Source organism: Sciurus vulgaris, assembly GCF_902686455.1.
Source record: "Sciurus vulgaris genome assembly, chromosome: 1".
Classification (NCBI taxonomy): Eukaryota; Metazoa; Chordata; class Mammalia; order Rodentia; family Sciuridae; genus Sciurus; species Sciurus vulgaris.
In genome coordinates this window covers 162,042,016-163,195,448 of record NC_136461.1, presented here as the reverse complement: position 1 = coordinate 163,195,448, position 1,153,433 = coordinate 162,042,016, and the positions used below count along the sequence as shown (strand labels likewise).

The 1,153,433-nt window shown below is 34.6% G+C and overlaps 3 protein-coding genes and 2 pseudogenes across 5 annotated transcripts; 3 read left to right on the top strand and 2 right to left on the bottom strand.

Annotated features, from left to right (window-relative positions):
- Positions 1–406,115: 406,115 nt before the first annotated feature.
- On the bottom strand, positions 406,116–552,024 carry LOC306665268 (uncharacterized protein; the record flags this gene model as incomplete). Its single annotated transcript, XM_079146638.1, has 6 exons — positions 406,116–406,345; positions 419,278–419,337; positions 456,136–456,203; positions 511,756–511,906; positions 513,940–514,049; positions 551,994–552,024. 6 exons carry the CDS (start codon positions 552,022–552,024, stop codon positions 406,229–406,231), a joined length of 537 nt encoding a protein of 178 aa, XP_079002764.1. The 3' UTR covers positions 406,116–406,228.
- Positions 463,093–465,726, top strand: LOC306654466 (ran-binding protein 6-like; annotated as a pseudogene). The gene is made up of 2 exons: positions 463,093–463,139; positions 463,566–465,726. The product of its transcript is annotated as a ran-binding protein 6-like (transcript).
- Positions 552,025–552,085: 61 nt separating the features above from the next.
- CNBD1 (cyclic nucleotide binding domain containing 1) lies at positions 552,086–893,933 on the bottom strand (the record flags this gene model as incomplete). Its single annotated transcript, XM_079146622.1, has 10 exons — positions 552,086–552,145; positions 554,178–554,287; positions 594,321–594,453; positions 595,649–595,780; positions 638,840–639,027; positions 664,844–664,989; positions 825,306–825,461; positions 859,801–859,914; positions 874,299–874,371; positions 893,846–893,933. The coding sequence occupies 10 exons, from the start codon at positions 893,931–893,933 to the stop codon at positions 552,086–552,088; spliced, it is 1,200 nt and encodes a 399-aa protein (XP_079002748.1).
- LOC306663407 (protein PTHB1-like) lies at positions 627,311–630,383 on the top strand (annotated as a pseudogene). Its single transcript has one exon. The product of its transcript is annotated as a protein PTHB1-like (transcript).
- A 117,836-nt stretch (positions 893,934–1,011,769) lies between the features above and the next one.
- Positions 1,011,770–1,153,074, top strand: CNGB3 (cyclic nucleotide gated channel subunit beta 3). Its single transcript, XM_079146608.1, has 18 exons — positions 1,011,770–1,012,705; positions 1,016,024–1,016,167; positions 1,027,054–1,027,166; positions 1,072,584–1,072,738; positions 1,073,568–1,073,720; positions 1,074,574–1,074,782; positions 1,081,817–1,081,867; positions 1,084,288–1,084,374; positions 1,087,506–1,087,570; positions 1,088,304–1,088,426; positions 1,104,305–1,104,446; positions 1,108,507–1,108,666; positions 1,110,577–1,110,674; positions 1,125,510–1,125,593; positions 1,132,962–1,133,080; positions 1,148,577–1,148,723; positions 1,149,396–1,149,603; positions 1,152,164–1,153,074. The coding sequence occupies exons 1-18, from the start codon at positions 1,012,595–1,012,597 to the stop codon at positions 1,152,407–1,152,409; spliced, it is 2,415 nt and encodes an 804-aa protein (XP_079002734.1). The 5' UTR covers positions 1,011,770–1,012,594; the 3' UTR covers positions 1,152,410–1,153,074.
- Positions 1,153,075–1,153,433: the final 359 nt, after the last annotated feature.

Here is a 1,153,433-nt window from a genome sequence, read left to right as displayed (position 1 = left end):
AACTAAAATGTTTATATTAATGGTGATTGGAAATGAGAATCAAAATTTTTATATGTTAATAAAATTATTTGCTTTAGATTTTTTCCTTGTCTGTTTTTGATATTGTTTTTCTAGTAATTATGCATGTTGTTTTATAATTACAATCATGCTTACTGTTGAAAAATTAAATGCAATTAAATAGTGTTCACCACTTATGGGAACTACTAAATACATGTAAAATATTAATTTAATTGAATATTATGCACCATTTAATAAATTTTAAATATTGGCCATATGCTACATGTTTTATGAATGATTTTAAAATATAATTTTAATACTAATTACCCTGAATCATTACACATTGCATATATATATATATCAAATTATTGTGCTATTCCCCACAAATATGTACAAATGTTATATCAATTAAAAATTTAAAAATAAAAATGCATAATTTTGTTAGAATACTAGTATGAACAATATTTTAACTTTAAATCACATTCATCAATGTCATACAAAAATTATTTAAATTATTATGTTTTAAAAACTTTATGATCTAGCAGGAAAGAACTTAGCATGCATACAAGCCTGAGAGAAGGCAAGAATTTTTGGAACAGTTTTGAGTATGAATACATTAAAATAAAAGGCAAGTCCCAAGCCCAACAAAAATTTCATGTGATCTCATCTTCAACTCATAAAACACACTGTTTTACATGGTGGGTTAGGAGTCTTTTCCTTACTCTTCCAGATGCCCAACACCATGGTTTCCATGTGATCTGTCTTAGGACACTGTGCTCTGTTTACAATATCCCAATTGCATATTCAGTGGTGGTAAGCTAGTCCTGGTGAGTGTAATTAACCCATGAAAGCCCTAGCAGGCAGCCAATTATTTTTCTGTTTTTCTTCCATGCCAGAAAACAAGCGGATAAAATTCATGAGATGCTAGTTGATACATATGACCAATATCTGTCAATTACATCGATTATCAGTTTAAACTGAGAATCAAGCTTTTCAGTGTGTGCATATGTGTGCGCATGTAAAATTTAAGGAAGTCATGGTAATTACCTGCTGATGAGAATCCCCAACACTCTTCTTTAACTAGGGGGAAGAAAATTTTGGATGAGGTTTAGGATGAGATACAATGGAATTAAGAGAATTTGCTAATAAATAAAATATCTATTATTTGGTAAAGAGTATTATTTTCTGAGACTATTAATTTGTAACAGAAACTATACTACTCTATTCATGACAGTCATCAGCATTTACTGAATCAGTTCTGGGTTTGTTTTTTAAATCTCCCCTCAGGAATACAGTAGTGAGAGCACTTTTATAGTAATAATTATTAGAAGAACTATTTATAATTATCGAGCTATTAGACAGACCAGAAAACAAATATTGATCATAATTCTTGGTATTAATGCTTAGTGTTGAAAACATACAGATCTAGGGAAAAAAGGATATATGATTCCTTGCTTTACCATATTAATGCAAACTTTTTGAAAACATTAATATCCCTGAACATATAATAAATGAACAGTAGTTCCAAGGTTTCTTGAAGTTATAATAATAATGGGCTTATCAAAAAGAAAAAACTCCAGTTGAATACTTTCCTCCTGGTAGCAAATGCTGTAGTGTAGATATGCCACAAACAGATGGTGCAGAGGATGTGAGATGGCTCGATGATGGGAGGATAATATCACTGAACCAGAATAAATTCGTGCTTGAGCCTGAGGATGGGACTGTTCAGAAAAATAGATAAGAAGCCAACACTTTGGGGTTGGAATCACAGAGATAACTGCTTAATATCCAAATGATGGCACTGTAAATAACAGGAGATTGAGGATGCAACTGAATCATAAGACATGTCAAAGAAGGGTAGTCACCTTCTTTTTGGAAGTGAATGCAAGGGTGAGCCCAAGGAAATTTGTAGAGTCATACAAACTTGCAAAGTTTAAATAAATGCACATCTACGAATTCCACCAAGCACTCCACAGTCTCTGCAAGCCAGGATTGCTTAACATATGGCATGTGGGCATGCAGACTCTTTTATATGTGTAGATCTATATGCAAAATGAGGAGGAATGTGGAATTGAAATGTGATAATTGTCCTTTTGTACTTGTTCTTTTGGGAATGCCTGTGTGTATCAAGGAGTGATGTGGGTGAGAAAGGCAGTAGAAGATGGCAGCAGGTCCTGTTCAGTGGAGACTTCTATTGTTGACTTCAGTAGTGAAGAATCGATGTATTTATTGATCTCTCCCTTAATGAAGTATAAAGCTAATGAAAATAAAATAATGACTGGTTGTGCACATGCTTACACAGCACAACATCAATAGAGTGTTGGATAAGTTGAGTGTGGGAGGTGTGCATTTTGCATAATTTAGCATATGATTAAATTTTTTTGCACGGAGCATGTATGGAGTGGAGATTTGAGGTTTATTTCAAGATCAATTCAATAACTGAATACAAGTGAAAATGATTTAATTTCTTATTTTGAAAATCATTTGGGCTCTGAGCATTGAGTAATGTAACTTAATTAAAAAGAAAAACACTTAAGATTATTATTATTACTTATTCTTCCACTGACAGCTCTATCTTAAATCATGTTATGATTCTATTCATCAACATGCCTAACTAAAAAAAAAAAATAAAAGAAACCTTGATGGACATCAGTATGTTTTATATAACTCTTCTGTGCATATTTAAAGATAAAAGATGCTGTTGAGTTAGAATTTGAAGAAATTGGAAGAAAAATATCTAAGAGGCAGAGTTTGAGAAAATGAATCATGAAAACAATCTGTTTCTAAATAGAAGGTAATTTAAAAAACTGAAAGAATGGTGAACAGTACCATGCACAAGTGTTAATTGAGTACAGTAAATATTATGTGTAAGTTACAGAACTGTTGATGGTGGAAGAGTCAGAAACCTTTTATATAAATAATATTTTTTAGGTATGGTATACATATAGAAGTGTGTTCAAATCAGTTATGGCTTGATAAGTTTTTCAAATTTTGATATCATGTGTATGATTTGTGACATAATCACCTGACACTGATTGACATATCCTTCACTTCATAGTTACCTTTATTTCATATGTGATGAGAACACTTAAGATACACCCTCTTAAAGTTTCTCAAGTATGCAATAAGGTAGTGTTGATTATAGTCACATGGTTGCACATTAGATCTCCAGAACATATTCAGCTTGCATAACTGAAATTTTGTACCCCTTGATAAACCTTTCCCCATATTCTTCTCCCCTCAGTCTTTGATAACCACCACATTATTCTCAATCTCTGTGCATTTGGCTGTTTTAGAATCCACACATAAGCCAGATCATGCAATATTTTTTTTTCTGCATCTAATTTATTTTTCTTAGCATAATGTCTGTGTTTAGCCAGGGTGTCACAAATACAACCATAGATGGACATGTAGATTGTTTCCATATCTTAACTTTGATGAATAAGGCTAAAAAACATATGTGAATGTTGCTATCTCTTTGACATCCAGATTTCCTTCCTATGGATATATACCCAGGAGTAGAGTAGCTGGATGATAACAGAGATTCAATTTTTTCAGCCTCCATGTTTTCCATAGTGAATGTATCACCTTAGATTTCCACTGATGGTGTACAAGAGTTCACCCTTCTCTTTATCCTTGCCAATACTTACCTTTCATCTCTCTGGTAACGGACATTTTACCAGGTATGGAGTGATATCTCATTGTGATTTTTATTTTAAGTGCCCTGATAATTAGTAATGCATACCCTTTTATATACCTGTAAGCTATTTGTATGTATTCTTTTGACAAATGTCTATTCAATTCAGCCTCTTGGTCCATTTCCTAAAATGGATTCTCCTTCTTTTGCTATCACATTGCATGAATTATGCTATATAATAACTTCTTTCAGATATAAGGTTTGCGAATATATTTTCTCATTACATATGTTGCCTTTCAATAACTTGATAGTTTTTATTGCCATATAAAACCTTTTCAGTTTGAGTAATCTCATTTGTCTATTTTCTTTTGTTGCCTGTTTGTGCTTTGGTATTAAAGCCAAAAAATCGTTGTATAGACCAATGTCAGACATGTTAAATAAACATCAAAAATCTTTGTTCTGAAATTTTCTTTTAATGGTTTTAATGTATGTGGAGTTGCACTTAGGTTTTTAATTCACTTGAAATTGATCTTTGTATGTATTGAGAGGTAAGGATCAAATTTCATTTTTCTGCATATTCATATTCAGTTTTCCAACACAATTTTCCAAGGACTATCATTTCCTGTTTTGGGTTCATTCCTGTTAAAGATTGTTTGATCAGGCTTGAATATATTGCTGGGCTCTCTATCCTTTTCCATTTGTCACTATGTCTGTTTTTATGCCAGCGTCATGTATTTTATTTACTTCAGTTTTATAACATAATTTAAAATCAGAAAGTGTGATGCTTCTTTCTCAAGATTATTTGGATACTTATGGTCTTTCTTTTGTGAATCCATATGATGAATTTTAGGTTTCTCATTATTTTTATTAAGATTGCAATTGGGCTTACAAAGTTATACTAATCAAAACAGCATAGTATTGACACAAAAACAGTCACGTTATGTCAATAGAATGGAACAGGAAGGCTCTAAGTCCATCCATACATATACAGTCAACAGAGTTTTGGCAAAGATGCTAAACACATACAAGGACAGTCTTTTCAATAAACAGTGCTGGGAAAATTGGAGAGCGAGAAGAATGAACCAGTCCCCTGTTTCTTACTAGTTACAAAACCAACTCAGTAAATTAAAGACTTAAATGGAAGACCTGAAACCATGCAGCTACCAGAAAAAAACATAGGTGAAGCACTCAGGATATTGGAAGGGGCAATGGCCTGAATAGGGTCTTTTTGGACAAAACCTCAAAAGCATAGGAAACAAAAGCAAAAATAGATAAAAGGGATTGCATCAAACAAAAAGTTTTAGCATAGCAGAGTGGAAGGGTTGATATTCAGAATATATGAGGAAATGCAAAAACTCAACAGCAAAAAAACAAATAATGTGATTGAAAAATGAGCAATAGACCTAAACCGATGTTGGTCAAAGATACACAAGTGATCAAGAGGTATATGAAAAAATACTCAACAACACTGATCATAAGGGAAATGCAAATCAAAGCCACAATGAATTATCACCTCCCCCTAATTAAAATGACTATTATCAGAAAGACAAATTATAACAAGTGCTAGTGAATAAATACTGAAATAAAAACAATTGCACACTGTTGGAGAGAATATAAATTAGTACAGCCATTATGGAAAACAGTTTGGAGGGTCCTTGAAAAATTAGATATACAACAACCATATGATTCAGCATTCCCACTTCTAGGTATATATCCAAAGAAAACAAAATCAGCATGTCAGAGACATCTGCACTCCCATGTTCATTGGAACACTATTACAATAGCGAAGACATAGAAATGAACTGTATCTATCAACAGATGAGTAGATGAAGAAAATGCGGTACATATTTAAAATGTAATAGTGTTAAGTTATTTTAAAAAATGAAGTATTGTCATCTGAAACAATGTGGATGAAATTATTTTAAGTGAAATAAGTCAGCCACAGAAATATCTAACTCATAAGTGGAAAACAAAAAATTTAATGGTGGTTACTAGAGACTGGAGAATGGAGCAGGATGGATAAATGTTGATTAGTAAGTACTAAGTTACCATTAGAAGAAAGAAGTTCTGATGTGCACAGAAGGGTGACTATAAATAACAGTAATGTACTATACATTTCAAAAAGAAAGATTTGGAAAGTTTTCACTATAAAGAAATCAAAAACATTTAAGGACGTGAATGTTTAAACTCATTTAAACAGTTTTTAGTGTATACATGTATTGAAACATTACATAGTGCCATATCAATGGGAACCACTTTTATGTGTTTATGTATCAGTTAGAAATAAATTTAAAAAGGGGACTGCAACTGGGATTTTGAGAGAAATTGCATTTAATTGGTGGATTTCATGGGTTACTATGGACATTGCAACCATATTAACTCCATTTTATGAACATAAGATGGCTTTTCATTTATGTATGGCTTCCTCAATTTTCTTTACCAATATTTTATATTTTCAATGTGCAAGTTTTTTAAACCTCTATAGGTAAATTTATTCTGAAGTATTTTATTCTGCCTGCATCTGATTGCATTTATGAATGGGATTGTCTTCTTAATTTCCCTTTAGGATTGTTCATTATTTATGAATAGAAGCATGACTGGGTTTTGTGTTTGTTTTACATTCTGAAATGCTACTGATTTCATTTGTTAGTTGTTATAGTCTGTATGCTTGCGTTCCCTCAACCCCCACTCAGTTCATACATTGAAATCCTAAACCCTCAGAACTGAGCATTAGAAAGTGCAGTTTTGGTGAGATTAAGTTATAAGATTAGAGCACTCATAATTGAGATTAATGCCCTTAGGGACTTAGAGAGACAGCTAGTTCATTCTGTCCTGTGAGAAAATAGAAAGGTGCCATGTATAAGCCAGAACATGGGTGCTCACCAACTTTGACTTGGTCTTGGACTTCTCAGCCTCCAGAATTATGAAAAATGAATCTTTGTGGTTTATAAGCTACCTTGTTCATGGCAGATGAATTAGGATATTAATTCTGACATTTTTTGGTGAGTTTTATTATTTTTCTATTATGTATATGATAATTTTGTCTGTAAACAGAAACAAGTTTGACTTCATCCTTTTCATTTTTAATAATTTAATATTCTTGGTTTGTATTGTATTCTTGGTTGACAGGCATTTTAACTTTCAGAACTTTGTATATCATACCATTATTCCCTTACCTGCAAGGTTTCTACTAAGAAATCTGAAATACTTATGGAATTTCACTTTTATGTAACAAATTGCTCTTCCATTACTATTTCAAATATTCTTTGTCCTTGACTTTTGACAATTTTATGATAACATGTCTTTATATAGTGTTCTTTACATTATCCTGCTTAGGAACTCTTGAGCTTAATGAACCTGGAAGTCCTCTTTGTCCCCAAGACATAGGACACTTTCAGTCATTATTTCTTTAAATAAATTTTCTATTCACTTTTTCATGCTTGATGGTATCCCATGAATTCTGTAGACTTCATTCACTTTTTCATTCTTTGACTATTATTCTTTTCTGAGAGGATATTTTCAAATGACCTGTTTTTGTGCTTTGCAGATTCTTCTGCTTGACTGAGTCTACAGTTGACACTCTCTATTTTATTTTTTTATTTCATTCATTGTATGCTTCAGCACCAGAGTATTGCTTATTTTTTTATGATTTCTACTTTTTCATTGAATTTTTTGTTCTGTTCATGTATTTTTTTCCCTGATGTTGAATTCTCTCTCTGGGTTCTCTTTTATCTTAAAATCATTTTCAATTGTTTGTCAGGTAGTTCATAGACATTAATTTCTTTGGGGTCAGTTATAGGAAAATTATTGTGTTCCTTTGGTGGTATCATGATGCCCTGGTTTTTCATGTTTCTTCCAGTCTTGGGTTTATGTTTGCACGTTTGATGGAGCAGTCACCTCTATAGGCCTTATAGACTGGCTTAACTAGGGAAGGACTTACTGATGGGTGGGTGTGAGAGCAGTGGATAGGAAGAAGGCAAGAAGTTCAGTTCTGACTCGACTTGGGGAGCAGTTACTGCAGCATTTTCTCCATAGAGTTTCATCAGCTCAGTTCAGCATCAGCAACAACTACTGTGGTCCTTGATAACAATGCTGTGTATAGATGCTGAGTGTGTTGAGGGCTACTTCAGTGCTAGGTAGCAAAGGCTGCTGAGGTGTTCTAGTTCCCCTTTTCCCTATAGGAGGAAGCCACAGCCAAGAAAATCTCCCATGGTGCTGAATCTGGTATTTTGGTGTCCATGTGATAGCACTGCCTGTCTGGGACACAGGCATACCTACCATGGTGGTAGTGCTGGTAACAAAACAGATAAGTTAGTTTCTGGGGCTTGGAGGTGTATGGACCATAATGTCTGGTGTGGGTGCAGGTGAACTTGCCATGGATGTCACTCTGGTATTTTAGGTGCAGATACATGCTGAGTGGCAGATAATCTAAGGTGCCCATATGGTTGTGAGTGGACCTAATGTCTCTGGCAAAGTGAGTGATGGGGCAAAGATTGCAGTGATGAATCGGGTGAAGCAGGTCAGGGCTCAGCTGCTACAGATTGAGGGAAGGGTCCAGTGATAGTCTGGTGGGGGTCAGTGGTGATCACTTCTCTGGAAGGTGACTGAAGTTGCTCTTTGAGGGAGGCATAGCAGTGTGGTCTCCAGGCAGCTCACTGTGCTTGATTCCATGTGTTCAAATACTGCAAGAGACTTGATGGAGAAAGCTGTGGGGTGAGAAGTGCTACTAGACTTCTTTCCTTTCCCCTCATCAGAAAAATGTCAGGCTAAAGGGATCCATCCATAGTCAGCTATGCCTGACTAGGGGTGGAGATGATGCAGCTAAAATGATTATTATACTACTCTATATGAGATCATCAGTGTTCATGCTCCATGGGGTCTCTTGTTTTATGGGTGGGATGAGCTTTAGGATCTCTTAGTCTGTTATCTTGCTAATGTGACTTCATAATTGTTTTTTTCATTTTGTTCTTTCTTCTCTCTACCATTCTTATCTAAAGATTTCAAAGTGAGTTGAGTATAGTAAGAAATCAGGACATAAATTTGCCTGTCTCACCATCACTTGAAAGAAGAAAACACCAGAACAAGACTTTTGTAAATAGAAAGTCACAAATATAATCCAAGTTGTTTTTTTTTTTTTTCTTTCCATGTTCTCTAACCACTTTTCCCTAAGGAGAGCAATCTGGAAAAGGAACAGGGGAAGGTGTTCAAAGGAAGTTTACTGGTCAAGTGGAAGTGGATATTCTAATGGTTAGACTAGAGTCTCTCTGCCATAGGTGCATTTCTACTAACCCAAACTAACAAGAAGGAGAAATCACTCACACCAAGTGTTTTCTCCTGTTGCCTGGTACCCAAGTTGGAAAGCACACGTACTCAGGAAAATATAGAGATGTTTGCAGAATATAACCAAATAACCAGACAAAGACATAAGCCTAAACATCTTTTACAGTGACTACTTCTATGATTGATGAGATGAACGGTTTCCAGATGAGTTGATTGCAGGGGCATATCCTTGTCAGTCTATTGCAAAGGTACAGACATATGGACATAAGAAAAGACCTCACAGGAGAGTTAGGCTTCTGCAAAATGTGATCTTGCTTGTCTCAGATAATATTTTTAGTATCTATGTATCTCTCCAATGGGGATTATGGAAGTTTTCAACTCCATATTTCCAAGATAATGCTACAAATTTCTCTGTCATAAATCTTTAGTAACCTCATTTTGAAATCTTTAGAGAAGTAAATCTTACTCTATATTATTCTATAATGTAAAGGGGATAGCCTATGGCGAAGGAATTATAAGCAGAACTAAAATAACAAAAATATCAACATTGTGAAGATAAATATATAGAAGAAATCAATGAAATAGAGAAAATAACTACAAGAAATATTAGGCAATGAGGTTCTTTGAAATGCTTACACGATGGATGAATTTTGAGCGGACAGTCAAGAAAAGAATAAAATAAAGCAAAAGGAAAAATTAGAACAAACAGAAACCATAATCAAAGAACAATTAAAATATCATAAATAATTATACACTAGTGTATTTGGAAACCTAGAAAAAATAATTAATTATCTGGGGAAACGTAAAATTTCAAGAGTTGAGTAAGAACAACTGAATAGATCTTGGTACTGGGTTTCATAATTTTAGACCATTCAAAAATTAGTAATAATAGTCAAAATTTATGTAACAATTAGATGTGCCAAACACTGTTGTTAGCATTTTATATCTTATTATATGTCTCCTTCAAAAAATTCTTAGCAATAGAAGCTATCCCCTTTTCCATTTTTCAGATGGGAAACTCTAGGTTGCGCTAAGGAGATTCCTCATTTCTTTTCTCCTCTTCATGTAGATTATAGTGCGGCAGTGGCTCATGTGGTCATCTGAGTTGGTGGAAGCCACATTTTGACTTTGTGGAACCACAGAGAAAGGAGCCAACTTTTTGTCTTATAATTAATATTTAAGTAAATACCAAGGAGTACCAAACTAAATACTCCTGAATTTTGAATGAAGCATTTTTTTTTACCCTGCAGATTGACTATTTTCAAGGCCTTATATTAAACAGGACCTATATGTTATAAAATTTATTATTAAAAACATAAATAAAGAGAAGTCAAGAAATCTAATTTTAAGGGCACGGGATATTTTCTACAAAATATTTGTCACCTTTGGTTACATAGGAAACAGAATGAAATCACAGCCATTGAATTAGTACTTGAATCAAAATACTACATTTACCTTCATATATCTTCTCTAGATTATATTATAAAGACTTTAGTTTAGTACTTGTCAGAGATGTGGGAGGAAGAAATCTCTAAAATTAATTCTTTTTCAATAGTATTAACTTGCTATAAATATTAGAGAAAATGTATTATCCAATTTGGCAGACTTCCATATTGTGGTTTTGTATGTGTGATTGTGTACACATGTGAGAGACAGCCAGAACGAGGAATTAATCAAACATGTTTTAATTTAACTTAATTTTTTTTATTGCTTTAAGGATAAAACTTTTCAGTTTTCCCTTTACCATAGAAATGTTATTTTACAGCATACCTTTATCAAGTGGGAGGTAAAATTTCACATTGGAAAAATCAGAATTGGAGCACTTCTGAGTTTCCACATGGAATATAATAAATTCTTAGGAGAGATGACCTTTCCATTTGGAGTCAGTCATTTGGGTAATATGATAAATCAGAAGATAAATAATTACATCAAAATGCACACAAAGTTTCATAGGCAAAACGACTAACCCATTATGAAATGCTAGTGACTTTAGATTCATTATTATAAAAACAGAATCTTTTTAAATTTGGATCAGAAAGTGTTTGCTTCACAGAAGAAATTGTGACAATTTCATAAAAAGGTTAGTCATGTCTTTAAAAATTATTTTTTAATTATGAATATTTTCTAGTTTTAATTTTAATATATGCTTGATAATGTTATCATTAATCACGATACTTGCAACATACTGGAACTGGTGCTAGGTACTTTGCGTGCATATTTTAATTAATTAATTAATTAATGGTATTGGGGATTGGACCCAGGGGCACTTTACCATTGAGTTATACCCCTAACTTTTTTATTTTTATTTTAACACAGGGTCTCACAAAGTTAGTGTGGCTGGTCTTGAACTCATGTTCTTTCTTCCTCGGCCTCCTAAAATGCTGGATTACATGCATGAACCACCACTCTGTCTTACGTTGGTCTTGTAAACTAATAATTTGGTTTGACATTTAATTCCAGTTTTGAAGAAGAGAAAACTAAGGCACATAGAAATTTACTTGACTAGAGTTACAATAATAGTAAATGATAGAGTTAAAATTCAGCTTCAGGTCTGTCTGATTTTAAATTCAAGCTCTTTCTTCAATATCACAGTGATTCATGTCTTGAGCAAAAGTTAAATACAGAAAATAGGAATAATTTTAATTATACTTGATATAACAAAGGGAATTCTAGACCAAATAAAATACTTGAGTGTTATCTAGCTAACCAGTATACAAAATATGTATGTACAACTATGTTCATTTAATGCTGCTTAAATATTGTCCCATCTAACCTTTCTACAGATTTATATATTTGTGTTGTGTTTTCTGACTAACTTAAGGAAATCACATAGGCAGATAAGATTTTATACTTGATTTTCTAATTAATTATCTTTCATTTTGGACTTTAGGTAATTGTTTTATATATATATATGCATATATATATATATTTAATTTTGGTACTGAGATTGAACACAGTGATGTTTAACCACTGAGCAACATCTCCAGGCTCCCCTTCCTTTTTGATATATTTTATTTTGAGACAGGGTCTTGCTAAGTTATATAGTATATACCTTTTTTTGTATTTACAGAAGCAGTCATAGATATTAATATAATAAAAGATACTATCCATCTTCTACAATGATATAAAATATATTATGAGAGAAAGAAAGTAATAAAATGTCAGTGTGGACTCAGCTTCATTAGAAAAGGACTTTTTTTTCAGAGATAGTTTAATCTATATCTTGGGATAAGGACACACTTGAAAGCTAATGTAACTATATTATAACAGGAAAGCCAGTTTAAAGCAATTTGATGCTCATTGAGTACAAATGACTTTTTAAAATTATGAAGTCTATCTTATCTGCCAAGGACAAATGAATGGTTCAACAACTCAGCCAACTGTGTTGGTTCATATAGGATTAAAATCCTTCCTTATAAATCAATAGTGTATGAAACTGAAGACACTTTTTTGGCAGAAATTAAGTAAGGTTCTGGGTAGTTTCTTTCTGCATCCGCATTGACACCATAATTAAAACCTCTAATAACCAGAACATTAAAAAAAAAAAACAAATATTATAGTTAGGTAAATATCTAGGTTTTAAAATACTTATGCTTCTCTGATTCCAATAGTATGTAGAAAAAATTACCAAAGGAATTTTCACATTCATCAATGATATTTTCATCTATTAATGACTGCAGTCTATAAATCTTTGAAAACAGTGTTATTATTCTGATACAATATTAATATTTAAAATTTGTACTCTATACCAAGTAAAAATTCTTTTTGGTCGTGTTTTTAAAAACAGGCTTTACTTTAAGTATCACTTTAAGATTCACAGCAAAGTTGAGGGTAAACACAGAGGAGCCCCTTGTACCCCATGTTCCCACAGGTGTACAACCTTTGTAACTATCAATATTCTGCATCGCATTTGTTACATTTATGAGTCTATGCTGTTAGATAGTTATTATCCGAAGTCCACAATTTATATTAGGGTTCCCTCTTGCAGTTTCATATCCCATGGATTTGTACAAACACACAGGACTGTGTATCCACCTTTGTAGTATCACACAGACAAGTTCATTGTCCTAAATGTCCTCTGTGTCCTGCCTATTCATGGATCCCTCCCCTGAAGCCTTTCATAGCTACTGATGTTACCACTCTTCCATATTTTACTTTCTCCAGATTATGAAGTAGGTAGAATGATACAGTTTATAGCTTTTTCATATTGGTTTCTTTCACTTGGGAACATGTAATTAAATTTTTTCCATGTGTTCTTATGGCTTGATAGTTCATTTATTTTTAGTGAATAATATTTCACTAATAATACTTCATTGTCTAGTTGCATAACAATTTATGCATTCACCTACTGAAGAATATGATGATTGCTTCCAAGTTCTGGCAATTATGAATCAAGCTACTATAAACTTTTTTGGGTAGGTTTATGTGTGGACATAACTTTAAATGACCTTTGGATAAACACAAAGGAATATGATTGTTGGATCATAAAGTATGAAATATTTATTTTTGAAAGAAACTACCAAATTACCTTCCAAAGTGGTTGTACCATTTTGCATTTCTACCAGCAATGGAGGAGAGTTTCTGTTTCTACATAATTGTTTGTATTTGTTTTATCATTCTAAAAGTTGTGTTAGTGCAGTTTTTCAAAATCTTGATTCCTTCTTCAAATATTTCCACACTCAAAGTCTATATCTTGAATGATAAATTGTATAGTTAACCAAAATCAAAATATTAAGAAAAAGGTTATCAATTGTCATCATGTTTTAAAGAGTCTGGTCAAATGATCTTAAGTAAAGTACAAATAACTCTTTTCCAGTAGAACAGAATGATTGAAAGCATAACCTGCAGGGGCTCACAGCTTATGTTTGAATAGCATATCTAACTTGTGTAGTTACGTTATCTTAGAAAATCAACTCCACTGGGTCTCAGTTATTTTATCTGTAAAATAAAGATAATTATAATTTCTGCAAAATAAAAATAAGTGACTTTATACATTTAGTTAATATTAAATTAGTTAATATGGGTAAAATATTTAAAACATTTAGAGCTATTACATAAAATAAACATTTATTAAATTTTAGTTCATTATTTTTTCTAGTTACTAAGGATAGAACTAATACAAAGCTATTGAGTTTATATTGTTAAATTATTATAATTCTAATTCTAAAATTGCCAAAGACACAAAATAATCTAAGATTATAGAAGAAAATTTCTAACTAGATTACATGTGAAGATAATTGAAACATTTATTACAAAATCTTCCACTACCATACAGTAAATTTTTACTGTAAGAACTTGGGAACAAAAAAACATTAGAAATGTTCAGTAAGTGTTATTTTATCATTCTATTATGTAACTGATGTAGTATAAAATATATGATGAACTCAATAAGAAAACAGAAATTATTCATTCTATAGCATTCATGTAGTATTTGAAAATAATCCTTTAAATTTTTTCCGCAATACATTTGTGAGATTTGAAGCTGAGAAGGAAGAGAGTTTATAGAGCTAAATTCAAAATTCCTGAGGAGAAAAATTACATTTCCCAGATGAGGGAAAAGAGATGTGCCAGGCTTTATTTCATAGCCTGGATAGCTAATTTGTGAAAAATAGGGATGAGAAAAACTCGGTGGACTCAGTAAAACTATAATTAAGTCCCAACCAATTTCATTGTCTAGTTGAAAGAAGACAATCAGCCCTTCACCCTTCCCCCAATCTGCCTAACAGGAAATGAATGACACCATTAGTGAAAGATGTCATCTGGAGGCCATATGACTCTTTTATAGACAATGTCTTGCATATGAGAAAGCAACTGACGTATGAAGAAGCAGATATATTCAGCAAGTAGTGAGGGAAAAGCAAAGGATTAGAAGCAAGACAGGAAATCCATAGATTGGTGATCACAGAAAAAAAGACTTTAATTGTAATTTGTGTGTTAAAGGAAAAAAAAAACATTTTTTAAAATATGTAGAATTTCTACATACAACTGAAATCTGTAATAATGAGGGATGCTGCAGTTCTAGGCTTAAAATATACAAAGTGTTTTAATAATTATTGTATGAGTTCAATATTGTTCTGAACATAGTAGAAGATAAGATTCATGAATTAAAAGACAAATCAATTGAACAATTTCATACCATAGCATACAGAGAGAAAAATCTGGAAAATATAGAGTTCATAAGGAATACAAGGAAAACAAATGATCAAAAACATATGTAACTGAAGTCTCACAAAGGAATGAGAGAGAAAAAATGGGGCAGAGAATTTAAAGAAATATAGACTAAGAATTATTCCAAAGTTTACATTTATAATCATGCATAACACAGAAGCTAATAGAAGAGAATAAATTGAAAAATTTTAAAAAAATGGTTCTTCTAAGACAGAAATGAAGGAATAAACGTCAAAGACCAGATGAGACAAAAAGAAAAGAAACAAGTAACAAAATGGTAGACTTAAACAGTCTGCATTAAAAGTGAATGGATGATTGGAGAAATGGCCAATTCTGGGGCTGAAGCAGGGGATATACAAAATGAGTTCAGACAGATGGACACAGTGATGGGAATATTTTAACAGGACAGATGAGACAAGTGAAAGAGTTCTCAATGGTCAAAGCTGGAGCATTTTGAGCAAATAAAATATAAAATAAATGAGAGTATACTATTTGAGTGAATTAATAAATCAATAAAATATCCCTCAACAAATAATTCCAAATTGTTTGTATAGTTATTCTACCCTCAAACTGGAGCATAAATTCAGACTCCTAAAATGCAGGCTGGGCATAATTATTTCCTTTCAAACAATTCAGTATGGAAATGGAGGGAGGGAGCGTAACTCCACAGTGGAAAAACTCCAGAAGCACTGTCTCAGTCAGATGACCAAAGTCAATTTCAGTAGTGACGTGTCATGTTGATAGTATGTACCCTTCATAGTAAGGAATTTGACCGCTTTGATCTTCCTCCAAAAAACATAACCTGGTGTAATCATCAGACAAATCTAAGTTGACATTCTACAAAATATCTGGTCAAGATCTTAAAAAGTCACAGTTAAGAAGAGCTTAAAGAAACATAATCAACATTGTATTAACCAATGAAACATTGTTTGTATGAACCCACCTTACATAGAAAAACAAAGGGAAGTTCAAAGTAATTGGTAGAACAGCAAACATTATTGACCAGAAAACCTGGTTGGATGTATAACTATTAGGCAAGGGAAGGTTAAGGAGAAGCATATTTTAATATCTGAGAACACAGGTTCAAAAAGTAAAAAGTTATGTTTTATAAAAATAAAAACAGTCATTCAATGGGAATACAAAGCAATTCTAAATTTTTGTGTACCTGGCATAATATTTTAAGATATATAAAGCAAAGGCATTGACACAATTAATAGGAGAAATAAACCCTTGATTTTACCAGGAGATATTAAAACACTTTATTCAGAATCTATTAGAATAGATGAACAAAATATGTATGACTATAAAAGATTTGAAAAATATATTTACCAATTTACTCCCTTTCTCACTCTGCTTATTTTTCTACTTTTATATCTATATCTATGATCAAGTCTCCATATGCCCCAAAACAAGAATACACATTTGTTTCAAATGCACATAGAAATGCAAATTGTTTCTTAACAAATTCCAAAGTTCATGGGTTTTACAACATATGTTTTCTGACCCTTGTGGAATTAGATAAAAATGAAAACAGAGGTAACCACAAAGATTCTAAATCTCTGAAAATTAAGCAACACAATTATAAATTACACAGGAATTTATGTAAACCAACACAATGGATATTGGAAAACATATTGCACTAATTTATGTGAAAATAATACATTTTAAGATTTGTTGGTGAGTTAGAAAGTCTTTAAGTGAATATTTAGAATATATTTAAAAAGAATAAGGTTGAGAATCAGCCATCTTCTACCTGAAGAAGTCAGCTCTGGTTGTAGCTCCATGGCAAGAGCACTTGCCCAGCATGTGTGAGACATTGGGCACCACATAAAAATAAACAAATAAAATAAAGACATTTTGTCCATCTTTAACTGCAAAAAAAAAAAAAAATTAAAACAAAACAATTAAAAGAAAGAAAGCATAAAATATTAAAGTGACAATATATGTCAATAAAACAGAAATCAGGTATCCAATAGAGACATTCACAAGGACAGATGTTATTTTAAAATGTTAATAAATCTGCAGAAATCCTAAAAACATTGTTCAATGAGAAGAGAAATCCTAATTACCTGTTACTGGAATGAAAAATGAGACATGATTACAGAATTCTTGGATATTAAAAGGACAATGAAGATACTATAAACATCAAATATATTTGAAAAACTACAAAAGTGGAGAATGAAATAAAAACAAAATTGATCAAAATTAATGGAAGAAAAAATTAAAAATAATGTTCATTCATATCTTTTCAAAATGTTGAATTTATTATAACCATTTTTCTAACTTCTAAATGATAAATAAAACACAAAATTATAAAGAAAAGAGTTTAGGAAGCACTCTATCCACTTGATTTTGGAGCTGGTGTGACCTTATAATATAACCTAAGAATATTGTAACAAAATAAATTCATAGAACAATATTCTTTATGAACTTAGACACAAAATTCTAAATCAGTATTATAACACATCAAATCCAAAGATAAGTAGAAAAGATAACACAGCAGCTTGGAATTAATTTCAAAACAAACTTGTATTACCATTTGAAAGTTAATCAATAGAGATTATCACACTAATAGAAGTTAATATGATCTTTTCAAAAGATGCAGAAAATGTCAGACGTAAACTTCCACAGTTTTGCAAAGTTATCTATTAAACACACACACATATAAAATCTCATTTATACTGATGGAAGATGGAATATTCTTTCTCTGAATTCTGGAAAATAGCAAATATGTCCATTCTTACCACTTCTATTGAACACTTCACCTAAGGTTTTAGCCAGAGCAGGAAGACAAGGAAATAAAACATCTATTACAGGAAATTAAAGAATAAAGTTAAGATTTTTCACAAATGACATCACATTATATAGGGAGATACCCAAAATAACCAAGTAACTTTGGAATTAAAAAGTAAATTTAGAAACAATGCTGAATATGAGGTCAATATACAAGTATCAATTGTATTTACCTACAAGGGCAATCATCAGAAAGAGTTGAAAAATTAAACACTATCATTTAACATAGTATACAAATACCTCGGTTACCTAGTAATAAAATTGACAAAAATATGTAAGGTTTGTACTTTGAAACTATAGAACATTTCTGAGAGAAAGTAAAGGAGTAGTAGAATGTTCACTTACCATGTTTGAGGCCATAATTTTGATCCCAAGCCCTCCAAAAACACAAAAACAAGAACAAAAGTAAAACAAAACAAAATAAAAAAATAGAAATGATAGCCATGATTTATGAATAGCCTCAAACCAAAATGATCTGAATTTTCATCAATATTAAAATTGATGAGATTTGCTCTATAATGATATGACTGAATACTAAATAATAATAAAAATAAGAAATAATCCTTTTATGCAATGATATGGATGAATCTCAATATGTTGATTGAAATAGACTATGGGGAAAAAGGTACAAATTGTATGAAGTTCCAGAGAAGTGAAACCCATCTACAAGATATTAATACTAAGAGAAACTGTGAGCAGACAAGAGTAGTGGCCTTTGGAAACATTGTATGCTATCTGCTCAATTTCATGCAATCCTGAAACTTCCCTAATTATTGTTTATTAGTTATTATTTTAAAAATGAGATATATATGATAACAGTAACCAGAACAATATAAAGCAGGCAGTTTTTGGTCTGGGCAGCATCTAAGCTGTAAAAATCCGTTAATGAGCATTATCTAAGATGTCCATGTCCATGTCCATGAAGAAGGTGAATCTCTCTGCAAGCATCAGGCAAAACCAAGTTCAGGTCTTCTTGGCTAAAGACAATGTGTAAGTTCTAAAATTAAGGCCCATTATTTGGGCCTTCACGACTGGTTAAATCGGGAGGAACTTTGAATGGCCTAACTAGAAATTCCTCTCCTAACTCTGCTCCATAGATAAGGTTCCTAGCCTAATAACATTCATTATCAAAGGGAGTGGGCACAGTGCCTGTCTACTGACAAGCAGAGTTAGTTCCCTGCTATCCCATGGAATTATTCAAACAAGTCAATCCCATTGTCCCATGAAGATCAGGAGTCACCTCACCCTCTTGGAACTTTAAAGTCTCCCTCCCTGATTATTCACTGTGTTCCCAGATGCATCCTTCCTGTGTTCCTGTGTGGCATATAGTGGTTTCCTCCCTCAAGTTGTTGGTATATATGATAAACTGTTATCTATCTCACCTCTCCAGTGAGGATGTCATGTATTCAGCTATTCCTATAACTAGAGTGGGCATTTCCTCTCTCATCAATGGGATGCCTAGCGGGGGTCTTGTCTCTGAGTAAAGCAGTAGGGGAGAATCAGGCTACTGGAAATACACTCCAGAAATAGGAAAGAAGACAGAAGTCTGCTGATGCACACTATGGGTGCCTGCCAATTGATAGAGTTGAGATGGATTCTGTGACCTATAATATCTGTAGACATATAACTCTAGTGAAGTCCATGGACAGGTGAGTATATATATTTAGATGAATAAAATTCAATCATAAAGACCGTGAGTGAGGCTTTTAGACAGGTGAGGACTTGTGATTTAGCTCCAGAAAGTGTTCAACATTCCTAACGCTCATAGAAATCTATCTAGTGTGCATATGAGGATGAATGACATTCAGTCATAAAGACTACTTGCAGAGTTTCTCTCTGATATGAGACAGGCTGTTTCGTTCTTTGCATTCCTCAGGTCTTTCTCCACTGTGAACTTTCTCATGCCAAATAAGGTTAGGCCTTACAAGAAGGCTGTTCTTCTAATTCATTGCACTTATATGGCATATCTGGATCATGAATTTTCTGCTGTTGAACCAGAGCAGATATTTAGTTGAAGCTTTTCCCACATAAGGCTTTTCTCTGTAGTTAACTATTTGGTGTTAAGTAAGACTATACTTTTGAAAAAATTTTTCCCAATACTTACTTCACTTATAAGACTTTGCCATAGTCTTTGGTGTTGAATGAGTTTAGGGGGTGGCCAAAGAATTCCCTCCATTCACCCCTTCAACTATTTATTTATTGTAAATAAATAAATTTATTTTTTGTAAATATTTTGATGTTTAATAAGGTTGGAGATTCACATACTCACACACATAGTCGCACACATACAATCCTATATTTGCTGCATTCAAAATGGCCTTTTGAATTCTCTTGTGTGAATCCTCTAGTACTCAGGAAGTGTGGAGTTATAGATAAAGAATTTTCCCTTTTTCCTGCAAAATGTTTTTCCCCAGGATCAACTCTTGGGTTGTCTGTTGAATCATTGACTAAAGAATTTCCCAGAATTGTTGTAGGCATAAGATGTTTCTCCAATACAAATAATGGCATGTAAAAAAGATAGATTTGTAGTTAAATATTATCCTATATTCACTAAATTCATAATGTGTCAGTGTGTATTCTCCAGTGCTGCACAAGTATTTATTATGATTGAAGGCCTCCCCATAATCAGTGCATCTGTAGTCTTTTACCGTAAAAAAGTTCCTCTTCCTACTTATTAACTCCTGTGTAACATTCCTTTCCCCAGTGTGACTGACCCGATACTTGAGAAGAACTGAGTTGGTTGGAAAATACTTCCCACATGTGATGGATTTCTGTAACAGGTAGTCTCTTCCTTCCTCAAGGATTTCTCTGAAATGCATAACATCCAATGTTGATCAAGGGTTGCTCTGAAGCAGAAGCCTCTTCCATACCCAGTACATGTAAGGTGTCTGCCTGGGTAAATAGTCAGTGGAGAAATACTTTTCAAGGCAGGACCATACCTTGGTCTGGAGTGGGCCTTCTGGGTAGATATACCTGCCTTGGGAACCTTGATATGAAACATTTCATGTGCCTCCTCAGGCTTCATTTCTTGTCAACAACCTGGTATTGTTTCCTACAAACCCTTCTTACTACAGCTGGAACCATGTCCACTCTATTAGGCACTGTAGTAGTCTCAGAAGACTATCCTAATAAAATACCACAGACTAGGTGGCTTAAACAAGAGAGATTTATTTTCTCAAGCTCTGCAATCTAGAAATCCAAAACAAGTTGTCAGAAGCTTTTATGTCTTCAGAAATACCTCTCATTGGCTTATAGACAACTGCTTTCTTATTGTATATTCACAGGGCTTTTTTTTTCCCCCCATATGTGTCTAACCCTGGTATTTCTTCCCCATTTTATAAGAACCCAATTATATTGGATTAAGACTCCACTCTTAAGACCTCTTTTAGCATTAATTACCTCACCGAAGAACCTGTTTCCAAATATAGTCACATTGGAAATCAGAACTTTAATGTATGATTTGTGGGAAAGCGAGGCATAATTCTTTGCATAAATGGCACCAGGACTTTCCCAATTAATACCACTGAATAATTCCATGGGACCCTTAAGATGCAAAAATGCAGGGTCCCTGTTCCTATAATTAGAGGAACCTAAGAATAGCTGATGATAGTACCACACAGTTTTTTTTTTTTTAAAGTAAAATATCAAATGATGGGAAAGGGAGTAAGTGCCCCATATACAATTATGAATTATAAAATGTAAATTAAATATTTCCTTAGGTTGACTTAGTGAGAAGTAACAAAATTTTAGAATTTTGCATTATTTTTTCAGGTTGAAATAATTCAATTTTTAGGAATATGTTTCAAAAAATTATGGACCTGCTGAGATTTGTTGTTTTTCTACTATTTAACACACCATGCAATTTGATACATAAGCTACATGTAGGAATACATTTTAATAAACCAGTTATATATATCACGTATCTCAATCTGGCATCATTTGCAATTTGTCAATAGGAGAGTTCGTGAAGAAAAAGAGTAGTAGTATGTAAAATGTGGACCTTATGATATGTACAAAGATGCCCTCACATTTTTTTAAAAAATTGCATTTTAGAGAGAAAAGCATATTCTTGTGAGGTGAAACTTCATAGATAAGGATTTTTCTTTAAACAAGTAAATTGGAAATTTTGACCTACTCATTTAATTTAGGAACAATATGTTCAAATGTAGATGCTATGAAGATAGTTGCTGCATGTAACATGAATGGGTTTATCTTTAACCAAATTTCAACCTTGAAGAAGTGGATAATACATTCTCCTAAGTCTATAGAATGTTAAGTTGTTTTTCTCCAAGTGGTTTAAATTTAGGAAGAACAGACAGATTTTTAAAAATATATTGAAAATTATTGAAATTGCCTTGTGTATGCAAATAAAAAAGAAAAGAAAAGATAAGAAAAGAAAGAGAACCCATAAATGTCTAACCACATCCTGTGACTGAGGGTGGGGGTTTCCCCTGAAGGAAATGGCCCTTCCCACTGTCCTTCCTGCTGTGGAGGGAATGGGTGGTTTTATGAAAATAAAGGAAGAAAAAAATCTTTCCACTTTCTGGGGCCAAAAGGTTGATAGTTTTTGTGGTGTCTAGAGGTTTTCTTCAGCAATGTGTGGGAGTATTAATGAGTTTCTGGACACATGGAAGTGATCAGGAGATTTATAGCCACCCAGTCTAGATCAAGGTCCTCTGAGTTCAAAGAGTCAGCACTGCTATTACCAGAGAAATACCTTCTCTTCCTGATTGTTGAGGTTGATACTCCTGCTAGGATGGAGACTCCTTTTCTAGCTTACTGTTAATGCTGTGCTAGGAAATATTCAACAATTGATTCTGGTTTGTGGCATTTGCAATCCCCATTGTGTAATGACTCCCACATTGGTCAATTTCAAACTATTGATGTAATGTTACATGTTGAGAAGGGATGCACACAAGTTAGTAGGAGTCTCTCTGTTTCTTGGCATGAGAAGCCTGAAGTAACCCAGCAGAAGCTACTCAGTTTAATATTGAATGGGAATACTGCTATGCCCCTTTGAAGATTTATTTCCTTTCTGTGAATCATGATCTCTAGACTCACAAAAATAAAATTTCAAGAATTGAAATAACAAATTCACCAGGTGAATCACAAAAAGTGATAATAAACGGACTACTTCTACCTCTTGGTTCCTGGGTCTATTTATCCTGGTGGGGGGTAACAAAGCACATAATATTTGTCAACCTAAGGCATATACTGCTTTCTGGGAGATGGTTCCTTATTCTTGTAGTGACAACTCCAAACCAGTACTTTGGGAGTGTTGTCAAATGTTTGTTAGTGCTTCCCCTGAGCTTAACTAAATTACAGACAGATTCTGATCCCAACTTCCCTTATCTTAGGACATTTACTTTAGAAAGCTTGTAATTATAAATAATTTATTTGCTCCTTTGAGATGTAAATGGCTTAAAATATTCTCTTATAAGATTTACATTCCAGAATATGTTTTATAGGACTTGGGAGCCATATTTTCAAGTGAAATTATCAAGGATGACACTGTCTCTATTTCCTAATCTAGGTGAGAGGTTAGGAACCTAACTTCAATGAGCAAGCACACATGACCTAATCACAGAGAAAAACACTTGCAAATCTCAGAAATAACTCAATGTGTTTGCCATATTCCAATAATCAAACTACTTTCTAACATTCTAAAGCATTTTTATGCATGTGCCCCAGAAATTAGAAATCTTCCTGCCTCTTGTTGCATTCAGATTGAACTCTGTCTTCTCTCTACTATTAAAGTAGTCTTGCAAAACAATATTCCTTGATTTGTTCATACTTCTTCCAATAAAATTTTTTCTTTGATACTGATCTGACACTGTAAGCTTTTGAATACTGCCATTAGCTGAAGTCTTAGAGTCAAGAAAGGTATACTACACATAGAATACATATGTATTTTTCTAGTCAAGATGGATCCCTGTTCCTTTCAGTGTAAAATAAATACAGTATACATCAAATATCCAAAAATAGCCTAATACATGTTGCAAGTGAGGATATTATACCACTGAATTTTAATGTTTGTCTCTATAACAAGAATGTTAGGTGTTCGGCATATGTAGGAAACACTCTTTCCACTTGGTTTTGTGAATGGAGCAGCACAGACTTTAGCCCTATCATAACCTTCATTTCTGCCATAATGGTTGCATAAGCACATGTGGACAGCATTGGAATGGTTGACAGCAAAGAAAAAATGATTTCAGATAGTTGACCCACTTGATCTACTTGATTGCTTAATGTCCCTCACTGATAAATGAACTCTGGTGGGAATTATTTATGTGATATGAAGATCCACATACTTTAGACATCCAAGATGGTGGAATAGAGGAAGTCGAATTCCTGGTCGCTTCATGGCTTGAAGTCAAGAAAGCAGACATGCAGCTTCTTTGCAAGGTGGGTAAACAATAAAAAAGGGGGAGGGAACTTTATTGGAACCTAAAACTGGACAAAAGCAGACTGGGGACACAAGAGGTTGAACATAATAAAATAAGAAAAAAATCCTGAGTGGTAGAGCTGCTGCTGCAGCCAGGCCAAAACACCAGCCAGAGAGGTCCCTTTGTGAGCACAGTAGAGGTATAAGGGAATTAAAGAAACCTACATTTTGGGGAGAACTGAGGCATGTCTTGGTATAGAGCATTTAGGGACCAAGGACATTGCCTGACAAACCTGGAAGACATGCTACATGATATCTATGTGTGGGGAAAGAAGCCATAATATGAAGGAACCATTTTGCAGCTGGGGAATGGGGACTGGCAGCTGAGAAAGACGATTCCTGGCAAACCAGAGTTTGGCCAGAAATACAGTCCCAGTAAACACGTAGTGAATGACTTAGAGTGTGCTTAATTGACAGGAAGAAAATCAAATGTGGAGAGAAGTTTACACAGGGGACCTCTATTTTTAGAAACCCACCTGACTCTTCCTGAACCAGCCAACACTGGGCCCTGGAGGTGTGCTGATTTAAAATCTCCAGATCAACTGGCATTCAGCAAAGAGTTTGGAGCCAGCCTAAGCCTACACCCTGCCCCCAGGATCTTTACCTATAGGATTACCTCTCCCTCTCCAGCAAACCAGAGGGTGGAGCATCATGCTCCAGAGGACCCCACCTAAAACTACTGAGAAGAGAAACTGAAAATATACTGAACTCCAACAAAAAGAACTCTTTAACTTTTTATTCAAGATTTTCTTTTCTTTTTTAAAAATTATTTTTCTCTGTTAATTGTGACCTGGATTGCACATGGACATTTATATACTTTCATTTTTTCCCTCATTTCTAACATTTATGTAGCCAGTTATTTTACATGGATTAGTTTTTAGTGAGCTAGGATAGTTGATTAGTATATTTGAGTTTTGTTTTATATTCTCATATTTTTATTCTTAAGTTTAAAAAATTTTTACATTGCATATATTTTTCTTTGTATATATATTTTCCTTGATTCTCTTTTTTTTTCACTAACAGCCAATCTCTATACTTCCCTCTTTCACTCTTCCTTTAACCTTTTACTTCTGTCTTCTCTCCTCCTCCCTCATAATCATTACATCCTATATCATTTCTGTCTTTTCCCTGTCCACTATTTAAAATTGTTAACACTTTTGAAAACTTGCTGTTTTTCCTATAGATAATAACTGATCATATCATTTTGATTTATTTTAAAAATTAACATTGTAGATATCATAGTAGAAACTATTTAGTTTAATGCTGTACATTGTTTGCATTGGTTGTTGTTATTTTTTGTGTCCTTCTAAATAGTGAGGTTCCAGAAATCTTCAGGGACACTACAAGTTAACAGGGTAGAACTGTCTCAGATCTATACTAGTAGATGTGTAGACACACAAACAACATGAAACATCAAGGGAAGTAATCACTCCAAGCAAACCAAGATACTCCAATAAAAGAATCCATCCACTCCACAGTGGAAGAAAAGTCAGAGAAGGAGTTTAAAATGTACATAGTTAAACTGCTCTGTGAAGTAAAGGATGATATAGGGAATAAAATCAGAAAAAAATAGGAAATAAGATCACTTCAGTAAAGAGGTAGAGATCCTGAAAAAAAAAAAAAAAAAAAAAAGAATTCCTTCAAATGAAGAAAACAATAAACCAAATTAAAAAATTCAATAGAAAGCATGACCAACAGACTAGACCACTTGGAAGACAGAACCTCAGACAATGAAGACAAAACACATAATCTGGAAAATAGAGTTGTTCACAGAGAGAAGATGTTAAGAAACCATGAACAGAACTATAAGAATTATGAGATACCATAAAAAAACAAACATAAGACTTAACAGGATAGATGAAGGTGCAGAGAAACAAACCAAAGGAATACACAATCTTTTCAATGAAAATAAAGTACAAGAGTCTTATAGGACACCAAATGCACAAAATTGCAACAGAACCACATCGAGGAACATTATAATGAAAATGTCTATCATGCATAGTAAGAATAGAATTTTAAAGACTGCAAGAGAAAAATATCAGATTATATACAATAGAAAACCAATTCAGATCTCAGCTGATTTCTCAAACCAAATCCTCAAAGCTTGGAGGTCCCACAATAACATATACCAAGCTCCAAAAGAAAATGGATGCCAACCAAAAAACCTATATGCACCAAAATTAAACTTGAGATAAATATGAGATAAAAACCTTCCATGATAAACAAAAATTAAAAGAATTTGCAACTAGAAAACGACACTATAGAATATTCTCAACAAGATATTCCATGAAGATTAAATAAAAAAAAAAAAAGTGAAGGCCACTGGAGAGAAGAACTACACTAAAGGAATAGTCAATCAAAGGAAAAACTAATTCAATTTAAAAATTAGAAATAAACCAAAATGATCAGGAATACAAATCATATCTCAGTAATAACCTTGAATATTTATGGCCTAAACTCATCCATAAAAGGACACAGGCAGGCAGATTGGATTAAAAGACAAGACCCAACAATAGGCTGTCTCCAAGAGACTTGTCTTCTAGGCAAAGACATTCACAGACTGAAGGTGAAAGGAAGGGGAAAAACAAAACCTAAACAAACAAACAAACAAAAAATCACTCACATGGATCACATAAATAAGCAGGAGTTTCTATCCTCATATCAGATAAAGTGGACATCAAGCTAAAATTAATCAGAAGGGACAAAGAAGGACATTTAATACTGCTTAAGAAAATTTTACATCAACAAGACATAAAATAATAAATATTTATGCCCTCCAAAATGGAGCATCTATGTATATCAAACAAACCCTTCTAAATTTCAAGAATAAAATAGACCACAACACAATAATACTGGGTGAGTTTCACATACCACTCACTATAGATGCTCGAAACAAAAACTAAACAAAGAAACTATAGAACTAAAGAGTACAATCAATAATTTAGATTTAACAGACATATATAGAATATGGTAACCATCAATGAGTGAATATACTATCTTCTCTAAAATAGACCATGTCTTATGCCACACAGCAACTTTCAGAAAATACAAAAAAAGAGAGATAATACCTTGCATTCTATCAGATAAAAATGGAATGAAATTAGAAATAAATGATAAAATATAAAGTAGAAACCACACTAACAGCTGGAGACTAAATAATACACTATTGAATGACAAATGAATAGCAGAAGAAATCAGGGATGAAATTAAAAAATACTCAGAGGTAATTGAGAATAGTGGTACAACATATCAAAATCTCTGGGACACCACGAAGGCAGTGCTAAAAAGAAAGTTCATTGCATTGAGATCATTAATTAAAATAATAGAAAGCCCTAGATAAAGAAGAACAAATCAATACCAAAAGCACTAGATGATAGGAAATAATTAAAATCAGAGTTGAAATCAATGAAATTGAAACAAAAGAAGTAAAAAAATTGAGAAAACAAAAATTTGGTTCTTTGAAAAAATAAATAAAATTAATAAACCCTTAGCTACACTAACAGAGAAAAGGAGAGAAAAAGTTCAAATTACTAAAATTCATGATGAAACAGGAAATATAACAATGGACACTTCTAAAACACAGAAGATACTTAGAAATTATTTTGAAAATTTACACTCCAATAAAATAGAAAATCTCAAAGACATTGACAAGTTTCTAGAGACACACAATCTTCCCAGACTGAATCAGGAGGACGTAAATAATTTAAACAAATTTCAAGCAATGAAATAGAAGATGCCATCAAAAGCTACCAACAAGAAAAGCCCAGGACTAAGTGGTATTTATCCCAGGAATGCAAAGTTGGTTCAACATATGGAAATCAATAAACCTAATTCATCACATCAAAAGACTTAAAGATGAGAATCATATGATTATCTCAATAGATGCAAAAAAAGCATTTGACAAAATACAGCAACCCTTCATTTTGAAAACACTAGAAGAACTAGGAATGATAGGATAGGAATATACCTCAACATTGTAAAAGTTATGTATGCTAAGCCCAAGGCCAACATCATTCTTAATGGAGAAAAATTAAAAGCATCCCCTCTAAAAACTGGAACAAGAAAGGATGCCCTCTTTCACCACTTCTATTCAACATAGTGCTTAAAACTCTAGTCAGAGCAATTAGACGAAAGAAATTAAAGGGATATGAATAGGAAAAGAACTCAAATTATCACTATATGCAAACAACATGATTCTGTATTTAGAAGATCCAAAAAATTTCACCAGAAAACTTTTGGAACTAATAAATGAATTCAGCAAAGTATCATGATATAAAATAAACACCCATAAATCAAATGCATTTCTATACATAAGTGATGAATCCACTGCAAGAGAAATTAGCAAAACTACCCCATTCACAATAGCCTCAAAAAATATAATACTTGGGAATCTAAGAAAAGAGGTGAAAGACCTCTACAATGAAAACTACAGAACACTAAAGAAAGAAATTAAAGAAGACCTTATAAGATGGAAAGATCTCCCATGTTCTCAGGCAGAATTATCATTGTCAAAATGACCATAATACCAAAAGATTATGCAACTCCCATTAAAATCCCAATGACATTCTTCATAGAAGTAGAAAAAGCAATCATGAAATTCATTTGAAAAAATAAGAGACCCAGAATAACCAAAGCAATCCTTAGCAAGAAAAGTGAAGTAGGAGACATTGCAATATCAGACCTTAAATTATACCACAGAGCAACAGTAACAAAAATGGCATGATTTTGGCTCCAAAATAGACATGGAGACCAAATGGTGCAGAGTAGAAAACACAGAGACAAACCCACATAAATACAGTTATCTCATACTAGATAAAGCGCCAAAAACATACATAGGAGGAAAGATAGCCTATTAAACAAGTGGTGCTAGGAAAACTGGCAATCCATATGTAACAAAATGAAGTTAAACCCCTATCTCTCACCCTGCACAAAACTATTCCCAAAGTAGATCAAGGAGAGTCACTAGAACAGAGAGAGACCCTGTGCCTTCTAGAAGTTAAAGTAGACCCAAATCTTCACCAAGTCAGCTTAGGAACTGACTTCCCTAACAAGAATCCTAAAGCACAAGAAGTAAAATCAAGAATCAATACATAGGATGGACTCAAACTAAAACGTTTCTTCACAGCAAAGGAAACAATCAATAATGTGAATAGCCTACAAAAATGGGAGAAAATATTTACCACACACACTTCCGATAGAGCATTAATTCCTAGGATCTGTAAGGAATTCAAAAAACATAACACCAAAAAACAAATTAACTCAATCACTAGATGGGCTAAAAAACTGAACAGATACTTCACAGAAGAACAAATATAATCAATCAACAAATATATGAAAAAAAATGTTCAACATCTCTAGTATTAAGGGAAATGCAAACCAAAACTACACTGAGATTCCATCTCACTCCAGTCAGAATGGTGATCATCAAGAATACAAGCAACAATAAATATTGGCAAGAATGTTGGGAAAGAGGTACACTCATACATTGCTGGTGGGACTGCAAATTGATGTAACCACTCTGGATAACAGTATGGAGATTCCTCAGAAATCTTGTAATGGAAACATTATTTGACCTAGTCAAATCAATGTCTATAGCAGTTCAATTCACAATAGCTAAATTATGGAACCAACCTAGGTGCCCTTCAACAACTGAATGGATAAAGAAACTGTGGTGTATATACACAATGGAATGTTAGTCAGCTTTAAGAATGAAATTGTGTTATTTGGTGGTAAATGGATGGAAATTTTTTTCATATATTTTTTGATTGATTGTATTTCTTCATCTGTGAAGTGTCTGTTCAGTTCTGGAGAATATCATGCTAAGTGAAATAAGCCAGTCCCAAAGAACCAAAGGCCAAATGTTTTCTCTGATATGCAGAAGCTAATTCACAATAAGGGGAGAGTGGAGAACAGAGGTACTTTGGAGTAGACAGAAGGGAGTGAACAGAGGGAAGGGGTTATGGTAGTAGGAATGATAGCAGAATGAATCAAACATTATTACTCTATGTGCATATATGTCTACATGACTCATGTAATTCTACATCATGTACAACCAGAAGAATGAGAAGTTTTACTCCATTTATATATGGTGTGTCAAAATGCATTCTATTGTCATGCACAACTAATTAGAACAAATAAACATATTAAAAAATCCTCATATTTTGGTCTCACCCAGTTAGGTACAATTATAGGTCTTTTTTACAGAAATTTTTACCTAGGCATCTGATCACCAACAAAACCCTTTGGCACTGCTAAAGAATCTGTGAATATTCCTATCTTAGGATACCTCCTTTTTTAAAATTTTAGTTCTTTTTAGATGTACATGACAATACATATATACAGTATACATGCATAGAATATAACTTATTCTAATTAGGATTCCATTCTTGTAGTTATACATGATGTGGAGTTTCATTGGTGGTGTATTCATATATGAACATAGGAAAAAGATATCTGATTCACTGTATTGTCTTTCCTGTTCCTATCCCCCCTTCCCTCATTCCCCTTTGTCTAATCCACTGAGCATGTGTGTATGTCATATAAATATATATTTCACATTTATATATGTGTAAATATATATATACATGTCATATATCACTCACATTTTCTTTATTCATTTATCTGTTGGTAGGCACCTAGGTTGTTTCCATAGCTTAGCTATTGTGATTTGAGCTGCTATAAAAATTGATATGGCTGCATTATATAGTATGCTGATTTTTAAGTACTTTGGGTATATACCAAAAAGTAGAATAACTGGGTTGAATTATGATTCCAAGTTTTCTGAGGAATCTCCATACTGCTTTCCAGAGTGTTTGCACCAATTTGCAGTCCCACCAGCAATATATGAGTCTACCTTTTCCCCATCTCCTTGCCAACATTTATTGTTGCTTGTATTCTTCATTCTTATCATTCTGACTGGAGTGAGATGAAATCTCAGTGTAGTTTTAATTAGCATTTCTCAAGTGGCTAGAGATGTTGAACATTTTTTACATATTGGTTGACTGTTCATATCTCTTCTGTGAAGTGCCTGTTCAGTTCCTTTGCCCATTTATTGCTTGGGTTGTTTGGGGTTTTTTGGTATTAAGTTTTTTGAGTTCTTTATATATCCAGTAGATTAATCCTGTATCTAAGGTGGAGGTGGCAAAGATTTTCTCCCATTCTGTAGGCTCTGTTCAAGTTCTTGTTTCCTTCAATGTGAAGAAGGATTTTAGTTTGATTCCATCCCATTTATTTAGTTTGATTTTACTTCTTGGCTTTAGGTATCTGGTTGAGGAAGTCAGTTCATCAACTGACATGATGGAAAGTTGGGTCTACCTTTTCTTCTAGAAGGTACAGGAAGGATACCTCTCTTTTGACACAAAGTATTAGCCAGGAACATTGACCAAAGCTCTTTCCATTGGGTGGATTTCTTCTCACTCTTTCCCTCAGTATCTCTTTTATTGGCAGGTAGATGGAATGCATTTTTTTTCCTAGACATACACAATGTACTAACCTACCAATAAACGAAACTCAATGTTTTTTCCTCATCCTTTAGCTAGCCATCACTCAAAATATGAACTGAAGGAGATGCTCTGGTGTTTCAATGGTAAATAACTTGGACTTATGAACATTCTGTGTCCACATTCTGTTATGAATCTTACTTGCATTTATAGGTTTTCCTGTCTTCTGGCTGCAAGACATAGAATTCACTTTTTATGCTTCCAAAGAGATCCTCTAGATTTTGTATGCTGCTAAAAGAGTTTTTTGTAAGTGACTAAGAACCTTCACCTTTTATTTTTCCATGAAGCATTTATAGCCTTCAGCAAGTGCTATTTGATTTCAGTTTCATGAGATTACTTATAGTAACAGCTCTGTTCTAGTTTCAAGTGCCTGACATGTGCACCAGAAAGTGTGTTAACTTCCACAGGAATTGACATATGCACCAGCAAGTGTGTTAACTTCCACAGGAATCCAATGACCATTCACCATGGGTGAAAATTTTAACATTTTTACAGCTATACAATGTTTGGAGATGTTGATATTCCTTCTACTTCAAGTACTAGGGGTACTCATTATGAGCATATTGGTTTGGTGATCCATCTCCAAAGTTTCATTTTATCTCCTAAAACCACTCCTGATGCTCCTGCTGTGGGTCATGGTTCCCATTAAAAGACTTGAAAATGGGAAATTAAAAAAAGAAAGAAAGAAAGAAAGAAAATGGGAAATTATATGTCAAATCTTGATTGAGGAGGTATATTAGTTTCCCAAGGCTACCATAACAAGTTATCACAACTGAGTAAATTGAAGCAATTGAAGTTTATTCTTTCACAATTTTGGAGACCAGACATCCAAAATCGCAAGTCAGCAAGACCATACTTAATCCCAAATCTGGGACAGGATCCTTCCCTGTTTTTTTCAGCTTCTAGGAGTCCCTTGCAGTCTTTGCCTTTCAACAATATTACACATTAATTCATCATTGAGGACAGGATACCTGAAGCAAACTTAGGCAGTGCATGATTATATATTTCGGCTTACTGCAATTGTCAGACAGGGATTTAGTTGTGACTCATACATAGCTAACACACATGAAAATATACACACAATATGTATGCATATACACAAATATATATATACATGTATACATGCCTATATACCACATATATACTTTAACTGCCCTTTTGTGCTTGAGCATCAGATGGGTGACTGAGAGACCAAGGAAGACTCCCAGAAGTGGAATATGAGATAGAGAGTATAGAGTTTACTGAGAAATGCTTATAGAGGAGGTCCAGTGGCAAAGGACTGATCAGGTGCTCTTTCAGAAATTTCAGTGGTGATAGGGTGGACAGGTGTAGAAATTCAGCTGTATACAGTGCCTGTGGTACTTTCCAGAAAGTAACCCCTCCTATCCCTCTGTCCTTTGTCCTAGGAATCCACTGGGACAAGCACTTTCCTCTTCATGGTGCTCTGACCAGCACCAGTTAACTATAGGGAAGAGGGTTTTACAGATTAGGTTATAGAAGCAGCATCAGCTTAGTTTGCTTTGCCCCATTGACCAGCACGCCTGGCAGCTTGGCATGCGTGCAAGAAAGCAGCTTTATACAGATAGCACTAACCTGCTCTAATTCCCAGCACACATGAAAGGAAGTCGCTGTCCTTCAAGAGCCTATGTATCTAGACATTCTAGCCTAGAATTGCTCTCATTATTCCCTTGACTTGGTTAGGTGTTTGGGAACAGAATTAGGCATTCAGAGACATGGTATTTCACTATATGTCTTTTCTTTAAGGATGATATAATATCATATTAACATATGTGAATATTTATCATATATATTTTATATGCATATATAGCATTTATGTCATACTACATATATAACATCTTTACACATATTTCATACAGATATTTATTTATTAATATAAAGAATTGACATATTCTTTTAGTTACTGGCAATTCTGAGATTCACAGGACAGCCAAATCTGTAGGAAAGAGTTAAAGTTAAAGTATTAAATCTGAAATCCATAGATCAGGCCAACAGTCTATAAATTTAGGCAGAATTTCTGTTATAGTCTTGAGAAGAATTCTTTCCTTCCTGAGTAACTGGTTTTTGTTCTTAAAACCAACTAATTGGGTAAGGTCCATCCTCATTATGGATGGCAATCTGCCTTATTTTAAGCAAACTAATTACATATATACAAAATACCTAAACAACAGAATCTAACAAACGTTAATGACTATACAACTAGATACAATAGCCTAGTGAACTTGATAAGCAAAAGTAGCTATCACAATATTTATCTCTTGATGGTGGAAGATAGGATTCTATTTATTTGTAAAAATTTTTTCACCTTTTGTTTAGATTTTTCAGATGTTCTAAAATGTGCATTCAATAATTACTAATTTTAAAAGTCAATATGCATTATTTTTATTAAAATATTGATGTAGATGCTACAAGATGTTAAAGTAAATAAAACAGTATGGTAGAGAAGAGTGAAATAACAATACAGCAAGCAAACCAAACATCAATTGATTTCCAAGTTGAAATACTATCTTCATGCAGACCAGAAACCAGGCTTGTTCCCACAGTTTTCAGTAGTAAATCAAATCGGATGTGATGGTCTTTGAGTTGCTCTCTGGCCTTCTGAAGAATACTTCTCCTTTGGTTAAAAGCAGAATAAAATTATCTTATTTCCCCCTTAATAGAAAGCAGTTTAAAATTAGCTAAAGATTCCAAATGATGCAGATTATTATTAGACTGTTTCCATAATCTGTTCCATTTTTTATCCATTCTAAAATGATGTGCTGGCTTTTCCCAAAATTAGTTGTTAAAAATCAGAAACAGACTAAAGCCTGGGAAACTCCTGTTCCCACCAACTCATTTCCCACCAGTTTTATTATGGAGGGAGTTAGTCTATCTAGGGTGTGTACAGTGTTTCATGGAACAACTTTGAAATCCAGTGAAGTCATTTTGTTGCCATTCTCAGAGTCACAAAAATATGGCTTATAAGAGAAAGAAATTATAGGATTCTCTTATCATGGGAAAATGATAGTCTTTAGGTACTTTGTAACCATCAGTGTGGTCACAAGCTCCACCATCATCTTCAGAGGACATATAAGGTTTTACTTACTAGTATGTTTACTAGTATGTTCTTTAAGTAGTTTCATTAACTAAATTCTTCATTCACACTGTCACATTTCCTTCATGTGGAACTTTATTAGGTAAATTGTTTTAACTGATTATTATATTAACATGTTTGTTATTTATACTTCATTGAAATCTCACTTTTAGGAGAACTTTTTTTTAATAAAAATGACTTTTTGATCTTATTTATTTATGTGTTTATGATGTGTGTTTTTCTTATTTGCCTGCATTGGAGCAGACTGATTCAAAGCATGAGCTCTTGGAATAAAGAAACCATGATTGCAGGAATTTTGCCCAAGATCAGAGTAGAGTAGTTCAATTCTTAATAGTGCTAGAAGACTTATGGTTTGGGCATGAGGTGTCTCCTAAAAGTTTCTGGGTTAATGCAGGAATATTCAGAGATGAAATGATTAGATTATGGGATCAATGACCTAATCAGTCCATCCTGGTTTGAAAGGGCTAATCAGATTGTAAATGGAGGCAGGTGGGGTGTGACTCGAGGAAGTGGATCACTGGGGTTGTGACCTGGATGGGTTTATCTTCCCTGCAGGCCCTTCCCCTCTCTCTCAGCTTCCTGGCACATATAAGTTGAGAAGGTTTCCTCTGCCATACTAGTCCACCATGATGTTCTACTTCATCTCAGGTCCAGAGCAAGGTCAGCAGATTATGAAAAGAACTTCTGAAACTCTAAGTCCAAAATAAATTTTTTTCTTCTCTAAATTGTTCTTGTTAAGTATTTAGGTCACAGCAGTGAAAAGGTATCTAACACAAATGCTAAAGATGCTAATGATGAGGATCAAATGCAAATTAGCTATAGCAACATTAAGGCTCCTGAGATGGCAGACATTATTTGAAACAAATAGTTTTGTCTTTAGTGGTTGCAAAGGCAGTCAGGTACTGCAGGAAGCCATAGAAAGTCCAGCTTGCTTTCCTAACTCTCCCTTGCCCTACCTCTCAACATCCTACATATGCTCTGTTAATGACCATGACCACATCTTTGATTGCTTCTTGAAGTGTACACATATGGGTCATTTACTGAATTCAACACATTAAATTACATTGGATTTGATGGGCCATGTAAATAATTTAATAAATCATTTAATCATTTGGTTCTCAATTATAATATGGCATCCTAGTGTGTCATAAACAGTTATACAGTCACAATACATATGTAGTTCTGAAACAATTTACTTTTGTATGTATTAGAGCAGATATAAAGTTATCTTTATAATAGTGACATTATCATTCATTATGCAGTCTTTGAGTAGAAAAGAAAAATGCAATGACAGATAGCTTTTCAAGAATTTTGTTTAACTTCCGTATTCAAGGGGTTATGCAAAGGATGGAAAAATTGTCCATTTATATGTCATGTTGTATGGGAAACTCAGATCTCCTCTCATATACTAGAGTAAAGAAAGGTTTAAAGTGTTAAAAAATTTAAAGAGATTATGGCTAAGGAAAATTAGAACCCATGCCTTCTGATTTCTAGTTAGCGTCATGGAAGCCTAGGCAGATTCTTCTGCTGAAAATAGGAGGATGAAGACAAAGAGATAACATATTTGTTCCTCTACTTAATATGTGAATAACCTATTAATCTTAAAAATTAGCAATGGAAAAGAATTCTATGTAGAAAATAATTTTGACTGGCAATTGTTTGCTATTTGTAAATTTAAAGGTAGAAAGAGGTTGACTTGTGAGAGTTACTTAGATTGTCTTATACATGCATACCTCACACATATTGTGGATTCCAGTAATAAAGAGAATGTCATATTAAAGCAAGTCACTTAGTATTTGTTACCCAGGATATATAAAAAAGTCATGCTCACACTGTATTGTAGTCTGTTAAATGTGCAATGCCATTGTGTCTAGAAATATATATATTTAATTAAAAAATTTTTGTTGCTAAAAATGCTAATAATCATCTGAGTCTTCCATGGGTCATAATCTTTTTGCTGGTGCAGCCTTGTCTCAATGTTGATTGGCTGTGGAAAGTTCAGGGTGGAGGTTTCTGAAGATTGGGCTGCTGTGACAATTTCATAAAATAAGATAACAATGAAGTTTGCTGCAATTGACTTTTCTTCATGAAAATGTTCTCTTTAGCATGCTATGGTGTTTGATAGCATTTTATCCACAGAAATTATTTCAAAATTGAAGTCAATCTTTTCAAACTCTGCTGCTGCTTTATAACCTAGGTTTATGTAATATTCTGTATCTTTTGTTGTTCTTTGAACAATATTGACATCATCTTCTCTAGGAGTAGATTTCATCCATTAAGGGAGTAAGTCTTCATCCATTTTTTTTTTCATGAAATTTCAGCAATTTAAGTCATATCTTCAGCCTCCATTTGTCATTCTATGTTCCTTACAATTTCTACCATGCCTTCAGTAGTTTTCTCAACTGAAGTCACTCAAAGTCACAGAGCCATTCAAAGTCATCCATACGGGGTCGATTAAAGCTTTCACTAATTTTTCTATTTTGACCTCCTCAGATGAATCACAAATATTATTAATTTCATCTACAATGTTGAATCCTTTATGGAAGATTTTCAATTAACTGTTCCTAGATATAGCATAGGAATCACTAATGATGGCAACTATATCCTTACAACTAGATATTTCTTAAATAATAAGAGCTAGAAGTAAAAATTACTCTTTAATTCATGGGCTACAGAATAGATGCTATGTTAGTAGGCATAAAAGCAATATTAATATGGTATCTATTCATCAGAAATATTGGGTGACCAGGTGAACTGTTAACGAGCAGTAATATTTTTAAAGGAATTTCTCCCCTTTTTTTTCCCCCCCTTTGAGCAGTAAGTTGCAATAGTGACTTAAAAATGTTTGGCATATCTCGTTGTAAACAGATGTCATTCAATCTCTGTTATTCCATTTATGGTTCCAGGGTAGAAGAGATTTAGTATAATTCTTGACTTTTGAAATGGTAAATGAGTAATTGACTTTACCTTAAAATCACTGCTTATGTTGTCTCTTAAGAGTCAGCCTGGCTTTTGAAACTTCGGAGCTAGGCTCTAGTTGGGTAAGTCCTAGACAGCAACTTCTTCCAACATAAGGCTGTTTTGTCTGTGTTGAAAATCTGTTGTTTAGCATAGCTATATTTATCCATTATGTTCTGTATCTTCTGGACAACTTCTGCAACTTGTACATCAGAACTTGGTGCTTCACCTGGGGCTTTTATGTTATAGAGATGACTTAATTCCTTTCTCTTAGGCCAACTTCTGTTAGCTTCAAACATTTCTTCTGTAACTTCTTTACTTCTTGCCACCTTCATAGAGTTAAAAAGAGAACTTTTCTCTGGAGTAGACTTTGTTTTAAGGGAATGTTGTGGCTGGTTTAATTGATTCAAACTACTAAAACCTTCTCCATATCAGCAGTAAGACTGTTTCACTTTCTTAGCCTTTGTTATGTTCACTGGAGTAAGCACTTTAAATTTCCTCTGAGAACTTTTCCTTTGTAGCCACAATGTGGTTAAGTATGTGGCACAAGAAACTCAGCTTTCAGCTTGTCCTGGCTTTTGGCATGCCTTCCTTACTGTACTTAATCATTTTTAGCTGTTGAGAGACTTGTAACTCTTCTTTTCACTCAAATACCTAGAGGTCATTGTAGGGTGATTACTTAGCTTATTTTAGGGAACAGAGAGTCTTGAGAAGAGGGAGAGAGTAGGGGAACATCTGGTCAGATGAAAAATCAGAACACACACAGTATTTATTAAGCCCACCATCTTACACGAGTCCAGTCTGCAGCCCCTAAGTAATTATAATAGTAACATCAAAGATCACAGGTGACATTAACATAAAATAATGAAAATGTTCAAAATATTGGGAAATTTAACAAAACATGATAGAGATGCCAAATAAACACGTGCAGTTGAAAAAAATTGGCACTGAAAGACTTGTTCAACTCAGCGTTGTTATACAGCTTTTATTTGTAAAAATGTACCATCTGTGCATTGTAATAAAGGGAAGTGTAATACATTGAGGTGTTGCTCCTGAAGATGGGCTCTTGTCCTGCTACAAGTTCAGTCTGCAAGAACTCTCTTTCCTGAACCATAATATTCAGAGAGCAAAGAATAAAACCTGAGGGTAGACTTTAAGTGACATCAGATTATTTTCATGTGTGGAAAATTCCATTAAAAGATACTCCTTTTTAGTTTTATAAATGCATTTGGAACTGCTTCATACCTGTTAATATTATAAAAAGCGTCTGAATTGTTTCATCAATACCTTGTTATATTGATTCAGGAACATTTTGTTAAGGTGGTTCCAAATATTTTTGGTGGAGGTATGGACAATTGTTGAAATTTCTTCTCTAGAATTTAATGAAGGTTATAAGTATAATGATAAGTCAAGATAAATATTTTCCTCCAACGGATGAAATTTTAGAATGAGATATTTGACAAGTTTCAAAATTATTTTAAACATTACTAAGGATAATAAATATATTTGATGGTGACTTTTGAAGTTAATAAGAAAGCAGGAAAACCAAAATCTCTTCATTTTAATCATATATAATTAAAAACAAGTATGTATCATTTGGTCATATATTATGAATAAGTCCATTATGATAAGTGTGACAGGGCATTCAAATATTCATGGTACAATAAAACTTGACCCCACAAAAACAGTTATTTAGAATACTGAAATGCACATTGAAAAGTTGATGTTACCACAGTACTGTAAAATGATATAAAAAAGACAATTGTGATTGGTTATTCCTGTTTCTATCAGAATTCACATACTCAACAAATACCCCCATTTTGACATTTCTCCACTGAGATATTATTAAAATCTGGTAAGGTAGTCTTCTTACTGATTGTGCTAGTTGATAAACTCCATCTTATTAACAAATTGTTCTACTCATGATTTAGAGGATCCGCATACTGCAAAACTTAATTTTGCAAGAATTTTTAATAAGGTTAAGAAAATGATTAAAATAAACACGTTAAATATTTTTAAATAAAAAAAAACTTAAAGAATGTCATTTGTTTTAAACAGTTAAGGTAATGATGTCCTCCCACCAAGTACAGTTCTTCATATCATTAAGAAATATAAAGAACATATTTCTGTTTTAAGTTGAGAAGCAAGATTTTATCTGTGTGTAGTGGGGCCCTCCTTTTACACATAAATCATTACTTAAATAACATTTCCAGCTTCAGTGTTGGGAAAGGCACATATTTGCAGTAGTCCATGCGTTAGAAATAGGATTAACATTTTAGCTTTTATTTTGTCAGTCAGATCCTGCAAATTCCTGGGTCTGATTAATAAGAAGGACCTTGCCTGTATATCCTGAGGATAGAAATCAATTCCACATGCCTAGGATATAAATGACCAACTTTGGATGCAAACTACATCAAGTGAAGGCTTCAAAGGTGTAATTGAAAGAGCATTTCCAGCTTCCTAATTATTTTATTGAACTCTTTACTTCCTTCTTAAATAAAGATTATTTATTTCCACAAGTGGCTTTTATTAGGAGATGTGTCCTTTTTACCTTCTGTTCTTGGGAAAAGCAGAGTATTCTTCTGAGTATATTGGCAGGATAAGGAACATGGAAAACTATTGTGTTGGTGGGTGAGTCAAGACCTTGACTTTATGAATTTGATTTACATGAATATTTCAGACAATCCAAGAATCTTTAATATTCTGTTTAGGTTATCATTCATTACATAAATTCTACATTAGCTTAGATATGTTTATGATATTTCATAATCACTACATTCCAGTATCTGTTTCTTTCTGGCTTATTGTTAATTTAAGCTCTTCATACATTCTTAATAAAGAATTAAGAGTCACTGTATCATAGGTTATTATGGAAATTTCTTATACACTAAAGATTAAAGAATAATTTAATAACTATGACTGTTAATTTGTGCAAGATTGATGTAACACTAAATCTTTCTTTGGATCAGAAAATTTGTCCAAAAAAAACCTCCTGGAATATAATAGGACCAAGCTGATTCAAAAATATGTTTTGAAATTGTGAGGTGCTTGCAAGAGGAGTATTAACAAAATTTTGAGTTTAAGATCACTTCTGTCCATATTTCTATTCTCATCATTCTTTACCTATTCTTTATTTTTCCCTGTCCTCACACATATGCACAATTGATGCTACCATCCAACTCCTGGTCAGTGTTTAACTGTAAGTTTCTAAGATTCCCAAGCCTTTTTGTGAAACTACATTTTTTCATGGCAGCAACTCTTGGAAAATTTTGCCCTTCTCCCATCTGTATGATTACTCTGCTTGTAAAGGAACACGACCTGTCCAAGTTCACATGGTTGCCTTCCAATTTCATCAACAAATAATATGCTGAGATGCTTAGTGTCCTTAAACTATTTGAATAGTGTCCCTTTCTACATAAAAACTTAAAGATCCTAAAAACACTTCTAGGTTTCTCTGAATTGGTACCTAACTGCATCTCTAAATTTATCTTGTATTTCTCATTTTTTTCATAATTTTATTAAGTTATATCTGATAAACAATTAATACTTATAATGTGATGTTTCTTTTTTGTTGTTGTTATTGTTGTTGTTGTTATTGGGGATTGAACCCAGGGGACTTCTGAGCCACGTCCCAACCTTTTCATTTTTTATTTTGAGACACAATCGCACTAAATTGCTGAGGCTGGCTTTGAACTTGCAATCCTCCTGCCTCAGCCTCCTCAGCTGTTGGGATTACAGGCTTGTGCCACTGTGCCTGGCATAATGTGGTAAGTTTTGACACAAGTTTATATCTGAAAATCGCACTATTATCAAGGTAGAAAACTTTCATATTACTCTCTAAAGGTTCCTAATATCTTGCTGTAATTGTGATCTCCCAATATCATTAGCATAATTGATATGAGCTCCCTCTATGTTTTGTCAATAGTTGATTTCTTATCATTACTGAGTGATATTCCATTGTATAATATGTCATAATTAACTTATCCATGTACTTGTGACAGTTTTGTTGTATATAGTCTTGACTCCTTCAACTAAAATTAGTATGAATACTTGTTTTTATATACAAATACTTCTTGGGAGAATACTTAAAAGTAACATGGCAGGATATATGGTAAGCACATCTTTAGCTTTTGAAGAATCTGCCAAACAATTTGCATAGTGTTCCATTATATTTTTCTACGAGTTGAGAATGAGAGTTCTGTTTCCTTCACACCCTTATTGTAGTTTTAATTTGCTTTTTCCCTAAGCACTAATGATAGTGAGCATATTTTTTCTGTGTTTATTTGAAATTCAATGTATCTATTGATGAAGTATCTGTTCAAATTTGTGGACTATTTTTTAGCAGTGTGTGTGTGTGTGTGTGTGTGTGTTTTGGTTTTGAATATTCTACATAAATTCTGTATGCACATCCTTTATCAGATTTATGGTTTGCAAGCAGTTTTTCCCAGTTTGTGGCTAAACTTTTCATTCTCTTGTCTTTCAAAAAACAAATGTTTGTAACTCTAATAAAGTATATTTTATTATTTTTTTATTTCTTGATTTATCTAACACAAGGTCTCAAAGATTTCCTCTTATGAGGAAACCTGATTTCAGGTTTTGTATTGAGGCATAAGGCCAATTTTGTGTGAGTTAGTGTATTTGGTGTAAGGCATTTGGTGATCAAAATAAATGACAATATCCAATTGTTTCAGGGTCACTTGTTGAAAAAGCTTGTCTTTCTCTTTTTATCTTTAATGATACAAATGGCACACTGCATTTATTTCTATTGGTTTATTATAAGACATGAAATCAGGTAGTATTAGTCATCAGAATTTATTCCTCAAAGTTGCTTTGACTATTCTGGGTCCTGTACATTTGACTATAGATTTTAGAAGCAGCATAAAAGTTACCAAATACATGGCCAGCATTTTTTAATAGCTTAATGAGTTATAATTTACAGCATAAAAGTTACATATTTTATTTGTACAATTGAATGACATAAATTTATAGAGATGTGCAACTATTAAATTTCAATTTTAGAACACGTTATTGCCTCCAAATTATCCCTCTTATTTGTTTGCAGTCAATTTCCTTTCCCAACACCAGCCTCAGGCAACCACTAATCTTTTTTCTGTTTCTCTGGATTTACCTTTCTTGGGTATTTCATAAAAATGGAATCAGGCTCTATGAAGTATATTGCATGTAAGTTCTATTACTTAGTGTATTGCATATAAGTTCTATTACTTAGTATAATGTTTTTGAAGTTGTGTCATGTGGTAGTATGTATCAGTATTTTACTACTTTCTGTTGTTAATAGTGTTCGGTTCTATGGGACCATACATCCAGCTTATCCTTTAGCCTGCTGTACATTTATTTGGGTTATTATCAATTTTTCATTTGTGAATGGTGCCACTATCAACCTTTATGTAGTCATGTATTTTCATTTCTCTTGCGTGTATTCCTAGGTATGGAATTTTGAGGTCATGTGCTAAGTATGTATTTAGGTTCAAAAATATTTATTATTTTTTAGATCAGTTTTAAGTTCACATCAAAATTGAAAGGAAGCCACAATATTCCTATATATCCCCATCCCTACGGGTGGTACACAGCTTCCCCACCTTCAACATTGCACACCACCATTGACAGTCTGGTTATAATTCATGAATCTATATTGACAAATCATTATCACTCAAAGCCTGTAGTTTATGTTAGAATTCACTCTCTGTTGTTTATGAATTGGACCAACATATAATTATACATTTTCCCCATTATAGGGTCATACTGAATAGTTCCACTGCTCTAAAATCTTCTATTCCATCTGTTCATCCCTTTCTCCTGCCCTGTAACCCATGACAATCACTGATATTATACTTTCTATAGTACGTCATTTAGTTAGAATAATACAGCATGTAGCCTTTTCAGATTGGTTTCTGTTACTTAGTACCATGTACTGAAGTCTCCACATCTTCTCATGGCTTCTTGTTTCATTTTAATGCTGAATAATATTCCATTATCTGGATGTATCAGAGTTTATTTATCATTCTTTGTGTGGATACAAATTTACTGCCAAACTATCTTCCTAAGCAACTGGATCATTTTGCATTCTCACTAATAATGAATGAGAATTTTTTTCATTCCACATCTGGCATTATCAGTATTTTGATATTAGCCATTCTAATAGGTAAGTAAATGTACATCATTCTTGTTTCTATTTGAAAGTCCCTAATGGCAAATGACATGGAGTATGTTTTCATATAGTTATGCTATCTATATATCTTGGTGATGTGCCTTTTGCTCATTTTTCATTGGGTTATTTGTTTTCTTATTGTGGGATCTAGAGAGTTCCTTGTATGTCTTGAGTAATAGTTTTTTATTGGTCTTTATTTCTTTTGCAAAAATGTTTTCCAGACTTTATCTTGTCTTCTCATTCTCTGGACATTGTTTTTCACAGAATCGAGTTTTTAATTTTAATGAAGTCCATATTCTTAATTCTTTCTTTCACGAATAGTACTTTTAGAGTTGTATCTAAATTCTTTGACATACCCATGATCATATACACTTTCTCATGTTTTCTTCTAAGATGCTTAAAGTTTTGTGTTTTATATTTAAGTTGGTGACATATTTTGAGTTAGTGTTTGAGAAGCATATAACATCTGTGTCCAAATTTATTTTTTTAGCATGGGGATGTCCAATTGTTCCATCACCATTTGTTGAAAAGACTGTCTTTTCTTCATTGAATTGTTTTTGTTTCTGTGTAAAAATCAGCAGACTATATGCACAAAGATGGATCTTTGGACTTCCTGCTCTATTCTACTGATCTATTTGTATATTATTTGCCAATACCAAAATGTCTTGATTACTGTGGCTTTATATTAGATCTTAAAGTTCAATAGTATCAGTCTTCCAACTTTGTTCTTCTCCTTAAATATTGGTTAAGCTATTATAGTTCCTTCATCTCTACATGTAAATAGAATTAGCTTATTGATATCCACAAAATAACTTTCTGGGATGTTGACTGGGATTTTATTAAATTTATAGATCAGATTAGAAAGACTTGCATCTTAATGACATTGGGTCTTCCTAGCTGTGAACATAGAATGTCTGCATTTATTTAGTTCTTTTATTTCTTTCATTGGGTTTTATAACTTTCCTCACATAGATGGGATGGGGGAAGGGAAGAATAGAAGTTCATTGGATTAGACAAAAAGGAATGAAGGGAGAGGGGAGGATGGGAATGGGAAAGACAGTAGGATAAATCAGACATAACTTTTCTACGTTCATATGTGATGCACAACTAATGAAACTCCACATCATGTACAACCACAAGAATGGGATCTTGATTAAAATAAATCATACTCCATGTATGTATAATATTCAAAATACACTCTACTATCAAAAAAAAAAGTAAAGAAATACCCCATTTGAACTGAAGGAGATGATGGGATAAAATGAAGTGGGGCTGTCTGAATTCTTGGATTCTATAGAACATGACTATAGAGTTACTCTATCGCTATTCATGTCTAGTTTTCAAGACAAGCAAAGATGGCTTTGAAGTTGACTCACAGATCTTAAAGACTGACACGTTCATCATTGGCTGAAGGAGCAGTTTCTTCCTCAAGGACAAACTTACTAGATAGTCACAAGGTCAGTGCCCCCACCAATCTAAATGGCTGAGCCTGCTCTGCAGAGTTTTGGGGGTGACACTGCCACCCCAGTAGTCCTGGAGAGGAGATCAGACCAAAAAATTACTTGTGAGCCTTGAAATCTAAAAGGGTTCCCCCATCCTTTTTTTAAAAAAATTTGTCTGGTACTATCATCCCTTCCTTCTTTTCTATTTCTATCTTTTGAATGGTAATATCTATCATTATGCCTGTCTTCCATTGCACTTTGGTAGCATAGAACTCATCTAATTTCACACGTTCAAAACTGGAGAGTTATTTTTTTCCTCAAGATGCATCAGATCTTGAGTCTCATTCATAATTATTTTAAATTCTATTTAGATAAGACTGGACTTTAGATTGAGAGTCAGTGCTGGAACAAATTAAGACTTTGGGGACCATTGAGATGAAATGAACATATTTTGTGTGTGAGAGGACATAAATCTGGGGGGTTCCCAGTGGACTGCTGTGGACTGAAGTGCCCCTCCCAATTCATATGTTGTAACTCTAGCATCTAATGTGATGGTATTTGGAGATGGGCTTATATTAGTCATGGTTTTCCAGAAATGCAGAACCAATAAAACTTATATATGAGGGTGAGGCTCTCATGATGGAATTTGTACTGTAGTGTTTCCACGTGTACACACAGAAGAAAGGTCATGTGATCATACAGTGAGATGGCAGGAAGAGAGCTCTCATCAGAATCCCACCATGCTATCTGACAAATTTCTAATCTCCAGAAGTTATAAAAATATATTTCTATTGTGAAAGCCACCCAGTATAGGGCATTTTGTCTGATAGCATTGTGTGACTAAGGCAACATCCATTTTGGGAACATTCTTTTTTCATAATCAGAGGGAGAATGTATTGATTAAGTACATAATCACCTATATTGTTGTTGTTGTTTCTCCTATTTGCATTAATCAGGATTCTTTAGGTCTTTACAAACAAACGCAACAGAAGAAAGCTAATGGCAATCAATCAGTTGACTTATGTAACTGGGAAGTCTCATGGATAGCTGAAACCAAGGATTGGAAATATTATTAGAATTCAGTCTCTCAGGTCTGAGTAATTCTAATGAGAGACTCTTGGAAACAGGCTTTGTCTGCCTGAAAAATAGATGGTACAACCCAAGCTCTATGCCAGATTTCCTGTTGCTAAGGCAGTGTCATCCCTGTTAGCTTCTATACTCTCTGCCTCATTGCAAGGGAGATGCCTGGGAACTAAATTTTCCTGAGCTCCTTGTCAACAGAGCTTCCTGTTAAATTATAACAGAGAGTAGCATATTTTCAGGAGGGTTGAAAAGACCAGTAAAGAAGTCATAATTCTTTAGCTGTGAGGAATGTGGGCAAAGCCGGCTCAAGACAGGGACTTCACTTCCAGGCATTCTGTGAGAATGACCCATATTGTTGACACCATCATCTGAACAACCAGTGGCAAGCATTCCTGTAAATCGTGCACTTCGGATTTTACTGAAACAATGTCTGCTCTGACTTTAACTTCCAGCCATTTCAAAGGCTGTATAAGATTCTAATAACATGTTTGAAATCATTTCTGTTTAGAAAGCCTAAAACAGATTCAGTACTCCTGACAGAATATTGATGAATACAACATGTGTAATAGCTATTGCTCTCAAAGGATCAGAAAAGGATTGTCTTTCAGTATCCATGGGAATTTCCCCAAGTAACATAAATTTTCTTAAGTTATTTGTCTAAGTGTGAAAAAAAACAGTCACCATATTGAGACTCAGTCATAGGGAGTTCCCCTGTTTCCAGGATAGACGAAGGACTACTTGATTGTCAGACAATAAACACAAACAGTACAAAAATGGAATCTTCCAAAAGAAAGCATTTGAAGTAATATTAGGAGAATAAGATATCCACAACATGGCTCTTTTGGAAAACACAGAATAATTATGTCACTACATATATTTTTTTGCTTTTAAATTTTACATAAAAGGGAATAAATTACAATGTTCAGTCAAGGTACTTGATGGAGATTGAAGAGGTTTCTAAACTCTGTAAACATTTATGTATATTTTGGGGTGGGGGTTACTGGGAATTAAACTCGGGCACTCAACCATTGAGCCACATCCCCAGCCCTATTTTGTATTTTATTTAGAGACAAGGTATCACTGAAATGCCTAGTGCCTCACCATTGCTGAGTCTGGTTTTGAACTTGAGATTCTCCTGTCTCAGTCTCCTGAGTCACTGGGATTACAGATGTGCACCACTGTGCCTGGCTCATTTATCTATCTTTAACAAAGAACAATTATGTTCAGTTTAACTACCTGAATTTTATCTAACAATTCGCCTAGAGATTATAATAAAGGGAGAGAATACCAGATAACTTAGAAATAGGAACTATAATCTCTCATTTTTCTGGCAGGATTTAAAATTTGTTTTCACCTTCGTAACCAATTAATAAACAATTTAAATGATGTATATACTTTATTTATAGAAATTATATATATTTTTCAAACATATTATTTTCTTATATATTCCTTCAATAAATTTTATATTTTTAAGGTTTAATACATTAATTTGCATAAGAATAAAAAAAAGAATAGCAGATATCATACTATGCTATTCCTCTTTGTATATTATAGAATATTCGAGATATTACAGATGACCATCAACCTACTTTGGGGTTACATCCCAATAAAACCAATGTAAGTTGAAAATATAAATTGCAAATGCACTTTCAATTTACATATAATCTACTGAAATTCACAGCTTAACAAACAATATGCTGCAGAGAATTGGTTACCTTTGTGATCACGTTTTTACTGTGATCATGTGTTTACTGCTACTGCTCAGCACAGAAAGAGAGTATTTTATTACCGAAATTTAACCTGGGAAGAGATCAAAATTCAAAACTCAAAATGTGATTTCTACTCAACATATATAATTTTTGTATCAGTATAAAAATTGAATCTTCATAAATCTGGAACAGTATGTATTGGTGTTACTTAGGAAAAAAGCTAAAGGGTTGCAATGAAGAGTTACAGAAATGAACGATAGAAAACAAGATTGAAGTTTGTTTCTTCCTCTAGTATTACTATTACTATTCCTGCTGCAAAGCAGCTATTCCAAAATGACAGACCAACTTTCCTCCTTGCAGTCATTTGGTAGGTAGGGTGTAATGGAGCAAAACTATCATCTCATGGCCAAGAAGTAGAAGAGAGCAAGGAGGGAGGGTCCTCCAATGACCTAAAAGCCTCCCAGCAGGCATTGATCCTGAAGGCTTCCACATCTCTCAGTAGCACTGCAATTGAACAGCCCTTAATACATGGGCATTTGTGGATACTTAAGGTCCACAAATAAAATCGTAATATCATACAAATAGAGAATAAATGTATATCAAAAATATTATCAAATTTATTAATTAGTGAAAGAAACTAGTACAACGTTACAACTGTTTTGAGGTAGAATTCCAATACCACACATATTGATAAGGATTTACAGTTAGATATAGATCTATTATATCCACCAGATAACCCTCAATTACATTCCATAAGACATTATTCTTATACATTTATCCAGATAATTATTTATAAATTTCCTATGACTTACAGAATTGAAAATTAGCTCAAAGACAACAATGCGTTGAGATGACCTAAAAAAGTGAACTATATCAGACACCCATTAATAATTTTTCTCTGTTTCAAAATGTTTCATGGTAAATCTGTCTAATAACAATGCTTTCTTCGTATAGGGGTTGTAAATAAGGAAGTGAGAATTAAGATAATCAAAATATGTGATCAAGTTGAATAACACAAAAAATTGATTCTAGAAACCTAAAGAATCTAAAATGAAGCTATATCAAAGATATTCAGAAGGGCCTTCTTAAATTATTTTTCAATTAGGTTCTTTTAATTAGGTTCATTCTAAAATAAAAATATTTATTTATTTCTTATTAATTCACTGATAAATAATTTATTTATTTATTATTTATTCACTGATAAATTCCTTTACATGCATGACTAGAGGCTTAATGCAGGAATTGCCTTCTAGAATTAACACTGATTCTTACCAGATCTGAATGCAGTCTGAAAAAAGGAAAAATAATATTCTATTATCTGTATTAGAATCTGAATTAGTAATCTCAGAATTAACAGAGGCATACGTACTTCTTGATCTGGAACTATTTGAGGTAGCAGTTTGCTGTGGTGAAATATGTATGTGTGTGTGTGTGTGTGTGTGTGTGTGTGTATGTTTATTCTCTTTAGGCTGAACTGAATTCTGTTATTGATGCAGTTTTATGTGACCTTTCTGTCACATTTGAACATTCTGAGAACATTTCTGCTGTCACTCAAATTCTGACCTGACTCTATTCAGTTCATCTGGTAGGCTAACTTGGATGTTTCATACTTATTCATTCCTAGCTTAAAAAGAACCATAAATTGCTTCAGTGTTGGTGACCCCTTAAAGTTGTTGATGACTTTTTATTTGATGTGAGGCCCCGTATGATTATTTTGACAACTTTTGGAAGTAACAAAAGTAACATTTAGGAAGAAGCAGATTTTATAGTTGTGCAAAAGGTCACTGTTGATCATTGCTCTTTTCATCTTTAAGCTTGGTTTAGGACTCAATCTTGGAATTTCCCCCGTAGAATGAAGACAGTTATTCTGTTCATTATGTTTTCTTTCTCTTAAACACCTCATTCGCCAGTGTCTGAATTGTCCATCATTGTCATTTTTTGCACTAATGCAATGTACCACCAAATAAAAATTTCTATGCCAATAACAAAAAGAGCAGTTTAGTTGTTAACACCTGGATGAAAATAGCATATTCAGTTAATAAGCCTGATAAAATTGCATGTGAACCAGATAAAATTTGATTGGATTCAAGGAAAAAGAGAAAAGAAGAAGATACTTTAAGAACTGACATAATAAACAATTTCATGCAGTAAGGAAACCAAGGACAATGCTTTTAGGTAAGGGGATTAGTCTTAGTCAATTTGGACTGCTATAACAAATACCAAACAACTGGTGACTTATAAAGGAAGGAAATTTATTTCTCACAGTTCTGGGACTGGGAGTCCAAGATCAAGATTTTGTCAGATATGGTGTCTGGTGAAGGCATGTGTTCTTATGGGATTTAGCTCTCAGACTGTGGAAGGGGAAAACAGCTCTCTGGGGTCTCTTCTATAAGGGCAACTGATACTAATCTTGAGGACTCTGTTATCAAGACTGAATCACCTCCCCAAAATCATCACCTTCCAATACCATTACCTTGGATATTAGCATTTCAACATAGGCATTTTGGAGGGAAATGAACATAGGAGAAATATCAAAATGAAAGCTGCGAAACTTTAAATCCCGTGTTAATCATATTTTGTTGCCATGACCAAAATACCTGGCAAGAACAACTTAGAGGAAGAAAAACTCATTTTGGCTTATGGTTTCAGAGGTCTCAGTTCATGGCCAGCCAACTCCCTTGTTCTTGGTCTGAGGTGAAGCAAAATATTATGGAGGAAGGGCACGACAGAAAAAGTTGTTCATCCCATGGCAGCCAGGAAGCAGAAAGAGAGTACAAGGAGCCAGGGCCAAGACATAGTCCCCAAAGGCATGCCCCCAATAACCTACTTCCTCCAGCCACACCCTGACCCCACATTACCACACAGTAGTCCCTTCATATTATTAATGCATCACATGGATTCATCCACTGAAGAGGTTTTAACTGTCAAATCCAGTATTTTCACCTTTGACCATTGCTGCATTACCCATGAGATTTGGGGGGCACGTTTAAGAACCGAACATAACAATCCTTGACTTAGTCTTATTATATTGATTCCATTTTTTCTTCTATTCTTCGAAATGATCAAAACCTCTTTGGAAACACTGATTCAAACACTATCACATTTTAATCAATGGTGAAAATGGTCATTTATAAGGAATAAATCAAGTGTGTTTCAAATAAATACAAATTGAATATTTGTGTCAGTAATCTGGGGTTAAAATTCATACTTTAATATATGCTCTGCAATAATGTCAAAGAAAATTTGCACAGCACAGGCTGCATAGCTAAAGAAGACTTTATTCAAGAATATTGCAATAAGGGAGAGAGCTTGAATCTAATTCTGTTGAAACAAAAGTTGGGGAGTTTAAGTGCTGAAGTAAGGTAATAGAAAGTCAATGGAAGAAAAGTTAGGGGAAATGTTGCCAATGTGATTAGGCCATAGGTTCTGGCTAATATACAATTACTGAAATTAGGATCCTGTCCTACCCACACTCCATAATTACTGACGATTAAGGACAATTTCTTTATGGATAACTACAATTCAAAGGGATGGCTTCCAGGTTTTGAAAATACATTTCTGGTTTGTAAAATAATCAACAGTTTGTAAGAAGATTTACATCTTAAATGAGCAGAGAAAGAATTCACAATTAAAAACTTTCTAAAGTAAATGCTCTAAAAAAAAGATGGGAGGGAGTCAAGGGCCTATAGTTGGAAATCTCTCTAAAATTAGTCATGCTGAAGGGAATGTTAAATGTGGAGAGCAGTGACAGAAGGGGAGAGTAGCGACTGAGATTGGGGGTCTTTGATGACCTCATGGCTGTGGCATGTCCGGTGCTTGGGAAAATTTCTGTGCAAGGACACAGGATGCTTAGCTGCTATGGTAATACCCTGCCTTAGGAGGCTCTGTGCAAGAGTCTTATCAGCTTCCACTTTGATCTCAGACACATAGCTCCCAGGGATAGAAGAATTCTTATGCTAGACAACCACAATGTTTCACCAGCTCTGCTACTCTTGAACATGCCTGCTTAATAGTAACTTTACACAACAATGAACCTCCTTCAACACTACACAAAGCTCCTACCTGCACACTGAAACTGTGAAAAAGCTGCATAGATGTTTCTAGTTTTGTAACTTTCCTGAGTACAAAGAATAATGCTTGCATAGTCTTTAACCTGATAAAGAGACATACATAAATAAAGATTGCTGGTGTAACTCTATATCTGCTTCTCCATCAGAGAGCAGCACTCCACCTGATCCCAGCTATTTCTTCAAAATCTTCATGTGTGCATCTTTATTTTGTAATATCCCATCACCCCTTGCCAGAACCATGAGTTTGGCCACACTGCTCATGGCAGTTAAAGCCTTTTTTTTTTTTTTTTTTCATAATGGACTAAATTTTTTTAAGTATTTCTCTTTTAAAAGAAAGACAGATGCCACATGTTCTTGCTGGTATGTGGAAGCAAAAAAAAAAAAAAAAAAAAAAAAAAAAAAAAATTGATTGCGTAGAAGTAGCGAGAATAGTGGTCACCAGAGGTTAGGAAGGGTGGGAGGAAGGGAGGAAAGAAGGAGGTTGGATCATGGGTACCAAAATGTAGTGACAAAGAAGGAATAAGTTTTAACAACTTAAATATTTCATAAAAGACAAAAAGAGAAGATGTTGAATTTTCCCAACATGAAGTATAGTTAGTGTTTTAGGTGATGAACAGTACAATTACCCTGATCTGATCATTACACATTGCATTCAAGTACATGAATTATCACATTGTACCCCATAAATATGTATAATAATTATATGTCATTTTAAAAAATACGTGGTTGGCTAAGGTTCTTAGGAGAGGGTGATGGAGAGCCACTGCAGGAAGAAGGTTTCTTTTATGGAGTCTTGATGTGATGCAGTGAGTTTGGTTGTTATGGATGTGAGGATGTTGGATGGAGATGTGTCTAAGCCACATGCCCAGAATACACATCTTCTGTTGGTGTTGCAGCCCCAGAGTGTTATGGGAATCCCTTTCCTCAGCCCTCCCCATACAGAGTGCTGTATTCCAGGTATCCAGCCCTCCCTGGAGCCCCTGCCTCTGCTGCACACTGACACCTCAACCACAAGCTCTTATTTACCCTCCTGCCTGTTTCCTGGAGTGTTGCTTCCTATCTGCTTCTTAACAGCAGACCTGCTCTGGCCCAGCAAACCAGAAACTGTTCTGCCATTCATGGTTTCAGTAAAACCCTCTCTGATGAAATCTATATCCTAGACCCAGAGAGAGCTCCCCTTTCCATGGTTGTCCTTCCTTGCTTGTCAGTCCTAAGATCCTTTAATCTAGTTTCATTATACCTTCCCATTACTCTTTTACCAGTTTATTCTTCCTACTAGCCTTCCCATTTAAATCACTGAGTGATTCTTACGGATTTAACCCAGGATGCTACAATATTCCTTATCATTTTATGTTTTTCCCTAAACTGAGATTCTCAAGGGGTGACGTTGTGTTAGCTTTCAGTCACAGTGACAAAATATCTGAGAGTATTTATAAGAAGAAAAGGTTATTTTGGCTCAGAGTTTCTTTTAGTTCATGGTTGCTTAGTCCTATATTTCTCTAGGCCCACGGTGGCACAATACATAATGACAGAAGTGTGGTGGAAGACTACTCCCCTGTGGCATCTAGGAGAGCAAAGTGAATGACAAGGAGGAGCTGGAGTCCCAATATCCCCTTCAAGTGATCTAACTTCCATCTTCTAGGCCCTGACTCCTAAAGGTTCCACATCCCAACAACACCACAGACTGGACAAAGCCTTCACACGTGGGCTTTTGGGAGATGGTCAAGATCCAAACTATAGCATTTGAGCATATGCAAATTCTTTCAAATGCACGAATGGATAGGCTTAAGAGGAGGTGTTCATAGAGTTCCTGGTTTTCTTGTTGATTTTGGGCTAGAGGACCATAGCATTCAACATGTGCTCAAAGATTTCAGCAACCAAAGAAAAGATTAAGAATAATTTTTCTAGTCTATAAAGTGAGCCTCAAAATGACTTGCATTTTAGAATCATTTGTGCAGTTTTTAAAAAATGCCCCTACCCAGGCCCCACCCCAGACCAGTGAAATCAGTAGTGGGATTCAGGTAGTTTTAAAAGGGTCCCCCAGTGATTCTGATGTGCAGCCAGGGCTAGAGAGATTGTTCCAGGGGCTCACTGCCATTTTAGTTTCCTGTGATCTTCTCTTAATCACTGTTGTATCATTCCTGCTTAAAGTGAAAGACTTTCAGACAGAAAGTTGGTCCCTCTATGGCAACACAAGTTCTCTTAAGGCGATTTAGCTTTTAACTTTTTAAACTTATTTTCTCTGTAATACCTTGAACATAAGATGATCCTATATTAATAATCACTCATGAATGGTAGCACATATGAACTATACTCAAACATTAAATTTGCCCTGCAGCAGGTAAATAATGCCCTCATGAGTAGGAGAGGAAATTTCTCCAGATAAAATGACCTTTCAAGTGGTAGAAAATGACCTTTTGAAGAAAATTTCTTCAACACTGTTTAGAGGGCTCATTTAGAAAATGCCACTGAACCACTGAGTAAAGGCATGTTCTGAACAAAATTATTTTATATTTAGTTTGAACTTTATACAAGCAATTTGGCTGTTCCTGATATAGCATGCAGTGAGAAGGAAAGAGAACTTAACACCATTCTTTCTAAGCATTGAAGTAAAACTGACTAAACATGCCACATCTAAGTGTCAATTTACTTTTTCAGCTAGTATCATAAGTTTCTTTATTTTTACCACAAAGATATTCAAATGTATTTTTATAGGAAGCCTGAGACATGATGCAGCATAATTATGTCTATAAATAAAAAAGAAAATAGAATATATTGTTGTACTTATTTTGTATTTTTTTCTGGTTTTCTACAGACATCCTTATTTTTTTTATTTTTTATGTAATATGTGAATTGTCTGGGCTTCTGGGTTCCTTTATATTTGTATTGGTAATCTTATTAAGTAAAGGTGTCAGGTTCTTAACCTCCAACTGATTCCCTCATCTTGTCTGACAGTCTTGGTCAAACAAATGATTCTTTTATTATGGATCTAAAAGTCAGCAGTATATTCAGCAAAACCAAACCAGGAAATTATTTCAAAGTGTCTAAATGATTGAGGAAGACCCCTTTCACCTGTGCTGTGAACTAAATGCTGATATCTTAAATCTGAGGAGTTAAGTTGATGAAAAATGAATTAGGACCAAGAGTGGAGGTAATGTTTATGTAAACACAGCCTCAGCTCTATGGATTCTTCCGGATTCATCATAATTATTTTCTTTTGTGCACTGTGGAGTCTATATTTTAGAAAATATGAAGAAGACTTGAAGGCATGTAACGGGTGACAAAATTAAGGGAAAAGTTAGAAGAGTTTAGCTTGTGATCAACTTTAATGCCATTGGTTAAAACAGGTTAAGATACATAGCACTCCTAGACTTGGAAATCTGGGTTCTCTAATATTCATGGATGAGAAAAACTGAAAGGAGACAAAATAAATTCTGTAAGAGTATCTGAGAAAAGTCACAATGTACTTTTTCTTAGATAAAATGGTAAATTCACTAAGTTTTAAGGTGCATAAAATTTGTTAGCATGATTTTACTAAAACTTATGTGAGGTGTTCAGGTTGGATATCAGGAGAGATTTTGGCAGGAATATATTGATGTTCTAGGGCTGTCATAACAAAGTAGTGTAAACTAGGTGATTGGATGGTTTAAAACAACAGAAGCTTGTTTAGTGACAGTTCTGGGAGCTAGAAGTCCAAGATCAAAGTGTCAGTGATATTGGTTTCTTTTAAATGTTCTGAGGGACAAAATGTTCCACACTTTTCTCCAAGCTTCTGCTGGATGCCAACAATACTTCCATTTTTTTTTTGTTTGTTTGTTTGTTTGTTTTTGTTTTCTGGGTATTTTTGTTCACAAATGCATCATTCTGATTTCTGCCTCCATCATCACATTGGATTTTTATGTGTTTTTGTACCCAAATGTTTTTTTGTTTGTTTTTGTTTTTTTCATAAGGCTATCCATCATTGGAATAGGGCCCACCCAAATTTGGCTGACTTTGATTTAGGTTGATTACATTTCTTAAGACACTATTCCAAATAATGTCATACATAGGGATCAACTGTTAAGGCTTGAGCATATCTTTTAGGAGGACACAATTCTATCCATTACAGATATTTCAAGAAGACTTGGAATAATTCTGGAATATTCTTTTGTAGAGTTTAGTTATACAAAGACCTTAGGGCAATTTAACTTTTCTAATCCCTCAAATTGCTATTTATCACTGTGTACTGTACCCCTAATGTGTATTTTAAGTTCCATAAGATATTCTTATTTATGTAGCAAGTATTCATTTGGATTCATTCATGCAGGTATAATGATTTTTTTGTTTTGTCTTGACTGCTTCCTGAATCTTCCACATGTATTTGTGTGTGTGTGTGAGAGAGAGAGAGAGAGAGTTTGGCATGTGTGTCTAGAAAATTTACATGTATAATCTTTCCTCTCAAAGAGATTACTTGGTGGACTTGGTACCCTTTAATTGTCTTTTCCACCAGCATGGTTCTATGATAAATTCATTTAATGTCTTCAAATATAAAGGTCACTTTACCCAATGCAATATTTTTCAAGTTTTCCAATAATAAAATGCTGTATCTTTAATTCTGTCCTGATGCATAACATGCATGTTTAGTCACTGTGGAAATGGAAAGAGAATTTGGAGATTAAAAAGTCAGAGAATTTAATCTCCAGTTTCTTTATGTATAAGGAAAATCTAACATTCCTTTTGGAAAGTTGATTAGATGGCCTTTCTCCCTCTCTCTTTCTGTCTTCCTGTCTCTGTCTCTCTCTATGCTGGGATTGAACCAGAGACACTTTCCCCCTAAGCTACATCATCAGCCCTTTTTATTTTTATCTTTATTTTTTTTGAGAGAGGGTCTTGCTAAATTGCTGAAGCTGGCCTCAAACTCACAATCCTCTTGCCTCAGTCTCCTGAGTGTCTGGGATTATAGGGTGTGCTATTTCACTTAGCTCATTAGGCAATCTTGTTGAGGGCCCTTTGACAGTGTGTATCCATAATGTGGAAAAATTCATTTTTATGTATAGTAATTTATTCTAAGGAATTAAGAAATATGTGCAACACACACACACTATTTATTGAAGCATTATTTATAACAATAAAAATCCTAGAATTTATTTAAGGAGCTGCAAGGACAAATTATACCTCAATGGAAAACTATGTACTGGCTATAGCACAACCTCCAGCATTATCTTATTCCAGGGAAGGTTTTTTTCAATTTCATAAATTGTAGATAACTCATAGCAATGCAAATCCTTTTCTACAGGCATGTAAATTTTGTCCTTTGGAGGTTCAGTTGACTCCTTTCCCACATCATGAAAGAAACTAGTTTTGTTCCAATTTGCACATTTATTTCATTATTCTTGCTCTCCAAATCTCTCACGCTTTTGATTCTCTTTTGAAGTGGTTTTAACACCTCACCAGTTTCCTCTTATTGGGTTAAATAAAATCTTTATCACAAGTTTATTTTTAAATCTGAGTCATGTTTTTACCTTATTTTGAAAACTATTGTTTAACATGACTTGTAATGGGAGAATGGTTCAAATATTCATGCTGGGGAACACTGCACTCATTAAAATTATCATGCAGATGCATTTGATAACATAGATATGCCTAGCAAAGATTATCCTTAAGAATGTGGTTAAATCACAGATCCACCACTAATTTGCGATGTGAACTTTTGCTTCGATCATCTCCTGTAAAACAGAGATAATAATAGTACCTACGACAAAGTTGCAGTATGTCAACCATTGTATCTAAGACCCTTGGAAGGGTGCCTGCACACAATATAGAAAGTGCATTGTACAATGTCTTATACGTTTTAAAAAGATTTTAAAAAGCATACTTCATGATTTTATAATTTTACTTTATGTGTATATTAATCTATACTAAAAGAAATAGACCAATATTTTATTTTTAGTACAGAAATCCGTTTGAGTCTTTCTAAAATTTTTACCTTCAATTACTTTTATTATTTTATTAGAATGGACATGTTGATTTTATAAGAAATATGAAAATTAATTTTTAAGATGTCACAGTGATTTTGTGAGCCACCTAAATAAATGTAATAAAGATGAGGTAAAAGAAAATCTCTCCAGGAAGAAAAGGAACACCTAGGTTAGTTGTTTTCAAATAGTTTCCTTTGTTTAACAGCTTCAGGCTATGTCCTGGATTAGCCTGGGTAAGATTGTCACCAGCCATGCATATGAATGAAAAAAAGGAGAAAGAAGATAACAAAGTCACAGCTTCCTTTATGAAAAACAGAAGTCTGCATATGGGCAGAGGGTGCCTTATCCCTAATTTGTAGGGCATGCACCACATCTGGTGGTTCTGCCCATATTATAAAACCTGTGGTTGGGATGAGGGAGAGCTGCCTGTTTCCTTGAGAGGTTGTCATAAAAACAAGATAGTTAGAGCTAAACCAAATGGTGCTGCTTCTCAGTCATTGAGTCTCTGAACTCATTAATGGTTTAAGACCTCCTTTATCAAAGTAACTTATTAATTATGATGCTGTTTATGATGCTGATTTTTTAGGTATTTTCTCAGCAATTACACAGGATGAATTTATCAAGATTGTCCCCAGATGGCTGCCTTTTCTGATAGTTATTCTTATTGGAATACCCACCCATTCTGTTGTGTCTTCAAAAAATAAAAACTTAGAAACGTGCAGATGTATTAACTGGAGGCACATTCCATAGAAAAGAGGGACCTTTAAGTTATGGGGTAGAACAGATCAATTTTGATAACTACACTTATAATACGGACAGAGTCTGACAGTTGGAATCATGGAGATCAGGAGATAATTTCTGGTCCTTGGCACAAATTCAATAAAGAGAGGAAAACACATGAAAGATCAATACCCTGCAGTACCTGAGATAGAGATTCCCACTTAATATTGTGTCTATGCATGTGTTATGGAGGAATAGTTTGGTAACTATTTGTATAAGATAATCCTTTCTGACCTCTCTGCTAGGTGTTTACAAAATATTAGAAAATGAAGCAGATTTTATTCTTTATCCATTAATAATCAATGCTTAGCCTTATGACATATAGGTTTAAAATGGTGTATGTAACTGTGTCTCCATTTCCCAAGGTACCTTCTCAGTACTTACCAAAGCAACAAAGAAATCTTGCATCTTATGCCATCACCTTACATGCTTCTATGAGTCAATATTCACTGGGCCATTTTGGGGAGGATATTATACAAATAATACCTTTTGTTATTATAAATAATAATATAAAATACAAAATTAATGTTATAAAATAACTTCTATAGAAACATTTTTGTTTCAATAAAAACTACCATCTATGGCATATCTTTCAAACTTTATTATTCTAGCCCTGGTTCATTGTCTTTAAGCAATTGCCAACACTTTGGAAGTATTAGTTAAATGCTGCCGTGTCTGGGAGTAAGTTTACTTAGCTGAGTTTCTTTGGTTAAAAACAAAACAAAACAAACTTTTCCCACGTTTGCAATTGACATCAACATCCCTTTCCATATATTTGTGCTGTTTGGTTAGCTTTGGAAGTGGTTATCGTATTTGTCTATTTTCTTATATAAGTAAATTTTTTAACACATGTATGTTTTTATATCAGTATATAAGACATGATTTTACCTTTTTATTAATATTCTTTCAATTGATAAGTTATAATTTTATACATTTATGCAGTATAATGTTATGTTTTATAATATATATACATAAAGAATGATTCAATCAAGCTAACATCCATCACCTTTCTGATTTTTTATGGTGAGACATTTGAAATTTAGTCTTTTAACTCTTTTAACATACTTAAGACATTAGTAGTATATATAGTCACCCTAATGTGCAATAGATCTCAAAAATTTACTTTTTATGAATAATGACTTTTAACAGTTTTGGAGATTTTTGCCAAGAACCTGATTGAGTTCACCCAATAGAGTCAGGTAAAGTCCATTGCTACCCAGGTGCACCTCACAGTCAAACTTGGACAACTCTTAAGTTTTTCTAACTTTCACTTTCTACTAATTTTGTTCTTGTTTTGTTTTTGGTAAGTTATTCCTCATTGGGAATTTCATTTTATGGTTTGACCATCTGATGAGCTCTCTACATGGATTAATATTTTATAGAGATTTATTCTTTGTTGGAAGAGAAACAGAGAATCTTGTTTGTTAGTATTTTTTTTAATTGAGAATTTGATTTTAAGGTCTGATCATTGTTGATCTCTACAGACTAATGGATTGAGGACATCACGTCTCTATTTGGTGAGAGATTAAAAAAAACTGGTTTGTTAGTTTTTTCTGTTCATTTATTTTGAACTTCAGAACATTCACCCATTGGGAAGAGAATAATAATTCTTCAATTATAAGAATTGTGTAATTCCATGTTTATTCTTGATCTAAAGTTTGTATAATTAGCTTATAAATTCTCTCTACCTGCATTTGTGGCTCTGGCTGCCTATACATCTGGAATTCAGAAAAGCTTCATGCCATATTGCTTGAGATCTTAATCATTTCCTACATCACTGGCATTAATAAATTAGATTATGAAATCACTTTTAAGATCTCCAGGTTAATTGGGTAACAGAAACAAATGATTATATAAGTAGAATTTTCTTAAAATTCCCAGAGAATAAGAAAATTGAACTTCTAATACTTCCAGTGTGCTAGATTAAAAAGTTATATTTCCTGAATCTGACTTGAAAATGTTTTAAAATTTCATCTGTGTATGAGTTAGGTGAATAATGGCAAATGAACCTAGTTTAGTAATTTTCTTTCAATAAAAAATAGCAAAGTCTATTCTGATTTATCTATGACAAATATGTGTAGATTTCTATTCTACTGCATATGCACTTCTAAGTTTCTATGGGTTTACTGATTTAAATAAACTAGCATTATTTCTACTTAATGTTTGAGGTTATAAAAAATGCAAGGTTGAGTTTAAGCAAATCGATTCATTTTTCTCAAAATTTATGTCAGTGATAATTATGTTTTATAATATGGCAACTTAAAATTTGTATCTATCCATATATTTCTGGGTGTTGGAGATGAAACCAGGACCTCACACATGCTCAGCAAGTACTCCGCCAATAAGCTACATCTCTAGCCCTTAAAATAGTTTTTAAGATCTTTAGATAATTCAAAACTTTGTACTAATATTAAACTAAATTAATAAATTTATATTCATTAGATAAGTAGGTCATTTCTAAGACCAAATCATTTCTAAGATTTACTTTTGTTTGTTATTTGTATATGCTACAGAGACTTTCTTTGGTGATGTTAATGAATGTTCTGACGTTTGCACTATGAGAAATTTAGTACAAAGAATCCTGTGTTTATGAGCTACGCTGAACCCTAAGGATGTGGGTATGTAGCATTTATTCAGATCCATCCTCTAGTTTTCTCTCATAGAAATAACTTTCATTCGAAATTATAATTGATATGCTGGAATGAGATTACTTACAAGTTATAGTTCTAAAGAAATGCATCTATGTACAGCTATATTTCAAGGAAAAGAGTAGTTTTCTCCTAAAAGAGTATTTATTGGATCTTTGCATTCTTCAGGCTTATTGAGGATTCAAAGAGATTTTGTAAATAATAATTATTAATATTTACAGTGTTGTAAATTGAAACAAAAGTTTTAAAATGCTTACTTAGTGATTCAGTTAAAGACAGCAATGATGAATGTGTTAATTTTAATAACATTCTAGTAATAATGTGAAATTTAGTTTTACCTTGTGGACTCTCTAAGATTGGCCTTAAAGAGTCAGTTTATTCCCAAACTTGAAAGAACATAAGAGGCAAATTTTGTAAATGGATTTCATTTGTCTTGATTTATAATACTGAGTATGAAAAGCTATGAAATATTTTAAGCTCTAACTAAGTAGTGTGTGTTTGGTTTGGTAGATGTGTTTCTTTTTTCCCATAATCTGCAATATGAAGAATTATTCATAATTTTTCTGTGTTAATATGCCTAGATAATAAGAATTTGTGTCTTATCAGAATGACTTTCTATGTTTTTGTTGATTTTCTGATGTCCTTGTTAAAGAAAACTCTTTTCTTAGGAAAGAGTGTATTATACTTTTATGTTTCATATTTGAATTCTTTTATCTCTTTAAAATGAATGACAATATTGTTTCTTAGAAAGCCCAATCCAATTCCTAGCTTAAGTATTAAAGTCTCTTGACAACTTTTGATTTTTCTTCCAAAACCAAATCTTAAATATAAAATAAAATATCTTTTGGTATATCTTTGTGCCTAAAACTATCTTTGTGATTTCCAAGAGGACCTCTGAAAAATCACAAAGCTATGTTCTTTAATCTTGTCAAAAACAAAAAAAGAGGCGCTAAAAATTATGAGATTTATTTGATATGTTACCGTTTTTCAGGTTCTCACTGTCCATGTAATGTTTTTATTTATCAGTTGTGGCACTGCTTTGCTTTGGTGTTAGAGGCCAAGTGTATATTGTATCAGTCATGATTATAGTTGTTTTAAAAATGCTAATAGGTTGCATCATTACTTCCTTAATTTGGATATATCATCATCTAGGTTAGTAGTTGCCAATGGAAATTCAAAATAGTTACCTCTGGAACTTCAAGAGGTAGATGTTCAGACCAGCCACAGATTTATTGAATCTCTATTTGATTTCTTTATGGTATCCTGTGTATGTCTTATTATGTGCTTGGGTATATCATGATATGTGTCAGGATTATTAGTTTTTATATCAAGATTTTCCTATGCAAAGATATGTTCATCCATTTTTAGAACTATTACTTGGGTTCCATGGAAATAAATTATAATCAAATTTCTATGTTAATTGCATTATTGTTAAAGACTCTCATTGGATCTTTCTTTCACCTTTGAAAATCATTGCCAGTAAGTTAGCTACAGCTCTTTTCATTCTTTTGTCCTCTGGAGAGTATTCATATGGTTTTATTTTGTTCCTTTACTCTGGCACTTCCCTTAAAGTTTTGAAGTCAGCTTCAGGGTCAAAAACTTTGTCTTCAACAAAGAATGTCTGACAGTTTCATGAAAAGAACTTTGTCAGTTACTTTTGTGTATCAGCTTCTGATAACATCACTTAAACTAAGTTTAAGATCGTATCAGTGGAACTGAGTCAGGATTTCCAGAATTTTTGTCATGAAGCAGATGAGCTCATGAGACTCCTAACACAAGTTCAACCAGAACAAAAATTATATAGAACTGAATGAGTTAATAAGTGATGATTATAATTTTATTCAGAATATTGTTGATTTTGTTTTGATGTTCCATTTTCTGGATATATAAGGAAGACTTTCTCTTTCCCTTTGTGCTATCTATAACAAACGACAATTTAGTGGAGTCTACTTTTATAAAGCAAAACAAAATATTTGTAGATGATCTTATTCTTCCTACCTGAGCCCTCCAGAATTTGTAAACTCAATGAATATTCTTATTTTTGTAGCATTATAGCCACCAATGTAAGTTTAATAACAACCTGTCCTTCATTATACTCAAATATAATTGGGAATGTTGGTTTTGCAACCAAGACCTTGTCTGGAATGTTATACTCTAGGTTGATGGTCCATTTAATCAAGAATGAACAGACACTTTTAAGGTAAAAAGATTGACTTCCTGTAGCCAATGTGTACAGAGCCCTGTTGAAAGAATTGGAAAGACCTTGCTTACAGGATTTCCAGTATAATGAAGGTCTCTTGTGGGCAGTCTCAGGAAGCTTAGCATATTTGGGGGATTTTGAGAAGAAAGACATTTGCCCAAATAAATAGGTACTGCAGGCAAAACCTGGCGGTGAGTTCTTGCCTTGGTTTCTGAGCCTCAAGAGGCTTTTAAAGGTCCAATATGAGATTCCTTATGAAAATTTTCAGCAAAGTGAGCCTAAGAAGGCCCGTATGGCAAATTAACACTCTTGCTGCACCTATGTAAATAATCAGGTCAAATCTAATGAGACTCATTCTTATTTTGTGATAACAAATAATCTTTTTGTGAGATTATTTTTAAATCAAAAAGGGGAATATTGGAAGAAAATTTCTTCCAACAGAATACTACCCATAATCTGTTGCATGCTCTTCTGGATGTATCATATCCTGATCCTGTTTATTGTCTTCAGCTATTTTGTAACTCCTTGCAACTTGTAATTGGTAATAATGTAGATTCTATTCTATCAAGAATTTCAATTAATTACCTTCCAGTGTGGACAAAAAAGTTCTGTTTCTCTTCTAATTCATTTCATCATTCCCTTATTTCCTATAAATGTGTGCTGTTTTGACTTTTACTTTGGACTGGTGATAATATCTATCTGGTTCCCTCATATCCTAGGAGTAAAATAAATTCTTTAATTGGTATTTATATATATATATATATATATTATATTTATATGAGTGAAGATTTTACCTTTTTTTTCCTAAAAATGATCTTTAACACTGTTCTTTTGCAATGATACTAACAGTGAAAATTATATGACTTAAGAGACTTTGGTGAGCTGGGTGCGGTGGCACACACGTGTGATTCCAACTGTGAGGGAGGCTGAGGCAGGAGAATTGCAAGTTCAAAGTCAGCTTTAGCAACTTATTGAGACCAATTCGAAACAAAATATATAAAATTTTGGGTATGTAACTCAGTGCTTAAGTGCCCCTGAGTTCAATCCCCAGTACCAAAAAAAAAAAAAAAAAAAAACCAAAACAAAACAGCGTATGGTGGTTATAATAGACCACTATGTATATTACAATACTATAAACAATGTAAAAATATATTTTAATGTATTATATTCTTAAAATAGTTGTAAAATATGTACCTGTTAGCTAAGAGAAAAAAGCGAATAAATGTATGTTTTTTCCCCATATTGTAATTTAGAAGTAAAGGATAAAGTCACTTTTCTCACCTTGTTATAGAAGTAAGCAAAGTTGTCTCAATTTCACTCTGGGTCAGTAAAGTTTTAAATTGAAGGTTAAATATAAATAAATAAATAAATAAATAATAAATCTTGAGTCCAAATCAGTTTTTTTTTTTTTTTTTTTTTTTTTTTTTTTTTTTTTTTGCGGTACTGGGGATCGAACTCAGGGCAAGCACTCTACCAGCTGAGCTATCTCCCCAGCCCTCAAATCAGTTTTTATGTGAGTAGTTTGGGAGGTAATTTTTCCATAGTCTAATTAAATTGTATTAGGTTATCATTCCCATTGGAATCTCCACTTGCTTTTCATGCCAAAGACCTGTTACTCTAATAAACCCAATAATGTCTCATCTATTCTGGAATCTCAGCCTTATATGGAATAAAAAAATAAAATGTTAATTTCTGTGGTTGCTCTTTATAAATATAAAAAAATTCTCTTGCTCCCCTTTTTTTAATCACTGTAACTGATAAGACAAAAGATTTAGAATCTCCATGACATGACTCAACCATACATGTTGGAAGGCAAACGTTACTAGTTTAAAAGCAAAAGTAATTATTTATTTTCAAATAACAGTCTTAAAATATGTATATATACTCTGGTTAAACTAATAGATGGATTTTTTACCCCTTCATAGTTTATAACCCAGTAGGAATAGCAGGCATATCTTAGGTGTTCTGACTGAAGTTTGCCCACTGGAATGCCTTTTGGATTTTAAGACTCAAATTTTATAGAACAAAATATGTTTTAACCTTTTTCTTTGTAGCCTAACATGCATTTGTTGTTTATAAATTATTCTTGGTTGAGTATTTTGGGTTGACATCTCTCATTTTTAAATGATAAGATGTGGACTCCTGGCTAACATTGTTGTGGTACATTTCTGGTTTTAGGATGGATCATTAACACCAAGTGGGAGATGGCTGTAATTAAAGCCTGTAGTTTCAACTATGCTCCAGCCTCTATCCCTGAAGAAATCTACTCCTGGAAATATTAGGTGGAATTTTCCAACAATTTTTTTTTATTGTAAGTCAGTAAACTATTGCATTATAAAAACTGAAAACACTGGTTTTTCAGATATTAGGAGAGAAAAACATTTTTAAATTATACTCTTTTGCTATTATTGTTAGTGTTCCCTTGAGATTCAAAGGTTTACCATGAGTTTTCTAGAATTATTAATTCTAATTTGAATATAAAAATCATGTAATTAATATTGGATAAGGCAGTTTCCTGAAATAAAATAGTTAATTTAATTTGGGAGGAAATAGTAGAAATCCCATGAGAATTTTGCATTTAGAACTAGAGAAATAACACCAACACAAAATCCCACGGCAACACTTATTGTGTGTGGCAAAAGAAATACAGACAAACTTATTTATGAATCCACTGGGAACTGATCATAAAATGATGATCACTTAAATAGGAGTAATAAAATAAATCTCTGTTCCCTTTGGCAATGATTTCTACTAATAGCCGTTCACCCACGTGGCAGTTTCCTGATTCAGCATCTGTGTATAAATGAGCCCTAATACTCTTTTAGTAGAAATGATTTTTCTTCTGTCTTCATTTCTTCTCAAGCTATTATTTTAAAATTTCTTTTGCCAGCTTTCAAACTCACCAATTCATGAGAACATTAATATATATTCTCTCCCTCCCCTCCCATCCTCTTTCTTTTTCTCCCCCTCTCCCTCCCTCCCTTCCCTCCTCCCTCCCTTCCTTCCTAGGCCTGCAACACTGCTCCTAGCTAACAAATTTTGTAAGAGAAAATGGCAGCTACTTTCTAATTAACTGAACATGAAACAGGAACATAGCTCTGTTGTTTAGAAAAAAGAAGACATCTATTTATAAAAATTGAAATATATCTCATTTTAATAGCCAAAATGTTGTAGCTCAACTCAAAACAGATGAGATAGCTAGTAGGAAGAATACACTAGTGTTAACCCTTTAAGATGTATGATAATCTTAGAGAAGTTTTAGAAGTGAAGAATTTTACATTTTGAAAAAGAGAAAGGAAAAAGAACAAAATAAAGTTACAACTTTCAGAAAAACAAGAGTCTCGGATCGAGAAAGGTCTGATGGAATTTTTCTCCATGTTTCTTAAAAACAATGACACCTAAGTAACAATGAACCCTCTTTACAGTTTTAGGCAATAAGTTCATGCACACCCAGAGAAAATGACTTAAAACTTAATAACTTTAAAGTTCCCAAGAGTGTGCATTTGAAGGTGATTCTCTCAGATTAATAATGGTCTGTTTATTGTCTTTCATTTGTCAGGAGTCTGTCTTACTGTTTTAGTTCATGCCATTGCTATTTTTTAGACTATGATTATTTCCTTCTATTCATACTCTAAGTAATACATAAATAACACTGATCATAAAATTTATTTCCTGTTAGTATTTTTAGGTGGTCTTCATAATTTTAATTTAATATTTTAGTTACCTGAATCCCTGCAAACAAAAACAAATCTTAAAACAAATACATTGTAAAACAACTCAATGCAGGTAACTAACTGCTGTGATCTGGGTGTGGATGGGTGTCCCCAAGGGTCCATAGTGGTTAAAGGCTTGGTTGCCTGTGTGGTACTGTTGGGAGGAGGTAGGACCTTGCGGAAGATGTTGCCTAGTGGGAAGTCCTTAAATCACTAGGGGCATGAGGTATAGCTTTCATGTGACCTTCTGGTCATTCTCCCAAGAGGGATGTTATTAAAACAGCAAGTTTGACCCCACCCACCCTCTTTATCTCTGTTCCTTTGGTAGTCAGAGGCTCTGTTAGCCTCTACACATGCTCTAGACATAGTGTGCTCTTTGATGCCCTCATCAGAGGCCAAACAACTGGACTGCCCAATTCTGGACTTTAGCCTCCTAAACTGTGAGATCAATAAAGCATATCTCTTCATAAGTTAGCTGTCCTGGTATTTCATTGTAGTAATGCAAAGTTGGTTAGTACACAATAAAATGCCAAATATTTGTTTTTATACTTTAGTAACAGTTAAATTAATGCTCCAGAGTCAAGATTTCAGTTCATAATGGCTGGCCAAATAGCTTGCTTAAGAATTTAGATAACTTGCATGTAGGACTTCATATTTTATGTATATGAAAGTAAACTTTATAGAAGTATGAGCACCATTTATGTGACTTCACTCAGTTACTTATTGAATTAATCAATTAAGCAGAAGACTGACAACAAGGAAACTACAGTCATACCTTTTTTTTCCTTCCTTTTCTTATAGAAAGATATTGAAAAAGTCATGGCCACACTATTTTAACCCCATGGATGCATTCATTTTTTTTTTTTTTTCTCCTTCACTTTCTTCTTAAAATAGTTTGGAACATTCCTCAGCATTATGAAATGTCATCCAACACATCTACGAAGTGTGACAAACATCTGTGATTCCTCATGCCTTTCATACGTGCTGAGATTATATTGGAGAAAGTGACTTTCTGAGGAGCACTGGGATATTATGATCTTACTGTTACATTATTTAAAATGGTTCATTACTCCTTCTTCGTTCACCAGGGAACTGGAAACTTCAGTAATTAGACAAATATACTACTGATATGTTATCCTAGACCTGCATGTAAATGGCTGTCTGTTAATTTCACGAGGTGCTGAGGGGTATTCAGTTACTAGTCGATCATGAAGACATTAAAGTTAGTTGAACTCAGATGCACATAACAGCCTCCCTATGGCCTCATTTGATTCTGATGTGGTACAGTGAAATACATTCATCTAATTCCCTTTAAAATATGTTAGCTAAAGTGGAGGAAAAATAAAGAAAATGGAATGTAGACTTTAAGTGGTCTACTTAACATTCTTTCCCTAGTAAAATATATGTTTAGTGTGAAATGACAGGCAATTAGGACAAAAACTTATTCTTGAACTCGATATGAAAAAGCTGAGTTATAAAATACCTCAGTTCACATCTCCTTTCTGGAGTCTCTCCAAAAGACTGACAAATGGCTGACCCATCATTTTGTAGAGACATGCACATCGCTATTTACTTGGCAACACTAAAATATAAAACAAATAAATATAATACCTAGAAATATGAAATATGGAAAAACTAAAATGTTGGTTATGATAGCCTGTTTGTTAGTGAGAAATCAAAGTACCATACTGGAATAATAGCTACATAAATCTTTGTATAGACTTAGGAAAATTTCTTGCAAAGGTATTGACTGATTTTTAAAAGTATAATCTATATGGCCTCTAGACAAAAAGTGTTGAAGAAATTCCTAAATTATATCAACCATAACTGTCTCCTGCTGCCAAACCTGACAGTCATTGATAGCTTGTCTAATTTCAAGGCTGTCAGACTCATTAAGTCCAACATGGCTGAATGCTTTTCCAATGATCATACCACCATCTGTTTAAATTATGACCTATGATCCTTTGCAAAAATTTAAAACCTGAACATTCAATGTGATGAAAGCAGTTTACCTCTGATGTACATAGTTTCTCTATTTCTAAAACTTATGAATTATATGACAAGGTCATAAATATTAGCCATGGGAAATTCCCTTAACATTGACAGATGAAAATACTCCTTATACTTTTTTTTAACTTATACTTAATTTTTTAAAATTTTAACCATTATTGCATATTTACATATGCACTTGCTCATATATAATTAACATTTTTTGCATATTTTATTGTTATGGTTTAGATACGAGGTGTCTCCCAAAAGATGTGTTAATGCAGGAATATTTGGAGGTGAAATTACTGGACTGTGAGATCTGTACCCTAATCAGCCCATCCTAGTTTGAATGGACTGAGTGGGTGGTGACTGTAGGCAGGTGGGGCATGACTGGAGGAGGTGGACCACGGGAAAGGTCTATCTTCCCTATGGCCCCCTCCCCACTTCTCTGCTTCTCGACCCTGCCATATGCTAAGCAGCTTTCCTCCACTGGGTCCTCCCTTATGATGTGCAGCCTCACCTTGGACCAAGAGAAATGGAGTTGGCCATCTGTGGACCCAGACTCTGAAATAGTAAGCCTCAAATAAACTTTTCTCCTGTTACTTATTCTTCTCAAGTATTTTGACCACAACAATGCAAAAGCTGACTAAACATTTATTATTTTTACTTAACTTTTAAAGCAGATTGTTTCCAAATAGCTCTTGATAACAAAGACATGTGTAGTTGATTTTCTGGAAATTTGGCTACAAATAGCAAACTTGAAGCAAAGATTATTAGCTTCGCTTACGTGGACATTTTTAGATTTACAGACTTTCCAGATTAACTATAATATCTGTACCAACCATTACAATGAATACTTAGACCTCAAATAAAAACAACCAACCATGCTATTATGTGAATTTTTACATGAGAACAGGCACACTTCTTCTGCAAAGTATTTTGATCAATACTGAGTTATTGTAACGAATACATGTGTTCATAGCTGAAATTCTGTTATTAGTAGGTCTTTAAGTCAGAACCATAGAAGGTTTGGTAAACAAACTACTGGATCTAGATGTCCATTTTCTTAAAAAATATTTAACATCAGTGAAATCAGGCTGCATCTTTTATTTGATAGGGTTTCATAACTGCCTTTTAGGTGTGCACATATTTTTGTGTGCTAGTGGCGTACACTGTTTGTCTTAAATTGATGATGTCTTAGATTGTAAGAAATAAAACAATAGATGACCAGGGGTAAATTAAGAAGGAAATACAATGGAAGATATTAAGAGGAAACCTATAAAATTACTTCTGTGTCATTTGTTTGATTGCCTAGAGTTGATAATTCCATATTCAAATGTTTCCAAGACGTATTGATAAGCATTGATCCCTGTCTTAAATTAATAAAATTGCCCTCTGTATCTTGGATTACTAGATAGTAGTTTTCAGTTGAAGTTTAAATTTGGGCTACATTTTTTTTTTGTCCTAGTATATTTTTAAAATATTTAGAAACTAATTAACAGCAAAATGTTTATAGATACGAGCTGTAAAAAGGATTTATTATTGTTGAATGAACACAAAATTTTCAATGATTAAACTACTTTAAAGTATAAGTAGGTGAACACCAAACACAAAATAAAGGGCAAATTTCAATTAATATGGACAAACCTGAAAATATAAAAATATTTTTCATTTAGATTAATAGCAAGAAAAATTGACCCAAAGTAATTTTTGCAGTTTTATAAACTACAAAATTCATTTTCCAAGTCTTTCTCCTGGTGTGATCATTTCTAAAAGGATACGTATCAGCCAATGATGGCATAGATTTCTACATCTTGACAAACAATACCTCCATTTCATTTCATTTCCACCAGAAAACAAGCAAGATAAAGAACCTGGAAGAAGGGGTTTTGTTTGTTTATTTGAATTTGCTTTAAATATTTGGAGAGTAGAGTTCTTTGTGTTCTAAATGCTAGTTGGTGTAGGACAGTCCAGACAGCCAAGTATATGGTTGTGATGCTGAATAGGGTGATGACATTCAGGCACAAAAATGCTAGAGAAAACCAAAACAGATTGAGACAGGAAGCTTGTCTTAGAATAATACCTTGCCATAAATAAGTAAAATAAAAGAAAGAAATTTTTCTAATTATGAAATCACATACTCCATGCAAATTATAATACAGGTAAGCCTTCCATTTCAAGTCCTGTTGAGTTTTTCTTGTTTTGACACATATTTGATCTGTGATTAAAATGTTCGTGTAATTGTATGCCCTTCCATCTGCGAGTGTTTTGTTTACCTGTGAAGTTCCTAGAGGGTAGAGACTATGTTTATCTAAATTAATTTTGCTTCATTCCATGCTGAAATGCACAGTTATCATCACATATTGAGAATATTAATTAGAGTTCTGTACACCAGTAAGGGACCCAAAATGAAAGTCATGATCTGTTTGGCATTTGTATTTTGAGCTTTTCCTAATAGGCATCTTTCATTTTCTCAAAGTCTCATGATAGGCAACTGAATATAGAATGTTATATTCCTTTGCGAAGGAATAACATGGTTGTGAGTTTTCTGCCTCTATCTAATTCTTCACTTGTCTTTTCTAGTGTGTGTGTGTGTGTTTAAACAGACTATTTTAGGATCACTGCAAAACTGAGTAGAAGGTTTACAGATTTTCCATTTATCACCTGCCTCCACTCAAGTATACTTTTCTTATTATCAACATCTCCACCAGAATAGTATTGTGTCACAACTGAAGAATCTACATGGATACATCATCATTACCCAATAGTGACATTAGAGTTTGCTCTTGGTATTATACATTTTAGAGATTTGGACTGATGTGCAATGATGTGTATCCACTGTTATAATATCATACAGAGTACTTTCACTGTCCCCAAATCCTCACATTTCCATCTGTCCAATCTCTTCTCTCCCTACCCCTAGTAGCCATCAATCTTCTTACTAGCTTCATAGTTTTTCCCTTTCCAGAATGTCACATAATTGGAACTATACAGTATGTAACCTTTTTAGTTGGACTTCTTTTGCTTAATAACCTGTTTTAGTTACTCCATGTCTTTTCATAGCTTGATAACTTTTCTTTTGAATGCTCCATCATTGGATGCACCACAGGATTTATTTATCCATTCACCTGCTAAGAGACATCTTGGTTGGTTACAAGTTTTGGCATTATAAATAAAACTGTTGTCAATGCCCAGGTACATGATTTTGTTAGGACATGTTTATTTATTTATTTATTTTTTTTCATTTGCCAGAAAAATTGTACCTAGTTAGGCGATATCATGTGAAGTTTTGATAAGTTTTTATATTGTATAATGTTCAAATCAGGATAAACATATCTCTCCCCTCAAAGATTTATCATTTTGGGAGTGAAATCATTCAAACTCCATTTTTATGGCTTTAAAAAATATATTTACAGTACATTATCATCTTCAGTTACCATTTCTCAAAATATCATGCTAATTCTTTATTTCTTTGACAGAAGCTCTTTTCCTGTTCTCATTTATGTGAGATCAGTGAACCATGAACAATAAATTACCTATATAAACACATTTGGCATATGCATAGAACTGTGTTCTAATTCAGAAATTATCAAATAATCATACCACTACTTAGTTTTCAATGAAACGTAAGTTCAAATTCTTACAGAAACTTAAAACTCCATTTTAAGTAATTATGAAGCAATAATTATATTTGCATAGTATCACCTCAATATAATTTGTCTTAACACCTTCAGACAGTTCTCATGATATCTACTTAAGAGATTCTGAAACTCAGAAAACATATGTTTCTGCTTAGGATCATAGAGAATTAATGAGAAGATATAAGATTGTTCTGAAAATTTGTCATGCTTTATTATATCAACCTTATTTTAGTACTTGAAAATAAAAGTTCTTTTTTCCCCCATATCTCTCTTTTTTTAAAAAAAATTTGTTTCATTGTACACAAATGGGGTATAACTATTATTTCCCTGGTTGTACACAAAGTAGACTCAAACCATTTGTGTAATCATACATGTACATAGGGTAATGATGCTTATCTCATTCTATTACCTTTCCTTCCCCAAGCCTCTCCCCACCCCTCACTTCCCTCTACAAAATCCATCCTTCCTCCTTTCATCCCTTACCTCCTCCGCCCCCTCCCCATTATGTATCATCATCCACTTATCAGAGAGATCATTTGGCCTTTGGTTTCTTGAGGATTGGCTTATTTCACTTAGCATGATATTCTCAAAATCCATCCATTTATCTGCAAATGCCATAATTTTGTTCTTCTTTATGACTGAATAATATTCCATTGTTTATATATACCACAGTTTCTTTATCCATCCATCTATTGAAGGGCATCTAGATTGGTTCCACAATCTACCTATTGTGAATTGAGCTGCTATAAACATTGATGTGGCTGTGTTACTGTAGTAGGCTGATTTTAAGTCCTTTGGGTATAAACGGAGGAGTGGGATAGCTGGGTCAAATGGTGGCACCATTCTGAGTTTTCTAAGGAATCTCCATACTGCTTTTCAGAGTGGCTGCACCAATTTGCAGCCCCACCAGCAATGTATGAGTGTACCTTTTTCCCCACATCCTCACCAACACCTATTGTTGCTTCTATTCTTGATAATAGATATTCTAATTGGTGGTGAGATAAAATCTTAGGGTAGTTTTGATTTGTATTTCTCTTATTACTAGTGATGTTGAACATATTTTCATATATCTGTTGATTGCTTATAGATCTTCTTCTGTAAAGTATCTGCTCATTCCCTTAGCCCATTTATTGATTGGGTTATTTGTGTTCTTGGTGTAAAGTTTTTAGAGTTCTTCATAGATTCTGGAGATTAGTGCTGTATCTGAAGTGCATGTGGCAAAGATTTTCTCCCACTCTACAGGCTCTCTCTTCACATTACTGATAGTTTCCTTTGCTGAGAGAAAGCTTTTTAGTTTGAATCTATCCCAATTATTGATTCCTGCTTTTATTTCTTGTGCTTTGGCAGTTGTGTTAAGAGAGTCTGGATTCCTAAGCCAACATGATAAAGATTTAGACCTACTTTTTTTTCTATTAGGTGCAGGGTCTCTGGTCTAATTCAGAGGTCCTTGATCCATTTTGAGTTGAGTTTTGTGCAGGGTGAGAGATAGTTTCATTTCGTTGCATACAGATTTCCAGTTTCCCTAGCATCATTTGTTGAATAGGCTATCTTTTCTACATTGTATGTTTTTGGCACCTTTGTCTAGTATTAGATAACTATATTTATGTGGGTTTGTCTCTGTGTCCTCTATTCTGTACCATTGGTCTACCTGTCAATTTTGGTGCCAATACATGCTATTTTGGTTACTTTTGCTCTGTAGTATAGTTAAAGATCTGGTATTGTGATAACACCTGCTTCACTCTTCCTGCTAAGGATTGCTTTAGCTATTCTGGGTCTCTTATTCTTCCAAATGAATTTCATGATTGCTTACTCTATTTCTCTGAGGTATGTCATTGGGATTTTAATTGGAATTGCAATGAATTTGTGTAGCACTTTTGGTAGTATGGCCTTTTTGACAATATTAATTCTGCCTATCCAAGAACATGGGAGATCTTTCCATCTTCTAAGGTTTTCTTTCATTTCTTTCTTTAGTGTTCTGTAGTTCTCATTGTAGAGGTCTTTCACCTCTTTTGTTAGATAGATTCCCAATTATTTTATTTCTTTTTGAGGCTGTTGTGAATGGGGTAGTTTTCCTAACTTCTCTTTCAGAGGGTTCATCACTTATAAATAAAAATGTATTAGATTTATGTGTGTTGATTTTATATCCTGAATTCATTTACAAGTTCTAGAAGTTTACTGATGAAATTTTTCATCTCCTCTAAATGTAGAAACACATGATCAGCAAATAGTGATATTTTGAGTTCTTCTTTTCCTATTCATATCGCTTTAATTTCATTGGTCTATCTAACTGCTCTGGCTATAGTTTCAAGGATGATGAATAGAAGTGGTGAAAGAGGGCATTCCTGTCGATCCAGTTTTTAGGGGGAATGTGTTCAGTTTTTCTCCATTTAGAATGATGTTGGCTATGGGCTTAGCATAGATAGCCTTTACAATGTTGAGGAATGTTCCTAATATCATCCCTATTTTTTCTAGTGTTTTGAGCATAAAAGCGTGCTTGTATTTTATCAAACGCTTTTTCTGCATCTATTGAAATAATCATGTGATTCTTAACTTTAAGACTGTTGATGTGTTGAATTACATTTATTGATTTCCAGATGTTGAGCCAACCTTGCATCCTTGGGATGAAACCCACTTGATCATGGTGCACTATCTTTTTAGTATATTTTTGTATGTGATTTGCTAAAATTTTGTTAAGAATTTTTGCATCTATGTTCCTTAGGAATATTGGTCTGAAGCTTTCTTTCCTTGATGTGTCTTTGTCTGGTTTTGGTATCAGGTTGATATTAGCTTCATAGAATGAGTTTGGAAGGGTTCCCTACTCTTCTATTTCATGGAATAATTTGGGGAATATTGAAATGAGTTCTTTGCAGGTCTTGTAGAACTCAGCTGAGAATCCATCTGGTCCTGGACTTCTCTTGGTTGATAGGCTTTTGAAGACTTCTATTTCATTGCTTGAAATTGATCTATTTAAATAGTGTATGTCCTCCAGATTCAGTTTGGGAAGATCATATGTCTCTAGAAACCTGTAGATGTGTTCAAGATTTTCTATTTTGCTGGAGTATAGATGTTCAAAATAGCTTCTAATTATGTTTTGTATTTCAATAGTGTCATAATATTTCCTTTTTCATCACAAATTTTAGTTGAGTTTTCTCTCTCTTTCTCTTCATTAGTGTGGCTGAGTGCTTATCAATTTTGTTTATTTTTTCAAAGAACCAACTTTTTGTTTTGTCAATTTTTTGAATTGTTTCTTTTGTTTCAATTTCATTGATTTCAGCTCTGATTTTAATTATTTCCTCTTTTCTACTACTTTTGGTGTTGATCTGTTCTTCTTTTTCTAGGACATTGAGCTGTAACATCAAGTAGTTTATTTGTTGACTTTTACTTCTTTTATTGAATGTGCTCCATGCAATCAATTTTCCTCTTAGTACTGTTTTCATAGTATCCCAGAGATTTTGATATGTATTATTATTATTCTCGTTTACCTCTAAGAATTTTTTTATCTCCCCCCGATGTCTTCTGTTATCCATGCATCATTCAATCATGTATTATTTGGTCTCCAGGTATTGGAGTAGTTTCTGTTTTTTATTTTATCATTGATTTCTAATTTCATTGCATTATGATCTGATAGAATACAAGGTAGTATCTCTATCTTTTTGTATTTTCTAAGAGTAGCTTTGTACTCTTGGCATAACATATGGTCTATTTTAGAAAAGGATCCATGTGCTGCTGAGAAGAAACTGTATTCACTTGTTGGTGGATGGAATATTCTGTATATGTCTGTTAAGTCTAAATTATCAATTGCTTTATTGAATTCTATGATTTCTTTTTGAATTTTTGTTTGGAAGATATGTTCAATGGTGACAGAATTGTGCTAAAGTCACCTAGCATTTTGTTTTTTGGTCTATTTGGTTCCTGGGATTGAGAAGGATTTGTTTAACATACATGGATGCACTATTGTTTGGGGCATAAATATTTATGATTGTTATATCTTGCTGATTTATGCTTCCCTTAAGAAGTATGAAATGTCCTTCTTTATCCCTTCTAACTTTGGCTTGAAGTCTGCTTTATCTGATATGAGGATGGAAACCCCTGCTTTTTACTGAGTCTGTGTGCGTGGTCATTTTTTTCCTATCCTTTCACCTTTAGTCTGTGGGTATCTTTTACTATGAGATGAGTCTCTTCAAGGTAGTATATTGCTGGGTCTTTCTTTTTAGTCCAATCTGCCTGTCTATGTCTTTTGACTGATGAGTTTATGTCATTAACATTCAGTGTTATTATTGAGATATGACTTGTATTCCCAGTCATTTTAGCTTATTTTTGACTTTTTAATTGACTTGGTTTCTCCTTTTATTCACTATCCCTTTAAGATAGTTCCTCCCTTTCCTGACTTACTTTGTTGTTTTTCATTTCTTCTTCATGGAAAATTTTACTAAGAATGTTCTGTAGTATAGGCTTTCTATTTGTAAATTCTTTTAGCTTTTGTTTATCATGGAAGGATTTTATTTCATCATCAAATCTGAAGGTAAATTTTGCTGGGTATAAGATTCTTGGTTGACACCCATTTTATTTCAGAGGTTGAAATACATTGTTCCAGGCTTCCTGCTTTTAGTGTTTGGGCTATGAAATCTGCTGATATTCATATTGGTTTCCCCCTCATTGTAATCTGATGTTTTTCACTTGTAATCTTTAGAATTCTACTTTATTTTGTATGTTAGGTATTTTCATTATAATGTGACTTGGTGTGGATCTGCTGTAATTTTGTACATTTGGTGTCCTGTAAGCCTGTTGTGTTTGATTTTCCATTTCATTCTTCAGATTTGGGAAATTTTCTGATATAATTTCATTGATTATTAATTCCTTTGGTTTGTAACTCTGTGCCTTCCTCAATCCCAATAATTCTTAAATTTGATCTTTTCATGATATTCCATAATTCTTGGAGGTGCTGTTCATGATTTCTTACCATCTTACCCTCTGTTTGGTCAGCTTTATTTTCAAGATTAAATATTTTGTCTTCGTTGTCTGAGGTTCTGTCTTCCATGTGATCTAGCCTGTTCATTATACTTTCTATTTAGTTTTTAATTTGGTTTATTGTTTCCTTAATTTCAAGGATTTCTGTTTGTTTGTTTGTTTTTTTCAGAATCTCTATCTCTTTATTGAAATGATCTTTTGCTTCCTGCATTTGCTCCTTTAACTTTTTATTGGTGCTGTAATTCACTGCCTGCATTTGCTCTCTTATCTCATTGTTTGCTTCTCAGATCATTTTAATTATGTACATTCTGAACTCCCTTTCCGACATTTCCTCTACCCTATGTCATTGGATTCAATTGATATAGCATCTAGGTTTGTTTGGGACACTTTCTTCCCTTGTTTTCGCATGTCGTTCATATATCTTCCCCTCTAGCAGTGCGAATCTGAGGTATTGCAGTTTCCCCCCATAGACTTATAATGTCCTTGCAGGTTTCCAATACCTCACTTTGAAGTGAGAGATCAATATTAGCAGCACATCATACGCATTATGCATCCTTAACCCAAATAGTCCCTATTAAGATACTAACCATATTGTCTTAATAAACAGAGATTATGGGTTCAATTATTAGCTACAGTAAAACCAATAGGTTCGCAATAGGGACCACAGTTTCTAATGGTGGACACAGAGGATGAGGAGGGGTGTAGGATATAACATTAATGAGATAAGAAGTGAGTCTATACAGGTACTATGTTGCAGGCATAGTGAAAGAGGAATGAAAAGAAATAGGTTGTTAGCATGAGAAAAGGGAGAAAAGACTCTAAGGAAACAGATATATAAGAGGAAAATAGAGAGTGAAAAAAATATTAACAAAAGAAAAAAGTAGGAATAATTGTAGGTATAATAGGAATAATTATAATACTACTATTAATAAAAAAATTCTACAATAAAACTATACTGTACAGTTCAAACCTCCTAGTCTTCAGTAGCCTGATGCCTGAAAAGAACTTGATAATGCAGTGTCCGAAGAAGGGTGCTGTCCCACTATTGATGGTGGCCTCCAGGTCGGGAATAATCAATGCTAGCCTACAGCAGTGACTCTGTGTATTGATCGATGGTCAGCCTCAGTGCAGGCGCTAGACCATGTGCTGGGGTGTGGGCCCTGGAGATGGCAGGTGCTGGGCCTGGTGGCTGGGCCTCTCCTTGGCACAGGCAGGACATGTTTTTAACTCCTTCGTATAAATACCAAGGGGTGCAATTGCTGGATTATATGAGAATATTTTATAAGAAACCACTGGTCTTCCAAAGAGAATGAACTATTTTCATTCCCACCAGCATTAAATGAAATTTCTCTTTATTCCTTATTCTCACTGGCATTTGATACAGTCAATATTCAGGATTTTAGCCATTCAAATGAATGTGTAGTGATATCTCATTGTTGTTTTAATTGACTGTTCTCTGATGACATCTGATTTAGTATATTTTTCCAGGTGCTTATTTGCTTTCTTCATTTGTGTGGGTGACTGCTAAGGTCTTTGGCCTAATTTTTAATCAAGTTGTTTGCTTTATTGTTGTTGAGTTTTAAATGTTTTCTTAAATGTATTTTAGAAAAAAGTCCTGTATCAAAACTGACTTCTGCAAATATTTGCTCCTAGTTTGTGAGTGGTCTTCTTATTCTCTTGACATTGTCTTCAACAGAGCAAGTTTTTAATTTTAATGATGTCCAAATGATTGATTATATCTTTTATGGGCTGTGTCTTTGATGATGTATATAAAAAAGTTATCGCCATGCCCCAAATCATCTGGTTTTACATATATCATCTCTAGTAGTTTTAGTTTTTTTTCTAGTGATGTGTTTTCCACTTAGGTCTAGGAGGCACTTTGAGTTAAATATTGTGAAGGGTGTAGTATCTGTGTCTACAATCCTTCTTTGCACATGAATATCCATTTTGTTCTAGCACCATTTGTTGAGAAGATTACTTTTGCCTTTGAGCCTGGTCAAATATCTGTTGGCTATATTTTTTTAGGTTTCTATTGACTACATATTCTGTTCTGTTGATTTATTTATTTTTCCATCAACATCGTGCCCTCTCAATACTATAGCATTATAGAAACTCCTGAAATCAGGTTGGGTTGGTCCTCTTGACTTTGCCTTTTTCCTCCAATATCAAGTTGACTATTCTTGGTCTTTTGCCTCTCCATATAAACTTCAGAATTTGTTTATATCCAAAATTAACTAGCTGGGGTTTTGATTAAGATCACAACTAATGTTTTCACTATCAGTAAACATCATCTTGTCACAATACATGTTTTCAAACTTAAAAAATCTAGATGTCTTTTAAAGGAAAAATAACCTCCTCAGTGCTCAGAATTAACTTATTGTTTTATCATGAAATTATTTAAAAGTTTACACAAATATAAAGCTGGATTTCGTCCCTTATTTTTATAGCCATTATGAAACTATAAAACCAAAAGAGGTTTGCAATTTAAATATAAATACAATTTTAAAACCAATAAAATAAAAATAAACTATTATGAGTAGTGGTTGTGCTAATTTGCAGTTAGAGTTGAAAGATACAGCATGAAATTTTGTTTTAATTTCACTCTGTATCTTTTTTTTTAACTTTGGTATCACTAACAGAGTGCCTATTCACATAAAATATGAAATTAATTACACTGGAACTTGTTTGCTGGTTAGATTAAATGAACCTTACAGTTAAGGATGTATCTTTCAATACCTCTGTCTTCTTTTGTAATTTTGAAGAAAAGTTTATCATTGTATATTACTGAAATCTATGCTAAAATCTAATCAAACATAATTGAATTTGGAAGGTAGAACACAACTTTTTTTTTTTTTTTGCCTGTAATTATTGCACAATAATTGGTGTAAAATTTACTTACTAAAAAACACTTACTATTGGTGTAAAATTTCAAATGACACACTCAAAGCTGGGCTGTAGGACCAGCTTAAGGAGTGGTTAAGGAGTGGTTCTCTCAGGTTGGTCCAACCATAGCCAGCATGAACAACATGTCATATGTTAATTCTTCCTGCAGTTTTCTTTAAAGGAATCACTTGGAAACATTTATCTATACAGATTGAAGTGACATTATTTTGACTTTGTGTGATATGAGTTTTTGTAAGCATGTACCTTATATAAGCTCTGAGCCACATGGCAGTACTGTTTATCAGTGACTGTTCAGGAATTCCTGCTTATGTTGATAATAATTTTTGTGAGTTATTAAGTTAGAAGTTCAAAGAGAATAAAATTTATATCTATGTATCTATATCTGGAGATATGTGAGACTGTGTTTGAGAACACAGTTTGGGAAATAATAGAAAAAGAATAGAAAAATTCCCATCCAGTCTTGCCTCTCTTACATCTGCAGTTCACAAAACTTTATTCAGCTTGAGTTTCCTCATCTATTATGTGAAGATTTGGATCTGAAGCTCTCATTCAGGACTAAAATGTTATAATTCTTTACACATCTCTCAAGAGTCAATAGCCACTTAGTGTTTTAGACATGAAGGTGGAGAAAATGAATAATTAATTTGAAAATAAACATTAATTTAGCTTGTTTTCAAAATGCAGGTACAATTCAATTTATTTTCATGCCTCATTTTAATGAATACTTTGAAGTATAAATTCATGTTTACATGAATTCATGTTTTAATGTACCATCAAAATATCACTTTATACATGTTTCATTATTAGAGAAGATTTTCTCTACATTTAAGTTTTAAGTAGTAGAATCTCTTGTTTAAAGTGTCAAAATCATATTTATAAGGAATACATGACAATGCTCTATAGATACCTTGAGATCCTACATTCAAATTTTATGAACATGAACATTACTTTTTCTAAATTTCATGATGTTCTATAACAGGATTAATGTCTCTTCTATGTACCTTATAGGAGTATGAAGCACATGTATTTCAAATTGAAAATCTTTATGTAAATGGAAAAAGTATAACTTTTGATCATCATTGGATAATTTCTTATAATTTGATCTAATTCTATCACATTCCATCCATTAGAGGGCAGTAGCAGCACATCCTCATAGAGTTACCTATAGAGAGGCAGCTTAGGGCAGTTAGATGTGCAATTTTTCTGAAATTTCACCAGTTAATTGATTATTTAATGCTTGTAAGATATTTAATTTAGAAACATCATTTTGCTTGGTGATAAAGTGCATAGGTAAGATTGCAAAAAGATTAATTAGCCTACAATACAGCTCAAGTGTTCTTAGTGCTCCAGTTTCTTCATGGACAATCTAGGTTTCTACATTGTGTAAGGGGAAAGAGACCCCACTCCCTGTCCTGCAGTGAGTTTTAGGACTATTCTTTCTTTTAGAGAAGGAGAGAAAGATGTGCAAAGTCTTCATGAACTCTGACTTTTCTTCCCTAGTTCTCTCTTTTAATTGCAACCAGTGTTTGCTTTCATTCATAGGTGTTTTGTTTAGTTGTTGTTGTTACACTGCTTTTTCACTGTTTACTTATTCTGCAGATAATTCCAAAAAGTTTAATTAACTATAATAAGAAGAACAACAGGAAAATCTTGACACTTGCTCATGTTATTAAGTTATCTCACATTTTTCTAATTTTTTTATTAGGTAAAATAGATGCAACATAATATTTACAATCTTAACGTTTTTAAGATGTATACAGTACCTAAGTAATATTACTCACTAGGCTATACCAAAAAAATCAGTAGTATTAAATACATTCATATTGTTGTAAAACTAATTACCACCATCTACCTCCTAAACTCCTATTATTTTGTAAAATGAAACTCTGTGGCAATTAAATAATGATTTCCTATTCCCTCACTGCCCCCAGCTTCTGGAAACCACCATTCTATCTGTCTCTGTGATTCTGACTACACTACATGCCTCACATAAGTGGATTCTTATGGTATTTTTCTCACTGACTAGCTTATTTAATGTTGTATTATATTTTTAAAGTTCATTCATGTGTGTCATATGTCAGAATTTCTTTTCAGAGCTATGTAATATTCCATTATATGTACTTATCACACTTAAATTGTCCATTTATCAGCAGTGGCCAAATTGGTTGCTTCCATTTTATAATTAATGAGACTAATACTGCTATGAACTTGGATGCACAAATTATCTCCTTGAGATCCTGATTTCAATCCACTGGGGTATATATCCAGTATAATTTCTGGATCATATGGCAATTCTATTTTGAACTGTTAAAAAGTCATCATACGGTTTTAGACAGAGATTGTATCATTTTTACATTTCTGTCATCATTGTACATACAGGAGTTTCAATGACTCCACATACTTTTAATTATTATCTGCTGTGTTTTATTTTTTTTTTAAGAGTAGCCATCTTAAAGGTTGTGAGGTAGTATGTCATTGTAGTTCTGATTTGCATTTACCTGAGGATTAGTGATGTTGAGCATTTTTCATATGCTTGTTAGCTGTTAATGAATCTTCTTAAGAGAAGTCTGTTTAAGTCTCCCATTTTTGAAATATTTTGAGCTTTAAATGCATTGGCTTTAAGAGTTCCCTATATTCTGGATATCAGTCCCTTATCATATATATAATTAATAAATACTTTCTACCATTCTGTAGGTTACTCTGCCATAGTATCTTTTTATGCACACACTTTAAAATTTTGGGGAAGTCTAATTTTTCTCTTTCAATTATCTTTGGTTGCCCAAGCCTTTGCTACTGTGCACAAGACATTCATGCCAAATAATTGCTATGAAGATTTTGTTCTCCATTTTTTTCCTAAAAGATTTATAGTTTTATGTCTTAACATTTGGGCCATTAATTCATTTTGATCTACTTTTTGATAAATGTTCAACTTAATTCTTTTCCATGTAGATATCTAGTTTTTCCAGCACAGTTTGTTTGTCTTATTCCCATTAAATATTCTTGGCACTCTTATGGAAAAGTTCTTGATCATATATAAGAGGATTTATTTCTAAACTCCACTCCATTCTACCTATCTATATGTCTGCCTTCATTCCAGTATTATAGTATTCGTATTACTGTATCCCTATAGTAAGCTTTGAAATCAGGAAGTGTGAGTCATTTGACTTTTTTCTTTTTATTCTTTTAGAATTATTTTGGTTATTTTAGGTTTCAAGAGACTCTATATAAATTTTAGAGTGAGTTTTTTTCTTTTTTTCTTTCTTTGTGTTGCTAGGAACTAAACCTAGGACTTCATGTATACTTACCATATGCACTAACACTAAGCTACATACCTCCAGGTTCAAGGACAACTTTTTCTATTTCAACAAAAAATATTATTTGTGTTTGGATAGGGATAATATTAAGTCTGTATATTGCTTTGGGTGTTCTGACACCTTAACAATATTAAGTCTTCTCAAGTTTATGAACATCTTTTATCTTTCCATTTGTTTGTGTCTTAAATTTCTTTTATTGATAATTTGCAATTTCATTGTATAAGTCTTTGTCTTTAGTGAAGTTTCTAAAAATATTTTATTATTTTGATGCAATTGTAAATGGAAGTATTTGATTAAATGGAAGTATTTGATTAATTTCCTTTTTAGATTATTCCTTGTTAGTGTATAGAAATGCAACAAATTTTTGTGTGTTGACTTTCAGCCTGCTACTTTGCTAAATTTGCTGAATTTATTAGTTTCATAGATGTGTGTGTGTGTGTGTGTGTGTGTGTGTGTGTGTATGTGTGTATGTGTGTGATATCTTTAGGATTTTCTACATATAAGATCATATCATCTGTGAATACAAATAATTTAGCTTTTTCCTTTCTAATTTGAATACCTTTTATTTATTTTCCTTGAGTATTTATTCTGGCAAGGACTTCTAGTACTAGGTACAATAGAAATGATAAAAGTAGGAACCCTCACCTTGTTCTTGATCTTAGAAGAAAACCTTCCAGTCTTTGCCATAATGAGGGGTTTGCTGTGGGTTTTGTAAAATGTCAAGGCTGCTTCCTTCTATCCCTGGTTTATTGGATATATTTATCATGCAAACGTGTTGAATTTGCCAAAAGTTTTTTCTGTATACATTGAGATGTTTATGCATGTATTTAATTACTTTCATTCTTTTGATGTACTATGTTACATTGATGGATTTTCTATCAATGAACCATCTTTACATTCCAATAATAAATCTCACTTTGTTTTGGGGTATGTAATCTTTTTCATATACTGCTGAATTTCATTTGATAATATTTCGATGAGGATTTTTGCCCCAATGTTTAAAAGAATTTCATTCTACATTTTTCTTTTTTTCACAGGATCTCTACCCAGTTTTGGTATCTGGATCATGTTGGCCTCCCAGAATGAGTTAGGGAGTGTACCCTCCTCCTTGTTTTTTGGAAAAAAGTTTATAAGGATTGTTGTTAATTGTTTTAAAATATTTGGTAGAAATCATTGGTGAATATCCTTACTAGTTATACTGCTCTTCGGATTCTCTGTTTCTTCATAGTTTAATCTTGGTATGCTTTTCAAGGAATTTGTCCATTTCACCTAGGTTATCTAATTTGTTGGCAGACAATTTTCATAGTACTGTTTTATAAACCATCCATTTTTATGGAATATGTTTTATGTCCTCACTTCCATTTTTGATTTTAGCAATTTAAATCTCCCCTTTATTTTCTCAGTCTAACTAAAGGTTTGTCCATTTTATTGATCTTTGTGAAGTAACGGCATTTGTTTTTCTTGTTTTTTTTTTTTTTTTTCCAATTTTACTCTCTCTTTTGTTTATCTCTGTTCTAATCTTTACTAGTTCCTTCCTTCTGCTAGCTTTGGATTCCATGTCTTCTTTTTGCACTTCCTTAAGTTGGAAGAAGCATCATATGTCCTATAAGTTTTAGTATGTTCACTTTTACTTTCACTTCTGTTTTCTAATTTTTCCTTGTGATTCCTTTTTGATTGATCAGTTTAGTGTGTGCTATTTGATTTTGAAAAATTTGTGAAATTTCTAGTTTTCCTTCTGTTGATGATTTCTAATTTGATACCACTTTGAACAAGGTACTTTGTATGGTATTTCCTTTTTTATCTACTGAGAACTAATTTGTGGCCTACCATGCTCAGTCACTGAAAATATCATATTTCAATGTGATATCATCTTCTTTGGGAAGATGTATATTACATTGTTGGGTAGAGTATCTTATCTGTTAGACCTAGTTGGTCTGTGGTATTGTTCAACTCCTCCATTTTTCCTTAGTTACAGTCTATCTGGCTGTTCCATCTATTTTTTTGAGAGTGAGATATTGTCAGTTCCAAATATTCTTGTAGAATTGTCAATTTTTGTTTATTGTATTCACTGATTTGTTACTAGGTACAGAAATGTTTATAGTTGTTATATTGTCTTGCTGTATCATACCTTTTATTAATATCTTTTCTACCTCATAAAATTTTCAATTTGAAGTCTATTTTGTATATTAGTATAGCCATTCTGTTCCCTTTTAGTTATTATTTGTGAGAAATATTCTTTTCCATTTTTGTCACTTTTAACCCATTTTCTCTTTATACCTAGAATGAGTCTCTTAAAGACAGCATATAATTAGACTTTTAAAAAATATCTATGCTTCCAATCTCTATCTTTTGATTGGACTTTAATCAGCAGTTTAATCCATGAACTTCTGAACTATTTATCCATCTGGGGGACTTTGTCATTTTGCTATTTGTTTTCTACATGCTTTATATTTTCCCCACTCATTTCTTACACTATTGACTTCTTTTAAGTTTAGTTTATTTTTGTAGTCTAATTTTTTATTGCCTTTATGTGTATTATTTAGCCACTCTTTGGTGGTTTACATTTGCTATTTTAATATTACAACTTTAATTTGAATTTTTGCCAGCTTACCTTCAACAATATAAACACAATCTTTGTTTCTTTAACAGATTCACTCCTACTTTTATTGGTTGTTGACATTACAGAATAACATCTTTATATATTTTGTGTATAAAAACAAAATCTTTTTAAACACATTATTCTCATATTATGTAGAAAACAAAATCTGGGTAAAAAAAACAAAGTGTCAATTATACTAGATTTTAGAGTAATCACTTTAAATGTCTTTATATCATATACGAAACAAAAAATAAATCATGCACCATTCCAACAATAATTCTACCTATTTATAATCACCCATATATTTACTAAGATCTTTATTTTTTCATATGGCATCAAATTACTGTCTAGCGTCCTTCCATTTCAACCTGCTGGACTTTTTTTTAAAGTTTTTTGTAGGGCAGGTCTAATGGTAATGTACTTCCTCAGCTTTTGTTTATCAAGGAGTATCTTAGTTTTCTATTCACTTTTAAACAGAGATAAGGATTCTTGGTTGGCAGATTTTTTTTAATGTTATTACTTTATAATATATAAGTCCATTGACTTTTGACTTTCCATAACAAAATAACATAAACTGGGGGGCTTTCAAAACAGATTTTAAATCTCACAGGAGACTGGGAAGTCTGATATCAGGGTGGCACAGAGTATGCCCTGATGCTCTGGTTATGGCCCTTCTCCTGTCTTGCTGACGTCTGCCTTATTGATGCATCTCCACATGGGCAGGAAGATAGTCACATGTCTCTCCTTATAAGAGCACTAATCCCCCATTCATCTGGGTTTCACTTATAAGACATAATTATCACCCCACTACCCCACCATCAAACACCCTCATCTTGGGTATTAGGGCTTCAGCATATGAATTTGGGGAAGACAAAAACAGTCAGACTATAGAATGGTCTTCAAAGTCAGTGATAAGAAATCCTCTAATAATCTTATTGAGGATAACTTGTGTGTGATGAGTTGCTTCCCTCCCTCTCTCTCTCTCCCTCTCTCTCCTACTGAGGATTGAACTCAGGGGCGCTTAACCAATAAGCCACATCCCAAGTCCATTTGGTATTTTATCTAGAGACAGAGTCTCCCTGAGTTGCTTAGGGCCTGGCTACATTGCTGAGGCTGGGTTTAGACTCTGGAGCCTCCTGCTTCAGACTCCCACGTTGCTAGACGTACAGGTGTGTGCCACCACTCCTAGCAGTCACTCCTCTTTTGCTGCTCTCAAATTTCTTTGCTTTTCAAAATCAACAATTTGATTGCAATATAATGCAGTGTGAGCCTCTTTGACGTCATCCTACTTGGAATTTGTTGAGTTTCTTAAATATTCATATCCATGCTTTCGATGAAGTTCAGGAAGGTTTTTATTTATTTATTTATTTTAACCATTATTTTTTGGAATAGTTTCTTTTCTCTTCCTCTCTCTCTCTTCCTTTGGGACACCTTCAGGATATATATTGGTCTGTTTGATGGTGTCTCACAATTTCCTTAGGATCTGTTTACTTTAATTTCATCTTTGTTTTCCTCAGACTTGATAATTTCTATTATCCCATTTTCAAATTGGCTTTCCTGTAATTTTCAGCTTTTGAATTTCCATTTGCTCTCTTTTTATTGATATTTCCATTTGTTTATATACGTCTTTTTCCCCATGTATTACTCCAGTTTTTTTGAGCATCTTTAACACCATTGTTTAAAAATCTTTGTATGTTTGTCCTTTGGTCTTTTTCAAGGGACAGTTTTTGGTTTTAAATGTTCTTTTTTTCTTCCTTTGAGTGGGCCATAATTCCTTTTTTCTTTGCATGCCTAATGATTTTTTTATTGTTGAAAAGTAGACATTTGAATATAATAATGTGGTAATTCTAGAAGTCAGATTTTCTTCCTTTCCAGGGATCATAGTTTTTGGGGGTTTGATTTTTTAGCTCATGTTTAATTTTTATATTATTGTTATAGGTTTCCTCTGATGATTAGCCTGAGGTAGAAACATAAGGTTTTCTCAGGTCTTTTCTGAACCTGCAGCATTCCCTGGTTATGTACAATAACTTTCTAATTTTCTTCATATATGTAGTTGCTTTTGAATATCCTAGTCTCTAATGTCTAGCTCCCCAAAGGGTAAAAGAGAAATATGAAGGGAGTAAAGAGAAAATGTACCAGCCTTTTAAAGTTCCTGGAAATCATATTCGCTAGAAGGTGGGGACTTCCAAAAGTGGGGGAGGTGCAGTGACATTAGCCATGGCTTCTTCATCAGCACCTCTGTGATCAGATACATTCAGTAGTGACCAAACTCCTTCAGATCCAGTCCCTTCTCTTAACTTCCTTAGTTAAGTGAAATAAGCTAATTAAGTGAAGTGAAATAAGCTAGTTCAAAAAGTCAAAGGTTGAATATTTTCTCTGATATGTGGAAGATAATACAAAATAAGGGGGAAAAGTTAAAAAAAATAGAATAGAAGAAAGATCAGTGGAGTAGACAAAGGAATGAAACAAAGGGAGTAGGGATGAGATAGGGAAAGACAGTGAAATGAATCTGACCTAACTTTCCTATGTACATATATAATATGCCACAGTGACTCTCAGCATCATATACATCCATAAGACACTAATTAAAAAGAAACTATAAGTAAATAGCATAAAGATCAGTAGAGTAAGGGGAAGAATAGAGGCAGGGAGGAGGGAAGAAAAGGGGGAGTACAAGGGACAAAATTAGAGCAAATTATATTCCACGCTTTTACAATTATGTTAAAATAAATCCTATTGATATGTATAACTAAAAAGAGCCAATTAAAAAGAAAAGATTTAGGAAAACCCATAGATTATTGTCTTCCATGTCTCTTTCTCATTGCTAGTATCTGCCTTCTCATGACTAATTCCTACTTGTATGAAGCAATAGGAAATTTGCATTGTAGAATAGCCACACTTCACTTGGTATGGCTTCCTAGAAGCCACAAGGAAGCCACTCACAAAGAAGGAGTGTTCTAAATTGAAGTTCCACATAAAAGATACACGACAGGGATTGAGTTGACATTTTTCTTTAGTTCTCAGAGCTCTGTTGCTTTCAGACTCCATAGCTAGCTTAGGATATGGAAGGTTTAGAGACGGTTCAATGTTTGAGGTAGAAGGAGAGATATAAGAAGTAAACAAAATCAACTGATGAGTGATGATCAGCAATACTTCTCAAATTTTTACTTCAAAGTTTTAGAGGAGTTCATTCAAATAATGCTCAATTTATTGTCTAACAATGTATCCCACTCTGTTTCTTTAATGGTTTAGTTGTATTTATCTAAGAAAATGGGAACAAAATACTAGGCACTGAAATTTCTATTACTGGATGTAAAATGTTGGGAAAAAAAAATCTTGCTATTTCCTTCTCTTTACTTTTATTCTTTGTAGAGTTTCTTTTTTTCTCTAGTCCTTAAAAGAAAATTTATTATGTTCTGTGTTCTGGATTACAAGTCTGTGGAATACAGTCTCAAACAACAAATAAATCAACAAATACATGAATATTAAGTTATAAGGGCCAGTATCCAAGTGTCTACATTTGTTGCTTTGGCTAATATTAACAAATTATATTTTCTAGATGAAAAATAAGTCAATTGAGATTACTTTTTTGTTATTTCCAAAGAAATATTCTCACTAGAGACTTTTAATGAAAATTTCAGTATGTTCTAAAAGATAAATTCATATGTGTGGTACCCTTTACACTTTTGCAACCTGTTGGTTTCACAGATGGAAATAATTTTCACTTCACATGTTGAGATTTATTTTTATTCAGATAATTGAAAAACCCATGGTTTGGTATTGGTTCCTAGAAATTAGCAAAGAATTGTTTATTTTTTTTTAAAAAAGCCATGCACAAATTAGCTACTGTGGTCACTGTTTTTTCTGAGCCCAAACCCTACAAAGGTAGACAAATAAGCCAATAATTAGAAGATGATATAAAAAATTCTAGAGCTCATATGCGTAGCACCGAAGGTATCAATTGAATTCAGGAAATTGTCACTTCCCCTGTCCCTGGATCATTCAAAAGAGGGGATACAGAAGCTGAGCCTGAAATAATACAAGTTTTCCAGAAGTGCACTTGAGTGGAGATGTGTACTAGTCTGTAAATTTATTTTCAGAGCAAAGGTGTCATTTGGATTTTCTCATGTCATTTTAGTAGTGCAGACAGCATAATTGGCTCCCTAAGCATTAAACTTAAACTTTGGTACGGAAACTAAAGGAAGAGGAGATATGTGGTGTGTGCAATGGGGACTTTTACTGAACAGATTTTTTTGAATGCATTAATTATAGTTTCAGGTTTCTCTACATTAGAATATAGATGAAGAATTTTTCATGACTTCAATTCTATTTTAAACATAGAATCTGGACCAGTTATTTACATTACACTGTTTCTGTCATACACCTTCTCCTGTTTCTATGTTGAGGTATGTACTTAGTAAATGTAGAAAGAATTTATTGGAATTGAAACTCTATGGGTCTGCAAGATGAGATTTATTAAGCAAATAATTCTGTGGTGTGCAAATGCAGTCCACACAGTATCAGGCAACAAGTGTTTAAACAATTAAACACCAGTCATTAATTGGGTGGACAAAATTGGAATAAGAAGTAAAAGGAAAAATGTTAATGGATCGTGAAAAAATGATGCTGTCTCCACCATATAACTCCCAATATTGGACTTCAATATCATCCTTCCTAGCCTATCCTTCCTTCCCCCCCCCCCTTTTCTTTCTCCTCCTCCTTTTTCTTCTTCTACTTTTGTTTCAGCATATAGAAAATGATGATTCCCTAGGAAAACTGCAGCTTCCAGGGACCGGAGACACAAAAATCAGGTCAGAAGGAAAAAAAGAGAGAAATTTTGCCAGCCAGAACTACTTTTTTTTTTTTTGTATATAGTAATGGAAAACAACAACAACAACAACAACAAACAACAACAGCAATAATGTAAACGCTGACTATGGTTTAAATCAATTCTTAAAGACAATTCACTCTAAGCAAAAACTATAACAAAATTATGTAAGCTGAAGCAAAAGGCGAAGAATCTACAGTTAAGGACATTTCCTTGATTTTTCTTTGCCAAAATACATAGGTTTCCCAAATTTGTATATGGGTACACTACAGTGCTCCATAAGTCTATGATTACTTTTTAAATATCTTCTGAGCATTTTCTAAAGATTGGTGGAGCCATAAATGTATTTCTATTTTCTTCAAAGTCTTTGTCAAATTTTTATCAAAAGTTAGTATTTGAAATCATAACAGATACTGAAATATTTGCTATGTACATATATACAAATCTTAAAGAATTCAAATAATTTTCAAAACCTACATCCAGATAAAAACCCATAACATTAAGAGCACTTCCAAAACCTCTCTCCAATGCTTTTCAAATTGTTACCTTACTTCTCAAGATCACGTTATAATGACTTTTAACTTCATAGACTAGTTTTCATATATATGAATTTGATGTGAGTATATTCATATAATACATACACTTTTGGATATGACTTCTTTTGGTCAAAACTGTCTTCATAAGATTTATCCATGTATTGGTGCATATAAATTTCATTGTCTAACTTCATTAACTTCTTGATAGTTACGTCTAACTCCCTTTTAGAACTTGACTTTAATACAAATAAGATCATCTCTTAAAGTGCATTGTATAAAGTTATGAGTCTAAAAATTAGAAGCAAATAAAAATTTAAGTATTAGATTATCTCAAAATATTGCTGCTACTAACAATTGATAGTTAATATTTACAAAGGACTCAGTTTTCCTTGTATTGCTGCACTTTGAATAAATTAAGGTTATTTTTTGTACACATCTATTTCCTCTAAGTTTTGTAGAAATTTATATGTGTGATACAGTCATCACTTAACCTAATCCTCTACCAATGATTTTATCTTTGTAATAACTAACATTAACTTTTATGCTCTAAAAGAACAAAATATGAGGTAATTCTCTTGTTTGGTATAGTTTTGAGAATAACTCTTTATATACCTGAGTTTTGGTATTCCTACTCTAGTTGAATAATTTTTACTGCAACTGAGCAAGATAGTATCACATTGATGAAAAGCAGCTCACCCAGTACTCAGGAAAGCAACAAAAATTCCCAGTGCTAATAGTTTTAAAGGTCATCAAAGTACTTAAATGCTCAGAAACCCACTAGAATTTGAAAGCTCATATAAAGAAAATTGGTTGAAGAATATTCTTTGTCACTCTAGACTCTATTGGGCCATAGAATAAAAATGATGGAATTCCTATGTTTAAAAGTAATAAGATAATGCCTGGAGACAAGTCCCAGGTCTAATAACTGGTATGTAGAAGTGATTATCAATGATATTGGAAGTAGTGCTGGCATTTAAATTGGTCAATTGCAATTGATTTTCACATCACAAAAATGTGATATTGTTTTTTGTAAAGGATAAATCACAAAAAAACTAAACTGATTTCACTGTGGAAAGTATTTCGATTGCCAGATCACAAAAATACAGAGTATCATTCTCCTTTCATAATATTAAAAGAAGAAACGTCTGCACTTATAATAAAATTATATGTTCTAAATGGTGGTGTGAAGCACTAGTGTCATACACTAGTTATTACTACATTATATTTGTAATGTTTATGGGATGTGCAAACTTTATTGGTAGTGTTTCAAATTAAAGATGTGGAGGAAAATTTAGTTTCTTTAGGTTACTTGCACCAATTTTGAGCACAGTCACATTTTTAAATAGAACCTAGTTAGTAGAATGCCTGTTAGTTTCAAATAAATTTTCATGAACTTGGAAGAATGCTGTTGGAGTGGAACAGAATTATGATGGGTTAATATTTATGATGATAGCATTTTACTGATCTAAAAATATCACATCAAGAGATGTGATACTGTTTCTAAACAACCTTGCTCAATGACCATGACTTAAACTATCCAGAACCTTATAAAAGAATGTAATGATATCTAAAATAGTTCTTTTCAGAATTTTAAATATGCAAGGTAGCTCATTAACACCTAAAGATAAAAAACAAAACAAACAAGCAAACAAAAAACACCTAAAGATAAGTAGAGATGTGACATCGGGTGTTTAAATAAAAAAATTGATGAGAACATCAGGAGTATGACTGCTGCATCTCATGTAAGAGTTTATTTCCTTTTTTTAAGAAACTACCAATCTATCTCCCAATGTGGCTGTATCATTTTAAAACCCCACCAGTAGTGAATGAGAATTACTATTGCTCAACATCTTTACCAGCATTTGGTATTGTTGGTATTTCAGATTTTGGCTATTCTAATAGGTATGTAGTGGTATCTCATTGTATGAATTTGCATTTCCTGGATGACATTTTCTCATGTGTTTAATTGAAATTTGGATATCTTCTTTGGTTAGAAGTCTTAAGGTATTTGGCTAGGTTTTTATTCAGTATGCTTTCTTTTGGTCTTTAAAGAGTTCTTTATGTACTTTGGATAACAGCCCTTTATCAGAAATGTCTTTCGCAAATAATTTCTCCAAGTCTCAACCTTGTCTTCTCACACTCTTGATATTGTCTTGGTAAAGCAAAGAGGTTTTTTTTTTTTTGTTTTTTTTTTTTTTAAGTTAATATAGTCTAGATTATTAATTATTTATTTTGTGATTAATTTCTTTGGTGTTTTATGAAAGAGTCATTTTTATATAAAAAGTCATTCCCATGCCTGAGGTCATTTGGAATTTTTTCATTTTACCTTTTAGGAGTTTTATAGTTTGCATTTTCCATTTGAGTCAAGGATCCATTTTGTGTTAATTCTTGTGAAATATAAGACTTTTTTCCAACTTCATTTTTTTTTTAGCATATTGCTGTCCAATACTTCTACCAATATTTGTTGAAAAGACTACATTTTGTTCCTGTACAGTGTCTTTATTCTTTTTCAAGACAAGATGTATAAATAAATCAAATAAAGGTATACATACACACACACACACACACACACACACACACACACACATCAAATACCCAATATATATTACATATATATATATATGTATATATATATATATATATTTGGAATATATATTTGGTATAGTATTCAGTATATATATGTACTTGGAAGGCAATCGATTCTGATCCATAAGTTCATTCATTTTTTTAATCAATTCCACACTGTCTTAATTACTGAAGTACTACAATGATTCTTTAAGTCAACTAGTGAGTGTTAATCCTCCAGTCTTATTCTCCTTCAGTATTAAGTGGGTTATTCTAGATCTTTTACCTCTCCATAAAATGTTAAATCAGCTTGTTGGCATCCAAAAATTACTATGCTGAGATTTTGATTGGAATTTCATTTAATACATAAAGCTGAAAAGATCTGATATCTTGACAATGTTGAATCTCCTTATCCATGGAATACTTCTTCATGTTTTTAGTTCTATATGTTGATTTATTTGATTTTGACCTGAATTTTTAAAATTTTCCTCAGGTAGGCCATCCACATATTTTGTTAGACTTATACCTAAGTATTTCACTTTTGGGGTCATTAAAATGAATGGTAATTTTTAAACTTCAAATTCCACTTGCTCATTTCTGATACATAGGAAAATGATTGCCTTTTGCATTATTAACTTTAACATTATCGTATATCACTATGATTGGTTATTAACTCTAGGAGTTTTGTTAAATCTTTTGGAATTTTGACATGGATATTCATATCATCTGGGAACAAAGAGTCTCTCTTTTTAATTTCCACTATGTATGCCTTTTCTTCCTTCCTTCCTTCCTTCCTTCCTTCCTTCCTTCCTTCCTTCCTTCCTTCCTTCCTTCCTTCCTTCCTTCCTTCCTTCCTTCCTTCCTTTCCTTCTTTCCTTCCTTCCTTTTCTTTCTCTCTCTCTTTCTTTCTTTTTCTTTAATTGTTGGAGGGGGCGGAGCTTATTTTTATCAGCTAGGCCTTCCAGAACAAGGCTGAAAAGTAATGCTGAGAGGGAAAATGTTCATCTTGTTCTTCATCTTAGAGGAAAAGATTTGAGTTCTTCATCAATGAATATAATATTAGTTGTAGGTTTTTGTAGATGTGTTTTAATCAGTTTAATAAATTCTCTATTCTTAGTTTGCTGAGAATTTTTTATTGTGATTGGTTGTTGGATATTTAGAATTTTTTTATGTACTTAATGACATAACATATGACATCTACTGATGTTGAGTGTGCATTTTTTTTTTCTTTTGTAGCCTGTAATTTTAATTGGCTTACTTAATGGATTTTCAGGTATCAAATAAGCTTATCATACCTGGAATAAATCCCATTTGGTTATGATACATAATTTAAAAAATAAATTTATGAACTTGATTTTATAATACAGAGTTGAGGTTTTGCATCTAGTCTGTAGTTTTCTCATAATGTCTGTTTGGTTTTGGTATTATAATGCAGGCCTGAGAGAAGGAATTAGACAATATTCCCTCTCCTGTTCAATTCTACTGAATAAAACTCCATTGGATATATAAACCACATTTTTTATACATTCACCCATTGGCAGATACCTAGACTAGTTCCATAAGATGGTTATTGTGAATTGTGCTGCTATAAACATGGGTATGCATGTATTACTATGGTATGCTGACTTTAATTCTTAATAACAGATACTATGTTAATCAGTTTTTCATTGTTGTAAACAAAGCACCTGACATGAATACTTTAAAGGAGTAAAAGTTTATTTTGGGCTTACAGTTTTAGAGATTCAGTCCATGATCAGCTAACTGCATCATTTCTAGTCCCAAGTTAAGGAAGAACCTCTAAGCAGAAGGTCATGGTGAAGGGAAGCATGTCACTTCATGGCTGCCTGGAAGCAGAAAGGACCCACTCTGGGACAAAATACATAATCCCCAAAGCAGTCTCAAGTGACCCACTTCCTCCAGCCATGCTCCATCTTCCATAGTTACCACCCAGTAATCCATTCAAATTATTAATACATCAAATTAATTAACCCACGGATTAGTCTATTGGTCTCATGTGTCAATTAAAATGTTGTCTTTAATACTTAGGATAGACACCAAGGAGTGGTATAGCTGGATCATATGGTAGTTCCATTCCTGATCTTTTGAGGAATTGCCAAACTTATTTCCCATAGTGGTTGTACTGATTTATGATACCACCAACAGTGTAAAAGTTTTTCTTTATCCCTACATCTTCTCCAGCATTTATTATTATTTGCATTCTTGATGGCTACCATTCCAACTGAAATGAGATGAAATCTTAATGCAGTTGGATTTGCATTTTCTTAATTGCTAAAGTTGTTGAACATTTTTTCATGTATTTGTAGGACATTTGTATTTCCAGAAGTGTCTGTTTAGTTGGTTAGCCCAGATATCGACTGGGTTTTTTGTTGTCATTATTGTTTATGGCATTAAGTTTTTTGAGTACATTATATATTCTGGATACCAACCCTCCATCAGAAGAGTAACTAGCAAAGATGTTCTTCCATTCTATAGATTCTCCTTTCACCTTTTGTTTTCCTTTGCTGTGCAGAGCTTTTTAATTTGATGCTATTCCATTTGTTAATTCTGTGCATTATTTCCCTGAGCTTTAGGAGCTAAATGAGGAAGTCCTTGCTGATGCATATAGGTAGGAGTGTTGATCATACATTTTCTTCTAGTAGTCTCATAGTTTTTGGTCTAATTCCTATGTCTTTGAGCCAATTTGACTTGAATTTGAGCAGGAGGAGGAATAAGGATTTAGTCTCATTCTTTTATCCATGGATAACCTTTTTTTTTTTTTTTTCTTTAGCACCATTTATTAAGCAGACTGTCTCCAGTGTATTTTTGGTACCTTGGTCAAGGATCAGATAACTGCATTTGTGTGGGTGTGTCTCTGTTTTCTGTTCTATTGGTCTTTGTGTGTTTTTATGCCACTACCATGCAGTTTTTGTTATTATAGCTCTATAGGATAATTAAAATTAGATATTGTGATGATTTCAGTAGTTTTTATTTATTTATTTTTTCTTGCTTAAAATTGTTTTGACTATTATGTGTCTCCCATTCTTCCAAATAAATATTAGGACTGTTTTTTTTCCTAGTTATATCATTGGTATTTTGATGGGGATTGCACTGAATTTATATATTGCTTTTGGTAATATATCTACTTTAAGCACATTAATTCTGTGTATCCTTGGATATGGAAATCATTTCCATCTTCTAATGTCTTTTTCATTTCTTGCTTTAGTGTTCTACGGTTCTCATCGTAGATATCTTTTCACCTCCTTGCATAGATTTATTTCTACGTTCTGTTTTTAAACTATTGTAATGGTATTTTTTCTGTTTTATTTTCAGCAGATTCTTTATTAGTGTATAGGAAAGCTTTTGATTTTTGTATGCTGATTTTCTTATTTGATATCTTGCTGAATTTTTTATTAGCTCTAGCCATCTTTCAGTGAAGTTTTTTGAATCTTCAGGATCACATCCCCTCAAAACAGTGATTATTTGACTTCCTCCTTTTTCTTTTTTTATCCCTTTTATTTCTTTTCTTGTCTAATCAATCAGGCTAAAATTGCTAGTACTATAGTGAATAGACCATTCTCAGAGTGTATATGCTTGCCTTTTTTCAAATTTTAGAGAAAATTCTTCTGGTTTTTCCTTTTTCATTGTGATATTGACTTTGGGTTTGTCATACAGTTTCCCCTATCTGTAGTTTCTTCAGTGGTTTTCTTTTTATCATGAATTGATGCTGAAATTTGCCAGAAGTTCTCTCTGTATCTATTGAGATGATTATTTGATTTTTGTACTTAATTTAAATTTATGCTATGAATTGCATTTAGTGATTTGCATATGTTAAACCATCCTTGAATCCCTAGGATAAAACCAACTTTGTTGTGATATACACCATATTCTTAATGTGTTGTTGAATATGACTTACTAATAATCTGTTAAGTATTTTTTAATCTTTGTTCATCACAGTTGTTGGTCTGTAGTTTTCTTTCCTGTATTTGCCCTTATTTGGTTTGGGTATGAGGGTGATATAAGTTTCATGGAAGGAATTTGGAAGTGTTTGGTACCACTCTAGTTCATGGAATAATTTGAGGATCATTGGCATTAGTTCTCCTTTAAAGATCTGACACAATTCAACTGATAAACCTGGGCATTTCTTTGTTGGAAGATTTTTTATTACTGCTTTAATCTCACTGCTTATTATCGATCTATAGGTTTTCTATAGTCTTTTGGTTCAATTTTGGCAGTTCATATGTGTCTAAAAATGTATCCATTTCATCTAGATTTTCCAATTTATTGGAGTATAAATTTTTTAAATAGTCTATGATGATCTCTGGATTTCCATGATGTCTGTAATAATATCTCCTTTTTTACCTATAAATATACTAATTTGGGCCATCTCTCATTTTCTCTTGGTTATTTTGGCTAAAAGTTTATCAGTCTTGTTTCTCTTTTCAACTCTTTATTTTCTATTGTTTTTATTGTTTTTATTCTCTATTTCATTCATTTTGGCTTTTATGTTAATTATTTTCTTCCTTCTGCAGTTTTGAAATTGGTTCATTCTTTTTTTTCCAGGGTCTTAAGGTGCATCATTAAGTTGGTTGTTTGGGATCTTTCTGATTTTCTTATGTAGGCACTCATAGCTATAAATATTCCTGTTAGAACTGCCTTCATGGTTTCCCAGAGAATCTGGAATGTTGTATCACTATTCTCATTTGTCTCTAAGGGTTTTTTAATTTCTCCTCTGATTTCTTCTATCATTCATGCATCATTCAAAACTGTTTTGTTCAATCTCCATGTATTTATATAGTTTGTGCAGTATTTTTTACTGTTGATATCAATTTTCATCCCATTGTGATTTGTATTTGCTATGAGTTCCTATGTGGCCTAAAAGTATGGTTTATTTTGGAAAAGGTTCTATGAGAAGTTGAGAAGAAAGTGAATTAGCAATTGTTGGATGAAATAGTCTATAGATGTTTGTTAAGTTCTCTTGATTTAGAATATTTTAAGAACTGAAGTGTCTTTACTGACTTTATGCCTGGATGTCTTATCTACTAGTGAGAGAGATGTATTGAAATCACCCTGTATTATTGCACTGGGGTCTGTCAGAGTCTTTGATTCAGGTAGTTTCTGTTATATGTAACTAAATGCACCAATGCCTGGGGAATGCATATTTATTGTTGCTATATTTTCTTATTGGATTGTTTCCTTTACTAGTATGAAGTGACTTTCTTTGTCTCCTCTGATTAATTTTGACTTGAAATCTGCTTTGTCAGATATGAACTACTCTTGCTTGTTTCCAGGGTCCATCTACAAAGTACGTCAATTTCTATATTTTCAGACAGAGGATGTCTTTGCCTGTGAGACTTGTCTAAACAACATATAGTTGAGTCTTATTTTTTAATCCATTATGCCAGCTTATGTCTTTTAATTGGAGAACTGAAACCATTTACATTCAGTGTTGTTGTAGACAGATGTTTATTAACTCTTGCCATTTGATTTATTTCTAATACTTAATTTGGTCCTATTTCTCATTTACAAAACTAATCTTCAAAAGAAATTTGTTCATTTGCGAGCTCTGGAATTTGTTTCTGATTTCTTCCCTATGTGATGTTTATTAGTGTTTTCTGTAACACCAACTTCATAGTTATGAATTCTTTGTTTTTGCTTATATTGGGAAGTTAATTCTCCTTTAATTCTGTAAGATAGTTTGATAGATATTGCAATCTTGATTGACAGTTATTTTCTTTCAGGGCTTGGAACACATTACTGCCAGCCTTCCTACATTTTAGGATTTGTAGTGAGACATTAGAAGTAATTCTGATTGACTTGCCTCTGAATGTGAATTAACATTCTTTCTTGATGCTTTAAAGTTTCTGTCCTTGTTTGTATGTTAGCCATTTTAATTATAATGTATCATGAAGAGACTCGTTTTTTATATTGCCTATTCTTGGTACTGAATGCCTCATGTATCTAGATGTCCATTTAATTCCCAAGGCTTGGAGATTTTTTCTGTTATTATTTCCTTCAAGAGATCATCTAAGCCATTAACGTGTGTCTCACAACCCTCGATAATTCCTAAATTTTGATCACTTAGCATTGTCCCAGAATTCTTGCATATTCTAATCTTGGTTATTTATTTTCTTACTGACAGTCTGATGTTCAAGGATGGTCACATTGTCTTCTAGTTCTGAGATTGTGTCTTCTGCCTGATCTACCCTATTAGAGAGACTTTCAACTGAACTTTTTACTTGATTTATTGTGCCTTTCATTTCCAAAATTGTTGCTTGGTTCATTTTAAATATCACTGTCTCCTATTGTTCTCTTGGAATTCATTGATCATTTTCATAATCATTTCTTTGAATTATTTATCTGATATTTTATCTACTTCAATATCTTTGGAGTCAGTCACTGGTGAATTATGAAATTTAGGAAGTGTCATGTTACCTCAGTTTTTCATATTTCTTGTATTGTGTTGAATTTTTTGTGTCTGTTGGGATGAGTCTCTTTCACACTTATTTGTGGCCCCCTTTAGGCCACAGCCTTCTCTTGGCAACATATTCTGGGTTATCAGATTGTTGCAAAGTTTTCAATATATTTCCAAGTAAGTTTTTTAGTATAATTTCCCTGCTGGTTCTTTGGCTACAATTAGTGTATTTAAATTTAGTGTGTCTTATGTCGAATCTTGAAGATTCCATTTTCCCTGAATGTCTCACAGACATCAGGTCTGTCTTGTAGATCTTGCAACTCTGCCATATACAGAAAGATATGTGGGGTGTGGGATACACATATCTTGTAGACCTTCTTCATTTAACAACTCTGTGTATTCTGAAGGGGTATGGGAGTGATCTGGATTGAGATCCTTTGTAGGTTTGGTATTTACAATCCTTGGTTAATTTTGTCTTTGCTGAAGGAATGGATTTCAGGATGGAACCTGAACCCCCTACCACCACCATTTACATCTGCCTGGGGCTTTGTCATTGATTTGGGGATTTTCCTCTCCCCCATTTTTGTAGTAGAATGTCATTGAAGTTTGTGTGTGGTTAATTTGTGTATGGAGCAATATGCATTTGTCTTGGCTAGGTTTGGGGTACAGCTCAGCAGCAGAGTATCTATCCAGTAAACTCCTAATTTCCAAGTAGATTCCTAGTCCCATTTTGGAGAAAAAGCAAACAATAGCTGCAAAAATATATGGCTGCTTTAGTCAGTGTTATACTGCTATGATCAATATATCTAAAAACAACTTAATAAATAGCTGTGAAGTAGATTTGGCCTACAAGTAAGTGGCAGGTGTCAACTATGCTATCTGTAGTACTAACACTTAAAACAACATCAATGATAGTGACAGGAATTATATAAACCAACTATTTCTAAAAGATGGTAAAGACACAGCTCATTCAGTGCAAAGAAAATATGGTAAAAAGTTAAAAGAATGTTTAGAATGTTCAAAATATGAACATAGAGAAAGCAGAAGAGATGTATTCATTATGTGATCACTATAGAGGAGAAGAAAAGGAATAGAAGAAACAAGATTAAGACAGAGAAAGAGAGAACAAGAAAATTTGGCTATTAGAGGGAGAAGGACAGAATGGAAAGAATAAAAAAAAAAACTCAAAATGACAGACTAAAGTAATAAACAAAAGTGAGAAAAATGAGAAAAAATATAAAAATATTTTATATATATATATATATGTTTATATTTATACATATAAATACACACATATACTCATGAACCAGTCAGCACAACAGGAACACAGAAGGGGAAAAAATGGAAAAAATGTTAATGAAAACTTTTTAAAAATCATCTCCAATGGAGTGGTCAAAATTGACAATAAGGATGTGTGTCTGCTGTCTATGCTGGACTGCTCTTCTTTCCATTTCTCTTGGGGTTATGTACCCTAGAGAGAACAAGGGCTGGGGTTGTTGACCCCTTCCTCCTCTGTTGTTGCTCCCCAGCCTGCCATCTGGAGTGGCCTATAACTGAAATTGATGGAAATAACTTTCAGCTTCCCTTCTCATCAGGATAAAATAGAATAAAATAATTGGAGTATTTTTCTGGACAGACCAGATCAATGCACCACAAGGGTGGGGTTGCTAAAGAATTTTAAAGGGGAAGTTCCAGCAGCTGGGGTTTAGCTTTAATCAGGCCTTCGGGATTTTGTTGTATGGTGTCTGCTCTGGAGAGATTATATCAACCTTCATTAGCGCTGGGCAGAAGCCCATGTCTGCTGGGCATCTGGATCTCAAGGGTTTTCTGAGATTTTTGCTCATAGGACAGGGCTGACTACTATCCACACGCCCCTCACACTCTGCAGCCTATGAATATTGCTTCTGCAGACTCAGTTCCCAAATGCAATCGTGCCTTCCTGTTCAGTTTCCTGACCCTCTTTAGTTGGTCATGTGAGCTTCTTCCATATGTTTAACTTGAACCCCCCTGGGTACAATCTTCCTGTGCCTGCTCCAATCACCTTCTGCTGAGTACACTTCAGGCCACACGGTAGGAGCTTGCTGGGCTAGTATGGTAATATTTGCTATGATCTCCTGGGCTCCTGCAGCAACAAATTGCAGTGTAGCCTCCTCAGGAAGGCTGCCCCCCTCAACTTTCCAATTGCCAGTTGAGAAACAGAGCACTTTTAAAGTGCTAGCTTGCTATGTAGACTGGGGCGCAGCTAAGTTCAGATTGTTTTCTTATGTTTTTTTGTGTTTCAGGTTTTTCTGTGCCAAATTTACCCACTGTATTTTTCTCTCCATTTGTGTTACCCTTTCCCTTTGTGTTAAACCAGCACTGCTGCCCACTGCTATCACCAACTTGGTTTCAGAGTACTCTTTCTTGTCATTTGTGCCATGCACCCAAATATCTGGACCTCTAACAGTCTCTGACTATTATTCAGTGAATTTCTTTATTTATTTAGGGTACGGGGATTGAACTCAGAGGTACTCAAACACTGAGCCACACCCCCAGCCCTATTTTGTATTTTATTTAGAGACAGAGTCTCACTGAGATGCTTAGTGCCTTGCTGTAGCTGATGTTGGGTTTGAACTCACGATCCTCCTGCTTCAGCCTCCCAAGCCGCTGTGATTACTGGCATGGGCCCAGCTGAATTCCCTTTTTTTAAACCCAGTGCTAATAGGCAGCACTTCCACTGCTTGAATCAAGGCATAGAACAACTGAAAACATAGCTTTTCTCTAATTCTCCATCTTGAATCTCCAATTTTTCTTGCATGTGTGCTGTCTAAGGAAATGTCAGATGTGATTTCGTCATACTGTTAGAGCTCTGAAATACACATCTATTATATATTATGTTTATACATATATGTGTTGAATATCTATTGTATGTGAAAGGTATTGTGTGTATCTGTGTCAGGGCAAGGCTTAGGCAAGAAGGACCAAGGTTCAAGGATCCTGGAAGGTGAAAGAAGATGCAAGATGCAGTTAGGATAGTAGACATGCTTATTCAGAGGTGGCCACAGCCTCAGCCTCCAGCTTCAGCTTCAACCCACAGCCAGTTCCATTGTTCTGTTTTAGCCCTCAATTTGCCCCCATTTTGTCCCCATCAGCCCCCATTAGTCCCCAAGCCTTTTCCATAGGGACTTTTTATATGTAGGCCAAAGGAAGAAGGCACACTGCCAACAGGTTACATAAGGAGCACATTGATGATCCTGACCTTGACTATGTGCCTGCTGGAAGCTCCCTCGAGGGAATCTAACCACAGTCATTTTGGGCCTGCCCCAACAATCTGTTAATATATACATATAAACACATAGAAAGAGAAGGAGAGAGAGGATGAATTGGATCTCTTAAAAGTGGCAAAAAATTTTGGAATGAAGATATAGTTCTGATAAATGAGAAACAGTGTCTAGACAGGGTGCTACGGAGCTAGCTGATGACAATACATACTATAGTATATCAAAAATAGTCATATAACATTGGATGATTATCCTGATACTCATATATTTTATTTCTGGCTAATAGTAAATATGTTCATCCTTCTTTCCTTTCGCTACTTTTCTTTCATCTTTATTAAAAAAAAAAAAAATGAGTTAATGTGAGCTGACCCCAAGATTGGAAGTCTCATCTGTGACTGGCCTGTTTACTTTATGCTATTGTCTTTTAATTCAAGAAGTCACAATTTAATGTAATTATTTGGAGAAAATCTACAACTTAAAAGGAATTGTCTTACATAAAGTTCCTGAGTTTTTAGTAAAAATTTAAAAAGTAAAATGTATTTTGTGTTGAAGCTAATTTGTCATCTTAAGGCAGAAAATTAAAAAAAATGGGAGAGGATTATTAAATTATACTTGAATAGTTTCAGGTGAGTACTTATTTGTTTTTATGTGAAAAGGTTTGTTTCTCAACTTTCTGACTTTAGAAAAAGTACTGTCACATAATTAATTTATCTTGCCTAGAGAGTGTGAGAATTTGTGTACAATACTCAAAATTCTTTTGAGACAAGTAAGCTAAACCAGGGAAACAGAATCAAGTGTAGAAAACACATGAATAAATGTTAACTTACTGTAGCACAAGTCATAAATCTTGAGGGGGAAAAAGACTTAGACATGAGGTGTACATTTTTAGCAATCATTGATCTAACAGGAACCTTTAAGAAAGTGGCATTTATTTATGGAATTTATGCCATCTCTTCTCCACGTTACCATGAATTTTGTATTTGTTGGAGCTTAAGAGTGGAGAAGTCAAAGCTCCTTTTCATTCTTTGCTATTTCCCAAGCATTCTCGACTCCCAAGGAAGAGTAGAGTAACTATAGATTGGTAAAATTTAAGGACTGTCTTTGGCCACTGTTGCAACAGTTGCAAGACAGTGAGCTAATTTCAACCTCAAAATGATCCTATGGAGTTCCTAGGCAAATTCTGTTGAAGGAGAACTGTCAATTCCTCGCTTCCCACCTTAATAACCTTTCAGAAAATCTGTTTCCAGCATCCCAGAGGAATTCTTTTCTAGGCATTGGGGAAATATTTGACCTATAGTTAGTAATCTCACTTCATTGCTTTGATTTTTTTTTCCCCCTCCGTGACTGGGCTTAGATCTCCCTAAAGATCTAAGACTTCTATTTCACATTTTGAGTTTTGGTGTGAGAACAGAGAGTTATTTGTATTGCTCAGTATCTTGATTTTTCAGGCCTACCTAGTTGAGGGAAAGGTCCTACATTGGCTCTGGCTTGGCTGACATAGGGTCCGTCACAGCATGGAGACTAGGCCTTTATGAATATTAGCTTTCTGTTTTATTACTCCTTAGCATATTTTCCTCCATCACACTTAAAGGAGAAATAACTGAGATAAGAGATGTGGGTATTTCTTTTTTTTAGGTATAATCTGATCTTAAATAATGATCAACCTTTAATAAGGTCCCCCATATTCAAAAGTATTTACCAGAAGTAATTTTTTTCCCATGATCTGCAGAAATTCATGGTCTAGTTGTATCAATGACAAAGAAAGAAACAGAGGCAGGTGCCCAGCAACTTAAAAACAAATGTCAAATACTAAATTAAATGTGGGCATATGTGGATGTAATGAGTCATGACTAAAACTTGTTACACAGTTTTTAGTTCATTCTTAATAAAAGAATGAATCTATAATCAATGTGCTTTTAGGTATTTTATTAGAATACTTAGGTTGAAAATGAAGACCACAAAGGGTAAAATAATAAATCAAAAATACTTGCCGTTACCATCCCCAAAATCAATGAACAAAGGAAAGCAAAAGGAGACAGTGTATTAATTGATCTCTAATAAACTGTTCACTATGTTTTGAAAATGTTTTATCAAACTTACGTGTTTATATGAGACAAAAAAATGTTACACTTTTCAATTTTTCTTGTGGAGTGTTTGGTATTTAAATATTAAATATTTCCCCTATTTGTGTTACTTGATAATTATAAAGGGCATTTTTAATTGCTTCATTTCACAGGTAGGATTAATCAAGCAAACAATAGAAAATATCTTCTTTATTTTGTTTAGGAAATATTTTCAATAAGATAATGTTATACATGAATAGTAAAATGGCTTTTCAATAATTTTTATAATAAATATGATGTTTTAAGATGTCTAATTTAACAGTGAGGTGTAAATAAGCTTTTTCTGTAGTTTTTTGTTATAACAGAAGCAGTGTAATACAATGTTAATTTTGATGCATTAGTTATTTCATATTTTTCCTACTTAGGAGAAATGATTAAATAAACAATTTTTAATTTCTACTGTACACATTTGATTTTGTGCATAGCAATTGAAACCTAACTAAATGTTTGCAAATTTTATTACTTTTAACACAACATTAAAGAAAATTAACAAATATTTAACACTTACTAAACCCCAGAAACCATGTTAGACTCTAGAAATTTAGACAGAAAAACTATCCTGTGTTCTTCAGAAACATTCACACAGCTAAGTTAAAGCAGTTTTCTAGGTTAAAAAAAAAAAAAAAAATCTTACACAAGAATTATGTTTGCTTGGTTTTACAGACACTGAAGGCAAAAGCCTTGTTTTAAAAACACATTTAAGGGGATAAATAGAGTTTATCGACTTCATAGATGTTTGATTTGCTCTTTAATTTATTCTGTAAGATAAATTAAAATAATAATAAATAATGCTTTTATGTATCCCAAAGCACTCCATGTTTTGAAATCCTCATGTGCCTTATAACAGCCCTTTATACAAATTAAACAAAACAACTAAGAAAACACAAAAAGGAGTCTACATCAACTGTATTGTCCAGCATTGTACAAATAGAGGGCTTACTATGATTAGATATATAGATACAACGTAGGCCATATTGTGTATAATTTCAAACATTAAGTAGCTGTAATTAAATTATTTTACCATGAAATTGAGAAATAGAAATATAAGAAAACCCTATTGGGGAGGTACTCTTTTTTTCTATACAGTTTCATATAGCAGATTTTAGATTCTTATTTAAATAACATTTCCTTTCTGACCAATTTGCTCTAATGGCTGTGTGACAATTCCCAGCAAAAGCAAAACGTATGATGAAGTGTGCGGGCTTCCTGCTGCATTCCTTGGCACACAACCTCATGTCGGTCCTCAGAGGTGGATGTGAGCTACTTCTTGATCATTCCCTCTTGGCCCTTTCCTCAATTCCTCTGAAACTGAGTGTGTGAAAGGTGACATGACCAGGACAGCTCCACACAGGCTCACTTGTTCATTAATTAGTAAGGACAAATGACCATTTTCTTAAATGTGGGTCACACCACTTCTGGGAGAATTTATGACTATGTGATCACTGCCATTATTTGTGGTTCCTGGGTGACCTTTTCAAATTGTAACTTCATTGTACTTGATTTCCCTATTGGTGATCTGTAAGAAATAATGTACTGCCCTTAGGTTTTTTTCTCCCTATTTTTAAGAATAAAAAGAGGCAATGATTTCTTCTTTACAGAGAAAAAACAATAAAATACATTTATATTTTCTGCATCGCAGAATCTTATGTTGTATATGTTGACTGTTGAGGCCATGTTATAGCTGGTTGTAAAGACCTACCTTTAGAAACTGTTTTACTTTGAGTATGATGGATCAATGGACTATTATTCAAATTAAATTCAATAAAGAAGAGAAGGATACTAGCATTACTTGACTATCTACGAAACCAAGAGCTTCAGTTCATTAATCCAATTCTCAAAACAACTTTATGAAGTCGAAACAATTATCCTCATTTTATTGATAATGAAACTAAAAATTAGGTCACTTACAGGTGATGCCATAATTAACCCTGACTTGGTGGTAAGAGTTCAAATACAGAAAACTATCATACTTTCTTTCTCATTCTGAGTTAAATATCAACAGGCTATATGGATTTTAGGCTGGTTTACTAGAATAATTTTTTCACAGAAAGGCAATTTCAAAACACATTTTTAAATGACTTCATCTCATTCTCTATTTGTTATTACAGAGAATGGGCTATTGGTATTTCTGCCTTTAAGTAGGCCTAGTATTTATATGTCAAAATTCTGTCAGTTGAAGAAAACTAGATTTTGAAATCCTAGGGATTTTCAAGCAAAATCATGGAGTTACGAGAAAGGGCAGTTAAGACTCCATATTGTCTGTTATACTCTGAATTGTGAACCCTTCCCCAAAATTCTTATGTTGATATTCTACTCCTTAGCACTTCAAAAAATACTGCATTTGGACATAAGTTTTTCAAAGAGGTAATTAAGTTAAAATAAGGTCATGAGGACAGACCTTAATCTAGTATGTCTGGTATCCTTATAAAAGGTGAAATTAGGATGCAGAGGGAGGGAGGGTCATGTGAATACATGTAAGAAGGTAGCAACTGCAAGCCAGGAGAGCAACCTCTGAAGAAACCAGCCCTGCAGACAGCTACCGCTGTAATACCCAGCCTCCAGAGTCAGAACAAAGTGAACCTCTGTTTTTTAAACCACTCAGTCTGTGGTACCTTGTCTTTGCTACAGGAGCCCTGTCAAACTAATATACCACCTTCTTTGATCCTCTAGAAATTGAATTTTTCTGGCTTGAATCTTCAGGTAGTCCCACATGGGAATCAATTACAAGATTGAGAAATTGTCCATAATAAGATGTGGAGAAAGAAATATAACTAGTCACTCAGCGTATTAAATGATTATAAACAGTGATATTTGTAATGGGATAGTATAAACACTCCAGATGTGATATGAGTGTTTAGAGTCTCTCTGTAATTAGGTTAGATAAACTATACCAGAACTGTGGGCTATGTTAAGAACATGATATAACAATCATAAGCTTGACATTATCACTTGGTGGTCAAAGGTCTATATGATTGCATTTAAAGATAGTGAAACAATTCTTTCACTCTAATATATCTCACAAGGGATCTACCAAATGCGTAACATCACTGGGATCACTATTTCTTCTCCATAATATAATGAATTTTGTTACTATGCAAATAGCTCATCCATGATGAAAAACAAATGAGCTTTAAATTACTCATTAATATTATAACATAAATTAGTTGAATTGATTGTGTAGCCAATTATTTAGCCACACCCTTGTAGCAAAGGGACAAATATATTTCTATAATTTTGCTTATTAACAAATAACAATTATGTATACATATATGTATTTATATGTATTTGGAGTACAATGTATGCTTTAAGACTTGTGTACCTTTGACAAATAAAACTAAAATGGTTGACCAATGTGATCTTACATGTACAATCAGAAAAATGAGAAATTGTACTCCATTTATGTATGATGTATCAAAATGCATAAACGCATTCTACTATTATGTATAGCTAAGTAGAACAAATAAAACAATTTTAAAATAACTAAAATATACATCACTTCTCATATTTATAATCTCTTCATGATGAGAACATTTGAAATCCACTCAGCAATTCTGAAACACACAATACATTATTATTAACTATGGTCACCTTGCTATACAATAGATCACCAAAACTTATCCTCCTAAAATTTGTAGACTTTGACCACTTTCTTCTTCCATCCCAAACTCCTCAAATTCTGGTAGTGAACCATTCTACTCTGCAATGAATCAGCATTTTACATTTCATGTATAAGTGATCTCACTTATAAAGGTGGTATAAATCTTTCTGTGTTTTATTTCACTTAGTACAATGTTTTCTAGATTCATCTGTGTTGTCCCAAATGAAAGAATTTCATTCTTTTTTAAGGCAGAATAATATCATTGGGTACTGTAACCACCACATTTTAAAAATCGCTTTATCTGTTGATGGGCACTTAGGTTTTTTCCAAATCTTGACTACTATGAATAATGTTGCAATCACTATGGGAGCATAAGTATTCTTTTATTATGCTGATTTTTTTTTTTTTTTTTTTTTTTTTTTTTGCAGTGCTGGGGATTAAACCCAGGGCCTTGTGCTTGCAAGGCAAGCACTCTACCAACTGAGTTATATCCCCAGCCCTCGTTGTGCTGATTTCTAAGAAGACATACAAAGGCCTGTAGGTAAATGAAAAAATGTTCCTCATCACTAATCTGGGAAATTCAAACAACTTAAAACAACAATATTTTCCCACAATTGTTAGAATAGTTATTATAAAAAGAAAGATAGCAAGTGTTGGTGGAGAATGAGGAATAAAGGAACACTTACACACTTTTTATAGGAGCGTAAATTGTATAGCCATTTTAGTAAACAACATGGAGTGTCCTCAGGAAAAATAGTTGAAAGTGGAATTACCAAATGATTCAGCAGTTCCACTCCTGGACATGTATATTTTCATGGAGAATAACCGAACTGAGCCAGGTGCAAAACTGTGGGAGGCTATGTGAGAAAAAAGGGAGATATTAAAAGAAGAAATAGGTATGAAAGAGAGATACAGGCTACAAGCAAAGTTTATATGCTTTAATCTAGAACTAGTACCACAAAAATGGGACAAGAAATGAAGAAACTTTAACACTTGTAAGTTCACAGCAAAGGTAGAAAGGTGCCAATTGGTAATGCACATCTCTCAGGCACATGGTGGGTGATTAGTTTACAATACCAGCCTCACATGATTGCACATCTTAAAGAAATATACTGCTCTTTATGAAATAAAGCATTTTGGGGGTAATACAAGGTATGCACACAGCCCAGTTTGCCCAGAGTATTTGTTATTGTCTTCTTTTGTCTTCTAGCTAGGAGAGGTTAAACCATATGAAATTGTCAATGTTTGATCATCTTGACCCAGAAATACAGCAATTTTCATGTGGCCTAACCTGTTATTCAGAGTATCTCCTTTTATTCTCAGGAGGGCTTGAGTGTGATGAAAACTTAAGTATCTTGTAACCCTAAGTAAACAGCCATGATATTATCTTCCCAGGAATAACTGGTAATGACTTGTTCTATTTCTTTTTAGTTGGAACTATAATTTGGTACATTTACAAATATTTTTCCTTTTGATAAATACACACACAAACACAATTGTATGGAGAGTATCAAGAATAACAGACAAATCCTTCCCCTCAAAATGTGAGCTTTTAGACCAGTAACAAGAAATTATCTTTAATGTATTTAAAAGTTTACACATACTTTAAATTATTATCTCTTTAGTAGGAGAAAATGGAAATATTCTAAATGAAAAGAATAATTCACTGTCTCTGGTGGAAATTGATCACATTTCTTACAAAAGGGACCATAAAAGTTTCATTCTCCCTCTAACTATATGACAGAGTTGCTTCAAACTAAATTCCGTAGATACAGAAACCTCTCCTAGGACCACAACACAGAGAAGGAATAATTAACTTTGTCAGATGTTTAGCAACCGAAACCAATTATGTAGCCATGCAGACATGCACCATCTCTCATAAACAGAATGGAAACTTGCCTAATAAAATAAGTAAAATCATTTTTACAATCACAATAAATAACCATTATTGTTTCATTGTGTTTTTCCTTAGTTGTTCACTATTTGTGATATAAAATAATCTAAACTTCAGTGACTGAAATTGAATTATCAAGTTTCAATAACACCAAATCTTATGTTTCTAGTACTGGGATTTCTGTCATTATGTGATTATTATTTTTTTTTTTTTACATTTTTCTTTTCTTTCTGTACGTTTATCAAATATGTTGACCAAGCCAGAGCATTGCTTTCGAGTTAAGGTTAATGCCAATATTTTTCTGTTTAACGAGTTGAGTATTAATTGGTTTTGCAAGGGCAGTTTTCCCTCTTTTCTTCCACTAATCATTGTGTTGTAGAAAGGCAAAGGATAGTGGCAGGGTTTATTACCAATTCTGTACTGCAAGGAAAACTCATATCCTTGCAAAGCACAAAAATACAGGCATCTGCACAGAAACCAACTACAGAAATTCACTGTTTTGTGCTTGTCTGTGTATGTGAAGGGGAACTTTAATTGCATATTTTTGAAGTCCTAAACATGCCTACCTTTTATTAGCAGTTAAGTTGAAAATCTGTTCTAACCAATCTATTCTTTTCAAATTTGTGAGTCACCATACTGATTAAATTCATTTACTTAAACTTTGTTTTTTATTGATTTCATATATTAAATTATCCTTTGTAAACACACCTGCAATTTTTAAATGCATAAATTAATGCCCTCATCATTACTTAGCTGCCCCTCCCCAAATTGATTTGCCTCCCCCGACTCTTTCTTTCTCTTACAGAAAATTGAAATTTAAAGCCAAATGGACTGTATGTTCAGGATTAAACCTTGAGTGAAATAATTGGGTAATAAAATGTTATTTGTGTTTCCACAGGCAGATGACATTATTTCCTTCTAAAACAAAGCTACAATTAGGAAACCCCTTTAAGTTATAAAATCATAGTTCATATAAACTCCACAGGGAACTCAACCCTAATTCCCTGAACAATTATTATTAAGCACAGGATATAACATAGAGGCAAAACTCTTAATGCAACTTAAAAACATATAATTTATAGTTTTATACAAAGAAAAGGGAAAAACCAATGAAGTACAAGAAACTTTTACCATTAAATAAAAAGAAAAACAAGTTATAGTTGAAAAGTGGGCACTGATTGCTGTCTGATTTTCCCATAGTATTCTCACACCATTTAGTGCCTCTCCATCTTCAAAATCAGATGATTCATTTTGCACTCAGATTGTTCTCTGCCTTCAAAGACCACCTTAGATACTCTTGATGTCTTCTTGTTGTTTTTAATTGATTGATCCATTCATTCAATATATACTCTTTACTGACTATCCCTTGTATTCCAGGCAGGTACTAAGTGAGGGAGAGAAGAAAAAGACATAGCTCTTCCGAGTTAGGAACTCCTAGTCTCATAGTGAATGCCACCATCTAGCCCAATAATTGAAAACACATAACACATGGACACATAGATAGTTCAAGGCCAGGGCCCACTTGCTTGGAAATTGGTGCGTGCTGATAAACATACAGACTCTTTAGGCAGATGTGAGAGCAGACTCCCTGACTTTCTCGCTGTTGTATTTTGGCCAGTCCAAACCCTGTCTGCTTCATTTCCTATTTGTAAAATGGAGTAATAATGCCTGTTTTGCTCTGTTATTCTAAGGATTACAGTAAATGCATGCAAAGCACCTGGAAAATTAACAGGTATGAAGAAACCAATGCTAACTGGTTCATATCAGGGCGATGGCCTGATCTGCTGTGTCAGCAAACAGTTTTGAATTTCCCTTGTATTTGTTAGAGATTCTTCAAATATTTTTAAGCAGGAGAATGACAGGGTCTGAATGACACTTCGGAAAGATTATTCTAACAACAGTGAACAAGAGAATTGGGTGGGGGAAGGACCTGGAGATCAGAGACAAGTTAAGAGACTATTGAAGTAGTTCAGGCATGAAATTAAAAGGACCTGAAAATAGAGGAGAAAAGACATCCCAGGTGACTAGATTGATAAAATGGCAAAGATTCTGCAAGGGAGATGAATGGCACTTCTTCAGGAGGGTGGGCACCACTATTCTTCAGGGAGTGGGGAAATAGCATTATCATGCACCAGAGAGCAAGCTCCCAATAAATTAGATACTTTGTGTCCCTTATGTTTTTTAACAATATGCACTGTTTCCTCATTTTTTTTTTTAAGCAGAAAAGACAAAACATTAGGAAGTCCGATTAACTTTCTAAAAAAGGTGTAGGTAGACAGTACTTGAATAAGATTCAAGTCCTAGATGTTGGCTGCTAGAATATATGACCCACTTATTATTACACTAACTGCCTTAAGGAGCAATAGTGACTTTGGTGTTGAAAAGTGAATGGCAGTGAAGATAGAAATAAAGCAGAAGGAAAGCTGTTGAGGATGTAGAAGGCATCAGTCTACGCCTCTGTCATCAATTCACTCTAGTACTCTCAAGTAGAAACACACGGCTCACAGTGGGAGGCCCCATTCCCTGCTTCCTCCCACCGGGCTTCCTCCAACCCTCATGCACCCACAGGGCCTACATACTCCCTTAATCCTAGGCTTTATGAGAAGTATGTTCAAGAGTCACATTAAACATGTTGCTTAGAGTTGAAAATTGAACACAATTCCTTTTGATTTCGATTCATTTTTAAGTTCTTAGATATATATTTATATTGCTAATTGTCTCAGGCATTAATCAGCATCAATCATAGTGTCTTTTTTGTACAATAAAATAGTTTGTGCATATATTTTGCTTTTTTACTGCATAGGTATTAAGTGGTATTTGGGTTAAAAATGTGAATATCTTGAAACTCTGACAAGCTATAGAATCGAAACAGAAGCTGCACTAACTCCAAGATTTGTTCTTGTAAGACACAAGCATACATCATCTGGATCGCCTACTTGAATCACTTGATCACTCACCCTGTTCTCTAAAAATTTCAGTGAAAATGGAGCTCTTTGGTGCCAGGCATTTGAGGAAAGTCCATGTTTATAAATAACAGATAGGAGAACTAGCAGACCATAATGAGAAGACGGGAAAGGAAAGGTTACATATTAAGTTGAAAAACATCTAACATTTAAGGCGACAACAGTAAAACCTACTTCTCCACTGAATATTAATCATAGACACAATCTTACTTGCATTTGCTTGACATTTGTTTAATTCTTTCAACTGCTATAAAAAAATGACTTAAATAGAGAACTGAGTCATTATATCAAGTCATGGGGAGAACAGAATAAAGTACTGTTTTTATTTGCATATAATGCTTCACCAGTTAGGAATCTTGACAAAATTCTGCGATTCTAGTTGTTTCATTTATTTTGGAGAGAAACCTTAATTAATAGTTACTAAATTTTTTTTAATGCTATGTTAACTGCTTGGAGTGATAAATCTTTTATTTGGCTCTTTTGTATGTTTTTTAGGTAGGACTACATCTATATGATCCCTAATATGTGGAAATGTATCCTAGATGTATTGACTTTTATAAAAAATTATCTTTCATAGACATCTTTTGTGAACAGAATCTCCAAAGAGGTGAGCCAGCCTAAATCTTTCCAGTAACTTGGGACCATGTTTTTTTTTTTTCTCCTAGTCAACATTTTTATGTAATACTTTTTACATAAGGACTAGGGGCATTCACCTTGCTATGGATTATCTTTTGATATACTAAAAAGCATATGAGGAAATGGCAGTGTTGATAGACTTAATAAGGGAACAAAGATATTGCTTGAACTATTTTAAAATTATTTCCTATTTCTTTGCTGCTTCTCTTAAAATAATAAGATTGTGTTGTGTTTGTAGGTACTATGCCATATTTCTTAACATTGGGGCATTTTCTTCTTGTTCCTTAGCTTCCTTGAGCACGTAAGACAAGCTTTTTGTCCCTCAATGTAGTTCTTCCTTAATGTAGTTCCATTTCTAGCGCAAAAAGAAGTTTAAAAAGAGGGTTTCTGCAACAAAATAACACTTTCTTATTTATTCCTGAGTTATCACTGAGTACTTCTGTGGGAATACGGATGAATAAAAAGAATAGGTAGTTGTCTTTGTCATATTCATCACTATTATACAGAACTTAAGATAATCAACTTACAAAGAGAAAAGGTTTTTTTAACTCACAGTTCTGGAGGTTCCAGTCCATGACTGAATGGCTGCTTTGTTTTGGGCCTGTGGTGAGGCAGGTCATCATGCCTGGGGCACAAGGCAGAGCAGCACTGGTTACATCACACACCAGGGAGCAAAGAGAATGAAGAAGAGACTGGGGTCCCACAATCCCCTTAAAAGTTTCACACATAAGTGATCTAAAGACTTCCCAGAAGGCCCTGCCTCCTAACGATTCCCTCATCTCTTAATAATGACAACCTAGGGACCTACTATTTAAGACCTGTGTCTCTGAGGGACATTTAGGATCCTGATTAAAAGTGTGTTCAATGCTATAATGTTGGGAATCAATTCTCAGAAAGATTCTTCAGTTGAATCAGATGTATTCTTTTAAAGGAATAAAGCTTAAAGACTGAATACAAATCTCCAAAAGTTAAAAAAAGAATGAAAAATCATGATCCAGATAAACACAAGGATATGATGGATATGTCATAATGGACCTATATTCCACATTACTTGGTATTCTTTGACATTTCCATTTTCTTAACATTCATATTATGTAGTGATATGTGGGTTTCTTGTTTTCTCAAATTAGCTCTGGTCTTGTTTCATACAGTATATGTACACTCATCATTGCTAGTTCTCATCCATTAGAGACATTGATGTAATCAAAATAACAACACTTCAAAGAAGAGATGCTTAGCACTATGTCTTATCAAATTATATTAGTTCACTATAAGGTATTATGATGTTGTTAAGCAATGCTTTTGAAGACCATATGCCAAAACATGTTTAGTACATGCTGTTGCGGGAAAGTAAAAACAAAAGGATGTAATTACCTGTAACTACTTTTTAGTATTTGAAAATAATGGTCAGCCAGACACAGTGGGAGGTCACAATTACAGCAGGATTTTAGGAACCTTTAGAGAGTGATGTGAAAGTTTATTATCTTGATAATCGAGAAATTTTCAGAGATAAACTCGTATCAAAATTTATCATATTGTTCCAGGTCTGGTGGCACACACCTGTAATCCCAGTGGGTCAGAAGGCTAAGGCAGGAGGATTTCAAGTTCAAAGCCAGTCTCAGCAACTTAGTGAAGCCCACATGACAATGAAGATCATTTCAGGATGGTAGGACAATTAAAGACTATTTTTTCTCTTCTTTTCCACATGTGCTATCATTTGATCATGTTACTTCTATAATTTTATAACTCACAATATTTTAATAAGAATTATTTCTCAATCACATACTTAAATGTGGAGGAAAGAGACGAGGAGGCAATTAATTCTGCTAGAAAAGGTGAGATTTAAAATGAGCCTTTGAGACAGTTCTTCAAATGCAGAATGACATAAAAAAAGGAAAAGAGCAAAGAGGAAACACAGAGGCCTTGAAGTACACACATCCAGGATGAGGTCTGCTGTGACTCATGGGACAGAGTGACCAGAAGAGTCAGGAATCAGCTGGGCTGGGAGAGAGAGTTGGGCTGCCAGATGTCGAAGTTGTCACATAAAGCCACAAGCCCAAAAGAAATGTAATGGTAATTCTCTTCAGGCCTTACTAAGACGATATGGATCACAGCCTGCTAAAAATACTCTTATTGGAATGGATTCACCTTTTACTGGTGCACCATCCATTATTTCATATTTGGCGATTGTTTCTGTTTCTGTCGTGGTACTGGGTCCAATTCCTGTGATCTCTTTTTTAATCAGCTGTAACTCCATATGTTGTATTTTTTTTCTTACCAATAAGAAGTAAATTTTTCCAACAATCATATCCTTTAAATGATACTTTAACTTATTGTATTCAATTCTATATGCAGACACTCTTCAATGCCCACTTCCATCTTAATAGGGTTGCTAACATCAGGACAGGTGGCAAGCTGGTGAACAATGAGACCGTACTCTTTCACCAAGTCTGTCAGTCTTCTCACTTACTGTCACCTTAAGAAAATACCTTAAGCGGACATTGGCACCAATGTAAGATTCATGTGGCTTTTCAATTTGCATAAAAACACTAACTGTGGAGTATGAGAACCAAAACAAAGCCTGCTTGTTACCTGAAAACTATTTTCATTGGTTTTTGTACCAATATTTAAAACTACTTCAGTGCAAGTTTTGTCAGTTAACCTTACTTTATGAGTAAGCTAAATAACCCAAATTACATTTCTTTAGACCTGTTTTCCTACTATGGCACTTTGATAAAATGGTCAGTAACCAACTTATTTACCGACCAAAGGTTCCATGTACCATGTGCTGGAGCATCTATTTTAAATGTGGATATCTATGAATGGTAATAATTTCCTTCATGTAAGTGCCTATTCAGAGTTTCAAAATTTGAAAATGCCAGGTGTTTTCATGGTCACTTGCATGTAGTAATCTAGAAAATATGCAAAGAGATTTTGAAAACTAGTTGTATTTAACCAACCTCAAATTGTGCAACCATGAGGTATAATAAAGAATTTGAAACAGAAAAAAAATAAAATAAAAAGATGATTTAGGCAGGAGTTGAAACTGGACATGGAGTCAGAATTTCCAATTCACTTTGCTTCCTGGAATGGCACTCCATGGAGGGACAGATACGGGGGCCCTCTTACTCTTGAGGTAGATCCAAGGAAAAGGCTCTGGCATTTATTTGGACCCTAGAGAATTGAGTCAGTGTGGGGAGAAGTGTCTCCTTCTTATCTAATCCACAAGGAGGCTTTGGTAGAAGCTCCTGAAATCTTCTGCCCAAAACTATAGAGCCCTAGATAGAGACAGGAATAAAAACATGTGGGCTAGAAATGCAAATATTCAAGGTGCATGCTGGGCCTGAGGGACTTGAGTCATTGACTGCCAGGGCCTTCAGAGAGACCTTGACAGCAGTGCCCGGCTGTGCACCAGGCTCATGCAGGGAGGTCAGCTCTCCCTATGGAAATTGCCACGTTTTGACTATCATGTATGTTCAGGCCAGAAGATCATACCTGTGCCAGAAACTGAACTCCCCAGGTTGGTCCCAACCCTTCAAACTGTAAATGTCATATCCAGAATCTGAAGTCTCTGAGATTTTAATCAGGAGAATGACACAAAATGAGATACTTTTATATAGATAACCAGTGTATATTGTAGAAAGTGGTCAGAAGGTTAAGGGCACACACAGGAACACTGCCTCAGTATTCTGATGTGGGTATCCCAAACTCATTCCAAAAATATAAAGCAATTTGTTTGTAAAGAAACTAAGATAAAATGAATGACTTGCTGAGAATTAAAATCAGCTTCTTTCATTTGCTTCCCTGAACTAATTTAAAATCATTTTAAAGTTTTGCTTATAGTCACTGAAATGCCATCAGTCTAGTCAAATAATTTCAGCTGCCTTAAAAGAATTTTACTCATTAAGGAAAATACAGATGAAATTTCATTTATACTATTTTAATGGTGAATCATGTTATCCATTTTCAAAACTAGGTCTCATGGACTAATTCTATGAAAATTGGGTGAAAAAAAATTGCTTTAAGGCTTTCTTGACTAAGTTTGCACTTCCCAAGATATTTCTCAAGAGCAAGCTAAATAATTTAAAAACCATCTGTTCCCTAAACTAAAATAATACAGTCAAAGCAAGGAATTAAAACAAAACAAAACAAAACAAAAAACCAAAACCTGGTACTCTCCTTATGGGAAAGAGAAAAATGAAAGAGTATAATGCCATTCCACTGGAAATGTTGACAATCATTATGTTGACAAAGAATCTAATTGAAGAAGCACTTAAAACACATATGTCTACAACTACATACATTAATCAATGTATCATTTCCAGGTAATGTTTAATATAAGAAGCAATTGGTACTCTCTTTGACCTAATATGTTTATTTTACCAATGCCAAAAAATTCTGGGTTTAAAGTACTTAAATAAAGAAAACTTTGATCATGTGGATCACATAATTGAAAAAAAAAAAACGTGTAAAGTTAGCCAACAACTTTATTTGCAAACTTTATAGTTTAATGATTTTCCTATTGTCAATAAGGAAATATCTTTTCATATGAAAGAAGTCTGAAGAAATGAAAGAGTATTAAAAAACAATAATCATGTTATTAAAAGAATGGGTGAGTTTTTAAGATCGAAGACCAAAGGATTATCAGAGGAGTAAAGATGTCCTAGAAGATTCAAACATCTCTCATCACTCTAAGTTTGTTTGCAGTGAGCCATTCATCAGTACTAAAGTTGAGAAAATCTAGTTTTTCAAGAGAATGCTTCTCAGGGCATGAGTGAAAGAACTTCTAAGTGCAATGGTGAAGCCAACAATAACATTTCATGTGCAATAAATGTCATCACAGACACATTGAAGGTTTTGCTGTTTGTCATGGTTTGGATGCAAGGTGTCCCACCAAAGTTCCCGTGTTTCTGCAGGACTATTCAGAGGTAAAACGATTGGACTGTGAGAGCCATAATCCAATCAGTCCACCCAAATGTGAATGAACTGGGTGGTAACTGTGAGCAGCTGGGTGTGGTTGGAGAAGGTAGGTCACCGAGGGTGTGCCCTGGAAGGGTGCACCTTCCCTGCACTCCCTCAAGCCTTCGCTTTTTTGCTGCTGTGGAGGGAGCAGTTTACCTCTGCAGTGCCACTCCTCCATGATGGATCACATCTAGAGCAATGGAGTTAGTAATCCATGGACTGAGACCTCTGAAATCATGAGCACCAGGTAAACTTTTCCTCCTCTGAATTGTTTTGGTTGTGTGCGTTCGTCACAGTTACAAAAATATAACTAAAATAGTCTTTGGATAATAAATTGCCTAAAATAACACATTCCTTTTCCAATGGACTTGGAAAATCCATTTGTAAATTTAATGAATTGTTGATTGTGTGTCTCTTAAGGACCAGTATTGCTCTAGGCTTCACAAATACAGTGATGAGCTAGACAAACCTGCTTGTAGCCTATACTGCTGTCTAGGAGTAGAGAATAATCATGGATAAATAAGCACATCTATGTAACAAATTCTGAATTAATAAGTGCAAGGAAGAAGTTAGTTGGAAGCTGGGTGTCACTGGATGGAAAGATGAGAGGTGTGACTCTGGAGGGTGGCCAGGAAAGATCTTGGAGGAAAAGACAGTTTCAAACATATTTAAAACGTAGAATCAAAAAGTAAATAAAATAAAATGAACTCTTGGCAACTAGATGTTAGGTGGGAAGATGATTACAGTGACATTAGGTGGAGGGTTGTGTTATACATTAGAAAATGTACAAAGCAAGGTGTAAGAAAACCCACGAAAACCACGCCAGACATGGGAAGTCACATAAGGGAGTTTATTAAGCAAACAAAGTATCTCCCTGCAGGGTAAGAGAGAAAATGAGAGGAAAAGAGAAAGGGTGTGTGCTAGAGAGAGTGGAAAAGTGAGGAGGAGCGAGAAAGCAAGCGAGTAGGAGCAAGAAAGCAAGAGAGAAGATGGCGGAGTACCTACCCTTAAGCAGTTTAATTCCGCAGGTCTAAGAGGGGACCAATAATGGAGAAGGATACTTGAAAGGTGACTGATGAACCAATAGCTAGTTAGGATGTTCACAGACTGACAAGTAGTTGGGAGGCGGGGAAATGGCTGCAGCAGAAAGGGCAGGGAGAACAGCTTTCAGACTGACAAGCTAGGTTGTAATGCAAAGGAAAGGGTGGGGGGGAGAAGCTTTGTATTACACAAGGTAGATTTAGAAGACATTAAATTGGGTTGTGAGCACTTAGAATCTGGAAAGGTCTACACCTAATATCTATAGTGCCTGTAGCAAGAATACAATTGTAAGCCCACAGGTCACATTTCTGAATATCTTAAAGTTATAAGTCAAGCTACTGATTTTTTTAAGTCCTATAATCTTGTCTTAGAAAAATGTTTCTCATTCAGAGAACATTTCTATGTTTTGTCTCTTTATCTTTTTGCCTTTCTTGGGTTATACTTTTGTACTTTGTTGTTACTATCGTGATGTTAGATTGTAAATGAAGTAAATGATGGAAAATAAAATATACATCTCTTCAAAGTGTACGATTTGAATATATCTCTATCAAAAGTATAAATTAACTAATGTAAAAAATAAAAATTTATTTTCAAGAAGTTTTCTAAAATAGTCAAAACTTCTAAAACAAGAAATATACTAAATGAATATCAAATTTTAAAATAGTATACTAAAAAGAAATGTAAATTTTTAGAAATTTAACATTTTTAAACATTATTGTAAAAATCCTTTTGAATTTTGTAGTCTGCTGTATTCATCTAGTTGTTAATAAAAATTGGTATTTTATTTCATGCAAATTGTCTAGACCTACATATAGGCAATTTCCCAGACCCCATATACAACTATTATAAATATTGTATTAATTCCTTAGAACCTCCAGTAAGAGAGGGAAAAAAAAGTTTAAAAAAAGTACTTTACTTGGCAATACTGAAAAATTCTCTTCTTAGATATTCTGAGGTAGGATTTTGCACTGTAATTAAGTTGTCTTCTCTCTTCACTGCTTCTGCACCTCAAATCTTCTTTGTCTAAAGGAGTGTCTGTCTCCAATTATAGCAGAAGCACACTCCAAAACAGCTATTTGTTTTGAAGATCCAGGACAGGTATGTGGAGATAGGGTTCCCTGGAGCCCTAGGTGTTAAGAGTGCAGAAGGTCAGAGTTACAGTTTACCAGCCCTGAGCAACCAATTCTGATCCTGAGTGACAGTCTTTCTTGTCTTCTTTGGTACAGTGCTGTGTGTGTGTGTGTGAGTGTGAGTGTGTGTGTGTGTGTGTGTGTGTGTGTGTGTGTGTATAGGGCAAGGGGTTGGGATGATAAAAAGCAGAAAGTGAGATGTGAGATATTTTAAAGTGCAAGGTCCAGTACAATGATTTCTCTGGCCTGAATATAAAGATTGTACTAAATTTGAGATAGCTATAGAATAACTGGATAGAAGGTTCTAGTTAGTCCTTACAGGTTCATAGTAAAGACATATTTAGGAGCAACTGAGGAGCTGAGTAAAAATAAAATATCTAAGAGGATTTGTAGAATGAAAACAAAATTGTATAGAAGAACATTAGGAAACACCAAAAAATTAAAAGGGCTAGAGGAGTAAGAAATGACAGAATAATAATAAAAGATTTAATAGAGAGGCACCAGTAAAATCTTAAGAGAAGGTGATGAAAGTGAGACTTTGAAGAAGGAAAGGATAGGAAGGCATCTCCTCCTTAGACCTCCTTAGACTTCATAGCTACGAATTTCTACCCAGATTATTTTATCTTATCTACTTTTGGAAACTAGGATACAAATCAAACCAGATTTTAAATAACTTAAGGCCTGAAGAAATTTGTCTATGAGTCATACAAGAGAGTGTACATTATTAATAAAAAAGATTTCTGGTAATTGTGTCAAGATGAGTGGAAGAGAATATAAGCAATTTGATTTTTTTCCTTTTTTTTATCATCAAAAGTCTAGCAGCATAAAGAAATAACTAGAGCTTAAGCAAATAAAGAATAGATAATCTCACTATAGCAATCTAGCACTTCCCAAGAGCAGAAGTACTAATTGCTAAGTGAAAGCAAGATGGCAGGATTAACTCTTGAATTATCATGTCCTCTATTACCTATTCTTAATAAACATGCCATTACACCTATTGACTACATCATTGGAAAAATAATTACCTTGTAACCAAGGGATAAAATATGTTGTTGGTTTCATGACTCTAATTATATTAATTTACATTCTCTGTGTTCAGATCAGGTTTCATACTGGTTAAATATAAGGGTATAACTAATAAGAGAGAAGTATTTTGTGTTTCTTGAATGGGATGGAAGTTATTGAGATTAAATGGATTTTTAAAACTCATAAGTTCAAACTTTCAGATCTTTTCAATACAACACATACCTTGTTATCAATGATATCTAGATCTTATTCCTAATATTATTCAAAAGAGGTGTCAATATAATTTTTTGTTTTCTAATGTTGGATTCCTAAGCTTAGGTAAAATTTATCCATTTAAATTTTTGGAAAATTAGACAATTTTTTTTTCTAAAAAAAATTCATGAATAGTTGCTGTTGCTCTGACTCAGCTTTCTACTTTATAAAAATGAAAGCATGCATTTAAAAATCTTGGTTGAGATAGAGTTACATTGGGAATGAAATTTAGATCCATCATAAGTACAATTTTAAAAATCGAAGATTAATCTTAACACTTTCCGATGATTGGTACATAGAATAATCATGGTTACAGTTGAACTTCATTCTTACAACCTTTGATAATTTGTACAAGTAAAAAAATGGCAGCCCCTCCAAAACCCTCACAGCTACTCTCTTGCACAGAAGTACTTACTCCTTGAGGCAGGAGACTTTCCCAGAAAATGATATTCTCTGTGTTTGATTGATGTAACTAAAAACAGAAGAGGGAGGGCAATCTTGGTGGTTTTGCAAAAGATTTTATTTCTTAAACTATGACAGAAATCAAACAAGAATAAGAAAGAACAAGAGGAAAATAACAAAGCCTATTTTTATATCATGCCTCATTTGAAGCTTTCAACATTTCTTTCTCTTAACCATCATTTCCACTTTTATTTTTCAAATGTTCCTATAACTTTTTAATGTTAATTTTACTTCTGATGGCATTGCTCATTGCTCACCTTGCCAATTTTCCAGGGTCAATATTATGGGTAAAATGTATAATGTCCTACTTTAAATGAATTAGTCCTTCAATAAATGAGTTTTATGATAAATAAGTGGCACCAATTTGTTAGAAATCCCTCTCCTTTTACCATAGCATCAATGATGTTAAGCATTTTTTATGTATTCAGAATACATTAGTTAAACAGAGCATATGTTTAATGCAAATTGAATAAAATGAAGTCATGAGTATAAAAAAGACTGAGGGTAACTTTGTTATATCAGAGCCATTATACAGAAATGGCTAAAATGGTAAAATTTCTAAATATTTAATCCACATTTGCTTATGCAATATTTCATTTGACAAAAAATCTTTATCTCATATCATATCAAACAAGCATTTTCAGTTCACATCACATAAATTTATCATATTCAAAGTCAAATTTTTTGAAGGAAAAGGTATGCTACCCAAATCATCCTGTTCTAAATGGATAGCTCAAACATACTTAGTTAAGTGGGCGACCCAGAATCAGATGCATACAACTTTCATTTTTTTAAATAAAAGTGCAGAAATCAAGATAGAAATTCAGTCTTGTCCATGTCAAAAAATAATGTGCTTTTTTATCAGTGAAACATTAACATATTAAACATTTAGTTTCTCAATAATCAAGCTTATAATAATAAAGGAATTAAATGTCTTTTTATTTAAGACAAAATAAAGTTACAGAAAATGATTTATTCTAATTTAATTAAACTTTCATGTTAACATTGGCCTAAATACTTATTTTTCTAGGACAATTGATGAATTTTTCATTTCAATTTTTAAAATTTTACTAAAAGAGTAGTGTCAAGAGCACTTGAGATTGTTTTGATTGAAATGTATCTTCTTTGACTGTAGACAAAATATTTCTGATAGAAAACTGAGAATTTATTTCCTATCACACATTAAGTAAAAGAGTAATGGAAACATGACACTGAATAAAATGAAGTGAAGGCAGGGAGAATTTGAACATACAAAAGTGGAGGTACAGATATTAATACATATCATAATCTCAACAAATTAATGGGGTATGCCTAGGGACAGCAGTTGACAGGTGTCCTTAAATATTGTAAACCAAAAAACTAATCAGTAATCCCTCCACTTAGTATATCCCCAAAATCAATAAGATCAATATGTCAAAATACCTCACTCTCATCCTCATTTCAGTATTATGCACAATAGCCAAGATATGAAATCAAATTGAGTGTCTGTGATGATTAATTTTAGGTGTCGATTTGATTGGATTAAGGGACGCCTCATTAGCTGTTAAAGCTGTATTTCTGTGTGTGTGTGTGTGTGTGTGTGTGTGTGTGTGTGTGTATTTCTGGAGGAGGTTGGGCTTAGCAGGGAAGATTGACCTTTACTGTGAGCAGGCAATCTAATTTGTACCAGATAGCACAAAGAAAGAGTAAAGGTGAATTTGCTCTCTTTTTGAGCTGATATACTCATCTTCTGTCCTCTGATCAACTCCAGATTCTCCAGTCATTGAGCTCTAGAACTTGTTCTAGAACCCACTTTCCCCATCCCTCCAGTTCTGTCTCTGAAGAACTCTGACAAATACAATTTCCAGTGGATAAATGGCTAAACAAAAGGGGATCATAAACCCAATGGAAAAGTAGTCAGCCCTAAAAAGAAGAAAATCCTGTCATCTGTGACAACATGGATGAACCTGGAGGACACTGAGTGAAATAAGCCAGTCACAGAAAGAAAAATACTGCATGATCCCATTTATAGGTGGGATCTAAACAAATGAAACTCCTAAAAGTTACAGTGGAATGGTCGTTACCAGGCACTTGAAGAATGGTCAAAGGATGCTGTCATGGGAAAAAGACACAAAATTTCTTGTAGACAGGAAGAATAATTTAAAGAGATCTGGTGTGCAGAGCAGTGACTGTTATTAATAATATATTATATTCTTCAAAATTGCTGAGAGTAGATTTTTTTTAAAGATAAAAACGTTAGACAATGCACATACTGATTACTTATGTAGCCATTCCAAAGCACAGGGTGTGTTATGTGGGTATGTGGGTGTGTGTGTGTGCATGTAAATATGTTTATATATTTATATATGTTTATATATAAATTATATATATACACAAATATATGCAATTGTTATTTATTAATTAAAATTTAATTTATTAACTTCTTTAAAAACTAATGGGTAACTGGCATCTGAAATAGCCTAAGGAAAGAAGAGATGAAAGTTCAGTGAGGAATGCTAAGAGACTTGTAAATTGAGCCCTGTAGATTAACTATGAACTTCAGAGCTGGGAATGAAGATTGGAGTTTGGAAATGAATCAGTGATGGCACATATGAAACTAAATAAGCAAACAGAGTATGTGAGACAACTTCAAGAAACTTTAAAAAGTATAAAAGATGAAATTATATTCATTTTTTTTTGTTTTATTATCTGATAAAACCTATGTGGAAGTTCACTAGTGATTCGGTTCAATATTATAACTGAGTTCACTTGAGAGATTGGGAGGCAGTATGTTTGCCTTTGTGCTTAGTGAGAAAGAATGTTTTAACCTTCTCTTCCATAGCAAGAAAGTTTAAAATAATATTTAAAAATGAAAAATCAATAAATAACTGTTGAAATGACTTGTTTTAAAATACAAGAATAGAATTCTAGCAGGAATGTGACTGAGTAAATAAACAATAGTCCCTTCTCCACCTCCTGGAAGTTATTAAACAACTAAAACGATTACAAATCTACATTTAACGAAATGAGGAGACGGTATGATTCCTAGGTTTTATTAGAGGCTATGGCTGCCAACAAGCTGAAATTAGGCAGAAGCTGTGAAGGAGGAAATGGAGCACAGAAGCCAAGCACTGAGAAGGACCAACAGCAGGGCACCCCAGAAAGTGCTGGCACAAAAAAGCATCTTAAAGATGAAGGAACAAATTAATACTTTGCATTTATCAAGATGAAAACCAGGATAAGCTGAGCTGACACAATACATGTCTCAGGACATACTACGATTTTGAGAACCTGCGAAAGGTTCTCAGACATACTTTATTCCAGACATACTTTATTCTTTTCAAGATATAATCATTGTTTTAGGAGAAGAGAGAAAAAGAACATGTTTTGTGACCAATTAATCTGAAAAGGCTTCATTGGTTTTAGCTCTGGGTTCCTGCATCCAAAACTCTTGCATAAAGGTGGTTCAGGAAAACTCTAGTCATTCATGAATAAATAAATAAAAATGATCCAAAACAACTAAGATATAAAAATAGTATGTCATTTACTGGTAAATGGATGGAATTGGAGACTATGATGCTGAGTGAAATAAGTCAGACCCAGAGAGTCAAAGGTTGAATGTTTTCTCTGATGTGTGGAGCTAGTCTAACGTGAGAGAGGGAGAGAGAGAGAGAAAGAGAGCGAGAGAGAGAGAAATGGGGAGATTCCAACAAAATAGAAGAAAGATCAGTGTAGTAGAAGGGGACAGAGTTGGAGAGAGGAGGAGGGACAGGAAAAGGGAGAAACAGTGAAATGAATCTGACCTAACTTTCCCTTGAACATACATGAATATGCTACAGTGAATTTCATCATTATGTATATCCATATGACACTAATTACAAAACAAAACAAAACAAACATACGTACAAAAAATTCTAAGTAAATAGCCAGAGGTTTAGTGGAGTAGAGGAAAGGAAACAGGAGGACAGAGGAGGGGAAGGTAAGGGGAAGTATTGGGGACTAAATTAGAGCAAATTATATTCCATGAATTTATAAGTATATCAAAATGAATTCTAATGTTATATATAACTGACATGAACCAATAAAAAGTGGATAAACAAAACAAAAAAGAAATAATCACATTATTATTGACATAGCATTCAATAGGAAGAAATATTACCTAAGAGCAAATAAAAAATATGATCAGGTATAGTTCCATAATGAAAAAGAAGGAAAGAAAACTTTAATTATAAAAATCACATCTTTAAAAATATCTATGAAACAGAAATACAAGAAATAGTAAAGATATGATATTACAATAATAAAAATGATATTAAACTGGCAAAATTTTTTAAAACTCAAATAATTGAAGAACCTACAAATATTTAGATGAACAGACATTGCACAAACATCAGTAAGGAGTATGAACCTGAAATATATGGCAATTGGAAAAAATAAAACAACATATAGGAAGTATTAAATTTTGTGAAGAAAAAATAATAGCTGAAAAGAAATCCACCAGATTCACAATTATAACCTCCAAAAAGAAAAATAACAAAATTAATGTAATAAACTATTATTATTGAACATATTTCTGGAAGAAATCTTGTAGTAAAGAATGACTAAATTTGAAGCAGATATTTAGATGGCACACTCCATATCAGTGGGAAACTGAACTTCAAATGATTGGCACAAATATATCATAATAACATTAAGAGTCATCAAATATGTAGACTACTTTAGGCAACTAGGCTAAAAGACCAAATCACTCTTTTTTTTTTTTTTTTTTTTAATGCCTGAGTTTAAGTTAAACACCCACATGAATTTATTAAATCTAGACTGTATCCAGGTCACTTTTAAGGGAGAAAAATACCAGGTTACCTCATGTTTCTAAGTACCTTATATTTTGGTGATGTGAGAATAATGTTAAAAGAAAACAATATTGTTGTCTAAAATCCTGTGGTGGAGAAAAATAGGGAGAAGGTGGGACAGAAGAGGAGGCCTGCCATTTATTTTTGCTTTTAGTAAGAAAATGCATTTCACTCTCAGTAGTAAAAGACTAAAAGAAATTTGCAAAGATTAAATTGTAATTCCAAAAGTAACCCTAAAATAAAAAATGCAAACTACCCTAAATATCAGAAACATATCATAATAATAAATTTCTAATTAAAGAAAAATTATGAAGGAGATTAATAAAATAGCTATCACATCAATAAGTACCAGTGGTCTAAATTAAGAATAACAATAATAATAATAATAATAAATACTATTAAAATAATATTTACATTAAATTAAGGACTTTTAGACTGTGTCATGAAACAAAAACCCATCTCTATCATACACAATAGACAAATGTTTTTTAAAAAGTTAGTTTTAAAATTGAAAGTAAAAAGTCCTAGGGAAAAAAATTCAACAGCAAAGCCAGAGGAGATAGAGGAGGAGAAGATGGAGAAAGAGATGAAGAAGGAAGAAATGTGGGTAATGGTATCAGTCAAGATGAAATGTAGGCCATAAAGTCATTTTAGAATGCAGAAGGTGTGTTTAATTAAAGAAATATCAACAGATATGAAAGACCATGCCCAGGTCTTAGAGACTTTGATAATTCAATTTATTGCTGCCTGACATAAGAATCTAGTATAGTGGAAACAGTCCAATGCTTTAACCTCAGGTTTCTTTCATCTGTGGATCTCCTGTCTTTAACAAAGTGACCCCTGTCCCCCACATTGGTTGTTTGTTACTTAGTTTCTCTTATTCTGTTTACTGTTTTTATTTTGTGACATTACCATAACTTTACTGTTTCCCTATAGCTTTATATTTTATAGTGACTCCTTTTTCCTGGGAAGTTCTCCCAAAGCTCCCTTTCTTTTAAAACTTGCCCTTTGCTGCACAGCATGGAAGTTGGTATTTCCATCCATGTCCTTTTGGTCCCCATTTACTCTTTACTAAATCATGTATTTCTTTTTTGTTTAGTTTTATTATCTTATTTTGTTGAAGTAAATCCCCAAATAACTTGAGGAAAATTTGCATGGTAGGAAAGATTTTGAGCTCAATAATTTTTTGTTTTGTTTTATTTTTGGCACCAGGGATTTAACTCAGGGGCACTTAACCATTCAGTCACATCCCCAGCCCTATTTTGTATTTTTTTGAGACAAGGTCTCACTGAGTTGCTTAGCACCTTGCTAAATTGCTGAAGCTGACTTTGAACTTGCAATCTTCCTGACTCAGCCTCCTGAGTCACTAGGATTACAGGTGTGCACCACCACACCCGACTTCAATCATGTTTTTATTCCACCTTTGCATCTATTTAATACTTAGTATTCCAGGGTTAAATCATTGTCTTGCAGAATATTAAACAAACATTATCTCACTGATGGAAGATGGAAGTTGAGAGGTAGTTTGTTTCTTATTCTTCTCTTAGTCAATTGCTGTTTTTTGCTTTTTTATTTTTTACATTTTTTCCCCTTTCTGAAAGTTTGAGAGATCTTGGATTTATGTTTCTTGCTATAATGGTTTCCACTGTTTTAATTTAATGACTTTCAATTATGTTGAGCATTTAGTGGGTGTTTTTATTTCTACATTTAGAAGTATTTTCACCACTTTTTAGGACCTGGACCTCCACCCCCAAACTAAGTCATTTTACTGTTAGGAGTCTATTATATTGGTGTGAGAATTGGTACTGAAAGATAAGGAGTCTTTCAAGATCTGGTAAAACAATTTCAACTTAATGATAATTAGAGGAAAGGAATTATGGACAGTTCGAATAAAGTATTTCAAGAAATTTAATTCCCAAGGGAGCAAAATGAAGGGTTGCATATGGAAGAAACATGGATAATCATGTTATTATATCTCCATAGCATCTTATATGTCTTATTCTTTTCACAAATAATTGTTTGATTTCAGTTCCCCACCCCCTCCTTAGCTGGTATAGTCATGAGGATCATATACTCATGCCTACTAATATTTTATCTAGAAACTACCTCAGCGTTTGATACACAGTGGTATAAATCAATATTCAGTTATTTGTTTGCTTTTGAATGGGTAGATTGGTAAAAATGTTTTGTTTATTCATTTTAAGAGATTTGAAGAATTTAAAATGCTGACAGGAAAAATCAGATGGAGGTTGGGAGAACCGATGGAGAAAAGGGAAAGTATAGGAGATGGTAATAAAAACCTTGGGTATGAAACATAGCAGGGCATTTGGTTTTCTCCAAAACTGATAATTTTTTTTTAAAGCGTCTATATTTAATACAAATGTACTAGAGTAAATACTTAATTATGGTGATCTGCATGCAATTATTATAGACCACTGCCAATTCTATCCAAAATGATAGACAAAATTTAAATAAAATTCCAGTGGAAGTACTTAATTTCCACTGGAAATATATATAAAACCTTAAGTACACCCATTGGTAAATGCTGCTTCACTCACAGGACCAAACAAGTTAGTCATCATAAATTGGATTAAACTCTTTATAACATCTGATTGTTCCTCCACTTAAGAAACATCACTCATAAATACCGAAGCAAAGTAATTAGATTTCAGACTAAATCATTAGGGATATGTATCTTTTATATGACAACTTACCTGACATTTGTTAGGTCCCATCTAAAAAACTGAATATTGATTGACTTGAGGTCTTGTAATGGAATGATTGGGTCACAGGATGAGCGACATCTTCATTATCAGGTGGAATTGGGTATATGCTAGCCTCCCAATTTGGGCTGAATCTGTGGGCTTGGTTGGCACAGTCAAGGAAAGGAGAACATTAGAAATGGATCACAGGGACTGGGGCTCTGGCAGCTGCCCAGGGGAGGAGCAGCGAGGAGAGCTGTTTGGACTCAGAGCGACCACTTCTGAGCACTCCTGCCCTGAGGAGGAGGAGGAGGAGGAGTGTGGCCGCTTGGATTCGGAGTGACTACACCAGAGCTAGAGGTGGTTGCCAGAGGAGAAGCAGTGTGGCGAGCTGTTTGGACTCAGACCACTTCTGAACACCGGGGCCTGCCTGGAGGAGTAGGAGGAGGAGGAGGAGGAGTGCAGCGGGTCATTTGGACTCACAGTGACTGCAATAGAGCTCCAGGCGGCTGCTTAGAGGAGGAGGCAATTGGTGAGTTGTTTGGACTTAAAGAGACCGCTCCTGAACACAGGGGGGCTGCCTGGAGGAGAAGCACGGTGGGTCGCTTGGTCTCGAGTGGCCACACCAGAGGTCCGGGCGGCTACCCAGAGGACGCGTGCAGCAGCGGGTCACGTGGATTCAGAGCCACGCAGAGCAACCGCTCCTGAACACCTGGGGGGTTACCTGGAGGAGGAGGAGGAACGGGGAGGGTCACTTCTACTCAGAGTGATTGCCCAGGGCTATGAGCGGTTGGTGGGAGGAGGAGGCACGCAGTGAGTTTCTTGGACTCCTAGTGACCGCACCGGAATACTAGGCAGCTCTCTGGAGGAAGAGGCGTGCGGCGGGTCTCTGGGATACAGAGCGATTGTACAGGGCCCCAGGTGGCTGCTCAGAGGAGGGGCCGCATAGCCAGGCGATTAGGTGCAGAGCAGGGTCCCAGGATCTAGGAGGTTTCTGGGTGGAAGAGCCGCACAGAGACACGCTTAGGGGCGGAGCAAAGGTTCCAGGACTGCGAGCAGATTCTCTGAGGAGGGGCAGCCTAAGGAGATTCATCTGCAAAGGGTGAGGCTCCCAGGCCCAGGAGGTAGGGCTGGGCCCCTGGGAACTTTACAGAGGAAGGCAGCCCAGCCCAGGCGGTAGCTGTAAATTGAGGGGAACCTCTAGGAGGGGAACTGACCAGCGAGACCTCCCCACCGGGTGAGTCTTCCCTGGCGGGTGAGGATTCCCCACAAGGACGGTAAAACCAGAGACATAGGCCCAAACAGGCCTTGCCTCAGCCCATAGCCTAGTTCCCCTTTGGATGACCATTGGTCAACAAGTGGAGGCACCTCTGCCCACTAGCAGGGAATATACCCCACCTGAAGGCCACGATTCCTAGAGAGGCAGCTTCCTTGTGGCACACCACATTATCAACTTCCTCCAAGAATTCAGCCTACTGAAGGCTAAGAGGGGATATATATAGAAATCTTTAAGGACATTGTAAGTCAATAGAGGAAATCTGCAATATCTCAGTGGTCCACTGATACCGGAACAATATGAGAAAACAAGGAAAGAAAATGCCGCAAACAAATCTAGATGTTACATCAATAAAATCCAATGACAGCATGGCAGAAGAAATGACAGAAAAGGAGTTCAGAATGTACATAATTAAAATGATCAGGGAAGCAAACAATGAGATGAAAGAGCAAATGCACGCACTGAATGATGAGATGAAAGAGCAAATGCAGGCATTGAAAGATCGCACCAATCGACAGTTAAAAGAGCAAATACAGGAAGCAAAGGATCATTTTAATAAAGAGTTAGAGATATTGAAAAAAAAAACAACCAGAAATCCTTGAAATGAGGAAACAATAAATCAAATTAAGAACTCCATAGAAAGCATATTCAGTAGGATAGAACACCTGGAAGACAGAACCTCACACATTGAAGACAAAATATTTAACGTTGAAAACAAAGTTGAACAAACAGAGAAGATGGTAAGAAATCATGAACAGAATCTACAAGAACTATGGGATATCATGAAAAGGCCAAATTTAAGAATTATTGGGATTGAGTAAGGCCTAGAGAAACAAACCAAAGGAATGAACAATCTATTCAATGAAATACTATCAGAAAATTTCCCAAATCTGAAGAATGAAATGGAAGATCAAGTACAAGAGGCTTATAGGACTCCAAATACACAAAATTACAACAGACCCACACCAAGGCACATTATAATGAAAATACCGAACATACAAAATAAAGACAGAATTTTAAAGGCTGTGAGAGAAAGAACCAAATTACATTCAGGGGGAAACCAATACGGATATCAGCAGATTTTTCAATCCAGACCCTAAAAGCTAGAAGGGCCTGGAACAACATTTTTCAAGCCCTGAAAGAAAATGGATGCCAACCAAGAATCTTATACCCAGCAAAACTTACCTTCAAATTTGATGATGAAATAAAATCCTTCCATGATAAACAAAAGCTAAAAGAATTTACAAAAAGAAAGCCAGTATTACAGAACATTCTCAGCAAAATATTCCATGAGGAAGAGATGAAAAACAAAGAAGCAAATCAGCAATGGGAGGAATTATCCTAAAGGAATTGTCAAATAAAGGAGGAAACAAGTTGTGTCAAATAAATAAATAAATAAAATTTAAAAAATGAACCAAATGACCGGGAAACCAAATCATATCTCAATAATAACCCTGAATGTTAATGGCCTGAATTCATCAATCAAAAGACATAGACTGGCAGATTGGATTAAAAAGAAGGATCCAACAATATGTTGCCTACAAGAGACTCACCTCATAGAAAAAGATACCCATAGACTAAAGGTGAAAGGATGGGGAAAAACATACCATGCACATGGACTCAGCAAAAAAGCTGGAGTATCCATCCTCATTTCAGATAATGTGGACTTCAAGCCAAGTTAGTCAGAAGGGATAAAGAAGGTCATTTCATACTTCTTAAGGGAAGCATAAATCAGCAAGATATAACAATCATAAACATCTATGCCCCAAGCAATGGCTCATCCATGTATGTCAAACAAATCCTTCTCAATTTCAGAAACCAAATAGACCATAACACAATAATACTAAGTGATTTTAACACGCCTCTCTCACCCACTGGACAGATCTTCCAGACAAAAATTGAATAAGAAACCATAGACCTCAATAACACAATCAACAATTTAGACTTAACGGACATTTATAGAATATACCATCCAACCAAGAGCGAATACACTTTCTTCTCAGCAGCACATGGATCCTTCTCTAAAATAGACCATATATTATGCCACAAAGTTAATGTTAGCAAATACAAGAAGATAGAGACACTACCTTGTATTCTATCAGATCAATATGGATTGAAGTTAGAAATAAATGAAAGAGTAAAACACAGAAACTATTCCAACATCTGGAGATTAAACAATATGCTATTATATGATGAATGGATAACAGAAGATATTAGGAAGGAAATTAAAAAATTCTTAGAGGTAAATGAGAACAAAGAAACATCATATCAAAATCTCTGGGATACTATGAAAGCAGTACTTAGAGGGAAACTTATTTCGTGGAGCGCACTTAATAAAAGAAGTAAAACTCAACAAATAAACGACCTAACACTACAGCTCAAAGCCCTAGAAAAAGAAGAACAGACCAGTACCAAAAGTAGTAGAAGACAGGAAATAGTTAAACTCAGAGCTGAAATAAATGAAATTGAAACAAAGAAACAATACAAAAAATTGACAAAATAAATAGTTGGTTCTTCGAAAAAATAAACAAAAATTGATAAACCTTTAGCCACACTAACAAAGAGAAGACGAGTGAAACCCAAATCACTAAATTTGTAATGAACAAGGAAATATCACAACAGACAGGATTGAAATACAAAACATAATTAGAAGCTATTTTGAAAATCTATACTCCAACAAAAGAAAATTTCGAAGACATCAACAGGTTTCTAGAGACATATGAATTGCCTAAACTGAATGAGGAGGACATACACAATTTAAATAGACCAATTTCAAGTACTGAAATAGAAGAGGTCATCAAAAGCCTACCAACAAAGAAAAGTCCAGGACCAGATGGGTTCTCAGCCGAGTTCTACAATACCTTTAAAGAAGAGCTCGAGGATTCAAGATGGCGGACTAGAGGGTGGCTGCGTTTCGTGTTGCTCCAGGACTCAGGACTCAAGAAGAGGAGATATAGAGAGCCTTGGGACCAACTCAAAGCAGCCGGGCGAGAGTCTCCCACTGGGAGGCGTCCCGGACGGGGCAGGAGTCCTGGACGGGGCGGTAGCCCCGAAAGCAGGGATCTTTGCAAAGTAGAACTGCCGGTGAGGCGCCCCTCCCCCCGCCGGAGCAGTGATCGCAGACAGCTGGGAGCATTGGAGAGGTGGCTGTTCACCACAGCGCTTGGACTCGGCGCAACCCACCCGCGCTCTGGGAGGCTGCCCAAAGGAGAAGGTGCTTGGTGAGCTGTTTGGACTGAAAGTGACCACCCCTGAACACAGGGGGCTGCCCAGAGGAGAAGGAGAAATACGGGCTCAGCACGTCGCTTGGAATTGGAGCAGCTGCGCCAGGGCTCCGGGCGTCTATCCGGAGGAGCAGCGTGGACTCAGGACTCAAGAAAAGGAGATATTGAGAGACTTGGGACCAACTCAAAGCAGCCGGGTGAGTGTTTCCCACTGGGCAGGCGTCCCAGACGGGGAAGGAGTCCAGGACGGGGCGGTAGCCCCGAAAGCAGGGAACTTTGCAAAGTAGAACTGCCGGCGAGGCGCCCCTCCCCCCGCCGGAGCAGTGATCGCAGACAGCTGGGAGCATTGGAGAGGTGGCTGTTCACCACAGCACTTGGACTCAGCGCAACCCACCCGCGCTCTGGGAGGCTGCCCAAAGGAGAAGGTGCTTGGTGAGCTGTTTGGACTGAAAGTGACCACCCCTGAACACAGGGGGCTGCCCAGAGGAGAAGGAGAAATACGGGCTCGGCACGTCGCTTGGAATTGGAGCAGCTGCGCCAGGGCTCTGGGCGGCTATCCGGTGGAACAGCGTGGTGAGTGGTTTGGTCCCAGAGCATCCGCTCCTGAACACAGGGGGATTGTCTGGAGAAGGAGGAGGAGAGCGGCGGGGTGCTTGGGCTCGAAGTGACTGCACCAGGGCTACGGGAGGCAGTCGGGACAAGAAGGTGCACAGCGAGTTCTTGGGTCTCGTGACACACCAGATCTCTGGGTGACTGCCTGGTGGAGAAAGTGGTGCGTGGTGGGTCACTTGGTCTTAGAGCGACTGCACGGAACAACAGGTGGCTGCCGGAGGAAAAGGCGTGTGGCGGGTCACTGGGACTCGGAGCGATTGTAAGGGGCTCCAGGTGGCTGCTCAGAGGAGGGGCCGCATAGCCAGGCAAAAAGTGCAGAGCAGGGTCCTAGACGGCTTCTTGGTGGAAGGGCCCCACAGACAAACTGAGGGGCGGAGCGAAGGCTCCAGAACTGCAGGCAGCTTCTCTGAGGAGAGGCAGCCTAAGGAGATTTGTTTGCGAAGGGTGAGGCTTCCAGGCCCAGGAGGTAGGTCCGGGTCCCTGGGAACATTGCAGAAGAAGGCTGCCCAGCCCAGGCGGTAGTTGTGAATTGAACGGAACCTCTGGGAGGAAAACCGACCAGCGAGACCTCCCCACCGGGTGACTCCTCCCTGTTGGGTGAGGTTCTCCCAAAAGGACCGTAAAATCAGAGACACAGGCCCAAACTGGTCTTGCATCAGCCCACAACCTACTTCCCTTCTGGATGACCATTCATCAGCAAGTGAAGGTACCTCTGCCCACTAGCAGGGAATATACCCCAACAGAAGGCCACCACCCCAAGGGAGTCACCTCCCTTGTGGAGCACTGCATTATCAACTTCCTCCAAGATTTCAGGCTACTGAAGACTAAGAGGGGATATAATAGAAATCTTCAGGGATATTATAAGACAATAGAGGAAATCTGCAATATCACAGCGGTCAACTGATACCTGAACAATATGAGAAAACAAGGAAAGAAAATGCTGCAAACAAATCTAGATGTTACATCAATGAAACCCAACGACAGCATGGCAGAAGAAATGACAGAAAGGGAGTTCAGAATGTACATAATTAAAATGCTCAGGGAAGCAAATGACGAGATGCAAGAGCAAATGCAGGCACTGAATGATCACACCAATCGACAGTTAAAAGAGCAAATACAGGAAGCAAAAGATCACTTCAATAAAGAGTTAGAGATATTGAAAAAAAACCAAACAGAAATCCTTGACATGAAGGAAACAGTAAACCAAATTAAGAACTCCATAGAAAGCATAACCAATAGAATAGAACACCTGGAAGACAGAACATCAGACATTAAAGATAAAATATTTAACCTTGAAAACAGAGTTGAACAAACAGAGAAGATGGTAAGAAATCATGAACAGAATCTACAAGAACTATGGGATATCATGAAGAGGCCAAATTTAAGAATTATTGGAATTGAGGAAGGTTTAGAGAAACAGACCAAAGGAATGAACAATCTATTCAATGAAATACTATCAGAAAATTTCCCAAATCTGAAGAATGAAATGGAAGATCAAGTACAAGAGGCTTATAGGACTCCAAATATACAAAATTACAACAGACCCACACCAAGGCACATTATAATGAAAATGCCCAACATACAAAATAAAGACAGAATTTTAAAGGCCGCAAGAGAGAGGAATCAAATTTCATTCAGGGGGAAACCAATACGGATATCATCAGATTTTTCAATCCAGACCCTAAAAGCTAGAAGGGCCTGGAACAACATTTTTCAAGCCCTGAAAGAAAATGGATGCCAACCAAGAATCTTATACCCAGCAAAACTTACCTTCAAATTTGATGATGAAATAAAATCCTTCCATGATAAACAAAAGCTAAAAGAATTTACAAAAAGAAAGCCAGCATTACAGAACATTCTCAGCAAAATGTTCCACGAGGAAGAGATGAAAAACAAAGAAACAAATCAGCAATGGGAGGAACCATCCTAAAGGAATTGTCAAATAAAGGAAGAACCAAGTCGTCTCAAAATAAATAAATAAATAAGTAAATAAATAAATAAATAAATAAATAAAATGAACCAAATGACCGGGAATACTAATCATATCTCAATAATAACCCTGAATATTAATGGCCTGAACTCATCAATCAAAAGACATAGACTGGCAGATTGGATCAAAAAGAAGGATCCAACAATATGTTGCCTGCAAGAGACTCACCTCGTAGAAAGAGATACACATAGACTAAAGGTGAAAGGATGGGGGAAAACATATCATGCACATGGACTCAGCAAAAAAGCTGGGGTATCCATCCTCATTTCAGATAAGGTGGACTTCAAAACAAAACTAGTCAAAAGGGATAAAGAAGGACATTACATACTGCTTAAGGGAACCATAAATCAGCAAGACATAACAATCATAAACATCTATGCCCCAAACAATGGCTCATCCATGTATGTCAAACAAATCCTTCTCAATTTCAGAAACCAAATAGACCATAACACAATAATACTAGGTGATTTTAACACGCCTCTCTCACCACTGGACAGATCTTCCAAACAAAAATTGAACAAAGAAACCATAGATCTCAATAACACAATCAATAATTTAGACTTAACGGACATTTATAGAGTATACCATCCAACCAAGAATGAATACACTTTCTTCTCAGCAGCACATGGATCCTTCTCTAACATAGACCATATATTATGCCACAAAGCTAATGTAAGCAAATACAAGAAGATAGAGACACTACCTTGTATTCTATCAGATCATAATGGTTTGAAGTTAGAAATAAATGAAAGAGTAAAAAACAGAAGCTACTCCAACACCTGGAGATTAAACAATATGCTATTACATGATGAATGGATAACAGAAGATATTAGGAAGGAAATTAAAAAATTCCTAGAGGTAAATGAGAACAAAGAAACATCATATCAAAATCTCTGGGATACTATGAAAGCAGTACTTAGAGGAAAATTTATTTCATGGAGCGCATTCAATAAAAGAAGTAAAAATCAACAAATAAACAACTTAACACTTCAGCTCAAAGCCCTAGAAAAAGAAGAACAGACCAACACCAAAAGTAGTAGAAGACAGGAAATAGTTAAACTCAGAGCTGAAATCAACGAAATTGAAACAAAAGAAACTATACAAAAAATTGACAAAATAAATAGTTGGTTCTTTGAAAAAATAAACAAAATTGATAAACCCTTAGCCACTCTAACAAAGAGAAGACGAGAGAAAACCCAAATCACCAAAATTCGGAATGAACAAGGAAATATCACAACAGACACGATTGAAATACAAAACATAATTAGAAGCTATTTTGAAAATCTATATTCTAACCAAATAGAAAATTTCGAAGACATCAACAGGTTTCTAGAGACATATGAATTGCCTAAATTGAACGAGGAGGACATACACAATTTAAATAGAACAATTCAAGTAATGAAGTAGGAAGAGGTCATCAAAAGCCTACCAACAAAGAAAAGTCCAGGACCAGATGGGTTCTCAGCCGAGTTCTACAAAATCTTTAAAGAAGAGCTCATTCCAATACTTCTCAAAGTATTCCATGAAATAGAAGAGGAGGGTACCCTCCCAAACTCATTCTATGAAACCAATATTACCCTGATACGCAAGCCAGACAGAGATAAATCGAGGAAAGAAAATTTCAGATCGATATCATTAATGAAAATTGACGCAAATATTCTCAATAAAATTTTAGCAAATCGCATACAAAATTATATTAAAAAGATAGTGCACCACGATCAAGTGGGTTTTATCCCAGGGATGCAAGGTTGGTTCAACATCCGGAAATCAATAAATGTAATACACCATATCAATAGACTTAAAGTCAAGAACCACATGATTATTTCAATAGATGCAGAAAAAGCATTTGATAAAATACAGCACCCCTTCATGCTCAAAACACTAGAAAAAATAGGGATAGTGGGAACATTCCTTAACATTGTAAAGGCCATCTCTGCTAAGCCCATGGCTAATATCATTCTAAATGGTGAAAAACTGAAAGCATTCCGCCTAAAAACTGGAACAAGACAGGGATGCCCTCTTTCACCACTCCTATTCAATATCGTTCTTGAGACTCTAGCCAGAGCAATTAGACAGACCAGGGAAATCAAAGGAATACGAATAGGAAAAGAAGAACTCAAACTATCCCTATTTGCGGATGATATGATTATATACTTAGAGGAACCAGGAAATTCCACCAGAAAACTGTTAGAACTCATAAGTGAATTCAGTAAAGTGGCAGGTTACAAGATCAATGCTCATAAATCCAATGCATTTTTATACATAAGTGAGGAATCCTCAGAAAGAGAAATTATGAAAACTACCCCATTCACCATAGCATCGAAAAAAATAAAATACTTGGGAATCAATCTCACAAAAGAGGTAAAAGACCTCTACAATGAGAACTACAGAACACTAAGAAAGAAATCGAAGAAAACCTTAGAAGATGGAAAGATCTCCCATGTTCTTGGATAGGCCGAATTAATATTGTCAAAATGGCCATACTACCAAAAGTGCTATACAGATTCAATGCAATCCCAATTAAAATCCCAATGACGTAGCTTACAGAAACAGAGAAAGCAATCATGAAATTCATGTGGAAGAATAAGAAACCCAGAATAGCTAAAGCAATCCTTCGCAGGAAAAATGAAGCAGGGGGTATCGCAATACCCGAACTTCAACTTTATTACAAAGCAATAGTAACAAAGATGGCATGGTACTGGTACCAAAATAGACAGGTAGATCAATGGTACAGAATAGAGGACACGGACACAAACCCAAATAAATACAACTTTCTAATACTAGACAAAGGCGCCAAAAATATGCAATGGAGAAAAGATAGCCTCTTCAACAAATGGTGCTGGGAGAATTGGAAATCCATATGCAACAGAATGAAACTAAACCCATATCTCTCACCCTGCACAAAACTCAACTCAAAATGGATTAAGGACCTTGGAATCAGACCAGAGACTCTGCAGATTATAGAAGAAAAAGTAGGTCCCGATCTTCAACATGTCAGCCTAGGACCAGACTTCCTCAACAGGACTCCCATAGCACAAGAAATAAAAGCAAGAATCAATAACTGGGATAGATTCAAACTAAAAAAGCTTTCTCTCAGCAAAGGAAACTATCAGCAATGCGAAGAAGAGCCTACAGAGTGGGAGAATATCTTTGCCAATCATACTTCAGATAGAGCACTAATCTCCAGAATCTATAAAGAACTCAAAAAACTCTACACCAAGAATACAAATAATCCAATCGACAAACGGGCTAAGGAAATGAACAGACACTTCACAGAAGAAGATGTACAAGCAATCAATAAACATATGAAAAAATGTTCAACATCTCTAGTAATAAGAGAAATGCAAATGAAAACCACCCTAAGATTCCATCTCACCCCAATTAGAATGGCGATTATCAAGAATACGAGCAACAACAGGTGTTGGTGAGGATGTGGGGAGAAAGGTACACTCATACACTGCTGGTGGGGCTGCAAATTAGTGCAGCCCCTCTGGAAAGCAGTGTGGAGATTCCTTAGAAAACTTGGAATGGACCCTCCATTTGACCCAGCTATCCCACTCCTTGGACTATACCCAAAGGATCTAAAATCAGCATACTACAGAGATACAGCCACATCAATGTTCATAGCTGCTCAATTCACAATAGCCAGACTATGGAACCAACCTAGATGCCCTTCAATTGACGAGTGGATAAACAAACTGTGGTATATATACACAATGGAATATTACTCAGCCATAAAGAATGACAAAATTATGGCATTTGCAGGCAAATGGATGAAATTGGAGAATATCATGCTAAGTGAGATAAGCCAATCTCAAAAAGACAAGGGACGAATGATATCGCTAATAAGTGGAGGGATGACACATAATGGGGGGGAGGGAAGGGTTAGTGTTAGGGTTAGAGTTAGGGTTAGGGAGGGGGGCAAGTATGGAGGAAGAAAGTACTGTATAGAGGGTAAAGAGGGGTGGGAAGGATGGGGGGAAGGGGAAAAATAACAGAATGAATCAAACAACATTACTGTATGTGGATTTATGATTACACAAATGGTATGCCTTTGCGCCATGTACAAACAGAGAGGCAACATGTATCCCATTTGTTTACAATAAAATTAAAAAAAAAAAAAAAAAAAAGAAGAGCTCATTCCAATACTTCTCAAAGTATTCCATAAAGTAGAAGAGGAGGGAACCCTCCCAAACTCATTCTATGAAGCCAATATCACACTGATACCTAAACCAGACAGAGACTCATCAAGGAAAGAAAATTTTAGACCAATATCCTTAATGAACATCGACGCAAAAATTCTCAACAAAATTTTAGCAAATCGCATACAAAAACATATTAAAAAGACAGTGCACCATGATCAAGTGGGTTTTATTCCAGGGATGCAAGGTTGGTTCAACATACGGAAATCAATAAATGTAATTCACCATATCAATAGACATAAAGTCAAGAATCACATGATTATTTCAATAGATGCAGAAAAAGCATTTGATAAAATACAGCACCCTTTCATGCTCAAAACACTAGAAAAAATAGGGATAGTGGGAACATTCCTTAACATTGTAAAGGCCATCTATGCTAAGCCCATGGCCAATATCATTCTAAATGGTGAAAAACTGAAAGCATTCCCCCTAAATCTGGAACAAGGCAGGGATGCCCTCTTTCACCACTTCTATTCAACATCATTCTTGAGACTCTAGCCAGAGCAATTAGACAAACCAAAGAAATTAAAGGGATATGAATTGGAAAATAAGAACTCAAACTATCCCTGTTCGCTGATGACATGATTATATATTTAAAGGAACCTGGAAATTCCACCAGAAAACTCTTAGAACTCATAAGTGAATTCAGTAAAGTAGCAGGTTACAAGATCAATGCTCATAAATCCAACGCATTTTTATACATAAGTGATGAATCTTCAGAAAGAGAAATTAGGAAAACTATCGCATTCACAATAGCCTCGAAAAAAATAAAATACTTGGGAATCAATCTCACAAAAGAGGTGAAAGACCTCTACAATGAGAACTACAGAATACTAAAGAAAGAAATTAAAGAACACCTTAGAAGATGGAAAGATCTTCCATGTTCTTGGATAGGAAGAATTAATATTGTCAAAATGGCCATACTACCTAAAGTGCTATACAGATTCAATGCAATTCCAATTAAAATCCCAATGATGTACCTTACAGAAATAGAGCAAGCAATTATGAAATTCATCTGGAAGAATAAGAAACGATGAATAGCTAAAGCAATCCTTAGCAGGAAGAGTGAAACAGGGGATATTGCAATACCAGATCTTCAACTCTACTACAAAGCAATAGTAACAAAAACAGCATGGTATTGGTACCAAAATAGAAAGGTAGATCAATGGTACAGAATAGAAGACACGGACACAAACCCAAATAAATACAATTTTCTCATACTAGACAAAGGGGCCAAAAATATGCAATGGAGAAAAGATAGCCTCTTCAACAAATGGTGCTGGGAGAATTGGAAATCCATATGCAACAGAATGAAACTAAACCCATATCTCTCACCATTCACGAAACTAAACTCAAAGTGGATTAAGGACCTCGGAATCAGACCAGAGACCCTGCAGATTATAGAAGAAAAAGTAGGTCCAGATTTTCAACATGTCCGCTTAGGACCAGACTTCCTTAACAGGACTCCCATAGCACAAGAAATAAAAGCAAGAATCAATAACTGGGATAGATTCAAACAAAAAGAGTTCTCTCAGCAAAAGAAACTATCAGCAATGCGAAGAAAGAGCCTACAGAGTGGGAGAATATATTTGCCAATCATACTTCAGATAGAGCGCTAATCTCCAGAATCTATAAAGAACTCAAAAAACTCTACTCTAAGAATACAAATAATACAGTCGACAAATGGGCTAAGGAAATGAATAGACACTTCACAGAAGAAGATCTACAAGCAATCAACAAACATATGGAAAAATGTTCAACATCTCTAGTAATAAGAGAAATGCAAATCAATACTACCCTAAGATTCCATCTCACCCCAATTATAATGGCGGTTATCAAGAATACAAGCAACAACAGGTGTTGGCGAGGATGTGGGGAAAAAGGTACACTCATACATTGTTGGTGGGGCTGCAAATTAGTGCAGCCACTCTGGAAAGCAGTGTGGAGATTCCTTAGAAAACTTGGAATGGAACCACCATTTGACCCAGCTATCCCACTCCTTGGCCTATACCCAAAGGACTTAAAATCAGCATACTACAGAGATACAGCCACATCAATGTTCATAGCTGCTCAATTCACAATAGGCAGACTGTGGAACCAACCTAGATGTCCTTCAATTGATGAATGGATAAAGGAACTGTGGTATATATACACAATGGAATATTACTCAGCCATCAAGAATGATAAAATTATGGCATTTGCAGGCAAATGGATGAAATTGGAGAATATTATGCTAAGTGAGATAAGCCGATCTCAAAAAGCCAAAGGACGAATGATATTGCTAATAAGTGGATGATGACATATAATGGGGGGATGGTAGGGTTAGTGTTAGTGTTAGAGTTAGGGTTAGGGAGGGGGGCAAGTATGGAGGAAGGAAAGACTGTATAGAAGTAGAAGAGGGGTGGGAGGGGTGGGGGAAGGGAAAAAATAACAGAATGAAACAAACAAGATTACTCTATGTAAATTTATGATTACACAAATGATATGCCTTTACGCCATGTACAAACAGAGAAACAACATGTATCCCATTTGTTTACAATAAAAAAAAATACATTATTAAAAAAAAAAAGAAAAAAGAAATGGAGCACAGGGCTAGGATGGTATTAGTTGAAGAGAAGGGTTAAGAGAAATTGCCAGAATATATTGATTCGTGCAGATTAGCCTTTCAACTGTAAAGATATAATTAAATGTACTATAAAGTTAGTCCCTTCTTCCTAAATTGCTGTCTCTCTCCTTCCCTGAAACTTATTCTCTCACCCCATGCCTTGCCTATTTCAGACATAGCCTGTTTCTTTCTCAAATGCATGAAAATGTTTTTCTCTTAGTGCTCTGGCCTCTGAAAGTTGGCGCTAGGTTGACTTTCCAGATATCTCATGGTTTATGTCCATCTGAGCAAACGGTGTGATCTGTGGCTGCTTCTGCTGAAGAGATGCTCTCAAGGGAATCTCGCCTCCTTTTGTGCTGCACACCTTTATATTTTGTTCCTTCTTCTTTAGAATGGATTGGTTCTGGTGGAGATATCACCGTTTTGAACCATCAGTTATTTATATTATTATGTGATCCATGTTCTTTCATCTTCAGGGTGAAGTTTTTGAGGGTGGGGAATGCTTCACATAAATCACTCTAATGGCATGATGTGAAATTAAGGCATATGTAAGTGTGTATGGGTGTGTGTGTACATTTTGTGTGTGTGTGTGTGTGTGTGTGTGTGTGTGCAGATATCTTAGTGAAGCCTCACTGAGATCATAGAACTCTAGATAAATCAGGATTCTGATGAGGTGTTTTTTGTTTGTTTGTTTTATGTACCTTTTTTGTGTCAGGGGGAACAGGTACAGGGGATTGAACTCAGGGGCACTTGACCATTGAGTCACATTCCTGGCCCTATTTTGTATTTTATTTAGAGACAGGGTTTCATTGAGTTGCTTAGTGCCTCGCTTTTGCTCAGGCTGGCTTTGAACTCGGATCCTCTGGCCTCAGCCTCCCAAACCGCTGGGACTACAGGCATGCGCCACAGTGCCTGGATCTTTTACGTACTTTAAAGATGTTGTTCTACTGTTTTCTGGCCTCCCTGATGAAAAGTTATGGATTTCAAATTTTTATTCTCTGTAATATGTTATATTTTGCAATCTGTCTCACATTTTAAGTAATTTGAATATAATGTATGTGGACATGGGATTCTTCATTATTTCCTTTTTTGGGTTTACTGAGCTTGTTTACTAAATTTCAAATTTATGTCTTTCACCAAGCTTGGTAAATTTGATAAGTTTTTCTACCTCATTTTTGCCCTATTTTATCTTTTGGGAGATCAATTACATATGTTATAAAACTTAAATAGGCTATTTTTTTCTTCAGTCTTTTCCCTCTTTTATTCCCTTTGTTTTAAGATCTACCTTCACGTTCATTAGATCTTTTGTTAATTTTATTTCTACTGTTGAGTTGGTCTGATAAATTTTTTAAAAATTTTTATGTGTTCTTTTTAGTTATACATTTGTCTGATAAATTTTTGTCCCATAAAATTCTAGGATTTCTGTTAGGTACTTACTTATTTAATTGAGACCTCTCTGGCTGGCCTGGAACACCCAGGACCATTATCCTGCCTCAGCCTTCTGAATAACTGAACTACAGGTACATGCCACCAGTTTTTTAAAGTTCCTGTTTTTCTGTTCTGATTTCCTATATTTTCATTTGCTCATGCTGGATTTACTTTATGTCTCTCAGTATATTTATAATAGTTTCTTTTTATCTTTGTATGCTCATTCCAATTTCTAAACTATGATGAAGTTAGTCCCCATTTATTGTCTTTCTCATAAGAGTACAACATATTTTTCTGGTTCTTCAGAACCCAAGTGATTGTGCATAGTCATGGTGTGGAGACTGCTGACTCTGTTCCATTCTTCTAAAAAATGTGGTCGTGTTCACAGTTGTGGGGGCTTTTTATTGTTTTCTAACAATTAATTGAACATTCCAATGCAAATTTGTTTATAGTAGATTGTATTGTAGTATGATCTCTATTTCTTCAACATGTAGTTATAATATTTTCCATGCTAACCAACAATTTAACACCGAAGGTAATATGAGAAAATTAACTTTCTTGATGAGTTTACTTATAAGAAGAGGTATATTTTGACTACATTTTGCTTATACAAAATTGACATATGTATTTGAGGAAATAGGTTCAAAGAGTCACTTAAAACACAAGATTGGATTTAGAATTATTCAACCTTCAAAATTATTCTGTTTCCGTCAAACATCTTCATTGCCATTTTCAAAGATATTTTCTCATCTGTGTTAGATGAATATAAATGTACTCAGTTCAATACATGAGAAGGTCTTTTCTTGTTCTCCAGTCTAGTTGCTAATAAAATCAATCCAGATGCTTCATTTGTAATTTTATGCATAGTATAGGAGTTCTTTTAATTTTTGAATTAGCTAATGATTTTAATTGAACCAAAGAAATTAATGAAAACTTTTTACAATAGATATTTCTTTAGACATAAATTTCTTAGAAAAAAAATCTTGACTGCGTTAGGAATATGTATGTATAGGTAGGTGAAAGAGCCTCTCTTCAACCCTCTACAAAAATCACACCAAAATACCTAGCATGCTAGAAACCAGAAGGAATTGAAAATATGGCCAAAGAAACAAAGTTTGATACTAACTTGAGAAAATTCTCATTCTGAAGGGGATCCATATAGAATAGTATTGAAACAAATATAATAATGCTATTTTTGAAATCAATATTATTTCTACAACCAGACTTAACGACTGATAATATACTTCGGTTTTCCTTAGGTTTTAGTATGCCATCATGAACATAGGCTTGAAGTAAGCAGAGTTCAAAGTTTGCCTGAACAGTAACACACAGGACACTGGGAAAGAAACACGAGAGTCTTTCTACTCCCATTCTTTGCTTTTTGTCATCACTGAGATTTCTTCTTTTCTTAAGATACTTCTGTGGCTTTTAAGTTTTAAAATCAACATAATTAAATGTTATTGGCAAACAATTAAATGTCACTTGCTGAGTTAGGCAAAATGGATTCCAATGGTAGGAGACCAAAGTCAGAGAGAAGAATTAAAAGGTAATTTCAAGATTTTGGCAGGAGTGAAGGGAAAACAATCCTCAGTCAGTGAGGTGACCCGCAAATGCAATGTGGGTGAGTAACAGCTGGCTTTTCTGCCTTCAGAATTCTGACAGTATACAGGCAGTTACGTTTTTATATGCACACAAACATCATCTATACACAATTTATTTTTTTATATCTGCTCAAATAGTTTTTTTTTGTGAAGAATTAAAAAGGTGAAATTATAATTTTGAACTGTAATTAAGTTTTGCCTGTTTGTGTCTTTGATATTTTCCCCTGTCCTTTGTTTACTGTTTCATTCTTATTTAATATCAGAAGAAGTTGCTGTTTAATGTGGGAAAATTCAGAACACATGTCATAACAAAAGTAAGAAATCATAAATAACCAAAATTAAACAGAATGATAAAGACACTGAAAACAAAGGATGAAAGTAAAATAAAACAATTGAGAAGTCTATTGAGAATAATTTAGTCTGATTCTAATACCATGCAGAAGTAAAGGCAAGAGCCAAAACAAGTCTTTAAACAAGTAAAATTTATATATTAACTCTAAGTAATAGGAATAATGTAAAGCAATAACATAATAAACTACTGAAAGATATCCATAAACCCACAAGATCAATGTAAAAGAATGAAAGTAAATGTAATTTAAAAGAGTCAACTGATTTCTAAAATTTAGAATAAGACAGAATTGAATAAGCAGAAGCTAAAACAACTTGAGAAAGATCAGCATCAATGTGCAGATTCCATGAATTTGTAGTTTAGTGGGACCTTCAAGAAGCTGAACTGAAAAGGGGGCCGAATTCTCAGTCTGTGGACACAGACAATGTTCATAGATGAAGGCACACAAATTATGTCAGAGAAAACCATCAAGTATTTCAAGTTCAACCCATGTCAATGGAAGGCAAAAGAAATCAATTTTAATTGGTTTAAGTCCTTTCAAAGTCAAATCCATTATTTCTCTTTCAACGAATTCACTATTAGATAATAATAGGATTTCTGGAAACAGCCATGTTCATTTAGTTTAATAGATCATCATTTTTTTCCTTCATGATCTCCAATTCATTAGGCTATAATGAATTAATTTCCTTAATATTACATCCACAACATAGAATAGTCTTCAAAGAATCATGGGAGAAATGTTCAGCAGTTCATAAATGAGCCCTATTTTAGGCATTAAGATCTCATACTCTAGTTACATTACAGACTGTTTTTTCTAGTGTATTTGGGATTGCCTACCTTTTACAAATTCAGCTGGTTGACTGACTTGTTGTGACTATGAATCAAATTGTCCAAACTCCCCTTAGAAACATTCAAAACGTGATTATATTTTTCTCTAGAGGTGTTAAATTGCAGTTCCAAGTTAATGACAGTTATAAAATTCTGCTCTTAGTGCTGGTTCTTCTGTAACAGATGATGGTCAACACCATATTTCAGGAGTAGAAGCAACCAAGCTCCTTGTCTTACTACAGTAATCTTAACTCCAAGCCTAGCTCCTGGGATGTAGTAAGTACTCAAACCTCTGAGGAATTAATAAATAAACAACTATTTAAAAAGCCACAATTTAAAATCTTATCATCCGGAATTGATGAGAATTGAGAGTCTACAAATATATTCCCTCATTTTTTCAAGAGTAATACTAAATACTTTTTAAATACAATAGTAATTTCTATTAAAATATTAGGTGGTATTATTCCTATACACCATTGTTGCACTGAAGTTACTACTTCTTAACACTTCAATCCTGTGTTATATGTTATTACCTTTATTGTTATTGTTATTCTCATCTAGTGCTCTTCAGTTAATAGCAGAGCAAGGCAAGGAGGGAGATGCTGCCCCAGGATTGGAGATTAAGACTCCTATTGTGATATAAGATGCTGATTTGGGGAAGATGAGTTCAATGTCTTTACATTTTTTAGAAATGAGAATAAATAGCAAGCTTGGGGTTGGTTGACCAACCTGGGAAGATAAGGCATGTGGAATGTAGAGTGGTATTTTGACCTGTCAAATAGGACCTATGAGTAGATTCATGATCTGCTACTTGACTGTGTTTTTTACAGTTAAACAAGCTCGTTTGGTTACATGGTTCTCCTATGCCAGCATGTAGGTTGTAGAATGTCACACTTGTCATACTGCTAAGGTCTTAAGAAGAATAAATCTAAGAAATGTTAGCACTGACAATAAGGACAAAGTCAAGACCCAGGCTCGGTAGGGCAGGTTACATACTCAAAATATCCAAACTTATTGGTAGGAAAGAAGTGAGGATCTTGAAAACTAGGTGTGAGGGGGAAAAAAAAAAACAACAAAAAACCAGCTAATGAATTGTTAAACAAGTTTCATACATTATTTATAAAGATCTGTTCTAATTTTTTTTAATGTGCATCATTAGGCTATATTTTTCCTTCTCTTTATCTTTCTCACTTTCTGCATCTGACAATGTCTTGTCAAAAGTTTTCAGAAGAATGTCGTTGGTTCCCTTTCTCTCTGCTTCATTTTCCTCACATGTTGTTTAAATATTTCATGGTGAAAGTCCTTCTGGTGTTCTCATAGCTGTGAAGCTTAATAAAATAGTGTTTGCTATGGTATTATTCTCAACCAACTTACTTTTTATCCTCTTTTCACCTACTAATGCTTTAATCCTTGACAAACACATGTGACAAACACTCGTGTGTCTGCACATTATTTTGCAATATTTGGAAATATTTTTTACCTTCGCTGAATAAACAAGTTTCATTACACACTTTAAAAAGGGGGTTGGAAGAGAAGATGGAGGAGTAGAGGAAGGGCACCCTTCCCAGCAGTTCCTTAGTTTCAAACTTAAAAGATGAAGAGAGCTCCTCAGTGATGTGAGTAACTAAGGGAACTCATTGAAATTCAAAACTGGACAGCAGAATAAACCATAGAGACACAGAAAGTTGTTAACTTTGAACATATTATAGGAAATAATACATTAGAGACACACCAGCTTGGAAGATGCTGGTGGCAACTTTTGCTGCTGGGTAGCTGGGGAGCACAGGCTGAAAAAGAGCAAAGCACAGGGGAAAAAGAAAGACTTTAAGAAACCAGTGGAATAGAGAGGGAGACTGATTTTAATGGATGCAGAGTCAGTAGGGGCAGTTGCTGAGCAAAATCAACCAAAACCACTCAGCCAATGGGTAAATTGTTTGATAGGAAGGGCTGCTGGAGTAGAAAATATTAATAAGCATCACCCAGCAATGAGCAGAGGCAGGAGATTGGAAATTCAAGGAATGTTGCCAGCTGACTCAGCAGTCACCTAGTGTAAGACTCAGAGTGTGCCCGGACAAGTGTGACTGAAATAGGTGAAGACAGAATAGTGCCTATGGCATCCAGCCTCTAGATACTAAGGAGACAGAACTCCCTTTCTTGATGGCATCTCATAAGAACTCTTAGGAAGATGTCAGTAATGGTCAGACAATGCTTTTGCCACCAGAATGGTCAGATGCTTTCTGCACACCAGGGATGATACTGAGTAATTCACATTTGTAGCAGGGAACGTGAAACCTGTGGAGGTTTAGACCCCATACTTTATAAGTGGAATTTATAGAAAGTGCCTGAGACCCAGATGTCCAAAGAAATTGGTATTTCCCTAGCAACAGGGTATATGGAGCAAATCTCAAATACCCACTTACAGAATTCCAAAGGACAGTCAAGACCAACTTGGAATGGAACCACCATTTGACCCAGCTATCCCACTCCTTGGCCTATACCCAAAGGTTTAAAATCAGCATATTACAGAGATACAGCCACATCAATATTCATAGCTGCTCAATTTACCATAGCCAGATTGTGGAACCAACCTAGATGCCCTTCAGTTGATGAATGGATAAAGAAACTATGGCATATATATACCATGGAATATTACTCTGCCATGAAGAATGATAAAATTATGGCATTTGAAGGCAAATGGATGAAATTGGAGAATATCATGCTAAGTGAGATAAGCCAATCTCAAAAAACCCAAGGACGAATGATATTGCTAATAAGTGGATGATGACAAATAATGGGGGGAGGGAGGGGTTAGTGTTAGGGTTAAAGTTAGGGTTAGGGAGGGGGGCAAGAATGGAGGAAGGAAGGACTGTATAGAGGGAAAAGAGGGGTGGGAGGGGTGGGGGGAAGGGAAAAAATAACAGAATGAATCAAACAACATTACCCTATGTAAATTTATGATTACACAAATGGTATGCCTTTACCCATGTACAAGTAGAGAAACAGCATGTATCCCATTTGTTTACAATTAAAAAAAAAAAAGGAAAAAAAAAAACTATCTTTTCTTCTCTCTCTCTCTCTTTCTTTCTTTCTTTGTACCAAGGATTGAACCCAGGGGTACTTAACCACTGAGCCACATCCCCAGCCTTTTTATTTTTTATTTTGAGACAGGGGTCTCACAAAGTTGCTTAGGGCCTTGCTAGTTAATGAGGCTGGTTTTGAACTTGTGATCCTCCTGTTTCAGCCTCCCAAGCTGCTGGAAGTCAAGCGTGCACCAAATTGCCCTGCAAAAATAAATTTCTCTTTGAGTTAAAAAAAAAAAAAAAAAAAAAAGAGAGCTGAATTTACTGTCTTCTCAGCAGCTCATGAAACCTCTTCCCAAATATATCATATTCTGGGTCACAAAGTAAATCTTAGTAAATACAAAATAATTGATATAATTCTGCATATCCTGTCAGAGCATAATGGAATAAAACTAGATATCAACTGCAAGAAAATAGAACTAGATAAGCAAATAGAGATTAAACAATACTATTTTAAATGAAGACTGGATTATAAAAGAAATGGGGGAGAAATCAAGAAATTTTTAGAAACATATGAGAACAGAGATACAATATATCAAAATCTCTTGGACAATGAGAAAACAGTTCTTAGAGAACAATTTATAACATTGAATGCCTACATTAAAGAAAAGAAAAAAGAGAGAGATAAGAAATAAACTTATGCTCTATCTCATGGCCTTAGAAAAGGAAGAAATGAGTTCTTTTCCTATTCATATCCCTTTAATTACAAGCTATCACTATTTGCCAATGACATGATTCTATATTTAGAGGATCCAAAAAACTCCATTAGAAAGCTTCTAGAACTAATAAATGAATTCAGCAAAGTAGCAGGATATAAAATCAATACACATAAATTTAATGCATTTCTATACATAAGTGATGAATCCTCTGAAAGAGAAATTAGGAAAACCACTCCATTCACAATAGCCTAAAAAAAAAAAAAATACTTGGGTATCAAAATAACAAAAGAGGTGAAAGATGTCTACAGTGAAAACTACAGAACTCTAAAGAAAGAAATTGAAGAAAATCTAAGAAGATGGGGAGATCTCCCATGTTCTTAGAGAGGCAGAATTAACATTTTCAAATGGCCATTCTACATACAGATTCAAAACAATTCCAATCAAAATTCCAATCCTAATGACATTCCTCATAGAAATAGAGAAAGCAATCATGAACTTCATCTGGATGAGTAAGAGACCTCAAATAACCAAAGCAATCTTGAGCAAAAAGAGTGAAACAGGAGGTATCACAATACTAGAACTTAAACTATACTACAGAGCAATAGTAACAAAAATGGCATGGTACTGGCACCAAAATAGGCAGACCAATGATACAGAATAGAAGACACAGAGATGAACCCACATAAATACAGTCACCTCGTACTAGACAAAGGAGCTAAAAACATACAATGGAGAAAAGATAGCCTGTTCAACAAATGGTGCTGGCAAAACTAAATCCATATGCAGTAAAATAAAATTAAACCCTATCTCTCACCCTGCACAAAAATCAAATCAAAATGGATCAAGGACTTAGGAATTAGACTAGAGACCATGCACCAAATAGAAGACAAAGTAGTCCTGAATCTTCATCATGTTGGCTTAGGATCAGTCTTCCTTAACAAGACTCCTAAAGCACAAGAAATCAAAATAAGAATCAATAAATAGAATGGATTCCAACTAAAAAACTTTTTCTCAGCAAAGAATACAATCAATAATGTGAAAAAAGAGCCTACAGAGTGGGAGAAAATATTTTCCACATGACTTCAGATAGAACTCTAATCTCCAAAATTTATAAAGAACTTACAAAACTTTACACCAAAAATACAAAGAACCAAATTAGTAAATGGGACAAGGAACTGGACAGACACTTTACAGAAGAAGCCATACACACAATTAATAAATACATGAAAATGTATTCAACATGTCTAGTAATTAGAGAAATGCAAATTAAAACAACTCTAAGATTTCATCTTACTCCAATTAGAAAGGCTATTATCAAGAACACAAACAATAATAGATGTTGGTGTGGATGTGGGGGAAAAGGCACACTTGTACATTGCTGGTGGAGTTGCAAATTGGTGCACCCACTCTGGAAAGAAGTGTGGAGATTCCTCATAAAACTTGGAATAGACCCACCTTTTGACTCAGTTATCATACTCCTTGGTTTATACCCAAAGAACTTAAAATTACAGTAATGCAGTCACATCAATGTTTATAGCAGTTCAATTCACAATAGCTAGATTGAGAAACCAACCTAGATGCCCTTCGACAGATGAAAGGATAAAGAAACTGAGGTATATATACACAATGAAATATTATTCAGCCATAAAGAAGAATAATATTACGACATTTGCAAATAAACGGATGGAATTGGATAATATTATGCTAAGTAAAATAAGCCAAACCCAAAAAACCAAAGGTCAAATGTTTTCTCTAAGTGGATGATGATACATAATGGGAGTGGGGAGTGGGGGGTGAGTAAAGAATCGAGGAACTTTAGATTACCTAGAGGGAAATGAGAGGGAGGAAGGGGTGGGGATATGAAAAACGGTGGAATGAGACAGACATCATCACCCTATGTACAGGTATGATTACATAAATGGTATGAATCTACAATGTGCACAACCATAGAAATGAAAAGTTGTTCCCCATTCGTGTACAATGAATCAAAATATAGTCTGTAAAAAATGAATAATAAATAATTCTTAAAAAAAAACTACACTTAGATTTCTTCTTACTCCCATCAGAATAGCAATTATCAAGAATAGTAATAATGATAAATTCTGGCAAAGACATGGGGAAAAGTTTGCACTCCTATATTTTTGGTGGGAATGCAAATTAGTACAACCACTCTATAAAGCAGTATGGATATTCTTCAAGAAGCTTTGAATGGTACTGCTATATAACACCTCTATTCCAGTCCTCTGTATTTATCCAAAAGAAGCAAAATCAGTACACTATAGTGATACGGCCAGATCAATGTTTATAGAAGCACAATTTACAATAGCCTAATTATGGAACCAGCTTAGATGCCCATCGATAGTTGAATGGATTAAGAAAATGTGGTGTATGTATGCAATGGAGTTTTACAGAGTCATAATGAAGAATAAAACTATGGCATTTGTTGATAAATGGATGGAAATGGAAAACATCATGCTAAATGAAATAAACAAGACTCAGAAAATCAAGGGTTAAATGTTTTCTGTCATGTGTGGAAGCTAGAGCAAAATAAGGGAAAAGGGTGTGGGGAGTTATTGGATATCATTAAGATATAGGTACCATAAGGGAGAAAAGAGAGGCAGGAAAGGGGAGGAAATTTAACACAATCCCATTATGTGCATCTATGAATATACCATAGGGACTCTACCTTTATGTATATATAGAAAGCACCAATCAAAATAAATCAATAAATGAGTGAAAGAAAGTAATCAGAACAAAATTTTGTGCATGTATGATTTTGTCAAAATGAATTCAACCATGATGTGCACCTGTAACACTCTAATTTTTAAAAATAGAAGGGTTGTAGTCTCTCCATAATTTCCAAAATAGATTTAAATGTTGCTTGAGAAAAGAACACAGGATACAATATAGATGTGTGATCGATGTTAGAGACTTTGGCATGTTGAACAAGCCTTTGAGCTTCGGTTCCCTACATAACAGACTGAGGCAGTGCTTACTTGTTAGTGTTTTATTATGGGTTACAATCTAAGGAGGTAAGAGAGGGTTAAAGAAAAGTGAAGTGGAGTAGAGGAGAAAGCCTAATATGATCATGTGTTAATAACCTAGGAACATCTTCACAAGAACACCTAGGTGGTTAATTAGTCATATGATTCAAGTTCAGAATCAGTGAATGGAGCCACTGCTCTCAGTCTGGAGAAGAATGAGTGAATAGTGATCTGCAGAGTCCTTTCTCTTATTTTCTCACTAGTCAAAATTTCCCTATAGAGTATCATCTCTCACCATATTGTGTACCTCGATCCTCTTGAGCAATCCATGTTGGGGAGGATGGGGCTACTATCATGAGTCTTTTCTGATGGGCCAGGATACTGAGGCTATCCTTGCTTCCACAGAGGTGGTTGTGAAGTAGGCACAGTTGAAGGTTAGTCTATGTCTCTGGGAAAGGTAAGGTGATTCATGTGAAAAGATGAATGGAAGGTTGGGGTACAGCTCAGAGTGAGTGCTTAGCATCCACAAGGCTCCCTATGCTTATAGACAGTGCTCAACCTCTTCAGAGTTTTGTCCCTGAGTTGACATTATACTTCAAGTCTGTATCTTCAACAGACTTTTGCACTATTCAATCAGTGGAGTATACAAGCTGTTTCTAGCTTATAGGAAACACTAATACTGTGAATTCCATATTTTTGATCCTATTAGCTCATCTCTTGTCACAAAAGAGCAAGATTTGTGTGCTGCACCAGTGGGAAGACCAGCATGTGTGGGTGTGTATAAAGCAGAAAAAGAGAGAGTTATATTTTGAAAATGTTACTTCTGAATGCAGTCTATAGATGGAGATAAATTCGGAAAATATTTAGGGATTAAATTCACCAACATTCTGAGAAATTTATTTCTCAGTAGAAGAATATGTGCCTGCAATATGAATGATCTGGTGCATACTAAGTAAATGATTATTCAGTAACTGATTATTCTTTCTTTTTAAAATAAAAGATTACTGAACAATGTTTTGTTGCAATTATTTTACATTTAAATCATCTGATTAAATCTTTTACTCCTTTTGGACCTGAATTCCCTATTGGCAGTTACAGATCATGGGCCATCTGTAATGCCAAAGTAGAATTTAAATTTTCCAAACTAGTCTGTGATATGATTTCTCATCTAGACATTCTGGGAAAAGGGGTAGTTGGGAAATACTAAAAACATATCGAATATATGCTGTGTTCCAGGCATAGAGGCGCAGACTCCCCATGTTTAGCTTTAATAATTCAACAGTAAAGTAGAAATCTAAAATGTTAACCAGATGTTAATCAATACAAATTGATTGTTGGTCCGTGCTATCATACAGTTCAAGTATAATGAGAAAGGCAGACATTAGGCAAGTGATGATGAATAAACAAAAAACTGCAACTATAGAGAATATAAAATAGGAGCAATGGGGATGCATCATAGAATCCATCTAGTTTTAAGGATCACAGATATGAATTATAATAGAATATTTGATAATCTATGTTAGAGGAAAGCAGAAGATTCTGGCAGGTGAAAAAAAAAGTTCGCCTAATCCAGATTGGAAGAAGATAGTTGTTTGAGAAGACACTTCAAGAAGATGATTTTGAGGATCATTTACTATAAATCCAAATAAAAATAAATTGTTAAGATTTGTCTGGGGCTGGGGAGATAGCTCAGTTAGTAGAGTGCTTGCCTCTCAAGCACAAAGCCCTGGGTTCAATCCCCAGCACCGTGAGGAAAAAAAAAAGCATGAATCTGGGTTGGGATTGTGGCTCAGTGGCAGAGTGCTTGTCTAGCATGTGTGAGGCACTAGGCTCAATTCTCAGCACCACATACAAATAAATAAAGGTTCATCAACAACTAATAAAAATATTTAAAAAAAGAATTTGTCTAAAGTGCAGGAAAACATCAATCAAAAATAACAAGAAGAAAAGAATAAAAAAATAAAGAACAAAATGAAAAGAAAAATTAAAGCAAATATTTTATGAGGTAGATTAAAAGAGCTTGCTTATATTTTGATATACATCCCTTTTTATGTGCAAGATGAATCTTTTATACATAGAAATCTATGAATTGTTGAAACCAAATTAAATGTGGAAAAGAAAACATCAAATGGCATAGTGATTCAAAATCTGTAAAAATGAACAGCCATGATGCTATATTTAGCATTACTTAACACAATGAAGGGGTCAAACTGATCAGTTCCTGATTTCTGATGTATATACTTCAGGAACCTACGTAGTGCTGCCACTCGAAAGTGAGTTGCTATTGTTTAACATGGGAGTCATTTGTGTCCTCAGTGAAGAAGGGATTAAGTCTCTATGAGTAAAGGAGTAGGTCTTTATTGTTCAGACAAACTGCTCTCAGTACTTTAATGCACCTTCATTGAATTAGTATTGCTTGGCTCTGATTCCAAGAAAGCATTTAGAGATCAAATCATTTGTTAGCTCTAAGCTACAAAGTGTGATTTATGCTTTTAATTTCAAATTCTTTAAAGTTGCAAAAAAAGAAAAAATAAATATCTGATAAAATTTCTAACCCCAGGGTCTAAATCTAAGATATTGATCTTGCTGGAGTCATGAAGCATGACATTATTTACATGCTGGGAAGAGTGTCCACAGCTTGATTCTTGAGTTCAATGTTCTTTTCAGTGAAGTCAGAAGGCACTGTGAACTTCAGTTAATGCTTACTATGTCCCTTGTAGAAAAACTAAAGTTAATGTGTTTTTAGAGGCAGAAAGCATCTCTAACAAAGATCAGACTTTGTAGTTAGAAATGATCACCTTATGAAAAGGTGTATGATGTAAAACAATGTGTACGATGATTAAATATTGGAATTATATGTTTGATATTATATTATCTAATTTTAAATACCTTCTCTCATAAAAGGCTACCTTAGGAGATTCCAGCACAGAATATTATGTAATGTTCACATGGAGAATTAACATCTTTCTTTTCTGATGTTGCTATAAGTGAAAAAATATCATTCAAAGTTTAAAAGGCAAATGGCAATATTCTGTTGAGTGATTTTTTACCTGTGGGTAAATGATTTCAAGAGTAATTTGTTTCTTATTTTATAATCTCTTTTGTTACACATATTATATAAAGGTTTTAGGAAGGAGAAGTCTTCCTAAATGGAAAAAACTTATTTAGGTTTCTTAACTTATAGAATACTAACACAATGTCTTGATGTGATGAGCATGGTTAACCTTCTGTTTCATTGCTGAAAAAATGCATATATATATATGTCAATTTCAGCACTAATAGGACTCAACAGAAATTCCTGACTATATTTTTTTGTAATCTAGCAACATTTTCTTATGAGTAGTTTATTATTAATTAAACTATTCTTTATAAAAAGACTGAATTGGCAAATATACAGAAAATTTTTTTATTATCTCTCTTTTGCCTACCTTAATTTCAGAATCGAGTATAGTTATATAGTAAAATTTGTTATTTTTTGCTAGAACAGTCACTATCCACATAATTAAAATGAAAAAAAATAGTGTTTTCTTTTTGCAATTACCTGAATACTGCTTACAACCATATTTTCATCTTAAAGTGGTCTTCCTTGCTAAAACAAAATATCAGAGGCTAGGGAAAGTATAAAGAAAAAGGGGTTATTTAACTCACAGTTTTGGATGAAGAAGACCCCAGACCAAACAGTCCTATGTGTTCAGCCTCCAGTGAAGGACTTTTTGGATCCATCACATTATGAGAGATGGCATCAGAGCAAGAGCATGTACAAAGACAAAGAGGTCACATGGAAAAACAGGAAGACAGAGACTGGAGAAAGGCCAACTTTACCCTTTCGCAACAACATATAACCCTTGTGAGACTTAACCAGGATTGAAGAGAACCATGTCAGCTCCTGGCAAGGGCAGCATACTCACTGATTAATTACTCCTCACTAGGGTGAGGATCTTTTTTTCTTTTGGTGCTGGGGATTGAACTCAGGGACACTAAACCACTGAGCCACATCCCCAGCTGAATTTGTATTTTATTTAGAATCAGTATCTCACTAAATTGCTTAGCACCTTGCTGTTGCTGAGGCTGGATTTGAACTCATGACCTTCCTGCCTCAGCACCACCACACTGAAGACTAAGCTCCTAACACATTAACCCTTGAGGGAAACACTCTTAACAATACCCAAACCATACCACATGTCATGAGAAGAACTAAATGCAGTCAATCAGAAAACAAAGTGGACACTCAAAGGTGGAAGATTTGCAAAGTTGTCTTTTTTTTAAATATAATATATATATTTTTTTCATTTATCTTTTAATTTTTTAGACTGCACAGGAGAGAAGAATGGGGAAACTTTAGATTATATAGAAGGAAATGAGAGGGAAGGGGGTATAAAAAATGGTGGAATGAGACAGACATCATTACCTATGTACTTGCAAAGCTGTTTTAGTGAAGAAATTTATATTAGAAATTATAAAATACAACTGAGATATATTAAGGTTTTACTATGTTCATTGTTGTAACCATGTATCTCTACATGAGTGATCTGATTTAAACATTAAAATAGCTTAATAAATCAGGTATTATTTCTAGAATTTCCCTTTTAAAAATCAAGAAATTAAGATGGGGTTTTAGTATAATTGTGATAGAATTATGTCTTTACCTCTCCTGCAGATAACAATAGTGAAATCTGGATGTAATATAAAAAGGAGCTATAGGAGAGTTCCAAACTAATTCCTAACTAGGCCAAAATGATAGGAAATTTGACACTTGAGGAAAGGAACTTGAAACTTCCTCGGTAAGTTTCTTGATCATCAAGATTTTTACATAAGGGCACCCCACATACAGTGTGGGGTGGCTTGAACTCCAGTGGAGAGAGGTATTCTCATTATTTTGAGGTGTCACAGGATAGAGTTCAGGCTGACTGAACAGAGGCAGTGGGAGAAGGAATAGTATAAAATGGAGCAATAGGAAGAAAACTCTATGATCTGCTTATAAACTTTCTTTAGAATCTTACTCGACTACTGAAATCCTTGAACAGTCTTCTGGTTCTTAGCAGAATGCCAATAGCATGGTGGATAAAAGAACTATGGGGTTTTCAGTTTGCTGACCCCAAGAAGAAGAGACATTGCTTGGAGTTGGAAGACTTGTCAAGTTAGAAGGGTTTGGTAACCTTACAGTTCATCACACACTATTAAAAACAACAAGAAGAAACCAAGAACTCATGAAACATAAATTTAAGATGATCTGTGATCAGAACAGAAATCAATGTAGAAACCAGAATCTTTATCATCTATTATCAACAACATCTAGTTTACACACAAAATGACTGGATATGTGCTTGTTAGATTTCCATTTAGATTATACAATTTCATGAGAATAGTACTATATACTAACAGAAAATCCAGATAATTCACAAAGTCATGATTTTTTTTTGACATATTGTAGACATTAATTCTCAAATGAACTGAATTCCAAAGGGTAACAAGCACCTCCAAGGGACATCCATAAAAGCAGATAAGTAAAAAAAAAAAAAAAAAAAAAAAAAAAAAAAAAAAAAAAAAAAAAAACAAGAAATTTTAATAAATTCTTAAAAATGAAGTGTGGAAGTTCAGAATCTCTGTGAACCAAAATAGCTTCCGGCTTCAAGGGGTGCTCATGAGGAAGGCAGTGCAATTTGCAAGAATATAATAAGTATGACCTCTTCATTTGGATAAACTGCAAATAAATTCCCTGACTGTAAAACAAACACCTTGTAATTTAGGGGTGGTTTAGACATTTTCCTCCAAACAATGAGAGCAGGTAAAAGATGATTAGTAATGTTTTGATTTATTTTAGATTTACCTGAAAGGCTCTAAAACTATAGACTTGATGGTTCCTGCGAGTATTTCAGAATATGGATATGTTGGAAAGAGCCTATAAAAATAATCTGGGTTCTATTATATGAGAAAGCATATTCATACTCAATAGACATTGGCTTTATAGAATTTCTGGGGGAATAGGATTAATGCATTTTAGTCTTATGTCTGAAGACATCCTTGGAGTTATTCTCAGTAAAATGACTCTACTCATGCTTGACTAGTTATCCAGTTCATAGGCTTCATTGCATCTTGTATTCTTATCCCACATATTTAGCATCCATCTTATTAATGTGGTTTTAATTCACGAATTCACTTTAGGTAAATTGACACAAGAAATAAAACACATAAATCATTCTATAAGCATTAAAAGATTTAAGACCACAATTAAAAATCTTTCCTCAAAGAAAATTCCAGACTTTTCATGGCTTTACCAGTGAAATCTGCCAGCTAGTAAAGGGAGAAATAATTCCACACTTATACTAATCTTTTAGAGGGAAGGAAAAGAGAGTCCATTCTCTCAGATGACTGACATAAATTGATTCTCAAAACCTGAGAAGATCAGAGAAACTGCAATAGAAATTTCGATTATAGACATAGGTGCAAAAATTCTAAATAAGAATTTAGAATCCAAGTCCATATCATATAAAATGGATAAAGTACAACGATCGATGTGGATTTATCCCAGAGTTAATTTCTATTATAAAATTCATTAATAAAATATACCACATTCAAAGTATCATGGATGAAATACATTGAACATATATGTAAATAATCTGAAAAGCTTGACACAACACAGATTGCTTGCCTCCAACCTAGACTTTCTGATTGAGTAAGTGTAGGAAGATGATCAGTAATTCACGTTTCTAACGAGTTCTCATATGATTCTGAAACTTCTGGTCTTGGGAAAATATTTTGAGAAGTATGAAAAGTACCTTACTAGAAACATAAAAGGTGATCATCCCAACAGTGTTGAATATAAACTTGCTATCCATTTATTATAATAACCATTGAACAAAGCATTCTTTTTTACCAAAGGAGGAATAAAATAATACTTTTCCCAATTAAAGAATATATACATATATATATGTACCTATATACATAATTACACTTAACGTTGCACTACTGTGAAAATATTCATTTGAAACTAGAAATAAGATTGTTATCACCACTTCTATTCACATGGGCACTTTCATAAGAATCCAGCCATTGTTACACCACATTAAAAAAAAAAAAAAACCTAATGGCCAGGTGCAGTAGTGTGCCTGCCCACAATCTCAGCTGCTCTTGAGGCTGAGGCATTATCTCATTTGCATAATGATCTTATTTTTATGATTGCAAACTCAAAGCCAGCCTCAACAATTGAGCAATGCCCTAAGCAACTTAGCAAGATCCTGTCTTAAAATTTAAAAAGGGGGAAGGGGTCTGGGGATGTGGCTCAGTGGTAGAGTGCACCTGAGTTCAATACCCAGTGCCAGAAATAAGGGAATAAGTAATGTAAAGAATAAAGGGAAAAGTAAACTGCAGACGGTTTGACTGCATAGTAGGAAATAATGATAACAATAGTGATTAGAATTAACAAGACAGTCTATAAAGATATTGAGTAAAAACTCAATATGAAGAAACCAATTATCGGTCTACAAACTTGGGACAAACAGAAAATTTGGCAACAACCATATGTTGAATACTACTTTCTTGTCCTTTATTTCCTCCTCATGCCCCCTCTTAACTTCTACTGAGTTAAATTTTCAAAGTTAGCTTTATATTCTATTAAATTTTGATTTTAGGATTGTTTTGGATTTATAGAAAAATTTTAACAATAGTACAGAAAGTTCTCAAGTACTTCTCACTAATTTTCTGCTATTATTCACATTTTGGTATGGTACAATTGTCACAATTAATAAAAAATATTGATGTCTTTTTGTTAAACCATATTTTATTCATATTTCCCTGGTTTTTACTTACTTCTTTTTCTGTTCTACAATCCCACTTGGGACACAAATAAGGTTAGGTTTTATATCTTCTTAGGCTCTTCTTGGGTATGACAGTTTTTCACACTTTCCTTATCTTAATGACCTCAACATTTTTGAGAACTACTGGTCAGTTATTCTGTAGGATATGTCACAATTTAGATTTTATGATGTTTCTCTTCTGATTAAATTGGAGTTACAGGTTTTCAGCAGCAAGACCTTGGGACAAAATGTCATTACTATCATATGATGGCAAGATGAATGCTATTCACGTGATTTATTCTTGCTGACATCACTCTAAATCACCTGGCTTAGGAGTGTTCATCAGTTTTCTCCATTATAAAGTACTATTCCTTCCGTCTCCATTTTGTGCACTTTGAAAGAAATTCACTATGTACAGGAGTTATGGTTAACTTTCTTGAGGGTGCAGATCTAATTTTGTACTGAGAATTTATTATTTAGCCAATCATTTATTTATCTCAATCTGACAAGTGTATTTTTATAAATGCTTTGGCTTATAGTCCAGTACTTTTGTTGTTGTCATTCTCAAATAATTTCAGCAGGAGCACTGGAAACTTTTTCAGTTGTTTTCTGTGTTGTTTTCACCTACACCATCATTACATGTGTGTGCATTGTGTGTGTTTTCTAACATTTTCCTACCTTTTTGGCATTAGGAGATAAACTAGGCTCATCTTATATGTTCTTGCCCTGATCCTAGAGTTAGCATTTCTCCAAAACTCCTAGTTTCATTGAAACAAAGTATCAGAAAACAAGAGATAAACCTGAGTTATCCTTGCTGCTACTGGAGGGTCTTTGCTTATAGTTCCTCTTAGTAGAAACAGCAGAGAAAATATGCATGCATATGAATGCATGTATATGCATGCTTATAAATACATATATATGTATACATAAATGTTTACATGTATCCACCTGTATTTACTCATATTTCAAATGATCTTATTTTTATGACATGCTTTAAGTTTTAGTGAAACACACAATAGGTAGCTGTTTATTCATTTCTGTTATTTATCAGATTTTCATCTTGCTATATTTCTCATGAGTTTTCTTTTTTTAAATCATTTATTTATTTTTTAATTTTTTACAGACTGCATTTTGATTCATTGTACACAAATGGGGTACAAATTTTTGTTTCTGTGGTTGTGCACATTGCAGATTCATACCATTTGTGTAATCATACATGTACATAGGGTAATGATATCTCTCTCATTCCACCATCTTTCATATCCCCACCCCCTCCGCCCTCTCATTTCCCTCTATGCAAACTAAAGTTCCTCAATTCTTCTCTCACCCACCCCCACTCCCATTATATAACGCCATCCACTTATCAAGGAAAACATTCAGCCTTCGGTATTTTGGGATTGGCTTATTTCACTTAGCATAATATTCTCCAGTTTCATGCTTTTATCTGCAAGTGCCATAGTATTATTCATCTTTATGGCTGACTTTCATTGTGTATATATACCAGAGTTTCTTTATCCTTTCATCTGTTGAAGGGCATCTAGGTTGGTTCCACAATCTAGCTATTGTGAATTGAACTGCTATAAACATTGATGTGGTTGCGTTACTGTAGTATACTAATTTTAAGTTCTTTGGGTATAAACCAAGGAGTGTGATAACTGAGTCAAAAGGTGGGTCCATTCCAAGTTTTCTGAGGAATCTCTACACTTCTTTCCAGAGTGGGTGCACCAATTTGCAACTCCACCAGCAATGTACAAGTGTGCCTTTTCCCCCACATCCACACCAACATCTATTATTGTTTGTGTTCTTGATAATAGCCTTTCTAATTGGAGTAAGATGAAATCTTAGAGTTGTTTTTATTTGCATTTCTGTAATTACTAGAGATGTTGAACACTTTTTCATATATTTATTAATTGTGTGTATGTCTTCTTCTGTAAAGTGTCTGTCCAGTTCCTTGGCCCATTTATTGATTGGGCTCTTTGTATTTTTGGTGTAAGTTTTGTAAGTTCTTTGTAAATTTTGGAGATAAGTGCTCTATCTGATGCATGTGGAAAAGACTTTTTCCCACTCTGTTGACTCTCTTTTCACATTATTGATTGTATTATTTGCTGAGAAAAAGCTTTTTAGTTTGAGTCCGTCCCATTTGTTGATTCTTGCTTTGATTTCTTGTGCTTTAGGAGTCTTGTTAAGGAAGTCTGATCCTAAGACAATATGATGAAGATTAAGGCCTACTTTGTCTTTTATTAGGTGCAGGGTCTCCGGTCTAATTCCTAAGTCCTTGATCCATTTTGATTGATTTTTGTGCAGGGTGAGAGATAGGGGTTTAATTTTATTTTACTGCATATGGATTTCCAGTTTTGCCAGTACCATTTGTTGAACAGGCTATCTTTTCTCCATTGCATGTTTTTATCTCCTTTGTCTAGTACGAGGTGATTGTATTTATGTGGGTTCGTCTCTGTGTCTTCTATTCTGTACCATTGGTCTACCTGTCTATTTTGGTGCCAATATCATGCTGTTTTTGTTACTATTGCTCTGTAGTATAGTTTAAGTTCTGGTATTGTGATATCTTCTGCTTCACTTTTTCTGCACAGAATTGTTTTGGCTATTCGAGGTCTCCTGTTCTTCCAAATGAAGTTCATGATTGCTTTCTCTATTTCTATGAGGAATGCCATTGGGGTTTTAATTGGAATTGCATTGAATCTGTATAGCACCTTTGGTAGAATGGCCATTTTGACAATGTTAATTCTGCCTCTCCAAGAACATGGGAGATCTTTCCATCTTCTAAGGTTTTCTTCAATTTCTTTCTTTAGTGTTCTATAGTTTTCATTGTAGAGGCTTCCACCTCTTTTGTTAGATTGATTCCCAAGTATTTTTTTTTTTTTGAGGCTATTGTGAATGGAGTGGTTTTCCTAATTTCTCACTCAGAGTATTCACCATTTATGAATAGAACTGCATTAGATTTACACATATTGATTTTATATCCTGCTACTTTGCTGAATTCATTTATTAGTTCTAGAAGTTTTCTAATTGAGTTTTTTGGATCCTCTAAATACAGAATCATGTCATCGACAAATAGTGACATCTCAAAGTCCTAAAAAAAGAAGAACAGATCAATACCAAAAAGAGTAAAGATAGGAAATAATTAAAATCAGAACTGAAATCAATGAAACTTAAAAGAGAAACAATTCAAAAAATTGAAAAAACAAAAAGTTGGTTCTTTGAAAAAGTAAACGAAATTCATAAACACTTAGGCACAATAATGAAGAGAAGAAGAGAGAAAACTCATATTACCAGAATTCATGATAAAAAGGGAAAGATCACAACAGATGCCATGGAAATACATAACATAATTAGAAGCTACTTTGAAAATCTATACTCCAACAAAATAGAAAATATCGAACACATTGACAAATTTTTAGACACATATGATCCTCCCAAACTGAATCAGGAAGACATACACTATTTAGACAGATCAATTTCAAGCACCCAAATAGAAGAAGCCATCAAAAGTCTACCAACCAAGAAAAGCCCAGGACCAGATGGATTCTCAGCTGAATCTACAATACCTTTAAAGAAGAACTAATACCAATACTCCTCAAAATATTTCAGGAAATAGAAAAGGAGGGAACCCTTCCAAATTCATTCTATGAGGTTAGTATCACTCCGATACCAAAACCAGATGAAGACTCATCAAGGCAAGAAAACTTTAGACTAATATTCCTGATGAACATAGATGCAAAAATCCTTAACAAAATACTGGCAAATCACATACAAAAATATGTTAAAAAGATAGTGCACCATGATCAAGTGGGGTTTATCCCAGGGATGCAAGTTTGGTTCAACATCCAGAAATCAATAAATGTAATTCATCACATCAATAGACTTAAAGAATCATATGATTATTTCAAAAGATGCTGAGAAAGTGTTTGATAAAATACAACATCCCTTCATGCTTAAAACATTAGAAAAAAACAGGAATAGTAGAAACATACCTCAACATGGTAAAGGCTATCTATGCTAAGCCCACAGCCAACATCATTCTTAATGAGAAAAACTGAAACCATTCCCTCTAAAAACTGGAACTAGACAAGGATGCCCTCTTTCACCACTTCTATTCAACATCATCCTTGAAACACTAGCCAGAGCAATTAGAGAGACCAAAGAAATTAAAGGGCTACAAATAGGAAAAGGAGAGGTTTCTTTTTAAAGTAGTTTATTTGCTTTACTTTCTAGGACAGAGGATAAGTTAGAATTAAATTAAGTTTCTGTCTTTTAGTATCTGACATTTCTTTCTTTCTGGTTTTGTGTGTGCTGGAAATGAAGCCCAGGGTCTCAGGTATGCTAATCACAGGCTCTATCAATGAGGAGCTATATGGCCCCCACCCCAGCCCCAGTGTCTGACATTTCTTTTGTTTATTAATTCAATAAGCATTTCTTAAGTACCTCATATATTTCAGGCAATATAATTGGCCCATGCACTTAAGCAACCATACTCTAGGTCAGAAATTGTGTAAATAAATGACTATGAGAATAAAATAATGCTTATTAAAGAAGAATGGATGACATTCTGCAAATAGTAAGAGCTCCTAACCCAGACTGTCAGAGAAGCTTTCCTGTGGCTGCTTTAAGACATGACTTAAATATGTTAAGTATATGTTATACTTATTTTTGTATATAGCACAAGACTTTGGCAAAATAAATATTTGCTGAATGAACAGATGAATGAAGTTATAAGTGCATGACCTCTTTTAATTGTTGTCATCTATGGGCTTCAGTCATACAGGGCTTATTCACTTTCCTACTCATTAGTAACTTCAGCACCATTTTCACTGTTTCTTTTATCCCCATTTTAGTATCTATACAATTGATCCATTCAGTACTATCCTTTCCATTTCTTGATTCAAGATCATCTGTAATCTGCCTACTTACTTATACACACATAATCTAAGACTAGCTGTAAACATCAGAGCATGTTCTCAATATTCTCTATAACTGCTTCAGCATTTCGCTCTCTTATCATCACCATCTATAATTCCAATTCTTTCCTCCTCAATTATAAAATCCTGTGCTCTCTATCTAATTAAATACCATTAACTCTTCCATACTTTTCTGGCTCATTAGCCCCTCATGGTGTAACTAGTATCTTTTCTGAGCTTAATTTTCATGATTTATCATTAGAATTATCCTCCTGAATACCACTTTAATTCCCTTCCCCTATTTCTCTCCACCGACTACTAGACCAAAGAACAGCATTGGTTAAATTACTTCCATTTGACACAGCCCTGCCCTGGCACAGTGAGTCTGACTGAATACACAAAACACACGCCCTTACCATTCCCAAACAGGCCCTTCAGCTTCTTGGGAATTCTACCATAATTCTTTATTGCATTCATTATCCCACTCTTGAAGACTTTTATTTTGTCTTTTCATCTCAAATAAAACTTCAACAAACACTTCCATTTTCTACACGTCAGCTAAAAATTTTTATCTCATTTCATTAAGGAAATGGAAGAAATATGAAGAAATTTCACCTTATTGCTAACTACAACCTATTATCTATCACAATGTAGTCTGCCTACCCTTCTACAAAAATGGATGAGTTGTCTGCACTCTATTCTTATGAAAAACATTTTTTTCCATGAATCTTACTCTGTATTCCCAATAGAAGCGTTTCTCTTGAAACATCAGTTTCCTCTCTTTGCACAATCATTTCTATCATCCCATGCAATCATACCACAGTGTTTGAGGGGGATTGATTTCATGATCTGTCATGGATGCCCAAATCTTCAAATATTCAAATACAAAAAAGGTGTAGTGTTTTCTTGTAACCTACATATATCCTCTTGTGTATTTTTAATCATGTCTTGATTATAATACTTATCTTCATGGAAATGCTATGTAAATAGTTGCCTACTGAATTATTTGAGAAACAGTGACAAAAAAAATCTGTACATGGTTAGTACAGAAGAAAGATTTTTTTTTTCCAAATATTTTCAATCCATGGTTCATTGAATCAGCCCAAGTGAAAATCTCAGATATGGAGCTCTGACTGTAATATAATATCTTCATCTTAAAAACATCTTTTTTCTTCTCTTCCTCTCCAAACATAGTTATGCGAGATGGTATCTGAAAATTATGGATTCTCAAGGTGGGTTTTTAAAAAAAATACATAAAATAAATTTCAGTTTAATTTAGATATATTGCCTATGTAAAGTTAACTATACACAAATTTGTCAGAATTTCCCACTTTTTAGCTGGATGTTTGATTCATGTTTGATTTCATATTGGTAGAAGCAGATAATGAAAACAAAGTATAGGCCAGTATTTATGAAGAACCTAGTAATCGGATTGAAAAGCTTCCTATTAGAGTTGGATAGAAATTAACTGCATTGTTCTTTCTCCTTTTATCACATAAATCTCTCTTCTCCACAAAATGAAATTCACAAAACATGCAGTTCAACTCTGAAACTCACTTTATCCTTTCCGAATGAAAAATAATGTTGATCAACTTTTTTTCTTTACAGAACATTCTAAAGAATTGATTATTTTGTTTCTGAACTTAAAGCTGTTGCACCTTATCTGGAAACCCATCAGAAACTTTTTATTGAATTCGTAAGTAGTTAGAGAATTACTATTACTTAATCTTTTAAAACACCCCTGGCTATTTTTCTTTTCAGCGTATGCCATGCTAATAAATAGCCAGCAATTTACCTGAAAATAAGTCTCTGATTACTAGTATAGACTTATGCCAGAACAATAATTCACTCCTACATCTTTGATATAGCATACAGATGTCTATGAAGCAAAGCCATTTCATTAGCACATTATATATTACTGAAGATTCCCAAAGCCCTCAATAATGCTGACTGAATATACTGAATGTGAGCATAAAAGATGTTCAAGAAATGTGTCAGGTTCACATTAAAGCAATTCAGGTTACTGGAGGCAAAGTCTTTAAACCATGGCACTAATTTTGGTACCTAAAAATAAAATAAAATAAGATAAAATAAAACCCACACAGAACAAAGAAAATAACCCCAGTATACTGTCCTACCAAAATCTAGACAGTGTGCATGTATGACTTCTGCAAAATAAACACAAATGTTAAAGAGGAGAATCAAGACTAATTTGAGACCATAACCCAAAGCAAAATCAAAGAAACTTGGCTTCCAAAGCTAAATAGTACAGGAGAGTATGTTTTTATACAGAGCAGGCTGTTACAAAGACACAGTCTTTCATTTAGTCAGGACAGACTTTGGATCCATGACTCCATTGCAGACTGACTGAATAATCAAAGGCAGGTCAGTTAATAATTTGAAGCCTCTACTCCTCATAGAGAAAAGAAATGAGAAACTGATTAGGATGCATCAATAGACTACTGTAGAAAATGTGAAATAACTTTTTAATATCATTGAAAAAGATTTGTTCTTGAAATGCCTTAAAATGTCCCATTTTTCTCCATAGGTAATATCATGTGAATTATACCATAGAATTAAAGCCTAGGCATTTTGAAGAGAAAACATAGTATTCTATTCAGTCCTTATAGCTACAGATATATTCAGGAGATGATAGAATCAAATTCATAAATGCTGCAGGATATGTTATATCCAAATGTTCAATATTCATTTCAGCCATATGTTGAGTTTCAGAGATTAATCATCTCTAGAATCATCCCAAGAAAGCACGAATTGTGTTTCCCTTTATTACACAGATGGAAATCAGTAGCTAAATCTTCACCTGAGTCACACTCAGTGAAAGTGTTCCTCAAAGTCTGGCATGTGGGTGTTGGATAATGAACGTATCATTCTAAATACAGATTCTTCTGTGCTATTTTAAACCTATCCAAGTAGAATCCCTGGGGATGGGTCAGATAGCTTGAATTAAGAGGTTCTGTTATTATTTTGTGGATATAAAGGTAGACAATTCATGAGAAGAGTAGAAAGCACTACAAGCTTCATGCAGGTCAATGAAACCAATTAAGGTTGGAGATGAAAGAGTGTTCATTGGAGCCATGTGTTTTAGATCTATTAGACCCCTAATTACAGTCACCATGTTAGATGAGTTCAGTATCTGTACCAGATATACTAGATAATCAACCCATAATCCTTTTCTGTTTACCTCAAAATAAGCAACAATATATTTTTGCAACCTTCTCCAAACATTATACCTTGGGTCTTGATATTCTCCAAGCTGGAATATCTGTAAAATCTTAAACTCTAAGACTGAATACCCACATATCCCCAATTATGCTATTTCCATATTCATATCACATCTGCTTCTCAAGTTCTCTCAGTCCTTGGCCCAGTGGCCTCTTTCTTCTATGTCTTAAACTCTATGTGGCTTTATCTTTTTCTCTAGTCACAGAAGCCTGCAGTGAATCACTTTAACTTTCTTTTTCACACCCACAATTCCGTTGTTCCCTTGGATTCATTTCCTACTGATGGATAGTGTGAGATGTATTAATTTCCTCTTAATCAATATGTATATTAATATATATTGAAAATTATCAAGTGTCAGACACTGTAATGATATTTTTCTAATCTGTACTATTATTCTGTAAGATAGATTTTATTTATGTAATTATACTGGTGAGAAAATTAAATCTATAAGAGTCCAAATAATTTGTTTTACCACATAGTGGCTAATGAATCAGAACTTCAGAAATCCAAACCCAGAATTGTTTCATTCCTAAAACTTATTTGCTCCTTCCACTACGTAAAAATGTCTTCTCTTAGAACCTCATTTCTTTTGAGAGCTGACCAAAAAAAAAAAAAAAAAATCCTAATTCAATATTGGAGCCTTAATTAGTGATTCAGTGCTGTCATTTTAAAATAATCATTTATATCTCAATGGTATAATTCTTCTTAAATTCTCTATGCAATTATGCCAAACCTCCACCCTGCTCATGTCTCTCACTAGATGTTGGATTTTTTTTTTTTTTTAACTTACCTGTCCAGAAGACTTCTGATTAAACAGGGTCATTACCTCTTGCTTCCTCCAGGAACATTTCTAAAATTTGAATAAAAGTATAAACATACTAAAAAATCACAAGGATATAAAGAACAGAGACTGCGACATTGGATTATTTATGTCACAAAGTTTTAAGGTAGAAAGTAGAGGTGAGAACTGTAATTGATTTAGCAAACTGGAAAAGCTAAGGGAGAAACAAGGGGAGTGAAAATTAAATACAGAAGCAAATCCATTCACACAGGAGAAACACAGTGGCTCCTGCAGCAAAACCACCTAGGAGGGATGTGAGTGTGACTGAACATAGGAAGGGTAGATGCCTGCCTAAGAACCAGTTAAGCCCTTACTTTCACTTGGTCCACATAAGCAGGTGATACCCCCATTCCGTTCAGGGAGAAAGGGGAAGTGTATATCCTGCAGAGTCAAAGTCAGAAATAGACTGAACCTGGGGTTATCAAGCTGTTGGGCAGTCCCTGCCATAATGAAGTCAGAAGAATTTTCTCCTCATACAACACTGACACTTCTTTCTCCCTACCTTTAGCCTTCTCTACCAGTTAGTTCCCAAACTGTGGACAACCATATGCTGATTGTGGAGCGAGGGTAGGGATTGGGGAAACCCACCAACCCAGAGAACATTTGCAAATACTGTTATTCAGGAATCTCCCAACTAAAGGGCCAAATCTGTGCCTGGTCACCCTGCTGCTAAAGCCCACTATCCCACCAGTCATAATCCCAAATAATGGCTTTATCAAGCTACATGAATATAAATGAACATCAGATATTTGGAAGAAAACACCAAACATATACTATGGGAAATATAGAAGAGTTAAAAAAAATCAATAAACAGACAAAAACTTTAGACATATAAAGGTAATAATCAAAATAAACATCTAAAAGATTTGACAATTGATTCCACTGGAAAGAGAACTGGAGAAATACAGGGTATATCCTGACCTTCTCTTTCTTATCAAAAAGGACATAGGACTTTTACTAATAGTTCATATGCTTCCTACTTTGATAAAAATATGCACTCCCTCATTTATCTCTTCCTTCCCCTACTCATCGATTTTTGCAACTGGGACCATCTTTATGTTCTTCTCATAGGGAATATGTTTCTCTTCCTCTATTTGTAGATTAGAACAGTGGTGCTCAAACTTTGCTATGTGCTATAGTCACCTTGTCAGAGAAATACAGATCCCATGCAGTATCACCCAAGTAAATTAAAGTAGAATTTCTATGGGCAGAACGAAGGCATTTTTACAGATTCTTGGGTCATTTCAATGTCCAGCTTGAAAATCTGTCATCTGGAGATTTGCTAATCTGTGGTTTGCAGAATAGCAGCATTAGCATCACTTGGGAATTTCTGAGAAACACAGGCTCTTAGAATGCTCCCCAGATCTATGGGATACTTTGTATTTATTTATTTTAATTAATTTATTTATCTTTATATTGATCCTTTTTAGTTCCACATGACAGTAGAATCCATTTTGACATAGTTATAAAAGCATGGAATAGATCTTGTTCTAATTCAGTCCCCAGTACCTCTCTTTCCCCTCCCCTGCCCGCCCTGCTCGCTTCTCTCTACTGATCATTTTTACATTTTAATAAGACACCAGATGACTCCAACCTGTGTTAAGGTGCAAAGGTCTTTGATCCAGTTGTCACTCCCTTTTCTCTGGATCATTTATTTATTCTCTGGCCCTTTTCTCTGGATCATTTATCACCTGTCCCTCATCACCTTTTTTTTTTTTTTTTTGCGGTGCCGGAGATCAAACCCAGGGCCCAGGGCCTCCTGTTTGCAAGGCAAGCACTCTACCGACTGAGCTATCTCCCCAGCCCCTCGTCACTCTTCAGTTTCCTTCTCTCCACTGATTCCTTCTCCAGTTCATCTCTATATCTATCCCTTTGCATAATAAAAATGAAAAACAGAACCAGAAAACAAATAAAAAACAAGTAGCACTCCTTCCATCCAGTTTTTCTTACTACTTTTTATCTTACTACTTTTTCCATGCAGTTTCTTAAATCAAGCTGTGAGGCATACTTTCTCTCCTTTGTCGTTTTGGCTCCAGCTGTTTTCTCACTGTAGTCTGGAATCTTCTGCTATGACAGGGAAATTGCTCTTCAAAAATGTCCAGTGAATTTTAATAGACTAAAATACCCTTATTAATTTTTACTACTTGTAGCATTTGACATTGACATCTTGACATATACAACCCCTTGATGCAGTCATTTCTATAATTTTGTGATATAGCTGGAAACATGTATAAACAGGGCTTCACTTATCTGAATTGCCTTTTTGTTTCTGCCAATTTTTAAAAAAAAAATATTTTTTAAAACTGCATTTCAAGTGTATTTTTTTAAAATATTTCAGTTGAAATAAGTAATGAAAATCGCCCATACAATTGCCTCAGAAAAACTATCAAAATTGAATTATACTTTTTTCCAGTTTTTCTCTGTATTTGTATGTGTTAATATATATCCGTAAACACCAATATGTATCCACATTGCCAATCAGAAGACTAACACTCATTATTATGTAATGTAGTATTTTAATGATTAAAGTATATACTGTTAAATGAACTAAAATTTTTTTTCACCAATACTTTTCTTAGACTCAGTTGTTGGCACTGTTACACTGTTATACACAATATCACCTAAAACATCCTGATATATAATTTCATAGTCTGGGAAATTAATTTTGACTTAAATACCACAAGCAATATGTAAGTGTACCTTTCCATATCCTTATAAAAATTTTTCAAGAATGTGTGTATTTGAAAGGCAAAAATTATAAAATTATGATTAATTATAACTAATATTTGTTGAACTTTTTTATACCAAGTAGTTTGCATACTCATATACCATTCACAATGGATATGAAAATTATTTACTACTTTTAACCCTAATTTCACAGATTGATAAATCAAGACTTGGAAAGTTAATGTATGTTGTCCAATGCAACACAGCTGATATGAACATATACTAAAATTAGAAATATTTGTCATTATTAAAATATTTTATTCATGGGATTTTACATTTTTAAATGTGTAAACTATTCTTTCATTTCTTCTATATTTTCACTGTAATATTTACGTTTATATTATTGATTTAAAATAGGCCTCTTTATGTAAAAATATTAATACTGTATTTTTTCATATAATTTTATTTTTCCCTAATTTGTTTATTCTGTTTCTTATGATAGCATGACAATGTGAAGGAATACTCGTCCTAGTCAAAATCCTTTAATCTTTTTGTTTTGATTCAGATATTGGAACAATGGTTAAAAACTATTTCCTTGTGCACAAATTATATTAGAGTTTATAGTGTTAACTTATAAATGGAAAGGTTTATTTCAGCTCACAGTTTGGGTGGTTCTAGTTCATGATGGTGGCTTCATTGCTTTGACCACCTCATGGTGAAAGTGGCACAACAGAGCAAACCTATTCACTTCATGGCCAAGAAGCCAAAAAGAGAAAGAGTAAAGAGGGGTCTCACCATCCCCTTCAAGGGCATGACTTTAATGGTCTAAGAGCCTCCCACTAGTCGCCACCTCTTAAAACTTCTATGCATTCCCAATAGTACCACCCTGGGGACCAAACCTTCAATACATAGACCTTTGAGAAACAAACCGTAGCATCCATGATTTAAAAATTACAATTCCTTACATGCTTTGTTTTTTTATAGCCTTCCAATCCCACTGTATTTCACCTTCATAAAACAATATCCCATGATACATAGAGTAGAAATGCAGGGCTCCTGAGAAAGACAAGGGGAATAAAAAGAAAGGAAGGAAAAGTTTAGAGAAGTGAGCATGCTGGAATGTCTATGGAAAATGTCTGTATTCCTACCACAGTTTCAAAGTTTTAAGCCTTTATGTGATATTAAAATGATCTTATAGCTTTCGTAATATTTATGCCTTCTTTTCCTTATTAGAAAAATAAAAGAGATAAATTTGATACAGGAAATTCCTAAAACCATGTGAGCCTTGGGAAATATGGAACACTCTGGAGTCAGGTATCTTTGCCACCTATTAGATAGGAATCTCGACACATTGTTAAAACTTTCTGAATATGTTTCATATCTTCAGAATGGGGAATATTGGGATGTATGAAATTAACTAAAAGAGATTAACCATTTTTCACTGTGAGGGGCACATAAAATGTGTTCCATAAATATAGTTATTGCTTCTTTTTTTCTGCCTTCCTTTTTGCCAATTTGAGGCAAATTACAATGATTAATAAACAGGTAAATAAGTACATGTCTCTTAACTATGTAAGTGCTTTCCTATGGAATTTGAAGTTTTATCATTCCATATCTCATAAGATGTACATTAATATAATCACCCCAAAAAAGTAACTGGAAAGGAAGTAAGAAAACCACTTTTGGAGGCGATGAATTGAAACTACAGAGAGTCAAACTGATGAAGTAGGGGAACATCTTGAGAACTTCTATAGAATGTCAAAAGAAAAAACAATACCATTATTCAGAGAGACAGAACAAATCTGAGGACCAGCACTTACATCCACTTGGTTCTATGTTTCAAGTTCAGGTACTTCTAAATTTGATATGCTCAGCTTTGCTAAAATTCTGCCTGTTTTGGCCCCTCAATGCTTCGCCATTGTCCCACTGATAAGAAATAAGAAGATTCACAAATCATTAATCTTGCTCTATAATTTGCTTGTCCCCATATTTGAGCATCAAAATATATTTATTCACTTGACAAATATTTACCAAAGAACTACAATGTACGAGGCACTGTTCTATCCAGGCATTTAAGAAGGTAGCACAGGACAAAACAAGACAAAAACGTCTGATATTTGGGGGCTTCCATGTGGGTGGTGGGTGTTTTGGAATGTGGAAAGTGAGCCATAAATAAGCATAGTAAGTAAATATATTTATAGGTAATTGTGATATGGGGAGTATTAAAACAAGGGAGGGAGATTAAGAGTTCCAAGAATAACAGGTGGCCGTTTTAGAAGGATGCGAGAAGGATGTAGCAGACATTACAAAAAGGAGTTCCTGAAATGGGAGCACCAGTACTGCAGTGTGGTCTTCTTTTATTAGTGTTTTCTCTACTGTTTGCATAAAAATCTTATAGGGCAACTCTTAGTCATATCTACTCCACACCTGGCTATAGCCACCACAGTGTAAATCAGGTGGTAGAGGAGGTTGAACTGTGCCACTGAGTCAGTGTCGACATCAGTGCGAAGATATATGTGCCCTCACTTCAAACTGAAATGGAGGCTATGTAAGATGAATAGTACAGATAATATATGCTCAAACTAGCAACTATAGACATTTCCCAGCTTAGAAACTGGAACATGGTACAGAAGTAATATCAATGTTATGATTTAAGATAGCTAAAACTAAAACACAATTGAAACTTCCTGAGCTGGAAATGAAATCATGAACAATCATTTTAAAATAATAGTACTCTTAGCTTAACATTTAGAAATAAATCAACATTCTAGGGAAAATATCACCCATGATCGCACTGTTCAACCATAGCAAGAATGAATAATTTGAATTATTTTCTATTGGATGTATTATGCATTTATTATGATTATTCATACTAAGAAAAAATTTAGCAGGTAATAAAGGGTCAGTTAGACATAATAACCTTGTATATATCTATGCTTCTCCTCAGTTTGATAATCTCTGGGAAGTTCTGGGATAACTATGGGTTCACATAAATAATTCTACCTTTCTTCCCTACAAATTCGGGAACGTAACCCTATTAAGGTAATGATCAATCCTTTCAGTCCAATAATTTTTAAAATTTCTTTAAAAATTGGCTTATATATTTCAGATCCTTCAGATGAAGCAAATTTTCTATCATTAATTATTGAGTATCATTCTTAGCATATGGTATTGTGATAAAGATTTCCCTTTCATAAGGGTTGAGGAGGAGAGGAAAGAAAATGGGTGTGCATAGTAAAACTTATTTTCAGTGCCTATTATTAGAAATTGTTGTGAAATAAACAATTAATCATATATAAAAATGGAATTTGACAAAATTAGTTGGAAAACATCTTTCACAATACTTAGTAGGCTTCCTCATCAATTCTTCCTTTCACAGAGAAATGATTCAATAAAAACCCAGTTTTTCTAGATACATCTAAAATGAACCTTATATTATCCAATTTATTCATTATATATGGTATTATCCGAAATACATGATGATTATTCCAGACACAGATGAAGCAAGTCAAGCCATACACCCAGAACCAAGTGATAATAATTTAGGCATGAGAAGAAAGAGCTAGTTTGAGGTAGTTGGTCAGAATGGCACATTTGCAAGCTCCATCACAGACAGAGCATACAATGTTCTTACCAGGCTCTTCTGAACTCAAATCCATCTGCTAATGAAAGTGCTATCAGTCATTTCCTTTTCTGTTCCCTTCCCCCTATTCCTAGGGGTCCAAATTTTATTTCAAGTTGCCCTATGTTATTAATTCCAAAACCTCAAAATCCACTTATATACCAACTCCCTTAATATATTCTCAAGTTAGATACTTCTTCTGATTTAAACCCACATAACATTTCCCATGGATGTTCCTAAGAGCCTCAGATTCAGCTGAGTGTAGAAATTGGTTCTTACCTATCATTGAATCTCCAATATCTATCACATTATGTAAGACATAATAGGTCCATAGCAAAACCTTCATAAATAAGAAAATTAATACAATCTTTGCAAATTTGATTTCTGAAATGCAACCATAAAGCAAATCATTGAGTGAAACAGAAAGAATATCTGACTAAACTACACTACCTAGGGTGTTAGTTTGAAGGAGATTGAGTGATCACTAACACAATAAAGGAATTAATAATAATGTTTTAATACTAGGTTGTTCATCTTAAATTACAGAATGCTAAAACAATATCACTGTTGTGGGGACAGGATAGAGGTTAGATGCTTGCTAGAGTGCTTCCATAGCACATGTGGGTCCTGGGTTCAGGCCCCAGTAATGAAGAAAAAGAAATGTGACTGATCTTATTATATGAATGACTGCATTATTTCTCCCCAAACCATTTGCACTCAATATTTTTAAGTGAAGCATTTATTAATGAAAATTTAAATAAGTAGAAAAAAAGTAAGGCAATCCATGAGCGAAAAAGCCACATGTCCATTAATCAATTCAACAACAATAAACTAAACTCAAGACAAGTCATTTATATTTCTTCCCACTTCTTTAGTTCCAATGTTATTTTTAAGGAAATTCCAAAAGGAGATCATTGCCTCTATGACATAAATATAGGATATCAATGATGAGGTATACATCAATAATATGATATAGTGTAATTAATATGTGTCTCTAAATGAAGATTCCTCTTTAAAAATAATCCAGGTATATCTAAAATCAACAGTAAAATGATCACATCTTTAAAAATTAATAAAATTTTCTTAATATCTTCAAATATCAAGCCAGAATTGAAATTTCCAAAAGTTTTATAATTTTATTTAATTTCCCATTTTATACCTGGTTTTAATCCAAAACCAAATGAAATCTCTATATTGTGATTTGTAGTTATGATTTTTTGTGTCTTTTAACATATACGCATATTTCCTCTCTCTCCTTCTGTCTTTCCCCTTTTCTTTCCATCTCTACCTCTGTCATTCTCTCTCTCTCTCAATATATTTGTGAAAGGAACTATATTATTTTCATTAGAATATGCCCATAGTCTGAAATTGCTGATTTTATGTCTATAAATTATCTTTTCATTTTTCTGTTTCTTCAGTATTTGATACAGATTTTGTTAAATTTAGGTTTGATATTTGGATAAGATTGCATTATAGACCATTTATTCTTCCAATAGGAACCCCATAATTTGGGGGCTTTTCTGTTGAGTGAATTATATGGATCTATTAATTCACTAGGATAACAAAATGACTATATATGATCATCCATTCTTCAATATTAAGTATTATTAATATTATTAATATTTCTGTGAAACTTTCTCTTTTCCTCCTTGGTAGCACAATTTAGATATGAAAACAAGACAATCTCTTGGTTCTTTCCCTTAATTTACCAATTTTTAAACCAAATGTTATTTGACTAGCATCTAAAGATTTCATTCTATCTAGATCCTTGGACTGAATTTTGTATGAGTGTGAGACTTCTTTTACTATTCTATTTTAAACCCATCAAGATTGTACAATGAATAAACAAAAACAAAAGATGATTACCATATTTTTTAAAATTTATTTTTATTGTAAACAAATGGGATACATTTTGTTTCTCTGTACATGAAGTAGAGGCATACCATTTGTGTAATCATACATTTACATAGGGTAATAGTTTTTGATTCATTCTGTCATTTTTTTCCTTTCCCTCACCCCTACCACCCCTCTTTTCCCTCTATACAGTCCCTCCTTCCTCCATTCTTGCTCCCCCCCCAAGCCCCATTGTGTGTCATCATCTGCTTATCACTGAGATCATTCATCCTATGGTTTTTTGAGATTGGCTTATCTCACTTAAAATTATATTCTCCAATTTCATCCGTTTGTTGGCAAACGCCATAATTTTATTATTTTTATGGCTGAGTAATATTCCATTGTATATATGTATACCACAGTTTCTTTATCCATTCATCAATTGAAGGACATCTAGGTTGGTTCCACAATCTGGCTATTGTGAATTGAGCAGCTATGAACACTGATGTGGCTGTATTTCTGTAGTATGCTGATTTTGGGTATAAGCCAAGGAGTGGGATAGCTAGGTCAAATGGTGGTTCCATTCCAAGTTTTCTAAGGAATCTCCACAATGCTTTCCAGAGTGGCTGCACTAATTTGCAGCCCCACCAGCAATGTATGAGTGTACCTTTTTCCCCCATCCTCGCCAACACCTATTGTTGCTTGTATTCTTCATAATCATCATTCTAATTGGGGTAAGTTGGAATCTTAGGGTAGTTTTAATTTGCATTTCTGTTATTACTAGAGATGTTGAACATTTTTTCATATATCTGTTGATTGCTTGTAGATCTTCTTCTGCAAGGTATGTGTTCATTTCCTTAGCCCATTTGTTGATTGGGTTATATGTGTTCTTCGTGTAGAGGTTTTTGAGTTCTTTATATATTCTGGAAATTAGCGCTCTATCAGAAGTATGAGTGGCAAAGATTTTCTCCCACTCTGTAGGCTCTCTCTTCACATTGCTGATAGTTTCCTTTGCTGAGAGAAAGCTTTTTAGTTTGAATCTATCCCAGTTGTTGATTCTTGCTTTTATTTCTTGTGCTATGGGAGTCCTATTAAGGAAGTCTGATCCTAAGCGGACATGTTGAAGATTTGGACCTACTTTTTCTTCTATAAGATGCAGGGTGTCAGGTCTGATTCCAAGGTCCTTGATCCATTTTGAGTTGAGTTTTGTGTAGGGTGAGAGATAGGAGTTTATTTTCACTCTGTTGCATATGGATTTCCAGTTTTCCGAGCACCATTTGTTGAAGAGGCTATCTTTTCTCCATTGCATATTTTTGGCCCCATTGTCTAGTATGAGAAAAATTGTATTTATTTGGGTTTGTGTCCATGTCCTCTATTCTGTACCATTGATCTACCTGTCTATTTTGGTGCCAATACCATGCCAATTTTGTTACTTTTGCTTTGTAGTAGAGTTGAAGTTCTGGTATTATGATAACCCCTGCTTCACTCTTCCTGCTAAGGATTGCTTTAGCTATTCTGAGTTTCTTTTTCTTCCAGATGAATTTCATGTTTGCTTGCTCTATTTTTGCAAGGTACGTCATTGGGATTTTAATTGGAATTGCTTTGAAAAGCATTTTTGGGAGTATGGCCATTTTGACAACATTAATTCTGCCTATCCAAGAACATGGGAGATCTTTCCATCTTCTAAGGTTTTCTTTAATTTTTTTCTTTAGTGTTCTGTAGTTCTCATTGTAGAGGTCTTTCACCTCTTTTGTTAGGCTGATTCCCAAGTATTGTATTTTCTTCAAAGCTATTGTGGTGAATGGAGTAGTTTTCCTAACTTCTTTTTGAAGATTCATCACTTATGTATAAAAATGCATTAGATTTAAGAGCATTGATCTAATATCCTGCTACTTTACTGAATTCACTATGAGTTCTAAATTTTTCTGGTGGAATTTCCTGGTTCCTCGAAATATATAATCATGTCATCAGCAAATGGGGATAGTTTGAATTCTTCTTTTCCTATTTATATCCCTTTAATTTCCTTGGTCTGTTTAATTGTTCTGGCTAGCGTTTTGAAAACAATGTTGAATAGCAGTGGTGAAAGAGGGCACCCCTGCCTTGTTCCAGTTTTTAGGGGGAATGTGTTCAGTTTTTCACCATTTAGAATGATATTGGTCATGGGCTTAGCATAGATGGCCTTTACAATGTTAAGGAATGTTCCCACTATTCCTATTTTTTCTAGTGTTTTGATCATGGAGTGATGCTGTATTTTATCAAATGCTTTTTCTGCATCTATGGCAATAACCATGTGATTCTTGACTTTAAGTCTGTTGATATGGTAAATTACGTTTATTGATTTCCGAATGTTGAATGCATCCCTGGAATAAAACCCACTTGATCGTGGTACACTATCTTTTTAATATATTTTTGTATGTGATTTGCTAAGATTTTGTTGAGAATTTTTGCATCAATGTTCATTACGGATATTGGTCTGAAACTTTCTTTCCTTGGCGTGTCTCTGTCTGGTTTAGTTTTCAGGGTCAAAGTGGCTTCATAGAATGAGTTTGGAACATTTCCCTCCTGTTCTATTTCATGAAAGACTTTGAGAAGTATTGGAATGAGCTCTTCTTTAAAGGTTTTGCAGCACTCTGCTGAGAACCCATCTGGTCCAGGACTTTTCTTTGTTGGTAGGCTTTTGATGACTTCTTCTATTTCATTACTTGAAATCGATCTATTTAAATTGTGTATGTTCTCGTGGTTCAGTTTAGGTAATTCGTATGTCTCTAGAAACCTGTTGATGTCCTCGAGATTTTCTATTTTGTTGGAGTTTATATTTTCAAAATAGCTTCTAATTATATTTTGTATTTCACTCGTGTCTGTTGTGGTATTTCCTTGCTCATTCCGAATTTTAGTAATTTGAGTTTTCTCTCTCCTTCTCTTTTTAGTGTGGCTAAGGGTTTATCAATTTTGTTTATTTTTTCAAAGAACCAACTATTTATTTTGTCAATTTTTTCTATTGTTTCTTTTGTTCCAATTTCATTGATTTTAGCTCTGATTTCAACTATTTCCTGTCTTCTACTACTTTTGGTGTTGCTCTGTTCTTCTTTTTTTAGGTCTCTGAGCTGTAGTGTTAGGTCGTTTATTTGTTGATTTTTTTCTTTTATTGAATACACTCCATGAAATAAATTTTCCTCTAAGCATCCCAGAGATTTTGATATGATGTGTCTTTGTTCTTGTTTACCTCTAAGTATTTTTTCTAAGTATGTCTTCTGTTATTCATTCATCATAAAATAGTGTATTATTTAATCTCCAGGTGTTGGAGTAGTTTCTGTTTTTTACTCTGTCATTTATTTCTAATTTCAATCCATAATGATCTGATAGAATACAAGGTAGTATGTCTATCTTCTTGTATTTGCTAACATTAGCTTTGTGGCATAAAATATGGTCTATTTTAGAGAAGGATCCATGTGCTGCTGTGAAGAAAGTGTATTTACTCTTTGTTGGATGGTATATTCTATATATGTCCGTTAAGTCTAAATTATTAATTGTGTTATTGAGATCTGTGGTTTCTTTGTTCAAGTTTTGTTTGGAGGATCTGTTCAGTGGGGAGAGAGGTGTGTTAAGATCACCTAGTATTATTGTGTTGTGGTCTATTTGATTTCTGGAATTGAGAAGGATTTGTTTGATGTATATGAATGAGTCATCGTTTGGGGCATAGATATTTATGATTGTTATGTGTTGCTGATTTATGCTTCCCTTAAGAAGTATGAAATGTCCTTCTTTATCCCTTCTGACTAATTGTGGCTTGAAGTCCACATTATCTGATTTGAGGATGGATACTCTGGCTTTTTGCTGTGTCCATGTGCTTGGTATGTTTTTTCTCATCCTTTCAACTTTAGTCTGTGGCTTCTCTTTCTATGAGATGAATCTCTTGCAGGCAGCATATTGTTGGATCTTTCTTTTTAATCCAATCTGCCAGTCTATGTCTTTTGATTGATGAGTTCAGGCCATTAGCATTCAGGGTGATTAGTGAGATATGATTTGTATTCCTGGTCATTGGGCTCAATTTTTTTTTTTTTTTTTTTTTTTTTTTTTTTTTTTTTTTTTGATGCCACTTGGTTTCTCCTTTATCTGACTGTTCCTTTAGGGTAGTTCCTCCCTTTGCTGATTTACATCATTTTTTTTTCATCTCTTCCTCATGGAATATTTTGCTGAGAATGTTCTGTACTGCTGGCTTTCTTTTTGTAAATTCTTTTATCTTTTATTTATCATGGAAGGATTTTATTTTGTCGTCAAATTTGAAAGGTAAATTTTGCTGGGTATAAGATTCTTGGTTGTTATCCATTTTATTTCAGAGCTTGAAAAATGTTGTTCCAGGCCCTTCTAGCTTTTAGGGTCTGGATTGAAAAATCTGCTGATATTTGTATTGGTTTTCCCCTGAATGTAATTCAATTTTTTTCTCTTGCAGCCTTTAAAATTTTGTCTTTATTTTGTATGTTAGGTATTTTCATTATAATGTGCCTTGGTGTGGGTCTGTTGTAATTTTGTATGTTTGGAGTCCTATAAGCCTCTGTAGTTGATTTTCCATTTCATTCTTCAGATGTGGGAAATTTTGTGATATTATTTCCTTGAATAGGTTGTTCATTCCTTTGTTTTTTTTTCCTCTGTGCCTTTCTCTATCCCAATAATTCTTAAATCTGAACTTTTCATGATATTTCATAGTTCTTATAGATTCTCTTCATGATTTCTTACCATCTTCTGTGCTTGGTCAACTTTGTTTTCAAGGTTAAATATTTTTTCTTCAGTGTCTGAGGTTCTGTCTTCCAGGGTTTCTATCCTATTGGTATGCTTTCTAGGCGTTCTTAATTTGGTTTATTGTTTCCTTTTATGGATTTCTTGTTTTTTTTTTTTTCAATATTTCTAACTCTTTTCTGAAATTATCTTTTGCTTCCTGCATATGCTCTTTTAACTGTTGAGTGGTGTGATCATTCAAATCCTGCATTTGCTCTTTCATCTCCTCGTTTGCTTCCCTGATCATTTTAATTATGTACATTCTGAACTCCATTTCTGACATTTCTTTTACCATGCTGTCATTGCATTTTTTTGCTGTTGCATCTAGGTTTGTTTGGGACATTTTCTTCCCTTGTTTTCTCATATTGCTCATGTATCTACCCCCTCTAGTAGTGAAACTCTGAGATAGTACAGATTTTCTCTATTGACCAATATTGTCTCTGTTGATTTCCAATAACTCACCTTTTAGCCTTCAGTAGCCTGAAATCTTGGAGGAACTTGCTAATGTAGTCCTCCACAAGGAAGCTGCCCCTCTAGGGGTGGTGGCCTTGAGGTCGGGTATGTTCCCTGTCAGTAGGCAGAGGCGCCTCCACTTGTTGACTGATGGTCAGCCAAAGGGGGACTAGACTGCAGACTGGGGCATGTCTGGTCTGGTCCTGTATCTCTGATTCTACTGCCCTGGTGGGAAGCCTTGCCCAGTGGGAAAGACTCATCTGATGGGGAAGTTTCACTGGGCAGCTCTCCTCTGAGAAGTTCCCTTTGGTGCAGAACTACCACCTAGACTGGGAAGTCCTCCTCTACGATGTTCCCATGGGTCCTGACCTACCACCTGGGCTGGGGAGCCTGGCCTTGTGAGGGTCTGCCTCGCTGAGCAGCCCTCCTCTGCTACGTTCCCTGGGGACCGGAGCTACTGCCTGGGCCTCAGATCCTCACTCAGTGCCGAAGCCTCTTGCTGTGCAGCCCAGCTCTACAATGCTCCCGGTTGACTGGGTTCACGGTTCCAGCAGGGGAATCTCACTGGGCCACTCTACTCCATGAAGTTCCTTGTGTTTTGACTACTGCCCCATCTGGTTTGCCCACTCAGTGGGAGAGAGTCACTTGGAGGTTCTGAGTTGTTCCTGAGTCAATACCTCCTCTTCTTGACTCCTGGGTCTTGTCAAAGGTCCTCTAGGTCTTCTGTAGGTGTCTCAGGAAGGGAACTGCCCTTCCAACGATGGCCCCACCCTCAGGAATAATTCAAAATGCCTCCACCAGCCTATAAAAGAGCTGGGGAGCCTCAGCTAGGGTGCTCTGAGTCAGCACAGAGGCAATTGCAGTGTCCCTCAGCAGTAGGGGGTACAAGCAGGCAGTTCAGCAATAGTGCCCAATCTCAGTGTGGGGGTCAGGCGGGGTGGCCCCCCACTTTGGCTAGCTTTGCAATGTAGGTGCACTGGCTTGTCTGCCGGCTTGCTCCACAATGGCGACCGACCTCGGTGTGGTGGTCGGGCGGGGTCGCTCAGTGATGGCATCCAACTTCGGCCTGGTGGTTGGGTGGGTTGGGTGCCTGCTGGCTAGCTCCATGATGCAGGCAACCTTATTCACCCACCAGCTCGCTCTGTGAATGTGGCCGACCAGTGATGGCGCCCGACCTTGGTGCCATGATCACCATCTTACAAGAGCTGAGTATTGGGAAATTTTATGCATTGAGAAATAAGCCAAGATCAGGATTTGTTTCCCTGTAAATGTTACCTGTTGCTTTTCTCTGGCGGTCTTTAAAATTTAGCCTTATTCTGTATGTTTGGCATTTTTATAATAATGTGTCTTGATGTGGGTCTGTTGTAACTTTGTATATTTGGGGTCTTGTAATCCTCCTGTATTTGATTCTCCATTTTATTCTTTAGGTTTTGGGAAATTTTCTGATATTATTTAATTAAAAAGATTGTGCATTCCTTCTGTTTTTATCTCCTAGCCTTCATCTATCCCAATAAATCTTAAATTTGATCTTTTCAGGTTATCACATATTTCTTGGAATTTCTGTTCATGGTCTCTTAACATCTTTTCTCCATGGTCAACTTTGTTTTCAAGATTATATATTTTGTCTTCATTGCTTGAAACTCTGTCTTCCAAGTGATCTAGGCTGTTGGTGATGCTTTCAATTGAATTTTTAACTTGATTTATTGATTCCTTCATCTTTAGGACTTCTGCTTTTTTTTTTCTCCAGAATCTTTATCTCTTTATTGAAGTGAGCTTTCAGTTCCTGTATTTTCTGATTCCATTTTTTTATACTGTCCTTTATTTTGTGGATCAGTTTATGTGCATTCTATACTCTTTCTCTGACATTTCTTCTACTGTGGTGTCAATGAATTCTGATATTTGAGCATCTTGTTTTATTTGGGATGATTTGTTCCCTTGCTTTTTCATGTTGTTTTTGTGCCTACCTATTTAACAGTACAGATCTGAGACAGTAGAGTTTCTACCCTGAATTTGTAGTGTCCCTGAAGGTTTATAGTACCTCAGTGTTTAGAGGGACACAAATAATAACAATAATCAAGGCTAACAATATACAGCATTAAACCAAATAATTCCTACTATGACATCTACAATGTTAATTATTACAATTAACAGAAATGATATGATCAGTTATTGCCTACAATAAAAACAGTAAGTTTGCAAAAGTATTTACAATTACAAATAATGGACAGGGAAATAATAGAAGTGATATAGGATGTGATGATTATGAGGGTGAAGGAGAGAAGATACAAGTAAGAAATTAAAAGAAGAGTGAAAGAGATAACAATAGAGATTGGTTGATAGTGGAAGAAAAGAGAGAAAGAGAATCAAGGGAAACAGATAAGAGAAAAAATATACATATAAAATAAAAATTAAAGTTAAATAAAAGAATAAAAAAACAAGAGTTAAATATATTAACCAAATATCCTAGTCATTAAATAACTGACCCCTGGGGGGGAAAAACTGATTTAAAAAATGTTAGAAATGAGAAAACAAACAAAACAAATATTAGTATCTATAAATGTCCAGATACCATTAAAGTCACAATTAAAAATAGAAAAGAAGAAAAAAAAAATCAGGAAAAGAGAAAAAAAAAATCTCCATGAAAAGTTATAGAATTTTTTCCATTGTTATTCAAAAGATTCTCAGTTTCTCTCCTCAACAGTTTTAGGTGGGGTAGTCTGGAGTGTCATGTTCTTCCCTCCAGATTGCTGTAGTGAGAGAGGTAATCTTATAGGTGGTGTTCCTGGAGGCAGGGTTTAGGTTAGGTGGACTCTAGGCTCTTTGCTGAATGTCAATTGGTTTGAAGATTTTAAATCAGTGCACCTCCAGGGCCCAGTAATGGCTGGTCCATGCTGTAAGACTATCCTCTAGGGATCTCCCCTGGATTTCACTCTTGTGGTGGAGGAGCCAATTCTTAGTCCCCTACATCATCTGTGGATCCCTTATTTTGTGGTTTCGGGTTCAGTGTCCAAACTCAATCTCTCCCACCCTTGCCCTTCTGAGTTCCCAGCCAGATTCATCTCTCCTGCAAGCAGCCAGATTGGAGGGGAAGTGGTAGAGCCAGGTGTGTTTCCACAACCAGTTGTCCCCTATGTAAACCTCTCTCCATGTTTGATTTTCTCCTGGTCACTAAGCACACTCTATGATAAGCAGTATTTGTTTACTGGGCATGTATTTCAATTCAAACTTGGGTTTGCCAGGAACTGGTCCCCCTCAGTTGTCAGCCCCCATGCAGTGGCTGCAAAATGGCTCCTTTCTTTTTCCTCAGCCCACCATCTGGAGAAATTGGGGCTTCTTTCCTGGATAAGGATATTGTGCAGCATGCCTTTCAGTTTAGTTGGACGGTGTCTTTGATCTCTAAACTCTCTGTAACCAGATACACCTCAGCTCTCCTAAAAATGCAAGTTCCTTTAAGTCTGCTATCCCTCCACTATGTTCATGGAAGGACTGCTCTTTCTGGTGCTTCCAGCCCAGCTGTAGCAGTGGTTATGGTGCTGGGGATTTCTTATATTTTATTTTATTATATTCAACCTCCAGAGTCTCTGATCTACTTTGAAGTCCAGTATTAAATTCCAGTAAAGTCTCCTCCTTTTTTTGTTCATCCATCTTGCTGAGAAACTCCTTATCTCCTATCTTGGTTTGACACCTAGGAGTAGCCAGGAAAGCAACAGTGTCCACCATCTTGAAAAATCTCCTGTGTTTTTTACAACTAAAAGCAAAATGAATTATTATGAAAAAAATTTTGGTAAGTTTGGTAGGTTGGAATATTTCTAATTTCATATCTGTTTAAATTTTAAGTAATTTTAAGAGTAATATCAAGATATATCATACAAGAAAATTTAATACATCTAGACTGAAGTTCCAATGAAACTACTTCTAACTCAAATATTAGGCTAATAGATGTAGACTTTACCCTGTATTTGGGGAAAAATGTGTTTCTAAAAATTGTTCCATACAAAAACAACATATTTAAAGTTACAAAAATTGTTTCTGTGGTTTCAAAGTTTAAAAATCGCTTGTTGTAATGTATCAGCTCAGGATTGGAAGTACATAAATAACCACTTGTAAATCCCCATTATTTGCTCACCCTAGTAAATCAAAATGCACGCAATAGATTTATCTAGTAGATAACAATGACTTCACAATAATTGCCTTTTTGTTGTTGTTGTTGTTGAGAAAGCACTGGGTACCCTTTGGGCAACCCTCGGTGTCTTGAAAATCGATTTCCGTTTTTAGAGTTTGTGTATTTCTTAACATACTATAGATTTGAATCACAAGGGAATTGGTGCAACAGTTCCTCAAAATAAAAGTTGTATTTTTACCTCTGTTTAAAAAACAAAACAAAACTTAGCTAACAAACAAAGAAACAAAAACCTCATGCTTCTTAATATATAGTTTTCCTGAAGGTTTTTTTGAGCATTCATTTTCATTTAATAATAGCATTTTAAAATAGAATATCAATGCAAAGGGGAATTCCACTTGGAAGAGAGATTATGAACTAATATTTGTTAAATTCTGTTTGCCTCTGGTAAGTGATTGATGCAGAACATAGTTCTTGGTTTTTTATTGGCATCCTTGGCCAAATTCATTTTAGCATGATTCTCCTCTCTTAGGCTCCTGGCTGACTGACTCTGGAAAATGGCTGCTGTAGGAGGGACTTCTGTTATATTTTTCAAAATCCCTTATCCATCAGAGTTCCAAGTTCCTGGTGAATATTATTATTAAATAGCCAGTGGAGTATCTCTAACACACATGAGAAGCACTATTTCATTGATTTTTTAAGCTGGTCTTCATTTTATTTTAATTTTAAGCAAAAGCTGCATTTTCATTTTGAATGATTAAGTTAACAATCAGAATCAGTTATACTTTTCCCTATTAGCTCTCAGTTGTATGTAGCACTAAGGGTTAACTTATTCTTGTTAGTTTTGCAGAAAAGCACCATAGTGTTCATCAGAATGTAAATTTAGGCAATACTGTGTAATTGCTAAAATCTCACAAAGGCCAACAGGCAAGAATTTGCTCAGCATTTTTCCCCTTATGAGTTGACATATAAGTATTTGGGGATAGACCCTTTTGGTGTTTTGTGAAGTATTTTTAATAACAGTAGCCACTGTTAAAGGAATACACAGCATATTCATTTGAAGTTCCCAGTATATTGATGGACCATTAACATAACAAAATTTATTGGCTTATAAGTATTCCTGAAGTTCTGAGGCAGTTTGATTAACTTTCTACTATAGTCCTAGGGTCATTACAGTTGTGAGAAATCTTAAAAGTCTTTTAGTAACATCTATTATTTAGAAGATACTAATTTTATGAATTTTCTCAAAGTCATAACTAGTAAAGTCTATAATGGCTACTGAATTCAGGCCTTTTGTTTTAGGTATCTGTTTCCAGTTGTACTTTAAAATCACTGGAGCAGCTTTTAGTAGGTATTTATGCCTACATCCTTGGCTCAACCAGTTGAAATGTAATCATAGGAGTGTGCTTAGGGATTTATTTTCTGAAAATCTTCCCAATTGACTCAAATTCACAGTAGTGATTGAGGCCTACTTATTTTTTGACTTTTCATGCCAATGTTTCTGCTTTATAAGACCAAAGTCTTCCCCAAATGGTGAGTCTGCGTGATCTATTAGAATCTCTAAATTGATCATTCTCTAGGTTGACCAATGCCATCAACCAAAATCTTAAATAAAACTGAAACTTAAGAGGTAAGGAGCTGATGATGGCATTTGTTTGCATCCCTAAGATGGTCAAAAGTGCAACATACATCTTTGCAGAGTACTCCGTTTGATTTGCTTCAGTACAGTAAAGACTCTTCAACAAATAAATCTTTTGGGAAACAAGGGGATTGACTTCAAACTTGTCGATAGGCTGCAAAACATCATTTTAATGTTAGGGTCTGTTTGATTCCAGAGTATACAATCTGTCAGTTGCTTAGTCATTTGCTTTGAGAATGGTTTTGAGAAGGTTTCTTTTGTTCCCTCAACAATGTCACTTTTCCATCACTGGAAGATGTTGCAGATGACTAAAACTCTCTAATGCAGTACTTTCACTGTTTCAGGATCTATGGTTTGTTACTACCATCATAAATCACTGGAGCATGACATTACAAGAACAAAGAGAAGGAGCAAACAAGAACACAAAGGGAAAACCAACCCAAATATTGTCTCCCACTGCATAACAGCATCTCATGGCATACAGGATAAATTTTTTCTATGCAGAAATTTTTCCACACTTTTATATTTCTAGTGGATATTTTTTTATTTCTCAAGAATGATTTAAGAATTCTACTCTGAGAATTTAGCCTCTGTAAAAATGGCATGTATGAAATCTTATGTCATGATCTTTTAGGTAGCAGGAGGACTGTAGAAAATTGTTGCATGTATTTGTAATTGAAATTTGAAATTATTGATTTCATGAATAATAATCAATAATATAAATGAATGAAAGTTTTATCATTTAAAGGATTTTAAAATTTTTCTAAAGTATATTTTGCACATTGAAATTACTCAGTGAGAAAGTTTTTTATGTAGAGATCATTCCAAGCATTAGAAAATAATTTCTGGATTCTAAAATTAGTTAAATTTCCCTTCTAGTAATTTTAAAATAAATAATTGGCTCTAATATCTTTAGGTAAATTTAGATAATATTTATTCAACATCTGCTAGGAATAGAAAATTATGGTAATGATAATGAAAGGTGCCTTTGACAACTCTCCATATAGCAGTGATAAGGGAAACATGCAGAAGGACTTGCAACATACAAACTGTAAGTACTATAATGAGGTAGTCATAAAATAATATGGAGTGTGAATATCCTTTGATGACAATATATCAGATCCTGGTATATGCCATACTAGAGGTTGAAAAATTGTGAAATTAAGATCAATCAACATTTGATCAAAAATATTTGCAAGTTTAATTTTATTCATAAGTTTAATTTATTTAACAAACATTTGAGTTCTAAGCCTTGTGTTAGAGACATATAAATATATAAGCTGTACAGTCTATTTTGAAATAGCTCAGTTTATGGAGCGAGATAGATGCTGAAATCGTATCTATTTTGTGCTATGTTAATGGATGTCACGATCTCAGGCACAAACAGAAAAAGAACATTTAATAGTTGCAAACATATGATCAATGCAACCTTCTTGATTACTGTGCAACGAAACTTCATGTTCTTATTGTTTAGAACTATATTAACATAAGAAACTATGTAAATATGTCATGGATCACCTATGTTTCTTGAAAAATGGTTGAGGATGAAATCACATTTTAAGTTCTGTTTCTCAATCTTCACAATCTTAGTTTTGTAAACAGAGAGTGACCTGGGTAAAATAGCCAGGGCTAATGCTACTACCGTGTGTTTTATCCCCAGTTCTCTGTAATATTTTCCTTTCTCATTCCCAGCCCTCTTCCCCACCCACCCTTGTCTCCTTATCTCTCTCTCAAACACAAACACAACACAAAACAAACACCACCAACCATACACATATGCTCACACACACATAAACTTGAAGACTGATCAGAAAGTCATAGAAACCTTGGAGTTTCAACTCATTAATCTGAAAACAAGACCCAGCGAGCAGGGAGTATTGCCAAGATAGCAGGTGCTTTTATTCCCTGGCGTTTTGGTTTGGGGCTCTACCATATTCCAGCTTATGAATCTGATGCATCACAGGTATTGTTATACTGCAATATATACCTTCCTAAAAACCTGTTTCCTTAAAAAAAAAAAAATCAGGACTTATGTGAAATTACAGTTAAGCACAGACCAGCCACAACCTGTGTAATATTGTGAACAGAATCCCAACTATTTTGGTTAGCTTTTGCTTTGATGTGACCAAAACACCTGACAAAAACAACTTGGAGCAGACCAGAAGGTCTATTTTTGCACTACTCCTATTGCCTGGACATTTAGGTTGTAGTGACCCTTTTCATTCTGCTTCTTTACAAACCTTGAGAGATTTTGAGTATTTCCTAGCTATCTGCCATGTTCATCCTTCTTATCCACATCATTCTTCAATATAATTTTGCTTTTTCTTTGCTTTGAAAAAGATACTTTATTTTATAACTCTCTTCACTTTTTAGTCAGTTAAAACTTGGTTATGTATTTATTTACTTTTGTTTTTGCATGTTAGTAATGGAGAATGTGAATTTCTTGTGGTATGTTCATATGGATAAATTTTCTTTAGTTGCACTTGTGTAAGTGAGATTGTAGTCTGAATTTCATCTGAGGAGCTTTTGAGAAACAAGTTTGTAAGTCTTTTCTAATGTTGATCATTCTATTTCACTTTCAGGCAAGCAAGGGGAGATTAATTTTTCTTTTATTTTCCTGTAATGAAAATCAAAATTTTAAAATTTTTTTAGCATAAGAACATTAGAGCATTAACAAGCTTTCTGAGTTATCAATAGTATACAATCTTCTGACTTCAACTTTCAACTTGAGAGGAAAGCTTCCTGATTTTGGAATCTGTTGCCATTCAGGAAATAAAATTTGTTTTTTGTTTTGATAAACTGACTTCCTAGTACCTAATTTTTGTGTCCAGAACTTTTATGGTCAAAGGAGTGGGGTGGTGGTGGTGGTTTGTAGATAAATAACTTTTTTAAGAATGTTAAGCAACATGCAATATTATCAGTCAAATAATTCCAGGAGATAAATAAAGTACAGTTTAACTCAATGACCTGATATTTTGGGAGATATTTTAGGCATGTTTGAGGATCTTGAATTACGGATAGATGTCCCTTCATAGTTGTTTTTAATTTGCAAGCATTTAAGAAGAGACAGTAGGTAAACTGTATTTTTAGTCTCACAGGTGGGGTCTGTAGTAAACAGAAGTGCCATCATGATCAAAATGCTGAATATACCTAAGGGGGACTAATTTATATTATTATCATAAATTGCTGCAGCTCCAAAATGCTTCAGTCCCTTGAATAATTCTGACTTTACTTTCCTCTTCCTTAGTCTTGGATAACCATAGACAAATGGTTTTATGCATCCAGAATACTATGAAAGTTACGCAGGCTGACTTGTTTCTACCCTGGTTATTATAAAATAGACTTTATTCATTTAATATTTTAATTATACCCTAAAGGAAAGAAAGCAATTTGGGGTTTGAAAAAAAAAAAAAAATCCTGATTCCCTTCCACCCTCTACTCAGCTACAGTATTTTGTCAGAAAAAAAAAGCCTATATTGTGCCTAAGGGTCTCTCCACTTCCACAGCTACTGTTTAAAGGCTGTAAACTGTACAGTTGGAATGTTGAAATCTTTTTCATTGTGTTCACAGTTAAGCTTTTTCACTGCAGTCTTCAGTTACCCATTCCACATGCTAATCATCTATCATCTATGGGCACTTTTCCTGACTTCCCAAGGCTTGGTCTTTCCATGGTGAACACTAAGAGTTTTAGATCTCAGTTTTGTGACATTCATTTTCTGGGAGTTTTGGATACTTTCATCTGCTACATTCCTTTTAAGGCAATACAACCTTTCTGAAATGGTTGCAATGTTTTATTAGCTCAGAGGCTGTTTATTAATTTATTTTTAAAGAAATACTCAAGAAATATTTGGAGTGACAAGTTCACTAGTAAGTTCTGTCATATCTCTTCAGGTGGAAATGTTACAAGATATCACATAGAATTAAGACTTAGCCAGGATGTAATGAAGACAATAGTTGCACACCACTGAAGTTCACCAAGAGCTATCTCAAAGTTTTAATATCAAGTTTTTCTTTGCTAATATCTAAATTAATTTCAATTTCAGAAGTCTACAGAAGCAGAAAAGAGTAACCCATTTGTTCCCTTGTCTCAACAATGTCCATGCACCAGATCATTCTCATCACCAGAGAGTTATGGCTTAGCATTATCTGCCTTTACAATTTAAAAACATCAAAACTTTTCTTCACCTTACATTTCTCTTCTTACATTTCATTGCCATTACTGTTCCATTTCTCTGTTCCACTCTAAAGAAACTTTTTTGCAAGAATTGCCTTTGCACACTTCTTCATGTCCCATTTTCTCCTCAATTTATTTAAATCAGGTCATCCTTCCCTGTACCTCCACTGAAAATTTACTGGGAAAAAAAAAAAAATTATTGTGCAAGCATGGCTGGGAGAGTGGAGAAGAAGAAGAAACACCACTCTGGTGACTCTTATAGGGGCACTAATCCCATTATGAGGGTCCCATCCCTATGACCTCTTCTAATCCTAATTACCTCCAACAGCCTCATCTCCAAAAATCAAAACATTCAAGGTTTGGAAAGTCTTTATGGAACATTTACCCCTCCCATATACTACGCTCGTGTTACCCAACCATAAACCCTTGACTATTGGGAAAAATCACATTCTATAACACTCCTGTGGAGGTTTGAACCTAGTACAATATTGACCTTTGCTACAGCATGTGGAAGTTTGAACATTTGTCACTACTACTACCTATAAATTACTTTCAGACAAAGAAAATATCTATTCATATTTTTACCTCCTCTTACCCCATACCTGAATATATTAGTTGAATATTAGTCAAATTAAATTGAATTGGCCCTATGTAGGTAGGAATCAGTCAAGCTGGTCTGGATTGCTGTTGACCCCGTTTGTTGCCATGTTTTCTATTACTTTCTATTATCTCTTTAAATTATTTTTCAGTTTTTAGTCATTGTAGTTATACCTAATAGTGGGGTTCATTTTTGATATATTCATAAATGCACATAAAATGGTCTTCTTTATTTCAATCATCAGTACTTCCTCTTTCCCTCTTCCTATCCCCCTTTTATTGGGATTCAAATTGAACTATATTCATAGGGGACAAAAGACATGGAAAACTCAAGTCAAGGTCACAATTCTAAGTATTCAAGTGAATATGGTTAGAAACATTTCAATATTTCAAGAGGAATATCATATGATGATTATTCTTTGTCTATAGTAATAGTATACATGAAAATGGTCTTGATTTCAGCACTTGTCACTAAAATTACTATAATCAGAAATAATCTCTGGAGTACTACATTCTCAGTGAATTAAATTATAATTAATAGATTTCAACTTGAAGTCCTTCACCTTTTGGAAACATGATTTAAATTATCAATCATTCTATACACTGAATTCCAATTCTAAACTCTAGATATTTACAATATGATTATATCTTTCTAAATTAAGAGCATATGTATTCATACATATTGGCATATTCTCACACACACACACATACACGCTAGCATTAAACCAGTTCATATAACATATCCATTAATAAATTGATGCCAGATTAGACAGTAAGTAAGTCTTGAACATCAGAATTCACCTTTTATACTTCTTGACAGGTGTTTTGATGTTAAAATGAGCACAAACATTGCTGACGCTGATAGCAAAGACAGTATCTTGCTTTACATTTTTAAAATTAATTTTTTATCTACTCTTTATAATATACAAACTGGCTACTGGACCAAGAAGAACGTAGCATTTCTGAGTGTGTAATATCCACTCTCTCCCACGTGATGAGCAGTACTCAGGGTCAGGAATTGCTAATCTTCCACCAGCTATCTATCTATTCCCACCTGGGTCCCCAGGATGATACTCGAGCAAACCTCTAGGCAAATTCTACACTGTTTGTTATAAAGAGGGATTTGGCAGCAAGTTCCTGCCAGGACTTCTGCCTGATGAGATAGACTGGACCATGTGTGGGCAGAAAGGACATCTTGTGTTGCTTTTGCACAAGGCTTAAATCAGAAGGAGAGTTAAGCTTAATGCTTCTTGTCCCCTAATCCAGTATTGCCTTCTGGGTTTTATTTCTATAATTGTAGAAGGCAAAAATAGTTGCCTCTGGTGTGAAACTTGATTTATATGTTCAGTCATGGAAAAAACATGAATGTATTTTATTAAATTGATTTTTAAAAATTTTTTCATCCCCATTTTCCTAGATGTTGGAAAACCAATCTTTCCATTCATTTTGTCTTGCTCAGGTAGAATCTGAAGTTACAGGGGACTAACACAGTTCCAAATCGTGAGGGGATCTGATCCTTCAGAGTACATCTTCATCAGCTGGGCTCTGTCAGTCAGGCATGTCTAACAACCTAGAAATGTTAAATCTGTGGATTCATGCTGAGTGCCACTTCAGTGTACGTGGGGTACATCCTCCTTGGCCTAGTGAAACACTCGCTCACAGGAAAGTAGGTGCAATGCCGAAAGGCCTCTCATGTTCTCATGGCTGTCACTCCACTGCTCCTGCCATCTGGTTAGGGAAGATCATGGGACGCAGTTGCATTTATGTTTTTATCCATGTAGACACAGCTATGAGGTTATTTTCCCCCCCGTAGGGTCCTTTATCTTAGGCCTTAATCAAGTAAGATCCACGCATACGTTTTCTTTGCTTTTCCAGAAATTATTATGGTTTTGTTCCTGTTCCTTTTACCCCCCCAGATGTCATCCCTTAAAGAAGAAAGAGCACAGGATTTATTGCCAAATATTCTTCAGCAGAAACGTGAGGTTTTCTGCTCTTCATCCCCAAATTTCGCCTGCTCTTGTGAAGAAACTCAACATGGTATTTATTGTTTCATTTTTATCTGTTTCATAAGTTCCTTGAAGCATTAATCACTGGGTACCCTAATCATCTTGCAGAAGGGCAAAAGTGGTAATAAAAAATGTTTAAGGCTTGAAAATATAAGCAAAGAAAATGAAGTAGAATAACATAAAGATACCAGAATAAGAGACCATAAAGAATATAGCTAAAATCCCTCACTCTGTTTCTCCTCTTCCACAGAGCGCAACTAGTTCCGCTGCTAGTATAACTTGACCTAACTACACCTGACACAATGAATGGAGGGACATAAATTACAAAGAAAGGTTCATGAAGCACAAAGAAAGTACATGACTATAAAGGAGAAAATCACCAGAACTATTCCCTTTATTTATTTCCACTAAAATTCCTTTCCAATTATTATAGTCCCACAGTTTGGAACAGTTGCACACAAAACTCTAGTGAGCCAGTGTGTACTGAATGGATACGATCCAAGTTAAAGAATAAACCCTTTGGGATCGAATGTTTGTAAAAGTAGAAAGGGCTGCTAAGGTGAAAAAGTTGGAGAACCATTGATCTATCATTTTTCTCAAAGGATTCACTGGTCGAATAAGTGGAAGAAAATTTTACTCGCGTACATCAGCCAACCATTTTCATTAGTTTGTCTTTTCCTTTAAACTGTGACCTTTCCCCAACAATCACAAATTTAATGAGGTCTCACTTATAAAGAAAGAATATGCTTCTTAAACTGTGGTTCAAAGGTACTTGTACTCTCAAATGCATCCCATATACCAAATGTAAGAGTGGAAGTGTCTGTCTCCCTCACTAAGCTGTAATCTGGGACTTCAGTTTTTATTTGTATCTACTTTGCTTTATCTGCAAAATAAATGAATAAATGAATAATAAGCATGAATTAATACTTTATGACTTTTGGAGCATTTGCATTTTAAAAGAGAAACCAAGATGAAGATAACTTATTCCACATAGGAAGTAATAGAACTATTATTTACAGGGAACTTAATTTCATAAAGTTGAACTGTGTAAGACATTAGTGAACCCTACAGGATTTTTCCAAGTTGATCAAGTTTAGAAATTGAGTCATACTACTCTATACTTTTTTTATAATATTAAGAGAAAGCTTATGTTTTGTTAGAAATAAATTAAATATTATATTCAAATAATGCAAAAGAATTCACACCATTCCTAATAATATCTTCAGAGAAATGTACACCACAGTAGTAACAGACTGCACGTATAGATACCTTCTTTAAAGTTGTTAGATAATTTGATTCTCTTTTTCGTTTTTGGTTTTTCTTCACAATGACTCATGATTACTTACTACTATAAGAGACCATAACTAAAATAGACCAAACAAGTGAAGAGTGAAGAAAAAAAGAAGTAGATCTGAATAATAATACACTCAGTCCTCTTTATTCTGAACTAGGATGGAAATGTCAGTATTTTGTGTAAATTATTTTTAATTATCATTTAAATTATAACAAAATAGTCAGGTGACATGCCTTGCTCAGAATGTGAGTAACTCATTTTTAATTCTCTGATTTAAATAAGATTTCATTTTCTTTATATTTAGGCATCTTCTTCTCTCTCTTTGACTCTATGTTACTATTTATTAAAAGGATTTATCCTTCCAACTATCACACAAAATTCATCCCTAATGGAACTTCCTTCTCTGGAAAATGGTTCTCATTGAGAAGAGTTTACAGGAAGGTAATTAAGGAATAACTTTCTGAGTCAATGCACAAAGATGCACGTGAAATGCAACTGTGGAACAACCAGCCAGAGTACATAAAATCATGCTTTTCTAGCATTTTCTGTAATTTGTTTTGAGGTATAATGGATTTCAGAAATTGTACATAAATGTTAGTCAAATGTCATAATATCTGTCACCTAATGTATTCAGGGATGTATTGATTAAATCGAATTTAATGAATTGCTACAGAATTTCTCAGAACAATGGCCATAGTCCTTTACCATATAAATCTTCAAGAGAAACTATGTAGCATATAGATTTTTCTAATCTTGTTTCTGTAAACTACTTTTTTCACAGACTGTCCTGCAGGAGCACATTTCATTATATATATGTTCCCATAGAGTCCATGAAAGCATTATCACAATTAAACGTTATTTTGAAATAGTAATTGGTTAACCAGAAATTTTTATTGAGGCCTATAAAATCATTATATTAAAATTATATATGAGAATTATATATTACATATATATTATATATGAGAATGAGTAATAAAAATAAAAAGATTGCACATTGATGGGTATTATAGCCACAAAACTATCCTATTACTGAATACTTGAACTCTAATAAAGTAACTTGAGTAGGAAAATTGTTCTTCATATATATGCATATTAATCAATCAATTCCTTCTTTGTATTTTTCTCTAATTTCAATTTTAGTTGAATCTGTTTTAATACATTTTTGTTATTCTGAAATTTTCATAAGATGAACAAAATTTCTTTCCTAACTACATTTTGTCATCAATATATTTAAAATTATCAAGTTTTTAATTGATCCTTCTCTGTACAATATGACATTTTATCTGAGAAAATCATCTCTTTATAGGTAACTTGTACTCAGAATAAATTCTGCCAAATATATATCACAAGTATAATTTTATAATATGTTGGATATGTAAATATGTTAGATAAAGTGTTTTTCCAAGTTCTCTTTTTGTAACCATTTTTAATAATTGTTCTCAACGTTAAAAAATTCTTAGTAAATTTTCTTTGTGAGTCTTGAATGTTTTATTAAATGTATATGCTGAAAAATCACAGGCTTTCTTAATTTAATCCATATTCAGGATAGGTGATCAACTTATACATTTTAAAAAAGGTGCTTCATAAATTTTCTTCCTAAAAATTAGGATATTATAATTTTTAATTCTGGAATTTTAAGATTAAACATATATAACATTTCAGAACTCAATTTGTTAAATTATCTGTTTTCTTCTAACTTAATTGGATTTTTTGTATATTATTCAAGTGGGTTTTTTATAAACCTGCTTTCAAATAAATTTGCAAAAATTTCAAAAACTGAAGATTTGTTTTATTTTGCTCAACCTCTTTGTAGATACTTTGTAAATTTTCAAATCATTTTGAACAAATGCAATTAAGATTTTAAGACATTAGTAATTAAATGTCATAAGATTTTTTTTCCTTACAGTATTACTTCTCAGAGTCTCAATATGTCTGTTCTAATGGATAAAAAGCAGCAAAAAGAAAATTACAGCACAATTCTCTTTCTGAAGTTTTTGGTTTTATATGAAGAATCAGTTCCATTTTGTAGTTTTATTCTGTTTAGTTACTGTTATCTATAAAAATATGTAATTTTTAACACAGTGGTTTCTATTTTATTTGGTAGAATAATATAGATTTTTGGCATGTAAATAGGAATTCCATGTACAATTCATTTTAAAAAATATCTTTGATGCCATGAAACTGAATTTACCAAACTTTTTGTCTTCATAGTATGTTCCCAAAACACTTTTTTAGTGATGAACTTTGTAACAATTATAGAAACATATTTATAACAACATTAGACATTTACCTTAAATAAAAAGAAATTCTAAGAGATTTACTTGATTTGGTGAATTAGATAAGGAACTAAAAAGTTTGAAAATTAGATTTTTCTATTGAAAATATCTAATGACACTGATGCAAATTTTTCATCCAAATATTGACATTCCTTTTCTATTAATTAAGATAGCACATTTCAGAAGAAATTATCTTCTTAAAGTATTTACTAATTGTTTTATTTTATTTTATTTTTATTTTTTATTTTTTGGTACAGGGAATTGAACTCAGGGGCATTCAAGCATTGAGCCACATCCCCAGCCCTATTTTGTATTTTATTTAGAGACAGGGTCTCACTGAGTTGCTTAGTGCCCTGCTTTTTCTGAGGCTGGATTTGAACTTGTAATTCCAAGCCATTGGGATTATAGGTTTGCACCACCGTGCCCAGCTATTGTTTAATATTTGTGAAAGTGAGCTATAATTTTATTTTAAACATGTTTTTGTTCTTTTTAGTTACACCTGACAATAGAAACCATTTTGATATATTTATACAATCTTGGAATGTATCTTATTCTAATTAGGATCCCATTCTTGTGGATTTACAAGATGATGAGATTCATGTGATGTATTCACACATATATACAGGAAAGTTATGTCAGATTCATTCCACTGTCTTTCCCATTCCTATCCTCCCTCCACTACCTTCGTTTCCTTTTGTTTAATCCACTGAACTTTTATTCTTCACCTCCTGCCCTATCTTGTTGTGGGTTAGCATCCACATATCAGAGAGAACATTTGGCCTTTGATTTTTGGAGATTGACTTATTTCATTTAGCATGATTGTCTCCAGATCCATCTGTTTTCCAGCAGATGTCATAAAGTCATTCTTTTTTATGTATGATTAATATACCTTTGTGTATTTTTATCACAACTTCTTCATCCATCCACCTGTTGATGATGGGCATCTAGGTTGGTTCCATGGCTGACCTATTGTGAATTATGTCACACATTGTGACATAATTCAACATATTGTGAATTATGTGAGCATATTGTGAATTATGCTGCTATAAACACTGAATGCTAATACTTCTTTAGTGAATTTTGTCTTCTTGTGATCTATAATACCACTATGACCTATCATTCCTTATTTTTTCTTACTGTGTGCTAAATGTGTTAAATTGTAATAGTGTGGGTAAATTACATTTTGTTACCAGCTTTCCTTAGAAATGAAAAATCTGTATTTATTAAAAATTAGCCATGACCTTTTTAGGCTCATTACAGCATAAACTATTTATTGAAAAACAAGTGTGAACAAAGAATCAAATAAATTTTAAATTTTAACCATATAATACATGACAAAACATTTGTACTCTGTAGTGTATACAGTCTAAGGCAGGGCTACTCAGCATTTGTTTCTCACAAGCATGACACATTCCCCTTCTTCTCCCCAACAAGAAGTCTAGCAGTTTTGTGCATCTTACAAGGTTGGTCTGGCATATAGTACAATGACTGGTACACAGTAGCCAGGGGGTATAGCAACATTAAACACCATTTCAACCACCATTGAATATCAGAAGGTTGCAGCTCCTCCTAGTTTTTTAGGTCAAAGACAACTTTATTGGTTATTCTTAATTTATTATTATTGTTATTATTATTTTCTTTTTGGACCACACAGATTGAACCTAGGGACACTTTACCACCAAACTACATCCCCAGCTCTTTTTATTTTTTTATTTTGGTACAGGTTCTGCCTAAGTTTCTTTGGGCCTTGTTAAGGTGTTGAGGGTGGCCTTAAACTTGCGGTCCTCCTACCTCTGCCTCCTGAGTTGCTGAAACTACACGTGTGTTCCACCATGCCTGGTTCAGCCATTCTTCACAGAGAGGTATTAATTTTGCTAAGTATAGGGAAAAAATCCAGAAAGAGAGCTCAGTTTATCTTTGTAGGCTTGCTTATCTTTCAACAGACAAAGGGGCAAAAATGAGAATGAAATCTTTAAATAGGTAAATTGGGAAAGAAAAAAAGTAAAATTATCTATTTAAAGTTTTTTCTCTTAACCAAAAGCTTCAACCTGCATCGTTGTTCATTCTATAATGTTGTTATTATTTCCACTCAACAAAACAAGTTATTGAAAAACTGAGCAGCAATTATAACTAATGTATTACAGCAATAATGCATAAAATTCAAAGAAATGTTTATTATTTTCAGTATTGCCCTTTAACTCTGTGTTAAGCTGAGGACTCTGTTATTGAATATACATCTCACATGCTATCTGACAAAACATAGGCAGAAGCTGAATATACAAAATGGAGGCCTATTAAGAACACCTGGGAAGCAAGTGGTTAACATTTTGTTCTGCAGTTTATATATTTTTTTTAAATGGGAGAAACCATATCCACAAGAGAAAGACATTGACCTGTCAAAAAAAATTTTTTTTTAAACATGACAATATATTCCTACTGGCAAACAAAATACTGGTTTTCGTTGAAGAGTCCTTATCTTTGGAATGCTTTTAGCAGAACGTATCCCGTCTATCTAGAATTGCTTATGGTAAACAAACCTGGAAACTGGATTTATGAGGCAGGCCACCCTGAGAAATGTTACAGAAGATATGTAATTATATGAGTGGGTGGAGATGTTTCCTGACCAAAATGGTTCCTTTTATGTAAGTGATGTGACATGCATCAATTAGAGACTGAATGTTTGATCCCAGAGTGCATTACACTCTAGAAAGAAAGGACCCGAAGAAATGCATTGGAAGCTGGGGCCCTTCCTGATGTACCAATGACTTACTATTGCTTATATCCTTAAAATTATTAGTACATATTTATACCAGGTAAAATCTCAGATTTACATGAGTCTTACTGGGACCTTTATATTGCAGATATTAATAATGTTTTATATTATTTTAATATTTATATTAAAACATTTATAACTATTTTCATGAATATTTAAAATATTTTTATTTAATAATTTTATAACATATCTGTTCATTTAAACGATTTAAAATTAAAGAACATGGTACAGAAGTTAAACCAAATAGGACAGAGGGACAACAGGTATATACCAGGTTGTTTCCTATGTATAGCTGGGAAAGTGCAGAACTCTAGGGAAGCCTGCTCTCTAGGACAGAAATCCATTTCCAGTAATGTTATAAAGAAACATTCTGGTAGTTTCTTCCTTGGTACTGTTGAAAATGAGACTTTTCTCTTTTAAGAACACTACCTATCTATCTACAAGGGAAAAACTAATTGGCTACTGCTTAGAAGTATTGGTTGAGTTATAATCTGGTATTGGTCTCACTATTCATTGACTTTAAAAGTGCTTATTGGGACCCACAAGTGGGTCATGAATCCCCTTTAGTGAGTATCAGTAAACGTTTTATTTCAAACAAAATAAAATGGGAAGAAGTAGAATAGAATAGAATAAAACAGAAAGGAAAATAAATATCTGAGCACACTTGCCTGTAATAGGTTTAAGTATTGCTTCATTACAAATTGTTTTGGCTATTTGTATGTGTGTGTGTGTGTGTGTGTGTGTGTGTGTGTGTGTGTGTGTGTGTGTGTGACATAATACAAATGTATTTAAAACTGACCATGGTAATACCATGGTTGTGGAATACTACAGCTTCCATGAGATGATATGCTAGCAAGTTAAATGGACTTATTTGAGAGTACATTTTTTTTTTGATAAAGTGACCACCATTATCTTGCTTTGTATGGGTTCTGATATTGTACAGTAGTGTCTGTGTTTTAAGAAGGAAGATTAAGAGAGTGTATAAGGCTAACATCAAACATCAAGACTTCACATTCATATCTGAAACTGAGTCTTGAGGGTTCAGATTAATTTTTGGCTAGCAAAAATGCAACTTCTTATTGAAAAAAGTCTCCATAAAATCAAAGAATGCTTTTAAGTATCAAAGCTTTGCCAAATGACAATTTAGTGGAGTATAATGATTCGTTCATATGCAAGATAAGTTTCCTATATCATATAGTTGGGCATTTAATTAAAAGAAAAATATTTTATAAAATATTATTGTGAATTTTATAAAACCTCAAATATTTGAGATAAAAAAACAATTTTACATGCTTGGATTATGCAAAACATAAAAGACTTGCTTATCTTTCAACATGCACAGTGGCAAAATGAAAATGAAACCTTTAAATGGGTAAATTAGAAAAGAATAAAGTAACACTATTCATTTTAAAGTTTTGACTCTGACCACAAACTTCAACCTGTATAGTCAGATCCTTCTATAATAGCATTATTATTTCCACTCAACAAAACAATTTATTGAAATATTGAGCAACAATTATAGCTGTGTATTAAATCAATAATAAATAAAATTTAAGAGATAGGAACTCCATCAGTCCCTGATGGCAAGCCTTTCCCTTATCTATTTTGTTATGAAATCCAGAAGCAATGTGCATATCCAAGCCACATTATTATGCTGATAGTGAGTGCCAATACTTCCTGAACACTTATTCTATAGGTGGAATTCTTCTAAGTACTTTATGTTAACTCTGTCATTTAATAACTGCTACCACCCTCTGAGGCAGTTACTATTATTATCCCCCTCAGAGGGTCAGGAACCTAGGAGAAACATTGTTCATCTCTGAAAGTTGAAAATATCAGAATCAACTCAGACTAGTCCCTGTATTGTTTCCTTCACAATCCTCCTCCCTCTCTCTCTCTTTCATCCTCTCTCATTTGCCTGGACTTTTAGACTCAATGTCTTTAATTTCCCCTTAACATGTTCCCCACACAGAAATTAGTTCCTAATAATGCTCTTCTACCTGTGTTGTATATTAATACCTGTGATATTATCCATCCTAATGCCTGGAGATGGCATTCAAATATTGCTGACTTTCACAATTGCTTGAAATAACCTTAAGAATAGTAACTACCCATTTAATGCTTAAGTATTTGTTAGCCAAATACTCAGTTACTACTTCTAGCAGCAGGCAACTTTGAGTGTGACTATTAAAGAATTATCAGGTTTTTTAAAAAGTTTTAATTATTTATATATTTTATTAACATACTCTGAGTTATTCTTAATGCCTTCCTATTACTGTCCATCTTCCCAAGAGCCTTGAACTCAGAACTTTTTCACTGTTTTGAGAAAAATCTTCTCCAAGTCTCAGAGGTTTCCACACAATTTATCTGTATGTACATATACAACTAAGGATGGACAATGAACAGTGAGGAGCTACATACTCTGGCCAAGTTTGCACTATCATTTTTCCACACCAAGTAATCTTGACATTTAATGAAGGCAGCCTGTTTCTTTCAGGAAAATAAGATCCTTAAAATCCATTGTGTCAGGGACACTTTTCTGTCATTTTTTTTCCAAAATCATTGCTTATCTTAGGCTTGAGTGCTTCAAAAAGGCCAAATGCATATGTCAAACTAGCATGTGCATTGTATCTGCAGGAAAAGTTACCTTGTAATGACAACTACAAGTTTGGTTATGGTCAGAAAATAAAAAAAACAAGTTTGACCAAACATTTTAAAAAGTCTGTGATTACAGGCTATTAAAAATATGTAAAAAAAGGGATTGTGAAGATTTAATTTTTTCATCTCATTGTTTTTGGAATTAGCAATTCTCCTGTGACTAAATTATGTAAATAACAGTCCTCTGCTCTTGCTGGACCCTCAATGGGTATGGACTGCACAGAGGCAAACTTCATTAACAGTACTGTCAACTCTCTTTCACTAATCTAAATAGGAATATTCACCTTCAGGAAAATGTAGATCAATGATGCTACACCTTATTGTAACAGCTTGCCATTTCATAGTAGCTGAAAACAACACACATTTATTTTCCACCAACATCTTGAATGAATAATTATGAAAAAAATAATAACCATTGTTTGCAAATAAGGAAACTATCAGCAATGAATTTTAAAAAGAGAGAAGGAGAAAACTGATCATAAAACTTATTCATTCCTGTTCCTTCCACTATCATGATTTTTTTTCTCTTTGGTGAGTGACTTGGATAAGATATTCTAAAAATATGTTTCTGTGTCTTTTACTGATGAGCCTTTAGTCATTCCCAAAATTTTTTGCGATGTATCAGACAAACATGTTCAATTATGGTTTATTTTTAAAAATTAAAATTCAGTTATAGCAATTGTAATTTATCTTTCTGACAACAAATTACAAGAAACCACAATTGCTTCACTTAATACACAGTCAACCCATAGTAATAAAGCTATTTTCTGTACCTGGTTAGAACTTAGCACTAATTAAATCTGGGGACAAATATTTCAATCTGTTCTGTATATAGCAATTGAACAATTAGCCTGCTTAGATATATGCCTCTCATAGTAGTAGGAACTGGACAGGGTGGACAGTTAAAGAAACTTTCACTGCTACTTTTTGCAAAATAAATCTGCATAGAAATGTGACAAAAAATAACCATCTCATTTCAGTTTCCAATTGCTTCATAGGAAATTATCACAAATTTACTAGCTTCAAACAACAGACATTAATTTTCTTGCAATTTCCATATGTCAGAAGTCTGGGTACAACTTCTCCGGATCCTCTCTTTAGGGTCTCAGAGGCTATAACCATAGTATTAGCCGGTCTTCATTCTCTCCTATAGACTCCACTAAGCAAGAATCCTTTTCCAAGCTCATTTGGCTTGTTTGCACATTTTTGCATTAATCTTCCACAGCTGCTGTAGCAAGTTATCACAAAGTGATTGGCTTAAAGCAATAGCAAGATTTTCTCTAGTTCTGGAGGCTAGAAGGCTGAAATCAAGGTGTCCACAGGTTTATACTCCCTCTGAAGGATCTAAAGGCTCTTGCCACTTTCAGTTTCTGAAAGCTGTTGGCTTTTCTTCTCTTCCTTGGCTCATGGTCACATGATAGTCTCTGCCATCCTTTTCACATCCATCCCTCCTTTCTCTTCTGAAGATACTGAACTTTTGTTGGATTTCTGCTAGAGGCTGCTCTCAGTTCCTAGAGGCCACTGCAAGGAAAAATGCAGTTCAGCTTGGACCCGCGGTAGCTCAGAGAGAACTGGCGCTCTGTACGCTCAGTCTCAGTTGCTCTCAACGATGGCTCCCAGAAATCCACGACAGACATGGGAAATCACATAAGGGAATTTATTAAGCAAACAGAGTGTCTCCCTGCAGGGTAAGAGAGAAAATGAGAGGAAAAGAGAAAGGGCACGCACTAGAGAGAGTGGAAAGCAAGGAGGAGGAAAAGCAAGTGTGTAGGAGAGAGAAGAAAGAAAGGAAAGATGGCGGTTGAATTCTGCTGGGCTAACAGGGGACCAATAATGGAGAAGGATACTTGCAAGCTGACTGATGAACCAATCGCTAGCTAGGATGTTCACAGATTGACAAGTGGTTGGGAGGCGAGGAAAATGACTGCAAGGGAATGGAAGGGGGGAGCAGCTTTATACATTAAAGCTACTGCAGTTTCTTTCCATTTGGTTTTCTCAATGTAAATGCATATTTCATCAAGTCAGCTAACACACACAGTTACTAACATAACCAAATGTCCAATTCCTCTTTTGAGGGCGTTCACTTGGTTAAGTTAGGCCCACCCAAGATTAATGAAATCTCAAGTAAAATGGGATATCAGTTACATCTGAAAAATCCCTTTACCTTTGCCATATTCTTTTTGTAGGAAGTAAGTAACAGTTTCTATCCAAACTAAAGTGGAAGGGGTTATATAGGACATGGAATCCATGAAGTAGGCAACTTAGTGGCTACTCAAGGGTCTTTCTGTCACTGTATCCTTAAGAAGACTCCATGTTTCCTACAGTCAATTTTCCTCACTAGAGCCAAAGAACCAAAATTTTACTTTGTTGTTTGCATATTTGCCCACATCTTCTTCATCTTCAACTATCATAGAATGTCAGTTCATCCTATGTTGGGAAAGTGAAATCTCCTTCATTAAATTCTCTGAAGGCAAGAGAAAATCATGATTACCGTGCTTAATACTACCTCTCCTCTAATGTCTAGTTCAGGAATTCTTCTCTATCTGTTAGGGACTCAAGAATTTTAGTTTCTGTTTGCATGCATCCAATGACCAAATGGTCACAATTCAAGAAGTAAACTATTAACATTGTAGATAGAGAGAGTTGCTCAAAAAAATCATTAAATGAGCAGAATCATTTCTTTCTTTACAGGAAAAACAAGCAAATTAAACTGTAGTGGGTTGAATATCATTTCCCCCAAATTCATATCTACCTGGAATCTCAGAATGTGACTTTATTGGAAATAGGGTCTTTGCAGGTGTAAGTGGTCAAAATGAGGTTATTCTGGATTAAAATGGGTTGTACATTTAGTGATTGTGTCCTTATAAGCAGATCATGTGGAAATAGAAGGGCAGTGTCATATGACAGTAGAGGCAGAGACCTGAGCTCCAACTGCAAACCAACAAATGACAAGAATTGTTGGCAACTACTAAAAGCAGAAAGAGTCAAAAATCATTATTCCCTAGCATCATCAGAAGGTGGAGGGTCCTTCTGAGACCTTGCTTTTAGACTTTTAGGGTCTAGAACTGAAAGAAAATTAAATTCTGTTGTTTCAAACCACTCTGTGATAATTCGTTCTGGGAGCCGCAGGACACTGTCACACAGGTATACAAATACCTGCCCCATCTTTTGCTCTGAAACTTCACATTGTAAACCTATTCTCTGTGACTTTTGACAGCATATTAAATGCCAATACTAATCCTTTAGTTTGGCCTTCTCCAAGCTAAAATCAACAGTTCCTTCAAACATATTTAGTATAGCACAATTACATCCTAGTTTTTGAAGCTCAAAGATTTGTAGTTTGTCAACCCCTTATTAAAATATCACAGTGAAGAATGAACATATTCTAAAAGCAGGATTTCAAAGACAAAGTAAAATATGTCTGAATTTAATCTCAGAACAGAACAACTCTATTATTTCCATGTAACATTATGTGAGGTTTTTAAATATCATCATTACAATGTTGGAACCTATTGTTTGTAGTCTACTAAAGTTTCCAGATCTTTTTCACATGAAATTTATCAATTTCTGATCATGTTCTACATATACTATGTGAGGAATTTATTTAACCAATATATAGATTAATATACATTCTATTCAGTTGATCTGAGTTTGAGTCTATACTTTTAACTATAATGATCTTTTCTAATTTGCATTTTTGAATGCCAATGCCCAAGATCTGTCTCCTAGTTTTTCATTGTGTAAGAATTTTATAAGCCTGCTTTATATATTTTCATCTAAGTTGCTGATAGAAATGCCATGCAGGTTACGATAAAGTTCATAGAAATAAAAGCAACGATAGAGTTCAGTGGCTTGTCAATATGGTATTTCCTCTAAGCAAATATCAACAAATTAATCAATATTCCTCAAGAAACTATTTGATCAGAGAGGAATCAATAAAGTAACATTAACGTCAACCAATATCGTTTCATATAATTCACCAGATTATAAATTGCCTAATGTAGCTTGTGTTCAGCACCAATTCAGCAATGTTGTTGGTATTATATGAATTGTCCATAAAATAGCAATTAAGAAAATAAAATCAAGTTATTTCAACATGATTAATTTGTGGAGAAATTTTGTTCTAAATGTTTGCCAAATCTTTACAAACCAGTAGTTTTGAAGCCAGAATTGGGGACAGTGTAGAAATAGGGGATTGGGTCAGATCGAGGAAATGGAGGCCATGAAAGCCATCTGCCTCTGGAAGTTGGAGACTGCCCTGGGAGAATGGAATGTCAAGCACCTGCAGAGCCCATTGATAACCAAATTCACCTGCCCTTTTCAGAAACTACAGGCAGGGAGATGCTGATTAATGCCCCCTGGGCCCTTACCTGGCTGAATCACTTTGGCCCTCCACCTGCCCCATCCGTTTTTCACTTTTTACATTTTACCTGCAAAACCGGGCCTAATCCTGTAGGCAGGAAGGAAAGAGATAAAAGGAAAAGAATGCGAGAATAAAACCCATAAAAAGGACAGGATTTGCTCATCCCATGGATTCCACCTTTGGGTCCCCTTCTTCCACCTGGGAGAAGTCTGCTTTCACTTTTCTTTAATAAAGCTTAATTTCCACTCTACATTTGCCTTGGTGTGCTTCTCCTACGTTATACTTCAACACCTGAGGAAGTAGGACTCGTTACCGGTAAAGAGTGGTATCAGTTTGATGTAATAATAGTCCAGATTTTTCTCTCTCAGGACTTCATATTTGCTTACATGTCTGGTTTCTTAAGTGAAACTCTTGTTTCTTCTTTAAAGATCTTGACTTTTCTGAAATTTTACTTTTTATAAAAATAATGAGTGGCGTTTGTGCATCCTCACCTATGCAAGCCAATTTTCTGTTTATGGTATGGTTATATTTTCTGGTTAGAGGACCAGTGTCCTTGAAGGAAAAGACTAAAGCATAATAGGCATTTATTAGATTTTCCTGATGTGTTAATATTACTGATTCTCTCGAGCAAGAATCTCTATGCATCCTTGTTCCTTTTATTATAAACATAGCAGATTGTAGCCTTCTTCAAATTACTTCAAGGAAGACTGTGACTTTGAGGATGACTTTCAACAGTCATGTTAGTCATCTTGCTATTATTGTAATACAATGCTTGAGATAATCAACCTACAAGGAGAAAACATTTATTTTGGCTCATGGTTTTAGGAGTTTCAGTCCATGGTTCTTTGGTCCCGTTGCTTTTGGGCCTGAGGGAAGGCAGCATGTCATGATGGTGAGCAAGTGGCAGAACAAAGCTGCTCACCCCTTGGTGGCTGAGAAGTGCCAGAGAGAGAGGAACAGGAGAGGCTAGAATCCCAGCCTCCTCCAAGGGCACTTAGCCATTCCTGAAGGTTTACAATTTCTGAATAGTGCCACATGTTAGGGGCCAAGTCTTCAACACATTGGTCTTTGGGGGACACTCCAGATCCAAATGATAGCAACACATGTCTTCATGCCACTTACATCCATGGCATTGGTTTCGATCTCTGTGTTAAGACATTCTGTTTTCAGAATTCACCTGAGAAAGATAAATTTTATATTTTCTTGCAGACTGTATCCTATAAGATCATTCATGAAACTATGTTGTGTGGGTCAATAGTGTTCTGAAAGATATTGAATTTAATGTATGATTAAAATTTCTGTCTATAAATATATTTGAGCAATATCTACTCTATAGTTTTCCTCTTGATGTCTCACTGTAGAGGAGCTAAGATCTTAATATTAATGGAGATGTAAATGTCACAACAAAGCAACCTCTTTAAATTTGTCTGATAGTTTTATTATACAATTATAATACTTGATCACAAAGTGCTCCCCCCCCCCCCCCCCCCGCCGCCCCCAGGACACCTCTTAATGCTCATTCCTGAGACTATATTTGGGAAAGCATTTTATTTAAGTCAGAAACACTTAAGACTTTGGTATGAATTACTTGATCATATGAGTCAGAATGACGCAGAACGGCTGTCTAGATCCCTCTTCAAAGAAGAATTTCTGCTCAGCTAAGGGAAATACAGTCAGCACCCTGTCTCCAGCTGTGGGTTCCAGGAGCAGCTGTGCCAGAGTTCAGGGCTCCTAGGGGACTTCTTGTGGTGACTGAGCAAGGCGGCGGTTTAAGGGGTTTAAGGCTGTAGTCTTTTAGGCCCAAGGCAGAACAACTGTGGGCAGTATTTGTTCCAGATCTTCCTGCTTGAGTTAGCCTAGGCTTTTTTAGCCTCCATAGCAATTCAGCAATTCAGACTTTTTCTGCCTTATTCTACTTTCACCTCCTTTTATTCTAAAGTGTTAATCCCCATCTTGCACCCCAACTCCACCTTAGCATTTACTTTTTAAGAACTTCTGTTAGAAGGCAGAATTTTTTGGTAAAAAAAGGATCTGAGGCAATTTTCCTTGGAAAAGTATCTTTCATAGAGAAGTGGAAGGAGGGGAAGTATCCTTTATAGAGAAGGTCTGGGGCACAGGCAGGGATTTGACACATGGACAAACCGACCATAAAACTATGGATGTGTCAAAGCCGGAACAGTAAGAGAAAGAAGGAAAATAAATGTGCAAGATAAATATAATTGTGATTTAGCTATTTTATTTTGGTTGGCCTAATGATAGGTCTAAACATGCAGTGTTTCTGTGGTCTCAGAGCCAAGGACAAAGTCAACCTTAATTTTAAGCAAGACTATAAATTAGGGTCTAGGCCAGACTGTCAGCCCATTTCATTTTCTTGCCTAATTTCAAACCTCTGCTGAAATTAGCCTCATGGCTAACTGCAGGAAGTGGTGATGCTGAATCAGCAGAAATATTTTTGGATTGAGATTTACATAGAGACAAACTCATCAATTCAAAGGAAAATAAAAATTTCTTAAAGCAATTGCCAGGCTAAACCGAATCTTTCATTGAACTATTTAAGCAAGAGTATTCTTCCAAACTCTGGCCAAGCTTAACAAGTATTCTATAAAAATATTATTCAAATAAATATACACAAAATTACATCTAAAATATGAAGGGTTAATTTGGCTTTTATATGTTGACTGAATCACTAAATTCAGTCCTTATGTACTCATGATTCTGATGGACTAGTTTTTTTTTTTATTGTGTCGTTTTGGCTCACTGAGAGTTTCTCTTTGATACCTTTGGAGAAGTCTTTCTCATAGAGGAATAGGTCATTTTGAGGTATTTGCTTTTTTCAATCAAGATCTGATCTGGAGAAAAGGGAGAGTAGGGTATGTTTTATTACTTTGGTGCAGGCGTTAGGCATTGAGTATAATTTATAGTTCCAGAAACTAAACAGACATAACTTTATTTAAGAAAAGTAGTATTATGAATTAAGAATTAGTAGTCTAGATCATAAATTATTTGAGTGAACTTTACTTAACGACACCTAATAAACATGAGCCAAAGTAGAAATGTCAGAGATCTACAGAGTTTAGTTATTTGTTCACAAATTTGAAATTTGAATACACTTTCAGGAGAAATAAACCTAGTGAAAGTTAATAAAATTGTCTCTCAGAAAGCTAACACATTTTCCATTTTGAATTTATTTTCTCTCTCATATTCTAGTCTCCAAGGACATCTGTGGATATCAAGTATGAGAAATGATTTGTGATAATCCATAAAACCATAAGATATCATAATGTATTGAGATTACTTGTTCTTAGAGTCAAACCTAAGTCTAGCTTCAGGAAAAATCTGTCATTTCCTTTTATAGTAGAGTCTATAAGTATCTGTGTTGAGCATTTTGATGATTGTTATAGGAAATATTTTGTGGTCCTTAACTCTTGGGTAGAAGTTAAATCCTAAGAACATACATCGATTGTGATTAATTAGGTGGTAACCAATTCGTTTAGGTAAGAAAAGGGTTGCAAAAACCTTCCCCAAATATTTTGTTTCAAATTTGTAAATATTGGACTTGAGCTTTAAGTTGTGGAGTCCATGTTATTTCTACTTCATTAAGATCCCTCCATCAATGATGTGAACTCTGCAGTACCAAAACTGGGCATGGTTGTTCCATTCAATGGATTGAACTCAACTGTTCTCATTGACCCAGACAATGCTCTTCTTCATTAAATTTACTGCATTTTAAATCTTTGACCGCTTTCCAATAGCTTAGGTGTTTGGCCTGCTGGTTAGAAAATGAAAGCTCAATATTAAATGTGCTGTTTTGGGGTCTGCAAACTGTGGGGACAAATAGTGACAAGGAACAAACCATTTGTGTCATTCCTATAGATGCCACAGTATGGCCCATCCTCTATCAACCCAACTAAAATCAAGACGAACAATGAGCCTGCATCTCCAAGATTATCATTATTGTTTCCTGGATCTATTATCATCCCAGATTGGATCACACATTCATCTTCATAGATGCAAGATATGGTGAAGGACTGTGTTTTTGAGTACAAGAATGCCACTGAAATCCAAGCTGTGTCTATTGGCAAAAGTTGACATTTTTGCCATGATGGAAGCCACATTTCATGAGACATGGTCTTTGGTACAAGTGGCCTTTTGAACATATTAAAGATCTGTATTCTCAAGTGCTACTGACAGGATCTCAGCACTGTTAACACTTTCTAGGTTTTAGTTTATTGTCCCAGACGTATCAGCAAACTTCTACTCCACATAGTGAGTCTTTGTTTATAATAATTTATTTATTTTGATTGATTATACACAAATGGGGTAAAACTTACTTCTCTGGTTGTACATGAAGTAGAGTCATACCATTTGTGTAATCATACATGTACACAGGGAAATGATGTTGTCAAGATTTGGCTTTCAGAGTCATTTTTGTTGTGACAATAGTATGCTATTGGTTACAAAATCCACTGAACAATAAGCTGAGTATCAAATTATTTGAATAATCATCTGGATCTACCATCCAGAGCTATCAGGTGTTGTCTGTTCAAAAAGTCTATTCAAAAATGAAATGAAAATATTCTAAAATCTACTTTCTTTACCTCTTCCTGATCCACATACCCTAGTAAGACTTTTTTTTTTTAAATACAACTGTCCAGTGAAATGGATCATCTTTTCAAGATCACTTTCAGAGTACTTCTTATAAAGAGGACAAAAAAAAAAAAAATCATGTAGACCTGTTTTTTAAATTTGAGATTCTAGGGGCTGGAGGTATAATACAGTGGAGGAACCTGTGTTTAATACATGTGAGGCCCTTGGTTCAGTCCCCAGCATGGAAAAAAAATGTTTTCTAGGATTCTTCATGACCATTTTTTCTTTTCCCCACTGGCAACCTCTGGTCAGTGTGGTTAGCATAGTAGATACAGTCAAAGGGTATATCAAGCTGATTCTCTGGCTCAGTCATCTAGATTCTCTTTCTGAACTGATATGGTCTTAGATTTTGATAACAGTTACGTTACAGAGTTGACTGTACACCAAGTGTCCCAATTGATGAGCCAAAGTGGTAGATATAATGTGTTTTTGTAATGTTGACATAAATTTTGTCTTTTCTTTTTACCCTGAACCTTTTCAACAAAGTTTTGGGTTTGAGTAAGAGTTGGCTGAAGAAAAGATAAGTAATAACTGCTATAATGGGATAATAATTTTGGTGGGGTGAAGAGAAAAATATTTTGGTGGTATCTAAGGAAGAAAATCTTCAGTCCCTAGGTAGTATGATGATGGGAGGGACATCGATGACTTTTTTCTTTTAAAAGCACCCTGAAAACTTTCTCTTTAAGGAAAACACTCTAATGTGGCTTCTACAAACCATTGCATGAAGCATTTTAATTCAGTTGACTGTTATCATCTCCTACCAGATAGCTTTGACCATGATTTGACTACCATTCTCCTTAATCTGATTTATAAGGCTATCAGATACTATGTAACATGGCCTTGGTTCTTGTGCCTTCCATATAAAAACAACTCTCAATACCATCCAATATCTTTCTAACCTCTAATTGTTGTAACTATTGTTTCCCTATCTGGACAAATGCCTCCTGTTTGGTAACATAGACAAACAGAAGAAGTGACTGATTTACCTCAGGAAGTCCCATCCAAAACAAGATCTAGTCTTAACATATTTGAACTGAAATGGGAACTATAAGGTCTATCTGTTGGTTGGAGGCCACAGTGAAGGGACTGGGTGCCCTTTTGATGTAGGTCTCACTTAAGGTCTCAATAATTGTAAAATGTCACATACATATATCATGATACTGTACTTCTTGTGTTGAAACCAGGTATTAATTTTATTTCCTCACAAAATAATGGTGATTTATACCTTAGTGGAGATTATAAAAGACTTTCATACATTAAAGAAATACCAGTAGATTATGTAACCTTTGGTTGACTGCAGAGATCGCTCCAAAATAACATTACCTTTGATTGCTCATGAGAGCTTCCCAAGGAAAAACTAACTTGATATCTATATAGGACATCATACCTGTGATTTGAGTCATCCAAGCAGAAATGATGGTGTGAAATTTGTCTCTAACTTTAGCTGACGCGATACCACTTCGTCCCTGAAAATCATTGAAGTCAGTATCAACTGACTGTCCTAGAATGTTTTATGAATGATAAAATTGCCCTAGGCATTCTTGCATGTGAATGCAGACTCGGTGTAATTACTAATACAAATTGCTGTATTTGGATTAATGTCTCAAGGAAAGTTAAAAGGTCAGCATGGGAACTTAAAGAGAAAGCCACCTGGCTTTTTAATGTAGACCACTAGATTATGGGATATTGTATATATGGATAGCTGGTTGAGTATGAGACTCTAGAGTCATGTTTTGAAGTCAGTATTGCAGTTTGACCTCATTCTGTTTCTTAAATTCTATTGATAGTGGGTGTCCTTAATAAAATGTCATACGATAACAAATTGTATAAATTTGTTCATAGACTCTATCAGTCATATTAATCAGAGTGCCTGACAGAGCAAGAAAATTTACCAGAAGTCAAGATGGCATATAGAAGAATATGGTGTAAAATTAGACCTGGATAGTGTTGAGAAACATGGATCTTTCACACAGGGCTTTCACATTTCTCCTAATGTTGTAAGCAGAGGCATTCATGTTATTACCATCTTTCCAAGAATGTACTTACAGTGAAAATTTTTGAAAGATAAAGAGAGTGTTTCCAAGTTAGTAATCTTAAGATTACTGGATTCGCAGTAGGAATAAGGGAGGGATTTCTGCCATTTCAGCCACTTAATATTTGCCCAATTTCAAAGGGCTGTTTTGCTTAAAGAAATATTCTCATTCTGGACCAAAGAATGTGTTTATTGCCTGTCACAAAATGTTGGGGTTCCTTAAGGTCAGTGTACCTTTCCTATAATATGAGTCATCTTGCCTACTTTATGTGATCCTGTAGGAATTGTGGCTTGAAGATTTGGCATAGAAAAATGCTAATGTGCTTGCTACTTCCATACTATACGAATAAAGTATATGTCTCTAGCCTGTCTTATGTCTTCTGTAAGCACCCATTAACCAGTTGCAGGGTAACTCATTAGCTTTCATATAAAGTAAAATTATAAGCATTTTATGGTTCTTGACATATATTCCCAAAATATATATATAAAATTAAAAGACTTCTCTGTAGTCCCTGTAAAAATTGGTGTTAAGTGAAAATTATTAATTCCCCTCGTACATAACTCCTAGAAGGCTAAGTTATATTGTAGCACAATTTTATTTAGACTCCAATTGAGGAGATATACCTCACCAACCTCTTTTTATGGTTACCAAGTAAGGAAAAGAATGCAGTTAAGAAAGGTGGTAGAAGAAAAGTCTGCGCTAAGTGATAGAAAAATGATGTACATGCCTAATAAAAAATCAACATCAAATGAACCAATAAAGCAGATTGTCAGAAATTTGATGAGTGAATTTTAAGGAAGAAAACTTCCAGTTAGGTAATTTAGAAAATGAACTTTTAATATTTGAGGTTTTAATCTACAAATATAAATCACTACCCTGTGAGACACGATAAGGATTACTGGTCTAGAATAATCTAGGAAAACAGGAGTCCTAACTGAAATTTTGAGAAGATAATTCTGTTAATAATATTTGTTGAAGGTCATCCTGACTACTGAAAGACAAGGAAATGGAAACTAGAACTACTGAAAAATATATTGAGCTCTAGATAGTTTTACTTAAGTTAATGTGCCACCAAATTCATGTAGATTCTTTTATTTTCTATAAATCAGTTTGTTATCTTCATAAAGAGAACAAAAGCATCATTTCAATAATAGTCAAGCCTTGGTATTTCACGACCAAAATGAGGCAACAAGAAAAGCAAATGGTGTCTTACATGGACTTATTATTTACTTATTGATCAATGAAGACATTGCTTGAAATCATGGAACTCCAATATACAATATGAAGAATAAGGAAATGCCTGTCACCAAAAGCAGGTCTCTGCTGCTATGACTGCACTGATGAGGAAAGGTTGTTATGAAGAAGCAGCATCTGGGCTGAGACTTGAGGTGGCCATGCAATGAAAAGACACTTTCTGAACAGCAAGAAGATCCAGTCCACTGACCCAGAGCCTGGTTTTCTAAATGTGCTGCACTTTTTTTTTCTCTTGTTTGATAGTGATAATGGGAAACTTGGACTGATGAAATTATCCATTAATAAATATGAGATTTATGATTGGCATACCACTTTCCTAAAATAACATTTTTATGTATTTTGCTAGTGTTATCAGGCTAAATACACTAAGGTACACATTTAACTTCATTTTGGAGTTAGATGCTTACATTAAAAACACATTCACATATTTCAGTCGATTTTGCTTTATTTGCTTAAAGATAATTTTAAAGGCACTTTCCCACATTTTCCCCATGAAAATGCTATGCATATCTTTCTCATCCCTTTAGACAGATAGATGGGTGGGGAAATATATTGACAGATGGATAGATAGATGGAAAGATTATTGAATTCACATTAGGAATAAAAGAGGGATTTCTACCATTTCAGGCACTAAATAGTTGCCAATTTCAAATTCCTACTTCACCTCTTTGAGGTAATATTAACCTCTTTTATTCATCTTGCAGGGTTACTGTAAAGATAAAACTACTGTACATAAAAGTGTTCTATTTCCAAATGGTCGTATAAATGAGTGAGAGGATTATGACCAATAAAAGAGGTAGCATAACCTCTTTTTGCCTCAGAATTAATTTTGGTGGATTTTTCACCATTTCCTCACCTTTCCTTGACTTAGGGATACTATTTAAGATGGATTTTATAAGGATTACTTTCACTTGATGTTTTCTGCCTTATTGCATTGGTTATGACAGTGTTACCGCTAGTTTTTCCCATCAAATAAGGTTTTTTCAGATTATTAGAAAAAACGTCACTTAAAGCTTATATGAATGATAATATTTACCCACTTCCAAACTGTAAAATAAAAACGAAGAATACCTAATTTGTTTATTACCTTCACAAGACACTGCCATCTATTCTAATAGTCACAAGTTTGACATTCATTTAGTATATGAATATTTTGCCATCATGCCCAGAGAAGCATTTTAATGCACTTACAACTGAACATGGAACAAATTATTCATCGAACGTGTAAAAGAACCATTTTAGTTTCCATTTTACACATTTAAAATAAAATACAACTATAGAAACTCTACACACATTTTTCTGCTTACTCCAAAGGAAGCTTCAGTGAACAAAGCTTTGTGTTTTTGCAAACATGCAGTATAAATGAATGCAAGTTAAATATATTGATTGGAATGAACTCAATAGGTTTTCTTCAGGCTACTCAGTATTGATTACTTGTTTTTCTTGGATAGTCAGAAAAATGATGTGATTGCAACCATGGCATAATTCAGAGAAAATGTCTTTGGTGGCAAAAAAAAAAAAGTAATGGAAATCTCCATCTATAATAATAATAATGTTGAACGATATCACTTATTAAGAAATACATTTAAATAGAAAATATATTTGAGAACAGCAATTTGTTTTAAAAAGTGGTGACATGTTATTATTTTTCATAACAGAAAAATTATGGACATTCTTATTTTATATTCTATAAATAATAATGTAGTTTTGCCCAGCTCTGACATGATGATCAACATCATTATAATAATATCATCATCATCTATATCCCACAACAGAAACAGCTAATATTATACATGAATAATTGGTCTATCATAGCTTCAGTGGTAAATTGTTTTGCCATTTTGTTACATAACTTTGAAAGATAAATATTATCCTCATTTTACAGAAATAAACCATATGACATGGTATATTCAAGTAAACCAGATAGAACTTGATAGATTTCTGTATAGAAATCAAATATTCAACTTAGTTTGGCCTTGCTTCATACTATACCATTCCTTTTAATACACTGTGCAGTGTAATATGTTCAAAGTAGTTTTTCTTTCCATCCTTAGATATTTGCTGAAAAATAAATTCTTGCTAATATTGCAGGGGTGAAGGCCAACTACAGAGTATGTAATTAGTATTCTCAATCAAGGTCATTAGCACTGGAAAGGAGTCCATTTGCTGTGTTCTGGGTATAAAGAGTATATCATAGTTTCCCAAAATTGCAAATTGTGTAGACAGATTATGAGTTCCATGGAACTAGATTTTTCTATGTATGTTTTTATAAATTTTATTTTATTTTTCATTCATAGGTAACACGCATGTTTAGGGGGTGTAGTGTGATGTTTTGATACATGTGTACATGGTGCAGTGATCAGATCAGTGAGATTAACAGATCCATTATCTCTAATATTCATCACATTTTTATGACAAAAACATTGAAAATTCCCTCTTCGTTATTTTGAAATATACGATCCACATTATTAATTACAGTCTTCTTGCTGCAAATAAACACCAGAACATGTTCCTCCTGGCAAGTTGCTACTTTGTATTCATTGACCAAACTCTCTTATATGAACTATTTGTGATGACCATTGATCAGTCACTCACTAATTCACGATAGGAATGGCATTTAAACCACATTTATCCATTAACTTACTAACTAATTTATTCATTAGTCATGCAATATTTCTGGTGCTGAAAATTAATAATAAACTATGGTTCCCATGGGGGATATAAAGTAATAAAACTATTTAGGTACATCTACAAATATTTGAATGAGGTCTGAAAGAACAATGGATGATCTTGCATAAGTGGTGGTGGCAAAGGAAAATCTTCCCAGGAAAAGAACACGTTATATGCAAAGATTCTATATCAGACACTGCTTCCTTCAGTTCAATAACTGAAGGAAGGCCTTTGTGGTAGACCCTGTAGAATACATGGCAGGATATGTGTGAGATGTGAAATACATTAGGTTTCAGCCAAGAGTAATTATAAGTTATTCAAATATTCTGAATGTGGGAAGAGTGGAAGGATCAGGTATTTATTTCAAAAGGATTATTCTAATTGGAAATGTGAAGAATAGCAGAGGTAGACATTGAGAAATCAAACTTCCTACGATATTTGGAGTTGGAACATTTTGGGGGAGGAAGTCTGCTTTCCTTTTCCTTTTTTTTTCAATTCCTATTTTAATTGATATGTGAAAATTATATATATTTATGAGGAATCATGTGATTATATACTGTGTAATGAAGGTAAGAGTGTCTACCTCCTTAAATTGCATCACTTTGTCATTTTGTGGCAAAATCATTTAAAATCCTTTATTCTAGCTATTTAAAAAATACTGCACATTATTATCATTATCTATAGTCATCCTCCTGTGCAATTGAACCCCAGAATTTATTTCTCTTATCAAATTTAACTTAGAATCCACTGGTCAATCTTTCTCCATCCTACCTTTCTAATTATATTCAGCTTAGCATAATATTTGACAGCCTTTGTAGCCTCAAATTATATGCATAGAGTATGAATTTATTAAGATATTTTCTCTTTTTGGTACTGGGTTTTGAAGACAGGTACAGTTTACTGCTGAGCTACACACAAGATCCTTTTAACTTTTTATTTTTAGACAGGGCCTCACTAAGTTGCAAGGGTCTCTCTGTTTTGTCCCAGCTGGTCTTGAACTTGTGATCCTTCTACTTTGGCCTCCTGAATTACAGATGTGCACCACTGCAGCTGGCCTAGAGTATTATTCTACTTTTAATTTACTTATCTTTACTGTTAAAACAGCCTCCCCCTGGGAATAATCAATAGTTACAGTGTTACGAATGCCATGTTAGGTATTTTTGAGGAAGTACGACAGTATTTGAAGTGGAAAGTATTTTAACCCAATAATTGACAAGTGATCTGGTAAAGGAAGCAGTATTTTAAGGAAAGCATTGTGCATAATGTAAGTCAGCGTTAGCAGGAAAAATAATCTGTTAAACATATGGAGCACCATATTTAGGCTTTGGAGAATTGATGCTAAAGAATAAGTTTGGTTGATTAAAGAGTTTGAAGTAAAGTGGGCAAACTTTGAATGAAGAAGAGGAAAAACCTTGGGTTGTGCCGCCACAAATACAATAAATTCAGAAGAAACAAAATGTATTCATGTATCTTTTCTACATGAATTGTAACAAGTAACAATTTCATTGAATTGATTTTCCATGCCTTATAGATATAGACTCTTGAAAATCTTGAAAAGTAAGCATAAAATGTGAAATGAGCCAATCAGAATGAGTTAGAAATGTAGAAGGCACGGAGTGCAATGAAAAATAGTGTAAATACTCAACTTTAAATGAAATCTACTTACATGATAGGACATAGCTAAATGAAAAGTAGTGTAAGTTAGATAATAATGAGAATGGAGAACAAAAGAAAAGGGAACTGTGTTGGTTAACTCATTCATTCATTAAGAGATACTGATTGACAGATGGATTAAGAAATTGTTTCTCTCTAACACACACACACACACACACACACACACACACACACACACACACACTGAAGTTCTACTCAACCATTTAAAAGAATGAGACTATAGCATTTGCCAGTAAATGGACAGAAATGGAGACTCTCATGCCAAGTGAAATTAGCTAAACTCAGAAACTTAAAGGTAGAATGTTTTATCTCATATGTAGAAACTAGAGTAATATAAAAGGGGAGGGAAGGATAAGATAACATAAAAAATCAATTATATACAGATTAATTGATGAGTGAAAGGAAGTCTAGTAGAGTAGAGGAAGGAGAATGGGAGAGGGGAGGAAGAACAGGAGAGAAGCAGGGGAAGAGGAGATCATGAACTGTAATGGATTTCAATGCATGTATGAGTATATTGGGATGACCCCAACTGCTATGTATAACCATAAAGCTCTAATAAAAAAGACGAGATTGATCGAATAATAATCCTAATATTGGCAATGAAATGGTGAGCAGAAATAGAGATGGTTCACACTGTCATGAAGTATGGAAGCAAGCAGCAGACAAAGACATTAACTATATAGTCATGCAAATATTACACTAGGATTAATGCTAGAAAGACACAGTATGTAAAAATGGATAGTGTAAGGAATCTGGCTTCCCTCACCACCTGTCAATCTGTGTTTGCCCGCCTCTCACCTTACAGGAATTTCCCGCTTACACTGCCGTAATCTTCCTGCCTCCCACCTTACATTCTAATATGTTATTGGTCCATCAGTCAGTCTGTAAGAATTCTCCTCTGCGATTGGTTCCTCTCAGCCCGCGAAATTCCTATGTCTGAGAGAAACCTTGCACCATGTTCTTCCTTTCTTTTCTTCCCTTTTCCCCGTAGAGACAGGAATTGTCTGCATAAAATAAAAGTTCCTTGTGTGAGACCTGTATCTGTGGAGCGTTTCTGGGAGCTAGCGACGAAACATAACTGCGCCTTAACGCCTAACAGATAGCAAGTACTCCTGACACCACTGAAGATTCATCTAGGATTTCTCTAATAAAATAAACCATTGAATTGATCTTACAAAGATGAACAAATATTTACCAGTTGTGCATATGTGTCAAAGGAAGATTTTAAGAACTGAGAATAGCATGTTCAAAGGCCCTGTGGAAGCAGATGATATGACATGGCTAAACAACTGGAAGAAGGCTTTAAAACACAGACAATAAGTAGATTTCATTTAAAGTTGAGTGAGTATAACAGAGTGAGATAAGGGTCAAATTAGGTCAAACTTCATAACAGTTTTGTTAATTTCAAAATGATATAGCATCTGAAGCCGAGAGGCAAAATTGAGTTTTTGTTTGTACATATTTATCCCTTATTAATTGTTATCTGGCATTTCTATCTATTCTCATATAGAAACGATGTCATCTGATATGCTGCACCAACACCAAGGAACATATAAATAATACAGTATGATGTGAGACAGGATATGAATTCCCTGTTGCATGGTAGCAAAACCAAAATACCCACTATGCTGACTGGAGAGTCTTCCTGGTATACAATTGCCAACATGAAAGAATGAAGTTTTAGCAATAACATTGAGTGCTATCATTAGCCTGTTAGTTCTGCTGTACCACTTTTTTAGGTTCTTGTTTTCTTTGAGTTTATTTTCTTTTTGAAAAATAGCGATCTGCTTAAGTGTTTAATGAGATCTATACATAACAAAGGCTTCTGAGGAGACACATGAATGAGAATGGAAAGGAGAGAGATACAACATAAATTTAGAATTAATAACCAGTTGCTGAAACATTTCCCATAGAAAAATGGGATTTATAATTTAAAGATGCATTCACGAAAGTATGTGAGCATCCTCTCCTTTAGTACAGAAATTGGGCGTGGAAAATTGCTGAACTTTCATAAAGGCACAAATTAAATTTTAAAATGTGTTATAAGAAGATGAGATATTATATAAAAGTTAAAAAAATAGGAGATGTATAGATTTCTAATGCCAAAGAAAAAAGTGTGAATCAGAAAGAAAAATACTTTAAGGAATAACTGGAATGTTAAAAGATTATTTAGTGCATGAGATTCACTTTCTTATTCATTTTTAACTGTAATTTTAGAAAATTTCCCAATTATGAAAGATATTTATAAAAAATTTGAATGGCCAAATAAAACAATTTTAGGAGTTCCATTAGTGATAATTCTTCAATATAATTTATTTAGTTCTGCTTTATAATTAGACTTTTTATCAAATGTAAACACAAGATGAAGTCAAATATCACAAAAAGGGAAACAAACTCTCCCAATTCCTTGAGTACAGAATTGCCTGTAGATAGGACACGAAATGTATTTTAAGGAGCTGTGTGATCCTATCAGATAACGGTCTGTGGAATGCCTTATTCAGTCTTCACTGACTTTCACGTATCAAGTAAATTATCCTTGAAAACAGCTGGAAATCGTTGTGATCAAGTTATGTTTCTTCTTGTACTTGTGAATCGAATAAAAAAGTACCATGTTGGCCAAAAATAAGTCGCCGCAAGTTCCTTGGTATAGTTTTAACCTCACACATGGATCCCTATCAGCTATTCTTGGAAGAAAAACACTAGAAAACATTTAACACCATCAAGTTTGGTCTGCTCATTTCAGTACTCTAAACTAATCTGCCTGCATTCAACCTTGATCTATTTAATCTATTTTTGATACCAACAAGAAGAAATCATTACAGTGGCCTCAGCGACTACGTAAGTTAGTCCCCCCATTGCCTCTCTATTCTCACACTTTCTCTCATGGCTTCCTGTCTTTTCTCAGTCTCAGTGCTCAGTGTTGCATTTGCTTTGCCTTCAAGCTGGAGTGTTCTTTTCCTGGAAGGATTAACTTCTGCACTCTCAGTTTTTGAACTCTCTACTCAGGTGTAATCCTACTTGACTTTCCCCTGACTACCTCACTCACATATACAATCCACCTCTATCTCACGTGTATGTCCTCTACCTGAACACCCAACTTTAATTTTTTCCTTAGTTTGTAGCATAACAAAATTTTCTGTGTCATTTACTCCTTGATCTTATTTGTATTTTTCCCTCATGAAAATATAAGCTACATGAGAAAAGGGAAAGGCTTCCAAGGTGTAGGGTACACGTGGAGAGAATGGTCTAATGACACCTATCAGAGATTAGCAGAATAACTCTGTAAAAGTTAAACCCAACTATATGGTATCACAAGAAACTTGCTCATGTGGAAATACAGAGTCAAAATAAAAGTTGGAAAAGAGTACCATGTGAACAATGATAATAATAAAGCTGAAGTGGTTAGATAAATATCAGATTAATGAAACTTCAGGAGAATTATTACCATGACAGGCAGGAATAAACTGAATTTATTAAGAAGATATAATAATTCTAAGTGAAAAGACAACCAAAAATGGAACTCAAAATACATTAAATTAACAGACTGAGAAATGAATCAGACCACAATTAATATTGGAGATTTGATCTTCATCTCACAGCTGTTGATGAACAAGTAAGCAGAACATCAGAATAGCAACTTAACCCACAAAATATTTCCTTTTCAAATAAACTGGAACTCTTGTTAGTACAATATAAGTATATGCTATCAATATCTAAATAAAAATCATGTACACTATTTTCTTTGATTGCACTAGATTAATACATAGCAAAATAAGTGAAAAAATTACAAATTGTTTAGAAATTAAACAGTAAAATTCAAAACCACCCATGGAGAGAATAAAGAAAAATAATAAAATGTTCCAAAACACTTTAAAATTATGAAAAAAGTTAATTTTAAAGATCATATTAAAAATTAAATTAATTACTAAAGCTTGCACTACATGAAGATAGTTAAAGAAAATTAAGCTAAGCCCAAAACAAGCAAAAGGAAGAACATTACTACATCCTGGTAAGATAATTCATTCAAGTAGAAACAGAAGTAAACTCTCATTCTTTAACCTTCATGTAAGAACAGATTGTAACTCAGCTAATACTTAGTTTTTTGAACTGTTTGAAGTTAATTGTGAACCTTATGCTTCATCACTGCTGAATTACTTAGTGTCTACTTACAAATGAGAAAATTCTCATTCATAATCACAATTCAAGCTTCAAAATCAGATAATTAATACTGACACATTATGTTAGTGTTTAGATATTGGGTGTACCCCAAAAGTTTATGAGTGAGACAATGCAAGAAAGTTTAGAGGTGAAATGATTGGGTTATGAGAGACCCAATCTAGTCAGTGAATTAATCCCTTGATAGGGATTAACTGGGTGAGAACTATAGGCAGGTAGGTTGTGACTGGAGGAGGTGGATCATTGGGAACATGACTTGTGGGTGTATATTTTGTCTCTGGAAAGAGGGCTATCTCTCTCTGCTTTCTGGTGCCTTGTCTTGAACTGCTTTCCTCCACTACACTCTTCTGCCATGATGTTCTGACTTAATTGGCAATAGAGGCAGCTGTCTGTTGACTGAGATGACTAAACCATTAACACCAAATAAAATCTTCCTCCTCTAAAATTGCTCTTGTCAAGTCTTTTGGTTGCAATTGTGATGAAGTTGACTGAAACACATTTCCATCTAACTGAATCTACTGAGGTGTACTAAGTTCCCTAGTAGTGTTCATTATAGCAAAAAAGATCTAGTTTGGAATCATGTATTGCCTTAGTTAATAATTCTCTAAATCTTTATTCTCATCCATTATGAAAGTTACTCAGTTCTTCTTTGATTTTTATGACCTGGTCATTTTTGAAGATTATTTGGTGACATGTCTCACATTCGCCTTGTCTCATGTTTTCCAGTGGAAAGACAGGTTGAACATCTTCAGTGGAGTTGAAGTGATACTGTATTCTCACTCTATTAGGTGGGGAACACTTTCAGTTTGTCTCACTACTTACTAGGGTCACTAAGATCACTAAGTGGTGGTGTCTCCAGCTAAAATGTGAAGATTCTTTTTCTTGTTCTGCATTGTATTTTTGAAGTGAGGCATTTGGAAACCATATAAAAATCGCATAATTGCATTCATCTTCAAATTGCCTAATGATTTATTTGTGTTTCTACATACTCAGTTTCCTATTTTTTTGATAAGTTAAAATCAATTACTTTATTTATTTTCAGGTTTAATTTGTTCCGGCTTTGGCCAGTGAGGGCCCTTCACACTGGCTCCTGGGTGCTCTTGTCATCTCTCTCTCAGCCATTAGTACCCTCTTCACTTACTGGCATAAGATATTGTAGGCTTATTTTATACTTCCCCACTGGCTGACCTTGACATAGTCATTTCTTCAAAGAGCTCTAATTACCTTTAATGAAAACTAACACTTGAAAGTTAAAATTTTGTGTCTAGTAGTGCTCAATATATATATTTATGGTGTATCTTTTCATATACATAATGAAAACTATGAACTCAAATTTCCATTGTCAACCCAGATAATTTAATGGACCTAGTTTTCTTTCTTCTTATATTCATCTTACTCTTCATTGCAGTGAGAAAAATAGACCATTAGCATTTTTGTAGTTAAATATTTTACCAAATACCCCTAATGCATTACTAGTTCTCCTTTGCTGCTGCCATCCCTTCCCCTATGGGCATACACTCCACATCATCTTTGGCCCCTACACCACTTGCTGGTTCACTTCCCTAGAAGGATGGTCACCTCAACCTATTCAGATTCTGCCAGCTGAACCCACATCATAAAATTTCGAGGAGGATTTTATAGTTGTTGCTATGAGAACTTTTATTGGAATTAGTGTTCTTTCTTAGAAGGAAATCTCATATGTCTTCTTATTTCTGTGTGGAGATACCTGGACTTGCTGCAATCCTGCCCTATCTTGTGTTCCTCCCCTCCAGAAGAATTCTAGGGGCATCTTTGAGAGCAGAAACTTGCATACACAGATTGGATTACTTTTGCCTTCCCTAACTTGAGAAACTGCTACCCAGATGAGCAGTTGGCTCTGACCTGTTCAGTTGCATTACTTAATGATGTAAGTTGTACACAGGCACCTGACTGTGAGGAAACCTGACTTTTCCTCTATAACTTGGACTTTGTTCATTATTTTCAAAATTTAGAAACAGAAGACATATTTTGGCTATATTCTTGAGCTACAACCTTGATCAGACTTTCAAATTTTATTTTATTAAAAGATTTTAATTTTCAAAATTGTTCCCTTTACAAAAAGAATTGAACAGATAATACAGAAAATTCCCAACCCCCATATACCTATTATAACTTACATTTTATGACACATTTATTATAATTAGTAAACCAATATTAAAACATTATTATTATCTAAGGTCCACAATTTATATTTATCTAAAATTTCTTTTCTGTTCCAAAATCCCACCCAGGACATCATTTTGTATTAGTTACCATGTCTCCTTAGCTTTCTCTTGGCTTTAACAATTTCTCAGATTTTCTTGTTTTAAATGACCTTTGACAACTTTGAAGAGTATAGTTTCTCATGATTACAAAAGGTATGGGTTTGGGGAAAGAAAATCACATAGGTTAAGTGCCATTTTATATACATCGTATCAAAATTACATGCTACCAACATGATTTATGTGTTGATTCTGACTTTCGTCACTTGGTCAAGATGAGGATTTTCATGTTTCTCCACTGAATAATTTTCTTTTATTATTATTATTAATTTTATTTAGCTTTTAAGTTTTTTACAGACTACATTTTGATTCATTGTACACAAATGGGGTACATAATTTTGTTTCTATGGTTGTACACTTCATACCATTTGTGTAATTACACATGTTCATAGGGTAATGATGCCTGTCTCATTCCACCATTTTTCATACCTCCTTCCCTCTCATTTCCTTCTACATATTCTAAAGTTCCCCCATTATCCTCTCATTCCCCACCCCCCACCCGCATTATATATCATTCTCCACTTATTAGGGAAAACATCCGGTCTTTGGTTTTATGGGCTTGGCTTATTTCACTTAGCATGATATTCTCCAATTCCATCCATTTATTTGCAAATGTCATAATATTATTCTTCTTTATGGCTGAATAGTGTTCCTTTGTGTATATATACCAGAGTTTCTTTATCCATTCATCTGTTGAAGGGCATCTAGGTTGGTTCCACAATCTAGTTATTATGAACTGAGCTGTTATATATATTGATGTGGCTGTGTTACTGTAGTTTGCTGATTTTAGGTCCTTTGGGTATAAACCTAGGAGTGGGATAACAGGGTCAAAAGGTGGGTCCATTCCAAGTTTTCTTAGGATTCTCCATACTGCTTTCCAGAGTGTGTGTACCAATTTGCAACTCTACCATCAAAGTAAAAGTGTGCCTTTTTCCCCACATCCACACCAACATCTATTATTGTTTGTGTTCTTGATAAAAGTCATTCTAATTGGAGTAAGATGAAATCTTAGAGTTGTTTTAATTTGCGTTTCTCTAATTACTAGAGATGTTGAACACTTTTTCATATATTTATTAATTGCCTGTGTGTCTTCTCCTAAAAAGTTTCTGTCTAGTTCCTTGGCCCATTTATTGATTGGGTTCTTTATATTTTTGATGTAAAGTTTTGTAAGTTCTATATAAATTTTGGAAATAAGTGTTCTATCTGAAGTGCATGTGGAAAAGATTTTCTCCTACTGTGTAGGCTCTCCCTTCACATTCTTGATTGTATCCTTTGCTGAGAAAAAGCTTTTTAGTTTGAGTCCATCCAATTTATTGATTCCTGCTTTGATTTCTTGTGCTTTGGGAGTCTTATTGAGGAAGTCTGATCCTAAGCCAACATGATAAAGATTTGGGCCTACTTTGTCTTCTATTAGGTGCAGGGTCTCTGGTCTAATTCCTATGTCTTTGATCCATTTTGAGTTGAATTTTGTGCAGGGTGAGAGATAGAGGTTTAATTTCACTTTACTGCATATGGATTTCCTGATGAACCTTTAAAGAGAGAACTTTATGTATTCATATAACATTTTCTTTTTAATGACTCAATCCTTCATAGATTTCTAGATTTGACAGAAACAAGCAGTGATGAGATAAAGAGAGGATAACAAGTTTACAAGTTTGGGAAGAAAATGAAGAGATCACTGGGCAGTGACACAAATGGGCAGGATTACCTTGGCTTGAGATGAAGCACAGATTCCTCTGGGACCATAGGGAAAGATGCTGGGAATCATGACCCTATAGTTATGGGTCTCAAGTGTTCATTTTTTAAAATTAGATAGTTTATGTTGTTTGCTTGGTTTGGTTTGTTTGTCTGAACGAAAGGAAGTGGTTGAGACTAGTCAAATAAGAGAAAAAATTAAACCAGAAATTAGGGGAAGAAACCATCAAATAACATTTGAGGGTCTAATTGAGGTTAGAAAGTATCAGTTTTTCCAGATTTTGTAATTTTATCCACACAATGCGAATAGACCATTGGTTTGAACCACAGCTGAGAATTGGCAAGACCGTGTGTAGTAGCAGGTCATGGGAGTGCGAAGGTCTAGTGAAAGTGGAGCTGAGCTATGCTATACACTAAAATAAACTAAAATGCAAACAGAATAACCAGAAGACCCTAAAATTTAAAAAGAAATAGAGAATGGATGGATTTCCTGTGTTTGAAATTTGAGTTCAGTGACATGATTGGAATAGTTTTGTTATGGTTTGGATATGAGATACTCCAAAAGCGCCTGTGTCAATGAAGGATGTTCAGAGGTAAAAATCACTGGATTATGAGAGGTATAACCTAACCAGTCTCCCCTAGTTTATGAGGACTAACTAAATAGTGACTGTAGGTAGATGGGGCACGGCTGGAGGAGGTGGGTCACTGGGGGTAAGCCCAAGAAAGTTTCATCTTCCCAGTAACCCCTTTCCCAGCCACCATAAGGTGAAAAGGACTCCTCTGTCCTACCCTTCTGCCTCTTTTTGGGGCCCAGAACAGTGGAGCCAACCCACCATTCACTAAACCTCTGAAACCATGGGCCAAAATAAACTTTTCTCCTCTAAGTTTTCTTCTCAGGTATTTTGGTCACAGCAACAAAATGTCGACCCCAGAAATTGAGAAGTGGGATTGATTGTGGGTACTGAATGCTGTGATTAATCTGATCACGTAGTTCAGAAGCCTTTGGTTATGATTAGAAAAGTTTTGGAGATTCAGACTGGAGAAGACTTAAAATGTAGGCAGAGCTTAATGGGTGATTCTGATGGGAGTTCAGAAAACCAGAATGCCAACAGGGATGCAGACAGTAAAATCCATGCTTATGAAGTTTCAGAGGGAACTGGACTAGAGCCATTTATGTTACATTCCTGAGAATTTATGTGAGGCTGAGTTTAAAAGTGATGGACTAATAAATCTGAAGGAGGACATTTCAAGGCAGCACAGCATTCAGGCTATGGTGTGGATTTTGCAGGCAGTTTTTAGATAGTTCACTATGACAAAGTAAAGCAGATACCAGAGCTCAAGGATTTTAAAAACTTGCAGTTTGGCAAGAATTATGACTATAAAATTGGGGCCAAGGAAGGTGTGGTTATTGAAGGTGTTGCCACCACTAAGGAGAAGTTAAGTACTTTGTGCAGAGACAATAAAAACAATGGCTTGAGGATATTCCAGGAATTTCAAAGACCACACCTGTTTCAGGCTGAAGGGCTTGGAAATGAAATTTTGCTCAACTCAAGAGACCTCAGGGGCAAGGAGGTCTGAAAAGCTATTTGTCAAAGATTCATTTCACTGTGCTCAGTCACCCAGGCACTCAAAGGCAACAGCAGTTATTATCCCAGGAGGGCTAGCTACTGCTAAAGCTATTGGCAGACCTTGGCATCATACACCTGCTGCTATTTCTTCAGCAGATTTCTGGAGTTAGAGTGTCATGGAGGCTTCCACTGAGATTTCAAAGGAAATGCCAAGCAAAGTGTAGCAAGGTCAGAATCCCTGCAAGGTGCCCCTGAGAGAGAGATGCACAAAACTGTAAAAGTGAAATAAAAGCTGGAATGGAGACCAAGGGATTAAGAGATGCCAGCAATATGACTGTCTACAGAGAAAGGTTGCTGGCTGCCAGAAGAGCTATGCCAAAAGACAGGTCAGGTAAGCTGCAACTTGCAAGGTCAAAGGTGAAGGACTGCCCAAGCCCTCTGGAGAGAACATCTTGCTACCATGTGCCCTAGATGCTGGATGCAGAGCTATAGGGCCTATTTTCCCACTTGGGTTTTGGTTTAGTGTTGATACCCACCCTTCTTTCTATGTCCCTATTCCTTCCCTTTGGAATGGGAAGATTTACTCTGATCCATTTTATGTTGAGACATTTCATGTGTTGATTTTCATAAAACCTCACAGCCAAGAGTTCAACTTGGGTTTCAGGTGAGACATTGGACTTCCACATTGGGGCAGTGCAGGAACTGTTAAGACTTTAGGACTCTTGGGGATGGACTAAATGCATTTTTATTGTGAGATGGACATGAGTTTTGGGAGCCAGAAGTAGAATGTTATGTTATGGTTTGAATATGAGGTGTCCCCCCAAACTCCTGTGTTAATGCAGAAATTAATTCAGAGGCAAAACAATCAGATTATGAAAAGTGTAATCTAATCAGTCCATCTTGGTTTGAATGTATTGACTGAGTGGTAACTGTCAGCAAGTGGAGCATGGTTAGGCAAGTAGGTCACTGGGGACATGTCCAAGAAGTAGGTCATTTTTTCTGAGGTCTCTTTCCAGACTCTATCTCTGCTTCCTCACTGCCATGAAGTGAGCAGTACTCCCCCAGCATACCCTACCACATGGTGTGTGGCCTCACCTTGGGCCCAAAGCAATGGAGCTGACCAACCATGGTCTAAATCTGTGAAACCATGAGTCAATAGAAGTTTTTCTCCTCTAAGCTGTTCTTGTTGGATATTTTGTTCATAAGGATGAAAAGTTTTGACTAATAAAAGGAATAAAAGAAGAGTGCTATTAAAAGAATTTCAAATTTCAGTGTGTGGGGGAAAATTCACCTGGTTGGTGGCAACATGAAAATTTTGCTGAATTATAAAATAAATTTAAAAAAAAATTAAACTACAGGATCTTAATTGTGAGACTATCTGTATTTATAGTTATGCATATGTTATTTTTTTGTTTTGTTTTGTTGTATATGTTATTTATATTATATATTATATCTTTTTATATGTACATGACAGTAGGATATATTTTGACATATTATACATCCATGAAAAATAACTTACTCTAATTTGGATCCCATTCTTGTGGCTGTACATGATGTAGAATTTCACTGTTGGTGTATTCCTATATGAACACAGGAAAGTTATGTCCAATTCATTCTACTGCCTTTCATATTCCTATCCTCTCTCCCTTCCCTTTGATCCCCTTTGTTCTAATGATGGTGGCTTGTGGGAGTGAGAAGAAAGTCAGGTACAATAACTTTTAAATATATCAAGTTGTGATTCTAAATCTGATTGATAATTGTGACAAGGGTAAGAAAGGAGGAATATTTTTGGAATTTCATAAGACTGTTAGTGGTCAATATAAAACCATAGGAATGTGAAGACTTCCAAACTTTCTTTATGATAATGGAAAAAATGAGAAAATGAGTGACAGTCTTTAAAAAGAAAAGTAAGACCAGTGAAAAAGATAGGTTTTAGCTAATGAGAGAATGTCATAAATTAGAGAAAGATGTACTTTTTGACAGAAATCAAGGTCATAAAAATTGATGGACAATGTTGCAATTTTTATATTTTAGTTTTATTATCAGTTTAAATTTAATATTCCTCCTCTTAGCTATTGAGTAATAAAAATTATACAAAATTTTAGTGAAAGTTTTGATGGGATTGAGATGATATGTTTCAAAGAAGTGGGTGGGAGAAAAGACATAATGGCAAAAGAAAATAATGGCAAAGGAAAGCAAAATTAGCAGTATGGTCTGTGACCCTAATTTCAATTCAGTTAAGTTTATAAATGAGCTACATATAAGAATGATTATAGAATTGTACTTCCTAGTGTGAATTCTTCTTCTAGAATACAGATCCTGAGTGCAATAAACATTTTAATTGCTTGAGTTTCCTGATACTAAATACAGTAAATCAGTATCTTGGAACATAAAGGTATTTTTTGGTACTTGTTCATCTTTCAGAGGAGGTTTTGTACACTAATTCATTTTCATTTTTAAAATTTTATATTGGTGACATTTTATTTGGAAAACATCTGTGTTAAAAATTTCTCTCTATAAGTTAAAACAAGAGTACTTTGTTCTCAATATATGAGAGAAATTCTGTAGAATTACTATACAAGGACTTATGACATTTTTTGTTTAATATTTCAATGACTTTTTTATTCCAAATCTCTTGAAGTTTTAGGATTTTATTTAACTAAAACATACATTACCCATGATAAGACATTTTACTTGTGGACATAGCCAAATAAATGTAATTTCATATGTACCCAAATTTATTAACAAGATTTAGCATAGCTGCATTATCCATACAGTATTGCCATTAGACCCAACTCAAAAACCCATCATTAGGACTATGAATGAAAAGTCTATCATTGGGAATATTACACAGCAATCAAGTGTACAAATTTTGTTACACCCAACAGAATGAGAGATTCTCACACAAATCAATTTGACTAAGAAGAGCTGTATGAAAAGGAATATAAACTGTATGCATCCATTTATATAAAGTCCAAAAATGTTAAAGTAGGCAACATAAATAAATAAATACTTTATGATGTCAGATATAAGAGTAATTGCTACCTTTGGGTTCAAGACATAAAGGAGGCTACTAGTATGCAATCGTACAAGCTACTTTTCTAATTTCAGTAATGTACATTTATGATGTACCATGCATTAATAAGAAAGTTTATTTAAAAATCAAACACACAAACACACACACACACACAGGGGGAGAGAGAGAGAGAGAGAGAGAGAGAGAGAGAGAGAGAGAGAGAGAAATATAAGCTCAGAAGCTAAGTGCTGGATAAAATGGTAGATTTGATGCAAACACTGACTTCCACTTTGTCCAGAAATACTTATATAATTATTTGTATGAGAAAAATAAACTAACAAAGTGAAGAACAGATCAAATAGTAATGATGAAGAAGTAACTCAGATTTTAAAAAGTTATATACCAAAAAATTGTACAGTAGAAGAGAACGAGAAAGATTAGCTCCACAATTATGGCAAATGGCAATGTGGAACTCAATCTACACGAAGTCTGGGCTTTTACAAATCAGAGCAGGCCCAGATATATATATTTTATAGAAATATATATATATGTGTGTGTGTGTATTTTTTTTTTCTTCAAGAGAATGAATCTGGAAAATCTTCCTATTATGTTTGGGGACATAGCAAGAAGAGATTTACAAAGCAGAGTGCTCAGTTAGGGTTATTAGTCTGTGAAAAACATGAACTAAATGAGAAAATTAGATCAGCTTTAATTCCCTGAGAAACAATAACTTAATACTCATGTATTTGTTCAGGGAGGGTGGGGAAATGGAAAGTGAGAGTTAAATACTTGTAGAGTTAAATGGGTACATAAAGCTTATCTAGCTGTTTCTCTTAAATAATAGGTGAATAGTTAGTTCTCAGAGTTTGGTCCACAGAAGCCTGGTATCCCTGAGATGCTCTTAGGGGGTCTGTGGCTTAAAGACTATTTTTGTAATACTATTTTATTTTTTGCCTTTTCTATTTTGTGCTGATATTGACACAGTAGTGCTAAAACCACTGAGGTACAAGAACAAATCAAGTCTGTGATACCAAAAGGTGCTAGTCACTGCATGTGTCATGAGCAGTACCCATAGACTTTTAGAAAGTAAGTATTATTTAAAAATTTTCTTGGTGAAGTAAAAAGTATTAGTTTTATTAAATTGTGGTCCTTATAGACACATTTTTAATATTCTGTGTCATAAAATGGTACTTACACATGAAATGCTTGACTAATACTTGTTATAATGGTTGTTTTGAAAAAAAGTACTAATGCAATTGCTTAGTTACCCAAACGTTTTATAGGTAGTACCATTTTTACTAAGAATGAAAACCACTAGACAAATACATTTATTCATATTTGAGTATTTGACAGAATTTTTCTGAAAAACAAAGGGAGCCTGTCACTTCAAGGAAAAACAACTGTCAATATTTATGGTCAATTATAAAATTTGAAGTTTGAAATGAAGATGAGAACTTTACATATTTTTTGTGGCCTGACAGCTTCCCATTACTTAAAAACTTTTTGGTGAGATTACTCATGGTATTAATGGACACAAATTTTTTATATCCTGTAAGAAAAATGCATCAACACTGTATGATTTCCATAAGCTAATGAGCCAATATTTTCCAAATGACACTGCACATGTTACAAAGTCACCTATACTTAGATAAACGAGTCCCAAGGTACAAGATAGACTAGTATATTTTAAAGTAATAGGTCATTGATATGGTTTTAGTTTTACATTGCAACTGTTAAAAAATGTTTACTTTTGATTTATTATAAAAGAAAAACTATTCACAATTATTTGATAAAATCCCTGGACTTTCCTTATATACTGCCAACAAAACAGTGTTTTCAGATACTGACTATAGAAGTTGGGTGGAGAATCCATTAATGTTTGTTAATATTTTCTTAATAGTCATTAAAGTCTCCTTACAAAAGAAATGCAAATATAAAGTGATTCCACTATTTTAACTAAAAATTTTTATTTTGGAATTTGTAGTCTTCTTTCATAGGAATATTTTATTTGTGCTAATGTCTAATACATTATCATTATATTGAAATTGAATAATTTTTAATATCTAAATTTTAATTTATAATATGGTAAATACTAGTAGGTATTGCAGAATGCCTGTAATCCCAGTTACTCAGGTGGCTGAGGCAGGGATTCCAAATTCAAGGACAGCCTTGGCAATTAGCAAGATTCTGTCTCAAAATAAAAATAAGAATTGGAGATGACACTCAGTGGTAGAGTACATTGGCTTCAATGTCTAGTATTACCACAAACAAACAAAAATATGGTATTACCCATACAAAGAAAAGCTCCACAATTTTAAAAATTATAAAAGGAGTCCTGAGATGAAATGCTTGATGACATTGGAGTATATAATGCTTAAAACTGAAAAGTGGAGAGATGTTTACCCTAAAATACTTGTTTAAGATTCTCCATTTTCTAAAACTGAGAGTGTGCCTGTTTTGGTAATCTTGATATAATATATTATATTAAAAAATTATGTAATTGACTAATTGCCCCAAATATTCTCTTGCCCAGGACTTCTAGTTCTAAAATCACAGATCATTTAAAATTAAATAAATATTTTGAGTGCTTATTAAATACAGATGCTTTCCTGTATGTTGTTTCATCACTTTATTTTCATAATAGTAAATATGGAAATTCTTAGGTTAAGAAATTAAGGACTGGAGGGAGATCCAAGGTGGCAAACTAGAGGGAGGCTGCACTCCCTGTTGCTCTGTGACTGGGGATTCAAGCAGAGGAAATAGTCTTTCTCTTTGAGGCAGCCGTCACTGCCCACTGATCCCCCACTGATTACCCCCCACTCGTCTGCTGCCATCTCCCACCATCTGCCCACCTTTTGACACAGATTGCTTGCTGATCACTGCCTGTCATCTACCATTTACCATTTTGCCCACCTCTTGCCTACCCATCACCCCCGACCCAAAGTCTACCTGCTGACAGTCTGTCGTAGCCTGCAGATCACCAGTAGATGACCCACTGCCTGCTGCCTGCTGCTGCCTGGAAGTCCATTGTCACAGTACCCTCAGGTTTGGTTACACGTGGCCACCTCCATCTTGAAACACTGGCCAAGGTCTGAAGGTTTGCCACTACTAACACTACCATCTCGGGGGTGTGGCTGCCTCAGTCTGGGGACACTGGTCAGGGCCTGGAGGTATATTGTTGGGGTATCCGCAGGTCTGGTTTCACCTGAGGTGTTTCTGCTGGGTGTGTTAGTGGCCGCCATCTGGCTGCCTATTGCAGAGCTCTCCTTTGTGTGAGTACATCCCTGGCAGTCTCACTGCAAGCTGAAAGGGCATTGAGATCTTGGGACTGCAGCAAGACAGGGCTGGGGCAGCTGAAGCTCAGGCCCATCAGATTGCAGCTGGGTTTATGTGGACCAATCTGGGTCTGGCAAGCCTATTGAAAGCCAGAGACTAGGGCCCCAAGGGAAGCACTGGTTGGAGAAAATGGAGTAAACCAAGCTCTTTCCAATTCAGTAAGTCCTGAAGTGTGTGGAGACAGAATGGGCCAATGGGTGGGAAGACTGGAAGAGGGTGTGAGGGCATCTTGCTGTGGACTTGCCCACCCAGCCAGTCCAGTACCCATGGTACTGGAGATAACATCAAACTTCAGACAAGCCCAACTATCAGTGGAACAGGGAAACTGAGAAAATTTTTGCAAGACAACAGAAGCAATCATCCTATTTTCCATTGATATTTTCCTTTTTTTTTTTTTTTTTTTTTTTTTGCCTTCTTTCTCACATCTCTTCTGTCTTTGAATCCAAATACTTCTCATGCATCAATTTATTGAGGAATGGGATGTCTGAATAGTATTTTATGATTTTGTTGTGCATTCTTATATTTTTATTTTTTTTTTTAAAAATGTCTATAATATTTTTCTCAACTATCTGTCTCCCTGGATTCTCTTTCTCATTTCTCTCATATTAACAGAAAACCTCTATTAATTTCTCCCTTGCTCTTACTATAAATTTATATCTCTATCTTCTCTCCTTTTCCCTCACAAACATCACATCTTATACTATTTCTGTTCCCTCATTGTCCATCATTTGAAATGGTAAACACTTTTAGCAAACTTACTGTTTATATTGTAAAAAATAATTGAACACATCATTACTGTTTATTGTGACACAACTGTAGACACACTACCAGGAGTTATTTGATTTAAGGTTGTATATTGCTTGCATTGGGTTTGGTTCATATTGGTCTCCCCCTTAAAGGTGAGGAAATAGAAGCCTTCGGGGACATTGTAAAACTACAGGGTAGAAACTGTACTACCTCAGATGCATACTGCTAGATGGGAAGACATACAAACAACATGAAAAATTAAGGGAACAAAGTATCTCAAACAAACCAAGATACTCCAACCATACAATCTATAGACAACACAGTAGAAGAAATGTCAGAGAAGGAGTTTAGAATTATACAGTTAGACTAATCTTTGAAATAAAGAATAGTATCAGAGAGAAAATAGAGGAAGTGAAAGATCACTTCAATAAAGAGGCTTAGATTATAAAAAGGAATCAAGCAGAAATCCTCAAACAAAATTAAAAATTCAATGGAAACTATCATCCACAGACTAGACTGTTTAGAAGACAGAACCTCAGACAGTGAAGGCAATATATATATATATACTTTTTTTTTTTTTTTTTTGTGGTGCTGGGGATTGAACCCAGGGTTTTGTGCATTTGAGGCAAGCACTCTACCATCTGAGCTATCTTCCCAGCCCCAAAAAATATATAATGTTGAAAATAAAGTTGACTGCACAAGAGAAGATGGTAAGAAACCATGAACAGAACTTCCAAGAAATATGGGATAACAGGAAAAGACCAAATTTAAGATTTATTGGGATAGACAAAGATATGGAGATACAAACCAAAGGAATACATAATCCTTTCAATGACATAATATCAGAAAATTTCCCAAATTGAAAGAAAGTAGTGGAGAATGAACTACAAGGACCCCCAAGTGTACAAAATTACAGCAGACCCACACCAAGGCAGATTATAGTAAGAATGACTAACATATAGAAAAAGGATACAATTTTAAAGGCTGTGAGAGAAAAAAATCAAATAAAATATAGGGGGAAACCAATTAAGATTTCGGCTGATTTCTCAACCCAGGCCCTAAATGTCATGAGGTCCTGGAATAAGATATATCAAGCTGTGAAAGAAAATGGATGCCAACTGAGAATTTTATATCCAGCAACATTAAGCTTCAGATTTGAAGATGAAATAAAAGCCTTCTATGATAAACAAAAGTTAAAAGAATTTACAACTAGAAAGATTGCATTATAAAACATTCTCAGCAAAATATTCCACGAGGAATAAATGAAAAAGAAAATAAAAACCAGTAAAAGGAGGACCTACACTAAAGGAAAGGTCCAAGCAGAAATTAAATCAAGTTAAAAACCAAAAATAAACCAAAATGACTGGGAACACAAATCATATCTCACTGATAACCCTAAATGCTAATGGACTAAATTCATCAATCAAAAACCGTAGACTGGGAGATTGGATTTAAAAACGAAAACAACAATATGCCGTCTTCAAGAGACTTACCTCCTAGGAAAAGACATCCACAGACTGAAGGTGAAAGGTTGGGAAAAAACATCACTTATATGGACGACGTAAAGAAGCAGGGGTTTTAATCCCCATATCAGACAAAGTGGACTTCAAACCAAAGCTCGAAGGGATAAAGAAGGACATTTCATACTGCTTAAGGGAATCATACATCAACAAGTCATAACAATCATAAATATATGTCCCAAACAACAAAGCATCTACATACATCAAACAAACCCTTCTCAATTTGAAGAATCAAATAGACCACAACACAATAATACTGGGTGACTTTAACACACCTCTCTCACTAGTGGATAGATCTTCCAAACAAAAACTAAACAAAGAAACTAAATAATACAATCAATAATTTAGACTTAAAAGACTTATATAGAGTATTTTATCCATCACTGAACAAATATACTTTCTTCTCAGCAGCACATGGATCCTTCTCTAAAATATACCATATGTTAAGCCACAAATCAATTCTCAGCAAATACACACACACGCACAAATAATAGAAATACTTCCCTGAATTCTATCAGATCTAATAGAATGAAACTAGAAATCAACCCTAAAATTTAAAAATAGAAGCTACTCTAACACCTGGAGACTCAATACCATACTATTATATGATGAATGGATAGCAGAAGACATCAGGGAGGAAATTAAAAAATACTTAGAGACAAATGAGAACACTGATACAATTTATTAAAATCTCTGGGACCCTATGAAGGCAGCGCTAAGAGAAAAGTTCCTTGCACTGAGCGCACTTATTAAAAGAATACACAGTCAACAAATAAGTGACCTAATATTACATTTCAATGCCTTAGACAAAGAAGAAAAAAATCTATACCAAAAGCAGTAGAAGACAGGAAATGATTAAAATCAGAGCTGAAATCAATGAAATTGGAACCACAAAAACAATTCAAAAAATTGACAAAACAAAAGGTTTGTTCTTTGAAAGAATAAATAAAATTGATAAACTCCTTCAAGCATAGAAATGAAAAGTTGTACGCCATTTGTGTACAATGAATCAAAATGCAGTCTGTAAAAAAAAAAAAAGTATACTACAAAAAATTGATAAACCCTTAGCTATACTAACAAAGAGAAAGAGAAAATCAAATTAATATAGTCATGATGAAAATATCATGCCAGACTATTGAAATACAGAAGATAATTTAAAAACTGTTTTGAATATTTATACTCAAATAAAATAGAAAATCTCAAAGACATCAACAAATTTCTAGAAACATATGATCTACCTAAAATGAAACAGGAGGACAGACACAATTTAAACAGATCAATTTCAAGCAATGACATACAAGACACCGTTAAAAGACGACTAAGAAAAACCCAAGACCACATTGATTCTCAGCTAAGTTATACAAGACCTTCAAATAAGAATTAACACCAATGCTTCTCAAATTATTCCATTAAAAAAAAAAAGGAGGGAACTCTTCTGAAATTATTCTATGAGGCTAGAGTAATCCTGATATCAAAACCAGACAAATACACATCAAGGAAAAAAAAAACTTCAGACAGATATCCCTGATGAACATACACAAAAATTCTCCACAAAATTCTGGCAAATTGCATACAGAAACATATTAAAAGACAGTGTGCCAGGATCAAGTGTGGTTTATCCCAGGGACACAAATTTGGTTCAACATAAGGAACCATAAGGAAATCATTGTGATGTATGTGTAATACATCACATCAATAGACTTAAAGACAAGAATCATATGATTATCTCAATAGATGCAGAAAAAGCATTTGACAAAATACAGCACACCTTCATGTTCCAAACACTAGAAAACCAGGGGTAGTAGGAACATACCTCAACCTTGTAAAAGGTATTTATGCTAAGCCCAAGGCCGACATCATTGTAAACAAAGAAAAGTTGAAAGCATTCCCCCTAAAAATTGGAACAAGACAGGAATGCCCTCTTCCACAACTTCTATTCACCATAGTCCTTGAAACTCTAGCCAAAGCAATCAAACAGATGAAAGAAATTAAAGAGGTTACAAATAGGAAAAGAAGAACTTCAACTATCACTATTTGCTGACGACATGATTCTCTATTTTGAAGATCCAAAAAAATTCCACCAGAAAACTTCTAGAACTCATAAATGAATTCAGCAAAGTAGCAGGATATAAAATCAATCTGTATAAATCAAATGCATTTCTTTACATAATTGATGAATTCACTGCAAGAGATATTAGGAAAGCTACCCCATTCACATAGCCTCAAGAAAAATAAAATACTTGGGAATCAATCTCACAAAAGAGGTGAAAGACCTCTACAATGAAAACTACAGAACACTAAAGAAAAAATTATATAAGACCTTAGAAGATGAAATGATCTCTCATGTTCTTGGATAGGCAGAATTAATATTGTCAAAATGGCCATACTACTAAAAATGTTACACAAATTTAATGCAATCACTATTAAAATCCCAATGACATTTTTCATAGAACTAGAAAAAGCAGTCATGAAATTCATTTGGAAAAATAAGAGACCTAGAATAGTCAAAGTAATACTTAGCAAAAAGAGTGAAGCACAAGGCATCCCAATACCAGACCTTAAACTATACTATAGAACAACAGTATCAAAAAACATAGTATTGGCACCAAAATAGACATGTAGACCTATGGCACAAAATAGAAGACACAGACACAAACCCACGTGAATACAGTTATCTCATACTAGACAAAGGCACCAAAAACATACATTGAAGAAAAGATAGCCTCTTCAACAAATTGTGCTGAGAAAACTGGAAATCAATATATAACAAAATGAAATTTTAAACTTTATCTCTCACTCTGCACAAAAATCAACTCAAAGTGGATCAAAAATTTAGGCACAGGAACCAAGACCCTGCACCTACTAGAAGAAAAAAAGTATCTTCATCATGTCTTAGGAACTGACTTCCTTAAGAAGATTCCTAAAGTGCAAAAAGTAAAATTAAGAATCCATAAATTGGATGAATTCAAACTAAAAAGCTGCTTCTCAGCAAACAACATCAGTATCAGCAAAGAATAAGGTGAAGAGAGAGCTTACAGAATAGGGGAAAATCTTTACCACGCACACCTCAGATAGAGGACTAATCTCCAGGATATATAAAGAACTCAAAAAACTTAACACCAGAAAACAAATAACCCAATCAATGAATAGGCTAAGGAACTGAACAGACACCTCACAGAAGAAGAAATACAATTGATCAACAAACATATGAAAAAAGTTAATCATCTCTAGCAATTAGAGAAATGCAAACTAAAACTCCTCTAAGATTTCATGTCACTCTAGTTAGAATGGAAATTATCAAGAATACAAGTAACAATAGGCTTTGGTGAGGATGTGAGGATAAAGTCATACATTGCTGGTGGGACTGCAAATTGGTGCAACCACTATGGAAAGCAGTACAGAGATTTCTCAGAAAACTTGGAATGGAACCACCATTTGACCTAGCTATCCCACACGTTGGTTTATACCCAAAAGATTTAAAATCAGCATACTACAGTGATACAGTCACATCAATGTTCATATCAGTTCAATTTACAATAGCTAAACTATGGAACCAACCTAGAAACCCTTCAACAGATGAATGGATAACAAAATGTAGTACATGTACACAATGGAATATTATTTAGCTTTAAAGAAGAATAAAATCATGACATTTTCAGGTAAGTTGATGCAACTAGAGAATATCATACTCGGTGAAATAAGCCAATTCCAAAAAACCAAAGATTGAATGTGTTCTCTGATAAGCAAATGCTGATCCATAGTAGAGGCAGGGGGGTAGGGAAGAATGAAGGAACTTTCAGTTGTGCCCAGGGAACTGAGGGGAGAGAAGAGGGTTAGTGTGGATGAGAAAGATGGTAGAATGAGACAGACATTATTACCTTATGTATATGTTGATTATACTACTGATGTGACTCAGCACCATGTACAGCCAAAGGAATGAGAAGTTATGCTCCAATTATGTACAATGTGTCAAAATGTGTTCTACTGTCATGTATAAGTAATTAGAACTAACAAAAAAAATGAAAAATGAGAAATTGAGGACTGATAAACTGAAGTAATTTTAAAATTTTGTCCAATAAGAAGGAAAGGTAAAATCTTAAGTCACATCTTCTTCACTCCATGTTCCCTCCCTATGTGGGACATTTATACCTCATCAACATTCCCGGAGAAAGATTGTGAGGAATATGGAGAGTTATCATTGAAGCAATTCATACTAGGAGTTTAATTTTGAGTTAATTGTTAAATATTTGCTTTTAGCAGCAAGAATGGGAGAAGCTGGCATCTTGAAGTACTGAGTCTCTGGAGCATGGCTATAATAAAAGCAGAGCTTAAGAAAAAAGTCAATGAAAGACTTCAGGGACAGATTTTTTTTTTTTTTTTTCAACTTTACCAAATGTCTTAGAGCTGTTCCTTTTACAGATGGTCAAGTAGACGTTGAAAGAGTTCCAAACTCAAAATGTGAAATACAATTTACCCCTAGAGTCTCAAGGCTAAATTCTGTATGCCAGAGACAATTTTATTCGTTAACTTATGTGTAGATGAAAGAAAGAGAACTCCCGATGATGTCCCACATTCACATTGCTATTTCATGGGACAGGGATACACCAAGGACCCGTTCCAAGTTCGGCGGGCAGATGAATAGATTTCAGTGTGCCTTCAAACAATGCAACAAACTTGAACATTTCTCTTTTTATTCAGACAATATTATTATTAAAAATAACACGGGGAGTACTTTATTGGTACAACAAATGGGATGTCTAGTTCTGTAAGTTGTTAAGGCCTCTCTGTTCAAGACAATGATACAAACGGCTGTTCTTTTACTCTCATGCTAAATCAACAAAAGCCATTGTCAAAAGAGTCCACACATATGGTATTTATAAGATAAGTTCAGTTTACTTCATATGATATTATTTTACTCTGGACTTCCTGCAACTCAGCTATTCTTCCTTTTCAATTACTGAAGATAATTTAATAATGCTGTTTTTCTTAGACAAAGAACTATTCATTGTTTAAAACTGAAGAACGACTTTAGAAGCTTCAGGGATGAGTAAATTTCTATTTAAATTTTTTTAGAAGTACATCTGTCACATTTTATGATATGAGGCCTTGGCTAATAGAGCAGTTCCTTTCCTTAGTTGAGATTACCAATGAACCAGCATCATTTAAAAAAAAAATTAAATATTCCCTTCTATTAAAAATCTCCAGTGATAAAATATTGAACATTCGTTTAATATTTAAGAAAATTCTCTGAGGCCCTTTCCTAAAATTTCAGGGATGTATCAGTTGGTAATATGAGCTACTTGGAACATCCAGGATGTGAAGTCAAGCAGAGCTTTATGAGAAAGAGCTGCAATAGTTGTGAATTCTGGGAGTGATATTTAATACACCACTTATAGACAAGAGATATAACTTATTCCAAATTACCTTTGCAGATGTCCACTGCTGTAAACTCTAAGGACTAGGAAATGGTAGCAGAAGGAAGTGCCTGTGCAGACCAGGAACACCCTGACAAAAACATTATAGAACAAAATTACAGACAGTGGTGTCTCCTGGCAGTATACAGTAGGGTTGTGACATGGCTCAAAGGGACAATTCACAGTTGTTAGTTGACAAACATTGAACATACATAGGTCATTCTTATTTAAAGGATGAATCAAAAGAGAAAGAAAACATTTAGACAACCACCACAACAGAATAAAAATATTGACTTTAGAAATTATAAATATGCAAAGCCTTTCCTAAAAATTCAGAACGTTTTTCAATGAACATGCTATCTTAAACAGAATGAAATAATAAAAGCCTTATTATATAAGAAAAAATATGAGATTCAAATGGAGCTCATTTGTTGAATTACAGAATAAAAGAAGAGTTAAACAGAGATAGAGTATGATTAACTAAAACCACAATACTGAATCAAAATGTACTTTAAAGGTATAAAGCAGAATTATACCTCTGATGTTGAGAATAGGGAAATTTTTTGAGAGTAAAAGAAATAAAACAAAGAGAATAAACTAAAAAAAAATATGGTAGAGGAAAGAGATGATTCAGTTTATATATTATTAGAATACTGAGAAAGAACCAGAATAAAACTAACAAAGAAATAAACAAATAGATAATATAAACTAAATATCTAAATATTTAGAGCAAAACCATGTATTTAGATTATTTATATCATACAGATTATATAAATTCTGGTAAATTTTTAGTTATAAGAATAAAGAAAATATTCTTCAATAAAACATGGTTGAAAATAAATGACAGTCAAAGTATGTGAGATGTATTCAATTAAAAGTAACAAATAACTTTAAAAAGTGTGTTTCCAGTTGGATAGCATGTGGTTTACAAGTTGTTTATTTCCAGGAATATAAGGGTAGCTTAATTTCCACACATCCACTGCAGTAATTTGCAGCATCTTTGGACTGCACTATGGAGCACGGGTCTACTTTCATTTCTTACCTTGCCCATTGCAAAGGAGAGTATATGGCACAGAAAAATAGAGTATCTTCTGCACAGAATAGGACAAGGAGAAACCCTTCTGAAATCTGGGGAACAGCAGTTGTCATAGTGTAAATTGACAATAAGAATAAATAACAAATTTTGATTGGTTATTTACTTAACGCTTACTTAGAATGAAATGCTTTTCACCAATCTGTGTTGGATTTTGTTTTTCTAAATTAGAAATACAAGTCAACCCTACAAGTCAGTAGAGCTTCAAATCCTTTCTTGTCTCATCATCACATTTTTACTGAGCAGTCTCCTTACAATTATTCAATACACAAAAGCAGTTTAATTACATTTCCCAATACAGCTACATTGTCATTTTTTATAGCTATCATTTTGATCCTAAAATAACCATGGTCTGTTTCCTATGAATGTTAATATATAATTGACAATAACTCCCATAAAGTGACCTTTTCTTAACCCAAAGCTGAAAAGAAATGGCAGGATATAGTTTCATGCTCAAAAAGGCCAGTTTGAAAATTAGCAAACTGTTGAGAAGAAAGGCTTTTGTTACTAGACGTTTTTACAAGTCTCACAGTATATTCTCCAAAATTTTTTTATAAATTCACCGCTACAGACAAGCAACTTACATCCATAAGATATAATAAAATATGGCACCTTCCCATCTTTTTACTTAGAATGTCATCGATTAAGAATGGGAATAATTAGCTATCATTAGAAAACCTGAGGGTTTATGAACTTCAGCTCCAGCCTATGTTTCCTTTGGTGATTATTTCCCTGAATAACTGAACAAAATTATACCCACATAGTGTCTCAAACTGTGTATCCTTATGTCACTAGGCAAATTTGTTTATTTTGTATGAATGACTCACTAGGATTTGCCTGTTATTTTACTTCCATTTTAATAAACATAGTTAGAAAGGAAAATCTACTGCAAATAATCCCTGTCAAAAAAAGGCATATTTATCTGATTTCTAAGGTATTAAAAAGGTTTTTCTCTCTCTTGCTACTTTGCAATTAAACAACAAAAAATGAAAATATTGAGGTATAGAAATATTTCTTTATAGCTTTTAATAAGGTGGGACAACAAGTCGATATAGATATTGAACACAGAATTACAGTGCATAAGAAGAGAATTTCTTTATTTGCTTCAGATACCTGAATAAAACTTTGGGACAAATAAGTTTTTTAAATTGTGTTTTTCAGTTTTGTTCTAATGTGTTCTTCCTTATATTATTTCCACTAACCTAAAAATCCAATGTTTTAGTATACAACAAAGTTGTTTACTCTCTTTTCCCCAGTATTTTATTATTTTATGTATTTTTGCTTCAGTTTCATATCCAAATTTGAATTAATCTTATAATTCAGTTTACATCTTAATTATTGTAGATACATAAGCCACTAATTCCCTCTTTCTCATTTTTTCTCCTCAGTTTCCATTCCATGTTTCCATTGCTTCCTCTACACAGGCAATACTCTTCTGTGTTTGCTATGTCTTTAAATAAATATTCATGTATCTTTGTATAAAATGTAATTTTGATTATGTTTCTATTCTTTGTTTCCATCAATATTAATAGATACATTGAAGTCTCTTTTTTCCACATAATATTATGTTTTTAATGATGTGTTGATAAATCACATATATTTATTTTTGCTTTTAACTACTACATAATTTTCTAGGTCAGTGACCACTACATTTTTGTTAGTCAGTTCTTTCATTGCTGTAACAAAATGCTTAATATAAACAACTTAAAGGAATAAAGAGTCATTTCACCTCATCGTTTCAGAGGTTGTAGTCCATGATTTGCAGACTCCATTATTTCTGTGCCCATGGTGAGGCAGTATGTCATGGTAGAAAGGCCTGGTGGAAGAAAGCTGTTCCCCTCATGGCAGTTGGAGAGAAGGGACACAAGATACACCCTTCCAGGACATACCCTCATTGATCTATTTCCTCCAACTAGGCCCTACTTCCTATAGTTTCCACCATTTCCTAAAAGAGTCATCAGCTTATGAAGCCAACAGTCAATTAACCCACTGATAAAGTCAGAGCACTCATGATCCAATCTTTCCAAATGCCCCACCTCTAAACATTGCTTCATTGGGAACCAAGTATTCAATACACAAGTCTTTGGGGAACATTCTAGATACAAACCATAATAATCTTAATTAGTTGTTCTACTCAGATTGGATATCTTTCAGATTATGGTTCAGATATGTTGGCCCCCAAAAGTTCATGTGTGAGACAATGCAAGAATGTTCAGAGGTAGAATGATCGGATTATGAGGGGCATAATCCAATCAGTGAATTAATCCACTGATGGGGATTAATTGGGTGGTAACTGTAGGCAAGTAGGGTATGACTCCAGGGTGTGAGCCTTTGGGTTTCATATTTCATCCCTGGTGAACACAGCTCTCACTCCGCTTCCTGGTTGCTGTTCTGAGTTGCTTTCCTCTGTCATGCCCTTCTGCCATGATGTTCTACTTCATCTTCCGCCCAGAGGTATGAAATCAGCTGACCATGGATCAGATCTCTGAAATAGCCAAAATTAACTTTTTCTCCTCTAATTGTTCTCATTAAGTCTTTTTGTCACAGTGACACAAAAACTGACTAAAACATTTTAACACAAACAAATGAAAAAAAACAATTTCATTTCCCAATTCCTTTCTTCAGTTTTAACTTTTGCCAACACCAAACATAATTCCTGACAAACAAGTGATATAATTTCTTCTTGCCCTTGTGATTTAACACTATAAATATAGATGCATTTTTAAAACCTTGGAGCATATTTTCAAGACAAGCTTGGATCTTTGTTTTTCTGTACTATACTCTTAATTAGCCCCCAATAAATGCACCTTTCTCTATTGTCCACTAGGTTGATTTTATTCTCAGTCAACAAAAGCTATACACATAGTTAATTTAACTGAGTTCTACAACAGTGCTTTTAGAGTGGCTATAACAATTTAAACTCTTAAGAGAAATATATCAGGTCTTCAATATTTCCTTACCCTCATTAACTTGATATAACTTATTGTTTTATTTTTGGCATTTTATTTTGAAATTTACATTAACATACTTTCTAGTAGATTAGCACATCAAATACATTTTTTTCCTGTTGCAGACTTCACATTATTTTCTAGATTTTGGTTATAGAAGGTGTCCTTTCTTGAAGAGTATAATAGCACAAAAGAGGCTCTGCCATTGTTACAATTGACTCCAAAATCTATGTGCCTTAATACATAAAATGTCATATAAAACGTGGTTCAGTTCTGACTGGTCTATAGAAGAACTGCTTCAGGTTGGGGACTTGGGGATAGAAAAGATTTTGATCTGTTGTTCCATGTATTGCCTTTACTGCTGAGAGGGAGGGAAAACAGATAGTATGGTATAATTTCATAGTTTTACATAAAGCATGTAAAACTAAGTATGTATTTCTTTAACAAGAAAATATGTATATATTTTTGTTTACAGCCCATTGGACATAAAAATGGACATAGTTTCTCGATTTAGCTATGTGAGAGACTAAAACATTTTTGATGGAGATTTAGGATAGCAATTAGTACCTCTGCTCCCTCCCAAAAAAATCAATCAAATTTTCACCTCATGATTTATATTTTAGAAATTCTGATTACGAAGTATCTCTGTACCATGAAGCTATTCTCCCATATTTTCCTCCATTAGCTCCACTTCTCATGTTTGTCTGTAATCTATTAGGAGTCCATGTTTGAGTATAATATGAGAATCTTAGTGCTGTCATGCTCTTAACTATGTAGACTTTCCAAGTCTATTGCACTTAGCAAGATCTTCTTTCTCCATTGCTTTGAGCTACATGTTGCCGTGTATCCAGTTATTACAACAAATGCCTAAGTGTACATGCCAGAAAAGATGATGGGGAGAAACAGTGAGCTAGGAGCCAATATTAAGAAAAAATTAGTGAAAATGGATTAAATAAAAAGCACAAAGATAAGTAAATACAAAAATTAATGTTGCAGGAAATAGACACTGGAAAGATTAATAAGAAAAATGTTTATCTTTTGAAAAGATCTTTAAAATAGGCAGACCTCTAGTTATACTTATCAAGAGAAAAGAGAGAAGGTAAAACAGGTATGAGATGAAAAGCAGGATTACATTCATCCACAAATAATACTAAAATATGACAGAAATTTCATGAAAATATTTGGTAGTACATTTTTAGAAATTAATAGAACTGTTAAACTCCTATTAAAATGTGTCTTAAAAAAAGGTTAATATATCAGACATTATATCATTCTATGGCCATGAAATAATTTCCATAGGTAGATGAAAATTTCCCCACAATAAAAAGTGACAGATCCAGTTTTATAAATGAGTTCTACCAAAGTTTCACAAAAAAACTTTTTCTCATCTTCTACTAAGATTTTTCCCCACAGTGAATGGAAAAACAATGACTGCTCCTCAATTCATCCATAAAGATGAATAGTAGAGTTGTACCCAAGTTAATACCAAAATAAATATAGGAAAGAAAAAAATGAGTCAAACAAAATCTATTCAGATTAAAAAATAGACATCATATCCAACTTGGGTTTATCTCAGGAGTTTAATATTAGAGAACACACAAGTGTAATGCATCATGGAAACACATTAAAAGAGGGAAATCTTTTCACTCTGCTTTGAAGTTGCAGATTTTTATATAATATGCTGTGACCATTTATAATATAATTTCTAGCAAACTAGAAAATGAAGTAAATATCTTAATAAAGGGTATCTACTAAACATTCTTTTTGATTTACATACATTCATTTAATATCAGGAAATAACAAATGGTTCCTGTCACTGACTCTTTCATTGTACATTGAACTGAAACACCAAGTCACCATGTCAATGTAATAAAAAAAAGTCAAAATTAAATTTAAAACAAGAATTTGAAAGAAAGAAAATACATACTTAAAGTATTAGGAATATATAGTCTTAAAATGGGAGAAATTTCTTCTACATATAAAAATAATTTCTATACATAGAAAATAAAAGAATTTTCAAACTAATCAATAGAATCAATAGAATCAATATGAATATACAACAGTACAGCTAGATATCAAGTTCTATATAAAATTGTTCATATAGCTCTGCTCTTGCATTTACAAAATGTAATTGGAATTTAGGCTTTTGTAGCATATAACTGTGGAGTTTAATTTATTATAAAAACATATCAACAGAGTGAATAGAACCAAGGAAGTGAACTGTTTTCACTTATATGCAAAGTTTCCACTGAGTTAAAATTTGAGATTAATCTAATATATGAAAAAGACTTGAAGTCTACAAATTTCTACTTTGTATATCATGGCCAAACTAACTTATCTGGGAAAGGGATAAATCAACTCACATAGGTAAAAAATAATAATAAAGAATCAAACTAATGTTTCTATTTGTGCAATACTGTCTGCATTGATTATACCTTCCATGGTAAATATTTGTTGTTCAAGATCTGTGATTTTCAGGGTAGTTAGGTGGAAGGAGTAGTATCCTCAAACACTAGAAGCAGAATTTTCATTGACAAGAGTCCTTCGTGGGTAGATTGTTATCACCTGGTTGTCATGAGAATATTGTCACTTAGGGACTTTTGACACAGAGATATTTTCTGCAGCTGTTCTTCATATATTATTTGCAACAACAGCATCTCAGGTTGCTCCATTTTGACAATGTAGAAGGAGAAAAATCAACAGATAATCAGTTGCTCATTTGGGCTGAAAAAATTATGGAATCTACTTTAAACTGACCAGATATTACATGATGCCTTATCATCTGACATATTTTTCTTTCAGGTTTATCTGATGCATATTGCATCCTTTAAATTTGCTTCAATGATTTCTGAATGTTACTCATTTTCTTTTCTACACTATCTTTACAAAGAATGTTTTACTTTAATGTTAGTTGTGCAGGACACGATCAGATTTCAGACAAATTTAACTTGCAAATAATATTGTGTCATTTTTTTATAATCCAATTATAGTTTGATTAAAAATTTCACTAAAACTTTCTAATCATAATTGAAACTAATAGTGGACAAATACAGGATATAATTAGTATAAGTATGGAGGCATATTTAGAAGAACAGAGGCTTCCTAGGATCTTCTTCATCCCACTTTAGCTGCTTAAGTTATTAAATGAATATCAGGTTAAACGTCCTTCAGTTTTTTTGTAATGTTTGTATGAAAGTATTATGCATTTAGTTTGACATTCAATTTAGTGTTTATAATAAATGTAAATCATTTTTTAAATTTTAGAGCTACCAAGAAACTAAGAATCTAACTTAAATATGAATAAACTACTTTGACACTAAATACTGAATTAGTCACTAGGTGTATAAATTTTAGAGTAAAGTATTGTTCTTTAAAAATGAAGCCAACAAGACCTGATCATTTTTTGGAAGTTTTGCCAGCATATTGATGAGTAAGGGTCCACCCTCATTATTCAGAATGGCCTTTGCAATAGGTAGAGTTCTAAGACAGTCCCCGTCATAACTCCAGCTGTTGTGACAAATTACCATGGACTGGGTGGCTTAAACAACAAAAATTTAATCCTCAGTTCTGGAGGCTGGGAAGTTAGAGATCAGGGTGCCAGCATGATTGGGTCCTGGTGAGGGTGCTCTTTCTAGTTTGTCGATACTCTTGAAGTGTCTTCCTGTGCCAAAGAGCAGAGAGGAAATGCAAGCTCTCTCCTGCCTCTGGCCTATTCCTCACAAACCTTTCATTAGTCACTTGGGCTTTTGCTCCACATAGACACAGCTCTCATCCTCTCCCTCTCTCAACGCTGCATCCTTTTTTTTTTTTTAACATCAAAGAGTGTTTTTGAGGATAGCATCTATTTTCATCTATTATCTCACTCCTCCCTTTATTTCCTTCGTCACTGGTATAGTTAGCCCTATTTGTCTTTTATTTTTAGGTATTCTCCATTTTACCTACATCATAGAGTTCAGCTTGCAGTCCCCTAAGGTAGAGAGATCTGGCATTTTCAGTACACAAAAAAGGTTTTCAATTATCTCTTCTAAAGTCTGTATCCTAATAAATTATATATGAGCTCAGTATACACTTTCCTCCAAAGTGCAGAATCAACTATCTTTTCACTCAAACTCTCCATTGACTCCCCATCACATACCAGATGCACCTTGTGTTAAAAATGAGTCTGTGCCTTATTTAATTTACTTCTTGGGTGCACTCGATTTCCTTAGTACTTACTTTATCATAAATGCCATTTCTGCCTACTAAGACCTTACATAGCAAGGGCCCTTTCAAGTGCAACCTCCTCCAGGAATCCTTTCTTAATATTGTTCTAACAAGAGCTGATTGCTCCCTACCTAGAAATTTGCTTGTTGGTTTAATAGTAGCTAGAATGTTCTCTTTGATGTTTAAAGTCAATATTCCTAAAGCTGCTCATGCATAATTTCTGCCTTACCAAATGTACTTGCTACGTCTATCCCAGTTTTCCCCCTTATACTCTATTTTTGAACTTTGTATAAAAAGCTACTCTGCCAAGCTATCAATTTCTTGAAATATGAGGAATTTTTAAAACTCTTGGTGCCTACAACAGTGCTTTAGATATGGCTAATACTGAGTTGGGCTGTAAATCTAAAAAGTTTGCCTTAATATTCTCTGTACCTAAGATCACTTTAGAGTATAAAAGTATTTAACAGTGGCAATGTGTTAACTCGTCTTTATCAATTTTCTGAGGGAAATTGTCATAATTTTATTGGGATAATTAAAAATAAAGCCCTCATAAGGAGCCTACTACATAATTGGATTAGATGCTATTATTATATTTACAATTGTCATTGATTGGTAGACTACAAAAATCTCTACTTTGAGGGTTTTTAACATTCTTTTTATAGACTTAATTAATCTTTGGTCTTCTGGTTTTCCTTAAGAGTTCAAATACAAACAAGACGACTGGATAAATTCTCAAAGAAAGAAAAATTGAGCACCAAGACGCAAGCCGGCAGGGAGTTGTTCTTCCTTTGCTTGAGAAATGAAGCAGCAAAGCAGTAGGTGAAACGAAACTTAACAAATCACGCGCAGCGCTTCGAGTGCACCGTGCCCCCGTGGCGTTTAAGAAACAGTCACTGTAAATCTCCAAAACCTCTTTCCACTTCCCCGACAGTTTAAAAAGTTTTCTGACCCCATAAAAAAGAGAAGTAAGCACCCACACTAGGTAAGTAAGTGGCCGAAAACTCCAGTGGACAGAACCCTGTCCACTCCGTTTTATATTTTATCCTGATTAAAAGCAAGAATGAAATGGCAGATTATATTTTCCCTGCCAGGAGCTTTTATTGGTAATCGTTCTTAAAATTCCTAGTGTGACAATAATGTTAAATAAGTACTTTAAAATAAGTGAAGCCCCAAATTTACTGCCATAAATACTAGATTGTGGAAAAGCGTGCAAACTTTAAAAACATACCCAAACCTATAATAAGTAAACAACCTTCATTTTAAGCAATGGTACTTATTACTCTGCCTACTGAAGTCATGGGGTTTTGTTTGTTTGTTTGAGTTTCCTACTAAGTAATATAAATTAGAAACAAAGAAAATTTTTCCTAGATTAAAGATGAAAACATATACAAGAATATCATTTAAGACCTGTCTACGAATGTTACCCTTGTCTCTCAGAGCACCAGTTTTTCCTTCAATGACCTTTTCAATCTGTGCATGAAGCAATCTTTTAAAAACAGTTATAAAAATTTGAACGAAAATCTGTCCACTCTTATTTTCTCCTTGGTAGGAGTAAAATACAATACTTGGAATATCTTTATGGCTAATTTTTATTTTCATTTGAAGGTTGACTAGCAGTTTTTGAATTAATAACATGACTTATTTGACTTTTTCAATTTATGAACTAATTCTGTATGAACTGAAATCTATCTAATGTAGTCAGTGAAAAGCTGAGTGAAGCATAAATCACAACCAAGAGTGAAAAAGATGATAAACATCAAGAAAACAATAACAACAGTTTTCTTTGCTTACTGACTACTGTACTAAGCCACATCTAAAACAAATAAACAATGAACCTAGCTTTCTTTTCCTTCCTAGTGTCCTTGATTGGTCTTGCCCAAAGCAGTCCTTGTTATGTTTTAGTGTTAACCTGTACCTATTCTACTAATTTTCATAATAGAGTGCAATGACCACAAAATACAAATGGAAAAATCAGGTGACATCATAGGTTTGCCAAACAGATATTTTAGTTTGTATGAACATAGTTCAACTGATTGTTTTAAACATTAACTGTTCAATTTTGTCCAATAGCCAAATTGAGACTAAAGGCTGGGACTTTACAAAGGAAGAGAAATAAGAGTCTATAGGAAGAATTCAGACTATCATTGTCCCTAACAAAGGTATCTTCACTTTTATTACTATACCAGCAGATTTTCCTGCCTCTTCCTATAAGGGTCTTATCATCCTGAACTCTTTTTGGTGATTATCTCTATCCTGGAAATTAGAAAAACAGAAAATAAGAGCAGGAAAAAAATAAGGAAGTTATTTCAAGTTATTGCTTGTTTTGAGTAGACTTTCATCTTCAGGAATGGCTTTCTGGGACTTTCACAGGGAGTAAATTTACTTATGAAAAACAAAAAGAGTCCACTAATGGCAATATTCAACTATGTGGTAAAAGATAAATACAAGGTACTTTCAATATGATGTAAACTTTTAAATTGTTCCAGGCTAGTTCAAAAGGCTTTCATAAATTTCACTTAAGTCAGTGCAAGTTATTTTTCCAAATGGTTCACACATCTGTAGTTCCCATTTAAATGCTTTTTATTCCTTGTTGGATGCATTTTCATTTTGCTGCCAAAGAAAACAGAAACCTTCTTTCAGCTCTATCCATTTGGAAGGGGAGTGACATCTAATGTCCAGTTAAGTTGAGGGTATTTATTCTTTAAGGGTCATAGTTTCAGCTGTCCCTTAGAGAAAACTACATTTGAAAGTGATACTACACTTCTGTGTACTTTAAAGTGGATTTTTGAAAAACACATTTTGAAAAATCAGCAGGGACTCTGAATTTCATTTCAGGGTAAAGTTTGAATGTTTGGATCGAATATAGCAAATTTAAATGATTATGCAATAAAATGTGATAATTATCTCCTCAACACAACTGTTCTTACCTCTTTTCTGAATAGTGATACAGAGGATCATAAAAGTCAAGACTGAATTTTCTTTGCTGCATTTGAGAAACTGGATTCATTTTCAATGAAATGAAAGATGATGTCGAGATGAAACATCCTAACATTTTCAGTGTTGATAGAAAGTTCTTGAAAAGAAAGGAAGGATTCAAGGAAGTTTTCTTGGGTAAATTCACTTATAAGTGAAGAGGTTAAACCAAAATTCAGAAATAAAATAAAAATGTGCTACCACTTGTGGCATTTGAGCCATAATTTTCTACCTTACAAAGTGAACCTGGGCATTTTAGATATTTCAGTGTTTTCATGTTTATCCATTTATATAATGCCTATTAGTAGGTCTACTCCCTTCTCCTTCCTATGTATAATGAGGTCAAATCTGTGTTGTGCTCTGTTGAGATTTTAGAGTTTATGAAGGTGCCTGTCACTTGGTATATTGTGGTATTTGTATAATTAATATAAAGATAATATATATATACTTTATATAATATGAATGAGAACAATAATGGATTACAATATAATACAATTGTAAAAGTGTGTACTAATACATTTGGGGAAGAACTTCTAAGATTCCTTTTCTAATTATTACTCTGAAATTTTATTTGTGAAAAAAATATTATTTTTATGAAATTTGTATTAGACATGATTGTTGCATTTCCAAAAAAAATATTGGAGAGTATGTGATACTACTGTAAATTTTAGTAAGGTCAAACTAGCTTGATATTTTTCCACAATATCAAAAATAGCCATGCTGATAGCCATTTAATTAATTTGTTGCCAGCATACAATTTGATGAAATTAGTAGTCTTTCAATGAACAAAATTCTTCAATATCCATTATATACATGCCAGAGTTATCAAGCTATAATTCCTAAGTTGTTGTTTTTATTAAGGAACAGAAAAATTATTAAGAAAGTTATCATTCATAGCTTGATTTACTGTTCCTTTTTCAATGGGAAAAATGAGGTATGTCTACATACAAATATGAACACTTTCCATAGGGATAATGGAAATCTATGACTACTTTTGGCTATGCTGCAATCTTAAAGAATGAAGAGACACAGTAGGATTTTAAGGGACGAAGGCGATCCTTCTTCATTGAAGATGATGAGAATTCTAAAGTCTAGTTAAATTTCCTGTAGAGATATCAATGGCAAGTGACATGGAATTTTTTTTTTTACATGATATTGATTAGAATATTTAACATTGATTGTTTTCTTGCTGGCATTGGTGATACACAACTTGCCAAAGTTAACGGCATTGACTTGAGGACAAAGGTAATTAATTCTTCCTAGTTCAACATAATCTCGAAGAATCCTGATATTCCAGGAAAGAAATAGGCCAAGTGAACTTGTATTCCCCAGTTTATTTTGCATTTATTGAGCAACAGAATCAGAATTTAATTTTTAAATATATATAATTAAATATAAATATATAAATTATAAATAAATAATATTATATTATAATATATTAAATTAAATTAAATTACTATATTAATAAATTATATTATATATTATATTAATTAATATGTTATATTAATTAATTATATTATATTAATTAAATTCCTTGGGAACCCCAGAGGAAAGAGTACTTTCTCAATAATCAGAAAAAGTATAGGAATTGTCTCTTCAGATAATATAGATCACGTGTCCAGTTTTTAATCATTCTTGCAGAAACAAGGATGTTTAAGAAACAAGGATGATTAAAGTTGATAGGCCAGCTTAGTGTCTAAATGTGCAATTCTGGAACAGACAAGGGATCCCTTAAAGGAAAATCAAGATACCAAAGGTTGAAATGGACAGCTTGCAGAATTATAATAGTACTTGTTCCCTATTCCCAAGGATCTTTAAATTCACTTATAACTACTATTCCCCAAACTAGAATAACTCCAGAAATATTACATTTTTTAAATGTTTGAAAAATGTCTAAAAATTATGTCTTCATAAGCTTTAAGAATATTTTATGCCAACAGACTATTAAAAGGCATAAAAACTTTACATTTATTTTTGTATGCATATTTGCAGAAAATAGTCTTCAAATGTAGCAATTGTTTGAAGATTAGATTTTATTTCATAAATTCTGGGTTTAGATTTAAATTCTAGTAGTAGTAACTTACCTCTTTCTGAAAAAATTTACTATTTCCTTATTCCTTAACGGATTCAGGGTGAAGTCATATATTAAAGTGTCATTGAATACAGGACCAGCTGGTGTTTTCATACTTATTTTATTGCTCACATGTTGAAAATATGTCTTAACACTCGTACATATGATAGCTTTTATTTTTCTTTTTAGAATTTTGGAAGCTAGTAGTGTGACTAACTTCTTGATGAAAAACCCCATATTTTTCCAGAAATACGTATCGGCTCTTATTGATTTAACAACTCAATAAGAATGCCTGTAAATCTTTACTTACACGTGATGTAACTCTATAAAGGATAATATATATGTATATGCATATATATATTTGTGTGTATATATGTAGGTATTTTATCTCAGTTATTAATTGAAATTGTGTTTAGTTCAAGTTGTTTATTTAAAATGAATTTTTTTATATTCTTAGTCTTCTTCAAAAATTAATCTATTCTGTACAATTGTGCTTATTTGTAATAGATGTCATTTCAGCATGGTTGACTTTATAGTTAGCAAATAAAGTTGAAACCAGGACATTTTGTTAAAATCCCCTGCTTCTAATAATGAATAAAGAAAAAAGTAATTTTTCCTCCCAAAGTATGACATTCTAAATGCAGTTCTGAGAGCAATCAATACCATTTAGTGAAAATCAAGAGCAGTAAAATGCAAAGCACCCTCACTAAAGAACAGAGCAGGTAAGGATTTTTGGTACCTTTTAAATGATTACCTAAGTTTAGCCTGTCTTTGATTTTGTATTTTCTTCCCTAATCACACAGTTCTCTGACAGACATCTGAGTTTTTTCCCCCCAAGTGCAACCCAAATTTCAATTGTGTTCAAACAATGCAAACTTTGATGTACTATTTATGCCTGTTTGATGGGCAAGAAGTATAATTAATTACTGTTTTACTTGTTGGCCTGAATTTTTTTTCTACTAAATTTTCAGTAGGTTTTTCTTTTATGAATCTTAATGTGTTGGCTGCTGTGCTGGATTTAACCAGAGCAGAAATTTAGTGAAGTTCAATAGAGATCAGGACATTTTAAAACCAGCTTCAACAGTAAGCTGAAGAAGTGTAAATTCCCTTTGTTTGCAATTTAGGCAGTAGGCTCTGAAGTGGAATCCAATCAAGGAAAGCCCTTGGGGCCTCCTCTACAGAAGAGATCAATTGTACAATGGTAGATTATTTAAAGGTCATTTTGTCAGAAGGATTTTTTAACTAGATTCAACTCTACCCACCTCCGCTAAATGTTACAGAAATTACCCTGTGCTTTTTGGTTTTCACGATTATTATTTTCTAAAATCACTTATTCCTTTAATTGATTTATCTTGATGATTGGATTAGGATTCCCAACAAAGTGCAAGCATACCTTTCAAGAAGAATTGACTTTCATTCAAAATTAGTACAGTACATGACTGATTTAAAACAGAACATTGAAAAGAAACCATTTCCATTTCCAAAAAGGGATTGTTTGTCAGGAAATGACATTTTAGACATCTTAGTTTTGCTGTGTGTGTGTAGTGTAATTGTCATAACTTTAGACCAGTCTAAATAAAGACATTGATCACCTATGTGCAATACCAAGGATTTGCATATTAAAGTAATTTAGATGGGGTAGAAAGGAGATAAAGTGAGAAAATAATTAGGCCTAGATTAATTTTTACAAATCACCCACTTATGTTTTGAGTACATAGATCAGTGACCATGTGTTACAGTCATATCATTTTTATTACTTTATAGAAATTAACCATTCAATAAAGCAGATTTCTTGCCTCATATTTCCTTGCCACTTGCTTTTTAAAAAAATTCCTGTTGCTATTAAAAAAAAAAAAAAAAAAAAAAAAAACCTGTTTTAGTCAGCTTTGCATTGCTGTGACCACAATACCTGACAAGAACAACTTAGAGGAGGGAAAGTTTATATGGGGGCTCACCATTTCAGATTATAGATGAGTCCATTGCTCTGGGACCAAGATGAGGAAGCACACCATGGCAGGAGGATGTGATGTAAGAGTGCTGTCCATTCATGGCAGCAAAGAAAGGGGAAAAGGGGCAGGGAAAATGTACCCTTCCAGGACACACTCCCAGTCATTCTTCTTCTCCAGCCACACAATACCTGCCTACTTACCACCCAGTTAGTCCATTAAAACTAGGGCAGACAAAGTAGATCACAGCTCCCATAATGTAAGCATTTACCTCTGAACATTCCTTCATTTACAGGAGCTTTTGGGGGACTGCTCATCAACACGCCCAGAAGTCTCTTAATCCAATCATGCGGACAATCCAGATTAACTACCATAAGTCAACCCCTTGTTAACTCAACACCCTAACAAATCCCTGTAATCACACTTAATCTCCAAATAAACACAATAGCAAGGTCATAATTATTCCCAACACGATATAACTATACTTTGTACAATCAAAAACACACTGATTTCTTTTTCAGAATAGGAAGCAAAGTTTTCTGAGTTTGCTTACTCTTTGATATCCCACAACTTAAATACTAATATGTAGATTAAACATCACTGTAAGTATTGATGTTAAGTCGATCAATATTATGCTACATGATAAGGAAATAAGTGAGGAGGACCTAATGGAAACAACTTAAAGGAGGAAAGGTTTATTTTAATTCACATTTTTAGATATTTCAGTCAATGGTCACTTGGGCCTATTGCCTTTGGGCCTGTGATGAAGCAGCACCTCATGGTGGGAAGTTCTTGATGAGAACGCCGACATCTTATGGTGGTAGGGAAGCAAAGAAGAAGAGAAGGGGTTGGGTACTGGTATCTCCAACAGTGGGAATGCCCCCAGTGACCTAACTTCCTTCCACCAGGCCTCTCTTTAAGGTTCCAACAATTCCCAGTAACGCCATGGGTTTCAACACATATGCATTTGTGCAATATTCAGGATCCAAACTATAACATATTAAACTGACTTATGTTACCATTTTTGTCCTACAAAAATAAAATTTAAAATAAACCTGTTCTAAGGTGTGTGCAATGTTACAGAATTGATGAGTACTAAAGGTAAATTATTGGAGTAAAATTAGTGCGATTATTTCCCTTTCTTGAGTTATGTGTGTATATGGTATGTGTAATGTCATTCTGAGGGGTTCACTTAGATTTACTTTTTACACTATCATGTAGAATAATTTCCTTAGACATGTATGCTTATAATTTTAATCACAAGTGCATATTTATTAGATTACATTAAATAAATCTTTAAACCCTGCATGAATATAGATACTTTAGCTCACTACAAAATTAAAATTCAACAATTAAATAGCATTGTTGTGTGTGTGTGTGTGTGTGTAATCATATAGATTATTATATATGAATTTATAGACTTGTTTGATGATTTATAATAGACTACATTACATACTGAATATCAGAAATACAGTAAGTCATTTTTTTAACATTAAGAAATATAGATTGCCAGGTGGGGTAGTACATGTATGTAATACCACCTATTTAGAAGACTGAGGAAGGAAGATCACAGGTTTGAGACCAGCCTGGGAAACTTAGACCCTGTCTCAAAATAAAAAATAAAACAAAGGGCTAGGAATATAGCTCAATGGTAGAATTCCCCTGGGTTCAATCCCAAAGGAAAAATAAAAAGAGAGAAAATAGAAACTGTTTTAAAGTTTCTAAGTTATAATCTAGGAAACATTCAATAATCATGCTTATTCTCAAAAAATACATTGTGCATGAGACACTTTTAAAATTTGTCTTCTAAATCTAAGTAAAAACATAATTACCTACAACATAACTCATTCAGGTTTATTCTTTTGCTTGCAAATGAGGGTTTTCCAAAGTTGAATTCCATAATACCATTGTCACACTCATATACTGTCTCCTACCTGATTGCCCTCAACCAACTCCAAACAAAAAATAAGGCTTTGATTGGATTCTTCTGAGAAATGGCACATGCTTTGTCACCTTCCTGGAGACTTGCAAAATGTCTACAGACTCTAAAAAGTCTTGCATTTAAGTAGATTTATGGGTAGCCCAACATTTCCCTAAATTATTTAGCCAAAGAAATCAAGGACAAGAAAAGCAACAATAAGAATTTATTTCTATCCTAAGAAAAATTTGGGAAATACTGTACAGTATCAGTGAATGATGAAGAAATTGCTGCTAAGAAAGGAAATAGAACTGCTTTATTGATAGATTTTCCCTCAGAATTCTATTACATACTTCATTGTTACCAGAGAGCTCTGCTCTGTTCCAGTTAAATAATTTAAAACTTTTATAGAGTATTTTTTGAAATGAAAAAAAGTTTAAATGCAATAAAAATCTATGTCGTAGCTTTTTTTTTTTGGTGGGGGAGGGGGTAATACTAGGGATTTAACCCAGGGGCACATAACCACTGAACCACATTCTTCTCAACTCTTTTTTAGCTTAGAGATAGTGTCTCACTAAGTTGCTTAGGGACCCACTAAATTGCTGAGGCTGTCTTTCAACTCACCTTCCTCCTGCCTCATCCTCCCAAGCCACTAGCATTACAGGTGTGCATCATTAATGATCACATGATTTTCATAGCCGCATAGAGGAAGAAACTTCCTTTTCTGTGTTCCATTCTGTCTTCCTGTCTGCCCAGAGATGAGTAAGGAATATCAATTTCACTAACTTGGGATGGAAATGAAATAGTAAAAGACCAAGGCCAAAGACTACAGTCTTAGCATTCTTATAATGGTTACACAGAGAAACTCACAAATCGAATCTATGATAAAAAAAAAAAAAACAAATCTGAGAATTCCTTCATTCAATGATGCATCCTCCATATACTCAATCCCCTAACAGGGTTTGTAGTATTGTTCTTATTTTTGGTTTGTTTTACTCAATAGCACGTTTGGGTCTTGTTATTTTAAGGATGAATGCCCACTAGGATCAGCAACCTGTTCATGCTGGAGTCTTTGTGCTCCCCAAGACTCACCCCACCAGTCAAGGGGCTGACCATGGAATCACAGTATTGTATACTTACTACTTATAAAACTGAATTTTGCTATCAATGCAGGGAATATTTCATTAGCTTGCAAAATCTTTCACTTGATAAAAATTTCATGTTTTACATGCTACAATTCCCAATTTCTCCTCCTTTCCCCCCTCCTCCCCTCCTCCTCCTCCTCCCCTCCTTCTCCTTCTTCTTTTTAGAACTCAAAGAGAGTTCATAAAATTTCACTCATGCTGTCATCTTTTTGGGGGCCACACAAATTACTACTTCACTCTAGGTACATAGGATCATGCCTACCTTCATTGAATCATTATTAACTCATCATGAATCCTACTTGTAAGGACTTGGTTCAGCTTGACATAATGAGTGACTGCTGTGTGCTAAACATAGCCATTGAAAAGTCTGAAGCATTTCTATTTATAATGATGTACTCCTATCAATGTTTAATGAGATTTTAACAACAGAGGCTGCAACATCATTGTCAGGGCACCATTGTACAGAAAGTTTGGGGAAGCACTCAAAAGCCTGCTTTTCACTGATAATGTTATGAGCTACACACAAAGCCACTGTCTGCATCATTATTAATAATTGATACAAAAGACATAGGTGAAGTTAGTATTAATTCATCATAATTTTAAAAGCAGTATCACCTGACTTTTGTCTATCATAAAATGAAATTTCCTTGTGCAAGAGCATTAGCTTAACAGTATCCACTTCAAACTGATTCAAGAACATTTTCAATCATATGATGAACCCATTTCAAGCTTCTCTTTACAATCTTTTTAAATTGCCTTCAAATAAGAAAAAAAAAAAATGTGCCAAAATGCTGTCAGTGATTATCTGTGCAAGGTTTCTACAACAGATATGAACTGCATTTCTAATTAGAAAATGATCAATAAGTCTTATGTTCAAAATGTGTTCTTTTTAAAGTATTTTAGAAGTAGTTTTTAAATCAATATGTCTCTATTTCTTTTGGCTCTTACTTTTGCTGTGACTGTGTGTGCACGTCTTTCTGTGTGTACGTGTTGTACAGAGAAGGGTACAGGAAACAATTGAAGAATTGAGAAAGAGATAGGGAATCAAACATAATACAATGACACAAATTACACATTTAGCTGTTCCAATCTTGTATTATATAACATTTGTGAACTATTTTTTCCTTCCTTCCTTTATTCATGTAGTCATCATTTACCCAACAAATGTTGAAGGTCAATTGTGTGTCCGTGCCTGTTACAGATAGTATGAAGGCAAACGTCCATATGAAGGTCTGTATAATGGGGCCAGCAGGCACATAAGCAAAGAGGTATACAATAAAGCAATATCTACAGTAAGACAGATACACTGAGTTGTAATCTTATAAATAATATATACATCTGAACAATCAGTACTCAGGAAATGTGAAAAAATAATGCTAATGTTCCATTTGGGACGTGGAACTTCAAAACCTTAGAAGAAGAGTTGCATTGTTTATTCTTAAAGGTCTAATCTCAGAAAGTTATGCTTTGTAAATATGACTAAAATATAATTAGGTATATAATTGTTTAGTGAGGATGGTAAATTATTGACTCCCAAATCTTTATACAGATTCATAAAATTATTAACCTTATGTATGTTACTCTGCATTCAAATAACATACTTTATAATATTGATTTTGTGTTTAATACAGATATTCATTCTGGTGAATGCATTTTCTGCAGAAAGCTTCACTATGAGTTTATTAACTAGATCAGTACTTCACAGTCAACTGACATGATTCAAATTCATAGTTTGTTTTTTCTGAGTTTAATTAGAGAATAGAATTCTCTCAGATATTTTCTAAAAAAGGAGAGATTATCCACCATTGTCAGCACTGGAGTTAAGAAATTAGTTCATGTTCTTGACAACAATTGTGTTTTTATTATACATGTTTTATAGCATCCAGTACAGTGCCTTGCACATTGAGACATCATATTTGTTAAATGGAAGATCATTCAGGATTATCATTTATATGTTCTATTTTATTTTAATTCTTGACAGTATCAAGGACTAAAATATTCATAACTAGTCTTAGAATTGAGACTATATGACACCTGATGTAATTTCAGTGGTGGCAGGTAATTTTTTTAGCACTGAATATCAAATAATCCTTTCTTGGAACCTAAAGTTAGAGGACAATGATTTTATTCCTAAGCATTTCTCAGAGTGTGACCATTGACAAATCATTTTACTGCTCTTAAACTGAATTTTATGATTTGAAAAATGACGTTAATAATGTTTTCTTCAATCACTTCTGTTGAGACGTTTTTAAAAAGGTAAAGTATGTGAATGCATATTTTAAATTGCAAAGCAGTATATATTTATTTTGGATAAAAGTCATACCAACATTTGGAATGATAATCCATTAAGACCCACAATGTGGAAATGGAATCACTAGATAACTGGTATGGAAAAATGTGGACAAGGGGAGAGAGAAATAGAGAAGATAAAACAAACAAGCAAAAAACACTTCTTTTACTTCTTCATTGTACCATGTCTGCATTTGACCAAATTCACTCTCAAAACAAGATTTTTAAAACTTTCTTCTACCTCTGAGAAATAATATTGCTTATGTTAATATTAAACAAAAGACTGGGTTATTTTACATGTATATTATAAATATAAATTTGAACAAATTACTAAAATCCAGTTTGAAATACTCAGATTGACTTAGGCCAATGTATTGTATAACTTACATTGTGCTTAACCTACTGTTTTTAAAACTGAATTCATAATAAGAATATACAAAGCATAGGAGAAGAAATCCAATGTGAGAAAAATGCAGCAGAAGAAAAAGAAAAACTAATAGAATTATTATCCAGTTTGTATAAAATGATCAGGTTTAAAACATATACTTTCCATGTGAAGGAGAAACAATAAGAAGACTTTTTTTTAAAGAAATAGAATTTAATGACTTAAAACTATAATTATTGAAGCTAAGAATTTCAATAAACCAGAAAACCCTTCCACTCCTTCCATAATGGAGCAACCAGCAGTTGACTGAAATATAGCAAAAGAGATGATGAATTAGCAGAAGAGTATTCAGTTTTTAGAAATAATATGAAAAACTGAAACATAAACAAAATAACTATTGAAAAGACATTATGAAAAAAATCTATAGAAACTTTTAGTGACAAATTTGCCAGAGGGTCCCTCTGTCCCCTCTGAGCACGGGCACTCTGGCAGGGCCTCAAAGATCCAGGCTGGAGTGGGAGCCAAGGACAGAGTGGTTGAGTTGAGATTGGGTGAGCACCAAGGTAGTTGGGGGCTGTCCTGGCCACCAGGCATGGGCAGGAGTTTGTGGGAGCCCCCTCATATTTCCTGTTGCCCCGGATGGGGAAGGCGGACAGTGAGGCTCCTGTGCAATCAGCCATGGGCTAAGCAGCCAGCTACAAAACCCAACAAAGATACAGAAACAAGGGGCTATGTTGCTGATCAGCTTCTGCAGGAAATTTGCTGACCCACCAGCAGTCCCACATGGAGATGGAGATCTAGCAGGTTCTCTTGGTGGAAAACATGGTTAAAGAAAACTCTGGGGAATGTGGATTTTCAGATCTTTATTCCTGGCAAAGAGAAAGAAAAGACAGAATTTTGATTTCATGATAGACCTCCTTAGGCAAACGATGACCCTCATATTAGACACAGTTTAGATAAGATTTTTAAAGATGTAGTCAATCAACTAATAACACCACATGCTGAAAAAGTTATAAATAAAACACATTTTCTGCAATGGCTAGACTTGTCATGGGGTTACCCACTGAAATGAAAGTATTGTCAGAACTCAATGAAAAGCTCAAATGTTTTGAGCTCTGGAAACTGGTGAAAAAGGAGTGCATCTACTAAAGTAGTCACTGAGAAACAAAAATCAATATATATACATCAGAGAATAATGGTAAAATGGAATAATTGCTATTATATATTTGATGAAAAATATGATACAAGAAATTGATAATTTCTATGAAATGTTTGTTATGGCTTAGTTTACTGGTTTGACATTTTTTTGGTTTCCCACATCAAGGACTGAATTGACTGAAGCAGAACTTGAATATAATATTGAGCATGTTGGTCATTCTATACACTTAAATTTCTCTCTGTTGAAACCTTCTTCTAATTTGGCATCTCTTATACATGATTCATCTCTTTTTAGTTTTTTGTACTGAACCACAAAAACTGGGACAATTCCTGGTTTTGGACTGTTTGCTATGTGCCATTATCAAAGTATGATTTTGCAAGGTGTTTCGAATATAGAAATTTCTATATACTTGCTGCAGATATATCTGCTGTTACTGTTTCAGAAACAAGATTTGAAAGTGTTCAACATTTTCATGTATAGACAGTTTTTAAAGATTTTTTTTTAGTCACATAATTCTGAATAAAGTCTTTCTTCCAGTACCTTCAAATCATGTGACTGTTACAAAAGGAACAGGATTGGTTTATGCAGATCCAGCTCATAATATGGAAGAATTCAGGGTAGCTTTTCAACAGTCTGTCAGTGGATTTACTGGATGAAAATGGAATTTTCACAAATGCTTATAATAACCTAACCATGCTTAAAATTGCAAGGGTTCTGGAGGCTGAGGTAGGAGGATTTCAGGTTCAAAGCCAGGCTCAGCAACTTAGCAGGGTCCTCAGCAACTCAGTGAGACCCCGTCTGTAAATAAAATAAAGGGCTGGAGATGTGGCTTAGTGGTTAAGGGCCCTGGGTTCAATACCTGGTGCCAGAAAACAAAATAAAACAAAACAAAACAAAAAAAAAAAAAATCAAATGTAGCATTATATGACAAGAATCAGGATTATATTGGTTATTATTGTAATTTTCTGGAACTATAATACTGGTTTAACACTCAAAAATTAAACAATGCAATTTACCTCCTAGTGATATGAAGAGAAAAAAATATCTCAGCAGGCACAAAAAAGACATATGATAAAATTCAACTTCTTTCATGATAAAGTCAGCAAATTAGAAATGAAAGTGAATTTCCTCACTTGAACACAGGACATTTGTGGAAATTTTACCACAAACATCATGCCTAGAGTTGAAATGTTTAAAGATTTTTCCTTTTCAGATTGGGAGCAAATTAAGAATGTCCACTATTGGTTTTTTAATTTAGTATTTCACCAAATGTCCTATGTGGTGAAGTACAACAGTAATAAATAAATAAATACATAGATATATAAATAAATATTTTAAAAATGTGAGTACAAGGATTTCTAAGAAATAAAACTTGTACTCACAAATCATGATTATGTACCTAGAAATCTTACATAATTTACAACTTTTTTTTAAATAATAAAAAAAATTCAACAAGATATAGATCTGGGAAAACAATGCACCAAATTAATTATATTATGTCTATTAGCAATGAACTAAAAAGTATATTTAAAAAGTAATCCTTTAATATTTACTCCACAATGAGGAAAAAAGTACTTATAATAAGGTGCAGAAATGTTATGTAGTGAAATCATTAATATAACTTTTTGACTGGCCTGCGTTGTTACATATGGACTGACAACTTTCAACACTTGGTTACAAAATAGAGAAGCAATTGCTTCCTGTGTTTCCTCATCTGCAAACTTTTCACACATTAAAGAGCTGTTGCTTAAAAAAATGTTATTTTTATAATAATATAAAAGAATACATTAATTTTGGGGGAATAAATCTAGCAAAAGACACTGTATTCTCATTAAGTAATACATGATCCCTGACTTCAAGCCAATCCATTCATAGAAAGTGAGGTACAAAGACTTTTTTTGAAAAACCACTGAAGTTTATCATAAAGTCATCTTATCTCAGTGAAAAGCCTGAGGATACATTCATGATAGGAAATAAATGAGTACTATTCTATACTCTGTTTTTAAAAAAATAATTCTGCAGGCAGCATGGAAGACCAATTGCAGTAAGGAGAAAGTCATGTTAGGATATTTGATTCTTAAATTTATTAGTTTTCAAAAAAATTATATACATTGGACACTTTCCTTTTACAGATAACCTTGTAGACTTACTATTAGACAAGTAAAATATTTACTCAAATTATTTCTTGTATTTAGTTCATTATACAAAGAACTTTATAGCATCTAACTAAAGAGAGGAAAACATTTAAAAACTTTCATGGAAAGATGGTAATAATTTCACTGCCCTTTGAAAGTACATTTATTTACATATTGAAGAATAGGTAAAATCAGATGTTAAACATCTAAAAGAAAAATTTAATTTGCCCAATTTTATGACAATAGACTGAAATATAGACAAAATAAAAGAAGCTACCTGTACACAAGCAGGCTCTTCTCTACAAAATAAAGTCAGGTTAAATTCCATGTATGCCCAAATTGTTCATTAGATAGGTAGATGATAGATAGTCAGATAGACAGATAGGCAAAAGACATATGAGAAGGAATTTCAAACAATTAAAAGACTTGAAGATACCCAAGGTTTTGAAATATTTATTATTTATATTATTTATGTAGATTATATGATTACATATATAAATATATGATATTTATGGCAGGTGGGAATACATATATGTGTGTGTGTGCACACTTATATGTCATTGTAAAATATGACTTTAAGGAAGCCATACATAGAATTTGAGTTACACGGAAAGAAAATCTATAACATGTATTGAAACTTTAAATAATCCACATAGTTCCAAAAAATTTTGGAGCCATATAGTCATTTTTCTATTCCAGCATCATGGGTAAATCCTTTTAAAAATATGTCACAATACAAGTTTTTCTTTTAAAAGAGATATCAAACAGTAAGTTACAAGTCCTTCCTCTGCCTACTAGAGAATGAGCAGTTGGGACAGGTTCAGAGGCTCATGGGGTACCCTCCCAAAATGTGCACACAAAATAGAAAGAAAATGGCAATGCTGTGGTGCTTTTTCCTCTCTAAGAAGATTTTGAAATGAAACCAAGTATGTTTAATGCAATGAAGAAAAGAAGCTTACCCACCCTAAAGGAGTGTAATGTACATTAGTGCAGAATTTCACTCTGAGGTGTAATTTTAATTCACGTTTAATGGCTCTGCAATGTATTCCTCTGTCCCTGCTGTGCATAATGGTATTTGAAAAGAACATGTACATTGTACTGCCTGCTTTGGAGATTTTCTAGATAAGGAGAATTATGTGGCTGCCTGATCTGCAGCAAAGTGTTAATTTTAGAGTTAGATGTAATGAATAGGGTAAGTTAGTGTTTATTCTCCATTTCCCCTTTAAGTCTCTAAATATACGACATTTTTCCTCTCAGAACCAGGATTTAACCCACCAAATGGATGGGAATGGTTTTTATTTCTGTAATATAAACAGATAAACAATTTAAGCAGTCAAAACCAAACAAAATTATGAAATGTTTCAAAATGTCACTCATTAAACAAGCATCTTGTGAACTTGAACTTTGTCCAGCACCATACTAACCTCAAAATTATGCCTAGTTATTGCTCACAAAGAATTTGCTGATGTTTGTTCTCAGGGGGCTGGGTAGGGTTGTATTTGTAAAGATTTTCCCTCTCTTTGACATTGGTATCTTGTCAATCAGGAGGTGAGACACTGTTCAACTTTCAAGTCGATCTTTGCTCTTTTTGTTGCAAAGGCAATTTCAGTCCAAGTTGACAAAAAAATTTTGTAACTACATCTAAGTGCTAAGCAAAGCTTTTGGTTCTCAAGTGAAAAAAAAAAAATGCTAGCTTTCTTATCTAATGATTTCTCTTCAATTAGAAGAGGAAAAAGAAAGTTCCAGATCTCGAAATGAAATCCAGGAAATCACTTCAGAGTTTTTATATTCCCTAGGTTCATTACACTTGGGTAAGAGACTAGCTTCTAAAGCACAGTGCTATGAGTTTCAGAGAAGGTGTATGTTTATAACAGGAGTCACATGTTCTGACTAAGACATGTGACTAACATGTCTAACTAAGACAAAATTAATGGCCTGTAAAGGAGTAGAAAGACCCAAGTTCAGGCTGTGGAGCATGCATGATCTGTCTTGAGGAAAGCTGCCACCTGTCTCTGGGAGACTGACTGTGATGGAAAAATATTGGCCCCTGAGAATGTCCACCTCCTAATTTCCAGAACCCTTATGTTATATTATAACATGGCAAAGAAGAATTAAGGTAGGAGATGGAAATAAGAGTAGTGATCATCTAATCTTTAAATAGGGAGGTTATTAAATAGGGGGAATCATTTGAGACATCTAACCCATGAAACTCTAAGCTAATAAATCTGTATAGTTCTGTGGCACTAAGTTTGTGGTTATCCCTTACTGATAGAATAGTCACATGTACTCTGGTGTTGGTATTCTTGGTCTTCGTAGATCTTCTAATTTTTAAAAGCTTGAGATGCAGATTGCTTTTTTAATGAAAGCCTGTAGTTTTTAAACCTTGACAGTTAATTCAAACATTTTCATCAACTTTTAAGCTGCACAGGAGAAGTGTGAGATGAGGTGTGCTGCTAGTTTGAGATCTCTGTTATGTATAATTTTGTATTTCCTGGTCAAAGAAAGAGAGATTTACTTCACTATTTGTATTTGTTTTCTCTCTTTCCAAAATTATCTCATAAATCATGTATATTTATCTCAGCAAACATAATCTGGTACAAAAACAAAAGTAATGAATAGAATTAAAGAGGCATGGATTCTCAATACTCACCAACCAAAATCCACCAGGGACTCACCTATAGTTAAAAAAAAAAAAAAAAGTGGGACTTTTTACTTGCAACTGCAAGTAGGTTGCAAACAGTGGGGAACTATAATGTATCTTGCTATGAAGGTGTTATAGTTCCATCTGTAATGTTCCTCAAAGACTCATTTATTAAAGTCTAGGAAACACTCCTGGGAGATGGTGGAAACTCTAAGACACGGGACCTAAATAAAGGGAGTGGGCCCTTGGGGACATATCTAGGGTATTATATCTTGTTCCTGGCCCCTTCCTATCCTTTCTCCTTCTTCCTGGATGCCATGAGGCAGGTGAGCAGCTTCCTCTATCACATGTTTTAGTTTCCACGATGTGCCTCACTCTTCGACCCCAAGTAATGAGCCTAAAATCAATGAGCCAAAATAAATCTTTCCTCTTTAAGTTGTTTTCCTCAGGCATGTGGTCACAGCAATGAAAAGTTAAGAGGGAATTTGGGGAAGATTGTTCAAGGGCTTGGACTTTGGGTAGATTATCTTGGGGAGAGGTTAAGAAATGGGGCCTCTGTTTTCAATTGTGTGATGACAGAAAGTCAGCCTATGTGATGATAATGACTCTCAAAATAGAATATGGATGAGGCTTAGTACTCAGTCAAATATTCATAAATTAATGCTTAAATATGTTAGAATCTTAGTTTAATATTATCTTACTCTTATCTACAATAAATTTTCAACAATTTATAATGTTTTTACAAAACATTATAAATTATTATTTTTATAAATTGATCTAAGGAAGAGTTAAAACACAAAAGGTCATTCTCCTGTGGAGAGAGTAAAGGGATCAAACATTTTATTTGAATTTATCATAAATAATTTTTAGTTATGTCAAATGCACATGAGCCTTCCAATCTTTCCTACTGAGAATATACTGCATATTGTGTGAGTGGTTATAGGAATGGACTTGGGGTATAGTCAGTTGATGAAAGTGATTGATTCAATTTTCATTATAAATACTATGTTTTTAAATAAACCGTTATGCATTGAATACCTTATTAGATGTCAAGAGCTGTGGTCAAATGGAAAACAAAGAGATTCATGCAAATGGCACATAAGTCTACAAAAATTATGAGCATGAGGCAGAAAGCTGTAAGAAAAAGGTCCCTTGCTTCATTTAGAATCGAGTTAATACTTGTATTCATTAATTTTATAAGTGAACTTGAGTGGACCACAGTGTCCAGACACTTGATAAAAGTTATTCTGCTTGAGAGGAATTTTTGGATGAGATCAACATGAAAGTAGCTGGTGTTTGAATAAAGCTGATTGTCCTCCATCATGTGAGTGGGCTGTGCTAATCAATTGAAGGTCTTAAGAAAGTCTACTCTCTCTGGGGTAAGAAAAAATTCTGCCAGTAGAGGGCCTTCAGATTTGAACTGTAGTATTGACTTCTCCTGTCTCTAGCCTGCCAGCCCAACCTGTACATTTTAGATTTCCAGACTTCATTATTGCATAGGTTAATTCCTTTAAATCTCTCTCTTCCTCTGTTCCTCTACAAAATCCATGACTAATACAGCATTCAACAAAAATATTTGTCTAATTACCTTAAGACAGCATGAAGGCTTGCCCATTGGAAGACTTCTTGCTTGGTAACTTTTATTGGTGCCCTTTAGCACATTCACATGTACTTTCCCACCTGTCCACTAGCACCCTGCCCATCTCTGTCCTGCTGGTAGAACCACTCAAGGGCACCCAATCCTCCTGCAGTGAACGTAATATAGGGTTTGGGGTCTGCCTACACATGCTTGCTACCTACTTTCTACTCATACCAATGATATTCTTGCTATGAAGTTTCTGCTCATTTTGCTTTAAGTTTTCTCTCCTGTTTTAAAATGTTTATTTTAAATGTGTCTGATAATTCCATTCTGCTAGAGTAGTATAATGTGTGGGTCTTGATGATTTCCTCTCTTTGCTTTTTAAAATTTTCCTCTTCAGCTTCTCCTTTATTTTTCCTCAATGTTTTCTGTTCTTTACACTCCTTTTTATGTTTTGTCCTTATCTCTACTCATAAAGTAACAATACTAATTATTGATGTTGATATAGTAATTATCAAAGACTTCTTTTTTGTTTGCTTATTAACTTCAACCCTATGAGGTAGGAAGTTTTGTTGTATTCATTTTAGAATTGAGGAAAATTAGGAGTAAATTGGTTCAGTAAGAAGCCCATGGTGCCCACAGAGTAAAGGATTGAGTTGCAATTTCAATCCAAGCAGTCTCTACCTAAAATTCACAGTTTCAATTAGTAGAACATACTGCATCTCAAATGACTGGTAATACTATCTGCTGGTGTACTCATGAAGAAGGAGTTACTAAAGCTGAGTTTGGGAGTTCTGAATGTGCAGGTGGCTCCTGTCCTTTTGAGCATCACTGTAGGATCGTCAGAGGGAGCCTTTTGACACAGAACCCAAGTGCCAATACCTTCCTGTTTTCCCCTGTGGGCTACAAAACTACACTATGTTCTCTCTGCACCTGGAAGTTCTGACTGTCGGTGTTTGGAAGCTGGGAGAGCACAGAGTTGGAGGAGGGCTCAGCATTCAGCATTCTTTTGGCAAAACCAAGAGTCTCTGAAGGGGAAGTCACCAGGCAAAATTAGAGGCTCTGATGGTGAAATAAAATTAAATGCTCTTGTGCACCATTTCTGGGTTTTCTGGTTTATCGAGATTCTGTCTTAATTTTTTTTTTTTTTAAACACCACTCTGGATTGTGTCCTCAACTCCTAGATGATGGGATTCAGTCTCATAACTCCTTTGCCATTTCTCTTGTCATGGTCACTGGAACAACTATGCAATGTCAATGGCCCTTCTCCTCTCAGCTTTCCCTGCCCTCAGCCACCTTTGACATAACTGACCATTCCTTCTTTCTGATAGCATTTTTTCTTTGCTGTGAAACCAAATTTTACTCATTTTGTTTTAAAGTCACAGGCTATATATTTTGGAGAGCAGTGAAAGAGGATAGGAGAGCAGTGACTGAGATTGGGGGTCTCTGATGATCTCATGGCTGTGGCATGCCTGATCCCTGGGAATACTTAGCTGCTATAGCAATGCCCTGCATGAGAAGGCTCTGTGCAAGTGTCCTATGAGCTCTGACCTTGTTCTCAGGCACAGCTCCTGAAAAGGAAGGAATTCTTATACTAGACAACCAAAATGGTTCAGCAGCTTTGCTGCTCCAGCTCCTGCCTGCTTTACAGTAACTTTAAACAATGGACTCTCTTGAGAGCTACATAAAACTCCTAGCATTGCACTTTGCAACTGTGAATTGCAAGTGTGGAAAAGTTACATAAATGTCCTAGTTTCTGTGACTTTCCTGAACACAAAGAATAATGCTTGCATAGTCCTTAACCTGATAATAAGACATATATAAATACAGATTGCTGGCATAACTCTTTAGATCTGCATCTTCACCAGAGAGCAGAGCTCCACCTGATCCCAGCTTAATCTTTGTCTGTGAATCTTTATTTTCCAATCCCCCTTCACCCCACGAAGGACCAGAGAGTTTGGTCGAACTGATTGCAGCAATATATATTAATAATGTGCTTTCTATCTGTATTTTATGATACTTTGACACCCTGGGGACTGGTTGATCTTGTAGACTGCCACTCCCAGGTTAGCTAATTCCTAGAAAAAGCAAATGATAATTCCCCTCAAGACAGGTGCTCTTCAGCACCTTTCCTATGCAAATCAAAACACTAAAAGACTCACATATAAATAAGTAAAATAAAGGTCCATTGACAACTAAAACAAACAACAAAACAAGCAAAAAAAGAAAGTTCCTACTTTCCAAATCTTCTTTTCTTTTGTGTTTTTGTGCTGGGGATTGAATCCAGAAGTTCTCTACCACTGAACTACATTCCCTGTTGTTTTTTAATTTTTTTTTTTTTTTTTTTTTTTTTTTTAATTTAAGACAGGGTCTTGCTAAATTGCTGGGGCTGGCCTTAAACTTGTGATCCTCCTGCCTCAGCCATCTCAGATTCACTGAGATTGTAGGCCTGAGCCAACTAGCTCAGCTCCAAATGCCGTCTCTGTAGGGCTCTCAAGGGGAACTAACAATCCTGGTCAATATTTCCCTGCATTAATCATTCAAAGGACGACTTCCAGAAAACTAGAGACAACTTCTGTGCCCCAGAATAAATTATTCAAACTAGCCAGTCTTACCCTACCTTGCCCACCTTCCTGTGAAAACACATGAAGGTTTTCACCCACATTTTCCTCTACTTCTGCCTCCTGACCAACCCTGCTTATTCATGTGGCCCTTCATGGTAGTCTATGCCTCCTCTTTCTAGGGATGTGTGGGTCAATAACTGCTTCCTTCTTGTGTCTGTGTGTCTTACCACTTCTAATTAAGATAAATCCCTAGTACATTTTAAAAACACTTTATTTTTATATTTCCTTTTACAGTGTTTTCATAATCTGCCAAAGCAATAAATGTCGGTATGATTGTAAGATTTCTTAAAATGTTATCCTTTTTCCTTCGAAAAGTAAGTTCCATTTCTGCATCTTCATTCTGAACATCTCCAAATCATCATTCTTGAGTTTTTTTCCCTAGAGCTTTGTGTACCCAAATGTTTAAATGTCAGACTGTCTGGTGTTCTGATAGGCTTTTGGAACATAAACTGGCTAAAATAGGGTCTTTATTTTTCCCCAAAATATATTTTCCTCCCCAAATTTTTTTAACTAATTTACCCTCCACTGGTCAAACCAAAAGTTTATATTATTCATTTCTTACATCTCACTTTTCCCTATTTTTATAGTTACCATGCCTGTCAAACCCACGTCCCAATTGGGAATGATCTTAGAATTCAGATCATGGTATTTTCCTGCTCTAACTGCACATCATACATTGAAGACAAATAAGATCATACCAATTTCACTCAAAAGTTCACTTGACCTCCCACTATTTTGTCCTAGCAACTGATTTTTCTCTCTAATACATACTCAATCCTGGTCACAGGCTTCCTTTCTACCATGTACACAATTTAGACATATCTTGTTAAGTTACCCAGGTCTTTGTACTGGGTAATTTTCCTGCTGGTGACAATCACTTACAAAACTTTTCATGACCTTTTGTTTTTGGACATTCAAATCTTCAAAATTATCTCCATTGATTACCTTTTCTTGTGTCACTTATTATTTTCAGAAATCATTTTACCTCTTTACCTGACAATATCAACATAAGGTGTTACCTCTGAATTGAGAAATTATTTTCACACATATCTGCAGCATATAGCAGAGAGAGAGCAGCGATTGGTGCATATCTGGTTTTCTATAAACCTATGAAGATTGAATAAACTACAGATACAGGTATCCAGTTTCAAACGCATTGAACTTCTAGAAATTTGCTTGCTATAGATCATTTAATGACAGCCTTTAAATGTTATGCCTCACTTAATAATTTGACTATTCTGGCATTTTCTGATATTTGGGAATCTCTTTTCAATTCTCTCAAATTCATTCTGTCCCGAAACAGAAAGCCCATGTATCTGGTTTATGATTCTACAATTCCTTCTTATTCACTGAACACTGTTTCTCCCCTATCAAGTTTATCATTTGAATAAGACAGCTTGAGAGTTACACTGGATGTTTGGGAAAATCACATAAGCATTGGTGGAGATTTTGGAAATTTCCATTAATGTTCCAAAGCCAAGTACATAACGAGCAGGTTATGGGAGCAGAAAGTATTACAAGTGTTTTTTTTTTTTTTTTCCAAATTACAGTATTTCTAATCGATGGTTTCTTATAGCTTTAGTGTGGGAAGACTGATGTTAAATTGATATCTTTAGAATACTTGAAGGTAGTTTCTTTTCTGAAAGTATTTTGACAACAGAATGATAATAAAAATTTATACTTCATTTTGCAGTTGATTGAACATGTATTAACAAAAATTAGTGAACTATTGATTGTACAGTGGAAATTCAGTTTTACTTTTTAGGACCTCCAAGTATTTAGATGGATAAGAAGGATGCAAGAGCAAACCTGCAGTTTAACAAAATTGAAGGGAAAATAAATATTTGGAGAATTTAGGTGTTTTATCTAATTTGCATTCCAATTTGAAATCTGAGTGCCACCTGGTGGCCATTCTGGCCCCATAAGGGGTGATGAGACATGTCTGCTCTTCAGACACCCTTAGCTTCATTTTTATGTGTCTTCAAAAATTATACTACCAATGGTTATTATTTTATTATTATCAGTAAATTACAAATTTAGATCTATAACATTTAGAAATTACCATAGAAGTTGTGGTAGTAAATATTTTAATTATAGGACTTTACTGTTTTTTCTACCATCTTAATTGTTTTTCATGTATAATTACCATAGGAAATGCACATGCTTAACATACAGTAAAAACATGTATGTGCAAACTCCTTTCTGTAGTATCTATTAAATTTTGTGCCCTAACTCTATTCTTTCATAATTCTGATTGTCAAATTCTAAAGGAAAAACAACATAAGCCTAAAGTATATATGGCTTACAAGATAATTGGAAATTAATGGTTAGCACTGCACAGCACTTACAATGTGACACCACTTCTTCAAGTACTTTGCAGATGCTGCTATAATTAATTGTCTCAATTGCTTAATAGTGTGGACACATTAATATGCCCATTTCACAGATTGTGGAAATTTATTTTAGTGAAATAAAATAAATTGAAAAAGACATATAGTCAGGATAGTCAGTGCACATCAGAAAGAGGTATATGATCCCAGACAATCTACTGTTAGAGCCCAAGCTCTGATCCACTACACTATGGTAGCCCCAAATTCTTCCTCCTGTCCACCCACGCCTGCTGCTTCCCTCACTTCTTCCCTCCTCTTATTTACTGCTTAGTTACCAAGCTCTAAGAAATAATCTGAAAACGCGAATCTATAAAATTTTCTCACTTATGTAGAGACTCAAATAGACAGATTATAGCAAACCCAGCTATAAACTTTGTTATCTAAGGTGGTATTCTTTGGTAATGGATTGTTGCCTTTTAACCAGGAAATTACTAAGAAAATACTAACTTTCTAGTGTTTTTAATTAGCTGCATTTGGACAGATGATTATGGACATATTTTTGTGAAGAGAATTCTTTTGACTAAGCTCCCACATAAAATTATTTATTAAGCTAACTTCTCTGCCTGTATGTAAACATTATATATATATATATAATATATATATATATATATATAGATCCCTCTGTAAATCTATTGGTTTTCATAATATCTAGTCTCCCACTCACTGACTCATTCATTTGGTACATAGCTTTCTATATCTGTCCTGCACCTTTGTAAACACCTCCAGGGAATGCAGAAGTGGGCAAAACTAGACACTGTGTCCATATTTACATCATATATGTTTTTTTTTTTTTATGAAAGGCTGATTTTCAAAAAACACTCAAATAAGGGCAAATTCCGATGTGATAAGTACTACAGAAGTAGAGAGGGACATTAACTATGAGAAGTTTTAAACGGGAGATTCGAATTTGAAAGGTAAAAACAAGGTACTACTATATAAGCGATCACTGAGCTGATACCTGATAAATAACCATCAAATATTTCTGTATGCTTAGTGCTGTTTTATGAGCCTTAAAGAGAAACAACTAATTGGAAATGGTTATGTCAGTGTACAAATAACTCTTTCTCTTTCTTAAATGGGAATGGTTGTGTTAGTATACTGACCTATATGCATGTACAGTTTTTAAATGTCTGTTTCTTGATTGTGATATTTAAACATGATAATTATTTTGGGAAATTCATCAATAATTTTCCCCCTTGTGATGTACTAATAATATTCCATTTGGAAAATAACTCGCCTGATATATTAGGGTCTAATCTACTGAATTTGAACAGTTGAAATCCCTCCAGACAACAGTCCTTCAAAAGAATATATGTTGAATCTGGTAATAACAGGGCCACTGGTCCTTGCTGACCCTCACGGCCATAAAGATGTGTGATGAAAGAGACGATAACTGTTGAATGCATTTGCCCTTTCATGTTAACACTGTTTGCAGAGGTCGCAGCCATCACTCCTGCGTGAAAATGTCAGATGGGATCATAAAGCCAGCCTGGGGTTGTACCAATTCTCTTGACCAAGTCTTGTAAACCTGTGGTGTGTCTCCCACAATCCAGAGTATTAAATACTATAACATAAAGAAACAAAATGCAGTTTTGTTTGAAGCATTCTGGTTTGAAGACAAAACCTTTATCCATTATTCTATGAATAAGTCTCATAAAATTGAGTGTATATTTTACAGAGGGTGAGCCATTACCATTCAGAGAGTCTATTAGTCTGCCTTCTCACAGATATGACATTTACTTACAAAACAATTCCCCAGTGCCTTTTGGTGGCATTTTAAGTTTAAAGCTCTTCAGAAATGTACTTGAGGATTTTTCCTGCTGTTAGTCACTGGTGAGGATCTATCCACACCAAGACTAACTTTCCTTTCCCTCCTCCTTCTCTCTCTATTTTTTTCTTTCTTTAGATAAATCTTCGTCCCTACACATAAACTTCTTCCCTGTATAAAGTTTCTTCACTGTGTCTTTGATTTTATCTCTAAGAACTAATTATATTTGATGCATAGATAAAGACTGAACATGAAGCTTGGTAAAATTTTGGCCAAAAGTTTAGGAGAGCTTTTTCAAGGAGGTTGCACAAACCCTCATTTCTTTTCCAAAGCATCTGAAATACCAATCTGGCAGTAGCAGTTAAGAAAATGTTTATTCTACTGTTCCAGGTGCAACAGGTTGTTTTCATATCATGATTCAATACAATTGAGAAGGGTATGACCATAAAAAAGTTAAATAACAAATCCAAAAGTACTCTATGGCTCTTCAACTTCAGTCCTCCTATCTGGTCAACTTTGCTTATTCTTGATATCATGGCTTAAACATCACTTTCTCAGTGGTTTTCTCCACACCTCCACCCTGCCCTCTATACAAGATCTCCCGCCTGCCTTCTGCTTTCACAGACTCCATTACACTTCTATTTACTTGATGTCTCTTCTATTTACCTACTGGACGGAAAACTCCAGAAAGGGCTGGGTCTTGGCAATCTGCATTTACTATCCGAGCCTTAGCACAAATATGTTTCTCCTTGACATAGTAAGTGCTCAATGATATTTTTCTGAAGAGTTGAAAAAATGCATCAATGCGAGTTGACGTGAAGCCTGGAAAAATTCTTACATCACTGAGCTTTGTTCCTAAATTTCCCCATAATTTGTGCCAAATGTACACTTCATTTATGCCTGGATAGCTCAGGTTTTCTAAAGTGTTCTTTTTGAAATCCATTTTTTTTTTTTAGAACTGAAAGTTCATTTATACAAAATTGTATCTTAAGGGTGATAATACATAGAGTTGCCCTTATCTTATGAAAAGAATCATTATCTTAAAACAAGAGAATAATAGACTTTTAGGAATGACCTAGCAAAACAGGTTGGCCAGCTATGGTCCACCAGCCAAATTTAATCAGGCACCTGTCTTTATCAATAAAGTTTTATTAGAACATTGTCGTGCCCATTCCTTTATTTACAACTACTGTGACTGCATTGACACTACTAGAGCATAGGTAAAAGGTTTAACAGAAGTTTGCTGAAACCCAGTAAAAGCTAAGGAATTTGCTTTAGCTAATCTTCTAATAATTCCTGTGTTCAAACCATCTAAATGGTTCCCTGCTTGTGTATGGGAGAGGCTGGGTTTGAATGATATACACAATATTAGCGCTTGCTATTCAGTTTTCAGGGAGTTGAATATAGGTCCCATCATCAGGGAGGAATTTTATACAATCTTCCACAGGACTCAAAACTTGTAGGCGTTGGAAATCACATGATGGAACTGAATAGGGATGCTGAAAACAAAATGTAGGATTTTCAGGAAGACCGTAGCAGTTTCATTAAAACGGGGACTCTGGTGTGGACTGGAATAAAATGTATGTTTTCAGTGATTTGCCAAGTAATTTCCACTTATTTCTTTACTCAAACTATGTAGCCTATAATAAAGAACACATAAGATAGCCAATTTGTCCCTATTACTGCATTTTTTAAATTAATACAGTGATTTGCAGATCTGCACAGACTTCCTGAACTTATATGTGTTGGGTGAAATGGGCAGGGTGGTGGGCAGTCCACGTGAGGGGTACATTCCTCTCCTCTGTTTTATCCTTCTTCCAGCTGGCATGGTGGTGCATGCCTGTCATTCTAGCAACCCAGGAAGCTGATGCAGGAGTATCACACAATCAGGTCCAGCCTGGGAAACTTACAGAGATCCTATCTCAAAATAAAATTAAAAGGGCTGGGTATGCTGCTAAGTGGTGGAGCATCCACCTAGCCTATGTGAGGTTCTGAGTTTGATCACCAGTACTAACAATGAAAAGAGAAAAATTGCTCCAAATGATAATTTTTTAAACATATTATACTCAAAATTGTTTAAAGACTAGTCTAATATCTTTTCTTTCTGAAATCAAAACTTGCTGTTGCATCAAGAAAGAAAACCCCATTGTAGTTCTCATTAAAATGGACTGCATAGAACTCGGCTGAGAACACATCTGGTCCTGGACTTTTCTTTGTTGGTAGGCTTTTGATGACCTCTTCTATTTCATTGCTTGAAATTGATTTATTTAAGTTGTGTATGTCCTCCTCTTTCAGTTTAGGTAATTCATATGTCTCTAGAAACTTGTCAGCCGAGTTCTACAAAACCTTTAAAGAAGAGCTCATTCCAATACTTCTCAAAGTATTCCATACAATAGAAGAAGAGGGAACCCTCCCAAACTCATTCTAAGAAGCCAATATCACCCTGATACCTGAACTAGACAGAAACACATCAAGGAAAGAAAATTTCAGACCAATATCCTTAATGAACATCAACGAAAAAATTCTCAACAAAATTTTAGCAAATCTCATACAAAAACATATTAAAAAGATAGTGCACCACAATCAAGTGGGATTTATCCCAGGGATGCAAGGTTGGTTCAACATCCGGAAATCAATAAATGTCATTCACCATATCAACAGACTAAAAGTTAAGAATCACATGATTATTTCAATAGATGCAGAAAAAGCATTCAATAAAATACAGCATCCCTTCATGCTCAAAACACTAGAAAAAATCGGGGTAGTGGGAACATTCCTTAACATTGTAAAGGCCACCTACGCTAAGCCCATGGCCAATATAATTCTAAATGGTGAAAAACTGAAAGCATTCCCCCTAGAAACTGGAACAAGGCAGGGATGCCCTCTTTCTTTCTTTCTTTTTTTTTTTTTTATTGTAAACAAATGGGATACATGTTCTTTCTCTGTACATGGCGTAAAGGCATACCATTTGTGTAATCATAAATTTACATAGAGTAATGTTGTTTGATTCATTCTGTTATTTTTTCCCTTCCCCCCACCCCTCCCACCCCTCTTTTTCCTCTATACAGTGCTTCCTTCCTCCATACTTGCCCCCCTCCCTAACCCTAACTCTAACCCTAACACTAACCCTTCCCTCCCCCCATTATGTGTCATCATCCACTTATTAGCGATATCATTCGTCCTTTGGCTTTTTGAAATTGGCTTATCTCACTTAGCATGATATTCTCCAAGGGATGCCCTCTTTCACCACTTCTTTTCAAGATCGTTCTTGAGACTCTAGCCAGAGCAATTAGACAAACCAAAGAAATTAAAGGGATACCAATTGGAAAAGAGGAACTCAAACTATCCCTGTTCACTGATGACATGATTATATATTTAGAGGAACCTAGAAATTCCACCAGAAAACTCTTAGAACTCATAAGTGAATTCAGTAAAGTAGCAGGTTACAAGATCAATGCTCATAAATCAAATGCATTTTTATAAGTGATGAATCTTCAGAAAGAGAAATTAGGAAAACTACCCCATTCACAATAGCATCAAAAAAAAATAAAATACTTGGGAATCAATCTCACAAAAGAGGTAAAAGACCTCTACAATGAGAACTACAGAACACTAAAGAAAGAAATTAAAGAAAACCTTAGAAGATGGAAAGATCTCCCATGTTCTTGGATAGGCAGAATTAATATTGTCAAAATGGCCATACTACCAAAGTGCTATACAGATTCAATGCAATTCCAATTAAAATCCCAATGATGTACCTTACAGAAATAGAGCAAGCAATTATGAAATTCATCTGGAAGAATAAGAAACCCAGAATAGCTAAAGCAATCCTCAGTAGAAAGAGCGAAGCAGGGGATATCGCAATACCAGATCTTCAACTCTATTACAAAGCAATAATAACAAAAACGGCATGGTATTGGTACCAAAATAGACAGGTAGATCAATGGTACAGAATAGAGGACATAGACACAAACCCAAATAAATACAATTTTCTCATACTAGACAAAGGGGCCAAAAATATGCAATGGAGAAAAGATAGCCTCTTCAACAAATGGTGCTCGGAAAACTGGAAATCCATATGCAACAGAATGAAACTAAATCCCTATCTCTCACCCTGCACAAAACTCAACTCAAAATGGATCAAGGACCTCGGAATCAGAACAGACACCCTGCATCTTATAGAAGAAAAAGTAGGTCCAAACCTTCAACTTGTTGGCTTAGGATCAGACTTCCTTAACAGGACTCCCATAGCACAAGAAATAAAAGCTAGAATCAACAACTGGGATAGATTCAAACTAAAAAGCTTTCTCTCAGCAAAGGAAACTATCAATAATGTGAAGAGAGAGCCTACAGAGTGGAAGAAAATCTTTGCCACTCATACTTCAGATAGAGGGCTAATTTCCAGAATCTATAAAGAACTCAAAAAACTCTACACCAAGAATATAAATAATCCAATCAACAAATGGGCTAAGGAAATGAACAGACACTTCACAGAAGAAGATGTACAAGCAATCAACAGATATATGAAAAAATGTTCAACATCTCTAGTACTAAGAGAAATGCAAATCAAAACTACCCTAAGATTTCATCTCACCCCAATTAGAATGGTGATTATCAAGAACACAAGCAACAATAGGTGTTGGTGAGGATGTGGGGAAAAAGGTACACTCATACATTGCTGGTGGGGTTGCAAATTAGTGCAGCCACTCTGGAAAGCAGTATGGAGATTCTTCAGAAAGCTTTGAATGGAACCACCATTTGACCCAGGTATCTCACTCCTCGGCCTATACCCAAAGGACTTAATATCAGCATACTACAGAGATACAGGCACATCAATGTTCATAGCTGCTCAATTCACCATAGCCAGATTGTGGAACCAACCTAGATGCCTTTCAGTTGATGAATGGATAAAGAAACTGTGGCATATATATACAATGGAATATTACCCCGCCATGAAGAATGATAAAATTATGGCATTTGCAGGCAAATGGATGAAATTGGAGGATATCATGCTAAGTGAGATAAGCCAATCTCAAAACACTAAAGGACGAATGATCTCGCTGATAAGCGGATGAGGATATATAAGGGGGGGAGGAGGGGTTAGCGTTAGAGTTAGGGTTAGGGTTAGGGTTAGGGATAAGGAGGGTGGTAAGAATGGAGGAAAGAAGGACTGTATAGAGGGAAAAGAGGGATGGGAGGTGTGGGGGGAAGGGAAAAAATAACAGAATGAATCAAACAAGATTGCCCTATGTAAATTTATGATTTTTAATTAAAATAAATAAATAAAAAAACATTAAAAAAATAAAATGGACTGCATAACCTGGTAAATTAGTACAGGTGACTTACTTTGTATCTTCAATTGCATTTTTATGATTTTGATAAGTGCAAAATCTTTCATACTTTTGACTTGTTGCATATTAATTACATTGTAGCACAAACAAAGATGTTGTTTGCTGAACGTCTTGGGTATCTTTGACTAGTCGTCTTTGAAAATGAAGAGAAGTCTCTTTGGAGCCATGTGAAATTCGCAATTGTGTTTTAAGCTTAGTAACTTCTTTAAGAAGATATTTTAAAATAAACAGATTGTGATTTGTAGATCAAGAGGCTCTAATTCTTCCTATGATGATTGTCTTATCCTACACAGACTCCTAACTTCAGAATAGACTTAAAGACATGCAAAGTGCCGTCTTCTGTAAGGCATGTGGTTGCTTCTCTGAATGAGCTGGAGGCTTTTGGTTTTGTAGTGTGTATGGTCTTTCTGATGAGACAGAAACCTCTGTACAATAGGTCCATATATATTTGCCTTAAAGAACTAGTAGTTCATTAATCTCTCTTCATTCCATCAGGTGCATATTTTTGACCACTTGAATTCCATTGAATATAACAACAAAATCTCCATCTGTGTATCAGACTCCTGTTGAAGTACTCAGCAGCAGCCTCATCCAGTTTCTTTGTCTGGGATGCAACGATCTCCAAATACTACAGGACTGATGGTAACAAGATCCTAAAAATGCTCACTGAAACCCACTTCAAAAAAAGAAAAAAAATCCTTTAAATGAATACTACAGAGTTTAGTTTACAATCATTAAATGAAATCTTTATAATGTTTAGACAAACAGACTCTATTATTAACCATAACATTCTAAATTTAATTTTTAATAAAGATTGCTAGAATATCTTAAAAGAAGTAATATGCAGAAATAGGGTAATTTTATTTCTCTCTTTGCAATTTTACTTTTTTATTTGTATTCCCTTAGAGCAATGGTGTGGACCCCTATAACAACGTGAATAGAAATGTACTAGCAAGCATCCCAACTCTGTTCCTTATTTTAGAGGAATATATGAATACCATAACTAATGTCACAAATATATATTTGAAATAGAATAATTTTAGATATCATTTATCATATCAACAAAATTCCTGTTATTCCTAGATGTCTACTAGTTGTATTTTTTAATCATCAGTAAGCACTGAAACAAAGCGAACTTTTTGTATCTATTAATATAATATGATTTTTCTCTTTGATTATAGGAATGAGTTTATTTTAGAGCTTTCTATTAATGCCATAACAGTTAACCAGAAATGAGTCAAATTATAATAAACCAGCAACTGAAAACCAGTCATACCCATCTCAATGGGCTACAATCAAGGTGTCAGCAGGCCCACATTCCATTTGGGAGACTGTGGGACAGAATCCATTTTCTTACCTCATCTAGTCTCTAAAGTCCTCCAGCATTCCTTGGCTCATGGCTCCTGTCCTCCTTCTTCAATGGCAGTGACATAACACTTTTCATGGATTCTCTTGTTCACGTTGGGCTGTCTCAGATAACCCAGGATAATCTCCCTATTTTAAGATCAGCTGATCAGCAATTGTAATTTCATCTGCAACATTAACTTCCTTTTGCCATGGGATATAACACAGTCACAGATTCTAGAGATCAATCACAGATGTTTTTAGGGGCCACACTTGTGTCTGCCACAGGCATACTGCATTCTTAAATTTTCAAATATTACCTATTGGCATTCTGAGAATAAAAACAGTTTGGTCATGATACATAATTTTTTTTTATATCTCTGAATTAAATTTGTAATTTATTATTATAGAATCTGTGTTCATGAGAGTGCCCAAAGCTCTTTTCTCCTGTGTATAATCTCCTTTGCACTTTATGGGTTCAAGATTGTGCTGGTCTTCTGAAGTGTATTGAGAAGTGCTCTCTCTCTATCCTTCAGGATATTTTATTTAAACTTTGTGTACTCGCTCTATTAAATATTGAAAAGAAGTCTCCAGCAGATTCCTCTAGGCCTGTATTATTTGAGAAAGCAGTATATTTAGAAATTGGAAAATGACTTGGATTTTTGTGTTCATTTGAGTTAATTTTGATAAATTGTTTTTCTTCTTAGGAATGTGTACATTTTATCTAAATTGTCAAATACAGTGTCTTAAGCTTCTCCATGATTTTCTGTCATTATCATTTTAACGTCAGTAGATTTTTACTGTCTCCATTTTCATTCGGAATAATCATTATTTTTACTTGTTCCCTTTTCTTTATCAGCCTTGGTAGTTTATCAATTTAAGTTATGTAAAGGATCCATTTACAAGTGTGGTATTTTTTTCTTTTTATACTTTTTCTGTATCATTAGTATTCTACTTTATTATAATTTTTCATGTTAATGGCCTTGTATTTAATTTGTTTTGTTTTGAAAACATCTTGATCTGTGTAAATATTTGATTGCTTCATTCTCATTTTCAACATATGTATTTAATATATAAATTTTCCACTAAATTACTTCACTGCATCTCATAAGTTTAACATATGGTAAATGATAAATCAGGTCAGTTTTTATTTGCTTGAAAATATCTTCATTTAGCTTTTATTATGAGCATGTTTTTTTTCTGGGTCTGTTTTGTTGTTGCTGCTGCTATTGTTTGGCAGAGTAAAGATATGCCATTTCCTTCTGGCTGCAATCAGTTTGGTTTAAATGTCAACTGTCAGCATTGTTGCCCCTTTGAGGTAATGTATTCTTTCTTTCCTTTCTCATTCTTTGCTTTTCAATTCCCTTTCAATTTATATTTTTAGGAGCTTTTTAATGATACACTTAGGTGTTATTTTAATTTTATTCATCCTTCTAGGTGGATCATAAAACTTCTTTAATCTGGGGTTTAATGGTTTTCATCAGTCTAGAAAACTTGTGGTCATTAGATTTTCAAATAGTATTTCTGTTCTCATTAATATTAATTATACATAGTAAAACAAAACAAAAATTATCAAGTCCTAATGGGTTCTAGTGTTCCTTTTCTTATTTGCACTCTTTTTACTTTCCTGATTTGGTTGGATTTTTTTCAACTGATCTAAGTTGAATGTTATTAAATAATCTATTGAGTTTTTATTTAAGATTTATCATTTTTGGCGGGCGAAGGTCACAAGGATTGAACTCAGGAACACTTGACCACCAAGCCACCTCCCCAGCCTTGTTTCGTATTTTATTTAGGAGACAGCGTCTCACTGATGTGCTTTGTGCCTCTCTTTTGCTGAGGCTGGCTTTCAACTTAGTTGTTCCTTGCCTCAACCTCTGGAGTTGCTGGGATTACAGGCATGCACAACTGCTTGTGGCCTTGTCACATGTATTTTTAGATATAGCATTTCAATTTGATTCTTCTTTATGGATTTCATTTTTCTAGTTTTTTTAATCTACTTTTAAAATATACTCATCATACATTTTGTTGTATTTTTTCAAAATTGTGGTCATTAGGATATTGATATTACATTAGAACATAGTCTAATATCCTCAGTATCTGAAGTCAGTGAACCTATTTCTATTTTCTGTTTGCATTTTTTTTTTTTTCTTTTCTCATTTTGGTTTTTAGCTATTTGGTCTTATCTCTTAGTATAGCTTGTGTATTTTAAGATAAAATTCCAGGCATTTTATATAAAAATTCTCCCTAGCCTTTCCATTTTCTTTAGAGATAATCTAGATTTTTTTTCAGAAAGCACTCCAACTAGAAGTATGTCACCATCATCCAGACAGAAATTGACTTGATTAAATGCTGAATTTCAGTTTTGTTGCTCTTGTTTTTTTGTTTTTGTAAGTTTTCTTACTCAAAGGGTGTGGTACATTAGAGTACCAATTCAGAGTCTAATTTCAATTTCCAGGGCCTATTTTCTTGGAAGGCACTGATTTTAGTTTCCTCACCCATACGGGACTACAGAAATCCCCGATTAATCTTTAGACTTTATATGTCAATTTCTGCTTATGTTCTTGTGCACAGTTTGGGAATTGGCAGAAAGCCTCCAGGAGACAAATTGCACACAATATCAGACTCACTTCTCTACAAATTACTTTCTTTTGGATCTTGCCTTTTAATATGATGGCTGCTTGGTAACTCTGAATTCCAATTTTTTGTGTACTCAGCCTTATGAGACAGTGAAAAGTACTTTTCTGCAATTTATTGCTTGTTTGAAAATGCCCGTACAGGGAAAGTGTCAGACAATTTGGAATTCATCAAGATGTATTTCCTTTTGTCCTGGGGTCTTGGCCCCTTAGGTCTATCTGCTTTGTTTCTTTTCAATGCTTTCAAAAAGTTTATTTGCTATTTGGTGGTAGAGGTGCTGGTTTTGTGTGTGTGTGTGTGTGTGTGTGTGTGTGTGTGTGTGTGTGTATGTTTTCTGGCTTGTTTTTTGTTGTTTTGCAGGGAACATTGACTTAATATAAGCTCATCTTTTATTGCTAAACCTATTCAAACAAAATTGACACAAGCCTCCATCCTTGTCACAAAGTGCATTTCTCATTATCAGGGGTTCTTTCTCTTATAAGTTTTGGGAATATTGTGAGTTATGAAAATCTAAGTTGTGCCTATCTAAGTTACTCTCTTTTCAAAGTAAGAAGGAAATCCTACAGAGAATTTTGAGGATGATTGTTACTGCTCTCATGCTCACACAAGTTCATTTGGGGTCCTAAGTTCAATGCTATATATTCTTTATTACATACCATGCTACTAGTAATAGTTAAAATATGCCAAGTTTTATCAGTTAAAATACAATATGGAGAATTCTGCTCCTAGTATACCAGATAAATGAATCACAAAACTCTAAAATACAGAATATCAAAAGTCAAAATCTCCTTGCCTCCAATATTGGAGGGATTAGAGGCTTAAAGGTCAGGGAAGAATTAGACTACTACCAGTTTAAGAAAAATACGTATTTCTATTAAAATACTATATCTTAAACTATATTTTTAAAACGTGCTTCCTATTAAAATTTTCTAAAACTTAGTTTATTATCTCTGTCCATTAAGATGTTTGTGGAGCTTCAGTTTATTGTAAAACTTTTAAATAGCCAAGAAATCCCATTTTTTTAAACAAACCTACAAATAAATATACTTTTTTTGTGTGTCAGTGGATGTCTTTGCTGGTTGCTATGTGACATAAGGCAAAGGACTAAAATTCATCTTGCTTTTGCTCTTCTTGTCCTTGATTATAACTCAATCTTCTTTTTTATTGTTTTTTATTATTGTATAATGACATAAAATATACACAGGATTGACCTATTTTGGAAAATTGTGATGATGTTGAAGTGGAAACAAATTCATCTTTTAGTGAAAACTTTGGTCCAAGTGATTAATTGACTTTACTATCATTAGTTCTAAAATCTATAATTCAAAGATGCTAATCATTCCCTTAGGACATTTATGTGTTAGAAAACTAAACTTTCACTTTATTTAATCAGTTTTATTTTGAATATGCTACTCTCAACCAAACCTGCTTGGTAAATAGATAAAAGAATTATTAGGAAGAATAATGACTCCCCAAAGATGTTCACACTTCAATCTTCAGAACCTGTAAGTATGTGACCTTATATGGCAAAGGAAATGAAGATTGTACACGAATTAATCTGTCCAATCTGCTAACCTTGAGATGGGCAGATTTTTTTTTTACCCAGGTGGGTAATCTGATCACATGAGTCTTAAAAGTGGAAGAGGAAGAAGGCAGAAGAGTAGTTTAGAGAGATGTGACATGAGGACTGGACCCACTGTTACTGGCTTTGAAGTCGAAGGAAGAGTCACAAGCAAAGTAATAAAGGCAGCCTCCAGAAACTGGAAAAAGCAAGGAGGCAGTTCTGCCTCAGAACCTCCAGAATGGAACCCAAGCCTACTACAATTCCACCCAACTGGTGAGATCTCTGTTGAACTTCTGACATCCAGTACGATAATGTATTAAATTTGTGCTTTGTTGTTGTGATTATTATTTTGGCCACTAAGTTTACAATAATCTCTTATGGCACCAAACAGAAAATGAATACAGTCTTTTACAAAATCAAGTATCTAACCTGAGAGTGTAATGACAATTAATTCTATAAATTTGTATTCCAGGTATGAAAAAAAAAATGAAATAGGAAAGTGAAATTCTTTGACTATAACCTTTAAAATGCCAATAAAACGTTAATAATATATGACACTAAAATGATCTTGGTGGTTTCTGATATTCGTCTAAGCTACATGATTGAGAACAAAATCAGACCATTAACTGGCACTTTGTATATTGCCTGCATATTGCATGAGCAACTTGAAGTCTATTACTGATACCTGACACATCTAAATATAACCTAAATTACATTACAGAAATCTTAAAACATTAATCAAAACTTTATGGCAGGTTTCTCAATGAGTTGTCTAACTTCAGGATGCAGCTCTCCATTCCTCTCCTCCCTCTTCTTGGTGCACGGCTCCAGGCTACTAACAAGCTGGCCAGCCCTCCTTAGGTACACCCGAGGGAATTTCTGCCTTCTGTTCTTCCTGACTTTTCATTTCTCTCTTCTTACTCATAATGTATGGGCCTGAGAATATTCCCTCATACCTTAAATATGAGACTTTAGTGACCTAAGCTGTTTTCTCAATTTTATAAATTATTTGCTGAGGGAAGAGGGGGAAAAACTGTGCTGTTCATACTATAGGGAATCATGATACAGTTGCTTAAGAAAGATCAGAAATCATTTTGTGCCTCATTCATCACCCAGATTGTCAGATGAGTTCTAATTGCAGAACATTATTACTCCTGATGATCTGAGAAAGAAAACACTATGCTTCCTATAATTCAGTTTTACTTCACTGTCTGACTTTGTGAAACAGCAAGTTTTTATTTGTAAATAGAGAAAAGTCACTGACAGAGAATACTTGATTTTGCTCTCCAGAAAATACATCTTAATCATTTTTATTGATTAAGACAATAGCATATAAACAAGGGATTTTTTTAAAGGTCCATTTAATTTCTACAATGGAGAGGACAATTTTAGTCTGTGCTGCAGAGAAAAGTCATAAATTCTTATAGTACTGCAAATGGCTTGTTAAAATTAATTGATGGTTTTTTAACATCTCAAGGAGTTCTGAATCTAATCGAAAATGGGAAAAAATTAGACTAACAAATGCCATCCCTAGTTCTATAAATCTCTGAAGTCTTTGCTTATTTATCAAAAAGCAATATCCCACAAATAATCAGTTTGACTTTCATTGAGGTGAATGCCCTGTCCTAAATAGAGTTCTGCTTCACAACCTGAAATGAAAGAGGATATAATAAACATATCTCTGGTTTATGGATTTTTATAAAAATTGTTATTATAAATATCAGCACATAAACACCATGCTTCTGGATTCAGTCTCTTCCCAACCATAGCTCAGATCAATATTTCTCCTTAAAATAATGTGTGGACTCTTTTATGAATGCTTTATTTGTTTGAGAAATTATAAACTGAACCAACAGTGATATAGCCCACTGTTTTTGCCCAGTTATTAGAATAATTATTAACTAACTGCCAAATTGATTAAAAGATAGTACTAATCTGCCTAATGTTAATCCAGCTCTTTGAGAGTCAGCCCCTTAAAGATCTCTTAACACAGCTGCCACATCATGAACTAACAAATTTGATATCTAAAAATAAATTACACAAGCATTTAGAATGTACTCATTATTGAAATGGAAAATATAGAAAAGTAGTGGGATAGAAAATGAAATCATGTTTGATGATGAATTTATAAATCTAATTTGAGCAACATGAGATTCTAGAATACACATTTATTTTTGTCATTTTAGGAATCAAGATATATTTTATGGAAAGATTTTAACAAAATATATTTGAATGACCAGTCATGTTTAAACAAGTTTTACCAGTATATCTTTAAAACTTTGTCCTAATACCTAGAAAACTATTTCATGGAAAATGCATTGCAACCTGAATTTCTAACTTGTGTCACTGGTTAAAAGTTATCACATGCTGTGTTATACAAAATAATTCTAACCAGAAAATGTATGACCAATTATATTAGTCCATTTTTGATTGCTAAAACAAAACACTTGAAACCGAGTAGTTTATGAAGAAAAGAGGTTTACTTAGCTCACAGTTCTGGAGATTATCACTCCAGCATCCTGGCAAGGACCTCATTGACTATTTATCAACATGATGGAAAGTGGAAAGAGAACTGACTATGTTCAGAAGGGATCAAAGATGTGGAGTGGCTTCTCCCTATAAAAATAATTTCTTATGAGACCTCCCTTACTCTGCAAGACCAGCATTAATCCATTCTGAGGACAGAGCCTCCATGACATAATGATCTTTCATTAGTCCCTCCTACCTCTTTTTGATTCCACACCAGTCTGGGGACCCGGCTTCCACACATTAACCCTGAGGTCACACTCAAACCATAGCAATCAGGACATAACATAAAGCTTGGAATATAGTAAAACCTAATAAATCATGTTTCCTTTATTTAGATTCTGAATTACAGTTGCAGCAAGATATTAAAATGAATCTTTTCCTGCTGTATCAGAATTTCAGCTGTGCCTGCAGAGGTCAAAAGAAAGGGTGTTAAATACCCACTAATTTGAAACTTAGGTCCCCAGATCAACTTTGCAGAACGTGCTAGGGAGTAACACAAAAGACAGAAGAATAAACTTATGAGATCTTCCCCTAACCAGTATGAAGATAAGGAGATGAACAGGTAAAGACTGTGATGATGGGTTGCTGTGGAAAGGGTAGAATCTTTCTCCTTTCCCCCTCTACTTCAAGGCAGATGGAGGGTTCATTAGAAATTCCCTCACAGAACATGAGGGAATGCTTACACCATGCTTACCACCAGGGGGAGACAGACCTGCAACAAGGGAAGAGGAGAGCACCTCAGAGAACGTGACCTGGAATTGTGGGCACAGGGGCTGATCTTGACTCACACTTGAACTCTGATAACCAGAGGCAGGGCTACCTGAGGCTGATGAGCTGATGAACCAGCAAAGAGGGCTTTAAAGGAAGTGAATTTATTTTCACTCCCAACCAGTCAAGGGCACATGGGTATTTCCAGTGGTCCCCTGGAACTCTAGAAGTTATCAGGCCTTGAATCATTTTGAAAAAGACCCCAAATGAAAGACTTCCTGCTCAAGGAAAGATGACCCTGACTAAAATAAGCCAGGTGTACAGGTCAATGCAGAAGAAAATACCACAGATGGAAAGAGTGAATGTAGCGGGAAATGAGTCAGGACCCTGAGATCTGGAAGCAATACTTTAGTAGTAGTGCCACAGACTGAGGAAGAATTTTCAAGTCTGAACCCTAAGCTCAGCAGGGCTTTTATTTTTATACATAAGCAAGTTTTGGGTTCACTGAAGCAGGAGAGTTGGTGCAATTCCATTGGAGGGTGCATTCTACATTCCTTATATGGGTACAAACTTGTCAACAGCCTAGGGACTCTTAGCTCATACAGCTTTGGAACTTTTACTGCACTAAGACTAAAGGGGGATTGTTCTGTCTCTGCTTCTTTGTTTCCTGCTTCTGCTACTGCAGTTATCCTATTATAGGTACCTGTTAGCCACTGCAAGTCCCTATGGTTAAATGTCAGTATGCAGAGCTGCTGTGTGTCAGTGTACAAAACCACAGCCTGTCAGCTCTTCAACTGCTAAAGTTCCCATTCTGTTCTACCACATGAAGACTGTGAGCTGCTGTCTGGGGCTACACTAAGGCTGTAGGCAAAAGTGCTGGGCACAGTCAACAGCAAGGAAAGGCACAGAACCACCATAACTACAAGAGAACTAACACCGTGGTATTGGCCATACTGTAAACTACCTTGGTCAAACACTCCATTCTGTCTGCCATGCTGTTTCCCTGTCCCGACCTCAAAGAGCTGAGGCAACAGAATTTGTGGAAAAAGGGGAGGGAGAAGAGGAGGAAATGAGTAATGTAGATAAACAAAAAGAAACAAGCCCTGCTCCTTTTTCCCAGTGCAGATCTCTGAGCTTGATCAGCCTCTGTCTGGGGGCAACAAAGACTGTAGAATTTAATAGTGGAATAAGAGACTGTTTATTAAACTTCAAAGTGAATAGAAAAGATACAGGAAGCTCATAAGCTTTCACCTAGAGAGAGGAAAGAATTGGCAGAGTAGATTTAATAGGATAGTGGCGAGGGGAAAATAACCAACCGCTATTTGTACCTGGCAGAGTCCTGCTCCCTTGCTTGAACTCATTGCATGACATTCAAGAAAATTAGAGGTATTTAAAGCAAAGGAGTAACTGCAATTCATTTACATTTCTTCAAACATGAATTACTACCTTAGTTTGGGTATCCCCAGAAGAAGACCCTGTGATAAGTGTTAGAGTGTAAATAATTTATTTTAGAGATGATTTCCAAAATCACCAATAGGAAGGAAGGAGAGTCTGAGCAACATGGAGACAACCAATAAAGCATTCATTTTAAAGTAAGTTTGCACTGTGGGTAACTAGAACTTGGTACTGCTGGGGAACTCTGGATACCAAGGTAGGACACATGCTTCTGAGTTATCTCAGTCAAATGCGAAGGAGCTGGAGTGTTCTTAAATCAACTGCTGTTAGTCTTTGTTAACAATTTTATTTGAAAAGCTATTTATTCTCTGGAACTCCAGACAGCAAAGTAGATAGCAAAAAGATACTAACAGCCAGGTAAAGCCTTAAATATTTGTTTGGGCAACTCTGCACTGCAGGAGGGCAAGAAAAGGTGAACAGTGCTCTGATAAAATCAAGTGTGGTCAATGGATGGTTCCATCTTTTCCACAGGGAATTTTTAAGAATGAATTTACATTATGTTTTAGTCAGCTTTTTTACTACTATGACTAAATGATCCCACAAGAACAATTACAGAGGAGGAAAAGTTGATTTGAAGGCTCAGATTTCAGAAGTCTTAGTCCATAGAAGGTCAGCTCCATTCCTCAGGGCTTGAGGTGAGGCAGAACATCATGGCGGAAAAGCATGGCATAGGAAAGCAGCTCACATCATCAGGAAGCAGAGAGAGAGAGAGAGAGCGACTCCACTCTCCAGATACAAAATATATACCCCAAAGCCATGCTCCCAAGTCCCACCTCCTCCAGCCACACCCTACCACTTCAATTAATCCCATCAGGTTGCTTTAAGAGTCTTTCCTACAACCCAATCATTTCTCCTCTGAATCTTCTTACATTGTCTCTCATGTGAGCTTTTTAGGGACACCTCACATTCAAACCATAACAAATTCTTTCTGGGAATTTTATCTGTAATGTATCTAAAGCATAGGATGTTGAATAAGCCATATAGATTTCTATCAGAGCAATTAAATTGTAATTAAAATATTTTTATTTGTACTGTACATTGGATTTTTAATGTTTAAAATTTTTTTTGTTATAAATATCTTAAAGAAGGAAAAGGTCCCTTTTAAATAAAAATAGAATTTTCTCTGCTACATAAAAAAGAGTGGGAGTTAACTGGAATATTTCTTTGTAATTCTCATATATGTGATAAAAATGAGGTAAGTTAATGCACTATTCATAAAGTATTGTAATAATGTTCAGTAACACAATTTTAAGGCATATTTATATAATTAGTATTTGAAATAATCTATCGGATAATTGCATGGTCAAGAGATGAACACATTTAGAAAGTATGTTAACATTTGGCAATTACTTATTAATTTCTATTAGGTCTTCAATATACTAGGCACAAGCAATACAATGAGGAAGAAGATAGCAGACAGGATTTCTCCTCTAGTGATGGAGATCAATACAAACAATAGCAAATAGATAATCTAATTTCATACAATAAAAATATAATTGCAAATTAAAGTACTGCAAAAGAAAAATGACATGCACTTCTGAAGTTTAAGTTTTATGATAGGTTTTTATTTTCTTAAAACATCCCCTTGTTTGAATGCCCACACACCAGATAAATATTATAGCATAGTGTATAATACTCTTAAGCTCCTAACCCAATCATATAACTCAGATACACAGAAACAAAGAAGGGAATTTTGATTGGAAGGGGCAAGGGCAGGAGGAAATGGAGAGATGCGGACCAAAGAGTACAGACGTGATGTATAGAATGAATTAAGTCTAGTGTACAGCATGAGGACTTAGTTAATAATATTTTATACAAAAACTATTTAAAGAACAGATTTTAGGCGATCCTACTACAAAAAAGGAAATTATTTGAGATGATGACTATGTTAATGTGCTTAATTGCAGTAAACATTTCACTAGATTTATCAGAACATTATATTGTACAATTTAAAAATGTATAATAAAAATTAAAAGCAGCATATGCCAGTTGAATTGAGAAGTAGGGAAATTACATTTTAGAAACTGTATCTGTAGGGCAGTCAAACTGCCTAAACTTCCAAAATGCTGGCAAAGATGTGGAGAAACTGAATCACTCATACATTGCTAGTGGGAATGCAAAATGGTACAAACATTCTGGAAACACAGAAACAGAACATGTAACTACTATGTGACTCAACAATTACACTCTAGGCATTTATACCAGGGAAATAAACATTCATGTTTGCAAAAAAACTTAAATATGTTTATAATAGTTTTATTTCTAACAGCCCAAATTGGAAACAACCTGGATAGCCTTCAACAAGTGAATAGTTAACAAATGTGATACAACCATCCCATGGAATATTACTCAGTAATAAGAAGGAACAAGCTACTGATACCCGCAACAATCTCTAGAGAATTATGTTGAGTGAAGAAAAGCCAGTACTGAAAAGCAACATACTGTATGATTCCATTTATTTGGAAATGGCAGAATTATAAAAATGAAACCCATTTAGTGATTGCCTAGGACTAGGGAGTGGGAGAAAGTAGGAGTGACTATAAAAGAGTGATGTATGGGGCCCTGGTGAGATATAAACACTTTGTATCCATAGCAGGTTGTGGTAGTCTACTGTAGTCTTGCCAAATGTTATCATTGAGGGATACTGGGTAGTGGATACAGGGAATTCTGTACCATTATTACAATGGCAAATGAATTTTAAATTTTATCAAACTTAAAGTTTCAATCTAAAAAAGTAGCATCATTTAAATTTAAATGTACGAGGATGATTGTACGTTCATGTCACATTCGTGACAGCAATCCTCCTAATTTCTTACCAACCCAAAGTCCTTAGTTCTTACTGTCTTGTATATAAATTTAGTCAGCATTCGTGACAGGGCTAGGTTATTTTTAGCAACATGATACCTTCATCCCCTATTCAAACTCTCTGTGCCTCACTAAAGAGGTTCTTCAGATTCGAGTTAATAAATCCACTGGTGATTGCCATTTTTTCCAATCATGAAAAACATTTTGGCAAAATAACAGCCAAATCTCTTCAACTTCACTATTTTTTGTGTAACTATAAGTGAAAACAGTGACAAATACCACTAGACACCTGTTAGAATGGATAAAGCCTAAGAGACTAACAGCACCATGTTGGCCAACTTGTGTAAAAAATGAACTCTGGTATATATAGGTAAAGATGTAAAAGTCCACTGCTTGTCAAAATCTTTGAAAATGCTGCAATTTTACCCCACTTGAAAGTAAACTATTAGTGTGTCACAGTTTCATGGATGATGGGAGGCTGGATACTGTGGATTACAGAGAAAGAACCTTTTTTTTTTTTTCCTCACAGTAATAGCAGTAGCTGAAGTATCAATCTGAAGTATCGGTATTTTCCCACTGGTTATAACAAAGTGATGTAAACAGGACTAGATAACACCTGTAAACACAATGGGTTGCACTATGAGAAGGGATCCCTGAGTTTAGGGAACCTGGATCTTTTATAATTGACAATAAGCCTGCTCTTTGTTCTGGAGGGGGATAATATCTCTATCTTTCAAGGCTGTTTGCTATACAAACAACTTGTAAAGGTATCCTGAATCAAAGAGCAGTTAATGTTTTACTTGCAAGATTTGTGTAGAAATGTAAGAGATCTATGGAGAATTGCCTCTCAACATCACTTTGGAAATATGTATGGCAATTTCTCAAAAAGCTAAATGTAAACTTCCTACACTCTATCAATTCTTATATATTGGGTCATGAGAATGAAAACATATGTTGACAAAAAAAGACATGAGTACAAATGTTCATGACAGTTATCTCAACCCAGATATTCATCAAAGAAAGCAATGTAAAGTTATCCATGATATATTCATAAAATGAAATACTTCTTAGCAAAGAGAGAGAGAGAGAGAGAGAGAGAGAGAGAGGATCTACTGATATAAGCAATGGCATAAGTAAATCTTGAAGATATTACACTGACTAAATTAGTCCCTAAACAAAAGATGCTACACTTCATAATTCAATTTTTATGATATCCTAGAACAGCCAAAATTACTGTATGTTGAAAAAAACATCAAAACAGTCATTTTCTCTGGGTATGACTAAAGAAATTTATTGGAAAGGGGAAGAGGGAATTTTCAGAAGTGAAGTTAATATTCTGTACTTTCAAAAGGTTTAATTAAACAGAATATACTTGTATGCATTTCACTTTTAATTTTACATAAAAATGCTATAAACACATGTAATATATATTTAATGACATAAATGTTTAAATATTTAAGGGAAACTGCTGTTGATTACAAATTACTTTAAAGTGCATTTCATAAAAAGCAAATTAGTAGGTGTATAGAAAAATGAAGAGTTTGGTAGATATAAGATAAAACAAATGTAATAGAATCTGGGTGGTTGCTAGAAGGTATTTGTAAAGCTGTTGTTGTTTTAAATGTTTTTACATGTTGGGAAAACATTCTACCACAACACAATGAGATTAGAAAGCTTCATATACATCTATTAACAGTATACATTCTTCTTCTGCCTTCTCCTTATCCTTTTTCTTGTCGGAACTGGGGACTGAACATAGGGGTGCTACCATTGAGCTACATCCACAGTCCTTTATTATTTATTTATTTAGAGAGAGGGTTTTACTAAATTGCTAAAATTACCAATCCTCCTGATTCCACCTGCTGAGTCACTGAGATTACAGGCTTGTACCACTGAGCCTGGCAGTATATATAGTTTTAAGGTAAATGATCTTTAATTATGAACTTTATAATAGAATTGAAGGCAAGTGATTATACCTCTTTCTCACAATCTCCAAATTCAAGATCATAACCCTGTGAGAACTTTAGCATCCTCATTGTAAAGGAACTTCAGCATCCTCTTTATAAAGGAACTTCTTTTTGCTCAGTACTTTACTCCTATTGATGTGTAATTCATGGCAACTTGGATCCTCGGTGTCTAAGATGACTTTCAATACATGGCATTTTCTTAAAGCTTTATATGCAAATTTGAACTCAAACAGCCACTGCTTTTCACTGATTGCCTACATATTCCCCAACTTCACTTCCTTCGACTTCATGCACTCATGGACTGTGTAGTGTCTTCTCAGAATGAAAATCTTGGTTAGAAAATCTTTACATATGTCAGCATAATGTGTTTTATGATTAGTTTAGTTGATATGTGCTATCATGAATCTCTTCATAAAATAATTAACTTTTGTCTTTCAACCACCAAGGAGTAGTCAATAAGTATTACCTTTATAAAATTGTGTGTAGTGAAACATTTTAAATTTTGAAGATAAATAAAACTTTCTGTGGATAATACTAGACAAAAACAAAAAGAAATCAAAAACTTTGCTCAATGATTTGAGTACACATTCAACTAATAAAACTGAGATCTTAACATTACTCATCTGGGGCATCTTGTCAATACCTTAGATAAGTCTACTTTATAATTATCTAATATGTAACATGGAGATTAATATAACATTCAAAATAGAATTTGATTTCTTGTTATTTAAAACACAGAACTCAACAGAAAAAGTGTGAGTCATTTCTCCACTTGGACAATGGATATGCTAACTCATGTACATTTAGGTTCCTTCTCTTTCAACAATATGCGTTGCTTTTGTTGGTAACATTCTAAGCAAAATGTTAAACTAATTTTGCCAGTTAGTGGTATCCAACATGCTTTCTATGCCTAATAAACCTTAAATTACAACTTACTATGATGTTTTACACAGTATTCTCCTATAATCTTGTGGAATCCATAAGGCATTAAGCAGTTTTATTTTCTATAAAAATAAAACAATGATTATATTTTTGAAACACAAGTTCTACAGAGGTTTCACACAGACTGTGGATTAATTGTTCTTGCTTATTAAAAGCTGAATGTTATCACAACCATCATGTATATTAGGGCTTATATATGGTTCGTCTGATAAATGGTTCCTCTAATATAGACATAGTGTGCCATGCTTAGTATCTCGATCCCTCTCTTTCCTTCTCTCTCTCTCTCTCTCTCTCTCTCTCTCTCTCTCTATCTCTCTCTCTCACACACACACACACAAACACACATACACAGACACATACATGTACACACATGGTTGATTCAACTAATAGAGTTAACTAATAGAAATGCTTAAGACATACATGGCTTAAGTACTTATATATGAGAGTACACATATGTGACTAATAGTTTATTGTGGCATATACTGACTGAAACTTGTTTCAGAAATAGTCCCTCTAGTTTGATTGGACATATCGTACTGAAATCCAGACTAATGACTGCTTTAGACTAGACTATAATAAACAGTGTTCAAGTGAAATGATTCTTTCTTACCAACCCAAAGTTTTTAGGTCCTACTGTCTTTTATATAAATTTAGTCAGCATTCATGACAGTGTTAATTAGGTAAGCCCTTATTTTTAGCAACATGATACCTTCATTCCCTATTTAGATTCCCTCTGTGCCCCACTAAAGAAATTCTTCAGATTTGAGTTAATACCAGTGGTGATTGTCATTGTTTTCAATCATGAAAAAATATTCTTATGTTAAAATTTTATTTAGAATAATAAATTCATAAAATATTAAAAGCTAATCACGGATTCATGTGAAACCTTAAAAAAAAAAAACCAAGGAGACTTGGCCTTTTTTTAATTTATTTTTTTTTTATTTTTTACAGACTGCATTTTGATTCATTGTACACAAAAGGGGTACATCATTTCGTTTCTATGGTTGTACATGATGTAGATTCATACCATTCATGTAATCATGCATGTACATAGGGTAATAATGTCTGTTTCATTCTATGATTTTTCATAAACCCCTGTCATTTCCTTCTAAAGAAGAATAATATTATGGCATTTGCAAATAAATGGATGGAATTGGAGAATATCATATTAAGTGAAATAAGCCAATCCTAAAAAAACAAAGACTGAATGGCCTTCTTGAAAGAAAACTAAAAATCACTCCTGAGCCATAGTTGAAAATTCATAGTACAAGAGCTAGTATTCATGAATTTATGCATGGAGTTGTTGCTAAGTTTACAGTGAATTTCCATTTTTTCAGAGCAGGAGTTATGCTCTTTATTCATAGGGTTTAAAACTTAATTAACTCATTTACTTATTCACTCAGTGAACATTTATTAATTTTTATTTTAACCAATGCTTTGTATTAGCATTTGTTTTCTTTCTTTTCTTTTTCTTTTTGTGGTGCTGGGGACCAAACCCAGGACCTTCTGCTTGCAAGGCAAGCACTGTACCAACCGAGCTCTCTCCCCAGCCCAGCATTTGTTTTTAATATGACTGGTAACAACCTTCTATCCCTTCCTCTGATCTTAGCCAAGAGAAAATAAGAGTTAAAAAAAAAAAAATTCTCTTATTCTTTACTCACAAAACATAACTTCCAGATTTTTTCGAAAGAATGCTATAATGACATTCATTTGATTTATTGTAATTGATGCAAAGCACAGAGTTTTGAAACATTTTTCAAACTTTATAAGACAGTACAAGTTGAATATCAACTTTTGAAATTTTTCCAATTGTTCAAATTCTTAACTCAAAGCATGTTTATTAACATAGGATTTCTGATTCAAGAACCATCATTTATTCTGATTGATCTGAAGATAGATTTCTTAAGAGCACCATGAATCCATTATATGCGTACCCAGTCAGGGGATTTATTTGTATAAGAAAAACTTTTGTTGATTTGATTTTAGTTAGTTCCACATGTATCAATAAACCCCTAATACCAGCATGTTATTATTTTTCCTTACTTGCACCTGTAGGACATGCTTCCCAGGGTCCTCTATAAACAAAATCTGCTTTTATTTCTTTATTTTCTTTCAAAAATTCTGGTAGAGAATTTATGATATAGGTGGAGATGTGTCTGAGGTAGAGAGTCAGTGTCCAGGAATGTCTTAAATTCCTAAAGCTCCAATGAAAACATCTTGAAACTACTTTGTAAGGATAACATATTGCAGTATTTTACCTCCCACTACTTCAAAGAGTAAAGGGGTTCTCTATTTTCCTTGCTCTAGACCTATGTCTTCAAAGTATTAGTACATTGCCCATTCTTCTTCTTATATGCAGTTGGTAAATAATTTCCTCTTTACCAAATCTATACAATTAAGACATTAAGGTCATTTTTGACCTTCCTTTATATTTTTATAATAAATATAATGATAAATATTACAATTTTAGTTTTTCTTTGATATGAGAATTTTCCATTCTGAGATAATTATTACTCTGGAAAATTTCTCATCAATAATTCATTTTTAACATTTTTCCTTCACATAGTCCCATTGTATTTCAAGATCTGATTCAATCCAATCACACCATTCAAGAAGCACTGTAAGTTAATCTCAGTCGAAAAAAATAAAGGAAGATATACACTTGCTTAAACTTGAATAAAAATTCTGGTGTTAACCAGATGTCCCTTTTCTTTCCATTCTGTTTCTAACATTCACTTGCAAATAGTATTGAGATCTGCAGACAGAGGAGTTAGGGTAGTTCTCCAATGGGAAGAAGAACAAGAGTTGTCATCCCAGCTCCATCCTTTCTAACAGTGGTTTCGAGCAGCTTATTAGACCTTTCCAGGCCTGAGTTTCCTCCTTCATTGCTTGCAGAATTGGATTAAATAAACTCAATGCAGTATCTAAGCCTCAGTCAGAGACAGACTTGCCTGCAGCTTTTGAAGCTGAAGCACTAAAGCTCTTCACTCAGAAGCGTCTACCACTCCCCAGGAGTGAGAATTTTCTACTAATTGTTTCTCATGTCAAGTGGTGTTGGAAGGGCTATGGTTCTGTTATTCTTTAATTTGATTGTGCTTTCTTTTTTTTTATTATTGTAAACAAAGGGGATACATGTTGTTTCTCTGTACATGGAGTAAGGCATACCATTTGTGTAATCATAAATTTCCATAGGGTAATGTTGTTTGATTCATTCTGTTATTTTTTCCCTTCCCTCACCCCTCCCACCCCTCTTTTCCCTCTATACAGTCCTTCCTTCCTCCATTCTTGCCCCCCTCCCTAACCCTAACCCTAAACCTAACCCTAACCCTAACACTTGCTTTCTTTAAAATAGCCCCCAGTTTTTTCTAACTTAAAGACTGCACGAAATCTGGATCTATTTAAGATGTAATTATTCAAAAAATATTATTCTTATTAACTATTAGAAAAATCATCTAAAGTAATATATAATTTTTTTCTCCCTTCTCTTTTATCCTTTGTTCTTGTTCATTGCCACCCTCTTCCCTCCATCCAGAACATATCTTAAAGACTTCATTTGAACAGCTGTTACAGGCTAACTTGCTTCACAGGTGATGAAACTCAAACTTCCTCTTGCCTCTCAAAGAATATGGACGTGAGGTGAAAAATAAGCCAACTGTTGGTGGTCAGTAGGGTACTGAGGATGTTCAATTTCAAACTTCGCTGGTTCCAGCATGATTTCAACCATGAAAACAGTGGAACCCACTCATGAATTAATGAATAAACTGGTGTGAGTCCATATTCTGTATCAACCAACTTTATTCTCCAGGAGTTTTCAGTACTGATCCTCTGACCACCCCACTGGAAAGGAACTCGAGTCCTCAAACCTCTATGCTGGCATCACACAGGAATTTAGGCTTTTGTAAAAAGCCAGTTGATGTGAGAAGGAAATATAGTAAAAACTGTGCTTCTGACAAAATAATTTGTGTAGTGCAGAAGGCTTAAAGATGTCCTACCTTTGATGGAATGGGACAATTACTACCTCAGAATTCATTAGAGAGAACAACTTTAAATTCATGACAATTTCAGGGCCTGAGTTGAGAGAGTAGAACTAAGAGAGACGACCTTAGATTTTGAAATTGTAGCAGCACACTGAGAAGAACTAAAAGACCAAAATAAGCAAGGCAAGTAATCATTATGAAGGTAAAAATAATTTGTTTCAAAATGCCTATAACTTTATTAATAATAATTATATGATTATATATTTGATCTTTACCATTGACCTCACATATACTCAGAAGACAAAATTCCCACTTATTCTAGTAAATAGACAACTTTCTCTAATGCAAGTGTTAGAATCGTAATCCTACCATTCACAAACCATGTAATATATAAGCTACTTACATACTTATATCCTCAATATTTTTGTTGGTATTAAATGGGATAAGACATGAAAATACTTAGCTACTTAGCTCAGTACCTGGTATACCACATAGTAAATATATACATATATGTAATTATATACATATGTAATTTTATATTTAATAAATATATGTTGTAACTTTGTTCTCTATTGAATTGCACAACTCACTGAAGAAATGTTCCAGGTGAAAAATATTGCCATAACAAAGTAAGTGCTACACATTATTGAAACGTTAGTAGCATACCTCTAAAAAATTCTGGCATAGTAAATTTAATGACCATGCAAACTCAGGGCTTTAGCTTAAAAATTAACCATCATATTTACATTTATCTGTAGACTCTATGCTCAAGTGACAACATAAACATATTTCACATTTTCATTAGTGATCTTATATATTATTTCCTTTAGTGTTTAGCTCCAGCCATAGGCACAGTGATGTGTATTAGTCTGTATCTGCTTTAATTCCAGAATAACTGAAAAGGTTTCTATTGCTATGCATACATGAAGAGAATCAAAGCTATTTAAAATTATTTTGATGGAAGACTGATTTAGAGCAAATATTTTTACTTTCATAAACTTCTGCTGTATGCTTTCAGTGCTATTGTATATCTCCCGATCCCATCCCTGACTAAGGACATGGTGTCGGCTTCTAAGGAACTAACATCACTGAAATTATTTGCATAATTGACTCTGCATAAACAGGTCACAAGTCAAAGTTAGCTTATTTTTGAACACATTCAGTATTGTAGTTACTAAGATAAGCCAAAGTATAACATAGAAGTTTAGGCCAGTGACTCTATAAAGTTCCCATCATAATATTCCCATAGCAAATTCCTTTGATGGAATGTTTGTGATTATTTTTAAACTCAAGCATTGATTAAATACATCTTTCTCTCCTCTGGAACTAGAGATTGCCTCAGAAAAACTAAATATATAACAGAAATTTGCTTCTAAATAACTCTCAAATATGGGTCAATTTGAATGTGAATCTTTTTTAATTTAACATATTTTAATGGAATTAACAAGCAGTTAAATCATTTTTCAGAAAAGTGTGTTTGACTACATTTATGCATATACTTTATTTATGTGTGTGTGTGCTTGTGTATGTATTTTGGTCTAGAAAATTGTACAAAATTTTCACCCAGCATTTCATATATATCAAGACAAGTCAACACTTTGAAGTTAAATGGAAATGAAGTTTTATAAAAATACAGGAAGGCATCCAGGAGTTGATATAAAGTGCACTAGAATAAATCTCTTTTAGCTGTTTAGCGAGCCCCAAGGTAATGGCTTCCTCCCCAACCTGATCTTAATGTCTCTGTTCAACTGCTGTTTAAGCTGAACCACAAGCCCTTATCTCAGCTTCCCATATGGGCCCTTTAGGTGCTGCTTTGACCCTATAAAGGGTAATTGCTTAACATTTGAACAGGGGTGGCACATGTGGCAACAAGCAGTTAAAAAGAACAATTTGAGATGGAATAATAGGATCTGGATTTTAATAATTCATAAGATTCCTTAACAGGAAAGATTTTAATTACATCTCTATCAGCTGTCCCTTTCAAATTCCAATGCAGCACAACAATAAACAGCTTAACATTTTTAACTCCAACATATTAAGGGCACACTCTTTGAAAATGTATTTCATGTTTTTCTTGCTAAAACTGTGTGAGCCAAAATACATCCCCATAAATTTTTTGGATAATGTGAAAATATGAGCTTTTCTGACAGTAGGCAAAAAATAATTGAGTTAGATTTTATCTTATATTAGATATAACTAAAAAAACCTATGAAACAAAATTAAATGATTTACTATGAAACAGTAATACACTGTATAAAAATTTTCATTCTAAATGTGTTCAGTCTAAGGACTTCCTCCACTTTATTGTTCTATCCATACAGATTGTATATGAAGTAGATGCCTGAGATTCACTCCATTTCCTTTTTCTCTTACCTTAGACTAAGACCCGAAATTTTGCTTGTGTTCACACCCTTAACTATGCTTTAGGCTGTTAGGGTTGGGGTTGTGTTTTAATCACTTTTTAAATTTTAACACTTACAATAACTGAGACGCAGGCTATCAACCCAGTATCTTCCACTGATAACTAGAACTTACCAGTGGAGATTGGTTACCCTAAAACCCACCTCCATAATTATCTTAGATTATTCCTCCTTATACCAAGTGAATGAAATCAATTGATTGTCTTATCTAATAGTACCAAGTCATCGATACTTATGTTGCTATGCCAGCCAAAGTAACTGAATATTTAGCATCACTACATGATTTGAGAAAATATTCTAAAATTAGATCTGTTTTCTTCCACGTTATGTGTTCAAGTGGACATATGTATGGATACTGAATTATTCATAATGTAACCAACCAATCATGAGTGAATGTCTGAATATGTTTTATTTTCTTACTTTTAAAGTACTTAAGCTTTTTTATTTGATTTCACATCACTCACCAGAGTTTGTTGGTAGAGCATGTGAAATTGTCTTTTAGAATATTTGGGCACAGTAGGTGTTATGGTGTGGATGTGAGGTGTACCTCAAAAGCTCATTTATGAGACAACACAAGAACATTCAGAGGTGAAATGACTGGATTATGAGAACATTAATTCAATCAGTGAATTAAGTCCCTGTTGGAGTGGTAATTGAAGGCAGGTGGGGTGTGACTAGAGGAGGTGGGTCATTGGGACTGTGCCTTTGCTATGTATATATTTTGTATCTGGCATGTGGAATTTCTCTCTCCAGGTCATCTGGTGGGTTGTTTCCTTTTGCCATATTCTTCTGCCATGATGGTCTGCCTCACCTTGCACCCTGAGGAATGGAGTTGGCTTTCTATAGACTGAGGCCTCTGAAACCCCAAATAAACTTTTCCTCTTCTAAAATTGTTCTGGTCAGATCTTTTAGTCAAAGCAGTGAAAATGAAGGCTAAAACAGCAGGAAACAGAAAAGTCAATTAAAATAGTTTTGAGTAATGAGTTTATTGTTATCATCATCATTGCCATCATCATTTATGTTATTGAAGAAGGTCCTGGTTTAATCTAAAGTTTGTTGATCTCATCAAGAACCCAGATTTTTTTTTTCCCCTTATTTGTGTCAAATATTTGTTCTTCATAATCTTTCTTTGCAAGTGATGAAATAGCAGCAGCAGTATCAGGTATCATTGTCCAGGACACAAATCTCCCAAAGAAGAAGAGAATATTATTTCTTTTAATTTTTGGAAGAATAAGTAAGTGTGTTTTGAAAGACTCAAGGATTTTCCTCTTATTTCAGTTGCCACAATTGGAGTCCATCACAAATCCTAAGCCAGTCCCAGGTAAGGAAAATAGAACTTCTTTAGTTCTACATTGGTTAGGATATCTTCTTGAATTTGCAATTTGCCAATCTTCTTGAAACCATGATTCTTTGAAGGAAGGATGATATTAGGAAGCAGAAATGAGGCATGTCTGTCAAATGTGATCTTGTAAAAGGATATAAACACTTCTCTAATTTGTTGAATAAAAAGCATGTTTCCAATTCTCTCCTACATTTGGATTTATATTGTCATTACTCTTACACAGACATCCTACAAGAGGTAGGCTTTGAAAAATTTAATTGTAAATAATAACCTCTTTCTGAAACCACTGGTGCATCTGATTTACATTAAAAACCTAGACTGTTGTTAAGAATGGATTTTTTCATTATTGTTCAAGTAATGGTCTAGATTGTTTTTAATAAGTGGAGAACTAGGTGGGGAAATGATGCTTCCTACCCAATCATGTGAGCATATCACACTAACTGCTCTCAGAATTCTGCATGTTCAGTTGATGTAGAGATAAGAGTTCATGAATGCTTCAGTTGTAATAGAAGCAGCCCTGCTCTGGGAATAAAAAAGCAGTCATGCAGGAGATATGGAGGTGATCCAAAATCTCCCCAATTTTCTTCTGCCTCTCTGGGCTGTATGTTAAAAGGATAAAAGGATAGAGCTCTTTGGAGCACAGCCATTTTCAGTATTGTGTGCTGCTCTCACTACTTAGTGTCAGTTGAGGAAAGCTGGTGTTAGCCCCAGAAGCCGGAAGTAAAAGGCATTACTTACTTAAAAAATTGTGTCTTCTTGCTCTCATAGAAAGATAGCCATCCTCCCCACCCCTCCTTCAGTTTGAAGGCTTATAATCCAAAGTCATTTTCTTTTCATTCATTTGTTGATTAATGAATACTTGCAGTGAAGTTTTTGACAATAAAACATATATTCTTATTCTTTGGTATTTCTCCCGTTTGCTGACTAATGCATAGAGATTGCTTCCTGATCAAAGCTCTCTTTTCTTGGAGTTTTGGTTCCTTTTCTGTTCATAAAATCTCCTCTATGGGTGATGTGACTTTCCTTGCTTCTTTGTTCTCTTTTCTCATCCTGGTTAGATATGAGATACCTGAAAAAGAAAACTTGAAAAAAAGTCTCAGAAGAGTAACTAAAAGCTAGTGCAGAAAGTCTTAGGAAAGAAAGAAGGCGGAGGAAAGCCCTTCAAGATCTGAAGTTCCTTACGACAGATAAGTTTACTTTTATACCTTCATTTTTTATTTTAAAGCATTGAAGACAAAAGTTATAAAAAATGACGACAAAAAAGAATTTAAAAACAGTGTGTTGAATGCAAAGGTGATATAGAGAAATTCCAAACAAGGAAGTAGATTTGAGGCAATTGAAGTCCAAAATGCTTTTTGTCAGTTATCTGGATTTTGAATATAAAATTATAATTCTGATTATTCGAGTACTTGCCTTTGTTCTCTAATTTTTCTTCAAGCTATGATGTTAGATGGAAATGATGCATAGATCAAATACTATATTCATTTTAGTGAAAGAGAAATAACTATTCTCATGCATGAAATATCCTCCTATATCAAAATAAGGACTTAATGGTGGGGAGGAGTTAAGTTCAACAATTACTTTCAGCAAGAAAATGGGCATGTTATAGTTTTTCCATTTTTGTTCTTCTACTTTCTGCTTAATTCCACACACTTCCATTGCCCATGCATGGGGTTAAAAAAGAAACTTTGTACAAATATAAGGCAACTTTTCATAATGAAATGGATTTGAAATTACCTCAGGTATTGCACAATGTTTTTCTTGCCTTTCTATTCCAAAACTGAGTATGTGAGTTCTCTGAAAATAGTGAAAATACTGTCGTCCTTCTTTCAACACAACATGTGGTTTGCATCATTTCCTATATATATTGATGGATAGTTATAGGGTAAAAAGAATGATTAGTACCTATTCAATAAACTAGTAAGATCAATATACCAAATTTTCAGCAAGTTAAATTTAGTATTTCTCTATTTTTTAAATATTTTAATATTTGAGAAAGCCCAACGAATGCCTCATCTCTCCTTTCTGCCTGAGTCATGAATCAAATGAGAACAAACAAGAAAGTCATCAGAAGCAAAAGCAAAATATTACCTGTGCTTCTCACTGAGACTTGGTAATGGAACATAGCTTCATGTAGTAGATAGAGCAGGCTTATGTTCTCCTTTTACCCCATATTGACCTTGGAATTACCTACTGAAAGAGAGTTTGAGTTTGCAGGCACACACTGGCTTCCCCTGGTTGACACAGGTAGTAAATGAGGGAAAGATCAATCTCCCAGAGGCTTACCAGACATCATGTAGATTAATTCCAAAAGAGAAAAAAAATGAATCAATGAGGAATCCAAAAGAGAAAAAAAATTGACTAATCCCAATTCATTTTTTGAGGTGAGGATAGTACAGGAGTATTTAGAGACTACCATTCTTCATAAAAGCCAGAAAGGAGAGACGAAACCAACTTCTAGTGGCCTTTGAGATCCTTCATGAAAGAAACAAACTTCAATTTAAGCTGACATGCTTAAAAGCAGAGACAATATTTTAACAAACATGTCTTGTCCAAAGAAACTAGGAAGTGACTGTTGAGGGTTGTGTACCTTAACTGCATAAGATAGATACATTTTTAACCACTTCCTAAAGTTAATGAGTAAGATAGAAAATGGCAGGATCCAGGAAATAAGGAGGATATAGAGAAAATTCTACATGAATCAAGAGAATCAATTCCCACTCCAAAGGGCTGCTATGGCTACAAACTGATAGGAATTGAGGAGAAGGTGGAATAAGAATATATTAGGGTATATTGTACAGAAATTCTTATTAGTTTGAATTTTACATTCCATTAATTTTCATTCTTACTGTGAAAGAAAAGTGAGGACTGGGATTAAGCAAAAGAGTAATCCCCCCACTTAAAGAGCTAGACTCTTGGTTATTGGCAGTCATTCCACAAAATGAAATTAAGAGGCATCTCACATCAACTTTAGAGAAATTGTATTATCAAGAATAGTATTATGGCATTTGCAAATAAATGGATGGAATTGGAAAACATGCTAAGTGAAATAAGCCAAGCTCAAAAAACCAAGGGCTGAATGTTTTTCCTGATAAGTGGAGAATGATAAATAATGGGAGTCGGGGTGGGAAATGAAAGAATAATGGGGGAACTTTAGAATATGTAGAAGGAAATGAGAGGGAGCGGGGTATGATAACATGGTGGAATGAGACAGACATCATTACCCTATGTACATGTATAATTACATGAATGGTATGAATCTACATTGTGCACAACCATAGAAATGAAATGATGTACCCCATTTGTGTACAATGAATCAAAATGCAGTCTGTAAAAATTAAAACCTAAATAAAAATAATAATAAAAAATGTTAAAAAAGAGAAAATCACAGAGAGAGAGAGAGAGAGAGAGAGAGAGAGAGAGAGAGAGAGAGAGAGAGAGAGAGAAACAGAAAAGAGATCAGGAAAGAAAAAAAATATATATCATACCTGCAGAATAGGGCCATCTCATTGTTCAATTGTAATGCCCAAGAATCCATGAAATGGAAAGCAAGTAGCCAAGCTGATAGCACAAACTACTGGGGTATTCTCAATAAATTCCCTTTCAGAAGTAACATGGAATGGACATAGACAGATTCTGAATCACATGAGCTGAATTTCAAGTTGGTCCATAAGCTTACCTCATTGTTAATGCATTAGTTAACAAGTAGTTTTCTATAGTATTGCTGTCATGTGTTCTTTACACAATCAACAGGATATATAAAGGCTTTAGGTTAGAATTAATATCACTCTCATAAGTGAAAGTTTTAATGGATATAAATGGATTTTCTTCCCTTTCATCTGTCTAGTGTTTTTACATTATTTGTAATTGTGGTTTAGCTTACCACTTGCCCTATTTATGTGCAGCAGGATTGAATAGCCAACAACAATACAAAATGAATGTAAGAAAAACAAGCTATCAGATCACTGACCAATGAACATTCATGGTCCAGTTCAGTTTAAGTTGTCTCTTGTTTGGGAAATGATGCACCCTCTCTTATATTGGGCAAAAATATTTTTGGAAAAATTATAGAAGAATTTGTATGAGTGTGTTGGTGCGCATATGTGCTGGGTAATCAAGCAATGAATTGTAATAGATTTCAATTTATTTTCATTTTTTCACTAACCTTCTCTTCTGAATCACCACCGTTCCTATTTAGTGAACTGCATGTGTCCTCAATATCCATGTGGTTCTTGGCCTTTTTGGCCATAGACATTTAGCTTTGAAATAGTTGAATGAGAGTGAATCATTGTGAGTAGTTTTCTATTCCCAATGTGAGGGGATAAATCTTTTAGCCTGTTTTTGTAGTAGTGCCTGAATTTGTAGCTGTTTAAGGTTAAATTTCAATGTAATCTATATTTCAGCTTTGGTACAGTTTTATTGTAAAACTATTTAATAGGCTCAAAATGTTCCCTTCTTTACTAAAAGTATTCTTATGAAAATTTCTGTTTGTCAGAATTTTTCATTTCTATACAGATACCATGTAGAAAAATTATGTGCTAGGAAAAGTCATCTTTATTGACTTGATAAAAACTATCAGACTTTGAATTACATTGGACCTCAATAATTTCTAAGGAAATATAACTTATGAAATTCTCCAAAATGTACTTAGATTGGGGTAAGAATCTCTGGTATGATATTGCATAGTAGGGTGACTTATAATGATAATGTACTAAATATTTCAAAAATCTAGAAGAAAAGAGTTTTAATGGTTTTGCCACAAAGGAATGATAAGTATTTGAGAAGATAGATATATTTACCCCATTTAAATATTATATAATGTATACATGAATAGAAACAACAAATGGGATCCCATAACTATGTAAAATTTTTATGTTTTGATGCAGCAGTTTAAATGAATTTAAATTTAAAAATTAACAAAATGCAAAATATAAATTGATAAAAAAAATTTAAGATATAATGGAACATTTAAGATACTAGTAACATATTTATTTAATTGTATCGAGTGCATAATCTCCAAACTGATGAAAATGTCAGAAAACAGCATTGTAGATAAAATCTGTGTGAATGAGGCTGAATGAGACATTGAATTGAAAGTGATATATAATCTTAAATTACAATAAACATGGAAACATTTTATCTCTCATTAACTCATTAATATGGTATGAAAGCTTCCTCAAAATTACTAACATTGAAATTACCTAAAATATGGTGATAAATTAGATATTTCCAAATTGTGTATTATTTTAAAGACAATTTTAAGATGGTGCTAGAAGCAAAATAACTCCACTATTTCTACACAAAGAAGAATTTTAAAAAGAACAAGTAAATGTACTTTAAAGATAAAGATTTTAGATAATCATAAACAAACAAGCTATAAAAATACATGTTAAACTAAACAATACTATTATTATCAGTATTTCATAGAGAAAAAGGAGAACACAGATTTAGAGAACAATGGTCTTTTGTTTTGAAAAGAGCTTGGATATAATTATCAACATATTGACAATTTGTTTTTAAAAACACTTCAAAATTTGGAAGTATCTTAAAGAGCTGCACAATCTTCATTAAAATAAGGTTATGAATAATTCACCACAAAAATGATAGCTTGTAATGGCTAATGCAGTCTGACAATGATTCAAAGTTCATTAAGTTCAAGCACTGGAAAAAACTTCCCATTTAAAAAATTATATAAATATATATTTTAAATTATAGCATTTAAATAAGCAAAGGGTCTTTTCCTTGAAACAAGCAGAATGAAAATAATTCTTCATCCCTTCACTGTTATGTGTGTTTACATTAGATTTTCTGCCAGTCTGCTCCATTGGATTTTTTTGTTTTCTAAACTACAAGAACATTGGTGTTTACAGACATTATATTATTATTTGCCATTAATATATCAAGTGAAATTAAATTAGATTAAAGTAATTATCTTAAATTTCAATAATTAGAATAGACATTCTAATATAATTATAACCAACACCTACTGAGTTTTACCATATACTACATTTTTAATACTTTACATGTTTTAGTCATTTTAAAGCTACAATGTAGGAATTGTTAACTCTGTTTCGGAGGTGGAGAAACTAAGTTATCTATGGGAAGGAGTTGTTCCCTTGTTAAGGTAATAGAGGAAATGTGGATGCCACACCAGCCACACCAAACCACCCATTCCGCTGAATGAACTCGACCATTTTGAATGAAATTGTTTGCAGAAGGCAATTGTCTGATGGGGGCTTAGAAAAAATAACCTTACTTTGTAAAAATGTTGAACTAGATAATATCTGATCTCTCTTTTTTTAGCTTTTATATTTTATGTTAAAATTCTGATTTTTCAGTTTGACAAGCTATTTTAATATTAAAGAGTAATCTCCCACTGCTCTTTCTTCTAAATTCTAAATTCTTTCTTCTAAATTTATACTAAATTCTCAGCTTCTAATAAAATCATGTCCTGTTTTGTTGCAGGTAGCACACACAGGAAATGGGAAGTGACAAACACAATGTCAACATAGTTAATTTTGGATTATTAAGTACAAATTATTAGAAATTAATAGATGCAGGAAATAAACCTCATTTCAACCAAGGTAAAAAAAATAATTCAAATGTATTAGAAACACATCCACTCTCATCTTGTTTTGAATGAGGCATGATCCTGGAATGTATGTATTTGCCTTGTCATTTTATCTTCACAGCAGCTTCAGACTCAAATGGAGGGGAAAGAAAGAACCAGTTTGAAAAAGAAGATACAAAAATGTCAATGAATGTTTCCATGTGGAAGATAACTTAATTTCCACCAACTTCTGTGGATTTGTTTGGGCTATGATCTAATTCATGAATTCACTGTTTCACCCTGTTCTTACCCAAGTTAGAATCCCTGCTACTAAAGTGTGGAGAACTGAATGGGGCCAATAGCAGGCAGAAGGTCGAACTAGAAAAGTTAGAAAACATGGTTTTGACCATGAAACTCTAATTAACAGTTTTGTACCTTCTTTTTCAAACTGGTTCTGTTTTTTTTCCCCCTCCATTTGAGTCTGAAGCTGCTGTGAAGATAAAATGACAAGGCAAATATATAGATTCCACAATCATGCCTCATTCAAAACAAGCCACAAGACAAGCAGTGACACAAAGCATTATAGTTTAAGGACAGAGAGAGAGGGGGGGTATATAATTCAACTTACCTTCCAAACTGTATTATTTAAAATGTTGCATTCAATTTTGTCATATATCGCAAATTAAGAATAATCAGAAAATGTAAACTCTACTCAGAAATTTGCAACTGTCAGAACTGAAAGGCCTGGAATTTTCATGCAGTATTTTGATTGACTAATACAGTCATCAAACAATATTCCCTCTGTTATTGAAAAATAAATTCAACTTTAAATTAATATCAATTGTTGGTCATTGTGACTTTACTGTTCTCTCAAAATCCAATTAGAGCAGATTAAATTAATAGAACTTTCACTAAGAAATATATAATATGTAGGGTTCAAGTTGAAAGTCATTTTTATTTAAAAATTGGGATCTTAGACATTGCATTTAGATAAAGCTAAAACAAATTCTTGTTATTTGGTTGGTAAATCTTCATTATTAATAACTCCCACTATTAGAATGTGACCCTTATATTTAGGAAAATTAATTAAAACTTCAAAAAATAATTATGGTATTAGAAAATGAGTTCTAGACTTTTTTGCCTGCTATGGGAGTTTGGGCACTTTTTTCCCATTGACCAAGTGTGAATTTTCTTTTAAATCCCATGTTAACCAGCAGCTTCAAAGCTCTCACTAGATCGTTTGCCGTGTCTATAGCTGTTGTTGATTATTTGAATTACCCTTCAATCAGAGGAAGGACAGGCTGGAAGAGAGATCAACACCTCTACAGAACGACTTCCTTCTTATTTGACGAAGAAGAAAGGCAAAGTAGCTGACGATGGTAGGAAAGCCAGAACTCCTATCATGACATTGAATGCTTTCTGGCAATCTGATCATTACTGTCTTGATAGAGTTGTGGTTTTCAAGTTTTGTGCACCTGAGAAAAATTTGGGAAGTTTGTTAAAATTAAATTCCTCGTTACATGCTGAAAAAGAATCCTAAGGTTGGTCCAGATACTTCTTATTTAATAGTAGTCCTGATAATTCTGATAGTACAAAACCCTCTCAAATATCTAGAAAACTAGTTTAACTCCCATCGTTAATGTCTTCAAATAATGACGTTAGTCTTTTACTTAATCACACACTTATCTAAAATGTCAAAGCCTGACTGATGTTGCCAGTGCTACCTAGGGGGAAAAATACTGTTCAAAAGACCAAGACAAGTATCCAAATTTGGGATATGTAAGAAAAAGAATTTTCAGATTGTAAAGAATATTGTTGATGACCTGCTTAAAATACAAGGGAGCAAAGCATTCTCCACAAGTAAATCCAACTGCAAAGTCATTATAGAGCTGCTCTGAATTGAAAAACTGTTTTGGGCACAGTGGTGCATCCCTGTGATACTAGCTACTCCAGGAGGCCGAGGCAGGAGGATGGCAAGTTCAAGGCCATCCCGCAAAACTGAGCAAGAGACCCTGTCTTAAAATCAAAGATAAAAGGGACTGGTGATGATGTAGTTCAGTTATAGAGCACTCCTGGGTTTAATCTCCAACACAGAAAGTAATGAAGGAAGGAGGGAAGGAAGGAAGGAAAATTGTGGTTTAGTTGTATACAAATGAAGATTCCAGGGGAAGAACATGTACTTCCTATCATATATTCAAATTTAAAATGAAGTAGCATCATGAACTAAATGATGCTCTCCATTTACTAATCCACATGCTACTATTAAACAAATAAATATAAATTAGTGGGATCTTCTGTTATAGATTTTACTGTTAGTATATTAAAGGATTTTGTTTACCATAGAAGTTTTAATGAGACTTGGTTGCCAAAGATCAAAGTATCATTTGCTTATTTTCATATAGTTGCTTTTATTGCACCTCGTAATTCAGACAATTTTACAGCTTCCAAAAAATCCACCTGAAGATATACTTTTGTTCTTCTTCTTTTTTTTTTTTTAATTTAGAAAGTTGAATGTTGGACCAAACAAGTATTCTCTGCTTATTCATGTTTTCTTTCCTCTTTTGTTTTGTAGTGTGACTTAATGAAAGGAAGTTTGTGAAAATAATAACTTTAAATAAACCAAGAAAAATACCAGGTGTCACGTACTCATGTTCATGAGAGCTGTAGAGAATCAGAGGTCTCAAAATAAATTGGACTATAGATTAATAATTATCAGGACTGAAATATGACAAACAAAATATTTAATTCTTTCCTTTTTTTTCACAAAAAAAAAAAAAGGAAACTTTCCATCACCCTACACTTAAAAAAGTTCCCAATCTAGCCCAATAAACCAATTTGTGATGTTTTCTTGTTTTACTAATTATCTTTCCTTGACTCTTAAAATCAGCAACTGGGTAAAAATAAATCTTCCTTCATTCACCTCTTATAATTTATGAGGAGAGAAGCAAGAAATACAATTCTGCAACAGAGCTTATAGTCAAAATCAAATAGGTCCAGTGGAAAAACTAAGCTTCATGAAGCAAATTGTTTCAGTATTTCAATAAGACATCTTTCCATATGGCTTAATAATTTTTTTAAATGCCCATGTTGAATTGCTTCAGTCCAGAGCACTGTTAGTATATAGACAGGCCCAAAAGATGGAAACACTCTTGCTTGCCAGATAGGTAGGGATGAGTGAAATGCATCTGGAGCTAAGTGCTCAGTAAATATTTGTAGGAAAAAAAGAAAAAAGAAAAAAACAGTGAGTTTGGCTCAAATCTGGGACAGATATAAAGACAGACAATTAAAAAGAATGGAAATATTTAAATATTTAAATAAAATCTGCAGCTTAATGTTGGAGGTGAAAAAGCACATTTGGTAAGCAGCCAGATTCTCCACCTAGAACCATAAACATCTACAACACACTGGAGGATAAGGAGCTCCCATGGATATTATGTCAGCCTTTCTCTCTCATTGTCTGTTATTAGGAATGGACCTACCACTGTGTTGGGACATCTGGAGCACTCCCAACATATGCTATTGTAGCCATTATGGCATTTAACAGCTGTCAAAGGAGGAGGTGCATTGCAGGCTTCCTGGTTGGAAACTTGGAAGTAGATTTGGCCTCTATGGTGAAGGAATTAGAAGCCCATTGTGGGCTGATTGCCTGCAAACTGTTTTGAGAATTTCTAGAGAACTTTAGTGTAGCATTGTAACAATCTTCTTTTGGGGGGGAAAATAATGTTTTCAACAAATAAATGCAATGAAAAATTTTAGGAGACTAGAACCTTCTCTTTTGGTGCTTTTAACTATGGTGATACAATGCAAAATCAAAGTTTGCTTTGAATCCCTAAGTAGGAGTGGAGGGAGTGTCCATGAATTTCTGAGCCAGAGATAATATTTAGGATTATGATAACAAGATTAAAATGTGGACATGTGGCTGATTTCAAACGCAACAAAAATCGACTTTTCAGGAGGAAAAACAATGCATGTTTTGAAGGAGAGCAAGCAAGCAAGTAAAAAACAAAAGTCAGATGATTTGAGTATTTCATGGTACATTTTTAAATAAATCTACTTCAATGAGAAACACTAACATAGTTAGAAAAATAAACAAATTGCTGATGAACCTGAAGAAATAGGACTGAGTAGCATAGCATAAGGATTTTGCTTATCATCACATTTCCTTGTTTTGCTATCCTATTCCCAGGACAAGTTGTCTGTGTGGTGCAACGATTTCAGGCTGTTTTCATTACAGTGCACATCTTGATAAATATTAGATGAGTTTTACAGCTTCCCATGGTGCATGCTGATCCCTGGGGTCGCACAGCCTCAGTCTCTTCATGAGTGAAAACTCTCTTATTGTCACCACACATCACCCAAATTCCCAGCACTGAGTGAAATGGTACAATCTGCTTTTTCCCTCAGGATTTTCTAATATTATCTGTAAGATACTGTAAATCTTATTAATTTGCTCTGATTTGGGTAACTGTTTCAGATTTTCAGACTCTGAGCTTTACAAAATATTTTCTTGGGTCTCATAAATGTTTCCTGGCTCACAAAAATGGAGAGAGATTTTAAACTAAAAATTATAGATTTTTATTGTTAGGTTTATACACAAGTACTGCAAAAATTAAATTTCAAAACCTATAATCTTTTAGTTTTCTGATTTCTATCCTTTCATTTACCAAAAAGAATATGTAAAATCACAATCACATGAAAAAACAGCCTATATTATGTGTATAATTATAGGTATACTTGTTCTACATACTTATCCTAATGAAAGAGGTAAGCCGAATGAAAGCTCCTCTGTTTTACAGATAATATTGAAAGGAGTTTCTTTATTCTGAGACAAGTAAAACCTAAGAAAGAACAATCAAGAATTTAATGGATTGGTATGTTTAATAAGTACAACTGAAACAATTTTGTGATTTGAATGGACCAGAAAAACTCCGGAGAAGATAAAACAAAAGTGATTGAAATCAATCTATTGATTTAAATCCAATCTGTTCCTCACACTTGAGTAGGTGACTACTTAAAGGCCAATGAGAATTGTACAACCATTTCCAAAACAAATATAAAGTAACCATGGATACCAAACTATTTCCAATGTGCACATGTGAAAATACTTATTAGACATAAAGGAGAAACAAGTAGAAATATATTATTTGAAGCAATGTATTAACTTCTTCCAGGAAAGGGTCCTTGCTTAACAATTAGATGTCAAAAAATACAGTCCTAATCTGAGTATAGTCATGGCAGAATTGTGTTGACCAACCAGATGTTTCCACATCTGTGGTGCATCTGTTTAAACAGAAGTACTGGAGGGTCTGCAAAGAATAAGACTCTAGTAAAATGTAAATTCTTTTGTAGCATATTTGCTCTGTTATCAAAGGAATTTAATATCCCAGTTTATTGAAATCCCTAATTCATAGGTTCTATAAAGAGAAATTTACTTTGAAGGTAATAATGTTCTCTTTAAGCAAAATTGTCATGTTTTACAAACTTGAAAACAAATGAATTACATATATATATTTGATATATAAGTATATATACATATTAATAAATTGAATGAGGCAAAGACTACTGGAATTTTGCAGGTTAATTTTACTTCTAGTTTACTAGTGACAGTCTTTTTTTTCCCCCTCTCTTGTATCACGGATTGAACCCTGGGACACTTAACCACTGAGACACATCCCCAGCTCTTTTTCATTTTTTTGTTTTGAGACGGAGTCTCACTATGTTGCTTAGAGCCTTGCTAAGTTGCTGAGGCTGGCTTCAAACCTGTCATTCTCCTGGCTCGGCCCCCTTGAGCGACTGAGATAACAGGTGGGCATCACCACACCTGACGTGACATATAGTCTTGAGTAATTATGTGCAATGTGATATCAAAAGGTTGGGTGGCAATCATTTTAAGATGTATAATAATGAAGGCTTACACCGTAAATCTGACTATCAATTTCTTTAAAAATTTTCCTCTTCTCCTTTGTAATTTGTTGTAAATATTTCTTCCAGTTAATTGCAAAAAAAGGGGAAAATGATGTAAATAAATATTATCACTTTTTACCAGTCATGAACAATTTATTCCACACAGATAGTATTCTCAATGTACAAACTACAAGCAAATAACTTGACTACTTTAATTGTGTGGTTCTAGATTCTGACACTTCCTACTTTCATCCAGGTATTACTATTCACTTATTAATGGACAGATATTGTGTTAAGACTGTAAAGCATATGCACAAAACTTAAAGAGACATGATCTTACTTTATGCTGACAGATTATTAAATCATACTCCCAATTCGTATCACAACTCTCTTTCGATCAATTATTATTTTCTTTTCCAGATGTCTAATGAAGAATATCACTAACACCTTATTCATGGTTCAAAAAAAGATAGCTAAAGTTTTCACTACTACTGAAGAGATTTAATCCATTTGGGAGGTTTTCTGGGGAAAATTGACTGAAAATAATACAAGGTTCATTCTCCCTTACCTTATTTCCTTAATGCACTTATTTAAGAGATATACTGTGGCTGCGAACATAGTTCAAACTCATATAATTTGATCATAAGATAACCATATTCCTTTGATGTGCATTAACAGTTACTGTGTTAAAATTGCCTGAAATCTATATGCAAACAGCTACAAGCAGGTACCCACTTCTCTCTCCCTGTAACACAAAAATACTACTATTGCATTTTCCCCAAAGTGGAACTTGTAGAGTAGCAATCCAGTAAACTTGACAGTGAGTTCCTGTAATGACCTAAGGACTCTTGCTTCCAGACTCGTGGCTTTGTGCCTGATTTCAAATTACTGTTTTCATAATTGCTCTTGGGAATAACTTCTTTTAAAACAAATAATGGTTACTTAGATGGTTTCAGCCTATCTTTCTTGGTATTACTTTAGTTCTTTGGTTTCCAAACAGTTCAGGGAATGCTGCATTTGGGGGATCCTACTCTTTCTGTGAATTTAAATGTTTATTTTGTTAATTTCTCCCCAATTTATTTACAGCTATTATCTATGTTTATTCATTTAATATTAATTTATGCCACTCAATTTATCTGTTATCTACAGTCTGTAATTGTGCTGTTTTGGCCCATTGTCTCTTCTAGTCATCAATACTTTGACTAGGGTCAAAAAGAGAGTTGAAAAAAGATATAGTATAATATAGAGAGTTCAAAAAGTTGAAATGGTAACTTTTAGTGATTAGAGTATAGGGTACATGTGTAAGAATTCTGAGAGAACAATCTTGAGTCCAGAATATTCTATAAAGTGTAATATGAAAGACTATGAACTCTGCCCTTAAAATTTAAAAGATTTTGGGAAAAGGGGACTAATATTTTTAAAGTGAGCAAATGATATTATAATTTTTTAGAAAAAACTAACTTCAGTTACCATTTGATAAATGGTAAATAGACATGTCTTAGAAATACTCAAGTAAATTGACAAGTCACAACCAGTCAAGAGGGAAAAGATTATCAATATAATCTTGGAAAATTAAATGTTGAAGGATTGTAGTTTTACATTTGTAATAATCCGTTTTGGTATTCTGATTCAACCCAGAGAAATTTGATCTAAGCAGCTCAAGAGTCCCTTTTAGGAAAAATAGGAAAATCTTGTCAAATAAATGAGATATACCATTAAACATGCTCTAAGAAACTGAAGCAGCAAGGGCATCTTATTGAGGAATTAATAATTGAATATTTCAAAGTAATGTGAAGAAAATCTATCTTATGATGAGTTATAGGTTAAGAGAAGGCCAGTATGGAAAATTGATAATAGAAATATTCGTGGACAGTGTAGACAAGGCTCTCATAACTACACTAAAAAAATAAATGATAAATTACAGTCTCACAAAATAGTGACACTATTTATTAGTTTAGTGACACTACCTTATTAATTTACAGACAGGATAAAACCTGCCTCCAACAGTGCACAGCTCTTAACATCACCTGTGTTACTTCAAATAGTGGCACTAAAATAAGAAAAAGTAGTCACAATTTCTTTATGAGTTAGTTATTCAATACTTGTTTTAGGTTTTTTCAATCATACTGAAAAAAAAAATAAGAAAGACTGTTTTCATTCATTTATAGCAGACCCAATAGCTTGACAATAACTTTTCTAAGAAACTGCTAAAAATCCTGAATAAGATCCAGAACACAAATAAAAATTTTAATTGTTTATATTCATTTTCCATCTCTTTGATACCAAGATATGAACAATAGCTCCTAATTTAAAAATAGAAACCAATATTCCTTATGAATATATATTACCTTGTATTTTTCTGAATGTTAAGATAATCTACCATGATAAAAGAAAATTTTTCCCAAAATAAGCCCAATGAAAATATGAATTAGGAAATCTACTTTTGTTAAACATGTAAAAGCATCAGGTTAAATAAGGCAAGCCATATAATAATTATAAGATGGCAAAACTTTTATAAAACTTTGGAAATAGGAGAATGAAAATATACTCCACCAAAAATTGAGTATATATTTCAAATAAATAATAGTTCACCTTTACAGTTGGCTTTCTTAATTTGTACTTAAGCATAATTCTATTGGAATAAAAGGAATTCATGTGAAAATGAGAAATACAATTTCTTTATTGCTATTTTAGGCATATAATGTTAAGTAGGCTGAAAACAAATCAAAATTAAATTTGAGAACAGTTAAAATGTGTTATCAGCTTGGAATATTTTTATACAACAGAAAAGAATTGAAGCAAAAATCTTTATCTCCTTATATTGCCTCTGTGACAAAATATAAATATTGATGCAATTTCCCTCCAGTGCTTGTTCGTGATGGTTCTTTTTTATTTTTTATTTTTTGAGTCTTAAGCCATTTTTATTCAATAATTCTCAGTATACTAGAAACATCTAGTATCTTATATCCAGTAGTCTTTTTTAAAATTTATTTATTTTGATTCATTATAAACAAATGGGGTACAACTTGCTTCTCTGGTTGTACATGAAGTAGTCTACCATTTGTATAATAATACATGTACATAGGGTAATGATGTTTGACTCATTCTGTTATTTTTCCTTCCCCCCACTCCCCCACCCCTCTTTTTCCTCTATATAATCCATCCTTCCTCCATTCTTGCCTCCCTTCCACCCCCCAATATGTAACATCATCCAGTTATCAGTGAGATCATTTGTCCTTTGGTTTTTTGGGATTGGCTTATCTCACTTAGCATGATATTCTCCAATTTCATCCATTTGCCTGCAAATGCCATCATTTTATCATTCTTCATGGCAGAGTAATATTCCATTGTATATATATGCCACAGTTTCTTTATACATTCATCTATTGAAGGACATCTAGGTTGGTTCCACAATCTGGCTATTGTGAATTGAGCAGCTATGAACATTGATGTGGCTGCATCACTGTAGTATGCTGATGTTAAGTTGTTTGGGTATAGGCCAAGGAGTGGGATAGCTGGGTCAAATGGTGGTTCCATTCCAAGTTTTCTAAGGAATCTCCACACTGCTTTCCAGAGTAGCTGCATTAATTTACAGCCCCACCAGCAATGTATGAGTGTACCTTTTTCCCCACATCCTTCCCAACACCTATTGTTGCCTGTATTCTTGATAACTGCCATTCTAATTGGAGTGAGATGGAATCTTAGGGTAGTTTTGATTTGCATTTCTCTTATTACTAGAGATGTTAAACATTTTTTCATTTATCTGTTGATTGCTTGTAGATCTTCTTCTGTGAAGTGTCTGTTCATTTCCTTACCCATTTGTCGATTGGATTATTTGTATTCTTGGTGTAGAGTTGTTTGAGTTCTTTATAGATTCTGGAGATTAGTGCTCTATCTGAAGTATGATTGGCAAAGATTTTCTCCCACTCTGTAGGCTCTCTCTTCACATTGTTGATAGTTTCCTTTGCTGAGAAAAAGCTTTTTACTTTGAATCTATCCCAATTATTGATTCCTGCTTTTATTTCTTGTGTTTTGGGAGTCATGGTAAGGAAGTCTGGTCCTAAACTGACATGAAAAAGATTTGGATCTACTTGTTTTTCTATTAGGTACAGGGTCTCTGGTCTAATGCAGAGGTCCTTCAATCCATTTTGAGTTGAGTTTTGTGCAGGGTGAGAGATAGGGATTTAGTTTCATTTCATTGCATATGGATTTCCAGTTTTCCCAGCACCATTTGTTGAAGAGGCTATCTTTTCTCCATTGTATGTTTTTGGTGTCTTTGACTAGTATTAGATAAATGTATTTATGAGGGTTTGTCTCTGTGTCCTCTATTCTGTACCATTGTTCTACCTGTCTATTTTGGTGCCAATACCATGCCCTTTTTGTTACTATTCCTCTGTAGTATAGTTCAAGTTATGGTATAGCAATACCCCCTGCTTCGCGCTTCCTGTTAAGGATTGCTTTAGCTATTCTGGGTCTCTTATTTTTCCAAATGAATTTCATGATAGCTTGCTCTATTCCTATGAGGTACATTATTGGGATTTTAATTGGAATTATATTGAATCTTTATAGCAGTTTTGGTAGTATGGTCATTTTGACAATATTAATTCTGCCTATCCAAGAACATGGGAGATCTTTCCATCTTCTAAGGTTTTTTTAAATTTCTTTCTTTAGTGTTCTGTAGTTCTCATTGTAGAGGTCTTTCACCTCTTTTGTGAGATTGATTCCCAAGCATTTTTTTTTTTTTTTGGGAGTGGGAGGCTATTGTGAATGGGGTAGTTTCCCTAAATTCTCTTTCTGAGGATTCATTATTTATAAATAAAAATGCATTATTAGCATTGATTTTATATCCTGCTACTTTACTGAATTCATTTATGAGTTCTAGAAGTTTTCTGGTGTAATTTTCTGGCTCCTCTAAATATAGAATCACGTCATCGGCAAATAGGGATAGTTTGAGTTCTTCTTTTTCTATTCATATCCCTTTAACTTCTTTAGTCTGTCTAATTGCTCTGGTTAGAGTTTCAAGTACAGTGTTGAATAAAAGTGGTGAAAGAGGGCGTCAATGCATTGTTCCAGTTTTTAGTGGAAATGTTTTCAGTTTTTCGCCATTTAGAATGATATTAGCCATGGACTCAGCATAGATAACCTTTACATTGTTAAGGAATGTTCCCTCTATCCCTATTTTTTCTAGTGCTTTGAGCATGAAGGAGTGTTGTATTTTATCAAATGCTTTTTCTGCATCTATAGAAATAACCATGTGATTCTTGACTTTAAGTCTGTTAATATGGTGAATTATATTTATTAATTTCTGGATGTTGAACCAACCTTGCATCCCTGGGATAAAACCCACTTGATCATAGTGCACTATCTTTTAAATATGTTTTTGTATGTGATTTGCTAAAATTTTGTTGAGAATTTTTGCATCTATGTTCATTAGGGTTATTGGTCTGAAATTTTCTTTCCTTGATGTGTCTCTGTCTGGTTTAGGTTTCAGGGTGATATTGGCTTCATAGAATGAGTTTGGGAGGGTTCCCTCCTCTTCTATTTCATGGAATACTTTGAGAAGTATTGGAATGAGCTCTTCTTTAAAGGTTTTGTAGAACTCGTCTGAGAACCCATCTGGTCCTGGACTTTTCTTTGTTGGTAGGCTTTTGATGACTTCTTCTATTTCATTGCTTGAAAATGATTTATTTAAGTTGTGTATGTCCTCCTGGTTCAGTTTAGGCAATTCATATGTCTCTAGAAACTTGTTGATGTCTTCGAGGTTTTCTGTTTTGTTGGAGTATAGATTTTCAAAATAGCTTCTAATAATGTTTTGTATTTCACTCTGTCTGTTGTGATATTTCCTTTTTCATCCTGAATTTTAGTAATTTGAATTTTCTCTCTCTCATTGTTAGTGTGGCTAAGGGTTTGTCAATTTTGTTTATTTTTTCTAAGAACCAACTTTTTATTTTGTCAATTTTTTTGATTGTTTCTTTTGTTTTAGTTTCATTGATTTCAGACCTGATTTTAACTATTTCCTGTATTCTACTACATTTGGTATTATCTGTTCTTCTTTTTCTAGGACTTTGAGCTGTAGTGTTTGCGTGTTTATTTGTTGATTTTTTCTTCTTTTATTGAATGCACTCCATGAAATGAATTTTCCTCTAAGTACTATTTTCATAGTGTCCCAGAGATTTTGATATATTGTTGTATCTTTGTTCTCCTTTATCTCTGAGAATTTTTTAAATTTCCCTCTGATGTCTTCTGTTATTCATTCATCATTCAATAGCATATTATTTAATCTTCAGGAGTTGGAGTAATTTCTGTTTTTTATTTAGTCATTTATTTCTAATTTAATTCCATTATGATCTGATTGAATACAAGGTAGTATCTCTATCTTTTTGTATTTGCTAACAGTAGCTTTGTGGCATAATATATGGTCTATTTTAGAGAAGGATCCATGTGCTGCTGAGAAGAAAGTGTATTCGCACATTGTTGGATGGAATATTCTATATATGTCTGTTAAGTCTAATTTATCAATTGTGTTATTGAGATCTATGGTTTCTTTGTTCAATTTTTGTTTGGAAGATCTGTCCAGTGGTGAGAGAGATGTGTTAAAATCACCTAGTATCATTTTGTTGTGGTCTATTTGATTTCTGGACTTGAGAAGGATTTGTTTGATGTAAATGGATGAGCCACTGTTTGGGCATAAATATTTATGATTGTTATATCTTGCTGATTTATGCTTCCCTTAAGCAGCATGAAATGTCCTTCTTTATCCCTTCTTACTAACTTTGGCTTGAAGTCCACTTTATCTGATATGAGGATGAATACCCATGCTTTTTTTTTACTGAGTCCATATGTATGGTATTTTTTTTCCCATCCTTTCACCTTTAGTCTGTGGGTATCTCTTTCTATGAGTCTCCTGAAGGCAGCAATTGTTGGATCTTTCTTTTTAATCCCATCTGCCAGTCTATGTCTTTTTTTGATGAGTTCAGGCCATTAACATTCAGGATTGTTATTGAGATATAATTTGTATTCCTGGTCATTTTGGCTTATTTTTGTTTTTTTTACATGACTTGGTTTCTCTTTTATTTGGCTATTCCTTTAGGATAGTTCCTCCCTTTGCTGATTTACATTGTTGTTTTTCATCTCTTCCTCATGGAATATTTTGCTGAGAATGTTCTGTAGTGCCGGCTTTCTTTTTGTAAATTCTTTTAGCTTTTGTTTATCATGGAAGGATTTTATTTTGTCATCAAATCTGAAGGTAAGTTTTGCTGGGTATGAGATTCTTGGTTGGCATCATTTTCTTTCAGAGCTTGAAAAATGCTGTTCTAGACTCTTCTAGCTTTTAGGGTCTGGATTAAAAAATCTGCTGATATCCATATTGGTTTCTTCCTGAATGTAATTTGATTTTCTTTCTCTCACAGCCTTTAAAATTCTATCTTTATTTTGTATGTTAGGTACTTACATTATAATGTGCCTCGGTGTGGGTCTGTTGTGATTTTGTACATTTGGAGTCCTATATGCCTCTTGTACTTGATTTTCCGTTTCATTCTTCAGATTTGAAGAAATTTCTGACATTATTTCATTGAAAAGATTGTTCATTCCTTTGGTTTGTTTCTCTGTGCCTTCCTCAATCCCAATAATTTTTAAATTTGTTTTTTTCATGATATCCCAGGATTCTTGGAGATTCTGTTCATGATTTCTTACCATCTTCTCTGTTTGGTCAACTTTGTTTTCAAGATTAAATATTTTGTCTTCAACGTCTGAGGTTCTGTCTTCCAGGTGTTCTATTCTGTTGGTTATGCTTTCTATGGAGTTTTAAATTTGGCTTATTGTTTCCTTCATTTCAAGAATTTCTGTTTTTTTTTTTTTTTTTTTCAGAATCTCTATCTCTTTATTGAAATGATCCTTTGCTTCTCACATTTGCTCTTTTAACTGTTGATTGGTGCCATCATTCAATGCCTGCATTTGCTCTCTCATCTCAACGTTTGCTCCTCTGATCATTTTATTTATGTACATTCTGAACTCCCTTTCTGACATTTCTTCTGCCATGCTGTCACTGGATTGTATTGATGTAGCATCTAAGTTTTTTGGGACATTTTCTTCTCTTGTTTTCTCATATTGCTCAGGTATCTTCCCCTCTAGAAGTGAAAATCTGAGATATTGCAGTTTCCCCCCTATTGACTTATAGTGTCTCTGCAGGTTTCCAATAACTCACCTCCTTGCCTTCAGTAGCCTGAAGTCTTGGAGGAACTTGATAATACAGTGATCTACAAAGGATGCTGCCCCTTTAGGGATGGTGGCCTCCAGGTGGGGTATATTCCCTGCTAGTGGGCAGAAGTGCCTCCATGTTTTGACCGATGGTCAAATGAAGGTAGACTGTGGGCTGGGCCCGACTGGTCTGGGCCTGGGTCTCTGGTTCTACCTCTCCAGCGGGGAAGTCTGACTCAGCAGCTTGGCTCTGCGAAGTTCCTGGATGTCCAGTTCTACCACCCTGATAGGAAAGTCTTACCCAGGGGCTCTGAGCTGGTCCCCAGACTCTCAATATTTCATCTTGAATCCTGAGTCCTGGAGGACATGGAATGCAGTCACTTTCTAGTTCGCATCTTGGATCTCTTTGTGATGGTTATTTTCCTTTATATACTTTTAAACTTTCATATATATAACCAAAAAATATGAGTTCATGAGAGAAAAGCATGGGTTTAGTATGTGCAAGTGACTGGGTGTAATCATCAGTCATGCTGAGACCTTCACTTTGTCTTCCCTGAGACATATCTTTACTAGGGTAGAGGAATTACAAAATGACCTTTTAAAAGTTTTTGGACAATATTTCCTGAAATTAATTTTACTTATCAGATGAGGACTTTAGTTATGAAAAGTTATACTTACTGCACAATTTTAAACATAATAGATTTCCTGGCATTGTATAAATCATGTCATAATACACAAAAGGGGTATGAATGGGAGACATACTTTAATGGAATCTTTTAATGATACAAAAAGCATGTATTTTATTATATGTAGAAGTTATTTATAGGAAATCTATAGAAATATCACTGGATTTTAAATATTTTTAAACTTTGACTTAAATTATAACTTGTTACTAGTTGGTTTTCTTTAAAAATAAGTCATTGCTTTTAATTCTAGCCTTTGGGGACTGTGATAATTTTCAGGGACCTATTTCTAGTACTCAGAAAGTACATGTGGGGTTCCACCATGCAAATTGTTTGGCAGTCTTACGATAACTATGACTGGTATATCATTAATCAAGTATTCATCAATGTTTTGCCAAACATACAGTGCTCTTTATGGGGTAGAAACTTAAAATGATAATAATTAATATTTATTATGTGGTACAGTAACTTCATTACTTCACTTACATTACCTCAATTAGTCTTCAAACTATTAGGTTAATACTGTGCTCACTTTATAAAAAGGAAAACTAGAACCTAAGAGTTGTACTGATCACAAAATAACTAGTGGACGAGTTGAAATTCTAAATGGTTCTAGAACCAGGTTGATGCACACTGCCATTATGTTATGCTGTGTGTAAGAATTAAACTTAGACCTTGCTCATAGAACTTTAGTGTATCAGATATTATTCAAGAAAATAATTACATTACTGAATGAAAAGTATTGAAAAAGGATTAGTATGAAATACATAAGACAAAGGATTTGCTCCGTGCATATTAAATCATTCAATGGGGAGCCTACTAATTATAGATGTCTGCAATGAAGCACATGCATACATAATACCTAGGTGAAGAGTGTTATTCTATAAAAATTCTGTATTCCTTATCTCAGGAACTGAGACTGTATATTAAGAGGTATAAACGGAATATTTATATCTATTGTAATGACAAATAACAGTTTAATCAATGATCATGCTAAAAACAAAATTGTGGGTGTTTTTTTTTAATCCTTCCTAATATCTAAACACCAACAAGAATGTTTCAAGAAAGCACCAAGTCCATCAGTGCAGGAATCCACACATGTAAATAAGATGAAAATCCTGACTCCTATAATACATCTGCTGATCTCAAAAACTTGAATTTTTGTTTTTAAAACCTCACTAAGTGAGCAGGTGGGTTCAAGAAATCAAAACTAGGGTCCACAAAGGGTAAGTGGTAAAAAGCTGTTTCCAAAATCCTATATTCTGATGATGAGGATAAATAAGAAATGGACCATTGTAATGTGGCCTGAAACCCCCCATCTTCCATGCTTTTAAGGTTTTCTGGAAAAAGCAAGCACGAATCCTCTTGAAAAAAGTACTGTTACAGTTTGGATATGTGGTGGCCCAAAAGTTCATGTGTGAGACAATGTAACAATGTTCCGATGTAAAATGATTTGATTATGGGAGATGTAACTTAATCAGTGGGTTAACCCACTGATATTGATTAACTGGATGGTAACTGTAGGCAGGTAGGGTGTGGCTGAAGAAAGTAGGTCTCTGGGGAAATGCCTTTGTCATGTATATTTTGTCCCTGGTGAGCCAGCTGTGCTCTCTCTCTCTCTTTCTCTCTCTCTCTCTCTCTCTCTCTCTCTCTCTCTCTCTCTCTCTCTGCTTTTTTGATGTCCTGTTCTTTGCTGCTTTTCTCTGACATGTCCTTCCACCATGATGATCTGCCTCACCTTAGGTCCATAGCTACCAAGTCTGTCTGATGGACTGAACCTCTAAAACCTGGAGCCAAAGTAAATTTTTTCTCCTCCTTAAGTTGTTTGTGTGAGGAATTTTGGTCACGGTGACAAAAGCTGACTAAAACAATATCTTCATGCTAGATATCAAAATAATTCTAAACTTAATCTTGCATATCAGTGACTAGTGAAGATAAGAACACAAAGAAGCAGAATACATCATTAAGCTCCAGGCAACATAAATAGACTTTATAATCTTGGAATCATCAGGCACAGACTATAATTTCATTTAAAATGCTTTTAGAAATAGTGAATAAATTACAAAATATCAATAACAATGAGAACATAAACAGCAGGACAAAAAATTCCAAAAAAATGAGATATAACTTCTAAAATTAAAAATTATAAACCGTATGTGATTATGCCTATCATCCAAGGGAGGGTCAGGCAGGAGGATCTTGAGTTCAAAGCCACTCAGCAAAAGAGAGGCACTAAGCAACTCAGTGAGACCCCTATCTCTAAATAAAATACAAAATATAGATGGGCATGTGGACTCAGTGGTTGAGTGCCGTTGAGTTCAACCCCCAGTACCCAAAAATATCAGTACAGTAAAAAACTCAATGACCAGGATTAAAACAAATAAGAAAGTCAAGTTAATAAATTACTGAATTAAAAATTAATAAAAGTAATTCAGACTTCAGCATGGGGAAAATAAGAAAATATTCAGACAAAATGGGTGGAGTACCAAGATTTAACAAATGCTTAATCGAAGAAGCAAGAGGATTAAGGGGTCAAAGAAAATATGGGAGGAGATAATGATTGAAACATTTCAGAAATAATGAAAGGCCCTCTACAAATTCAAGTCTAACAGATCCCAACCCAGATATATAAGAAGTATCCAAATCTAAATATTTCAAGGAACAACTTCAGAAAGAAAAAAAAAAAATAATTAAATCAGTAGGAGGAGAAAGATACCTTCCCTTCAAATGAGTGCAACATACAGTGAAAGCTGCTTTTCAAATGGTATAAGGTGGAAGGGAGAGAAGGAGGAAACTAAAGTTCAATAGAAAAATATCTACAACGATGCAATAAGATTTACCAACTAAGTTTTATACTCAATAAATTATCTTTTATGAGAGGAAGATAATTTTTTTTAGAAAAAAGCAGAAATTTTTGACAAGAGAACATCATTAAAAGTAATTCTAAAGAACGTATGTAAGAAAATAATTTATGATAGCAATAAAGAAAAATATATAGATAAATTAAAAAAATTGATCATATAAAAGAGCACTGTGAGGGGAAGGATAGAATTAAATTGCTATAGGGGACTAACATTTAAATCAATTATAAATGAAAGGAGCTAAATTGCCAGCATTCTTATCTTAGCTTGGAGGATAAATCATCATATATCAATGGCACTTATCAATCATATATCAATGAAAAGAAAAATTTGTATAACTACCTTAGAGAAAAAGATTTTATGGCAAAGTCTTTCTGGGAACAAGGAGAGATTCTAGAAAATGATGAAAAAATACACATTTTTATTAGTTTTCTATGGGTGCTGTAACAAAGTAAATCACTTAAACAACAGAAATTTATTGTCTCAGAGTTCAGAATGCTAGAAATCCAAGATTGTGGTGTTGGCAGTATGGTTCCTTCTGAGGCCTGTGGAGAAGAATTTTTCCTATCTTCCTGTAGTATACAAGCAACATTGGGGTTCTTTGGCTTCCAAATATATCTAGATCTCTGCCTTTTTCATATGACATTGTGTGTGTGTGTGTGTGTGTGTGTGTGGTGTGTGTGTGTATTCTGTCTGTAAACATCTCCTTTGTATGAGGACTTCAGTCATATGGAATTAGTGCCCACTAGGACCGCATCTTAACTAATGGCATCTACAATGACCCCATTTCCAAACAAGGTAACAGGCTGAGGAATTTGAAGTTAGGGCTTAACTGTGTAAATGATGGGCACTATTTAAACCCAACCCTGAGAAAATGCTGCAGTTTTGCATAAGGGAAAACTAATTGATCAGGAAGCCCCCCTTCAACTGAGGATGATTTTGCATAGAACCTCAGCTGTCTCAGCTGTGAGTTGTTATGGGGAAGATCTAAATATTACAAAGCAATATCTACTATGGAACTCAATCGTGAAAAGATGTTTTACAAAATTCATGGTTGGGAATGAAGAAATATAATTCTGATGCATCAAGGATCAGAGAAGACAATGATGGAAATTAGAAAATACTTGAAATGATCAATAATGAAATATTGTGCATCAAAGTTTAATGGCATACCATTAGCAAATTCCTTTAAGGAAAATGTAGAATTAAATGTATATAGCAGAAAAGAAGAGAGATAAAATAAAAGAGTTCAATATTCATCTCTGTACATTAAAATATCAAAGTATATTTCTTTTGTCTCTGGAAGATTCCCTTCCTACTGATTATGAGCTATAACTTCTCTCTTCTGGGAGAGATCACATTTGCATATTTCCTTTTGTAAATATAATTAGAAATTTTAATATGCAGTTATTCTTCTGACAAGAAGTAAGTGCTTAGTAACTGCATTTATATTACCTAAATTGTTGCCTTCTTGCACAGGAGCATTTGTTTTTGTATTCCAAATATATTCCATTCTTCATTTAATATTCCATATTCTTTTCACAATGTTCCACATCCATTTTAGGCAGAGTTATTCTCTTTCTATTGGTGATGCCAATAACTTATTCTGATATGACATTGTCAGCTTTTAAATTAATTAAATGCCAAAGAATACAAAGATGTTAGAAACAAACTCTCTATTAACTATGAATGAATGTATTATAATTATTTGCTTTTAATCAACTATTTAAAAACAAAACACAGATGAAATGACTTTGTTTAAAATTTTAAAATAACTTGTGTTAAATAACTCAAGGTGTGCTCCATACTGAGAACTCATTACATAGTGTAGCAATGGTGTTTTTTTCCATATGGTACAAAATCAACAACTGATATAAAAAGCATATAATACATATTGGTCAGTCATGATTATTAAAGTGTTTTCAAGGTGTTGGAGATTACTTGTGATTTTTCAACCTTCAAGTAGAACTTAATTCAAAAATGTATGTCACATCCCTGGTCATCAACTTGTTACATTTTTATATACTATAATGACTTTCCACAATTTCAGATAAAATTGTAGACTTATTTAGTATTGTATTATCACTTGGGGGTTCAATTTTGAATACAGAAATTACCCACATTTTTTATACATGATGCAAAGAAGTAGATGAATGTAAAGACTGGAGAAGTCCAAGTTGTGACAGTCACAGGGTGTGCCACTATCGTCAGGTATATTGCAGAAGCATCGGGGATTTGATCATTCGAAGCTTTTCCATGTCATCTTCCTGTCTAAGAAAGGCTCTTTTCAGCCTTCCACAAGCCTGTGGAAATGTTGATTTGCTTCAGCCTCAACTGTTGTGCAACACAGGAGGCAAAGATGCTTAGAAATGCAACAGACTTTCAGAACTCCATAGTGAGGAAATCATAGACAGTTTGAAAAGATTCTAAGTACCAACAGACAATGTCCAGGACATCCTTACATAAAATCTGGAAGGTACAGTCAATTCTGTATAATCTTTGATTTACTAGAGTGTAACTTCTATGAAATTCTATGTATTAATTAAAATGAAGACCAGAGTTGCAGAATCTGCCTAGAGATCGTGGATGATTGTTCATATATTCATTCTCAAATACATTCAAACTTTACTGGAAATAACTGAAAAAATTATTCAAGGCACTTTGAAAGCACTGAATACAATCAAACTGCTAGTGAACACATATATATATGCTTCATAATCATAATTGGAAATGCATGCATAGATGGATTAAAAATAATGGACATCTTATTCTTTTTAAAAAACAAGCTGCCTTTAATAAAAATTATTTCTCATACATGTCAGCAAGATATGTTAATAGTTGTTCCTTTTTTCCACGCTATTTATTTTAAATGATATCATACTTTTATAATGTATGATGTAAAAAGAGCCATATCTTTTGGCTCAACTATAACATTTGTTGGCGATGGAATTGGACATTTTTTGGCTTCTCCATTGTATTCTGTTTTTATATTATTACCTAACCACACAACTGCAAATGCAGGCAAAGCCACCACACACGAGGAGTTTCAGACTTGATAAATATAACCAGCTGCCCTCGTACCACTACATCTTTTTTCTTCTTGGCACTTGGCCTTCCCTGGAAAGGCGTGTTTCTGAGAAGCCATTCCTGCATTTTCTAATATATTCTTAGAGGAAGTGTTCTGTTCTTTTTCTAAATCTGCTACAATTTTGACTCACAAATTAACACAGAACAAAGAAAATTTAAACTGTCTTAAAGAGGATTATGTATGGAGGAAAGTAAATGCATTAGAAATGTGGGATCAGATGGTTGTGTTTTTCCTGGTTCTCACTGTGTTTCTCCTTGAATTCATAATGCTAAAGTTTATTTCCTTTTCTCCTCTTCCCATAACTAGGCTAAATGATTCCTAACAATTTCTTAACATCACTGTCTTCATTGCATCCCTGCTTTTATTTCCATAAACACTGATTCTAGACCAGATTTCCATCAGTATAATTTTTAATAATCAAGCTATTATTTCAGCATCCACCTAGTGTTGTAGATCACACAACACCTCTTGTGTTATTATCCTTAATTCTGATAACCCTTAGGGGATTTCCTAATAAATGCCACCTAAAATGTTCTCAGACCTATTCAGTTATAAACTCCAAGAAAAGGTTAAAGGATATCAAGGCTGCCATTTACTTTGCAGAATGACAATCATAGTAATCACTCAGTAAGTACACAAAATTGAATGAACCTGATCTATCCAGTTGCCATTATCCGTGGGTCTCTTAAGGCAGAAATTTTAAAGCCATTTCCCTGCACTTTAAGCCCACGGCTCAAAGTACATGAAAAAGTTGGTAGAAATATGGAGAAAAACAGATAGCAATGGTTGAAGCTGTCAAGTGATAGTGTCAGTCCTCTAAATTTTGCCTTCCCATGCAGTATTCAGTTAGTTATTCTAGGTCTTTTATTTCTCCATTATATCTTTAGATATCTTTGCTGATATCTACCAAATAAATGACCAAACTTTTAATTGGAACTACGTGAATCAAGTGGAAGATCAAGTAACTCAACAGTATTGGATCTTTCTACACATGAATAATGTTTACTTAGTTCTTGCTAAAAACAAACCCACAGTAATCAACACAGGGTTATATTAATAGGAAAACAGCCACATAGATCAATGAAACAGTACAGATAGTCAAAAATTAAGCCCAAATAAATATAGTTACGTCATCTTTGACATTTGGAGTGAAAGCAATACAATAGAGAAGACTTTTCAACAAATGGTGCCAGAGCAAATGAGCATCATGTGCAAAAAAAAAGGAATGTAAACACAAACTTTATACCCTTAACAAACATTATTTTAAAAAAAAATTATAGACCTACATGTAAAATGCAAAATTATAACTCCTAGGAAATATCTGGATAGGATATAAATGACTTAAATTTGGTGAAAAATTTTTAAATATGACAAAAATCCATGTTCCAGAGAAGAAAGAATTAATAAGTTAAACTTGATTAAAACTAAAAATTTCTGCTTTGTGACAAATATTATCAAGGAAATGACAAGACGATCCACAGACTAGGAGAAAGTATTTTCAAAAGACATATCTGATAAATGATATGCAAAATATGCAAAGGACCCTTAAAACTCAATGGTAAGAAAACAAATAACCTCTTTTTAAAAACAAGTTGAAGACCTTAACAAGAATATATACAGATGTCAAAAAAAAAAAAAAAAAAAAAAAGGTATAGAAAGATGCTCTGCATCATATGTCATCTGGGAAATGCAAATTTAAACAATAATGAGATATCACCACACATTCATTGGAATGATCAAAATCCAGAACACTGACAACACCAAAAGTTGGTGAGGAAGTGGATCAACAGAACCTTCATTCGCTGTTTTGGGGAATGCAAAATGTTATAATCACTTTGGAAGACAATTTGGTGATTTCTTACAAAAGTAAACACATTCTTATCATACAATCAGCAGCAATTGTACTCTTTGGTATATGCCAAAAGGAGTTAAAAACATATGGCCACACAGAAACCAGCACATGAATGTTTTGGCAGTTTTATAAATAATTCCCCCAAATTTTGAAGCAATCAAGATGTCCTTCAGGATGTGAATGAATAAATAAATTGGTACCTCCTGACTCTAGAAAAGCAATCAGGGCTAAAAGGAGCTATCAAGCCATGAAGAAAACTTAATTGCATGTTTTAAGCAAAAAAAAAAAAAAAGAATAAAACAATCTCAAACACTTTATAGTACACAGTTCCAACTGTATGATATTCTGGCAAAGACAAAACTATAGATGCAATAAAGTTCAGTGGTTGCCAAAGGTTAAGGGAAGGCAGAGCACTGAGGATTTTAGGGCTTTAAAATATTTTATATGCTAACATAATGGTGAATATATGCCAATATCCATTTGTACAAATCAGTGGAAGGAATAGCACCAAGAGGGAACTCTAACACAAACTATGGACTCTGAGTGAAGATAATGCGCCTGTTTGGGTTCTTTATTTACAATGTACATACTACTCTGATAGAAAATGTTGATAATGGGTTAGACGATGCTTATGTTAACATGAGAAATCTCAGTATTTCTCAACTTTGTTATAAACACCAAACACTTTAAAAATTATTTTCAAAATTCACACAGCATAGTTGCATCTGTACACTTTTAAAATTTTATAAATAAATTGACTTTATAGAATTACTATGACATTAAATAAGGTACATGAAAATATTATCTGTATTCATAATCTGATCTTATTTCAAAATAAAACACTGTCAGGGTAGAATTTCTTCAAAATTTACCATTGTTAATTTCAGAGAGGGAAAGCACTCCTGAACTCTGTTCCCCATTGACTACAGATGCCAAATTAAAATTTATAATCATGTATTTCCTCAGGTAATGTCTACAGCCTCTTTTAGACTGGGTCATGAGCCATATGTGTTTTACTTTCCCAATATACAAGTTTTTAACAGTTGCTACTCAGTAAATATTTGATGAATGAATCAATGAAAGTAAAAATGGTGTTAGATAACTACATGCAGCTTCAGTCTAGAAAGTCTTTTAAAATTTCTCAAAGTCTAAAAGCAGTGGGAATTTTCTAAACCTCCTGCCACTAAAACCAGGAGTTCTTCATAGACTAAAAGTAAGTGTCATAATAACTGGAAATTGTGAATAAATGGCTTGATTCAAAGCCTAAATTTACATGGTTTGTTCAAATGCCATCAAATTGTCACTTGCCATCAATGCTGGGATTGGGAGTTCAATTTTCATGACAAAGAGGAGTAGCAAGAAAGAAATGTGTCCATTTAAGGAAAGGTCAAGTCGCAATATCTTCCACTCAAACCCAATGGTGAGTCTAATTTCACAGGATGCTTTTGTGGTAATTTTGACAGTTAAGAGGCTTTATGACAAAGTTTGATATAAATATTGTATGAAGGATCCAGAGATGCAAGTGAAAAAAAGTTTAAGATCATAATATTCATGAAACATTTCTTAGCAAAAATAAAAGGTAGGCAATCATTAGTATTATGTCTCACAGTGATAAAATTGGGAGGATAGAAGTGAGAAATGGATGTTTACTGTTGCAGAAATATGTTTCACAGGGCTATGAAAACTATACAGAACTTGCTATTTACGTTTTCTAAAATATCTAAGTTGAACAAAAGACATGGTCTCATTAGAAAGAAAAGTCAACCCAAGCTCATTGCTGAAGTTATTGACTGCGTAGTATTTACCAAGATGAAAGAGTTGATTCAAAATAAGAGCCATATCTTGATCTAAGAGCAATGGTACAGTATGTATTATTTGTCATGTTGTAGCAATACAGAAGGGTGAATAGAATAAGATATGTTAGAAAGAAAAAAAAAGAGAATTCAAGATGAAATTTCAAAACATTCCTAAAGACATATAGATGTAGACAAGCATATGATATTCAAAACACTAAGTGATTTTTGACTGTAGCATCAAGTGTTTGACTTGCAGTAGTGGAAAAGAAGAGGGTGTAACTGGAAAGATTGAAGCTATTTGAAGTTAAGTTGCAAAACTACAAACCAATAAATAAAAACTCCAAACAAAACTCAAGACTGAATTGCAGGAGACCGAAAGTGAAGGTAAGAATCATAACATCAACCACTGGAGAGACCCTGGTGAGAAACTAGCTAGTAAAATAGTAATGGGAATGAACAAAGAATGAATTCTATAAATACTACTGAAGCCTACAGAATTCAGAGGTACAACTTGCAGCATTTAAATTTCTAAATTTGTAAAACAATTTCTTAAAATGTTCAAAGATAAAATAGTAAAAGTCATTGGAAAACATTAATTAACATATAAGTATCTAAGTTTTAAAGCCTATAAAATTATTAAACTAACCAGAATGTTTTGATGGAATGGTTTTTATGAAACAATATTGTTAAATACTGATACTATATATAACACAACACAGATACTGTTCTAACACATTTGTACATGGAAACAAGCCTTCTTAGTAAAAAAAAAAAAAATCAGATATTTCATGGTGAAAACTGTCAAGTTTTTCAAGGTAAAGTTTATACTTTTAAAGTCAGAATTTTGTTTTTTTCTGAAATTATCCTTATTGATTAAATAAATATGTCATTTAAAGATGATACACAAAGTATAAAATAAGAAGCTATAGTTTCCTCCAACTAAAACAATTTTTCTATGAATATTTACTTACTGAGTTTGACATGTCATTTAATTAAAAATATCTCGTTCACATAAACATATAAACCAGTAGGTGAGGTTTATTTGGCAAAAATAAGTAATGTAGCTGCTATTGGATTTCTGCATATTATAAACCAAAATTAGTGGAAGGATTTCTCAAGTTATTCATTTCCTTTATGTACATAAATGACCAGAATATCTTTGAAGGCTTATCGAAGTCTAGTAAAGAGGTAAAATTATATTGTCTTTTTTTTTTATTTTTGAATGACTAATGGCAAACAAGAATAGAAGCCCATATAGTCCCCTAATTTGAAAAAACAAACGTTAAGCAAAAAAAATCTTAATCCAAGTATTCAATTACTAAAACACATCCAAAAAAACAGGTTTTTAAGTCACTGAAAAAAATACTAAAAAGAAAGGAAATGGATATAAAATTTGCAATGTGATTGGTTAAGCAAATTAGCTATAATTTCAAGACAAATTATAGTCAATTCAACATTAGCAAAGAGAAGCATGGTGCCTATTAAGAGGTTAGTTAATTATTTAAAATTACTAGACATGAATAGTAAAACAAATTGAAATTATACGAGAGAGATGCACAATCAAAAATTTGTATCACATAAATTAAAATATTGTATATTAATATACCACAATGTTTTACACAGAGTTCAATGATTGGTTCTGTATTCACTTCAGGAATAAACATTCACATGACTTTGAAAACTGTCCAAGGACTGCAAAATAGGAAAATATCAAATGGTATGTTTTATCTACTTATATGCGGATATCTAGCTTTAATTATTAAGCTTAGTTATTACAAGAAAGGAAAATCGAAGGCCAATTTTCAAAAACCTAAGGCAACATTTGGTGACTTACAAAAATGACAAACCAGTTTGAATTTATTTCAAGAAGGTATTGATGTAATGATTCTAACATGCTACTAGATTTCACAGAAATGGGGCACCTAATTATAGGACATCAAGTGCCAATCGTATACTAGGTTCTGTCAAAGACACAGAGTCATAAGTTCAGACAGCCCAGCAGTAACATATTTAAGGTGGAATCACTCCATATACTACAGACAGGAGCAAGGTCAGGGCACAAGTGTACTATATAGAGAGCTGGCCTGGATTCTTATGTCTTCTACTGCCATGTATCGGTACCTTTCCTTCAGTTCATACATATGAACTCAGGGGATTTGTATGATGATTGCCAACAGGAAAAAAAAAAAAAAAAATTCAGATCTTGGTTCACAAAAGTTCAACTTGGTATCTGATTCAATAACAGACTACAGCCAAAAACAGACTACAGTTCCACTAGAGCCCAAACACAGTGGTTAAGGGAAATTTTCTCAATGGGCAGGGCTTCAAGAAACTCATTTCATCATTTACCTGGTATGAAAAGAAAATTGGCTTGAATATATAATTTCATGAGCAGTGACTAATGGTTTTACTAATTGTTTGAGGCCTGAAAGAAAAATATTGGGAGACTATAGTCAAAGAGTTCCAGAGTAAGACTGTATAGATGAACATATGGATTTGGTTATTAAGTGTTAAAGATTTGTGTTTCACATGTTAGTACCCCACCAAGGAAAATACTTCACAGAGAGGCAATGAATAACCAAGTGGACAGAATGAATTGCTAGTTGACATGAGCCAGCCCCAGAGTGGCAAGTGGTCAGATTAATGGAGTGGCTAAAGTGGCAAGGATGGAGGTTATTTGAGGAATTAATTTCATAAATCCTGCCCCACCCCCACTTTCCCCGCCCCTCAGCCCCACTTGCCAAGGCTTTATTCTCTAGGAAACAATATCACTCTGGTGATCTAAGCAGAGAACTCTGACTTCCCATTCCTGTAACTGTGCTATTTGGGTTTAAAGTTTCTGAGGGAGAATAATTCCACCAGAGAGTATCCTAAGAATTCTACCAAACTTTAAGCTATGCCTTCTCCTGGTCTCTTCAGCTTCCTTATGTCAAAGAAGCCAGCAGGAAAGAAATGGAGTTACCATCCTGATAGGAATAATTCTCCACAATCATCAGGGTCAGTGGCATGATCCTGTTACACACTTGTGGCTCTCTCTGCCCCGTTCTACTTCCTTCGCTCCCACACATTTAATACTTTAACACCTCCAGTAAGCTTCTTGCAAAGAATTTTTTTATCTCAAACTACTTCACGGGAAACTTGTCCTAGACAGTGTTTGGCATTGGTAGAGCAGGCCATTATTTGTTGAACAAATAATGAACATATGAACAAAGTAACAATGATGATAGCTAACATTTATCAGGAGTTTTGTCTAAGTTCTTCATGTTGTTAATCAATTTAATCTTATAGCACTCCTACAAAGCCAGTTATATTATTTTCTCTTACAATAAAGGAAATAAAGGATCACAGAAATTAATTAACTTGCTCTGTATTGTTCACAATTAAAGAAGGCATTTTTCCCTCACCCACCTAATTAACTGTGAGCATTTAGGTACTTCTTTTGTTGGTTTCCATTCTTTTCCTCCTAAAATTTAGATGAAGAAACTTGAACAAAAATTCACTCTCAAATTAATCTATGGTGCTTGGTAATGTTAAAAAAAAAAAAAAAAAAAAAGGGATTATTTCCAGCTTCCTTTTGCTTGTTTTATCCCTTTCCTTGCTTCAGCCTTCTTCCACCACCACACCTCTCCCTTGAACTTTCTGGAGAATAAACCAGACAATGCCTTGCCCTTTACTTAATTACACAGGTCACGTTAATAAGGAAATATTCTAATGCCTCAGACCAAATACTATCAAAGGCAAAACAACAGATCCAAGATCAAATACAAGCAAATATTAACACATAAAAATTGAGGGCTCAATGTGAGGTTTTTATACATGTGTACATTGTGTAATGTTCAAATCAGGGTGAGCTTATCTATATCATCAAACATTTCCTTGTGGTAGAAGCATTCAATATCTTTTTTCTTGCTTTTTCTATGGTCATTATCCATAGTCACCCACCTATGCAGTACAATGAAAGAATTTATTTCTCCTACCTAATCATAATTTTATATCCCTTGACCAACATTTTTCCATTTCTTCCTCCCTGTGATCATCCTCCACTAAGTACCAATCTATTTTCAACTTCTATGAGATCAGTTTTTCTAGGTTCCACATCCAGGTGAGAACCTGTGGTGTTTGCCTGGGATTGTCTCACATTACTTAGCATGATTTTTCAGTTTGACAACTATTTTAATATTAAAGAGTAATCTCCCACTGCTCTTTCTTCTAAATTCCTTTCTTCTAAATTTATACTAAATTCTCAGCTTCTAATAAAATCATGTCCTGTTTTGTTGCAGGTAGCACACACAGGAAATGGGAAGCAAACACAATGTCAACATAGTTAATTTTGGATTATTAAGTACAAATTATTAGAAATTAATAGATGCAGGAAATAAACCTCATTTCAACCAAGGTAAAAAAAATATTCAAATGTATTAGAACACATCCACTCTCATCTTGTTTTGAATGAGGCATGATCCTGGAATGTATGTATTTGCCTTGTCATTTTATCTTCACAGCAGCTTCAGACTCAAATGGAGGGGAAAGAAAGAACCAGTTTGAAAAAGAAGATACAAAATGTCAATGAATGTTTCCATGTGGAAGATAACTTAATTTCCACCAACTTCTGTGGATTTGTTTGGGCTATGATCTAATTCATGAATTCACTGTTTCACCCTGTTCTTACCCAAGTTAGAATCCCTGCTACTAAAGTGTGGAGAACTGAATGGGGCCAATAGCAGGCAGAAGGTCGAACTAGAAAAGTTAGAAAACATGGTTTTGACCATGAAACTCTAATTAACAGTTTTGTACCTTCTTTTTCAAACTGGTTCTTTCTTTCCCCTCCATTTGAGTCTGAAGCTGCTGTGAAGATAAAATGACAAGGCAAATATATAGATTCCACAATCATGCCTCATTCAAAACAAGCCACAAGACAAGCAGTGACACAAAGCATTATAGTTTAAGGACAGAGAGAGAGGGGGGGTATATAATTCAACTTACCTTCCAAACTGTATTATTTAAAATGTTGCATTCAATTTTGTCATATATCGCAAATTAAGAATAATCAGAAAATGTAAACTCTACTCAGAAATTTGCAACTGTCAGAACTGAAAGGCCTGGAATTTTCATGCAGTATTTTGATTGACTAATACAGTCATCAAACAATATTCCCTCTGTTATTGAAAAATAAATTCAACTTTAAATTAATATCAATTGTTGGTCATTGTGACTTTACTGTTCTCTCAAAATCCAATTAGAGCAGATTAAATTAATAGAACTTTCACTAAGAAATTATAATATGTAGGGTTCAAGTTGAAAGTCATTTTTATTTAAAAATTGGGATCTTAGACATTGCATTTAGATAAAGCTAAAACAAATTCTTGTTATTTGGTTGGTAAATCTTCATTATTAATAACTCCCACTATTAGAATGTGACCCTTATATTTAGGAAAATTAATTAAACTTCAAAAAATAATTATGGTATTAGAAAATGAGTTCTAGACTTTTTTGCCTGCTATGGGAGTTTGGGCACTTTTTCCCATTGACCAAGTGTGAATTTTCTTTTAAATCCCATGTTAACCAGCAGCTTCAAAGCTCTCACTAGATCGTTTGCCGTGTCTATAGCTGTTGTTGATTATTTGAATTACCCTTCAATCAGAGGAAGGACAGGCTGGAAGAGAGATCAACACCTCTACAGAACGATTCCTTCTTATTTGACGAAGAAAAGGCAAAGTAGCTGACGATGGTAGGAAAGCCAGAACTCCTATCATGACATTGAATGCTTTCTGGCAATCTGATCATTACTGTCTTGATAGAGTTGTGGTTTTCAAGTTTTGTGCACCTGAGAAAAATTTGGGAAGTTTGTTAAAATTAAATTCCTCGTTACATGCTGAAAAAGAATCCTAAGGTTGGTCCAGATACTTCTTATTTAATAGTAGTCCTGATAATTCTGATAGTACAAAACCCTCTCAAATATCTAGAAAACTAGTTTAACTCCCATCGTTAATGTCTTCAAATAATGACGTTAGTCTTTTACTTAATCACACACTTATCTAAAATGTCAAAGCCTGACTGATGTTGCCAGTGCTACCTAGGGGGAAAAATACTGTTCAAAAGACCAAGACAATATCCAAATTTGGGATATGTAAGAAAAAGAATTTTCAGATTGTAAAGAATATTGTTGATGACCTGCTTAAAATACAAGGGAGCAAAGCATTCTCCACAAGTAAATCCAACTGCAAAGTCATTATAGAGCTGCTCTGAATTGAAAAACTGTTTTGGGCACAGTGGTGCATCCCTGTGATACTAGCTACTCCAGGAGGCCGAGGCAGGAGGATGGCAAGTTCAAGGCCATCCGCAAAACTGAGCAAGAGACCCTGTCTTAAAATCAAAGATAAAAGGGACTGGTGATGATGTAGTTCAGTTATAGAGCACTCCTGGGTTTAATCTCCAACACAGAAAGTAATGAAGGAAGGAGGAAGGAAGGAAGGAAAATTGTGGTTTAGTTGTATACAAATGAAGATTCCAGGGGAAGAACATGTACTTCCTATCATTATTCAAATTTAAAATGAAGTAGCATCATGAACTAAATGATGCTCTCCATTTACTAATCCACATGCTACTATTAAACAAATAAATATAAATTAGTGGGATCTTTGTTATAGATTTTACTGTTAGTATATTAAAGGATTTTGTTTACCATAGAAGTTTTAATGAGACTTGGTTGCCAAAGATCAAAGTATCATTTGCTTATTTTCATATAGTTGCTTTTATTGCACCTCGTAATTCAGACAATTTTACAGCTTCCAAAAAATCCACCTGAAGATATACTTTTGTTCTTCTTCTTTTTTTTTTTTTAATTTAAAGTTGAATGTTGGACCAAACAAGTATTCTCTGCTTATTCATGTTTTCTTTCCTCTTTTGTTTTGTAGTGTGACTTAATGAAAGGAAGTTTGTGAAAATAATACTTTAAATAAACCAAGAAAAATACCAGGTGTCACGTACTCATGTTCATGAGAGCTGTAGAGAATCAGAGGTCTCAAAATAATTGGACTATAGATAATAATTATCAGGACTGAAATATGACAAACAAAATATTTAATTCTTTCCTTTTTTTTCACAAAAAAAAAAAAAAGGAAACTTTCCATCACCCTACACTTAAAAAAGTTCCCAATCTAGCCCAATAAACCAATTTGTGATGTTTTCTTGTTTTACTAATTATCTTTCCTTGACTCTTAAAATCAGCAACTGGGTAAAAAAATCTTCCTTCATTCACCTCTTATAATTTATGAGGAAGAAGCAAGAAATACAATTCTGCAACAGAGCTTATAGTCAAAATCAAATAGGTCCAGTGGAAAAACTAAGCTTCATGAAGCAAATTGTTTCAGTATTTCAATAAGACATCTTTCCATATGGCTTAATAATTTTTTTAAATGCCCATGTTGAATTGCTTCAGTCCAGAGCACTGTTAGTATATAGACAGGCCCAAAAGATGGAAACACTCTTGCTTGCCAGATAGGTAGGGATGAGTGAAATGCATCTGGAGCTAAGTGCTCAGTAAATATTTGTAGGAAAAAAAGAAAAAAGAAAAAACAGTGAGTTTGGCTCAAATCTGGGACAGATATAAAGACAGACAATTAAAAAGAATGGAAATATTTAAATATTTAAATAAAATCTGCAGCTTAATGTTGGAGGTGAAAAAGCACATTTGGTAAGCAGCCAGATTCTCCACCTAGAACCATAAACATCTACAACACACTGGAGGATAAGGAGCTCCCGGATATTATGTCAGCCTTTCTCTCTCATTGTCTGTTATTAGGAATGGACCTACCACTGTGTTGGGACATCTGGAGCACTCCAACATATGCTATTGTAGCCATTATGGCATTTAACAGCTGTCAAAGGAGGAGGCATTGCAGGCTTCCTGGTTGGAAACTTGGAAGTAGATTTGGCCTCTATGGTGAAGGAATTAGAAGCCCATTGTGGGCTGATTGCCTGCAAACTGTTTTGAGAATTTCTGAGAACTTTAGTGTAGCATTGTAACAATCTTCTTTGGGGGGAAAATAATGTTTTCAACAAATAAATGCAATGAAAAATTTTAGGAGACTAGAACCTTCTCTTTTGGTGCTTTTAACTATGGTGATACAATGCAAAATCAAAGTTTGCTTTGAATCCCTAAGTAGGAGTGGAGGGAGTGTCCATGAATTTCTGAGCCAGAGATATATTAGGATTATGATAACAAGATTAAATGTGGACATGTGGCTGATTTCAAACGCAACAAAAATCGACTTTTCAGGAGGAAAAACAATGCATGTTTGAAGGAGAGCAAGCAAGCAAGTAAAAACAAAGTCAGATGATTTGAGTATTTCATGGTACATTTTTAAATAAATCTACTTCAATGAGAAACACTAACATAGTTAGAAAAATAAACAAATTGCTGATGAACCTGAAGAAATAGGACTGAGTAGCATAGCATAAGGATTTTGCTTATCATCACATTTCCTTGTTTTGCTATCCTATTCCCAGGACAAGTTGTCTGTGTGGTGCAACGATTTCAGGCTGTTTTCATTACAGTGCACATCTTGATAATATATTATGAGTTTTACAGCTTCCCATGGTGCATGCTGATCCCTGGGGTCGCACAGCCTCAGTCTCTTCATGAGTGAAAACTCTCTTATTGTCACCACACATCACCCAAATTCCCAGCACTGAGTGAAATGGTACAATCTGCTTTTTCCCTCAGGATTTTCTAGTATTATCTGTAAGATACTGTAAATCTTATTAATTTGCTCTGATTTGGGTAACTGTTTCAGATTTTCAGACTCTGAGCTTTACAAAATATTTTCTTGGGTCTCATAAATGTTTCCTGGCTCACAAAAATGGAGAGAATTTTAAACTAAAAATTATAGATTTTTATTGTTAGGTTTATACACAAGTACTGCAAAAATTAAATTTCAAAACCTATAATCTTTTAGTTTTCTGATTTCTATCCTTTCATTTACCAAAAAGAATATGTAAAATCACAATCACATGAAAAACAGCCTATATTATGTGTATAATTATAGGTATACTTGTTCTACATACTTATCCTAATGAAAGAGGTAAGCCGAATGAAAGCTCCTCTGTTTTACAGATAATATTGAAAGGAGTTTCTTTATTCTGAGACAAGTAAAACCTAAGAAAGACAATCAAGAATTTAATGGATTGGTATGTTTAATAAGTACAACTGAAACAATTTTGTGATTTGAATGGACCAGAAAAACTCCGGAGAAGATAAAACAAAAGTGATTGAAATCAATCTATTGATTTAAATCCAATCTGTTCCTCACACTTGAGTAGGTGACTACTTAAAGGCCAATGAGAATTGTACAACCATTTCCAAAACAATATAAAGTAACCATGGATACCAAACTATTTCCAATGTGCACATGTGAAATACTTATTAGACATAAAGGAGAAACAAGTAGAAATATATTATTTGAAGCAATGTATTAACTTCTTCCAGGAAAGGGTCCTTGCTTAACAATTAGATGTCAAAAAATACAGTCCTAATCTGAGTATAGTCATGGCAGAATTGTGTTGACCAACCAGATGTTTCCACATCTGTGGTGCATCTGTTTAAACAGAAGTACTGGAGGGTCTGCAAAGAATAAGACTCTAGTAAAATATAAATTCTTTTGTAGCATATTTGCTCTGTTATCAAAGGAATTTAATATCCCAGTTTATTGAAATCCCTAATTCATAGGTTCTATAAAGAGAAATTTACTTTGAAGGTAATAATGTTCTCTTTAAGCAAAATTGTCATGTTTTACAAACTTGAAAACAAATGAATTACATATATATATTTGATATATAAGTAATATACATATTAATAAATTGAATGAGGCAAAGACTACTGGAATTTTGCAGGTTAATTTTACTTCTAGTTTACTAGTGACAGTCTTTTTTTTCCCCCCTCTTGTATCACGGATTGAACCCTGGGACACTTAACCACTGAGACACATCCCCAGCTCTTTTTCATTTTTTTTTTTGAGACGGAGTCTCACTATGTTGCTTAGAGCCTTGCTAAGTTGCTGAGGCTGGCTTCAAACCTGTCATTCTCCTGGCTCGGCCCCCTTGAGCGACTGAGATAACAGGTGGGCATCACCACACCTGACGTGACATATAGTCTTGAGTAATTATGTGCAATGTGATATCAAAAGGTTGGGTGGCAATCATTTTAAGATGTATATAATGAAGGCTTACACCGTAAATCTGACTATCAATTTCTTTAAAAATTTTCCTCTTCTCCTTTGTAATTTGTTGTAAATATTTCTTCCAGTTAATTGCAAAAAAAGGGGAAAATGATGTAAATAAATATTATCACTTTTTACCAGTCATGAACAATTTATTCCACACAGATAGTATTCTCAATGTACAAACTACAAGCAAATAACTTGACTACTTTAATTGTGTGGTTCTAGATTCTGACACTTCCTACTTTCATCCAGGTATTACTATTCACTTATTAATGGACAGATATTGTGTTAAGACTGTAAAGCATATGCACAAAACTTAAAGAGACATGATTTTACTTTATGCTGACAGATTATTAAATCATACTCCCAATTCGTATCACAACTCTCTTTCGATCAATTATTATTTTTTTTCCAGATGTCTAATGAAGAATATCACTAACACCTTATTCATGGTTCAAAAAAAGATAGCTAAAGTTTTCACTACTACTGAAGAGATTTAACCCATTGGGAGGTTTTCTGGGGAAAATTGACTGAAAATAATACAAGGTTCATTCTCCCTTACCTTATTTCCTTAATGCACTTATTTAAGAGATATACTGTGGCTGCGAACATAGTTCAAACTCATAAGATAACCATATTCCTTTGATGTGCATTAACAGTTACTGTGTTAAAATTGCCTGAAATCTATATGCAAACAGCTACAAGCAGGTACCCACTTCTCTCTCCCTGTAACACAAAAATACTACTATTGCATTTTCCCCAAAGTGGAACTTGTACAGTAGCAATCCAGTAAACTTGACAGTGAGTTCCTGTAATGACCTAAGGACTCTTGCTTCCAGACTCGTGGCTTTGTGCCTGATTTCAAATTACTGTTTTCATAATTGCTCTTGGGAATAACTTCTTTTAAACAAATAATGGTTACTTAGATGGTTTCAGCCTATCTTTCTTGGTATTACTTTAGTTCTTTGGTTTCCAAACAGTTCAGGGAATGCAGCATTTGGGGGATCCTACTCTTTCTGTGAATTTAAATGTTTATTTTGTTAATTTCTCCCCAATTTATTTACAGCTATTATCTATGTTTATTCATTTAATATTAATTTATGCCACTCAATTATCTTATCTACAGTCTGTAATTGTGCTGTTTTGGCCCATTGTCTCTTCTAGTCATCAATACTTTGACTAGGGTCAAAAAGAGAGTTGAAAAAAGATATAGTATAATATAGAGAGTTCAAAAAGTTGAAATGGTAACTTTTAGTGATTAGAGTATAGGGTACATGTGTAAGAATTCTGAGAGAACAATCTTGAGTCCAGAATATTCTATAAAGTGTAATATGAAAGACTATGAACTCTGCCCTTAAAATTTAAAAGATTTTGGGAAAAGGGGACTAATATTTTTAAAGTGAGCAAATGATATTATAATTTTTTAGAAAAAACTAACTTCAGTTACCATTTGATAAATGGTAAATAGACATGTCTTAGAAATACTCAAGTAAATTGACAAGTCACAACCAGTCAAGAGGGAAAAGATTATCAATTAATCTTGGAAAATTAAATGTTGAAGGATTGTAGTTTTACATTTGTAATAATCCGTTTTGGTATTCTGATTCAACCCAGAGAAATTTGATCTAAGCAGCTCAAGAGTCCCTTTTAGGAAAAATAGGAAAATCTTGTCAAATAAATGAGATATACCATTAAACATGCTCTAAGAAACTGAAGCAGCAAGGGCATCTTATTGAGGAATTAATAATTGAATATTTCAAAGTAATGTGAAGAAAATCTATCTTATGATGAGTTATAGGTTAAGAGAAGGCCAGTATGGAAAATTGATAATAGAAATATTCGTGGACAGTGTAGACAAGGCTCTCATAACTACACTAAAAAAATAAATGATAAATTACAGTCTCACAAAATAGTGACACTATTTATTAGTTTAGTGACACTACCTTATTAATTTACAGACAGGATAAAACCTGCCTCCAACAGTTCACAGCTCTTAACACACCTGTGTTACTTCAAATAGTGGCACTAAAATAGAAAAAGTAGTCACAATTTCTTTATGAGTTAGTTATTCAATACTTGTTTTAGGTTTTTTCAATCATACTGAAAAAAAAATAAGAAAGACTGTTTTCATTCATTTATAGCAGACCCAATAGCTTGACAATAACTTTTCTAAGAAACTGCTAAAAATCCTGAATAAGATCCAGAACACAAATAAAAATTTTAATTGTTTATATTCATTTTCCATCTCTTTGATACCAAGATATGAACAATAGCTCCTAATTTAAAAATAGAAACCAATATTCCTTATGAATATATATTACCTTGTATTTTTCTGAATGTTAAGATAATCTACCATGATAAAAGAAAATTTTTCCCAAAATAAGCCCAATGAAAATATGAATTAGGAAATCTACTTTTGTTAAACATGTAAAAGCATCAGGTTAAATAAGGCAAGCCATATAATAATTATAAGATGGCAAAACTTTTATAAAACTTTGGAAATAGGAGAATGAAAATATACTCCACCAAAAATTGAGTATATATTTCAAATAAATAATAGTTCACCTTTACAGTTGGCTTTCTTAATTTGTACTTAAGCATAATTCTATTGGAATAAAAGGAATTCATGTGAAAATGAGAAATACAATTTCTTTATTGCTATTTTAGGCATATAATGTTAAGTAGGCTGAAAACAAATCAAAATTAAATTTGAGAACAGTTAAAATGTGTTATCAGCTTGGAATATTTTTATACAACAGAAAAGAATTGAAGCAAAAATCTTTATCTCCTTATATTGCCTCTGTGACAAAATATAAATATTGATGCAATTTCCCTCCAGTGCTTGTTCGTGATGGTTCTTTTTATTTTTTATTTTTTGAGTCTTAAGCCATTTTTATTCAATAATTCTCAGTATACTAGAAACATCTAGTATCTTATATCCAGTAGTCTTTTTTAAAATTTATTTATTTGATTCATTATAAACAAATGGGGTACAACTTGCTTCTCTAGTTGTACATGAAGTAGTCTACCATTTGTATAATAATACATGTACATAGGGTAATGATGTTTGACTCATTCTGTTATTTTTCCTTCCCCCCACTCCCCCACCCCTCTTTTTCCTCTATATAATCCATCCTTCCTCCATTCTTGCCTCCCTTCCACCCCCCAATATGTAACATCATCCAGTTATCAGTGAGATCATTTGTCCTTTGGTTTTTTGGGATTGGCTTATCTCACTTAGCATGATATTCTCCAATTTCATCCATTTGCCTGCAAATGCCATCATTTTATCATTCTTCATGGCAGAGTAATATTCCATTGTATATATATGCCACAGTTTCTTTATACATTCATCTATTGAAGGATATCTAGGTTGGTTCCACAATCTGGCTATTGTGAATTGAGCAGCTATGAACATTGATGTGGCTGCATCACTGTAGTATGCTGATGTTAAGTTGTTTGGGTATAGGCCAAGGAGTGGGATAGCTGGGTCAAATGGTGGTTCCATTCCAAGTTTTCTAAGGAATCTCCACACTGCTTTCCAGAGTAGCTGCATTAATTTACAGCCCCCAGCAATGTATGAGTGTTCCTTTTTCCCCACATCCTTCCCAACACCTATTGTTGCCTGTATTCTTGATAACTGCCATTCTAATTGGAGTGAGATGGAATCTTAGGGTAGTTTTGATTTGCATTTCTCTTATTACTAGAGATGTTAAACATTTTTTTCATTTATCTGTTGATTGCTTGTAGATCTTCTTCTGTGAAGTGTCTGTTCATTTCCTTACCCATTTGTCGATTGGATTATTGTATTCTTGGTGTAGAGTTGTTTGAGTTCTTTATAGATTCTGGAGATTAGTGCTCTATCTGAAGTATGATTGGCAAAGATTTTCTCCCACTCTGTAGGCTCTCTCTTCACATTGTTGATAGTTTCCTTTGCTGAGAAAAAGCTTTTTACTTTGAATCTATCCCAATTATTGATTCCTGCTTTTATTTCTTGTGTTTTGGGAGTCATGGTAAGGAAGTCTGGTCCTAAACTGACATGAAAAAGATTTGGATCTACTTGTTTTTCTATATAGGTACAGGGTCTCTGGTCTAATGCAGAGGTCCTTCAATCCATTTTGAGTTGAGTTTTGTGCAGGGTGAGAGATAGGGATTTAGTTTCATTTCATTGCATATGGATTTCCAGTTTTCCCAGCACCATTTTGAAGAGGCTATCTTTTCTCCATTGTATGTTTTTGGTGCTTTGACTAGTATTAGATAAATGTATTTATGAGGGTTTGTCTCTGTGTCCTCTATTCTGTACCATTGTTCTACCTGTCTAGTTTGGTGCCAATACCATGCCCTTTTTGTTACTATTCCTCTGTAGTAGTTCAAGTTATGGTATAGCAATACCCCCTGCTTCGCGCTTCCTGTTAAGGATTGCTTTAGCTATTCTGGGTCTCTTATTTTTCCAAATGAATTTCATGATAGCTTGCTCTATTCCTATGAGGTACATTATTGGGATTTTAATTGGAATTATATTGAATCTTTATAGCAGTTTTGGTAGTATGGTCATTTTGACAATATTAATTCTTCCTATCCAAGAACATGGGAGATCTTTCCATCTTCTAAGGTTTTTTAATTTCTTTCTTTAGTGTTCTGTAGTTCTCATTGTAGAGGTCTTTCACCTCTTTGTGAGATTGATTCCCAAGCATTTTTTTTTTTTTTTGGGAGGGGAGGCTATTGTGAATGGGGTAGTTTCCCTAAATTCTCTTTCTGAGGATTCATTATTTATAAATAAAAATGCACTATTAGCATTGATTTTATATCCTGCTACTTTACTGAATTCATTTATGAGTTCTAGAAGTTTTCTGGTGTTTCTGGCTCCTCTAAATATAGAATCATGTCATCGGCAAATAGGGATAGTTTGAGTTCTTCTTTTTCTATTCATATCCCTTTAACTTCTTTGTCTGTCTAATTGCTCTGGTTAGAGTTTCAAGTACAGTGTTGAATAAAAGTGGTGAAAGAGGGCGTCAATGCATTGTTCCAGTTTTTAGTGGAAATGTTTTCAGTTTTTCGCCATTTAGAATGATATTAGCCATGGACTCAGCATAGATAACCTTTACATTGTTAAGGAATGTTCCCTCTATCCCTATTTTTTCTAGTGCTTTGAGCATGAAGGAGTGTTGTATTTTATCAAATGCTTTTTCTGCATCTATAGAAATAACCATGTGATTCTTGACTTTAAGTGTCTGTTAATATGGTGAATTATATTTATTAATTTCCGGATGTTGAACCAACCTTGCATCCCTGGGATAAAACCCACTTGATCATAGTGCACTATCTTTTAAATATGTTTTTGTATGTGATTTGCTAAAATTTTTGAGAATTTTTGCATCTATGTTCATTAGGGTTATTGGTCTGAAATTTTCTTTCCTTGATGTGTCTCTGTCTGGTTTAGGTTTCAGGGTGATATTGGCTTCATAGAATGAGTTTGGGAGGGTTCCCTCCTCTTCTATTTCATGGAATACTTTGAGAAGTATTGGAATGAGCTCTTCTTTAAAGGTTTTGTAGAACTCGTCTGAGAACCCATCTGGTCCTGGACTTTTCTTTGTTGGTAGGCTTTTGATGACTTCTTCTATTTCATTGCTTGAAAATGATTTATTTAAGTTGTGTATGTCCTCCTGGTTCAGTTTAGGCAATTCATATGTCTAGAAACTTGTTGATGTCTTTGAGGTTTTCTGTTTTGTTGGAGTATAGATTTTCAAAATAGCTTCTAATAATGTTTTGTATTTCACTCTGTCTGTTGTGATATTTCCTTTTTCATCCTGAATTTTAGTAATTTGAGTTTCTCTCTCTCATTGTTAGTGTGGCTAAGGGTTTGTCAATTTTGTTTATTTTTTCTAAGAACCAATTTTTATTTTGTCAATTTTTTTGATTGTTTCTTTTTTTAGTTTCATTGATTTCAGACCTGATTTTAACTATTTCCTGTATTCTACTACATTTGGTATTATCTGTTCTTCTTTTTCTAGGACTTTGAGCTGTAGTGTTTGCGTGTTTATTTGTTGATTTTTTCTTCTTTTATTGAATGCACTCCATGAAATGAATTTTCCTCTAAGTACTATTTTCATAGTGTCCCAGAGATTTTGATATATTGTTGTATCTTTGTTCTCCTTTATCTCTAAGAATTTTTTAAATTTCCCTCTGATGTCTTCTGTTATTCATTCATCATTCAATAGCATATTATTTAATCTTCAGGAGTTGGAGTAATTTCTGTTTTTTAGTCATTTATTTCTAATTTAATTCCATTATGATCTGATTGAATACAAGGTAGTATCTCTATCTTTTTGCATTTGCTAACAGTAGCTTTGTGGCGTAATATATGGTCTATTTTAGAGAAGGATCCATGTGCTGCTGAGAAGAAAGTGTATTCGCACATTGTTGGATGGAATATTCTATATATGTCTGTTAAGTCTAATTTATCAATTGTGTTATTGAGATCTATGGTTTCTTTGTTCAATTTTTGTTTGGAAGATCTGTCCAGTGGTGAGAGAGATGTGTTAAAATCACCTAGTATCATTTTGTTGTGGTCTATTTGATTTCTGGACTTGAGAAGGATTTGTTTGATGTAAATGGATGAGCCACTGTGTTGGGCATAAATAATTTATGATTGTTATATCTTGCTGATTTATGCTTCCCTTAAGCAGCATGAAATGTCCTTCTTTAGCCCTTCTTACTAACTTGGGCTTGAAGTCCCTTTATCTGATATGAGGATGAATACCCATGCTTTTATTTTTACTGAGTCCATATGTATGGTATTTTTTTTTCCCATCCTTTCACCTTTAGTCTGTGGTATCTCTTTCTATGAGTCTCCTGAAGCAGCAATTGTTGGATCTTTCTTTTAATCCCTCTGTCCAGTCTATGTCTTTTTTGATGAGTTCAGGCCATTAACAGTCAGGATTGTTAGTGATATATAATTTGTATTCCTGGTCATTTTGGCTTATTTTTTGTTTTTTTACATGACTTTGGTTTCTCTTTTATTTGGCTATTCCTTTAGGATAGTTCCTCCCTTGGCTGATTTACATTGTTGTTTTCATCTCTTCCTCATGGAATATTTGCTGAGAATGTTCTGTAGTGCCGGCTTTCTTTTTGTAAATTCTTTTAGCTTTGTGTTTATCATGGAAGGATTTTATTTTGTCATCAAATCTGAAGGTAAGTTTTGCTGGGTAATGAGATTCTTGGTTGGCATCATTTTCATTTCAGAGCTTGAAAAAATGCTGTTCAGACTCTTCTAGCTTTTAGGGTCTGGATTAAAAAATCTGCTGATATCCATATTGGTGTCTTCTTTCCTGAATGTAATTTGATTTTCTTTCTCTCACAGCCTTTAAAATTCTATCTTTATTTTGTATGTTAGGTACTTACATTATAATGTGCCTCGTGTGGTCTGGTGTGATTTTGTACATTTGGAGTCCTATATGCCTCTTGTACTTGATTTTCCGTTTCATTCTTCAGATTTGAAGAAATTTCTGACATTATTCATTAGAAAAGATTGTTCATTCCTTGGTTTGTTTCTCTTTGCCTTCCTCAATCCCAATAATTTTTAAATTTGTTTTTTCATGATATCCCAGGATTCTTGGAGATTCGGTTCATGATTTCTTACCATCTTCTCTGTTTGGTCAACTTTGTTTTCAAGATTAATATTTTGTCTTCAACGTCTGAGGTTCTGTCTTCCAGGTGTTCTATTCTGTTGGTTATGCTTTCTATTGAGTTTTTAAATTTGGCTTATTGTTTCCTTCATTCAAGAATTTCTGTTTTTTTTTTTTTTTTTTTTCAGAATCTCTATCTCTTTATTGAAATGAATCCTTTGCTTCTCACATTTGCTCTTTAACTGTTGATTGGTGCCATCATTGCATGCCTGCATTTGCTCTCTCATCTCAACGTTTGCTCCTCTGATCATTTTATTTATGTACATTCTGAACTCCCTTTCTGACATTTCTTCTGCCATGGCTGTCACTGGATTGTATTGATGTAGCATCTAAGTTTTTTGGACATTTTCTTCTCTTGTTTTCTCATATTGCTCAGGTATCTTCCCCTCTAGAAGTGAAAATCTGAGATATTGCAGTTTTCCCCCCTATTGACTTATAGTGTCTCTGCAGGTTTCCAATAACTCACCTCCTTGCCTTCAGTAGCCTGAAGTCTTGGAGGAACTTGATAATACAGTGATCTACAAAGGATGCTGCCCCTTTAGGGATGGTGGCCTCCAGGTGGGGTATATTCCCTGCTAGGGGGCAGAAGTGCCTCCATGTTTTGACCGATGGTCCAAATGAAGGTAGACTGTGGCTGGGCCCGACTGGTCTGGGCCTGGGTCTCTGGTTCTACCTCTTCCAGCGGGGAAGTCTGACTCAGCAGCTTGGCTCTGCGAAGTTCCTGGATGTCCAGATTCTACACCCTGATAGGAAGTCTTACCCAGGGGCTCTGAGCTGGTCCCCAGACTCTCAATATTTCATCTTGAATCCTGAGTCCTGGAGGACATGGAATGCAGTCACTTCTAGTTCGCATCTTGGATCCTCTTTGTGATGGTTATTTTCCTTTATATACTTTTAAACTTTCATATATATAACCAAAAAATATGAGTTCATGAGAGAAAAGCAGGGGTTTAGTATGTGCAAGTGACTGGTGTAATCATCAGTCATGCTGAGACCTTCACTTTGTCTTCCTGAGACATATCTTTACTAGGGTAGAGGAATTACAAAATGACCTTTTAAAAGTTTTTGGACAATATTTCCTGAAATTAATTTTACTTATCAGATGAGGACTTTAGTTATGAAAAAGTTATACTTACTGCACAATTTTAAAACATATAGATTTCCTGGCATTGTATAAATCATGTCATATACACAAAAGGGGTATGAATGGGAGACATACTTTAATGGATCTTTAATGATACAAAAGCATGTATTTTATTATATGTAGAAGTTATTTATAGGAAATCTATAGAAATATCACTGGATTTTAAATATTTTTAAACTTTGACTTAAATTATAACTTGTTACTAGTTGGTTTTCTTTAAAAATAAGTCATTGCTTTAATTCTAGCCTTGGGGACTGTGATAATTTTCAGGGACCTATTTCTAGTACTCAGAAAGTACATGTGGGGTTCCACCATGCAATTGTTTGGCAGTCTTACGATAACTATGACTGGTATATCATTAATCAAGTATTCATCAATGTTTTGCCAACATACAGTGCTCTTTATGGGTAGAAACTTAAAATGATAATATTAATATTTATTATGTGGTACAGTAACTTCATTACTTCACTTACATTACCTCAATTAGTCTTCAAACTATTAGGTTATACTGTGCTCACTTTATAAAAAGGAAAACTAGAACCTAAGAGTTGTACTGATCACAAAATAACTAGTGGACGAGTTGAAATTCTAAATGGTTCTAGAACCAGGTTGATGCACACTGCCATTATGTTATGCTGTGTGTAAGAATTAAACTTAGACCTTGCTCATAGAACTTTAGTGTATCAGATATTATTCAAGAAAATAATTACATTACTGAATGAAAAGTATTGAAAAAGGATTAGTATGAAATACATAAGACAAAGGATTTGCTCCGTGCATATTAAATCATTCATGGGGAGCCTACTAATTATAGATGTCTGCAATGAAGCACATGCATACATAATACCTAGGTGAAGAGTGTTATTCTATAAAAATTCTGTATTCCTTATCTCAGGAACTGAGACTGTATATTAAGAGGTATAAACGGAATATTTATATCTATTGTAATGACAAATAACAGTTTAATCAATGATCATGCTAAAAACAAAATTGTGGGTGTTTTTTTTAATCCTTCCTATATCTAAACACCAACAAGAATGTTTCAAGAAAGCACCAAGTCCATCAGTGCAGGAATCCACACATGTAAATAAGATGAAAATCCTGACTCCTATATACATCTGCTGATCTCAAAAACTTGAATTTTTGTTTTTAAAACCTCACTAAGTGAGCAGGTGGGTTCAAGAAATCAAAACTAGGGTCCACAAAGGGTAAGTGGTAAAAAGCTGTTTCCAAAATCCTATATTCTGATGATGAGGATAAATAAGAAATGGACCATTGTAATGTGGCCTGAAACCCCCCATCTTCCATGCTTTTAAGTGTTTCTGGAAAAAGCAAGCACGAATCCTCTTGAAAAAAGTACTGTTACAGTTTGGATATGTGGTGGCCCAAAAGTTCATGTGTGAGACAATGTAACAATGTTCCGATGTAAAATGATTTGATTATGGGAGATGTAACTTAATCAGTGGGTTAACCCACTGATATTGATTAACTGGATGGTAACTGTAGGCAGGTAGGGTGTGGCTGAAGAAAGTAGGTCTCTGGGGAAATGCCTTTGTCATGTATATTTTGTCCCTGGTGAGCCAGCTGTGCTCTCTCTCTCTCTTTCTCTCTCTCTCTCTCTCTCTCTCTCTCTCTCTCTCTCTGCTTTTTTGATGTCCTGTTCTTTGCTGCTTTTCTCTGACATGTCCTTCCACCATGATGATCTGCCTCACCTTAGGTCCATAGCTACCAAGTCTGTCTGATGGACTGAAACCTCTAAAACCTGGAGCCAAAGTAAATTTTTTCTCCTCCTTAAGTTGTTTGTGTGAGGAATTTTGGTCACGGTGACAAAAGCTGACTAAAACAATATCTTCATGCTAGATATCAAAATAATTCTAAACTTAATCTTGCATATCAGTGACTAGTGAAGATAAGAACACAAAGAAGCAGAATACATCATTAAGCTCCAGGCAACATAAATAGACTTTATAATCTTGGAATCATCAGGCACAGACTATAATTTCATTTAAAATGCTTTTAGAAATAGTGAATAAATTACAAAATATCAATAACAAATGAGAACATAAACAGCAGGACAAAAAATTCCAAAAAAATGAGATATAACTTCTAAAATTAAAAATTATAAACCGTATGTGATTATGCCTATCATCCAAGGGAGGGTCAGGCAGGAGGATCTTGAGTTCAAAGCCACTCAGCAAAAGAGAGGCACTAAGCAACTCAGTGAGACCCTATCTCTAAATAAAATACAAAATATAGATGGGCATGTGACTCAGTGGTTGAGTGCCGTTGAGTTCAACCCCCAGTACCCAAAAATATCAGTACAGTAAAAACTCAATGACCAGGATTAAAAACAAATAAGAAAGTCAAGTTAATAAATTACTGAATTAAAAATTAATAAAAGTAATTCAGACTTCAGCATGGGGAAAATAAGAAAATATTTCAGACAAAATGGGTGGAGTACCAAGATTTAACAAATGCTTAATCGAAGAAGCAAGAGGATTAAGGGGTCAAAGAAAATATGGGAGGAGATAATGATTGAAACATTTTCAGAAATAATGAAAGGCCCTCTACAAATTCAAGTCTAACAGATCCCAACCCAGATATATAAGAAGTCATCCAAATCTAAATATTTCAAGGAACAACTTCAGAAAGAAAAAAAAAAAATAATTAAATCAGTAGGAGGAGAAAGATACCTTCCCTTCAAATGAGTGGCAAATACAGTGAAAGCTGATTTTCAAATGGTATAAGGTGGAAGGGAGAGAAGGAGAGGAAACTAAAGTTCAATAGAAAAATATCTACAACGATGCAATAAGATTTACCAACTAGAGTTTTATACTCAATAAATTATCTTTTATGAAGGAAGATAATTTTTTTTTAGAAAAAAGCAGAAATTTTGACAAGAGAACATCATTAAAAGTAATTCTAAAGAACGTATGTAAGAAAATAATTTATGATAGCAATAAAAGAAAAATATATAGATAAATTAAAAAAAATTGATCATATAAAAGAGCACTGTGAGGGGAAAGGATAGAATTAAATTGCTATAGGGGAATAACATTTAAATCAAATTATAAATGAAAGGAGCTAAATTGCCAGCATTTCTTATCTTAGCTTGGAGGATAAAATCATCATATATCAATGGCACTTATCAATCATATATCAATGAAAAGAAAAATTTGTATAACTACCTTAGAGAAAAAGATTTTATGGCAAAGTCTTTCTGGGAACAAGGAGAGATTCTAGAAAATGATGAAAAAATACACATTTTTATTAGTTTTCTATGGGTGCTGTAACAAAGTAAATCACTTAAACAACAGAAATTTATTGTCTCAGAGTTCAGAATGCTAGAAATCCAAGATTGTGGTGTTGGCAGTATTGGTTCCTTCTGAGGCCTGTGGAGAAGAATTTTTCCTATCTTCCTGTAGTATACAAGCAACATTTGGGGTTCTTTGGCTTCCAAATATATCTAGATCTCTGCCTTTTTCATATGACATTGTGTGTGTGTGTGTGTGTGTGTGTGTGTGTGTGTGTGTGTATTCTGTCTGTAAACATCTCCTTTGTATGAGGACTTCAGTCATATTGAATTAGTGCCCACTAGGACCGCATCTTAACTAATGGCATCTACAATGACCCCATTTCCAAACAAGGTAACAGGCTGAGGAATTTGAAGTTAGGGCTTAACTGTGTAAATGATGGGCACTATTTAAACCCAACCCTGAGAAAATGCTGCAGTTTTGCATAAGGGAAAACTAATTGATCAGGAAGCCCCCTTCAACTGAGGATGATTTTTGCATAGAACCTCAGCTGTCTCAGCTGTGAGTTGTTATGGGGGAAGATCTAAATATTACAAAGCAATATCTACTATGGAACTCAATCGTGAAAAGATGTTTTACAAAATTCATGGTTGGGAATGAAGAAATATAATTCTGATGCATCAAGGATCAGAGAAGACAATGATGGAAATTAGAAAATACTTGAAATGATCAATAATGAAATATTGTGCATCAAAGTTAATGGCATACCATTAGCAAATTCTTTAAGGAAAATGTATAATTAAATGTATATAGCAGAAAAGAAGAGAGATAAAATAAAAGAGTTCAATATTCATCTCTGTACATTAAAATATCAAAGTATATTTCTTTTGTCTCTGGAAGATTCCCTTCCTACTGATTATGAGCTATAACTTCTCTCTTCTGGGAGAGATCACATTTGCATATTTCCTTTTGTAAATATAATTAGAAATTTTAATATGCAGTTATTCTTCTGACAAGAAGTAAGTGCTTAGTAACTGCATTTATATTACCTAAATTGTTGCCTTCTTGCACAGGAGCATTTGTTTTTGTATTCCAAATATATTCCATTCTTCATTTAATATTCCATATTCTTTTCACAATGTTCCACATCCATTTTAGGCAGAGTTATTCTCTTTCTATTGGTGATGCCAATAACTTATTCTGATATGACATTGTCAGCTTTTAAATTAATTAAATGCCAAAGAATACAAAGATGTTAGAAACAAACTCTCTATTAACTATGAATGAATGTATTATAATTATTTGCTTTTAATCAACTATTTAAAAACAAAACACAGATGAAATGACTTTGTTTTAAAATTTTAAAATAACTTGTGTTAAATAACTCAAGGTGTGCTCCATACTGAGAACTCATTACATAGTGTAGCAATGGTGTTTTTTTCCATATGGTACAAAATCAACAACTGATATAAAAAGCATATAATACATATTGGTCAGTCATGATTATTAAAGTGTTTTCAAGGTGTTGGAGATTACTTGTGATTTTTCAACCTTCAAGTAGAACTTAATTCAAAAATGTATGTCACATCCCTGGTCATCAACTTGTTACATTTTTATATACTATAATGACTTTCCACAATTTCAGATAAAATTGTAGACTTATTTAGTATTGTATTATCACTTGGGGGTTCAATTTTGAATACAGAAATTACCCACATTTTTTATACATGATGCAAAGAAGTAGATGAATGTAAAGACTGGAGAAGTCCAAGTTGTGACAGTCACAGGGTGTGCCACTATCGTCAGGTATATTGCAGAAGCATCGGGGATTTGATCATTCGAAGCTTTTCCATGTCATCTTCCTGTCTAAGAAAGGCTCTTTTCAGCCTTCCACAAGCCTGTGGAAATGTTGATTTGCTTCAGCCTCAACTGTTGTGCAACACAGGAGGCAAAGATGCTTAGAAATGCAACAGACTTTCAGAACTCCATAGTGAGGAAATCATAGACAGTTTGAAAAGATTCTAAGTACCAACAGACAATGTCCAGGACATCCTTACATAAAATCTGGAAGGTACAGTCAATTCTGTATAATCTTTGATTTACTAGAGTGTAACTTCTATGAAATTCTATGTATTAATTAAAATGAAGACCAGAGTTGCAGAATCTGCCTAGAGATCGTGGATGATTGTTCATATATTCATTCTCAAATACATTCAAACTTTACTGGAAATAACTGAAAAAATTATTCAAGGCACTTTGAAAGCACTGAATACAATCAAACTGCTAGTGAACACATATATATATGCTTCATAATCATAATTGGAAATGCATGCATAGATGGATTAAAATAATGGACATCTTATTCTTTTTAAAAAACAAGCTGCCTTTAATAAAAATTATTTCTCATACATGTCAGCAAGATATGTTAATAGTTGTTCCTTTTTTCCACGCTATTTATTTTAAATGATATCATACTTTTATAATGTATGATGTAAAAAAGAGCCATATCTTTTGGCTCAACTATAACATTTGTTGGCGATGGAATTGGACATTTTTTGGCTTCTCCATTGTATTCTGTTTTTATATTATTACCTAACCACACAACTGCAAATGCAGGCAAAGCCACCACACACGAGGAGTTTCAGACTTGATAAATATAACCAGCTGCCCTCGTACCACTACATCTTTTTTCTTCTTGGCACTTGGCCTTCCCTGGAAAGGCGTGTTTCTGAGAAGCCATTCCTGCATTTTCTAATATATTCTTAGAGGAAGTGTTCTGTTCTTTTTCTAAATCTGCTACAATTTTGACTCACAAATTAACACAGAACAAAGAAAATTTAAACTGTCTTAAAGAGGATTATGTATGGAGGAAAGTAAATGCATTAGAAATGTGGGATCAGATGGTTGTGTTTTTCCTGGTTCTCACTGTGTTTCTCCTTGAATTCATAATGCTAAAGTTTATTTCCTTTTCTCCTCTTCCCATAACTAGGCTAAATGATTCCTAACAATTTCTTAACATCACTGTCTTCATTGCATCCCTGCTTTTTATTTCCATAAACACTGATTCTAGACCAGATTTCCATCAGTATAATTTTTAATAATCAAGCTATTATTTCAGCATCCACCTAGTGTTGTAGATCACACAACACCTCTTGTGTTATTATCCTTAATTCTGATAACCCTTAGGGGATTTCCTAATAAATGCCACCTAAAATGTTCTCAGACCTATTCAGTTATAAAACTCCAAGAAAAGGTTAAAGGATATCAAGGCTGCCATTTACTTTGCAGAATGACAATCATAGTAATCACTCAGTAAGTACACAAAATTGAATGAACCTGATCTATCCAGTTGCCATTATCCGTGGGTCTCTTAAGGCAGAAATTTTAAAGCCATTTCCCTGCACTTTAAGCCCACGGCTCAAAAGTACATGAAAAAGTTGGTAGAAATATGGAGAAAAACAGATAGCAATGGTTGAAGCTGTCAAGTGATAGTGTCAGTCCTCTAAATTTTGCCTTCCCATGCAGTATTCAGTTAGTTATTCTAGGTCTTTTATTTCTCCATTATATCTTTAGATATCTTTGCTGATATCTACCAAATAAATGACCAAACTTTTAATTGGAACTACGTGAATCAAGTGGAAGATCAAGTAACTCAACAGTATTGGATCTTTCTACACATGAATAATGTTTACTTAGTTCTTGCTAAAAAACAAACCCACAGTAATCAACACAGGGTTATATTAATAGGAAAACAGCCACATAGATCAATGAAACAGTACAGATAGTCAAAAATTAAGCCCAAATAAATATAGTTACGTCATCTTTGACATTTGGAGTGAAAGCAATACAATAGAGAAGACTTTTCAACAAATGGTGCCAGAGCAAATGAGCATCATGTGCAAAAAAAAAGGAATGTAAACACAAACTTTATACCCTTAACAAACATTATTTTAAAAAAAATTATAGACCTACATGTAAAATGCAAAATTATAACTCCTAGGAAATATCTGGATAGGATATAAATGACTTAAATTTGGTGAAAAATTTTTAAATATGACAAAAATCCATGTTCCAGAGAAGAAAGAATTAATAAGTTAAACTTGATTAAAACTAAAAATTTCTGCTTTGTGACAAATATTATCAAGGAAATGACAAGACGATCCACAGACTAGGAGAAAGTATTTTCAAAAGACATATCTGATAAATGATATGCAAAATATGCAAAGGACCCTTAAAACTCAATGGTAAGAAAACAAATAACCTCTTTTTAAAAACAAGTTGAAGACCTTAACAAGAATATATACAGATGTCAAAAAAAAAAAAAAAAAAAAAGGTATAGAAAGATGCTCTGCATCATATGTCATCTGGGAAATGCAAATTTAAACAATAATGAGATATCACCACACATTCATTGGAATGATCAAAATCCAGAACACTGACAACACCAAAAGTTGGTGAGGAAGTGGATCAACAGAACCTTCATTCGCTGTTTTGGGGAATGCAAAATGTTATAATCACTTTGGAAGACAATTTGGTGATTTCTTACAAAAGTAAACACATTCTTATCATACAATCAGCAGCAATTGTACTCTTTGGTATATGCCAAAAGGAGTTAAAAACATATGGCCACACAGAAACCAGCACATGAATGTTTTTGGCAGTTTTATAAATAATTCCCCCAAATTTTGAAGCAATCAAGATGTCCTTCAGGATGTGAATGAATAAATAAATTGGTACCTCCTGACTCTAGAAAAGCAATCAGGGCTAAAAGGAGCTATCAAGCCATGAAGAAAACTTAATTGCATGTTTTAAGCAAAAAAAAAAAAAAAAGAATAAAACAATCTCAAACACTTTATAGTACACAGTTCCAACTGTATGATATTCTGGCAAAGACAAAACTATAGATGCAATAAAAGTTCAGTGGTTGCCAAAGGTTAAGGGAAGGCAGAGCACTGAGGATTTTTAGGGCTTTAAAATATTTTATATGCTAACATAATGGTGAATATATGCCAATATCCATTTGTACAAATCAGTGGAAGGAATAGCACCAAGAGGGAACTCTAACACAAACTATGGACTCTGAGTGAAGATAATGCGCCTGTTTGGGTTCTTTATTTACAATGTACATACTACTCTGATAGAAAATGTTGATAATGGGTTAGACGATGCTTATGTTAACATGAGAAATCTCAGTATTTCTCAACTTTGTTATAAACACCAAACACTTTAAAAATTATTTTCAAAATTCACACAGCATAGTTGCATCTGTACACTTTTTAAAATTTTATAAATAAATTGACTTTATAGAATTACTATGACATTAAATAAGGTACATGAAAATATTATCTGTATTCATAATCTGATCTTATTTCAAAATAAAACACTGTCAGGGTAGAATTTCTTCAAAATTTACCATTGTTAATTTCAGAGAGGGAAAGCACTCCTGAACTCTGTTCCCCATTGACTACAGATGCCAAATTAAAATTTATAATCATGTATTTCCTCAGGTAATGTCTACAGCCTCTTTTAGACTGGGTCATGAGCCATATGTGTTTTACTTTCCCAATATACAAGTTTTTAACAGTTGCTACTCAGTAAATATTTGATGAATGAATCAATGAAAGTAAAAATGGTGTTAGATAACTACATGCAGCTTCAGTCTAGAAAGTCTTTTAAAATTTCTCAAAAGTCTAAAAGCAGTGGGAATTTTCTAAACCTCCTGCCACTAAAACCAGGAGTTCTTCATAGACTAAAAGTAAGTGTCATAATAACTGGAAATTGTGAATAAATTGGCTTGATTCAAAGCCTAAATTTACATGGTTTGTTCAAATGCCATCAAATTGTCACTTGCCATCAATGCTGGGATTGGGAGTTCAATTTTCATGACAAAGAGGAGTAGCAAGAAAGAAATGTGTCCATTTAAGGAAAGGTCAAGTCGCAATATCTTCCACTCAAACCCAATGGTGAGTCTAATTTCACAGGATGCTTTGTGGTAATTTTGACAGTTAAGAGGCTTTATGACAAAGTTTTGATATAAATATTGTATGAAGGATCCAGAGATGCAAGTGAAAAAAAGTTTAAGATCATAATATTCATGAAACATTTTCTTAGCAAAAATAAAAGGTAGGCAATCATTAGTATTATGTCTCACAGTGATAAAATTGGGAGGATAGAAGTGAGAAATGGATGTTTACTGTTGCAGAAATATGTTTCACAGGGCTATGAAAACTATACAGAACTTGCTATTTACGTTTTCTAAAATATCTAAGTTGAACAAAAGACATGGTCTCATTAGAAAGAAAAGTCAACCCAAGCTCATTGCTGAAGTTATTGACTGCGTAGTATTTACCAAGATGAAAGAGTTGATTCAAAAATAAGAGCCATATCTTGATCTAAGAGCAATGGTACAGTATGTATTATTTGTCATGTTGTAGCAATACAGAAGGGTGAATAGAATAAGATATGTTAGAAAGAAAAAAAAAGAGAATTCAAGATGAAATTTCAAAACATTCCTAAAGACATATAGATGTAGACAAGCATATGATATTCAAAACACTAAGTGATTTTTGACTGTAGCATCAAGTGTTTGACTTGCAGTAGTGGAAAAGAAGAGGGTGTAACTGGAAAGATTGAAGCTATTTGAAGTTAAGTTGCAAAAACTACAAACCAATAAATAAAAACTCCAAACAAAACTCAAGACTGAATTGCAGGAGACCGAAAGTGAAGGTAAGAATCATAACATCAACCACTGGAGAGACCCTGGTGAGAAACTAGCTAGTAAAATAGTAATGGGAATGAACAAAGAATGAATTCTATAAATACTACTGAAGCCTACAGAATTCAGAGGTACAACTTGCAGCATTTAAATTTCTAAATTTGTAAAACAATTTCTTAAAATGTTCAAAGATAAAATAGTAAAAGTCATTGGAAAACATTAATTAACATATAAGTATCTAAGTTTTTAAAGCCTATAAAAATTATTAAACTAACCAGAATGTTTTGATGGAATTGGTTTTTATGAAACAATATTGTTAAATACTGATACTATATATAACACAACACAGATACTGTTCTAACACATTTGTACATGGAAAACAAGCCTTCTTAGTAAAAAAAAAAAAAAAATCAGATATTTCATGGTGAAAACTGTCAAGTTTTTCAAGGTAAAGTTATACTTTTAAAGTCAGAATTTTGTTTTTTTCTGAAATTATCCTTATTGATTAAATAAATATGTCATTTAAAGATGATACACAAAGTATAAAATAAGAAGCTATAGTTTCCTCCAACTAAAACAATTTTTCTATGAATATTTACTTACTGAGTTTGACATGTCATTTAATTAAAAATATCTCGTTCACATAAACATATAAACCAGTAGGTGAGGTTTATTTGGCAAAAATAAGTAATGTAGCTGCTATTGGATTTCTGCATATTATAAACCAAAATTAGTGGAAGGATTTCTCAAGTTATTCATTTCCTTTATGTACATAAATGACCAGAATATCTTTGAAAGGCTTATCGAAGTCTAGTAAAGAGGTAAAATTATATTGTCTTTTTTTTTATTTTTGAATGACTAATGGCAAACAAGAATAGAAGCCCATATAGTCCCCTAATTTGAAAAACAAACGTTAAGCAAAAAAAATCTTAATCCAAGTATTCAATTACTAAAACACATCCAAAAAAACAGGTTTTTAAGTCACTGAAAAAAATACTAAAAAAGAAGAAAATGGATATAAAATTTGCAATGTGATTGGTAAGCAAATTAGCTATAATTCAAGACAAATTATAGTCAATTCAACATTAGCAAAGAGAAGCATGGTGCCTATTAAGAGTAGTTAATTATTTAAAATTAATAGACATGAATAGTAAACAAATTGATAATTATACGAGAGAGATGCACATCAAAATTTGTATCACATAAATTAAAAATATTGTATATTAATATACCACAATGTTTTACACAGAGTTCAATGATTGGTTCTGTATCACTTCAGGAATAAACATTCACATGACTTTGAAAACTTGTCCAAGGACTGCAAAAATAGGAAAATATCAAATGGATGTTTTATCTACTTATATGCGGATATCTAGCTTTAATTATTAAGCTTAGTATTACAAGAAAGGAAAATCGAAGGCCAATTTTCAAAAACCTAAGGCAACATTTGGTGACTTACAAAAATGACAAACCAGTTTGAATTTATTTCAAGAAGGTATTGATGTAATTGATTCTAACATGCTACTAGATTTCACAGAAATGGGGCACCTAATTATAGGACATCAAGTGCCAATCGTATACTAGGTTCTGTCAAAGACACAGAGTCATAAGTTCAGACAGCCCAGCAGTAACATATTTAAGGTGGAATCACTCCATATACTACAGACAGGAGCAAGGTCAGGGCACAAGTGTACTATATAGAGAGCTGGCCTGGATTCTTATGTCTTCTACTGCCATTGTATCGGTACCTTTCCTTCAGTTCATACATATGAACTCAGGGGATTTGTATGATGATTGCCAACAGGAAAAAAAAAAAAAAAAATTCAGATCTTGGTTCACAAAAGTTCAACTTGGTATCTGATTCAATAACAGACTACAGCCAAAAACAGACTACAGTTCCACTAGAGCCCAAACACAGTGGTTAAGGGAAATTTTCTCAATGGGCAGGGCTTCAAGAAACTCATTTCATCATTTACCTGGTATGAAAAGAAAATTGGCTTGAATATATAATTTCATGAGCAGTGACTAATGGTTTTACTAATTGTTTGAGGCCTGAAAGAAAAATATTGGGAGACTATAGTCAAAGAGTTCCAGAGTAAGACTGTATAGATGAACATATGGATTTGGTTATTAAGTGTTAAAGATTTGTGTTTCACATGTTAGTACCCACCAAGGAAAATACTTCACAGAGAGGCAATGAATAACCAAGTGGACAGAATGAATTGCTAGTTGACATGAGCCAGCCCCAGAGTGGCAAGTGGTCAGATTAATGGAGTGGCTAAAGTGGCAAGGATGGAGGTTATTTGAGGAATTAATTTCATAAATCCTGCCCCACCCCCACTTTCCCCGCCCCTCAGCCCCACTTGCCAAGGCTTTATTCTCTAGGAAACAATATCACTCTGGTGATCTAAGCAGAGAACTCTGACTTCCCATTCCTGTAACTGTGCTATTTTGGGTTTAAAGTTTCTGAGGGAGAATAATTCCACCAGAGAGTATCCTAAGAATTCTACCAAACTTTAAGCTATGCCTTCTCCTGGTCTCTTCAGCTTCCTTATGTCAAAGAAGCCAGCAGGAAAGAAATGGAGTTACCATCCTGATAGGAATAATTCTCCACAATCATCAGGGTCAGTGGCATGATCCTGTTACACACTTGTGGCTCTCTCTGCCCCGTTCTACTTCCTTCGCTCCCACACATTTAATACTTTAACACCTCCAGTAAGCTTCTTGCAAAGAATTTTTTTATCTCAAACTACTTCACGGGAAACTTGTCCTAGACAGTGTTTGGCATTGGTAGAGCAGGCCATTATTTGTTGAACAAATAATGAACATATGAACAAAGTAACAATGATGATAGCTAACATTTATCAGGAGTTTTGTCTAAGTTCTTCATGTTGTTAATCAATTTAATCTTATAGCACTCCTACAAAGCCAGTTATATTATTTTCTCTTACAATAAAGGAAATAAAGGATCACAGAAATTAATTAACTTGCTCTGTATTGTTCACAATTAAAGAAGGCATTTTTCCCTCACCCACCTAATTAACTGTGAGCATTTAGGTACTTCTTTTGTTGGTTTCCATTCTTTTCCTCCTAAAATTTAGATGAAGAAACTTGAACAAAAATTCACTCTCAAATTAATCTATGGTGCTTGGTAATGTTAAAAAAAAAAAAAAAAAAAAAAAGGGATTATTTCCAGCTTCCTTTTGCTTGTTTTATCCCTTTCCTTGCTTCAGCCTTCTTCCACCACCCACACCTCTCCCTTGAACTTTCTGGAGAATAAACCAGACAATGCCTTGCCCTTTACTTAATTACACAGGTCACGTTAATAAGGAAATATTCTAATGCCTCAGACCAAATACTATCAAAGGCAAAACAACAGATCCAAGATCAAATACAAGCAAATATTAACACATAAAAATTGAGGGCTCAATGTGAGGTTTTTATACATGTGTACATTGTGTAATGTTCAAATCAGGGTGAGCTTATCTATATCATCAAACATTTCCTTGTGGTAGAAGCATTCAATATCTTTTTTCTTGCTTTTTCTATGGTCATTATCCATAGTCACCCACCTATGCAGTACAATGAAAGAATTTATTTCTCCTACCTAATCATAATTTTATATCCCTTGACCAACATTTTTCCATTTCTTCCTCCCTGTGATCATCCTCCACTAAGTACCAATCTATTTTCAACTTCTATGAGATCAGTTTTTCTAGGTTCCACATCCAGGTGAGAACCTGTGGTGTTTGCCTGGGATTGTCTCACATTACTTAGCATAACACAATACAGCTGCATTTGTGTCTTCACAAGTGGCAAGATTTCATCCATTCTTAATAGCCAAATAGGATCTTGTGAAGATGTGCCACTTTTGCTTTATCCATTGAACAGCAACAAATAGTACAGTTGTCTCTTTGATATACTGGTTTATTTCCTTTTTGTTTGTTTGTTTGTTTGTTGGTACTGGGGATTGAACTCAGGAGCACTCAACCACTGTTCCACACCCCCTGCCCTATTTTGTATTTTATTAGAGACAGGGTCTCACTGAGTTGCTTAGCACCTCACCATTGCTGAGGCTGGCTTTGAACTTGCCATTTCCTGCCTCAGCCTCTGGAGTTGCTGAGATTACAGGCATGCGCCACTGAGCCTGGCTTCATTTCCATGAAACAGATTCATCCACTGATGAGGTTGCAACTCTCACAATCTAATCATTTCACCTCTGGTCATTCCTTCTTCACATGAGCCTTTCGGGGGACATATAACTCCAAACCATAATACTTGATGTAATGATATACATTTCTAATTACCCAAATAAGTCTCCTGTTTGACTCTTTGTAACTACTTTATTTATTTTTATTTTTAAGATATTCAAAAGAATGAAATGCATTAACCCAGCGATTTTAAGTACAGAAGACAAAAAAGGCCTTTTGGTTTTTTCAAAGGAAATGGATTTCATCCATTCTTAATAGCCAAATAGGATCTTGTGAAGATGTGCCACTTTTGCTTTATCCATTGAACAGCAACAAATAGTACAGTTACAATGTAAGAAGGTTTGGAGGAGACGTGATTGGGTCATAACCTTAACCTAATTAGTGAATTATTCCCAGATGGGATTAACTGAGTGGTGACTGGAGGCAGATGGAGTTTGGCTGGAGGAAGTGGTTCATTGGGGGTGTGACTATGGGGTATATATTTTGTATCTGGAAAGTGGAATCTCTCTTTGCTTCCTGATGGTCATGTGAGCTGCTTCCCTTTGCCACACTCTTCTGCCGTGTTGTTCTGCCTCACCTTGAGTCCTGAGGAATGGAATCAGCCTTCTATGGACTAAGATCTCTGAAATCATGAGCCCTCAAGTAAACTTTTCCTCCTCTATAATTGTTCTGGTTGGGTCTTTTATCGCAACAGCGAAAAAGCTGACTGAAAAGATGTAGATACTCTTTCAATGACTAATGAGCAAGGTATACTAATTTTACATGTCAGCTTGAGTGGATCAGAGGATTCCAAAATATCTAGTTCAACATTATTTCCAGGTGTTTTTGTGAGGGTGCTTGCAGAAGAGAATTGCATCTGAATTGGTGAAGAACTAAGTAAAGAGGCGTGTCCTTCCCAATGTGGGAGGGCAACAATTAATCCTTTTCAGGTTCTGAATAGAATAGAAAGAGAAAGGGGAGAGTCCCTCTCACTCTGCTTGAGTTTCAATTTCTCTTTTCCTGTCTGTGGTGCTCTCAATTCTCAGGTTTTCAAATATGAACTGAAATCTACATCATCAATTTTCTAATTCTCAGACCTTCAAATTATATTACTGATTTTCCTGAGTTTCCTGCCTTTACATTGTAGATGGTGGCACATTGTCTCACAGGTGAGCTTTTAGAGGACATCTCATACCCAAACCATAACAGTATCACATGCTCAAATGACTTCTAACGTGAATATCAGCCTTCATTTTGCTCATACTAATGGTACTGAAACATGGGTTTAAAAAGAATATTTTCTTCAGTTAACAGAGACAAAATTTCTCATTCTCAATCAACTGCCTACTGTGGTGAGGAGACAAACACTGACTTCCGTGCTTATTCACCAATAAACAAATAAATATTCACAAAGAACTAAAACACATATATTAACTGATTTTAATTAATATATTATATACTTGATGTATTAGTCAGCTTTTCACTACTGTAATCAAAATACCTGATAAGACCAACTGAGAGGAAGAAAAGTTTATTTTGACTCAGGTTTCAGAAGTTTGGTGCATGGTCAGAGGGTGACATGGCTTTGGGCCTGAGGTGAGGCAGAGATCATGGCAGAAGGTCACGTAGAGAAGTGTGGCTTCTCTCATGGTACTCAGGAAGCACAGGTAAAAATGTGAGAATCCCAGGAACAAAATATAATTCTTAAGGACATACCCTCAGTGACCTGTCCTCCATCCATGCCTCACTTGCTTATAGTTACCACCCATGATTCGCTGAAATTATTAGTCCATGAAACAGATTCATCCACTGATGAGGTTGCAACTCTCACAATCTAATCATTTCACCTCTGGTCATTCCTTCTTCACATGAGCCTTTCGGGGGACATATAACTCCAAACCATAATACTTGATGTAATGATATACTTTTCTAATTACCCAAATAAGTCTCCTGTTTGACTCTTTGTAACTACTTTATTTATTTTTATTTTTAAGATATTCAAAAGAATGAAATGCATTAACCCAGCGATTTTAAGTACAGAAGACAAAAAAGGCCTTTTGGTTTTTTCTTTTTTCTACTGAGACAATATTAACAGAATCTCACCACATGTTAAAACATTAATCAAGTGTTTTCAAATCGTCTGCTAGTATAAATTAATATCGATTAGTCATCTACCAGTTATTCACACCTCTATTCTTTTACCATTTTGTATTTCTATTTATCATATTTAGTTCTGTGTTTTCCCCTCCAAGGTTCATTGGTTACTTTCTACAACTCTACATATTTAATATTACTATATATTCTTTGCTTTTCTCAAACATATTATTTATCTCATGGTAGATATATTTTTCTTTACCAGATTGTCTATCAGATTAATTTTATACATTTACCTACTGTCACTCACCAATATTTTTCTATTCTCAGAACCATGGGATCCTATCAAGTATTCTTTAATACATTTACAAGTCATATTCACTGAATACTATGGTCTCAGTCTACTTTAATCTTAGCAGTAAGTGCTATGTCCACTCTAAAATTGAGATTTATGGCTCTTTTTACCTAATAAATCATAAAAAGTAGTATTTGAAAAATGATTTACTGTTGGTGCAAGATAATGCATTATTAAACAAACTTAACATTTCTGATACACTGAAAATTAGTACTTAAAATAAATGCTAGAAAAAATGGTGCTATCCTGTGATGCCAATTTTCAGTATGTAGATTTACATAAATGGTTTCCTACATTTGTTTCTGAAAATTCAATGATATGGCTAGAAGTAAGTTCTGTTCAATATACCAATTTATTTCCTAATAAGATTAAAGATCCATATGGATTACTTCCATTACTACAATGAAAATCTATTTTCTTTTCAATAGCCTATTTCCCCCAAAAGACACAAATGACTTAAGAGCAATAGAGGCATTGGCTATACAGATTATGGTGTACATATGATGTATATATAGAAGGAAAGGAACAAGCTCTTGAAAAATGATGAGGAGGAAATTTAGCTCTCATGTTCATTTTGATATGAAATATATTCCAGGACCAAAACATTTTGTAGTTAATAAATTCCAGGGTGCAAATTTATCAAGATGCCTGAAGCTAGCAATGCATTTTTAACCTCTTTATAGCTTTGAGGAAATTGATGGACTATATGCATGCAAAATGCAATCTGCATTTTGAAATATATAAAAACCACAAGTCAATCATTCATCACCATAGTTGTCTCATTTAAAAATACAATGACCCTCAAACCTCAAAACTTCTCTTTCAGTGAATCAGTTCAAAAGTTGTAAATAGACTATCTGAAATAATAGATATTCCTCCTATCTTCTGGGAATTTCAGTGGTGGTAACAGACTGCTTTTATTACAAAGCCACCTATCTATCAGTTTAGTTGTGTGACACTGTATCCCCTTGGTATATCTTTTATAGTAAGCTTTAAAATAAATCTTTAGAAAACTAGAATTTCTTTAAAAAAATCTATTACAATAGTGTTTCTCAATTTTGAGTGTGCACAATGATCACCTGAAGCACTTTTTAAAATATTTATTTTTGTATTCCAGAATTTCTGATTTCATAGTTCTAGGGTGGGGTCCCAGCATTTGTATTTTACCAAGTCCCAGATAATGTTGATGTTTTAAATTATAGTGCCAGGCTTTGAGAACCACTGTCTTACAAAAACAGCACTTACACACAAGAAAAATCATGAATCAGGTTTTTCATGTTTATTTTTATTATTCCTACCACCTGGATAAGCTGAAGTCTAAATTAGACTTCTTTTTAAGGATTTCTACATTATAATGAATGTCATGATTTTTGATGAACTAAACTATTTTTTCACATATCATTCATTTGAAATGTTGCTTTATTAAGTACCTACAGATTTACTATCAGTGAAATAGGTGTTGAAATATTTGACATCTTTACCACCAGATTTTCTTCACCTCATCCCAACATCCGGCCAGCAGAAATACATGCCTTTGTTATTCATTTTCCTTCTAGGGGAAGGAGTCAATGAAATGCTGTAAAGGGCATTAAATATCTAGAATCAAATGTGAAGTCTTTATTTTTTAGTAGATGAAGTTGTGTAAAACAAATGATTATTAGGATGACTTTGGGTGATACACGTTATGTATGATGTCAATAAAAAAATGACAAGGTTAAGGAAGAGGAGATATTGAAGTGTTTTATAACACACAGTTGTTTTTAAATAATAGAACTTGGCAGAGAACGCAAGGATCCATTTTGTGGGGTAACAAAAACAGTAAATTCCTAGAGAATATAACTTAGTTTTATATAGCTTTACAAATAGTAAATAAATCGTGAACTAAAAACCATACTTAAATTATATAAGCCAGAATAAATTAGAGAGTAGGCAACTATCTAGTAAATTTATCCATTCACTTTTTTTTTTGAATTTTTTTTTTATTGTAAGCAAATGGGATACATGTTGTTTCTCTGTTTGTACATGGCATAAAGGTATACCATTTGTGTAATCATAAATTTACATAGAGTAATGTTGTTTGATTCATTCTGTTATTTTTTCCCTTCCCCCCACCCCTCCCACCCCTCTTTTCCCTCTATACGGTCCTTCCTTCCTCCATTCTTGCCCCCCTCCCTAAATCTAACTCTAAACCTAACACTAACCCTTCCCTCCCCCCATTTCCATTCACTTTCAAATAATTAAAATCCTGACACAGTTCGAAGTCTCTGAGTTATCAATATTGTTTTTGGAAACTACTCAAATTTTTTCAACCATTTCTTTAACTTTGTATTGTCTGCACCTCAACAATTGTATTAATTCTTAAATACTTTTCACACAATAAAAGATGGAAGGAAGGAAAATTCTTGGCTTCATAATTTAACACACTAATGGGTAAGAAATTAAACTTAAAAAGCTAAATTGTGCAAACACACTAATTAGTTGTTTTCTAAAAGTAACCTTTATTTCGTACAAACACTATTTAGAAGAGCTTAAGCTCCTCTCAGATCAATAAGAAAGAGTTACATTTGTTTATTAAACATACCAAACTGACATTTCACCAAACATGGAAGGTCTGAAGAGGAGAAAGTGAATAATGCATATTACTTTGTAAAAATTGGAATGTATGAAGTAGGCACAACTTGACTGAACACTAGTAGATAGGTTAGTTAGACATTAACTGGTGGGTAGAGGACAATCAAGTCCAGACCTATGCATTAAGAAGAGTCTGGAAGTCATACAGCTGACACAGTGGGGAACTTTATCTAAACAAGCAAGCACTTGGGAATAAGATCAGGTATGCCTAACATTCCCCAAACTGCAGAGAATTATAATCCCTTGAGGGAATTATTACTTAAAATCCTGGGAACCTAACTAAAATAGATTAGCATCAGAGAAGTGGGGTTTGATTCATCAAGACTGCGCCCCTCCAGCTACAGTTAAATATAACCCCCAAGAGGTACTGCGATTTCCAGAAAAATATCATCATTATCACTTGCAACCAAGTTACTGGAACCCTCCTTTATTGGTGACACTATGTCACAACCACCCTGCCAACCAGAATAGTGAGACCCTCATAAAGAAAGTTTGTTGAGGACTATCCAAAGGGTAATAAACCACTTACGTGGGCACAGGGAAGTCAAGGCAAGAACAAACGACTGTTTCCTTAAAAACTCCAGCCCTGTGAGTGCCACACCATCCCCTCCTCAAGGCTGTCCATGAAGTCCCTATGCTGTATGTTACCCTTGCTTCTCTATCCAACCTTTGCTTACTACTTTGTTTTGCTTGAATTCTTTCTGGCAGTCAGCACCCAAGGGTTGTGGTGGCTACTTGACTTATCCTGGCAGGCCTCAGCCTGTCACATTTGGTGTTTCCACCTGCTTTCTACTTGCCTGAGCTGAACTTTTTCTATATTATGCCTCAGATTCTTGGTGACTGAAGGAAAAATCTTGAGATGATTCATGGTTTTTGGCTAGAACATTCTCTTGTAAAGATCCGAAGACCTCTTGATTGGAATTCAGGCACCACAGCCCTTGGGGTAAGAGCTGAGACTCTCACCTTCGGTCTTTTGGGGTCACAGAGCTCTCTCACTGCGAAATAAAAGGTTCTTGGCAAGAACAACTCCCTTGTAGAATCTGAAGGCCAGGATTTTGGACCCTGGTGTTCAATAGGGTAAAGAGACTTTTCCTTTTCCTCTTACCCTCTCAGACCAGCAGAACATGGTGGAACTTCACTCAAGGCTCAAGTGGTTAGGAACTCTATTTCAAGTCGAATGTGAAAAGGCACTCCTCATCTCTTAGGGTCCAGATGCTCCACTTAAACTTTGCCATTCATGCTCAACTGGTGGCTTTCTTTGCTTCTTTGTCCTTCTCTAACCTTGAACAGGCGTGTTCTTGCTCTCTCTCTCTATATTCCTTCCTTGGCACCTAAACTGTCCTAGGAGCTATGCTCCAAAGGAGGTCAGAGAGACAGAGAATCTGGGAAGGCCAGCTACATTCTTTTTCTAAGGATGTTTTATACAAGTCTTCATCCTGCCTTGGAAACAATGCAGGCCTTGCCCAAAGCTGCAGGTGTCAGCTCCATGAGACGGGAGCCTGAGGACCTGGGAATGTCAGGGGCTGCCCATTTCCTGCAGTTTTCTCTCCACAGATGGGAAATCAGACATTGATTCCTCTCCTCTTATATGCAGTTGGAATAACTAAGACAAATTTGATCCTAGGCTTCTAAAGCATAGAATGCTAGTCTTCCTATGCAATACTGCCTCACCTAAATATCTACTAAGTGATGGAGAAATTTGGCCACTAAATGACAGCCTAAACCATCATGCTCTTTTTCAATTGGATTCATTCTATATGAGATGGGGGAAAATGAGGAGAATTTGCATATATGCAAGCATTCTTTGTCCTCAGGGACCATCCAGGCCTTCACAATCACTGTCACGTGGAATCTTTCCAGGGTACCCAAACTTTAAAAAATCACTCACCTAAAGAATTAGGGATAGAAGAGGACTCTTCCCCAACTCCCCCACCTAAATCTAAGGAGAATCAAAATGACTGTTCAGCTTCTTTATACCCAATCCTAACCCTAACCCTTAACCCTAGGAAATGGAGAGAAACCCAATACAAATGAAAAATAAATGCCAGTGGATTTATCAACCATGTTGTTGCCTTAGACTCACTTTATTTTAGTTTATCTATTCTTTTGTGTACTGATTACAAGAAAAGAGTGGGGGTGGGTGCCTAGATTAGAGTTAGGTGTGTATGTAAGTGCATGATCACACACACACGCACACACACAATCCTGAGTCAATCTAGGAATAGCAATTATAAAAGAGCTTGTGTCCTTGCTTCATCTTGTGCATAATTAATAAAGATAGGAGGCTTAGAGAGAATAAGCAGGAATTCGAAGTTTTTATGCAAAACAGCATTGAGTCCAGCTTTCAAAATCAGAATAGCCTAAATCTACCTGCAGTCAAAGCCCTTAGAGCTGTCAGAGTTACTTCAAGGCTGGTTCCCTGAGTAAAACCCTGGGATTTTGACTTTGAACAAAAGAGGGCAGTTCTGTTGTAATATGGCTGGGTGCACAACAGAGGATAAATTTGAAATATTACAGAAGGCTTTTGACCAAGAAAAGCATTTCATTCTGTTGGCTTATGTATCTAAGAGAAAGCAGATTTGTTTTGGGAGAGCACTAGAAAGCAAATCATGGCTGGCTTGAGCATATGTTTTAAGTTTAATAAAATAGATTGTTCCAAATTGTTATTTCTATGTCTGGTAACTATTATAAACTAGTTATGTAAGTTTTAAAAACCTATAATTTTCCAATAAATTATTTAGTTTGCCTAGAAAAACTTTTTATTGCTAAGGAGAGAGAAGATCGGTAACCAAAATTCAGGGGCAAAATAGAGATCATTGACCAATTTTCTAACTTACAGGTATTGTCCTAAATTAGATATAATGTAAAAAATTAAAAACAAACATATGAACAAAGGTTTAGTGACTGAATATTAATAATGAGCTAAACTAAGCAAGGTATGTTCCCAGAATATATGTTATCTGATATTCACTAACATAATTGTTACAAATGCTATTAAACACCAGTCCTCAGAGTCCTCAATATCTTTAAGAAAAATGAGGGTTTTTTTTGTTTTTTGTTTTTTTCAACCTTGCTTGAGAATGAAATAGATTTGGGGGGTTTGAAGGGAGACATTTAGGAAAACCTGGGTCAATTAAATTAATGTGATTCCTTTATATTGTAGGAATCTGAGTAAAAAGGATTTATATACCAAATTGTAACATGAGAGAAACAAACAAAAATACAGTGTTTGTTTAACCTAGTAACTTGGAAACTCAGTTAAAGACTAGGATTTTCTGCTTCCTCATATGTCAACTAAAGAGCCATCCCTAATGTTCTTTCTGTCTTTACTATCCTTTGATCACATTTGCTAAGTGATCAATATTAGTAGAAAGCACATTGAGGACCACCGATTCTACTTATTCGTATTCCTATGATGAAGTCTCTTAAGTCCTCCAAGAGTAACTTCTGGTCAAACAAGAAGAATATGAAACATTCATTTTTTTGTTGCTGTTGTAATTTTACTTTCACTAGAAGAGTATCACATAATCATTGCTAAATTCAAAGTTGTATAAAACACTCAAATTGTTTATCTCTCTAGAGTCCATCATTTACCATAAGCCTACATTAACAATTGTTTGTATTTTCATATACATTATCTTTAAATATCTAAATTCTATTGCATACAGAATTGGAATCATATAATGGGTATGGAGCACATGTATTTCACTCTGTCTTCCAATTGTCATTTTATGTATTTTATTTTTATAGTTTCATTTTAATGTGATTATTTATCCAAAGATTGCCTGTTTTTGTATAAATACCCTGTTAAAGATAATATTAAAAACAATCTTTGTACATAAAGATTTATCTACTTATGAGAGTATATTAGTAGAAATCCTGGCTTTCAAGAAATTGCACACTATTTTAATAAGATACTGGAAATATTAACTGAGATTCAGTCTAGAAATTTGATATTTGAAAATGTCAAGAAGTCTAATAGTTGTTACCTATCTAATTATAGTCTATTTTATTATTTGTTAGAGTATTGGTAGTCTTCAGTGTCATAGGCCCACATTCTTGACAAATGCTATATTAACAATCTAATTACTATTGTTTGTCATACTGAAATAATTTCTATTTTTTAATTATGAAGGAAAGTAACAACCTTTTTACTGCTTAATAAGTTTTGAAATTTGTTCATATGAATTACATGCACTCAGTTATCAAATTCCTACGTAGGAATCTATGTAAATAGCTAATCATTTAATGGTTAATTTAATATTATTATTTTACTAAGTAATATATGTGAATTCTATAGAAGGTAAAATATTGCCAAAAGCTAAAAACAAAATTTATTTTTATCCTACTCCTGTGCATTCAAACCTTTCCCCACCTGCTCTCCACAAACATTGATAGATTTCCCTCTTTAGTGCATTAATTCATCTCTAAACTCTTAGTTAGCATGTTTATTCTGTTTATTCTTTGAATCATCAATTTTAGTAAATTTTTGTGGATTTCTATTACTTATATCTACTCAAATAATGACTTATATAAGTAAGATTGCAGCAAACCAGGAGTATATTTCTTTCTTATTTTCTTTTATTTTCCCACTGTTTAATTGAGATGAAATTCATGTAACTTAAAATTAGTCATTTTAAAGAATATAATTCATTGATTTTAATACATTCACAAACACCTTTTCCATCTATTCTATCTTCCAGTTACATATATAATTTATTTAGCAGTGGTAGGAATCAAACCCAGAGCCTCATTTATGCTAGGCAAGTCCTCTACCACTGAACCCATACTCAACCATAGTTTCAGTTACTTCCCCTCAAAAGAAACCACCACATTCATTCAGTGGATCATTTTCACCCCTCCATACCTTAAAGCCCTAGAAACTACCATTCTGCTTTTTGTCCCTGTGACTTTACCTATTTTGAATTTTCATTTAAATTTGTAATTATGCAACTTTGTGGTTTTTTTTATGACTAAGTTCTTTCATTTAGCTGTGTTTTTTCCAAGTTCTTCCATGGTGTGTGCCCTATTATCAGTACTTCATCACGTTTAAGGATTAATAATATTCATTTGTATCTGACACATTTTATTTATTCATCCACCTTCTAATGGAATGGACATTGGACTATTTCTATCTGTTTATTCTTTGAGTCACCAATTTTAGAAAATTTTTGTGAATTTTGCCTATTTTGAGTGCTGTTGCTATGAACATTCATGTATAAGTTTGAGTACCTGGTTTTAGTTCTTATACTTAGCAGAATTTTCAGATCCTATAGTAATTCTATGTTTGAGCTTTTTGAGGAACTGCTAAATAATTTTCACAGAAACTTCCACTGTATATGTTCCCACTGGTAATGTATTTAGGTTTAATGTCTGCATAACCCCGTCAATATTTATTTTCTGATTGCTGGTTGTAACTCTCCTAATGAATATCTACAGTCTTAAAGTCAATGATTTTGTTGTTTTCCTTTACTATTTTTCTTCATAATTTTCCCCCTGATTTTCACCTGTTTTCAGTGAAATGTCCCACAAGAAAGGTAATATCAGACAATATAACAGGTCCATTTTCTTTGCATGGAGTAATCTTTATGGAAAATTCCCCTCTTCTATCTACCTCAATGCTCTAGGCCTGCTGCAAACGTGTTGTTATGAGAGTTCTTTCTTATCATGCTTGAACAATTTCTTTCCCCTAAGTTGAAACCTCTCTCTCTCTCTCTCTCTCTCTCTCTCTCTCTCTCTCTCTCTCTCTCTCAATTTTATGCTCTTTTGCCTTTATCCTTTCTTGTTTTGATGAACACAAATAACAATAACTTCATGATGTTACAAATATGACATCAGTGATAAGGCAAGTGAAGATAGCACTTAGCTTGTCTATATTGTGACAAATTCATCTCAAAAGAACAATTGCCCTCCAGGTTTGTTGCAAAGATATTGTGCTAAACGTTCTAGTAATTTTCCTAGAAATTCTCCTCTCTTTCCAGTATTGGATCTCCTGATTCCTAGAAGTGTATGATCTTTAGTTCTTAGATATTTTTCTGAAAAAATTTGATGTGACATAAAGTCCCTCAATGTGTTCAGTCTCACCCATACCAGTGACTTGCTTTCTTATCCTTTCCTGGAATAAATTTCCAAACATCTTCTAGGATGATGTAGGGAAAACCAGCTAACCAAGTGTGGAGCCAAGGAGTCAAATTCTTTAACAGCTCTCAAACAGTCATCCTCATTTGGGGATCTCCCTGTACCTTCTCTCCAGTTCAGGGATCATGTATAACCGATAGTCCTGAAGTCTACTGATATTTCCTTTTTGAATAACAGATCAACTGTTGACTTCCCTCACATTTAGTGAGGAAAAATTTTAAAGATTAGATTTCATTTCCATTCCCAGCATTAAAAAAAACACTAGGTTTATAAATGATGATGAGAATGGAGAGAGAAGGGAACTCATATAGGATGCTGGTGGGAATGTAAATTGGTACATTCATTAAGGGAAACAGTATGGGGATTCCTCAAAACACTGAAAATAGAATGATCCTGCAATTCCACTATGGGGTATAAACTCAAAGACATTGAAATGTCTGTACCAAAGATATGTCTGCACTCCTATGTTTATTACAGCACTAGTCATAGTAGACAAAATACAGAATCTACCTCGATGCCCTTCAGTGGACAAATGAAGAAAATGCCTTAATTTACATTTTTCATTCAGGCATAAAAAGGATCAAAACATGTCATTTGTATCAATGTAGATGGAACTGAAGATCATTATGTTTTTTGAAACAAGCCAAACATAGACAAATACCATGTTCTTACTCATTTATGGACACCAATAAGTTAGCTTTGTAGAAGTACAAAATGGAATCATGCAGACAGGGAAATGGGGGAAAGGATAGAAAGAAATTAAGAATTGGGTTTTTTTAGGACTGGGAAGGGTTCTGGGAAAGGGCTGAGGTAGGAGGAGGGTGTGTTAAGGGTAAAAGATGGATGGACATATGGAAGTATCGAAGGGAGTCCCATTAATTGGTACAATTATACATGTTAATAATTATAATAAAATATATGCAATGTCTTGTAAAAAAAATCACTAGGAATTATATCTGTCAAGGCTACTAATGGAGTTAAAATTTCCCCATCTGCTGCTTAGCTTCTGACACATTGTTGCTATTTGCCAATTATTCCTGAGCGTTTGATCAACCAATATTCCATCACACTTCATGCCTGATGATGGTCGGTCATCCCCATTTCAGTTATTTTGTATACCTCCAACTTCCTTTTTCTGCCCTTTTTAAACACTTCTTTTTCATTTCTAGAAAACATAGTGCATTGGCTAAAGATTTCTGGGGAATTTTAGGATGATTCTGTAACAAAATATTGCTCATATACAAAATGTGGCTTATAAAATGCTTCTGCTTCTATTAAATTATTTCACTCTGAGTTCTTGATTCTTCTTTTCCATTTACCTTATCTCTGGAATCAGGTGTTCCTCAATTTCTACAGATTAGAGGCTAACAGACAATGAAAACTTCCCTCCCAACATCCATTCCATCTCCACTTCTTTTCCATCAGAACACTGGAGTTCCCTATATGAATACCTTTTTTCATTTGGATTTACATTTCAGGGGTAGCTTATCATATCCTTCATATCCAAGAAATAAAACCTAATAAGTCTGGCAGGAGAATATATCTGCTAAGGAACTTGATCTTTGCTTTTTTTTTCATTAATGTGTATTAATTGTACATATTAATGGGGTTCAGTGTGATATTTTAACATATTATACAATGTGCACTGATCAAATTAGAGTGGTTATCACTTACCTATCATTTCTTTAGGTTTGGAGTCTTTAAGTTCCTCTCTTCCAGATCTTTATAAAATACATAATAGGACCAAGTTGATAGGTTGAGAACAGCAGAAGCGATAGAATGTTTCTGGAGCATTAAGCTTGGACACTTGTGGAGTATTTCTACCTAAGAATTTATTGCTATGTGAGAAAGCAAATATTATTACTGCTGAATACTTTAGTTGGAACTTCTGTTATTTGCAACTCAATGTATACTCATAAATAAAATAATTGGCTGCATTTGCCTTTTTAAATTACTAGACTCCATTGATCGGTCATGATTTCAATAAAGAATGTTTTCACTTGGTCTGGTCATTCTTAAAAGGTAAGCCAAAAAATAATTTGACTTGAAAGTAGAGTTATTCATAGAAATGAGCTTTACAAATTGCTGAGATGCACAGCCTGCTGATTCATAATGAGATGACATGTGTGAACTTACTCTGGAGTGATTTCATCAAACGCGGGTCATCCTCTTGTGTCAACAGATTTTATCCAGTTAATGTTAGCTTCCTATTTATAAAACTGTACTGCTTGTATAAAACATTTGATTCAGGGAGTTGAATATAATTTTGGAGTTTATTGATTTATAAGGGTCCATCCAAAAGCAGCATTCCAAAATATTGCTCTGTAACCATAATTTCTTCTTGTTACTCTTAAAATCTGATATTTAATCATTGTCATTCAGTAAACATTCATTGATTTTGTCACTCTTCCAAGAACTAGATATTTACATATCAATATAATATATAAATAATGCTCAAATTTGATCCCCAGGGTTCTTAATTCTGAATCTTAAATGTGGTTATCACACTCTATGTTCACTCCTCTCCTAACTCTTGAATTTTTTATTCTCACTGTATATAAAGTTGAGACCAGTCTGAGCAACTTAGAAGAACCCTGACTCAAAACAAAATATAAAAAGGGCTGGGAATATAGTTCAGTAGTAAAGCAATCCTGGGTTCAAACCACAGTACCAAAATAAATAAAGAATGAAAAACAAAAACAAAAGTCCTCTTAATTCCCTCATGATTTTGCTAAACGTGCTCTACAAATTCTGCACTCTGATTCAAATTTGCTTTTCTCGACTTCCATTGCAGAACCATTGTTTAAGAGAAAACCAGTGATTTCAGACAGAAACTGTGAATCACTGTTTCTTAAAAGGCGCTTGTCTTTCCTTTTTCCCTTGTCTTCCTTTACCCTGAGAGAGATGTTAAGTCTCCCATATTCACCAAAGCAAAGAAACAAAGGAAAAAGTAGCCTTAAATAGAAGGCTGCCCCTTGTGAACTGATGCCAAATCTGTATGTTTTCTGTCTGCGCCAGCCTTCCTGAAGGTGTAGAAACAATTTGTTTCTTTCACTGCCTCCAGATGCTTTCAACAAAATCATTGCAATTCATAGTGTTCCTGTCACAGGCATTTTTAAAAATGCATTTTAAAGTGCTTTTTGCAGCTACTTTTCCTAATGATGAGAAGGAGACTTTACTTTTATATGACCGATTTTAATTTGGAGAGCACATTGTTGAATTCTTTGTACATGTGAAGATCAAGTCCAGGAGCCTAATCTGAGATGGTGGTGGTGAGATACTAGGTAACCATACAACAAAGGGCATTTCCCTTGGTTGCATCATTGTTACGGTGATAGCTGATTTGCAGTGTTGACTGAGTTAAGAAACTGGGCTTCATATGATAGAGAGGCACTGAACCAAAAGAGAACAGGTTCATAAACATTTCCCAGATGAAAGCAAAGCTTGAGAGATGCTAGGAGACTCTGGTAGACAAGACTTGTGCCACAGATTTCTAGAAGCAGTGACAACTAATTAGTGAGCAATCTAATTATCTCCTATTACATACAATTCTGCGTAGGGTATGGGTGTCAACTTCTTCCAGGTCTTTTCTCTATGCCAGAATGGTTAAAACTGCAGCATTTCAAGTACAGAGTAAGAATTCTGAGAGTAAGATTTTGAGCTGGTATGAAAAACAACATCTGGGAAATGATAAGTATTTTCTGGGGACTTTTAAAAATACTAAACAGTGAGATTGCTAATTCAATCATTACTATGTGGCAGTTCAATTATTTTTATTTGACTATTAAGCAAAAATTTTGATTCAAGAAAATTATGAAACTACTTCTTTAAACATGTAATTCAAAAAAGTAATCAACCTTAGATAGAGTCTTAATTTCTTTTTAGCATTTAACACTGTTGCTTGCTCTTTTAAAATTTTCTCCTTGAATTAAATGAGCTAATGTTGAGTTTTGATTACTGGCAACAACAAATCCTGACAGAGAAACTGTGTTTAGAAATTAGGAAATTTCAAGGGAGAAGCTCAAAATCATGGAAATGATTAAGTCAACATGAGTTGGGAAGGGTGACTATTTTTCTATTCCATAAGAAATGAAATAGAAAAATAACCCTGTTCTTAGTCTTTGGATCAGTAAATGTGGATTTAAGTCTGCTCTAACTAGCAATAAATTAACAAACCATGCTAGATTGTTCACAAAGGTCTTGGTTTGAGCACTGAAAATCTCAAGTCCTGGGAATCTTCTCAGTCCTGCTCAAACCAGGATGGTCACCTTTGTCTTGATAAGACAAAGTTCCTTTTTCTTTTCTTTTCTTTTCTTTTCTTTTCTTTTCTTTTCTTTTCTTTTCTTTTCTTTTCTTGTTTTATTGGTTGTTCTTAGTTATACATGACAGTAGAATGCATTTTTCTTTTTTTATTTTATTGGTGGTTCTTAGTTATACATGACAGTAGAATGCATTTTGATGAAATTATACAAGCGTGGGATATATCTTATTATAATTAGGACCCCCTTGTGAGTACGCATGATGGTAGGATTCACTTAGGTATTTTCATTTGTGTATGTAGAAATATTACATTAGATAAGTTCCTTTCTTTACAAATGGACATAGTCATAGTCCCTATGACTCATGGATAAGAGAAACTAGGTTGAATACATACACATATACACTCACACACGTATACAATAAAAATAAATATTTATAACAATAACATAGATAATGTTTACCAACTGCCAGACTTGGGGCTGACTTATTCCTATAAATATTGAATCAAAAGCTTCATGCCAACCCATCCACAAGAAGACAGAAAAAAGAAAGATGAATGAATATTTATCCTAGTTGAGAGGCATTTTTATACCTGTGACTGGGGATCCATGACTGTTGAGGTGAGAAAAATCCTACATCTGCTGAGATTTGAAAGGTGAATTTTCTGAATAAGACTGTGTTCTGCATTGGAAATTGCAATGTGGCTATTTTGGAAGAGTCAGAAAAATTGAGAATGTTTTCTGTTCTTCATATTCCAACTAAGCACCCAAGCTTTGCATTTCCTTCCTGTAACAGTTGTGGGCCGTCCTACACACACACACACACACACACACACACACATACACACACATACACACACACACAAAATGAGCTCTATTTCACACTGAAGTCTCTTATTTTCCAATGCTCCAAAGTAAAATATAACAAGCTACTTTTAAACCAGGGTATTAAAAAGATAGAACTTCCAGACTTGTTGCTTAAAGCTATAAGAGAAACAGAATCCAAATTTATGCATCAGCACAAAATTTCTGACTTCACATATTATCTAGTGATTTGTCTAAATGAAATTAATTCAAAACCAAGTAAATGTTTAATACAGCTGTATTTCCAGACAATCTGCAGGCCTGTCATAAGGGAACCTAGTATGTTGAAGATCTAAGGCATTCTCACTGCCCAGTACATATCCCCAGTAGGAAAATAATGAAGACAACCAGCACCTCAATACACAGGTAGTTAAGAGGCAGACAACGGAATGCTTCAGAAAAAGGAGAAACTGGAAATGAACTCTCTCCACTTCCAAGAAAGTGAATAAACAAAGGGATGCCTCAGGATCTCCTATGAGTTGGAAAATTTCGGCCATGGCTGTGTGTATCTAAAGATTTGTCACACACATGTCTGGATCCTGGTCTGCAAAGATTTAAATAACTGGGTTTCTTTGGGTCTTTCTGTAGCAGCTCAGTTCTCTTATGCATTATGTAGCTTCAGGATATCCAAGCTTTTTACATGTTGGCTCAAAGTTCCCGTGCTCTGGGTTTAGAGAGGAGAAGAGAATAAGCCACATCACTTATGACCTCCGTAATAATGTGCTTTCATTTTTGCTATATTTATTATCGAGAGCAGTTGGAGAAGGCAACCTATATTCAAGGAGGGAAACATAGACCTTACCTTTTATTAGAAAAGTCTCAACTTCACATCATCAGAATACCATGTGAGTTGGGATGTACAGGAACATGCCATCTTTGAAAACTATCATCCTCCACAGAAAACTTCAACAAAATAATTTCAATAAAAGAAGAAAGAGATAAAATATGAATATTGGAAAGCCCTTTAACATTTATTTTTTGGATTCTACTTGTTTCTGAGATATAGTTGTATTTTTGTCTTTTACCTACTGTGTTCTATAAGCTTCTTGTTTAATCTAGTTCATGAAATCTTCAGGGTTTTCACTAACTCAACTTCAAAACCTGATTGAGAACATCTAAATTCTAATGAGGAGTGCTGTCCTTGGACGGGCCCATCTATATTCACATGGAAACTGAAAATTCAAAATTGTTCCAGACTAAATTTATCACATTTACCTTAAACTTGCTTCTCTTCATTCTACCTCATTTTGGAAAAATTACCTTTATTGGGATTCTAGTAATAAATCACATTGATTAATTTCTTATAATATCATTCTTAATTTCTAGGAACAACACTTACTACAATCCCCCATTTTTCAAATTTGTGAGAACTATCATGTTTTTATAGTCTGTGTTTTGACCACATTTGGTTGGCCTCAGGTACATACACCTGATAAATTTTACATACTCTCCACCTCAGAATTTTGAACTTAAGAACAGGAAAACAAAACAAAAATGAGCCAGATATTCTAAGAAGATACATTTGAATGGTTGGTGATGCCACTAACTAAAATAAAAATAGACAATGAGGAGAAAAATTTTAGAAGATCACTATGAACTGAGTTTTGCATTTGCATTTGCATTTGAATTTCAGTTAAGGTATCTGTGTAATAACCATGTAGAAATATCCATCAGGAACTTATTGAAGGCTATTCTGTAGGGGAAGTAGAAATGATGAGAAAAAAAATCAGAAGTAGGAATGGTATTGAATTCAACAGGAGTTAAGATGTCTAATTAAGCAATATCACTTTCAGTAACACAATTCCTTTTTATGTCATTTTCTAAGTGCAGATTCTAAACATTTCAATGTTATGCCCCAGTAAACTCATAGATAGGCATGTTAAGGACAGTTAAAATAGGCAGATAACTCTCTGTTTTGATAAAACAAAAAACAAACAAATAAAAACTTAATAACTTAGGTATAGTTTTCCTGTGACTATTTCAGTCCTGCAAATGTGTGGTACATATTTGCTGAGCATAAGGCTACTTCTGTCTGCCAGTTGGGAACATAGGCTACTTGTGCTGTTTACCAGGTAACAAATTTTAAGCAGTTAATTTTATCCCCAGTCCTTCACTGAAGGGACCTGCTAGAGGTTCCAGCTATGTTACCTGATTCCTGAAACCACTGACCTCTTGGTCTATTGAAAAAAGAAAGAATCAGGGGTTCTTAATTTCATTCCATACAAGCCAGGTATGTCAAAGCTTAGAAATCCACATCAGAGTTAAATACATATATGGAAAATAAAAAGATGTGAAAGGAACATAAAACTGAAAAAAAAAAGAAAGAAACATTTAGGAATTTGAAATAGAATTCAAGAGGCAAATATTCAGTTACACCTCTGAATTTCAGTCTATTTGCATATTGGTTTAAGATGAATAGAGATCTTCTGATATGTATTTGCTTCCCATAATCTCCTTAAACTTCAAAGTACAACTTTAAGGCCCCCAAATTTTGATTGCCTATTTCAATATTTTGCTGAATATTGAGTATCAATTTACTTCCTTCTGAGGTTAAAGATTTGATAACACACTTCAAAGGTTTTCTCTTAAATCATTTCACTCTCTTTTAAGTTCAAAAGAATACTACTGTACTTCCTCTGTGTAAATATTTCATAAACAGAAAATCCACTTACCACAAATAGTTACAAAATAGGCAAAAATCTGCAAAATAAATACACCTAACTGGTGTATTTATTTAGAGGCCTAACTGGCCTCTAAATCTAGTTTGCCTTCTTATCTCAATGAATGAACTATCTTGTGCCACTTAGAGTACACAGAAATAATCTAATTGTGAAGAGTTTTAAAAAGAAGATTCTTAGACTGATATTCAATGGATATAGGAAAGGTACCAAATATGGAATTTAGGAGCAAAGAGAAAAAATATGAAAATAATCAGAAACTCTGAAAAATAAGAACACTGAAAGGATACCAAAGGAGAAGAATAGGAGAGAAATTATATGCACACTTTAAAATCTGATGTTTGATGCCACAAAACAGAAGTACTAAAGTAAAAATGATTGAAATGAAAATAATGGAAAGAAATGTAACAGCAGAACAGGAAAGAAAGGATCAGGATTAATGTTAAACCCCTTTAAAAATATAAGCTATGTGCAATGTGTTAAGCCTTCCTGTACTAAGACCCATTTTGTTTTGTTTTGTTTCAAGCAGAGAAAGCATCAAGGAGAACATTGAAACCAAATTCACTTTTATGATTTTTATTGGTTTGTCAATAGTAGCACTTGACACAGGTGCAATCTCTCCTTGCTCAGTTTATTTTCATTTGGCTACCAGAAGAGCCAGGACATTCTCCTTTTTCCACTCTGATGGTTCTTTGTCTGCTTTCCTGGTTGTATGCGGATTCCTTGGAGCTCAATCCATAATCCTACTCTCCCCTTATCATTCTCCTTAGGTGACTGGATCACCTTGCATGGCTTTAAAGACCATCAGTCAAGTAAAGGACTCTCAAATGTTTCTCTCTGGCTATCATTGGCTTCCATCAACTGCACTAGCACAACTCTTTGAACTTAATGTCTCTTAACCAGAACATTTTGATTTCCCACTCTCATCTCCTTATTTCTTCCCCTTTTCCATGTCAGAAAAGTACACCACCATTTGTTGTTATTCATACCAAAACCGTAAAAGAATGAAATAGTTTTACAATAAAGCCAAGGAAATTTAGGCTTCAAGTATTTACACTTGTACAGGCCCATTTCAAGAACAGGGATATAATTTTGCATTTGTAATGCTGTGTTGTCAGTGAAGAGGGTCAATGAAGCAGCGATTTTTGCTAGGGAACCTTTCCTGTCTCCTTCCTTTCCCTTGAACTCCACAATCTGTTGCTGATTTCCATCAGTTCTACCTTAAAAATTTTATCATTAATCTAATTAATTCTCAACAGCTTCTATACAACCACCCTGCTTTGAATTAGCATCCTCTCACCTTGACTCCTGTAATTGCTGCTTTACTGATTAACTTCTCTTAATTATTACTTCTTATGATTTTCCCAAAAAAACAATTAAAAATCTAAATCAATTAGATGCAAAAATCCTCAAAAAACAAACAAACAAACAAACAAACAAAAACCCACTATTAAATCAAACCCACCTATGTGTAAAAATATATGCCATGACCAAGTGGAATTTATCCCATGTATTAAGTGACTGGTTTAATATTCCAAAATCCATTATGTAATTCATCATATATATCAACAAACTGAAGAAAAAAATCACATGATTCTATCAATGGATGCAGAAAAATCATTCTTCAAAATTCAAGGAATTCCCCTGGAGGAATAGCTCTTTATTTGTTTAGTTAACCTTTTAATTTTTTATCAGAGATTTTTAGGTTTCTTGTTTTAAAATTTTTTTGGCAGTTGTAGATGGGCAGAATGCCTTTATGTTTATGTGGCGCTGAGGATCAAACCCAATGCCTTACACATGCTAGGCAAGTGCTCTACCACTGAGCAACAGCCCGAGCCCCTAGGTTTCTAAATGTAGTTTTTACAGATTTTTTTAGATTTATATCTAAGTATTTCATTTTGGGCTATTCTAATATAACTATATATACATATTGTTACTTCAGATTCTATTTGTGTATTGCTGATAAATAGGAAACAGAATGACTTTTGTATATCAGCACTGTGTCCTGCAACCTTGTTTTAAGTTTTGGTTGTTGTTAATGAGGATGATGATTCTTTTGGATTTCCCACCTAGAAAATCAGATATCCTTTACTGCATTTTTTCCCTTCAGATTTTCATATGAGTCATTACCTCCTTTCATTCAAATTCTCTGTTTAAATATCATCTTTGAAGTATCTTTTCCTTCTACTTTATACAAAATAATACCATCACTTTATCACTCTGTTCTTTTAGACTGCTTTTTCTTCATACAACTATTTATCATACAACATTCGCTTTGCATTTATTATTTAAATTTTGCTTCCTCAACATAATAATGAACTAATACCATTTTGTGTTTACTATATGTCAGTCATGTATTAGCATATTTGATCCTCACTAAAGTTTATGATGGAGAATACTATCCAACTTCCCTTATTTGCAGATGAGGGGAAAGCTGATCTATAGCTATGTAGCTAGTTTACACACACTTGCCAGCTAGTTTGTGTTGACCTAGAAGCTGAATTTCTGTGCTTTGAGCTCATAATCCATTGTCTAAACCACTGTCATTCATATATATTTATGAATGATTTATGTACATATTTATATCATATATATGTTATATATATATATATTTTACAGAGTGACTATGCATAAATTTCAGAAAGTGTTTTTTTTTTTTTTTTTTTTTCCCTATCCCTGTATTTCTAGGTCCTAGATAAGTGTCTATTACATTGACAGACATTTAGCACGGATTTGTGGAATAAAGAATAATGAGGGAAATAATTCTGCTTTAAAGACATTCTATGGGAATCTATTTTGTCAACATTTCCAGAACTGATTACCTATATCATATTTAATCTATTTTTTTTTTTTTTTTTGTACTGGGGATTGAACTCAGGGCCTCACTGAACCACATTCCCAGTCCTGTTTTGTACTTTATTCAGAAACAGGTTCTCATTGAGTTGCTTAGCACCTTGCCGTTGCCCAGGCTGACTTTGAACTCATGATCCTTCTGCCTGGGCCTCCCAAGCCACTGGGATTACAGGCGTATGTCACTGTGACCGGCATCGTAGTTAATCTGTTAATGAAATAGTTTCTGTAATTTTTTTCTGTACATTATCTCCATTGTTTCTGTGCCATTCTCCAATACTGCTATTGATGTTTATAACTATGCAGATCCTGAAAACAAGAATGAAAACCGAATGCATGAAAATACTTTTTAAAAAAATAGCCATAAATGCTATGGAGAAATATGGGGATTCATTTTCACATGTCAGAAGGACATCATAAGATACTTCTATCAGAATTATGGACACATTCAAATGTGTATTATGCAATATTTAAAGCAAACAAGCAAGGCTTACATAAAAATAAATACAATGAACCATTTCTGTATTAGATATTGATCTCTGTAACAAATTATCTTGAAAATTAGTGGCTTAAAAGCAAATATAATATATTTTAGCATTCCCTAGTGTCAAGAATTGGTAAGTAAGTTGGGTGTTTCTAGCTCAAGGGTCAGAAATTGGGAATGTTAAAACAAAGGATTATACTTATGCAAAAACTATTGAATGACCCTTTATTTAATAAACAGCAATAAGCAGCATTTTAATTTTAAAAACTAAAATGAAATTGTTGAGAAAAAAAGACAAAATCTGTTTTATTGTTTTTGACACTTAGTGAAAGAACAATATTAATTAAGGCCAGGTCAAAGAAAAAATAAGTACTCTGATTTTTGATTAGGAGATCCTGAAATTTTGGATATCTCAGTGGGAATATGGGAGAAATGAAAACAGGAAGGAATATATGAAAAACAGAATAATTAAATTGGGTTTTATTTAAAATCAACATAATGCACAATGATGGGGCAATAATATTATTGTGAAACATTCTACATGGAATAATGAATAAACTTTTTATTTTGGATTATTTTCAAATTTTTAAAAATGTAGAGGGAGGCAGAGACAGTTGAGAGATGATCAAACGGATAAAGAAATCTTAAAAAGAAACGTGAAAATATTTATGTTTCTCTAGAAGGGGAAAAAAGAAAAAGCCACATTTGATAGAATTGGGGAACAATTTTGATTGTACATAAGTAAATATTTTACTTCCTTATTACGCACAAACTCATTCAAAAGAGGTATTCTGGTAGGGTCTGGAGTTCTTCTGCCTAGCAATATTCAGAAAGAACTAGGAAATTATTTTCACATAGTATTTCAGACGTTTACCTGCCTAAAGGCAGACAACTTGAATGGAAGATTTCACAAGGCCCTTATGGATCCATTATTTTATAATTCTATAATTTCATGGTAATTCAAACCACTTTACACTGTCAATATTCTCCATTTAGGTGAACAGGCATCAACTCCTGTATCTTATTTCATTTATAATACAAGAGCTTGAAAAGCACCTTCAGACAGCAATTCGTACATGATCTGATACATTTTCATGGTTTTGTAAGCATGAAAGATTTAAAAGAACCGTACCCAGGTCTCCATTATTTATAAAGGGAAGGTATGAAATAGCATGTCATAAAAGAAATTAAAACAGAAAAGTGGTAGAATGCTGGTAAAAGCCTCCTTTGTCTATTGTGTTTTCAGATCAAACACAGGTTTAAACTTTGAGGATGGTGGTGGAGGATCATGAACCTCTTCCAGCAACCACAAAGAAAATTTCCTCTCTACTATAATGAATGAGACCACATGATGTAGCTAGAAATATTTCCTTTATTTTCATTTAGGAACATTCTGAGGCTTTGGCATAGTAAACATCTGTTAGTTGGGATGTTATGGCTTAGACTTTTCCTTATGCTTTGGGTCAAAAACAAATTTGATAAACACAAAAAGAACTTTAACATTTACTAAAATACTAAACTACATGTCTCCACTTCTTTATCTGTAAAATGGAATAATAATAGAAACTAACTCCAGAGAATTAAATGTTAGTCCATTTGAAGATTAATAGTAAGAACTTGTTTATATTAGGTAATTTATTATGCTAAAGTCTTTCTTAACTGATTACAACTCAATGAATTTCTTAAATTAACCAATGTTCTTTATTTCCTACATAAAATATGGTGATTAATAATATCACAATATTAATTCATCTTAATATATCAAAGCAAACCAATGTGTATGGAGCTACAATCAAAATTGTTCCCCAAAGTGTTTAAGGGGAGCTAGAAGGCTCCCCTTAAAATCTTTTGTAAAATAATCTTTAGAAACCTTTACACACATTATACATATTGCAATTATATAATATAAATAATTAGCTATTCAGTTAATATGACATGATCACTCCTATGGAAGTTTTGTTGAATACCTTTGAAATCTTTTAAAAGAGAAAAATGTTCCTCTAAAATAGAGCTACCATGTTAAACCACCATGAGTTAAAACAATAAGCAATGAGTTATCAAAATAAAATTTAAAATATCAATACTTCATCATTTTAGATTACATTGAAAATTTCTTGTTTTATTCAATTTGAGAAAGAAAATGCTTATTATTTTTTATCATAGCTTATGTCAGAAAGAAGATACAAAGTACCAAATTAGAATCATAGAAGTCATCTGATATGTCAAAATCTGATGCATTAATATGCATTAACAACTTTAAGACATATATATATATATGTTCATAAAATATTGCACAATTCCTCAATTTAAATAATTTTCCCATTAGTTAAGTAACTACTAATTCCAATTCTGTTAGAGGGCTGAGATGGTTTTATTTGTTAAAAAAAAAAAAATAGATGTTTTAGTCAGTTTTTTCACTGCTGTGACTAAAAGATTCCACCAGAACAACTGTAAAGGAGGGAAAGTAATTTGGGGGCTCATGGTTTTGGAGATCTCAATCCACAGACAGAGGGCTCCATTTCTCAAGGTTTGAGATGAGGCAGGACATTATGGTAGAAAAGTATGGCAGAGGGAAACAGATCACATGATGATCAGAAATCAGAGAGCATCTTCACTTGCCAGATACAAATATACACCCCAAATCCACACACCAATTCTCACCTCCTCCAGCCACACCCTACCACTTTGGTTACCACTCAGTTAATCCCTATCAGGGGATTAATTCACTAATTAGGTTAAGACCCTCACAACTCAATTGTTTCTCCTCTGAACCTTCTTTCATTGTCTCACATGTGAGCTTTTGGGGGACACCTCACATCCAAACCATAACAACAGAGTAGAGAATATTCGAATATCCCCTGTATCTTTTTACCTGTATTCATATGTTTGAATATCTTGTATTTTGTATTATGGAAAAGTGACCAGAATAAAGGGGAATGGAGAAGACACAGAAGAGGATCTATAAACACTGAAGTTAGCTGAAGGTTAAAGATGGATCAAGGCTGCCATTATGGTTGTAGAGGGAAAATTGAGAATATTTCAGGTTTGTATACTGATGTATTAGGTAATATGGAGGATGTAGGGCAGGCCCCAGGTGACTATAGTTAGGTTCCCTTACTGAGTTTTCTAGTGTGTCATATTTTAGTAGGTAGCCAAGGTCATGAGAACCCTGATTCAGCATATACACTCAAGGTCATAAACATTTGCTTGTATTTTCCCACTGATATAACCTGTTAGCAATGTGCCTTTGTTGTCTGGCCTGCATATAAAGAAGGTCTGCCTATAGAAAGATTTGGGAGCACTAAATGAAAGTGGCAGGGGAAAAAAGAGTCTGGAGTTGGTGACTGGGGAGCTGCTGCTGTCTCTGAATAAGAAATGTTTACTATCTCAACTGCATCTTGCATCTTCTGCTACCTGCCAGGATCCTGAATCAGTTTTCTAGTTTCTGAGTCTCTGCCCAAGAGAGGAAGATATTGATGATAAAGAAAAATGAGAATAATCAAGGAAGGGAAGTATTTGACCAAGTTAGAGGGGTTGAATTACTGAATAAAAGTAGCTGTGTTTGTGTACTTGACTTTGATAGGTGATACTCTTCACTTTAACAAGTGTAAAAACAAAATTCTTAGACACCTGCCTGCCTATCCATCTATCTAAACACACATATATTATTTATAAGTAATATATTTATGTTTTTCTTGCCTGCTCCATTCCTGGATCTAACTCTAACCTATAATTTGAAAACAATTAAATTCTGCAGCTGGAGTAAAGTTGAGTTTCTACAAAATTCAGAGTAGATTTGCCTTCCATAGTCCTACAATACAAATTGCCTTTTATCACAATATGTTGGAGTGGATAGTAGGAAGGCAGAGAAAAGATTTGGTGCTTTTATCATCAGAAGAGAGATGGATATAAGAACCAATCAGACTTTGCCACCATAAGTTGTTAAATGGTCAAAATATATGGAAGAAAGTTGGTAAAAACAATGAAATTCTTCCATTTCCTCTCTACCTATTATTGGGTCAAAATGTTTCAATTTTTTCATATAAATATCTCTGAATCTCTCTGAATCTGCCTTCCCTTTTTAAATACTAACATTGCTTAGTTCAATCCCTCATTATTTCTCACTTGGAGAATTAATGTGATTATCATGTGATCTTAATATGTTCTTGTTTCAAATTTCTCTACTATTGTAATCTTCCCCAAATAGAAATAAGATGGTGTCATTTTCCTACATAAAACTATCTGTGTCCTATAGGGCTCATAGGACAAAGCTCACACCCAAAATATGGTAGCTATGATAAACTGTAATGTGGATCTCATTCAAGGCCAGGTATAAAATTTGGGGGCAAAATGAAAGCATTGGGCCCCTTGTTCATAAATTATGAATTTCAAGATGGAGACAAAAATATTATATGTAGAATGGGTTTTCTAAGCATGAGGTTCTATGCAATTGTATACCAGTGAAGCTGATCTTGATCTTACCACTTAACTCAACTCTTTCTGGCAAGTAAACTCTGGTTTGAGAATGTCTAAGTAATTACAGATCCTGAAATATAATTTGTGATTGCCCTTTCAATTATCCATAATGCTGTTCATTCTTTCTGATGTTCATTCTTCCTGAGATACAGCTAGAAAAAATGTTGAGTCCCTTAAAGACTCAACTAATATCTCTTAGTAGACTAAACTTTCTCTGAATATTAACATTTTGATCACTATTTCCTAAATGATACATTGCACTTAGTATATACTTTATGGTTGCATTTGCATTTATCACATAATTACAGATTTTAATATATATTTTATCTCCAAGTTTATACTAGTTCCAAGGGGAGGCCTAATGTGTTCCCTATATTTTAATCTCTGATACTTGCTTCAATGTTTGGCATGAATTAAGCACTCAATAAAATTTTCAATGTTTTGTATGTAACAATTTTAAATATTCTGAAGTTCTGAGTTACTAATGTTTGTTTACCCTGCTTATGGAAGTTCTAAGTATCATATTATGATTTTAGATCAAATTAAGTGGATTGAAAATGTTGGGATAATTTGAAACGTTTGGATTTGAAGACATTTGGAAGGGTCAAAATAGTGTTTTAAAATGTAAATTTCATGTGTTGTGAAACTTATTTTCAAAACCAAGTCAGTCTGACTGAGTTAGTAGATTCAATAAATTCCTTGCCTCTAACTAGGGAAGAGGAATCAAATGAGATTTTTATATTTCCACTGATATTTTCATCTCTACTTTTTCTACCATAATTTCTGCTTATATTATAAGTATTCTGGATATTGTATAAATAAACTATTACTATGAAAGCATTAATCAAAACTTATCAGAAATAATGATTTTAAACATTGATTGGCTAAGCAATGAGACATGTTATAGAGTTCTCTGCAGAAGGCAACATTATAGGAATTGGAAAGATCCATAGTACAAAAGAAATTGTATTGAAATGGCAAGAATAAAAATCGAAGAGTTATAATAGCACTATACCTTAAAATAGGTTATTTTAGAATCAAGTGTAAATTTGACTTTATGAAATAATACTTTTTTGGTTAAATCTATAAGGTAGGATTCTAGGATTCTCTTTGTTTACAATACTGTACAGTGAAAAGTGAATGGCTGTGCCTTGTGAATAAGTCTAAGATGATAATAAAAACTCTCTTGGTACTGGCAATGTCACTCAGGGGTAGAGTATTTGCCTACCATGCACAAGGACCTGTGCTCAATTCCCAGCACAAAAACACAAAACAAAACAAACAAACAAAAAAAACAACCCTGTGTTTCGTATCATATTTTGAAAAGCAAAAGTAATGTGTCCATTTTTGTTTCAATTTAATATTTAATCTAAGGAGTGAAAGCATGGTATTTTATATAAATATTTCTAATTAGGTTTTTCATGTCAGAAATTATTTTATTTACTTATTTTTAGCACTCTAAAATTTGCCGATATGGATGACACCTTATCTTGTGATATGAGATCATAAAAAAAAGAAAATCAAAAAAATATAAATGCAGATTTTGTTCTTCAAAATAAATATATAAGTAAGAACTAAGTTAAATAAATAAATTATTTTGAAAATGTTCTGCAGGAAGAAACAGAAGTATAAGGGTAATTTGGTCGACAATTACAATGATTTAAAAGGAAAACTTAAAAAAATGAAAATTTCAATGGTTCATGCTCAAACCACCAGCTTCTTATGAACCAGTATCTTTAATAAATTACTAGAGAATCCTTGAGGTTTCTTGGAATGCTCGTCCATTGATGATTCCATTTTCCAAAGCCTGGAATAATTCCATTGTAATACAGGCTATTTTTCATGGTTTTATCCTAGAAAGAACAGATTGTTAAAAATAATTAATCCTATCATCCCCAAATTTTAAGGCTTATAGTAGTATTAGTAGCATGAATTCCACATATAAGCAAATAGAAAAAAGCAAGAATCTTAAAATTTCTAAGAATAGAACTTTTACTGAAACAAAATTTGGAGAAATTATAATTTCTATACAATTTTTATTAAATAAAATTATTTCAATGTTTATATCCTTGAATTATTTCTCAATGAAGTTACCTTTAAGTTTTAAAAACAAGTGTAAGGGGAGAAACTGTAATATAACATTGAATTTATGAGGCATGCTTTTATCTTCCCATTAGTGATATTAGGTAGATAATAATTAATTATTTGGGCTACTTTTATAACTCGTCAAAATCATAAGCTTACATTATCCTTTAACTATGTAACATCTCTCTTAGGAATGTCCCTTACAGACAGCCCCCATCTATTTAGAAGAGGCTTAGATTCCTCTACCCCTTGAGCTTGTGCCTGCAGCAACCCTGTAACTTGCTTCAGTCCACGTAATGAAAGGAAACATGAGATACACTATTCCAAGAGGGAGGTGTGGGAGGCATGGAGTGTTTCCTGATTGTCTGTCTTTCTTCTGGAAAGCAGTGCTCCAAGTCTGAGCATGATGCAAACAGGCAAACCTATGTTGGGCAAATGAGTGAGCAATAAACCTTTTTTGTAGAAAGTCACTGGGTTTAAAGGTCATTTGTACAATTGATAAAAACCTAATTGGGATACTGTCATATCTTATTCTATACTTGATTTTGTTTATATTGCCTTCATTTATAAAAACAGAGAATGAAATAAAAGCCATAGGAAATAAGTGAATTTATAAGTAAGCAAAAATAGTAGGTTCCTGCTGCTTGCCTACAATGTCACAGTCAACTCTCAGAATAGTCCTGGAGAAGAGGGAGTTTATAATTGAGTTTTGATGAGGACATTAAGGCAGTTTTAATATAAAATTCTAGCTAATCCCCATGGCTGATGTGAATAATTACATTATAATGTTACTTTAATATATATATAGTAATATAATTAGATTTTAATTCTTGGAATAGGAACATTTTTCAACTATTAAAACACATGTCCATAAAGCAACTATGAAATCAATAATATTCCAGTTAACATTAATTTAAAATATAATATAGTTATGCTGAAACTGTATCAGACCTCAGAAAAACAGTATGGTTCCTATTGTTAACAGAATAATTTTTTGTTTGTTTTTGATTTTAGTTCAGTAAACTTATAGTATTATATATAGTATGTTATTTTAATCCTATAGCACATTTCTTCATTTTAAAGACTAATGTACTTTTTTCCCCCTCACTTATCCTACCATTAAGTTATGTCCTATTTCAGTGGTCTAAAAAATGCACATTAAATTCATTAACATTTTCCCCATAAAACTTGAATGCTAAAGCAGTCTTAATTAAAAACAATTTCTGTAGTAAATAGATACTTAAAAGTAGTAAGCCAACTAATTCAGGATGTGTTTATATTACTTTTTCTATACACATTAAAAGCAACAAGTAGCTTTGATACACAGATTTATAATAAAGATATCTATGATACCATACAAATATGAATTGTTTCATTAGATCTGAACAGATGGAACTATGGAACCAGTGTCCCATAGGCTGAAAAATTCCCAAATTAAGTCTTCGAGATGATAAGTAACTGCTTGAGTTGTTCATCTTCAGAGTGGTAAAGCTCAGATCTGAATCCAATTCAGTCTTCTGCTCTAAAAGATGAGTTCTAAATACAGCATAATCCTATTTTAGTAAGTAGTTCAAAAAGCCCACAAAACTTGTAATTTGAAAATATTGACTGAAATCTAAACAGGAAGAAATGCCTTGATCAAGAGAATAAGAGAGAAGTATATCAGAATAGGGGTCATGTATAGACTCGACACAGACACCACCAGAAATAGCAACTTACTTATATGTACCTATCTTTTATTTATTTTTCTATATTTGCAAAATGATTAGGGATAACTTTCAAAAAGATACAAAAAAAGCAAATAAAACCAATAAAGTCTGACAAAAGGACAATTAATAAGACAGAAAATAATAAAATAAGAAAATTAATCTAAAGGAAGGCACTGCATTTAAGCCCCAAAGAGAATTCTGATGTCATAAGCAACTAAGTTTAAATATCATCTTACAAATTTCATGGTTCCTAATTCCTAACAAAAGAAATCTGTTCATTAAAGTATAATTGTACAATTGATGGTAAGATATAAAATAAATGTAATAACAGATTTTCAGGAAAAAGCAAACTGAGTGGTCCTGAAATTTACTCCAGCATAGTTTATAAAAAAATAACATGACTTTCATTTTCCTACATTAAAAATTCACTTTGGACTTAGAGAAATTTGAACTTAGTCATTCTTGGATATCACTTCCATTCTATTCATAACAGTGTCAATGTCATGGACCTAATGTAATCAGGCTGTTGAGGAGGAACATCTGGTCTCTGCATTGTCATTTATGACATGTTCTGCTTTGAACCCACCCATCTCTTAGCCCTGGGTAACTGCATCACTTGTGAGAACACAGTGTGGTCCACCCTCTGCAGGTACACCACATAGTTATTCTGAAGTGTGTTACCTCAGTGGCTCTTATGAGGGGGCTGGCACAGGTCTACTTTCATTGGGTACATTAAAAAAATTCCTTTTGAAGTTTTGTGAGAAGCTCTTTAAAATTACCTTCATTTTTCCATCATCCATCAACTACAAGAAGCCATTCTCTACCTCAACAGCTTCTCTGGATTGATTGGACGCCCCCACCTCCCACCATTAAAGACCCAATTATAAACACAATGTTTTTGGGAGTTGGAAAACTGGATAATAGTGACCTTCATTATTTTTATTCTTATCATATACTTTGTTAGATAAACATTTTTCAAAAGGCTAACCAGTTTTTTGTTAAGAACAAGGTTAAGTTCTATTGCTTTGTTGTTGATGTTACATTAGACTTGGAATATAGGGTTTTATCATTTATTCAGTTTAGGCTATTGAGTTTTAACAATTGAAACAGGAAAAATGGAAAAAATAAAAAATTATTGTTTTGGAATTTGGGAATTAGAATATAGTTAAAATCTATTGTCTTATACTCTCATTCTCTCTCATAAATTATACATAAAAATTTACTATTTTAACCCTTTTAAAGTGCACAGTTCAGAGGCATTAAGGACATTACATTGCTATGTATTCCTCAGCACCACTGATCTCCACAATGCTTTAATCATTCCAAGTTGAAACTCTTTACCTCTTAACTAATACATTCCCACACTGCTCCCCCAAGTCCAGGTGAGCTCTGTTGCATCTTCTCTCTCTGAATGTGAGACCTTGTATAAGGGGACTTATATGATCCTTGTCCTACCGTGTCTGACTTATTGCACTTAGAACAATGTCTTCATCAATGTTGCAGTATGAATCAGAATCTCATTTTCCCTTATGATATTTTTCCTTAGCTGGAAAATATAACTGTATTTGGCAGCAAAACTGAAAATAAATTGGAATTAATGAGTTTAGTGGACAGAAAATTAAAGCATATCTTTTTGGAGAGAGAGAGTGTGTGTGTCTGGGGAGCTGAAAGGAAACGTGGAAGCTGATACTATAGCATATTGCATTTCCCCAATGCACTGGAAAATTAATTTGAACACTTTTCAGCAAGTTTTCTTTTGTGGTAAACACTGGACATGGAACTTTTTAGATTTATTGCTGGGTTTGAAAATGGACAAAATCTTTGCAATAGTCGCCCTATCCATCCTTTCCTTCTCAAGTTTATGAAAACCAGCAGGTTTTTCTATTAAAAACCTAGTCTTGTGAATCATGTAGGAAGATGTCATTGTTATAAAACAGTGTAGTGAGGCCAAAGACTGCCAAGTTAAACACAAAGGGTAAAATCTGTCCACATATTCCCACACCCTGAGACACTTATTCCAGTGTGAATTGCTTGTGAATTCTGATGACTTAACTTGGCCCACCAAGCAATTTTTTTCTGAGAAGGGCTCAACTGGTTCCAGAAAATGCATTCTTATTGTGTAGTTGATTATGTCTTCTATCAAAAGCAGCAGCTGAAGAATGGTCAAGCCCATTATCAGAAAAGTAGTCCAGCTAAGAGAACTGATTTCACCTGCAGGAGAGCAAGACAGTTGTTTTGGATTCTCAAAATCATTAATTTCAAGTAACCAAAGATGGAAAACCAGCAATCATCCGATGACAAAAGACTTCATTTATTCAGAATATGAAATAGGTTATTTACAAATATAGTTTATATTTTTTATCTTTGAAATGTATGAAACAAATGCATCCATGAATGTCAAGTACTCAGGACAAAAATCAAAGCACCCTAAATACACACATAATGTTTTTCTAGCTATTTATATGCCTCTACATAAATGTCCATAAAATATATATGCTTTTTAATAGATATTTTTAATGTTTCATACGTTTTCCATACATATTCATGTAAATAAATATATGTATTCCATATATATATATAAACTTATTAAAAAACATACAAATTTGAAGACAACTCAGTAGACTTAGCCTTGTACCATAAATAAAAGTCTGTACAACCCTGACTCTATAAGGCAGCACCTGGCAACCTTGTGACTTTTCTTGGCTACATGGGTATCTGGTTACAACATGAGGATGAGATCATAAAGTCCTTTTACTACTGACCTGTACTCTCTTGGTGCTATTTTGTGAAATTGCTTACCTTTTCTGGTACCTAAGAAAGTTCTGACTCTCAGAGACCAAACTGGCTTGAGATCCAAGTGTGCATCCTGATTCCAAAATGCCAGTTATGCCTGTCAAAAGATTCCATTTGTGGCCTGACTTGGCCTTCTCCATGTTGCTATATGTAATCAAATCAGGCTTGGATATCTAGACACAAAATAAATAGCCAAACAACGAATCCCAGAACATTGTCTTTCTATGTGGACTTAAAACTTTGTCATCCATTGTGGCTTAAAACACTGAATTTCCTTTCAAAACTTTTAAGTATAAGGTACTCTTTATTTCACATGGAGTGATCACCTAGCTATGACTGAGCTGTCTGTCCTGCTGCCCTGAATTTCATCTCTGAATTTCTCATCCTTTTGCCACAGATAAGTGGACACCGGCCTTTTGTACAGTTAATTCAATTGGTCTATGTGTAATTTGGACAGACACTATATGGTTTAAAACCTGTTTTAGACAATTCTTGAATTACACTTGACCTGAAGACATATTTACATCTTTATAGTAGGAATCATTATGACTGCTTGGGGTTTTATATTGAAGGAACAATCACAGACTTGTATAGATCCAAGATAAGGCATTACTATAGATAAGGGACATCAACATAAAAATTTTGTTCATGAAGAGAAAAATGAGGGAACTACAACAGCTTCCTTCAGAATACTTTGAATTATATAATGCTAGTATTTTATAAATACCACATCTTATACTGAATCTAAAGAAAATTCTAGCCTCTGAAAGGAAAACTTGGACAAAAACTACAAACTTGCACATTTAAGTATTGTAGTTTTTTTTAAAAAAAATAACAGATAAACCTAGAAAAGTACCTAAAACACAGTTAGCTCTTAGTAAGCATATCCTAAATAAATTATTGAATTGAAGAGCATTTTAATCTATTATAAAAGAGGCCAATCTGAGATGCCCGAATGATCTTTCTGTGGGTAGAATTTATACACCCATCTATTCCTCCAAGCAATTTAGAGAACCTGGTATACATGTGTACTCATACACAGAAATGAAAAAATAAATTGAGAATTTTCACCCATTTACAATAACTAAGGACTTCAGGTTTAGTCTTTAAACATAAACAAGCAAATTCAAGTAATTCAAAGGAAAAAATGTTAGGTGAACCCAATATTTTATTTCATGTGCCTAGTATTTTACCTTTATAATATCCTTTAATGCACATCTCACAATATAATGGGTCCACTTATTAGTATGTATGTGATTTTTATAATTATTACATCTCCCATTAGAAAGACCCAGAAAATCTCTAAAATCAGGGCTGTTGCATTTATATTTACTTCTGATTAGCCAGATACAAAGTAGAGTTTAATGGATACTATTAAGTTGTACGCATTTTTTTTTTTTTTTGCAATTCAGGAAATAATGAGTCATTTGAATCATGGATCCACTTTCATCATCTAACTTATTAAGTTCTACCTGTGTGTCATTTCTTTGCTTGGTATTGGAGCTATTTTTATAAACAAAGGACTTGATTTCAAGAAGCCCAAATTCCTACAAACAGAAGGATCTGACACAAAGTTCTCAAAAACATGATACAGTTTAAGGGATTAATAATAAATATTTCTTTTCATAATAATCTCAACGGGAAGAATAAGCAAGTTTTGTGATTAAAATCAATAGCTGGTATAGGCAAAAAAAAAGATTTTTGCTTCTAAATAATATATTTTATTCAGTCATAAAGACTAGCCTGAGGCACCAGGTCAATTAATATAATACCTTAGTATATAGAGACTTAAGCATAACAAGTGAAATTTAATTTAGTAGTCTCATGTTAATCATGGAGGGTTCAGAAGAGAGCAACAACATAATTAAAGAAAAAGGAAATAAGATTTAAGAAGGGAACTGAAGGACCTAGTGAAATATAACCTTGAGAAGAGACAGCTAAAAGATATTTAATTTCTTTTTTTTTTTTTTTTACATTTAAAGGGATACAGTAGAGACATGATATTAGAGGAAAAGAACAGGTGAAAATGCTAATATGAACATGAACCAATAATCAAAAATACATGTGTGGCTAGAACATTTGGACACTTTAAATTTATTTTAAAATTTTCCCTTAGAATTATGTGCTCCAGGATCTGAAATCACAGACCAAAAAATAACTTACATTGGTTGTAACATAAGTGAGTGAGACTTTTTTTCCACTTTCTTTGTAGGTATTTTCCTGGGGTTGAGTTTTGTAGCATAAATTTGGAGACATTTGATACAATTACTAATACTGAAAGTAATAGTAGTTAATATTGTTAGATTAATTTGAGATGCTTATTAAATGTAAAGATTCATTAAAATAAACTCAGTAAACACTAACATAAACCAATAGCAATTTAATGTGGCCACTAAAATTGGATGATCAGTCCTTGCCTACCAGAACCCTTTCCTTAACTCACAAAATCAGTTAGCCCATAAGAAAATTATAGCTATGGACCAAAACTGAGCCCATAATTGGTACTTTTATTTTTGCAACCTACTGAATTTTTGTATTAAAATTTCAGAATATGTTTTGAGACTTAATGTAGAATAGTTAATTCAGGCATTTTGAAAAATACTTACATTCTCATTTTTTTCTAGTACTTTTATTTGCTTCATTTTCTTTCATGCTAAAATAGATTTTCATATCAACTCACAATTCCACCCTCATTCTTAATACTTTTATTCTTCATTCAATGATTAGATTTTCAACAAAATTCTCTCTTACGAGAATGAATTTGACAGAAGTAAATAGATTGCAAGTATTATTGTCTTAACCATTTTTAGTTCTAACTATTAAAAGATCCCAAATGTTTTAAGGTTATAAAGTCAAAACCTGATAAAAAGTATTAGACAAACTTTTACTCAAATTATTCTTTTTTCCCATTTCTATATTCGACTTCACATTCTTTCTTTGTTTTTCTTATGTGTTTAGTGCTATTCTATTTTATATGGTCTCTATTCACAAGTACATTAAAATATATTTAAAAACAAAAAGGGAGCCACATTTAAGACATTAACAAATAATACTTCAGTATGTCACCAAGTGCCTAATTGTAAATTATAGCCCATACTAATTTGTTTAGAAAGGACTTTCAGAGGGAGCTAGGTGCAATCAGGAAATGTGTAATAGAGAGTGTTAATTGCTATTTGAAGGAAGACTAGACTCTGAAAATTGGTTGAGGAGTCAGGGAAACACAAAGAAGAGAAAGGAAATAGAATTTGGAAGAATAAGAAAATTAAACTGAATAGAATGGTCATAAAGACAAAGTCTTAGAAAGGAAAATGAAGCACCAGACTCTGGATGTTTGAGAAAGCCAAACTGTGTCGGAATGGCAAAGGGGTTTAACCAAAGACAAGAATGGCAAGGATATCTGATAGTAGATCTGCCTGGTGTATGTAATAAACAGGAATCATAAATATCAAGTATTATTCATGAGAAAATTTAATTTACAAGAACCAGCAAGAATATGTAGAAAGACTATAAGGAAAATCCAGGAGAGATGTCTTGACTGTTGTTAGGAATACTGAGAACTATGTCCCCCCAATTTTGTACCCTCTAAATCTTTATTAATGTGCTATGTAGTCACCCTACCTCTTCAAACAGTACCCACCCCCCAGTGCTGGTAGAAATGCTCCCCATCTCATCACTTCCTTTATCTTCTGGACAATTTAAACTAAAAGTCAGTTTTCTGGATCAAGTTGGTGAGCTATGTTTGTGCAAGTGGATAACCTTACAAGATACCAGGAACTGGTGGTGCGAGCAGGTTCACACTCCATAAGTCCACTGTGTACATCCCTTCCCAACTGCACATGCACTGACATTGTACTGGGAACTTTAATTTAGTGATGATGGACATATATCTATCAGGAAATTGGCAAATGCTACAAATCAAGGGTTTTTTAAAAATGTGGGAGGAACAGTTTGTTGAATATTGACTAACATACCACAGTGTACAACTAATGTGTTCTTCCATTCTTTTTCTGATTGTTTCTTTGTTCTGCTTTTTAGTGAATAAATCAGAAAATGCCTACAGCAGATTTATTTTGCTTTCTTCTGGCAAGGCTAGAAAGCATGAACATGAACACTGACTTTCTCTTCTTGTTAATGCATGTATAATGTCTACAAATTATGAAGTTTGATGTGCTCACTCTCATGAGATTGTTTTAGTCCATGTGTAGGTGTTCTGATATTCTCTGATGGATAAACTATAGGAAGAAAACAAATCAAGGTTGACTTTCACAACAACTCATTGGCAGCAGAACAGACATTCTGCCAGGACCAATCATCAAATGGCAGGTAACAAGGAGATCTTTAACAAGAATTTCTATGGCAGTTGAACTTGCACAGTTGGCAAAACATCCCATATCTTAGGGCTTGGGATAAGAGCAACAATCTCAGATACAGTTTGGAGAATCACTCTTTATAAAGTTCTCTCACAAGAAGTTTAATGAATTTGAGAGTCTGACATATCCAGCTAGAAGCCCCCTGAATTGTTTTCTAAGTGTCTGGCATCACTGTGTCTGGCAGCAGGTATTTTTATAGAAACAACAACTCAAATAAGGAAAGGGCTTTCAGCTTCCAAAGCTGCCAAGAAACCTTCTCGCAAGGAGATTTGGAGTGACATCCATAAAGTTATGGTATATTTATTCTGGGCCACCTCAACAATAGAAGCATCTACCAATGTTATGTTTGTCTTTCATTCATTCATTCAACATAAATATTGAGTTTTCATTACATGACAGCAATGCGCCCACATTCTCCCTCACTGAAATCAGTTTAGTAGTGAAACTGACAATACACAACTGCAAGTCACTTCAGAAAGGTGTTTCAGGTGAGAGAAAGAAGGGTCTTTTAGATAAATGAAAGAAGTTCGAGAGGGCAAATTTGGTAGAAACAAAATTTTTACAAAATTTCATCCAATTAAATAAATGAGATGTAGACTTTAGGAAAAATGAAAAATATTAAAATATTTAATTTATTTAACTTGATGTAGATGAGTAAAGAACTGGTAAAGTTTTATTTTAGAACCAACTAGAATTTAAAAGGAAAAATACTTAAATATTTCAACAATAGTATAAACCTTAAAATCTTATTATTCTAAAAAATGCAGATCCCTTATTGGAATAAATCACGTCTCACTGATTGACAAGAGTATGAATGAACTCATAAGAATTAGCTTAGAAAGAACACAGAATTAGGAATTTATCAAGGCAAAAGCAAACTGCACCCTGCCAAAGCTTGCATCATTGCAGATGGTTATGGGAGGGAGTTTCACTTGGGCATTAGTCCCACTCTTTTTCTCACTGTTCTCTGCTCACCAGAAATAAATATTTAGAAAGGTTTTCTGATACAGCCCTTCTTAGTAAATGGGTAAATGTCCCCTATCTACCACATACACCTATAATACAAAAGAAAGAAATGCTTATGGGCTTAAATTATACTGTTCTGCAGCTCTCACCTGTGGGATTCCAGACCCAGGGACCAACATTGAATCTTTGGAAAAGCCATGATTCTTTCTTCTATTTATCTGAGGAGTCCATGGTTCATTGAAGTATTTCTGTTTTACAGATTCTTTTTGCTTGTTTTGTTCGGGTGCTGAGAGGACTGGATCCAAGGCCTTGTGCATGCTAAGCATGAATTTTACAAATGAGCTGCATTTTCTGTCCCTTTTTATTTTACGAAAATAAAACACCCTCTTTAAAATCTCTTCCTGACATTTGTACTTCCTGACATTTGTATCAATGATGTGGTGTCTCATACCACATTCATCTAAGTGTTAGCCAGAAATATAAAGAGTAGTTGCTACTTTAAAAGACAGCAAAAGGTTGGGTGCAGTGGACCTTGCCTGTAATCCAGCTACTCTAGAAGCTGAGGCAAGACGAATGTAGATCTGAGACCAACCTTGGCAACTCAGTGAGGCCTTGTCTCAAAATTAAATAAATAAAAGAAACAATCGGAAAAATTAACAAAATAAATAGTTGGTTCTTTGAAAAAATAAACAAAATTGATAAACCCTTAGCCACACTAAAAAAGAGAAAGAGGGAGAAAACTCAAATTACTACATTTTTATATATGTGATGAATCCTCAGAAAGAGAAATTAGGAAAACTACCCCATTCACAATAGCATCGAAAAAAATAAAATACTTGGGAATCAATCTCACAAAAGAGGTGAAAGACCTCTACAATGAGAACTACAGAACACTAAAGAAAGAAATTAAAGAAAACCTTAGAAGATGGAACGATCCTCCATGTTCTTGGATAGGCAAAATTAATATTGTCAAAATGGCCATCCTACCTAAAGTGCTATACAAATTCAATGCAATTCCAATTAAAATCCCAATGATGTACCTTACAGAAATAGAACAAGCAATTATGAAATTCATCTGGAAGAATAGAAACCCAGAATAGCTAAAGCAATCCTCAGTAGAAAGAGCGAAGCAGGGGGTTCGCAATACCAGGTCTTCAACTCTACTACAAAGCAATAGTAACAAAAACGGCATGGTATTGGTACCAAAATAGACAGGTAGATCAATGGCACAGAATAGAGGACATGGACACAAACCCAAATAAATACAATTTTCTTATACTAGACAAAGGTGCCAAAAATATGCAATGGAGAAAAGATAGCCTCTTCAACAAATGGTGCTGGGAAAACTGGAAAACCATATGCAACAGAAAGCTTGGAATGGAACCACCTTTTGACCCAGCTATCCCACTCCTTGGCCTATACCCAAATGTCTTAAAATCAGCATACTACAGAGATACAGCCACATCAATGTTCATTGCTGCTCAATTCACCATAGCCAGATTGTGGAACCAACCTAGATGCCCTTCAGTTGATGAATGGATAAAGAAACTGTGGCATATATATACAATGGAATATTACTCTGCCATGAAGAATGATAAAATTATGGCATTTGCAGGCAAATGGATGAAATTGGAGAATATCATGCTAAGTGAGATAAGCCAATCTCAAAAAACTAAAGTACGAATGATCTCCCTGATAAGCAGATGAGGACATATAATGGAGGGTAGGAGGGTTTAGCGTTAGGGTTAGGGTTAGGTTTAGGGTTAGGGATAAGGAGGGTAGTAAGAATGGAGGAAGGAAGGACTGTATAGAGAGGAAAGAGGGGTGGGAGGGTGGGGGGGAAAGGGAAAAAAATAACAGAATGAGTCAAACAACATCGCCCTATGTAAATTTATGATTTTTAATTTTAAAAAAAAATTAAATAAATAAATAAGACTGGGGTTGCAGCTCAGGGTAAAGCACCATGGTTTTTAAACTCCAGTTCCACAAAAGAAGTCAGGGGCAGAGGGGAGGAACCAATTGGTACATTGTCTTAGATCTTTGTTATTTATTTTCCTTTTGTATTTTCTACATATTTTGGAGACTGTGTTTCTCAGGTGTGCCACAGTATTCGAGTTATTCTTGTTTTTGTCTCTCAGTGCATTTAAAGTTGTGCACAAAAGAGATCTTTAAAGAGTTTTACCTACTCTATGTATCTTATATGTGGTGTTGGATAACTAACTGATGGAGGTGGTGATGATCGTTCTGAAAATTTTTCAGTGCCAAAACTCTGGATTAATCCAGCAGCAATGTGAAAATCTGATTTTTCCCTTTGACATACATATTACAAAATAAACACAGTTTTAACTTCTCTTTGCAGCCACATTCTATAGCCCAAAAAGAAAATACCCTAAAATTACAAAGAACTCATTACAATGAGTTGAACACATCTGAGAAACCTAATATAACTGGAATTTGTATTAACTATCTGTGCTACTTAAACACTTGATCTCTGGACTTGATCTCTGGAACACTTGTTCCATATGACAAGAAAGCAGCAATTTTAGTTAAGGCAATAAGTTGCACAACACATATAAACTACTTAGCACACAGTATATGCTTAATATATATATCCCTCCCTGTAAATTTGAAGAAAAAAATTGAGTTACCATACAGAAGTAATTTGCATGTCTCTCACAAGATTGTACTAAGCCACAAGAATTTATATATTTTTCACTTGAAATATTTTGTTTAACATGGATTCATTGTAATTAGATTGTTCTCCTTAATATTTGCACTCTCCGATGTTACTCTTTTAATATTGTCTACTAAAAGGAAAGAATTGGTTATGCCAGATATTTCTGTGCATAGGTGGTAGTATACCTTGAACTCGTTCCATTCCTTTTGTTTTGCCTTCTTCAGATATTCATTTTTGACATCTTCCTACAAAAAAAGCATAAGATTAGATTGATGAACTGAACCAATATTTTTTCAATTATTTAGCAGTTCATTCTGTATCTCTAACTTCTAAATTTATCATCCAAGCAAACTTTGAATGCACATAAATGTGGACAGCTTGGAAATAAGAGCAGATGAGTTGAACAGGCACATAGTAAAAAGAAATGAGATAACAAGTAAATAATACATCAGATATGAAGAATAAAGTTAGATCTTTAAAAAGTCTTTTGAAATATAGTTTTATTGGTACTTATAGTGAACAACTATCATATAATGTACACAATTATGTATAATTTATAATTTGGCTGTATTCATTATAAAGTGAGATGTACCCAAACTTTCCTCTCCTGCACACAGTCTTTTCAGGCGTTCTTCCTTCTTAATAACACTACCACTTTATAAAACACAAAGCAGGTAAGAAACAGAAGGGTAAAGTTGGACCTGTTCCCCTTTTTTATATGAAGATTTGACCAGCAAGATCTCTATAGTGCTATGTAGCACTGTTATTCCATTTTGCCTGTTAATTACCCTTTTTGCTTCTTGTAAACTTTAAATACAAATTATAAATATAAGTGAATATTTTCCCACATATATCTGGAAAAAATGTTTATGTAATCAGTGTATAAAAATTTAAAACAACTATCTTACCAATAATCTTCCATAGAGCTTTTAGTTATCAAATGCATAACAGCATTTTTATAATTTAGAAGAATGTGATTATACATCTATTGCATTTTACATATTTTAAAACACTAAACACACAAATACATAAATAAATTTCTTAAAAGGAAAAGAGAGCCTCACCTAACCTTACAATTATTCATACCTAGCCTACAATGGTATCTACAGTCTATGGATGATCAACTTAATTCAAATGATAATGAATTTAGCTGCATACCTTGACACATAATAAGAATAAAAAAGTCATATAATTTCCTTTCTGGAATATGGTCTTTCACATAACAGTAAATCTTCAGTGGTTCAGCATGACCACATAGTAACTTGTGATAGTTAACAAAAAATAAAATAAAAATAGAGAGCAAGCCACATAGTCATTCATTTTTTAGCAAATATTTCTGGATTCAAACTACACTAATCAGAATTTAAATGTTAGATAATTCACCAGACATACTAAGTATCTAAGCTTATTTATTACTTGTTTTTACTTTAGTCTTCAGAAAGCACCAGTTTACAATGATTCCTGGGTGATAAATTCTGTATAAAACTACTTTGTTTTTATTTGAAGTCTGGTGATAGTTTGGCAATCTCCATTGAAATCATGCCTGTAATGACTCTCAGTGTGAAACAAACTTTGGAATTAATTGTGGTGGATATGGCTTTCCTGACATTATTATTCCTCACACAAAGATAATGTTCTGGAAAGCTTCACATTGTAGAATAACTAATGACCCCATTCTCTTTTTGGCAATCCAGTGGAAACAAAAAACAGATGTTCAGCATTAGCAGATGTCCAGGGTGACATACTTAACATATGCAGGGAGTGGAAATCCTAGATCTTCTCACATGTGTGAGAAATGCTGAACAGGGAGGGACCCAGGATTCCCAGTTAGCATAATTTGGTTGTGTAAGAATAGAATTTCATTCATGTATTAGATAATGATATCCTCCCACATTCTACTCTCCGAACTGTGCCCAAGGTATTCTTTTTTCCAGAAAAGTAATGATCCACAATTTAAAGTCATAATTATTCTTTTTTATTTTCATATTATTTCTTCATAAAGTAACAAAAGTCTATAATAGTTAAAAATTTATCTGCACCATCAAAACAAATTCTGAAATTTATCTGTTTTATTTCCCGAATTCCAAATGGCCTCCTTCATTATTCATTTTGGGCCTCCTACAATGCAGTCTTCTCCATGTGAACTTCCCTTGTTCTTCCAGAAAGAGTACCTGGTAGTATGCACTTATTTTTCTCTCCACTAGAAAATTTGTGAAGAAAAGTCATCTCTTCATTACCTTTCTTTTTCCAGTGTCTAGAATAGGTGAGATGACAGGTGCTCAAAAAATAGTTTTTCAATAAAACAAAGAGGATTTAATATATACCAAGTCATTTTTCTTCTTAAAAGTTGTATCTTTTTTTCTTTCCCTTTTTGGGGCAGAAGAGGGGTTCTTCAACCAAATCGGTGTCTGAGTACCCTGCATTTGATAGACAACCAACCAACAAACATCATTCAACTGAACTCTAGTCCCTTTATAGATGATGTTTCAGATGACTTTTTAAGATATAAATTACATAAAATTATGTACTTTTCCTACATTTTCGTTCAATAAGTTTTGACAGTTATGTATAAATGTGTTACTGTTAACTATGAACAAAATAGGGAAGCTCTGTCATCCTGGAAATTGTCCTCAAAACTTTTTCCATCATGGAGGAAACCACTTACTGATTTCTATTACTATAGGTAAGATTGGACTATTTTACCAGGTGAAATCTTACAATAGGTGCTTCTGTGTTTTCAGTTTTGTTTCCATTGCCTGATTTCTGTAAGAATCTCTCCTGTTGGTACGTGTAAGTTTGTTACCTTTATTCTATTGTCATAGTGAACCACACTTTGTTGATTCATTTTCCTGTTGATGAATATGTTAGCTTTTAGTCACTAACACAAAATACTTGAAGCAACTTATAAGAGGAAAGGTTTATTTTGGTGTGTGGTTTCAGAGGTATCAGGTCATGTTGAAGGCCTGTAGTGAGACAATACATCATGGCAGTAGTGCATGGTGGAGAAGATCTGTTTAACCTCAGGTTGACCAGGAAATGGAAAATGAGGAGCTGGGGTCTCAATATTCCTCTCCAAGGTCATGACCATTATAACCTGACTTCCTTCCATGAGGTACCGTCTTCTAAAAGGTTCTACTAGCTTCCAACAGCGCCATTAGCTGGGGACCAAGCATTTATCACATTGACCTTCTGGGGATACTTAAAATTCAAACTAGCAATGGATATTTGTGTTTTTCAATCATTTTATTATTTGGATTTGGACTCCTCTGAACCTTCTTATGAAAAAAAAAATTGTGTTCATTTCTTTTAATCCCTTGGGATGAATACTTAGTAGTGGAAATATTCAGTCAGGGGGTTTGGTGGACTCACTTTAGAGGCAATAGTCAAATCTCTTTCCATGCTGGTTGTGTAATTTTACACTAACATCAGCAGTGTGCAGTAGTTTCAGTTGATCTTTGTGACACATGCCAACTTACAACACTGAAGTCATGAAAATATTCTCCTGTGTTTACTTTCAGAAGCTTTATGTTTCTGAATTTTCTGTGCAAGTTTTAGTGTTTGATCTGCCTAGGTTTATACATCTTATTATTTTTAATAAAGTAAGGATAAGCCTTGTGGTTCATTTTATCCATTGAAATATTCAACCATATTTTCCTTTTCTTACATGTTAGCCATTTCACTGAATAATTTTGGTTTTAAATTGGATTTCCCTAATGACTAATGATGGTGAACATTTTTTCATGACTTACTGGCCATTCTCAGATTTTTTTTTTTTTCTGTGAAGTGCATTTTCAAGTCCTTTGTTCATTTTATAATTGGGTATTTTATCCTCTTACTATTTTTATGTAGTAGTACATTATATATTGTGTATCTGCATCCCTTTTCAGATTTATGCACTATGCATATTTCCTAGTTCTTGGATTTCTGTTGATTGCATTAATCCTGTCTTTTGAAAAGGAGATATTGATAATATTGATGAATTTGTTAATTTTAAATTTATTTTTTAACAAATCCATTTTAAAAATTATATTTGTGGCTTCCTATGTGATGCTTCAATATATGTACATATGGTATAATGTTTAAATCAGGGCAAAAATTCCTGTCTCCTTAAACATTGATCATTTCTTTACTGTGAAAACATTCCAAATCTTTTCTTGTAGCTTTTTTGAAATATACAGTATATAAGTGCTTTCTGTAGTTCTCTTGTTGTTCTGTGTGCTATTGTGCACTGGAAATCCCTAATTTTATGTAACGATAGCTTTTAGTACCCAAGGATCAACCTCTTTTCTTCTCTCCTTCCCCTAGTCTTCCCATCTTCTTGTAATCACCTTTGTGTGCTCATCTTCTATGTGATTGACCTTTTTTGGATTCTACATAAGAGTGAGACAATGTGGTTCTTGTCCTTCTGTGTCTGGTTTATTTCACTTAACATAAAGAACTCCAGTTCTAGCCATATAGTCCCAAAGAACATTTCATCCATTTTTGTGGTAGAATAGTATTTCATTGCACAATATTTTCTTTATCCATTCACCAGTTGACAGATATCCACCTCTTGACTATTCTGAATAGTGCTGCAATAACCATGGAAATGCAGATGTCTCTGACATTCTGACTTCATTTCCAATTTTAAAAAATTTTTATATCTGCTATTTTTAGTCCTAAGAAGTATTTGCCCTCACCAAAGTCATAAATATATTTCCTTATATCTTATTCTATAAGGTTTATGTTGAAATGTTTGGTCTATTTGAATTCTTTTTTTTTATTATTTGTATAGCAAGAATTTAGAGATTAAAGTTCATTTGTTTTCCATTGAAGTAATTGTTCATAAAGATTATCATTTTCATACTGAATGACAGGAATTTTATACAAATTCTATTGACCACATACGTTGAATTCTTTTTGCTGGACTCCCTTGTGTTCCTTTGGTCCACTTGTGTCATGTATGCCAATAATGCTTTGATGACTATGGTAGCTTTATTCTGTCTCGATAAGTTCTCTAGCTTTATTTTTATTTTATTTTTTTAACTTTGACAATGCTACAGTGCTGGGAATCAAACCCAGTGCCTACTGCATGCCAGGAAAGTGCTTCTCTATTAATTTTAGCATTTCCACTTGAATTTTACAGCAGCTTATTTGCTTATTTCCTATAGTTAGTAGCAGAGAAAAAAAGTTCTGTTGTACAAATACAATGACAATTTTCATTAGAGCCCAAGAAATTACATACTCAATTGCTTGGAAAGCTTAACATGTGACAACAAAATTAAAAATATTGTTGCCAGCCCAGTGATAAAACAATTGTGTTTTACCCCTAGAAACTTGAACAAAGTTTATTTTCCATCCACTGTACCCAGTCACAATTTAGAAAGAATTGTTTCAAATCTGATTAATGTGTTAATCCACTTTGCTAGGAACCCACTGGGGTAAAACCTAATTGTTCTTCATTGTTCTCTACATTTTGAAATTAGACATTACACATATGTGTGTGTAATAAGTACAGATATATATTTAGAAGGTTTTAAAGTTAGAATCTCAATTTTTTTCTATTTTTATAAATCTATTTGTCTCCTTTTCAAAAATCTCCCCCTGTATTCTTTCTTCCCTCTCTCTCTCTCCTTTCCCTCCCCACTACTTCTACAACTCATTTATTTCTCTTGCACTTCTTTTTTTAGTCTATACAGCAAAGAAATATATGAAGCTCAATGTCACATTATTTGACCCAACTGAAAAAAGAATTCAATTTTAATAGTGATGGATTTTGAAGGTTTTGAATAAAATAGAAAGTGCTAGCCATTACCAATGTCCTTCGCAACATGTTACTTAGTGGTAGTAACATCAGTTGTGCTTCTTGTAACTATCCCTTCAGACCACAGAGCATCTTGTCTTGCACAATTGATACAATGTCTCTGTGACTATTCTATGACCATCATGTCTTTCTTCTCTATTTCAAATGAACTCTAGCTTGAGAAGTATTGAATCCAGACTGGAGCAAAGGAAGATGGAGAAGGTTTGCTTATGATGGGAAATCTAGAAACTGAGAGGAAATGTGGTAAATGTAGTATAGCTGTGCATTCAGGAAGAAAGTGAAAAGAATTTGATGAACCACTAGAGAGTATGTTACAACATTGTTTCTATGTCTTTGTAAATTACAAGGATAGCTTAAGATTGATCATATACAAGAAAATTTAGGTAGAGAAAACATTTTAAAAATAAATCCCATGTTAAGCAATGTTTATTGAACTTATATTTAACTGTTTAAAGAAAAACTGATTTGGTTATTTCTTTTAAAACATTAAGATGGAAGTGGGATAAATAAGTACCCTGTGAACTGGAAGGACCAGGGGGAAATAAATAATGTTAATCTTTCCTATTTAAATCTCATACCTACTTACTATTAAAGAAATGCCAAGTATACATTACATTTACTACCATGTCCAGGGAAAGCTTTCTCAAGTTTATTGGTGCTTACTTATTTCCTAATACCTATTGTTCATGAAAACCAAGCTGGAGAGTGTGCATAATTTTCAGGGGGGAGGTAAATATCAAATTAGGTGCATCTGATTCAACATGGCTACCAGAATACAAGGTTTGACCATTTCTCCATACCCAAATTGAAGTGGGACAAAAATATTAATGTATGATTAAATCTACAGCAATGTTGGAAAAGAGAGGAAAAATAGACCAGTTAAATAGTATCTGTATACTATAACTAACATAGTATAAGTTAGAAGTCACATACATGGACTCTGAAAAACTAATGTAGATAATCACAATCTCATATAAATGTTAGCTATAAAAAATAATACTTTTCATGGACAAAAAAAATATTTGTGTGGGAGATCATTCAGCTAATTAGGTTATGATTTCCCATTGGTATTCTTGGACATTGGTTCCATGACTCTCTGGATACTAAAAAGTTTCAAGCCCCTTATGTAAAATGACCTAGTGTTTGTATATAACATACATACATGCTAATTTTATACTTTAAATCATTCTCTAGGTGACTTAAAATATCTAGTAGAACCCAAGTGTTGTATAAATAGTTGTCATACTCTATTGCTTGGGACTCATTGAGAAGGAAGAATAAAAGTCTATACATTCTCTATAATAGACACAATCTTTTTCCTGAATACTTTCATTCCACTATTGGTACCTTCTGACATGGAAGGCCTACTATATGGATGGAACCTTCAAGTCTTTCTTTTTTTTTTTTTTTTTTTTTTTCTCCTAGAGCTACTGACTTCAGCACAGTGTTTTAGAATATAAAACAGGTAATTCCACAACAAGAATGGCAAGTTATGAGCTTTAATTTAGAAGTGGGTTTTGTTTTTATGAGGAGAAACAGAAGAGACTATCAGAACTCAGCACCCCACCCCCCCCCGTCTCCTCCCTGCACACATGACTTCATAAGAGAAGCAGGTCAGAAAACACAACATTCATAAACTCAGCAACTGACCTCCTGCAGTCCATTTCCTCCACTTGATCAACAGAACTAAGGCTCCTGCAAAAAGAATCTGTGTCCCTTGTTCTGTATGGAATTCATACCTGAGTTGAAGATAAGCACTCCTGCTACCAATTGAGTGTCTAATCTGCAAATACAGACACAAATTCAAGCACCAGAAAGATACATGTGCCATAATAGATATATTTAATGATACATGATTCTTGGAAATTAAAACTGAGGATTTTTTTTAAAAGTCATTGCACTAATTAGTGACATGGATACTATTAATGATTTTCCCTGGTAAGCTGTAAGATTGAACCAAGGTTTTATCTCAACACACTGAAAAGCAAAAAGAAAACAATATGAAAAGAATAAAGTTAGAACTATGAGGACTAATTCAAGGATTTTTAAGATTCATTTCAGACATGCAAGAGGGAGGTCACAGAGAGATAAAAGTCCTTATAACATAAAGACTTTCATGTTCACCTGCCACTACTACTTTCTAAGTTAATCTCTTTCCACTTTCATCTGTTCTACTTTCCACTTTAGTTATATTGGTTGCCTTTCTACTCCATGAGGTTGTTTAACATACTATCCACTCCCATAATAGGTAGATTTGCACATGACCCTTGCCTCTTTCTGGAGTACTCTTCTTTTAAAATACATATTTGGTTCATTTCCTCAATTCCTTCAGGTCTTTTCTCAGTGTCAGTGAATCTATAGGACTTCCCTGTGTGGTGCTTTATAAACATACTCCCCAATCCTGGCATTCTAGCTTTGCTGTCTCTGCTGTATCATCCCCACAATGCTAATTACAACCAAAATCATTTATTTTTCTGTTGTTAGTCCTCCTTGTCTGATTACAGGCACTTGCTCTGTGTTGCCTACAGGTCACAGCACTAACTGGAACTCAGTAGACATTAATAAATGTTTGGAAATGAAGTGAATAATAGGCACCAAAGAAATTTCCTAAGCTTTGGAAAGAGATAGGTGATAAGAAATAAAAGTCAAACTTTCATCTGCAAATGGCCTACATTTAGAAATATTCTTGTAAAATCAATTGCATTGCCTCAATAATAAAAGAGAAAAACAGAAACTTAAGAGAAAATACACAGGGAAAAAAAGCAAGGATAGGTTTAGACCATTTATATGCAACAGCGAGAATGAAGCAAAAAATGATGTCAAATGTGATTATTTGCTCAAATAAACTATCATTCACACGGATTGGAAATAAAATATTTTGGCGCATGGAAAAATATTTAAAGCGAATACATTTTTTTTAAAAAAGCCATGTGAATAAAAGGCATGTTGAAGACCTGAGAAGCAACAAGGGAAAGTACGAATTTTAGAAATATAGACTGAAATATTTAAATAAAAAATAATTGGTAAGAAAACAGAGGCAGGATTGAAGAAATTGCTAAACTTCTGTATCCATTCTCCAGATGACTTAACAAACAACACCAGGTGAAATGGAATTTAAGACAGTGCATTAGCATATTTTATTCACATCACATCTTGTTTGTTATTTTCAAATTCATTTTGAACTGGAAAATGAAAACATGTATCTGGATCATAAAGTAATGTGCTTATTGTGATTTTTGTATATGGATATTTCCAGTGGAAATGTTCTCTTGTATTTTATATTGGGAGGCAGAAATTCTAGGGAACAAGGAGGACTTTAGTTTATTTCATTTATCTTCTGTGCATTTCATCCTTGAAACATGTGAGTCATGATTTTGGAAAAAGTAACTGTATCTCTAAATAGGGTATTAAGGATGATGTATAAAGGAAAGATTTTTTTAGCCCCAAATTATTCCAAAACTCCAGTATAATAAAATATTTTCTAAATAGTTTTTGAATCATATTCAGTGTGATATACTTCTTTACCAAAGTAATGCATCCTATTTTAAAAGTTTCAAAGCCATAAAAAAAGTGAAATAAATAAAACTCCTGTCTTCCAGCTCCCTCCAGTCCAATGTCCCACTTTCAAGTAACCACTGACAGACATTGACATGTTTAGCCAGCAAGCTGGAAGTCTGATAGCTAAAACATAGGTTTCCAAAGAGATGCTGTCAAATAAATTACTCATACAGATACCAAAGGGATTTGGGGGGAAATAATAATGTGATTTTCCTGTTTCAAGACAAGAAATCAAACTGATTCAATGCTAATTCTTATAAGAACATGTATTATTGGATTATGGCCCTTCTCATATTTTTCAATACAAAACTGACACATAAATGCATTACTTGAACCAAAACACTTCACTTGAAAGACTGTTCTGTTTAGCACTTTGATAATTCTAAATAAAACATCAATTAAAGTTTCATATAAAATGGCATTCTAAAATTTATGACCACCAATCTCCATTTATAAGAGACACCAATTGGACCAACTTGACTCTTGCTTATACCTCATGCTAAAGCTTCAATAGAAGTTAGAGATATAAAGAGCAAGACACTGTTCCTGTACTTATGCAACCTACACATCAGTTTTTTAAAAAGGTAATTATAATAACAGAGAATGAGATTAAATTATATGCAAGGCATGAAAGCAGTGAAGAACAGGTAGAGAGAGGACACGTCCCAGCAGGTGCATGGCAGGAAGGGGAGGGCTCTGATAGCTTTGGAAAAGGCTTCAGAAAGAAAGTTTCACATGCACAAGATTTGAAAATGAGCTCACCTACAGGATGACAAGAGAAGAACAAAAACATAGGCAAAGTCACAGGGTTGTGAAATAAGTTGATGATTTAGGAAATTTTAAGACATTTGGCATTAGTCAAAGTAAAAAAGAACACATGGCAGGAGAGGGTACTGGATAAGTTGGCAGGGGTTGCCATATGGATGGCCTTTGTTAGGTAAGCCCAAACTTCAACCTATAAGGCACAGATATGAATAGGTGGGTTCCAGAATTGATGGGGAGTTTAGAAGGTACATTATTCATATCTACACAGGACTTTTAAATCAACTCAGAAATGTGATCCGTAAACAACAACCAGGGATCACTTATATCTACAGATCTATCTGTATCTAACCTAGCTCCCATTGGCTGTGGCTCTTTCATCAATAAAAAAGGTTATTAATTAATTGATTGATCAACCATTTTCTGTGTGTTCTGTTATGTGCTATATACGAGGAAAATAGAAAAAACACCCCAAACCTTGCTTTCAGAAAATGTATAATCTTCTGGACATGATAGCATATACCGGTAGTCCCAGTGACTTGGGAGGCTAAGGCAGAAGGATCGCAAGTTCAAAGCCAGCCTCTGCAACTTAGTGAGACCCAAAGCAACTTAGTTAGACCTTTCTCAAAATTAAAAATGCTTAAAAAGTTTGGGGATATTGCTCGGTGGTTAAGTGCCCTGTTGCAAAAAAAAAAAAAATTATATATATATATGTGTGTGTGTGTGTGTGTATAAATATATGTGTATATATTTATATATACATAATGTGGAGAGAGTGGGGGCAGGTATACAAGTTTAAAGAAATATCTGCATCATAGGATATAGAAGCAAATGATGATACAGGTGATGCTAGAGTTTACTATGAAGGAAAAGTGTGTGCCATAAGTACAGAAGAGAAAAACAGATATTCAAAGCTGAGCAAGCAGCATAAGCAAAGACACAGATACGCAAGAGAGCGTACAGGCAACTTCAAGGAATTCAGAATGGTAGGGTTAGAGGGGTTCAAGTATGAAACAAAGATAGATGGGCAACAGAAGAAATGGGTAGATGACTGTGAATAAAATGTTAGAAAATTTAAATTTTATTCTATAAGCAAAAGGTAATTACTAGAGAAATAAAAAGTATATAAAGTGTCATGATCAGACTTATTTAGAGAAATCCCTCTGGAAAGAATACAGAGTACGGATCTGTAGAGGTTAAAAATGTTAACTCTGCGATCAAAGAGACAAGCATGGTTTTTAGTTTTATTTCTATCCCTTAAGTGTTTTGGATAAGTATCTTGTTTCTTCTGGGTCCTGGTTTCCTCATCTGTAAAATAGGAATAATAATCTCTATATGTCATAGACTTGTCATGAGTTTTAAATAAGTAATATATGGAGAATCCTTCAACAGTTACCAGCAGTTTTGCTGATGACCAAGAATAGCAGGAGAAAACAAATTGTAAGACTTTGAGAGACCAGCATTTTATCACCACTCATTCAATTGAGATATTATTTAATGATCTCCAAAAATAGACTATAAAACCCACTAAAAGGACAGAATTTTCTTGTTTATTTTTATATGTCTCATTCCCCAGAATTAAGATAAAGCTTTCTTAAAGCAGGTGCTCTAAAAAGTCTGTTAAACACTAAAGATAAAATCTTTAGGCCAATTAGTTGTTGTTTTTGACATTTTAATATAGCATTTATGCAAAGTGAGGTGTTAGTTTCTTGACATTCATCTTTTCAAAACTATAAGCAATCAAAACTATCTTTCCATCATAGTTTATTAAATTTAAAATAAATCTCATAAGTGTTATCACTTTTTTATGTTATAATTTGCAAGTCAATAAAATATTTTTGCTATTGTAATGATAATTAAATGAATCAGGAAATTCAACTTTGCTTTTTGATAACTAGAATTAAAACAAAGTCATATGTTGAAAGTATCATTTTGGTTTTCTCATAACATTAAGTTTCATCATTTTCAGATTGGTACATATTATTACCCACAAATATATATTATCCTACAGGCCTTAGTATATATTTTTCTATGTTGAAATATTAAACTGTGCATTTAATTTTTAAGTATAAAGTATAATCCTTTGGAAGATGTTATCTATTTGGATCTGTCTATATCTACAAAATATAATCAACCACTTTTTTTCCCCTAATATAGAGGGATTTAAGCTCCTCTTCTCCTTCTTCCAAACTTCAGTATTTTCAGGACCATATAATCCCTCTTTCGGAGGCTGTTTAGGAAAAGAAAATAGAAGAAAAATTCCCAAGTTTTTATGCACATGCTAATCCAAGTTCATCACAGTTTTTGTTGTTTTGTGGTTACATTCTGTTATTATTTGTAGTCTCTCTCGTCTCACAAGATGTATGCCATCATTGTTTAGAAGTCAAGGCTCCAAAAGAGAGACTGGGATTCTATTTTCTCCCTCATGCCACAGGGTTGCTGAGTGGTTTTACCTTGGCATAAATTTGTCCTGATATTTTCTGTGGTTGGTGTTGGTATGAGTAATAGAAATAATGTATCAAAATCCGGCTTTAGAAAGTAAAGAATTGGGTAGTATGTTTATGCTTTTGTCTGCAAAACATGAGCAAGCATCCACACTTTATGAAGTAGGCAACCTTCCCATGGCCCAGCTCACACAGACGAGGCTCTACTGAGATAGTCCAGATGTGACAGATGCATGAATCCCACTCAACTGATCTTTACCCTGGAGGAAATCCCAGAATGTTCTGGACAGAGCAAGGTGAAAGAAAGCATTTAGAGTTACATCATGTACAACTTGAAGTCCGGAAGCAATAATGAATTGCTTTCTTTGTTTATTTGTATTTTATATTTATATAACAACACCCATTGTGAAATGCCACAGGGCATATGTAGTATGAAAAATAAAATTCTAAGAGCCAAAAGTCATTTTTAATTAACATATCAATTACAGAAAGCTCCACTGACCAGATGTCTGTTGCTTTGTGCCCAGAAGTTCAATGAACTGAAGCTCTGTCAGGTCAAGGAAAAGAAAAAAAAAGTGCCATAGACTAAAAGCCTCAGGACTTTTAACAGGAGGAGCCATGTTGATTTTGCCCTTTGTGACTGTACATAGATACAGATATCCATCTAAAAATATCAAAGGCCTATGCCATATGTAGATGTATAGATTATATTTTAATTCCATCACTGAACAAGTACATTTAAAATAAATCATTTCAGTATAACTGTTTTGAAGCCACTGATGCACGTATTCCTGCACTAGGTAGCCAGCACCAAATCCCTCCTATGCTCACACCCACAAGTTATTTTCCACATGAGCTATTTTTCTGAAACAAAGATTATATACCTCCCTACCTAAGAATGTCAGTGGATTCCTAGTGAAGTTAGGAGCCTCAGCTGTACAAAAATCAAGCTCTTGCAAAATAGGATATCGAATTACTTCCTACACTCCCACAGATATCTGTCATATTCTCTTTGTCTCAAGCTTGTTTCCTAAGTTAATGCTTCTTGTAGTGTTCCAAGTGTAGATCACCTCACAATTTCTACCATTGCCATCCAAGAATGCCTGTTCATTCTTCTAGACTTAGATCATACGATATACCCTTTAACTAGATTCACAGGAATTACCTTCTCTATAAGTTCTCCCTGCAAAACCAGTTGTTCCTTCTTCTTAGCCTCTTCTTTTGGGTATAAATAAGAATGTATTACAGACTTACTTAAATGTCTTGAAGTAATCCTAGGTTGATTGGACGGATGTTATAAGTCTGTGGGCCAGGTGGGTGTCCAGCTGGCTGATGCATCAAGAGGATCTAGCTAGCTTCTTGCTGTAACATCGTTTTGTTGGCAACATTGTCACAATAGGGTCACAGCCTGCACACTAGACCAGAGAATGGGAAGGACCAAAACATTTTCCTTCTGAGATTTTTGTCTGTTTCTTCAGAAGTCAAGCCCCTCACAGAGATTACCTCGAAATACATCAGTTACAACTGAGCTGTTTGATTGCTCCTACCTGCAATAAAATCTAAGAAAATAATTTTTTTTTTTAAATTATGGATTCTACAGAAAATGTCAAAACTGTGGGATTGTGAGCTACTCCATAGTATCACCACAATGGCTATAAAGCTGACCGATTTTGCTGCTGTGTCACAGATAATAATGTAATGATCAAGTCTGTTTTCAAGTCCCTTGAATGAAAAGGACTGTAACTTTAATAATTTTATCCTTCGTGTCAGGAACAATTTCAGACTCTATTTATTGAATGAAAAGCTCCACAAAAGAGAAGAGGCTTTGTTAAAACCCTGAGTTTTGAAGAGCAGGACATCAAAAATCTTTAAACTAGAAGAGAGAGCAATCTGAAAACTGACCAGTCTTGATTAAATCAAGGTGATTTTCCCATAATCCTGCCCACTAGGGAAAAAAAAAAAGTCTAAATTCTCTGTAGAGAAAACTGACCTCATCCAGAGTCTCATCATTAATTTCCTGTGATGACTTGACACAATACCACCAACTTTTTGGTAAATTATTCTATTACATTTCTACAGACTACAAGTCCAAACTCAGCTTCACTAGACTGCAGTCAAGGTGTAGCCGAGCTGTATTCTGTCCTTAGACTCTGGGAGAACTCCCTTCTGTTTGCTATTCTAGATTCTGGAGGCTCTCCCAATCCGAACCCTTGGTTTGTGGACCCCCATCAGGTTGCCTCCTCATCCCTACTGATTCCATCATCATATCACACTCTCCTTCCTTTCCTGTCTTCAACTCTCTTTCTGTCTCCCTCTTACAAGGACACCAGATTACATTTATGCCCTACTGAAAACTACAGACATTGGTATTAAAATAGAATGTAATGTAGCTATAGTATTTAAGAGACAAAAATACAAGAGATATTATAGGCAGGAATTATAAAAATAGATATCAGAGAACTCAATATATATATGAGAAAACAAAGAAGAGCAAAAAATGTGGATTAAAAACTAAAAGATGTACCAAGAGAAAAATATCCAACTTGCAGCACAGAGAAAAAAAATATAATAAAAAGTTTAAAGAGCATTTTATTGGAGGATATTAAACAGGCCTACTTTATGTGAAACCTGTCTCAGAAACAAAATGTCAACACAGAAGCAGCATTTGAAGAATAGCTGGCAGAGAATGTCTCAAATTAATAAAAATGTTTAATCATTGATCGAAGAATCTTCTCAGCTCATTAAGATTTAATTAGCAATAGATAGAGCTATAGACAAACATTGGTATTATGCATAATCTATATAGATATAGATATCTAAATATACTCCAAACCTGACAATATAAGATAAAACCTATGACAAAGAAAAATATAACCACTGAGAGAATAAATACTATGTTCAAAAGACAGCAATAAAACTTACAACTGAGATCTAAACTATAACATCAAAGAAAATAAACTATAATATCAACGAAAAAAGCATGGAACTAACTGAATGAAGTTTTTTTTTAAACACAATTTTCCAAAACTAACTCTGAAAGACATTCAAAAGTATGTGTATTCTATATTTATCAAATAATTTAATCCATGAATCAAGACCTAGTTGGCTTCTCAAATTAAATTTTATAAATATTTTATAAAGAAATACTTTTATCTAAGGAGGATACATTTCAAATGCCCAGTAAATGCCTGAAGCCATGGATAGTTCTGAACCTACATATCCCAAGGGTGTTTTCCTGTGCATCCCTGTACATGATAAAACCTTAATTATAAAGTAAGCACAGTAAGAGATTGATAGCAATACCTACAGTTAATAACAAATAGTCATAACTTGCTATCATTAGAGTTAACTATAGTTAATAATAAAATAACTGTTGTAATATAATAAAATGACACTACCCTTGCATTTGCGTTATTATGGGATCAAATAAGTACGACTGAAACACCAGCTGTGCAATACTATGACAGTTGATTACATAAACAGGGCGGCTACTAAGTGATGAAACAGTGGGGCAGTACATACAGCATGGATCCACTGGACAAAGTGGGTGGTCAGATGGAGCAGAAACAATGGGAGAATTCATCTTGCTACTTAGAATAGCATACAATTTAAAAAACTCGTGAATTATTTCTGGAATTTTCCATTTAATAATTTCATATAATGATTGATTGAAGGTAACTGAAATCATGGAAAGTAAGACTGCAGGAAGGGGGAAACTCCTGAAAGGGCCAATTTAAAATATACACTTTTGGGTAAGGGGAAAAATAGTTTAAAAACTTCTCAAATTGCTTTTAGACTCCAGTAAAACATTGAGGCCAAATACATAAATATATTAAAAGACAGAAATATTACAGGGTTATCACTGTTACAGCAAGTACTTAGATGTCAATATTTTAAATAAGGAATTACTATACCCAGTTCAGCATTACTACAACATAGTACCAAAATCAGTTTTATTACAGAATGATATTGATTTAATATGTGAAACCACCAGAATCTTATTTTGAAAAAAATACAAATTCTATTATCTTTTCAATAGATGTTAATATCATTCAACAATCATTAAAAAAATACTTAACACTAACAATTTCTTGATCTGACAACATGTAACATGCAAGGTGAAATACTGAAACTGCTCATCACTATATTTCACGTTTTACTACATATGCTAGTCAATATAATGAGTAAGGAAAATGAATTTTTAACTTATAAAAAATAGGAATAGTAGTAATATCTGTCATCCACAGATGGCATGCTATATTCACCAACATAAAATGTTAACATATATAGTAGTATTTTATTTTGAATATACACATTTTTATTTTATCTTATGATAGAAATCTTTCTGAAGGTATTTTATATTCATTAGTCAAGTCATTCAAGTCTAATGTGCAATTAACACAGCATATTACAATTCAGACTAGCTACATTTTGAATATGTTCAATTAGCAACATATGGTTAGTGGACTTACTATATTAGACATTTTTAATTATGAAGCAAGGGTGACCATAAAATGTTTAAAGCTATCAGATTATTGATTAGTTTTAGGGAGAATTTATAGCATACCTTGTATTATGTAAGGCATCGTTTTTCAACCTGGGGGTTTAGCAGTTGTGGAAATCACCTTAGGCAGTTCATATAAATGGAAATCTTACAATAATTATAGTGCATGGGTCTTGTGTCAATTCTATGAAGAATAGATGACTTTTAAAATTTTTATTTATTATTTTTTTTAGGCAGGCAATAAGCTAGTTAGGTTCAGGGTGCAAGTTCCAAAACACTTTCTAAGGGTTGTGGTTCTACTGTCAGCTGTTTTTCAACTCTGTTGAAGGTACTCCTAAGAGCTGAGTTTGATGTGTGCCATTTCAGTGGCCAGCCAGGTGTTGTGTCTGCTGGCTCAGTTTTTCAAACCCTTTTTAAATACTGATGAGCATCAGATCTATGCATGTGCAACTTGAGTTTCATAGTTCTCAAGCAAGTTTTGGGATCCCTTTCAGAAATACCTCATTTCATTTATCTCCCTGTTACCTGTCTAGTTCCTGCACTGCTTCTTCCCATGCCTTTGGCCAGAAAAATGGGGCATTGGTAACCCCATTCTTCCGTGTACTTTCTGAAGCTCTACTCACTTATGGGGCCAATAAACATGCATATGCAGGGGGAAACGTGAAAATGTATTGCTTGTTTTGTGTTACATTGAATTCTAGGTTTTTCTTTTCCCCAAATTAACCTATTAATTACTTTTCAGATTGCTAAATAGTTCCTCAGTACATTCTATCCTGGTTCTGTAACTGCATTCAATGACGAAAGCCTTGCCAAGAGTTGAGTTCAGTCCCTCTTTCCTGGAACTAAGACCCAAAGCATACTCTTTAATAACTAAAAATTAGAAAAAAAAAAAAAAAAAAACCAAAATGTTCACTAATGGTAGAATGTTATTTATATTTATATCATAAAATAGTACCATATTTACTCCATGAATCTATTCATTAATGCAAAAGAATCAACAGCTTCTACAGTGGTATTGATAGTTTCCATAGACATAACATTAGGGGAAGAAGCCAATGATAAGATCGTGCATGTCATGTGATTCCACTTATATAAAGGTTCAGAAAGTAAATTAACCTTTGATGATAAAACCAGACAACTTGTTACCTTTGCAGAGAGATCAGTAATTGGGAAGTAGAAATGAGAGGATTTTCAGGAGCTGTTAGTGTTTTAGATCATGAGCTTGTAGGTTATGTGATTGATGCTGCTTCATAGGAATGAGTTGGCCTGTACATTTAAGAACTGTGCACTTTTACTATCTGCATATTATGTTTCTATTTAAATGTCTACATGAAAATCACAAAGATTAACTGAACTAACAACAAGTATGCTACACTGATATTTTGACTTTTTTTTTTTTTATTGTAAACAAATGGGATACATGTTGTTTCTCTGTTTGTACATGGCGTAAAGGCATACCATTTGTGTAATCATAAATTTACATAGAGTAATGTTGTTTGATTCATTCTGTTACTTTTTCCCTTCCCCCCACCCCTCCCACCCCTCTTTACCCTCTATACAGTAGTTCTTTCCTCCATACTTGCCCCCCTCCCTAACCCTAACTCTAATCCTAACACTAACCCTTCCCTCCCCCCCATTATTGGTCATCCTCACTTATTAGTGATATCATTCGGTCTTTGGCTTTTTGAGATTGGCTTATCTCACTTAGCATGATATTTCCCATTTCATCCATTTGCCTGCAAATGCCATAATATTATCATTCTTTATGGCTGAGTAATATTCCATTGTATATATATACCACAGCTTCTTTATCCACTCATCAATTGAAGGGCATCTAGGTTTGGTTCCACAGTCTGGCTATTGTGAATTGAGCAGCTATGAACATTGATGTGGCTGTACTCTCGTAGTATGCTGATTTTAAGACATTTGGGTATAGGACAAGGAGTGGGATAGCTGGGTCAAATGGAGGGTCCATTCCCAAGTTTTCTAAGGAATCTCCACACTGCTTTCCAGAGTGGCTGCACTAATTTGCAGTCCCACCAGCAATGTATGAGTGTACCTTTCTCCCCACATCCTCTGCCAACACCTGTTGTTGCTCGTATTCTGATAATCGCCATTCTAATTGGGGTGAGATGGAATCTTAGGGTGGTTTTGATTGCATTTCTCTTATTACTAGAGATGTTGAGCATTTTTCATATGTTTGTTGATAGATTGAGATCTTCTTCTGTGAAGTGTCTATTCATTTCCTTAGCCCATTGGTTGACTTGGATTATTTGAATTCTTGGAGTAAAGTTTTTTGAGTTCTTTATGATTCCTGGAGATAGTGCTCTATCTGAATTATGGATTGGCAAAGATATTCTCCACTTCTGTAGGCTCTTTCTTCGCATTGCTGATAGTTTCCTTTGCTGAGAGAAAGCTTTTTAGTTTGAATCTATCCCAGTGGTTGATTCTAGCTTTTTTTTCTTGTGCTATGGGAGTCCTGTTAAGGAAGTCTGGTCCTAGACCAACAAGGTGAAGATTTGGACCTACTTTTTCTTCTATAATCTGCAGGGTCTCTGGTCTGATTCCAAGGCCTGTTTGGGCCTGAGTCTCTGGTTTTACCGTCCTTGTGGGGAAACCTCACCCAGCAGGGAAGACTCACCCGGTGGGGAGGTCTCGCTGGTCAGTTCCCTCCTAGAGGTTCCCCTCAATTTACAGCTATCGCCTGGGCTGGGCTGCCTTCCTCTGCAAAGTTCCCAGGGGCCCGGCCCTACCTCCTGGGCCTGGGAGCCTCACCCTTCGCAGATGACTCTCCTTAGGCTGCCCTTCCTCAGAGAATCTGCCCGCAGGCCTGGAACCTTCGCTCCGCCCTAAGCCTGTCTCTGTGCGGCTCTTCCACCCAGAAGCCTCCTAGATCCTGGGACCCTGCTCTGCACCTAATCGCCTGGCTATGCGGCCCCTCCTCTGAGCAGCCACCTGGGGCCCCGAACAATCGCTCTGAGTCCCAGAGACCCGCCACAGGCCTCTTCCTCCAGACAGCCGCCCAGTATTCCGGTGCGGTCACTAGGAGTCCAAGAAACTCACTTCGTGCCTCCTCCTCCCACCAACCACCCGTAGCCCAGGGCAATCAATCACTCCGAGTCGAAGTGACCCTCCCCGTTCCTCCTCCTTCTCCAGATAACCCCCCGGGTGTTCAGGAGCAGTCCCTCTGAGTGGCTCTGAATCCACGTGACCCGCTGCACGGGTCCTCTGGGCAACCACCCGGAGCTCTGGTGCGGCCACTCAAGACCAAGCGACCCACCACGCTTCTCCTCCAGGCAGCCCCCCTGTGTTCAGGAGCTGTCACTTTAAGTCCAAACAACTCACCACTCGCCTTCTCCTCTGAGCAGCTGCCTGGAGCGCTAATGCAGTCACTGCGAGTCCAAAGGACCCGCTGCACTCCTTCTCCTCCTTCTCCTACTCCTCCGGGCAGGCCCCGGGGTTCAGAAGTGGTCAGAGTCCAAACAGCTCGCCACGCAGCCCCTTCTCTGGCAACCGCCTGTAGCTCTGGTGTAGTCACCCGAATCCAAGCGGCCGCGCTCCTCTTCCTCCTCCTCGTCCTCAGGGCAGGCCCTGGGGTTCAGAAGCGTCATTCTGAGTCCAAACAGCTCGCCGCGCGGCTTCTCCTCTGGCAACCGCCTGCAGCTCTGGTGCAGTCACTCCGAATCCAAGTGGCCACGTTCCTCCTCCCTCCTCAGGGCAGGCCCCGGTGTTCTGAGTCCACACAGCTCTCCTCGCCACTCCTCCCCTGGGCAGCCGCCGGAGCCCCAGTGGTGGCTCCGAGTCCCAGCGCTGTGCCGAGCGGCCTCCTTTACGGCGCTCCCAGTTGTCCGAGTTCACTGCTCCAGCGGGGGGAGGGGCGTCTCGCCGGCAGCTCTACTTCACAAGTTCCCTGCGTTCCGGGACCACCGTCCCATCTGGGACGCCTTCCCAATGGGTGAGAGTCACCCGGCTGCTTTGAGTTGGTCCCAAGTGTCTCAATATCTCCTCTTTTGAATCCTGAGTCCTGGAGCAACATGAAATGCAGCCACCCTCTAGGCCGCCATCTTGAAACCACCATATTTTGACTTTTATGTAGGAAAAAACCTCCCAGTATAACTGTAATTGCCAGTTAGTTAATGCATATCATTGTTCTTATGAGGTTAATTTGACAGATACTACATCCAATCTCAAACTCTCTATTTTTTAATCTTTCTCATTCTTTCTTTTGCTCTGCATCTCATAAACATATAATTATGCCTATCATTATGTAACTCAGTCCTGAATCATTTGAGTTTAAGGGAAGACCTAAAATAACTAAATGTTTATCATTATGTGAAAGCATATGAAATAAAACTTGAATAAATGATAAAAGATTTCAGATTTTTGTTAACCTTTCTAAATACAAAGTATAATCTAAGTTATGAAGAAAATAGCCATAGTAATATGGAATTCTATTCTATAGTAGAAAATCATAATTTTCCTTAGAATCAAAGACTCTGGTCCTAAAAATAAATATATGGACCTTAGAAAGTCACCACATGTGCAGAAGTTATAATCACCGAATTGAGGCAGAACTTGTCATGTATCAAGTTGTCAATTTATGTATGTGTAAGAAAAAACTAAATACTTCATTGGTGACTTTATTACTACATGGAGTTAAGACAATGACAGTGGAAATTTTTGGATTATTAGTTCTTTGGGGGATGTCAATCAACACATTTAAGAAATATAGCTTTGATAGCTTCCCCTGCTATTCAGTTAAATACAGACAGAATCTTGTGTATACAATTTATTTAAGGATCCAAAGGGAAAAGGCAAAGGACATTAATTATACAACAAATATCATGCACACATTGACTAATTCATATCTATTATGTGTACTTTATGCATTTTTGAGCAATAATATATTGCATCCTACACCTATGTATAAACACTTAAAAGTTTTATTGTAAATTAAAGAGTAGTACTCTTGTTTCAAAAATAAAACTCCCATTAAAATAATAGAGAACCCTAAGTATTCTTTAATGTTTTAAAATTATTTATGCAAAACAGAGTTGTCTTTAGACAACTTGAAAACTGATTTTCACAAGAAGAAATCATTACTAAGTTCTAGAAATTTTTTACATTATTTTTTTTCTGGAAACTGTGATTAAAAGCAAAAACATTTCTCACAACAATAATGCACAAAAAGAAAAGAATATTAAATAGAGTAATTTTAAGAGACCATAACATTTGATCAAATTAGAAGCAGAGCAATTTTCATATTATAATGTAAAATTTGCTTTTCATTTTTTAAATGTTGTTTTCATAATTGATTTGACAGAAATAGAAAGCTGACAGAAATATAAAGTTAGGCAGTCATATTAAATCCTTTGAAAATTCATCTGGTTCTAGTTGTTATCTAAATTTCTCTTATAGATCATTTCAGCTTAAAGTTTAAATTTTTTTGTATTATATAGTAGGGATGATTCACCAGAGTCATGATGTTTATAACTAGAAATGTAATAGAATAAATTGATTGTGTAAATAATTAAATTAAATGCTTTCCTAGTGAATCTATTCAAAACATATCTAGGGCTACTGGGGTTGTAGCTCAGTAGTAGAGCACTTGCCTAGCATACATGAGGATCCAGATTCAACCCTAGAACTGAAAGAAAAAAAGGAGAGAGAGGTATATAAAGACAGAACTGTTTTTATATAAGTAAAATATCTCTTGATTATATTAATATTGTAATTATTCTCTCTGTCCATTCTTCTTTCTTATACATTATTAATTCATTGAGCAAATGAATAAAACAAAAAAAAAATCCCTAAAGATCTCTGGTAATGATCTTGGTTATTTTTATATATTATTTCATGTACTTTGAATTGTAAATAAAGTAATATACTAGTAATCAAAAATACCATCAGTCTGAACATTCTATATTGATTAAAGTTAAAATAATTTAAATTAGATGGTTGACACGTGCTGATAATGAAACTGAATTCAGCTTATTTTCTTTTCCTGTTGAAAAATATATTTTAAAAGCCTTTTTTACAAATAATCCATACAACAACGGTACAAAATGAAATAAAGGAAGACTGAGTAAAAAGAATTAGGACAAAGGGAAAATGAGGATAGAAAAAGGAGGTGATGTCAGAAGAGAGATGAGCACATGGAAAACATGCCCAATGTTCCTGTGCATCTGCTGGAGATAGATCACAAATTTAGCCTGTAGTTTTCTAGTAGTCAACACGAAGATGGATCAATGATTCATTTAATGGGTCATAGTATCCTTGAAATGAAAAACAAGTTGTCATTCAGAAGAAGACCTATTCTTGGCACTATAACCAGAAAAACATGCTCCCTGTGTCTTAATAAAAAGAATATTAGGAATCACATCCACACCTATATCCTTACCCTGCCTACAGAAGAGCTCTGACATTTCTAGTAATAACTTCCTCAAATTAGGCTGTGCTATCACACAGAACACAATTCAGCAAAGCCAAAGCAATCTAATTTGGATGGACACAATGATCAGATAATATGGCTTAACCCAGAAATAGACTGCAGAGGACCTGAGGCACTGGATTTCCTATTTTCGCTCTGCTTCTGGTGCTGCCCTGTGCTTGCATGTGTTGCCATGTGTACCTATGGGCACACAGATAAAAGGAGAACCTATATCACTCTCAAAAAAATACCATTATATGCTATTTTTGGTTTTGTTTTTACATATTATACAAAACACATAGGTTTTTGAAGTTTTTGTTTTTAAGGACATTTCAAAAATTTAAAGTCTGAGCAGAAATCTAGACAGAATTTTTAGGAGCCTCAACTCCTAAACTGATTTATTTATAAATCTGTGACAGTTATTTCTAGGTTATCCTTCCTGACAACTTTTATTTAATATTTCTATTTTACATTTTTTTTAGTATTATTTCTTGGTCAATTATTTTTAGAGTTGGTGACACTAAAATAGGATTGTCATCATCTTTTGAAAGTAAGTTGTCTGATAAGGAAAGTACATAACTGTACCTGAACAGACAACCTGAACTTAGCCAAGGATCTTAAAAACTAGTTTAGCTTTTATTTAAGGACTAAACAACAGAGCTTTCAAAATAGTTGGGGAATTAATGCCAGGAAGGTACTCTTAACTTTGAAGAAAGTTTTAGTATATAACATATGAAACATGAAAAAATGCAGTTGTTGGATATCCATTTCATTATCCTGAACTGGAAACTGAAAATATTAATGTAAGAGAAAATACAGCTTAGGTGACCCTGATACCTATTTCATGTGAAACTCCTATATTTGAAGTAGATTAAATAGAAAAACAATTTTTAAGTAATTATTTTATAGTTCAGTCCAACATGAAACTGGACCACAGTTAAATGTCAATGAGAAGCTGGAGAAGATACATCTACCACAAACATTTTGAGGTTAAGAAATGTTCCACCCACCAACTTCTTCCATGTTGCTCTTTCATTGTCTTTTCTGTCTGTGAATGTCAACAAGGGGTGGTGAGAAAGGAATGCCAAGAGCCCAGATTTGGGACTGAATATGTTCTCCTACTTGTGTGTGCTCTTGTTTTCTGCCATTGTTCTGCTCCTAATTACTGTCATGTATCACTCAACAGAATATTACACACGCAATACAAAATTCCTGCCAGGCAAAAATGGGAGACATTGGAACAAACATAAATGGACTTTCCAGAAAGTGTTTAATCATATTTTATTTTATACCACATGTGTTATTACAGAGATTTTCAGAAACTTTCAGAAAGTAGCCTATTTACTGACAGATAAACTTAAGGACTAGGGAAGGCCCAAATGAAAAGGAACTTACTAATTTTTCTTTAGCCTTAACATTTACTATACTTCTTAAATTTCTTTAGTGAATATTGTATATTTATCTTTAAAAATTAAATATAATTGTTCTGCTTATTACAAATATGATTTTGCCCAAGAGTAATAAGACAATGACTTTTTTCAGCTACAAAGTGTTCCAACTCTATTTTTCAATTTAAGAAAGACCTACTTTTATTCTCCATTGTATGTTTCACTGAATATAACATTTAATATTAAGGTTAAAACTTACTAATTTAGTTAAAAATGGACATTAATTCACCAAGTTTTTAAAAACTTATCTTTCGTAGACAAATTCAATAAAGAGATGAAGATTCTGAAAAGAAACCAAGCAGATCCTCAAAATGAAAGAATCAATAAACCAAATTAAAAATTCAATGGAAAGCATGACTAACAGACTAGATCACTTGGAAGGCAGAGTTTCAGGCAATGAAGGCAAAATATATAATCTTTAAAATAAAGTTGACTACAGAGAAAAGATGTTAAGAGACCATGAACAGAATGTCCAAGAAATGTGGGATAGCATGAAATGACCAAATTTAAGATTTATCAGGCTAGATGAAGGTACAGAGGCACAAACTAAATTTAATGAAATAATATCATAAAATTGACCAAACCTGAAGAAATACAGAGGCTTACAGGATCCCAAAGATATAAAATTACAATAGACATACCAAGACACATTATTGTGAAAATATCTGATATATAGAATATCGATAGACTTTTAAAGGCTACCAGTGAAAAATGTCAGACTGCATTTAGAGGGAAACCCATTCAGTCTCAGCTGATTTCTCAACTCAGCCCCTCAAGGCCTGTAGGTCCTGTAATAGTATATACCAAGCCCTAAAAGAAAATGGAAGCCAACCATGAATACTATACCCAGCAAAGTTAAGTTTCAGATTTGAAGATGAAATAAAAACCTTCCATAGAAACAAAAGTTAAAAAAATTCATAAGTAGGAAACCTACACTATAGAATATTCTCAGCAAAATATTTCATGAAGAAGAAATGAAAAATAAAATGAAAACCATTGAAGTGAGGAACTACACTAAAGGAATGATCACTCAAAGGAGAAACTAATTCAAATTAAAAACCATAAATAAAGAAAAATGACTGGGGATACTTATCATATCTCACTAATAACTTTGAACATAAATGGCCTAAACTGATCAATAAAAAGACATAAACTGGCAGACTGGATTAAAAAACAAGACCCAACAACATGCTGTCTCCAAGAGACTCACCTCAGAGGCAAAGACATTCACAAACTGAAGGTGAAAGGATGGGAAAAAAACATATCACTCACATGGATCTAATAAATGAGCAGGGACTTCTATCCTCATATCAGATAAAGTAGATATCAAGCCAAAGTTAGTCAGAAGGAAAAAAGAAGGACATTTTGTACTTCTTAAAGGATTATACATCAACTAGACATAACAATCATGAATATTTATGCCCCTAACAATGGAGCATTCATGTACACCAAACAAACATGTAAAAGTAAATCATCACATCAATAGACTTAAAGACAAGAATCATATGATTATTCTCAATAGATGCAGACAAAGCATTTGACAAAATATAGCACAACTTCATGTTCAACACACTAGAAACCTTGGGATAGTAGGAATATTCCTCAACAATGTAAAAGTTATAAATGCTGAACACAAGGCCTATATAACTTCTAAAAACTATAGCAAGACAGGGATGTCCTCTTTCACCACTTTTATTCAACATTGTCCTTGAAATTCTAGCCAGAGCAATTAGACAGAAGATAGAAATTAAAGGGATATGAGTAGGAAAAGAAGAACTCAAACTATCACTATTTCTGAAGGACATGATTCTATATTTAGAAGATCCAAAAAATTTCACCAGAAAACTTGTAGAACTCATAAATGAATTCATCAAAGTATCAGGATATAAAATTAACACCCCAAAATCAATTGCATCCCTATACATCAGGGATGAATCTACTGAAAGAGAAATTAGGAAAAATACCCCAGTCATAATAGCCTAAAAAAAAAATTGTAAATCAGTCTAACAAAAGAGGTAAAAGACATCTACACTGAAAACTACAGAACACTAAAGAAAGAAATTGAAGAAAATCTTAGAAGATGGAAAGATCTCCCATGTTTTTTAATAAAAGGAATTATTATTGCCAAAATGGTCATATCACCAAAAGAGCTATACAGATTTAATGCAATTTTTATTAAAATTCCAATGACATTCCATATACAAATAGAAAAAGCAGTCATGAAATTCATTTGGAAAAATAAGAGACCCAGAATAGACAAAGGTAACCTTAGCAAGAAAAGTGATATAGTAGCATAATACTAGACCTTAATTTATACTATAGAGCTATTGTAACAAAAATGGTATGGTATTGACACCAAAACAGACACATAGACCAATGGTAAAGAATAGAAGGCACAAAGAAAAACCCACAAAAATAAGTTATCTCATACTAGACAATGGTGCCAAAAACATACCTTTGTGAAATGTTAGCCTCTTCAACAAATAGTGCTGGAAAAACTGGAAATCCTTATGTAGCAAAGTGAAATTAAACATCTATCTCTCACTCTGCCTGAAACTCAACTCAAAGTGGATCAAAGACTTAGGTACTAGAACAGAGATCCTGCACCTAATAGAAGAAAAAGTAGTTCCAAATCTTCACCATGTCAGCTTAGGAGCTGACTTTTTTAACAAGACTCCTAAATCACGAGAAGTAAAATCAAGAATCAACAAATGGGATGGAATCAAACTAAAAAACTTCTTCATAGCAGAGGAAGCAATCAAGAATGTGAAGAGAGAACCTACAGAATGGGAGAAAAATCTTTGCCACTTGCACCACAACCTGAGTGTTAATCTCCAGGTTAAATAGGTAACTCAGAAATACTTAACACCAAAAACCCAAATACCCCAATCAAAAACGGGCTAAGGAACTGAATAGGCATTTCACAGAAGAAATATGAATAGTCAATAAATATATGAAAAATGTTCGACAGCTCTAGCAATTAGAGAAATGCAAATAAAAACTACACTGAGATTTCCAGTCAGAATGGCAATTATCAAGAATACAAGTATTAAACGCTGGTGAGGATGTGGGGAAAAAGGTCCACTTATACTTTGCTTATGGGCCTACAAACGGGTACACCAAATCTGGAAAGCAGTATGGAGATTGGAATGGAATCACCATTTGACCCAGTTATCCCACTCCTCAGTTTATACCCAAAGGACTTAAAATCAGCATACTACAGTGATGCAGCCACATCAATGTGTCTAGCAAATCAATTCACAAAGCTGAACTATGCAACCAACCTAGGTTCCTTCAACAGATGAATGAATAAAGAAAATGTGATATATATATGCAATGGAATATTACTCCATCATAAAGAAGAATAAAATTATGGTTTTTGCTGGTAAATGGATGGAACTGGAGAATATTATGTTCAGTGAAACTAGTCAATCCCCAAAAACAAAAGGCCAAATGTTTTCTCTCATATATGGATGGTAATTCACAATATGTGGTGGGAGGGCAGGGAGGAATAGAAGCACTTTTGACAAAACAAAGGGGAATGAAGGGAAGGAGGGGAATAGGAATAGAAAAGATAGTAGAATAAATGGACATTATTATCCTTTGTACATTTATGATTACATAACCAATGTATTTCTACTTGTGTATAACCAGAAGAAAGAGAAATTATACTCCATATGTGTTATAATATGTCAAAATACATTCTACTATCATGTATAACTAATAAGAACAAATAAAAATGTGTTAAAAACATTAAAAAATAAAATACTCTTTTTGTTTACTTTGTTCCTTTTGCTACTTTTCCAAATTAGTGAGTCAACATTAATTCAAAATCTGGTTTCTCAACATGATTTTATATAGAGAAAAATCTGAAAACTCCCCCACAAGACAATAAAACTGGTAAATGAATCCTGTCAAGTGCAGGATATAGAATCAAAATATAAAAATGTAGCATTTTTATACAACACAATGAACTTGCTAAGGAAGAAATTAGGAAAGCAATCCCATTAACAATAGCCACAAAACAAATCAATAAATTACCGGGGTATAAATTTAATCAAGGAAGTGCTTGATCTCTACAATGAAAATTACAAAATGCTAATGAAAATAATTTAAGGGAATAAAAAAATGGAAAAGACAGCCTATCTCACTTTTGCAGTATTCCATTATCTCCTCTGCATGTGTCTTTGCTTTCCTAAATAAATAAATGTCTGCCTGTGTCTCTGAAGAAAAATAAAAAGATATTCCATATTCATGGATTTCAAGGATGAACACTGCTGACGTGTTCATACTACCCAGAGCCATTTAAAGATTCAATGTAATCCCCATCAATACACCAGCCAGGCATGGTGACACACACCTGTGATCCCAGCAGCTCAGGAGACTGAAATAGGAAGATCATGGGTTCAAAGCCAGCCTCAGCAAATGTGAGATGCTAAGCAACTCAGTAAGACCCTGTCTTTAATAAAATACAAAATAGGGTTGGGGATGTGGCTCAGTAGTCGAGTGCCCCCGAGTTCAATCCCCAGTACTTCCCCCCCCCCAAAAAAAATATCAGTGGCATTATTCACAGAAATAGAAAAAAATTCATAAAATTCATAAAGAACCACAAAAAGATTCCAAATAACCAAAGAAATCTTGAACAAAAATACAAAATAAAAAGCTGAGAGCATCACAATATCTGATTTCAAAACATACTACATAGAAATGGTAAATAAAACCACTTGTACTGTCATAAAAACAGACACAGAAACCAATGGAACAGTATACAGAACCCAGAAGTAAATCCACACATTTACAGCACACTTCTCTTCAGCAAAGGCACCAAAAACCTACACTGGAGGAAGGATGACATGTTCCATAATTGGTGCTGGGAAGCAGAATGAAACTTGACCCCAGTCTCTCATCATATAAAGATCCACTCATCGAAGGCCAAAAGGCAGGTCTGAATCTTTGAAACTACTGGAAGAAAACTTAAGGGAAACACTGCAGCACATGGGTACAGGGAACGATCTTTTTATAACTGACTTAAGTGCCCAGACAACAAAAGAAAAACCATTGAAAAGTGGAATTGTATCCAAATAAGAAGTTTCTGCACAGCCATGGAAACAAACTCCAAAACAGAGAGACAGCCTACAGAAGGAAAGGAATGCATTTGCAAGCTACTCATTCAATAAGGGATTGATATCTGGAAGTTATAAGAAACTCAAAAATATCTGAAAGTTATAAGAAACTCAAAAATCTTAACCACATAAAACTATAAATGATCTTTGGGAAGAACAGTTGAATACGTGGGAAACATTTAACTGAAAACTTTACAAGTAAGTTTTTTTTATTATACTGGGATAATTACTTCTTTAATACGTTAAACAAATTTTTGAATTTTCAAATGCTTTATCTTACAATGTAAGATTCTACTCAAGTGTGTGATTCAGAAATCAACAAAAAGTTTGAAAATTAAAAAAAAATAAATAAAAAGTAAAAATAGACAAATGATTCAAATAGGCATCTCTTAAAGGACGATATACAAATGACCAGCAAGTATACGCAAATGTTCAATATCACTAATGATAAGGCAAATGCAAAGCAAAACCACAATGAGGTATCATCTCACTCCAATCAGAATCAAAAGGACAAAAAATAACAAATGTGGGTAATAATTTAGAGAAAAGGGAACTTTTATACACTGTTGGTGGGGATGTAAATTAGTATAATCAGTATGGAAACTGTAGGGAGTTTCCTCAAAAAAAAGAAAATAGAAAAATAATTCCAGTTATCTCACTATTGGGTATGTATCCAAAGAAATGAATATAGTATATCAAAGAGATACCTGAACTCTCATGCTCATTGCAACACTATTTGCAAATAGCTAAGATATAGAATCAACTGAAGTGCCCAATGGCAGATGAATGGATAATGAAAAAGTAGTAAATATAGACAATGGAATATTATTAAGCCATCAAAAAGAACAGAATTCTTTCATATGCAGCAACATGGGCAGAACTGAAAGATACTATGTTAATGAATAAGTCAGGCACAGAAAGATAAATATCATGTGTTCTTAATGTGAAAACTAACAAAGGTGTTTTGTAGAAGTAGAGGGTGGAATTGTGGTTACTAGAAGTTAAGAAGAGTAAGGTGGGATGAGTTACTAGGAGATTGTGTAAGACTTATGAAAATACAATTGTACAGGAGAAATAACTCCCAGTGATCTGCTTCACAATAGGATGACTATAGTTCAAAATAATATGTGCATTTTATAAAGAAATAGGAAAGAGGCATCCAAAGATTCTCAAAACAAAGAAACAATATGTTTATTGAGATGGAAATTTGTTAACAATCAAATTTGATTCTTAAACACTGTATGTAAGTACTGAGTTATCATACACTATACCCCATACATATGTATTTTATCAGAGACAATGGTAGCATCTGACTTTTCTGTATTTAAAACCTTTTTTGTATATTCTTTCAAGTTACTTATTCCCTGTCATACATCATATATCCATTATTGCCCATGAGTCTCATTTATTTAACAAATCACAGTTACTAAAACATTCCTTGAAGTTTAGCTTTCTAACCAAGAAGAAAGTGAAAGAATATTCATTTCATGCACATGGCAAAATCTTAGAATATGATTGTTTAAAAGATAGGAAGCTTTATGTCTTACGTGGAGGACATGTAGGTGCAGAGGAGTCTCTATTTTGATGTTTCAGCTATGAGGGGTTTGAAAGACAGCCTTTAGTCATTCACTGGATAAACACCCTTATCACTGTGAGTTAGGCATGTCTCTAAGGTAGAAAACCATAATTAAGTCATTATTCCCCCCAAAAATGAGAATAAAATTAGCCTAGGCAAAACATTTTGTTTCATCTTTTTCAGAAAAATATATCCAGAACTTCTGGTTAGAGTGGGTTAATTTGTGGGATCATTGCTCTTGGTGGGCTTAATTAGAAGATCTGGGGGAGGGAATCATGTCTTTAAAGGCCTCAGAGATCTGCTAATGCCATGAAGATCTGGTGATCTGAACAAGGTGATCTGCCAAGGTAGAGCTGATTTTAATACTTGGAGGTTATTTCCTGATACTGCTCCGTGGATTTGTCTGCACAGAGGATCATTACTGAGGAAGAGAGAAACCAGCAGGGCATTCAGTAGTTCTTTGTATCTATAATGATAAAACTGGAAACTTCAAGGGACGTAAAACACACGAACAATTGTCCTTCAAGAATTCTATGCAGGGCAAGAGGCTAAAAAGATAAGCCAAAAACCATTAGGAAAAAGGTGAATTTTCAGCAGTATTCTAAAAAGAGAAAATTAGAGTTCAGTCACTACCAGGGAGAGGCCCAGTACAGGTTTCCCAATTCCACTGAAATTCCTGGGAAGAACAGAGGTGAAAACAAAGTATACTGTCTTACCACAATTGTAGCCACAATTATTTATAATATTTAAAGTGATCAACCTCCCTTATACTCCATCTGCCTACAAAAGACAAGAAGAAGCCCATCAAGGGAAAGATATCATCAGAAATTGTACAGTTTTTATTAAAAAAATAACCAGTATTCAATTCAAAATTAATAGGCTTAAGAGCAAGTGAAACAAGAACAGAGGGAAAAAGAGAGAATTAGATACCTTTATGTTCAGGATAAACAAATATTAAAGTCACTGAGAAAAGGAATTAAAACAACTTTGATTAATATGTTCAAGTATATAGAGGAAAAGATGGGCTAAAAGATTGAGTAAGGTAGAATATTATCTGATATCAGGATCTGAATAATTGGAAATTATGAACTCTATACATTTAACAGCAAGTTAGAAACCACAGAAGATAAGCTTAGTAATCTGGAAGGAAGAAAAATTAAAATCCATAAACTTGAGGACAGGTAAAAAAGAGTAAGAATTAAGAAATATTCTTATTAGGAATATAAAAATATGTAAGGGAAAAGACACATACATTGAAAATTTCTTGTGTGTTTTTAAACAGAATCCCAGAAGGAAAGAAAAAAGAATGAAGTATAAGCATTATTTGAAAAAATATTGCCTGAAAAAATTCTAAAACTAATGACACATACAAACTCAGACATTAAAAAACAACCATGAAACCTGAGCAGAATAATTAGAACTGAGACCAAAACCATGTACAGGCACACAAAGTAAAACTATCGAAAAGCAAAGAAAAGAAGAAAACCTTAAAACCCACCCAATAGGTTATTTTTGTGCATCCTGACAATCAGTTTGATCCTAAAATTTAAATGTAAATTCAAAGGAGGAGACAATTGATAAAACAACATAAAGAAGGACAAAATAGGTTTTACTCTACCAATAATAATAAAAAATTACAATTATATAAAACTTTAAAAATTAAGTCATTGTGGAATTATTTTGAGGATAGATGACTGCAGCTATTTTATAAAATAGAGAATATGCAGATTCCTACATGCACAGTCTCCTGGTTTAATTAATTAGTGACAGCAATGCAGTTCAGTGGTCAGAGAATGATCTTTTCAATAACAGGTGGCTGAGAACATCAGATATCCAGAGAAAAAGAGCTTAAATTTAGACCATTGACAAAAGTCCATTCCAGATGGATTGTAAGTTAATTTTGAAAGGTAAAACACAAATCAAAACTACCCTAAGATTCCATCTCACCCCAATTAGAATGGCGATTATCAAGAACACAAGCAACAATAGGTGTTGACGAGGATGTGGGGAAAAAGGTACACTCATACATTGCTGGTGGGGTTGCAAATTAATGCAGCCACTCTGGAAAGCAGTATGGAGATTCCTCAGAAATCTTGGAATGGAACCACCAGTTGACCCAGCTATCCCACTCCTTGGTCTATACCCAAAGGTCTTAAAATCAGCATACTACAGAGATACAGCCACATCAATGTTCATTGCTGCTCAATTCACCATAGCCAGATTGTGGAACCAACCTAGATGCCCTTCAGTTGATGAATGGATAAAGAAACTGTGGCATATATATACAATGGAATATTACTCTGCCATGAAGAATGATGAAATTATGGCATTTGCAGGCAAATGGATGAAATTGGAGAATATCATGCTGAGATAAGCCAATCTCAAAAAACTAAAGGACGAATGATCTCGCTGATAAGTGGATGAGGATATATAATGGGGGGTGGGAGGGGTTAGTGTTAGGGTTAGGGTTTGGTTTAGGGTTTGGGATAAGGAGGGTGGTAAGAATGGAGGAAGGAAAGACTGTATAGAGGGAAAAGAGGGGTGGGCGGGTGGGGGGAAGGGAAAAAAATAACAGAATGAATTAAACAACATTACCCTATGTAAATTTATGATTACACAAATGGTATGCCTTGACTCCATGTACAAACAGAGAAACAACATGTATCCCATTTGTTTACAATAAAAAAAAAAAGGTAAAACAATAAGGTTTTTAGAAACGTAGAGCAGGAGAATTAAACAGTTTGAGCAGGTGAGTGGGGAACGAGATCCTATTCATGAAACTGGCTCTTTGTAATACTACACATGAGACTGTGGCTTGATTTAAAGATCCAAATAGCAGAATTGAGCTATATCTGAAACTCTTCATTTTTATAAACTCATCAGAATAGTTCCACGTCTATGGAAAAATGCTAATCAGCAGGAATAAAATGCATAAAAGTAACAAGTGTGTGTTATCAAGACATATGATCTGCTCATTTAATTTTGACTCCGCCAGAATATAATTAACAGAATAATGCTAGCTTGTGCAAAATACCAGAATAGATGCCCCTGGAGGAGGCAAAATTCAGAGCAGCTTGATAACTCACAAAGCAGAATAGGGAAAAAGGCAGAATTAAAAACAAATACTCACATGATCATTAACATGCTGCCAGAATAAAGTGTGTCTCGTTCTACTTTTCCTGTGTTTAACACAGATGTGGCTGGCTTAGTATGCCACATCTGTTCTTGTTTCCACAGAGTTGGAAGATGGAGTCCACGCTTTATTCCATTCAACATGAAAAAAGTTCTATTCACATCAGAATCAGCAAGCAATTGACGATTCCAAGGGAAAAACAGAATTTACATCAAACTTGACACTGCAGCACTACTTAAAAGAGTTTAATTGGAAATATCTTTTTTCTTCTAAATCTCTAAGATCTTTATCCTTGCTCCACTTTGCCTTATCAGCTGCCTTTCAAATGTGTGCTCCACTGATACATCACATTCTTCTTTATGCCTGGACCCCTGGGAAGCACAATCCAGATTTCTTCTCAGGAAAGTGGCAACTCCAGACAGTTAGTCCTTACAAGCACTTCCTGTTCCAATAAGTCCTGGCAAATTACATTCTTACATTCTTTCTGCCTTTTCCCACCAAAACAAAAACAAAAAACAGACAAACAAACAAACAAAAAAATGTTTCAAGGAGAAGACAGCACCCAAGAATTACTTGTGATACCCAGGGCTCACTTGAACTCTGGCTTACACTCATCTCCCAAATTAGGGATTGAGAAGGCTCTCCTCTTGAAGTTGCATTTCCTATCCCAGTGTTATGGTTAAAATAGAGGTGTCCACAAAATTCATGCGTGAAACAGTATGAGAAAGTTTAGAAGTGAAATGATTGGGTTATAAGGTCCTTAACATAATCAGTATAGTAATCCACTGGTAGGAATTAATTGGTTAGTAACTATAGGCAGGAAGGGTGAGGCTGGAGGAGGTGGGTCTCTGGGGGCATGCCTTTGCGTTTCTATTTTGTGCTTCATAAGTGAGTCTCTCTTTGCTTCCTGATTACCATGTTCTGAGCTGCTTTCCCCCACCACACTTCCACCATGATGTTCTGCTTCACCTCAGGCACATAGCAATGGATTTGGCCATCTATGGACTGAGAACTCTGAAAACCGAGCACCAAATAAACTTTTTCTCCTCTAAAGTTGTTCTTGTCTGGTCTTTTGGTCACAGTAGTAAAGAATTGAACTGAAACATTTAGTCTGATGGCTTAGCTAAAAAGAAAATATCTTCCCTCAAGTCCAGATTTAATCTCCCTGCTCAGTCAGTCAGAGTTCCACTTATGTCAGCAGAGGTCAATAGGTGGAACTGAAAGGAACATACAATTACTACTGGAACTAACAGAGCAGTATTAAAGCTTGCAAAAGTCTTTCTTACAATGCTCCTCTTCTGTAAGATCGTATTCCAACTACCATCATGACTTGTGTCATTTGGCAATCATGGTAAGGAAATACTTCGTCTCGTGTTCATAATTTTGACTTATTCCAAAATAACAGCTCAGAGCTACACCTTCATTTACAAATCCCACATGAGTTCTCAAAACATAACCCAGATGTTGCTTCCTTTGAAGGGCGTGGTACTTCTGTTCTCAACACACTTTGGTTCTAAAGGAAGAATCAACCTGTTCAAATTAAGTCATAAGGAAACACTGAAGGCATCGGAGGTAGTTATGTGGATCCCACTATGGATTTTGTTGGGAGGCAAAGGGAAAAGCTAGCATTTGCACTGCATAGTCAGCCTTTAAAGTCCCCTCTCTCTAGTGCTGGTCTTTAAGAACACTATTTGGCTAAACTTCCAGACCATTTCCTTTTCCCTTTGACTTCTGTCACAATTCACAGTGACACCTTTTAACACCAATACCACCTGGGTGACTTTAAGGATGTTAAGGTCATTTGGTTCTGCCATCTTTTCAAGAAGAATAATGCCATCAGGACATCTGCATTTCTGTAACTCATTTGGAATCCTATTGACTTGAGAGTGCTTCCTATTTCTCATTGTACCATAAACTTGTTGAAAGTTCTAATCACAATCCTTGCATAAATTATTTAATATTTTAATATGGGCTAAGGCATATTGGTCCTATATGCACATTAGAAATATAAAGATTGGAATAAGGTATATTTACCACTTCTACAAGTAATATTTTATTCACATAAAATGAACATGCTAAAACTGAAGTATGAAAAATTCCTAAAACAATTTTACAAGTTTTCTATTCTGTTGTTTCTTACAGAGTAGATAATATTAAAGTCACTTTAATAGGAAGGCTATAGATATTAAAATGCAACAAATGCTTGCTTATGTTAAATTACAATGAATAATGATATTTATTATAACTGAATATATTGCTTACATCTGTCAGATGGCCAAAAGTTGTTTCAGCAGTTTGGATCATAAGTTGCTGGGTCACTTGATCTAATGCTAGAAGAAAACAAAACATTTAGGATATCTTTTAGAAATAATATTTTTAAATAAGGAAAAATAGAGAAGTCAGTTGTCTTTTCATTATCAACATAAAAATAGCACACAAAATTAGAATGCCCCTAAAAATAAAATTGATTGATGATATCTCATCCTAAATTCACATTTACAGACAACCAGATAATCTTAAAGAATTCTAGCACAGAATCTTAAAGAATTCTAGGAAGTGTGCTGGGGGCTTTGGGAAAGTCTAGACTCAAGAACAAAGAAACAATCCAGGATGCCTAACTATTCTTTGTGTTTTGAACATAACGCATGTTGGCTGCATAAAAAGACAAGACAAAGGACTATGTTAACACAGTGAAGATGGCCAAGTTAAAACACAGAAAAAACCCAGAATCTTCACTGACATTATTGAATATTCTTACACGGCATCATAATGACCTTATCTTTAAATCATCTTTAAATCAGCTTTATCTTTTACTTGTTCAAAAGAAATGTAGGTTTTTTTTTTTTTTTTCTTCTCGTTTGAGAGGCCGGGGATTCGAACCGCGGTCCTTGCGCATGCTAGGTGAGTGCTCTCCAAAAGCAACTATTCCTTCAGCTCCTCTGAAGCAATGTAAATGACAAATATAAATATGTGTATGCAATAAAATGTAGGACTTTGGTATTTTGTGCATAATCCATTAAATTATGAGACCAGCTATTTCATCAGTTTTCCTCCCTAGGCTTAAATAATGTTCATAGTCTCTTTTTTCTTCAAAATGCAATATATGATGAATCCACTAATGTTTTTAAGGCAAAAAATGTCAGTTTCAAACTACACTACATAATGTGAGTAGAACTATTAGTTGACCTGATAGTCTACTTAAAAAGTCAATATTCATACAAATTATGGCACGACTTAATATTTTGAAAATATTTGCTGCTCAAAATAACAGAAATTAAAAAGTAGTAAAAAGCCGGACATCGTTAAAGCCCAAACCCATTTGATTGTAATGAGTAGAATATGTTAAAGCCAGCTAATCCAAGAAGGACATGCCAAGTAATGTAACAAACTCTCAGGGTATGGCCTAATGGAAATTGAGTCTGAGAGCAGATATCTCAGGAGCCAAGGATGCCAGCTCTATGCCTTGGAAGTTGTATGGACCCACCATATCACTGCAACCTTTGATTCCCCTTAACATCATTCACTTACCTCCTCCCTCCCTCTGATTATCTTGTGTACACCAATATGGAGCAGCAAACCCAAGTTTATAAGATTTCGTAATTCAGTAAACTACCAGTTGACCCTAGTAGTTATTAATCAAGTTTATTTTATTATTTTTATTGAGACTTGCCCACACCTATATAACTTGTTCATATTAGATTAAAGGTACAAATCTGGTTTGAATATATCAATTAAGGCGTTCTCTTCCTGGAATCTACGAATGGCACCCAGAAATGAAATTGTCTAGTACAAGAAGTAAAACAATTCAAATTGGATTGTGCATATGAAGTGCTGAGCACCATCTAGACAATGTTCACATTATTCAATGAAGCCCTCACAGAATTCTGTAAGATAGTAATCTTACAGTGATAAATTGGCATCTCAGGGAAATTAAGCAATTAGCATTGCCGACATTTTGGTTCAAGTTTTGTCTTGCTTGATAAAAAGGTAAAAATGGATAATTACCTCATTGTAAATTATAGATATGATTCTGCTAATGATTCTAATTAACATAGACACACACAGGATAGTACAAATTTTCCCTGGATTTTATAGTTATAAAGTATAGGAATACATTTTGTCAAATAAATGTTAGCATTATTATTCCAGTTTGGTGTTTTAACACTTTATATAACATTAGAAACATAATTATTACATTAACAATTTGTAAAATCAACCTAGAGAAAAGCATATGCAATTATTTCAAAGTAAGGAGTTCAATTGTGATATGCCTAAGTAATTGTGATAATATACCGTATTTGAATATAAGATTTAAAAAAAATAAGTTAAAATGAGTAAGTAGTCACTCAACAAGCAGATATTATTTGAGACGAATTGTCTCTTGTATTTCAAATCACAGATAGAAATTCAAAGTAGGACGATGTCATTTCAGAACTGAAGTCAATTCTGGCACAGAAGAAACTTTTCACTCCTTTTCTATCAGCATTTTAAGAAGCAGAGATGGGTACAGAAATACCATGTGATTTCATTTCAGCAATTATGATAGTCATAAAAATAATTTTTGTTTCCTTTCTTTATAGCTTCAGAAAGACTTCTGGAGGAACAGCTGAAAAAGTAATGTCAGATTGATCTACAGGATGTAATCCAAAGGGTCCTGCTGTTAGCAGTTTTCCTAAAGAGGAAAGTCCTCAAGTTTTGACATGTTTTCATTAGAGCGTTTACATGACTCCCTGAAGCCTCAATGATGGTAAAGAAAGTAGAACTGTGCAGGTTCATTGAACAAATAACAAAAAAAATTTAAAGTTTCTGAAAAATGTTGTTATTTGTTGTTTCTCATTTGTTCTGTGAATGTAGTGAAATGTACAGGTACTTTTTATTGTTAACTAATCTAACATTTCTGGAATAAACTTGATGTATAATACTCTTTCAGATTCAATGTCCTAATAATATATTGGTGATATTCCATATGTACGGTTATTTATGAGATCACCCAGTATTGTCTTTTTCCTGTAATGTCCTTATCAAGTTTGGGTACAAAAGATATGGCGGCTGATCAGGGTCTAGTGAAGTTCCTCAATCTTTTCTATAAAAGGGCTTGTGTAGATTGATGTATATCTTCCCCCATTGTTTTGCAGAATCTACAAGTTATACCAAATGAGTGTGTGGGGAAAGATTTTAAGTTACATATCCAGTTTCTTTAATGAACAAAATTATTCACAGTTTCCATTTCATTTGTGAAGATTTTTCTAAGTTTGACTTTCCAGAATTTGTGCATTTCATCTAGATAATGAAAGTTTTATTGACATAGTCATTTGGAATAGTCTCTTGTTTTTAAAATGTATGCTTTCATCTTTTTCATTTCAGATACATAGCACATGTTCCCCTCACCCTGAATAAATCTCTGCAGAGGGGTGCCAATTTTAGGACTCTCTTCACAGTCATCTTGTGATTGTACTGATCAGTTCCTCTGCAGGACTGTTTTTTTATATTTTAAAATTCTGCTTTTGTTATTCTTTTCTTTTACATTCTTTTATTTAAATTTCTACACATTTCTAATATCTTGAAGCAGGTCATGGGCTCTATGATCTCATTCCTTGTGTTTCTTCATTTATAGCTACTAATTTTTTTTTTTTTTTTTTTTTTTGTACCAGGGATTGAACCCAGAGCATCTTAACCACTGAGCCATATCTCCAACCCTTTTTATTTTTATTTTTTTTATATTTTGAGACAGGGTCTCACTAAGTTGCTTTGGGCCTCTCTAAGTTGCTGAGGCTGGCTTTGAACTTGTGATCCTCCTGTCTCAGGCTCATTAGCTTCTGGGATTATAGGTATGTACTAGCATGCCAGGCTAGCTGCTAAATTTTCCTGTAAGCATGATGACTTTTATTAAAATCAACAAGTTTTGATATGTAATTAGCACTTTCACTTTAATTGAATCAAAATATTTTTTTCTTTTTCCACTGTGATTTATTTGTGTGCCAAGGAATTTTAGAAAACTCTTAATTTCAAAATAATTGGACTTTTCCCACTATCTCTTTGTCATTTCTGGATTAACAATAGAACATATTCTGGAGGCTAAATCCTTTGAGATTTGGTGTAATATATTTTAGGGTACAGCATAGGATGAATTTGTACAAATGTGTAACAATATTTCATCCAAATCTTGTAGTTTCTATTGAGATATAATTTATAAATCATAAAATTTACCAACTTAAAATGTGTAATTTGGTGGGTTTCAGTGTAGTCACAAAATTTATGTAATCGTCATTACTAATTAAATGCATTAGGCTTTAGAATATTTGCTTCCTGAATATCAATGCTATACTTATTAGTATATTTTCTCTCTATTTCTACCTCCCTCCCATTTTAGCAAGCAGTAATTTATATCCTGTCTCTGTGGAGTTGACTATTCTGGACATTTCATATAATTGGAACAATATAACATGTAGCTTTTGTAACTTTTTAGCATAATTTTTTCAAGGGTCACCCACATAGTTTGTGGCATAAATTGGCACTTCATTACTTTTTACGAATGAATATTAGCGTATTATATGAGTATACCATATTTTCTTCATTTGTTCATCAGTTGATGAACATTTAGTTTGTTTCCATTTGGGGTCTATTAGAAATAATGGTGCCATGAACATTCAAGAAAAATGTCTCTGTATAAATATATTTCCAGTTCTCTTGGATACATGCCTAGAAGTGAAATTTCAGGGTCATATGAAAACTCAACGGTTTGCTCTTTGAGGGCGGTCAAACTTTTTTTAGAAGCAATTGCACGATTTTTCATTCTTATCTGCTGTGTACAAAAGTTCCAATCTCTCCACATTCTCATCAACACTTATGATTACCTGTATTTTTTTTTCTCTTCTTAAAGGTGTGACATGGTATGACATTATTGTTTCAATTCTTATTTCTACTAATTTTAGAAAATTATCAGTCATCTATCTACCTTTCAACTGGATTATTTTGGGTTTTACTATTTAATCATAATAATAATTCATTAATTAAAAGAGAGGTCTGTTCCACTTTCTTGCTAGAGTCCTTTGAAGCATAAAAACTTTAAATTTTAGCAAAGTCTGGTTTATTTTTTCTTTGATTGCATGTTCTTTAGAGGCAATATGAAGAAAACCATTTTCTAGAGCAAGATCATAAACATTTTACCTATGTTTCATTCTAAGAGTTTTACAAATTTGACTGCTATATTTAGATATTCTATGCCTTTTAATTTAATTTTTGTGTATAAGGTAGGAGACCAAATTTATTTTTTGCATGTGTGTATTCAATTGCTTCTCTATCATTTGCTGAAATTGTCCTGGTATTGTTAAAAATCAGTTGACCATAAATGTGTGTATTTATTTCTAGATCTTAATTATATTTTATTAGTTTCTATCTCTATCCTTACTCCAGTGTCACACAATCAGGACTATAGCAAGATTGTAGTAAATTTTAAAATGCAGAAGTGTGAGTCCCCTTACTTTATTATTGTTTTTCAAGACAGTTTTGACTGGTCAGAGTCCCTTGTATTTTCATATTCATTTTAAGATGAGTCTGCCAATTTCTACAAAAACAGAGAATAGGGAGTTTGACAGAACTATGGAAAATCTGCAGATCAATCTAGACATTGCCATTTTAACAATATTGTCTTCAATTCATGAACATACAATGTTTTTCTATTCATTTAGGTTTTCTTTAATTTATTCCAAATACAGTTTGTACTTTTAGTATACAAGTCAAACACTTTTTAAGTTTATTATTATGCATTTCATTCTGATTGTTACTATTGTAACTTATTTTCTTAGTTTAAGTTTTTGATTTTTCTTTGCAAGTATGCAGAAATACTATGAATTTTTTCATGTTACTCATATATCCTGTGGTAATCTGTATTAGTCAGTTTTTTTTGTCACTGTGACAAAAAGACCTGACAAAAATAATGTAGAGAAGAAAAACGGTATTTGGGGCTCATGGTTTCAGAGGTCTCAGTCCACAGACCGATAACTCTGTTGCTTTGGGTCAAGGTGAGGCACAACATGATGGTGCAAGGTGTGAAAGAGGAAGGAAGCTCAGAATACGGCAATCAGGAAACAGAGAGACCCAGTTCCATTCATCAATGTCAAAATATAGGTCCCTAAAGATATGTTCCCACCACACCTACCTGCAGTAGCCACACCATACCTTCCTACAGGTACCAATTAATCCATTCATGTGGATTAACATACTGATTAGGTTAAGTATCTTGAAACCCAATCACTTCACTTCTAAACTTTCTTGCATTGTCTCATACATGAACTTTGGGGGGATATCGCATATCTAAACTTAAACAATTGCCAAACTCATTTATTTGCTCTCATGTTATTTTTTTAAATTTTCTTAGAATGTTCTATATACAAGATTATATCATCAGCAAAGAAAGATAATGTTACTTCTTCCATTCCAATTTGGATATATTTTCTTTCATTTCTTGGCTAATTTCACAGGAAATAATCTTTATTAGTTTGAAGATATTATCTTCTATTTCTTTTGTTATTTTTTATCAAAAGGATTATGTGGGTCTTGTTATCTTATGATGTATTAAATTGATTGATATGACATCAACAGTACATTAATGTAGTGCATTGAATCCAGAAATCAACCTGTTTTACTGGGATAAAGTCTACTTCAACATGCTGTGTAACAGTTTTGAGAGGGTGTAGGACTCAGTTTGCTAGTTGTTGAGGATTATAGTATCTGTTTTCATAAAGATGTTGATGTGTAGTTTTTTACCTTCTGATAGCTTCATCTGTTTAGGGTAATATTGGCACCAAAGATAGAGCTGGAAAAGGTATCCTCTTCTTTTATTATTTTGGTTAACCTCTTACATGCCCCAACTTTCATGCACAGCCTCAGCAGCTGCCAAATTAGATCAATTGTCTCTTATATTTTTATAAAAAAAACGTCTCCAGGGAAAAGGCTTTTTACTAGGTGGCCTGAGTTGTGTAACATGAGGATAACCTTTATAGTAGAACCTTTTAAAGAACAAACAACAGGTCAAAGAATAACACTGAGATTAAGGCTTTGAAAGACTTCCATCACTTCTCTGGCCCTCTCCAGTGGCTGCCAGATTTTCAGGGTTCACCATGATTATGGGCTATTGTTTTCAAGGGTGCCTCAGATTAAATAGGTAATGTGGTTATGGGCAAATTAAACTGCAACAAATGCCACTTTTGACAGGGCACAATGGCAGCTGGGGAGTCTGCAGGGTTGCTGATGACTGTGTTGGAAAAGTATTCTATCAGCTTCTGAGAAACCTGATCTATCCAAGCTGTATGGTCAGAAACCATCCATGACCCATGGGGGAACTGAGCAAGGTTCGAGCCACTGGGGAAGCCTGATTTGGGGAATTCCCAGCAAGAATCCACTGGCTCAAGATTCATGTGGTGCCCTGTCCGAGCACACGACTCAAGTTCAAGCACAGCACTAGAGATGGGAGTAACCTGCTAGAGCCAAACAGCCTGCTTACCCCCACCCATATCCTGCTTTTCAGGAGTAAGCTCCTATGGATCATTTTTGATCTGTACCACTATAAATAAAGGAAGCAAGGACTTCTTTTGTTAGAATCAGTACCTCTTTGGTAGGCTCAACCCATCACTGTCCCTGCTTTCAATATATTTTTAGTCTTCTGTGTTGATTTCACAATACTATTTTCTTAGCTTTTATCTTGCAGCAAGCCCATCCCTCCGACAAGAACCTTTCTTTCCCTCACCCACTCAGGATGCCGACAAGACTGTACGGTGCAGATGCAAGCAGAAGAAACCTAGGAAGATATCCCAGGATACTCAACCAAGTGTGAGGGTTGCAGCCTGTACTACACTTGGTGACATATTTTACACCTAGTTTCCAAAAAAAAGGCCATGAAACAGTGATTGTAGCCTTGTTGCACACCATAGAAAATTGAAGTAATTGGCATATGCAAACTCATGCAGTTTCTGCCTTTATTATTTGTATTGAAAACTGCCACAAATCATTGCCAGTTCTATATTTGAATAGTATGGTAAAATATTTACATTCCATTTTCGTGATTAAACTCTAAGAGTAGATTCAGAATGGAACTAAGTTGGCCTTGGAACAGCTTGTGACAACCATTGCCTCAGTTGCTGATATAGTAGAAGAAAACTTTGTTGCATATTATGATATATTTATGCCCTCACTAAAGAACATTGTTGAGCTTGTTGTTCAGAAGGAACACAGTCCTCTGAGAGGAAAAACTATTGAGTGCATTAGCCATGTTGGTCTTGCTGTTGGGGAGAAAAAATTTGTGCAAAATGCATCAAATGTGATATAGCTATTATCGAAGACAAAATTGGACTTGCGTAAAATGGAAGATGATGAACTTCAGACCTCATACATGGTTTCAGCTTGGGCTAGAATGTGTGAAATTCTTGGAAAAGATTTCCAACAGTACCTTCCACTGGTTATTGAGCCTCTTTTTAAAAAGATTGCTTTTTAATAAGATGTTGCTTTCTTTGACACACAAGATGTGGAGACCATGAGTGATGATCATGGATGGCAATTTGTAAATCTTGGAGACAAGCAAAGTTTTGGAATTAAGACTTCAGGACTTGAAGCAAAAGCAACTGTTTTCCAGATGTTGGTTTATTATGCTAAGGAGTTAAGAGAAGGATTTGTGAACTATATAGAATTAAGTTGTAAAACTGATGATTTCCTTTCTGAATTTTATTTCCAAGACAATGTTCAAGTGGCATCTGCGGAGTGTATGCCTTTTCTCCTAGAATGTTCAAGAATTCCTGGCCCAGAGTATCTTTCACAGATGTGGCAATTCTTATGTGACCCCTTATTCCAGACTGTAAGAACAGAACCTGATACAGATGTACTCTCAGAAATAATCAATTCTTTTACTAAGTCCATTGAGGTAATAGGAGATGGTTGCCTTAATGAGGAGCAATTGGAAGAACTGGGAAGAAAACTAAAAGCAAAACTGAAGGACATTTTAAAAACCAAAAAGTATGACAAGTTAAAAGATCAACAGTTTGAGATGTCTCTGCAAGATAGGATGAATGCGATGCTTACATTCTGACCAAAGTTCAGATATTTTGCACTCATTATTTAGTACTTATAAGGAAAATATTTGACCATGGTTTTAACAGCTACTTCCACTAATTGTAAATCTAATATATTCAAGTAGGCCATGGCCAGACAGACAGTGCGGATTGTGTAGATTCGATAATATCATCACCGCGGTACAACCTCATTTAAATACGTAGCATATTTTCAGCGACCAATGCTACTAAATATATGAGATAACAATTCTGAAGTCAGGCAAGCTGCTGCTTATGATCTGGATGTTGTGGCATAGTTTGGTGGAGATGGTTATCATTCTTTACGTTCAGAAACTGTTCCACTACTGGTAAGAGTTATTAAATGTGCAAATTCCAACCCCACCCCCCCAAAAAGTGTCATTACTACAGAGAACTGTATCTCAGCAATAGGAAAGATTTTTGAAGTCTAAGCCTAACTGTGTCAGGAAGATGAAGTTCTTCCACACCGTTTATCATGGCTTCTACTGTATGAAGGTAAAGAGGAAGCTAGGAAACTATTCAGACTTTTGAGTTTTTTTCTGTGACTTTATTGAAAGTAACCACCCAGTTGTAATTGGTTCAAATAATTCTAGTCTCCACAAAATAATCAGTATAATTTCAGAAGGAAAAGTTTATAAGACTATTAACTATGAAGATCCTTGTGCTTTGCTAATGTTCATTAGGTGCAGACATCTGAAGAATTATGGTTGAATGTATCGCCCAACTTGATGATCAACAGCAGGAAGCCTTCAAGGAGCTACTAAATTTCACTTGAAGCACTTTAATATCACTTGAATATTATTTATCATAGAAGGAACTACAAATAAATGTTGAGTGGATTCCATTGTAAATTAGAATTGCTCTCTCTCTGCTAAGCAGTTTATATTTTCCCATGTTTCTCCAGAATTAGTCAATGCTATAGCCTCTATTCACCTTGCATGTTTTATCTCTTAAACATAGACCTTGGTGATAACCTATGCTTTCATTTGTCTTCAAATTTTTGTCACCTTTTCCTTATTTGGTGTGAAGTATAGAGATTATTACTATTTGTCTGAACTATTGATGTTGGGCAATTACTGTACTTGGTGCCAAGATGTCATGCTGATTCTCACAAGATGCTCAGAGCTTACAAAGATAAGATAGGAGAATTTCCGGGAAAAACATCTTTGAAATTGAAGGTGATGGATATAGTGGAGGCTTATTCCCCATTGATAATACTCTTGGTTTTTATGGTAATGATAGTTTGCTGGAACAAAGCAAGAGTTTCAAGATATTGCAGTGGATGTGGGAATTTTCTCTATAACATATATGAACATTTTTATAATATACTTCTGAGAATTGGCAGGAATACCAATATTCTGGTTCCCAAGGTGTCCTGCTGAGAGCTATCAGAACTCTTAAATTTCTTTCTTTAACCAACCTGGTCTATATTTTTTCAATTATTCAGAACTCCATGAATCATGGTTACCAAAAAGGGAGTCCTGGTACATCTAACATTGGCAGCATGTAATACTCTAATAGTGTTTGTAAGTAATCAATAATTGTGAGAGTCAGTCAGTGTTATGTATTTCAGCTTTGTGTATATATAGCATTCCCCATTACCCCACAAAGCAGCTCAACAAGAAGAAAAGCCTAAATTCAGAATGGGGCTTTCTATTTCAAATATCACTAATAGATTCTATAGTAGCCCTGAAGGATGTTCTGTTGTGAAAGTAAAATAAACTTAATTTTATCTTTAAACATTAAAAAGAAACTTGGAACTAGACATTTATCAGTATGTGTGTATTATAAGAAAGCAGTTCAGGCTGGGGAGATAGCTCAGCTGGTAGAGTGCTTGCCTCGCAAGCACAAGGCCCCAAGTTCGATCCCCAGTACCGCAATAAATAAATAAATAAATAAATAAATAAATAAATAAATAAATAAATAAATAAATAAAACAGTTCTATAAATCTAGGGTTAATTATATTAATTGGAATGTCAGTCTTTAATATTGAGCTTTTTGTTGGGTAGATAAAAGAGTTCTATTCAACAAATTTTCAAAACTTAAAACTTAAAAACACATCTTCTGTGATTTCTTGGGCCTACTACAAGCACTGTGAATGTAAAGTGTTTAGCAGATATTTCTGACCTACTAAGTGCTCAATAAATTATCACAGTTATTGCCTTAAAAATGCAACAAAGTTTATTGGTCTTACTATTCATCTGTTTTTCTTGAATATATACTCCCCAGATTGCTACAAGTCTTTGGTTAATTTGCATTTAACTGAAAGAGTTTATTCTTACAATTTTTCCAGTGTTCTTCATAATTTTCTAGAATAGAGACTATTTGGAGGTGCTTACTCCACTATTGTTGCCAGTGGTAGCTTCCTACCTATTATCATCTATTTGTTCTAGTGTATCTTACAAGATGTCTATTACATTCCTGACTAGAATTGTGGAATTATGGATTTCACTTCGTGATTTTTGTTGAATTTTTCTGTTTTTGGTTTGAAGCTGCACTGTTAGAAATACAAATATGTAGTTGTTACAGCATTACAAGAACATTGATATAATTAGAAAGATTTCAACATATCTCTAATAAAGCTATTTTCCCTGAAATATTGTTTAATTTTTTGTGTGGAAATACAAATCTTTTGTACAAACCATTTTTTTTGTTACTGTTCACATGAAATATACTTGGTGCTTTTTCTACTTTCAATGTTTTATGTCATTTATCTCTCATAAGCAATATGTAGTTGGTTTTTACCTTTTATCATTTTCTTTGTTTTCCCTCCATGTTATTTTCCATGTTTTTCTAATTTACAGTCTTTCTATTATTCTATTTTTCAGTTTATTAACTTCATGTATATATACTCTCCTACTTTTAATTTTTTAAAAATTATGTCAATGCACTATTCTTATCAAGCTGATTAATATCTGGTAATTTAGTCACATCCTAGTAATGTGAGAAACTTAGAATATTATTCACTTTTACTCATCCTAAAAACTTACATGTGTTTTTTTACAGCTTTTTCAGTAGGAAGTTTATCTAAATAACTTAGTTTTTCCCAAAGAGAAACAGAATTCATTTGCTGACAGGAATCTAAACTGTTCACCAGTGCTGCCTTGAAGTGAAGAACAGAGACAGAAATGAAAAAGCAAAGAAAAGGTTTCAGGAATTGCATGCCGCAGCTGGTCACCGACAGGCCTTTATTGAACACACACAGGAGCAAAGGATAATGGAGTGTCAGGGTGAGGCTCCAGGAATCACGAGATTACACATCTTTGTTCAGCAAGTGCTCTTTTGATGGGGACACCTGCAATTTCATCAGTATATAAAACATCAGACGCCTAAAACAGGACATTTTAAGGCTAACTGGAGTTGCGACCTATGGCCATGACAGATCCCCTTGAGGCAGTGGTTCTCACGCTGTTCTTCCCTACCAGTAGCATCAGTAATTTGGGATCATGTAAGAAATGACAGATTCTTGGACTTCAACCCAGATATACTGAATCTAAAAGTTGAAGTGTGAGGAGCAGTCATTGATATACACCCAGAAACTTGAGTGTTCCTGGAGAGAACCACACTGTATAGAAAACTAATACCCCATACTTTATAGTACACATCTGTGTAAGAGAGGGCCTCTGGCTGTGCTCAGACCCTGTGTGAACTGCCCCTTCCATTGCTCATCACCTGCAGGGATCACGAGGCACCAAACAGGTCCCTCTCCACTTTGACTACCTTGAGTGGCCTGTTGCAGGAGGAAACATGTCAGTAGCATCTAAGTCTCGAGGTTCAAGAGCGGAAAGGAACAGTTCTATATCACACCTATAAGTCATTCGCTAAACTACACCTTGTGAAGTTCCGTATGCGTCATAAATAGATTCTTCACTCAGTAATTCCCAATGGGCTTGCTAAATAGGATTAAAACTCTGAGTACTAAATTTTATAGAAAATACTTTTTAAATTATAGTCTTTTTTTCTACTTTGGTTTTAAAGCAATAATTTTGAAACAACCTAAATTTAAAGAAAAATATGTAATCAGTAATGTTTAATTAATTAACAGTTGTTCTAATAGCATGATTTGGTATATTATAATTGTATAAGGAATAGTATTACTAGCATGTGTCTGCAGACTCCTGTTTTCCTAATCTTCTTACCACATACATCCAGTAATGACATACATATTAAAATAGAACAGAAAGAATAAAAACATATAGAGGATAGGAGAAAGTTTGACCATTTAGTAAGGATAATAATAACATGAACATTTATATCCACAGTGGCTAAGCTATTTAGTTTTACCAATTAAAATTCAGAAGTTTTAGTTGAATTAGAGTACAAAATCCACCAAGGTACATACCTAAAACAAAATAACACTATGTATTAAATATGAAACAATCTGAATGAAGATTTGAATCATTTCAAAATGCAGCAATAGAAATTTAAAAGTAGGAAGAAACACAAATGTGAAAATATAGTGCCTCCTAGTATAGTACGAAGATCATGTTTTTCTTCATATTCTATACCATAAGGAAGTTTAGCCTCATATGCAGTTGGAAAATAATTTGTTGAGCAGGGAATGTGTAGGCAAGTATTTTTCAAAGCATTGGAACACAGGCATGTCTTAATAGAATCACTTGCATATGAGAAGCACATTTCTTTTACTCTAACATTTGCAAAGCAAATCCTAGGCATCCTGGGTAACCAGAGGTGATATCTTGACAGTTTTACAGTTCTAGTTTTGCTAATTTTATAGTCTGCTTTGAACGTGGATAGCACTGTATCCCAGATATAATACTGAGAAGAGACTTCTATAATATCACATGGTTTATGGGATTGGGATATTATATTTATTATAATAGATATTATGTATACAAACTGAACCACATTTTCCAAACTTGCCAAAACAGACAAAACTATGGATAAACTTCTCAGTTTGAACTAAAAAGCTTCTCTGGTTACTTAAATTTTTCCTGAATATTTTAGTATTTCACTTTTTTCTTCTTTTAAATTTTATCTTTTTTTATAGATATACATGACAGTAGAGTGTAGTTTAAATACATGGAGGATAAGTTACTCTAATTCTTGTGGTTGTACATGACGTGAAGTTACACTGGTTGCATGTTCATATATGAACATAGGAAAGTGATGTCTGATTCTTTCTACTGTCTTTCCCAATTCCATCTCCCCTCCCTTCCCTTCATTCCTCTTTGTCTAATCCAATGAATTTCTAATTTCATTTTAGTGTTTCAAATTTAAGATATTGAAGTCATCTCTGATTAGCAGGAAAGGGTATATATGTTCAAAAAGTACCAATAAATGTGCCAAAGTAATACACAGAAAAGTAAAAAAAAAATGCATATTGTTTAAACAATAATATTGTTTAGAGCTACACTTCATGACGTAATCTAAGTATTTTTGGAGAAGCAATATTTTAATGTCATTAAGGCAGCACCTATTACATCATTGCTATGGTTGTCTTAATGAAAAAAAAAGTCACAGGGAGCATTTCAGTACACATAACTTAGTGGGCATGCAGGAAACATCCATCAGTATAATGCAATTATTATAAAACTGGCCATAAAATATCCAAAAATAACATGAAAATTCGGTGTGATTAACACAAACTCACTAAAAATGCTTGAATAATTTCTTACCACATAATTTCAATAAATCTACTTCTGATATGTGCCTCATTATTAACTGTTCATTTGTTAATACATTTCTAAGGAACAGCTTGTTTGGTTAAAAATGTTCTATAAATGCTTATTCACATAATTTCAATAAATCTCCTTAGGTTATAGAGCTTACTGTTTTCTGTGTATTTATTAATATGTGCAGAAGGAATAACTTATTTGGTTTCAATAACCTTTGGAAAGTTTGTATAAAATACATGTATGTGTAAATAAAATAAAGATCTATTTAATGTATTTTAAAGATATTTTCAAGCTAAATCTGCCTTCAAGGGCAATGTAAGGGGCTGGGGAGATAGCTCAGTCTGTAGAGTGCTTGCCTTACAAGCACAAAGCCCTGGGTTCCTTCCCCAGCACCACAAAAAAAAAAAAAAAAAAAAAAAAAAAAAAAAAAAGGGGCAATGTAAGACCTTACCTGCAGCATGTGGATTCATATGTAAACTAAGTGTTGTCTTTAGTGAATGTATATGTTTAATTCAGTGTTACTCTTAAAGTGCATTGAGAATTTAGTATGATTAACACAAACTCACTGAAAATGTCATTAAATTTATAACATGCTTCTTCTAGTAGGTATTTTGTCAATAAAGTCATCAATAAGAGTATACTTTAGATGTCTATGAATACTTTTAATTTTCAGAAAGTTTCTCTGTATGTGAACGAGTATTGGATTCAATGGTTTAGATGATGTACTTGGATACAGATCATTATGCGAATGGTTTTCTAAATTTCCTCTTCATTAGATGATTATCTAATTAAGAGAAGATATATTTCAAATGATTCAAGCAATCAAAACCATGTCTGTAGATTGAAACCTAAAACAAGGGCTTCACTTCAAGCCTCACAGAGAAATATATTAAGACAGATGCAAGAATGCTGGGACTTCATCTTGTCATTGGATGATCGATTTCCCCAAACACTCTAAGCATTATCAAATCAGATAACTGAGGTTTACCACACCTAAATTTTTCACTGCTGAGATAAATATCAATAATTCTAATATTTATAAGATGAATTGCAATAGAATCTGAGATCATTTCAGAATCTCTGGACACATTGGCCACAGAATATTTAACAAGGGCTTTTCTTCTGCTATTGGCATTATTACTCACATTTAATGCCAAAAAAATGCTCATATCTTAGAGATGGAATTCTGAACAGTTGCACAGCACGGGGAGCAATGCTTACGCCTTCTCCTTTGCTCTTTTCTTTCCATGTGTTAGTGTTTCCCACTGTCACCTTACAGTCATTTACTTGTTTTGGTACTTCACAAACATCAAAGACTAAGAAAAGTGATGACCTTGTCTCAGGCAATAACAAATCACCAAAGATTTATTGCTAAACAGATGCCATATGAATTTGTGATGTTCGAATAGAATCAGAGGAAATGGTTATGTCTTATGACCTTACAGTTTTCTCTTGGGAATATTGCTCTCAGAGCATTCTACTGTTACTTAATCATTTCTATATAAATAACACTAGCTATACTAATGCTGCTAATTGCCAAGATCTTTCCATATACTATTTTTAATCCAAAAAATGACATTTTAAAGTTAAAAAAAAAGTTACTGCCATATTATTGCTTAAAAAATGACTGGGGTTTATATACATTGGGTACCTGTTAAAAAAAGGTCACATAGCTCTTAAGTGTTTGAAATCAGATTTGCACTCAAATCTCTCTCAACACAAAGTCTGCATTTTATATCTATTATCTCTCCTCTACAGCAATGGCTGAGTACATTAAATTGTGCAAGTAGAACTTCAGACAGAATCATTCATTTACATTCTAAAGGAATGAAAATGATTTATATTTCCCTCAACTCAGCATTGATGTGTATGATAGCAGTTTATGACTCAGAAATTCTTTCCTGCTTTTTCCTAGATATAGCTCAGTAAGGTTATGATCAAAACAATCACAAAAAGTGAGTAGATGGAACTTTAGCCAAATACATATGTATATATGAAGCAAAGAGGCATTTTAAAATGTAGTTCCATCATGTTTCAGAGAGTTCTGGAAAAACATTGATGCCTGTAGAGAAAGATTAAATAAGAAAGATGACCTAATAGTAAGAGAGGATTTAGCTATTGAATCAAATGGTAGATATTTGTTATTGTTCTTACATACTGGAAAGAAAACATCTGGATTTCTATCATTCCATCAAACATACAGGCAGGCAAAAACTTAAACACAAATATACATAGAGTATACAAGTGTGCACTTTTTCAAACAGGGTATAAATTAACAAAAAAGCAAATTTAATAAGCAAACAAATTTAGGGCTATTTTAAATTCAGTATGAGCTGTATTAATTGATTTCAAGGAATTTGCTGCAACAAAAATAACTAATTCTTGCAAATAATTTCAACATGATAAATCTCACCCTATAAGGATTGGAATGAAAGTTGGAGGAGCGGTATGCAATATTAATTTTTTTTTTCAAAATAATAAGAAAACAGGGTAAAATATTGGCAGTTAAAGACAGGAAAAAATAATTTAAGTCCAAAGTACCAATCGAGGTAACTGGACAGTGATGAAAAGTGATGGCCAAACCATTTCTGAATTGTTGCAGTTTCTTAGATAACACAAAATCACTAAGTCAATATTGTATGAACCATGAAAAGGCTATTTCAACTTTTGAACTTATCCCTGCTTTCATACCCCTGCCCCCTGCCCAGATTGAATCTCCTCTACTTCCTGACATGACTTCCATCAGTGTCCTCCCTGCTGTGTTCTTCTTCCCTCTTGATCTAACACCCTCCCTGATGCTGGCCTTTTGTCAGACAGTTCTCTGCTGGATCTGTCCTCAGAATGCTGGCACCAATCCACTCTCTAATAAGGCCCTTGGTTGACCTAGACAGCTGAAGTATAAACTAAAAGAAACATATTGTCAATAAATCATGGTCATTTACGGCTGAAATGGTACGATTTGTACTATAAGTAAATCACATCATGGGGAAGAGTGGTTTACAGAGACTGGGTCTGGTACCCTAATCACTATTGACAACAAATTCTTCCTTAGGTGAAATGCATTCCATGATCCAGAAATGTTAAAACACAAATCCTTTGTGTTATAGCATGTAAGAAACACAAAAAAAATTGTGTTCAAGTTATTCGTTCGTTTACTTAGAAGAAAATCTCATCTCTAGCTCTCAGTAGTAGTCAGAGTACATAGAATAATAATTTTAAAAGTAACATTTCCCTTTAGTAAGTACATAGTTTGCTCAAGGCAAGAATTAGAATACAGAACATGGAGCCACATTTTATATATGGGAAAATCCAATCTGAGGAAGTAAAGCAATATTTCATAAATCTCAAAGAAAACTCAAGTATATATGATTCAAAATCTTTTTTTTTTTCTTCTATGATCATAATGGTCACATAGTTAAGGAATACAATAGTAAGTAAAAGTCCAAGATACAACAATTTATTTAGGGCAATTCAGAAAGCTTAAGCAGGAGCTGGAGATAACTCTTCTCTCCATTGACCACACTCCTCTTCCCTTCTCTCTGCAGGAAGTAACATGTATTTCAGGACAATGCTCATGCCTTTGCTTGTAGAGTTTGATACAACATTCAGAAAAAGATAAAACTAATTGATGTGCAAAGAAGTAGAACAACCCAACCTCATTCCCACCCATAGAAATGTTTGATGATGGGTCCTATATTATGTTTTTGAAAAACCCATTGACAAAATATTAATAGAGTGAGTTGGTGTTTTGAAAAAATTAAATCAATGTGTTTTTATGTTTTCAAAGTTTTAAGATTATCGTGAGATTCCATATTAGTGCTTCCAGTGCCACTTTTTAGTTTATATGAGGCAACCAGAAAGGACATTTAATAAGAAAGCAAAGAAATTTAACTCAGTTTGTTGATTTGAATTTTTACTTAGTTGAACTTCATAAAGTACGTGAATGAATACTCTTTTGAGAGAAAACACAATCACATTATACAAACATTACTTTAGCAAGTGTGTGTACATGTATAGTAATAGCTCCCTTCTTCAATATTTATTCTCTGAACTATTTTTAACTACTGTAATAGGCTCCACTGGATGGCCTTACTTTCATTTTGTCTTCCTTTTCCATTTTCATTCTTTGTTCATTCCATAAGTATCTGAGAGCTAATCCTTCCATGTCAGTTTCCTAAAATATTTTGATGGCACTATTTTTCCAAATGGATAATGATTAGCAACCATTTAACATAGAATAAGAAATTCTCTGTGATTTGACTTTATCAGTTTTTCTGGTGTCATGCATCATCATATGATCTGTATCAGAGACAACAAAACAGAAAACAATGAACGAATCTGGTACTCCCAGCTCACTGATGACATTTTGCCTCTGTGCCTTGCTCATGCTAGGTCCTTATGTTCTTTTGCTGCTTTAAACAGAAGTTAAAAAAATAATCTAGCCCAAACTTCCTTAAATAATAGGAAATTATTGGTGCAAATTAATCCAGAGAATGTGAAGTTTTTAAGTTTGATTGGGTTAGTACTGCTCTTTTGTAAGAGTGAAAAAGAATGCTGCCTGAAAGAGTTACAATTAATTAATCAGAATTAGTCACATACACTTTCCCAAGGCAATTATTAACAAGGAAGATAGGGCCTTTAGACCACTCAGGCCTACCTGGGAGTCTGAGTTCAACTGTCAGATGATATGTGTGTTTTTTAATGTGGAAAAGTTAGTGTCTGATATCAGCAACCAAAGTTAGCAGTTTCTTTCCCATACCTAAACTTTGAAAATGTCCCTTCTTCATTAAAATGTGTTACCTCTTACCAAATAGGACACCAGCTGAGTCACTATATCTAGCTCAAAGGCCAGGTAGATACTGTCATGATATCTGTCAAGTTTGGAGGCAGACCCTCACAGCCCAGCAGTCTGACTGAAATATGCATTCTTGGCTAAAGAACAAGTCAACACAAACAATGACAACAACAAAATAACATCAAAAAAAGAAAAATACTTGGAAAATAATGCAGAATATTCCACTGGACATAGCACATATTGGGCTCCCGTGGTCTAGGCTGCTAGCAACTGTGATGAATGTCCTGCTCTGTGTTCCTCTGTAGCCATATTTGGAATGGGCACCGTGAAGCTTTCCCACCCTAAAGAGCTCAAAGCTTTAGCAATCTTCTTAATTTTGGTATAAATTTAGGGAATGGTTTTAGGATTAAATATCCCATCTTCCTGCCTGAGATATTTACATTTATTTCAATGTAGTGTGATGTTTAAACTTTAATGAACTTCCAATATATTTGCTGTGGATTTATTTGGTTGGCTAGAAAACACATGATATCATATTTATGCTAGGTTTTGGAGTGTGGGGATTTCTGTTGCCTTACTGCAAGACTTTGTGTGCTAACCATTCCTGAGTTCATAAATTAATGGCTTTAAACTGAGATACATCAAAACCTGGAATATGATTCTGTCCTCAAGGCTACATTCCAGAATCTTCTTCAAGGAGAAAGAAACTGCCCCAAGAATCACCTAGGGAACTTTTTCAAAAACAACATTCTAACTACTGTGTAAGATAAATTAATTAAATAAGAATTTTAGAGGCTGGGAATAAGACATCATTATTTTTAAAAAGTAATATGCTTCCAAAGCTGAAACCACTGTCTTAATCAGACTTATTCGCAAGAGGTTTAAGAATACAGATTTATCTTTTCCGTAATCTTATCCTCTAAGGATTCTTCCACCTCTCTGCCTCAGAATATCAGAACTTAAGTTTGGATTTTAGTATATTTTCCATAATACAAAGAATTAAATTATTAATCTTTCAATCGATTTGTGTGGCAACATTTGGGAGAAAAGCATTGACTATAAAATTATCTTTTATTTATTTCTTATGTCCTTAGAAACCTGAACTTGTTTCTTTTTTGAAAACTAGTAATGACAGCTATAGGAATTAATCAACACACTGCAACATCCTGATAGTTTTCTAACAAGTCCCTTAAGATTTTTCTTTTATTTTAAAGGTACAAGTCATAACTTAACCAAATACTGTATTTTTTGTTTATTTTATTTTGTTTCATTTTCTACCCAGAAATGATTCAGTCCTTTAGCAACTCAGTTCTACATGTTAGGGTTGTGTCATTTTCAGAAATTCAGTCCTTGTACCAGATTCTTCAATGATGTCCTAAGTTGCAAACCAAAAAAAAATTAAATTTGATTCATTTAGACAGAAAAGGATGAGTAATTCTTAGCTCACAAATTTTATGAGAATCCTGGACAGTTACTCTAATGCAGGAGTAAAGGAAGTAAGGCCCAACCAAGATCTCACACAGAACAATCTACTTATTTTGATATCACTAGTGCCAAGACCACTGATCATTCATCTGTGATGTAGGCAATGAGTTTTGGAGCTCCAATTCTTTTTCCCCTTCCAATGTATTTGATTCTTTCTTACCTTTTTATACTTTTTTTGGCTTCATTGCTATTCTTATCAAAATGCATCTGGAAAAGACCTGGTGTAAATAAGTTTCGTGGTAGCTCTGAGTTGCTCTAGTTTAGTTGAACTAGTTAAAACATGGAAACTCCTCGGTTTATATGCAAAGGACTTAAAATTAGCATACTACAGTAATGCAGCCACATCAATGTTTATAGCAGCTCAATTTGCAATAGCCAAGCTATGAAACCAACCCAGATGCTCTTCAACAGATGAATGGATAAAGAAACTGTGGTATATATACACAATGGAATACTATTCAGCAATAAAGAAATAAATTCTGGCATTTTTCAGTAAATGAATGGAACTTGAGAATATCATGCTAAGTGAAATAAACCAGTCTCAAAAACCAAAGATTATATGTTTTTTTCTAATATGTGGATGCTAACCCACATCAGGGAGGGTGGGGAGGGAAAGAAAAGAAGTTCATTGGATTAGACAAAGAGAAATGAAGGGAATGGAAGGAAGGAGAGGGGAATAAGAATAGGAAAGAAAATAGAATGAATCAGACATGACTTTCCTTTGCTTATATATGAATACATAACCAGTATAACTCTACATCACGTACAACCGCAAGAATGGAATCCTAATTGGAATGGGTTGTATTCCATGTATGTACAATATGTCAAAATACACTCTACTCTCATGTATATCTAAAAAAATGGCAAACTTTCTCAATATAGTTGAGTAAAAATTAAGTTTTGCCCTTTAATAGTTTAATAGTAGAAATATGTATTGTTAGTTGTTATTAATACTATACACTCAGGGTTGTTACCACCTGTGTATTAAAGTTTACAAGAATGAAAAAAGTCATTCTGTAACTGTAGAACAGCATGTCAAATTTTTAAAAAAGATTTTTTTTCTTATTTTCCCCCTTTACTATTTTTTAAATGAATTTTTATTTTTTATTTTATTTTATTTTAGGTTTATTTATTCATTTTCGTTCTGGATGATTGTGTGTATATATATGAGTATGTGCATGTGTGTGTTCTTGCTGATAGTTTTGAAAATATATACGTATACTCAGATAATTTTTATTTCATTTTAATTGCTCTCTTCTTCTCTCACTTATTATTTAGCATTTGATTGGTGGAGTAAAATTTTATGTGACTTTGACTTTCTTTGATCTTATATTTGTTTGTACATTGGTTTTTGCTCCTCTTGTTTCACATTCTTCACTCTATTCTCTCACCAATAGCCAAGTTTTCCTATTCCTTCTTTCTTTATTTTATTAATTTTAGTTATTTTTAATCCTCCATATTTTTAGCTATCATCTGGTACCTATCTCCTGCTTGTACTCTGTTCATTTCTTAAATATTTCAAACTTTCTCTTTCCTTCCTACCATTTTTTTTTTTTTTTTTTGCTTAAGGAGTTGTAATTTCACTGATAGAATTATATAGTTTGTATGACTTATATCCCATTCATATTGTTGTGATTATTAATATAGTAGATGACCTAGGAGACACCTGTTGTTTATGTCTCATTCAGTTCATAGTTGTTTGTTGTTGTTGCTAATGCTAAATGTTGACCCTTCCATCTTCAGTGTTAGAGATGTCAAAGTAGACAAAAGACATTTATTATAAGGTGGTATTTTGGTTGTTAACATTGCTGCTCCTTGTACTCCCTGTGTCTAAGAGATACTAGAAAATGATTGGGACAATTTGAGTTCATGTAGAGATTCTCCTGCTAAGCAACAAATTGAACTCAGCAAAGTAACAGCAAACTTCACATCACACATGAACTACACCCACTTGAGCCTCAACAATATTTCAACACGTGGGGGAGACAAAAACCTCAAACCAACTATAGGGGAACCTTATATCCCACTTTGGGGCATCTACTTATACAATAAAAACAGTGAGAAGTCACTAGAACAAAAAAGATAACTGTAAACTGAAGGATACATATATGAGGGTCTCAAAGTTGTCTCCCCTAAATTTGCAATCCCTCAAAGAAGGAACTCACAGACATGAAAGTGGATGAAAGTTGAGTTAAAGATTATAAAAAAACTGATTATCAAAATGTTCTATAAAATCTAAGAATAAATTAAGATAGCAAATACAAGAGAAAAAAAGACCATTTCAATAAAGAAATAGAGAAATTGAAGAGAAACCAGTGAAAACTCCTAGAAACGAGAGCCACAACAAATCAAATTACAAATTCATTTGAAGGTACTATTAACAGAAAAAAAAAAAAATGGCATACAAAATAGAACTTCAGACTTCAAAAAGATAATTTCAGGCCTTGAAGACAGGGTACATGAACTTGAATACACATTATACAATAAAGGAAAAAATAAAACCAGACCATGATCAGAATATACAAGTACTCTGGGACAATATAAAGAGAACACACTTGAGCCAGGCAAGGTGGCACATGCCTGTAATCCCAGCACCTCAGGAGGCTGAGGTGTGAGGATAATGAGTTCAAAGCCAGCCTCAGCAATTTAGTGAGACTCTAAGAAACTCAGTGAGACCCTGTGTCTAAATAAAATATAAAAAAAAAAAAAGGTCTGGGGATGTGGTTGCTTAGTGGTTAAGTACTCCTGGGTTCAATCCATGGTATCATAAAAAAGAAAGAACAAACCTGAGATTCATTGGGAAAGAAGAGAACATGGAGATAAAGCCTAAAGGCACTAAGAACATCTACAGTGAGATAAAAGCAAAACATTTTTTTCACCTTTAAAATCAGATGGACATCCACATACAGGATTCATACAGAACCTCATATAGACAAGATAAAAAAAAAAAAAAGAACTTCTCCAAGACACATCATAATCAAAAGCCTAAAATAGAAAACAAGGAAAGACTATAAGATGTAAGGAAAAAAAAAAAAGGTCAGGTCGCATTTAGAACCAATAAGGCTCACTCTGGCCTTCTAAACTCAGTTCCTGAGAGTCTGGAATGAGATATTCCAAGATCTAAAAGAAATCAATTGCCAGACAAGATTTCTATATCCAGCCAAGCTATTTTTCAGAATTTATGGTGAAATAAAAACTTTTCATGATAAGGATAAACTAAAAGAATTCACAACCATTTAGTCAGCACTACAATGAATACTTACAGATATATTACACAGAAATCTCAGAAACAAACTGCAAAACTACCAAATTGATGAAGCGCACTAGAAGAAAAACTAACTAAATGAAATTCAAGACCAAATTAAATATAGCAAGCAAACTAAAATGCAGGTACCACAATAACGCTGAATATAAGTGGTTTCAAGTCCCCGATTAAAAAACATAGATTAGCACAATGGATTAAAAATCAAGATCTAACAATTGTTGTTTGCAAGAGAATCCTCTCATAGGCAAAGACCCCCATAAGCTGAAAGTAAAAGGATGGAAAATGTATTACATGCAAATGGAGTCTGAAAAAAAGCTGGACAGCTATTCTCATATCTGATAAAGCATATTTCAAGCAAAAGTTAATCAGAAGAGAAAGAAAATCACTGCATACTAGTAAATAATTCAATCAGATATAATAGATAGTAAATGTTTATGCTTCTAATATCAATGCACCTGATTAAATAAAAGGGGTTGGATAACATGAAGACAGAGGGAAGATAAGCATAGCAGAAGGAGATTGAGGGGGAGCACGGTGAAAGGGAGGGAAAGTGGAATGAATTAGACAAATTATTCTGTGTACACATGTAATTATACCACAGCAAATTTCACCTTTGGGCATATCTGCAAACCATCAACTAAAATAAATAAGTAAATAAGTACTAGGTGAGCCAACAGAGTAAAGGAAGGGGAATAGGTGGAGGACTGAAGGAAAAGAGGGGTGAGGGGTGGGTCACCAGAGATGAAAATGGAAGAAGTTCAATTCCATACATGTATGATTATGTCAAAATGAAGCCAACTGTTATATACAACTATATTGCACTAATTAAAAGCAGTGTATGGGACTGGGGATATAGCTCAGTTGGTAGAGTGCTTGCCTTGCAAGCACAAGGTCCTGGGTTCAAATCCCCAGCATCACAAAAAAAAAAAAAAAAAAAAAAAAAAAAAGCAGTGCAGGTGTCCCACCAGCAGGTGGCAAAATATACTCTTTGGTCTTTGGTCATGGCCACAAAAATAGATATGCACCCTATAAACTGACATTATTATTATTATTATTATTATTACTATTGACATTTAGCATAGGATCAGTTGATTGGACTCACTTTTTCATTCAGACTGGCCATTTATTAAACGTGATTTAATACATATTAGGTTCCAGAAATCACTGACGTTGGAGTAGTAATTTTTACACAAGATTCTTAAATAACTGATGTGCAACTGGGCCTTTCCACTTGCAATTATATTTGGTTAGCCTAACTTTAGTTATCTGTCTCTCCCCTATTAACATGTCCAAATATGCTCTCTTTTGAACCACAGAGAAAGTCATATATTTCATAAGCACTTCCTGATGGCACCAACTCACATGGTGGTTTTGTCTTTTTCTACCACAGTATAACTCATTATTTCTACCATTCATCCCAGCATTTACCTTTCAGAAGTGAAAGGTATTGTATATCAAACATATTTTATGTCATATTTTGATCCCTTATTACTTTTAAAGTTCCTATCATTTGGTTATCCCTGAATTTTCCTTTAGAGTCAGACTTATTTCTCTTGTTCATCTCAGTTAGAAAGAAACAATGTTTAATATTTCTTTGAAATTCTCAAAGCCTAGAAAGCAGAGGCTTTTTAAAAACTTGAACTCATGTTTGGACAAAATTCAATGACTAATAATAATTCGGTATACATGCCCACTTTCAAATACCTCTCTTTGTTATTCTAGGAAGGAATTCGCATAGCTTGATCAACTGTGTTTCTGTAGGTAGAATGTTACTGAAAGAGCAAAAAAATGTCCAGTTATGCTAAGACCTATACTTGAGTTATATCAGCAGGAATTATTTCTCCCACTTTCTTCTAACCATCAGACTGTGTCTAACTGCTTACTGGAATAGCTAGTTGGTGATATTCTGGTCTCTGTGGAATTAGCATACCTAAAAATAACTCTTGATTTCAGTACTCAAATTACTTCCGATCTTCTAGATTTTACCAAGTGAGATCATCGTCTTTTTAAATCTATTCTAAATATTACTTTCACCCCCAAGACCTATCATCAAAAACATTAGCAAATGTACCTTAAAAATATAGACTTTTAATAGTTAAAAGTCAACAATGTCACACCACTTACCCTGATGTATCCACAGTCAGACTTTCCTAACACCTTTAATGTCGCCATGCCAATCAAAGCCATCAGTGTTGTCTTTGGGTCAGAAAAATTAGCAATTTTATTGAGATATAATTTACATATATGCATTTTTCCCATTTGAATGTAAACAAGTTTGAAATGTGATCGCATGGTTCCAATGTTTAGTTTAAATAACAAATGCTGACGAGTGTATTTTCAGGTGTTTATCAGTCATCTGCGTATCTTCTTTGGAGAAATGCTTATTCATCTCTTTCAATTAATTTTAATAGAGTTGTTAGTATCTTTTTATATTCTGGATACAAGTTCCTATCACAGAAACTATTTGCAATTTTCTCCCGTTCTGTAGACTGACATCAAATTCCTGATAGTATTTGCAGTACCAAAGTTTTTAATCTTTATGAAGGTCAATTTTGTTTTTAAAATGTTTTTGGTTGTACTTATGGATTATACAAAGGATTTGCCTTACCTAAAGTCACAAAGATTTGCCACTAAATTTTCTTCCAGGAGTTTTCTGTTGTAGTTTTTGCATGGTTTGTGATTCCCCCTTATCATCTATTTTGAGTTAGTTTTTATGTTTAATAGAAAGAGGGATTCAGTTTCACTCTTCCATGTGTAGATAACCAATCATCCCATGATTATTTATTGAAGAGACTCTTCCTCACTGAATTGCCTTAGATCCCTGTCAAAAAAAATCAATCAACCATAAATATGAGGGATTATTTCTGGATCCTCAATTCTCTTCCACTGATGTGGCTATATTGCAGTCAGTACCACACAGTTTTGTATTAAGTTTTGAAACAGGAATGTCAGGATGCCTGACATCCTGGTTTTTAGACTTCTTGTATTTCCACATGAATCTTATGATTGGCTTGCCATTTACTGCAAAAGCAGCAGGCTGGGACTTTGACCGGGATAGCATTGAGTCTAAAGGTCTGTTTGGGGGGAGTGTGTCATCATCATCTTTTGAATGAATGCTTTAATGCCCCCCCCCCAATGATCTCAATTCAATTCAGTCCTTGCACACAAATCTACTCCATAATAGAGCCAAAGGGATTCTTTGATAACTTAAGTCAGATTATGTTGCTTCTCTGCTTATAAACCTCCAGGGCCTTACTTTCTTGCCCAAAATAAAATTAAAGGTCCTTATCAAAATTTTATATTCCTATATTTATATTTCCCCTGATGCTACTCTGATTTCATCTCTTCCATTTACCCCCCTCCCTCACTCATTTCAGCTATACTGAACTTACCATTAATCATATCCTGAATGCTCCAACTCGAGTATTTCATGATCCCTGTTGACTCTGCCTATATCATTCTACCCTTCTTTCAGGTCTCAGGTACATGGCATTTGGAGGCCCTTTATGATGCTTTAATTCAACATAGCCATCTATCTCTACTTTTCGATCTGCTTTGAATTTCATCAGAGTATTTGCACTATCTGATATATTCCCAATATAATGTAAGTTTCATGAAAGTGAGGGCTTTGTTTTGTTCATTGTTTTATCCTCATTGCTTAAGAGTACCTGTATATTTTAAAAATATCTAATGTCTACTTTATGAAATAGCCAAATTTAGCAGGGTTTCAATATACAATGAACTGGGCAAATAATATGCAATTAAAACTACTTATCAGAAAGCTTGGAATGGAACCACCATTTGACCCAGCTATCCCATTCCTTGGCTTATACCCAAAGGACTTAAAATCAGCATACTACAGAGATACAGCCACATCAATGTTCATAGCTGCTCAATTTACCATAGCCAGATTGTGGAACCAACCTAGATGCCCTTCAGTTGATGAATGGATAAAGAAACTGTGGCATATATATACCATGGAATATTACTCTGCCATGAAGAATGATAAAATTATGGCATTTGCAGGCAAATGGATGAAATTGGAGAATATCAAGCTAAGTGAGATAAGCCAATCTCAAAAAACTAAAGGACGAATGATCTCGCTGATAAGCGGATGAGGACATATAATGGGGGGTAGGAGGGGTTAGCATTAGGGTTAGGGTTAGGGATAAGGAGGGTGGTAAGAATGGAGGAAGGAAGGACTGTGTAGAGGGAAAAGAGGGGTGGGGGTGGGGGGGGGGAAGGGAAAAGAATAACAGAATGAATCAAACAACATTGCCCTATGTAAATTTATTGATTTTTAATTAAAATAAAAAAAATTTTAAAAAACTACTTTTCTCTTACCTTCAATAGTGTATATTATTTAACAGAGTGTCTACTAAAAGGACATATTAAATGGTTTTGAAGGCTAACACAATCTGAAACAAATGAATTTTGTAAAAATTCAATTTTCAACAAGTCAAAAATACTAAGGTCATATAACCATTACTAGGTCCTGGCAAGAAATAAAACTTATATAAACATGTTCTAAAATCAGAGAACCGCTGACATTTTATAAATAATATTTTAGACTAGAAAGCCAAAGAACATTTAACTTGTTCACCTTTCTATTTTTAAGTCTACAAGATTTGGAATGTGCTGCTGGACAAGTCATTTATCTTTTCTAACCTTGGGTTGTGTTTTCTAAAAACAAAACTAATACAACTTGCTGCCATTTATAGTTTCTCATGCATTTGGCACTGCTGAGAAAGGTGACATGATTCTAAACATGGGTTAATTTTGTCACTTTAAAAGAAGGAAAATAATTCCAGTAGCATAGAACTTTCATTGTGAGAAGAGAGAAAAACAATGATGTTGTATGAATGAAAAATAATGGAACGATAACTGCATGGGAAGCAGTATAAGAGATGAGGTAGGGATCAGAAGTCAGGTAGAGCTTTATATGATTGTCAACTCTACTTGCTGAGTGTAGGAGTAACAGAAAAACTAAACTGCATGCAGCCTTAGTTCTTCACCTCTGAAAGAATAGTGCCAGACATATGAAAAGTATTGAATAAAGGTGTGGTTTCTTTTTCCCCTTGCCAAGGATTATCAAATGGATGTCACACCAAGAATAAGATTGAGGGTCTACATGAGGCATATATAATAACTTCTAAAATAAGCTAATAGTATGTTCATTTTAATTTTTAATTAGCTGATATTCTTCATAATACAATAACATCAAGAAAAGCAGTACTTTATTACAGGTTTGTATATTTAAAAATTTAAGAAGCATGGCGTCAGGTCTTTAATATTTATCTTTTTTGCCTTCTAAATATTTTTTAGAGATTTTAAAAAATTCCAAATAGCATATGTGCTCCTCAGTCCAAACCCTGACGAAAAAAGATAACAACCTGTACACTTCCTCTCTTTTATGTCTAATCATAAAACATTTACATATGACTTTATTTTTGTTTGCATTTGCATATATATATATATGCATATCCAGAAATACATATTTGGAAATGCCTTCATATCAACATATATAAATCTAACAAGGACAACTATATTTCATCTTCCAAACCAAGAAAGGCTGTGCTATCAAAAATTACTTTTGGAAAGTCATCCTAAATTTGAACTGTCTTGGGGAAATCAGGATATGTGATCATACTAGGTCAAACTCACTATTGGTAGTTTGAGTACTATTATTTCATAATTTAGTTAATACTTTCTTAACTGATGTCCATTGAGGTTGTTTCTAGTTTTATGTCATTTCAAAACAAAAGACAAACAAAAAGGTGTAATTAGTATTCATTCTCTGGTGCTTATTTTTCTATACGATGCAATTCTAAAATACATTGCTGAGTAGGAAGGTATATGATCTTTTAAAAAGGTATATGATCTTTTAATATTTTCAGAGCATATTCAACAAAAATGTAGCATTTCCCATTTCCTTTAGTGATGTTTGAAAGAGACTGTTTGTCCATAAGAGAATACCATAGTTATATGGGCTTATTTCTTCAGCCTATCCCATAATCACTTTTTGTAGTAATATTATGATTTTACTTAAAATATATTTAAAATTCTTAACTATTTTTTAATGCGTGGTATTCATAATTCTATATGAATGCAAAATCATCTTATCCAGCTTATATATAACCAGCTAGTTGGATATCCCAGAGGAAATCCTGAAATGATGAACAGAATTACATTTAAGTTACAAATACATTTCGAAGAAAGTGACATTTTTATAAATGAAGTGATATCTGAGGTATCTTTATTTGCTTATATTCTTATATAAATTTATGCATTGCATCATATAGACACTCCATTGTTGAATTAATCTTATTTTTGTTTTCTTAGATTTTGTTTTATTGCAGTAAGAACACTAAACAAAGATCTATGCTATCAACATACTTTTAAGTATACAACACAGTGTTGTCTACAAGTGTACTGCCGATCTCCTGAACTTATTCATCTTAATTGAAAATACATGCCTTTTGAGTTGAACTTCCATTCCCCGCTCCCTAAGCCCCTCACAACCATCATTCCACTCTTTGACTCTCTGAAGTTTACTGTTATATAAATCTCATATTAGTGGAGTCATGCATTTTTTTGTCCTTATATGCTTGGTTTAGTTCACTTAGCACGTGTCTCTGATACCCATACTGGAACATTATTCAGAATTTTCTTACTTTGCATAATTTATTTATGGATAACAGTACATATAGTAGAATGATACACTTTAGCCTTAAAAAGTATTTTCTTTATCCATATCCTCATTTTTTTTTAATCCACTTATCAGTCGATGGACATTTAGGTTTTTCCACATCCTGGCTATAGAGAATAGTGTTTCAGTGAACGTGGTACTGGTAATATGTCTTTTGAGATTCTGATTTAGGTTTTTTCACTAAATACACAGAAGTGGGATTGCTGAATCATATGGTAGTTATATTTTTAATTGACAAATTCTACACTGGTTTCCATAGTGACTGTACTAATTTACTTTCCTGACAACAATGTTTGAATTCCGTCTTCTTTATATTCATACTAGTAGATTTTTTGTTTTGTTTTGTTTCTGTTTTGGTTTTTTTTGTTTGTTTGTTTGCTTTTTGATAACAGCCATTCTAACTAGAGCAATATGAAGTTTTATTGTGGTTTAAATTTGAATTTTCTTGATGATGAATAATAATTGAGCATTTTTTCCATATATTTGGAGGTCATTTGTATGTCCTCTTTTGAAATATGTCTATTCAGATCATTTGTCAACTTTTACATTGAATTTTATTTTAATTTGGCTTTTGCTGTTGCAATTTTTTAGTTCTTTATATATTTTATATATCCTGGATACTAATCTCTTGTTGGAAGAATAATTTGCAAAAATTTTCTCCAGTTGCACTGGTTGGATTTTTCATTTGCTGTGCAGAAACAAACTAGGTATAGGAAAAACATATTCCGCCTACACAATAAGCTCCACACATATGACAAACCACATAAATATCATACTTAATGAGGGAAAGGTTGAAAGCATTTGCTTTAATATTTAGAACAAAACAAGTATAACCACTTTCACCATTCTTGCTCAACACAAGAATTGTAAGGGAGAACAACCCAACAGATAAGAGAAAGAAATAAAGGACATTCAAATGAAAAGGCAAAATTCAAATTATCCATGTTTGCAAGTAACATTATTTAATACTTAGAAAACCCTAAAGACTCTATCAAAAAAGCTGCTAGACCTAATAACAAATTCAGTAATTTGCAGAATAAAAAAATCAATATAAAACAACATATATAAAACAATGGCACTTTTCTACGACAAAAATGAACTTGAAACGGACATCAAGAAAACAACCCATTCACAATAGCTCTAAAACCACCTAGGAATAAATTTAATTAAGCAAATTAATAATCTCTACAATGAAAACTATAAAATGCTGATGAAAGAAATCCACGAGAAAGTATAAAAATAGATATCCCATACTCATTAGAGCAATTACTGGTGGTAAGAAGACCATACCATACTCAGCAATTCACTGACATTCCTATCGCAACAACAACATTTTTCACACCAATAAAAAAAAGAAGCCTAAAATTCACATGGAAACACAAAAGACACAGAATAGCTAAAGCATCCTGAGGAGGAAAAAGAAGCTGGAGGCACCATTATATTTGATTTCAAAATAAATTACAAAGGTAGAGTAACCAACACAGTATGATACTGTCATAAAAGCAAACAGAACAGTGAATCCAAATAAGGAAACTAGAAATTAATCCACGTTCATCAAAGGCACCAAGAATGTACATTACAGAAAGGATCATCTTTTAATAAATGAAGCTGGCCAAACTGAATACATATAAGCAGAAGATTGAAACCAGATATCTACCTCTCACCAAAAATCAAATGAAAATGAATCAAAACCTAACAATAAGACCTGAAACTATGAAGCTAGTAGATGCAAACATAAGGAAAACATGTTAAAACTGTTGTAGAAACTTTTTTTATAAGACCCTAAAGGCACAGGAAATGGAAGTAAAAATAGACAAATGGCATTACATTGTGTAAGTGCTCTAGAGAGCTTCCTCTCGACTCTGTATGTGAAGATATAGGAGTAGATGACTGTCTCCAAACCAGAAAGAATTCCCTCACCAGATATTAGGTTTGCCAACACCTTGATCTTGAACTTTCCATCCTCCAAAATTATGAGAAAGTAAGTGTTAATCGTTTAAGCCTCTCAGTCCATGGTAATTTCTTAAGGCTGCCTTAACTGACTAAGATAATATCTAAAGGCTAGAGTAGTATATACTAAGTGATAGAGCACTAAATCTTCTAACTTAAAAAGTTCACATTCTATTTTGTTGGAGTATAGATTTTCAAAATACCTTCTAATTATGTTTTGTATTTCACTCGTGTCTGTTGTGATATTTCCTTGTTCATTCCGAATTTTAGTAATTTGAGTTTTCTCCCTCTTTCTCTTTGTTAGCATGGCTAAGGGTTTATCAATTTTGTTTATTTTTTCAAAGAACCAACTATTTATTTTGCTAATTTTTCTGATTGTTTCTTTTGTTTCAATTTCGTTGATTTCGGCTCTGATTTTAACTATTTCCTGTCTTCTAGTACTTTTGGTGTTGGTCTGCTCTTCTTTTTCTAGGGCTTTGAGCTGTAGTGTTAAGTTGTTTATTTGTTGATTTCTACTTCTTTTGTTGAATGCTCCCCATGAAATAAATCTTCCTCTAAGTACTGCTATCATAGTGTCCCAGAGATTTTGATATGATGTGTCTTTGTTCTCGTTTACTTCTAAGAATTTTTTTATTTCCCTCCTGATGTCTTCTGTTATCCATTCATCATATAATAGTGTATTATTTAATCTCCAGGTATTGGAGAAGTTTCTGTTTTTTATTCTGTCATTTATTTCTAATTTCAATCCATTATGATCTGATAGAGTACAAGGTAGTATCTCTATCTTCTTGTATTTGCTAACAGTAGCTTTGTGGCATAAAACATGGTCTATTTTAGAGAAGGATCCATGTGCTGCTGAGAAGAAAGTGTATTCGTTCTTTGTTGGATGGTATATTCTATATAAGTCGGTTAAGTCTAAATTGTTGATTGTGTTATTGAGATCTATAGTTTCTTTATTCAATTTTTGTTTGGAAGATCTATCCAGTGGTGAGAGAGGTGTGTTAAAATCGCCTAGTAGTATTGTGTTGTGGTCTATTTGATTTCTGGAATTAAGAAGGATTTGATCAACAAGTTTCTAGAGACATATGAATTACCTAAACTGAACGAGGAGGACATATACAACTTAAATAAATCAATTTCAAGCAATGAAATAGAAGAGGTCATCAAAAGCCTACCAACAAAGAAAAGTCTGGGACTAGATGGGTTCTCAGCTGAGTTCTACAAAACCTTTAAAGAAGAGCTCATTCCAATACTTCTCAAAGTATTCCATAAAATAGAAGAGGAGGAAACCTTCCCAAACTCATTCTATGAAGCCAATATCACACTGATACCTAAACCAGACAGAGACACTTCGAGGAAAGAAAATTTCAGACCAATATCCTTAATGAACATCGACGCAAAAATTCTCAACAAAATTTTAGCAAATCGCATACAAAAATATATTAAAAAGATAGTGCACCACAATCAAGTGGGTTTTATCCCAGGGATGCAAGGTTGGTTCAACATCGGAAATCAATAAATGTCATTCACCATATCAACAGACTTAAAGTTAAGAATCACATGATTATTTCAATAGATGCAGAAAAAGCTTTCGATAAAATATAACATCCCTTTATGCTCAAAACACTACAAAAAATTGGGGTAGTGGGAACATTCCTTAACATTGTAAAGGACATCTACGCTAAGCCCATGGCCAATATCATTCTAAATGGTGAAAAACTAAAAGCATTCCCCCTAAAAACTGGAACAAGGCAGGGATGCCCTCTTTCACCACTTCTATTCAACATCATTCTTGAGACTCTAGCCAGAGCAATTAGACAAACCAAAGAAATTAAAGGGATACGAATTGGAAAAGAAGAACTCAAACTATCCCTGTTCGCTGATGACATGATTATATATTTAGAGGAACCAGGAAATTCCACCAGAAAACTCTTAGAACTCATAAGTGAATTCAGTAAAGTAGCAGGTTACAAGATCAATGCTCATAAATCCAACACATTTTTATACGTAAGTGATGAACCTTCAGAAAGAGAAATTAGGAAAACTACCCTATTCACAATAGAATCGAAAAAAATAAAATACTTGGGAATCAATCCCACAAACGAAGTGAAAGACCTCTACAATGAGAACTACAGAACACTAAAGAAAGAAATTAAAGAAAACCTTAGAAGATGGAAAGATCTCCCATGTTCATGGATAGGAAGAATTAATATTGTCAAAATGGCCATACTACCAAAAGTGCTATACAGATTCAATGCAATTCCAATTAAAATCCCAATGACGTACCTTACAGAAATAGAGCAAGCAATTATGAAATTCATCTGGAAGAATAGAAATCCAGAATAGCTAAAGCAATCCTCAGTAGAAAGAGCGAAGCAGCGGGTATCACAATACCAGATCTTCAACTCTATTACAAAGCAATAGTAACAAAAACTGCATGGTATTGGTACCAAAATAGGTAGATCAATGGTACAGAATAGAGGACATGGACACAAACCCAAATAAGTACAATTTTCTCATACTAGACAAAGGTGCCAAAGATATGCAATGGAGAAAAGACAGCCTCTTCAACAAATGGTGCTGGGAAAACTGGAAAACCATATGCAACAGAATGAAATTAAACCCCTGTCTCTCACCCTGCACAAAACTCAACTCAAAATGGATCAAGGACCTTGGAATCAGACCAGAGACCCTGCAGATTATAGAAGAAAAAGTAGGTCCAAACCTTCAACTTCTTGGCTTAGGATCAGACTTCCTTGACAGGACTCCCATAGCACAAGAAATAAAAGCAAGAATCAACCACTGGGATAGATTCACACTAAAAAGCTTTCTTTCAGCAAAGGAAACTATCAGTAATGTGAAGAGAGAGCCTACAGAGTGGGAGAATATCTTTGCCACTCATACTTCAGATAGAGCGCTAATTTCCAGAATCTATAAAGAACTCAAAAAACTCTACACCAAGAATATAAATAATCCAATCAACAAATGGGCTAAGGAAATGAACAGACACTTCACAGAAGATGTACAAGCAATCAACAGACATATGAAAAAATGTTCAACATGTCTAGTAATAAGAGAAATGCAAATCAAAACTACCCTAAGATTTTATCTCACCCCAATTAGAATGGCGATTATCAAGAACACAAGCAACAATAGGTGTTGGCGAGGATGTGGGGAAAAAGGTACACTCATACATTGCTGGTGGGGTTGCAAATTAGTGCAGCCACTCTGGAAAGCAGTATGGAGATTCCTCAGAAAGCTTGGAATGGAACCGCCATTTGACCCAGCTATCCCACTCCTTCGCCTATACCCAAAGGACTAAAATCAGCATATTACAGAGATACAGCCACATCAATATTCATAGCTGCTCAATTCACCATAGCCAGATTGTGGAACCAACCTAGATGCCCTTCAGTTGATGAATGGATAAAGAAACTGTGGCATATATATATATATACAATGGAATATTACTCTGCCATGAAGAATGATAAAATTATGGCATTTGCAGGCAAATGGATGAAATTGGAGGATATCATGCTAAGTGAGATAAGCCAATCTCAAAAAACTAAAGTACGAATGATCTCGCTGATAAGCGGATGAGGACATATCATGGGGGGTAGGAGGGGTTAGCGTTAGGGTTAGGGTTAGGTTTAGGGTTAGGGATAAGAAGGGTGGTAAGAATGGAAGAAGGAAGGACTGTATAGAGGGAATAGAGAGATGGGAGGGGTTGGGGGAAGGGAAAAATAACAGAATGAATCAAACAACTTTGCCCTATGTAAATTTATGATTTTTAATAAAAAAATGGAAAAAATAATAATAATTCTTAAAAAAAAAGTTCACATTGTAACTTATCACTGTCTTCAAAGAAGAAAATCAATGAAGTGATATACAATTTTATAAAAAAGAATCTTTTCATATGGGTCATAAGGAATATATAAGATTTTATATGAAGTTAGGAGAAAAAAAAGGCCTTTAGTACTGATGGAAGGATTGTAGTAATAAATAAGAATGTCTGCTGTGGGAAAAGAGACCTTCATGACTGCATAGGTAATATCAAACAATATGCATTGGGCAAGAGGGAATATATAATGTATTCCAGGTGTAATATCCTATAGGAACTCTTCTTAAATCCACTAACTGTTGTCTTACCATTAGAATATAATACTACACCTAGCATAACCTGGAGAATCTTACGTGATCTGTCTCTGTTTACCTCTCCAAACTTCTCTCCACTCCTCCCTCATTGTACTGCCCAAGCCACACAGGCCTTTCTTCCTGATATTCATGACAATGTCATTCTCTCCTCAGAGTTTTTGTTCCTACTACTTATTGCCTGTCAGTTTAACCTGCTCATCTCCAGAACTTCATGGACTGGCTCTCAAATATTACCTCCCCAGAAAGGCAGAATGACCCACCATCTAACCAAGTGTCTCTAATCATTTTGTAGCCTGTCGCCTATTTTGCTCATTCATTTTTTCATTCATGGAAATAATCATATGGAGCCTCGTTTTATTGTTTCTTGAATCGTATAGTGTCTGTCTCTAATCAGAATGTGAACTCATGGAATTAGGTTCTTTTCTGTTGTCATTCTCTTAGAATTTGGAGGAGTACCCAGATAACATAGGTGCTTTAAAATATTTGACTAGCTGCATGAAGAATTTTTTAATTTGGGCCCTTTACTCTGCCCTCATTTGCAAGCATGAAAGGTAACACACAAACAATGCATGCTTCATTTTCCCTTAATTTATTCACCGTGACCAGGTGAGAAGGCCTACCTCTGTCTACAAAGTTTCATGCACCCACCTGGACATAGCCTGTAAAATACATAGATTGTGTCCCAGTTGCCAGTCTTTAGCCAACTACCATATTTAATTTTCTTCTTTTTGTTTCATTTTGTTTTTCCAATTGGTGAGCAAGACTGTGATCCATTTCTTTTTAACCTCATTTCTCAAATTGTGGTGTTCAGATAATTTCCTTTGGAACTTTTACTCATATTCTCTAATTATGCATTTTTGATGAATTCCTGTCTAGCCTCTTTGATTCACCAGCTGAATACTTGCTTTCTCTTCATTCACGTTCCCAATAACCCTGATTTTAAGTCCCAGGTCAAGTTATCTATTTCCTGAATATCTAATTTCTAAGTTCCTATAGTGATCATTTATATGAACACTTGTTTAGACAGTCTATTATTTTTACAGATATATCTCATTTTTTTTACTTCAATAAAATACCAATGCACAGATGTTCTTATAAGGATTAAATGAGCCTATCAGAAAAATCTGGCTCAAGCACACAGCAAAACAGACAACATAGAAGATTCTCAGCAGCTGCAGGCATATATCATTTCTAGTCTTATTTGATGTTATGATTCTTAGTATTAAAGAATTATCTAAGTTTCAACCAAAATATAATTAAACAATAATCTATTAAATATTTATGGCAGAAATTACAATTCCTCCTGTAAGAAATCTATGAATTTATCAATATCTTTTGAATAGATTCAAGGCCTTTAAAAAAATGATAGGCATGAGACCATGGATATATTTCCTAGAAGCATTTCAGGAAAGTATTAAAGAATGAATCCAGTGTCCCTGTGGAGTAAAACTTGATAATTTTAAATCAACTTTCACTTATTTTTTTTGCCAGGGCAGGGGTTGGGTACCACGGATTTAACTCAGGGACACACAACCACTAAACCACATCCCCAGCCCTACTTCGTATTTTTATTTAGAGACAAGATCTCACTGAGTTGCTTAGCACCTCGATTTTTCTGAGGCTGTCTTTGAACTCTTGATCCTCCTGCCTCAGCCTCCAGAGCCGCTGGGATTACAGGCATGTACCAGCATGCCCAACTTCAACTTTCACTTCTAATATAAAGTAACTAGGAGCAATTTTGTGAAGCATGTGTGAAAAACATTTTTAAAATAAAGTTTTGCCTTAAACCTTACAATAAATTCCATTTTTTTTCTTGGAGGCTTTGGAATGGTTTCTAAACAAAGATTTCAATCTAATAACCATGATTCGGTGCCTATAATATTCTACCTACACTAGACATAAAAATTTACTTGCAGTGAGTGTTATACCTATGAAAATGATGGTAATTGTGAATTTTCTCAGTAAATTCACTGATAATTTTATCTACAAATATTTATAGAGCTGTTTCCCTTACTCTTGGTGAATAGTTACATGACATAGTCTATTGAAGATAATTATGATCATTGATTTGCCTTTCTGCTTTCTTTTTTTAAAATGAAATTCTACTACCTCTGTTAACACATCACACAATATATTCTGGGACTTTTTTATGTTCATGGCAATATATAACTAAGCTCTAAGTTTTTTTTTTTAAATAAGATGTCAAAGAATTATAAAAGTTCATTAATTTTTTAAAAAGCTGAATTCATGTGTCTGCCATCTCTTGTACCTACAATGTTCTTGTAACAATACTACTCCCAAACTACTCTGAAACTTACTCTAAAACTCAGATATAGAAAAAAGCACCGTCTTTATGCACATGTATTTTCATTTTAGAATGCTCCTTAAAATTATTTTTGAGTGAAAGATTTCTACACGTTAAGCATAAAAGAATAATCATGAAAAGCATTTTTGTTTTCTGTCCTAATTTGGAAATCAGTACTTTTTTAAAGAACTCCTCAAAAACTCTTGCATTTTTGCCAGTTGCATGACTCAGGGTAGCTCTTGCTAGTTGCTATAACAAACAAATGAAAACCTTGGTTGCTTAATTCAACAAATGTTTGTTTGTCACTTACACAAAGTTTAATACAAATGTTCCTGGCTGAGCGATTCTTCTGGACAGTTCCATCCAAGAAAAGAATTCCAGTTTTCAGTTTCCCACTCTCATGTGATTCTGCTCATTTGGAGCCCTTCACTACCAGACACTGAGTGAGATCATGGAAGATCCTACCTTTCATTGCCAGGCAGAATAAGTTCCCTCTATTCTATTAATCAGAGCCAGTTATATGGCTGCAGCCTAACTGCAAGAGGCGTTGGGGAATTTAACCTTTCTCTGTACTCAGGGAGAGAAATGGAAGATTGTTCTGTCTCTAGACAGTATCTGCCATACAAGGCATAAATCTAAAACACTTGAGGAAGTAAACACTGATAAGGAAAAAATAAATTCTTCATGATTGCCTGTTTTATTAATGTTGATCTTATTAGTATCATGGTTCAAGGACTATATCTTAAATGCCATATTTATTTGTGCATAACTGTGTAAATAGAAGTGATTTTTATCACATTTCTTAGAAGACACATTTTACTCAATTAAATCTTATCCTATAAAGCTGAATGATAGTCAATATTTACAAATCAACCAAGATATATTATCAGAAACACTACAAAAATCACCATGGCAGAGTACAGAAGAAATTTGCAGTGAATATACATTATAGTAATTGTATTTCACTGGTTATATTACAGAATGAACATAACTGTCATGTATGTATTTATGGAGACAGTATTGCCTACATACTGATTTTCTTTCTATGAATTATTTTTTAAGAGAGTGGGCATTAATTTTGCCAAATAATATAAACAATCACAAAAGGAAAATACTATATTATAAAATATATGATGATATAAAAGCTTATGGGAATTATCAGTAGTTGTAACACTGAATTCATGAGATGCAAACCATGGTAGTTAATAACAGTTAAGCAATCTTCAATACAGAATAAATGTTAAACTCATCAGGAACTACAATATAATTATAAGTTTATAAAATAGCATTCATACATGCATAAGATTGGTGTCTCTAAAAATATTGAAAATTAAAGTTAAGACAGAAATTTGACCTTAAATCTTGAGTGAATTAATTACACAATAAGTTTTAGGGGCTGGGATGTATCTCAGTGTTACAACACTTGCCTAGTATGTGTGAGTTCTGAGTGCTTTTTTTTTTTTTTTCATCAAATTTTGGTTGATTCAAATATGATATCTCATGAATATTGTATTTGCTAAATTAGCGAGGTATTCTGTAAGGGCTTGAAATAAGGGTTAATCTTATTAACCAATATTTTTATTATTTCCTTTTTTTGCAATTACAATTTCAGAGCATAAAAATCATTGTCTAAGCAAAATGATATATTACCTATAATTTTATATGACCTCTTATCTACACTTCTTACTGAAAATAAATCTATGATTAAGGCATCATATTTACAAGATTGAAGAATCAAAACTGGAAAATGTCAATTATTAAAACTGAATGAGAGGAGGTTTCAAGATGGCGGCCTACAGGGTGGCTGCATTTCATGTTGCTCCAGGACTCAGGATTCAAAAGAGGAGATATTGAGACGCTTGGGACCAACTCAAAGCAGCCAGGTGACTCTCACCCCCTGGGGGGGCATCCCGGATGGGACGGTGGTCCCGGAACGCAGGAAACTTTGTGAAGTAGAACTGCCGGGGAGACGCCCCTCCCCCCGCTGGAGCAGTGAACTCAGACAACTGGGAGCGCCGTAAAGGAGGCCGCTCGGCACAGCGCTGGGACTCGGAGCAACCACTGGGGCTCCGGCGGCTGCCCAGGGGAAGAGTGGCGAGGAGAGCTGTGTGGCCTCAGGACACCGGGGCCTGCCCTGAGGAGGAGGAGGAGGAGCGTGGCCACTTGGATTTGGAGTGACTGCACCAGAGCTACAGGCGGTTGCCAGAGGAGAAGCTGCGCGGCGAGCTGTTTGGACTCGGAACGACGCTTCTGAACACCGGGGCCTGCCCTGAGGACGAGGAGGAGGAGGAGGAGCGCGGCCGCTTGGATTCGGGGTGACTACACCAGAGCTACAGGCGGTTGCCAGAGAAGGGGCTGCGTGGCGAGCTGTTTGGACTCAGACCACTTCTGAACCCCGGGGCCTGCCCGGAGGAGTAGGAGGAGGAGGAGGAGGAGGAGTGCGGCAGGTCCTTTGGACTCGCAGTGACTGCATTAGCGCTCCAGGCGGCTGCTCAGAGGAGAAGGCGAGTGGTTAGTGGTGAGTGGTGAACACAGGGGGGCTGCCTGGAGGAGAAGCGTGGTGGGACGCTTGGTCTTGAGTGGCCGCACCAGAGCTCCGGGCGGTTGCCCAGAGGACCCGTGCTGCGGGTCACGTGGACTCAGAGCCACTCAGAGCAACTGCTCCTGAACACCCGGGGGGTTATCTGGAGAAGGAAGAGGAACGGGGAGGGTCACTTCGACTCGGAGTGATTGATTGCCCAGGGCTACGGGTGGTTGGTGGAGGTGGAGGCACGCAGTGAGTTTCTTGGACTCCTAGTGACCACACCGGAATACTGGGCGGCTGTCTGGAGGAAGAGGCCTGTGGCGGGTCTCTGGGACTCAGAGTGATTGTTCGGGGCCCCAAGTGGCTGCTCAGAGGAGGGGCCGCATAGCCAGGCGATTAGGTGCAGAGCAGGGTCCCAGGATCTAGGAGGCTTCTGGGTGGAAGAGCCGCACAGAGACAGGCTTAGGGCGGAGCGAAGGTTCCAGGCCTGCGGGCAGATTCTCTGAGGAAGGGCAGCCTAAGGAGAGTCATCTGCAAAGGGTGAGGCTCCCAGGCCCAGGAGGTAGGGCCGGGCCCCTGGGAACTTTGCAGAGGAAGGCAGCCCAGCCCAGGCCGTAGCTGTAAATTGAGGGGAACCTCTAGGAGGGAACTGACCAGCGAGACCTCCCCACCAGGTGAGTCTTCCCTGCTGGGTGAGGTTTCCCCACAAGGACGGTAAAACCAGAGACTCAGGCCCAAACAGGCCTTGCCTCAGCCCACAGCCTAGGTCCCCTTTGGATGATCATTGGTCAACAAGTGGAGGCACCTCTGCCCACTAGCAGGGATTATACCCCACCTGAAGGCCACCACTCCTAGAGAGGCAGCTTCCTTGTGGAGCACCGCATTATCAACTTCCTCCAAGACTTCAGCCTACTGAAGGCTAAGGGGGGATATATATAGAAATCTTCAGGGACATTGTAAGTCAATAGAGGAAATCTGCAATATCTCAGCGGTCCTCTGATACCTGAACAATATGAGAAAACAAGGAAAGAAAATGCTGCAAACAAATCTAGATGTTACATCAATAAAACCCAGTGACAGCATGGCAGAAGAAATGACAGAAAAGGAGTTCAGAATGTACATAATTAAAATGATCAGAGAAGCAAATGATGAGATCAAAGAGCAAATGCACGCACTGAATGATGAGATGAAAGAGCAAATGCAAGCATTGATTGATCGCACCAATCGACAGTTAAAAGAGCAAATACAGGAAGCAAAAGATCATTTCAATAAAGAGTTAGAGATATTGAAAAAAAAACCAAACAGAAATCCTTGACATGAAGGAAACAATAAACCAAATTAAGAACTCCATAGAAAGCATATCCAATAGGATAGAACACCTGGAAGACAGAACCTCAGACATTGAAGACAAATATTTAACCTTGAAACAAAGTTGAACAAACAGAGAAGATGGTAAGAAATCATGAACAGAATCTACAAGAACTATGGGATATCATGAAAAGGCCAAATTTAAGAATTATTGGGATTGAGGAAGGCCTAGAGAAACAAGCCAAAGGAATGAACAACCTATTCAATGAAATAATATCAGAAAATTTCCCAAATCTGAAGAATGAAATGGAAAATCAAGTTCAAGAGGCTTATAGGACTCCAAATACACAAAATTACAACAGACCCACACCAAGGCACATTATAATGAAAATACCTAACATACAAAATAAAGACAGAATTTTAAAGGCTGTGAGAGAAAAGAATCAAATTACATTCAGGGGGAAACCAATACGGATATCAGCAGATTTTTCAATCCAGACACAAAAAGCTAGAAGGGCCTGGAACAACATTTTTCAAGCCCTGAAAGAAAATGGATGCCAACCAAGAATCTTATACCCAGCAAAACTTACCTTCAAATTTGACGATGAAATAAAATCCTTCCATGATAAACAAAAGCTAAAAGAATTTACAAAAAGAAAGCCAGCATTACAGAACATTCTCAGCAAAATATTCCATGAGGAAGAGATGGAAACAAAGAAGCAAATCAGCAAAGGGAGGAATTATCCTAAAGGAATTGTCAAATAAAGGAGGAAACAAGTTGTGTCAAACAAATAAATAAATAAAATTTAAAAAATGAACCAAATGACCAGGGAACCAAATCATTTCTCTATAATAACCCTGAATGTTAATGGCCTGAATTCATCAATCAAAAGACATAGACTGGCAGATTGGATTAAAAAGAAAGATCCAACAATATGTTGCCTACAAGAGACTCACCTCATAGAAAAAGATACCCATAGACTAAAGGTGAAAGGATGGGGAAAAACATACCATGCACATGGACTCAGCAAAAAAGCTGGAGTATCCATCCTCATTTCAGATAATGTGGACTTCAAGCCAAAGTTAGTCAGAAGGGATAAAGAAGGTCATTTCATACTGCTTAAGGGAAGCATAAATCAGCAAGATATAACAATCATAAACATCTATGCCCCAAACAGTGGCTCATCTATGTATGTCAAACAAATCCTTCTCAATTTCAGAAACCAAATAGACCAAAACACAATAATACTAGGTGATTTTAACATGCCTCTCTCACCACTGGACAGATCTTCCAGACAAAAATTGAACAAAGAAACCATAGATCTCAATAACACAATCAATATTTAGACTTAACGGACATTTATAGAATATACCATCCAACCAAGAGCGAATACACTTTCTTCTCAGCAGCAACATGGATCCTTCTCTAAAATAGACCATATATTATGCCACAAAGCTAATGTTAGCAAATACAAGAAGATAGAGACACTAGCATGTATTCTATCAGATCATAATGGATTGAAGTTAGAATTAAACGAAAGAGTAAAACACAGAAACTATTCCAACATCTGGAGATTAAACAATATGCTATTATATGATGAATGGATAACAGAAGATATTAGGAAGGAAATTAAAAAATTCTTAGAGGTAAATGAGAACAAAGAAACATCATATCAAAATCTCTGGGACACTATGAAAGCAGTACTTAGAGGGAAATTTATTTCATGGAGCGCATTTAATAAAAGAAGTAAAACTCAACAAATAAACGACCTAACACTACAGCTCAAAGCCCTAGAAAAAGAAGAACAGAACAGCACCAAAAGTAGTAGAAGACAGGAAATAGTTAAACTCAGAGCTGAAATCAATGAAATTGAAACAAAAGAAACAATACAAAAAATTGACAAAATACATAGATGGTTCTTTGAAAAAACAAACAAAATTGATAAACCTTTAGCCACACTAACAAAGAGAAGACGAGAGAAAACCCAAATCACTAAAATTCGGAATGAACAAGGAAATATCACAACAGACAGGATTGAAATACAAAACATAATTAGAAGCTATTTTGAAAATCTATACTCCAACAAAATAGAAAATTTCGAAGACATCAACAGGTTTCTAGAGACATATGAATTGCCAAAACTGAATGAGGAGGACATAAATAATTTAAATAGACCAATTTCAAGTACTGAAATAGAAGAAGTCATCAAAAACCTACCAACAAAGAAAAGTTCGGGACCAGATGGGTTCTCAGCCGAGTTCTACAAAACCTTTAAAGAAGAGCTCATTCCAATACTTCTCAAAGTATTCCATAAAATAGAAGAGGAGGGAACCCTCCCAAACTCATTCTATGAAGCCAATATCACCCTGATACCTAAACCAGACAGAGACTCATGAAGGAAAGAAAATTTCAGACCAATATCCTTAATGAACATTGATGCAAAAATTCTCAACAAAATTTTAGCAAATCGCATACAAAAACATATTAAAAAGATAGTGCACCATGATCAAGTTGGTTTCATCCCAGGGATGCAAGGTTGGTTCAACATCAGGAAATCAATAAACGTAATTCACCACATTAATAGACTTAAAGTCAAGAATCACATGATTATTTCAATAGATGCGAAAAAGCATTCAATAAAATACAGCACCCCTTCATGCTCAAAACACTAGAAAAACTAGGGATAGTGGGAACATTCCTTAACATTGTAAAGGCCATTTATGCTAAGCCCATGGCTAATATCATTCTAAATGGTGAAAAACTGAAAGCATTCCCCCTAAAAACAGGAACAAGGCAGGGATGCCCTCTTTCACCACTTCTATTCAACATCGTTCTTGAGACTCTGGCCAGAGCAATAGACAAACCAAAGAGATTAAAGGGATACGAATTGGGAAAGAAGAACTCAAACTATCCCTGTTCGCTGATGACATGATTATATATTTAGAGGAACCTGGAAATTCCACCAGAAAACTCTTAGAACTCATAAGTGAATTCAGTAAAGTACCAGGTTACAAGATCAATGTCCATAAATCCAACGCATTTTTATACATAAGTGATGAATCTTCAGAAAGAGAAATTAGGAAAACTACCCCATTCACAATAGCCTTGAAAAAAAATAAAATACTTGGGAATCAATCTCACAAAAGAGGTGAAAGACCTCTACAATGAGAACTATACAACACTAAAGAAAGAAATTAAAGAACACCTTAGAAGATGGAAAGATCTTCCATGTTCTTGGATAGGAAGAATTAATATTGTCAAAATGGCCATACTACCTAAAGTGCTATACAAATTCAATGCAATTCCAATTAAAATCCCAATGACGTACCTTACAGAAATAGAGCAAGCAATTATGAAATTCATCTGGAAGAATAAGAAACCCAGAATAGCTAAAGCAATCCTTAGCAGGAAGAGTGAAACAGGGGGTATTGCAATACCAGATCTCAACTTTACTACAAAGCAATAGTAACAAAACGGCATGGTATTGGTACCAAATAGAAAGGTAGATCAATGGTACAGAATAGAGGACACGGACACAAACCCAAATAAATACAATTTTCTCATACTAGACAAAGGGGCCAAAATAGCAATGGAGAAAAGATAGCCTCTTCAACAAATGGTGCTGGGAGAATTGGAAATCCATATGCAACAGAATGAAACTAAACCCATATCTCTCACCATGCACGAAACTAAAACTCAAAATGGATTAAGGACCTCGGAATCAGACCAGAGGACCCTGCAGATTATAGAAGAAAAAGTAGGTCCAAATCTTCACCTTGTTGGTCTAGGATCAGACTTCCTTAACAGGACTCCCATAGCACAAGAAATAAAAGCTAGAATCAACCACTGGGATAGATTCAAACTAAAAAGCTTTCTCTCAGCAAAGGAAACTATCAGCAATGCAAAGAAAGAGCCTACAGAGTGGGAGAATATCTTTGCCAATCATACTTCAGATAGAGCGCTAATCTCCAGAATCTATAAAGAACTCAAAAAACTTTACTCCAAGAATTCAAATAATCCAGTCGACAAATGGGCTAAGGAAATGAACAGACACTTCACAGAAGAAGATCTACAAGCAATCAACAAACATATGGAAAAATGTTCAACATCTCTAGTAATAAGAGAAATGCAAATCAAAACCACCCTAAGATTCCATCTCACCCCAATTAGAATGGCGATTATCAAGAATACGAGCAACAACAGGTGTTGGCGAGGATGTGGGGAGAAAGGTACACTCATACATTGCTGGTGGGGCTGCAAATTAGTGCAACCACTCTGGAAAGCAGTGTGGAGATTCCTTAGAAAACTTGGAATGGACCCTCCATTTGACCCAGCTATCCCACTCCTTGGCCTATACCCAAAGGACTTAAAATCAGCATACTACAGAGACACAGCCACATCAATGTTCATAGCTGCTCAATTCACAATAGCCAGACTGTGGAACCAACCTAGATGCCCTTCAATTGATGAGTGGATAAGAAACTGTGGTATATATATACAATGGAATATTACTCAGCCATAAAGAATGATAAAATTATGGCATTTGCAGGCAAATGGATGAAATTGGAGAATATCATGCTAAGTGAGATAAGCCAATCTCAAAAAGCCAAAGGACGAATGATATCGCTAATAAGTGGAGGATGACACATAATGGGGGGGAGGAAGGGTTAGTGTTAGGGTTAGAGTTAGGGTTAGGGAGGGGGGCAAGTATGGAGGAAGGAAGTACTGTATAGAGGGTAAAGAGGGGTGGGAGGGGTGGGGGGCAGGGAAAAAATAACCGAATGAATCAAACAACATTACTCTATGTAAATTTATGATTACACAAATGGTATGCCTTTATGCCATGTACAAACAGAGAAACAACATGTATCCCATTTGTTTACAATAAAAAATAAAATAAAATAAAGAAATCAAAAAAAAATAAACTAATGAATCATTGTTATAAAAATGTTTCAATTTCACATAAGTAAAGATACATCAGGATCCCTGCCTGCAATAATGCCTTAAAACCAAAATTCTGACTGGCAGCATTTCAAATTATATTATTCACACTCAGGGGCAACCATCTATTTCAATATCACCTATGTGGTTCATGGCTTCACTTAAATCCATTGAGCTAATACCACTGTGATTCTGGATCAATAGGAGTATTACTGGTCATTAATCATCACCTCCAGAAAAGTCTAGTTTCCATAATACTTGCTTTTTATCTTAAGAGGAAAGAAAAAAATGAACCAATGCTTAAAACACCATTCTGAATTTTAAAAAACACATAACTTTTCCTTTATTACTAGAATAGTTTATCCTCATGCTTGATAAAGGAATAATAATGCTTAGGTTACAATATATCTACTACAATAAATGATCCAATATAAGATAAATACATAATTCTACTAAACATATGAAATTAGTAAAAATGCAAGGTAGAGTGAGGAGAATAATCACATGAGTTTACTTAAATAAAGGAAGCTACCACAATGAGAGAGAGAGTTCACATTGTTCTTCCTGGGAACCATCATGATTTATACCACCTATGAAAAGAAGGTAAACTAACTATATGTGAACTGACTGAACTTATACCATTAAAAACTTTCCTGCATTAAAGTTTTGGGAAATTTTAATAATCTTTGAAATGCAAATGAGTCTATTTATAGACAAATTATGTTAATAAAGAGCTATTACTGAAGTGACTGATTATTAATGTAATCTACGTTTATGAAATCATAGATTTTGTCCCCTGCCTATCATAATATTCTGAGAACTCTATCTTAGACACACTATAGATGGTGACCCTAAATCAGAAAACCAACCTAGACTTTCCTGGAGGTGTCTGAAAATCAGTGGATCTATGAACAAATATTATATGTGTTACTGTTCATTCAGTGATGAGTCAGAAATAATAGTTGAAAACATCTAAAATTTGTCAGAAGACAGCAAGCTGCATATTTGAAGAACCTCACTGTAGTGGCAAAGTCCTGGAATCACAGTTCCTTGGGTGGATCTCAAGATAGAGGATAGCCTGGGAAACTGAGCAAGACTCTGTTTTAAAATTTAAAAAAAGTAGAAAAGATGGGGGTGTGGCTCAGTGGTAGAACATCCCTGGGGATTCAACCCCTAGTACTATGCAAAAAAAGAATAAAAAGAAAAGTAAAAGAAAAAAGACAATATAAATATTTATTTTACTTTTTCAATCACAGAAACTAGAGTATGCTTCTCAACAGGTGGGGAAGTTAACCTAAGAAAGTAACTCTTTGTACTTCTAATTTAAACATTGTTTACTCTATCAATGTCATGATTTCTCGGTTGGAGGAAACACGTTTCTACTATGTAAGTGAGAACATTGAAGGCCATTATTAGATATTACTTATACAATTACAGGAAAATATAATGACATAAAATACCTACATAGAGATATTGGATTGAAAAGATTATAAAAAAAATTATCAGTTGTTAGAAAAGCAAACTTATTATAATATGAACCCTGAAGGTAGTTTGTATTTGGATTCCTTGATCTACTCCTTTATTACTATACTATTAAGCAGCTCACTGAGAAAGTAAAAAATAAAAAAAGGAGGGAGTGCACATCTAACATTTGACACTAGACTGTACTCCAAAACCACACAGCTAAAATCCCAATGCTATAAAAGATTCTTTCTAACACCCTCTTATTGAGACAATTTCTCTCACTACAATGAGTAATAACCCAGCTCAGACAACTATAGGTGTTTCCCTTAAGATCTTTGGATAAAGGACATTGATAACACTTAACCTTTCTGTACCTGTTTCCTCATGTGTAAAAGAGAGATATTAAATGCATATATCTCATGGGGTTGTTATTCAGATGAAATACATAAAGCACGTAGAATAATGTCCGGCTTAGTGAATATTCCAAGATTAAAAGGCAAGAGGGCTGGCTTAGAAATTAAGGCAGCATGTCTCACAACAAGATACCAGTTTTTAAAGATGGATGTAAAGAAACAAGTCCTGACCCACACTGAGGTTATAAAAAAGGTGAGAATGAAGGTTTGTAGAGAATTTGTGAAGAGGACTTCTCTAAAGAATTCTGCTCTAAGTTTTACATCCAACTCTAAAGGGGCCACAAAGAGAATACCTTAATTATCTCAACTGAAAAAGACCTTTAAGGAGACCATATAGAGAGCTTTATATGCATTACACAGCAGAAGGATTTTGCTGATAAAATTAAGGAAACCAACTAACTGACCTTAGAAGAGGGAGGTTGGCACCTTAATCCAAACACATGAGTTCTTTAAAAAGCAAAGATTTTTCTTTAATTGAGAGAGAAAAGGAAGTAAGAAAGATTTTAAATGCAAAAGAAATTCAGTGAAAGGGAATCTTTATTGCTGAGTTAGAGAGTGTGAAATGGGTGGAGCATCCTACAGTGACTGAGGGTGACCATGAGCTGACATCCAGCAAGAAAAGATGGACCTCAGATCTGCAACTGCTGGGAGCTATATTTTTTCAAATTTATATGATCTTGTAGGTGGACCTTGCTTCAGATCCTCTATTGAAGCCCCATCTGACCAACAATTTTGATTTTAACTAAACAAAACCTGAGAAAAGAAACAAGTCAAGCTTTCCAGACATCTGATCTTCAAAATGGAGAGAGAATAAATGAGAGATAATAAATGTTGTTTTAAGCTGATACATTTATGGTGATTTGTTATATGGCAAGAGAAAATTAATACAAGCATGCAGCAAGCCCATCAACCTTAAATCAAGTTTAGACATTAACATCTTTTCAGGCTAGATTTATGAAAATCTTAATTAAGAAAACTTCAAAATTGAAAACGGCTTACAGGACATTTTGTGACTTAAAAGTGATCATCAAATCATTACACTGAAATTTCAAAGGGCAAGGAAAGAAGATCTATAACAACAAATAAAGTGGGAAACACAATAAAATTCCTTTGTGAATTCTTTCTTTGAATTTTATTTGTTCAGTAAACCAGTTATTGAATATCTAGCAATTGCCCGTGGCATAAAAAAAAAAAAAAAACGAGAGATATTAATTTTAAACTTTTTCCCTACTAGAAAACAAAATTATTGTATTTAAACTTTAAATATGTAAAAATTGTGTGTTATTATTTTCACCAATAACAAACTCATTAACAATTAGATATTATTGTGGAATGTAGCATGATAATGCAATTGTAGAACCTTTGAATCACTACATAAAATTCATCAGAGATTACAGTTTATAGAACAATAATTTCTTTCTCTTTGTTTTGGCTATAATTGGGATTGAATTGAGGGGTGCTCCACCATTGAGGTACATCCCCAGCCCTTTTCATTTTGAAACAGGGTCTCACTAAGTTGCCCAGGCTGGCCTTGAACTTGAGATCCTCCTGCCCCAATCTCCCAAGCAGCAGGGTAGAACAAGTATATTCAATTGTAGTACAAGGAGGAACACCAGCAATATGAAAATAGAAGCATGATATTTGATACACTGTGGTTGCTTTTCTTATAAGAAATAACATCACTCTGTCATTTAAAAAAAGATCCTAAAAATTAATACAGTCATCCCAAACTCTATAAATTGAAATGGTTTAATATTTTGTTTAGGAAACTACTTACTCAAAAGTCAAACTGAAGTAAAAAATTGAATTTTTCTTAAAAAATAAAATGTATATATACATATATCTCCAGTCTATAACACTACGGTAAACATTAATGTTATCTCAGCTTTATATGTACACATACTTATATTTATGGTATATAATATTTTAAAAGATAAATCTATTTTCCTAACTGAGGATTACTTTTAAATGTCAGTATGATGTTCAAAATGATTAGCTAGTTTCTATTACATAAACAGTTCTTCAATATTTATAAAATACATGATGGAATAAAATACATACTAAGTAACACTTTAAATGTTACACATTTTTTTCATGTAGACAAAACATTTTGCTAAGTAAAATAAAATAAAAATTTTACTGAAATTTGCATTTTTTCTGTCAAGGTGTATTAACAATTAGTTAAAAAGAATCATGGGAGAACACTGTTAAGTACTTTTATACTGTTTTTAGAAAGAGTGCTGTATTTTATTTTTAGCTTGGAAATGCATTTTTACATCCAAATTTTTATTACAAATTAGAAACAAAACAAAGAACAAAAGGTAAGCATATTTCCTGTAATAACTGCTCGAGATAAAACTTTTGATTAGCATTGTTAACAAGGAAAAACTTGCTTATAACTTTTCTCTGCATCTGGAAAAATATTGGTGTATTTTTTAAAAGAATGTATTCATTGCCCCTAAAGTGCCTACCAGACCTATTGATAGGAAAAAAATCTCATATCCTATCCTTTTGATCAAGTGAATCATTATGAGAAATACAATTCTTTGGAAATTCTTTCTGTTGAAAAACAAACAAAAATTTTCACATAGTTTGTAACAAAGTCAGCTTGGAATTGAATTTTCCTTGGGGAAAAATAAGCTAAATCTATTAGCTATCCCTTATTTTTTAATCATGCACGGCTGAATGAGATATAATAAATGATAGTGGTAAATTCATTTTTATATGCAAAGTAATTGTTTTTCATTACAAAAGTTGTATGCTTTTTTTAAAAGTGCAAAGAGAATTTAAGAAATCAGTAAAATTAAAATGCTTGCATTATATTTAAATTACTTGAGGTATAAGTTCATATGGACAAAAATATATTACCTTCAAAAATCATTATCAGATAAACTGTTCTCAGTAGCATTATATGAAAAAAAGTAAATTTACATTCTCTTTAAATAATAAATCTAATAATAATTAATAATAATAAATTATTATTAACACAGAAGGTAATGTCTAAAAAGTATGCACATAGACTTTCTAAAAAGATATTTCCTACTTTCCAAAAGTTAACAACTAAAATGAATAAAGAAATTACAATTCAAATTCTTAGAAAACTATCATGTATCATTCTGTATGTCTTCCTGTATGATTGTATATAGGTACCTATAAATATAATTTTTCACATAGAACATATAATATTTATGGAGATCATTCTGTCCATTCTGTCTTCTCTCTCTCTCTCCTCTCTCTCTCTCTCTCTATATATATATATATATATATATATATATTAATGTCTATATACACTAACTACCTCCTAAATTCAATTTTTCTCATCTTAGGTACTAGTTTAGTGAGTAAATAACTTACTTTGATTATTTACTAAGTTGTGAGTCATTGAAGTGGAACTGGATTTTTAACATGATTATTATGAGAGCAATTAGAGAAAGGATATGGACTTTAATTTTCTGGTAATATACTTAATTTTTTTAAATTGCTATATTTTTAAATTCTTTAAAAAACAAGGAAATGAAGGAATATGACCAACATATGATTAAGGATTATGTTGTAACATAATAGTTTATTAATTTTTGCTTAATGGACACCTTAAATTTAAATAATTGTTCCTCACATTCAATGTAATATAATAGCTAATAATAGCCCTTGATAGCAAGATGACATATCATGAGTTTGTAACATTTTCATTTGTCTAAAAACCTGATATTTTTAAGGCTCATTCACATTTTTGGGGTTTTAACCCATGCCACTTTATAGCGATATATCCATATTTTAGATGATAAAAGGAATGGAATAAAAGGAGACAGAATACAGACATGAAAATACAAATTAAAGATCATTTTCTTTCTGCAAAATTAACCACTGTTTCATTAGAACCGTTTTTTACCTTTTAAAATTTAACTCCCTTAAAAAATACAAAATACTTATAGTGGAGAATAAAATATTTTTTGTAATGTAATCAGTTGTTATTCCTTATAAGCTATGGCAAAGTAAAGAAAATGTAGCCCTCAAGCTCAGTTCTCTTTAGGGAATTTTGAACTAGGCACACACCATGTCAGTATCGTTTTATAACATCAGTCTTAAATGAATGACTTATCCAATAAAATTTAAAGTATGAATAGCACACTACAAAGACAATTAAATTGGAGCTACACCATCTATTTGGATTTTAGGCTGCCATATGGACAAACAGATTCTAATACATGCTTGAAAGAAACATTTTCATGTATTTGATTATTAATTTGATGCATCAGCTTGACTGGGCAAAGGAACACTCAGATAAATAATATAAACCTATTTCTAGGGGTGTCTGTGAGGATATTTCTGAGAAAGATTAAAATCTGAACTAGTAAACTGTGTAAGGAAGATCCATAGTCACCAATGTGGGCAAGCAACATCCAATACACTGAGGGGCTCAATAGGACAAAAAAGGCAGAGGAAGGATCAATCCCCTTTCTCATTTTCAGCTGGCACAGACATTTTCTCCTTCTCTTGATGTACTGGTCAACGGACTTCAGATTCCAGGATTCATTCAAGTCTTCCCCACCCCCACACATATACAAGTTTTAGGAACTGTGGCCTCAGATTGGGAGTTACACCATCAGCTCCCTTGGTTCTCAGGTTTTCAAACTTGCCCTGACTTACAGCACTGGCTTTGTAGGATTCCAGCATGCAAACAACATATCATGTGACTTGGAGTTCTCACGTTATCACATGAGCCAATTCCCACAATAAATCTTCCTTTATATATTTATGTATAGCCAATTGCTGCTGTTTCTCTGGAGAATCTTAAGAAAACAATGTGTTAACATAAAAGAGTCCACAGTGTATTTACTTTGTACCAGTTAACAGGATTAGCATAGGAAAAGAAAAACATGGCTTGTATCAAGTGAGAATATTATAATTTTAGTATGTGGTTAGTAATTATTTTTAAGTGATATTTACCTTGGGAGAGGTTGTATTTGAATATCACAGAGGAAAGAAAATTAACAAATGTCATTTCCAATTTATGACTTTTTATGACTTTTAAAAGAAGATACATGAATTTGAATAATTATTTTCACTGCAAATCATAGTTAACAACTATAGGTTACACATTCTCTAGAAGACAGAAAAAATACTGAAATTCAGGATAAGAAGATTCTGTCAAATCACACAAAAATAATATGAAAATCTTTCAAATTTATTTAAGCAAACTTCTCACCCGTATTAATTTCTACAAATTTCTCTTATTCTTTAACCAATGTTTGACATTCTTCAGTTTTATTGTATATAAAGCTACACTTTGTTTCATTGTGTTATATTTAACTGTTTTTCAATTCTCTTCATTCACAATTGCATAGCTTGTTTTAGCATTTAAAATATTCTGTGGACCAAATACCAGTGGAAGCATGATTACATTTTTCTTTTTTAGAGCTCTAAAATTTCAGAAAAAAGGCTTAACTTCTATAAGCCATAACTTTTTGTATACTCTTGATCTAGATTGAACATTGAGGGTATCACATACTTGACACCTAAACAAAAACATAAAAGCAATGATCTTAGATGTGAAAACTAAAAGATGGTCAAAAAAGGAGGAAATATTACTTTTTATGGTAACTTGGAAATTAGCAGAGATTTTTAGTAATTTCAAATAAAAATCTTTTGAATTATTGCTAATATATTTTAAAAAGTAGCATAATTGAGTCACAATATGATATCAAAGGGGCCCTCTATCAATATATATGTTGTCTCTTTAACAAATATATACACACATGAGTGCCCCAAGTTGTCTAAAACACAGCTCTGCTCTTTACAAAATCTCAGTCAATAAAATGGTGTAACGGTTAAAGATATCTATGCATTACCAAATATGTCTTGATCCTCAATGATCGCCATCTCGACCTCTGTTCCAGAAATGACTGTGCAAAGAAAAGGAACTTGGAGAAGAACACTGATCTCACCGAATGACTCATTTTCCTTCAGTGTACCCATACAAACAAGTTTTCGAACTTTTTTCTGTAAAATACAATCGATCTGTTGAAACTATTTGTATGCAATGAATAAGAATTGTGATTATCAAATACTCAATTATTTGTAAGTCATTTTAAAATGTAAATAAATTAGCAATTTCATTAAATCATAAAAAACATTAATTCCTATATGTGTTTACATTGGAGCAACAGTAAATTCATAGACAACTTCAGCATATCTAATAAATCAACAGCAATGTTATTTAGTGATCTGCCAATTAAAACTTTTAGTCTGGGCTGGGGAGATAGCTCAGTTGGTAGAGTGCTTGCCTTGTAAGCATAAGGCCCTGGGTTAGATCCCCAGCACACACACACACACACACAAAAACTTTTAAACCATGAAATTTTCTAGGAAATGGTGAACTAATTCCATTTATCGAGATCCTAGCATAACATTTTAAAATCATCGCTTGCTTAGGGTGTTTTGTGAATTACCAATTGTTACTTTAGCCCCATATGTAAGGAACAATTATCAGACAAACAGGGTAATAAGAAAATAAGTGGAAAGTATCACAGGCAGAACTGATGAGGTGAAATTCTTCTCCCCTGCTTTATTAAGTTTAAAAAATAAATAAATAAAAATATAAATATAAATGAATAAAGTAAGGAGCAACTGAGTTTACAGAACTTTGTGGAGAAGGGCCTACTGCAATTTCAGTATAGGTGGTTCTGGAAAAAAAAATTGAGGTCTTACATTATCTTTTCTCAGAGATCCACTCAGTATTGAAACAAGGATGCTTTGGTGAACAGAAAGATGTATATGAACAGAATGCAGCCCTCAGGGTAGAGAGGGATAGGAACATGAAAGAAAGGGAAGTCTTTACCAAATATTGTGGAGTCAGAGTCATTTCTATAAATGGCAAGTCTTTACACCGAATTCGACTGGTACAGTAGATTTCAAGTCAGTTTAGACATTTAATTGAAGTCTACTGAAGACCATCTAACCAATAAAGACAGTTTAGTTTTTTTTTATCACTATTAGTTGTTTGCCTGACTCATAAGAATAGAATTCTTACAATGTACTCTTTGGGGTCTGACCTTTTTACCCAGCCTAATAAGTTTGAGATTCATCCATATTCTTCTTGTGTCATTTGTTCCTTGGCATTCCATTGTATAAATATACTGAAGTAGGACAGAAGAGGCTGGACATCCGAGGAATTTTCAGGAAGCAGGTTTATTGGTTGCAGGGTCCTGAGTGTGGCTCATGCCTAAAATTTCCTTCTCTGGACAGAGTGTCTAGAAATTCTTTGAACTTTATATCCAGTGTGTGTGTGGGAGGTGGGGGTGGTTGGTTGGAGGTTCACATGACAAGTGCTTTTTGTTCCATCCTCTAGACAAGTTTTTTTTATTTTTTCCTGCAAACCTGGGATTTACAAAAAGAGGAAACTAACAACAATAATGCTCTTCTGCAGAAGTTTTTGCTGATAGCTGATATCTTGTGTCTGACAAGATGAGGAATGTACATGTTACAAATATGGTGGGGTTTCTGCTTAATTATGGAAGTGTCTTCTGGGTGGGGGTCTCTGACTTGCTTCAATACCACAATGATTTAATCCATTCACCTGTCACTGGATATTTGAATTTCTTCCAGCTTTTGGCCTACGAGGACTGATACATGTCTTTATGTAGACGCATATTTTCATTTCATATTAAGTACACACCTAAAGTGGAATTGTGGGATCATATGACAAAGCATATTATAGCCAATTTGATATGCTTATAGTAGTACCCTGGTATGATTTAAAATTGCATTTCTCTGATAAAGATGTCAAATATCTTATAATTTATTGATTGATCCTTCCTATAACTCAATATATATTATCTTACAACTTATCTTACATTCTCCCAATTTATAAATTCAATAGTAATAAAAGAAATCCAACAAGAAAGGTCAAAAAATTAAACTAACATTTTACAAAAGAATACAAACTAATGCTCAATAAGTATGAGAAAATATATTCAAAATTCTTTACTTAAGTAGACTAATTATTAAAGAAAATACACAAGCTTAAAACTTACCACTTTGTTTGTTTGTAGTTTCACAAGTCCTATAATACTTCTATAAATGTTACAGTATCCAGAATGAATATAAGCCACAAAAGAAATGATATTTCCACTTTGCACTATCACTAAAAATAAAAACAACATAGATTATTTCACACATTATTCTCTATTAGAAATCATTTAAATAGTATGAAAATAAATGTTGGCATACATTAAAAACTATTCACATTAAATTTCTGAATGGATGCTAGTTTGTGGGCAATATTACTTGGTATAAAATTTTGAAAATTGTGCTTGGTATTTATATAGACAAAAACATGGACATGAAAAGGCAGTGGTGTGCTAGAACTGCCTATGGGGAAAAGAAAAGGGAGCATCAGAGAAACCTTAAGCACTTGCTGATGGTTATGGTGCAAATAATTCAATTATGGCTGATTTCAAACTGCTAGTGATAGTGACTTAACAACTGGCTCCCAGAATATTTAGCATTGTCTCTCCAGAGCCTGTACCTTGAACTCAAGTCAAAGGTAGCACCTTAACTACAGCAGGTAGTGATTACAAAGAAACAAGGGTCTTAAGTTGGTGCTAGCCTGATTTTAAGCCTGTTCTACCCCTTTCTAAGGATTGTTGATAAATTACAAAGTCCCTCTGAAGGACTTTTTCATCCTTAAAGTGACAACATTGGTGATCCCTTTTCTGTACCTTACATGTGGTAATTAACTGCACAGAAAGCACCTCGTATGATGCTCAGCACATTGCATCACATGATGAATCATTAGTATCATTACTATTTCAAATTCATGGTTTCATCTATGACCAAAATATCCTTGGATATGAACTGTATTATAACTATCAGTGTATTAAAGAGCAATAAAATAAAAATCACCTGATCTACATAACATCTGAAATTGTCAGCATAATTTAAATATGTAAATCAACTGGAAATACTCAAAATAAAATTACATTTCAAATTAATTTTCTATCTTGTTCATTCTGAAATGTATCTCTTATTTTCTTGAAAACTGCAAACACATCAGTGATAACCTAAATATAAAGATACATATATATGTTTTCTATAATTTCATGAAATACACAATAAAAATAAACTTTTAGGTTATCAAAACATTTTTGGTAACAGAAGATGGAGAAAAGCGAGTATCTTTAAAAATTATGGTTAAGCTGGGCACAGTGGTACATGCCTATAATGCCAGCAACTCGGGAAGTTGTAGCAGGAGGATTACAAGTTCCAGAACAGCCTCAGCAATTTAGTGAGACACTGTCTTGAAATTTAAAAATAATAATTGCTAGGGATTTTAATCCCCAGTACCAAATAAAATATAAAAATTAAAGAAGCATGATAATAATTAGTAAATATAATTTACCACCAGCAAAAATAAACACCAACATACAATGGAAAAATACTTAAAGATAAATGAAAGGGCATTTCAGTGATTTGACTGACATGCTTATAAGAATATGTCATCTCCCTTTCATCTTATAATGCTCAAAGCTGAAAGATTATAATGGAAAAATTACAAGGCTATTCTAGTTTTGCCAACCATATATTTTGTATAAATAAAATTTTATGGTTATGCTTTTATTGTTTTATGTTGCTCATAGCCAATGATAAAGAATTACCTTAAGAAGTCAAAGTTTAATGTGTGTGATTATGTAAATTGCAAAGTCAAGGGGAAATGCTCTCAAAGTTCTTTCTTTTAAAAGTAGAACTCCTGTACCAAATTATTATATTGTAAACAGATATCATTTAACTCCCTTTAACTAATCAGTGAGGATATAAAGGAAGACATACAGTCTAGCAATTGTTATAGGTAAGACAAAGATGCACTCTAACAAATATAAATAAACTCGTAATTCTGAACATTTATACCTCACTACTATAAATCTTTTCTTAAAAATCAAACCTAACATAGATCATAGAGAAGTATCTATGACATCAAAGAGGATAGAGGCCATAGGAATATTTTCCTTTGAAAACAGGCTAACAACGGAAAAAAACAAACCACTATAGTAAAATCAGTGAGACCACCTCATTCCACAAAGGGGGCATCAGCTGCCTGAACAGTTGTTTTTGTTTTTATTATAATAATCGTCACAAATGTTCATCTCAAGAAGACAATACAGAAAACCAAATCTCATCTAGGTAAACAACCTAAGCTTAATAAGGCATCATAAAATATATATCTTCCGACTTATAAAAGGAAGAAAATTAAAATATTACTTTTTTGACTAAAAAAAAAAAAAACAAAAAAACCCTGTTGGCTGCTAAAGAGGTACTTTTATGGGCAATCTCCTGGGCCTATGGAGGAGAAAAAACTGCTGCTGCCCATAAATTAATGCTAACGTTCTCTTAAATGTTTTTTGTTATTTCTTTCAGATAAGGTCCTTCAGAGACATTTACAAAGAACCAACCAAACTCTCTGAGTCACTTTTTTTGGGTGACCTACTATTTTAGTAGCTTTCTGATGCTATGAGAAAATACCTGAGAAAATCAACTTAAAGGAGGGTAGACTTATTTTGACTTATGGGTTCGGAGGTTGCAGTTCATTTAGCTATTTCCATTGCTTTAGGTGGGTGGCCAGGCTGAACATCATGGCAGGTAACATGGTGGACAAAGCTGCTTATCTCATGGCAGCTGGCAAGCCAAGAGTGCTCACTTCCTTAACAAAGGTCCTTCCCCCCAAACCCATTAAGTGATGAAACCATAAATGGACTAACACATCATTGAGGCCAGAGCACCATTTGATTCAGTCACCACCTGAAGGTCCTACCTCTGAAAACTGCTGCACCGGGGACCATGCCTTTAACACATGGGCCTTTGGGGAACATATCAGCTTGAAACCATAACAGAGTAAATTTTGCTCATTGTAGTACTAAATTCTCTACCAAGGAAGCCTTGACATCCACCCATATTTGAACGTGTGATGCATGACCTTGAACTGAGCATGCTCAGGAATATGCCTACCTCTACATGTGATGACAAGTATTTCCTACATTAATATGTATGAATTGTCCAATAAATTCCCTTGCTTTCTTTGTCCAGTGAGACACTGCTTTGAAATTACCCCCAGTGTGCTTCTTACTTGTAATGAGTAATAAACCTTTCTTCACTCTTTTATCTCCTGGTTGAGTTTATCAGCTTTGCACTCATGAAGGGACAAACACATGGCGGTTGGTTGCAAAAATCACACCAATTATCTGTAAACCACCTCCTCCCTCATTGTGATTCTGCATTTCACTCATTCAGCCTCCGATCATGGTTCCCATTCCTAAGAACTATGCCAGCGAAGTCAAGCTAATGGCATCTGCACACCTTCCTCCTGGGTTATGTAAAAATGACAACATAAAAAGATCTACAGGTTTACACAATCTTAAATAAAAAGATTTTATCACGAAATCTAAAGATGAAATTATATTAATTATTATTTCAAGGTCATATTAATTTATGTTCATAAAACATTTAACTTTTTTTCACAGACTTTAAAGAGGCTCATCACAACTCAGACTCATATACTAAAGTGTGAAAATAGTAGACCATTATGAAAAGAACAAATACAAAGAAAAAGAAATCAGAAGAACTCATGGAAAGTGAACATCGGGCATTGTTCTTTTTCTTTTGGTCGTTTCTCATGTACTAGGAAACACAAGTCTTAATGAAACTGTTTTTTTCCAATTTTTGAATCAGGTATAGGAAGTCATGATAAGAAGGATAATTTCTTTCTGGCTATTAACATCAGCATTGGGACAGTTAAGGTCTCAGTTTAAATGGAAACAAGTGATTAGAAAGATTGCTAAGGAACATCCTCTTGATTAAGATGAACTCCAACCCATTAGCCTAATATACCAAACATAGTTTTGGAACAGAACTATGTCTGAGGATCAACAATATCAACCTCTAGCAAAATATTCTTTAGCTGAAGGAATACCAATTCTCATAAAGCTAGACTAATAGAGAAAGAATAGTATAAAAGAACTGTACCATTAATGCTATTTTTGAATTATATTTTCCCTTTGTGGAAATTTTTCTAAACATTTTTTCTTGTAAATCGATTTAGTTTTTTTTTAAACTGTCATTAAGAGAGAACTTGGTTTGAAAGGGCTTATTTTTAAACCAAATCCAAACAACCAAAAGCCAAATGATTTCACTGATAAGTGGATGATGATACATAATGGGGGTGGGGAAGAGGCAAGAATGGAGGAAGGATGGATAGTAATAGAGGAAAATGAGGGTGGAGAGTGGGCAGGGGAAGAGAAGATAATAAAATGGGACAAACATCATTACCCTATGTACATGTATGATTACACAAACGGTGTGACTCTACTTCATGTATAACCAGAGAAATGAGAGTTGTACTCCATTTATGTACAAAGAATCAAAATTTTAAAAATGGAGGCTTATTTTAAAATCTCTGTAAACATCTGTCTATACCATTATCAATACTGAATAAATACAACAAGCATTATGTGCTACCTCTTCATTATTAAAAATGCTTATGTATACAGAGATAAATATAGATACTATTTATAATTAAGTGGAGAAAATTTTTGAAATAGAAATGCATATGAAAAGAATCAAACATCAATTATAGAGTTTCACATTATACAATGCCATCTGAATACTATGACAATTAAAATAGGTTGTTCTTGTAAAGAATGAGTATAGTATGTGAAATATCCTCAACTATGTTAATTGCTTATCATATTGCATAAGATATTTAAAAAATTGATATTTTTCTATCTCACAAATATGTGATTTTTAAAACAGATACATGTAAGTCTAATAACTTATTGATTGAGGAAATCCAGAGAAATAGTATGAAATTTAAAGTGTTGACTATGCCTGTGACAGTAATCCAATTAAAGAATTTGCTAAAACAGCACATTTATAGAATTATTTAATAGAAATTATGAAAATATTTATAATATGCAGACAGACATGAGTGATGGGAACATGAGGTTAAGGGAATAATACTATAAAATGGACCTACTGTGGTGACCCCAAATGTTAATGTTTTCTTTTCTAAAAAGCAATTTACCTGTAACCATGCCTCATTTAAGTTGATAGGATATGTTATATTCCTTAGCAAACTACCTGTTACATGCAGAAGAAATTCAGGCCCCAAATGCCAATAATAACATAAGTCTCACAGATGAGGAGAGGAGGCTGTGACCCTTACAAGAACAGATCCCCGAACTCAGGGATATAAGAATAATTTCCCCTAACCATAAAATTTCTAAGAACAGGTTCCATTAGAACCGGTCAGCATGGGCCAAAGTGACCTAGAGTTGTCACAGCAGTGGGGACTTGAAAGACCCATGTTGTTCCACTCATTCAAAATTCAAGGGGTGGAACTGAGCAGGACTCTTTGGAAATTTCCCTGGGACCCTCAATAAAACTGAAGGGCAGGAGAGTCATGCTATCGTCCTCTCTGAGTGGACCCATTCTCTCCCTTAAACTGTCCCCTTTTTCCTTTTCCCATCCCTTCTAATCAACTCATATCTGTTTCTCTGAGCAACATATCTGAAATCTTTCTGGCCTGATCACAAGAAGTGGAGGGAAGGGGGACTTCATGCTCTCTCAGTTTTATGGAAGCCCCCAATCCTGGAACAATATGACTACTCACTGCAAAATAGGGGAGATGAAAAGGGCTAGATTTGATGCTAGGCTCCCTCCATATTACCTATTGCTCCTATATACCCTATCCTCACCTTCTTAATACCCAAAATAGGATAAATGCTGGGGCTATGAAGCCATTCGCAGGTCAAGGCAATAGAAATTATTCAGATTCAATGTCCAGCCTAACAACCAACAAAGTCATAGACTTACTCATCTTCAAATCTTTGCTCAGATCTCATCTGCTCAGTTAGATCTATAATGAGTAGTTCACTATATGCTCAACTCGCTCCTCCCACCTCCTTAACCTCATTTCATTCTGTGTGTGTGTGTGTGATTTCTTTGTAACCATCTAACTACTTTCTTATTTATTGATTGTGCTTATTGTATATTGCATCCTCTAGCTATTAGAATGCAAGTTCCATCAAGACAAGGTTCTTTCCTTTCATCTGTTGTTCACTTGTGGCTTTACATATTCACTCAACAAATATTTGTTGAATGAATGTAATACCTCACTATAAAAACATGAGATTTCCTGCACATAAGAGAAAGCTCAGAATATGGTGCCTTATGCTTTTCTGAAACCCCTGTCCAAGCAACTCAACTAAATATTCCAGATTATATCTTTTAAGCTATATAAGATGGTAGAAAAGCAACAAAGTTTCTCCAGTAACAGGAACAAAAATAAACAAATAATCAATAAGGTAAGACAGTACTGGAACCTGTGGCATAGTATGTGTGAAAGTCAGATGCAGAAATCCTCCTATGCAACCCCCAAAGGGCAATATTTTCAATGGAAAACTGGGAAAAGACCACCTCACAAAGAGAGTCTCTGGAGACATTTTCCTCTCATAGCCCTTGTGCTGAACAAAATGAAGAAATAAAAAGGAAAAAGTCTTTTTGAAAATTCCTAAGTATAAGCTCATGGTATTGGGAGAAAAATCCACACCACCTGTGCAGCAATAAATTCCTTTAATTAAACATTTATTTTTAGACTATGCTGGATTTTTAGTGACTCTAAATGCCTTGGAAAAGAGAAACAAATTCTTTTTGAATGAACTAATCTTCATACCAAGATCCGAAGAATTCCAACAGATAGTTGGGGACTATGAGTTCTCAATAAAATATATATTAGCAAATATACTAGTAAACCAGTACCATTAATGTCACCTCATTATTATATGTGTATATATATATGCACACACTATAATGTTTGTGTATGTGTAGTGTGTGTATATATATATATATATATACTTTGTCTGACATTACAATTATAGAATAGAAAATAAAATTTATTTATGGAAGAAAAAGTAGTCAGTTGAATTACAAAAAAAAACCAGAAACATTTTAAAAAATGCTATCAATCTCAACAAAATATTATCACCCGATTTAAATATGAAACTGAAAATTAATACTAGATACCAGACTTAAGGATTAATACTTTTTATATCATAGCCAGGACCACACAGTGTAAACAGACCAATAAATTCCAATTCCAAAAGAGCATACATTTCAATATTAGTTCATTTGAATCCAAATTTAAAAATCGAATAGTCACCTCTTAACACAATGTACCAGCATACAGTACTTAATCAGAGTCCAAAGATCTCAATGAAGGTCTTTATCCTTGGTAGTCAACCAGTTGAATATTAGTGTCTGTATTCTACCCACACCTTCCCACTCTCCTAACAGATACTTCCTTTTCTTAGAGTTGAGGTCTGGTTCAGACTATACTCTGTCCTATCCTAAAAATAGTCAACTTTTCTTCCAAAAAAACCTCTTCCACATTTCAAAAAAATTCAAACTATATTGATCATAAACTCTTCTCCCTAAAAATCTGTATTAAACCTTACTTAGACTTGCATGACTAAATCTGGTATTTGTCTTCAGCTATGAATTTTCTATTCTTTGCCTATAGAGATAAAAGAGATCAACTGAGACAGAGACAGTAGACAGATATTCAAAATCAGAGATTCCTATATTCCTTTTTCACATATGCCCTGTCATTTTATTTTATAAATTTATGAAATTTTTAGAGGACTGATGTTCAAAGATCTGTTATATTGTTCTCTGGCTAATATTGCTGCTCTCGTTACTCTGGCTTTTGAGAGTTTGATCTTTTAGAATTATATATTTGATTTTCCCTTTTTCATTTTAACTTTGAATATTGCTTTGTAGTGCTGAATTTAATTTCCCCTGTGCTTGATGACTACTTTAGTAAATATATGAAATATGTGTAGCTGGGTCTGCCACAGAGTAAGTACTACATATGAAATTGCTGTTACTAACCCTGAGTTCTGATCCTCAGACTTTCTCAACTGTATCCTGGATCTTAGGGGGGAAAAAAATCACCAAAGGAACGAAAGCACCATAAGCAAGACTCAGTATTAACTCCAAACCATAAATATGGATCTCCAGATGGCACAAACACTGCAACTGACAGATACAGAATGTATAATGCTTACAAATGAAATAATGAATGATTCAAATGTGCTTTCTGGAACAACTTGTGTAAGATACTAATTTTCTTGTAAGTTTGGGAGTATCCATCATTTAGATCAGTTGATCTCATCATTTTATTTTTCACTTGTTTCTTGATATATTTTTAAGTGGTTCAGTGTACATATTCTTAATGGTCATACTCTCATACCAATATTTACGATTCCTCTTTGTTTATAAGATACTTGTTTGTTTATATTTTACATTGATTCATTTTTGCCATATGTTTAGAATTGTCTCATTGGTTTAATATGAGAATGTGAAATAAATAAAGACACCAAGTCCTTAATGTTCAGAATCATGATTTCCTTTTCAAAAATTCTTTCTTTTGTTTTACATTTGTCAATATTTCTTAGTTGACTTTCTACTTTAGTATGTATAAATAAACATCACTATTTTTAAGAGAATGCCTTAGAATAAAAGCACCTTAATTTAGAAGAAAGCGATCATTTTCTTCTATAGTTAAAATTTTTATTACTGTTTTTAATTTTTACAAACTGCATTTTGATTCATTGTACACAAATGCGGTACAACTTGTCATTTCTATGGTTGTGTACAATGTAGATTCACACCATTCATGTAATCATACATGTTCATAGGACAATGATGTCTGTCTCATTCCACCATCTTTCATACCCCCACTTCCTCCTCCCTCTCATTTCCCTCTATGTAATCTAAAGTTCCTTCTTCTCTCACACCACCGCCACCCCTATTATATATCATTATCCACTTATCAGGGAAATCATTCAGCCTTTGGTTTTGGGGGGTTGGTTTATTTCACTTAGCATGATATTCTCCAATTCCATCCATTATCTTCAAATGCCATAATAATATTCTTTTTTATGGCTGACTAATATTCCATTGTGTATATATACCACAGTTTCTTTATCCATTCATCTGTTGAAGGGCATCTAGGTTTGTTTCACAATCTAGCTATTATGAGTTGAGCTGCTATAAACATTGATGTGGCTGCATTACTGTAGTATGCTAATTTTAATTCCTTTGGGAATAAACCAAGGAGTGGGATAACAGGGTCAAAAGATGGGCCCATTCCATGTTTTCTGAGGATTCTCCACACTGCTTTCCACAGTGGCTGCACAAATTTGCAACTCCACCAGCAATGTACAAGTGTGCCTTTTCCCTCACATCCACACCAACATCTATTATTGTTTGTGTTCTTGATTAAAAAAAAAAAAAAAAAAAAAAAAAACTTGGGAATCAATCTAACAAAAGATGTGAAAGAAAAGATGTGAAAGACCTCTACAATGAAAACTACAGAACTCTAAAGAAAGAAATTGAACAAAACCTTAGAAGATGGAAAGATCTCCCATGTTCTTGAATAGGTAGAATTAATATTGCCAAATGGCCATTCTACCAAAGGAGCTATACAGATTCAATGCAATTCCAATTAAAATTCCAATGATATTTCTCATAGAAATAGAGAAGGCAATCAAGAACTTCATCTGGAAGATTAAAAGACCTCAAATAGCCAAAACCATCCTGAGCAGAAAGAGTGAAGCAGGAGGTATCACAATATCAAAGCTTAAACTACACTGCAGAGCAATAATAACAAAAACAGCATGGTACTGACACCAAAATAGACAGGCAGATCAATGGTACAGAAGAGAAGACACAAAGACGAACCCACAAAAATACAGATACCTCATACTAGACAAAGGAGCCAAAAGCATACAGTGGAGAAAAGATAGCCTGTTCAACAAACGGTGCTGGGAAAACTGGAAATCCATATGCATAAAATGAAATTAAACCTCTATCTCTCACAAACTCTACTCAAAATGGATCAAAAACTTAGGAATTATGCCACAGACCCTGCCACCAAATAGAAAGCAAAGTAGGCCCGAATCTTCATCATGTTGGTTTAGGATCAGACTTCCTTAACAAGAGTCCTAAAGCAAAAGAAATCAAAGTAAGAATCAATAAATGGGATGGATTCAAACTAAAAGCTTTTTCTTAGCACAGGAAACAATCAATAATGTGAAAAGAGAGCCTACAGAGTGGGAGCAAATCTTTTCTACACACACTTCGATAGAGCACTAATCTCCAAAATTTATAAAGAACTTACAAAACTTTACACCAAAAATACAAAGAACCCAATCAATAAATGGACCAAGGAACTGGACAGACACTTTATAGAAGAAAATATACAGGCAATTAATAAATATATGAAAAAGTGTTCAACATCTATAGCTGAATCTTAAAATCTAATAAAAATTGGTATTTAAAATATACCACAATAAATTTCCTTCAATGATATCTGCAGAAGTGCTAGATTTTCTAAAAATTATGTTACTCTTGTAAAATGTTAATAATAAATTCTTATTATAAATAATAAATTAGAATCTAATTATTCTTTTAGTTGGTATATCCTTGATAATTACTAACACTTAAAATCATTTGCTTATATATTTTCCATTTTTACATTTTATGAACTTTTTGGTTAGATTAATTATGCATTTGAATACTGGAATCTTTGACTTATTTATTTATGATGACTTCATATATTAAGCTTATTTATATTTTATCATTATATATTTTGAAAATATTTTCTTCCAGTTTCTGGAATGATTTTACTCATCTATAATTTTCAACACATAATTTTTATCATTGTCTATATGGTCAAAATAGTTAAAACTCCTTTCACAAATTTAATTGTGAGAAGTTCACATACTATTAAAATAATTATTTTATATTTTGTTTCAGTGAATTTGTAGGGTTTCATAAACAATGTTTCTTAAAATTTTATAATTTGAATAATGTATGAAGTAAGAATTTTATCTCAAATGTCAGAAATTGCCAAAAACAATAGCTAAAAATTCCAGTCTGTTCCTATTGATTTGAAATATACTTGTTATCAAGTATAAGTTGGTAAAAAGTTATGAAGTTCTTATTTTCCTGTGATTCTGTGTTTCCATGATCTTAAATCATTTTATTTTTAGGATATGTTTGGGTACTTGTAAGATAATTTCCTCAGTCAAATTTTATCAGAATTTTCTTAGATCACATTGTGTGTTTACTCTTCCAGATAAAATTATGATGGTGAATGTTTTATGTTCTTTCTTTTAAATTCATTCTAACTTTCTTTGCTTTTTTCTTTTCTTCTGCCCTAGGATGCACATTTTCACAGATTTTATCATCCAGTCTCCCCTACATTTTGAATTTTTTTTTTTTTTTTTTGTCAACTTTAGTCAATGGAATGGAAAGGATGAGAATGCAGAAGAAAAGATTTGAGGTATTTATTCCTCTATCTCTGTGAAGCAACCACCATGTGGCAGAGACTGAGCCCCTGTGCCCAAGACCCCCACTACTATAGGAACTAAGCCTATAGGTACAGGAAGATTCTAATAATTCTCATCCTCCTTCAGACATAGACTTGGTGGCATTCCATTATTTTTTTCTTCTTTGAATTTATTAATGGTAGGAATGGAAACTAGTTCTTAGTGTAATAAAAGAAAAGTTTTGAGGAAAGAATTAGCTTCAATTTAAATCAGACATTTAGGATGCTACATCTGCACAAATCAAGTCTAATTAATTTATACTCAACATATTTATTCCACAGAGAAAAGGAATATTGTACAAATTTGGGTGAAAGTTCCTGATCCATGGAGGACTTCCTTCTTTGAAGGAACAATAGGTTACCAGGGCAGAATCTAAGTGACATTGCCAAATAATTAAATTGATTAATAGACAATTAGGATCATCTTTCAGATAACACAGGAATTGTATGATTTCCATGTTCCAAAATATTTCTAATTGACTCATATTACTCTTTTTCTAGTACTATACTGATATGTAAATATAAATGGAAGTATATTTGGAAGACAAATATATTTTAAATTTCTGTTTAAGCTCAATACAATATTGTACTTTAGGGAAAGTGAGCATTTGTGTTCATCCTGAACACAAATTGATTCTGAGTCAAGATTTTTTTTCCAATTGAAATGGTAAAATGACCTGACCTTACAGGGTTCTAAAAAGAACCAAAGTAGATAATATATGTTAGACTATAAGCAATAATTCTTTATAACTAGCACTAAACCAACAGAAGAAAATTATTCTCATATTTGTGTATTTGAAACAAAATTTCAAAGTTTTTAGTTTCTGGCAGAACTTTGTCATAAGGTCTAGTTAATCACAAATTGCCTATTTATCAATAATATGCTGATTAGTTACTTCACCCAACACTGCTTAACCACCTATGGTTTCACCTTATTTTAGAGGTGAAAAAGCACATACTAAATGTATAGGCCCAAGAAGTACATGGATAGTATGATGGCTTCACTCATTCATATCTACATTACAAGATGACTAAATTTACCTATAATTTGAGATACTGAGTTACCTAATTAATTTCACAAAAATTAAATTAGATTCAACAGTTATTCCACTTAGCATGTATTAAAGAAATCTGAACAAATATAGTAAACCATTTGAAGTAAATGGATTGGCTATTTCAACTCAAATTAATTCAAATACTCTGGAAGACATTTTATACAAAATAACATTTCAGTAGTATACTCGTTATCCAACGTTCATTTTTGTGCACAATATTCATCTGGCAGGAAAAAAAATGTGCTTTTTAACATTTCTAACATTTTCCAAACAATGTTAAAATTATATGATAAAACAAGTATTAGCTAGAATTCTTCAGACAGAATCACTAAATAGTAGATGGTATATATATATATATGTATATATATATACACACAGATATATGAAAGAGCATTATTAGTTCACAATAATTTTTTAGCTCTTTAGTAATTGGCTCACACAATCATTGAGACTCATAGTCTCACAACAGGCCATTTGAAAGCTGGAGACTCTGGTTATGCCGGTAGTATATTTCAGTCCAAGTCCAAAGGTTTCAGAGCCGAGGAAGGCAATGGTATAACTCTTAGTCCAATATCAAAATCCTGGAAAACCCTAGGGACTGCTGGTGTGAGTGCTAAAGTCGAAAGGCCAAGGAACCTGGGGTTCGGATTTTGAAATACAGCAGAGGAAGAGTGTATTCAACTCCAGGGGAATAGAGGGACACATCAGCCTTTCCTATGTTTTTGTTCTCATTAGACCCTAGAGATTTGATAGTGCCTGCCCAGGTTGTTAAGGAATCTTCCCCCTCCTAATCCACTCAGATTTACAGATTAATCTCTCCTGGAAGCAGTCTCACAGGACATACCTCAAAATCATGCCTTGCCAGGTTTCTAGGTTTCCTTAATCCACTCAAGTTGGCATCTAAAATTAACCATCAAAATTCTACTGCTTGTCAAGTTAAGTTAATACCTGTATGAATCTCAATATACTGTACATACCCTCTGAATAAAAACAATCTGAAGGTAACAGTTCCACCAGAAATGATGAAACTATCTTGCACACATCAGAAAATGCACTAACCCCTCCCCCCAGAAGAAAAGATAATTCCCTGGACAATATTACTCTTTTGGAATCTCTGACTTAAATATTATGATGCAAAATTAACCATAATTAATATCGGCACAAAGTCAATTAATCACGTTATATGATAAAGGCATAAAAAAGGAATAGAAACAAAGGTATTTGTTTAAAATATGTATATACATACTAAATATTCTTAACAAAATAAGAAGAAATTACAATAATTTAATCCTCATTTCTATAACTTGTTGCAGGGTCATAGCTGATACTTACAACTATCTTCCATTCATTCTGAATTTCCTTTGCCTTCAACAAGCATCTCAGCTAGTTGTGGTTCTTTATCTGACAAGGGTGACTGAAAGTTATCAAAGAAGTGGAGAGGGTATTCCCATGTTTATGAATAGAAAGACTCAATTTTTGTTAACAAGTCCGTTTTTTCCAAAACTGATCTATAGATTCAATGAAAGCTCAGTAAAGTTTCTAGCAAGTTGCTTTGTGGATATTGATTAAAATAGACTTTTTTTAATAGAAAGAAGCAAAGACCTAGAGAGCCAACATAATATTGTAAGAGCTTCCAAATCTTCCAATACTGAAGTTACAAGGTTAATAAACAAGATACCAGGTTAATAAGCAAAAGTCAACTACTTTCCTTTAAACAAGTAATGAACAAGAGGAATTTGAAATTAAAAACATAATACCATCCAAAGTAGACTGATATTTCTGATTTTAAGACTTATTATAAAGTTAGAGAATCAAGACTGTGTGTTAACAGCAAAAAAGAATAGACTAATTCATCAGTGGAATGGAAGAGAGAGCCCAGAAATTGACCTGCATAAATATAGGCAACTTTCTTTGACAAAAAGCAAAGGCAATACAATGGAAAACTGATAGTCTTTTCAATAAATTATGAGGAGGAAACAGCACATCCACATGCAAAAAAGTGAATCAAGACACAGACATTGCACCATTTACAAAAATTAACATAAAATGTATGATATATATGAATAAAAATGAAAAGGCATAAAACTCATAGAAGATCATCTGAAGAACTAGATCTAGAGCATGGATTTGATAATGACATTTCAGGTATGACACTAAGTTATGATACGTGAAATAATATCAGTGCTTTCAAAAACACCGAAAGGGGGGCTGGGGAGATAGCTCAGTCGGTAGAGGTCTTGCCTCTCAAGCACAAGGCCCTGAGTTCGATCCCCATCAATGCCAAAAAAAAAAAAAAAAAAAAAAAAAAAAAAAACACTGAAAGGGGATTAAAACACAAGCCAGAAACTGGGAGATAATGGTTTTTAAAAGATACATCTGATAAAGGATCGATAGCTTGAAATAGAACAAGAACTCTTAAAAATGACAGCAAGAAAATAAACAATCTGATTTTAAAAAGGGCCCACTACCTAAACAGAACCTCATCAAAGAATAAAGAGAGGGCAAATAAGCCTATAAAAATGCTCTATATCTCATATATCATCATACAATGCAAATCAAAAAACAACAATACAATATCAGTACACACATATCAGAATGGCCAAATCCAGAAACCGGCTTTTACAAAAACCCTGTCAAGGGCATACAACAACAATAAGTCATGTTAATTGATAGCGGGAATGCAAATGGCCCAGTTACATTGTAAGACAATTTGGTGGTTTCTTTCAAAACTAAACATAGTTCATGCCATATGTCCAGTAGTCATGATTTTGGGTCCACAGATAAGTTGTATCTTGTCCTGTCCAAAAGACTCACTGTATACACTGTATATTTTAAAGACACACATAGACGGAATGTGAAAGAATAAAATGGTATTTCATGCAAATTGCAATCAAAGTAATACAGTGGTGTTCATATCTATAGCAGACAAAAAAAAAATTAAAGTTAAAACATGCCAGAGGATTTGGGATGGTAGTAAAACAACGGTACATAAGACACCATGGTGGTAGATATATGCCACTGTACATTACCTAAAACTCAACAACATACATTATCTACGAGTCAATCAGAGGGCTGGGAATGTAGCTCAGCATGAGAGTACTTGTTCAGTGTGTGCATGGCCCTGGGTTTGATCCCCACACTGCAGAAAGAATAAACTCTGATATAGAGGTAGGGGAAGAAGGTAGATAGGTATGCTCTTGACCTCTCCAATTTTCACAGAGTCTTAACAGTTTAAACCTATTAAATATTAATTTTAAGCACAAAGGAAGAACAGGAAGACAAAAAGGCAGGGCAGAGGTTATGGGTCCACATGGCAGATACATATGAGAGTTCAAAAAAATGATAAAATAAATCCTTCATTTTTAATACTATAAATGGACTGAATTTCTCCAACCCAAACACACCATGACTGAAAAGATTAAAAACAAAAAGATTCAGCAATATGCTTTCTATATGACTCACTTTAAATGTTAAAGACATATGTATGGCTGGAAAGAAAAATGTTGGGAAAGAATATTTCCTGCAAGTTATAACCAAAGGACAGCAGGCATGACCACACTTACCATGAGACCAAAATACACTTTAAATAAAATATTGTCATAGGAGATAAAGGAAAACATAATATAATGTTTAAAAACTATACATTCACCAGAATTATAGAAATTATAAATATCTACACTTCAAAAATAGGGGACTTAAATACATGAAACAAACTACAGAATTGAAGAAGAAATAGCAACACAATAATTAAAAGTAATTTCAATATCTTATTTTCAGTAATGGATGGAAATACAAACAGATTATCAGAAAGGAAGTTGAGAAGTTGAACAACACTACAAACTCAAGACATATACAGCAGGTTCCAACTAACAGCATCAGAATGCACATTCTTTTACAAGTCTGCAGAAAGCTTTCTCCAGATCACACATTAGGTCACTAAAACGTCTTAAAAATTTTAATGTAACTGAAATTTTACCAAGTGTCTTTTCCAACCTCCATGAAACGAAAATAAAATCAGTAACCGAAGAAAAGTGAAAATTCACAAATACATGAAAAATTGAACAATATACTCATGAGCAACTGAGTCAAAGAAATCAAAAAGTAAACTTAAAAAAACTTGTGAAACTGAAAACAAACATAACATACCAAAATACATAAGAAGCAGCAAGGCAGTACCAAGAGTGGAGTCTATAGCAATAAACCTTAAGAAATAAAAAAAAAGAAAGAAAGAAAAAAGCATCTCAAATAAACAAACTCTACACCACATGGAATTAGAAAAAGCATAATAAGCCCCAATTTACACAGTAAATCAATCATGTATAAATAGAAAAGCCTGAATAGACCTTGTAACTAGTTAGGATTTTGATTCAATGAACCAGATCTCCCAGAATCAAAGAGTTTCAGTGGTGAATTCTACCAACATTTATCATGAATTAATTTCTATTCATTACATTTTCCAAAAACTGAAACAGAACGAGTGCTTCCTAACTCATTTTATGAAGCCAGTATTGCCCTGATAGTACAATCACAAAATGCTGTTATAAGAAAATTGTAGTAAACAGTATTCCTGTTGGCTATGGATACAAACATCCTTAACAGAATCCTAGCACACCAATTCAATAGTACATTAACTGACTCTTAACAGCATGTTCAGGACAGACTTAACCATGAGATGCAAGAATGATTCCAAAATACAAAAATAAATCAGTGTGATATTTTGCCATTAACGGAACAAGGATAAAAACTACCTGACCATTACAATAGACGTAGAAACAGCAATCAACAAATTGAACACCCTTTCATGATAAGAAATAACATTCATCAAACTAGGAATAGAAGAAAATTAGTTCAACATAATAAAAGCTACAAGTGAAAAGCACATAGTTAAGAGCTCGACAGCAAAGAATGGGAAGCTTTTCCTCCAAGATCAATAATAACTACTGAAAATAGTCTCAGAAATATTTTCAGCCAATTATCATGGAGATATTAAAAACATGCTACATTCCAATTTTGTAGATCAGAACTTACTGCCTTTCTAACTAAAACCATAAAAAGAAAACTAACTAGTTAAATTATTTCATTTAGTTCAATAATTAACATACTTCCTACATGCAAAACATTATTAATTCTAATATTTTAAAAGCCTGAAATATAGTTAACTTGACAAAGCAATTAGTGAAAAGTTAAATAAGTTTAAGGGAGTTAAATAATATTCATTCCCAAAACAGTTTTCTAATGTTTTCTCTTCTGCAGTTAAAAGAACATACACCTCAGTGTGGTGCAAGTCAAACAGGCAGACACTTAATAATTTTTTCTTCATATGGTGTGAAATCTGGACTTGATTTTGGAATGTCATTATTCTAAAAGGCTTTCAAGTTAGGGGACATAATTATTTTTAAAAATTTTTAATCAAACTTGTAAATAGTACAATTACTTAAAAAGAAGAGAAGGACGAAATTTTGTTGTTAAATTCAGCCATAAAGAAGAATCATATTATGGCATTTGCAGATATAATGGATGGAATTGGAGAATATCATGCTAAGTGAAATAAGCCAATCCCAAAAAAACAAAGGACGAATGCTTTCCCTGATAAATGGATCGTGATATATAATGGGGTTGGGGAGGGTGAGAGAAAAATGGAGGAACTTAGATTATGTAGAGGGAAATGAGAGGGAGGAGGGGGTGGTGGTAGAAAGATGGTGAAAATGAGACAGACATCATTACCCTATGTTCACGAATGGTATGAATCGTGCACAACCATAGAGATGACAAATTGCACCCATTTGTGTACAATGAATCAAAATGCAGTCTGCAAAAATAAAAAATAATTAAAAATATGTCAAGAACTTCAAACAAAATTCAATGCAAGACATCAAATCAATTTTCAGGTTCACAACCATTGCCTTTATCATTTTCTCTGAATAATATATGAACAGCTATAAACTATATAGTATTTCTTTATTTGTCTTGATTTGTTAATTCCCTACTACTGTGGTAATTTCATTTTACAGATCATTGTTATTTTGCAATTAATTTGTCATTATTTGTTAAATAAAGAATGAAGAATTAAATTCAGGTAAAATGTTTACTTTCTATAATTTCATGCATTTATTATTTATGTACTGAAAATATAACTTCCTTGTGGCTCCAAAATTTTGGTAATAGTTTTGTTCTTACATCCTATACATTTGTTGTGAAGCATTTTCCAATGAAGTAAATTTATGTTGTGCTTATTTATTTATTATCCTCAAATGGAACTCATACAGATTATTTTTTTATGAGAACCCTTATAATCTCCTTTTATGTGAGGAAAAATTTCTGCAGTATTGTCAATGGAGAAGAGAATTGTGTTCATTATATGTTGGTTTATTTAAAGTATTTAGAACAATATGGAAAATACCTCATAGGAAAATCAAGCTTATTGCTTTTATTGGACCCAAAGTTTATTCTCTATGTTGACCACCTCTACTCCCATGCCAAGAATTCACTTATTTCCACTACCTTTCTTCCCCCTCTGTCACTTCAGAAATAAACTTGAAGATAATCAGTGTTGTTGTAAATGTGAAATAAAATGCTACTTTTCTCCATCAATATCCTTCATGCTCTATCAGCCTTGAGGGAATACCTCTTTGGTACTCCCTTCTACTCCTTTGAGTTATACTAGCATATATATGGACCAGCACTTTGTACATACATTGCCTTACCTTTTGTGACCTCTGATTTGGTTGATTCTTTAGTTGCTTAAAAATGTCCTTACTTCCAAGTTATCTCCTCATTATCCTACTCTCATCGCACTATATTGTAAGCCTTGGTCCCTCAGATGGTGTGCAAGTCTTCCATGAACTGAAGAGATAGGGTTCTACTTCCAAAGGATGAGTATGCTAAGGTGGACTGAAGTACTTGGCCTAACTCCCTATTTAGTAAAATTTACCCCTGAAATTCAACCAAGGCTCTGAGTTCACACCTGGCAGTAGATATTTCTGGGGTTAAAGCTGTGTCAATGTCTACAATGGTTCAGTTTTCCAAATGTCTCTGTCTCTTTTTCCCTCACCCCCTCTCTTCCCTTTTCAGAATGTTCACCAGGTATTTAAGTCTCAATCTTTTTATTTCAAATTCATTCTCCTATAACTGCTCCAGTTCCTTATGGAGGGTGCAATAAGGATCCATCATGTAGAATACCAACCCACAGCCTGTGTATAGTCACCAGAATGATCAAAGGAAACAATCTCTAAAGTCCACACAGGAATGAGAATAGATTTCTTCCCATCATTTAAAGCATAAACTCTGAAAATGTGTGAAAGAGTATGAAAATGATTTTGGCTCAGGAGTGGGAAAATATTAGATCTACATTAAAACACTGTTCTAATTTTGCCTAAGAAACATAAAAGCAAGATAAGAAAAAAAATCAATCATTTCTGAGTACTTAATGATGTCCCAGAACAAAGTTCAAGAAAATTTAAATATTAAAAATCCAGCATCCAACAAAGTAAAACTATAATATTTAGAATCCAATGCAAATCATTCAAAGAAATATACGATGCATAACAAAGACGAATCAATGAAAAGAAACACAGAAAAGACATAGAGGATAGAATTAGAAGACAATACATCAAAACCATCATAACACACATATTCAGTATGTTAAAGAAGCTGGTAGAAAAATAGCATTTTAAGTAGAAAGATGGAACAACATAAAAAGATCCAAACTGAATTTCTAGAAATGAAAGATAAAATGCCTGATATAAACATGAAATTAGTATGATGTATAGCAGATAGACACTGCAGAAGAACAGTTTAGTGAACCAGGAGACACACCAATATAAATGATCTAAAATAAGACACTGGGAAACAGGAATAAAGCACACACATATGTCCATGCACATATATACCCATGAAGAACACAGAAATAGTGAGTTATGGGATATATTCAATAGGCCTAATGTACATGTGATTGGAGTATCCTCTCACAAAATAGCAGGCATTTGAGGAAGTGATGTCCAAAATATTTCACATTTGATTAATATCTTCTTCAATGACAAAAAAAAAATGTACATTGCTTACATTAAACATTCTGGGCCATAAAAACAAGTCTCAACTAATTTAAAGTGACTCAAATAATATAAAGTAAATTTTTTGATAAAAATGGAGTCACATTAAAAGTCATGAACTTAAAGATATCTGGAAAAAAGTTTAATACTTGAAAGTTTTAATGGTATCAAATAAGCCATGGGTCCTGTGAGATGACAGAAAAAATTAGAAAGCATTTCAAGTGAGGTGAAAACTAACACTAACATGTCAAAATCTATGTATACATCAAAAGAAGTACTTTGAAAAAAATAGCATTTAATGGCTACATTAGAAAAGATTCAAAATCTGTCTATAATCTCTAAGGGTGAATTGAAACCAAAATAAATAAACAGAAATAAGGAAATTATACAAAAGAGTAGAAATCCATGAAAGAGAAAACAATAAAGAAAAATCAGTGAAAGTCAAATCTAGTACTTTAAATAGATTAATAAAATTTATATGGTTCCTGTTGGAAAAAAAAAAATATTCTTATACCAACCTTCTTAGATAAGGTACTGTTATTATCTCCAGTTTACAAAGGAATAAAATGAGGCACAGAGAAGTTATGTGATTTTCCCAAGGCATCATGAAGAGGAAGGTGTGCAGCTAGATTTCAGTTATACCTGAGTGATCTGATTTCTTCAACCATGTTTTAAAATACATAGTACACTATGTAATGCATATGTATATAATTACACATTTATATTAATATTTATATAGCAATGCAATAGTATATTGGTAGATATAGTCAATAACATCTCTACGAATGATTCTCTACAAAATGTTTCACAATTTTCACCCTTTGATGTATTTTGGACATCTTCATACATGTACAAAGTGCTTTACAGTCTTTTTCAGTGACCAAAGTCTCACACTCTAAGAATGTTCCATAGTTTACTTAACCTGCCTCTTCTTGATAGACATTTAAGTTGTTTACTGTTGTTAAAAATAAAAATACAGTAAATATTATTATGCAAACATCTTCGAATGAATAAGTGTGAGTATGTCAGTAGTTATAAACTTTTAGAAATAGATTTGGCTGATATATATTACATTGTACAGATTTTGCTGAGTTAACTTGAAACATGTTGCACCTTTTGGCTCACCTATCCAAAATGTGTAAGATTCTTGTTTTCCTAATTTCCCAGATAATCTTTAAAACAACAAATTGTGAATATTTTCTAATATCAGAGGTGGAAAATAACTAATTAAATAAATTGAATTTCAAAATTAGAAGTAAAGTTAAATTATTCTGGTCTTGTGTTTTCTCATTGCAAATTGCCTTTATACAGCAAGCACATGCTTAAATGACAATGCTTCCAGTGTTTTCGTTTAAGAAGGTAACTGACATTTTTTCAAGATATATACCATTTATATGCACATAAGTTTTGATCTATTCTTATTTTATTAGAAATTGTGTGGAGATGAGGATTAGGTTTCTCCCCCTTGACCTCAATTTAGTGAAATATACTAATATCTTCTTTCTTTTTTATAATTGTATTAGATCACTGATTCATTTTGGTATGTTCTTCTTTAAGGCATTACTCTTTATGCTTCATAATATTACTTTAAGGTTTTTTATGTTATATTCATGTTTGAGATCAGTAAAGTCTTTTTTTTTTTTGCATGATCTTTTGTCAGTTTGAGTCCATGTTATAGTTGAGTTTGAAATAGAACATTCATTATCATTAGCTTGTTGAAAATTCAATCAAATTAACTAGTTTTAGACTTATTAGGACATCTGTACTATTACTATAGTGTCCTCCTGGCATTTAGCAATGAGCTTCCCAGTATTCCAGAAGATACTGCCATAATGAAACTTCCAAGGCAATCAGACAAGCCAAACCAGCCATATGGACTACAAAAGACAGGGTGTAAAACAGGGGTTGTTCTCGTTTAGATATGAGGTTGTCCTTCACAAGCTCCTGTGTGAGACAAAGTGAGAAAGTTTAGAGGCGAGACAACTCGGCTATGAGAACCTTAACCTGGTCAGAGCATTAATCCACTGATATGGAGTGACTGGGTAGTAACTGTAGTAGGTGGGGCAGTGACTGGAAGAAGTGTATCACTGGGGGTTTATATTTTGTTTATATTTTGTGATTTATATTTTGTCCTTGGTGAGAGGAACTCTCTGCCTCCTGTTGCAATGTCTGAACTGCTTTCCTCCATGATGATGTTCTGCCTCACCTCATACCCACAGCTATGGAGTCAGCCAATCATGAACTAACCAAACCTCTGAAACCATGAGCCAAGCAGACTTCTTACTTTAATTGTTCTTGTCACATATTTTGGTTACAGCAATGCAAAAGATGACTAATGACAGGGGTCACCACATTTTTAGTTGTAATTGTCTTAGCATACTGTTATTCCAATTATATGTGTTGCTGAAATATTTTCTCTACTGTCTTTAGATAAGAATGACTAAAATGTAAAATTTATGTCACTAATTTTTACTTTTATAAATCTTTCCATTTTTTGAAATTATTGAATAATTTGAAAAGGCAACATATTGCTTTTTTAATCTAGGAAAGGGGAAACTCAGAACAAATACAATGTATCAGGTATCCCTGAGATGAGCAGAAACAGCCCTCTTTCCTCAAAGATACTCCATGTTACACAGGCTGCTAAATGAGTAGTGGGAGTAGTTTGTTAAGGGATGATTTTGTGGTCCACATGCATTAATAAACTAGTGATAATTCCTTCATGATTGAAGAATTGTTCAAGCAAACGTACACCACATTTCTTTCTTCTCTTACACCTGTTTTAAATATTTGAGAAACAAACATGAGTAAATACGATACCACAGTAATTCTGAGTTGCCTTAAGCACATAAAATTGTTCTGTGTAAAATGCCTGAATAATTAATCATCACAATTTTTCAGACACTTGTCACTTTTCTTGGATAGCAAACCAAATTTGATTTATATTTTACTTTCCATGGCAAATATCATCTTCAGATAAGTTCCAGCAATATTTTCTAAAATAATATTTGCCAAACAAGCATGAATAGATTAACATTAATTTGGTTGTGCATAAGATAGCAGCAAAACCTCTCATGTTCTACATCATGTTGCCCTTTCTAAAATAGAAGTTAGTAAGTGATATTTTATAGAAAGGCTTTGCCAAGCTTTCTGGGTGAAGAATGACTTAATGTTGAAATAAACATCAGAAAATGGTCACTTCTCTCACAGTCAAAAAATAATAATGAAAATAATTCAAAAAATAAAATGTATGCCATTTGAAAAGTGTAAGCAGCCCCATGACAGTGTTTACTCCTAAGCTTATGTGAATATCTGATTTTTCTTTGAGCAAATACTGAATTTCATGGCTGTAACCATCTCCCTAAAAACTTTGTTAAGAGTTTGGAATCTCAGGAGACCAAAAGAGAAATACAGGTCTTTGGCATGGCTGCCCTCTACTGACCCCAGGAATTCACCTTGTTTTTAACAAAGTCCTTTCATGGAGTGTTAGTATCTGAAACTTCTGAGTCTTCCAAAATGTTGTATTCAGTAAAAACACCCAGGAAACAGTGTATTTTTTTTTTTAAAGTTTTGAAATTCAACATATTGAAATTATAGACAATTACTTATGTGATTCTTATTTGCATGTAGAAATGCAAAAACATTTAAATAAGAAATAAGAATGTGAAAGTTAAAGAGATTGCCTCTAACGGAGTCTTATTTTCTCTCCACCTAGGCAATGTAAACATCCACTATATTTCACGAGAACTAAAAAGATTTACCTCATCTTTGTCATTAACTAGTAGCTTTGGAAGCTTTGAATAATCACTTGTTTGGGATGGGAAACATAGCCATGCTACTGATAAAAATCAAGGGGGACAAGCTTCAAAGACAGCAAACTTATCATGTGGCTGCTACCCTGAGAGAATGCAAAAAGTTTTGCATATATAAACAACAAGTAGTCTGAGAAATGGTTTAAATGAAAGCACTATAATCCTGGACCAAGATATCATTTTATTAAAATTAGATTAGTATCATAAAGAACTGACTTAGAGCTTTGAAGGCAAAGAGAGTAACCTGCTTTTGAAAAGTGAGGATCACTTCCAAATGTCAGTCCAAGAGATGATTGATAGATAGAGACAGAAATAGATATAGAGATAGGGATGGACATATGGTTGGGATTTTGCTTTGTCAAAGCTGTAGAAGTCTACAAAAATATAGTAATATAAATATCATAATAAGGTTGACTAGTAATCATTTTAGAGATTATACAAAGGATTGTATTTCCTATTGTTATAGAAGTGGATGCTGATACATAATGGGGGAGAGAGAGGCAAGGGAAGAATGGAGGAAACGTTTGGATTGTGAGAGGGAAATGAGGAGTGGGAGGGAGGGGGGGAAAGGAAATATAATTGGAATGAGACAATCATCATTACCCTATGTACATGTATGATCACACAAACAGTGTGTCTCTACATCATGTACAACCAGAGAAATGAAGTTGTACCCCATTTGGGTACAATGAATCAAAATAAATTTTATTTTAAGAAGAAAGAAATGACAGGTTTGATTGGGAGCTATAAATGGGTGTTGATAAGTTGGAATCAAGAGAAATAGGATCATGAAGACGATCAAGCATATCCAAACTTAAAAAGGCAATGGTACTGTCACGAACTGCCCACATGCTGCAGGAATATTTTAAAGAAGACTCCGTGATGCCAGACTTCCACTTGGATGGAGCATCTATTTTTATTGTCTTGGCCTCTCTTTAGAGGCAGTTACATCCCCTTTGGCAGTCCAGGGATTCAAGGACTCTTCATCATTTTCAGGGACAGGTCTGTAATCCGCAATAGCTGAACAATAAATTCCATCGCCAGCCCAGAGTGAATTGTTAAGGGTAGGCATGTGATTCAAACCCAGCCCAGTAAATTACACCAGATTTTTCCTGGAACAATTAGTAAGAGAGAGTTTTTCACAGGGACTGCTGGCTGTGAAGACAGGGTAGCTACATTTGCCATGACATGAAGAAAGTTGATGCAGAAAGCAAACTAAAACAAAGGAAAAAGAAGACTGGAAAATCCAATTCTAGTGAAATTAATTCAACTATTGAATCCAACGTCTCTGGAAGGTAATTGCCTAATCATATGTATCAATAGACGAATTTTACTGTTAATTTTTTCTCTTATTTCATTGAGTTCGATTTCTCATTTAAAATGCAAAGATGACTAATAAAACATATTAAAATCAGAATTCATGAAGCCGCCTTGGAATATCTTTGTGAGGTTATGATCTTTTAACTTTTAGGAAAAAAAAGTTCTCTCTTAACCACACTTTGTTTCACAAATTTGCCACACTGAATCTATAAATTGTGACCCATGCCCTGTTCCACTGAATACTCTTTAACATCATGTACTTTAATTACCTTCCAGGTCAACTGTATTTGTCTCCAACCAGTTGTGTTCGTTCCAAATGTTGTTCATGTCATTTGTAGCCATATAGTAATCACCAATTTTAATCTGGTATTATAACAAAAAATTAATTTATATGAAAGAAATTAATTTACATCATGTTGCTATGAATGCTAAGATGAATTCCTTAGAAAGATGTAAAATTAACTTGCAAAATAAAATAAAATACCCTAACTAGATGAAGGAAAGAGACTAAGAGACAGAAAAATTTTAATCTTCCAAGATTTTGTTTTCTTGTCCTTTGATTAATTGATACTTGAATTCATAATGTACTAAACAATACAGGTTTCCATGCAGATCTATACACCAAGAGGACTTTTTATCTTCCATCAAAACATGGGGAAATAGAATGTGCATAGCAAACATTTTAAATTAAAATGTTTATGCTACTTTATGTCATTTTATATAATGCTCTGTTGTTTTCTCTTAACTAACCACCTTGTGATCCTAACATACCTATCATCTATAAATTTTTAGCCTCTAGAAGCTAGTGTGGCCTAGAATTCAACTGAACTATGCGTACCCTTAGAAGTCTTCTCTTTAAGCTCCTCAATATCGATTTTAAACTTAATGAGAATAGGTACTATTTCTGGGACTTCACAGAGTTTGGGATTTCATACATTATAAGTGTTTTCTGATTGAGATTGCATTCATTTTCCTCATAACATGCTTTATGTCTAATCTCTGTGTGTGTGTATGAATGTATACACAAAATACTTTGCTAAAATAGTTTCCTAATAATATTAATAAAAACAATTTATAAATATTTTTAAATTGTATAAAACTATAATAGTATTGATCTTTTTGACATTAATATTTTTAAAATGGCAAGGAGTGCTAACTTATGAATGATTGCTTTACATAAGTTCTCCACAGGCTAACATTCACCTAGTTAAATCAAGTGCGAAAGAGGCTAAGAAAACTCTTATTTCACTTTCGCTATTTTGTATTTTTCATATTTTTTTTCTCCATTTTTCAAGTTCTTCTTTTCCCTGTTTTTAATCCAGATCAGGTATATGGTGTCAGGTTTAGAAAGAAAAAGGAAAGGAGGACAGAGATGCACATGATTGTACAGGTTTGTTCACTGCACAAGGACACCAGGCTAATTAGTGTGACTAAAATCCAGTTTGTGACCAATCTCTGTGCTACATCTCCTGGTGACAGGGATGTCTGCCAAGAGACAGTAATATCTTTTTTCTAATTTGCACTAAGGTGATATATGGACTGGGACAATTTCCAATTACACCTTGCTCTGTCACATACTTGCCCCAAGTTTTCAGTTCTCATCCTGATCTTTTGCAACAAACCAGGAACCCAATATTCTTTTGTTTGTTTGTTTTGTTTTTGGTTTTGTCTTTGTTTTTTGGTACTGGGAATTGAACTCAGGGGCTGCTTAACCGCTGAACCACACCCCCAACCCTTTTTTTCTTTTATTGAGCCTCACTAAATTGCTGAGGCTGGGCTTTGAACTTGCAATCCTCCTGCCTCAGCCTCCCAGCCTCTGAGATTACAGGTGTGCAACCACCATGACCAGCTACCAATATTCTTTAGTGAATGTACAATTTAAATTCCCCTTAACCTATGGTTTCCTGTGAAGTGAATTTTAATCTAATTCAGAATTAATGTGTACACAAAGGCTTACCATTGTCATTTACATAAAGGTAAGGAAACTCTAAATGGATTTAAAAAAAGGGGGGGAGGGATGGAATGTTGTGAAGAGCTTTTTAGCCATATGTCTACTTCTTACTGTTATTATATAATAAGAAAAGTTCTGAAACTTCAAAACAGTTTGGCATTCTTTTCTGAAAAAAGAGAAAAAGGAAATTCTAGAAATTGCTCTGTGGTCTAACAAGGCTGTAGGGCCAGGGAAACCCTGCCGTGGGAGCAGAAGCAGGTAGTAAGTGCAGAAAGAGATGAAGGTAAGTTAGGCCCAAGGGCTCACAAAGACCAATAAATGGAATAAATAGAATGGGCACCTGACTTGAGTTTAAAAAATAAAGTTTCAAATTTATGTGGCCTGGAGTCACAAAATTCCTACCCTTGCTAACAAACAGTCACCTGCTTTGGACTTTTCCTAACACCAGAAAAATCTCCTGAAAAAAATCACATAAGGTAATGAAAAGAAGATTCATCTTCACATTAGCCAGTTCTGGATTTCAAATATGATATTTATTAAAAGTTATTATGGTTGAATATGAGATACCTCCTGAAAAGCTCCTGTGTAGGAATACTCAGAGGTGAAATGGTTAGATTATAAGAGCTATAACCTCATCAGTGAATTAATCCACTTGATGGTCTACTGGGTGGTAACTGTAGGTAGGTGTGACTTGGCTGGAGATGGTAGGTCACTGGGGGCATACCCTTGAAGACTATATTTTGTGCCTGGCTCCTCTCTCTCCTTTCTTTCTTTCTCCAACCTCTCTCTCTCTCTCTCTCCTCCTCTCTCTCTCTCCTCCTCTCTCTCTCCTATGAGCTAAGCAGATTTCTTCCACCATACCCTTCTACCATGACGTTCTGCCTTACCTCAAGTCCAGAGCAATGGAGTCAGTTAATCATGGACTAAAACCTCTGAAACAGTGAACACAAAATAAACTTCTCCTCCTCTAGGTTGTTCTTGTCAAGTATTTTGATCACAGTAATGAAAAAGCTAACACGAGAGTCTAATATTGGAAAGGTAAATTTTTAAGATTAGTTTTCGCAAAAATTAAATTAATATTAATAAGAAATAAGGATTAGTGAAAAATATAGATGTTTTTATAAGTGAATGAGACAACAACTACATGGTAGTAATCAGAAAGATAATAGACAAAAGTCGAATGTTTTCCCTGATAAGTGGATGATGATATATAATGGGGGTGGTAAGTGAGAGAAGAATGGAGGAACTTTAGATTAATAGAAGAAAATGAGAGGGAAGGAGGTATGAAAAATGGTGAAATGAGACAGACATCATTACCCTATATACATGTATGATTACATGAATGGTATGAATCCACATCGTGTACAACCATAGAAAGGAAATGATGTACCCCATTTGTGTACAATGAATCAAAATGCAGTCTGTAAAAATAAATAAGTAAATAATTTAATGAAAAAAAAAGAAAGATGGATAGAGTAGATGTTCAGTTAATGCAAATGTTTCTCTTCTCTATTCACTGGGCAGTAAGATGCCAATGCAGACTGAATTCCCATCTGTGCTGTTCAAGGGGTAGGGTTTTGGTGTGGGGTGGCAACCTGTTTTAGAAGCAGAGAACCATAATTTAAAATACCTCATCAGGTTTAAGGATAGCATGATTTAACATGGTCCTGTGCAGTGCACTAAAAACCCATGCAGTTCATATTACTTTCTTGGATTAGGGGAGTGATGTATATTTCCCATATATGACATAAAGGATACACATACATTATCAATACATATGATCTATTTGCAATTGGGGTCTGAAGTTTTGTGAAGTATCAAATTTATTATAAGAAAAGTATAGCAATGAAATTATCATCTTAACATCGAAATCAGATTTATAAAACAAATTAAAGATTTCTTTCTGAAACAAATTTTTACAAGATGCTTTTAAGTTCTAAATAATCTGATGTATGTAGGATATAACCTAACTTTCATAAATTCTACAATAGTTTTAGAAACAAGCATTACTTATAAGATGCATTAACTTCCATGAAGATTAAGATTGTGATAGCTTATATAGAATACTCAAATTCCAGGAGACTATTAGTCTAATATAGTTTATTTTAATATGAAAATAAAAATATTACATGTGAATACATTTTCACTTTATTTAAGATCTTATGTACACACACCACAACACACACTCACAAATGCACCTATAAATGTGTGAGTCCAAAAATATTGGGGACATTTGAAAGGTCAGAATTTTAAAAACCCATTTATAATGAATGACATGGTTTACTTCGCTACTCACTTCTTATATTCACTAAAATAACTTATAAAACAGCCATATAGTTCATCTTTATTGATAATTTTAAAAATTAGTATTATAAACCTGTTATACCAATGTTTTTGTCACTTCTCCTGTTTTTCAATATCCAAAAAGGGGTTGCATAAACTAAAACTATACCCTCTGTGAACAGCCATTATCTACATGTCACTATTGATTGTTTAAAATGTGGCTGGAGATTTGCTGTAGGTGTAGAACACATACTAGATTTTTAAAAATTTGAAAACAAAAAGGAATATAAGTTTCTTATTGGTAATTTTACATGGATTACATATTGAAATTAGACATGGAGTAAATAAAATGTCTTATTAAACTTATTGTCATCTGTTTCTTTTTCACTTTTTTAAATGTAGCTACTAGAAAATTTGAAATTACATTCACCCTTTGAGTTATTTTTTTGTTGGAAAGCACTCTTCTACATGGATACATTCAAAATGCCATATATTATTGCATGATGATACTTTTTCACTTAGAGCCTGTTTTGTATTTTTAAATTGTATTTCTCTCTTTAGAGACATAAGGAATACAACATGAAGAAATTCATCATCATTGGTCATTGACAGTCTTACCAAGCTGCGGAGCCTGTGCCTCGACATTGCAGTTCGCATCCCTGCTTCTCTGCTTCGTATTGTGCCATTTGGTGAATGGAGCTCAGATGGCTCCATTCACCAAAGGCGAAAGGAGCTCAGGATGGCTCCATTCACTCTGGTTTTCCTTGCTTTCACATTCTAAGGAGCTGAGCCTTAGAATTTTGAAGTAAATAAACAGAATCGCTTTTCTGTTTTCATTTCTTCCTTTCCCCCCCTTAAAATCTGTAACACGGCAACCTCTACATACCTAATGACAACTTCCTATTGAGGGTGCTGCCTGTTTTCTTAGCTCTCCAAATGAGAAGGAACCTTCCAACAGAAAACAAACCCAAGAGCACGCACAGTCAAAATGATGGCGCAAACTGTCAAGACCACAGACTTACATAGGCATCCACCCAGGTGGGGGGTGGGGATGTTGTAACGTAGTGTTCTATTCAAATTGCTTCTTAAATGCCTGGATTATTTTAGGTTGGTAGAAACCAAATTATATTGTAATTGTACTTATTTATTTATTCAATTATAATGAATAAATATTCATTATGTAATATCTAAGATATACAGAAAAGCAGAAAAATGCCATCAATGCTGTTAAGCAATAATAATCATTATCAAATGTTTATAACTAATATTAATTAGAGTATAAGAGGTAGCACTGAAATAGGTTCCACTATAAAATTTTTAGAAGTTTTTTTATTAAAATGAATGGCATTGAAAGTCATTGTAATATTCAGATGGCTATATATTTTGGTTTATTTAGAAGAAATAAAATCAAATATATTTTCATACATTTTGTTTGCTTAAAGTATGAGAACATAGAATCATGCCATTTTATTTTCTAAATAAAGAAAAATGCAACTTTATTTTTAAATGTCAAGAGATAGAATGCCAAAATTGCATTTCATTTCATTTCATTACATAATTTTTGTCATGAAAAAATAAAAGAGGCAGTGATCATGTGTAGAAATAGACAAGGTAGTGGGAAGTGGCTTATTCTGTACAGAGCTTCAGTAGTTCCCGTGTTGGCTTATGAAAAGTTTTATTTACTCAAGCCGAATTTGAATAGATAAGTGTTCTATTATTAAAAGGTGTTTAATTGTATCCTATCTATTTCCAAGGGATTTGAATTAATTAAATAAATGTTTAATTCATTTAAATTTAATTACTATCTAGCAGCTAGAAATTATTTAAATCCGCAGTATTTTTCTTAACTTTACATAACAGTTTATCATATTGCTAATCTTTATTCCACTATTAAGAAAATTAGAGGGCTAAATCCTGAGTAAAAAATTAAACTATACACTTTCTACAAAGCACATATGGATAAATCTACAGATTTAAATTTCTCTTTTGTACAACTGCAAAATCAGCTGGGAACAAAATCAGTGGTTTCATAGTGCATAATTGTATTAGTTTCCTATAGCTGCTATAACTACTGCTACAAACTAAGTAACTTTATAAAAATGACAGAAATTTACTGAATCCTAGTTCTGGAGACCAGATGTCTGAAGTCAAGTCTTAGTAAGGCCACAATGCTCCCAAGAACTGACTCTGTGTGTGGGTGCTGGGGGGACAGGGGGACAAATTCCTTTCCTTTTCTAGCTTCTGTAGCTGCTGGCATGTCTTGGTGCTCCTGTGTTTGTGCCCACATCGCTCCGGCCCCTGCCTCTGTCTTCACATTGCTATACTTCTGATTGCTTTTCTGTCAAACCTCCTCTCATGTGATAGCACCCAGGGTCAACCTGATAATTCCTCCTCAAGACCTTAATGTTTTCACAGTTGTTGCCCTGTAAGAAAGTAATCTGTCTCCTGCCACATATAAATTAATATTTCTAGATATGGGGAATAGGAGGTGAACATACCTCTGGGAAGTCATTTTTCTGCCTGTCATAATAGGAAAGGAAATAATCTAACCACAATATTTAATTTTTTATCTATCAAGCTGTTCACAGCTCTGCAGTTTCAATCATGTGTTTAATGTCTACTGAAAAAGAACATTTCCAAGCTGATCTTCTCAAGTTTCAAGTACGTTTAGGTTTTAATAGTAATGTATTTCATTTGTTTTTGACAAAATTTTCAGAATTTTACTTCTATAGTCTAGTAAAACCTAACAGTTTTAAATATTTTATCAACAAATATCCAGATTCACATATTTTACATATAGGCCAATAACTATAAAATAAAACAGAATTTCACAAGACATACGTTAACAAAATATTATATTTTAGCCATAATATCTCTGGGATAAATTATTAGAGTACCTATGAAGCAGTAGAAACTATTGTGAAATGATTAGATTTTACAGTCATCACACATTTCTATTACTAATTACTACTCTAGTAAGGAAGGTGTACTACCACCTCATAACAAAACAGTTAAGCAAAAAGAAAGCGAATCTTGTAGGAACAAAAGGAACAATTTTTTAAAAATTTATTTTATGTTATTTGTTCTAATTAGTTATACAAGACAGTAGAATGCATTTATACATTTGATAGACAATACATAAATAGAGTGTATCTCTCATGTTTCTGATTATACATGTAGCAGGATCACATCAGTCATGCAGTCATACATGAGGTAATAGTGTCTGTTTCACTCTACTATCATTCCTTCCCCCATACCCTTCATGCAAAAATACTGTAACATAGAAAGATCAACATAGAAATATTGAATTATAACTAAGTGATCATGACAAATAATATTTAGAAAGTAAAGTAATAGAAATGCATGCATTCTGCATTTGTGTCTTTAAACGATCACTATTACTATAAATCTTTTTAATAGTTAGAAATGCAAATTAAAGATGAAGCTGAAAAGATGGTAAGTAGGGCCTTTAGCAGCCAGAGGAACATTTGCAGATGTCAACAACCAGAGGATTTTAATTTCAATGACCAAAAGAGAAAAAAAAAATTTACACATTTTGGAGTAAGAACAAATTCAGACTCTCAATGGGAATTACAAATATCTATCCAGAGGGGAAAGTCAATGAGTCATTCAGAAAGCTATCTACAGCTTAAGCTCTGGGTAGGAAAAGAGCAACTCTCCAGTGGTTATGTATAAATAATGGCCTATGTTCAGAAAAGACTCAGAGCCTAGACAGGATGGTCTGCAGTTAAATAATTCTGGAAAATACTAGAAAAATGTTTGTTCTACCTTTGTGGGTGATGGTTGAGAGTGCAGGTTCATTTCAACTCATGCTTCAGAATCCCTGCCTGCTGTCTGGGGGAAGTGTTTAGGCGGACATCCATAGACACGCATATCTGTGCTGCAATAACATTTTTGTTGAAATCTAAAGATCCAAAGTGTCCCCGACATGAACAGAGCACCAGCCAGTGGTGCTAAGGAACCCTGGAAATGTATTGTAAATGTCTTTTCCCACATACCCTGGATAATTAAAATGCTTCTCACATTAATTTTTTTCCTAGCAGCATCATTGGGTTTTTGTACCTTTTGCCTGTACAGTACCAGAATGGACCCCCCTAACTGTTCTCATTTCAACCTACTTCCATCTTTCTTCTGTCTGGTTTGTTATTCCAAAACTTTTACTTTTTCAGGTCTCTCTCGTTAGTTCAAAAGCCTTTATTTTATACATTATCTATAAAATATGCCGAATCATATGAACATGACCTCTGAAATGTCTCATACTCTCAAAGGTTTTGTCCGTGCTCTCAGTGATCAGGAATAAGCCCCTGACTTATATTGTTTGATCAGTTGTCCTGAGTCAAGATCTGCAAACATATTACACTATTTTCCCTGCTTAGAATGATTACTCCCACTTACTCTCTAACCATGACCAGAAAATCCTCTCTCCCATTTAGTTTCTAATGTAGCTATTGAAAAATAACCTTTTAAATATATTGTGGTAGATAATGATATAAAAATTATTTTAATGGATGATATTTGTGACCTATTTCACTAATATTAAAATTCCACTCTTGCTTTTCTTTTTCAAATTGTTCCATCTCTGATGTAAAAAGAATCCTCATGATAATAAAAAAATCAGTTATTAAAATATTTTAAGTGATTTAACTATGCTATTTATCACCACAAAAGCAACCAGCATAATATTTCACATATAGTAGGTGTGCAATAAAAATATTCATTGGATAATATCCAATGAGGATATTCTGAAAAGTACTTATTCAGGAAGTATATTATCTTTGGTAATATGGATAACCAGGGCAGTTGGTTTTACAAAAGCCTTTTATCTAACTTAAATAGAAAGAAGTGGATTAGAAGGTGTTAGAAAGTTCCAGGAGTCTCAAAAACTAAATTTCAATATTATAGGGCTTTGTAACAAAGTCAGCTTGGAATTGAATTTTCCTTGGGGAAAAATAAGCTAAATCTATTAGCTATCCCTTATTTTTTAATCATGCACGGCTGAATGAGATATAATAAATGATAGTGGTAAATTCATTTTTATATGCAAAGTAATTGTTTTTCATTACAAAAGTTGTATGCTTTTTTTAAAAGTGCAAAGAGAATTTAAGAAATCAGTAAAATTAAAATGCTTGCATTATATTTAAATTACTTGAGGTATAAGTTCATATGGACAAAAATATATTACCTTCAAAAAATCATTATCAGATAAACTGTTCTCAGTAGCATTATATGAAAAAAGTAAATTTACATTCTCTTTAAATTAATAAATCTAATAATAATTTAATAATAATAAATTATTATTAACACAGAAGGTAATGTCTAAAAAGTATGCACATAGACTTTCTAAAAAGATATTTCCTACTTTCCAAAAGTTAACAACTAAAATGAATAAAGAAATTACAATTCAAATTCTTAGAAAACTATCATGTATCATTCTGTATGTCTTCCTGTATGATTGTATATAGGTACCTATAAATATAATTTTTCACATAGAACATATAATATTTATGGAGATCATTCTGTCCATTCTGTCTCTCTCTCTCTCTCTCTCTCTCTCTCTCTCTATATATATATATATATATATATATATATTAATGTCTATATACACATACATACCTCCTAAATTCAATTTTTCTCATCTTAGGTACTAGTTTAGTGAGTAAATAACTTACTTTGATTATTTACTAAGTTGTGAGTCATGAAGTGGAACTGGATTTTAACATGATTATTATGAGAGCAATTAGAGAAAGGATATGGACTTTAATTTTCTGGTAATATACTTAATTTTTTTAAATTGCTATATTTTTAAATTCTTTAAAAAACAAGGAAATGAAGGAATATGACCAACATATGATTAAGGATTATGTTGTAACATAATAGTTTATTAATTTTTGCTTAATGGACACCTTAAATTTAAATAATTGTTCCTCACATTCAATGTAATATAATAGCTAATAATAGCCCTTGATAGCAAGATGACATATCATGAGTTTGTAACATTTTCATTTGTCTAAAAACTGATATTTTTAAGGCTCATTTCACATTTTTGGGGTTTTACCCCATGCCACTTTATAGCGATATATCCATATTTTAGATGATAAAAGGAATGGAATAAAAGGAGACAGAATACAGACATGAAAATACAAATTAAAGATCATTTTTCTTTCTGCAAAATTAACCACTGTTTCATTAGAACCGTTTTTCTTTTAAAATTTAACTCCCTTAAAAAATACAAAATACTTATAGTGGAGAATAAAAATATTTTTTGTAATGTAATCAGTTGTTATTTCCTTATAAGCTATGGCAAAGTAAAGAAAATGTAGCCCTCAAGCTCAGTTCTCTTTAGGGAATTTTGAACTAGGCACACACCATGTCAGTATCGTTTTATAACATCAGTCTTAAATGAATGACTTATCCAATAAAATTTAAAGTATGAATAGCACACATACAAAGACAATTAAATTTGAGCCTACACCATCTATTGGATTTTAGGCTGCCATATGACAAACAGATTCTAATACATGCTTGAAAGAAACATTTTCATGTATTTGATTATTAATTTGATGCATCAGCTTGACTGGGCAAAGGAACACTCAGATAAATATATAAACCTATTTCTAGGGGTGTCTGTGAGGATATTCTGAGAAAGATTAAAATCTGAACTAGTAAACTGTGTAAGGTAGATCCATAGTCACCAATGTGGGCAAGCAACATCCAATACACTGAGGGGCTCAATAGGACAAAAAGGCAGAGGAAGGATCAATCCCCTTTCTCATTTTCAGCTGGCACAGACATTTTCTCCTTCTCTTGGATGTACTGGTTCAACGGACTTCAGATTCCAGGATTCATTCAAGTCTTCCCCACCCCCACACATATACAAGTTTTAGGAACTGTGGCCTCAGATTGGGAGTTACACCATCAGCTCCCTTGGTTCTCAGGTTTTCAAACTTGCCCTGACTTACAGCACTGGCTTTGTAGGATTCCAGCATGCAAACAACATATCATGTGACTTGGAGTTCTCACGTTATCACATGAGCCAATTCCCACAATAAATCTTCCTTTATATATTTATGTATAGCCAATTGCTGCTGTTTCTCTGGAGAATCTTAAGAAACAATGTGTTAACATAAAAGAGTCCACAGTGTATTTACTTTGTACCAGTTAACAGGATTAGCATAGGAAAAGAAAAACATGGCTTGTCAGTGAATATTATAATTTTAGTATGTGGTTAGTAATTATTTTTAAGTGATATTTACCTTGGGAGAGGTTGTATTTGAATATCACAGAGGAAAGAAAATTAACAAATGTCATTTCCAATTTATGACTTTTTATGACTTTTAAAAGAAGATACATGAATTTGAATAATTATTTTCACTGCAAATCATAGTTAACAACTATAGGTTACACATTCTCTAGAAGACAAGAAAAAATACTGAAATTCAGGATAAGAAGATCTGTCAAATCACACACAAAAATAATATGAAAATCTTTCAAGATTTATTTAAGCAAACTTCGTCACCCGTATTAATTTCTACAAATTTCCTCTTATTCTTTACCATGTTTGACATTCTTCAGTTTTATTGTATATAAGCTACACTTTGTTTCATTGTGTTATATTTAACTGTTTTTCAATTCTCTTCATTCACAATTGCATAGCTTGTTTTAGCATTTAAATATTCTGTGGACCAAATACCAGTGGAAGCATGATTACATTTTTTCTTTTTAGAGCTCTAAATTTCAGAAAAAAGGCTTAACTTCTATAAGCCATAACTTTTTGTATACTCTTGATCTAGATTGAACATTGAGGGTATCACATACTTGACACCTAAACAAAAACATAAAAGCAATGATCTTAGATGTGAAAACTAAAAGATGGTCAAAAAAGGAGGAAATATTACTTTTATGGTAACTTGGAATTAGCAGAGATTTTTAGTAATTTCAAATAAAAATCTTTTGAATATTGCTAATATATTTTAAAAAGTAGCATAATTGAGTCACAATATGATATCAAAGGGGCCCTCTATCAATATATATGTTGTCTCTTTAACAAATATATACACACATGAGTGCCCCCAAGTTGTCTAAAACACAGCTCTGCTCTTTACAAAATCTCAGTCAATAAAATGGTGTAACGGTTAAAGATATCTATGCATTACCAAATATGTCTTGATCCTCAATGATCGCCATCTCGACCTCTGTTCCAGAAATGACTGTGCAAAGAAAAGGAACTTGGAGAAGAACACTGATCTCACCGAATGACATCATTTTCCTTCAGTGTACCCATACAAACAAGTTTTCGAACTTTTTTCTGTAAAATACAATCGATCGTGTTGAAACTATTTGTATGCAATGAATAAGAATTGTGATTATCAAATACTCAATTATTTGTAAGTCATTTTAAAATGTAAATAAATTAGCAATTTCATTAAATCATAAAAAACATTAATTCCTATATGTGTTTACATTGGAGCAACAGTAAATTCATAGACAACTTCAGCATATCTAATAAATCAACAGCAATGTTATTTAGTGATCTGCCAATTAAAACTTTTAGTCTGGGCTGGGGAGATAGCTCAGTTGGTAGAGTGCTTGCCTTGTAAGCATAAGGCCCTGGTTAGATCCCCAGCACACACACACACACACACAAAAACTTTTAAACCATGAAATTTTCTAGGAAATGGTGAACTAATTCCATTTATCGAGATCCTAGCATAACATTTTAAAATCATCGCTTGCTTAGGGTGTTTTGTGAATTACCAATTGTTACTTTAGCCCCATATGTAAGGAACAATTATCAGACAAAACAGGGTAATAAGAAAATAAGTGGAAAGTATCACAGGCAGAACTGATGAGGTGAAATTCTTCTCCCCTGCTTTATTAAGTTTAAAAAATAAATAAATAAAAATATAAATATAAATGAATAAAGTAAGGAGCAACTGAGTTTACAGAACTTTGTGGAGAAGGGCCTACTGCAATTTCAGTATAGGTGGTTCTGGAAAAAAAAATTGAGGTCTTACATTATCTTTTCTCAGAGATCCACTCAGTATTGAAACAAGGATGCTTTGGTGAACAGAAAGATGTATATGAACAGAATGCAGCCCTCAGGGTAGAGAGGGATAGGAACATGAAAGAAAGGGAAGTCTTTACCAAATATTGTGGAGTCAGAGTCATTTCTATAAATGGCAAGTCTTTACACCGAATTCGACTGGTACAGTAGATTTCAAGTCAGTTTAGACATTTAATTGAAGTCTACTGAAGACCATCTAACCAATAAAGACAGTTAGTTTTTTTTATCACTATTAGTGTTTGCCTGACTCATAAGAATAGAATTCTTACAATGTACTCTTTGGGGTCTGACCTTTTTACCCAGCCTAATAAGTTTGAGATTCATCCATATTCTTCTTGTGTCATTTGTTCCTTGGCATTCCATTGTATAAATATACTGAAGTAGGACAGAAGAGGCTGGACATCCGAGGAATTTTCAGGAAGCAGGTTTATTGGTTTGCAGGGTCCTGAGTGTGGCTCATGCCTAAAATTTCCTTCTCTGGACAGAGTGTCTAGAAATTCTTTGAACTTTATATCCAGTGTGTGTGTGGGAGGTGGGGGTGGTTGGTTGGAGGTTCACATGACAAGTGCTTTTTGTTCCATCCTCTAGACAAGTTTTTTTTATTTTTTCCTGCAAACCTGGGATTTACAAAAAGAGGAAACTAACAACAATAATGCTCTTCTGCAGAAGTTTTTGCTGATAGCTGATATCTTGTGTCTGACAAGATGAGGAATGTACATGTTACAAATATGGTGGGGTTTCTGCTTAATTATGGAAGTGTCTTCTGGGTGGGGGTCTCTGACCTTGCTTCAATACCACAATGATTTAATCCATTCACCTGTCACTGGATATTTGAATTTCTTCCAGCTTTTGGCCTACGAGGACTGATACATGTCTTTATGTAGACGCATATTTTCATTTCATATTAAGTACACACCTAAAGTGGAATTGTGGGATCATATGACAAAGCATATTATAGCCAATTGATATGCTTATAGTAGTACCCTGGTATGATTTAAAATTGCATTTCTCTGATAAAGATGTCAAATATCTTATAATTTATTGATTGATCCTTCCTATAACTCAATATATATTATCTTACAACTTATCTTACATTCTCCCAATTTATAAATTCAATAGTAATAAAAGAAATCCAACAAGAAAGGTCAAAAAATTAAACTAACATTTTACAAAAGAATACAAACTAATGCTCAATAAGTATGAGAAAATATATTCAAAATTCTTTACTTAAGTAGACTAATTATTAAAGAAAATACACAAGCTTAAAACTTACCACTTTGTTTGTTTGTAGTTTCACAAGTCCTATAATACTTCTATAAATGTTACAGTATCCAGAATGAATATAAGCCACAAAAGAAATGATATTTCCACTTTGCACTATCACTAAAAATAAAAACAACATAGATTATTTCACACATTATTCTCTATTAGAAATCATTTAAATAGTATGAAAATAAATGTTGGCATACATTAAAAACTATTCACATTAAATTTCTGAATGGATGCTAGTTTGTGGGCAATATTACTTGGTATAGAAATTTTGAAAATTGTGCTTGGTATTTATATAGACAAAAACATGGACATGAAAAGGCAGTGGTGTGCTAGAACTGCCTATGGGGAAAAGAAAAGGGAGCATCAGAGAAACCTTAAGCACTTGCTGATGGTTATGGTGCAAATAATTCAATTATGGCTGATTTCAAACTGCTAGTGATAGTGACTTAACAACTGGCTCCCAGAATATTAGCATTGTCTCTCCAGAGCCTGTACCTTGAACTCAAGTCAAAGGTAGCACCTTAACTACAGCAGGTAGTGATTACAAAGAAACAAGGGTCTTAAGTTGGTGCTAGCCTGATTTTAAGCCTGTTACTACCCCTTTCTAAGGATTGTTGATAAATTACAAAGTCCCTCTGAAGGACTTTTTCATCCTTAAAGTGACAACATTGGTGATCCCTTTTCTGTACCTTACATGTGGTAATTAACTGCACAGAAAAGCACCTCGTATGATGCTCAGCACATTGCATCACATGATGAATCATTAGTATCATTACTATTTCAAATTCATGGTTTCATCTATGACCAAAATATCCTTGGATATGAACTGTATTATAACTATCAGTGTATTAAAGAGCAATAAAATAAAAATCACCTGATCTACATAACATCTGAAATTGTCAGCATAATTTAAATATGTAAATCAACTGGAAATACTCAAAATAAAATTACATTTCAAATTAATTTTCTATCTTGTTCATTCTGAAATGTATCTCTTATTTTCTTGAAAACTGCAAACACATCAGTGATAACCTAAATATAAAGATACATATATATGTTTTCTATAATTTCATGAAATACACAATAAAAATAAACTTTTAGGTTATCAAAAACATTTTTGGTAACAGAAGATGGAGAAAAGCGAGTATCTTTAAAAATTATGGTTAAGCTGGGCACAGTGGTACATGCCTATAATGCCAGCAACTCGGGAAGTTGTAGCAGGAGGATTACAAGTTCCAGAACAGCCTCAGCAATTTAGTGAGACACTGTCTTGAAATTTAAAAATAATAATTGCTAGGGATTTTAATCCCCAGTACCAAATAAAATATAAAAATTAAAGAAGCGTGATAATAATTAGTAAATATAATTTACCACCAGCAAAAATAAACACCAACATACAATGGAAAAATACTTAAGATAAATGAAAGGGCATTTCAGTGATTTGACTGACATGCTTATAAGAATATGTCATCTCCCTTTCATCTTATAATGCTCAAAGCTGAAAGATTATAATGGAAAAATTACAAGGCTATTCTAGTTTTGCCAACCATATATTTTGTATAAATAAAATTTTATGGTTATGCTTTTATTGTTTATGTTGCTCATAGCCAATGATAAAGAATTACCTTAAGAAGTCAAAGTTTAATGTGTGTGATTATGTAAATTGCAAAGTCAAGGGGAAATGCTCTCAAAGTTCTTTCTTTTAAAAGTAGAACTCCTGTACCAAATTATTATATTGTAAACAGATATCATTTAACTCCCTTTAACTAATCAGTGAGGATATAAAGGAAGACATACAGTCTAGCAATTGTTATAGGTAAGACAAAGATGCACTCTAACAAATATAAATAAACTCGTAATTCTGAACATTTATACCTCACTACTATAAATCTTTTCTTAAAAATCAAACCTAACATAGATCATAGAGAAGTATCTATGACATCAAAGAGGATAGAGGCCATAGGAATATTTTCCTTTGAAAACAGGCTAACAACGGAAAAAACAAACCACTATAGTAAAATCAGTGAGACCACCTCATTCCACAAAGGGGGCATCAGCTGCCTGAACAGTTGTTTTTGTTTTTATTATAATAATCGTCACAAATGTTCATCTCAAGAAGACAATACAGAAAACCAAATCTCATCTAGGTAAACAACCTAAGCTTAATAAGGCATCATAAAATATATATCTTCCGACTTATAAAAGGAAGAAAATTAAAATATTACTTTTTTGACTAAAAAAAAAAAAAAACAAAAAAAACCCTGTTGGCTGCTAAAGAGGTACTTTTATGGGCAATCTCCTGGGCCTATGGAGGAGAAAAAACTGCTGCTGCCCATAAATTAATGCTAACGTTCTCTTAAATGTTTTTGTTATTTCTTTCAGATAAGGTCCTTCAGAGACATTTACAAAGAACCAACCAAACTCTCTGAGTCACTTTTTTTGGGTGACCTACTATTTTAGTAGCTTTCTGATGCTATGAGAAAATACCTGAGAAAATCAACTTAAAGGAGGGTAGACTTATTTTGACTTATGGGTTCGGAGGTTGCAGTTCATTTAGCTATTTCCATTGCTTTAGGTGGGTGGCCAGGCTGAACATCATGGCAGGTAACATGGTGGACAAAGCTGCTTATCTCATGGCAGCTGGCAAGCCAAAGAGTGCTCACTTCCTTAACAAAGGTCCTTCCCCCCAAACCCATTAAGTGATGAAACCATAAATGGACTAACACATCATTGAGGCCAGAGCACCATTTGATTCAGTCACCACCTGAAGGTCCTACCTCTGAAAACTGCTGCACCGGGGACCATGCCTTTAACACATGGGCCTTTGGGGAACATATCAGCTTGAAACCATAACAGAGTAAATTTTGCTCATTGTAGTACTAAATTCTCTACCAAGGAAGCCTTGACATCCACCATATTTGAACGTGTGATGCATGACCTTGAACTGAGCATGCTCAGGAATATGCCTACCTCTACATGTGATGACAAGTATTTCCTACATTAATATGTATGAATTGTCCAATAAATTCCCTTGCTTTCTTTGTCCAGTGAGACACTGCTTTGAAATTACCCCCAGTGTGCTTCTTACTTGTAATGAGTAATAAACCTTCTTCACTCTTTTATCTCCTGGTTGAGTTTATCAGCTTTGCACTCATGAAGGGACAAACACATGGCGGTTGGTTGCAAAAATCACACCAATTATCTGTAAACCACCTCCTCCCTCATTGTGATTCTGCATTTCACTCATTCAGCCTCCGATCATGGTTCCCATTCCTAAGAACTATGCCAGCGAAGTCAAGCTAATGGCATCTGCACACCTTCCTCCTGGGTTATGTAAAAATGACAACATAAAAAGATCTACAGGTTTACACAATCTTAAATAAAAAGATTTTATCACGAAATCTAAAGATGAAATTATATTAATTATTATTTCAGGTCATATTAATTTATGTTCATAAACATTTAACTTTTTTCACAGACTTTAAAGAGGCTCATCACAACTCAGACTCATATACTAAAGTGTGAAAATAGTAGACCATTATGAAAAGAACAAATACAAAGAAAAAGAAATCAGAAGAACTCATGGAAAGTGAACATCGGGCATTGTTCTTTTTCTTTTGGTCGTTTCTCATGTACTAGGAAACACAAGTCTTAATGAAACTGTTTTTTTCCAATTTTTGAATCAGGTATAGGAAGTCATGATAAGAAGGATAATTTCTTTCTGGCTATTAACATCAGCATTGGGACAGTTAAGGTCTCAGTTTAAATGGAAACAAGTGATTAGAAAGATTGCTAAGGAACATCCTCTTGAGTAAGATGAACTCCAACCCATTAGCCTAATATACCAAACATAGTTTTGGAACAGAACTATGTCTGAGGATCAACAATATCAACCTCTAGCAAAATATTCTTTAGCTGAAGGAATACCAATTCTCATAAAGCTAGACTAATAGAGAAAGAATAGTATAAAAGAACTGTACCATTAATGCTATTTTTGAATTATATTTTCCCTTTGTGGAAATTTTTCTAAACATTTTTTCTTGTAAATCGATTTAGTTTTTTTTTAAACTGTCATTAAGAGAGAACTTGGTTTGAAAGGGCTTATTTTTAAACCAAATCCAAACAACCAAAAGCCAAATGATTTCACTGATAAGTGGATGATGATACATAATGGGGGTGGGGAAGAGGCAAGAATGGAGGAAGGATGGATAGTAATAGAGGAAAATGAGGGTGGAGAGTGGGCAGGGGAAGAGAAGATAATAAAATGGGACAAACATCATTACCCTATGTACATGTATGATTACACAAACGGTGTGACTCTACTTCATGTATAACCAGAGAAATGAGAGTTGTACTCCATTTATGTACAAAGAATCAAAATTTTAAAAATGGAGGCTTATTTTAAAATCTCTGTAAACATCTGTCTATACCATTATCAATACTGAATAAATACAACAAGCATTATGTGCTACCTCTTCATTATTAAAAATGCTTATGTATACAGAGATAAATATAGATACTATTTATAATTAAGTGGAGAAAAATTTTTGAAATAGAAATGCATATGAAAAGAATCAAACATCAATTATAGAGTTTCACATTATACAATGCCATCTGAATACTATGACAATTAAAATAGGTTGTTCTTGTAAAGAATGAGTATAGTATGTGAAATATCCTCAACTATGTTAATTGCTTATCATATTGCATAAGATATTTAAAAAATTGATATTTTTCTATCTCACAAATATGTGATTTTTAAAACAGATACATGTAAGTCTAATAACTTATTGATTGAGGAAATCCAGAGAAATAGTATGAAATTTAAAGTGTTGACTATGCCTGTGACAGTAATCCAATTAAAGAATTTGCTAAAACAGCACATTTATAGAATTATTTAATAGAAATTATGAAAATATTTATAATATGCAGACAGACATGAGTGATGGGAACATGAGGTTAAGGGAATAATACTATAAAATGGACCTACTGTGGTGACCCCAAATGTTAATGTTTTCTTTTCTAAAAAGCAATTTACCTGTAACCATGCCTCATTTAAGTTGATAGGATATGTTATATTCCTTAGCAAACTACCTGTTACATGCAGAAGAAATTCAGGCCCCAAATGCCAATAATAACATAAGTCTCACTGATGAGGAGAGGAGGCTGTGACCCTTACAAGAACAGATCCCCGAACTCAGGGATATAAGAATAATTTCCCCTAACCATAAAATTTCTAAGAACAGGTTCCATTTAGAACCGGTCAGCATGGGCCAAAGTGACCTAGAGTTGTCACAGCAGTGGGGACTTGAAAGACCCATGTTGTTCCACTCATTCAAAATTCAAGGGGTGGAACTGAGCAGGACTCTTTGGAAATTTCCCTGGGACCCTCAATAAAACTGAAGGGCAGGAGAGTCATGCTATCGTCCTCTCTGAGTGGACCCATTCTCTCCCTTAAACTGTCCCCTTTTTCCTTTTCCCATCCCTTCTAATCAACTCATATCTGTTTCTCTGAGCAACATATCTGAAATCTTTCTGGCCTGATCACAAGAAGTGGAGGGAAGGGGGACTTCATGCTCTCTCAGTTTTATGGAAGCCCCCAATCCTGGAACAATATGACTACTCACTGCAAAATAGGGGAGATGAAAAGGGCTAGATTTGATGCTAGGCTCCCTCCATATTACCTATTGCTCCTATATACCCTATCCTCACCTTCTTAATACCCAAAATAGGATAAATGCTGGGGCTATGAAGCCATTCGCAGGTCAAGGCAATAGAAATTATTCAGATTCAATGTCCAGCCTAACAACCAACAAAGTCATAGACTTACTCATCTTCAAATCTTTGCTCAGATCTCATCTGCTCAGTTAGATCTATAATGAGTAGTTCACTATATGCTCAACTCGCTCCTCCCACCTCCTTAACCTCATTTCATTCTGTGTGTGTGTGTGTGATTTCTTTGTAACCATCTAACTACTTTCTTATTTATTGATTGTGCTTATTGTATATTGCATCCTCTAGCTATTAGAATGCAAGTTCCATCAAGACAAGGTTCTTTCCTTTCATCTGTTGTTCACTTGTGGCTTTACATATTCACTCAACAAATATTTGTTGAATGAATGTAATACCTCACTATAAAAACATGAGATTTCCTGCACATAAGAGAAAGCTCAGAATATGGTGCCTTATGCTTTTCTGAAACCCCTGTCCAAGCAACTCAACTAAATATTCCAGATTATATCTTTTAAGCTATATAAGATGGTAGAAAAGCAACAAAGTTTCTCCAGTAACAGGAACAAAAATAAACAAATAATCAATAAGGTAAGACAGTACTGGAACCTGTGGCATAGTATGTGTGAAAGTCAGATGCAGAAATCCTCCTATGCAACCCCCAAAGGGCAATATTTTCAATGGAAACTGGGAAAAGACCACCTCACAAAGAGAGTCTCTGGAGACATTTTCCTCTCATAGCCCTTGTGCTGAACAAAATGAAGAAATAAAAAGGAAAAAGTCTTTTTGAAAATTCCTAAGTATAAGCTCATGGTATTGGGAGAAAAATCCACACCACCTGTGCAGCAATAAATTCCTTTAATTAAACATTTATTTTTAGACTATGCTGGATTTTTAGTGACTCTAAATGCCTTGGAAAAGAGAAACAAATTCTTTTTGAATGAACTAATCTTCATACCAAGATCCGAAGAATTCCAACAGATAGTTGGGGACTATGAGTTCTCAATAAAATATATATTAGCAAATATACTAGTAAACCAGTACCATTAATGTCACCTCATTATTATATGTGTATATATATATGCACACACTATAATGTTTGTGTATGTGTAGTGTGTGTATATATATATATATATATACTTTGTCTGACATTACAATTATAGAATAGAAAATAAAATTTATTTATGGAAGAAAAAGTAGTCAGTTGAATTACAAAAAAAACCAGAAACATTTTAAAAAATGCTATCAATCTCAACAAAAATATTATCACCCGATTTAAATATGAAACTGAAAATTAATACTAGATACCAGACTTAAGGATTAATACTTTTTATATCATAGCCAGGACCACACAGTGTAAACAGACCAATAAATTCCAATTCCAAAAGAGCATACATTTCAATATTAGTTCATTTGAATCCAAATTTAAAAATCGAATAGTCACCTCTTAACACAATGTACCAGCATACAGTACTTAATCAGAGTCCAAAGATCTCAATGAAGGTCTTTATCCTTGGTAGTCAACCAGTTGAATATTAGTGTCTGTATTCTACCCACACCTTCCCACTCTCCTAACAGATACTTCCTTTTCTTAGAGTTGAGGTCTGGTTCAGACTATACTCTGTCCTATCCTAAAAATAGTCAACTTTTCTTCCAAAAAAACCTCTTCCACATTTCAAAAAAATTCAAACTATATTGATCATAAACTCTTCTCCCTAAAAATCTGTATTAAACCTTACTTAGACTTGCATGACTAAATCTGGTATTTGTCTTCAGCTATGAATTTTCTATTCTTTGCCTATAGAGATAAAAGAGATCAACTGAGACAGAGACAGTAGACAGATATTCAAAATCAGAGATTCCTATATTCCTTTTTCACATATGCCCTGTCATTTTATTTTATAAATTTATGAAATTTTTAGAGGACTGATGTTCAAAGATCTGTTATATTGTTCTCTGGCTAATATTGCTGCTCTCGTTACTCTGGCTTTTGAGAGTTTGATCTTTTTAGAATTATATATTTGATTTTCCCTTTTTCATTTTAACTTTGAATATTGCTTTGTAGTGCTGAATTTAATTTCCCCTGTGCTTGATGACTACTTTAGTAAATATATGAAATATGTGTAGCTGGGTCTGCCACAGAGTAAGTACTACATATGAAATTGCTGTTACTAACCCTGAGTTCTGATCCTCAGACTTTCTCAACTGTATCCTGGATCTTAGGGGGGAAAAAAATCACCAAAGGAACGAAAGCACCATAAGCAAGACTCAGTATTAACTCCAAACCATAAATATGGATCTCCAGATGGCACAAACACTGCAACTGACAGATACAGAATGTATAATGCTTACAAATGAAATAATGAATGATTCAAATGTGCTTTCTGGAACAACTTGTGTAAGATACTAATTTCTTGTAAGTTTGGGAGTATCCATCATTTAGATCAGTTGATCTCATCATTTTATTTTTCACTTGTTTCTTGATATATTTTTAAGTGGTTCAGTGTACATATTCTTAATGGTCATACTCTCATACCAATATTTACGATTCCTCTTTGGTTTATAAGATACTTGTTTGTTTATATTTTACATTGATTCATTTTTGCCATATGTTTAGAATTGTCTCATTGGTTTAATATGAGAATGTGAAATAAATAAAGACACCAAGTCCTTAATGTTCAGAATCATGATTTCCTTTTCAAAAATTCTTTCTTTTGTTTTACATTTGTCAATATTTCTTAGTTGACTTTCTACTTTAGTATGTATAAATAAACATCACTATTTTTAAGAGAATGCCTTAGAATAAAAGCACCTTAATTTAGAAGAAAGCGATCATTTTCTTCTATAGTTAAAATTTTTATTACTGTTTTTAATTTTTACAAACTGCATTTTGATTCATTGTACACAAATGCGGTACAACTTGTCATTTCTATGGTTGTGTACAATGTAGATTCATACCATTCATGTAATCATACATGTTCATAGGACAATGATGTCTGTCTCATTCCACCATCTTTCATACCCCCACTTCCTCCTCCCTCTCATTTCCCTCTATGTAATCTAAAGTTCCTTCTTCTCTCACACCACCGCCACCCCTATTATATATCATTATCCACTTATCAGGGAAATCATTCAGCCTTTGGTTTTGGGGGGTTGGTTTATTTCACTTAGCATGATATTCTCCAATTCCATCCATTTATCTTCAAATGCCATAATAATATTCTTTTTTATGGCTGACTAATATTCCATTGTGTATATATACCACAGTTTCTTTATCCATTCATCTGTTGAAGGGCATCTAGGTTTGTTTCACAATCTAGCTATTATGAGTTGAGCTGCTATAAACATTGATGTGGCTGCATTACTGTAGTATGCTAATTTTAATTCCTTTGGGAATAAACCAAGGAGTGGGATAACAGGGTCAAAAGATGGGCCCATTCCATGTTTTCTGAGGATTCTCCACACTGCTTTCCACAGTGGCTGCACAAATTTGCAACTCCACCAGCAATGTACAAGTGTGCCTTTTCCCTCACATCCACACCAACATCTATTATTGTTTGTGTTCTTGATTAAAAAAAAAAAAAAAAAAAAAAAAAAACTTGGGAATCAATCTAACAAAGATGTGAAAGAAAAGATGTGAAAGACCTCTACAATGAAAACTACAGAACTCTAAAGAAAGAAATTGAACAAAACCTTAGAAGATGGAAAGATCTCCCATGTTCTTGAATAGGTAGAATTAATATTGCCAAATGGCCATTCTACCAAAGGAGCTATACAGATTCAATGCAATTCCAATTAAAATTCCAATGATATTTCTCATAGAAATAGAGAAGGCAATCAAGAACTTCATCTGGAAGATTAAAAGACCTCAAATAGCCAAAACCATCCTGAGCAGAAAGAGTGAAGCAGGAGGTATCACAATATCAAAGCTTAAACTACACTGCAGAGCAATAATAACAAAAACAGCATGGTACTGACACCAAAATAGACAGGCAGATCAATGGTACAGAAGAGAAGACACAAAGACGAACCCACAAAAATACAGATACCTCATACTAGACAAAGGAGCCAAAAGCATACAGTGGAGAAAAGATAGCCTGTTCAACAAACGGTGCTGGGAAAACTGGAAATCCATATGCATAAAATGAAATTAAACCTCTATCTCTCACAAAACTCTACTCAAAATGGATCAAAAACTTAGGAATTATGCCACAGACCCTGCACCAAATAGAAAGCAAAGTAGGCCCGAATCTTCATCATGTTGGTTTAGGATCAGACTTCCTTAACAAGAGTCCTAAAGCAAAAGAAATCAAAGTAAGAATCAATAAATGGGATGGATTCAAACTAAAAAGCTTTTTCTTAGCACAGGAAACAATCAATAATGTGAAAAGAGAGCCTACAGAGTGGGAGCAAATCTTTTCTACACACACTTCGATAGAGCACTAATCTCCAAAATTTATAAAGAACTTACAAAACTTTACACCAAAAATACAAAGAACCCAATCAATAAATGGACCAAGGAACTGGACAGACACTTTATAGAAGAAAATATACAGGCAATTAATAAATATATGAAAAAGTGTTCAACATCTATAGCTGAATCTTAAAATCTAATAAAAATTGGTATTTAAAATATACCACAATAAATTTCCTTCAATGATATCTGCAGAAGTGCTAGATTTTCTAAAAATTATGTTACTCTTGTAAAATGTTAATAATAAATTCTTATTATAAATAATAAATTAGAATCTAATTATTCTTTTAGTTGGTATATTCCTTGATAATTACTAACACTTAAAATCATTTGCTTATATATTTTCCATTTTTACATTTTATGAACTTTTTGGTTAGATTAATTATGCATTTGAATACTGGAATCTTTGACTTATTTATTTATGATGACTTCATATATTAAGCTTATTTATATTTTATCATTATATATTTTGAAAATATTTTCTTCCAGTTTCTGGAATGATTTTACTCATCTATAATTTTCAACACATAATTTTTATCATTGTCTATATGGTCAAAATAGTTAAAACTCCTTTCACAAATTTAATTGTGAGAAGTTCACATACTATTAAAATAATTATTTTATATTTTGTTTCAGTGAATTTGTAGGGTTTCATAAACAATGTTTCTTAAAATTTATAATTTGAATAATGTATGAAGTAAGAATTTTATCTCAAAATGTCAGAAATTGCCAAAAACAATAGCTAAAAATTCCAGTCTGTTCCTATTGATTTGAAATATACTTGTTATCAAGTATAAGTTGGTAAAAAGTTATGAAGTTCTTATTTTCCTGTGATTCTGTGTTTCCATGATCTTTAAATCATTTTATTTTTAGGATATGTTTGGGTACTTGTAAGATAATTTCCTCAGTCAAATTTTATCAGAATTTTCTTAGATCACATTGTGTGTTTACTCTTCCAGATAAAATTATGATGGTGAATGTTTTATGTTCTTTCTTTTAAATTCATTCTAACTTTCTTTGCTTTTTTCTTTTTTCTGCCCTAGGATGCACATTTTCACAGATTTTATCATCCAGTCTCCCCTACATTTTGAATTTTTTTTTTTTTTTGTCAACTTTAGTCAATGGAATGGAAAGGATGAAGAATGCAGAAGAAAAGATTTGAGGTATTTATTCCTCTATCTCTGTGAAGCAACCACCATGTGGCAGAGACTGAGCCCCTGTGCCCAAGACCCCCACTACTATAGGAACTAAGCCTATAGGTACAGGAAGATTCTAATAATTCTCATCCTCCTTCAGACATAGACTTGGTGGCATTCCAATTATTTTTTTCTTCTTTGAATTTATTAATGGTAGGAAATGGAAACTAGTTCTTAGTGTAATAAAAAGAAAAGTTTTGAGGAAAGAATTAGCTTCAATTTAAAATCAGACATTTAGGATGCTACATCTGCACAAATCAAGTCTAATTAATTTTATACTCAACATATTTATTCCACAGAGAAAAGGAATATTGTACAAATTTGGGTGAAGTTCCTGATCCATGGAGGACTTCCTTCTTTGAAGGAACAATAGGTTACCAGGGCAGAATCTAAGTGACATTGCCAAATAATTAAATTGATTAATAGACAATTAGGATCATCTTTCAGATAACACAGGAATTGTATGATTTCCATGTTCCAAAATATTTCTAATTGACTCATATTACTCTTTTCTAGTACTATACTGATGTAAATATAAATGGAAGTATATTTGGAAGACAATATATTTTAAATTTCTGTTTAAGCTCAATACAAAAAATATTGTACTTTAGGGAAAGTGAGCATTTGTGTTTTCATCCTGAACACAAATTGATTCTGAGTCAGATTTTTTTCCAATTGAAATGGTAAATGACCTGACCTTACAGGGTTCTAAAAAGAACCAAAAGTAATAATATATGTTAGACTAGAAGCAATAATTCTTTATAACTAGCACTAAACACAACAGAAGAAAATTATTCTCATATTTGTGTTGAAACAAAATTTCAAAGTTTTAGTTCTGGCCAGAACTTTGTCATAAGGTCTAGTTAATCACAAATTGCCTATTTAATCAATATATGCTGATTAGTTACGTCTACCCAACACTGCTTAACGCACCTATGGTTTCACCTTATTTTAGAGGTGAAAAAGCACATACTAAATGTATAGGCCCAAGAAGTACATGGGATAGTATGATGGCTTCACTCATTCATATCTACATTACAAGATGACTAAATTACCTATAATTTGAGATACTGAGTTACCTAATTATTTCACAAAAATTAAATTAGATTCAACAGTTATTCCACTTAGCATGTATTAAAGAAATCTGAACAAATATAGTAAACCATTTGAAGTAAATGGATTGGCTATTTCAACTCAAATTAATTCAAATACTCTGGAAGACATTTATACAAAATAACATTTCAGTAAGTATACTCGTTATCCAACGTTCATTTTTGTGCACAATATTCATCTGGCAAGGAAAAAAAATGTGCTTTTTAACATTTCTAACATTTTCCAAACAATGTTAAAATTATATGATAAAACAAGTATTAGCTAGAATTCTTCAGACAGAATCACTAAATAGTAGATGGTATATATATATATATATATATATATATATGTAGTATATATACACACAGATATATGAAAGAGCATTATTAGTTCACAATAATTTTTTAGCTCTTAGTAATTGGCTCACACAATCATTGAGACTCATAGTCTCACAACAGGCCATTTGAAAGCTGGAGACTCTGGTATGCCGGTAGTATATTTCAGTCCAAGTCCAAAGGTTTCAGAGCCGAGGAAGGCAATGTATAACTCTTAGTCCAATTAAAATCCTGAAAACCCTAGGGACTGCTGGTGTGAGTGCTAAAGTCGAAAGGCCAAGGAACCTGGGGTTCGGATTTTGAAATACAGCAGAGGAAGAGTGTATTTCAACTCCAGGGAATAGAGGGACACATCAGCCTTTCCTATGTTTTTGTTCTCATTAGACCCTAGAGATTTGATAGTGCCTGCCCAGGTTGTTAAGGAATCTTCCCCCTCCTAATCCACTCAGATTTACAGATTAATCTCTCCTGGAAGCAGTCTCACAGACATACCTCAAAATCATGCCTTGCCAGGTTTCTAGGTGTTCCTTAATTCACTCAAGTTGGCATCTAAAATTAACCATCAAAATTCTACTGCTTGTCAAGTTAATACCTGTATGAATCTCAATATACTGTACATACCCTCTGAATAAAAACAATCTGAAGGTAACAGTTCCACCAAAAATGATGAAACTATCTTGCACACATCAGAAAATGCACTAACCCCTCCCCCCAGAAGAAAGATAAATTCCCTGGACATATTTACTCTTTTGGGAATCTCATGACTTAAATATTATGATGCAAAATTAACCATAATTAAATATCGTCACAAAGTCAATTAATCACGTTATATGATAAAGGCATAAAAAAGGAATAGAAACAAAGGTATTTGTTTAAAAATATGTATATACATACTAAATATTCTTAACAAAATAAGAAGAAATACAATAATTTAATCCTCATTTCTATAACTTGTTGCAGGGTCATAGCTGATACTTACAACTATCTTCCATTCATTCTGAATTCCTTTGCCTTCAACAAGCATCTCAGCTAGTTGTGGTTCTTTATCTGACAAGGTGACTGAAAGTTATCAAAGAAGTGGAGAGGTATTCCATGTTTATGAATAGAAAGACTCAATTTTGTTAACAAGTCCGTTTTTCCAAAACTGATCTATAGATTCAATGAAAGCTCAGTAAAGTTTCTAGCAAGTTGCTTTGTGGATATTGATAAAATAGACTTTTTTAATAGAAAAGAAGCAAAGACCTAGAGAGCCAACATAATATTGTAAGAGCTTTCCAAATCTTCCAATACTGAAGTTACAAGGTTAATAACAAAGATACCAGGTTAATAAGCAAAAGTCAACTACTTTTCCTTTAAACAAGTAATGAACAAGAGGAATTTGAAATTAAAAACATAATACCATCCAAAGTAGACTGATATTTCTGATTTTAAGACTTATTATAAAGTTAGAGAATCAGACTGTGTGTTAACAGCAAAAGAATAGACTAATTCATCAGTGGAAATGGAAGAGAGAGCCCAGAAATTGACCTGCATAAATATAGGCAACTTTTCTTTGACAAAAAAGCAAAGGCAATACAATGGAAACTGATAGTCTTTTCAATAAATTATGAGGAAAACAGCACATCCACATGCAAAAAAGTGAATCAAGACACAGACATTGCACCATTTACAAAATTAACATAAATGTATGATATATATGAATAAAAAATGAAAAGGCATAAAACTCATAGAAGATCATCTGAAGAACTAGATCTAGAGCATGGATTTGATAATGACATTTCAGGTATGACACTAAAGTTATGATACGTGAAATAATATCAGTGCTTTCAAAAACACCGAAAGGGGGGCTGGGGAGATAGCTCAGTCGGTAGAGGTCTTGCCTCTCAAGCACAAGGCCCTGAGTTCGATCCCCATCAATGCCAAAAAAAAAAAAAAAAAAAAAAAAAAACACTGAAAGGGGATTAAAACACAAGCCAGAAACTGGGAGATAATGGTTTTTTAAAAGATACATCTGATAAAGGATCGATAGCTTGAAATAGAACAAGAACTCTTAAAAAATGACAGCAAGAAAATAAACAATCTGATTTTAAAAAGGGCCCACTACCTAAACAGAACCTCATCAAAGAATAAAGAGAGGGCAAATAAGCCTATAAAAAATGCTCTATATCTCATATATCATCATACAAATGCAAATCAAAAACAACAATACAATATCAGTACACACATATCAGAATGGCCAAATCCAGAAACCTGGCTTTACAAAACCCTGTCAAGGGCATACAACAACAATAAGTCATGTTAATTGATAGCGGGAATGCAAATGGCCCAGTTACATTGTAAGACAATTTGGTGGTTTCTTTCAAAACTAAACATAGTCATGCCATATGTCCAGTAGTCATGATTTGGGTCCACAGAATAAGTTGTATCTTGTCCTGTCCAAAAGACTCACTGTATACACTGTATATTTAAAGACACACATAGACGGAATGTGAAAGAATAGAAAATGGTATTTCATGCAAATTGCAATCAAAGTAATACAGTGGTGTTCATATCTATAGCAGACAAAAAAAAATTTTAAGTAAACATGCCCAGAGGATTTTGGGAGGTAGTAAAACAAGGTACATAAGACACCATGGTGGTAGATATATGCCACTGTACATTACCTAAACTCAACAAACATACATTATTAAGAGTCAATCAGAGGGCTGGGAATGTAGCTCAGCATGAGAGTACTTGTTCAGTGTGTGCATGGCCCTGGGTTTGATCCCCACACTGCAGAAAGAATAAACTCTGATATAGAGGTAGGGGAAGAAGGTAGATAGGTATGCTCTTGACCTCTCAATTTTTCACAGAGTCTTAACAGTTAAACCTATTAAATATTAATTTAAGCACAAAGGAAGACAGGAAGACAAAAAGGCAGGCAGAGGTTATGGGTCACATGGCAGATACATATGAGAGTTCAAAAAAAAATGATAAAATAAATCCTTCATTTTTAATACTATAAATGGACTGAATTCTCCAACCCAAACACACCATGACTGAAAAGATTAAAAACAAAAAGATTCAGCAATATGCTTTCTATATGACTCACTTTAAATGTAAAGACATATGTATGCTGAAAGAAAAATGTTGGGAAAGAATATTTCATGCAAGTTATAACCAAAGGACAGCAGGCATGACCACACTTACATGAGACAAAATACACTTTAAATAAAATATTGTCATAGGAGATAAAGGAAAACATAATATAATGTTAAAACTATACATTCACCAGAATTATATGAAATTATAAATATCTACACATTCAAAAATAGGGGACTTAAATACATGAAACAAACTACAGAATTGAAGAAGAAATAGCAACACAATAATTAAAAGTAATTTCAATATCTTATTTTCAGTAATGGATGGAAAATACAAACAGATTATCAGAAAGGAAGTGAGAAGTTGAACAACACTACAAACTCAAAGACAAATACAGCAGGTTCCAACTAACAGCATCAGAATGCACATTCTTTACAAGTCTGCAGAAAGCTTTCTCCAGATCACACATTAGGTCACTAAAACGTCTTAAAAATTTTAATGTAACTGAAATTTTACCAAGTGTCTTTTCCAACCTCCATGAAAACGAAAATAAAATCAGTAAACCGAAAGAAAAGTGAAAATTCACAAATACATGAAAATTGAACAATATACCTCATGAGCAACTGAGTCAAAGAAATCAAAAAGTAACTTAAAAAAACTTGTGAAACTGAAAACAAAACATAACATACCAAAATACATAAGAAGCAGCAAAGGCAGTACCAAGAGTGGAGTCTATAGCAATAAACCTTAAGAAATAAAAAAAAAGAAAGAAAGAAAAAAGCATCTCAAATAAACAAACTCTACACCACATGGAATTAGAAAAAGCATAATAAGCCCAAATTTACACAGTAAATCAATCATGTATAAATAGAAAAAGCTGAATAGACTTGTAACTAGTTAGGATTTTGATTCAATGAACCAGATCTCCCAGAATCAAAGAGTTTCAGTGGTGAATTCTACCAACATTTATTCATGAATTAATTTCTATTCATTACATTTTCCAAAAACTGAAACAGAAAGAGTGCTTCCTAACTCATTTTATGAAGCCAGTATTGCCCTGATAGTACAATCACAAAATGCTGTTATAAGAAAATTGTAGAACAGTATTCCTGTTGGCTATGGATACAAACATCCTTAACAGAATCCTAGCACACCAAATTCAATAGTACATTAACTGACTCTTAACAGCATGTTCAGGACAGACTTAACCATGAGATGCAAGAATGATTCCAAAATACAAAAATAAATCAGTGTGATATTTTGCCATTAACGGAACAAAGGATAAAAACTACCTGACCATTACAATAGACGTAGAAACAGCAATCAACAAAATTGAACACCCTTTCATGATAAGAAATAACATTCATCAAACTAGGAATAGAAGAAAATTAGTTCAACATAATAAAAGCTACAAGTGAAAAGCACATAGTTAAGAGCTCGACAGCAAAGAATGGGAAGCTTTTCCTCCAAGATCAATAATAACTACTGAAAATAGTCCTCAGAAATATTTTCAGCCAATTATCATGGAGATATTAAAAACATGCTACATTCCAATTTTGTAGATCAGAACTTACTGCCTTTCTAACTAAAAACCATAAAAAGAAAACTAACTAGTTAAAATTATTTCATTTAGTTCAATAATTAACATACTTCCTACATGCAAAACATTATTAATTCTAATATTTTAAAAGCCTGAAATATAGTTAACTTGACAAAGCAATTAGTGAAAAGTTAAATAGAGTTTAAGGGAGTTAAATAATATTCATTCCAAAACAGTTTCTAATGTTTTCTCTCTGCAGTTAAAAGAACATACACCTCAGTGTGGTGCAAGTCAAACAGCAGACACTTAATAATTTTTTCTTCATATGGTGTGAAATCTGGACTTGATTTTGGAATGTCATTATTCTAAAAGGCTTTCAAGTTAGGGGACATAATTATTTTTAAAAATTTTTAATCAAACTTGTAAATAGTACAATTACTTAAAAAGAAGAGAAGGACGAAATTTTGTTGTTAAATTCAGCCATAAAGAAGAATAATATTATGGCATTTGCAGATAAATGGATGGAATTGGAGAATATCATGCTAAGTGAAATAAGCCAATCCCAAAAAAACAAAGGACGAATGCTTTCCCTGATAAATGGATCGTGATATATAATGGGGTTGGGGAGGGTGAGAGAAAAATGGAGGAACTTTAGATTATGTAGAGGGAAATGAGAGGGAGGAGGGGGTGGTGGTATGAAAGATGGTGAAATGAGACAGACATCATTACCCTATGTTCACGAATGGTATGAATCGTGCACAACCATAGAGATGACAAATTGCACCCCATTTGTGTACAATGAATCAAAATGCAGTCTGCAAAAATAAAAAATAATTAAAAATATGTCAAGAACTTCAAACAAAATTCAATGCAAGACATCAAATCAATTTTTCAGGTTCACAACCATTGCCTTTATCATTTTCTCTGAATAATATATGAACAGCTATAAACTATATAGTATTTCTTTATTTGTCTTGATTTGTTAATTCCCTACTACTGTGGTAATTTCATTTTACAGATCATTGTTATTTTGCAATTAATTTGTCATTATTTGTTAAATAAAGAATGAAGAATTAAATTCAGGTAAAATGTTTACTTTCTATAATTTCATGCATTTATTATTTATGTACTGAAAATATAACTTCCTTGTGGCTCCAAAATTTTGGTAATAGTTTTTGTTCTTACATCCTATACATTTGTTGTGAAGCATTTTCCAATGAAGTAAATTTATGTTGTGCTTATTTATTTATTATTCCTCAAATGGAACTCATACAGATTATTTTTTATGAGAACCCTTATAATCTCCTTTTATGTGAGGAAAAATTTCTGCAGTATTGTCAATGGAGAAGAGAATTGTGTTCATTATATGTTGGTTTTATTTAAAGTATTTAGAACAATATGGAAAATACCTCATAGGAAAATCAAGCTTATTGCTTTTTATTGGACCCAAAGTTTATTCTCTATGTTGACCCACCTCTACTCCCATGCCAAGAATTCACTTATTTCCACTACCTTTCTTCCCCTCTGTCACTTCAGAAATAAACTTGAAGATAATCAGTGTTGTTGTAAATGTGAAATAAAATGCTACTTTTCTCCATCAATATCCTTCATGCTCTATCAGCCTTGAGGGAATACCTCTTTGGTACTCCCTTCTACTCCTTTGAGTTATACTAGCATATATATGGACCAGCACTTTGTACATACATTGCCTTACCTTTGTGACCTCTTGATTTGGTTGATTCTTTTAGTTGCTTAAAATGTCCTTACTCCAAGTATCTCTCATTATCCTTACTCTCATCGCACTATATTGTAAGCCTTGGTCCCTCAGAGGTGTCAGTCTTCCATGAACTGAAGAGATAGGGTTCTACTTCCAAAGGATGAGTATGCTAAGGTGTGACTGAAGTTACTTGCCTAACTCCCTATTTAGTAAAATTTACCCTGAAATTCAACCAAGGCTCTGAGTTCAACCTGGCAGTAGATATTTCTGGGGTTAAAGCTGTGTCAATGTCTACAATGGTTCAGTTTTCCAAATGTCTCTGTCTCTTTTCCCTCACCCCCTCTCTTCCCTTTTCAGAATGTTCACCAGGTATTTAAGTCTCAATCTTTTTATTTCAAATTCATTCTCCTATAACTGCTCCAGTTCCTTATGGAGGGTGCAATAAGCATCCCTCATGTAAGAATACCACCCAAGCCTGTGTATAGTCACCAGAATGATCAAAGGAAACAATCTCTAAAGTCCACACAGGAATGAGAATAGATTCTTCCCATCATTTAAAGCATAAACTCTGAAAATGTGTGAAAGAGTATGAAAATGATTTTGGCTCAGGAGTGGGAAAATATTAGATCTACATTAAACACTGTTCTAATTTTGCCTAAGAAACATAAAAGCAAGATAAGAAAAAAAATCAATCATTTCTGAGTACTTAATGATGTCCCAGAACAAAGTTCAAGAAAATTTAAATATTAAAAATCCAGCATCCAACAAAGTAAAACTATAATATTTAGAATCCAATGCAAATCATTCAAAGAAATATACGATGCATAACAAAGACGAATCAATGAAAAGAAACACAGAAAAGACATAGAGGATAGAATTAGAAGACAATACATCAAAAACCATCATAACACACATATTCAGTATGTTAAAGAAGCTGGTAGAAAAATAGCATTTTAAGTAGAAAGATGGACAACATAAAAAGATCCAAACTGAATTTCTAGAAATGAAAGATAAAATGCCTGATATAAACATGAAATTAGTATGATGTATAGCAGATAGACACTGCAGAAGAACAGTTTAGTGAACCAGGAGACACACCAATATAAATGATCTAAAATAAGACACTGGGAAACAGGAATAAAGCACACACATATGTCCATGCACATATATACCCATGAAGAACACAGAAATAGTGAGTTATGGGATATATTCAATAGGCCTAATGTACATGTGATTGGAGTATCCTCTCACAAAATAGCAGGCATTTGAGGAAGTGATGTCCAAAATATTTCACATTTGATTAATATCTTCTTCAATGACAAAAAAAAAAATGTACATTGCTTACATTAAACATTCTGGGCCATAAAAACAAGTCTCAACTAATTTAAAGTGACTCAAATAATATAAAGTAAATTTTTTGATAAAAATGGAGTCACATTAAAAGTCATGAACTTAAAGATATCTGGAAAAAAGTTTAATACTTGAAAGTTTTAATGGTATCAAATAAGCCATGGGTCCTGGTGAGATTGACAGAAAAATTAGAAAGCATTTCAAGTGAGGTGAAAACTAACACTAACATGTCAAAATCTATGTATACATCAAAAGAAGTACTTTGAAAAAATAGCATTTAATGGCTACATTAGAAAAGATTCAAAATCTGTCTATAATCTCTAAGGGTGAATTGAAACCAAAATAAATAAACAGAAATAAAGGAAATTATACAAAAGAGTAGAAATCCATGAAAGAGAAAAACAATAAAGAAAAATCAGTGAAAGTCAAATCTAGTACTTTAAATAGATTAATAAAATTTATATGGTTCCTGTTGGAAAAAAAAAAATATTCTTATACCAACCTTCTTAGATAAGTACTGTTATTATCTCCAGTTTACAAAGGAATAAAATGAGGCACAGAGAAGTTATGTGATTTTCCCAAGGCATCATGAAGAGGAAGGTGTGCAGCTAGATTTCAGTTATACCTGAGTGATCTGATTTCTTCAACCATGTTTTAAAATACATAGTACACTATGTAATGCATATGTATATAATTACACATTTATATTAATATTTATATAGCAATGCAATAGTATATTGGTAGATATAGTCAATAACATCTCTACGAATGATTCTCTACAAAATGTTTCACAATTTTCACCCTTTGATGTATTTTGGACATCTTCATACATGTACAAAAGTGCTTTACAGTCTTTTCAGTGACCAAAGTCTCACACTCTAAGAATGTTCCATAGTTTACTTAACCTGCCTCTTCTTGATAGACATTTAAGTTGTTTACTGTTGTTAAAAATAAAAATACAGTAAATATTATTATGCAAACATCTTCGAATGAATAAGTGTGAGTATGTCAGTAGTATAAACTTTTAGAAATAGATTTGGCTGATATATATTACATTGTACAGATTTTGCTGAGTTAACTTGAAACATGTTGCACCTTTTGGCTCACCTATCCAAAATGTGTAAGATTCTTTGTTTTCTAATTTCCCAGATAATCTTTTAAAACAACAAAATTTGAATATTTTCTAATATCAGAGGTGGAAAATACTAATTAAATAAAATTGAATTTTCAAAATTAGAAGTAAAGTTAAATTATTCTGGTCTTGTGTTTTCTCATTGCAAATTGCCTTTATAAGCAAGCACATGCTTAAATGACAATGCTTCCAGTGTTTTCGGTTAAGAAGGTAACTGACATTTTTTCAAGATATATACCATTTTATATTGCACATAAGTTTTGATCTATTCTTATTTTATTAGAAATGTGTGGAGATGAGGATATGGTTTCTCCCCCTTGACCTCAATTTTAGTGAAATATACTAATATCTTTCTTTTTTAATTGTATTAGATCACTGAATTCATTTTGGTATGTTCTTCTTTAAGGCATTACTCTTTTATGCTTCATAATATTACTTTTAAGGTTTTTATGTTGATATTCATGTTTGAGATCAGTAAAGTCTTTTTTTTTTTGCATGATCTTTTGTCAGTTTGAGTCCATGTTATAGTGAGTTTGAAATAGAACATTCATTATCATTAGCTTGTTGAAAATTCAATCAAATTAACTAGTTTTAGACTTATTAGGACATCTGTACTATTACTATAGTGTCCTCCTGGCATTTAGCAATGAGCTTCCCAGTATTCCAGAAGATACTGCCATAATGAAACTTCCAAGGCAATCAGACAAGCCAAACCAGCCATATGGACTACAAAAGACAGGGTGTAAAACAGGGGTTGTTCTCGTTTAGATATGAGGTGTCCTTCACAAGCTCCTGTGTGAGACAAAGTGAGAAAGTTTAGAGGCGAGACAACTCGGCTATGAGAACCTTAACCTGGTCAGAGCATTAATCCACTGATATGGAGTGACTGGGTAGTAACTGTAGTAGGTGGGCAGTGACTGGAAGAAGTGTATCACTGGGGGTTTATATTTTGTTTATATTTTGTGATTTATATTTTGTCCTTGGTGAGAGGAACTCTCTGCCTCCTGTTGCAATGTCCTGAACTGCTTTCCTCCATGATGATGTTCTGCCTCACCTCATACCCACAGCTATGGAGTCAGCCAATCATGAACTAACCAAACCTCTGAAACCATGAGCCAAGCAGACTTCTTACTTTAATTGTTCTTGTCACATATTTTGGTTACAGCAATGCAAAAGATGACTAATGACAGGGGTCACCACATTTTTAGTTGTAATTGTCTTAGCATACTGTTATTCCAATTATATGTGTTGCTGAAATATTTTCTCTACTGTCTTTAGATAAGAATGACTAAAATGTAAAATTTATGTCACTAATTTTTACTTTTATAAATCTTTCCATTTTTTGAAATTATTGAATAATTTGAAAAGGCAACATATTGCTTTTTTAATCTAGGAAAGGGAAACTCAGAACAAATACAATGTATCAGGTATCCCTGAGATGAGCAGAAACAGCCCTCTTTCCTCAAAGATACTCCATGTTACACAGGCTGCTAAATGAGTAGTGGGAGTAGTTTGTTAAGGGATGATTTGTGGTCCACATGCATTAAAAACTAGTGATAATTCCTTCATGATTGAAGAATTGTTCAAGCAAACGTACACCACATTTCTTCTCTTTACACCTGTTTTAAATATTTGAGAAACAACATGAGTAAATACGATACCACAGTAATTCTGAGTTGCTTAAGCACATAAAATTGTTCTGTGTAAAATGCCTGAATAATTATCATCACATTTTTCAGACACTTGTCACTTTTTCTTGGATAGCAAACCAAATTTGATTTATATTTTACTTTCCATGGCAAATATCATCTTCAGATAAGTTCCAGCAATATTTTCTAAAATAATATTTGCCAAACAAGCATGAATAGATTAACATTAATTTGTTGTGCATAAGATAGCAGCAAAACCTCTCATGTTCTACATCATGTTGCCCTTTCTAAAATAGAAGTTAAGTAAGTGATATTTTATAGAAAGGCTTGCCAAGCTTTCTGGGTGAAGAATGACTTAATGTTGAAATAAACATCAGAAAATGGCACTTCTCTCACAGTCAAAAAATAAATAATGAAAATAATTCAAAAAATAAAATGTATGCCATTTGAAAAGTGTAAGCAGCCCCATGACAGTGTTTACTCCTAAGCTTATGTGAATATCTGATTTTTCTTTGAGCAAATACTGATTTCATGGCTGTAACCATCTCCCTAAAAACTTTTGTTAAGAGTTTGGAATCTCAGGAGACCAAAAGAGAAATACAGGTCTTTGGCATGGCTGCCCTCTACTGACCCAGGATTCACCTTGTTTTAACAAAGTCCTTTCATGGAGTGTTAGTATCTGAAACTTCTGAGTCTTCCAAAATGTTGTATTCAGTAAAAACACCCAGGAAACAGTGTATTTTTTTTTTTTAAGTTTGAAATTCAACATATGAAATTATAGACAATTACTTATGTGATTCTTATTTGCATGTAGAAATGCAAAACATTTAAATAAGAAATAAGAATGTGAAAGTTAAAGAGATTGCCTCTAACGGAGTCTTATTTTCTCTCCACCTAGGCAATGTAAACATCCACTATATTTCACGAGAACTAAAAAGATTTACTCATCTTTGTCATTAACTAGTAGCTTTGGAAGCTTTGAATAATCACTTGTTTGGGATTGGAAAACATAGCCATGCTACTGATAAAAATCAAGGGGGACAAGCTTCAAAGACAGCAAACTTATCATGTGGCTGCTACCCTGAGAGAATGCAAAAAGTTTTGCATATATAAACAACAAGTAGTCCTGAGAAATGGTTTAAATGAAAGCACTATAATCCTGGACCAAGATATCATTTTATTAAAATTAGATTAGTATCATAAAGAACTGACTTAGAGCTTTGAAGGCAAAGAGAGTAACCTGCTTTTGAAAAGTGAGGATCACTTCCAAATGTCAGTCCAAGAGATGATTGATTAGATAGAGACAGAAATAGATATAGAGATAGGGATGGACATATGGTTGGGATTTTGCTTTGTCAAAGCTGTAGAAGTCTACAAAAATATAGTAATATAAATATCATAATAAGGTTGACTAGTAATCATTTTAGAGATTATACAAAGGATTGTATTTCCTATTGTTATAGAAGTGGATGCTGATACATAATGGGGGAGAGAGAGGCAAGGGAAGAATGGAGGAACGTTGGATTGTGAAGAGGGAAATGAGGAGTGGGAGGGAGGGGGGAAAGGAAATATAATGGAATGAGACAATCATCATTACCCTATGTACATGTATGATCACACAAACAGTGTGTCTCTACATCATGTACAACCAGAGAAATGAAGTTGTACCCCATTTGGGTACAATGAATCAAAAATAAATTTTATTTTAAGAAGAAAAGAAATGACAGGTTTGATTGGGAGCTATAAATGGGTGTTGATAAGTTGGAATCAAGAAGAAATAGGATCATGAAGACGATCAAGCATATCCAAACTTAAAAAGGCAATGGTACTGTCACGAACTGCCCACATGCTGCAGGAATATTTTAAAGAAGACTCCGTGATGCCAGACTTCCACTTGGATGGAGCATCTATTTTTATTGTCTTGGCCTCTCTTTAGAGGCAGTTACATCCCCTTTGGCAGTCCAGGGATTCAAGGACTCTTCATCATTTTCCAGGGACAGGTCTGTAATCCAGCAATAGCTGAACAATAAATTCCATCGCCAGCCAGAGTGAATTGTTAAGGGTAGGCATGTGATTCAAACCCAGCCAGTAAATTACACCAGATTTTTCCTGGAACAATTAGTAAGAGAGAGTTTTTCACAGGGACTGCTGGCTGTGAAGACAGGGTAGCTACATTTGCCATGACATGAAGAAAGTTGATGCAGAAAGCAAACTAAAACAAAGGAAAAAGAAGACTGGAAAATCCAATTCTAGTGAAATTAATTCAACTATTGAATCCAACGTCTCTGGAAGGTAATTGCCTAATCATATGTATCAATAGACGAATTTTACTGTTAATTTTTCTCTTATTTCATTGAGTTCGATTTCTCATTTAAAATGCAAAGATGACTAATAAAACATATTAAAATCAGAATTCATGAAGCCGCCTTGGAATATCTTTGTGAGGTTATGATCTTTTAAACTTTTAGGAAAAAAAAGTTCTCTCTTAACCACACTTTGTTTCACAAATTTGCCACACTGAATCTATAAATTGTGACCCATGCCCTGTTCCACTGAATACTCTTTAACATCATGTACTTTAATTACTTCCAGGTCAACTGTATTTGTCTCCAACCAGTTGTGTTCGTTCCAAATGTTGTTCATGTCATTTGTAGCCATATAGTAATCACCAATTTTAATCTGGTATTATAACAAAAAATTAATTTATATGAAAGAAATTAATTTACATCATGTTGCTATGAATGCTAAGATGAATTCCTTAGAAAGATGTAAAAATTAACTTGCAAAATAAAATAAAATACCCTAACTAGATGAAGGAAAGAGACTAAGAGACAGAAAAATTTTAATCTTCCAAGATTTTGTTTCTTGTCCTTTGATTAATTGATACTTGAATTCATAATGTACTAAACAATACAGGTTTCCATGCAGATCTATACACCAAGAGGACTTTTATCTTCCATCAAAACATGGGGAAATAGAATGTGCATAGCAAACATTTTAAATTAAAATGTTTATGCTACTTTTATGTCATTTTATATAATGCTCTGTTGTTTTCTCTTAACTAACCACCTTGTGATCCTAACATACCTATCATCTATAAATTTTTAGCCTCTAGAAGCTAGTGTGCCTAGAATTCAACTGAACTATGCGTACCCTTAGAAGTCTTCTCTTTAAGCTCCTCAATATCGATTTTAAACTTAATGAGAATAGGTACTATTTCTGGGACTTCACAGAGTTTGGGATTTCATACATTATAAGTGTTTTCTGATTGAGATTGCATTCATTTTCCTCATAACATGCTTTATGTCTAATCTCTGTGTGTGTGTATGAATGTATACACAAAATACTTTGCTAAAATAGTTTCCTAATAATATTAATAAAAACAATTTATAAATATTTTTAAATTGTATAAAACTATAATAGTATTGATCTTTTTGACATTATATTTTTAAAATGGCAAGGAGTGCTAACTTATGAATGATTGCTTTACATAAGTTCTCCACAGGCTAACATTCACCTAGTTAAATCAAGTGCGAAAGAGGCTAAGAAAACTCTTATTTCACTTTCGCTATTTTGTATTTTTCATATTTTTTTTCTCCATTTTTCAAGTTCTTCTTTTCCCTGTTTTTAATCCAAGATCAGGTATATGGTGTCAGGTTTAGAAAGAAAAAGGAAAGGAGGACAGAGATGCACATGATTGTACAGGTTGTTCACTGCACAAGGACACCAGGCTAATTAGTGTGACTAAAATCCAGTTTGTGACCAATCTCTGTGCTACATCTCCTGGTGACAGGGATGTCTGCCAAGAGACAGTAATATCTTTTTCTAATTTGCACTAAGGTGATATATGGACTGGGACAATTTCCAATTACACCTTGCTCTGTCACATACTTGCCCCAAGTTTTCAGTTCTCATCCTGATCTTTTGCAACAAACCAGGAACCCAATATTCTTTTGTTTGTTTGTTTGTTTTTGGTTTTGTCTTTGTTTTTTGGTACTGGGAATTGAACTCAGGGGCTGCTTAACCGCTGAACCACACCCCCAACCCTTTTTTTCTTTTATTGAGCCTCACTAAATTGCTGAGGCTGGCTTTGAACTTGCAATCCTCCTGCCTCAGCCTCCCAGCCTCTGAGATTACAGGTGTGCACCACCATGACCAGCTACCAATATTCTTTAGTGAATGTACAATTTAAATTCCCCTTAACCTATGGTTTCCTGTGAAGTGAATTTTAATCTAATTCAGAATTATGTGTACACAAAGGCTTACCATGTCATTTACATAAAGGTAAGGAAACTCTAAATGGATTTAAAAAAAGGGGGGGAGGGATGGAATGTTGTGAAGAGCTTTTTAGCCATATGTCTACTTCTTACTGTTATTATATAATAAGAAAAGTTCTGAAACTTCAAACAGTTTGGCATTCTTTTCTGAAAAAGAGAAAAAGGAAATTCTAGAAATTGCTCTGTGGTCTAACAAGGCTGTAGGGCCAGGGAAACCCTGCCGTGGGAGCAGAAGCAGGTAGTAAGTGCAGAAAGAGATGAAGGTAAGTTAGGCCCAAGGGCTCACAAAGACCAATAAATGGAATAAATAGAATGGGCACCTGACTTGAGTTTAAAAAATAAAGTTTCAAATTTTATGTGGCCTGGAGTCACAAAATTCCTACCCTTGCTAACAAACAGTCACCTGCTTTGGACTTTTCCTAACACCAGAAAATCTCCTGAAAAAAATCACATAAGGTAATGAAAAGAAGATTCATCTTCACATTAGCCAGTTCTGGATTTCAAATATGATATTTATTAAAAGTTATTATGGTTTGAATATGAGATACCTCCTGAAAAGCTCCTGTGTAGGAATACTCAGAGGTGAAATGGTTAGATTATAAGAGCTATAACCTCATCAGTGAATTAATCCACTTGATGGTCTACTGGGTGGTAACTGTAGGTAGGTGTGACTTGGCTGGAGATGGTAGGTCACTGGGGGCATACCCTTGAAGACTATATTTTGTGCCTGGCTCCTCTCTCTCCTTTCTTTCTTTCTCCAACCTCTCTCTCTCTCTCTCTCTCTCTCTCTCTCTCTCTCTCTCCTATGAGCTAAGCAGATTTCTTCCACCATACCCTTCTACCATGACGTTCTGCCTTACCTCAAGTCCAGAGCAATGGAGTCAGTTAATCATGGACTAAAACCTCTGAAACAGTGAACACAAAATAAACTTCTCCTCCTCTAGGTTGTTCTTGTCAAGTATTTTGATCACAGTAATGAAAAGCTAACACGAGAGTCTAATATTGGAAAGGTAAATTTTTAAGATTTAGTTTTCGCAAAAATTAAATTAATATTAATAAGAAATAAGGATTAGTGAAAAATATAGATGTTTTTATAAGTGAATGAGACAACAACTACATGGTAGTAATCAGAAAGATAATAGACAAAAGTCGAATGTTTTCCCTGATAAGTGGATGATGATATATAATGGGGGTGGTAAGTGAGAGAAGAATGGAGGAACTTTAGATTAATAGAAGAAAATGAGAGGGAAGGAGGTATGAAAAATGGTGAAATGAGACAGACATCATTACCCTATATACATGTATGATTACATGAATGGTATGAATCCACATCGTGTACAACCATAGAAAGGAAATGATGTACCCCATTTGTGTACAATGAATCAAAATGCAGTCTGTAAAAATAAATAAGTAAATAATTTAATGAAAAAAAAAGAAAGATGATAGAGTAGATGTTCAGTTAATGCAAATGTTTCTCTTTCTCTATTCACTGGGCAGTAAAGATGCCAATGCAGACTGAATTCCCATCTGTGCTGTTCAAGGGGTAGGGTTTTGGTGTGGGGTGGCAACCTGTTTTAGAAGCAGAGAACCATAATTTAAAATACCTCATCAGGTTTAAGGATAGCATGATTTAACATGGTCCTGTGCAGTGCACTAAAAACCCATGCAGTTCATATTACTTTCTTGGATTAGGGGAGTGATGTATATTTCCCATATATGACATAAAGGATACACATACATTATCAATACATATGATCTATTTGCAATTGGGGTCTGAAGTTTTGTGAAGTATCAAATTTATTATAAGAAAAGTATAGCAATGAAATTATCATCTTAACATCGAAATCAGATTTATAAAACAAATTAAAGATTTCTTTCTGAAACAAATTTTTACAAGATGCTTTTAAGTTCTAAATAATCTGATGTATGTAGGATATAACCTAACTTTCATAAATTCTACAATAGTTTTAGAAACAAGCATTACTTATAAGATGCATTAACTTCCATGAAGATTAAGATTGTGATAGCTTATATAGAATACTCAAATTCCAGGAGACTATTAGTCTAATATAGTTTATTTTAATATGAAAATAAAAATATTACATGTGAATACATTTTCACTTTATTTAAGATCTTATGTACACACACCACAAACACACACTCACAAATGCACCTATAAATGTGTGAGTCCAAAAATATTGGGGACATTTGAAGGTCAGAATTTTAAAAACCCATTTATAATGAATGACATGGTTTACTTCGCTACTCACTTCTTATATTCACTAAAATAACTTATAAAACAGCCATATAGTTCATCTTTATTGATAATTTTAAAAATTAGTATTATAAACCTGTTATACCAATGTTTTTGTCACTTCTCCTGTTTTTCAATATCCAAAAAGAGGGGTTGCATAAACTAAAACTATACCCTCTGTAATGACAGCCATTATCTACATGTCACTATTGATTGTTTAAAATGTGGCTGGAGATTTGCTGTAGGTGTAGAACACATACTAGATTTTTAAAAATTTGAAAACAAAAAGGAATATAAGTTTCTTATTGGTAATTTTACATGGATTACATATTGAAATTAGACATGGAGTAAATAAAATGTCTTATTAAACTTATTGTCATCTGTTTCTTTTTCACTTTTTTAAATGTAGCTACTAGAAAATTTGAAATTACATTCACCCTTTGAGTTATTTTTTTGTTGGAAAGCACTCTTCTACATGGATACATTCAAAATGCCATATATTATTGCATGATGATACTTTTTCACTTAGAGCCTGTTTTGTATTTTTAAATTGTATTTCTCTCTTTAGAGACATAAGGAATACAACATGAAGAAATTCATCATCATTGGTCATTGACAGTCTTACCAAGCTGCGGAGCCTGTGCCTCGACAATTGCAGTTCGCATCCCTGCTTCTCTGCTTCGTGTTGTGCCATTTGGTGAATGGAGCTCAGGATGGCTCCATTCACCAAAGGCGAAAGGAGCTCAGGATGGCTCCATTCACTCTGGTTTTCCTTGCTTTCACATTCTAAGGAGCTGAGCCTTAGAATTTTGAAGTAAATAAACAGAATCGCTTTTCTGTTTTCATTTCTTCCTTTCCCCCCCTTAAAATCTGTAACACGGCAACCTCTACATACCTAATGACAACTTCCTATTGAGGGTGCTGCCTGTTTTCTTAGCTCTCCAAATGAGAAGGAACCTTCCAAACAGAAAACAAACCCAAGAGCACGCACAGTCAAAATGATGGCGCAAACTGTCAAGACCACAGACTTACATAGGCATCCACCCAGGTGGGGGGTGGGGATGTTGTAAGGTAGTGTTCTATTCAAATTGCTTCTTAAATGCCTGGATTATTTTAGGTTGGTAGAAACCAAATTATATTGTAATTGTACTTATTTATTTATTCAATTATAATTAATAAATATTCATTATGTAATATCTAAGATATACAGAAAAGCAGAAAAATGCCATCAATGCTGTTAAGCAATAATAATCATTATCAAATGTTTATAACTAATATTAATTAGAGTATAAGAGGTAGCACTGAAATAGGTTCCACTATAAAATTTTTAGAAGTTATTTTTATTAAAATGAATGGCATTGAAAGTCATTGTAATATATTCAGATGGCTATATATTTTGGTTTATTTAGAAGAAATAAAATCAAATATATTTTCATACATTTTGTTTGCTTAAAGTATGAGAACATAGAATCATGCCATTTTATTTTCTAAATAAAGAAAAATGCAACTTTATTTTTAAATGTCAAGAGATAGAATGCCAAAATTGCATTTCATTTCATTTCATTACATAATTTTTGTCATGAAAAAATAAAAGAGGCAGTGATCATGTGTAGAAATAGACAAGGTAGTGGGAAGTGGCTTATTCTGTACAGAGCTTCAGTAGTTACCCGTGTTGGCTTATGAAAAGTTTTATTTACTCAAGCCGAATTTGAATAGATAAGTGTTCTATTATTAAAAGGTGTTTAATTGTATCCTATCTATTTCCAAGGGATTTGAATTAATTAAATAAATGTTTAATTCATTTAAATTTAATTACTATCTAGCAGCTAGAAATTATTTAAATCCGCAGTATTTTTCTTAACTTTACATAACAGTTTATCATATTGCTAATCTTTATTCCACTATTAAGAAAATTAGAGGGCTAAATCCTGAGTAAAAAATTAAACTATACACTTTCTACAAAGCACATATGGATAAATCTTACAGATTTAAATTTCTCTTTTGTACAACTGCAAAATCAGCTGGGAACAAAATCAGTGGTTTCATAGTGCATAATTGTATTAGTTTCCTATAGCTGCTATAACATACTGCTACAAACTAAGTAACTTTATAAAAATGACAGAAATTTACTGAATCCTAGTTCTGGAGACCAGATGTCTGAAGTCAAGTCTTAGTAAGGCCACAATGCTCCCAAGAACTGACTCTGTGTGTGGGTGCTGGGGGGACAGGGGGACAAATTCCTTTCCTTTTCTAGCTTCTAGTAGCTGCTGGCATGTCTTGGTGCTCCTGTGTTTGTGCCCACATCGCTCCGGCCCCTGCCTCTGTCTTCACATTGCTATACTTCTGATTGCTTTTCTGTCAAACCTCCTCTCATGTGATAGCACCCAGGGTCAACCTGATAATTCCTCCTCAAGATCCTTAATGTTTTCACAGTTGTTGCCCTGTAAGAAAGTAATCTGTCTCCTACCACCATATAAATTAATATTTCTAGATATGGGGAATAGGAGGTGAACATACCTCTGGGAAGTCATTTTTCTGCCTGTCATAATAGGAAAGGAAATAATCTAACCACAATATTTAATTTTTTATCTATCAAGCTGTTCACAGCTCTGCAGTTTCAATCATGTGTTTAATGTCTACTGAAAAAGAACATTTCCAAGCTGATCTTCTCAAGTTTCAAGTACGTTTAGGTTTTAATAGTAATGTATTTCATTTGTTTTTGACAAAATTTTCAGAATTTTACTTCTATAGTCTAGTAAAACCTAACAGTTTTAAATATTTTATCAACAAATATCCAGATTCACATATTTTACATATAGGCCAATAACTATAAAATAAAACAGAATTTCACAATACATACGTTAACAAAATATTATATTTTAGCCATAATATCTCTGGGGTAAATTATTAGAGTACCTATGAAGCAGTAGAAACTATTGTGAAATGATTAGATTTTACAGTCATCACACATTTCTATTACTAATTACTACTCTAGTAAGGAAGGTGTACTACCACCTCATAACAAAACAGTTAAGCAAAAAAGAAAGCGAATCTTGTAGGAACAAAAAGGAACAATTTTTTAAAAATTTATTTTATGTTATTTGTTCTAATTAGTTATACAAGACAGTAGAATGCATTTATACATTTGATAGACAATACATAAATAGAGTGTATCTCTCATGTTTCTGATTATACATGTAGCAGGATCACATCAGTCATGCAGTCATACATGAGGTAATAGTGTCTGTTTCACTCTACTATCATTCCTTCCCCCATACCCTTCATGCAAAAATACTGTAACATAGAAAGATCAACATAGAAATATTGAATTATAACTAAGTGATCATGACAAATAATATTTAGAAAGTAAAGTAATAGAAATGCATGCATTCTGCATTTGTGTCTTTAAACGATCACTATTACTATAAATCTTTTTAATAGTTAGAAATGCAAATTAAAGATGAAGCTGAAAAAGATGGTAAGTAGGGCCTTTAGCAGCCAGAGGAACATTTGCAGATGTCAACAACCAGAGGATTTTAATTTCAATGACCAAAAGGAGAAAAAAAAAATTTACACATTTTGGAGTAAGAACAAATTCAGACTCTCAATGGGAATTACAAATATCTATCCAGAGGGGAAAGTCAATGAGTCATTCAGAAAGCTATCTACAGCTTAAGCTCTGGGTAGGAAAAAGAGCAACTCTCCAGTGGTTATGTATAAATAATGGCCTATGTTCAGAAAAGACTCAGAGCCTAGACAGGATGGTCTGCAGTTAAATAATTCTGGAAAATACTAGAAAAATGTTTGTTCTACCTTTGTGGGTGATGGTTGAGAGTGCAGGTTCATTTCAACTCATGCTTCAGAATCCCTGCCTGCTGTCTGGGGGAAGTGTTTAGGCGGACATCCATAGACACGCATATCTGTGCTGCAATAACATTTTTGTTGAAATCTAAAGATCCAAAGTGTCCCCGACATGAACAGAGCACCAGCCAGTGGTGCTAAGGAACCCTGGAAATGTATTTGTAAATGTCTTTTCCCACATACCCTGGATAATTAAAATGCTTCTCACATTAATTTTTTTCCTAGCAGCATCATTGGGTTTTTGTACCTTTTGCCTGTACAGTACCAGAATGGACCCCTAACTGTTCTCATTTCAACCTACTTCCATCTTTCTTCTGTCTGGTTTGTTATTCCAAAACGTTTACTTTTTCAGGTCTCTCTCGTTATTCAAAAGCCTTTATTTTATACATTATCTATAAAATATGCCGAATCATATGAACATGACCTCTGAAATGTCTCATACTCTCAAAGGTTTTGTCCGTGCTCTCAGTGATCAGGAATAAGCCCCTGACTTATATTGTTTGATCAGTTGTCCTGAGTCAAGATCTGCAAACATATTACACTATTTTCCCTGCTTAGAATGATTACTCCCACTTACTCTCTAACCATGACCAGAAAATCCTCTCTCCCATTTAGTTTCTAATGTAGCTATTGAAAAATAACCTTTTAAATATATTGTGGTAGATAATGATATAAAAATTATTTTAATGGATGATATTTGTGACCTATTTCACTAATATTAAAATTCCACTCTTGCTTTTCTTTTTCAAATTGTTCCATCTCTGATGTAAAAAGAATCCTCATGATAATAAAAAAATCAGTTATTAAAATATTTTAAGTGATTTAACTATGCTATTTATCACCACAAAAGCAACCAGCATAATATTTCACATATAGTAGGTGTGCAATAAAAATATTCATTGGATAATATCCAATGAGGATATTCTGAAAAGTACTTATTCAGGAAGTATATTATCTTTGGTAATATGGATAACCAGGGCAGTTGGTTTTACAAAAGCCTTTTATCTAACTTAAATAGAAAGAAGTGGATTAGAAGGTGTTAGAAAGTTCCAGGAGTCTCAAAAAACTAAATTTCAATATTATAGGGCAAGAAGGTAATACTTCCAGTGGAAAAGTTCACTCACAATACAGAAATGGAGGAAACACATTCCTGCTGCTCTGTGCAATCTCACCACTTGTGATTCAAGAGCTGGGCCTGAAAACCAGCATGCTTGTCACCATGCTTCTAAGAGCTGATCTCTGACTTTCTCTAAATATGCTGTAAGAATAATTGATGGGCAGAATTCAGGCCATCGTCAAAATTAAAACTTTTACAAAGGATTTCAGAAGAAGGAGGCTTTAATTTTTCCAGCTTCTGCTGGCAAGTTAGAAGTGTTAGGAAGGGGCATTGATCAATAAAATCTGCAGTATTTAACATACTCAGAGGTTGTTTCTTACAGTAATAATGTTTATCTTTATAACTCTATAAGAAATTCAGTAAGTGGGGAATATACCTGAGTATACCTAAATTATATTTATCAGTGATAATTCAATTTCTCATTATTTTATATAATAGAAAGTTGTATATATAGCACGATTTAAATATAATGAATTAAAGTAAAACAATTATTTGTTGAAAGATTATCTACAAAATCTTTCGCTACTGGTGATTTAAAGAAAATAGACTTTTAGATATCCTTTAACTAATGTTTCCTTAACACCATGCTAATATTTGTCTTATTTAACATCATCTCAAATACAAATACAAATATCTGCTCATTTACAGAAAAAAGTTTGCTGATATTTCAGATGCAAAATAAAGATTGATCTCTTAGGGAAAAGAAACAGCTGTAGAAGCAAAATAGAGCTAGAAAAATTTCTTAATAATAAGTAAATTTTGTGAAATGAAGTCTAAGGAATGTCTCCAGCAACAGAGAACAACCTGGAAAAAGGCTTAGATGGAGTGGGGACAGGAGAAGCACTAATAAAATGTCCAGATGGCTCAAACAAGAATAGAAAGGAGAAAGATGACTGAAAGTAAAACCAACAGGTCACAGCAAAAATTCTGAAAGTCAAAGACAAGGATAAAATATTGAAACTAGCAAGAGAAAATCCTCATTGTGTATAGTTAAACCTATAAATGATTGCTAATTTTTCATCAGAAACAATAACTCTAGCTAGCAAATACTAAGGATAATAAATTCAAAACATGCAAACAAGAACTCTTACTACAAATCCTACACCTAGCAAAGGTTATCTTTTGAAAGTAAAGAAGAAATGCAATTCTGCTATATGTTTGTAGCATATACTCCTTAAAGAAATACTAAAGAAAATTCTTGAGGCTGAAAGCCAGCAACTCTGGATAGTATGGTAATTTGATCAAGAAAAATCAAAAAGTGTCACTAAAGGCAAGTATGTAATTAGAAATGCTATTTCTAGTTCTCTAACCCAATTTAAAGAGTGATAATATAAAATAGTGTGTATATAAGGTTGTAGGGCTGTGTAACATATAGATATGTATAATATCTGCCAATAACAGCATAGCATGGGAGATGGGACAACACTAAGGAGTAAATGAATGGGACTGGAAATGGTAAATAATAAGATATTAAATGTAACAGATATTATAAATAAGTATTTGATTACCTTTTTCTATTTGTTTAAAAGGTATGAAAGTTTATAAAATAATAGTGCACTGTTGATTTGCAATGTGTGTGTATATATGTATATATATACATACATAGATTGATGCAGTATTATAATATGTAGTACATAAAGAGGAAAATGGAAAGAGTTATATCAGTATATTTTTATATCTACCTGAAATTATGCTATTAAAAAAATTGAAAGCAATTTCAGCTTAGTTGAGACATATGTGCTAGATCCTAGAGTAATAATTAAGGAAGTAAAAAAATACAATTCAAATCATTAAAGAAAATAATATGTTACATTAGAAAATACTGACTTAATAAAAGAGTCCAGTAAAGGAGGAAGGAAGAGGAACAAAAAGACATCATAATCACAGGCATGCGATTACCGGCAACACCCCCCCCCCCCCCCCCCCCCCCCCCGCAACATCTGATTCTGGGATGCTTGAGTGTCCCTTGGGACTGTTTGATCCTCAGCAGAATTTGTTAATCTGTAAGAAACTGAGGTCAAAAAGGTGTTGGAATTTAAGAACCTAGTACTTCAAAATTTCTTTAGGTAGAGCTTTAAAATACATGTTCTGTGGCTAGTAAACATTCTACTTTTGATCTGCAGTAACTACTATTATTATCATCATTATTATCTTCACATATAGTCATTTAGAACTGAATTGATTGCTACTATTTTTTTCAGATTATCTGATTATCATGTTTGCCATGTCAAATTATATCTGAAGAAAAATGGAGTCTACCAACATGAGCAAGATTAAAATGAAAGAAAGACACAAATACTAAATGTTTGCTAAGTTAATTTACCATTTTTTAATACACATGATACATATAAGAACAGGTTGATTAACTAAGATAAGATGGTCGGTATTTTCCTGTCAGCAACATCTTGAAATATCGCCTGGGAAGACTTTGGATGTGATACAAACTGGAAAGGTCAAAATTACAAAGAACATTGTCTACATCCATGATAATCAGGTTCCCTGGGTGCATGAAGCAAAGAAGGAAGACTTAAGAAGTTAACAAAGGAAATAGATCCAGCCACAAGCTTTACTTATTTCAGAGATTTCAAATGATTAATCTGAAACTCTATTAAGCTTTAGAATAATTAACTAAATCCCTATGAAACTTGTCCAATATATATTCCTAAAATAAGATCAAAACACACATAATTATGTTTTGGAAATCATACTACAGTTAATTTTAAACCCAGATAATTAAAGTATGATTTGAGCTACAATCTATTTTTTTCTGGTAATAATTCAAAAATAAATCTTAAACAAAGTCAAGAAGTATTATATCTGTGGCTCCTCTTTGATATATCAAGCTTGTCACTATCATAAAAGAAAATTAGATTAGTTTGACAGGACTTATTTTTCACTAGGTATGTTTACTTATAAGAACCATAGTATTTCAACATTAAAAGGGGCTTTAATGATCAAGTGAAATTGCCATTCTTCTTTTAAAAGAAAAATGTTTTCTAAAACTGCATAAGTACCACACATCTATACGTTTAAAAATCAGTGAAAAAATATTTTTGACTTTTTAAATATAATCTCAGATTGTCTGATGCAACAGATAGTTTAACAAATACCACCATTACTTTCCAAGGAGGCATTTATCAAAAAGAAAAACTCTACATTTGTCTTAGTTACAATTATATGCCTAATAACGTTTTTAGCTATTTAATGTTAAATTTAAGTATTTTAGATTGAGAAACAGATTATTATTAGTATCCAAACATGTGCTTTTTAATCTATTTGGTTACTAATATAAGCATAATCTTAAATATTTCTTCCCTCTCTTTTAATCACCTTAAAATAGTAATGCAATAATATATTGAAAAGGCTGAGATATCATTTTTTTATATGAAATGACCCTGGAGGTAAGGCAAAAACCAAAGTTTGATATTTCTTATATATAGATGGAAACCTATAATAAATTCACACTATCCATATTTTTAAAAATTATTTCTATGCAATAAATATGCTAAATTTTGAAATGCTACATTCCCTTTTGTTATATGTCAGTTTACTACTTATCTTCCATATGTATTTTGACTAAAATTGACCTTATTAGGAAAAATATTTCATGAACAAAAACACAATATGAATATTCATTTTTTATAAGCAAGAGAAAATACATGTATGTGACTAAATACAGGTTAAATGCTATTCTTCAAAAGAATGATAGATGAAATATAAATGTAAGCACTGGAAGAAAATTTGGAACATAAGCTCACCAAATCTATAGTTCATTATAATATCCCTGTTCTTTGAACCATAAACTTGCCACTAATATTTACTGTTTTCCAGGTTAAAAAAAAAAATCCTCTGTCCCAAGCAAAGTTGAACCTCACTCTTTTGTTGAATAGTAACTCCTCTGAGGATATATTAACCAGAATTCATGACTTGTCAGTGAGTTATTTCTATTAGAATAGTCCCTGGAACTTGTAACTCAGACATTTTTTTTTTTTTTTTTTTTTTTTTTTTGATTACTAAGGATTAAACTTGGGAGCATTCCACCTCCAAGATACAGAAGATATAGCCTCAGCTTCCTGACCTTTTTTCTTATTCAGATGCATCTATAACTTGTGACCCTTCTGTCTCAGCCCACAAAGTAGCTGCAATTATAGGCATGTACCACGATGCCCAGTGAGATGCATTTTTTTTAGAACTTTAATCTCAAACAATTTAGAAAAATCCCTTACTACAATTATGCTTCTGTGGGCTTCGGGGAAAAGTATTTCTTTCAAAAGTTTCCTTTTCCATTAGAGTGAAGATACTAGCCCTTCCACTATTTGAGGAGAAGAAATTGGCAAGGTACAGTTCACTCTGTTCTTTGCAATTGTTTCTTGTGTGACCATAATGATTCCTTACTGAAGTAAACCCACAGCACTGATCCACCCCAGTCCTTCTGTCTTGGTATCTGTTGATCAGTTGGTTTTCACAGGTGGACAAACTGTGCATCAGGACTCTATGAACTTATGCTTTTTGTGTATATAAACCTGGGGAAATCCACACATCCTTGTTTTGCTAGATATTAAAGATGTAGACTCTCTAGTGCTATTTCCTCTTACCTAAGCCTTACTTATTCTCTGTGCAAGTGAACATCAATGATCTGAAAATCTGAATTCCAAAATACTCCAAAATTCAAGAAAATTCCACACTTGACATCAGATGACAAATTGCAATAAAACTACAGAGGCATTAAAATATCGTATTAAATTACCTACAGTTATGCATGAGGTATATATGAAATATAAATGAATTGTGTGTTTAGATTTGGGTCCCATCTCTAAAAATATCTCCTTATGATGTGTAAATATGTCATAATCTAAAAAAGATCTGAATCTGAAAAACTTCTTGTTCCAAGCATGGCGGCTAAGGATACCAACCTACAATTATTTTTTCCACCGATAATATATGTACAGCACAGATGTTAATTAGCTTCCTTTCTTCTTAAATATTTGTCCAATCAGGAGGAATAAATGACTGTAACCACCCATTGCATTTCTCCTTCACAGATTGACCCCTGTTTGTGACTGTCAGGTTGAGGCAAAAGGAGCAGTACTACCAGGGAATACAGAGGAATGTGGAGGTAAGGTTAGTTATGAAACCACTCCTCAAGTCAATGCAGCATCATTATCAACAGGACACAGATATAATCTAAATGCCCAAGTCAAAAGTAGTCACTGAGCAAATTAGAGAATACCTATACTAAGAAATATTATCTCAAAATGTTGAAAGTTCGAAGAATTACAAATTCCAATAATAAAATGTTATGTAAAGAAAATTATCTAAATTTGAATTAAACTCACCATGACCTGGAGGAAATTTTTTCCATTTAAGTAGTGGAATTAGCTCATATATGGATAAAGTAGGCCATTCCTTGTAATAAGGACACTTATGGATTAATTTCAACTTTTGTGTTTTTTCACATTTTATTTTTTCCTGAAAAAAAGGATGTTATTATCAAACTTCCAATATGAGGAAATTTAAAAACAAACAAAAAATAGCAAACTGACAAATGGCAGAAAAAGAAAAATAAAGACAATATAAAAGTAAGTTAGTTGTAAAATATATTTGAATTTTATTGGGCCATCATTCCATGACCACATTGCCAAATTGCAACATTAATCTCTAGACCTGCTTACTAAAATTATATTTTCCTATTTTTCCTTCATAGTAGTTTAATACTTGTATAAAAGTTAACATTATTTAAAGCCCTCTCATATTCAAAACTAAATTCAAAAGTCATATTTAATAATATCAACTACATGATAATCATATTAGGAAAACAGAAGGAGCAAAACTTTTTTTTTTTAAAGCCAGACACTCTGATAATTGAAATAAAACTGACACCAGGTATTTAGAATGAAGCTGAATTCTGAGAAAGTTATCTGTACCACTCATAATGGGACCACTATATCAAAAGAAATCCCCCTTCAGAGACCTAAAGTGAGAAGATAGATAACTCCGCATCTCCAACCAACATGGACCCCTAATTTGCCAGCACCCTATAGGACCTACTGGGGGCTAGAGCCTATCAAGAAAAGCTGGGATAGCAGGTTTAGTGAGACCTCCCATTGATTTCCAATGACCTCTGCTCATTTAGAACAGCTTTCTCTGACACCCAGGGAAAGAGAAATAGAAGAGAGAAAAATAAATTAGATTTGACTAGAAAAAATTAAATTATTAAATTTGCTAATTGAGTTACCTTAAAATTCCAGAAATAGGGGGTCAGAATTAAGTTGCAATTACCTATTCATGTAGCCCTGAGTTTGAACATCAATTGTAACTATGGAAAAGCATGTCAATTGCTCTAAAGTTAAAACTAAGATAGCCAGTAGAGACTTGGAAAGCAGTAATACTACAGTCTAATCATCTAATATTCTGGCACATGATATGTTGTTGATACCCAAAACACATATTTGATGAATGAATGAATGAATGAAGAGTTTGGAATTCATGAAAACCCAAAGGGCACTCAAAAATATAAGTAAAACAAATGCATAAAGATTCTTGTTTTCATCTCAACCACCCAAAACCAGCAGAAGCCGCTTAAGTGATGTTAATCAAATAGACATTTTTATGGCTTCCAGGTCAAGTCAAATATTCAAAAAATTAAAAGATGTGGGCATCATACCAATTTTAACTTCGCATATTCCTTTGCAGGGATTTTAAGAATTTCACAATTGTCTTCTGTCACCACTGACTGTATTTCTAATTCCTTCTCAGGTGTAACTTCCAGTGATCCAAAAGTACTCAATTGTCCCAGCTGTAAAGATACCAGAGAAAATTTAAGTTCTTTTAACACTTATTGACATAAAATGCCAAGGAGAGCGATAGGAATAATCTAGGTGAGTCTGAAAAAGGAATTGTAGCTCAAGCTGCAATTCTATGAAAGAAAGGACTCCTGATAGCCTTTGCATGGATGGGTCATACTTCTCTCCAATATCACTTCCCTATAGCAAGAATTTTTTTTTTTTATTTTTATTTTTTACTCTTCATCAGCATGAGGAAAATATCACAAGAAAAGATCTTCTTTTATTTTTTTCACTGGTTTATTTTAAGTGCCAGGATAATGGTTGGCACATAGTCACAATTCAATAAATACTTGAGCCTGGCATTGTGGTGCACACCTGAAATCCTAGCTACTCAGAAGACTGAGGAAAGAGGATTGCAAGTTGGAGGTCATTCTGAGCAATTTAGAAAGACTCTGTATTAAAAAAAAAAAAAAAAAAAAAAAAAAAAAAAAAAAAAAACTTGTGATGTAGCCCAGTGGAAGAGAATTTCCCAAGCATGTCTGAAATTCCGAGTTCAACTACCAGTACCACACATACATATAAAAAGAAAAAATAGATTAATATTTGAAGAAAGAATAAAGATAAATCACACACTTATATTCATGTTCTTTTTATTATTCTTCTGACAGAGAATTAATATCCAGAATACATAAATAACACACAGCAAAATAATAATCCAAACAATACACTGGCAAAAGAACTGAACAGACACTTCTTAAATAGTTACAAACACCCAATAAGAATATGAAAAAAATGGACAACATTTTAGCCATCATGGAAGTGCAAATCAAAACAACCTTGAGATTCCATTTCACCCTGGTGAGAATGTCATTCATCACAAATACAAATAATAAATGATGACAAGGATTTGCAGGTGGAAGGGGCAGAGGCCCCTTATAAACTGTTAGTGATAATGTAAATTATTATAGCTACCATGAAAATCAGTATGGGGGAGCCTCAAAAAACTAAAATAGAACTACTATGGGATCCAGCTATACCACTCCTAGATGTATACATTTGAAGAAATTAGTCATTTACTGAAGAGATATTTGCATACCCAAATTTTTCACAGTATAATTCAAAACAGCCAGGTATATAATCATCTTGGTGCCTATCAACAGATGAATGGACAAAGAAAATCTGGTATATATACACAATGGGGTTTATTCAGCCATAAAAAGAATGAAACCATGTCATTTTCAAGAAAGTGGATGGAACTGAATATCATAATGTTAAGTGAAATAAGGCACTCAGAATGACAATTTTTTTTTTTTTCTCACATGTGGAATCAAGGAAAAAGAAGATGTGAAAATAGAAGGGAGAATACAGACAGGAAGCAGGGGATCAGTGGGAGGTGGTAGGTCAGGGTAAGGATAGATCATGGAGGGTGGAAATGATCAAAATATATGATACGCAAGTAAGAATATTACAAAATAAAACCCACTACCTGTACAGCTAACATGAACTAATAAATAATTTTAATAGTCTTGCATATAATTTTTGTTCAAACTATAAATTTAATAATATAGAAATTAGAACATTGAGTGGAAAAAAGAAAATGAGAACAATGACAGAAAACAAAGAAGCGGTGAAGTGAGAGATATTTGCTTTAAGTATCACAAATATAGAGAGTAATACTGCAACTATCCAATAAAAACTAAAATTTGGCCAGGTGCAGTGGCACATGCCTGTAATCCCAGCGACTGGGGAGGCTGAGGCAGGAGAATCAGGAGTTCAAAGCCAGCCTCAGCAACTGCAAGGTGCTAAGAAACTCAGTGAGACCCTGTCTCTAAATAAAATACAAAATAGGACTGGGGATGTGACTCAGTGTTCAAGTGCCCCTGATTTCAATCCCTAGCACCCCCACAAAAAATACTCAAATTTGACACAGAGTAGGAAAAAAAAAAAGCAAATAATTACATGAAACAGTCAAAACTATTAAATCAATTTCAGGGTGAAAAGAACCTCACACAGAAAAGAAACTTCCTCATCCTCACTAGGAAACTGAAAAACGTAATGAAATGTCATAATGCCACACATTTTTATCTATTACATTGGAAATATTAGACTCTTCTGACCTTTGGAACTGGAAAATACTTTCATACATAACTCTGACATTGTAAAATATTTAAAACTGAGCTGCATAGTGGCACATGCCTGTAATCACAGCAACATGGGAGGCTGAGGCAGGAGGATCTCAAGTTCAAAGCCAGCCTCTGCAACTTAGCAAGGCCTTAAGCAACTTAGCGAGACCCTGTCTCAAAATCAAAATAAAAAGGGCTGGGATGTGGCTCAGTGGTTAAGTGCTCCTGATGTCAATCCTGGTTCAGGAAAACAAACAAACAAAAGCATCTTTAAAACTAGGTGGTTATCTCTAACTATATAATAAAATTTTAAAAATCTATGTAATATCCCATTGAGAAACCGCTCTCATAGGAATCTATCTTACAGAAATAAATGCATTTTAAGGATATATTTACAAAAAGTTTATTGTAGCCTCTTTTAGTGGCCCCTAATTGGCCACTTGGTTGATGTACATACAAAATGTATATATTCAACCAAGTCAAGTCATAAAATATTGTTAAAAACAAGTGACATCTATGACTAGCCTGGAGGAATTCATATGATGAAAAAAAAAGTAGTAGGTGAAAATTTATGTTAAAAATCTTTTTTTATAAAGTGAACAATTACCAAAGCATCTTTTCATATAGGTGCATGTAATTGTTGATATTCTAGTTGTCAGTACAGAGGAGTGTGCAAATGTGCATACCAGGCTTGGTATGTTCAGAGGAGAGAAGTGGAGCTGAAATGGCCATTTTTAATTTTTTTCTTTAAACTTTCCTGCATTTTTTTAATGGCAATGGAGGATGAGTAGTAGAGTTGTAAGTTTTAGATATTTACTAAAAACATATAAAAGCACAATTTTCAAAACAGTATGCTCAGTTATTTTCTGTCCATGTGTTCTCTCTCTCATATTTTTATGCTGATAGATAAAATACTTCAAATGATATGCATCCAATGTTTGTAGTTAACTTCTTTGGAAACTGCAGGTAATTTTCATTGTCTACTTTATTACTTTATATGTCTGTATTTTTCTGAATTTTTCAATAAATGGAGCAACTTTTAAATCAGACAATCCTATAAAAATTTTTAAATGACTTACATCTCCATCTTTCTCAACTTTTTGGAAAATGTTGTTCATGAAAACTATAAAAAAAATCCTATTCTGATGGGGATAGTGGGTGGATATGCGCAAAAGGAATATTTCTCTCTGTTCTTAATTCTCATCTTATTTGACTAAATAATAAATTGATAGTTAACTTTATTGAAAAACGATGTATGCTCATGCTGAAGAGTTTTTTAAACTGACCCAAATAATCTTTTTTCTGAATAGAGGTGGCAAATCTGTAAAGATTTATTTTGTATAAAATCATCTTGAGGTTTGTTTTAAACTGCCTTTTATTAAAATAGACTTATCTGGAGAACAGAGTATAGAAGAATTTTATAATTTTCCCCCTTTGTACTTTTTCCATTGCCTCTAGCTTCCAGGCATTTACACATTAAGCAAGATCAATAACTAAAATTAGAGCAGCTATTTTTAAACCAAGGAAAGGTCTTGATCTAAATCATGTGGAATAGAATTCTTTTTTTTTCTAAGAGGCTGAAGAAGCAGACAGAAAATACAAAGCCTCTCTAGATGACAAGCTTATAACCTAGGTCTATGAATAGATTTTGGACTTCTAAAAGATGCCCAACTTCTATCATTACATAATTTGTGATCATTTGTTATTTTCCATTTTTCTTGAACAAGTTTCTATATCTTTCATTATAACTCAAAATTGTCTGCATCCCTGAAGAAGATTAATAAGTACTGCTCCAGAGAGAAAAATGGGACACATTTCCCCCAGGATTTACACTGTAGTTGTATTATTGTGGGTTGAGAGTGTGAGTGCATTCTCATAACCAAAGAATGACATACCATGAATGGGGTAGTGAGATATTGCATTTTATAATATTTCATATTCTTACAGGGAATTTGGACGATAATGAGGCTAAGAAGTGATATCTGAAAGATAGGAACAGGGAATAACTGGATATGAGGACAATGTGATTGGCACCTGATCCATTCCATTGGCTGAGAGATTGGCATGTGTGCTCAAATAGGAATTCTTTGGGTATATTCATTCCAAAGCTTTACACTGAATCAGAAGAGCTATACCTTTCAATTACAGAAGAAGAACTGATCTTTCTGGATTTTATGAATAAATATGTACTTTCTATGTGAGCTGTTTGTTTAAAAGTTGAATAATCATGACTTCCTACCATGTCCCAATGCATTTTGGCAAAAAGAGTATAGATACTATAATGGATAAAATAAATAGAAAAGAAGTTCTTTTCATTTCTTTAAAACAGAGTGGTCTCTTCAGACATTCTCGGGACAGTTCTGCCTCTTGCCTGAAATACCCACTACACTGACTACGCTGAATTCTACCCGTGTTCAAGATTAGTCTTGTGTTCCTTCTCTTTAAAAGAACCACCATTCACACCATTCATCTCTAAGATTTTGAATAAGTTATGCACTCTATTTTTTATTCTTTAACATGCAATGTTTTCCTAATTTAGTGCTCTCTGAAAAAACTAGTGACAATAATAAATCACTGCCTTCAAGATCAGTATTATTCTAATCAAATGTCTTAAAGTTTGAAAAGTTTTAAAGTTTGAAAACTAATCTATTGATTAAGTCTTAAATTTGGTATACAAAAATTCTAATGCTTTGCTTAATTCCACGAATTGAAAATTCCTGAAACTCAGTTTATGCCCTAGCACATTTTTAAAAGATTAATTTTTTAAAGATGTTCTATGCACACTTAAAAGGAAGATGCATTCTAAATGTATTGTTTGCAACATTGAATACTGGTCTGCTAGGTCAAGTTTGTAAATTCTGTTGTTCAAAATTTCTACATCTCTACAGAATAATTTTTGTTTGGTTCTTTATCAGTTATTCAGGATGTCTATTAAAATCTCCACAATTGTGATTTTTAAAAATATTTTTGTTCCATAAAGTTCTCTTTCAGTTTTCATATGTTCTTATATTGTTATTTTGGTGTTTATCATAATGATCGCAACATGTATCTATGTCTTATTAAAGTGCCTTAAATTATTTCCTGAAAGTTCTGATCCACAAGTCTCTGCTCAATTACTCATCCCTATGAGTACAAAACCGAAACATGCCTCTAAAGAAACAACAGGTTGTACCTGACTCAAAACAATGTATTTCCCTTCTTTCTTGAATTGTGACCCCTCAAATCCTGGTTCCTTTGTTCCTCCTTCAATTATTTGAAACTGCTATGTGTTTGTTTCATTTTACTCCACCTTTATTTTTCTCTGCAAGGGGATTGCTCTGAGGCAAGCTATTCATTGTGGCAAAATGCAGATTGATGTCCAGCAGACTGAAGTGACTAACTTCTTTTAAAACAAGATCTCCTTCCATGTCTATTGCCTGGACTTTTTTTTTCCTGCATGAAGGGAGTAACACCATCATTCAGCAATAAGCAATCAGACAATGGTAGCTAAGCCTTTTCTCATAGAGAGTAAGAGAAGGGTAGAGAATCTGGTATGGTATCCCAAACTTTCAACATACATTAATGTCCATGATAGCAAAAACTATTCTAAAGACCCCCATTCTGGTTTTTACTTTCTTTTTCCTAATAATAGAAACACCAGAAAGAAGAATCAAGGTGACAGCATTTTAACAGAAGGAATTAATAAAGTGCAAGAAAAAGGCAAGGGATAAACACATTGGAGTTGATAAGCAAGTAAACTAATATTAGTGAATTAATAACAATCTCCAATATCTGTACTATTTATACACATAAGACATCAATACGTTAATGTGAATATTTAGCATTGATTGCTACTTTCTGGATTATATTTGTCAGAGGTGTGTGTCCTGAGTTATTTTTCTTTGTCAATTCTTTTGAAAGTTTTTCAAAGAGCTCTGATTTTGCTATTTCATATAAAAGATATTTCCAGGAGTGCAGGAAAGGGGGTAGACCAACAAAGAAAAATATTATTTCTATGAAAACACCTTCAGAATTCATAGAAAATGTGTTGCAGGCATAATTGTCACTGTCACATTACTTATGAAGTAAATTCTCCTGAACAGCTCAGTCTCCTGCATTCTATTAGCACATGAACGCGGCTTAGCTGATAACCAAGAACTGAATCTCAGGTGAATCTCAAAGACTCCATTCTGCATTTTTTTTTTTTTTTTCTTTTTTAAATTGTTTCAGAGAAACAAAACCTTCACCATTGCCTGGAACAACAGGCCTCTTTTCTGTTCTGGTAGATTGGGCAAATCACTTGATGTTAGTGAGATACAATGTTTTATTCTCAATGTCCCCAACTGGTCCTAATTGAATTAAATTAATTGTGAGGGAATCACCCAACATGATGCATCACTTACATGAATTTAGTTTGGAAAAATTAAATTTTCAATTCAACAATATGTATATTTTAAAAATTAAACCAATTTATTAAAAATAATTTTTGAGTATATGAAATGTATTTCATAATTTTCCAAACATTCTACTCAATCAACAATGCTGACTAATTATATAGAAGAAAAGTCACTTTTCATATGTTGATTTTTTTTATTTTTGTGTTGCTCAGAAGAAACTAATCAGTCTAATATATAGAAGACTGATTCTACTGTCTGCCATTGGAAATAGTCACCTCAGCATACTCTTTTTAGAATTGTTCTTCCATACCTTGATATTAGACTGCAAAAACTATAACACTGTAGTACATTCATAATAAATTAAGGAAACATAAGAACTAAAAATGTTTCTATATTAATGTGAAATTTAGTGTCAATTAAAAAAGTTATTGCTGCCTACTTCAAATAATCATAAACTTTAAAAAATTGGCATGCAAAAGTCACAAAAATGTAATGGAGCATATGCTGAAATGCGTACTTTATATGTGTTCATATACAAGTACTCATCACATGTTCATTAGCTATTACAGTTATAAAACTTAATGAACTAACAGTTTTCATTTCTTATATGGCTTATTTATAAATTGACTTCTCTGGTGTGATTTGAATTTTATATAAAAAGATGACACACTTAAGTTGCATTATAGAGCAGACTTTTTCTTTTCCTTATAAACCAGAAACACTGCTTCTGACTTCATATGCAAAATAGAACATTTCCCTCACATAACAGTGAATTCGATGGCTCATATATCCATTTATTCTGAGTTTAATGTGTTCATATAAAGAAGATTCAGCTGAATAAGCTTAGATATAAAGTGAAATAACTGTGTCAGCCTAATGTCAATGTAAAAATGATTTAATATTTACATTTTTACTTATAGTTAAAATAAGTAATTTGAATTGCATTTTGTTCTTTTCCATATTCACCATTAAAGAGATATAAGCTTCTTAAGTCTATTTTCTACTTTTCAAATTGCGTAGCCATTTTTAAACTTTTCTATGTACAGAAAGCATGTAAAGACAACAATAAAGTAAAACCTGGTACTCACTAACTGACTAAAGAAACTAAATTTGTTCCTTTTAGGTGTAGTTAGTCATTATTTTACTTATTAGAATACTCTATTTAACTTTACCTTAGCATGATTTTATGTAATCCTAAAATTTCATATGATCTTACCTATTCTCACATTATAAAAGATTAGAATAAACATTAACCTATGTTTTGCTAAACTTCAACTTTTGAAATGAAATCATGTTTTATTTCAATAAAGCCCACTCATTTTTCATTGCCGCATAACTATTCTTACTTATTCATTCTTTTATTGACATATGTTTGTGTATTATCAGTATTTGACTATGAAACGATGATATAAGCATTAGTGTACAGGTCTCCTCATTTCATAACAATAGTGTCTCTAAGATAGATGCCTAACAATACAGCTTCTGCTCTATTTGCTTTTTGCACTTCAACATCTGCTAACAAACTCTTTCTCAAAACATGAGTTTACATGTCTATTTCTACCCCAAATATCTATTTCTTCACAACTTATCCAACATTATGTTCTAATTTTTAATATTTGCCAGTGGTAAGAAAAATCATTTGGTAAACAATTCTGTTATCTATTTACATTTATTGTTAAATGAACAAATCATTTACTGTACATTTCTCTCACTGCTAAAGTGGTTGAACATCACTGAATTTTTCAGTTCCTTAATTGATAGTTTCTGTTCTGTAAGATAGATATCTATGTATCTATATATCTAGATATATAGATAGATAAATATATAGAGATATATATAGATATATTGATATAAATATATTTTTTTGTTGTTGTTTGTTCCAGGGATTGAACCCAGGAACACTTAACCCCTGAGGCACATTCCCACATCCCCAGCCCTTTTTTATATTTTATTTAGAGACAAGATTTGCTGAGGTGCTTCGGACCTCACTAAACTGCTGAAGCAGACTTTGAACTATCAATCCTCCTGCCTCAGTCTCCCAAACTACTGGTATTACATGCATGCACTGCTATGCTCAGCCCAATTTATATATTTTGTATTTTCATTATATTTTCCTTCTTCATTTTTATATTACATGTTTAATTAATATATGCATATATTAATAGATATAATCACAAATATATATTGTATATTTCAAGACCTAAACATATAAATATATGTTAATGCTTTGTCATTTATTATATTGCAATTACATTTATCCAATATGTGTTTTGTGTTTTTACTTGCAAAAGATTCCTTGGAAGAACCAAAGCTTAAATTCAAATTGATTTTAGGCACATATTCTTATAGTTTACTTCTATGTTTATTATGTTAAAGAAAGACACTTTTGTTATCATGATAATCATGAAGAAATTCTGCCACATGATCTTTTAAAATATTTGAACTCTTTCACAATTAAGTTTCTGATCCAAAGTTGATTTTGTGTTTAGTATGATGTAGGCATATATTCTTACCTTTTCTGTCTACACAGTTTATTAGTTGCCCTGGTCCAAATTAACAAATCATTTCTTCACTTTTCCTTTTGCAAGTTATGTCACTGTTTTATGTCAAGTATCTTTGTGTATGTGGATTTAATTTTTGGATTTTCTTGGATGCCACTATGGTCATGCATAAGCTACAAGTGCATGATATTAACTGTTAATATTTATTTATGTCTTGAAATCTGGTAGAGCAGGTTCCTCTTCATCAGGATCTTTTTCAGTCATTTCTAGACAGCTCTTAGTCTTTGCTCTTTAGTATAATATTTAGAATCATCTTTTCAAGGAAATTTCTTTCTAAGGAAATTCTTTAGATATATTTTCATTAGAATCACACCACTTTGGGAAATTTTTCATCTTTATGATATTGAATGTTTCTATTCATAAATGTGATTTGCCTACAAGCCTTCTCTGATGTCATTCAGTGAAAATATATGATGCTCTTCAAAAACTTCTAACACTTTTCACATTTTCCTCAAGTACTTATTATTTTGTATAAATAGACCATGCTTATTAATCATATTTTCCAACAAATCATTACCTCTGCTTCTACAAATTATTTATTTGATTAATTATTTTACTGCCAAACTATGTATTTATACTTTCCTGCTCAATTCTTTGGTTGTTTCCATTTAGAGGAGGACTGTCAATCTTCTTGGTAAAAGACAAGGTAGAAAGTATTTTTATGTCTATAGGCCATTTAGTCTCTGTCACAACCATTCAACTCTGTCGATCTACCAGTCACAATTGATAGGAAATGAATATGGTGTACACTAATAAACTTTACTTGCAAAAAATTGGCTATATATTTTGCTTGAAAGACAGAGGTTGCCAAACTTGAATCTAAAACTTCATTCATATAATAAAATCCTCACATTCTTTCCATCAGTTACTTTTTTAACTAAAAATGCACAAAATAATTGTGCCATAATCCTGTATGAAACATGTTTTTTAATACTTAACCTAAAATATTAGTGATATTTCATATGATATATGTTATAAAAAGTATTGCTAAGATTTGATATTTTCATACCTTAAAGCACCTTAAAAATTATAGTCTAACACACCAATAAAAAAATTTTTAAAAAAACAATACCAAGAAGACTAATGGACATGTGACTAAATGTGAACAGATTTCTGAGTGGTAGAAGTCGTAAAAGTCATTTTACAACTTTCCAAATATTCTAGTTTTTACATTATTATTACATATATCACTTATATTCAATAAAATAATGTTTTTTTTTAAATTACAGTATTGCATTCTTTAATATATGTATTATCTTCAGTAGCAGTCCCTCTGTTCCTTATAATGTCTGACATTGGATTTTATTTGGATTAGGAAATCTAATGTCCCAGATTGTTAGATTTATATGTTAAAGATAAATAAGATATGTTACATAAATAGTCATTAAACTCTTAAGGAATAAAGTATCAATGTTAGGAATTTTACTTGCCTTTGTAAATATTAGTGGTTCTGCTATAACAGCCTTTTGGCATATTTCTCTGTCAATAACATAAGAAATTGTAATCCCTTTATTTTAGGCAAGATATTACTATATGAAAATATAGAACAAACTCTTTTGGAAAACAATTGCATATCCAAATTTACACAAAAACAAGTGTGTGTGTGTGTGTGTGTGTGTGGTGTATGTGTGTGTGTGTGTGTGCATGTGTATTTTTATATATGTTGGTCACGTAAAGTCTTAGCTATCTTTAAGGAACTATTACCATCAAGTAACTGTTAATAATGCCATAGTGAAAACCCTTTTTTGGGGGGTGGTACTGGGGATTAAACTGAGCCACATCTCCAGCCCTATTTTTGTGTATTTTATTTAGAAACAGGGTCTCACTGAGTTACTTAGTGCCTTGCTTTTACTGAGGTTGACTTTGAACTCACAATCCTCCTGCCTCAGCCTCTTGAGCTGCTGGGATTACAGGCGTTCACCACCTATGTACAGCAGTGAAAACATTTAATAAACATTTTCTTAATGATTTTGAATAGTCTAGACAATTAGCATATGTTTCACCAGACTTTATTTATGCATACATGTTTCTGAAGATTAGCAAAAGCAACTTCTTGAAAAATCACCTGGAAAAAAATAAGTTACAAGAACTAGAAAATATTGTAATTACCGGCATTCACAGATAGACAGATACACAGACACAGACAGACAGACACACACACACACACACACACACACACACACGCACACAGGTTTTACCCAAATAAAAAGTTTATAAAGAGAAATATATTATGGTCATCATAGTTAACATGGACAATAGAGTAAATATAAACATTTTTAGCTGGAAGAAAGACCACTATATGTTACCATGATTTTGATGATTCTTTCCAGGTGATAATGGCATATGGAACACGTCTAAAAAGAGTTCTGCCACACCCTGGTAACTCTCTTTCCCATCTCATAGCTGGGTGGTGCTCCCATCTTTTGCTCTCATGATAAACTGCACTTGCTCTAATCATAGCATTAATCTGAAGCTATCAGCTGCCTTTCTGGCCATCACCCCCACATTATTATTATCATCAGTCAGAGTATATTTCTTATTTATCTCAAAGCCAAACACAGAGTAGTTGTTTAGAATGTAGGTAAAACTAACCTGCCTCCTAAGGGAAATAGCAAAATATAGACATTTCTCAGAACTGAGGAGGATATTTTAAAGTAGTTAAAGATTTTCAATGCTAACGTGGTAAATGTCATAATCTATGTCTAACCAAAACAAAGTTATAATTTATATGCCTGCTTTTGACTAGGGATTCTCAAAAGCAGGTGCACCAGTCAGAGTTCTCCAGAGAACCAGAGGAAAAAGGGGCAATGTCCAAGAACAGAGGAACATGTATGTCCTAATCAAATAGAGAAAATTTACATTTTCTCCACCTTCTGGTTCTATTAGACTCCAACAGACTAGATGTTACCCACTTACCTTGGGTAGTGGGTAGATCTCTTTACTCATTCTACTGATCCAAACCCTAATCTTTTCCAGAAACATTCACAGATACACCCAGAAATAAGATTTTGTCAACTATCTGGACATCTGTTAGTCTAGTCAAGTTGACGCATAAAATTAACTGTCACATGAGGAAAAATAAATATATAATTAAAATGCAATGTTTCTAAAGAGGAGGAATCTATTGAAATTCAATCTTGTGTTTTGATACTATACTTCTAGCTTTTTATTTTTTAATAATTTAATGAAAACATAATATTCTGTCATCACATATCACCATATTGTGCTATAAGGACAAAGTCTAGTTCTTGAACTATGGCCAAATACACTTGGATTTTGAAATCTGAACAATTCAGAAAAAAGTACAAATTTCAGGTCTGTGACACTATAACTGGTATTTCCAAACTGGTACCAGTAATGAGGAATTCACCACAATCAGGAGAACACTTTCTAAGGTCAATCTTACTTCCATAGGAATAGAAGTGATACCTTTTCCTCATAGAATATAAAGTCATGCTGTATGCTTACACATAGTATATTTATGTCTCTCTCTATACTAAATCTATACACATATATAGACAGTATATCTCTGTACACCTCAAATAATTGGTGGTTTAATTTCAACTGCTCCAAAGAACAGGCATAATTAGAAAGCATTATTCAAACACTTGAGGAGAGTTGAAATTTTAAAGTGTATTTGAATAAAACATTGGGGTTGCTAGGCATGGTGGCACACACCTGTAATCAGCTCAGGAGGCTGGGACAGGAGTATTGCAAGTTCAAAGTCAGTCTCAGCAACTTAGTGAGGCCATAAGCAATTTAGTGAGACCCTAAGCAATTTAGTGAGACCTTGTCTCTAAATAAAAATAAAAAGTGTTAAGAATGTGGCTTAGTGGTTAAATGCTCCTGGGTTAAATTCCCAATACAAATCAACAAAAACATAACAAAACAAAACAGAAAACACTGACATTGTTTGTTACCTGAACAATTGGGAAGATTCAAGTAACTCTAGGGAAAAACAACACTATTTAAGGTAATGTCTTGGAAGAAATTCTCGTAAAACAAAACCAAATTCAAAGCATTTATTATTATATGTTTTCAGAATCTGTCAAGAATCTCAGAGGAAAACTAAAGATCTATGGAGCTAGTGAAGAAAAAACTTACTTTATAGAACAAAATTTTTTAAAAGTTTTCTCTTTTTTCCAAAATTACTGATCTTTAGACATAGAGGGGAAATGTTATTAATCAAAACTCATGACTCAAAGAAGACAAAAAGAAAAGGATTTGTTGAAAATAAATAAACTATTGGCAAATATATAGAAACCAGACACTACTAGTGTTAAGCTGCATGGCTCTCTGGGACCAGATGAGATTCATCAATTGCCCAAATTCTCACAGATGATCAATGAGAGTGCTATTCAGGACACTTGGATTCCAAATATATATTCTACCAAATTGTGTGGTTGCTCAAAAAAGTGTTTCTTTTTTTTCACTTGGATATGAACAGAGTTCTCCTAAAGTTGCATTTTTGTAGATACTAATCATACTATAAAAATACAAATATTATATATACATTAACCTTGAGTTGTCAACCTATTCTGTCTTATTTAATCAAGACATAAAATGTCTCTGCTATGTTAGATAACATGCTCAAGACTTTATGAATATCACATCAGTGAGACAGAGGCTTGGTAACTTTCCCAAGGTCATACAGCTGGTGAGTAACAATGCCAGTACTGGAAATTGAGTCATGTATCTAGAACTTCAGCTGACTCAAATTATGGCTCTTTGCCATCTGTGTATGCTCAGAGTCAAGCATAGAATAGCCAAGGAAAAGATAGCTATTGAATGTGGAAAAATCATAACAACAGATATTTATTTTAATATTCATTTTTTTAAAAAAACTGATTACCTTTGTAGATTTTTTTTCAAAAATTTTAATTCACAAACCTACATATTAAGTAACAAGAACAAATTGAATGACTTTATGACTTTTGTTGATAAATGGATGGATCTGGAGACTATCATGCTAATTGAAATAAGACAATTCCCCAAAACCAAGGTTGAATGTTCTCTCTGATGTGTGAATGCTAAACACAAGAGGTGGGGGAAGAAAAAGAAGTTCTTTGCATTAGATAAAGGGGAATGAAGGAAAGGTAGGGAGATAGAAATAGAAAAGACTGTGGAGTGAATTGCACATAATTTCCTATGTTCATATATGAATACACCACGGTGAAATACCACATCATGTATAAACATAAGAATGTGATTCTAATTAAAAAGGTTATACTCCATGCATGTATAATATGTCAAAATATACTCTACTGTCATGCATATCTAAAAAGAACAAATAAAGAAATTTGTATGTGTCTAGTAGTTTATTTTCTAAGTAAAATAATTACTTTTCTGATAATAAAGTAGGTTATAGATTCTGTATGTAAAATTCTCTTTTTCATGTTAAAACAATCATTAAAATAAAAGCATTGATTTGTAATAATGTTAAAACTCTCAGTGAAAAATATTGGAAATCAACTATTGTATAATGTCGGTCAACATATTTAATACACTTACTAGAAAGGAATGTACACTTTGTTTTCATACATGTAAACCTAAAAAGGGAAGATTCTTTTCTCCTTCCTTTATAAGATCATGTTGAACCACAATTGAACTATATTTATCGTAATAATGAAGTAGTTCTGGTTATAACAGCATGGAAAATGTTGTCAGAAAGGTCACCAGGGATTTAATCCAATTTAAATGTTTTTATATATTTGTCATTTCATCAAAAACACTCAAGTTATTATCAGTTCATGTGTGATTACACAGGTCTACCATCAGATATGCTAATTAAGGTGATTCCACTGTGATGGTTTTAAATACATTTACTTTCACCACCTCAAAAAAAATGATTTTTTTTCTAAGTAAACTTGCTCAGCAGTATACTTCATTTTTTTTAAAAGATAAAAACAAAAGCCTTCTCAATTTAAGAGATGAGTACCTGAGAGACAGCCAGTATCAGAGAGTGAAATGTGTTACACCTATTGACCCCAGTGGCTCTACAGTGATTAAAGACAGGATATTATGATACAGATGTGATGGAACCTGTTTATGGCTATATGACTGAGTAGTACCACAGCTTTTGAAGAGATAAGTGCTAAATTAATGTAGGCCAAAATAGTCAACTGAGTTTGGAACAAAAATTGTTGTATTACTATAGCACCAGTCATGATCAACACTCACAATTTGAGGAAGACAATTCCACAAGAATCAGGAAACTGAAATTATGCTCATGTCTCCATGGTCCCGTTTTATAGGAAGCATTGCCAATCTGCAGAATGATTAAGTTATCTTGCATGATGTCAAATTAACTACTGAGAATTTTGTGTCAGCAGCATGTTTATCAACATAAGGGCACTGCTTTACTCTTTCTTTGCTTGCTAACGGAAACCCAATTTTATTCAGGCTACCAAGTGCCCAGAGATTGTGGAGAAAGCCCTTAGGAGAAAATTCTGATTTTTCTAGGCTAATAATTGTGATCATATTTACTTCTCTCAATTTGGGGTTGAAAGGTAGATGTAGAAATCGATGTAGCCAGGGCCAGGTTGTGGCTCAGTGGTAGAGAACTTGCCTAGTATGTGTGAGGCACTGAGTTCAATTCTCAGCACTACATATAAATAAATGAATAAAAGTCCATCAACAACTTAAAAAATTTGAAAAAAATAAAAAAGAAATCAATGTAGCCAATGGGACAGAAATGAAAGTCTTCCTCGTGTGGACTTTGTGAAAACGTTTTCTTCACTGATTTTTTTCAAAAAGTGATGACATGTTGAAGGACCATCCCCGTCCAACCATCACTGCCTAGAAGAGTGACAACAACTTAAGGGCAAATATGAGGAATGAATTCTACATTCTGTGGATGGCAAGATATAAAGACGGGAAAATCTATATGTCCAGGTGACACTGTTGTGGCTCTAAATCAACCAATGCCCAACTCTTCTACCTCCAGATTTTTGTGAGTTATTATCTTTATTATCTAAGCCATTATCTGTAAATCCAAAACCCTATTAAATGAATCAGATAGTAAGCCAAATTCTCTGATAAAATTTCACAATTTCATGAAATGGGTTTCAACTGTGAGAAGAAAAAGAAATATTCTGTATTCAAAAATTATAGACTATACTCAGGCTTATGCAGACATAAAAAATTCTGATATTTATTGGCATCATCCACTCTGGGTTTTCAAAAACCAAAGAACTTCTCATTCCCACAATGATCAATGACAGAGATAATGGAAATATTTACTTGGGAAATGAAGAAGCATAAATAAACTTATTCCACAAGTAATGGAAAAATTATGGAACAGGTTTGTCAGTGTAGAAATTCCAGTGCATTCTTTCCTCATCTTTTCATCATTTTGGGGTTTGTTAGAAAAATTTAAAAACCAAAATAGTGAAGAATCCCAAGGCAATTACATAAAAACACTAAAAAAAAAAAAAAAAAAAAAAAAAAAAACCCTAAAAGAATTGCAATTTTAAGACAATAGTCCTAGAAAACTTCATAAAGATGAACTAGGCACTAAAGTAATGCAACTTACAAATGTATTAGTCCAAGAATCCGCTGGACTCTAAATGAATCTGGCATATGATGATCACTCAATAATAATAATGTTTTTATATAAATACTGTCTTTAATGGGAAGTCAAACACTACCAAAGCCTTCCAAAAAGTACTTAGGTTCTAAAAGAAAACTTTTAAAGTAAATAATTTAGTGTATAACTTAAAGTTAAACCTCTTTAAAGAATGAGTGTGGTTTCATTAAAGCAAAATCTCATCTGGATCTTTTTAATCAAAATCTTCAGAATTACACACATCAAGCTGACAAATAAAGGTGTATTGGTAAAACAGTATTAATTATGAAGTTAATATTTCAACTGTAATTTTAAAAATTTTTCAAAGCCAAAGAGATGAAAATTTAATTTAAATTTTTTTATAAAGTTAGTGGTACCATTGAAGCAACAGGACATGCAATTGAAAAATTAGTTATAAACAACATGACAATATATTTTGGATCTTCAAAAGCTCCAAATGTATAAGTAAATTCAATAAATATATGGATCAAAGTATTTTTAAAAACCTTTTTTTATAAAATAATGGTGTCAGTGAAACTCAGATGCCTTGAAGGTAGAAACCAACACATTTAACTACAAAGCAAATTGATATATCTATGATAAAAGAACCATAAAGTGAGAAAGTAAATTGTCTGTGTGGGGCCTGTCCTGGGGTGAAGCTGCCAAGATATCCAGAGGCATATAGAGACCATGCCCAGATCAATGCAGCAGCTGGCATAAGGTCAGGACTAGAATTGTTTGAGTCTCAGGAAACTTAAAGGGAAGGTCCCCAGATTGTTACCATAACCATTAGGAGATAAATCGAAGTGGAAGATCGGCTGGGTCTTGTAATATAAAGCCCATGCCCCGCCTCCCAACCACTTGTCAATCTGGGCTCCTCCTGCCTCTTCCATTATAGGAATTTCCCGCCTATGCTACAGCCATTTTCCTGCTTCCCACTTTATGTCCTAACATGCTAGCTAACTATTGGTTCACCAGTCAGCTTGCAAGATTCTCCTCCACTATTGGTTCCTTCCAGTCCCCGAGATTCCAACATCTGGGAGAAGCCTAAATGGCCATCTTTCTCTTTTCCTTTCTTTTCACCCTGGAGCGGGGTGAGTCTCTTGGGTGTGGCCTTGAGTCCGTGGTGGATTTTTCTGGTTGCTATTGTCAAGCCGCAACTGAGACGGGTGAGCGGAGGGGCAGTTCAGCGGGAGGGGGCTGGAACTGCCGAGTCCCCAGCCGAGTTGCATTTTTTTCCTTACAGGTCTAAAACAATGGAGAGCAATAGCACCCCGCCTAACCTGTGACAACAACTGATGTCTAGGCACTCTTTGGACATTGCTTCAATCACATTCAGAAGAGAGAAGCAGAACCCACTGTTCACAACCTGGAACAGTGGAAACTAGGACTCAGACAAACCAACTGAGTTACTGCTCAGAATGAATACTCCAGTAAACTATGTCAGCAGAGAGAATGCTTCTGCACCATAGATCACCCACAGAGAACACCAAACTACAAGGTCTGTATTTACAAACAGCATCAGGCTCTGGGCCACCTTGAAAAGGATCCTGTAGGCGTACAAAAGTATGCAGCAACCCACAGCTATTACACCAGCAGCCGAGAGCCCTGCATTCTGAATTTCAGCCCACAATAGAAACAACCAGCAGACACAAAACTGGTCCCCGTAAACAGTCAGCCACAGGTCCCTGAGCTGAACCAGCTGGTGGGAGGTCCATAGAAACTGGGGGAGTAGTTCCTGTGCTCCAGTATCTCTGGAGGGATACAAAGCCAAAGAATGATGACCATCTTCTAAATATCCCTTTTCCTAATGAAGTCCCAACCAAGATTCAACAAGAACTTTCTTCACCCTGGCATGGTTTACTGTAAATAACTCTAATGTCAGATTTGCTCATATATATATACATTATACATACATATATTTTTAATCTTGATTTATAGTTGTTACTCTAATATTTCTCCTAATGGTTTAAAGAATGTATTTCTTCTAATGATTAATTGGAATCATTCTATCTTTGTTTTCATAGCTCTGGTTTATACTTGATTCTTTTATCCCTATTCTCTCTCTTACATTATCTGCTACTGCCTCAAATTCCCTCATCCATATTTTTCTCCTCTTTACCTTGGTGCATATTATGCTCTTTTATCTTTTCTTTCTTTTTGTTCTTGTTCTCTCCCTATTGCCTAATCTTTCTTTCTTCCATCTCTCAATGTCCATATAATGTTATAGCAATTTTACTATAATAACTAATTTTTCAAACTATTCTAGAACTTTACTACAACTTTCTAACTGAATTAGAGAAACTGTTAAGAACAATATCAACAAGTTTTTGCCTTTCCTAAGTTTGAATAGCCCATGACTTGACTTTGAAGTAATCATAGTAAATAGGATTCAGTGGCTTCTCTCAAAGTGGTAATGATAATGGAATCCAAAGAGGACCATAGTGAGTAAAAGTATCAATATGTGGACATTCACTCAGCCCAGAACTTGAAAGAGAAATAAAATAAAAAATAGTCCCTTGTTTTCAATAAAAAGTAATAACCATCCTAATACACGGATAGACATACAAGCAATATGGAAAAGAAAGTGAACAAATAATTCAAATAGCCCATAACACTTCAATAACTGATGGCAATGGCATTGACACCACAGTAGAGGAAATACCAGAGAAAAAATTTTAGAAGTCCATAGTTAAATTGCTCAATGGGCTAAAAGAAGACATAGAAGTAAAACTAAAGAGAAAATATAGGAAGTGAAAGACCACTTCAATAAATAAATAGAGGTCCTGAAAAATAACCAAACAAAACTGGAATTGAAAGACATAATAACCCCCCCCCCAAAAAAAAAATACAACAGAAAACATCACCAATAGATTAGAGCACTTTGAAGATAGACTTTCAGGACTTGAAGACAAATTATGTAATCTTGAAAATAAATTAACCATAAATAAAAGATATTAAAAGGCCAAGTCTCCGTGTCTTCTATTCTGTACCATTGGTCTACCTGTCTGTTTTGTACCATGCCGTTTTTGTTACCATTACTCTGTAGAATTGTTTATGATCTGGTATTGTGATGCCTCCTGCTTCACTTTTCTTGCTAAGGATAGCTTTGGTTATTCTGGGTCTCTTATTTTTACAAATGAATTACATGACTGCTTTTTCTATGTCAATGAAGAATGTCATAGGGATTTTAATAGGAATTTCATTACATCTGTATAATGCTATACATTGTTAGTATGTCTATTTTGACAATATTGATTCTTCCTACCCAGGAGCATGGGAGGTCTTTCCATCTTCTAAGATCTTCTTCAATTTCTTTCTTTAATGTTCTGTAGTCTTCATTGTAGAGGTCTTTCACCTCTTTTGTTAGATTGAGTCCAAATTTTTTTTTTTAAGCTACTGTGAATGGTGTAGTTTTCCTAATTTTTCTTACAGTTGATTCATCATTATTTATGGGTATTGATTTTATATCCTGCTACTTTTATGAATTAATTTATTAGTTCTAAAAGTTTTCTGGTGGAATATTTTGAATCTTCTAAATATATAATCATGTTATAAGCAAATAGTCATAGTTTGAATTCTTCTTTTCCTATTCATATCCCTTTAATTTTGTCTAATTATTCTGACTAGAGTTCCCAGGACTATGTTGAATAGAAGTGCTGATAAGAGAGTATCCTTGTCTTCTTCCAGTTTTTAGAGGGAATAAATCCATTTGTAACAAAACAAAATTAAACCCCTGTCTCTCACTCTGCACAAAAATCAGCTTAAGTGGATAAAAGACTTAGGCACCAGAATAAAGAACCTGTGCCTAATAGAAGAAAATGTAGGCCCAAATTTTCACCATGTTGGCCTAGTATCTGATTTCCTTAACAAGACTCCTAAAGTGCAAGAAGTAAAATCAACAATCAATAAATGGAATGGATTCAAACTAAAAAGCTTCTTTCAGCAAAAGAAACAATCAATAATGTGAAAAGAGAGCCTACAGTTTGAGAGGAAATCTGTACCACATGCACCTCAGATAAAGCATTAATCCCTAGGATATGCAAAGAACTCAAAAAACTGAACACCAAAAAAAATAAATAACTCAATCAAAAACTGGGCTAAGGAACTGAACAGACACTTCATAGAAGAAATATAAAATCAACAAATATTTGGAAAAATGTTCAACATCTCTAGCAATTAGAGAAATGCAAATTAAAACTACTCTAAGAGTTAATCTCACTCCAGTCAGGATGGCAATTATGAAGAATATAGGCAACAATAAATGTTGGTGAGGACGTTGGGGAAAAAGGTACACTCATACATTGCTTGTGGGACTACAGATTGGTGCAACCACTCTGGAAAGCAGTATGGAGATTCCTCAGAAAACTTGGAATGGAATCACAGTTTGACCCAGTTATCCCACTCCTTGGTTTATACCCAAAGTACTTAAAATCAGCATACTATAATGATGAGGCCATGCCAATGTTTATAGCAGCTCAGTTCAAAATACCTAAACTATGGAACCACCCTAGATGCCTTTCAACAGATGAATGGATAAAGAAACTGTGGTACATATCACAGAGGAATATTACTCAGTCATAAAGAAGAATGAAATTATGGCATTTCCAGGTAAATGAATGGAGTTGGAGAATATTATGCTAGGGCAAAATAAGCCAATTCCCCAAAACCAAAGGCCAAATGTTTTCTTTGATATGGGGATGCTAGTTCACAATAAGAGGGAGGCTAAGGAAAAATAGAAGTACTTTAGATTAGGCAGAGGGAGTAAAGGGAGGGGAAAGAGTGTGGGGTAGGAAGAATAGTAGAATGAATCAGACATTATTACCCTATGTACATATATGATTACACAACCAGTATTGTTCTATAACATGTACCACCCGAAGAATGAGAAGTTATACTCCATTTATGTATGATGTGTCAAAATGAATTCTACTGTTATGCATATTTAATTAAAACAAAAAAAATTTACCGAAAAAAGTAAATAAATAATCTGACATTATACTTCAAGACCTTAGAGAAAGAACAAACTAAAACCAAACTAAGCAGAAGACAGGAAATTATGAAAATCAGAGCCGAACTTAGTGAAATTGATAATGAATACAGAATATACAAAGAATAGACAAAGAATTTTAAAAACACTTAGCACCAAAAAGAAAAGAACACAGTCAATAAATGGGCAAAGAATCTAAACAGATACTTCTCAAAAGAAGAAGTATAAAATGTCAACAAATATATGAAAAAATGTTCTACATCTCTAGAAACTAGGGAAATGCAGATCAAAACCACATTGAGATTTCATCTCATTCTAATCAGAATGTCAATTATCATGAACACAAATATAATAAACTTTGCCAAGGATGGGGAGTAAAAGGTGCACTTGTACATTGTTGATGGGACTGCAAATTAATGCAACCACTTCAGAAAGCAGTATGGAGATTCCTCAAAAAACTAGGACTGAAACTACCATATTATCCAGTTATTCCACTCTTTGATATCTATCCAAAAGATCTGAAATCAGCACACTCTAGGGATACAGCTACATTAATATTTGGAACTAATATTTGGAACAAGCTATGGAACTAATAAGGGTACCCTTCAACATATGAATAGATAAAGAAAATGTGGTTCATACACACAGGGAGTATTACTAAGCCATAAAGAAGAATGTGATTATGGCATTTGCTGATATATATGGATGGAACTGGAGACTATCATGCTAAGTGAAATATGTTAGACTCAGGAAATCAAAGGTAGAATGTTTTCCCTGATATGAGGAAGCTAGTCTAAAATAAAGGGGGAAAAGAAGAAGGAGATAGACACAAGATGGGATTTCCTTCATAACAGAAGAAAGATCAGTGGAATAGAGGAAGGGGGTTGAGAGGAAGGGAAGATGAGATAAGGAAAAATTAATGGAATGAATCTACCAGGTTTTCGTATGCACACAGATTTATACATGACAGTTAATCTCACCATTATGTATATTCACAAGACACTAATTAAAAAAAAGAACTATCATTAACTAAATAGCAGAATTATGAGTAGAATACAGGCAAGGGAACAAGAGGAGAGAGGGGAGGAGGGGAAGGGAAAGTACTGAGGATTTTAATTAGGGAAAATTATATTCCAAGCATTTATAATCAAGTCAAAATGAATCCTAACGTTTTGTATAACTAATATGAACCAATACAAAATAGAAAAAATACATATCTTTTTAATAAAATCATGGTGGCAGAGGAACTCAGATGCCTGGACAATAGAAGCCAACACGTATGACTACAAAAAATGTTGATATAGCTATAATGATAAAAGTACCCTAAAGTGAAAACTCAAACAACATAATACATTGCAAGGCTATGTTTGCAACACATGTAATAAGAAAAAAAAAAAAAGCAAAATCACTACTATATTCAGGGGTCTTCTAAATTAATAAACAAAAGCCCACGAAAACCTGGGTGTAAAGTGAGCACAATATGAAACTGTCATTTCACAGTAGACAGGCAGACATCCATAAATCAGAACCCACTCTCACCTTCCTACCTCCAAATTTAGCACAATTTTAATCTTACATAAACTGGAAATTACTGAAGATCTGAAAATCCACTACTTAAAGCCATGAGATAAACAACAGCAAGCTTGAAGACATGTGGATATCTTCATGAATAAATCCAGGAATCAAATGAGAAGCCATCTTTTAACACAAAGATTGGGAAAGACAAAAAATATTAATTGAAAGCTTTAAATCTATTTTGCTTTGAAGTAAAATAAATTTGAATCAACATCTAAATGTGAAGTCCTTTTATTTTATGATATTTTTAAAAAGCATTCGTAAACAGACTTAATAGGTACCAATAAACATTTCTTTCATTGCTTTTATAATAGAAGAGTTGTAAAATTATCTCTTACACACTATAATTTTTACTTTTTTCTTAATTCATTTTCAAATAGTTGTAAATTGGCTATGACTTAATGTGTATTTTTAATTATGACCCACATTTTGACTGTGAAAATAAAAGGCTACTCTATGTAGTAATAAGAAATGTCTTCATGTTTTAACTATAATCACAAACTATCTCTATTAAAATTTTAAATGACTGAGGAAACAAAAAAATGTTATATTCCAATTTCATCTTTATAGCAAAAACTTCCCTACTGACTTTTTAGTTATGAACTTTAAAATATTCTAATATTTAGGTTTAATTTTAAAAACAAGTGCATATATTTTAAACATGTCGATTTAGATAGAATAAATGTAGTATATAAAAAGAGGACCTTTTAATCAATGTGGATTAAATCCTTTATCACTTGCAATTTAGTTGAATCAAAACTCATTTCACAGTTCATCTTTGATATCTTGAAGGCTCTAATTAAATTAAACTAAATTTAATTTAATTTATTCTTATTGAACACTTTAAGACGCTTTATTGATACTGCACTCTGACTTAAAGTCAGTCACCTTGACACTGGGGGCTAGGAGCCAGGGGAGATCAACATCTAAGTGCAGGAGAGAACCCTTCAAAACCGTGTATGAATACATGAGAGAAACTGGTTTCACTAAATTCTAGTCATTTTATAGTTTCCAGAATTTGAATAAGAATTTAATCCATTTTGAACTGATTTTTTTGTATGGTGTGAAATGAGTCCAACATTATTCTGAAGCACATGGATATCCACTTTTTCCAATAGTTTATTTAAGAGACAGTCCTTTCCCCATTATCTGTTCTTGGCAATGTTTCCTTGTTGAAAATCAACATAATGATGAATTTATTTCTGACATTTTGATCTATGTATCTGTTTTATATGCCAATCTGATGCTATTTGATTATTATACTTTTGTAGTATATTTTGAAGTCAGCTAGTGTGATGTCTCAAGTTTCGTCTTTTTGATTGAGATTGCTTTGGCTATTTGGACTCATTTAGTTCCATAGAAATCTTAAGGCTATTTTCCTTTTCCTGCGAATATGTCATTGAATTTTGATAGAGATTGCATTAATCTACAGATCATCTGGAGTAGGGTGAACATTTTAATAATATCAATCCTTTCAGTCTGTGAACACAGGATATCTTTCCAGATCTTTCATTTATTTGTGTAATTTTTTATTTCTTTCACCCATGTTTCATAGTTTTCCTATTTGTTAAATTTACTCCTTTTTTTAAATTTTTATTTTTAGAAGATATTTTGAAGGGAAATATTTTCTTGATTTCTTTTTCATATGGTTTGTTGTTAGTATACAGAATCTCTAATGATTTTTGTATGTTGAGTTTGTATCTTGCAACTTTACTAAAATTCATTTATCAATTCAAACAGATTTTTGATAGAGTCTTTGGAGTTTTCTGTATACAAAATCATATTGTCCGTATACAAAACATTTGAATGTTTTTCTTCCCAATCTGGGTGACTTGTATCTTTGCATTCCACCTAATTGTTCTGGCTGGGACTTCCCACACTATATTGAATAGATGTGGCAAAAGTGACATTTTTTTTGTGTTGAGATATAGTCTAGCTCTCTGATTTATTGAGAGTTTGGTTTGGTTTGGTTTGGTTTGGTTTGGTTTGGTTTGGTACCAGGGATTAAACTCAGGGGCTCTAAACAACCATGCCACATCCCCACCCTTTTTTTACATTTTATTAGAAACAGGTCTCACTGAGTTGCTTAGGGTCTCGCCATGTTGCTGATGCTGGCTGAGTTTGAACTCATGATCCTCCTGCCTCAGCCTCCCGAGTCACTGGGATTACAGGTGCGCACCACCACACCCAGTTTATTAAGAGTTTTCAATCATGAACAAATATTGAGTTTAGCAAAGCTTTTCGACATCTATTCTCTACTCTTTCTTTAAATTCAATTGTTAATTGTAGCCTGTAAAGTTTATTTGGCAATTTATATATATCACTAATGAATATAAATGTAACATTTATAAAGCTCTTACTTTTGGTAAGCATATTCATATGTCATCTTTAATCACCAAAGCAGTTCTATGAGTAGGGTATTATTAGTACTATTATTACAATTGTATCTATCTTTAAGGAAACAGAATTTTTTAAAAAGTAAGAATATATCCAAAATCAAATGGTTGGTAAATAGCTGAACCAGGACTCAAACCTATATTCCAATTATTTCTTTTCTAGGTAAATTTTTAAGAGAAATAAAAACATTTGTCATAAGAAGCATGTACATGAACATTCACTGTTTAGGAAATAGCTCAATTGTCTATAAACAGAATAATGAATAAATATGTCATCATATATTCATACAATTAAGTACTATTCAGCAATTAAATAAAACATGAAAACATGTAAATTATAAAAATAGACTGAGTAAAAACAGTCAAACAGAGAGATACATGTGCAGGATTGTATCTGTATGGAAATTTAGAATAAGCAAAATGGTACTAGAAATCAGATCAAATGAAGCTTCTGAGTATGCCTTGGACTAAATGCATACCTTCCCAAAACTCATGCTGAAATCCTCATCCTCAAGGACTTCTTTTAGGAGATAGGGACTTTGGAAGTGCTTAAAGCATGAGGGTAGAGCCTTCATAGTTAGGATTAGTGTCCCTATAAAACAGGCCCAAGAAAGTGGTTCACCCTTTCACCATGTGAGGACCCAGTGAGAAGGCACCATCTATGAACAGGAAAATGGGCCCTAGGATGCCAAATCTGTCAAAACCAACATGATAGAGTTCCCAGACTCCAGAACTATGAGAAATAAATTTCTGTTACTGGTTCTGTTACCATCTAGTTTATGGTGTTTTTGTTGCAGCAACCCAAACAGGCTACAACAGAAAAGATAAGTAATGGGCTAAGAAATCTATATCAACAGTATAACATAGGGCTCTGGTAAGCTATTTGAATTACAAAAACATTAGACAAAGGAACCCAAGAATTTGATTTTTTTTGATGACTGGGTCTTAAAAGTAATAGTAATAATGATGAAAGATAATTAAACCTTATGAAATCATAGAAGAAAATAGATTTCTCATCTCAACAATTGAGCAAAACATTACATACACTCCTGCACATATACACAGTCATATAGTGCCAGAATTTTAAAAATTAATTTCATATGTAGTTGTAGGTATTCTAGATTTATGCATATTTATCATTTTAAATATTTAATAAATACATAAAAATGGATCTAATATGTAATTTTAATTGTACATAGCATTTAATTACATAGAGACATTAGGATTCATATATCTAATAACAAATTGAAAGACTTTTAAATTTTAAATTAATGCTGTAAAATTTTATAAAAGTTCAACAAATATCATTTTACTCTTTGATTTAGTTACTCTTCACTCTCTTAAATACAAATATTAATCATTTCAATTTATTAGGCTTTTTACAGTCTTCCCAATATCACTGAATGAATTCTAGATAAATTATAAAGTGTTTGCTTAGTTGAAATGGTTATAAAAATTCCCCAAAATTCTAGAAACCATCCTGGAGACAGAACTCAATGGTCTTTTTTATTCATCCATAACTTAGTATGAGGTAACTTCTTGAACACTTTGCCTTCTCTGATTTTTGTCTGTCCAAAATCAAACTATTATAACCTTCAGCATGGACCATTTCCCTTGATTTTTCCTTGATTCTTCTCCAACCTCTTTCAGCTAAGCTACCTAATTCATACCAATCAGAGTTAACTCTTTAATGTAGATATCTTTCTCGTGTCACTCTTCTCCACAAAAATCTTCAATGACTTTCCATGGCCTATAAAATAATTACTTAAACTTGATGAACATGGTCCTTTAAAATATGAAGCTAACCTACCTGCTAAGCTGTATTTATGACACCACCTTCCCACTTCTGTGTCTTTCCTTATGTTGTTCCTTAGTCTAGAATGACCTTTCTACTCTGATGAAATTCTCATTTCAATGCTTTTTTTTTTTTTCCACTCACAGTCTTTTTCATATATTTCATTATAAGAATTAACCTGAGTTTCCCTCATTAAAGTGCAAAACCTTGATAACAGGTCCAATAGTCATTTATCTTTATTCCTGAAGGTTTTTGTAAAAATTAGGTAACATTGATAGTGCCCATTGTGGTACTTGATACATAATAGTTAGTTTGAAGTTAAAGCATTTACAAAATGCTGATAGATACAAGAATAGGGAACTATGCAGGAGAGCTGTGTTTATCTCAGGCTTAGATTTCAGCAGTAATCTTGACCATTGTTTTTGCCAAGATTTTTGCTATTGCAGGTAGAAAAATCTTACTGATGTGAAGGAGAATGATGTGCATGTAGATAAGGAAGATTGATATGGCTAGAATGGGATATGAGTGTGTTTTTCCAGGTTAGAGAAGATGGAAGATTAAAAAGGCAGATGGCATACAGGAGATAGAGAAGAGGGGTAGGCCTCACGTGTTAAACTAAGCAACTTGAAATGTATCTTCAAAAACAAGGAGAATATTGGAAAGGTTTGACATCTTTTCAAAAATCAATACAGAGGGCAGATTAAAAGAGAAGCAGTTAGGAACATATTATAGAAATCTAAATGCAATGATAATCTCTGGGTGTAATAATACGGAATATATTTTCACTGTGATTTGCTTTCCAACCAATATTATTATTGCCGAAGAACAGGCTCGGTCTCTTGGTTTAACTTAGCATCAGTATGCCTCTGACTTTCTAGACAGTCAACATCATAAAACTCCTAAACTCCAGACTCACATTTCAAACTGCCAAATTATTTGAGTATATAATTGGCATCTACAAATATCAAACTTAGCACATCCAAATTTGAACTTAAATTTTCATTCCCAAATCTTCTTGTACCTCAGTCTTACCAGTTTCAATAAGTCATATTGGCATTTCAAAATTAGAGAAATGGTTATTGAATCCTCTCTTTCTTTCACCCTTTATGTCCAATCCATACAATTCTACCTGAAAAATATATCCTGAACCCATTGACTTCTGTATATGCTCACTAGAGAAACAGTATACAAGAAAACAACGCTTTCAAGTAGACTATCACCAGAACCTTCTCATCATTTCCCCTTGTTACCCTTCTGGACCCACTTTATCCAAATCCATTTCGCCCTACCCACAGCAGCCAAAATGATTTTTTCACATGTAAATCATGTTTCTCTACTGTTTCTTAAAATACAGCATTGTCCTTTTCAAATTCAAGCAAATAATCAATGGAACCTGAGAGAGATGATTTGATTTTTGTTTTAAAATAATAATCATTTTTTACTAAATGTAAAATACCAACAAACACAACAATTGTTTCTCCAGAAAGCTTAATCTTCTATCCATATTGAATACCACATGTGTGCTGGTTATGCTGTTTATTTTTAGCATAAATGTTATTTAAGCTTTTTCCGGAATGACAGAAAAAGTTTAGTGAAAAGCACATCCGTTGATAAACAGCAAACTAATTAAATATGCAGGAAAGTCCATTGTCTCTGACATGGATATTTTAAAGTTGTTCAAAATTTTATAAAGGCTTGTTTTCTGAGGACATGACATCAAATTTCCTTAAAATAACAGTAATTAAAAGACACCAATTAAAGTAAGATTCAAACTGCCAGATTGCACTTCTTAAAATTTATGAAGTTAGTCCTTTCTTCAAGTGGCTAGTATAGTTCCTTTTTATGCTCTCAATAAAAGGAACTCTTCCAACAAGATCTAAAAACCAACTACAAACTTGCCTGCAACTAAGTGACCTTTAACTGCCTTCTCAGGCCAGTGGGTCAGACAATTTCCTCACTATCTGTCCTACTTCTCCCTGACTACATTGCTTTTTTACTCGAGATATTTCCATCGATTCATGTGTTCTTTCTTTTTACTCACTCACCCTGTTGTATGCGGTTAATTTTAGGTGACTTCTGTATCCATGCCAGTCACTCTACTGATGCACAGAGTTTGTAAGGAAGAGTAGCACATAGACTAACTTCAGTGCACTTAGTGTTGAATGAAAGTAAAAAGAAAATTAAAATCTAAAGTAGGTCATATGAGGGAAGCTAACAGTGCTGTCCACAGACATAAACAAGTTGTATCAGAGTACCAGAGAAAGTGAGCGGAGTTTTCAAAAAGGAAGTGAAGCTTGATCATTTTTAAGAGATTGCTGAGAAACCTCACAAGAGCATGCCATTCTGGGTTCTTAGGATAAAATGTATGAAGACATGGATATGACAGAAACTTGCAGTGAACGACATGTCATTCGTCATAACTAGCCCAAAGGTCATATTGGGAAGCTGAACGCTGAAGGACCCTGGAAGCCATGGCAAGGGAATTTGAATTTTATCTTGTAAGTGCCTAAAAATGACTAAAACATCTTATGCATATGACTTTTACAAACATCACTCCAGTGACAATGTGGAAGATTGTTTGTAAATGATACATAAGCACGGGAGGTTGTTGCCATGCATTAGCAAGATATATGAGGGTCTGAAGATGAAAATTGGAAGACGAGATGGAATGAAAAACAAAAGCACCACCATGAACAACAGCTGTAGGTAAAAACTGAACTTCCACAGCCTGTTAGGTATTGTTCTCAGGACTTTTTTTTGTGCTGTGCTGTGTGCTGGAGATCAAGCCAGGGTCTCAAATGTTCTCAGTGTTTTATATAATCTCTAAAACAATGATTTACAAGGCAAACAATATTATGAGTTCAGTTTTTACAGATAAAGAACCTGAAGCCTAGAGTCTAAACTGCCCATGTTTCCAGAGCTATAAAATGTAGTCTGACTCCATTACCTGTGCTCTTAAAAGTGGTACTTTATTAGATACCATGTAAGGCCACACAATGTAGGCAGGAAACCAAAATAGCTAGCAGCTCCTTTATTATGTGCAACATTATATGGAATTCTATAAAACAAGGATATAGTGCCTTTATTCTTCCCTAACTTACAAACTACTTCTTCTTAGTTATGTAATTCAGTTCCTTCATTCCAGGACATCTCTCTGGACTTCCTAAGCCACACTGAACTTGCCACAATGAATGTCCCAGACATGATCATTTTTGATTGTCAGGACAGCACCTACCTCATCATGTACTGTCTCCTTTGCTCTTGTAACAACATTTTTATAACTTCTGTTAAAAACAAGAAGCATTTTTAAATGTTTCATTTGAATGATTCCCTTGGTTCCATCAAAATGCAATCAGAAAGTAAGAGTCCCTGTATATGTGTGTGTGTGTGTGTGTGTGTGTGTGTGTGTGTGTGTGTGTGCCAGCACACGTGTGTTTGTGGGTGTGTCTGTTGACTTGCATGCCTACTTGGAGACATGCTCATCAGTTCTCTGAAACAAACAGAGAATTTACAAGAGATGTAAATAGTTTATCATTGGTTCAACATATACAAGAACAGGAGGGTGGGGACCAAACAAGCTTATTATTATTATTAAGATACAAGTTTTATAAGAATAATCAAGGCACTGATAATTATACCTGCTAAGAGACAAATAAAATTGGTGAAATCTATTATGTTTTATCTTCACAGTTAATGAGCTAACTTGCTAAAAATAAAACAAAAAGAAACGATCAGGTTAAAAGTTTGAAGCTTATTAGTTGAATGACTTTGGTTAATGCGAACCCATTTTTTTTATCTAGAATACTTCTTATCCATCTGATTGGAAAGAAGTAGAGCCCTGAAATTTGAAATCATGATATTAAAACCTTGGTACATAAAACATCATCAATGCCACCTGTTTCAATGAAGGAACATGTAGAATGCATAAATTATAGAGCTCTGCTTCAGAGTGACACTGTAGGTCCACAGACCAACCATAAATCAATTTCCATGGTCCAGGATGTTCAGTTTGAATGCATACTTGGAAGTCAGCAGAACCCCCAAAATGGATTCCTGGTCTGTGTGGTAAGAACTATAACAGTAGATGACAACAGGGCAAGGAGGGCACGGGGTTAGGCTGGAGTGGGAAGGTGTCCCTTCCATTAGCCAGTCATTATCTGCTACATGGCACTCACTGCCTTCTGCATCCATTTCCTCTTCTGTGTGAGCAGTAGGACGTGAAATTGTTCTCCCCTGCCTGGTCTCTCCCAAGGGCTAGAAGTTTCCCCTGCTTTGGGGTGACAGGGTACAGGGGAGCTTCTTAGGGGAATCTCTCTGACTCTGTGGCGCTGGTGATGCTGCCTGGCAGGCACTCTCTTAACCCAAAACGTACAAGTTCGAGCAGGAGAACAAGAGGGAGTAGTAAAAATAAGGGCTGCTCTTCTCTGCACCCTCTTATTGTTGCTTGTGCTTCATCACTGGGATCCTCATCAAGGCATTCTTAGAGGGAAGTTTGCAGATAGAGGATTTGAAGGAGGGTGAGAGTCCACTTGGCATCAGAGTGAAAGAAAATGTCTTTCACTTTAAAGCCCATGACTAGTGGTCTACTGTTCTGGGGGGAAAAGAAGAATTTGATCAAGGCTGTTTGTGTTTGGCTGATGTTGATAATAGTGGAAGTAGACAAGATAAAATAATTGTGGGTAGCTTTATGGGATACCTAAGAATCTTTAACCCCCATCCTGTAAAAACAGGAGATGAAGCTTAAGCTGAAGATTTGCTTCTGGAAGTCCATCTACAAGATCCCATACTTCAAGTGGAAATAGGAAAGTTTGTTTCAGACACTGAAATGCTTCATTTGGCTGTGTTGCATTCTAGAAAACTTTGTGTTTACTCTGTCTCAGGAACCTTGGGTAATGTGGAACATGGGAACCAAGATCAGCTTAAATTAATGTATGAACATAATCTTCAGAGAACAGCCTGCAATGTGACTTATGAATCATTTGGTGGAGTAGAAGGTCAAGATTTAATTTGTATCCAGTCTGTAGATGGGATGCTGATGGTATTTGAGCAGGAGAGCTATGCTTTTGGGAGATTTCTGCCTGGTTCTCTTCTGCCTGGCCCTCTTGCTTATAGTTCCCATACAGATTCCTTCATTACTGTCTCTTCCTGCAGACAAGTGGAAAGTTACAAGTACCAAGTACTTGCTTTTGCAACAGATGCAGATAAAAGGCAGGAGACTGAACAGCAAAAACTTGGTTCTGGAAGAAAACTAGTTGTGGATTGGGCTCTAAATATTGACGAATAAGCCCTTAATATATGTATTGTCTCTTTCAATCAGTCAGTGTCTTCTGTTTTTGTTCTGGGTGAGAGAAACTTTTTTTGTCTTAAGGATAATGGACAAATTTGATTCATGAAGAAGCTTGATTGTAGCCCAAGTTGTTTTCTCCCACATTGCTCAGTTTCTGAAGGAACAATAAATAGTTTGATTGGAAACCATAAAAATATGTCTCATGTTTATCAGGATGTGACACTGAAGTGGGTCACTCAACTTCCGCATGTTCCTGTGGCAGTAAGAGTGGGCTGTTTTCATGATTTAAAGGGCGTGATAGTCACCCTCAGTGATGATGGGCGCTTGCAGTGCTCATACCTGGGGACAGACCCTTCTCTGTTCCAAGCTCCAAAAGGTGAATCTAGAGAATTAAACTATGATGAACTTGATGTAGAATGGAAAAAACTTCAGAGAATTATCAAAGTTGTTAAATCACAAGGTGTTTGGCCCATGAATGAGAAAGAAGATGACTTGAACGCTTCTGCCATGGTTTCTTCTAACTTTGATTCAGTGTCTCAAACTGCTGATGTTGAAGTTGGAACTGACATTGTCCCTTCCATCACAGTGAAGGTCACACTGCAGAATTGAATTGTATTGCCAAAAGTCAAATTATCCATCTACGTGCAGCCACCATTAGTCTTGACTTGTGATCAGTTTACCTTTGAATTTCTGGCACCAGCGATGACTAGCACAGTAGCCTTTTCTGTTTATTTAAAAAGAAGTTATACACCATCTGATTTGGAAGGAAATGCTGTTATTTCTTATTCCAGATCCACAAGCACTCCTCGAGTTACCCAGAGTAAATTTAGACTTCCCCTGAAATTAATCTGCTTACCAGGTCAGCCTTCAAAAACTGCAAACCACAAACTAACTCTTGATACCAACAATCATCCGGTCAGTCTTCTCAGTCTCTTCCCAGGCTTTGCCAATCAGTCAGAAGATGATCAGGTGAATGTTACGGGTTTTCGTTTCTTAGGTGGCTCTCAAGTTACCCTCCTTGCTTCCAAAACCTCTCAACAATATCCCATTAAAAGTGAACAGTTTGAAGATCTTTGGCTCATAACAAATGAGCTTATTCTTCACCTTCAGAAATATTTTGAAAAACAGGGAGTCAAAGATTTTGTGTGTTCTTTTTTCGGATCTATGCCCCTTCAAGAATATTTCAAGTTGATCGATCATCATTTTGAGTTCCAGATAAATGGTGAAAAATTAGAAGAACTTTTATCTGAAAGAGCTGTACAATTCCGGGCCATCTAACACTGGCTATTAACAAGGTTCAAAGATAAAACGCCAACCCCCCTCTAACACCTGGACATCTTGCTAGATGGAACCTACAAGCAGGTAATAGCTCTAGCAGATGCAGTTGAGGAAAACCAAGGCAATCTGTTCCAGTCATTCACCAGGCTGAAAAGTGCCATCCGTCTGGTGATTTTGCTGATCGGGCTATGGCAGAAGCTTAGTGCTGACCAGATTGCTATTCTGGAAGCAGCATTTTTACCGCTACAGGAAGACACACAAGAATTGGGCTGGGAAGAAACAGTGGATGCTGCCATTTCTTACTTGTTGAAGACCTGTTTGTTTAAGAGTTCAAAGGAATAGGCTTTGAACCTCAGCATTCAGCTGAACATACCCAAAGACACAAGCCGACTGAAGAAACATATCACCGTGCTCTGCAATAGATTAGCCAAAGGGGGCCGTCTCTGCTTAAGGAATGATGCTGCGGCCCCACAGACCATAGTCATGCCAGGTATCTGTACTGCAATTCCAGAATCAGACCTAGAGGAAAGATCAGTAGAACAAGACTCCCCGGAGCTGATTATCAACCACAGGCACTTTGCTACAGAGACTCCTGTGCCTGAAGTTTCAGCCCTCCAAGGAGTTTCAGAATGGTCCAGGCAGTTGTATAGCTGAGAGGAAGAAACCTTCTGAGTCTACCCTATGCAGACCACATGTCCAGCCCAAGTGTGAGGCTGGCCCAGGTGCTATGTAAACCTCACCCCTAGAGAGGACACTAGCTGTGGGTCTTCTTATTTTTCTAGAGGACTTGGAATACCTTGGGCAAGTCAGCTGGAAGACAAGATGTGTGTATTCCTTGAGGCCAAAAAAGGGGAGTATCCTCAAATAACAGAAACAGCAAAGGACCACCTGCCCCTTCCCACAAGCGATGTCCTTGAGAGAGTAGCAGGGTACAGTCCTGGAAGTGATTCATTATTGCCTAATAATTCCCCAAACAATAAAACACCTGGGGCAATACCAGAACTACATCCCGTCCCTGGGAACTTCATTTGGGGAAAGGCATCTTCCTAGAACACAAAGGCAACTATACCCCGGAAGTGAAGCCAGAAGCATCTTCCACAGCTGCTCACACCATCACACTAAGGGAAGCCCAGAAACGGAAAGGCAGTTTGGCACAGATATCATGCATAAACTCTCATTGACTATTCTGTTGTTTTGTTTTGTTTTGTTTTGTTTTTGAATGGGTGCTGATTGATACATGAGGGACATTTATACATTTGTGCACATACATATTTGTTTCTGCTCTTCCATTTCTAGCATTTTTTGAAGGTAATTATTTTTCATGGATCAGTTTTTTGAGGACTAGGATGTTTGATTAGTATATATAAATTTTGTTCTTTTCTTTCATTTCTCTTTTACTTCTAGGTTTAATTTCTATTTTATACATTATATTCTCTTACTTATCTCTTTCCCTCTACTCTCTCTTTTCCTCTGCTAACAGCCAATCTCTATTGATCTCTTGTTCACTCTTCCTTTAATTTTTAAATTGTTTTCCTCTCCTCCTCCCTCAAAATCATCACATTATACCTCATTTCTATTCTATCCCTGTTCATCATGTGAAATTTTAAACCCTTTTGTAAACTTACTGTTTCTACCATGAGAAATAACTGATCATAACATTTCTGATTATTGTGAAAATCAACATGGTAGATTTCATAACAAGAACTATTTGATTTAGTGCTGTAAATTGTTTGCATTGGTTGTTGTTGTTATTATCTGTCTCTTCCTAAAGGATGAGGTGTCGCTGGCTCTTTGCGGTTCCAAAATCCATGGATATTTGTCACCACCTGCAACAACAACTTGCACGGGTCTTATGGGTGGTGGAGTGGAAACTGAGGCACTTCTATCTTTCTCTTTGGTGCACTGCTTTCTTGCTTGTTTATAGAGGATAGAGGAAATGAGGTTTACTTGCTTTGAGAGGAGAGAGAGACTTTGCTTATCAGAGAGAAAGAGACTTTGCTTTGAAAGAAGGACAGGCTTTTCTTAGAGCTTAGAAGAAGAGAGACCTGCCACGCCTTAAAGTCCTGCATCCTGTGAACTAAGGGTACGTCTGCGATCTGCCTTCCGCCGTTGCCTGCTAGCTGCTGTGCCGTTTTTCCCCACTAGCTGCCGTCGCACGTTTCCTAGCTGCTTTCGTGTTTGAGTCTTCTTCTACTACTTTTCTGCTAATGGCTGCTGTAGCATGTTTTTCCCTCTGGCTGCTGTCGCACGTGTGTGTCCTTCTTCTCCTGCTTTTCTTCTGCTAATGGCTGCTGTGTCTGTCTCGCTCCGCCTACGCTTATATCACCTTCAGGAGGTGGAGAGCAGGGCCACGCCTCTTGCGCAAAGATTAGGCAAGACGCTCCGAGCAGGCAATTAGTGCTGGAGAACACATGCGCATACATTGTGTGTGTGGATGAGAAAATCACCTGAGTGTGCTTATGTCAATTAACCTCCTCGCTGCCAATGTGATCAGGCGCCATCCCGGCGCCGCCAACATGGCACAGCCCCCAACAATGAGGTACAGGAAACATTCAGGGGCACCATAAGTTCACAGAGTAGAAACTCAGGACTAACTGTTAGATGGGTAGACATGCAAACAATAGATACAGAGATACAACCCAAAGGAGTACATAATCTTTTCAATGAAATAATACCTGAAAATTTGCCAAACCTTAAGAATGAAATGAAAAATAAAATAGAGAAAGTTTATAGGACCCCATTATATAAAATTAAAACAGAAGCAACCAAGGCGTATTATTATGAAAATGCCTATTATACAGAATAAGCATAGAACTTTTTAAATTTTATTTCTTCTAATTAGTTGTTCTTCATAGTAGAATGCATTTATACATTTTTATAGATCACACACAAATAGAGTATAATCTCTCATTTTTCTTATTATACATATTGTAGGATCACATGGTCATGTAGTCATACATTTATATGAGGTAAAAACGTCTGTTTCACTCTACTAGCATTTCTTCCCCCATACCTCCTCCACTCATTTCACTCCTTTCTACCTAATTTAAAGTAACTCTATTCTTCCCTATACCCCCCATTGTGATTTAGCTTCTGCATATAAGGATAGAATTTTAAAGACTGCCAGAGAAAAATGACAGGGCATTCTGACACAGGTGATTTTTCAACCCAAGCCCTTAAAGTTAGCAGGTCTCGGAATAAGATATACCAAGCTTTGGAAGAAAAATGGATGCAAACCAGGAATATTGTACACTAAAAAAATTAAGCTTCAGAATTTATGATGAAATAAAAAACTTCCATGATAAACAAAAATCAAAAGAAGTCACAGCTACAAAATATACTCACTAAAACATTTCCTGAAGAAGAAATGAAGAAAAAAACTGAAAACCAGCTAATGGAGGAACTACTCTAGACAAATAGTTGATCAAAGGAGATAGTTATTTAAATTAAGACCAGAAATAAATCAAAATTATAGGGGATAAAAGTCCTATCTCAATAATAACATTGTATGTAAATGGCCTAAATTCATAAATCAAAAGACATAGATTGGCAGATGGGATTATAAAACAAGACCCAAAAATACAATGTCAACAAAGGATTACCTCATGGGCAAAGACTTTCACAGACTGAAGGTAAAAGGGTGGGAAAAAAACCTCCTATTCACATGGATCTCATAAACAAGCAGGGGTTTCTATTCTCATATGAGATAAAGTGGACTTCAAGCCAAAGTTAATTAGAAGGGAAAAAGAAGGTCTCTTCATACTGCTTAAGGGAATTATACAATAACAAGACATACAATCATAAATATTTATGCCCCAAACAATGGAGCATCTCCATCTATCAAATAAATCCTTCAAATTTTCAAAAATCACCTAGATCACAACACGTTAATACTGATGGCTTTGGCATACCTCTTTCATCACTTGTAGATCTTCCAAACAAAAACTAAATAACAAAGGTATTGAACTTAAATTAAAATTAATAATTTAAACTTCTCAAACATATGTAGACTATTCCATTCATCAATGACTGAATATACTTTTTTCTCATCAGCACACAGATCCTTCTCTAAAATAGACCATAACTTAGACTACAAAGCAGTTCTTAGCAAGTAGAAAAACATAGAGATAATACCTTGCATTTTGCAGATTATAATGGAATGAAATTAGAAATTAACAATAAAATTAAAAAAAAGAAGCTACTCTGACACCAAGAGATGAAATAATATGCTGTTGAATGACCAATGAATAGCTGAAGAAATCAGGATGATATAAAAAGATAATTAGAGGTAAATGAGAAACAAAGAAACAAGTGTACCCCATTTGTTTACAATAAAAAAAATGGAAAAAAAAAGAATTAAAGTTAGCATATTCTAGTGACACAGGCCTACCTATATTTATAGCATGACAATTCACAATAAACAAACTATAGAACCAGCCTAGGTGTGCATCAATAGATGAATGGATAAACAAAATGTAGTATATATACATAATGGAGTTATATTTAGTCATAAAGAAAAATGAAATTATTTCATTTGCAGGAAAATGAATGGAACTTGAGAACATCATTTAAATTAAATAAGCCAAACTTGGGTGGTCAAGGATACTGTTTTTTCTCATATGTGGAATTTAGAAATGAGGGGTGGGAAAAGATGGAAATAGAAGGGAGATCAATTGAATAGAAGGGGACGAGGTGGAGGGATGAGGTAGAGGGAAAGGGGAGGTACTGAAGAATGCAACTGATCAAATTATATTGCTATATTATTACATTGTGTGCATCTACAAATACGGAACAACAAATCCCACTATTGTGAATAATTAAAATGCACCCATAATAAAGTGAAAAAATGTTAAAAAAGTAAAAAAATAAATGAATAAAAAATAAATAAATAAATATCAAAAGGTTTTTCTATTTATCCTCTGGGAATAAAAAACAAAATAAAACAAAAATAAATAAATAAAATTGATAAATTCTTAGCCAATCTAACAGAGAAAAAGAGGGAAATGTCAAATTACTAAAATCTGTGATGAAAAAGGAAACATCACCATGGACATGTCAGAAATACAATGATAATCAGAAACTATTTTGAATATCTATACGCCAATAAAATAGAAAATCTTGAAGGCATCAACAGATTTCTAGACATATGACCTACCTAAAATGAATCAGGAGAACATAGAAAATTTAAACAGATCAATTACAAGCAAAGAAATTGAAGATGCCATCAAAAGCCTACCAAAAAAGAAAAGTCCAGGACCAGATGGATTCTCAGTCAAGTTCTACCAGACCTTCAAAGAAGAACTTATACCAATACTCCTCAAATTATTCCATGAAATAGAAAAGGAGTGAACACTTCCAAACTCATTCTATGAAACTAGTATCACACTGATACCAAAACCAGACAAAGACATATCAAGGAAAGAAAACTTCAGCTCAACTTCAACCCTGATGTAAATAGATACCAAAAAATCTTTAAAGAATACTGGAAAATTACATACAAAAACATATTTAAGATAGTGCACCACAATCAAGTGGGGTCCATCCCCAGGATGCAAGCTTGCTTCAACACCCAGAAATCAGCAAAGGTAATTCTTCACATCAATAAACTTAAAAACAAGAATCACATGATTATCTCAACAAATGCAGAAAAGGCATTTGAAGGACTGGGATTGTAAATTGGCAGTTAAGTGCTTGCCTAGCATGTGTGAGGTACTGGGTTTGATCCTCAGCACTGCATACAAATAAATAAATAAAATAAAGGTATTGTGTCTACCTACAACTAAAATTGAAAAAAAGAAAAGGCATTTGACAAAATATAGCATCCATTCATGCTCAAAACGCTAGTAAAACTAGAGATAAGAGGAATATACCTCAACATTTCAAAAGTTATATATATTTAAACCCTAGGCCAACATCATTCTAAGTGGAAAAAAACTGAAAGCATTCCCTCTGAAAACTGGAACAAGACAGGGATACCCTCCACCACTTCTACAAAACATAGTCTTTGAAACTCTAGCCAGAGCAAGTAGACAAAAGTAAGAAATTAAAGGGATGCAAGAGGGAAAAAGAAGAACTCAAACTATCCCTATTCCAATGACATGATTTTATGTTTAGAAGACCAAAATTACTCCACCAGAAACCTTATAGAACTTCTAAATGAATTGCGCAAAGTAGCAAAATATAAAATGAACACCCATAACTCAATTGTGTTCCTATACACCAAAGATGAATCCACTGAAAGAGAAAATAGGAAAACTATCCCATTCACAATAGCTTCGAAAAAATAAAATACTTGGGAATCAATCAAACAAAAGAGATGAAAGAATTCTACAAAAATCTCCAGAATACTAAAGAAATAAATTGAAGAAGACCTTAGAAGATGGAAGTAGCTCCCAAGTTCTTAGATAGGCAGAATTAATATTGTCAAAATGGTCATACTACCAAAAGCGCTACACAGATTCAATGAAATTCCTTTTAAAATTTGAATGACATTCTTCGTAGGAATGAAAAAAAGCAGTCATGGAATTCATTTGGAAAAACAGGAGACCGGAATAGCCAAAGCAATCCTTAGTTTGAACAATGAAGCAGGAAGCGTCACAATACCAGACATAAAAATATACTTCAGAGCTATCACAGCAAAAAGACCATGGCAATGGCACCAAAACAGATATGATGACCAATGGAACAGAATAGGAAACCCAAAAACAGACCCACATAAATACTATTATCTCATACTAGACAAAGGTGCCATAAACATACATCGAAGAAAAGATAGCCTCTTCAACAGATGGTGCTGGGAAAACTGGAAATCAATATGTAGCAGAATAAAACTTAACTCCTATCTCTCACTCTGCACAAAACTCAACCCAAAGTGGATTAGAGCAGACACACTGCACCTACTGTAAGAAAATTTAGACCCAACTCTCCATCATTTCAGCTTAGGATTCAATTTCTTCATCAAGACTCCTAAAGTGCAAAAGGTAAAATCAAGAATCAATAAATGGAATGGTTTCAAACTAAAAAGCTTCACCGCAAAGGAAACTGAAGAATGGGAAGACACAGTCTATAGAATGGGAGAAAAAACGGTGCCACTTGTGCCGCAGATGGACCATTAATCTTCAGGATATACAAAGAACTCAAAAAGCTTAACACCAATAAAGGACATAACCTGGTCAATAAATGGGCATACCATGGGACAGGTATCATGGAAGAAGAAATATAAACAGTCAACAAATACATGTAAAAATGTTCACACATCTCTAGCAATTATAGAAATGCAATTTAAATCTGCTCTGAGATTCCATCTCATTCCAGTCACAGTGGCAATTATCATGAATACAAGTAACAATAAATGTTGGCAAGGATGTGAGGAAAAAGGTTTACTCATATATTGCTGTTAGAAATGCAAATTGGTGCAACCACTCTGGAAAGCAGTATGGAGATTCCTTAAACAACTTGAAATGGAACTACCATTTGACCCAGTTTTCCCACTCTAGCATACTACAGTGACACAGTCACATCAATGTTTATAGGAGCACAATTCACACTAGACAAGCTATGGAACCAATCTAGGTGTCCTTCAATAGAGGAATGAATAAAGAAAATGTAGTTTATACACACACACACACACACACACACACACACACACACACACAATGGAATATTATTCAGCCATAAAGAAGATTGAAATTATGGCATTTGCCAGTAAATGGTTGCAACTGGAGACTATCATGCTAAGTGAAATAAGCCAATCCCCTAAAACCAAATGCTGAATTTTCTCTCTGATACGTGGATTCTAACACATAATTAGGGTCAGGGAGTGAAGAATAGAACTTCACTGGATTGGACAAAGGGTAATGAAAGGAAGGGAAGTGTGGGAATAGAAAAGATTGTAGAATGAATCAGACATAACTTTCCTATGTTCATATATGAATACATGACCAGTGAGACTCCACATCATGTGCAACTGCAAGAATGGGATTCTAATTAGAACAAGTTTTACTGCATGCATGTATAATATATCAAAATACACTAGACTATTATGTATATCTAAAAAAGAACACATTTTTAAAAAGAATCCAAAAAAAAAAGACAATACAGAAAGCAGAGGCAATAATTCCCATCATGAACTTGGCCCTTAAAAAAATGCATTCTAGAAGATTGGATTTGATTCCCACAATCTCTACCAGGAAACAGCCTGACTGAGCTATTAATTACATCTGCTGTGCCAAGTGAGGTATTTTTCTGTAGGAGAATAAAATGGCATCAGCCACATGGCATGTGACTCTCAATATGATGAATTGATTCTTTTTCATCCTGATTTAAAAAGAGGAGCAGAAATATTATTCATTCATATGGATGAACACTGATACTCTTTTACAGGTTTGTCTCCTTTGGATCCTTGTCTTTCTTTCTTGTTTTTATGCATTCCAATTCTTCTCAAACTTGATATTGTTTCTAGATTTCCCTCACTTCCATCTACAATGCTACATAATTTTGATTTAGTTCATTCTTTAACTTTCTACTCTGGACATCTTGGCCATCCTACGTATGGAACAGACTTTTTTGTCAAAATTCTAGTCCTAACATACTTGACACTGACAGAAAATATCCAGGGATTCAGAAACATGCTAACTTTGTGATTTTTGACCAGCTGATAATCTTGAAATATTATATATAGGCAACAGAGTTTCTTTAGGTAAGAATTTCTGATTATAATGCAATCAAGTCCTTGATTAACTTAGCATTGCTCTTAAGACAGCATGATAAACACACATCCTTGACTTGATCATGCTGATCAGTTGTTTCTCCATTCTCAAGTCATCTGTAACCCCACCTTCTATTCAAATAACACCCTTACTCTGTCAGTGAACCAGCTACATTGATCTTGTCTCAGGTAATAAATGTATTGCACAATGAGCAATATGCTATTGAAGACATCCTGCATTAAAAAATTTAATCAAATTTCCAGTTCAATATTGATAATGTAATTTATATTTTAAGGGATATATTCTTTTGATGTTTGCAGGATATTAAAAATAAATTAGATATACATATCAGGAAAAGACAAAAGTTAAAATCAGGTTACCTTGTTGTGGAAAAAGAAAATATTGATCTCTTACCACTAAATTAGGTGAAGGTATGTATAACACAGAAAGTGCAGAGTTTTCAAAGTCTTTATCAAAAATAAAGCTGCTGTGAGATGGCAAAGAGGTTGTGAATTCACTTTCTTCAAACAGGTTTCTTAACACCTTTATGCGAGGTCGAACTTGGCCTTTCAGAATTATATAAAATCCATCATTTCCATCCACTGAAACAAAACAAAACAAATGCAAAAAAGATATAGACATGACTAGAACGTATATCACAAGTTGAAAGCAAATTCCTTTAGTTTATACTATGAAAGTAACTGTAACATAGCCCTTGGGGAGAATACCAAAGGCAGGTTTGGAAATACTCACTTCAGACATTATGTATAGTAGCCCATCTTCCCATGGAATGGCCAGGTGGTAGCAGGGATAAAAAGAGCCATTTTTAAGACAATATGAGAAACTTGAACTTGACCCTCTCCCCTCAAAATTTGTATTTGCCTACTTTGTATAAGTAATAATATATATACACTATTAACTATTATTTATCTTTGTTCTGGACATGATGATGATCACTTATAGAACTGAGTAAAGCAAATAGTTTGGAAAGAGTGACTGAACAAAATTTTAAAAAAAGAATGTTTCCATATCTGTCCTTACTCCGTGTTTTAAGTCTCCACAATTTGTCACCCAACCCAGTGCCTAAGTTCAACTGTGTGTGTGTCTGTAGTTCTGGCAGGTGGATTCCCTTATGAACCACTTAGGTCAGTTTTAGCGCTTCTGCAGCCTCTTTTTTTTTTTTTTTTATTGTAAACAAATGGGATACATGTTGTTTCTCTGTTTGTACATGGGTTAAAGGCATACCATTTGTATAATCATAAATTTACATAGGGTAATGTTGTTTGATTCATTCTGTTATTTTTTCCCTTCCCCCCCACCACTCCCCCCCCTCTTTTCCCTCTAAACAGTCCTTTCTTCCTCCATTCTTACCCCCTCCCTAACCCTAACCCTAACCCTAACCCTAACTCTAACCCTAACCCTAAGCAGGGCATAGTAACTGAATGGTAGCTTACTTCATTTCTTTACATTCCTTTACAGACTGGAACAAGTTATTTGAGTGCTATAAGATTTTTTTTATTACACTTTGTTTATTATCTTACAGTAAATAGAAACTTAACAAATTGATTTTCAGGGGCAATCATGTGTCTTTGTATGCCCTAAAAGTTCTCAGTTACCTGTGTTCCCCGCTTTGTTTTTTTGGTTTTTGTTTTTCTGACTTGAGTGCTTTTTAGTGGGACTCTTTATCACCATCATTTTTCCCTCTTCTTTAAAGCAAAGTTTGATTTTGCTTGGATGTTAAAATGGACCCAGTCTCAGTAGCACAATATCATTCACTAAACATTTAATATGTATAGTGAGGGCACTGCAGAAATTTTGTTTTTTTAGTATCAGGTGGGCTATTTGAGCATCAAAGTAAGCTCTTGTAAAGATCAATGAGTATAAATTTTGTTAAACTAGTAATGGTTTTGACTGACATCAGGGTTGGGGGGTTAGTTATGGAAAGGTATTTTCTAATGAATACATGTAATACTGTTTTAGTATATAGACTTAACTGACACTTCTCAGCATAGAATAAAAGTTGTGGGAAGAAATGCTTTGTATAAATACTCTTATATCAAGGACTGCTACTTGTCATCCCAATATGAATTTTTTCTTTTCCTTTACTAACCATCCTTTTATTGGACATTGCATGTGCCATGATAAAAATTCCATTTCCCAACCAGTCTTAAATATGTGGCCATGCAGCATCATTCTGATTAATAAACTATTGGGAGAATTTTTGTTTCTTAAACATGTAGAATAGCTGCCTAGAATAAAGAATGATATTGGGTCTAGGACAGACATGTTGTCACTAAAATGAAAAGGTGAGGCAAATATTAGTGTTCTGACCCTGACATTTTTTTATGTGTTTATCTGGTGACTTCTCAAGATATAACATAAATAAAACCTAAATTGGTTTAAACTATTATTCTTTAGTTCTCTATTACTCAGAGCTGAACACAATTTTCATGTGGATATTGTTGGTATTTAAGTTAACTCTAAGCATAATTGGTCCATCTGTTACTAACATATAGTTACATTGTCACAGAGAATATTACCCCTATGTGAAACATCATCTTTGATAACTATATTTAAAGAATGGCATTTTGTAAAAGTCATAGATTTAGATAAAATCACTTTCAGAAATCTAGCACCAAACTGCAATGCTATTTGGTTTGAAAATCTATGCTTACATAAGCTAGAGATGATAACAGATATGTGGTATGATTTTGTGTGGATTTTTACATTAGGCTGACAATTTATATCAGGTGTTGAAAACAATTTCACAGTAATCTCTGCCTTCATTTGAACAGCAGTTATCTCAATTGAACAGCAGTACCTGCTATATATGTAATAATTAGAACATAAATGTTAAATTGGGAGCTGCAAACTCTTAAGTATTGGGCTCCAAGAAAATGTGTTCACTTTGGTGATAAATACAACTCCTCAAATCCCCTTAAGAAAATCTTCCTTTTCTTCTAGGCCTTTACCCAGCTATAGTAAATTTTGCTAAATAATCTGTTTATAATGTATCAATGTTTACATTTACATAATAAAAAAATTCCTATAACATTCTGGAGGTCCTCAAGGAGTTAAACTAATTTGAGGAAAAGAATGTGAGAAGCATGGGAAAATATTTAGGTCAGAAAATATCTCATCAATCCTTTCATTATACTTACCAAAAATTTTTCAAATTAAGCTATTCTGGAAGCTGCTAACTCTCCCAAGTACAAAAATAATGCTGTTTTTTTTTTTCAATTGCCAAAGAGAATTATAAGAAAAAATATTTTAAATATTAAGGCAGTATCATTTAAAATGATATATATACTCTTCTTTTTCAAAGTAACATGATATGAAAGGATCAAGGGTAACTCTAGGAGATAGGAAAAGGGACCCCAGTGTTTTATTCATGATATGATCTCAAAAAGCAATCATGAATTTCGAGGATCAACTTTCAGTTAAGAAATTGATATGTGAAGTCAGATTATCTCCATGTATTCAAAGTGTTCTTTATTTTTAAATTATTTAGTGAACACAAAACTTCTTAAATGTTATTGATATTATTAGTAAGGGATATTAATAAATTTCAAAACTGATATCCATAGCCAAGTTTATCAAGGACATGACTATTTGAAACATTTTGACCAACTTGAATTAAGAAGCTTGCAGACATAAAAGGCTATATCTCACCAAAATCTTTATTTTAGTTAATACTGCATAAAACATCATTATATTAAGTAATATTCCTTGGAAAAGCTACTTTTGATATCAAGATGTACAAAATATTTTATTCAAGTATCACACGGGAATCTTTGTCCTCAGTTTTTACATCATCACAGGACTTAGTTTTTCATCTAGCACAGTTCTCAGAAAATATCTTAATAGATTTGGATATAGTTATTTTGCCTCTGTCTGTAATGAAGTCTCTGAAATTTTATCCCAAACTACAAGTACTATAATCATTTCCATACATTGACAAGTATTTACATAAAATATTTTAACTATTTCATTTTTTAAAAAAATATTTTAGTTGTAGATGGACACAGTACCCTCATTTTATATATTTATTTATTTTTATATGGTTCTGAGTATCAAACCCAGTGACTCACACATGCTAGGAAAGTGCTGTACCACTCAGCCACAAATCCAGCCCCCTATTTTAGTTATTTTATACTTTACAAAATAACTGCTCAATTTATTGCTAAAAATGTTTTTTTTTTTTCAAAAATTAAAATTAAGAAAGGGTACAAAGAAAAAATAAGTATTGCCAATACTTACATAAATCAGAATTTCTAATAAGTGCATTTATTCTAGGGACTGGAATAAACAAAATTTTTAAAAACTGAAAAAAATAAAATATTGATATGGATGTGAATCAACTGGAATTGTTACATATTGTTGAGGCAGGAGAGCAAAATGGTTCAAGTATTCTGTAAGAATGTCTGTTTATTTTTAAGTGAGACATACATCTAACCTATTTTCCAGTAATTCATCTTTTAGGGATTTATTTACTCTGAGACAAGAAAATGCATGTCAAAAAAGGGCTTGTACAAGAAAGTCACTAGCAGTTTTATCCTAAGAGTCAAAAGCTATCCATCCAGGAGAGAGTGTGTCAACAAGCTCTATTCTGACCATGTAATTAAATATTACTCAGCCATAAAAAAAGAATGAACTACTGATTTGTGCAACATAGATTAATCTCAAAAGCATTATTCTGATTGAAAGAGAGCATTACAGAAGGATACATACTATTTGATTTCATTATACAGTTCTAAATGCTTGGTGCAAAACTAATTTATAATGAAAACAAGCAAACAAACAAACAAAAAAGCAAAGTAATTGCCTTGGGAGTTGGGCTACAGATTCGAAAGGAGCGTGTAGAGAACTTCTGGATGCTTGATGATGGCAAAATTCTATATCTTTTGAGAGATTTGGGTTTGTAGTATTCATCAAATGATTCACTTACGGTACACTTGTGAGCATCACTATAAGTAAACCAGCAACATATTAAATCTAGGAAAACCGTGAAGTGTTTAGGAAAGGGTGCAAAGTCCTGGTACTATGACATATCAATAGAATAGAATAATGCTAATGTAGTAAGGGAAAAAAAACTACAGAAAGAAAAGGAGTATTAATATGTGACAGCAAATACTTTTTTTTTTTTTTTTTTGGTACCAGGAATGGAACCCAGGGGCACTTAAACACTAAGCCACATTCATAGTCCTTTTTAAGTTTTTATTTTGGCACAGGGGGTCTCACGAAGTCCCTTCATGAAGTTCCTGGCCATTTGCTGAGGCTGGCTTTGAATTTGTGATCCTCCTGCCTCAGTCTCCCAAGCCGCTGGGATTACAGACGTGCGCCCAACAGTAAATACTTTTTGAGTTCTTTCTTTGCTTTGATCATATTAAACGTCAGATGCTGTTGTAAACATATTACATGTATTAACCCTTTTTATTCTTCTAGCAACTATTTATATTGAGTATTATAGGCATTTCAATTTTATAATTAGAAAACAAAGACACTGAAAACTTAATCCTTCACAAGTTTAGAAAGCCAGTAGTGGTGGATGTAGCCTTTAAACATACCCTGCTATGGCTCCAGATTACTATGCTGGTCTTTGAAATCTGTATATTATAGTATCCCCCTGCTACCCTCCATCTTTCTCTCTTTTCCTTAATATATATTTTATATTGATATAGTTTCAATTATGATAAAGTAGGACTAAATTTGTAACCCAGACAGCTATCTCCACGTGTCATTTCAAATTAAAATGTCCATTTCAAAGTAACACATGTTTGTTTAAAAAGCTGGAAAATAAAAGTCAATATATGTGTGCTATGAAAACATGTTTATGATATAAACACAATATATACAAAATGACTCTACTAAGACATTGGTTAATATAAGTTATTGCTCATAAAAGAATATTTTTAACTTAGAAAGACCATATCAGAAAGAACACTGTCAATTATTGAGCAGTTTACTAAGGCTCGATTAGAACTTTAACTATATCTGTCCCTAGACCATCTCCATAAAATCTAGGTCAGTATTCTTAGCTCTTAATGGTAAGGGGGTTGATCACCTGTACCTACAAGAGAAACATCTTTTTTTCCCCAAAATTTCCAAATCTAGAAACATAGCCATCCCTGGTTCTCAAATAGACCAAACTTGTTACAAAAAATGTCACATACTGAGTATCAAATATTTGCCATGCACTGTGCTAGGTGTTCAAATACTGAATATTCTATTAATCTCAACAGGAATATATTGTTAGTCTATTTTTCAGATGAAAAATCCAAGACACAGAAAAATTAAGTTATACAAGTCACAAAGTACATTAATATTTTGAAATTATCAAATATGTTCCAACATCTGAAGGACACACAATATTACTGACAAATCACAAAGTGATATTAAATTTATGAATTACAAGGAAAGACATTCATTAATAATGCAAGATAAACACAAAGACTTGATGGTTTTGACCAAGGAGAAGTAACAAATAGATAAACTTCTTTTTCAAATATTTAAAATACATTAAGCTATATCATTAAATTTTAAGAAAAAAGAATACAAGTATCCAAGGAAAATTAGGCAATAAGAGAACAATATGAACTAAAGAAGCATTAAATATCGATTCCAAGACCTTGCAAAAGTAAAATAATTCATCAAAATTAAGTAGGTTCATAATAAATTCTAATAAAATATGTATGTAGTTAATCTCTATTACATGAAAAGTCCAAAGAATTACTTTTATAAGGACTCAAAAAAATCTCTTAGGAAGAACTTCATATTTTAAAATATCTCTTAAACACACATTTATGAAGTAAAGAAAAAACATTCAAAAGGAATTAAAAATACAAATAAAGAAAAGTCTAATTAATCATTTTGGTAGTGGCTTTTCAGAAGGCTAAAGGCCAAACACAAAGTCAGACTAAAGCAAACATTTGCAAATTACTTGCTAAGTGTCTCCCACTCTCTTGCACCGACCTTTAACTAAAATCAACCATTCTAGAGGGACTCAAATGTTTAAAAGAGCTATAGTGGGATGAATAAGGTCATTTTGTCAGCTGGCTAATTACTCCTTGGCCTCTAAAATCGAGTTTAAGTGTTATCTACCCAATAGGAAGGCCTTTCCTGACCTCCAGCCTCTTCTATGCAGCATAATTGATGCCCCTTCTCTGGGAACCTTACAGAATTTCTGCATTCTGCATTGTCAGTCTCTGTCAATAGGTATTAACCTCTCGAGAGGAGGAACTCTGTTCTCAGTATTTCCAGTCCATAGTGCATTGCTTAGCCTATTTCAGTCACTGAGCAAGCACTTGTTGAAAGTATAAAAGTTTAATTAATGAAATCCTATTGCATTTCTTTCTAAAAAATCTTATAATAAAATATTTGGAGGGAAAAAATTAAGAATTCCTTATATTGAGAAATAAGATAATAACTCTTTGATGGCCTATTTTCTTCTCATTCCATTAGGTGGAAGCCTAGGTAAATGTCAGAAAGTTATATAAGTTTTTATATTAGATATAAAACCTATGATTAGGTTAAATCATAGAATCTTCTTTATAAGGCCTGATGCCAGACATAATATAACAAAAGGAACAATTGGCCTTTTCATAGCTTTTGTTATTTTAAGGGATCATTCCACATGGGGTGATCAATCTTAGAGTTCATTTGTCCTCCCTTATGGGACCAGGAATGTGTATGTTAAGGCACACATTTAATAGACTTTCTTAGAATATTGCTATAACTTGTGGAAGACAATATAGAAATAAGACTGGATAAGCACTTTGAAATTGAAAAACCAAATATATACATACTATCATAAAGTGAACTGGAAAGGGAAATAAAGAAATTCTTTTAATTTATTTTGAGCATAGACCATCTTTTGGAATGGTCTGTCAATCCTGATACTTCCTAATTGTTCCCACAATTTTAAAAAATTACTTTTCTAATACAAGTCACTAGGCCTATAATTATGATAAAAGACATCACAAAGTAAACATCCATAAATAAGTAGAAAAGTGATGTGAATTTCCAGAGAAGAAATAAATTATATTTGGTGGAAAGGATATGAGATGATATTATGAAAAAGTGACATTTATGAAGGATGTTGAAATGTAGATCAATTTTGATTGATGGATGTGGGGGCAAACATTAATAATATAAGAAATAGCAAAAACAGGATGCAAAAGCAAGTAACATGGAACTCCATGACAGTCTCCAATCAAGCATGGGAAATGACAAGGAATAGTGAATAACCCAATTCATTAAAAGAATAGTATAGGAAAAAGCATTTTAAAGAATCAAATTAAGCCAGGTGCAATGGAGCACACCTGAAATCCCAGCATCTTGGGAGGCTGAGACAGGAAGATCACAAGAGCAAGACAAACATCAGCAATTTAGTGAGACCCTGTTTCAAAATAAAAAACAAAAAGGGCTGGGAATTTGGCTCAGTGGTAAAGCTCCAGTGGGTTAAATCTCCATTACTTAAAAAATATATATATATCAAATTAAAAGTAAGTTAGGACATACTTAAGAGAGCCATTTAATATTGGAAATATGTGTCAAATGACCAATTACCAATTAGTCTATACTAGTAATAATAAACAATGTTTAGGTATGATTTTCAATATCTATTATCATGGATTTAATATTTAGAATTAAATTTAATAGTAGCATTCTTATGTAGTGCTGGAATGAAACATGTCTGATAATTTTTCAACATGTAACAAGAGACATAAAAATAGCCACATCATAATCCAAAGTAAAGATAAAAACTAGTACAGACAAGAATAAATTCAGGACCACAGTATTTGTGGTAGGGAAAAATCTAACACCCTTTAAAAAGAATTATCAAGTAAATTCTGACATACCCATTTGACAAAAAGTATATGAGTATATATGTAAGTATATATATGCAGTTATTAAAAATTGGTATTTGTGAATATATTAGGAAATCAAGACAAACTTCTTAAATGTTAAAAATGATATAGGAGATGACTGATTGGTCGCAGTCTCGGAGGTAGCCGGTGGGCACCCAACCTGCCTGCCTTGCAGAACTAGGCGGCAGGCAGCCAACCCGCCCAACCACCAGGCAGACACCATCACTGAGCGACCCCACCCCACTACCATGACAAGTAAGCCGGCAGCCAAGCCAGCCCGCCTGCATCGCAGAGCTAGCCAGAGGCTTCTTCCTAGGCTGGTTCAGGCATTTTTAATTATTCCTGAGGGCGTGGCCATCATCAATGGAAGAGCAGCTCCCTTCCAGAGACACCTACAGGAGGCTAGAAGACCTTAGACAAGACCCAGGAGTCAAGAAGAGGAGGTATTGAGAGACTCAGGACCAACTCAGAGCCACCGGGTGAGTCTCTCACACTGATCGGGCTCCCGAGAAGGGGCAGTAGTCCCAAAATGCAGGGAACTTCGTGGAGTAGAATGGCCCAGTGAGACTCCCCTGCTGGAGCCGAGAACCCAGTCAGCTGGGAGCATTGCAGAGGAGGGCCACACAGCGAGGGAGTCCCTCGCAAGGCCAGGCTCCCCAGACCAGGCGGTAGGTCAAAAGCCCAGGGAACGTCACAGAGGAGGACTTCCCAGTCCAGGTGGTAGTTCTGGACTGAAGGGAACTTCTCAGAGGAGAGCTGCCCAGCGAAACTTCCCCACCAGGAGAGTCTACCCTGCTAGGCAAGGCTTTCCCACCAGGGCAGTAGAACCAGAGACACAGGCCCAGATCAAATGTGCACCAGTCTGCAGTCAAGTCTCCCTTTGGCTGATCAACAGTCAACAAGTGGAGGCGCCTCTGACCACTGATAGGGAATATACCCCACCTGAAGGCCACCACCCCAAAAGGGGCAGCTTCCTGGTAGAGCACCACATTATCAAGTTCCTCCAAGACATCAGGCTACTGAAGGCTAAGAGGTGAGTTACTGGAAATCTACAGAGACAATATTAGTCAACAGAAGAAATCTGCAATATCCCAGAGTTTCACTACTAGAGGGGTAGATACCTGAGCAATATGAGAAAACAAGGGAAGAAAATGTCCCTAACAAACCTAGATGGTATAGCAAAAAAATCCAATGACAGCATAGCAGAAGAAATGTCAAACAGGGAGTTCAGAATGTACATAATTAAAACAATTAGGGAAGAAAACTAGGAGATGAAAGAGCAAATGCAGACATTGAAGGATGAGATGAAAGAGCAAATGAAGGCATCGAATGATCGCACCAATAGACAGTTAAAAGACCAAACACGGGAAGCAAGAGATCATTTCAATAAAGAGTTAGAGATATTGAAAAAAAAAAAAAAAAAAACAAACAGAAATCCTTGAAATGAAAGAAACAATAAACTAAATTAAAAACTCCATGGAAAGCATAACCAATAGGATAGAACACCTGGAGACAGAACCTCAGATATTGAAGAAAAAAATATTTAATCTTGAAGACAAAGTTGACCAAACAGAGAAGATGGTAAGATATCATGAACATGAACAGATACACAAGAATTATGGGATATCATGAAAAGGCCAAATTTAAGAATTATTGGGATTGAGGAAGGCTTAGAGAAACAAAACAAAGGAATGAAAATATATTCAATGAAATCATATCAGAAACTTTCCTAAATCTGAAGAATGAAATGGAAAATCAAGTACAAGAGGCTTATAGGACTCCAAATACACAAAATTACAACAGACCCACACCAAGGCACATTATAATGAAAATACCTAACATACAAAATAAAGACAAAATTTTAAAGACTGCGAGAGAAAAGAATCAAATTACATTCAGGGGGAAACCAATAAGGATATCAGCAGATTTTCCATCCAGACCCTAAAAGCCAGAATGGCCTTGAACAACATTTTTCAAGCCCTGAAAGAAAACAGATGCCAACCAAGAATCTTATATCCAGCAAAACTTACCTTCAGATTTGACAATGAAATAAAATCCTTCCATGATAAACAAAAGCTAAAAGAATTTACAAAAAAAAGCTGGCACTACAGAACATTCTCAGCAAAATATTCCATGAGGAAGAGATGAAAAACAACGATGTAAATCAGCAAAGGGAGAAATTACCCTAAAGGAACAGCCAAATAAAGGATAAACCAAGTGGTGTCAAAAAAAAAAAAAAAAGAAAAGAAAAGAAAAGAAAATGAACCAAATGACTGGGAATACAAATCATATCTCAATAATAACACTGAATGTTAATGGCCTGAACTCATCAATCAAAAGACATAGACTGGCAGATTGGATTAAAAAGAAAGATCCAACAATATGCTGCCTGCAAGAGACTCACCTCATAGAAAGAGGTACCCACAGACTAAAGGTGAAAGGATGGGGAAAAACATACCATGCACATGGACACAGCAAAAAAGCTGGGGTATCCATCCTCATATCAGATAATGTGGACTTCAAGCCACATTATGTAGTCAGAAGGGATAAAGAAGGACATTACATACTGCTTAAGGGAAGCATAAATCAGCAAGACATAACAGTCATAAATATCTAGGCCCCAAACAGTGGCTCATCCATGTACATCAAACAAATCCTTCTCAATTCCAGAAATCAAATAGAACACAACACAATAACACTAGGCGATTCTAACACACCTCTCTCACCACTGAACAGATCCTCCAAACAAAAATTGAAAAAGAAACTATAGATCTCAATAACACAACTAATAATGTAGACCTAATGGACATATATAGAATATACCATTCAACAAAGAGCAAATACACTTTCTTCTCAGCACCACATGGATGCCTTTCTTTATTCTTTTTTTTTTTTTTTTTGCTTTTTTTTATTGTAAACAAATGGGATACATGTTGTTTCTCTGCTTGTACATGGCGTAAAGGCATACCATTTGTGTAATCATAAATTTACATATAGTAATGTTGTTTGATTCATTCTGTTATTTTTTCCCTTTCCCCATCCCTCCCATCCCTCTTTTCCCTCTATACAGTCCTTCCCTCCTCCATTCTTGCCCCCCTCCCTAACCCTAACTCTAACCCTAACACTAACCCTTCCCTTCCCCCATTATGTGGACCCCTTTCTAAAATACACCATATTTTATGCCACAAAGCTAATGTTACCAAGTACAAGAAGACATACTACCTTGTATTCTATTAGATCATAATGAATTGAAATTATAAATAAATGACAGAGTAAAAAGTAGGAACTACTCCATTACCTGGAGATTAAATAATATGCTATTATATGATGAATGGATAACATAAGACATCAGGAAGTAAATTTAAAAATTCTTTCAGGTAAACAAGAACAAAGACACATATCAAAATCTCTGGGACACTATGAAAGCAGTACTTACAGGAAAATTTATTTAATGGAGTGCATTCAATCAAAGAAGAAAAAATCAACAAATAAACAACCTAATACTGCAACTCAAAACCCTAGAAAAAGAAAAACAGAGCAACACCAAAAGTAGTAGAAGACAGGAAATAGTTAAATCAGAGCTAAAATCAATGAAATTGAAACAAAAGAAACAATCGAAAAAAATTGACAAAATAAACAGTTGGTTCTTTGAAAAAATAAACAAAATTGATAAACCCTTAGCCACACTAACAAAGAGAGAGAGAAAACTCAAATTACTAAAATTTGGAATGAAAAACGAAATATCACAACAGACACAAGTGAAATACAAAACATAATTAGAACCTATTCTGAAAATCTATACTCCAACAAAATAGAAAATCTCGAAGACATCAACAGGTTTCTAGAGAAATATGAATTGCCTAAACTGAACAAGGACAACATACACAACTTAAATAGATCAATTTCAAGTAATGAAATAGAAGAGGTCATCAAAAGCCTACCAACAAAGAAAAGTCCGGGACCAGATGGGTTTTCAGCCGAGTTCTACAAAACCTTTAAAGAAGAGCTCATTCCAATACATCTCAAAGTATTTCATGAAATAGAAGAGGAGAGAAACTTTCCCAAACTCATTCTATGAAACAAATATCACCCTGATACCTAAACCAGATAGAGACACATCAAGGAATGAATATTTCAGGCCAATACACTTAATGAACATTGATGGAAAAATTCTCAACAAAATTTTAGCAATTCGCATACAAAAATATATTAAAAAGATAGTGCACCACGATCAAGTGGGTTTTATTCCAGGAATGCAAGTTTGGTTCAACATCCAGAAATCAATAAATGTCATTCACCATATCAAGAGACTAAAAGTTAAAAATCACATGTTTATTTCGATAGATGCAGAAAAAGTATTTGATAAAATACAGCATCGCTTCATACTCAAAACACTAGAAAATATAGGGAAAGTGGGAACATTCCTTAACATTGTAAACCATCTGTGCTAAGCCCATGGCCAATATCATTCTCAATGGTGAAAAACTGAAAGCATTCCCCCTAAAAACTGGAACAAGGCAGGGATGCCCTCTTTCACAACTTCTATTCAATATCGTTCTTGAGACTCTAGCCAGAGCAATTAGACAAACCAAAGAAATTAAAGGGATACGAATAGGAAAAGAAGAACTCAAACTATCCCTATTTGCTGATGACATGATTATATGTTTAGGAAATTCTATCAGAAAACTTTTAGAACTCATAAGTGAATTCAGTAAAGTAGCAGGATATAAGATCATGCTCATAAATCCAATGCATTTTTATACATAAGTGATGAATCTTCAGAAAGAGAGGTTAGGAAAACTACCCCATTCACAATAGCCTCAAAAAATAAAATAAAATACTTGGGAATCAAAATCTCACAAAAGAGGTGAAAGACCTCTACAATGAGAACTACAGAACAATAATGAAACAAATTATAGAAAACCTTAGAAGATGGAAATCTCCCATGTTCTTGGATAGGCAGAATTATTATTGTCAAAATGCCATACTACCAAAAGTGCTATACAGATTCAATGCAATCCCAATTAAAATCCCAATGACGTACCTCACAGAAATTGTGCAAGCAATGATGAAATTCATCTGGAAGAATAAGAAACCCACAATAGCTAAAGCAATCCTTAGGAGAAAGAGTGAAGCAGGGGGTATCACAATACCAGATCTTCAACTCTACTACAAAGTAATAGTAACAAAAATGGCATGGTATTGGTACCAAAAGAGACAGGTATATCAATGGTACAGAATAGAGGACATGGACACAAATCCAAATAAATACAATTTTCTCATACTAGACAAAGGGGCCAAAACTATGCAATGAAGAAAAGATAGCCTCTTCAACAAATGGTGCTGGGAAAACTGGAAATCCATATGCAACAGAATGAAACTAAATCCCTATCTCTCACCCTGCACAAAAATCAACTCAACTGTTTCAAGGACGTTGGAATCAAACCAGAGATCCTGCATCTTATAGAAGAAAAAGTAGGTCCAAATCTTCAACATGTTTGCTTAGGATCAGACTTCCTTAACAGGACTCCCATAGCACAAGAAATAAAAGCAAGAATCAACAACTGGGACAGATTCAAACTAAAAAGCTTTCTCCCAGCAAAGGAAACTATCAGCAATGTGAAGAGAGAGCCTACAGAGTGGGAGAAAATCTTTGCCACTCATACGTCAGATATAGCACTAATTTCCAGAACATATAAAGAACTCAAAAAACTCTACACCAAGAATATAAATAACCCAATCAACAAATGGGCTAAGGAAATGAATAGACACTTCACAGAAGAAGATCTACAAGCAATCAACAGACATATGAAAAAATGTTCAACATCTTTAGTAATAAGAGAAATGCAAATCAAAACTACCCTAAAATTCCATCTCACCCCAATTAGAATGGCAATCATCAAGAATACTAGCAACAATAGCTGTTGGAGAGGATGTGGGGAATGAGGTGCACTCATATATTGCTGGTGGGGCTGCAATTAGTGCAACCACTCTGGAAAGCAGTGTGGAGATTTCTTAGAAAACTTGGAATGGAACCACCATTTGACCCAGCTATCCCACACCTTGGCCTATACCCAAAGGACTTAAAATCAGCATACTACAGAGACACAGCCACATCAATGTTCATAGCTGCTCAATTCACAATAGCCAGATTGTGGAACCAACTTAGATGCCATTCAGTTGATGAATAGATAAAGAAACTATGATATATATATATATATATATATATATATATATCATAGTATATATATATAAACTATGATACATATATATATATATACACACAATGGAATATTACTCAGCCACAAAAATAATAAAATTATGGCATTTGCAGGCAAATGGATGAAATTGGAGAATATCATGCTATGTGAGATATGCCAATCTCAAAAATCCAAATGATGAATGATCTTGCTGATAAGGGAATGATGACTCATAATGGAGAGTGGGAGGGGGCAAGAATGGAAGAAGGAGGGACTGTAGAGAGGGAAAAGAGGAGTGGGAGGGGTGGGGGATGAAAAAAATAACAGAATGAATCAAAAAGTATTACCCTAGGTAAATGTATGATTACACAAATGGTATGCCTCTACTTCATGTACAAGCAGAGAAACAAGATGAATCCCTTTTGTTTACAATAAAAATAAACTAAAAAAAAGATATAGGATTTTACTTGGAAAACTACTTACAATTTAGACTGGATAAATGGATGCCAAAATGATAATTACACCTATCTGAAGTTAAGGTTATTAAGGAAGATTCCATTTTTTCCTTATTTGTGCTTTAAAATATTTTCCAGTCTTCTATAATGATCATATTTCAATTTAGAGTCAGAAAAGGCATTAATAACACAACAATGCATTGGGCAATTTTTCTGTAAAGGATTAGGAAGAAGAGAGACAAGTGAGGATTCTCTATATTAAGGTAATCTATGTGAGAAGAAATGAGTGGAGGACTAAACACTGAGATGGAAAAGAGGTTTGAAAAATAAAAGTTGCAGTCATACAATATAACTCAATTAATTTGAAGGAAGAGGAATAGTTAAAGAAATTTTATATTTTGAAACATTTCACAAGGAAAGTAGTACCATTGAGGTATCTAATAGTAAAAGACCTATGTGGAGAGCAAGACAAGAAGTTGGCTTGATTGTGGTTTTTCTCAGCATGCCTGCAGGACTTCTTAGAGAAAAAACACATCAGTAGTTCACATATATAAATGCAGAACATAGGCTAAAACTGATGAGTATGGGAAGCAAAAGCATATACATTTAAATTTAATCATAGGAGTGGATGAAAGCTTTCACAGGGAAAATGAAACAAAAGGAGAGGTCTCAGGAGGATTCCTGCAGGGGACAGGAAGAGAGTGAATTTGCAGAGACAAGAATGAATCAAGTTGTTCACAAATGCCCTTTGCAAGATGCCAAGTTCCTTTAGGAGACGGATCTTCCTAAAGAGACACCACTAATTAAATCATCCTGGCTCAAGGTGTCTGCTCAGAGGATAATTGTTATGGCAAACTGTAGACACTGTAGACTTTTAAAACTGATCCCCTCATTCAAACCAGTTAGAGGGGAAAAAATTGAGCAAATTGAGAATCCATCACACTTACAGCAATGGAGATGATCCCTGACTACAATTTTTTAACCAGTAGTGCAAAAGTCACATGAATTCAGTAGAAATTGTTCCACAAGTTTTGAATTTTGATCTTTCCCAGGCTAGTGAAATGCCATATAATACTCTCTTCAGATGCTGCAGAGTGGCAGCTAGCAAACTCTCCATAAACCACCTGCTCACCAGGGAACATGGTCAATGCAGCATAAGTCATGCTTTTGGTAGGTAAGGTGTTTTAAATGCATTTTTTAATTCTTGTGTTTTCAACTTATGATTGCCTTATTGGAATATTTTAAGTAGAGAACTATCTTTATTAAGTGACTTTAAAAATAGTTATGCATTTGTAGAGAATGCATAAAGGGAGAAATTAAAATTTTACAAATTTGGGATGATTATTTTTAAGAACTTTAAACAAATTAATCATCAATCTTTTATTTTTAGAGAAAAGATAATCATCTTAATAAATGCTGAGACATACGCAAAAAAATGAAAAGAGACCACCCCCCCATCAAATCTTGATCCTTAACTCACACCATATATAAAACTAAGAGGAAAGACATGGCAGATTAAGGACCTGTCACAGAGTGAAGGAGACAAAGGACACAACTATATGCAGTGTGGGATCCTAGGCTGGATCTTAGAACAGGAAAAGCACAATAGGGAAAATATTAGTGAAATTTAAATACAGTCTATAGCCTATTAATAAATGCTAATTTCCCAGTTTTGATAATTATATTATGGTTATGTTGTTAACATCAGGGGAACTTGGGTGAAAGTATGTGTGAACTGCATGTACTATTTTTGTTCCTTTTCTGTTAAGTCCAAACGTATTTCAAAATAAAGTTTTTTTAAAAAATTAATCTTAAATGGATAATACATCTAAATTTAAAAACTAAAACTTCTAGAAGAAAATGTAGTAGAAAATTCATGGCTTTAGTTTAGCAAAATTTCTTTTTTATATTTCATTATTATTATCATTTGATTCATTGTAGACAAATGGAGTACAACTTTCATTTCTCTGGTTATTTAGACTTTCTTCCACAGACATTCACTATTAACATTTCTTAATTCAAAGATGTTTGTTCATATTTATAATGTACATATTAAAGTCAAAGTCTTTGATCTTTTTCCATAAAATATTTTATTCTTCCATTTAAACTCTGTTGTCTAAAAGAGGTTCTCATATAAATTTACAAAATACATATGATATTTAAGAAGATATTGTAGAAATACCTTTTTCTCTCTGCGAGCGAAAAGAATCAAATTACATTCAGGGGGAAACCAATATGATATCAGCAGATTTTTCAATCCAGACCCTAAAAGCTAGACGGGCCTGGAACAACATTTACCAAACCCAGAAAGAAAACGGATGCCAACCAAGAATCTTATACCCAGCAAAATTTACCTTCAGATTTGACGACAAAATAAAAACCTTCAATGATAAACAAAAGCTAAAAGAATTTACAAAAAGAAAGCCGGCATTACAGAACATTCTCAGCAAAATATTCCATGAGGAAGACATGAAAAACCAACGATGCAAATCAGCAAAAAGAGGAACTAGCCTAAAGGAATAGCCAAATAAGGAGAAACCAAATCATGTCAAAAAACAAAAATGAGTCAAATGATTGGGAATACAAATCATATCACAATAATAACCCTGAATGTTAATGGCCTGAACTCATCAATCAAAAGACATAGACTGGCAGATAGGGTTAAAAAGAAAGATCCAGCAATATGCTGCCTGCAAAAGACTCACCTCATAGAAAGAGATACCCATAGACTAAAGGTGAAAGGATGGGGAAAAACATACCATGCACACGGACACAGCAAAAAAGCTGGAGTATCCATCCTCATTTCAGATAATGTGGACTTCAAGCCAAAGTTAGTCAGAAGGGATAAAGAAGGACATTACATACTGCTTAAGGGAAGCATAAATTAGCAAGACATAACAATTATGATTATCTAGGCCCCAAACAGTGGCTCATCCATGTACATCAAACAAATCCTTCTCAATTCCAGAAATCAAATAGACAATAATACTAGGCAATTTTAACACACCTCTCTCACCACCACTGGACAATCCTCCAAACAAAAATTGAACAAAGAAACCATATATCTCAATAACACAATCAACAATTTAAACTTAATGGACATATATAGAATATACCATCCAACAAAGAACGAATACACTTTCTTCTCAGCAGCACATGAATCCTTCTCTAAAATAGACCATACTTTTATGCCACAAAGCTACTGTTAGCAAATACAAGAAGATAGAGATACTACCTTGTATTCTATCAGATCATAATGATTTGAAATTAGAAATAAATGACAGAATAAAAAACAGAAACTTCTCTAATACCTGGACATTAAATAATACGTTATTATATGATGAATGGATAACAAGACATCAGGAGGGAAATAAAAGAATTCTTAGAAATAAACAAGAACAAAGACACATCATATCAAAATCTCTGGGACACTATGAAAGCAGTACATAGAGGAAGATTTATTTCATAGGGCTCCTTCAACAAAAGAAGTAAAAATCAACAAATAAATGACTTAACACTACAGCTCAAAGCCCTAGAAAAAGAAGAGCAGACCAACACCGAAAGTAGTAGAAAACAGGAAATAGTTATAATCACAGCTGAAATCAACGAAATTGAAACAAAAGAAACAATCGAAAAGATTAACAAAATAAAGAGTTTGTTCTTTGAAAAAATAAACAAAATTGATAAACCCTTAGCCACACTAACAAAGGGAAAGAGAGAGAAAACTCAAATTACTAAAATTTGGAATGAAAAATGAAATATCACAACAGACACGAGTGAAATACAAAAGACAATTAGAAGCTATTTTGAAAAATTTACTCCAACAAAACAGAAAACCTCAAAGACATCAACGAGTTTCTAGATACATATGAATTACCTAAACTGCACCAGGAGGACATACACAATTTAAATAGATCAATTTCAAGTAATGAAATAGAAAAGGTCATCAAAAGCCTACCAACAAAGAAAAGTCTGGGACCAAATGGATTCTCAGCCGAGTTCTATAAAACCTTTAAAGAAGAGCTCGTTCCAATACTCCTCAAAGTATTCCATGAAATAGAAGAGGAGAGAAACCCTCCCAAACTCATTCTATGAAGCCAATATCACCCTGATACCTAAACCAGACAGAGACACATCAAGGAAAGAAAATTTCAGACCAATATCCTTAATGAACTTCGATGCAAAAATACTCAACAAAATTTTAGCAAATCGCATACAAAAATATATTAAAAAGATAGTGCACCACGATCAAGTGGGTTTTATCCCAGGGATGCAAGGTTGGTTCAACATCCGGAAATCAATAAATGTCATTCACCTTATCAACAGACTTAAAGTTAAGAATCACATGATTATTTCGATAGATGCAGAAAAAGCATTCAATAAAATACAGCATCTCTTCATGCTCAAAACACTAGAAAAAATAGAGAAAGTAGGAACATTCCTTAACATTGTAAAGGCCATCTATGCTAAGCCCATGGCCAATATCATTCTAAATGGTGAAAAACTGAAACATTCCCCCTAAAAACTGGAACAAGGCAGGGATGCCCTCTTTCACCACTTCTATTCAACATCATCCTTGAAACTCTAGCCAGAGCAATTAAACAAACCAAAGAAATTAAAGGGATATGAATAGGAAAAGAAGAACTCAAACTATCCCTCTTCACTGATGACATGATCATATATTTAGAGGAACCCGGAAATTCTACCAGAAAACTTTTAGAACTCATAAGTGAATTCAGTAAAGTAGCAGGTTACAAGATCATGCTCATAAATCCAATGCATTTTTATATATAAGTGATGAATCTTCAAAAAGAGAAGTTAGGAAAACTACCCCGTTCACAATAGCCTCAAAAAAAAAAAAAAAAAAAAAAAAAGATAAAATACTTGGGAATCAATCTCACAAAAGAGTTGAAAGACCTCTAAAGACCTCTACAATGAGAACTACAGAACAATAATGAAACAAATTAAAGAAAACCTTAGAAGATGGAAATCTCCCATGTTCTTGGATAGGCAGAATTATTATTGTCAAAATGCCATACTACCAAAAGTGCTATACAGATTCAATGCAATTCCAATTAAAATCCCAATGATATACCTCACAGAAATAGAGCAAGCAATGATGAAATTCATCTGGAAGAATAAGAAACCCACAATAGCTAAAGCAATCCTTAGGAGAAAGAGCGAAGCAGGGGGTATCACAATTCCAGATCTTCAACTCTACTACAAAGCAATATTAACAAAAATGGCATGGTATTGGTACCAAAATAGACAGATATATCAATGGTACAGAATAGAGGACATGGACACAAACCCAAATAAATACAATTTTCTCATATTAGACAAAGGAGCCAAAAATATGCAATGGAGAAAAGATAGCCTCTTCAACAAATGGTGCTGGGAAAACTGGAAATCCATATGCAACAGAATGAAACTAAATCCCTATCTCTCACCCTGCACAAAACTCAACTCAAAATGGATCAAGGACCTTGGAATCAGACAAGAGACCCTGTATCTTATAGAAGATAAAGTAGGTCCAAATCTTCAACATGTTGGCTTAGGATCAGACTTCCTTAACAGGACTCCCATAGCACAAGAAATAAAAGCAAGAATCAACAACTGGGACAGATTCAAACTAAAAAGCTTTCTCCCAGCAAAGGAAACTATCAGCAATGTGAAGAGAGAGCCTACAGAGTGGGAGAAAATCTTTGCCACTCATACGTCAGATATAGCACTAATTTCCAGAACATATAAAGAACTCTAAAAACTCTACACCAAGAATATAAATAACCCAATCAACAAATGGGCTAAGGAAATGAATGGACACTTCACAGAAGAAGATCTACGAGCAATCAACAGACACATGAAAAAACGTTCAACATCTTTAGTAATAAGAGAAATGCAAATCAAAACTACCCTAAGATTCCATCTCACCCCAATTAGAATGGCAATTATCAAGAACACAAGCAACATTAGGTGTTGGCGAGCATGTGGGGAAAAAGTTACACCCATACATTGCTGGTGGGGTTGCAAATTAGTGTAGCCACTCTGGAAAGCAGTATGGAGAATCCTCAGAAAATTTGGATGGAACCACCATTTGACCCAGATATCCCACTCCTTGGCCTACACCCAAAGGACTTAAAATCAGCATACTACAGAGATACAGCCACATCAATGTTCATAGCTGCTCAATTCACAATAGCCAGATTGTGGAACCAACCTAGATGTCCTTCAATTGATGAATGGATAAAGAAACTGTGGTATATATATATATATACAATGGAATATTACTCAGCCATAAAGAATAAATTATGGCATTTGCAGGCAAATGGATGAAATTGGAGAATATCATGCTAAGTAAGATAAGCCAATCTCAAAAAACCAAAGGAGGAATGATCTCGCTGATAACCGGATGATGACACATAACGGGGGGTGGGAGGGGTTAGTGTTAGGGTTAGGGTTAGGGTTAGGGACGGGGGCAAGAATGGAGGAAGAAATGACTGTATAGAGGGAAAAGAGGGGTGGGAGGGGTGGGAGGAAGGGAAAAAATAACAGAATGTTTCAAACAACATTACCCTATGTAAATGTATGATGACACAAATGGTATGCCTTTACTCCATGTAGAAACAGAGAAACAACATGTATCCCATTTGTTTACAATAAAAAAAAAAAAGAATGGCGTCCTACTTAGAATTAGTTTTACTGCAAGTATGTGAAATATGTCAAAATACAGCCTACTGTGGGAAGCCATCCACGATGACTCATAGGAGAATATAATGGCATAGTTCAAGTCATTAATCAGGAATATCTGGCCTCAGGAACTCACAGCTTGAGAAAGACCATTCTAAAACTCCTGAGTCACTTAGTTATCCTGCATTAGCGCACCGCTCAAGTTCAAATACAAGCATCTGATGAGGGAGTGACCTGCTAGAGCCAAATGGCTTGCTTACCTCCATCCCCCGGCTTGTTTTTCTCAAAGCAGTTCCTCCCATTCCATGTGATGTGTATCTCTATAAATACGGCAAGCGTAGGCTCCTTCCTTTATTAGACCCAGACCCTTCTTGAGGGCTCATTCCGTCATGCCCCTGCTCTTAAGATAACTTTGCCTTCTGCCTTTATTTCTGACAAATAAATTTCAAAGCTCTTATTTCACAGTCAGCCTACCCCTCAGACAGGATCCCTTTCCCTTGCCCATATAGGAGATGTGAAAGACCCTACTGTTATGTGTTTATCTAAAAAGAACAAACAAAAAATTAATAATACATAAATAAAGCTCTTAACTTACCATGAGCTTGCCTACTTAACATTCTTTTATAGTGACACATCTGGAATTTATTCTTAAGGTATTTTAAAGTATAATATGGATTGTATTGATTACTGGCAATAGATCTCAAAACTTATTCATCCTGTGTATCTGAAATTTGATGCTATTTAACTAACAACTCCCCATTCCCAACCCCTGCCGCCCAAGCCTCTGGTCATCCTTGTTGCACTCTGTCAGCCTATGAGTTCACACTTTTAGTGTGCATGTATTAAGTGACGTCATTCCACCTCTTAAAACTATCACCTTGTGAGTGGAGATTTCAACACACCAAGTTCATGGGGTGGGAGGGTGGACATAAGCCTTCACAGCATGGTGCTTCAGCTTCCATGAAAGCATGTGTCCACATTAGATCCCTGCATCTTCTTCAAGTCTTTGTATGCCTTTAGAGAAGTCATGGTCTTTATGGTAAGACTAAAGATTTTGTTATTTCTATCATGAGGATACACTATTTGCATTATGGTTAATTTATATATGGAAAAGATGTACACTACATTATTTTTATGAGATTTAGCTACGATATTTTATATACTATGTGAAATTTAAATCATAACAGAAAATAAAGACTATAGAAGTGAAGGATATGTTAAGCATTTAGCAATATAAAAACATTTTCAATGTTAGAATTAAATAAAAATTTTATTCAAATGAAGTTGGAGATATAACTTCATGAAAATTAGAAAAAATGAAATTGAATTAAAGAAATAGAAAATAAATAATATTGTAAGGCTTAGTGAGCTTCAAGTACAGAAAATAGTAAAGATGTTATTGAAAGAAAAGAGAAAACATATGGATCATTTTATAGGAATGTGTTTCAATACTAACATAAAGGTAGAAAATAAAGAGATTTTGATTTGGAATCCAGTTCCAGGCTAGCTACTAAATGAGGATCTCAAGCAGGTTAATTTTCTACTTTTCAGGAGATTGTCAATCTTAAAAATCTCATTTCCTAGCCTATACAATAGATAACACAATGGACAATTCTTGACATTACTTGACTTCAGTTCATTATGTCTCTCTCTATATATATATACATGTAGAAAGAGATGAATATATGTAATATATATGCAGTTATTTTGACATAATAACATAAGTAGTTTTTAGGTATACTATTCTTATAATATATAAATAATATGATAATAAAATAGTATGTTTTAGTAGCATGATCACTTAGAGACATGCAAATTTTATTCACTACTGAAAAATTGTAATACATTTCCTTTTTAACTTTTTATTGTATGTAGAAACTGAATGTGTAAGAAGCTGAGGGAATAATGATAAGTTTAAGAAGTTTCCTTAAATAATACAGCTCTAAAGAACTAGTGGCCAGAAAAGAGACCAGAAGGTGCAGACAGCTGTGTGGAGCTGCACTAGAGAGAGGAAAGCCTCTGAACAGATTGAAAGTCAGCATCCTGGGGATGAGGGGCCACATGAGGGAATTCTCTAAATAACAGCAGAGGGAGGGCATGCATACTTGAATAGAGAAAAAGAAGAGAGACAGACATCTAGTTGGGCTTGTTTTTTAAGCTGGATGAACAAAGAGATCTACAAAGGTCAAATATTTAATGAATTGACTGCTTTGATAGTGAAACATCCGAGCTGTCAGAACTAGATATCTTAAAAACCCATGAGAAGGATTTTGACACAAGTCTGTATAAACAAAGACACTTCTAAATTTATTAAAAAGTGTCAGAAGTATGCCCTACTGAAATGCAAGTTCAACTGCTTTCTTTAGTATAAATAATCAAGTTAAATTTAATATTTTGTTATTGAAATTTTGTACATTAATAGTCAATAACTTGAGTTATTAAGGTGCTTTCAGAATAAATGTTGCTTCTAATTATAATTTTAGAACTTTCTTGAAAAACATGTAATTACATATACTAACACATGAATCCTTATTCATTGTGGAAAAAATAAAACACACACATATGTAGAAGAAAGAGTTAATCATTACCTTTATTACCCTTGAATTAGCTTCCATTACTACAACAAAATACCTGAGACAACTGACTTTATACAGAAAAAGGTTTATTTAGCTCACTTTATAGGTTCAAAACCTAACATCAATCATGTTCCCAGTGACCTAAAGACCTTCTTCACCAGACTCCTCTCCCAAAGTTTCCACTATCTCCCAACAATGCCATCTGGGTGCCAAGACTTTGATCACAATGGACCGTTGGGGATACTCAAGCCACACCCAAACCATAAATCCCCTCAATTTACTGACCTCCACTAAGATAACATCTTAAAATACATGTATTTTTTAGACTATGTCTTTCTGGACCCATTCTTATGTATTCAAAAAGTTACCTGTACATTTATACATTTTTATAAATATTTATGTAGTTCCTTAATTGGTCTATTTTTATTTACTATAGTTAGCATTTATATATATGACTATTCATTCTTTTTAACCATTGTCTAGAATTCCATAGAATAGATAAAGCACAATGTATTCTTCCATTGAAGGGTATTTAGATTGTTCCCATTTTTTACCATTATCAATATAATTTATAATGGTAAAAGTATGGGCTTATAAAACAAATAATATTTTGCTATTATTCTCAAGGTAATGGCAAAGCAATATTGAATAGTTGTTCATTTTTTCCCTTGAAATCACTTTAATTTCTGCAAAACTCTGGATTTATTTTTCACTGCTTGACTCTGATTAAATGGAACTAATTATGGGAGAAAATCATTTGGGAAAAACTATCAAAATATGTAAATCTTTTCAATTGACACATTTTCTGCAATATGCCAGTCAGGTTTTAAATGTCTTGATTCTGATGAACCACTTTAAACAAACGGTGACATAATGCACAAAGAACCAAGTAAGCATTAGGCTGAAGTGTATTTGAAACTCAATCATAGCTGCTCTATTTAAAATAAGAACAATAATATCTATCTTTGTTTCTGTGAGTCTTAAAAATGGATGCCTTTCCCACAATATACAAATTATATGCCTTTCTCTAAAAGATTCAAGTAAGTGCACTTCTATTAATATATCTTCTATATCCCTGATAAACATAATAAAGACTAAAATTGGGAAACTAAAATCTGTCTAGAAAGTTTTTTCCTAATATCTAGATCAACATCTAGAATAGGCAAATAATTACACTATTTACTGTTAAAACAATGAAAACAATGCTAGACTGTTACAAAATATGTAGAGTAGTACGTGGTTCTGAAATGTGGCCTCAGACTTCTAATCACTTGGTAATAATTGAATAATAATTACTTGAAAGATTACTGGAAATGTAATTTAGGTCCCACCCCAAACCTACTGAACCACAAATTCTGGGGTCTGTGCCCCGCAAGATGTGTCTCATGAGTACAGTGTGTAATTTGGATGTGTGCTCAACACTGAGGTACAATAGTGTGTACCTTAAACCTTTCATACTAAAATGTGAGATGTTATTCATTTTGCTACTTATCACCTTACAAGTGGAATACAAATGAATAGTACATTTTAATGTGTGGCATGACATTGTGGGCATCATGGTGATAGAGAAGTCAGCACAGGTATGTGCATTTCATCCTGTCAGATGCTGCTCCATGTTTTGGTCTATTACCTGTGCTGCCTTTGATCCAGGTTTCAGAGATGACATTTTTACTAAGTATCCTCAGATGCTTATCATTTAGCTGAGCAGTTAGGTCTGGAATTGTCTTCAGCATCTTCCACACAATGTTGTGTTCATGTGTTGTTCTTTCAACAGGTCTTAAAAAAGAAAGAAAGAAAAGAAGATTACAAATTCAGACACTGTGAGATGGATGCAAAGAGACAAACCAACACATCTTTGAATTTTACATTTCCTGTTTCGTATTTTCTCTTTATTTAAGAGTGAGGGAGAAATGTGATGATGTTCCACTTGGGATTACTATTCCACTTTGGAAGTTTGCTTCCTCTCCAGCAGTAAGATGTACTTCCAGGATAATTTGAACTTTAAAAATTTACAAATGCATTTACATTTTTAAATAGAAAGCTCAATACTTCAATTATAAGATTGTATCCTTTTTAATAGTAATTATAATTATAAAGACCTTTTTCAGATATCAAACTGAAAAAGATTGTTATTCCTACTGTTTGCTCTTGATCCTTAATAGTACTTAAGTACTATTAAAGTTAGATCAAGGATAGCTATGATTAATACTTAAGGATATAAATTTTAAGTGAAAAAATGCATATGTAATTTAAATATAATGTACTGTTATCAGAATGAATGATACTTATTTACTTCTAATCATTAAATTCACTATTTTAAAATGTGATATTATAATCAGGATACAAAATTCACGTTAATGTAAGTTCTCAAGTGAGAAACTTTGTTGTCATAGATAACTAAATGCCCAGCATTTTTCAAGCAAAATTCCCAAATCTAGTGTGAAAACTGAGTTTAGCAGCAGAAAAGCAATTCACAGTGCCCACATCACACATATAGTGTTGCCAGTACCAATTCCAGTAGAGACATCATGTCCTGTTAGCCTATCTGGATTCTGTGTTCATATATGAGTTTTTGTATAATGATAGGAATTGGTTTTTTGTTATAAGTTGTAGAAAAAGGAAGTTCAAAAGAAAAATGAGTTTAGTAGATAGCCTTGAGAAATAGACTTGATAAAACTAGTTCTCTACTTCACATCATTTAAAAATGTGCACTTCGGTTACAATAATAATGAATTAGTATCAGAAATGACTTAGTGTCTTAATCAAAACCTAAAATATGTCATTGACTTAGCTGCCAAACAGGAGGTGGCCAGAAAATAATATCACAGGCTAAAAAGATGGAGATATACACACACACACATAAAGACACACACACACACACACACACACACACATTTAGTGGCAAAGCATTTATTAGTCATTGTAATAATTTGGAAGGCAAAACAAAGAACCTAGGAAACTTGCTACTTACAGAAAATAGTTGGAAAAGACCAAGTTATTGTGTTTAGATTGCTTCGTGTTGCTTATTTGCAGCAGTATTATTAACAGAGTAAAACTGATCAGTTTTCAACCAGAAATGAAAGGGAACAGAGAGGATCCAGAAATGGAGTCTGGTTATAAAAGCCAAGTGCGCCTGGATCCCATGTAGCAAGAAAGGATAAAAAAAAAAAAAAAAAAAAAAAAAAAAGACTTGACTACCAAGAGTCTATTAAGTCTTCTGGATTATGTAAAGGTGCTTAATCCTATGGCAAAGATCTGATAAGAAGACTTTGCCTTCCTGAACAAGTCTGCCATTTCAGAACAACTTAAGAAAGCCTCCATTAACAAAAAGACAGGCACAGGGAGAGTAAGCAGAGGAATAAAGACTTTAAAACAATGTCTGGAACATAACCTTGGCTTTGGTTACTGGCATGCAGAAGATACCGGAGGCAAATAGATCAGAAGCCTGCTGTTTTGGGAGGATTTACACCACTAATGAATCCAATATTATATGGCCTAATAAAGTTTTAACTGATTGAACTTTCAGATTCAAAGAAATTGTGCAACACTTCCCACCCTTCAAAGGGAATGTATTCTCCAATGTTCTTATTAGAATTGCCCACTGGGATAAGAGACAGGAGAAAACCTCCCAGAGAGAAGAGCCAAGAGGTGTTCTTCCCAATAAAGCAGATCCAGGATATAATTCTAAAAACTTCTAACACTCTTAAGGCAGAGGTTTTTAAAATCAGTCCAGCAAAACAACATTGTTGCTAGGTATCAATGACTTCAATGTGTTTCCATTTCCTCCTTTTTCTGAATGTAAGTTTTTAATGACAGCATATCCTTGGTTCACCATCCTGCATTGTCTGAGAGGAAAGCAACGTATAACTGGATCTCTGGGTTTTATGCTAGTGAACCAGAAATAGCCATATTCATTCTTGACAGGGAGGAGGGTATTATCCTCCAAGATCCTAAACTTTGAGATTCAATAATGGATAAAACTTTCAGTTTTGTCTTTTTATGAGAAAGTAAATACCTGTACTGAGAAAAGGGTAGGCACAGTTAGTCAGTAAGCAAAAATAGGCAAATTGCAGGAGAAATGCTAGTTGTCCAAAAGTTGATTCCTCTTATTTCTAGGCACTTGACTAGGATACATTTCCAAGCATCTCTCTGGCTATATGTCTGAGTTCTAGCCATTAGAAAATGAACAGACACAGAAGTAAGGCATAGCTTAATTAGCTGGTTGAATTTTTAAATACAACATTTTAGTATTAAAAGAAGGTGTGTGTTTATCTGTTAGGCACATAAACCATGTGTGAGTGTGTGTACATATATAAATACATATACATCAAAATATAAGTGAAATATGCATGTACTTCATGCAAAACAGGGAGATAGATATGTATTTATGTTTGTACAAGAAATTGTACAACTGTTCATAGAAAGTTCTAGCATATTTCCAGTACTTCCTATCTGTCATATTCTTTGTATAGATGAAATATATACATATGCTGTCTTATAACAAACCTAGTTTCATTTAACAAACAGAAAAATTAATGCAGAGTTTTTAAAAAACTTGTTCACAATCTCATGGCTAGTCAGTGGCAGAACTAAGGGATAGCTTTAAGGATGTCCAAAACAGTTTGGCTCTGGATTACATGTTTGAGAATTCTGGCACATGACCAATGACTGTGTAATTTTATTTTAGGTACAACCACAGGCAATTATAAAGGCTTTACTGGCATGACGCATGGGGGTAAATGCCTCCCCTACATCAGACTAGGTACACAGGTTTCCTGGCCAGTTATGCTCTTATGCATGTCTGCAATCCTGGTCCAGGAACTCCTGTTTGGAAGTCTCCTTTTTGGAAAATCTTAAAGATACTTTTCTCCATTATGACTCAGAACTCAATTCTTCCCTACTTCTAGCCTTCAGATCCATAAAAATACAGGAGCCTTTTGTTCAGGGTCCCTCAAGAGTGAGACAGTCTCCATGTTTGCGTTGATGCCCCTGCCCCTTGACTGGTGCACCCTTCCGTCGGGGGGAAACTGGACATGGGGACTATGGTGGGTGCTTGCAACAGTTTTAAACCATTGCTTACACTGTTTTCCTCCATTTGAACTTGTTGATTTAATCAACTAGTCTGCAACCTGCTGTTGCTCATTCTCTCCCCAGATCTCCTTAACACCTGGGAAGGTTCTTAACCCCTTGCTATGCTGAAAATGATACTCTTTATTGTTCTGATCTTCCGTAGCTGTCCTGATTGTCTATTTGATATATATATATATTTTTTGTTTGTTTGTTTGTTTGTTTGTTTTGTTTTTTTTAGTGGTCTGGGTTAATACTCCAGCTCTCATTATGAGCTTATCTATTATTCCTTAGAATTCTGTTAGCTTGCTGTTAGATATTTGAAATCTGTGATTTGATAAAAACAATAGTTGCCTTTACCAGCATGTAAGGTTTATTTGTATTCCTTCTGATATTTTTTTCCTGAATTCTATTTTGTGAGCTATTAGGTTTGTTTATTCTAACGTCTCTTGGTTCATAGCTGACTAATCAAATTTTCATCCTTATTTCATTTTCAAAATGGTACATACATGTATATTTTAAATGCTGGACTTTTATCAAACACGGTTGAATATCTCTTAATAATATTGAGTTTTTTAATCTATGAACATGGGATACATTTTGGTGATATTGTGATAGTATTAGGCATATAGTTACACAATCACATGTATCAGAAATATTTTTACTGTGGGCAAGATTATAAGTTATCCTGAGTTATCTGTTTTTATTATGGAAAAATGCTAGAATTAAAATATTCACTCCAGACTTCAAGTTTATGAACCTTCACTTGATTCTGAAATCACCGCCTCTTAAAGATGGTTTTCTTTACCTAATGACTTTTAAAGTGTCAATTTATCCCATCAACTACTCTCATCACCTGGCTTACTTTTCCTTCAGAGAAAGAAAATGATATGCTAGATTATACATGAAATAATTTTCATTTGTTTTATTTCATCTAATAAACCCTCATGCTAATTTATTGGCTATAGCCTAGCAAAGATACTAAGCACTCTCTATAATCATTATTTTATCCATTCATTTATTTATACTTATTTTGGGACTACCTAGCTTTTAATTTTAAGAAGTATCTGACTAGGTCTTTGAAAAATCTGTTAAGAAAAACTTCCTGTTCATTTGTAGAAAAACAGAAAAAAATAAAAACAAATAAAATGAAGTAATTCTGATAGCAAAAAGGACTTCAATCAGGGAAAGTGGCAAGAAGGAGCATGAAAGTCTCTAGAAAGAAAAGCAAACTTCAGAGATGCTGATTCCTTTTACTTCTCAACAACTTGTAAATGTAAACACTAGATTGAACAAATGTGTCTGATATTTTGTCATGAATCAATTTTTAGTTGGCAGTAAAGATATTTGGGAATAAAACTATTTCATTCATCTGACAAATTAAAGAGAAATTAAGTTTATTTCATATGACAATTAGAAGTAGAATTATAAACAGGTCAATTTTTCTAATAAAAACTATAATTAAAAATATTAAAAACAATAAAACAGGTTTTGGGGTGATACATATGAAATTTGAGAGTTAGCTTGCTACCCAAGCATTCCTGTTGTTTGAGTTTATACTTTCCTTCAATATTGATCAAAAATAAACAACCAGTGTAATGGAAACCAACACAAGGTTCCTTTTCATGTTCTGTAAGAAACTTAATAATTCTTTTGTATTCTTGAGAATTTGGGAGAAGCTTATGTTTCTTCCAGTTATTTTTTTATTGATATGTTACTTTCTTGAATACCTAAACTGTAACCTAGAAGACTGAATTTGTTGTGGTCAGTGTATTTTGTTCTTTTAAATAACAGTGTATTCTCTGTAAATACAAGATTGAGGTGAGGAAAGGAAGAGGTTACAACTTACTTTCAGATTTCAATATTTTTACCTATGCTATCATGTGATTCTTGCGAGACAAGACAAGCAGAGTGCTAGTCAAACACACATACACATACACAGAGTCACAGAGCACTTTATTCAACGCCAATCTTAGCAAAGAATATACATAAAGGCAATAAAGGCAGGGCTATTCCAGTTAGGAAAGGGAGGATAAGTCCATTTCCACACTAGACTTCTCCTCCACTTCCACATACTCCTAAAAAAACAGGGGAGAATCCACAGGGTTGATATGAAGTCACAGAAATCTAAGTTTCCTTTCAACTTGCATATTCTATGATTTTAATTAGTTGATTATCCACTATTCTATTTTACTTGTGCTATCATAGGATTATAAAGAATCACAAATAATGACATTTTCTAATTTAATTTCCTCCTTTGAAAATGGGAAAACTGAGGTCTGGATGTGTTAATTAACTTGCCCACAATCACACGGATAATAAATTGTGGGACAGGATTCTCTCCCAGGAGTCCCACTCCATTACCTAGGTTCCCATCCACTTAGCCACTACACCAAATTAAATTTTCATAATAGTGATTTTCACTTCTTTTGAGTTACTGTGGTTATCTGATTTAAAGCAGAGGATGTTATAGGTTTCATTGGACCTGACCATTACATAATAAATTAAAAAGGACAAAAATTCATAGATAAAATTTTGCTATATGAATATTCATTTAGAAGAAAGTACAACAAATTAGTAAGATTTAAAGGCTGAATTATTTTCAAACATCACCAATTCAAAAAATATTATAATACTTTTATTAATTAGTTCCAATGTACCTATAGTGTGCTTTTATATTTTTATTTTTTACTTTTTTTAATCACCTTTCTTCTGTATGTTTACCTCTTTCTATGATCACAGTCTTGATTGTCAGAAAACATTCCTTTCTTTAGATCAGTTGATAGAATTTTTTAAATTATTTTTAATGACTTAGAAATATTTCTTTTAGCATTACAACCAATTTTTGTCAATGTCATAAATTTTTAGGATTAAATGGAGGAAAGTTTCTATTCACATGTCTTTCATGTGTGGTCTATAAGATTTGGAAAGCTTTCTCACACTGATTTGATTCTTTCTCCATACATCTATCTCTAACCCTAACCACTCCTCTGCCCACGTGCTTCTGGTGCTAGTGTGCCACAGCTAATGTTTCCAGTGTTAAGATGGGATTAGGCCCAGAGTATGCAGTAGTGTTATTCCTGATAGTCATTTTTACACCAGCACAACTTGCAACAACAGCATATACAGCAATAATTAAGAACCGAAATTTATATCCCCCTAGACCTAAGTACAATCTCTCCCTAACTCCACCTTCCCTAAACTGAATCCCAAAATGCCTAAGGCCACTCCAATGAGAGGTGCCATGAAAATGAAATGTATGAAAAGGCAGTTGTCAGGCAAAGAGAGAACACATGATGACAGCTAAAATATCTTACTTTTGCAGATTTTATAGAAACTTATGAGCATGTGAATACTTTCTAGAGCCTCTCCCAGGACCTTTCAAGGTACCCATGTAAATTAAATGACAGGATTAAAAGCTTCATTACCTACAGGATAAATATACCTCTGATTTAATATCTAGTTATTAAGCAAAAAATAATAATAATAATAAGAAAATAGAACCTGTAATCATACTGGATTAAAAATATAAAAATTGGAGTGGAATAGGGTAGGGAAAAAAAGAACATGAAGTAAGAACACAGAGTGAAATAAAATTATGAACCTAAATTAGAGGGCATGGAAGACTGTCTCAGATTTACAACTAAAAAACAATGTTATAAATGAAAAGACAGATCATTGGCTGGAGAAAGAATACTTGGGCATGCATAGCATTTGTTTATAACTGTGCCTAGAATACATACCCTTATTTATTAATTAATTAATTAAGTTATTTATTTATTTTGGACCTCCCTAATAGTTTTAAAAATAGGATCTGTGACAGTTATAAAATTATTTCAAATTGTTAAAACCGTGGTTGTCCTCTTTTTCTCTTGGCGTCCATTGTTTCCTGCTTATTTTCAAGCAACTCACTATAAAATTATTTTCCTGGAATCTAGTGTGTACTTGAAATATTTCTTGAATCATTAATCATTAATATGCACATCACCTTCTGTCTGACTTCTCGTTTGAATTGCCTAATCAGTCAAGGATGGATGAACAGAATAACAATTGATTTTATTTGATCATCTAAATTCATATGACAAATGCTGAACATTATCAGTTTTTCCAGAAATTGGGTTTGGTCATTTGTGGAGCAGAAATATCAGAGGCACAGCATGATTTGACTTCTCTGTTATTCTATGATCTGAAAGATCAGCTACAGCAACTTCAACTCTTCAGGCTTAAAACATACTTTTTACTTTTATGATTAAAAAACATATTATTATTATTTTTGCAGTGCTGGGGATCGAACCCAGGGCCTTGTGTTTGCAAGGCAAGCACTCTACCGACTGAGCTATCTCCACAGTCCCCTAGATTATTATTTTTAAATGTCTCCTTTTGTTTTGAGGGGAAGATGGTTAAGCTTTTGCTTGTGACGGAAGAGGAATCAAACAAAACCAAAAACACCAGAATCCTAGAGTAACATGTTTCCTTTAATTTCAGGAGAGGATTAAAGAAGATAATATACTATTTTGCAAACTAAACATTTTAAAATGGGGGTCACAGCTGGGGTGGGGGCATAAAACAGTTTGCAAGGAATTTATGTGTTTGTAGTTCTAATGCCAAACAAGAATTTTAAGATACCTCAGGCAAAGTGTCCCTTTAAAGAACACTTCTTTAACATCTTTCACAAACTCAGTCCATAAGACCTGAATGGTTTTGACAGCCACACCAAACAAGAATATAAATAAGTTCTAAAATACTTTAAAATTCACCTGTAACCTAACTTCCAGAATACACTCAGCAATGGTATACAAGATAATCATGTATTACTGAAATACGAAGATGTCTAGAACTAACTTTTAATGAAGATTTTCTACATCTTTTGTATTTAGACATTTGAAAGAGCCACTTGCAAGACACAAAATTGATACGATGGATTTCTCTGTAAGAGAAACTGACAGGCAATTTTCTTGGGGATCTTAATTATTCTTCATTTAATCACACTATTTTTTTCTTTTTTCTGCTCACAAGAATATAATAACTACATGTCAGACTCGAAGGTGAGCAATAGCTTCTATCTACATTTCAGATCGTTGAAGTCAGTCAAAAAAAGGATCTTTTACTGTTTGAGCATTCACTCATTCGTTTATTTGGCAGAGTTTTTGCAGTGCGAATGTTCTGGTACCTTTCTAAATGTTGGCACACAACAAAGAAAAAGACAGATATGGTCCTTGCCTCACTCTACTTAAAATTCAGAGGGAAAATCTGATGATGTTGTAAAAGGCACAGTAAAGTAATGAAGAGACATAACCTTGTCCTGGATGAGGGGACAGTCAGAAAATTTATTTCTACTGACAACTGAAGAACAGGGTGGCAGTGGGAAAAGGGAGTTTCAGGTATAAGCAATTTTAATTCCAAAGATTCAGAGTCATGTTTTCAAGAACCTCTTAAGGAAAACTGTCCAATTTGGTTGGAGCAAAGAAGGCAATGAGGAAATTGGACATAAATTGAAACCAAAATAGTAGGGAAGGAGAAATCTTAGATAGCACTGCAAATACTGTCAAGAATTTTAGACTTTGTTATTAAGACAGGTAAAGTCATTCAGGGGCTTCGTTGAGAAGATTTACATTATTGAAGTTCACTCTGCTTACAAAAAGAAGGATGGATTAGGGTATTGTAAAACTAATATCCTGAGATCAGTCAAAAGGATATCACAGTGGATTATATAATGAGTAATTCCACCTAGTGGGTCAGGTTTTTAAGATGAGATTGGAATATATTTAATTGATTTAATGGGTCAAAAAAAAGGAGGCATAACTCAATACCAGGTAGGCAATTTGTCCTTCCATAGAAGGAACAATGGTTTCACTGGTATTACAAATAATCATGACTAGAAGGACTTTTAGTAATGCTGGCTTTAAAATTTTTCTGTCCAAAATAACCCATTATATATGTGTTTCCGAGTTCTGACTATACATCAGTTACTGTAAAAATGTTAGCCAGAAAAATAATGACATATAAGAAATAATTAACCCCTCTTCAGCATATCTTTTAGGATATACTCTATCTTCATATGGTACATAAACTATGGAAATGTAAAAACTTAAATTTCACTAGATTAGCTCTGATTTTTCCACCATTCCTAGGGAAATATATGCATAACAAGGACAAAATAGGTCACATCTACCAGATAGAGATCTACACACCAACCACATATTAAAATATAATGTCATAAATAGCTTAATTATTCAATACAAAAGTGACCTTTTTAGATATTAGTAAGAAAATGGCACTATAATCTGTCAGATACTGAGTAAAAAAGAAAAACTAAAATGTTGCATAGAATTGTCAATTATATACCTCAATAATTGATTCTCAGGAAAAATCTGACACTTGAAGTATTGATTTTTTAAATTGATGATAATTAATGCATTTCTGTTTTTCTCCTGGGATGCCCCAAAATTTGAGAGAAATGTAATGTTTAAAAAGATCAACTAGATTCGTTTCTACATAACTTTGTTTATTTCTGTTTTAATAAGTTTGACATATTCATGCCTTTAGAATAAGCCACTCAAAACATTTGTGAAAAATAGCTTACAAAATATATTTCAATAATAAATTCACAAGAGTTATTTTTCATTTAAATAAATAATTTTAAAGTGGTAACAAAATTCAAAATTAAATTCAAAATAGGAATTAAACTTACAATGAATTTAAAATAGGATCATTGTATTTTGGCTCATTGAGTAAAATAAGATTCAAATGATTGCTTTTACTTATTGTTCCTGACAGCTTATATAATTCTTACAAAAGAAACCTTGTTTTGATTTATTTTGCTGTCATTTTTTGTTTGTCTTTGTTTTTGTTTCTTTCAAGTTTGCAAAGAATTGAAGTGGATATGGACAGAGGGTAATGACTAGGATTAAGGCAGAGAATGGAGTTGAAATTACAGTTGTAAACCTAGATCAGCAAGAATTTTTCATACTTGTGTAAAGAAAAGAAATCCATGCAAGACCACAAGGTTCCTGACCTGAGAAATTTTAAGTCTGGTGGTAAAATTCACTGAGAAAGGGAAGGCTTTAGAAGAAGAAAAAGAATCTCCAAAATAAACAAGGACTCAGTTTTAGATTTGGAAAGTGAGATATACCAACTAAGCATATCAAGTAGGTATTTAATTATTAATAAATTCAGATCACTATAGGATTTTTAAAAATTAGAATGAATACTTCTAGGCACCTGCTTCTGCAGGGAAAAAAAAAAGATTAACAGGGACTGGATTTAGCTGCCTGTCTGAAACAACTAAATGAAATAGCATATAATATAATGGTTTTGCAGACATTGAACATCAGCAAAGAAAAACAGTATGCCTTGGAAACAAGGAACATATAAAGGCAAGACCTATAATTTCTCTGGTAGACAGAGGAGAGAAAATTACTATTCTATAGCACAAGGTGTAGTAAGCCCAGACAATCTCCTGGATTGAGGAGACATAGCTGGGGTCAGGGATGTAAGCAGTGGCAAGAGTTCACAGAAGAAATTTTTGTAGAGGGGAAAAAACAAAAGCAGAATGAAATAAAGAGAGATTCAGACATTTTCAAGAAGTACCAGTTGAGAACTGGGAGAGTAGCTGGAACTCAGTAGTAGAGTGCTTGCCTAGCATGACCCTACGTTCAGTTCTCAACCCTCCTCCACACACACACACACACACACACACACAAAACAAAACAAACAAACAAAAAAATACCAGAGGAGTCCTTAGTAAGTATTGCTTGCAGACCCTGGCAGTACTACTGACCTAGCTCCATAAACCAAGTGGCCCCATCCAACCTCCAATGGCTCAAAGAATCAGGAGATCACACCACTCTGACCAGCCCAACCTGGCAGAGGATTCCAGGAAAATGTTCAGCAGCCCACTGACCCTGCTCCTGTCCCAGAAAGATGGTCAACCCAGCTGTGCTAACCTTTGACCCCAGGAAACACCATCCATCCTCCTGCTTCCCTGGAAACTGTTCTATGGTGATCCCCCCACCCAATCCAGTCAGGAAAAAGCTATGCAGCCAACTCTGAGTGGCTCGGCTCCCTAAAGCTCACAGGAACAGGCAGGAAGATCCACATACCCTTGACCCAAGAACTTGCTGGGCAGGCTGTTCTGAGCAGTTCAGCCCACCAAGGTCCAGGGAAGGAGATAGGCAGTTCTGACCACCTACCCATGACCCATAGAAGCATATGAGTCACCTTTTCTGAGTGGCTTAGCTTTCTGAGCCCCCCTCCCCGCCGGGAAGCAGTCAGGTGGTTCCATTCATTCCCTTGTGCCCCAAGAAGTAATTGAGCAGTTGAAACTGCCTTTCTCAGAATCTAGGTCAACTGGGGCCCTGATAAGCAGATGCTCAACCTTACCCTTGAAACTTTGAAGCAGCTTGACAGATCTTCTTAGTAGGTTGGGCCACAGAGACACTGCAAAATAACCTATATGTACCTAAGATACTGACAGATGACACATATGGGCCCACTGGTGATGCATAGTACAGATGTGAACCTCAGACATGACAAAAACCCCTTTCCCCTACCAGACCTGCTGTGCTACACCCTCTTAATCCCACTTGGGTGACCCCATCCCAACATAATTCACAAAAATGATGGGTGTCCCATATGGACCACACTATGCAAGACAACCCACCCCATCTGAAGCAACTGCAAACTAGCTAGTTTCACAACCCATGCAGCGTAGACCACTAAGACATCCACAGATACTGCCAATCTTGATTACAGCCAAAGAATCTACGTAAACAGTACACTAAACCAACAATTGTGAACACAGCATATTCAACTGCCACCCTAGGACATATTGGTAGTAGAAAGTCCGTCCTTAATATTTAATTGGTCCCATAAAATTGGTAAAGGCAACTAATCCACCAGACCAAATAAGTACAAAAGAAGTATTTAAAAACCAGTTAAAATGATACCTCCAAAGGAAAATAATAACTCTCTGAGAACAGACCCTGAAGAAAAGGAAATTGACAAAGAATTCAAGATAATGTTTTATAAAAATACTAAATGAGATAGAAGAGAGCACAGGAAAGAAATTAAGAAAATTAGGAAAACAATTCATGTCATGAATGAGAAATTCATTAAAAAGTTATAGATCATAAAAAAGAAAATCAGATATCTAGCACTAACAAACTTAAATAAGTTTAAAATGCATTATGGAGAGCCTCAAAAATAGAATTTACCAGGCAGAAGAAAAAATTACAAACTTTTAAGACAGTTCTTCTGAAATAACTCAGATATAAAAATGAAAAAGAAAAGGTTAAAAAAAATCCTTCAAGATTTATGAGATACCACTAAAAGCAAATTTTTACATTATCGGTATGCCAGAAAAAGAAGAAAAAAAAGAAAAGACATAAAAAATTAATTCAAGGAAATAGTTGCTGAAAACTTTACTGATCTTGGGAAAGACATGGGCTTCTAGGGTCAGTAAGATCAAAGGTACCCAACTAGATTCAACCAAAAAAGACCCTTTCCAAGACACATTCTAGTCATGTAATCAAAAGTACATTTCAGCAAGAGAATTCTAAAATCAGCAAAAGTGCCAATTCACTTATAAAAGAATCTCAATTAGACCAACAGCAGACTTTTTAGCAGAAACTTTACAAGCCAGAAGTGAATGGGATGATATATCTAAATTCAAAAAAGGAAAAAGAAAATGCCAACCAGAATACTATACTCAGCAATGCTCTCCTTCAAAAGTGAAAAGGAAATAAAGATTTTCTAATAAATGTAACATCTGATGACATTCACCATCACCAGACCAGGTAGGTCTTCAAGAAATTCTAGAGGAATTCCATACACTAGAAGCAAAAAGGCTGATAACTCCCATCATGAAAGCATATAAAAGTAGAAAACTGAACAGTAACACAGGAATACAAAAGAAAAACAGAATCAAACCTTATCCATATAGAAAATCACCAAATTACAAAGATAAGAAAAGGAAAACAGTCTAAAAAAAAATGTAATGACAGGGCTATGTCTTACTTGTCAACAATAATCTTGAATGCAAATAGTTTACATTCTCCAACTAAAAGTTACAAACTGGCTGAAATTGCTTCTTTAGTAAAGACACATGGACTGAGAGTGGAAGAATGGACAAAGCTATACCATGCAAGTGAAAATCAAAAACAAGCAGGAGTAGTTACACCTACTTCATATGAAATAAACTGTAAATCAAACATTGTCAAAGGAGAAAATAGTCATAATATGGTAATAAAGAAATCAAATCAACAAGAAAATACAATGGTAAACATATAAGCACCAAATACTGAAGAGCCCAATTTTATAAACATTATTAGATCTAAAAGGAGAGATAGACTCAAACATAATTATTATAGTTTGGATGGGAGCTGTCCTCCAAAAGCTCAAGTGTGAGACAATGACAGAAGGTTTAAAAAAGCAATGATTGATTTGCAGAGCCTTAATCCAATCATTGAATTAATCCAATGATGAGATTAACTGAATTGAAACTGAAGGTGAGCAAGGTGTGGCTAGAGGAGGTGGGTCATTGTGGGTGTGGCTTTGGGGTACATATTTTGTATCTGGAGAGTAGAGTCTCTCTGCTCTCTGATCATTATGTGAGCTTCTTCTCTCCACCACACTCTTCTGCTGTAATGTTCAGCCTTACCTAGAGCCCTAAGGAATGGAGCCTGCTATCTGTGGATTGAGACCTCTGAAACCAAGAGCCCACCAAAACACTTATCCTCCTCTACAATTGTTCTGGTTGGGTCTTTAAGTCATGGCAGTGTAAAAAGCTGACTAAAACAGAAATAAAAATTGAAAACTTTTAACACCTTACTTTCACCATTGGACAGATCATTGAGGCAAATATCAACAAAGAAGTATTAGAATTATACTACAGGTCAAGTAGACATAACAGACATTTACAGAATATTTCATTTAACAGCTGTAGACTATATATTCTTCTCATAAGCACATGGAACATTATCCAGAAAAGACCATACATTATGCTACAAAACAAATATTAAACAATTCAAAAACACTGAAATTTTATCATCTGTCTTCTCTGACCACAATGAAACAAAACTAGAAATCAACAAGAAAAGGGACTTTGGAAATTGTGCAAACACAGGACAAGTATACCTGGATACCAAAATCAGTTATTTATTTCTTTTCAGACTCTTCCTCCCCTGACACTTCCATATAATGTTCTCTTCATTCTCTTACCAATGTTTCTTTTCTTAGCACTCATTATCTCTTGATATATTATAGTCTTTTTTTTTTTTTTTTTTTTTTACTTATTCTTAGCCTATCTTCTCCCACTAGAAGGAAAGTTCCATCAAATCAGAACACAAGTTGTTTTTGGCTTTTTCCTCACTACTGAATCCTCAGTATCTAGGATATCATCTATCACATAACAGGAGCTCAATTTAAAATTATTGGATGAATTAAAAAAAGAAACTGTACAAATATATAAAAATTAAATAATATTCTCTTTAATGACCAATGGTTCAGGAAAGAAATCAAAAAGGAAATATAAAAATGACTTGAAGCAAATTACAATGAAAACAACATACCAAAACCTACAGGATACAAAAAAAAGCAGTATTAAGAGAAGAGTTTATAGAAATAAGTGTATATATTCAAAAAAGAAAGATTGCAGAAAAAAAATTAATGATATAACTCAGGAACTAGCAAAGCGAGAACAAACCAAACCCTAAATTAGAAGAAGGAAATAACAAATATGAAATGAGAAACAAATTAAATAGAGACTAAAAGCATACACAAAAGATCAATTAAATGGAATTGTTTTTGTGAAAAACCAAGCAAAATTGACAAACTTTAGCTTAACCAGGAAAAAAAAGAAGAACCAAATCAATAAAATCAGAGATTATAAAAGACACATTAGATATGATACTACAGAAATACAAAGGATTTTATTAGGGGCTATGATAAAAAGCTATATGCCAATAAATTGGAAAATATAGAAGAAATGCATAAATTTCTTGACATATGTAATCTATCAAAATTGAACCAAGTGAATAGAGAAAATCTGAAGAGATATATACCAGGTAAATAGATTGAATTAGTAACAAAAAGTATCCCAATAAAAATAGGCCCAGGACAGATGGCTTCATACCAAGTCATTTCAAAATACTGCAAAGTGTATAAAGTGAGGGAACCATTCTGAACTTACTCTATGAGGACGGCATTACCTTGATACCAAAATTGGACAAGAACATCAAGACAAAACCAAAAACAAAATTAAAGAAAACCATCGCAGATCAAGACCAATATCCCTGTTGAATATAGATGAAAAAATTCTCAACAAAACCAGTAAATTGAATTCAAAAGCATATATAAATGATTATATTCCATGATCAAATGGGATTTCAGGAAAGAAAGAATGGTTCAATATACACAAATTAAAAATTTTAATATATCAACAGAAATAAGGATAAGAATCATGTTATCTCTGTAGATGCACAAAGTGTATTCAATAAAATTCACAGCTGGGCATAGTCGTGCATGCCTGTAATTCCAGTGATTTGGGAGGCTGATGCAGGAGGATTGCAAGTTCAAGGCCAGCCTTAGCAACTTACTGGGGCCCTAAGCAACTTAGTGAGACACTATCTCAAAATAAAAAATAAAAAAGGACTGGGGACTCATTGATAAAGTGCCCCTGGGTTCAATGATCAGAACCAAAAAAGCTTTTAAAATAAAATAAAATAAAATTCAAAACTATTTCATGATTTTTGAAACTCAAAAATTAGGTATAAAAGGAATTTAACTGCAACACAATAATGAGTACATATGACAAATCCACAGCCTATATCACACTTAATTTGGAAAAGATGAGATCATTTCCTCTAAGATTAGGAACACAACAAAGATATGCATATTTGTTATAATTTGGATATGAAGTGTCCCCCAAAGACAGATGTGTCCTCAAATGCATCAGGATTCAGAGTTGGGGCTCTTGGTAGGTGATTGTGTCATGATGGCTCTGGCCTCACCAGTGGATTTATCCATTGAAGGATTCATATGTGAAAGTATAGGAGGTATGACCTAGTAAAAGAAAGTGGGTCCTTGGGGGCTTGTCCTTGAAAACTATATCTTGTCCCCAGACCCTCTCTCTCTCTCTCTCTCTCTCTCTCTCTCTCTGCTTCCTGGCTTACATGAGCTGAGCAGCTTTTCTCTGCCATGTACGAGCCAGTTGACCACAGACTGAAACCTTATAATCTGTGAGATAAAATAAGTCTTTCCTTCTCTAAGATGTTTTTCTCAAGTATTTGTCACAGTGAGAAAAAGCTGAATAACACAGAACTTTCAGCACTCTTATTCAGCATAGTGTTGGAAGTTTTAGCCAAAGCAATAAGGCAAGAGAAAAAATAAAGTCATCCAAATAGCAAAAGAAGAGGTCAGATTATCCCTTTTTGCAGAGGATGTGATTCTACATACACAGAAAAACCTTAAGAATCCTATAAAAGACTACTGATAAACAAATTCAGTAAAGATGCAGGATACAAAATCAATATACAAAACTCAGTAGCATTTTTATCCTCAATAATAAGATTGTCAAGAAAGAAATCATGAATTCCATTCACAATAGCTACAAACAACAAAAATAAAATAGCTGTGATTAAATTTAGCCAATCAAGTGAAAGACTTTCATAATAGATATTACAAAGCTCTGATGAAAGAAATTGAAGAGGACACCAGAAAATGGAAAGACCTCTCACATCCATGGATTAGAAGAATTAATAATGCTAAACTATCCATATTACACAAAGTGATTTACAGATTTAATTAAAATCAAACTATCAAAAATATTTTTCATTGAGCTACAAAATATAATCCTAAAATTCTTATAGAATCACAAAAGACCTTGAAGACAAAGAAATTTGAGAAAAAAAAATTGAAGGCATAATACTATCTTACTTCAAAATAAAAAGCTATAGCAAAAGCTGTATGATATTACCATAAAAACAGACACATAGATCATTGAAACAGAATGGAGTACCCAAAAGGAACCCATGTCTTTACAATTAGCTGTTTCTCAATGAAGGCACCAAAATCATTGGATAAAAAACAGAATCCTCAATAAATGGTGCTGTGAACACTGGATATTTACAAGTAGAAGACTATAAATTAACCCTTATTTCTCACTTTATACAAAAAATAAACTCAAAATGGATAAAGATCTAAACGTTGAAACTGAAACTATAATACTACTAGGAAAAAGCATAATGGAAATAGTAAAAGACATTGGAATAGACATTGATGATGATGATGATGAAAGAAAGTGAAGAGACAACCTACAGAATGGGGAAAAAATGTTTTCCAAACTATTCATCTGATGAGGGATTAATATAAAAAAATATATATATATATATATATGAAAATGTAAAACCTCAATAACAAAAACACAAATAATCCAATTAAAATTGACAAAGAATATAAATAGATATCCCTCAAAAGAAGAAATTGAAATTACCAACAACTGTATACTCAATATCATTAACCAACAGGAAAATGCAAGCAAAAAATTACACTGGAAAGGTATTATGCAACTCCAGTTAGAGCCATTATAAAAAAAAAAAAAAAGGCAAACAAAAACAAAAAGTAAATGCTGGTAAGGATATGGAGAAAATGGAACACTCATGTGCTGTTTGTGGGAATGTAAATGAGTCCAGCCATTATGGAGAAGTTTGGAGGCTTCCCCAGAAGCTACAAATGGACCTACCATAACATCCCGCTATCCCATTTCTGGGCATATATCCAAAGGAATGGATACAAGTATATCAGAGAGAGACGTGTGCATGTCCATGTTTGTGGCTTCATATTCATGATAATTAAGCCATGGATCAGCTTAGATGCCCATCAACAGATAACTTTATAAAGAAAATATGGGATGATGTTATAAATCAACTTTTTACTTCCTCATCTAAGTGAGAACATGCAGTACTGACTTTCTGTGAAATAACAGGCACAGAAAGTAAAAAGTTGATCTCAAAGACGGGATTAGAATAGAGTAAATAAATGGAATTTAAACAGAACCTGGGAAGGGTGTGGGGAAGGTAAGTATGGAGAGAATGGTTAATAGACACAGGGATGCAGTTGGATAGAAATCAATGCTACTGCTCTATAGAACAATTTATTAGGGTTCATAACAATTAATTAACTATATTAGAAATAGCTTGTAGAGAGAATTTGAGTGTTTCCAACACAAAGAATTAATAAATGTCTGAGGCGATAGACCCATTTCCCTTATCTGATCATTACACATTGTATTCATGAATTGAAATGTCACACTATAATTACTGCCAGTTAAAAATTATATACATATATTTCAATAATTAATGCTTTCAATTCAGCATAAAAACATAGCTATGTTAATCATCTTCCCTAAAAGTGACTTGTTAAAACAATAATAGGAATATAAAAATAATAAGAAATGATTAAGGAAATAAAGGAGCATGTTAGTTGATCAGGTTCCTGGGGGAGTGGGGTTAATAGAAGAATATGGGTAAATAAAGTAGAGTGGAGAAATCAAAAACTCAAGAGTATCAGAAAAGGTACTCCTGCAGAGGCAATTCTGTACCCTGTAGAGAGAGTGTGTGTGTGTGTGTGTGTGTGTGTTTGTGTGTGTGTGTGTGTTTCCCACATGCATTTCCTGGGCAGTTTCATTCATACTTGGCCTGTATTTTCAGGTAAGTAACAGTTATAAATTTTCATTTCTTACTCCTCTTTTTGAATTCTTTTATAGAATTTTTGGCTTAGGTGTCTTATAAACTCATCACACACACCACACACACAAATCCTTTATATCATATAAATTTATTTTCAGGGTATTTTAGCATGTTTTTCTTTTCTTTGTATTGAGTAGAACTACATCTAAATCCTTCTTTAAAAAGCGCAAACACTTAAATATAGCTCTTTTAAAATAATATCTTCAAAATAATTATTTCTCTTCAAAGCCATAATCATACTTTAATAATCCTCGTGGTAAGATCTGTTTTAAGACTATAGTTTCCAAAGCAGTTCAATATTTTATGAATGTCTTATCTTCCAATTAACCCCAAATGTGATACAATTATTTTTCAATGTTTCCTACATATTTTAACTCAATTATTCTACTGAAGTCTTTAAATCATTCTGTCTTATAAAAACTAATTACCCAGGGATTTAATTTCTATTCTGTAGAAGAAATGTTCCAAGACCTTGATTCTAGCTATCTACTGCCATCAAGGAGAATCTATGCCTGTACGTTCTAAGAAAAACCTGTATGTTTTGAATACATTTTGAAAGCAGGGACAAGAAAATCTGAGAATTTCTCATCCTTCTACAGTTATAAGTCCTTGGTGATCTTCCACCTGGATGAATATAGATTCCTAAATGTTCCTCTGTTAATATCCTTGCCCACACAGTAGAAAGATCTCATTCAGGTTTAGTCTCTGGATTCTGACCAAGTTCTTACAATGGGCCAAACTATGTCTTTGACCACATCTAAAGCTGCTTCTTTATCCATTCCCATCAGACTTCCTGCCGTCCCTCAAACACACCAAGCAAACTCCCACCTTAGGGTTTTGCATTTTCTATTTTCTCTGCTTCAAAAGATCTTTCTCCAAACATTTACATCACGTGCCCTCTCACTTCTTTTGTGCTTCTGCTCAAATATCAGCTTCTCAGTAAGACATTTTTTTGATACACTTCTAAATACAACTGAATTATCCATCCCTAATCCTACAAAGACTCAACTAATTTTTCTCTGTAACATTTATTTTCTTCCAATCCATTGTGTGTTTTTTTCTATTTTATTGTTGGCTAACCCTCACTAGATTATAAACAAAATGAAAAAATATGTTCTATACTATTAATAGTGCCTGGTATTTAGAAAGGGCTCAATAAATAATTGCTGGATTAATTATTTCACTTTTTTCCCTAAGCTACATCTATTTGCCAATAAATTTCCCCCAAATGCTTTCAAGCTTCCTATCAGTTTGCTTAAATCAAGTACATTTTACTCTAATGCCTGTTTTTTTTTTTTTATTTTTTAATTTGATCTAATTAGTTGTACATGAGTGTAGAACACATTTATACATTTTGATAGGTCATACATAAATGGAGTGTAATTTCTCATTTTTCTGATTATAACTATTGTAGGATCACATCAGTTATGCAGGCATATATGTACATGAGGTAATAATGTCTGTTTCACTCTACTATCCTTCCTCCCCCGTTCTCCTTCCCCTCCCTTCACTCCCCTCTACCTAATATACAGTAATTCTATTCTTCCCTATCCCACCCCTTATAGTGAATTAACATTCACATATCAGAGAAAACATTTGACCTTTGGTTTTTTGGGTTTGGCTTAGTTTGCTTAGCTTGATATTTTCCAACTCTGTCCATTTACCAGAAAATGCCATAATTTCCTTCTTCTTTAAAGCTGAGTAGTATTCCAGCGTGTATATAATATATGTATAAACATACATACCACATTTTCTTTATCCATTCATCTGTCGAAGGGCACCTAGGTTGGTTCCATAGTGTAGCTATTGTGAGTTGAGCTGCTATAAACATTGATGTGGCTACGTCACTATAGTATGCTGATTTTAAGTCTTTGGGATGTCCTCTCTATGTACTTTACCACACCTACCAGACACATGCCATGTAAATGCAAATCTCCTATTTGTTCAACTTGTCCTCATATCTTTCTTCTTCTTAATATATTAGAAAACTGTTATTTCTATGGTACATGCCATTTTCCTACAGTATAAGATTTTAAAACTTTAGCATGATCAATTAATTAAGGAATATGAATTGAATGTGTCTCATAACTAGTGGTTGCCATGCAGTTAAAATAGAAGCCTTAAAATTGAAAAATCACAATTTTTATGCCAATTACATTTTCTCCACTGTTAAGCAGACATATAAAGCACTAATATTCTACTATCAAAGATAATGGGAACAGTAGGAAAACAAACTTCATGGTAATTTAATACAATTTTACCATCACAAAACTCTTAATTTTATCTTTTGATATATTATTACCAGCAATTTATAACCCATTCTTAACATTTTCTGTTTTAAAATAAAGCTCTGAGTATTAATCATTGCTCAGATTTAGGCTGTTTCCCTAAGCTTATTGACTCTTTTCTTAATTTAAAATTTATAAATCATGCAAAAGAAGATGTAGGTGAAAATAAGGGACAAAAATTGTGTTTTAGCCAGGCACGTTGGTGGGCGACTATAATCTCAGTGGCTGGGAGGCCGAGGTTGGAGGATTGAGAGTTCAAAGCCAACCTCAGCAATTTAACGAGGCCCTAAGCAACTCAGTGAGACCCTGTCTCTAAAAAAAGTATAAAAACAGTTTGGGGGATGTGGTTCAGTGTTTAAGCACGTTGGTTTTAATGTCTGGTACCCACCACAAAACTATATTTTAGAAAGGTCTTGCAAAGTTTTTGAATACTCTCAGCCCCCCTTTCTTCACAGAGTTCCTGTACAGATCAACCCTGCTACACCAAAGCACAATAAGATTGCAATTGTTTAGTCACATAATGGAATGCGACCATCATCACATTTTTGCTTCTAAGTTTTGTGTTCAACAGTTTTACAATGTCCTGAACCGAAGAAGTGATTTGTGTGGTGCTTAAAAATATAGTATTCCTTATTCTCTTCTACACTTTAAAGTGGATATGTACTTGTATTGCTGAGTGACTTGGCAAGGCATATCTGACAAAATGCATTGTCTGAATAAGTTACACTGAGGGTACAGGAATTGATTTAGAATCTCCAGGAAATTTTTCAGTCAAACCCAAAAGATATCTCATCAAATTTAAAGATTCCAACAATTTGAAATTTTCTATTATTCTTATTTTTGAAATTCCAGACTGTTATTATGTGTGCTCTGTTCCTCTTCTGTTTAATATTTTTTGTCTGTAATTCTCTGGGTTTCCTTAAACAGGTGTTGTATGCCTTATAATTATATCCATCTCTTGTAATATTATTCAATTTTACATCCTCATTAAGGTAGGAGAGATGGGACAGTCTTCCAACATCAGTTTTCCCTTGATACTCTTAGTAGGAGAATCTTCTGCAAATGTTAGTTGTGTAATAGTTGCCTCCCTTCCAGATGGTCATGTCAATGACCGTTCTTGCCAAAGCACTGTGAATGTAGGTGATATCAGTAATTTCCATATTATATGCTTAAAAGGGTAAATTGTTTTCCATGCTCTTCCACTCTTTCTCTTTTCCTTGAAGGAAACAAAACGTGTGGAGGTAACCTATCTTTCTCCATTTATTCAGGAATAATATCCCAGGGAAAGGCAAAGTAACATAACAGAAGCAAAGTTGGTTGTTATGGTTTGGTGTGAATTGTCCCCCAAAAGTTCACATGTGAAACAACGCAAGAAAGTTCAGAGGAGAAATGAGTGGGTTGTGAGCATCTTAAACTAATCAGTGAATTAATCAGTATGGAGCTGTGTACTGAAATACTGAAAATATAAGCCCTCACAGATTTTGTTGTAGATTTATATTCTGACTTCTAAAGGAACTTCCTTAAGGACTGTTGACCAGAGTATAAAACTCTCAGTAATTTTAAAGTGTTGTTTTAAACTGTTGGGAACATTGTTCTAGAAAAATATATTGATAATTCAAGGGCCTGGTCAATTTTGACCTTCATATCAAATGTCCCACTGCTACAAATGAAGTTATAAAGGATATCTTTACATTGATCTAGAGTCTGCAGTATTTGGTTTTCAGATAGTGTTAACGGCATTTTATATAATGAAGGTGATATTATAAACTAGATTTAAAGAAAAATATTGTAAAAAGCTGATAAAATCTGTTTTTTTCCATACTTTTGTAATCTAAAACTGTGACAGTATTTTCACCCATTTTACTTTTCAGAAAAATGTAAATTTGATTTTGTATAAAATTAAAATATATAAGGGTTTGTACTTAGAACTGCATGTAGAAATGGATTTTACAATGCTACATCAATTAAAAAATAGAAGTGGAAAAAACACTTCAAAGTTATATAGTTTAATCTTTCTTCATATGTTAATAAAAATTGTCATTGATAATTCACACACAAAAGAAGTATATCTGTGTACCTATATAGATAAATGACATTTTCAAGGTTTAAACATCAGATATGTGGTCTTCATCTTCCTGAAGAGTCACATCACTTGCCTTGATTCGAAGGCAGGGACAAGGGTCCTGTTGTTGCTGTTTGTGTAGGTATGTGTGTACGGAGCTGCGTAATACTGAAAATATAAGCCCTCACTTTTAATTATAAATGCTAGTACAGCCGTCATTTTAATAAGCATGTCTGGTACAGTGGTTTGATCAGAAGAAGATCTCAACAGCCAGGAGTAATTACAAAAGTGATTTGATAGTTGGAAACGCAGATGCAGAGTTGGTGTCCCTGGCACAGCCATGATGTCTTTGAGAGGCAGACCAGATTGGATGCAGAGGTGCTATTCAGATGACATCAGAAACCAAGTTGAGAAAAGCAACTTCCATATCTGGGGTCCAACTATGGTAGATGAAGGTAGGACACAGATTTGTCATGCCTCCAAAGTTAAAGAAGACAAAAAGGTGGCAGCACCCTTACCTCCCATTCCATCCACCCCTGAAGAGCCTCCTAAGACAGGAGTCATAGCCAAGAACTCTGCCTGCAATGCACCTGTTGTATTTTGTTAATTATAACTTTACTATTTTAATTCTACTTCCCATAATATCTGGAAGAATTTCTGAATCAGCTTCACTTTTTCCATGAGTTAGGAAAATTCCTAGAAAACCTATGAGAGGTTTTTGTTTTTTGTTGTTTGTTTTGATTTGTTTTTGCTATAAGTTCAGGACTGAAGGGAAATAGTGTTTCTCTGCCTCATTTAATTCAAGAAAAGCCAATGGTGTTTATAGGAGATAGACTGAAGGATTATCCACCAGCAAGAATTATGGCAGACACTAATGAAACCTTATTGTATACTGATTTGAATCTCAGTACTACCCTCTTATCATCTAATGCAAATGAGCATCCATTAAAAGGAGATAAGTAAAATGATACACTCAGATATTACTATAAAAACTAAACTTTTATCAGCTCAACTTCAAAAAAAAAATTACTAGAAACTAAAAAAAAATAATAAAACTGAAACAAGTAATAGACACTATAAACCTTCTTCAAAATATGTGCACACAGATTTATAGCTTGATCCTGCAAAATGATAACTGGCAGGCTATTAAATTGCTTGGAAAATGAGATATGTTATTTTCTGCATAATGAAGCTTGCATAACAATGAAAAGTGCTTCCTAAGGAATGGCTCTGTTTTAGCTCTCATCCACTCTTTTCTACTGTATATAAACCCTTGGATTGATGATATGCTATATTCTTTATATAGCACTGTGAACTAAGCATGAGACTCAGAGTACAAAGTTGCTAAATAGTTTACCAGAGCATTCATCACTTTACTATAAGACCACAGACAGGTCTGTTTCTGGATTTAAAACCCCAATATACCCCTGCCCCAGAGGGGAGTCTATTGCTAAATGTTGATAAGATCATTTATGTTGATCTTCAAATTTCAAAGCACAGTACAAATGCAGAAATAGAGTTCAAGAGCAGTGAGGGAAAAGGAAAGTGAGGCCTTAATAATGAACATAACCCACTGTTGAGCACAGACTTTGTTGGATGAAAATCAAACTTTCTTTATAGTTTTCCATTTTATCTTTGACACTGCCACTCACTGGTGGTAGATGTGATACAATCCATTTCACCAAAATCATTTGTTGAGGTTTCACTATGTGTCTAGTGCTATTATAAAAACTTAGTGTATGAACTCATATAAGCTCATGAACTTATAGAGTGAATCTTATTATGAATCTCTTTTTACAAACAAGGAAATTGAGGTAACAGAGATATTAAAATATCTCACTGCAGGTCATAGTGACTAAAGTAAGAATCTAGATTTTATCCCAGGTTGTTTGGGATAGATCAACTCTAAGGCCAAATTAGAAATATTCTAGGCAGACTCATTTATTCAAATGTGGATCAACCCTCTCCTAAGCACTTTGTACATAATAACTCATACATTAGTTATGAAAACCTATTAAATAAGCATCATTGACCAATTTTCAGATAAAAAATAATTAGAAATATAGTAACTTGTTTATGTCGTATGAGCAATAAGTAGTGAATCCAGAATTAGTCTGCCTGACTCCAAAGCCCATGCTACTGACAAGGAGAATAAATGACTTCCTTTTGGTATCTGCCAACGTTGTGAGATATATCAAATAGAGAAATCACAGCTATTTATCCATACCAAACATTCTTGTGCATTTCAAAAATCACGTAGACTGCTTTTGCGCAAGAAATGTGAAAATAGGCAAATGTGCTCAGAATAAAAATAGACAACTTATTTAAACTCTGAATTCACAACCAAACCCTCAGAGTTTTGAGACACCTTTATCCAACCTGAACTGTTTTGGGCAGGAAGAAAAGCCCTGGGAATCTATTGAAACCTCCAGGCAAAGTTTTCTGTGCATAGGGACTTCAAAAAGGGGATAGGGAAGGGCAGAGGTAAAAATATAAAAAAAAAAAAAAAAAAAAAAAAAAAAAAAATTACGCCAGCCAAAGCATTCTACTGAATGCAAAGAATATTAAACACAACGTGTCTTTACATATGGTCAAATGTCAATGACTCCAAGTAGCAGGACAGTCATCAACTATACAAGTGTACCTCTTCACTTTGACCAAAGTGGTCACCTTATCCCTACTACTAGTTTTGGCCTACATTCTGCCATTTCAGCTGACATCAATTCTACCACTTATAAGATTTTTCTTCCTGATTGTTGCCCATTGTGTAAGATCCTTTTTATTATTATTATTATGTTATTATTTTTATATCATTTTCAGATGAAAGGAACACTCACAAAATTTTACTCATAAATTAATCAAAGTTAGCTAGACCAATGATAAAAAGGCTGATCATAAAATAAATATTATTAATCGATTTTAAATCTCAAAAATCAAATGGAATGTAATCAATTGCTAACAAATCTGCAATATTAACTTGTTATTTGGAAAGAACTTTTTTTAAACTGCTGTTCATCTACACATACATGCAGAAGTTTGCCTTGTGATTCAGTATTCTAATAACTGCTCCTATGCCAGTGGTCACAGGACCCCTAGCTCATTGCTTTAGCTTTCTTGGATGGTATCGATTTCTTTCACAATTAATCTGGTTTCAAGTTAAGTAACCTTGATCAAATTCTGGGACATGGACATCCCCTCTTCCTGTACCTGCATATAGAAAATAAATTATTTCTCCTCTTTTAAAAACAAACAAACAAAACCCTTTTTCTGAGTAGAATTCTAGCAGGGAACCAACTCTGTGAATCATAATTGCTACAGTACACTGTGCTGCTGAGTTTGACCTTTTATAGAAGAAACAAAGAAAGGGAATGAGAACACCATGGTTTTCTATTCTTTATTCCCATAGCAGACTTAACCCCCAGCCCTGATTAAAATTAAATTTGTCAAAGAATCTCACATAGCAAAGTTTTTTTAATATGTATTTATTGAAAAATAATTTAAATAGCACACTACAAAGACACGTCTATATATATTTTTATAATTTATCAAATGAATTCAAGATGCATGGGAATATTTATGAAAAAATAAGTTAATTCCTGGTTGAAAATCAAATGCTTAACCAGAAAGGAGGCATTTGAAGTTGTTGGTAAGTCCTTTCTTAGATCCCTCTTAGATATTTTTTTGTCTTTCCTCCCTTGTTATTTCCCTCCAGTGGCTCCTTAAATAATTAGTTTTTCTAGGATGCCATTCCTAGTTCTCTTTCATTTCTTTCAAGTTTCACTTATGAAGTGATAATAATAGTGTAATAGTGTTTACCTTACAGAGTAGTCATGACAATTACATGGGATTATACATGTAGAGTGTTTAATGTGGTGCTTGAACATAGTGGGAACATTATAAATGTTCAGCACTGATATGGAGTAGGTTAATTGTTCCATGTACCTTCCCCCCAGCTGGTAGTATGTTTAAGAGGAGGAATGATGCAATTATCTTGATTCTCTCATTTAACTCTTCTTAAGTTTACCTTTCAGATAAGTCTCTACTCACAGACCTTTTGGTTATGGCTTGGATATTAGGTCTGTCCCAAAAGCTCTATGTGTGAGGTGCTTTCCTTCATCTTGCCCTTGCACCACGGCTGCCTCTCCTCAGACCCAGAGCTATGGAGTCTGCTGACCTTAGACGGAACCTCTGAAACCATGAGCCAAAATAAACTTCTCCTCCTCTAAATTTTCCTTTTCTTTTGGTTGCAGTGATGAAAGCCTAATGAAAACACCTTTAAAGGGGATGAGGAAAGGTGAGTGTGTCACTCCACTGGATCTCCTTCACATGGGAGGAAGCATCTAGTGAGTCCTCTCCAAACAATGAACCTGGTAGATCACAGCCTTTGTAATCTGAACTACCTATATGGTCACATCCTCTGACTCTCTCCCCCACCTGTTCGTTCTAGGTTCTATCAATTTCAAACTGTTTCATGGTTTGCTAGCAGATTTTATAAATCCAAATGGGAAGAGAGTGGAGGAAATTCCGTGGTCAAATAATTTTGGAAAATACTGTATAAATAGTTAAAATAGTTAAAATAGCTTTTATCACTGTATTTTTTTTTTTTTTTTCAGATTCCTTTCTGTGCTAATGAGAGTTACAACTTTCCAACAAGGAAACAGAGTGCTTCCAGTTCATGTTAGGTTTTTTTTTTTTTTTTTTCCTGAGGTACTCTTCAGAAAATGCTATTGTAGTAAAATTATTGCATGTGTAGTCGGGAATATCTCATTGCTTATGCTTCTAAACCACTGGCCATCTGTCCCCACTCTGTTAAATGTCCTTCCCATTGCCACTTCACCAGCTCTCCACAAGCTTTGTAACTTGAACCAAAAATCGCCTCTTAACCCTCTCTCAAATACTAGACTCCCCTCACTTTCCTTGATTTTTCTTCAACATTTCTGGCTCTTGGAATTTATCACTTTTCACCCAGTATTGCTGTTCTTTTATTTTGCTTTCTGTCTTACCAAATTAGAGATACCAGAGGATAAAAATAGTTCTTTTACCTTTGCATCTTAAACAGTGTTTAGTGTTGCAGGCATTTGATGAGTAGTGGTAGAAAGAAGAATGAACTTGGACTTACTTGGGTGTCAGTTCTTTTGTAGCATGATGTGCAAAGTCTGCCACCTGCCCTGCTCCCAACTCTACTTTCAGCACTTACCATCAAAACTGTATTCAACTCATCCCTCTTCTTGTTTCTCTGGTCATCCTTGATAATGTTTCCTCTTTCTGAAGCTCCCCAAACTTTACACTTACATAAACCCCTTATATATTTTTTATGGGTTTTTTTTTTCCAGTTCTTCTAGGTTCTCCCAAATGGAGATGAGATGTCCTTATACAGCTTTTGAAGTAAGATCTTCTTACATTAATACGATCTACTTTTTAGTTAAGCATTCTGTGGAAATACAGAGGCCACAGCTACTTTGCTCACATAATATATCTCTATTACCTAATGCAGAGCCTGACATCATAGGTGAGTAATAGACAGTCATGGAATGAATGAACAACTAGTCATGCTCCTCATCCAGGCTCTGGGTACCTGTCTATTTAGAATTTTATAACATTAGTTTCATCAATGTCCTACTACATGTCCACTTTTAGGTAGGATGATGGGTGCATATTTTATGTTTACTTTTTTTTCCCTGTCTCTGGTGCTTCTCCACTATTTGTCACTCTGCATGCTGGAACACGACTTACAAATCAATCCCTACCTCCTCTGTGTCATGCTGCTGTCTTTCCCTACAAATTATAGCTTAAAGGTCCCTCAGGTTAACTAGAGCATACAAAAGTCAGAGAAACTCTACATGGGCTTGTTTCTGTTGACATAAAAATAGTGGGTCATACTATATCCAGGAAATTCATGTGGAAATGGCAGTCTGATATATTTCTTTAGAGAGCAAAACAATTACAGATAAGCAATTTTCTTTCCCAAGAGACTAGTAAAGTGCTTTTCTTCTGTCACCTTTCAATATTTTATATCGTGGTGAGTAACTATACCTTTTCTATCCAATTAGGAAAGCCATCAACAAGCCAAAGAGTAAATAGCTAACCAGTCAAATAAAAAAACATGCAAGCGTACGGCAGCATGCCATCATTTTTCAAACTTGACCTTACGTAGCAATAGTAAGAAACATCCTTTTCAACAGATGTGGAGGACATCATATTGATATAATTACTTTTCTTACACTTAGGGTTTATTTGCTGGAAACCGTTTTGACATTATTTTAAAAGAGGAACAATGTTAGATTAAAAGCCTTAAAGGAGATCAAAATTACAGGACATTACTTCCTGGAACTACAATGGCTCCCCTAAATCAAGTATGCTGTTTCACTCAACTTTGAGATCAGGATTTTAAAATTATTTTCCTCTATTTTTGAAACTAATGTATTTTTAACTACAGAAAATTTGCAAAAGGAGCATGAAAATAATCTGAAACTGCACGATCTAAAAGTTAGAAGCATGTAAGGATGAGGTTTATATAGGGTTAGATTTGTGAATGTTAAAAATTTCCTTTGATTATCAACTCCTCAGTGTGCATACAAGGTCTTCCTAACTTCCCTCGCCTCATTTTTGTGAGTTTAAATGAAATAATTATTGGCATCCAATGACGCCAGTATTCTGCCCCCTCCACACCATTTTACAACCCAGATGTCAGTCTGCAAACAAATTAGCTAGCCATTGGTCCATTCGTTGGCCTGTGAACATTCTTGGCAGTCATTGGTCCAGATTGTTAGCCTGTGAATATTCTCATCAATCATTGGTCCGTTGTTATTAGCACACGAAATTTGACTACTTAAGAATGGCTCCACCGCCATTCTTTCTCTTTCTCTCTCTTTCTCTCTCACTGACTCTCACTCTCATTTTCTCTCTCTCTCTCTCTCTCTCTCTCTCTGTCTCACCCTGTGGGCAAATACTCTGCCTTTTATTTTAATAAAATCTCTTGTGTGAGTTTCCATATCCGGAGTGGTTTCTGGGTGCTTTCATTGGTGCCCTGATGTGGATTCGCTCTTCAACCCCCACTTAGGTGGGTGTAATCCCATCTCTCACCCCAAACGCTGAGATGCTGGTCTCACCTTCCATTCGCCCGGATGCACTCCTCCATATCCAGACACCGGCTTCAGACTGGTGAGTTTTCCCCTAGGTTAACTTTAACACTCCTCTGCTGACCTGAGACATGACCATTGATCATCCAGAACCCTGGAGACAGCTGAGGAGTGGGGGTGCCTCCAGCCACAACTTTTATAGTTATGACTGGCCCCCTTAGTTGACCTTATCTGAAGGGTGGGTCCCTGATCTTTATGGTGGAGATTCTCTGACAGGGTTGAGGTTCCTCTTCACTCTTGCTCTTGAAAATTCTGACATCATGTCTTCAACTCTCTGGGCTTTTGCCTGGCACACACTGATTGATGAGTGATGACCCCCATCGCTGTGCTGCCTTCTTGTCTCCAGTCAACTAGTCTCTAACCTTGTGGTGCCTTGGACACTCACTTGACTGTATCAGTCTCTACCATGGGATCTGGGTCCTCCATTCTGGCAGATTCACCCCTGGAGTGTCTACTAAACTATCTTAAACCCTTTTACCTGACCCCCAGCCTAAAAATCACCAAAACTTATCCTTTAGATAATCAATCCATAATGGCCACATAATAGCATACAACTTCTGTGAGTGAGCAGGCAGATGGAAAGGGATTCCTTGTTGGGACTAATGACACGTTAACTAACTCAGGCTGACTCCTTACTTCCTGGCAAGTGAGCAAGATCAAGGCCTCAAAGGCGGTTTCAATAGTTAATGACGATGAACCGGATCACCGTCAGGGATTGGTTAACAGTAGTTTCTCGAACGTGATCAGCTCGTGCTTGCCATATAGTCTTATGGGACTCTCACCTGCGTGAACACCCCATGCCTTGCTGACCTTTAAGCTGATTGGTTCCCGCCTAGCCCCCACCCTACATAAAAGCTGTGTGACTTCCTCAATAAACAAGTTCCTGCTGTGACGGGTCTCCCTGACGCGTCTGATTGTCCTCCGCCTGGAGGGCTGGGAGTGGGCGGTCAGTCAGCCTTACCTATCCTGGTCTGACCTTGTTGGGGAGTGTCCCCTTCCCTTGCCGCTGGTCGAGAAGAGCAAGGGGGCTTAAGACCCCAACATCTGGCGCCCAATATGGGGCCCCTCAAGGCTGAACCGCAGCCAAAGCGAAGAGGCAGTTTCGAAACCGAAAGTACCGGCAGATCGGACCAAGCGAGTTCCGAGGTAAGGCATCCCCGAAAAGATGGGCAAACACACACCACACATGGCGACCCTGCGCTCTCAGCTGTTAGACTCATGCTGAAGAGTAGGGGCCTTGAGTTGTCTGATACACAGGCGGAAAAAGCCTGGGACACCTTTACTAGGCTGGCCCCTTGGCTTCCTGCTGCTAATCTTTTTGACTGGTCCACATGGGATCGTGTAGAACAACTGGTTAGGGAGAGGGAAATCGGTTTAGGGGAGGGTCCCCCATTGGGAGTCTACCCTACGTTATTCACCCTTAAGGCCTGCTTCTCTCCAGGACCTTCCAAGGGGGGCCCCCGCCGGCTCCTTCTGTTGCATCTCCTTCCAGAAATTTGCCACATAGTAAACAACGTTGGGAGACCTTTAATGAGGATTCCAATCCATCTCCGTCTGCTCCTCCCGAGGTTGAGGAACCACGACGGCAGCCAGCCTCTACAAATAGTGAGGGCCCCTTCTGCCCCAGGGAAGCTCATTGCCACCATCTTGTCCAGATGGCGGGAAATCTTCCCAGCCGCCATTTTATGATACTGGGGGAGAACGCACTGACTCTACCCTCCCCCCTCCCTGTATGGCCTTCCCAGTAAATGTTAATCCAGGGGGTAACCGGCCTGCTATATGGTACCCATGGTAGGCACAAGATTTAACGAAACTAAAGAAAGCTGTTTCAGAGGATGGGCCCAATTCCCCTTGGGCTGAAACCATCCTCCAGGGCCTTGCCCACCAGCAGTGCACCACTCAGGATTGGAAGAACCTAACTAAAGCTGTCCTTCCTGGTCCTTTATACTTAAAGTGGTGTGCCTTTTTTAATGAAGAATGTCATGCTCAGGCTGAACGAAACCAGGCCACTAACCCTCCCGTCCCGGTTACTTATGGGATTCTCTTGGGGTCCAGTGACCAATTCTCTACTGGCTTCTTACAGGCTGCCATCCCAGCCCCATATCAAGAACAAGTAAGAGCCCTAGGGTTGGCGGCATGGAAAAAGCTAGAGGAGGGCCCCTCAGAACCCCCATCGCAGGAATTACCCAGAAGGCAACGGAGGACCTAGCAACCTTCATTGAAAGGGTAGAAAGAAGCCTTCAGAGAAAATTTCCTCCAGGGCCCCTAAGAGATCAATTTGTTAAAATGTTAGTTTGGGAAGGAATGACTACCGATCACAAATTGGCCAGTGCAGGGATGAAAGATTGCTCCATGGGAAGGTGGATAGTGGCTACCAAAGATATTGGCACGCAAGCACATCAGTCTCAATCTTTGGTTGCAAACCTACAGGCCCAAACTGCCTCACTTGCTGAGGCTCTCATGGCAGCCTTGTCACCAGTCGGGGCTAAGGGCAAAGGAGTATGTTATGGCTACGGGCAACCAGGCCACTTCAAGAGGGATTGCCCCACTGGTCGGGTGTATTCTGAGGCTCTGCCCGGACGCTCTAAGGGTTCAGCTCAAAGTCCGGCCGGTTAAGCTCAAAGTCCGGCCAGTTCAGCTCAAAGGCTGGCCACCCCCAAAACGCCTTGCCCAAGTTGCAGAAAGGGATTCCATTGGCAGAAGGATTGCAAATCTAAATTCGACATTGAGGGGAAACCTTTAAACTAATCAGGGGGCACCCTCCAACCCCGTCACACAAAGGAGTTTTCTCCCCCAATAGCCCCCCTAAGGCACATTGGACTGTTCCCATTGTCCCCAGGGTCAGGCCAAAAATGGACATTTTTATAGCAGGAAAGAAATTCCACTGTCTCATCGACACTGGAGCAGATAGGACTGTGTTAAGAAAGGAGGAAGTTCCACCTCAGTGGAGGTTGATTCCTGGCCCCCAGTTGCTTGGGGTAGGAGGTAATACTAAATCAGAAGAAACCAAAGATTGGCTCAAATGGCGGGATGTGGACGGTGCCCAGGGAGACGTGCGCCCCCTCATGGCCTCAGGTCTTACTGCAAATTTACTAGGACAGGATATCTTAGGGGAAGTAGAGGTCTATATAACAACTAATCACAAGGCAATGTATGATGACCTCCTTGAGCAAGAGGAATATGAACAACAATTTAATCTATCTGGCCCTTTTAGAAATTACAGAGGAGACCCTCTTTCTGAGGCATCTAGGCAGAAGGTCCCAGCTCCCCGGGGTAAAGCCTCACCCCCAATCCTAAGGGCCACTGTTCCAATAACGCCAGCCATCCAATGCCTCCCAGGTCCCCCAATATGGGTGGAACAGTGGCCATTACCTCAAAATAAGCTTCAACATTTAAGAAATATTGTACAAGAACAACTAACCTTAGGTCATATCAGACCATCTCTAAGCCCCTGGAATAGTCCAGTTTTTGTCATCCAAAAAACATCAGGAAAATGGAGAATGCTTCAGGATTTCAGGAAAATTAATAGTCATATGGTTCCAGTGGGAACCCCTTTAAGGGGTCTTCCCTGGATCCCCTCTATCCCAAGAGATCTCTTGCTTCTTGTTATTGATATCAAAGATTGTTTCTTCTCAATACCACTCCACCCAGACGATTGTGAGAAGTTTGCTTTCTCAGTGCCCTTTACCAATTATCAAGGACCAGATGAACATTATGAATGGGTGGTTCTACCCCAAGGCATGGCAAATAGCCCTGCATTTTGTCAACATTTTGTTTCTGAGCTCCTTCAACCCCTATGAAAAAGGCCACAGATTACTTTGTATATTTACATGGATGACATTATTATAGGAGCCACTGATGCCCTACAACTAAGCTCAGCATACAAGGAACTCCAAGGCCTTCTGGAGAGAGGAGGACTACATATATCTAATGATAAGGTCCAAACTGTCCCTCCCTTCAAGATACTGGGAACTGAGCTTAAATTGGATTCTGTTTGTCCTCTTAAACCTCAATTACTCCTCCAATCCTCCTATTCCTTGGTTGATTTACAAAAATTATTAGGGGAACTTAATTGGTTGAGGCCATGGCTTCCTATCTCTACGGAGGACATCCTCCCTCTCTTTGACCTGCTGCGGGACAAAGATCCAACAAACGTTATTACCCTAACTCAAGACCATCAACACATACTCCAAAATATACAAGCAGCCCTTAACTCTACCCGGTTGGCTCGATACCGGCCCGAAGACCCCCTTAGCCTCTGGATTCTCCCTGGTTCTCAGCTGTCCACTGCAGCCATAACTCAGCAGGGAGAGCCCCTTCAGTGGATACACGCAGTCATAGGGGCGGCTCCTAGGGTCTACGCTCACCTAGACCAATTGGCTGACCTTATAATTAAAGGCAGGGATACTGCCCTTAGGCACTATGGAAAAGAGCCTGATGTTTTGACAGTGCCCTATCGCCTGTCGGATTTTTAATGGGTTCAAAGGAATAACAATAGAGTATCCTGTGCATTGGAAGGTTTCTTAGGGAAAATTGATTGCCATTATGGGTCAACCAAATGGGTGTCCTCATTTTCAAAACTAAAATGGGCACCCCCTATACTTTTTTCCACTAAACCCCTCCCTAAAGCTGTAAATGTATCCACAGATGGAGGAAAAGAGGGATCTGCTGTTGTAATTTACCCCCCCCTCCCAGATTAGTGAAACAGGAAGTAATTACCCATTTTGAACCAGTTATTGGGTCAGTACAATTTAAGGAGTTATATGCAATTGCTATGGCCCTAACTCAAGTACAAGAACCCATGAATCTTTTCTCAGACAGCCTATATGTGGTAAACCTGCTACCTACATCGGTCTCTTCATATATCAAGTTAGATAAAAATCCTATTACTCCCTTGATGATCCAGGTTCTTACAGCATCTAAGATGAACCCATATTCTTACAGCATCTAGGAGGACATCAAAATCTACCTGGCTCCCTTGCACAAGGCAATGCTGTGGCCGACCAGTTAGCCACATCAGGGACCTCAATAGCTACGGCCCAACCTCAATAGGACTTACAACTAGCCCAAGGCCTTCATGACCTGACCCATTTAAATTGGAGAGGGTTACATCATAAGTTTCCTTTAGCCCCTGTAAAGAACTTAAAAAAGATTGTAAGAACCTGCAAATTTTGCCTACCTTTCTTACAGGTTCCACCTCTCCAATCCCCTGGGGTAAACCCCAGAGGTCTAAAACCTAACATTATCTGGCAAACTGATGTAACTCATTATGTACCGTTTGGAAAATTAAAATATATATTCATGTCTATTGATACTTACTCCCATGCCTGCTGGGCCACTGCTCACTCTGGTGAAAAGGCCAAGCACGCTGAAAGCCATTTCTTACAATGTTTTGCCATTTTAGGCTTGCCTCAACAAATCAAAATGGATAATGGACCCTATTTTACAAGTAAATCATTACAAGAATTTTTCAACAATTGGCATATTAAACACACTACAGGAACCCCATATAATCCAAAAGGACAAGCCATAATTGAAAGACATAATAAAACTTTAAAAAATCAACTAATAAAACAAAAAGGGAAAATAACCCCCATGATCAATTAAGGACAGCAATGCTTACATTAAATATTTTAAATTTCTCAAAAAATCAGCCTTTAACTGCCTTCCAACGACACTGGGCCAATCAGGTGCCTTACCTGCAAGTTGAAGTTGAATGGAAAGATCCATTAACTGGATGCTGGCGTGGTCCTGATTCACTAATAAGTGCTGGCAGAGGTTTTGGATGTGTATTCCCAATTGGAGAACCAAATCCTATCTGGGTGCCTGCCAGGAACCTCAAATACCATCAACCAGAACAATATAATTCACCCAAGAGCACACCCTCTTGAGGTATGTTTACCGCAAGTATTCTAAAATCCCTCCTCCTCCTCCAACTTCGACTCAGCTGTTTCTACTTCCATTCCCCAGCCCAGCCCAGTCCACCTAGTCCTCCTGCCACGAGGTCCCACATATACCGACGTGGAGGGAGTAACCAGCCCAACCATCAGTGGCATGTCCTAGTAAGGAGTATAATATAGTACCCCAGTCCCCACAAGTATTGAGAGATAATTGTTTCACAATTTTCTGAGTCCAAACCTGAATTGATTACTAACCAGGAATAAGGGTTAAAATGCCCTAGGCATCAAGTTTCTGCTAGAACATTTTGGCCCCTTTCAGATCCAAATCTCAGTCAAAGCTTACATTGAAATGCAAATAGAGAAAGCCTGAAGGCTCAGTAGGAAACAGGTCTCAAACCCAAAGGAAAAAAAAAAAAAAAAAAAAAAAAAGAGCAAGAAGAGTCTTACCTGAACTCCAGCAAAAGTAAATGTTATGGTGCTTTACTAAGGTAATTAACGGCCTTATCATTTTTCCAGGACTCTTGTTTTTTCTGAATTCTACATTTTTTTTGGGCTCATGACTTTTTGATCAGTTCTTTCTTTTATTCAACTAGAGTTTTTGAACATCTGTTACATTGCAATGGAGAGTCACCTTTAAGTTATAAGGCCTTTGATTTTGTGTTATGTGTATGTCGTGTGTCATGTTTTGTCTGTATCAAAATTGAGCACTCCTAAAATTAAAATTTAAAAGTGGATCCAAATACTTTCAATTCACGTGATTTAAAAAGGTTCAATTTAAATTAGGTAAACTAATAGAAGTAAAATGTCTTGAAAATAACTCGCAAGTCTCTAGGTGGTCAAACTAATAAAATGTTGATGTTAATAAAATGTCTAACATCAATTTTTCTAGGACTTTCTTCCAACAAGAAAAAGCTGGCAAATACTGTTCAGGATACTTGTCTGATATCTTGGTTTTTACGAAATAAGTGAATTAGAGTTGACATGCATGGGATTACTCAAATGTGTTTATAGAGAAAATTGTTTTGTGTCATCACTAAACTAAAAACAAGGTTACTAAGAGTTATGTCCTAACAGGTATAATTCTATGTACAAAGGGTTCTAAAGGTTTCAACTGTGTTTCAATTAGAGTACTATAAATAACAAAATATTTAATCTTATTAAAATGGAGTAATTTATATAAATTAAGAAATTTCATAAGAGTTGTTTCAGAATGTGAACAAAAAGGGGTCAACAGGAAAAAAAAATAAAAGGTTCTAGATATGGAAATATATTTAGTGAAAAACAAAATGTTTCTGGGTAAGAAAGTGCTTATGTGATAAAATACATGAGGGTCTAAATAAGTTCTAAGAAAGTCTGTAAAGGGCAAGTTTCAATAAGTTTGCATGTAACTAAGTTGGTTGTATGTATGTGACACAGTTAAAGCTATTTAAGGTTTTTTCCTAAGGTGAAATACTAATGTTCTGATATAAACCAAAGTTTAATCTATATGGTAAAATGACAAGGATTTCTTAGAAACACTAATTTACTCTTAACTTTGTGTCTATTAAGTTTTATTCTTTAGAACAATTAGTCTTAAAAAATTGGGGTATACAATTATGGTTTAGAAACTGTTAAGAGTATTGTACTATGTTACAGAGTCTAAATTTTTCTTTAAAAAAACTAAATTTGGTAAGATAAAAATGTCAAGGTAATTGTGAAATGGTCACTCTTTATATATTAAATGTATTCATATTTTACAGGTATACAAGTTTTTAAAGCAGGAAATTTATCAAGCTGCTATTCTCCAAACTAAACTTGTCTGTAATAGTAATTTTAAACTTGAAAGAGTAGATTTTATTGGGGACTTATTTCTATCATTTAATGTTCTATTATGGTACCTGTCATCAATAGGGTATATGTAAAATTTGTTAAATGTATTTCTGAAGGTCATTGAGAGCCTGATTTATTTAAAGGTTAAACATAAAAACATTTTGTCACTTTGCCACACAAAAGGAAAGTTAAAAGCTCTCTCAGCATTTCTTAAATTCATGTTTAGATACAATGTTAAACTGTGTTAACTAATGTTCATATAGACTCAGGAGTCAATATATGTAAACTTCTTAAAATGACATTTAAGAATGTAATGCGCGGTAGCAAAAATGGAACAACAGTGATTGAGATTGGGGTCTCTGACCTCATGACTTTGAACAGTGGACTTCCTTGAGAGTTACACAGAGTTCCTAACATTGCACTTTGCAGCTCTACCATCTTAGATCTACATGTACGCTCAACTTGATTCTTTGGCCGCTGTTGTCCTGCAAAATCGTTGTGGTTTGGATCTGCTAACGGCGAAGGAAGGAAGGCTTTGCCTGTTCCTTGGTGAGAAGTACTGTTTCTACGCCAACTGCTCTGGCATTGTACAAGATAAAATCAAAAACCTACAAGAAGATCTGGAACATCGTAGGAAGGAGCTCCACTCTAATTTCCTCTGGACTGGGTTACATGGGTGGCTCCCCTACCTCCTCCCGCTTATGGGACTGCTAATCACCATTATCCTTGTGTTCACCTTTGGGCCTTGCATAATCAATAAGCTTATCCATTTCCTGAAAAGCCAGGCTAAGTCTGTGCAGCTCATGGTGGCCCGACAGCATTATACCGCCCTTCATAATCATTGGGAGCCCTATAGGATCATGGATCACTCGTGTCAGGACACTGGAGTCTAAGTGTCTCTCCCTTAAGCCCTGCTCCTCCTGAGGGTCCCGCCTGAAGTGCTAAGGTGGTAGTCAATGACGGGTAAGATTCATGGGGAGCTCATACCGACCTAAGACAGGAAATGAGGGCTAGAGCCTCATTGTCTGATGACCGGTAAGGATGTTGCTCTGCCGTGGACAACCTAAGACAGGCACACCTTCGAGTAAGGCGGACCCCCAAACTGCTAGGGTGATGGTCCATGACGGGTAAAACCCTTCCAGGGGCAACCTAAGTCAGACACACCCTTAATATAAAACAAAAAAGGGGGATATGTTGGGACTAATGACACGTTAACTAACTCAGGCTGACTCCTTACTTCCTGGCGAGTGAGCAAGATCAAGGCCTCAAAGGCGGTTTCAATACTTAATGACGATGAACCGGACCACCGTCAGGGATTGATTAACAGTAGTTCTGCGAACGTGATCAGTTCGTGCGTGCCATATAGTCTTATGGGACTCTCACCTGCGTGAATACCCCATGCCTTGCTGACCTTTAAGCTGATTGGTTCCCACCTAGCCCCCACCCTACATAAAAGCTGTGTGATTTCCTCAATAAACAAGTTCCTGCTGTGACGGGTCTCCCTGACGCATCTGATTGTCCTCTGCCTGGAGGGCTGGGAGTGGGCAGTCAGTCGGCCTTACCTATCCCAGTCTGACCTTGTTGGGGAGTGTCCCCTTCCCTTGCCGCTGGTCGAGAAGAGCAAGGGGGCTTAAGACCCCAACAATTCCTTATCTTCAAGCCTTTTCTTCTCTTCACTCTCACCCCTCTTTGTGTCAATAAGAACAGTATTGGGGATTTATTTATACCATTTAATGTTCTATAACAGGACCTGTTAGAGCCTGATTTGTTTAAAGGTTAATATCCTGAAACATGAAAGCATTTTGCCACTTTGCCACACAAAAGGAAAGTTAAAAGCTCTCTCATCCTTTCCTTGATTTATGTTTTGGATGTAATGTCATTGTGTTAACTAATATTCACACAGACTCAGAAAACAATGCATGTAAACTTTGTAGAATGATGTTTAAAGAGGAGGCAAAGATCAACTTCAAAACTAGAATGCTTTACCTAAGATTTGTAAAGAGCCCAACCTTACCTGGGATAAGGCTGTGCCTCCCACCCCACTGCATGTCAGAATGGCTACAAAATAAGCCAGACTTCAGCTTATTTAAAAATACATTCAAAAAATTGTTTGCTTTAAAATTACTGTGATCTCAAACAGGGAATGTAATGTATAGCTCAGCCAAAATTCAAGACAGCTACTACGCAAACTAAATGTTTTACTGTTGTTAATTTCATTTTCTATTTTCCCTGTAAACTCTATAACTATTGTCTGATTAATATTTTGCAGAAGTACTGCTTCAAGAACAAATAACCCAAATTAATTTGAGATAATAAGCCATCACCCATAGGACAGATAATATAAACCCCAATTAAATAAAGGGGTATAAATGACTGCAAAGTCATAAACATTAAAGCCCAGTACTCTTACTTTATGATGGTGAGACTGGATTGCTGGATATTTAAAATCAAATTTAGAGATTGAGATTAAAATACGGATGCTTAGAAAACCAATATATGGTTCTTGCCCTCTTTAGTCAGTTGGAATAAGAGAGCTTCTCTAAGGAGCTTTGCAACTCTGGGCCACATGACCTCCTGATCAAGTAGATTAATGAGACCACTAGAGATGAAAAGCCAATCAGTGCACCTGCTGCAAAGAGGAAGGTCATTGAAAAAGGGAGATATCCCTGATGCTTCCAAAGGAAGCCACCTCATCAAGAAGACCCTACCTAGCAAATGGCACTAAAGCAGCTAAAGAAGGTGCTCTCGAGTTCTCCCCAAGTAACCCCTGTGGGAACTCAGCTGACCCTTAACAGCAGATAGGAACAAGGTCAATTTGACCAGCTCGATCTTGAACACCTAACAAAAACAGTTATAACCAAAATACAGCCATAACTAGGCTTAAAAGGGAAGACCATAGTTCCTTTATTGGAATTTAAGACCTACACTGTGTTAGCCCCAAGAATAAGTAAGATTGAAGGCTACAAAAGAGATTCTTAGGCAGGAGTGCCTGAAAACTATCAAGAGAAACTGTCAGAGTCAGAAATCTTTGGTCATTTTAAGGTCTACAGCTCTTCCTAAACAGGAGCATTCCTACTAAATTGCCTACAGAAGTTCCTACAAGATCAGATACACAAGTTCCCGGGCTGGTGGACACACACAAGTTCACAAACCAATCAATCAACCACTTCTCCATCAAGACTACCAAGCCCTGACATCCAAAGCCAAGACCTGGAATTCACTATTGATACCTCTGGCTCCAAAAACTCTGCTCCCACCTAAAATTCTCCTTAATCCTCATTTTTTACAGGAATGAGACTCTTCGCCCCTAACCAGCAGGAAGAAATTACAGAAGGAAGACCATAGTCCCACCCCTGGTATCTATAAAAACAAAAAGGGAGGAATATTGGCATCAGCTGCCTCCAGTATTCTCTCCCACCACACCATTTTACAACCCCGATCATCAGGCTGCGAACATCCTAGCTAGGCACTGATTCGCTCATCAGCCTGAGAACATTCTTGGCAGTCATTGGTCTAGATTGTTAACCTGTGTACATTCTCATCAGTCATTGGTCCATTGTTATTACCTGTGAAATTTGACTACTTAAGAATGGTTCTACCGCCTTCTCCTCCTCACTCTCACTTGCTGTCTTGTTCTCTCTCTCTCTCTCTCTCTCTCTCTCTCTCTCTCTCTCTCTCTCTCTCTCTCTCTCTCTCTCTCTCTCTCCCCCCCTGTGGGTAGACACTCTGCATGTCTGCTTAATAAAATCTCTTGTGTGAATTCCCGCATCCAGAGTGGTTTCTGGGTGCTTTCAACATGAAAATGCAAGCACATATTACTAAAAATTAATATTATGATGACTATCTCATTCCACCATTCTTCTCTCACCCCTCCACCCCCATTATATATCATCACCCACTTATCAGGGAAAACATTCAGCCTTTGATTTTTTGATACCCTATGTACATGTATGGTTACACAAATGGTATGAATCTACATCGTGCACAACCATAGAAACAAAATGATGTACCTCATTTGTGTGCAGTGAATCAAAATGTAGTCTGGAAAAAATTTAAAAATTATGATGGTAATGATAAAGTTATAAAAAAGTTAACATTTCAAAGTTTAAAAATCTTTTCCAGTTGTCGAGGTGAATATAATATGCCCATTACTGAAAATTTATAAAATATGGAAAAATAAACTAAAATGTTACCCATAAGGTAACAGCCAAAATTAACCAATATTAATATGTGGTAATATAACCTTTCATAATATTTTAATATGTTCTTTGACACCCTAAATGAATTCAGGTATTCAATTTGCAAAGTAAAAAAACACTCATAACTCAAATAATGAGACTGTGTTGTATAGAAACAGATGTCAGAGTGTGTCAAATACCACTTTGATTATTTCTCCATCTCATGACTCCCTCAAATTTGATCATTACCTAAAGAGTAGACCCAGAGTGGCTGGAGAAATATACACTGGGTATATGTAACTGTGGTAGGCACAGATAGTATATTCCATCTCTTTGCATTAGCTTCCTTCACGTAACTTAATTCCATCTACATAGTACACATTTTATTTATTTATTTTGGTCTGTTATCTTTTGCCATCCTCCAGAATATGAGTTTTGTGAGTGTAGATAATTTTAAACATTTTGTTTATTGATGCATAAATCCCCAGTGTTTAGGATAGTGTCTGGTTCATTGTAATTACTCAGTAAATATTTGTTCAATGAATGAATGAATGAATGAATGTGATGAATATATGTGTACCCTATTTAAATTAGGTCAAAGATGCTCTTGGTGATTTTCAGTGTACAGGAAACTTTGACACCTTAATGATGGCAGGTTGGAAGGAAGACACAGACTTTTTGCTGCCAGGGACCCTGCAGTCTCTGTTTTCTGTCTTCCTGAAGCTTGGCTGTCTAACCTTTAACTCTATGAATACTAAGATAATTAACCAAGATGGCTTTACTCATCAGCTTGATGAGATGTTAGATAGGCTTTTCCTGACTATAGGTCTCTGCTCCCTTTTGCTTAAGAGCATTTACTTTAGAACACTTGCAACTATAAATTCTTTCCCTGCCCCTTGAGGTGTAAATTTTGTCCCAGACACTCTCCTGTTTTACAATCCAGAAATGTCTCTCAAGCATCTGGGAGTCATCCCTCTGAAATATAATCAAGAAAGATAGAGTCCCTATCTTTCATTCTGTGAGAAGGAAGAACCTAACTTAAATAAGCACCAAACAACAAACAAAAATGGCTTAATGACATGGACCAAACCTTCCCTCTAAAGTTTTGTATTTTTCCACTAGCTCACCCCAGTGCTTAAAACTCATCTGCCTTTTGTTTCAAAGAAGTTTGATTTTACTCTTTTCCCTATGCAATAATGTTGACCTCTATTACAATTCCTATTTAATTCTGTCAGGTGCACTTTTTCTTTGTTATAATCTTGAAATAAATTGTGAATTTTCATCCAACTATCCATATTCTGTGCTCTTGACTGAGAAAAGGAGCATTAACTTACACAAAAAGTGAAAAGAATCTTAATGAAATATCTCAGCCTCTTAGGAAATGGAACTGGAACACCACTTAGGGATAAAGGAACTCTATGATATATAACAGTGGGAGTCATGTATATCTTCAATCTCTAGCACCAGAGTTTCCTTTTTAATAAGTGTTTCTACATTCCTATTCTATGAGTCTTGGAAACAAAATGAAGCTTTTTTAAAATTTTGTTTTGTTGTGCTTTTTTTTTTTTTTTTTTTTTTTTTCATTTTGTAAAGGTGTTTTCAACTTCATGACTTTTACTTCTGGATTTATTTCTGTTCCTGCATGATTTGAGCTTACCAAAGGCCATTATGCTCTTACCCGATGAATTTACTCCATCATTTCACCTTTTATTCCCACTACTGCCTAATTCATGCTATTTGTTGTCTGGTTTGATTGCTATGAAAAAAATATACATCATATCTCTTCATAAGGGTCCACTTCATGTTTTATTGGTCAATCTATGAACTGACTTATTAGGTCAATTCTATCCCCAAATTAAACAACACATGTTCAAGAGAGTCAAGATACATGAAAATAAAAAGTGTTTTTATCCATGGTTTACTCAGTCATGTTGGGGGGTGGCATCTAAAGATGGTGGGCACTGTGATGTTCAAGTGTTGCACATTTTACCATTGGATTTTCAGAGACATATACCTTTCTTCCTAAGCATACTGTGCCAACAATGTTCTTTACCTAACATGACACTTCTTACCTAACACTCCTATCAAAACTAAATGCATCTTTATCTTTTCCAATTAGATGATAATATAGAGAAAATATCACAATATCATTGCAAAAGATTCTTGCCCATAGTCCTATGATTTTCCATCCAGAGAAGGCCCATCTCTCCTCTAGCACAGTGCTAATACTCCCAGGTGTTATTTTTCTCCTTTCTGAAACCAGTGGCTTCAGTGTTAAATGTAATCACTATCAATATACGTACAATGGTTAATTTGAATTGTCAACTTGATTGGATTAAGAGATGCCGATGATTAAGAGGCTTTTGGGTGTGTCAGTGAGGGTGTGTCTAGGAATAATAGAAAAGTGGGATAGGAACTGAAGTGGAGCCCCTCCCTAAGTGTGGGCAGCACCACCTAATAGGATGGAATAAAAGCTGGAAGAACAAGAAAGCAGATGCAGATGCAGGTGCAAGCTCTGCTCTTCTTGAACAGGTTCTTGATTGCTGCTTCAATCATCTGAGAATATTGGACTCTCTTCTTCACTCTTCCAAAGTGAACTCTGCCAGTGATTCTCCAGGTAGTTCCCAGAGGCCTTGGTCTTAGACTAATGTAAGACTTTTGATCTTTCTTGTTCTGGAATTTCAGCATCTTGGACTGTGCAGCTTTCTGGCTTTCCAGTTGCAGACTATCCAGCTTCTGGGCATGTAAGCCAATCTAATAAATTCCCTTCTTATAATCATACTTCCTGTTGATTCTGTTCCTCTAGAGAACCCTAATACAATACACTAAATATTCAGTAAGTAATAAACAAACAACATATCCTACCTAAGTATAGAAAGGGGAAAAATGTCAACCCCTAGATTTCTGATCTAGGTGTTCAGGATGTGGACATGGAATGTAATGCCCTATTGGTTCAAAAAAGCATGTAAAATATTCTGTAGAACAACATCCCAAATATTAACAAAATTTGCAGATTCTCATACTGTGCTGTCTGGAAATGGTAAGAAAAGAGAAGGGCCTCATTCTTCTTACAGTGAAATGAATTGTTTGGTCAGACAATTAAATTATCTGAACTTTTCCCCATGGAAACTAACCCCCCATGCATAGCAGCTGTAATATCATGGCAGTCTGCTTCAGGGTGGTATCACCTCACTTGCAGAGATTCTGGAAATATGGGATCAAATTTATTTGTTTTTATGCTTTATGAAACTCAAATCTGGAAATTGTCTATATGACTAAAGCTTCTTACCACATTATTTCAAGTCAGTTCCAGATTCCTCTTCATCAGGGCTGAGGAATTTTGGCAATACATGACTCACAAAATCTTGGTGGGCTGCCTGTCAACACTCTCCACAGGAGCTCTGTGGTCCAACATTAAATTGAAGATCACAGCATGTGAATGTATTCCTGCTTCTAGATTAGTATTCCCCCAGGGCTGCCATAGAACATCCCAAGTTTAAATTTAATTCTGCCTTGTGTTTGTTACATAGTCTTAAAGGAGTCATTAACTATTTTGCTAATAAACAATGACAGTAATTTTAATAAATCTATTTTTCAAGATCTGCCATAGGAAAGGACCAAATTTAAATATACAATCCCACATATATTTTATTATAAAATCTAGCATGTAGCAATTCCAGATTAATTTAATGACAAATCAAACTACCTCTAAGGAAAGAAAATTTTTGAAAAATTTAAGTACCTCCATAAAGACTACCAACAGCATAAAGCCCCAGTGGAAAGGAAAAATAAATAAATACTGACAAGTTGAAGGCAAGAAATCTGAGAGTTTTACATGAAGTTAATTTGTAAAAGCACTAGTCAGAATAATAAAATATTTTTCTACAGTAATCAAGTTAATCTGACTGCTATTGGAATACACGCACACACAGACACACACACACACACTATATATATATGAGTTTCCTATTTGATGGTGCATTTTCTTCAATAGGCTTTCAAAAGAAATGAACCACACACATTAAAATAAAAATATATTGCATGGAAATTTCAAGACCCTTTTCAGACAAATATTCTGCATGAACAGAGAAATGAAATTTAAGCTGAAAATATGAAAACTAGTAAGAAATATCCCAAAAAGTAGAAACTAAAAACTCAACCTATACCTAAATGTTAAAAATACAACTCAGTCAGTCCTTTAGGAATTCACTAATTACTGAATAGGCCTGACATTCCCTTCCTTCCTTTCTTTTTTTAGCTAAAGTACTCAAATGAAAATTTGTTATTTTGGAAGGGAGTCACAGTAGCACGTACTAAAAATAGCTATACAGATTATGTCAAATTATATCAGATTAGATAGAACTAAATAACTATTCGTGTGCAGGTTTTAGAAGTTTGCAAAGTTGAATCAATTTAGTAGAAGTTGAGCAGTATTTCAAGAATATTTAAGTCAATTCAAAACATTGAAGTATTTACAAATATAGTCAGAAATGAGTATTTTAGATTATTAGATAATAAGATACTAGCCATGATCAATAAACAATCATATTAACAACATTTAATACAAAATAAAAATGTATTCATTCAAAATGGCACAGTTATTTCTTTAAGTATGCAATGGATATATAATGGACACCATCAATAGCATGCTAACAGAAGAGATAGATGTGTGATAGATTTATGAAATACAGTGATGAAGTTACTGTTGTCATGATGTTATATTCTGAGGATGAAGGATAGACAATATTAGATAGAATATAGTGGTAGATAGATATATATATACATACATATTAAAATATCCAATAATTCAAAAAGTTATATGGAAACAAAAAACAGGCTAATTTAATAGAGTGGATGAATTTAATATACAGAAAGATATTTAAGAAAGACATTAGTCTGACCTCTGAATGACAAGAAAGGTAAATCTTACAAAGATGGGGGAAGAGAATTTCAAGAGGAAAGAACAACTGGTTTTAAAGGCATGGTGGCCATGGAGGGAATGTAATGGAAGGGTGGATAGATGAGCAAAGAATTCCAACCTTATTATAAACACCATAAACACTTTAAAGCAGAGGATAAACAATTTGACACATTTTTATATTAAAAATCTAAATGTATTTTTAGAAAATAATTGCAGCTACTTTTGAATAAAAAATGAACTGGGGGAAAACATGAATAGAAGTAAAACAATCTGTAGGAGGATAGTTATATCAATCCAGGTGACAGATGATAGGATTTTGCACTATGGTAGTCATAATAGAGATGGAGGAAGTTAGGACATGAATCTTTAATTATTAGAATATGTACTCAATAGGACTTAATGAGGTGATCAGGCTTGTGAATAAAGAATAATCATGGATCACTCTTGTGCTTTGGATGAGGCAGATGATGGCACAGTGCTATTCACCGAAATGGAGAAACTGGAAGACAGACATGGTAAGGAGGGGAATTTGGCTTTGGTCCTCTAATGCTTTTATCACCATAATGATGATATTAAAAGCTATGTGACCCAATGAATTATTAAACAACAAATGAAGCTCAAAGCACAGTTTGAAAACTTGGGACTAAAGACATCAGAGAAATGACTTAGAAATATCCATTTCATTGATGTCCTTAAGGCAAGTTATATATCACATATTAAGAAGTGGAAAAAGTAAAGGTATAGAAATAATCGTGTAACTGGTAACCAGTTCTAGGATATAGAATTTGATTAATCTTTAAGTGATGATATATAGCAGTTTTATGTATATGCAAATATTTTAAGAGAATGAAAATCAACGCACATTTTTATCTCACTTGAAAAAAGCTCTATGATTATAAAATGGATGCTGGCACTGGGTACTATTAGGTTTTAGCAGAACAGAATCAAAATATCATTTATATTTAAAAAGGACAAAATATTTGGTTATAGACTATAATTCTACCTTCCAATATAGGAGCAAAAAAGGAAACAGATAAAATGTCCAACTCTCTAAATTTTTATGCAAGATCTAAGCTACAAAGAATTCCATAATAATGATAAAGCAGCTGAGACCACCAAAAATAGAAATCAAAATATAATCTTGAAGATTGTTAATTTATGTTAAAAACATAGCCTCAACAGTTTTATTAAGCATTAACTGTCCCTTTAGTGGGAGTATCTGGTATCCTATGACCTGAACTTGGAATGAAAGGAAATATTCACAAATTTAGAGAATCGAGAAACCCTCAACCCTTCTCTATAATCTTCTTCCAGATATGTACAGTTGGCTCTCCATATTCCTTGGTTATGCATCTGCATATTCAAACATGGACTGAATTTTTTTAAAAGTTGCACCTACCCAGTATAAGAACTATTCACATAGTATTTACATTGTATTAGATATTATAAGTAATTAGTTATGATACAATGTATAGGAGAGTATTCATGTAGGTTGTAAATTTTACCACCACTTCATGTCAGGGAGTTTAGCATCCATGGATTTTGCTACCTGTACAGGGTCCTGGAATCAATCCCCCATAGATACTAAGGGAGGGTCGTATAATAAACCTTCTTATAAACAACATAAAGATTTGCAAATCTTTATATTGAGTTGAGTTTAAGCCTACTCAACCTCCATCTTATATACTGTTGTCTTCCATTGTTTTATTTCTTTCCCTTTATTATTATTCTCCTCAGTATCATTATTACTTTACATACAAAATAATTGTTTTCTTTACACAATTGTACTTGGATTCTTTGCCTATAATTTCAGCTTGCATCTCAAACTGGGGTCTGAGTTATTTCACTTCTTCAAAAATTATTTTGAAGACATGTATGAAATATCATGTATCTGAAATGTCTTTATTTGTCCTCATTCATGAAAGATATTTATGGTGGGTACAAATTCTAAAATCAACATTAACTTGTCTCAAGATCAAAAAGTTTTCTAATATACTGTATTTTGGTTTCCATTATAATCCCAAGAAATTCACTCTCTATTGGTTGTTCATTTGTAATGAATGTATGTTTTTCTGGCTACTTTAATGATTTTCATTCTGTCTTTGTTTTCTTGAATATTTTCTACAAAGCATCTAAACTGGAACTTCTTTTGACAACTTTGGAGTATATATGTGGTAAATTTATGTGTTCAATTATTTCTGGAAAATCATCAGAAGTTTTCAAGTGTTGCCACTCTTCTGTTTGTTTGTCTGTTTTTATTCTGTCCTCTGGGACTCCAGTTTGATATTTGCTACCATTTATTTTAGCATTCATGTTTTTTTCTTTCTTCCCAATCCCATGGGAGGCAACCAAAGACAGGCAGTCCTTTCATGGCAGGAGGCAAGGGTGCAGTATAATCTAGAGAAAATGCCAGAACTATGCCAGAGTTATCCTGCTGTTTACATAACCCACAGAACATGGTGCCCCTCTGAGGCAACCTCTGCATCCATATTTCTCAACCGTATTCTACATCCCCTTATCTTTTTGTATTGCATTCTGATTAGCTACTGAAACTATTATCCAGTTTACTAACTCTCCTTTAAACTTTATCTTTCTGTTCAACTACCTATTGAGATTTTTTTATTTCTACAATTATATTTTTTTAGTATATAAAAATTTTATTGGAATATTTTAAATGTACCAAGATATTATTGATAATTCCCTGTATTTGTATCATTCATATTCAATATTTATCTCCTTAAATATTTCAGTCAAAATAATTCATATCTTGAATCTAATACCTGACATTATTGGGGGAAATAAGTCAATTGCTTTCCTATATCTCAATCACGGTGACTTGTTCGCTTACATGCTTAGTGACTTTATTGTTTAATGTAAACTAATGTTCTTAAATTTAACTTATAAGAATAGTTAAGGCCTAAATTAAGGATGCTTTCCTTTCAAGGTGAATTCACATTTGGCTTTTCTGAAGTTCAGAGAATTTGATCAAGAAACACATTCAAGGTTCCAAACTTAATGTAGGAATCTCAAGTTTAGTTTTTGTACATCTCTGGAATCCCATGCATTTATATTTCCATCACATTACTAAAGTGTTCACTTTCATTCAGGACAGACTGCTTATTTCATTTTATTATTTTATTTTAGAGCCCTCTAAGATTTAATTTATTTTAGCAATTCCTGCAGTTCAGTAAAATTTATATCTGACATAAATTTACCCAAGATGTGGTGTGATGTTCTCATAAGAGTCTTTGGGCAGTTATTTTATCAAAAGGATCTATTCTACAGCACTGCAAAAAGTGAAACCAGAGTGTTGTTTCAAAATGTTGTATTAGGTAATCACAAGTAAATTATTTTGATCAGATTGTATAAACGGAAATATGTGCAGATTTAGTGACAAACACAAGAGCACAGTTGTGCACATTGCTTGTGAGGGTGCCTGACTGAGCTAAATGCATGGAGGACATAGATATCTCTCTCTTTTTTTTTTTTTTTTTTTTTTTTGCGGTACTGGGGATCAAACCCAGGGCCTTGTGCTTGCAAGGCAGGAACTCTACTGACTGAGCTATCTCCCCCAGCCCAACATAGATGTCTTTAGCTGACAATCTGTAGACTTGAACAGCTCGCCACATTCATAATGGCATGCTGGGTTAGTTAGTACAGACCCAGAAACAGTATGATGTTCATTTAGAAAGTTAAGTTTTTTACATCCCTTGGCACAATATAGAGGAAGAGTTTGAAGACTTGAAGTCAGGAATTAAGGTATTATGGCTACAAAACCAGTTGGAATATTCTGCAGTTGAAATGAATTGCCTGTGTCTGGGGTTTGGGTGACCCAAGTTTCAAAGGCAAATAATAACTGTTAACTACAATTTAAAAAAACAAATAAGCTATACTCTGATAAGTGGATGGATGATATATAATGGGGGTGGGAGTGAGAGAAGAATTGGAGGAACTTTAGATTACGTAGAGGGAGGGAGGGGGCGGGGGGTATGAAAAATGGTGGAATGAGACAGACATAATTACCCTATGTACATTTATGATTACATGAATGGTATGAACCTACATTTTGCACAACTGTAGAAACAAAAAGTTTGTACCCTGTTGTGTACAATGAATCAAAATGCAGTCTGTAAAATTAAAAATAAAATAAAATAAAAACAAGACACCATGGTAATAAAAGTGTGTGATTTGGGAATGATTGATTATAGAGTTCCTGATACAGAATCAGATCCTAAGTTGAGAATAGACCTCAGGTCTGTTTTGTCCCAATGCATTATTCTCAGTGACCAGAACTATGCCTGCTAACTAATAGGAACTCAATAAATATTGGTTGAATGAATGAATGAATAGATGGATACATTAACATCTTATGAATAACAATGAAAATTCTGTTCCTTAAGAAATGATTGAAAAGCCAGAAATAGTAAAGATATCCACCAATTCCCATATTTCAGTCTATCTATAGATCCCCTCCTTTTATTAAATCTAAATTTCTTCAAAATTATTGATGGATTGGAAGCAAAAAATGAAGCATAATAAATGATTAGCTGTGGAATGTGGAAGAGAGATAAAATGTACATTTTTTTGCATCTATAAACCCTACATATGTGATTTAGTATCAATTATGTGATTCTATTTATTTTGTACATTATTTCTAAACTTTTTCATAAGTTTGTTTATAAAGTTAAATATATTTAGTCTAATTTTACAACTGATTCATACACTGAATGTTAAAAGAATTCCTGTCTTTATCTGATTCCATACCCGTCCTGAAACTGGAGCTAAATTTTCAACTAAGTGGTCACTAATTCTATCCTTCATAGATAAATTAGTCCTTCCTGGGAATTATCAGCCATGGAAAAACCTACAGTTTATTTCATCAGCTCTTGCCTGAAGCTCCTAGTTAAATATATAACCATGCTGAAGGACTCCATTACTGACCCTGCCTAGTGTTACTTTTGTCCACAAAATTTTACACATCCCTAAAACACATGCTTTCTAATTTGCTAACGGAGCTCTTCCAAATTTGTCACCTCTCCCAAATACAACCATACCATTCCTTTTCATGAAATGACCTGACGTCCTTACTTTAGTGATTTGCTATCCTTTCTCTTTCCTCTGCTATACTGCTGAATAGTGGGGCTTTAATAATTTTTGATAAATAAATTAATAGACACATGTAAGTGACAGGCTAGTGATATGATAGCTGGATGGAGATGTCCCAATCTCTTTTTATACAATGAAATCTGTTTCATAGTTAAGGACCCTTTTTAAAACCTTTACCACTGAAACGAATCTACCAATTTTAAAGAAATAATTACACTGTAAATTTAATACATGCATATAACTGATATTAAAAACATATAAAGATTTAATGTGGATCTTGAGTACCATAAAAATTCAAACAGATGCTTCCATTCCTTTGGAATATAAAATGCAATTGGATATCAGGTCAAATTAAAACTTTTAGGAGTATTCCTGTAAGACTGTTGATAATTGTTCTTGTCCTGAATTTTATATATATGTTAGTACTACACCTGCTGCTCTTGTTTACCTACCAATATTATGCATCTTTTATATTTCCACCTTTTGGAGTTATTATTATTAGAATATATATATGGAGATCAATAAAATAATACAGCCACTGAAGTAAGCTATTCTTACGAGGACTTGGAAAATTTCTAAAACTAGAAAACGGCTAAAAATGATTGGAAAATCATCTGTCCTAAGTGGAATAGACATTAACTTGACTACAATTAGGGCAATGGGCTATGTGTAACCCATTTTATGGCAATTTAGAATATAGATTCACACCTTATTGGACTAAGCTTTTATCATGTGATTACTAGAATGAAAAGGTTAAGAACATACATATTTACACAGTTCATTTCCCTTTTGTAGAACTTAGATATTGACACCAATGTACCTCTTACACTTCCATTAACTTAGTTACTAGAGCATTGATTTTTATATCATTTATATCACTGGAAAATACAGGAAGAATGTTGATATAAGCCACAGTAGGGGCAATCAATTTTTATGTGGTATTACATAGTTAAAAGGAAATTGGATGGCTTGTTTAAAAACCAAAACCATTTCCATTCAGTAAATCGATTGTGAAAAACTCAACAGTGACTATCCTGTGTGAAGTGTAAAATCTATAGGTGTTCAAAAATAATATTAATTAGCAATAATAAAAAATATTTTTATTAATATTCAGAAGTAAAGACTTTAGAAGACGTATTTCTTTTACAGTCTTTTTTTTAAAAAGACTTTACACATTTACTAAAAATAGCAAAAAATTTAGCAAATCCAAAAACTAACAGTATTATTTAATGACAAGAAGACAAGGGCCTAGAAAATAAGTCACATCTAGCATAGGAATGTAATAATGACCACCACCCATCATTGTCACAAGTAATGCCTATTCAAGGGTTTCTTGGCATTTCTTCCTATGATTATTTTTGTTCTTATTAAAGTTTCTGACTCTGTATGCTATAGTATCTTGACAACTAAAATGGCTATATCTTTGAATTTTTAATACTTCTAACATGAATCTTGATATATTACTATAATTTAAAACATTAAATATAAAAAATTTACAATTCAGGCCTTCTAACAATGGTAAAAATTCAATACTTCTGTTTGTAATCTCTCATGCCATATCATGACTTCAGCAAAATTATAATAAATCATTCTGTTTAATGTTAATAAATACCTATCCATCCAGGAACTTTTATATATTAACATTTTACAGTCAGATTCATGCAGAAAGTTTTAGAATCATTGCCAGTAGTAAGGAAAAAAGTAAAGGGGTTATGTTTGAGTAAATAGCTTTTTTTTTTTTTTTTTTTTTTTTTTTTTTTTTCAGGTCAAAATAATAAGTAAAAGAACAAAAATCTCTAAGGAAGATAGATCTCTGCCATTTATTGAGTGGGTTTGATCAGTTTATACAACATCTTCAGTTCTTCACCTGTTAATAAGATGAACTATGTTGCGTTAGGGTATGCATTGTGTTGTGCTTGTGTGTGAAAGAGGGAGTCACAGAGACAGAGAAAGAAAGAAAAATTAAACACAGACAAAATATATGGAAAGCTAACATAGTTATCATGTTCTCAGCAATAAATAAGAAAAAAAACATTTGTTGGCATTTATGAAACTGCTCTGTGAGTGACAATGGGCCTCCATCTTGGAGTAATGACTAATTTATTTTCTCTCTTTTTCAGAGAGCCTGATCTTGGTAAAATTCACAAAGTGAGTAGATACTTTCACACCAAGAACTCAGAAGTGCAAATGTAACTTCTGTAAATAACTCTTAAATTCAAGCCCCCATTCCAACTAAAGATAGATAACATAAGGTCAATTCTGACTAATCACAGTCGGTTGAGGTACAGCTAAAGTTGGTTACTTCCCTTGACTTTCTTTGCTCAGGAAACACTTTGCTATTTATTTTAAGCAGAGAGGCTAAAATTTTTATAGTATCATCAAATTGTGGAGGATACCTTTGACTTCTAGTCTCTGCTAGGAATCTTTCTGTCCCACCTCTGCTGGTCCTTGGACTTGGCTATGATGTCATCTTGACTGCAACTTCCCTCTCAACAGTGAAAACCTTTCCAACCCACCAACATAGCTACTTCTCAGAGCACTGAAAACCTCAGTTGTTCTTCCAAACTGCTCATGGCCGCAGGAATCTTGGTGCTTGTTTTTAGGTTCTTAATGCTCCTGCCCGCAAGTTGATCAGTGTATTGTCCTGCTATCAAGCATTGCACACTGTACAGGGACACATGAGAGTTGAGGAATGTGTTGGCTTCCTGGACTGTCCTCCTGCTTTCTGACTCCTAAATGAAATCTGGGGATTCATTTGTGTGGCCTAAACCATAATCTAATAGGGACAAATTTTTTACTGAGTCATGATTCTTTGTAAGCCGTACACTATTTTATTCTCCTCTCTTTAAACAGTCCTGTGAGAGATTTTATCTATTATCTTTATGATGTAATAAGATCATCTATAATTTTTTCTGTTTTCACTCTATATTTCTGTTAAGACCTCCCTTTCCGAGGGCAGGGCTTTAAACCAAGGTCAAGTTTGGATAGGAAAGACTAAGAAATAAACACAGGAATTGCAGGGATTCTAAAAAACAAAGGTTTTCTGACTTTACATGAAGCATAGGGAATCATAATGAAGAAAAGGCACTACTCCAATCCATAGGTAGATTTCCTCTGCTTCTCTAGCCTGCTGATTTGAAATTTATTTTTCCAAATGATTCTTTCATGAAAAATCCCAATTTCTCTTATTCAATAAAGCTTTCTAAAATGTATCATAATTAATTTGCTTCAAGAATTTCAGAGTGAATCATTTATTGACATCTATTTATTCATTCGCTAGGGGTTTATTATGAATCTGTTATTGACAGAAATCCAAAAATGAAGACATGATCCATGATCTCATACAATTTATAGTTAAGTGGAGAAGACAGTTCCCCAGACACTGAATACATAATTCAAGTAAGACTTGCATTTAACCAGTCAATTATTTTATATCAAAGATTTACTATATCATATTTTCATATAAGTACTTTACCTTCATAATTAAATTATAATTGTTTCTAAAAATCTCAAATCACTGTGATCTAACTTGACTATGAATATAAGTACGATCTAGACAGACATAAAAGCAAAGATACAATAACTCAGCAAGAATCAAGAAGGCCTAATAAATGCTTTCTTTGTTTATGACTTGTTTCTTCAGATTTTATGTTTGGGCAATAATTGTTACCTTCTGTGCCATTTTACACTCTCCAAGCAAACAACTCGATTATAAGTGAGAGACAAAATCTGAATCAGCCTCCCCAAGCTTACCCATATATACTGCTGACTTTAATTATTAGTCATCTTCTTCCATATAAACTCTCTCATTAGAAAGAGTCAAGGAAGTAAAAAAACAGAAATACATTTTGAAAACTGTTGAATGGTCATGTGTGTGTGTGTGTGTGTGTGTGTGTGTATTCTGCCTTAATCCACTAACATGGAGCTATAGAATACATTAGGTCTAAGTAGAAGGTATAAAATTATATACCTTTTAAATGATCTGGATCATAAAATACTTTTAGGCTACTGATCATTTTTAAAATGTAATTATTTAAGTTGTATAATACATATGTACTTATTGTATATGTGTGTGGTATATGCACACACAAACACAGACACACACACACACACAGATGCCTTTAATCTAGGATAACAGACTCCTTTTCCTCTAAATGTATTGCTTCTCCTAGGCAAAGGTGAACACTATTGAAAATGAAAACAGTGATATATGCTAAACACTGAATGAACATATCTACCATGAAGTTTGATAAAAGAAGCAACATAAAGATCATTAGTTTTTCTTTTCAAGGATTTTCACTGAGTATAACTTTATAGAACAAGTGGTCCATGTAGAATTATAATATACATTTCTCCTCCATTGCTTAATGTAACAAAGATAAAATCAGTCTATTACATACATTTTTTCACTATCTTTATAAGATACTCTAATATAATGTCAATTCAGTTGTGACTGTCTTCGTCAATATGCACCTTGTGCTGTAACTTTCATTTACCTGTCTGTGTCTGCAGAATACTGGTAACAACCATTATTATTTAGAAATCAAATCAAATGTTATGTTTCGTTTCATAAATGGAAAATTCACAACAGACTAAATAACAAAATTAATTATTTAGGAAGATATAAGGCAAGCATTTAATTATCCAATTCTAAATGTGAGCATTAATAAACATTATGGCCTTGTAATTCCTGTTAACGCATCACAGAAGTTTTTAAAGTCTCATTTCTAGATTTAAAACAAAATCTGATTTGAAAAAGTGTGTCTCTTTTTTAAGACAATTACAGCAAGTTCTCAAGAATGAAAGAAATTTTGTAAAATTCTTATCAATACTTATCTTACAGTAATATATCACAACAAAAAGGTAGAACTTAACAATAAAATTATATTAAGAAACAAAGACACTGAAAAGCCAGGTACTGGAACATCTTTATGAAACTGAAAATTTTATTCTTAAAGTACGAGTCGATAGTAACTTCATTCTTCTTGTCAAGTCACTGATTTGTTATTTGATATCCACATTAACTATCTGCAGCACTGATGAATAATATTAATCAGTCAGTGATCAGGAATTTTGATATAGCAACTAATTACAGCCAAATGCTACACATTTTAAACAAATCAATCACAAGGTCAACTGGATTTCACTAGTAGTATCCATTTCCAGATGGCTTCATGAGCATATTTAAAAGTAAATATATTTTCCAATAGCAAATTGTCTATGCTTAGCAATCAAATACTCTACTATTAGGTCATCCCTAAGTCTATTTTGATATCAATGAAGGTATAAAATGGAAACTGAAGTTTTATTTTATATAGCAATTTTGAGATAGGTATTAAACTAAATACTTCCAAGTGCTCTTCCATTTGATCGTTGTGGGAAAATCTAAACCGAAAAGGTTAAATCACATACAACAAATAGATTTCACTTTTTCTCAATAAACAAAATCAAACATTTTCTTATTATCAGGCTTACAGTTGTATATGTGTTGGATTGCCAAATCAACAGAATTATAACTTGCTCACACAATATTTTAAATCCACTCTTCTGTGATATTTTAAAATTTTACTTTAAAAGATACCCTATAATATGCCACAGGAAGACCAACAGTTCAGGTTATTTATCAGTGCAAACCACTATGCCTAGTATTAAGTGAGAAAGAGCTAAAAGAAAGTATTGAATGGGAGTGAACACTTGGATGAAAGAAGCAATACAGAAGCAATACAATTCACCCATTAATAGCTTTTCTTTGATTATGGGTAATCTCCTTTAGAACCATGCATGACTAATGAAACTCAGGTATTTAACATCTTCAATCTTATTGGAATGAAGAAGAAATATCTAAATTTCAGGAAGAATACAGAGCAGGAAAAAAAGGGGGAAACTGAAGAATGAAGAGGTGTTGTGTACCACCGGGGCTTGTGTAATGAGGGTGAAGGGCACAGGGTCAATAACCACACGGACACCAGGAACCAGGTAGAGCAGGCGAGAGCTGCTGACTTATTTATTGTGGAAACTTCTTCTTCTTTTATTGAGTACCTATCCAATCAGCGCGTCAATCAGCGCATCACACCGCTTGAAGCCACCAATCATTTAGTCTCCTAGAACCACCAATCATTTGAGGGTTTTGTATTTTGCCCCAATGGGGATATATTTCTTATTCTATATGGCTCCACAAAGAGGAAGCCCCCAAATTCTAGATATAAATTCCACTCAAGTGCTTAGAAGTGCACAGGCCAAATGAATGTTCCAAGTAGCCTAGTGTCATGGACTAAATTGTTTCCCACTAAAATTCATATGAGAAAGATCCAGCCCCCCAAATACAATTATGTTTGGAGAAAAGTCTTTTAGGAGAGGTGGTAAGATGAGGTTACAAAGGTAAGGTCCTACTACTGCAAGAAAAAATGGGTTTGGAATATGAGTCCAAACTGCTTTAAACAAGAAGCAATATTTTAGAAATAAACACCAATGAACCTGGAGTCTTCACAACGTTGAGGCTACAATTCACACTTGCTAGATATAACAGGGAAAATACAAGAACAGGGGGACGATGACTCCCTCCGCAAGAGAAAAGAAAAGGCACATTGGCAATAAGATACCAATTAGAAAACAGACAACCCAGATTTAAGAAGATAATTTCTTAGAAGACTTAAGGTCCAAAATGCATTCAAAGGAAATCCAAAATCTGAATAATGATAGATAAATACAAATATAAATATAGATACTGATATAGAGTTGAAATTTAATTTGTTTCACATCTGCCTACAAAGAAAACTTCAGACTGAAATGATTTCATTGGAAGATGTTATCAAACATTTTGGGAAGAAATAATATCAACTCTATAAAAATTATTCTACAATGTCCAACATCATTCTAAATGATGAAAAACTGAAAGCATTCCCTCTAAAAAATGGAACAAGGCAGGGATGCCCTCTTTCACCACTTCTATTCAACATCATCCTCAAAACTCTAGCCAGAGCAATTAGACAATAAAGAAATTAAAGGGATACAAATAGGAAAAGAAGAAATCAAATTATCCCTATATGCTGATGACATGATTATATATTTGGAGGAACCAGGAAATTCCACCAGAAAACTTTTAGAACTCATCAGTGAATTCAGTAAAGTAGCAGGTTACAAGATCAATGCTCATAAATCCAATGCATTTTTATACATAAGTGATGAATCTTCAGAAAGAGAAATTAGGAAAACTACCCCATTCACAATAGCATCGAAAAAAATAAAATACTTGGGAATCAATCTCACAAAGAGGTAAAAGACCTCTACAATGAGAACTACAGAACACTAAAGAAAGAAATTAAAGAAAACCTTAGAAGATGGAAATCTCCCATGTTCTTGGATAGGAAGAATTAATATTGTCAAAATGGCCATACTACATAAAGTGCTATACAGATTCAATGCAATTCCAATTAAAATCCCAATTATGTACCTTACAGAAATAGAGCAAGCAAATATGAAATTCATCTGGAAGAATAAGAAACCCAGAATAGCTAAAGCAATCCTTAGCAGGAAGAGTGAGCAAGGGGTATCGCAATACCAGATCTTCAACTATATTACAAAGCAATAGTAACAAAAATGGCATGGTATTGGCACCAAAATAGACAGGTAGATCAATGGTACAGAATAGAAGACACGGACACAAACCCAAATAAATTCAATTTTCTCATACTAGACAAAGGTACCAAAAATATGCAATGGAGAAAAGATAGCCTCTTCAACAAATGGTGTTGGGAAAACTGGAAATCCATATGCAACAGAATGAAACTAAACCCCTATCTCTCACCCTGCACAAAACTCAACTCAAAATGGATCAAGGACCTCAAAATCAGACAAGAGACCCTGTGTCTTATAGAAGAAAAAGTAGGTTCAAATCTTCAACATGTTGGCTTAGGATCAGACTTCCTTAACAGGACTCCCATAGCACAAGAAATAAAAGCAAGAATTAATAACTGGGACAGATTCAAACTAAATAGCTTTCTCTCAGCAAAGGAAACTATCAGCAATGCAAAGAGAGAACCTACAGAGTGAGAGAAAATCTTTCCCACTCATACTTCAGATAGAGTACTAATCACAAGAATATATAAAGAACTCAAAAAACTCTACACCAAGAATACAAATAACCCAATCAACAAATGGGCTAAGGAAATGAACAGACAGTTCACTGAAGAAGATCCACAAGCAATCAACAGACATATGAAAAAATGTTCAACATCTTTAGTAATAAGAGAAATGCAAATCAAAACTACCCTAAGATTCCATCTCACCCCAATTAGAATGGCAATTATCAAGAACACAAGCAACATTAGGTGTTGGCGAGGATGTGGGGAAAACGGTACACTCATAAATTGCTGGTGGGGCTACAAATTAGTGCAGCCACTCTGGAAAGCAGTGTGGAGATTCCTTAGAAAACTTGGCATGGAACCACCATTTGACCCAGCTATCCCACTCCTGGGCCTATACCCAAAGGACCTAAAATCGGCAAACTACAGAAATACAGCCACAACAATGTTCATAGCTGCTCAATTCACAATAGCCAGATTGTGGAACCAACCTAGATGCCCTTCAGTAGATGAATGGATAAAGAAACAGTAGTATATATATGATGGAATATTACTCATCCATAAAAAAAATAAAATTATGGCATTTGCAGGCAAATGGATGAAATTGGAGAATATCATGCCAAAAATAATTATTCTAGAAAATCAAAGAGAAGGACTATTTTCACACATTCTGTGTGAAGGACTACTTTCACATCATCCTGTAATTTACCAGGAAACTACAGATCCACATCTTTCTGCATACAGCAAAATTCTTAACATAATAGAAAAGCCAATCCAATATTTAAAAAATATAGTATAATACTCTGTGATCAGGTAGAGTTTATCTTAAGGATACAAAGTTGGTTAAATATTTAAAAATCAGGCAGTTCATCATGTAAACAAACTAATGAAGAGAATATATGATGATCTCAACAGAAACAGAAGAGTCATTTGCATAATCCAGTTTCCTTTCTTCCTCAAAAATCTCACAAACAATATAAAGAAGAGAATTTTATTTTGCCTTGATAAAGCACATCTGTGAGAAACCTATGGTTAACATACTTAATAATAAAACACCAAGTGTTTTTCACCTAATATCAGGAAAAAGGTGTGTATGTCTGTTTCTATCACTTCTATTCAGTGTTGTAGTGGAGGTTCTAGCTTGAATGATAAAGCAAGAAAAAGAAGTAAATATCATCTAGAATTATAAAGAAGAAAAGCTATCTTCTTTCACAGGCAACATAATTATTTATGTAGGAAATGCAAAGAATTCTACAAAAATGCTGCTAAATATGTAATTTTAGCAAAGTTGTAGAATTCAAGATTAATACCCATAAATTTGTTTCTATACTATAAGAATAAAGAATTAGGACACTGAAATTCTAAACAAGTCCTAAAATAAAATGGAGACTTCTATTGTGTTGGGACCTCATAAGAGTTAAATATGTCAAATTTCTAGAAATTGACCCATGAATTTAATGCAGTCGTGATCAAAACAATAATAGGACTTGTAGAAATTGACAACCTGGTTTTCAAATTCATATATAAATTTAAAGGTCCTAGGATAGTCACAAGAACTGAAAAAATAAATAATTTTGGAGGAAAAACAGTTTGTTTACTATACATATAGTAAATATTATACATATAGCAAATAAGCTTGTATGATATAGTAAAGATAGGCAAATGAATCAATGAAATACAATAGTCTGAAAGTAGACTCAATAATATATAAACAACTAATTTTCTACAAAGATTCAAAGCCAATCAATAGAATAGTTTTTTCAAGAAATAATGATGGAACCATTGAATAGCTACATGTAAAACAATGAACTTTAACCCATAACTCACACTATATTAAAAAAAAACTCAAAATATATTCTAAACTTAATTGTAAGCCTAAAAATTATAAAACTTCTATGGAATAATATACAGAAGAAAAATTTTGTGTCCTTTGCTCAAAGATTTCTTTGATAAAATAAAAATGTATAATCCATAAAAGAAAAACATGATATATTGAATTTTACCAAAAATTTAAAACCTCTAATCTTCTAAGTTATTATATTTAGGAAATGAATACATAGGCCAACTGAGAGAAAATATTTGCAAATTACATATTTGATAAAGGAGTTGTATCCACAATACAATTTTAAGTTCTCAGAACTTTATAATGATAAAAAATAGAAAACCCAGTTTTTGAAAAAAACAAAAGTGCACATAACATTTGAGCAGATACTCTACCAAGTAAGATGTGGAGGAAAATAAATACATTGAAAGAAGCTCGATATGAGTTACCACTAGAAAAATGCAAAGTAAAACAACAGGAGATATAACTAGAATGGCTACATTTAAAAAAAAACAGTAAGGATCTTGCACTTAGCAACTCAGCAAGACCCTGTCTCTAATAAAATATAAAAAAGGCATTGGGGATGTGACTCAGTGGTTAAGCAACCCTGAGTTCAATTCCCAGTACCAATAAAAAATTTAAAAAAAATAAAAATAGTAAGAATGTGAAGAAACCAGAATTCTCCTACATTGACTTCAGAAATGTGAAGTGATACAATCATGTTGGAAAACAGTTTAACAGATTCTTCAATATTTAAACATGCACTTGCCTATGAGAGACACACTCCACTCCCAGGTATTTATCCCAGAGAAATAAAAGCATATGTGCATAAATAGACTCACAGATGAATGTTCAAAGCTTTATTTGTAATAGCCAGAAACTATAAACAATACAAATACCCTTACACGATATGACAGATAGCCAAAGGGTGTTGTATTTATACAACAGAATACTACTCAGAAATAAAAAGGAATTCTCAACTGATTCATGTATTAGCATATAAATCTCAAAAAAAAAAAAAAAACTTTTCCATGAGTAAAAATAGTTAAATGATGAAAGAGAATAAAATATAGGTTTGGTTCCTTTTATATAAATTCTGGAAATGCAAATGATTGACAAGGACAGAAAGGAGATTAAATGTTATCTGGAGAAGGGGATGGTATGAGGATAGTCAGGAGGGAGAGATTAACAAGAGGCATGGGGAAACTAAAGAGTCATGGAAACTTTCAAATCTTAATTGTGGTGAGGGTTCCATGAATTTACATACATCTTAAACTATACAATTTTAATATGGGCAATTTATTGTATGCCAGTTATAATTCATTACACACTTAAAAATAATAAGAGGCACCACAAATTGTTAACAAGAGGAATGAAAGAGGGATTTCATCCCTGGGATAAAACCCACTTGATCATGGTGCACTATCTTTTTAATATATTTCTGTATGTGATTTGCTAAGATTTTGTTGAGAATTTTTGCGTCAATGTTCATTAAGGATATTGGTCTGAAATTTTTTTCTTCAATGTGTCTCTGTCTGGTTTAGGTATCAGGGTGATATTGGCTTCATAGAATGAGTTTGGGAGGGTTCCCTCCTCTTCTATTTCATGGAATACTTTGAGGAGTATTGGAGTGAGCTCTTCTTTAAAGGTTTTGTAGACCATGGCTGAGAACCCATCTGGTCCCGGACTTTTCTTTGTTGGTAGGCTTTTGATGACCTCTTCAATTTTGTTGCTTAAAATTGAAAGCATTCCCCCTAAAAACTGGAACAAGGCAGGGATGCCCTTTTTCACCACTTCTATTCAACATCGTCCTTGAAACTCTAACCAGAGCAATTAGAAAAACCAATGAAATTAAAGGGATACGAATTGGAAAAGAAGAACTCAAATTATCCCTGTTTGCTGATGTCATGATTATGTATTTAGAGGAACCTGGAAATTGCACCAGAAAACGTTTAGAACTCATAAGTGAATTCAGTAAAGTAGCAGGTTACAAGATCAGTGCTCATAAATCCAATGCATTTTTATACGTGATGAATCTTCAGAAAGAGAAATTAGGAAAACTACCCCATTCACAATAGCATCAAAAAAAATAAAATACTTGGGAATCAATCTCACAAAAGAGGTGGAAGACCTCTACAATGAGAACTACAGAACACTAATGAAAGAAATTAAAGAAAACCTTAGATGATGGAAAGATCTCCCATGTTCTTGGATAGGCAGAATTAATATTGTCAAAATGGCCATACTACATAAAGTGCTATACAAATTCAATGCAATTCCAATTAAAATCCCAATGATGTACCTTACAGAAATAGAGCAAGCAATCATGAAATTCATCTGGAAGAATAAAAAACCCAGAATAGCTAAAGCAATCCTCAGTAGAAAGAGTGAAGCAGGGGGTATCACAATACCAGATCTTCAACTCTATTACAAAGCAACAGTAACAAAAACAGCATGGTATTGGTACCAAAATAAACAGGTAGATCAATGGTACAGAATAGAGGACACGGACACAAACCCAAATAAATACAATTTTCTCATACTAGACAAAGGTGCCAAAAATATGCAATGGAGAAAAGATAGCCTCTTCAACAAATGGTGGTGGGAAAACTGGAAATCCATATGCAACAGAATGAAACTAAACCCCTGTCTCTCACCCTGCACAAAAATCAACTCAAAATGGATCAAGGACCTTGGAATCAGACAAGAGACCCTGCATCTTAAAGAAGAAAAGTAGGTCCAAACTTTCAACTTGTTGGCTTAGGGTCAGACTTCTTTAACAGGACTCCCATAGCACACGAAATAAAAGCAAGAATCAACAACTGGGATAGATTCAAACTAAAAAGCTTTCTTTCGGCAAAGGAAACTATCAGTAATGCAAAGAGAGAACCTACAGAGTGGGAGAAAATCTTTGCCACTCGTAGGTCAGATAGAGCGCTAATTTCCAGAATATATAAAGAACTCAAAAAACTCTACACCAAGAATACAAATAACCCAATCAACAAATGGGCTAAGGAAATGAATAGGCACTTCACAGATGTACAAGCAATCAACAGATATATGAAAAAATGTTCAACATCTCTAGTAATAAGAGAAATGCAAATCAAAACTACCCTAAGATTCCATCTCACCCCAATTAGAATGGCAATTATCAAGAACACAAGCAACATTAGGTGTTGGCGAGGATGTGGGGAAAAAGATACATTCATACATTGCTGGTGGGGTTGCAAATTAGTGCAGCCACTCTGGAAAGCAGTATGGAGATTCCTCAGAAAGCTTGACCCAGCTATCCCACTCCTTGGCCTATACCAAAAGGACCTAAAATCAGCATACTACAGAGATGCAGCCACATCAATGTTCATTGCTGCTCAATTCACTGTAACCAGATTGTGGAACCAACCTAGATGTCCTTCAATTGATGAATGGATAAAAAAAACTGTGGCATATATATACAATGGAATATTACTCCACAATGAAGAATGATAAAATTATGGCATTTGCAGGCAAATGGATGAAACTGGAGAATATCATGCTAAGTAAGATAAGCCAATCTCAAAAAACTAAAGGACGAATGATCTCGCTGATAAGCAGATGAGGACATATAATGGGGGGTGGGCGGGGTTAGCGTTAGGGTTAGGATTAGGTTTAGGGTTAGGGTTAAGGAGGGTGGTAAGAATGGAGGAAGGAAGGACTGTATAGAGGGAAAAGAGGGCTGGGAGGGGTGGGGGAAGAGAAAAAATAACAGAATGAATCAAAACAACATTACCCTATGTACATTTATGATTACACAAATGGTATGCCTTGACTCCATGTACAAATAGAGAAACAACATGTATCCCATTTGTTTACAATAAAAAAAAAAAGAGGGACTTCAGTCATCAAAGGGATAATAAATTTGTGAATAACATTGTTAAATGAATCTGATAATTCATAAAGAATGGACAAATTCTTGGAAAAGTCCAGTTATCAGAAATGAGAAAATATAAAATAGAAAATCTGAATAACTCTATTAAGCAAATTAATTTAATATCAAAACCTCACAATGAAAATGCATGCAGAGATAATAAAATATTATCAAACACTGAAGAAAAAATTAATACAAATCTTGCACAAGGTTTTGCAGAAAATGTAGGTAGAGGGAATGCCTTTCACTTCATTTTCAGGAATGACATAAACTTGATGCCCCAACCTGAAAAAAACACTTACAAAAAAAAAAAAAAAAAGATAAAGACTAATAACCCTCATGAACAGAGACCCAAAATCCTTAACAAAATAATCATCAAATTTCACTAAACTCAAAATAAGATTTAAGACACAAAAGAAGTTATTTGCAAAATTCATAAACTTTGGACCAGAAATAAAGTTAACAAAGATCTAAAAGACAGAAATTAAACAAAATTGCCTTTTTAAGCAGCCAGTTCCTAATTCCAGTGCCTAATATTATGTTTGGTTCTCATTTATATTTGATGAATGGAAATGTACAATAAATGTAACAGTTCTAAGGGCCAGGTCTTTTCAAGGATTTTCATAATAGACACATTAATCCTTCCAACAAACTTAAGAGGTAGGTACTATTGTAATCCCTGTTTGGAAATTGAGGATATAGAAATTAAGCAATATGCGCAAAGTCATAGAACTTGAAGACAGATTGGAGTTGGAGTTCAACGTCTGGCTCCAAACTACGCTGTAAACCATACTGTTATAAAACATTAGGACACAATTGTATGCATTTTTGTATGTTTAAAATTACCGTACTTTTTATTTAGTAAATACATATTTACATTTACATGATAAACAGCTGTTTTCTTTAATGTGGAAATTAAGTGTACATCTTTAGGTATCATGTTACTGGTTTCTCCCTTCACTGCATGTTTTTAATTCTCATGAAGTTATGAAGATAACAAGTCTACCCACTCAGAGTGGTGATATTATAAATAAGAGTGAAATTGTGTTCAGGTCAAACAAACTCTCCTTCAACATTCACAAGCTTTATGTCTGTGTGTGTCTATTATGAAAATTTCTTGAAATAAACAGACACATATCCAGCCTCTCCTTTTAATGAAAAGCAGAACTGAATAACAGAAACAAGATTAGTCCTATTGATCTGAATAGTCCTATTGACTTGAATAATGATTTTAACCTCCAGGAATCCATATCAACATTTGTAACCATAATACAGCCTTCAAATTTACAGGATAACCTTCATTATTGTGTCTGTGTGGTACAGAAAACAGTTTCACAGTGTTAGAAAATCTCAGGACTTGTGAACAGCAGAACAAATCAGAGCCATGTCTGAGGGAAATAAAGACATCAAAGCGAGGAGAATTTTGCTTCCCAAAACAAACAAGCAAAAAAACTTTAAATGTGTGGGTGTATACTTATTTGAATATATATTTATTTTTTCTTTGTACTGTATGATTCCCTTTATATTCAATTATCAGAAAAGGCAAACATATAGACACATAAATCATGCTCTCTTGGAACTGAGAACTATGAGTAGAAATTGACTGCAAATGCACAAAATGTTAACAGTTTTGGAATAAAAAAAGTATTCTGAGAAAAATAGTATTGGAAGTTGCAGAATGACATAAATTTAAAAATCTATGAATAGATATTTTTAATTCATATATACACAAGAATTGTTAACTTTCAAAAAGGTTTAACTACATTTTTCACTCTTAATGATTGCTTCTGACTCCATTATCTTCGATTATGATGAGTATTCTACACATTCACTAAAGTGTGTTTCTGTGAGAATCACTTAAGCCCCAGAATCTATATTTGAAGATTTCTTCTATAGTGTAAACACCATTGCCAGCCACTAAACTCACTTCAGTCAAGGATAGAGATCTCTGCTTTGAAATTATTCTGTATCTCAACTTCACATATACTTAACAGTACTTGGCACACAGTAGGTGCTGCATGCACATTTGTTGACTAAATAATAGAGTTTATGAACAACTGGGTGAATAGAGATATAGACCAAAGGTATGGTCAGGAAGTTAATCAAATCTACAAGGGTGCCATTGGCAGGTGTCTTCAATTTTAAATTCCCAAAAAGTGGCAGTACGTTTTTCTAAAGGGAAGCCCAATATTTGGTGATGGAACCCCTAAGAGTAGATGCTCATTAAATACAAAATTCAAAGTGAAAGTACTTACACAGTGTGTCTGTGATCTCATGTCTTGCTCACTCTATTTCGGCTACAACTGGCCTTTTTGCTTTTCCTAGAGCTGCTAAACCTATTCCTGCCTTGGAACTTTATAATGCCCATGCCTTCTGCCTGGTGAGCTGTCTCAGACCACAATAGAGTTCACTCCTTCACCTCCTTCACAACCTTTTCTCAAATAACATGTTCTCAGTGACTCTTACCCTGACCATCTATTTAACATGCACCATTTACCCTCAACTCCTAACAGCAATGATGTATACGGCTCTAATTCTTTTTCTGTAGCACAACACATTCTGAAATATTTTACTAATTTTATTTAAATATTATATTTATTGTTTATTGTTTGTCTTCACCTGCAGAATATAGACAGCTAGAGAAAAAAACTCATTTCATTCACTTGTATCCTAAATTCCTCCTGTATAGTAGTTGCTCAATACATATTTTTAAGTAAATTGAGTATGCTTCACCATTTGAAATAAATATGAATAATCCAAGTATATTTGAAAAATTTCACCCAAATATCTGGAAGACCTCATGTCTACAATTCAACTGTCATATCTTCTCAGCAAGCATTTCAAAGATTAATTATGTGACTTTACAAATTATTTTAGTTTCTACTTCTTGTTTACTAGCAGTCTTTAGAAAATTGTTCCTTTCTGAACTAAGTGATGAATGTGATTGATAAAAGACCAACATTATCTACTCATTCCATATTGTAAAATTTTAAAAAATAAAGGAGACGAATTGATTGTTTGAAATAAGTTGAAACTGATACAGCTCTCAGCTTCTATTGGTTACTTTTCTGTGGCCAATAAATCTAATGTCTCTCTTATCAGGCCCAACTATCCTTTATCCAAAATCTATATTTGATGTGGTCTCAGTTCTCAAATGGTTCACATAAGTGATGGCCAAATATATATAAAATAGTTCATTCTTCCATTTATTTAAAGTTATTTATTTAGTAACAAAGGGGATGAAAATGAAACAGCCAAAAGACAAACTCCCTACCCTTAAGAACTGAAGAAAGAAAAAGAGAAAGTAAGTAAGAAATACATAATCATAAACTATAACAAAAACTGTTAAGGAATAGAGTCTCGAAGTGAAAAACATCTGGGGGGCAGGGTGTTGAACTGGGAGGTGTGAAAGGGACCTTGTCTTTAGCAGGATTAATAGAGAACTCTTCTGGCAATTGCATTTGGCTCACCTGACCAGTTCAAACATGAAATAAAAGAAAATTTAAAATATGAATCTTTGTTTTCTATTTCAAGCTCTCAGATTAGTGTCTTTCACTAAAATTAGATGGGGAAGGTAGGTGGTGTGCACAGGAGGGGAAAAGAACACGGATGTGTGTGGCAGATGATGGAACTGAGCCTGTTAATTCTGATATCTGTGAGATATCCAAGTCACCATGAGGAAAAGGTGATTAAATATATAATTCTGGAAGAAAAAAGTTAAATCAGTCACAAGAAAGCAGTAGGGAATGTAAGTAGAGAAGTAGATCCAAATATCTTACAAATTCAGTAGAAAGAAGAAAAAAGAAAAACATTTTGAAAAGAGGCTGAAAAAAAAAAAAAGTGGCCTATAGTCTTTGAGTCAGGAAAATGTCACAGAAGCAAATTAAGAGACTGTTCTGAGAGAGGTGGTGGATTTATCTAGAGTTGGGGTTTAACAGGCCACGATGATCTAAGGATGTGGTCTAGGTATTGAAGGTGTTTGTAGATAGTATGGAGCAGGCTGATTTGCAGAGAGGGAGTCTATGCAGCGCTTGGCCTATCTGTGGTATGAGATATGAGATAAAACAGATCTGAGAAAAGATAGTGCAGAATAGGAAAATCCTACTCTTATCATTCCATTTTATCAGACTAAATTATGAGTCCCTACACCATAAGCCTCAAGTGGGAACTTTGACCTTGGAAAACATTTCCCATGGCCCAACACCAAATATTTTCACCTTCTTCATTTACTACACATAAACATTCCCAAGTATCTTTTCACATCCAATTCAAGTAGTTATCCACCATCCTTTTGGAAGGAAAAACTCAGGAACTAGAGAGCAGTTCTGACATCTGTTTCCATTCATATTTTGTATTGTCACCAAACAGACATAATCTCAAAGTGTTAATATTAACATTACACATGGCACATATCCAAATGTACAAAGCAAACTGAGACGAGATTAGACCTCTATCAAAAAAATTAGACATTATGATTTCAGTTGATTGTAGAAACTAAAATATATAGCAATGCATTAATTTTGTTTAATTTTATTTATATGTTGCATATATCTCACAGTTTTTTATATTGTTGTATTATCTGAAGTATTTTTAAGTGAAAAAAAAAGTTATATGCCTGAGAGGAATATGTTTCTGCAAAGCAAATATTTAAAATATAGTTCTTACATTTGCTGACAGACCCAATATATTAGCTATCATATGTCCTCTCTGGTAGAGAAGATTAATTTATAATTAAAGACTAATTCTCCAAAAATAATTTCAAGTTGCAGCTTAACTTTACCCTGATTTTTTTTCTGTGGTGTCATATTGTGCTATGACATTATTTTAAGTGTTGGTTGTACACTTATTTTGTATTTGACAAACATGAAAAAACAATCACTCTAAGAGCAACATCCCAAAGAGAAATGGTTAACAACAGGAATTATGTCTACAGTAAATGAGAACATTCTTGTGTCAAAAGTACCTTGGTGGTAGTTACAAAGAGTATTCCAAAGCTTTCAGATGAATTAATATCATTCAGTATATGCAAACATCCTTAGAATTAGATGAAGAAATCTAAAGATAAGGAAGTACTTGCTAAAGATTTTCTACCAAGAAGAACTAGGTAAATAAGAATCAATGGATAAAAAACTATCTTTAGAAGATAAAATGCAATCGAAATAAAGAATGGAGATGACAGAAAAATAGTTATAAAGCAACTTTTACAAACTCCACTGCCTTCTAATCTAGCAAATCATGAATCTGCATCAGTTCTGGGAAAATACAAATCTTGAATGGTGCAGAAATATTCTCTGTATGTGAGAAATTTCACTTCATGTAAAACTTTTCATGGATAAACTTTCTAAAAATTACTAAATAGTATGATAAAATTCTGCAACTTTCTCTGAATGTTAATCATATTTATTAATGCATATCTAATATTTGCCTCTTTATCTTAAATATTATGTACTTTTATTCCTATGTGTGATGTCAATATTGCATTACTTTCGTTCATTAGTTTATTTTGCAATGAAATAAGAGGTGTAATGCCACATTTTCTTTTTGAGGTAAGAGATCTAGACTAGCTTTTTGTGTTAGATAATCAAATACGTTTTTTTCCTGGGAAAATAGCCAAGTTCTACCTGCTTTATCCATATGACATCAATTTAACACCTATTATAAGCCAAGTACTCTCTGGTTCTTCTATGTATTCATCCTCATTTAATTCCTTCAGTTTTAAGGTAGTTATTATCCCTTTTTTACCCTGGAAGAAACAGAATTAGAAAGGTTAATTATCTTGCTCAAGTGAATGCTGGTCTGTAAAACTCCAAATGACAAGCTAATAAAGCTACATTATTTCTTAATATTCCAACAGAGGTTGTAGCATATGCTGCACGTGCCCCCACTAGATTTCCCTTATCAGCCTACCGAAGCTACCCCTTCCTATTTCCCATGGCTTACACTAGAACGCTTCTCTAAATTATTGCCCTTGACTGGCATTAGCAGCCTTACTCAACAACATTAATATGGTCCCTTTTCCACCACTGCCTGAGGGCAGCCTTTGGCTTATGTCTGATTGATGCTCAATCATTTTCCTTCCAGAGAGGACAATCTCTATGCTACAATTTATGCCTCAGAACTCCCTGTGGGATCAGGTTGAACTGAACTTCTCTTGAGATCCTATCATTGTCCAGCTTTTGCCCCCTTCCTGACCTCCTTCTCTCGCTTCTTTACAGATTTTTTTTTTCTTTATGAGAACTCTGCATCACAAAGGAATCCCTTTTTCAAGGAAACCTGACCTAAAACAACTGGTGCCAGGAATGTCTTGGAATGTAGATTCTAAGGAGAGGATTCTAAAACTGAATTTCTCCCTAGCCAGATGATAACGAGGACTCCATCTCTGGTCAGAAAAGTCACTTGATAGTCCCTGGCATGATGAAGCAGGACAATTGCTGAGATGTTCACCTGTGGTACATGGGACAGGATATAGGGTACAGATGCACTAGCTTATAAAATGTCTTTGGTGTTTGAGGGGCTTGGGAACTATAGAATCAGTGTGCAAATTAGTGGTTATTGCTAAGAGCTACTTATGCACTGGAGAGAGAAATGACAGGCTCCAATCACATAAACAACAATTTAAAGCAAGGTGTGGGTGTCAGAGATTCTACATATCAGGGTTTAAAGAAACCTCATCTACTACAGTTAAAGAACTAATCAATCTGAAGACAAGGCCTAGGACCTAATTGTGTAAGTAATACAAGATCATAAAAGGCTGAATTCTCACATGCCTCTTCACATTTTGAAGGTAGTATATATTATTGCTCTGACTCATTTATTAGGTAACACAGAAGGTCACTTTTGAACAGGGTCTAGACCAAGAAAGATTATTGTAGCAAGCTTATGCTCCCCATATACTTAGGTCACATAGCAACAAATTCAACATACAGAGGTAATAAAGAAAAATCCTGTGTAAAAATTCTTGCAAGTCTCAATAGGACAATCCAGGGAGAACACTAATATTGTAAAGCAAGCACATGCAATTTGCAACAGAAAACTATGCAGCCTTTCAAAGTACTGTAACTACCCTAGGCCCAACTCAAATGGCCCCGAAGACATAGGGACGGGTAACTCCCCAGTGGGAGGAGCTTCAAACAATCCATCTGGACACTGATTCTATGTAGGAAAAAAAAAAATATCCAAGATAAGATAATACACAGACTCACAGGCAGTGACAAAAGACATTCTATTTGGTCAGATGCCTGGAGAAAGAAAATTGGAATATTAGGGTCTAGGAGATCTGAAAATGAAGCAGGCAAATTATAAACAAACCATACAACACTAATATTTTTGTTTATTTCCATTACCCTGTGTCCTTGAGCCTGTCTAGCTCAGAATTCTATGAAGATCAAACACTGACTTTTATAGTTTTCACTCAGTTCAGATTACTAAGAGTTTTATATTGTAGTGATAGTTAAATGAATTGAATTATGATAAATATTTTTATTACATCAAGAACTAGAAAAAAGCATATATTGCTTCTATTTTTTAGCCATAGTCCACTGATTCTACATCATACAAAAATATTATCCACCAATCTCTGTTGCATAAATATTGATGTCAAAGTCAAACACAAAATACTCTTCGTTAATGGATATTCAAAAATATTCCCATGGATTGGAATAACCACCCCCTACTGATGGAAATGCTTAGGGTTTACTCTCAGTCTGTATTTTTCCTCCTCATCAAGAAATAATGTCAAATGATTTCTGGGAAATGAGATGTCATAAATTTCACCTTAACCTCCTGACATCTTCATACATTACAAATTTTGCTGCAATTAAATCTGGTTCTGATTATGTACTTGAATAAACTGAATATATTAACTCTCTCAGTCAGTTAAAAAAACAATATGTAAGCAGAATAATGTCAAGGGCAAATCAGAATAACTTGTGCAAAGAACTTTTATCAAACATTTTATTGTTGCTTATAAAGGACTACATTTTGTTCTAGTAGAGGCTCTAACAGTTGTTTGGCTACAATACAGACTAATGAATTCAAAGAACTGAATAAAAGCAGAGTTTTCCATTATAAACCAAAGTAGGTTATAAAACTCTCCATAAAAACTATTATCGTGAATATGGGACTCAATTTCAGGTAAAGAAAAGGTAAGTAACATGATATATTATAAGGAGAATATCAAAATTCCAGACATATTAAGTCAATTAAGAAAACAGAAATATCCCAAATTGGAACTTCCTCAATATTCACACAATGAAAATTCTAAACTCCTTCCCACCTTCCAAAGCTCCTTTCATCTGTTGGGAAAATTTGGAAAGTAAATCACCTGGAGTATTGGTTCTTAGGAGATGCGTATGAGAATCACCCAGGAAACTTTTAAGCAAGACATAAGCTCTCACAGCCACATCTAATTCATAATCCCCCAGATTGAACCTAATCATTTGCTTACTACTGTACAAGTCCCACGAGTAATTCTGTTTCATATCCTGTCTGAGAACTACTGTCTGCTTGCACAATGTAAAAAGTTGTACATCCACGTGTGACCCCAGGGCCCTATTTTTCATGGAATACAAAACATTATAAATAATGTCTTATTTAAAATCATTTCATTAAGATTTCACTTTAGACATAGACATATTCAAAATGCCTGAAGGACTAGCATGAGGACTAGCCAGGGAGTCTAACAGCCCCATACATAATATAACTTTTATGAGAAAGAATGAGAAATGTCACTCTACCCACATACAGTTGTCAGAAACAATCTATACTCAAGATTATTACACTATTAAGGAGAGAAAAGAGTTCCTGTGTTAATGAGGAAACTATTTATTATAACTGAACAGTAAGATAAACACTATGACATTATATCATTCATAAATGAAACAAATAAATAAAAAAGAAATTATGCTATTTAGAGACACACACATATAGCCATAAAATGAATTCATAACAAAGACATTAAGGGGATTCAAACTGATCAGGCCCTGTGGGTATGTTGCAGGATGACAGTTGTAATATGCAATTTACTAGGCAGAATTTTGACCTTCCCAAGAGAGCATGTCCAAGTCTAGACTCAATCCCTGGGTAACACCAGTAAAGGAAATGGCACAATGTTCAAAGATAGCGAAAAGGAAATGATCCACCAAAATAAATTCTTAAGATATAATGATTCGTCAGATACTTTTTTGCATATTCTCTAAAAACTAAAATACAAAGATATACAAGAGTGATGTACTTCCACTTTCCTAAAACATATTTTTGCAGATAAAACAGACAAAACAATTGTAAACTAAACAGTGTTAGACTCCGCAGCAAAAAACAAATCAGATACTAAAATAGAGAATAATGGGCACATGACCTGATAACTACAGAAGAATAGGCTCTCCAAGGCTGTCATGTTTACAACAAGATGTAAAGAAGCATGGCAGGCAAAGAAACCAGGATGGACAGCATCCGGCAGCATTAATGCACTCTGCATACTCAGGAAACAATGTTGCTAAAACCTACAGAGCCAGGAAAAGTTGGCCGGAAATTAGGGGAGAGGTGGCAGCAAAGACGGTATGCACCTTTTTGTAGGCCATGGTTAGATTTACTCTAAGTACAATCAGAATCTAGATTTGGGGATTAAAACCAGGAATTCAGTTTTGTACATGTTAGTTTGAAGGTCAGTGGGAAAGGTATTAAAAACATAAAGAGGAAAATTCCAGGATGGAGCATTAAACATCTATATTTAAATGATGTGCCGAATGATCTCGCTGATAAGCGGATGAGGACATATAATGGGGGGTGGGAGGGGTTAGCGTTAGGGTTAGGGTAAGGTTTAGGATTAGGGTTAAGGAGGGTGGTAAGAATGGAGGAAGGAAGGACTGTATAGAGGGAAAAGACGGGTGGGAGGGGTGGGGGGAAGGGAAAAATTAACAGAATGAATCAAACAACATTACCCTATGTAAATTTATGATTACACAAATGGTATGCCTTGACTCCATGTACAGAGAAACAAAATGTATCCCATTTGTTTACAATAAATTTTTTTTAAATGATGTGCCTAAGATAAGCACCAACAAGGAAAAGTAGCAGAACATCTAATGAGGTTAGAGAAAGAGCCTCACAGAAGGTTCTGTGTTTTTAACACAGAAGCTGAAGGATAGGAAGGAGAAAAGCCAAAGAAAGGAAAGAAAACACATGGGCATGGATCTTAATTAAAATATTAAAAGTTCCAACTGGGTTTTGAATATTAGAAAAGTTAGGTCATCATTTGATAATAACCTAAATACATTTTCTATACAAACATCTAATTGTCTCCAACGCCTAAAGTAGAAATCGCTCACAATTTAACTCTGATGTAGGGTATGATAAGAGAACATCAGAGGAAGAATTACTGGCCCTGCAACTGAAGTTATAGGATGATGAGTTGTCAAGTGTGTGCACTGTCAAAATAAGCTTTGCTTTTGGTCTCAGTTGGCAGGTCAAATGCTGTGACTATGTGGCAAAGTAAAGCAATTCCTCATATGACAAAAATCACACAATGTGCACTGACAATAACTACTCTGCTGTGAAGATACTGAGACCTCATCTGAGGGTCTGGGAGAAAAAAGGGAAGCAAACTAGATCTGAGTGTTACTGGGGTCAGAGCTCACACCCAAAATACGTGCCAAGAAATTTAATCTGTAATGTCCAAGATGCAATCCACAAAAGGGCTCAGTCTGAACATACCCTCTGAGGATGAAGGCACAGCAGCCCGCTGTACCCCTTGTCAGGGAGGCGGCTGTGCTTCTGTGTTAAGGCAGACCCTTCAGGTTGAAACAGGCCACATCTCTTTCCAAGTGACACAGAGATCACCACTTGCCTCCAAGGAAAGGGGTAGTGAAAAGCTGAACAAGCTGTGAGGGCCCTGATGAGGCAGCATGGTCTACAAGATGTGGAAAAGGGACAGCAGGGCTCAGACAAGTTTCCTTAGACAACCTAATCTCTTATCGTGTATCTCAACTGATTTCCATCTGTTCTACATTTTGTATCCAATAAAGTACAACCTTTAATTTATGGTTATTTAAAAAATTATTCATATTAGATTCACATGAATATTTGGGATTTTACTCTCCAAGAACTATGAACTGAATGGAGCCAGTTATATTCCATGCATGTATGATTATATCACAATGTATCCCACAATAATGCACTAATATAGACGTTTTTAAAATGTGGGCTTCAAAAAAATTTTTCCCATTACTTTCATCATTTTAAATAAGAAAAATTTATCCTGAACTCTAATGTTTCACAATTTTGATTTAACCAAAAGCTTGTGTATTTGACTTTAATAACCATCTCTGATGGTGACATCATTTAAATGATGCATAATGGGGGGTGGGAGGGAGGCAAGAATGGAGGAGAACTGTACAGAGGGAAAAGAGGGGTGGGAGGGGTGGGGGGAAGGAAAAAATAACGGAATGAATCAAACACCATTACCCTATGTAAATGTATGATTACACAAATGGTATGCTTCTACTTCATATACAACAGAGAAACAAGTTGTACCCCATTTGTTTACAATAAAAAAATAAATAAATAAACTGTTATCCTAGTAATACTTATTAATCAGCTTTTGTGGGCTTAAAACCAAACACGAATTGTGAATTTTTGCAAAATTATATATTTGATATCCAATGTGACATTTTCAGAAAGTATTTGAAAATGACCATTTTTTTCTGAGATTTTCTACTGTAAAACAGAAATTGTTTTGATCCTTAAAATCAAATAAAACTTATAATAACTGCCCCAACTCTAAAGTAAAAACAACTATGAAAAACATCTCATGCAATGGAATAAAAATTATTAAACTAAGGTCACTGAATGGCAATGCCCCACACATAAGACCCCTGGGTTACTTTGTGACATAAAAATAGAGAATTATTTAGTAAGGAATACATTGCATAACAATTTGTATTTCATAAATCAAATATATCATATTTTCCCTGGAGAAAAACTATGGTTTGCTCCACAACTAATAACAGTACCTACATTTATAGCAGGATAAATGAAAAGGTACACAAACACAAAGAAAAGATTAGATTGGAGCAATAGTTCTCTTTTCTTGAGTTCTTTGCATAGTCTAGAGACCAAGGGTACAAGCGGGGCTTTATATCACACTCAGTCCACACTATCATTTCTAGACCATCATTCCTCCACTCCCCTGTAAAAGCCTGTTTTCCTTAGAAACTGGACCAGATCTTCACCCCACACCTCACAAACCTCCTCAACCAATTCATTATGCTGCTGCCTCCGTCTCTAAACATTTGTCTCCTCCTCCCACTTTTCTTCTCCATCCCAAGTCCAGCCAGCATCTGGGTGTTTCTACTCTATGGAAGCAAGTTATGCCATACTCTGCTCAGTTCTTTGACCTCTTCATTTCTGGTTGTCTTAACCTGCACTCATTCCCATAAACATTATTTTAAGGTGTTATTATTCAGAAGTGTTTCACTTTCAAAACATTAAACTCAAGCACCCTAGCTCTGACACCAACTTTCAAGCATTTACCCCTTACCATAGTTCATTACCTCATCCAACTCTTTGACAAAGTCCATATTCCCACTCTATCATTTCATTTGCTTCCATACCTGGGGAAATGTCAACATGGATCAAGTGCACCATCATGTCTCCACCATCAACAGGTCCATAATATGCTTCACCAATCTTTCTCTTTTTCTATGACCCTCAGTGAGTAAAGTTCACATTTAAAATCTCATTTTCCTCCATTCTCCTATAACAGAATTTTCCTCCCACTCTTCACAGATGGCTTCATCTCATTTTTGAGAACTTCACTGACTTCAGAGTCAAGAGATTTTCTTGATGTCACTTTTCCTTTTAGAACCACTCTCTATAAATTTTATAGATCATTTTCCTCTCAATTTTCTCATTTGGAAAATGAGAAAAGAATACATGTATTACATATATAAATATAATAGCTTTGTTATGAAAATTAAATAATTAAGTGTATTAATATATGTACTTATCCAGCAGTGTGTGAGCCCAAAAGAATTACCCACAAAAGCAAGGTATTTTATGGACCTTCTTTTCATTTCTCTCTTTTTCATTTCCTTCCACATATTACTTTCTACATTTTACCTTAGGGATCTCAACAACCATGAGACTGACTGCAATTAGCATCTGTAGATTGATATTTGCCAAATCTCCGCCTTTAGCCCAGATCTCTTAATGAATCTACCAGTCTATCTAACTTACCATTTCCAAAATTAAACTAAGCTCATCACCTTCTTTCCAACTTTCATCTTTCTGAAGCATTCTTTCTTAGTAAATGCCTTAATCCTGATTGATTCAATCTTCTGGGCATTTTCAGTTTCTCTGAAATATTCTCTCCTATACATGCTTCCCCTATCATTGACAAGTCCCATGGCTACCACATTCCAAATGTACTTCAAATGTACCAGTTGCTACATATCATTGACTGTAAACTATTTCATGCCCTCATCACATCTTATTTAGCCACTCCGAGTATAGTTACCTACAATTTGGCCATACAATAATCTATCCATACCATAATTATAATGACTTTCTAAAATCTCTAGACAGATGACTTCTCTGTTAAAGACATAAAGTGTGAATTGCTACAAATTCCTACCTATTTTATCAATTTTCCAAGATTGTACACATATAAGTTGCCTTCCCTCATGTTACTATAAAATTAACTGTCTGTATGTGCCTGCACTAGGCCAGAACTGCTGCCTACTCATTAACTTAAAGACCTTCATGTTTTCTTTTTTATATTATTTGTCCTTTCCAATCACTTCATATTCATTAGCACAAAATATCACATCTATTGATATCATTTCATCTTTCAAATTTTCCACTTAAATTTTCTAGCCACTCTATAACCTCTGAACTCCATCCTCCAACATACTAGTCTTTTGGCTTGAATTTCTGCTATCCTCTACCCATATTGAGAAAGGCTATCAAGAAAAAAAGTTGCAAATACACACACATCTCTGACTACAGCTCTGCTTTGTCATCCTCACATTCAGTATATGCTTTACTCTAAAAATATATACAAGAATATGTCTACTGCTTATCTCTTCATCACTCATCTCGATACTTGCAACTGACTCCTAATTGATTTTTCAACTTCTGCCATTGCCACTCCACAATTTTTCTCAAATCAGAAGCCAAGCTATTAATTTAAAATGTAAATCAGATAACATTACTTCTCTGCCAAAAACTGTTCAACGGTTTTCCATTTCATTTAAAGTAAAAGCATCAATCTTTACAATAATCTGAAGAGTCCAGTGTGATCTGACCCCTGGTGACTTCTCCTTCTGGGTTTGTTGTTTGTTCGATTTTCTGTAATTATAATCCCCCAGCCTTTCCAATTTTTGAAAATCCTGAACACTGATATCCTTGCTTCAACTGTAATCCATGTATTTATTATATTTATATTGTGTTTTCCCACTAGAAAGTAAGCATAAGAGTAATGAGTTTTGTTTTTGTCTTATATTGCTATGTTCCTAGAACCTGGCCTGGTGTCTAACACAAGTTTGGTGATGAAGAGTTGCTAAATGAGTGTAGATGAATCCAATTCCACCTGGTTTCTCTTTGAACTCTGGATTAATTCCAAAGTTGTAATATGTTTCTTAATATTCTGTGTAATCTCTCCTCTGCCTACTCCCAAGAGATTTATGTCTCGAACTAGGCAGTTTCTCTCCCTACCTGGCTAATCTGAATTTATTTCACGTAGTCCTCAAGGCACCTATAGAAAGAGCACACTGGGTGGCACCAGTTTATTCTACTGAGACTTAGAACTGTAAGCTATGTCAGAGAGAAGACTACCTTTCTCTTTTTACCACTTTAGTCCAAATATTTGGCACAGTGCCTGTGCAGTTAGTATTCTATTAATGTTTATTAAAAAAAAAAAAAAAAAAACCCAAAAGATATTATTGTTATCCTAAACATCCTGGCAGGGAATGAACTAAGACTTGCTTATGGTTAGAAAGCTACCACATGGAAAAGCCAGTATTTGAACCCAAGTCTAACATATTCCTCCCACATAAAATATTCATGAATTATATGATTTTCTTTTAGGAAAGTTAAAGTAATATTTTAACATAGCTTATTACCCCATTTCTTTCTGTATGTTATTAAGCAGACCTGAAAATTCTGTTTGACAAAACGAATCAGGATTTTTTAATAGCAATATGCAAAGGCAAGCATAATAATGTTATATTCCTCTTTAAGTATACATATTTATGTGTCATCCATCTTCAGACCACTTAAAATACTTTACAGGGTTTTATGTCACAACAGAATCAGAATTATGATGATTCCAGCGGAATTTGACAGATTGTGAAGTTAATTTACCTGTTAGGGTGTCAAGAGTGTAAATCTCCTTAGTTCATGAACACCACAGGAAACTACAAAACTAGCACCTGGGGCAACAAGGAGGGAAGTTTGAGCCAAAGCACAATCACCGGGTGATTAATCTAATCAAATTTGGGGTGGCACGCATTCCTCAGAGGGAATCAGTAAGATGAAAATCTCAACATGACAGGAACTAATGAAGAATAAAGTCAAATCATAGTTAAAATGTTTTTCCTCCCTATAAGATATACATCAAAGCAAAAAACTGCTTTCTTCCCCACTGTGAAGACTATAATTATTTCTAATGGTTTATAAAGATAGGGCTTATGCTTGTCCAGTAAAGGAACATAAATGTTTTTCTTGGTTGACAGTGAAGTGTTTTGTATGAAAAGACAACAGTCTTTGAAATCTACTTTTGGGTGAATCAGAGCTTCACTATGTGGGAGGTATGTGATCTCCTACATGAGATAAACTATGAACCTCAGTTTCTCAGGAAAATTACAAATCACAGGGCAATTTTCTATTCCTCAGACTCATTTTTTAGATGAACTGATAATTCAAAAATGAGCCTTAAATAATATAAGCACAGAATTTTTTGAAAATGATCATCTAATATTAAAACTGAGTAGAAACAGAAAAGCAATGTGATGTTTGTTCATAAGACACACCACACAAGGAAACACAGGGAAACCAACACTGACTTATTAGGGTACTGGAAGGTAACTAGGAAGACTGGAGAGAGGAGAAAGCAAGAGAGGACAGAGTCACAGTGAAACCCCTTAATTTGTCCAATTAATATGCATTAATTATGGAAGTTTCAAAAAGAGAAAGAAAAAGTCAACACTTTTCTTTAAACCAAAAAGGTGATAAAAGTCTTTAAACTTTTTTCCAACATGAAAAGCAAATTATTGATGTTCAAAGAGTGTTCTAGAGCCCATGCGGCTCTCCAGGGCCGGTCCACCCCAAGCAGACTCAGCACACTGAGGCTCACCATCTAACAATGTGCCATCTTGGAATATCCCCAGTGACACCATCTCTAGTTGGGGCAGCCTCCATCCTGGGACAGCTGCCAGAGAGTAGAACCTCATTATCAAGTACCTTTCATGCATCAGGCTACTGAATACTGGGAGGTTTGAATAGTATATTACAGTTTAGTTGTTTTTTCTCTACTTTAATTTTTTTTTAATTTTTCTCACTCTGTTTTCCTCCTATTTATCTGTTTTCCTTGGAAACTCTTTGTCCCTTTTCTCATGCTAACAACCAACTTCTGATTCTGCTATCACTTTCCTATGATCTAGTACCTCTGTATACTCACTTCTTATCTCATTAACCTTGTATTCTACACCACTCCAATCCTCTTTGTCCATCATTAGAAACTGTGGATCTTATTGTGAACCTATTGTTTATGCTGTAGATAAAAATCAAACTCATTATCTCTGTTTATTATGACAATACTGTGAATATCTTAATAGGGGTTAGTTGGTTTAATGCTTCATATTATATGTACCCAATGCTGCTAATATTGATCTCCCCTTAAAGGTGAGTTATTGAAAACTTATAGGGACACTATAAGCCTATTAGGGGGAAACTGAAATACCTCATATCTGCACAGCTAGAGGAGAAGGTATATGAACAACATGAAAAAAATAAGGGAAAAAAGCACCCCTAAACAAACCAACATGCTATATGAATCCATTGACAGAAGAAAAATCAGAAAAGGAGTTCAGAATGTACATAACTAAAATGATCCACAAAGGATGATATAACAGAAAATGCATGCAATGAATGATCACTCCCATAAACAGTTAAAAGAGCAACTGCAGGAAGCAAAAGATCATTTCAATAAAGAGATTCTGAAAAAAAAAAAAAAAAAAAAAACTACAGAAATCCTTGAAATGAAGGAAACAATAAGCTGAATTAAAAACTCAATAGAAAGCATCACAAAGAGAGTAGATCACTTGGAAAACAGAAACTCAGACAATGAAGACAAAATATTTAATACTGAAAATTAAGTTGACCACACAGAGAAGATGGTAAGAAATCATGAACAGAACCTCCAAGAATCATGGATTAACATAAAAAGACCAAAGTTAAGAATAATTGGGATTGATAAAGGCACAGAGATACAAACCAAAGGTATGAACAATCTATTCAGTGAAATAATATCAGAAAATTTCCCAAATCTGAAGAATGAAATGGAAATTCAAATACAAGAGGCTTACAGGACTTCAAATGTACAGAATTACAACAGGTCCATACCAAGGTATATTATAATGAAAATGCCCAACATACAAAATAAAGGTAGAATTTTAAAGGCCATGAGAAAAGTATCTATTTACATATAAGGGGAAACCAATACTGATATCAGCAGATTTCTCAGACACTAAAATCTAGGAGGGCCTGCAACAACATATTTCAAGTTCTGAAAGAACATGGATGCCAACCAGGAATCTTATATCCAGCAAAAATAATCTTCAGATTGGATGATGAAATAAAATTCTTTCATGAGAAACAAAATTAAAAGAATTTACAAATAGAAATCCTGAACTACAGAACATTCTCAGCAAAATATTCCTTGAGGAAGAAATGAAAAACAACAATGAAAGCCAACAAAGGGAGGAACTACCCAAAGGAAAATCCAATCAAAGGAGAAATAAAGTCAAGTTAAAAACAAAATGTAAGCCAAAATGACTGAGAATACAAATCATATCTCATTAATAACCCTGAATGGTAATGGCCTAAACTCATTAATCGAAACACATAGACTGGCAGATTGGATTTTTTAAAAAAGACCCAACAATATGCTGCTTTCAAGAGACTTATCTCACAGAAAGGACATGCACAGATTGAAGGTCAAAGGATGGGAAAAAAACATACCATGCACATGGACTCAGTAAAAAAGCAGGGATTTCGATCCTCATATCAGATAAAGTGGACTTCAAGGCAAAGCTACTCAGAAGGGATAAGGAAGGCCATTTTGTACTGCTAAGGGAACCATAAATCAACAAGACATAATAATCATAAATATTTAGCCCCAAACAATGGAGCAAACTATGTATTTCAAACAAATCCCTCTCAATTTCAGCAATCAAATTGACCACAACACAATAATACTGGGTAACTTTAATACACCTCTCTCACCACTGAATAGGACTTCCAAACAAAAATTGAACAAAGAAACCATGGAACTCAATAACACAATCAATAATTTAGACTTAACAGGCATATATAAAATATTCCATCCATAAATGAGTGAATAAATTTTTTTCTCAACAGCGCATGGATTCTTCTCTAAGCTAGACCATACACTATGCCAACAAGCAACTCTCAGCAAATATAAAAAAATAGAGACACTACCTTGTATTCTATCAGATCATAATGGAATGAAATTAGAAATCAATGATAAAATAAAAAACATAAATTACTCCAACACCTGGAGACTAAATAATACATGACTGAATGATGCATGGATAACAGAAGACATCAGGGAGGAGATAAAAAAATTCTTAGAGGTAAACAAGAACACTGATACAACATATTGAAATCTCTGGGACACTCAGAAAACAGTACTAAGAGGAAAATTCATTGCATTGAGCTCATTGGATAAAAGAATAAAAAATCAACAAATAAATGACCTAACATTACATCTCAAAGCCCTAGAAATCAAGAACATATCAACACCAACATTAGTAGAAGACAGGAAAAAATTAAAATCAGAGCTGAAATCAATGAAATTGACACAAAAGAAACAATTCAAAAAATAGACAAAACAATAAGTTGGTTCTTTGAAAAAGTAAACAAACTTAAACCCTTAGTCACACTAATGAAGAGGAGAGAGAAAACACAAATTACTAAAATTTGTGACAAAAAAGGAGATACCATGACAGACACCATTGAAATACATAATTAGAAGTTACTTTGAAAAATCTATACTCCAACAAAATAGAAGACATCCACAAATTTCTGCAGACATATAATCCACACAAACTGAATCAGGAGGACATGCACAATTTAAACAGATCAATTGCAAGTAATGAAATAGAAGAAACCATCAAAAGTCTACCAACCAAGAAAAGCCCAGGATCAGAAGGATTCTCAGTCAAGTTCTATAAGACCTTCAAAGAAGAATTTATAGCACTACTCCTCAAAGTACTCCAGGAAATAGAAAAGGAGGGAACCCTTCCAAACTCATTCTATGAAGCTAGTATCACCCTAACACCAAAATCAGACAAAGACACATCAAAGAAAGAAAACTTCAGACCAATATCCCTGATGAACATAGATGCAAAAATTCTTAACAGATTTCTGATAAATCGCATTCAAAAACATATTAAAAAGATAGTACACCATGATCAAGTGGGATTTATCCCAGGAATGGAAGATTGGTTCACCATCCAGAAACAAATAAATGTAATTCATCACATCAATAGACTTAAAGGTAAGAACCACATGATTATTTCAATAGATGCATAAAAAGCTTTTGATAAAATACAGCACCCCTTCATGCTCAAAACTCTAGAAAAAATAGGTGTAGGAGGAACCATAGCATAGATAGCCATTGTTAAAGGTTATCTATGCTAAGTCCTCAGTCAACATCATTCTAAATGGAGGAAAATGGAAAGCATTCGCTCTAAAAACTGGAACAAGACAGTTCTTTCACCACTTCTATTCAACATCATTTTTGAAACACTAGCCACAGCAATTAGACAGACCAAAGAAATTAAAGGAATACAAATAGGAAACTCAATCTATCACTATTTGCTAATGACATGATTCTAGATTTAGAGGATTCAAAAAACTCCACCAGAAACTTCTAGAACTAATAAGTGAATTTAACAAAGTAGCAGGATGTAAAATCAAACTGCATAAATCTAATGCATTTCTATTCATAAGTGATGAATACTCTGAAAAAGAAATCAGGAAAACTACCCCATTCACAATAACCTCATAAAAAATAAAATACTTGGGAATCTAACAAAAGAGGTGAAAGACCTCTACAATGAAAACTACAGAACACTAAAGAAAACCTCAGAAAATGGAAGGATCCCATGTTCTTGAATAGGCAGAATTAATATTGTCAAAATGTCCATACTACCAAAAGCACTATAAATATTCAATGCAATTCCTATGAAAATCCCAATGACATGCCTCATAGAAAGAGAGAAAGCAATCATGAAATTTATTTGGAACAATAAGAGACCCAGAATAGTCAAAGCAATCCTGAGCAGGAAGAGTGAAGCAGGAAATATCACAATAACAGACCTTAAACTATGCAACAGAGCAATAGTAACAAAAACAGCATGGTATTGGCATCAAAATAGACAGGCAGACCAATGGTACAGAATAGAGGACACAGAGACAAACCCACATAAATACAGTTATCTCCTACTAGTCAAAGGTGCCAAAAACATACAATGGAGAAAAGATAACTTCTTCAACAAATGGTGCTGGGAAAACTGGAAATCCATACGCAGCAAATTGAAACTGAACCCCTATTTCTCAAAAGCAGAAAACTTAACTCAAAATGGATTAAGGACCTAGGAATTAGACCAGAGAAACTGCACCAAATAGAAGAAAAAGTAGGCCCAAATCTTCATCATGTTGGGTTAGGACCAGACTTCCTTAACAAGACTCCCAGAGTGCAAGAAATAAAAGCAAGAATCAATAACTGGGATAGATTCAAACTAAAAAGCTTTTTCTCAGCAAAGTAAACCAAATGTGAAAAGAGAGCCTACAGAGTGGGAGAAAATCTCTACCACATGCACTTCAGATAGAGCACTAATCTCTAGGATATTTGAAGAACTCAAAAAACTTAACACCAAAAATACAAATAACCCAATCAATAAATGGGCTAAGGAAATGAGCAGACACATCACTGAAGATATACAATTGATCAACAAATATATGAAAAATGTTCAAGATCTCTAGTAATTAGAGAAATGCAAATTAAAACTACCCTAAGATTCATCTCACTCCAATTAGAATGGCTATTATCAAGAATACAAGCAATAATAGTTGTTGGCAAAGATGTGGGAAAAAGGAAGACTCATATTGCTTTTGGGGTTGCAAATTGGTGCAGCCACCCTGGAAAGCAGTATGGAGATTTCTCATGAAAATTTGAAATAGAACCACCATTTGACCCAGCTATCCCACTCCTCGGTCTACACCGAAAAGACTTAAAATCAGCATACTACAATGATGCAGCCACATCAATGTTTATAGCAGCTCAGTTCACAATAGCTAGATTGTGGAACCAATCTAGATGCCCTTCAATAGATGAATGAATAAGGAAACTGTGGTATATACACACAATGGAATATTACTCAGCCATAAAGAGGAATAAAATTATGGCATTTGCAGGTAAATGGATGGAGTTGGAGAATATTGTGCTAAGTGAAATAAGCCAATCCCCAAAAGACAAAGGCTAAATGTATTCTCTGATAAGTGAATGCTGATACATAATGGGGGAAAGGGATAAGGGAAGAATGGAGGAACACTGGATAAGGTAGAGGGAAATGAGGGGAGGGGGCAGGGGGAAGGAAAGATAGTGGAAAGAGATAGACATCATGACCCTATGTACATGTATGATAACATGAATGGTGTGACTCTATATCATGTACAACTGGAGAAATGAAAAGTTGTACTCCATTTGTGTACAATGAATCAAAATGCATTCTGCTGTCATGTATAACTAAATAGAACAAACAATTTTTAAAAAGTGCTCTAGAGAGGAGAATGTCAACTGAGGAGAGGCCTAGTGATTAGAGGAGTCACATTCAATTCTTGGTAAGTATGCCCTGATCTTCCTCTTTTATTTTTTTTTTTCCCTGCATTGACTTCCATTTCATTCAGTAGATGCTACAGTTTGGTATTTTAATTTGTATTCTCTTGAATTTCCTTTCATTCCACTAGCATTACTAGATCCAACTTTATAGACTACAAAAAGATTTGAAGAAGGAGGAGTTAAAAAAAAAAAAAAAACAATGAACAGAATAAGTAAAGGCAAAACCCCTCACTTCTGTCTGCTCTGTGAACTTTTGTCCCAACTTCATTCAATTTCTGGCCTGTAATCTGGAACTTAACAACTAACTTGTGGAACAGGGTTGTTTTTCCTATCCTTGTCTCAGCTGAAGGGCAGGAAACATGTATTTAAAAATACATGCAAGGACTTAACTGCCTCTGAGAAGCTGTATTAAAAAATACATGAGAAAGCCTGACTGCCTCCTTTCTCAGGAGCAGAGAAAGCCCAATTGTCTGACATCAGTCGCCTAACATGCTCTGAGGTTAAGTGCAATTAAACAAGGAGGGGAAAGGGTATTTCAAAGACAAGGACAGATGCATATTCATTCAGTCAGATGTTAATAACTGAGTGCTTGCCATGGGCCTTGTTGCAAAGATGAGTAAGATCAGCAAGCAGTTTCCACAAGCAGTTTAGTACATGGACGTAATCTAGTGATTATGATACAAAATTCTAAGTTAAAAAAATAAGAGCTATTTATCATTTGTTAATAATGGCAAAGAGACCTCTAACCAAGTCCAAGTTAAGGGAAAGAAGAAAAAAGATAATACTGAACTGGGAACCTAATTTTTTTTTAAAGCACAGGCTTATCTCCTAATCAATTTAGTATGTTCAGTAAAGGCTGTCAAGTGTATTATCTTAATAAAACACTAGGGTTCCAGGAAACCAAATCCAAACTAAACAATTTCTTGGTCCCTAAAGGGCAGAAAAAGTACCCAATTCTCATTCTTAATTTATAGGTTATTTTGCTCTGCTTTTTGCACTTTGTAAAAACATGACTCAATAGGAAAAATAATTAACCTGCCTTTAATCTGAAGGTTTCGCAGTTTAGAAGAGGGTGTGCTATTGTGAGTGTGATGCTTTAGTAAGTTACAAACTGTCTGCTCAGACTGCATAAATTATTTTTGTGGATTTAACAGTGAACAATGATCTCTGATAATTCAACTTCTAGATTAAATTCTTAGGGTTCCTCAGCTACAATGAACACAAGATTTACGGGAGTAAATGTTTAACAGCCATAGCATCGAAGGGGTCACTTTTTTATCATTTTGGAGCACACATTCCTACTCCTAGTTATGTGTATACTGACAGACACGCATATTCCTATGTATCTTAGACTTTGTTGAATATGTGTGTAGACACATAGGTGCTTTACTATTGAATGCCACCTCATTAAATTTAAAATGATCTGAAGTAAAATTTGTTGTATGTATTATTTATGCATAGAATTAGAGAATCTGGAGTCATAACTATTCCAACAATAAACTGCGTGACCGAACTGGACAAATTTTCTGAATATGTACCTTTTGTCACCAGTCCCTGCGGAAAAGGGAACTCCCTTTGATTTCTACCTCAGTTGACATTTAAGATTCACGGAATTCTGTGAATTATTTTGCTGAACTACTGAACATGAGTTACACAGAGATGTAATCTAGTGATTATGATACAAAATTGTTAGAGAAACACCTCTAACAGGGTAATTAGAAAAACCTAGCTTTCTGAGACAAAATAAGAGGAGAATTCGTAGAAGAGTTTAGCATACACTTTGGAGATGGTGGTAAAGATGGAAATATACAGAGAATCAGTCATCTGTTTACTGAATATATTCCTCCATACCTATCTGTCCCATATAATGTGTGCAGTTATTGTGTTGTATTAGGTGACTGAAATTGGTAGAAAGCTTCGGAAGAACTATGCTAAGTAAAAGAATGTGGTGTGATCTCTGCAATAATTGAGCACAGGAAGTGTATCTTAATATAGAACTGGGCATCACTGGTTTGAGAAAATATAGTATCTGTTAAATCACTACAAAGCCAGACAGGACTCCCAAAGCTCTATGGGTTTGGACTAACTAAAAGGAGTCCCGATAGTGGTAAAAGTTGAATATATAATAAAGCATCAACGATTCAATTAAATGTTGACAATATCATGTTGTTTCTGTTAACTATTTTTATATATAATTAATTCAATCTGTTAAAAATATCAGATTTAGAGGGAAATTTCTAGAAAGAAAAATTAAAGAAAGTAATCAAGTTCACTCAACCAATTAGTTTATTACATGAGTTCACTGTTTACAGAATTATAGACCAATGAAGACAGCTTTTGGAGAAACCAAAAGTTTTCTATTAAAATTAGCTCTGAAGATCAGCAAACTAAGAACACTGTTGCAAACAATTTATATCAGCCATATCCAAATATAAATGTGTTCCATCAAAAGGTACATCAATTGTTAATTCAGTACAATATTGAAAATTGATATATTCAATCACTTCCTGTTTTCATAGGATTTTGGTGAACACTATATTGTCATCCATTCAAACATCATGTACTAGAAACTTAGAAGGTTATTTTTCCCACACAAGATAGTCATTCAAGATAAATTAGCATTCTCCAGAGAGCACATATTAGAAAATGAGAAAGGGAAATTGAAACTATCTTTATAAAACATCAGCTGTGCAGCACATTCCCAAATCACAGCCTGGAAGGCATAAAGAAATGGTAAGTTTCATTTGCTTATCTGTCGTGAATTATTTATCCCCCTCACTCACGAACTGCACACTAATTAAATAGCAATTAAGTGAAATAGAAACATGGTAGTCTTTGAAAGGCCATGCCAGAAGAACCATGTGATTAAGAATGAAAATGCTATAAAAGTATATTCTTCTTTACATTTGTATTTATACAGAAATGATAAAATAGGATAGCAGGACAAATAAAAAAGAAATGTTGTCTCATCTGTTTCCTATTCATACCTGAAAATGAAGTCTATATATCTAAATGTCCAATCTTTGAGGAATTTATTAGCTATATTGTCAAATATCTTCATATTAATAATGGAAGACATTTTGTATGAATAAGTAACATTTTAAATAATACTAAATTCTAAAACTATAAAAATTTAAATAGAAGGAAAAATTCTTTAAGAAAAAACAAATGTAAATTATAATCCTAAAGCCATTTTCAATTACCTCTCACCTATGTCTCAACTCTAAAATACAGTGGCACTCCTATGAGTCTATAAAATTGATCCTTAGACAAAGGTATGTCTCTAATTATAAATACAATAGCTTCTTTCAAGTCTTATTCTTTCAACTTTTCATAAAGAATCTGACATTCTTTATTCTTCTCAAATATTTCTATGAATCTCCAAGAAGTCTAAATCCACCTTTAGTTAGATGCTGTGTCCTGTCAATTTCTATGATGCTAATAATATTTAACTTCTTGTTTTCATTTTCCACTGCCAGCCCCAAGTTTATTATTTCTTGGTTGGAATACTCAATAATTTCATTTTATTTTTTTCAAGCTGCCTCTCTCAGAGCTTTGCACACAAGTTTGAATCGATCCTTTACATATTTTCTAAATAATACTAGGTATATTTATTACTTTGGCCATGCAATTCTTAAGATCACATTGTTAATGACTGTCCCTGGCTAAAGATTCCAGCATATAGTACACATATTTCTACCAAGGGCACTCTTTGGTCTGATTCCAAAATACCCAATGGACCTTTTATCTCTAATTCCATTTACCTTACTTCACAGATTTATCTCTATCACCAAACAACACTTTGTGCCATTTCTTGAAATGCTATGATTCTTTTGACTTTGTCTATTGTTTCTTTTTTCTACTATTTTTTTCTATTAATCATTTTTAAAGCATAGCTCAATTACTTTCTAAATCTCCTTATCAAAGACACCTCTTTTCCGTGTTCCAAAGATACCATATATTAGTCATATGCCCCATATCACAATTGGCTGTACATGAACATGTCTTCCTCATCTGTGTTAGATACAGATCATAGGTCATAGGTCATCAACAAATCATAGGACAAAACATTTTTTTAATTATAAATGAATATGTACATGGACTATTTTCTTGCCATTATCTCCTAAACTAAGTATGAAAATGACTTACATAGCATTTACATTGCATTAGGTATTATAAGCAATCAAGAGATGATTTAAAGTAAATGGGAGAAGGTGCATAGACTATATGCAAATATTATGTCATTTTATATAACAAATTTGATCATCTAGGGATTCTGATATGGCTGGGTCCTGGAACCAATCCCCCACAGTAGTTAAGATGAATGCACTTATTATAATGCCATATGTCTTCTATGAGACTGTCAATAAACATAGAAATTCTCTTTCAGTTAAATTTCTATCTACCAAAATACAAAGGACAATAATAGTGTTCAATTATTTTTATTATATCACATTAAGTATATTGATTTATTTTCAAGGAGACTTGGCTTATAAACTCAATTCTTTAAAAAGAAACCACTCTTTTATCTTTATATAAAGAGAAGAAGGATTGATGGGTTTTGGTAACAGAACACTGGTAAAACTAATATAAAAATTAATCCTAAAAATAATCTTAATCTTAAAAATAATCAATTTTAAAAAATAATCTTAATCACAACTAACATTATTAATTATTATTAACATAAATTATCTCAAGTGTGATTTTAAAATTTCTCAATTAAATGTCCTTAAAAGTTAAAATAGTTAGCATGCTGTTTTAAAAACAAGTCCTACTAAAAGGAGAAATAACTATGAATAGCAGTGTATAGGAAAAGTGATAAATTTATCAATGATCCATGGGATGATTTATAAAAGTCACAAATACCCTTTTCATATTATTCTGAAGGATAAATATGCCACATTTTAATACAAAAAAAAAAAAGTCTATTGTCCTCAGTCAGGCAGACATAAATAAGACTACTTAGTTTTACTATTAAAAGCATTTTATTGGACATTTCATGCCAAGAGGGGCCAATTGAGTTACAACAACCTATCATTAGTAGTGCATTAACCTCTAACATTATTTAATATTCATAAGTATGAGAAGGTGACAGGGTCAAAGATGAAACATTTGAAAAAAATGTCTTTGAAAGGAAAGGGGAAAAAATCATGCCCTTTAACCTAAAAATTACATTCATAAGCAAGTGTAAATACAATATAAGCCTTGGGAAAAAAGGATCGAACTTTGTAAAAAATCTATAACTTCAAAAAGGCTACTAAATAGTGACAAATATCTGTAAGTGCATGCAATGTAGTCAGGATATTTTTCTTCTTCAGAATAAATATGAATTAAAGGAAAGAACTGCAGGCTCAAAGTCAGAGAATTTGTGCTCTTCAGGTTTCACCTGCTGCTGACTACAGAACTTCTGTCAAGTCATTTAGCATCTCTGGTCTCTAGAACCTCAAGGGTAAAATAAGAAATTTGTACTCAATGATCATTCAAGAAGTTCCAAGCTCTAAAATCCTGAGGTTATTAGAAATGTTTTTCAATAGAAGAATTGTCAAGGTTTTTTTCTTACAAAATTCTTCAACTAAAAGATTACTACTGTTTTGCCATTAATTGCAATATTTTGCTCTCTTTTGAAAGGAGACAGTGAATTCATTCTCTCCTTGCACTCTAAACCACCAACACGTCTGGTTTGGTACACTGCTGTCAGATACTAAAAAATACATAGAATGGATATTGGGTAGTGTATCACAAACATCCATTTTTCTGTTTCTTGGGTATTCCTGACAATCATTGGCAGGTTTATTTTATTCTAAGGAAGGTGAATTCACTGACACTTGCAGGAAAGAATCCTCTGATTTAGGTTAAAGGAAGCATATAAAAAATATAAAGCATACTGTCTTTATATTTTGGGCTTTATGAGTGAACACTTTTCTATTAGTAGAATAGGAGTTGGTAGTTTAGTTGAATTTTCTGTTACATACAACTGAAGTATTAAAATGCAGTTAATTAATGAATGTGTAAAGGATCTGATAAGAAACCCCTTGCAGATAACTTATAAACTAGCTATTATAAGAAATGTAATATTATAATAATTTTTGTTTTTGTGGGTTAAATCAATTCTGTAATTTCTATTTTCAGTAAATATAATCTCATAAATTAAACAATTCTTTGATTTTTCATAAAAGCATCATTTTGAAATAAATAATGCTTTAGGTTTTAAAAAGTTCATATTTATAGTGCCCATCATACAATATTTCAGAACATCTGAAAATCTTAATAATCATTGCTTCAGTAGTATTTCCATTTACCTAATATAATATAATATAATATTACCTATCCAATGGCCCTGAAGACTTTTGTTCATATACTTCCTTTTCTACTTTTCAAAATCCTACTTGCATTCTGCCTAGCAAGTAAAAAGTCAGAAAATATCTCTCCCATCCTCTAACAATAACATAAAACTAAGTAATCATCAGAAATATAACTTTTATTAAATAAATCACAGAGTTTAGGTATTTTAGTGAGCTTTTTAGCTGCTGTGGCCTAATGACCTGACAAGAATAATTAAAGGAGGAAAAGTTAATTTGGGGGACTCATGATTTCAGAGGTCTTAGTCCACAGATGATCAACCCCAGTCTCTAGGGCCCCAGGTGAAGCAAACATTATGGTGAGTGTAATGGCAGAGAGATAAGCAGCTGGAGACATTGCAGTAAGGCAGGGAGACTTCTCTCACCCAGGAGATATACTCCAAAGGCACACACCCAATGACCCACCTCTTTCTGCCTCCTTGTCTATAATTACTACCCGGTTAATCCCTATCAGAGGATTAATGTACTGATTAACTTAAGATGCTTATAACCCAATCATTTTTATCTCTAAACTTTCTTGCATTGTCTCACACATTAGCTTTTGGAGGACACCTCATTCTAAACCATAACATTTCACCCCTGGCCCCCAAAAGTTCATGGTCATCTCACAACACAAAATATACTTAGTCCATTTTCAAAAGTCCCCATAGTCTTAGCAGTTCAAACATAGCCCAAAAGTCCAAATCCAAAGTCTCCTCTGATACTCAAGGCAAACCCTCAGTGTGAGCCCCTGTAAAAATCAAAAGCAAGTTACATATGTCCAATATATAAAGGCACAGTTTGTAAATATTTCCATTCCAAAAGTAAGAAATGGGTGCACCGAAAGAAGGAATGGGATCCCAGCAAGACTGAAATCCAGCTGGGCAAACAAGTCCTATAACTCCACATCCAGCATCTGGGGAAGGTGGCATCATAATATTCTCTCCAAAGGGCTTATGTAGCTCTACCCTCTATGGCTTCGCTGGTTGTACTCCACATGGTCTCTCTGATGGCTTTTCTTGGCTCGATTCCTGCAACTTTCCACAGTACTGCCATTTCTTAATCTTGGGGTTCTCCACTGCAGCTTCGGCTTCCTTCTCACATCTCCACACATAGCCCTCTCTGGTGATGCCTGCAGGGACTCCAACTGTTATGGGCCAGGCTAAATGGGCAATAACCAAACAGACTCCATTTTACCCTAAGACTCCATATCACATAAGAAATGCTTCTCACATGAGAAAACTCTGCCTCTGCCATACTGATCCTACTTAGCGCACCTTAGTAAAGCAAATGTTTCTACAAATGCTCAGAAAAGCAAATGTTTCTGTTCTTCTTATAAAATGTAAAATTGTTCTCTTTTTGATTTCCATTTTCTTTGGACAATGTACCCTATCAGGGAATCACTGTCTAGATGTTAATAACCATTCTCTAACTTGTACTTAAGTAGGGTTATTTTGACCCACTTCCCCTTCTGCTTATGACTTTATATCTCATGATGTTTGTTTATAGTTTTGAATCATACCAACAGCCACTTATGATTAATGTACTGACATGCTTTACTTATGGTATAAAAGGTATGCTTTAACCCCTGGAAGGGGTCAAAGGGCATAGACTTGCAGCCTGCCCCTTTATCCTGCCAGCTGGTGAATAAAGATGGCTCCGTCTCCTGCTTTAAGATTGACTCAGTGATTTATTGCAATCTCGCTGTAACACAACTCAGTTACACTTTGCCTGGCCTCCCAGGTCTTCCACTGAAATCTTGGTGGAAGCCTCCATGACCCCCTAACTCCAGAATTATATATTCCTACATAACCATCACCATGTGGTTGATGCCAAGGTCTGCTGCCATCTCCAGCAGCAGCCAAGCCTCCAGGGACCCTGGCTGCAGCAGCCTCTGAGTGCCTGAATGACTAAGCAAGGTGAAACAACTTCCAAGATTTCCCTGTACAAGTAGGTGCCCCACTGTTCTCTACTCAAAGGAAGTTTTTACTTTTCCATTCTTGAGCCTGAGGTGGCTGTGGGCTTTCCAATTTCTGAGGTACCCTCAAGACATTTTTTTTTTTTTTTTTTTTTTTTTTTTCTGGCAAAGTATCTGGCATTTCTTTGGTGACTCTAATGTCTTTAAAAACCACAGCTTCCTTAGCCCCAGTTTTGCTCACTGTTTTCTGGCCAAACTGAAATTTTTTTCAAATCTTTCTTCTTTACTTTCTGCTCCTGATTATCACAATAAACATGACTAGAAGCGGCCAACAATATCCATGCCACTGCCTGAAAGCTACACTGCCTAGAAATTACCTCTGCCAGATTAAGATGTCCCTTGCCAGTCTCAAAGAAATTCAGTCTCAAAGAAAGTCTTGTGATATGTGCAAAATGTAGACAACTTCTTAGCCAGAATGTAACATGCATAGCCTCCAGGCCAATTTCCAGTAGAGTCTTCCTTTTTCACTAAAGTCTGATGAACCCAGCCTTTGCTGTACACAGGCAGTCCTGTTGGCATTCTGGTCTTCTGCACTTTCACCCAAATTGCCCATTAAGGTCCACTGTCAACATTCTAAAATTTTTCAAGTTTTCATCACTAAACTTTCCAAAATTCCACAAATTCCAAAAGCTCAAAAAACTTCTGAACCACATGGTTAGGTTAGTCACAGCAACAATCCCACTTCTCCATACCAATATCTGTTTTTGTCAACTTTTTCACTGCAATAGCCAAGAGACATGACAATAAAAATTAGATGAGAAAAAGTTTACTTGGGAGCTCACTGTTTCAGAGGTCTTAGCCCATAGATGGTCGATTCCATTCTTTGGTCCCTGAGATAAGGCAGAATGTCATGGCAGAAGTGTGTGACAGTGGTAAGCAGCTGGGGACATGGCAACAAGAAGCAGAGAGAGAAACTTCTCCTCTCACCAAGGTGATATACACCAAAGACACACCCCCAAAGACCCATCTCCTCTAGCTATACCCTCATTGCCTATAGTTACCACCCAGTTAATTGCTATTAGAGGATCAATGCACTGATTAAGTTAAGACTCTTATAACCCAATCATTTTATCCCTACATTTTCTTGCATTATCTCACACATGAGCTTTTGGTGAAGATCTCATTCTAAACTCTATCATGAGGTTACGGGGCAGTCTAAGGACAGCTGTGTATCTCCAGGGAGAGAGGAATATTAGCTGAGGGAAGCACATAGAAAGAAGAGACTCTGGGTGTTTTACAATGGACAAAACCAATCCAATGAAAAACCATTGATGTATTCCTAAAAAATGACGAATAAGATTATAAAACTCTAGGAACCTCAACCTCTATAAGAATTCACACCCATTCACAAGCTGTATTCCACTGACTTCACCAGGAGGTGATTTTAAGAGAGAAAACAAAAGAAGAAAATCTCTCTGGTTGAAAGACCTTTCCTCCAAAAGGTCACTGAGGAAAATGGGTGAAATCCTGCCTGGATCCCTCTGCCCTATCTCTAGTGTGGAACAAAAGCTTCAGGCACGTTGGGCACCATGACACATGCTGTAATCCTAGGAGCTTGGGAGGCCAAGGCAGGAGGATAGACAGTTCAAAGCCAGCCTCAGCAAAAGTGAGGCACTAAGCAACTCAGTGAGACCCTACCTCTAAATAAAATGCAAAATAGGACTGGGGATGTTGCTCAGGGGTCAAGTTCCCCTGAGTTCAATCCCCAAGACCTCCCGAAAAAAGCTTCAACCACCAGGAAGAGATAGCAAGCCCCATTGTTCTCAGGATCCAGGTGAGAACTTATTCCAGTTGGGCAGTAAGGCAAACAGACAAATAAAATCTTCTATCCCTGGGTATGAGACAGATAATGGCCTACATACTGACAATTAGAGGTATCACTGGGTTAGGGCCAGAGTCACTGAGACCGTCCCATCTCTGAGGATCAGGGACATAGTGCCTGCCTAATACAGAGCCTGAACAAAAACAACAGAGCAAGATCCTTGCACTCTCCAGCAGTGTGCTTGCAGGCAACAGGAAACCAATAATAGCAGTCTCCAGATGAGGGAAGTACAAAAACATGGGAAAAGAACCTCACCTAGCACAGACTCATAGGTAAAACCTAGAGCTCGGTGTGTAATAGGAATATTGAGAAAAACTTACAACTCAGATCTGTGAGAAACAGAAAATCCTGGTGTTCCATTTTCAGAAAACAGTATTTACCTTTGCTATGTGAGATAAGCCAATCTCAAAAAACCAAAGGACGAATGATCTCGCTGATAAGCGGATGATGACACATAACGGGGGGGGGGGGGGGGGGGGGTGTTAGTGTTAGGGTTAGGGTTAGGGACGGGGGCAAGAATGGAAGAAGAAAGGACTGTATAGAGGGAAAAGAGGGGTGGGAGGGGTGGGGGGAAGGGAAAAAATAACAGAATGATTCAAACAACATTACCCTATGTAAATTTATGATTACAGAAATGGTATGCCTTTACTCCATGTACAAACAGAGAAACAACATGTATCCCATTCGTTTACAATAAAAATAAATAAATAAATAAATAAATAAATGTAAACTGACTTGGGATGTAAGAAAGGGAGAGCAGAATGACAAGTTACGTGCAGTTAACACAGGAGTGTAAAAATCTATAGTCCCTTGACCAACGGGGAGGTGGGAACAGCTAAAGGTATATTTCTTTAAATAACCCAGTAGGAGACAGTAAAACCTAGGTGGCATTCGGGAAGATTGTGCGCTCCCTACTCAGCCAATGAGGAACCTGGGAGGGATCCTGTGCTCTAGGGGATAAAACACTGGTTGTATCCAAACTGGGGATCCCGGACCACCAGACACCCATTCTTGTAAGAATGTCATTAAAGCCTAGCCTTACTTTTTGCTGTTCCTGGGTGTCTCAGTTCATTCTTTGGGCTAGGATAGGTGAGCATGTTTCTCACAGCACCTAACTATAAGTACATGAAAATGGTAGAGGAATTTGAAGACACTGGTGCACTGAGGATAATCACCATAAAAATTTTTAAAAAAGAAAAAGTCACCCATAGTAAAAACCAAAGAAAGAAATGAGATCATATCCAGATGTAAATATAAGATTTATCCTACTGTCTTATACATAATGTTCATTTATCAATTTTTGAGAAACACAAAGAAGCAAGGAAAAACAATACAAAACGATCAGAAGAACCAGATCCATATGCGACCCATATTAGAATTATGGTGCTGATAGAAATAAGTATGCTAACAAATAAGAAGAATGGCTTTAATGAAGTCAACAGAGAAACTAAAAGATGTGGAAGAATCAAACCATAAAACATATGGAACTGGCAAAGAGGTAAGACACAGAATAAGGTAGAAAAGTGCTTGAAGAGACAGTGCCTGGGAAGTCTTCAAAAGTTACAAAACTCATAAAATATAAGGTCAAAAATCAAAAATACAAATAAGGGTAAGAAAACATCAAACAGGCTAAGTATGATAAACAAAACACCTATATCCATCGTACTTAAACTGAAGGAAATTATTTAAAATTTGAAAATAGACACATTACATAAAATATAGAAGTTTTTGTCTTTTAAATAAAATACGATGATTTTTTTCATTGACTATTATGCAGATCAGAAGACATGGGATGACATTTAAAGTGTAAAAGATAAAGAACTGCTCACCCAGACTTGTATACAGTGAGAACAACTCTCAAAACAAAAGAGAAGCAAGGTAAAATATATTTTCACATGAAGGAGAAATAGACTCAATAAGATGATAAATTAGTTAATTTCTTTTTCATTAATGGACAGATCATCCAGACCCAAAAATCAATAAAGAACTCTCAGAGTTAAACTGTAGACCAAATGGACCTAACACACATGTACAGAATAGTTCATCCAACAGCTGCAGAATACACATTCTTATCAACATACGGAATATTTTCCATAACCATATGTTAGGCCAAATAAACAAATCTTCACAAAAAATTGAAATCATAGCTTATATCTTTTTTGCCTACCATGGAATAAAACTAGACAACAACAAAAGAAACTTTAGACAGTGTACAAGTACATGGAAACTAAACAACATTCATTTGGATGGTCAATAGTTTTATGAAGGAATTAAAAGAGAAATTAAAAATTTTCCTGAAACAAATAAAAAAGGAAGCACAATATACAATCACCGCAGGACACAACAAAAGAAGTACAAGATAGATTATAGCAATAAGTGCTTTCATTAAAAAGAAAAAATATTTCTCATGGATAAGCTAATGATGCAACTCAAAGAACTACAAAAGCAAGAAGAGGTAGCCATGGTGGTGCACGCCTGTAATCCCAGCTGCTCAGCATGCTGAAGCAGGAGGATCATAGTTCCAACACTAAGCAACTGAGTGAGACCCTATCTCTAAATAAAACACAACATAGGGCTGGGAATGTGGCTCAGTGGTAGAGTGCCCCTGAGTTCAACCCCTGGCACCCACCGGCCAAAAGAAAGTCTTTGAACAAAGAATATCCCAGGACTGAATGACTGCACTGATGAATTCTACAAAACCTATAGAAGAAATAATGCTGATTCTCAAACTATTCCAAAATATTCAAAGGAAAGAAATCTTTAAGCCAGCATTACCCAGAGACCAAAATCAGATAAAAACAGAAAACACAAACTAATATTCCTGATGAAAAAGAAACAAAAGTTATTATGAAAATACCAAAAAAATTGAATCCAACAGCACATCAAAAAAGATTATGCACCATGATTAAGTGGATTTATTATGGAGATGCAAAAATGGCTTAATATAGATAAAGCAATAAATGTAGTTCATCACTTCAATAAAATAAAGGATTAAAAAAATGATCATCCCTTTAGAAGTAGAAAAAAATTTGACAAAATTTAACACTGGATCATGATAAAACTCTGCCGGGGTCCAGCCCTAGCAGGAGTCCATGGGTTCCACACTGGCAAAAGGGGCGCAGGGAGACAGCGTCGGCGATGGATGGAGAATGAAAGACACAGACTCTAGTTCTGGTGCAATCAATCTCACTTTATTCTGGGGAAGGCTGGGTTTATATACACTTTTCTTCAGGCTATGATGACAGGCTTATGATTAACAAAATCAAAGAAGTTTCCAACGCATAGGCAGAAATTGTTTTTAACCAAACGATTGTGAGAAATCAGTAACCGTACAGATTACAATTATTTTAAGAATATTTAACTAAATCAATGAGCTAATACAATGTTTGTTTCCTTAATATCTAAACTCTATGTGACCTAAGACTATTATTATTCTTGCGGTTAAAGCGATAGACAAATAATCTCACATGACCATTTCTACTAGATCCATCTGATTAATATCTAAATTGCTAAGTTACAGGAGGGCAACAGTCCCAATGGTTTCCATGGCTAAGTTTTTATATTAAATAGATTACATTGTCTTATGGAGCTCTTTTTCCCAGAACAGGACATTGTGTACCAATGTTTATTATAGGAGTGACTTATTCTTTGTAGGAAGGAAGGAATGTTGTGAAGCCTTATTCTTTTACCTTACCACCACACATAAACAAAACCATCATCTGGATTAAACCACCCTGTAAGAGACAGGGGGAGATCTATATCTACCTTCTCTAAGGGCTTGCCATTGATAAAATAAGCTAGTCCATATCTAGTTAGCTACTGTGGGAGGTGCTTTTTGCATACTCATGGTTGGAAAGATAGACGGTTCCGTGGCCAAATTTATGTACTGCATTACATGTTCATAACAAGCACCCCAGGAAGAAGACACATCACACAGTGGTAAAAGATTTTTTACTACTTGTGGCTGAGAAGGAGTTATAGTCCCTAATGTTTTATTAATATTCTTGGGAAACTCTGTAGTATTCCCTTCACCCTCAGTGATTACTACCAAGGAATAGTATGAGTAATATAATATTAGAAACATAATGAAGAAAAAGGACCAGAGCCCGGAGGCAAGCATCTGGCATCTCCTGGGACGATGAGTCCTTGCAAACATCATTCTCCCAGTGGATCCTTGTCAAGCACTGGTTGGGTTGCCAGAGTCCCCGCAAAACTCAAAAATTAGAAATAGAAAAAAAATGTACCTAAAAAAGTAAGGGCTACTATATGACACACATCATAACAAATGGAAAAGGGCTGAATTATTTTTTCTGTATCAGGACTTTCACCACTTTTATTCAATATAGTGCTTGCAGTCTTAAGCAAGAACAATAACAGAAGAGAAATAAAATACATCTTAAACAAGAAAAGAAGTCAAATTATCCCTATTTGCTATTGACATGAGTTTTTAATATATAAAAAACAAAGGTTCCATCAAAAACTGTTAGAATTGATAAATGAATTAAGTAAGATGACAAGATACAAAATCAACATCCAAAAACTCAGTAGATTTCTTAAACACAAATAACAAAATTGCTCATAAAGCAAGCAAAAAAGGGAAAAACCCCACTCACAAAAACTATATAAAATATCTTGGAATAATTTTGACCAAAGAAGTGAATGATCTAAATTACAAAGCACTTATGAAAAAAATTAAAGAGGGGAAAGAAGAGAAAGAGAAAGAGAGAGAGAGAGAGAGAGAAAGTGAGAAAGAAAGAAAGAAAGAAAGAAAGAAAGAAAGAAAGAAAGAAAGAAAGAAAGAAAGAAAGAAAGAAAGAAAGAAAGAAAGAAAATATTAATGGATTGGACTAATTAATATTGACAAAATGTTCATACTATCCAAAATTATCTACAGATTCGAAGCAATTCCTTTCAAATTACCAATGATATGCTTCACAGAAATAGGAAAAAAAAAATAACACTCCTAAAATTTAAATGGAACCTTAGGAGACCCTGAGTAACCAACTCATCCAGGGCAAAAAGAACAGAACTAGAGTCACCACAATTATCTTAGCCCAAACATACCAAAAAAACACCAAATATTTACAAAAAAAAGCCAACGTAGATTGAGAATGTCAACTCCAGCAGATCCCAGCACTTTCTGTTCCAAGTTTCACTATACACTGTACTTGCTACTGTTTGACCCAGGCATTGGCAAAATTGACTCCCCCATGGTTATTATTATTCAAAACTATTTTTCAAATTGATAACAACAGAAGCAGCTACAGTGACAACAGATAAATGATGAAATAACACCAAAACATCTGGATAATTTTAAAAAATTATAAACGAATTTTACAAAGCAGAAAGTTATATATCCTAAAAACAGTTGCATCTTAGCACCAAATTAGTAATTTTAGTTTATGAGAACAAAGGATCTATGCCCTTTTCTGACTTCAATCATATCTTTTCATTATTCACATGTAACATGGAGTTTTGCTCAAGGTAAGTATCTGGACTTGCTATATTGTTCCTGTGATTGCTATATTCTCATACAATGAAGCATCAAAGGATATTTACTACTTTTCTTTCTGTGTGAAAGAGCTCTAGGGCCTTACTTATTTCAACTGCACAGTGTTTGGGTGCTTCCAGAACCATCCTTCCCTGATGGAGAAGCTTCCCGAGGAAGAACAATTGAATGGAAGGGACAGGCGGCTTGGTTCCAAAAGGGAAGAGAAGATAGCAGGTTTTTTGAAGATTCTACAAGTACATTTTAATGATGTTCTGCATATGTTGAGTTTTAAATCCTAAATAAATTCCAATAAGTCTTTTTTTGCATCTGATTTGTTAATTTTATGAGTGTATTTATCAATTGATAAATCCCTTACTTCTAAGAGATCTGAAATTAGTTTACGAAAATACCAACAAGATTAACAAGATAAATTCAGGCACAAATTCTGGTCTAAGCATAGACAAACTGAGAAACACTGGCTTAGGGGTAATTTTGGTTTTCTTGTTTCTTAACATAAATTATAAGCCTGTAATTCCAGTTACTCGAGAGACTGAGACAGGAAAAACAAGATCAAGGCCATCCTGGCCCAATTAGCAAGACCCTGTTTCAAAAAAAAAAAAAAAAAAAATGTTAAAGGGCTGGAGATATAGCTCAGTGGCAGAGTACTTGCCTAGCAAATGCTAAGCCTATGTTCAACCCTGGTACTAAATAAAAACAACCAATTTCAAAGGTTTGATGTGAAGATTAAATTTTATTGAAATGAAAATCAGTTGATAACTTCCTTCTTATTAGCCCCTTCAAAATAAAAAACAATGTTTTTTCTTACCATTATAAAAATATATGTAAAGAAAATATTAAAGCCATTCATTGCAAATATAAAGTTTAAAGTCCCTTTCTGTATCATTTGTAAATTAGCTGAAAACTTTGCCAGAATTTGATGAGTCAGATAATCTACATCTACAAGCATTTCAACTGCTGTATGAGTAACCCAGTAAGTCATGCTTGCTTTATGTTGGAGGTCAAAATCACAGATGCAATTAAAAAAGCAATTAAGTGCTGAAAGAACAGATGATTGCTTGTCCACACCTCAGAATGCTGAACATATTTCCAAAGTCTAATTTACTACAGTTATAAAAGAGAATGTTTGTACATCTTTTTGGAACATAACAGTTACTCAGTATCTTTTTGAATAATTATTTCCAAGAAAAAGTCCTTTCTAACTATTCTATTTGTGTGTATCTAAATTCCACATTGGAGAGGTACATGAAAATGAAAGGATACTTTTAGCTCCCCCCCAATGAAACACTAAGTATATTATGAGGCACTAAAAAATTATATAGAGAATACATTCACAGAGATCAATCGCAATTTAAAAAGGCAAGTTTTAACAATGCAAGGTTACAAATAAAGTACTGAGTAAAAGCAGATGACCTTTGTTAAATAATTTCAACTTGTGAAGATTGGAAAGTGTAGAGTACTCTAAAATCTCCAAAAGAAATACCTAACACACTGGAGAATGGTAGAAAAAAAAAATGAAAATATTTATGATTGTCGCCGCCCGCGGCAACAATTGCACGGGTATTTATCAGAGGTGGACTGGAAATAAACTACTTCTATTCCTGTGCTGCTTCCTTGCTTGTTTGCTTATTCCCTAGCTTATTGAGGAAAAAGAACTTGCTTGATTTTAGAGAAAGAAAGGCTTTGCTTAGAGGAAGTTTTAAAGAAACTTTGCTCATCAGTAAGAGACTTTGCTTAGAGGAAGAGAAGCTTTGAGAGAAAGATAGGCTTTGCTTATAGAGAAAGTTTTAGAGAAAGACAGGCTTCTACGCTTATCAGAGATCTATTTCTTCTTAGAGTTCTGCTGCTTCTTCATACTGCTGCTTCTTTCTGCTAGCTGCTTCTTCTCTCTGCTACCTGCTGCTCACTTATATTCCCTTCAGGAGGCAGAGGGCTGGGCCACGCCAGTTGAGATCAGGCGAGGAGCCAGCTGCCCTATCACGGCAAAGGATAAAGCACTCGGAACACCTGTGCACGCGTTGTGTGTGTGGACTCACTTGAATATGGCCAATGATAAATCACCTGGGTGTTCTTATGTTAATTAACCTCCTCTCTGCCGATGTGATCAAAACAACCTCCGGCTAGTCGCCAGGCGCCATCCCGGTGCAGCCCACAGGGCACAGCCCCCAACACATGATCAAATGCAACTTGCTTTTACTTAAAACATACCTTATTTGCCTTATCAAATTTTTTCAAAAATGAAGATGTTTACTTAAATAATGTATACCATAAGACTTCTATAAATGTCTTCAAAACTCGAAGGAAAAATGTTATGCTGTGTGTGTGAGAAATGCTTTCTGATAGTAACGGGGGTTTGTAACTTCAAAGTCAAGAGACCACCATGTGCCTGAGTGATCCCTTAATATCTGAATGATCATGAGGGTGAACCTGTATTTTCAGGGCATACCACACACATACACATTAAGAAAAGGTTGTATTTTTTCCATGGGTTCTTTATCTTTTTCTTTCACACTTATTCACTGGGATGAATACAATCAAATCATTGATTTTTTAAAATGTTTTTATTTGTTCTAATTACTTGTACATGACAGTAGAATGCATTAATACATTTTGATAAATCATACATAAATGAATTTTTGAAGCATGTTCACCAATGAGCACTAGATGCAGACATGTCTAACATCCCACCACTCAACTCTCCAGAAGCAGCATCAGGTGGGAGGTATTGCTTCCACACACATCCCTTGACCAACGATGGCGGCACACAAGTGCCTTACGCCTATATTTAAGGTGTAAATGTAGATGTAAAGCAGAATGATACTTTTTCTTAATCTACATAATTGAGGCAGTTATAGAATTTTATTTCTGGAAGGAATCATCAATATCATCTTTACAAATTCCAGAAAGGCCTAAAGATAAACTACTCTAACCTAAAGGTATACTATGATGATTACATTAGAGTTTAGAATGTAATTAAGAGATTATAAGAAACAGAAATAAAATGAATATTTAATAATAATCTCACATATACCTATAAATTGTTTAAATCACAATTTTTAAAATAATTACTTTTCAAAATATTGCTACAATAAAAGCACTTTCCAAAATTTGCAAAATTTTAACTTGCTTTTTGTCAGTGTATCAAACAATAATAATGTGCATAACATCAATGTGGAATTATGATACATAAGGCTGCACACTGAATTTAACTGAAAATAATAAATAAATCCACCCACACAATCAATGTAATGGACCACTCTAGAAACAGAACGAACGTATCAGTAATTATTTAATTAAAAACTTAGAGTATCCAAATCTTCAATCAAATTGTTGTGGATATTTCTTTGGGGAGGCAGAAATGGAATAAAAAGGAGTTGGTCAACCTAAAACATAGAAAAGCAAAGTCTCAAAATTTATAAAGTGGCAGCATTCCAGGGCAGGTATCCTGAGCCATGTATTCAAGCATCTCAACCACAGACTGGGTCAGGCTAGCCATGAAGTATTTAAATAATTATTAGGATGATTTCATAATTCTGATTAATAGAACCTTCTGATTATAGTTCATCTTTTTTTTTCCAGTCGCTTGCTAACAGTGATTTAAAAGAAAAAGGCTGACTAACACAGATCTATCAAGTTCATAATAGTTTTATTTTTATAATTATACATGAATATCTTAGCATTCTGATACATTACTTTTGATGAAATTGGTATTGTGACTGAATCTGAATTTAAATTGCTGCTATTCTAATCAAACTGGATCACTATACTCTAAAAGGATAATGTCTTATACTTTCTATGGTGAATCCTCAGAGATTGCTATAGAGAGCATTAGGTACATAGCTTCCATTCATATGTATTTCTCTGATGCACTGTTTTTAGATTTTTAAATAAGATTAGTATGAAATAATTACAAATTAGTTAAAGAGATGGACTTTACAACTAAAGATAACTGGATTTGAATTCTAACCACCACCACCACCCATTTAGAGGAGTCTTTCTTTGGCAAGTTCCAGTTTTCTCTTAAGGTTGATGGAAATTTCAAGAACAAGTTTAAAGCCCAAGAAAATTATAAAAATATTTACATCAAAGCAACATGTAATGTCATCCTAATGATATAAAGAAATGTTAACTCAGTATTTTGACTTACCTTTCCCTAAGAAGTCTGTCAATCTCTAAAGTTACTAAGTGAAAAATAGACAAAGAACTTCAGTATCCATGCCTGCTAAGGATGTGCTTAGTAAATATTTCATGAATTGGTTTGGTATCTGTTATGGTTTAGATATTAGGTGTCCCCCAAAAGCTCATGTGTGAAACAATGCAAGAATATTTAGAGGTGAAATGATTGGTTATGAGAGCCTTAAACCAATCAGTGAATTTAATCCCCGGATAGGGATTAACTGAGTGGGAACTAAAAGCAGGTACTGCATAGCTAGAGTAGGTGGGTCCCTGGAGATGTACCTCTAGGCATATTTTTTTTGTAAGTGGAGCTCTGTCTCTGCTTCTCAGTGCCATGTTCCCAGCTGCTTTCCTCCACCACAGTCTTTTGCCATGACGTTCTGCCTTACTCAAGCCCTGAGGAATAGAGCCAGCTGTCTATGGACTGAGACCTCTGAAACCATGAGCCCCAAATAAACTTTTCCTCCTCTAATTGTTCTCATCAGTCACAGCAGCGAAAAAGTTGACTAAAGCAGTGTCCCGAAGGAGTACATTCTCAGAGTAAGGGTAAACTAGAAATGGAGTAACAAAGGGGCTAGATTCCAACATTAAATCATCAATTCCTAAAATTCAAGCAATTAGCGGAATTGCTGGTATTCCTTGAAGTTTATCAGCAGCAGTGTAAATTTCTTCAGAGAAAGATAACAAGCAAAAAGGAAAGAATCTGTAATTTTCAGTCTCATCTATTGAAAAGCATATAATAAAAATATGCCAAAGAAGATAAATGAAAAATAAAATGTAGAAAACATTTTCTTTTAAATGAAAGTAAGTGAGATAATCATTTTAAATTCGGATATGCTAGCAATTTTGGTAAATGTTAGTGGACTAATACTTGTTATGAAGGTTGCATGGGGGTGCAGAAGATCCTCATTTTTATGCTGTTTCCAAACGCAATGCTTTACCTAAGGTAAAAGTCAATATAATAATAATGTAAGAGGAAAGGTGTAAAATTGGAAAGAAAGAATAAAACTCTCAGAGTTCACATATGATTACACATAGGAAAACCAAGAGAATTAGAGATGAATTATTTGAATTAACAACTGATCTTAGCAAGGTGCTTAAAATTATTTTCTAGCAAACTGGAGTCACTGAATTTTTATATAGCAATGAAATGTCAATCAAATATAAGAAAATTATAAAAGATAACTATTATAATATCATTAAAATATGGAACTGCTAGAAGAATTCTAATAAAGATATGTAAATCCTCTTCATAAACCCATGAGCTCTATGAAGAAATTTTTGAAGATTTAGATAAATGGAGAGACAAACTTTATTCAGGGATCGGAAGAGTCAGTATTGAAAGATGCCAGTTCTCCTCCAATGGATCTATAGATAAGTAGATCCTGATCAAACTTCTTTGTCTTTCTTTCAGAAAAACAATTACCTGATTTTAAACTTTACGTGGAAATTCAAATGTCAATAATCTCTGACTGCTGAAGTTGAAGTATAAGTTTTAACAACTTTATCAGATATCAAGCCTAACGTTGGGTAATTAAGTCAATGTAATCTCAGCATAAAGCTATACGAATGGAGTGTGAAGGGAAATCAATTCCAAACCATTTCTGTGATGGTGTGGACACTTCACTAGAGCAAAGATGATGCTGCAGAACATGGGAGAAGTCAAGAAGTGGTACGAGTGCTGCCCCTGTCAGCATTTCCAGGAACACGTTTCCCCTATTAAACCAGGTGTGAATTAACTCGAAGGCGACCGTCATGCAATTCTTACGCATTCTTTTCTACTGGCTAGTTCCTTACTTGAACTGTTTACCACATGTCATAACACTCACTGTTATGATGACCTTCATCTGAATGGGTTACACTTTGTCGAGCTGCCTTCCAGGATGCCCAAACAAATTGAGCACATGCTTTCCCTGGATCTGGTCTGTTCTATACGTTCCCGTGTTTCAATTGTTATACTGTTAATGCAACCATATGCCAATTCCATCGGCAGCTACACCAATAGATGGGCTTGTATCCAGATTCTAATAATTGAAAATCCTCTTTTTCATATTTGTTACTATTAAGACCCATCTTCTCCATTTTGAATTGAACCTGAGCCCCAAGGGTTACATTAAATTTTATTAAATTTGAGGGGGGAATGAAATATAATGTATAAAACAATTTAACAATGTGTGATTCAGAATAACTGATCAGAATATTAACTTTGAGTGGGCTGGATGTAGCTCAGTTGGTAGAGTGCTTGCTTTGCAAACACAAGGCCCTGGGTTCAATCCCCAGCACTGAAAAAAAAAAAAAAAAATATTAACTTTGAAAACTGTTCATTCTTCTTAATAATTTAGGTACCTTCTAGGAAGATGATAAACGAAGTTCAGTTATATGCAAACACACAACAAATACCTACAACCAGGCAGTGATATGCCCCCACTTTTTTTTCAAATCAAAAATGACAGTGCTGAAAGAAGCTGCCACTGTCAAGATTCATTGAAATTAACTTTACCCTGAATAACTAATAAAATAAGCACCTACACAGAAATTGAAAGCAACTCCAGCTGTCATTGCAGACCTGCACAGTTGGCTAATGCTTTGAATGAACATCATTACTTGCTGGGAGTTGACTTACTGGCGATCAACAATCTCAGTTCACTTTTCATTCGGTTGGTGTCAGCCTTCATGTCACTAATGAGAGTACTCACCAATGGACAAGTGACTATCTGTGCTCAGCAATCACTGCTCAGCTGAAAATAGATTCTGAATAACATTGATCATTTCATTTGCTCTGTCAAACTTAGCTGTGCTGACAGTACATACCACAGGGTAGAATAATTATGGAAATGTCTGCAGAAAACCCATTAGAAGAGTTGTGTAGCCCTCTGTCAGAGTTCCCTTTAAAAAAAAAAAAAAAACTATTTGGAACTCTATGCCTATATATCGTACATCAAAGTCATATTTTCTTATACAATTTTAATATTCTCTGAAATACACTTGCTTAGAACACATGAAGCAAAGACAAATTAAGCTAGTGGAAATATCACATGAATTTCAGGTTAGAGACAACATAGCACATTTAAGCCATGGGCAGCTCATGCTAAATAATTAAGTTGTGGAAGAAATTCTATTAGAAAATCAGTAAGTTTGAATGACTGTAAATGAGTATAAAACCCATTCTGGAAGGTCAGGAGGGATGCAGATTAGGAGGATTAAATCTTTATGATTAAGAAAATTCATAAGAAAAAAATAGCCATTTACGGAGATTGTAGAGCATCCAAAAATATAACTGTTTGCAGTATTCTTGATGGAGTTCTAGACAGTTGAACAAACACAAATGAATTTTTCACTTGAAATGATTGATTAGCCCTGATTAAGGACACTAATCCTATTAAGTCACTTCTTATCTCACAGTCCTGCTTCTCACTTGCATGGCAAGTTTAGTCAAGCCAGCATCATTTGGGAAGGTTTGAGCAGAATGTATTCCCTTTAATCCAGAAGAAGCAAGGACACTGCTCCTTTTAAACAATTACAAAAAGTTGTATCGCCAACTTGACAATCATGAGTCAGGCTTTTGAAAACAAATTTTGCATTGAAGGAAGAATTTGAGTTTCACTGAAATCTAGGCTCTTGTAATGAGATGGAGGTGAAAAATGCAGAGAGCAAAACCCCTCAGGCCAACACTGTCTGCCCACTGCTCAGACCCTTCAGTCTTTGATAGATAAAAAGAAGGGCCATTTTTGATGATGCCCCTTTCTCCTCCATCGGTAAAACGAAGAAAGAAAAGAAGACAGCACTGGTCAAAGAGGTTCTTTTAATTATTTTTTTTTTTTAATTTTTACAGAATGTATTTTGATTCATTGTACACAAATGGGGTACATCTTTTCATTTCTATGGTTGTGCACAATGTAGATTCATACCATTTGTGTAATCATACAAATGCATAGGGTAAAGATGTCTGACTCATTCCACCATTTTTCATACCCCACCTCATTTCCCTCTATGTAATCTAAAGCTCCTTCATTCTTCTCTCACCCCCCACTCCACCACCCCCATTATATATCATCATCCACTTATCAGGGAAAATATTCGGCCTTTGGTTTTTTGAGATGGGCTTAGTTCATTTAGCATGATATTCTCCAATTCCATCCATTTATCTGCAAATCCCATAATATTATTCTTCTTTTTGGCTGAATAATATTCCATTGTTTATATATACCACAGTTTCTTTATCCATTCATCTGTTGAGGGGCATCTAGGTTGGTTCCACAATCTAGCTATTGTGGACTGAGCTGCTATAAATATTGATATGGCTGTGTTACTATAGTATGGTAATTTTAAGTCCTTTAGGTATAAATCCAGGAGTGGGATAACTGGGTCTAAAGGTGGGTCCATTCCAAGTTTTATGAGGATTCTATACACTGCTTTCCAGAGTGGCTGCACCAATTTGCAATTCCACCAGCAATGTAAAAGTGTGCCTTTTCCCCCACATCCACACCAACATCTATTATTGTTTGTGTTCTTGATAATAGCCATTCTAATTGGAGGAAGATGAAATCTTAGAGTTGTTTTAATTTGCATTTCTTTAATTGATCTTCATAGTAAAAGTGAAAGAAATTTCACAGGATGCAAGGGCAGGGGTGGGTAGATTCCAGAAAAGAGCGTCTAGTATAGAATAAAACGGGAGGGCAGAGGGCTTAACTTCCAGGAATAAAACAGACAGATGATGATTGATTGATAAATACAATGAATTACCTGACATAACAGACCTTATCGAGAGAGTTTTACTCTTTTTGAACAGAGGTAAATTAATGTTAGATGGAGACACAAGTGAGTAAATGAATAATCAAGGACATTATTATCTCCAGGGGAAAAATATTTCTGAAAAAGGAAATCTAAAAGTATATGGGAAAGCTGTAACTAATATATACTCTGCAAAAATAATGGAGAACACTGAAAACAAGATAAATCAAAAAACATGGGAATAAGCATAAATGATAGAGAGGAGCAAGACATGGAATTTAGTGGGTATGAGAGATCTCAATTCCAAGTTTCCAAAATAGATTAACAGAATGTCTGGAATTGCAAAACCAAGATATAAAAGGTCCCTCCCCTCTAATTTCTCCCCCAACTTCTCCACAGCCACAGAAGTGCTCTGGAGACACCAGGCTGCATTTGTCTCCTTCCCTTGCTCCAGGTGTGACCACGTGACTGAGCTCAAGGTATTTCGCCTGTTTGTTCCCCCTGTCTCCATTTCAGCACAGCCAGGGCATTCTCCCTCATTTCATTCTCCTTTCTGCAAGATGAAAGTAAAACTGTGGACTGAAGCAGCTACCTGGGGAATAAGGGAGCATTTCCAATGAAGGATCTGCTCATCTGAGCCATGAGAAGGAAGTACTGAAGAGCAACCCTGAGAATTCATACAGCTGAGTTGCCATACCTTCCTTGGACTATCTGCCTTCCCAACATTTTCACAAGAGAGAAATAAGATTCAATCTCATATGAATGTACAGCACTCACTAAAAAATACACATCTATTTTTTTCACTTTTACTCTCAATTGATTATGTTTGTGACTCTAATTTCTCTAGGAAATGCTGAACACAAATCACATGTCTGTCACAGTACACCAAGGACCAGATGAACGTGGGGCAAACCCCCTCATCACTGCCACAAGTATAGTCAAGTATTTATGTATACATACAGATGTAAATAGTGGAATAAATAGATGAAAGAATCAAAAGAGCTGCCTTGAACAAAAAAAATAAAGGATCATGGGACCTCTGTTTCTACTTTAAACCTTATACTACAATTTTATATGTTAAGCTATGCATAGGTATACTTTCATAAGAAATTCATCCATAGTTGTAAAGTTTAAAAAGATTTTATTTAAACTATTTTCAAGCAATGAAAGTGATAGAAATCTTTTGAATTCATTTCATGGAGCTAACCTTCCTTAACCTTGATTTTTAGACCTGAAATAGGATACAAATGAAAAAACACTTAAATAAAATGAATGCAGTTTTTATTTATTTATTTATTTTGGTAATGGGGATTGAATCCAGGGGTGCTCTACTACTGAACTACACTCCCAATTCTTTTTCAAATTTTTTTTTTTTTTTTTTTTGAGACAGGGTCTCACTGAGTTCTTAAGGCTGGCCTCAAACTTGCCATCCTCCTGCGTTAGCCTCTGGAGTTGCTGGGATTACAGGCAGGTGCCACTTCACTCAGCCGGCTTTAAGTTTTAAATAAATCACTATTAAATAAATACTACAATAAATAAAAATGATAATGACTCATTATCACTTGAAAGTGTGTACATTTTTACAAAAAAATATTTACTAATGAAATATTGCATCTCTGAGAAAATTGTGAAAAGCATCAAAATACACTGACAATTTCTAATTCCAAATATGTTTAAAAGATTCAAACTCAGGTAGATGAAGATGAAAGGATAAGAGAACAAAAAAGGGAAACAAAGTATGAGGTGATTTCTAAGTACTAGATAGGATGTCTGTAATTTATGATTTTCCTGATCCTTCACTACAATCACTCATTTTGGGAAATCTATAAAGATTAACCAAAAAACCAGGGCATTTTTTAAGAATTCCAAGAATATCTAAAACTGTTTCTGTTTTAATACTTAATTCTCTCATTCTCCAAGCAGTACCATCAAATCAAAATTTGAAGAAATGTAAATATTCTTACAGCTGTCAGAGTGTTTATGTTTTAAAATGGATGTTTTAAATCCCATTCAACCACAAAGCATTGTGAGACAGTTTCCATGGTTACTTCTATTAAATCCAGGATCCATAAAATATTTAGCAAGCTGCTTTTAAAAAGAAATTAGTGCCATCAAGCATTTCTTCTAAAATTTTTAGAAATGGTTATCTTGACTACTAATTTTCTTTTTTGTGTGATGATAATTTTGGAAACACAGTAGATATGCTAAAATTAATAAACAACATACAGCACTCACTAAAAAATACACATCTATTTTTTTTTTTCACTTTTACTCTCAATTGATTATGTTTGTGACTCTAATTTCTCTAGGAAATGCAGAACACAAATCACATGTCTGTCATAGTATGCCAAGGACCACATGAACATGGAATAGTAAAGCTCTTCACTTGGTTGGTGTCATTATTTTATTTTTTATGGGTCTAGACAATGTTTTCCAAGAAATTAATTCCTCAAAATGAAAACACACATTATAAATCAAACCTCATAAACTTTATAATTCAAATATAATTATACCAAGAAACTAATTAAGAAATAAATTAATCTGTAAAAATAAGGGCATTAAATTATTTCCCATAAAACTGTTCTCTCAATGAGCCAATGATTTTGAAATAATATTAAAATTCTTTCAACAAAATACCATGGAACCCTTTTCCACCTTCCCCTGTCTCCCTCAAAAGGAGCAAACACTTTGGACTGCTTTGGCTCTTTCAGGACAAACAAATGCTCCACCCCAAAACCACTTTCTATTTAAAATCACCTTTGCTATTGTCTTAAATTAGAATAAATAGATATTTTAAAAGCATTATTTTTTTAAGTGTCAGTCAAAAGCCCAATGAGATATCACCTCACAACTGTCAGGATGGTTACTTTTGAAAAGTCAAAAGGTAACAAGTTTTGGTGAGGATGTGGAAAAAAGGGAACACTTAAACACTTTGGAGGGATTAGTACAGCCATTATGTAAAAAGTATGGAATTTCCTGGTAACATTAAAAATAGAATTACCATATGATCCAGTAGTCACACTTCTGGTAATTATCCAAAGAATATGAAATCACTCTAAGAAATATCTGCATTCCTTGTTCATTGCAACATTATTCGCAATACTGAGATACAGAAAAAAACTCAGTGTCCATAAACAAATGAGTGGATAAAAATTACTCTATCAATACACAATGAAATATTATTCAGTTTTTATAAAAGACAAATCCTGGCATGTGACAATATGGATGAGCCTGGAGGATATTATGTTAAGTGAAATAAGCCAGACACAGGAAGAAAAATACTGCATGAGCTTATATATTTTATATATATGAAGGAAAAGATAATTTGGGGGAGTGCTGGTTACTTAATTTTTTCCCAACTTTATTGAGCTATGATTGATACATAAAATTTATATAAATTTGTTATACAATGTGATACTTTGATATACATTTAAATCATAACATGATTAACAAAATCAAGCATATGGATAACATATTCATTAACCACGTCATCACTTCTTTTTTTGTGGTGAGAATACTTGCTAAAAAAAAATGTCAACTCACCAGGCATGGTGGTGCACACCTGTACTCTAACTCAGTAAGAGAGAATAGAATGGTAGCTGCCAGGGGTTGGTGGGTAGAAGAAAAGGAAGGTGTTGGTCAAAATTTATAGACTTTCAATTATACAATGAGTAATTTATAGAGACCTAAGTTACAACATGGTATTAATAATATCTTAATAAGATATTTAAGATATTAATACCATGTTAATAATATTGTATTGTGTACTTGAAATTTGCTGAGAGATCTCAAACATTCCCACCAAAAAAAAAAGAAAAGTGGTAACAAGGTGAGGTGAGGAATATCTTATTCACATGCTTGAATGCGTTAATCATTTCACAACTTACATGTATATCAAAACATCTCTGTTCAGCTTACATACACATAAATTTTATTTGTCAACTGTACCTCAATAAAGCTGGGAAAAATTGAATAATGTTACTCTTTAGCTTCTTAATTTTGTCTTTAAATCAGAAGTGATTACTGAGTACAACAATGTCTAAAATTACAAAATAGCTCAATAGATCTCATATTTAAATTTGAAATGTAAATTCATACTCTGGGGATTAGGTAGAATTTAGAATACATTTTGTTTACATACATATATCTTTAAAGATTAGAAATACAATCTTTGCTCAAGTTAACATAATAGTTTAACAGCTAGAAGTCTTTAAAACTAGAAGAAAGGAAGGGGGAAGGAGGGAAGAGAAAGAAAAGAAGGAAAGAAAAACTTCTCTTCACTCACAGCCATGCTAGCTCTATTAATTGCAAGGAAGTTAACACTATGAAGGCAGAATTTGGTTCTCCCATTGTCATTCTTGTAGGTCTTTTGATTATGGTGCACTTGAAAATACCCTTTTAAAGAGAATGATTTTGTAACATTATTTATTTTAATTTTAAATTTATGCAAAATATTTTATCTTAAATAGAAAGTGATTTGAAATAAATGCAGAACACTCCATAAACCTATTTAAAAACAATGTTGTTCCTTTTGGAGAATTAAAAAGAAATGCTTCCCATAGAAGAGAAAAGATTTCAGTTATAATTTGGGACCACACTTTATCTTTCTCCCTTTCTTCCTTCCTCATCAAACCATCTATTCTGCACTTCATTCATTCTACCCAAGAATTTACCCCCATATACACAAAAGGATGTTAACTTCTTTGTTTCTTAATCAGTTTCTATGCATTCAATAATGTGGTCATATTTTAAATGATTTTTTATAAAGATTTCTTGTATCCTCATAAAATTTCTCAAGATTATTCTCTTCTGTACAATATTATATGGTAAACTGTCATTCAAAATCCATACACTTTATTCCAGAATCATCTAACTAATGTAATGTAATATAATGTAATGTAATGAAGTTACAACATTCTCTGTTATCCAGGTGAGGAAATCTTTAAAATAAATCAGACAAGCCAGGTGCTGTGGCACACACCTGTAATTCCAGTGACTCAGGTGGTTGAGTCAGAAGGATCCTAAGTTCAAGGCCAACTGGGAAATTTGGCAAGATCCTGCAGTAAAATAAAATTTTAAAAGAGCTGGGGTATAGTTAAGTGGTATAAAAAAAACCATGGTGCAATCCCCTATCAAAAGATAAATAAATAAAATAAAATAAAACAGACAAAATTAAACACTTCGAAAGTATCAAAGTGTTTTGCTTCATCATCAGTGTAAAAAACACAAGTAATTAAATACTTTTTTAGAGTCTAAAAGATATTCCTGTTTTGTATATTGTAATATTCTTGGACAGCTCTCATTTTACATGATATGTCAAATGTATTCTATCCGTTAACACAAATAAAACATGTGATTTGAAACCAAGATATATTTATGATGTTTCAATTAACAATCAAACAAATCAACTCTAAGAACATTTGAAGAAGTCATAACAAACATTTAATATAAAAAAGCCAAGACATCCAGCCACACTAACATAGAATGTTCACTAATTAAGAGAGTTGTTAGGAACATTAACTCAGCATGATCTAACCATATTTGGTGTTCAGGAATACAAGGAAGAGATGCTTAAAATGGTAATTTGATACTTGAATTAAGATTTGACTAAGGAAATATAGGATTCAACAACTGTTTTGCAAAAATGAGTAATATCAAATTCTCTAAGGATAAGGAAATCATATGAAAAGTATAAAATAGTATTTAAACATGTGATACACTTTTTCAGATTCCAAACATCATGTTTGGGGAATAAAAATACAAAATAAAATATGTTATAATTTTATACTTACTCTGAGATGTTTATTTCACTTATTTTAGACACAAAGGTATATTTTAGTGAAATACACTGTTTTTAACATGCTACTGTTTTAGGTCTTCTAGATGCATAAAGTCTGCCTTATGCCCCTTACAGTAATGTGTGAGCGTGTTTCACACAAAATCACTCAAACAAGATAGATTTAATGAAGTCATGAAATGTAATGTAATATTTTGTCTACAAGAGACAGCATGGTTTGAAGAAATCCCTCTAACCTTCATTTCAAAGGATGAGATGTTAAGCTTCGCCTCCCTAGTTAGTAGCTGTGTGACACTTAAGACACTAGTTCCAGTTTCCTTTCATATTATGGTGCTAATAATATCCCTTTCAAAGAGTTATTGTAAGGTTTCAATACCATAAGATCTGAAAATACCTGGACCACAATACTATTCTCTTCCTAAACTGGCTGCCCTCATTACTTCAAATCTGGATAGTTTAGACATGAGGTGTTCCCCCAAAGTACATGTGAGACAATGCAAGAAAATTTAGAGGTGGAATGATTGGCTTATGACAGTCTTAACCTAATCAATTAATTAATCCCCTGGTATTACCCACTGGCAGGTAGGTTGTAGCTAGAGGAGGTGGGTCATTAGAGTGCCTTTGGGGTATGTATTTTGTTCCTGGAGAGTGGAGCTGTCTCTCTTTGCTTCCAGGTGCCAGGTCCTGAGCTGTATTCCTCTTCCACATCCTTCCACCATGATATTCTGCCTTACCTTGGGCCCAGAGCAACGGAGTCAGCCATATATAGACTCAGATATCTGAAACCATGAGCCCCAGAATAAACTTTTTCTCCTTTAATTATTCTTATAGGGTCTTTTGGTTACAGTAGTGAAAAAAAATGACTAAAACAGATAGGAAATTTTGTGACTTAAGGAAGTAAGTTCAAACTGTGCCCATCTAATATAATTTCAATAAAACTTTAATAAAATAAAATTTTTAAATATTTCCAGCAATTATCTGGTTATATTTATTAAGAATCAACTTGGTAGTCTGCTCATTTTTCCTGGAATATATTTGGCAATTTATGGCATTCAAATAGACAAGATGATTTCAGTGCCATAATTTCAGTTAAAGTGGTTATAAAAAGGCTAAAGCATAAATGTGTACTTATCTGGAAATTTATAGAGTTAATAATTTAAGTTCCAGGGTAAACAAGATGCAACCAAAGTTATCTGCAGTGTCAGGCATAAACTTTAGAGTAAAGAACCTCCAGTACTTCCTTTTCCTTATAGTATGGCACCTCAATTGGCATTATCTGAGATTACTTTTATACCTCATCAGGCCTCAGTTGAAGCACTCTCCTATAATCTCTTCTTACCAACAAAAATATATAACCTCCCCAATTCAAAGTTTTCCACGAAAAGTTACATTACAAATGACTACTGAATATTTCATAAGACACAATTTACAATCAGTCTGTAAATGAAAACATGGACATGTCATTGACATGCACAGATTCTTACCCTTCTGCCATTGTGGTGCATTTGTGTGTATTTTCTCTATATTTTTTATTCATATTAATTTTATACTTAGACCACAATTGCTTAACCCTGGCACTGCTGTTATTTTGACTGGATGCTTGTCATAATGGCCTGCCCAGTGCATGTAATGGTGTTAAGCAGCATCTGGCCTGTACCCTATGGCTATCAGTGGGATTTTTACCCCAAGGAAAACAAAATATATCTCTGGGTATTGCCAAATGTCCCCCTAGGGGAAAAATATTTTGTAAATGGGAAACGCTGGTTCAAATCAATTAATCTAATTTATAACCTTCAATGAAAATGTAACAATAGAATGCTAAAAACTAAAATAACTTTAATTCAAATTAGTTCTAATTTGAGAAATATAGTTCAAAACCACATTTACTTATTGGTACACATTGCTTATGTCTATACACTATGAATGATGCATTAAAATATAATAGGAAAGAAACACTTATGCAAAAGCATTTCCAAATTACAAGAAAACTTCTTGAACTAGCATTTACAAAAGTATTTAAAAGAATATAAAAATGTTTGATAAGCAATCCAGAATGCAAAAATTAGCAACAAGGACAATTAACAAAATTATCAACATCTCTCTCCATCAAGTTGAATAACAGTTTCCTACTCATGGATATGCTTTTAGATAGTTGCTTTTCAGTGTTCATTTTCTAGTCCTTTATCACAAAAACTTGTCCTACAACATATCTAGATGTCCCCTTGAGAACTTCACCTACAAGGTTTTAAGTGTAGAATTTTTTATGCTCCATAGAAAAATGTTTATAAGTACAACACAAAGTTCCCAGATGTTCCTTAGCTCTTCTACTCCGATTAATATGTTCTCATCCTTCAAGCACAAATTATTCCATGTACAATTTTATTTGTGCCAATTATCTGAGCTATTCTTCTAATGTTGTTTATCTTCTTAAGAGTTTCAATTAATCTTCTGTATAAACAATATGAGCCTCATGTTCATTCTTTAAATTAGTGTCCTGGAACAAACTGACAATATCTAGTATTCGAATTTCAAAAACAGAAAACAAGAAAAAGTGTCATGTCAACAAAATATTTTCTTTAAATTAAAATGTTTGTTTTATTGCTATTTAAACAAAACAAAGCTTTAACCTAATTAATATATTTTTAAAAATTTTTATGGGAGACATTGGATGAAAATTTAAACAAGTACTTCTGTTTACGGCCTTGATAAATTAGCTCATTTTAGAAAACACACCCTCCCAGACCCCCCACCAAGAAAAAATTAAAATAACAAAATTCAGATCATTTTAAACTACAAACAAACAAAAGACAAAATTTTGTATGTGACAGACAATCAATGCAGGCAAGAAGTTGACATGCTGCAGGGAATGGACACTAACAGAAGTAAGCACAACAGCTTTCCTGCCTTTCCCTTGAGGCATCTGATGATTCAAAAGCTGCACACAGCAAGAAGCCACAAAGACAAGTAGAAAGTAAAACCTGAGAGGATAAAAATCTATGCAGAGTTTCTGAAATCTCAGTACCAGGAGAATAAATATTGGAATTGGAGACTGCTGAAATGGAGAAAATATTAGTAAGCATCCCATGATTTCAACTGACAACCTTAGAAAGCTATACTTGAAGAACAAGGACAAAATAGACTAGCCCATGGAAGGATTGATTCCAGCCATGAAATCTCCAGTTATGATTGCAACAAGGTGATCTGTTGCTATTATCTCTGCCAGAAAATAATTAAATCCTCTCCAGAGGACCATACCATTACCCAGAGTCTATACAATGTTTCATACTCAATGTCCAGCTTTTTAAAAAAAAAAATACAAACATTACTAGGTATGCCAGAAACAAACCAAATGATTAAAAATTGAGAAAAAAAAAAGCAAAGAAACATCAGAACATTAGAAACATATCTTTAGAAAATTCAGATACTGAAGGTTTCAGATATGAATTTCAAAGAAATGTTTTCAATGTGTTCAAGGAAATATATGACCACATGTAGCATTTTATCACAAAAGTGGAATTTATTTTAAAAAGAACAAAATGCAACTTCTAGAATGAAAGTACACTAACAGAAAAGAGAATCTAGAGGATAGAGTGAACAAGAGATCAGGCACAACACTGAGCATTCATAAATTGTAGGATAAATCAATATCAGAAAGAAGCTTGGAGAAATGAAAGGATGAAAAAGAGAGAGAAATTAGCATCAGAAACACATGTGCCATTTTCTAGAGGTCTAACACATGTATTTTAAGTACCAGGAAAGTGGGGGTTGAGGTAGGGAGACATAAGTAATATATGAGGAGACTGATTTTTCTCCAAACTAATCAAAGATAAGAACTACAATATCACTGCATTTTATTAACCTGAAGTAACAAGGAAATGCAAATTGGGCACACTGTGGGAAAGGGTTCCAAAAATCATAGGCAAAGAGAAGAAGGAAAAAAAACACTGAAAGCAACTAAAGTGATGAGAGGATATTCCTTTCTATTATGGTTTGGTCTTGAAAGTCTGAGAAGCTCAGGTTTTGCAAGCATGGTCTCTGATGCAGCAAGATTCAGAGGTGGGGCTTTTAGGCAATGATTGGATCAAGAGGGTTCTGACCATTATCCACTGGATTAATACATTGATAGCTGAGTAGTTTATTGGGAGATGGGACCTAGTTGGAGGAAGTAGGTCACTGGGAGGGTGTTCTGGAAGAATTTATCTTCTGTCTGGCTCTTTCCCCTCCCTTTGCTTTCTAGCTGTCATGAGCTGAGCAGCTCTCCTTTGCCACACCCTTCCAGCATGATGTTTCTGCTTTGGAGCCAGGTGACCATAAACTGAATGCTCTGAAACCATGAGTCAAACAGATCTTTCCATCCACTAAGTTATTCCTGTCAGGTATTTTGTCACAGCAATGATAAAGCTGACCGACAGACCTTCAAATAAGAAAATAAAACTATTAGATGACTTTATTTAAAAAGGAAAAGGAGGAGGATCAGCAGCAGCAGCAGGGATCACCACTACATGAAGACAACAGAACTGTACCTCTAATATACATAAAATAATTGCAATGTAGGAGGAGAAAGTGAAGGAGAAGGTAAGCGAAGGGGGAAGCAGCTACAGAAGCCATGCCCACCAAAGACTGTGGCGTGACATCTTCCATGTCCCTAAACAAAATAATTATGACAAAAAAAAAAAAAAAAATTCTCAAGCCAGCAAGAAAAAAATAAAGACATTTAAAATAAAAAAAAAAAAAACAAGAAAACTTGTCATCAGAATATCTGAGCTATAAAGTACTGAAAGGAATTCTCTCTGCCGAAGTCCAAAGATCCCATATTAAGGGACAGAAATGCAGGAAGAAATGATGAATACCATAAAGGATATATGGATGAATTTAAATGAGTATTGACCACATAAGATAATAGTAATAATGTTCTGTAGGTGTGAAATCAATATGAAACTAGATGGCAGAGAGAAAAACAAAGAGGGTTAAACTGCACAAACTATTCTAAGATTATTTCAATATTCTGGAAGTATAAAAGCACTAATTTATTATAATAGACTCTAGTAAATTAAAGATGTGTTTAGTAGTTTCTGGAGAAATTAAAGAACATGTAACTAACCAGATAATAACCAGAAAGGAAAACAAATAAAAGAAGAAAAAAGAGGAGGAACATGTGGTTCTAATGGAAAGCCAATAGTTATACAGAAAATTCCCAGCTCGATCATAGCTATATTTACTAATCAAACCTAAATTGCTACAAAATAGTAAACAGAATAAATGACCCAATTCCAAGAGAAATATTACTAGACTGAATTTAAAAATCTAAATTTATTCAAAATGTTAACAAAAAAAATCACCATTTTTTGCATCTAAGCAAAACTTCTTTGTCAGCATGAATAGAATGTTTTGTTTATGAGAAAGATAAATAAAGGTAGTTTGGTAAAACAAAGAAATACAGGCTCCTAAAATAAGCTTATGGGAACATTTTGGCACAAGCCGGTTCCTCTCTAATTGTTACTATTGGCTAACATCAATTCAGTTTTGTTTCCTTTAGGTCTTTCATGCTTCAGGCTAACTCCCTGATGTTTTCTGCTTTTCTTCCCAGACTTTTAGCTGTAGCAAAACGTTTCACTCAGCAGGGACCTAGATGCAGGGATACATTTGACTGAGCATTCAGATATACATTAAAAAATAAGCCCTTGCATATCTGAAAACTAACTTTAACTGGAGAAAATTCTTCAGAAAGGACTTCAAAGACTAAAAAATACAAAGGTTATAATTAAAGAAAGCAATTACTGTGTAATACATCTGAGACACACCAGTACAATAACGTTCACCTCCAGATTGCTAAAACTGTTCAGTTTTTCTAAAACTAAATTAAGCATGCAACAAAACCTCATACAACTTAGAAAATACCAAGCAATATGCTTTAGAAACAAATATAAATAGATTCAAGTAAAGATGATGGTAAACAACAACTGGGAAAATCCGAGAGCTCATATAGGACTTAAGAGCAACCCTTTATATTAGCCCTAACTTAACAGTTTAAAAAACAGAGAAATTAAGAATGCATTTCAAATCCATAGTAGGTAAAAGAGATTTCTTCATCTCCTAGAAGTAGTCAATATAGCTAAATTTCAAAATATTTAATTTAAAATGTCAAATGTGAATTCTTTTTAAGTTTTTATGAAAACAAGCAATATAAGCATGTAGATTGGAAGGTTATTTTGTTTGGATAAGCTTTTTCCTTATCCCTTATCTCAGTATCACTTTAAAATATCCAGGCACAAGTTATATTTTTAGTGTCACTTAATGATTATACAAGCAAAGTTCTATGAAGGAAAAAGATGAGTAAATCTATTAACATAAGACATTTGGAGATTAATAAATAAACAGTAAATCTAGTTTAAAAAATACTAATTGACCACAAACATCTCAACAATAACATTTAAACATTGTTTTCTTTTTCAAAACTCAAATAAAACATGCTATCTAAAATGTATTTTTCAGTAATAAAATGTTTTTCATTCCACTTAAGTACGACAAGGTGCTCAATTTCATCTAATAAGAGAAAATTAAAATCAAGATAGAAGTCATTTCTTTATATAATTAAATAACATAGCAAAAGAAATACAAATCAATGGGGGGAAGTGAGATTAGCATTCTTGAAAGGGCAAAGTTGCTAAAAACAAAGTACTGAGAGCTCAAACGGTACCTTTTAAAGCCAAGCAATATAAATTGTAAATAATGGAAAATTAAATTACAAAATACTAAATTATGTGTTAGGTACTTTTGTTTATATGTGTCACTTGCAAGAGTCCCAACTTAGGAAAAACATAATGTTTATATAGCTCCAGCTTAAAACATTAACTTACATTAGAGAGTGAACCGTTCAAGACAAAAAGAAGAGTGGGTCAAAGGTGTCTTCCTTTTGGTTTATTCATTTCCTACCTACATGAAAATACAGCTAGAGCTGCCTCCTGTTTTGAGACATTATCACCCTCTAGAAGTTACCTTGAACCAAACTAAGAGCTAGAGACAAAGAGAGACCACTTCAGTTGTCAAGAGTGATAGAGTAAATACGACCATCCGAATGCAAATGGAATTAAAGGCAAGAGACTCCTGGAGCCCTTACAGGTCTCCCTTTAACCTATATTTCAACTCTAAAATGGCACCTATAAGACCTGTTGACAAGAAGGTCTGAACAGTCCCCTAAGCTTGACTAAACCAGATAGTTTTTCTCCTGTTCCTAGGCCCCTGACCTTTTATTAGAACATTTACTCTAGAAAAATTGCAATCATAAATCCTTTCTCTGCCCTTTGAGATATAAAGTATCCCTAGTCTCTTTTCAGTTTTATAACACAGTAAAGTCTTTCTCAAATACCTGGGAGGCATACCTTTGAATTGTAATGATCAAGAAAGATAGAGCCCCCAGCCCTCAGTTTTTTTTCCATAGCACCAGTTAGTAAGCAAAGATACTTAACCATGAAACCCTATCTGCACTGGTCTCCAGTAGGGTTCCAGTGGCTCACCCCAGTACTTAAAAACTCTCTCCTATCTTCTCTTTACAATAGAGTTGAGTCCAATTTCTTTCCCCTATTGAAGCAGTCTTGAATATCTTTCTCGCCTGTTTAACTTGCCTGGTAAAACTTTAGTTTTGACACTTTGGTCCTATTCAACCCCCAGATTTAAAGAAAAGTGCACACCTGTAATTCCAGTAACTTGAAAGGCTGAGACAGGAGGATCACAAGTTCAACATCAGTCTCAGCAATTTATCAAGACCCTAAACAACTTAGCAAGACCCTGTCTCAACATAAAATAATTTTTTAACAAAAGGACTGGGGATATAGCTCAATTAGATATAGCTTTCTCAAATAATATGGAAGACAATTTACCATATTGCTTGAATTAAAGCTGGAATGGGCTTAGTTTCAAGTTTATGCTAACCCATTCATGTAATATTTAGGTGAGTGTGCACATGTATATATTAAATAAAATATAACATGGCTCTATTTATTTATTTTTTATTTTTCCAGAAACATCAACTAGGTAGCACATCTATCTTGTGAACAAGTTTTGGAGTACATAGATGGGGCCCCAGTATTAAATCTTCAAATATATTTGCTAAAATAATCATTTAGATTTTTGTGCTTTGTGATTTTGAAATAAAATAGGATGAGTTTTTAAGATAAATAATAATGTGCAAAAACAGAATTGACTGGAACAAAATCTCTCCTGGGAAGTAGTAAAAATGAGTAATACAAAATATTTACACTTAAACAATGAGAAATTTTATCAATAAATTATGTTTTTTAAACTCATGTTTAAACTGACCCATGCAAAAAGGAAAACATAATGATGTATACATCTTTACACTATCAGTTATCGTTTATTGATCATTTACTGTGTGTAAAGCATAGTAATAGGCTTCATATACATAGTTCATCACATTTAATTCTCAAGTTTGCCCATTCTCTGCCTGTTTATTGTTAGATTCATCCCTTGCTCTCCCCTACTGTTCTCTCTGTGAGCTGGCTTCTCACTGTGTTTGGCCTTCCATAGACCATGGCAGGAGACTAGAGTGTGGACCTCTTTCCACACTCTTCCTTGGGCACCAGACCCTGAAGTGGTGGGCCTCACTCTTGTCTGGAGTCCCCTCTGATCCAGCCCTGTGTTACCACTTCTAACAGGTGACCCCATTCACAGGCTCTGCTAGCTCCTTCTTCCTTTGTCCTTCCTGTTGTATTGCTGGGTCTGTTAGCTCTTCCTATTTAGCCTCTCATCTGCTGATACTTATGTTATCAATTCCCTGGCTTAAAATTCTTCTTTATTTTTTTCAATAAAAGAATTTCCCTTTTCTTGATAAAGTGATTTCTCTTCTTTTTTTAACTGATAAGATTTTGTTATTTCCCACTTGGTAAATAAAGAATCCCAAAATTCATAGTACTTAAAAGACTTGCCAAAGGTCACAATCACATAGTGACTAAGGGTCAGAAAAACGATTTGTAGTAAGATCTACCTAAGTCTTAAACTTCTTCTTCCATGCTGCCCTGCCTTGATTTTCTCATTATCATGCTAGAATAATAAATAATTTTATGTTCTGATAATCTAGGTGTTTTAGGATATTGAAAACCCAGGAATTACTTTGTCCTCTTTAAACAGGTAGTTATCATACTTTTTAAAAGATGTGAAGCAAGTGAATACCAAGAAATGCAGAAAAAAGAGTAATCAAAGAACGTTTTTCAACCCATGCCCTCACTTCCACACAACAAAATTTTTAAGTAATGAGGTCTTTTCCTACGTAAAGTGTACCTTTTATTTTCAAACATGCAAATAGAGCTGGACTCCTTCCAAAAAAAAGATCAGAAAAAGAGACAGTTGCATCGTCAGCCAAGTTTCTCAGGCATGAATCTATAATTGCTTCAAGGGAAAAAAAGGTGTCCAAATCTCATTTTCTTATCATCTATCCTGAGGAAGAGATAACTAACCATGTAAAGTAGTAAATATATTCTTACACATATAATATATCCCAGGCACTCTACTGGTCACTTGAAATACAATAGTCAACAAGACAGACATACCCGAGTTCAGAGCTTACATTTTAGAAAAAGGAGACAAATAATAAACATGATTAAATAAATTATATAATATATTAGATTGTAATTTTAAAAAATGACAAGTAGATCAGGATAAGGACAATAAGGAAAACAGAGTGGTGTAAACAGGTGAAAGCTTCAAGTTGGGTGACCAGGATAGACCTTGAGTGACATTTGAGCAAGGACCTGAATGAGGACTTAACATGAGGATATCTAAGAGAAGGGATTTGAGGATAGATAATGAGCAGTGCAAAGGAGACACTATATCTGGCATTTTTTACAAACAGTAAGGAGATCATATGGCTGGCATAAAATGAACAAATTTATTACTAGAAGTTTACTAGGAGGTTGAAGTAATGGGGAGGGGCTTTTGCCACTTTGTGGGATATTGGAAGGACTCTGGCTTTTACTCTGCTAGAATTTGCAGCAAAAGAAAGATATGAGCTGAATATTACATTAAAAGCAAGCTACAGGAGGAAAAAAATGCAGAATAATAGATCAAAAAGGCAAGGATTATCCAATATAAAGGTAATTGTTTCCTCACTACTAGAAAATATAATAAACAGAAGAGGAAAAATATTCAAAGATAAAATGCTATTCCTAAGATATTCCTAAGATAAATGATTAATTACTAGGATTGAAAAAATAGCAGATAAGGTAATTTGAATTTTAAAATTTTCAGTATTTTGGTCCATACTAGTTATATAAACTTCAAAGAAAAAGAAGGAATTCCCTAAGAATATAGGCAGATAAAACAAATTACCTCCAAAAGAGAGAAAAAATGAGATTGACATCAACTTATAACAAAATAACAATAAATGTCACAAGGTGATAAAACAACATTAAAAACTTCTAAAAGAGTGAGAGAGGGAAACAGGAAGGCAGATTAATGGGGAGTGACTTTTCTCACAGCTTCGTGACTCTGGACTCAACAGCAAGAAAACTACTTCTCTGGGAGGTGAGTGAATAAAACAAAATAAAACAAAAAAAAACACTCTACACATACTCAATATTGGACAGAGAGCTTGAAGACTGGAAAATTTGGGCTACATCAGACAAGACTAAGGAGTATAATTGGAGCTGAGCTCCAGGCAGGAGTGGGGGAAATTAATATACAAGGTTGGAAAAGATCAAAAAGTGCTGGTAAAATCTTGGCATGGGGACTCCCAGGATTGAAGGGGCACCCATTCTGGGCCAACCCAAAGGCTATTCATCCCAAAAACCTAATGCATCAAAGTCATGGTCTGCCAGCCGTGTGCAAGGAACCCAGGCTGGAAACATTTTAATACCTCCATGAGACTGCAGTACAAACTCAGACCAGGAATTTAGATCCAAGAGTTTGAGGCTGAAGCCAATACATGAGTCTGGCAGATACCAACCACCATATCTAAAGTGAGCTTAGCAAATCAGGAGAATCTCTGGCATGGAGAATTCCTGACACAAAGACCATTTTTCCTGGGGGTAATACAGATTGGAGGGCCAGAGAAAGCACACCCCACCTCCCCTGATTCCTTTGAACCCTGCAGCTTATGCAGGACCAGCAGCGGGGAGAATCTGAACAGGGCAGATGACTGAGCTCAATGCTCAGAAACAGTCCTTGAGAAGCCAAAAAAGGTCAGTATCCCCAAACAACAAAACCGGTGAGGAACCAACCTCCCCCTTCCCACAAGTGGTGCCCTGGGGAGAGTAGTGGGGGATAGTCCTAGAAGTGTGTTGATTCATTAATGCTGAAAACTCCCCCCATAATAAAAAACCTGGGGCAATACCAGACAAAAATCCCCACCCCTGGAAGAAACCCATCTCACAGAACCCAAAGGCAACAATACCCAAGAAGTGAAGCCAAGCCAAAAGCATCTTCCACAGCTCCTCACACCATCCTGCTGAAAAAGGAAGCTGAGAAATGGAAAGGCAATATGTCACAGATAGCAGGCTAATACTCTCATTGACTATTCTGTAATTTTGTTTTTTGTTTTTGTTCTGTTTTGTTTTTGAATGTTTACTGATTTATACATGATGGACATTGATACATTTGTACACATACATATTTGTTTCTGCTTTTTCAGCTTTTGCATTTCTTTGAAGATAGCTATTTTTTATGCTCTGTTTCTTGAGGGTTAGATTAGTATATTTTGGATTGATTTTCTATTGTCTCTTTCACAGCTATGTTTTCCCTTGTTTCTATTTTTCTCTTTTTTCTTGCTAACAGCCAAACTCTATTGCTCTCTCTCTCACTCTTCCTTTAATTTTTTACTTCTATTTTTTGTTCTCCCTCCTTATAAACACACTGTGTTGCCTCTGCATTTGCTCCCTTCACCTCTTGAATCTACAAACTCTTTTCTACCATCCCCTCTGTTGTTCTTTCCTCTTAAAAACTTTATCTTTAACCCGATACTACACATATTCATATATCTTTATTTATTCTCATTTCTACTACTTTATTTGAAGTCAGTTATTTTTAATGGATCAATGTTTTGAGAACTAAGGTATTTGATTAGTATATAATGATTCCATTCTTGTAATCTTTTATTGTTTTAATTTTTAATTTTTAAACTTTTTATTATGCATTTTTCCTCTCACTAATGGGTTTCTCTTAACTCTCTTTCCTTCTACTAACAGCCAATCTCTATTGTTCTCTTTCATTCCTCCATTATTTTTCATGTCTAATTTTGCTACTCCTCTCTCATAATCATCACATCTTACACATTTCTGTTCTATCCCTGTTCATCACTTGAATTGGTAAACCCTTTGTAAACTTACTGTTTTTCCCATTGGTAATAACTGATCATATCATTTCTGAGTACTGTAACAATCACCATTGTAGATTTCATTGCAAAAACTATTTAGTTTAATGCTGTAAATTGTTTGCATCAGTTGTTGTTCTTATCTGTCTCCCCCTAAACAACGAGATACTAAAAACATTAAGGAACACCATAAGTCCACAAGGTAGAAACTCTGCTGCCTCAAAACCAACCATTAGATGGGTGGACACACAAACAACATGAAAGGCAAGGGAACAATTCTCCCTTAACAAACCGAAATACATCAAAAACATCCATTGAAACTACAGTGGAAGAAGTTACAGAAGAAATTTAGAATGTTCATAGTTAAATTGATCTGTAGGTAAGGGATAATGTAAGGGAGAAAATATAGGAAGCAGAAGACCAGTTTAATAAGGAGATAGAGATTCTGGGGGGAAAAAAAAAGCAGAAATCCTCGAAATAAAGGAATCAATAAACCAAATGAAAAATTCATTGGAAAGTATCACCAGCAGACTAGACCACTTGGAAGACAGAACTTTGGGCAATGAAGACAAAATACATAATTTGAAAGTAAAGTTGACCATGGAAAAAGAATGTTAAGAGACCATGAAAAGAACTTCCAAAAAATAAGTGATAACATGAAAGGACCAAACTAAGAAGAGAGATGAAGACTCAGAGATACAAACCAAAGGAATGCATAATCCTTTCAATAAAATAGTATCTGAAAATATCCCAAACCTTAAGAATGAAATGGAAAATCAAATACAGGAAGCACACAGGACCCCAAATATACAAAATTACCAACAGACACACACCAAGTCACATTATTATGAAAACACCTTACACAGAATAAGGATAGAATTCTAAAGGCTATCAGAGAAAAATAACAAGTCACATTAGAGGAAAAACAATTGGACCTCAGCTGATTTTTCAACCCAGACCCTTAAAAATATGAGGTCTTGGAATAATATATACCAAGCTCTGAAATAAAATGGATGCCAACCAAGAATACTACACCTTGCAAAATTAAGCTTCACATTTTACAATAAAATAAAACCTTTCCATGTTAAACAGTTAAAAGAAATCAAAACTAGAAAGCCTGCACTACAAAACAATCTCAACAAAACATTTCATGAAGAAGAAATGAAAAATAAAAGTGAACACCAGCCAAGGGAGGAACTACTAGAAGAATAGTCAATCAAAAGAGAAACTAATTCAAATTAAAAACCAGAAATAATTTAAAATGACTGAGAATAAGAATCATTTATCAAAAATAACATTGCAGGTAAATGGCCTAAGTTCATAAATGAAAAGACAAAGACCAGCAGATTGGATTAATAAACAAGACCCAAAAAGAATGTAGTCTCTAGGAGAAAAAGATTTACCTCATAAGCAAAGACTTCCATGACTGAAGGTAAAAAGATGGGGAAAAAAAACTTACCATTCTCATGGATCTCGTAAAAAAGGAGGGGTTTCTAGTCTCATATCTGATAAAGTGGACTTCAAGTCAAAATTCATCAAATGGGACAAAGAAGGCAATTCCATACTATTTGTCAACAAGACATAACAATCTTAAATATTTATGCCCCAAACAGTGGAGCATCTAACACATCAAACAAATCCTTCACAATCTCAAGAACCAAATAGATCACAACACAATAATATGGGGTCACTTCAACACACCTCTCTCATCACTCAATAAATTTATAAACAAAACCTAAATAATAAATAGAACTCAAAAATACAATTAATAATTTAGACTTCTCAGACATATACAGAATATTTTATCCATCAATGACTGAATACACTTTATTCTCAGCAGCACATGAATTATTCTCTAAAATAGATCATATCTTAGGCCACAAAGCAACTCTTAGCAAATACAAAAAATAATAAAGAAAAAACCTGGCATTTTAACAGATTATAATAGAATGAAGTTTGAAATCAATGATAAAATAAAAAATAGAAGCCACTTTAACACATGTAGACTAAATAACAAACTATGGCATGACCAATGAATAGCAGAAGAAATCAGGGATGAAATAAAAAAATACATGGAGGAAAATGAGAATAGCAACACAACTTAATATCTCTGGGACCCTATGAAGGTGATTCTAAGAGGATAGTTCATTGCATTGAACTTGTTCATTAAAAGAATAGAAAGTCACCAAATAAATAACCTAACTTTATATCTCAAAGCCCTGGAAAAAGGATAAATCAACAAAAAGGAAATATTACCACTGACACCACTGAAATATAGCTGATAATCAGAAGCTACTTTGAAAATCTATAAGCCAATAAAATAGAAAATCTTGAAGACATCAACAAATTTCTAGAGATTTATGACCTACCCAAACTGAATCAGAGGGACAGGCACAATTTAAACAGATCAATTTCAAGCAATGATATAGAAGAAGTCATCAAAAAGTCTACCAACCAAGAAAAGCCCAGATCAGACAAATTCTCAGCCAAGTTCTGCAAGACCTTCAAAGAAGAATTAACACCAATACTCCTCAAATTATTCAATGAAATAGAAAAAGAGGGAACCCTTCCAAACTCATTCTATGAGGCCATTATCACCCTGATACCAAAACAAGACAAAAATATATCAAGGAAAGAAAACTTCAGACCAATATCCCTGATGAACACGGATGCAAAATTTCTTAATAAAATACTGGAAAATCACTTACAAAAACATATTAAAAAGATAGTGTACCATGAAGTGGGGTTCATCCCAGGGATGCAAGGTTGGTTCAACATATGGAAATCAATAAATGTAATTCATCAAATCAACAGATTTAAGACAGAAATCATATACTTATCTTAATAGATGCAGAAAAAGCATTTGACAAAATTCAGCATCCATTCAAGCTCAAAACACTAGAACTAGAGAGAGTAGGAGCACATCAACATTTCATAAGCTGTATAAACTAAACCAAGGCCAACATCATTCAAAATGGACAAAAATTAAAAGCATTACCTGACCTGGTCTGGCTTCAGCCTTGCTGGGGAGGTGGTTGCCCAACTCCTTGTTGTCCTGATGTTTTCACTTGGCCAGCTACTGTTAGGGTATGAGGATATTGAAGACAAGGGCTAGTTTTCATTTGTCTTCATACATATTTTATTTGTTCATTTGTTTAACAAAGTCATTGAGTATCTGCTGCATTTTTGGTTTTGGAGATAGGGTAATGAAAAGATTGGCAAAGTCCTCACTCATGTTGAGTCTAGTGAGGGAAATCATCATTAATCAAATAAGCACAAAATAAATGTTCAATTATGAAGAATAACACAGGGAAAAAAATCAGAAACTGGAACAACACAGGAATGTGCTTTCATCACTTCTATTCAACATAGTCCTTGAAATCTTAGCCAGAGTAATTAGACAGAAGAAAGAAATTAAAGGGATATGAATAGGAAAAGAGGAATTCAAACTGTCCTCATTTGCTGACAATCTGATTCTATATTTAAGACCCAAAAAACTCCACCAGATGACTTCAAGAACTCACACATGAATTCAGCAAAGTAGCAGGATATAAAAACCAACACCCATAAATCAATTGTATTCCTATACACCAATGACAAAGCAGCTGAAAAATTAATCAGGAAAACTCTTCCATTCACAATAGACTAAAAAAAAAAAAAAAAAAAAAATGGACTCAATCAATCAAATGTAGTAAAAGAGCTCCACAATTAAAACTACAGAATAATAAAGAAAAAACTGACGAAGACCTCAGAAAATGGAAAGATCTCTCATGTTCTTGGATGGGTAGAATTAATATTGTCAAAATGGCCATACTACCAAAAGCACTATGCAGATTCAATGCAATTCCTATTAAAATTCTAATGACATTCTTCATAGAACCAGCAAAAGCAGTCATAAAATTCATTTGGAAAACTAAGAGGCCCAGAATAGCCAAAGGAATCCTTAGCAAGAAAAGTGATGTAAGAGGTATCATGATCCCAGACCTTAAATTATACTACTGATCTATAGTAAGAAAAACAGCATGGTATTTCCACAAAAACAGATATGAAGACCAATGGAAAAAAATAGAAAACACAGAGACATACCCACATAAATTCAATTATCTCATACTAGACAAAAATACACTGGAGAAAACTAATTCTTCAACTAATGCTGCTGGGAAAACTGGAAATGTATATGTAGTAAAATGGATTTAAGCCCCCAACTCTCACGCCTATTTGAATTGCAAAATACTCAACCCAAAGTGAGTCAAAGACCTAGGCATTAGACCAGAGACCCTGAACCTAATAGAAGAAAAAGTAGGCCCCAAATTTCCATCATGTTGGAACCAACATTCTCACCAAGACTCCTTAAGTGTACAAAGTAAAATCAAGAATCAAAAATTGGGATGACATCAAATTAAAAAGTTTCTTTACAGCAAAGGAAACAATCAAAAATGTGAATAGAGAGCCTACAGAATGGGAGAATCTTTTTATCACCTTTACCTCAGATACTGTTGGGGGCTATGCCATACAGACTATGCCAAGATGGCACCTGGCAGCCAGCCAGAAGTTGTTTTGATCACATCGGTGGTGAGGAAGTCAGTTAGCATAAGCACACCCAGGTATTTTATCATTGGCTGTATTCAATTAAGTCCACGCACACAATGCGTGCACATGTGTTCCCCAGCACTGCTGCTCATGCCTGCTCGTTATGACCTTTACCATGATTGGACAGCTAGCTCCTCGCCTGATCTTGGCTTAACTAGCATTGGCCCTACCCTCCGCCTCCTGGAGGGAATATAAGCTGGCTCTCTTCGAGCACCAGCGTTCCTGGGTTTCTGAATCATCAATAAACCATTTCGAATTCAAGAGTCTCGCTACTCGTTTGTCTCCCAAGCCAAATTGACTCCGCTGGACGGCGTCAAGATACAGCATTAATTTTCAGGATGTGCAAAGAACTCAAAAAACTTAACAACAAAAAAATAATAATAATAACCCAATCAATAAATGAGCAAAGGAAAGGAAGAAGCACTTCATGGAAGATGAAATGCAAATGGCAACAAATAAAAGAAAAAAAATGTTCAACATCTCTAGCAATAAGAGAAATGCAAATTAAAACTACACTGAGATTCCAACTCACTCCAATTAGAATAGCAATTATCAAGAATACAAGCAACAACAACTATTGACAAGGATGTGGGGTAAAAGGTACACCCATACATTGCTGGTGGGACTGCAAATTGGTGCAACTACTTTGAAAAGCAGCATGGAGATTCCTTAGAAAACTTGGAATGAAACCACCATTTGACCCAGCTATCCCACTGCTCAGTTTATACCCAAAGGACTTAAAATCAGTATACTACAGTGACACAGTCACATCAATGTTTATAGCAGCTCAATTCACAGTAGCAAAGTTATAGAACCAAACCAGGTGCCCTTTCACAGATGAATGGACAAAAAAAACTGTGGTATATATACACGATAGAATATTACTCAGTCTTCAAGAAGAATGAAATTGTGGCATTTGCCAGTAAATGGATGGAGTTCAAGAATATCATGCTTAGTGAAATAAGCCAGTCCCCAAATAAAGGCCAAATATTCTCTCTGATACGTGGATGCTAACCTACAACAATGGAGGATAAATAAGGAAAGAACAAAAGTTCATTACATTAGACAAAGAGGAATAAAGTAGGGAGGGGGGATATAAAAGACAGTAGAATAAACCCAAAATAATTTTCCTACCCTTGTATATATACACATCCAGAGTAACTCCATGTCATGTACAACCACGAGAGTAGGATCCTAAGAAGAATAAGTTATACTCCCTGTCTGCATAGTTTGCCAAAATACACTCTACTTTCATGTATATCTAAAAAAAAAAAACAAACAAACAAACAAATTTTAAAAAGGTAACAATAAAGAATGAAAGAGAAATCCAAGGATCCAACTTGGATCTAGTCAAACTGTTATTCAAATATACAATAACCAAAACACATTCTCAATCATAATACCTAATATTTAGCATCTACCATGTACCACACCAGCTCACTCTTTAAGTGTTAATTTCTCTTCACAAAATGCAGGTCTTCTTTTTCACCCAATTTTACCTATGAGAAAACCAGAGTGTAATGGGATTATATTCTTTGCTCAAAGTTCTATTTGAATCAAGGCTGTCTGGCTCCAGAGACCACATAGTAACAAACTATACTACCATTGTGGAAAATGAAAAATTAAGAATTTAATGAGTATTTGATGAATACAGTACCCGTGACCTTTTCCTAGAAAACAAAATGAAAGAGAAAATTGGTAAAATTCACCCTGCAGCTAAGAAAATAATAAGGGCCACATTGCAAAACAGGATTACAGACTTTGCCATTCAGGTGGGACACATTAAGTAATCATGCTCCTGGTTTTGTCCTGGGGTCTAAGGTCCATGGGCAATTAATAAAGGAATGATGTTTTGATGAGCATCACTGGGTATCTTCCACTGGGAATGGCAGGGAATATTCACTTTCATCACAAGTCAAGAGAAAGGAACTTAAAAAGTTCCACCATATAGTCTTATATGTATCCTCTGAAGTGTGAAAAAATAAGAAATTAGTATCTAACATGCATTTAAAGGATGTAAAGGCAAGAGGAAGGACTCTCAGTCTGAGGGATAGGAAAATGGAAAGACGTTTTCAGGGAAGAAGATGCCCTTTGAAATAAAACACAGACAATATATATATCAGTTATAATTTTGCTATGGTTTATATATATATATATATATATATATATATATATATATATATACACATTTATGTTGATTTTTTTTTAAATAGAGTGAATAAACCCCAAGGAGGAAATCAGTCAGAAGTTGGGAGATGAGATAGAGGAGCGAGGAAAGAAAAGTTAAACTTGGACTTTGGAGCAATGATACCTAGCAGAAGCATTGCTCACATTTTTGTAACTGCACAGAAAGTTTCCCCATACAGAAATATCTGAAAAACTCACAAAACTCTGGAAAGAATAAAGAGAATAGGATGTTGTCTCAACCAGAAAACCAATCTAGGTCACTAGATTCGAGTCACCCAGGATTACCTTTTCTGTATTCCACTTTCCCCCTGACCCTGACATGGGGGCACCCCTGGCTATCAGATGAAAGGGAACAGGCAAAAGAGCTAGTGGGAAAAAAGTGAAAAGAAGCCTAAAAGTCCCCCTCCCACACCTCAGCCACTCTTCCAAAAACGGATTTAATTCAGAACCAAGTTCAGAGAGCTGATTATTTAAATAGCATGTACATTTTAGTATTGAAATAAGATGACTCTTGTGATTTAAAATGACTGAGGTCCACCCAGGTAATGGACAAAAATGACAGGGATGGTTGGGAAAGATGTTTTCCATTTTATAGCAGATTTGTCAAATCATACTCCAATCAGAAACAGTTACACAGAGATGGACTGCGGAAAGCTTTGAGGGTCCAGGCGAAGATAAGACCCATTCATAGATATAAATCTAACAGGCTGTAAATTGTGAGTGAAATGGCATAAAAACTGGGTGAGTCTCACTCTGATTGATCCATTTCAGCCCTGAGCAGTTATAAAAATGTACAGTTCCAATTTGTTCAAAGTATATAGATTGTTTAAAAAAAATATCATGCATTGTGTCAGTAATATACAGTTGACCCTGATTATAGATGTTACATTTATTAATCTATCTACTCACTAAAATTTATTAGTAACCCCAATCAATACTCAAGATGTTCCCACAGTGATCAGTGCATATGTGCATAATAGCAAGAAACTTGAGTTGTCCAGTGCTCAGGACTTTAGCTAATGTTGAGAAAGCAAAGTTCTATCTTCTCTTCAGCTCTTGTGCTATAAACAAATGTCCTTTCACAGTTTATTTAGCACCATGTGTTTTGCATGTCTGTGCTTTTTGTTGATGATTTCATTGTGTAAAATGTCCCCCCAAGCAAAGTGCTCCTGAGCACAAGAAACTTGTAACGTGCATAATAGAAAATACATTATACACTATCAGCTTCATTACACTCAAGTTCTAGTGTTGTTGGCTGTGAGCTCAATGTTAATGAATCCAACAATATCTATTCAATAAAATATCTCTAAACAAAAACATACCTAAAACAAGGTTATGTATTGACCGGGTGATCAAATTGTTGTGACTGGTTGCTCACAAGGACCTGATTCTACATTTCCCCCAGGCATAGTGGTCTGTATCAACAGCAACTAACACAGAACATAACCACAAAAAATAACAAGAATCTTCGCTCTATCTACTGTATTTATGGAATATGTTTGCCTTTGTTTTGTGAATCCTGGGTGCACTCTGGACTTATCCTCAGCATTTGAAGAAGAGGACACTAAACTGCCAGTAATGGCAGGAGTTGGTGGAGGCATGGAGCCCTACCAGCACAAACTTATCACCGAAAAGATTAGAACCTACTACAAAATTAGTCACTCTTGGAGCTGAAGGGAACCTGGGACAAAACTGTTCAATCTTCCTAGTTGTGACTCGTTAGGGACCTCAAGGCTATTGCAGATTAGAAGACACTTTCTAATTCCATTAGTGCACACAAGCCCCACAGAGTTGGGCCTGGAGGCAGACAGTCTAAATCAGTGACTACCCCACACCTTTACTGACCTCATTCAGCATGGAATAGGAAAACAGCCTCAGAGGTGATACTTCTCTGACCCCTATTTCACAGAGAAATGAGGCCCTGTTGGTGACTCATGGCTTAATCTTTCTCAAGGTGGACTAAAAGTTTGGAATATCCAAGCAAAGGAGTGTGAACAGCAACAGACTGACCATGACCTAATCACATTTCCCAGACAATGACAAAAGGTAACGTGTACCAGGTGTACAGGAAGACCAAGAGCAAGATAAAAACTGCAGTGATGCCCATGAGGTGCTAATGTATGACTTGCATCATTTTAATTTAGTGTGTTTTCTGAAGGGAATTATCACATCATTTTTTGTTAATGAAATAATCTCCTCTAAATATGAAATTTTAATTCCCAAAAGTTTTCTGGTTCCTACATGATATACTCCATATTTCAGGTGTAATTTTGTTGTGGTACAAATATTTGTGTTCCTCAGAACTTTGTATGTTGAAACCTTATGTCTAAGGTTATAGTAGAAGTTGGTGCCTTCAAAGGATGATGAGCTCCTTATCAAAGAAGCCCCCGAAAACTGCCTAGCTCCTTCCACCATGTGAAAATACAGTGAGTTGGTACCATCTACAAATATAAATTGGGTCCTATCAGAACCAAATTTCCCAGTACCTTGATCCTGGGCTTTCCAGGTTCCAAAACTGCAAGACTTAATTTATTTGGGTCCTAAGTCCCCCAGTCTATGGCATCTTGTTCTAGCAGGTCCAACAGACTAACAGAATCTATCATTGTTTAAGCTCTGAACTGATTGTGCTTTCATGAGCACTCCCTATTCTGCTTATTAACCTCTTTCAGTACAGTTGCATAACTCATTACTTAAAACAGAATACTTCTTCCCAAAAGGTAGAAAATGTCAGCTTTAAAAAATTGAAAACAGAAGGTATAAAATTTTATAAACATTCTACTACTATAATGTTTTAAAGTACAAATAACTCATGCATAAATATTAAACAGCAAAGTGAAGAATGCTTTAGAAAACATTTATCAGGTTTATAAACTAGTTTTTACATTAGCTTTTGCTCAGGTAGACCTTTCAATGTTATTGATATTTGTATCAATTAATCAATGTGTTTTTGTGCTTCAAAGTGTTGTCGGCATTAAGAAAAACATTCAGTAGGAAAGCCATAATTTCTCTGCAGAAGGAGTTTATAATCCTAGTGAGATGTAAGAAAGAAACACAACAGAATCACAAATGAGAACTTGTGTAACTAGTTGCCAAATTATGAGTTACAGTCAATAAAAGAGGTTGAGTGGGAAGAAATAGCCTTAGGGAACGTCTAGAAATGCATCCTGAATTTAAAAATTTGAAAAAAAAAAAAAAAAAAAAAGGGAGAGATGATCCTTTAGATAATAGAAGCCAAATTACAAGGTGGAAATCAGTCAGAGAGATAAAATTCCTCCTAGGGGAAATGAGAGCAAATGAAATTAGACTGGGATTATGGGTGGAGATTAGGTAAAGGGCCTGAACAGCCGTTTAGATTTATTTAGCAAGAAATAGGAAGCCATTGAGTGTTTTCTGACAAAACACTTCTACTTTTATCCTCCTCCATCTTTCACACTAATGCCAATTAGCACCTTAATACCTAAACATGGTGTAATGGTTATTTTATTGTCAACTTGACTGGATTAAGACAAGCCAATAATTAAAATGCTTCTGCGTGTGTCCATGAGGGCATGTCTAGGACTGCCTGGAATGTGGGATAGGGACTGAAGTGGAGCCCCTCCCTAAGCATGGACAGCACAGCCCAATATGGTGGAATAAAAGTTGGAAGAACAAGGAAGGAGATGCAGATACAAGCTCCGCTCTTCTTGAACTCGTTCTTGAACGCCACTTCTATCATCTGAGGACATTAGACTCTTGCTTCTTCACTTTTCCAGAGTGGACTCTGCCAGTGATTCTCCGGGTAGTTTCCAGAAGACTTGGTCCTGGACTGGGTAAGCACTGTTGATCCTTCTTGTTCTGGGGCTTCTGCCTCTTGACCTGAGTAGCTGCTGGTTCTTCCAGCTCTTCAACTGCAGACGGCCATTGTGGACTATCCAGCTTCTGGTCATATAAGCCAATCTAATAAATCCCCTTCTTATAATCATACTTCCTGTTGATTCTGTCCCTCTAGAGAACCCTGACTAATACACATGGTAATGAAACAATTAACTCAGACACCTTAGCACGTAGCAGACCTCCCACCTCCCCAGGTGTATGGACTTCCACTCTATCTCTGCATCCCACCTGCATGCAGCACTTTACGAATTGTGGTCCACCATGCCCCATTTTGCGCACCTCCAGCAACAGTATATGCCCACATGCATCCTTATGCATTTCTATTCCTTGTACAGTAATCCCCTTGATTTTTTGTAACAAATGAGTTTTTATACTTCAAAACTACATCTGGATTTTCAACTCTGATTTTTTTTTTTCCTAAGTCAGAATTAGAGGTAAAAACTGTTGGTTTATGTCCAGTATCAGAAAGCTATGGCCTCCCAGCCAAGTCCAGACCCATTGTCTGTTTTCATAACTAGTTTTTGTGTAACACTCTCACTCGTTTGTTTATTTAGTATAGTGTTTCTGCAGTATAATGCAGAGTTGAGTAGCTATAATGAACATATTTAATGTCTTGATGTTGAAAGTAAAAGCATGCTGATCCCCAATTTATCATTTATGCTTCTAGTATAAAAGTCACCCTGCTGTTTTCATGAGTATTTGCTTATGTTTGCTTATTTCCCCCACCCATTAAGTCAGGAATGGTCCCCTACAATGATTCACAAATCACCATCAGATCTGAACCCTGCCTAGCTCTTCAAACCTGTTAGGTTCCGCCTGCATTAGCCCCAAGCTCTTCTAGCCTCCTTCCTGTTATGGAACCCTCTGTTGAAAGCATTCTCACCTAAGATTCCACCCAAGGTGCTCATTCTGTCCAGAATGTCCATTATCTTTTTGTTCACAGGATTCTTTGCCCTGCTTCAAATTTTGGCTTAATTATTATAGCCTTAAGACCTTTGTCCTGACTTCGATATATAACCCACAGACACTCTTTTCCACTTCTAGGGCTATTCTCCATCAAAGCACTCTTCAATCATAGCATTTAGCAAAAGTTTTAATTACATATTGACATTTTTACTTGCTTGTTGTCTATTTGATGGCACTGTAATTTCCATGAAATTGCAATACATCTCCTTTTGTACCACAAAAACCTCAAGTAACCTAATAAATGTATTTCAAACAACGAAAGTTTCTGGTTCTAAAAATTGATGACCCTTGGGCTAGACTCATCAAGAAAAAAAGATACAAATTGTCAATTCATACATGAAAGAACATAATTTCCGATCCCATGGATATTAAAGGAAGAAGTGCCTATGACAGTGTTATGTCTATAATTTTGATAACAATTTCAAAGACAAATTCATTATAAATCAGAAGTTATTGAATGTATCAAAGGAGATATAGAAATATTGAATTACTTTTATCAGTCAAAGAAATTAAAGTTGTAACTAAAATTATGACTAAAGAAAATGACATCAACAAATGTCTTTATCAATTAATTTCATCAAACATCTAAAAATTAAATGCTACCAAGCCAATCACATGCTACCAATCACATGATATCCACAAAAGCACATACCTAATGGGAACTCCTATATGCAAAGAGGGTACCTCTGAACAAATATCTGTGTTCGATACTGATGAATTAAATTGTCTGAAATGTTTATTAGTAAACATTTCTGATGGAGTAACCATTTGGAATTGGATACTCAGTATTATTTGTTGTAGCTTTCATTCTGACATTTTCTTATTTACACTTAGATGCATTGCCTATATAAAAAAATACAAGAATACAAATATTGCTGTTCTTCAGTGATTAATTAAAAAAAAAAATAGAGACTACAAAGGGAAAACAAGACCTGACATTTAATTTAATTTTGGGAATTAATAGCTCACTGATTGATTCAAAACTTGAATTAATTTGAAGACATAATCTTAGCATGGAAAAAAGAAAAATTGCATTACATGATTCATTACTTGGAATGTTCATTGAATATACTCAACTTCCAAATATGCTTGGACTATTCTATGGATTATACTTTTTTCCTAGAAAATTAATGTACTTGCTACTTTGAGGAGTAGAATTAGAAAAAATAGTTATTAAAATACAAGTATCTCCTTTATGTACAAAATTATGCTTATTTATTAGAAATATCAAATAAATAGCATTTTATAAATCAAATATCAAATATGGAAATTTTTAACTTTAAATTGGAGACAAAAACTGTTTTCAAATACCCTTTTCATATCATCTCCTACTTCATCCTGTGTATGCTTTTAAAAGGGATTAGTGATTGTCTCCAGGGAATGAATTAGATTTCGTGGGACAAGATTAATTAACACAAGAGCAGATAATTAAAAAGCAAAACCACCCCCTGTGTTTGGTCTTTTGGCACATGCCACCAACCACTTTCACATGCTCTCCTAATATATGATGCTATCCACCATGTTGTAACAAAGCATGAATGCGACCTTCATTAGATGTGGCCAAATCTTGGACTTTTCAGCATCCAAAAACTGCAAACTAAGTAAACCAGTTTTCTTTGCAAATTATCCAGATCTTGGGTATTTTGTTATAGAAACAGAAAGCAGATCATGACAAACACATTATAAACAGCCTACAAAATGCTCAACATCTCTAATCAATAGGGAAATGCAAATTAAAATCATGAGACACCCCTGTTAGAAAGGCTATTATCAGAGATAGAAGGTAGTAAATGTTGGCAAGGATGTGGAGAAAAGGGAACCCTTTTATACTGTTAGTAAGAATGTACATTAGTACAGTCTTTATGGAAAACACTTTGGAGTGTCCTTAACAAAAGTAGAAGTACTACATCCTCCAGCAATCCTACCTCTGTGTATATATATCCAAAGGAATCGAAATCAGTATGGCAAAGAGCCATCACACTACCATATTCACCGCAGCACTATTCATTACAACCAAGGTATGGAAATAACCAAAATGCCCATTGATGTATGAGTGAATTTTTCAAATGTGCATATACACAATGAAAGAGGGTTCAGTCTTTAAAAAAAAAAAAGAAGAAAAAAAAATAAGTTCTGTCATTTGTGACAACATGGATGGATCCAGAGGACATTTAAGTGAAATAAATAAGGAAGACAAATACCACATGATCTCACATAAGAGGAATCCATAACAGTTGAAACCAAAGAAGAGACTTAGAATGGTGATTGCCAGAAGCTGAAAGAGGGGTATGGGAATGGATGGGGAAAGAGGAGATATTGGTCAGAAAGTACAAACTTTCAATTAGATATGTTAAGTTCTGGTGATCTATTGCAAATAATCTTGACTACAGTTAATAATGTATTATATATTTTGAAATTCCTAGAACAGATTTTAAATGTTTTTATCACATAGATAAGCACAGTATGATAATTCCACATGGCAACATGCATCCAAATTTCACTTTGTACAGTTACCCCACTGTAGAGTTATTATCGGCCAAATTAAAGTTAATTTTTAAAAAATGCAAAAAAGAATCCATATTCTACTATTCTAGATAATGATGTTTTTTAATATGATTATATTGGTTTATACTATCCAAATCATTGTGTAAGAACTTCCATGGTATCATGATTTCCAAAATTTTATATTTCCCACTTTAATTTTTTTAACTTGATGGATATTGCAGTCTTGACATTGCATTATAATTTTATAATTGTAATTTGGTTTTATAATTTTAATTTGTCTTCCCTTGGTTATTAATAATATTGAACATATTTTCATACTTATATTTTTCATACCTCTTCTATAAAATACAGCATTCTGATCATATCTCTGGATTTTTATAATGATAGGATATAATATTTCCTGTTTTTAAATAATTATTTGGCATACATTTTCCACTTAAAAAATACCTTAGAAGTTTATCCTTCTTTTGTAATAGTCCAAAAATATCGATATTCTGTTTCATATGGAATCTAGACAGAAAAACCAAAATTCCATGGCACCAGATCACTATCAGAAATTAGAAGATTACTGCTTTTAAAATAAGTATAATAATTAAAGTTTCCTCAGTTCTCTTAACCTATATCTGCTTCATTTCTTCAGGAAGGGATCAATACCTCTCTCAGACTGTATAAGTCATTAGTCCCTGTCTAGTTTAAATTCTATAGGATTCTAACTCTACCTTATATTACAAAAACAAAGTGTAATTTTTTTAAGAAAAACATGTCAGAGCAGCAAAAACACTGAAGACCTATCTTCAACCAAACATAACTTCTGAATGACTATCACTTACAACCTTTCCCATAGTATATCAATTCTAACACAGATTTATGGAATTGCTACTCAAAACAGCTGGACTCATTCATTTTGTAAATATTTTTCAGTACCTGCTGTACACCAGAAATTATATCCAAAGCATAACTAAAACTGTGATACAATGAGATAAGGTCCCATCACCTTTTAGGGAGATTGCAGTTTAATAACAAGAATGCAACCCTTGGCCATGCAAATAAACTACATTGATAAATCTAAATAAAAGTCTACATGGAGAGACTCAAAAATATACCTGTAGAATTTCACCTGTTATACCAGAATGGCTTCAGAGAGAAAAGTGAAAAGTGGACAGGAAGAACATGTTCAGGGCAAAGGGAGAAACACAGGTAAAGGCACATGAAACAGCATCCCCTACACAGTACCACAAAAGATACAGCCTGGCTGGGGGTGAAGATACCATGCGGAGCAGTGGTATGGCTCTCTAGGATGTTTGGAACTGTACTTACAGAGAATTACACATACATTTCATTACACAGAAAGATTACACCCTTAAAAAGGTGAAGGGAGTAGATGGGGTTTACGAGAGACAACAAGCAGAGGATCCACGAGAAATGCTGGAAATGGGAAACCACAGGAAGTTACTACCAGCTTTAGGTCTGAACATACAAGAAAGGGGTGGCTAACATTCTGAGAGGAATCCAGTTGCAGAAGGGGCCTGCCATGGCTTTCAGTATCAAGACAGCCAATTTTGTCAACCTGACAAGAAAGGAGTCAGGAGAATGACTCAGATCTCATTCTCCTTCTACCCCTTATTACCTTCGCGTGTTTCCCATTAAGTGAAATCGGACTGGAAACTAGATGACAAGGAAGTATAGCTGATGCAGTTTATAAAAGTCATCTTCCCAGGGCATAAAATAGGGTGGAGAAATGGTAAAGGCTTTTGTGTGTGTGTGTGTGTGTGTGTGTGTGTGTGTGTGTGTGAATCTCACCTACTATGCCCAAATCTATAAATCATGTACTTCTTATTCACTAAGTTTCATAAAAATTTTGGAAATTGAATATGCTTATCATTTTTTTAAACAAACTCAGGTAAATACATTTTCCATTATCTTGTATCCATAAAATTGAAAACTGGTTTTTATAGTCAAGACATTTTGGTAAGCATGTTTTCACTCCAGTATATTTTTCATATCTTAACCAACACCCAACAGCACACAGTAGATAACTCACTAGAAGCATACTATAAAAAACACATGAAAAAATTGCTCACCATCCCATGTTTGTTTATTATTTTCAATGTTCTACTTAATACTAAGATGATAAATGAAAATTAAATGCATTTATTTCAAAGGAAATAAAATTATCATTATTCTCATACTGTATTATAACTACTTAAAAATAAAATATATTGAAATACATTAGAATTAACATGTATTAGTAAAGCAATCAGTTTCAAATATATAGAGACTTAGTTAACTAGCTTTTACATAAACTGGATATGCAATTAGAAAAATATAAGAAAAAAACATTCTTTTCCAAATATTCACCAAAAAGATATAAAAGTTAGAGAATTATCTCAAAAAATACAGACGTATATGAAACCTGATTAGGTTCACTAAAGAAGCTTAAAACAAATGTACAATATATTCCTTGATCCTGAAAAAGAAGGTTATTATTTTATTTATTTAAAGCATTTACAAAATACTAAAAAATTATCTCACCAGATAGCAAAACACACCATAAAACTAAAATTGTTTTTAAACCCATATGTAATTGGCATATGACAAGACAAATTTAAATGAAACAGAATACAGTATGTAAGAACTTTAAAATAAATCAAATACTCACAGATCAATAATCACAATCACAATTCAAAAAATTAAAACTGAAATGTCCAAGGAAATAAATTATAATATGAAGATTTGGGGCAAGAACTATTTTTTGTAAAAGAGAGTCTATTGGATGTTTCTAGAAATGATAAATACATAACTAAAATTAAGAACTCTGTGAATGAGATTAATACCACAGACAAGGCCTGACTTACAAGGAAATTGGTGAACAAGAAATAAAGCAAACAAGGGTCGAGATGTGCTCAGTGGTAGAGTGTTTAGCCTGGCCATACAGGAGGCCCCAGTACCACCAAAAATAAAGAGGAGGAAGAACCCTTATCAGAAGGAATATGCGATAGATAAATGGTTAAGGAATTTCTAAGGCATCAATGCCAGACTTCAAGAACTTGAATCTAGAGACAAAAAAAAAAAAAAAAAGAAAAAAAGACACATCAGAGTAAAACCTTAAAAAACAAAGACAAAATCTGAAATCAATTAGGTAAAAAGTTTTATTATTTTCAAAAGATTAGCAACAAGATTGATAGCTAAGTTCATAGTTGAAACAAAGTCACACTGGTAAAAGAAAACGACTGCCAATCTAGAATTTTATGTACAGCAAAAACATGAACTCTCAGGCTGACGAGAAGGTCAAGTGGCACAACCACTTTGGAAAACAGTTTGGCAGTTTCTTAAAAAGTTCAACATAGGTCTACCATGTAATTAAGCTCTTCTAAGGGTTTACTCAAGAAAAGTGAAGGCAAATGCTCAAAGACTTAAATGTGGATGTGCACAGCACACTGACTTATTTTGAAAACAAATTTCAGACTGACCATGAGATAGGAGGTAGATTCACAAATCTGCTGAGAACCAAAAATGGATATTACAAACACATTACGGATCACTGACCACATTCTTACTTGTTAGTGGATAAAAGAAAGGAGAGGCAAATAAGGAATTATGTTCCAGATTTCTACAAACTACCAGATTGTTTACCTCTCTGCAGATAGACCCAAGGTCTGATAGACAACAATGTCCACGTAGGCCAACGCTCTGCTAAAAACAACAAAATCTTTCCAAGATTTTCTGATATGATAAGACTAACGCCTGAAGTTTGTTTCCTAAGTCTTGCCAAAATGGTTCTTCATACCAGAAGATAACAACTCCTAGAGTTCGAAGCATTCTGCTCATATGTATAAAGCATAATTGCCCTTATGTAAAACTAAGACATTTTGATGAAGTCAGGACAACTTTCAAGATGACTTCAATTATCAATAAGAATAAATGATTGCATTAGAAAGACAATTAAAATTTTTGTACAATCAGATATTAAATTTTTAATGAAATCGTACTTGTTTGTGATGATTTAGCAGATGTTACAAGAAATATTTTAGAGACTTTGTGTTCTACTGTTATTAAATCTATGATACAACAAATAATAAAAACTCCCATTAGAGTGATAAGATCCTGAAGTCTCAGTGTATAATGTGTTCTTTCTATTTCACTTAGAAATCTAAGAGAAAACTTATACCAGATACTTCATAAAACATTTCTTTGAAAAAAAATTCTATTTTAAAATGCAAAAATAAGTCATCCAAAACAAGAAGACTCAGTTTTAACATTCATATCTGTTTTACTCAACTTTTTCACTGATGTGCCTAAAAGACCCAACCAGAAAAACAGTAGAGGAGAAAAAGTTTATTTAAGGGCTCACAGTTTCAGAAGTCTCAGTCCACAGACATCCAGCTCCATTCCTCAGGGCTTAAGATGAGGCAAAACATCATGGCAGAAGTTTGGTGGAGGGAAGCAGTTCACATGATGATTAGGCAGTAGAGAGAGACTACTTATCAAATACAAAATATATATCCAAAGGCATGGCCCCAATGACCCACCTCCTCCAGTCACACCCTACCCTCCTTCAGTTACCACTTCATTAATCCCCATTGGGGGATTAATTAATTGAGTGGATTAAGGCTCCCATAACCCAATAATTTCTCCTCTAAACTTTCTTTCATTGTCTCACACATGAGCTTTTGAGTGACACCACACATCCAAACCATAACATCTGTTCTGAAAAAATGGATTGTAGAGTGAAAAAATAATTTTGTATCAAATATTATAAGAAAAATAATCGCTTATTTCCAAACATTAGTATAAAAATATAATTTTTTAAAAAACTACTAGCTTATTTGTGACCAAATAGCAGTTTCTTAAACTCTAGTATGAAAGTATGTCAGGAAACTTGCAAACTAGTTCAAGAAATAATAAATAAGAAATAGCCATCATTTATGCATGAATAAGAGAAATTTGAATATTCTTTCTTTAAGGAAAAACAAATGGGACACATTATTATTCTGAGACATTAGTAGTAGAAACCCTCTAAAATTCAATTATGGAAAGTAAATAGTTAAGTCTTTGATAAAAGTTGGTCAAGATAAGTAGGATTCTTTGGGAAAGGGGCAGTTGACATTTACACAGGGCCTAGGATGGACCAAGTGATTTTTACAGGATTTTACACTTTTAATTTCATCAGGGATGAACAACAGTAATGACATTATAAAGTTATAAGGTTCATAATTATGCCCCTTTTATACATGAGGGAATTGAAGATCAAGAAGTAAAGAGTTGTCCAAGATTAAAGGACTAAAAATTAAAATAGTCCAGTTAATAATCCAATCCCTTCTGTTCACAGGCCAGACATCTGGCAACTTGAACATCCCAAATGTAACTTTGACTCTTGCTGCCACAAATGGACCAAGATTGAGTGCTATATTCTGTAACATCACCGCAGCTGTCAGTGGACCTTTTGAGTTTTGTCCTTTGCTAACTAAACTCAACACAAATAATTCTCTTCCTTTAATTCCCATTCTTATATCATAAATGATCACTGTTTCTGCCAGAAATCTAAATTACTCTCAGTGTTCACACCATTCTTTATTAACCTATGTTCCCTTTTAGCTCCAAATAAAGATTCTCTTTTCTAGGGGACACACTCCCCACTGTGTGCAGCGCAGTTTCCCTCCAAATGCTGTATTTTTAACAGAATTAATAGCTCCACAAAGTGTTTTTCTCTAATCAGCATAAGCCCTTAAATATAGTTTGAGACTGCAATTCCTCATCTTATGTGCCATTTCACCAGAGGACAACAGCGTAAGAACCATATTGCATTTGGAATTTAAATAGCCTGAATCTAAAAGGCAAAAAATCCTGATGTTCTTCCAGGGAGCAATTCCCTCTGAGTCATTCCTGAGAAGTGGCTTTGCATCATCGCTCCACTGAAACATAATGATCTTCAGATGCCTCATTCCCTCAAAGGAAACATCTTTAATTGGAGAAAGTAGAAGAAAAAACAATTGGGCCAAGTTTTCTCAGAGGATCTTAAACTGCTTTTCACAGCTCATTTATAAGTTCCTCACTTCTCCTACCCTTTCCACAACCCCCACAAACACACACATACCTCACTTATTTTTTTCAGAAATTAGTCATTTATAAAGAAACCAATTATTTTTACCAAAGTACTTATAACAGCTTTTTAAAAGCTTACATTGTTATAGACAATGCAATCAAATGAAAGCATATGAGAGCATTAGATGTTTTGCCCACATTCTGCATCATGCTAGCCATCAATTGAGCAGACTTGCTTCCAAGACTATAAATTCAACCATGTTTAAGTCTTACAAAAGAAATAAAATCAAATTATGCATTTTGAAACAAACTTTCTAATACAGAATAGAGACCACAGTCATTTCTCATCTAGACCAATTTGAAAGCATCCTGATGGTTCACCCCAAGTCTCAACCTTGCACCCACAGCAGACCATATCCATGCATGGCCTTGTGTCATGTAAGTAATAAAATGTTATCACCAACATTAAAATCCTAGCACACCTACACAACCCTAAGTGTCAATTTGTTTCTGGGAATCTCTGAAGCCTCCTTTCTACCAACTCTTCCCATGTTCCATGCACTTTCACAACAATGGCCTCCTGGCCAATGCTGTTTGGTTTTTTGCAAACTATGTTTCCATGCCTGAACTCTTGCACTGTCTTTCCTCTACATGGGATGCACTTCTCCAATATATTCAATTGGCTAGCTCTCTCATTCAGTAAAATAACCTGAGGGTACCATTTTTCAGAGAAAACGTTCCTGATCATTTCTATCAAGCTCTAGCCCCCTATTCTGGATTAGTTTTTCTTCCCAATACTCATCATTAACTTAAACAACACATATGTGTCTATGATCTCTCTTTTACATTAGACTGTATGCTCCAAGGTGATTATGGTTTGGATGTGAGGTGTTCCCCCAAAGTTCCTGTGTTAATTTGGGAATGTTTGGAGGTGACATGATTGGATCGTGAGAGCTATAACCTCATCAGTCTATCCTAGTCTGAATGGATTAACAGTGGTAACTGTAGGCAGTGGGGCATGACTAGAGGAGGTAGGTCACTGGGGGCATGTCCTGGAAGGATTCATCTACTCTGGGGCCCCTTCCCCTTTTTCTCTCTGCTTCCTGGCCCCCCTGAGGAGGGCTCTTCCATCACACCCTTCAGCCATGGTATTCTACCTCATCTTGGGTCCAGAACAGTGGAGTCAGCCCACTGTGAACTAAACCACTCTGAAACCATGAGCCAAAATAAACTTTTCTTCCTCAAAGTTGCTCTTGACATGCATTTTGGTCACAGTGAGAAAAAAACTAACACAATGACAACAGAGATTGTGTGTTCCTGCAGTCCCAACACTGGGAAAAATGCCAGAAACACCAGGTAGTTCAAAAGTATCTGTCGCATTCCTTAATTACTGGGTGAAAAAGAACATCAGTCAAAGTTACCTAGAAATTAAATTTCTAAGTCATGCTTCAGTTCACAGCTATTAGTATTATTTATTTGTGTTCATTTTCCCTTCTTTTTGAAATACTTTCTTTTGAAATGCTATCCCTTTGAAATTGCATATAAATTCAGCAAAACTGCCTATCAAAGTATACTGCTCCCTTTACATTTACCCAAGGTGTAGGGTAAACTATGACAATCTGACTCCCAACCCTTAAAATTACAGTGTGATCCTAATACTTCCCAATCAAAAGTAGTGAGACCTACTTGATTCCAATGTTGTACCTTGAAAAGAATTCAAGATTTTCTTAGTTTCTATCATTTTTGTCATGTTGTCATTGTTCTTCCACAAATTTCCCCATCCTTTGCTTGTTTTTTTTGTTATTGCTATTGTTTTAATTAAATGAGTCAATTTCTATTGCTTATAGTCCAAAATCCTAACTAATACATAACACACATTTATTATAGTCAGTCTGATATACCTTAAAATAAAAACTTCATATCTTACTCTCCTATTTCTCTTCCACGCTCTGCTCCACAGCACCCTTTCCAATTACACAGAATCCTCTAGTTACTCAAATCCTTCTTTTTGATATACCACATAATGATTTTTTAATGTTTTTTACAATAATGTTAATATTTCAAAGCCATTTATTCTTCCTACCATCCAGTATGAAACACAGAGCTACTGGTTTGAAGTAGAAGTTACAGAGCAGTTGGTGTGATTAAGCTATGTCACACCAAGTTACCAATACTTAATGGTTTCCTAATTGTGTCGGGGATATATACTTTTTCTAAATCCACTATTACTCAAAATTAATCTCTTTTTTCAATTATTTTTAATAGTTCACAATAGTTGTACATTAGGATTAGTTTTGACATAATTATAAATGCATGGAATATAAATTGCTCCAATTCAGTCCCCAGTACATATTCTTACACTCCCTTCTCCTGCCCCCGTTCCCTTTCCTCTCCTTCATAGATCTATTTATTTACATTCTTTAATTAGTATCTTGTGGATATATATAATGGTGAGTTTCAATATAGTATATTTATATATGTACATTTAGAAAGTTCCGTTTCATTCCACAGTTTTTTCCTGATCCCACCCTCCTTCTTCCTTCCGCCTGAACAGTCCCCTTCTTCTATTCCCCTGATTAGTCTTTTATTTTGATGGAATTCCCATGCACCTGAGTTTCTTTCTGTCTCCTGTCCCCTTATTTTAGACTGACTTCTGCTAGTCAGAGAAAACTTTTGACCTTTGACTTTCTGGGTCTGACTTATTTCACTTAGTATTTTAGTGGGCAGTTCTATCCATTTGCCAGGAAATGGCATAATTTCATTCATTTTTATGACTTAGTAATACTCTATTGTGTATATATACACATGAAGGACACCTGGGTCGGTTCCATAGTTTGGCTATTGTGAATTGAGCTGCTATAAACATTGATATGGCTGCAATCACTGTACTATGCTGATTTTATATCTTTTGGAATGGAGTGGGGATGGCTGAGTCATATGATGGTTCCATTCCCAGTTTTTTGAGGAATGGTTCCATTCCTAGTTTTTTTTTTTTTTTTTTCCCAGAGTGGTTGCACTAATTTGCAGTCTGACCAACAATGTATGAATATATCTTTTTCCCCACATTTCCACCAACACATATTGTTATATGTGTTCTTGATAATTGCCATTCTCACTGAATGAGATAAAATCTCAATGTGGTTTTGATTTGTTTTTCCCTATTTGCTAGAGATGTTGATAATTTCTTCACATATTTGTTGGCCATTTGTATTTTTTCTTTTGAGAAATGTCTGCTTAGCTCCTTTGCCCATTTATTAACTGGGCTATTTGCTTTTTTGGCGTTAAGTTTTTTGAGTTCAGATATTGATGCCCTATTTGAGAAGCAGGTGGCAAAGATCTTCTCCCATTCTCTAGGCTCTCTCTTCATGCTCCTAATTGTTTCCTTTGCTGTGCAGAAATTTTATAGTTTGGTAACATCCAAATTGTAGATTTTAAGTCTTATTTCTTGTGCTTTAGGGATCCTATTAAAGAAGTTAATTCCTGTGCTGATATGTTGGAGTGTGGGACCCACATTTTCTTCTATAAGTTGCCGAGCTTCTGGTATAATTCCTAGGTCTTTAATTTACTCTGAGACTTACATGCAGGGTGAGAGATAGGGGTACAGCTTGCTTCTCTTACATATTAATATCCAGTTTTCTCAGCACCATTTGTTAAAAAGAACATCTTTTCTCCCATGTATGTTTCTGGCACATTTGTCTAGCATCAATAACTGCATTCACAAGGGTTTGTCTCCATGTATTCTTTTCTATTCCATGAGTCTTCATGTCTGTTTTAGTGCAAGTACCATGCTGTTTTTGTTATTATCACTTTGTAGCATAATTTCATGTCTGGTAGTTTGATGCCTCCTGCATCAATCTTTTTGCCCAGAATTGGATCTTTTATTTTTTTCCAAATGAATTTCATAACTGCCTTTTCTATTTCTGTGAAGAATATCAATGGTATTTTGGTGGGGATTGCATTGAATTATTTTGGTAGTATGGTCATTTTGACCATATTAATTCTGCCTATCCAAGAACATGAGAGATCTTTCCATCTTCTATTGTCCTCTTCAATTTCTTCAGTGCTCTCTAGTTTTCATTATAGAGGTCTTATACCCCCTTTGTTAGATTAGTTTCCAGTTGTTTTTTTTTTTAGGTTATTGTCAATGGAATAGTTTTCCTAATTTCTTTTGAAGTAGATTCATTATTGGCATATAGGAACAAAATTGATTTATGTATGTTGATCTTGCATCCTGTCACTTTACTAAATTTGTTTATCAGTTCTAGAAACTTCTGACAGAGTTTTTTAAGTCTTCCAAATATAGAATCAGGTCATCAGCAAACTAATTGACCTCTTCTTTTTCTATTTATGTTCCTTTAATTTCTTCTCTTGACTTATTACTCTGGCTACCATTTCAAGGACTATTTTGAAAAGGAGTGGTGAGAATGGACATCCTCGTCTTCTTCCTCTTTTTAGAGGAAATTTATTCAAATTTTCTCCTCTGTCATGTTGACCTTGGGTCTGTGGATATATAGCCTTTACAATGTTAAGGTAAGTTACTCCTGTCCCTACTTTCTCTAGTGTTTTAAACATGAATGGGTGCTGTGCTTTGTACTTTCTCTTCATCTGTTGAGATAATAATGTTATTCTTGTCCTTAACTCTATTTATGTGGTGAATTGCATTTATTGATTTGCCTATGTTGAACCAACCTTGCTTCTATGAAATGAAATCCACTTGGTCATGATGCACTTTTTTAAAATGTTTTTATTTGTTCTAATTAGTTATTCATGACAGTAGAATGCATTTATGCACTTTGATATATCATATGTAAATGAGGTACAATTTCTCCTTTTTCTGATTGTGTATGTTATAGAATCACATTGGTCATGTAGTCATATATGTACATAAGGTAATAATATCTGTTTCATTCAACTATTCTTCCTATCTCCATATCCCCTCCCTCTCATCACTCCCCTCTACCTAAAGTAAATCTATTCTTCCTACCTTCCCCTGCTCCTAATTGTGAATTAGCATCCACATATCAGAGAAAACAATTGACTTTTGGTGTATGGGGACTGGCTTATTTCACTTAGCAAGATATTCTCAAACTCCATTCATTTACTGGCAAATGCCATAACTTCATTCTTCTTTAAGGCTGAGTTACATTCCACTGTGTGTATGTACCACGTTTTCTTTATCCATTCATCTGCTGAAGGGCATCTAAGGTAGTTTCATAGTTTAGCTGCTATAAACATTGACATGGCCTTGTCACTGTAGTATGATGATTTTAAGTACTTTGGGTATGAATCAAGGAGTGGGATAGCTGGGTCAAATGATGGTTCCATTCCAGGTTTTCTAAGGAATCTCCATACTGCTTTCCAGAGTGGTTGCACCAATCTACAGTCCCACCAACAATGTATGAGTGTTCCTTTTTCCCCACATCCTCACCAACATTTTTTGTTGCCTATATTCTTGATAATTGCCATCCTGACTGGAGTGAGATGAAATCTTAGAGTAGTTTTGATTTGCATTTCTCTAATTGCTAGAGATGTTGAACATTTTTCCATGTATTTGTTGATTGATTATGTTTCTTCTTCTGTGAAGTGTTTGTTCAGTTCCTTAGCCCATTTTTTGATTGGGTTATTTAGTTTTTTGGTGTTAAGTCTTTTGAGTTTTTTATATATCCTAGAGATTAATGCTTTATTTAAGGTGCTTGTGGTACAGATTTTCTCTCAATCTGTAGGCTCTCTCTTCACATTACTAGTTTCTTTGGCTGAGAAGCTTTTTAGTTTGAATCCATCCCATTTATTGATTCTTGATTTTACTTCTTGTGCTTTAGGGGTCTTGTTAAGGAAGTCAGATCCTAGGCCAATATTGTGAAGATTCCAGCCTATTTTTTAATGTCTTTGTATGAGGTTTGCCAATATTTTATAAATAATTTTTGCATCTAAATTTATCAGGGATCTAGAACTAATGTTTTCTCTCCCTGATGTGGTCTTTGTCTGGTTTAGGATCAGGGTAATACTTACTTCATAGATTTGACAGTGGTTCCTCCTTTTCTCTTTCATGGAATCATTTGAAGAGCATTGGTATTAGTTCATCTTCAAAGGTCCAGTATAATTTGTTTGAGGATCCATCTGATCCTGCACTTTCTTTCTTTCTTTATTTATTTTTAAGCTTTTGATAGCTGCTTCAATTTCCTTCCCTGATATTGGTCTAAGCTTTCTATATCCTCATGACTTAATTTGGGTATATTATCTGTCACTTATAATTTGTCAATATCTTTGAGGTTTTCTAGATTATTGGTGTATCATTTTTCAAATGGTTTCCAATGATTCTCTGAATTTCTATAGTACCTGTGGTGATGTTTCCTTTTTATCGCTAATCAAAATTAATCTCCATTTGTTAAAAACTCAAGCAGAATGACAAAATGTAAGGTTGAGAGTGTAAGATGGCTATCTTTAATATTTTGTTAAATTGTGTCAAGGAAACATCTTGTCAATCTGATAATAGTTTATGTTTAGTCGACATAAACTACAGACTTGACAATTTATTCATCAATAAACAAAATTTAGTTGAATTGCTTTTGCATTGTGTGAATAAAGCATTCAACCCCATTACAAATGAGATCAACACAAAGAGATTGATAGTTTTATTAAAGGTATCTAGTATATCTTTAAGTACTGCCCCCCCCCAACTCCCTTTCCTTGAATGATGGAGGCAAGGACTGAATCAGAGATTTGCTTCATTTGCAGGGGGGCATGGGGTACTAGGAATTGAACCCACAGGCACTTTATCACTGAACTACTTCCCCAGGTTTTTTTTTTTTTTTTTTTTTTTTTTTTTTTTTTTTTTACTTTGAGATAGGGTCTCATTCAATTGCTTATGCTAGCCTTGAAATGTCCATTTTCCTGCCTCAGGCTCCCTAGTTGCTGAGGTTGCAGGCATGCACCACCATGCCCAGCTATTCTCTCAATCACAGATGCCCCAGATGAAAGCCAGCAAAAAACTGGGGACCTCAGTCCTACCACCACAAGGAACTGAATATTGCCAACAATCACATGAGTCTGGAAGAGAATTTCATGCTCCAGATATTAACACAGGCTGGTGCACACCTTGATTTAACCCTTGAGACACTGAACAGAAGACCAGATAAACCTTATTCAGAGAGATTAGAAATTTATATAGTTTTAAATATATATTTTTTAATAAGTTTATGATACTTATAATGCAACAATACCAAACTAACACACTAGTGTGTCAAATCAAAAAGAAAGAAACATGCTGTAGAAGAACATAGACTATGAATTTAGCACACACATTCCTTTTTTACTTACCAACTTATTTATCATAGCTACCTCAAAACATTAATGTGCAGATTAAATCAGAAATTTTATGTACAGAATTTAATACTTTGTGTGAACATTTAACATCTGATGAAAATTAGTTCCTTTACCATTTACTCTACCTTGACTGTTAAAACCCATTGGCATTAATGAGATCTACCATGTGTGGAGACCTACCTGACCAGCTATTGATATCAAGAGATTGGAATACTACTTCTTCTACTCATTCATGCATTCTCTCATAAATGAGTATGGAAATGGGGACTGGAAATTGACACTGACCCAACATCTACTGTCCTGGGTATTTAAATGGAACCTGTAGATGTCCACGTAAGGATACAGCACAGCATTCTATCATGACTCCTCTTTTTCACATTAGTCCCTTGCTCAGATAGCACTGGACCTCTTACTCAATTGCAATTTTCCTTCCAATCTCAACCTAGATTTACCTCCTGCCATTCTGACACCTTGCTGGACAACCATGGCTGCTTGGGAATCACTATTGCTGAATTCCTTCTGCATCTCAGAACAGAAACTGCATGATCTGGAAACTGCTACTTTATTAAAGTTAGAAAGAGGGAGTTACCACTAACATCAAAATCTTTCAGTCCAGCATAATCTGAAATCAGTAGTGAATGATTTAGTTTCCAAGGATTACTGGGAACTAAAAATTTTGAGTCCAATGCAATATTAGTCAAAATTGTAGTTTAATAAAGTGAACATGACTGTGTCATCCTGTATCTCTAATAACTTTCAGTGCTTTAGTGATATTTTACAAGATACAACATATTTTTTCAAAACTTCACTGGGCACATTTTGATTGGATTTCCTGTTTTTTCAACAATTTAATTGTACCCCTATGTGACAGGTGGTTGATCTCCTTCTCTATAAATCACTCATTCCTGCTTCCCTAAAAAGTTATTAACATTTGCTATATATTTTTTTCATTATGATAAGTTAAAAGCATGAGAACTCTGACCATTCTCAAATTTCCTGAAAGGTATGATCATATTTTCTCAAATACACATCTACAATTTTGAAAAAAAACAAAAGTACTACAGCATGCAATTCTTAGTGCATTATTCAAAACAAATAAAAAATCAGATTTTTAATTACTCATCCACAGTATTGGTCTGCCTTAGGGACAATTCTAGTTTTGATACTTTCTTGGTTTTATTTTTGTTATTGATTTCAATTTTAATATCACAGGTTTCCATGGTACCCTTTCAACTTTAACTTTATTCACAAATCCAAAACCATTTCTAATACCCAGCCTCCACTCAGATTTCATCCTCTCTTTCTCCTTCTCTTTCCCCTCCACCCGCTTCTTCTTGTCCTTCTCCAGGCAAGTTTTGTCCCTAACAGCACAAAGTGCTCAAGGAAATTAAAGGAAATAAAAGATAAGTTTATTTAAAGGTTCTGTGATGGGGAAGACAGTTTAAATTCTGTGAACGGCCTTCACATAACCAAAAGCAAGTGAAACTTCAAACATAATTTTGATTTTACAGCATCATTTTACAACACATATTTTGCTTGCAACTTAAAATTAAGATGATGAGTCACAAGTTTAGCAATATATCCATAACACACTGTGAAGACTGAAGGCATAAAAACTGTATTCATCCTGAAACAAAGGCTCCACTCTCCAACTCTTCTGAATCAACCAGTAGTGCTAAAGCACACTTACCTGAAAACAAAAATCTTTTTAAAAAAACAATTAAAAGGAATTCTTTAACTGAAAGAAATAATATATTAAAAATACTTACAGTTTCCTTACAATATCTAGAAATTCTGGGAACATCTCTGTAGAGTCTTTTTGTCCATATAATGTAGGGCCACCACGTGCTTTTTTAACATGGACAGCTATATTGTGAGAATCATCAAGTTGCTGTTGACTTACTCCTGTCTCTTTACTAGGCTCTCTGAATGAGGAAACATAATAATTCATGTTACTGCATGTTTCAAAAGATTTACTTATAGAAACTTTATTGCCAACAGTAGAAATGCACTGTTCTAATTTAGCATTTGAATAACATATCCTTTTTCAGTGGTTTAGAATTTTTTCAGTCATAAAATACACTTGTCACTCTAAATCAAATCTAAAAACTACCATATAGGAAATATTTTCAGTGTATAGAATTTGACTATATGAATTATAGCTCTCCTAAGCAATCAAAATATCTTACTAGGTTTATGTAATTTAGGGAAATAGTTTAAGTCATCAACTAATGCCCTTCTCTTTACACTCAGCACGTGTGTTTTCAGTGTTTTTACTACTGCTCATAATATTTTAAGCCTTTGTTTTTTCCTAGTAAACAATTTGCAACTTAAAGTTACTCATCAGACCTTATTCTTGTGCTATGGTATAGTATATAGCTAAGTCCCCCAATAAATGCATGAATAAGAGACCATTTCCCAGTCATTTTTTCACCACCAAGCATTCTTACTGAGCAGTCACTGAAAATTTAAGGAAAAGGAATCCCACAAGTCTTGTTCATCTTTAAGAAGAAAATAAGACATAAAGTTAATAAAAACCCAAATGATCATAGGTTAGCCACATATAATAGATGGGGTCATTAACACCCCTGGAAAGATTTTCAAAAGTTAAATAAGATATAATGTGGAAAAACAATAGTAAATTATAACATTAATGTCTTACATTTATTGAATCCTTAAATGTTTTAGCTACTCTGCTAAACATTATTATATATATTATCTCAGTAACAATTAACTATGTGAAATAGAAAATATTATCCCTCAATTATAAGACAAGGTAATTAAAGGAAAGACAGTAATTCTCCTCAGAAAGAGATTTAGGGCAGGTGTGTTGGCACACACCTCTAATCCCAGCTGCCAGAGAGGGTGAGGCAGGAGGATTACAAGTTAGAAGCCAGCCTGGACAATTTATGGAGACCCCCATATCAAACTAAAAGATAAAAATGACTGGGAGTGTAGCTCAGTAATAGAACACTTGCCTAGCATACACGAGACCCTAGGTTCAATCCAAAGTACAAGGGAAAAAATAAAAAAAGAAAAAGAGATTTAAGCTAAGGCACATAAACTCAAAAATATTTAGACAACGAATATTCCAGGTGCTGGGCACAGTGGTACACACCTATAAATCCAGTGTCTCCGGAGGCTGAGCAGGTGGTTTGCAAATTCCAGACCAACCTTAGAAACTTAGTGAAGCCCTAAGGATGTATCAAGACCTGTCTCAAAACATAAAAAAGGGGAGCTAGGGATGTGGTTCACTGGCTAATCACCCCTAGATTCGATTCCCTGTACCTATAATATTATATTTGAGGAAGAAAGTACCAGGAATTTTCCTGTAGGAAAAAAACCTCTAAAGATCCTAAATTAAAAAAAAAAAACAAAAACAAAAAACTTTTCGCCCTGTCAAATGTTAACATAGCACAAAGATGTTAACATTTGAAGGTTTTGGCATCGTTTTGATTACAAAACAAAAATATTCACAAGATATTTCAAGATATGATCAACCTTTTCATGTTTTTGTGAAATTATTTATGGATTCATTTTTACTCAAGGTAAACAAGACAGTAACATGAAATTATTAGAGAATTGGATTGTTACCGTATAGAATTAGTAATTGGAGAGGTGCTTTAGTTAGCTTTTCCAAAGGACCTGACAAAAACAATTTTAGAGGAGGAAAAGTTTATTTGGGGTTCATGGTTTCAGAGGTCTCACTATATAGTATTCATATATATATATAGTATTGGTATTCCATTGCTCTGAGCCCAAGGAGAGGTGGTACATCAAGGCAGAAGAGGCTTGTAAAGGAAGAAGGGGGCTGAGGACAGGCACCAGTAAGCAGAGACAAAGAGAGCACTTCATTCACCATGCATAAATATAAACATCAAAGGCACACCCCCAGGGAGCAACCCTTCCAGCCACACCCTACCCTCTTTCAGTAACCACTCAGATAATTCCCTTTCAGGAGATTACTTAACTGATTAGGTTAAAGCCCTCATAACCAAAGCACTGCTCCTCTAAACCTTCTTGCCTTGTCTCATTCATGACCTTTTGGAGGACACCTCACATCTAAACCATAACAAGATGTAATTTTATTGCTTCATCCGATGCTAACATTTTAAAGTTTTGGCATTGTTTTTATTGATTACAAAACAAAAATATTCACAAGATATTTCAAGATATCATTCTTGTGAATTCTATAACTTACTTCTTTGTTGCTAAACTTTTTGTTTGTGAAATTTAATGACTGCGGTTCATTCATTTTACTGCTGTGTAAGATTTTATTATTATGTATGTACCATATAAGTTTTTTTTTTTTTTTTTTTTTTCCCATTATGCTAGCGTGTTGGCAATTGAATTTTTGCTTTTAGGCTTGTTTTTTGTTTGTCTGTTTATTTGTTTTATACAACCAATTTTATGTATGTAAAACTTCTTCAGGACATGAACCAAAATGGAGTTGTTGGACCATAATGTGTGTGCATCTTTAATTATGTCACATTATTTTCCAAACTGGATACAATAATTTATACTTCCAACAAGTATAAATTTAAATTGCTCTGCATTCTCACTGCTACCATATTATTATTTTTTAAATTGTGAATTTAATTAGTGTGAGAAAATAATCATCTTTTCATATATTCACTCACCTATTGATGAATTGTTGTCTATTTATAGAAAATTGCTAAGTAATTTAATGTCTTAGTAACTATAAAAGGAAAAATATTATTTTTATAGCTCACAGTACCATTAAGATGTTATTTACCTCTTTGGCTGTGTTGGAATTTGACCATACAAAAGTAATGACAATAGAACTCTTTGCATTTAAGCATGAATCAAGGTAAGGGCATCAAACTATACTAGCAATTACTGAATTTGTCAGTGCATACATGCAATTTTAAAAATTCAATATTATTATCAATCTTACTAAATCTTAATCCATAGACTCTTGACACCTCTTTGTAATGTCCTGTGTGAAAACTTGAAAACAGAGTTTTCTACAGACTTCTGATGAGATTTTTTTTCCCTTAAGTAAAAGTGTTTCTGCTTCTGAGTTGCCAGCTGAACTATCCACTTTATTTTTGTGTTCCATATTTACTTAAATGAACAATCAATGGACAAACTATAACTGATTTGAGTGTTTGGAAATGACCTGACTCATTTCTTTTTTGAGAAAAATTCATAAAAAGTAAAATCAGATTGTCATTTCCAAAAGCAACGTAACATCTGTTGCCAATGATAAAATCTAAGTTTTCAAGTGAAAATTAAAATTCCAGAATACTTACGTCTTCCCCTGTAAGCTTGAGAGTTTACCAATACTTAAATCCTTCTCTAATGAGATCAGTGATGATTTTAACAAATGTGATATTTTTATATTGTGTAAAGATATGAATATTTGGAAGGTCTGGGTAGGTCAGTGGGTCACTGTTTTTCATATGGCAAATGTCTAGTATTACAGATTTATGCATTGTTAAAGGAGCCATAAATAGTTCAAAAGTAATTTATAGATAGCAATGTTTTTTAAATTTAGCTACATTCTAGATAAAACAAAAATACTCAATGAACTCAGGTGATATGAATTAACAATACCACCAAACAAAATTAAAAAGAACAAATTTAGCATATATTATCTCACTCAATCCTCCAACATCAGTGTAATTAACCAAGATTCAAAATTTGGGGTAAACTTCTTAAGGCAACACAAATTATCAGTTGCAAAATGAAAACTTGAATAAGATCTCCTTTGTGCAGAAGCCATCATAACAAATTTTCCTCCATATACACTATTTATAGCTCTTAAAAGCTTAGATTGTTTTATTCCCCCAAATCTTTCTTTAACCCTCCTGCCTTTTGGTAAATCCATACATATTTTACTAAAGTAGTAATTAGGTCAGAGCAATACACAGATTCTTTCCTAAGATGTTTGCTACAGGATTCTACCAGACAAGGAAAATAACTTACAATCCCCAGGAGGTAAGTTAGTAAATTGCACACTTGTATTATAAAAGCAAGAGAACTGACATTGTCATACATGTTGCCAAATACGATCTAAAGTTAACACTGAGGACTCGAGAACAAGTTCATTAAAAACTCTTGATGGTCAACACTGAAATCCTGTCATTTCTTATAAAAAAGAATAGTTTAAGGGAAGACAGAAGTAAGTGATGTTTATTTTTCTGATTTCTACTGAATTAATGTTATGGTTTGAATGTGAGGTGTCCCCCAAAACTTCGTGTATGAGACAATGCAAGAATGTTTAGAAGTGGAATGATTGAGTTGTGAGAACGTTACCCAATCAGTGAGTTGATTCCCAGGAATTAAAGTAACTGAAGGGTGGAGGAGGTGAGTCAGTGGCACATATCTTTGGGGTATGTATTTTGTGTCTGACAAGTGAAGTCAGTTGCTCACGAGCTCTCTTTCTCTCACCACCCTCCCCTTTCTGATCATCTTGTGAGCTCATTCCTCTACACTTTTCCACCATAACCTTCAGCCTCACCTCAAGCCCCAAGGAATGGAGCCAGCTGTCTACAAACTAAGACCTCTGAAACTGTAAGTCTCAAAAATAGACTCTTCCTATTGAAATCATTCTCGTCAGATCTTTCAGTCACAGCAGCAGAAAAAAAGCTGACTACCACAAATGTTCATGCCAAACTTAAAATCTCCTCTTCTCGTTTTTAATAAACAATGGGAACGAGAAGTTAAAAATGAACAGTAGGACTTAATGTACATTCTTAACATTTTCCAAATACATAGCAAGTATCCAAACATGCAAGAAAGTTAAATTGCTTAGAGATTTTTTCCCTCAGATTTCTCTTCCTTCTCTTCTAAGAATAAACTAAACAAGCTCAAATTTTAAAAGCTAGGGTATATCCAGACAACTTTTAATATAGCAATGTATTAACTTATGTGTTATGGGTTAGATGTGAGATGTCCCCCAAAAGCTCTTGTGTAAGACAATGCAAGAAGGTTGAGAAGAAAAATGATTGGGTTATGAGAGCATTAATCCAATCAGTGAATCAATCCCCTGATGCGGATTAACTGAGTGGTAACTGAAGGACGATAGGGTGTGACTGGAGGAGGTGCGTCATTGGGGTCATGCCTTTGGTTATATACTTTGTATCTGATAGTAGAGTCTCTCTCTGCTCCCTAATCATCACCTGAGCTGCTTCCCTCCACCAAACTTCTGCCCTGATATTCTGCCTCACCTCAAGCCCTGAGGAAAGGAGGTGGCTGTTCATGAACTGAGAGCTCTGAAACTATGAGTCATTTAAATAAATTTTTCCTCCTCTATAATTGTTCTAATTATGTATTTTAGTCATGGCAGCAAAAAGCTAACTAAAACAATATGCTTCTAAAATAATAATCATTTATGGTCCTTCTTCACTTATAACTTAAATTCCTTCTATTCACAAGTCAATTTAGACAGCATTTGCTGAGTCTGGCTTAGTGACATACACCTCTAATCTCAGCAACTCAGGAGTCTGAAGCAGGAAGATTGCAAGTTGGAGGTAAGCCTCAGCAACTTAGCAAAACCTTGCCTCAAAATAAAAAATTAAGCAGTCTGGGGAATTGGGATGTATCTCAGTGGTAAAGTACCCCTGGTTTCAATCCCCAGTACAGCAAAAAATTTTTTTCTATTTTTGCCGAACTCCTAATTCAGAGCCAAAGAGTTCATTGTCTTCACTATTTCAGCTCTCAGGTATGCATTATTTTCACTCTGCTCTTTCCCCCACAGAACATTGCTGAACTAGTCATACACCTGGGTGATTATAGATCTGCATTATCTATTTTTTACTGCCCCTTGATTTTGTTCAGTATTCCTAAATTAGCTACACGTCAAGCTCTTATGCATTCGCTTCAACAGCTTTCACCTAGCTCCTTTTCCAACCACATTTCCACATCCATAGACAACTTGCCTTGGTACTAATGCTCTCTACCTATGATTATTAGGTAATTCTGTTGAGAAAACACCACCCTAGCCACTTGCCTTACTCTAACTCAGGAGGGTCTTACTTTTAATTCATTGAGGAGAAGAATTAAATGCAGAGAAAATGTGGCCTGTGGATTTTCAGAATCTCCCTTCTTTGTAGTGACCTCCTCAAATAGATCTTAGCCCTGTAAACCTAATCTAAATAATGAATGGGGCAGGCATACAATTTGGCAGAACAGAATGACCCAACAGAGGACATAGGGAGGCAAATTTTCTGCCACTAATCTGGGAGATGCTCCAGATTTTCAGCTATATCCTGTTGAGCCATAGAACTCAGATCTTTTGGCCAGGGCCAGTGGCATATGCTTGTAATTCCTGCAACTTGAAAAGCTGACACAGGAAGATCACAAGTTCAAGGAGAGCCTGGACAATTTAGCAAGACCATGTCTCAAAATTCAAGAATAATTAATTAATTACTTAGTTAATTAAAAAATAAAAGGTTAGAGTTATAGCTCAGTGGTAGAGTACCCCTGGATTTCACCCCCAGTACTGTGTCACTAATACCTTTTGAATAAAAATGGACATTTTCTCTTACTTGCATGTGATCTTTGATGACTGGGATCTAGAAGACAGTACATAAGCATTTACAATATATCTTCATCTGAAATTATATTTCCCCCTGTCCATTGCCTATATTTTAACTGATGGCATCACGTTTGTCCATTATGGGGATGTTGGCCAAGAATCCCATGCAACAACAAATAATGCTAACTAGGGTCTTCTAGCCCCTTAAGATCTATACCAAGTTCCCATGATAATAAATTACATTCTATTATTACTTTTTTATTGTGCTTCTTCCTTAAGTATGTTCTTCATGCCATGACTTATCTAAACGTGAAACCAACTTTTTTAATATTTCGCCATCAGACAAATTAAATGAAAGCAACCACTCAGTATGCTTGTAACTGTAATAGAGTTTATCAAACTGCAGATAACCTAAAGAGGTGTTTTATCACATGGAACACGTTGTATTTGAAATGCATTGATAGACCTTTCTTTTCTTAAATCTCCTCACCTCCATCCCCAGCACTCATAGTTTTCAGTTATTGTCTGCACACCCTCCTTCAATTATCTGGATCCTCTTGGTTCTTTCCTATCGCCTTTTTCTCTGCATTGCTTCACTCCTAGATCACTCCACACTCCAAAATAGAATGTCTCTAGCAAGCAGAGTAATTCAACCCTTCCCAGCACCTACACTCAGATGCTTCTAGTCAACACTGTCAGGAAGCAAACATAATTAAAAAAACAGTCTTTTTTTAAAACATAAATCCACCATTTTGTCAGTTGCAATTATCATTATAACAGCTTTATTTTTTTAGAGTTGGACTTGAAACTCTCTTTTAACCATCCATTTGAATGCAAGGAAATCCTATACATGTAGACAATTACTACAAATTTCCATTCTTTGCTTCAAGAATATCTCAGGCTATCCAGGATTTCATTTTCACATCATAGTAAAGGGTTTAGATCAGGCAACAATACATAAGACCAGAGCATTGCTGAGACAATTAGTTAGATTTCTGCAAACTATCTTCTTCCGCCCTTCATTAAATTAGCTGACAGAGATACAAGACAGTGGATTAAAATGAAGCAACATTTCCTCTCGCTCAGCTTTTAGGGACTCAAGTAGCAGAAAAACTGCTTCTCCTTGAGGTAGGTAAAAAAGGAATTTCACTAATATTCAGTATTAGACAAAGACCCTTACAAAAATAAAAGATTTGGGTACATTAAACAGGAAAAGGGACAAAATTAGAGATAAGATGATTGTGGAGCAGCAGAATTACCACCCAAGGACAGAAAAAGCTGAGACATACTATGAACCAGCTTAGAATGGAAAATCCGGAGACTGGAGGGCAGCCTGCCCTAGCAGATCCAGAGACTGTTCAATTCATTAAAAATGTTCACAAAAGATGCCCTGAGTTTACCAATCATCAGGAGAGAGTCAATCCAGAAGTCATCTTGGGACTACCATACAGTGGACCTAAGGGGAACTGGGAACTCAGATCTGGGGGTTCACAAATGGGTCCACATAATCTTAACCAAGCCTAGCAGAGACTTGACTGAGCCCAGCTCACTCCAACCCTATAAATGCAATGTATTTGCCGGTCAAGTACAGTGGGTCAGGAATTTGAATACAAGGGTGTGACAGCACTCAGTCCATTTGGCACTAGGCTGACCGCTGGGCACTCAGCGCTATACATTCATGGCTCTAAGCTTGACTCACTGCTGACAGCTCAGTGGCTGACCCTGGAAAGCCAGAAAGAGCAGTATCTGTGAGCAACAGAACCCGCAAAGGATTAAGCAAAGGATTAAGCTCCGCTGTCCCACAAGTGGAACCCCGGGGAGATTCCTGGGGTCGAGTTTCCTAACACAGATTGGCATCTACCAGGCCTAGAGCTGCACGGATTCAATACTGCCAGACAACTGATCATGCAATAAAGCACCTGGAGCCTCACTTAACTTAAGCCCCACCCCCAGGAACTCCACCGACAGGGACTCTTGTCACAGAACCCACTAGCAAACCCTGGGAGTGAGCCAACAGCCCTCCCCATTCCATCCCACACCACTCTGCCAAGACAGGAAGTTGAGAAGTCTTAAATTCCAACTGGCATCTCAGAGAGCAACACAATAAAACAGAAGGACTCCATGGCCCAAGGCTCATATTCCCATGCTCAGTTCATAACTCAAGAAGAAATGAAAAGAAAATTAGTTAGACACAGGTATTGAAAATATATTCTCATTGACTATTTTGTCCACCATAATGGAAATAACTTCTTAAATTTTTACCAAGAATTTTAATTTTCATTTTGTTAATGCGTACTGATTGATTCAAAGACATTTTATATATATATACATATATATATATATATAAATCATATATATGAGATTTTTTTTTCTCTTTCTATGCTTTTTTTAAAGTAGTTATTTTTCCTTGCTCTGTTTTTTGAGGTTGAGGGTTTTAGAATAGTATATTTTGATTTTGTTTTGTGTTGTCTTTTCCACTGGTCTATTTCCCTTGTTTCCCACTTTCACTCTGTTTTTTTTTTTTTTTTTTTTTTCCCTAACAGCCAAATTCTACTGTTCTCTCTTTCACTCTTCCTTTAAATTTTTACTTCTTTTCTTCTCCCTCCTCACAACCAACACATCCTACATCACCACTGCATTTGCTCTATTTACTGCTTAAAATTACACACATTTTCCTCCTCTCCTATCTCTTTTCTTCTTCCCTCTTACTCAACTCTATCCTTAACACCACTTAACATTAGTTGGTTTATATAATGCCAGCTCCCACTATCAATGCTATAGCAATAATTAATATGACGCAAGTCATAGACAACACCTATTATTTGATTTTATGCCAGAAATAATTTATAATTATTTGCTATTTTTACCAATGGAAATTGCCAATCCTATCATTTCTGCTTATTGTGTCAATTAACATTGTAGATGTCATAATAGGAACTAATAGTTTATTGCTACATATCGTTTATATAGGTTTTTGCTATTACTGGGCTCCCCCATAATCTGTGAGGTACTAGAAACCTGCAGGGACACTATAAGCTTGTAGGGTAGAAATTCTGCTGCTTCAGATCCTTCCAGATAGATTGATAGAAACACAAACAATATGTAAAAGCAAGGGAAAAAGCCATCTCTAAAAATACTGAATATCTGAACAACAGACTTCATTGACATTACAATGTAGAAAATGTTTGAGATGGAATTTTAAAAGTTCATGGTTAAACTTATCTATGAGATAAAAGATGATATAAGGAGTAAAAATCAAAGAGAAAACATAATGAATGAAAGATCACTTCAATTAGGAGACAGAAATTCTGAAGAAGAATATATCAGAAATCTGCAAAATGAAGAAATCAATAGATGAAATTAAGAATACAATAGAAAGCATCACCAATAGACTAGACCACTTAGAAGATGGAGTTTCAGGCAATGAATACAAAATATATAATCTTGAAAATTAAAATTAATCATGAAGAAAACACATAAAGAGACCATGAACAGAATTTTCAAGAAATATGGGATAACATTAAATTACCAAATTTAATATCATGGGGATAGACAAAGGCTCTGAAATACAAACTAAAGGAACGCACAATCTTTTCAATCAAATCATATCATAAATTTCCCAAACCTTAATAATGAAATGGAAAACCAAATAGAAGAGGCACAGAGGACTCCATATATACAAAATTACAACAGACCCACACCAAGGCAGCATTATTATGAAAATGCCTAAATGTAGCTAGAGAAAAATGACTTATCATATTTAGTGGTAAACCTATCCAAATGTCACTGATTTTTCATCCTAGACAGTAAAAGCTAGAAGGTCATGGAACAATATATACCAGCTCTGAAAGAAAATGAATTGCCAACAAAGAATACTATATCCAGCAAAGTTAAGCTTCATTTTGAAGATGAAGTAAAAATCTTTCATGATACACAAAAGTTAAAAGAATTTGCAACTAAAAAGCCAGCATTATAAAACGTACTTAATAAAACACTTCATGAAAAAGAAATGAAAAATAAAAACAAAAACCAGCAGAGGGTGAAGCTATACTAGAAGAGTAGTCAAAGGAGAGTCTAATTCAACCGAAAAACTAGAAATAAATCAAAACAAAAGGAGATAAAAAGCATGTCTAAATAATAATAATGCATGTAAATGGTCTAAACTCATCAATCAAAAGACATAGGCTTGAAGATTGGATTAAAAAAAGAAATCCAACAATATTTCGTCTCCAAGAGACTCAACTTATAGACAAAGACATCCACAGACTGAAGTGAAATAATGCGAAAAAGCATATCATTCACATAGATCTCATAAATAAGCCAGGGTTTCTCTTCTCATATCAGATAAAGTGAATCTCAAATCAAAGTTAATGAGAAGAGACAAAAAAAAGTCCACTTGATACTGCTTAAGTAAATCATACAAGAAATAACAGTAGTAAATATTTATGACCCAAATAATGGAGCTTCTATGTACATTAAACAAGACCTCCTCAATATCACAAATCAAATAGACCACAACATAAAAATACTGGGTGACTTTAATAAGTCTCTCTCAATGCAAGATAGATCATCCAAACTAAAACATAATAAAGAAGCTACCAAACTGAAAAGTACAATTGATAATCTAGACTTAACATATATGGAATATTTCATTGATAATGATTGAGTACACCTTCTTCTCAGGATCACATAGATCATTTTCTAAAATACACCAAATTTTAGGCCAAAAGCAATGATTAGCAAATACAAAAAGATAATGCTCTGCATTCTATCACATTATAATGGAATGAAATTAGAAATAAATGATAACACAAAAAGTAGAAGTTACTCAAACACCTGGAGACAAAATAATTCCATATTGAATGATGAATGGATAGCAGAAGAAATCAGAGGTGAAATTTAATACTTAGAAATAAATGGCAATAGTGATACCACATACCCAAATCTCTGGGACATTATAAAGGCAGTTCTAAGAAGAAGTTTATAGCATTGAACTCATTCATTAAAAGAATAGAAAGAGACCAAATAAAAACTAACATTACACCTTAAGGCCCTAGAAAAAGAACAAATCAGCACCAAAAGCAGTAGAATAAAGATGATTAAAATCAGAGCCAATCTCAATGAAATTGAGATTTTAAAAAATTCAAAAACTCAATGAAACAAAAAGTTGGTTCTTTGAAAGAGTAAATGAAATTGTCAGACCCTAAGCCAAGCTAAATGAAAGCGAGAAACTCAAATTGTGAAAATCCATGATGAAAGTAGAAATATCACAACAGACACTACTGAAATACAGAAGATAATAAAAACTATGTTGAAAATTTACACTCCAATAAGTCAGAAAACCTTGAAGATATTAACAAATTCCTAGAGACATATGACCTGCCCGAATTGAACAAGGAGGCTATAGAAAATTTAAACAGATCAATTTCAAGTAATTAAAGAAGCCATCAAAATTCTACCAACAAAGAAGAGTCCAGGACCAAATAGATTCTCAGCTGAGTTCTACTAGACCTTTAAAGAAGAATTAATACCAACCCTCCTCAAATCATTCCATAAACTAGGAAAGTAGGGAACTCTTTCAAACATATTCTATGAGGCTAGAATCACCTTGATACCAAAACCAGACAAAGATGCATCATGGAAAGAAAACTTCAGACCAATATTCTTGATGAACATAGATACAAAAGTTATTGATAAAATGCTATCAAATCATATACAAAAACATATTTAAAAGATAGTATGCCATGACCAAGTGGGTTTAATCCCAGGGATACAAGATTGGTTCAACATAGGAAACCAATAAATGTAATAGTCACATAGATTTAAAGACAAGAATAATGTGATTACCTTGATATATGCAGAAAAAGTATTTGACAAAATACAGCATCCATTTATGTTAAAACACTAGAAAAACTAGTGATAAAAGGAACTGATCTCATCGTTGTAAAACCTATGTATGACAAACCCAAGGCCAACATCATTCTAAATAGAGAAAAACTGAAAGCATTCCTTCTAAAACAGGAATCCCCACTTTCACCACTTCTATTCAACACAGTCCTTGAAACTCTAGCCAGATCAATTAGGAAAAGAAAGAAATTAGATGGATACAGATAGGAAAAGAAGAGCTCAAACTATCTCTGTTTGCCCATGAAAAGATTCTATATTCAGAAGACTGAAAAATCCACAATTGAACTTCTAGAACTTATAAATGAATTCAGTAAAATATCAGGATATAAAATTAACACCCATAAAACGATTGTGTTCCTATGCTCCATCAATGAATCAGCTGAAAGAGAAATTAAGAAAACTATCCCATTCGCAATAGCCAGAAAAAAATAAAATACTTGTGAATCAACCTAACAAAAGAAGTAAAGGATCTCTACAATGAAAACTAGAGAACACTAAAGGAAGAAATGGAAGAAGACCTTAAAAGATGGAAAGATCTCCAATGTTCTCAAATAGGCATAAATAATATTACCAAACTGGCCATACTACCAAAAACACTACACAGATTCAATGTAATCCATATTAAAATTCCAATGACATTTTTCATAGAAATAGAAAAAGCAGTCATGAAATTCATTTGAAAAAACAAGAGACCCAGAATAGCCCAAGCAATTCTTAGCAAGAAAAACAAAGAAGGAGACATCACAATAACAGAACTTGGATTACTCAACAGAGTTACAGTTACAAAAACAACATGGCATTGGCACCAAAACAGGTAGGAAGACCAATGGAACAGAACAGAAGACACCAAGACAAACCCACCTAAATACAGTTACCTATACTAGACAAAGGCATCAACAAAATACATTGGAGTAAAGATAGCCTCTTCAACACATGGTGCTGGGGAAACTGGAAATCCATGCTTAATATAATTAGAGTTAACCCTATCTCTCACCCTGCACGAAAATCAATTCTAAGTGGAGCAAAGACCTAGGAATTAGAACAGAAACACTGCACCTAATAGAAGAAAATGTATGCCCAACACTTCAACATATTGGCTCAGGAACTAACTTCCTTAAGAAGACTCCTAAAGTGTAAGAAATAAAGTTACAAATCAGTAAATGGGATGACATCAAATTGAAAAGCTTCTTCACAGCAAAGGGAACAACCAAGAATATGAACAGAGAGCTGACAGGAGAAAATCTTTTCCACACTTCAGATAGGGTATTAATTTACAGGATATACAAAGAACTCAAGAAACTTAACACCAAAAAAACAAATAACCCAATCAATAAATGGGCAAAGGAACTGAAGAAGAACTTCACAGAAGAAATACAGTCAACAAATATATGAAAAAATGCTCAACATATTTAGCCATTAGAGAAATGCAAATTAAAACTACACTTAGATTTCATCTCACTCCAGTCAGAATGGCAACTAATCAAGAATACAAGGAACAATGTTGACAAGGATACAGGGAAAAGGGTACACTCATACATGGGACTGTAAATTGGTGCAATAACTCTAGAAAGCATAATGGGTTTTCATCAAAAAAACTAGAAATGGAACCACCATTTGACCTGGTTATGCCACTCCTTGGCATATATCCAAAGGATTTAAAATCAGTATTCTACAGTGTCGGCACCCACATCAATGTTTACAGCAGCTCAGTATACAATAGCTAAGCTATGGAGTCAATCTAGGTGTCCTTCAACAGATGAATGAATAAAGAAAATGTAGTATGTATACACAATGGAATATTATTCAGTCATAAAGAAGAGCAACTTTATGACATTTGCAGTAAATAGATGGATCTGGAGACTATCATGCTAAGTGAAATAAGCCAATTCCAAAAAGTGAAAGGTCAAATGTTTTCACTGATATGTGGAAACTAAACCACAATAAAAGGAGAGGAGGGGAAGAAGAAAAGCTCAGATTAGACAAAGGGAAATGAAGGAAAAGGAGGAGGGATAGAAATAGGAAAGACAGTGAATCTGACATACTTTTCCTATGTGTGTGTGTGTATATATATATATATATATATATATATATATATATTCAGTTAGTTATTTTCATACTATATATATGTATGAAAATAACTAACTGAATCACACCATTGTGTACATCCACAAGAATTAGGTCCTAATTAGAATAAGGTATATTGCATGATTGTATAATTTTGTTAAAATGGATTCTAATGTCATTTAACTAAAAGGAACCAATAAAAAATAAAAATAAAAATAGCCAGCAGTAAAGTCCTTTGTCTCTCCCTTACTTTATTTCCCTCCCCCTCTCCTTTCCTTCTTGCCTTCCTTCGTTCCTTCCTTTCTTTCTTCTGACTTCTCCCCACTGCCAGCCATCATACCCATCTTAATGCCAGTGGAGAAATTCAACCATAGGTTCTGAAAAGAACCTGGTAACAAATACCAAATCAGGCAATGAGAGTATCAACTAAGGTTCCTGTGCTAGCATTTGGATGATCAACAGTGTGAAAAAAACATCACATGTGATTCTCTTAGCCTCAGACAACCTTTCCTTTCTCCTGAACAACTTACTTTTTCTGAAACTTGAACACCCTTTCTCAAGGAAGCCTTCCCTGAACTTCCAGTTGCACGACCTGCCTTAATGTTGCATCTCAGTGCAGAGACCCCCTTCCATTGTTCCCTTGACACCACTACACTGTACTCATAACCTCTTGCTGAGAGCCCATCAGAACACCAAGTTCTGAGCCGTCTGGGCTCAGGGCCCTGTCTGAGTTGCACTTAGCACAAAGTTGCTGCCTAGTACATATTGTTTACAGAAATGAATAAAAGATAACAAAATTAACATGCGGTTTCTTTATACATAGTATAATCATTCTATTTCTTTTCAGAATAAATTAGGGACACAGAATTACTATAGATCCAGTTTTCAAATGTAAAAGCATTAGGAACATCTTATCCAATAGATCTCAGAACTTTAGAGAAAATATGGATTTTATCATCATAACAACTGTAGATTTATTTATCCTAATGTTAAATATGCATTTTAAAATAGCCTATGGTTTGAACATCTATTAATTATCCCAAGACCAGATATAAACTAGCATGAAATTAGCCCTCCTTAGATTGGTTAATTCAAACAATGTTGAGGAAAGAAATCAAGTTCAAAAACACAAACTCACTATTATCAAGAACACAAACAATAATAGATGTTGGTGTGGATGTAGGGAAAAAGACACATTTTATATTGCTGGTGGAGTTGCAAATTGGTGTAGCCACTCTGGAAAGCAGTATGGAGGATCCACAGAAAACTTGGAATGGACCCACCTTTTGATCCAGTTATCCCACTCCTCAGTTTATAGCTAAAGGACTTAAAATTAGCATACACAGCCACATCAATGTTTATAGCAGCTCAATTCACAATAGCTAGATTGTGGATACAACCTAGAAGCCCTTTAACAGTTTAATGGATAAAGAAATTGGGGTATATATACACAATGGAATATTACTCAGCCATAAAGAATAATAATATTATGGCATTTACAAATAAATGGATGGAATTGGAGAATATCATGCTAAGTGAAATAAACCAATTCCAATAAACCAAAGGCCAAATGTTTTCCCTGATAAGTGAATGATGATATATCATGGGGTTAGGGAATGGGGAATGAGAGAAGAATGGAGGAACTTTAGATTATGCAGAAGGAAATGAGAGGGAAGGGGAATATGAAAAACGATAGAATGAGACAGACATCATTACCCTATGTACATGTATGATTATATGAATGGTATGAAACTACATCATGTACAACCATAGAAACGAAATGATGTACACCATTTGTTTACAATGAATCAAAATGCAGTATGTAAAAAATAAATAAATAATTTTTAAAAACTCACAATAAAAGCACAAGTTCACAAAACAATCTTGAAAATTTTTTTTAAAAAATCAGTTAAAATCTATTTGTTCTAAGTTTTTCATTAATTCATCTCTAAATATTCATCTTTATTTTCAAACATTCTCTGAACTCACGCTTTTTGAGAGAATTACAATATCAAAGCTATATGTCGGTCATATCAAATGATTACCTTAAAATGAATTTGAGAATCAATATATATTACAGAGACACTCCTCACCATTTTAGCCTAGATCTAAGCTACATGTTTACTGCTTTCCACCTAGAAGTAAAATTCAGAGCTTCTGGAATAAAATTCTTCAACAACTGTCATATCCTAGCCTCTTTAATATCTAAAGTCAAACTTAAACATCAATTCTTTGCAAAAAACATACTTTGACAGTTTTGAAGTGACTGGTAATTTGGCTGACTGAGCATTCAGACTTCTGAGCCCATGAGAAACATCCCCCAAAGTCCTCTTCTGGTCAGGCTGCCTTTAGCATTTGAGGATTCTCTTATAAGAATCCTGGGACTGGTAGTGGGGCAGTAAACAGCAAAAATCCTTTTTCTTTTCCACAGTCAGTTGAAAATTACATAACAAATTTAAAAAATAATTGTTCAAAATATTTCCATTACCTGGTAAGTAATAAACTTGAAACTCCTTCTACACAAAGAGCTAATGCTGCCTCTCTTTTCCTTATCTGATCCATTGCTTAATTAAAAATGGAACTTTTTAAGATAAAAGATACTGGCTGGACTTCATTAAAATGCCCTAAGTAAAAAATAGCAAAGTAATTCCAAACTACCACGCTGTGCATATTAAAAGTAACATGTGATCTGCTGCTGAATTTAATAACATGAGTACAATCATCCCTGAGGATCCAGGGCACATTGTTTCCAGGACCCCTTGAGAATACCAAAATCTGTAGATGATCAAGTCCCTTATATGTAAAGTGTCATATTTCAATAAAACCTGCATCTCTTCTTTTTACTTTAATTCATCTCTGTTATTATACCTAACAAAATAGAAATGCTACACAAATACATGTTATACTACACTATTTAGGCAATAATGACAAGGGGGGGGACCCTCTACATGTTCAGTATAGACACAATTTTCTTAATATTTCTGATCTATGGTAGATGGAATTCATGAATGCAGAACCCATGCAAACAAAGGTAAACTATCTAATAACAAAAACCCATGTAAAGCCTTGTAGTTTATTGGAAATAAACCCTTGGATGAGTGAATTAAAACTCTAAAATGTGGACCATATTTTTCTAGTAGAAAATTTTTCCAATATAAAAGTTATAGTTTGGTGATTTTTGCACATTTTTAGTGCTTGTACATTATAGTTAAATGTAGTAGTGGGGTTCATTTCACATTATCATACTTGCATGGAATATAATTTGCTCCACTTCAGTCCTTGGTTCTTCCTCTTTCCCTCCCCTCCTTCCTTCCCCTGTTCCCCTTCTTCTACTCTACTGGTCTTTATTTATTTAAAAGTTTTAAAGTTGGTACTATATGTGTGTGTATATATGTGTATTTTATATATATATATATATATATATAATACATACACATACATAAAAAGGTGAACTTCACCATAGTATATTCGTACATGTACATAGCATAACTTGGTCAATTTCATCATCCCTCCCTTTTTCCATTCCTCCTCCTCTTCTATTATCACCTTCCTTTACTCCATTGATCTCCCTTCTATTTTCATGGAATTCCCTCCTTTCCCCCCCTTATTTTGGTCTACCTTCTGCATATAAGAGAAAACATTTGACCCTTGACCTTCTGAGTTTGGTGTATTTCATTTAGCATGATGTTCTTTAGTTCCATCCATGTACCAGCAAATGCCATAATTTCATTCTTCTTCATGTCTAAGTAAAATTTCATTGTGTGTGTGTGTATACATCTATACATATACCCCACAATTTCTTTATCCATTAATCTGTTAAAGGGCACCTGGGCTGGTTCCATAACTTGGCTGTTATGAATTGCACTACTGGTACTACATTGATGTACCAGTATCTCTCCACAGTATGCTGAGTTTAGTTCTTTAGAATAAATATCAAGGAGTGAGATAGCTGGGTCATATGGTGGTTTCATTTCTAGTCTGTTTTAGGTACCTCCACACTACTTTCCAAAGTGTACTAATTTGCAGTCTTATCAAAAATGTAGGAATATACCTTTTCCCCCACACTCTTGCTACATTTTGAAAACTCTGAAAACCTATAGGCTTGCTACTCAAATTATGAGCCTTGGATCAAAGAGCGTAGTATCAGTGGGTAGTACAAATCTCATGACCCAACCAAGACCACCTGAATTAGAATCTGTATATTGACAAACTCCCTTGTAAATTTTGTGCACACAGCAAAATTTGAAAAACACTGATTTATCTAGTCTATTGAAAGTAAGTTTGACAGTATAACCAACTTTCTGTCATTGACTGCTCAGTAATACTACCTCTACTTAATGATTAACTTTTGAATAATAAATCCCAAGTGTTAAATAAGCAGGAAGTCATTAGCCTGACTTTGTCTCTGTACTTTCAGTTCTTAAGTAATAATCCTCAATCTAACATAGGAGTAAACAAACAGAAATGTAATTTAGGAGTGTATTTTTGTAACAGAGAACTGAGTTTCAGCCAATTACAAACAATGGAGGTTCCGCCAGTTACAGACAGCCAAATGATTGCATCATGCCCAAATAAGGAAAGTGACCCATCACACGGTGCCCAGATGCCTTGCAGTAGCCAATCAGGTTATTTCTCTGCTTTGTTTCTGGCCTTGGCCTATAAAAAACTTTCACATCTGTGGGTGGAGCTCTGAAATTCTTCCAGTTCTGAGTACTGCCTTACTAATGAATTGTTCCTTGCTCTAAAACACTCTTGTTAAACTCAATTTGCCTAAAGTTTTTCATTTAATATACGGAGAGATGATGCTTCTATCTTCCATAGTATGTTTTCTTAGATCACAATACAAATGAATCATTCATAGATTTGTAATTTTTGGTTCTGTTTTCTACAATCAGGGTAATTTTTTTCTCACTCTCATTGAGCTATGAAATGTCCTTTTTTAGATTCAATGAAATTTCCAATGGTCTTTTTAAAAAAAAATCACGACAGATTCTGTGTTACCTGTGCCACAGAATTAACTATTCTGAGAGGTAGACATTTGAAGGAACATATTTTGTAGTGGTTGAAGGGAGGAGCTCCTCTCACAATGAGCTATGTGCATGTATACATAATACAGATATAGTCATTCCTCAGTAATATATATTTATATTATATAATATATATTTATCTATGTATTATAAAATATATATATATATATATAAAAACAAGCATCTCTAAGCATCTCAGTCCATCAATTCTGTACTGTTATTCTCACTTCACACTAAATTCCAAGCTCAATTTAGCCCTTACACTAAAGCAGTAATTCTCAAGAATCATCTAGGAATATATTTTTTTTTAATATTGAGATCCTGAAACCAAACCAGGGACCTAAATTATTCTCTTTTTCCTTTCTACATATATGCCTGAAATACATTAATGTTGATTTTATGAACTATACAATTTAAGAATGTGTAGATTTGTTAGAAATCGTTTCTTTTTCTCATTTTACTTTTTCTTATGTATATATTATTTTCTACTGCAGCTACCCTTAATATATTCCCCTTGTACCATCAGATTCCTGCCTTGGCCATTGTTCTTCCCCTCCCCAAGGTTCTTTAGCCCACATTCCTATCAGCATCTCATTTTCTCTCACCAGTGTTCATGGGAAATTCCAGACCCACTGCGTGCTAGACACAGCCAAATAAGGTCAATAACAGCTGCAGGTATAACTCTAAGCATCTCACTCCACCAATTCTGTACTGCTATTCTCACTTCACACTAAATTCTGAGCTCAATTTAGCCCTTACACTAAAGCAGTAATTCTCAAGAATCATCTAGGAATATTTTTTTTAAATATCGAGATCCTGAAACCAAACCAGGGACCCAAATTTACATAGTGTGGGATGGACAGAGAGTTGGCAATGGTGTTTTTGACAAACTTCCCAGGTGATTCTATCATGTAGTCTGAGTTGCATATCATTGCGCTAGAAGATGCAACATCCTCTTTGGCTATCTGGATACCTGTATGCCCTCATTATGAAGCTTGTACTAGGGATGGGAGTGAGTAAAGCTCTCCCACCCGGGAGCTTAACTCAATTCCTCTATCTCTATCGTCCTCCTTTTAGCCTACCCATCTACTTATGTTTTCCTCCTCCCTACAGTGTTGCTTTCCCTGACATTTTCTCAGAGATCATGGTGCTAGAGGTGTAGAGAAGGGGAGGGCTCTATTTTAGGGGTAATATATCAAAAAATAAAACAGAAATATCATTTTCCTCTCCCTATGGCATCTATAACATCAACTAGAAAATGGAAAGTTAGCTTAATAGAGTGAAAAGGAAACTCGAATGTCATCTATGCGAGCATTTCATTTTAGATATAAGATCGCCGATGTCTAGATAGATTGATTTCTTCAATGCCATATAGTCAAGGTAGCAAAACTGACACTATGAGTCGAGGCACTGCATATTTGATCTAATGCATTTTCAATTATAAGCTAAATTCCAGTGCTGATTAGAATTTTTTGAAAAAAGGATTCTTATACATTTTATCTGATAAGTTAATGGAGGTTAATTGTATATGGCTATATCATTATGATTTTTTCCTGTACTAGAAATGTATCATTTTGAGGTAGGTATCATTAATTTTTACAACTGCATTTGATGTTTTCTCAAGCATTCAATTTATGTTAAAAATTATTCTCTTTTTCCTTTCTACATATATGCCTCAAATAAAATAATGTTGATTTTATGAAGTATACAATTTAAGAAATGTGTAGATTTCTTAGAAATCAAGTTTCTTTTTCTCTTTTTACTTTTTCTCATTCCAACTCTACAAAACTCATTTACAGACTATATCTGATATCATACTTTAACATTTTCTTAAAAATAAGGCAACTTCCATTTTGATTAATTTAGTAAATATAAATATCTTAAAAGAAATAACCTAGATAGCCATTTAAGTGTATTGATGGCTGTCCCTCAGCTTCTGCCACATTATTTTTGGTCTTTACCTTCTGGGCAAAGTTTCCCTCATCAATAAGCATATTGCTTAATGTCTTCCAACTAAACAAAGACACTCATCTCTAAATCAAGTACAAATTATTTTCCCTATAACTAGGGATTAAACCCAAGGTCTAGCACATGCTAAGCAAGAACTCTGAGCTAAATCCCCAGTCCTAAATCAGTGAAAATATGTTCTCAATGTTTATCTGAATTTTTAAGAACTCATTTTTTTAAACTGACTAATCTTTTCTGGAACTAAAATGATAAAAATCTAGTAACATTGTATAAAAGTCAAATAAGATTATAGCAATTAGTCAGGCTTCTTTGCAAATACTTTAATTTTTACCTCCAAAATCCACATTTTGAATGAATATATCTTTAATATAGTTCTCTCCAATTCTGTGAAGGCTTATTTTTTTTTTCCTCAACTACTATAATTTCCTTAGGTCTTCTTTCTCATTCCTGAAATACTATGACTTAAACAACCATTGGTTAAAAAATTTATGTCTTTTCTTATTATTTAAAAAAGTGTAGATATTAAATGTGCTGAAGAAAACAATGCAACATTTTAAAAATAACTGTTACTATTATATGTATTAATTTTATTTTACTCCCAGGAGGGCAAAGTGTATAATGGCTATTTTCTTCTTATAAAGTACCTCCTTATCCCCATTTCTTCTGTGATAGGCTGACAGATCTGGCTCCATTGGAATGTTACAGGCCAGACTCTAAGGGAAATGACTAACAGACTCCATTTTGCTCTGAGACTCCACATTATATAGGAAATAAGCTTCTCCCATGGGAACACCTGCATCTGTACCCATCCTCAGTTACTTAGCGTGACATGTTTAGCAATACAAAATGACAATTCTTATGTAATGAAAAATTGCTCTCTTTTGATCTCTATTGCTCTTAACCAATGTACCATGTGAACAGTGATTGTGTGGATGTTAGTAACCATTCTTCAGTTTGTACCCAGGTAGGGGTCATTTTGACCCACTTCTCCCTCTGTTCATGATCTCATGATGTTAGTTTGTAATGTTGAATCATAGCAACAGACACTTAATGATTGATGTGATTTTTTTTTTTTTTAATATAAGAACCCCTACAACCCTGTGGACGGGGCTATTCTCCCAATAGCCATTTTTTGGGGCATTGTGTGAGACAGTCAACAGGCCGGCTTAATAAAGACTCTCAAATTTGGACTTCTCAGTGGTGATCAGGTCTGTTCTTAAGTTGCGTCCCATAACACTTCTATTAATAGGTTCTATGCCACTGAGCAGACAGGTTAACATGTGGTCCAGACTAAGCCAGTCTTTTTCCTGGGTTATTTTGGGGAAACAAATTCCTTTTTCCTCCTGTCAGTGCTGTTACAACAAGCCCAAGGCTTCCGGTGGTCATGTTCCTGCTACACTGAGAAATTCCACAAGCAGCAAGAGAGAACAGGGACAATCTACAAAGACAAGCAGGAATGAGAAACAGAATCTACACACAGTCCATATCTTGTGTCTCATCTTCCTTGAAAACAACTTTACCCTTCCTTTGGTTGATTAGGTAAGCCAAAAGGCAATCATTTTGATTGCTTATGTTCCTTTGAATTGGGTTTCTATTTCTCAACAAAAGTCTGTACAAATAAATGGTACAATCTGAAAACTGAAAGATGAATTCTTAAATATAAATTATTGTTCTTAAAAATTGTTAGCATGACCACTGCTTAAGGCCTAAAAGCCATATTCATCTTATTCTGTCCCAGCACAATGCCTGCTACATGGTAGATACTTGATAATTGGATTAATTAATGAAGGAGTTTCATATAATACAGGATACTGAATATATTACACAATGTTACACAAACTCCTAAGATTTCTTGGTAGCACAGTTTTTTTTTCCACGCATGCATTTAAATCACAATTATAAGCATTATAACTTCCCATTTTAAGCCAGGGTCCTCAGACTTTAAAATTATTTCTCATCATAGTATTGAACACTATCGAAGTTTAAGAGAATATATTTGAGTAATTGTTCAAACACAAACAGATTTAGCTTTAGTTTACATATTCTGGATAGAATCATCAGCAATATTGATTTGGAGAATTTTAAATGTAAAAAATTATAATTATATTTTTAAAATATAAACTATTTACCACATTTTGTGGACTTGTGTGCGTGTGTGTGGTTCTGGACTTGAACAGGGCCTCTCACATGCCAGGTAAGCACTCTACCACTCAACTATCCCTGAACACCCATATTTCTCTTCAAAACTGCATTATTTTCTACCTTTTATGTAGATGGAGTTCTCAAGAAATTATCTGAATATTTCCAAGCCTCTTATATGTCATGCACAAGCAAATTAAAATATCAAAAGAGATGGTAACGTTCTAATTGTTGTCAGTGTTCTAAAATTAGTATTGAATAACTTAAAAGCACAAGGGCTCCCTATTTACATAAAAACTAGCATTTTATTCAAATTAGAACATTTATAATAATTACATCTTCCTAATATAGACTATAGATATAAATCTGGAAATATGACCATCTCTCTAATGAATTAAAGTTGCTTAAAATACTGAGGGATATAGCAATCAGATTTTTTTGTTGTTGTTCCTACTAAAGCAATGATCATTATGTTTATTGGGAACATATAAATCAGTTGGTATCATCACTGAGAATTCATATAATGATGACATTGTTAATTTCTATCTTCCCATTGTAATATGGAAGTCACTTAATTGGGCAACCAATTTAAACATGACTTTTTTTTTTTTTCCTTATGGTGCTATGGATTGAACCTAGGGTCTCTCACAACCTAGGCAGGTGTCCTGTCACTGAGCTACATCCCCAGTCTCTTCATAGTATTTTATATAATCTACAATATGCATCATTTTTACCTGTTGTTGTTTAACCTGTTTTCAAGAAAGAATTTCTTGACAAATGTATATTACACGTAAAATATCATTGCCATCTATAGTCTAAGATAATAAGAGCTGGTGTAATTTAAATCTCTTTCAATTCATAACTCTGAGGTATAATATTAATATTGTTCTCTTTTCCTGAATAAATACTGAGTATTCTAAATAAATACTGAGCCATCTTAAGAGACTTCTCCAAAGTCATGTTGCTGCTATTGGGCAAAAAAAAAAAATACTCAAACCCACGTGTTCTGGATCAAAATTCAGTGCTCTTTTTTAAAACATTACAGCTCCTCTTTATTTGACTTTTCTACATCTGGGAGTATACCAAAATTTTAGCTTCTAAATGATCCATGAATAAAATAAATTTTAGATAATGACAAGCATTCCAAACAATCTTTGACTCCATTCTTGTCCTGTTCTTAAAATTTTATTCAAATAGAATTTTTGCTCCCAATGTTTTGGCCAGGTATTTCATTTATTTTCATTAATGAGGTGTTACTCCAAGTGTATTTAGTGCTTCCATGAAGCATGTATCTCTCCTAGCACACGACTGTGTTCCTTCACTATCTAGCAAGTCTGGCATCAGGGATTCTTACCAGCTGCCTACAGCCAGGCAGGTGCCTTACTTGAAGCACAGCTGTGACATGATATTAGAGCTAAAAGAATTACAGTGTTTAATATGAAATAATAGGTGAAGGCTGTTGTTGAATAATTTTGATAGGGTAGGCATTTACTCTCTGCTGAGACATACAATTCATCATTAGTTTTATCCCTTTGAAAGATTCTCTGATTTTCCTGAGTTTTATTCTCACTATTCATGTGTGTATATAAATTTAACATATACATATCTGAAATTTTATACATACGTGTGTGTATATATATAATTTATATATGTATAAATTTTAATATATCATATTCCATAAGGGACCCTTGCAAGTTAAGCTTAGAGGAGATTCATTATTTTCTTAAATATATTTTATAAAATGTGTTTTATGAAATGTTATTTTAATTCAATTAATGATATATTTATACTTCTTTAGATTGTTTTTCTAGCTGAAAAATAAAAATTACCATTTTATCTTTGCAACAACCACATTATTGCACACATTGCCATGAGGCAGATACCAAGTTATATCAAATGCTTTTGCTATGTCTTCTTTTGAGATTGTCCATTTTTTGATCAAGCTGTTTTCTTGGTATTGAGTCAACTTCCTTGTGTATTTTGGATACAAAATCCTTGCATCAGATGTACGTTTTGTATATATTTTCTCCCAATCCATTGGTTGTCCCCTCCTTCTTGATTGCACCCTTAGTTTTGCAAAGCCTATTTAGTTTAATGTAAACCTATTTGTCTGGTTTTGGTTTTGTTGTTCATGCTTTGTGGCGCATATCCAAAAAACAAAATGCAATTTTGACTTCCTGTCTAAAGTAATAGTTATTTAGGGGAAAAGTTTTAGGTTTTGGTTATTTGCTTAACTTCTAAATGATTAACTTTTTCCCTGTAATTATGTTAGCAATTTATTCTACTGAACTATAGTCAGAGAAAGTTTGTAAATTATGTCCCTCATTGTATATTTGATTTCCAATCTCACTGCCATTTTTCAATATATTATTTTTCCATTCAACCTTTTGCTCAACCTCCTGTTGACTTGTGTGTCTTCAAGAAATTTTCAACAACGTTCATGTATTCATTCACCATTTTCCAGTTAATGATACCCAATTTTCTTCTACGATTCTACTTGTTCTCCTACTTTTATACTAAATGCTTCTATTTAGTGTCAACTATAGTCCTCAGTCTACGGGTACTAGCATATAATTTAGGACTGGCAAATCAGAGAATAGTAGCAACCCAGGAATGGATTATAACAAGAGATTGCAATGAGTTGTGCCAGGGCTACTAAAAAAAAATCCTCTCTGTCCATACCATGTGGAGTACGAAAATTAAACCAACCCAACAAAGATAAGGCAGACATATGGAGGGAAACTGAGTGAACTTTAAAAGTTCCCTTGCATCTTAAGCTAATTTGATTGGCTTCTCTGGCACTTAAAGCATACAAATCAATTACTATTGTGCATTTCCCTAGTCTCTGCATATTTTGTACGCCACATTTTATTTTTACACTTAAATCATAATTTGTTAATAAAATGTAGAGTCTCAGTCATTTTTTTCTTAAAGATATGAAGTGGTATTCCATTACCAAACATGTTCAAAACCACTAGTCTGCTCTCTGTAATCTTCCCCAAAGAATTCCTAACCCAAAGGAATAGACTGATGCTCGTAGCTTAATGAAAAAACTCGAAGGCAAAATGAACATTTCAGCTATCCATAATTAATCCTGGTCCCTTACTTGATGGAACAGTTAAATTTATAAATCTCATTCTAATCAACCATAATAGAATAGAAACTGAATATACTTGGAATCAAACAGTACAAAATATTTTGTTAGAAATTCATGTAGAGTGAGGTTAATTGCATAAATCACAGTATAAGTTTTGTATGATGGTTCTAAACAGTCTTGCCATGTAGGGATGGAGTTTGATTCAGATGGTAAAGTTATGAAAAATGTTTTATTAGAATGTCTGCTTTTCATGAGTTTTTTTTTTTTTAATTATTAATTTAAGAGAATTGTTCTTGAAAAGGCAGAGCAAGCTCATCTCCCCAAGAGTCTTCCCAGTTAACTGGCATGACATGTTCTACAAAATACTTCCCTACAGCTATAAATAAAAGTTTAAGATAACAAAATAGGTTGGTACCTCCTATTCTGATATCCTCCAAACCCTAGGAACATATTTGTTACAATAATTTTGTTTGAGTTTTTATTTTTATATTATTAATATAAATAAATTAGAACACCTTTTTGATCAACTCTATAAATCCAGTAGATAGTGTTCTCAAGGAATCACACACACACACACACACACACACATTTACTAATCTCAATTATGTGTCAATGCCTCTGCTAAATGTCAAACATGCAAATACACACTAATAAACACACAAGCAAAATACAATATGGCAATAGAAATTATATGGGTTAGGGAATGCTACTTTGGGGTGTTGAGGGTGTAGAAAGATCATTTCTACCAGAGTACATGGAGAGGGACTTGCATATTCACTATGAGATGTAAAGGGAGAGCCCACCCGATCCCCACACTGAGGTCAGACGCCATCACTGAGCCTGCCTGCCTGCCCCTCTCAGGGCTGAGGGACACTGCACTTGCCTCTCTGCTGACTCAGCTCACCCTCACTGGGGCTCCCCAGCTTCTTTGGGGGCTGGTGCAGGCATTTTGAATTATTCCTGAGGGCGTGGCCACCATCATTGGAAGGGCAGCTCCCTTCCTGAGATACCTACAGGAAACTGGAGGCCCTTTGACTCAGGATTCAAGAAGAGGAGGATTTGAGAGACTCAGGACCAACTCAGAGCGGCTGGGTGAGACTCTCCCACTGGGCAGAGGTCCCCGAATGGGGCAGTAGTCCCAGAATGCAAGGAACTTCACAGAATAGAGTTGCCCAGTGCGACTCCCCCACTGGAGACCTGAACCCGGACAACCAGGAGCATTGTAAAGGAGAACTGCCCAGCAAGAGACTCACTCACAGGGCGGGGCTCCCTGGTCAAGGAGGTAGGTCCAGACACCTGGGAATGTCATAAGGAGGGCTCCCCAGCATAGGCGGTAGTTCTGGACAGAAGGGAAGTTCTCAGAGGAGAGCTGCCCAGCGAAACTTCCCCACCAGTGAGTCTTTCCCACCAGGGTGGTAGAACCAGAGACACAGGCCCAGACCAGCAAAGCCCCAGCCCTCAGTCTAGTCCCCCTTTGGCTGACCATCAGTTAACAAATGGAGGTGACTATGCCGACTAGCTGGGAATATACCCCACCTGAAGGCCACCACCCCTACAGGGACAGCTTTCCTCGTGGAGCACTGCATTATCAACTTCCTCCAAGACTTCAGGCTACTGAAGGTTAGGAGGAGAGTTACTGGAAATCTGCAGGGACACTATAAGTCAATAGAGGAAATCTGCAATATCTCAGAGTTTCACTACTACAGGGGGTAGATACCTGAGCAATATGAGAAAACAAGGGAAGAAAATGTTCCAAACAAACCTAGATACTACATCAATAATACCCACTGACAGCATGGCAGAAGAAATGTCAGAAATGGAGTTCAGAATATACGTAATTAAAATGATCAGGAAAGCAAATGATGAGATGAAAGAGCAAATGCAGGCATTGAATGATTCCACCACTCAAGAGTTAAAAGAGCAAATGCGGGAAGCAAAAGATCATTTCAATAAAGAGTTAGAGATATTAAAAAAAAACAAACAGAAATCCTTGAAATGAAGGAAACAATAAACCAAATTAAAAACTCCGTAGAAAGCACAACCAAGAGGATAGAACACCTGGAAGACAGAACCTCAGACATTGAGGACAAAATATTTAATCTTGAAAACAAAGTTGACCAAACAAAGAAGATGGTAAGAAATCATGAACAGAATCTACAAGAATTATGGCAGATCATGAAAAGGCCAAAATTAAGGATTATTGGGATTGAGGAAGGAACAGAGAAACAAACCAAAGGAATGAACAATATATTCAATGAAATAATATCAGAAAACTTCCCAGATCTGAAGATTGAAATAGAAAATCAAGTACAAGAGGCTTATAGGACTCCAAATATAAAATTTACAACAGACCCAAACCAAGGCACATTATAATGAAAATTCCTAACATACAAAATACAGAATTTTAAAGGCTGCAAGAGAAAAAAATCAAATTATATTCAGGGGGAAACCAATACAGATATCAGCAGATTTTTCAACACAGACCCTAAAACTTAGAAGGGCCTGGAACAACAAGCCCTTTTCAAGCTCTGAAAGAAAATGGATGTCAACCAAGAGTCTTATACTAAGCAAAACTTACCTTCAGATTTGACAACAAAATAAAATCCTTCCATGATAAACAAAAGCTAAAAGAATTTACAAAAAGAAAGCCGGCACTACAGAACATTCTCAGCAAAATATTCCATGAGGAAGAGATGAAAAACAAAGAAGCAAATCAGCAAAGGAAGGAACTACCCTAAAGGAATAGCCAAGTAAAGGAGAAACTAAGTCAGGTCAAAAAAAAAGAAAAATGAGCCAAATGACCAGGAATACAAATCATAACTCAAAAATAACCCTGAATGTTAATGGCCTGAACTCATCAATAAAAAGACATAGACTGACAGATTAGATTGAAAAGAAAGATCCAACAATATGTTGTCGGCAAGAACTCATCTCATAGAAAGAGATACCCACAGACTACAGGTGAAAGGATGGGGAAAAACATACCATGCACATGGACTCAGCAAAAAAGCTGGAATATCCATCCTCATATCAGTTAATGTGGACTTCAAGCCAAAGTTAGTCAGATGGGATAAAGATGGACATTTCATACTGCTTAAGGGAAGCATAAATCAGCAAGACATAGCAATCATAAATATCTATGCCCCAAACAGTGCCTCATCCATGTAGGTCAAACAAATCCTTCTCAATTCCAGAAATCAAATAGACCACAACACAATAATACTAGGTGATTTTAACCCACCTCCCTCACCACTGGACAGATCTTCCAAACAAAAATCGAACAAAGAAACCATAGATCTCAATAACATAATCAATAATTTAGACTTAATGGACATATGTAGAATATACCACCCAACAAAGAGTGAATACACTTTCTTTTCAGCAGCACATGGATCCTTCTCTAAAATAGACCATATTTTATGCCACAAAGCTAATGTTAGCCAATACAAGAACATAGAGCTACTACCTTGTATTCTATCACATCATAATGGATTGAAATTAGAAATAAATGACAGAATAAAAACAGAAACTACTCCAACACTTGGAGATTAAATAATACGCTATTGTATGATGAATGGATAACAGAAGACATCAGGAGGGAAATAAAAAAATTCTTAGAGGTAAACAAGAACAAAGATACATCATATCAAAATCTCTGGGACACTATGAAAGCAGCACTTAAAGGAAAATTTATTTCATGGAGTGCATTCAATAAAAGAAGAAAGAATCAACAAATAAATGACCTAACACTACAGCTCAAAGCCCTAGAAAAAGGAGAAGAGAGCAACACCAAAAGTAGTAGAAGACAGGAACTAGTTAAAATCAGAGCACAAATCAATGAAATTGAAACAACAGAAATAATCAAAAAAATTGACAAAATAAATAGTTGGTTCTTTGAAAAAATAAACAAAATTGATAAACCCTTAGCCACACTAACAGAGAAAAGGAGAGAGAAAATTCAAATTAGTAAAATTTGGAATGAACAAGGAAATATAACAACATACCCGAGTGACATACAAAACATAATTAGAAGTTATTTTGAAAATCTATACTCCAACAAAACAGAAAACCTCGAAGACATCAACAAGTTTCTAGACATATGAATTACCTAAACTGAACCAGGAGGATATATACAATTTAAATAGATCAATTTCAAGTAATGAAATAGAAGAAGTCATCAAAAGCCTACCAATAAAGAAATGTCCAGGACCAGATGGTTCTCAGCCGAGTTCTACAAAACCTTTAAAGAAGAGCTCATCTTCCAATACTCCTCAAAGTATTCCATGAAATAGAAGAGGAGAGAACCCTACCAAACTCATTCTATGAAGCCAATATCACCCTGATACCTAAACCAGACAGAGACACATTGAGGAAAGAAAATTTCAGACCAATATCCTTAATGAACATTGATACAAAAATTCTCAATAACATCTTAGCAAATCGCATACAAAAATATATTAAAAAGATAGTGCACCATGATTAAGTGGGTTTCATCCCAGGGATGCAAGGTTGGTTCAACATCTGGAAATCAATAAATGTAATTCACCATATCAACAGACTCAAAGTCAAGAATCACATGGTTATTTCAATAGATGCAGAAAAAGCATTTGATAAAATACAGCATCCTTCATGCTCAAAACACTAGAAAAAATAGGGGTAGTGGGAACATTCCTTAACATTGTAAAGGCCATCTATGCTAAGTCTATGACCAACATCATTCTAAATGGTGAAAAACTGAAAGAATTCCCCCTAAAAACTGGAACAAGGCAGGGGTGCCCTCTTTGACCACTTCTATTCAACATTGTTCTTGAAACTCTAGCCAGAGCAATTAGACAGACCAAAGAAATTAAAGGGATATGAATAGGAAAAGAAGAACTCAAACTACCCCTATTTGCTGATGACGTGATTATATATCTAGAGGAACCAGGAAATTCCACCAGAAAACTTTTAGAACTCATAAGTGAATTCAGTAAAGTAGCAGGACATAAGATCAATGCTCATAAATCCAATGCATTTCTATACGTAAGTGATGAATCTTCAGAAAGAGAAGTTAGGAAAACTACCCCATTCACAATAGTCTTGAAAAAAATAAAATACTTGGGAAACAATCTAACTAAAGAGGTGAAAGACCTCTACAATGAGAACTACAGAACACTAATGAAAGAAATTAAAGAAAACCTTAGAAGATGGAAAGATCTGCCATGTTCATGGATAGGCAGAATTAATATTGTCAAAATGGCCATACTACCAAAAGCGCTATACAGATTCAATGCAATTCCAATTAAAATCCCAATGACATACCTCACAGAAATAGAGTAAGCCATCATGAAATTCATCTGGAAGAATAAGAAACCCAGAATAGCTAAAGCAATCCTTAGCAGGAAGAGTGAAGCAGCGGGTATTGCAATACCAGAACTTCAACTATACTACAAAGCAATAGTAATAAAAACGGCATGGTATTTGTACCAAAATAGACAGGTAGATCAATGGTACAGAACAGAGGACAAGGACACAAACCCAAATAAATACAATTTTATAATACTAGACAAAGGTGCCAAAAATATGCAATGGAGAAAAGATAGCCTGTTCAACAAATGGTGCTGGGAAAACTGGAAATTCATATGCAGTAGAATGAAACTAAACCCCTATTGCTCATCCTGCACAAAAATCAACTCAAAATGGATCAAGGACCTCGGAATCAGACCAGAGAACCTGCATCTTATAGAAAAAAAAGTAGGTTCAAATCTTCAACATGTTGGCTTAGGATCAGACTTCCTTAACAGGACTCCCATGGCACAAGAAATAAAAGCAAGAATCAATAACTGGGATAGATTCAAACTAAATAGCTTTCTCTCAGCAAAGGAAACTATCAGCAATGTGAAGAGAAAGCCTACAGAGAGGGAGAAAATCTTTGCCACTCATACTTCAGAGAGAGTACTAATCTCCAGAATATATAAAGAACTCAAAAAACTCTACACCTAGAATACAAATAACCCAATCAACAAATGGGCTAAGGAAATGAACAGACACTTCACTGAAGAAGATCCACAAGCAATCAATAGACATATGAAAAAATGTTCAACATCTTTAGTAATAAGAGAAATGCAAATCAAAACTACCCTAAGATTCCATCTCACCCCAATTAGAATGGCGATTATCAAGAACACAAGCAACATTAGGTATTGGCGAGGATGTGGGGAAAAAGGTACACTCATACATTGCTGGTGGGGCTACAAATTAGTGAAACCACTCTGGAAAGCAGTGTGGAGATTCCTTAGAAAACTTGGAATGGAACCACCATTTGACCCAGCTATCCAAGTTCTTGGCCTATACCCAAAGGACTTAAAATCAACATACTACAGAGATACAGCCACATCAATGTTCATAGCTGCTCAATTCACAATAGCCAGATTGTGGAACCAACCTAGATGTCCTTCAATTGATGTATGAATAAATTAACTGTGTGTGTGTGTGTGTGTGTGTGTGTGTGTGTGTGTGTGTATGAATATTACTCAGTCTTAAAGAATAATAAAATTATGGCATTTTCAGGCAAATGGATATGGAGAATATCATGCTAAGTGAGATAAGCCAATTCCAAAAAACCAAAAGCCGAATGTTTTCCCTGGTAAGTGGATAATGATATATAATGCGAATGTGGGTGTGGGGGATGAGAGAAGAATGGAGGAACTTTAGATTACATAGAGGGAAATCAGAGGGAGGGAGTATGAAAAATGGTGGAATGAGACAGACATCATTACCCTATGTTCATGTATAATTATACGAATGGTATGAATCTACATCGTGCACAACCATAGAAAAGATGTACCCCATTTTTGTACAATGAATCAAAATACAGTTTGTAAAAAATAAGAAAAAAAAATTTAAAGATGTGAATGGAACTTGTATGGTAATGTTGTCTAAGCAGAAAGAAGCCTTTTTGTATTTGATGCTGTGCTGATGATGTACAGTGATGTACAGTTCCACCGGAGTCATTACAGTGCCATTTGACAACTCATCCTCATCCTTTACCAGGACAGCTATCACACCTTCTGCAACATACCTACGTATCCCACTCTTTCTCTTTAAAAATAGAGAAACAACAGGTCCATGTAGAAGCAGGAACCCAATCAAACAGGCTTCTCAAATACCTTCAGTTGCCCTGTGACTGTGGTTCATTCACTGATGCATAACATAACCTCCACATATCCTCCCCCCACAAACACTATCCATTTCTGTGGGACAGTTTCTCATGAAATACTCTCAGGTACTTTAATTTATTTCATAAATACTGTAATTATTTAATGAAAGGGAGCAATACTTTGACAAATGGTTTAAGAACTATGCTTCTCAGCAGTGGAAAAATGTTTTTGCTCAGCCAGAAAATCCATCTACTCTTACCTACCAGTCTGTTTCCTTGATTGCTCCCCAGCATGGACGGCTAGTAACTGACCAAACACTTCCATTATATTTAGTTTCAGTGTGCATGCAAAGCTCACACACACACACACACACACACACACACACACACATTTGCTTTCAAAAGAAGACACTATTACCTTTGTTCTTCCTGTTTGGGAATTTTAGGCAATCTAGGTTTTTTGTGCTGGAATATTTTAGGATATTGTGCCATAAATGCATTGTGAGTTGTTGACATTCTGTGAGAACTCCAGCTGTAAAACAAGAGAGAAATTAAGGTGTAAATATCATTCAACAATAAATTCCAAAGAAAAGAGTTTTCACTTGGTATATGCTAATTAATTCTATATCAAAATATTAAGCTAAGCTTTCTTAAGACTTTTATTTCTACAATCAATTAATACTGTTAATACTGTTACTGTTACAGATAATAAAAATCCCTCCAAAATGATTCACAGTTACATATATACACTACTGGAAAATATATGTGAATCTTTGCAATGATATTTGAAAATTCCTTACTCTGTATTTTTAGATCTGAAATAAAGCAGTTCTAGGTGAAAAGATTAGCATTTCCCATACCCAGAAGATCACTGAAATAATCTGGTATGTCTTTGATAAGTAAAGATTTCTGATTCTGTATTTTTAATATCCTCCTCCTTTCTGAGCATGGTGGAGCACATCTGTAACTCCAATGACACTGGAGTCTGAGACAGGAGATTATAAATTCAAGACCAGCTTCAGCAACTTAGCAAGTCCCTCAGCAATGTAGCAAGACCCTATCTCAAAAACAAAAAACAACAACAACAAAAAAGGGCTGAGGACTTATCTCAGTGGTAAAGCTCTCTAGAGTTCAATCCCCAATAATAAAAAATAAATAATAAAAATAAATAAGTTCTTCTCCAAATGTACATTACATTGTAGCCACATTTCAAAAACACCAAAAGAGCCAGTAAACAAGATCTACAGAAATAGGGCAAACTGTTATTAAATGTTGGGTAATGACAATTGTTTCTGGAAAATATGCCTCAATTTTCAACTGACAATTATCATTAAATGTTTTTTAAAATGGTAAATATTCATCATGACAGCTTATTTCAATAATTAGCAAAAATGATCATATTTCAAATTGAACACTGACAAACATGTTAGTCAATATTTTCGTCCTGGCAATGAATATAAAAGTCCTCAAGAGAAGGTTTTCTTAATGTATTGTCAATGTAAGTAATAACACATTCAAAAATATTTATAGCACTATTTTTTCCCTCTTGGCTAAAGTTCCTGAAATACCATATTGGTGCTTTATACAAGATAAAGCCATACACTTTGAGAATCTTACCTTTCTTAATTGATTCAAATACTAAAATGTGGATGTGATTTAAGAGGACAGAATACTTTTTAAAAATATTTTTAGTGTAGATGGGCTTGATACCTTTATTTTATCTATTTATTTTTATGTAGTGCTGAAGATTGAATCTAATGCCTCATAGGTGCTAGGCCAGTGCTCTACCACTGAGCCACAACCCCAGCCCCACAATAGCATGCTTTTTAATTTCTTTTCTCACTCTGCAAAGATACATTGATCAAGTACCTACTCTTTAAATCTGACCATTCAGTTCAGTGGGGATTTTCCAAAGATTTTGGAAATTCACATTAAACAATCACCTATTTAACATATCTACTGTTTTTTTTTTTTTTTTAATTAAGTACTTGTTGTATTCCAAACATTGTACCAGGATCTTTACATCGTATATTTGTATAACCTAACAATGTTGACACATTTTATTGCTCATTGTACACATAAAGAAACTGCAACCTTAATAATTGACTTAATTCATATGAACAGGAAGTGAAGAATACAGAATACAAATGAAAATGGAATTGACTTATAACCTTTGGGATATACTGTTCCCAATTAAAAAAAAAATGTTAGTTCTTGCCAGGTGCCATGTTGCACACCTGTAATCCCAGTGGGCTCAAGAGGCTAAGGCAGGAGAATCGCTAGTTCAAAAGCCAGCCTCAGCAAAAGCTAGGCACTGAGCAACTCAGTGAGACCCTGTCTCTAAATAAAATACAAAATAAGGCTGGGGATGTGACTCAGTAGTTGAGTGTCCCCGAGTTCAATCCCCAGTACCACCCTCTCAAGAAAATGTTAGTTCTTGCTCTATTCCAGGCACTATTTTAGGCAGTTTATATGTAGCAGGTCATTTAATCCTTGCGCAGTTTATATTAGCTAGATAGGTATTTCAAACATTTTCGTTTTAGACATGAAGAAACTAAGGCTCAAAGAAGCACTAAAATGAGGTCTTTCTATCTACATGTAGTCCATGCTACAAGTCTTAGAATCTTGTAATAATCTGTAATCTAGATAGATCTTCTTTGGAGTAGCTAAAAACTTTATACCAAAATACTGAGACTTTTAATCTTGTCATTTTCTATGTGTATGCCTAAATTATCTCCTTCACCCAATCCTTGAGAATCTCCAAGATATGTTAGCTGGTGCACATGAACCCAGTATTTATGACCTGGGTCTTCAAAGGCAGTGTGTTCAAGAAGTGAGATATGTGGAAGGCTGACATGGAAGGGTGAAATACTTCAGCTAGAGGTGACACAATTCTCAGGGTGAATTCCTAAATGTCCCATGATGCTAATGTCTATGTCACAAAAATGCAATTCAGCAGTCTATTTTTTGAGTACCTTATATTCAAGGATCTTAAAATTAGATGCTGAAAGTGCCCAGATAGGTATAATAAGGTGGGCACTGTGTTGAACTGGAGAGAGCATGTCCCCAAGAGTGTGTCATGGCCTCAATGTTCAAAGATCATTTTTAATGTACTAAAAGAAGTCCAATATGGTCAGATCCTGCAGTGTTTTTTATAGAAACCAGAAATCTGAACTCTCATGTAAAAATTTCTGATTTTTAAATATTGATTACTGTGATAAGCTGAACTGTGCCCTCTCAAAACCAAACACAACAAAACTTCATGTGTTGAAACCCTACACCCTAATTTAACTGTGTAGATCCCTAACTGCAAGGGAAGGTGAGAAATGTAGTTTAACTACGTGCTCAGGAAGGAAAAGATATATTTTGGAGAAATACAGAGAACTCTTTCAGATAGATATAAAAATCAGTGACTATTAAAACTGAAATTGTTCTTATTACTTAGACATATAGCTATCATGTCACGGATAAGAAATGACACATACAAAGTTTAAATGACCTGCCTATGTTGATATAAAGTAGAAAAATTTGTACAAATATCCAGGTTGTCTTGACTCCAAGGCGAGAGTTCCTCCACTTCTGAAAATAGGCACATTGTAATAAAGAAGGCAAGAAGTAACAACACAGGGAATTCTGTCAAAGACATTGACTTATGTCCCCTCCTCTGACCTAGCCTGAAGTACTGGGCATAGTCATAGCTAAGTTATAGCCAGAGTAATATGAAAGAGAGGAAACTCACTTCCTAACGTGACTGCCAATCAAAAATTCTCTTTATGACACAACATGAGAAAGAAATTTCCTATTAAATTAAACCACTGAAATTTGGGGTTTATCTACAAAGTAGCTGGAAATATTTTAACACAGTATTTACTAAACATCCCATTCTGTTCTTCTCACAGATCAGAGAACATAAGTTCTTAATAAAATGTTTATTGATTACATTTATAGGTTGACCCTTAAGCAATATGTATTTTCTATTTTATTTTATTTATTTTTTATTTGGGGAGGGGGTACCAGGGATTGAAATTAGGAGCACTTGACCACTAAGCCATATCCCCAGCCCTATTTTGTATTTCATTTAGAGACAGGGTCTCACTGAGTTGCTTAATACCTCGCCGTTGCTAAGGCTGACTTTGAACTCAAGATCCTCCTATCTTATCCTCACGAGCTACTGGGATTATAGGCATGCGCCACTGTGTCCAGCTATAATTTTTATTTAAAATTAAGCAAGCCATAAAAATTTAATCTTTTCTACTTCTATGGATTATTTCCTTTTCAATTTTTAATGAATATTTCAGCATCTACACATTTATTTGATAAAATTAAAAGAAATATGAATGTCATTCTTTTACGATAAAGAAGACAGGTGCACTTTGTCATGAATTAGGCTTAATACATAATACATACATATCTCCATAATAGCTCTCATACTTTCACTATGAGTTGAAGAAAAATGCTCTGTAACTAGACCAACAAATTTAACATTAGGCCTTAAAACTAAATGCATTCAATCAGCAGTCTTTCCAGATAGTGACATTACAAAGGGTCACTCTACCCAATGTTTTCTACTCTTATTTTAAATTATTGGGGAATGTCTCTAGCTATGAACTCATACGTGTAGTTATGTATAAATAAGAATAATTATATATAAAAACAGAACTAGGCTAGAATAAATAGTGAAAGTCTATCCCCATGAAAGAACACCTGTTAAGACAGGAAGAGGTGTCTACTTTCTCAAATGTACAAACAATGGGAGAACAAAGAATGCAAAGGATTAGGGAAAATCAAGCATGATAGTACACACCTGTAATCCCAGAGACTCAGGAGGCTGAGGCAGGAGAATCACAAGTTCAAGGCCAGTCTCAGCAACTTAGGGACACCATAAGCAACTTAGCAAGACCCTGTTTCAAATTAAAAAAATAAAAAGAGCTAGAGAAGAAGTTCAGTGGTAAAGTGCCCCTGGGTTCAAAGCTCTGTACCAAAAGAAAATCAAAAACAGAAAAAAGATCAGGGAAATATGACATAACCAAAATAAACTAACAAAGCTTCACTCCTTCACCCCAAAGAAGCGAAAATCTATTTAATCAGAGGAACAAAACTAAAAAGAATAACAAAGTCCTATGAGTATTGTAATGTTGAGGATGTGACTCTGTGGTAGAGCACTTGATTAGCATGTTTAAAGCCCTTGATTCAATAACCAGCACTGCAAGAAAAGAAAAAAAATGATATGGAAAGCCATCAAGAGAACCAACATTTTTACAATAAGATTTTGAGGAGAAGAGGAGAAAGAAAAAGGACCAAAAAACCTACACTTAAAGAAATAATGGCAGATAATTTTCCAAATCTGGGGAAAGATGCCAACATCCAGTGACAGGAAACAGAGAACTTCAATCAAATTCAACCTAGAGAGTAGTTAATCAAGTTTCATCATAGTCAAACTATCAAAAATCAATGACAAAGAAAGAACTCTGAAAGAAGAAAGACATAAGAAATACATCACATAAAGAGAATTCCATAAGCTGTCAGTGGATTTCTAAGCAGAAACCCTGAAGGACAGGAGAGAGTAGGATAATATTTTCAAAGGGGTGAAAGAAAGAGACTCAGCCAATCAGGAATACCTGGAAAAGCTTGTGCCTTTCCTAAAAATTTAAGATGCAAGTAATCTGACTTGAAAAAATGAAAGTGCAGGGGCCAATTATGAGATGATATTCATTTTTAAATGAACAGTAATTTCTTCATTGTTTGCCTTCCAGCATGTTTATAACTTAAACGTTATAGTTCATTCAGAAAACATTTATATTATCATATCATAATAGGAAGAAAATCTTTACTTGGAATAAACACTACTGTAAGTTTATATAGATCATATACCTAAGACTTGTGTTTAACAAAGCCTTGATTATATAAATCATATTTAGAAAACAACATATTTAGTGCAAATTTTATATCTGAATATTCTTCATACTCTAAAAAATTTTTTACTTGCACAGATTAGGTATGTATTTTATTTCTCTTTTTCTAAATGACCTGCTGTACTTTATAGATATACTAAAATTATGTTAGTAGCAGGGATTTGGAAATTTCTAACCGATTGTGTGATTAAATATTTCTGTTGCATGATATGTAAGCTTCCATTATGCTCGTGGTTTAATAGTCTTGGCATATAAGTAGAACATGGTTCAATTAGGTGTTATATGTACAGGTATTACTCTTAATGTTAACTGTTTGCTGTGTTTTGTTGCTCATGCCATCTAAATGCAGGTTGAGATCCAGTCTCATTACAAGTAGAGTAAATGGTCTACCCTTTATTGCATATCCTATTCAGATAGCTAAAAAAAGTTAAGATTGCCTTATACTTTGGAAACATTTAACATTTAGAGTCACTGAAGTTGCCACTTTGAGTTCAGCATTCATATTTCGAAGATAAATGTGATTCAAATTTTGTGTTTTTTAATATTCATTCTTTTTTTCACAAGTGGATCATTGAGGAATTATGCATCATAAAGGAACCTAAGTGAGCTATATCATGAATGTACTATTTTTGCACATACATTTTGGGTATATTCCAAATACAGTACTTATTCATAGTTTGCTTCCTAATCTTTTTGTTGTACAGAGATCCAGACTTCCTATTCTTTTTTTTAATTACTTATTTATTTTTTTGATTTTTATAGACTGCATTTTGATTCACTGTACACAAATGGGGTACATCATTTCGCTTCTATGGTTGTGCATGGTATACATTAGTGTAATCATACATGTACATAGGGTAATGATGTCTGTCTCATTCCACCATTTTTCATACCCCCATCTCAACTTCCTATTCTTAAAACATGATTGTTTTTATGTGAAGCATATCTTGCTATTGCCTTTTTTCTGTTGCTTTTAATCATGGCAAAAATTGTCAATATGAGAATGTATATGCTTTATGCAAGAAACTTAATAAAGAAGTTGAAAGAGTACAAAAAAAAATGAGAGAAAAAGAAAAATTTTTCCAGACAAACTAAAGCTAAGGGAATTCATCAACAATAACTAAATTGCTAAAGGGAGGTTTTATAAGCTGAAATGAAAGACAACTAATTAATAACATAAAACATAATGAAAGTACAAAACAATAAAATAATAACGCACAAATTCAGAATATTCTATCACTGCAAAGGCTATATGTAAATTAATTCTATCTTTATTATGAAGGATAAAGGCAAACTGTGAAAAAAAAACAAAAGCCATAATAAATTTTTAAGAGTAAATTTTAAAAAGATGCAAATTTTTACTTCTGAGTCATAAAATGTGAGGAAGGGAGTAAAAATATTGAGTTTAAATATGTGATTAAAGTTAAGTTTTGTCATCTTGAAAAAGCCTGCTAGAAGTATAAGATGTTTTATGTAAACCTCATAGCAACCACAAAGCTAAAATCTGTATCATTTGCACAACCTAAAAAAAAAAAAAAAAGATTCAAAGCATACCACTTCAGAAAATCACAAAACCACAAAGTAAGGCAGCAAGAGAGGACGAAAGAAACAAGATAAATAACCAGAAAATAAATTACAAAATTTCAATAAGAAATCCTAACATAGCAATAATTACCTGGAAGGAAAATGTAGTAAATTCCCCAAGCAAAAAAGCATACTGTGGTTGAATGAATAAAAACAAAAACAAGACCCAATTCTATCACACCTATAAGAAACTCATTTTACTAGTAAGGATACACATACACAGAAAGTAGAGGAATGGAAAAAGATATTCCATGCAAATGGAAATGTTATAAGGAGCAAGAATAGATATATTTATACCAGACAATATATATGTTACATCTCCATCTGTAAAAATCCCAAAAGGACATTGTATAACAAAAAAGGGATCAATTCATAAAGCAGTTATTAAATGATCTGAAGGGATAGATTTCAACATAATAATAATATGAGGTTTTAGAACCCTTCTTTCAACAATGGACAGATCATAAATAAAAGTTAATAAGTAAATACTGAATATAGTTTACCTAATAGAAAAAGCATGTGTGTAAGGTTTCTAATAAATTTTTCATTTCAATGGACCAAACACACTTACATAGAACATTCCTCCCAAAAGCAACTGAATACACATTCTTTTTTAAGTACACATAAAAAATTCTTTAGAATAGATCATATTTTAAAGCAAAAACAAATTCTAATAAATTTAAGAGGATTGAAATAACACTAAATATCTTTTCTGAACACAATGGCATGAGATAGAAGAAATCTTAAGAAATTTCCATATCGAACAACATGCTCCTGAACAACCAGTGAGTCAAAGAAGAAGTCAAAAGACAAATCGAAAAATAACCTGAGACAAATGAAAATATAAATACAACATAACAACCTTATTGCATGCAGCAAATTCATGCATTTAATACTATAAACTTACAAGAGTTAAGTACCTATATCAGGAAATGATCTCAAATAATCTAACATTATATCTCAAGGAACTAGACAAAGTAAAACTCAGAACCAAATTAGTACATGACTTCATATATGAATGCTTCTAAACATTTAAAACACTAATGCCAGTCATTCTCAAGCTCTTCCAAAAAATTGAAATAGAGAATACTTTTGAACTTATTTTATATGGCCAACATATTTTGATAACAAAGTCAAAGAAAGACACTATAAGAAAAGAAAATTACAGGACAACTAACAAATCAAATTCACAGAAAACTAAAGAATCATTCACCATGATGAAGTGGTATTTATCACTGGGATGTAAGGACGACTCCACAGGCAAGTCAAAAAATGTAATACAATCTGGCTATGGTGAATTGAGCAGCTATGAACATTGATGTGGCTGTATCTCTGTGGAACCAACCTAGATGCCCTTCAGTTGATGAATGGATAAAGAAACTGTGGCATATATATACAATGGAATATTACTCCACCATGAAGAATGATAAAATTATGGCATTTGCAGGCAAATGGATGAAACTGGAGAATATCATGCTAAGTGAGATAAGCCAATCTCACAAAACTAAAGGACAAATGATCTTGCTGATAAGCAGATGAGGACATATAATGGGGGGTAGGAGGGGTTAGCGTTAGGGTTAGGGTTAGGTGTAGGGTTAGGGATAAGGAGGGTGGTAAGAATGGAGGAAGGAAGGACTGTATAGAGGGAAAAGAGGGGTGGGAAGGGTGGCGGGGAAGGGGGAAAAAATAACAATGAATCAAACAACATTGCCCTATGTAAATTTATGATTACACAAATGGTATGCCTTGACTTCATGTACAAATAGAGAAACAATATGTATCCCATTTGTTTAAATAATAAAAAATAAAAATAAAAAAATAAAAATGGAAAAAAATGTAATATACTACATTAACATAATGAATGGTAAAGATAGTATGATTATCTCAATAAATTCAGATAAAGCATTTCACAGAAATTAACATCCTTTCATGATTATAGCTTTTGGTAGATGATGTATAAAAAGAATATGCCTCAATACAATAAACACCATTTGTGGATAAGCCCACAGCTAATATCATACTCATCAGCGAAAAGCTGAGAGCTCTTCCTCTAAGTTTAGGAACAAGACAAGGATGCCCATGCTCACTACTTACTTTCAACGTAGTACTAAAAGATCTATTCAAAGACTCTATGCAAGAGAAAGAAATAAAATGCAACCTAATAGTAAACCGAGAGAGGAAATTATCTCTGTAGATGACATGATCTTATATATTGAAAATATTAAACACCAAACATTGTTAGGATTGCTAAATGACTTTAGGAAAGTTACAGGATATAAAAATTAACATAAAACGATAAGTAGAATTATGTACACTATTATGGTTTAGTCTTTAGGTGTTCCCCTAAAGCTCCTGTGTTAGAAAATGCAAGAAAGTTTAGAGGTGAAATGATTGGGAAGTGAGGACCTTAACCTAATCAATGCATTAATCCAGCTGAATGGATTAACTGGGTGATAATCATAAGCAGGTATAGTGTGGCTACAAGAGGTAAGTCATTGGGGGCATGTCTTTGGGGCATATATTTTGGCCCTGGTAAGTGAAGTAGTCTCTCTCTGCTTCCTGGTTCTATGTCATGAGCAGCGCTCCTCAGCCTCACTCTTCCACCATGATGTTCTGCCTCCTCTTTGGCCAAGAGCAATGGAGTTGGCCATCTATTCACTGAATCCTCTAAAACCATGAGCTCCAAAATAAACTTTGCTTCCTGTAATTGTTCTTGTTAGATCTTTTGATCACAAGAGCAAAAAAGCTGATCAAAATATCTACTAACAATGAACCATCTAAAAAGAAATCAAGAAAATAATCCCGTTTACAATTAACAAAAAATAATAGGTATAAACTTCACCAAGAGTCAAAAGATCTGTATCCTGAAACTATGAAATATTGATGAAATAAGCTGAAAACAAATAGAATGATATTGTACTTTCCTGAATTGGAAGAATATTGTTAAAATGTCCATACTTTTCAAAATGATCTATAGATTCAATGCAATCCCTATCAAAATGCCAGTATCATTATCCACAGAGAAATTTAAAAATCTCGAAATTTGCACACAACCACAAAAGATTCCAAATAACTAAAGTGATCTCTAGCAAAAGACAAAGTTGGGGGCATCACACACAGATTTCAAAATATAATATAATGCTATTGTGATAAAAAAAAAATAACAGTTCTGATAATGAAAAACAAAGAGATGGATCAATAGGACAGAAAGAACTGGGATAAAACTCACAGATTTGCGACCAATTGATTTTTAACAAAAAAAATCTGGGTACACACAGTGGGCAAAGGACAGTCTGATGTTGAGAAAACTGAATATCCACCTTAGAAAAATGAATTTGGATCCTTATCTCACCAAATACAAAATTTCATTTCAAAATATATTCAATTCTTAAATACAAAAGACTTGAAATATAATCTAAAATTACTAGGAGAAAATAAAGGCAAAAAGATTCATGACATTTGTTTGAGCATTAATTTTTAGTATATGACCTGAAAACATGGGCAAAAATAGCAAGAATAAACAAATAAAATGCCTCAAACTAGAAACTTCTATATAAACAAGGAAACAATAAACAGAGTGAAGAATGACCTACAACAATGGAAGAAAATATTTAAGAACCATACATCTGGTGAGTTAATATTCAAATATAGAAAGAAAACAATTCAATAGCAAGAAAACAAACAATCTCATTTTTAAATGAAAAGAGAATATGGAAAGACATTTCTCAAAATAAACCACAAGAAAGGCCCATGGACCCATAAAAATTGCTCAATATTACAAATTAATAGGGAAAGTCAGATTAAAGCCACAATGAGAGATGGTCACGCACCAGTTAGAATGGATATTATTATCAAAAGACAAAGGATAATAAATGTTGGTAAAAAGTGGAGAAAGAGAAGATTTGTACATTGTTGGCGGTAATGTAAATCAGTAAAGCCACTTTGGAAAATAGTACGGAGTTCCCTCAAAAACTAAAGAAAAATTTACCATATGACCCAGGAATCTCACTTCTCTATATCTATCCCAAGGAACTGAAATCTATTCATCTAAGAGATATCTGCATTCCCATGTTCATTGAATCATTATTCACAAGATATGTAATTGATAATGAATAAACTACACACACACACACACACACACATATACACACACACAGAATGGAATTCTATTCAACCTTAAAAAGAATGAAATTCTATTATTTGCAATGAAGTGCATAAAGGAGGGGACAGTATACCAAGAAAAATAAACCAGGCAGAGAAAACAAAACAAAACAACAACAAAAACCAACTCATGATCACACTCACGTATATAATCAAAAAATTCTAAGTCACAGAAATACAGTAGAATGACGCTCACTCACTAGAGGTTAGGGAGTGGGTGGGGGAATGAAAGAGTGGAGAGATATTAAGTTTCAGTTAGACAGGAGGAATGAGTCATTGAGAACTATTGCACAGCAGAGTAACTTTAATTAATAATGATAATAATTATGATTTTTCAATTTAAAATATTTTAAATAATCAGCTTTTAGGTAATACTAAAAATATCATACTATAAATCTGTATCTATCCTAACATATTTGTAATCAACACAGACTGAAAACCTGTGAATAATTTTATATTGTATATTTCAAAATAACAATGAGTAAATTCCAAAAGTCTCACCACAAAAAAAAACCTTAATAAGTGAGGTTACAGATAATTTAATTAGCTTGATTAAATCTTTCTGCATTGTTCAGGTTAAGCATCTTTCATCTGAAACACTTAGAACCAGAAATGCTTTAGCTTGCAGACTTTTTTTTTCAGATATTGGAATATTTGAAAATACACAAGGAAATATCATGGGAATGGTACCAAAGTTCAAACACAAAATTTACTTGTATCTCACATACACTTCATATGTATAGCCTGAAGTTAATTTTAAAGGAATATGTTCATTACATCTGCATTTTTTTTCACAGTCCATCATGTAAAGTCACGTGTAGAATATTCCACTTGTGATGTCCTGTTGGCATTCAGAAAGCTTCAGATTTGGAGCATTTCAGATTTCAGATTTCTATACAAGGAATGATCAACCTGCATACATACTTATCAAATTTACTCTATAATGTTTATAATTACAATTTTTCAATTTAAAAAATTTTAAATAATCAGCTTTTAGGTAATACTAAAAATATCACACTAAAACTCTGTATCTGTCCTCACATATTTATAATCAACACAGATTGAAAACCTGCGAATAATTCCAAGAAGATATTTATTTCTATTGAGCATCAAAATGAAATTCAATTCAAAACACTGAACTCTGCTAAATGCCAAGAGATTGGAAGCAATAAGACATACAAAATCTCTTGCCATTATGGAGCTTCGAGTCAACTTGGGATGAAAAGTCTTGCCCGTGGCCAAGAATTTAGAAATTCAATGTGACATCGTTCTCCCTTTGCTACTCAATTTTTCTTTTACCATTGATGAAAAAAAAAGTCTCAGGAAAATATGCCAATCTACTACCTTTATTCTGATAATAGCAACTTTTTTATAGAACCAAAACCAATACCTCTTGTGAGTTTCTTGTACAAAAATTTTAAACCTTGACTCATTTAAGTCTCAGTCTTCTATTTTTACAATAGGGGAAACATATTTCATTGGTCATTTTGAATACATAATACATGAATAAATAATAAATATGAAGGAATACCTTTTTTAAAAACCAGCTGCAATTTGTTAAACTCACTCGATAACTTTATGATTCTGAAGGGCTTAAAAAATATATAAGAATATCAGATTCATAGGGGGAGAAAGGATGTGAATTGCCAAGCCTTCATTAATTTGTTATAATTTATCATTCTAAAGACATGTTCATTTTCATGTCTAATTTTGTGTTTGTGCCTTTATATTCTTTTCCTGAAATATTTATACAAAAACTATATACAGATACTCTAAAACCTGCATTTGCAGGTTTTAGGTGTGTGAGTACCTCAAAAGGAACCATCCTAGAAATTCACAGAGATTTAAATCTGAAAGAAAATATGAACTATAAATGGGCAACTTAACTTAACGAGGCAGTCAGGTAGGACAACCAGACTGAGCCTGGACTACGTGATTTTCTCATGTGAGAACACTGCCTGGTGGGGGTTTATCCAGCCCAGGAAAAGGAAGACTGATGTGATTTGTTTTGAATGGATATTTTGGCAGTTCCAGTTCTAGATGATACTATCTCACTTATTATGATCCCCTTAAGGAAAAAAAGAATCCAGAAACATGTTGAAAATGAAATGTGTCTGGACCAGGGAGCAAAAGGAAAAAGAGACATTCATTCCAAAACCTGTAACTACTGTCTCCTGCCTTAGAGGAAGGACTAGCATATAAAATAGGTTAAAACTCGGATGAGCTTTCATGAATAACAATAATAAAAATCATATCTAGGACTCTATGTGTCGGATACTATTTACCTATATTAGCTCACTTAATAGTCCTTTAAATCTTTAGAAATAGGCAAATGAGAAAATTGAGGCAATGAGAAATTAACTAACCAGTTTACAGCAGGCGAGTGGCTAAGCCAAGATTCTAACCAGGATCATGATTCTGGATTGCATGTATCTTGCTTTTTCACTCTGGGCTGAAAGACACTGGGAGTCAGGAGAGAGCAATGTACAAGAAACAAACAAAAACCTTCCCTTTTGGTAGAAATCCAGGTAATAACAAAGAACAAGGCTGTCTTTCCTTTCTCTGAAAAACGAAGAAATTGAAAGACAGATGAAAATATAGAAGTAATTTGAAGTGGCTAAGGGGGTGTGACTGAGAGATTTTTAAAACAGAAAGTACTGTAACCTAAGGCCTGTCTTCAATAGTCCCATAAAGATGAGGCAAGATCCTTTTGCCAAGAGAAGGTAGGTGGGGAGTGGATTGACAGAGGGAAACAGAAGATAACAACCAAATTTATAATTTCCAAAATCCAATCAGGGGGAGGAGTTGACAACAAAATAGTCTTTTTTAAAACTATGTCTTCAAGTGTTGCACATCTTAGGAATCCTGAGCTTCAAATTGTGGTATTCCCTCATTCTCTGGCTCCTGTATATTTCAGCTAGGCATCCCTTTGCACTGCTCAGGTACTTATTTCACTCAATATTTGTGTTTTCAACCATTTAAGGTTTTTTTCCTTATGACTGCTTTTTAAGTACTAAAAAGGGCCCAGCTAGGAATGAGTTATGCTGACTTCACACTAAATTGTTTCCTTAAAACATGACATACATATTCTGGTCCTTCAATCTAGAGAAATAACCTCCAGGTTTTCAAATGTTTTTATCTGTGTGGTAAATCAGGTACCTGTGAGAGTCAGCAATGTTTTATTACTATACTTTATTCATAAAACAAGCATATTCATATTCATTTCAACAACAGAAAAAGAAATGCAAGAATAACTTACTGGACATGCTTTCCTCTAAGGTGGCATAATACATTCAACTGACCATAATTAATGTTCTTAGGCATTTTCAAGCCTGCAAAAAAAAATCAATTAAAAATGTGAGTAATTTTCTGTAATCTTATTAACCAAGTGTATAAATAGAGTTTAATTGCAAACATTCATCAAAATAAAAGAATTCAGTGACTATAGAGGTGAGGTATGCACAGTCTTTGATACACAAACAGAATTGAATAGGATGATTAAACTGAGGACACAAATTTAATCTTTTTGTCGATAGCAAATCTGGTCTGGCAATTTTTAATATTAGTAAATGGTACCTTTTATGTGTCATATAATGTCATTCTTCTAAAAGTAAGCCTTTCAGAACCCCTTTCAATACCTTTGATATGAACTGGCTCCAGACATGAACCAAACATGAAATATTCCAGGCATGACAATTCAGAGTTTTCTTGATATTTTATATTTTTTTTTCCTTCTTTATCTATACAGGCCTAGTCAATTCTATTCAGGCCCCCATCTTTGACTCTCTTCAGAGCATCTTCCAGTCTCTGAAAGAATTTAAATTCCTTCTGAAATTCAAATATAAGCAAATCACAAATGACGCCCTAAGAAAGAAAAATAGTAATCATAACCAAGAAGCAAACTGTGATTCTTTTTCAGGGCCAGAATGAGCTGACATCCTCAAATGAAATGGAAAGGGAGAGAGTAAGCATCTTTACAATGGTGGGCATTCACATTGCAGGTCCTCTGGTTACTCCATAAGAATGAATGGAGTCAGAAACATTGTTAAACAGAAAGCAGTAATAAATGCTAGCTTATGCATGGTATTCCTTCCCTGTTGGAAAGTAATTGAGAAAAATCACTGGTTTAATGCATTCCTGAAACTTTTTAAAAGGTATTCAGTGACCTTATTCTAATTATAAGGAAAGGGAACTTGACATATACAAGTTTACCCATTTCAATTCCAGGTTCCTGAATAATAAAATTTGACTTAAACCCTTTGTGACCTAAAAAATAGTCAGCAATAACATGCTGCTCACTAAATATGAAAGTGAAATAAGATAAATTTAAGCAGGAAACTTCTTGCTATCCATATATATCATACCTTTTAATAAACTTGAAAATGCTAATTACATAATTTAGGTGTTTTCTTATCCCACATTACTCAGTTAAGTCTTAATAAACAAAAAAAAAAAAAATTACCTGATGGTGTTTTATTTAGTATCACATGAACTTGTTTATTTTAGATGAGCAAATTGTAGCTTAAATATATCAAAAATATTTTAACATACTAATATTTCTGATATAAAATATTATATAAGACATTAATCTTAGTAGACTTTTAAGAACATGAATTAGGAAAACATTTGTATAAAGTGTTTAATTACTCCATTTTCCTGGTGTGGTTTAAGAATAGGGTCGGGCTGGAGTTGTGGCTCAGTGATAGAATGCTTGCCTGGCATGTGTGAGGCCCTGGGTTCGATATCCAGCACCACATATAAATAAATAAAATAAAAAATCCATTCACAGCTAAAAAAATATTAAAAAAAAAAAAGAATAGGGTCAGTAATCACTGTTGTAAGGGATGTGGACAGGAGTGGAAGTTGGTGACAGATATTTGGGAAAAAAGGTCAAGATTTGAAAAATTCTGACCACAAAAAGGGGGCTTTAAAAAACACGCCTATAATCCCAGGAACTCGGGAGGCTAATGGAGGAGGATTGCAAGGTCAAAGCCAGCCTCAGCAATTTAGGAGGCCCTACTCAACTCAGTGAAACCCTGCCTCTAATAAAATAATAAAAAGGGCTGGGGATGTGGCTCAGCGGTTAAGTGCCCCGGGTTCAATCCTTGGCAACAACAACAACAAAAAATTACAAATATCCATCCTCCTTCAGTTAAAGCAGCTTATAAAAATTAAGACCCACAAAACAAAGATTCTAAGACTAAGAACTGCTAGCAAAGAATATATAAATTACCACTTTGTTTCTTATTTGAACATCACATTGCATAAGAAAAGCTATAGTTAACAAAGCCAAATCTTCATGACAGACTTAGCCTAGTAAATGCAAAAACAGCACAGGTTATATAGCACTCATGGCCCAGTAGAACACTAAGTCATCAAAAATTTTCTTTAATTCATAAAAAAAGTCTGAGTTTCAGTTCTGAGAGGTTTTTGTCAGAGGGATCTCTATATGAAGAGTGTTGAACATCAAAATGGATCCTGTCTTTGAAAGCAGATTCATTGATAAGAAAAAATCCAAAAGGTTTCAACAAGAAATAAACCATCAAGACCAGTGGTGAGTTTTTTCAGTGAAACAATGTAAAGAATTTCAAAGAGTACAAAGTTTACATTTATTTTACTATCTTAATTTTCCATCATGAATATGCCTGAACCCAACTTTTGACAGAAACAGACGGGGCTTAACCGTATAAACGGAGTTTAAATCAAGGATTTTGAGCAGAGTAAGTGTGAAAGAGGATTAGAAGCTGATGTGAAAGGGTGGTTACAAATTAATCCCACACCAGAAACACACTGTGTAATTAAGAACCCAGTTATCTTTATTGATATGAGGTCTACTGCACATTATCAAAACAGAAAAGCAAAATTCCAATGTTTTATATGAGGGGTACATAGATAATCTTTTGTTTATAAATGTTAATGCTTGTTCAGAATAGATTTATTTTCATATTTGAGTAGTATGATAAACGGCATATGCTTGTCATGGGAGTTACAAAATTTTTGTTTTGAAATGTTTTTATGATGAGAACTGAAGTCAGCAAAATTGTATTGTATTAAGAAATTTTGTCAATAAGTAGACTTTAACTATTCTTGTAACAAAACAAGAGTTAACTATGTGAGTGATAGCTGTTTATCTCACTAGGCTACCTATTTTACTGTCTTTATATATTACATAACATCACTATAAATCTCAAATATACACAGTGAATTTTCCTTTTAAAAAATAGTTTTTGTGAGTGTTAACTACAACTAATTCCCCAAAAAGCTTTCCTTCAAGAAGTAGAGAAATATCTCCTACAAAAAGCAAAGAGAAAGTCATCAAATAAGTAAAATCTTAGAAATATTGCACATGTACAACCACTTTATTAGGAGAACATGTTTATCTATCTAGTAGTTAAAAGGCAAGGTGAGAGACAGAACAGCATAGCCATCAAGAAAATGTCACAGTGACCCCCTAGAAATGTCAGAGTACAGTGAACTGGAGAGGAAAGGGCTGGAACCTTTTCAAAGTAGTTGCGGTGTGTATTGTAATAATTACTCCAGTGATAAACAAAACTCTGCTTAATATAATATCAGAGCACACATAAGTAGTTTAGCAGCAATAGCAATAGAGATATGAAAAACAATTTTTTTTGGTAGTAAGAACAGTAGACCTTACAGTATGATAAGCAGAAGGCAAATTCTAGTGCCAGACTGAAATACTAACAAAAAGCTGAACAGGTGAAAATGGAAAGACTATAAGCATGACTGACTCTTCCTCTATGCTACTATTAGTTATCCAGTTCTCCAAGAGGGAACATGTTTGCAAGTCCATCTAAACTTGTGTAAGAAGAGGTGATTAAACGTACCTTTATTAATGGTTAAGAGTGTTTATTTTCTCTTCAAATAATTTTTGTCATTTTCTAAAATTCCAAATTTATTCTACTTTGAGTGATATTTAATATACATAAGCCTCCTGAAAAATAAAGCAACTAAATAAACTATCAAGCATAAAGAAATAGTGCCTGATGAAAGTCTTCCATAGATAAAATTTGGTGCACTGACAATTGCCCAAGTAGGCCTGAATTGTTTTTTCTCCTTGTCTGAGTGAATTAAAATGTCAAAGCAGAACTGTATGAGCTGAGAACAGAAAAGGGTAATATTTTAACAATTATCAGAATAACTTCCTTTTATATATAAAAGTTTTGCTCAATTCAAAGTCACTCCTCCACCCACTATAATTTATCTTCTGCCTTCTTACTGAAATTTGTTTCACTAAGACAATCGAAGATCTGGTAGTCTCCACTCCAGGGATTTGCCTTCACTCTGTCTTACTGTGTGACATTGGACTCATGAAGTTTATTCCTGTTGGGCTTCTAGGACACCGTCCTCTTTTTACTTGCTTCCTCCTTTTGAGTTTGCTGTACTGTCTCTTCTTCACCCAAGCATTAACGCTGTCCAAAAATCTATTCCTAGTACCTCTATTTTTATCTTTTCAGTTTATATCCTCTTCTTAATGCATCCATATTTTCAAATACCACAAACACACTCAAGATTATCAAATCAAACTCTCTAGCCCAGACCTCTAACCATTACACCTCAAACAAGCATGCAAATATCACCCAGAAAAAATCAAATTCAAGATAACCAAAATTCTTCCCACACTTCTCACACACACACACACACACACACACACACAGTGATCCTCTCCTGAATTCCCTATCTGGGTTAAGAAAATCCCTATCAGTTATCTCTATCACCTCTCTCAGTATCTTAGTCTACTCTTTCCTCTTTAGGACCAATGAGTTATAAAGCCCATTGATTCTGCCCTTCTTAGATATATCCTGAATATCTCCTGAATGTGTCCTCTCCAATCAGGGACATCACTGAAGGGGTACACAGATGGCATATCAGGTTCTTGGTTAAGGTCCTTAACCAAGAATCATTGGGACAATTGCTATAACATCTGAACTAGCCTCTCAAATGCTAACTTCTTCTCTAACCCATTCTCCATGGGATGATCACAGTATTTTCTAAAATTGTCATGTGATTGCATAACATTTTTGTTTGAAATACTTGTAATCTTCTACAGGCTAAAGTATAACTCCTTTGTATGGAATACTTTACCTCTTATACATAAATTAACTTCTATGGCCTCATTGGACACCAACATCTCTGCTGCTACCCTATTCTCTCCATCTTTATTTTTCTTTTAATTATTGGTGCATAATAGTGAGACACATTGTGATAGAGTTGCATATAATATAATTTGATCAAGTTCATTCCCTAGTACCTCCCCGTACCCTCCCCTCCTTCCCCCCAGTCTTTCCTCTTTCTACTGTTCTCCCTTTTTTTTTTGAGGTTCCTTCTTTTCCATTTTCTCCCTAGCTTCTACATGAGACAAAGACACTTAACTTTCTGAGTCTGACTTATTTCACTTAACATGATGTGCTCCAGTTCCACCCATCCATTTTCCTACAAATGAAATAATTTTGTTCTTCTTTATAGATGAATAAAGCTCCATTGTGTTTATATCTGCCATATTTTATCTATTCATCAATTGACAGACACCTGGGCTGGTTCTGTAATTTGGCTATTATGAATTATACCAGAATAAACATGGGTATCATTATACTATGCTGGACTTTAATTCTTTTTGGATTAATACTTGGGTGATTATAGTTGGATCATACAGTGATTCCATTTCCAGTCTTTTGAGAAACCTCCACGCTAATTTCCACAGTGGTTGTACTAATTTACATTCCCATCAACAAGGATAAGAATTCCTTATCCCACCACATCCTCAACATCATTTTTTTGTGTTCTTGATGATGAGTGTCATTCTAAATGAATGAAAAGAAATCTCAAGTGTAGTTTTGCTTTGTATTTCCCTGATGGCTAAAGAAATCGAGCATATGCATATGTGTGTGTGTGTGTGTGCATGTGTGTGTGTGTGTATTCAATATGTATGTATATGTATATATATACATTTTCAATAAGTGTATGTTCAATATATATGTTATACACTCTCTCTATATGTATATGTTCAATTTATTTAGCCATCAGGGAAATGCAAATCAAAACTACACTGAGATTTCTTTGATTTTTTTAATTCTTTATTTACTCTGGTTATTAATTCCATCAGAAGAGTTGCTAGAAAAGATTTTTTTTCCCATTCTGTAGGTTCTCTCTTAATGCGATTGTTTCCTTTGCTGTGCAGAAACTTTTTAATTAATGCCATCCCATTTATTAACTCTTGGTATTATTTCCTAGGATTTAGGAGTCCTGTTAAGAAAGTCACTGCTGAGCCTTGATGTTAAAGTGTTTAGCCCCTATGTTTTCTTCCAGCAGCTGAAAAATTTATGGACTAATTTCTAGGTATTTGATCAATTTTGAGTTGACTTTTGTGAAAAATAAGAGAAGGATCTAGTTTCATATGGATATCAAGTTGGCTAGTGCAGTTTGTCAAAAAGGCTGTCTTTTCTCCAATGTATATTTTTGGCACTTTCAACAAGAATCAGATTACTGTATCTGTGTGATTTGTCTCTGTGTCTTCTGTTTTATTTCACTGACCCACATGCCTGTCTTTATGTCAGTACAATGTTGTTTTGGTAGCTCTGTAGTATAATTCAAAATTGTATCGTGAAGCTTCCAACATTGCTCTTTTTGTACAGAATTGCTTTGCTATTCTGGGTCTTTGGTTCTTCCATATGAATTTTAGGACTGTTTGGTCTTCAGGTGTGTGTGTGTGTGTGTGTGTGTGTGTGTGTGTGTGTGTGTGTGTGTGTTTCTAATTCTGCAAAGAATATCATTGGTATTTTGGTGGGGATTGCATTGAATCTGTAGATCACTATAGGTAATATGGACATTTTAACAATATTAATTCTGCCTGTACGTGAATGTGGTAGGTCTTTCCAACTTCTATTGCCCTTTTCTATTTTTTTATTCTTTTTTCAGTGTTCTATATTTTTCACTGTGGATGTTCATCACAAACTCTTCAGATAGAATTATTCCTTGGTATTATTTTGTGGACTATTGTAAACAGAATTATTTTCCTGATTTCTATCTCAGGAAATTAATTACTTGTGTATAGAAATGTTTTTAATTTTTATTTCTTGAATTCGAATCTGGATACTTTGGAAAATTTTTATGGCATCTCTAAAAGTCTTTTGCAAAGCTCTAAGGATCTTCTAAGTATAGGATCATATTATCATCAAACAGTGATAATTTGACGTTTTCCTTTCCAAATTGTATCCTTTTATTTCCTTATTTCTCCAGTTGCACTGGTTAAAATGACAAATTCTATACTGAATAAAATGGTAACGGTGAACATCCTTGTCTTGTTCCTGATTTTAGAGGGAAAGATTTAACTTTGCCCTCATTGGTCATGATTCTCCATCTTTAAACAACATTTTCTAGCTGCTTCATGAACATACCTTGTTTTTCCATATGATATTTTCTTTGGTTTGTTTTTTAACTTTATTAAAAAACCATCTGTCCTTTTAGATTCACCTCAGAAGTTAACTTATATTTGATACTTTTGAAACCTCTCTTTTCTATTAGAAAAGGGGGTAACTACATCTTCCAATGTACTCTTATAGCAGCATGGAAACAGTTGTCCTAAAGCAAGCATTATCTTTTTAACTTTTTCATTTATACATATGTCTCCTTTCATTTATCATGATTTCCTGAGGGATAGGTCTATTTCCTAGTCATCGGTGAAACCCCAGAACTTATCACAATGCTTGGATATAAATATTATTTCTTAAATTATAATGAATAAATAATAAGACGTGGCTCTAACTCGTCAGGTAAGGGGCAGTCATATGCCTTGAAATTCATATTAAGGAAACATATTAGGAAAGTGAAAATAAAGTTGTTTAAAGGAGCATGTATAGTACTCTAAAGATTCTCTGCTCCTGGCACGGCACTGCACGTCAAATATTTTATCTCCCTTCCCCATGAGATTGAAGGTCTTATCAATGTTATTTTTAGGCATTAAAACCCTATTCACCATTGCAAAGAGTCCACTAAATAACAGAACATTTAAAAGGAGGGTGAAATTTTAATCATCAGTGAAACTGAAGATTAACCATGATTCTTAGCTACAAACTCCAAAAAATATCTACCAAACATAAATATCAGTAAAGTGTAAAAGAAGTTCAAGAGCATATACACTCTTCTCTTATTAAGGAAATAGGCAGAGTTCTCCAAGGGAAGAAAGTATCTGGGCCTGAAGAGCACAGCAATGAAACCTTACTTAGAATGGCAAGTTCTTAAGACACTGACAGAACAAGGGTCACCCTTCAGTTGGTGACATATACGAATTGCAGGGCAAATCAAGGATTCCATTTATAGTCAAGCTTTTCTGGAATGAAGTTGTGATAAGATAGAGGACAATATTAATTGTCAATCAACACAGAAGCAACCAATCCCAGTTATTGAAAAGAAACAGATTCCAAATAACTACTCAAAAACCTTTGGAGTGTGAATGGTAAGAGCACCCATTGGAGGACTATTTAGAGATAAGTACAAAACTGAGTTGATGAGATAGTGGTAAAATTTAGCATACAAGAAAATTCAGTCTATCTGCAGAACCACCTTACTCCCCACTGGTATTTTTTACCTAACAACAAAATTATCCTCAAAAACCTAACCATTGTTCAATAATCCTTGCACCCAGGTGTAACATACTTGGAAGGAAAATATGATATGATGAACTTATCATATAATGTGCATCAAAAGAATTATGGCAGAAAGGCAAAAATTCTATGCTCCTCCCTCCCCCTCCATGCACAATACACATATGGCCTTAATTAAACTATAACAAAATTACAAGGCATTAAATATGAACAGAACAATAGGAAAAAATTATAAATTAAAAGACTGCATTCAGTAAAGAACAGAAAGATAAAATTAAGACAGAAATAAAATCCACTTTAGAAACAAGAAACATGGCAAAGATGTAAGAAAATACAACCACTGACACAGGGTTACACACCCAAATAAATAGGATAAAAAGAAAAACAAAGGAGATAACTGAAAGTGATAAATGAAGATAGATGTTATATATGGAAATTATTCCCAAATAAGAATACAGAAATAATGACAAAGAAAAAAAACTTAAAATACAAGAACACTTTTTTCATGTAAAGATTTGTTTATGAGGAATTAAATATGATTTCATGACCCAGAAAGGAGGAGAGAAATCATGATACGGGATTTACAAAGAGACTAGATGTTCTTGATGCCATTAGATTAGTAACTAAATGTTACTAGGTTTCAAAGATAACTATTTAGCATCCAGCAGAAAGAGGAAGCATCTTCCTCTTGTCAAAGCTCTGGCAAACAGTAAGGTAAGGGAGGAAAAAAATGACTCATGAATTTTATTATCCAAAATATATAAAGTTAAGAGGTAAATACAAGACCTCAGAGAACATGTAGGACCATGAGCCCTCTATGAATAACTCTATTTGAATATCAAATTTGCTTAGCATCACTGAATGAAGAAATCATATAAACATATAACCACCACTGGTATGGAAACTATACAAAGTTATTTTTGTATCTTTCCTCACATACTAGATAACCAATAGTTACAGTTTTTTAAATTTTTAAATGGAGACTTAATGAGAACATTTAAAGTATAAATATAATTAGTCCAAGGATTACATTAATATGATTAGTAGCTAAGTCATGATGTCTTCATATCTTAAGGGACAGTTTTCTCATTTCATACTAGGTTATAAAGATGCATTTTCTAAAGTTAACAAATCAAAAAATAGAGGTTTAGGTATTGAATCTAATTTTGTATTCCAAATTATATACCATTAAAATTCATAAAGCAAAAAAAGCATGTATAAATGGAAGCAGAATAAACTCCACAGTAACTGCCCTTCCTTATCATCTAAAAATCAAGTAGAAAATAAATCACTACAGATGCAGAGATTTCAAATAATTAATAAGGAATCTATTAGCCATGTATCATATTTTATTCTCAAAGAAATTATCTGATTCCAAGGATAAGACAAAGTCCAAAATGAACCTAAAAATTCTTATTTTGCCAAAGCAAGGAAATGCTCAAACTAATTTGAACAGTCTCCCAGTAGCCAAAGTGTGGAAAACATGAACACCAACGTGTGATGATGGTTGTCCATTAAAACTTTTGAATAAAATAGGAAACCCTGTGCTTATTTATTTACTTCTTTATTTAATATGCTTGAGAAATGGGATACTATATTCTTTTAAAACACATCTACATAAAATATATATTAACTGCAAAAGTGAAACTGTAAATTTATAGTAAAGAAATTCTCCACATATCACCTTAATCAATTGACTGAAGTAAATATCAGCAGTAGTGAAACAGGAGGAAATCACGTGCCCCCTGATAAGATGGAAGGAGAAAAACACAGGAGTGATCCTGTGATATTGCTGCCAAAGATGTCTACCTGAAATCTAATCATGAGGAAACATCAGACAAACCAACTTGAAGGATATTCTACAAAATAACTGGTTTGTAATCTCCCAGTATCAGGGTCATGAACATCAAGGAAAACTGAGGAACCATTTCAGACTGAAGGAAACTCAAGAGACAAGGCAGAGAAGTGAAACATGAGATATTAAATTGGATTCTTTTACTGGAAAGAACATTATCAGAACAATTAGCCAAATTTGAATGTGTCTAAAGATTAGATTACAGTTCTGTGTCAGTGTTATACTTATCCAACAGTTTGATGTCAGTGTTACACTTATCCAACACCAAAGTATTTAGGGATGATAGAATGTCAAATGAATCTAGAAAATTAAGTTTCTTTATATTTATCTTCCAATACCTTCAAGATTGTGATCGTCTTAAAATTTAAAAATTCAGTATCTTTACACTACTTTTATAATTTAAAAAATAAGAATGAGATAACATCTGTAGTAGGAAAGGAAAAGGATAAAATACCTCTGGATAAATTTTATTTAGGATATTAAAGAAAGATGCATAAATTGGAAGTAGAAAGATTAATATTATAAAGATACCAATTTTCAAATAGGCAGATTCAAAATCATAAAGTTGCCAATTTTTTATAAATTGACTATTAAATTTAACACATTTCCCATTACAATATCAAAATGTTTAATTTTTAAAAACTAAATATTTCTAAAGAAAAATAAACAAGGGGAAAGGACCAGCAATATCTTTTTAAAAGGAATAATCAATGAGGTTAATATTACCAGATATTGGAATATAATGCTTCACTAATGATAACAATTCAACACTGATACACAGATAAGTGAAAAAAGTAAATAATAGATTTCAAAAACAGATGCAGAAGGCATACAAACATTCGACATGTAATAAAAACTGGTATTTCAAATTAGTAGAAAAAGGTTGCTAACAAAGGGTGTTAAAACAGAACAGGTATTAGGTCAGTTGAAAAAAATATTAAATTATATTTTACTGTTCTACACCATTATAAAATCTAGATGCATCTAATATTGAATGATTAAAATCAAAACTATATAAATACTAAAGGAAATCATGGGGGAGTTATTTTGAAACTTTGATGTGAAGAACTACTAAATAAGGACTTAAAAAATACACATTCTTTTTTTTTACATTTTGAAAAAAGTTTATTACATATGTAACAAAACAAATACATAAAAATGTACCAACAAAGCTTCAGCAAACTTGAAGTATGTTCCTAACCCCTCCTGGACTTTCTGTAAGAAGTATGGCAAGCACCAACCCTGGAGTTGATACAGTACAAAGAAAGGCGAGCCCAAGGATTGTTTGTGTGACCAGGGAAAGCAGCATTATGACAGGAAGCAAAGTGACCATGATGGGACTAAGCTGACTTTCTGGGGAAAGACTACAATGACTGGGCTGAGACTTCGTGCCTTGAGTCCAACTGCAGGTCTAAGAGAGTGCCGACCATCAAGAGACACAAGAGCTTTAAACTGGGAAGAGATAAGAAGGGAAAGGGAATAAAAAACTACACATTCTAAACTCTTTGTGTGACACAAAAATCATAATAATAGAAGAATGCAAACAGAAAAAATATTTTTAAGATACATGAAAAAAGGCAATGATTTATTTTGTACATAAAGAGTTCTTTTAAATAAAGGGAAAATAAATTACAATAAATGTGCAAGAGACATAAACAGATAGGTCACATAAATATAGATGACAATTAACATGAAAAAATTTCTAAATATTCATAAATGAAAATTAAAATATCAATAAAACTATTCATCTAATTTATTGCCAAAGAAACAAATTTTACAACTTAAGTGAAAATATTGTGAAATAGATACTTAAATATACTGTTGGTGAGACTAGAAATTAATACACCACCTGTGGGAGAAAATTTGTCAATATTTATTAAAATTTTAAATGTACACATCCTTCAGTCTTGTGGATCTCTTATTACACTTGCTTATTATCAATGCAAAACAATTATGGATAGAATGTTTGTTTGATTTTAACAGAAATAAATTCCCATTGTAACAGTCAGGATCAAGCAGTCAAGAAACAAGTCACAGGAGTTGTTTTAATGGAGAAAACTGATACTACACACTATTAGACAGGTATTAGAGGACCGAAGAGACACAAATCGAGCACCGATTATCACCCAGGAAGGAACTACTGACATGATTTTCATTAAAAACCCAGAGAGAAGAGACTGAATGACTAAAACTTTATAAATTCAGAACAAAGGTCTATGAAGCTGGGAACTAACTCCCACAGACAGGGCCCCAGTAGTTGGCCCGAGGTGTTGAAGTTTGTACATACAATGAGACTATTTCTGGGAATATTGAGAAAACTGCAAAAGGATTCAATTGCTGTTGCTACTTCTGGAGCAAACCCCACTTCCTGGATGAACAACTGAGAAGACAGTTGCAAGAGAAGACGTTTACCATGCATAGTCACATGTGTGTATACATGTACATGTGTATAATCTTATTTTTATTTTTATTTATGATTTTAAAAATAATTTGCTATTTTTATTTTTACTTGAAAAATATTAATTGTATGTATTTGGTGGTACATTGTGGGATTTTGATACATGTGGCATTTTGATATACTGCTGGAAAACTTAACTCAAGCTAATTAACATATCTACTACCTCACCCTACCTATCATTTTTTATAAGAATATTTAAAATCTGTTCTTTTAACAATTTTTACATATGCAATATATTATTACCAACTGTGGTCACCATGCTATGTAACGAATCTCAAAACCTTATTCCTCCTGCTTAACTGGAATGTTGTAGCTTTTGATTGGCACCTCCCCTCTCTTCACCACCTATCCCTTGCCTGACCTGTATTCTACTCTCAGTTTTTATGAATCTGATATTTTTATATTCTACATATAAGTAAAATAGACATTTTTTTGTTCTACTACACCTAGCTTATTTCACTTAGCATAAACATTCTCCAGGTTCATCCATGTTTAGGAAAACCATGAAACATCCTTATTAGGGGTGAGAAGGTATCTAAGGTATCGACTATAAGATTGAAAGTATTAAGTACAATGGGAAGGGGTACAAAAAAGAAGAGTTCAGAGATACAAAAGAGATTTACTTCATCCTGGAGAGGTCAGGAGAATCTTTGTGGAGACAAAATAGTTGAGAACTTTCAAGAACTGGAAATGATAGAAATAGAAGAAGATTGAAGGAATCCAAAAAGACAGGAACAGGGACCTAAGTCAAGAGAGTATGGTGAGGATTGGATAGAATTTAAGGAATAATTTTCCCTTCAGCATAAATCTCCACTCTGTTTCCTAGAGACTACATTAATGAAGGGTCAACTGTATTGGTAAGCAACACGCCTTATAATATCAATAATCTCTGATTAGTGATTTTCTCCTAGCATCTGGGCTAGGAGAAACTATGATTGACCTGCAAATGCCTGATGGGGAGCCATCAAAATGGACTTCCCTGAGTACCTTGACTCTGTAACTGAGAAGTTCCTTAAAGGAAAATCTGAAAACAGAAAAATTCTTATAGAATGTTTATAACAGATATTAACTCATGAGGCTTCTAAAGCTTGGGTAGTTCAGCATCTGCCCTATGTATCTCTCATTACCTTGAACTTCAACTACCACCTAGGAGATCAGAAAAGACTTTGTTAGCTCTCTCCACAGCCATAGAGACAATCACTGGAGAAAAATTCCAGACACTGCTGTGCTGAAAGGCTGCAATTCTATCCTACATTTCTCTGAGCATGTGTGTCAAGAGTGGCCATCTGAATGTTTAATTAAACTTAGGAATTTCCCCGGATATCCCTAATCAGTATTGACAGATGGATTTAAGGAAATTTGATCAAAACATTTTAGCCATATTGGACAGTCACATGGATAGTAGTGTAAAAAATGACACAAGTGATTGATTTTAGTCAAATCGTGAAAAAGTTAAATGCAGATTGTGGGAAATGGATTGTAATCTAAGTTTTAGAGGAGAGCAGGACCCTGACAGCTTTTGAGTGAAGAATTAAGATCATATTTATTTTTTAATCATTCGATTAGACAAATAATCTTGTTCACAATGTATGTTGGAAGGAAAAACAGAGACAAGTTCAATAAAGGTGATGGAGGACCTATCTAGATGGCTGAAGAACTGATAATGCTGTAGCAATAGTAATAGAGTTCTAATTTCTGAGAGAGGACAAAGCAGTAGCCTGAGAGTGGGGGAGACTTAGCCTGCCACCTAGTGGACATATCTGATTTGCACTGCAGTTTACTTCAATTCCTTCTTCCATCCTGAACCCTCAGGCATAACAGCTCAAGTTTTAATTCCCATAATTTATAAAGGCCACACAAGATTTCTAACAAAAGTAGAGATACAATGAGATAGTTATAAAGTGGTAAGAAAACAAGAAACTTTTGGAGATTTTGATTTTGATTCGATTTTTCCAATGGAACAACAATTTTTTCTCCTTGGTATTAAAAATAAAAAGTGACTTGTTACATGAAATATAAAGTTGAGAAATAATCTTCCAATACTTTCTTCTCCAAGTCATCTGATGGGTCTTTCCATATTTTCTATTATTGATCATATAAGAACAGAAACACACAAAATTCAATCATCTTTCTCACCTTTAATTCCTTCTTGACATTTCCATTCTTGTTCTTTTTTAACCTTGTTTCTTTATACATTACGGTCTGCTGCTCTATTTTTCTTCTCTATTGACAAACCTTCCCTTTTTTTTTTTTTTTTTTTTTTACCTGCACTCTAAGGATGTGAATGGTTTAAAACTTTATAAATGGAGGCAACATTTACTTTTCCAAATAAATACATACATAGAAACTCCTTTAATCTTTTGCTACTAAAGAACCAAAAAAAAAAAACTCTCAAGTTACAGGAAATGCCCTTGAAGACTTACAAACAATGACACAGTATTTCTAGGCTTTCAGTAAATATACACCATAAAATGAAAAAGAGCAAAGAAAAACATTCACTTAAGAGCACTATCTGTGTCTAGATTCCTTCAAGTGTCTCTGATCTTGAACACTTTTCCCCTTCTACATTCTCATAGGTTGGAAGAAGTAAAATATACTTATAAATGTTTTGTGAACTTAAAACACTTTTGTTACTGGAAAAGCACAGAAATTCTTCTTCCCGGATCAACCAGTAGCCAAATGCAAACCATATTTCAAAACTCCCCCATTCTCGGTAGGATAAGCCTAATAAGTATGAAGGAAATAGAGGTGCGGCATATTACACCAAGCAAAGGTAGCTTACTGGACCGTACTCCTAATCATAAGGCAAATGGTGCTGGAGAGCTTCCAGCATCCCTTTAATAATTTTTAGAAATTATAAAATGGGAACATATTTTTTCTTTTTTCTGTCTCTTTGGGAAATCAATTTACAATAATAGTGGATCATGTATATACTTTGATCAGATGCTATTTCACCCAGGAAATACAACCACTATATGCTTTGTTAACTGTAAAGTTTTAAAAATCATTCTCACCCACAATAAAAAGTGGTATGACTCTTGCTTTTGATAATATGTGTCCCTTCCCCAGGGTTAGCAGGCTGTGAAAAATCCTGAGGCAGAAGTCAAAAGGACCTTAGAAGGAGAAGACTTGAAAGGTACAAAGGGGTGGGGAGGGACTGCAAGCACTAAGCTGGTTCAAGAAGCTTATCTATCTGAAGTCCCTGACTCTGAATTTGACAGTCAATGAGAACAGTGGAGTCATGTTTGAAGATGTGTTGTAATGTGATGCCTCCTTTAAATCAAGAGCCCATGAGGAGATAAAATGACAAAATGCAATTAACTGTCTATGCATCATTTAATTGATAAAATAGACAAGGAATTTCAGGGCAGTGGGTCCTTACAGACACCTAAGCTTCATTATCCTGAACTATAAAATGGAGCTTTATCAGCCTTCAGTTGTTCCTGTTACAAATTACCAGAAACCTAGTGGCTTTAAAGCAATACAAATATACCAGGCATAGCAGCATGCACCTGTAATGCCAGGAATCTAGGAGGCTGAGGCAGCAGGATGGCAAGTTTGAGGCAAGTGTGGGCAATTTAGGGAGACCCTGTCTCAAAATAAACAATGAAAAGGTCTGGGGATATAGCTCAGTGGTAGAGCATCCTGAGTTCAACTCCCAATACCACACACACACAAAAAGAAAACAATGTATTTTCTTTTACTTCTGGAGGTGGAAAGTCTGAAACAAGTCACTGGACTCACTCTGAGTTGTCAGCAGGACTGGGCACCTTCTGGAGGCGCTCTGGGAGAACTCAGCTCCTTGCTTTTTCCATCTTCAAGTTGCCTGGATGCCTTGTGCTTCCTTGGCTCACATCTCACTCAGTCTTCAGAACCAGCGGTAGCCATTCCAGTCTCACACCTCATCCTTCTGACTCTGACACCCTGTCTCCCTCTTTCATTGATAATCACCTCATGATTAGAGTGGGCACTGGGACAGTCTAGGGTTCTCTTCCCATCTCAAGATGAGCTGAGTTGGTTGCCTCAGTTCCATGTGGGATCACCTTCCCCATGCCTTGTAACAGGCTATGCACAGGTTCTGTTGAGTAGCACATGGACACAATTCACTGGGGACCATTCTCCTGCCTACCACAGACCTCATGAGGTTCTTGTGAAAAATAATTAAAGCAACAAAGCATGCCAAAGTCTTATACACTGCCAGTAGAAAGCACTCAGTAATGTCATTCACATACAAATATTTATAGAGAATGTGGGTATGTATCTCTAAATCTAACTGAACTGGCCAAATCCAAAGTAAACAAGGATATATAGAATGGCTATTTTTGTTTTTTGTTTTAGATATATAAACAAACATTCCTATTTAACCTATTGTACTTTGAATCATTCCCACTTTTATCTCCTGTATAATTCAGGTACGGTCATTCTACATATTGAAAGTGGCCACCACACACAGTTTTCCATAGATCATTATTTGAGCAGGGACAATCAGAGTCCACTCAGGGAAACTGTGGACTTGCTAGAGTTAGCACAAAGACACAGCCATTAAGCAAGCAGGACTTGTCTCTAAAGAGATGTTGCAGGCATAGAACACCAAGTAGGAATCACTAAGGAGAAAACTGGGGGCTCTCCTGCTTTCCATTATGCTCTATTCAGTTCTGAGATTTAAATTGCTGCTGATTTTTCATCTTTTAATCACTTCACAGAAGTTAAGTGTCCTTGGGAGGCACTGCAGAGGGTAGCACATATCTCATCCCATTGATACTAAATTAATGTGATCTTTTAACTCCCAGCTACTGAGTTTCCTGGGCTGCTAAAAAGAAAAAAAAGAGAGAGAAGAAGGAAAGAGAAGAAAAAAGAAAAAGAAGAAGATAAAGCAGGGCGGGGTGACTTATTCTTCTTTTTCACAATAAAACTTGATAGCAGAAGCTGTGGGTTTTGGCAAAATTGCATTTAATTTTGTTTCTACTAGAAGAGAAATACAATACTTCAATCACATAAACCTTTTACAATAATACCACAAATGTATAAGTTAACAAATGTAGGACTAATTTTAAGAACTGGGTCTAACACTATTAAAGTAAATATATCCCTTCAAAGGATATTAATCATACCCGTGATATTTTTTCCCTAAGATTATGAGCATTGATCATTTGTATTAATTAATTGTCATTGGTGCATCATAATTACACATGCTACTAGAATTCACTGTGACCAGGTTGTACCTGCACATAATATAATCACTCAATTTCACTCCCCAGAGCCTCCCCATTCCTTTCCCTCCTCCCTTCATTGTTCTCTTACTACTCTCAATTAGTCTCACTTCTATTTTCATGAGATCACCCCTTTTATTCTCCTTTGAGTATTAATTTTTAAAAACTTATCTGGAAGTTAACTCTAACTTCAAACAATTAAAATGGTTATTTTCAAGAACACAAATAATAATAGACATTGGTATGGATGTGGGGGAAAAGGCACACTTTTACATTGCTGGTTGCAAATTGGTGCAACCACTCTGGAAGGCAGTGTGGAGAATCCTCAGAAAACATGGAATGGACCCACCTTTTGACCCAGCTATCTCACTCCTCAGCTTATACCTAAAGGACTTAAAATCAGCATACTATAGTAACGCAGCCACATCAATGTTTATAGCAGCTCAATTCATAATAGGTAGGTTGTGGAACCAATCTAGATGCCCTTCAACAGATGAATGGATACAGAAACTGTGGTATATATACACAATGGAATATTATTCAGCTATAAAGAATAATATTATGGCACTTGCAGATAAAAGAATGGAATTGGAGAGTATCATGCTAAGTGAAATAAGCAGATTCCAAAAACCAAAGGCCAAATGTTTTCCCTGATAAGTGGATGATAATATATAATGGGGGTGGGGGAGTAGGGAGTGAGAGAAGAATGGAGGTACTTTATGTAGAAGAAAATGAGAGGGAGGGGGATATGAAAAATGATGGAATGAGACAGACATCATTACCCTATGTACATGTATGATTACACAAATGGTATGAATCTACATCGTTTACAACCATAGAAACAAAATGATGTACCCTATTTGTGTACAATGAATAAAATAAAATTAAAATAAAAAACCATAGATATACCCAATGAATAATAAAATACTGGAGTTAATGCTTTGGTGAAATTAGAAAGGATCATGAGTATTACCTTTGTTATCTAAAATTTATTTTTAAATCTTAGTTGAGGCTAGACCTATTACATGTTACTAATTGATATGCTGGTGTTCAAATAAAATCTATGATCTGGTCAGATGTAAGAATTGTTTCCATCTAGAGAAAACATTCTGAGTTTAGATGGACTACATAGAATAAATACTGCTAACTATATAAACTTCAAACTAGTAAATTCTATTTCTAGAATTCTTATGACACTAAGTCAAAGACTAGAAAACAAAAGTGATATGGGAATAAATTTCCCATTCCGAATAATGGGAATTATCTTTTTTCCCCTTTTAAAATTAAAATGAGATTTCTCCTAGTGAAAATTAAAAATTAATTATCCCTCAAGGGGCAGTAAGATCAACTCTGCATAAGGACTAGATCTGCCAGAAACAGAAATCTGCTGGGCCATGTGACCTCTCAGAGCCTTTGTTTCCTCTACCCTTTTAAAGTATTTCAGTGATTCTGAAGTTCTAAGAGCTCAAAAAGATCCTCATTTTGCAAAGGAAAAAAAAAAAAAATTGAATTGAAATAGCTTCCAGTGGGCAAAGCAGGATTTATACACTTAGGTTCTTCCTGTTCCATAAGGCCATCAGTCAGTTTCTCAATGTTCCTATCAATCCCTAAAACAATTGAAAACAATGACAAATGAATGAGACCCTTCAACTAGTCCCCACTCACTTGGTATACTGCGAACTGGAGGAGGAGACACATTTTCAATGGCGATCATGTGAGACAAAATAGCTGCTGGAAGAGAAGACAAGGGCATCTTGATGGACAAAGGCAGCTGATCTTGAGAGGTAAAGGCAGAGGCTACTTGGGAGGTAAAGGATCACTCTTTCCCTTGGGCATCATAAGGCAGAACCCTCAAGATACTCTCTGATAGGCTGAGTTCTGCGGAATCTTCTTGCTCATGGTTCTGACACAGTATTGGTGCAGCATTTCCAAGGGCAAAATTCAGATGAGGAAAATTATATTCCAGTCCAATGGAATCAGAGGGACAGTGTGAGCTACAGAGAGTGGGAGGAATGAAGAAGGAATGTGCAATCCTCAAGGCAGATACAGCAGAGTCAACAGAACTCCCAAGACCAGGTTAGAGGAGAGAATTCAGTCCGCTGCTTCCACAGTTCAAAGCCCTTTTCTGCCACCATGTCTACAGTGGGACTAACCCTTCTTGTAGCAGCAGCAACAGGACAGGATACTTATACTGCTGTTCATGGCTACACAAATAAACCTCCCTTCTATTCATCACAGATCAATAAACTCACCTCAGCTTTATTTAACCATATTCTGTTGGAGAGTAGTTTTCAGTGACTTTTTGCTGCTTCACAACAAGTAAAGCTAATGACAAAGTCTAAAGTGTAGAATCCTAATCGATATATCTTTTGATTTGGTGTATCATCTTTAGAGGTCTTTCAAAATATGTTTCTAGTGTTCTGTCATGAATTGTATACAAAAGGGCTGTGGTTCTCCCGTACCTGACCTGGACCAGCAGAATGTTAAACTTTATCAACCAAGTTGATGTAGATAATATTAGTAACTAGAATTGAAAATAATCATTGTATTACAAAAGTAACAAGTTTTCCTTGCAACAGTTCCTATTGAATGGAATCTGCCAAAGTAAACTTATTCCAGCATAACTTTTCAATTGAATATTTTTTTCCAGAACCCAGTGCTACAAACTCTGGACTCTGTAGGCTCAAATTTGTTGAATCTCATCCATTTTCTTCTTGTATTTCTTACACACTAGCCAGCTACCTCCAACTGCACTGATGCACCTCAGGATGAAAACTTGCCATCCCAACACCACTTTGATAATCCCTAATGCCTTCATTCAGCAGAGTATCCCAGAATCATTCTATTCCCACTCTCACATTTGAATCTCAAAGTACTGAGAACCTCTTTATAAGCATTATTATTAAAGTCTCCCTGCACTTTTCCTAGATATTAAAGTACATGTGTGATTGGCTTGTGTTTTGGTTTTTTTTGTTGGTTATTTGTTTTGTTTTGTTTTGTTTTGCCTTTGACAAGTAGTTCTGATCAAATGAATTGTAAGAAAGAAAATTTTTAAGACCCTAAATTATACCAATTTCACCTCTGATTTCAACCAACAGTTAGTTTTATTTATTGTCTCAAAATTTTTCCTTCTTTTCCATATGTTCACATATTCTTTTCTGTATTCCATATATTAATTCCACATTAAACTAAACCTTACTTGAAAGCAATTTTTGAAAAAGAAATATGAGGTAAAAATGCAAGTCAACAAGAATATTAAGAAGGAAACATAAAGATATACAAAAATAGCTTAATTTTTTTCCAAGTCTGGGTAATCTTCATGGTTTTGTGTGTGCATCTGCTAATATCTCTATGTATATGTCTAGAAAAAAATCCATCAGTTCAAAAATTCAACTTCCTGAAATGTTCTTGATTAGTCCTTGAAATGTATTCTGAATCTTTTAAAATTCATTCTAATAACAATAACATAATCATTATTTCTCTTTGATAGAAAGATGTATTAAACTTTTTTGATTGTCAATGCCCGGGTATTCCTTGTAATTCTAATCCCTTCTCAAATATGTATTTGTAAAATTATCATAGGTATGTCACTTAATCTACCTTAGTCTTTATCTACTCCATTCAATAGGAGTAATAATAATACCTCATACAAATGTCATTAAGATTAAATAAAATGGTAGAAATAAAGATCCTATGCATAGTGCCTAGCTTTTGAATCATCAATTCTAATTTTTATTATACTACTAATATTATTATTGCTGAAGTAAATCTTGAGAAATTCAAATAGACAAGAAAAGATCAGGGTAAGAGAGCCAGAGAAAAAGTGGGAAGTTACAAAAGAGACAGGAACTTAGGAGAAATTAGAAATTATTTAGAGAGGAGTTTTAGGAATTTTCCCAATGTAAGATATAATTAATCCCTTCCATCCTCTATAAGTATAGATTCTTCAAAAGAAATACACTTAAGTTAGATTTAAGTTTTAAAGGGCATCCAAAGATCACAATTAAAGTTTGCTTCAGGGAAGTTCTAGTAAGGGACAAACTTCACTCTTAGGTTACATAGAGAAGCCATTTGCATTCAGAAAGTGCTTGAAGAAAAAATTTTTCAGAGCATAATCACATGCAAGGCTAATTAAATTTTTGATGTCCTTGCTTTCAATAAAACCATGAAATTTCAAATGGGCTTAACCATAAAAATACAAACTTATATCAGATAAAAATCTGAGATATTAAAACAGAAAGTCTTCATACTTTGAAAGTGCTTTAGAGTACTTGCAATACTGGCTATGTAGAGTGGAAGAGAATAGAGTATGGAATAGAGAAGACCAGCTTTGAAGCTATGTGCAAAATCGTCTAGAACATCTCCCAACTGTGGTCCCTTGGCTAAGTTATTTAAACTAATGAAGTCTCTGTTTATTTTTTTATAAAATTAGAGAATAATTTCACAAGGTTATTGAAAGGATTGTAAATAATATCAGTAAAGCAAGTACTTTATTATGACTAGTAGTATAAAGATCAAATTACATAAAACATGCAAAATACTTAAGACATGTTTGACACATAATAAACATACCCCAAATATTCCAGTTGCTTTCCTCTCTGTATAATGAGAACATCAAACTATGATATAAGAAAGTGGCCACCATATCAAGGACTGGCACACATCAGAATGAGATGATGACTAGCCTCACACAATAGAACAGATCAGCACTTGACTCAGAAACCAGGAGACAAGAACAAAAAATAATAACCAGGATAGAGAAAATATACCAGTTACTCTTGGCTAAGGACTTCATCAACAATTGATGTAAATGGATGTATCAGTGTTGTAGTCAATTTTTTCGCTGCTGTGACTAAAAGACCCCACCAGAACAATTACAGAGGAGGAAAAGTTTATCTGGGGGCTCACAGTTTCAGAGGTCTCAGCCCATAATAGACAGCCAGCTCAACTTCTTGGGACTTGAGGTGAGGCAAAACAACGTGGCAGAGGAGTGTGGCAGAGGGAAGCAGCTCACATGACGATCAGAAAGCAAAGAAAGACTCCACTCTCCAGATACAAAACACATATGTCAGCGAACCACTTCCTCCAGCCACATCCCACCTGCCTCCAGTTACCACTCAGTTAATCCCAACAGGGATTAATTCACTGATTAGTTTAAAGCTATAACCCAATCATTTCTCCTCCAAACCTGGCATTGAACTTTTATCTGAACCGTAACAATCAGTGATTACAAACTCAACTGCATTTCACAAATATATTATCATCATGTGAAGGATCCAGGAGACACAAATTCAGATGTCAGAAGTTCATCTGAGAATTTGCATATCCTGGTAGTACTTTCTTTTAACTTTTGCTGAAATGCTGGGTCTGCTTGATTAAGAATTCATGTTGGCTTCTGCCAATAGTACCGATTTCAAATTTTCATATAATCTGGAAATCACAATAATCTTGAAGGTCGGTATTATAATCCTATTTTAGAGGTTAAAAAAAAGTGAGGTTCGGCAAATGAACATTATAGAGTTGGAATATTATAAAACTAGAGTTTTAGCCCAGGTTTGCCTTTTTCACATTGATTTCTTAGTTTAAAATGTGCAATTATCTTTAAAAGAAATGATGCATCCTGCATTTTAGTGTAGAAATTCTCCTCTGAATGGAAAGAACATTTAGAAGATGGTAGTCTGATCTTCTTAATAAGGAGTCCATGAGGTAGATTCAGAGATTCATTCATTCAGTTATCTGCATTTACAAGATTCCAAGTTAAGCAGATTGGAGACAAATGCCTAAGTATGGAGAGACTTCTACATGCACAAGGAAGTGATGCCTGTCCTGGATCTTAGAAAGTGATCACCCGGTCTGTTTTGGAGCCGGATGCCGACTGGTGCATAGTTTAAAGAAGACAAAGTGAATGAGGGGAACTAGTTGAGGGAATGAGTTCTTCAGAAGAGTAATGGGAAAGGTTGGAACTAAAGCAGGGTATTAGAGCAGGAAAAGAGGAAATGGTTGATGAGTGATGGAGGACAGGAAAAAGATTGAGGATTCCCAGGATTCTGCATTCTGTGCTGGAGTAGATGCAGCTACAAGAACTAAAATAGAGACCAAAGATAGGTTGATGATGATGATGATGATGATGATGATGATGATGATGATGATTTAGCAAGTCTTTGGGGGCATCCTTTTTTCAAAAGATATAAATTTAGATACTCCACACCAATTTATCCCTCCCAACACTATGAGGTTTGCACAATTTATTAGCCCTATTTTACAAATGAGAAAACTGAGGTATACACAGGTAATTAACTTGAGAAGATCAGAGGAAGTCTTACTTTTAAACTATAGCACTGTAAGGGAACAGACTGAAAGTAGATCTTTGAGAGTTCATGAAAAACTGAGTGGGGTAGAAAAAGAAAAGATTTAGGATACCAATTCATCTCCCATTCCTCAAGATAATTAAACTGAATTTTATTTATGAATCCCAACAATCATTTTCTCTGTGTTCTTCAGAAAGTACTTATAAAATTTTGAGATCTGACATATAAATAAGAATGTTGTTTTGATGTATAAATCCCCACAAAGATAAAGCGAGATCCAATGTGATTTTTAAAACTGGCAATATTTCTCAAAAGATATAAGACCAGACAAATGTTTTCTGAAAGCATACAAATAAACTCTTTCTTTCTTAAATATCTCTTAGTAGTTTTAACCAACAGTATCAAAATAATGCTTTGTACCAGTTCTTTTTGTTAAAAATACACACACACACACACACACACACACACACACACATATATATTCAGCAGGAAAGGCAAAGTATACTAATACCAGAGGATGGCTATTTAAAATGATCAAGATGTTATCAACTGTAGATGATTGTAAATGAAAAACAACATCTCAAATGAAATCAACTATTCAAGGGAATAATTAAACATTATAACAATGATGTAGTATGAAAAACCACTGAGATCAAAAATCCTTGTCAGACTGATGGCATTAGCAATTCCCAGGCAGGCTTTCAGATAAAATTATTTGAAGAAAATTCAATATATAGCAAAACTTTTAAAATATCTTCTCCTACTGACTTTAAATTCCTTCCCTTTATAGGCACTCACAAACAGATGGAATCTCCTTATTGAAGCTGGCTTTTTCCTAAACAAAATAAAGAGTACAAAATGTTTACATTACAAAGAATTTTAACTGGGGTAGCACTTTAAGCCATTCGTTTTACTAGATTCTGAAGTATCTTAGTATTTTAATGTCTGTTCAAAATTCAGTATGGAAGTCACAAGCCCATTTGTACTCCACTTATAACCTACCTCTGAGTGTATTTGATTAAAATTGACCTCATAACATGGGGAGAGGAGGCTGATTCAAAGCTTTTCTGTTTGAACTTCTATTCTCACAAGAATAATAATCAAATAGCCAATAACATCTGTAGGCTTTATTCTACTTGCCAAGCTAAGTAATTTCCATGGATTCTCTCCTATCTAATTCAATCCTTGCAAAAGTCTATGAGGCAGAAACCGATACTGTTCCCATTTTGTCAATTTGGAAGCAAAGTCTTGGTGATGTTAAATAATTTCCCAGACCTTCCAGTCATTGAAACACAGCTTCAGGATTCAAACTTGGACTGACTCTGCAGTCTATTGGTTCAGCACTGGTTCAGACAAAGGCAAATGTGTTCAGCAATCATTTTCTCAGACCTATTTTAAATGGCAATGTCTCTTGTTAGAAGAGAGCCCCTCTTTAAGCAAGTAAGTGTTCTTACAAAGAGGCATTGCCTGATTGTTCTTGCCTGCTGTGAATACTGGCTGGCATGCATTCCTTAGATTCACAGTCTATTTCCTCCCTCAACATTTCTCCAGATACATTACTTTGAATTCACAACATTTTCCTCTGCAGGTGCTCAAAATTCATTTAAATTTAAAAGTAAAGTATCTATTCACTTTATACCCAGGAGGACATGAACCCTGTCTTCCTGGCCTAAAGGGAAAATTGAATGTCCCTTTCTCTCTTATTTCTTCCTCTCTTTTATTTTCTTTATGACTTAGACATTCTCAAAGATTCACCTTACCATGTTCACAACTGCCTGGAGAAGCACCTTAGAAATGCCACTCAAGTGTTCATGGCACACGAGCTCTTGTCCAACCCTGTCCACTCCTTACCCACCCTTCCTTGGTAGCTTATGGGAGTATATGGCCAGAGAAGAAAGATACAGATGTGTCATGATTCAGAGAGCCAAAAAAACATATGGGGTGTTTCCTCCTCCTTGGAGTGAGCCTACTGAGTGCCTTCTGTTTACAGAACAGAATGTCCGCCTGTTCACCAGTGTAGCGGGCAGAACTGGACCCATCACTTCATCCGAACTAGTGGATGAAGGTTATATAATGAACTGGTAAAGAAGTCATACTGAATCCCAGATCCCAAAGACTTTTTCTGGCCACATTCTGTCTCCAGTTGGTGTCCCTACCCTCACTTATTCATGAGTGCATATTATTTTTATCCAATCCCTTGCATGCTTCCCAGTTAGTACCATAAATGACTTTTAAGATGGTATCATTCTCATGCCATCAGCCAAGCCACTTCTCATCCAGATTTTTTTTCACTAATGTAATCTCATTGTCATTTAGGTTTGACATTTTAGAGACTTAAACTTCCATGCACTATGCTATTCAAAGTTGCCTGGAGACATTGCTGAGCTGTGCTTTTCCCCCATGATTCAAGGAAGGACATTATTCTTCTTTCTTTATTGCTCTAGTCTTCCACTCTACACTTCCACAAATCACTATAATTTGCACCACATCGTACACTATCTGCACGAGGTGTCCTGTAGCAACTTCTGAAATGGCCTATAATATTATAAATCATTGTGCTATTTTGGTATAAAATGTTGCTTAGGTAAATATCCATTGTTGTGCAGTTTTTTCTCCAGAGAACTATTAGTCACATTTTATTGTTCAGAAAGAAAATATGTTACCAGTCATATTTTCTGTTTGTTATTTTCTTTTTCTTTTTCTTTTGGTGACTGCTGTTGTTTAAAACTATATTTTTATACCTAATAGACACAATTTCTTTGAACAAAAGCATGCATATGTATCTATGTTAGCAAACTACAGATCACATGCCAGTTGTAAGAGGTAAAATATTAATTTTTGTTAATGATGATTTTATTACACGGTTCATGCAACAAACAGATTTATAGGCAGTGACAAATGGCTTAGTTGAAGCAAAGCAGAGACTGTATTAGGTCAAATGTAAGAAAGAAATAACTATTCAGAAAAATAGGGCTGAAATACAGCTGTGGGTTCTATCAATTCAGATGCTTTATCTGTTTTCCACAATATATCAAATTGTCCCTCAAAAGTTTATATGTTTTTCAGAGTTTGAATTGTTTCTTCTTTCAACTGTATCAGTCAGGGTCTGATCAGAAAAGCAAAACCACTGGAAGATACATGGAATAAGTGGTTTAAGCTGACACAGTGACACAATATGAATTCCCCTCCTCAACTCATTGCTCATCTTAAATTATCCAATGTCCATTTTTTTCCCTAAACACATTCCCTGAACATTTTAAAGGAAACTACCAAATCACCATCCAAGTTACATTCAAAAGAATAGAGCAACAACACAGCTCAAAATAATACCTGGATACCAACTTTAGTACAGTTCTCCCAAGTTCTTAGTAAACTAATAATAAGAATGTTTTGAAAGACAAAACATGCCTTCAAATTTCAAGAGCGATAGAAAACATAATACCAAAATCTTCGAAAGCTCCATGCAAATTTCAAAGCAAACAGAATAGGACTTATGAGAATCTACCTATTATGGACTTAACTACCTCTTTCAAGAAAGGTATTCTGAGTCCTAACTCGCCACTGCCTCAGAATGTTATCTTTTTTGTAAATGGAGTCTTTATAGAAATATTCAAGTTAAAATAAGTTCTTTAGGGAAGACTAATCCAGTACAACTAGTGTCCTTATAAAAAGAGGGATTTGTTAGAAAACATGGAATGGAACCACCATTTGACCCAGCTATCCCACTCCTCAGCTTATACCCAGAGGACTTAAAATCAGTATACTACAGTGACATAGCCACACCAATGTTTATAGCAACTCAGTTCACAATAGCTAGATTGTGGAACCAATCTAGATGCCCTTCAATAGATAAATGGGTAAAGAAACTGTAAAATATGTATACACAATGGAATATTACTCAGCCATAAAGAAAAATAAAATTACAGCATTTGACAGTAAACGGATGGAACTGGAGACTATCATGCTAAGTGAAATAAGCCAGTCCCAGAAAACAAAGGCCAAGTGTTCTCTCTGATATTTGGATGCTAACCCATAACAAGAGAGGATAGAGAGGGGAAGTACAGAAGTCCAATGAATTAGAAAAGGGGAAAGAAGGGAAAAGAGGAAATATGGAAATAAGACAGTAGAATGAGTTGAACATAACTTTCCTATGCACATATATGAATCAATGACCAAGTGTAACTCCACATCATGTACAACCACAAGAATGGACCAAAATTGGAATGGGTTGTGCTCCATGTATGTATATTATGTCAAAATATACCCTATGGTCATGTATATCTAAAAACAACAAATAAAAAATATTTTAAAAAAAGAAAATTGGAGGAGTTGATAATGGTGTCCTCAGAGGGGAATGAAGCAGAAATCACAATATGTATGGAAATTCGGTTTTGTGATGAGCCTTTTGGCTCTATTTTCATTCTTCAAACTGTGTGCAAGAATAATACTTTTAAAAAATAAAAAATAAATAAACTTTTTTAAAATTTTAATTTTTTTTAAATAAAAAGGGGGATTTGGATTCAGACATTCACCAAAGGAAGACAGGGAGAAAAGGACCTGGGCCAAGATATATCTACATACCAAGATATACCAAGAATTGTCAGCAAACACCAGAAACTAGAAGAAGTAAAGAAGGACTCTCCCCTAGACGAGTCCTACTGACAACTCAATTGTAGACTTCTGGCTCCCAGAACTGAGAAATAATAAATTCTTATTTTAAGTTGACTGGTTTTTGGAACATTGTTAAAGTAGCCCTAGGAAACTAATATGCTATCCTTGCTTCTTTTCATAGCAAAATTCAAAATACAATCTTACTCAATTACTTTTTAACATATTCTATGTTTTATGCCAGGTTGGTATTACAAACTTCATTAGAAGCTCCTATGAAAACCTTTCCTCTGCCTTGCAAATTCCTTCAGGTTTCCCTGATAGGTGTGGGCTATGAAAATCCTTGTCCATAATATCTCACTGTCTCTCTCTTTCTCTGCCACCAAGTTGACTCTCACCCTCAATTTGGTCCCTTTTGTAAGTAGCTCACTTCTAGATTCTCCAGCTCTGTCTTTATTCACCTTCTTAAGGACATGGCTTGGGATGTTTATCCACTGATTCTGTGCACCACAACCTAGTCCACATCTTGATCAGAAAATAATATCATATGGAGAAAACAATATCATATGGAGAAAAAAATACCCCCAAAATGGAATTCTTTTTTCTAAATACTTGAACTTAAACTTTAAAGCACCAAAATACTTTCAGGTTTTCACCTGTTTAGATAGAAGTTTTTCTAAAATATTAAGAGTAGTTTCTGAATATGTTTTTGGCTTAGTAATTCAGTATTACTGCCAAGAACATCAATTATTATACTAGAGTGCTATAATAGTGCTTTAGGAAGCTAGAAAGTCATATAACACTGTCAGAATCTATTAAATGGACTTATTTTACAATTTGAGAAGATTTTTTCTGATTTTCGTATTTAAAGAGAAATTTCAGTTGTTGTTTTCTAGTATCTGTTAAAGTGGTAGCTCTTCTCTTCTGATTTCTTCTCATTCATATTGTCCAAGACTATGAGCTAAACTAGTTAATTAACACTGTGTGTGTGGCCATGCAGAAGAACTGACAGAGCCTCCTTCCAGGGAACATGTGTTGCTTCAGATCAGGCTTAGGCTCAGAGAAAGCTGACCTCCAAGAGCACACCCTTCCTAGTACAGCCACTGTCCAAGTTGATTGATATGTCCATGTGTATGGACATAGTACATATAAATATCATGTATGTGTATGATATATGATACATCATCCCAAGTTGTCAATTGCAGGTTGAGAAGAATGTCTGCATATGTGTCCCCAAATCTCACCAGACCCTTGTTGTATTTCATTACACTTGATAAAATCTATTTTTTCAAAGCATTACTATTATTGTATGTTTTGAACATACCATGTTGATTTCCTAGAATTATTAAAGTACTACATTGCAGGTTTTATTTTTAAGTTATTAGTTTTTTTATTTTTTTATTTTTAAGTTATTAGTTACTAATAATTTTCATTGTAATGTATACATTCATATAAATGTGTTGTTTCTTGATCAATAGCTAATTTTACTTTTGACAATTGATAATTTTATTAAGTCTTTTCATCCCAATATAATTTTTGCATTGGGTGCTTCTTAACAAATTCAACTGAATTAAATAATTACCTACTATATCTTTCTAGCTGGTAACTAGCATTATGAGATTTCAAGTTATAATAACTAGAGTTACAGAGTAACCTGAATGTATGTCTTCCTTGGACAGTTAAAATGAACTATGTGCCAAAAACATGCTGTCTTCCTCTTAGCCATGCTGTTGGTTCACAGCAGAATGGAGAGAGATATTTGGCACTCATTAATATTATCTTATGGTAGGGTTCAACCTCAGCACCAAAAGTAAAAATATATTATCCTCTTGCAATGCAAATGCAGTAAATAACCTACAAAAATATTTTTCTTAGGTCATCAGCAGCTAAAAAAAAAAGAAGTCACTTGCTCTCAAATGTTTTCTCTAATATGCAGATGCTAACTCACAATAAGAGCAAGAGGGCTAGGGAAGAATAGTTACTTGATTAGGTAGAGGGGAGTGAAGGGAGGGAGGGGAGTGGTTAGGGGTAGGTAGGACAGTAGACTGAATCAGACATTATTACCCTATTTACATATCTGACTACACCACCAGTAGGATTATACATCATGTACAACCAGAAAAATTAGAAATTATACTCCATTTATGTATGGTGTATCATAGTACATTCTACTAGCATGTATAACTAAAGCAAATTTAAAAATAACAAAAAGAAAATGATAAAAAAAATTTATACATAAAATGCTGTACATTGTGGTGCATGTGTGTAATCCTAGTGACTATAGGAGGATCAAATATTCAAGGCCAATTTGGGCAACTTAATGAAACCTGCCTCAAAATAAAAATAAAAGGGTTGGGGATGTGGCTCAGTGGTACAAGAATTCCTCTGAATTCAATAATCAATACTGCAAAACCAAATTTTTTTTAAATTCTGCATACAGTTACATGTGTACTTGACACATGATATGATGATGATGGCCACAAGTATTTTGAGAAAGCTACTTAGCAAGGAGAAAATAAGTGGACTAGTATTAGTATCAGTTTTGCTAAGAATATATTGAGTACATGAATCATTTGAAAACCTTACAGAGTATCTCAGTGTTAAACTTACCATATTAAATTACTCTTATTGGACTGAAAACAAGTCTAAAACATGTTTTGCATCCCACATTTAGAATGGCATATATATTTAAGTTTTAAAAGCAGGTACTCTGGGGAAAATGTAAAAAAAAAAAAAAAAAAAAAAAAATCTTCAAAGAAAAAAAATACTCCAATACTGTCGTGACAAAATATTGAAAGAGACTGTCAAACTGAACAGTTGACTGATGATGACCCTAGTTGAGATGTCTGTTCTTAGCTATATTTTCAAAAGCATCAAAGTCATTCTGCAGTCTCCTGGTAAACTGTCAAATCTGTCTGGAGTTGCTGTTACTTTCCAGCCATATCCTTCTATTCATCAAAACTTAAGAAACAAAAAGCTGCTGATAAACTTCAGCCCTTGAATTTGAGCTCTCATCAAAGAGAAGTCGTTGTATTATTTTCTTTTCCTAAGGGCATTTGCCCTTTTAGTGAATTGTCTGAATTGTACTGACTCCAGTAACAGCAAAATTTAGAATGAGTTGAAAATATCAGAAAGCATATCTGAAACAACTAAGAATCCAACTAATACATACTTATAAGAGAGATTATTTCATAGGACTGAAAGGTTGTAGAACTGTCACTATGACCAACTGATTTAAGAAGTACAGCAGTGCTTTTTGGCATTAATATAGCTTCAGACTTAAGAACTAAGAAAAGCCTAATTTCAAATTTAAGCTATCCAAAGGCGAAAAATACAAATCCTGAGAAGCGAAATTATCAAAACCAAGTACATGTGTACTTACATGCCAAGTCAAATGAGGTAGATTCACACACTGACATGATTACTGAGCTGTTATATAATAGAATATTGAAAAATATTTTATTTTTTGATACTATTACTAATTTTAAAATAAAGTAAAATATCCAAGAAAGTGATAGGTACCACTTATACCCTTCACTTTAAGTATTTGGGCACTCTTATTTTGGTTGTGTCTTAAACAGGGTTTGCAAGGTCCAATTCTGATCCTAGAAGGTGAATCAACCTACCTTCTATTCTATACAACATTTCTTACATATTCCACTATTATTCTAGAATAAATTTAATAGGGTTAAAATTTTTCAGGAATGGTTAGGCATGTCCCCAAAGAATCTGATAGTGGAAGTATTTCTCATGCCAATTATTATATGATTGCTTTCATAGGTTAATAAAAATATAGGAAAACACAAATAAACATCTAAATTTTCAAGACAATATAAATGAATAAAAGCGATATAGTGTTACTCTTTCTCATGAACAGCATTGCTTCCTGTTAATACTTGTTCATTTTTAAGTTATAATATTTACCTACCTTTTGAACTGCAAAATGGTTGTGTTAATCAGTTTTCATTGTTGTGACCAAAGTACCTGATAAGAACAACTTAGGAGAGGAAAGGCTTATTTTGGTTCAAGGTTTCAGAGATTCAGTCCATGTTCACCTGACTCTATTCCAGAAACATTGTGGAAAGAGTGATGTTGGAGACCTGTTCAGATTATGGGAGCCAGGAAGCAGAGAAGATTTAAGGACCTGGGGACAAGATATAGTCCCCAAAGATATAGCCGCAGTGGCCTATATCCTCCAGCCATGCCCTACCTGTCTTCACCATCACCCAGTAGCTCATTCATCTATCAGTGGATTAGTCCAGTAAATAGCCTCTGTCTTCGGCCAATTCTGTCTACAGTCAGCAGCTTTCCTCAGAGGTATTCCACATTACGGGCATCTCTTAATCCTGGGAATCTCCACTGCAGCTTCAACTTCACTCACACAGTTTTACACATCATATCCTATCTGGGGCTGCTCATAGGAATTCCAGCTCTGCTGCACTTGGTCTGGCCTCCCAGACGTTCCTTGGAAATTTCAGCACAGCCTGGGTGACCTCCTAATTGGTGACCATCCTGCATTCCGGCAGAACCAGCACCAAATAGATAATGTCAAAGGCAGCCAACAGCTCAAGCAGTAGTCAGTCCCCTTGGAACATAGCTACTGCAGCCTTTGAGTGACTGGGCAACCATGCATGGTGAAATCCTAGGAAAACAACTTTCTAGGCAGCCCTGTGCAAACAGGCTGACCCCATGGTCTTTTCTCAAAAGAGTTTTCACTGTAACACCCTTGAACCTGAGACAAGTATGGTCTTGCTGATTCCTGTTATGCCCTCAAGGCATCTTTCCTACTATCTCAGTAATTTGTGTCAGTAATTTCTTCAGAAATCACACCTTGCATGGCCCCAATTTTATGCATGTTTCTGTGGCCAAACTGCAAAATTTTCAAGTCATCCCTTTCTGCTTTTTGCTATTGAGTCTCAAAGTAAACCTCCTAGAAGTTGCCAGAAGTACCATGTCACCTCCTGAATGTTGTGCTGCCTAGAAATTTCCTCCACCAGATAAATTAGTCCATCACTTTTAAAATCAGACTCATAGAAAGTCTGAGGACATGAACTAAAGGTAGACAAGTTATTTGCCAAAATGTAACATGAATTACCTCTAGTCCAATTCCCAATAGAGTCCTCATTCCCCTCTGAAACCTCACGATCACAGTCTTTACTGTCTACATTCCTATTGGCATACCTGTCTTCTGAGCTTCTGCCAGAATTGCCATTGATCATGCTTACAATATTCTAAGGCTTCTCCAAATGAATCTTTCTGAATTCCTCCCACAAATCAATTCCACAGACTTCTAAACCACATAATCATGTTAATCACTGAAGTGTCCCCATTTCTTGTTACTAGTTTCTGTGTTAACCAACTTCACATTGTTGTGACCAAAATATTTGACAACTTAGAAGAGGAAAAGTTTATTTTGGTCCTGGGTTTCAAAGGTTCAGTACATGTTCACAGGTTTCCATTGCAGAAGCAGTATGGAAGAAGGGTATGACAGAGGAAAGTTACTCAACTCATGAGAGTTGGGAAACAGAGAAAGAAAAAGGGAGTGCATGCCTGCACAGGCAAGGAGCCAGACACAAGATATAGTCCTCAAGGGCACAGCCCCAGTGACCTATGTCTTCTAACTACACCCCATCTGCCTATAGTCACCATCTAGTTAGTGTATTCAGCTATCCATATATTAGTCCAGCAAATGTATTAGTCCACTGAGGAGGTCAGAACTCTGATTGTCTAAAATCCCAACCTCTGACCCTTGCTGCATAGGGGATCATTCTTTTAGAAGATGAACTTTGCAAGGGGCATTCCACACTCAAACAGTAACAATGGGGAAAATCAAGTTGTGATTAAGAATTCAGTAAACCATCATTACCTCCTCCTAAATACATGAATGTGTATTACTCCACACTTTCAATTGTCCTACGGGTGATCTGACACTTTATGCCAAGAATTAAAAAACTGTTGACTTAAGTACCCCTACAGAAAAAGTGATAGTAAATGGGCAATCCTCTCATTACTTAAAGATTAGTAACAAGGGTCAATCCCTGGGATGATTGGGGTAGGATAGAGTTGTAAAAGTCAGTTGTGGCATAAGTCAGAGAAAACTTAGTTGTTAATTAAAGTCAATCAGTTATCAGACAAAAACACCCAACTGAGGCCAGGCAGAACAAAAACCAGATAAGGCCTAGAGTAAATGCTAGTATTGAAGGAAACAAACAAAGAAACCAGCTGACTGACACCCAAAGAACCAAGTCAGATACCAAAAAAGGGCTAAAGGAAAGTGCAGAACATCAGCTTGTTCTCTGGGAGGGTATCTACTCTGAAATGATGAGAACAGATTATAGTGTTCATCTTCAGAAACTTAGACCTAGTTGAACAGATCCACTCTTCTCTGAAGATCCCTGTGGAGCAAGACAATCATGTGCAATCCTAAAAGGCAGTTTGAAGCACATCATCTTGCCTAAACTTTTTGAGGACATCTTATTACTTGTTATATTCTAAGTTCCTAAAAAAGTATCTAGCCCAAGACAGTGAAGAAATATTATTACTTAATTCACCTATAGATCAGAGGCATCTGTCTTTAAGTGTTCAAAATTGTCAATAAGCATTTACTAAAAAGTACAGTAGCACTGTTTTGCATGTAGATAGCACAAAATTTACAAGCACTTCCTCCATTATCCCAATCTTCCCAACCATTCTGAAGTAAATGTTACTTAAATTTTCATTCAATTGTTGTAATTTCTACTCAAACACAGGCCACATCTTTGTTGTAATATCAAAAACAATGCAGAGCAAAAAAAAAAAAAAATGTTGGCCTAGTAAAAATTCAGTATGTGGACTAATAATAGGGAGGATGGAATACATGCATTTGTTAAGAAGATGCAGATAAAAAGTATTTTAAAGAGGAAAAGAAAGATATGAATTCTATCTAATATTAAAAACAAGATGCAAAGATGTATTTTTTATGGACTTGATGTGCCCATAGTTTGTACATGCCAAAATTCATATGTTGAATCCAGTGTGGCTGTTTGGAATAATAAAGGAGGGGGATAGGAAGTAAAAGGGGGGTTGTCCTACAAAGAATCCTTACTCTTCGGCATGCCCAGACATTTTCATATATTCCTTTTTATCCATGAAATCTTTATTCCTTAAGTTCAGATATTATAGATTACCATTGTTAGTTTTCATTAATGGGACCGTATGACCAAGTCCCTTAAAACTTAATTCATTTTGAATTGAGTTTCAAATTTTGAAATTATAAGGATTTAATTTTAAAGTTGGAATCCTGTGAAATGTGTTTTCATCATTAGGAGTAACACTATAACTCTTCACATAGATGTTACACTAGTAGCAGAAAATCCAATCACTTCCTCTCACCCATCTCAAATACTTTCAGTGAATTTGACTTAAGTAAGGGTAGTGGGATGTTCCATTTTTTTTTTTGAAGAAATATGTTTAATATAATAACAACTTGGGGTATACATCTCTTCTGTGAAAACAGCAATTTAAATATATTCATATTAAGGGATAAAAGCATAAGTAATATTCCATTATGTATGTGTTCCACATATACTTTTTTTTCAATTTTTTTTAATTGATAATCATAAATTTACATAGGGCAATATTGTTTGATTCATTCTGTTATTTTTCCCTCCCCCCCACCACTCCCACCCCTCCTTTCCCTCTATACAGTCCTTCCTTTCTCCATTCTTACCACCCTCCTTATCCCTAACCCTAAACCTAACCCTAACCCTAACACTAACACCTCCTACCCCCCCCTTATATGTCCTCATCCACTTATCAGCGAGATCATTTGTCCTTTAGTTTTTTGAGATTGGCTTATCTCACTTAGCATGATATTTTCCAATTTCATCCATTTGCCTGCAAATGCCATGATTTTATCATTCTTCATAGTGGAATAATATTCCATTGTATATATATGCCACAGTTTCTTTATCCATCTAGGTTGGTTCCACAATCTGGCTATAGTGAATTGAGCAGCTATGAACATTGATGTGGCTGTATCTCTGTAGTATGCTGATTTTAAGTCCTTTGGGTATAGGCCAAGGAGTGGGACAGCTGGGTCAAATGGTGGTTCCATTCCAAGCTTTCTGAGGAATCTCCATATTGCTTTCCAGAGTGGCTGCACTAATTTGCAACCCCACCAGCAATGTATGAGTGTACCTTTATCCCCACATCCTCACCAACACCTATTGTTGCTTGTGTTCTTGATAATCGCCATTCTAATTGGGGTGAGATGAAATCTTAGGGTAGTTTTGATTTGGATTTCTCTTATTACTAGAGATGTTGAACAATTTTTCATATATCTATTGATTGCTTGTACATCTTCTTCAGTGAAGTGTCTGTTCATTTCCTTAGCCCATTTGTTGACTGTATTATTTGTATTCTTGGTGTAGAGTTTTTTGAGTTCTTTATAGATTCAGGATATTAGCGCTGTATCTGAAGTATGAGTGGCAAAGATATTCTCCCACTCTGTAGGCTCTCTCTTCACATTACTGATAGTTTCCTTTGCTGAGAGAAAGCTTTTGAGTTTGAATCTATCCCAGTGGTTGATTCTAGCTTTTATTTCTTGTGCTATGGGAGTCCTGTTAAGGAAGTCTGATCCTAAGCCAACAAGTTGAAGGTTTGGACCTATTTTTCTTCTATAAGATGCAGGGTTTCTGGTCTGATTCCGAGGTCCTTGATCCATTTTGAGTTGAGTTTTGTGCAGGGTGAGAGATAGGGGTTTAGTATCATTCTGTTGCATATGGATTTCCAGTTTCCCCAGCACCATTTGTTGAAGAGGCTATCTTTTCTCCATTGAATATTTTTGGCACCTTTGTCTAGTATGAGAAAATTGTATTTATTTGGGTTTGTGTCCATGTCCTCTATTCTGTACCATTGATCTACCTGTCAAATACCATGCTGTTTTTGTTACTATTGCTTTGTAATAAAGGTGAAGATCTGGTATTGCGATACCCCCTGCTTCGCTCTTTCTACTGAGGATTGCTTTAGCTATTTTGGGTTTCTTATTCTTCCAGATGAATTTCATAATTGCTTGCTCTATTTCTGTAAGGTATATCATTGGGATTTTAATTGGAATTGCATTGAATCTGTATAGCACTTTTGGTAGTATGGCATTTTGACAATATTAATTCTGCCTATATAAGAACATGGGAGATCTTTCCATCTCCTAAGGTTTTCTTTAATTTCTTTCTTTAGTGTTCTGTAGTTCTCATTGTAGAGGTCTTTCACCTCTTTTGTGAGATTGATTCCCAAGTATTTTTTTTTTTTTTGATGCTATTGTGAATGGGGTAGTTTTCCTAATTTCTCTTTCTGAAGATTCATCACTTATGTATAAGAATGCATTGGATTTATGAGCATTGATCTTGTAACCTGCTACTTTACTGAATTCACTTATGAGTCTAAGAGTTTTCTTGTGGAATTTCCAGGTTCCTCTAAATATATAATCATGTCACCAGCGAACAAGGATAGTTTGAGTTCCTCTTTTCCAATTCGAATCCCTTTAATTTCTTTGGTTTGTCTAATTGCTCTGGCTAGAGTCTCAAGAATGATATTGAATAGAAGTGGTGAAAGAGGGCATCCCTGCCTTGTTCCAGTTTTTAGGGGGAATGCTTTCAGTTTTTCACCATTTAGAATGATATTAGCCATGGGCTTAGCGTAGATGGCCTTTACAATGTTAAGGAATGTTCCCACTACCCCAATTTTCTCTAGTGTTTTGAGCATGAAGGGATGCTGTATTTTATCAAATGCTTTTTCTGCATCTATTGAAATAATCATGTGATTCTTAACTTTTAGTCTGTTGATATGGTGAATGACATTTATTGATTTCCGGATGTTGAACCAACTTTGCATCCCTGGGATAAAAACCACTTGATCGTGGTGCACTATCTTTTTAATATATTTTTGTATGCGATTTGCTAAAATTTTGTTGAGAATTTTTGCATCGATGTTCATTAAGGATATTGGTCTGAAATTTTCTTTCCTTGATGTGTCTCTGTCTGGTTTAGGTATCAGGGTGATATTGGCTTCATAGAATGAGTTTGGGAGGGTTCCCTCCTCTTCTATTTTATGGAATACTTTGAGAAGTATTGGAATGAGCTCTTCTTTAAAGGTTTTGTAGAACTCGGCTGAGAACCCATCTGGTCCCGGACTTTTCTTTGTTGGTAGGCTTTTGATGACCTCTTCTATTTCATTGCTTGAAATTGATTTATTTAAGTTGTGTATGTCCTCCTCGTTCAGTTTAGGTAATTCATATGTCTCTAGAAACTTGGTGATGTCTTCGAGGTTTTCTGTTTTGTTGGAGTATAGATTTTCAAAATAGCTTCTAATTATGTTTTATATTTCACTCGTGTCTGTTGTGATATTTCCTTGTTCATTCCGAATTTTAGTAATGTGAGTTTTCTCCCTCTTTCTCTTTGTTAGTGTGGCTAAGGGTTTATCAATTTTGTTTATTTTTTCAAAGAACCAACTATTTTGTTAATTTTTCTGATTGTTTCTTTTGTTTTGATTTAGTCTCTGATTTTAACTATTTCTTGTCTTCTACTACTTTTGGTGTTGGTCTGCTCTTCTTTTTCTAGGGCTTTGAGCTGTAGTGTTAAGTCGTTTATTTGTTGATTTCTACTTTTGTTGAATGCGCCCCATGAAATAAATCTTCCTCTAAGTACTGCTTTCATAGTGTCCCAGAGATTTTGATATGATGTGTCTTTGTTCTTGTTTACTTCTAAGAATTTTTTTATTTCCCTCCTGATGTCTTCTGTTATCCATTCATCATATAGTAGTGTATTATTTAATCTCCAGGTATTGGAGAAGTTTCTGTTTTTTATTCTGTCATTTATTTCTAATTTCAATCCATTATGATCTGATAGAGTACAAAGTAGTATCTCTATCTTCTTGTATTTGCTAACAGTAGCTTTGTGGCATAAGACATGGTCTATTTTAGAGAAGGATCCATGTGCTGCTGAGAAGAAAGTGTATTCGTTCTTTTTTGGATGGTATATACTATATGAGTTGGTTAAGTCTAAATTGTTGATTTTGTTATTGAGATCTATGGTTTCTTTATTCAATTTTTGTTTGGACGATCTATCCAGCAGTGAGAGAGGTGTGTTAAAATCACCTAGTATTATTGTGTTGTGGTCTATTTGATTTCTGGAATTGAGAAGGATTTGTTTGACATACATGGATGAGCAAATGTTCGGGGCATAGATATTTATGATTGTTATGTCTTGCTGATTTATGCTTCCCTTAAGCAGTATGTAATGTCCTTCTTTATCCCTTCTGACTAGTTTTGGCTTGAAGTCCACATTATCTGAAATGAGGATGGATACTCCAGCTTTTTTGCTGTGTCTGTGTGTATGGTATGTTTTTTCCCATCCTTTCACCTTTAGTCTATGGGTATCTATTTCTATGCGATAAGTCTCTTACAGACAGCAAATTGTTGGATTTTTCTTTTTAATCCATTCTGCCAGTCTATGTCTTTTGATTGATGAGTTCAGGCCATTAACATTCAGGGTTATTATTGTGATATGATTTGTATTCCCAGTCATTTGACTCATTTTTGTTTTTTGACATGAACTGGTTTCCCCTTTATTTGGCTATCCCTTTAGGCTAGTTCCTCCTGTTGCTGATTTACATTGTTGTTTTTCATCTCTTCCTCATGGAATATTTTGCTGAGAATGTTCTGCAATGCTGGCTTTTTTTTTTGTAAATTCATTTAGCTTTTGTTTATCATGGAAGGATCTTATTTTATCATCAAATCTGAAAGTCAGTTTTGCTGGGTATAAAATTCTTGGTTGGCATCCATTTTCTTTCAGTGCTTGATAAATGTTGTTCCAGGCCCTTCTAGCTTTTAGTGTCTGGATTGAAAAATCTGCTGATATTCTTATTGGTTTCCCCCGAATGTAATTTGATTCTTTTCTCTTGGAGCCTTTAAAATTCTGTCTTTATTTTGTATGTTAGGTATTTTCATAATAATGTGCCTTGCTGTGGGTCTGTTGTAATTCTGTATATTTGGAGTCCTATAAGCCTCTTGAACTTGATTTTCCATTTCATTCTTCAGATTTGGGAAATTTTCTGATATTATTTCGTTGAATAGATTGTTAATTCCTTTGGTTTGTTTGTCTAAGCCTTCCTCAATCCCAATAATTCTTAAATTTGGCCTTTTCATGATATCCCATAATTCTTGTAGATTCTGTTCATGATTTCTTACCATCTTTTCTGTTTGGTCAACTTTGTTTCCAAGATTAAATATTTTTCTTCAATATCTGAGGTTCTGTCTTCCAGGTGTTCTATTCTATTGGTTATGCTTTCTATGGAGTTTTTAACTTGGTTTATTGTTTCCTTCATTCCAAGGATTTCTGTTTGGTTTTTCTTCAATATCTCTAACTCTTTATTGAAATGATCTCTTGCTTCCCGTATTTGCTCCTTTAACTGTTGATTGGTGCGATCATTTAATGCCTGCATTTGCTCTTTAATCTCCTCGTTTGCTTCCCTGATTGTTTTAATTATGTACATTCCGAACTCCCTTTCTGACATTTCTTCTGCTGTGCTGTCATTGGGTTTTATTGATATAGTATCTAGGTTTGTTTGGGACATTTTCTTCCCTTGTTTTCTCATATTGGTCAGATGTCAGTGGGACTTTGTGATATTGCAGAATTCTTATATTGGTTTATAGTGTCCCTGTAGATTTCCAGTGTCTCACCTTCTTGCCTTCAGTAGCCTGAAGTCTTGGAGTAACTTGATAATGCAGTGCTTCCAAGGAAAGCTGCCCCTAGCCCGCTACTGGTTCCAAGACTTGGAGCTGGCTCTGTGTGGAAAGGCTCCCACTGGGGGGCCTGCTCCGAGAAGCTAGCCTGGAAAGGTATTTCCCACTGTAGGGGGCCTTGCTGCGGGCTGCTTGGGGAAGTCCCTGTCTGCCCTGTCCTGGTCCCTGAAGCAACCTGCGGGCAGGAACTCACCACCCTGATTCAGGGACTTGAAGTTTGGTTCTGTGCAGAAAGGCTCTCACTGTGGGGCCTGCTCCAAGATGCTGGAAAATCTGGCCCTGTGGGAGGAGCCCACCACTGGAGTGCGCAGAGCTGCCTGGGGAAGTCTCTAGCTGCTCTGCCCTACTCTAATAAGCCACTCGAATCTGGGCCTGCCACCCGGGCAGCGCTTCACCGGGTGGGGGAGACTCACCCCGTGGCTCTGTTTTAGTCTGAGTCTCTCAATGCCTCCCCTTCTTGAATCCTGGGTTCTGGAGTGACTGGAGATGCAGTCACCCTCTAGTCCGCCATCTTGGATCGCCCCCAGATGTTCCATTTAATAAAATAGGTTTAGAACATTCTTTTCTCTTCCACGTGCCCCCCCCAAAAAGTTTTTTTCTTGGATTTTTTTTTCCAATATACAGACTCTGAAATTTGTAATTACAATCAAGTACTTATCATAGTTGAAAGAGTTCTGGTGGCTTAAAATTTCCTAGCACTTAATGATGTGGTGCACTTATTTGAACAGAAAGGAATCAATGTGCTAGATTTAATAGGAAGAGTCAGGTTGTAACATCTATCACTTCTGAGTGCATTTTCTTATAAAATGCTGACCTATATCAACATTATAAAAGAATACTTCTGGCTCATTTTTAAAAAGAAGAAGAAGAAGGAGGAGGAGGAGTAGGAGAAGAAAGGATCTTATAAGTCCTTTAAATTAGGCCTTGTTTCCAAGTTCTGTCTTCCATTTTGTTCTACACTTCCTGACCACAAAAAGCTTACAAGACTTTGAAGAAACTGGAAGAGGCTGTTATTTTCTCAAAGTTTACAAATTAAGCACTTGATATTTAATGTATTCTCTACTGTTTTGATTTTTAGATTTTCTTAATTCAATATTTGAAGATGTACCTTTTATTGGGTAATGTTAATTCACGAATGTAATAGTGTTATTTCACAATTATAATAATGTTACGTGATCATGGGTGTGGCATTCTCTCACAAAAGATGTGAAAGGAAAGTAGTTTTCATAAAATTTGTGACTCTGATTGCACAGTCCAACTTGCTTTTGATGTTTCTATGTCAAAGCAAAGGGCACTTTCTTGTAAGGCTACTTTCAGAACTTGTCTTTGTATTTTCTCTAAACTATAAATGCAATATGTCCATTTGGAGGCCAGGGTACCACATGTCACAGGCAGCCTTACATGTGTGCCATGAGAAAGTTCAAAGACTGTTAACAAAAAGAAAGTCTATGGAATAATAAAGGAGTGAAAGTTAAATAAGGTTGCTGGGGGCCATCATGAACCATACATGAACGGAGCGACATTTGATGTTCAAGCCATTATGCAGAAAAGCCTGGTGTGGAGAACTGCCAGTTGGAATCCACTGGTACAAGAACGCTTGATTCAAGGGGGCCATGTCCCAGCTCACCTGCTCAAGTTCAAGCAGAGCCTCCCAGAGATGCATGCTGCCTGCCAAACGCCAATCAACCTGCTTACTGCAAGGTCTCTGCCGCACAGAGAAACAAGCACCAAAACAAAACTCCTCCCACTACTTATCCCTGCCTTTGATGTACTCCCCCTTACATAAAGAATTGGGGTCTTTTCAGTTGTTCAGTTCCAGTTCCTAGCAGGACTGGAAGAATTGTCAGGCGCTCCGCTTTTTAAATCTAATCTTTGGTGTTGTCTGATTTCTTACTGATTATTTCAGACCTTTTATTTTCTCAGGTGGCTCACGCCTCCTGAGCAGGAACCCGCTCTGTTGGGGTGCTGACCAACCCATCACAAAGTCATAAGTGTGCAGCCTAATCTGACAAGGTTAATATTTGTATAAGAAAAGACACTGAAGAGCTTGCACTCTCCCCCTCCCTCACCATATAAAAATATAGTGAGAACTCAGGAAGATAAACTTCACTGGAAAAAGACCAGAAATGCGATGAAATAAATTTCTGTTGTTTAAGTCATTCAGTCTATAGTATCTGGTTATGGCAGACACAGCAGACTAACAAACAAGCAGCTTGTTTTTCAGAAAAAAAAAATAATAAGACTAATGCAGCTTGTTTTCCAGAAGAAAACAAGAAATCATTTAATTGCTTATCCAAGGAGGGAAATTCTTATTAGTCAAAAACCTTTGAATTTCTTGCTATTATACTCTTTGTTATAACATGACGAAAACAGAGGAGCATCAGAAATGACTTTCTTTTTAAACAAGTGAATTGTAAGTAAAATTTTAGAGTGTTTTGACCATAAATGTATTAGAATCCTAGATTCTTTCTTTTCTGATGTTGAATTCAAAAAGAAGATACTAGCAAAATACTATATAAAATTTTTTGTCTAAATTTCAGAACGCATTGAGACAGCTTGTCTAAATTTCAGAACCAATTGCAAGTTTTCAGAGAAGCATTTGAACCATCTATTTTGGAGTTGCTTTTCTCTAATTAGCCCTATAATATAGTTGAAAAAAATGTATTCTGTGACTTCAAAAGTTAAAAAAAAAAAAAAAAGTGGAAGAGATATCTTCACTCAAAATGGTAAAGTTCTAAATATCACTGCTCCTCCACAAATGTAGGTTCAGTCCAGACCAATTCTGTTGGGACTAATGACATGTTTAACTAACTCAGACTGACTCCTTACCTCCTGGCAGGTGAGCAAGATAAGGCCTCAAAGGCGGTTTCAATAGTTAATGATGATAAATCCGACCACCATCAGGGATTGGTTAACAGTTCCTTGAACGTGATCAGCTCGTGCTTGCCATATTGTTCTATGGGACTCTCACCTGCGTGAACCCCCCCCCCCCCCATGCCTTGCTGACCTTTAAGCTGATTGGTTCCCGCCTAGCCTTCACCTTACATAAAAGCTGTGTGACTTCCTCAGTAAACGAGTTCCTGCTGTGACTGGTCTCCCTGACGCATCTGATTGTTCTCTGCCCGCTGGGAGAGCTGGGTGCAGGCAGTCAGTTGGCCCTAGCTTTCCTGGTCTGGCCTTGTTGGGGAGTGCTCCCTTCCCTTATTGCTGGTCGAAAAGAGCAGCGGGGCTAAAGATCCCAACAAATTCCTCCCTCTTTACATCTCCTCTGCCTATGTCATTGGCTGAAGTAGCAACACTTAATCATACACTGGTCCAGATTGTGTCTGCTCAAGAGTTGGCTCTTTGGGCAGCTACAACTGCCACTCACTGGGGCACACTCACAGAACAGCTACCTTGAGTTAAAGATTGTAAACATGAAACTCCCCCATGGAGGTGAATGTTAAAACTAAGAGATATACTCTCAATTTGTCCCAGAAGATCTCACTCTGACTTCCTCTCACAAAAGTTCCTTTTCCACTACTCTTATCCACAATGAGAAACTAGGTCTAGTGGCACTAGTACTTTTCTAACTTTTAGGCAAAGGAAAAGCCTAATTCAAGAGTGCTAAACTCAAACAAATAGAACTGATGAGTCTTGCCAAGCTACAATTGCTTCTTGTATTAGCAATAAATCAGAGGGTGGCATTCATTGATGTATTTTTCTCTCCTTTAGCCACAAACTCTTGGTGTAAATCATTCCACACCATCCTCATGGATAAGGTTTATTGCTCAGAGATCATGTTATAGGCATGCAACAGACTATACAAGAGCAGGGGTAACAACCACTTATCACAACAGTAAACACAGTGCTCAAATCCAAGGGTTTGGGCCAATGTTTTCCATCATTAAGAACTTACTTGTGTTCTGAGAGTACAAATGCAAATAATTTGGAAACTTTTACTATAAACCATCCCTCTTACCCCTGCTTCATCTAATTCCCTATTTCTGAATATGAGCAGTCATACTCAATATGGTTATTGTAACTGAAACCTTCAACTCTTAGTGGCAAAAATCTTACTCTCTCTATATCATTTGTATTTTATGTACCTGTTTGTAATGATTAATTTGAATTGTCAACCTGACTGGATTAAGAGATGCTGATGATTAAAAGGTCTCTGGGTGTGCCAATGAGGGTGTGTCTAGAAATGATTGGAACGTGGGGTAGTGAACTGAAATGGAGCCCCTCCCTAAGAGTGGGCGACCCTGCCCGATAGGATGAAATAAAAGCTGGAAGAACAAGGAAGCAGATGCAGATGCAAGCTCAGCTCTTCTTGAACAGTTTCTTGATTGCTGCTTTAATTGTCTGAGGATATTGGACCCTTGCATCTTCACTCTTCCAAAGTGGACTCTGCCAGTGGTTCTCCAGGTAGTTTCCAGAAGCCGTGGTCTTGGACTAGGATAGCACTATTGATCTTTCTTGTTCTGGGGCTTCTGTCTTGGACTGTGCAGCTGCTGGTTCTTCTAGCTCTATAGTCTGCAGACAGCCATGGTGAACTATCCAGCTTCTGGTCATGTAAGCCAATCTAATAAATCCCCTTCTTACAATCATTCTTCCTGTTGATTCTGTTTCTCTAGAGAACCCTGACTAATACACTGTTTGAATGGGACTGAAACTAATAAGTGCTTTTGGCTAGACAAAACTCTCACATCTCAAAAGACAGAAAGTAAGTTTTTGCTGCACATATTTATTAACAGTAACATTAGGGTGATGACAAGATTCACCTAGCGTGAAGTACAAGATTAATCCAGATAGATTAACTAAGAGGAAAGAGAGGCATTTAAGGAGAGAGACTTTTTCTGATTGCTTAGGAACATACTTAATTGGATCATTAGCCACATCATAATGACAACATAAAAACATCGTCAATCAGTGCTTCCTAGATTCTACCCTTATGATCCAAAATAGCATATACTGAAGACTAAGTACAGAGAAATTAACCACACTTCATTTTGAGCTATACCTATGTAGTTTAAGTTTGCTGGATAACAGATATAGAAACCAAGTGAAATTTATAATTTAGTTAGCCTAAAAGGCCAGACATATGGGAAGAAGTATGCCCTCTCAGATAAAAATAAAAAGCCTAAAAATAAAAAGATAAAAATAAAAAGAATTAGTGTTCAACTTCTGTATTGTTCACAGCAAATAATTCCATTTTCAGCTTAGATAAGGCTCTCAGTTTGTACAGAAAATCTGCAGAAATATCAGGGTTTATGTACATTGCACAGATGTTTCCATTGTTCTTATGTAGTGTAGCCAAGGGAATTTCTCGATTTGAATGCATAATTCAACTGTGGATGAATAATATGGAGGGCAGGAATTCTTAAAAACCAGTTAACTCAAAATTTCAGTGTAAATTTCACACTTACTTGTCAACCCATTCATCCATTTAAAAATACTTGTTACTGTATCACTAAACTTTATATTAATGATATGCCCATTATTGGTGATAAACCATTATGATTAGTCAACTTTATTCTCTTACCCATTGTTCCTTCCCCTGTGAAACCTTCTTTCAGGATGGAACCTAAATATTATCTCCCCTGCTTCAACATACTTATTTCCCTCCTTCTCATATTAGGTCATCCTCTGGTAGGCCTCCATTACATTGGCCAAAACCCCAACACAAAGCTTATTCTAGTTCATTCTTATACTTCTCTCCTTACTGCTAGACTGATTTCTCCTTCAGGCAAATATGCTGATGTCATCATTTATTATTTACATAAATTGTATCTAAATAGAATACTTGGCACATATTAAGCACCCAATAAATCTCTACTAGAGGATTGGTTAGTTGAGTGAATGTTGGAAGTAAGAATAAAATTAATCATTCAGCTGTTTTGAATTACATATAATCTTTCCATTGTCCATTTTCAGCTGATTGAAATAAATAATGGAGAAGAGATTGCCACAAATTTTCTGAAGAAAAAAAGTCACATCTGAGTAACTAGTAGCTCATTCCTCTATGATTTTTCTGCAAGAATTATTTTACAGGGAAATTTGGTACCTTTCAATTTTCATAGAACCTGATTTACTTACTTATTCCTATTTACTCAATTCATTGACTCATACTCATGAAATGACTCATGTTCATGACTCATACTCTGAAAGCTTTTGGCATAAACCATCCCTCTTACCACTGCCTCATCCAATTCACTATTTCTAAATATGAGCAGCCATATTCAATATGGTTATTGTAATCAAAACCTTCAATTCATGAATATGAGTCAATGAATGAGACAACAAATATTCTATTGGCAATGTTCTTGGTTATATGCAACAGACTAAATCCTAATTTACAGAAAAGTAACTTATGAGAAGTGCATTAGAAGACCCATAGAGTTGGCTAGAGGCTGGAAGATCACACTGAGGAGAGGGCAGAAGTCCAGAAGCAGCCGAAGAGGAGGAAGACACCAAAGAATAAGCTGGAACTTAAAAAACAAAAATAGTCAGAGTACTCCATTGCTGATTACATAAACTCCCCATTCATTCCTGCATTACTCACTTCGGTTTTAAAGTTTCCAGGTATTCATTTAACTTGACTTAGGTTCAGGGGTCCATTAATGGGAGAAGAACAGCAGGTTCTCAACACTTTGGCTTTCCTAGTGGCAGGTCATCACCAATGTTACCTCCCACCATGACTTATCATGGAGAGAGGCAATTTTACAAAACAAAGGCAGTGTGCCAGGAGGAAGGGAAACTGGCATTATCCAGACACAAGATTTATGAATATCCTTTACAAATATACGTTACAACAAAGCCATCTTCAAGAAATGGTGTCAAAGATGAATCAGATGTAAATCCTGCAAGCAAGAAAACTTATAGTCTCACAGGAATTAGTTGCTTAGGAATCATATTACATCACTATATCCTGAAAAATAAAAAATCAGGACAATATAAGGTTGAGGTGTACATAATCCCTAATAGTCAGTCATTTTATTCTTTAAAAGGCAATTTCACATGGTTCCATCTAAAATTTAGGCTAAGCAGATAATAGACCATAAAATTATCAAGCCCTGAGGGTTAATAGGCAGTTTATTGTCTACTTTTATTCACTCCGCCACTCTTCCCCAATTTATAATAGTTATGGTAAACTAAAATGAATATGCAATGAGTGTTTGTTAGCATCAATCTCCATTTATCCAAACATTCGAATTTATTTCTGTTTCCTCAGTAATAGAATTTCATTGACACCTACAGACTCAAAACAAAATAATTTTGCAGTGTGTTTCATATCTGATATTAAAATAATTACAATGTAAAAATACACTTGAAGAATAAAAAGTAAATTATTTAGCCAATGCTAGTAAACTCCAGAGAACAACTTTTCAAAATCACTATATAAGTAAGTTGGATGACATCAATGGCAGTTCTTATGGAAAATGATTATGCTGGATGCTCAAGTTAGAGTAATAACCAGAATGATAATCAGGGCACATTTTTTTCCAAAAAAAAAAATATAATTATAAATAGGAGAATAAATAAGAACCCAAAACAACAACAACAACAAAAAAGTCTTGATATGGATCAGGGATCAGCAGGTTTCCAAAATATATGCCAAAATATCAAGCCCTACCCTTCTGGTTCTTCAGGATCATGGAGAGGATGGTTACCATGCCAACTTATTAAAGCAATGTTTCCATGCCAACTGTAATTATCAATAGTAAAAAGATGTTATTTTTCAAATTCTCCCCTTAGGTAACTCTATCAAGCAGTGAACAGTGGACCTTATCAAGTGTGGTAAAGTTATGTATTTAGTTCATTTCATGCTGTTAAAACAGAATACCACAGACTGGGACATTTGTAATAAACAGAAATTTATTGGCTCACAGTTGTCGAGGCTGGGAAGTCTAAGATTGAGGGGCTGCTTTTGGGGAGGGACTTCTTGCTGCATCATCCCGATACAAGAGGAAAAAAAAAAAAAGAGCTGAACTCAACCTTCCATAGGGAACCCACTCTTAGCATAAGTTCCTGAGACCAGTCTTTCCTGTCTAATGGCTGGAACTTTGCCAAGTTCTCACGCAATTCATGGACAACTTTCCACACAAACCCACTTGTATAATAGCAGCATCAATCCACTCACTATAACCTACTGTCCACACTCCACCTCTCCTGAGGCCCTGCCCCCACCATTGTTGCATTGGAGGCTCAGTTTCCAGCACATGTTGGAATGTGTCCCCTGCCTTCAGGAAGACATTCAAACCACAGCATGATGCTTGACAGTGCCAATTCCAAAACTTCAGTTGCTAAGGCCAGATCAGTTTGACTCTAAATGAGCCAAATGGATATATCTGACACTGTAAAATACTCTAATGGGACTCAATGCCAGAGTATTCTTTGTCTTGAAAGAGTTAAAATAACCTTCCCATACACCCAATTTATCCTCAGAAATTTCCAAATATTAAAAAAAGAGAAAAGACTTCTTTTTGAAATTTTTATATATTTATGCATTGGAGTATAAGCATCTTAAAGTAATTGATTTCTTTTCAATATTTTAAGAATGAATTTGGGGTCTGCATCAGGAGTTCCCTAAATCACCCTTGAACTTCATGATTCAATAGAGAGATCACTAGTCTTGGAAATTCATAGCTAGGATTTATTATAGAAAATGTATACCAATTAAAATTCAGCAAGTGGAAAAGGGCTAATGGGGAAAAGGAAACACAAGCGTACACGTGTCCTCTCTCAGTAGAGTTGTGCAGATTCATGTGATTCTTCCAGCAATGTTTGATAACTTGAGCTTAATGTTGGCGACTAGGGAAGCTCACCCAAGCCTTGGTGTCCAGAGAATTTTTTCCCTTTTCTGGTACCAGGGATTGAACCTGGGGGTACTTTACCACTGAGTCACACCCTCAGCCTTTTTTGTTTTTTATTTTGAGAAAGGGTCTCACTAAATTGCTGACCGCCTCACTAAGTTGCCAAAGCTGGTTTTGAACTTGCAATCTCAGGGCTCAGCCCCCTGAGCCACTTGGATTACAATCATGTGCCACTGCACCTGACTGTCCAGAGATTTTATAGGGGTCAGTATCATAAGTATGCAGGGTTTGCATAACTAACCTCAGCTACTCAGACTCTAGTCCCCTGCAGAGAAAATGAATATGGCTTGCATAAATTATCTTATCAAAATGGTATCCCATGGCTGAAGGCTCCAAGCACACAAAAATACTCAGTGGGTAGAATATATCAAGGACTCAGAGCTTATCTCCTAAAATCTAACCAAGTATCTGTCTTAAAGACAAGCTCTTTTCATAATGTGCAAAATTTGAGTCATCTTGGCCTGCCGAGTTAACCTTTGCCTACTCTGAGTCTGTCTCTTTATATTCATTAGACCTAATTCTCTGCTACTAAAGTTTATTAGCTACTTTATCTTGTGAAGTAACCATCACTTAATTTATAAAGAACTTCTGAAAATCAACAAGAATGAGTCAAGAACCTTAGTAAAAATAGTTCTTGAAATTGCTAATTCTTCTATAAAATCTATCTCCTTTTTTCATATGGTAATATTTTAGCTGAGCACATGCCAAGATAATTAGAAATATTTCTTATCCTTCTGGAAACTAATTGTGACTTTGTGACTTTCTTCTCTGAGAACTGAGTGAGAGATATATAAAAATCCCACTGTACTGCTTAAAAAGAAATTGTTCTCCCTGAACATTTTTTTGTTTCCTCATTTCTGTAGGAATGAAGATGGATCAGCAACTCAGCTTAAGCCATTTGTCAGGGACACATCCTATTTTATGACTAAACACTAAGATGAAATGAAAATGTATTCCTGAAAAGTCCTGCAGAGCAGAGCCACCATACCACCTTGACCATTAAGACTGCCAGTTGAGAGAGAAATAAACTCACATCCTCACCAGTAACACAAAGGGTTCCTATCTCCTCACATTTCCACAATAATTGATATCTTTGGATAAAATTAAGGATAGGAATAGCCAAGACCCAAATTCTGTATCTGATCATTTATCCCAAGAAAATCATACCCATGTTCAGAAGAGACATATGCAAAGATGTTTAGCAAGAACTGTTTGAGGTAGCAGGGAGTTGGAGGCAATCTAGTTGTCTGTCACTGGGAGAACAGATGATCAAAATGTAGTGAATTTATAGCAGCCATGGGTGATACATAAAACATGTAACAAATTTTATATTATGGTCCCCAAGCAATCAAAATGAATACCAGCCTTGGCATCGGAACGGGGTTCTAGATACCACCCACCTATTCTCCAACAAAAGAAAAAAGTGGCATGAATATTGCTGGCAGCTTTTAGTCAAGTTTATTGTGATAATCAGGAGCAGAACAAAAAGCAGCAAGTTTTGAGAAAATTTCAGTTTGGCCAGAAAACTGAGTAGCCAAGGAATGTATGGTTGTTAAAGACATTACAACCACCAAAGAAACACTAAAGACTTTACCCAGTGACAATAGAAAAGATGGCTTGAGGGATACTCAGGAACTGACAAGACCACACCCATCTCAGTAAAAGTAAAACTTTTTGGAAAAGAGACCAGTAGGACACTCTGCTTATACAATAGGACTTACAAAGTTGTTTCACCATGCTCAGCCACCCAGACATTCAGAGATTACTGCAGTCATGGTCCATGGAAGCTTGACCACTTCTCAAGATGGCGGCAGACCTTGGTGGCAACTACATCATACTGAGTCTGCAGGAATACAGGATGCTGGAGTTAGGGGGTCAGGGAGGCTTCCACTGATATTTCAAAGGAAGGCCTGGGAGGCCAGGCAAAGGGCAGCAGGGTCAGATTTCCTGTGGGCAGCCCCTGAGAGGGTGATTTGTGGAGAGATGAGGAAGAAGCTGTAGCTGCAATGAAGATACCAGCCAGTACCATAGGATGTCTGCCGAGGGAAGTTGCAGGAATCAAGCACAGACAAGCAAATAGAGAAGCTACATGAGCTGCCACCAGCAAAGCCATTGGGGTGGAGCTACACAAGCCCTTTGGAGAGAACATCATGATGCCATGTACAGATCTAGACACAGAGAAACAGGACTTGTTTGCCCACTCGGATTCCAGTCTTGCTTTGCTCCCATTTCTTCTTTCTGTGTCCCCATTTCTACACATGGAAATATTTACTTTGTGCCTTTATATATTGGACTTATGAAATTTGCTTCTAATTTTTGCAGGAACTCACACTGAGAGTTTGTCTTGAGTCTCAGAGATGTTGGACTTGGACTTTTGGACAATGCTGGAACTAATAAGACTATGAGGACTTGAAAATGAACTAAATGAATTTTGCAGTGTGAGATAAAGATGAGCTTTTGGGGACCAAAGGTGGAATGTTATAGTTTAGGTATGCAATGTTCCCCTAAAGTTCATGTATGAGACAATGAAAGAAAGTTTTGAGGTGAAACATTTGGGTTATAAGAGTCTTAACCAAATCCCTGATAGGGATTAACTGGGTGGTCACTGTAGGCAAGTAGGTTGTGGTTGAGTAGTTGTGTCATGGTGGGCATCCCTTTGGGATATATATATCTGGCCCCTGAAGAGTGGAGCTCTCTCTGCTTCCTGGTAGCATGTCCCCAGCTGCTTTCCTCTGCCACACTATTCTGCCAGGATGTCCTGCCTCACCTTGAGCCCAAGGAATGGAGCTGACTGCCTATGGGCTGAGACCTCTGAAACCATGAGCTCCAAAATAAATTTTCATTGTCTAAAATTGTTCATCAGGTCTTTTGGTCACAGTAGTGTAAAAGTTGACTAAAACACCATGTGAAGTCAATTCTAAATGTGAATAACTGCATGACTGTATACATACATGTCAACCACAAAACAGTCCTTTATTGAGTACTAGGCATTGGCTAGAATAGCTACATGTTCACATGATAACATGGATGAAAATACAGGTAATAACCTAAGAGGTAGAACAGAAATCTATTTAAATTAAATATATCTGCACATGAGTAGCAATGCACATTTTATAAGAACATATAACCAAAGATATACTCTATTTGCACTCATTATATGAGAACAGGAAAATGGTGAAAAGGAATGGGAATGAAAGGGAGTAAACGAGAAAGGGCCTTGTGTAGATCAATGATGATAATGTGTTCCGAAAAATTCCATTTACAATCAATTTTTTCTTAGTTCTGCCAAGTGCAGTCAGCCTGTCTCTACAATTTTTTTTGTGTTAATGGACTTCTACAGAAGAAAATAACTGGATCAGAAACAAACTTTTGCCCAGATAGCTTGTCTTTGCAAAGAAAAACACTTTTCAAACTCAGTTCATAGTAGAGAGATGATTTATCAGGGAATTAGGGAAGGCATTATAGAGAAGATGAGATTTAGGCTGAGCCCTCAATAATACACAGGATTTCTGCTGGCAAAGACAGGAGCAGATAGGCTTCCTGATAAAGAAAGGAACATGTACACAAGCATAGAGCTTGTGGCAAAGAATGAACAATATGAGAAGCTGGCACATGGAAGCACAAAGGAGAAAAGTCAGGGATACAACATCAAAATAGTTTGAGGTCAAAATTTGAAGAGATGTGAATGTTAAGTAAAGAAATGCAGAAGAAAATAAGAAGCAAGTGGATTTTGTTATTGTTATTATTATTATTAACCTAGAGACTACCTATTCAAGCTGTGCTTTAGGAGGATTAATCCCGCAGCTCTGTTTAGAAGGGATTTAAGGGAAATGTTCTAAAAACAAAACAGTGAGGAGGCAATTGCAATAATCCAGATAAGAGACGATGAAAGTTTCCTCTTGGGCAGCAAGATTAAAAATAAGAGCACAGGTATGGAAAAACTTATAGAAGAAAATCTATACACTTGTGACTAAGTGGAAGTGAACCTTGAAGGTGAAGGAAGAGTTTAAATGGCTTTCTTTAATGTCTCAGTGATAGAACAATTGTTTCCCCTAGAAATAAGAAATCAGAGGGAATAGCAATTTTGGTAGTTAAGAAAGAGTTGGGGGGATTGGGGATTTTAAAAGGTAGTAGAAGAAAAATCCTTATGGGAAGAAATTTTGAGCTATGCATTGCATGGACATATTTGTAGTGGGTCAGGTACAAGGGAATGACTAAAGAAGAAAATTCAAGAAGGCAACATTTTAGTATAAGGAAAAGTGAGGGGAAATCATAAACTTCATAAGCAGTGAGATGGCTCCCAGCCTTGTTAGATATCTTTATATAAAGAAACAGTTTCATTATTTTGTGTTGGAAATATCTCTGATTTCTTAGAAGGAACTTTTTTTAATCTGCTTGCAACCTGGAAACAAGGGCATAGCCAAAACCCACCATTATTTGAAAATTGTGAATTGTTAGAATTTGGAGGTGAATTTGGGAAGGACTGAGTCAGGAATTATTTTTTAAATTTTTTATGCTATTTGCATTTATTTGTTTATTTTGTGAGTGAGTGCTAGGGATTGAACCCAAGATTTCTTGCGTGCTAGCCAAGTGCTTTATCACTGAACTATATCCCCAGTCCAGGAATATTGCTGTTTCTATTGTACATCAGGTACATACAGTCCTAAGAGCTCCCTTTACCCTTTGTTGAACGACTGCTCAGCTTGAGTCCAGAGGGAGTCAGGTATTCCTTCCAAGCAATAATAATTCATAGCATATCTGGATAACAGTTAGCAAACTTTATTATCTTTTAATTGTTATTTACTCACTAAAAATGCTCTGAAATATTTTCCTGCAATAAATTATCATCCTCCCTGATTAAAAAGCAACAGTACAGTAATGGACATTCAGACATTTGCAAGTAAGAAATGAAATGATATTTGCCATTGTAATTCAGAAGCATTTTTCACTTTTAAAACAAATAAATCATTCTACATAGCTGGGGGATACATTGTGAAAGCAAAACTAGTACCATATGAAGATTTGCAACTAAGATTCTAAGACATGTTAAATCTTTTATTTCTCTCAGGTCCAAAAGTGATTTTATAATAGAAAACAGTACTTCCCAAAGTGGTTAGCAATAAAAGGTAATTTACTCAAAAGCTATTTTCAAAGGGAATTTTCTGCAAACAAACTCACAAATTGATTATTTTAACTTCCTTTCCATTCCTTCCTGTTGGGCACCTATACTTTGGTGACATTTGGAAAACCAAAGCAATGGTATTTGTTTATTATTTTGCCCTGTTTCAACCTGATACCATACGCTTCATGAATAAGTAATAAAGATTGTTTTATATGTTCAGGATTCCACTATGACCTAAAATCCTTCCAAAATTCATTCAACTGAATGATATTTTCCTTCTAATTACCCCAAAGTCATAATTCTGAATCAAACTGAGCATTTACTATTTGCCAGGCATTATGCTTCATTAATAATTGTAGTTCTGTGGGTAAGAAATTATCTCATAGGTTTTTTTGGCGGGGGGGGGGGGCTTAGGAAAAGAATATCAATTAATTTTCATTACTTTCATACTTGGTGGATATTTCTTCTTTCTAGGTCACATTTCCACATTACTCCCACAATTCAAATTCATCCTTTATATATCAGTGCTATTCCTGTAATATAAATGTAATCATGCTTTTTTCGTGCCTTAACATTCACCAGGGCTTCTTTTTATCATACGGATTAAGGTTCAAATTATCAGTTTTCTTTACTAGTTTATCTTTCATTTTACTCTTTTATCTTTTCTACCCTATAAAAACAACCCATTTCTGGGTTTTACAGTTGCTATAACATTTAGTGCCCTCTATGCCTCGGTGTCTTCTGATCCAGCTCCTCTGCTCAGAATCTTTGCCCCAGACCTGTCTGTATTCCTGACCAGCATTGCCCATTGCCTCTCATTCCATTTCGTCCTCCATCTTCAGTTGGTCTGGGAATGATCTACTGGCTTTAAAAAATTTATTCCAAGCTTCTATCATCTATTTTTATTTTAGAAAATATCAGTTCCCTCTCCAAATACTACCACTTATATTCTGATACACACTACCACCTATTACTTTGTCTTTTTATTCTGATTAAATCTCTCTTATGGCATCTATGGTATTTAATCACACTTATTTGTTTTTATATCTCTCTATCATACTGCAACCTCTTTGCAAAGAGGGACGTCTTGTGCAGAGGGCCTGGCATACAATTATGCTTAGTAAATGTGAATTAAATGAATACTCAGTATTAGCTCTATCTTATTTTGAATAGCCTACTCTTTAGGGACTAGTCTTTAGGTTTTAAAAGTAGAATGAGTTGATCTCTTTGTCCTGGTTTTATAAGATCCGGATTAGTGATATGCTTATTACACAAAAGATACTATTAAAAGAAGTTTAGTGATTTGGAGCTAGAGTTTTGTCATCTTACAAACTTTACATTTGAATCCCAGTTCACTCATTTTCTGGCTATAAAACATTGACCAGTTTCTATAATCTGAATGTGTTCCTCAACATTTATATATTTAAATTTAATCACCAGTGCAATAATACTAAGAGGTAGAACCTTTAGAGAGTTCTTCAATCACAAAAGTGAAACTTTCATGAGAGAGATTAACATCCGTATAAAAGAAGTTAAAGGGAACACCCTTGGCTACTTGCCCTTCTGCCATGTGAAGACACAGCATCTGTAGTGCCATCTTGAAAGCAGATACCGGGCCTTCTCCAGACACAGAATTTGCCAATGCCTGGACCTTCAATTTCCCACTTCCAGAACTGTGAGAAATAAATTATTATCATATATAAATTACCCAGTTTGTGGTTTTGTCAATACCACAAACAGAAAGAGAAATGAACTAAGTCAATGTATTTTTAAACTTTTAAATAATTTTTATTTCTTCATCACGTAAGTGATAATTATAAAAGTACCATCCTCGTAGATTTGCCATGAGGGTTAAATAAGTGGATACACCTAAAGGTGGGACATAGAAACTTCAACAGAGAATGAACTAGTCAATTTTAGCTATAATCACATATTATTACTACTACAAAAATGTTTCGGTCCATTTTCTGTTGCAATAACCGAATACCTAAAACCAGGTGATTAATAAAGAATAGATATTTATTTGACTCTTGCTCTGGGGGCTGGAAGTTCAAGGTCCTGGTGCCAGCATTCATTCGCATCTGAGGCCTTCTCACTGTGTCATAATAGGGCAGAGGACGTACATCACATGGCAAGACAAAGGAAGCTGCTAGTTCAGATTCCTCTCCTTATTATAAAGCCACAAATGCCATCTCAGGGAATCTACCCTCATGACTTTGTCTAATCCTAAATACTCTCAAAGGCCTCATTTTCAAATATTATTAACATATCAATCTGGGAATTAAGTCTCCAATTCATGAACTTTAGGGGGACCGTTCAAAACATGACTGAGAGATATGCAATGGAATCTAATCTGAACTTTCCAGTTTTAGCCTATTTGTATGATTATCAATCTATTATGACTACAGACTCTTGCCTTTCCACCAACCTTTAGTTGCTTTCAAACAGTTGCCCTCAGTGTCTAGAATAGCTTAATATATTGTTCATTATGTACATAACCACAACCATTGTGCTATGTACAAGGTTCAAAATCATTTCAGCAATCTTGATTAAAAAGTAGTAATTCTAGAACCATATTCACAACATTCCATGACAATTCTCTCTGTAATATGGGTTACAAGCCTGAGAGGATTCTCACCTTTTATTCCAGCTGTATACCTGATTATAACTGACCCAACTTCACATAATCCGCTCCCCTCAAAAAATAAAATATATATACCTGGAAATTAAAGAGAAAAAATGGATATACTTTCTATTTTATTTCAACCATTTTCAAATAACCCATATTACAGTTGATAATAGATTTGATTAAAATTATTTTTAATCAAAAGATATTCAATTCACAAACAGTTTTTCATGAAAATTAAGAAAGTCAAAGTGTGATTAGAGTTTCTCATACCTGGATGTGATGCTTTTTTAGAACTGGTCTTGGTTATAGAAAAGTAGTCAAAGTAATAAATGAAAGTAGTCAATGTAATAAAAATAAGGTTAAAGCTCTCGTATGTGCCAACTGAATGTCTAAAGTAAGACTTAATGAGGCTCCAAATTCTCAAAAGTATTTCACATTCAATAGCTCTACAAAACTCTTCAAAGTATAGTTTAAAGGTGGCATGTATACCATCAATACATTTTTTTATTCTGTAATTCAGTATACAACTAGAGTGCTTTAAAAGATTAATTATTTCTTTGTTATTTTATATGTGTAATTTCTTTATGATTATGTTCGATTATTTTGTGGCAGCAAGTACATATATTTTTGGTTCAAAACACCATCAAAAAGATGTCAAAATTAGATGTTTTTAATATGAACAATTGTATTTTCATTCTAATCCTGACTACTAAACTATATAACTTCGAAATTTTATTACAGTACATAAAAGCATTCTTTCAACTTCAGTGAAGGTATAAAGCAGCATGGGGCCTAGTTCGTAACAGATGTTCAACAAGGGTGTATTAAATTGGACCTAAGTTTTCAAATATTTAGTTTGGGATGAAAATAACAAAATCATATGTGAGTTAACTCTCCTTATGCCAAATTTAAAACATACACACACACAAACACAACCCCAGACAAGTTGTTCGTCTTTACGTTTCTCTACCATCTGATTTGCCTCATCTGGATGCTAGAGGCAAAATCAGTAGAAATATTCAAGCTCCCTCTTGTCTCCATATTAAAAAAAAGGAAGGACTTTCTAACTTCAATGGTATGTGGGTCAACTTTTCATTACTATGACCAAAATACCTGATAAGAACAACTTAGAGGAGGAAAAATTTGTTTTGACTCACAGTTTGATTGGTTCCATCCATGGTTGCCTTGACTCCATTGCTCTGGCCCAAAGTGAGAAAAAACATCATGGCAGAAGGGTTTGGACAGAGAAGTGCTGCTCTGTTCATGGCAGCTAGGAATCAGAGAAAGTAAGGAAGGGGCCACAGGGAAGATAAACCCTTCCAGGGCATACCCCCATTGGCCTACCTTCTCCAGTCACACACTACCTTCCTAAAGTAGCCACCCAGCTAATCCATTCAAAGTACGGTGGACTGATTTGGTCACAACTCTCATGGTTTAACCACTTCACTTCTGAATATTTCTGCCCTAACAAAGAAGATTAAGGGGACACCGCATATCCAAATCATAGCAAATGGTTTACCAAAAAATTCTACTTTCCTCAGTTACTCTGTAGGCATCACTTTGTCCCAAAAACTAACATGTGAAACTTAGTAACAAATACAAAGAAAAATAGAGGCTGAGTAGAACTCATAGCCACCAAAAATCTTTTAAAACCTTACTACATTTTGTTATTTCCCCATATTTTTTCATCCACCCTTTCACATTTTCAGACACCTTGCACCTCAAGCACAAGCATGTGGCCTAAGGTTTGCCAATCCACATGGAGTTGAATTCCCAAATGAGCAATGTAAGACAGGAGCTGGGCCTTGGGGAACTGATTTCCTGGCAAGTAAAACAGGAAAGGCATTTTGTTCCTAGAAGCAACAGTAACATATACTTCTGTGTCTAATCCAAATTGCCACCTACTATAAGCAGCAGCAGAAGCAACAGAGTTTTTATTGTAGAAGCCTGCAGGTGTGACAGGTCAATCATGACCACTCAACTTCCATGGCTCCTCTGCAGCCATCCTAGAGATTCTGTGAGCTATGTAAGCTCCATTAATAAACTTGTTTCCTACTTAATCTACCCCAAATGGATTCTGTCTCTTCCTACTTTTATTCAAAATCGCAGATCCAACCTGTCTAAAATCTTTGTTCCAGTCTTGGCACTGATGTTTACTGGTTACGTGAACAAAGGTAGTAATAACCTTCTCTGGGCTTTGTTTTCCTCATCAATGAATTAATGGAGGGAAACAAACTTGAGATGCAACACAGATTTAAACTTCAAAAATTATTAATGAATGTTTTATAGATGATGTGTGAGTACATTATTTAGTTTTGATGAGGAAGAACTTCTAAGCATAAAACATAACCCATAAAAAATGCAAATGATAAATCACTAAAATTATAGTAAATTTAAAAGATTTCATGGCAAATAAATACCTTAAGCAAGTGACAAAATGGATGAGAGTATAAAATATACATGATGGACCAAAAGCCAATTTTTAATTCCAAAAAGGCTCATATTAATAAAAATAAAAAGTGGTACAAATGAATTCACTACCCCTCCACCAATAAAATGAAAATTTTAAATGTCAACAAGTTCATGGTACAGTGCTCAACCTCACTCAAATATAAAGAAATTTAAATCAAAACAACGAGATAATATTTCCCATAAGACTGGTAAATGTAAAAGATGGATGTGATGTTACCAAATTCAGATGAAAGTGGGAGGAACCATGCACCCCATTTACTACCAATGAACATGTGAGTTAACACAGCCTTCAAAAAGGCAACTCTACTGAAGCTGGATTTGAGATGACACTTCCATTTCTGTTGACAGCAAGCGTCTATGTAAACTACAGACCTTTACAGCCCAGAAAGACCATGTTAGTGTCCATGGCTAATCACAGCAGGGATGCCTACCTGGTGCCAGCTCCAAGATTGCAGCAGCAAAGTCCAATTCTTCTCCACTACCATTAAGTGGCACATTGCAGTTTAAAATGGCAGGTTATGCCTCCAATCTTGCAAAAGACTCCAGCAGCTCCCACCTACGTCTTTCTGGGTTTTTATCTCAGAAATCCAAAGAATAAAATTCATGGGAAGAGTGAAAGGAGGCAGGATTTATTCAAGTGTGAAGAATAGAAATAGGATTTTCTCAGGGGCAAGAAGAGATTCAACAGGGGTGAGCTACTCTAGGGGTTTCTATAGAACTTGGGTCAATGCTATTGCTCCAGATTTTTGCTAATTAGCATTTGTAAAAATAATGACGCTATTGGATAGCCTTTGAGTCTGAACTTCCTCTCAGGTCTGTCTCACTTCCATTTTTTTCTGGTCAGCAGCTGCAACTTGAGGTGGATAGATCCTGGGTGCTGGGCAGAAGAGGTGGTTTTCCGGGCCATGGTACTATGTGGAGCAAGCACCTGCACCAGACGTGTGGCTCTTCTCACCTTAGGCCTGCTGTACTTCAGGCTAGTGACACCTCAGCCCACTCAGGTCATCTCTCTGCAGCTCCAGGACAAAGGGCTTGCCTTCACTATCACAAATTTGTAGGCACATCTTCTTTGACTCATCAATTACATTTCTAAGGACTTACTCCAAGAATAATCTTGTGAGTCTGCAAAAATATCTAAAAAGATCACAAAGTTGTCTCTAATAGCAAAAAAAAAAAAAATCAATAACCCAAATATTCATGAGAATGTATATAATTTAAAACAATGGTTTATTTATGTATTGCAATGCTCTGAAACCATTAGAAAAAATGAGGTTGGTTTTGAGTAAATATAAAAGAAATTTTAAATATTAGGAGGGAAAAGAGCAAAGTGTACAGAATTGACCTTCTGCTAAGCTTTTTAAAGGATGGCGTATGTGTTTAATGGTCATTAACTATTTTTTTCCTAGTGGAAGATGACATTATCTATAGCTTTTTAACAATGATACCTTTTATTTCACTTATTCTGATGTGTGACCTTGCCACTCTTCCATCAACAGGTAGAGTCTAATCCCCTTCCCTTGAATCCAGGCTCCTTAGTGACTTGCTGGTGACCAGGAGAAGTTCCTGCATTGAACATTTGGCCTTGTCCCTTGGAATGCTCGCTCTCCAACGTTCCTTCTCATGATCTACTTCCTCTCTCTCTCTCTCTCTATCCCTTTCTCTTCCACTCCTCCCCTTTCTGAACCCAGCTACTGAGTGTTCAAAGATCAGTGAAACTCAGGGGCTCCATGCAGGTGCTGTGGTCAACAGTCCCAGCTTCTCTGGTATTCCAGCACAGGGTCCAGAAATTGCAGGGAAGAGAACTCCAGAAGGTTTTTGAAAGCACCCAGAAACCACTCTGGATGAGAGAACTCACACAAGAGATTTTATTAAGTGGACAGGCAGAGAGTCTCCCTGCAGGTGAGGGTGAGAGAAAGAGAGGAAGCACGCACAAGAGTGAGGAGGAGAGAGTGAAAGCAAGGAGGAGAAAGAGAGAGAAAAATGGCAGAGGAGCTATTCTTAAGTAGTGGAATTTCGCAGGCTAATAACAGCAGGCAAATGACTGGCGAGGAGATTCGCGGGCTAACAATCTGGGTTGTGAAGTGGTGTGGGGGAGGGAGAATGATGGCAGCAGCAAAGTATCAGATCTGATGCCAATATTCCTCCCTTTTTGTTTTTATAGATACCGGGGGTGGGACGATGGTCTTTCTTCTGTAAATTCTTTCTGCTGATTAGGGGCAAAGAGTCCCATTCCTGTAAAAAGAGAGGATTAGGGAGGGCTCTAGGTGGGAGCAGAGTTTTTGGAGCCAGAGGTGTCAGTAGTGAATCATAGGTCTCAGCTTTGGGTGTCAGGGGCTGGTAGTCTTGAAAGAGAAGTGGTTGATTGACCAATTGGTTGGTGAACTTGTGTGTGTCCACCAGCTCTGGAACTTGTGTATCTGATCTTGTAAGAACTTTTGTAGGCAATTTAGCAGGCATGGTCCTGTTTAGGAAGAGCTGTAGAACTTAAAATGATCAAAAATTTCTGACTCTGGCAGTTTCTCTTGATGGTTATCAGGCACTCCTGCCTAAGAATCTCTTTAGTATCCTCCAATCTTACTTATTCTTGGGGCTAACATAAGTGTACATCTTAAGTTATGTTTAACTATTGTTTTTTCTTTTAAATGCCCAGGAATGGATATGTTTGCTTTTAACTGTTTTGCTAGGTGTTCAAGATCAAGCTGGTCAAATTGACCTTGTTCTTATCTGTTGTTAAGTAACCCACAGGGGTTACTTATGGAGAACTTGAGAGCAGCTTCTTAGCTCTTTTAGTGTCATTCACTATGGTATGGTCTCCTTGATGAGATGGCTTCCTTTGGAAGCATCAGGGATATCTCTCCTTTTCAATGACCCTCCTCTTTGCAGCAGGTGCACTGTTTGGCTTGCCATCCTCTAGTGGTCTCATTAATCTACCTGATCAGGAGGTCATGAGACCCAGAGTTGCAAAGCTCCTTATATGAGCTCTCCCATTCCCTGGATTCATGCTGACCCAGAGGACAAGAACCAAATATTGGTTTTCTTGATTCCTGTATTTTAATCTCAATTTCTAAGTTTCATCTTAAACATCCAGCAAGCCAGTCTCACTATCATAAAGTAAGAGTACTGGGCTTTAACTCTAATGTTTATGACTTTACAGTCATTTACCCCCTTTTATTTAATTGGGGTCTATATTATCTGTCCTACAGGTGATGGCTTATTATCTCAAATTAATTTAGGTTGTTTGTTCTTGAAGAAGTACTTCTCCAAAACATTAATCAGGCAACAGTTATAGAGTTTACAAGGAAAATACAAAATGGAATTAACAACAGTAAAACATTTAGTTTGTGTAATAGCTCTCTTGAATTTTGGCTGAGCTATACATTATATCCCCTGTTTGAGATCACAGTAATTTTACAACAAAAAACAATCTTTTGAATATAACTTTAAATAAGCTGAAGTCTGGCTTCTTTTGGAACCACTCTGACATGCTGTAGGGTAGGAGGCAGAGCCTTATCTCAGATTTACAAATCTTAGGTAATGTATTCTAAAGTTGATCTTTGCCTCCTCCTTAAACATCATTTTACAAAGCTCACATGTATTGTTTCCTGAGTCTATGTGAATGATAGTTAACACAATGACATTACATCCAAAACATAAATCAAGGAAAGGCTGAGAGAGCTTGCTGCGGTGACAGAAGTTGTATAAGTTCCACTTTCCAGCCAAGAGAAGTCATTATCTAACTTATATTGGGGTCAGGCTGTGTTGTAATAGAAAATAAGCCTGTGAGGTTTGAGATCTGGAGTCAAATGGAGAGGCCAAATGTTTTTGAGAAAACAGCCAAGGGGGTGGGGGGTCACAGAAAATTTTAGATTGGGCAGAACCCATGGCTAAGAGTTCTCAGGAACCTGGAGAAGGGAAACAGGAGAAGAAGGGGTGTCCCCACGACCTCTCTGATTTCACACATAGGAGCAGACCATCAGTGAGGGTTGTCACCATCCCTGAGAGGTCTGTGGCTGAAGCCGAGGGAGACCCTGACCAGCACTGGGGTTTTTGGAGAGAGAGAGAGAGAGAGAGTTCAGGGCCACCACAGAAGAGCTCTGAGGACTCATTGTCAGAAGAGGGAGCACTGTCCAGAGTCGAAATCTGAGGTGGGTGAGGAGGTTGGCAATGGGAAGAGGCAGAAACACCATATGGTGGATATTGGCCAGGGAGGAGGGGGCACAGTCAAAGTGGCTCAGATCCCCATTGGGGAGAGCCAGCAGCAATGACCATGGATCCCATCCTGGGTTTCATCACAGAAAGATTTTCCTACCCAGAAACATTTTCTTCTCCCTTCTACTAAATATATTTTTGTACCTAGAATCTTTTATTTTTCTTTCCTATACATTCACCACATTTTGTTCACATTGTGAAACAACTCTTATGAAATTTCTGATTTCAGATAAATTTAATAAGATGAAATAGTTTGTTATGTACGGTACTCTAATTGAAACACAGTTGAAACTTTTGGATCCCTTTGTACGTAGAATTATACCTGTTAGGACTTAAGTCTTAGTAACCTTGTTTTTAGTGATGACACAAAGCAATTTTACCAATCTGTGAAAACACCAATAATGTTTAATTATGTTACTCCATGGAATTTAAGGAGTTAAGAGTACTTGATGTTATTTAACAACATTTTGACTTTGCAAATTAGATGTCTCTAACAAACACATTTGAGTAATCCCATACACGTCAAATCTACTGATTTTACTGTAAAAACCAAGATATCAGACAAGTGTATTGAATAGTATCTGCCATCTCCTTCCTGTGGAAGAAAAGTCCTAAAAACAATTGCTATTAGACGTTTTATAGATATTAATTTGACCACCTAGAGACTTGTGAGGTAAGTAATTTCAAAGACATTTTACTTTCATTTGTTTACCCAATTTTAATTGAACTTTTAAATCATGTAAATTAAGGTATCTGGATCCATTTTTTAAATCTTAATTTTATGAGTGCTTGTTATTTATGTCAATTTTGTTATCATGTACATACATAAACAACATGACATTAGACAACACAATATACACAAAACACAAAAGCAAAGGCTTTGTAACCTTTTATAGGTGAATTTCCATTGTGATGTAATGGATGTTCAAAAATAACTCTAGAGTTGAATAAAAATAGAACTGATCAAAAAACCATTAACCTAGGTATGTAGGAGCAAAATTGTGAGCTGGAAAAATATAGCACTCAAGGAAAACAAAACAAAACAAGAGTCCTAGAAGAAAAAAATGAAAATGGCCATTAATAATAGCATGAGAGAGCAAGAAAGAGAAAGGCAAGGAGAGAGGGAGAGAGAGGAGAGAGAGAGAAAGAGAGAGAGAGAGAGAGTTCTGTGTTGCAGCCCAGGAGAAGTTTAAAATGGACACTTTTTTCTTTCCGTCTCAGGTTGGTCCCTCGCTGTGCCTGCTGCAGTCTACATTCCAAAGTAGGCTTCAGCAAGGCTAAGCAGGGGAAATTGCCTAGAACTTTTAACCCTTTTTCCTGGTTAGTAATTAGGTCAGGTTTGGATGCAGAAAATTATGAAACATTATCTCCCACTACTTTTGAGGAATGGGGCTGCTATATCATACTCCTTACTGTAACATGCCACTGGCTATTGGGCTGGTTAGTGTTACTTCCTCCACACCAGTCACCTCCAGTACAGGTGCTAGAATATGTGCTCGGGACTTTGTGGCAGGAGGACTGGGTGGGCTGGGCAGGGGAAAGGAAGTAGAAACAGAACCGGGCAAAGGAGATGGAGGAGCAGGGGCCAAAGGGGCCTCTGCTGCAGCGGACTGGTATGGGGGTGGTTTGTTAGCTGAGTCAAAGTCGGAGGAGGAGGAATTAAGAGGGGGAGAAGAAGCCAAATGGAGGTGTCCGGGTTTACAGGAAGAGCAAAGAAGCACAAGAAAGAAAAGACTTGAAGATAAGGAATCCCTTTCCACCTGCCCACTCACTCACTGAAGTTGTAGGCCATTACGTGGTCATTTTGGATTGATTATCTAAAGGATAAGTTTGGGTGGTTTTAGGCCAGGGGTCAGGCAAAGGGGTTTAAGATTGTCTAGTAGACACTCCAGGAGTGAATCTGCTGGAATGGAGGACCCAGATCCCATGGTGGAGACTGATAGCCGAGTCAGTGTCCAGGGCGTCCTGAAGTAACAGACTAGTTGGCTGGAGACAAGAAGGCAGCACAGCGATGGGGTCATCACACAAACGTCAGTGTGTGCCAGGGAAAAGCCGAGAGAGTTGAGGACCTGACATCAGGATTTTTGAGAGCAAGTGCAAAGAGGAACCTCAACCCTGAAAGAGAATCTCCACCATAAAGATCAGGGACCCACCCATCAGATAAGGTCAACTAATGGAGCCAGCCGTAACTGTAAAAGTTGTGGCTGGGGGAACCCCCACTCCTCAACCACCTCAAGGGTACCGGACGATCAATGGTCACATCTCCAGGTCAGCAGAGGAGTGTGTAAGTCGACTTAGGGGAAAACTCACCAAGCTGAAGCTGGTGGTGAATGTGGAGGAGATCATCCGGGCGAATGGAAGGTGAGACCAGCGTCTTGGGGTCTGGGGTACCAAATGGGATTCTACCGGCCTAAGTGGCGGTAGAAGAGCCCATCCAAGTCACAGCACCAATGAAAGCACCCAGAAACCACTCTGTATGCGGGAACTCACGCAAGAGATTTTATTAAGTGGACAGGCAGAGTGTTTCTCTGCGGGGATGGGGGGAGAGAGAGAGAGAGAGAGAGAGAGAGAGAGAGAGAGAGAGAGAGAGAGAGAGAGAGAAAGAGAGAAAGAGAAAATGTCAGGGGAGCTATTCTTGAGTAGTGGAATTTAACTGGCTAATAACAGTGAACCAATGACTGGCAAGGAGGTTCTCGGGCTAACAATCTGGACCAATTACTGACTAGGAAAATTGCGGGCTAACAATGTTGGTTATAAAGTGGTGTGGGGGAGGGAGAATAAAGGTGGCAGCAAAATAGCAGATCTGATGCCAATAGTTTTAGACTCCTGCTTTTCAAACATTTCCAGATGACAATTCAGATGTTACAGAGACAAGCTATTCTCACTGTGACTTGTCTAGATTCCTAATACACAGATTTGGTAAGCATGATAAAATGGTAGTTATTTTAAACAACAGAAATTTGGAGTGATTTGGCATCCAAAATAGATAACCAGAACATAGTACTATCTTCCATATCCATTTTCCACTTTCCAAATAGCCCCAATTCATTTGAGGTCCATGTCATTCTGGAACAACCAAGTTGTCCAACTCCAGGGGCAGAATAAATAATATGGGGTGATCCAAGGAGAAATAGTATTATCCTGGTCACAGAGACTTATTCACACATGGGCACATGATCTAAATCAGACTTTGCTATTCAGGAAGAACCTCAGTAGTTTTGTGTGGAACTCTCAAACAGTGTTTTCCTGTGTGGACAGTTTGGAGCTACCACAGTTATTTGGGTTTTTTAACCATAAAAGAAGTCAATCCAAAACCAAGAACAACATGTGGAGGGGTACAGAGTTGAGAACCCCAAGAACTCTGACTCAGGACTTCATAAATTTTTGTATTAAACCGTTGCATTAAACTTGTCCTTTCTCTGTATATCTTAGTCATGTGCATTGGTAAATTCTCTTCTTGATGTAAACAACTTTGAGTTGAGTTTTCCATTGATTGCAGCAATAAGCATTCAAAAGCACCCTGAACTTTCTATTCATAAACTTAGAACATTTCCTGAAAGCAGTCACATTTGTGGCTACTACAGGTATAAGAAGTCAGAAAAAGTGAAGCTTTTATATCTCATTTTATACCTTTTGTACTATTTGAATTATCTAGCAACATTCACCAATTGATTGTTTTTATCTATACCAACTGGGGTCACCAAAGTGGTGAAACGGGACTTTTTTTCCCCCACACCCAACCACCCCCATATAATCCATAAATCATTCCTTCTTAAATATAAAGTATATTGATTACTTTCATGTTGAGTTACTTCACACTTATTAATATTTCTTTTAATCCTCACAAAAAGTCTAGTGATTAGTAAATACTATCCCCATGTTATAAATAGGAAAGTAAAACTGAACACTGTTAAGAAATTTGTCAAAATTCAAAATTAGTGTTACAATTAATATTCAAATCAGTCTGCCCGATGCCAAAGTCCATGCTCTTAACTGCCTACCATCAATAAGCCAACTAGTTGTCCAACTTACATTTGAGTATTCTACCTAGGATAAGGATAAGCTTGCCAGCTCTTCTTGTATTGAACAAGAAGAAGATGAAGAAGAAAAAAGAAAAACACAAAAAACTGGTTCTGTAAATTCCTCATATTGAGAAAAATTACTTTCTTTCTGACTTTGCTGAATAAGCAAACCCCTCATCCAGCTACTAGTTTTTGAAATTTGTGAAGACAGTTATCCTGGCCACTTCCATGACCCCCCTCCCTCCTCACCATAGCCACGTTCATATGCAAACGCAAGCCGCCCCTGGACCATTCCTTCTCCAGTGTCTTTCCAGCCAACTGAATCAAGTCCATCAAGCTTTCTTTAAAGCACTTTTATTTCCATTTCCTCACCATTATGATCCCATTAACTTGTACCTTCTCACTCTCTTAAAATTAAAACCTACAAAGTGTAAGTGCTCAGACACAAAGCTTCCAACTGGTTGAGTGCAGGAAGTCTGATCATTTTTTTTTTTTTTTTTTTTTTTGGTGAGTCAATATTAATATTCTTCATATAATAACTTACAGGGATATTGGTGTGTATTTATTTATTCAAGTACAAATGGATGGAGAATAGATAGATAGATAGATAGATAGATAGATAGATAGATAGATAGATAGATAGATAGATAGATAGATAAAGGATTTTATACTTGTAAGCGCAAAAGGACGGATGCAGACCTCAAAGGATTCAGAGAAGCCTTTATTCACTCACAGAGTTAGGCACCATTGGGCTCATTTTCCAGATGTGAGTGATTGTCAGTTACAGAGGGGATTTTGGTTTTATAGGGTACAAAGAGGATGATATAATGATTGGTTAAAATTTTAACTTAGGAGGGTAGTTGTAAAAAGGTTGAAACTCTTTGTCTGGGGAGATAAGAGTCCACACCCTGAGGGATGAGTACTCAAATCTTGCCCATTGTTATTTGCTGTGTCTCCATTTAGGACTAATTTGCCATGGGAGAAGGTCAAGGTTTAGGGTCCAGCATTCAGTATCCACCCCTTTCCCTCAGGGCCCATTGTTATCAGAAAAGGATCTGCTGGGCGGGTAATCCTTGGCTAGTTTCCCCTCCCTCCTCCTGAGCTGCACTTCTCTCCATTTTTCTTCAGGGACCATCTTGCAGGAATATTATTTTCCATAACCCTTCACCACTAGCATAAGATTAATAGCTTTGGATAAGGCATCTATTATGGAAGACTAAACTGAGTATTTCAAGCCAGAGACTAAAAACTGGGCATGCTTATAAATGTGATAGAATAAATAACAACTGAGATATTCTAAGTGTTGTGACAGACATTCAAAGAAACAGTGTATCTAAATTAGTCTGTACTTGGTGGTGAGTTGGAAACAATTCATGCCTAAGTGATATATGCCCAGTTTAGCATTATGCTTTTCTCTTCCAGGGAGAAGAAAATAACAACCTTTAGCCAAACATTGGCATGACTATGCAAGAAGACATGGTAAGCATTGCACAGAAATTTTTACCATGCCCATCCATCAGAGTCAATGTAAAAACGGGAAAACTGAACAAATGCCAATAGAAGCAACAACATACTGACTCTGTACTGAGAAAGGATTGGGTAGGGAAGATACATATTAGATAACATTCACCATACTTCTCATTCACCTGAGACACAGATCATAGAGTCCCACAGCCCCCTACCTCTGACCTCCACCCCTTTCTCTAACAACCAACTCATTTTCCACATACACCTGATACACTACTGTAGAATCACATTACATATGGCCTGAGAATTTTACCCATTCATCTACGAATGAAGCCAGAATTAAGGACAGGTAGTTAGTGTAGAAATAGGGGATCGGGTCAATTTGAGGAAATGAAGCCATGAAGCCATCTGCCTCTGGAAGTTGGAGACTGCCCCTGGAAGAATGGAATGTCAAAGATCTCCAGAGCCCATTGATTACCAAATTCACCTGCCTTTATCAAGGACTGCAAGAAACTAATTAATGCCCCCTGGGCCCTTACCTACCTGAATCACCTTGGCCCTCCCCCTGCCCATGGCTTCTCACTTAATGCAAAACCAGGCCTAGTCATGTAGGCAGGAAGGAGAGATAAGCAGGGAGAGAACTGGAGAACAAAAGAGACTTTAACCTATAAAAGATGTAGGGTGCACTCACTTCTTGGGACTTTAGAACATCAGCCATGGCCCCCTTCTTCCTGCCGGGAGAAGTCTGCATTATTACCTTTAAATGAAACCTGCTTAATATGCTTGCCTTGGCGTGCTTCTCTAGTGTTCAATCTTCAACATTAGAAGGAGCAGAACTCATCACCAGTAAACGGCGGTATCACAACCATCCATATAATCCCTAAAGTCTTCTTTCTATTTAACAATAATAATGGCTACAATTTGTATCATACTCAATAAATGCAATGGGAGAAAAATAACCAAAGAAAAAATCAGGTGGACTCACTGAATTGTTTTTGCCTCTTTCTCTACCCATCTGTTTTAGTCAGTGTTTTTGCTACTGTGACTAAAAGACCCCACCAGAACAACTATAGATGGGGAAGTTTATTTAAGGGCTCATGGTTTCAGAGGTCTCAGTCCACACACAGCTAGCTGCATACTTTGGGGCTCCAGGTGAGGTTGAAAATCATGGTGGAAGAGTATGGCAGAGGGGAGCGGCACACACGATGATCAGAAAGCAGAGAGAGAGAGACTCCACTGACCAGATAGAAAATATATACCCCCATAGCCACGTCCCCAATAAACCACTTCCTCCAGCCACACCCACCTGCCTCCAGTTACCACTCAGTTAACCCCAGCAGGGATTAATTCACTGATTAGACTAAGGCTATGACCTAATCATTTCTGCTCCAAAGCTTCTTGCATTGTCTCCTGTATGAGCTTTTGGGGGAATACCACATCTAAACCATAACACAATCTTTCACTCATTGTCTATGGTCTGGGGTCAGACCAAATCCATAATATCCATAATGTATTCTTAGAACTTCCTCCTTTAAACAGGATTCTATTTGGAGATTTTGTCCTCCAGCTTCCCCCAGTCGATCCCATACCAGACCACAAGTTCTCATAAAGTCCAACATCATTTTCATTTCTTCCTTGATCATATTCTAAGCTCCCTTGCCAAAAGGTTGTTATTCTACTTCTGTTTGTGATGCCTTGGCTATACTAAAAAATCATTTAAAAATAGTTTATTAGTGTGTGCCATAAAGAGTAATGTTCCTATTCTAATTGATACTGCAGGGATTTTTCTCTTCTATTAATTTAAAATATGACTTTTTAAACAGAAATAATTCTGTGACTCTAGGCAGAAAAACTGTGTTCCTTTATCTCCTGAAAATTATCCAACGCATACCTCATTTCTTAGCCAAGTTCTTGAAAGAGTTGTGTTCCATGAAAACATTTCCCTGTAGTTGGTGATAATTAATAGGTTCCTTACATAAAGCACTGTAAGTTTTTGCACATTATCCTGGAGTTACGCAAGCTTCATAAAAGCTCAGACCATATGTGAAACTGACTTGCACACACTGACTCATTTACTTGGTCTTATTCTGACTCACCACATGTCATTGTTTGCGTCAAAGTTCATAAATCTTGCTCCGTTTTGGAAAAGATGATTCATATAGGACACTTGACTGATTGAATTAAAAATGAGTTTGTATACAATAGAGAACAAAAGTACATGTAAATTTTGAAATATATGTTTTTCTTGCTAGTGATAAACTACTCCAAACAGGTTTTCATGTTTTGACCTAATAAATTCCAGCAATTCATTATTGTGTAAATTAAGAGAAGGCCACTGTGCAACAGCTATTAAAAGACACTATGAAACAGTCATATACCTCTTTCTTTAAGTTATAAATATACAACTTAATAATGTCTGCTAAGAAATAGGTTGATTTCTGATAAAATGCAAAACATTTAAAATGTGAAAAATTATTTCTTGGTGGTATATACTGTCACAAAATATATAGAAGCTGTGTCTACTAACAATGTTAGTCAACTAAACATACTGATTAGAAAGAATAATTAACCTACATTTTTAAAATTTTATTTCTTTTTAGTTACATATAATAGTATAATTAAATTTGATGTAATTATATAAGCATGGAATATATCTTATTCTAATCATTATGCCATTTTTGGGGTAGGGGGGAGGTACTGGGGATTGAACTCAGGGATACTCAACTACTGAGTCACATCCCCAGCCCTATTTTGTATTTTATTTAGAAACACTGAGTTGCTTAGTGCCTCATTTTTCTGAAGCTGGCTTTGAACTCACGATCCACCTGCCTCGGCCTCTCAAACTGGTGGAATCACAGGTGTGCACCACCCTGCCTGGCTAATACCCATTCTTATGGATGCACAAAATGATGGGATTCACTATGATATATTCATATAAGAACATAGAAAAATTATTTCAGATTCATTCCACTATCTATTCTTTTCCTATCCCCAACCCTTCCCCTTATTCTCCTTTGTCTAATCTACTGAATATCTATTCTTCTCCCCCACTTATTATGGGTTAGCTTTCACACATCATCAAAAACATTCAACAGTCACATATTTCTGAAACCCCTGTACGTGTAGAGTTGAGATTTAGAAAACTGTCAGAACTTGATTTTAGCTGTTTTCACTAAGATGCCAATAAATAAGAAAACCAAAATCAACTAATATATATTGCGCATGTACCATGAAAAAGACACTCATGTAGAACTAATAATTATGATCTAAATAGGCTATTTCGATGGGCTAGAAAATTGTTGACTCATGAACAGTCAGTATTCCACACTTTCGCTAAGAGTTTAGTCTCATCTGTTTGACACCATGACGTTTATATTCCTACAGTATTCTCAGTAAGTGAAATACAGACGACCCTTGAGTTATAATGGCTCTGTTTAGGATTTCTTGAAACCATGTTGCAAAACCCAGACACATTCATTGGCACTTTTATTTCGAATTTTGAGTGTTGATCATTTCTTGAGCTAGCAATATGCTGTATGATATTCTCTCATGATGCTGGGCAAGCAACTGCTCCCACATGATCGTGAAGTAAAATAAGCAACAGTCTACAATGGACTATGCAGAAAGTTTGATGTTTATTGGGTTAGGTGTATTAAATACATTTTCAACTTATGATATTTTCAACTTATAATGGGTTTATCAGGACATAACACCATTGTAAGTCTAGAAGCATCTACAATGTTAATAACAGAGAATACCATAAATTAGATTGAGTTTTCCAATTTGAGTACGTAATCAGTGTCAAGTATAGAAAAGTCTATGTTGAGTTGGTGGAGAAAAATCTTTTAAAACAAAAGAATAAGAAGTTTAACTCTATTAAAGTGAGGGCATAGAATTAAAGAAAGAGGAAGTTTCAGTACAGATGGAAACATATGTGACAATACTGGACAGATGTTTAAATGTTACCCTGCTTCCTTGAGCAGATGCAACACATAATTCACTGTTCTATTTCAGTAAGCAGGCAACATCATAATGAAATAAACAGACACATTTGGCAACAAGAGCTCATCATTTTTATGAATTAAATTTTTGAAGATGAAACATTTCAAAGGATTTTGCTACAGTATATCATTGTACCTGGTGTAAATTTATTGTGTGCCTTTTTTTTTTTTCACCAAAATTGACTAAATCAAATCAAGTTTCAATGAGATGAAATGAACTGATGAAAAGCTGTTTCTGAATCTTTGAAGTGGTTTGAGTTTTTATTTTTTTTGATCAAGGCAAATCTGTCTTGTAGCATGTTAATGTAAATTATAGTAGTGAATGTCATATCTCCATCTGCTCCAACAATCTGTTAAAACATGCAACTCTTTTCTAGGGAAAAGAGTTCATAATCTTTTGGAATATTGTTATTAGTACCCTTCCTTCCAATAAACTATATCTTAGCAAAATTCATTCTTCACCAATAACCTAATTCCCTGCCTGGCAGAGTGACATCCCTAAATGCTTTTAAAGGTCTTGTCTCTTCCTGGGAAGGGTTTCGTCAGCTCTTGAGAACACCCTCTGTCCTGTGTGCATCCAGCCACATCAGTGCAGCAGACACTGCATTTAGCAATCACCATGGGAGCCAGAAGTTATTCACAACAGCATATTCACTTTGGAAAAGAGAAAAAAGAAGTCAAAGGGAAAATGAAGCTTTCAATCACAGCTGGGGCAAACCTACAGCACCCTCAGGGCTTGGTTTCCAAAGCATCAGCATTGGTTTGATGGAAAGAACCCATCTGCTTTCCACAGAGGAAGCTTGTACAAGTTACTTAACATTCAAAGCCCCACTTAATAATAATGTCCACATTGATGAGCCAATGAAATCATTTTTCTGAAAGTAACTCATGAAGCACTATAGAGCAGTTAATTATTTAAGATGAGACAACCGTGCTTCTCTTTTTTATAAACATTAGAGAATACAAATTTGTATATTGTTTTCACATTTGTCCTTTTTAATTTACTTGTGGTTTAAGCCCCAATTTAAATTTAGCAAAATATATAAACCAGAATCCTAGAGTATTAAACTGGGAGACATTTTACTGGTTATTTAGATCACTTCCGTTCAAGGGATTTTAAAATGTGACAACTGATCGTAGTGCACACTAATGTGACTTCATTCAGTTTCTTGAATAAATGGTGTAGTGACACTATTTTTATCAGTAATTATTTAAAACTGATCTAAAAATTGCTTATTATAAGCCCATATCAAGGTCAGAATGTAAGTGTCTTGAGACAATATGTTGGGGGCAACACAGTGCAGTAGTGAACAGATGACATTGCAGCCTCTGTCCTCAAGGAGTTGCCATCTATCATGGAGGAAAACAAACAAAACTATGAGCCATGAGCACAGGCAAGCACAATAATAAATATATAAAACATCATAAAGTTTACACAAAGAGAAACATGTCACATCCTAATCTATTGCTTTGCACTTACTGGTAGTCACTCTTGCCAACACATTTCCTTGTCAATTTTTGAAGAAGATTTTCTGTCACCTCTCTCATGGACACAAAGTAGCATTTGATTCACTTTTAAATTATTATGGCAACAAAATTTTCTAAGGAAAGACTCCTCCCATCAATCTCCTCGTATCTCTTCCAGGTAGAGATCACCTGGACCACAATGCTATTGTATCACTTAACATTTGCAGTCTGTGACACCCGTTGATTTATTCTTGTCTCCCCTCTGTGCTCTGAGATGCATAAAAAGAACAAAAATTGCCTTGTTCAACTTGGAATTTGCTCATGCTGTCATTCCCTTCCCTGCTCCTTTCCTATATAGATGGAGTTTTTATCATGAAAGAACTGCAAAAAATGTTTTCTACAACCAATATGAGTACTTTAAAGTAACAGTGAAACAAAACAGTTGAGGCTTTACCTTCTGCAAAAAAAGCAAGGTTTAGTCATGAAACCAGTCAAAGATGCTCTTTTGTGGGAAAACATTTTCAACTACATTGATCAATGACAATAGTAACCCCCCAAGATTTGAATGCCCTCCAGCATTTGTAGGAACAGTGCTATGAGCAAAACATAGCATAAGTGAAAATGGAGTTAAGAAACCCAGCAATGCAAAGTTAGAGTGAGGGATGAGGGTTTGTCCTGTTTGGGGAAATGAAGTAGGTAGTTTTGTTTTTCCATGGTGACTTAATAAGCCCACAGTGCCACTTTCTACTTTAGGTTGCCCATCTGTTCATTCTTTGTTGCATGCTAATAAAACCTTTAACTTACTCCTATATATAGGCTTATTTCATGATCATTTTTTAAAAAATAATTATTAAAATGTACTTTATCCTAGCACTTCTCTTGATATAAATTTTAAACATACTGTAATACCAAGCGCTGAAAATATGCATTGGGGGAATGTGCTTTCTGTTCATTCAAAGGACATGTTAAAGTCTATTTGCCCACAAATGTGCATTATACTTCAAGAGTAAGAGCTAACTTGTAACATAAATTTTGAAGATTCAAAAATATACATTTTACAAGAAAAATTACAACCATTAGACATAAGCCACTGTGAGCTGTCATGAAGACATATAGACGGGTTTAGATACATTATAAAAGCAAGGTTTCACTCAGAAAACATGATGGATACTCCTAGGTGACTGAGAACTGGTATGTCAATGAGCATTAGGAGACACTCTTAGAGATTTGCTGCACAACAAAGCACGTAAGTGCACATTCAGGAGAAAAAAGATTACTGGCTTGGCATTATAAATCCTTTCCGAGAGTTTTGATGTTTTCAAAAACAGTAGTGCTTTTTGATCTTTACCCAAAAAAAGCATTTTGAATCCTGTGCCCTCAAACAAACCAGACTTATATAAGAAAACTCCACCCATTTGTAGAAAGCAAAAGGAAATATATTTTTTGAGCTCAGAAAATCTATGATTCTCTTTTTCCTAGTTATTTTGTGTTGTACCTCCTTCATGTAAAAACTAAGTTTGCTCATTCAAATCTGATAATGAGGATTTTTTTAAAAATGTTTATGAAGGTTTTTGCTTAAACTTGAATACAAATTTCATTTTATTCATTCACTTATAAAAGTTCAAGAAAAATTAAAAATTAAAATAGTGAAATGGAAATCCCAAATTAATAACACAGTTTTAATCTCTCTGACTGACGAAGAAAATAGATAGATGGTGCTTAGATGATTAGTAGACAGATATATAGAGATACACACGGTGTTTTTGTCATGTTCACAAGGTCATGGAGGAATATTTTATCTGATGTAAGAGAAAGTTTAAATGTTGTGGCCTGACCACAGAAAACCTGTCTTTTAAGCTTCCTAAAATGTCAATCTTAGCTATTAACTACACAGATTCTGATCATTGTAGTTTATATCCATGTGGAAGAAAAAAAGGAATTTCAGGATAACAGGACCCTCACTCGCTTTGAGCAGACCACATCAGCAAAGTTAAAACTTTAAGTTAGTTTTTTTTTGTTGTTAGCAATAACTAATATTTAGGAATCGAATATGTGCTCACCATACATAACTCAGACCCAAAATTCTTTGGATCACATATATGTACAAACTTACAGAATCAAAATGATTTAAGGGAATCAGAACAGACTATACTCCTTTAAAAAAATATATACTTGTTTTATTACAGTGGTGTAGAAGTGACCCAAATTGTTTTGGATGGCCTTTGGGAAAAGTTGATAACAAATAGACCACCTATGTAAAAATGCTTTAAATTTGCTTCCTAAGGTATATTCCTATTCCAAAATTATCAACATGCCTGATTAACAGAAGCTAAAAATGCTAGTCAAAATATTCTATAGTTAATTTTTTTTTGTTGTATGATCAGAATATAAATAGTTAAGGACAATAATTTAGATAGGCTGTAGATGATTGATAAACAGATATATACAGCACTCATTAATTCTTTAAAATATTTAAACATATCAAAAACCAAATGTAAGATATTGACATTCAGCTTGTTTTAATATGGAAACTTAATTATTTTAGTTTTTCTTCTGTTTTCTGCATTATAATAATAGAGTATAATTATATTCCCTTAACTCCTAATGGGGGTGAAAAATTTTTCTTGTTCTTGACCTCTATATTTTTTACTTACTAATAACTCAAGCTTGCTGGATCTTTGGTATCAACTGGGGGAGGGAAGGAGACTGAAAGGGTTGGTTTGAAAAGGAATAGGGGGAGTAATGATCAAGAGAATGCAGGGCCTAGAATCTGAAAGGTGAAGCATAAAGTACTGGAATTTACCAAATGGAAACCTGTAAGCCACAGAACTCATTCCAGAAAAGATGCCCAAAGAAAGTCAAATACCAGGGAAGATTCTAATTGGAACCAGGGAAAAAATCACCGTTTCAGTGGCTCAGTCCTCACGTGTTACCTGCCTGGAATTCACTCACTTGAAACCTCTCACACCATCTGCACACCAAAAATTTAGACAAGGTGATCAATCACCAGTGCTAGCAAGGACTTCTCTGCATCTGCAGGCAACTCCCCACTTCTTGTCTGCCCACTTGGGTGACACTGTTCATGACAAACTTTACTTGGTTCTGGTCTATTCATGTCATATAGCCAGCCCTCACATTGCCCTGAAGAAATTAAAGGTTGCAAGGTTTCTGGAAATTCAAATAAGTCTCTACATAGGCATCAGAAGGTACTCAACTCATGAAACCCAGTTTACACTGGGATGTGGTTAGTGTTGCTACCTTTACACATATTTGAGTGAAAACCAAATTGAGTGTCCTTAAAACATTCTTTGATGAGTTAAATGATATTTCAGACCTTCCTGTGTCAGAGATCAATCAGAACTTCCACAAATGTCTACATACCATGCTCCATACCTCAAAATACCTCCCTGGAATGATGAAAGAGAACAAACACACTTGAGATTGTTATATAACACGAGACAATTTACCAAGAGTTGAATGACCAACCCAGAAAAGATCTATCAAAGTTGGAGAGTTCTGCAGATGAGGCAGACTTGAAAAAAAAAAAAAAAATGATGGAATTTGAATTGTCTTGAAGAATAAACAGTATCTGAGAAGATCAGGAGAAGGTAAAGATTACTAGAGGTTGGGGAAATGGCAAGAATGAGGTTGACTCCTGATGAATCTGGATTGTACAGCATGGAAAATAATCTCTAATAAAGTCTTCAGGTTGAACTTCAATTGACTATCTACTGTGGGTAGAAATAAAAGGAGTAACCTACTTTCTGCCAAGTACTATGCTTATACCAGGTTACAACTATGAACAAAAATAGCCATGTGTCTACCACTGGCATATAAGAATAGCAGACTTTAATCAAAGATACCTACAGATTCATATGAGACTGAGAAAAATTAATAACCTGTCACATCACTAACAAACAGAACAGAAAGCATATTAATTTTGGACTAGGTGACCCAAAGCTCACACCCGCTGCTCAGAAATGTCTCATGTGGCAGGGGAAAAGTGACTGCACTTAATGTGAAAGAGGAGGAAAATATCAGTTCCAAGGATGCAAGTAATAGGGGCACAAATTTTAGTCCAATTAATTTCCACTGCAATTATAAATGCCCCAAATTAGACTGTTCTCCTGTACAGACAAAAACTTAAATAATGAACTCCTTCCTGGAGTATTATAAGGAGAATTCTTGCCCTGGATGGCCTTTAAAGTTACTTTCAAATTTTACTCAGTTAATCCATGATTTTATTCTATAGATATTAAGATTCCTGAACTAACAATAAACATCAATGATCCTTGTACAAGGAGAAATATAATAAGATCATTTCAAAAACTCCCTCTACCTTCTGGGATATTCATCTAGTATCATTTTTTTCCATTGATTATTTTCTTTCTAATCTTACCTGAAAGTTCCTTTGTTGATTTATTTCATTTCCATGTTATCAAATCAAGGGGGAAATTTTAAACATTTGGTTTTCATAAGCATCTTTTAAATGTTAACATATTCTCTATCAAATTAGTATTCAACATCATTTCTTCAAAACCTTAAATTAAGACTTGATTTTAATTACCTCTCAATTATGTCTTGTACCACTCCTTGTGAGCTTGCTATTTTAAAGGAAGTATAGTTGCTAGGAAGAATTAGATTTTAAAATGCAATATGACAACTTTAGATTTGACTTATGTCGAAATTATAAAATAGTTCTCCCAAACAAGCCACTTCTATATAATTTGTTTTCTTTTTTTTTTTAATTACTTCTCACTTGTTGCCTCAAATTTCCACATGTACCAATGTCGTTTCAAAAATGATATAGAAAACAATAAGGAAGCATTGGCTGTCAGATCCAAGAACCAAGTAGAACTAAAATAAAACTGAAATACAAAGACCTCTGCATATTTTTATGCATAGTTGCAAAAGTCTCAAAATAGTTTGAAAAAGATTCATTAATGTTTCCCATATCCAATATGATGGAGTTATATTTTGATCAGCCTCTTCTGAGCTGGTTTCAAGACTTTCCCAGTGCACAGAGGTTCCTTTTAGTATTTAAACTAATTCATAAGGAAGCAAACATAGAACAGTGAAAATGGGATGGTAGTATTAGTAACAGCTGCATTTATTAATTATCTAGTATGTTGCAGGCACAGATATAGACATTCTACATATATTAGTTAATTAAATCCCAACAACGACTCTAGGGGAAAGGTTCTGTTCGTTTTTTGTTGGTTGATTGATTTGTTCTTGGTTGGTCTGTTTTTTTCCTCATAGAGATGAGGAAAAAAAGGCACATAGCTCACATACTTAGTGAAAAATAAGGCCCCAGATTCCAATTCTGGTGCTGGATCCTCAAAAACCTTTATTTTTAGTCACTATTCTATTGCTAATATCATTAATTTCTGCTGTCTTAGAAATAAACAGATGGGAGAAAAAAAGAAAGAAAAAGATGACTCCCTTATGCTTCTCCAACTCTGAATAAAAAGTACTAACAACTTTAAAATCCAACACTGTGCACACATTGATGGATTAATAAATACAGACGACTAATTAAGGCATCAGATTTGTAAAAAAGTAAAGCAAGAGATGTAGATGAGCAAGAGCCACGGTGAGCATGGAACTTCTGATTTGGAAACAGTGCCAATCTCTTCTATCCCCAATTACTCAAATACAAGGAGGAAAAAAAAAACCTGAAAGACAATCTCTTCTGTCTGAGAGTAGAAAATAACGAGGGGTTAGCATGAACAGAGCACACAGGACAGCTATGAAGGCATCTCCAAAATGGCTTGTCATGAAAGAAAAGTCAGAAGCAGAGGAGGGTGAGGAGTCACAGAAGCAGGAATAAGTCTTTTGGTGAGACAGGTTGAAGAAAACTGAATGATGGATAGCCCCAGAGCTGCCAATCTCAGATGGCCAGGTAGAAGTATAAAATCCCTCACTCACGTTCACATATGTTATAACAAGTCTCTATCAGCCTACGAGACTCCCCGGGCTCCTTTCTCACATGAACACCTGTACAATATGTAGTTCAGTTACTATTCCCCTCTTTAAACAAAATGAGTAATGATTTGCAAGGGTTTGTATAAGATCTTTACTAACATACCAAAAGAAAGCAAAATGAGTGAAGAGAAAGAAAAATAAGTAACTTGTCAGAAAACTATTAATAAGGTGAAAGTGAAAAGTGTGGCAACAAATATCTCTATGAATTTTTATAAATATAGTAAATAAATATCTCCAAAGAATAAAAAACTCAAAATAGAGAGACATGAACTCTGGAAAGAAATAATGAGAAAAATAGAAAAATGGAAAATATGCATGACAGAGCTTAGAAAAGTGGTGGTGGGGAGCAGTGTCATCATAGAACTGAGGTCCCTGTGGGAAGCAATTAAAAACAGTAAACACTGTCACAAACACAGTGAAGAATTTGGATGGCAGGATTGGGAAAAGGAAGCAAAACAAAATGAAAATGAACAGAGTTAAAACAGAGAAAATTTTATATGTGGAGGAGAAGTGAGATTCCAATATGTACAAAATCATTTGTGATGAAAATGAAATCCAATAGAGAAAAAAATATTTAATTTAGGAATATATGGAAATTTTAAAAGATTTCAAATTATGGATTCACAGATCATGGGTATCTTGGGGAAAGAAAGTGTATAAAAATGTCCAACACCAAGCCTTTCTAAGTTAATCTCCTGATTTTCATAACTTTTTAGCAATGAATAGAGGATGAAAAAGTCATTTAAAACAGATAAGCCAACTATTTATACTTGAAGTCTAAAAATAATGAAAGGGATAAATTTCAAAGCTATGAAAAGTATTGTTAGATAAAATTGGAATGGAAGGAAAGAGGTAAGGTAAGAAAATGAGGAAATATATTTATTATTGATTATAGTAAGAAGGCAGTAGACACTATGAAGAAAAAGAGAATTAAGTGTGTTATATAAATTTATAGTTAGAAATAAAAGCATTAGGAAAAAAATCACAATAATTGCAAATAAGTAATTACAAATTAATGATAAACAATACAAAATAAAAATTGCAGTGAAACAAATTCAAGTCATATCAAATTTTGAGAAACAAAATTTATAATAATATAATAAAAAATAACAACAAAATATATTTTATATCAGTGGCTAAATCAGTCCATTAGTTTGGTTCCAAAGAACTTCTAAAATGATTATAAAAGCAAACATAAAAAGATGAAGAAATAAAAAAAATAAAATAAATAAAAATAACATAAAAAAAAATTTAAAAAGACATCTAGAAAATAACAGTGCAGATAACTCGTAACTGTGTGATAAAGCTAGAGTAGTGCTTTGTTCACTTTTTAATGTAAGCATGAATCTTCTCCCCAGAAGCATGAAGTGTGTAATTATCTAAGTGCTATCATAATACCCTGTAACTAATGGTATTTTACTTTGCATATTGTATTTACAACTGTATCTGTCTGCCCTCCTAAACTCATTATTGAAAACAGGAGTCAGATCTTAACTGATTCACCAGCGCCTGGGTCATGAAATGCATAATAAACACTTTTGAATGATTATATGAATTAATGGGAAATTTTGAAGATGACATGTATTTGGTTGACTAGTAGTATATTGGCATTCAAGTTTAATAGTTATGCACATATGATTTCTTATGAAGATTATTATAGAATTATTTTGCTTCTGCTAAGTCTCTAAAGAACAGAGAACTGAAACTAATCTCTTGAAGGTGCAGTGACAGATCAAAACAAAGAAAAATATTGCAGCTATAATGCAAAAAAGTAAGAAAATGTGCAGTTTAAATTATTTTAAGCAAAAAAATAAAACATAAAAATTATTCATGTTAATGGGGTCCCATGGGATGCTCTGTTACATGTATATGTTGTGCAATGTTTAAATCAGGTTAGATGCATCAATCTCTTTAAACATTTGCTAATTTCTTTATGGTTAAAACTTTCAAAATTATTTTTTCCAGCTTTTTGAAATATATAGTATGTTATTGTTAACTATGTCAACCTAATGTGTCATAGATAACACATCAGAGTAGTGTTATCTAACTCACTCCTATCTAACTAGAACTTGGTACTAGTTGACAACCTTCCCCCCATCTTCCCTCCCCACTACTCTCTCTGGCCTGCAGTAAACACCATTTTACTATCAACTTCTATGAGATCAAAATTTTAGATATCACCTGAATGAGATCATGCAGTGCTTTGTCTTTTTGTGCCTAGTTTATTTCACTTAATGTCATGACCTCCAGTTTTATCCATATTGGTGCAAATGGTAGGATTTTATTCTCTTTATGGCTAAATAGTATTCCACTGTATACATGTACCACATTATCTTTACTCATTCATCAGTTGCTGGACACAGATTGTTTCCATTTCTTGGCTAGCTTGAAACTGCAACAAAAGGACATGAGAGTGCAGATATCTGTCTGTTTGTCTCTTTGCTAGATCATAGGGGTATCCTATTTTTAATTTTTTGAGGAAGCTTCATACTGTTCTTCATAATGGCTATACTAGTTTGCACTTTGTAAGGATTCCTATTTTTATACATTCTTACCAGTACATAGTATCTTCAGTCATTTTTATAATAGCCATTCTTACTGGGTTGGGGTGATACCTCATGTGGTTTTGATTTGCATTGCTCTGTTGATGAGCAATGTTAAATGTTTTCTCATATACCTGTTAGCCACTTGTATGTCTTCTTCTGAGAAATGTCTATTTAGATTTATTGCCATTTTTGAATGGGTTATTTGGTTTTAGTTTGCTTTTGAGTTTTCATAGTAAATATTTTGTATATTCACCCCTTACTAGATGTACAGTTTACAAATATTTTCTTCTATTCTGTAGGTTGTCTCTTCATTCTGAAAATGGTTTCCTTTACTGAGAAAAAGCTTTTCAGTTTTAATTTGATGTAATCCTCTGTTTTTGCTTTATTTCCTGCACTTTTGTGTCTTGTCCAAAAAATTCTTGCCCGTTCCAATGTTCTCATAAGAATACACAATTATTCTTAATGCTTGCCATTGACAAAAGAGAGCATTTTGTTATTAAAAATGAGTAATGGGAAATAGTACATTTATCTCTTAATTCCAAATTAATCAAAGAGGGGAGGGGAAAGAAATTCATTTCATGTCTTGGATGAGCCTTTACTTAATATACTCACATATATTACACAATTTTTTGACTTGAAATTTCACATCATTGAGGGACTAGCAGAAAAAATTCAAAAAGTATCTTGCTGTAATCAATGTTCAAGAAAAATATATTTAGAAATTGAAGACTCATTTTTAAACTTTACAGAAATTTAGCATTCACTGCTGAGGATGACCATAATTATTGAAGACCATAGATATTTCTTCAACTTGTTTTATTCGTCACTCAAGAAAATGTTCTTTTCTTCTCTCCAGTGATGAGAACTCAAGAGAAAATCAACATTGGTAACTGTGTAACTATTTTCTGCCTATATAGTTTAAGTGTTTAATAGAATATAGGATCTTCATATTGTGTCTTTAGTGCTATATTGTGTAGTTTCAATTCATTCATTAATAGGTTACTGGCTCTAATTTCATTCTTTGGTTTATTGTCTTTGATTACTTCCAGGAGAAATTTTGTTGGGCTCATATTTGGGTCCAACTTTAATGTTTTGTAGAAAATCCTCATAGCAAACTAAAAATAGTTAATCATGGTAGCTATAGGCATAATTTATATAGAGAAATTACAACTTTTCTTTAAAAATACTACCACATGAAGTCTAATTAGAATCTTCAATTGTTCCATAGTGAGTTTAGTGGTGAATTTTTTTTATGAACCTTATCAGAATTGATTTGACTTTTTGCAATGAAGCGTTAGATTGAGCACAATCTCACCAAAATTATCAATGTTAGAAACGCCTTGCTCTTTTATTTTCATGGACTTGGAAAGTGTATGATTATTATCATTTAAAAAATAGAAAGCAATGTCCTTGTTGAATATTTGTCCTCATCGTCTAAGAACTTATACAAAAAATTTATTTTCACTTGCATAATGGTGTACAAATGATATAATTAATTTATGCTTACTTTAAGAACATCAAATGTCTCAAACCAAAACAGTACATGATTTCCTTGCCAAACATAAAAAGGCCTTTAAAAGACCTTTTCTTAAATTATGTAAGCTTTTTTGAAATGAGTCTGTTTAATTACGGGCACATCAAACCAAGGCTGAAACACTTGGTTTTCAGGATTGTCATTGTAATAAGATGCAAGGGGAAAATGGAAAATCAAAAAGGCCATGTGCTTTCTTGTACCTAGTTATGCCCATTTACCTCAAAAAGTTAGATCTGACCAACAACATTACCATTTTCTTTAAAAAAAATTGTTGAGTTAAATAATTGTTCTCAGGCACTATCAACTTTTTATTCTGTTTTCTCCAGTATTCTTATTTGTTACTTATTATGATGTACCTTTGTAATTTAAAAAGTTACAAGATAATGTTAATGCTCCTTAGTCATCCACAATGAATTAAAATATAACAGAGATTACCAAATATAACTAAACATAAAATTTAAGTAGTTTTAAGATTGTAAGTTCATGTGCAATTCAAATGAAAAAAGAATAAACTGAGATGGTTATGCAGTAGCTACATTCTTCTCAAAAAATTTTTTAGAAGTTAAAATTTCTTCCTTGAAGGATATAATAGAACAATTCATTTAAAGTGTCCATAAAGTTGGTTTGCAATATCTTCAAGATGTGGCCTTTGTAACTATCATAAATTTAAGGAAATGCTCACATTGTTTGGTAGTAGGCTTAAAGTACCTCAAACCGTAAAAACAAGCAAACATTTCCAGAGGCAAAACAAGTAATGAAGCAGAGGTTTATAAAAGATTTTGCACACATAAACTGATTTATATCCAAATAAGAAAAAAAAAAAAAAAAAAACCTTACAACATAGGCTCTGAAAATCAGGCTCTTATGATTTTTTTAAATACTAAGCACATGTGGAGAAAATATTTCCATAACTTCTTTGTATAGTTGTATATAAATTGCAGAAAGTCTTAGAAAAAGTAAAACAAAATTTTTATCTATGTTTCTACAAACAAACTGAAGAAATGTACAACAGACCTTTTTAGGCAATATAATTAGAAATAAATTGTTTTGAGAAGTTCTTTAAATATGTTCGTTTTGGTTGTAGAAATAGACTTATATATACTTGCAATATAGTATTACCATCCAAAATAATCAATATTATATAGTTAAAAATACATGCTATTTGCAAAGTGATATATTTAGAGATAAATAAGGACATTGCTATCTGTGGATGGATTATAATATGAAATATATAATATTATACTACAGAGGTTTTCAATATATTAAAACTACATGCAAGAAATAATGTTCAGTTATTATATGGTTAAAAAACATGTAAATATTCTCCCAATCAGAAGAAACCAACCAGGCAGAAATGTAAGCTTTAAAAAACTCTAACAATCTGAAAGAAACATATAATCACACTGATAACACTAAATAACTGTACTGTAATATAATGGGTTCACCCCTTGGTGAACACAAAGATAATAAGCACAACCAGCAGATAAAATAGTAAAGTAAGTTTTATCACCTGCAGCAAAGTAAGGAGAACATGGTGGCTATATACAAAGAAGTATCTTCCCAAACAAAAACAAGGGCTTTTATTGAAGAAACTTATATATATTAATATTGTGTTATAGTCTGAATATGAGGTATCCCCAAAAAGTTCATGTGTGAGACAATGTAATAATGTTTAGAGGTGAAATGATTAGATTATGAGAGCTATAATCTAATAAGTGGATTGATCCATTGATGGATTTAAAATGATTAATGCACTGGATTGTGGGAAGCCATCCTTATGGAGCAGAATCAGATGGTTCCCTAACAGAATGGCTCCTCTAACTCCACCCTATCCTGTCCATCACAGCTCCTTCCGGTCTTGGCCCCCTTTACCTGTGTATCTAAAAATAAAAGAAAGTTAGAGGCCAGAGCTGATATAGCCAGACCTGTCACACTCCCTCTCATTTAAAAGGAGTATTGGCTCTCGTGTGTTTATTGATTATATAAGTTTATGGGTAATTGATTGATAAAAGCCAATATGATCCTTCAGCAGTTAACCCTTTTCTCATCCACATGGGACATGGCTGAGAGACCCCCCACACTGGGTGGTGATGATAGGCAAATAGGGTGTGGTGGAGGAAGAAGTTCACTGGGGCTTATATGTCATTCCTGGAAAATGGAGTTTTCTCTAATTCCTGGCTGTCATGAATTGAGTAGTTTCCCCCCACCAGCCCTTCCGCCATTATGTTCTTCCTCACTTGGGCCTGGAACAATGGAGTCAGCAGACCATTGACTAAACCTCTGAAACTGAAAGCCAAAATAAACTTTTCCACCTTTTAAGTTGTTCTTGTTGGGTATGTTGGTCACAGCAACATAAAGCTGACTACCACATATAGGAAAGACACCTTCATGTGCAGAGATGTGCACATTCCTGAGCATGCTCAGATTAATGCCATGAAGCTTCTTATATTACAAATCCAAAAATGATGAAGAGGAAAACTTTGGGTGGAGAATTTAGTATTATAATGAACAAAGGTTACTCTAAGTCACCTAAAAAGAGTGATTCAAAATGACTCAGCAATCTTGACTTCTTCTTCATGGGTTTCTTCAGAAGGCCTTATCTGAAACAAGCAAAATCTTTCAAGAAATATTAAGTTATTTAAAGGGGCAGCAGCTACACCCTTCTCCTCCTCCCACAAGCATAGATGATTGCCCCTAAAAGTACCTGCCTAGTGACTAACATAACTGCAGTGTCAGTAAGTGGATAGAGAGATCTACTAGACTCTTCAAGTGTGATAAAAATCACCCTATAAAATTTATGTTTAAAAAACATGACTACTTTTAATTTACATTAATGAAAGCCAAAAAGGGTGTGTTCTGAGTCTACAAAATCATAAAGGGTAGAGTTATGAAGCAAGAATTAAAGACAGGCAGTCAGTGTAGACAGGTAATTGGGTCGGATGGCAAAGATGGAGGCCAGTTTGGGTCCCAGAAGTTGAAGGCCACATCTGGGGATTAAAAATGCCCCCAGAGCCCTTCCTCCACCCTTACCAAGATAAAAGATCCTCTGCAACACTTTAGTAACAAATATCTCTCCTTTTAATATATTTTCTCCTTCTCTAAATAAAAGATTTATTTTATTATTTTTTTTAATAAAAGATTTAATAAAAGACTGAATCAACCCAGGAATGGTGGCTCATGCCTATAATCCCAGCTATTGGGAAAGTGAGGCCAGAGAATACCAAGTTTGAGGCCAGCCTAAGCAACTTAATACCTCGGCTAAAAAATGTAAAAAATAAAAAGGTTGGGTGTGGTGGAATATAGCCCAGTGGTAGCATACCCCTTGATTCAACCCCCAATGCCAAAATAGAGTAGATCAAAACACATCACTGGTCAGTACATAGTCTCATTCAGGATTGTTAAGGAAAGTTCACAATTTAGAAAATGTCACTTAAACATTTCAAACAGAAGTATTTAACGTTTAGTGATCATTTACTTGGTACAGAAAAAGAGCTGAAATTTGATTTAAAAAGATTTTACAAAACTACAGCCCCATTTCCCCATCCCAAACATCTAAACTTAAGAAAAAATAATTTCTGTACAGAATTTATATACTATAAATTATACTGAGTCTATATTCTAAAATATCTTTATATTCTGGAATAAAAATATTTTATGTAAATCAATCTTCTTTTATAGTATGCTAAAAGCAGAAAATCTGATTCTGTTTACATAAATTCATTCAGAATGCCCTTCCAAGAAGGGTTTCCCCAGAATATACCCCTTTCCTCATCAGTTGTGATGTAGACAGACAAGGGAGTATCACAATTACCTCATTTGTGTTTATACTTTCCTTTCTGTTTTTGTAATCCGTCTTTAGCAGCAGTGGGCAGGCGCGATACATTTTAAAATATTTTTGTTTCCATATTATTCTCATAACAGAGAATCTACTATTTAGAAACCACTCATTAATTGAATCTCAGTCATCCAAATTAATATATTTCTAATGGAGTCAACTACTTAGGTCCGAAGAGTTACATCCAGATTTCTCCTTCTCTCTCTCTCTCTCTCTCTCTCTCTCTCTCTCTCTCTCTCTCTCTCTCTCTCTCTCTCTCTCTCTCTCTTTCTCTCTCTCTCTTTCTCTCTCTCTCTCTCTCTCTCCCCCCTGAAGGTCTCTTTCCTTCCTCGCTATTCCTTCACTGAGATCCTTTGCAATGTGACATATTGATAAAGCAATTAATGCAAATTGCACAAGGGCACAGACTTTGATTGGTATAAAGATAATTATCATCCTTTTCCTCTATGCAGCATACACACACGCAAACACTGTCATCAGTCAAGGTCTTGGCAGGAAACAAAGGACATGTTCAGAGAATGTAAATATTAAGGGACTATTTGACAATGTAGATGCAGGCTTAAGGGAACCCACCAACTAGTAACAGAAAAAAGCCATTACCCTCCCTAGTCCTGTAGGGCAAAATGAGAACTCATGTCATTTGAACTCAGTGAATTCTGTTTCTATGGGAATGGCATCAGTGGGAGCTCTGTCCCTGAGTAAAGGAAGGCATCCACAGCCTACACAGTGCTCTTGCAGGAAGAGAGCAGTGGAGAGGAAGTCAATATTCCATCCTCTCTCCTTCCAGTCTTCCATCTCCAGCAATGAGAGACCATTAATTAAACAAATAAAATCTGGAAGGTAAAGGACCTAATGCAGCGCAGTGGAGAATCATTGAGGGAGGTGGGGAGGGGAGGATCACGGGGAGAAACATCGTGGCTTACAAAAACACACATGGACACACACATGACCCTTCATATTCCCAGAGTTCATACAATGCATGAATGCACGAATTATCACTTTGGCACAATCACTGAAATGGCTAAGTATTTAAGGGAAGGTTAAAAGAGTTCCAGTTGTAGTTTCAATAGCATGTTCTCATCAAATTCCATTTCCATGAATTTTGTTGTTGTTGTTTTTTATTTTTTACAGACTGCATTTTGATTCATTGTACACAAATGGGGCACATCATTTCATTTCTATGGTTGTACATGATGTAGATTCATACCATTCATGTAATCATATATGTACATAGGATGATGATAGCTGTCTCATTCCACCATTTTGCATTTTGTTCATAATCCATAAATGTGACATATTCCTTCTCATGCAGAGATGATTTATGCTGCAAAGAGCATTTTGTTTAACAATTTAAAAAATATCATTCCATATGAATGTTTTAACTCATTATACCCCACTGTCCTATATATGACACCTATAAAAACTTAAATTGAGCAATTTTATAAGTGTTCTATAAATTTGTATAGGTTTTTAAAGGTGTCCTATGTGTAAGATGACGGGACAAAACAAGTTAATATTCTCATATCCTGGAAAATGTCAAATTCTAACTGGTTATTCTTCACATCAGTGTTGTTGCTGTGGTAATAACTAGAGTTTATTGAATCCCCTGTTTCAAAAGCAGCATATTTGTGAATTTGCATGTGTTATGTAATACTTAAAATAGTTCTTTGAAGGAATGAGTAGGAAGTTTTAGGAAATTTTGTTTTGGGAAAAGAATCTTTAGGAAAGAATTGACATTCAGAAGTTAAGCAATTCCTCCAAGGACATTGTGCTAATAATGGTGGAGCAGGAGATTTGAATTCTAACTTTCTCTATCCCAAAGTCTGTTTCTTACCATGCTGTACTGTCTCTCCTTGGATCCCACATTATCTTCTGAGTTTATATCTCTGTAAGAGGTCTACTAATCCAAACAACATCCAAAGAATTTTAGAGGAATGTATCCTTAACATTGATGCCTTTATTCAGAAAAATATCTACCTGTACATTTTTACACATAGACTTATACAGAAAGTCATTCATTCTAAACCCTTATTTAACCTGTTAGTATAACATATTTGACTTATTTTTACTGTAGCATTCTTTCCCACAAGTCATAGTTTATTCTTGGCAACTCATTGTTAACGCTACTTATTTTATTTTACTTCTGCAAGTCCTATTAGCAGTTATGATAATAAGCTCCACTTATATTAATGATAAGTGGCAAATGATAACACCACAAAGAAAAGGGAAAAAACCCAGTGATTGAGAGACTGGGTGGAAGGCAACTATAAAAGGCTCAGTAAGAGGGAGACCAGGAAAGACAACAGAAAGGGAAAAGTGGGGATGCATAGGATTAGTGCACCCAGTGTAAAGAGCGGGAGGAAAAGTGTCATTGAAGATACTAAAATATTAGAATGTTTACTTTGATAGTTTCTCTCTGTGGCTGCATGGTGTTTTTTTGTTTGCTAAGTGCCATTTCACATGCATTTAATCCTCATAATAATTTTGTAAGTTACATAAACTCATTATTCCAAATTTATAGATGATAAGGCTGGGGTCTTTGACTTCATCAAAAGAAAATTGACTGAAGCTTGATCAGATGAAGTTAAGGCTTCTAATAGCCACTAGGTAAATCTTTCCTCTTTTTGGGAATATTCTCTTTTAACCATGTTTGTCCTACATGGTGCCCCTTAATGTTGCTATCTTCAGGAGAATCATTGGTTATCTTATTCAAAGTAAAGGATAAAGAGATTGAAAGTAGTATATGTAGGTAAAGCAGGTGTTGCATGTGTATTTTTAATATAAGCTTGGTACATTTTTGTTTTCTTATAAAGCATTTCTTAATAATAAAGAAGTGGGTCTCACAAGCAAAATACATCACAGTTGAAAAAAGTCCAACTTATCTAACTACATATTCAAATGAAGCTTGTTTGAAAAGGGAATTGTTTTTGAAGTTAATGAAAATATTCAGGTCAGCGTGACAAGTATAAAGTCTGTCCCAAAGTTCAGTGAGGAGAGTCTGAACTATCAGATTTAAAATACTGCCAATTAATTACTTAAATTAATTAAGGCTAAATTAATAGGGAATGGTTAAGCATTCCACATCAATGGTTACAAATCTTGAACTCCATTTCCCAACCCATTGGTAGAAAGCAATTTGTTCCTTCATAGCAGATGGATTGGATAGCAGGAGGATTTGGATTAAAGTGTCTTCCTCTCAGGCAGCCATTTCTAAAACCACTTCAAAGACTATAGTAATAGGAGTGGGCAGACTTTCATAGTCAACAGGTATGACCTTGTATCCCAGACATTTTCCTAGTTACATTCATGTAACATATATTCCACCGTAACTGAAGTCATTCTAAAAGCTAAATAAACATCAAAAGGGTAAAAATGAAACTCTGGAAACCTTTCATCCCTTTTAGTTTATATTTTTATTTTTTTAGTAACAATGATGATGATAAGAAGAGTGACAATTTACCAAACACCTATTAGATATTAAAGACTGCATATTTCATTACCTCAATTAATTTACATAACTACATATATTTTATATATATAATATAATTATTTTGTTGTGAAGATTGGGAACTGGGTCTTAGAGAGGTTAGGTAAAGTTTTCCAAAAGTTATGAAATAAAAGACAATGAAGGCAAGAGTCCACAAAGGAGATCTTTTCAACCCAGGAACCATCCTGGCAAATTCGAATTCTCACTCCTCAGTCTCTGGAATTTAGTATTGACTGTTACCTCTGCCTAAATGCTTTCCAGCCAACTTTTCCCACAAATGAGTCTTTCTCATTGTTTGGAAATGTCTTTCCAGAAACATATTTCTTGACCTATGATGGCCCCTCCCATTTATCTAATTACCTTGTTTACTATGTACAGCATAAAGACAGACACCAATGTATTACTTTTAACTTCAATTTTGCCTTTATGATGACACAAAATCCATACACATTCATTGAAAATTATACTTCAAATTTTGAATTTTGACCTTTTCCCAGGCTAGCGATGAGGACAGTCTTGGGATGCTGGTCAGGGGCAGCAAGCCACAGCTCTCAGTCAGTGCATGATCATGAACAATCCAATCCACACACTAGAATGTTTGGTAGTGGAGGTGTATTAAATGTATTTTTAATGTATAATATTTTCAACAGAAAATGAGTTTATTAAGATGTAACCCATAGCAGGTGGAGGAAATGCTGTGTTTTTCAGTCTGTGATGATCTTATTCAGTGTCTGGTTTTTTTGTATATTAAATATCTGTCTCTCTTCTTGAATGAATTCTTCATGAAGACCTAACCCTTTTGTTTTTCTCCCTATATTTTAATCCCAGAAGTTTATACATGTATATAATAAATGTTTAATAAGTATTCATTAAGGACTGAATTCTGAGGCTAAAAAAATACCTACAAGTTCATGATTGTAAAGACAACACAAGGAGAGTTCACACCCAGGATGTCCAATTCTTGGGTTACTCACACAAGTTCAAACATAGAATGAAGAGTTGGCTTTACTTGAGCTCCCTAATCTATTAACTTAACTTATAGAAGCCCATCTCCTGGAATCTAGACAATCAGATAAAAAATGGGCAATTAATTACTTTGATTAATTAATTATAAATTTATAGGGTCCTGTTAAGTTTTTTTATAGCCACAGGGACAAGTCTTAAGCCCATGTGAACATAAAGTGAACAGCCTCCAAGGTCTCCTGGAAGAAGGAAGATTTGTTCCTTGCATGAGCATTTTTTCCCAAATGCAACTCCCACATCAGAATATTTAGCCATTGGACAGGCAAGTGGGTAGCAAGCAGAAATTCTTCTGCTCCCCCAGCGCTCACTTTTACCCATATTTGGTCTCCTAGTCATAAACCTCATTGAACCTATTTGAGCCATTGCCCATGTGGTTCAATTTAGGAGCAGTGTTGTATTAAAAGTACAGTCCAAGCAGGCAAATATTAATTAATAAAGCAAAATCTCAGACTTTATTCATGTCTCTCAAAAGTCATTAGGCAATACAAGTCAAATTCCTTGCTAATTCTTCTTATTTTCCTTTTTTGTTTTGGGTACTGTGGATTGAACCCATGAGCACTTAACCACTAAGCCACATCCTCAGCCCTTTTTATTTTTTATTTTGAGACAGGATCTCGCTAAGTTGCTTGGAACCTCGCTAAGTTACTGAGACTGACTTTGAACTTGGGATCCTCCTGCCTCAGCCTCCCAAGTTGCTGGGATTACAGGTAAGTACTACCATTCCCTTTTTTTTAACCCTTTGTCATCTACCTAGGCTTCCCCTTGCAGTGTTTCCAAATACCATGTTCCCCACCTGTTACAATTACAAGCAAGCCAAGATAATAGACTGTGAACAATTATAACAGTCAATTTTATCCTGTTGTACCAATAAATGTCCAATTTTCCCTATGAGAACAAAAATGGAAGGATATTATTTTTATTTTCTTTACCATTTATGGATAACTACTATTCATAAGGGTATCATTTTTGTGACTCGTTTTCTAAATCCATTAGGAAATTATATTTTCTCTGGGAAATAAAACCATATTTAACTTTCATATGTTGATAGCATTGAAACAAGTAAATTTGTAAATATTTGCAAAGAGATGTAATGATCAGTGGTAAGAAAATAGCATTGTTTCCCCGAAAGACATTTTATTTTCCCTCAAGTATCAGTAGTTCTTTGTTTGTTACCATAAAGATATTTGAGGTATGTGTCATATTTAGGTAGCTATCAGTGATACAAGCAAAGAAAAATCATATACCTGTAAGGTAGACTAATAAATTATTTTAAGCTTTGATTCCAAAGTGCTATAGTCTCTCCCAAAAGCAAATAGAATCATTTAAAAAATGATTTGCATTCCTCACACTTTCCCTTCAAAAAATGAAACTCTCTCAAGCAGAAATATCTCCCTGAGGTGGATTTTTGTCAGAATATAGCCATACCATTTTTTATTTGAAGAAATTTTTCAATGGCCCAAATACCATGTTCACTCCTCTAGGATATATTCTGATAAATAATTCCTCAAACCTCTACTTCTTCAGAAAATCAGAATGATTTTATGCATATATGGGTTGCATACTGAAATCGTGGGATTAATAAATAAATAAGGGATTCAGCAGGATTTTTATTAATATAATAAAAATAATTGGTGAAAACAAAGAAATTAAAAGCTGTGAAAATTGCTTTGCATTGGATTGTCTCTGTGAGCAAATTTTATCAGCTGGAGGATAAATTGATGGACATGTATCCTTTGCTTCATGACTTGTTCAGGCCACAGAATGTTATGAAGCTTATTTTACCAGGGTTATGTCTTCTGCCGGCTACTTCAATTGAAGGTCCTACTCAAATAAAAATGTATTTATACTTACTATATTCAGTGTTCTTTACTGCCAAATAAACAGGAAAAAATGCCTTGATCCTTGCTCTCCAGCTGCATAAAATCTAGCAGAGGAAATAATAGTAATATGTATAGAAAAATTAAGCAAAGTAAGACAGTGAAAGGATGAGTCGCCTTCCCTCTTACTCACCCACCTATTTCTTATTGGGCAATGCAGTAGGTGGCAATCTCACTGGAAGCTTGTGGTAGAGTGGCAGGTTTTCCCCAGGGAAAGAAGAATAAACCCACACAGTCCGTGGGTGGGAGGAGTAGTTTGGAAGAAAGATCACCAGGAGAGATTTTGTAAGTAGAGACAGACCCTCCCAGTTGATAATCTTGCTTGGGGAAAAAGCTAGGCATTGATATGACTGAGTTGCTGTGTATTCTGACTTTAAATCTTCTGGATATATACCAAGGAGTGGAATAGTTGGGTCAAATTGCAATTCTATTCCTAGTTTTTTGAGGAATCTCCCTACTGCTTTCCAGAGTGGTTGCACCAATTTGCAGTCCCTCTGGCAATGTATGAGTGTACCTTTTGCCCCACATCCTCACCAACACTTACTGTTACTTGTTGATAGCAGCTCAAATCATAATAGCTATGCTACAGAACCAACCTAGGTGCTGTTCAACAGATGAATAGATAAAGAAAATGTGATAATGTACACAATGGAGTATTCCTTAGCCATAAAGAAGATAAAGTAAACAGATAGATCTGGAGACTATCATACTAAGTGAAATAAACCAATTCCCAAAAGTCAAAGGTTGAATGTTTTTGCTGTTATGTAGATGTCAATCCACAAAAAGGTGGTAGAGGGGAAGAACAGATGTTCAGTAGATTACACAAAGAAAAGTGAAAGGCAGGGAGGGGGGACAGGAAAAGGAAAGATAGTAGAATAAATCTGAAATAATTCTCCTGTGTACTTATATAAATACACCATAGTGAATCCCACCTTTATGCACACCCATAAGAATGGGGTCCTAAACAGAACAAGATATATTCCATGCTTGTATAACTATATCAAAATGCAGTATACTATCATGTACAACTTAAAAGAATCAATAATTAAAAATTAAAAAGCTAGACATGAGATTTGAAACTTGCCTACGTCAGAGAAAGTACAATGATTGAAAAGTATCAGAAATGACTTCAAATTAGGACTCCAGAAACCTGGATTTTGATTAATTTCTGCTACCACTCTGTTTTTGTTTTGTTTCTTTGTTTGTTTATCACACACCACTTTACTTCTCTGAACCTCCAAATTATTACCCATAAAATTATGGCCTAGGTTTGATTATCCTTAGAATCTACTCCAGGTCTAACATTTAGGCACTGGAACAAAAATCAATCAAGGGAATTGAGGTAGGGGACAACTTTCTGCCTTTCTTTCCAATATTTTCTAGACATTCCATGAATTTTCCTAGGCATCTGGCAATTTTACGATTTCCTTTATGTAGAAATTTTTAAAGCCTAAATAGATATTTCAATTTTCATAAATTATATATTTAATATTTGAAGTGCCATAAGTAATTCAGAGGAATAAGAGAATAAATTATTTCCATGCATCCAAGGCAAAATTATCATGAGCCACTTCATTTGACTTAGGAGTGAAACACTCCCTCACTGCTATTTACCACCTTTTAAATGCACAGAAATCAACAAAAGCATCTTCCACAGCTCTCCAAGAGCTCTACCAGTGGATAAGGATTAACTCTATCTCCTTGTAAGAAATATAAACATACCCTTATCTTTGAATATACAGCCATCTAAATTTGGAGACTCTCATGAATATTTAAGTAATCAGTAAGTAGTAGTAATCATTCCCATTTCATAATTAAAGTAGCTGGATCTTATTTTTAATTTTTTTTCATCTCTGTTAGGTAATCACAGCAATTCTTGATGAATGTGTGATTTATCTGGTAAGAAACAGCTAAAAAAAAAAAAGTCACTCTCCTTTGGAAAAAAAAAATTAATGGATTAAATCAGGCAAAATTTTTTGACTGGTATAATTAAGATGATATTTAATTTTTTTAAATTCCTAAACTATAGATATACAAGACAAAATATGTAATATTAACATATACACCTGCAGGAATTCAATGCAGTAGAAAATAGAAATATGAAATTGTTTTGCATTCATGAAGGAATCCTATTCCTAAATCCAAGTTCACCTTTACTTTAACCATATTTACCACTCACTCCAATGCCTATTATTGAATATTGTTATGGTTTGAATGTGAGGTGTCCCCCAAAATTCACTTGTGAGACAATGCAAGAAGGTTCAGAGGAGAAATGATTGGGTTGAAAGAGTCTTAATCCAATCAGTGATTTAATCCTCTGATAGGGATTAACTGAGTGGTAACCAAAGAGGTAGGGTGTGGCTGGAGAGGTGGGAATTGGGGCGTGGATTTAGGTATATATTTCCCAACTGTTGAGATTCTACTTCCTGATCACTGTGATGTGAGCCACTTCCCTCTACCACCTACTCTCACCATGATGTTCTGCCTTACCTTGAGCCCTGAGGAATGGAGCAGGCCTTCTATGGACTAAGATCTCTGAAGCCATGAGCCCTCAAATAAACCTTTCCTCCTTTATTGTTGTTCTGGTCAGATCCTTTTAGTCATAGGAGCAAAAAAGCTGACTAAAACAGATATTATCCTACACTTCATATATTCAAGTGAAAATATATATTTTTTACCTGCATCCATTTTTTTTTAATCTATAATAAGAAAGACAGACTTGCATTCATTTAACTTTACCTTAAGAAATAGTTGGGCAGATGAATTTAGTAACAAATTTTTCTCCACTTGGAACAGGATGAACCAACTCTGATAGCAATGACGCAATGACCTCTGAAGCAAGCTGTGCTTCACACTTGGAGGCACAGGTGACTGGTAGAAGGAACACAAATCCTTCCTTTTCCTCCATTCTGTTCCTGTTAGGTTGGTGTCAAGGGGACACTTTTTCCCAGCACAATCCTAGGATGAAGAGCATCCTTCAATGTCAAATTTCATCACTTGCTATTTCTGGAATTCAATATTCCTTGTACCTTATTGTGACCGTTGAGAGCCTGACTGTTCAACAGGTAATAATTCCCTGAGGATAGAAGCCATGCTAACATACGTTTGTCTCCTCAATCCTGGTGTAGCTTGCTTCTCATCATAGTGTTCCAGAATGAATAACTCTTCTTCATCAATGCAAGACTACTTAAAATTTGGCTCAAAATAAACCACCCCATCTGCCACTGCTTGTTCTCTGCTTCTCTGAATTTCTCACACAAACCCTTCAAAACAACATTTGAACATGAATTAGTTTTTGTTTTTTATTTCCACAGGATTAAGGGTTGTTGGAAGGCATGGAACACTGATGTAGGAGAGTTAAGGGAGATGTGGCTGAAAAGGTATATTAGGGTCAATGCAAGTTAAAGATTTAAAAGAACTCTATGTGAACCTTGTATTGTTTATGCAAGTGGCTGACTTGAAATATGTTGTGGGATTTGTTTGTTTGTTTTTGTCAATTATTTCACCCACTCTTACAGTATCATAACTATATTTCAAATGAGAAATGACATAATAAAAAGCCAAGGGTTTCAGAGTCCCAAATGCCTTAAAGCAAATCCATCTTAGCCATTTATATCCATCCATTAAACATCGTTCTGACTATCTGGTAGGAGCTTGGCCCTAGGATAGTCATCAGGCGAACAATGATTGTGAGGACAACATGATTACTGTTTTCAAAAAGTTTAAAATCTTGAGGTAATGGAAGACACACAAAAATGTAGCACATAAATGCTACAACAAGGTAAAACGTAGGAAATTGAGGCAATATACAAGAATTGAGTTGAAATCTGTGGACATTCAATGAAGAATTTGGATATCAAGCTATACAATGTGCTTTGTGAATGGAAAGCTTGTATGAAGATGAGTCATTTCAGTTAACATAGAACAGAAAATGGGGTTGCCAGAAGAACCAGAGGATGGTATAAATATTCTCCTCTGAAGAAATGATTATTCATATTCAAATAATTTTGAATAGTATTTTTCTACTTCTTTGTGTCTGCCAATGCTTCTCTGCCGAGGAAATCTCCCTCAACTTTATTTCAGAAGCTAACAGAATATTGTGACAAATATTAATATTGAATATTAATTATTGAATAATTGATTTGATTTGCCCATTTTAAAAACCCAAGAATATATTTTTAGGTAATAATTGATACTAATTGCTTCATTCATTTTCTTAAAAAAAATTTTTTTTAAATATCTTGTGTAAGAAAACAAATCACAAAGTGCATATCAAATAAAATATTCTCCCTGAGAAAAAATGTGGCAATCAGGATTTAGTTCAGGAAACAGCAGCTAGTCTAGGTGGTTCACACAGAAAAAAATTTAATAAAGTGTGATAATGGCTCAGAAAACCAGTTGCAGGGTGGGGCAACAGAGGTCAAGGAAAGCCCCACTGGTGTTCAAGACACAAGGATGTGCAGGCTCACAGGCCTCTGCCATCAGTGAGCTCAGTTGCCTGAAGCCTCCAAGTGGTTGTTGCGCAGAGGATGCTGGGAAATTCCTGGCAGGATGTCATAGATACCCATCTGTCGAAACCCATGAACCTGCCTGCAGGAGCAATAATGGCTTCTGTTGCTCTTCCGCCTTCCAAATCTTGCACAAGAGCCTCTCATGGGTGGAATCTAATCCAGAACCCTGCTGGCACAGACTCGGGGAAAATGTTATTATCAAGAATTCAGGAGAAACCTAAGAGAGGGAAAATGGTGCTGAGTTTCCATCAGACCATCTGGCACACATCTCTTTAAATTCAGCACTCTCCGTTATTAAGAATAACCTCCTCTCATATTTGTAGGGATTTATAAAATTAGCCATTGCCCTATTTCTCATCCTGTAACACCTATGAAGCTTATAGTCACAAGTTGCTCCCTACTTTTATCTCTCGGTGGGGAAAAATAGTCATGTTGAAAGTGCATTTCCAGTGAATAACCTGAAGAAATATTTAATCTGCTTTAGCAACATGACCTACACAGATTAATAAATGCTCAGTAAATTTTCTCTCCCCCATAATTTTATCCAGAAACTCCTAATAAAACTTCCAAAGATATTAAGTTCATACAAATAAATAATTTGTTACCATGTCTAGAGAAACTGCCAAATTTTAAAAATTAATCACATACTGCAGTGAATTCATTTTTAACATCCTATAGTAATAATAATAAAAAATAAAAATGCAATCAGAGATTACACATGGGAAAGTGTTAGTTCCAAAAGCCACATTATCTAGATTCAAATTAGAGTCCTAACTTACTGATTGTGTAAGTTTGGCAAGTTACTTGACCTTTCCATGCCTCTATCTTATCAGACACTTAAAGAATGAAACAAGTTAATCTAGACTTACAGTTGTTAAAACAGCGCCTGATTCACAGAAAACACTTGATGAATATTTCTATTTTCATTCATAGAAATTTGGTATGTCTTTACTTCCATTTAATAAATAGTTATTGAGCATCTTCTATATACCAGACACAGTTCTAGATGCTGGTAATAAAACAGTCTTAAAAACAAAAACCTTGTGTTCGTGTGCTTTCATTCTACTAGAAAAAAAAAAAAAAATAGAGAACAAACAGATGGATGGCAAGAGCAATAAGCCCTAGGAGGAAAAAAATCAAACAGGGTAAAAAGATAAAATTTGAAGAAGGCAGCTACTTCAAATAGAATCATCAGGAAGGTCTTCAGAGAAGGTGACGTTTGACAGAGATTTAAATGAAATGAGGAGTTATATCACACCAATATCTAGGGGAAGAATGTCCCAGTGCCTTGGGACAGGAGTGTGCTAGGTGTACTTGGCTGCTTGGTAATCAACATTCTAGGCACTGTGGATAGAGTAGAGCAAACTCAAGGGAAGGAGTAGCAAATGAGGTCAGGAGCAGTCTTGCAGGGCTGGATGTAGGATAAGAGAGGAATCCAATGCCCAAACCCAAGAGGAATGTCTCCTTAAACTTTTCACCCCAGATGTCTCTCTCGACTCATCCCAGTCCCTAACAGGGAGGCCAGATCATGCAGAATCTTCTAGACCATTGTAAAATTTTTGAAGTTTATAAGCCTTGAGGGGAAAGCAACACAATCTGAATTACATTTTTTTCTCTTTTTTTTCTTCCCTGCACCCCTCCCAGCCCTCTTTTTCGTCTATACAATCCATCCTTCCCCCATTCTTGCCTCCCTCGCACCCCCTGAATTACATTTTAAAGAATAAATGTGGTCAGCATAATATGGCCACCAAAAATGCTACACGCTCATCTCCACATCCTGCAAATGTCATCTGCTGTGGTAAGGGGGAATTAAAGTTGGTAATCAGCTGACTTTAAAATCAGGAGATTATCCTGGATTATACAGTTACGTCTAATATAACAATTAAAATTGGAAGAGGAGGCAGATATAAGAAGGATTCCACCCACCATCGCTAGTCTTGAACATAGAAAAAGGAAGCCATGAGCCAAAGAGCCAAAGAATGCAGGCTGTCTTGGAATCTAGAAAATGCAAAGAAATGTATTCTTCTCCCCTAGAACCACCAGAAGAAAAAGAAAAAAAAAAAAAAGTCCTGCTATCATTATCTTGATTTTAGTCCAATAAGATCTGCATTCAACTTCTAAACTATCAAACTATAAGATAATAGGCTTATAATTTCTCGAGCTTCTAAGTTTGTTGCAGTAGGAATGAAAACACCATTAATGTGGCGGCTTTATGGAAAATAGATTGAGTGGTTGTGAGGCCACAGAACTAGCAAGAATGAAGCAGGAAGACCAGCTGGAGACTGCTCAGGAGTCTATACAATGAGACATACAGTGGCTTAACTGCTGGTATACTAATGGAGATGGTGACAAAGGTGTTAAATGAATGCTGTACTAAGTGGGAACTGAAAAATAAGGAAGCTGAAAAGGAACAGGGAGGTCAGGTAAGAGGTGTTTGTTCAAGTGGAAGGTGTTTGTATATCAACAGCAATCATCCAATAGAGTGGGAAAACTGGTATGACTGGTATGTCGAAAGATTCAAAGCCTTGACTGACCTGTCATTCTGATCTGGCCACTGTTTCTTCTTCTACTATTCTCCTTGGCTTATTCCCTTCCAGTTACCTGGCTTTCTTGTCGATCCTCAGACATACCGAGCACATTCTCAACTGCAGTTGCCATTTCTCTCCTACAGAGTTCACTCCTTTTCGCTCAGGTCTTGGTTCAAATGTTACCTGCAGAGAAATCTTCAGACCACACCATCTATGTTGCAGTGTCTATTACCCAATTTCTCTCTATTCCTTTCTCAGCTCTGTTTTCCCCATACCACTTACCATCATCTGATAATACATCATATTTTTAATTTGTCATCTGACTTTCCCTTAATCCCAATCTTAACTTCTTAAATTATGAAACTTGATCTGATTTATTCCCTGTGATATCCACATTGCCAGGATTTCCCTGTCACTAAGCAAGAGCACATTGCTGAATGAGTTCATTAATGCGAGACTATGTTGAAGTATAAGATAATGGATCTGGCTAGAATTACTAATAAATGTTTTCTAGAATCAAGAGGCATAGACAACAATTTGTTGCATCATTCAATCTATTAGATTAATTGAATATTAAAGATTTCAAGTAAGATTTAATCTTAGACTATTAGAGTGAGGTTAGAAAATGTCCCCTTAAAAACTAGTCAATAATGAGCCATAAGGATGGGATAATATTAGACATACAAGAAGTAATTAGTCTTTCTTACTCTGTCCTCACTCACCCCGCAAAAGGCATGTACAGACCTTACTATTTGGACTGGAAAACAAATAGCATACTGGAGAGAGAAATATTTGCAGTTGGAAGATCCAGAATTGAATTTGGACTCTGCCTTTTCTGACCTGTGTGATCTGCTTCTCCTCCTTCTCTTTTCTTTTCTTTTCTTTTTCCTTCCTTCCTTCATTTGACTCATATGTGTGGGATGGTGCTTTGCTTATTTTAATATATTTTTATTTTTAATTGATATATAGTAATTTAACATAATTATGTGATACAGTATGACATTTTAATACATGTATATAATGTGTAATGATAGCTAAAGTCATTAGCATATGTATCATCTCAAACAGATCATTCTGAGATGACAGATATGACAATTCTATGTCACATCTAGATATGCTGGCAATATTCAAAATCCTAATGACATATATTTAGTACATTTTCTTTTATCCATTCCTTCACCCGTGGATGCCTCGTTGATTCCACGGGCTGTTGTGAGTACTGCTGCAAGAAACATGAAAAATGCAGATGTCTCATTGACATTCTCATTTCAATTCCTTTTACATACATCCAGTAGCAGTATATGAATGGGGGAAAATACTTTAAAATCACATATCTTAGAAGGAGCTTATATTCATACATATTTTTTTAAATTCCAACAAATCAACAGTAAAAATAATAAGAATGACAACTCCCCCCCCCCCACAAACGTAAGGGCTTACATAGACATATCGCCAATGAAAACATATGAAAATGGCCAATAAGGACATTAAAAAGTGATCACCACTAATTAGCAGTGAAATACAAGTTAAATCACAATGAGCTATTACAACAATACTGTTAGAAGAGCTATTATTAAAAAATAATAATAAGTAAAGTTACAAGGCTGTAGAGAAATTGAAAATCTAATGCACTGTTGGTAGTAAAGTAAAATGGTATAGTGATATGGAAAACAGTACAGTGGTTCCTGAAAAAATTAAAAATAGAAGTACCATATGGCTGAACAATTTCACTTCTAAATATTTCTCCAAAAAAATTGAAATCAATATCTCATAGAGATAGTTTAATTCCAGTGTTCATTGCAGTTTTATTCACAATAACCAAGAGGTGGAAATAGCCTGAATGTCTATCAACAGGTGAATGAGTAAAGAAATTTCATATATATATCCTTAAAAAGTAAAATTCTATCAGATGCATAACATGGGTGAACTTTGAGCTCATTATGCTAAGTGAAATAAGTCAGTGATAGACAAAGACCATGTGATTCACTGGTATAAAGTATTGAAAGCAGTTGAACTCAACAGAAAGTAGAATGGTAGCTGACAGGGACTAGGGGGAAGGAGGAGAGAGCAGTTGTTAGTCAATAAATGTAGAGATTCAGTTTTGTAAAATGAAACATTTCTAAAGATCTGTAATACAAAAATGCATCTTAGTTAACATTACTATATACCTTACACTTAAATATGGTTAAATATAAATTTTCTGTTTTGTGTTTCTGAACATAATTAAAAAATGAAATAGCTCTTGGGTTATCAAAAAAGTCTACATTTTAGCTGTATGGAGATTCATCAGAAAACTTGGAATGGAAACACCATTTTACCCAGTTATCATAATGCTCAGTATATACTCAAAGGATTTAAAATGATCATTTGATAGTGACATGGCCACACCAATGTTCATAGCAGCTCAATTCACAATATCTAAGCTATGAAACCAACCTAGGTGCCCTTTAATAGATGAGTGGATAAAGAAAATGTGGTACATAGACACAATGGAATATTACTCAGCCATAAAGAAGAATGAATTATGGCATTTGCCAGTAAATGGATGGATCTAGATGCTATCATGCTAAGTGAAATAAACCAGTCCCAAAAAACCAAAGGCCAAATGTTCTCTCTGATGTTCAGATGCTGACTCTCAATAGGTGGCGGGTGGGTGGGGGTGGAGGGGTTGAATGGATGTTCACCAGATTGGACATAGGGGAATGAGGGAAAGGGAGGGGGGATGGGAATGGGAAAGATAGTGGAATGAATCATACATATTTTCTTATGTTGATATATGAATACACAATCAGTGTAACTCCACATCATGTACAACCACAAAAATGGGAAGTTATACTCCATGTATGCATGATATGTCAAAATACATTCTGCTGTTGTGTGTAACTAGAAAGAACAAATTTTTTTTAAAAGTCTACATTTGTCTACATTTTGTCTTTCTTTTTTTCCAATTCATTATTTTTATCCCTGTTTTATTTATATATATAAACATATATATAAACATATATATATATTTACACACCACACACACACATATAGAGAGAGAGAGAGGGAAATATATATGTATTTAGATTTGTCTTGAATTCTCCATTTTTTTCTATTCTTTCTTGCACAATATTACAATCATTTATGACTAGGAATCTTAATACAAACATAGCATTAGCCCTTTATCATCAGAATTAACATTATTTTTTGGAATTGTATTTAGTAACTACTGTATGTCTTTCATCTAAGAGTTTTTTAGCAAAGCACCTTTTAAATTTTTCAAAGCAATTGTCTATTTTGTTTAATTTTTAAAAATTAATATCTAGTTTATTCCATTGTAATCTGTAATGATGATAAACATAAACTATCCTTTGGAATTTATTAATATTATTAGTTTAAACAAGGTTATTCTGGATTAAGGTGGGTCCTAAATCTAATGACTTGCATTCTTATAAGAAAGCCATGCAAAAAAACAGTGATGAAGAAATAGTCTCTGTAATAATGAAGGCAATGGGAATGATGTGTCTGCCAGAAGGGACTGGGGAGGACTCCAGCAATCACCTGAAGTTCAGAAAGAAGAATGGAAAAGTCCTCCCTCGGAGCCCTCCTAAAGAAGAACATCCTGCCAAAACCTTGATCTGGAACATTGGTCTCATGGGCTATGAAAACATAAATGCCTATTGTTTTAAGTCACCCAGTTTTGTGGTAATGTTAGGCCATCCCTAGAAAGTGATATCGCTCCTAATCACAAGATCTGCGAACTATAACAGATACATCTCTTTCCTGCTAATCTTTACACCTCTTTTTTTCTTCACTTTTTTTTTTAATTAATGGAATTTTCAGAATATCCAGTATTGGTAAAACAGTGACAGAGATAGTAGTGACCTTTGTTTTATCCTATATCTTTAAGAGAATGTCTTGTTTTATCATTGTTTGCTAAAAACCTAGAAGAAATGGATACATTTCTAGACAAATGCAATCTGCCAAAACTGAATCAAGAAGACAGAAAACCTAAACAGACCAATAACTTGTAATGAGATACGAGCAGCAATAAAAAGCCTTCCAACAAAGAAAAGCCCAGGAACAGATGGATTCTCAGCTGAATCCTACCAAACTTTTAAAGAACTATTGCCAATACTCATCAAATTATTTCATGAAATGGAAAGGGATGAGCACTCCCAAATTCATTTTATGAAACCAGTATCATAGTCATAGCAAAACCAGATAATGACACATCAAGGAAAGAAAACTGCAGACCAATAGCCCTGATGAACTGAGAGGTAAAAATACTTAATAAAATATTAGCACATCCTGTTCAACAACTTATTAAGAAGATAGTACACCACAACCAAGTTGGTTTTATTCAGGGATGCAAGGATGGTTTAATATACACAAACCAATAAATGTGATTCATCATATTAACAGAATTAAGGACAAAAATCACTTAGTAATCTTAATAGACACAGAGAAGGCCTTTGACAAAATTCAACACCCATTCATGATATTTTAAAAAATGAAGAAGCTAGGGATAGAAGGAATCTACAACACCATAAAGGCTATACATGAGAAACTCAAAGCCAGCCTCATAGTAAATGTAGAAAAAAATGAAAGCATTTCTCTTAAAATCTGAGACAAGGATGCCCACACCTGTTTAAAGTAATGCTAGAAATTCTAGCCAGAGCAATTAGGCAAGAGAAGGGGAAAAAGAGATAAAAATAAAAAAGGACAAAGTCACATTATCTCTGTTTGCAGATGTTATGATCCTATTCTGAGAAGATCCAAAAAACTGCGCCAAAAGACTGCTAGAGTTAATAAATTTGGCAAAGTAGCAGGTTACAAAATCAACATATAAAAATCAATCACTATCCTCTATATCAACAATGAGTCTGCTGAGAAAGAAATCAGGAAAACAATTCCATTCACCATAGCCAAAAAAAAAAAAAAAAAAAAACTTATGAATAAATCTAACCAAGGAGGTGAAAGACCTCTACAATGATAACTATAGAACACTGAAGAAAGAAATTGAATAAAACCTCAGAAAATGGAAAGATCTCACATGTTCATGGACAGGCAGAATTAATATTGTTAAAATGGCCCTACTACCAAAAGCAATATACAGATTCAATGCAATTCCCTCCAAAATACCAATGACATCCTTCACAGAACTAGAAAAAAGCAGTCTTACAATTCATTTGGAAAAATAAAAGACCCAGAATACCCAAAGCAATTTTAAGTCAAAAAAGCAATGCTAAAGGCAACACAATACTGACTGCAAATTATAGGACTATAGTCACAAAAACTGTTTGGTACTGCATAAAAACAGACACAATAGACCAATGGTACAGAATAGAAGACACAGAGATAAACTCAAACAGTTACATACATTTGATCCTTGACAAAGGTGCCAAAAATACATTGGAGAAAAGCCTATTTTTTTTAAAGATTTTTAATCATCATTTTTAATTTTTTTTCATTTGTTCCAACTAATTATATATGACAGTAGAATGCATTTTGACACATCATACATAAATGGAGCATAACTTCTCCCTTTTCTGGTTGTACATGTAGAAACACACCGTATAATCATGTATCACATAGGGTAATAATGTCCCATTCATTTTATCCTTCCTGCTCCCATACTCCCTCCTTCCCTTCACTCCCCTCTGCCTAATCCAAAGCACCTCTATTTTTCCCTAGCCCCCTCTATTGTGAATTAGAATCTGCGTATCAGAGCAAACATTTGGCCTTTGGTTTTTTGGGAGTGACTTTTTTCACTTAGCATGATATTCTCCATCTCCATTCGTTTTCCATTAAATACCATAATTTCATTCTTATTTAAGACTGACTAATGATCCATTGTGTATGTATAGCACAATTTCTTTAGCCATTCATCTGTTGAAGGGCATCTAGGTTAGTTCCATAGTTTAGCTATTGTGAGTTGAGCTGCTATAAACATTGATGTGGCTGTATCTCTGTAGTATGCTGATTTTAAGTCCTTTGGGTATAAACCGAGGAGTGGGATAACTGGGTCAAATGGTGTCCCATTCCAAGTTTTCTGAGGAATCTCCATACTGCTTTCCATAATGGTTGCACCAATTTGCAGTCCCACAAAAATGTATGAATGTGCCTTTTCCCCACATCCTTGTCAACATCTTTTGTTAATCGTATTCCTGATAATTGCCATTCTGACAGGAGTGACATGAAATCTTAGAGTAGTTTTGATTTGCATTTCTCTAATTGCTAGACATGTTGAACATTTTTTCGTATGTAACAAATGGTGCTGGGACAACAGCTTATACAGATGTAGAAGAATGAAAATAGACTCTTATCTCTCACCCTGCACAAAAAATCAACTCAAAATAGATCAAAGACATAGGGATTAGACCAGAAACTATGCAATTCCTAGAACAAAACATAGGGTCAACATTCCAACATATTGGCACAGGCAATGACTTTCTCAATAGGACCCCTGAAGCACAGGAAATAACACCAAGTGTTAATTAATGAGACAACATCAAATTAAAAACCTCCTGCACAGCCAAGGAAACAATTAGAAATGTGAAGAGAGACTCCACAGAATGAGAGAAAATCTGTGCCAGCTACTCTTCTGACATAGGATTAATAATCTAGAATATATAAAAAAGGCTCAAAAATCTTTACACCAAAATATCAAATAATCAAATTAATAAATGGGCAAATGAACTAAACAGACACATCTCAAAAGAAGAAATACAAATGGCCAACCAATATATGGAAAAAAATGTTCAACATTATTAACAATTAGAAAATACAAACCCAAACTACTAAGATTTCATCTCACACTAATCAGAATGGCAGTCATCAAGAATACAAATAATAATAATACATAATAAATGCTGAAAAGAATGTAAAGAAAAAGGAACAGTTTTACACTGTTGTTGAGACTATAAATTAGTACAACCACTATGAAAATAAGTATGGAGGTTCCTTAAAAGACTAGGCATGAAACCACCATGTGACCCAGCTATACCACTTCTTGGTATATTTACCCAAAGAATTAAAGGCATCTTACTACAGTGATACATGCATACTCATGTTATAGCAGCACAATTCACAATAGCCAAACTGGAACCAGCCTAGGTATATATACACATATATTGTTTATTTGAGGCTCAAAGTGAGACAGAATATCATGGCAAATGATTGTGGTAGAGGGAAGCAGCTTGCATCAAAGAGAGAGAGAGAGAGAGAGAGAGAGAGAGAGAGAGAGAGAGAGAGAGAGAGAGAGGGAGAGAGAGAGACTCCACTCTCCAGATTCAAAATATATACACCATAGCCTCACCCCAATTCACACCTCCTCCAGCCACACCCTACCACTTCAGTTAATCCCATCAGGGATTAATTCACTGATTGGGTTAAGACTCTTATCACCCAATCATTTCTCTTGTGAACCTTGCTGCATTTTCTCACATGTGAGCTTTTGGGGGACACCTCACATCAAAACCATAATATATATACACATTACACACACACACACACACATAGAGTTTTATTCAACCATAAAGAAAATAAAATTATGGCATTTATGGGAAAATGGATGGAAACTAGAGACCATCATATTAAGTGAAATATATCAAACAGAAGGTTAAAAATCCTATGCTCATATGCAGAAGCTGAAGAGGAAAAAGTAAAACAAGAGGTTTTCAAGATGGCGGCCTAGAGGGTGGCTGCATTACGTGTTGCTCCAGAACTCAGGATTCAAGAGAGGAGATATTGTGACGCTTGGGACCAACTCAAAGTAGCCGGGTGACTCTCACCCCCTGGGGGGGCATCCCGGATGGGACGGGGGTCCCGGAACGCAGCAAACTTTGTGAAGTAGAACTGCCGGCGAGACGCCCCTCCCCCCGCTGGAGCGCCATAGAGGAGGCCGGTCGGCACAGCGCTGGGACTCGGAACAGCCACTGGGGCTCCGGCGGCTGCCCGGGGGAGGAGAGGCGGGGAGAACTGTGTGGACTCAGGACACCAGGGCCTGCCCTGAGGAGGAGGAGAGGAGCGTGGCCACTTGGATTCAGAGAGACTGCGCCAGAGCTGCAGGCGGTTGCCAGAGGAGAAGCCGCGCGGCGAGCTGTTTGGAATCAGAACGACGCTTCTGAACCCCGGGGCCTGCCCTGAGGACGAGGAGGAAGAGGAGCAGCCGCTTGGATTCGGGCGACTATACGGGAACTACAGGCGGTTGCCAGAGAAGGGGCTGCGTGGCGAGCTGTTTGGACCCTGACCACTTCTGAACCCCGGGGCCTGCCCGGAGGAGTAGGAGAAGGAGGAGAAGGAGCGCGGCGGGTCCTTTGGACTCACAGTGACTGCATTAGTGCTCCAGGCGGCTGCTCAGAGGAGAAGGCGAGTGGTGAGTTATTTGGTCTTAAAGTGACAGCTCCTGAACACAGGGGGGCTGCCTGGAGGAGAAGCGTGGTGGGACGCTTGGTCTTGGAGGACCACACCAGAGCTCCGGGCGGTGGCCCAGAGGACCCGTGCAGCGGGTCACGTGGATTCAGAGCCACTCAGAGGGACTGCTCCTGAACACCCGGGGGGTTATCTGGAGAAGGAGGAGGAACGGGCAGGGTCACTTCGATTCGGAGTGATTGATTGCCCCGGGCTACGGGTGGTTGGTGGGAGGAGGAGGCACGAAGTGAGTTTCTTGGACTCCTAGTGACCGCACCGGCATACTGGGCAGCTGTCTGGAGGAAGAGGCCTGTGGCGGGTCTCTGGGACTCAGAGCGATTGTTCGGGGCCACAGGTGGCTGCTCAGAGGAGGGGCCACGCAGCCAGGCGATTAGGTGCAGAACAGGGTCCCAGGATCTAGGAGGCTTCTGGGTGGAAGAGCCGCACAGAGACAGGCTTAGGGCGGAGCGAAGGTTCCAGGCCTATGGGCAAATTCTCTGAGGAGGGGCAGCCTAAGGAGATTCATCTGCGAAGGGTGAGGCTCCCAGGCCCAGGAGGTAGGGCCGGGCCCCTGGAAACTTTGCAGAGGAAGGCAGCCCAGCCCAGGCAGTAGATGTAAATTGAGGGGAACCTCTAGGAGGAAACTGACCAGCGAGACCTCCCCACCGGGTGAGTCTTCCCTGCTGGGTGAGGTTTCCCACAAGGACAGTAAAACCAGAGGCTCAGGCCCAAACAGGCCTTGCCTCAGCCCACAGCCTAGGTCCCCTTTGGATGACCATTGGTCAACAAGTGGAGGCACCTCTGCCCACTAGCAGGGAATATACCCCACCTGAAGGCCACTACTCCTAGAGAGGCAGCTTCCTTGTGGAGCACCGCATTATCAACCTCCTCCAAGACTTCAGCCTACTGAAGGCTAAGAGGGGATATATATAGAAATCTTCAGGGTCATTGTAAATCAACAGAGGAAATCTGCAATATCTCAGCGGTCCACTGATATCTGAACAACATGAGAAAACAAGGAAAGAAAATGCTGCAAACAAATCTAGATGTTACATCAATAAAACCCAATGACAGCATGGCAGAAGAAATGACAGAAAAGGAGTTCAGAATGTACATAATTAAAATGATCAGAGAAGCAAACGAGGAGATGAAAGAGCAAATGCAAGCATTGAATGATGAGATGAAAGAGCAAATGCAAGCATTGATTGATCGCACCAATCGACAGTTAAAAGAGCAAATACAGGAAGCAAAAGATCATTTCAATAAAGAGTTAGAGATATTGAAAAAAAACCAAACAGAAATCCTTGACATGAAGGAAACAATAAACCAAATTAAGAACTCCATAGAAAGCATATCCAATAGGATAGAACACCTGGAAGACAGAACCTCAGACATTGAAGACAAAATATTTAACCTTGAAAACAAAGCTGAACAAACAGAGAAGATGGTAAGAAATCATGAACAGAATCTACAAGAACTATGGGATATCATGAAAAGGCCAAATTTAAGAATTATTGGGATTGAGGAAGGCCTAGAGAAACAAGCCAAAGGAATGAACAACCTATTCAATGAAATAATATCAGAAAATTTCCCAAATCTGAAGAATGAAATGGAAAATCAAGTTCAAGAGGCTTACAGGACTCCAAATACACAAAATTACAACAGACCCACACCAAGGCACATTATAATGAAAATACCTAACATACAAAATAAAGACAGAATTTTAAAGGCTGTGAGAGAAAAGAACCAAATTACATTCAGGGGGAAACCAATACGCATATCAGCAGATTTTTCAATCCAGACCCTAAAAGCTAGAAGGTCCTGGAACAACATTTTTCAAGCCCTGAAAGAAAATGGATGCCAACCAAGAATCTTATACCCAGCAAAACTTACCTTCAAATTTGACGATGAAATAAAATCCTTCCATGATAAACAAAAGCTAAAAGAATTTACAAAAAGAAAGCCAGCATTACAGAACATTCTCAACAAAATATTCCATGAGGAAGAGATGAAAAACAAAGAAGCAAATCAGCAAAGGGAGGAATTATCCTAAAGGAATTGTCAAATAAAGGAGGAAACAAGTTGTGTCAAACAAATAAATAAACAAAATTTTAAAAATGAACCAAATGACCGGGAAACCAAATCATTTCTCTATAATAACCCTGAACGTTAATGGCCTGAATTCATCAATCAAAAGACATAGACTGGCAGACTGGATTAAAAAGAAAGATCCAACAATATGTTGCCTGCAAGAGACTCACCTCATAGAAAAAGATACCCATAGATTAAAGGTGAAAGGATGGGGAAAAACATACCATGCACATGGACTCAGCAAAAAAGCTGGAGTATCCATCCTCATTTCTGATAATGTGGACTTCAAGCCAAAGTTAGTCAGAAGGGATAAAGAAGGTTATTTCATACTGCTTAAGGGAAGCATAAATCAGCAAGATATAACAATCATAAACATCTATGCCCCAAACAGTGGCTCATCTATGTATGTCAAACAAATCCTTCTCAATTTCAGAAACCAAATAGACCACAACACAATAATACTAGGTGATTTTAACACGCCGCTCTCACCACTGGACAGATCTTCCAGACAAAAATTGAGCAAAGAAACCATAGATCTCAACAACACAATCAATAATTTAGACTTAACGGACATTTATAGAATATTCCATCCAACCAAGAGTGAATACACTTTCTTCTCAGCAGCACATGGATCCTTCTCTAAAATAGACCATATATTATGCCACAAAGCTAATGTTAGCAAATACAAGAAGATAGAGACACTAGCATGTATTCTATCAGATCATAATGGATTGAAGTTAGAAATAAATGAAAGAGTAAAACACAGAAACTATTCCAACATCTGGAGGTTAAACAATATGCTATTATATGATGAATGGATAACAGAAGATATTAAGAAGGAAATTAAAAAATTCTTAGAGGTAAATGAGAACAAAGAAACATCATATCAAAACCTCTGGGACACTATGAAAGCAGTACTTAGAGGGAAATTTATTTCATGGAGCGCATTTAATAAAAGAAGTAAAACTCAACAAATAAACAACCTAACACTACAGCTCAAAGCCTTAGAAAAAGAAGAACAGAACAGCACCAAAAGTAGTAGAAGACAGGAAATTGTTAAACTCAGAGCTGAAATCAATGAAATTGAAACAAAAGAAACAATACAAAAAATTGACAAAATAAATAGTTGGTTCTTCGAAAAAATAAATAAAATTGATAAACCTTTAGCCACACTAACAAAGAGAAGACGAGAGAAAACCCAAATCACTAAAATTCGGAATGAACAAGGAAATATCACTACAGACAGGATGGAAATACAAAACATAATTAGAAGCTATTTTGAAAATCTATACTCCAACAAAATAGAAAATTTCGAAGACATCAACAGGTTTCTAGAGACATATGAATTGCCTAAACTGAATGAGGAGGACATAAACAATTTAAATAGACCAATTTCAAGTACTGAAATAGAAGAAGTCATCAAAAGCCTACCAACAAAGAAAAGTCCGGGACCAGATGGGTTCTCAGCCGAGTTCTACAAAACCTTTAAGGAAGAGCTCATTCCAATACTTCTCAAAGTATTCCATAAAATAGAAGAGGAGGGAACCCTCCCAAACTCATTCTATGAAGCCAATATCACACTGATACCTAAACCAGACAGAGACTCATCAAGGAAAGAAAATTTCAGACCAATATCCTTAATGAACATCGACGCAAAAATTCTCAACAAAATTTTAGCAAATCGCATACAAAAACATATTAAAAAGATAGTGCACCATGATCAAGTGGGTTTCATCCCAGGGATGCAAGGTTGGTTCAACATCAGGAAATCAATAAACGTAATTCACCATATTAATAGACTTAAAGTCAAGAATCACATGATTATTTCAATAGACGCAGAAAAAGCATTTGATAAAATTCAGCACCCCTTCATGCTCAAAACACTAGAAAAAATAGGGATAGTGGGAACATTCCTTAATATTGTAAAGGCCATTTATGCTAAGCCCATGGCTAATATCATTCTAAATGGTGAAAAGCTGAAAGCATTCCCCCTAAAAACTGGAACAAGGCAGGGATGCCCTCTTTCACCACTTCTATTCAACATCGTTCTTGAGACTCTGGCCAGAGCAATTAGACAAACCAAAGAAATTAAAGGGATACGAATTGGAAAAGAAGAACTCAAACTATCCCTGTTCGCTGATGACATGATTATATATTTAGAGGAACCTGGAAATTCCACCAGAAAACTCTTAGAACTCATAAGTGATTTCAGTAAAGTAGCAGGTTACAAGATCAATGCCCATAAATCCAACGCATTTTTATACATAAGTGATGAATCTTCAGAAAGAGAAATTAGGAAAACTACCCCATTCACAATAGCCTCGAAAAAAATAAAATACTTGGGAATCAATCTCACAAAAGAGGTGAAAGACCTCTACAATGAGAACTATACAACACTAAAGAAAGAAATTAAAGAACACCTTAGAAGATGGAAAGATCTTCCATGTTCTTGGATAGGAAGAATTAATATTGTCAAAATGGCCATACTACCTAAAGTGCTATACAAATTCAATGCAATTCCAATTAAAATCCCAATGACGTACCTTACAGAAATAGAGCAGGCAATTATGAAATTCATCTGGAAGAATAAGAAACCCAGAATAGCTAAAGCAATCCTTAGCAGGAAGAGTGAAACAGGGGGTATTGCAATACCAGATCTTCAACTCTACTACAAAGCAATAGTAACAAAAACGGCATGGTATTGGTACCAAAATAGAAAGGTAGATCAATGGTACAGAATAGAGGACACGGACACAAACCCAAATAAATACAATTTTCTCATACTAGACAAAGGTGCCAAAAATATGCAATGGAGAAAAGATAGCCTCTTCAACAAATGGTGCTGGGAGAATTGGAAATCCATATGCAACAGAATGAAACTAAACCCATATCTCTCACCATGCACGAAACTAAACTCAAAATGGATTAAGGACCTCGCAATCAGACCAGAGACCCTGCAGATTATAGAAGAAAAAGTAGGTCCAAATCTTCATCTTGTTGGTCTAGGACCAGACTTCCTTAACAGGACTCCCATAGCACAAGAAATAAAAGCTAGAATCAACCACTGGGATAGATTCAAACTAAAAAGCTTTCTCTCAGCAAAGGAAACCATCAGCAATGCGAAGAAAGAGCCTACAGAGTGGGAGAATATCTTTGCCAATCATACTTCAGATAGAGCACTAATCTCCAGAATCTATAAAGAACTCAAAAAACTCTACTCCAAGAATTCAAACAGTCCAGTCAACAAATGGGCTAAGGAAATGAATAGACACTTCACAGAAGAAGATCTACAAGCAATCAACAAACATATGGAAAAATGTTCAACATCTCTAGTAATAAGAGAAATGCAAATCAAAACCACCCTAAGGTTCCATCTCACCCCAATTAGAATGGCGATTATCAAGAATACGAGCAACAACAGGTGTTGGCGAGGATGTGGGGAGAAAGGTACACTCATACACTGCTGGTGGGGCTGCAAATTAGTGCAGCCGCTATGGAAAGCAGTGTGGAGATTCCTTAGAAAACTTGGAATGGAACCACCATTTGACCCAGCTATCCCACTCCTTGGCCTATACCCAAAGGACTTAAAATCTGCATACTACAGAAATACAGCCACATCAATGTTCATAGCTGCTCAATTCACAATAGCCAGACTGTGGAACCAACCTAGATGCCCTTCAATTGATGAGTGGATAAAGAAACTGTGGTATATATATACTATGGAATATTACTCAGCCATAAAGAATGATAAAATTATGACATTTGCAGGCAAATGGATGAAATTGGAGAATATCATGCTAAGTGAGATAAGCCAATCTCAAAAAGCCAAAGGACGAATGATATCGCTAATAAGTGGAGGTTGACACATAATGGGGGGGAGGGAAGGGTTAGAGTTAGGGTTAGGGAGGGGGGCAAGTATAGAGGAAGGAACTACTGTATAGAGGGTAAAGAGGGGTGGGAGGGGTGGGGGGAAGGGAAAAAAATAACAGAATGAATCAAACAACATTGCTCTATGTAAATTTATGATTACACAAATGGTATGCCTTTACGCCATGTACAAACAGAGAAACAACATGTATCCCATTTGTTTACAATAAAAAAAAAAAAAAAAAAAAAAAAAAAAAAAAGTAAAACAAAGGTGGGGGTGGATCTTCTAAAAAAAATCAAAGGGAGATCAGTAGAGGAAAGGGACCAAGGGGTGGAGGCAGGGAGGGAAGGGGGAAATGTGAGGAGTGATACTGGCCAAATTATATTGTTATATTGTGTGCATCTACAAATATGTAATAACAAATCCCATCAATATATACAATTATAATGCACCAGTAAAAAAAATTAAAAATAAAAGTATGTTTGCTAATAAAATTCAGCATACAACATCTTAAAATTTTTAAAAGTTTATATATTACTTGTTCCTTGTGGACATAATAATAGGATTTATCAGAGCAACCAGTTGTTAAATACAGTGTATTTGATCTCACGTCAGGTGACTTGAGGCTGGTCTTGGTTGGATTTTTCTCTGAGCCGGGGCTAGGGGCAGCCACACGACCATGAGCTCGCAGAGACCATCACGTTCAGAGTGCCTTGCCTGTAACAGTTTCCAATAAAATGGCTGCATGCCTGCATTTGTGCACTGTTAAAAAAAAAAAAAAAAAAAAAAAGAATTTATCAAATTTTTCTGCAATGAAAATTACTGTGATTTTTTTACCTTTAGTTAATTAATGGGAAAATTCAGTTCTTAGGGCTTTAATATTGAAAAAGATGTGCATTTGTACATAAAGTATTTTTATGATATATTATTTTTGATACACTTTAATTTTGTTGGCTAATATTTTATTAAAGACTTTCACATCTATGTTTGTAAGTAATGTGGGCATCTTTTCTTGTACTATCTTTACCTACTTTAAAAATCAAGCTTAATCCAACTACATAAAATATGTTGGCAGGATTTTCATTTTCTGGAAGGATTTTTATAAGTTTGGAATAACAACTTCTTGGAACTGTGCTAGAATTTTGGATCAGGAGTTTCAGAAAAGGGAAGTTTTATGGCCTCAATGTATGTGTCCCTTTATTAGTCTCTTAAGTTTTTCATTTCCTTCAAATTTGTGAATTTTTATCTATTTAATGTATTTATTTTTGAAAGTATGTACATATTTTATCTATTTAATGTATTTATTTTTGAAAGTACGTACATATTTCATGTGAGATTTTAAATTGATGAGTTTTCTTAATATTTTACTTTAAATCTCTACTGATTATAATTTTTCCCTTTCTCCTTCTGTCTTTCCTCTTTACATGTCATTTTCTTTATGATTTTTCTTCTATCAATGTTGCCACAGGCCTCCATATATCATTAATCATTTCAAAAACCTGTTTCGGGTTTAGTTAATCTTCTCTACCATTGTTGGTGTGAATTTGCAATATATTCCATGCATCTCTGCCCTGTATTGTTTCTTGCTTGTTTGCTTATTCAGGTTTGCTCAATGCACTATTTCTAACTTTGTACATTTGAACATTCAGCAGACTTGTTTTTAATCTCTCTCATTCTCTGATTAAATTTTTAAACCTATAAATCACCACCATCACCCGCTTCCTAGTATTGCTGTAGCTCCTTCTTACAGAGGAAAAAAAAGTGCTATGTTGTATCTTCATGTTCATCTTGCCTCCAGGCAGAGAATAGCCAGTTAGTGTCTGGGAGATGCTAGCTATCTCCCAATCTCATCATGAATAATCAAACATTATTAATGCAAGGTGAGGAAACACATGAAGTGGAGAATGGGAAGATAAGAAATGACAGCTTTCACCCATCTATATTGACATGTAAGAGAAGAAAAAAATAAGCTGGAGGGCAGATAGACACTGGTCTGACTTTTAGATCACAGATACGTGTTCAGTAGGGTCCCTCACTCTGTGGAATAGGTCCTCTTGTTGCTATATCCCAGTGAAAATGTTTCACTGCCCTGCCTTTCTTTTTCTTCATTCTTTGATCACCAAACATCTGATAAATCTCAATCAGATTCAAGTCTGTACTATGTGCCAGACACTGTGCTATGCACAGTGGAGAAATAATGTAAAAGATAATAAGCAGAGTTCCCGCCTCAGAGAATGAAATTTGTATATTCTCACTTAGAATATCAGCCTTATGTAAATATATTTTTAAGAAAACATTTGTATTCTTGTTATTTTTTCTGTATTAAAGAAGACTTCGTCTGTGGTTAATAGGCACCACAGTGTTTTATAGCTGCATTGAGTAGGATTTGGTACCTTGTAACTTAAGTGAATAGTTGGATGTTTGTGCAGAGTGAGAAGTAGAACTTTTCTAATTTTTTCACTTGGGAAGTAAGGTGGGTCAGGGTACCCTGACATAAAAAATATTTAAAATGGAGTGATTTGGGGAAAGAAAACTAGTTCAGGTTTTTACACGAGTTTGGGTTTTATTTTTGAAATCCAAGTGGACATATATAGTTATGAATCATTGGTTATATTGGCTTATATTTTTGGAGAAAGATTTATCCCAGAGAATAAAATTTGAAAATCATATTCCAATAGATGTGCATTAAAGGCATGGGAATGGATGATCTCACCCAGGAAAATACATAGAGAAGACCATGGGGCCAACACTAACTGAATTCCCCTAAGCTAATATAAAGTTCTCACTCTATATGTCTACAAATCTGAGGCATAAGTAATCACTACTTATTTATTCTGTTTCAACTCTTATTGTGCTGTCCTCCACATCAGGCTGAATAAACTGATATGTTGAAATATCACCAATGTTCTATTTATCTCTGATTCCATCGACTATACGGTTCAACCTCTTTTGAGCATCCAAAAGATGTCCCAAGGTACTCCCATTTGGTTTCCCCAAAACTACAATGCACTGGTTATTTTTATTTATCTTTACAATGAACATTTATGGAGTATATAATATGTGCTTAACACTGTTCTAGGTATTAGGAATACAGTATGAAAAATTCCTAGGAGAATTTACATGTCCTCATCTTCTGATCTATCCTCCATTTGGTTTCTGGGTTTTCCAGGAAAATAGAACCAATAGTGTGAACATTTATGTGTGACACATAATATATATTTAATTTATTGTGAATAGTTAATTCATACAAGTATGGAGGCTGAGAAATTCCATAATCTGCCCATCTATAGGCTGGGGGCCCAGGAAATGTGGTAGTATAGTTCAGGTCCATATCCAAAGACCTAAAAACCAAGCTGGTTGATAATATAAATCCCAACACTAATCCAAAGGCTCAGAAATATGAGTGCTAAATTCTGAAGATTGGAGAAATGGATGTTCTGGCTCAAGCAAAGAAAGAAAATTCACCTTTCCTCTACTTTTTTCTATCCAACCCCTCAAACAGATTGGATGATGCCCACCTGAACTGTAAGAGTGAATCTTCTTTATTTAGCCTAGTGATTCAATTACTAATCTCTTTCAGGAACACCCTCACAGGCATACCCATAAATAATGTTTTATCAGCTATCTGGGCATCCTGAGCCAAAGCAAGTGGACATAGAAAATTAACCACAAGTTCACCCCACAAGTTCAGCATCTTATAAATATGTAATGTCCTTGTTTAAAGTTGTTTTGTTTGGTTTTTATTTTTAATTATTTCAGTTCTGCCTTCTCCATTGGAACTAGCTAATGTGATTTTCATAGTGGCAAGCTTTAAACATTCATATAAAATAGAAACCTCAGTATCAATGTATAATAAGGAAATACTGGGGAAGTGCATCGGGCAGGAGGGATTTAAGGAATTCATTTCTTTGATATTGTGGCACATTGCAGCTTTCCAAGCAGTTATGGGCTACTAAAGGTAAATGGGGACAAACAGTATCTTATTTTCACTCTCTACTAAAAAAGAATAAAATTTTTTTCTTTCTTTGTATGTAAGAACTTGGAGGTTCAGAGACTTCTGTCAACGAAATGGATGTGTTTCTCTCCTAGTAATTGCCTCCCCCAGTAATTGCTTATTCTAAATATAAAAATATCTGGAGACAAAAATAAAGTATCAAGGATTATACATTCGATTTAGTAAAAAATTAAAAATTAAATCAAGTACATATTACATGGGTTGCCTTTCAGCATGAATATTTATCCTAAAGATTTTGAAAGACATACTGAAGTTCAAAGGGATATATTTTCCATCAATGCATAACCTTCAGGTCAAATTTTCCCAGAAATACTTCAGAATTTCAATGAACAAGACATTTGGGAATATAAAAAAAATGACTATATGAAAATTAAATGTGGAGGCATTTAAGATCTGGAAGTTTTCATGGCGATGAACTTGGACTGTTGTATTCCAACTTTTCATGCTTCACCTACGTGACAGCCCAAAATCACTTGAGAATTTATCAAGAAAACAAAGTAGAATGAACGATCCAGCAATTCTGGACTAAACTGAATGCATATCCCTATTTTACCCCTGTAAAGATAATTTGACTAGATTTTTACATCTGTCCTTTTATTCTGAGCCACACTATGGGAAGCAAGTGACTAGACCTGACTGAATTTGTGACAAGGCAAATGTGCAATGTAAGAAAACCAATTATTTTCTTATATCCCTTTTTCCTACAAGAAAGGAGATAGCAATGGGGTTGAGAATATATCCCTAAACATTGAATCAGAAATACAATCTCAACCCTATTGCTATTCCCTTTCTTCCAGGGCAAAAGTGAAGCAGCAAAGAGTAGGGAAAATCCTCATATTTAAGAAAATAATTGCCACATTTTTTAAAATTCTTATAGTATATACTTTTCACTCATACTTTAATATCTCAGAAACTGAATATACATCATTTTACAGTCTCTATTTTCTGAGGATTGTGACCAATGATATTCATATTGTTCATGTTATATTGTTTCACTTGAATCGTGTATAGTTTTGGTACTAGGAGTAATTATCATTTAAAATATCTTTGAAAAAGATATTTTTATTATTCCTCATTGAAACTAAATTATTATAAGGACAGAAAGACATAAAAATTGAGGAACTGGGGAAGTGATTAGGTAAATAGTCATTGTTGGAGAAATTATCGCAAATCCAAAATTCCTTGCAAAGAAGTCACCTAAAACATTATAGCAATTAAGAAAGGAAGAAGGGCTGGGGAGACAACTCAGCTGGTAGAGTGCTTGCCCTGCAAGCACAAGGCCCTGAGTTCGATCCCCAGTACCGCAAAAAAAAAAAAAAAAAAAAAAAAAAAGAAGAGTTACACAAACAGAAAGAGCTGTCATGCTTCAGTAAAGCATCTCTAACTTGAATCACCTGGAAGTTTTGTTTAACAGGCAGATTCCGAAGCAGTAAATCTGGGGTGAGGCTTCTGCATTCAAATGCGCTTCTGATGATGTAGGTCATGCTAATGTTGCAAGGTGGTGAAGAGTTACCTCCATGCCAAGCAATGTGACTGAAGATACAATGAACTGTAATTGCTTCCAAATAAATGGGGAAAATATCAAAGCGCTGAGAGGCTAGTGAGATCCATTCTTAAGGTGGGTAGGATTACCATTAGCCAGAAACTTCCCACTGTCTTTGAAGAGAAGTTCTTACCTTCCAAACACCTGTGATTCAGTGAAGGCAATAAAGCACAAGCATTAGCAGTCAAATAGAAATGGACCAGCATCAGAACTTGTGAAATGGTTATAAATAGAGACCCTTTTAGATAAGCATAGCCTCATCAATGCTTTTGATGGCACTGATGGGGATGTTGTGTTGGAAACACACCTGCCAATGTCTCTAGGTTTAAAAATGATGCAGAAGAATAAACATCGTATATGCAGACATCTAAGAAAAACTTCAATCCATTTATGTTTCTTATTATTTCCTTTTTATGTACAGACAGAAGTGATATGTGACTTTTTAAAATCTGTGTCTGAGAGTCAAAAAGTGCTCTTTCTATAATGCAAAATAAAAAACCTAAGGGCCAAAGTACTGTATCATAACAGGCAGAAAATTTTTTTTCTCTTAATATTACAGTACTTTTTTTTTTTTCACAAATAATGTTTTCCTAACTTTGATCAAACACAGTGGAATGACAGCCAAACATCTTACCTCCTCTCTTATAAGTAATCTTACACCACACTTTGAAAATAAAATAAAAGCATGGAAAATCTGCACATAATAACCAAGAATGGCTTTCTCTAAAATAAATAAGTAAATTGCTCCCCCCTTAAAACAATACCCTATAAATTATTAACCAGAGAATTTGGTAATGTTCAGATTATATTCACTGTGATTAGGATATAGACTCGGTAGACTAGGACTTTTAGAACATCTAATCAAATAAATTGCATTGTCTCCATTATGAAGAGAGAATATAGTATCGAAAAAGGAATGATCTGGAGGAAGGACCAGAAGGGGGGTCTTTAAAGAGAAGTTATCCAGAATGATCCAGGGAAAGGCATGTTCTGATCCCAGAAATAAGTATCCAATTCCTCTTACATGTACACCCCAGGTTAAGGCAGATATGACATGTGATCCTCCAGCTAATTCTGCCTAGACTGATTCGATGCTCACCAAGCAATCTTCTAATCATAATTTGTTGTTTCTATAGTTTTGCTGAGAGAAATGAGAATTCGCTCATACCAAGAACATTCTACTTTTTTACCTGAAAGTTCAATATTTAACATGGTGAATTAATAAGTTAGAGCTCTGGACAACACACCAGTCTCTTAGGGATTTGGTTTGGTTAAAAATGCCCAGAGGATGTCACTTCAGGGCAAGCTTGAAAAATTAATTTCTGGGCCTGCAGAGCTGAGAACCAGACCCAGAATCATGATGACCTTATCAAATAATAACTCTGACCTTGTCTGAACCACCAGCTGGCATCCCAAGTGTGTATTCCCTTAACAGCAACAATTACTACAATTCAAACAGCAACAACAACAACAAAAAAAAAAAAATCAGGAAAGGAAACAGACTAGATTTTCAATACCACTTTTTAACTTCTAACTTGATCCCCCAGCAGGTATAGCTTTCTTAATCAAAAGCTGTTTTGTTTTTCTGCATTTTGTGTTCATTAATCTAAATACTATGAGGTCATTCGTGGATGATAAATTATTCATCATCCCCATTTGAGTCTCATCGAGGAAAAATGCAGCATAAATTTTACTATGCAGTCTTATCTAAACCAAACCAATCAATATGGGCTTACAAGGGACATAGTGAAAGGTTACAATGTGGCAGATTAGATGAGGAAAATAAATAAATACAAAAGGCAAACACGCCCATACTAAAGGAGAAAAATAACTTTTTAGGAAATCTGATATTTAACATCAATGACTTTGAAATAAAACTTTCTTGTACATGTGAGTCTTGGTAATAATATAAAATAAATGGTTCTCAAACTTTGGCATGCATCATAATTAGGTACAGGGCATATGAAAATACAGATTGCTGGACTCCATTCCAGAGCTGTAATTTGAGGAGGCCTGGAATAGGGCCAGAGAATTTGCATCAGATGCTGCTCATGCTGAATGTCCATACTTTAAGAACCACTATTTTTATCAAAGGGAAATTTAAGTTTATGTGTTTAAAAAAAGAAAAAGTTTTAAGACAGTGTTAGCACTAACTGCACTTGGGAATCACCTGGGAGCTTTGAAAACCAGATTTCCTGGGATGTGCCCAGAACTAATTAAATGAGGTGCCATAATTTTGAAACTTTATTAACAAAAATTCAGTGTATATTTTGGGTAAAGGTGATGGGCCTCACTCAACATGGTCATGTAGGGCATCACTGAACACCACTTTGAGGCTCATGACTTCCTGATGTGGATTCATGAATCTCACTTATTTTATCATGGTGGTTAGAAAGACTCTAGAGACACCCTTCAGATTCCATTTCAACCTCTCTGGGTCATAGATGTGTCTCATGTATAAAATAGAAATAATAATAGTGTCTACCTCCTAAAGTGGGGTGGATCAGTCCCTGACATGGGGAAAATACAAGGTAAACATGTATTGTTGTTATTATCATCTCAACCAGATAACACTCAAGAGGCCCAAGACCTTAGCCCCAATCCAAGTACCTTCCACTGACCTCTGAATGTCCCAAATATGGTACATGATAAGCAAGACTGTCAGCAGAAGTAATTCACCCTACTTTTCCTTATAGTTATCCTTTACTTTGGATCCCCCTTCTCCAGGCACACTGTCCACAAAAGGTATTTATAAAAACCTCATTTCTGAGGCTTTTACATAACAATTCACAACTTCATTGTCTGCATCTCAGATATGAATGGATTTTGGATTTTTAAGGTTAGAGAATTCACGTGTGAATTCATGCCAACATTTTTCCCAGTGTCCCAGCATAGCCCCATTAGGGCTAGAGTCTAGCAGATCCTCCTGCACAGAATACGTTCTGTTCAACGGTTGAATGGTTGTAGGGGCCAATTACAAGGGATGGGATGTATGGATTCAGTTTGGCATGACCACGGGCCATCTTGAATCATAACCATCACAACTGCCCCAGAGTAACCCTAGTTGGTTTTTCCTACATAGTTTCCCAGCAAACTATAAATATACAAAACTAACAGAGTAATATGTAGAACTTTACAATTAGACCCTGGCACCAGAAATGTGCCTGATTTCTATATCAGCTTAAAATTAAACCAGATAGTCTGGCTTGGATGAAGACACCTTTGTTCTGACCAATACATAGTCCCCTCCTTCTGACCTAAATTTGGGTCTCATTACCCAAATCCACATGGGTCTCATTATCCAAGACCACACTTCTATAAGTCCCCCAATCAGTTGCATTCTCTGCAATCCTCAATCTGTCTGCCTCCTTTCTTTGGTCTCATAGCACCTTGAGGCCAGTTCTCATACACTCTGCCTGGGTTCTTCTGGAACATATGTTATTTGTAATTACCATTAAGACTTCTATTTTCAAGCATTTTTGAAATTGTAGTATTTTAACACAAATATATTGTTTAACTTAGTATCAAGAGATTTAACTTTGGAGGGAGCATACAATACAGAAGGCATGCTTATCACCTTTACACAGAGGATGAAACTATAGCTCACATAACTTGTGAGTTGCTGATTTGCACATAAATTATTTCATTCCAGAACTGGCTCTTTATTCCACATACTCTAATATCAAATGTACCATTTTCCCTCTGAGGTCAAGGCTCCTCTTTCTAATGACTCATGGTGATGACTTTATTACAAATAAAAATATATAGTAAATATCAAAATGCTGAGAAGAGAAAGTGAAGTTGTTAGATTTTCACACTCATACAAACAAATTTCCTTCTGGAACTCTACCTCTAGACAAAAAAATGGACTAGTTGGCATTCACGACTGCTTTAGTTACAGTAATTATGTGAAATCAAAAATAGAGCCTGGCTGGTAGCTCACACCTGTAATCCCAGTGACTCAGAAGGCTAAGACAAGAGTATTCCAAGTTTAAGACCAGCCTCAGCAACTTAGCAAGGCCCTAAGCAACTTAGCATGACCCTGTTTCAAAATAAAAAATTGAGAAGAACTTGGGGTATGACTCAATAATTAAGTGCCCCTGGGTATTCAAATTAAAAATTGTTTCATGTTAAAATGAATTTGCAAACCCCGGGTATGATCAAGTAACTCATCAGGATTTTTTAACCTCTTTTCATCAATACATTTATTTATTTAACAGGACTTATTTGGTGCCTAGATACAAAAAGGCACTGCAAAGGCTCAAAATGGTTGAGCTTTATTTATTGCCTGCATCTAGACGATTACACTCTTCATCTGCATGCCTGTGTCCTTCACTAAGGTGTGAGGTTTTGGAGAACAGGATGTCTCAACTTCTATATTTCTGGTGCTCATTATATAGGTTCTCAAAAGGAGTATAGCTTTGGCACCAGAGTCCTAGCCTCAAGGTTTATTAGCTGTGTAACTTTGGGCAAATTACTTCATCCTTAAAATTTCAGTTTTGTACCTGAATACAGGGGGTTATAAAAAAATCTCTCTGATAAACTCTTGTGAACATTAAGTAAATAATACAGGTAATGTGGCAAGCCTTCAATGCTTTTGACTGGTATGCTTATTGGATCATTTAATTATTGAATAAATGAATCCATGAATTGCAAATAAATGAACATAAAGATGATGTGTAATATATAATAAATGATGCATGAGTAACAAAAGCAGTATTTGGAAACATGACCTACCAGTCAAACTGGGTATTTAAGAAGCAATGTAGAACCTGACACTCTGGGAAACTTGGTTATTATTTTTAGAAATATTCATTTGACAATAAAATACTTGGTGTCATCATATAGAAAGAAAGGCTGCTCATTTTCAAAAACTGTCAAAGTGAAGAAATACAGGGAAAGACAAAGAATCCAGCCCAGATGGAAAGAGACTGGAGATTCAAGGCAATTAAATGCAATACATGATCCTGTATTGAATACTGCACCAGAAAGAAAAGGGGTAAATTTTTGAGATAGTTGGTAAAATTTAAAATCTGTGGATTGACTCGTAGTGTTACATTAATGTTGATTTCCTGGTTTTGAGGTTTAAAGTATGGCCACTGTTGTTTAGGGAAACACACATGTGAATACTTCACTACTGGAATGTTGTTTGCAACTTGCTCTCAAATCGTTCAGGAAAAGACTAATGATAATTAGTACATATGTACTAATATGGAGAGAGACAGTGTGTGCACATATATAATGACATGTAAAATGTGATTCAACTGGAAAATCACCATGAAGCAGATACTGTTTTCTTTGTAGTGTTCTGGTAACTTTTCAGTAAATTAGAAATTATTTCAAAATAAATTATTTTTAAATTTCTAACAAGTACATTATATTGAGAGAATTCAACATGAGATATTTATGTCAGTTTCAGAACTCATACTCAATAACACCAGTGGTTTCTTTGGTATTGCAGAAAAATATGGACAACATTGCTGAAATAAAGCTCTGCTGGATTCATTGATTCTTGGTGGGTTTGATCCTCTGCTCACACACAGGCTAGCCATCTGGACTTCATCTGATCAACCTAGAAGTTATTACACAGTCAAATAATCTCTAAGTGCTTAGATGTGGTGGTGAAAGGATAAAGGAAAAGGGATAAGGAGACATTTTATAAAGGATGAAAAAAAGAAATAAGCAATTTTTATATAATAAAGATAACAAAGGAAATTAAATGACTGATAGATTCAAGTAAAGACAAATGTGTTAAGCGATTAGAAGACATTCCACATTAAACATTCAGCAGAATGCAGGAACCATAAAACTGAAACTCAAGAATGAAGTGAATTCTGGCTTTTGTTGTTCTTCTTCTTTTTAGTTACACATGACAATAGAATGTATTTTGACATATCATGCATACATAGAGTATAATTTCCCATTATTGTGGTTGTACGTGATACGGAGTTATACTGGTTATGTATTCATATGTGGACATAGGAAAGTTATGTCTGATTCATTCTACTGTCTTTCCTACACCCATCCTCCCTCTGTGCCCTTCATCCCTTTTTGTCTAATCCAGTGAACTTTTATTCTTCCCTCCTCCTGCACTTATTGTGTGTTAAAATTCGCTTATCAGAGAGAACATTTGGCCTTTGATTTTGGGGGATTAGCTTATTTCACTTAGCATGATCGTCTCCAGATCCATCCATTTACTGGCAAATGCCATAATTTCATTCTTCTTTATGGATAAGTAATATTCTACTGTGTGTGTGTGTGTGTATGTATGTGTATAGATATATATATATAGATATATATATAGATATATATATCACATTTTCTTTATACATTTATCTGCTCAAGAGCACCTAGGTTGGTTCTATAGTTTGGCTATGTGAATTCAGCAGTTATAAACATTGATGTAGCTGCGTCACTATAGTATGCTGTATTTAAGTCCTTTAGGTATAAACCAAGGAGTGGGATAGCTGGGTCAAATGGTGGTCCCATTCCAAGTTTTCTGAGGACACTCCATACTGCTTTCCATTATGGTTGCACCAATTTGTAGTCCCACCAACAATGTATTAGTCCATCTTTTCCCCCACATACTTGCCAACATTTATTGTTACTTATATTCTTGATAATTGCCATTCTGAGTGGAGTGAGATGGAATCTCAATGTAGTTTTTTTTTTTTTTTTTCTTCTTTAGCTATAGATGGACACAATACCTTTATTTTATTTATTTATTTTTATATGGTGCTGAGGATCAAACCCAGTGTCTCATTCATGGCTAGGCAAATGCTTTTCCACAGAGCCACAAACCCAGCCCCCCAGTGTAGTTTTAATTTGCGTTTCTCCAATTGTTAGAGGTGTTGAACATTTTTTCATGTATTTGTTGACCGATCATATTTCTTCTGTGAAGGGCCTATTCAGTTCCTTTCCCTGTTTATTGACTGGGTTACTTGTTTTCTGGTGTTAAGTTTTTGAGTTCTTCATATATCCTGGAGATTAATGCTCTGAGGTGCATGTGGCAAAGATTATCTCCCATTCTATAGGCTTTCTCTTCAGATTCTCAGTTGTTTCATTTGTTGTGAAGAAGCTTTTGAGTTTGCTACCATCCCAAGTATTGATTCTTGATTTTATTTCTTGCATTTTTGAAGTCTTGTTGAGAATTTAGTTCCTAAGTTGACATGATGGAGATTTGGGCCTACTTCTTCTGGTAGGCACAGAGTCTCTGGTCTAATGCCACTTAGGTCCTTGATCCACTTGGAGTTGAATTTTGTGCAGGGTAAGAGAGATGAGTTTAATTTCATTTTGCTGAATATGGATTTCCAGTTTTCCAAGCACCATTTGTTGAAGAGGCTATCTTTTCTCCAATGTATGTTTATGGCGTCTTTGTGTGAGATAACTGTATCTATCTGTGTCATTGCTGATTTTAAGTCCTTTGGGTATCTATCTAGTAGTGGGATAACTGGGTCAAATGTGTCTGTGTCTTCGATTCTGTTCCATTGGTTTTCATGTCTGCTTTGGTGCCAATACCAGACCATTTTTGTTACTATGGCTCTGTAGTATAATTTAAGGTCCGATATTGTGATGCCTCCTACTTTGCTTGTCTCACTGGGGATTGCTTTGGCTATTCTGAAACTCTTATTTTTCCAAATGAATTCAAGACTGCTTTTTCTATTTCTATGAAGAATGTCATTAGAATATTACTGAATTCTAAGAAATAATAGTCATTCTTAGAGATTTTTCAACTTATATTATATCCATCTCTCAGTTTTAAAAATCTAATGAAGTTTTACCATTGATAAATTTGAGTATTAAAAGATAGTAGCCTCATGTTGGATCAAGGAATAATACATTATGCTTTTTAAGTAGTAACTTTTATCATTAAAATAACAAACAAAATTTTATTAATAAATTAACAACCACTTTAATGAGCAGTTCTATTTATATTTTGCTGAAATAAACAACATCCTGACTTAGCTCAGAAATTCCTAAAACATTAGAGTTGGATTATTGATAAATTTAGAACATAGAAAACAAAAGGCAAAGTTGAAAGCAGCTTAACCAGGAAGCTAATTGTGGGGAGACAATCTTCTTTGGGAATTGTACTATTAATCTCCTTATAACATTAGATCATGATGTTCAATTAACTGAAATGCTTTCAGTGAGTTTAGATGATAAAAAATAAATAAATAAGGAACATTAGTCCATAATTGGAACCCAATATTGAAGCAGGCTAATAATCAATTTTGTAAAAGAATAAGAAAATTTTGCAGATACCCATCCATACTCAGAACAAATCCATCACAACCAGATTACTGTTTATAAAATACTAACATAAGGATTTTTTTCAAAACATTTATTCTATTAGTCACAGTCTAAACCAATATAGCATTCATTAGTCACAGATGCCACTAGTTATTAACAATTTCCTGCAGGCATTTTTACCCTTAATATCTGTTACTTTTGCTGCTCATGCATTTTAATTATAAATTAAAAGCAATGCAAATATTATAATCAAAGAAACTTGCTGAAATACTGTTTTTAAAGTCACTTTAGTTTCAGAAATTCTTCATGTCAGCTGAGTTGTTACATGTAGTCACTACATCTCCAGGTAACCAAAGGAAAAAAAATCTAAATATTGTAAACTTGTCATCACACAAAATCATCCTGGAAAATATTTCTAAATAGTGTTATACATATTTTATGATAGAAAACTTCCTCTAAGTATCAGTTTCTATAAATCCACTTTCTAAAATCATTAAGTATTTGATGTCATCAACTTTAAAAATGTAAATACATTCAGAAGTTTCCTTTGATTGTGTATTTTGAATTAAAGTTAGTGTTTTGCTAATCTGACAAAAATAAAAAGAACATGAAATCAGAGTCTTTGGTCCCTTTTGAAAATGGTATGGTCCCTAGCTTTTCTTTACACAATGCAAAGAGCATTGTGTATGCCTTTCATATTTATTATTAGTGTTCACAGTAGTTTAACAAATCTTTGGGTCACTAAGAAAATTGTGCTGGCCACAGAAACAGCTACTTACTGTAATACCTTAATTAACTGTATGCCCTCTCTAATGTCTGTAATCTCCTACCTTTCCACATATGCTCAGAGAATTCCTCAGCCTTCAGAAACCTATCATGAGCAATAAATCCTCAGCACAGCCTTATTCTCCATTTTATAGTCCACTCACACAAAGGCAGACTGGGTCACTTGCTCTTCTGTGCTAATCATAGCACTGCTTACAGTCTTCCGCTGCAGTTGTATTGTGATTGTTTATTTTCTCTTCCTCTCTCCTCCCCTCCCTCTTTTTCTCTCTCCCATGTCCAGTCCAGGCATCCTCTGTTGGTCATTTCTCTATAACCCATAGAAATCAACATTCAGTCAAGCACCCGAATTCAACTCAGTAAGAACTCAAATGTTTACTGCTCAGTAAAATCATATGCTTTAGTCGATAGAGTATCTTCAACTTTAGGAACACATTCTATTTCACTCAATTAATTAACAAGTATTTGTTGAGCACTGAATTTATTCCAGATAATGTTGTTTCTGTGTCATCTTATTCATTAACTTGTCTAATCTCCTCCAAACCCCTTCAGAGCTTGTTATTCTAGCTTCCATTTTACAGATGAGGGTTGAAACCTCATTCACAGGTGACCTGTGCTTTTTCTTCTTAAGTCTTAGGATTAAAAAAAAACTTATAATTTAATCATCCATACTCCTGCCTTAGTAAGTATTATGTATTCAGTGCAGTGAATTTTTCAGGACTATAATTAGTTTATTGTCTTCTCCTAGAAATGGACACCCAGGACAGTCCAAAGGCTAGGGGGGCTTCTGGCGTTTCCCTTCAAGTTAATGCTTGGGGTCATCCACTATGACCCAGTTGTTCCCTTTGTATTTATTGGTTTCTCTTCTCATTGAAATAATATTTATATTATTTGAACTTAATACAAAGGATTCTCATAGAATTGCTTAAGCGTTACTTTCTAGTAGATATAGGGGGACATATAACTTTGCCAGTTGTATAGCCTTAGTTTGTTTCCAATTGTCTGCCAGAAAAAAAGAAATATTCCACCATGTCCACTCCCAGAAGCAAACATCCTGTGACTTGAGAACTACTGTAAGTAAAGTTCTTCTCACCCCAAATCACCCCCTCGTAGGAATGTCTAAAATTCCATCAGTAAAAAATTCCTTCAAAAAACAGCATTTGTCAAACCTGACTCCAATTAAGTAAAAAATTTATTATTATTCCTCTGGCATTGATTTGGGTAATCTCATAGAAATGGTATTTAAGTATGTTGAAACCTGAAACACATATAGAAACCCTATTTGATTATAATTTTATCCCACTATAAAGCTGACACCTATTTATAAATTTAACATGAAACTTCAAAATCAATAAGATTAATACAATGTAAATGTAATGGGTAGTTCTGTGCTGAAACTAAATTACTTGTCAGAATAAGAATATGGTTGTAATTCTTTTTATTTTTTCATAGCCTTATTACCATCTGTTTTGTGTTTTATGTACCATGTATGGTATGATTAATGGTATCTAATACACTATTTCTTGTGAAACACACCAATATTTTAAACAAGTTTCTCTCAGCCTACCCCAAACTCAGCCCAAGACAGTCTTTCCATCCATGACTACTAATAAAAAGACAATGAAGCTATAGCACCTGTGTTCCTTCTACATTTTCTCTAGTTCTTACATCCTGCATGTGTCACTGAACTCTATTCCTGATCCATAGCTGAGAGTTTCTCTAAACCAGCATGCTCTTCTCATTCACTCAACAAACGTTCCAGAGTACCTAGAATGCAAAAGACTGGGCCAAGCATACATGATCTGAAGGTGAACATAGCACAGCCTCCCCCTGAAGCAGCTTACAGTCTGGGAGGAAAAACAGGTCTTCAAATGGTTGTCAAACGAGAAATGATGAAGTAGAGGTCTCTGTACGGCACAGAGACAATAAGGAAGACAAGGAAAGAATGGTATATCCACTTGTCAATGGTAAAGGAGAAGAGACAGGAGAAGGAGACACCTTTTTAAGCAAGGGAATTGTACATATAAGCAAAGGCACAGATAGAAGTAAGCAAAAGCAGTGCAGGTCAAGTTGCCTTAATTTTTTATGGTAGATGCTCAGAGTTCAAGATAGGGATTGCATGTGAATCCAGAGAGTTGGGCAAGAATCAGTGATAACGGGCCCAGAATATGTGTTTTAGACATTATGCTGAAAGGCATGAGGAGTGGCTGAGGGGTCAGACAAGTGGTCAGGTATACACTGAAAACAACCGCCTTTATTCATGTTGGCATACACTACTTCACCAAAGGAGCAACTTGTACAAAAATGTAGGTTGCTATTGGTGAAGCTCCAGTAAGCCACATCACCATCAAGCATCCTGTCTTCCTTTCCCTTGACTTCTAGTTGTTTGGAGAACTCCTCCACGGAAGACAAAATCACAGAATTCACAGAAGAAATTAGATATTATTCTGTCATTTCCAGATTAAGGCAAGACTCCTGCCTCAGCTCACACATACACTAGAGTGAAAAAGAATGACCAAAATATATGTCCATTTTGGGATTCTTTCCAATCTCCTATTTTCTTTTTTTTTAACATTTTTTTTTAATTTTTTTTAAATTTTTTTTTATTTTTACAGACTGCATTTTGATTCATGGTACACAAATAGGGTACACGTTTTCATTTCTATGGTTGTGCACGATGTAGATTCATACCATTTGTGTAATCATACATGTACATAGGGTAATGATGTCTGTCTTATTCCACCATTTTTTCATACCCCCCCATTTCCCTTTATGTAATCTAAAGTTCCTTCATTCTTCTCTCTCCCCATCCCTCCACTCCCATCATATATCATCATCCATTTATCAGGGAAAAAATTTGGCCTTTGGTTTTTTGGGATTGGCTTATTTCACTTAGCATGATATTCTCCAATTCTATCCATTTATCTGCAAATGCCATAATACCATTCTTCTTTATGGTTGAATAATAGTCCATTGTGTATATATACCACAGTTTCTTTATGCATTCATCTGTTGAAGGGCATCTAGGTTGGTTCCACAATCTAACTATTGTGAATTGAGCTGCTATAAACATTGATGTGGCTGCATTACTATAGAATGCTAATTTTAAGTCCTTTGGGTGTAAACTAAGGAGTGGGATAACTGGGTCAAAAGGTAGGTCCATTACAAGTATTCTGAGGATTCTCCATACTGCTTTCCACAGTGGCTGCACCAATTTGCAACTCCACCAGCAATATAAAAGTATGCCTTTTTCCCCCTATCCACACCAACATCTATTATTGTTTGTGTTCTTGATAATAGCCATTCTAATTGGAGTAGGATGAAATCTTAGACTTGTTTTAATTTACATTTCTCTAATTACTAGAGATGTTGAACATTTTTTCATATATTTATTAATTGCCCATATGTCTTCTTCTCTAAAGTGTCTGTCCAGTTTCTTGGTCCATTTATTGATTGGGTTCTTTGTATTTTTGGTGTAAAGTTTTGTAAGTTCTTTATAAATTTTGGAGATTAGTGCTCTATCTGAAGTGTATGTGGAAAATATTTTCTCCCACTCTGTAGGCTCTCTTTTCAAATTATCGGTTATATATTTTGCTAAGAAAAATCTTTTTAGTTTGAATCGATCCCATTTATTGATTCTTGCTTTGATTTCTTGTGCTTTGGGAGTCTTGTTAAGAAAGTCTATCCTAAATCAACATGATGAAGATTCGGGTCTACTTTGTCTTCTATTTGGTGCAGAGTCTCTAGTCTAATTCCTAAGACCTGGGGCCATTTTGAGTTGAGTTTTGTGCAGGATGAGAGATAGAGGTTTAATTTCATTTACTGCATATGGATTTCCAGTTTTGCCAGCACCATTTGTTGAACAGGTCATCTTTTTTCCATTTTATGTTTTTAGCTCCAATCGCCTATTTTTTGAGTTTTGAGATACCTTACCGAGACAAAAGTGGAAGTATTCATCTGTAATTCTATTGCCAATGTTAGTACATTCTACTGATTAAAAAAAAAAAAAAAAATCAGGTTTTTGGTGGTATTTTAACTCATTTTAAGAGATGCCTAAGTAAATATCCTTATCAATTTTATTCTGGCCTGAAATAATCCTAAGGGTTGAATTGCCAAAACAGACCCCAGAATCAGGTCTGTCTGAGCACCAAATTTCATTAATGATTCCGTGAATACAGGTCACCATCAGGCAAAGTCAAAACATCCTCATTAGGAAAAACCCAAAACTGTCATTCAAAACTGTTCATTTTCTCCTGTATTTGGGCACATTTTAGCTCTGGATTTACCTAGTGTTTTCTTTTTTCTTTTTTTTTTTTTTTTTTTTTTTTTTTTTTTCGAGGGGGCGGGGAACCAAGGATTGAACTCAGGGGTCCTCAACCACTCAGTCACATCACCAGCCCTATTTTGTTTGTTTGGGTTTTTTGTTGTTGTTGTTGTTTTAGTTTTAGGTGGACACAATATTTATTTTATATTTTATGGGGTGCTGAGGATCGAACCCAGGACCTCACACATGTGAGACAAGCACTTGACCACTGAGCCACAATCCCAGCCCCTACCTAGTGTTTTCAAGCATTTCTCACAAGAAGTTCAGTTTGGGGATATCTCCATTTCATAACCATATATTGAATTCTCCAGCTGGTCACAGCCAGATAAATACACACACACAGACTTATTTACAATAAACAGTCTAGGTAGACCAGAACTGTCCTGGTAAATGCATCTTATAGATAGGGACTCCCTGGTATCTTTCTAATGGTATGTACAATAAGCAGGTTTTTAAGAGGGTCTGGTGAGGTCATTTCTTCTACTGAGAGGCTCAGACATGGAGGGAATTAGCCAGAGGCCTGACATTAACACCTTCCCCTCTCATAACTTGACTTTGATGTTTACTTCTTAAGTTCAAAATGTAATCAACTTTAGGATTAGATTATCTGACAAGTTCCTAAAATGACCTCATATGTATTTGATATTTTATTCAGAATTCCTTTCAAAGCAATCATGAAACTAAAAAGGAATTTCTGGATTTTGAAACAAAGCCCTTTTCTTTATAAAAAAAAGATAAGCAGAAATAAGTAGCTCTGTGTTTCCAGGACATATAAATTAAATCACATATTCAATCAAGTTAATTATTAGATAAAATGGCTGCATCTAAAATTAAAACTTCTAATATGTTTTTTGAAATCAATAAGGAACATGTTATTTTGGTAATTTTGAAAACTAAATAAAAATTCTTCCTTCACAAGTACCTAGCTTTTTCTTGTATATGTAACAAGTTTGAAACGCATAACTAGCATCTAAAAGAAAATCCCAGATGGCAAAATACAGAGGGCAAGAAACATCAGAATTGATGCAGGCTGCCCCGGATATGGGGGATGTGGAGAGGGGTCTTATTGCTTAAAGGTTTGGTTTTAATTTGAGAAAGTGCATAAATAAGCGATTTCATTAAAAAATTAAAAAACAATCATCTTTAAAAAAAAAGCATCTTGGTAGACTGAAAAACAAAAAAGAGTCCAAGAGCACAGAACATCAAGAAAGTTTGAGCTCTTAGTAGAAAGAAAAGATCCTCTAACAATTCTGGTCTTGTTCCTGTGCCTCTCAGAGTTTTGACGTCCAAATTTACACACACATACACAAAAGTGGAATGAGCAGGTTTATCAATAATGTGAAAATTAACTACTAGAAGAGGAAAGAAAAAAATGTTTTAAGACAGTTACCTCATGGTGCAGGACTAGAGATGAGCACCTGGGAAGCAAACTACTTGCTTCATATTAGAACCTCATGCACAGTCTGTTTTTTAATCATTTGCATGTATTACTTTGTTTAAAATTAGGTAGAGCTAGGTAGATGAGTAATTAGAAAGAAGGAAAACAAACCAATGGGCAACATGATCACATTTAAACAACTCAAATCAACTATGAAGTTTTGTTTAATCCTCCACTTATAAATTATTCACAGGGGCATTTTGATTCTAGAAAGTTCATAAACAGAGTGCAAATCGCCCAAGCAGAAGTAATTTGCTGCTTTTAAGCCAAAGCTCTGAGTGGCTGGGGAGTTGCCTGTAGGAATTAACCAGAACAAAATCCTGATTAAACAACTAATTGGCTTGTCTACTAATGAAAAGGAAAACAAAGTACATTTCTCTACCTCAAGACACAGGGTCATAAAAACAGAGGGTTTTCAGAACTACTTCAGAGAAGATGTTTAAATCACTGAGAATAAAATTCAACAAGGTGAAACCCACCGAAGAGAACTATGAGAATGAGCATCCTTCTCACCTCAGCCACCAGTCCCAACAATCCCCAGGACAGGTATGTTCTTCACCTTCCTGATGCAGTCTCTGTTCTCATCCCTGCTTGTCTGATAATAGAAGTTAACAAATGCTGTTAGATAAGATCATTAACAGTTTTACAGTACTGTCTGAGTTGTTGACTATTTGGAGTATAGACTCTGTAATTTATGAATTTCCATAAATATTTGCTTAAAAGAAAATAATAAACATTTAGGAGAGCATATTAGAATTTGAGAAAACCAAGAAAGACTTCCCATTGACAAGTTTCACTTCTACCATTATCCATAATGAATCATTTCTCAAATATTGCATTGGCTATATGAATTAGTTTCAACAAAGAATGTTTAGCATCATGGTCTTAAAACACTTCATTTTATGAATAAATTCTCTAGAACACTCTTTCTCAATAAGGAGGAATGTTGCTACTCAGAGGACATTTGACAATGTCTTGGGACATTGGTTGTTACAGTTTAGGAGTGAGAATGTTACTAGCATCTGGCAGATAAACTCCTGAAGTGCTGCTAAACACCCTGGGGTTGTGAAGACCAGCCTCCACCACACAGAATTCTCTGGTGCAGAATTTCCATTCTGCCAAGGAGTAGGAATCCTGCAATAGATTTTTTTTTTTTTTAATTCTAAGTCTATTCATCTGTAAAATAGAGATAATAACAACTACTTTTTTAGCCTCCTTAGAAGAACCAGAGACAATATACACAAAACAGTAGGTACTTTCTGAGTGGTAATTATTATTATCATTATTAATCATTTGGGTTTTTATTACAGGCTTAAGTTCAAAGTAACAACTGTAAGAGCAATGTTTGCTCAACACTATCTCTGGAATAATTTTCCTGATTTACTTTAAAGAACTACCTAAAAGAAGTACTAAGGTTTTTAAACCAATAGTTTACCATCTGAAAAAGCTGGAGAAATGTCAAGCTCAAGCAGGAGTATACCTCAGGGAATGAACATGGAGGAGGGACAACATTGTGGTTACTTAATGTTGGCCTGAAATAGTTACCTTCCTTAGCTGATTAACGCTGACTGTCCTTGCAGTAGAGAAAAGAGGTATTAGCATTCCTTCATGAGAGTGCCTGGGCTTCTTTCTAATTCTTATGTCGAAAAAATAATCCTACAATGCAAAATTACTTAAATGTTTATAGACTCATGGAGTGTTGCAAATATTAAGCTGGGTATATTCCTCCAGGTAGTCTTGCTGTGATTTGCTCTAAGAAATTCACTATATTCATGTTTAACCCCTTGCCTACCATGATTATTTTCCCACAGAGCATGCAGAAATAATGAATGCATTATTCTCTTAGACAACATAATAGCTAAAAGCAATTACTATGTGCCAAGGGATGTGCTAAGCCCTTTCCAAGCACTGTTGTATGTAGTCCTCACAAAAGCCTTGGGTCCTATTGTAATTTGCTGCTTACAAAAAGCTGACAAATGACAGAGCCTGGCCAGGAGCTCTTTTTTCCTTGACATTAGTACCTGAGAGCTAAATCACCAGGCTACTGCCTCAGAACAGAAGATATTAGTGGAGCTCTTCCGATACTCTGACTGCAGGAGAAAGTGGTGTTAGAGAGGAGGTAAAACAAGCAGAAACTTCTTAAAGGAATGGTCCCTCCTTTAGGAACAGTAATGCTGAAGTTCTTAGATGAAGTCCAGGTAGAACAATTCTTAAGTATGTCCCCTGCCATCCTGACTGCCATAATTTATGGGTGTTAATCATGAAGTCTACTGGTATCACATTATATCTGAAGCCATATTTGGAAATTATGGGCATCTGTTCTTTCAAAAAACCATGTGGGTATAAGAAAAATAGCTTTTTCCAGTTTTAAGTATGCTAAATGTTACAAATGACAGAAAGTTTAAAAAAAAACTATTTTCCCATAAAATATAACCTTTTAAAATGGCATTTAAACAATAATTCTCAAATAAATAGATTATTTGACTCCTATAAGGAATATCTAAGAATAAATAAATCTATTTATACTGTTTTTTAAAGTGTCATTTAAAGAGTTCATTCATAAACAAAAGATCCTAAGTAATTCCTACTTACCAATAACCAATAATTAAAGAATTGCAAACTCAAGACCAAGACAAACTGTCTTATCTCTGTAAAATACAATGTTCACATAAATCTACATTTATACAACATATTAAAAACTACAACAGAATTGTTTATGAATAACATCATAAAATGATGCAAAAGTTCTAGATTGAAGTCAGGAGGCTTTGTCATTCATTATTCATAAATTGTCCTGGATTCGTGCCTTCTAGCTATAATCATATGAACCAGTCACTCAGTCAGTTTTCTTTTCAAAACCATCATATCAATGGCTGTCTTGACCACTACATATGGTTACTGTGAGGTTTAAATCATCTGATTAATTTACTTTTCAGCTTAAAATGACAAGTGTACATAAATAATATCAAGAACTGCATATCATAGCACATAAGAATATCATGGTCCTTGTCCCTGCCTACTGTCTATCCTCGAAATCTCACTTTTCCTTTTCAAAACACTTCCACTGTAATATCCCTCCACCCTATAGAGTCACAACTCATCTACCTAAAAGACATGTTTTCCATGTCTTGTCTACCTGGAAAAAAAATCTCATCTTCATAAAATCAATAACTACTTATTTTTTAATATTCTGTTTTCTTTCCCCTCTACACCATTAGAATTGACCCCTCTACTTTTATGCCCTATCTCTGTCCTCTGTCTTATCATCTACATTTTACTGCACTTGTTTGTGTGCGTTTCCCCCTACAAGACCACACATAACTAGAGAGCCAACCTTTCTGTGCTCTGAGTTGATATTTTATTTCACTCTGTCCCTCAGACAAATGTGACCACATTTAGTGTGACCTAACTGCATTTCAAAGGAAAGCTTAGATGCTCAGACAAATATTGAGGTAGAAGCAAAACGAAATCATAAAGCGAAGACAGAGAGAAATGAAGGGATGAAACCAGTTTCTCTCCACCATTTTAAATTCTACCACTAAAGACCTCAACTGAGACCACCACTAGTGTTATGTGAAGTGAAGACCAGGATTGGGAGGAACATGAGCCAGAGAGACACTGACAAAAACAGAGTTTCCTTGCCAAAAATGCTGTGGGGAGGGGGGGGGGGTCAAAGTTGATTACTCAGTAGTAGAGCCAAGCATGTCCATTTAAGTGCAAGAAACATTCTTTTTAGTACATCATAAACAAATGCTAAATTTAAAGAGTACATTGGTAATTGAGAGAAGAAACTATTACATCTTACTTTCAACATCATTTTTATGTAAATTATTCACATTATAATCTCTATTTTGTTTCCTAAAGGGAAAACACAAAAATGAAGAAATATCTCTGAAAACCAAGGGGACTCCAATCACATCTGAAGAGCCACACACCAAAACACAAGGTCAGAATGCAATCTATAGAAAAAAACAAAATAGTGAAATGCATATTTTCCTGAAATGTGTTGTCTGATGAAACATTTGTCCTTGACCAGGTGAATTATCTAGGGTCACAATAACTAAAGAACTAAATAGTCACAAAATTACTATTTCTTCACTCAGTCACTCATTCATGCATTCACTAGATGTTTTTTCATGGCCTAGCATGTAAAGGCGCCATTCCATTTACTGGAGATGCGCTGGTGTATAATATGGATCAAGTCTGTGCTAACGTGGAACTTGTACTCTAGAGAAAATGAAATTGATCATAGACAAGTAAGCACATCATAAACAATGTAATTTCAGGCAATGATAAGGTTATAAAGACATTAAAGCAGACGTGGGGTGTACATGTTTTAAGGCTCAGTGCTCACACTTCTCCTATTACTCATCAACTCTCGCCATTAGAAATCTCATTTCTATGTGGATGATTCTGAATTCATGTCAGAGCAATTTTTTTTAAAACCTAATCCAATATTTTTCATAAATACCTCTATGGTCCCAAAGAAAGCATATTTAAAATTGAATTCCTTATCTTCTCATTCAAATAAGCTCCCTCTCCTGATTTACTTCTATTTCTGGTACTAACATTTCTTTAAATCTTCCATTCTCACTCATGTTCCATTCTTCTACCTAGGAGTCCTGTAAGGGAAACAGTCGCTAAATCTCCTTTCATAATGATCCTCAAACCCACTTGCTTCCTTGGTAATCCCAGTCATACCATCCTGGTTCAGCCTGCACCATTCCCAGCCTAAGTGTTACACACTATTTACATATTACTTTCCATTAGCCAGGAGTGTGACCCCACAAAAACCTCAAGTGCCTACATGTTGCCTACAAGACAAAATCTAAATTCCTTCACCTGACTGTATAGGTCCTAATGCAATCTAGTCCCAAGCACCCCTTTCTAGCCCTTCTCTTCTCTCACATATAAGCACTACATGCTAACCAAGAAAACACAAAAACGATAGAATCACTAGAACAGAATATGCCATTGAGAAATGAGAAAACATAAAATTATTGCCATAAATCTAGAACAACTGTTTTGTTTTTCATCTACTAAACAAACTGTGTATAATGATTTTTAATGACTTTCCATTTGTGCTAAAACAAATATTTGAACTAAGGCCTAATTCAGTTTTTATTAGTCAAAACTTCTCATCTCTAAGAAGGAAAACATAAGAAATACATGAAATTACAGGCAAGATTGTAAATAAATAAATCACAAGCCAGGGGTGTAGCTCTGTGTTAGAGCACTTGCTAGCATGCATGATGACCTGGGTTCAATCTCTAGCACCACTAAATAAGTAAATAAATATAGAAATAAATAACTTTAAAAGAAAAAAAGAAAAGAAATGAATCACAAGAAAGGTTGTAAATAAGCTAATTCCTGTCAAGGAATATCCCCACAATCAAAAGCACTACTCTGAACAAATGGCCCCACTTAATTAAATGTAACTACTCCTATTTAAGAGAAAAGGACCTATAATGAAGGAAAAACACAAATTTGACAGATAGATGGACAACTTGAATCATTGGAGGGAAATATGATGCTTACAGTAGGGAGCATAATATTATAAAGATATTGATTTTTCCCAAGTTAGTTTACCTTTCTATTTTTACCAACTCTTCTCTACTTTTGGCAATATAATTCTTAAACAAAACAACTAAGAAAAGAAAATTCACTTTAGTTTCCTTGAGCTTATTTATTTACATACTTATTTTGATGTTCTGGATTATTCCTCATATTAGAATATGAAGAATACTTTTTTGTTCTTTTACAGATTAGGTGTCTTTATCACTAAGTTTCTTCTGCATTTTCATCTCAGCCAAAAAACAGGAAGGCAGTAAATAGTCAGCATTCACTTACCTGAGGAGGAAACTTTTACATTTAAAAAAGGAAATGCTTCATAATGCTTTTCAATACGAATGCAATGTAAAATCGCCTCCTAATTGATGGCTGAAGTGTGACTATTCAATTGTTAGATGATACGACTTAAAATATTTAGTATGATGTGTCAATGAAAGAGAAAGCATGTAAGAATCATAACTTCATCTCTGATTTTAAAAAAAATTAAAACTCACATATAATACCTCCTCAAACAGTAAGAGATGTATTCCAAGAGGACAGAGTGAAGAGCATGAACTTGCTTTCCTTTATCAACAGCTGAAGACAATGCATTCTTCAATCTTCAAAATGTTTTTGAAAGAGAGAAAGGCCCTTCTGTAGATCACACAACACTCTACATTATATACACTGAAATGTGATTAACAAACAGAAGTGTAAGGGAAGAACCACTGCAGATCTAAGTCAAGGGAAGCAAAAAAAGAAAGAAAAAGAAAAAAAGAAAAGTCACAGAATTATTGAGATAATTAAACTACAATTCTGGTTTATTATGAATTAATAATTGTGATAGTTTCAAAACTACAATTCTTCACAAAGAAAAATACAACATGGCATAAGACTAAGGATCACATCTTTGGTATGACAAATTTATTCTGATCCCTGTCATACTTTTTCAAAGTGTATTTGTAAGCTTAAATTTTTCATAGCTGGTAATAAAACTTCTTTTGTGGAAGTTTCATTTAACAGAGGAGCTATTTGAGTGAGAAGGAAAAAGAAGTTTTTTTTATTTTTTAAATCTGCAGACTTAGCATATCTTCAAAGACTGTAAGAGGAATAAGATATATTTAAGATATTTGTCTTGAAAAAGCAAAATTATTAGGGTTTAAAGATAGCTTCTGATATATACTTGATATTTTTATGTTCTTCACTTCAAAACATGCAGGTGCAATGTCACAAAATCTGCAGATGTGGGTTTCTGATTATAGAACTCTTATCTTCTGCAGAGCATGGTTAATTTATATCTGCCATGGAAATGAAGAACGCAACACATTTTGGATTCAAATAAAAATAACTTACTAATGTCCTCTTTGGATTGCAATCATCTTTCTTAGGTTTCTACTTCACGCATATTACATTAAATGCTGCTTTAAACAAACATTTTGGCACTCTTTGAGAATATATAAATGACTTACCTAATAATAGTTTATAATGTTTTAAAGTGAACTTATTCATGTGGAAAGGGGCAAAGTTGAGAGCATACACAAGTGTGCTGTGGTATGTGGTAGGCTGAATAATAGCTACCCAAAGACCACATTCTAATCCCCCAAACCTATTAATTTGTTACATTAGATGGAAATTTTTTTCATTTCTTACTAAGGTTCCTGAGATGGGAGGATTATCCTGGGTTTTCAGGGTATCTCTGTGTAATCAAGGTTCTTTATGAGAGAAAAACAAGAGGGCCAAAGGCAGAAGAAAAAGATGGAACAATGAGAGCATGGGTTGGATCCAGGCATTCTAGGGGTGGAGGAAAGGGCCACAAGTGAAACAAAATGCAAGTACCCTCTATAAGCTAGAAAAGATAGAGAAATGGAATCTCTCCTGAAACTTCCAGAAGAAACACAGACTTTCAGATGCATTTTGGACTTCTGACTTCCAGAGCTAAAAGAGAAGAAAGTCATGTTATTTTAAGCCATTAAACATGTGATAATTTGTTACAGCAGCAGTAGAGGTCTAATACATATGACTTTAGAATAGTCCCATTTTAAATATAAAAAGTATAAATTTAAAAAGCAAAATTGACTGTTACTATAAGCAATCATGCAAATTTATAGTAAAGGCAATATATTATACCAAAAAGAGCATTTGAGAGCTTGACATCCCTGAATTCAAATCTCAACTCTGCTTCTTTTTAACTTTCTAGTCAAGATATTTAACTTCTCTTGAGTCTCAGTTTGCCCATGTATAAAATAAGGATGATACCACCATCACTAGGTTATGAACAAGAATTAAATTAGGTAATATATTTAAAGCACTTAGCATTGATGTTGGTAAATGTTGACACAAGACAGATAAAGAGCATGAATGAGCATCACCCAGGTCCTGTCTAAACAGGCCATACAGCTGCACCAATCACTCCCATGTGGGGATGAGGGTCAAGGGCTACCAGTTGTCCCACTTTGTCCAGAGAGACTACGAATGCAAACTGTAATTTGAATTTCTCAATTTTGAATGTTAATTTTTTAATGTTTAAACATTCCATTTTTTTATTCATTAAGAAAAATACCTGAGTTCTTGTCCAATGTAGTCCACAAGATCATTTTGTGACCTTTAACCAACCACATAATAGATATTCAGTGTTGTTTATACACATGAACATTAACTTCCCTGGACAAATTTCAAGTTTAGCAATATTTTTAGTTATACTCTTCCTCTTCCTCTCCTCTTCCCTCACAGTGTTTACCCCAGACTTTGTTTTGCAAACAGACTATGAGTGGGTGAACATTGCTGGGCCTCCTATGTCAAACAGCTCTCCATAGTCAAGACCTCTTAGCTCTAACTGTAGCTCATTCCCAGGCTTACAGAGGTATGCCAGGGCTCCTCGAGTCCCTGATCTCTGACCCAAACTGACTTAACTTGTGTCTCAGGAAGTTCTTAGTTTAGATAGCAATCTTCAAAGTTCAAAAACTGCTCTAGAGCTAAAACAACTCTTAAAAAAATAAATAAATAAAATAAACTCCATTAAAAAAAAAAAGAAAGAAATAGGAGATCGGAAAAAGGGGAGAGAAAATCTGGTTTGTTTAAGTAGGAAACCAATGTTCAAAACTCGGCAGTAACAATTAGCAATATATAATTTGTCTATGCAGAATAGGAAAATGACTATACTGGAATTTAATTTACAAGAATCAATAGAGGCTTCCCCAAGACCAAACAACCTGATTGGTGTAAGGAGGTGCTACTGTGGCTAATTTTAGTACTATACCTCACCCCCTGTAACTATCAGTTCTATTCATCGGCCAAAAGGTAAGATGAGGATATATTTTTTAAGTATGAAATTTTATAATGAAAACTACTTAAGCATTTCTCTGCTTCATGCAAACAGAAATAGTCTTACATATTAAACAATTAGATTTGTAAAACTTAATAAGATGTGTACTTGCAAAATGATATCTGATATGATGATAAAAAAATTGAGAAATGAATAAACTTGAATGTGAAAGCTCTGTTGGGAGCAAAGAAAAATATCAATGTGCTTTCTAGTTTGAAACAATGAAGGAAATTCCTGTGATGGTTTGGCAAGGGATGGAGACATAATCAGGGCACCTTCAGTGAGTGGCAGAAGCTGGTTGTAAGAAACTTTTGAATAACTGAAACTGAAAAGACGTTCAGGGGACAGAGGCAGATCCAAGAGCTAATTACATTCTCTGCCTCTCACTCACAGGGAACATGGCTTCATTTCCCATGACCTCTGTGTTTCTCTGCATATCTACTCTGCTCTGCTCTCATTCCCACTACTTACTTCCTAGTCCAAATTCCAGAGAGAGCAGTCTGACTGACTTAGATAATAGACACTGTTCCCATTGGGCAGAGCCCTTCAGAGCATCATCAGGGTCGCTGGCCAGCTCTGGATAAGCCACACTCTCTAGGTCAGGTGACCAGCAGTGTGCACCATCAGTAACCATCCCTGCAGATAGCACAGTGAGAGCACCCTCACAGACAGGGGAGAAGCAGCTAAAGCTTTGCCAGCTAAAGGAGAAGTTAGGCATAGAAGCCTACCCCAGTTAAATATCTAACAGAAGACCAGACTGACTGATAAATATTATTACTGTATTTTTAAAAACATTTTTAGTTGTAGATGGACACAATACCTTTATTTTATTTATTTTTATGTGGTGCTGAGGATCGAACCCAGTGTGTTACACATGTTAGGCAAGCGCTCTACCACTGAGCCACAACCCCAGCCCTCTGTTACTACTGTTGTATACATTAAAACCTTAGGAGAGTCTAACAAACATGGCTAGGCTATAGTGTTTTCTTTTAAAAGGAAAACATAGGCACTATGTTTATGTAGTTTGTATAATTTAAATATATTTGCATAATTCAATTAAACTGTACTTTAAGGCCTCTTTCTGATAAGAATAACACTGATTTGTGGGAAATTACATTATGTTTTCCTGGTCCCTGGAACTCTCTTAAGTAAATGGAAGTTCTTGCATGCCCCACATACAATAGTACTATGCAGCCCCGAAAGAGTTAATTTATTCTTTAAAAATCAGGAGGCAGGCAATTTACCCAGTCTGCCAGTCTGGCTGGTGGAACACTTTGTGTTTATATTACATTTTTCTCAAATGGAGTCTTTATCTAATCCTCACAGAAATCCCCATGACAAAAGTGTTTCTCATTTTATGGATGAGGAAACTGCTATAAAAAAGCGACTTACCCAGAGTCACCCAGAGAATTAGAGATGTAAGGATCAGAGCCTTTATTCAGTATCCAGCTCTGGTAACTCCCCACATTCTTTAATATCTGTACATAAAATGTGTCTTCTATATGAATTAATCTCAATTTTAAAAGTCCCTAAAACCAAGAATGACATTGACAGAGGACAGAATCCCTTGACCCTGACATGGTATCCAAGCTACCTATTCTTTTTTATTTATTAATTTGTTCATTTCTTTACTTTGAGATGATGTGTCCTAAAGTCCAAAATCATCCTAAGTATCCCTGTGAGACTTCAATAGCACTTTTGAGTAAAGGCCACCTAAGCTCTGACCCTATCCTGCCTCTCTCAGCACAGGATCCAGCTTCTTCCTGAATATCTCCAGTCACAAAGCAATGTGTTTTGTTGTCAGACAGGCTGTTATAATATTTCGAAGGATTTTTTTTTTTTTTTTTTTTTTTTTGCAGTGCTGGAGATTGAACCCAGGGCCCTGTGCTTGTAAGGCAAGCATTTTACGAACTGAGCTATCTCCCCAGCCCCATTTTTTGTTTTATAAATTCTGCTGATAAGTTCTTCTTCTGCCTTCTAGAATATAAAAACTAAATCTATTGTCATTTCAATGTAACAGCCTTCAAGGAATTCGAAATGACTCTTAGATAACTAGTTGATCTTTTGTATTTTAACTAAAGAACCTAAGTTCCCTAAGCCATTCCTCAGATGGAATGGTTTCCAGAAAACTCATCTACTCTGAGTCCCTCCTCTGGATTTGTAACAGATGACTCACACATTTCTTAATATAAAATATGCCATTTTCCTATTCTTGTGAATGACATTTTAGGGCACTCTCAGATTCCATTTCATGTGCTGTATTGTTAACTTCCTTCATGACAGTTGACAATCTACAAATACATAATTTCAAGTGTGATCAAGGTGCTAAAAGTAAAATTATTCTAAGTACATTATGCATTCCAGAAACTCCAAAGTTAACCGCAAGCCAAATAAAAAATACAATCTTGGGTGCCTGAAAACAATCATTAGTTATCCAGTTGTTAAAACTGTGTTATTTTTTACATTAACTCCCAATGTTCTTTCATTAAGATAAAAATGATAGTATTGTTCATGTACCTAATAAAAGTAACTAGACTCAGTCTGTATCAATTCATCCAATATCTAATCACTTAGGTACTGGTGGTTCTTAATGCAAGAAGATTTATTTTTAAGACAGGACCTACAACGTATTTGGTGTCTGAGAAATTAGAAATTCCACTAAGTGATATCATTCCCCCAGAACAAACTTTCCAACCAATGAAATCTTTTCAAGTTTTCTCCTTTTCACATGTATCCAAATAAAGGCCAGTTAAGTGCCTTTCTCATTCACAGCCTTATTCCAAATTAGATTTTTCCTTGATCACCGCTTTTCCAGCATTTATTTAATGCTACTGATAAAATGGGGAAGGTTAATGTGTTTCCACATCACTTATTTCCTCTCTTCAAGAGGGAAGCAGATGTTTCACACCTGATGCAGTTGCCATGATGTGTTGCTTCAAGGGGCCAAACAGACTGGAAGTGTATTACTCAGGCCCAGTGTGATGTGCTGCCAGACTGGAGACAGACTTGGCCAGGTGTGTGAAGGGCAAACTCAATTGCATTCATTTTTTGCACATTCAATCAAAGCAACCATATCAGGACACTTTGATTCCAGTTTTCTCTATCTGCCATGGGCACACATTCCAGGGCAGAATTTGATCAAGTATACTGATGAGATCTGGCAATTGCTATGCAATATGCAAAGAACACGGCTGGCAGAAAGACACTATTTATTTGGGTAGCTACAAAAGAGGGAATCCTGCTGTCCATGTGTGAAGTTGGGAAGTACAATGTGCGGTTGACAAAACTTCACCCAGATGCCAAAGCAAGATTTACCTTATATTTTAGATTTCTCTTTCATGAGTATGATGCAAACTCTCTGACCATCTGTTCCCACACATCACATGCTCTGTGAATAAAAAGACACCCACACTGAACTACAGTTGATGGGGATCCTTTTGTTTTAAAGTCCTCTTGGGTTTTTTGAAGTTTTGGTTCTACTTTGATAAGAATAAGTAATAACTAGTTTCTCATCTTAATCAACAAGTTATTAAGTATTTATTTTATAATTTACAGCTTATCCACAAATCAAACTAGACCATAATTAATTCCTGAATACCCTAGACTTGTCACAATAGAGGCAGTGTCATTTTAGCAGGGCATAGAATGTCTCTGCCAGACTGAGTAAGGGCTGGGATCTACATGGAGTTAATTCAGTCCAAATGATATGATGATAAAAATTTATTATAAAAACGGAAGAAAAGAACTATTGCAGTTATTTCATTGGTACTGGCAGAAAAGTAATACTGCAAATGTAACGAAAGAATAGGATGCAGCTTCTTCTCATTCAGCTTTCTACAAAAGTCAATAAAAACTTCTAAGAAACACTGTCTTATAGATTCTCCTTGTTTTAAATTCAGGTCTTTTCTGATTTTTTTTTTTTTAATTCATATGTCATGATCTACCTTAATCCCAATTCTTTTTTTTTTTTTCATGTTTTTAGTTGTAGATAGACCCAATACCTTTATTTTATTTATTTATTTTTAGGTGGTGCTGAGGATCCAACCCAGTGCCTCATGCATTTGAGGCCAGCGCTCCACCACTGAGCCACAGCCCCAGCCCAATCCCAATTCCTTTTTAGGGCTGGTATTCCTACAAAAATATATGAACACAATGGTCCCTCACTAGTTTTCAGTTCAGACTTTTTTGAGGCATCTGTGATAACTCTAGATCTTCTTTATGTTAAAAAAATGTGTATTCAATACACAGTCTCCAGGGTTCTAGTCCCTAAATACTAAACATCTTTAACCAGGGATTAAGAATTCTGCTTTGAAATATCTAACAGTAATTGTCTTAGTATTTGTGGATACTGAGAAAGGATAAGCTTCCACTTTCTTCAGAAGTATAACATGGCATCATATCAGAGATATGAAAAATGATTTTTTTCTGTTGAGTAAAGAAAAATGGGAAAACATGGCTCACCCCAAACACTTAGGGAACACAGTCTCTTCATATTTCTATCAAACATTTCTTTCCTACAAAAAAACATAGTGAAGGTGTTGTTTCTTTACTCTGAAAGCTATTGCATGCTGATAAACTCAATGTACCACATGTCTATATTCAAAGAACCCTATCCTACGATTTTTATTCAGATAACAGTATTACACTTGAAATACGGTTTTCACACTTTGAAGAGATGATTACAGTGAGGCTCCTTGGTACCTCAAATAATTTGGGAGTTTGGAGGGTTTTCTATCTAACCATAATGAAGACTTGTTTAGTGATGTTTTCTATCTTCTAGCCAAAAATACTCTAATTTCAAAATAAAAATAGAGTAGCCTAAGAAATCCAGGGTGTTATGATTTCTTATTCAAATTTTTTTTAGTTGTAGATGAACACAATACCTTTATTTTATTTATTCATTTATTTTTATGCAATGTTGAGGATCGAACCCAGTGCCTCACACATTCGAGGCAAGCACTGTACCACTGAGCCACAACCCAGCCCTTACTCATGAATTTTTTAAAACTATATGTAGTGACTGAATTTGACAATCTCCTTTATTCCTGAACCATATTTCTAGAATAGTACATTGGAAAATTTATATGGATCACTGAGAATTTTATACTAACAGGTTTGTATGCCAAAAACTTGTAAAGTGATCATGTACTGACTTAACATTTTTACAAATCCAAATTTTCAACATTGAGTTTGCTTAAATTTTAAAACTATAATATTACAATACAATAAGATTGATGATTCATGTCTTGGTTTCAATTTTCTAAGTATAGTAATCCAATTAAAAATAAATTAAAAACTAGCTAATGAATAACCATTAAATTGTATTCTTTTTCCCTTTCACCTTCTATATTTTCTTTTAATCTTAAGTAATTTACTTTTATTAAAAACTTCTCCCTAATCCAAATATTTACCAGTGATTTGATTCTTCTCTGGGTAAATTACAATTTAAGCTATATTAATTGAAAATGGTATTTGGAGGTTTGATAGGAAAAATTTAACTTCTGAACTGAAAATAAAGCTAGTATGTACTAGTTTGTGTCACTTCTTCAGAAAGAGTTTCATAGCTAAGTATAATCAGATCGAAAATCAAAGATTTGATCTCATAAAAATTGGAATGCAAATTATAAAATAATGATATCATTTCTGCCTATTTTGCTTTGCAAATTTTATGTGCATCAACTTTAGTAATAAACTATGAATACTTAGCAGAAGCAAAAATACCTTTTGGGTGATGAATGCTCTTGTTCAGTTTTGCTAATATCAAAAAGAAATGTATACCATGTTAAAATTCTGTTACATAACATACCAATTTTAACTGTATTTTTTCATTGGACTGAAGGTCTATAGGTTAACTCATTCTGCACAATGTCCTGAATTAGCAGGAATCCTTGGGGATGCCTTCCTAGAAGACTATTCCAGAAAACAAGTAGACTCTCCATAGTTTGTGTTGTCAAATATAACTGTGCCAAGAGTGACATGTACTCTTCTATCTATATGCTATTTCTTTGATGAAGACTGCCAGAAAAATTCCTCCAGAGATTTGACCAAAAAGCCTGATCCTCAAAGTTCAATGGAACCAACCAGAACAAAGTCGGAGCAGAAGGAAATAGGGACTGAGAATGAAGAAGCAATCAGGTGAGTTTAATAAAACACAGGATACATGTTGGAGACAGTATTCCGTCTGTACACACACAAAAACAATTCTAACACCTCATTCCTCTTTAGTTGAGAAAAAGGGCAAAAGAACCACAATAGTCACATAAGACAAAGCAACAGCCAAAAACTAAAAGGTAGGTTCAGGTCCAGTTCATTGTTCCTTACCAGTCAGGCATGGCCACTAACCAAGAGCTCCATGCAGCCACACAGCTTAGGTCAAATCACACCCACAGAAACATTGCAATAACATGTGTGAGTCACTGTATCATCACAGAAACAGCCCATATACTTATCAGGCATGAATTTTAAAGGAAAAAAGTTAAAGGAAATTTTCCAAGTTCACAAAAAAATGGCTATTTCAATTCTGTAAATATTTTATTGTTCCAGAAGATTATGATTTCTTCTCATCAACCAAAGAAAGTGTGGCATGAAAACCAAGGATAATTATAGAACTGGACAATTTTTATGTCACTGAAAGAACATAGTTTTATAAATACTTCCCATACAATTATTGGAAATATCACAAAGGAGATGCCAATTTAAATATGAATCAGTGAATCCACAATAAAAGCCAAGTAGGAGTACCTTCATCTTGCCACTTCTTGGCATGATGTTATGTGCCTGCTGATCTGATTTGAATCGCTTCACCATAGCTGATATAATTGCAATGGGCTTATGAAACAATAAAGGAATATTCTTTAACAGGCAAGAGGAGTTATCCTTTTAAAAAGAGGTAAAAAGTACCTATTCTTCCATTTCGCTTCAGCTTGCCCCTCCTTCTCTCTCAGCAGCTCTTTTTCTCTTTTAAACTATCTGCTGTCAGAAGAATTAATGTGATTATCTAGGATCCACAGTATTGCTGATTGAACAATAGGCATCAGTAAGAGAGAGTGCATTTTCAATGAACACAAATTTGGCTATATATGAAAATAAACACAAGCTCTCTCTAACACATACATACACAATGCTATCATGCTATCTGACAAAAATAAAACCTGACATATCATTTAGACAGAGAAAAGATGGTTAAACTCTAAAGTGAGGACTAGAATCTTAAAACAGGATAAGTAATTATTTATGTTATTTATATAATTATTGGTGTTTACAGAATGCTTTGCATTCCTATTAGTAGGTCATCATTATCTTCGCTCTACAGATAAGCAACCAAGACACAGAGAGGTTAATTAGTTTGCCTATAGTCATAGGGTTAGCTCAGATAAGATTAGACTGCAGAAGACTTGAATTCCTGAGTGGAACTTTTTCCTCTCTCCTGCCAATACGCTCCCCTTTAATCAATGGCTTAACCTTCTGAACTAATCTTTCTTTCTAGCATTTATTTTAATGCATATAAGTTTTTGCAGTAAGTGGTGGTAATAGACTTTTGAGAGACTGAAGTTGAATCCATAACTAATATTCTTGAGGATATGTTCCTTCTAACCCAATTCATTCCTACTAGAGTACTTTTACTCTTCTGAAAATACGAAACCTATGGAAAGTTTTCAATTGCCCAGAAAGTAGGTCAAACAGTACAGTTCAATACCATGAAACTCCTTAATATGTCCTCTGAGGACCTGCCTGGTCTACCCCTTCCCTGTTTTTCCTTTGCCATCTCCCAACACTTCTCCCTATCTTCCCACTTCTCTGTTCTAGCCACACCTCTCCTATATATATTTCAGTCTCTTACACTTGTTACAGTCCCTGCTGCCACAGGTTTTGTGCTGCCGACTCTTCAGATTTCATTCTGACCATTCCTTTCTTTAGAAGGCTTTCCTGGTCTTCCTAACTAGGTCCTTTTCCTCTTTAATAAGAGCTTTTGCATGGTGTACATTACTGTTGCAATTCATATGATTAGCTGATTAAAGTCCATCAGTCTCGCCTCTCGGTTGTATGCTCTATTATGACAGGGGCCAAGGTGTCTATTAGTGATGGCTGGTATCTCCATTACCTAGCTCTCTGCCTGGCACATGATAAACTCACAAAAACTACTGATCGAATTAATTAATGGATGGATCCCAATCTATTGGTTTCATTTCTCTGGAACTTCTAGATTTTCAGAACTGTACAGTATCTATAAGAGGAGAGAGCAAGACATGAGTAGTACTCAAGACTTCCCATTCCTGCTTGGAATCCTTGGTAAGAGCAAGGATGGCAGGTGGCACCTTATAAAGAGAACGAGGAAACCATCTTAGGCCCTAAAATCTGAGTTTTGGACAAAGATGTAGCTCAGTGGTGGAGCACTTGCCTAACATGTGTGAGGCCTTGGGCGCCATCCCCAACACAACAAAGAAGTAAATAAATAAGTCAAGTCAGTCTTGATTCCTTAGTCCTCATTTTGGGTTTTCATCACTATCGCTATCCTGAAATGGAAAAATTGTTGGCATCCAGATCATTTTTTGATGTCTTCCTGACAGCTCTTTCTGCAACATAGACAGTAGTGCAGCTGGAGAATTATTGATGAGCTGAGTAGAACCAAGTTAGCTTAAGACTCTTGCTTTGTTATTGGAAGACCATCTGCATCTTTTCTGAGGACTGAATGAAAATCACCAACATTGAAAAAGCAACTTAAAAGGAACTAGTTCTAGTGTCACCCTTGACTAAAGTTAATGGAAATCTTAATCTTCCAGGACCATGTAGGATTTATGAAACTTTCTCTTTTGACCACATGAGCAACAACGGCACCACACTTAGAATCTTAAAGAGCATATTTTTATATATGATTAGAAAATATCAAAGATAAAATAATTGTCTATTGAAAATACTATTTCACAATGCCCTCAAGGAGTAAAGCTCATTTTATACATTTAGTTATTAAAAATCACCATCTTCAACTTTGGGCACGGTCAAGTTTTAAGAAGCTTTTTCTCCTGTAAAAAGCATTAAGGATTTCATTGATAGTAGGAACTAAATATAGATGTGTGAGTGACCAGTTCTCACCTCAATTATTTTAAATTTGGGAAAAGTTAGGTTATTAATAAATAAAATTTAAAAGTAGGTTTCTTATTCTAAGTATATTTACCTTATCCTGTGGCCTAAGCCCTGGGTTGACTAGGGATTAATGTGTCTGGGCTGATCAACAGGTATTGGGGATAATGCTGTCTCTATGTGAAAACTACAGTGTGATATTATTGATTACATCTATAGTTTCTGTTATGCTCAGAAATTGCACAGAGGTAGAGACCATGAGGAATATAAGCATAGAAGTTATTACCATTTGTATCAGTCAAGGTTCTCCTGAGAATAAGAACTGATGGGATATATACATATATAGTAAGATAATTCTTATTAAGGAAAGGCTAAGGACATTATGGAGGCTGAGAAGTCCTGAAATCTATAATCAGCAAGCTGTAGACTTAAGAGAACTGATGGTGTTTTTCCAACCCAAGTCTGAGAACCAGAGGAGTCAATGGTATAAGTTCCAATCCAGAAGATGGCACACCCAAGACTCAAAAAGTTTCAGTTTTCTGTCTGAAGATTTAAAAAAAGGTCAGTATCCAAGCTCAAAAAGTCAGTCAGAAGGAGTCCCTTCTTAGTCGCAGGGGAATCACCCTTTTTGTTCAGTGCAGATCTTCAACTGATTGAATGAGGCATTAAGGAAGGTACCCTGCTTTACTCACACTACTGATTTAAATGTTCATCTTATCCAAAATGCTTTCACACCCAGTATAATGTTTGTCCAAATATCAGGACACCCTGCAGCTCAGTCAAGTTGACACATAATATTAATCATCACACCATCTCCATTACAAATATAAAGGAATTGAAATGGCATAAATTCTGTTTTTTCTGTGGCTAAAGTACAGTGTCTTCTCACCATTTCACACTGTTCTTGATTCATTGAACCCACAATTACCCAAAATTTGTTACCCAAAATTCTTATGCCTTGAGCATACAGAACAAAGATTTTAGCTTACCAAAAAAACAAAGTCTAATGGTAACTGTTTATAAAATTGAGCATCCAGTTGATAAAATGTTTCCTTTACCCTTACCTCAAATATCTTTTGGTGGTAATAAAAGAATATAGGTAGGTATTGTCTACTTCATTATTTTTATATAAACAGAAGTGAACGAAGTTTACATTATTATAAGGAGGTGATTTTCATAAAACAAAATCACTCTGACATTTTTATCCAACCCTCAACAAGTTTCTAAATATTGTCTAAAACTAATTTCCTCACCACAGTAATAACACTTATCTCAAATACATGTCAGTCAAGGAAGAGATCCTTTTTGATGATATCCCAGTATTAGATGTCCATGTTTCTGGACTGGAATCCACTTGTATTAAACTAGATTTCTTTCTTTCCTTATTTCTTAAATCCTTTCACAACATTTTCTAAATTGTCCATCTGAGAAAAAGAAATTCTCTGCTGATTTTCCCCCCAAAAAGCTAACCAATCTGTTGTCTATAGTCAGATGAATCATTCAGCTTCTAAAAAACATGAGGTTCACCTCTGGAAAAACCCATTGATACCATTTGTCCATTACCAAGAAAAATACCTTGTATCTAGCATTCTATTCCAGAACATTCTTATTTTTTAATATAAAAATATATTTTGATGGACACTAATAAATAGCAAGCAAAAGAAGATGTGTTTTGCCTGGAAACATCAAATAACTACTTCTGGAAAAGGAGACAGAGTTGAATAGCTGATAGGTTAAGTGGTTAAAGGATGAACAAGCAAGGAAGTCAAACATTCAGTGCCTGGGACTGGGGCATGCTTCCAGACTGACTTACAGTGTAGTATGTGACTTTTCATCACCACTGCTACCCATGAGGCTGAGAAGGAAGGTTATTTCTATGAATAGTCTTTGTTCATAATAGCAATCAGTCTCTATTTGGGTGGTTTTAAAATAGGCAATCATTTCGCAGCAGGAACAATGAGAGCAGAATAGAATTCAGAATCTTATCAGCCCTCATAAACACTGACATTTATTGTCTTGTAACTAGAAAAAGCAAGAATCACTGCAGGAAAGATGCTTAAAAATCCATATGTGCTTTTAGAGTTGAAATAGAAAAGGAATGTCAGCTATCAAGTTTACAAAAATAAAATGCAATTTATACTTCAATAATTTACAAACTTTTAATAAAAAAAACAAAAAAGAAATCAGCTATATGTTTGCCAATTTTGTGGGATATTTAGTGAAAATTATACACTATTACTTCTAACCCGAAATTAAAATTTCCCTCTATGATAAGCAATACTTTTATAATGAAGCATTATGAATTCTTTGAACAACAGATTGCCAATTTATTTCTTTTTTTTTAATTTTTGTTTTTAGTTGTAGATGGACACAATACCTTCATTTTATTTATTTATGTGGTGCTGAGGATCAAACCCAGGGCCTCACACACTCAAGGCAAGTGCTTTACGGCTGAGCTACAATCCTTGCCCAACAATTTATTTCTAATAATGATTGCTAGCTTCTATTTCTAGCAATATGACAGATTAAATGTTTTTTAAAAATTCTTTGGGGAGAAAACAGTATAAAATACTAGATAAAATATAAAATCATACCCTTTCATGCATGACTGAACTTCTAAAAAGCAAATGCAGAATGTATTTAAGAACAAAAATTAGGAAGTTTAAAAATTGTAATAAGGGGTAAAAAAACAAAGTTCAGTAGTGAAGATTATAACCAAATACAAAGAACATAACAAGTAGCTACCCATTAACTTCTAATATACATTATGAAATTTGGATGATAATGATGTGTTAATGTATGTTCAATTGTCAAAAATGTATCACTCTGTTAGGGAATATTGATAATGAAGGAGGCTATAAATGTGTGGGAGCAGAGGAGTATAGGAAATCTCTATACTTTTAGCTTAACTTTGCTGTGACTTAAAACTGCTGAAATAGCAAGCAAACTATTTTTTTAAAAAATATAAAATTAAAATATTTCCTGTAAAGAGGGATAATTGAGATCTAAAAGACATGAGTTTGATTAATTTTAAAATACCTTAATTGAAAGTGCATGTTAAAGTATCTTTGAAAATGTTATATTAATTACAATAATTTTAACTTCCATGTACTAAATTATAATCTTGTAAGATGACAAGAGGGAATGCATGCAATTCTGTCAATTATTTAATAAAAACTGGTAATTCCACTCTCCTAGTGTGGATGATTGTAAAATACTTACTTCTCTTTGTTTATGAATAAGTAAGTATTTAAAGTTATTAAAGATAGAGCACATTGATGTATCACAATTAGCAAATTAGATCCAAAGGACATTGAGAGAACCCTTATATCTAGTACCTGTTCAAGCTTACATAGAACAAATACAAAAATTAACCATATACTATGCCTTAGGTACCTTGTAAAATCTGCTCAAGAGCTCTTCAAAAACACATATATTTGCATTTTACTCTCCAACAATACTGATTTATTTGATCTGAAGAGACATGAATATTTCTAAAAATCTTCTTAGAAGAGGATAGTGTACCTGTAGGAGGCAGACCATTTCTGTAGAACTCGGAAAATTTTAAAGATTTCATGTCATAGTGAATATATTAAACACTTTGCCATAAAATTTGAAGTTAATTTTTAAAGCTAAATTTTTCAGAAATCTCACACAATTAAAAACACACTTTTAAGTAATTCTGAGATCAAAAAATAATCATAAGGGAATTTAGAAAATACTTAGAATCAACAATGAAAAATGTTGTTTTTCAAATTTAAAGAATAATTTTAAAAATCTACCTTGTATTTGTTTTTGCTCTTCTATCTTTATTCTTATCTTTTGATTTGTCTTATATTAACTAGTTGATTTTAAATACAAGTTGAATATAAAGTTCATTCGGAAGAACAAAAATGCAAAAATAGGAAAAGGATGAGAAACAAGTAATGAATATAGTTTTAGTCCTACACGATATTAAAACCTACTTAGTCTTCTATAATTAAAAAGTGTGATATTGGCACACGAATAGATAAACCAATAATATATATATTATATGTATATATATATACACACACAAATATATATATTACAGAAATAAATCTAACTGCATATAGAAATGTAGTATCTTATAAGGCTGGCATCTAAAATCGGTAGGAAAAGATAGACTTAACTAAGCAGTATTAAAGTAACTAGGTAAACATGTGGAAGAAACTAAAATTGGATTTGTCCTTCATGCCACACACCAGTATAATTTCTCAATAGACCAAAGTTTTAAACATAAAATAGTGAAAACATGTAAGTACTAGGGAAAAAAAAATCCCTTTATTTAGGGAAACATATACTAAGTCTGAACAGTCAAAATTTAGAAGCAATAAAAGAAATGCTTGATAAATTTTACTATAAAAAAGACTATAGTATTATAGTATATATATATTATATATTATATACTATATATAGTATTATAGTATAGTATTTCTATAGTATTATAGAAAAAAATCATAAGCAAAATAAAAAAGAATCGGCAAAATATCTAGATATGAAAACTCACAATACTACTTTCTCTGGGGACTAAGCATTTTATTTTGATTGATAATACATTTATGCTTTGTTTTGCATTGCGATACTTTAAAATTGTTAATGACTTAATCAACCTGATATCTTTGTGATATGTTTCCACCATTATTTCATTTTCCTTTTTTTAAGGTTAAATACCAGAAACTCAGTGTACTTTAATTAATAGCCAAAAATAAACCAATATATCATGTAATTCCAGGAGTAAAACAGTGATCCTATATAGTATAGTCAGAAGATCATTCTAACTTCGACAAAGTAATTTTGTTAGTAGTACATACCTAAGTATATATTATATATAAAACAGTATTCATATATTATGTATTTTGTGTTACGTGTGTGTGTGTGTGTGTGTGTGTGTATAATAGTGAATATCCTTCTAGAGCATCTGTTTGTGCTTTCTGTACTCTTAAAAGTTATTAGTAATGTTTTCAGAAATTGGATATGATGTACCAAGATAAAGCAGGCTAGTATCAGAAATAGAAGAGTGCTTTACTGGTAGGTGGTTGATATGAGTCAGCAGACAAAAGACAAAAATGTTATGAGTTTGTGTAGTGGCCCTGAGAGAGGACCGGCCCACAGAAACAGTTTGTGGTCCTATCTTAAATAGCTTCACTTTTTATCATAGAGAGATGACAGCTCAGTTGTTTGTTGCCATAGAAAACCAGTGCAGACAGAAATTCTGTGTCTACTTTCTTCCTCTTGGCATTAAAAAAGGAAAGTAGACAATTTTATATTGTTTTATGGTGCTTAAATTATGACTTTCAGAATATGGTTTTGTGTACATAGAAAAATGAGAAAAGTCATATTATGATTGGTTGAGATTGAAAAGTCTGAAAATTATACAAGAGAACAAATTCAGATTACTATGACACAGGCAAGTAATACAAATAAAGTATACCGAGGATATGGAAAACAGAGCAATCTTGATGATACAATAGACAGCTGGGTGGAGGGAATACTAAATGTTTAGTACAATGAGTGCAAGAAAATGTTTTCTTCCCTTCATGAAGTCAACCCAGCTGAGAGTAATTCACGTCATCTAATTTTTTCAATCCTTTTTGTAAATGTAGAAGTTCATACTTCTGAATTCTCTGGGGAAAAAAATGAGTTCTTTTAAACAATAGGCCAAACACAGCTACAAGTCATCAGTTTACCATCTCTGCCTTGAAAGAAGAGATGAATTCTAAATAAGTTCACTATCAAAAAATATGATTCCATCATACACTTAGAGGTGTAATCTATCAGAAAAATATTCATTAATTTTTTCCCCATAAATCATTTCTTGGGCATAGAGTCAAAACTGTAAGAATTGTTTGTATGTTTTAATTAACCTTATCACATTTTATTCCAATTTAATTTTATTGCTGCATTTAAGGTTTGGGTTTATGTTTTAATTTTTAAAGATATTTGCACTTTGAGATAAATTTTGTCTGACAGTATTTAATGTGCAGTCTTGTATGGTAAAGAGAAGGTTTTTATAACCAACTTCTTTAATGGCATTCTTAATAGTCAAATATATATTAATAACAAAAACCTAGAAGAGACTTGGTTGATTCTATTTGAAAGTTAATTGATTGATGGAGGCAGGAAGAAATAGAAACTCTCCATTCTGAAAAAATAAATGTATAGCTCACTGTGTTTCTTACAGTCCTTGTCCTCTTGGGAAAAGAATGTGATGAGTCCACCAAGGACTGGCTTCAGCAGGAGACAAGAGTAGAGAGTGGAGGTTGAGGGGACACCTCCCTACCTGGAGATGATAGCAGACTGGAGTCAGATAGGAAAGGAAACAGATTCCACCCAATGAGAGGTAATTTCCGGCACGGGAAATGGCAAACCTAGTACGCTGATTTAGAGCACATAGATTTTCAAGAAGCTGCAAACACGTCACATAGGTTATCTGAGGGAAGCAACCTAGGAGTAAGCCAGCCATGGAAGTCAGTGCAGAGATGGCAGCTTATAAGACACTTCTATCCTCTCTCTTCCCTTCTGAGCTGGGAAGGCATCTGAATGTTCCAGCAAGTCAGCAAGCTAAGGCATGGGGAATAACTCATCTGCTAACGTGAGGCAATAACCAGTAGGAGTGACCATTCCGTCTCAGATGTTTAACACAGGATCTGGCATTTAGAACATATAGTAGAAATACTCCAGTTTGTGAATAAAACGTGTGTTTTACTCTACTAGATTCCTAGAAGGAAAATTACACAGTGAAAGAATTTTTTTTTTAATTTCTGATAACAACTTTTGTAAGTATAGTTTTAGGTTTAAATATTGTTCTCATTTTAAAGGTATTTTAGATTATGTAGAGGAAAATAAGAGGGAGGAGGGGTGGGGGTATGAAAAATGGTGGAATGAGACAGACATCATGTACGATTACTCAAAAGGTATGAATCTACATGGTGCACAACCATAGAAACGAAAAGATGTACCTCATTTGTATACAATGAGTCAAAATGCAGTCTGTAAAAATAAAAAATAATAATTTAAAAATATTTTCATATATGGTTTTCACTGCCCATGAAATGTTTTGACTGTTTTTCTTTATATGGAAGGTGTTTAGTCAGCTATTTTGCTGCCATGACTAAAAGATCCATTTTAAAAGAGGAAAAGTTTATTTGTAGGGCTCAAGGTTTCAGAGGTCTTAGTTCATAGAAGGCTGACTTCATTCCTTAAGGCTCCAGGTGAGGCAGAACATCATGGCGGAAGAGCGTGGCAGAGAGAAGCAGATCACTTGGTAAACAGGAGGGAGAGAGAGAGAGGTATACCACAAAGCCACACTACCAACTCCTACCTTCTCCAGTCACACCCTACCACTTCAGTTAATCCCTATCAGGATTAAGACCTGATTGGATTAAGACCTCACAAACCAATCATTTCTCCTCTGAACCTTCTTGCATTGTCTCACACAAGAGCTTTTGGGGGACACCTCACATCCAAATCATGTGAAGTGATTCCAGCATCCCATAGTATTGGGACAGTTATTATATAATGTGGCAAAACATAAAACTGAGAGCTCAAATGTCTAATAATTCTATATCAATAGAACTTCACCCTAATTCTGCTTAGACAGTAATAGTCCAGCAAGTAGTTTATGGGCCAACCATCAGCTAGGTAAATTGCCTCTACCTGGCCTAATGATTCATTTCATTGCAACCTTTCATATGCAACTGTTCAACAGTACCCTGATGTGGGCACCAATTCACAGAACTGGTTATTGTAAGACATTGACAGACAATGGAATAACAGCTACACTATACTCCGTGCCATAAGAAAAAGCAGCAAATGGACAAGTGGACCAAATAGGAGCAATCAGAGGAAACATTCTGCATGCTCCCGTCACCAATTTGTGTCTGTGTCAGGGCCTATTTCATCAGTTTTGCTCCTAGTACACAGGAAAACCGTGTCTTAGGCCAGCTCCTCCACAGTGTACTAATCCCGTCTCCCTGACTCACACACATCACTATGGCAAGTTTTTCCTTCTCTCCTACAACACCTAATTATTTTTCTCTGTGTTGGATCATTTCTATAAGCATATAGACATGTTAAAGCATTTCCCACATTAGAAAAAAAAAGCAACAAAACTCCTCCCTTGGTTCCAAGTGAACTACAGTCAGTTATTGCCTCATTTTCCTCTCACCCTTCACAGCAAATTGCCTCAAAACAGCTACCTATATTCACTTTTGCTACTTCCTGTCTGCCCAGGCTCTCCTGAACCTGTTACCACCAGGATCTTATTTCTTCATTTGACTTGTATGAAAGCTTTTATTGGATTTTATCAAGTTTTACCAACATCTATGATGCCCTCAAACTTGTCAGAGTCAATGGTCAATCCCGGATTGTGGTTTTTTTCCACCTATCAGCACCAATTTACAGTTAATCCTTCACGTCCTCCTTGAAGCACCATCTTCATTTGGCTTCCCAGATACCACTGTATTGGACTGATGCTTTACCTCACTAGTCACTCTTCCTCACTGTTCACAGATGTTTCCTCGTCTTCCCAACCTCTAAACCCTAAGGTTTAGAAGTTAGGGTTAGGATTAGGGTTAGAGCACCATCCTCACTGCCTCTTTATTTTCCCTACATCTTTAAAATAGATTTACCCAGCTCCAGGCCTTAAGTGAGATTAACACCTGAAGACTCCAAATTTTGTACTTTCTTTCTGGATCTGTACCGATAGCCTATGCAATGTCTATCCTTCCAAGTCTATTAGGCGTGTCAAAATGTACCTGTCCAAAACCAATCAGTTGTTCTCACCTCTTCCAAACTTGCTCTTCTCAAGTCTTTCCCATCTCGGTACAAAAGCACCTACATTCATCTCTTTGATCAGGCCAAAAGTTCACCCTATTCTTTCTATCATACTCTATATTCAAACCAACAATGAATTCTGTTGGTATTTCTTTGGGATATACCCAGAACCTTCCCACATGCTACTTAAGTCTTATCCCTGCTACTGCCCCCATCTATCTTCTCCCATATGGCTATTGCAGTAATCTACTATGTGGTCACTTGGTTCTCCTTCTTTGTCCTCTAATGGTCATGTTTAACAGAGTGGCCCAGATGATCCTTTTGACATGCAAATTACCCCATTCTCCAGATTTTCCTGTGTCTTCTCATAGGATGCTGAGAACACCTGAAGTTTTTAGGACAAATATTATCTTCCTCTCAGCCCCCAAGGCTCCCTGCTTCTCTGACCTAAGCTCCCACACTTTAACCCTCTCACACCAGATACCTGCATAATTTCCTCATTTGCTTCTTTCAAAATCTACTCAAATTTCATCTTACTGGAAAGACCTTCTCTGATCACTCTATAGAAAATAGCAGTAACTTTCAGTCTCCAACTCCCTTACCTTAATTCACCTTTTGTCATGGTGTTTATCATATTGATACCACCATTTACCAGTGACAAGTTCTGCTTCCTCAGGTGTTGAAGTATAACATCAGAGAAGCATGCCAAGGCAAGCATTTTAAACAGGTTTTATTTAAAGGTAATAATACACACTTCTCCCAGGAGGGTGAAGGGGGCCATGGCTGATGTTCTAGAGTCCCAAGAAGTGAGCATGCCCTACATCTTTTATAGTTTAAGGTCTCTTTTGTTCTCCCGTTCTCTTCCCTCTTCTCTCTCCTTCTTGCCTATGTGACTAGGCCCAGTTTTGCAGGTGAGATGCAAAAAGTGAGAAGCTGATGGGCAGGAGGAGGGCCAAAGTGATTCAGGCAGGTAAGGGCCCAGGGGACATTAATTAGCAGTTCCCTGCCTGTAGTCCTTGACTGAAGTGAGCAGGTAAATTTGGTAATCAATGGGCTCAGGAGATCCTTGACAGTCCATTCTCCCAGAGGCAATCTCCAAGTTCCAGAGGCAGATGGCTTTCATGGCCTCCATTTCCTCAATTTGACCCCATCCCCTATTTCTACACTAACGGCCTGTCCCCAATTCTGGCTTCAATAGCCTGACACGTTCTGTGTTTTGTAAATGTCTGTACTGTCCCTCTCTCCCTACTACAAAGTAAAGTATCGGAGGCTAGAATTCTGCTAAGTTTGTTTGTGTTCTCAATTCCCAAAAGACTCTCTGGCATATAGTAGGCCTATGATAAATAAATGCTGAATAAATGCATGAATGAGTGAATGAGAGCCCCAAATTATATAATTTTGAAGGGAAGATAATATGTTAACCACAAAATTGTGACTATTCTTGAATTCTTAAATTTAAAATATTATCAAGTTAATTTCTCTTAAGTAACTGCACATATTCCATGAATATATTTGATCAAGCTCCTTGTCTGATTTCATAACATTTTTATCACAAATACCACCAAGTCTTTTCTAATGGCTCATAGCAAATTCACATCTTAAATGTACTTTTAAGCTATTTGGGGTCAAGAACAAAATTGAGCCCTCATGCTTTAACTGATTCCACAAGTACAAGAAGTAGAAGTTATGCATTCGACTTCCTCTCTACAATTGTTGGTTTCAACTGCAATTATTCTAATGACTCATGTGATAACCAGGTTTGGAAAAAGCACTGTAATCAGAGGGTGATTGCACTAGGTGTGCACCTCCAGAGTCTAGGACATGAGTTAAGACTTAAATGAAAGAAAAATGATGATTTAAGTCTGGAGTTTGGTAGGCATGGGTCCACGTAACTAAAGCATCCAGCTCTGGGACACAGTAAGCCTTCTATTGCGGGCAGAGCTAATTGGAGAAAGGCTTTGCTTCCCCTCAGGATTAAGACACAAGTGGTGGCCACATGAAAGAGTCCTCAAGGTTGTTGCACTTTTACCTATTTGGAACTCAATGAAGTGTTTTTCTCACACTAATGAGCAATGCATTTACTCACATGCTTTTAAAATTAGAAGCAGAGGGTATTTTTTAAAGTAATGAATGTTTTGCTTAAACCATACCAACATGTGTTTTGAAAGGAACTGAAAACGTAGCATATGGTTCACGTAGACTTAAATGTGCCTTGTTCAGACATTAATCTGAGGGGAAGAGGGGCTGTTCGCTTGTCCACCTTCTTAGGCAAAGTGATCTTTACTGAATCATCAATCTATTCTTTTTAGGTCAGAGATTTGGTTTTAGCAGAACCTAAAAAATTATGTCACTCCCAACTTTAAAAGACTATTTTTAAAAATATTCACTGAAAAATATAAACCACAATAAAAAAGCAACTGTGTTCTGTTTATCAACAAGTTATTTACATAAGTAACTACAATTAAATGGTCATATTTAGCTCACTGTCAGTGTGGGGCCTTGTAAAGAAAGTTAGGAAGCTAACAAGTGTTCATCATCAATGACTTGGTGAAAATCCAGCCGAGTATAACAACAGCAGCAAATCCTTTTTCTTTCTGCCAGTCAGCATCTGGTTCTGCATCACCCACCATTCCTATTCTGTATCTAACTATGATCCACACCATTTGGATCAACTCCATGTATTGGGGAAAAATACAAATTTTGCAGGCCTATCAACTTACCATCTCACCACTCATCTAACACCAAAGCCTCTGGTGCCATCTATAATCCATTTGCAGCTCCACCCCAAAAGGCCGTAATGGTGGATGCAACTCCTCTCTGAACCCTCATACTCCTGCCAGCTCAATCCCTAAAATCCAGCCTGTCATTGGTATTCAGCTTTGACAGCTTTTCATGCAACATCTCTTCTGCTTACAGCCAGAGAAGGTTTTCTGCTTGTAAGGATTTGCATCATTAGATTGGACCCAGCCAGATCATCCAGGATAATCCATTGATTTTAAACTCTGTAACCCACAAGTTCCTTTTACTTTGTAAATATTCACAGGTTCCAGAGCTGAGAACATGGACAAAGGGGACCATTCTACCAGTATCTTTTATTTTTCCTCACACCTGAGATTTATCTGCTCTGCAGAATTCAGTTTACTGACCCATAGTATAATTTGGTAAACATGATGAAAGACTGAACAAAACTTAAACAATGAAAATGAAAACGTTCCAAGACCGTAGGTTTAATTGGCCAAAGAAGAAAGCTGCCTCCTTGCTAACAGTAATACATATGAGAATTCTATTCAAAGTAAAATATTGGCAAAGGACTTCAGTAGATAATTAGAAATCCTAGACAATTTGCTTCTTCCAAGATGCTATTGGGGAGGCGTGGGGAAGAGTTTATTGCCTGTGGACAGCTTTAAATACTTGGACAGGAGCAAGTTTACGCTAATTTCAAATCTTTACTTGCTGTTGCTAATACCACATTTCTCATTCCTGTGTTGTAAGTAACCCTATTGAAGGTAACCTACTACCTCTTGGTCATTTGCATACAGGTGATACCTTAAAAATGAAAACAAGCAAACAAACAAAAAATATGGTGTTTTGAAAGTCACTATTTCTTTGAAACTCCCAATGCATTTTTCCATTGTAACAATGATAAAAATGACAGGCAGATGCCAAGGCAGGCCTACAAAATTCAATTTAGATTATGATTTACTTAAGACCAGAGAGGCACAGAAAGAACTCTAAAATTAATCTGTGAGCAATTGTATTCTGAGTTCCAGCTCAGAGCACATCATGCTACAATGCCCCTGACACAGAGATGCCTGTCTCACTCAGCTCCTCTCACTGGAGCAAGTGCCAGCCTGCTAGCCAGAGACCTCCAAGTCCCTGGTGTGACTCCTGCAGCCCGGGTCCAAAGTCCTTCAGAGCAATTCCACTGGGGAAGTAGCAAGAGCTACAGAGCTTTCAGGGTTGTGGAGCCACATGAGGCAGAACTTCACACCAAGCCAGCCTCAAGGAAGTCTGGTTTCCATGGATTTGTTTTCCTTTGCCTCCCAACTAACACTATTGCCAGTGACTCCATTTCCATTACAGCGAAGTCATCACCATACCTGGTTAACAGTATAGAAATATACAGCCTAATTGATTTTTCCTCCCCTTTCCCTATCAGAAGCACAAACCTTTAACAATTTGCAATTAATAATCTTATTTCTAGACACAATAAGAATTTTAAGATAGTATTTTTTTCCTCATAGTGTGATTTTCACATGCCCACTGTAGAAAACTTGAAAAATAGCACAAAATAAAAGCAAAAATGGTTTATAATGCCAACACTCAAATATAGCACCATAGCTACTCATTCTTTGATGAAAAATACAAATGAATGAATGAATACGTTCAGAGTATTAAGACTCAACAAGGCTTTACTTTTACAAGCTTTCTGGCAATAGTCAATCCTCTTCGGGGCACTGGCTCCTACTGAGCAGTGGGCTGCTGAACCAAAGCATGGATTAAGTTAAGAGAGGCACAGTAGCAATCAGTCACAACAAAGCTCCAGCTCTGTTCAGAACTGTCTGAACTGCACGGAGTTCTGCACCCATTAACGTGCACTTACACTGCCCTCTAGTGCCCATCCGTTAGCTCATGCAGCTGCTCACAATCAGAATAACTGGAAAGCTGAGAAAAAGAAAATGGCACTAAGGGTTAGAAGGAAATGATTAGAAAAAGAATTAAATTATGTGCACTCAGGGAATTCCTATTCTGGGAAAAATAAATTATCATAAATCTTCCATTTTCTTTCTTCCTCTCCACTACCCCCCAACTTTACCAACACAATACCAAAGTCTTTTTTTTTTTTCTTCATTTCAACAATGCCTGCAAGTGTAAAGAAAAGGATCCCTGTGATAAAGCTGTGAATAAAGGATAATAAGTTATTTAGAAACGTTTGGGTGTGAAGAGTTAATCTTTATAAAATAGGAATCTAATTAACAGAAAAAAAATAAACATATTAAAGGAAAATGAAGATGACATCTTACGCCTGCAGAAAATGAAAGATCATTCAAATTACTGTGTTAGGTGGTAAACCATATGGAAGAAGGTGGTAAACCAAATGAAAGAAGAGGAATATCTAGCTCTTCACATCATTCCAAAGAGTCAAATAGATTTCAGATGGATGAAGTTAAAAGCAAAATCAATTTTTTAATTATATGAAAATTAAAGTGAATCTTTATCAAATATATGATGAACTTTCTAAACTGGAATTTAAAAATGACAAAACAAATATGGATAATTAGATTACCTCGAAATAAAAACTTCTCAATGTTACAAAACAGAGCAAGGATACAATAAACAGATAAAATGTTCAACACCTCTAAAATGTTTTATCACAAAGAGAAGAGAAAAAGAATATGACTTCAAAACCAGCAATTAATAAGTGAAAAAGAATGACTTGAAAGTCAATGTGCAGACTTTTACCTCCAGAGTAACCAAAAATTGCTCATCAAAAGTATAAGCCAGGGGTTAGGAATATAGCTCAATAGGTAGAGTGCTTGCCAGCATGCACAAGGCCTTGGGTTCAATCCCCAGCACCACCAAAAAAAAAGAAAGAAAAGAAAGAAAAGAAAAGAAAAGAAAGAAAGAAAGAAAGAAAGAAAGAAGGAAAGAAAGAAAAGTACAGGGGCCAGTCCCCTTACACTAGTCTGTTGTGGGAGATTACCTAAGCAATCCAAGGTTTTCAGGTGTGTAGTTCAGAAAGGGAGGTGCAGTCTTTAACCATCCCCATTAAGTCTAAGGGGAGCTTCAAGACTAGAACCCAGCTTTTTAAAAATGAACAAGTAAACACCACCTCCAGCTGAGCATCTCCCAAATAAATATTGACAGAACTGAAGAGTAAACAAAAAAAGGATCAGGGGAAGCTGGTGTCCAGTTAAGTAAGGCGATCTAATGGAGGTTGAAGCATTTCAGAGACACCCAGGGAGAAGTATGAATTGACCTAAGACAGGTAAGTAACAATATCATGGACAATGCTTGGGAACCCACTGACCCCAGCATGTCCAGAAATCCAGCATGTCCAGAAAAAAAGAACAGTTCTGGAACATTCTGTGGTGAAGAGACTAGAGAAGGACAGTGGCTCAAAGGGCAAGGGGCTCTTGAAAGTGAAGCCAATGTCAACTGTAAGAGAAAGAGAGCTGTTAGAACAGATTTTGCATCTTACAAAGAAAACAGACATAAAAGACATAGTTTTAAGGGGAGTGGGGAATAACTGAGTCCCTGATTAGTTGTGGAGAAGAGGGCAGAATATCATGTGAAGAGCTGAAAATTCACATCCAGGAAACACCGTGACAGTTATGCAAGTTATCTGCATCTGCTGTGATCCTGACGCCTTGGCAGTTTGTCTTGAGGTTTCATGAAACAGATAAAAGTTTCCTGTAAATTGTAGAGTATTATGCAAATGTTACTTTTTATTCTAACAAGGACAGAATAATGAAAAGACTCCTTCAGGTATTCCTTGGGATTTTGTTTGTTTTTGCCCTTTTCCCTTGATACCACAAGGCAGTGTGGGTAACAAGATGGCAGACAGTTTCTAGTACAGTTATGCTAATGAGGTACTGTGGCCAAGGCAGCCAATGAAATGCTGAACATAGTAGGAAAAGAATTTTATGAACAAAATACAATACTCCTAAACTATGAATTATCACCAGAATGCTGCTTATGATTCTGGTCTCAAGGAAAAAGCAAAACTGAAGTTCTAAGGAGGGAAATGAAAAACCATTAAGGAGTAACAGACTCTGTATTGATTCTAAACAGTAATTGATCAATCCTATAACTATTAATCCTGCAGTACTAGAACTATGCTTTACAAAGTCTCCCTTAAAGGAGAGCATTTTACAACTAATAAGATACCATCACTTTAAACAGAAATAAAGGGACAAAGCTAAAAATATGTGTAAAATGCTTGGGAATATTTCCACCAATGTCCATCTGGGCAAGGTTTCCCCTGATCACTCATCAACAAAACCAAAAACAAAAATTGTTTGTAATTCTCAGCATTTGTTTGTGAAATCAATTTTGAAATTAAACATCAAATATCTGTGGTGAGCCCTACTACCTATTAATTATAACAGCAAAAGACTTAAAACAGAAGTAGCATATTTAAATAAACACCAATATAGTCAAAATTTTAAAACATTATATAATTTTAAAAGTTAATCTGTATTTATTGACCAGGAAAAACAGTCATGGTACAGGGGAGTCAACAGATCTAGAACACATTTTGGAAATAAGGGAGATAAAAATTTGTGATAGATTAGCAATGGGGAAAATATATATATTTGGAATCAAGTGCTTATAAATACCTTTTCACACCCAACTAAAAACACAATAAGCAGCATTATAATTAATGTAATAATATAATGAATGTTACAGTATGCATCTTTCTACATTTATCTTTTCAAACTTGTACTTTTAGTTCCATAAAATGATTTTTTAATTGCAGTTGCTTAGTCAAAGAATGCACACATTTAAAGTTTTAAGATGTACTTTCAGATTATTTTCCTTAGAAGTCAAAATAATTTGTATTCAGCTATTTATGTCCCTACATACTCAACACAGTATATAATTGATTTTCATAATTTTTGCCAATCTGTTAAGTAAAAATGGGCCCATGCATGTGAAATTTACCATTCATTTCCAGGGATTTGAGGACCCATCAGATTTCAGTGTCTTCATATAAAATTCTTCTTTTAAACCATGTTCACCTTCTTATATGTCATTTGTTGTCACCTATCATATCATTCAAATTTCTGCTTCTGTTTTCACATTCCTTTCTGTCACTTTTCTTCTCCCTTATAAGGATCCTTATAATTAATTATTCCAGGCCCCACTCAGATAATCCAGGATATTCTCCCCAGACCCTCAAGATCCTCGATTAAATCACATTTGCAAAAATCCCTTTATTTTTAAAAGAAGGTAACATTGACAGGAGATTAGAACGTAGATATCTTCAGGGACCATTATCCAGCCTAACCCAATATTTCTACATTCATTAGGTAGAAATCTGTGTTCCATAAACCCCCAAGAACTGGCTGGACTTAGTGACTAACTTGCAACTAGAGAGTAGTGGAAAGAGGTGATCTTACAGAGGAGAAACCAGCAAATGCTTCCTTAGGCAGGTGGTCCTGGTTAATATAATCAGTTGTGAGACATTAAGTCCCCCAGTACGATGTGATGATAGGAAAAATTCACCTCCATGAGATTCTTCCTCCAAATTTTCATCCCAGTCTAGTCTAAACATGAAAAGAAATAAAAAATCAAAAGACATTCTGTAGATTATATGATCTGATCTGTACTACTCAAAACTGTCAAGACCGTGAAAAACAAAGAAAGACTGAAATACTGTTACAGACCAGAGGAAATGAAGGAGACTTGGTTGATTACAGAAAGCGATGTTCTGACTTAAACTGGATTCATGAATAAAGAATGGACATTAGTGGAAAAACCACTGAAATCTGAATAGTCTCAAGCTTAGTTAATAATGATATACCACTGTTACTTTCCTTAACTTTGACAAATACACTATGGCTATGCATGTTATTAACAACTGGAGAAAATAAATGGTGGAGGGGGGGTCCTCTGTATTATCCATGTACATATACTCTAAAATTATTTCAAAAATTTAAGTTGACTTAAATTAACAAAATAAAATATTACATGCCAATTTTGATCTAGCAAATTAGCAGAATGCTTTTAAAAGAATATACAATGTTGAAAAGAGGGAGATAAAATAAACCTTCTCAAATGTTATGGTACTTCTTTAGAAGAATCACCAGCAGTTACCAGGATACTTAAAAATATTCAAGCTCAAAAATATTCAATGTTACCATTTTAGAAAATATATTCTAAGAAAATATTCCGAAATGTATAAAATCTTCATGGTCAAAGAGGCAACAGAAATGCTGCAAAATCTATAGTAATATAACATTTGTATCTATAATACGAAATGTGTATACATCTTAAATGTTCAACAATAGAATAATGTAGTGAAGACTTAAGAACAGCCCCCCTGGTGGACTCTGCCACATTGTAGAACTGATTACAGAATTGTTGACCCTCTCAGCCTTCAAAGGTGACAACAGGATCTATCTGTGCAGCCAGAGCCCCAGGAACATTGCCTCTGGCCTCAGCAGTTTTATCTGTTCACCTCAGAGTGAATTAAAAATAGTTACTTTCCAATGTTCATAAAATGAAAAAAGTAAAGAAATATTTTATGGTATATGCATTAAAGATAGTTACTGCACAGTCATTAAAATGTTTACAAAAAAATTCTCATAAAAAATGTCAGATAATTTGTAACAAAAAGGAAAATATAGAGTTGTATGTAATATCTAACTCAATTTCTTTCAAAGATATTTATACAACAAAAATTTAAAGAATATGTACCAAAATGCTGTGATTTTCTTTGAATAATAGATCTAAAATATATTTTCTATATTTTTCAAGTTCTCAATAATTACTATTAATTTTCAAAAATTAAAAGATAAATTTTAATGTCTTTAATGGTAAAACCCATGTTATGGTTGAATAAGAGAAGTGCCCATAAAGTTCCTATGTTAGGGCTTGGGGTACTCAGTTGGTAGAGTGCTTGCGTTGCAAGCACAAGGCCCTGAGTTCAATCCCCAACACCACAAAAAAAAAAAAAAAAAAAAAAAAAAAATGTTCCTTTGTTAATGCAGGAGTGTTCACAGGTGAAGTGATTAAATTGTGAGACTTGTAACTTGATCTGTCCATCCCAGTTTGAAAGGACGGACTGGGTGGTAACTGTAAGCTGGAGGTACATAGTTGGAGGAGTTCGGTCACTGGAAGGGTTTGATTTTTTATTTTCCTGTGTGTGTTCTCTCTCTCTCTCTCTCTCTCTCTCTCTCTCTCTCTCTCTCTCTCTCTCTCTCTCTCTCTCTCTCTCTCTCCCTCTCTCTCTCTCTCCCTCTTCCTCTCTGCCCCCCACCTTCCTTGCGCTGCCTCACCTCAGACCCTCAGCAATGGAGTCAGCTGCCTATGAACTGATACAGTGGGTCAAAATAAACTTTTCCCCCTCTATGTTATTCTTGCCAGGTATTTTAGTCACAGTGATGTAAAAGCTGGCTAAAACAATCCATTAAAAAAAAAGAGAGAGAACAAAAAAACTGACAGGGCATGATCATTTCCAAGTGACTATCTACTGAATTATTTCTAAAACAATAAAATCTACGGTGACATGGTAGAACAGTGATTAAGTATTGTTACACTGTGATCTGCCTAGTTTACTCATCTTTAAGTTTCCTCAGCAGTCCACAGAGGGCCCACTTTCAAAGACTGGGTGGTTATCTGACTAAGTATGATCAAAGAGAATTCCTACTGAAGAATTGAATTAGAAAAATTCTGAAATGTCCCCTCAAAACTTATCTTCTAGGGGCTGGGGAGATCAGCTAAGTCAGTAGAGTGCTTGCCTTGTAAGCACAAGGCCCTGGGTTCAATCCCCAGGACCAAAAAGAAAAAAGAAAACTTACCTTTTGTGCCCCAATATAAACATTATGGATTATTGTTACCATTAAACCCTCATGTGTATTTCAGGAAATAAACACCAAAAGAAATTATATTCCATTAATTCTGCAATATTACCAACGTTGACCTATTTTGCCATTTTAGACTTAAAAATTTGTAGTTCCAGTCTATACTTTCTATCCTTTGTTGGCCAAAGAGATTTTTTTATAATCAAGGAACAGCTGAATCTAAAAGAAGAGAGGAATAGATACTACATTCAAAACTTTCAATTTGGATAATGATGAGCTCATACATATCAAAATAGAAAAAGTTTTTTTTCATACATTTCCAAGTATTTAAAAATGAAGCATTTATTCTGGGCTGGGGAGGCAAAGATTTTAATGAAACTAGGATTCAACAATTGCAAATTTTTTCATATTTTAAGTTTTATTTCACATAATTATCCAGAAATAATAATCAGGATTGAGAATTATTCAAACATTCTGGTTTAGTAAACTTTTTTATCATGTGACCCAAATACCTGACAAGAAGAACTTTGAGAAGGAAAAATATTATTTTGGCTCAGGTCTCTGTTTATGGTTGGCCAACTCCTTTGACCTGGACCTGAGGTGAGACAGAACATCGGGGCAAAAAATGTGTTGGAGGAAAGCCGCTCATCTCATGACAGCTAGTGAGTAGAGTGAGTGAGTGAGTTGGGATGGGACCAGGGACAGATTTAGTCTCAATATGCCCCCAGGGACCTACTTCCTCCAGTCACATCTCACCAGCCTATAGTCACAATCCAGTAGTTCATTCAATTTATTAATCTATTAAATGGATTCATCTCCTGATGAGGCTCTAGCCCTTACGCTCTAATCATTTCACCTCTGAACATTACTACATTGCCTAACATGTAAGCTTTTCAGGGGACCCAAATCATAACACACTGCTTCCTTTTAGTCAACCAGTTTACCCACTTTGGGGGTCACTGTTGTTGATTCACACCTTAATCTGGTATCACTGGAGGTGAGGGGAGGAAAAAAGTTAGAATTTAAATACTGTCATCTTTTTAAATGTAACTGAGAGATCTTTTGTAAATAGAAAATAGCATTAGAGAAATAAGGCCTATTCTAAGAAAACCTCTGAGTTTTTTACTATAACTTCCATGTAAATACAACTAACTGAAAATACTCATTATGGAAATTGCACATGTCCATATATTTTTAAAGTACTGAGTGTTTAAGTGTTTAAAAATAAAAAGCAATATATTTCAATAATTTCTGAGAGGTACAAATGCCTCAGAGTAGAGTTTATTACCAACAAAAAGAAACAACAACAAAGATGCATGGTTTAGTTAAATGAAATAAACCAATAAAAAATATTGCTTCTCTTAGGATATTGCTCTTATGCTGAAGTAATCCACTTTGAAAATACCAGGACCTCCTTTTTGTGAAGGTGTAATAAAACATTTATAGCACTTTAGTGTCTTCATATACTAAAACAAGAAATTGAACATTGAAAATGTTGTAGGAGTCTTGCTACTTTATTTGGCTAGACTGAAAGAGAGAGAAGAATGAGAGAAGAAAGAAAAAGGCAGGAGATAGATGGGGGGAGGGTGGAGCAGGAAGGGAGGGCAGGAGAGGAAGAATAAAAGTCAGAAAAGAGATAAACTATATTTTTGGTTCCAATTGACTTTCCTCCTAGCCTAGGAGGAAAGATTAAAGGATTCACCACCAGCTGAGACTGGAGGATTATGAGCATTGTTCAAATAAAATACTCTGACAACACCATAAATTTAGCAAAAGGATTGAAAATATAGGAAATTAAATTTCTATCCAAACTAATTGCAGCTTTCAGACAATGAAAGACTTGATAGTGCTTCACAGTTTTTCCTTTTATTGGTTATTGTGAGTGTCAGGACTTTGTCCTGCGTCAGGATCATACATAATATTCAGTAAAAATCCATAAGTACTAACAAATGGCTCATTGGAAATGGCATTCGTGTAAAATATGTTAGCATCCAAGAGAATTGTCTAGTATTTATTTGTGAAAAAAATAAAACTAAATCATCTATATTTTAATTATGAATCATTATAGCAATATAAGAAAATAATGAAGATTTTTAAATTGTTATAATTCCCAATATGTAAGGTACAACAGGGCAGGTAAGAAAAATGGTTAAAATTTTAGGGGACTTAAGGCTTAGTTTTTCCAGAAGAAAAAAACAAATTGTAGGTATGTTCTGTTTCACTAACCTTCAAAATGCAAATGATCACTCCCCCTAAGAAAACTATAATTAGATCAGAAAAGTGAATATAGCACCCAGGATAGTAAATTATACACCCAAATAGGTGGAGGGCCTCAAACTCCCCATCTGCCTTTCAGAGTCTTTTAATATTAATGCTCACAATAAATAAGAGGGGTGGGTAGACAGAAGAACCCCAAAGATAAAAGTACAAGAAAGGAAGTGAAGTAAGACAGAAATGTACTTTCCCACTGACAGGCTATCTTCATTACCTTGATGGTAAACTTGATGTGGCTTAAGATAATCCAGTGTTCAACTGAAAAGTAGTCAAAATTTATTTTTGTGGCCCCCAAACCCCCTTTATTTCATCATCTGAAAATATTTCTTCCTTATTTTCAACACCTTCACTTCTCTCAAACTGAAAATCCCAACTTCATACTCCCTCTAACATCCTACCCCTTTCCAACTATCTCCCTCCACTCCCATCATCTAAATCTGTTTTGGGAAAGAAAACAACCTTGGTAATTTACATCTTAACATACATTATATACTAACACTCCAAAAATCAAGTTAAGCCTAATTCTGTTTGTGGAATAAAGAGCATTCCCCTATGAAGACCTTTTAAGATTCATCAGTACATGGGGAATGCTCTTGGGGAATGGAACAAGGAATCAAACCTCATAAGCAATTGTTCAAAATATTCTGTTGCTTGACTGCAGATTGAAGGTGAGCCACAAGACAGTTGAGAAGAATGACCCTGTATGAGACAACACTGAGATTCCATCTAAAACACAAAGAGTAATAATAATATAATTGCAGAACATATAATGTCACTGTTAGTTGTGTTACTCAAACTTACCTGTAGTAATCTGTTTGCTTCTTAGTATTGCTTCCTAAAGGAACTCTGACAAAATGGAGTGTTCCAGACAAAGGCACCAAGGATGACAGTGAAAGGGAGAATGAGCATATGAAAGCATCCTTTGTAGCATGTATCTTGGAAATGTAAGGCTCATGACGGGAGGGAAATGATGATTGCTTTGGATAATTTCTGCTCACTGTATAGAAGGGAGGCTAGACTTGTGCTGTGTAGTAGTTTCAGAGGACAAATTGAAGATCAATACAAAATTTTAGAGTGTCTTACTTTAGGTTCAAAAGTCTTCCCAATTCAGAAGATGAAGACAAATATATCACTCAAAACCTTTCTCTACTGATCCTCCTGAGAGATTTTATCTCCAGGCCTGTTTGCATCTCCAGATTTCTGTTCACTCTCACCCTCTTAGCACATGCCCTGAGTGCTACCTTCCACAACAATCTCAGGCCCCATTTGCTTTTTTTGAAGTAAAGCACTCCCTCATTGTGAATGTCACACAATTCTGCAACTGTGTGTGTTACCATACATAGGGATTGCTTTCATTTTTATTGTAAATTATTTAAAAATGAATAATGTAACTTACCTCCTTAGAATATTCATATACATATTTCATAATGGGTACTCTATAAACATTTCACCTTGGAATTTAACATACTATAATGTAATGTCCTGCAATATAGCAAGTTTCTTGGGGGCAAAATCTTCTGGCATTTTATATCTAGTTGCTGGCCAAAAGTCTAATATATCAATAATTGTACATTAATTGAATGAATGATAGTGGATTTTTAAAGCTCTTTGAGAGGAAATTCAATCACATAAAATTATTCATTTTAAAGTGAACATTTCAGTAGCATTTAGTAGGCTCACAATGTTGTGCAAACACTGCTTCTATTTCCAAAATGATTACATCACTCTACAGTAAATTTGTTTTTAATCAATTAAATTGTTTCTCCCCATTATCTGCTCTTCCCAGTTCCTGGTGTCCACCAATATACATTCTATTTCCATGGATTTAATTTTTCCAGATATTTGTACAAATGGAATCATATGGCATGTGGTCTTCTATATCTGTCTCATCACTTAGTATAATGTTCTCAAGGTTCAACCATGTTGTAGCCTATATCAATACTTCATTCTTTTTTATGGCTGAATAATATCTCATTGTATGTACATACTACAGTTTATCCGTTTATTCATTAATGAATGTTTGAGAAGTTTCCAACTTTTGGCTATTGTGAATAGTGCTTTTATGTGTGTACACATACTTAAGTATCTGTTTTCTAATCTTTGGATATATACCTAAAAGTAGAATTTTAGAGTCATAGAATAATTTTATCATTAACTTTTTAAGGAACTGCCAAGATGTTTTCCACAGTGACTGAACTATCTTATATCCCAACAATGAATGAAGAGGTAAAAGGCTTCCAATTTCTCAACATCCTTGCCAATACTTCTTTTCCCTCTTTTTTTTTTTTTTTTTTTTTTTTTATTATAGTCATCCTACTGAGTGCAAAGTGGTACCTCTCGATGGTGGAATTTAAAATATTGATCCATTTTTAGCACATCTTTAACACCTGCAGAAACAACTTTACTGCAATGCTAATAAAGCTTAAGTTTCAGAGTTCCCCACTGAAGACCTTGCATTTGTAATTATCGATCCTTTTTTTAAAGAAGTACCTAAAAGTTATATAAATTTCTAGCACTGCAAAACTTGAATTTCCCCCTGCACTCAAGCAAATAAAAGTATCCACTGTTCACAAGTATAACAAAAATATACCTATCTCCAGCTACAGTGATCTTTGGTCTCCAATATCACTGTACTCACACTGAAAGCCTTTCTGACCACCAATATCATATCACCTGAGTAAGAAGTTTACAAGAGGCATGGAAAGAACCAAATTAATCCCAGTCTCTTATCAATTGCAGAACACTCTGTGTTCATGTTATTGCTGAAATGCCAAATGTAAACTTTGATTTCCAAGAGAATTCATGTGCAATTCTGCTGACAATTACCTCTTCTTCTGAAATATCAAATTAAAAAGAACAGAGCCATAGGGTGTCTGCAATACTTTAAGGATATAATCTCTTTTATATTGCTTTTACAGTTTGCTTGTAGCCAATAGGATGATTCTATCACATTTCTGTCACATTCACTAAGAGGAATCAAGTTGCAGATGCAAATTTATATGACTATAGATGTCCCTGATTTACATAAAAATCTGTGATGCACATCCAAGATTTGCACTGACTACAAATAGATCAAATGGTGAATTCCCTCAGTCATGCCCAAATGATTTATGAGTAAGTTTTACAGCTATGTGCTGTTATGCCCTTCAGAAACTAGAGTATTTGAATTGAATATTCAGTGTAATACAGTATGTGACAGACTATACAAATTATTTGCACAAGACATGGTAAGTAATTTTGACTATAAAATTTGATGACAATGTTCATCAGGAGAGTGGCCTGCCTCTCTGAAAAAGACTTCAAAATTTATGTTACAGTCCTGTCTAGTATTCTTGGTTTTCCATATTTTCCTCTTAAAGATTCAAAAGTTTTTCCCTATAGTTTATCATATAATTCTCAACAAAATATCAGCTTTATCTTACATATAAAAAATGTAAGTTTAAGTTAGTATCATTTATCTTAAATATTGAAACTCACCTTCTAGCACATATTTCTAAAATAAAACCCAAATAACTTACTATATTCTCATTTAGTTGTGTTCCATGTTACTTTGAATGTTCGCTACTTTTTTCCCTCCTGGGGCCGAGGATTGGATTCAGGAAGCTTTGTAACACTGAGCTACATCCCAGTCCTTTTTTACTTTTTATTTTGAGACAGAATCTCGTTAAGTGGCTGAGGCTGGTCTCATTTGTGATCCTCCTGCCTCAACCTCTTAAGTCTGTGGAATTACAGGAATGAGCCACTGTACCCAGCTGTTCTCCACTTTTTAAGAGAAAATAATGATTATAAACTGGTTTGATCACTGAATATCAAAATATTCACCTTTAAAGTTGAGCAAACATGGAGTTCTAATTTTTTCCATTACTTTCTTCTCTAGCTCTGTTAAAATTTGTTTTTAACCTTCTATCAACTACTTGCATGTCTGGCTTTTCAATCATGTAGATTTGGCATCAGTTGGTTTCTCTGTAAAGGACATAATAAAACCCATCTCATTGAGTTTTGTAAGAACCATGTTTCACATTGACACAGCTAATATTTCAGAAAAATCAGGATTTCTACCATTTCCTTAAGAAAGAGAAACTGCTTAAGCTTAGAAAAAAGTAGGGCTCCTATCAGCACTTTAGATATGTAAACTTGCAAGACAACTCCTGTAAATGGTATTTCTCAAACTTCAATGTGCACACAGTTCATCTGAGGAACTTCTGAAATGCAGATTCTGATTCAATATGTCTGAGTTGGTGGACTAACAGGCTCCCAAGGGGATGCTACGGGTCCACTTGGAGTTTCACAGTCACAGAACTCCATGTTTCTACCAAAAGATGCTAAACGTAAATAAGTCAGTAGCCTGCCATTGGGTTAGTAATGCCTATTTTTAGTTAATCATTTAAATTGCAGATAATTATAGATTGACATGCCCTTGTAATCATACGTAAAGATTCCACGTACCATTTACCTGGTTTTCCCCAATGGTAACATCTTAACTACAGTATCAGATACTGACATTGAGAATCTACAAATCTTATTCAAGTTTCCCCAGTTTTACTTATACTCATTAATATGCATATAATTTTGTATGTGTTTAGTTTTATGCAATTTTATCACATATGCAAATTGTCATATTCACTGCCACAATCAAGATACATAACAGTTCCGTCACTGCAAACTTCTCTCATTTTGCCCTTTGATATCCAAATCTGTCTCCCTCCCTATCTCTATACTGCAACGTAACCCTGACCCCAGACAGTCACTAATCTACTCTTCATCTCTACAGTTTTGTCATTTCAAAATGGTACATTGATGGGATCTTATCAGATGTAACCCTTTGACATTGGCTTTTAATCAGAATAATTCCCCAAAGATTCAGCAAAATTGTGTATGCATCAGCAGTTCATTTCTTTTTGCTGGTTTTGTGGTACATGGTGTGGATGTACCACAATTTGTTTAACCATTCACCAATTGAAAGATAACTGAGTTGTTTCCAGTTTAGAGTTATTACAAATAAAGCAATTATGGATATTTGTGCATTTTTTTGTGCAAACATGGGTTTTATTTCTCTGGGATAAAAATGCCTAAGAGTGCAATTGTAGAGTCATGATAATTGCATGTTTAGTTTTATAAGAAACTCTCAAACTATTTACTAGAATGTGCCATTTTACATTTCAACCAATAGTACATGAGTGACCCAGTTTCTTGCAGATTTGTGAGCATTTGATGTTGTCACTATTTTTTATCTTAGCCACTCTGAGAGATATGTAATGATATCTCATTGTGGATTTTATTTCATTTCCTAATAGGTAATGATGCTGAACATCTTTTCATGTGCTTATTTGCCATCTGTTTATCCTCTTCTGTGAAATATCTATTCATGTCTTTTGCTCATTTTATGAGATTATTGTCTGTTTTTTACTGTTGAAATTTGAAAATACTTTATAACCTCTAGTTACTAGACCTTTGTCAGACATGTAGTTTTCAAATATTTTCTCCCAGTCTATAGCTTGTCTTTTTAACCTATTAACAGAATCTTTTACAAAGCAAAAATTTTTAATTTTGATCAGATACTGTTTATCAACTTCTCCTTTTACATGCAGGACTTTTGATGTCAAATTTAAGAATGTTTTGCCAGCCTAGATCTGGAAGATTGTCTCCTATCTTTTCCAAAAGTTTTATACTTTTATATTTTCCACCTAAGTATATGATCTGTTTTGAGTTAGTTTTTGTATAAAGTGTAAAGTTTAAATTCAAATCCATTATTTTGCCTACGAATGTCCAACTGGTCCAGCATCATTTGTTTAAAAGGCTATCCTTCCTTCTTTGAATTACTTTTGCACCTTTGTAAAATATCAGTTGGTGGCTTTTTAATGGTGACATGAACGTCCTGCAGGTCTGTCCTCAGCAGCAGATAACTGAGGGCAATCACGACTATGTCAGTGACCCAGTCAGTACAAACTTCTTTATGGAAATGTAATTACTAAAAAAGTAAGGAAAGTTATTACCAGCTGCTTATATCTTAAGGGAAGTTTCAATATAGAGCTGACTACCAGTACAGCTTTCTCACTGTGTTTCAGCAGTTATCAGCAACTTACTTAATTTCATCTTGCTCTTTATTAATCTACTTCTATAATAGAAGTTAGACACTTTGTCCTTTCGCTTAGTGATTTGAAAGTCAAAAACTATTTAAATTTTCCTCACATGCCCAGCCACCTTTTTCAATATGTGTAGTTTGGTTCTTGTGCTTCAGAGCAACTCATTGTCTCTTCCTGGATCTTTTATTCGAAAGAAGTAAAAGAAGCAGGCATTAATTTGGTACTTAGAGTATCCTTTAAATGTATGCACTAGTCTCTTCTTTAGTTTAATATCAAACTAGAAGTTCATTCTCCATTCTTTTTTATTAGGTATTGTTAATTCTTTACCTAGAACATAAATGTTGTCTGTTTTCAGAGGAAAGAAACTGTGTAAATATTTTCCATGAGAGAAAATATATCTCTGATGATCATTTGCTACCCCATCGCTTAAAAAATAACCTGTCTGAGAACTTTTCTCAGCCAATCATTGAACCTCCTAATTTCCAGTTGATCGTGGGAGGCTGGTACTCCAGGGCTCCATAAGCTGGTCACAGCCACACATAGCCCATCAAAATTTAGACTTCTGTCCTGCATCCTAGACCCCAACATGCTGACTCCTGACCTTTTCTGTATGCCTGATTATCAACATTCCCATTTATCTCTTCCCTAGCCTAATTTCCTTCTGTGCTATTTCTGGTTTATCTAAGGATTATATGTGATTTTGCTTCCTCAGTTCAGACAGTCTTGTTTTCCTTCTTTCTACAAATTGCCTTCATTTGCATTTAGATTATTGAATTGGTCTGAAGGGAAACCATTCCCGACAGGACTCTCCACACACATATCCCTAAGAATTAAGCCAATCTCTGAATCTTGAACTCCTGCTCCATCTCCAGACCTCAGCCACACATACCGCTGCCAAGGCAAAGACAAATCTGCCTCGGGGTAATTGACATTTGCTTTAAGGAGTTGAAATATTTATACTACTCCCTATTGGAACCGCGTCTTGCTGTTCCATATCTCAATCCAATTTACTCACAGTGGGAGAAGCTGGGTCAAAATCCACCATGTTTTAGTAGGGATTGGAATTACTGCACTTTAATGGCAAATATTGGCCTCAACTTTTTCCATATTTTTTTCCTCTTTCATGTAGTAAGTCCACCTGGACATGGATTTTCCCACTCAAGATGAATAGGTTGGTAAGGAGACCAACAGCCTCACCTGCTATATAACATATTCCTCTTCCTCAGGATGAGTTTCCCAATAAATGTTTCTCCACAGCTCCTCATTCTATAGTAACAAAAACCCCAATTCCTTCATCAGTTTCTTCTTCTTTTTAAGCATTTTATCTCTTCATTTTATTCCTAGTGTCAAAGAAATAAGCTATCACTCGATAGCTGACACAAAAGTTAAATTTGCTGCTTGCTAAGCAAGGGAGAGCTGTGCTTGAAAATTAAAGTCTCCCTGAGCAAAGCAGAGATGATCTTATACAGTGTGTTGGCAGCATGAAGTTCAAGGAAAAATCATTTTTCTCTAGATATTTTAAGATGCTATTTCATTAGTGTCCAGTGTTGGCAAAAGAAATCTGATGTAGAGTTAATGTTTATTTATTTACGGGATTGTTTCTGTGTTTTCACCTCTGAATGTTTTTGAGATTTTTCTATTTAATATTAGAGTTCTCAGATTTATGACAGTAGGCTAAATTAGAGTGCTCTCTTGGTCATCTCACTTACCTTTGTGAATCTGAAAATGTGCCCTTTTGTTCAGCTCTGAATAAAATTTCTCTATGGTGTCTTTGAATATTTTACCTGCTCTGGTTTCTGTAATCTCTCCTTTAAGAAATTATACTGGTGTTGAAATGGCTAGATCTACCCTCCATGCCTTTCTTACCATTTCTTGTCTTTTTTGCACCTATTGTCCTTTTTGTGCTACTTTCTGGGAGAATTCTTCAGCTTACTAATTTTCTCTCCGGCCATGTCCATTCTGAAATTTGCCTAATTTCACATCTTGTTTTGTTTTTATTTTTATTTTGTTTTAGCTTTTAGGTAATCAAATTTTTTATCTTCAATTCACAGTTGATTTCCTTTCATAATAATCCATACCAATTAACATAAAATAACTATTTGCTGTTATGTCTAAGAAGATAGAATTCTTTTTGAAACTATTTTTGATTTTGTTAAGTCTTGTTTCCTCGGATATTAGTTTTTCTCTTTGTTTTCTTTAGCCATTTTCATAGTATTGTTTTTGGCAATTTTTGGCTGCATGGTCAGCTTTGTACTTGAAATTCCACATAATTTGTGTAGATCAGTAGCATACCAAAAGGGAATGGAAGATTTTATCATTAACGTTATTTGGAACTATTGATACATAGGGATAATAAAAAATCAGACTAACTTAGTCATTTTTAGGCTTTCGTTTTGTTTTTTTTCTAATGCCCTACACATCATGGCACCCATTTATCACCTCTACCTGCCAAGAAGAGCATAACACTAATTCATTGTCTTGACACAGAGTTCCCCATTCCCTCTGATTTTTGTCATCTCCATGGGCTGTAACTGACTCTCAAATATAGATTCTCTTTCACTGCCTGGAGTCAGTCATTTTTACTCCCATCCACTTGATGAAAGTTTGGAGTTGGAGAAAATGACTTCACAACTCTGAATGTGGTTGATCATGGCTTCTTCTGGGCCCTGGTCTTCACTCCTCTAATGGTAGAACACTCCCAGAAACTTCGTACTTTGTGACAAACATCTCTTGGGAGTGTTGCGAGTAGTGATTTTCTTCATCGATGACAAAAACCACACTGTTCTGAGCACTGCACAATTTGTAAACATTGAATGAGTTAATATCAGCCTATGTACTCTCTGTCTTTTTAAATCTTCTCAGATTTCCTGGTTTACTAGTAATAATATCTTGTTTTTCAGCATTATAGATTTTTATAACATCTTTTCTATCATTTCTAGGGCTTTATGGCATTTACCCTATTTATCTCATTATCCATCCACTTCTTGAAATAAACTCCCTTTTTATATGTGTTCCATATCAGCCCACTAGTGGTGCCATAATAATATACTACAGACTGAGTGGCTTAAACAGAAGAAATTTATTTTTTCACAATTCGGAAACAAGAAGTTTGAGATCAAGGGTTACTAGGGTTAGTTTCTGGTGAAGCCTCTCCCTGATATATAAATGACCACCTTCTTGCTATAGTTCCACGTGGTCTTTCTTCTGTGTGTGTGCAAAGAGAAAGAATCCTCTGGCATCTCTTATAAGGGACCCACCCTTATAACCTCATTTAACCCTCTTAAAAACTCTATCTCCAACACAGTCATGGTGGGGCAAGGGCTTCAACACATGAATTTGGGGAGGGTCATGGATTTTTTTACCTAACAGAGCATATCCTAACAGAACAGTTTTTAAATAAAGAAAACATCAATTTATTTAGTATAAATGAATGAATAAGAACAGATGTTAGGATGTAATTAAAATGAAAGGAATTAACTAAAGAACCTTCAAAGTGAATATAGAACATATTATCTTTCCTGATTCAGAGTAAGTATACAATGAATAACTGTTGAATAAATGTATGAGATGCTCAAAGTGTACCTCAAAACTTCCCCGAGACAAATTTTCAGAAACATTTATGAATATTTTCTTTGACTCTTGCAGGTTGCTACTAGACTCACACACACACACACACACACACACACACACACACACACACACACAGGAAAACATGATATTCTACTTGATGCTTAACTACTAAAAAAATTCCTGAAACTATTAAGAAATTTTTAATGAATTTTATTGAAATGAAATTTATTAGCATTATGATTATATAATGTTTATATTGATGTTTATTCATTCTTTTTTTGATTGGGTTAAGATTTGGAAAATGTCACTGTTCCTTATGTGTGTTGGTGTGTACAAACAGATACATGCATCTATGTGTTCATCTATATGGGTTTTAGGGATACAAGTGAACAATCTATGTGGCGATATTATTATAACATTTTTGGTTAATTTAGTCTTAAAATGGCTACCTAAATTTTAATAGGATTAGGTACAACCACATTTATGGGCCATTCGAATGTGATTCATTAACAATAGAAATAAACATCATGAAAATAATCTCCAGTATTTACATATTAATAGAAGAAAATCTCTGGAAAGTAGACAGCTGACAGGGTGTGAGGAAATAAGCTCTGGAGTCATAAATGCATTGTAGCATTTTGCAGACAGATCAAGAATATTTGAGGTTAAGAAATTGTACATCATAATATCCATATGTACATTAGCATATGTACAAGTTAATGTGTACAAACAATACCATATGCATAAGTGAAATGTGATAAACAACTCAAAATCTTCATAGGATTTAGGGGTGAATGTGAGAAGAAATTGATTGAGTTGTATTTATACTCATCAAAATTTACTAAAAATTTAAAGTATTTATGGTAGACTGCCAGATACTTGGGTAAAAAATGAGAATTTTGTGCTAATTTCAATTATTTTCATTCAGCAATATATTCTCCCAAAATATTTACCTATTCAAACCAGGTTATCAGGGATTGAATCCAGGGGTACTTAACCACTGAGCCACATTCCCAGCCCTTTTTTTCTTTTCTAATTAGTTACACATGACAATACAATGCACTTTGACACATCACACATAAATGGGGTATAATTTCTCATTCTTCCAGTAGTACATGATATAGAATCACACCAGTCATGTGATCATATCTGTACTTGGGTAATAATGTCTAATTCATTCTAGTATCCTTCCTAGCCCCATACCCCCTTCCTTGCACTCCCCTCTACCTAATCTAAAGTAACTCTATTCTACCCTAGCCACCCCCTTATTGTGAATTAGCATCTGTGTATCAGAGAAAACATTTGGCCTTTGGTTCTTTGAGATTAGTTTATTTCTCCAACTCCATCCATTTACCAGCAAATACCATGATTTCATTCATCTTTAAGGCTAAGTAATATTTCAATATGGATAATTTCTTTATCCATTCATCAACTGAAGGATATCTAGGTTGGTTCCATAATTTAGCTATTGTGAGTTGAGCTGCTATAAGTATAGATGTGGCTATGTCACTCTAGTATACTGATTTTAAGTCCTTTGAGTATAAGACAAGGAGTGGGATAACTTGATCAAATGGGGGTTCCATTTCAAGTTTTTTAAGGAATCTCCATACTGCTTTCCAGAGTGGTTGCACCAATTTGCAGACCCACCAACAATGTATGAGTGTGCCTTATTCCCCACATCCTCACCAACATTTATTGTTATTTGTATTCTTGATAAGTGCCATTCTGACTAGAGTGAGATGGAATCTTAGGGTAGTTTTGATTTGCATTTCTCTAATTGCTAAAGATGTTGAACATTTTTTCATATATTTGTTGATCAATTGTATTTCTTTTTCTGTGAAGTGTCTGTTCAGTTCTTTAGTTCATTTCTTGATTGGGTTATTTGGTTTTTTGGTGTTTGTTTTTTGCATTCTTGACATATCCTGGAGATTAATGCTCTATCTGAAGTGGAGGTGGTAAAGATTTTCTCCTATTCTCTTGGGTCTCTCTTCACATTATGGATTGTTTCTTTTGCTGAGAAGAAGCTTTATGGTTTGAATTCATCCCATTTATTGATTCTTGATTTTACTTCTTGTGCTGCAGGAATCTTACTAAGGAAATCAGATTCTAGGCCAATGTGGTGAATATTTGGGCCCACTTTTTTATCTATTAAGCATGGGCTTCTCTTTTCTAGTGCCTAAATCTTTAATACACATTGAGTTGAATTTGGTGCAGGGTAAGAGGGATTTAATTTCATTTTGTAACATGTAGATTTCCAATTTTCCCAGCACCTTTTGTTGAATAAGCTATCTTTTCTCCAGTGGATGTTTTTGGCACCTTTGTCTAGTATAAGATAACTATATTTATGTGGGTTTGTCTTTGTGTCTTCTATTCTGTACCATTGGTAGACACATCTGTTTTGGTGGCAATACCATGCTGTTTTGGGTATTATGGCTCTGTAGTATAGTTTAAGTTCTCGTATTATAATATCTCCAGCTTCATTTTTCTTCTTAAGGATTACTTTGGCTATTCTGAGTCTCTTGTTTTTCCAAATGAATTTTGTGATTGCTTTTTCTAGTTCTATGAAGAATGTCATTGAAATTTTAATAGGAATCACATTAAATCTGTATAATGTTTTTGATAGTATGGCCATTTTGACAATATTAATTGTGCCTATCCAGGAGCATGGGAGGTCTTTTCATCCTCTAAGGTCTTCAATTTCCTCCTTTAGTGTTCTTTAGTTTCATTGTAAAAGTCTTTCACCTCTTTTGTTAGATTGATTCCTGAGTATTTTTTTTTTTTTGAGACTGTTGTAAATGGGGTTGTTTTCCTAGTTTCTCTTTCAATAGATTCATAATTTTATGTCCTGCTACTTTGCCGAATTCATTGATTAGTTCTAGATGTTTTCTGGTGGAATTTTTTGGATCTTCTAAATATAGAATCAGGTCACCTGCACATAGTGATAGTTTGAGTTCTTCTTTTCCTATTCATACACCTTTAATTTCTTTCTCCTGTCTACTTGCTCTGTCCAGCCTTTTTTTAATGTTTTATTTAGAGACAGGGTCTCACTGAGTTGCTTAGGGCCTCACTAAGTTACCAAGGTTGGCTTTGAACTTGCAATCCTCTTGCCTTCACCTACTGAGCTGCTGGGATTACAGGCATGCAACACCACACCCAGCCCCAGTTACTTTGCTCCAAATGTAACTTTTGAAAACAACCATCTGAATTTATCAGTAGTTATTGCCCAAAGAGAACAAAGGAAAAAAAGACCTCTCCCCCATATTTCCCAAATTAGAATACAACATTTTCTGCCTAATTCCTATGTGATTCAATGAGATAGAAATGGCAGGTTTAAAGGGACTTTACCAGGAATTTTTGAAAAATTAAAGTTGGTTAAAAAGGAACTGAATTCTAATTAAGAATTAAAGAAAATCTAGTAAAATTTGCTAAAACCAAAATTGATTCAAGACTCTATTGGAAGTGCTGGGATTGTAGCCTAGTGGTAGAATACTTGCCTAACATGTGAGGCACTGGGTTCAATCCCCAGCACTATATAAAAATAAATAAAATAAAGGTATTATGTCCATCTACAATTTTAAAAAATTTTCAAAAAAGACTTTATTAGAGGAAATAAATACTACTTTTAAATAAGTTCAGAAAATAATGAATATAAATCCAAATAATATATAGGGAACAGAGGCAGATTCTATGTAGCTTTTTTACAAAATACGTAAGGATGGGGAGAAAACTGACAAAATCCAATGGCATTGTGCATTTTCTTAACCAATTTTCTTAAAGAGCACCCATGTAATCTTGCTTTCTAAAATTAAAGCTCTCCTCTAGCCCTCATCCTACTCACTTTGTGTGCAGCATGAGACACCACTGACCTCCTTTTTCAAACTGTTACATTTCTTGATTTTTGTGACATTTTTCTCTCTTAGATCTGCCTAATTGCTACTTCTCAGTTCCTTTTTTTAATGCTACTCCTTAAATGTCAGCAAATTCCAGGGTTGTGAACTCCCAATCTTTTCTTGTTCTATGCAGTCTCTTACCAGTAATCTCCCCCACAGAATAATATCTACCATCTCCTCTAGACAGGTGAATGAATCCTGGCTCAACATCTCTAGCTCCTTCCTCCCTTCCAGTCTTGAGCCCCAACTTCTCAACTGCCTGCTGTACTGAATGTAAAGAGATTTTAATTTTTTAATCACACATCAAGTTTAACATGCACTAAATTTTACAAATGTATTTAAATGTCTCTTATAATGCCATCTGAGTTGCCCGTGTGGTATCACAATTGTCCATGTTGCTACCTCAGATTCGTTTCCTAGGGCTGCCATAACAAATTACCACAAACTGAATGGCTTACAATACAGAAATTTACTCTCACAGTTCTGGAGGTTAGAGGCCCAAATCAAGGTGTCAGCAAAGTTGACCCTTCAGAAATCACTGGGGATGACTCTGTTCCACGCCTCTCTTCTAACTTCCAGTGATTGCCCAGCAATCAGTGGTGTTTCTTGTCTTATCGATACCTCATTCCAGGTTCTGCCTCTGTTGTCACGTGGTGTTCTTACTATGGGCCTTCTCCATGTCCTCATTGCCAGACATCTTTTCTTTTGAGACAGGGTCTCACTGAGTTGCTGAGTGTCTGGCAAAGTTGCTGAGGCTGGTCTCAAACTTGTGATCCTCCTGTTTCAGCCTCCCGAGTAACTGCGATTACAAGTGTGTGCACCACTGTACCCAGCCATGTGGCCTTCTTATAAGGACTCCAGTCATGAGGCTAAGGGTTTACCCTGCTCCAATATAAATTCAACTTAAATACAAATACTCTTCAGCTTATATAAGGTTACATCCTAGTAAGCCCATGGTTAAAATATCATAACGTCAAAAATGCATTCAAGGGTTAGGGATGTAGCTCAGTGGTAGAGTGTCTGCCTTGCATGTATGAGGCCCTGGTTTTGATCCCCAAAAGCTCCCCAGAAAATGCAACCCAACTTACCAAACATCATAGCACAGCAACAGAGCACACTGTAGAGCACAGGTTGCTTGCCCTCACAGTGGTATGACTGATTGGGTCACTGCTGCTGCCCAGCATCACAAGAGGGTCATACTGGGTAACACTAGCCCAGAAAAAAAGATCAAACCTCCAAGTTCAAAGTACAGTTACTACTGAGTGCTTATCACTTTTGCCCCATCATAAAGTCAAAACATCATAAACTAAATGATGTTAAGTCAGGGGCCATCCATAATTAAATATGCAAATAACTTATTTCTAAATATTCTGAGGTTCCAGGTGAACGTGAATCTTGGCAGATATTATGCAATGTAGTACAATGACCGAACTTGAAATTTTATACTTTTCTATTAACCCACATAATTTAAATTGATCATCTCCCTTCTCCAATTCATATTTCCCTCTCATCACAACTATCTTCTTTCTTTTACTAATTATTTTTCTAAACCATAGTTAATCATGCCTCTCCTCTGCTTGGAGTTCAACTGTGCTTCCCTGTCAGTTTCAGCTGAACTTAAAGGCAAATTCTAGTTGATTGATTGGGGATTGTTGAAATTTTTGAGACTTTATTGCACTCCACGAAGCTACAACCAACACCCCTTTGCTCACTTTGCTTCTTTCTTCTGGAATACCTACCTTTCATCCAATCCAAGTACCATTTGTCCTTTAGGGTTTAACACTTCTGTGTACTCATCCCTGACCACCACCTACCCATGATATCATTCCATCAAAATTTATCATCTTCATTAGCTCACATTGTTCTATTGGGCAGTAGGACCATTTAGAGAGCATTTATTGTATCCATTTAGCTTAATCTGGATAAATGTTTTAATTTCTCACGTGTGCGGTACTATAAATAAAAGTATATGCATGCATTTCTATGTATGTATATGTATGCATTTGTGTACATATGTATATATGTATTTGAATTGAAAAGTTTACTCTGATGCTTTAATTGATAGAAACTAGATGCTAAGTACAGCAGTGTTTAAAATGGAGTTAAAAAAATAAGGAATTGTTGAGTTCAGTATGAATATCATGCATAAATGAAATGTTAAATCACTGTATGAAGATGAAGACGCTTCCTGCACATTGCAGTCAACCTGTTCTGAATAAATTAGACAAAGTAAAAAAAGCATGTGTCTTACAGACAAAAAAAAAAAATTGTCATCTTAAAGATAATGTGGTATCGCTCCACCACAAGAAGAAATGAAATTCTGTCATTCATGGCAACATGGATGAAACTGCAGGGCATTATGTTAAGTGAAATAAGCCAGACAAAAGACAAATCCCACATGTTCTCACTAGTGTGTGGAAGCCAAAAGAGTCGATCTCATAGAAGTAGAGGTAGATTAGTAGTCACTAGAGGATAGGAAGAATAAGTGAGAAAGGCATAGAGAAAGTGGAATGATGGGTACCAAAATAGTGTCAGAGATAAGTGCTAGTATTTTACAGCATAGTAGTGACCATACTTTATAGCAGTTTATGATATCTTTTGTAAAGAATTACAAGAGAGAAGTTCAAAACTTCTGGACACAAAGAAATGGCAAATGTTGAAAGAAATAGAAAAGCTAATTATCCTGATTTGATCATTACACGTGGCATACATGTATCTAATTCACAGTGTACCACATAAAGTCATTATTATGTACCAATTCAAAACAAAAAAGAAATGCAAAGAAAAAAATTTTAATAGTAAAATTTAGTAATCTAGTAATCTTTTCATGTTATGCTAAAATAGCCATCGTAAACTAGAGAACATGTCTTTTCTGGATATACATGAAACCTTTCCGAAAGTCCTAATAAACAAAGACAATTTTTTAAAAAATTTCAACATTTGTATCTTTAATGTTTACTCTTTCTTAAAAGTGATATTAGTGAGTACACCTATAAACCATGAGTTTTTCTTTCCTATCTCTCCCTTCACAATGCCTTTTTCCTACTTTACAAAAAAGGAAGATCTGTTTCTCACCCAAGCAAAAACTTTTGTGAATCCAAAGAGAGACAATTATCAGTTACGTGATGTTTTTTCTGCCTATACCACTGCTTGAATTGTAAAAAATCCTATTTTTTTCATTAACTTTAATGAGATTCTTATGTACCCTTATTTTTAAAGTCACAAAAATTTATTTTAACAATAACTAATTCATTTTTCTTCCACAAAGGTACATAAATCATACATATGTCTCAATAAAAGATAACTCAATAAGACCTTCCTTCTGAATGTAAAACTTTTCATTCCAATCTTTTTTCCAAAATTTGTGCATCTAAATTTGTAAAATATTTTTCCTGCCTACCTATTCTTTCATCAAGTAGTTATGAGGAATAATTTTTTAAAAACTATACAACATGAACTAAAAATATCAAATACAGTTGAAATGAAACAATTAAAGCAAATCAATTGGTTCCCTCTTCTACCCACATTTAGTTCTTTATGTCATGAAATATACATTTCTTCATCTCTATTTATCTTTATCTGTTCAGTCACAAAATAACCTGAAGAAAAATACATGCATAGCTTTTGTATGTATGCAGTTAGAGGAAAAGAACAACAATGATTACCTAGGAAAGAAGCCAATAAAAAGAAAGAGAAGATGAAATACAGTGGCATATTAATGTTCCAGGTCACACAGAAATTAAAATGTATAGTTGCTGAAATATAGACATGTATCTGAAATGCTGTCATGTTTCTAATATTATTTTCGGCATTTTAACCATGAGATACATTTATACAATATAAACTGGTATGATTAAGGGGCAAGTATATGGGCAATTAGGGCTTATAGATAATTCAGGAAATGAAGAAATATTCTCCTTAGCCCTTAGGGCATGAATCATACATTTGACAGTTTGAACACAGGACTTTATAGTTAATGATCCACTAACCCTCAACTTTACTTTTTATAGATTTTTTTAAAGCATTGCAGAATATCAAATAAGGTCAAGCAAAAGGTTAGAGTAGCAGGTTTATTTAACAAGCAATTATTTAAAATCTACCTTGTCCAAGGGCTTGTGAAGTACAAAAAAAAAAATACTTAATTCTGACCTTGAGAACCTCACAGTGTATGACGACATAATCCACATGTTGCTTCAGATATCCCACAGGGACTGATATCCACCAAGTTCTTGTCCCCAGAACTGTATTGCTGAATGCCTCCTTAGTCACACAAATAAGTACTTATCACACAGGTCCAACTGTGAACTGGACCTACACAAACAAAAAGAACTCACTTTTTTCCATGTACCTATGTACATAAACATCTGACTTCCAAATTTCTATTTATATTCATGTCATCTTCAAGAACCTAGTTTCTTATAATAAAAACTTGGGAGTCGTTCCTGGTTCTTTATTTGACTTACCCCAAACTCCATAAAATTCACCAAATCCTGTGCGTTCTTACAAAGTTTTCTTTAATCTCTCTTCTCCTCTAGTCAGTTATAATGTAACCTATTAGAGTAACTGTCTTCCTCATCTGCATGCTTTCATGATGGGGCTCTTCCACCCATCCTCTTATTATTGCTACTTCTCCAAATTACAAATCTATTTGCCTCTTGTTCTCATTTGCATAATTGTCTGCACTGATTCCTCTTTACAACTTGAAGTCCAAACTCCTTTTATGTGCATGTGATGCTGGAGATTGAACCAGGACCTTTTGAATGCAAGGCAATTACTCTACCAACTGAGCTATATCCCCAGACCATGAAAGCCTAAACTCTCAAGCATAAAGCCAGTGAAACTTTTCTGTATTCATTATGCATTTCCAGACCCACCCACCATCACTCTTGTCATGGTCTGAACCTGACCCCCTCCACACATACACAGCAAAATATTTGCTGAATGTATCACATTCTTTCACATCTTTGTACTGCTCTCCTGTCTTAGAAGGTCAGTCCTTCACTTCCCCGTCAAAAGTCTGTTAATCCCTTAAGACTTTAAAATTTTCCTCTCCTTAACACCCCAAGCCAATTTCAGTTCAAGCATAGTTATGTTATGGTTTGGATATAAGGTGTCCCCCAGAAGCTCATGTGTGACACAATGCAAGCAGGTTTAGAGGTGAAATGATTGGGTTATGAGAGACTTAACTCAATCTGTGGATTAATCCCCTGATAGTAACCGTAGGCTAGTAGGGTGTGACTGGAGGAGGTGGGTCCTTCCAGGTTCGCCTTGGGGTATTTATTTTGTCCTAGATAAGCGGAGCTCTCTTTATGCTTCTTCTTCTGATGTCTTGAGTCACTTTGCTCCACCACACTCTCCCACCATGATGTTCTACTCACCTCCAGCCCCAAGGAATGGAACCAGCTGTCTATGGACTGAGACCTCTGAAACCATAAGCCCCCAAATAAACTTTTCCTCCTCTAAAATTGTTCTGGTCAAATCTTTTGTCATAGTAGTGGAAAAGTTGACTAAAACATCTTATTACTTATTGTTAGGCATTAATTTATATTCATCTATGAATATTCATAGGATCAGTCTCTAACTCATCTATATTTGCTCAATAACTGTTTGGTAGCATACTAGATTTTAAGAAAGAATCAAAATTCATTAAAAACATCACATGATACCCCATAAATATTTATAATTTTTATGTTTTTATGTATCAGAAATATATTTAATTTTTTAAATGATGGGGAAAGGAATCAATGGATGAAATCTATACCAACTATTTTTTCTATACCAATTCTTATCGGAAAAAAAAGTTATTCTGCTTTTATAGACCTAGGATCCATCTATTTCTGTATTTTTTTAAAGATGCATCTAATTTTCTTCCACTGCAATTCAGTCTCCACCATTCTTAAACAGACTTATAAATGTCTTATCTATGTGAAGACTCTTGATATTGAGACAGGACACTTGACCCTTGAAACAGGCATAAATCAGGAGAATAAAAAAGAAGAAAGAAAAACACCAGTAGTCTGAGACTCTGTAAACAGTTATAGATGTAATACATTCATGGACCAGGTAGAGAATAGGAAGAAGTTCATGAACAAGGGTTTATACTAGTAGTATTCTCTTAAGTAAAATCTGCAAGTTACCCAGTTCCAATGTGAAACTCCATGTATTCCAGTTTGGAAGTGAGAAAGGAATAAAATGTATGAATGTGAGGAGACAAGGATGGATACAGCTGACATGGACCCATGTACCTAGACCCAGTGTTGGACATTGGAAGGAAGAGAGAGAGTGAGAGCTCTGGAGGAAAGATGAAAGGAAATTCAGATCTTTAGTAGTTTATTATGCCCAATACTCTATTAGTCTGTTTCTGTGCTTTCTTGGAAAGGAAGTTTATTAGAACACACCAGCTATATTTATATTCAATTGCTGTGTAACAAATTGTCACAAACTCGGTGGCTTAACACCTATTCATTAGGTCACAGTTCCATAGAGCAGAAGTCTGGATGGTCTTGGCTGGGTTCTTTAGTTAAAATTTCACAAGACTGAAATCAAGGTGCCAGTTCAGGCAAATCTCTCATTTGGAGGATTTGGAGAAGCTCTACTTTCAAATACAATCAAGTTATTGGCAAAAAGCAGTTCCTTGTGGTTGTTGGACTGAGGTTCCTGCTTTCTATTTACCAGCTAGCCAAGGATCACTCAGCTATTAGAGTCCTCATGTAATTCTTAACCACTGGCGTCTTGTTTAAAGTCAGCAATGCGGGCTTTCTCTCAATTAACAATCAATTAACAATCTTATGCTTCAAGTTACATTGTGACTTCCTGCTCTGTCACCAGCTGAAGAAACTGTTTGTAAAGGGCTCATGTGATTAGATCAGGCCCACCTGTATCATCTCATTATCTTGAAGGGAACTATACCATATCTACAAACTAATTAGAAGAGCAAATCCCACCATGTTTTTTGTACCCAAGATGATGCAGGATTTAGACACCAAGCAGCAGGAAATCTGGGAGCCATCTTCGATTTCTGACAACCATGTTGGCTACATCTTTACTTCTAGTAATAGAATTCAATGACAGAATCACAGTCATTTAGATCTGATATTGTCAAAAATTATCATTTGCTGTTTGTGGATTTTAATTTTTTAGTAACAAATCTGTATTCTACCCAAAACTATTTCCATTAAATGTTAATATTTGAATTGTTTTATTCAATTGCAAAAGGAGGAAGTTAATAACCTTGATTATATAAGAAAGGTGGAAATACTTAATCTTTCCCTTGTGGGTGTCTTCTCCTGGGCCCATCTCTAACTCCACTTTTTGTTTTTCTTCATTTAGTCCAAAGAGCAAACCACCTGAAGCCCCTATTATAAATGAATACGTTGATGCCCAGCTACACAACCTGGTGCAAAGGATGCGTCAAAGAACAGCCGTGTACAAGAGAAAGCTGATAGATGGAGAACTATCCTCGCCTGAAGCCAGTCCACAAACTGGTAAACAATGTTCCCTTGAAGTACCAGGGAGAAGGAAGTCATGAGGGGATATGTGCTTTGCAAATGATGCTGTTTGGATCCCCCAAAACAGATCCTGAGACAATGATTTAGGTACAAATAGTTTATTTTGAGAGTGATACATACATGTGTGTGGATGTGAGAATGTACACACACACACATATGTATCTAAGAGATTTCAGAAAGTTTGTTTAATAACAGATAAATACAAATCAAATTGTTAATTACATGGGATAGAATTGAAGTCTTCCTTTTTAGTTCTATATAAGGAAAATTGAGTTTTCAAAAGGACCTATGTCTTATATGATCATTTTTTAAAGAGGTGAGGCTTAAATAAATCAGCCATTATAGTATGACAAAGACCTACTGAAAAGACTACTTTGAGCTTTAATTGTCCATGATTTGAAGGATATGTGTGAAAGAAATACTTTAGCACCAAACTAAAACCTGTAGGATGGTGTGCGTTTGTTTTGTAATACCTTTGTGATACTTTATTACTGAGTTTTAAACTTGCTGTGTATTTCTCATATTCCAGTGTTTTCATTACTTGAATATTTTCATATATGTGAAAATATATGTATACATAAAATACATGTATACATTTTTACTTTATACATATAAGGTGTGAAACATGATGTTTTGATATACATACAGTGAAATGGCACTATTTTAAACATGAGAGTTTTGCCTCATCTGTCTGTATTGAAAGAAGATTTTCAAATGTTCTGAATGCATCAAACCTAGTTTTTTGTGGATTAATCTAACTTTCATTAACCTATTTAAAATACTTCTTCTTTTTCCTCCTATACAGCAAAGCCCACAGCTGTAGCAGCAACACAAGAAAGTGATTCTAAGTTAAAAAAAGAGGATTACCATGTCATGTCGAGTTGGAAATTCTGGAAGGTGCCTCTTTCAGAAAGCCTGAAGAGAATTAGACGTCCAGGAAGTATAGATTCACACACAGGTACCATCAAAGGCAACCTACTGGGAGGGCTGGCTATCACCAAGAAATGACTCTGACTCAAAGTCCAGGAGCATCTCTTTTCCCTAGCCATGTTCTGAATGTATCTGGAAAGTATAATCTAAGCTACATAATCTGCAAAGGATTGTTGGGCCCTCTATGGTAGAGAGAAATAAAAAAGATTCCTGTCTGTTTTTAAAAGGCAGTCAAGGGCCTGTCTTATACATAATTACCTTTGAAAAGAAGGTCCCAAACCACTCAGCAATATGTACACACACACAAAAAAAAAATCATTATAAAGCGTCCATCTTCTTCCAGGACTTCACACTGTTAATTATTCTAATCAAACAATTTCCTCCTGCAGCCTCCCCTGGGCAGAGGGAGACAATATGTGAAGCAAGGCAGACTGCCTTAATGGGTTGATTGTCTGCACCCCTCCAGAGCCAAGCCCTCTGGCAGGATGCAGCCTTGCCCTGCGCCGTCCTGCAGCTCAGTCACTGAGGAGCAGAATCCTGTTGAGCTACAGTGGAGGCCTGAGCAGGATCTCTCTCATTTCTTGGGTTTCCACTTTCCTGACTCCAAATAGTGTGGTTACCCGTTGGGACAGACTCAGTGTGACCAGGAGACAGGAAGGAGATTGTCTGCTGCTGAGAGAGTTAATAAGGTCAGTTTACATCCCTCCTACAGTACGATACTTCCAGCTCCAGAAGCATAATTGTGCTGAATGTATAATAGAGGACTTATTGCAAATTGCTTATCTCCAAAAGCTAGGGCCTCCATTTGATCAAACTAAGCAAGAGAATTCTTTTATGATCTTTGTTCCATGACATTTGGATGACTCCAATTGTTTTTCTAGATCGACTCTATCTTTTGTGGCTCTTACTTATCACCATTGCTTTTAACTGGAACTGCTGGTTTATCCCACTGCGCCTAGTCTTTCCATATCAAACACCAGACAACACACTCTACTGGCTTATTATGGACATCATGTGTGACATCATCTACCTCTCCGATATGCTGTTTTTCCAGCCCAGACTCCAGTTTGTAAAAGGAGGAGAAATAATAGTAAGTGGAGTTTCAGAAAAGAAACTAACAAATGAACATTATCTAACCAGTCTACAAAAAATAAATTAGCATCGTTATCTTATTCAATGTTCAACTGACTATCTCTATATGGAGGGGTCCTTAACTACAGGACACCATCAGTAAGAATAATAATAATGATAGAATCACACACAAAAAATAAAACAGTGTGCACTCTGTGCTGGAGAACATGCATCTGGTTGTGCCTTAGTTTCCTCATCTTTAAAGCAGGAATACAAATGGTACCTCCATAATGTTTTTAGACAGGTTAAATGAATTGATGTGTACAAAGTGCCTAACACTGTGCCTGGTGCTTAGTCAGGAGTAGTAAATATCAGCTATGTTATTATTTTAATTTATTCAATTATAATGCCTCACTTAAGCCTTTCAAGGAAACCACAAGAAAGGATGTTAATAGTCCCATTTAGAGATGAATACACTGAGGTCTGGAGAGTGTGGGTGATTTGCTTAATGTACAAAAGCTAGAAAGTAGCAGAGCCAGGATTCAAATGGTTTAAGTTACCAGTTTTTCCAAAATTTGATAATACTTGAGGATACAAACCTAGTGCAAAGTCTGAAATGACAAAACTCTACATGTACTTTACCGAGGTAATGTTTTTAAAATGTATAAATTATCCGTGTAAAAAAAATACACATTGCTCTCTTAATCAAGCTTCAAACAGCAAATGAAGTAAATTTTTATCACATCGTAGTCTGCCATTCACCTCAATAATTTTTAAATAAGAAGGGCATTACTTCATTCATTAAAGTCTACTCCACTTTCTAAGAAACAGCTTGGTATTGAGAGAAAACACTCGACTATAATTTGTTTAGGACACTGATTGTGTCTTGTTTATCAGTAGATAGTCTGCACTGAGCACAGTGCCAACACATAGTACAGAAATCAAGTCAAAGGTTTTAGACTTTGACATATTGGGAAAAACTAATTAAAAAGCAAAAAGGTCATAATGCTTTTATTCAGTGTCAATTCACTGTATTGCCCATTACAGTGGCCACTAGGCACAAGTGCCTACTCAAATTTTAATCTTAACAGATTACAATTAAATAACATTAAAAATCTGGATTTTTCAGCCACACTATTCTTATTTGCTGTGCTCCACAACCACATGTGGCTAACAGCTACCATAAGGGACTGCAACAGAAGATTTCCACCCTTGTAAAAGATGCTATTGGAAAGTGCTATAAAGGACTGAAAGAGCAACCTTTAGTATCCCCACCAAGGAAACCATGACACAGAGAAGAATCCACATACCTTGCTGCCATGTGCAAATTGCAAGCCCACAATGCCATAATTGTTTCAAATTTTTAAGTGAATATGGTATCTTCCTTTCCAAATTCATTACTTCCCATTTCTTTTTTTATTTTTTTTAATTCATATGTATTGTAAACCAATGGGGTACATCTTGTTTCTCTGTACATGAAGTAAAGGCATACCATTTTTGTAATCATACATTTACATAGGGTAATAATTTTTTATTCATTCTATTATTTTTTCTCCCCCCCACCCCTCCCACCCTTCTTATAATGGGGGGTGGGTAAGGGGCAAGAATGGAGGAAGGAGGGACTTCCCATTTCTTATGATCAAGTGCAATGCCTGCCTGAGAAATTAGCATTCTTATCCTTAGGAAAAAGTATCTTCTGGATTTATTCTCATGTTGAAATTTCATAGTCTATCCAATTAATCTAAAACGGAAACAGAAAAATACGTTTTCACAAGCATATACCCAACTCTTACAGCATCTGCTTCTTGGCCCTTTCTCTGGCTAGCCAGCAGAATGCTTCCTTTGTTGACTGATGTCCACTGCGACCTCCTTCTCACAAGTCACAGCAAGAGCTGCACAGAACATGTCCTCCAACATCGCAGCAGGAAGAGCAGACAGCTGAGTGTATAGCAATGTAGGCTCATAGGTATTTTTGGAAAAGAGAGGTATGTTCCCTAACCTTCTGAATATTTCCTTGAATTTCCAGAAGATCTTACATCAACAAAAAGCTGAATGTGGAGTTTGCTTAATTTTTCTTCTTAAAATTTTTTTCTAGAAAGCATCCCCTATAATTGAAATCTTCCCTCTAAAGAAATTCTAAAGGCAGGACCCAAAGCTGTTGCAAAAATCGACTCAAAATATTCCTTGTGCAGACTTGGGAGCATTAGTTAACTCACCAGCACCATCCCCAGAGCTTGTGGCAGCTTGATGAATGATGATGATGGTGTACAAATAAGAAGTAAACAGCACCAAAAAACAGCACTAATTTCAACCTCCATTAGATGCACAAAGGGGGAGAAAATCAATGTTTGACAAATGGAAAATGACAAAATCAGTAAGGGAAGACTTTTATTTTCAATTTTCTAAGAGGCCTTTTGCACACAATGGAGTGTTAAAACCAAGAAAAAATAACCAATAAAAACACACTCAACGAGCTCTATTTAAAATGCATTATCACAAGCTACATATATAGAGCAGGAACTAATTGCTTTGTTTGTTCAAAAGAAGTTTAATGGTTTCTTTAATTTGGAGAGGGTAGTTTTAGCCTTTGAAACTTGATTACATTGTGGAACAAAGTATGCACACCGTGTCCTCCACCTGAATGCCTCACTACATTTACTCCAATTGTGCTACCTTTGGTGTACACCACCAAATTATTCATTCATTTATTCCACAAACATTTTACATACTTACAGTTGCCAAGTAGGTTTAGCTATCTACTTTGTTGTTTAATACTTGTTGCACTAAGGTTGGAAGATGGAAATTTTAATTCTCCAAGGCCTTGAGGGAAAAAAGAAACAGAGCAGATTGAGATGCAAACAGCCACAGTAGATGGAACCAGAAAGGTTTACAAGTTTTCCACAACATTTACTTACGGGATCTTTCTTCTGAAAGTGGTACTACACAGAGGACAGAATTTTCAATCAAAAACCAACAAAAATGACTATTGCTTGTAATTTCCCGTACATATGGAAGAGCTCAAGTTGAAAATGACAGTGGGGATTATTTTACAGATGAGACACATCCACAACCCCTGGTGGTTAAATCTACCAATGACAAGGACCCAGGGAAGTGCTCAATGCCATCTGGAGGCAATGTCACTCAGGTCCTCTACAGCCAACTACTTTTAGCACTTAATCCTCACAATTATTGTTTTTATCTGACCAGAAGAAAATTAACCATTCCCTTCTCTGTATTCCATATGCTTTACTCATATTTCTGTGATTTGATTTTGTTTTATGAAAATTAGCCTGATTATAATATAGTAGAAACAAACAGATCAGGGTTCTCAAATTTACTAACAGCGTCATTTGAAGAAAGTAAACTTCCTTTTTCACTGAAAACTTCCTTTTTCACCAGTAAAATGGGAATCATGCCTACCTTATAAATCCATTGTAAAGATAAGACAGCGTGTACACTCACCCTAGGGTCTGGCATGCAGAAGACACACAGTAAATTGTTGAATTAATTAAATGAATAGTTGTTCACACAGGTAAATTTTTCTGCCTGTCCCTATTTATATATGTAGCTCTCTCTCTTTTTTTAATGCAAATATTTGTAATTTGATAATATATGGTAACATATATTTATAAATGTAAACATTTAAAATATAAACATATATGTAGATATAAAGATATGTTTGTAATGCAAATTTGTATATTTCATAAATATGAAAAGATTTTATGTTCTAGGACAATAGTAAGTGGATATAGATAGATGTAAAAACTAATAGGATTTTTTAATTTTAGGGGTTTTAGAATCATTCAGAATCATTTTAGAATCATATTACTTTGTGGCCAGTTTCAGGATATATTTATATCATATTTCTGACATTTGGTATTATAGTAAGTAGTTTTAGTTTTGTTCCCTTGGTTTTATATTGTTTTGTTTTTTTCTTTTTCTTTTTCTTTTTTATTTGTTCTTTTTACCTGATAGTAAGTTTCTTGAAAGCAGGAACACTATTCATTTTATTTCACTATCTACTCTAAGGACCTGAAGAATATACTCAAGTTACACTTGTAGGAGTAAATGAATGGCAATATTGGTTCAAGCATTTTCTTTCCTTAAATAATTATTTAATCCGTGTTACAGTTCTTTGAGATGATAGTCTTTTTGAAATACTTCTTTTATCTGCTATATGTAAAATTACAGAAACGCTTATTGGAAAAAGTAAATAGTAAGTAAATATACTAGCATCTGTGTAGAGCTTCTTCAAAAACTGTTGAAAGAAGGATTTAGGTGCAATTAGCATATCTTCCTAAAGTAAGCCTCCCCTGAAGAAATGTTGCCTGCATAATGAGGAGGCTTAAAAGACAGAGAGAATTAAATAGGGTGACATTTTAAAAATAAGTGCCTGATTGTTACCGGTAAGCATGCTGATCCTCATAAGGCTAATGATGCCAAATTTATTTAGTGCTCTAAAGAAGAGGGATTTTAAAATCACTAGATGGTACTTTCATTTAATCTAGCAAGATTTAGTTGCATTTACATTTATTCAACTCTGAAAGTAAAGGGATAAATGTGCTAAAACTTTCTTCCTGGGTGGAGGGAAGGTGTAGTATTTTAACTTAACAGCTTAGCCCTTGAACTGTGTCTGTCTGTCCCATATAAGCTTTGAAAGAGCTGAATGGTTTTATTCAAGCTTGGCACATGATTTATAAGGCTGACAACTTAAACCTGTCTCTATCTACCTGTGGTTTAGTAAGCCATTTTATTTCACAGTACAAATCATTAAGTCAGCCTGTCTTATATGTATTCTAATATAGTTCTATAAAATTTAGCTTGTGTCTGTGAGTAAAAACTATAGTCAAAAAAGGGAAGAGGGGACCAGAATTGGGGAGTTGACTAATCAATCTTTGACATTACTTGGCAGTAGTCTAAAACTGAACTTGAACCACATGGATAATAATTACTAGACAATTCTGCTTCCATATATCAAAGTTCCAATACTTCAACTAATTGTAATACAAATAAAATTTCTTCTTACCTAAACTTGAAACATAAATGTATCTAATATGAAGCATTAATGCTTTCAGGTACGAATATTAATGTTTCCCTATTCATCCTTCACACGCTGTACATTTATTGAGCACCTACTACACGTCACACATTATTAGGAACTAAGGAAACAGAGTCCACAGATATGTACCCTATTTTACTACATAGCTCAGCTATGAAGAGCATACAAACAAAAGAAAAATGTTGGAATCTTATGTTGCAAGAACTGACAAAGATGAGCCCAGGTTGCTATAAGGGTCAGAGAAAACTCTATAAAGGGGGAGACAATTAGTCCAAATCTTGTTAGAGGCAATGAAGTTATCTGTACCCTTCTGCCCCTGTAAAAGAAAGAGCATGTGTCCTGAGCTCTGAGAACAGCATGGACAAAGGGGTCAAGGTGAGAAACTGGGGCATTTGAATAACTGCTTAACAGAATGGGTCTTTGATGCTGCAGGAGGCAAATGAACTAGAGAATCAGATCCTGGCATGGCATGAAAGGGAGCTTGGATTCTCTCTCTGTCTCTCTCTCTCTCTCTCTCTCTCTCTCTCTTTCTCTCTCTCTCTCTCTCTCTCTCTCTCTCTCTCTCTCTCTCTCTCTCTATTAAAATCATGTAGTCATAGGATTCGACATAAATAGAAATTATTAAATATTCTAATTTAGATCATCTGCCTGCCATTAAAGAATGGATAGAGGGGAGCAAAACCTAGGGCAGAAATATCATGGCCAAAAGGAGAGAAGGAGCCTGAGAATATTTTAAGAAGAATCTGTTGAAATTGGTTGCTGGTTGGATGAGGGAGAAAGAGTAGTCATCTACTCTTTAACTGGTATAGATACGAATGTTCATGGGGTACACAGTAGCAGAGAGAGGAAGGTCACAATCAGGCTTAAGGGGAATGAATCATGATGAATTCAGGTTTGGAGTAAATGGCTCAATAAAGTGATATTAGGTGCAGGTAGAGATTTGATGGCTTCAATATAGGTGGCAGCCTTTGAAACTATAAAAGTGGATGAGATTTCCCAAGAAGTAAGTATGAAGAGGAAAGAGAAGAGAACCAAATCTTAGGGAGATTTGACCTTTAAATGTCTTGTCCAGGAATCCAAGGACACCAAAAAGTTGCAGTTCATGAATTAAAGTAAACCAAAAAAGGTACTGATTCTTGGGAAAGAGAAAGTTCTGGGGACAAATTTTTTCCAAAAATATCAAATGCTTCAAATATTTTTATTCATCTCTTCCTATATATTCTTCTTCCACTGAATGTTTATTGGGCTCTTCATGTATTCCAGGCACTAATTATATAGAGTTACCAAACAAATCAACCCCGCCTTCAGATAAATCACTATTTAATCAAGTAGACCAATGTTAAACAAGTAAGACAAAAAATATTTGTATGGTTTTAAAATATGGTAGGTTCCATAACAGGATGCTAAAAACTACAAAGGGTTTCCCCACTGGGAAGTTACTGGTGGTCTTTGCACTGAAAGTCTTTTTTGGAGGTGGGGAGTACTAGGGATTGAACTCAGGGGCACACAACCATGAGTCACATACCCAGTCCTATTTTGTATTTTATTTAGAGATAGGGTCTCATGGAGTTGCTTAGTGCCTTGCTTTTGCTGAGGCTGGCTTTGAACTCGAGATTCTCCTGTCTCAGCCTCCCAGGCTACCACTGTTAGTCTTGACAGGATGAAAAAAATGAGAAGTCATCACCACATTGCCATGAGTTAAGGAAGTGAGGGAAGGATGTAGAGTGAGCATTTAGAGACTCTCTTGAAAATCTCAACAATGACAAACAGCAGGGCAATAACAAAGAGAAGATAAAAGCCAAGGAATGTGTTTCATTTTAAACTGTAATAGAATGGAGCACAAATATATATACACTGAGATTAGAAGGAACCAGTAAAGACAAATAGCTATAAATACAAAGAAAAAAATGAAAGAGCAATTAATAAAATTAATTAATTAAACTAAACTAAATTAACTAATTAGTTAAACTAATTGATATATAAATATATTTCAGGTGGACCCAAATGAGCTGAAGAAACATTACAGGAATTCTATCAAATATCAGGTAGGTGACTTCCAAATAATTTCAAAACCGTTCATGTAATCTATTGCCATTTTGACTTTAAGTCCCAGTTCTACAAATCATCTTCCTTTGTAACAAAGTTCATACAGAGGAGGTTTTATTAGACAATGGCAGAACTGAAGTTTTTGATTCTCCATAATTTCATGATACATTCCCTTATATAGCAAATGGATAATTCAACATATCGTCCTTTATTAAGCAGATCAAACTAAGTAAAAGTGCTCACATTTAAATTTGAGTTAAATATCAATAAAAGAGAATGGGATATACTTTGTTTTGTTGACAAAAGTTCTAGTCCCCAATTCATACACCATGATGATGTGAACGTCTGCAAAAGTATTTCTACTAATGTTTCCTTTTTGTTCACATAAGCAAAACAACAAAATGAGAAAAGAAGCAATTATTTAGATAACATGGTATCTTCCTTTCCTCAAATAATATCTTGTGTTTTACCACTTGTAATTATTTACAAAGAAAGTCTTATCTTTTATTTTTCCTCCTAACTCTGAGATATAAGCGAAGATTGGGGGTGATCCAAAATTACCCAGTCTGTATGTGTGAACTCCAGCACTCCACTTCAAGGACAATTTAGTCACCTCAAATTTTGTTAAAAAAACACAAATCTGGGTTTAAGGCCCAACTTGTTCCTAATAGGTATTGATGATGATTAAAATCCCACTCAATTTGCTTTTGTCTCCTACTAATTTTCTTTGTATAAAAAAATCACCATATACTTGAACATATTCCTTAAAGACCTACACCACTTCAATGAATTCTACAAGGACTATTCTTTGTAAAAACCACAAAGCTTATTCTAAAGTCTTAATACTTGTCTGAGTTTCTATAAGGGCCAAATTAATTTGTTTTTAAATTGTGTTTATAAATATAAAATTTTACATTTATTTAATTGTGATCACTCCTCCTTTTGAATTCCTTTAGCACATCTTTCCAGTGTTAAGGCCTGGCAATACAGTTATTTTTGTATTGATTATTCTATTATTATATTGTTAACTTCTCATGGACAGAAATAATATCTTACTACTATTTCAATCCCAACATGCTTTACAAAGTGCCTTGTACAGAGTTCAGTGACTGTCAGTACTTAATTCAATTTTCAACAATTCAATGAGAAATCATTCTTCATTCACATAAATGCAGGTCGATGGCTTAAAAATGACCACTGACAAGCTACACAGAGGTTGAGTGGGGAGTTTTGAAAGTGGATAGAAAGCAACTAAAAATACTTTCATGATTTGAGCCAGAAACCATAGATTCTGGGGTAGCATTATAAAAGTTGATAGTTGGTGCCCCCTGCCTCCTTTTTCACAAGGCATTATGTTAGTAATGTTTTGTACACCTCTCAGGGATCAATATACATAGGGTAAAATCAATGAGATCTGATATGATGCAATTTCTGAGGCAGCCCCTTTATCAGGTAATTTGTTTATAATAACTGATCTGGTTAATTAAATTTATAAGTTCCATTTCAGTTCAATAGCAGTAGTCTTTGAAATTCTTACACACATTTGATTACCTCAACTCTATTTCTTATGATACGGTCTTATGCTCTTAACTGCTTTTAATTGTCTTACGATACCTTAAGTTTATTAAAATGGACCCTGTTTTTCAAGACCATGTACAATTTAATGAAAAACTAATTATATTACATAAACAATTTTTATTGTTATTACACTCAGGAAAGTGTGCAAATGGGTTGTTGTTATTTCATAAATACCAGGGTAAAAGAGAGACAGAATAATGTAAATACATAACAAGTTTTAAAAGTCTATATTTTTAACTGTAATAGTATAGCACTTTCAATATCTTTTCCTATCAGAGTTAGTGATTAACTGTAAACAGAACTGATTTCTTTCTTCTCCTCTCTCTCAACTTGCAAACTCTCTGATAGATATTTTCACAAAATTTAATTGGTAGCAAATAATCCCAAGCATTGAAGAACTTAGATGAACCCCAGCTATATTCACTGTGAATACTGAAGAATTGACCAAAACAAAACTATATTATGATGTGCAATGGTCTCAAAATCAAGAATGGACTTGATTTTTAAATCATTTTTAAAAGACTATTAAAAATGTATTTTAACATTAGCTGCCATGCCATCACTGAAGTATATATGGCAACTCAACAACAACCCCAGCAAATGCAGCACCTAAGGAAAGATCAGACACAGGAAGGTGGGAATGAAATGCATTGAAAGTAGATGACAAAATTGTTTCCATGTTCTCTTGGTGCTAACATGCATATTTGATTGAAAGCAATTTTGTGTTAAACAACAAATAATTTATTATGACTAGCCAACTTTCACATATGTTGCTATAAATTCATCTATGCCCAATAAAGCATGTAAACATGACATAATTGTGAACATTCTCTTCCAACAGTTGGATGTCGCCTCAGTAATCCCATTTGACGTTCTCTACTTCTTCTTTGGGTTTAATCCAATATTTAGAGCAAATAGGGTATTAAAGGTAAGATAATTGCTTTCTCCTTACAATTATGGAAATCTCAAAGTAATTCAAAATATACTAAAATTACCGATATTTTCAATTTTTCTCCAAACTGTCTTCCTTTTTCTGGCCTCATCAGTGCTATAAAATTTTTTAACTGAATAATAGAAAAGTGCAATTGCTTCTACCACTGGAAATTGCTACTCATTACTTTTATTATATATCCCATAACAGGTATTATTATAATTTAAACTAAGTATAATTTGTACTTCTAAATAAAACTATAATTACAAATGAATCTTTTATAATTTTTTTCTATTTGTTCTTTTTGTAATCAGTTACTGAATGTCTGAAAAATGGGCTATAATAAGAAGGAATTAGATTAGGTTACCTCTAAGTTATCCTACTCATCTAAAATTCTATTATTCTAGAATAAATGCAAGCACACTCTTGCATCATGAAATTATATACATACTTGGGTACAACTAAAATGTTCATCAAAAGAGAAGTAGTTAAAAACCCTGAGGTACATCTACATAATAGAATACACTGTAGCTTTAAAATACAGAGGAAATTTTCTATGCACTAATATGGAAATACCTCTAAGATAAATTGCTAAATTAAAAGGGAAAAGAAACTAGACACAGAACCATTTTTATAACAATACTAACTCCTGTTTAACAGAAAGGCCAGCCAGTAAAATTGGTTACCTCAGGTGAAAAGGGGAAGCAGGAATGAAAATCAGGTTGGATAGGGGCAAGAGTAAGAGCAACACTTTTGAAGGTATATATTTCATATTAATTTTGAACTATTTAAATGCATTAACTATTCAGAAAGATGTACATATTTCATAACTCATAGCTTTGTTGGGTACCTAAAAGAGCCGAAGAGAGTCAGAGTTTGAAATTTCATATAAATCTTTAAGAATAGCAATAATAACGTATCTCCCTCTTAAAAGGAATACAAGAGATTGTATAAATTTTAGTGTATTGTCTGTATTGCATCTTGGACAGACAAGATAGAATAACCTGGTGACACTGGTGAACCCTGACAGCAACGATAATAGCAGTAGGTGTCATTTATTGAATATACTCTTGGGGCTCCAGACTTTGCTCAAGAATTATATCCATTATCTCATTTTCCCTCCCACCATCTTCCGTTTAGAGATTAAAAAAAAATTAAAATGAGCATGGTGAAAACAATCTTTACAGACACACTACTGCAGAAAGGCAAGATCGGACACTGTCACATACTTATCTGAATCTAAATTCTTCATTTAATCCAAATTGGCAATAAAGATCAGGCAGAAAGAACTTTCTTTTCATGCTCGTAGTCTTTCAAGTTAAATGGTCCTTACCCCATATTTCCATGCACCAAAGACAGTTCTTGAAGCATCTGGTTTGATGGAAGAGTATAAGTATAAATTGAGACAGCACACAGTGTTCCAAGAAGCCTAGTGTGGGGCCATCTCTCATCAAATTTCTAGTTCCTCATGCAAGTTTCAAAAGGCACTTGCTCAAAATTAACCAATTTTCAAAAAGACTTGGGTTCCTATGGATTTGGGAGTTTGTTTGGCATTATAATCAGGGCTTATAAAATGCCAACTCCTGAGCCAGGCATGGTGGTGCACACCAGTAATCCCAATGACTCAGGAGGCTGAGGCAGGAGGCTCAAAAGTTCAAAGTCAGCCTCAACAATTTAGTGAGGCCCTAAGTAATTTATGGAGACCCTGTCTCAAAATTAATTAATTAGTTAATTAATTTTTTTTAAATGCCAACTCCTCATACTTCCATCTCTGTATCCTTAAAATGTTTGAAAGCCTTCTGTATCCTGAAGTATTTTTAAAATATAGGAAGGTTATAGGAGATTATAAAAGTCAACATTGATCTTCTTTTCCTACACTTATAGTCCTTATTCATAAGGATATCATTTAAATGAAATTTCTCTAGGATAAATATTTATCATTTATCTCTAAGCTATAAAATAAGAAAACAAATTAAGAATATAAATTTTCTCTATTATGAACACTTAAGCTACATTTTAAAACATTGCTCCTTTGTGCAAAATACTATTAAGAGCACAATAAACAGGTTACAAGTTGAAATTATCATAATCAGAGTATTTGAGGATGTTTGCCTACTCAGAAATTATGGAAAAACAAATCATTTGTATTTCTAATTAAAAAGTTATTGCAATTCTATATTATTTTTAATTCCAAATATTTTACTGCTGTCATATCTACATTGGGTGATGTTTTCAACCAAGAAATCTTAATTTCTAAGGCCCCTTCTGTCTATAAGATTCTGCCAGTCTAAGTACACTAAATATATTAATGGATAACTGTACACAAAACTTTTATGAGGCATATGCTCTTATTGTATCCATATTATAGACAAGGAAACAAAGTATAGAAAGAGAGTTTTCCAAGATCACATAGTAAATTGCAGAGACAGGATTGGAATTTAGCTCTGAGATTTGTACTCTTGGTCCTATGTTATGTTGCCTATAGTAATGAAAGGGGAAGAGGAACTGAGGGATAGGAATGCAGAAAAGCAGTAAGAGCCGAGATACAAACAGAAGCAAGCAGAAGAGAACCTTGGGGAAAATAGCAACTCTGTTCGGATTAGATCACATAAATTCATTGTACCTTTGCATAATGTCAAGAAAGTTGGCTAATGCGAATACTTACTGGGTTTAACTTTTGTTGAAACAAATATACATTTAATACACTAGCTTAAAAATAATGCTAGTGTTGAGCAAAAGGATGTACCTGTTTATGACTTCAATGTATTCCAGTAGACTTTTCCTCTTTCACTTAAGTTTTTGAAGAGTATGACTTTAATTATTATGAAATAATACTATAAGCTTTAAAAAAAAAAAAAAGACATGATTGATTTTCAACAAACCTTACAAATAAGACTATAACTAGAGGGTAGAAATAAAATAAAGCAAGAAGCTCTGGAAGTTTGGCACCATGCTAAAATGTATTTCCCAGGGGAAAATACCTCTAAACAGGATCTGTATTTTTTTTAAAGATGTACAAATAAAGTTATTTTCAATAATAAATAAAATCTATTTTGCATAGTTTTATCTAAATAGCTGTGGATGAGACTAATATATTTTTGTGTTTCTTTTGCTTGTTTTCTACATAGTACACTTCATTTTTTCAGTTTAATCATCACCTAGAGTCTATAATGGACAAAGCATATATCTACAGGTAACGTATAACCCTTACACTTGGGGAAAATGAAGAATGATGTTAACACTTTCAATGGCAGAAAAATGGGAGAAATATGACCACCCCGTTCAAGAAAGGGGGATAATTTCAAATTTTGGCTATGTAAAATATGTATTCTGAAACATATTTAGATATTCTGAGTGAGATAAAAGAATGAAAATCATATCAGATTTTAGAAGAATACTGGACTAAAAATAGAACTTATTACCTGCTCCAGTCAAAACAAGTACAAATAAATGTGCTCTTTTGCAAGCCAACCCTCGTCTCTCTCATGACAATTGATTCTTAATCTAAACTTCACTCATTTGCTGTTCTGAACTTCACTTGCACAGAGACCTCTAGACACAACAGTTCATCCTAACACAAAGTCCCACGAGCTTTTCAGAGATATCCAGTTAAATCAGCGTAGCATATTTTATGAGCCTCAAAATGGAGAGGTGACCCTGGAGGCATGTCTTTCACAGAGTTGACTCATACCATCTGTGAAAAGAGAAGGAGGTTTTTTTTTTACACTCTGTCAGTCCCAGTCAAGACACTGCAGTTAGAAAACATGCAATGGCTCCATCTCTTTCTACTGTACTAATGAGAGTTAACAGTTGGCAAATCTAAAGCAAGGAGGTTCAGTGGAGACTTTGAGGAAAAGAAAATGTTCAAATAGGCTGCATTCCAGAAACAACATGAATCCTTACTTTGCCTTTATTGTCTCTGACAGAGTCATTCGAACCACTGGGTACTTGTTGTTTATTCTGCACATTAATGCCTGTATTTATTACTGGGCTTCAAGCTATGAAGGAATTGGCACAACTAGATGGGTATACAATGGTGAAGGAAACAAGTAAGTTCTGATTTTTAAAGAAACTTTTATTGATTCTTCTTTATTTCAGTTCAGTGTATGAATTTTTTAAGTCAGTGGGGTTTTTTAATGGTCATTCATAACCTATTCATAGGCAATAAAGTCTTTATAGCAGGTTTGTAAGTGAAAAAGAGCATAGGAGAATAGAGTCGAAAATATCAGCCTCTGTCAAATAGACAAGTGTGTATGTGTGTGTGTGTGTTTGCATGCAGACGCACACACGTGTGTGCATGCCCTGGGTTGGCCTATGAAATTCATTTTCTACTTGGGATCATGATTTTAAAAAAAAGTTTGGAAGCCTCTGCTTTAGACAACTGCTTTAGATAACTTAATAACTCCAATGCTGATTGTTAGTAATGAACAATGCTAATTATTTGGAGGGCAGGTGCAGTGGCTAATTAGTTTACCACTGAAGGGTTTTATGGGTTTGTGAGTCAGCTATAACCACTAACTCAATTAAACACTTAGAAAATAACAAGGATCATAAATTAAACTTGACAATTAGATATGCAAGTGTCCCAGGAATGAAAAAGATCTTTTGGAAAATTTTGTGTGGTAGAATCAGGACTCAATAATGGCAACTGGCTATTTAATAGCCAAATTTCCTTTTGGTAGATACAAGGCCCTGGTATAACACAGACTCCACTAACTTTCTGCTTCAATGAAATGACATTAACATATTATAAGGCAATGTTCTTAATGGAAAAAAGTAGGTCCCAGCACTGCTTCAAAGGACAATACACAGTAGCCTTGAGATGAAGAGCAATAATAGAGCAAAAAAAGTGAAAATATCTTACAAAACTATACATTACTCAGAGTGACTTAAATATGTGTGATAGGTGTAACAACATTTTTTGCACTTTTACTGAAGTAAAAATTTTTAAAAATTTTTAAGTATTTTAAAACTTAACATCAGAAGGCCCACTGATTGTGAACACACACACACACACACACACACACACACACACACACACAGAGGAAATCTGTTGCTAGAAAATTCATAATCAAAATTGTAAACTTGTAACCAAAATCAATTAATAAATACTTTTTTTGAATTTGTTAATTTACATAATATAAATGTTTTGCAGAAAATTAAGATGCCAATTATATTAAATATACATTCACCACAACATCTAAAATTTAAGTATTGACAATGCCAAGTGATGGGATAAGACTGACAATATCAATTGGTAGAATAAATTAGAGCTACTGAATCTCTCATATATTGTTGGCAGGAATATAAAATGGTAAAACCATTTTAGAAAAAGATCACACGGGTTTCTTTTTTAATTAAACATATACCTAACTTACAACTAAAAAATTCCAAGCCTAGAAATTTACCCAAAAGGAATGAAAAGATATATACAGAGAAGAAACTTATAGTAAAATATTCATGGAAGCTCTAATCATAACCAAAAACTTGTGAGGACCTAGTTGTTCATCCAGAAATGAAAAGATAAACTGTAGTATATATATAATGAATGCTACTCAGCAATACAGAAGAATAAATTACTGACACAAGAAATATGACTAATGCTCATGAGTGAAAGATACCTTACACAAAAGCACACAGACATACTGTGTGATTCTTTTATGCGAAATCCTAAAAGAGGAAAAACATATCTATAGTAGAAAAAATTAAAATACTAGTTGCCTCTGAGGCTCTTGGGAAAAGAACTGACTATAAAAGAACCAAAAACTTTTCTGGAGTGATAGAAATATTCTGTGTTTTAATAAATGTTTAGATTAAACAAATATATGCATTTGCCAAAAATTTGTCAAATGATACAGAAATAATTAGCACTTCTACATTAACAATGAACTATCCAAAAAGGAAATTAAGAAAATAATCCCATTTATGATAGCATCAAAAAGAATAAAATACTAGAAGGTTTAAGACTTGTACACCAAAATCAATAAAACACAAATGAAAGAAACTGAAGCTGATGCAAATAAATGGAGAGACACCCAAGTTCATGGACTGGAAGAATTAAAATTGTTAAAATGTTCAAACTATCCAAAGCAATATACAGATTCAGTGCAAACCCTACCAAAATCCCAAAGGTATTTTTCTCCAGAAATAGGCAAAACAACCCCAAAATTCATATGAAACCACAAAAGTCTCCAAATTGCTAATGTAGTTTTGAGCAAAAGGAACAAAGCTAAAATCATCAGCCTTCCTAATTTCAAAGTGTATTACAAAGCTATAGTAATCAAAATAATATGACACTGCCATTAAAAACAGACATATAGACCAATGGAACAGAATAAAGAGCCATATATATATATATATATATATATACATATATATATAAAATATTGTACTTGCTCCATTTATGCTTCTTGACATATATCTATATATATATTTTATATAAAATAAAATCTTTGACAAGCATGCCAAAAATACACAATAGCAAAAATTAGTCTCTTCAATAAGTGGTACTGGGCATGTATGAGTTTGTCGGGATGAACTAGAATGTATAACCATAAAGCTCTAATAAGAAATACATAAATATATAAATAAAAATTAAAACGCAAAATAAAGTGGTGTGAAGAAAACTAAATACCCATATGCAAAAAACAAAATTGGAACCTTATACAATACACAAAAATCGACTCAAAATGGAATAAAGAAGCTAGAGGCAGGACCTACCACCATGGACGAGCCATGGTGGCCACAGAGACAGCTACAGGGCCAAGGACAAGGCTCCTGCCAATATGAGGGCCAGCCCCAAAGGGGACACTGCCACTCAGGTATGTGAGGGCCCCCTGGGCTCTGGCTGAGGGGCAGCTGGTTGTTGCCCTAGCTGCACCACAGCTGGTAATCTGCTGCCTATCACCTGGGAGCTGATCAGCCATTGGTGAGCCAGCTCTCTCTAGCCATACAGACTAACATGCTATGCGCTGTTCATGATTGCAACAAGGTCATGCCCAAGAGCCTGGTGCTCAACATGCACCTGGACAAGAGCCACTGCCTGCAGGATGGCATGGTAAATCCAACAATAAGATTTGAAAATTGTATGGAAATTCTACTGTTGTCCAATTGAAGTATGCTCTAGAGGAACCTAGAGATTATTTTCTCAGTTATCTCTCCTAAAACACCACTTTATGAAAATGCATGCCAAGAAACATAAGTGGAATAAGTACAGTAATTCATATGGCCCTGAATGGGACTTGAAAAGACACACAAAGGACTGTGGAAAGACCTTCCAGTGCAAGTGCAGCTGTCCCTCTGCCAGTAGAAAGCATTACAGTCTCACATCTACCAAACCGGCCATGAAATCCCCGTACAATACAGGGATTCACCTAGTGAAAAAAGAAAATGGAAAATTTCCTGCAAAACCAGAGTTTTCTATTATGACCACTGAAGAATTGAGCAAACTGACCAAAACCTCAACCAGACACTCAAGATCGAGAAACTTCAAAACTAATAAAAACTAGTACCCTATTTTGAAGACTCTTGGAGCACTAGTGCCAAAAAGTAGTGTCATACCTCTGAGATATCTTCAAAAATATCCCAAGTGGCTCTGGTTAAACTTTCAGTCATGGAGTTGTTTTTTCCTGTGCCTTTCTTTGTACCTATAGCTGTATGTTAGTCAGCTTTTCATCACTGTGACCAAAAGACCTGACAAGACCAACTTAGAGAAGGAAAATTTTATTTGGGGCTCACAATTTCAGAGGTGTCAGTCAATGGTCAGTCAACTCCATTGCTCTGGGCCTGAGGTGAGGCAGAATATCATGATGGACAGGCATGGTGGAGGAAAGCTGCTCAGCTCATGGTAGCCAGGAAATAGAGACCGAGAGGAAGGGATTATAGACACAACTGAAGCTATGCTCCCACTGACCTACTTCCTCCAGTCCCAACCCACCTGTCTATAGTTACTACCCAGAAGTCCATTTAAATTATTAATCCATCAAATGGATTAGTCCACTGATGAGTTTACAGTTCTCATGATCCACTCATTTCACCTCAAAACACTCCTGCCATTGCTTAATGCATGACATTTTCAGGGGACATTAAAGATCTGAAACCACAATAAGCTGACTATTTCTTCAGGCTGTGGTGTCAGGCGTTAATCACAACTCAATTTAGGTGCTATGCACTTAATGTTCTTGTCAGTAGAAAACCTGATAATTACATTTGAGTCAGAGGATTAATCTCTTAAGAGGAGTCTCTTTAAAAATTATAAGACATAAATTAAAATTGTTATAAATTATAAAATTATAAGTTGTTGAGTCAATGAATACAGTCATTAAATGGAACTTGTGTAAGCCTTTACAAGATCTAGGTAATACATATCAAAAGAACAGCATTTCTTCAAACAATGTAAAAACAAACATGTCCAATACCTCATAAAACTTCTGCACAGTAGAACTTTTGCACACTTCCTTCATGTCCCCTTGTTTTCAGACTGATCTGTTGTTTGATTCTCAGTTGTCCCTTCTTATTAGTTTCATACCCAGACATTACTGCTCAGCTCTTAGGTAACTTCATCCATAGCTGCTCAGACTGATTCATTTATGAACAATTGGTTTCAGTCAGGTAGAATTTTCAGAGAAACACAAACTGGTGGATTGTAAAGTTACTCCACACACACACACACACACACACACACACACACACACACACACATAAACACTCAACTGTTTGTTGCCTGCAAAAAAACATCTCACTGGAAAGATAATGAAGTGGTGAAAGAATGGGAAATATTTCATGCAAGTGGATTATAAAAGCAAGCAGAAGTAGCCATGCTCATACTCAACAGAGCAGACTTTGAATCAAAATTAGTCAGAAAACACAAAGAAGGTCACTACATATTGGTAAAGAAGAAAATATAAATATATATTTATAAATATAAATCATAAATATATATGCACCAAAAGTGAATGTACCCAAATTCACAAAACAAATACTATTCAACATAAACAGACAGAAAGACCATAACACAATAATAGTGAGTTACTCCAATATCCCACTCTTACAAATAGATACATCATCCAGACAAAAAATGGAAAAAGAAATACTAGAGTTAAGTCATACTATAGATCAAATGAACTTATCCGACATCTACAGAAGATCCCATCCAATAACAGAATACACATTCTTTTCAGCAGCTTATGGAGATTTCTCCAAAACAGATTATATCTTAAGTCATAATGCAAGTCTTTTTTTTAAATTTATTTTTATAGTAAACAAATGGGATACATCTTGTTTCCTTTTTGTACATGAAGTAGAGGCATACCATTGTGTAATCATACATTCACATAGGGTAATATTTTTTGATTCATCCTGTTATTTTTTTCCTTCCTCCCCACCCTCCCACCCTTCTTTTTGATCTTATATCCTGCTACTTTACTAAATTCATGTATGAGTTCTAAAAGTTTTCTGGTGGAATTTCCTGGTTCCTCTAAATATATAATCATGTCATCAGCAAATAGGGATAGTTTGAGTTCGTCTTTTCCTATTTGTATTCCTTTAATTTCTTTGGTGTGTCGAATTGCTTTGGCTGGAGTTTCAAGGACAATGTTGAATAGAAGTGGTGAAGGAGGGCATCCCTGCCCTGATCCAGTTTTTAGGGGGAATGCTTTCAGTTTTTCACCATTTAGAATGATATTAGCCATTGGCTTAGCATAGATGGCCTTTACAATGTTAAGGAATGTTCCCACTATCCATATTTTTTTCTAGTGTTTTGAGCATGAAGGGATGCTGTATTTTATCAAATGCTTTTTCTGCATCTATCGAAATAATCGTGTGATTCTTGACTTTAAGTCTGTTGATATGGTGAATTACATCTATTGATTTCCGGATGTTGAACCAACCTTCTTGCATCCCTGGGATAAAACACACTTGATTGTGGTGCACTGTCTTTTTAATATATTTTTGTATGCAATTTGCTAAAATTTTGTTGAGAATTTTTGCGTCAATGTTCATTAGGGATATTGGTCTGAAATTTTCTTTCCTCGATGTTTCTCTGTCTGGTTTAGGTATCAGAGTGATATTGGCTTCATAGAATGAGTTTGGAATGGTTCCCTTCTCTTCTATTTCATGGAATACTTTGAGGAGTATTGGAATGAGCTCTTCTTTAAAGGTTTTGTAGAACTCGGCCGAGAACCCATCTGGTCCTGGACTTTTCTTTGTTGGTAGGCTTTTGATGACCTCTTCTATTTCATTACTTGAAATTGATCTACTTAAATTCTGTATGTCCTCCTGGTTCAGTTTAGGCAATTCATAAGTCTCTAGAAACCTGTTGATGTCTTTGAGAATTTCTATTTTGTTGGAGTATAGATTTTCAAAATAGCTTCTAATTATGTTTTGTATTTTACTCGTGTCTGATGTGATATTTCCTTGTTCATTCCAAATTTTAGTAATTTGAGTTTTCTCTCTCCTTCTCTTTGTTAGTGTTGTTAAGGGCTTATCAATTTTGCTTATTTTTTCAAAGAACCAACTATTTATTTTGTCAATTTTTTTTTGTACTGTTTCTTTTGTTTCAATTTAATTGATTTCAGCTCTGATTTTTAACTATTTCCTGTCTTCTACTATTTTTGGTGTTCTCTGTTCTTCTTTTTCTAGGGCTTTGAGCTGTAGTGCTAGGTCATTTATTTGTTGATTTTTTTCTTCTTTTATTGAATGGGCTCCATGAAATAAATTTTCCCCTAAGTACTGCTCTCATAGTGTCCCAGAGATTTTGATATGATGTATCTTTGTTCTCGTTTACCTCTAAGAATTTTTTTATTTCCCTCCTGATGTCTTCTGTTACCCATTCATCATACAATAGCATATTATTTAATCTCCAGGTGTTGGAGTAGTTTCTGTTTTTTATTCTGTCATTTATTTCTAATTTCAATCCATTATGATCTGATAGAATACAAGGTAGTATCTCTATCTTCTTGTATTTGCTAACCGTAGCTTTGTGGCATAAAATATGGTCTATTTTAGAGAAGGATCCATGTGCTGCTGAGAAGAAAGTGTATTCGCTCTTTGTTGGATGGTATATTCTATATATGCCCGTTAAGTCTAAATTATTTATTGTGCTATTGGGATCTATGGTTTCTTTGTTCATTTTTTGTTTGGAAGATCTGAGATCCGTCCATTGGTGAGAGAGGTGTGTTAAAATCACCTAGTATTATTGTGTTGTGGTCTATTTGGTTTCTGGAATTGAGAAGGATTTGTTTGAGGTACATGGATGAGCCACTGTTTGAGGCATAGATATTTATGATTGTTATGTCTGCTGATTTATGCTTCCCTTAAGCAGTATGAAATGTCCTTCTTTATTCCTTCTGACTAACTTTGGCTTGAAGTTCACATTATCTGATGTAAGGATAGATACTCCGGCTTTTTTCTGAGTCCATGTGCATGGTATGTTTTTTCCCATCCTTTCGCCTTTAGTCTGTGGGTATCTCTTTCTATGAGGTGAGTCTCTTGCAGGCAGCATATTGTTGGATATTTCTTTTTAATCCAATCTGCCAGTCAGTCCCTGTCTTTTGATTGATGAGTTCAGGCCATTAACATTCAGCGTTATTATTGAGATATGATTTGTATTCCCAGTCATTTAGCTCTTTTTTTTTTTTTTTTTTTTTGACACCACTTGGTTTCTCCTTTATTTGGCTGTTCCTTTAGGGTAGTTCCTTCCTTTGCTGATTTGCTTCTTTGTTTTTCATCTCTTCCTCATGGATATTTTGCTGAGAATGTTCTCTAGTGCCGGCTTTCTCTTTGTAAATTCTTTTAGCTTTTGTTTATCATGGAAGGATTTTATTTCATTGTCAAATCTGAAGGTAAGTTTTGCTGGGTATAAGACTCTTGGTTGGCATCCATTTTCTTTCAGAGCTTGAAAAATGTTGTTCCAGGCCCTTCTGGCTTTTAGGGTCTGGGTTGAAAAATCTGCTGATATCCATATTGGTTTCCCTCTGAATGTAATTTGATTTTTTTCTCTTGCAGCCTTTAAAATTCTGTCTTTATTTTGTATGTTAGGTATTTTCATTATAATGTGCCTTGGTGTGGGTCTATCGTAATTTGGTATATTTGGAGTCCTGTAGCCTCTTGTACTTGATTTTCCATTTCATTCTTCAGCTTGGGAAATTTTCTGATATTATTTCATTGAATAGATTTTTCATTCCTTTGTTTTGTTTCTCTAAGCCTTCCTCAATCCCAATAATTCTTAAATTTGGCCTTTTCATTATATCCCATAATTCTTGAAGATTCTGTTCATGATTACTTACCATCTTCTCTGTTTGGTCAACTTTGTTTTCAAGATTAAGTATTTTGTCTTCAATGTCTGAGGTTCTGTCTTCCAGGTGTTCTATCCTATTGGTTATGCTTTCTATGGAGTTTTTAATTTGGTTTATTGTTTCCTTCATTTCAAGGATTTCTGTTTTGTTTTTTTCAGTATCTCTAACTCTTTATTGAAATGATCTCTTGCTTCCCGTATTTGCTCTTTTAACTGTTGATTGGTGCGATCATTCAATGCCTGCATTTGCTCTTTCATCTCATTGTTTGCTTCCCTGAAAATTTTAATTATGTATATTCTGAACTCCCTTTCTGACATTTCTTCTGCCCCATGCTGTCATTGGATTTTATTGATGTAACTTCTAGGTTTGTTTGGGACATTTTCTTCCCTTGTTTTCTCATATTAGTCAGGTATCAGTGGAACGCTGAGATATTGCAGATTTCTTCTTGACCTATAGTGTCCCTGTAGATTTCCAATAACTCACCTCCTAGTCTTCAGTAGCCTGAAGTCTTGGAGGAACTTGATAATGCAGTGATCCACAAGGAAGCTGCCCCTCTAGGGGTGGTGGCCTTCAGGTGGTATGTATTCCCTGCTAGTGGGCAAAGGAGCCTCCACTTGTTGACCGATGGTCAGTCAAAAGGGGGACTAGACTGTGGGCTGGGGCATGACTGGTCTGGGCCTGTGTCTCTGGTTCTACCACTCTGGTGAGAAAGCCCCACTGGCGGGGAAGACTCACCCAGTAGAGAAGTTTTGCTGGGCAGCTCTTCTCTGAGAAGTTCCCTCCTTCCAGAAGTACCACCTGGACTGGGCAGCCCTTCTCTGCAATGTTCCCAGGGGTCCAGACCTACTGCCTGGGCCAGGGAGCTTCACCCTGTGCCAAAGCCTCTCACTGTGTGGCCCTCTTCCAAGTACCTGCCTGCAGTCTAGTCCTGCTGCCCAGGCCTGGGACACTCAATCTGTGTCAAAGTCTTTCATTGCATGGCCCTCCTCTGCAATGCTCCCAGTTGGCCAGGTTCATGACTCTAGCGGGGGAGTCTCACATAATGAAAGTCTTAACAAATACAAAATTTAAATAATTTCTTGCATCCTATCAGTTTATAATGAAATAAAACTAGAGATCAACAGCAAGAACACTGGAGATTGAACAGTATACTTTTGGATGATCACTGGATCATAGAAGAAACCAGGGGGTAAATTTTTAAATTCCTATAATCAAAGGAAAGTGGAAAGAACATACCAAAATCTGTGGAATGCAGTGAAGGCAGTTCTATGAGGGGAGTGTATATCTCTGAGTGCCTTTATTAAAAAACACTTCGAAACATAGGCACAGGCAATGATTTCCTGAATAGGACTCCAATAACTCAGGAAATAATAATAAGAATTAACGAATGGGACTTCATCAAATAGAAAAAGTTCCGCACAGCAAAGGAAAAAACAGAATAAAGAAAAAGCCCATACAATGGAGAGAATCTTGGCTATCTAATCTTCTGAGAGAGCATTAATATTCAAAATATATTTTTAAAAACTCAAAAAACTTAACACCAAAAACAGACAAACTATCCAAGCAATAAGTGAGCAAATGAACTGAAGAGACATTTCTCAAAAGATGTGCAAATGGTCAATAATTATATTGTAAAATGCTGAAAACTTTAGACATCAGGAGAATTCAAATCAAAACTACAGTGAGATTTCATCTCATCCTAGTTAGAGTGGCAATTACCAAGCATATTAATAACCACAATCCTGACAAGAATCCGGGGGAGAAACACTTATACATTGTTGGTGGGAATGTAAATTAACATAGTACTATGGCAGTCAGTATGTAACTTCTTTAAATAGTCAAAATAGAACTATCATAAGTGATAGCACCACTTAGAATATAGCAGAAGGAATAAGTCAACATACTATAGAGATTCCTGAATATCCATGTTTATTATAGCATAATTCATAATATCCAAGTTATAGAATCTGGGTTAGGTGCCCATAAATAAATACCAACAAAGAAAATGTGATATATATACACAACAGAGTTTTATGCAGTCATAAAGAATAAAGTAGTGTCATTTGCATGAAAATGGATGGATAAAATGTTAAGTGAAATAAGCAAGATACAGAAAGACTAGCTTCACAATTTTTTCCTCATATGTGGACTCTAGGGGTGGAGAAGACATGAAAGTAGCAGAAAGACTACTAGAGAAAAGGGATCAGAGGAAGGGGAGGGGAGGATAATGGAGAGTAGCAGGGCAGGTATGTTATTAGCATGTAAGAATATGCCACAATGCAACCCATTATTCCATATAATTAAAATGCACTAATAAATAAGGGAAAAGATGGATTAAAGATGTAATTGTGAGACCTAAAAGTATAAAATTACTAGAATAAAGCATAGAGTTAAATCTCCATGACTTTGGTCCAGGCTGTAATACTTAATATAACCCTCCCAAAATATATGCTGCAAAAGCAAAAATAGACAAATATGTTTATATCATTTAAAAATGTTTCTACACAGCCAAGGAAACAACATAATGAGAAGGTAATAGACCAAACAGGAGAAACTATTTGCAAACCAAATATCTGATCGTGGGTTAATATCCAAAATACATAAGAAATTCCTACTATTTAATAGCAAAAAATAAATTAATTCATTAATGGCCAAAGGACCTGAAAGTCATTTTTCAAAAGAAAAGATACAAATAGCCATAGAGCAAATGAAAAGGTGTTTGACTCATTAATCATCAGGGAAATGCAAATTAAAACCAAAATGAGAAATCATCTCACCCTAGTTAAAATGACTATAATCAAAAAGACAAAAAAAAAAAAAAAATACCGACAATGATGTGGAGAAAAATGAATTCTCATACACTGTTGGTAGGTTTTGAGTTCATGCAGCCACCATGGAAAACACTGTCTTTTTTATTAGAGTCATTCTAACTGGAGGGAGATATCTCACTTGTGGCTTTGATTTGCATTTCCCTGATAATTACTGATGTGAGTGGTTTTTCAGATACTTTTGTCCATTTATATATCTTCTTTTGAGAAATATCTGTTCAGCTTATTTGTTTCTTATTTCTTAGTTTTTTTAGTTCCTTATATACTCACAGAAGAATAATTCCTATTTCCCATTGAATAATTTAAGTCTAATGTCAAATTCTGTCTTATTGCTTTAACTTGGAGCTGTGTGTGTGTGTGTGTGTGTGTGTGTGTGTGTGTGTGTGTGTTTCAAGTATTGTATAGTTCACAGCTAGATAGTTCAGGCTTTAAATCAGCCAACTAGAATCTCCTTGAAAAGATCTATCTGCCTGAGGTGTAGATATTAGAGATGGACACACTTGACTAATTAAGCTAATCCTAGAAAATCAATATGATGCCATCTAATTAAATTACAAATCTTACCTTTGGTTGTGCATGTCTGGGCATAAGACCTGACTGAAAAAAGAATCCCAGAATAAAGCACAAAGCATCAGGGCAAAAAACTTCCTATTAACACAGCAGACTATTTAATTTTTTTAAAAAAAATTGTTTAAGACTAGCCCTTGAGATTTGTAAAATCAATGCCAAAGTTGCACATTTGACTTTTATTTTTTAACACCCATAAATAAGAAAAGGAAAGAAAATAATCTATGTGTTTTCTTCCTGTTAAAACCACAATGACTTTAGAGGGGGCAGAAATTCCAACACATGATGGAATCAACCATGTAAGGACAGAATCTAGTCTCTTCTCACTCTGGGACAGTATTGGCTTTAATAAATTTCTTTAATTTAAAGAGACCCACAGGTCCAGGACCTGTGACCAAAATAAATTAGGTAATAGGAAATTATAAATTGGAACTTGAAAAGTTAAAATGCAATCCATAAAATTACTTCCCTACTTCTTCAAGGTGGTTCTCTTTGACATCAAGTTCACTACACTATTAGTAAGCCCAAGGAAGACTGCTAGGAAAAAATTACACAGTGGTAATATTTTTATTCTCTTGGCACAGTGGTTTTAAACCCTATCAAAGAATTGATTATTTTTTTCTTTTCCTATAACCACCAGGTTTAAAAAAATTTCCATGTCCTTCAAAAGGTATTGAATTTCAAATGGAGGGATTTCTTTATAAACCTATTTTGATCTGAATATTGACTTCAACATCAGTTTATTTCATTCTTCATAAACCCCAACTTCTTAGTATTTAAAGATCTGCAAGCCATAAACTATTTTCACAAGAAAAAAAACATTATCGTTATTCAAAATCTAATACACAATTATCTACAGTGCTGTTATACTGGCCCAATAGAACAAGAAATAAAACCTTATGACAGAATTGTGATAAAAATGCTGCTTTTCTGTCTATCCTGGACACTAAAATAGCTATTTGGTATTCATTAAATCCAAATGCCTTTCTATAAAATATCTTGAGTTATTCTTTATGTACAAGACTTTAAGGCTTCAGTGGGGATGCCTCACCTGGACAATATTGGAACTATATGGAGTATACCAAATGGTATGCTTAATCATGCACAAAAATATATATAATTACAATTATACAGGGTTGCTATAATACTAACTTTCATTCCCACTTCACTATAGACTCCATGAAATACACAACCAAATGTAGCTGAATGAATATTATATGTTCTATTCTAACATTTATCAAATTCTTGTCTGATCCTCTTCCTATTTGGGTTATAGTGATCTTAGCCTCTCCCTTTTACAGGTGCTCAAATTGAGTACAAAATCTTTGTCAAGCATATTTCTGATAATTTTTTTATTTTCTTAAATACTAAATTTCTAGATAAATTACCTATTACATCCAAGATGGAGCTCCTTCTCCTCCTTCTGTCATGGTTTGCATATTAAATAACATAATAAAATGTGGGTGGAAAAATACAGAGAAGGTATTTATCAGTTGTTTTCTTCTAGTAGAAACAATTGCATATAAACTATAAAAGACTCTCCCATTTACATAAATATACTTGATCTCTATAATATCCCCCACAAGTCACTGGTATAAAATTTCAAGATGGCCTCAAATTCTTTCCTGTTCCTTTCATTGAGAGATGAATTCAAACTTCTCTTTCCTTGAATCTGAACTGGTCTAGTAATTTTCTTGACAAATATAATGTGACAAGAATTAAGGATGTTATAGGGTTTCTAGGTTATAGGAAAACTTTCAGCTACCTTTGGGGTTGCTTTGCTCTGGGGAAACCAACTGCCATGTGAGAAGTCCACATCTACCCTGAGACTGCCATTTTATGAGAAAGTTCAAACTAATCACAATTAGAGGCTAAATGAAAAGAGAAAGATACCCAGCCCGTCCCAGTTGTTCGAACCATCCCAGGTCAGGCTCAGACATATAATGGAAGAAGTTACCTTGGGCAATGCAAGCAGGTATGGTGTAGGGAAGAACAGAAGAACACACCTAACAGTAAGAATCAAGAATCTTGTCTCAATCACCAGAGATCACCAGCCATTCAAGTCGCCCCAGCTGAGGGCCCATTCATCATGAAACATTTCTGCTGGGTGTTGCAAAAATCTCTGACCTACAAAGCTAAGAACCTAATAAAATGTTGGTTGTTTTATGCTACATGTCAGGGATACCTAGTGAACACCCTCCTTGGGCTTAATTGCTTAGTCATTTCACAGTGTTTACTAATGTAATGGTTCATTTGAATTGCCAACTTGATTGGATTAAGAGATGCCAATGATTAAGAGGCTTCTGGGTGTGTCAATGAGGGTGTGTCTAGGAATGATTGACATATGGGACAGTGAACTGGGGACCCTCCATAAGTGTGAGCAGCACTGTCCAATAGGATGGTGACTTAGATGGAATAAAAGTTGGAAGAACAAGGAAGCAGCAGCAGATGCAAGTTTGATTCTTCTTGAACGGGTTCTCGATTGCTGCTGTTGAGGTTATCAGACTCTCACTTCTTCACTCTTCTGAAGCAGACTCTGCCAATTATTCTCCAGAGAGTTTCTAGAAGCCTTTGGTCTCAAACTAGGGTAGCACCATTGATCCCTCACTGTTCAGCCTCTTGGACTGAGAAGCTACTTGTTCTTCCAGCTCTCCAGCTTGCAGACAGCCATTGTGGACTATTCAGTCTCTGATCACATAAGCCAATCTAATAAATACTCTTTTTATAATCATACTTCTTGTTGATTCTGTTCCTCTAGAAACCCTAATACAGAAAGTGGTACTGAGAAGTGGGGGTCCTTGCTGTAACTAACCTGACCATATGGTTCAGAAGCTTTTTTGAACTTTCTGGAATTAGTGGAAGGAATTTTGAGATGGTTAGCAGCACAAACTGGAAATGCTTTAGGTTATTGTAAGTAGAGCTTAATGGCTGATTCTTGAGGGAGCTCAGAAGGCCAGAATTCTGATAGGACTCTGAACAGTGAAGACAGGGTTCAAGAGGGTTTACAGGAAAAGGAAAAAACTATTGGTAATTGGATTAGAGGCCATTTGTGTTATGTTCTGGCTAAGAAGTTGCCTGTATTTTGCCCTTGTCCTGAGACTTTCTGTGAGGCTGATTTTAAAAGAAATGTACTTCTTAAACTGGTAGAAGAACTTTCTAGGCAGCATAGAATTTAGGCAGTGGCATGGATATTACTGGTAGTTTTTAAGATTAAGAAATGCCAGTAACTTTGGACATTGTCCTAGGAAAGCTGCAGAAATTGAGCAGAGACAACTTAACAGAAAGGTCACTTGGGCTACAACCAAGGCCACAGGGGTGGAGCGACACAAGCCCTTTGCAGAGGATATCGTGTTATGTACTCCAGATGCCAAACATAGAACTCCAGGACTTGTTTGCCCAGCTGGATTTTGGTCTTGCTTTGGTACTATTCCTTCTTTCTATACCCCTAATTTTGTGAATGAAAATATTTACTCTGTACCATTATATATTGGATACTTGTAAATTACTTTTACAATGAGAGATTGCCTTGAGCCTCAGACAAGACTGAACTTGAACTTTGAGCAATCTCGAACTGTTGAGACTGTGGGGAGTCTTAGAAATGACAAAATGTATTTTGCATTGTGAGATGATTGTGAACTTTTCAGGGCCACAGGAGTAATGTTATGGTTTGGATGTGAGGTGTCCCCCAAAAGTTCACATGTGAAACAATGCAAGAAGGTTCAGAGAAGAAATGATTGGGTTGTAAGAGTCTTAATCCAATCAGTGATTTAATCCCCTGATAGAGATTAACTGAGTGGTAACTGAAATGGTAGGGTGTGGCTGGAGGAGGTAGGAATTGGGGTGTTATCTTGGACGTATATTTGTATCTGGTCAGTGAAATCTCTCTGTTTCCTGATCATGATGTGAGTGCTTCCCTTTGACACACTCTCCCATCATGATGTTCAGTCTCAAGGAATGGAACTGGCCTTCTACAGACTAAAATCTCTGAAACCATTGGCCCTCAAATAAACTTTTCCTCCCCTAAAATTGTTCTGGTCAGATTCTTTAGTCACAGCAATGAAAAAGCTGACTAAAACAACTAAGAAGCTTACAATGGCACACACAGTATTTGTCAGCACTGCCTGTTGAAAGAGAATTTTGATTAGGAATAAATTTGTAATTATTTAGTAATGATCTACACTATGAAGCAAAATAGTATTTCAATAATATAAGGGAAATGTATACTTTCTCTTGTCACAGGTATCTGAGATGTTATTATTGGGCAGTTCGAACTTTAATTACTATTGGGGGCCTCCCAGAGCCACAAACTACCTTTGAAATTATTTTCCAACTTTTGAATTTTTTTTCTGGAGTTTTTGTGTTCTCCAGCTTAATTGGTCAGGTAAGTTGAATATGTATCCCTAGATACGTAGCATTTTCATTTTTCAAAGGCTAACAGGTGTTTATAAATTTTATGGAAGAAGAATTAAAATTTATCTAGTGGTTATTTTTCTTCTCCTCCTCCTCTAACTCCTACTTCTTTTACTAACTTTTATCTATTTTAATGACATGGAAGGGGACATGACTGGGTCAACACTGCCTTTCCATTTTTAAACCATTAGACCCATCAGAAGACCTACCAGCAAAGACCATTTTTCAGAGAAAGATAATTCTATGTCAACTTCTTACTTGGAGCTTCCTGAAAACGCTCTAAAACTTTCTTATTTACTTACAATTCAAATATTATCATGAAATCACTGAGTTAAAATCAACTTCAGAAGTCATTTAAACTAGAAACTAAAAAATACCATCTTAAATAACTATTAAATCATTGTTTTACAGATGTTTACTATGGCATCCTGTCGGAAATCACAATATAGTAAGAAAATAAAACAAGTGCATAAATAACTATATTACAAGATGAAAGAAACCAAAATCTCTGTGAATTCCCAGACTCAGCATTAATGAAAAGTTCAACTGCATAGGATCTTTAGAACTTTTACTTCCTCAGAAGATACTTTACATATCACAAGCTAAAAAACAAACAAACAAAAAAACCTATGTGGAGGCATGTACACCAAATGAAGAATTAGACTACATCACAAAACGATTATTCCCACTAGAGAAACTATTGGTTCACAAAACAATTATTCCCACTAGAGAAACTATTGGTTCCTACTCACCATGCTCACAGTAGTATGGCTGAAACTGATTCTTTAACAAAATTTAGCAATGAAAAACGATTTATTATGATATTTGACACTGCTCAAAAGCAGTCAAAACTCACACAATACATCCATGAATGTTCAGGGTCTCCTATACATAGCAAGCTCCAGAGGAGGTTTGGTAGCTATCAGTTCAGAAAAGGGAAACTTCCCAGGAGGTTTTGTGGAGCAGGATGCATTTGAAGCATCTTCAAAAACCCGGGAGTATTCAGTAATCATAGACAGGTAGTTCAAGTGATCAGAAACAGTGTGTGAAAAAGATGTCACAGAGATAGTATGGGAAAAGATGATAAAGCATGAGACAACATCAAGAAAATGGAAACAGTTCTGGAACTCCTGGAGAGAACATGTGTAAATAAGAGCTATATGTAAGGATAAGATACTTTAAGGGCTCTGAATGTTAACGATGTTGAACTCTATCTTGAAGACAATGGAAGCCATACAAGGGAGGATTTTGACAGAGATTCAAGGAAAGTCGATTAAAATATAATGAATTGGAAGTTGTGATACTATTTTAAAACAGAGGTTTTATTGCTATTTAGTTATGGTAAGTAACAGTGTATGGTATAAGGTCGTTGATTTTACTCATGAGTCTCAGAAGGAGGGAGCCTACCACACCATGGTGGGTGGGGAGGGTGAACAAAATAGGGAAGCAACAACTGGGGAACGGGTGGGGTGAAGCAGGGCAAGGAGGGTTAGTATTGGCTTGTTTTAATAACCGCAGCATGCTCTGAGGTGTAGGACCATCTCTATTTGTCTGGTACCTGGCACTGGTGAATGGGACTGTGGATAGACGCAAGAGAGTGACGTAGTTTTAAGTATGGGATCTGGATCAGTTAACTTTGCATATGAGACACTCTTGAGAGAGTTGATCACTCTCTCTAGGAATTAACTAACCCTGGGAGGGGCAAGCAAGGCCCCAGACAGAAGCACATCAAAATACAGAAAGTTATAATGTAGATAATACAGAAACACAGAGATATGGCAACTCCGTCCTAAACATATCAATGTTCTATAGAGAAGTTGTAAAGGAAACTCCATTAAGAAAGCATTTAGGTACTGGAAGATGAACATAAAGCAGTTAAAAACTGTAAGTATTAAATATAATAATCTTAATGGTTGGGGTAATTGTGTTAGTAGCTGAAATAGGAAGCTGGTTAGAGAGAAAATTGAAATCAACTTGCATATAGATAGCAAAAATTATATTTCATAATTTTTCATAAAATCAATGTGAGGTAATCACATCGCATTCATTTTTTCTCTGTTTTACAAATGTAGAAACTCCAATTTAAAGATTTTTAAGATGCGTCTCTAATTCATTCATACACATAATTTATACAGTTATATGATAGAACCATATATAATAATAGTAAAATCTAACACATATTGAGCGCTTACCATGTCCAAGGCAATTTTCACAACAAGACTAAGAAATATTGTCTATCTAGTACCAGATAAATTCTCTTGCTACTCAAAGTGTAGCCTTTGGAAAAGCAGCAATAGTATCACTTGAAAATTTCAGAACTCAGGCCCGCCTTTAGACCAACAGAGTCAGAACCTGCATTTTAATATGATCTTCACGTGATTCTTAAGCAAATGAAAGTTAGTGTTGTCTTTATATAACACATCACACCATGCCTGCCTTTAAATTGAATTTGAGATTCCTACGGGAACAGAAAGAATTATCAAGTCACTGAACATATTATAACAGTGCACAAGAGAAAAATTAAACCTGTAAGTAAAGATTTGTACCTTAAACTCTCATAATGAATAAAAATACTTAGAAACCAAAGTAAGAGAGCCTGAGACAAAATCTACATTTACTCAAATTCTCACATATACCTGTGACTATACCTTGAAACTAATTATTACTTTTTAACCTCAATATTCTATTCCCTGATGCAACTTACAGAGCCTCACATTTTCTAACTCTCCTACCCTCATGTGTTTTCCCAACCTGGGACCCATCATGGAACACAAGACTTCCTTAACTCCTACACCAACAAAATCCAACATTGCTGAGGAATACTACACAAAACATGCAGATTAAATTCACTACAAAATCATGAACCCTCAACACCCAGTCAGTGTTTTAGAGCTAGGGTGTGGTTCAGTGGTAAAGCACTTGCCTAGCATGCATGAGGTCCTGGGTTCAATCCCCAGCACCGGAAGGAAGGTAGAAATTGAGATTATGGAAAAATATTTGGAAGAGACACTGAGGCATGAGAGACTCAGAAAGATGAATACAGTTGGATGATCTGCATGGCTCCTCCATAGACATTTTTGAGAAGTAGAAGACCTTATTGACTCTAAAAATGGAAACGGAGGAAGGCAATCATTTGAGCTAGAATCCAAAGAAAGAGTAGTTCTTTCATAAGCATAAAATGCTCAGCAGCTACTAGAATGAATGAGCAAAGTCTTAGTGTGAAAGTGAGATCTGGTTTTCCTCTCTGTTATAAACCCACAGTCAAAGCAAATTTACAACCACTTGCTTCCTTCTATGTGAGAGGAAGAGTCGAGCAATATATCTCTTTTGTGCTGAGACCTTAAAGATCAGCTTTTAACCTAGAGTGGGTTTTTATGGCTGAGTTATAAACATCCAAGAACTAAAACCTGACAGTTCCTTAAGTATTGTCACAGCAGTAGATGATGCTTCAGTAATTTTAGCACATTTCAACTTCTGCTGAATACTATGCCTTAAGCATGATGAGATTTGATTTTTATCTGTCTAAACAACACAAAGGGAAGTACAAAGGTTGCAATTTCATGATGAATTGAGTCTACATAGCCAACCACGCTAGATAGGGATGCTTTCAAAGTAAGACTCACCCAAATGGACTAGCCATTCTGTCAGATAATTGCTAACTTCCATTGCACATTCCTTGTATAACACACAAGCTGTATGTTTTTTTTTAAATATCAACTAACATTTCATAACAATATCCAAGTACACAAAGAAGATTTTGTATAGCCACATGCATTATGTGACAGAATCTTCACAAAAAATCTCACATGGTTAGGATGACAGATCTTGTTATTGTTCTCTTTGAATCAGAGAGAGAATGTGATTTGCCCAGTATTTTGTGGAAATGGATGAAGTTAGCATCCAGTATCAGTGTGGTTGGAATCAAGTCAGGGTATTAGAAGAGAATGTATAAGAACATTTAATCAACTGGACTTTTAGAAACTCCTACAGTTCCTCTACTGGATATAGTGTGACCATGTTTCTCATTTTAGATGAGAGATGTAATCGGGGCAGCCACAGCCAATCAGAACAACTTCCGTGCCAGCATGGATAATACCACTGCCTACATGAACACTTACTCCATTCCTCAAAGTGTGCAGACTCGAGTTCGGACTTGGTTTGAATATACATGGGACTCTCAAAGAATGCTAGGTAAGCATGACAGATTACTGATTAAATTCCTTCAAATCTTGTCATATAATAAAAATTAGGTATGGTAGAAGGGGAGATGAATTGAATTTGAACAAAATATTGAAAAGCAATTAAGTGATCTTTAAAGTATTAATTTAGTACCATGGGATTTTTTTTCTTTTCTTAAATATGAAACCATATCTTGTTGGTAAGGCAAATCTTGAAAGAAAATGCTTAGATTTTTATTCAGTGCCTACTGGAAGCTAAGTATTACACATTTTGCCTCGTATCAGGAAATCAGGAAAATTGTTATCAACCCCTTTTAGGAGACAAGGAAACAGCTGAGGCCCTAACTGAGAAAAGTGGTCAAGAACACAGCCAACAAGGGGCCAATTGGAACTCAGACCTGTGTCTGTTCTCCAAACCGTTGCTCTTTCTGGGACAGCACCCTCTTCCTGGGAACAGAGTACTCAAAAATAACAGCAAATTTTTAGGCCACCTCCATTCTATAGTAGGACATACAGTTCCTTCTGAGAGAGTCTTAATAACTAATGTTGACAACTAATAGTACTATAATATAGGAGTTAAGATACTTTATATTAAAGAGTTATAAAACAAGATGAAGATAATATGCTGATTAACAATAATCAAATTCAATTTTTAGTTTGTTCTCTAAAGATAAGAATTGGTGCCACTGAGAAGTCAAAAATATAATAATAAAACCACTAACTCCAGTGCAAACATGAGATTCTCAAATCGCAAATGTGCCTAAGAGCAGAAAGGACCCTTTGGTTATTGGGAGTAGGAAATTTTCACCTTTCTGCCACTCTTCAGGGAGTACAGCCTCATGTTTGGAACCTCTTCCTGAGTGACCAAAGCAACAAGCCTCTCTCTTGGGCATTCACCACACTCCTGAGGGCATTTCAAGTGGGAAAGAAGCAAGGGAAGGAGCAGTGCCTCCTCCCTCATCCCTTCAACAGCTGCAGATACTGACCCAGAGCCTTGTCCTAGGAGGAAACTAGACACAAACAGCCCTCAGAAACTGGAAACCATGTTTTATGTGGAAGATGTTCAGTTTTAGAATCTACACTGGCATCAACATAGGAATATAATATAGCTATTTTTCTGTTTTCTAAATAAATATAAACATCAAAATAATTAATTCTCATAAACCCTGGGCATACTAGACATTAAGAATAGACATTTTTGTTTATGAAACATTTTGTCAGCCAGAAGGCCCATCATCTAATTCACATGAAGAAAAATCTGTAATGTATTCACATTCTTTATTGAGTTAATAAGCAAGTAAATAAGAATAATTTGAATTTACTCACTTAGCACATTTCTTCTTTAGATTCCATTCCCAGCTGAGCCACCTATTAATTATGCTTAATACAGCAAGTCACTTACAGCCTCTGTGGGTTTCAGTTCTTTTTGTTTTTCTTCTTTCTGCAAAGTAGGAATGAGAACACTTACCCTTAGGGTTGTCATAAGGGTCAAATACGATAATGGATATGACAGAGCTCTGTACACTTTCAAACACCACCTGGCGCTCATTATTATTTGCCATCCCTAGGATGTTAGTCTGCAAATAATAGAAGCAAAAATCAAGAGCTAGATCCTTTTCCCAGCTCAGCTTGTGCACTAGCCTCTGTCTCATGATCATTAAATTTCATATCTAAGATTTCAGCAAACACAAAGTTCTAGGATTTTTCAGTGTGTCATTGTAAAATACCTCTTTCCTCTCATGAGCATAAGAGTGCTGTTGCAATAAGTACATAGGTCCAATAGATATAATGAAAATAAAGAATGTGATATATCCATTTATTTATGAAACAGTTTGCATTTTGTTTTCTTTATTTTTTTAATTTTCTACTTGTACTTTGATTAATTTTTCTCCTTATTGGGTCAATGTGTATATCTTTACAAAGATGAGTCTGAATTGCTTGAGACCCTGCCGACTACAATGCAGTTATCGCTCGCCATTGATATGAACTTCAGCATCATCAGCAAAGTTGAATTGTTTAAGGCAAGTACTTTTACAATTAATAGAAAGACACCATATCAGTTTCCCTGCAAAATCTAGGCTCTTGCTTTATACAGTATTTATGATTTCTTTCTTATGTTTTAACAAAGTCAAAATAACCTGGAGAATTTATAAGAGTCAAATAAATTATAGGTCTCTCCCCACAGACAACCTACTCTTTAGAAGCCTCTCTCTTCTAATTGGTGTCAAAGAAGAAGAGTTCTTCAGATTCTTCTTGCATTAATTTAAATATAATTAAACTCTACAGTTCTATGTCTTGGCTAGTAAGTGCATCCCCTTCCATTTATGAAGGTACCTTGGAAATATATAAGCCCTTACAGGTAAGCTCCGGATTGGCCTGACAGAGAATCATGCCTAATCTGGTTTCCTGTTACAAATGCTTTGGATTTTGACTTTTAAATATGGCCAAATTTAAACTTAGAGACTTTTCATTTTTAGGGAAAAAAAAAAGGAATTTTTGTCTTTGGGATGTTTTTAATTTTTCTCCTTTCTTTATGCATTATACTACATATAAGTTTTCTTTATGCATTATACTACATAGAAGTTTATTTCTCCTTAGATTTGAGTCTATGTGTGGCATTCACTGATTCATCTATTCAATTAGCTCATTCAACAAATATTTCCTGAGTTCCTACTATGACACCATTTTAACCACTGGGCATTCAACAGTTGAAAACTAATATATATGTGGAATTTAAATGTCAGAAAAAGAGAATACAAAATAATATATTACATGAGGAGGTGATTGTGCCATAAACAAGATTGAAGAGGTTAAGGAAGGTGAGGGTGGTACTGCTCAGGAAAGGACTCCCAGATGAAATGCATTTGAGCATTTGAACCGAGGACTGAGGGAGGCAAAGGAGTGACATGTGCAGATATGGAGAGGAGAGAAGGGGATGGGGCATGGGGAATATCACAGGAGGATGCACAAGAGGAAACTCTGAGCTGAGAATACACAACAAGGAGGCCAGAAGGACCAGAACAAAGTTAGGATGATGAAAAGCAAGAGAAGCCCGAGAGAAGGGCTGACGCGGAGGACATGGAAGGGGTCAAGTTAATAGAAGGCCTGGGAGGTTGTAGTATAGATTTTTGGAAAGACTGTACTCTGACTTGTAAAGGCACTGAGAATCTTGAGCAGAAAATTATTTGAGACGATTTTGAAAAGGGTTATCTTTCCTGCTGGGTGGGGACCTCAAGAAGCAAGTGCTGAAGGTGAAGAGATCAAATGGAAATCATTGTAACCACCTACAGAAGACAAGACAGCGACAGGCCCCAGGGTAGTAGTAGACCCATCATTGAGAAGAGTCCAGATATTAGGTATGTTCCAAAGAGCCTGCAGTTCTTGCTGTTTGATTGTGTAAACAGAGTTGGAAACAAGAAAGGATACAGGATGACTCCAAGGATCTAGGCCTGAGGAACAGGAAGAACGAAGATACTATTTTCAAAAAGGAAGTTTTAGAGTAAGTATAGACTGAGGGGGTTAGAAAACAACCGTGTTATGGTTGGAATAATGGTGTCCCTTCTGAAATTCATGTTGAAATTCAATCCCCAGAGCAGCATTATTAAGAGGTATGGCCTTTCGGTAGTGGTTAAGTCGTAAAGACTGTGCCTTATAAATGTGATTAGCACCCTTATAAAAAGGCTGAAGGTTGCCTGGTGTGGTGGCACAGGCCTATAATCCCAGAGGCTAGGGAGACTGAGGCAGGAGAATCACAAGTTCGAAGCCAGCCTCAGCAACTTAGTGAGGCCCTAAGCAACTCAATGAGACCCTGTCTCTAAATAAAATATTTAAAAGGGCTGGGGAGATGGCTCAGTGGTTAAGCACCTCTGGGTTCAATCCCCAGTTTAAAAAAAAAAAAAAAGGCTAAATGTTTAAGGAATGCTTTTATGAGCATACCACATTCCTCCCTTCCAGGGAACATAGTGACAGATTCCACCTTGGAAGAGAGAGCAGCTTTCAACTGATGACAAACCTGCCAACACCTTGATGTTGGACTTCTTAGCTGTCAGAACTTGAAAAACAAAGTTCTATTATTTATAAACTATATGGTATATGGTATTTTGTTATAGCAACACAAACAGACTAAGATAGATTTGTTAGTTTGAGGTGACTGTTAAGAGTTCCAGATGGAAATGTCAGGTGGGCTGTTTGATTTATTAAGCTGTGTTCATAGGAGAGGTCCAAACTGTAACCATAAATTTGGGCTTATCAACATTTTGATGTAATTCAAACTATGGTACTCAATATGATCACCTAAAATGTGAATGTAGACAGAAAAGAAAATGTAATCTACACGAAAGCATATGCCTTGAAAATACATAATCACTGCTGCTGGAGACAAAATGAAGAAGAAACTGTACAGCAAAATGGTTAGGCATGGTCACTCCCAATGTTTGGTTAACCGATGACTCCGTAGGATAGTAAAGTTAGATCAATATCATAAGACTCTTCTTCATTGAGTCCTGGTCTAGATTTCCATCAAGATCTTGATGAAGATAAAAAAAAAGGTGTGATATTCAAATTGGCAGATAATACAAAGTAGAAAGGAATAGTTTAAAATGTGTTAATTACAAAATTGGAAATTAACCGAATACTTAACACAATGAGCAAAGCCAACAATATTAAACCACAACAGCAAAAAGGTAAAATTTTGAACTTAGGTTCAAAATTAAAATATTACAAATGCAAAAAAGAAAAGCAATAGTTTTATAACAATTTGTTTTAGACATAGGAGTTTTATTTGACTTTAAATTCCTTGAGTCAACAGAATCATGTATGAAATTGTCTTACATTTTGACATAGTATTGGTTTCTTTGATGTTGAAATTATATCTGGGCTAACATCACATTGCAAATAACCAGTTTTAAGAAGGATGCTTATGAATTTAATTCTCTTTGGCTGAAGGTATGAGTATAGGTTGAGTTGTGGGCCACAAAGATCATGAAAGAATGACCTCATAAAATTATTCTTCAATATCAGAAATCAAATGAATGATTGTTTCTAGTGGGGAGTAGAAATTGGGATATTGATTATGAAGAGGCATGACAGAAATTTTGGAGTGAGGGAAATGTATTGTTTCTTTTTAGTTATGGTATACAAGTATATACCTTTGTCAAAATTGATCCAACTCTCTCTTTATATCTGTATATTTCACTGCATGTAAATTATACTTCCATTTATTAAAAGAAGAAGAATGGTCTCCAAAAATATTGTGTAGATGCTGAGGAAGTTGTGGGAGAAAATCCACTCGAGGCTAGCAGAAGTTCTGTATACTTAAGTTTGTTTTTAAAAGAATAAGACTTTATACTGTTCCGCAAAATAGCACTGAGCTATACACTCCTTTTCTTTTTTTTCTTCCATATTTCTATTGGTGCATTATAGTTGTACATATTAGTGGGATCTGAAGTGACATATTTGTACATGCACCCAATATAACAATATGATTTGGCCAATAGCACTCCCCAGTACTTCTCCTTTTTCTCCTCTCCTCCCTCCCTCTGGTCCCTTTCCTCTACTGATCTCCCTTGGATTTTCATATGATTCCCCTCAACCTATCTTTTCTTTTTTCTCTCTAGTTTCTACATTTGAGAGAAAACATACACCCTTGACCTTCTCATGTAAACTCCTTTTCTAAATTTCAGACACCTAAACTAGAGTAAAACCTCCTAGGGAAACCAAGCTTCGTCCTGTCTCTGTATCTGCTACACAGTGCAATTTCTCACACAAAGCATAGCTTATTAAAGGTCTTAGAGAGGCAGAGAGTGCAGGAGGGAGGAAGGATGCACTGGTAACAATTCTTGAAGATTATAGGAAAGTAATTTCCAATTTCCGATGGGAGCTTTCCCACAATGGATGCTCCAGGAAAAGCAGACGCATCATGGAAAGAGTTTTCTGGTCTTCTGTCAGGTAGCATATGAAAGGGATTCTACATTGGTTATCAGGTCTCTGGAGATAAATGATTTCACACTGTAGCTTGTCATCTATTGGGGGGTTCATGAATTCAATTAAGTGAATCACAACCAGCATACAAAATAAAAGAGAAAATATCAGAGTGCATACTAAGGAAGGGTGGGTACTACTAAGTTCAATGAAACTTTATGTCTTTTTTTTGTTTTGTTTTTTATATATATTTTTTCAATATTGGGGATTGACTCCAGGAACTTGCATATGCTAGGCAAGCACTCAACCACTGAGCCACATCCCTATCCCTTTTTATTTTTTATATTGAGATAGGGTCTGGCTAAATAGACCAACCTAGCCTCAAACTTGCCATGTTCCTTCCTCAGCCTTCTGAGTAGCTGAGATTACAAGTGTGTACCGCCATGCCCAGCAAAATTGTTTTACTGCGCATAGTGGTCAAAAGTGTATGAACACCATTAGATTCTACTGATAATATTTTACAAGGTAAGGTTTTAAACCTTAACGTCTCTAAAATCTCTAAACCTTAATGTCCAGATTGATTGAGAATAAGTGACAACTCTTTGCTTTTTTCCTAAAGAGGGATAAAAACACTTTCAATACCAATAACTTTTATAGGATTTTCTCCAATTTTGGAAGTTACCAATTTTCTAATTCATAGTTTCTCCTTTGCTTTTAAACATGATTTTGAATATCCGTCCAATCAGGAGCATCTGACTGAGAAAAAAAAGGTTAAATCTTCACATCTTGCTAATATTGCATACAAACATAAATTTTTTCATGGCATTTCTATTAAGGATGTGGTTCCTTCCAGAAAGCATCCGTTTATTTTCTGCTTAATGAAGAAGTTGTTGTTGTTGTTGTTTTTCTTTTGGTTTGTTTTTTCCTAAAGTCAAATGAAATAGGAAATAAGTAGGTATGGAATCTTTCTGAATTTATTTTCATGGAGACGGTCTTAGCGTTTTATACAAATCTGTTACTTTTTAAGAAGGGATTAGGTTGAATAGTGATCCCACACCTTGGGTCTCATCATTTATGCCCTGCATGGCTTCTGAAGCAGTCCACTGCGTTCACTGAGAGCTGCCTTTATAGCAGGGACTAAGCGTACAAGAGGGAACATTCGAGGTGTGAGCAGGGAGAACACGTAGGAACCTGTGGAGTGAGAAAGTAGAGGTGTCTGGAGGTTCAGACATGTGTGAAAATATAAACCTGTTCACTGAAAGGGAAGTCTTGGGAGCTAGAGTGTGGGATGCTAACCAAAGGGAACTCTAGAAAGGTGAGTTGAAGCCAGACTGTGTGGTGTGGGCCCAATTCCTATAGACAAAGGAGAAAACAGACAAGATAGATTTATTTTACAAAGACAAAAAGTGGTGCTACATTGAAGAGACCAGAACTTCCAAGGATACAGTGAAGGGCAGCTGTCAGACATATCTTGAATTCTCCCTGAAAAAGAATCTTCCAAAAAAAAAGGATCTTCCATATCTCCCAATGGTAGGCAGGAAGAGAGAGAGACAGAAACCAGGACATCCAGCCCCAAGATTGGAGAGTGGCTGTCAGACTTTACATCCTTCTGTTCTTCAAAATAAGATTAACAAAAGATATTGAAAATTATTAAATACATAAATGTCTCTTTTCAGATGCCCAAAGGAATGTTTTAGGTTTATGTCTTGGGCCTTCGGCCAAAATTTTTCAGAACTTTTCTACATTTTATAAATTTGAGAATGAATACAGATCTTGTAGAATTTGTTACCACCAGAGAATGATACTGAATGAAATAAACTTGCTTCAGTTTCTCAAAAGACTTATGTCTTTTGCTTTAATTTTACATTATATTCAAATTTGCCCTGGTAGTACAAATGTGCTTTGATGTTTTTCCTTTCGGACTTGTAAAATTTGTTTCTCTATTAGTGAGTATCATGATGTCCCTTGGCAGGAATAATGTAAGCAATGTTATGGTATCATAAATTATCGTTAAGGACAATGTCCCGTGAAGGTCCTCCATGTTATCCATAATCCTTCAATTCCAACAAAATTGTCACCTTACACTTGGTATATCCAATTCCTACATGCCCTGAGCACTGTCAAGGCTATGTGAACGAAATTAAGCAAAAGGTAAGAAACCCAACTGTTGTTGACCCTGAATTTTAAAATAAATACATATGCTTTCATGAAAATAATATTTGCTTCGTATTGAGAGCATGCTGTGTACCACAGTATGCCAACTACTTCATCACCTTATTTTAGTTAAATCTCTCGGAAACTCTTGTTATGGGCTGAATTGTGTCTCTCCCCCAAATTTAAAATGTTGAAGCTCCAGACCCTTGAACCTCAGAATATGACTGCATTTGGAGATAGGGTCTTTAAAGAGAATTAAAACGAGGCCCTTAGGTGGGTCCTAATCCAATTTGACTGGTATCCTCATAAAAAAAGGAAATGTGAATACGCAGAGAGGCACTAAAGAAATGTGTACAGACAATAGATCATTTGAGGACACAGTGAGAAGGCAGCCACCTGCAAACTGAGAGAGTCCTCAGAAGAATCCAGGTCTGCCAACACCTTAATCAGACTTTTAGCCTCCAAAACTGTGAGAAAATTATTTTTGCTGTTTAAACCACACAGTCTGTAGTAGTTTGTTATGACAGTTCTAATAAACTAATACACTTCTTACAAAAGCTTTGTTACTATCCCTATTTTACAAAGAAGGCAACAGCATACCTGACTTAGGTCACAGAGCTCTATGCAATGACACTCCACAGTCTGTGAATTTAACCAGTGTTTGATGTTACATTTCAGTTCCCTACCAACTCTATCTGGATAACAGATAAAATGGTTGTGAATTTAAGTCAGCTTTCTATCACTATGATGAAATACCTGAAAAAATCAACTTATAAGGAGGAAAGGTTTATTTTGGCTCATAGGTTCAGAGTTTACAGTCTATAATCTCTAGACCCTGTGGCTTTGGGCCTGTAGCAGTACAGTACACCATGGGCAGGATCGTGTACTGGAGAAGACCTGTTCACCTCATGGTGGCCAAGAAACAGAGAGAGAGAGAGAGAAAAAGAGAGAGAGAGAGGAAGAACCAGGATCCTAATGTCCCCCTGAAGGGCACAGCCCCCAGTGACTTAACTTCCCTAATGACTTCACAGGCTGGGAACAAGCCTTGGGAGCCCATGGGACTTCAGGGGAAAATTCAGACCCAAACTATAGCAACAAGGAACAAGAAGAATCTTCACGAGAGTCAAAAGTTAAGCATAAAGTGAGCCTTCTTTGTTCATTTACATAGACTTAAACTTGACACATCACTTAGAGCTGTAAATTCACATACACCTTTCTATTCTCCTATTTAAAAATACCCTGAATCTCATGTGTTCTTCCCTCCTAATCAAGGCAGGTAGAATTAGAGTCACAAATTTTCACTAAAGCTTTGCTTCAATCAGTTGTGGTTAATTAGTAAGGTTTGCTGCTTCAACATAGGGTGATTAGAGTTTTCAAATAGCTTCAAGATGAAGAGCCACATTATAATTTTTTTAAATTTTTCACAAAATGGCTTCTCTTCCATGCAGATTTCATGTTATTCCAGGGCTCAGCACAAGTATTAAATTAATAAGGAGCAATTCATTTCTAAAAGATTGGGTAATTTTCCCTCCTTTTTGATGACTTCTTATTCTGATTTTGATTTTTAAATATATTTTATCAAATTAAACACTAGGGAAATCACACTGTGTCTCTGCCACTAAATTAGCAGAAATGGGAGAAAATTTAATAAAGGTTCTGTTGCACCACCTCGTGGTTAAAGATTAAAATTGCATTCCTTAGAAACAAGCAAACCAAAAAAAGCCTGCTCAACAGAAGGAAACTAGTGACCCAGATAAACCAAAATTGGAATGTAGGTACTTACCACCAGTCTGGAAGGTACAATGTGTCTTTTTGCTGCTCTGATAAGAATACAGAACCAATCCCAAACAACCCTCTTACTGGAACCTGTGACATATTGTGATTATGTGGAAAATAGCGCCTGGAAAAGCTCTGGCTTCTATAGTAGGAAAGATGAGGAGGAAACATTTGCATGTGAGTGACCGTCTGAGCCAAGAATAGAATGGGAATGGGAAAATGATCTCTATCACTCACAGGTTCCCAGCAGTGACATCCTACCAAGATAATGCCATCACCCATTTACTCACCAGGGCCTAAAATCAGAGCCATTACAGTGAAACTATGTATCATTTTTGCCAAGTGTCATTTTTACCATGATGGTATCAGTGATAAAGTATATTGCTAGACTTTTCGAAGTATTTTGAACAGAGAGCTTATAACTTAGATGAGCTTCATTCAACTATACAGTTTATACTTACATTCAACTAAGTAGTTTCTTTGTGCAAGGGACTGGGCTAAGCAGTAGGGGAATACCCTCAGTTACTGAATCTGTACTGTCTTTGCTCTTCAGGGCCCCTCAATAGGGTGAGGAAATCTAAATAAGCATAAGATAACTAACTTAGCTGTTTTGTGATGATTAAGCGGTTCTAACAAAGAAAGTGCTTCTATGTGTATCTGGTACATAGGATGCAAGTAAAATCAAGTTCTTCATGTGACCTTACTTGATCACTTCAGGATGGATTATTTCATCCTTAGGTTTCCATCCAGTGTATGACTTCCAACTTTGTCTCTGTACCACTTCTGGAGAAATGAAATTATTGTCAGTTCTCAAGGAAAGATTGATGGAAATAACTTCTGGTGTTTAAAACTATTGGGTGTAGGGTTAAGTCTAATACCATTCAAATTTAGAATTGATAATCTATCACATCATGGTACCTGGCAAATTATTTACCACATTAGACTCTGCTGCTCTCGACAGCTCCCAATTGGTAGCATCGCTGGCATAATCAATGTTAAAGGCAACTGAATTCAGAAATCCCTGCCATAGACACATAACATCATTTGCTTGTTTGAGGGAAATGGAGTTTAAAATAAAGCAAAGCATTCCCTTTTACAATAAACAAAGCTGAGTTGGAAAAAGCCCTGCATGCACTTGGGGATGTCTTAAGTTCACAGTGAGGTTGCTGATGATATCTTAAGTTCTGTTTTCAAGAAAGTAAAACTTAACCTTGAAATGGATAAATCCTATAAGACTAAAAAGGTAAGCATTTCAAAGATAAGTTTTACCAACTTTACTGTTGTGTTCAGAGTTTGTCATTGTTAAAGAATTTCCTGCATACAGAAACTACTAACCTGTAGGTTGTTTTGAATAAAAATAGGATTTCCTGCAACTCTCTTCAAATCTTCAGAATCTTTACTCAATATGTAATACACAGTTTTTAAAGTACTGAATTTTTCATTGTTCAAAATGAAATAACGTCTAACAGTATTATTCCCTATATCAGCCCATATTTATTTACTATCTAGCATGTCCCAAACCTTCATGAGACACTGGGGATGCAGCAGTGAATAATACATACATCTCAACCTCAGGTTACTTAGGAAGTAGATAAAAACTCTTCTTCTGACACCTGCTGAATGTATGATCTCAGGGAAAGTCAATAGAACTCCCAGAGATGTTGATCCTTCATCTAAAAACCAGTATCGATGACAATGCATTCCTTAATGCCAAGCATCATACAGAGGTTGGAAGAAGTAAACAGGTTAAGTTAGCAAAAGAATAAAACTTAATGCAAACATCATGTAATAATTTGTTCATGTTGATGCCTAAATAGGTACTCTCGCTTTCCAGAAAAAGGGACATTTATGAAATAATGACTGTGCTCTGATTTTCTGCAGATCAGAAAACTTCCTAATGATTTCTATCAAAGAAATGGAGCTAAGTCACAAAGGAAAATAAAAAACAAAACAAACAACAACAACAAGAAAATACACCTAACCCCAGGACATAATTCTTTTCAATCATTCAATAATGGGGAAAAGTGTGTTGAGAAAATAATCATTTTGTGGAGAAAAAAGAAAAAGATAATAGTTTCCTAACACATCATAAAATAGAAGAATATCATAATTCATTTCACTAAGCCTAAATCCAGATGACAAGGATTTAGTCCTAAATCACAGCTGCTCAAAGCCAGTGGCACCTTTCCATAAAGCAATAGTTAGGGAATAGAGTCACTTAATTGGTGAAACAAATTGTTAAGTTTTTACTACATACATTTGCTGTGTTCAGTTTGCATGATTTATCCATGTTTTATCCAACTATGTTAACAAAAAGCTCTATTTAAAATAGTGCAAATGCTTTTCTCTCAGACAATTCAAACTATGAGCTTAAAAACCATTGATGTAAGTGCTCTCTGTGTTCCTACTGAGCAGAGCACTAATTGTTTGTTTAGCTATTTTAGAGGCTTATCTCCTAGGTTGGTCTAACACTTTCCATTGATTTGGTCTCATTTACTAGTCCTTCCAGTGAGCTCACCTGAAGGACAGAAGAGTGTTTCCCCATGAAGAAAGAGAAATTTTTATTTTTATTTCCATTAAAATTTTAAATAAATAAAATTTAACTTAAAATCTCATTTGTTCTCTTCAGATCCACTCTCCATCTTCCTTCCCCAGAGGCAGCCACTAAAATGATTTTTTAAAGTTGTTGTCTTTTCAATTATTTTGGGGTAGGGGGTCGTAGTAGGATTGAATTCAGGGACACTTGACCACTAAGCTACATCCCCAGCCTTATTTTGTATTTTATTTAGAGACAGGGTCTTGCTGAGTTGCTTAGCACCTCCATTTTGCTGAGGCTGGTGTTGAACTCACAATCCTCCTGCCTCAGCCTCCTGCCTCAGCAGCTGGGATTACAGGCATGCATCACCACATCTGGCTCAATTCTTAGTTTTATAATTTTATTTTTTTATCTGTATAGACAGAAATAGCAGGCAGTATTTCATGTGGTAATTCTTATGTTATGTAACACTGAATATATTACATATATTTCTTTGTTCAGAAGACCTTGTTTGTTGAGTCTCATTGTGTACATTAATATAGAGTTTATTTTAATCACTCTACAGTAATCTAATCTACAAATATTTTAGCCAATATACTCAAATTTTATTATTTTATCTCCTATACATTGACAATTTTCTCAGTACCGAAAACAATTCAGTAGACCCTCTTTATCCATAGGGGATACATTCCATGACTCCCAGTGAATGCCAAAAACCAGTAAGTTAATGCCTTTTCAATCTTATCTAAGCACCTGTTGAATATAGTGGCTGTAACTTTTGCGATTTGAGGTACAACAATCAACTAGCATGAATTTCTTTTTCCTTATTCACAATTTAATGGGTGAAAGATTTGTTCTTACCATAGATCTCAGTAACCTTAGCATACAATTAATTTTCTTGAGAATTTTCACTTAAAGGAAGTGCTTTGTGTCTTCTTACTGGCATAACCAAAAGGCCTATATTACTAGTCTTGCACTTTGGGGCCATAATTAACTAAAATAAGGGTTACTTGAACAGAAGCACTGAGATACCACAACAGTCAATCAGATAGCTGAGACTCCCCTAAGAGAATCATGATGGGTAGCATGAACATGCTGAGCAAAGGGCTGATTCATGTTCTGGGTGAGACAGAGCTGGAGAGCACAAGGTTTCATTACACTAGAATGATGGCATTTAAAATTTGTGAATTTTTATTTCTGAAATTTTCCATTTAATAGTTTATATCCACAAATTATAACTTCAATTGTAAAAATTAATGCCAAAAATAAAATCAAACATATAAAATAAATGTTAAGTTTTTTGAGATCTTCTATTTCTAATCATTTATAATCTTCTCCATGGGTATGAATAAGAGCTATTTCCATTACAGTATCATCCCAGACATGTATAGTCATCTCTCTGTTATCTGTGGGTTCTATACCTACAGATTCAAACAAACTTGGATTAAAAATATTAGAGAAAAAATGTGTTTCTATGAAACATGTACAGACCTTTTGATTGTAATTATTCACTAAACAATGCAAGAACAACTTACATAGTATTTACATTATATTAGGTATTATAAGTAACCTAGAGATAGTTTAAAGTACAAAGGAGGATGTCCATAGGTTATTTGCAAACATCATCCATTTCATATGAGGAACTAGAGCATCCACAGATGGTGTCTGCAAGGGATCCTTGAGCCAATTACCCCAGATATGGAGGGAGGGATGACTGTACATGTTTAAGAATCCACAAGCATATTTCTTTTTTTTTTTTTTTGATTCATTGTTTACAAATGGGGTACAACTTTTCATTTCTCTCGTTGTACACGAAGTAGAGTCACACCATTTGTGCAATCATATATGTACATAGGATTATGTTTATCTCATTCCATTATCTTTCCTCCTCCCCCCCTCCCCCCCTCTTTTCCATCTACACAATCTATCCTTCCTCCATTCTTCCATTACCCCCTCCCCCTCTCCATTATGTATCATTATCCACTTATCAGAGAAATCTTTCGGCCTTTGGTTTTTTGGGGGTTGGTTTATCTCACTCAGCATGATATTCTCCAACTCTGTCCATTTACCTGCAAATACCATAATTCTATTCTGCTTTATAGCTAAATAATATACCATTGTATATATATACCACAGTTTGTTTATCCATTCATCTATTGAAGGGCATCTAGATTGGTTCCACAGTCTAGCTATTGTGAATTGAGCTGCTATAAACATTGATGTGGCTGTAGTATGCTGATTTTAAGTCCTTTGAGTATAGATCAAGGAGTGGGAGTATCACAGTCAATGGTTTATCCACAAGCATATTTCTAATGGATTTTCTTTAAAATGTCAAAGATGCTGACTTTCCTTAGTGGAGAAGATATATAGAGCAAGTTTTTGAATTTTCTAAGTGAGTTTTGATGATAAGAATACCAATTATTGAAATAAAATAATTCTGAAATGATGATAGCATTTAATTGAGCAAATGAGTCATTTACTTGGAGAATTTTTGCTAAAAACAACTTTTTTACTTTTTTTTTTTACTAAAAAATTTTTTTGAAAATAATTGTCTTTGATTTGCTTTAGCAAAAATGATAGCCAAAAGACATCTATTCACTATAGTACTTAAAATTTAGCCAGAATAACTAGTCTAAAGAGAAAGAAAGAAGAGGGATACAAATAGAAAAGGTGGGAATGAGAAGTTATACTCCATTCATGCATGATGTGTCAAAATGCATTCTACTGTCATGTATAACTAATTAGAACAAATTTTAAAAATCCAAAAATATATGAAAGGTGGGAATCAAATTATTCATCTGACAGAGGATTAATATCCAGAATACATAAAGAACTGAAAACAGGTAACAACAAAAGAACAAATAATCCAGTTAATGAAGAGACAAATGATCTGAACAGATACTTCACAAAAGAAGAAATACAAATGACCAAGAAACATATGAAAAAATGTTCAACATCTTTAACTGTCAAGGAAATTCAAATCCAAACTTTGTTGAGGTTCTACCTATTTACAGTCAGAATGGCAATTATCAAAAAACAAAAATAATAAATATTGGCAAGGATGCAGAGCAAAACCCTTGTAATGCTGTCGGTGGGAATGTAAATTAGTACAGCCACTATGGAGATCAGTATGATCCTCATAAATCTTAAAATAGATCTAGCAATAAAATCCAGCTACACTGATCCTGTGGGACTGAGGAAGGCAGGAAGAGGGAGGGGGAATTTGATCAAAGCCCAACATATTTGTGTATGGAAATGTCACAGTGAAACCCACTAATTGGTACAATTAATATATTTGAATGATTATAATTTTTTTTCAAAAGGTATTTCTTCTGGCCTTGGTCTTTTTTCCGTTCTGGACAGCCAGAAGCTATCCTTTCTCAAATGAAGTTTTAAAATTCTAACACCAAGTTTGTCTGAATGCTTCTCACCATTGGCTACGTGAAGATATTTCAATCATAAATGATTAACTTTCCTTATCAGCTAAGCAACCCTGAGGTCTAAATTTCATATGGATCTAGGTCAAGTGTCTGCTACAGAAACCATTACTGAAAACTAGTGATTACTAAAGAAAGGATCAGCCAATCCACAAATTGGGGGCAGGCCCTCTGCTTCTCCTCCTCCTTCCTCTACTACTGACTTTATGATTATTTCTCTACAAAATCCTAATTCCCCTAAAGGGTGAGCAGGGCCAACTACAAAAGGAAAATTGCTACATGTTTGCACTTCTGGGAGAAAAGATAAAAATATTTGGTGAAAGCAAAAGACTCAAAGCCACTATAAAGTGGGATTTTTGAAACGTCTATAAATTTTTCTTTATCATATAAATTATGATTACTTAGACAAAATATACACATAGACATTTATTTTAACAAACAAAATTTGTTTCTTATAATATTAAAGTGAATATAAACATTCACTCAACAGATTTTCTTTCATATTTATTATGAAATTTTCCCTGCCCCTAAGAAAATGATAATTCAGTTGGGGAAGAAAGACATATAAGTTTGAAAAGTTAAATAATACCTAATAATGGTATGAAAGATGATATAAGAAAAATATCTACAAAGATTGTGATCTATTTGAGTCCTAATGTACTAATAGTCACAATCATTAATAACTATCATTGATTAAGAACCATGCTAAGTTTTATTTATGAGATAAGCACCATTTCTGCACCATTTCTATAACCATTTTACAGATTAGGAAACAGAGGGCATGACAGACTGCATAATAATAAGTATAGACAGAATTCTCACCCAGACCTACCTGATCAAGTTGCAAAGTCTAATCATTATGCTTCAGATATCTTTTTTTCCAAATTTTGGGTCAAGTTCATATCCACTGGCAACTAATATTTTAGTGCTAATACAGACAGAATCCATTACTATTTATTTCCATTGTGTTTGTAATTCATTTGAGATAGTGGCCTTTTGCTGTGTCTATAAGAATTATTTTTCTCTTTATATAGAATTGTGACAACCAGATGATTTATGACATGTTGCTAAGATTGAAATCCACTATCTATTTACCTGGTGACTTTGTCTGCAAAAAGGTGAGTGCACACTATTTTCAGATGCACAACTAATAAGCACATTTGCAGAATTCAGACATAGGTTGTGAGTACAGTTAAGACAAAAATCTGTCCAGGGTGAATTCCATAGTATAGAAATAATTATGATATTTGGTTCTGTAAAACAAAAAGCTACCCTTAGACATCAAAAGGAAGGAAGACAATGCAGATTTCATTACATATATTATTGAATATAAACTTGGAAATCAAAATGTGCTTTGTATGAATGTAAATTACCAGTTGCTACACCCCATTAATTTTAAATATTTTAGGTGGAGGAATAAGTTACAGAAGCAATAGGTGTTTCTGCTCTATGTCTTTAGCAAATCATCAGTTACCTATGCTTTGCTCAGCTTGTTAGTGGTAATCAATGCCATATTTTTTAAACTTTACTATGCATTTTATGATTTCAAAAGTAATTTATAGTCATTATTTTTAAAATAGAAAACACATAAAACAAAAGACAAAAATTCCACCACCCAGACGTAATCACTGTTCATATATTTGGCCTATCATTCTATAAAGTTTGATAGGTAGATAGAGCTTGTTTTATGAAATCAAGATCATATAATATGTATGTTTTGAAACTTGTCATGTGACAATATATGAACATTTTACATATTATTAAATAGTCTTCGATAATCTGATTTTTTAAAGGTGCAAACATTCTGATCTATAGATATATCATGATCAGATTCCAAATGAATATTGTCATAAATAACTCTGAAACAAACATTCCCTTGGATAAATAGTTTTCCCATCTCTGATCACTAACTTTACGAGGGGAGAAAAAGATGACCCTAGTTTTTATTTCTGGGGAGGGTAACTCAAAGCTGAAATCAATAATCAAAATTTAAAACAATAGAAGAACATGAACAATTCAAAAAAATGGGAGTGGATCCAAGATCTTGGGAATTCACAAACAAGTGAGGATAAGAAGCATTCATTTCATCCCAAAGAAATACTAAAGTAAGTACAAGGTATCATAGGACATAAAGAAATGGCATTTGTCCTTCCTGGCTACTGGTAAGATTTCCTAAAGAGGTTCACACTAAGTCTTGAAAGACGAGTTGGAGTGAACCAAGTCAAAGACGAAATAGGTGTTCTGGGTAGAGGAAAGAACTAACATGAGCTAAGGCAGAGAGAAAGGAACAGTGTTTCCAGGAGGAGTGTAGAAAATGACAGGAAGGTAAATATTAGAACAATTTTAGAATGATTTATTTAGCAAAACTCAACAAAGCTTTTTAAATACCATGGGACAGGCTCTACGCTGAGTACTGAGAGAAAAAAGATGGTCTTGCCCTCTGGGTGCTTAAAATCTAGCACCATGGATTCAATTCACAGTGTACATCAGAATCACCTGAATGTGGGAGTCTGGGTTCCACACACAGGGGAATGGCACCTCCACATTGACATTTTGTAAAAGCTCCCATATGATTCTAAAATGTAGCCAAAGTTAAGAAATACTGGCCTATGGAAGAAAAAAAATCAATAAATAAATGAACTTTTTAAAAAATGCCTTACTACAGAATGTATCCTATAAAAGGAAAATTAAAGTTGACAGGAGAGCTTGAAAAGGCACTTAATTTATATTGGAGGTTGGGAGAGTTGATCAGGCATGACCTTTGTAAAATCTAAGGGATTAAAATAGTTCTTTAAGAAAACTTTTAGAAGCTAACAGACAAAAAAGTCAGTGGACAGGATAGCATGTTTAATGAGGAGTTGGTGGACCAAGAGGCAAAACAGAGCTTCACATGTCCAAGGAATGGAAGCAAGTGAGTGACTGAGCTAGTGGAGAAAGACAGTCAAATGGACTGTGAAGTACTTAAAGTATCAGGCTGGAGGCACATGGTGACAGGTGGAAATCAGTCTGATGATAGAAGATGGCACTCAAGGCAAATGTTTGGGCACTGCAGTACAGTGAAGGCTGACTTTAAAAGAAAGCCAAGAAAAGGTAAGAGAAAAAGGCCACAGCTGTAACTTTGAAGAACACCAATATTTATGGAGGAGGTCAATGAAGAATATTCAGAAAAGGCAGTTGAGAAGGAGCTGTCAGAAATAAGAGCAATGAAGAAGAGATTGTGACATAATGGAAACCAGGAATATACAATCCTACACAAACTCATCCAAGTTAAAAGTAGACAGACTAAGCCAGGCACCATGTCACATGCCTGTATTTGCAGCCACTAGCGAGGCTGAGGCAGAAGAATTGCATGTTGCAGGCCAGCCCAGCAAATTTGCAAGACCCATTCTCAAAATAAAAGTAAAAAGGGCTGGGAGTGAAGCTCAGTTGTAGAATGTTGCCTAGTGTTTGGGCTTGATCCTCAGTCCCTAAAAAAAAAAAAAAAAAAAAAAAAAAAAAAAAAAAAAAAAAAATGTAGGTAAATCAGTAAAATCATTTCATTAGAATGGAAAATACAAACCACAGTGAAATTTAAAGACCCCTAGGGGCAGTGATGCATTAAAATGATATGGTCTTAATGTACCAAAATGTCCTTTCAATTTGTTCCAATAGCAGCAGGGACTGGAAATTGAGATGACTCATAGAAACTTTAGCACTTGGGTCCCTAAGCAGTAAAAATTTGCTTAACGAAGTGTGAAATGCAGAGTAGAGATGCAACCTTCTCATTTCTAATGTTTTCATCATACCACATTCATCACCCAATAATAAAAACACATCAGTGAACATCACTGATGGAAGGAAAGGAAGAAAGGAGAAAACATTAGAACTACAAGTCACATTTCTTGTTTTTGTTTTTAAAAGGAGGTTTACATGGTAGTATATTTTGACAGAGATGAAAGACTTGACCAGACTTTAGACAGATAGTTCACCTCAGTTTTTGCTTATTGTTTCCACAAAACACTATTGGAAAAATGAAGGGAAAAAGAATCATGTTCAATTTCAGTTTATCAAAATAATTGATGAAATGGCAGGGTTTGGGACTGAGTTTGCTGAATGATCTGATCCTCAAAATGGTTTCTAAGGTTACTGAGTGGGTTGTTTAGACGGCTTTCAGACTATTTGGGAATTTCCTCAGAATGTTCTGTAGCAGTGTAGAAATTACCCAGAAATCTTTTTTTTTTTTTTTTTTTTTTTTTTTTTCGGTACTGAGATTGAACCCAGGGGCACTTAACCACTGAGCCACATGCCCAGTTTAAATTTTTATATTTTTATCTTGATACCGGGTCTCGCTAAGTCACATAGAGCCTCGCTCAGTTGCTCTGGCTGACTTTGAACTTACAGTCCTCCCTCAGCCTCCAAAGCCCTTGGGATTACAAGCATGCACCATTGTGCCTGGGTGCCAGAGATCTTAAAACACAGATTCCCAGGACTTCATTCCCTGAGATTCTGATTTAATATTTCTGAAGCAGGGCCTGAGAATTTGTACCTCTAAATAACCTCTTAAGTGATGCTGATGATCCAGTAACCACACTGTTAGTAGGACCACTGTTTTCTGATGGGATCCGCTAAAGTTTCATAATGCCCCCACCAGCCTTGGGATAGCCTCCTATAAAGAACCTTGAAATTCCAACTTGGATCTCACTAAAGACTACCGCGCCCTTCATGAAGCACTTGCACTTTGCACTTTCTTGAAATCAGTACATAGACCAGCCTCAGAGCTTGGTTCCATTTTATTTTGCACAGTTCTCAGCCCTTATTCTCTGAGGAATATCTACTTCATTTGAATGCTAATTAAACTTGCAGGAAAGGTTTAAATTAGCCTAGAAATATGCAAGAAATAGTGGAAGTTTTGGTTCGTTGATTATGCCAGATCTCCTTGGAAAATTATTGAAATGATCATTAAGAAATAATTAAAAGTGCTGAACTATATTTAAGTACCCATTATGTACTTCTACTGCCAGTCAGTTGTAATAACTGCCTTTAAAAAATCATTCCAGTTCCTTGAGAATTACTTCATGCAAAAAAACACAGAATGTGACCCTGTCCTGATCATTACTTTCTGGAGTAACCCTTGGAAGACTAATTTTCAGACACTTTGCCTTACTTTTAAAATCATCCCCAGGCACAGTGTCACATGCCTACAGTTCCAGCAAATCAGGAGGCTGAGGCAAGAAGAGCACATGTTTGAGGCCAGCCTCAGTAAGTCAGTAAGACCTTGTCTCAAAACAACACCAAAAAAAGGGCTAGGGATGTAGCTCAGTGTAAAGCACCCATGTGTTCAATCCCTAGTATGGCAAAATTAATAAATAAATCATATCTACTTTATTCATATTTAAGAGAGAAAATTTTGGATGTTGGAGTCAACATTGGATATGGTCATCTGCACACATTCCAGAGTGAGATGACATAGATGTTGCCAGTTCTAGTGCTGTCACCTGCCGATCTTTTAACTCTGTTCAAGACACTTACCTTTCTAAACCTCTACTATCAGTTTTTAAATAAGAGTAATGATACCCTTCCGATTTGACCTCACTGGAATTTATGCAAAAATTAAATGAGTTAATGTCTATGAAATGCTTTCCAACTATAAAATAGCACATCCTGATAGAATAAATGCAGAAAATAAAATAAGAAGCTATGCAAGCCATGTGCAGTGGCACATGCCTATAATGGCAGCAGCTCAGGAGGCTGAGGCAGGAAGATAGGAGAGTTCAAAGCCAGCCTCAGCAACTTAGTGAGACCTTGTCTCAAAATGAAATATAAAAAAGGACTGGGGGTGTGACCCAGCAGTTCAATCCCTGGTACCAAAAGAAGAAGGAGAAGAAAAAAGAAACTATACAAATACCATATATTCTTATTTAAAAAAAAAAAAAAAAAAAACTTTTTTAAGCTGTTGGTGGACCTTTTTTAATTCATTTATTTATATGTGGTGCTGAGAATTGAACCCAGTGCCTCGCACATGTGAGGCAATGGCTCTACCACTGAACCACAACCCCAGCCCCTCATTATTTTTGAAAGTATTATGCAAAGGCAAGATATCAGTATTAGTACTTATATTTATATATAAATATAACTAGTTTTATTATAACTATAATAAAACTTCTGTATTGAAATTTCTACTTTGATCCATATATAATTGTAAATACATGCTTAATATGTTGCATAATACAAAAGTTAAACATACCTCTTTCACTGCTCAGTTAGGACATGTGGGTTCTAAGCTTCCTTTTGTTTCTAATTACCAAGTCACAGAATATTGACTAGTCAACTAAGTCAATCTGCGCCTTTATTTTCTTTTCTCTAAAGTAGAAATGACAGTTCTTACTCTCTATTCCTCATGATGGTAATGGGGAGATAAAATGAAAATTTCCATTTCCCAGATATCAACTAAGAGGTACAATCTGACAATTTTAACTTAGCCTAATAATTATAGTGCACTTGATGTTCAGGAATATAACTGTAGGTATCAAAGGACTTCAAAGCTTTCCAGAGACAATTATATTTCCCCTATTCCTAAAAGAGTGCATACTATATATCAAGCCTTGTGCTCAGCACTGGAACAAAGTAAACATTGTCTCAGTCATCTCAAAACAAACCATTATTGATATTGTATAATCTTGAGTTGGTTGGAAACAAAGACTAATAAGAATATTTGATTGACTCAACCTAGTCCCTTCCTAAACCAAGTAAATTTATTATATTCCTGCAACTTGTTTATAGCTTCTTGGTCTGTTTTCTGTTGCTATAGCTGAATACCACAGATGGGGTGATTACAAAGAATAAAGGTTTACTTATCTCACAGGTTTTTTTTTTTTTTTCTTCTTCTTCTTTTTGTGTATCTGGGGATTGAACCCAGGACCTTGTGCATGTGAGGCAAGCACTCAACCAACTGAGCTATATCCCCAGCACTATCTCACAGTTCTATAGGCTGAAAAGTCCCAGAGCATGGCACCAGCATCTGCTCAGCATCTGGTGAGGGCCTTCTTGTTGGACTATTATATGACAGAGGGCATCACATGGCAAGATGGAGCAAGCTCACCAGAGAAAGCTTGATTTTATGACAAAGTCACTGGTGATAATCCACTAATCCACTAAGGGTCCATTCATGAATGCAGAGCCCCCAGGACCTAATCATCTCCCAAAGACCCCACCTCCAACTCCATTAACATATGAAATTAGTGACTAAGTTTCCAACATGAAAAATTTGAAGGACATATTCAGACCACAGCAAGAGTTCAGGCAGATGAAGACCTTACTTAATATGAATGAAGGGACCTACCTAAATAACTTGTCTACTATTACGCAAATTGGCCGTTTTTAGAATTTAACAGCTTCTCTTGACCCAAATGTCACTGAGGTCTCTTGTCGGACACATTCTTTCTGAAAGTTGAGATGTGGCCAAAGACCCCGCAATTACTCATGACTTTGGTGATTTACAGTAAGGATTCACATAATTCAATAAAAAGTTATATTCATAGCTTAAGATTTATTATAGTAAAGGATCGTCAGAAACCATTAGAAAAAGATATACAGGAGCAAAGACTAGAGAAGTCAGTCACAAGTATTCTAGGCCCTACTTCTATGAAGGCCACATGTATATTCATTTTCCTCTCCATTATACCACAGGGACATGAGCAAAAAAATATCTCCACTTTCAGAAGTCATCTGAGTCTTAAGTCCAGAGTGCTTAAATGAGGCTAGTCATATAGCTAAATGACCAATCGAGATTCAAACTCAAAACTAGGTACGAGGTACACATCAAAAATCGTTGTGTTTACATTAAACAATGCTGACAGCTGGGTACACCTTGTCACACTGCCTCAGGCATACAGTAATATCATTGACCTGGGACCATGTGAACACCCCAGAAGATGAATTCTAGGAACTTGATCATGGATCATTGCCCTAGTTCCCAGGAGTCTCCAAAGATAAATAAGAATTGAGTAAGATAACGTGGTGCATTAACATCTCTCAATATGGAACAAAAATAATAACTTAAAGGTCTTCTGTGCCATGATTCCCAAAATCAGACCTCAATGGCATAGGTCAAAGGACAGAATTGACCTTGGAATGTCTGGAGTCCATGCTTGTTGGGTGGCTCAAGTACCTTCTTCAGATTATAACCTGTGGTCACCAAAGTCAGAGTGCATCATATGTAAAATCAATTATTTTCTCTACCCATGCCCATTCCTGGGGCACTATGCTGGCTAAACTATCTTCATGTATCCAGTGATGGTTTACAGTGCTCAAGCATTGTGAAGTGTTGTCTTTCTGATTATTTCCTTTCACATATGTCCAACCAATTTCTGTAACACAGGTCTTTACAATCATATTCTGTGCTTCCGTCAATTATATCTGCTCCTTTAGAAGAGTTTTTATTTCTTAATTTGGGGTATAATTGTCTAACATACAATGACTACTATTTCCTCTTTATATTTGGCATACAGGGAGAAATTGGTAAAGAAATGTATATCATTAAGCAAGGAGAAGTCCAAGTCCTTGGAGGCCCTGATGGAGCTCAAGTTCTGGTTACTCTGAAAGCTGGAGCAGTGTTTGGAGAAATCAGGTATCTAGAAGACGTCTCATAAGTATTGAAATCCATCATTTGCCATAAAAGAACAATCTTAGGTTATAAAATAAGTAAACTCCCTGCTTGAATTCCTCAAAGGTTTGATTGCGCTGAGAGCACTGGTAAAATAGGGATGTGCGCATTTCTAACCATTCTTTCCCTGACTTCAACAGGCCTAAAGATGAATGCTAGGTTATTTAGCTCTGTAATACTAGGACTGGGTCAGTGCCCTGCAGAATGTAGCAATAGAAGTTCAATGTATGTTGAATAAATATATGAATGGATAAGTCAATGAAAGAATAGTGAGAGAAGAGGTTGGGAGAGGGGGCTATTATCAGATTGTTGGAAAACTTGAATGCTAGGCTGACAAAGGGTTTGAGTAAGTTAAAGTTAAAATCATAGCTATGAGACTAAGTTGCCTGAGTCTGTATCCTATTTCCCACTCACTAGCTTTGTTCCTCTGTTACTTGACCTTCTGTTCTTTAGTCTAGTCATCTTAATAATTAGAATAATAACAGTACACATCGTAGAGGGTTGGAAAACGAGTTAATTCATTAAAAGCACTTAGAACAGTGTTCCATATGTACTTAAAGCTCATAAGTATTAACTATCATTACCATTATTTCCTATTGGCCAAGAGAAGTTTATCCCAGAACAAGTCCCCAAGAACAAGAATATAAGAGCAAATTGAAGCATTTTGTGAGCTCAACACTTCCACATGCATTATCACCTTTAAATGTACTCATTATTCATCCAAAAATATACATTCATTGATTACCTAGTACATACTTAGATTGTCAAGTGTTGCTCTATATCCTGGGAATGCTCAGTAAAAATAGCAGATAAAACATTTTCTCTCAGAGCTGACAATCCGGTGGGGGAAAACTTATAATAAATAGTTAAACAATTAACTGGATGAGAAAATCACATTGTAATCATTGCTGTGAATGAAAAAAAAATGTTAGAAAATGGCAGAGGATGCTACTTTAAATACAGTGGTTAGGGATGACCTCTCTGAACCTAAGATTTGAAAGAGTAAATAGAGGAACCATTCAGAAATGGGGAAGAGTTACTCAGATGACTGAACAGCAGAGGCCTAGAGGTAAAGAAGTCTTGTCTGATCAAGGGGAAGAAAAGTCAGTATGATTGGAGCACAGTGAACAAGACACTGTGACAAGATGTGGCCCAGTGAGTGAGCAAGAGACAAATTATGCAAGGTCTTGAAGGCCGTAGTAAGGAATCTGTGCCTTATTCTAAATACAAATAGATTTCAGTAAAGAGATTTAGGCAAAATAATAACACAAACTGAATTACAATTTTAAAAGACCACTCCAATAGCTATATGAAAAAGACACAAGCATGAAAGACAGGAGACTCATTGGAAGTTAGTAGCAATGATTCAAGTGAAAAATGAGCATCTTGAACCAGGAGACTGGTTCTTAAGGTGGAGAGAACAGTCTACTGTTTGGACAATTATTAATCCTTCCATAATTGAGAAAATTGCTATTCTGAGGTGCCCAGTATCTTACCAAGGATAAAAGTTCATGAGTAAGGGAAACAATGCTCAAACCCAAGTGTTCATGGATCAGGGTCCAGTGACCTTTCCACCACCACAAATGAAAAGCATTTGTCCAATCTCTGGCTTCATAGCTGCTAAGAAGTTATCTCTGAGTTTCAGAGATATGAATGATTTCATATTAGAGTAGCTTGAATTTCCTTAGAATGTTGATGCATATTATTTCTCTGTTGATAATATTGCTTCTCTTTGTAATTTTTCTCCTTGCTTAACAACTGGGTGGACACTCCTGTGAGGACTCTGCTCTGAGGCAGTGGGGTGCAAACACTTCTTAGACTATCCAAGACCTGTGTTCTTTGACTGTTTTCTATTATTTCTATTACTTCCTTACTGGGAGTCCTTGCGAAACTGATTTAATGTTTTTGCAGCTTCATAATCACTGTTATCTTCAAGGTCATAAAACATACAAGAGTCTAATCTGAAACATTGAAGAAATTAATTAACTGACCTCTCCCAAGGGTTGAATATTCCCTGAAGAATAAAACTTTACAAATACAAGTATATTAATTGCTGATATTATCCTCACAGGAGGAAATGCCCTAGGAATAGAATCCAGGTTCTGCTGAGTTGCAACTGTAAGTAATTCTAGATTCCTGACAGCAGCTTCTCAAATAAATCTCCTCTTATCCATTTGGTTTCTAAAGCCAAAATAAAATCTGTGGACCAGACAGGCTTTAAACTTGCTCAATAGTCTGGCTGATTTGAGCAACAGGGAGGGTTTTGCCTTGATTCTGTTCCTGGCTGTGGCTAAGGAGAAACAGGATGCATCTGCCTCTTCCAGATGCCCACAGGCTTCACAGGCCCACAGCTGTCCTACGCTCTTGGAGTTCCAGTCATTTATTCCAGATGGAGGCATGGCTGCCAAACATCCAGACATTGGAAAGATCTAGTAATAGTGTTTACTACTCAGAAATGCTGTGACCTTTGTTAAAATGAGCTAAATACAGCACTATCATGTAGCTTTTTAAAGAGGGCTCTTTTTACTTAGGAAAAAATAAGAAAGAAAAGAATTGAGAGCTTTCGAGGACATTATATATTAATCCAAAAGAGCAAAGTCCTGACTAAAATATAGATTTACAACTTGCCATGGAGAAAACCCAGACCACATTTCTAATTAACATCCAAAGAGTGCAGACACCCCATTTTTTAAAAGAAAGACCTAGGACCTGTAGAGGGATGGCCTCATGGTTGTTCTGCCTCTATTATTAGCCTTACATGTACATTTGGTATCAAGTCTTGTTCCCTTAATATATTTAACCACTTCCTATCTGTCTTCCACATCTGTAAAAAAAAAAAAAAAAAAAAAAAAAAAAAAATTCATTATTCTTGACATAACTGAATTTTCACTCTTGTATTTCTTTTATGGTTTCAATAGGATTCCCAATTGGTTTCATCTCACTTTGGAATATTCTCCCCCTGTAAAATTTCTGCTCACTCATCCTTCAAGAACGGGTTTAAATGTCATCTCTTTGAAGTCATTTCTAACTATCCCCAAAACAAATAGCAGCTCCCTCTTCTATGCCCCCACAATATTTCATTTGTGCATTTATTATAGTAACTACTACTGATTTATAGTTAATTTATTCAGATGGGTCTTTCCAACAGTCTGAGCTATTAAAATATAAGAATTTATATATTACCAGCAGCTACATGAAAACTAGACAATATGTGGTGATTTTTATTTATATTCTGCCTCCTTTAAAAATTGCACATCAGCTATTCAGTAATTTTGAATTAATTAAGTAGTTAATTATGGAGTGGGGAGGTAACTCAGTTGGTGGACTGCTGGCCTAACATGCATAAAGCCCCAGGTTCAATCCCCAGCACCACACACACACACATACACACACACACACACACACACACACACACACACACACAATTAATTATGGTTTGATAGAAACAAAAATAAAAATATTTGGGACCACTTACAATCCAACATGATGTGCCTCAGAGAAGGTCATGCAATCCCTTCTATACCAGGCACAGTACCAGCCACGAGGATGCAAAGGTGAATACAATTATTTCCCTCAATGCTTCACAGTAAATGAGAGACTTCAATGCCAGCTGATTAGATGCTTGGGTTATATCTGATGATGAGAGTAGGCACAGAGCACCAAGGAACACAAAGACTTCATAAGGACCAGTGTGCCTTTCAGACTTGGCAATTACTTGAAGTTATTTGGGGTGACCATCAGCTTCCCATCACTATAACAGACACCTGAGATAATCAACTAAGAAAAAAATTTTTTTTAATTTCTTTTGGCTCATTGCTTCAGAGGCTCCAGCCCATGATCAATTGGCCCATTGCGTTTAGGCCTGTGGTAAGGCAGCACATCATGGTGAGAACATGTGGCAGCGCAAAACCACTCACCTCATGGCCAGGGAGAAAAAGAGAAAGAAAAGAAGAAGCTGAGATTTCCTAGTCCTCTTCAAGGGTACACACCCAATAACTGAAAGCCTCCCACTAGGCCTCACTTCTTAAAGTTTCCACCAACAGCATCACCCTGGAACCAAGTTTAACACATGAGTCTTCAGGGGACACTTAAGATTTAAACTAACACTTAGAAACCAAAGACAAACCCTTCAGTGTCCTCAAATAATGTATAGAAACAAAAATGTGTGCACATAGGTCAGTTCCTACCATAGAGTATGTAAGGTCACTTGGGGTGTTCATCACAATGCACATGATGCCTACAGTGAGGTGAAGGGTGACCCCCACAAATATAGGCCCCTATCCTAATCCTAGAACATGTGAATATGGCCTTATTTGGAAAAAGGGTCTCTGTAGATCTCATTAAGATAAGAACTTCAAGATAATATGATCCTGGATTATCTGAATGGGTCCAAAATCCAAAAACATGTGTCCTTATAAGAGAAAAAAGACAAATCCATGTGAAGGTAAGAGGCAGCCACAGGCAAGGAATGCCTGAAGCCACCAGAAACATCAGATGCAAGAAACGACTTACCATTGGAGTCATGAGAAGGAACACAGTTCTGCTGACACCTGGGTTTGAATGTGTGGCCTCCAGAATTATGAAAGAATACATTTTTGCAACTGTAGGACACTTATTTTATGGTAATTTATTACAGGAATCCTAGGAGACTAATATGATACAAAAGACTTAAATTGTTAACTTATAAAATATTAATGAGGGGAAAAAAGGAGAAATTTTCTTGATACCTACCTCTACTTCACCTACGTGCCCAGATCTACGACCTGTTGATCTCACCTCCTGTGTGTGTCTCAAATCATTGGTATCTTACCTTCTCCACTGCTACCACTTCAGTCCAAACCACTTCCACCTCTTACAGGACATCTGCAGTGACCTACTGCAAGTGGCCAAGCAATCCTTTGGGAGCACAGATCTGATCATGTCGCTATCCTTCTAAAATCAGTCAATGTTTTCATGCTGTTCTTAGAAATAAGTGCAAAATTCCTATCCTGACCTACAAATTCTGCAGAATCTAGCCCTGCTGACCTCTCTACTCCAGGTTATACCTTGAATCCAGACATTCTGCTGCTCTCCTTTAGCCCTTTGAATGCGCCATCCTCCATCCAACCACAGGGAGTCTTGTGCACATGCTGTCACCTCAGCCTACGTATCCACCACCACCTCCTTTACCTAAATCTCAGCTTCTTTCAGATTTTACTGCCTTCTTCCACTCTAGGGACCTCCCAGGTCTCCTTGCTATATGCTTTTCTTAAACTATCTTGCCTTGTTTGGGAGCACTTATCTTTGTAGCCACATGCTCATTGGTCACTTCAATGTATTTTCTTCTTTCCTAAATTGGAAGAGCCAGGGCTAACTTGTGTGGCTGTGCCAACTCTGTTCTCTGCACCAGGATGTCCAGTGAGGGGCTGGGAGGGCTGGAATTCAGCCCACACTCTACTCTTGAGCCAGGATCTCTGGCTGCTGTGCTCTCCCTTGTTCACAGCTGCCTTTTATGTTGCAAAAGGAGGAATTCTGGCAAGCTTTGCACCCATAGGACTACAGGTGCCCAGAGAAGCCAAAATTTTTTCGTTTGCACAATGTCACTGTTCAGGCTGCCTGAAATCCTGATGGACATCATGTGTCATTTGTCCTGCATTCTATCCCCAGCCCTTACAGCAGGGTTTGGCCCACATAAATGCCTAATAAATAGCTATTGAATAAATCAATGAATGTAATTATCTTCTTATTTTTGTGAATGCACAAATACACATTCATTTTTGTCATGAATATGCATATTCAGCCTGTGCCCTTTGTGTCAGTTTTTTTATTATTAAAAATAGCACTGCTATATTTGTCTTTGTAAAATTACTTTTTCTTTCAAAGTTATGCCTTTGAGGTTTATTCCCAAAAGTGGAATAAGTAGGTCAAAAGGTAAAAATATTTCTATAACTCTTTTAATATATGAGCAAATTATTTTCTAGTAAAAAGATTGAACCAATTTACAATGCAAACAGCAATGTTCAGCTATTTTTCCTCAGCACTGCTGGTCTTACTTTATTTTTCTCATTGGTTTTACATTCTAATCAGTTGTTTTTAATTTGCATTTCTCTAAATGGTGCCTGAAAAGCAATAGGTCCTCAATTAATATTCCCTAAATGAATGAATCCCAATGGGCCTATTTATTTTCATAAATGTGATCATTTACTCTTTATCTGTCTTTCTTTGTTTACCATCCTTTTTTGATCAATATTGTTAAAAGGGTAGCTATTGCATAGAATTTAAGTACTGACATATTGTTATGTGTTTTAGATAATCTGGTTTTCATTCAAAATATTTTTTTGTCTTCTCACCAGTTATGTTGGTCAAATAGCCCATTCTGAGGATTTCTTTTCTGATATTTAATGATAGTTTTCACTGTGAAAAGGCCAAATATTTTGAAAACTAATTCTGAATCTCTTTTTTTTTTTTCTCTCTTCAAGCCATTTGCCTATATTGCCTATAGAGTTTTTAAATATGGGTGCCAGGGAGATGTCCAGACTGTTTTAATTCCATATTCTTACTCTTCTTCAGAATAACTCTATTATTCTTTTTTCTTCTTCCTTTCCTTAGAAAGTAGAAATAGTAGATATAGATATGAGCAAGACTGGGTATATTTGCCCCTTGACTTGAAGTTAGCTCTCATTTTATGTTTCATATCAATGATAAAACTTTTAAGTACTTGCAATTAATTGAACAATTCACCTGATTCTGGACTTTAGTTTCTTTGTAACTATATACAGGAACCTATTTTACCAAATTAGCATGGTTATTAAGTCAAGATACAGGGATCTATTCACGAGGGAAAAAAACTATAAACTTTGCACAAATACATGACATTGTTAACTGTTTTGACTCCCAACTAAGCATTTAGTTGGGCTACCATATTAGCTTATTTGATATATAGTGTTTTCTAGCTAAACTATCATAGTAAAGTATTCCTCTGGGAATTTGAAGGAAGATAAAAATGTAGGTCATGAAGTACAGTGTGCATATTATTATTTTTCTCCTCACTCCTTCCTTAGAATTTTTACCGATTCTTCATTGTCCAATTAATTCTCTAAAATCAATTCAACTCTGAAATCAAGACCTGATCAAAGAAAAAGGGACCAGACATTTTAAACCTGTGACATTTTAACTCCAACTTTGTTAAAAATACTCGTGTGCAAATATTCCTCAAAAAGAAATTTAAAAAATAAAAATAAAATTATATATAATTATATATAACATATAATTATATATAATATATATAGGCTGACATGTGTTTGCAATTCAGTACATAGTTTTATGAATATCAAAGTATCTGCAAAGAGCAAGTAGCCCATCAGAGGTGACCCCAGAACATCCTGTGATATTTGCTCACCCACAAAAGTTTTGTTAGAATTTATTCTTAGTCAAGTTGTAAAATTGTCAAGGAACAAAGTGTTTCCCAATAACATTGACAAAGATAAAAGAATATCTCAGGAAAAAGTCTACACAGGTGATCTAACCTTATGTCCCCCAAATATAACACAGTTGGAAATTTGCTTAATGAGAACAAATATTTGAAGTTTTAGTCTCTAACTCAGCATTGGATGTGATGCTTTTTCCACTGATAACATTTAGAGTTAGTTTTATTTCTATTCTGGGAAATAATTCTACATGAGAAAATGCATTAAGACTAGAATTGTCTTTATTTTAGGAAATATTCCCATTTCTTTCAGTTATCAAAACATCAATCGTTCTGAATTGGGTTTATTGGGCTAAGAGGAGTACCTGACTAGATTTCAATGACATGATATAGGGACTGTGAGACTCTGGGCAAGTTACTCAATTGAGACTTCTTTCTTCATTACTCAAATGAAATCACAGTAACATATAACTAACTTATAGGATTGAAAAGCATTAATTGGGTTAATAAAAAGAACTTAGAAAACTATCTGACTCATAGTAAGTACTCAATAATACAAGCTATGAATGTTACTATTATTGCTATTGCTATTATTATTATTATTATTATTATTATCATTATTTGCTAATCTGACAGTCCTGAAATACACTCACACCATTCCTAGATTACAAACAGCTTGAGAGCAAATATTAATCATCATTATAACCCCAAAACTAGACCATTGTGGACTATGCATTTTATAGTCTTAATTTATGTCTACTTATTGTTTTTCTTTTCCTTTTTATTTATACAGTGAACTCTTTATCTTTCCCTGAATGATTTTACTCCAAAGCACAATCATCTGTACAATCTCAAACTCATACAAAAAACTTATCAAAGCCCAGCTGAGTTGGGGGTGTAGCTCAGAGGTAGAGCCCTTGTCTAGCACACACCTGGCCCTGGGTTCCATCCCCAACACCACAAAATAGATGAATAAATAAGCCCATCCGAGAAAGACAATGTTTAAGTATTATGTATTTCTCCAAATATTCTAAATGGTGCTGTGGATCATTCCAGAGCAACAAAGAGATAGTTGGGTATATGGAATGCATTGTACTGACCTACCCCACTCCACTCACAGAATTACTCTTACTGAATTAGAGAATGATACACAGCCTTTACTGAAGAAACTATTAAAATAATCCTAGCAAATTCACTCTTGTTTCTGTTGTGAGAATAAGAAATTTCCCATCACTTTACAGAATAACCTCTTTATTAAAACCTTCAGGAAAGGTTTATTAAAACCTTTATTAAAACCAAGAATTGGTCTATTTTTATTATATGGCTTAAAACTAAATTTGAAATCCTCGTATGGCAAAATTTGACTTCTTAAATAAATCCTATTTTATTCCCCATTTTCATTTTTCTTTTATTTCCACAATCAGTTCGTATTCTTTCACATTCTATTTTATCATGTGTGTTCCAAATACAGTGTATCTGCTAGGAAGGGCTGTGCAGGTTGTGCACTATACAAATTCAGGGGGCTCTAATCACATTATACTTTGTATATGAAGTATGAAATTTCTTGTTTGGGGGATAGATTATATTTTTATTTTTATACAAATATTTTGTTACATAAAAGTTTAAAATACAGTGAATAGTACAATACACCTGTCACCCATCATTCCATCATTTCATTTTTCTTTATGCCTGAATAAAGCCATATATATGTATACATATGTACATATGTATATATGTATATACATATATACCATATCTGTTTAGATATGGTATATTTTCTTTATCCATTCATCCACTGATGGACACCTAGTCTAGTTTAGCTATTGTGAATTGTGGTGCTTAAATATGGATATACATGTATCTCTACAGTAAGATCACCTAATTCTTTAGGGTAAATACCAAGGAGTGGCATAGTTCAGTCATGTGGTGATTACATTCCTAGTCTTTTGAGAAACCTCTTTACTGATTTCCAGAGGGGTTATACTGATTTGCAATCCACCACAGTAAAAGTTTTGCTTTTTCTCTATATCCTCTCTGCCATTTATTATTGTTTTTATCCTTGATGATGGCTGTCATTCTGTCTGGTGTGAGATGAAATCTCAATGTAGTTTTGATTTGCATTTCTCTAATTGCTAATGATGTTGAACATTTCTTCATGTACTTGTGGGCCATTTGAGTTTCTTCTTTTGAAAAGTGTCTGTTTAATTTATTTGCCCATTTATTAATTGGGTTACTTTTTGGTGTAAATTTTTTGAGTTCCTTATATATTCCAGATATTAATCCCCCATCAGAAGAGTAGCTGACAAAGATTTTCTCCCATTCTGTAAGTTCTCTCTTCGTATTCTTAATTGTTTCCTTTGCTGTGCAGAAGTTTTTTTTTAAATTTGATGCCATCCCAATGAATAACTCTTGGCATCATTTCCTGGGTTTTAGGGGTCCTATTGAAAAAGTTGTTGCCAGTGTCAGTATTTTGGAGTGTTGACCCTTTGTTTTCTTTTAGAAGTTGCATGGTTTCTGGTCTAACTCTTAGGTCTTTAATCCATTTCGAGTTGACTTTTGAGCATGGTGAGAAATAAAGATCTACTCTCATCTTCTTCATATTGATAACCAATTTTCCCAGCAACATTTGTTAAAAGGCTGTCTTTTCTCCAATGTATGTTTTTGGCTCCTTTGTCAAGGATCAAATGACTGTGCTATGTAGGTTTGTCTCTGTCTTCTATTCTCTGTCACTGGTCTATGTGTCTATTTTTATGGCAGCACCATTAAGTTTTTATTACAATCACTCTGTAGTATAATTTGAAGTTGGATATTGTGATGCCTCCAGCACTGCTTTTTTGCTTAGAATGCAGCAAATAATTTCTTCCCCTCCCCTTTACTTTCTCCTTTATTTTTCTTCATAATAGGCAGAACTTCCAAAAAAAAAAAAAAAAAAACACAGCATATGAGTGATAAAGCGCCATATTTGTTGAATTTCTTTACAAACATACTATTAGACTTTTAAAATACAATATTTTTAGCAATATATAAATTCAATTATTTTGCATTCATGTGAAATTACAAAACAGTTCTGGAATATTGTTCTTTCTAATTGGCAGCACACAAAATGCCATCTGTGTGGCAGCCTTGAATACAAGCTTGGAATTAGTAAATGACTAGGAATTATATGAATATTCTAGTTCTTTTTGGAAAAAAAACCACACACATATGCATATGTATTACATATGCTATTTAATGCATGTGTGTTAGTCCATTTTCTGTTGCAAAATACCTGAAATTAGGAATTCATAAAGAATAGAAGTTTATGTGACTCATGGTTCTGGGAAGTGCTTCCCCATTAGGCAAGTACAAGAAAGTAGCATCAGCATCTAGAAAGGGCCTTCTGGATATATCATAATGTGGCAGAGGCATCCCATGTTCAGATAGAGCAAGCAAGCAGGCTCTTCTTACCAAGCCACTTATGCCATCATGGGGGCTCCATCTGCATGATCTTATCTCATTCAATTAGCTTCTCCAAATTTCCCATCCCCAAATACCATTAACATATGAATTGTAGAATTAAGTTTCTATACATGAACTTTGGAGAACACTTTCAAACTGTAGGGGTGTGTGTGTGTGTGTGTGCGTGTGTGTGTGTGTGTGTGTCCAAGTTTTTTGTTGCCCACATTTACACATACGGGTTCTCTCACATAGACTCTGGATATACCCTCTCTCTCTGTGACATGCATACCACCACTTTTGTTCACTCACCCAAATTTAGGACACTAGTACAAAATAAGTAGCTTGAGGTCCAGTTGCATACCACACACCAAACTGTTTCAACAGAATTTTTACCTAATTGTAACTTCTTCATAATTGAAAGTCAGAAGGCTGCAAACAGCTAGTTCTTCTTGAAGATAATCAGATACCTGTAGCAGTTATTAAAGATGACTTCGATTCCACAGGAGAGTTTACTAACCTGTTCATAGACACACTTAATAAATGGTATTATCTGGAATGGTAGAGTTATTTGATTCTAAAGTCTGCCTTCTTTTCACAAAACTATTCCATGCTTTAATAATTCTCCCCTTCCCCTCCTTCACCTCACTATGTTGAATACACAGTAGAAACTTAATCAGCACTTGCATGATTGAATTGAAAATTCAGAAGTCCTTGAGTTACTGTTTAAGGTCATAGCAAGTAGAGGTGGGTCTAGGATTAGAACCAATTCCTTTGTTTCCAATCCATTACTCCATTCGCATACATATATACATATTTTTTTTAAAAACTGGGGACATTTCACATTAACCTCCTATTTGTCCTCCAGCATGGGCTCTTTGAGAAACTGTATGTAGAGTTGGGAATATTTAGGGACCTTCTTACTAAGCAATTTAATGAGTGAAACTTTCCATTGGTGGAATGCTGGAGAAGCATTTTGTGGACAAGAGGGGGGGGGGGGGAAGATGCTATTTTAAACATTGCTGAGAGAGTTTGGGCAAAATCCATCTGGCAGACAGACTATTTCCTCCGTTCAAAAACTCATCAAGCACTCCAAACGTGTAACCTGTAGGCAAGTTTAATTAAAGCTTGAGAAATCTCAAAATAACCTGACATTTAAATATGTTATTTCCGTTCTTCTCTTTTAGTCTGACATACTCACAGAGGCACGCTCAGGTTCAAATTAAGCTTCCTAATGCCACCCAGCCCTGCCTAACTACTGGATCACTCTGTGTTCAAGGCTACAGGAAAGTGAATGAAATCAATTTTCCCAATTCTTGTCCTTTGAATATTAATATCATAGATATGTAGCAATAGGGATAGGAATTCAAGTAAATAAATGTGAAAAAATGATTGCAATGGTAGATAGATGATAGATAATAGAATGATACATAGATTCATAGATAGAAGGGGTAAATTTTGATTTCTCTAGTCTTTTCTGGTCAGAGCAGAGCTTGTCTTGGAAAGAACCTTAGGAAAGGACTAAAGTGGTGGTATTTGCCTTGAAGCAAAAAATCGAAAGGTAAAATCATTGAGCAAAATTAGTAGGCATTAATGTATTCACACGTAAGGATTCAAGGGTATACCTTCTGTCTTGAAGGATTCATTACATTCTTAAGGGGTCTAAAGATTCCTTGACTCCCCTCCCCAACCCCATCCTCAGTGTGAGGTACAGATAAGTGGCTAACTCTAATGCCATAAGGTGGCCTTACATTTGGTTTCTCACCTCTCTTTTCCTGCCTGCTCTGGTTTTAATTGAACATTTTATGTGATTCAGTTTTCTCTCCTCTCTTAGCATACAAATTATACTTATTTCTCAAGTTTAATGGCTGCCCTAAAGTTTTCAATGTACATTTTAAGCTAATTTAAATCTATCTTCAATAACACTAAAACACTTCACATGTAAAACTGTTACCTTAGGACAGAGCATTTCCAATCCTTTCCTCCCTGCCCTTAGGACATTATCACTCATTTTATTTACCCATATGCTAGTATTTTCACATACACTGCTACTTTGTTAAATAATTATCTTTTAGATATCTTAATGAGAAAAATCAGTATTTCATTTGTTTCAGCAAGCTTTTTCACTGCTGAAACCAAAAGACCTGATGAGGGACTAGAGTTGTGGCTCAGTGGTAGAGCGCTTGCCAAGCATGTGTGAGGCACTGGGTTTGATTCTCAGCACCACATATAAATAAATGAATAAAATAAAGGCCCATCAACAACCAAAGCAAACTTTTTAAAAAAGAACAGATGGGAACAATTTTAGAGGAGGAAATGTTTACATGGAGCTCACAGATTCAAAGGTCTCAATCCATAGACAGCTGGCTCCATTTCTCTGAGCCCTATGTGAGGTAGAAGATCATGGTGAAAGAGTGTGGTAGAGGAAAACAGCTCTAGAAATAGTGCTAGGAAACAGAGAGATTCCATTTGCCAAGTACAAAATATATAAAAAGGCATGCCCCACAATGACCCATCTCCTCCAGCCACACCCCGCATGCCTACAGTTACCACCCCGTTAATCCTATTGGCAGATTAATGCACTGATTGGGATGAAGCTCTGATAACACAATCATTTCACCTCTAAGTCTTCTTGCATTGACTCACATGTGAGCTTTTGGGTGACACTTTACATCTAAACATCATTTTATCTTCATTTCCTTCTTCTCCAATCTTATCCCTTTCTTTGCATAGAACTGAGTTTCTGATGTACATGATTTTCCTTCTCCCTGAAGAATTTCTTTGAACTTGCTGGGCAGGTTTCCTAGCAATGCATTCCTTCAGTTTTTGTTATTCTGAGAAAAATATTTGTTTCTTCATTATTTTTGAAGGATACTTTCATTGGATATAGAATTTTAGATTGATAGTTTTTTATTTCAATATTTTAAATATTTTATTCTACTCTGACTTGCATTATTTCTGATGAGAAATCTTCTGTAATTCTTATCATTGTCTCTCTGTAGCTTAGGTATTTGCCTCCCTCTGGAGTCATTTTCTCTTTTGTCTTTGATTTCCTGTGGTTTGAATATGATATGCCCAGGAATAGTTCCTTTGTTTTTTTGGAATTTTTCTAGGCCATTATTACTTCAAATATGTCTTTTGTTCTTCATATGGTATTTCAATTACATGTACATTTCAGCTTTCAGAATTATCCCACAGTTCTTTATGCTCAGTTCTGTTTAATCTTCTGCATTTTGACCTGGAAAGTTTCTATAAATGTATCTTCAAGCTCACTGTTATAGTTTAGATATAAAGTGTCCCCCCAAAATTCATTTTTGAGACAATGCAAGGTTTAGAGTGAAATGATTGGTTTACAAGAGCCTTAACCCAAGTAATGAGTGGTACTGAAGGCAGTTAGGGTGTGACTGGAGGAGGTAGGTCCCGATGGGAGGCAAGGCTTTGGGATATATATTTTGTCCCTGGTGAGTGAAGTCTCTTTCTCTTTGACTTCTTGGTGGTTATGTCCTGACCTGCTTTCCTCTGCTACATTATTCCACCATGATGTTCTGCCTCACCTTGAGCCCCTAGAAATGGAGCTAGCTGTCTATGAAATGAAACCTTTGAAATCATGAGCCCCCAAATAAACTTTTCCTCCTCTAAGTGTTTTTGTTAGGTTTTTTGGTCACAGCAATGAAAAAACTGATTAAAACACTCACTGATTCTTTCCTGGACCAGTCTACTCAGATGTCTGTCAAAAGCATTCTTCATTTCTGTCATAGTTATTTTTAATCTCTAGCATTTTCTTTTGATTCTACCATTCCATTTTTCTCTGTCTGCTTACATTTCTCACCTGTTCTTGAGTAAAATGTTATCTACTTTTTCCATTAAATTTCTTAACATATTAATCATAGTTTTTGTTGTTATTTTCACTGCCTAGGAATCCTGGCAGCTGTGCCATCTCAGCCTGTTTCTAATGCTTTCTTTGTCTCTTCAGACAGCATTTTTTCTTGCTCTTTAACATTCCCTGAAATCACTATTGAAAGCAGAAATAATGTACGAGATCATAAGAACTGAGATAGATCCTCCATTTGTGTGAACTTTTATGTTAATCTGACCAGGAGTTGGGCTATGTTAATGTTTGTTATAGCACAGATATCAGAAGATTCAAATTCCTCTTATGTCCCTGTTTTTGTCATCTTAAGAAAGCAAAGGAATACTTGGCTTTCTTAAGTATTCCTCCTCAGAGGGAGTTTGCACCTTGAAGTTGCTTGAATTATAACTCATCATTATTATATAGGTGTCCTGCTGGTAGTGGTGTGGCTGGGGGCAATGTGTAGCGAAAAGAAGACAACCTAAAGTCTTATAAACATCAGTATTTGGGGTAGCCCTGTGCTGTGACCTTACAGGTGTTTCTTAGCTTCCCATCTCCTTTAGATTTGACAGGAGGGTTTGAGGGGTTGCCTTAGCAGAAATATTCTTCACTTAGGTGGGATAAGTATTTCCCCTGAATATGAGACCTGTGTTACAGACAACAAATGTACTATGAGTGTAAATGGTTATAATAATTGTGATTTATTTTTCAAAAGCTCTCCATGTAGTAAGAGTGAAATGGTAGCCAAGACTCGTTTTTCTCTCTTACAGCCTTCTGGCAGCAGGAGGAGGAAACCGCCGAACTGCCAATGTGGTGGCCCATGGGTTTGCCAATCTTTTAACTCTGGACAAAAAGACCCTCCAAGAAATTCTAGTACATTATCCAGATTCTGAAAAGCTCCTCATGAAGAAAGCTAGGTATAACCTTTGAAAACCAAAAAATAGAGGAGCCAGGTGTGATGGCGCATACCTGTAATCCCAGTGGCTCAGGAGGCTGAGGCAGGAAGATTGCAAGTTCAACAGCCAGCCTCAGTAACTTAGTAAGGCCTTAAGAGAAAACATGTCTCAAAATAAAAAATAAAATGAGCTGGGGGTGTGGCTCGGTGGTTAAGTGCCCCCAGGTTCAATCCCTGGTCCCAAAAAAGAAAAGAACAAAAACAATTGAGGCAGGGACCTATAATTCCATAAACTCAGGAGACTGAGGCAGGAGAATCACAAGTTCAAGGCTGGTCTCAGCAATTTAGGAAGACCCTCAGCAACTTAGTGAGACTCTGTCTTAAAATAAAAATTAAAAATGATGAAGATGTAGCTCAGCGGTAAGTCGACCTGGGTTCAATCCAGAGTATCAAAAATAAAAAATAAAAAACCCAATAGAGGTAGACAGAGTTGGTTTTACTGTATGAAAGCTAAGCTGAGAATAAATTTGGTATGATTGCCCTCAATTCTCTTCATGAGATATGCTTAAGTAAAACTGTTAATGCTGGAACCCATAGAAAGCTCATAGGTAGGAGAAATTACAGATTTTCTGGTAGATTTTGTCAGAAAACTCTCATGGAGCTACCCAAAACAGTTTTCCTCTCCTGTTTACAGAGTGCTTCTAAAGCAGAAGGGTGCGACCAAAGAAGCAACCCCTCCAAGAAAAGGACTTGCCTTTCTCTTTCAACCAAAAGAAAAGACACCAAAAATGTTTAGAGCTCTCCTGGGAGGGACAGGAGATCTTGGAAGACTGCTCAGACTGAAGAGAGAACAAGCAGCTCAGGTAACGGGGCAGAAAAAGTGGAGGGCACTAATGGAGAGAGCCCTGGGCTAAGTACAGCAAGATAGCTCCTACTCTAATTCCACTTCCAATGTTAGGATAATTTGGAAGACTCTAATACTAATAATTACTACTTTATTTATAGCCTTTCTTATTATTTGAATTGTGTCCCCACATATCATCACATGTAGTACTTACAGGTTCATTATATTTAAATATGGTTGACCCTCACCATTTATAGATTCTATTTGTGAATCTACCTGCTCATTATAATTTATTTCTGGCCCCAAATCAATACTCAAGAGGCTTTTGTGGTCATTTTCAGACAAGTGCACATGCAGATAAACTCAAGTTGCCTTCTACATACACTTGCAGCCAAGGTCAAACAAGGAAACACTCCACTTTCTTGTTTCAGCTCTTATACTATAAATTAGTAACATTTTGTGCAATCTATTTGGTGTCATATTGTTTTGAATTGTGCACTACTTTTGTGGGAGGCAGGCAGTAAGAAAACACTGGTTCCCAAGTGTAGTGCTGATATCTAAAGTTCCTAAATGCAAAAATGCCTTACAGAGAAAATATGTGTTAAATAAGCTTCATTTAGTCACTAATTATAGTGTTTTTGTTCATGAGTTCAATGTAATGAATCAATTATTCATCAAATTAATAGATAAGATATCTCTAAGCCAAACATGGTGGTGCATGCCTGAAATCCCAGCAATTTGGAAGGCTGAGGCAGGAGATGGAAAGTTCAAGACCAGCCTAGGCAACTTGGGGAGACACTATCTCAAAATAAAAAGGCTGGGGTTATAGTTCAGTGGTAGAGAATCTGTGGGTACAATCCTCAGGATGAATAAATAAATCCCTAAACAGAAACATGCCTGAAATAGTTATGTATAGATCTGCTGACAAAAATGGTGTGGTCCAAGGCGTATAGGAACCTCACCCTGCATTCTCCCTAGGAGCGATGTTCAGCATTTATTCATATGATAACGGTGACCTTACAGAACAAAACATTGATGAGTAATGAGAATCACACACACACAAAAAAAAAAAATCACACACACACACACACACACACAAAAAAAATCACACACACACACACACACACACACAAAAAAAATCACACACACACACAAAAAAAAAAAAAAAAACAAATATGTAAGCCATTTTACCAACATGCCAATAAACATTTTCACATTTAATCAATATGTATTAAAAATACTTCAAGTCAAAAATTACAGATTTCAGCCAAATCCTTCACATTAAAGAGGAAACTGAGACTCAGATTAAGAAATTTGGATAAGATCACAATTAGTTATGGTACAAAACTCTATTAGTGTTCAGACTTATACCAACCTGCTTCTAATTCCCAGAAATGTAAAGACATTCAAATGTTGTTTATCTCTCCTCTTTTTTTTTTTTTTTTCTGCATTTCTTTGATTCTCATAATAAATCCCTGAGAGCAAATATGGAGAAACAGAATGGGGATTCAGATTTTCTACATCTAGTGATTACATTATCTCTAAAACTACTAGAAATGGGCAGCTGTGGACCTGCCAGAAAATGAGTGAAACAAATATTACAAAAGCAGTCACAGTCAAGAAACTGAAACTTACCTCTTTCTTTTCCAGATATACAACACTGTGGTGAAAATTAGAGATGTTGTGTAAATGAAATGACTCATTTATATCAACACTGAAATAATAATCTTTACAAAGTACATATGAGAATTGAGAAATATATAACTAAACTTCTCAAGATTCTCAACTTTGGCCAGCTTTGATGGCACTGGCCTATAATCCCAGCGATTCTGGAGGCTGAGGCAGGAGGATCACAAGATTAAGGCCAGCACTGGCCACTTAATGAAACCCTGCCTCAAAATAAATGATAGAGTATCCCTGGTTCAATCCCCAGAATCAAGGGAAAAAAGCCCAAAGATCTAAACCGTATCTCTGCACATTTACATCTTGGAAAGGCCTCTTTCAAGTTTATCCTAAGCATTACCAGTAAAAAATTAGTAGGCTTTTAACTATGAAATTTCTATAGATTATACTAAATATGATAGGTTCAAAATGATAACTTAAGCACTCATAAGACAAATGGAGAAAATCGTGCTAGGAAAAAATGTGAGTTTCTCCAAGAGGGTCTCACTTGAGCTTATACAGAAGGAAAAAACATACTTTCCATAGTATTTTTACATAGCATTTTGTTAATACTATTTTTTACTAAAATATAAATATTAAAAATTTCATCTCCATAAAATAAATGAAATAAATTAAAACTTAAAAAACCAAAAGCAAAGAGTCATAAGCATTGAGTCTAATACGTCTAAGTGTACAAGGACCAACAGGAAGAGAATTCTTTGACAAGGACCAAAAAACCCTGTAAACCAAATGCAACAGCTCAGCTTCAGTCTCCAGTATACCAAAAAATTTATCCAAAAGATAGAAGCAAGTCAGACATGATTTCCATATTTAGTTAATTCAGATATCCTTTGTTTTGGCAGTGATCATTGTATGCTAGTCAAGACTCTAATGTCCTTAGTAATGATTTTAATAACAATTTTTTGTTACTGCCTCTTCCAGGAAAAATGTGAAACTCCAAAGAAGAGGAGGATAAAGAGAAAGAACACGAAGATAAAGGAAGAGAACCAGCTGAGAAAACACCGGACAAATCCAAATGTAAAGAAAGTTCTATTCCAGCCGAGGAAATGCCCCCGCCAGTTGAAAGGGCAGTTTTACCCAGAGGAACTTCTCATCAGTCACTCATCATCAGCATGGCTCCCTCTGCTGAGGCAGGAGAAGAGGTCCTGACTATTGAAGTCAAAGAAAAGACTAAGGAATAGATGTTTGATTATCTTTAGATGTGCTCTATTTCCCAGATTGTACCCAAGATTTTAGCTTAAATTAGCAAGGGGAAGTGACCTTGCTGGGACTCTTGAGAAAACCATAGGTAAATCCCTAGCTTAGCTTCTATGACTTATCTGAGAGTGTGATTTTATGCAGTGGCATTATTTTTTTTTTTTTTAAGTAATCTATTCTCCAATGTCATTAGTTTTGTGCAATTGCTGTTTCTTCTAATTGTATGTAGTACTCTCCCTTCACCCCTTCTGTTCTATCCTGGTAATGTTCCTTCTTCCTTCCATTTTGATTAGCTTGGTCGTGGCTCTGATGTGATTTTTATCCTTTTGTCTTAAACATTTGTTGTGTGTATTTCTGGTACAGCACTGCTATTCTTGGCTAACTGTTCTAAGTAGAAAATCTAACTCTTATGGATAGAGGGGTATGAGATTTTAATAAATTAGGTTAAAAGTCAGGTGATTTCCACTCAAACAAGGATGAGGAGTCACTAAATATCAAATAAACCCAGAAACAAAAGCAGAGACCATGGAGCCTTCTGAATGAGACATCTAATTTTCCAACCAGTCCACTGAAGATCAGTGATTGTCAGGAGAACTAACAAACTGGCAAAATCACATTATAGAAAACATGTTAGAAAAATTATACCCTTTTCCAAAGAAACAAATTTTAATATTTTCCCTTATACCAACTTAGGCAATCATTTACCTAACTCTTCTAGCCCCATCTTCATATAGGCTAAAATGACATTTCCCAGAATCTTCCTTTAAGCACTGGCTTCATCCAAAAGGCAGTAGATTGGAACTTCTCATTGCTTTAGTAAAAAAACGTGATGTGGTTGAGGAGGCAGACCATACACATGTCAGATTGACATATTTCCATAATTTGCAGAACCTACATGTACAGCTGTTTACAAAATCTCCAAGTTTAATTAAGTGCACTTTAGGAAGTTGTCCTCATGAATCAGCTAGCATTAGCATAATTACCAAAGTTGCATGCTGTGAAGAGACT

Excerpts from the sequence above, each read along its gene's own strand:
- CNGB3 (XM_079146608.1), top strand. The coding sequence starts at position 1,012,595 with ATGTTTAAATCACTGAGAATAAAATTCAACAAGGTGAAACCCACCGAA. Across the intron at positions 1,110,675-1,125,509 it reads GCAAAGTTGAATTGTTTAAG|AATTGTGACAACCAGATGAT; the intron begins GCAAGTACTTTT and ends CTCTTTATATAG. Across the intron at positions 1,125,594-1,132,961 it reads GTGACTTTGTCTGCAAAAAG|GGAGAAATTGGTAAAGAAAT; the intron begins GTGAGTGCACAC and ends TTTGGCATACAG.